The sequence below is a fragment of the Spermophilus citellus genome, assembly GCF_964194105.1.
Source record: "Spermophilus citellus genome assembly, chromosome: 12".
NCBI classification, from domain to species: domain Eukaryota; kingdom Metazoa; phylum Chordata; class Mammalia; order Rodentia; family Sciuridae; genus Spermophilus; species Spermophilus citellus.
The window spans coordinates 72,766,968-73,904,835 of NC_138198.1; the positions used below are offsets into that span (position 1 = coordinate 72,766,968).

The following is a 1,137,868-nucleotide window of genomic DNA, read 5'->3' on the forward strand; positions in this document are numbered from 1 at the left end:
GCAACCCAATAAGATAACACAAAACAAAACCAAAACAGAATGAAACAAAAACGGAACAAAAATTTGTTGTATCAGTTTTTCTATTTTCTTGATATGTGTATCTGTGGTCTATCTCTATCTCTTCCTCAGGGCCGAACAAGTTTCCTAGCATCCTATTTATTTCTAGGGGCAGGCAGCTTGAAACAGAAACGTAACAAATCAAAACAAGAACACATTGTTTTTTGAAATGATCACCCATTCTCTCACCCTGCCCTCAGGGGCGAGCAGTTTCTCTTACCCCCAAGATTCAGGCGCTCCCCGTATGGGCCACCAAATGCTGCAGTCTGGCTGGCACAAATAACCGGGAGGTCACGAGCCACTTGTAGATTCAAGCAGGAACGAACTTTATTTCCGAACCTACGCGAACGCCACCCACACGAACTCTTCAGGAACTCTGCGAGAACTCAACCATCACCATCCTAATGGCTCTCTGGCACCACCTCTCAACCACTCCCCCTGGCAAAACACCAGGTGCCATCCCGACTTGGCTATGGCTCTCAACAGGCTTTGATGCATTGTTTTGGGCAAGAACAAAATTGTCAGGACAGATAATAATAATTATAAAAATAGTTAATCAAAGAAAGTGAACTTAATAGAATATGCCTCATCTTATCATTTTTAATAATGGAAAAGTATTGTTATATGTCTTATTTAATTGGTAAACATGTTTCTATTTATCGAATATAGAAATGAACTCTAGTGTAAGCAAAGAGGAATGACTTGGTGTGTGAACTTAAAAGAATCTCTGTGTAAAAAGTAACTTCATCATGAACAAGAAAGCATCCTGAATATGATTAAGATGTGCTGATTTCACAAAGTACCAGTTAAGCCATATTCACATAAGTTCTTAGTTAGTAAATTAGACAAATGTCCACAGAAGAAGAAAGAGCTAACCTTTGACTGATTTCTTTTCTGAAAAAAATGAAACCTCTGATTAACTCTATTAACCATAACAGCTTTCAATTATAGAATAGGCCAGAATAACAAATCATCATTCTTGGACAATAAATACAGGCCACATACAAAATTTCAAGAGTACTTAATTCATGGGAAAGACACCAAGTCTCAAAAGTGAACATCACTGAGGAAGATTAAAAACATAAAACTCCTAGGGTGTAACAAATGCAGTTTCCTTGTAATAAATAGACTCCCCTTAGGACCAGTGGCTCAGGTTTGAATCAACTTGGTCTGTATAACTCTGTTCCCACCCCAAATCAATAAATTACCAACCTAAGATCTTAGATCTCTCAGTGAGGGTCAAGGCAATATACTCTTACTTTGGGATCTGGTAAAATTTCTGAAATTTCAGAAAGGTATAGAGTACCAACTGTGGAACATAGTAATGAAATCCTAGGACAATATGAAGAATTTAACATTCTGAATGTGTAAGAATAAGAGCAAGGATCACAAAAAGAAACAAATTAAAGTCTTGGTATCAATATCATTGTGACAACTTTTCATTTAAGGGCATCAGTCAATTTTGTAAATTTTTTTGTGGGATCATTTGCATTTGAAGGATCTTAGAACACTGAAGGGAATTAATTAGGTTAGAATTGAGATTTTAATTAAATGTCTAAAAGTGCTGGATTAAGTTTGTTATTGAGGTTTATATTGATTGGGCAATTTATTTTGTTAAATCTATAGCTTTTTTACTTACTATTTGTAAATAATTGTAAATATTTAGGATAACATTGACTATTTAATATTTAGAGGAATTCTAATTATCTAATAAATTCTTAAGATTAATAATTTGGACATTTCCTAAATTATAGTTAGTGGGGCGTATTCTTCTGCATGCAGATTCCCCGCAGGCACTAAAATCCATCAGCACTGAAAATGGAAAGACTGTGCTTTTCTAATACATAGTGAAATAAATTCAGAGATGTTATAAAAATAAATTATTTTCTTTGTCCCAGTTATAATCACCTTTTGCCTTGGGAATGTCCCCTTCTGGGCAGGAGTTTCTAGAACCTAGAATATGAGGCACTTTGACCTACATCTCTAAATTTCTAGGCAGGTAGTAGCTCTCTCTGGAAGCTTCTAATGAATATCAGAATTGGAGCCTAAGTCAGAGGTACAGAATTATTCTGTCAAACCTAGTGCGTTAAACTGACAAGCATTACTATCGCAGAGTTTTCTTAGGGGTGGGAATCAGGGAGGAGCTCAGGTGGGTGACTCTGGCTCAGCATCTACCATGACATCCTAGTCAAGGTGTGCGCTGGGGCTGTGGCCGTTTGAAGTTGGCCCAGAAGCGGGAACATATCCTTTTCAGTTTGATCTCATGACTGTTGACACAGAGACCTTGCGTGTTATGAACCTTGTGTTACTGAAACAAGTACCCAAGGTACAATTGCTATGTGTTTGTGTCTGGAATGTTTCCCAAAGTCCCATGTGTTAAAGGCTTGGTTTCCACACTGACACTATTGGGAGATGGTGGAACCTTAGTAGGTGGGGCCTAGTGAGAGGAAGTTAGGTCTTTGAGGGTGTATCCTTGAAGGCGATATTTGGATTCCAGCCTCTTCCTGTCTCTCTCTCTTTTTGCTTCATGGCTTCTATCTGGCCCTGCCCTGATGCACTGTGCTTGCTACATGCCTAAAGGCAATATGAGGCCAAGTGTCCATGCACTGAAACGTTGAGCTCAAATAAACCTTTCCTCTTTTTAAGTTGATCATCTCAAATATTTTGGTTATAGTAACAGAAAGCTAATTATCATCAACTTAAAAAGAGGAAAGGTTTATTTTAGCTTACAGTTTTGGAGATTTCAGTCCATGGTCAGTTGACTTTGTTGCTTTCAGGTCTATAGCAAGGCAGTCTTGGTGGAACAAAACCACTTACCTCAGTCAGGAAAATGAAAGAAAGAGGGGAAGAGGAAGGAGTTAGTGTCTCAATATCCCCTTTAAGGACACATTTCCAGTGATTTCCCTCTAGGTCCCACATCTAAAGGTTGTACCATATTCCAATAGTACTGTAGTTTGGAGAACAAACCCCTACCTCAAGAGCCTCTGAGGGACCCTTATGTGAATTATAATGAAAGGGTAAAGTTTCTAAGCTGCAAGGCCTGAGTTAAAATGTAAAGGACCAGGCATTGTAAAGCTTCTTCTAAACTGCAAAGCCTGGGTTAAAAAGTAAAGGACTAGGTATTGTAAAGTTTCTGAACTACACACAGAACCTGAAATTCCTAAGGCAGTTAAGACAATGCCCTACTGGCCATTTAGTTGTTTAATAACTTAGGACCCTGTGTAGCCCGGCACGTAGGCATCCAGGGCCCAAAACCAATCAGTTTGAATTTGTACCCCGCTTAGAAGTGACCAATCACCCCTGCCCAGCCTGTTCCTGCCAATGAATGTACTAATCATGTCTAAGAGTTGTTGTTTGATTTTCCCGCGCCTCATGATGATTTGTCCTGATGTATGCAAAGCCTCCGCCCTCCCCAAAAAAGTGTACTTAAGCATTGCTCAACCCCTGCTCTGGGCTCTTGGCTGCTCTCCCTTCTTGAGTGGGCCGGGAGCCCCAGCGCGCTGGAATGGATCCCTAATAAATAAATCCCCTTCTGCATTTGCATAAGTCAGTCTCTTGGTGGTCTCTTTCTCCGACTCTTCGCCAGACCCTTACAATAGCACCTCAGTTTCACACCAGCTGAGGGTTAGAGACCGTGGATTCTCATTACTTGGGCCTCTCCAAGGGGTGTTCATCAGCTGCTGGCTTCTTCTCCAAAGTGAGCCATCCATGGTGGGTAGGCTGCTGTGGGGCCTCTTCATGACCTTGTCTCTGGAGATGCACAAAGTCATTCCTCCTCATTCTTTTTGTTAGAAGAGTTTCTCAGTCCTTCCCAGCCTTGAGAAGAGGGCAGTTAGGCCCTACCTCCTTCAGGGAGGCATCTCAGAGAATCTGTGGACCTATTTTACAAGCACCACTGCTCCCCTGAGCTTGAGTGCTGGTGACCAAGCCAGGGCTGTCATTCCAAAGGTGGAAGACAATCAGCTGCAGCTATCACTCCCTCCCTTCAGATTTCCTTTTAAAGAGCGCATCACCCAGGGCTGAGACACTACATCACCACAGCCATTCGAGCACCATTAGCTGGCATAAAAGCAGACTGAAAACAACACTCTGTCTGCTAATTGCCTGCATTTTAACTTCTGCTCCTTTCAAACAGGTACACTTCTTTTAGCTTTTTAATTTTTTTTTCTGTCAGAACTAAAACCAACATCTGATTCTTCCCCACCATCCCCCAGCCTGAGCCTTATAGCAGTTCCTCAAGTAAGAACAAACTTTTTTTCCCCCCTGGATGTTTTCAGAGGTTGCCATCACCTAGAACAGATTCTCCAAGTGTATATGACTTGCCCATATGTAAAAAAGAGCCTGACAACTAGGTTATTAACTCTTGCCTTGAATCCCTTATTCTACCAGTGCTAAGCACGATATGGCAGGTACTGTGTGGGCAACTGGCACTGTGGGCCCTCCTGTCTTGTGGTGACACAGACATTGCACATGGAGATATGGGGGCACTGAATGTTAGAGGGCAGGGTTCTAAGGCCAAGCTAGTCTAGGGAAGGCATTCTTGAATGAGGAGGATACTCTTTTGAGTTGAGGGTTTCTGAGCTTCCAGGATCTTTTTGGGTAGAGAGATCAGAAGTTCTCTGTAAGACCCTCCTATGGAAGTGGTTGTTATAGGTGTCCTTAAGGGGAAGAGGGAGAGATTGGGAGGAACAGCCCAAAAGAGAAGCAATGTCTCAGGACTTGGGGGAGAGAGGGAACTATGGATCCCTGGAGACAATGGGGGAACCTAGGCACAACTCTGTAGTTGCAACCCTAGGAGGGGAGCAAGCTCCCAGACTGATTTGCTATGTGGCACATCCAGAGCCCAAGACCCCACTCTTCTGGATGCCCAGTCTTCCAGTTAAGTCTATTTTCTATTGCTATACCTGGATATCACAGACTGGGTAATTTATTAAGAATAGAAGTTTATTTAGCTCATGATTCTAAGAAAGTCTGAGAGCATGGTGCTGGCATGTGTGAGGGCCTCCTGCTGTGTTGTAACATGGCAGAGGATGTTGTAAGGTGAAACAGCAGGTATGCTACCTCTGGTCTCTTCCTGTTCTTGTAAAGACAATAAAGCCAGCATGGGGGCCAAATCCTCATGAACTCATCTAGTTCTAATTACCTCCCAAAGACCCTTCCTCCATGTACCAGTAATATTTGTATTTGGAGGGGACACATTTAAACTCTAGCACTTCCCAAGCATCTGCGGTTCCGTCAGCTTAAGGAAGCATTGGAGCCTGCAGGTCTGAGGACGCTGTACACAGGACAGGAATTTCCTGGTTGTCACACACAGAAGCACATGATGGATACCCACTGGACTGTGAGGACTCCTGTGTACAAGACACATGGATTCGGTGCAATTTGCAGGTTAGGGAAGTGTAAAAAAGCCTAAGGAAAGATGAAGATCTGATTTCTCTCTGTGCTGTCACAAGAGGGGCTAGAGTCTGACATAAGTTGAAAACAAGGAAATGAGGCTTTTGCATCTGAGCCGTCCTACTGCACAGAGGAGAGGTCAAAGGCTGAGAGCTGAAGAGTGGGCATCAGGAGGAAGGGGACACACGTGAAGTTGCTCTCAAGGATGAAGGGGGAGCAAGTGGTGGGTTCACGAGGAAGAGATGGAGACATGGGCGGGCTTGAAGGAGCCCTGGTGGCTGGAGGGGTGGGAAAGAGAACCTGTCACACAAGGTTAATGGAAGAGGAAGGGCTTTATCTCAATGGCAATGAGAAGGCAGGGAGGAGTGGAGTGGGATAGGAGTGATGGTGTCACATCTGGCTTTCTGTGTGATAATGAGAGAGAGGATGGGTTGGGAGGGGTAGGAGCCAAGGCTAGGGAGAACACTTCTCATGCCATGTACAAGTAGAGAAGTGACCTTTGTCAGGGTGTCTCAGTGGAAATACATAAATGAGGGTGGATCTGAGAGGTATGCAGAAAGCATCTATCGATGCCCCCAGGGTCCTGATCAAACAACTGGGAAAACAGGGTGTCCAAGTTCTGAGGCAGTGAGAAGGACCTCACAGGGGGCGAGAGAGAAAGCTCATCTACCCTCCCTTCCCCATGGGGGCCTGAGCACTGGGATTTTGGAGGTAGTCCCTGTCTTTAGGACCTGTGTTACAAAGGGGGAAAGAGAATATTATTTCTCTGAATGTGGTAACAAAGGGGAGAGGATGGGCGACCAGCAGACACATGCACAGGCAGGAGTGTGGACACTTGACTTTTCCCCTGAAGAAGGAAACAGTTATTGTCGTGGTGTAAGTCATCTAAGTTTGAAGAACTCTCAGGTTATTTGCGGTGGGGAGGGGAAAAGGAAAGATGATGTCATGAATTTGTAGCAGCAATAATGCACCCATTTGTGTGATCTTTCCCCAGTAGCTCTCAGCAGCTTGGGTATGTTAAAGAAAGCAGATGGGTGAGGTGTTTTATTTGTCTCTCTGTGTTTAAGTGGGTTTCTTGTAGGCAGCATATAGTTGGGTTTTGCTTTTATTCCCTCCAATCTGACAATCTTTGACTGTTAATTGGGGTTTTTAGGCCATTTACATCTTAATGTGATTATTGATATAATTGAGTTTAAATCTACTATTGTCCCATCTGTTCCTTGTTCCATTTTCTTCCTTTTGGAAATTGAATCTCTTTTTATGTTTCCATTTTACCTCCTCTGTCAGCTTAGTAACCATAACTCTTGAGTTATTTTAGTGATTGCTCTAGGGTTTATACTGTAGTCTTTAAATTATCACAGTCACCCTATAGTGATATTTTTTACCACCTCTTGCATAATAGAAGAATCTGATGGCAGAATAATCCCATTTCTTTCCTCTCTGCTATTTTCAGACTATTTCCCTACATATACTAAAAACCACATGTTATTGATTTTTATTTAGACAGTGAGTTATCTTTTAAAGATATTTAAGACAAAGTTCTTTATATGTATCCATGTAATAAATCTTTCCAGTGCCCTTAATTCTTTTGTGCATAAGCAGATTTTCATCTGAGATCATTTTCTTCATTCTTTAAATTTCTGTGTGTTGGAAAATATCTTGATTTTTACTATCCTTTTAGAAAGCATTTTTGCTGGGTATAGAATTCCAGGTTGATAGTTCTTATTTCAGTCAGTACTTTAAATTATTATTCTATCCTGCTTAAATTATTATTCTATCCTGCGGCTTATAATGTATCCCCAAAGAAGTTCACTGTAATTCTCATCTTTTTCTGAACACAATGTGTCTTTTCTCTGGTGGCTTATTCTATTTTCTTTCTTTGTCATTGTTTTTAAGCAATTTGATTTTGATGTATCTTGCCGTCTTCTTGTTTCTTGTGTTTGAGGTTTATTGAATTACTTGGTTTAGTTTATAATTTCCATCCAGTTTGGAAAATTTTAGCTCTTGTTTCTTTATATAGTTTTTGTCTTCTTTATTCTCCACTTCAGGGAGATTCCAACAGTTTATTCATACTTTGTTCTTTTTTCTCCATCCTTCTATTTGATTTTTAAAAATATTTTTAGTTGTAGATGGACACAATGCTTTTGTTTTGTTTATTTATTTATTTTTATGTGGCGCTGAGGATCGAACCCAGTGCCTCAAGTGTGCTAGGCAAGCACTTTACCACTGAACTACTACAACCCCAGCCCCATCTCCATTTTATTTTGAATATTTTCTAGTGGTGTCTTCAAGTTCACTAATTTTTTTCTTCCATAAAGTTTAATCTTATGTTAGATGGAGTATATTTTGTTATCTCACGATCTGCAGTTTTCATCTCTTCAGGTTTTATCGGGATCCCTTTCATATCTTCCATGCTAAATCTTTCCTCTAACACTTTCCTCATCTGTAATACAGTTATAACAAAACTGCTTTAATGTGCTTGTCTACCAATCTAATACGTGCATTATTTCTGGGTCAATTTTAATTGATTTTTTTCTCCTCATTATAAATCATAGTTTCCTGCTTCTTTGTGTGCTTGGTAATTTTGGATTGGGTGCTAGATATTAAGAATTTTACTTTCTTAAGTAATGGGTATTATTTATTTCTATAAATATTCTCAAATTTTGTTCTGTGCTGAAGTTACTTGGAAACAGTTGGATCCCCAGTTATGGCTTTGTTAGACTGGACCACAGCTGTGCTTAGCCTAGAGATAATTTTGCCCCACTTAGGGAGACAAAAACCTTCTGAGTTCTCTAATCAATGGAAACAAATGGCTTGTGTGAATTCTATTGTTCCCTCTGATTTATGGGGGTGGTTCTTTCTTTGGCCTAAAGTAACCTTATTTGCTTATCTTAATTAGTACCTAGCCGCAGTAAGCCATCCCTGACATAGATACATGAGGACCCTCTCTCAGCATGGTAGCCAAGGAGAGAGAGGTCTGGCATTGGGAACTTTCTATGGCTCTCCCACTGCAATAGATTACTCAGTGCACATGACCTTTCCCTCCTCTCTGCTAGGAAGTTTCCTCATAGTAGCTCCAGAGATAATCCATTAGGAACTGAATAGCCCACTTTTAACCTTTTTTTTTTGAGAACATTCTATAGAATCTCTTTCATGTTTCCTGATATAAATAAAGCAGGCGCAGGTTCCATTTTGTCTGGAAGCTTGATCCCTGTGATAAGCTTGCCCATCATGCCACCATTTTTGAAGATACTTTCTGTGTTCTGTGTTGTTGTTGTTGTTGTTGTTTTCTGCCATTTTATTTCCCTTAGCTTTTATTTCTCAGCCAGCCCTTATCACAGAGGAATCCCCATTCCCACCGCTGGCATGGGACAGTGGGCGGGACACAGTTGAAGACTTGAGGGAGACCCTCTCCACATCTTTAGAACAACGATCTCTATGCAGCTTTCTCTTCTGATTCTCTGCCCTGAAAACACTAACCACCTGGGCCTTTTTAGGACTTTTAGCTTCGTTTTCTCAAATAAGAAAGACCTCTGAGCTCTATCTGTATTCCTTCTTCCTGAATCCAATGTCTGGAAATTCTCTCCAAGCCTTTTGCTGAGGGCTATTCAAGGCATCACCTAATGCGTTTCCCATTGTCTTGGAGATCAATGTCCTCCTTTGCCTGATGGCTAGTGTTTTTATAAACTTTTTTTTTAATGTTTTTTCCCCAGGGTTTTTTTTTTTTTTTTAGTTGCTTCATTTAGTAAAGTAAATCTGGTCTTTGTTCCAGATGAATTTCTCTAAAACCAACCATTTGAGTGGTGGATATAACAGAACTAGTAACATGTCAAAGGCATTGAAAGTGCTAGAACAACTAAGAACAGAGTAGGAACGAAGAGCATGAGAAGAAGATTAACATTAAACAGGGATGAGAGGTGGGAGGGAAAGGGAGAGAGAAGGGAAATTGCATGGAAATGGAAGGAGACCCTCAATGTTATACGAAATTACATATAAGAGGAAGTGAGGGGAAAGGGAAAAAAATGAATTACAGTAGATGGGGTAGAGAGAGAAGATGGGAGGGGAGGGGGGATAGTAGAGGATAGGAAAGGCAACAGAACACAACAGACACTAGTATGGCAATATGTAAAAACGTGGATGTGTAACCGATGTGATTCTGCAATCTGTATACGGGGTAAAAATGGGAGTTCATAACCCACTTGAATCAAATGTATGAAATATGATATGTCAAGAACTATGTAATGTTTTGAACAACCAATAATAAAAATTTTTTTAAAAAAGAAAGTGTTGGCAGAACTGTGGTTGAAGCAATACATCATGGGGCTTGGGTTGTTCTGGGAAAAAGGTAAGGAGGCCAATATTCAGAGGATATATTAGAGGTTTTCATATGATCAAGGAACAAGGATGCAGGAATAAAGCAAGAGAAAGCTAGCATTGGAGGGAAATGGGTCAGCATTTGGTGTGTTTAAGAATACAGAGGTGAAGTGGCTCAAGGTGACAAGCTATGGGATGTGGGCATCAGTTAGCTTAAGTATAGCAGGAAGAGAAGTGAAGAAGTTTCTGAGGTGTGAAAGAATGAGTTAATCCTGCTTAAGAGTTTTGGAGGAAGCCATTTCGTTAGGGTTCAGGACAAGAGAGCCTCATGTTAATCGAAGCTTTGAGGTAGTTTATAATTGGATAAAGTTTCCTTGGGTCATACTGAAAGTGGGAGTATTGTTAGAAGTCAAAGATGGTAGGACAAAAATGCATATCAGTATGGAAAGGGCACTATAAGAAGAAGCCTTACAGGCCAAGCCCTTTGGGATAGGATTCTCTCAGGCCCTGCTAGCCAGCCTGCAGAAGTTGTAGTGCCAGCTGATGTGGGAGGTCTGAAGCTGGCCAGTGGGTGGTAGGCAACCTGCCAGATCTCTCCAATCACCCTCTTTTCTTGGTATTTGTACCCTTGTGTAGTACTTTCCCACACTGAATACAGCTGACTTTTATAGCCATTGGGATAATGTGGCAGTGACAAAGTTTGACTTCCACACTAGGATATCAAAGAAATGGAGGCTTCTGGCTTGCTCTTTAGGGGATCACTGGATGAGGACACTTATGCAGCTTATAAAAGGCCCACATGGAGAGAAACTAAGATCTTCTGCAAACAGCAAGTGCCAACTTGCTGGATGTGTGAATGAACTACCTTAGAAATGCATCTCTCAGCCTCAGTCAAGCTCTCAGACGATGCCTGCCGTGTGATGCGTACACCATGTCAGGATTTTCAAGAAAGCTCTTGTCCTTGGCAGAACCAGGAGCTGAATAAACTTTGTTCTATCTTCTGGCTTACAATATGTCTCAAAAGAAGCCTGTTGTAATTCTGATTTCTGCACATAATGTTTCAGCTCATCCACTTTTCTCTTTATCATTGGTTTTAAGCAATTTGATTATTACTTACCTTAGAGTCTTCATGTTTCTTGTTCTTTCTCTTCTTATTGGTGGTAGGGATTGAACTCAAGGTTTCATGCATGCTAGGCAAGTGGTCTACAACTGAACTATATCCCCAGCCCATTTTTTTAAGTATTGACTTTTCTTTAATAATAATGTATGAATATTGCTTCATTAATTATAACAAATGTATCATAATGACTTGAGATATTAATAATAGGAAAAACTGGGTCTGGGTATATGGCAACATTCGACCCTATTTGCAAATGTTCTGTAAATCTAAGTCTATTATACAATTAAAATTTAAAAACCCAGATCTGTACAGTGGTAACATAAATATTACAAAATATCTAAGAACCTACGTTATCCATTTTATTTTATTTTTTATTAAATTATTTATTTATTCTAATTTGTTATACATGATGGCAGAATGCAACTCATTTCATATTACACACATAGAGTGCAATTTTCAAGTCACTGATTGTACTCAAAGTATTTTCACACTATTTGTGTCTTCATACATGTACTTAGGGAAATGATGCCTCATTCCACCATCATTCCTACTCCTTGCCCCCTTCCTTCCCCTCCCTCCCCTTTGCCCTATCTAAAGTTAATCCATTCCTCTCATGCTCCGCCCCCATCACCATTATGAGTCATCATCCTCATATCAAAGAAAACATTTGGCCTTTGTTTTTTCTGGGGGGGATTGGCTTGCTTCACTTAGCATTATATTCTCCAACTCTATCCATTTACCTGCAAATATCATGATTTTATTCTCTTTTAATGCTGAGTAATATTCCATTGTGTATATATGCCAATGTTTCCATATTCATTCATCTACTGAAGGGCATCTAGGTTGGTTCCACAGTTTAGCTATTGTGAATTATGCTGCTATAAACATTGATGTAGCTGTGTCCCTGTAGTATGCTGTTTTTAAGTCCTTTGGGTATAAACCGAGGAGTGGGATAGCTCCTCAGACTATTTTTATATACATTCTCAGTTTGTAGCATTCAGTTTAGCAACAGAAAATAGCCTAAGACAGAAAATTTGATAGCTCTGAACTAACATTTTGATGGCCACTTGAGGGTGACCTTTGTGCCAGAATCAATTAGCTAAAACCAGTCATAAGTTTTAGACCTGAAGAAGATAACAAGGTTTATTGTTTTAAGCACCTAAATTTTAGGGAGACTTACTATTTAGCAGTAGATAACTACACACATTTTGCCTTAACAAAACCTAAAAACATAGGCCTGGGATGGATCTGGTGAGAAGACTCTGGAGGCCTCTGAGGAGAGTGCTGATAGGACCTGAAGCATGTTGTTACTGACCCACTGGTCACCTTGGAGTACAGATCAATGGCTCTCTGGGTATAAAAACAATACAGCTGGGCTGGTGTGGTGGCTCAGTGGTAGAGTACTTGCCTAGGATGTGTAAAGCACTGGGTTCAATCCTCAGCAGCACATAAAAATAAATAGAATAAAGTTTCTTTAAAAAATACAGCTGCTGCTTAACTTCTGTCCTCAATATCTTGCATCCAATGATTCCTGGGGCTAACCTTAACTAGAAATATATCACCGTGGGATTCTGGGAAATGCAGTTTAGCCTAGTCATGCTGCCATGCAAAGACACCATGGAATAACTGTTACCAACTTGCCCATGAGGAGGACTCCATTGGTTAATTTGAATTCTCAAACTTGATTAGATTAAGAGATGCAAGGATTAAGGGGGTTTTTGGTGTGTCAATGAGGGTGTGTTTGGGAATTACTGGCATGTAGGTTGCCAACTGAAATTGAGACCCTTCCTAAGCCTGGGCAACACCAACCATGGGATGATGGCTTGGATGAAATAAAAATTGGAAGAACAAGGAAGCAGCAGCAGGAGATGCAAGCTCTATTCTTCTTGACCTGGTTCTGGATTGCTGCAGCGAAGGTCCGAGGGTATCACACTCTTGCTTCTTCAGTTTTCCAAAGTTGACTCTGCCAGTGATTCTCCAGAAGCCTTTGGTTTTGGACTAGGGCAGCACTGTTGATCCCTCTTGTTCTGGGGCTTCAGCCTCTTGGACTGTGCAGCTACTGGTTCTTCCAGCTCTCCAGCCTGCAGAAGGCCATTGTGGACTATCCTGATTCTGGTTGTGTAAGCCAACCTAATAAATCCCCTTTTTATAATTATAATTCCTTTTTATAATTATATATATATCTGTTCCTCTAGAGAACCCTGACTAATACAAGGACTATGTCAGAGGGTCAGGGCAGGGTTATTGACTTCCACAGAAGCCATAGGTATGAAGTGTCTAGGAGGGTCAGGATACCATACAGATGGAAACCCAGAGGATTGAGAAATAGAGGAGGATAAGCAGGCACGAGGCTGGCTTCCATTGTTTGCAAGGGGCAAAGACTTTATGTACATGAAATAACAGAACTCAACCTTTCTGAAAAGGCTTATGGGAAATCAGACAAAGCCACAGAATACCTCTTCCCTTCTATTTCTTCTAAAATATAAAAAAAGTGGAAGGAGGATAAAAATCCAGAGATTTAAGTGTAGAGGAAATTATTGTCTTCAATGTGAGACTAGTGTTTGCTAGTTTCCCACAGTCTCCAATCTGTTGAAGCACACGTGGACTTTGGATATCAGGGATGATGCCACTGCTGTCACTGTACCTCCTTTGGGCTCTGGAGGCATTCGGTGCCCACTAGTTTTGATTTTAGACAAATGTCTTAATCTTTTCTGAGTTTCTCCATCTGTTGGGTGAGATTCACAATTATACCTGGATTATATTATGGAAAGAAACTGCTACCACATCATAAAGTGCCTGGCAGAGAACTGGTGTTCAATAAAGGTTGGTATCCATTAGCTAGCTATTGGACACCATTGAACATCCTGAAATTCAGTTCAAATGTAAATCTTCCATTCACAGCACACTTGCCTTCTGCTTTAGGGGTCAAAGTCCTCAGGTAGCATTGAGTAGGTTCCTTGGCCATGATATTTCCTTCTGAAACATCTGATCGTATAACCCTTTAAAATTATTCTGCATATTTTAAGATTTGAATAAGGTGTGAAAAGGATATATCATCCTCCATTGAGTGAGGTGAAGTGAAAAAAGTGGTCAGCCCAGCCCAAAAGTCCCTGCCCTGGCACTTTGTTCAGCCTGCCCAGCTAGGTCAGAATCCATGCTCCCTAGTGAGCCCACAGCATGTTTCCTGAGCACTGGGTAGGTTACCATCATGGACTTAGAGCTTTAATTGACAAAAGTTCCTTCTCTAAAACCCCAGTCCTACCTGCACTAGTCAAATAGGACTGCAATAATTTGGATGTCCCCTAAAAAAATCATATTGACATTTATAATCACCATTATGATGGTGCCAGGAGGCAGAACCTTTAAAAAATACCTCTATTGGACTAAGGCCATGATTGAGGGAGTAGATGAGTTGTTGTATGGCCTTTTACGAAAGTGTCCTCAGCTTTCTCTTGCTCCTGCCCTGTCTCTTGTATGCTCACCTGCTCTTCAACCATTTTATAATGCAGCATGATGCCTCACCACATGCTACCCCTCAGTCTTGTCAATTTGAGAAATAAGTTACTTTATGCATCATCCGGTCTGTGGTATTTTGTTATAGAAGCACAAAGTGACTAAGACAAGGTCCCAGGTGCAATTACTCCCCTAGTGGTCCTGTGTGACGGGTGTGGCCTCCACTGCCCGTGCACTGGGACACCAGGAATACACCACGCCTGGTTAAGGGTCATCATTTATTGAGTTGAGAATTCACATAAGGTAACATCATACAGTAAGTCATTTCCAGGGCTTAATAAAAATGATTGTCACCCACTGTGCTTCACAAAAATTTCTTTTAATGAATAAATAATTTGATGAAATCAAAAATATTTACAATATAAACAAATGGAAAAGCTTTGGATCTGTGAATCTGACCATGTTGCATTTTTGAAGTGAGTCCTCCCCAAGCTTTTCCCTTGGAAACGATACAAATCTGATAGAAACAACAACTCATAGAACATCTCTTTGTTCATTACACATTGATCTGTTAGTCCTGGAAAGCTACATAAGCTTGTATTATGTGACATGTTAAAATACAAATATTAACTAAAATAATATATTATCATAATGCCAGGGAGCATTCTCCACAGAACAAAAACATACAATGACAGAGGATCACGGGCCACAAAAAATATACCCCAAAGGTACAAATTCCTTCATAAGAATATAATTGTGCTCTTCAATCGACCAGATGTCTACGCCGCTCTAACAAGCCGGTGATGAGGTGTACAGTATCTGAAGACTGTAGGCTGTGTGTTTCTGTCAGGCAGCAGCATTACTGGGAATTGGGCAGTGCAAGCAGTTTCATAAACACTTTCTTGGGCTCTTAAAAAGAGCCAATTATGCAAAGCAAAATAAGCATATTGAGAAGTCTTCATCTCATCTACACAAACACCATGAACATCTTGGCTTTGTGGTAGGAACAGGTTTGTCGGCAGAGCTGTTTCCACCATCAGCCAGAATTCAAGTATTCCAGGGCCACCTCGTAGCAGAACTTGTACTGATCCTGGAAAACAGAAGGGGGACAATGTCAGCTCTGTAACGCCTAAGCACTGCTTCTATCAAGGAAATTGGAAGAAATCAAACTGATAAGGATTTGAATTAGAATCAGAGGGTCATGGTTCTGAACCACAAATACATTAACTGTTTGTAGCTGCTCCCCTGCAAAGGCTTATTAAATGTATATATATATATATATATATATATATATATATATATATATATATATATAAAATACTTATATTATTCTGATATCTATCCTCATCAGAATTCTGGAAAGTCCAGGACTACGGAAAGATGCATGCAGTCAGCTGTTCCTGTCCATGGGTTCCACATGCTTGGATTCAACCAACCTCAGATTAAATATATTTGAAAAATAATTGTATACTGAGCCTTTAAGCTTTTTCTTGTCATTATTCCCTAAACAAGATAATAGAACAACTATTTATATAGCATTTACATTGTATGGGGTAGTGAAAGGAATCCGGAGATGGTTGAAAGAACATGGGAGGGTGTTCTTTGGTTATATGCAGATGCTACAGGATTTTACATATGACTTGAACATCTGAGCATTTTGATATCCAGAGGAGGTCTTACAACAAATGTCCCCTGAATACAAAGGGATGATTGCATATTTGCACTCACACATGTCTACCTACACATCACAATCCTGAGCTTTGTAAAGGAAAATCAAGAGGTAGAAGAAGAATCCATGAGGCTTGAAGAAAGGCTTCAACTGCTGGCTCATTTTTTCAATTTTATTTTATTGGTTTTTTTGATTTATACATGCAGTTGAATCAATTTTGATATAATTATACAAGTTTGGAATATATCTTATTCTAATTAGGATTCTAGTTCCTCTCCTTCCCCTTCCCTTTCCCTACCTCTTGTTCCCTTGATCTTTCTGCCATTTACCCATAGTTATTTGTATTTATTTTTCAATTAGGTTCTTGTGGATGGGCATATATGAATACACCACAGTGAATCTCCCCACTGCATACCACTGGCTCTTGCAAACCTCAAAATGAAGCTTCTGTCATGGCCCAGTTTAGAGATCAGTCAGAAGGATTTCCTCAATTTCATGAGAATTTACTAACCACCTCTGCAATACCATCCATGCCCCTTGACCTGGCCTCTGCTCTTGGGAAGCCCACAATGCAGTGAGGATGAGGCAGGTAACCCAGACCACAGGTGCACTGAGGGCACAGTGTGGCCTTCTTGGGGAGGATAGTGGGATGGGGTGGGCGGGATATTCCCTGGAGGAGAAGGAAATGCCTTGGTTTACTTCAAATAGTCCTGTCGTCTCCCTCTTGTCCTGGTATGATCACTACTAGCATCTTCTTACAGTGTCAAGTGTCCCGTTTGGATGATAAATTACATGCCATTCTAATTGGAATAAAGCAGGCAACCCAGGTATAGGAAAAGGAGGAATTCATATATACAAGGGGAAGGTCTGAAATTCTCTGGAAGCACAGTATCGTTTTGTTTTAAAAATTAACACATTGAATTTAACCCCTATCTTTCACAAAACTCAACTCAAAGTGGATCAAGGACCTAGGCATTAGACCTAGTAGTAGGAAAATGTAGGCCCAACTCTCTCATCTTGTTGGCTTAAGAACAGACTTACTCAAACAAGACTCCTAAAGCACAAGAAGTAAAATCAAGAATAAATAAGTAGGATAGTATCAAACTAAAAAGCTTCTTCACAGCAAAGGAAACAACCAAGAATGTGAAGAGAGAGCCTACAGAATACAACCTGCACCTAAGATAGAGCATTAATCTCCAGGATATATAAAGAACTCAAAAAACTTTACACCCCCCAAAACAAATAAATCAATAGTTAAATGGGCTGAACTGAACAGGCAGTTCACAGAAGAAGAAATATATGAAAAAAGTGTTCAACATTTCTAACAATTAGAGAAATGTAAATTAAAGCTACACTGAGATTCCATCTCATTCTAGTCAGAATGGCAATTATCAAGAACACAAGTAACAACATATATTGGCAAGGATGTGGGGGAAAAGGTACACTCATACACTGCTGGTGGGACTGCAAATTGGTGCAACCACTCTGGAAAGCAGTATGTAGATTCCTCAGACAACTTGGAATGGAACCACCAATTTGACCTAGTTATCCCACTCCTTGGTGTATACGCAAAGGACTTAAAATCAGCATACTACAGTGATGCAGCCATATCAATGTTTATAGCAGCTGAATTCATAATAGCTAAGCTCTGGAACCAACCTAAGTACCCTTCAAAAGATGAATGGATAAAGAAAATGTGGTACATTTATACAATGGAATATTACTCTGCATAAAGAAGAATGAAATTATAGCATTTGTGGGTAAATGGTTAAAACTGAAGACTATCATGCAAAGTGAAATAAGCCAATCCCCCCCAAATCAAAGGCTGAATGTTAGATGCTAACACACAATAAGGGGTGGCAGGGGGGAGAACAGAAGTTTATAGGATCAGACAAAAGGGAATGAAGGGAGGGGGATGGGAATAGGAAAGACAGTAGGTTGCAGCAGAGGTAACTTTCCTATGTTCATATGCAAATATACAAGCCATGTAATTCCATGTCATGTATAACCCCAAGAATGGGGTTCTAATTAGAATAAGTCATACTCCATGTATGTATAATATGTCAAAATACACTCTACTGTCATTTCACATATATCTTGAATGAATAAGTAAAATAATTAATACATCTTGTACATATTCATGTGGTTCAGTATGTTCTTTCCATTACAGGTATATAGTGTGCAATGCACAAATCCAATCTCAATCTCCCCTATCCTTCTCCTACACTTCCCAAACTCTAGTAATCTCTAGTGTACTTTCATGTTGACATTTTTTAGCTTCCATATATGAAAACAGGTGGTACATATCTGTCAGTGCCTGGCTTGGTACCTGCAACATAAGGTCCTATAGTTTTTTCCAGTATTCTGTAGAAGGTGGGTTTATTGTTTTATCTACTGACAGTAATCCATTCTTTATGCTGAATAGTATGCTATAGTGTATACATTATACATTTTTTTGTCCATTCATCTGTTGATGGGGACCTAGATTAAATCTGTGTCTTGGCTATTGTGGATAGTACCACAATAAACAGGAGTTCAGGTATAAGTTTCATTGCCAATTTAATTTCCTTTGGATATATACTGAGACGTGGGATAGCTGGACCATATGGTAGTTTTGTTTTTAGTTTTCTGTGGAATGCCCATATTGTCCATAATGGCTATATTAATTTATATTCCCATCAACGGTGTACCAGAGTTCTTTTTCTATACATTCTTGCCAGCTTTTAGAAATTTTATTATTTTTGATAATGGCTATTCCAACTGGGGTGAGACTGTCTCTCATTGTAGTTTTGATTTGTATTTCCATGATGTCCATTGATATATATTTTCATATACTTATTGGTCTTCAGATCATCTGTCCATTTTAATGGGGTAACTTTTTTGATTAAGTTTTTAAAGTTTTCTTGTTATTTTAGATATTAGCCCTGTTTTAGTCAGCTATTTTCCTGTCATCACCAAAAGACCTGACAAGAACAATCAGAGGAGGAAAAGTTTATTTGGGGCTCATGATTTCAGTGGTCTCAGTACATAGACAGCTGACTCCATTGCTCTGAGCCCAAGGCAAGGCAGAACATGATGGTGGAAGGGTGTGGTGGAGGAAAACAGCTCAGGACATGGCCACCAGGAAGCAGAGAATGAGAGCTCTTCTCAAAAAGAACAAAACACATATTCCAAAAGCACACCCCCAAATACCCTTCTCCTCCAGTCTACAGCAAACTAATGTACTTATTAGGTTAAGGCTCTTCCCCTCTAAACCCTCTTACATTGTCTCACACATGAGCTTTTGGGGGACACCTCACATATAAACCACAACAAGTCCTCTGTCAGATCAATAGTTGGCAAATATTATTTCTAATTCTGCAAATTATTTCTTTTGCTGTGCTTTTTAGTTTGACAAAATCACATTTGTCAACTTTTGCTTTTATTTCCCGTGCTTTCTGATCCAGGAAATCATTGCCATTTCCAATGTTCTGAAGGTTTCTCCTATGTTGTCTTCTAGTAGTTGCAGAGTTTCAGGTCTAACAGGCTGTCCTTTCTAAAGTGTATGTTATTGGTGCCTTTGTTGAGAAACCAGTTGGCTGGAGACGGTAGGTAGGTTTATTTCTGGCATGTTTATTCTGTTTCACTGGTCTCTGTTTCTATGTCAATACCATGCTGTTTTGTGGCTCTGTACTATGTCTTGAAATCAGGTGTTTTTGGTGTCTCCAACCTTGTTATTTTTGTTCAAAACCACTGTGGATATTCAGGGTCTTCTGTGCTTCATTTGTCTATCACAATTGTTTTGTCAGGTTCTATGAAAAATATAATGATCTTTTGAGGGAATTGCACTGAATCTGTAGGTTACTTTGGATAACATGGGAATTTCAACAATATTAATTCTTCCTACCCATGAATATTGGAGACCCTTTTACCTATTTCATGTCTTTAATTTTTTTTCACCAGTGTTTTGTAATTTTCACTGTAGAGGTCTTTCACTTCCTTGGTTAAGTTTATTCATAGGTATTTATTTATTTTTTTATTTTTTGTAGATGTTGTGAATGGGAATACTTTCATGATTTCATTTTCAACAAATTGGTTATTGGTGAGTACAAAAGCGACTGCTTTTGTATGTTGATTTTGCATTCTGCTACTTTGCTGACTTTTAAAAAATCACCTTTAACAGTCTTTTGTTGAGCTTTTGGTCTTTCTGTAAATAGAATCTTATCATCTGTAAGCAAGGATAGTTTGACTTCCTCCCATTCCATTTCCATGCTTTCTTTGCCTATTATTCTGGATACAACTTCTAATATTATATTAAATACGAACAGTGAGAATTGATAGCCTTGTCTTGTTCCTGATCTTAGAGGAAATGTTTTCAGCTTTTCCCCTTTCAATATGATGTTGGGTATGGGTTTACCATATACAGCCTTTATTGTTGAGTTATATTTCTTCTACACCTAATTTGTTGGAAAGTTTTCTTATCATGAGTGGATGCTGAATTTTATCAAATGCTTTTTCTGCATCTTTTGAGAATAATTACATATTTGAAATCCTTCTTTCTGTTGATGGGATGTATTACATTTATTTATTTGCATGTGTTGAATCATCTTGTATTTCTGGAAGGAAACTGACTTGGTCATGATAAATGTTCTTTTTATGTGCTATTGAATTTGATTTGCTAGTATTTTGTTGAGAATATTCTCATCTGTGTTCATCCAGGATACTGGTCTATAGTTTTCTTGTTCTGTCCTTGTCTGGTTTTGGAAACAGGACAGTGTTGGCCTCATAGAATGAGTTAGGAAGGGTTCCTTCACCTTTCAATGCTTAGGAATAGTTTGAGTGAATTGGTAGTAGTTCTTCAAAAGTGGTAAAATTCAGAAGTGAAGCAATCTTGTCCTGGGATTTCGATGTTGGTAGACTTTGTATTACTGATTTCAATCCCACTAATCATTATTTGTTTATTCAGTTTTTTTAATATCCTCATGGTTCAGTTTTTGAAGATAATCTGTATCCAGAAATCTGTCCATTTTTCATCATAATTCCTAATGATCCTTTGTATTTTTGTAATTTCTGCTGAAATGTCTCCATTTTTATTTCTAATTTTATTCAGTTCTGCCTATTTTTCTCACTGAGTCTAGGTCTGTTTTCAAAGAACAACTCTGACCTTTTGTATTATTTCTTCAGTCTTTTTGTTTATTTCTGATCTGACCTTTTTAATTTATTTTCTTCTACTAAATTTTTGGATTGGTTGATTCTGAATATCCTTGATATTTATTATTATGCTGTTTATTTGAAACTTTTTCCTTTTTTATGGGTAGGCACTTATTGCTAGAAATATCCTTCTTAGTGCTGCTTTTGCTGTAGCCCATAGCTTGGCATGTTGTGTTTCCATTTTCATTGTCTTTGAAATATTTAAAAATTTCCCTTTGAATCTCTTCAGAGATTCTCTGAAAAGTATGTTGTATCAATTCATTTGAATAATTTATAAAATTTATTATGTTGTTTATTTCTAGTTTTATTCCATTGCTATAAAATAGATATGATTTCAATTTTTTTTAATTCATTAAGACTTGTTTTGTGGTCTAACAGTTCTATTCTGGAGACAGTTCCAAGCATTGGTGAAAAGAATATGTATTTTGCTTAGGCATGGTGTCTATAATCTTAGCAGCTTGGGAGGCTGAGGCAGGAGGATCACATGTTCAACGCCAGCCTCAGCAAGTCAGTTGAGGCCTTTAGCAACTTATTGAGAACTTGTCTCAAAATAAATGAATGAATGAATAAATGAGTAAATAAAGAGGGCTGGAGATATAGTTCAGTTGTAAACTGCCCCTGGGGTAAGTACCTAGTAATCACCCCCACCAAATTAAAAAAAAAAAAAAGAAACATACACATACACACACACACACACTTGTGTGTTTTGTAAATGTTGGATAGAATGTCCTGTAAACATCCATTTTATCTGTGAGTATAGTTCAACTCTGATGATCCTTTGTTGTTTTTTTCTCCCCTGGATGATGTGTCCATTGGTAACAGGGTAGAGTTGAAATCTCCCTCACTTTTATTATACTAGAGCCTATCTCTCCCTTTTTGTCTAATAGCATTTGTTTTGCTCTGACATTAAGTTTATGTAAATTTATGATTTAATTCTTCTTGAATTGATCCCTTGACAATTTATATAGTGACCTTCTCTGTCTCCTCTTACAGTTTTTGTTATAAGGTGTATTTTGTGAGAAATAAGTATAGGCACTCTGGTTTGCTTTAGGTTTCCATTTGTTTGAAATAGCATCCTCCTTTTAATTTCAGTCTATGCGTGTCTTTACTGGTGAAGTGAGTTTCTAGAAGGAAGATTGGTTTTTTTAATCCATTCAGCTAGTCTGTATTTTTTAACTGGAGAGTATATTCTGATTATATTCAAGGCTGTAATTGATAAGTGAGAAATTATTCCTGTCACTTTTATTTTGTTCTATTGTTTTGAAATTTCTCCTTCTTCTCTTGTTCATCTTTATTGTGTGTTGGTTTACTGGATCAGTGGTGTTTGTTTCTTTTCTAGTTGTCTCTTGTGTAGCTGCTCTTGTAATAGATGTAAGCTTTCACCTATTTTCATGATGGTAGATATCTATCTTTCACTTTGGGGTGTAGGAGTCTCTTAAGCATCTTTTGTAAGCCTATTCTGGTTGTTATAAATTTCTCTTTTGCTTCTCTTGGAAAGCCTTACTTCTTCTTCATTTCTGAAGTATAGCTTTGCTGATTATGGTATTCTTGGTTAGCAGCTTTTGCTTCAGGACTCGGAATACATCATTTTATTTCCCACTAGCCTGTACCATTTTTACTGACAAATGTGTTAGTCTATGGGGATACCTTTAAACGAGACTGGGTAATTTTCTCTTGCAGGTTTTATAATGTGCTCTGGTGAAGAACTTTTTGGGTCATGTCTCTTTGGGGGTTTTATAGGGTTCCTATACATGGATGTCTATTTTTTTGCCATGATTAAGGAAGTTTTCTACTATCATTTCATTGAAGAGGTATTCTATTCATTAACTTTATTCTCCTTGCCTTCAGGTATTCCTGTTTGTTTAATGGTGTCCCATTGTTCTGAAATGCTCTCTTGAACCTTCCACTTGATCTAGTACATTGTTGAGACTTTTGCTTTTTTGAGTTATTGAGCTTTTTATTTGCAAGATTTGTTTGATTATTTTTGAAAATCTCTCACTGAATTTCTCATTCATGTTCTCCATTGTTTTCCTAATTTCATTTGACTATTTATGTGTATTCTCTTGGATCTTACTCAGGTTTTTCTGATCATTCTTTTAAATTCTTTATCAGGCATTTTATCCATTTTTGATTTCTTTGGGACCTGTTGCTAGAAAGTTATTATCTTTTAGAAACATTATTACCACCCCCACCCCATTTCTAATGCTGCTACATTGAGATTTGCCAGTGGATCAGGGATCTATACCATTTTTGAGATGGTTATCTTAGTCAGTGCTCTTGAAGATGGATTTTCATTTGTTATGCAATGCTGGTCATCACCGTGTAGTCTTTCTATAGCTTCTCTGGCTGTGATGAATGATTTTGGGCATAGTGCATACTGTGGCAGAGCCAGAGAGATTCACTGTCTTCTGTAGGCCACACAAGAGTGTGGTGCTGACCCCAATGGGTGTGGGGTGCTCACTGTGTGGCTATTTCTAAATGGCAATGGTGGTACTTAACAAGCCATGGGGATTTGCTTGGGCACTGTGAGTTTCATTTCTGCTTTTAGCAAGGGTCCCTGGCACTGGCAGCATTCATAGTGGTTGAGGGACCTGAAGTACTTGTTCTTTAACCAGTCAGTAGAGAGTTCAGAGACTGCACAGGGAGAGGCAATAGTGGAAGCAGTAGCACCCCTCTGGTGCTCACACCCAGTCCTCACCGCAGTGTGTGTTGTGTGGGTTGGTGGGAACATTGGCCATGTATGCTCAGAAGCAAGACTGTGGCAGAAGGCAGGTTCTCCTTAGCCCTCTTTGGTCTTATACATGCTGATGTATAGAGATGGCTAGAGCTAGGGATTTTCTTTCACCCGTCTCCTCCAGCTGTAGTGAATGTCCTGGGGTGGAGCAACACCTGGAGCCACAGAGTTACTCAAGGCCCCCTCAGCATGCCAGAGGGATGAGAAGCAGCAGAAACTCAGCAATCTCTCCCTGCTTTGTGAGTAATGGGAGTCTGAGTGCAGCACAGGGGAGAGGGTGGTGGGAACCACATGGGTACCTGTTTCCAGGATGCACTGGTGGAAATTCACATGTGGCTGGCCAACCCTTTGGTCAACCCTTTGGTCTCAGAGGACAAGCACCCTAATCTCCTGGTTCTTCAGGGCGTTGCCCTCCATTCTCCTCTGTGTTGTAATGCCTGTCCCTTACAGTGCAGGACACTCAGCAGGCTTAGGTTGTGTCACTCTGCTGGGCAGCTACCCTCTAAGCCTGTACGGCATAATGTCTGTGGAATCCTAGAGATGGAAATATGAAGGGGCTTCTGACCCCTGTAATGGTACAAACTCAGATAATAGCTCAGTTCTCACCATGTTTTCTAGCAATAGCACCATGGGTGTTTACTGGAAGATGATGTGAGATTCCTTGCTAGAGCAGGGCTACTGTACAGGTTTTAGGTTACTTAATGGGCTACTAGCCTGTAAGGACTATGGAATTTTCCAGTAGTTAGGATTGCCAGCATCAATGCTAATAGTTTTATGGAGTTCTCTGTTTTACTCTTCCCCCTACAAATGGGTAGCCCCCACACCAGGTGCTGAGTCAGGGTGGTAGATGCTAGGGATATTTTTTTTTTGTCTTTCTATGCTATTGTTCCAGGTTTCTGAGTCTTCCATGGTTCCACTTTCTTTCTTGCTCTTTTCTGGACTTATTCTATAGTTATTCATCTCAATTTGCAGCGATGTACTTGTTACTTTGGTACTTCTTGGAGGAGGTAGAAGTGAGTGAAGACCATCTCTATTCTGCCATCTTGGATCACTGAATTCATTTATCTTGAGCACAGCTTTCCTGGATTATATAGCGTGCCTGAGTAACTCCTAAAAGAGTTCCTGGCCTAGGTGTGGTCAGTATGGCAGAGGAGAGCCTTCTGAACTGTGTGTGTGTGTGTGTGTGTGTGTGTGTGTGCGCGCGCGCGCGCGCGCACTGTACTGAGGGAACCAAGCCTGGTGTGGCATGTGAACCAAGCAAAGGGACATGAGGCTTTCAGATGCCTCGATGGATCTGCCAGTCCTGGGTCAAGTGCTTAACAACTGCAAGGTTCTTTTCTTCCTTCTGTAAGGGACAAGCTTTTACAACCTGTGAGATTCAGCACTACTGTTTCTTACCCACCATAATAGCCACAACCAAGGAACTATACTTTTGATTTTGGGTTCTGCCTAATTAACTAAAATTTCCACAATTTACATGCCTCCTAAATTTGTCACTGAAATTTCTTTTTTGTCACCCTCATTTTGTTCTCTAAATACTCAAATAGTCCAATCTATTAATTTTAAGACAAGGGCCACAGTTTATCTCTGTGTAATATACCAGTCTCTGGCACAGAACTTGACATGTAGTTGAGAGGGAAATGCTGGCTGCATATCGAAATGATAGCAAACCATGGATGTAGCAAGAATGGGTTCAACTCAGACATTTAAGGGTTGAAAGTGGGCATTCTAAGATACCATCTCAGTTTTCTGGGAGCTTACAAACTAGAGGTGAAGACAAAACAGATCATTTCAATATATTGAAGGTGCCACAAGATCAAAAGTCATTAACAGTAACACTCACTAGAAAGCGAAGACAAAACAACAGTGACATGACAAGTGTTAGTGAGGTGAAATGATGCAGCTACTTTAGCAAAAAGACTGGCAGTTCCTGGAAGGTTAAACACAGAGTTACCACTTGGTTCAGCCATTCCACTACAAACAACACACCAAGAGAACTGAAGACTCGGGTGTGCACAAAAACTTGTAAACAGATAATAGTATGTTATTCATAATAACTGAAAAGGCTACATGACACAAGTGCTCATCAATAGACAGTAGATAAAAGGTAGTTTAACCACACAATCGATGTTTATTTGCGATAATAATACCTGCTACAACATACTCCTCACACATCAGACAGAGCACTAATCTCTAGAGTATATAAAGAACTCAAAAAGCTAAGCACTGAAAAAACAAATAAATCAACAAAAGGGCCAAGGACCTGAACAGAAAATGATATACAATCAATCAACAAATATATGAAAAAATGCTCATCATCTCTAACAATCAGAGAAATGCAAATCAAAACTACTCTAATATATCATCTCACTCCAGTAAAAATGGTAGCTATTATGAAGACAAACAAAAATAAGTGTTGGTGAGGATGAGGGGGAAAAAGGCACACTTATACATTGCTGGTGGGACTGCAAATTGGTGCAGCCAATATGGAAAGCAGTATGGAGATTCCTTGGAAATCTGGGAATGGATCCACCATTTGACTCAGCTATCCCTCTCCTCAGACTTAAAAACAACATACTACAAGGACACAGCCACATCAATGTTTATAGCAGCACAATTCACAATAGCTAAACTGTGGAGCCAAACTAGATGCCCTTCAGTGGGTGAATGGATTAAAAAAATGTGGCATATATACACAATGGAATATTACTCAGCATTAAAAGGGAATAAAATCATGGCATTTGCAGGTAAATGGATGGTGCTAGAGAAGATATTGCTAAGTGAAGTTAGCCATTCCCCCAAAAAACAAATGCCTAAAGTTTTCTCTGATATAAGGAAGCTGACTCATAGCGGGGTAGGGTGGGGGCTTGAGAGGATTAGATGAATTCTAGACAGGGCAGAGGGTGGCGGGCAGGGGGAGGAAAGGGAGGGAGCAGGGGATTAGCATGGATTGTGGAATGTGATGGATATCATTATCCAAAGTACATGTATGAAGATTCGGGAAAAAAAAAAAAAGAATTCAGAAGAAAAAAAAAAAGAAATCATGGTGAGTGAAAAAAATCAGACACAAAGGATGATATATTGTATGATTCCATTTACATAAAATGTCTAAAATAGGAAAATGTATAAGGACTGAAAGTAGCTTGATGGTTGCCAGGGACTGAAGGGGGGGTGACTGCTAACGTGTGGAGTTTCTTTTGGTGGTGATGAAAATATTATAAATTGCATATTTGTGAATATACTGAAAACCACTGAACTTTAACAGTGGAAGTTTTATAGTATGTGAGTTAAATCTCAATAAAGAATAATAAAGAATCACAAGCAGAACAATACTATTTTTTCCATGCTGTGGATCCTACCTCTTCTGTGCAGGTGAATGAGAAACACAGATCCAGTGGTTCTCGATTGCATTTGCTTTTTGAGGAGTCACGGGTCTGAGTGCTGCGCACTGACTGGGATCTTAGTGTCCTGTTGACTAGCCCTGAGACACTGCCCATATAGCTCCCTTCTGTTTAAAATAAAATGGGGCAATCTAAGGTCACCTTCTAGTTTTGTCAACCTAGAATTCTATGAATTTAGAACTTGGTTTGCTTTTACATCAAGTCTAATGACATGAGCTAGATTAAAGTACTTTCTCTTATCTTGTAAATAACAAGTATCTAATGACCATCCTATCATCTCTTTTAACAATCTTTCTCTCTCCATAGAAAAGGGCATGTCCACAGACAGAAATTTTCTTTTTGAAAAAACTCAAACTGGAAAAACTATTACTTGTCCTAGGAAAAGTGATATTTCTGATTCACATTCCAGTATTTATTATTTCAGGATTGGATACTTTCATTTTCAGAATATTTATAAGAATTAAATTGAATTTCAAAATACTAAAAGGCCATGTTGTCAGATAATCAGGCTGTAAAACTGACCACGAATTGGTTCAATCATTTCTCCTGTTTTTGTGACTCACAGGGACAAAGTTTTTTTCCTAGAAATCTAAGAAATTTCATCCCTTGCTGTATAAGTGACGTTCACACTTTGTGCAGTTAATTTCAGTGACTACTATGAACCATCTTTTTAGCATACTCAGATACAGTTGGGGTGCACTGGATGCTGGCTTTGGGCAGCGCAGGGTAGAAGCTCAGAAGGGATTTTCGGCTTCACTGCTGCCTGGAAGTCTCAGAAGTTGCCCTGTCTCAGTCATGACTATAATTTTCAAAATGAATTCCTGCTCTCCCATTCTATCCCCCCTAAGCAAGCTGCCCATCCCCATAGATTTTGTGATGACTGGTTTCTGAATCAGAAAAATAAGGGGAAGTAGAAGAAAGACCATAAATTGCTATGTCCCCTCCTCCAAGCACCTGGGTAAATGCCTGAAATCTTCCTACATTGGAAACTGATTACACTTGATCACCAGGTACAGGCTTGTCTTCTGCAGTTTCCTCTGTCAGCTCACTTGCTTTTGAATGGTATAATTAAGCCACATGAGCTATTCCTGTGCTTCAGGGGAAAAAGAACATCTATGCTTTCTTTGGTCCTGAGTTCTCCCAATTTGGGCCACATTAGTTGGCTACAGGCACAGAGAAGTGCTCAGCCCAGTGCCCCCTCACAGCACTATATAGGACCCTCACCAGGGTGCCTCACTATTCGTCTCCATAACCCCCGACACTTGACCTCACTCTGGCCCCTGCTTCTGGTCCCTGTGGAGAGGGAGAACATGAAATCTGAACTGGAGCCAAAAGCTGAGGTTGTTCTTTAGAAGTTCCGTCGGGCTCAGTGGGGGAGTCCCAAGGCCAAAGCTCCAGCAGGTGGCTCAGGCCTCCTGTGAAGGGCCAGAGTTCTGCCTTTGTAAGCTCAGGCTGTATCTTGGGAGCTCTGGAGCCACAGTCAGTCCGGGCACTTCAAACACCCGACATCTGCCTAAGAAGATTCAAAGAGAATAGCCCACGCAGCTCACCTGGGGCAAAGCTTTCCTTCCCATTGTACCTACTGTTTGAAACTAAGACAAGTTTCATAATGTCTGCGGGATCATGTTCTGACAGGTCCTTCAGGCTGCAAAAGTCTTCCTGACTGATGCCCTGTCAGAACGGTGAAGCAGTCCCCATGTGTTAATAACCACGGGTGGGAACATTGGGTTCAGTGTTCCCAGCAGGTCACAGGTGACCAGTCACTCCGTGCCAGGGAGGCCAATAAATTCTCATCGCCACTCTACAGATGGCTGCACAACTGTGACAATGAAGATGGAACAGGTCCTGACTGTTTCATCTGCATCTTTAAAAAAATTTCTTTGCCAAAACCTCCTGTGAAATCTATGCCCAATTCCCTGTTCATCTAAATTATAGTCACAGCAACAGCGGGCAGCTCAAGCCAGACTGGGGTCTGGCTGCGCAGAAGAAATATCTAGGCATCCAGTAAATACTTACTGGACGTCTCCTGGGAGCCAGGTGCTCTGCTGGTGCTGGTAGTGGGATGGGAGCACACTGAGTCCTTCAGCCTCACCTTATAGGGCTTCTGCTGGACTGGTCTAGCGTGGCCTGGGCAGCAGTAGTTTTGAAAGCTCCCTGGAGGATCCTCCATGTGCAACCTGGGCTGAGGCAGTTCTAGATTACTAAATTCCTAACCTTGGCTGCACATTTGAACCTAATTACTCTGATCGTTCCACAATGTACACATGTATTAAAATATCACTGCTTATCTCATGAATATGTACTTTAATTTTCAATTAGAAATAAAGCTAAAAAAGCAAAATGAAACAAAATGTTCCACTGCTAAAGCCAGGCCCCAGAATTTTTTAAAGTTCCCAGGTCACATCAATGTGTAGCCAGGTTTGAGACAGACACTGTTCTCTCCACCTTACAAAGGACATGGTGGTGGGACAGGGTTTTCTCAGTCCACCTTGTCTGAGATTAAGCTTACACACACTTGGATTGGGTTCTGCTCTGCTCCACAGGTCCTGTACCTTAATCTGTTCCTTCTGTCTCCCAGCCTGAGAGGACATGCTGGTTTATGACCCTTATTGATTTCTCTTGGCAACTCAGTGCTCTTGCCAGGCAACCAACAATAAGCCAACCCACCAAGGATTCATGACCATCACTTTCATATGGGTCCCTTCCCTTAAGACTTCCATACATTTTGTGATGTATATGGCTATAATCTACTTGGGATTTTCATCTAATGGTTTTGTGTATGTTACTGATTTTTCTACTCTTCTTTTCTATCCATGATGAATACTATGAGCCACATGTAAGTTTACCTTCTAAGCAGAGAAGACAGTTCTACAAGGGTAATCCTTGTTGGAAGAGTCTAAAATCAGTGGGCCTGGAGCTGGGAACCAGGGTTCAGATATGAATTTGACTTGCACTAGTTGTAGAATTCTATACCAGTTTACTTATGAGCAGAGGATGGGGGCTCAAGAGCAAATACTTCCTAATTCCCTATGTGAAGATGTCTGAGGTCAACAAGAGAACAAGGGACCATGTTTTATAAACAGAAAAGCCCTGTAAATATCTAGGATCGGTATTCTTTGTTTTCTAAGTGTTACTTTTTAAAACTTGGCTTTATTGAGATATAATTCATATACCTTAAGATGACCCTTCCAAAAGCTACTTATTTTAAATAAAATTCATGGGAGGCTATTGTTTTGGACTATGTTCCTGCACTAGACCCAACAGATCAGACCAAACCAGAGTGGAGTTAAGTACTATATAATTAAACTGAATTTTGAAAAAAGCCAGTTTAAAAATTCAGAAAAAAAGTTTGAAAATCCAGAAGATTCACAGCAACCAATCAGACAGGACCTGGTTTATTAGCACTGATGTGATAAAGAAGTCCTCTCTGCTTCAACCATGTGAGGAAAGTAACTTTGAACTGATCAATGGCTCTTTTCCCTTTTCTGTGTCTCCTGCCCTTTTCTACCTATAAAGCCAACCTCTTAGCTGAACTCATCAGAACATCCATTCTGTTTTTATTTTTTAAATATTTTTTAGTTGACAATGGACCTTTATATTATTAATTTATATGCAGTGCTGAGAAATGAACCCAGTACCTCACACATGCTAGGCAAGTGCTCTACTACTGAGCCACAACCCCAGCTCCCTATAAGAGCCAATTATATCGATACATTTATTGTAATTTTGTATTTTGACACAAATCAATGGTTTTCAGTATATTTATAGAGATGCACAAAATCTAAATTTAGAGCATTTCCAGAACCCCAAAGAAACACCAGGCCTATCAGCAATCGTTTCATTCTTCTGTCCTCCAGTCCCTGGCTAGTACTATCTTACTTGGTCTCTATGGATTTTCCTATTCTGAACGTTTAATATCCATGGAGTCATACACTGCTCTTATCCCTATTTTATAGATGAGAAAAACTGAATTTCAAGAAGGTCTTGTGTTTTGGATCTGGACCATGTCTTCTACTTCTTTTGCATCCACTGCCAATCAGCAAGATAATGAACACAGAACAGAAGCTGAGAAACACAGGTGGAATAGAATAGAGCTGAGATAAGACACTGGTTGATTATGCCCAGTGACAGCAGGTATGATTTTACTCTCTTAGCAGACAGACCAGACTGTCTTTGATGGGAAATGGTCTTTATTTGAGAAAATGCCAGTATAAATGGGCTTTGAGGGAAGCAAAGATACCCAAGGTATGTTTATTTAGCAGACATGTGTTCTGCTCGGGAGAAGGAAGTCCCAGGAAGACAAAGGGTAAGTGTGGTAACGGGGGATGTCTGGACAAGAAATTGAGGAGCAGAAGGGAGCTGCATGGAAAAGGCGGAGGGTAGATATGGTTGAAGGTTGAGAAAATCACCCTGCAATGTGATGATGATGAAGACCTATTTCAAGTGTGCCCTAGTTTGCAGACTGCACCCTATATTAACAAGTGTTCTGAGTGGTGGTGACCCTTTTATCTGATGGATGCAGAAGAAGGCATGACTCTCAGGTATGGGTTTCAACAGAGTAGTTTTAGGAGTCAATGATGACCATGAGACTGAATCCTCAGGCCATTGGTGAAAACACTAAAGAGGATCTTCTTAGACTTCTATCCTGGGGGTTTAGTCCAATCTTCTTCAGACTTTAACAATCAAGAGGCCCCAGCTGACCCCCAGTTCAAAATCAGGTGATTATATATGCTGTGTATTTGCCTGAAGAAGCAGCTTTGTTGAACCTGCAAAGGGCATTTTGGAGAGCAGTGAACGCAGGCCACTTGTTCATTTCTGGACCAGGAACTAAGGTGGCAGAGGGGAGTCTTCCAAAGTCTTCCACCTACCCTAGGGGACACATGCTTCTTTAGGCAAGATCTGTTCCCCAGAAGCTGTGTGTCTCTTGAGAAAGAGCCCTAGAAACCTCAAAAACCAAGGGAGGAAGACAAAGTGAGACGGGAACTGTCAGGGAAGCAGCCGTTTTCCTGCAGCTGTGAGAGCCTCAAAGCAGTGCAGGCAGGGATTCCATCTGAACTGAACTAGGCCATGCTCTCCTTGCCTACCCTCTAGGGACTCAGTACTTTGATGGGGACTGGTTGAAAGATGGACAGTGTAGAAACTGGGCTGAAAAAGGGGTCAGAAACGAATGCAGCTACCCTGTCTGGATTAAAAAAAAAAAAAATTAAAAAACAGAGTTCTAAATTATTTTGCCTCCTGGCAGTCTACTGACTTTTCTCTAGAGCTCCCCAAAACTAAAAATTAGAAGGAATCAACCTTTAGGGCCTTCTGGATCTCCCTCAGGAGTGCCGGCCTTCAAAATTAATGAATGAATTTTCAAAGTCAAGAGCAATTTAGAAACTTCAGAGCTGCAAAGGGAGATGGGGAGACCTGCAGACCTCTTCCCACTCTTCCCACCCAGCAGGGAGGCTGCAGCCCCCCTTTGTCATGTTTTGAATGCAGAGGGATATAGTGGGGTTCAGCCTCTCTATGTGCTGAATGAGGAAGCCCAGCAGGGCCCAGGCTGGGTCCCTGACTCAATCCTGCCCTGCCTCCCTGGCTGGCCAGCTCAGAAGTGTGCCCTAAGGCTCTCTGGAACACACCAGTCATTTTCTGAAGATGCTGCTCACAAGACACAGTATACTGCTCCTTCCAGTTGCTGTCCAACAGTTGGCATTAAGGTCTCAGATGGCCTCTTATGCCCAGTGAAATCATACCAGATTTTATCACCCTGACCTAAATTAGTTAATTCCTCAGTCAACATACTCACACATGGATATCAAACTAAACAGAATCCTACTCTCAAATAGACACAAGCAAACAAATGACAAGAGCTCCTACTCAATTCTGGAAGCTTCAAACACACTAAAAAGAGCACTGTGTCATTTTCCTCTGATCACCAGATAGTATCTGTTATCCTGCTAACAGTCACTGTGACAGGTCTAGAAGACAGTTTTCTCAGGAAATTGGACAACTTTCCTACATTTCTCAGCCAGTGACATTGTCCTAAAACTGGTACTGACCTTGTAAGGTTTGGAATTCCAGGGATCCCATTTTTTCCATTAAAATTACCCATAACTTTATAGAGTTGAATAGGAGGATGAACTCCCAATGTTTTACAGCTCAATTTGGGTAATGATGATTAACAATGGTTAACTAAACATTTCAAAATAGCCCATAAAAGTGGATCTAGAGTGTCCCCAATACAAGGAAATTATGCATGTCTGAGGTGACAGATATGCCAATTACCCTGATCTGATCACTGGATGTTTTATACATGTATTGAAATGTCACACTGTATTCCATGTACATACAATTACTATATGTCAATGAAAAATAAAAACATAGTGTTTGGAAAATAAGTTACTCTTTTATCTTGAAAAAGAAATAGAATTACCCATACTACAGAAACTCTTCTAAGTTATAGAAAAATGACCTGTGACCACAAGCTCTCTTCTGGTCCAACCACATAAAATTCCCATTCATTCCATGAAGAATTGCCACAGTCCAATAGTCTGTGCCACTGCTTTGGACAAAGCCCAATGATTTCTGACCATAAAAATTCCTGAGTGATGAAAGCTGCAGCCAGAGCCATTAGAGGGAAGGCCTAGAAGGGTCTCTTCTAATCATCTGCTTAATTGAGGCTGCAGTGAGAGACAGATAACATTTTTATCAAGGTCAGTTTTCCCAAGCACCAATCAAAATCTAGAAGCTGAACATCTATCCTTGAGATGGTGAGGTTAAGGACATAATGAGGTCAGTCAGAGCATTTTAATCCCATTCTCTGCTACCCTTCTTATTTACTCCAGTTTAGGACACCACTGATCACAGGACTCTTCTCTCAACTGTCATCATCCCATAAGAGCGGGAAATCCATGGTGATCGACACCTTCACCATTCATGTGGGATCTCAGGGAGGGAGAGTTCTTAGCGGGCTCTAGTGAAATCCACTCATAGAACACAAGAGTAGGCCTTTTGGCCACCCTCACAAAATCTATTACTATGTGAAGGGTGCTGAGAGCTGTGCCCAGCAGATGTTAAGCATCACATAAATGCTCACTGTAGGCATCTTCTTCTTCCTCCACTTATGCATAACCATCTCCCACAGGCTGATAGGGCATCACATCCAGCAGACACACTATCAATAACCACCTCTGTCCTCTTTGCAATTTCCACAACACTTTCAAATACATCTGCACATTGGATCACCTCAATATGCTACTACTATCCCTAGTTTATAAATTTAAATTAAAAATTTTTAATTTTAAAGTTTAAAGAAGTGAATTGTGCAAGGACAACTAAATTTGAAAAGATAATGTATCTGAGGTCACTGAACTTGAATTAGTAGCAGAGCTGAAACTAGGATCTGGGTTTTCATAGGCGCTTCTGACAGGGCAGAGAAGAGCGGGCAGCAGTTTGAGGAACAAATCTTTTTGCCACAGAAGCTGCATTTGATAACTGCTGATGGTTTTGAGAATATGCAAATGGCCAAACATGTTCTTCTACCAAATTCCCTGGCTTGGAAATAGAATAACTATCAAGCACAGGGCACATATCACAGGGCACATATCTGAGGACAGCTGATGCCCCTGAAGAGTGCTGTGTACTGAGTAGAGGCCTAGGAGAAAACTTATGTTTTAGGAATTGTCTTGGTCACTGGGATCCATGCTGGGCACTGCTGTAGGGACTTTTCAAGTTGCAGATGGGGACTAATTAATCATCTTCAACTTGAATCTTGAATTTCTCTTTAGTCATTTTATTTGTTTGTTTATTAATATATATTTTGGTAGCATGGATTGAACCCAGTGGTGCTTAGCCACTGAGCCATATCCCCAGCCCTTTTTATTTTTTAATTTTAATAAAGTCTTACTAAGTTGTGTAGGGCCTCATTAAATGGCTGAGGCTGGCTTTGAACCTGTGATCTTCCTGCCTCAGCCTCTGGAGCTGCTGGGATTATGGGTGTGCATCACTGTGTCTGGGGTCTTTTTTTTTTTTAACCTCAAGCCTTCCAAGACAATGTTGTGGAACCAGGAACACTGGCCTTCTGAATTTGTCAGCATTGACCATCTCTTCCTCCCCCTCCCTTGCCCCAGGCCACTTTCTTAACTCTGGATTAGAATCACCCTTGAAATCCTTTCTCCACTCATAGAGCAGCACAATAACCTAATGGAAAAGCTTCCTCTTTTAAGCTGTTCTCTTATTCTTGACTCACCATGGTTGGCATTTTAACAGCTCCATATAAAAGAAATTTCATGAAATACTCTAAGAAAATAATTGCACCTCATCCTTTGTTTCTCAACTCCTTTAATCCTTTTCTCAGATATGGCCACCATAATTAAATGCAATATTCTGGATGTCAAACTAAAATTCACAGCTTTGATAAATATTAGGCGATTAAGCTATTTATAAAATATATAATTTGAAAATCTGGCATTTCATGTGCTATGATTATTTCTTCTCCATGAAGATTAAGTGCTTAGCCGCGTGGAAGGCATTGCCAGGAAGGGAAATTAATAAGGATGTTCACTTGTGAGTTTCAACTATTTCCACATTTCAAACAAGTTGAGACAGTTTCCTTGAAAAAAAGAGAGAAGAAAAAGGGAGAAAAAGAGAGAAAATTCCTATAAGCAAAGTGATATGTTATGCTTTTGAAAATGAGTCTTTTCCTCTCTGAATCAGTGTCATTGAAAATTTGGGAGCTGGGGCGGTGGGTCTTGGAGTCCTATGCTAAGGTGGGATGCCCCACTGGGCAGGGTGGAGGGCATGTCCTACCAGAAGGTCCACCATGTTGGGTTTGTTGTTCCTCAGCGTCTTGACAGCATGGAAGACGTCCACGGTCCTCTGGTGCCTGAGCATCTCACAGACAATGCTGATGGCACAGAATGTGCCACTGCGGCCTCCCCCATTCCTGTCATAGAAGAAATCAGATGATTGGACATTTACCCATCTGTTGCATCTTACACACAATCTGTAGAGACATGTCTTCTACACTCTACCGTGCCAGTCATGATGAAGGCTCTGGAGGTCTCAGAGCACTCTACCTTAGCTAAGACAAGTTCTCTACCAAAGGGGACAAGCTAGCCAAGTGTTTGACCCATAGTTCATGGAGGCAGAGCACATAATTGAACTCGGCCTCCATTATGTTATCTGCTTTGGCACCTTATTGATTTTTATAGAAAGGGCCCACCGGACAATTTTTCAATGATTACACATCTCATCTGATGTCTGCCAAGAAAATTGATAATAAGTGTGGAAAAGGTTCAGAGACACATCTGGCTTTTAAAAATGCCCATCATTTATCTATAAAACATGAAGGCTCTTTTTAAATAAAACTTTTTATTTTGAACTAATTTTAGATGTGCAGAATCACTGCAAAAATAGCATAAAGAATTCCCTTGTATATCCAATTTCCCTGGCATGAACATCTTATATAACCACAGTATGTCATCAAAACCAGGACAGTAACACTGCTACAATACTTTTTTTTTTTTCCTGCTACAATACTATTAAAAGTATGGGCCTCAAATTTCACTGGTTTCTCCATTGATGTCCTTTTTCTAGTCCAGGATCCCATATTACATTTAGTTGTCATGTCCACTTAGCCTCCCTTCATTGTGTTCCTGTCTTTCCCTGCATTTCTTGACCTGGCTTTTGTTAGATCAGTTATTTTTCAGAATATAAAATGTGAAATAGAGAATGTAGATGGGGGAAGTACTCATGGGTCTCAGCCACACTTTGAGAAGTCATCACAAAGTACAAAACATAGACTGTGATTGGAAATGAGGCCATGCGTTTTTGCCAAGAAAACTGCAGAAGGAATTGCATTCTTGAAAAGGACAAGAATTGAGGAATAAGGACTAATACGTTGAGCCATCTTATTCCTGGTGATGTTGACCTTGCTCATGAGTTGAGATAATGTCTACCAGGTTTCTCACTGTCAAAATCTTTCTGTTTCTAGTTAAGACATATAATGGGGGACATACTTTGGACTGTGCAAATATCTTGTTTCTCCACAAAGGTTTGCACACTGATTTTTGCATCCATTGGTGGCTCACGTCTGCACTAATTAATGATGATTGTGGTAGTTGCCTAACATAGGAAGGAGGTTTCCCCTTTCCCTCATTTAAACATGTATTTGCTTATTTTTATTTTGTTGTTCATATCAGTGGAGGCATAGCCTGAATACCAATTTTATTCCATGAGCTAAAACCCAATTACATCACTATTTATCTTGTTGCTCAAATTGTTCATTTTTGGCCATTAGGAGTTCCACATAGTTTTTGTAATAGGTCCTATACTTTTGTGAAGATTTTCTCATCTTCTGGAACCATAGATGTTCCCAACTTATCCTGTATTTTCTCTGCAACAGATCTGGAATATATCTATTTTCATGGAGCTAAGGGACCTTTTATATCTCTGTATTTTAAACTCAATATCCCTATCATACCTAAAATAAAGAAACATTACTGTTGATGTTTTACAGTGCTGGGAAGTGCTGGCCTTATGAGTGGTAGGCAAGTGTTCTACCCTTAAATCACACCCACCTCTCACCCTTCTGTTTTAATATAATCAAAATTTTAGTCAGTGTTCAGATTTCCCAGATGGTTTCTTATAGTTGATTAAAAAAAATCACATCTAAGAAAAGGCCACACATTGCATTTGGTTGGCATGCCTTGCAAATTTATTTTAATCTCTTTGCTCTATCTTATACCTATAATAAAATTCACAAATGGTAAAAAGATATGTTACTTTTTACTAATGCATACATTATGTAACCACATCAGGTCTAGACAGAGACCATGAGCAGCCCCCAGTCAGCCTCCCTCAAAGTGCCTCCTCATCAATACCCTCAGGACCACCCAAAACAATATCTGTTCTCACTTCTACTGTTACATTTTTTTTGCCTAAATGGATATATGGAATCATACAGCATATACTCCTTTGAGTCTAGCTTATTTCACTCAATATTATCATAGACTCTTCCTGTTGTTGACTGTCAGTAGTTTCTTCTTTAATATTGACAAGAAAAATTCCACTGCGTGAGTACTCTACTGTGTAACTTACCTGTCCCATAGCTCCTTCCAGATTTTAGGTATTATGAATCCACCTGCTATAAACATATCCTGTGTCATACAACTTATTTCTATAGTCACATATCTAGGAATGGAAGGGCTCAAAGTATATGAGTACCTAGCTTTGATAGATGCTGCCAAACAGTTCCAAAATGGTTGTATGATAGTTACTTCCTAGCAGTAGAGCCTGAGAGTTCTAGTGACTCCACAGCTTCACAACCACTTGGGGGATCATCATTTGTCTTTAAAATTCCAGTCATTTAGGTGGATATGCAGTGGGCATGTGATCCAGGTTTTAATGTGTATTTCCTAAAAGCTAATGATGCTGAATACTTTCTCTGTGCTCACTGGCCGTCTGGATAGCTTAATTTTTTCAAATGAAGCACTTGTCGATTTTTTCCCCCGTTTAAAGAACTGGGGCCATCTATCTTATTCTAAGGACTTGCAGTAATTCTTAGACATTCTGGCTCTGAGCCATTGGGGAGATACACACACACACACACACACACACACAGACACACAGACACACAGACACAGACACTCACATGTATATATGAAACAAAATTCTCCTCCTACTGCTTTCTTACTCACTTATTAATATCTTTTGATGAACGGAAGTGCTTCATTTTAATGGGACCCAATATATCTCTATTTTTCTTTATGACTAGTGTTATGTGTCCTTTCTTGACCAGTCTTTGATTATCCCATGATCATGAGGAGTTTCTGCCATGTCTTCTTCTAGTAGCTTTGTTGTTTTACTTTGACATTTTGATCTACAATCCTTCTGGACAGGACTCTTTGCTATAGTGTGAGTCTTCCCTGATGGCCTACAGGTGTGTGCTGTAGGAGATCTTGCTGTGAGTCAGGTGACACAGATGTGCAGTTCCTGGACCTTCTCATGTGTTTGCTATTCTTTCACTAATATTACACTGCTTTTTCCCCACCATCTTTTTACCTGATGCTATTGACAGTTGTTGATGACCACTGTCTATATCCAGAGTTTCTAAATGGTAATACCTTAATTCTATTTTTTTGTTTCTGATTTCAGTAGTTAGAAGACACATATCAAGAAAAAAAATCCCTATTTCAGTACTTCAAGTGTCTGTGGCCCAAGGAACCATTGCATTCACAGTGCCTGGAGAGCTGTCTCATATAGGAGTCTCTCTTTATGGCCAATAGGTGGCGCTACAATATGCTGAAGATGGCGCCATTATTACAGGGAGGCACAGTGTGGTGCTTCCAAAGTCTTCTTTCCTGACCAATACTAGAAGATACCAATTTAACTTTGTTTCTTGTATAGTTAAAAAAAAAAAGGCACAGATTTATAAATCTTAAAATAAATCTCCTTTCCAGAGTGAAGTGTCCTGCCCAATCTGATGCCAGAAGGGCAAGAGGCAGTCCCAGGGGAACCTTGGAGAGTTAGCAGGTATGTGGGTGTGGGGAGTGGGTGGTTCTCAATAAAAAATCAAGGAACCCTCACCAAAAGGGGAAGGGATGTCAGGTAAGTAGGGAGACAGGAACAACATGGCGTGGTGATGTAATTATTTAGTCTGGAGAACACAATGATTTAAGAGGTCTTCACAGTTCCTCCTTCATACCTTTCCTGGAGGATGAGGTATTAGCATATTTTATTTGGCAAGAGGCAGGGCAAAGTTCAGAGCTCCAAGAAAGGACCTTGGCATAGCCTGACACATGGCACTGAGTGTAGAGAAACCCACACCCTTAGCCAAGTCTGCCACTTTAATTCAGGTTAGTCTGTACTGAGTAAAACTTGAGTTTACTTTCAATTTTGGAGTGATTGCATTGTGTACTTCTAATGACATTCCTCTGGAAAGCAACATATGCTTATACTTTGAATTTCCACAAATTTCTCTAAACATCTTCCCTAACTGCCATGACTTTTTAATTGCCTGTTCCATCAAGCCAATTCCAGCTGGATGATTAGCTACCTATCATTGCCAATGAGAAAATGCAGGTAAAAGTACTTTGAAAAGCATGGCATTCTCTATTCATAGCTCTCAACCTTGGCTGCACATGGAAATCACTAGGAGTTTTTTTTTTTAAACACTGATGTCTGTGGTTCATATGCAGAGACTGTGACTTCACTGGTGTGGGTGTGGCTTGAGGATAGGGTTCCCCACTGCCTAAGCTCCCCAAGTGTTACTCAGTGTACAGGTAAAGTTGGGATCCTTCTGTGCAGAGGTTCTCACATTTTGGCACCTGCTAAATTGGGGGAGGTCACCTTTTGAGGACATTGGCTCTCTGTTAGCCAGTTTTCCATCACCATAACAAATACCCAAGAAAATCAACTTATTAAGAGAAAGTATTTATTTGGGCTCAAAAGTTTTGAGGTTCCAGTCCATGATTAATCCTATTACTTTTGGGTCTGTGATGAGGTAGCACATTATGATAGGCATATGTGGCAGAGCAAAGCTGCTCAACTCATGGCCAAGGAATAAAGAGACTGGAGACCATGGTCACCTCTGAGTCACACCCAAAATGACCTAAAGACCTCCAACTAGGCCCATCTCTTAAAAGTTTAACCACCTCCTGATAGCATCAGGCTGGGGACCATGCCTTTGCTACATGGACCTTTGTAGGACATTTAAGATCCAAATTATAGCACCAAATTCTAATATACATAAATCTCTGGCAAAAATCTCTCCTAAAAACCAGGAAGAGAAAGAGTTCCTTTGAAACCTCTGATATGATTTCCAATAGAATTATCAAGTACTATAATACGATGGCAAACTGATTTTGGCTGGGTGGGCCCTGATTTATAGCATTTGCTAATTCTATGGTGTAAATACTTCCAATGCAGATAAGTTATCAGCATTTTAATAACCGGCTCAGAAAATTCTTAGACAATGGACTCTCAAGAGATAGGACCTCACTAAATCCATCCACATGGTTTTTGGATTTTTGGGTGGCTGGGGAAGCCCTAGTCATAGGATCAATGCTTTTTATAATTGTGACACACTCTCTGTATAGCTTGAATGTGTTCCCCAAAGTTCTTGTATTGGAAATTTAATTCCCAAAGACATATATTAATGATAGTTGGGGTGAGGTATTTGGGGGGGGTGGATTAGGATTATACAAGTCATAAGAGTGGGGCCCTCATGGTAGCATTGGTAGCTTTATAAGAAGAAGAAGACAGGCTCAAGCTAGAACACTTGCTCTGTCTCACCATGTAATGTCCTCCACCAGTTTATGACATAACGAGGAGGCCCTCACTAGATGCCAATACAAAACAATGAGATAAATAAATCTCAGTTATTTATAAATTACTTCGTCACTTATTAATGTAACAGAAAACAGACTATGATCTTATCTAAAATTATTGTTTTCCTTTTCCTGAAAAGCCAACTGAGCATTAAGTGAGCATACTGATCATCCCCCTTTACCCAGAGATTCTTATTTCTTTTCCATTTAGAGTGAGACAAAAGACAGTATGTAGGAGGAGACAGCTGAGTGGGGGCCCTGGACACTAAGAGGAAGAGCTCCGTCAATACTTACAAGCAGTGCACAACTGTGCGACCTTCCCCACCATTGTACTCCTCCTGCCACTTGTCCACCTGGCGGATGAGCTTCAAGAAGGAACGCTTGGACACTGGTGTGTCCCTGTACATTGGCCAGCCCAGGAACTGGAATTGCTGTACCATTCGATATCCATCTTGGGGCTACAGACCATCAGGCAACAATCAGGGAGTAGAGAAAGAACAGGCATTATTTACTTCCTTGGACGCCAGTGGGCTGATTCCACCTACTTGATCTTCACATCAAAGCAGAGCATTATGAAATGAGAGTCTGGCCAACAAATAACAAGGCAGCTCCTACAGGCCTAAGAGTTATGATTTTTAATTTCAAGCAGTTATTAAAAAAACAAAAACAGGTGTTTTCCATGATAGGCCACAGACAAATAAGAGTGAAGCAGAACACTTAACCATTTTGCCAAAGCCAAGTAAAAAATAACCGTATGAGGACTGAGGGCATCATGCATTATGTGGGAAAATGGTTTTACTTTGATTACACAGAACTCAAGGTGAAGAGCAAATTATAACCTGGAGACGTTTGTGAGTGCAATGTGATGTAGATTACACCATGTTTCCCATGACTATAACAGAGTTTTGCTTATTGGTGTGAATCTTAATCTTTACTCTTAATTAAGTGGAATTACAGGATTCACAAAAGTGTTGGAGTTTATGTTAGAAAAGCCACAACAGCTTAATCTGTTATGGCTAAATCACTTGGACTGAACCCTCTATGGCCTGTTGAGTACTCACTTCTCAGTACACTTTCTTCACTGGTTCTTCTTTCTCCTTATCCCTCTCTCCTCCTCTGCCTCCCTGCTTCAGCCTCCCTTTCTCCCAGACTTCTTGCTGATGGAAGCCTCCAGGCTCAGTCCTGGGGTTTCTCTCTCACTTCATGATCCCATTCATTCTCATGGTGTAAAACATTAACAGTAAGTCCTAAGTCTACATCTCCAGTTCATACCTCTCCTGAGAGTCCTGAAAGTCCTACTTAATATTCCCACATAGGGCTCAAAGAGTCATCTCAAACCTCTTATGTCTAGAACTGAACTTCTCTGCACATATGCCCCTTGCTCAAATAACCTGTTACACATACAGCCTTTCCTTCTCAGTGAATGGCCAACTCCATTGTTCTGGTTCACAGAACAAAAATCTTGCAAGTCACCCTGGAGTCCCTGGAATCCTACTGGTCTACCTTCAGAATATAATTAAGTCTTTCTATTGCTCCAACTGCTACCACTTCTGTCCTACTACTGTCATTTACACTTGGGTCCTTCTCACAGCCTCCTGATGGGTCTCTCTCAACACAGGAAGTCAGAGCACTCCTTTAAAAATGTAAGTTATATCTTAAGGTTTCTAGCAAAAACCCTCTACTGGCTCCTTATTTTCTTACAAGCAAAAGCTCAAAGCTAGTAAGGCCTGTGAAGCTCTCAGGACACCTTTCCTCCCACCTCTGCCAGTCTCCTTCCAGGTGCATGACTTCACCAGCTCCTCCTGCCTTTGTGAGTGTCACGGCCACACCAGCTTCCCGCTGGACCTGCAGTCACCAGGCACAGCTCTTCCTCAGGACCTCTGCACTTGCTGTGACTTCTGCCTAAAATATTATGTCCCTAGGGAGCCCAGTGGCTATTCCTCAGGGCTCTGCTCACATGACACAGTTATTTAAAACAGAGACTTGCTCTCTACATCACTTCTTGGTCTTATAAAATCTATCACTTTCTAATAAACTAAATCCATTATTCTATCTATTCTGTTTTCTGCCTTCTGATAAAGAGCCTTTGCTTGACCAAACTTAAGTCAGGCGCTGAACCTTCTCCTAAGCCCACCTGTGAACTTCCTTATAAAAAGCAGTTTTAACAACCCTTGCTAAATCAATTTTACAAGAGCACCCTCTCCCCGTGTCTGGCCATTCTCATCATTTGATCAGGTTCCTCAGCCTCTACCATCCCCAGGTGATGCCTAACCACTGTGGCCTTTCTTCAGAAAGAATCCCCCTTACCCTGATACTTCTTCTCCTTGGGAAATTTCAACCCACTGGCCCCCCACTTCTCTTTGGCCATCAATTCTCATTTGCCCTCAGAGGTGCATTCAGAGGTGAGCCCATCTCTCTCCCCTGCTGCATGACCCCACTGTTGTGGACCCTGTCCCTTCCTTTCCAAAAGTGTCACTGAATAACTTTTTCTTTGACATTGTTCCTGGTAGAATATAAGCTCCATAAGGTCAGGGCTCTCTGACACACTCCAAAATCCTAGAACAGTGCCTGATGTAGAGTGGTGTGTTAGAAATCAGTGGACAAGAATATGACGGACCACAGTACAAAGCAATACTGTCCCTGGCTCTTACTCTGGCTGCATTATAAATACGGAATATCCTGCTGATGATGTCCTCTTCTAGGTCGGCAGACACAAATTCCACCTGGATGGGGCCATGCCTGTGTACTCCATTTTCTGGCCAGTACTGAGGACACAACTGAATTTAAAACATAGAAACACAAAGGTTAATTATAATACATTTACTACTAACAGTTTGGATAAAGTCAGTATCAGACATTCACTAAATCTCAAGACTTCCTTGATTCCCTTCCTTTTCTTTTCTTTCCATCTTTTCCTTTCAGCAAGTTGACTCAAGGACTTCTTTGTCTGCTGATTCCTCACCTGTCCTTCTCCTGTGACTATTTTCTTCATTGTCTCAGGAAGCACCTGGAGCCGTGACTAATTCTGCTTTCCAGGGAAGGCATGAGTATCTCTTCCATACATCCCTTCCTAGGTCTCCTGGCTGCTGAAATGTATACGTAGTTAGGCCCTAGGGGAAATGCCACTAGCTGCCACTGTGAAACTGAAGACATTTAAACTGGCATGTGTACCTGTTAACACAGGTTTTTATCCTCTCCTGCTGGACTTTTGGAAATCAGGCTATTTTGTGACAAACAGTAAGGGCTGGGTGCATTTTCATATTCTGGTACAAGCTCTCCCAAAGCAAAATCTAGGTAACCTGGGTTGTGAGAGTAACTGCTCTGCTTTTTTTACCTGGAGGCCACTTTGATTAAAAACACAGTTTTCAAGAAGCTCAAAACCCAGGTATTGATGCTAAAAGATAACTAGAATATTTGCACAAATGGAATCACAACTCAGCGGACAGGAGTGTTTAGGACATGGGAGTTTAGGAAAGGGGTCCTTGCATTTGCCACCACCCTACCATCCTCCAAAACTTGAAGATGGTCAGGTGGGAAGAACCCATAAGATCTTTTCAAATACATTTCTTCAATCCATGAAGCCTTAATAGGTATTCAAACTTCTTTCTGGACTTGGTGTTCCAGTGACTTGTGGAATTGTGTTTAACTTTTATCTTTCTGATTTATCTGAAGGACAGATGGCTCATGGTGAAGCAAGAGGGGCACTACTTCATTATTTTTAAACCTGTTGCTATGGGACGAAGAGCAGGTGAAAACCCTATTATCTCATTTTAAGCAAAATGATATACCACAAAAGGAGAATCCACTGGTTAAACTTCCTTTTATTTTTCCTTTTGATAACTTTTATTTTCCAAAGGATCTAAAAATTTCACTGTCAAATGTTGCAAAGGTTGATTTATATCCAAGATTGCATGACAAGTTCTCAGTTAACAGTGGGCCAAGAGAAACAGCATCTGTCTCCATTTGGGCTGGGGATGTGGCTCAAGTGGTAGCGCGCTCGCCTGGCATGCGTGTGGCCCGGGTTCCATCCTCAGCACCACATACCAACAAAGATGTTGTGTCCGCCAAGAACTAAAAAATAAATATTAAAAATTCTCTCTCTCTCTCTCTCTCTCTCTCTCCCCCTCTCTCACTCTCTCTTTAAAAAAATAAAATAAAATAAAAATAAAAGGTCTGGGACCAGTGATTTATTTAAAAAAAAAAAAAGAGAGAAGTTAAAGGTTAGACCTTTTTTTTCTTTTGATTAAAAATGAAAGTAGGATAACTAAGCATAGTTTTTATGGTAGCTAAGTCTATTATATTTTAGAAATTACATTTATTTTTAAACAATTGCTTCCCTGAAATTTTTCCTTCTTCACTCAACAGCACTTCCTGTGACAAGTTATTAAATTGCCTTGTCAAACAATAGCATGCTAATGTTTATTTTCTTTTTGATACCCAAGGATACCCACTGTTAAAATTAATAGGCATGATGATGGGAAGTCAAGATGGTAATAAAAGCCATAACATACACATTCAACTGTTGTACCCATTTTTCTACTGACTGAGCTAGCTTTACTTTCTGCTTGTCCTCTCAGTTCAAGAATCTGACAAAGCTTGTCACTTACAATGAAGAAATATGAATGGCCTGGACTACATGGGGCTCTTGGCACACTGCATCCTACACTCTTCCCAAGGAAACCATGTAGAAAATGGCTTAAATGGTGCATAACACGTCCATGAACTGGACCTATAAATACTTAAAATAGTTGAGTGCTAGTCTTGTACGGTTGCAAAGGCTTTGAGTTCAATGCTCAGTTTAGTGTTCGCTAAAAGACTGAATCCCCTGAGCCTCTTTTCTCTCACTCTGAAAATCAGCTCTGTCTGCTGAATAGAATTGGAGTCTTTTTGTTTCTCCTATCACCAGTCAGCCAAGGCTTGGTTGGAGTCCAGACATTTTGGGTTCAGAATGTAGCTTTAGAATTCAAATGCTGTTGTTCATTAAGAACAAGCTAGAATCACTGATATGTTCACAGTGTATACTGCCACTTTTCAGGATTCACTTTAGCAGCATAATTCTGAACAGGGAACAAGTCCTATAACCCTGACTGTGACTGTTCGTGAATTAGTGTGGCTCTGCAAGTTGGAAAGTCAGGATCCTTGTTTCTGTTTCAAATTGTGTGTGTCTTTATAAATGGTTCCAGTCTGCCTCTCTGAAAGCTTCTACAGGAAGTGATCTAAAATATTTAAGCTTCTTAAGCCAAAATGACTAGATGAGAACAAGGATTATCATTATTATTTCATTAACTAGCTTTCAGGCAAGGGCCTTAACAATATAATGTAGTGCTTCAAACATAATTAAAAATCTTAAAGAACTGAATGTCCTTTCCAGATATGGCAGATTGATGGGCAACAAAACAGATTTTAGAAAGGAGATATCTTGTCCAGTTTTGAGAATGAAATACTTCAGATTTTTTCTTAAAAAAAAAAGGAAAAAAAAAAGTCTCTATTAGCAAGAAATTAATTCCGTTCCAGGATAAGTTTATTCTTAAAACATGCTAAGTTCGAACTTTCCATAATGACCTTGGTCATGGTAGTGAAATCTGTGATTGGAATAAATTCAGCTCCCAAAGGGCCTTGGTGCTAACAGTCTCCTGACAGCTCCCTCTAAGAAACTTCTTCTACCTCCATTACTAATCTTGAGTTATCCGTGTCCAAGTCTTTTTTTTTTTTTTCCTGTTTAGGAAGAGCTATGCGAAAACTCTACTTATCATTCAGAGCTTCTCTTATCTCCAGGTGCCAGTTTTATTTCTTTTTAATATCTTTACCAAAGAGTTGAGAAACTAATTGCCATCCTTTAAACTTGCTTGCTTGTTCCCACTGTCTACACGCCCATGATGATTTCCACCTGCAGGCTCCAGGCGAGCTATGCCAACTGGATGCCCCAGGGATGGAAGCCAGGGCTGGTGTCCTTTCTCCTCTGTCCTCTGGTTTACTTGCTCTACTTTTGGATCTGTGATGTTTGAATTCCTGTTCATCTATATCCTTATATATCCCTAGTGGGTATTTTTATCCTTTGGAGCAGGTTAATTTTTAACCCTGTCTTGCCATGTTACTTTCCCTGTCTATGACTTTGGCCTGTGCTTGGTTTCTACCAACCTTCTGCTCTAGATCAGCATCCCTAATTCTCAATCATCAACTGGCATTTGAGCCCTGGCCTGAGAGCCTGTGATGTGCAAACAAAGCACTCACAAACTTGCCCTAGGAACACGAGCTCTGCCTTCAAGAATTCCCGAGTCTCACCTGGGCAGGATCCACATCATTTAACATAACCACTGATGTGCAGTGATAATCCAGGACCAGTCTCCAAAAGTCTTTGACTGTGTTTGGCAAAGGATGCTGGGTGACTATAAAAGCTGAAGGCTGTTTATAGCTCTGCAAACACAAACAAGAAAGATCCAAATATACCCAGGAAAATGTGAAAGGAGGAATCTATTTAGTGCACATGGAAATGTGTGCCACAAAACACTGAACGTATTTAGTGACTGTTAAATCCTACCACTGTTGTCAACACCAAAATAAACTAAATGTAAATTTATCTGTGGAACAACAATGATAAAGTAATCTCACTTTGATATAAGGAAAACTTAACTATCTCTTACCAGTTTTTCTCTATTTCTGATAGACAACATTGACTCCATATGTAATCATTATAATGGAGAAAATTCAGTTTAAAATTATGAATAATTAAAATCATTCTGTTTTTCTTAAAGCTTATTTGTTTGTCACTTATAAGTTTTGGTGTTACTTATTCCTGCCATAAAGAGCACACATACTTTTTTCAGCTCTGGAGAGCTTTGAACAAGTGTAAGTGCCCTTTTACAACATCACACCAATACAATTAAAATTTCCACATTAGCACTGAAAATATCCATTTACTCTTCCCATCAATTGAACTGCAAGAAGTAAATTGACAAACAGTAAGTAATGAGTTGTGTTTTCTTCCCATGTTAATTACTGCCTAAATTAGGAGGAAAGGGAAATGAGATAATGCTGCTTCCACATTACTCCATTTCCTTGCCATGGGGACTTAACAGCTGTTTCTTGCTCTTTGGCCAGAGAGTAACGGCAACATGCTTGTTTTATCACTACTTCTGGACCCATGGCCACTGAGAGTGCAAGAATATCCAGCTACACAAAAACACATGGAATCTGAAATCTATGTTTTGTTGAAAAGAGTTTGCATCTTGAAAAAGGGTGGGAGGGACAGAGGAGCACAAGGAAAGACCTCTGAAGTGCTTGCCCTGCCCTTCCCAGTGGCTATCCCTGTTGGGAACACCTCCTATGACCTTCCCAGAAAGGGAATTGCTTACGTCCATCAGGGCGGCATTGATGTAGTTGCTGCTCTCCCCGTCGATGGTGATAAGGAAGGGCAGGCAACGGTCTGGGGGCAGGATGTCCATACACCGGTTCTTCTCGTGGTTCCGAGGCAAGAGTGCGATGCTGCAGTCTTCTACACGCAATGTTGGTGTCACCATGTTTAGAGTCTGTGGGACAAAAGAAAGGCGCATGACCTCCAGGTTCAGTCATATTGCCACCAATGGCAGGATTTTATGCATTTTTATGGCTTGATAGTATGAATTCATGCAGGAAAAACATCACACTGTACCCTACAAATATGTATGATTAGCAATGTGTCAACAAAACATAATACAACTTAAAAACCAACTTATGAATTGTATGTCTATGATTTTCCATTTAATATTCTCAAAACATAATTGAAACCACAGAAAGCAAAACCTCAAATAAGGGGGGATTACTGGAATAGGTTAAATAAAATATTAATTTTTTTAAAAGGGCACATGAGGAAGATAACAGTTCCACAGTAGGTGTTTCTCATGGTCATTAAGTTTCCTTAGGCTGACAGCAAGACAACTTCTTCAATAACCCTAAATAGCCCATTAGATTCAGTTCTTTCCTGTGCTCTGCTTTGGTCCATAGACTGCTTTTCAGACATAGGGACCAGCGGCAGAGGCATAAGGGCCACTGTTGATCCCTGGGATTAAGTGCCATGAAATCTAACTAGAGCTGTCTATCTGGGGATCCGGGGAGCATCTAGCCTAGAGTCAGGTACACTTAGATGAAACATGCATGTGGGGAACTCAGTGAAAAATAATGGCCAGAAAGAATTATTAATGTGCATTTCTATGTTTTTCCCGTACCCATGGTTGGTTGCACTGTGAACAGGGGTTTAGGTGCTGGGAACTGCTTGGTGTCTGCTTAGAAAGGTAATGGTTTTGTAAGACTAACTTTGGTCCCCTCCCCTGGGAACATTTGGTGATGCCTGTACATATGTTTGGCATGTTTGGCATGGTGCTCATGTCAGAGACATCTAGAGGGTAGAACCCAGGGGTGCTCCTAAATACTCTACAGGACAACACCACAGCAAAAAACCACCCAGTCTCAAATGTTAGTAGTGCTAAGACAGAGGAAGCCTGTGTTGGTTCAAGGGATCAGGAGCTGACTTTGAGATACTTCTGAAAAAGCAAGGTCAGAGTCAATCACCTCTCCCTTTAGCACAACTTACCCGGAATTCCTCTTTAATTTGGCTTGAATTTGTCTGTGGGTCCAGTTTGTTCATATCATAATATAGAGACCTAACTTGGGAAGCAGGGACAGAGGTGTCTCCACACAGACAGGCTTCTAGGATGGCATCGTGAATAAATACATATTGCTCCTGAAGAAGCAGACAAAACTAGTTAGTAATGGAGAAATCAAGGTAAACAAGAGCTACAGGAGGGAAGACACTAACAGTTTTAGGTCTACATCATCAAGGTAATGGGTAAAACACATTCTCAACAGAAACAAGCTCTAAGTCTGTCTGACAGGACACTGGATTTCCTGAACATTATGTGGCATTCTACCTAATTGACCATGGGAAGGAGAGAAAAACTGGAGCTTCATGCAGGATATTACATAAATCAATAAGACACTGGTGCAGACTACAGAAGGCACTGTGTTGGTATATAATGGTGACTAAGATACCTTTGTAATTCTGATGTCCTAAATTTGGAATGAGAATTTTTTTTTTTTTTTTTTTTTTGGTACTGGGGATTGAACTCAGGGGCACTCAATCACTGAACTATATCCCCAGCCCTATTTTATTTAGAGACAGAGTCTCATTGAGTTGCTTAGTGCCTTACTTTTGATGGGGCTAGCTTTGAACCTGCTATCCTCCTGCCTCAGCCTCCAGAGCCACTGGGATTACAGGCTGCATAACCATACCTGGCAAGTAGAATTTTATCTATCTGTGTTGAAAAGAGATTTTTCTAACCAAATAAATGAGAAAGGTCCAGGGAAAACTGACATTGCTCTGAAGACAGTTCTGAACACTGGAAACTACTTCTTTGAAAACATTTAATAATGTGATAACTATGAAAACTCTTACAAGTCCATAGCTCTTGATATGTGTACAATAAACCTACAGTTTAAAAATGAGTCCTCTAGGGTGTAGCCCAGTGCTTGTCTAGCAAGTGTGAGGCTCTGGGTTTGATCCCTAGGCCTGCAAACAAAACAAAACACAACAAAAACTGCAAAAAAACAAATAAGCATTAAAATGCGTCCCATAGTTGACTTTCTCTACAATTAACCAGTTCATCTTTACCATATTTATTATTGATCTTTAATTATATGAAATGTTAAAAAGCCTCTTATTACCATTAATTTCTATAAATACATAAGATTTGAATTCTGAAAAATAGCTTACTCCTATTAATTAAAAAAGGAATGAAGAGTGAGGACATGGGTATGGTAACATGTGCTGGACTGTAAAGAATATAAAAAATAAGTTTTAATCATTATTATCTTTACTTTTTTTAAGGAGAGAGAAAGAGAGAGAGAGAGAGAGAGAGAGAGAGAGAGAACTTTTTAATATTTATTTTTTAGTTTTTGGCAGACACAATATCTTTGTGTGTGGTGCTAAGGATGGAACCCGGGCCACACGCATGCCAGGCGAGCGCGCTACCGCTTGAGCCACATCCTCAGCCCCCATTTTTATCTTTAAAACAAAGTATCCATAGTCTAAAGAAAAAAGAGTATAATATAAAAAAATCTGTGATATATTCTGTTATTTTTATGTTAACTAAAAAATGGGATTAGGTTTCCCAGTGGTTACTATAAACTATAATGCATAATTTAAACAAAAGGGATTCTTATTTATTCTTCATTCTGCTCCATGAATCACTTTCTAGGTGACGGGTTATAAGGCCTACTTAAAATAATCAAATCTTAATAAAAATAGGAATGTCCTAGGAACAAGTTGTAATTCTTCTCAAAAATGTAAATTCCTGATATACTTTGCATTTCAATTTAGAGAGTTCCTAGTTGGTACAGAGTGCATCTACAAAATAGGCAAATTCCTATGATGCAAGGCTACTAGAAAGAATTTTCAGGGACAAGAGGCCACTCTTCTTCCTAGTATCCCTGGAGAAGAATAAAATGTACAGAGATTACCCTAAAGCCACTTGGTAGATGCCTAGCTATTCTCATGAGTGGTCTTACTCTAGTTCCCAGCTAGTTTAAAAGATAGAATAAAAAGAAATGGTATTGAAACCTTGAGTGCTTGATGTAGAAACTCTACTGGGTCCCTTGACACAGAAAAATGTGTAAATTTTAGCTCATGGCTATAGATTCTGCTGCCAGGAAAAGTCCTGGTAGCAGGAAAGTCCTGGTAGCAGAATCTGACTTGAAAGCTCCTTTTTTTGTTTGTTTAAAAGAAGAACAACAAAACAGAGGAAAGAAGGCGGGGGGGGGGGGGGAAGGGCAGAGGGTGGGGGGAAGGAGGAAACAGGGATTGCCAGGTATATTGCTTTATCCCTAGAGCATTTAGAAGAAAGAGTTGGCAGGCTTTCTTTTGTCCTTCGCTGTGGGAGGTGAGGATGCAGGGGAGACACCAGGGACCAGGCTGCAGGATGGAGGGCAGGTTGCAGTACCTCTGTTTGCACCATGTTCACCCTCCGTGACCGCAGCTCCCTGACACAATTATAGATGTCTACCACCCCTTCCCTTTCGGCCATGTCCAACATGATGTCTATGACGATGAAGCAGCCTGTCCTTCCTGCGCCAGCACTGCACAAAAAGAGGGGTTCATCAATGGAGGCAAAAGGACCATTGAGCTGCTTCTACATTAAAACATTTTTTGTTAAGGTGAAATTCACATAAAAAATTAGCCACTAAAGCACTTAGCACATTCAAATTGTTGTCCAACTGTTGCCTCTATCCCACTCCAAAACATACCACCCCGCTTCTCCCACCCACAACCCATGGTATACTTCTTTAAGAGGCACTGGGAGCTCTGCTTACCTGCAGTGCACCACCAATGGGCCTGCATTGGGTGGGCTCTTGGATTTGACCTGTCTGACAAATCCCAGCAGGCCGGTGGCATGGTAGGGGACCCCATGATCCGGCCAGCCAGTGAAGTGAAACTGTCTGATCTCTCGGATTTCATGAACGCCTCTCTGCATTTCCCAGTCAGCCACAACACAGAAGAGAACAAAGGAAAATAAATGATAAACTTCAAGAGCAACCAGGGGAGCACAACCCACCCCTAGGTATCAAGCCTAGGGGCAGATAACAATGAGTTGCTGTGGAAGAAGGTCATTCTTACATTCAACACAGGTTAATCACACTTAGGAAGATGTGGGTGGGAAAGGGAGGTAGTGTTTGGGGGTCATGCTAATTTATACACAAGCAACTCTAAATGAATGGATCTCTGGTTCTTTGAAATTCCTTAATAAAATATAGACTATGTAAAAAGCTGCTCAATACTAGTTACTGAAATGCAAGACCTTTGTTCTGGATCATCTGTATCCTGGTACCTCTTTGTACCAGGTGCTCAAACAGTGCACATACACTGTACATGCTCAGAAAATGTTTTTGCTGGCACAATGAATCTACTTTCCAACCAGAGGAGCTGGGGAACTCATTTTTATTTGCAACTCTGTTTTTCTCTTTTTAATTCAGGTCAACATTTAACCCAGTCCTCAAATCACTGACAATTTTGTAATTACAGTGCTCCAAGTATTATTCAAGGCATTAGACTGTAGAGATATGAAGACACTGTCTCCTGTTTTCAAGTTATGGTCCCAGTCTGAAGGAAGCAGGCATGTCAGCAAATGAGCCCATGGGAATCAAGAGGTGCTTTTGTATCAGTAAATTGAAGGGGGCACTGCCTGCTACTGAACTAAAGGGAACTGAAGGAAAGATACTTTACTCTTGTTTTGCTTTTAAATTTGCTCTTGAGAGTAGTTAAGCTGATTATTAGTTTTGTTTTCTAACTATGACTTGACATTTTAAGACTATGTTTTAAGGCAAAAGTGTATTTTGAAAATAAAAATTACTCTTCACACCAAGGTTACATATAAATCTGGGATCAAACTTAACTTTCTCTGTCTTCTCACTGGATAACCACTAAGTACCATCTCTGCATTTTAGTTTTATTGTACCTTAAAGGTAAACACATGCTGACCTTACCACACTCACCATCAAGCATAAATAATAAGTTCAAAATTTTATGTGCTTGGGAAGACATGGAGAGGCAAACAAATACAGATTTTAAGATAAGACTTATTTATCACCAATGTGTTAATATGGCTAATAATCCACCAATGCTGAAGCTTTACTTTTCTGTGAAGATATTTTTTAGTAGAATTTAAGCAGTTAGGAGTTAAACAGTCAAGGATTCACAGTGCAAATCAACATTGTCATCTATTAAATAGGTGCAGTAATACCAGAGTGATAATACTAAGTGGTTAGGAGCTCAAATTTCTTATCCCGGAAAAAGTCATAACATTTGGCTATCCTCAAAGAATCCATCAGAGACATGCAGTTGAGCCTCTGTCACCTTCCAAAGCCCTAGAGAGCTTTGCTGGCTTTATGAATGACTTGGGCAGAGTTGCTCCCAAATGCAGAATGAGCATCCCATAAACTGAGAAAGCTTACCAGTGATAAAATCTTATTTATTCCAAAGGGAATAAGCAGAAGATTTCGGCCTATACATTACCAAGGTCTGAGCCCCACCCATCATGAAAAGGGCTCATGATCTAAGTCTCATTGTCTGAGCAAGGTAAATGTCAGTTTCTGAAATGCAGAAAAACTGCTCCCAGAATAGATCTCTACCCTCTAATATGTTCATTACTGCCAACATTAGCAAAGGAAATTGCTTCTGATCCAACTTTCATTCTTGTTCATGGACATAAATTTTTCCTTTTGCTGTTTTGTAATACAATTGAGGAAGAAAATCATAGATGCAACCAGTGATCACAGCCTAAATACTTCCCAGCTGGATGCTAATTACATTTTTCCTTTAGTCTTCATTATAAAAGCATTAATGCTATATAAAAAGTCATTTAATTTTTCCATGTAATATAAATGGGAAGGGAGAACCCTTGACATACAACAATGCCTAGACCAAAGTGGATGCTTAACAAACATTTGAAGAATGACTCAAATCACCGAGTGCATGTTCTGTCTTTGAGATGGGGGATCATATTCACACTGCGGTCTGATTCCCTTAATATGAGAAAGAAAAAGCAGCCATCAGATGCAAAACAGAAATTCTTCAGTTTCAAACTGAAGAATAAGCTAATAAGCAGATATAACAATCTGCTTGTTTTGCAGAGTGGAGTCCAAATCTATTTTTCACCTTTAGGTCCCTTGTTGTAACGCACTCTCAAAATAGAATGAGAATTGCAGGAAGCTAGATGTACATCCCTAACCATTTGTTTTCTCTCTTTTAATGACAAAGTTTCCAACCTACAAGAAATGTTCTACAGAAGTCCAGTGATTTGTTTTCCTCAAAGATTCCAATTGCCCAGTTAGAAAATCACTAACATGTCATTTTGATTTCCCCAAATGCATTCACAAGCCCTGCTTCCATGCACCACCTCTTTTCTAGCTGTCTGATGACTAAAATAACTGGGTTTTCAGAAACATTTCTATGTGGCTGTGAATGCAGCAGAGTACAATAAGAGGTTAAAAAAAAAGAGCAAAGAAACAAACAAACCCTTCCTTTAGCAACAGAGATGCATTTTCAGCTTATTAGAGAGCTGTCTATTGTTCAAAGAATTCCATGTTTAAGCAATGGCTTAAGAAAAAAATATTGAGGGTCTTTTATCGCTATTTTAATGCAGTTATTCATGAGTGCTCTTGCCAAGAGCCATACAAAAATCCTCCACTTCTTTTTTCCCCCCAATCCTGCCTAAGAAGGAAAAATTCGACATCAAAGTGTGAGGTTCAGAACTTGAAGAACTGAGTCAACCAGAACTTCACATTCTTTGAAGTCTCCAAGCTCTTGCCTGCTTATTAAAAAAGACAGGCTAAGGAAAAAATGCTAAATAGTATAAGAAACATATTAAAATAAACTAGTCTTCTCAGCCTTGTGATTCTCTGACAAATTTGGATTTGCAAACCAGGAATGATAGTTCAAATTATCAGTGTAAATTATCCAATAAGCAGGTGCTACTATTTCCTTGAATTTTCTAGAACTGGTCTTGCTGATCTAAAAAATGTATTTAGATGCAATGAAAATACAGAGTAGAAAGGAAGGTCAAGAGCCAAATGCCCAGCAGTCTGCTTATAACCCTGTCCTTCAAGGGGACCTGCTACTATTAAATGAGTGTAAGCAGAATAAATTCATGACAAAGTTGCTGCATCTGGTGCAGCTGTGCGTGGCTTGGTGATGAAGAAGGAGCTCTTGATCGAAGTCTGTGGGCCTCTGGAAGGCAGAGTGTTTCTCAGTCACATCACCTCCACCTTCCCCACAGCCTACCTGTGACACTTCTCTGGATGGACTGCAGTTTGCTTCACCTCCGGCCCCTCCCTATGTCAGCAAAAAGAGAGGGAATAAGGAAATTCCCTGTTACGCCCTACAGTGCTTCCCAGAGAAGAAGCCCCATCCATGCACATGGGATGAGGCAGGGTAGAACCAAAGCACAGCATTCACCAACACCAGGAACTACGAAAGGCTAGACTCAGTATGACAGTGAGCATGAATGAATGCGCTGGTTCATGCAAGAGTGTCCTGGGTCCAAAGGACATTGGTCACTTAGTTTTCCAGGTAGGTTGATTCTCCCTGGAAAATCATTAGTCCCTGTGGAACCATGGGCCTAAAAGAGCCATATGGAATCCTGAGGGATTCCAGGAGGAGTTAGGACCTGTGTGTTAACACTGATACTAACTCACTACTGGGAAACCCAAATGGACACTCACATGGAGGAAATTTATCAAACCTGAAGGACATTCATCAAAATCTCACAAACTGCTCTGTCAACAAAGAGAGATGAGCAGAAGAATATTAACCAGGTTAAAAAGAAAATAGACCAAAAATGTTATCTTTTGGTTTAGTTGCAAAATATAGATTGTTATGAAATGGTAATGATTTACTTTAAAGGTGGAAGTGAGCTATTATAGAATCAGAGGGCAAGATGAATCCTTGAGAAAAAAAACCAGACAGAGCCTACCTGCATTCAGGTATGAACTTGTATAAATGATGGTAGATAAGGTAATGAGGCTAGTGTAGCACCACCAGAGCTTTTAGACTTACCTTTTCAACAGCAAATGTTCTGATCACATATTCTGCCAGTAGTTCTGTTTCTATTAGGGTAACTTTAATGTCTTTATATATCTCTGTGTCATCTGGCCAGTATTTGCAGCATTTGACCTTCAGAAAACACAAGAAAATTATGGGTTTATTTGTTTGTTATTTTCAGTTCCACCAGTGATGGCTCATGCTATGATTTATACAATAAAATTTGCACACAAAAATAAAACTTAATCATATACTCAAGAGCAAAGTCTGTTTTTTCTTTTTTCCTCTTTCCAGAAAAAAAAAATTTGAATCATAGGAGGAATAAGATTTAGGAAAATGGTCTAAATTTAACAAACTGTATATACTACAAATATCCTGGTTATAGAAACCATTCATTTCTGGGATGGGCTTGAAAAAATAAACCTTAATGGGAAGTTGGCAATATTTTAGCTTCTCTGCATCTGAAATTTCTTTAGGTTTCAGAAAGTGATTAACATTTTTTTAAGGAAGAGTAAGCAGAAAATCAGAATTAACACTCAAGACTAGAGTTTTCTTTTTTCTGAAGAAGAAAGGAGCACTATGGTTTTCCCTAGTTAGAACTACAGATTGATTTTAACATAAGCAAACACCCCCCCCACACACGCACACACACAGTCTTTCCATGTTATCTGAAACCTCTAACCGGGGGATTTTTCAGGTGGAAGAAATTTGTTAGATTTGGCCCCTCCTAGAATTTGTTCTTGAGTTTCATCAGCAAGAGTTTAGGATGAGCTAAGCAGGGATAAGTAGCCTCTGTTAGGTTCTGTCCTTGACCTTTTGGGCCTCTCTGAATTCCTGGAAGTTCCATCCACTTCCATCCATGGATGAATTTTTTTTTTTTTTTCTGTAACTCCAGCTCTATTCCTCCAAGTGCTCAACTGGGCTTTTCACTTACTTTGTGGGCCTCTTCCCTTGGAGGTCCTGCCAGCAACTCAAAGGCAAGATGTCTAAAACAGAACTCTTTGTCCCACAGTCATGGCTCTCTTACTGACTTCTATGTTAATGCTATTATAATTTCTTCCATTACCCAAACTTGGCCAATTCCTTCTCCAAAACCCAAGTCTAGGTGAGTTGCCAAGTCTAGGAATATCTTTGAAATACCTCCCAGATATGGTTTTCAACTTTTTATTTCCTCTGCCATTCTCAGTTCAGGCGCTGGAGTCTTCCTGCATGAATATGCTATACAAACTAGCACCAGAAAACCCTTGGCAAGAAGAATCCACTCTCTGAATTAGGCTGCTCAAGGATCTCCTATTGCCAACTTCTGTGAAGCTAATTAATTCTTAACATAATTCTTCAGTATGGCAAATATGGAACTTTTAGAATTTGGCCACAATTTGTATTCTCAGCCTTATCTTCTACTACTCTCCTATTTATGTTTTATATTCAAAGACAAGTGGTTTGCCCTAAATTCCAAACATGCTCCACAATCCAAACTCTGACTCAAGCCCATTCCTCTCTTTTAAAATGTTCACCTCCCACCCAGTTCTTTCCAGTTGAAGTTTTTTTTTCATTCTTGAAAGTCATCTAAAATGTTACCCGCTCTAAAGTCTTTTCTCCATAGAAGTGGACTCTCTTTGATTCCTTCATGAAATGAGCTTTTTTGAAGTTAGGATGACACTGTCTTGAAAGATTTGACACTTACTTATTACCAGTCAACAGACAAAAAGTGTTGCTTGCTTATTTCTGCAAACCCTGCAACACCTGGTCAATGTGTCCTGTATATACTGAATATACAGTAGACACATAGAGCTGAATTTCATGGAGAAAGTCAGTGGATCAGTGTGGGAAATTCCTGGGAAAGTAGACACAAAGGACAAAGAGCTTTCCCAGAAAGCTGAACACCTGTGGTGCACTAATAATGTTCCCAATATGACATGGTGACAGTCATTGTTCTAGCTGCTTCCTTAGGAGACTTTCTGGCAGTTCTAGGTTATTACTACCTCTAGTTGGCCAGGTACAAATAAGATAGGCTAGAAGTTAGAGATAAGTGGAGCACAAGACAAAGATGGGAGTTTTCAATTTGGAAGTGTTTTTTTTTTCCTTCTTGTTATTGGGAACATTATCTATGACTTTCTAAATTACTTATCTATAGCATCTCAGAATTCACATATTACACAGTATCTAAAATGTCCCAGAGCAAGAAGGATCCATTTATTTTCCTGTTAAGAATGTATGATCGGATATGTGTGGAGATGTCTAAGTTGACAGCAGTCATGATTTCATTTATAGAATTTCTAGCACTATACTTTTAGAATGAGAATGAACAGATATGCTTATATGGTACACACTATATTCTCTGCTGTGTTAGAATTACTTTTACACTTTTGTGACTTCAATTATGCAAGTGGACAGAACTAAAAATACAGTTCATGTGTGCACTTTTAAAAATAAATAACTCAATGGTACACATATTTTTTAATATATTTCTCTGGAAATTGAACAAAATCACACCCACACCTGCCACCTACATTGTAACACAGCTAACTTACCTAATAAAAATGCCACCATCTAGGTTTATCTTCTAATCAGTGAGTTTACTAACTATAGGATGCAACAGACCTAAGATATTTTGTGTGGTTATCTGTTCTTCTATGTTAGACTGCCCTCAAATTTTCAATAAATATGAGCATGGGGGCAGAGGGTGGCTTCAATTCCTTGCAATCAGGTAAACTAAAAGCCACCTATGAGTCCTAAGGACCAGAGTTTCCCTTTGGGATATGTTCTTCCCCAGCGACAGCTCCAAATTCCTTTGGGCAAATTTGGGATCCATCTGAAATCTGACCCTGCCGCCTGCGTCTGCAGGAGCCCAGGATCTGACCAGATGCAGCTGGCGCCCCTGTGCCTCCCCAAAGGCAAGGAGCGCTGAACCACAAGTTGTTGTGGGTGGCAGAGGGCTTCCTACTGGAGCGCCACTGGGATGGGCAGGTGCAGCCTCCAAAGTGAAGTGGCAGAACCGTGAACACGCAGTCTGCCCTGAACCTCTTGGCACTGCCCAGATGCTTCGATGAGGAGGTAATTAAGGGAAAGGAAGCGTGGGGGGCTTCCTTCCAGAACAAGTACAGGGCGGTCCCCTTCTGCGCAGAGGCACCTGGTGGGGCGGGCTCAGAACAGGTGGATGAGCCATTTCGGATCTGGTCCTCCCCATTTCATCTCCCAGAATATCCTGAAATGGTTTGCCACATCTGTTTTCAGCCTACTAAAAACCCTTCTAAATTGGGTTCCTTTTGGTATCTTTTTAACTGCTTGGACTTGTGTCAAGTTATTTTTCTAGAAAAAAAAATTAAAAGGAAGAGAAAATATGCTTTTCTCTCTGGGTGAAAATGTCTGGAGAATCTAGGGCTTGCAGTTGCCTCCCCTCCTGTCCTGAGTCTGCATACAGAGACACTGAAACCATTGCTTTTGAGGGCTTATTGGAGCCTAGGAACCGCAGAACCGGATGCTCCTCTCTCTGATTCTGTGCCAGGCCCAGCTGCCTCCTGCAGACTGTCGCTACCTGCACAGCTTCTAAGCAGGGGCTCTGCCTCCCACGCATCCTAATCATATAAGGCAACAGCCTTCAGCCCGGAGAGCGAGGGCCTGATCAGGATCCTCTAATTACCTTGGTGCCCTAGTGCTGGTTCCATCAGGCCATCAATCAAGCAAACAGTACTGAGCCCTGCTGCCTGCTCATTACCACACTGAGGGCTGCAGGAGATGATGTGGTCCCTGCTCCAACGGGGTGATCGTTTTGGCTTTAAAATTCATAAACATGAAACAGTACAGAAAGCAGTATAGCCCCAGGATTTCAAACTTACTGAAAAAAAATTTTTTTTTCCAGGAAAGTAATTTTTAACCAGCAACCCATAGATAATCCCTATGTATGTTAAAGTGGGAGAGCTGTAGTGAGCAGAGCTGAAGCTCCCCAGGCTGGCAGCACATCCTCTCGACCTTCATCGTATTTTGACATCACTACAGCTGTGGTTCTAAACTTCAGTAGGCCTCAGAATCTCTTGGAGGGATTCTCAACAATCCAGTAGACCTGAATTTGTGGGGCCTAAAAATTTACATTTTGAACAAGCTCCCAAGCTATGCTCTGGTCTGTGGCCCATATTGAGCAGTGAAGATTTAGACAACATCATTGGACTGCAGAATCTGGCTGCGCCTGGGTGCAATGTTGATGGGGCCTGGGGGTCACTGGAGTTTACACAACCTCAGGTGCTCCATATGTCAGGCAGGCAAGATTATGGTTCCTATTCAGGAGTGTTCTTCAAATGAAGCAATTCACTAATTTGCCTATACATTAGAATAATTGGGGGGGGGAGTGTATGGGAGTGTCTAAAATTCCAAAGCCCAGGCCACACACCAGGCCAATTAAATCTCAATATCTGGGGTGGGACAGAGGCATCTTCATATCCTAAAGCTCCCCAGATGAGTTTGGGGACTGGATTAAGTGATCCAGTGCAATGAAAACATTTGACCAAATGCCTGGTTCACCATAAGTGCTCAGAAAAATGTTAATTCTTAAATGATAGTTTTGTGATCTGGACCCTAGCCGACTACAGGAGTTCAGGGAGCACAGAGCCCACTGAGGGCCTGGGTAAGTGAAGAGAAGGGAAGTGCTGAGCACTGGCAATTGTGTGGGGTTTATGATGAGGGAGGGGAGCAAAGGAAAATCCCATGCTTCTGTTATTCCTCTTTTCTGCAAACCTTACTCCACAGAAATCAGACTCAGGAGAGACATTGGCATGTACATTCTCCTATTAATGTGGTTTGATCAACTCCTCAAAGAAATTAGGAAGTAGTGTCTGTGTTTGAGGAGATTCAAACCAAACAACTGGAATCATAGAGACAGTTTCCAGACCCTCATTTTCAAGGTCATTGCAACTCCCATGCACAGAGCCTCTCCTGCTTTGAGTTAGATGCACTAAATGGCTGCATTCTCACACATGTGGCCTTACTCAGGGTAATAAACTGTACAGTGACAGAGCAGAGGTGGAAGCCAGGTCTGACCCCAGCTGCAGGACTATGTGGGAGGCTGGAACTCAAGGCCTAAAATGCTTTCTTTGGTCTTGTTAGGAGATTTTGGCTTCAAGAACAGATACCAAGTAAGAAGTGTGGAATGGATCGGGTGGGTTGGGAGGAACAGGGTACATACTTTGAAATTTTTAAGTTTTGTCCCTGATTGCAAGCTGCTAACTTCTAGTTATGGTCCTACAGAGCCTGAGGCAGAACTGAAGGTCTGTTCATGTGCACTGTGCATGGGCACAAGGATTTATTTTGCCAAGAAACCCATGATTAAAAAGGCTCAATAATAGTTAGCTCTTAAGTTGGGGGCACCATAGTGTGATCTGACTAAAAACAAATTTAAAAGGATAGAAGGGAGAGAAAAGAAAGCCTGTTATAAGTTTTGATTTGTCAAGAGTATTCAACAGACTTTTTTTTTTTTTGTCTTTGAAAGAGGCATCCAAAGAGAGAGTGACTACACTTCTATTAATAGTGTGTTCAGCCTACAGAGTGCAGCTTTGACGGAGATATTGGATGGAGCAAAATCACTGCTATGAAGCACATTACCAAATAGCCCCAGCCAAGAGCAACTGCCAGCTCTGTTTCCAAAGTACAGGTTCATTATCTTTCTTTTTTTTGAAATAAAAGTTTTATAGGAATAAAAGAATTTGCTATCTAAATATCCCCAAATACAGATCGCTTCAGTCTTGTGTGATGGGAGTAAGATGGATAGTGGGTTTGCTTTTGTTTGTGTCACTTGCTATTTTAGCCAGATTTCTGTCACTGTAACGACTAAATTATAAAGAGGAAAGGTTTATTATTTCAGCTTGTTTTCAGAGGTTTTAGTCCTCTTTAGGTTGCTTGTCCCTGTGGAGGTGAGGCACAGCATACCACGGCAAGAGTGTATGCATGATAGAGGAGGGGTCCTGTGGGTCAGGAAGCAAAGTTGGAGGAAGATGTTGGGGTCCTGGTATGTCCTTCTAGGGCCAGCCCCCCACTATCCCAACTTCCTTCCACTAGGCCCTACCTCACCTCCCCAAAGCACCATGGACTGGTGACCACAACTTTAATAATGGGTCTTTGAAGGGCATTTAGTATTCCAGCACTTATATTTAAGCAAGTGATATACACCCTCTGAGCTTCTATTTCCTCAAGTGTCATGGGGGATAAGATCATTGCTTTGCTAGGGAGGGGGTGATGATTAAATGAGATTATGTCTATACAAAGTTGTTGTGTAAGGGCCTGGCTTTATTGTAGTGTTCACAGTTTCTTCCTTCCAGGCCTACTTCATTTGGCTGGGGTTGGGGGTCCTTTGGGCACTTTGAAGACTTTTAAGAATTATCTTACAAACCACATAAGAAATATGTCTTGTTCCTTTTTTCTTGTAGCTCATTTGGATGGAAACTTATCCAGAAAGGAGAACACTGAAACGGCAGGTAGACTTTTAGAGACATACTCATTCAGTCTGTTTGATCTCCACCTATTCAAGAGATTTGGCTTTGGCATTTATCCATTCCCCAAATATAAGGCCTCTTGGCAAAAGATGATTTGCCATCATCAGGTGCAGCAAAAAGAATGTCATGGACTCTAAAGATTATTCTTGAAATAAGTGTTTTAGAAATCTTCTAAGCAATGATATCATTATTACAATACAAATATGGGTCCCAAGATACATCTGAAGGGACACTACTTCTTGGAGTATATAGTGCTTCTTTTCTCTCATTGTCAGTCTTCACATGTCTCAGGGCCATAGTTTAAATCTATGACCTTGTGCAAGTCCCAGGATTATTCTGGCTCTCTTTTCTTATATGCCAAAGATTGTGGATCACATATTGGGTGTAATGATTCTGGCTCCTAAAATTATTGGACTACATGCCCCCTCATACAAACTCTGTGGCAAATTATTATCCTTTTTTTACATATATTTAACTCAAAACTGGGAGAGACTGAAGAGAGAAGATGGAGATTTCAGCACTGTGGCTGAAGTTTGGCAAAGCTTGTATCTCAGGTCTCTAGATTATCCTGCCAGTCATTTAGACAACCCAAAAGCCCTGGACAAGCAGAACCCCATCTAGGGACTGCTGGGGATGCGGAAAAATGAGATACAGTTCTCACATTCCTGAAGAGAGATGTGTAAACATAAAACCTAATTCAAGGCAAAAGGAGAGGAAATGGGGAAAAAATGTCCTGCATTCAAAAAGGACATTTACTGCTAAGAATAGGCTATACCCTGCAGTGTGCAAAGCGGGGGTGGGGGGGCAGACTGACTTTCATGTGCTCCTGTGAGCAGAACAGAGAAGGGCTATTGCAGCTCTGAGACCATTCCATATTGTGACCAATGATGGTGCCAAGAAACTACAGCTGTGAGCTGCCTGAGCAGGTAGGAGTGTGGCTGGTGCTATAAACACTCTCAGGTTGCAATGAATTTATCCCAGGTGATGTGTCCATCTGCCACACACAGTCCCCCCTCCTTAGGCACTTAACAGACACATAGGCAGGTGACTGCCTACATGCATCCCCAAGACTATGGGAGATAAAAGTCAAGGTGGCAGAGTAAAGAGATAGAGGACCAAAGTTCAGTCTGGCCAAACTGCAAGAAATCAGACCCAGATGGAAATCAGGATTTTCCAGGATTGGCCAGCTGTGGCAGCACAGTGAAAGCATCCGTAGAAGACAAGTGACAGGGCTTGACAATGGTGACTCTGAGGCAGATCTCAGGCATAGGTGGCTCCAAGGGCTCAGAGAGAAATGTTAAAAGAGCTGATCTGCACACAGCTCACAGTTACCTGGAGAGTCCACAGAGCATGTTCCGAGAAACACTTGTTATTCTAACCTGCAAATTTGCTTTGATCCTATAATATCCCATCACTGTGGCAATATGAGAGATAGCTGGCACAAATGTGTCAGATGAATTATAGCACATCAAGAATCATCTCCAAAGTCTGATTTGGAATTCATCAATATTTGAAAAAATATGAATTTTGCCTTTTTTGTTTTTTAAAGGGACCTATGGATTAGGCTGCATTACCAATAACATCGTACAAAAGGGTAGATTAAATGTAGGTATATTTCTGTCAAATAGAAATTTCTGTCACATTATAATGAATCTATTAAATGTATAGTTATATACATTAAAGTTAGTTTATCCCAGAAAGAAGAAATCAAGGGAAAGGGAGTACCAAATGGAAATTTCCCTTCTATGAAATAAGTTGTATTAAACCAGCTCAACATATTCCCTTGTAATTATTTTTCCACTCCTTTTCAAGTACTCACTGAGTGTTTTTGATGTGTCCAGCCTTTTGGAATTCATGAAGGAACTCACCTGGCTCCTGTTCACAGAAGCCTGTGGTCAGGCAGGGGGGGCCAAAGGTGTCTTGCTCCTTCCCAGGTAAAACTGGTCCATAATCAGATTGTAAATGTCGTGAAAGTGCTTCTCTTCTGTTTTCTGACTAAAGCAGTCGACAGGTCACATAACAGAGCCATATGTTGCTTACGAGGATACATTCTGAGAAATGCTTAGAAGATTTCATCATTGTGTGAACATCCTGGAGTGCACGAGCACACAATGGGATGGCAGAGGCTGCTGCATGCCTAGGCTCTATCATGGAGCCTATGCTCCTAGGCTACAAGTCTGTGACTGCTTTAGACAATTGTACCAAAATGATAACTACTTGTGTCTTTAAACACATCTGAATATGGAAAAAGAATAGCAAAAATACTTGGTGATAGGAATTTTCCAGATCCATTATAATATTATGGGAGGAATGCAGTTTCCTAGGTCTGAAACATTGTTGTTGAGGTACACAACTGCACCAGCATGTTAACTGGCATACATGCCAGGGAGAAGACCCAGCAGGAGAGATGAACAAAGACCCCATGGGTTTTGGGTTTCTAACACTGACAACAATAGACATGGGAGGTGTGAGGAAAAGATATGAGACCAATCCTGTCTTCCCAACTGGAAATTTAATTCACTGTAACCACTCATACAGAATTCAGAAAGACAAATAGAAGTTTGCACTTGGAGTAGACAGCAGTTTGCTGTTCCCAATACGGTAAAGGGCATTTCTGAAGCTAAGGTAAGGCTGTGTGAGGACAGGAGTGTGTGTGTGTGTGTGTGTGTGTGTGTGTGTGTGTGTGTGTAGGTGTGTCTTATGCACACATTTGGAAAGAATCATTTATCAGCTCCTGGGAATGTGAAAGTTGCAAAAGAGATCTGTTCTGGTTTCCCCATAAGCAAATATGAGGGAGGGGAAGAGCTAGCTTCAAACAAAAATGTAAATATGTAACTATATTTATGTATACATTTATTTTCAAGAGTATCATCAGAGCAAAGTTGACAGAAGTTGGCCAAAACATTACAGTATGAAGTTTTATATAGGAAACCTCATTGCTTCAAGTTATAAAATGTAGTAGTATTAGTTTTAAAATACTTACTAAACTTTCGATAACAATGAAGAATAAAACCATGTGGTTTTCTCCTTGCTTTACTCTGGGATTGTCTATTTCCCTTTAGTCTCACATTTTTCAAAATCACCAGACAATTTGTTTTGCAATTGTATTTGTTCCTACATTTCCTATAAAGGTTTATCTATCAAAAGTAAGCACATCTGATAAGCAAACTAGATCAATGGACATGAAGTGACCATTCTCTAAGGATTAAATCTTTTAGGAAAAGTAACTATTTCTGGGAGCAGGGAGATCATCTAGGAGATCTCCCTAGATGCAAAGCTCTCACTTGCAGATCCACAGGAAATAACAAGATGTACATAATATCTTTATTAAATGATTGCAAGAGTTCTCCAAAGGAGCCACATACTCCCCCAGGACTCCTTTCCTACCATATGCAGGAAAAATACACAGTACTGCTGATTCTTGGGTAAAGGAATGGAAATGTGCTTGGGAGGTAAGGTTAATTTATTGTGCCAGTTGATAAATCAGTGGCTTGATATGAGCAATATGGAGAACTTCTGGAAAGAATGTATTCTCTCAAAATCAGTTTACTTTTGTCAGATTAGATTGTTTTTAAAAGAAGATCTATAAATTCTTAAAGAAGAGACAGAACATCTTTTACGGTCTGCATAAATTAAAATTTAGGTCAATCACTGACAGAACTTGTCTCAATGGTACCTAATCTTACTGTAACATTCTCTTCCAGGTTTTCTACAAAATTCACTTTTAGCAGAAGCAGAAATGGATGGCCCTTCCCAAGGCAGTGACATTGCCTACATCTTTGTACTGAATCATTTCCTTTTAAAAATCCAGACTCCCTATTTGTCTTCTATTGCTGGTTCTCAGACGAACACAGTGAGCACTGTGGGGTTCTGGAAGCCATGTGGATTAATGCACATTTGGAGGCAGATGTATCTGTTAGTCAAATGGATCTCTTAACCAGAATGAAAAAAAGAAAAAAGAACTATTCTTCATATAACATGAAACTTTAGAGTTCCTTTAGTGAGTTTGCCTTCAAGGATGTGAAATTAAAGTTCAGAGGTAAGAAATGGCTGGTTCACATTCATCTGGACATTCTCAGAATCCTGATTCAAAGAGTCACAGCCTGTCCCTCCCCAGTTCCATGAGGACTTTGGTTGTCACCTGTCACAGGTTTCCAGTCCACCAGATCCTACTGTCAGCAACATCAGTCTTGTTTAGATCTTTCCCTTCTTCATCCTCTCCCCAAGAGAAGAGAAGGCTAGCTCCTTGCCCCGAGTCCCTGACTCTCCCTACAACAGGTCTTTCCCCAGTTCCTCCAGGGTCTCAGTCATGGCCTTGCTCCTTTTTTCACCTGGAAAAACTGATGTTCTCAGGAGTGTGTGCCATCCCACATTTGTCATTTATGTTTTCGTTCCATTTACTGAAGTGCGTCTGCAACTGCCTCTCTGTGGACTCAGAGGAGGAGATGCCATCCCCTGTAAGGATGGACTGGTCTGTGCTCTGGCTCGCTCCCTCCTGCCTCCTTGCAGACAGTCTGCATCAACTGTATACTTTCCAAGATTTCCAATCTTTCCCTCGCTCCTAATTCTTTCCTTTAACATGTTTTCAGAGGTCTTCCACCTCATGGATATCCTGATATTTGGCTACCTGCTGTCCCAGGCACTATGTTTGCTGGGAACATGAACTGGAAAACCCCTCCAGCCTCAACTCCAGGTCTAGATGACACACCTCTTTTATGAACCACCACAGCACTCTGCAAAACCTTTATCACAGCATTCAATCACTTTGTCTGGCTCCCCATTCCTGTGCACTAGCACACGCTTCATTTTTGCTTGCAGCCACAGCGTTTTTTGAGTATTCACCCTGACTGGGAAATATATATGCTTGTTCACCAATGGAATCTCCTCCTATCTTGTCTGTGATTTTCTTCTGCCACTTCTCCCCTTGTTATTTTAATTTATGATTGCAGTTACTATGTCTTTTCAGCCCCCCAGTTATGTTTATATCTATCTGCTATGGTATGAATATGGTTTACATGGACAAACTCCCCCCTGAAATGACACAAGAATTCAATCTCCAATGTTTTATATTAATGGTATTAAGAAGGTGGAAACTGAATCCCATTATAGAGTTTAGTGGTTTGGAAAGTGATTAGAGTAGATTAGATGATTAGGATAGAGGCTCCAGATTGAATTCCAAGTGGCTTTATAAAGAGAAGGAAAAAGGTGGACACAGAGATACTCAGGTGTTCCCATGATGTGATGCCTCTAACAGGGACCCTTACAAAAGCCTGCATAATGCTGTTTCAACTTCCAACCTCCAAAACTGTGAGCTAAATTAACTTCTTTTCTTTAAAAAGTAGCCTTCCTCAAGTATTTCCTTATCGTAATGAAAAAAATGACCAACATACTACTAGATCACTAAACACACACACACACACACACACACCCTGAGCACTATAATCACTGTCTTGACCCAGCTTCCCCTTCTAGGTGTTGCTCTGTTTATCTTTGATTTACCTCTCTAACATGAAGCTATGATTATGTCTTTACTACATATTTCACCACTCTTCCACTGCCATTGGGTTCCTGTTCTGACACACAAAGGGAATCCAATAAGTGCCAGAAACCTAGTAGAGAGGCACTGTGGACTTATGAAAAGAGCCTGGACTCTGAAGCCAGACAGATCTAAGTTCTAGCTCTATGCCCTGGGCCAGATGATTTTAGATTAATAAGCCTCAGTATCTCTACTTTATAAACAGAAATCTTTAATATGGACTTAGGGGAGTTGAGCTAAGAGAAATAAAGCTTGTGAAAGCATTTGTGGGAGGCCTGGATGAACATTTTTTTATCCTGTACCATCTTCTCCCTCCCTCTATGTGCCTGGTATCTGTAACCCACTCACTCCTCTGCTTAGAATCGAGACCCCATTCTTTCCCTCTGCCATGATTGGCCCCAGATGACATTCTTACTGCTCTCCTTGTCTTGAGTCCTTTGTTGTCTCAATGGTACCTAATCTTACTGTAACATTCTCAAGGTGGCTCTGGCTCTCACTGGCTCTATAATCTTTCTTGGTCTGTTTCTTGGATTGTGCCTCATTTTTTTCATCTTGATACCCAGCCCCATTTTGTGCAAAGCCTAGCACAGAGCAGAAAATAAAAAGGGAATCTCCAGGTTTACAGTTTATTTCTGTCTTCAGCTCACATCTCTCTCCTGAGCTTTCTGGAAAGCTCACATTTGTTCCTTACTCAGCACATGGCCACAATGAATCATGGTGCCTTTTCCTTAAACGTGCTGTTCTTTTCTATGGGATGGGAAGAATCAAGAAAGGTTTCTTCCTTAGAAAGAGCAATATTTTAAATTAGTATTATAAGAAGGATTACATTTAAATAGGCAGAGGAAAGAAGGTCAGGTCTTTGCACAGACCAAGACAAAAGCCACTAGTCACATGTGGCTATGGAAATCTAAATTAAAAAATACTATATGAACCTAAGAATTCAATTTTGCCATCACAATAACCACATTTCAAATGCCCAGTATCCCCCTATGGCTGGGGGCTCTATATAGGACGGTGCCAATGCAGAACACTCCCATTATTGTGGTAGGTTCTCTTGGTTAGCTCTGCTGTACACAAGCAGACTGCACTGAAGGCAAGAGAAACACAGTGTGGGGCATGTTTTTTAGAAAATGTCAAATACTTGGTGTGCCAGTCAGTTTTCTGTTTCTATAACAAAACACTGGACATAATCACCTTAAAACATGAATATTTTCTTCTGGACCATAGTTTTGGAGGTGTTAGTCCATGGTCGGTTGGCCCTGTTGCTTTGTAGCCTGTGACGAGGTAGCACATCATGATGGGAATATGTGACAGAGGAAGCCCATTCTCTTCATGTTAGGAAAGCAGAAGAGAGATTTGGGGTCCTAATATTTCATCCAAGGGCACATCCCCAATGGCTGGAAGACAACCCAGTAGGCCCCACATCTTAAAATTTCTATTACCTCCCATCACTGCTACTCTGGGGTTTAAGCCTTTAATACATGTGCCTTTGGTGGGCATTCTACATCTAAACCACAGCACTTGGTTTGCATGACATCTTTATTATTTGTAAGAGAATGTTAGGGAATAAGCTCTCGGTGTGTGAGACTAACACCATAATGTGAAGGGCAAAGACTAACTAGATACTGAGATTTGGACTGTATTCTTAATTCAACAAGAATAACTGAGGGATTCTGAGCATATACATGGCAAGTCAAAAGCCAATGTTTATAAAAAATAATGTAGTGATGAGATATAGAATGGACATACTAACCAAAAAGTATGTTGCTGCTGATTTAAAAGTCTGAGTAAAATTGAGCTACCAAGGAGGAGCCATGAAAGCAGGAGGTAGAGATGCACATTCAAATGGTATTTACAAGGCTTGGAAGTATATTGTGTTGAGTATAAAATAAATTCATTTTCCATCATGGATGATAATAAGAGGTAGTAGGGAGTAGGAGTCTGGGAAGGAATGACAAGTTCCATTTCTGAGGTGCTTTATTTGTGCCATTCATGAAACACACAACTAGAGATGGCCACTGAGCAGGGAAAAATTCAAGTGTGAAGCACAGGAGGGAGGAAAGGCTGCAACCAGCTTCATTCTTATGGTAGTTGAAATGGGTACAGTAGATAGACACAAAGTAGAGGGCTGCATGAACATAAATGAATCAAGTCTTACTATAATTACTCAAGTTACAAAGTATGAATCTTAAATATTCAGCTCATTTAAAAACATCTATAAAAGGGACTAGTGGGAGTGTAAGGAAAATTTCAACAATGTCTACAGATTCAATTAGGCCCTTCCCTCTCATAGATAAGTGTGATGTCTTGGAACAAGTAAAGATATTTTGTAGTTAAAAAGTATTAATGCAATTTTGTACTGGTAGGCATGACCTAAGTAATTATCATTGTTAAGTAATATTTCCACATTTTATAAGAGGGCAACCTTGCTCTCTCTTGCATCTCTCATTGGTTCTAGATTTGGAGGCTATTGCAGAAATCAGATGTTCTTTGTTGCATGTAATAGGGGCACCTGGAATCTTAGTATACCTTCCCTGTGTGTGATTTAGAAAGATGACTTTCATGTCTAGTGTTATGTCTAGCTTGTTTCTTTTGTTATTCTTTTAGTGAGAAATATTGTTAAAGCAATTTTAGGTTAGCTTCCTTGGGCAGATAATATTCTTTGAAGCATCCACTCCCTCCTCAACTGTGACAGAGGTTAACATTTCTGGTCCCTAATTCTCTTAACTATAAAACATTTTATCATCTTTTATCAGAACTATTCATGGTGACTCAACAATAATTTTCCTAAATGACTGTGAGACCTCATTTAGATTTTTAATAAACAGTCACATTCTAATGAGGTCTTCATAAAACTGACTAAATATGTTTAGAAATCATTAGCTTAAATTTACCGGTGCAAAAATCTCCTTTGGGAGTCCTGCAGATTTGGTTATGAGACGTCTGGCAGATGGATTAGTTCATTGTGATGGCAGAGTTTTTGGATCTCCACACTAGCAGAATAACTGGGAATGCCTGGGAACCAGGCTACTGGAGAAAAAGCTTAATGCCCCTCAGGTGGGTTCATTAAAAAGGGAAACAATCACAGCACATTCCAGTGCCATTTACATGCCAGGTGTACAGCTGTTGGCAGGTGCCAGGAAAACTGACAAGGGTCCTTTCCCAGAACACAGAGGCTGAAAGGGGATACACAGTGGTGACAAGGATGTTTTAGATAATGATAAGTCCTGGCAGATGTACCGGGGACCCCGCTGAAGGGGAGTGCAGCATCTTTGTCTCTTGTACCAGGTTCTGTGACAGGGAAGGCCTCCCAGTGGCTTGAACACTAGCAATTAAAGCCACCTAATGCAGAGTGCTTCCGGGCAAGAGTTGGGGGAAGCAGGTCCCCAGCTCTGATTTAATGAATCAGCAGCAAGTCTGTGTAAACAAACACACATCTGCCTGGCTCATGCTTAATTCATGAAGGACACACCATGTGCAGAACACATGTTAAGTAGGTAGCAGTTGCCCTTAAAAACCATGTCATTTTGATTTCTTGGATGACTTGTTGTTGTTTTTATGCATGGAAAATAGAGGCAATGTTCCTAAACAAACGTGCAGGATCAACAATGGGAAACAGCATGAAATAAGGTGAGCCTCTTTTTCTGAAAGTAGTATGACTCTTGTCAAAACCCCCAAATCATGCCAAACATTTCCATTAATGTCATTACTAATTGAAGACAAATCCATCCAAGGAGCTGAAGGCATTGAGGTGACGCCTCTTCAGAGCATACCTACATCCTCACCAACCTGTTAAGAATCTGGAAGATTTTTTCTTTTTCTTTTTTCATAAGTGTACCAGACCTAAAATTATTGAGTAATTTAAGCATATGGACATAGATTCATCAATAAACCAGAAACCTAGTTACCACCTGCCCTCTTTCAGCTATACGCTGTTGGATAGAGTTTCCATGGTGATTTGCCAGAAGGAGTGGCTACCATAAAAATAAACCATGACCATATTGGTAGGGTCGGTCCATGTACCTGAGTGAAGGAATGGTGCCTCCACTGTATGACCTTTTTAGTTTTGATTTTTCCAAAGCCAGTTTGCTTGAAATGAAACCTGGCTTCTCGTAAAATGTGTTCTGTCCAAAGACAGTGTGCTTCAGTATTGTTATTATTACTTTTTACTGTAGTCTTTTTATAGCACAAAAATCTTATTTCAACTATTCAAACACAATACTGTCTTTATCTTTCATTAAAGTAAAAGGAATTTATCCTATAAAAATAACTTAACCTCTTAAGCTACTGAGTCTGGATACAGCATACAATGGAATTTCAATTAAAAAAAAAGTGTGCCTTTATTTTAAAAAATTTAGTAGTAGTTGTAATTTCAATAATTATCTACTTTTCAAAATAATTTACCTTATAATTTTCTTGAAAGTGGGCTCTGATGCAAATATTTATAATTTGAGGTGGTAAATTACTTTTGGGGAATTCAGTTACTGTGAAGTACAAGAAACACTGAGAGAGTCATCTCCAGGTACCTCCTTCTCCCCATCAGATATGAACGTCAACAAATATTTATGAAATGAATGAAGGATTCAGAATTGAGTGCACATTTTGGCAGAAGAAACATAGTATGTGAAGATGAGGAAAATATTTTGCTTGGCTGTATTAATTAACCTATCCCATGGTAACTGGTTTGTTACATTTATGTTGAAAGTATTATCATGGATTCACTTTGTGGGCATTCACTGAGAGCCAGGATGACTGTGAGTAAGGAGAGATCTTTGAGTAAGGCTATCTCTTCCCTCAAAGGAGCTTGCATTTTGGTGGCATTTACATGTTTTGCCTCCAACAGTAATTTGTTACTGTCATAGCAAAAAAACTTAGATTTTGTGCTGGGGTGAGGAGTAATTATATACATCACTGCAAGTATTAGGTTTGTTGATGGAAATGTAAAGTTTAAGCTAATGTCTACATTTACTAAGTCCTGATAATATGTAGACGTTCTTCAACTGCTTGACACGTAGAAGCTGATTTAATCTTTACAAGAACCTCATGGAGAAGGTTTTATGGACTGAAGATGTGTGCACCCTCCAAATTCAAATGTTGAAGCCTTAACCCCCAGTGGGGCTATATCTGGAAAAAAGGCCTACATAGTAGTAATTTAAATTAAATGAGGTCATAAATGTGGTACTCTGATCTAATAGAACCAATGTCATTATAAGAAAAGATGCCAGAGAGCTCCTGTTTCCCTCAGGCCACATGTAAAGTCACAAAAGAAGGCAGCTACTAAGAGCCAGGGAGGTAGCCTTCCCCAGACACCCATTCCTGTCAAAATATATCTGGACTTCCAGGCTCCATAACTGCAAGAAAATAAACTCTTGGGGTTAAGCCTTCCAGCCTGTGGGTATTTTGTTATCGCAACCTGAGCTGGCAGATTCTCAGGTACCATCATACCCCACTTCCTAGAAGTGGTAGGAGAGACCTCTTCTAGGCTGGTCACACAGCGAGCACCTGCTGCACCAGGCTGTGAGCCAGCTCCCAACCAGGCTCCTAGTAGAAACAAAATCAAAAGAAAAGAAACAGTTTTATACTTTTGGAACTTTAAATATTGCTTTGTATGTTTTTATGATTTACATAATGGTATCTCCCCTCTTGTCATAGTACTTAATATAGCCTTTATTGTACAGAAAATATTACCTGTTAATAGAGTCAAATTTCCAATCCTTTTCTTAATGTATTGTTCTTTTGATTTCTATGAAATGAAATTGAAAGAAAGAAAGAAGAAACCAAAAGCCTTAAACTATATCTTCTGCATTTTCCCCTAAAAGTTTTAAAGCTTTATTTCCTATATTTTGGTCTTTATTTGTTATACATTCAGTGGCATTTTATGAAGGAGGGACTTATTTTTGGTCCACATGGGTAACCAAAAGTCTCAGCTCACTTGATTGAAAAGCTTAGCTTTCCCTACTAATTATATATCTTTCTACTTAGGCCTGCAGTTGACATTTAGGTTCTCTGTTTTGACATATTGGTCTATTTAGCTCTTCCTATCAATTTATGACACCTATAATTTTCCATTATCCTGTAGTCCTTGTCTGGTATTGATTTCAAGTCTGTCCTAGTCTCATAAAATAAAGCAGTGGAGCAATCTTTCATCTTCAATTCCCTTAGAATAATTTTTATAACATTTATAACATGTACCTATATTTTATACATTTATAAAATTTATGAAATTTCACATATTCAAATCGTTTATAAAATTTGAATGATCTATTTATTGAATATGTAGGACCTATAAATACATTTGGGTATGGCACATTTCTCTAAGTTAGTTTTAAATTGCCCTTCAATTTTTAAGTAATTAGTGTTTAGTTACAACTTGGAAAATCATATTTTTTAAACTAATATTATTTTTTTTAGTTGAAGTTGGACACATTACCCTTATTTTATTTATTTATTTTTATGTGGTGCTGAGGATTGAACCCAGGTCCTTGCATGTGTGAGGAGAGCGCTCCACCATTTAACCACAACCCCAGCCCTGGAAAATCATATTTTTTTAGAAAACTACTTAATTTATTAAGTTTGTTATTGATATTATTCTGATACAAAGCACTAGTCTACTTCTTGAATTCGCTATATGTGGGCGTCTTCCTTTTATTTCTGATCTATTAGCAGAGGTTTGTATATTTCATTAGCTTTTTCACAAACCAGGTTTGTGTTTTGTTGATACTTATTATTGCTTCTTTGCTTTTTATTTCATAAGTTTATACTCTTATATTCATTATCTTCTTTTTTTCTTTTTTGTTTTACTCTGTTCTTCTATCTTCTTGAATTAAATGTTTGACATTTCTTCTTTTCTAATAGTAGCATTTAAGGATGTTTAGATACTGTTTTAAATTGCATCCTACAAGATTAATACACACGTCTCAGTATCTGTGGGATAATCTGTTTCAAGACCCTCCTGTAGATATAAAAATCAAGTCCCTTATATAAAAAAGTCACAGTATTTGCATATAACTAAGGCCCAACCTCCCTTCCATATACTTCAGTTCATCTCTAGATGACTTATAATAACTCATACAATGTAAATGCTATATGAATAGCCGTTATACTATTTAGGGAATAAAGACAAGAAAAAATATGTACATGTTGAATATAGATTCGATTTTTTCTAAATATTTTCTTTTAAAAAATTTTTGTTTAGTTGTAGATGGACACAATGTCTTTATTTATTTATTTTTATGTGGTGCTAAGGATCGAAACCAGGGCCTCACACATGCGAGGTAGGCACTCTACCACTGAGCTATGACCCCAGCCTCCCAAATATTTTCAATCCACAGTGGGTTGAATCCATGACTGTGTAACTGTACATGAGGGCAGACTGTACATGATACTTTATGGTGCACAACCCTAAGTATTTTCTGATTTGTATTAGTTGTTTTACTTTGATTCAAGAATTAGGTTGGTTCAAAGTAAAGCAATTTTCGTCAGGATCCTAAATGAAAACTCAGGATTCACTTCCCTGTCATTTCCTGAGATGGCTGGTGTTCTCTTCCTTCCCCATCCTACCTTCCTATTGGCCTAGTCTGCCCTTTATCTGAGTTTCCACCTTTTGTGGGTTTTAGTGTTAAATTAGCATAAAACAGGTCCACAATGATATTTTCTACCCTTGGTGGGCTTTAAAACTCAAGATCCAAAATCAGGCACACTGTAGCTACCCACCTCTCACCAGGGTGAACACAGCCCCACTACCAGCCTCCCAAGGGAAGCTGCAATGTCCATTCTCCCTCTGATCACTAGTCCTCACTGTACTTCTGGGACCTGGTAGTTTTCTTTATTCTCTTGAATGTTAAGCCACACATTTTCCATATAACTACACACACACACACACACACACACACACACACACACACACACACATACACGATTAGACAAATGTATGAAAATACATGTTTATATTTTTATCTAGAACTTCTAGATGTTTCTAGTAGATTTCAGGCTATTTAGTCAGTCACTGTTGCTAGAAATTTAAGGATTTCCTACTTACTGATTCTCTAGTTATAAGAGAATTGCAATGCTTCTCTTCTTCCTGGTTTCTGCCTCCTGATGCCTTCTGAGAATCTTAAAAGACAATACCTCTCTGTTTTTTAACCCAATATTTCAACTTATAGGTAAGGTGCTTTGCCTAGCATGTGAGAGGCCCTGGGTTCCATCCCCAGCATTGAAAAAAATTCAATTCTAGGCTAATTTGTAGGCTGCATTTGTAAAGTGTAAATCGTGTTATACCATCTTCTCTAAGAAGTGACTTGGTTCTTCTCTTGAGCCTAACTATAGAATTATAACTATTATAAATCAGGCAATGACATCCTATATATTTTCTCATTTTAAAATTTCACTTTGCAATAATCCTGTGGCATACCACTGCTGAAATTACAGCCACTTAAGAGTTTCCTGGCTAAACAAAAATAGCACTCAAAAAGTGTTTCTACAGAGAAACTAATAAAAGACCTTTGAGGTGAATTGCAATTTCCATTTTACAGGTTAGGAAACTGAGTCTCAGAAAAGGCAAATCTATGAAGAGAAGATGCTGGAGTTCTAATCTAAAGAGTAAATCTGGACTCTATGCTGTTTTTAGAGTCAATTTTCCTGAGTTAGGGAATGCAGTCATGCCTAATGCAACACCCATAGAGTTCTGACACCCAACAACCAGCATTCATGCTTAGAGGTATTTTTGTGTGCTCAATATAGCCAGATAACAACTGCTTTTAAATCTTGAGTGCTTTTCCTGTCTGTTGCTATCGCAACAAATGAAAGCAATTCAGGCTATGTTTACTGATAATTTATAAGCAAGTGCAGCAAGCAATAGGAGGAGGTGGAGCACTTAATATTTTTCAGAGTATACATAATACTTCAAGAGCTTGGCTCATGCCTTACTTTCTATTACCAACTAAGCAAAGAACAAAAGGGCCATGTGTAGTGGACATTAGCTTACCCTTCCCACTTCAACAAGGTTGGTCACCATGATTATGCTCGCTGTGTTTTCATGCCACACCATCCTCCAGAAGTCATAAATGGTCTCCTGCATTGGCCCTGAAGCAAAATGGAAGAGAGATTTTATTTTTCTTAGTTAGGTTTTCAACTGTAGAATTTCTGGACTTGCAAATAAATCTATTAATACCCAAACAGATCTCTCATTTTCATAGGTGGACAGAACTCTCTAGTGTTGCTGCAAAAAGGTGATCGTTCTCAAACTGCACCCATAGAAATATCAACTTCTTCATTCATGGTTGAAATTGCTCATGTCATCAAATGTTATCTGCATTTGAGCTCTTTTTACCCCTCCTAAACTACTACTGTGAAAGTAAGTTATTTCTCCATCATTCCACTATTTATCTCCATAATACTCCAGAGTGAAATTTTAAAAAATTGATAACATTACTCTTTCTGTGAACAATTGGCAGATATCCCAGGGAAGTGGTATAGAGAAAGAAATGAGCTTCTATAGGAAAATGGCCTTTTCTTGTTTCTAATATTTTTCTTATTTGGTGTCATCTGTCAAATTAATCCATTGTTTTCTGCCTGACTTTCTAAAGTGAGAGAGAAGTTAAGAGTTTTAAGCAGTTGTACTTCTCACTGAACACAAAGATTCCTGGCAGAAAAATGGTCAGGCTTCAAATTTCTTAGTTCTAGGTGGAGCATTTGAAAACTATTCCCTATGGCTTGAGGAAAAATAGAGGTGGTGTTGAGGGGGGAGTTTGTGTATATTTCAAAATTTATGGACTACTGATATCATCTGGTGCAGAATGTTGGAGTTAAAAACTTCTTAATCCATATTTTTAAAAAATTCCCAAATTCTATTTGATGCCCATGCATACTTGAGGGTATGTAACAGTATAAATCTTGAAATGACAAGCAGAAATGTGAGGAAATGCAACTTCAAAGGCTTGGAGAGTCATATGATATATGAAGAATTTTACAAATAATCAGACACATTCAGAGCCAGGACCCCTTTGTACTGCAGGATCTGGACATTACAGTTTACTGGATCTGGAGCTCGAATATTTGAATTTGAGATTGCTTCTGCCTTTTACCTGGCCATGTGATTTGGGGCAAGTCACTGAGTCACTGTGAGCCTCAGTGTCTTCTCAAGGCTATGTGAAGCAACTATAGAATTAACACACACATGAGAATTTTATAAATGGCAAAGCAACAAAAGGACAACAAGGTGCATTTAAGGTATTTATTAATGATCATTCCTGTGCTGAGGTCTGGACACTGAGCAATAATGGCACACCCCAAAGTCCTTTCAATCACCCTTGCATTCTTTGGAATAATTACCAATTGGTTCTTGTTCAATTCTTCTTCCCTCTCCCCGCTGCCCAGGCCTCCTTCCCCATCTTCCAGAACATGCACTCTGAGTATTCCTTTCTGCTACTTCTGAGTACACTCCTATCCTCCCTCAATGGCTTGCTGAGTTTCCTGATGTCTCTGTATCTAATCCCTTTGGGGATGGGACCATGTACGCCACCTCCTGTGAAGCCACATCATCCATCTCAGCCCATTCCCTTGGTATGTGCGTGACATTCTCCTGAAGTCTAGGCTGAAGATTTCAGTGACTTTAATCTAAGGTTACAGAGGGGACAAGTAAACATCGGATTCCATCAATCACCACAGTTTTAGCTTGCACAGAGCTACGTTCACTGTATACTTAATAGGTTGTTACTTATTCACGAGGATAAAAAGGCATTTGAGTCCATCTTTGTGCAGACATACACAATCTTCCCAATGTGACCCCTGAAGCAAGGGGGTGGCCTTCATTAGGTACACAGGCCTGTGCCACCTTTATCTGAAACAGCTCTGATGGCAGTGGCTGTAGTGGATGAGTCAGATGGTCTTTTATCCTGGAGTATGTACCTGCAGGAAAAAGAAGCCACCTTTCTTCTCTTTTTCCAACAGGAGATATCGTTTTGTACCAAAGACATTCTATGCTAGGGGCCCTGTTCTGTGATTCCAAAGTGCTGCTTTGCTTATCCTTTCTTTTTAAGCAACACCCTGTGATTACTGAGTTCAAGTTCCCCCTGGAGGGAAATAGGGCACCCTTGGCTTCTTCTACTCCCTTGGTGTCCTTCTGGAACACCTGACACAAAGAAGCTCCACAAATATATGAATGAATGAATGAGTCTGTATGCATGTGTACAAATCATCTTTATTTAAATATTATATTCATCATATGCTAAGTATTGAATAACATTAAGATTATCTGCAGATGCTTGAAAAATGCAGCCCTTTTATTCCCTTTCAGTTCATGGAAAGGAGGGCATCTTTTGCAATAGTTTCTTCAGAATGAACGTGACTATCACTCTCTCCTCAGAGCATTATCGGGGCACAATGAGCAATGACATTGAACAACTGCAGGCAATCACTAAGCAGATCTCTCTTCTAAGTCTCCCTGCCCAAGGCTTTGCTTGGAAACTTAGCTCAATTGATTGCTTGGGTAGCCAGAGTTCAATCCTACCTGCCCAGTCACTGTTCTCTATTGGAAGCACTGGTTCTTACCTGTGACCACAGAAGTAAATTAGTGAAGCTTTAAAAAGATGCTGCTGTTCTATGAGCCTCTGATTTAATTGTTCTGGGTGTGTTTTCAAATCTCTCCTGCTCTACAGCATCAAGGGCATCTGCTCTGCCTTCTAACTACAGTGTCACCTAGTCTGCTATGGAGTTGTCATTGGGAAACACAAAGGATTTGTTTGTTTTGAATCTGTTGACTAGTCCAAACCTGTCTACCTATTTTGTGAATCAAAACGAATCCCATTTCTCTCTGATTGAGAAGGAAATACACTGTTAAATGTCATCTGGAACATGGCCAGGCCACCTCACCACTGGGCTGAGGATCAGTTAAGGCTGCTTGGGGTTTATGTGAGTAACTTTGCATTATGTTTGAAATAAAGGGTGCTTATAAGCATTAGTGGCTCAGATGGCTGATAACATGTACTTTAGTCTTCATGATTTTCTTACCCATTGACCTGGACCAGAAAAGAAAATGAGGATAGAAAAATGAATTAGGTTAGGTTTTTTCCAAGGCTAAATTTAGGTTTAGGGATCCAGAAGAAATAAAAGAATTTGGTGTGAAATTTAAAAACAAAACTGAACACGAAGACTATTCTTAGTTGATCCCTGAAAGGAAAAAAAAATACAAGTAGAGGGTACCACCTCTCCTTGTGGTTCAGTTCTGCCTCCTCTTCCTTGTCTCTGCCCTCCTTTATTTCTGTGACACCAAATCCATCAGCATTTGATGTGTGACCTTCTCTCTTGTCACATGGCAGTTCAACAATAAAATTCCTCACAGGTGGGCATTAGAGATTCTTGGCTGATGATTCATGATATTTTCTTGAATTTTCATTCAAATCTTGTTTGTTTTGAAATTTAATTTTTTTGGGGGGAGGGAATGGAGGAATGAAGGCATCCAAGTTTAAGGTTTATGATACAAAACTCACCAATCTCATTTTTCTGTTTAACATATGTAAAATGATTTCCTGAGATCTGAATAAATTATTACTCACAGACTTGTCTCTTGACAAAATCAAAAAGTATACTGGAGGCTAGGAAGAGGCTTAACTGACTACTTCCAGAGCTATTCCATATGACTTTAACAGTTCCTAGTGGGGTCTGAGGGGTGGCAAGCATCCTGCACCAACATTCTGGGTCTGCAGGTATGTACCCAGGTACCGGGCCATCATGGACTAAAATGCAGGGAGGAACACCATGGGAAGTCAGCATTCATCTGCCCATGACTTTCATCTCTCAAGGTTGCCTAGGGATTGCCCCTAGAGTAAACAACCAACTAAATTCCCAAAACAAGGAATCCAAAACAGTAGGTGAAGGACTCTGCAAAACTTTCTCTCCCAAGGTATGAAAATGTGCAATTGATAGCCTTGCATTTAATTTCCATGGTTTGCAGCTGGGTGGGAACCATTCTAATTGCTGTGGAGGCACATTTACAGAGGTTTCCACAATAAGCAAGGTTATTCTTGGCAGTTGTCTACCCAAGGGACTCAAGAATTTGAAAGATCAAGTCTAGAAATTTCAATATTATCAGGCCAATAATACATTCCATATCCTCCATAGTAGTTGGCACAGGCAGTTCTCTGCTGAGGAGGAAATGTGTATAGGGGACATTCACCTCCACCAAGCACCAGAAGAACAAAAGAAAAGGGCAGAAAGAATCAGAATACAAGAACAAGATTGAAACACAATAAAAGCAGAAGTAAAAGACATTCAAGGATGGGTTCTATTGTACAAGAGGAGTTCTCTAGTTCATGGGAAGAGAAAGAGATTAAAAATTAGAATTTCAAACCTTGATAGATGACTTGTACCCCTTCTTTTCACATTCAAATTTCTATACAGTATTTTTTTGTTGTTGTCGTTGTTAACAAAAGCTGCTGAGAAGTCAAGGTTCTTTAAAAGCTTACAGTGGCATATTTAAAAAAAAACATTTTTTAAAGCAAAGCACAAATACCAATTGCTTTTCCATCATAAACACAATAAAATCTAACATCTTTTGAGTTAAGTTCTACTTCCCAGGTCCTGTTTGAAGTACTTTGTATTATCTCATTAGCCTTAAAAATCACCATCCTGTGTCCAATTGTCTCTATTTTATGAAAAGAGGCTAAGACATAGAAAAGTCAAGTAAGTTGCCCAAGGTCACACAGGTAGTGAGCTGTGAGGCTGTTTTAAATCCAGTGGTTTGCCTCCATTTTATATCAGGGCCTTCTTCTGAATGTCAAAAACAATTTAGAAGGGCTCAACAAGACAGGAGTGTACCCTGCAGTCACCACAATCCCCACAAGAGTAAGCCAGAAGATAAACCATGTCAACCACACAGAAACAACCTCTTTAAAAGTGGTTTTACATCAGGTCACTTCCCTCCTTTAACATCCCCAATGGCCTCCTGCTGCTACAGAATAAAATCCAACTTCATGAGCACAGCCAGCTCCCAAGCCTCTCCACCTACCCCAACCTCTCTGCTGAGGTAGGGAAAGTATTTCCAGAACATGGCCCTTCTGGCCTTTCTCCCCTCCAATCCTGTTCCACACTCTAGCTCCAGTGGCTTCACAGCCCACCTGAAATACCAAACGTAGCTACACACTCCTGGAATACACGTTTCCCTCCCATCCATTCCCTGCCCCTCAGTCAGAGCTCATGTCTGAAAAATGCAACGATGACATGGCATTTTTCCTGCTTAATATATTCCAAGAAGGACAGCATACAACCTGATTGTTTTTGATTGAGATTTTTGAGTGGGGCCACTATTCTAAGGCCTGAGTTAAGACCCTCTGTTTTCATGACATTTAGTATCACTTGTAGAGTTATTGGTTTTTACTGCATGTTTCTTCCTTGTTCTTGGAACCTGGCACCCTTTGCTTCCCTCATTCATTCTGCCTTCATGACCTCAAGTGGAGTGAATTGTAATCTCTACATTCACCATCTCACACTCAGTCTGTCATTAGATGCTAAGCATCCTGTGCCAGGAATACAGAGTGATATGTAAGAGAGACAAAGGTGAATAGGATAAATACATTTCCCACTTTCCAGAAGCTTGTCATTTTCTGTTTTTCTGGTACCAGTGATTGAACCCAGCGTGCTTAACCATTCACCCACACATCCAGCCCTTTTTAATTTTTTTTTTTTTTTAGAGAGAGAGAGAGACAGAGAGAGGGAGAGAGAGAGATAGAGAGAATTTTTTTAATATTTATTTTTTAGTTATGGGCGGACACAACATCTTTGTTTGTATGTGGTGCTGAGGATCGAACGCGCGCCGCACGCATGCCAGGCGAGCGCACTACCGCTTGAGCCACATCCCCAGCCCCCTTTTTAATTTTTATTTTATTTTCAGGCAGGGTCTTATTAAGTTCCTTAGTGTCATGCTAAGTTACTGAGGCTGGTCTTGAAGTTGTGATCCTCCTGCTTCAGCCTCCAAGTTATTGGGATCATAGGTGTGTGCCACTGTGCCCACCTAAGCTTGTCATTTTCTAAGCTAGAGCTAAGGTTACCTTCTCATATCAAGAATAGTAAGGCTAGGGGGCTGGGGTTGTGGCTCAGCAGTAGAGCACTCACCTAGCATGTGGGAGACCCTGGGTTCGATCCTTAGCACCACATAAAAAAACAAATAAATAAACAAGTGAAAAAAGTAATTAAAAAAAAAAACCTTAAAAAAAAGAATAGTAAGGCTACTGTCCTAAGACACTGAAACTACCAATTTAGATATGCATAGCCCTGAACAATGTGAAGATTTCCCAAAGGGGATATAACTAGTTTCAAAGTACTAATTCCCCAGTGCTTAACTTCTATGTGGATTCTGCCAAAACTCTTCTTCCCGAATGGGAGCCTCCATGCACAATTCTCTCTTGCATTTGATAAAATCTTTGCTTATTTCAAATGTGACTGGGGCACTGCTCAGGTATAAAAATCTATATGTTATAAGACAAGGGGAAGGCTAGAATATATATTTCTATGTGTATGTATGTGTGTATGTGTGTATATATATATATATATATATATATATATATATATATATATAGTGTGTTTGTGTATATATGTGTGTGTGTGTATATATATATATATTTTTTTTTCGGTACCAAGGATTGAACCCAGGGCTGCTTAATCACTGAGTCACATCCCTAGCCCTTTTTTCTATTTTATTTAGAGACAGGGTCTCGCTGCATTACTTATTTCTTCACTGAGTTGCTTAGTGCCTTGATGAGTTGCTGAGGCTGGCTTTTAACTTGTGGTCCTCCTGCTCAGCCTCCCGAGCTGCTGGGATTATAGGTGTGTGCCATGGTACCCAGCAGGGCTAGAAATGTTAACCCCAGGAAGACTTGGTATTTGGGATCACACTGGGATTCATGAATAATGAATTCGAAAAGTAAAGAACAGTAAACCAAAAGATTGTGCGTCATACTGATAAAAGAGAGAGAAACTTTAAAAACATTTAAAGACATATTAAACCAAGGATGACTGTCCAGACATGAAATGGCTGATGGAGGAGACCAGAAGTCCAGGAAGGACTAAGTTTGTCTTCAAAGACAGCAGCAGTGTGGCTCAAGGTGGTGTTTCCAGATGAACAGCACATGAGCTCAGGGACAGGAAGGTCAGCATAAGACAGGAAGGAATAGTCCTGGGGTCCAGCGAGGCCCCAAGCTGCCCTTGCTCAGTTGGCATGGTGGGATCTACAGCTCCTTACAGCAGAGACAGAGTCCCAGTGCCCTTTGAGGCCCAGGCCATGCTGGCCTGGAAACTAGCAAGGCTTCCATCTGAATATGAATAGGGAAGACCAGAGCTGCTCTTGCAGGACATTTCTGAAATCCAGGAGGACACCTATTGTCCCTAGTGCTTTATGCAAATAAATAAGCCAAGGGTCTTAGGACAGAATGAGGACCAGATGGTGAAGCAGCTGAACAGCTCTAGAACAGGGGTTCCCTTTGTGCATGTCAGTCCTGAAATGCTCTGATAGGACTACAGGGAAGCTGGGAGCAGAGGGAGTGGCAGGCTCACAGTCAGTGGCAGAAGGACAGAGGGAAAAGGAGTGGCCCCAGGATGGCCCAGCTGTAGAAAAGCCAGATACTGAGCTTCACTATCATGGTTCTTCATTCTCCAGTTCACTCCATCAGAACTGGAGACACTGGAGGTGCAACATGAATGTGGAAAAAGACAAGCCTCAGATTTATGCATTAATTTGAAAGCTCTTGCTACATATATAAAAGCGGCCCTAAATTTTTGATCCATTATTACTAATGTTGCTGCTGGTGATAATCTATAATAAGCATTATAAAGTCAGTTATTCAACAGTCAGAGAATTGGACATCCCTTCAGTGGTTACCAAGTAAGTTTTTATTACAAAACTTCATGTGATTTTTCAATATGATACTGCCATAACACTTACGTCCATAATTTCACATTTAGTATCTTTTCATTTTTGCAGAAGTGAAATGTAAAAGGTAAGATCTGCCACTGCGTTTTACAGACTGAAGCTCTAATGGTGACACTGAAAACAGTTGGCTTCTGCATTAATAATCCTTAACATCACTTATTTGATAGATGCATTTGCTCTCCCCTGAGGCTACTTATGTTAGAATTGTAGAATTTTTATGAATAATTTTTGGTTTCAGCTGCAGAGAAAGAAAAATGCAATTGAGATGGCCAGGTACATGGGATGTGATCTGTTCATTTTTCTCAACTGGTAAGAATATTTCAAGAAAATTACCATTTAAAAGAACAATCAGAATCAACTAATGAATGACAAATAAATACACTAAGAATTGTTCTGTAATGGTGAAAACTTGGGAATATTTTATTTAGCCTAAATTCAAAAATAGAACTGGCAGCCGGTTAAAACAGCATTTTCTAAGGATAGCTCTCAGGGGAAGCACTACGGCAGAATTACAGGGTTAGGAAAGTTCCCTAGTCCACTGGAATTTTAATTGGTGACAGTAAAAGAAGAGAAATTTGGCACTGAAGCTACAATAAAAGACACCTTTTTAGAAGGAGTGTCAAAAGTGATGCCCTAAATGATGACATTAAGTAGTGTTTTCTGTTAATAAATTTCAGGGGCTCCCATAGGATGACAAATCCCTTTTTAGGCTGGAATGAGTTTTCCTGCTACACAAATCAGTGTCCTTTACCTGGCTCACTCTGATTGGCAGGTACTTTCTGTTTGCTGTGTATCTTCAAGATTGACTCCACTCCTTCATAGTTTTTATACTTTTTTTCATACTAAAATTAGGCATAGACTTCCCCAGGAGCCTCTTTTCCTCTAGACCACATGGTGATGTTCACATTTCATCTACACTCTCCCACAAAATCCTCCTTTTAGACTGAAATAAAGGGGATGTCAACATTTACTGTGCAAATGTTCTTGGCTTTTTCTACATAATTAGTTTTGTAGGTTGTTTGTTTCTAGGTGTATTATTAAAACAATGAAACCCTTTTGGACACCAAAAGGTTATGTCAAATTTAATTAGGAGAAAATTGGTATAATCCAAACATTAGCGGACAGGCTGCACATAAACACTAAACTAGCCTGGGATTCCCTGTCTGTAATTTCATTTAGAATCCTTCAATCATTCTCTTTTTTAGTTAATAATCTGACTTTCGCTTTATTCACTTATTCAACTAAGAATAATTATGTTGAAAGATAAAAAGAATAAGCAATTACATGGTGTATATTATTTTTTCTTAAGGAAAAATTTAATCAATAGCCTTGATTTTAATTCAAATATTTAACTTTCTATTCTTCAAATTATTATTATCTAGTATCTTAGTTTCAATACAGGCTTATTCCACCTGGATTTATCATTATTTTAATTTCTTTTTTCTTTATACTTTTAAAAACAAACCTTTGAAGATTTTTATTTTGGTTTTACTGAACTGTATTTACTAGAATAAAGTTCATGCATTTCCACATTATCATTAACTATGTCTCAAGTTGCAGCAAAAACAGATAAAGAAGAACTTTTTAAGTAAACTGAAAACAAAATGACTCAAGCATTATGAATTCTTTCTTACTTTCCTCTACGAAGAACTCCAAGATCTTTAAAAAAGAAAATAAATGAAAATAAAAATTTACAAGGTCATCTTTAAAGCCTAAAAAATGATTTCTGATACATACACAAAAATACTTCTAATAATTTAGACAGATACATGTGTTAATAAAATCCCAGATGAAGATTTTTAAAAAATAAAAGTAATTTGAAAAATAACTTTGATTGCTCTCATACCACACATGACACATGATGATTTAAACCACAATCATGGTCTTATTAAAAAAATCTTATCAATAAAAATGATAGAGAGCAAACTCCTAAGAGTTCTTTAAAGTGATACAAATATCAAGGAAACTTAGAAAAAACATTTTCTGTTCGTAAAATAGAAGTAGAATATGAATGGTCTGATTTTGTCACTAGGACACTTGTTTTAGAAACATTAATAAATGGTTACTGAAAAGTTTAAATGTCCATTTTGCTTTTTTCTGTGTAAGTAGCAAGATGCTGAGTTTGGGTCAGGGTGCAAGCACTTGAAGCCATGGGTATATCTACATTTCACTCTTGCAGGAATCAATCAATCAATCAATCAAATCAGTGTATGTTTTTAAGAACACAATTATATGATACCACTGTATCACTTTAGGAAAGGAATAGTAATTCCTTAGAAATCATCAAATACCAATTACTACAGACTCTATAGCCCTTCTATAAACTGCAGCTACATCTCCCATGTGAAGTGGACCTTAGAAGTGGCTTGGAGGAATACCTGCAGCTCAGCACTACATCCATTTCCTGCCTCTTGACACAAATCAAGACTGGCTACTTCCAGACATCTGGTCAACCTCTAGCCAAGCAGAAGACAGAGCCTGGTTATTCACCCACTCAACACACACAGGCTGCAGGAGCAGGCCCAGGGGACACACGTTTCCTTCTGCTTCACTTTAATTTCTCCATCTGTTCATCTTCCATTGTTTTATTCTCTTTCCCCAAAAAAACCACATCTCAGCCTTATGGTGTCCTCCAGTGCTCTCTCAGACTCCTCTCTAAAATATTCCTGTGTAATTCCTATCCCAGAAATTGCTTTTAATAAAGCTAGATAAAACCAGAATAAACTGTGCTGGTGTCTGAAACTATGCTCTCTTCCCTTACATGTAGTCCACCTATCGTTTAGGATATCCAAGCATGAAGCAATGTCCTTTGCTGCTATTAGAACTGGTCAATTTCTTCCAGTCATCAAAAACTACAGGAAAATGTGCTTCTCCCAACTTATGATAGAGTTTATTGTCTTTCCAACCCATATGTACCTTTTGTTTAGAAGTTTACAATGATGTAATCTATAGTTTGGAGGGGAACACAGTATGCTGGTAAAAACCTAAGTTTTCCCTTTGATATGTTAGCAGGTATAATGTATTGACTTTTATGAAACCATATGAGTATACACTTGGGCTACAGTCTGAACACTCTCTCTGCTATCAAGCTGTGTATTTTGGAATCTTTAGGATTCAGTGAACAATAAGAATGTAGGTAATACTGATTGACGACCTGCTTGCAGAATAGGTATCTGAGTCCGGGCAACCCAACTATACAGTTGATGCCTTAAATAACCATTCTTCTCTATTATCTTTTGGGGTAGTATCATTCCAGTTACTTATATAGAACATGTTTATACATAGAAGGAATTTTAGGGCCAAAATTCAAAGATCCAATTGTGACCATGCTACTTTCATAAGCAGAGAATGCTTGTGAGTAAAAACAATAATGGGGTTAACTCCTAATATGAGTCACATTTGGAATTGAAATATTCTAAAGCATTTCTGGAAACTGCATCTACCTAGATGAGTTACTATGTGTATTTTGTTCTTTTTGGATTATACTTAGTCCTATTCTAGAACCCCTACCCCAAGCAGTTATAGAAATATTTTTGCGTGCATTGGGACCACTGTGACTGGAAATGCAAAGGCTTCTATTATTCTTGACATAGAAAGCAGGTTGTGAAGGTACACAAATCAGATTTGAATAATGGGGGTAAAGATTAGGCCTCCAGTGATAAACACGCACACAGGAAAGAATAAAAGAGGTGGGGGTAGTACATGTTGACAATTGTTTTTACAATAGAGACTCACTACTTCTGCAGGGACCTTTGGTCCCTGATCCCTGAGACAGGCTGTATGGCAATGTGCAGGGGGAGCTGGAAGTGGGCACAGACACTAGGAAGACAGGAATGTGACAGATGTCCACAGTACAAGAGCCTCCTTTTGGCTGAGGCACAGAGCATTCATCAGTGTTGGTCTCCAAAGAGAACTCTCAGAAGCTGAGCCTGGGTACTTGTGCATGGTGTAAAGAGGGGAATACAGAGAAGGCAATCAAGGAGAAAAAAAAAAAGGAATGGCAGTTTTCAGAATGGAGGGGTTTGGTGACCCAAAGGACCTGGATGCCTTCTGTCAAAAAGAAGTAAAATGGAGGGGAAAAACCTATATTCACATGCTTCCAGGGGGCTACTGCCAGAGAAATAAAGGCTTTCTTTAGTCTCTATCTTCTTTAATTAAGCATTTTTTTCAGTATACAAGTGGGATACTCTTTTTATTTAAGAAAAGAAAGAATAAATCTAATAAATGAATAAAATAGAAATAAATTGGCTCCCTAGACATAGCTCAGTGCAAGCAATCTCAAATGTTCAATGGCAGTGCAGGGCAGAGGATCAGGAAACTTCCAGCAGCAAACTTCTGAGTGAGAAGAGAAAAAAAAAACAGAAGTAACCTGCAAGGGACAGAAACTTCCTAAACTGTTTCCTGCCTTGACAAGCTTTCCAAAACTATGTCCATGGTGAAAGGGAATAGAGTCAGAAAAAGTGGCTCAAGGTCTGCATTGCATCTCACTTTTTTATTTGCCAAATGGGGAAGAAAACAGTCTAAAGAAGTCCCTGAATCTGCTGCTACAACAAAATCACAAACTAGTGATAATGTGCTGACATTTTATAATGCACTATATAATTCTAAGGCCCTGGTACATACCTGACCTTGTGCTGAGCCTGCATGTGGCAGGAGCACAGAAATGGTTGTTCAGTTTTTGATGAAACAGTCTGTAAAGGAATGGAACCCTTACTTTGTAAGGGTCAAGGCACTGAAGGCAAGGTGATGCCAGCACTGTGAATACTCTATAATTTGAAGGGCTAAAGGGCTGAACTTAGTAATACATGTGAAAGAAAATATATATATATATACACACACGTACATACACTATATATATATATACACACACACACACACACACACACACACACACAAGTATATATGCATTCTCTCTCTCTCTCTCTCTCTCTCTCTCTCTGTCTATATAGACAGAGAGAGAGAGAGAGAAAGAGAGAGAGAGAAAGAACATGTTTATAGATAGAAGGAATTTTAGGGCCAAAATTCAAAGATCCAATTGTGACCATGCATATATATACTTTTGCATACAGGACTCATTTCCACTTATAAAAATAAAGAACACTTAAATCAATTTCTGCTTTCAATTCCAACTATTTCAACTACCAAACAGGGAAGCTGTACTGTGAGACTTTTAAAGTTTCTACCAGCTCTAAAAGAATCTATAATTTTCTACTTTAAATGAGGCATACACCTAAAATTATCTTAAAGATTTAAAAAGCATTTGTTCCAGTTTTTTTAATAAAATACATGTAAGTAAAAGCATATGGTATTTGTCTGTGTCTGGCTTACTTCACTTAACATAACATCCTCTAGGCACATAACATTCTCTAAGTTCACCCATGTTGTTGCAAATGACAAGATTTCCTGTTAATTTTTTTTTAAGGCTGAATAGTATCCATTGGGTACATATAGCACATTTAAAAAACCCTTTCATGCATTAATGAACGCTTGGCTATTTTCAAAATAACAAAAAGATAGGATTTTAAATGTTCTCACCTCAAAGGTTTGATAAGCATTTGAGGTGACAGATAAGCATTTGATGTAATCTTTTCATAATGAGTACATATATTGAAATACTCTGTAGCTCATAAACATCAAAATAAAATAAAATTTAATAAAATAAAAGTTTTTTAAAAAAAGCATTTGTTTGAGACAACCTAGAACTGGGCACCTTCTTAACAATAGGGCATCATTTGTCTTCAAATTACTCTTCTTCAATTTAGGTTTTATTTTTCAAAGGATCCATTTCTGTTCATGACATCCATAACAAGCTAGTGATTTAACAAGATTGACTTTTACCTTCATCTTTTCATTTACAACCTATCTTTAAATGTTCTCACTGCCAAAGAGCAAGTTTATTAAAGGCACAGGGCTCAGACATCTATGAAACGGGTCATTTGGTTAATCAGCCAGTATCTTTGGAAATTAATCTGAAGAAGACAAATATAAGGAAGTGTCTAGATAAGCTGTTGATTGCAATTGTTCATCTCTCTGGGAAAACCACAGATATGTATAAGATGCATGCGGAGTCCACACATTGTGGCTCTGAGTGGCTGGAATCCTTAGCCTCATTGGCAGAGGGTCACTTTTGCTTGTGTATAAATTACATTCTTTCAAAGCTTCCCTACTTAATATTGGAAACTAGACAATACTACATTTCACTATGTACTACTACTTTTAAATCAATCTCCAAAAGGATATAACAAATGAACCCAAAACATAATCTATAACCCACTGACAATGTAGGAACACCTTAGCCAATGTCAGCTCTTATAGAATTTGTGCTTCAAGTGCAAACCCCCATGATGTTTGAAAGAATAAAAACAAAAGTTGTTTACTAAAGGCTAAGCTCTTGATTTAAAAAATAAAGTTATTTTGATTGTACTTAGAAATAATTTCAAGTGTTCATCTCCATTTGAAAGACAGAATGTCACATTACAAAATCTTCTTTACAGAGCCATAGACTTTCATGGAAGTCCTGAGAACATTCTGTTTCAAGAATGACTTGCCCAGGAAAGCAAAGTGAACCAGTATGAACTGCTCCAAAAACCTGGAGGGGGATTTTGAGTTGGGAAAATATGAACCATATTTGTGTTTCTGAAAATCTTTATTAAAATTACACCCCATGAAGAAATGCATGAGAAACAGATAAAAAGCAAACAGAAAGAAAGCACTAGAGCACCTTCCACTGTTGTGCAGGGGTTGAGGATCTGTAAATATGTCTACATAAACCTTTACTCTGCCTTTTTTATTATTTTCATAGTAAAGCTTGATTCTCTCTGTAAATGTCTAGAGGAACCTTTTTTTGGTTTATCTTTTTCAAATTATGGACAAAGTAGAATCATGGGCAAAACTGACTCTATAAGGTGTTTGTTGGGGTGTACAAATAAGATTAGTGCAAAGATAAGCAAAGTTAGTCTCACAGGATGGACTATTTCCAAAGAAAGTGCCTGGAGTAACTCACACATGTGAAGAGAAAGTATTTCTAAAAACAGAAGGTGACCAGCTCTTAACTGAAGAAACAAATAGCCAGAGATGTCAGAGATAATGACACCAAGGTATTGCCTGGAAGCATATGCTTGGTCAGACCAACATGAGACATCCTTCCTGCCTGGCTGAAATATTCCATTGTCTGATTGGTGTATGCTAACTCCTTTATGCACTCATGCACCCATTCTCATAGTCTTACTGAGTATCTGTGTCAAGCTGGCTGACTACCAGGTGGTTGTTACCACCCAATGAATGAATGAATGAAACCCCTTTTCTGATGTCCTGGTCCTGAAGCACCAGTGGCATCTTCCTCTTTAGCTGCAGACACAGAATGGCCCCACCAGGTTGTGAACAGTTCTGTCTGATGGACAGTTACATTTCTCTCTGTAAACGATGACCTGGTATCAGGTTTTCTATCTTCATTCCTCTGGTGTCTGCCATCTGACTTAGCATCCTGAAATATGACACTGAGCATCAGAGTCTCTGAGCATAAAAGACAGGTGGTGAGAAGGCCAATGGCACATGACACAGGACCTGTATGGATGGTCAATTCTCCACAGGCCATAGTATCTAGAAACTGTTCTAAGTCTTCTAAAAATGTTCAGCCCAGGGTTATTCACTTGGGAGAAATCAATTACCATGTCACTAGCTAGTTAGGAATTTTACACAAGACTACTACACTTGGAAATGTGAACATACCTAATTAATAAGCCTATTCTTTGTGGTTTTAGTGCATTTTTAAGGTCAGTGAAGGAGAATGTTATTTTATTGAAATTTGTGTAGCAACTACTAGGTATTTGACACTGCTCTAAGTGCTTTAGAAATATTAATTCACTTCATCTGTATGACAACTCTGCAAGATCAACTATTATCATCTTCATTTATGATGAGCATCATGATATTAAGTAATTGTCAATGTCATACAGGTTATAAAGGAGGAGTCAGGGTCTGAATCTTGGCACCATAGCTTCAGAAGCCTTGTTCCTAATCATGAAGTTATACTGTCTCACATTAACAAGAGCTTACATCTTCATGGCATTTATTCTGCATCAGGTACCTCTATGTATTTATATATGTGAATGCATTTAATCTCCACAGTGGCCTCTAGGACGCAGTACAGTGAGGTAAGTATTAATGTTGATGCTAGCGTTCAGTAGTCTGCATATGAACATGGGTCTTATACTTCCTATGTCTGTGACTAAGCAAATTCAAATCTCTCTGCTTTAGTTTACTCATCTATAAGTTGGGGACAACAATATTTCCTATCCTCAATATTCAGGGTGAAGATGAAATGAGTTACTTTATAAATAAATGTGTAGAATGTTGTCTGGCACACAGGAAGCACTATCCTGGTCATTGTTATGGACAAAGTAGAATCATGGGCAAAACTGATTCTAGGACTCTATATTAAATAAATTTAAGAAGTTTAGTAACTTCTCTGAGGCAGCAAAAGAATCTGGGCCCAGGCCTTCTGACTGTGGTACTTCTAGTACATTTTGCTTTTAAGAAATAAAAGTAGGCCATGGGTTCTGTTTTCTGTCACCAAAAGGGAATAATTTCTAAATGCTAAAATTGCATTTTTAATATAAATGCTAAACTTTTGGGGAACAAATGTAAAAGAATAACATATATGCCCCCCCAAAAAATCCTGAGACAAATATGTACACAATGTACACACAGACCTTTACTGACAATGGTTCAAAATACTGAAGATTACAAACAACTCTATTCCATGGTCTTTCAATAAGGAATCAGGTTATTAAACATTTTAGTTACAACTTTTAAAATTTAATAAAAATGTGAAGCTCTCAGAAATGTATTTCTAAGAAGAGCTGTACAGTTGTAAGAAATCTATGACTTTTTTTTTTTTTTAGCACCTGAGAAGTATTTTTTTTTAAGTTAATTAAGTTTGGGTTTCCTGTCCTACTCCAAAATGGCTTTAAGTTTTTGATTTAAGTGAAGTTTGTAAACTGAATTTCATGGAGATAATTCATGAATAGGTTATGGGGGTGATGTCCATGAATCATCTCAAATTAAAATGCTGTGAATAAGTGTATATATGAAATTTTCTTTGTGAGGAGAAAATCTTACATCACACCAGCTACTCAAAGAAGTTCTGGGTCTCCTAAGGTGAGGAACCATGAGAGCACTCAAGGCTGGGCAGTACTATAGAAAGCATGAGGCAGTCTTATAGAAAGCATTGGGTATAGGGATCTCCCTGTTCTCACACCTGTTTCCAGGGTTGCCCAAATGTCCTGCACAGAGCAAACTCCTGAAGGAGACAAGAGACTTCACATAGCAAGAGCCAGGTTAAGATTGGAATCCCAACTGACTGACTAATCCTGTCAAATTAGCACAATTTAGAAAAAAAAAGAAATGATGAAGTGGGTATCATACCTGTACTCAGGAAGAGTCAAAGGTAGGGATATTAATAGTCTGTAGTTTCCGTTAGGACTTCTAAAATTATTTTAATTAAAAGAGGCATTTTACACTGGGTGTGGTGGTGCACACTTGTAATCCCAGCAGCTGGAAAGGCTGAGGCAAGAGGATCACAAGTTCAAAGCCAGCCTCAGTAACTTAGTGAGGCCCTAAGCAGCTTAGCAAGACTCAGTCTTAATATAAAAATATTTTAAAAGTGTCGGGCCGACAAACCTAAAACTGTCTGATGTTGGACAAGGGTGCCAAAGTTATATCCGGGAGAAAAGACAACCTTTGAAACAATGGTGCTGGGAAAAGTGGAGAGCTACTTGTAGAAAAGTGAAACTGGAACCCTATCTTTCACCCTGAACAAAACTCAAATCAAAATGGATCAAAAACTTAGGTATTAGACCAGAAATCTCATAACTAGTAGAAAAAAACATAGGGTCAGTACTCTATCATATAGGTGCTGGCACAGATTTCCTTAATAAGACCCCAAAGCACAAGAAATAAAACAAACAATCAATAAGTGAGATGCTGTCAAACTAAAAAGCATCTTCAGAGCTAAGGAAATGATTAAGAGAGCAAAGAGAAAGCCTATAGAATGGGAGAAAATCTTGGGCAGCAATTCATCCAGTAAGGGACTAATATCCATAATGTACAAAGAGCTCAAAAACTTAACACCAAAAATCCAAATAAACCAATCAATAATTGAGCAAAAGAACTAAAGAGAAACTTCTCAATAGAAGAAACACAAAAGGCCAATATATATAAGAAGAAAATGCTCAACAACTCTAGCAATTAGGGACATGTAAATTAAAACTACACTAAGATTTCATCTCACTCCAGTCAGAATGACAATGATCAAGAATACAAACAACAATAAATGCTGGCGAGATTGTGGGGAGAAAGGAACACTTATACATTGTTGGTGGGATGAGAGACTAGTACAACCACTTTGGAAAGCGGTTTGGAGATTTCTCAAAAAACAAGGATGGAACCACCACATGACCCAGCTATCCACTCCTGGGTTAAGAAATTGTAGTATTTAATTCTCTCCCTTGTTTTTTTTCCCCTTTCCCCTCACAAACTCTTATACGTAATTTTGTGTAACAATGAGGGTCTCCTTCCATTTCCATACATTTTCCCTTCTCTCTCCCTTTCTCCCACCCCACTCATCTCTGTTTAATGTTAAACTTTTCCTCGTGCTCTTCTTCCCTATTCTGATCTTAGTTGCTCTCAGGGAGGGGGGATAGTAAGGGATAGGAAAGGTAGCAGAATACAACAGTCATTAATATGGTATTATGTAAAAATGTGGATGTGTAACCGATGTGATTCTGCAACTTGTATTTGGGGTAAAAAAGGGGAGTTCATAACCCACTTGAATCAAATGTATGGAAGATGATATGTCATGAGCTTTGTAATGTTTTGAACAACCAATAAAAAAATAAATAAAAAAAGTATGTAGATCCACAGACAATCCAAAAAAAAAAGAAATTGTAGTATATGTGTGTATACATGCGCACACACACACACACACATTATGTGTATATATATACAAAATGGAATTCTACTCAGCCATTAAAAGAATGAAATTATGGCATTTGCCAGTAAATAGATGGAAATAGAGAATATCCAGCTAAGTGAAACTAGTCAAACTCAGAAACACAAAGTTTGAATGTTTTTTTTTTCTCATAGGCAGAAGCTAGAGTAAAAGAAAGGAAAGGTGGAGTGGAGGATAAGATTACATAAGGGTCCAATCAAATAAAATTAATAGACCAGTGAAAGGAAATCTAGTAGTGTAAAGAAGGAGAAGGGGGGAGATGGGAAATAGGAGGGATCATGAACTGATATTGATTTCTATGCCTGTATGTGTTTGTTGGGATGAATATAATTACTATGTATAACCATAAAGCTCTAATAAAAGGGGGTACACTGCAGGGAAGTGGCTTAGTGGCTAAAACACATTTTATGATAGGGCTATATGAAAGAAAATTTTCTATTTTAATGTTGTAGTGAAAGTTTTTATAACTTGGAGGGGGATGATCCTAGATCCATTTTATTAGAAACTAAGCATGTGATTTTGAGGGGTCAGCTTGCAGTAGACAGGACTGGGAGTGTTAGGCATGATCCTCTTTTAAAGGGGATTTTTAGTGCATAAATGATTCTGGAAAAGCCTTGCTGATGGGTAAGAAGTACAGGGTGTGGTTTAATTAGAAGAATAACGTTTTTTGTGTATGTGTGGTGTTGGTGCTGGGGTGGAACCCAGGGTCTCATGCAAAAAGCACTCTAATACTGAGCTGCGACCCCAGCCCCAGAGGAATAAATTCTAATGTCCCATATCACAGTAGGATAACTATGGTTGACAACAATTGAGTATTTCAAAATAGCTAGTGGAAGGATTTTAAATGTTCCCAACATAAAGAAATGATACATGTCTGAGGTGACACATGTGCCATTTTACCCTGAACTGATCATTACACACTGTTTGCATGTATTAAAGGGTCATACTGTACCTCCCACAAATGTTTACAATTATTTTGTGTCAACTAAAAATGATAACATTAAAATTAAAAAGTAAAATAAATAAAAAATACTGATGCCAGGGAAAACATGTAAGTAGAAGAAGGACTCCACATGTATAATCCACACAGTCACATGTGCCAGAGACCTGCAACATCTTTTTTCACAACTGCCTTTTCTGAGTTATCTAAAGCAAAACTCTATTGAAGTTAGTTTAATATATGAAATGAGACACTAAAAAGAACACTTCTCCAGGCCCACTTGGCTGCCCACCATGAGGCCAGCAGGTGCTCTCTGCAATCAGTGTGGGGAAGTGCTTCTTAATGTTCTTCATCCAGCTTGCATCCCACACTGTCTCTGTGGGTTGTATTTTGATTGTGAACTATGATCAGTTCTGGGCTAGAATACCCACCTGCATGCTCTTCTGGCCCTTGCTGTGAGCCCTGGTTTTGAAATTCTAGCTCTGTCCTGGTTCTAAGCATATGGTAATAGACACCACTTCCTCTCCTTTGATAAATTTGTTTTGCTAATCCTAAATCTTGAATGTTACAATTGCATTAATGTCCAGTCAATCATACATGATGAAGTTCATATTAGACCATCAATATATTAGCTGCCACATGAAAATAATTAAACAGAAGAGAGATAGGAAGAAAATACTGAAAAAGCACCATATCTTGCTTAAATAGGATCCCTTTAATTTGCAGGAACATTACCTTTATCATCAAAGGTCCAAATGAGGTACTGGTAGAAAAGTCAATGAATTTGAGGGAGCTGGGCAGAAGAGACTCAATACATAAATTTATAATGTGGCCTATGTATGAAAGGGAAATCTGTGTATTACTATCTCTTGGGAATAAAACTGGTTGTGAGTAAATTGGACCATTCATGTAGTTTCACAGGTTCTGGCTTGAATAGATTTTAAAGAACTATCTCAGAACAAAAAAGAGGGATAAAAGAGCGAGGACAGTGTTTAAAATGTCATCTTCCTTATGTGGATGCTAACACTCAAGGGGCAGGGAGAATAGAAGTTCAGTGGATTAGACAAAGGGAAATGGAGGGAAGGGAAGGGGACAGGAATGACAGTGGGATGATTCTACCTTAACTTTCCTTGTGTACGTATGTGATCTCAACAACACAGTGATCTCAACATCACGTACAACCACAAGGTTGCGATCCTAATTGGAATCAGACGTACTCCATGTATATCTGTCAAAATACACTCTATTATCATGTATAACTAAAAAGAACACATAAAGGGATTCTAGGAAACATGGAGTTCAGGGACTGGTAAACTTGCAATAGCTTCAGTGTGTTGTCGTCACCTTAAGAGTTGTTGTGGCTAGGGATGTGGCTCAAGTGGTAGCACGCTCGCCTGGCATGTGTGCGGCCCAGGGAGAAGATGGCGGCAGGAAGTGAGTAAGCCGCTCCGTGCTCCGCGCCGCAGCACCCGCAGCGTATGTTGCCGCGTCTTAAAAGATGAAGTAAAGATCATTAAAGGAGATCTGTCGACAAAGACTCAGCACCGTGTCAAGAAAGGGGCCTAGGTGGAGTGAATCCGCCACGACTCCAGCCAAGGTGGAGTGAGTCCATCACGACTTCAGCGTGAGCAGTAAGGCTGCAGCCCCCGAGCTGCCCGGCTCCCTCGGCCCCTTCTCCTTCTCCTCTCCGCCTTTCCACTTTGCTTCTCCCCCTCCGTCTCTCCTCCCACGCTCAGTCCCTAAATCTAGATCTCAATTTCTTTCCCCCACCCCGCCCGCTCTCCCACATGTCCAGTACCCGGCCCTCACGGCCCCGAGGCGCTGCCTCCCCTCCCCCAACCCGCACCCCCTCCCTGGGGGTCCCGAAGGCCACAGCTGGGCTGCCACCGCGCTGCCGCTGCCACCGCCGCTGCTTCCTGCGGAGCACCATAGAGCAGACTCTTCACCGCGCGAGTGAGCTGCCGAGTTAAATGGAACAGCTGATAAGATGAGTGACAATTTAAAATCTAAGTGATCCAACATGGTGGCGGACGCGGAGAGATCAAGTCTCTAATGCCTTCAGCTGCGCAAGCATAGGGAGAAGTAAACTGTCAAAATACTGTTCGCTCAGGACCACTAGGCACTGTTGAGCTGAAGGGGATCCTGGGCGAACAGTCTGCCCCTCTCAGAACACACCGAGCCTGGATTGGGCTGCATTCTAGTTATGGTTCGCCTGCTTCTAGTGACTCAGCACTAATGATCCCGCTGAAATAACTAGTCAGCCCACCTGAACTCACAGAGGTAAAAGCCAACTGAGCACGATAGTCAGACCCAGGGTATCCCTCTGCTGACAACAGAGGTCCCTTGCACCAGCTACCAGGGGAGTTGCTACCGGGAGGGCAAACAAATTCGCTGGGGGTCCTCAACCCAAGCCCTACAAACTTAGGGTCTGAGGGAGGCAAACAGAAAGGGTGTGCCCAGGCATCCATGGAAACAGGGCTCCCAGGAGCAGCAGACCCGGCGTGTAGCCAGTATTGTGGCGAGCTTCACAGGTGAGCGGGGCCTGGCTTGAGGAACCACAAGAGAAGGCCCTAGGCACTCAGGATTGGAGACCCGCACAGTCTGGGAAGAAGAGCTGAGGAACAGTGATTGGTTCCCTCCCATCAAGAAGAGAAGCCTGGCCCAGTTCCCACCTACTGGAAGAGAAGTCAATTGAGCTCTATGACTGCATTTATTATTATTATTATTTTTTTAATGATATTATTGGTATTTTTTTTTAATTTTATTTTCACTTTTTGTTGTTGATGTTGTTGTTGCTCTTCAACTTTCTTATTAATGGTTTCAATTTTTTTAATTCTTTTTATTCTATTATTATTACTATTATTTTTTAAACTTTAATTTCCATTTGTTTATTATCATTATAATTTTTTTTTGGTTTTAAATTTTTATTTTTTTGTTTTTTCTTTCTTTCTTTTCACTTTTCTTCTTTTGTCTTTTCATTTCTTTTCAATTTTCTTATTCCCCCTTTCTTGAATTCTACCTGCCTACACTCACTCTCTTTAGTGACTTCTTCCCTTCCCTTCTAATACCTCTCCTCCCAAGCATCAAATAAATTTATAAGAGTAAACAGTACCTCAGTAGTCAAACAGAACAAGAAGTATAATGAGCATAAAAAAGCAAGGAAGAAAAGGAGTACAAACAATGAAGGACAGCCTAAATATTCAGGAGGACCTGGAGTCATCAGAAAAATGGCCAAAGAACTCAAGGAACACCTTAGACAGATGGAAAGGAACCTTAAAGATCACATTGAAAATGAATTACATAAACAGATAAAAGAAGAAGTTAAGCATCTTTATCAGGAGATAGAGATAATAAAAAAAATCAAACAATAATTCTAGAAATGAAGGAAACGATAAACCAAATTAAAAACTCAATCGAGAGTATCACTAACAGAGTGGAGCAAGTAGAAGCCAGAACGTCAGATAATGAAGACAAAATATATCATCTTGAAAAGAGTCTAGCCAACTCAGATAGGCTGGTAAAAAATCACGAGAAAAACATCCAAGAGATTTGGGATAACTTAAAAAAACCAAACTTACGAGTCATCGGGATAGAGGAAGGCACAGAGATTCATGCCAAGGGAATGAGTAACTTGCTGACTGAAATAATTACAGAAAACTTTCCAGAAATAAAAAAGAAAACAAATATACAAATTGTAGATGCATACAGGACACCGAGCACACAAAATCACAGTAGACCAACGCCAAGACACATTGTTATGAAGATATCCAATATACAGAACAAAGAGAAAATATTAAAAGCTACAAGAGAAAAGAGGCAGATTACATTTAGGGGTAAACCAATAAGGTTAACAACGGATTTTTCATCACAGACGCTGAAAGCGAGAAGATCCTGGAACAACGTATTTCAAACACTGAAAGACAATGGATGCCAACCAAGAATTCTGTATCCAGCAAAATTAAGCTTCAGATATGACAACGAAATAAAAATCTTTCATGATAAACAAAAGCTAAAAGAATTTGTAGCCAGAAAACCAGCATTGCAAAGCGTCTTGAGCAAAACTCTACATGAGGAAGAAATGAAAAACAATAACCAAAACCATCAGCGGGAAGTGCCTCGGTAAAGACAGAGGATGGGGGGAAAGCTAATCATGGAGAAACAAACTAAATTAGAAAAAAAAAAGAGATAAATAATCAAACATGGCATGAAGTACAAACCATATATCAATAGTAACTCTAAACGTTAATGGCTTAAACTCTCCAATAAAGCGACATAGGCTGGTAACATGGATTTAAAAAACAAATCCAACAATATGTTGCCTCCAGGAGACACATCTGATTGGAAAAGATATACACAGGCTCAAGGTAAAAGGTTGGGAAAAAATATACCACGCACACCGTCCTCATAAGCAAGCAGGGGTGGCCATTCTCATATCGAATAAAATCGACTTCAAGACTAAGTTAATCAAAAGGGATAAGGAAGGACATTATATACTGTTAAAAGGAACCATTCACCAACAAGACATAACAATTATCAATATTTATGCACCAAATAATGGCGCTGCGACGTTCATAAAACAAACTCTCCTGAAGTTCAAGAATCAAATAGACCACAACACAATAATTATGGGTGACTTCAACACACCTCTCTCACCATTGGACAGATCCTCCAAACAAAAGTTGAATAAAGAAACTATTGACCTCAATATCACAATCAATAACCTAGACTTAACTGACATATATAGAATATATCAACCATCATCAAGTGGATATACTTTTTTCTCAGCAGCACATGGATCCTTCTCAAAAATAGATCATATATTATGCCATAGGGCAACCCTCAGTAAATATAAAGGGGTAGAGATAATACCATGCACTTTATCAGATCATAATGGAATGAAACTGGAAATCAATGATAAAAGAAGGAAGGAAAAATCCTACATCACATGGACAATGAACAATACGTTACTGAATGATCAATGGGTTACAGAAGACATAAAGGAGGAAATCAAAAAATTTTTAGAGATAAATGAAAATACAGACACAACATATCGGAATCTATGGGACACAATGAAAGCAGTTTTAAGAGGGAAATTCATTGCCTGGAGGTCATTCCTCAAAAAAGGAAAAACCAACAAATAAATGAGTTCACACTTCATCTCAAAGCCCTAGAAAAGGAAGAGCAAAACAACAGCAAATGTAGCAGAAGGCAAGAATTAATTAAAATCAGAGCAGAAATCAATGAAATTGAAACAAAAGAAACTATTGAAAAAATTAACAAAACAAAAAGTTGGTTCTTTGAAAAAATAAATAAGATCGACAGACCCCTAGCCATACTAACGAAGAGAAGAAGAGAGAGAACTCAAATTACTAACATACGGGATGAAAAAGGCAATATTACAACAGACGCTTCAGAAATACAGAAGACAATTAGAAATTATTTTGAAAACCTATATTCCAATAAAATAGAAGATAGTGAAGACATCGATAAATTACTTAAGTCATATGATTTGCCCAGACTGAGTCAGGAGGATACTCACAACTTAAACAGACCAATATCAATAGATGAAATAGAAGAAGCAATCAAAAGACTTCCAACCAAGAAAAGCCCAGGACCGGATGGGTATACAGCGGAGTTTTACAAAACCTTTAAAGAAGAATTAATACCAATACTTTTCAAGTTATTTCAGGAAATAGAAAAAGAGGGAGCTCTGCCAAATTCATTCTATGAGGCCAACATCACCCTGATTCCGAAACCAGACAAAGACACCTCAAAGAAAGAAAACTACAGACCAATATCTCTGATGAACCTAGATGCAAAAATCCTCAATAAAATTCTGGCGAATCGGATACAAAGGCACATCAAAAAAATTGTGCACCATGATCAAGTAGGATTCATCCCTGGGATGCAAGGATGGTTCAATATACGGAAATCAATAAATGTTATTCACCACATCAACAGACTTAAAGATAAGAACCATATGATCATCTCGATAGATACAGAAAAAGCATTTGACAAAGTACAGCATCCCTTTATGTTCAAAACATTAGAGAAACTAGGTATAACAGGAATTTACCTCGACATTGTAAAAGCTATCTATGCTAAGCCTCAGGCTAGCATCATTCTAAATGGAGAAAAATTGAAGGCATTCCCTCTAAAATCTGGAACAAGACAGGGATGCCCCCTATCACCACTTCTATTCAATATAGTTCTTGAAACACTGGCCAGAGCAATTAGACAGACGAAATAAATTAAAGGCATAAAAATAGGAAAAGAAGAACTTAAATTATCACTATTTGCGGATGACATGATTCTATACCCAGAAGACCCAAAAGGGTCTACAAAGAAATTACTAGAACTAATAAATGAATTCAGCAAAGTGGCAGGATATAAAATCAACACACATAAATCAAAGGCATTTCTGTATATCAGCAACAAAACTTCTGAAACGGAAATGAGGAAAAACACTCCATTCACAATATCCTCAAAAAAAAATAATACTTGGGAATCAACCTAACAAAAGAGGTGAAAGACCTATACAATGAAAACTACAGAACCCTAAAGAGAGAAATAGAAGAGGATCTTAGAAGATGGAAAAATATACCTTGTTCATGGATAGGCAGAACTAACATCATCAAAATGGCGATATTACCAAAAGTTCTCTATAGGTTTAATGCAATGCCAATGAAAATCCCAATGGCATTTCTTGTAGAAATAGATAAAGCAATCATGAAATTCATATGGAAAAATAAAAGACCCAGAATAGCAAAAACAATTCTAAGCAGGAAGTGTGAATCAGGCGGTAGAGCGATACCAGATTTCAAACTATATTACAGAGAAATAGTAATAAAAACAGCATGGTACTGGTACCAGAACAGGCGGGTGGACCAATGGTACAGAATAGAGGGCACAGAGACTAATCCACAAAGCTACAACTATCTTATATTTGATAAAGGAGCTAAAAACATGCAATGGAGAAAGGATAGCATCTTCAACAAATGGTGTTGGGAAAACTGGAAATCCATATGCAACAAAATAAAACTGAAACCCTCCTCTCGCCATGCACAAAAGTCAACTCAAAGTGGATCAAGGAGCTAGATATCAAATCAGAGACTCTCAGTCTGATAGAAGAAAAAGTTGGCTCCGATCTACATATTGTGGGGTTGGGCTCAAAATTCCTTAATAGGACACCCATAGCACAAGAGTTAATAACAAGAATCAACAAATGGGACTTACTTAAATTAAAAAGTTTTTTCTCAGCAAGAGAAACAATAAGAGAGGTAAATAGGGAGCCTACATCCTGGGAACAAATTTTTACTCCTCACACTTCAGATAGAGCCCTAATATCCAGAGTATACAAAGAACTCAAAAAATTAGACAATAAGAAAACAAATAACCCAATCAACAAATGGGCCAAGGACATGAACAAACACTTCACAGAGGAGGACATACAATCAATCAACAAGTACATGAAAAAATGCTCACCATCTCTAGCAGTCAAGGAAATGCAAATCAAAACCACCCTAAGATACCACCTCACCCCAGTAAGATTGGCAGCCATGATGAAGTCAAACAACAATGAGTGCTGGCAAGGATGTGGGGAAAAGGGTACTCTTGTACACTGCTGGTGGGACTGCAAACGGGTGCAGCCAATTTGGAAAGCAGTATGGAGATTCCTGGGAAAGCTGGGAATGGAACCACCATTTGACCCAGCTATTGCCCTTCTCGGACTATTTCCTGAAGACCTTAAAAGAGCACACTACATGGATACTGCCACATCGATGTTCATAGCAGCACAATTCACAATTGCTAGACTGTGGAATCAACCCAGATGCCCTTCAATAGATGAATGGATTAAAAAAATGTGGCATTTATACACCATGGAGTATTACGTAGCACTAAAAAATGACAAAATCACGGAATTTGCAGGGAAATGGATGACACTAGAGCAGATTATGCTTAGTGAAGCTAGCCAATCCCTAAAAAACAAATACCAAATGTCTTCTTTGATATAACGAGAGCAACTAAGAACAGAACAGGGAGGAAGAGCAGGAAGAAAAGATTAACATTAAACAGAGACATGAGGTGGGAGGGAAAGGGAGAAAGAAAGGGAAATCACATGGAAATGGAGGGAGACCCTCATTGTTATACAAAATTACATAAAAGAGGTTGAGAGGGGAATGGGATAATGAACAAGGAGGGAAATGAATTACAGTAGATGGGGTAGAGAGAGAAGATGGGAGGGAAGGGGAGGGGGGATAGTAGAGGACAGGAAAGGTAGCAGAATACAACAGTCACTAATATGGCAGTATGTAAAAATGTGATGTGTAACCGATGTGATTCTGCAATCTGTATTTGGGGTAAAAATGGGAGTTCATAACCCACTTGATTCTAATGTATGAAATATGATATATCAAGAGCTTTGTAATGTTGTGAACAACCAATAAAAAAAATAAAAAGAACACATAAAATAAGAATGGCATTTCCTATTTATCCTTATCATCTATTTAGTTGACTTTAGAATGAGATGATTGTATTTTTTTTTAAATGAAGGTGATCCATGAACAAATTTTACCTCTTCACACCAATCACTGTAGGTTATTGGCTATCGTTTTGACTGGCCATCTGAGGCCATTAAATGTATTATGCTTGTGGCATATGTTAGAAAAGAGAATCTAGCTTTCTAATCTGAGCATGGTGGTCTGAATATTTGCAGCATATAGCCTTGAATGAATGTTAGAATAAAAATATTCATTTTTTACTTCTCCATGAACCAATAAGAATGATGTTTGAGAATTCTGATCTGTAGCCCAGTCTGCACTAAAGGGAAGCCACCATGGTCTGGTAAACAGGGCATTAGGCATGACCTTCTCCATTAAGGGCAGATAAGTAGCCCTACAAATGGATTGCATTTGCTGTTCCATAGTTGCCTAAAATGTATTTGCTCATTAACACCTGACAGGTTGATACCACTGAAGAGGGCTACTGAGCAATTAAATCTCAATCAAATTAATTCTGCAGAAAGTGACTTCTCTAATGGTACTTTTATTCAAAGAATAGTCTCCCTTAGGGAGAGAATCAACTAAGGGAAGCCAAGTGGGGGCGCCATACATAGATTTGGAGGTTTCAATCTCTAGCTGACTGTTGAGTCACATTAATCTACAAGTCCTTGGTTTTGAAAAGTCAAATGAGGTTTAACTTTTATTTTCATAGTACTTATAAAGACATGAATTTCTAACCAAGATAAGTAGCTCAGGAGTTTTTTGTGTACTTTACAATTGAATTTTCATATGTATTTATAAAAACACTAATTCAAAATTATCATCAAATTTATTACATCAAATGTTATGATGCCTACCTTAGAACACTTTGAAAGCCATGAGAATGAATTTCAAAGAACTAACAATGGGTTCCTCTAAAGGCACTCATTAATTTAGTTCAGGTCCAGAAAGCATCTAGGACTGAACTCAGAGGTCCTTGTTTAATCCCAGATTCAAGCACTTGAGCCTGAGCCAGGTGTGCACTTTCTAAGATCCTGGCAACTCCTTACGTGGGGCCTGCCATGTGCCGGGACACACTGGGCAGCCTACAGGACAGCTTGCACTTGGTCAGCAAAGCCCCTTTGGCAGGAGCCATTACTGACTTCATTGCACAAAGGAAGAAAGACACTTGGAGACTAAGCAGAGGACCTTCTGGTGCTACCCAGTTTTTCCATGCTAAGGTTTGCTGGCCAACACTACAGGGAAACAGAAAAATACAGCTATTCATATGGATAAAAACATTTAAAATTCAGTTCCTCATTCACAGTAGCTACTTTTAGAACAGTCATTTCCTCATTATTCCTGGGGAATTGGTGCTGGGGACCCCCTGTGGAAGCCAAAGTCTCAGGAAACTCATGTATTTTATATAAAATGATGTAGTATTTTCATATAACCTACATACATCTGCCTGCATACTTTCAATAACCTCTAGATTACTTATAGTTCCTAACACAATATAAATGCTATGTAAATAGTTGTGATACCATGTGGTTTAGGGAACAATGAAAAGAAAAAAATTATGTACAGTACAGACAACATTTTTTCCTGAATATTTCTGATCCACTTTGGTTGGAATTGTGCACACAGAACCCACAGGTACAGAGGGACAACTGTACTTGGTAGCCACATGTGACTAGCAGTTATCATACTGGACAGTGTAGCTATAAAACAATCCCACCACAGCAGAAAATTCTAATAAGCTCTACTGCTGCCCTAATGCTTGAAATTCTGCTCTCTGGTTCTTCTCTTACTCTGTGACTCATCTACCAAAATTGGCCTCCATCCATTAACTATTCCCTCTCTTTAGGGTCCACTAGATCCTTCTGATCTCCCTGCCTCCAAACCTCCACTTTCCCACCAGGATTTTCTTCATATCCTTGATTCCTTTCCTCCTGTCTTTCTGTTGTGTACCAACTCCTGCTAATTTCTACTCTTTGGCAGGCAACATCCTTTTGCTCTCCCTGCTCCAGATTCTGGATTCTATTACTGGGAAGGATGCAGAAATTATAATAATGCTAGTCAACCTTAACTAGGTCTTCTCTGCTTCTCAGCAATTCTTTAGTTTATCTTATATCAACTTAGTAACTCATCCAATATGATGCCTTCTTCTCTAAAACCTCAACACTCTTGGGACCCTCACTCTTCAATATGATCTGACCTAGTAGAGAAGATGGTGTTGCCATGAGCTTCTTTGACCTTTCCTCTAATTTTATTTTGGTTTCCTTTAGCCAAAGGGACTCACCAATTGCTTTTCACCTGGGAATATGAATTTGCTGCTTCCAGATCTTTGTGTGTGATATCTCCTCATTTGCAATTCTTCCCTCTCCAAACTGCACTTCTGCTGCTATTGGATCATCTCTCCTGAAAGCAATTCTTTCTGTTCCAAACTTCCCTGCATCTTATCTGTGCCTTTTACAGATAAGATGGAATTGCACATACCCCAGTATACACAGGGCACCCATATCTTCCCTCATAAACACAAACATTTGGAAAAGGGGCTGCTAGGAAGATTGAGCTTGGCTCTCCAGCAGTAACATGTACTATTCTTTGCACAGAGAGCAGTCAGTACATATTTGTTAAATGGATATCTATAAATCTGTTTTTGTAAATGTCATACTAATTCCTAAGGCAGACAGATTGAATTCAATAATGAATTGATGAACACATTTCTTTTAATGATCTCAACATGAAGTTATAACTAAATGGTTACATTGCCAGAACTTCTGATGAGAAAATAAGACTGTACGTTTCGATGACTAGAACTATAATAAATTGCATGTGCCATATCTCCTTGAGGGAGGGTAGAGTAGGTATGCCATGTTAGAGAATGGTAAATGAGCAACCAAAGAAAGATGTCAAGCTGAAATAAACTTACCTTGGGTAGCAATATAATGATTGGGTCGATGATAGCCCTAAAAATAAATGAGAAAGAATATTTGATAAAATCGATAAGTAGCACAGAAGTCATATGCTAAATCTGTGGAAATGATTTGCACATACAAACACCAACAGCTGCTTCACTTGAAAGTTAAATTGGCCAGGCCTAGGACCACTGAGTTTCTCTTAATAAGTGAAGGTGCATCAAATATAACTGTTTTGATGGTTGCACAGGAGGTGTGAGTAACTTAATTGTATATTGGCTATGAGATGATAGATGAGCAATAAACACTAACAACTTATGGAATCCTGAAAATCAAAATGACCATCACTCTTATTAAGATGCAAACAGAATGAGAGTGTGCAATAGAATTTCATTTATGTTTGGGATGTTATTGGCAATGTGCCAAGGGCTTACACGTATTCTGTTTTGGTGGAGTAGATAGTTCCATCAATAGTAATACTCAAAACCATTCTTAAAACACTATTAAACACCATGACATGATACTGTACCCAAGGGTCAGGAATTTCAAGAAACAAAAATTCTGCAAGAACCCTTCCTTTTATCAGGACCATATAAGAAACAAGTAAGATGAAAATTGGGACAAAAAAAGCAGGTGGCAAAGAAATTGTAGGATAAGTATCTGGGAAAGACAAAGCCAAGTCAGAGAAATTATATCCAGTAACATATCTTCATGGACCTAATGCTTTCCATGTCAGTCCTCTGAAATGACCCAAAATATTGTGCCTAAGTTAGCTGGAACACACAAAAAAGAAACTTGGAAAGAATATACAAATGTGTATGTAAGAATATACAAATCTCAGATATCTTAAAGATGTATCTGTAAAATTAGTTTTGTTCTTAAAAACAAGTAAAAAATGAAAAACAAAAGCAAACAAGTTCTTTTTATACATCTGACTGGTTGTAGATTTCAAATTATAGAATCATGACCTATATAAAATAGACACTCATTTTCCAGGAGCTGACAAAGTTCAGGCAAGTACTCTGTCTGACTTATTCATTCTCTATGTCCATTGCCTAGCAAGGTGTCCAGAAGATAGGAAAGACACATCTAATAAACTATAGTTATGCACCATATAGGAACGAATTATGTTGCTAAACTTCACAGTCATTTCCCAGTCCTCATCTACTTGACCCATCAGTTGCATGAATACTAAGGATCCCCTTAAAATACTTCTTCCAGTTGCTTCCAGGACAGGACTCTGCTGGTTCTCCTCCCTCTCTCCCTCCCTAGCCACTTGCCTTCTCTTTTGCTGGTAGGTTCTTCCTTTCCCCTTGATGTTGGAATGCCTAATTCTTGGGTTTTCCTTTGTCTACCCTCACTCTCCTGATTATCTGATCCAGTCCCATGGCCTTCAATACCATCCACATCCTGAGGAATCCCTATAGTCTTTTTAAAAACATACCTTTGTTTTATTTATTTATTTTATGTAGTGCTAAGGATCGGACACAGTGCCTCATGCAATGTGAGACAAGAGTTCAACCACTAAGCTACAACCCCATTCCCAAATCCTATATTCTTATTTCTAACCCCAACCTTTCCCTTGAAATCTGGATGTGGGTCAATTTCCTGATTAACATTCCACTGGATGTCTAACATATATTACTTTTTTACATGTGTAAAATTGAAATCATTTCTTCTCACCCAAACCTGCTCCACACACAGACTTCTGAGAAACCAGCAATCCCATCTCTTAAAGGAATTCCTGACCCCTTTCTACCTCCCACACCCTTGGCCAATCTGCCAGCAAATCCCATGGGCTCAGCCCTCAATATAGATCCAGGATCCCATTTCTCCCTGTCCACTCCCTTTGGATTACTTCTACAGTCATCTAGCAGGTCTCCTTGCTCCGGCTCCTACCCACCTACAGTTTGTTCTCCTCTCTGCAGTCAGACCTCTGCTCAGATCCATCAAATCACTCCCATCTTGCACACTGAAAGCCAGAGGTCTTGCCGTCATTTCTATTACTTGGCTCCAAGGCCTCTCGCTTCATTTCCTCCTTATTCCCCAGTCGCCCCACACACCACTCCACCAACACCTGCTGCTCGTTTTTCTTCAGATGAGTTAGGTAAGCTCTATAACAAGCCCTTTGCTCAGGTTGATTTTCCCAGATATCTACATGGATCCATCCCTTATCTTCTTTGCTCCAATGTCACCTTCACACTGACTGCAGTTCACCTCCAAGCCTAACACTCCTACGTCTCCTAATGGCTTTAGTTTCCCCATAGTACACATTAACTTCTAATATACCACAGAATTAACTGGTTTTACTTATTGTCATTACTTCAGCCTCATTAGATCAGAAGGTTATTATTATTATTACTTATTGTTATTGTTGATATTGTTGTTGTTGTTGTTGTTGTTATTATTATTATTATTATTATTATTATTATTATTATTATTTTGGTACTAGGGATTGAACCTGTGGTGCTTTACCACGAATCCACATTCTAAGCCCTTTTTATTTTATTTTTATGTGTAGATACAGGGTCTCACTAAGTTGCTTAGGTCCTTGCTAAGTTGCTCAAGCTGGCTTTGAACTTGCAATCAGCCTCCTGAGCTACTGGGATTTCAGCCTGAGCATTGCCATGTACAACAGTTTATTTTTGTTGTTGTTGTTTTGCTTTTTTGGTACTGAGGATTGAATCCAGTAGCATTCTACCACTTAGCTATATCCCCAGTACTTTTTATTCTTTATCTTGAGACAGGGCTTTGTTAGGTTGATGAGGCTGGCCTTGAACTTGTGATCCTCCAGACTCAGCCTCTTGAATCACTGGGATTATAGATATGTGTCACCTCATTCAGCTGGTTTTGTTTTTAATCTGAATTTTTCACAGGAATATCTCCAACACTGGTGCTCAGTAAGATTTGACTGATCAAGTGAATAAAGTGGTCGTTGAGTAATTATTCTCCTCTGTGTCAAAATTAACACTTGTCCATCAGGTATTTTAAAGTCGTGCTCATATTATTTCCTTGATCTATAAGGCCTTCTCTCCTCTGTATGTCTACCCATCCACTGTTTCAAATTCAGTTCAAGTGACCTCTTCTAGATGCCTACTCGGATCCTACAGACTCCTTTAGTCACTGATTCATCAAGCATTTAAGTGTTTAATATATTTCAGGCATATTCCAGGTGACATATTTCAGGCATATTCCAGGTGACTAGGAAACTGTGCTCTATGCTCAAGGACCCAGCAGAGACCATTGGAGCTGGGACTAGAAGGTGAACAGTGTTCACTGGAAGCCCCTAGGGGAAGGTATTTTATAGCTGACCTCAGGGTGAGGGGAATTAGAGAAGACATTTCATATTTCAGCTTCTACCTTGTGAGGCTGTAAGGATTGACATGATTTGGTCATCTCTTTTTACTACCATGAATAGTGAAATAAGTGCAATGTACCTTAGGAAGAAATCCTGATTTAAAAAAGTCAAACTGGGAGTGGGTATTATTTTGGCCACTATCAAAATGGTATAAGGTTGTTTGATGAATGAGATATGAATTATTCTTTCAATAATAATCCTGAAGCTCCACCCACAAATCTATAAAACTGTCAAGCTATAACTAAATAGCAAAAGTTTTCTAATTAGCACTAAAAATATCATTCATAAATTATTTTTAGGTAACTACTAGAGATTATGGTGCTAGTTACTTTTTGTAGCATCCAAGTCCTATTCAACCCCAGAAAAACAAGAATCCATATAAAGGTTAAACATCCCTTACCTGGAACGTTGAGACTTCAGATTTTGGCATATTTGCATATATATAAAGAGATATCTGGGGAGGGGACCCAAATGTAAACATGAAATGCATTTTTTCCCTATATATGTTATACATATAGCCTGAAGGTATTTACTCAATATTTTAAACACCTTTTTGTTTTCAAGAAGTGAAGTCTGTGCATCAAAATTGAAGGGGCCAGAAGAGACTTTTTCCCCCCTTGGAGATACTGAATAAACTGTGTTCTGTGTGCCTGTTTTCGGCTATTACCTCACACAAGGTCAGATGTGAAACTTTCCACTCTGGACTTGTATCAGTGCTCAAAGACAACAAATTTTGGAGTGTTTTGGATTTGGGGATTAAAGATGTGTAGCCTGCATATGATGGATAAAACTTTCCCCTGGAAATGTTGCTAGCCTAAAAAATAAGGTGATGGCCAGGCATGGAGTATATCTTGGGAACTACAAAGAAGCTGAAATATGTTTAATGTGGACTTGGGCCTTGGAGAGAATCCCAACCTTCACTTGATTTTTTTCAGGCTACTTTTGATTTCATTCATTTCAACTGAAAACAGGCTGTCTCCTAAAGAATTTATCCTAATGTAAAACATTAAGTTAACACGATGCAGAATGAACAAAGAAGCTATCTTCAATAATTAAACAGCCTACATATTTAATGACACGTCTTGCTTTCCTTGGAAGTCCTGGTGAACAGCTGCAGACTACTTTGAAGGCAACTTAAAAGTGCACTGATGACAAGAGATTGCAAATCACTGCATTAGGAATTAGAGAGATTTGTTCCATTAATATGCAAACAGATTTTTAAAAAAGAGTGGAATAATTACAAGTTGAAAAAATAAATAAATAAGAGGGGAAAAAATCTTAGTCCACATAAGCATGGGACAGTCATCAGAGAAATACAGAACATCAGAGAAATTCACCAAGGTACAGCCTGACTCGAGAAAAGGAGTGACTGTGTAGTTACTGTGAAGTTCTATGGGGCATGGGGCAACATTAATACATTTGTTTTTAGTTTCTTTCTGAGGTGTGTCTGCCCATCTCATAGCAGACATGCAATCTGGTATGTGTTAGGATGGCTGAATTCACTGAGAGTTTAAAAATACATACATCAATATAATTTCCATTGATATAGTCTGAGTTGGTGTCTCCTTCTATTGTCTGTAGCCTCACCCGGGAATGATCATCTGCCAAGGAAAAAGAAAAAGAAAACATCCATTAATCAAAGCAAATGGTTAGGCTTCTCCAAGACTTGGAATATACTCCTATGACATAGAGATCATCCATGTATATATATGCTGCCTTCAGGATTGCCACAGTTTGTGTTTGATTTCTTTTTTGCAGTACTGGGGATCAAACCCAGTGCCTCATACATATTAGGCAAGTGCTCTACCACTGAGCCACTTCCTGGTCACCACAAGTTCAGCAGTTTTATCTACTGCACACCTTCTTCCATTATATGCTCAATTGTGGACTAGAACCTCTTAAACTGGGCCAATATAAACCTTTCCTCTTTTTAAGTGTATTTATTTCATGCATTTTGTTACAGGAATAAAAAACTGACAGAAAGATAAAGAAAAACCGCACACATTCTAAATTTCCTACTTTGCTATTGGCCATCTTAGAGAAAGGGATAGCACAATCTGCCTGAAACTGACCTGTTTTAAGGATTAAATAAAAACATAATTTGCCAAATATGATATCTGACAAACAGAAAAAGTACTGTATAAATGCTGTAATTGTACAAATACTATCCAGTCAGTTATTTCATTGAAAATATTTTGAAAAGGAAAGTATTAAACGCTCTATAAAGGCATGTATTTTCCTTTTTTGCACTAGATTAGGACCTAGAACATAGCAGGTTTTTCCCCTTAAATATTTTTTTTGAATAAGTAAACTTTTCTTTTTTTGAAAAAAAATACAAACTTTTAAAATGTATTTTCCTTGGAATGGGGATATAATCTAGTGTTAAAGAGGTGGCCTGGCATGTGCAGGCCCTGGGTTCAATCCCTAGCACTGACAAAAACAAAACCAAAAACAAACACAACCAACAAAAATTTTCTTGCTAAATTAATGCTCTTTTTAGTAGAGGAACCCTTCCTTGTATTTAAGTATAAATGAGACCCCAGTATTTAGATCAGAGCTACTAGCTCTCTTGAAAAGGAAACTCCTATGGTTTCTGAGAAGAGAGGTGGCCTGATAAGGGCATTTCCAATGTTGCTAGAGCAGTGAGGGATCCTGCTACCAAACTGTTACTGCTTTTTTTCTGATGCTACGTTAACCCAACAGTTCATTTGAGTGAATGGGTGAGAAGGGAAGTTCAGAGTCTGAGGTAAGAGCCAGGAGAGCTGCAGATGCTGGCCTATTTTGCCCCCAACCCTGGGCCAAGTGCTGACCAGGACCTCTTCTCGGTATAACACGCTAATGGGTCAAAGTTGCAATTTTTTTTGGTTCCTGAAGTTTGATTTTTCTGTTGGATGTTTTGTTTGTTGTCAACAATGTAGGAAGAGGGAAATCTGTGTTGATTTTCTAAGTTACCTTCCTTGATTGAGCTTTTCATTTCATGTCACAACAGAGCCTCATATTGAGTTGGGTTTTATCAATTTATCTGGAATATGGTTAGAAACTGGACCAGACAATCTACAGGAGGGACCTAGAGGAAGTCATGTCTTTCTGTTCTTTTTAAAGTAGAATGTGGTACATGTGATCTCTGAGATCAGCTGGGTGGGTTGGAATCCCTGCTAAGGGGCAAGATTCTCTCACATGTGATTTTGGGCAAGTTACTTCATTGCTCTGTGCTTCAACTTCCATCTGTGGAAATGGGAAAAAAAATAGTTTCTACTTCATGGAATTATGGTTAAAATAATACACATGAAGAGAGTAGGGGAAAAAAGCCTGGTATACAGTAAGTGATTGATAAATGTCAGGTGTTACTGTCTGCTATGCAATAGACTCCCACACCTTCCTTATGCTGACAGTTGATATCCAAAGGAGATGACAAGCAGCCCCAGGAATGGGTCATGCAGTTAGCATGTTTCCTCATGGAGACCTACTGTAGGAACTCGTTTCCTAGGACGTATTTTACTTAAAACCTGTAGCTCCCTTTATGTTTTTGCCCATGTCAGTGGTGAGGGAGTTGAGTTACTGGTGCACTGGACACGTGGGTTATTCTGGCCTTTGTACATGTTGGAAGAGCTAGACCTACAACTATTTGAGAGTGGGGCTCTAAGCAATCCCCTGGTGAAGCCACTGGAGCTTTCTGAATCAAAGATGCTGCAATAGAACTGAATCGGGCTGGGGCTGTGCTCGGTGGCAGAGCACTTGCCTCACATGTGTTAGGCACTGGGTTCCATCCTCAGCACCACATGAAAATAAACAAATAAAATAAAAGCATGCTGTCCATCTACAACTACAAAAAAAAATAGAACTGAATCATGGACATATTGGACATTTAGTCAACTCCTTCAGATTTGTTATATCTTCCTGTATGACTGAACTTTCCTTCCACAGCACCTTTATTTTATTTATTTATAATGTTGCTGAGGATCGAACCCAGTGCCTCTCATATGCCAGGCAACTACTCTACCACTGAGCCAAAACCCCAGCCCAACTTTTTTGTTTGTTTTATAGGCAGGCAATATATTAGAACCTTCCAGTCTTTAGAAGGCCTGTGTTAAGGATATACTGCATTCTCCTGTCAGAACTTCTTTTAGAACCTCAGGACAAATGCTGCACATTCTCTGTGATGTACCACCTTTGGGCTGCTCAAGTTGTTCTAGAACCTTCAATTTAGAAACTTCAGACTTTGAAAAGTTTGAGTTATCATCTTGTATACACAAAGCCTTTGAATGAAGTAGTTCTTCTATTATATCCTACAATTCAATTAACCCCTCCATCCTCAGGTTTCACATGGCTGCCAGTTCTCTAAATTAGATTGCTCTTAACAACTCTCATGATGGAGTGACCTAAATCACAGATGTGTAGGGCTGGGGATGTGGCTCAAGTGGTAGTGTGCTCCCCTGGCATGCGTGCGCCCCGGGTTCGATCCTCAGCACCACATAGAAACAAAGATGTTGTGTCCACTGAAAAACTGAAAAATAAATATTAAAAAAAATTCTCTCTCTCTTTAAAAAAATTACAGATGTATAGCATATTTTTTAAGTAAATTGAGATTGTTTATGTCTTTGTATGTATTACAGTATTTTTTTCTTCTCTTAAAAAATAATTCTACTACATTATAACGTCTTGTAGCCAAAGACCAGGTCATATAAATCTTGATTATTTGAAGGACATTTTTCTCCAAAGCCACACTGTCAAATCTTAGGGATTCCATTCATAGCACTTTGGAGGGCTACATGCAGTGACCTGCCTAACACACAGCAAGTAAGGTTATTTAAAGGTATTTAACTCTTTGCTATGTTGATGAATGGCCATTGGTCTGAGATCATCCAAGATGTCTGGTCTTGCCCATGTATCTTTTTAAATTTTAGTTTTAATATAAAGTGGGTTGATATTTGCTAATGGAAATAACAAATATAACTATGTACAAAAACAGGGATGAGATAAAGTTGAACCAAAAAATATTTTAAAAATGCCATACACCAAAGAGTACATGCTAATGCCCTCTGGTAGAACTTTCTGTGTTGATGGAAATGGTCTGTGTACTCTCCAGGTCAATAGTCAATAGCCAAATGCAGTTACTGAGTACATGAAATGTGCCTAGAATGATGAAGGAACTGGATTTTAAACTTTATTTTAATGAATTTAAATTTAACTAACTACATTTAGCTAGCAGCTACCATATTGGAGTCAAACAGAAAATAAAATGTTTCCTTTACAATTATTACATTTATTAAAATTGTAGAACTGTTAATATTTAGGATATATTGGGGTAAATATAATTTTTAAATTAATATATTTACATACATTTCATTTTTTTATTTTTGTTTTTTAGTGTGGCTATTAAAAAATTTAAAATCAGATATGTGACTTGCTGCTGAGAGCCATAGCCAAGTAGGAATGACACATGGCATTTTTGGTTGAAAGGTGACCCCCAGCAAGCCATTGAGATGATAATGATTATGTTAAGATCTGCATTCAATTGGATATTAGACCCCTGCTGTCCACCTTGGGCCTGCTACTTTGGAGCTCTCCCACTCCCAGAGAGTTCCCATTGGTTGGGGAAGTGCGGTAGGAGGGATTTCCGGAGGAGGGATTTCCTGTTTGGTGGCATTTCACGGGAGTTTTGGAAATAAAGTTTGTTCCTGCTTGAGTTGCTCATGATTCTGTGCCCAGCAAGACTGTGGCAGCTTGCATTTGTTGTACACATTCTATTTCTCTTGCAATACGCTGCTAGAGCATATGAGAAATAGGAAAGATGAGAATAAAAATCGTGCAAGAGTCTTTTTTCCTTTTGGTACCAAGGATTAAACCCGGGGCAGTGGAGTGGGACCTTTAACCACTGAGTCACATTCCCAGCCCTTTCCATTTATTTTTTTATTTTGAGACAGTCTTTGTTAAGTTGCTTAGGGCCTCACTGAGTTACTGAGGCTGGCCTTGAATTTATGATCCTCCTGCCTCAACCTCCCGAGGTTCTGGGATTACAGGTGTGTGCCACCTGGTATGAGTCTTGATAGTCACTGTTTCAGTGGAAGAAAGGGCAAGCTGTGATCAGGACAAGAAACAAAGGGGGCTTTCTGGGGTGCTGACAGTGGTCTAGTTGTGGACTTGAAATCTGTTAAAGAGTACACCTTGAAGACATTATGCTCCATCAAAAGGATAAATACTACAGAGATTGGCTTGTGTGGTATGTAGAATGTTCAGATTCATTGAGGAAGAAAAAGAATGGTAGTTATTAAGGACTGGGTTGAGGGAGGAATGGCGTGTTGTTTAATGGGTACAGTTTCAGTTTTGCAAGATGAAGAGAATTCTGGAGATGGATGGTGGTAATGGCTACTCAACAATTTGAGTGTATTTAATGCCACTGAACTATACTTTAAAAAAGTAGTTAAAACAATAAATTTTATGTTATGTTTACCACAAATGAAAGAAAATAAGAGAGCAAATCTTCCTTCCCTCTCTTATACACGACTCCCCATGTTCCCCTCCAGCCCCAGACACCCTAGAAGTAGCATTTTCCAGGATGGGAAGAGCATTCATGGTCTTGGGGTCTTGCAGCCCAGGGCATTCCTAGCCAGGCAGGTCCTTGAGATGGGCTCATTCCCTTTCCCTGATGAAGTAAGGACAGCGGTGACAGTGACTCTGTGGCTTCTAGTGAAGGACAGCAGTCTATATTATTAATGTGAACTCAGTAGATATGTTTAAGAATTAGGAAATTGAAGTTCTTAAAGTATTCTTTCTTTTAGTGGAAAGATGAGTGTATATAGTAAGAAGTGAATCTGTCTTGTCCAAGGAGACACAGTTGTCCTTGGTATCTGAGAGACTGTTCTAGGACCCTGTGTGGAAATGAAAATCTATCAATGCTCTAACTGAAAGTGGTCTAGTATCTGCATATAATCTATGCATATCCCCCCATATACTCTAAATCATCCCTAAATTACTTATAATACCTAGTACAATGTAAGTGCTATGTAAATAGTTGCTATATTGTATTGTTTAGGAAATAATGACAAGGAAAAATTTAGTAGAAATGCAACGTTTTTTTCAAATATGTTCAATCTGAGGTTGGTTGAATCCATGGATGTGGAAACTATGACTATGGAGGCCAACTGTGTAGGCTAGTGGTGAAGAGTGGGCTAACCTCCAGCTCTAGAGGAGAACACCGGACATGTATTTTGCCCATGAAAATTAGATTGGTCACTACATATTGCATTTCTTGGCTATCATGTATCAGCACTACTAAGTTAATCTGCCTGCCTTCCTTCAGGTGGAAGAGAGTGAAATCCTATTGTATTCCTAAACAGGATACAATAGGAAAGTATCACCCTCACAAATAATGAGTCCATGAAAGAAGTAAAAAACAATAGAAGCCAAAAGATTGTTCCTTCCAGCCACGGAGCCTAGGCTAAACTGACACTTGAACAACTAAAAATGACCTGGATTCTCAGGTTTCCTCTTTGAAGTCAAGTGCTAAGTTGGTTATCAAAACAATATGTACAAATGGTCCAAGGACCTTAACAGACACTTCTCAGAAGAGGATATACAATCAATCAACAAATATATGAAAAAAATGTTCATTATCTCTAGCAATCAGAGAAATGCAAATCAAAACTACTCTAAGATATCATCTCACTCCAGTCAGAATGACAGCTATTATGTAGACAAATAACAATAAGTGTTGGAGAGGATGTGGGGGAAAAGGTACACTCATACATTGCTGGTAGGACTGCAAATTGGTGCAGCCAATATGGAAAGCAGTATGAAGATTCCTTGGAAATCTGGAAATGGTACCACCATTTGACCCAGCTATCCCTCTCTTCAGTCTATACCCAAAACACTTAAAAACAGCATAAGACTTGAATTGGGTGTCAACATACTTTATATATAAACAGATATGAAAAAATGTGGTATAAATGTGTAATAAGAATTGTAATGCAAAAAATTATAATGCAAAAAACCCCCAAAGTACATGTATAAAGGCATGAATTGGTATGAACATACTCTATATTCAACGATATGAAAAATTGAACTCTATATGTATAACAAGACCTGTAATGCATTCCTCTGTCGTGTCTTTAAAAAAATCAATAAAACTGAAAAAAAAAAACACCAGACTGTCAAAAAACCAAAATAAAACAAAACAATATATACATGAACTGAGGGTGTGGCTTAGTGGTAGACCTCTTGCCTAGTATTTCCACCCTAGCACTGGAAAACAAATCAACACAATGATGGAAGCTAGGAATGTTGGCACACACCTGTAATCTCAGCAACTCAGAAGGTTAAGACAGGAGAATTACAAGTTTGAGGCTAGCCTCAGCAACTTAGTGAGACCCTGTTTCAAAATGAAATCTAAAAAGAGTTATGGATATAGCTCAGTGGTAAAGTGTTTGCTTAGCATGTACAAGATTCTGGGTTCAAACCCCAGTATCACTGAACAAAACAACAAAAACAATAAATACAGATTGTTGGGGTCCAATAAATTGGTGTGTGAATCCCCATCACCATATTTTCTTGGAATCTCATTTACCTTGAATTAGATTCCAATTAAGAAGATAAGTCATTCTTTTAGGAAAACTCAATTATTCTCATGGAGAACTACTGAGGCTAAGTCATACCCAATTTCTATGAGGAAATACATAAAGGACATTTCCAACATGTGGCATATATGAGAGTGACTCAGGCAAAGTGCCCAAAGAAATGCCAAGTGTCCATCAACAGAGCCTCTGCCCTCCAGTCTGCTGTAGAGGCCACTAGATGGGCCTCTCTTAGGATCAGTGACTAAACATTCAGGTTGAAAGGAGGAAGAAGTTTGGAGAACTCAATAGCTCAGGTACAAATTTGGGAATCTAATGGGATTGTGGTGGACAACAGGTAAATTATTAACCATGAAAACCATGGGGTCAAAACTCTTAGGACTTACGACTTTTGGAGGACACAGGCCAGGAAGTTTGAGAAGATCTGAGCTTTAGAGTTACTAGCTCCCATCTGAAGTTTCTCTCCCAGAATTTTTTCTTGGTTATTCCAAAGCTATTTAACACTCATATTTGGTATTAAATGATAGTAACAGGGCCTTGGGAGTCTACATACCCTGATGCTAGCTCTACAATTCCCACGATTGGTGAACTTACACACCTTTGAAGCTTGATGGGCTTCTTCCGTAAAAAGACGGGTAAAAGTGGACTACTTTCTTAGAAGTCTTGGGAAGATCAAAAGAGATCACACATATCAAGTGTATAGAACATAGTTCACCCCTTACGTGAACAAAAGCAACATCCTAGCTGAGTACGGTGGTGCATGCCTATATCCCAGTGACTAGGGAGGCTGAGACAGGAGGATAGTAAGTTCAAAGCCAGCCTCAGTAATGGTGAGGCACTAATTAACTAAGAAAGACCCTGTATCTAAAATAAAAAATACAAAATAGGGCTGGGGATGTTGCTCAGTGGTGCCCCTGAGTTCAATCCCCAGTACAAAAAAAAAAAAAAAAGCAACATACTAGTACAAGTTTCACAACATGATCATCAGAGCCAAAAGTGCTTGCTTGGGAAAAGCAGAGAAGGGCAGAACTGAAAACTCCAGCAGCCCCTTAAAGGGATGTGAGCTGCTTTTACAGGGAGACAGAAAAAAGGCTGAATCCTGCTTAACAACTCGTAGATTTCAATTCCCTGGCATCTATGCAATAACTTTCCTTTTCGATCCCTATTTCTTTGCAGTGTAGTACAGAGCTTATGATCTCTGCTCTGGAGCTAGCATTCCTGTTTGAATCACAGTCCTGTGACTTTCTGGTTATGTGATCTTGAACATGTTACTTAATTAGCACTTCAGTTTGCCCCACTGTAAATGGGAATAATACTCAAGCTAACATTTTATTGTTTGTGTATGATACATTAGTAAATGTCTGGCACATGATAAGAAATAAATTAAAAAGTTAGTAACCAGTAGTCTCATTATGACAATGACTTAATTCAAGGCTTGATAAATTTTCACCTGGGCTACTTCATTTTTGCTTCTAGACTCTTCCCTCTCTGGTGATCTGTGCTGAGAGATGCTTTTATGAAATACAGTTTTTTTTTTTCTTTTAGAATCTTGTTTAAACCTTTCAATGATATCAATTGGGAACTGATCCATGGTGGTCATATAAACAAAAGATTGTAATATAATCATTAAAAGGGATTACTTTTGCTTTAATTTAATAATGAAGAAAGGTCACCGTGACATATTATAGAGTGAAGAAGAGCTGGCCACAAAGCAACATATCTAATTAGAGTCCATCTACATGAATTAATCAGATGCATGAGTATATAGCTGCCTTTCCTAGGAAAGGTAGCAGAATACAACAGTCACTAGTATGGCATTATGTAAAAATGTGGATGTGTAACCGATGTGATTCTGCAGTCTGTATACGGGGTAAAAATGGGAGTTCATAACCCACTTGAATCAAATGTATGAAATATGATATGTCAAGAGCTTTGTAATGTTTTGAACAACCAATAAATAAATAAATAAATAAATAAATAAATAAATAAATAAATATGAGTATATAGCTGGCTCTCCTTGTCTGTGCGTTCCACATCTACAGAATCAAGCAACTGTGAATTGAAAGTATTTGAGATATAATTGTACTGAACATGTACAGAGTTTTTCCTGACATTATTCCCTAAAGAATAAGTATGAGAACTATTTATATAGCATTTACATTGTACTAGATGTTATAAGTAATCTAGATTTAAAGTATACAGGGTGATATGTGTAGTTTATATGCCAACCCTATACCATGTTATATAAGGGGTTTAAGCATCTGTATATTTTGGTACCTGATGGGGTGGTGACCTAGCACCAGTACCCCAGATACTGAGTGATGATTCTATGTGCATAACTACACACAGTGGGATAACTGGAAGGAATGATAGGGTTTTTGCTGGGGGTAAATTTTGGAGTGGTTTTCTTTTTTACATTTATGATTTTATGTACTACTTCAACTGTCTATGTAGTTTAGTCTGTCTTTGAGGGTCTGGGCAATTTTCCCCAACATTTTTTTTTACAGTACATGTTTTCTTTAATGTGTATGAAATTCTTTTATAATTGAAGAGAAAAAAGAGCCTATTTGCCATGAATGACTGGGATATGATAAAAATCCAAGTAATATTTATAACATAATCACAACTCAGGGTTACCCCATCATGAAATATAACAATCTCTGCCTTTTTGAGAAACTCAATCTGCACAAAGGACTACGTGCTATTCCTCTCATATCTTTTAAAAAGATTTTACTAGATGAAAAAGGGGGAAAAACCTGATATTTTGCAGGTAGGAAACTGGCACATAAAAAACTGATCATAACATGTGCTGAGGTTTTTGAACACATAGGTATGCATGTATATGTGAATGCATGTATACAGGCACAATACACTGGAGGCAGGTCATGGAGGAGTAAAGCAGGTGTCTATGAGCTAGGAAGGAGAGGGCAAGGGGACAAAGGGAGGATACATGACAAGTACCAGACAGGAAAAGTAAGTTTTAACATTCTATAGAAAAGTAGGATGACTATACTTCACAACAATCTATTATAGCTTTTTAAATATTTATTTATTTTTTTAGTTGTAGTTGGACACAATACCTCTATTTTGTTTATTTATTTTTGTGTGGTGCTGAGGATTGAATCCACGGCCCTACACATGTGAGGTGAGCACTCTACAACTGAGCCATAACCCCAGCCCCCTATTATATCTTTTATAAAGAACTAGAAGAGAGGAGCTTGAACTTTTCCAACACAAAGACATGATCAATGTTTAAGGAGAGGGAAATGCTAATAACTTTCATCTGACCATTATACATTGTAAGTGTTGAGTTATCACATTATACCCCTCCAACAAATATGTACAATTATTATCAGTGACAAAGAAAAATACTTCAGAAAACTGCTGGGCAATTAAGAAAAAATAATTCTCTGTCCTAAGTCTCTAAAATGTGGTACTTACACGCTTTCATCAAGTAATTATTTAAAAATACCTCTAAGAAGCTTCAAATATTTTCACACTTTCATAATAAACATAATGATATTGGTAATGGTCTTACAATTTTAACTTGCAAGTAATTAGATATACCCATCGGGGCAGAAATGAAGTACATCACTGATAATCTTTTACCTCTAGCCAATTTTCTCTCTCTGCCAAATATTGATGACATACTTAAGGTAAATTGGAATCACAATGATCTAAGTAACATTTGGCCTCTGAGGGAAGACTTAACATTAATTTAATTACCACTGATTCTGCCAAGAATGGCTTTGCTTCTTTTATAGTTATTATCACCAAGGATGCTGCTGTACCTGTTTCAAGGTACAAGATGCAGAAGAGCCAGATGACCATCACCAGTAGGAAGTGCTTGGTATCCTACCCCTTGGTGTTGAACTTGCTGGTTTCCCCCTGGGGCCTTACAATCCAGCCACACAGGCTCTGAGCAAGGAGCAAAGATAGAACTCCTGTATTTAATGGTAGGTGGCACTAAAGAGGAATCACTTTCTGCTGGTTTCTTGTGTGTCTTGTGTTGTTTCTGGCTCCTTGTTTACCTAGTCCCTCTGTTAAGAGACTTGCACTCTTCACTCTCCAGAATCCTGACAGAGATCCCAGACTTTACTCTATGCATTCCTAAATGAATTGTGTCAATCTATTTCTCCCTTGCTCTTGACCACCCGAATTTAATGCCAAAGCTCTCTCCACCAACTCTGTCTCCTCTAACTAAATTCTTGTTCTCTCCCTTCCCACTGCTCTGGCTTTTACAGCTAAGTCAGATCATGACAATTATGGATTCCAGAGGAGGGGGTAGAGAAAGGAGAAAGAGAAAGGAGAAAGGAAGAGGGAGGGGAAGGAGAAGAGGAAGGAAAAGGGGGAGGAGGCACTGTAGGAGTCACTTAGCAGAGACAACTTTGCTACAAAACAAAATCCAATACAAAAAAGTGAAGTCTTTAATGCAAGCCACCAAGATTGGTCTACTGATTAAAAGAAGCTGGAGGGACAGATTAGGTGGAAAGTTTTCAGAGCCCTCTTTGTTTTCTCATTATTGGAAAACTACACAGGGATGCCTGGAGTGCCCCAGTGAAGATGACATCCAAACTCAGAAGGGGCCCTCTCTCCCCTTCCTAGCTAATGCCACACTTGGTGCTGTTCTTGCCACTACCTCAGTCTTGACATTCCTAGGTATACCAACAGGACGTCATGAACACCCCCCATTTCTGCACGACACAATGTTCCTGTGTCTAGGCTGAGCAGTTTCATCTCCATATTATCTATTGTTACAGCCCCTTTGGGTTGGTCCTGGGCTCTCCATGTCTTCTATACTTCTTCACAGACAATCTCATCATGCCAAAGGCTTCTCCAGCCACCTGTCTGCCCCATGAGTCACTAACACATCCAGGACAAGATCCCTCTCTTGTAAGTCCCACAGCAATTTATACAACCATCTATTGGCAGCCCATTCAAATGTTTCAAAATGTTCGCCACTTAAACCCAGAAGCTTTCCATGCTACGGCTAACTTGAAGCTCACCTCTGAGCTCCCCTTCAAAACTGCTTCCTTCCAGTGTTGCCCATCTGAGTAAATGGCCCATCCCTCCATCTGCTATCTATCCAAATGTCCATCCATCATCTTTCTGCAAATTAGAAGTCTGAGTCATCTCTGCCTCCTCTGTCTTACTCCATAGCCTATCCATTTTTCAGTTTGGTCAATTACTTCTCTTGAATCTATAACATAACTTTTCTCTAGCCACAGCACTATTGTTTCTCACCTGGGCTGCCCAGGATCTCCTAACTAGTGTTCTTTTCTGATCCATTTTCTATTCCTCTGACCAAAAATTTTCGATGCAAATTTAATTAACAACCCACTACCCCTACCCCCGAAAAAATCTTAATGAGGTCTCCCTTGTAATTATAAAGATTAAAATCCTTAATGTGCCCTAAAAGGCTCTGTAGTCTGATTCACCTGATCCCTTCCTTCCCTTGCCTAACTTCCACCTCCAATCGCTCCCAGCTCTGAACACCCTGGTTTCTGTCCAGTTCTTCAGATTTAAGGGGTTCCCACATGTGACAGGTTCTTATCCTTTTTTTTTTCTTTTGGTACCAGGGATTGGATCCTAAGGTACAACATCCCCAGCACTTCTTATTTTTTATTTTGTGGTAGGGTCTGGCTACATGGCTTAGGGTCTCACTAAGTTGCTGAAACTGGAGTTGAATTTGTGATCCTCCTGCTTCAACCTCCCAAACTACAGGGATTAAAAATGGCATGCATGACTGCATTCAGCTTATTTTATCCTCTTAATTCAGTTGTCTTCCATGTCACATCTTAAGGGTCATCTTCCCATACCTCCTGAATAAATCAACCCCCTCATTTTGAGTTCTCATGATACCATGCACTTCTTTTTATGCCCTTAACTTCAATTTGATTTATTTGTGCAATCACATGGGATCATTTAATTCATCCTACTAGTTCTCCTAACCCTATCAAGTTCATGAGGCTAAGGACTCTGTCGGCTGTTGTTAGTGTGCTCACCCCAGTGTCCCCCCACCCTACAACTTTCCTGTTCATTCCCTTTGCTCTGCTAACACTAGCCTCCTTGCCATCCTGACCACCCTTCTTATGCCTCAAAGCTTGTGTCTGGAATCGCCACTTGCTCTCCTGCTTCTAGTCCTGGCTGGCATTGTGTCCCCTCCCTCAGGGAACTGGGGAACTGCAACTGACACCTCAGACCATCTCCATCCCCTGCTTTATTTTTGCTTTTAGCATGAGTCACTTTGTGATACACATATTTTACCATGCACTAAGTGATTACTTTTCTGTCCCCTCTGCAAGAACGTTAAGCACTGTACCCACAAAGTAGTCTGCTATTTTGTTCCCTGCTCTGTCTCTGACACGTAGGATTGTGTCTGGTCTGAAATAGGCACTCAATAAATATTAGTGGAAAGAATGACTTCATTTTGGCACAGCGCCTGACACATGGCGGATCAATATGTATCTGTTGAATGAATGACAGTAAAGAGGAGGCTGGAATCTGCCTGGGATGCCCCTGCAGATTCTGGCTCATTCTTTTCAGCAGTCAGCCCTCCAGAACTCAGAGCCAGCTGCAAGAAGGCTGCCTCGTTAGCTGGAGATTTGGTGTATGCCTTCAACTTGGAGTTAATTATAGCTAGGAACTGTGGAGAGTAATAGGGGCTGTGTCTGTGTGTGTGGTGGTAACAGCAGACAGAGTGTTAGTTTCTATTGGGAAAGGGCTAGCTCAGCAAATCTACAGTGTAAATAACGGAAAAGTTTAACTTACTTAGGAGCAAAAGCCAATAAACAGATTTTAAGTGCCATTTTATATTCGAACACTGCTGGAATACAGTGAATGAGATCATTACAAGCACTTTTTAATGTTCTTTGAAAAGCACTAACAAGCATCTTGAAGATAGGTTGACGGAATCCCCAATTCCTCACAGGAGTTAGTGGTGCTGTCCCCAGGGCCTTGACTCTGTGAGGCAGACTTCCCAGTGAGTGACACTGACCTTTGTGCAATTACATACTTGTTTATGGAAAGGGAGATGATAATACTAATCTCTAAGCCTATAAAGAAACAGCCATTAAGCATCTATGGGCATATACATAAGCATGGTTAGGGAAGTATCCTTGTTTGCTTTCATTCCTTAAATCCTTGTACAACTTTAACAATAGCCAAGATTTACTGTCACTGCTGTAAAGACAGACAGACAGCCTAAGTGAAGCAGTTGCCAAATGGTGATGATAAAAGAGTGGCACAAAGCACTGAAGGAAATTTGGGCTGAAATGGGCATCCTCCCTACTGACACACCGCTCAGACCTCAGGGTCTGACCCAGACGCAGGCCGGTGCTGGTGCCTGAGCAGTTGTGCTACTGAAGCCTAAGGTAGTGGCTTTCCTTCATCCCCTACCTGGTATCAAATTCACTCTAATTTGCTGGAGTGGATTAACAGATCTGTCTGGGATTTGGATCCTCTATTTAAGAAGCATTAATAACTTTGCAGGTGGCTTAAGTGATTGATATCTTAGGATATACCACGATGGAGCCTTAGAGAGAATTATATAAATAACCAGTGTATGTGTGTATATATACATATATATGTATACACACATATACTATATATTCACATAAAATCATATATTTATGTAAGCCAATTATCAATAACATAAAATTCTAGAGGGATTTTAGAAAATGATAGCCAATTAGATGAAAACAGAACACAGGAGCACAAGGAAAGGCTTTAAGGTACTATGGAAGGGGAGAAGGAAGAGGACTGGACAGAAAGGCTGGAGCAGAGAAGTCTCTTCATATCATTGTCCCTGGACAGGTACAAAAACAATGCAATCCAATACAGAAACACTAAGGGGTGGGTGGGGAGTGGGATGGAGGGCAGGGGGATGCTAGAAAATGCAGCCCAGAAATCAAGGTGAAAGGCCACATCCAGTGCAAACCACTCAGAAACACAAGCCAAAGCCAAGTCTGGGAAGAGCTGGGACACCATCCACAGTGGGGCTAAAGCTACAGAGCAAGATGGCACTGGTAATTATGTACTAACTATTCATTTGGAACCCGAAACTTCGAAATGCTGATTTTCATTTTATTTTATTTATTTTATTTTGGGGAGTACCAAGTATTGAACTCAGGGGCACTTGATCACTGAGACATATCCCCAGCCCTATTTTGTATTTTACTTAGAGACAGGGTTTCACTGAGTTGCTTAGTGCCTTGCTTTTGCTGAGGCTGGCTTTGAACTCTTGATCCTCCTGCCTCAGCCTCCCAAGCCACTGAGATGACAGGTGTGAGCCACTGAGGCCAGCCTATTTTCATTTTAAATGACTGAGTCTACTTAGCAGAAGAAAGAATAGTGAAGAAAATGTGGTTTTTCTTTCAAGTGACAATAGTCAATATTGTTTTTATGTGACATTTCAGTTCATTTCTATAACAGGTGATGGTTCTCAGGAATTTATGATATTGATAAGGCTAATGACTTACCCAAGACCACCAGCTAACATGCAGTGGAATAAGGACTCCAAACTGTACTTTTTAACTCCACATACTATGCTCTTTTCTTTTGCCCAATAGGTCCTCCCTGACCTTCCATTCTTCCCTCATTCACCCTTGTCTTACCAGTCCCCAACAGTGTTACAACAACATAGCTTTCTGTTATTTTAGGACCAGAGATTGATTGTTTTATGATGCCTTGGCCTTGCCTGGGATACAGACTATAAAGTCATAGGGGTGGCAGGTAGATTTAAATATGCTTTACCTCTGCCTATAATGGCCTGCAGGCTGAAGTCCAATGCCTGGCTTTGCAATGAAGGTTTATTGGTCACAGGTCCACTGGGTTTCTGTCTTGTCTGGCTGCTTTTGAAGCAGCTAAACATCTGTACTGAGACTAGCTGCTTTGTTGCTATGGTCCAAAATTAATGTTGAAACTTAATCCCCAACAAAACAGTGTTAGGGGGTGGGATCTGTAGAAAGTGATTAGGCCATGAAGGTTCTACCTTCATAGAATGGATTAGTGTCTTCTAAAATGGCTGAGGGACTTAGCTAGGCCCTTTTATGCTTCTATCCTTCTATCATGGGATGACACAGGGTTTGTTCCCTCTGCTGGAGGACATTGCAACAAGATGACAACTATGAAGCAGAAAGTAGCCCTCACCAGAAACCTATCCTGCTAGCACCTTGATCTTTTTTTAAATTTTTTTTATTAGCTACACATGGCATTGCAATGATCTTGGCAATTCATACATTTGTATCATTGGGGTATAATTTCTCATTTTTCTAATTGTACAGATTACAGAATCACACTGGTCATAGAGTCACCTATATACATACATCAATCATATTGTCTATTCTATTCTGCTGCCCTTTCTATCCCCCCTACTCCTCCCCTTCTCTCCCATCATTTCTCTCTATCCAATCTAATGTGATACACTTTTTTTTCTTTTTCTCATCACAACATCATACATGTATTCTGTATAACAATGAGGTTCTCCTTCCATCTTCCATGCTACTCCCCTTCTCCCTCTTTTTCCCTCCCACCTCTCTTCCCTATTTAGTGGTAGTCTTCTTCTCATGCTCTTCCTCCCTATCCCATTTTGAGTCACCCCCTTTATATCAGAGAAGACATTCAGCATTTGTTTTTTAGGGATTGACTAACTTCACTTAGCATAATCTGCTATAATGCCATCCATTTCCCTGCAAATGCCACAATCTTGTTATATTTCAATGCTGAGTAATATTCCATTGTGTATAAATGCCACATTTTTAATCTATTCATCTATTAAAGGACATCTAGGTTGGTTCTACATTCTAGCTATTGTGAATTGTGCTGCTATAAACATTGATGTGGCTGTGTCCCTGTAGTATGCTCTTTTTAGGTTTTTTGAGTATAGTCCAAGAAGGGGAATAGCTGGGTCAAATGATGGTTCCATTCCCAGCTTTCCAAGGAATCTCCATACTGCTTTCCAAATTGGCTGCACCAATTTGCAGTCCCACCAGCAATGTATGAGTGTACCTTTTTCCCCACATCCTCATCAGCACTTATTGTTGTTTGACTTCATAATGGCTGCCATTCTTATTGGAGGGAGATGGTATCTTAGAGTAGTTTAAATTGCATTTCTCTGATTGTTAGAGATGGTGAGCATTTTTTCATGTGTTTGTTGATTGATTGTATATCCTCTTCTGAGAAGTTTCTGTTCAAGTCCTTGTCCCATTTGTTGATTGGGTTATTTGCTTTTTTTGTTGTTTAACTTTTTGAGTTCTTTGTATACTCTAGAGATTAGAGCTCTATCTGATGTTTGAGGGGTAAAAATTTGTTCCCAGGATGTAGGCTCCCTATTCACCTCACATATTATTTCTCTTGCTGAGAAAAAACTTTTTAGTTTGAATTCGTCCCATTTGTTGATTCTTGGTTTTAACTCTTGTGCTATAGGTGTCTTATTAAGGAATTTGAGGCTTGCCCCCACGTGATGAAGATTAGGGCCAACTTTATCTTCTATTAGATGAAAAGTCTCTGGTCTGATTCCTAGCTCCTTGATCCATTTTGAGTTGAATTTTGTGCATGGTGAGAGAAACGGATTCAATTTCATTTTGCATATGGATTTCCAGTTCTCCCAGCACCATTTGTTGAAGATACTATCCTTTCTCCATTGCATGTTTTTAGCACCTTTGTCTAATATAAGGTAGTTGTAATTTTGTGGATTTGTCTCTGTGTTCTCTATTCTGTACCATTGGTCTACCAGCCTGTTTTGGTGCCAGTACCATGCTGTTTTTGTTACTGTTGCTCTATAGTATAGTTTAAAATCAGGAAGCACGATACCACCAGTTTCACTCTTCCTGCTTAGAATTACTTTAGCTATTCTGGGTCTCTTATTTTTCCAGATGAATTTCATGATTGCTTTTTCTATTACTGCAAGGAATGTCATTGGGATTTTGATGGGAATTGCATTGAATCTGTAAAGTAGCACCTTGATCTTGAGCTTGGAATTTACAGTTTTTAAAACCATGAGAAGTATATTTCTATCACTTACAAGTTACCCAGTGTGTGATATTTTGTTATATCGGAGGATTGGACTAAGTTATCTGTAAAGGCTAAAATATTTACTACTGGATCATTTATAAGAAAGCATTTGCCAAACCCTGCACCAGATTATAATTGCCAGGAGGGCAGTACTGATTTATTTTTCATCATCTTTTTATAGTGATGTCTAGCAAATAGTAAATGATCAATAAGTGCTTGTTGAAAGAAGAAATGGGTTCACACACTCTTTGTCCATCTGTGAGGAGAACTAAGCAGAGGAGTGAGTAGGATATTTCTGTGACAAACAGGTGCACATCAGATATACAGAGGGTCAAGTCAAGATAAGGTGGGCAGAACCTCCAGGTGGTGGGGAGAGAGGATGCTGATTAAGAACAACACAGGAGGACTGTACTTGGAATGGAGTCTGAAGCTTGGAAACTTTTTATTAAAGGAGACAGTTGGTATACCATTGTCAGGCTGGCCTGGAGGGGCCATGCCTCTTCCCAAGTCTATAAAAATAAACATTCCTAATAAATTAACTAGACCTTCATTGTTTTATATCACAAAAGAACAACTACCTACGTACTAGATCACAGACAAGTGACTTCCCTTCTCCATACATCAACTTGAAAGTAAGGACTTCACTGAGTTACATGAAACTATTTTATATTTGTGCAGCATTTGTGGTTTTTAAATATCTTCATGAAAAAGTCAGTATATGTTGTGTAATAATAAGCTGGGAAGTAGGTGGGGCCACGTGTGACTTTCTTTTGCCTTCCTGCCACCCTAGGATCAGGACGCTGCCCAGTGCCCTCCAGCTGGGCATCCTGCTTTCCCAGGCAGGACACAGGCAGGGCAGCCCTGCTGGCTACTGTTCTTCCTTACATCTGGCCCATTCCTAAAAAGTCCTCTGACAGCCTGCCCTCTCTGTGCCCATTCAGAGCTAGGTGACAATGAGTAAAAATAAGTTAATAATGAATAAATTGTGCCCACTGTCCTCCTTAGATGTCAGACATGAAGGCATCATACAGAACTTGTGCAGAAGGCAGAGGTAGTACTCCAGAGTTTCTTGACAGAGGGCCTCAGGGGTCAGTCTAAGAAACAGAGGACTTATCTTGAAGCCACTTTTAAGTATAGTTTTTAGCTCTTTTGTGTATTTATTAGGGGTGGGGTGGCATGGAGAGCTGAAGGATGGGAAAGGAGGGCCAGAGTCTCCTTCAGCTGCCTTGTCACTGGGACTGGCCTGTGAAGAATGTGATGCTAAAGGCTAAACTACGCCAATGGGAACAACCCTCAAAGTGCACATCAGGTAGGAAAGACAGCAGCTCCCAGGTTGGAGTCCTGCCTCCACATCTTATTAACTGTGTAGTCCTTTCACCTTCCTTTGCCCTCAATTTTCTCACCTATAAAACAGACAAAATAATATTACCTATTTAATAGTGTTGCATCTGGGAGTAAACGCAAAGTGCACAGAGTGGTGACTAGCAAAAGTAAATACTCAGTTAACACTAAATTTTTATGGTTGAAAATCCCTTATCCAAAAATGCATAGGACAAGAAGTGCTTTAATTATTTTTTGATTTTAGGATATTGCATATACATAATGATATATCTTGGGGATGGGACCCAAGTCTAAACATGAAATATTTATGTTTCATATGCACCTTATATGCACAGATTAAAGGAAATTTTTCATTATCTTTTTTACAGTGGTGTCTAGCAAATAGTAAATGATCGATAAGTTCTTGTTGAAAGAAGAAATATATTCACACACTCTGTGTCCATCTGTGAGGAGAATTAAGTAGAGGAGTGAGTATGATATATATAAAACTTTTTCAGTAATTTTGTGTATGAAACAAAGTTTTATGATGTATGTCATGTATGTCAGTGTTCAAAAATCTTGAATTTTGGAACAATGTGGATCTCAGATTTTCAGATTAGGGATGCAAAAACCTCTAAATTTTTTTCCTATGAATTATTCAGAAATATTTCTCAAAAGAGTTTCCCAAATGCAGGTATAAAATTATATATCAGGAAGAAGTGGACTCAAAGTTATACTGCACAAAGCTCAGTTGACTCTCTCAGTATACCTAATGTGACACCCCTTGATATGGCCTTCTGTATGCTTTATTCTCAGATAAGGCCCAGATGGGCAATATTATAACAACTATAGGACAGTGACTCATCAACATCCCCTTCCACATTGCATGTGAAGGGAAGTGTCCATGGTAGCTCTGTGAATCTCCTCAGAGTTTAGTGCAGAGATGAAGGGTTTCTTGGAACAGAAGCCATTGGGAGAAATCTGAATTTTTCTACTAGTGAAAGACCTTCTCAGGCTCCCAGAGAACATGAAAGAACTTAGAAGAGTCTAGATGGGCTAAGAAGTAATGTTTTCCTTCTCTGAATCATTATGGCACTGTATACATAGCTGTCAACTGCAGGACTACAGCCACGGGGATCTGTCCTCTGCCTGGTCTGTTTTGTCCCATGGGCAGGGGCAACATCTCATCTTGATAATCTTTATATCCCCAGTCTCTGACAAAGTGTCCCACAGGTGCCAAATGAATTCACTGAGTGGCAATCAAACTGTGGACTGTGAGGCAGCATCTTCCATCTACAAAGGACCTTGACAACATCACTGAAGCACCAAATAAATAAGGCATGCTTTAACAAAACCTGCAAAACAAAGCTGGTGGTTTGGCTCTATTCATGGCCAAAGGGAAAACAAAAAATGCTCGGTTGGGAAGTTTCATATTATACTGAAGCCCCAACCCTTTGGATCTGCACTGACCAAGAGTCTGTGTACTGTTTAAACTCAAAAAATAATAAAAAAATAAAACCTTAAAAGTCAGTTTCTCATTCATCCCAGTCACATGCCAAGTGCTCAGCAATCTCCTGGGTTTGAATAGAAATTTCTTTGGGGCAGCACTGCCATAGACACTCTGGTGTCAACTCAAGAAATGTTAACTCAGGCAAACAGAATTCAACCACACTTTTACAATCAATAAAGCTAACGTACTACTCCCCTGGAATTTCCAAACCTTCCAAATTTGTTCTCTTACACGTGATAAGGCACAATGAGCTAGATGTTCTCTCAGCCTTGCAGTTTAGTTTATGTGTCTATATAAATACTGCTAATTCTGTTAAGTTACTACAGTGAGCCTGTCACTACCATGATGCAGTTATGTGTGACTCACAGCAGTTTAATGCAGGGGATGGATAGCTTGAGCCCGGAGAGAAGGAGGCTCATCAATCTACCATGTGTCTCAGCATCATTATGGAACATTAATGAGGTTGGGCTCAATTTAAAACCTGTCTGAGGCATTACGGATTGGCAACATTCAGTTTCACCAGCACTGGGAATTTCTGAGATATAATCCTAGATCTTTTGCTAATGAATATTGTGATATGGGGACTATCATTTAACTTCTGAGTTTCGCTTTCCTGCCCTTAGAATGGGGCTATTTCTGACCTACCTAACCCAGAGTCCAGAGGATTCATGAGTTAATATTCGCAGGGAATGCCAAGCTCCTTGCATGAAGGCAGGCTGTGCATCATGATTTCTATTCATTCTCATGAAACAGCTGGGAAACATTAGGACTGGGGTGTTACTCCTAAAAATGCATCTTCCTTTTACACATTTTAACATTACCTATGTTCCTAGAACCTTAAATCTAAAAGTAAAACTGGGCCTACAGGGAGAGCACACTGATGTAGTGGCAGTATTCAGATCATTTTTCCTTCCCTTAGTATGAACATAACACCAGCCCCTTGCAGCAGGATGAAAGCAGTAATTGCACTGTAAATTCTCACTGCATGAGCCTGGTGGTCAATCTTATCAGATGTGGAAAGAAAGTTCTACAACAGCACAATTACACTGTCAGCACTCACATGCAATGATATTCCCATATCTGTTCTTCATTCTGTTCTCATCTTTCTTAGCAGAATCCCATGGTGCAGACTGCCCTTCAAAGAAACTCTGGAAGAAAGAGGAAGTGACACTAAGCATTACAATTTGGTGCAGTAAACAGAGGGATCTTAAGCAGGGAGGGGTCCTTAGAAATGTGGATCAAGGGCCAAGCAGGAAAGAATGCCCATGGGGATGAGGTAAAGTATTGATTATTAAGCTGTATTATATTTGAAACATTTCATTTGGCTTTTCCTAAACCTTTTTCCCCTATAGTTAATATCTCACAAACACAGGGATAAAAGTTGAAGAATGAATCCACAATTTATTTGTGTAATACAGTAAAAATGGTCACATGGTCATACCTATCTTACCCGAATAATACAGAAAACAATAATTTTTTTCACAATTTCTTCATCATATTACAACTTACCAATATTCTTATAGGAGATAGGAAGATACCTTTTTTTCCCCTCAATAATTGCTGACTGAAGGAAGTTTATTTTTGGTTAAAATGGTGAAAGTAGGTAAGCTAAGACTTTATGACTTTAAGGCTAAAATCCAGTATTATACTCTGTTGGAGTTTTCTCTTCATTTTTAATGGGGCTTGGATGTCCATTTATTTAAGGATTTGGCATTATTATGCCCTGGGTCTTTAATCTTCATGTTATTAGATTTTCTTTCAATTCCAGTTATAATGAAATGTCTTCTGCCATCAGTGGACAAAGGAAAAAAATGGGACTTTTATTTCCACTTTAGTTCATGTACATGAGGTTATGGGAAGAACGGTAGGAAGAAAGATTTAGTAGAACTGATTTCTTGTCATTGCCAAAGCTACCCTTACACTTTTTTGATCCCATTTAGGAAAGTAGAAGATTTGGGGAAGGAAGGAAAAATAAAGGTAGAGATGAGACAGTGCCTTATTCTGAAATGTTTGAGGGCCATCATGGACCCCAAGATGGCTTTCAACAAATTCTTCAAGATGGAAACACTTCCTTACTCCCTAATCTCCATTCTATCATCATGGCCCCTTCCAACCCTTGCCAACAGATGGTGATAGTCTGTGGTTCAAGTGAACATTAATTATTCCTTTTTCTGGGTTCTGTTTTCTCTTACTAGACAATTTGCTCTCCAGTCCTGCCACAATAGGACACAATTACTCACAGACTCCAGGGATTCTCTGCTCCCACTACCTGCATATCACATGTCACTCGGACCATGTAATTAGGGGGCAGTGCTTGGCATAATCTGCAGTTTCCATGTCTATTTCTGCCACCAAGCTGTGGATTCCCTGAGAGCAGGGACTGCATGCTTATCATTTTTATTTACTGAGAGCCCATGTCTCATAGTAGGAATTCAGTAATGAGTTATGGAAGGAATGAGAAACTACATTATTTGGTTACAGTATGTCTTGGCTTTAATTTTAAAGATTTATATCTATAGCTTAAATGTGTGAGGAGATTCTAAGACTTGGAAAACCTATCTGTCTTGGTCCACTCTTCATTATTGTAATAAAATACCTGAGGCATGCTACTTATGAAGAAAAGAGGTTTATTTAGCTCACAGTTTCAGAGGCTGAAAGTACAAGATCAGGTGACCCTACATGTTGGCTTCTAGTGAGGGTCTAATGGTGTGTACTATCATGGCAGGTGCAGGTGCGAAGGGGAGTGATCACATCTCCAGATAGGAAGTCAGAGAGGTTTTCACAGTTCTTCCTGAGGGCATACCTCTAATCAAACTAGGACCTCTCACCAGGCCCAACACATGAACCCTGGGGGGACAAATCACATTCAACCCATAGCACTGTCTGGGTTTGTTCCATAGTTTGTAGATTTCTTTTGGCCACGGATTGTAAAATCCTACTTTTATTGTCCTGCTGGATTCTGATGCTTCTATTGTCATATATCTCAGCTCTCCTAAGAGACTGGCTGGAAAAGAGCCTAATCCTAGGAGTGTCTTACTGTCAAGCTTGAAGATCTGGTCATTGGTATGTCTATGCTATGGAACAGCAGGAGCAGACGCTGATTTATAACATTAAAGAGCAAAAAGACAACAAGGGCAGAGTTTTAAATGCATGGCTTTAAATTCCCTCAGTTATGCACACAACTGATGAACCATTAACATAACAGTTTTTGCATTACTGTAGTATATGCTAATAGCTCTATTAATAGAGCCACACCATACATTACTAGTTGAAGGATAAAATTCTGAAGAATGTAGGAGAAATACACACACACACACACACACAAATGGCGTTACTAATAAAGTAAACAAATAATAATACTAGCAGTAAAAGAAAAATCACTACTTAATCCCATCTAGAACAAGACCATTATACAATCAGAACATAAACAGGTAGCAAGCTAAAAAACTTTAACTTCTATTTTGCTCTATAATGTGCATTTAAAAATAGCTCCAGGGATTTTAAAGTCAGATACTCTTGCTTTGAATAGTGTCTTTGTTACCCAATGAATGACAATTATTCTTATAGTTGAGTAATAACTATTATTTGGCTTCCAACAATGTAATTCTACTTTGAGTTTGTCATGATTTAATTAACAATTTCACTTCCCCCTGCCTTTTCTCCCCATCTATAAAGTTCTCTAATATTTTTTTTTTGTAGGAAGACAGAGAAGATAACTGACTTTGAGGGAGACTCTGAAGTCTTCCAGTAAATCCACAGCTTCAACCCAAAGGGAAATGCTCCCAGGTCCCTGAGGCACAGCCCACACCTGTGCCCCACAAATCCCCTCCTGCTCCTGACAGAGGTTCTCTCAAGAGGTCTGGCACTCACATTGAAGCTGTGTTTCTTTAGCATTTGTGGTAATCATAGGATTACCAAAAATCCTTATTTTTAAAAAAATGTTATTATAATTTCACTGTTTTCAATTAATTGATGACCAGAAAATAGACACAAATCAACAAATGGAAAAAGATCCAGTCTCATTCCAATTGAGCACTATAGTTTTCAGAAGGATGGGGCCCAGTGCCAGGTGTGGTCAGGAGGCTGAAGCAGGAGGATGGTGAGTTCAAAGCCAGCCGCAGTGGTGCTAAGCAACTCAGTGAGACCATCTCTAAATGAAATACAAAATAGGGCTGGAGATGTGGCTTAGTGGTCAAGTGCCCCTGAGTTCAATCCCTGGTACCATGCCCCCCACCAAAAAAAATGATTGGGGCCCAAGCAGTCAAATATATATATATATATATATATATATATATATATATATATATATATATACATACATACATACACACACACACACACACACACACACATATATATATATAAGCATCTATGCATCAACAAATGTCTGTAGATGAGTGAGTCCATCAGCTCAACTGGCCATCCCTGGGCTAAAGCGAGGCACAGGGGAGATGGCCTCCCAGCTCTCCATCTGAGGGACATGAGATCGAGACAGACCTCAGTGTATTCTTACTCTTAACCCACTGCTCCTGCCCTGACAATGACATTGAAAGGGAAAACAGTATTAAGTCTACTTATATACATGTAGCCAACAATTGCTCTGCAAACTTAGATCATACTACCTGGTCTCTAAATGAAGGCTTACAGTAAGAGAATATAAAAGACACCAAGTAAACTTTGTCTAAATGTTGATTTTTTTTAGTAAAATTGCAATTTTTTTTCTTAAATGATGTGTGTTCATTGCAGGGAAGCAGTGGCAAGAGAAGGAGGGAGTTCTTGCTGTGAGCTTCCCAACTTCCTACCTAGAAATTGTGTGAATCACTTGAATAGCCAAAAAAGAAATTTAACAAAACAAAAAAAGAGGTGCTCTGAGAAAAATTCCAGATGACTATTGCCTCCATAGAAGCAAGCCACTGTCTACTGGCTCCCTGTGGATATGGTGACTCTTGTTTGCATTTTCAGCAATAGTTCTGCTTCTAGTTACATCAGCATAATTAGACCAGCTGTTCTTATGCTTGGCCTGGAAAAGAAATAATACACCTAGGAGGAGCCCAAAGAGTAGAAATCAGGGGCTTTCTAGATTGGCTTGTCCTCTTCTGTTTCCTTTTTTTAATGTAGATTTAATTTTTTTCTTAGACTCAGTTTGAAATGTTGCAGCTTTTCATGAGTATATACTTTCAAAATACCAGAGAAAACAATTTGCCTTTAGACTGTCTCTTATGCCTAAATAAGGATAAATGTCAACTGTTTAAGTTTCTAGTGAGAAAATAAAACTTTATCTATAATAAGGTACTCAGAGAATCAATTATATGCTACAGGGGTCTTTTACAAGCTAGGTCCCTCATTGTCTTTCTAGTTTAGAAATTCTCAGAGCAAAAATAGTCACTGGGGAAAGAACGCAGCTCATCAGTGCCATAGAATACACAACAAGTCCACAACCAGGCCTGGCACAGATGTGAGGTCCCCAATGTAGGAAGTACACATCCTTCTTTCATTTTTCTTCCCCTGGAATACTAAGGCTTCTATGAAGCTGCTGTCATTCCACCTCTTTTGTGTGTTTTTTTTATTTTATTTTTTTTCAAACCATGAGATGGACAGAGAGTCACTGATAAACTCATCAGCAAAATATGCCTGTGGAAGATCATTTGGGGTCATCTGCAATTCTGCTTTTTCAATAATTCCATTCTTTTTCACACAGTTTTTGTTTTTGTAAACATCTTTTAATAAATTAAGCAAAATCAAAACACATAAATTTTTTTCTGGGCATTTTTCTTTGTTCTAAAGAACAAAAGCTTCTTTAGCTATCTTTGTAAGAGGTCAAATCTCACACAAGTTCCTTAAAATTACATAAATCGAATTACTAAATTCTTGGATTAGCATTCTACTTTGAACCAATATTATTGGGAAAATAGTAATCACCACATAATCTATGTTGTATCTAGAGAGGCATGGTTTCTATCAATTTGTTAACAATACAGTGAAATAGCTGAGCATGGTGGTGCGTGCCTGTTACCCCAGCAGCTCGGGAGGCTGAGGTAGGAGGATCCCAAGTTCAAAGCCAACCTCAGCAAAAGTGAGGCAATCAGCAACAAAATGAGGCCCTTCCTCTAAATTAAAATTCAAAGTAGGGCTGGGATGTGGTTCAATGGCCAGACCTTGAGTTCAATCCCTGGTACCAAAAATAAAAATATAAAAAAATTTTTAAAAAGTACAGCAAACCAGATTTTGAATCATCCTGTTTCTGAGATAAAAAGAACTTTGTTTCTTGAAGAAGTCAGAGTTTTCTGAACATTTGCCAATGACCAGCTCTGGTGGCTCATGGGAAATTTTGCTTATTTGCTCCTTAAATTTTTCTATTATGTTCCACTTTAAGTACAGCCTACAATTCCTCCTCTTTCTTTCATCTCATGGTTTTTGCTTGTCAAAATCATGAGCAGGTTCACTAAAATCAAATTTAAGCAAAGCACAGATGATTTGAAGAAGAGGCCCAATGAGAAAGAACAGAAGCGACAGCGGGAGAACGAAAGCAAAAATCATCATTTGGTGACCAAAGACTTGCTATCCAAGGAACAACAATTTAAGGACAAGCCTGGGAGACAGATGACGATTGCCCATGTTCCCAACACTATTTTTATAGGAGGAATTTTGAATATGATGTGCACATTTAGGCGATATTTAGTGTTTAGGGCATATTTTTAATATGCAGGTACAATTTAATGCACCAACTATGAATTTTTTTATTATGAAAAAACCACTTTATGTATTTTGGGGATTTAAGTTAATGGTCTCACTGCACCTTCTGTTAGAATTTTCATAAATATACTTATGCTTTTATTCTACTTAAAATGTAATTAAAGTGTTTCCTCTGACTACCTTAGCTCATATATACTGAGAAAAGGCAGCAAACCTGGGAGCCACTTTGAAAGAGTAATAAGTCTCTGAAACAATAAAAATGAAACCAGGCAAGCTCCGGTGAATACCAATGACTCTCTGCTTTAAGATGCGGCACTCTCCATGGGCACAGTGCAGAAGGAAATTGAACATCCTGCACACTGTCATTTTTTTTTCCAAATAAGAAACATGTTTTTGTGATTCAATAACCTCCTCCCCCACCCCTCAAACCACCATCATTTTCCACAGGATATAATTCTATACCTCAGTTGCCCACCTCTGGAGAGTATTACTCTGAAATGATTCAGTCTGTTAAATATGCCACAGCTCCCAGATATTGAGAGAGAGAGAGAGAGAGAGAGAGAGAGAGAGAGAGAATATGAATCCTTTTTTCCAGAAAATCTTCTGAAAGAAAGGGATGCAGGTCAAGGCTGGACATAATGTGCAGTACATTTTCAGACAGCACAGGGTCAAGTGTTTCAGAAGCTTCTGAAATTGAATTTTCCTCCCTTCCTCTTATGAATAAAATTGTGCACGTAAAATGACTAAAGTCATCACCCTGAAAGAAGGGAGATGAACTCACTGGGGCATGCAGAGTCTCTGAACTTTCTTTGTTTTCCGCCCATACTTCTCGTTCTTCTAAGTGTTCATTTTATGAGGTCCATATAAACTATTTATTGCTACAGCACTAAAGCAACTGAAGACTCCTAACTTTGCTTGATGGACCACAATGTGGTACTGCTGATGGGGAGGGGGCTCCTGAAGTTCAGGCCCAGTGGCTGCAGTGGTCACAGGTCACTGTCATTCTCTGATTTCCAAGACAAAGGCACTCAAAGGGAATAAGTGATGCTGTAAAGGCAAAGAAGGTTGGGACTGGGTGAAAACTAGTATCTAGACTTTGTTATTTCTAAGCAAACTGAAATCTAAATGTGGATGAGCATTGATTCTTTTAAAGAAGTTGCTAATATCTCCACACTTCAAATGGCCATTTTTTTAATTGAAACTTAATCCAATTTGAAACTTTTCAGAAGCTTTTTTCTTTTGCCAAATTCAAGCGGGTGTTGATCTCAGCAACACTTTCCCCCTGTCTACCCTCCTTTACCAAATGTTTCTCTTTGGAGTAGAGGGTTGCAGCTTTAAACACAAGTCTGTGGTGTTTTAGTACCCAGAACAGGCCTCTTGATGTTTAGCTAAGCTTTAGAACATGTTTCTTATTCTTTGGAATATTACACTGAATGAAGGATTTTATAAGTGACTTTTCACAGCAAAGTCAGGTACTTCCTGTTGATTAATATTTACTTGTGTGGTTTTTGAAGCTCTATTTGATGAGCACTCTTCCCACCACCACCCCCAGTGCTGGGGATGGAACCCAGGGCCTTGTGCATGCTAGGCAAGTGCTCTACCACTTAAGCTACACTCCAGCCCCATTTTGAGCATTTTTAATTCTGTTGCATAAATAAGGAAATTTAGGCTCTTCTGGAATCTGGCAGCTAATAAGTAGAAGAGCTGGGTCCCAGAGCTAGATAGATCTCCCCACTTTGAGCTCAGTGCTCCTGCCATTAGGCCACAAAGCTGGCTGAGAGCTTGGGGCCTAGTGTCTGCTGCATTGCACCGTACACTAGCAATCTGAAGTCACCATGGTCACAGTTCACACAGCACCAAGCACTTCTGGTTACCACTTTTTAAGAAATAAGCCAGTTCAGTAACAGAGTCCTGCCACCATATGCTCAGTGATTCTTCTGGGGATAACAGGGAGTATGTATACTCTGGAGGGACCCTTAATCTACTTAGTTTTCTTTCTCTTTGCATTTGCCCAATTTCAAGAGCACCTCTTTTCCTACCTTCAGAATCCTTGCAGAAGTCAACTTCTAGAAATAATGTGATATATCCTTCAAGGGTACTGAAGCAGAAAAAAACTGAGAACCACAGATGAAATATTGGGGGTAGGGTGGGGCGGGCATGAATGCACACCAGCCCTTCAGTTGAGCGATGGAGGAAAAAGTGGTGAAAATAGTAACTGTGAAACAATCTTGGCTGCAGAACATTCTATGGAAAAGGCCAATATTCAGTGGAATTACAGAGTCTGATGCTTTAAAAAGGGGATGCTTTCTATATAATTGGGGTGAGGGTAAGCTTCAATGGAGCATTAATTTTAAGAAGTACAGGATGGCTGGTAGGAACTACTTAGCTCTTTACTGACCTGCCTTTCTCTTACATTTGCATCCTCAAGGACAACTGAATAACAAAGACCAACATCCTCAGCAGTGCCTGGGGCTCCCTGTTAGTTGGGATGCCTTCTTAGGTCTGGTGGCCTCTGGCTTCCTATACACGTGATGAAGTTCTCAGATTAGTTTTGGGGAGTCCCTGGTTACCTAGCATTTGACCCAAAAGGGGGGTTTCAAGGGCTCATCTTGAAGAGGATTTTCATCAACTTGAAATTCAAATTTTCAGACTTATTCTTTCCTCAAGGGGTCTTTGCTGCTTATTATTGAATGAGAACAGGTAGTGAGGGCTGGACAGCAAGGGCTTTATAGCCTTTTTTAGTTTTCAGTTAAAACTTAGTCAAAGTTTACTTTTATGATTTCTGCTTGAGTTGGGTCTTGCCTATTTCTTCATTATCCTGTACATCAATGAGATGAATCAATCTTTGAAAGATTCTGGAACTTGAATCTGTCCCTGTTCTCACTGCATTATCCTGGAAATCATAAAGCCAAAGTAATCAGATGGGGCATCAAAACAGTAACATTAATGAGTGATCTGTCACAAGTACTTAAAAAAAAAAAAAAAGAGAGACTACTCCGTTTTAAAGCTAGTTGAAAGTACCTGATTCAATTGCTTTGTAATTTCCACAAGTCATGGGGGGGTGAGGTCCTCTCTTCAGGAATGCCACCCACATTTCAGTGATAGCAATTTTCATTTCCTCTCTGATGCAGATACTGCCAGAGTTTGGAATGCCAGCACTGCTAGAGAACTGTAATTTCCTCCACCTCTGCATCTGACTTGAAACTGATTTGTTAGTGAGCTGGCATTAGAGGTACCCAGGTTTTCAGAGACAAGGAAGAGCACGTCCCTGGGGAAAACCAACCTGAAAACAGCTAGAGGCAAATGGAGGTTTCTGCAGAAAATCCAGCCTCTCCTTTCCTCCTGAGAGCAGCCAGAAAAGTTGAGTTCTTACTTCTCTCTTGCCTGCATCATTGCAGTAGCTTTCTAACAGTTCCCTCTACCACTCTTCAGTTATATGCTTGTCTCAGTGAGCTCCTTAATGCACACCAGGTCCCCTGTCACTTTTCTACTTGAAAACCTAGTGAGTCTCCTTACAGATCACTGTGTGACTGCCATTAGAAGGACTGTAAGACCCAGCCTATGCGATGCACTAGGATGCGTAAGTGCATAATAAAGGCTGCTACTGATGGATCTGATTCTAATGCTGAAGCCTGAGACTATGATGATAAGACACATTTGCCTACTGTATTCTTTTAGAACTAGGGGTAGTTGTTTTTTTGGTGTCAGAGATTGAATCCAAAGACTTGCATATGCTAAGCATGTACTCCATCACTAAGCTAAGCCCCCACCCCTGTGGTATGTCTTATTCTTGCCCCTCTAATTACAAAAAAAAAAAAAAAAAGCAAGCATCTTCCTTTGGTGGTGCTCCTTGGAGAGCTGTGAGTTTTAAAGGATCAGAGCACATAAGCTTTATCAAATGTGATTGAAAGGCTAAGGATACATTTTTGGAGATGACAGTCTTGGATACGAATAGTGTGTCAGAAAAAGGAATTTTAATATGCAATTTGTGAATCTATTTTTGACATGTATTAATTTATAAAATCTCTCAGTACAATTCCCAGAGTCTTCCTACAATAACCAAGTGGTAATGAGTAAAGGTTAAATTTTATAATAGAGAATTATTTTAAAATTTAGAAAACAAAGTCAGAAATATCTTTTCAAACAGTTTAGTAAAAAATAATTATATCTCAATTTACTCTGTCAGAAAGTCCAATGTCTTCTCTTATTTTTCATTTTCATCTTATTTTATTTTTTCCTGGTGCTAGGGATTTAAAAAAGGGCACAGGTGTGTTAGACAATTGCTAATTGTTAGACAATTACTGCTAAGCTACATACCTGTCCAATGTTTATTAATAAAAGCAAACAGTTTTATTGAAAAATTTCCAAATGGTATTTGGGGGGTCACAGAGGTTCTTCTTTCTTGACTAATTTTTATCCCAAATGTCCTTTCATATTAAAGATAGAGGCTACCACCACTTCAGTTATGCAGACTGCTTAACAGGAAAGTCTTAGCATTCAGCCTTGTTATTCAGCCACAGTCAATATGTATAAAGAGAAGATTCTAAACTAAGCCCAAACCAGGCTGTAGCAGGGACACAGCAGAGTTCTGGCACAGCAGAAGTATCCATGACATGATCACCCATCCACAGAGACAGAGAAAGGGATAGCTTGCCTCATGAACGCAGAATAAACTTCCCACTCAAGACAGATATATCACCTTCCTGTAGACTTTGGGTGGAATGCCTCAGTCAATTGAACACACTCTCTAGAAACTACAATTTATCTTATTAATGTGCAATGGGATTGGGAGCTGCAGGTAGCCGTAGGGACCAAGGAAACAGGAATCTCTGGAGGCAAGACATTATGATAGGAGGTGTCCAGTGCAATTCACAAGGTCTTTCTGAATTTAGCCCCTGCCACTTTGCTCTGATTTATTTTATGATTTAAATACAACTATTGTACATTGAATTTAAACTACATTTACTACATTTATTTTCAAAAGAAAATTTATGTCATTACAATAAATGGAAAGGTAGCAACAACTACATGAGACAATGACAACAGAAAAAAGTAGATTTAATAAAAACAAAATAGCAGTATCAAATTCCAGCCTGGCTGTACTGTTTGGTTATATAAGATGAAAGAGATGGAAAAGGTGACAGTCCCAAACATAGCTCATTGATGAATCAAAGGGTTGTAAGATAATTGGGGAGGGGATTTTTTTCACTCTACAGGTGAGTGCTGCCCATGCCTTGTGAGAGGATCTTCTACCTTTCATCACCTGCTGTGTAAATCATCAGTTGTTTCACCTCACTTTTGGGGAAAACTGAATCCCCCATCCACCTCTGCACATGACACAGTGGGCGGAAGGGACCTATGGCCAGGAGACTTGAATTTAAGTCTCAGCTCTGATCAATTTATAACTGTGGCCACAGGGAAGTTACTGCATTTGCATTTCAATTTTTATGATAGCATCTGTAATAATTAGGTGATCCAACAGGAATGCTTTCTGTATTAAACCCAATGAATAAATGTCAGTGAAAAGAACATGTAGTTAGTACATATTGACACAGAATTGTCATGTTATTACAGTAGTATAACATGTTCAGCTTGTAGAATGTCCATGGAGATGCACAGTTAGTCCCAAATATTCACATCCTTCCTAGACTATAAGCTATAAAAGGGGAGGAGCTTGACCTCTCTGCACATAGCACCCTTAGCGCCTGGAATCAACCTGATCATATGGGGAACAACTGTCACTATAAGTGAATAAATAATTGGGACTTATATAGGTGAGATATATATATATATATATATATATATATATATATATATATATATATATTTATATATTTATATAATATATATATATACATATCAGAAGATTCCTACATCAGTGCTTTTAACTTAATATTTTTGAACCTACTTCTAAAGAAAAAATTTAAAAATTATATACTCTCATCTAATTTTAAATAAATTACTATCATGTTTGACAGAATAATAATGAAAGGTACTTTTGACAGGGATGTCATTGTACTCAGAATTTTAAAAATTCCTCCTATATTATATAGTACAGTTTTTTTTCTTTCCACTTCATAATCACAATTTGCTAAAAGGATAACAATTAGTTTAAGTGAACCAAGGTCAGATGCTAAAAGGAAATAGCCAAAGTTGTATTTAGAATCTGCTTATGTTTTTTAAAAAATGAAGAGTTGGCCCTAATTCAAGTTTCTAGATATTAGATTAAAATATTGGGGGCAGAGGGTTCAATTTTTTATTTAGAACTATAAGGTTTGGAATTAAACTAAAACCAAGATGCTTCATGCTATTATAAGTACCATCTTAGAACATTTTAGAGAAGGCAACAGAGTCAAATGTCAAGGGTCAGTTTTGAAATGCAAACAACAAAGACCTAGTGCCCTTGGAGAACCTCTACTACTAGCTCCATCCTAAAACAGAAGAAACTTTCACACTATATGTAAATCTTTGCTTCAGAAAAGAAAAATTCTGAAAGGGAATTTGGGTTTTTGCCAAGAAGGATTATAAGTAAAATACTTTAGCTCTAAAGATTTTGATCACTTAAGAATTATTTCAGTATAATCATAATAAACTATTAATTCAGTGGTGTTAATAAAAACAACAGGTAACATTAATAATACCACAAGAGCAGCCCACTTACTGTGTTCCAAATACAGTGATAATTGCTTTACCTAAAATATCTCAGAGAAGTCAGCTTCACTGACAAGAATCCTTTACTCTCTTTCCCATTAGAGCTATATCTTATGCTGGAAAAGAGACCCCAGCATATTTTAAAATTAATTTTAATGAATAACTATTACTATCTGTGAGTTAAGCCACCATGTTGGTAACTAACAACTTTAAAAAATTTAAATTATAAGATATAATAACTTTTCATTTTAAGTTAATACAGATTCATAGGAAGCTATAAAGACAATTTAGAGAGGTCTCTTGTCCTCCTCATCAAAGTACAATATCAAAATCAGGAAACTGAAACTGGCACAGCCTCTGTGTATAACCTCTATGCTGTTTTATGCCATGTGTAAGTTTGTGTAACTACCACCCCAAATAAATACAGAATTAGTCCATTACCACAAAGAAACCCCTTGTGGAATCTCCTCAAAGTCACCTAACCACTCTTAATTCTCAGCACACACAAGTCTACTCTTCATCTCTACAATTTCTATAACATTTCTAGAATGTTCTCTATATGGAATCATGAAGTATTAGCACAGTGACCTTTACATTTATCCAAGTTATTGCATGTATCAATAGTTAATTCCTTTTCATGGATGAGTAATGTTATGGATATACTAGTTTGTTTACCCATTCCCATACTGAAGAACAATTGTACTGTTTCCAGGTTTGGGCTATCACAAAGAAAGATATTATGGATATTCATTTATAAGACTTTGTGGGGATATAAGTTTTCATTTCTCTGGGATAAATGCCCAAGAGTGCTATTGCAGGGTTACATGGTAAATCTACATTTAATTTTTTAGAACTGCCAAACTGTTTTGTTTTCCAGAGTGATTGTACCATTTCACTTTTCCACCATTAGTTTGTGACTGATGCAGTTTTTCCACATCCTCATCAGCATTTGGTATTCGCCCTGTTTTTTATTTTATTTATTCTGATATGTATTCTATGATATCTCACTAATTGGTATTTCACAAAGATGTATCATATTGATGATCTTTTCATGTATTTATTTAATTTACTTTCTACCCATACATCCTTTTTGTTGAAGCATCTTCATATCTTTGCTTATTTCTAATTGGATTGATATTTTTCATAAAATTCTGTGAGTTATTTTTATTTTCAGGATACAAGTTCTTTGTTAGACATGTGGGTTGCCATTTTCCCCCCAACATACAGCTTATTTTTTTCATTTTTTAATGATATCTTTCACAGAGCAAAAATTTTAAATTTTTTTATTCCAATTTCTTCATTTTTTTAATGGTGTGGTTTGGTGAGATGTCTATGATTCCCCATGCCTCAGATTCCAAAAGAATAATTTTTACTTGATTAAAAACACTAAAAAATTCTGTAATGCCTGATAATGAGGTTACTAAATTTAATAGTAATTAACATTGAATATTCAACATTCAATGAGTAATGGCATTGTCTGTATCAATACTTAGTATGCTAGGAAACTTCCTTAATCATAATTGTGAACATCACTCAGACAAACTCTCCTAGATGAATGACTCCTCCTCTAACTGAATGTGACACCCATTTTCCAGGTTTCTGAATGCTTCCTGCATCTCTGGAGAAAGAATGGAGCTGCTGAAAAGGCTGAAGCCAAAGACATTACTGATTCTCAATTTATTGCTCAGCCAAGTTCCTGAGACAGCCCAGGGGAGTGTCAGCCTTGCTGCTCAGACTCCCTCATCATAGACTCTTAACACTTAAATGCCACACATGCCTGGTGCTGTAATACTGCATGGTACAGTCATGTCACTGTAGAAAAATCGCTGCTCAGGGGCCAGGGCAGCCATCAGCATGGTAATCTCTACAACAAGCATCCTAGTGTAGGTAGAGGAGAAGAGAGCAGGAACTAAACAGTTCCAGAGGGAGACTTGAGAATGAAAGAAAGCTTTTTGCTTCTTCCAGGATGTGCCAGGTTGCAAGGCTGTACTGACAAATGAAAAAGAAAAGCTGCAAAAGAGCAAAAGAGGTGAGAAGAAGAGAGAAGGAAAGTATCAGTGTCACTCAATGTCCAAGTAAAGGGCATGAGAAGGGCTGCCTTCTTTGCTGGTCATGTTCCAACTTCTGTGGCATATGCCTCCAGCAGGGGACCCTTCTCTTCATTTCCCTTGCTTGCCTCTTGCATGCATTTTCTTCTCTAGTCTGCATGAGCTATTTCCTCGCCCCCCCCCCAAGTTCTACTGTAGCCATTTGCATGTGCCACTTAAGTTTTCTCAATATCTCTGACATGCAAGATTTTATTTTTATCATCATAGATTATGTGATGCCTGACAAGACGACCCATATCCTCACTTTAAAATTCCACAGCACAGAGTTGGGCACAAAGCAGGTGCTGCAGGATATTTGCTGCAGAGTTACTTTCATATCTCACAAAGCCATTGGGCATGGCCCCTGCATAATGAGAAAGATAAAGGTGTTTCTATGTTGATAGAAATATTCTACTTTTGCATTATCCAATATGATGGCCACTTGCGGCTATTAAACACTTGAAATGAGGCTAGGGTGATTGAGGAATGTAATTTTGAATGTAACTTGGATTTAAATAGCCACATGTACTAGTAGGCTACCATTTTGGACAGCTCAAGTTATGATTTACAGGGAACCATCCAGTAGAGCTGAGGGAGTATCTAATTTAAACTTTTCAGTGAAGATTCCTTGGTTAGATTGCAAACTGCAAGGTATCCCAGGCTTTCCGAATGAGAAATATGATTTTCTTAGTGTTAGGGGATGAAATGTGTCTCCCCAAAATTCATATGTTGAGGTCCTAACCCACAGGTACCTCAGAATGAGACTGAATTGGAAGACAAAGTCTTTCAGAGGTAATTAAGTTAAACTGAAGACATATGGGTGTGGGCCCTAGTCCAACATGACTAGTGTTCTCATAATAACAGGGGATTAGGACACAAAGATGCTAGGGATGGCATACATGAAGGAAAACCACCTGCAAGTCAAGGTGGCAAGGGAGGAAACCAATCCTGCCACACCTTGATCTTGGACTTCCAGCCTCCATATGGTAAGAAGATAAGTTCCTGTTGTTTAAGTCACACAGGATCTGGTATTTTGTTTTGGCAACCCAAGCAAATGAAAACAATGATCTCTATTAGAGATGACTCTTTCCTCGTGGTGAATCCATACACATTAAATTGAGGCAACTCTAATGTGGAACCCGGAATGCCAATGTACTAATTTAAAAAGGGGGAACTGTCCACTGTGGCCTAGGAAACGGCACTACTTAGGAAGTCAGATCATTAAGCTGAGGTTGTTTAGCAAACACTTACTTAGAGCAAGTGAGGCAGAACTGTTTTAGGGGATGTCAGCAAAGTACAGGAAATAGACCGGCTGGGGTAGGCATGGTTCTCCCACTGCAGGTGAGTCAGTGTGGGGTACACAGAATTTCTGTCTTTTAGAACATTGTTTCCATTATGGACATTCATATCCTTTATTTTTCAGGAGGTGTCATTGTTACTGATTTCTTAGTGAAGCCCCAGTTCATGCAGCAGGGAGACACTGTCTTCCATGCTACAGTCCTATGATGTGTTGATTAAAAGTGACACTCCCAGAGACAGGCTCAGCCCTCCACCATGGCTTTGGATGCACAGGATCTAGTGCATGGGGGCAAAATGGCTACTGACCTCTTTCTCAGGCAGGATTTATTTTGTAATGACCCAGGGTGGGTGTCTTGGGGTACTCGAATTAAATTAAGAATACTAATGAGCCAACAGCAATCTGCAGAGTCCTGGCAGTTAATTAAGGGTCAGAAAAGGGTGCTTCCTTCTCCAACCTGGCCTGCTACAGCCGGCCTTGGAGCTGTGAATTCTTACACAGACGCTGACTTCCCTTTCCATTTGCCATTCCTAGCTGTAGAAGTGGACCTTAAGAGAAGTCATCACTGCATCTCTATCCTTTCCCAATGTTATCACATTCAGATCACTCTTGACAGATGAGAACATTTTCTAGGATATATGATCTTGGAAAAGGGGGATTTTGCAACCCTGGTGAAGAGTCTGCCAACTCTAACACACTTTCAAAGAGGCAGTTAAAAAAAACACTTTGAGAAAAAAGTAAAAACCATGGTTATGTCCATAGATACATCTCTGGGAAGAAAAACAGGTCAAGAAGAAAAGTAAATATTTCAACAGAAGAGTTGGGGATGATGGGAATATTCAGATTAATACCTTGGCATCAGTGGTGACCCCCTTCTAGGTCTTGCACCTACACATGCAAGGGTTAGATTCCAATTCACAAGGATGCTATGTGTCATGGCCATTTCTTATTTTCATCAGCTGCATGCCTGCTAAGAGCCACAGCCAAGTAATATGTTGCATGGCATTTTTGGTTGAAAGGTGATGCCAGCTAGCCATTGAGATGATATGATTATGTTAAGATTTACATTCATACGGATTTTGGACTCCTGCTGTTCACCTCGGCCTGCTGCGGGACTCCTGGAGAGTTCCCATTGGTTGGGGAAGTGCAGTAGGACGGAATTCCGGGGGAGGAACTTGCTCCGGGGTTCCAGGAGGAGGCCGGGAGAATGCTGCGTGGGTGGATTGGCAATCTTCCCAGGCGCGGACGGAGCATTGGCGGCAATTTAAAAAAATAAAGTTTGTTCCTGCTTGAGTAGCTCGTGATTTTGTGCCCAGCCAGACTGCAGCAATTGGTGGCCCATGCGGGGAACGCCTGAAGCTTGGAGGTGAGTAAAATTGCTCGCCCCTGAGGAAAGGCGACAGAATGGGTGACCATTTCAAAAAACAATGTGTTCTTGTTTTGATTTATTTTGTTTTTGTTTCAAGCTGCCTATCCCTAGAATTTTCTCAGGCAAACTGGGAAAAATGGTTGGCTCAAGGTTTGAAGTTGTTCGGCCCTGAGAAAGAGAAAATTGATACAACTATTCTTTGTTCCGTTTTTGTTTCATTCTGTTTCAGCTTTGTTTTATGCTATCTTATTGGGTTGTGTTACCTTTATAGTAGATTAGAAACTAGTAAAAAACAAACCAAAAGACTGTTAAGTAAATTGTTAGAGGTCCAGACTATGGTAGAAAACATGTTAGGTCAAGCAAAAGAGAAGGTCTCTCGAGCTAGTCAGACAGAGGAAAATTTGAAGAAAGAAAGCTTAGAGGAAAAACAACCATCAGGCAGGGAATTAAAACAGGAGGCTTCTACTAACTCCGTTCTATCACCAGAGGGCGTAATTCAACCAATAGCGCCATCTACAGCTGAGCGGCCCTCAACTCCCGTAGTTGATGGACGGAATCCTGAGGCAGGACCTCAAAGATTAGCATGCCCTGTACTTGAGCAGGCAAGAGGGCAACGAATTCACCGTGCATTAGATTTTAAAACAGTAAAGCAATTAAAGGAGGCTGTAACAACCTACAGGCCGCAAGCACCCTTTACCATAAGTATGGTCGAATCTATTACCAACTTGGACATGACACCAGCAGATTGGGCTAACATGTGTCGATCTGTGCTAAATGGAGGACAATATTTGTTATGGAAGGTTGCCAATGAGGAATTTTGCATGGAGATAGCTAGGCGAAATGCAGCAACCAGTTACCCTCAAAGAAATCTAGAAATGTTATTAGGAAAAGGACCTTATGAGGGTCAACGACAACAAATTGAATATGATCCTGGTGTATACGCACAAATTGCTGTAGATGCAGTTAGGGCATGGAAAACTTTACAGGGACATGGAGATTTACAAGGTCAATTATCTAAGGTAATACAAGGAACTAATGAACCTTACACTGAATTTGTAGATAGGCTTATTCAAACAGCTTCTAGAATATTTGGAGATACAGAACAGGCAATGCCATTTATAAAACAACTGGCTTATGACCAAGCAAATCATTGCTGCAGAGAGGTCATTAGACCATGGAGACATGAAGATTTAAACACATATATTAAATTATGTAGAGACATTAATGAACAAGGGCAAGTCTTAGCAGCAGTACAACAGGCTTTAGATGCCAGGCCAAAAACATGCTATAATTGTGATCAAACAGGACATTTTAAAAGGAGTTGCCCCATAGGAGGAGGGTTTAACAAAGCTAGGTATCAAAGGAATAGAATACCGGGTATTTGCCCATAATGCCGTAGAGGGAGACATTGGGCTAATGAATGCCGTTCTCAAACCACCATAGAGGGTATTCCATTATCAAAAAACGGACAAGGACCAAGTGTTTACCCATGATATCGTGGAGAAAGGCATCAGGCTCCATTGCCAAAAAACGGACTGGAGGGCCCAATGCTCCGGGGCCCAAAACCATATGTTGAATTGGACAAACCTAACAGGCACGGTCCCTAGCCACATTTCTTGTTGCTTAATTAAACAGAAGGGGGGAGATGCTAAGAGCCACAGCCAAGTAATATGTTGCATGGCATTTTTGGTTGAAAGGTGACGCCAGCTAGCCATTGAGATGATATGATTATGTTAAGATTTACATTCATATAGATTTTGGACTCCTGCTGTTCACCTCGGCCTACTGCGGGACTCCTGGAGAGTTCCCATTAGTTGGGGAAGTGCAGTAGGAGGGAATTCCAGGGGAGGAACTTGCTCCGGGGTTCCGGGAGGAGGCCGGAAGAACGCCGCGTGGGTGAATCGGCAATCTTCCCAGGCGCGGAAGGAGCATTGGTGGCAATTTAAAAAAATAAAGTTTGTTCCTGCTTGAGTGGCTCGTGATTTTGTGCCCAGCCAGACTGTGGCATATGCCATTTTACACGTCCCCAAGAACTTCAAACGAACTGCTAAGCAATTACATTTCAACCAAAATGTATAATGTGATTGGGTCTTTCATTTATTTATTTTTTCATTTTGCCTCTGCCCTCACTGATGACAGCAGCAATCTTTCAATCAGAAGTGAAGGGTGAGGTTTAATGAATTTATGTATAATTTAGTTTTCTGCAATATGCTTCTTCACTTCCTATTTTGCATGAGCTTAGGAAAGTATGGCAGTTTATCAGGTCTACAAGGACACCTAGGGTTTATACCCATTTCAGCTCTCCCTTTCACCCTACAACTTCTTTCATTAGAACTGTGTACTCAAGTTAAACTAGCTGTTGTAAAATATTATAAAAGTTCGTCCTGGGAGGCAGCAGATGCTTTTGTAGGTTGCACTGTTCCCCAAATAAAAACTTAGGAAACCTTGGTTGTTATATACATGTTGTCTGTATAAAGAAGGCAAGCAGCAGTTTTTCATTAGATCCACTTGAGATTAATTTAGGTTTCTTAGATTAGTGGGGTAGGTACTAAGAAACAGCTTTTGGGGTTGGCCAAAATAGAGCTGAAGAAACTGTGCCACCCATTCAGAATGCTAAAATGAAGCAATATTATTTACCAAAACCCTCAAAACCCTATTTTGTAGATGTGCTCATATCTATACCCATATCCCTCCATCCTACTTCTCCCTCAAAATCTCATGGAGGCATGAGTGTATTGGCTTTTCTGTTAAATCATTGTTACTCAAGTCTTTCAAAGTACTGAACTGTGCTAGAAACAAAAAAAAATATTTTTTACTGAAAAAAAATATTTGCTACTGAAGTGAGCATCAAAGAATATTTTTAAAGGGTGGTTCTTTTTTAAAAATATTTTTTGGTTGTAGATAGATACAATATCTTTATTTTTTTATTTTTATGTAGTGCTAAGGATCAAACTCAGTGCCTCATACTTGTGAGGCAAGCTCTCTACCACTGAGCTACAACTCCAGCCCCTAATGGGTGGTTCTTTTAGTAGCATACCTACAACAATTGGTGTAATACTTTTCATGTTGCCAAGAGGACTCTAAAGACACAAAGAAATACACATGCACAGAAAATAACAAGTTTTTAAAAACCTTGACCACTTTAAACTGTTCCTTTATCCTAGAAGATTCAAATTTGATTCTTAAAGTTTGTATACTCAGGAGATTGAGTTTTTAACTTCATGAAATATCTTCATTTCTACATATTAAATATTGACAAGAAATTGCAGCACTTCATCTCCACTGTTCCTTGACCTGAGCACATATATGTTGCTTAATGTAAATAAAGTATTACAATGATTCAAATGCAATAGGCTTTTGTTTGATGCCAACACCACAGGGAAAATGTACTTTGATATTATGTGGCCTACCTCCACAGTGCTTCTTCTTTGCCAAATGGAACAAATCTATGCTGAAGTCTGACATTCAATGTTTTCAAATAAAGTGAATGTCATACAAACAAAACAAACTAAACTAGATTGATGAACACGATAAAAATTCTCATATTAATGTCCTACAGTGAATTTTCTTAATTTCCAACATTTTTCCCATTTCTTTGTATTTGGGGGGAAAAGTAAGAATTAAAAGGATTATATCTTGACAAATATCTAAACATTATGTTTCCTATTTCTGTTACTCACAATTAGGAGAAAAATGTCATGCTTCCTCCTGATATCTGAAATACATGGAGTCTTGGCTCTTGCCATTTTCTCATTTCCTCTAACCATAGATTTTTTATATGCCTAAAGTTCAAGGAAGATGAGGAAGAAGATTGTACTTCTAGGCTGTACCTAAAGTATGGCATTAGACTTGAAGTTAGCTGAAGTGAATTTAAGTCCCATCATCCATCAAGGGCTTGAAGACTTAGAAACTAAATACATGAATCAGCTTTACCCACTGCCTGAACCATGCCTGATGATCAACAAATGCTAGTTGCTAGGATGATAAAAAATGTTGGTTACCATCACTACCACTATGAAAAAATCTACTAGATTGTATCAAATTTTTTCAAAATCAAGAGATGATAACTGGTTGTTAAACTTTTGCATCACTACTTTATATTAACATATCAAAAAAGGTTCAACAAGGAGCTCCCCATCCAAAATGGTCAACTCCCAATGCCTACTGATGTTGAGTACAGGGATAGATACTGTGGAGTCCACACCAAAGAATTCCACGCCAAAGAATCCAAATCTACTTGGAGAAGATGTAGCCCATTCATAATACTCAAGAGAAAGGTAGCAAATGTCACAGAGAAGTACATAAATAGAGGCTAGATTCCACCACAGGAACTCTGATTTGCTGCAGAGATTTGGAGAAAGAAGATATCATGGAGGGCCTGATGGATTGGGTGGTCAAGGGTTCAAGGAGTAGGAAGGACTTGTGCTGGTCTTAGTAGAATTGAGTAGAAGTACTAGGAAAGATAAAAGGGAAAATAAATGGGCTCCATGCAGAGGCAGGTGATTCCAGCAATAAAGACAGAAGCATGGAAATGAGAGAAAGTAAGGAGATGTCTGACCAGAGTGAGAGATTGTTCATCACAGAACAGGGGGATCCAAGGAGAAATAGGACAGAGCTCACCAATCAGAAGCCATAAACATCCAGTGCTTTAGGCATTGTGGGCTCTGAAACATAGGAGAGAATACTATTTCAATGAGACTCCAAAATGTTGGTGGTATAAAAATTGAATGAATCAGATGTTGGTGCAATTCCTCTGGAGGTGATTTTAGAATGAAAGGACCAGCTCTGGACCACAGTGAAAAGATCTATGTTTATCTTTATGTATACACACAGCTATACGCATATATATAAAATGTCATTCTCACAATGGCCCCATGGAGTGCACATGAATTCCCTTTCCTAAACAAGGAATTTGAGGTTTGGAGATGTATACAAGCTGGGGAAGGGAAACCAAAGGCAACCAGCAGAATGAGTTCTCCTGGAAATGTCTTGAGATGTTGGGACTTTTTGATCTCATTCATGCCTCACTTGTACAACAGAACAATTCTTTTACTTATCTGCCAAGTTCTGCACAAAGAAGAGGCTCATGGAACCACTGAAGTTTTAACATTTCCATTATTATCCTCCTTATAACTCAAGTAGACATATCTGAAAGAAGGATGCTTTAATTTTTATTATCTATTGAATCAACATTTTAAAATCTAGTACTCATTTTTTATGCACTTTTTTTATTGAACCTCCCATCACCAAATGCAGAAGAAACACATTTTGTACCATGACTTTGGGATGAAGGAGGATCACATATGTCCCATAAATTAAGTGGCACCCTCCTAGTGATACTGTAGCCTGTAATGCTGGAATGGCATCTGATGTCAATCAAAATCCCATTGAGTTCCTCCTTGATTAATTATGTATGTAAGCTCTTGACAATGACAATGGAGGAACATTTCCTAAGGACAGAAAACTCTGACTGTCATCTACCCTCATTCAAAGATTTTGAGCTTTGCTTAACAGGGTTCTGGTACTTATAGTGGTAGTGCCTGGGCTATGTCTCTGAAGCTCTGAATATCTAATAGTACTTTTGAGAGTCCTTGTGGGAAAAGAATTTAGAGGTCTAATTATTTAACAAATGCTTAGGGGGATGTCAGTCTGAAAAATGGTCTTCTAAGAGCAATGCCAGCACAGCTCAGGCACTGATTAAATTGTTCTGACATAATTGCCAATTCACAAGAATCATGACAGCTACTACTCAAACAATTTGGGAGGGAAAACTATTGGAAAGAGTCACATGGGAAAAGCATTGGAAAAGCAATTATGAAGAATCATTTATTTATTTTATGGGAACACTGATGTCAAATATTGGCATTTTTTTTAAAAAGCATTAAAGTTATCAGACCAATGCAGTAATCATAGCAAGAACCCAAACACATAAATATAAAAATTTGTATCTGGTGCAAAATGAGTCCAATTCCATGTTCATCAGCCTACCCAGAACTCTTTAAAATGGTTAGGAGGTCAATAATAATAATGATGTCTGTGCCAACTTATAAACAAAACCCTACCATGGAAATTGAACATCAAGATTCTAAACAAAGCAAGAGCCACTGAGAACTACATGAAATATTTACTCTTCACCAACAAAGTATGGAACAGCATGACAAAGCTAAGGAATTCAGTTCTATGTACAGGCACAAGCACCAAACCCACTTCATTGTTCCTGAGCACAGTAACAATGGTTTTGAGCACATAGAGACTGCTCTGGTGGCAGTCAGCTGCCACCCTCTGCAGAAGAGCTGCAGGATGGAGACAAAAACATTATTAGCCTGCCACGGACAACCAGCACTACCATTCATAGGAAAAATGAGCAAATTCCATGGTACTTTTTGGCAAAGAACTATTCCATTAGCTTCAGATTATCTGTCCAGATTCATTGTCTCTTACTTTCTTTTTTTTTTCAATCAACATTTTAGTTTGAATCCATTCCATTTATTTATTCTTGATTTTAATTCTTGTGCCACAGGAGTCTTATTAAGGAAGTTGGGGCCTAATCTGACATGATGGAGATTGGGGCCTACTTTTTCTTCTATATTGGATGCAGGGTCTCTGGTTGTATTCCTAAGTCCTTGATCCATTTTGAGTTGAGTTTTTGCATGGTGAGAGATATGGATTTCCAGTTTTCCCAGCACCATTTGTTGAAGTAGCCATCTTTTCTCCAATGCATATTTTTGGCACCTTTGTCTAATCGAATACAAAAACATATCAAAAAGCCTGGGCATCTCGATCAAGTGGGATTCATCCCAGGATGCAAGGTTGGTTCAATATACGGAAATCAATAAATGTAATTCACCACATCAATAGACTTAAAGATAAGAATCATATGATCGTTTCAATAGACACAGAAAAAGCATTTGACAAAATACAGCACTCCTTTATGTTCAAAACACTAGAAATATTAGGGATAACAGGAACATATCTCAACATCATAAAGGCTATCTATGCTAAGCCTCAGGCCAAAATCATTTTAAATGGACAAATAATTGATGACATTCCCTCTAAAAACTGGAACAAGACAGGGATGCCCTCTTTCACCACTTCTATTTAACATGGTTCTTAAAACACTGGCCAGAGCAATTATATAGACAAAAGAAACTAAACACACAAAGGAAAAAAAGAACTCAATTTGGCACTATTTGCTGATGATATGATTCTATACCTAGAAGACCCTAAAAGTTCCACCAGAAAACTTCTAGAACTAGTAAATGAATTCAGCAAAGTAGCAGGATATAAAATCAACACCCATAAATCAAAGGCATTTCTGTATATCAGTGACAAATCCTCAGAAAGGGAAATGAGGAAAGCCTCTGTATTTTCAATAGAGTCAAAAAACAAAACAACAACAACAACAACAAACAAATAAAACACTTGGGAATCAACTTAATGAAAGGTGAAACATCTATATAATGAAAATTACAGAACCCTAAAGAAAGAAGTCAAAGAAGACCTTAGAAGAAGGAAAGATCTACCTTGCTCTTGGATAGGCAGAATTAATATTATCAAAATGACCATACTTCCAAAAGCACTATACAGATTTAATGCAAATCAAAATCAAAATGACATTCCTCATAGAATCTATTTCATGTAAAGCAGTCATGAAATTCATCTGGAAAAATAAGAGTCCCAGAATAGATAAAGCAATCCTTAGCAGGAAGAATAAAGTAGGTGGCATCACTATACCAGACCTTGAACTATACCACAGAGCAATAGCAACAAAAACAGCATGGTATTGGCACCAAAACAGATGGGTAGAACCAATGATACAGAATAGAGGACACAGAAACTAACACACAAAATTATACTTGTCTCTTACTTTCTGCTCATCAGACTTACAGGGCAATTTGTATTGCTTCTAAATACTGGCTGACTGGAATTGCAAATATAACTTTATGTTTTACTTTATAAATTTTAAAATTTTGTTTTAATTAGTTAACATGACAGAAGAATGAATTTATGCATGTTGATATATCACATAAAGATGGAGTATAATTTCTCATTTTTTAATTGTACACGTTGTAGAATCACATCATTCATGCAGTCATATATGAACATAAGATAATAATGTCTGTTTCATTCAACTATACTTTTACTTTTATCCCCATGTTCTGTCCTTTCCCTTCACTCCTCTCCACCTAAAACTCTGTTCTTCTCTAATACCCTTCCCCCTTATTGTGAATTAAAAGCAGCATATCACAGAAAACATTTGGCCTTTGTTTTTGGGGGGGATTGGCTTGTTTCACTTAGCATAATATTATACAAATCCACCCATTTGCCAGCAAATGCCATAATTTCATTCTTCTTTCAAGCTGAGTAATATTCTATCAAATATATATAAAATCACATTTTATTTATCCATTCTTCTATTGAAGGGCACCCTAATAGTTTAGCTATTGTGAATTAAGCTTCTATAAACATTAATGTGGCTGCATCACTGTAGAATGTTGATTTAAATTCCTTTGGGTATAAACCTAGGAGTGGGATATCTGGGTCAAATGGAGGTTCTATTCCAAGTTTTCTGAGAAATCTCCATACTGCTTTTCATAGTGGTTCCACAATTTGCAGTCCCACCAGCAATGTATGAGTGTTCCTTTCCCCCCACACCCTAGCCAACATTTATTATTGCTTGTGTTCTTGATAACTGCCATTCTGGCTGGAGTGAGATGATGTCTTAGAGTAAAAGACACATACATGCCAAGGATCCCTACTGTACCTAATGAATTCCCCCAACCTCTGATGACTAGGAACATGTTTCCATGGGGATTATCTTGTTTATAAGTTACAGGTTTGAGACAAAGTTATGAAGTTTCAAATGTTCTGCAGTGAAAGAAAGAGAAGAAAGAGCAGCTGCAGAGGGAGATGTATGGGCCTGGCTGAAGGCCAGGCTGTAAGTAGTGCCAAAAGAGAGAGGAAAAGAGGAGGTAACTGAGCAAAGGGAGTGAAATATAGAACCCTGTCTTTCAGAACCATTGCAATTCATAGAGGAAAACCTAGCTGGCCAGAGGCTCACAAAAATGATCACATTCTAGAGAGATCCACTCGATTTTATATATCCATCAGCCAGGCAGCAAAACTGGAAGACAAACACAGAGAAAGGGGCCTGCCATCAGATGAGAGAAATACAACAACCACTACTGCTAGAAAGCCTCTCTGATAATGGGAGCAACAGGTGATGGTGCCTGTGTGTAACTACTGTTATTAGTAACCAAAGGCACAGAGCAACAGAGGGCTGTGTTCCAAGAGAAACAAGGGCATCACTGGTATTAGCCTGCACTCTTGGAGCTGTGTGGCAACCAGGTAGAAGACATAGTTTTGGGATGTAAAAAAGACACACTATTTCTTGTGGGTTCCTAATTCTTCTGTGACAGAAAATGAGAGGAGTGGTCTGGGGATGGAGACCAACATTTTTTGACCTTTCAAATCCTAGAATTAAATTAAATTAATTCTAGATTTTTAAACTTAAATATAGATGGTAACATTTCTATAGTGACTAGTAAAAGAAAATAGAGTATATAATCTCTTTGGAGATTTGTCGCTACTGATTTGTCAGTAGAGTGAAAAACAGAATGAGAAAAAACAAAACTCAACCAGTAGTAGGCTAGGTGGAAGGAGAGGCAAATAAAAAATGGAGCAAACACAACATATAATAGGGTGATGGAAATGCATTCAAATATATCAGTAATCACCACAAACTGAGCTGTAAGACTCCTCTGAAATACCAGTCCAGCTACAGCAGCCCCCTGACCCCTTTCTGTGGTTTTCCTTTCTGCAGTCTCTTTTACCAGAAGTCATCTGGAGTCTGGAAATATTAAATGGAAAATTACAGAAAGAGATCACACTCACCTAAATTTTATTACAGGAAATTGTTACAATTGTTCTACTTTATTATTTTATTATTACTAATCCTCTACTGTATCTAATTTATAAAATTCTATACATAAGTGTGTATGTGTAGAAAAAGCAGTTATGCATAGGGTTAGGTACTCTCTGTTGTTTCAGGCATTCCCTAGGGTTCTTAGAACTGTTACATCGATAAGGAGGGACTACTCTATATGCGCTTTATAAGAGAATCAAATTATAGGGAAATAATAATTAGAAGGAAACTGGAAAAGTTATATTGAAATTAGACAAAATTAAAAAAAGAAAAACATTACTAAAGATGGCATATTCCATGATGAATTATTCAATTCAATCAGAAAAAAATAAAAACTCTAAACTTGTATTTACCTGATGTTAGATTCAAAATGTATTTCTTTTTTACATAGCTCTTTCCATAACTGGTAGATTAAACAGATAAAAAGTCAGTAATTACACAGAAAATTTACATAAAATATTTAAGAAAACTGACCACGTAGGTAGTTTTAAATAGTGTCCACATATTTCAATGAATTTTCTATTATTATAATTAAATCTAATTGGAAATGATAGACAAAAAGATAATAAGAAACCTTCTAAATCACCCATGAGTATAAGAAGAGATCACAATAAAAATTTTAGTCTACTTAATAGTAATAGAAATACTATTTATCAAAACTTAATGAGTGTAGTAGGACAACTGCTGCTTAGAAGAAAAAATTGACACTCATAAATATATTATTAAAAATTACTGAAAATTAGTGTTTAGTACTACATTTAAATGTAGGAACAGAACAAACTTAATGAAAGTAAAAGGAAATTGATAAAGAGCAGAAATAAAGAAATTTTAAAAAATATAATATTAAAGGCCAACAAAGGCAATGACTAATAAAACTGATAAACTGCCAACAGGAATAGTTAAGGAAAAAGAAGGCACAAGTATTAATGATGAAAAAGGGAAAATGGAACATGAGAACAGAAAATTAAGACCAGAAAATTATTAACAAATCCATGCTTCTAAATAAAAAAGAAAAAATGTTCACATTCCCATGAAAATATTAACTACAAACAAGAAAAACTAGAAACAATAATAGTTCTACAAGTACTAAGGAAATTAATAATTCAGTATTTTAGGAAGAGGAAAATGCCTCATTTAGTGAGTTTTATAAGTGACCTCTAAACATTTAAGAGAAAGATAAATTGACTCTTGTATAAATTCTTTTAATAGAAAAGAATCTAGAATGCTATTCTTTTCATTTTAAGAAGCAAATATTTTTATTCTAAAACTAGAAAATGAACATACAAGATTAATAATTGTTATGGTTTAAATATTCGGTGTCATGGAAAGGCTCATGTGTGAGATAATGCAAGAAAGTGTAGAGGTGAAATGATTGGGTTATGAGAACCTTAACCCAATCAGTGAATTAATCCCCCAATGGGGATTAACTGGGTGATAACTATAGGCAGATGGGGTGTGGCTGGAGGAGGTGAGTCACTGGGGACCCACCTTTGGGGTATATATTTGTTAAGCTGAGCTTATTCTCTCTGTGCTTTCTGATCATCATGTGAGCTGCTTCTCTCCACCATACTCTTCTACCATGAGCATTGAGGAATGGAGCTGCCTGTATATAGACTGAGACCTCTGAAACTGTAAACCCTCCAAAAAACTTTTTCTCCTTTAGAAGTTTTTTTGTGTGGTCTTTTGGTTGCAGCAGTGGAAATGTTGACTAAAACAATATGAACAGACTAGACTCATAAATAAACTTGAATGCAAAAATCACTGGTGAATTGCAATTCAGTAATGTTTTACATAGATCATGAACCAGTTATATGTATCCTGGCAAGGAAGGATTGGTGTTCTGATGGATCTATCTATCTATCTATCTATCTGTCTCTATATCTATCTTAATAACTAACTTACCTTGCTAACATATTAAAGAAGAAAAAATCAAATAATTATTTTGAATCTCAATTAATGTGGAGAAAGAATTCTATGAAACACAATACCCATCCATGATGAAAAATAAGAATAAACCAGGAATAGAAGGTAAATACTTTACTCTAATCATAACTGATAGTTAATCAACTAAAGGCTTTTTTCTTTAAAATCAGGACCTACACAAGGGTGCTTGTCAACGTAAGTATTTGGGGAGGGCTTTGGAGTTGGGGATGTAACCCAAGATCTTAAATGTATTAAGCATGCACTTTACCCCTGATATATACCATCAGGATTTTATTTCATGCATATTATTGTATATACATGCATGAAATCATCACCACAGTCTAGTTGGCTAACACATATGTCACTGTAGTTATAATTTTGGGAGGTGCATAATTTAAGATCTCCTCTTGTCTCAGCAAATTTCAAGCTTAAAATACAATATTAACTAGTCATCATTCTGAACTATCCTGTACTGTAGATCTCTAGAACATATTTATCTTTTAGCTGTAAGTTTATAGTCTTCAGCCAACAATTCCTCATTTCCACCTATATGCAGCCCTAGACAATGACCATTCTACTTTCTGTTTCAATGAGCTGGACTTTTCTTGCATTCGACATATAGATGAGATAATATAGTATTAGTCTTTCTCTGCAAGAATTATTTCACTTAAATTCTGTCCTCAAGTTTCATCCATGTTGTTTCAAATGGCAGGATAACCTTTTCATGGTTGAATAATATTCTGTTGTATATATAAAGCACAAATCTTTTTAGCCTTTCATCTGTTGACTGACAAACAGGTTGTTCTCATGTCTTGGCTAGGAATAATGCTTGTGAACAATGCTTCAATGAGCATGAGAGGGTCCATACTGCTTTAAGCTACTGATCTCACTTCCTTTAGATAAATATTTAGAAGAGGGATTACTAGATCATATCATAGTTATATTTTTGTTGTTTTAAGGAACTTCATACTGTTTTTATACTGGCTGTGCCAATTTACATTATCATCAGTGGCACACAAGAGTTCCTTTTTCTCCACATTCTTGCCAACATTTGTTATATTTTATCTTTTTTATAATAGCCATCAAAAAGGAGGTTAAAAAAAAACAAAAAAAGGTGTGAGATGATAGTTCATTATGGTTTTGATTAGCATTTTCTTGGTGACTAGTGATCTTGAACACCTTTTAATTTACTTGTTGGCCATTTGTAATTAGAAAATATATCTGTTCTGGCCCTTTGCTCATTTTCAATTGAATAATAATAATAATTATTATTATTATTATAATTATTATTACTATTACTTGTGATTGAGTTGTAGAAATTCCTTCAATATTTTGGATATTAACCTACTGTAATATATAGTTTGAAAATATTTTCTAATTCCATAGTTGCCTTTTTCTTCTTGATGTTTTTTTTTCTTTTGCTGTACAGAAGCCTTGTAGTTTGATACAGCCTGTTCTTATTTTTGTTGCTCATGCTTTTGGTGGCATAACACTTTTTTAACGAACTTCTCCTTTATGTTTTCTTCTAGGAATTTTACCACTTGGGGTCTTACATTCAAATCAATTCAAGTTAGTTTTTGTGTGTGGTATAAAACAGAGACTTGATTTCATTATTTACATAAGAATTTCCAGTTTTTCCAAAAGACCATTGGAATTTTGATAGGAATTACACTAAATCTACAGATTTCTTTGGGCAGTATGGTCCTTTTAACAATATTAAGTCCTCTATCCATGAACATGGAGTATCTTTCTATAAATGCTCATGAAATTACAATGGTGTTCACAACCTGATAAAATCGTCATGAGTTGAAAATATCCAAAATACCCCCGAAATCACTTAATATACCTAATCTTCTAAACATTTTAATAATAGTACACTGCAGAGTATTGTTTGTTTCCCCTTGTGATCACTTGGCTGAGCAGGGGATGCAGTTTGCAGCCAATACCCAGCAGCAAAGAAGCACTATAGAAAGACTGTAGAAAGACAATAAGACTATTGTATCTTGTATTGCTAGCTAAGGAAATATCCAAATTAAAATTCAAACTATAGTGTCTTCGAATATATATTTCTTGTGCACCACTGTAGTAAAAACAAACAGATTTTTTTAAAAAAGTTAAGTCATTCTAATTTGAGGACCACATGTGTTTATTTTTATCATCTTCAATTTGTTTTCTCAATGTCTTCAAGTTTATAATGTACAGATATTTTACCTGCTTGGTTAAATTTATTTCTAGCGTTTTATTCTTTGTGATGCTATTGGAAATCAGACTTTTTTCTTTATTTCTTTTTCAGATAGTATGTTGTTAGTATACAGAAACACAACTGATTTTTGTATGCTGATTTTGTACCTTGTAACTGTACTGAATAATTTTGCTAGTTTTGACAGTTTTGAGGTGAAATCTTTAGGGTTTGCTACATATAAGGTCATGGCCTCTGCAAACATAAGACAATTTTACTTCTTCCTTTAAAATTCAGATGCCTTTTATTTCTTGTCTTGCCTAATTGCTCTGACTGAAACTTGTATTACTATGGTAAATAGAAGTGGTAAGAGTGGGCACCTTTGTCCTGTTACTGATTTAACAGGAGAAGCATTTAGTTTTTCACCACTGAGTATGGTGTTAGCTTTGAGCTTTTCATATATGGTCTTCACTATGTTAAATAATCCAATTTGTTAAGAATATTTTACCATGAAAGCATGTTGGACTTTGTTAATTTTTTTCCTGAACCTATTCTGTCACATGTACTAATTCACAATGTTGAAAAACTGTTGTAATATAGTGTAAATCCCACTTTATTCTTTAAATATGCTGTTGAACTTGGTTAGTTAGTAATTTGTTGAGAATTTTTGTATTTGTTTATCAAGGACATTGGTCTGCAAATTTGTTTTCTTATATTCTTATCTCACTTTGGGACAGGGTAGTGCTGGTCTTATAAAATGAGTTTCAAAGTGTTCTGCTTCTTCATTATTTTGGAAGAATTTAAGAAAAATTGCAATTAAGTCTTCTAAATTTGGGGGAGATGGGCTGAGGATATGGTTCAATGGTAAAGCATTTGCCTGCTATACATGAAGCCCTGAGTTCAATCCCCAGTGCCACAAAAAACAAACAAACAACAACAACAATAACAACAACAACAAAAAAAAAACAGAAAAAAAAATCAAAAGCAACATAAAAGGGGAGACTTCAGTGAAGTCTGCCATCTCTCCTGGGTTTTATTTGGAATTTTGTGTGTGTGTGTGTGTGTGTGTGTGTGTGTGTGTGTGTGTGTATGTGAGAGAAAAGGAGAGAGAAGACACTAGGGACTAAACCCAGGGATGCTCTACACTGAGCTATGTATCCTCAGACATTTTTATTATTTTTAAATTTTGAGACAAGGTCTTGCTAAATTGCTGAGGCTGGCCTTGAACTTGGGATTCTCCTACCTCAGATTCTCCAGTAGCTGGGATTATAGGTGTGTAACATCACTCAAGGGTGGGAAGTTTGTTGATTTAACCTTCTTACTTATTATTGGTCTGTTCATATTTTCTGCTTATTCCCAATTATTCCCAATTCAGTCTAGGTACGTTTTACGCTTCCAGGAATTTACTCATTTTCTCTAGGCTATCCAGTATGTTGGCATACAAAAACTAAGTATTGCCAAGTATTGTAAGGAAGTAGGTCCACACAAGTCACCAAGAGACAACTAACACCCAGGAGAAAAGGAAGCAAAGGATAAGAAAAAAATACAGAAGAAAAATTTTCACATGACTGATAAACATACATATGAAGATGTGTTGTTTCAAATGGAACACTAAGAAAAAAAAAATATATATATATATATATACCCATCAAACTGGAAAAAATTAAACAAAAAAGGTTAGGGCTTGTTTTAGTGAAACTGAATTGAGGTAAGTGTTCTTACAGAGTGCTGATGGAAATATGAATTGCTATACTTTTTCATGAAAGCAAGTTGTCAATATATGTAAAAACCTAAAGCATTTTATAAACCTTGAACAAGTGATTTCCTCTCTTGAAATATACCATTTGAAATAATGGTAGTTAAATCCAAAGAATTATTTATAGTAGAGGTCATGGTAAAGATATAGGAAACAGTTGGGTGAGGTGGCATGTGCCTGTAATTCTAGGGACTCAGGAGGCTGAGTAAGGAGGACAGCAAGTTTGAGGTTAGTGTCAACAATTTAGTGAGACTCTCAGAAACAGAGTGAGAACCTGTCTCAAAATAAAAAAAAAAAAATGCCTGGGGATACAGTTTAGTGGTAGAGCATTCCTGGGTTTAATCCCCACTACCAAAAAAAAAAAAAAGATACAGAAAACATTTAAAATACAATTAAGTAGGGAAATGTTTATATTAAGATTATAATGCATTAAAAATATTAGACAGAAACTTTATGAAAATTTATAGTGGGTTTATGGGTGATTTTTATTGTCCCTTTTTGTCTATATGCTTTCTTTAAAATTTCCAATTATCTTTCAAAAATTATGTTTTGCTTGTAACAGAAAATAACAATAAAACTGAGCTCAGAAAGCTTTAAAAACAAATTAAGTTACTCTGTATCCTTACAACTGTTTTTCATCATTAAAGTAAAGGGAAAAAATAAAAGCAAGTTTTCTCTTTAGGCAGATAAATCATGTTAATTGGATTTAAAGTATATTCTCTTCATATTTCAAGAAGTAAGCTTAAAATACATTTAGTAATCATCCAAGTAAAATATTTTGGCCATAAAATTGGCAAGGAACTCAAATGCATAATTACCTAAAACACATAAATACAATACATATAAAAACATATGCCGCACATTTATAATTAACACTGAATACATTATAGTTATTCAGTATCTTGTATAAGTTCCCTGAAGCAAACAGATAAAAGGTTTTCCATGTCTCCCTGCAGGGCAATGGTAGAAGGTAAGGGGAGTGAAGAAGTCCTTAAAAGCTATAGGATAATGAAGAATATGATGAATTCTAAACATTATTGCATTTCAAGAACTTTATTTCAGAACATGTTGTAAAAAAAACTGGATAAGTCAGCACGTTCTCTTTCTTTTCTGTGAAATGACAGGTCAAAAATATACAGATTCTTTGTATACTCTGGATATTAGGGCTCTATCTGAAGTGTGAGGAGTAAAAATTTGTTCCCAGGATGTAGGCTCCCTGTTTACCTCTCTTATTGTTTCTCTTGCTGAGAAAAAACTTTTAAGTTTAATTAAGTCCCATTTGTTGATTCTTGTTGTTAACTCTTGTGCTATGGGTGTCCTATTGAGGAATTTGGAGCCCGACCCCACTTCAGTCCAATGTATGAAGTATGTTATGTCAAGAGCTTTGTAATGTTGTGAACAACCAATAAAAAAAAAAAAAAGGTAAAAAAAAAAAGAAAAATATACAGATTCTAATTCAGTTTTATTTTGGTCTGAATAACATGTGGCGATAATATAGATTTATACAGTATAATATGTGAAACAAATTAAGTAATTTGAAACATTTAATCCATGTTCCTCATTTCCTTAATACTCATCATATCCTTAAAAATGTGGACAATAGGGATTAGAGACATAACAGAACTATGATCATCACCATGTTAGATATCATAAGGGCTCAACCAAAAATATCCTAATACCATTAGCATTTTACCTCAAGTCACACAATTCACAGTGTTTTGGGGTAGGGATCACAAGTGAAAATGGGAAGAGGGTGAAATGGGGTAATGGAAGAGGAGAAAAAAAAGACAGAAAGAGCACATCAGGATGGGAACCATCTCTTTAACTCTGAAAAAAAAAATGATCCTAGACAACCAAAGAAGCACCCATGGATCCTAAGAGATAGTAGTCCACATAGCACTGATGCCACAACCACATCCTCACAGGGGTGTTCAGCAGCAGGCCAGCATTGCTCATTGCAAAACCTTCCATCCATGAGAACACATCAACCACCCTGGAAGGCTGGCATCAGATCATCAAGGCAACAGTACTACAGAGAATATCCCAGATGTTCAGTGAGCACTTGGTCTTCAGTGATAGCAGTTGCTTCATGGAAGCTAAGTGATAGTCTCAAAGTTCCAGAGTTAGAGAGTTAGCAGTGAGAATCTGGAACCCACACCTTCTGATTCCTAATCCACTGTTCTTGCTATTATACAGCATTGTTGAAAAAAGAATTGACTTTTGAACTGGTTATTTTCTGTATCATGTTATCAAAGCTTAAGGGTTATCTTGGTTGTGTGCACTGAGGTCAGAGATCCATTTAACAGGATTGTCACTGTTACATTATTCCACCAAAAGACTCAACAACTTTCAGAGAAGATCTTTTAGACAACATTGGACTTTTATACACAACTCCAATTTACAAGTTTACCTTCTCCTTTGTTTCCTTTATAGAGTTGGCTGGCAATAATGCAATAATCCAGGGAGGCAGTATATAGAATAAGACTCTGGAGTTGTAGCTTGTATTTAGCTCATAACTGGTCTCATTTCAGATGAACCAGACTGGCTCAAATCATCAGAATGATTTCCTGCATTACTCAGACAATGAAAAACTGGAACAGGGAGGAGCAATGCTGGAGTGACCTTGCATCACAGAGCTGAGACACTGAGCGATATTAATGGGCAGCATCTGTTGCCACTGAGATATTGAAATGCACCAGGGCTGGCACTGTCAATGGAGCTCCTGAGCTGTATGGGTCCTCTGCCAAAGGACAGAATGCTGTTCAAAGCAAACAAAGCAGCACAGAGGAAAAATAACACTCCTGCCATGAAGCCACAAGTCAAATCAATAAAACATGGGTGATTGCCATTGGTCTATACCTCCATGGCAGTGAATAAGGAAGTTGTTACAGTGTAGATATGAAATGTCTCCCAATGCAAGAGGTAAATTATTGCATTATGAGAGTTGTAATTTAATCAATCCATCCTAGTCTGCCTGGATTGTTTGGGTGGTAACTATAAGCAGGTGGTGTGTGGCTGGAGGAGGTTGGTCACTGGGGATGTGACATGGAAGGGTATGGCTTCCCCTGATTCCTTCCCCTTTCCCTCTCTGTTTCCTGGTCACCATGAATGCAACAGTACTCCTCTATCACACCCTTCTTCCATGATGTCCTGCTTTAGCTTAGGCCCAGAGCAATGGGATCAGTCGACCATGGACTAAATCTTTGAAAGAGTGAGCCATAATAAACTTTTCCTCTTCTGAGTTGTTTTCCTGTCATCTATTCTGGTGCCAGTGATGAAAAGCTTAAACAGAATTTACATGGCGCTGTGGAAAGAACGCAGGCCTCAGAGCCCAAGATGACAGGATGACTCCGACAACTCCATAGAGGGATGGCCTGGGGCAAGTTACTGAAATTCGCAGTCATTTCCTAACCTGGAAAACAGGTATGATACAGATGCACTAGCTTTGTGGACAATGCTGATACAGTAGGTGTTGTACAAAGGCAGATCCCATCAACCTCATTGTCATGGTGAGAGGAGCCAAACAAGGCTCATGAAAGGTCCACCCTCAAAATCCCATATGCCCTTGTATTACTTCTATAGTAACACAAACTGTATTTATGAATTATAAAATTAGGTATGATGATAGGTTCCCTCTTAGAATAATAAGGTTATGGAATGCACTGAACTTGCACATAAATAATGCTATATTGTTTCTATTAGGGATTTGAAAGAGATAGGAAAATCTAGGCTGTTTTTCCTTCCTCTCCCATACTCAACATGTCACTGAATACTTTTCATGTGTGACCAGATTTAGGTAAGACAGAAGAGCTAAAGATAGGTATAAAGGAAACACAAGGGCAGGACAAAGAGAATGTAGCTGTAAATCAAAAAGCCCCTTGATCACTTTTACTCCCCAGACCTATTTCTCCTTCAGAGATGTCACTCCCAAATCCTGAGAAATCTACAAATCTTAGAGATACTGTGAATTTACTCATCTCTGAAAATTGCCATGTTTTGATTAAAGCCTAAGTGCACTGCTATCCTACACAATGTATTCTCAGGTTAGATAAAACGAAGGGAAATGTATTTTAAGAATGCTATAATAAGGGTACGTTCCAAACATCCATTAGAGGACCAATGACATCCTGAAGATGCTGGAGAAGACCAGATCACCATAAATGTCTTGTGATCCATGACCAAAAACCAGTTCATCAAACTGAGCTCATTCCCACATACTGTCCCTTGTGCACCCCTCACCAAGTTTCCTTTGAAAGAAGAGCCTGAGACCCCCAAAGCATGTCTCACTCTCAAATGCTGAACTCTTTCCTCTGAAAGTGTGCATACTACTCTATTCCTTTTTTACTGAATAGGTCTCTGTTGGTACTTTACTTTCTGATCATCCTGAAATCCTTTTCTGCAGTGAATATCAAGAGCATACCCAGGCTGAGCTGAGGTCCCCTTCGCCCCTTTGGAGAGACTTCCTCAGACCTTCTCTGGTGACAAGATGTATGGGATTATTTTTAATGAATTTATTTATTTATTTATTTATTTTTTATGCTTTTTTTTTATTGGTTGTTCACAACATTACAAAGCTCTTGATTTTTTAAGAACAACAGTTCTCTAGAGGACACCAACTAAGTGTCCTATAATTTAATTCAGTTCTTACACTATCTATCTGAAGTTAATGACACAGACTGTGTCATTCCCATAAGACTGCCTCTACCTTCTGACATCAACTGCAAATAGTAGGTTACCATCTATACTTTGAATTAGCTATCAAGTATGATTCTCATGACCCCCTCTTTATATTTGATTAATCTGCTAGGATGGCTCAAAAAGGATGTTAGAAAGAAATGAATGTACAGGGAGATGCACAGGGCAATGTGGTGCAGGGAGTAAAGGGTTCTGAGGCACTCTCTGGGCTCAACAACCCCACAGCACCTTCAGGCATTCACTAATCCAGAAGCTCATCAAGTTTTATTGCTCAGGAATTTTATATAGCTTAACCTCTACATGCCTCCCACTCCCTTTGGTGGAGGTTGGTGGGTATGGGGGTAAGTTCCAACCAGTCCTTCATCTTTCTGGAGACTGGCCTCATCCAGAGGCTAAGGACCCATCCCTAAGTCACCTCATTAACATAAATTAAGGTTTTATGAAAAGATGCTCATTATAAATAACAGGTACCCTGTTCACTCAGGAAATCACAGGGGTTTCTGGAGCTCTAATGTATTTCATATTACACACTACAGAGGTAAGTAAGAAATTTAAAGCAAATGTGGATTAAAAGTATTTATCCTAATATTTTAAAAACATATGGCTGGCAAATCAATCATGTCCATTCTTATCTTTTATAAGTGATATAGGTTATGTTTCAAGTTGGTCAGCACAGTTTTATAGATTTTCTGACTGGATGCTGTGAATTCCTTGATACTCTGTGATGATTTGTACCATTTGGAGCTTGTTTAAAACTTTTTTCTTTTTTTGGCTCTGAAGATCAAGCTCAGGGCTTGGTGTATGCTAGGCATACATTCTACCACTGAGCTAAACCACCAGCTCCTTGTATTTTTATATTTTTTGTTACCAGGAATTGAACCCAGAGTTGCTTAACCACTGAGTCATGTTCCTACCCACCCCAGCCCACCTTTTGAGACAGGGTCTCTCTAAGTTGCTTATGGCCTCACTAAGTTGCTGAGACTGGCTTTGAACTTATGATACTCCTGCCTTAGGTTCCTGAGTTGCTAGGAACAGAGTTGGGTACCTTTGCACCAAGCTGAATTTTTTAATAAAATAAAAGGAAATTTGTGTGTGACAGAAGCAACACTGGAAGAACTTTTCAAATAATGTTGGGAAGCTATTAAGCCAGGAAGATGTCTATAGTCCTCTAGCTGCTGCCTGCAATGGGAACTTTGGTCACCTCTATCCTTTGACTGCAGGTGTCTGGAACAACCAGAATAAGGCTATTATTCTGCTCCCAGAGGCTCAAGATGCATATCAAGAGGTTATGAGACTCTTGTTTTATGAACATTTCCATTCTGTTTATACTTCCTTTTATTGTTTTGTATTGGAATACAGCCCCTATCCCTTCTCAACATTCAATAGCTCACAGAAACTCCCACTTTCACTGCCTTGGCTGGAACAGTGACTCAGAGCTATCTAAATCTGTCTCTTGAAATGCAATTCTTAAGACCTCCAAAATGTCCCTTTTACTTGTGCATTAAGTATGGATTGATTGACAATTCTATCCGTCTAGAGGTATTTGTTTTTTCAGAAACCAATTCAGCAAATACAAAACACCTTATATATTTATCAGTGTTTGTCACATATTTACTAAATCTCTTAACAAATTTCCTGCTGTATCATCAATCACCATATTGTCTACTACAGTACTGAAACATAGAGAAGGGAATAGTTGTTTCCAATGGGGACAACTTTGGGGGTAGATCACATCTGAGTTGGGTCTGAAGAAATCTGGCAAGTGAAAAAAGAGGCAGAAGTGGCTCTGTGCAGATGCCACCACTCTAGGCAGCACAGCCTAGAGTGAGGAGGTGCTTGGAGTATGGGAGATGGAAAGTCTCTGAGTACAGCTTGATCCCAGAGCACATAATGGAAAGTAGTTTCCTTTAAAAGCAAGCCTGAAACACAAGCTGCAGTTGTATCATGAAGGGTCAAGTACACTGTGCAGAGTTTCTCATTTTGTGAAAGAATCTTCAGGAGGTTTTTGAGCATTTGTCAAATGTGATAACATCCATGTCTGGTTGTAGGATGGGGGACAGATCTGAGAGGGAGGAATAGTGCAGGGACTCCTACAATGGTTCAGGTAAGTGATAGGGACCAGCCAGTGGCATGGGAGATGAAGGGAAGGGAGTGAAACATGGTGGGGAGAGAAAGTAGTTAGCACTTGTGACCTGCTGATATGAAGGTGAGGAACAGGGAGGGGCAGTTGTGAACTGTGAAAAACATAACTCGGCCTTGTTCGTGGGTGGAAACACCACTAAATTAATCAAAGGCATGATAGGTGGTGGGGACACATAAGGTCCTGAAATGCTGGGACATAGGCAGTCTCTTTGGGGCCAGGTTCTCTGCAAAAGCACTTGTGGTTAATGGCATCTGACACTAAAAGCATGATAACAAGTGGGAAAATTGCTTAACTTCTCACAGGTTAGAAAAATAAAATTCTAATAACTAGCTTCAAAACAGAAACCAGACAGTTACCTAAAAGTGCTTCAAACAAATCAGAAGAAGCCAATTGCCACAGACTGTCATCAGAGGGAGGACAGAGAGCTACTGGAAATAACAATCTGTAACCTAATTCTCTAAAGTCTGAGCTTGTGCATGATGTCATCGGAGACAAGGACAAAAGGAGACAGGATGAAAAATCAGGGAGTATGGTAGAGACGACGAAAGGCAGCAATACAAAGTGGAGCAGGTGACTAAAACAGACACTTTTAGATTGGTACTTTAGAAAAAATAAACCAAGGATTCATGGTCAAGCCATTTCTCTCCATTGCATTATTTAAAAACATGCAGTAACTTCTATCTACTAAGAAAGTATCCATAAACACACACACCTGAACTTGCCCAAAGAGCCTGAAGCAATCTCAAAATTTCAGAGAAAATTTTATCATTTTCTCATGGACTTGGCTCACCATCACCATAATAATTAAAGGAAAAAAGATGGGAAAACATCACTTGGCTAGCTCAGCCATCAGAGGCGCAGCTGCTGTGATTCTTAATGCATTTCCAGTGCCTGCCAAAGCCTCCCCTGCCCCTCACTCCCATCCTTAGCTTTCAATGGCTTTGTTTTGCATGCTTTGTATCCTATGGGATAGAAAATAACCTGCACTGATAAGTGATGGACTCAGCTGGTGCCTTGGAATATGAAATGGAAACTGAAAGGCACATTTGAGAAGTGTGTGGGCTGGAGGTGAGGGGCCTGGTGCCTCCCATTGGTGATGATGTGAAAACCACCTGGTGAGCCACGTGGGCTTTGGTTCTATCTGAGTCTCACCAAGTGCTTTTTATTCCACCTGCCATTGTATCTGTTTTCAAAAACCTCACAAAGAGTCTGCAGTGCACTCTTCCTAAAACTTATCTAGAAGTATGCACAATTCTTTCTGTCTATTGGCCAACCCTCTGCCAGAGAGAGACAGGCGCTTGGTACTGGCTGTCCAAGGATCCATGATGGCCTTCTTCCCTAGCTAAGGACCTGTCCCATCCAAGGGTATCGGAAGGTAGGAGCCAGAACTCTGCAGAGAGCAGACCAGTGTTTATTTATTTGGTAGGATATGCTGCCTCTTTGAGGTGGGAGGCAAACAAAAACAGATGTTGGATGGCAGATGTGACATTTTTAATGATAATCCTTTCTGGGGTTACCAGAACTTCGTCCAATGTAGGCAAAGGCATCACATAAAACAGTGTGCTTCATTTAACAAATTCAGCTATTTTATTTAGAAAATGGCAAAGACAAGAGTGGGGTAGAAATATATAACCCACATATTTATAAAAGACCTACAAGGAGATAATATATTTAAAGAGAATTCAGGTTCCTTAGAAAAACTCATATGCTGTACTGAAGCCTGAAGATTCTGACATAATATCTTCAATTCCCCAGTTGAAACTGAGTGAAAAAAACAGCGCTTAATTATAAAATTAATTACTAGTGTTTGTGCCCTGGAGAGACCCACAAGAAAAGTAGATGAACTATGAATATTGCTTTTGTAAACACATTTAGATAGATAGGTACAAACACACATGTTTTAGAAGAGCTGGATGTAAAGTTATTTTGGTTTCCAATATGTTTCAACTCTAATAATGGGCAAATAAGTTTTCATGCCCCACAATGATACTGATTATTAGCTAATGAAACAGACATGCCTGTGTTTTTTTAGGACATTCTATCTTGAAGGAGTTTTCAGTTGCTATCTCCCTTTATCTTAACTTGACAGAGCAACTCAAGTTCTTTGTGAATAGCATGGCTCTTTGCCTAATTAAAGTTGATGTCTTTCTGCTTTGATCCCCAAAAGGACTTAGGATCAGTTAAAAAAGGAGTAAACAAGGCCCTCTGGGGACCACAGAGGGGAAGCAATTCATTCTCCAACCACACAGCTACCATTGCCTTGTCCCTGACACCACGAGGAACAATTTGTAGCTCTCATGCTTCTGAAGTAAGAGGACAGAAAGGGACCCAGTACATGCATGTCCAGCATGGGGGCTATAGGTTCAGGACAGAGCTGCAAGGTTGTGGCAAATCACCCTTTTCAACTCCAGGCCATAACAGGCCAAGAAGTCTGCAGGGCAGGTTGGCTAAGACCTGTACCCTGGAGTGCAGCTATGTCCTTTTTTCAATTACTGGAGACCTGCCCCCAGGGGGTTAGCATGGCTGCCCTTTTCTTGTCAGGAGAAAGAACTGGCTCCTCTCTTGCAACAACATAAACAAATCTGCCCTTTCCACTGGGTCTTTCTCCTGAGATTTCTGAACCACTCTCTGCTGACAACATGCCATTTTCTGTTCGATTCAGCATGTTTACTTCTTTATTGTGATTCATGTCTGAGTTTCTTTTGAATCAAATTACTGCATCTCCCTGGTGAGATATGCTATATGACTATCTTGTTAGAACAAAATCAAATAAAAAATTTTCATTGAGGGCAGCTCCATCTCATCCCCACCACATGTTTCCCTCTTGTTTGGATAAACTTCTGTCGGCTACTTGATCAGTAATGAAGCTTTCCAGTGTTTAGGCCAATTTTCAGTCACTGCTGTCTTGGAAAAGATAAAGAAAATTGGTTGGAACAAGGTCAACAGAGAGAAAGTCACTATTTCTAAGTATTATACCAACTGGCTAGCTGGATTTTCCCAATATACATGGATTGAAGAAATGTGGAAAGACCAAATGGGTCATTATATTAGTCATAACAGAGACTCAAGCCATTCTTAATCTTTCATCAGCAGAGATACTTCAGTGCTAAAGTCAACCATTGCTTCAAGTCTGTAGGCCAAGCATTCCTGAACATTTCTGAACAGAGATAAAGCAATATAATTCCCATTATTCCTTTTCAATAAATATATCTTCCTTCTCCCTTTTACATTTTTGGATATTGGTCAAGACTTTTCAAGCAATTCCTATGTGCCCTGTATAAATGATATTTGTGAATTGAGCTGCTTATATTAAATGGATCTCCACCCACAAGCACGAGTTAGATTCATGCTATCTGAGTCTCTCCTTTCCTTTCACTGCTTCCAGTATGACATTTAAACTTCATGTGGGTGACATATAGGCCCCTCAGGATGGGATCCTAGACTGTTGTAGTCTCCCACCTCCTCCTGTGACTCAGGCATACAGAACTGTAGTCTTTCCCAGAGAGCACCCTGTTCTGTTTTGCATCTATGTGGAATACTGCCCTCTTGCACCTTCTCCAGAAGGACTTCCATTTATCCTTCAAGGAAAAGTCATCTTTTCTCCAGGCTGGAGCAGGTATCCCCCGCCAGCCTTTAAGGTCCCCTGGAACATGTGTGGGTGTGGGAGTGGGTGGGTTTTGACCAGATGCACTGCAGTACCTGGCTGCTTCCCCTATGCTGTAAGCTTCCTGAGGGCAGAGAGGTACAGCTCTTCCCTGATTCTCTGGTACTGAGTGAAATGCACAATTTGTTACATTAAATCCTACTTTGCCACAGACACCAATACAATCATTTTTTTAAAGAAGGAGATTTTGCTGTCTATAGTTACATTATTCTTTAGGACTTCCCTAACTTAGAAAACACTATTTTAGCAATAAAGGGGAAGAGTTTTTATTTTAAAATACTTACGTTCTCAAGTTTTAAATTCTTGACCCATAGAATCAAACCTACTTTTTTTATTTTTAAGTTACTTTTAATGGGAACTTTTAGTGATATATGATACAAGGTAAGGAAATGAATCCTACAGATAGAGCAAATGAAGAGTGAGCAGCTCAAGCTATCCTCAGGCTATTATATGCTAGAGGTGACAAAGATGAACTGGAACTTAATATAATATAATTTCCCTATAAAGAACAGGCTGTGAATTTCTTCTCTTAGATCTCATTATAAGTCTAGCATTTTTTCTGCACTAGCTAAAATTTCAAATGAATGCTTACTATATACTGGATACAGTTCTAGTACTTTTGACACATTATGTGATTTAATCTTCACAGCCAACTTATGAGGTTGATAATATAATAATTCCATTTTACAGACTGAAGAAACTGAGGCCTAGAGAGGCTAGATAACTTGACCAAGGTCACACATCTAAGGACAGTTCAATTTGACACAGTAGTGTTGTACCAGAATTTGTGAACAAAGCCCTTCATATGTCATCTGTGAGATGACCCATTGAAAGGCAGAATCCCACTTGGCCAAATTGGCACCCACTGCTCCTGACTTTGGGCTGCATTCATGGAAAGAATGCATACTTGGGGCTGGGGAGGTGGCTCAAGTGGTAACGTGCTTGCCTGGCATGCGGGGGGCACTGGGTTCAATCCTCAGCACCACATAAAAATAAAATAAAGATGTTGTGTCTACCAAAACCTAAAAAAATAAATATTTAACACCCCCCCCTTAAAAAAAAAGAATGCATACTTTATAGCATGACTAAAAGAGGCCTGTTTTGTTAGAGGTCTAAAATCTAACTGAACTTAAAAAAATACTTTTTTTTTTTTTCAGATTCACACTAGTATAAAAAGTACCTGGGGGTAGAGAAAATACAGTAAGAGTAATTACAGAATGGGACCTTTTATGCAATGTCAATTCCCCAAAGCTTAGCTTTGCCTCCATAAAGATCTGGACACAAATCTTATGTAGTTCAGTAACACATGCAGATGAAGCTGGTGAGGGCCAAGACTTCAGGCTTTGGTTGTGACAGATGTTACTTAGGAGTTGTTCCTGTCTCCCTGCAGCCACTGCCTGGGTTTCCCTAACCACTGACTTTGCTCCTTGCTCCCATATATTCTGCAGTCCTCCCACCAAGAGCATCCCATAGGAGGGCAGTTTTGGGGACAGGAGACAGAGCTTATTCTTAACAGAATTTTCCATTTTGTATTCTCCTCAAAGCAGACCTCTTATTTGGTTCCTGATTCCTTCTCTGGTATATGTTAATTCTAACCCTTCTGTTTTCTTTCCTTCTTTTTATTTATTTTTTAAGAGAGAGAGAGAGAGAGAGAGAGAGAGAGAGAGAGAGAGAGAGAGAGAGAGAGAGAATTTTTTAATATTTATTTTTTAGTTTTCAGTGGCTACAACATCTTTATTTTACTTTTATGTGGTGCTGAGGATTGAACCCAGCGCCCAGCGCATGCCAGGCGAGCATGCTACCACTTGAGCCACATCCCCAGCCCCTTCTTTTTATTTTTTAAAATGACAATGAATTTGTAGTTAAGACTGTTTACCATTAACTTTCCTCTCCAGTCACTGAATTGGGAGGATGAGAGTTATTATTTTTTAAATGTAATTACTAATATGACATTTAATTTTGGGGTATAACAACCTTTAATGAATTTACAGTCATAATATCCTCATGAGCGTATGATTCTTCAGTTTGCACCTATGAACCAAATGTCTTCAGGAGCTCTGAATGGGAAATAGTTTTTTTGCATACACTGAAATATGCATTGTCTGAAGTTTGTTATAGAAGCTGCAAAATAGCTATTTTTAAATAGCCCATGAAAAATTGGACTCAGGCTCTTTTATGAATTGTTATTTGATCCTGTAACTAATCCCTTTCACATTAACATCTTTAATAAACATTTGAGCAATATCTGCATTCAGAATATTGGATAAAACTAAGACATCATCTCTATTCATTAGGCTTATATTTTCTCAATAACCTAATTTTGTCTTTCATAAGATATTAATGCTTATGGAAGTCTTACTCTTAATCCTATTAATTCCTAAGCTAGCCTTTAAAAGTGCATGAGGCGATATGCAAAAGCAGTCAATTTCACTGAATTATACATTGAACTGCTAAAGGTAAATCTAAGAATTCAGGATTGCTAAAATGCAGAAATTTACCAGAAAAATATATTCTGGACTGAAACCAAACCCTAGAGCATGATTGGATTAAGTGTTTTTTTTTTTTTTTTTTTTGCTTTTTGGTCTCCTGAGGTCACTGGCAACATGCCAGGATGCACAAAATAGTTGACAAAAATGTGTCTATTTGTTTGCTTTGGACCATAGACCTACTCTTAGAAGAGAAGTGGCTCACTAGCACTGGGGCCATGTGTAATGGATCTTTGATAAGCAAGCTTGGAAAGAGCTCAATCCAAGGCAAGGTAGAATCTGGGGCATGCCATGAAGAATCATGAGTGTACCCATAAAAGGAGACAGAAGCAGAATTTGAAGCTTACAGTCTGATTTACTGAGTCACAAGCTCCTAGCACAGGGCATAGCACATGATGTTTTTACTTGTCAGCTATTGATTCCATTGTCGTCATCAAACTCCCAGCCTGTGTGCATATATAGTATCAAAGAAGTTGAAATAGTTTCTTCCCTATCCTTGTGCATTTGATTCAAGTATGTATCATATTTCTGAACTAAGTCTATCTTCTATGTTGCTGTGGAGTTATATATATTATTTCCTTCATATACTTTTTCAAGTCAGTAACTGTATTTTTGTACAGGAATTTTTAATTCAAAGTAGACTTTAAATAGGCTTACAATAAAAATATACAAAGCAATTTAAAATGAATATGAACTTTACAAAACCTAAAATTGGCCATCATCATTGTATTTATACTAGATGTATCATTACCCAAAGTTTGGGTAAAATTAAATGGATGGCACTAGAGCAGATTATGGTTAGTGAAGCTAGCCAATCCCTAAAAAACAAATACCAAATGTCTTCTTTGATATAATGAGAGCAACTAAGAACAGAGCAGGGAGGAAGAGCAGGAAGAAAAGATTAACATTAAACAGAGACATGAGGTGGGAGGGAAAGGGAGAAAAAAGGGAAATTGCATGGAAATGGAGGGAGACCTCATTGTTATACAAAATTACATATAAGAGGTTGTGAGGGGAACGGGATAATAAACATGGAGGGAAATGAATTACAGTAGATGGGGTAGAGAGAGAAGATGGGAGGGGAGGGGAGGGGGGATAGTAGAGGATAGGAAAGGTAGCAGAATACAACAGTCACTAATATGGCAGTATGTAAAAATGTGGATGTTTAACCGATATGATTCTGCAATCTGTATTTGGGGTAAAAATGGGAGTTCATAACCCACTTGATTCTAATGTATGAAATATGATATGTCAAGAGCTTTGTAATGTTGTGAACAACCAATAAAAAAAAGTATTTTATGATAAAAGCCCTTAGTGGAGAGAAAGGAATCAAGAAAAAAAAATACTCTAATCACAGGTAAGATCTTTCCTAACTGTGAGCTAGTTAGGGAGATTGGGGACCAGAAACACATTCTAAGATATAAAATGGCACAAATTTATATGATCCTATCTTTTTACAAGTAAGCATACTATTTCATCTTCATCAATGACTATAAATGAATTTTAATATAAAGGAAGGAAACCAATTTTCCTGCCCTGCTTTCCCCACACACCCACTCAAGCTATGGCATGCTTCTTTGATTCAGAATTGAAGTTTATTAATTCTGTTCAGTTCTTGAATGTCTTTCCAACTGAATTTGCAAGTGGCAAAGGCTATGAAAGGTGTGAGCCCTGCATCTTATACATAGTAAGAGAAATCACTGTTCCTAGAAACGCCCTGACAGCTGTCCACACCAGAGTTCTGGACGGCAGCATGCTCTTTGGGCTGGCAGGACAATAACAGTTGTCATGGCGTGACAATAGCCAGTTCCTTTACCACTGGCTAATCTCCACAACTGACATCATTGGTTGGTAGATAATTGCTTTAAGTGGACAGTTTCTTCCTGAGATAACTTCAATAAAATTAGTATTTAACATCATACTTAATTACAGGAAAATCCAAGGAAGGTGAACAAGAAAAGGGAGGGGAAGAGAGCCTGGTAAGCCTGTTTTCACTGCTTGTTTATGGGGAAGAAGGTAAAGGGTGAAGTGTTTTTCCTTTTCTATTGAATGAACTTGAACTTGCTAACCAGTCTCATAGCCAGTTGGAAAAGGATCCCAGATAAACTACCTGCTCCCTCTGCATCATCTTTCACAGGGGCGCTGTGCCTTGCTGGATGCTCTGGAAGAACAGGACCTAGGTCATGCTCACCTCGTATTCCTCCTTGAAGCCATAGCCCTCGGCACACTTCATCTGGGTGATGTGTTGAAGGAGGTCTGCCACCCGGATGGCAGGGTGAAGCTGCCCCGTCTGGTAGGGCACATCGGCTGTCTCACGCTTCTTGTAAGTGTGTGACTGCACCAGGCTGCTGGTATCGCTGGCCATCGTGTGGGTTTCATCTAGGAAAAGCAGGTCAGGGAGAAATGAGGGCAAACAAGCAGGCTAAGTCAGGATCACTGAGAATGCTACGAAGCTGGCTGCTGACATCCCCTCAACCTATGGCTGCAATAATCCCTAGGATGGCTCAGCCATAAAAGAAAAGTTAAATGTTAAGAAATTTAAATGGTATTGGCAATACTAATAGGAATGAGGCAGAAGTCTTTGCTTTTACAAAGCAGTCCAAATGATATATTGCATCTACACGGCTCATAATAAGAGACTTTTTGGCCTTATGGTGCTAAAGTGTACGGAAGTTTGGATCTGAAACTTCAGCAAGACCTGGTGTAAAACCAGTCTTGTAGTTTTTTCAAACATTAGTCACCTAGTTTGAATGATGAAGTAAATAAACTCTGTACAAATGTTCTATGAGCAAAATAAAAGTGCACAAAATGGTTTGGCTTGGAAAGCTAGCAATGGGAATGGGGAGCTTAATGCATAAAATCAAGGAAGAGTGAAAAAAAGAAAAAGGGAACCTGATTTGGGTATAACATTTAGATGAGTCACTTTGCATGCTCCAGTATCAGAAAGCTTGACAAAATACTGTGGTCCAACACATCACACATGGAATGTTCTACAATAGCACACATGCAGGCCAGCGCAGGGTAGCACAGCTGGCTTGATCAGATCTACAGTAAGACACACACTCCCACTCCCTCCGCAACTTTTCCATGGGACAAATGGGGGAACTTACCATTGATTGGCACTTTTAAGAAGATACATATCAGGAGAAAAGAGGAGGAGAAAAAGGAAACAGGGCATAAGCGATAGTACTGTGTGAATAATTACAGGTAGTTTTTATTTTGTGCTTTAATTTTCCAGTTAGGTTTTCTATTCAGAGGTGGTTAGAGGGCAAAGCCTCAGTTCTCCCACCATGTTAGGATGGAGATGTTTAACTTAAGCACTCAATAACAGAAAGGAGGTTAAAATTAGTATCATAATTGCTTTCCATCCCCCATAAACCAAGTAATGACTTGTTAAGGTTTATTTGGATTTAACACATTTTCTCACTTAAATTTTTTGAGCAAGTCAACCAAATTGTACCACAAAATTAATGTCAAAATTTGGTTAAATAAGCCTAAAGAGGCTCTGTTTTAATGGACAACTACTAGTAAATTAGATTAATGAACTGTAGAAATGGTGGCTATTAAAAAATGTCTGAAGCAGGAAAGTACTGCTTGATTAAGAATTTCATATTCCACAGGTTAACTCATTATGATGCTGAATCCCTTTAACTGTTATATGATTGAAGATGGTTCTTATCAATGTATTATGCTATGGTCATGTACAAAAATAACATTACATCAAACTTACATCAGGTATAAAGCAATAAAATATATATAAGAGAAGTTATGTTCAATGTTTGAAAATTACCAGATTATTTATCAATAGGGAATTCAGCTAAGTCATTTTTAATTTATTTTCATTTTTTGAATGGAGAAGTTGGGCTCCAATGGAAATGTAGCCCTTGGGTACTTGGGGAGCTCAACCTGTGCTGAAACCTCACTTCTATCTGCATTGCAAAGCACCTGGGTATGCATGGCATGGAAGTGGCACACAAGTGTGTAGCTATGTTGCTTTTGCTGAAATGGCACCTGGATCACTACAAGGTGGCTAAAGACACAAAGACAAAATAAAAAAGGGTGGTACATTGATTTTATGATTTTTTTTTTCATTTGGATTTGCTTTCAAATTTAGCAATGCATTTGTTCCCACTTTAACAGTCACAAATACACCTGGAAATTTCCACATGGGATTTGCTTGTTGGCAACTGCCAAACTGTATCAACTGGGATACAGGATGCCTGCTGAAGTACTGAATCCATTGAGCTTTTATTTTCTCCAGCAGGAAGTTCTGTATGTTATACTAAAATAAATGGAACATTAATTAGTTTCCCCTCTGTGCCACTCTTGTTCTCTTAGTTTTGTACCTTATGGGATGAACATAATTAATTCATCCTTAACTGTAGGTTCAACTTCTAAACTTCACCTAAATGACTCAGGCCTTTCAAGTGGATGTTCCAGCAACCTAGCAATGCTCTGACCCAAGGCTCAGGTATTCTTGAAGTTCAGAATCCCCAGAGCTACAAGCACTATCACCACTGTATATAATCATCCTGTGCTAGATGATGACACCTTGGCCTCATTACTAGTGTAGAACAAGTTTTAAAGCATTTAAACACCACCGCAAACCCTTCTTGGAAAAGAACACTATCATTGTGAATGTACAGATTGAAGATGAAAGAGAAGTTTTCCTGTGATGAATTTGATGGGAAACCAGGTCATCTCTCCAATTAGAAATTATTTACTCCACTAAAATGAATGACTAGTCAGTTTCCTCTTTAAATAATTTATTATTACTGATAAAAGTATCAATTGTCACTAATTTCCTTTGTTAAAAATTGCCACAATAATCTTTTAAATAAAAAATAATGCCTTATAGGAAGAAACTGAAATAAAACTTCTCATTAACAGTTCTGAAGGCTAAGAACTGAAAAGTAATTCTACCTGTATTCTTGAATAAATTATTTTGAAGATTCAGGAAATCAGATGAAAAATATCAATCTGAAATGAATATTACATTTTTGAGATGGGGAAGGTTCTATCATCTATTTACATATATATATATATATATATATATATATATATATATATATATATATGCAAACAAATGAGGTAGAGGCATAATTTAACTCTACATTAGGGTTCCAAGTGATAACCTCACCAATTCTTTTAAACAATATATAATTTCACAACTGCATCAGGTAAACAAGACTAATGAATATGGTTCCCAAATATTGTTATTTGTGACTCTGGTACCTCCATGAGCTGTACTGTGGACATTTATTTGTTGATGTAGCTGACTTATTTTTCAGGATGTGCATCTTTTTGTGTGACTTGAATTGTCTGTTCACATGATTCTTGGGAAAGAAGCCTAACCAACTTTAAAAGATGTCATTAGTGTTCATAACAACAAAGCAATGACTTTAGAAAAATGATATTTGTTTAATAAGCTTATCTTAATCCTGCTGTGAAATCTGAACACTTTCTTCCCTCTGACAATGCCTGTCTCAGCCCTCCCCACTCAAAGCTCCCCCAGGATCAGAACATCTACTGGAGGAACTTGGGAATGAATGCCACTGCACACAAAGAAATCACAAATCTTTGCCTATCCATTGATTTTGCAAATGTCATTTGCATGTAGATTACATTGTTCTGGATGCCAAAGATTAGTTGGTGCCTCTCACTTGTGAAAAGAATAAAAATGAAGCCTTTTTCTCCTTACACTTGGTATTAAAATGTATATGTGGGGGAGGAGGGGTTGTGGGCATTATCAACTCTCAAATGATACAAAACTAAAAAATTCTGTTTTATTCTTACATATGCCTCAGTTCACTTTTTCCCCAGGCAACAAACTTTCTTAAGCCCAAAGAACACCATAAGGAAAATAAAATTACCCTCTATCCAGAAATCATAACAACTTAGAGTAAAGAGAAGCACAGGGGGGAAAATTATGTTGCAAAGATATAAAGAGAATTAGGAAGAGAAAGTTGGACAACTGAGAATGGAACTCTTGCTACAATGAATTGTTATATACCTGGAAGCCGTTTTTGTTGTGCTCCTTTCCGGTAAGGTTAGTAGTAGAAAGAGAACACAGCCGGGACACACTCGGGTTATTTATGCGTCTCAAAGGCAACAGCAGCCCATGCGTGTTTGGTTATCACAGCCAGGGAATGCCATTTCTCCTCACCCTTCTTACACTGCACAAACAGGACTTTTTTTCTGTAACCCCCTGCTGGGAATATTTCATACTTTAAATGCATTCTGCCCCACTGGGCTAACATTTGAGTTCATTTTTAGTGACATCTGATACATAATAAACCACTTGATTATAAAGTGCCATCCTGTCATTTCCAAGTTCAGAACATTAGCTCCTTTGAAATTCTGCTGTGTGACAGACACTTTGGGATGCTGGGGGTGCCCTGGGCAGATGGGTAGGGGGCCCAGACTCTACTGTGATCATTGTTCTGCATACCACTGGGCATAATTAGAAAAATTCTATTTTTTGCAATTGACATTTTTAGTGCTGAGTGATAACTGAAAATAATGAGGAGCTATTTTCACTTTTATGATTACTATTGCATTGGACAGGATTGAGCTCTTGGAAGTACACAGCTGAGTGATGACACATTGTTTTTTTCCCTAGGATCACAACTAAAGTTAAATTCTGAACACAGAAAGGGAACTGGGACTGTTCATTTAAACCTTTTGAAATCATCCCCAACACACATGCAGCAAACCCTCCTCATCAATGCAGACTGATTAGACCAAGTCTTTTTATCATCTAACCCACCCCCACCTCATCCTATATCCTTCTTCTAATCACTGCACCAAACAGAATTAAAACTTCAGTCTCCTCCAGAGTGGCCACTAACTTTCTCAATTACTCCTGCAATATACTGTGGTAAAGGGAAATATTCTCACCTAAAATTGCAGTTGGCACAAATGGGTCTGTCATACATCGTAAGCAGGTCAATGCAGAGAAAGTAAAAAGAGAAAGAACAGTAAATGATTGATGAAAGGTCCCCCATCTTCCCCCATGAAAGCCACAGAAAGCCTTGGGTACAGCACATCCAACAGAGTGAGCTCCTACAGCACCACATGGCGCATGGCACTGTGGGAGGCTGATGGGTTCTGGCTGCCAAGGGGCCATGAAGAGATGAGAGGATGGAAGGATCTGTTACCTGGGTAATAGGAAGTAGGCACCGATGTGCTCAGTGTGTTTGTTTTCATTGTAAAGGATGATGGTGATGACACAGCTGTTGATAAAGGAAAAACCAAAAACAAAAATAAAAAGGTTGGTCAGAAGTTGTAGAGTCCTGAGACTTCACCTGAAATCACCTTGTTCTGAAATCACCTTTGTCTGAAATCACCTTGGTCTGATATCACCTTGGTCACTCCAAGCAAGTGATAGGAAGAAACCTCTCAGATTCACTGAGGGCCACATGGCAAATGCCATCATCCCCAGGTGTCTCTGGGTAGTTACTTGTCCTCTTAGAGAACAAACAGTGCATCGTCACTTAAAGACTTTCTTACCCAACAGCCCAGTAGATAAATGCAACACACCTCTATCTAACTTCTACCTTTTCTTGCAGTAAGTCTGCCATTATATGATGCTGACATTCAAGGTTTCTGAAGAATACTGGGGATGCCAGTGTTTTGCAGGTTGCAAATTCCTGTCCTTCCTCACATTTTGGAAATGGAGAGAACTTTCCATACTGATATGATTTGACTTATGAAAAATAAAGCTGATATTTAAGGTGAAAGCTGCATGTCTCTTATTAAATCCTTATAAAAATGTTTATATTCCTTCAAAATATTCTTCTAAAACATTCAATGCTATCACACTTTCTCCTTATGTTTTTAAAGAGAAGGTCAATCCAATCTGATTTATCCAATTCCAGTAAAAATGTCCAATTCCTAATTTTTAAGGTAGTATTCAATTGTCTTCAATATCTTCACTGATTCATGATAACAGCACATAAATTTCATAAATGTCTAACAACTTAAATATGATAAGGTGGTTAAACATAAGTAACATGTATATATACTCCTCTGATGTACTCACATGATTTATTTGATGCCAAGTGCTGGATCAGAACACTGATACCCAATTACACCATTATATTTAAAGGAAGTGTCCCTGTGGACACTGTATAACTATTCTGATGACGTGTTAACATATTTCAGCTCTCAGGAGCAGTTCCAGTGTGACAGTGCCTTTACCCGTGTTTATATTTTTAAAGGGCTAAATTAGTAAGTGATGGAACAAAGACCAGAATCCAGGCTGTCTGTCATTTATATGATATTTTTCCAAAGTACAGAATAATAATATATATAATGTATGTTTTACCTAGAAAAGATAATAACTGATGAAAACAAGAACCAAAATAACTGAGTACTTATATCAGGGTTAGTGAGAGTAATACCTCTTTAATATGGCAAAAATGTGCAAAGCATATATGAAAAAACTGTTTATTTTTGCCTTTTTGTTAAAACAAGAGAACATAAAATACATTTGTCTTTTATTATACAAGTTAAACCCATTTCCAAGTATGTTCTCCTTTTGTAGCATATGATATGCTGTATTATATAAGCACAACTCATACTTGCTTTGGGGGACAGATTATTCCATACTTTTTGTAAATGTGTTCATGCTTACTTTGAAATTCTCCAATCACATTTTTCTCACCTTCTCATTTCTAAAAGCAACTCAACTTAGCTTCTAGACTTTCTCCCAGCCTCAAAAGATATTGCACTTTGCAGATTTGTAATGGGGATGAGGTTGGCAGCCAGTGGTCTAATAAATGCTCTTCCTTAAAGTTCCTGCCCCGGTACTTTAGATCTAATTTTAAGGACATTAATAGAATATTATGAAAAAGTTTACCATCAGCGATGAGACCCACTGACTGCTAAAAGAGTGAGAGACAAACAGAAAGACTCCTGTGGCATTTCTTGGCTGGCTTTGAGGCATCAAACAATGCCAAATAGATCAACAGAGGCAGAGGGATGCCAGCTTCTACAGCCTTCTTTCCCTGATTTTTGGATTTCCACAGATCCACTGTCTTTTACAAAAGTACTTCCTGTCCAGAGATGAATATCTCTGTGGTTCCAACCTCAAATGCCTTGAAGCTACTAACATAGGTTCCTACTCTTGGGGCAGGTCATTTCAAGCAAATTTATTCATGAGGACTTTCACTATGAAATTAAAAGTTTGTAACCTTAGTGGGTTGGAAGTGAGATCATATATCGCATCTGCATGGTTCCTTTCTTCTTTCTCACTCTTTGTTTTGTGCATGTGTGTGTGGTGCTAGGGATGGAACCACAGACTCACATGTGCTACACAAATGTTCTAACAATGAACAACATTCCTAGCTCCTGTGTTCCACACCTCCTGATGCTCAAGAAATAGCTGCTGCTACAAAAATGTCAACCTGGTATGCTGCTCAAAGATTTTCTCTAACCCAAGCCCCCAACAAGTGCAACATAGGCCATATATATTATAGCCATTAAATGTATTATATATGTGCTTTTAAGAGAAAAATGTAACATCTGCTATAAAGAAGCAGAGAGAATCCAATGATAAAATGGGAAGCAGTTTGTGGTATAGTGAAAAACCACAGCTTCTATATCTATCAGCAAAATGACACTGAAGGGCAAAGAAAGGCCACCAAAGATGCAAACCGAGCAGCACCTGCTCAATGTAAGACCAGTTGTGTGTGGAGAGCACATAAATGTAGCAGGAAAATGTGGGATGACTGCAGTCACTATGTACAGAAAAATAAGAGACTAAATTCTATGAAGTCTCAAGGAGCAATGTGATGCTGGGAGCAGGCACAGGCATTGACCATGCTGTGATTGAGAGAGGAGTGGATGGAGAGCCACAGCACCTGAACAGGCTGCCGTGTGCACTCAGGACACCAGGACACCAGCTTGCACTGTCCATACTCTCCCAGACACTCTCTCTGCTCCTCTGCTCCACCAGCCTTTATGTGCATTACTTAGGTAACAGCAATGCTGCACTCTCCATCTCCATGCTGATCAATGACCTGATTATAAAGCCGGGATCAGTAGCAGTCTGCAGGGATGGATTTCACACAAAAGGATAAAGAAACCCTTGAACTTAATCTTGATGAACTTGTGCTGTGGCCTATAAAACCAGCCATGGCCTTGTGATTTACCTGTGGTATCTGAGATCACATGGGACAAAACAACTGTTCCTTTTTTATATCATATAATCAATCTAATTGTTAGTTTCCTGAAATAATGCCGTGTACCTGGATCACAGGTGGAAGCAAGGGAAGTTATTAGCCCAGCTCAGTTTACCCACCTGGTGTGAGGTTTAAGACTTGTGAAGTTGAAATGCGGTTTAATTTATTAATTACCACTCATAGCCCTATAATGAAGGCAGAACCTGTCAGCTAAACAAATAAACAATTAACTTGTTACTGCCATTTAGCAAACTGTTTTACAACAGGCTTCCCTTGTGCAATTCCACACCTGGCTTGCTTACAAATGGGACCTAAACAAAGAAAAGCATGATGAGAAACAGGTGCCTCCTCCTCAACCGGAGGAAGCCTTCCTGTCACTGCTCTGGAAGAATTTACAGACAGTGGTTTCCTGTGGTCTCTGACCTGGTCCCATCACCCTTAGAAAATTTTTGTTAGGCAAACCATGAGATGTCGTGTTTCCAGGCCAGGTAAAGTGAGTGGAGAAAGCAATATGGCATAACAATTCTTTTAGGTTAAAAGAAAAGTCTTTTTTTTTTTTTGGTTTGTTTTTTAATCCCTCAATGCTACCTAGACTCTCAGAAAGCCATTGGGTGCACTTACATCTCCCATTTAGATTGTGTGTGTCCATGAAGGAGAAGGCTTCATCACAGCTTGTGCCCTGCTCTGCATAACTCTTGTCCATTGAGTTCACCATCACAGTCATCTCCTGCCGGGTGCTGCTCATAGTCTCCTTCCGCTTCTTGGCTAGTTTCCTTAAGGACAAAGAATTCAATTATGTAGACATGCATGTGAATGGAAACTGGAGATCTGGTGGCACATTGAACAATGTTCAGGAATAACCTCTACTGAAACAATTTTACACATTCATGATTCATTGATTTCTGTGCCTTGTGTCAGGAACTCTGCCAGGCTGCACATATACAAATGAAAAACATGCACTGCCTGTCCTCAAAAAATGAAAAAGAAAAAATCCAACCTAAAACATTGTGTTTTTCCTACTATAAACTAAATTAAAATGACCAATAATACTTGTACTATGGGGTCATCATTGTTTATTGATATTCTCTTAGAGATATTAACTTATTACTGAATTATTATTGATATTGCCATATACAGTTTTGAAGAGAAGATTCTAATAAATATTTGCAGACAGATTTGAAATACAGGTGCCCTTGGCTTATGTTGGGGTTATATCCCAGTAAACTAAAGAGGTTATATGTTCAAAATGCACTGACTACACTCAACTAATGAACATCACAGCAGGAACATTTAGCATGGTTAATCATGTTGCTCCCTCTGTCAGTGGAAGACCACGCAAAAAAGCCCAGGACAGTATTCCCTGCATCCTGCTCCCTGACCACCTGAATCTCATAATCTAAAATTACAGCTACCTATACAAAAGCCACAAAAATCTAAGGAAAACTTAACATAAATAAACAGATAAACCCATTTTTTACAGGTCTCACTACTACCAGAGGTTTTTTTTTTTTTTTTTTTTTTTTTTTTTTTTTTATGTACCCAAGACAGATAAGAATAGCATTCAAGTTGCTAGAGGAGGAAGGATAAAGTGAGGTTTAAGAAGACCACAACTCCAACATAACAAAGTCCCCATATCTGAAAATCTTCAAATTCTGATGAAGATCCTAGCAGCATTTACAAAGAAAAAAAGCAATAGAAGCTATTTCCAGTAAATCATCTTGACACTGGTTGACCTAGGACATAACAGAATTAAAAACAGGCTGTGTAATCAAAATTGTACCCATATAAGGTGATTGTGAATGGAATGGAAGGAATCACAACATTAGACCATATGGATAATCTTTATCATCATTTCCAAATGATACATAATCCAAATGCTTTCTTGCCTGTAGTTATAATCATCTTTTAATTTCATACTTTGAAGGCAAAAGGCTTTCATTAATAAGTTGCCCTTTTAATTGCAAATAGGATGGGAAAAGAGATCATTTTTAAACAGATAAATGGAAGTCACCTATAATGTCTCTGACAGTAAACTGAAACATCGTATGTTCAAGGGTGATGTTATAAAGATTTTGAAAGGTCAGGTAGGGTGACTGGAACCCTTCTCTTGACACCTGCAGATCACCTTCCCCATGGAAGATAATCTTCTCCTCTTTCAGCCATGCTGGTGTGGAGTTAAGTCTGCGCTTGCCTGTTCTTGGAATTTTATTATTTGGGAATATTATTTGTTCTTATATGCAGCTCAAAGTTCTCATGCATAATTACAGATAGTTAAGGAAGGTTAAATTTAGAACTGAAGCTGGGTTATGACTGTGGATCAACTGAAGGTTCCTCCCACTCCCCCCTCCTCATTGAACCTTGTATTATTCTTTTAAGTTGAAACCCCTGAAACCTACTAGAAAAACTTTTGAGAACTTATCTTTGTAATCATATCTGAACATTCAGTAAATTTATTCCTGCTTTTAATTTCAAAAACTGGTTTATCTGAAATATTTTAATCTGTAATCTCCAAACTTGTACTCCATGAATCAGAAAGGGTATTAGTAATTAAAAAGAGAAGAAGAAAACAAACGGAAAAAAATCGTTTGTATCAACATCTATAAATAGATTATAAAACCACTTGAGAAAGGACTTGCAGCTTACAGTCTGGCACAAAGAGAGCTTGGAAGTCATCACCCCATTCTAACAAGTAAAATCTGGACAAATTAAAAATCAACAACTCTTCTTACATCTGTCAGAGACTTGAGGTCACAGAGCAACAACTGCCTCCCAAATTGGAAAATCCAAAGTAAATACAATGACAACTTATAGAAGTAAAAGTCCATGAAGAAAAGCAAGAACCACTACAGGGTCAGGATGACCTAAATCATCATCGACAAAGTGCTGGAGGTGCTCTGTGGCCCAGGCTTAGAGTGAGAAATGCCAGGGACCGGAGGGGAGGGTGGGGAAAGGGTGACTAAACTTAAGGGGTCTCCACACTTTTGAGAGTTAAACCTCCATGAGCTTTCACCATGTTCTCACAGTGATGATCAGAAGCAAATCCCCTCATGCTTTTAGCAGGATGAAATGGAAAGTGGCCATTTTGAAATATGCCAGAGCATTGGTATATGGTTTGGATATGAGCTGTCCTCCCAAAGATCCTAGTAATTAAACAGATGAAATGATTTAGTTTATGAGAACTGTAACCTAACCAGTCCATCCTAATTTGAATGGACTAATTGCATGGCAACTATAGGCAGGTGGTACATGGATGGAGGAGGTGAGTTTTTTGGGGTGTTCCCTGGAAAGGCTCATCTTCCCTACAGCACCTCACTCTGCTTCCAGGCCACCATGAGGTGAGCAATGCTCCTCCACTACACACTTCCACCATGATGTTCTGCCTCACCTTGAGACAAAAGCAATGGAGTCAGCTGATCATTAACTAAATCTCTGAAATCATAAGCGCAAAATGAATTTTTGCTCCATTAAGTTGTTCTTGTCAGGTATTTTGGTCACAGTGACAAAAAGCTGACTAAGCTTTTACACAAGGCTTTCCCTTAAGGAAAATATTTTACCAGAGCTAACCTGCTGAAATTTTATTAGTACCTAACTAATTAGGAGGAAGGGAAATACCAAATTCCACATCACATCATGTTAACCATTGTGTCCCATCTAAGGGTGAAGGTGGGGAGACCTGAGAAAAACTGTGAGTTTATCGTCCAACAGCATGCTCACTAAAAAAGTCTGAGAAAAAATCAGCACTTTAGAACACCTCCCCTGTCCCCTTGTTATATTTAAAGGTCTACTTACTGAGGTCCTTTTTATCCGATATATCATGTTTATTTATCAAGGAAGAACTACAACATATACTAAAAGACAAAATTAGAGTTTGAAGACTCAGAGCAAACATCACAACCAGACTATAATATGGTAGAGATTTTGAGAATTTAAAATAACCATAATATGTTAATGTTAACAACCTTAATATGTTAAGTGCTCTAATAGTTTAAGTAGACAGCATGCAAGAACAGATTGGGCAACATAAACAAAGAGATGGAAATTTTAAGAAAGAACAGAGAAGAAATGCTAGCGATAAAAAGCACTGTAGCTGGGCACAGTGGTGCATGCCCGTAATCCCAGTGACTCAGGCTGAGGCAGGAGGATCCTGAGTTCAAACCCAGCCTCAGTAAAATAGATGTGCTAAGCAACTCAGTGAGACCCTGTCTCTTAAAAAAAAAAAAAAAAAAATCACAAAATAGGTTAGGAATGTGGCTCAGTGGTCAAGTGCTCGGGAGGAGTTTAATCTCCAGTACTCCCCCCAAATAAACAAACAAACAAAATAACACTGTAATGGCAATGCAAAATGCCTTTAATATGCTTATTAGTTGATTTGGTACTGCTGATAATGAATTTCTGAGCTTGAGGACATGACAAGAGGAACTTCCAAAAACTGAAAAGCAAAGGAAAATGACTGAAAAAACCAACCAACCAACAACGAAAAAAAAATACAAAACTGTGGGACAACTACAAAGGTGTAACGTATATGTATACTGGAGTGCCAGAAGGAGAAGAAATAATGGAATAGAAGAAACATGTGAAGAATTGATGACTATTTCATAAAATTCATGTCAGATGCTCAGAGAACACCAAATAAGATAAAAGCCAAAAAATATCTACACCTTGGCGTATCACATCAAACTGCAGAAAGTCAAAGATGAAAAAAAAATTCCTGACAGAACCAGATGGACAAAACCCCTTCTTATAGGGAAAAAGTTAAGAGTTACATTGAACTTTTCAGAAATCACACCAGCAAGAAGAGAGTGAGTGAAATATTCAGTGTGTTTTTTTTAAAGCCATCAACCCAGAATGTAATAATGTAATATTCTTTTTTTTTTTTTTTTTTTTTTTTTGGTACGAGGGTTTGAACCCAAGGGTGCTTAACCACTGAGCAACATTACTAGCTTTTTATTTTATTTTATTTTTTGAGACAGGGCCTCACTAAATTGCTCATAGCCTCACTAAGTCGCTGAGGCGGACTTAGAACCTGCAATCCTCCTGCCTCAGCTTCCTGAGCTGCTGGGATTACAGGTATGTGCCACCACACCTGGCCAGAATATTGTATCCTATGAAATTGTCCTTCAAAAGTGAAGAAATGGATTCTTTCAGACAAATAAAAATTGAGGAAATTTGTTGGTAGTTGACTGCCAATCACCTATCATGCCTGGAACAGGAGAAATTATGACAAAATACACACCTATGAGCAAAATGAGAGCCAGTGGGTGAAACTTCATGAACTCAAGGACCACAACAGACACATCACAGGAATTGACTGAGCTCATAAGTACAACTGCATAGTCACAGGGCAGACCACACTGTCTGCCTATAGCCAGAATGATGTTGTTTGGAAGCCAATTGTGGTGATCCTCAAGATTACTTGCAGAGCCACTTTTGTGAAATGGTCTTCTCCAGAGAACAAATTTGCTAGGGCTAGCAGAGCAGTGACTCATTTTTGTTTGTTACTTTGAATCTGAAAATGACTAGTGGGTAAACAAGCATATTTAAAAGCAGATATAATACATGATCCTCAAGTGGGATTGGCATCTCACTAAGGTTTTGTTGGCAGCAGGATTCTGCAACTTCAAAAGCAGTGCTTTATGCTTACAATAAAGAAGTGAATGAAAAGTGGCCTTTTGGTCAGCTATGTCAGATTCTGGTGGCAGAGGCACCAGTAACTGAGCCTACTAGGTCATCTGCTCTGCCAGTAAGAGTTGCCTGGCCTGGGTCAGTCATGAAAGCACTGGTTCCATTTCTGATGCCTCAAAAAGTACAGGTCTCAGTTCTGAAATCTAAGCTCAGCCACTCCTGAATGTATTATTTATTTCGAAGAATAGTGTTGTAGTTGTTGGTCATGACAGCTGCCAAACACCCTTTAACTACAATTGACTGTGGCATCCAGCACAATATGTCTGCCGTGGAATTCTTCTGCAACACAGATCAAGGACCTTAATACAACCTTGGAGATGCTGTCCTAGAATAGCACCTCTTACGTGTCTACTTCTAAGTAGAACAAGCAAGACTATGGAAAATTTGCATTATTGGCATCAATGCAGCCATGTCTTTATATCCCAAATGACAAACTGGTATTTGCTGCTTTTTGTCTCTGCTGTTTGCTCCTCTGCCATTTCATGATGTTGAGGCCAGTTCCAAGGAAACACTGGAAACAACATCATGCAAATATTGTGTTTTGTTTTAATATGAATTTGTAACAGTGTTGGTTTTATAGTAGCATTTCTTTTTTGTAGTTCACTCTAGTCTTGACCAAAGTATCTCTTTGAATAGTTTATTATGAAAAATTGCCACACTAAATTAAAGGAAATGCTAGAGGATGTATTTTCATTGTTCACTATAAAATTAAATAAAAATCCTGAATATAAAAAATATAGAAGTTCTCAGGAAGAAGGAAAATGATATAAAACAGAAACCTGGAGTACATAAGGAAAGGAAGAGTTTTAGAAAAGGAATAAGTAAAGATATATATCTAGTTGATGTAGCAGATAAAAGTTTACTCAAAATAATTATAGCAACAAAGTATTTGATGACTTTGGATTTTTAATAAGTAAAATAAAATCAGCAATGATGTAAGGAACAGAAGAGAGGAAAAAAGAATACTTTGCTATTAAAATAACATGCACTAACTGTGAAATAGTATACTGTTATTTGAAGTTAGGTTTGCATTAATTGTAAATGACAACTGCAAACTCCAGGGCAACCAATGAAAAGTTAAAAGAGAAAAAAAAGCTAAGAATGTAGAGAAAATGGAATAGGATTTAATGTTCAATTAAGCTACATAAGACAAAAAAAGATTGGGAGACTAAAATAGGAACAAAGAACAGGGCAACAAAGAGAACATGGTCAACAAACAATAACCTGTCCCCCAAAACATGTTAGGTTATTAACAGATCAATAAATATCAACACTCTGCACATATCAAGTAGAGAACAGAGACTGCCAGAGTAGATCAGAAAACAAGCTCCAACTATATATTATCTATAAGAAACTTACCATAATTATAAAGACACGTATAGATTAAAAAAACAAAAGGGTGGGGGCTGGGATTTTGGCTCAGTGGTAAGAACACATGCCTAGCATGTGTGAGGCAATGGGTTTGATCCTCAGTACCACATAAAAATGAATAAATAAAATAAAAGTCCATTAACAACTAAAACAAATGCAAAAAAGATGGGGAATGTATCATTATGTAAATAATAATCAAGAGAAAATTAGAAAAAGCTATATTAAAATTAGCAAAAAACTTCAGAGCAAGGAAAAATATCAGGGATAAAGAGAGACATTTAATATGACAAAAGGGTCAAGTCTCCAAGAATACTTAAAAATCCTTAGTAAGTATGAACCTCTAACAATGTATCAATATATATATATATATATATATATATATATATATATATATATATAAGAAGAAAGTGATAGAAGTACAAGGAGATATAGATGAATCCACTATTATAGTTGGAAACTTTAACATCCCTCTGTCAGTAAAGGACAAATCCAGCAGGCAGAAAATCAGTAAGGACACAGCTGAACTCAACAGCACCATCAATCAATTGGATATAACTGACACCTTTAGATTATTTCATCCAACAACAGCAGAACACACATTATTCTCAAGCTCACAGGGAACATTCAGAAGAACAGAACACATTTTGTTCCATAAAACACACCTTAAAAAATTTAAAAGAATAGAAATCATGTAATGTATGCTCTCAGATAAAAATGGAATTAAACTAAAATTCAAAAAAGATCAGCAAAAATCTCAAAACATCTGAAGAAAAACAACAGATAGATCAAAGAACAAATCTCAAAGAAGATTTAAATTTTTGAAACCAAATGAAAATAAAAATACAGCACCAAATTTTGTGGGGTGCATCAAAAGTAGTACTTAGAGTGAAATTTATAACATTGAATACATGTATTCATAAAGAAAAACATAAATTAAATAATCTAAGCTTTCAAATAAGAAAAGAAGAAAAAGAGAAGAAAAGCTGAAGGAAGCACAAGAAAAGAAAAAAATAAAAATTAGTGTAAAAATCAATGAAATGGAAAAGAGGAAATAAATAGGAAAAAAACACCAAAATGTGGTTCTTTGAAATGATCAATAAAATTAATAAGCTTCTAGGCAAGTGAAAAATAGAGAATATACAAATTATGAAAATTGGAAATGAAAGAGGGTACATCATTACAGATCACACAGACATTAAAAGAATGATAAGAAATATTATGAACATTTCCATGCCTACTTGAGAACTTAGATGAAATGGGCTAAGAACTTGAGGGTCATAATATGAAAATACTCAAAACAAAAAGAAATATACAATCTTGACTAGATCTGTATCTATTCAAGACACTGGATCAATAATTAATAATATTCCACCATGCATGGTGGTTGGAGGTACATGCCTGTAATACTGGCAGGTTGGGAGGCTGAGACAGGAGCATTGCAAGTTCAAGGCCAGCTTCACCAAATTAGTGAGGACCTAAGAAAACTCATGAAACCCTTCCTCAAAATAAAAAAAAAGGGCTGGAGTGTAGTTCTGTGGTAAATTACACCTGCATTAAATGCCTAGTACCCTCTCCTATTAATGATCTTCCAAATTAGATAGCTATAGGTTCAGATGGGTTCACTGCTGAATACTACCAAATACTTAAGGAAGAAATTGTTCCAATTCTCCATAATCTCTCCCAGAAAATGGAAGTAGAAGGTATATTCTAACTTATTCTATGAGGTCAGCATTATCCTAATACCAAAATTATACATTATAAGAAAAGAAAATTGGAACCAATACCTGTCATACGCATACAAGAAAAAAATCTTCAACAAAATATTAGTATATTGAATCCAAGGATTCTTTTTTTTAATTATACATTATGACCAAGTGGAATTTATTTCAGCTATTCAAGGTTGGTTCAACATTTGAAACTCAATGAATGTAACCCATTACATCAAATAGCTATGAAGGAAAAACTACATGGTCATATTAATAAACACAGTAAAAGAACTTGTCAAAATCCAACATCCAGTTATTATAAAACCATTGTTTTATAATAACAATGGTTATTAGTCAGGAACCTAGACTAGAGAGAAACTTCTTCAATTCACAAAGAACATCTACTAAAATCCTGTAGTTGACACAATCGTGTTGAGAAACTAAAAGCTTTCTCAAAAAGATCAGAAGCAAGCAAGGACATCCCCTCTCTCTAATTCTATTCAATATTTATTGAAAGTTTTAGCTGATTCAATAGGATAAGAAAATGAAATAAAACATAATAGGAGGGAAGGAATAAAATTCTTTGTGTTTACCAGTAACAGGATTATTTATGTAGATAATGTAGTCAACCAAAATGCTCATCAAACTAATAAGCAAGGTTTTAGGATATGAGGTTAATAGACAAAAGTCAACCTATTTTCTGTATCCCAGTAATGAATAATTGGAATTTAAAAGTCAACACAAAAATCTCATTCACATTAGCACTCACAAAAGTGAAATTATTATTATAAATCTAACAAGTATGTACAATATTTAGAAGAAAACTACAAACCTCCAATGAAAGAAATCAAAGAATTAATAAATGGAAGAAGTGTTGTTAGGATATAGTTCTTCCCAAACTGATCTATTGATTCAATAGAATCTCAATTAAAATCTTAGCAATTTATTTTGTTGACAACAACAAATGGATTCTACAGTAACTATAGAGAGGCCCAGAATAGCTAACACAATATTGAAGAACAACAAAGTCAGAGGATTAACAAACACTATCCAACTTCCAAACTTACTATAAAGCTATGGTAATAAAGACACTGTGGTATGAGCAAAATAATACATAAATTTTTTGGCAGAACAGAGAGAGCTCAGAGAATGAGAGACCTACATAAATATAGCCAACTAATCTCTGAGAAAGGAGCAAAGGTAATACAAACAGAGCAAAAACAATCTTTTCAAAAAATGGTGGTGTAACAACCAGTCAAAAATACATTTTTGGATAGAGACCTTACACTCTCTTACCAAAATTATCTCAAAATGGATCACAGAGCAGGTGGGTGGTTTGAGAGGCAGAGGCAGGAGGATTGAAAGTTCAAAGCCAGCCTCAGCAAAAAGTGAGGCACTGAGCAATTCAGTGAGACTCTGTCTCTAAATAAAATACAAAATAGAGCTGGGGATGTGGCTCAGTGGTTGAGTGCCCCTGAGTTTAATCCCCAATAACAAAAAATAAAAAATAAAAACAAATGGATCACAGACCAAAAGGTAAAATATAAAACTACACAATTCAGAGCAGAGAACATTGGAGAAAATTAAGATGGCAATGGCTTTTTAGATAAAACATCAAAGGCATGATCTATGAAAGAAAGAACTGATGAGGTGGACTTCATTAAAATTAAAAACTTCTTCTCTGTGAAAGACACTATCAAGGCAAGATAAACAACATGCTGGGAGAAACTATTTGCAAAATACATATATGATAAATAACTGGTATTCACAATATACAAAGAACTCTTAAAGCACAATAATAAGAATATAAATAACAGAATTTAAGAATTTGGTCAAAGTCCTTAACAGATACATCACCAAAGGAGGCATATGGATGGCAAATAAGCTCCACATTATGTGCCACAAGAGAAATGCACATTAAAACAACGAGATACCACTACACATCTATCAGAATGGCCTAAAATCTGAACATTGACAACATTAAATCCTGGTGAGGATGTGAAGCAACAGGAACTCTCATTGCTGGTGGAAATGCAAAATAACACTCACTTTGGAAGAAAATTTGGCAGCTTGTAAAAAAACCAATGTATTTACTCCATAAGATCCAGCAATGTTCTAGTAAATACCAATCTTCTTGGTATCTACCTAAATGAACTAAAAACTTTAATCCACTCAAAAATCTACACACAGATGTTTATAGTAGCTTCATTCCTGCTTGCTAAAATCTAAACACAACAAGATATTCTTCAGTAGGAGAATGGATTAAAAAAATGTGGACATCCAAACAATGGAATGTTATTTGACATTAAAAAAAATAATTAAATCTGGCTGTAGTTGGCATATGCCTGTAATCCCAGTGACTCAGGAGGTTGAGACAGGAGGATCCCAAGTTTAAGGCCAACTACATCAACTTAGTGAGGTCCAAAGGAACTTACTTATCAAGGCTATGTCTCAAATATACAATAAAGTAAAATGGACTGAAAATGTAGATCAGTAGTAAGGCACCCCTGGGTTCAAACTTCAGTACCTTAAAAATGAATTCTAAAGCCATGACTTGACATAGAAAAAACTTAAATGCATATTAATAAGTGAAAGAAGGCAATCTGGAGGCATGGAGGAAGGAAACAACTCCTCCTCCTATTTTCCTCTCTCCAGCAGAAGGGGGTGGCCATGTAGGAGGAGCAGGGTGAGAAGGCACATCTGCCACCAGTACCAGTGGATTCCAGGGGAGAGATATCAAGGGTCATCCTCAGTGTGGATGCTGCTTGCACACCTGGTTCACTGCCACTCAAGGTTGTAGGACACAGTTCACCCCAGAGCATGACTATCCCTGTCCCTGTAGGCTCTGCTGCTAGGAGCTGTGCCTGAGCAATGGCTTTATAGCACTGACGTGAAGTTCAAGTGTTGCCTATAGAAAAGGCATTTTCATTTAAAAACAACCTTTCACTTAAATATTATAAAGATAGCAAAACTTACAGATATGAAAATTACATACAGACAAAAGAATGAAAGACAAATGACTTTCTTGTCCTGACTTTTGTAATCAAGTGTGTGCTTAGACTTAATTAAGCTATGGGATAGGAGCTGGAACCAAAAAGTATTTAATTTCTCTCACAGTAGGAATGAAATAGTTATTGGTTGAGTCAAACAATGCATACACTATATTCAGTTGCCAAGATTCAGCTGAATAAACCTAAATGATTAAGCGGCTGTCACCATAAAGATAGATCTATGTGAATTACCATATGCTTTTAAAAGTTAAAATTTTAAGGAAAAAACACTTGGACCTCTAATTATTTCAATTTGAATGTGCACTACAACAACAGGTGATAAAAAGACAATTTGAAAATAATTAGCAAAAATTCACAGGATTTGGATAAGCCAGGCATTTTAAATTCATTAACTTTTTAATTCTTATTAACAGCCCAGTGAGGAAATTACTATTATTATCTCTATCTTAGAAGGAAACTAATGCAATCACATTAAGTTGTCCTAGGTCCTCAGGCCTAAGAAGTAGACCTTAGTAGTTAAATAGTTGCTTAAGTCTGGACACTGTAAATAAAGCCTGGTTTACCTTGCTGGCTGGGAGTGCATAGTTGTTGACTAAGGCAGAAGTGTTCTTTCGCTACTGCTGTTTTATGTTGGGTGACCGGAGGTAATGATGCCATGGAGTGCCTCCTTGGCTGACAGGGTATCTCTAAAGGAACATGCCCCAGGGTCTCGATGCAAAGTAACATGTGGATCTCTCTGTCCAGTGGTTGATAGTATCTCTGTTGGTGCATTCACGTGTATATGGCCACGTGTATTTTATGCTGAAGAAACTCAAAATCATATTGTATGAACTCAATAAAAAATCATCTTTCTTACACTTATAATTTGAAAATGAAATATTTGTAAAAGGCTGGAGTTCTTTTAAAACAAGTTGAAATTACATGGGTTGCAACCTATGATCACTCCCAAATCATGAAACAAATATGAGCCTCTGAAATGGCCATCATTATCATGAGCTACAATAAAAGGAGACCAATATTGCTATTTATTACAGTAAAATTCATGGAATCCTAAGTTAAATTGACATGTGAGAATAAAAAAAGTTTAATAACCTTAATATATTAAACAACTTTACTTTTTGAATTAAAATATTAAGAAGAAAGCCTATTATATTCTGGAAGGATCAGGACTCCCTAAAATTTTCTAATAGTAGTAGACTTTTTGATCAATTAAAAAGAAAAATTTCTTACCCTTAAATTTCAATGGGATCTCTGATTACTAAGCATCTCTCATCTTAGGTTGGGAGACACTATTTTGTTCTCAGTCAACAGGTATCTTACTAAGCCTGTAGGCACACATTAATAGCCAGCAGTGTAAAGACAGTGCTATTTAATTCTTTTGCTTAGTGTTCATCCCCTTTCCTAAAACAGTACCCGGCACCTGGTGAGTACTCACCAAATATTTGTTTGTTCTTATTATTGATTGCATAATTGGTCATAATATTTTTATTTTATAAAGAATATGTGATGAATGGCATTGTGTGTGAGGAGAAGGCACGGCAGCAGTCAGATGGAGAGACAATGACTGATGCATAGTCAATGGCTCTGAGGGCTCCTGGTTTAGGACTTGGTGATGAGCATACCTGGCATAGACCCACACTCTACCAGTTTTCAAGCTGTGGAAAGAATGTAACTTAGGTAGTTGAAAACACAGAATCATGTCATGGGTATGGATATTTGAACTTTTCTAAGTGATTGCTACGGTTTGAATGTGTTTTCCAAAAGTTCATGTGTTAGAAGATGAGTCTCTGAATTCATGTTAATGGTACTTGGAGTGGGCCCTTGGCAGTTAAAAGGAGTAGACAAGGTCATGAGGGTGGGGTCCATGATGCCATTAGAGGTTTTATTAGAAAACAAAGAGATATCTAAGTAAGCTGGCTTGCTCTGCCTTATCTTGTGATGCCATCAGAATGTTATCATACACTTAGAAGTCCCTTGACACATGTTATTACCTTGATATTGGACTGATGTGAGAAATAAATGTATTATCTTTATAAAATGCCTGGATTATTATGGTATTTTGTTATAGCAGCAGGAAATGTACCAGGAAAATGATGAAATAATGAAGATGAATTACTTACACACACACACACACACACACACACACACACACACACACACCTTTTATAACTTGAATATAACATTATTTATGTAAGAACTTTGGGTCAATCCCAAATTACATTTCATCATCATTTCCACCCCCTATCATGTTTCTGGGCATTTACCTCTTTCTCTCAGTTATCTTTCATACCCAGGAAAATTTCCTTGATGTCCAGTATAGCCTCACCTCCACCTGAGTCTATATCTGGCTCTGTACCAGGAGGCTGAGCTCCCATTCTATAACAGTTTGACTGGGTTTGAATCTAGGCTCTTCTGAACACATGCTGCAGTAGGACATATAAACACATACACAGTCTGCCCTCCAAGATCCACCTGCATATAGATCCCGCCTGACAAAAACACCTTCCATTTGGGAGTCCCTCATGGCTCCTGTGAGTATCAAAATGTAATTTCCCAAACCAACTGAAGCTTTTTAAATACTAAAAAAAAGCCAGTCATAAAAATAATAGATGCAGTATCTGTCATCCTTAGTAATATTTTGTTTAGTTTTATTTCTCACATCAGGGCAATATGAATCCAGAGGGACTGGAATCAGTAATGGCACAAGAAATATGAAACTGGTATAATCCACAGTAGAGCAGAACTGAGAATACAGTGACATTAGTGATAGGAGGTCCCTGCTCACAGTCAGCTTATGCTGCTAAATTCCATGTGTGCACATTATCTTGAAATTTAATGGTTTCAAAAATGTCACTCTGCAGCAAGACTAAATTGGTACATGGTTGATTCTGTATCAATCTATAAATACTAGTGAGAATAAGAGGGATTTTTAATGCATGTCACATTAGAATGGTACTCCCATTTCCCTCTTGATGATGTCTGTTAAGCTTACTAGAAAACCTAGGAATGCCTCTGCCTCATAAAATTGGCCAATAGGGATTCAGTAAAACTGCATATTCTGGAACCTAACTGAAGCACTGACATTATTATGAAATCCAGGCAAACCCTTGGATGTACAAGATTAAGTAAACAAGAATCTCATAAACATATAGGTTGAAACTGTTTTTAAGACTATATTCTGAATTAAAAACAAAACTCCTGGTTAATTTAGCAGAAGCAAATAGAATCTACTTCTTAAGGGGCCCTAATAACTGGCAGATATGCAAAATTTAGCCTTTTAGGAAGAAATGTCCTTTTGTGTTGGAGTCAGACCTCATTTGCTGGGCAGAATGACTCCTTGAAAACATTCACCTCCTAACCTTGGAACCTATGACTGTATGTTACATGGCAACATGAAACTAAGGGTGCAGTTAGAATGGAGGTTGTAATGAACTAAGCTTAAGATAGGGAGTCCATCCTAAATTATATGGCTGATATGTCAGCATAACATTTTAAGAGGAAGAACAGCAGTAGGTCAGTGCAATGGGTGTGAAGCTCTCAGCCCACCCTTGCTGGCTCTGAAGATGTGGAAGGGGCCTCATGCTAAGGAATACAGGTGGTTCCTGGAAGTGGGAAAAGGCAAGGAATGGATTCTCTTCTGTAGCTTCCCAGAAAGGAATAGAGCCCTGCTGACACCTTGATTTTATTACAGTGATAACTGTGTCAGAATTCTGACCTCCACAACTATAACTGTGTTATTTTCAGCATTATATTGTAGTAACTTGTTAAAGCAGCAATGGTATAACAGGGATATTCAAAATTTTAATACTATATCATTTATGGGAATTCCATGATCAATTGGCATTTCTAAAATGCATATTTACATATCAACAGCTCTTCCCAACACAGACATACATTTTCTTGCTGACTTATCCTAAGTGAATGCTATTTTATAGTTTCCTATTTTATATTCATTTGTCTTTTGGATTGTGTTGTCATTGATATCAACATATTCTTTATATTTAGGCTATTGGTACTTTGGAATAGAGTATTAGAAATATTTCCTTCTAATATTTCCTTGTTTTAAACTTTGTTGATAGTGTCTTTTCATATACAAAAGTTTTTAATTTTGAAGTATACAAATTTATCAATTCTTTGTGTTTTAAGGCTTCCCTTCCCCAGAGGGCATGAAGATACTTTCTTAGATTTCACTACATATAATAGCCTTTCTCTTCCTCGTGAACAGATAAAGAGGATAAGTTAGAAGTTGGCATCAGATGTTTAAGCAGACACTGCTGGGGTTAAAGATTGTAGAAGTGGCTGGTGTAGGTCTAAAAGCAATAGCCAACTGGGCTCAATGATCACCCCTTACAGTCAGACTGTGGTTTCTAAACATCATTTTTCCCTTTAAGAAACGAAGGATTCTTGAAAAAATAGCCAATTTCAAATATGGGCAGACAATGCACAAGATGAATTAAAAAAACATCCGGTAGCCTCAGAGCCTCTCAAAAATTCCATTATTCAAGGGCTGGTGCCATACATAGCTTAATGGTAGGGCACTTGCCTCGCACATGTGACATACTAAGTTCAATCCTCAGCACCACGTAAAATAAATATTTTTAAAATTCAGTCATTCAAAACACAGACAATAGTTTGAAGTGGCTCCGGTTGGCTGAAGAAGCAATACTCTAAACATCCAAACACTAATTACTGTTAAGTATGAAAACATGTCCCATACACTTGAATCCCTAAGTTCATCATGACACTATTGGAAATCTTATAAAGTCCTATGGTACTGATTTATTATTAAACTGGTTTAATGTGGGGAAAGAATTTCAGAAATTTATCCTATACGAACTGCCTTTGAGGGGGACTAGTTGAGTAGAGAATAGTACTTCATAAATGCAGAATGGATGATAGAATTAAGATGTCATCAGTTTGAAACCTTTAATAAAATAATGGATTTAGGTAATCATTGGCAGCAGCTTAAAAACCTATTAAGTGAAAGGCTGATGTGGAACTTCATAATAGATGGACGAGGTTGGCAAAACCACAATCCACTAATCGATCTCGGCATTATGTGCTTCCTGATGCAAAGTAATAGGAAGTTCCAAAAACCACCTTTGAAAGTTTCCATCCAAACACAAAACTGGAATCTGATTACGCCTATAGTTCTAGACCCAGTTCACTGGAAATACAGATGACAAAAGGATATGTTAAATGACATTATGAGAATATATCAACCAAGATTAGAATGTGAAATTCTACAGCTTGAATGGTTTCTTCAACAAACAGGCCATGGATGGGCCATACTCTTCCACATTACAAACACGAAATCATACATAAAAGGTTAGGTGACTTGCCCTGAGTCACAAATACATCAGGCATGAATCCAGAGACAAAATGCAGTTTGCCACTATTTTCATTAATTTTTTTCTAGCACCCCAGACGTGACAAGCTCGCAGTCAGAAACAACTTTTAAATGGGCAATCTGAATTTTCTGAGTTTCAGTGAAAATTCATAAAGAAATGAGTTGAGAGACACCATAGGAAGCTACTGGCGAAAGGTTTGAAATACATAGCTCAAAAGGCAGCTGTAAGGCTGATTTTTAAATATATTAATATAAATTTCTTTTTAATTGTTTCATCATGAATGAGAGTTCTCCTTTTCCCTTTTTCTTGTGGTCACGTGGTTTAAATGAGAGAGAAACACTGAGCTCACCCAGGTGATGGGTACGTGATTCTTAGGAGCAAAGGATACAGACACAAAAAACATTTCCTGTGATGTATGGCAGACTTTCAAATTATCTTTCTCTAACTCATTAGCATTTTATAAAAATTAGGTTTCATCATTTAAAAGCCATCTGCTTAACTGGGAGCTGTCTGGAAACAGTGCTGGCACCTTTCAGGGGATGTGTGTCCCCAGCAGGTACTCTACTTTCTTTTGATTTCTGATGCAAAGACAAAGCCACCCTGTCCCCAACCCAAGGAATTCAAACATAATGACCTCTTCTGTGTCATGTGATGGCGCTCTTCACTCACATCAGAGTTAAGAGAGAACAAATGCTAGGTAGAAAGAATCTGAAAGCTTTCCTTACATTTACTATATATACCAAGAGGAGATTTATGATTTTGCCAAAATGCGTGCCCTCCCCATGGTTAATGGCACGACAGCAGACAGAGTGGTATTCAATATAAATCATAATCCCTGAAGGGTATGAAGTGTTGTTTTAGCAGTTTGAACAGGTAAGACTCCTGTGGGGACAGTACAGCAAAAATAAGCCCAAGTCATTTTTAGTCCGATTCATTTTTTTTTTCTATCATGGAACTTTGGAATGCGCTGATGGCTGGGCAAAGGGATGTTGTGCTGTGGAAGGGTCTGTCTGCCCAGCATGATGAAGAGAATGCTCAGCATTTCATTCAGCTTATGATGTCTAGAACAACAATGAGAGTTCTTTGAACAATACCTGAAATATGTGAGACTGATTTATACTAAGAGGATGGAAAACCTTTGCTAAAATATCCAATTCTAAGCTACTGACTGGAGGTCTCCTTATATTTCATTTTGACAAGATAAAAGAACTAACTCTTAAAAAGACTGTCATATGCTTTTATATTACATTCCTAATTAGCCAACTACCCTTTTAGAAAAACAAATAAGGTATAAACTGTCTAGAGTGAAACTCTGCGGTCATTTTGTGTCAGGCCTTGGCAATGAAGCTGAGATGTTTGTATATATATATATTCTTGAATAGGAAGTCAACTGAGAAGGATAATAATATCACTAATATTTCATTTTCTCTTACATCCTCTGACCTCTCTTAGCACCTCCTTGTCCCCTCTCAGCTGAAAACTTATTTCACTGAGCAAATAGGAGAGACCCTACCTCATAACTTGGCTAGTTCTGGCTTTCTGTATAAAAGGCACTGAAACTTTTTAAGACTTGGTTTCCTCATATGAGCATTGTGAACAACATATAATCTACTTTGTGATTATGAGGATTAGTGGGAAACAGGCAAAGCACAGATATTTGATAGGGGCTCAAATGGAAGAAAGATGGTATAGATGCCTTTTCTAACAGCTTAATATCATTTGAAAAAACACTGCTTTTTGTTATCCAGGAACCTGGATATCCACAAAACTGTCCTTTAATGTTTTCCAGTATGTATTCATCCAGATATTATCATTTTCCCTAAAAAAAAAAACCCCAGGAACCCAGCATTACACCAAGTGCTTGGGATACAGGGTGAGGATGCTAGTCCTTACCCCTGAGAAGCTCAAACCTTAGGACAGAGAGGGTGAGTGAAAATGACCACAGCAACAACCATAGCAACAAGAAAGCATGCTATGCTACTGGTTGTGTAAAGTGCCAGGAAATAGACAAAAATGAGTGAATAAACTCTGGACTATAATTGGGATAAACTTTTCCTCCATTCCTTGCCTACTCTTCCATGGCAAAGTCCTCCAATTGTAGTTGCAAAATAAACACTTGGTAATGTCTGCAATTAGCTCTGTGGAGGAAAAGCAGAACAAGATTTCAAGTTTAAGATATGCCAAATGCCTTGTTTTGAAAGGTCAATCACTGGACTCTTATTTACCTGCTTATTCTCACTTTGCTCATTTGGATCTTACCTCCTGAGGGCTTCATCAAGTGGGCTGATGAAGAAATGAAATGCCCTCAATCTGATGGTTCTCACTGATAATTATAAAAGAGATGCAGTATTTAATAACATCTATCAGCACAGAAATGCTTACATTTAGTCCAGTGAAACGTTAGACAATGAAGAAATTAATGATCTTGGAGTAGGTAATTCAAGGGATGATCGAAGGAAAAACCCTAATTAAAGAGTGAATCAGCAATTACAGACACATGTCAAAACAGACATCTAACAGTTAGATCAAGACTTGGCTCTTTCTCTCAACGAAGACTTATTCAGAAGTAACTATATCTTTTTGAACGAAAAAGATCATAATGCTCATTTAGGAACCCCATATACTATATATGTTATTTTTTCTTGATTCTCTCTTGACAACTGGTTCTAAATGAACAGGTCCACAAGGGGAATGTTCCAACCTGCCAATAGGAGGATCAAGCTTAAATTTCTTAGTCTTTCAAAACAGCAAAACATAAATGATTCCCTTTGTGAGGGGTGTGTGTGTGTGTGTGTGTGTGTGTGTGTGTTGAAAAGCAAGAGTATCTAATAACTGCTCTGAGATACACAAAAGAATTCTGATGAGTGCCTGGCATTATGTCATGTCTGCATGTTGGTGTACAAGTTAAGGATATTAAATTCAGAAAAGACAGTAAAGTCTCTGAAATAATCATTCACACTTTCTGCATTTTTCTGCACTTAATTTTCATTCCCCCTCTAATCTTTATGTCTTTTGATCCCCTTTAATTCTCACTATGTTTCTTTTTTTCCCCTTTTTTTATTGGTTGTTCACAACATTACAAAGCTCTTGACATATCATATTTCATACATTAGATTGAAGTGTGTTATGAACCCCCAATTTTACCCCAAATGCAGATTGCAGAATCACGTCGGTTACACATCCACAATTTTACATAATGCCCTATTAGTAATTGTTGTATTCTGCTACCTTTCCTATCCCCTACTATCCCCCCTCCCCTCCCCTCACATCTTCTCTCTCTACCCCATCTACTGTAATTCATTTCTCTCCTTGTTTATTTTCCCATTCCCCTCACAACCTCTTATATGTAATTTTGTATAGCAATGAGGGTCTCCCTCCATTTCCATGCAATTTCCCTTTTCTCTCCCTTTCCCTCCCATCTCATGTCTCTGTTTAATGTTACTCTTTTCTTCCTACTCTTCCTCCCTGCTCTGTTCATAGTTGCTCTCATTATATCAAAGAAGACATTTGGTATTTGTTTTTTAGGGATTGGCTAGCTTCACTAAGCATAATTTGCTCTAGTGCCATCCATTTCCCTGCAAATTCTATGATTTTGTCATTTTTTATTGCTGCATAGTACTCCATTGTGTATAGATGCCACATTTTTTTTTATCCATTCATCTATTGAAGGGCATCTGGGTTGGTTCCACAGTCTAGCTATTGTGAATTGTGCTGTTATGAACATCGATGTGGCAGTATCCCTGTAGCATGCTCTTTTAAGGTCTTCAGGGAATAGTCGGAGAAGGGCAATAGCAGGGTCAAATGGTGGTTCCATTCCCAGCTTTCCCAGGAATCTCCAAACTGCTTTCCAAATTGGCCGCACCAGTTTGCAGTCCCACCAGCAATGTACAAGTGTACCCTTTTCTCCACAACCTCTCCAGCACTTGTTGTTGTTTGACTTCATAGTGGCTGCCAATCTTACTGGAGTGAGATGGTATCTTAGGGTGGTTTTGATTTGCATTTCTCTGACTGCTAGAGATGGTGAGCATTTTTTCATGTACTTGTTGATTGATTGTATGTCCTCCTCTGAAAAGTGTCTGTTCAGGTCCTTGGCCCATTTGTTGATTGGGTTATTTGTTATCTTATTGTCTAATTTTTTGAGTTCTTTGTATACTCTGGATATTAGGGCTCTATCTGAAGTGTGAGGAGTAAAAATTTGTTCCCAGGATGTAGGCTCCCTATTTACCTCTCTTATTGTTTCTCTTGCTGAGAAAAACTTTTAAGTTTAATTAAGTCCCATTTGTTGATTCTTGTTATTAACTCTTGTGCTATGGGTGTCCTATTAAGGAATTTGGAGCCCGACCCCACAATCTGTAGATCGGAGCCAACTTTTTCTTCTATCAGACGCAGAGTCTCTGATTTGATATCAAGCTCCTTGATCCATTTTGAGTTAACTTTTGTGCATGGCGAGAGAAAGGGATTCAGTTTCATTTTGTTGCATATGGATTTCCAGTTTTCCCAACACCATTTGTTGAAGATGCTATCCTTCCTCCATTGCATGCTTTTAGCCCCTTTATCAAATATAAGATAGTTGTAACTTTGTGGATTAGAGACTATTCTATACCATTGGTCCACCCGCCTGTTTTGGTAACAGTACCATGCTTTTTTTTGTCACTATTGCTCTGTAATATAGTTTGAAATCTGGTATCGCTATACCGCCTGATTCACACTTCCTGCTTAGAATTGCTTTTGCTATTCTGGGTCTTTTATTTTTCCATATGAATTTCATGATTGCTTTATCTATTTCTACAAGAAATGCCATTGGGATTTTCATTGGCATTGCATTAAACCTATAGAGAACTTTTGGTAATATCGCCATTTTGATGATGTTAGTTCTGCCTATCCATGATTTCATACTGAATGTTGCTGTTCTTCCTGGTAATAATCAACTGGTCATACCATGTTACACTTCCTCAGTGACTTCACAAGGTGAGCATTAGCAGATTAGAATTTTCATAAATACTGAGAATAAGAACAATCTTTCATGGAAGCAAGAGTGAATTCTACTTGCTGTGAGGTTGTGTGTCATGTTGTGTGAAACAACAACTCTCTAAGGGTCCTTCCATACTGTCAAAGGGAGAAAATCCTGGCTATGGTCATTTAGGAAGAATTTTTAGTCTTGAGTCCGAAGAACCCAGAGTCACTACTCTTTCCAAGTACAGGTTCTGAAAAAGCCACAGCAACTGATATTGAACTTATTCCTTGGAGACAGGCAGGTACTGTTCGTGCAAGAAGCACTAGGAGCAATCTCAGGGGTATGTTACTCCTCATTCTTCTCCTTTAAACCTGAACAGCTCCTCAACCATCACCAAAGCTTCACACATAGACCAGCAAAGTAGAAGAGAAAAATGAGAACCAGAGTATTTTTCATCCACTAAGCACCACACCACCCCTTTCCTAAGACTCCCTATTTCCCCCACAAAAGTGCAAGAGTTAATCTGTTGCTTATTCAAAACGACCTGCAGAAGTTAATAGACGGTTATAAACTAATTGAGCAAGTCTGCGGCCTTGTCTCCTCATCCATCTTGCTTATTCAATTTAACTCTCTTAGTCTTCCATAAGGCACAGTATCCCTGCTGCTCAAAACAGTCACTTGCTGTAAGAAAGGCCCTGGAACAACAGGAAGCTAATAGTTTAACCGTTCCTCTAAATTTGTTTGACAAAACTGACATTTAGAGCATTATGTCATGTTGTCAGTAATCTGCAATTTACCCCTGGGCTTGCAGTGGATGCTCATTTTATTTACCTCTCGTAGTTAAAAGCGTAATTAATATTCTGCTCTGTAACAAAGATTAGAGATTTGACAAACATTGTAATTTAAATTCTCCATTATAGCAAACATTAAAATCAAACATCTTCCACACGCCCCATTGCATAGAGGACACGTGTAGCTGTAATTTAACTTTTTAGTTTTTAATACCACAAACTAATTTCTGCTGTCAGTTTAATGAGGTGGAAAACACAAATCTTGCTGCTCTCTGTGTGGGCATGGGCTGAGAGCGCCGAAGCGAAGACAGAGAAGAGTACACCGATTTCTTTCAAAACAGATTTTGAGATGTAGCAAACAAACCATGTATGCATAATCCATTAAGTGCCATGTGATACTACAGATCCCTGAAACCTTTTAAAAGGTTACAAAAAAGTAGGTACAAAAATAAAACATATCAGGAGAGAAACAAATCACTCTGGTATTTCCTGACATAAAGGTGTAGATATATAAGTGATGTATGGAAATATATGAATACTGATCATAAAGTGAAGCCACACTAGCATGTATTACGACAGTAAAGAGCAAGGCTAGATAGTCTCAGGCAGACCTTTCCAGGGCACCACAGGTGGGACAAGGTGGTCAGCTTGCAGAAGGAGTTATCAAATAAACTACCAGGACTCTAGTTCATGTTAATTTTTTCCCCGGGTTCATAAATTTTATGTGACTGAGTAAAATTATTGTTATGTAGAATACCTTTAGGCAACTCAAATGGCTCATTAAACAAGGAAGCTGGCTGGGAATTATCAGTAATGTAACAAATTTGTATACTATGAATTTGATGTCTTTGGAAAGAATGTAGGAGGAATATTTGTGTTTGAATCCCCTCTCCCAGTGGGGAAGAAGAAATGCCTGGATCTTAAGAGGCTCTGGTTCCTCCTCTTTCTCCTAATAAGGAAAAATGCACTGACTTGCTGACTTCTGCCCAAGACTTCATTAGTCACTGCCAACTTCAATCTGCTTCAGTTATTTTTCATTCAGATCCCAGGAGGAAGTGTACTCTGCAGCAATTTCAGCTAAACCAAAGATAAACTGATTCTATTTAGAAAACAACAAGCTGGCATGTCCCAGCTTACATTTATGTCTCACAATGTAGAAGAAGGTATGTGTAAATATTATTAACCTTGCCATGGTTAAATGAAAGAGATATGTATTTTTAAGGCAGAAAGTTTAAACATGGACAAAGAGTCAAACATTATGCCATGTTGTTTCCAAAAGCAACACAGTTCTGGGGGGAAATATATCTGTTTCCTTTCATCCATTGTGTGAGCAAGAACCCCCCTGAGAGATTCTCCAGAGGGGACAGTCTTCTATTCCCCAACATCTTATCTCTGCTCCACTGGAGGAGTCACTCTAGATGAGCATTAAAAGTGTATCAGTTAACAGCATTTACTATGAAAATCTCTGCCAAAAAATCACCCATTTTTATGAAATGTTTAATATCCCATAAAATGCTAAGACACACACCCTGGAAATAACAGGTCACATATGCCTTGGAGGTGGACTGTAAACCAGTTAGAAAAACAATAAAATCAAAACGTATCTATTATTTTAAAAACCAAGAATTTCCAAATTATTCTGTGTGCATGTATAAATATATAACAATGAATCCCACTAGTATGTATGATTAAAATGAACCAATAAAGAAATTTAAAAGAAAAACAACAAATTTTGGAAAAGAAGAACCATATAAGAGATTTGGGCTTTTAGTGAAAAACAACAACAAAAACAGTTGAAGAACCCCAGAAACACATTGAACAATTGTCTCTCATGCTAGATATATGGGAAAATGACTCTCAATGGGCCAGGCTATAGGGAAAATGCATTCATAAGCATCTACTTGAAATTTTGGGAATGGAAGATCTTGAAAAGTTTCTACCACATAAACAATGGTAAATGAAAAATATGACACATTATTTGTTACTACAATTTAAAATGTTTTAAAATATTATTTTAAATATTTTAAAAACTATTTAAAATACTGTTTTAAGATATGCTATTGATGGGCTGTTTATATGGAGTTTCACCCTTTCTAAGTTATGGAATGGAGATGAAACTATAAGAGGAACATGGATCTGATTGTCCTAAAATTTCACATTTATCATGGCCCCATAATGATTAAGGCTTGTCTTTTCAGGGTACCTTGGGGGTACCAACCCTCAGAAGGAGCGTAATACTTACTAGATTTTGGGGTGCTGGGATGTTACCTAAAACTACCATCTATGGCCACAGTATCACTTTATTTATGCTTTTTTTTCTTCCTGCTGCCTGGACATTTAGCCAAAACAGACATAATGGCAGTGATTGTTAATTGAAGGTAAATAAACCTTTTGGAGCATTCAGATTCTTATAGGGAAATACAATTGCAATCAGTTCCTAAAGTAATTTTGTACCCCAGACAGTACACAGCCAGGCTTAATACCTGGAGTTACAGAGCAGAGCTTTCTGTATTGCCTGATGTGGGAGGAGACTTCTGGTTCCAGTACTCTTTCTTTCACCACATGGTACACTGAAGTCAGCCCTAAGGTTCTGATCTATGTTCCAAACAACCCTGAATTCCCTACTGTGTTCCATCTCCACCACCACTAAGACCCTGTTGCCCCCTCCCACCTGGTCCAATTGCAACAGCCTCACCACAGAAAGCTACCTACCTACCTCTTGGGGAAATAAAATATAAAGATTGCAGCAATTTGGTCAAGAAAGCAAAACTTATCTGTGAGCTTCAGAAATTACATTTGATGGGCTGCAGTTTACCTCAAGGACATAGTTACTCAGTCTTTACTTTCCAGATAAAGGATAGTGTTTGGGAAGAATGAACTTAGAAGATCCCATTATGATAATTTCCAACCGTGGGACTTCTGCTGACTTCCTGATTGCACCAAGAGACTAACTGCTTCCAAGTAAGTCCCTTGGAAGAGCCCCCAGCAACTAACCAGGTATAGTTACCACATGAACATGCCACAATCTAAAAACTGCTCAAAACAACTTGTGTAACCAACAGGGCCACCAAAAATTCAATTTACTTCATTCCACCCCTCGCTCCTGCTTTCCCCCTATAAACTCAAGTTCTCCTTCCCTCCTGACTGGACACTCATGTGGTTTCTAATGGAACCTGTCTCTCAATACACAAATCCATCTTATCCCAAAATGATAACGTCTTTACTTGTATTTTAACTTTACTTATAATTTTTTGGGATACACAGGGCACATATCCTGTCCACAAAAGTCAAGAGAATCTTTGAGGACTGTAAACCATTTTGGGTTGCTCTCCTGCTGCCAGAGCTTTACTTCTTAGAGTGAAACATAAATTCTTCACTTATGAAGCCCTGTGATCTAACCGTTTGGGACCTATCCCTACTGCTTCTTTGCACACCTCCCATGTTCAAGATACACTGGCTTTTGTTTTTTCCTTAATCACAAGTTTATTCCATTCTTTGTATTTTTTTACTGTTCTCTGCAGCTTCATGAGCTGGTTCTTCTCATCACTCAGATCTTGTTTAAACCCCAGTGTCTCCATGAAGCCTCCCCTGTTACCTGGCCAAAAGCAACCATCAACCATCCCTCTTTAATTTTCTGCATAGCACACACTACTATTTTACCTTCCTTTTATATATTTATTTCTTTTAGGTTGTTTGCCCTCCCTAGGATGGAAGTCTACCCATCCTGTTCACTCACTATGATAACCCTAGCCCCTAGGACAGGTATGCATCAGTTGAATAAGTCAAGAATCAGATGTCACACTGACAACCTTCTTTCTCACTGTGATTTCTCTAATCTTTTCATCATATCAATGACAACTGTCATATAACAAATTCGTTTAAATAACTTCTGCAAACATGCCACTGTTGGAGAAGGCATCCCAAGAAAGCATCAGTTCTCTTTGTTGCTCCTAAATAAGCTTCTGCCTCAGGGAAGTGTGTTCAGTTCCCTTTTCCAATAAAAATCTTCTCTGGTTCATAAAACTTTGGATATGTGGGATTTCTTTAGGGTCATAATTAGTTAACATGGTATTGATTGTGTCCAGTGTCCCTTACTGATGTGGTTGTAGGCTTTCATAGCATTGTATTACAGACATCATAGATCCAGAGCACTTGCTCATATATTGATAATATTCTGAAGCTTGCTGAGCTGCATGACTCTGAGGTCTTATCATATTAAGCCACGACATGGTTGCTTAAAGCACTTAAGAAAAATCTGTGTATAAAAATTAACTTGCAGAATACACTCAGTATAGGTAACTTCTCTTATCTTTGTGATACAATATCCATAACAAACAAAAAAACTCTAAACCCTATGTTGAAATATTTATAATACACAGCCAAGAGGACAGGATGCCAAGTCTTATGAAGCTCATCATACCATTCTTCATAGTGGTATATATTTGCCACAGACACAAATGAAACATGTTAGAGCACGAGTTTCATATTTTCAAGTTGGCCTGCTGAAATACTTGTGGACAAAATTGCATGAAGTTCAGAGATGAGGGACTGACCTAAAAGTGACCAGGGAGATGTTCTAACAGAAGAAGGAAGTTTGAATAGAAGCAGGCAGAGGGGGAAGAAAAGCAATGTGCTTTTGTTCTATATTTTAAAATGTACACATCAGTTAGCAAATTTTAATATGTGTTTTATAAAGATTTTTACATATATAAACATATAATTTGTTATATAATTTATGTGTGCATAATTATACACATGTATTGAAGAGTGACTAAGAAATATTAAATGGGTAAATAAAAATGGTAATTACTATAAATAATCCTAGATGGTGAAGGGGGTAGTTTCCAGGTCTGCTCACCAATGCACCAGTACTTGACCACACCGTCACTGTCATCTTCAGATTTACTTTCGCATGTGGCATTCTCTCCTCCTATTTGCCCTTTCCTCATATTCTTATCTCCCCAATTTCCATTCATTTTTTAAGACTTTCTCTCTGAAACTGTTCTGAATCCACCACCCCCCCCCCTGCCCCCAGGATAGGTGCTGCTTCAGCTCTGACTGCTTTGTTCATAAGGCTCTTTTCTGCACTATTCATAAATTGCTTGAGATGATGATTTCTTTCCCCTTCTCTTCTTAATCTTTGCCCATTCATTCAGAAATGGTCTTTATATCTGCCTGGTATTCACCTTTATTCTTGTTCAGCTCATATCCCAGGTTTCCTATGAGATGTGAATTTGGTAGCTTAGAATGTTGACAGAGCCACACTCCCTCTGAAGTCTGTAGAGGAAAGATCATTCCTTGTCTCTTCCAGCTGTTGGTGGCCCAGATATTCCTTGTTGTAGTATCACTCTGGTCTCTGTATCTACCTCACACTGCCACTCCTCTGTATGTCTTCACACCATCTTCTCTATGTGTCTGAGCCCAATTTTTCCCTTTCTATAGATTATCAATCCTACTGGATTAGAACCCACCCCAATAACCTCATTTTAACTTGATTTCTTCCATAAAGACCCTATTCTCAAATAAGGTCATATGCTAAGATAGTAGGGGTTAGGATTTTAACATCTTTTTTGAAGGGCACAATGACAGATGCCAAACAGAGATTTCAAATTTATGACCCTCAAATTCCTCATTCTTAACTTCTTTTTTCTCCTTTCCAGATCTCATTCTTCTATAGGCTTCTCAGAAAATGGCCAATCTGTACTTGTAGTTCTTAAGGCTGAAAAACTTGATATCTTTGATTCTTCGCTTTCTCTCACACTCTGATCTATAAGCAAATCTTGTTGGTTCCAGCCTTTAACATATAGCTGATCTCTGACCAGGTGTCACTCATGCTACCACTCTGGACCAACCGTCATTACTATCTCTTGCCTGTATTGCTGCAACTGTCTCCTTATTGGCTATCTTATAATCTACTCTTAACACAGCAGCGATATTTAGCCTCTGAAAAGGAATTTGAGACAAGTGCAGGAAGTTCTTCTGCTCTAAAACAGACATGAGATGATGTCATTGTTTTTCTTAGAATCTTCCAGTGGGTGTCCACTTCACCCAGGAGAAAAGTTGGAGTCCTTACAATAGCTACTTTGCCCTATCTGTTCTCACCAGCTTTCACATTAGCTGCCGTGCACTTCCCAGGACTCTGTCCCTTGCTCATTGTGCTCAGTCACAGTGGCTGCAGGCTCTCTGCTTGCTGCTCCCTTTGTCTGCAGTCTTTTCCCCTTATCTAACTTTTTTTATTTCTAACTTATTTTTAACTTTTTTTTACTATTTGTTTTTTTATAGATATACGTGGCAGTACAGTATATTTTGACATATTATACATATATGAAGTATAACTTACTCCATCCTTGTGATTGTATATGATCTGGAGTTTCATTGGTGCTGTATTCATATATAAACATAGGAAGGTTATGTCTGATTTATTCCACTGTTTTTCCTATTCTATCCACCCTTTCCTTCATTCCCCTTTGTCTAATCCACTGGACTTCTATTCTCTGCCTTCTGCCCCTTGTTGTATGTTAGCATCCACATATCAGAGAGAACATTTGACCTTTGCTTTTTTGGGATTGGATTATTTCACTTAACATGATGGTCTCCAGATCCTTCCATTTACCAGCAAATGTCATGAAGTCATTCTTTTTAATATCTGAGTAATATTCCAGTATGTATATGTACCACATTTTCTTTATCCATTCATCTGTTGAAGGGCACCTAGGTTGGTTCCACAGCTTAGCTACTGTGAATTGAGCTGATATAAACATTGATGTGTCTGCATCACTATAATATGCTGATTTTAACTCCTTTGGATATATACTTAGGAGTGGTATAACTGGGTCAAATGGTAGTTCCATTGCTAATTTTTTGAAGGAATCTCATGGTTGAACCGATTTGCAGTCCCACCAGCAAGGTATGAGTGTACGTTTTCCCACACATCCTTACCAACATTTATTGTTGCTTCTATTTTGATACTTGCCATTCTGACTGGAGTGAGATGAAAATCTCAGTGTAGTTTTATTTTACATTTTTCTAATTGCTAAGAGATATTGAACATTTTCTTATGTATTTGTTGACCATTCATATTTCTTCTTCTGTGAAGTGTCTGTTCAGTCTGTTCAGTTTCTTCGCACATTTATTGATGGGTTTTTTTTGGTGTTAAGTTTTTTGAGTTCTTTATATAGCTGGAAATTTATGCTCTATTTGAGATATAGGGAACAAAGATTTTCTCCCATTCTATAGGCTCTCTCTTCCCCCTTAAATCATGTCCTCAATGGTAAGGCCTTCTCTGGCCACTCTATCTACAAGTCCAGTTTCTTTCCCCCCTCCCTATCTTCCCAGCTTATTTTCCTCTACAGTACTTGATTTCATTATGGCCTATCTCCTCCCATTACAAAACAAGCTCTACAAGAGAAGAAATTTTGTTCTCCAGAATACTTGGCCTGGGTTATAAGAGCTACTCATTTGGTATTTGTTAAAGGAATGCAGAAATACATATTTAGCATTTATATATGTACTACAAAGTAACAAGGTTTATTGTAGGATTTAAATAACTCATCTGCAGTGAAATGCACTGTATGCTGGATGAAGTGTCTTCGTCAGTACACACCCCTGGGAATGAGCAGACCTCAGCTTAGCACTTTGCTGTTGACTGTTCCTATCATTTTTTGTTCTCCTATGTTCTATACACTTTTTGCTTACTTTCTTGAACTTGGCAGATCCTATTTCTTGTACTGTAGACAATTAGAGGATGATTTTTAAAAATATATAATATTTAATTTCTGAAAACTTGTTGATAAAATGCATTTTTCTCAAACAGCCAAATTATTTTCATAGCTTTATGACATACCAACATACGTATGTGCACATGTGCCGCAGTCCGGCTGGGCAAATAACTGGGAGGTGACAAGCAACTTGAAGGTTGAAACGGGGAATTACTTTATTGCAAGTGAACTCAGCGGGAACTGAGTGAGAACTCAAAGTATCGGGCACCCAAGGTAGCAGGAGCCGCTTCTCTGCCAGACAGCAGAGGTATATATACTTAACTAATTACACACAGCTTGACTCAATTAACATAATCTAGATACAGCAGTCAGCCAATAAGGAATCCTCATCATCTTAATGGCTCCCTGGCATTGCTTCACAAACCACTCCTCCTGGCAAAGTGCCAGGCGCCATCTTGACTTGATTTGCATCCCCAACACACATGCATACACACACATACATAACCTTTCAATTTAACAACTTCATTTCATTAGCCATTTTATATTGATATATAAAATCCTCTCTTTGAGACTTTACTTATTTGTCCTGTCTCAATGAGTTATTAGAATAAACTATATTTCAATATAATTCTTCTCAGAATAACTCATTTTCATTGTATAAAAATCTTCTAAAATTAGAAATCAAAGAAAATATAAGCCATTCATGATTTCACCCCTCAGAATAATACTTGCTAACACTTTAGAACACTTGTAGCCAGTATTTTTATGTATATTTATTTTAAACAAAATTTGAACTTGAGTATACCAATTATTTCATAGTTTCTCCCTGTCATTAAGATTTGTCTGAAAACTTAGGTTTTAATTACTAATACTTAATCAAATGACTAAACAAAAATCAAAGTACCATCATTTATTCATGTCACACTTTTAGTAATTATTTAGCATTTAAATTTTTCACTGTCATATAATTCTGTGGCAATCATGCTTATCTATAAATCTTTACTGCAACTAAAAATTCCTTTAGAAAAATTCTAAGTAGTATTGATAAATTGCTATGTATATATTAAAAAGTAATCATGCACACTATAAATAGTTTTCCCCCCACACTATACACCATCTTCTACTCACCAGAAAATATATAAAGATGCCCTTTTCACTGACCCTGCCTGGGTTTTAAAAGTACTATCAATTTGGTTTGAAAAATAAACGCTATTTTACTTTTAAAATTTGCATCTCGTTGCTCATTAGTGAAGTTGAACAGCATTAAACACATATGCTGATCATTTGCATTTCCTATCCTATAAATTGACTGCTCATGTCCTTTGCCCATTTTTCTACTGAAATCTTTGTGTACCACTCATGGATTTCAACTGGTGAATTAAACGATGTTAGCCATTTGTTACTTATTAAAGTGATCAGCCTGGATTTGTCCTTTTGTGCCCCTGCCTGCTTTCTCCATTCATTTCAGTCTGTTTGCTTTCTGCTTCCACTACAAGAACTTATTCTTGCTCATCCTTCAAGTCTCAGTTCCCTCACATTCATCTCTCTTTTGATCCATCATACCCTCACTTTTCTCTAAACTCCAAAGCAATTATCATCACCTCGTCCTGTCTTTTCAGTGAGTTACATTTCAACATATATGAGATCCACGGACTAAGAAACTATTTCTGGTACTTCACAAACCTAGCACAAAGCCCACAAGCAATCACTGGGCACTCCAAATACACTATAAAGCCGGAAAATTAACATTGACTTCAAAAAGCTTTGAGTATTTCCTTCTCTGAAATACATTTTCTCTAAGAATGAAAATGCTAATAAATATAGATAACTCTTAGATAATAGCAATTCATTATGCATCTAGATGAGATTATTTCATATTGAAGAGTATATGCTGACATTATGTCCTGAGATGAACAAGTAAGTAATTATATATGAAAGCTAGCAGTGTGTAAATGGAAATATTTTTGGCAGACATGATATGCACTGAACATGTGTTATTGGTAGTGGATGTGTCAAATTATTTTTCTAACTCAAGCATAACATATCATTCCAAATATAACTATATATGGATCACAGCAATTCAACATATTGCTGTGCTCTAAAATGCCAAAATATTGAAAGTTACAAATTGCATGATCAATGAAACATACAATAAAGAAACCAAAAAAGCAAACCCAAAGAGCTTAGAGTAGCTTATTGTTACTAACAGAAATGAGATGCATGTTTGATACACATTTACAAAAACAAAATCATATAAACATAACCTCAAGGTCATACATGCATACAGAGAATATAGGGATGTTTGCTTAGAGACCCACAAGGTGGCCTAATGGATTTTGGGGGATGGGGTTTCAAATGGTTAAATTTGCTATATGTTCCATCTACAGTCAGAAACAATTTATAGCATTGAGGAATGACTGTTTCTTTGCATATTAATTGGAATAGTTCTTAAAGCATCCAACCTATTAAATGGCTTAATATTTCAGTTTTGAAATTTAGGTCACATTCTTAACTTTTATCATGATTATATTTTGTCCTTAAGGCTAAAATGGCTAATTGTCCAGCCAAATACAGAAACTAAAATCATTTAGCCACACAATATTTTTGTTAAAGTGGAAGAGAGACTCTATAAAGAACACCTAGGTATATAGCAACAACTTAAACAGTAAAATGTCATTTTATGTTTGCAAATGCACATGAAAAAAATAGAACATGGCACATGCTGATAACCTAAACTCTTTCCACACTCTGACCAGAAGAATCACAAATACCTATATACTTCAAAAAGCACACAAAGATTTAAATCCTCCAAAAAATTTCATTTTATGCTGGCATGTATTAGTATATTAATATTTTGTTGTTGTTACCACGTAAGGATTACTTATGAAGAGGAGCTCTCAGTGCAGTCATTTTTTGTATTAAGTCTCAATGCAGAGTTTTTGACAACTCTTAAGTGAAGCAAAACACAGGAAAAACGACCCTGCTAGCACACAACCTCCATTCTCACAGCAAATGGTGCCCCTGGTGGGGTCAGCTCCAAGGTTGTGAGCCATTCCCTTCATTTTCAAATCAGTGTCCTTCCTTAAAACTCTGAATAACATCAGGGTAAAGTCCTAATTTTTCTTCTTTTCCCTTTTTTGTTTTTTTGTATCTTCTAAGACAGCATTGTGCTTTCAAGATCCGTTTTCCCTCTATTTATGTTTCAATTAAATAAAACTAAAACATTTTACTAAAGTACTAGAGAGATTTCAAAAGAAAATGGGGGTCCATTTTACTTAAGGTGTCAAGACTCAATTCACCTCCCATACAATTCAACAGACATATAAAGAAGAGGATGAAATAATCCCAAGGTATGGTAACTGGTGATTAAAAAAAAAAGTGTCATATCAGGGAGGTTGGGGTGGCTGGGTTGCTATGGATGAAACTGCAACAAGTAAAAACTACATGAAAATAGCTGCAGTTTGCCCCTTCTCTATCTCATTCCACTCATTGCCAAAGTGGACAATACTTTTTAGATCTGTCAACATCAAGTGATTTACAGCTCTTGGGTTTATTTTTCCAAGAAATAGTAGAGAAAACCCTCTTATTAGCATGAAGTTTTGTTTATTTCATCATGTACGGAACAAGTGCTTGTGGAGGATGCTGGGGAACAACACTGGGGTAGATATTGCACCCACACCTTGATAGGGAAGGACCCACCCCATTTCCCACTCCCTTTTAGTTTTCCTGATGGAGTATAACAAAAGCTTTTCTGTAGGAAAGGAAGGCATAGGAAACTATCAGTAAGGAAACTAATTCAGAAACCTGTCTTTTATTTACTTAGGAGAAATACAGAATGGCAAGAATGAATATATGCATGTACTGTCATGAAATGATGACAGGGACACGTTCTGAGAAATACAGTGTATGGCAATTCTATTTGTATGAACATTGTAGTGTATACTTAAGTCACACCTAGGTAGTAGTGGTCAATCACTCCATGTCACCTCTTGATGTAATCAAGACAGGCAGTAAGGAGGAGACATATAAGACTATTGCCAGTATAACAGGGCACACTGTTTTACAGTCAATTTTTTGTTTTGTTTTTGTTTTGCAGTATTAGGGATTAAACCCAGGGGTGTGTTACCATTGAGTTACATCTGCAGCCCTTCTTATTTTTTATTTTGAGACAGGATCTCACTAAGTTCCCCAGGCTGGCTTTAAACTTGTGATGCTCCTGTCTCAGCCTCCTGAATAGCTAGGATTACAAATGTGTGCCATGGGAATATGCTGGCTATAGTCAGCTTTTTAAAAAGTAAACTAACAAAACATAGTATAGTAAATGCATAATGTAGTGACAGTCATTTATCATCATCTTCAAGTATTACATACTATATCTAACTGAATGTCCTACACTCTTATCAGCGATGTGGCACAGTAATTTTTTTTATAGCAGCATCGCTCTGAACATGAGTAACACATTGTATTGTGATGTCATGATTGCTACAATATCACCATGCAATAGGAGTTTTTTAGTTCTATTAAATCTTTTGAAATCACTGTCACATATGTGGTCCAATGTTGAGCTAAACTTGTTTATGTGGTATGTTACTATACGTGTTTAATACACAAAAATACAGAAACACTTATTTTGCCAAGCCATTTCAGAGACAAAGATGTGAATATTTTCCCCTAATACTTAAGCATACATCATATAAGAATAATGAATTCTCCTATATAATCATAGTATTATTACTATCAAGTAATATAACTCTGATTCAAACATATCATTCCAAAAATTATCCAATGTGACCCTATATTACTGATTACATATACTTTATAATATACATACAAATAATCATATATAATATACATTCATATATATAGGCACAAACATAAGTTCTCTCTTCTTCCTTCCTTTTTACCTTCCTTCTTGTTATTGCTCAAGAATCAATCAATAAATCATTTAGTTGATATGTTCTTTTAGTCTCCATAATCTGGAAATGAAGTCCCCTTCATTTCCTTTTCATGGCATTGGCTTTTTTTTTTTTAACAATACAGCCAGTTGTTATTTGACTGTGATGTATATCTAGAAATTCACTCCACAGTAGTTAGAACCATGCTCTTCTGACTTCCAGTTGTTTTAAAGAGCCAAGAGCTCTGGCAATGTTACTGTACAACAGTAGTTACATCTGTTGCCACTGAAGTCTAAGAATGGTGCTCTCCTAGGAGCTGTACCACAAAACTGACCCAGATGGGACCTCCTTCTGCATTTCCTAAGGATAATCTGAACCAACAGCAACTAAACAAATACACATTCAGCTTCATTCACTGTAAACTAGCACATATATTCTATACTTGCAAACTAACATGAAAATTTATTGTTAGGGGTGATGAATGGGGATGTAACCATAGTCATGAGCTATTTGAGCTGAGATCTGCTGGTGCTTCCCTTCCCAAAAAACCTGTAGGCACCTGGGCACTGTAGGAGATCAACCAGTCTGGGAGGCTGTAGGCTTCCAGGTGGGAAGGAAGACCTGCTGGACTGTGTTAGTTTTAAGTGTATTCTATGAAGATAAGGCAATTGTCTGGGAGGAGGGAGACTAGTGCAACTGAGACAGAGCTAAGGAGGAAAACACTTAATAAGATGATAGTCTTGATAGTGAAATAAAAAGCAAAGAAATAAAATAAAGCAAAGAAATAAGATGGAAGAAAATGTTCATGAAATATCTGCAACATGCTAGATGTTTTTAGTGAAAACCTTGCCAGTTTCTTTCCATTTTCAAAACTTACTTATGGTAAAACAGGTTTGTATCATATTTTAACATGTGGGCATGAGGCGTTGATATGGAATTATTGAAAAAATGGGATCTGACTTCTGGCTTATCTACATGTCTCACTCTATGCCTTCAAAATAACAGTGGCAAGATATCTTCTAATAGTAATCTAGTATGAGGGACTCAATGCTCTGCAAGTCTTAATACCTCAATAGCAGCCCATGATGTTCCCTGCTGAGAAATTAACCACTTGGATAAAACTTAAATATGTGATTGAATATTCAGATTACTTTTCCCAAAGTGGTGCTGGTTTAAGGTGTGTAGGGAGGAGAGATATCTGAAAAGCAAGATGTGGTAAAATGTGCAAAGAAGAAAAAAAATGGTTTACAGTTTCATTCAAGTGGTTACCACCTTTTAATAGCAAAACACGTTGAAAGAGGTACCATACGTTTGAGGGTGTTCCCCATCTATATAAAAAAAATAGTATGGGTGCAGTAGGCTGAATAACGTCCCTCTCAACTCACATGTTGAAATGTTATGACAAATGTGCTGTATTTTGAGATGGGGCCTCTAGAAGGTAAGTAAAGTTCAATGATGTCATAGGGTAGATCCTAATCCCAGAGAACTGGTGCCCTTAAAAGAAGGAGAAAGCTCTCTCTCTACCATGTGAGGGCACAGTGAGAAGGTGGCCATCTACAGCCAGAAAGAGGCCCTCACAGGAAGTAAACTGGCCAGTACCAGGATATTATACTTCAAAGCTTCAGGATCTTGAGGAATTCATGTCTCCATTTAAGTTGCCCAGTCTGTGGTACTTTGCTCTGGCAGTTTGAGCAGGCTAATCAAGGGCGGAGTAAAGTAAGAGCATTACAAACTCATTTTGGTGTGATATTCATACATGAATTTTAAAAGGACAAGCAATGACAGGGGCCATTCATAGATTTTAAGAAATGGTCACCTTAAAAAGAGTGAGTAAATCAGTATGTAAATAAAATAAATGATTATGTTTTTGTTTAAATCTGGATTTTTCTGATCTCTATGCCATAGTATTATTACTGAAAAAAATTAACAGAAGAAAAAAAAATCTTATTTTACCACTTAATAAAAAATCTTATTTTACCACTGTACCCTATTGAACTATTAAAATGATAAATTATGTATTATGGTTATATAAATGAATGTATTTTACCTTTAAGGAATTATCCCCTGAAGTACTCTAGAGTAAAGTGGCATTGTGTTTGTGATTTTCTCACACATAAACAAACAAATGAAATATTTTAAAAACTGGAGAATCTAAGTAAAATGTGCATGGGTTTTTTTTGTACTATTTTATAATCTTTTGTGGGTTTGTAATTATTTGAAAATAAAAAGTTAAAGTAAAAATGATAGATTACAATTTATAGGTTATACATGCTAATGTTTTTGAACACCTGAAGTAGTGAAAGTGGGTGCTTGTTGATCTTTGTTTGGGGCATGGGCTGCCCTCCAAGCTAGGCTACACTTAGGTCCCAGTGAAGGGGCTCCAACTTCCACCCTGTCAAGAAAAGCCTGCTAAATATGCCTGCAGACCAGTCACTCATTGAATAGAGGAAGAGCTGTCAAATCTCTTTTGGGTCATCACCAGCAATATTTATCACACGGGACACATAGATTATTCAACATATAGTAGGATTTTTGGCTTGTTTGGACTCAGGTTTTTGACTCAGGCAATTAGGATATAGTGCACTTGTCCTTTTAATATTATTTAATGACACAGGGGCAAAAGTCTGAATGAATCCCAGGTAAGAGAACCACAGGTCATAAAGGGAACAAAATGCAATTTTTTTTTATTATCTCTGCATTTGGCAAATGCATAAATGAATCCATCAATCACTACTCCCTCACCACAGAGAATGTGTAGGATTTATTTTGGCTCATTGTTACCCTGTAGGACAGCTGGAAATGAAATACTTTCACTTCAATAAATCTTGTCTATGTGATGTATTACTTACGTAAATAATGAATGAATATTCCAGAGCTGTTTTGCCAGAGTTGTAAGGCAAAACAGAAATCCATGCTGTGTGTTTTTCTGGATGATATCTAGAACATTACCTATATTTTGTTACAAAGCACACTGATCTTAGTCATATACTCTTGCTTGGAAATTTACTGATATCATCCGAATATTCCTGGCAGACATGCACAGACCTCTGCCCTTTGCATTTTTCTTCAGGCGAGTCTACCTCTTCTTCTTCACATATATGTGTGATACCTGAATTAGGATATAAGTTATAAGTGGTGTCAAACTGTCTGGCTTTAAGTTTTGGAAACTCTGATCCTTACTTCTGTGATCTTAGGCAAACTACTTAAACTCTCTGCTGAAATATAAAGATGATGCAGTTTCAGTATCCCTTGGCATCACAAATGGTTTGGATCTTTGATTTTTAAGTATTTGCATATACCCAAAGAAATAATCTTGGGGGACAGGACTCAAGTCTGAATGAAAACCATTTATGTTTTATGTACACCATATACAGACAGCTGGAAGATAATTTTAATATAACATATTTAAACAGTTTGAACATGATATAAAGTTTCATGCTATAAAATTTTCCACTTGTGGTATGAGGATGGCAGACAAAATGTTTTGGATTTTGGAGCACATCAGATTCTAGATTTTTGGATATGGAATACTCAACCTGTAAGAAGTGTCTCCCTTACTCAGTTGTGGTGAGGATCAAATAAGTTAAGGTATATACTGGCACAAGTAGTTCACCTAGAGAACAATGTCAGCACTCCAGGAATTTTAGTGTTGTTATTATTATTATATAAAACAAAGGAGAAGTGTAAGCAGGTGGGAAAGGAAGGAGATGAGCTCCCTTGAACTGGACAAGGCAGGATCTGACCTCTCTTCAGCTGAAGGAATTGGGGGACTGTCTCCTACTCCTCCAAGCACCTAGGGAGAGAATGTGCTCTGGATCTTCCTTTGTCACCATCACTACACAAATTTGGATGACTAATAATTGGTAATGTGGATTAATTAAACGTGGCACCTTCATGCTTATTTATTTACTTCCTTTTTCTACTTCCTCTTCACTCAGAACCAGCACTAAGCAGACAGCCAAGCACAAGGAGTTGCTCAGTCAATACTTTGAGGAGTGATTACCTTACCTGAGTTATTTTTTATAAATATGGAGTCATGCCTTTCATTAAAAAAGACATAACTTCAGTTGAAAAGTTATAATTCATTTCTAACCATCAATGGCAAAATTTTAGTGTAGTGAAATGAAGGCACAAATCTTTCTAGTTCAGAATCTAAACTAGGGAATGGATCTTCCAGCAGATATCCAGTCAATAATAATTTCAGAAGCAGAGTGCACCCTTAGAAAAACATGGGTAAAGAATAGGGAGGGCAGTTTCCATCCATCGGGCTCGGAATGTTTTTTTCTCCCAGGCTCTTCAGTGGTCTCATGGAGGCTGGAATTGTTGGAATGAGTTTCCTGTGACTGGTGAAGTCCCATGTGGAGTTCTAATGAGAACATGTTTGGCAACCAAATGCCTCAGCTCTATTTTCCTATCATACAGTTAAAGGACATTACCTTGTTCACTAACCAGAATAGAAAAGCTAAACTTCATCTTTCACTATGTCTGAACATTTGCCTGTTAGGATTGCTTACACACCGCTCTGTAAGGCGTTTTGTGTGAGGCCTGAGAAGGAAAATGCTGATGTTACTGAGAACTATATTAGTGAAGCCACAGGACAGCATGTGGCCTGATTAATCTTATGAACTCAGCATTAACATATTGCTGGAACATAATGCAGTTTATAAATTTATGAATGTATAATACTGACTCCCAATAAACAGAAAAGCTTCTTCCTAAACAACTTCTTGATTCTATTTCTCCTAACTTTATCCTATGAACAGAAACTCAATTTCCAAAGTGTGACTCATAAAGTCCTATAATATAATAGATTCACATTACTTTTTAGTTTTTCCATCGTTTCTTATTTATGTATTTATTTATTTATTTATTTATTGGGAGTACTGGGGTTTGAACTCAGGGGCACTCAACCACTGAGCCACATCCCCGGCCCTATTTTGTATTTTTACTGAATTTTATTAAATTGCTTAGCACCTTACTTTTGCTGAGGCTGGCTTTGATCCTCCTGTCACAGCCTCCTGAGCTGCTGGGAATATAGGTGTGCACCACTGCACCTGGTCAATATTTCACTTTGAATAGGTCCTTCCAACAACTTAAGTGTTGAGGAACACATTAAAATTTACATGTAATATAAATTTATAGCTAACAGTCAACTGAGTGACCAATTGTTTCACAGATGTTTAGTTTACTGACATCTGTATGATGCACTATTTTCCTCAAAATACATACTGAGTAAATATTTTTATTACCTAAAATAAAACATGATAAGAATCTTAATTATTTACCTTATTACAAAGAACATTGGCCTAAAGGTCATAAAGGAGACCATGACCTGTAGTTATTTAATGCCTTGCTGTTCAAATAGTCATCAAATATTTCTGAACACTAAGTATGCACACAAACTATCTATTCTCTCAAAACAAACCAGAATCAAATATTAATCTTACCTCAAAGTACTTGGCATTTATTTATCTTTCTACATAATATGCTCCCAGTTGACTACTTAAAGGCAATCAAAACTGAGTTGGTAATGGCTCTCTGGGGTGCCTGTTCCTATAACCCCAGGGCAGGTATTTGCCCAAAGTATAAGAACAACTTGCTGTGCCTACTTTAATCCCACCACATACTTCTTGTGATTTGGAGTCTCTGAGTGCCCTAGACTGCCCTGGAGTGACACGATGATTCAGAATGCAGCTTCTAACCCAAGTTCATGACAAGAGAGGTGAGAACCATTTCCTGGTAGTATGAGAACATATAAACATCATATATGATTTAGGACCATCAGTGCTGTGGTCCCTCCAATTGGTAAACATGTCTCCAAATTACTTTTTGATATCACCTAGTGGTCTTAAACACAGCTGCCATCCAATGTGAAAACTAATTTGAAAGAGAACCAAAGTGAGACTTTTCCTGCCAACCCCTCTATTAAACACTAATCCTTAAAAAAGCTGAACATTCTAGGCAAATGCTGTATGAAGACACCACAGTTTTCTGAGTTTGGCAGAACCCAGTGCATGGATGCATCTTGTACCTGTTCTTGTACTGACATAGTACTTTTCTTCGAGAAAGTAAAGCAATGCCCATTCCACTCCCTATCATGCACAGCTAATTTCAGTAACAGCAGTAAGTAACAGGAAAATAAGATTTCACTGGAAAAAGACAGAAGGCATCTTACAGCTCTGGTTAAAAGTGCAGTAAAAACCTTTGATTGTCTGAAGGTATCCCAAAGAGGGTTTACAGTCACACTGCAGGCTGGACTAATACTATAGGGTCTAATCCCAGAGTTAAGACATGCTGACAATCAAAGAAGCCCATACAACTCCAAGGCTCCTGTCTATATCCAACCTGAAGTATAGCTCACACTCTGGTGGATGGCTAATTCAACAGAGCAGGTGCTCAGCAGTGCTGGTTCTTGAAAACCTTTCTAAAAGATTGCCATCAATTGGCCATAGCACTCAGATGGTGAACATGAAGCAAATACATGTTGAACATTCTGAACCAGAGAATCCCAAATCCAAAATGCACTCCGAAATTCAAAAATTTTTGAGTGCTGATATGATGCCTCAAGGGTGGAAAATTCCACACCTGACCTCATGTGACAGGCCATAGCAATATCGAGGTATGAAAAATATTGTACAAAATTGCCTTCAGACTATGTGTATAAGGTACATATGAATGGATTTCACATTTACTCTAGGGCCCTATCCCCAACATATCTCATTTTGTATATGTAAATAATTCAAAGTCTGAAAAAAATCTGAAATCAGAAACAGTCCTAGTTCCATGGATTTTGGATAGGGGATGCTCAGCCTACAGTTGCAAGAATGTCATCCATGCTTAGGTGAGGATTCAATTGTGTCCTTTTCATTTTTTCCCCCTCACATGATGTCAGGATTGATTTTATATTTCTTTTTTACTGTTATTTTGCCCATTCCAAGTAGCTGACCACTGCGTACTGACTGAGTCTGTCCACATTCCAACAGCTGCTAAGCTTTTAAAAAGGCAGCCATCACTGTAATAACCTGATACCAATTTCATGTGATGGAACCACAAAGCAAATATATATTTGAGCCAGAGGTCAGAACTGGCTCATGGAGTCCATGTGAAAAGCCTCTGAAATTGGCTCTCCCAGAACACAAAGAGGAATGAAATTCTACAAGTTGAGAATTTTGACTCAATTCCACCCTAGCTACTCCCCCACACCCCTGGCCAAAGTGTAGATAACAATACTGCAGCTCTTGAAAGGTTTTTGTGCAGAAATATACTTGTCAAGAGGCAATCTGCTCAAATGTGGAGTCCTGCCCTTGGTATGGTGGGGCTCTCAGGTGTGCCGAGAGGCATTTTCTCAAGAGATTCTTCTTTGACTCCTGAGATGGAAGATTTGTATGCTCAATCCTTACACTAATAAAAAGGGCTCTTGCAGCTCAGATCTGACAAAACAGAAAAAAACGGGCCCAGTCTCAGGCTGATGAACACTCTATCACTCTAAGTGTATGGAATTCCCAAATAGGAGTATACCAAACAACGCAGTATTTCAAAAGCAAGAAAAATAAAAAAGCAGCACAAAAATGTCATTGAGAAGTGGATTTCTACATTTCCTTTGAACAGACTGGGTGTGTTGGATGAATACAGCTGTGGCTGCACTGTTTCCTGTTCATGTAACTTCTAGATTGCCTATGCCATAAATCACTGTGGTCCTGCAATCACAACAAATAAATAAAGCCTTATGAATGAATATCCACAGCTATCAGTGTTGGGGCAGAAAGCTACTATTTTTAAAGGAGTCAATCTGTTGTCAGGCTGGAGTTCAGCATGTTCTTTGAGTTTCTCATACTGGGCCCTGAGCAGTTATCAGTGGATAACTTTCAATATGTAGAACCATCTAGACATAGACAGAATAATGCTATTTTAAGATTCTTGTGTTCCACACATTTCTCATAATTGCTCTGCTAATCTTAAACTTTGCTAGGCTAAAACAAGTGGCATGCTCAGAAGATGATCACATTTACTATGCTACCATCAAGCATACAGCTAGCTTTATTTTTATGGTACTGGGGACCAAACCCTGGGCCTTGCATGAGTCAGGCAAGCATTCGACCACTAAGCTCCAACCCCAGCTTTTTAAAAATTTCCTTGTGAGCAGCTGGGATTACAGGACTGTGCCACCCTACCAGTAGCTTTACAACTAGGTTTTGAAAGAGAGAAACTTGCAGAGCAAATGATGGGATGAGGATAGAAGCACTAGGAAGAGAACACAGACCAGAGGTTTTAGTATCAAATCAAAGATTCCAAACAAAATGTGAACCATGGTGTTCAAACATGTATAATAAATGGGGGGGGGCAGGGGGAGATATATATATAGAGAGAGAGAGAGACAGAGAGATGCTTGGAAATGAAAGTTGGTTTCAAATGGGTTTTCAGGGCCACCTTCATACGGGGAGGATTTTCATGGGAGTGTGACTTAACAGAGCATCACTAACAACATATTCAATGTCAACAAAACCCATTATATTGGATTAACATGACCTGGTGCTTCTCTCAATAGGGCATCCATGCGAACTCAAAATTGAAAAACTGAGTATCAGAGACAAGAAGATTGCATTTGAGGCCAGCCTTGGCAACTTAGTGAGACCCTTTCTCTAAATTAAAAAAAAAAAAAAATAGAAGACAGGGAGCTCCCTGCCTCTACTGGTGTTCTCTACATGGCCAGCTGGTGGTCTCTCCCCCAGGAACTTCTGGATTTCTCAACACCATTCTACATCTGAATCAAAGCAGGAGGCTGCCAGCTGCTCACTAGCTGTTGTTCTCTAGCTGTTGTTCTAGGTCTCTCTGCACCCCACATGGTAGCCCCCAACAGTGAGAGCACCCTGAGTCTGCACCAGCTGACTACTTGGGGAGAGCATCTGGCCAGGGGCTGCAGGAAGGATTTTTGCTTATTCCAGCTGACCATACTCCCTGGGTGGAAGAAAATCCTTAGCTGCCATTTAATCATATGTTTTAAAGGCCTTTGGGGTGGGGTGTAGATATTTTGTTGACTTGACTCATATCTTAGAAAGTACAACTGCAAAGAAGAATAAAACAATACAAATGCAACTCATAAGCAGCTGAAGATGATACAGCTGTGCCACTGAATTCCTTGAAAGCTTTCTTCCCTACAACTTTTTAATCTTAAAGACTCAGCTTTATGGTGAAAGCAAAAGGCACATCCATCTGAATTTCCTTCACCTAAAATCAGTCATTGTTAATGTCTTCTTTTTCTGGCTTTTCTTCAGTATCTATCTCCTATACAGTTTATTTTTCCCTGAATTATTTGAAAGTTAGGTTTAGATATTTTTTCTATCTCTAAATACAGCATGTATCTTCTACATAACCAAAATACAGCTTGAGCAGTCCCAAACAAATACCTCAAGTATGAAATGCTTCAAACTCTGAAACTTTCTGACAGCTTACCTGATACTCAATAAGTTTTAGATTTTTGGAGCACTCATGACTATGGATGTGAAGTTTAGAAATATTCAACCAGTAAAGTCTATGCAAATATCTCCCCACCCCCACCAAAACCAAAATCCTCTTCTTATTCCAATGGTTTCAAACAAAGATATTCAGCCTGTGATGTTATCACAAATAAGAAAAATAATGATTCTATAATACCATTTAATATAAAATCTGTATTTAATATAACTAGTTGATCACATAATTCTTTTTTAATCTGCTTTTTATTTTCTGTATCCAGGTTCAAACATTCAAATTTGATTATTTTTCTGGTGGCTTTGGGTTATAAAATTAGGCACTCTCTACCATTGAGCTACAACTCCAGCCCTTTTTATTTTTTATTTTGAGACAAGGTCTCACTAAGGTTGGCCTTAAACTTTAGTTCCTCCTGCCCCAGCATTCCAATCAGCTGGGATTACAGGCATGGGCCACCAAGTCCAGCTCTAAACCTCCTCCAATCTAGAATAATGCACCTTCCTTATATTTCTTTAATGACCATGATTTTGTTTTAAGAGTCTAGACCAGCTGTGTTATAAAATATCTTATAGTCCAAAAATTTCTGATTGTTTCCAGATTAAGCATTTAGGTATCAAATACCACTCACATGATTCCATACCCTTCCAACTGCACCACATTAGGAGGGAAAAGATGTTGGACTGTACCCCTACTGGCTTTGCCAAATTTGATAAGTTATTGATCACCAGATCTTTTCAGTGCAAAGCTTAAGTTTTCCTTAGTAAGAAGATAATTAAGTAATTTGTCAGTGACACATTAAGGTCAGACTCACCTACTTTTTTGGCAAACAGTAATAATTCTTGTCATTATCTTTTATTTTGGACTTTGTGAAATGATTTTCTAATCCTACCATTTCTACATTTATTTCCTGATATTATTCTGTAAAGGAAACCATTACTTTGCCTTCTATGTATTTTTAAAAATATTTTAGATTTGTAAAAATTTACCTATTCCACATAACCCATTTAGAACATATTGTGAATATATTCTGAATTATGTTCAGAAGCTAGTCAAAATTACTTATTCTGTTTGGTGGTATCTTTTAAATGTAGCTTTATTTTGAATCAACACAAAATAACTAAACATATTTTATGGGGTAGGAATAAATGAATTTTTAAAAATTCAGTATGGTATAATCAATTACTGTCATTATACTTTGGATAATCAAATTATCCCAAATCTGGCCTGTGTGGGAGACCTTCTCAGCTGGCTCTTCTATCCTAGTCAAGTACAGCCTTGCTTTTTGGCCTATGATGCTATAGGTTCATGTGGTTTGATTTTTTATTTCTTCTGTTTCCATCTCTGCTCTAGTTGTGGAATTAATTAGTCATTTCTCCCAGAAGCCCTGATTTCTGATATTAAGGAGTGGTATTTAGAAAGTTTGACACACGTGTAATGTGTGCTCATTGTAACTGAAGTTTCATGGTTTCCCATGAAACTATTCATTTCAATGAATAGAGCTTAGGAAATTTTACACATATATATTTAAATCATGACTTTACATGGTTATGACTTTGTACTGCTATTTTTATTTTTATTTATTTTTTTTAATTGTTGGTCGTTCAAAACATTACAAAGTTCTTAATATATCATATTTCACAATTTGTACTGCTATTTTTAAATGAAATTTAAAATTACAATTTCTGTAGCATATTTATATCTCTGTGCCTATAGTGAAAATTTTGATTCCTAATTACATTAATAATTGGCTTATATGCATAAAATAATTTTAGATAAAGACTACTGTAATATATGTAAAATAACTTTAGATAAAGATTTACCAGCTCTAACAATAAACATACTAAATTTTAAGATTTCACTGTAATTCTTTTGTTTTCAGTCTATATCCCACTAAGAATGTATAGAGAGCTGTGTTCAAAAGTAGCTGAGATAATTTTTTTCTCTAGGTGGTAATTTTTAAATATATTTTTGAATTGACATGTAACTATATATATATATATATATATATATATATATATATATGTATATATAATTTGATAAAATCTGACATTTCAGTATATGTGAAAAGTGTATAACAATCAGATCAGGGTAACTGGCATATCCATCACTTCAAACATTTTCTGGGTGGTAACATTATTAATTTGTTACATAGTTTGATTTCTTCTGTTTCCATCTAAATCCATTCTTGGAGTAGGTTGCTATTATTATTTATTATTATATGTTGTTATTATATATTATTATTAATGTAATTATGAATTGATTTGTATTTTTAATTTATTTTTTTGATATGTAAAACATTTACACAGTTCAAAAGTCAACACTACTCTAAATTAAACAGTATGGTAAGAAAAGTCTCTTGTTTATCTCTTGTTTTTGTTCCTTCTACTACATTCCCCTCCATCACCCATTTTCATAGGTAACCATTTTTGGTGTTTGGGATTTATTTTTCTTGGGTTCTCTTTGTAAAGGTAATTTGTGTGTGTGTGTGCATGCACGCATGCACGCACAAATTATTTACTTATCTTCAATTTCTTTTGCAAAAGGCCTTACATAATATATAGCCATTTCTACCTTATATCTCAATAGCCTTTTCAAAATGGTGGTTTCTAAGTCCCAATGTTCCATTCACATTAATTAGCTGGCATCCTTTCTATATTTTCTCACATATATTCTGTGAATTACAACTATCTTTGCTCAATAGAGCAATGATCTTGCATATTACTTTTAACATCTATGTATTTGAAATCTAATTTATCTATTAAATTAACTCTTTCATATGAAAATTCTATAAATAAGCAGGACAGCATGGGCTTATTATTTTCAAACAGGGTGGAACAAAAATAATATATTTGAATAAAATCTGTTACTGACTCTTACACACGCTGTATTATTTCTGTCTTTCTGAAAGTCAAATAAGACTAAGACACCCACTAGAAAAATCATGTTGGCAGCTGTAACAGCTATCCATTGAGAAAAATGGAATAAAGAGAAGGAAATCCCATTCATTTGCAACAATATGAATGAATCTGGAGGACATTAAATGAAAAAAGCTAGACTCAGAAAGACAAATATCATACAGTCTCACTTGTATGCAGAATCCTAAAAAGTCCAACTCACAGAAGCAGAAAGTACCAAGGCTACTGAGGCTCTATGGGGAGAAGCATGGTGAGGTGTTGGTCAAAAGGTCAAAATTTTTAGTTAGGCTGAAGAAATTCAAGAGATCTTTGGTACAATATGGTGACTAAAGCTAACAATATATTGTACATCTGAAATTTACTGAGAGTAAGTGTTAAGTTCTGACCACAAATAAATATTTGAGGCAATGGATATATGAATTAGCTTGACTTAGCCATTCCACAATGTGGGCATATTTCATAAAATCATATTGTATACAATAAATATATTAATTTTTGTCATTTAAAAAATTTAAAAGTATTTTATCTACAAATAAAATGAAAGAAAACACAATCTTACTTTTTTAAGAGTTGGTATTGAATATGTATTTAAATTTTATACTTTTAACTTAATTTTACTTTTTTTTTGACCAAAGAAAGCAAATTTTAATTTGAACTTGTAAAAGCACATATACAAATTTTTCTCAAGAACAGAAATGGTTCTTGCCAGGCTAGGAGTAGTAAATGTTTGCATTAGTCATATGATTAACTCACATTGAAAGTATTGCTAAATTTATAGCTCAAAAAGACAAGCAGAAAATAAAGAACTTTAAATGATGTTATTCTTCATGTGTGAAAAGAGTACTAGAAACAGAACTGAGAGGAATATAAGAGATCATTTTGGATTATTCTTTATAAATGATATGTGAAAAATAAGTTATGTGACAGAACCTGGACCAGAACCTAAGGGTTTGACTCTTAGTGTGATCTTAACTTGCCTCATGGATCACATACATCTGCCCATATCTTGCCAGGTAAACATGGTGACTATGTGACAGTACAAGTTTGTGGTTCCTCCCCTAAGTATTTGTTTTGTTCTTCTTCTTATTATTTTTTTGAGATTGAACCCAGAATCTCATACATGCTAGCATGATTTTATTTTTTAAGTAAATAACTGAAAATAAAAAATTGCAAGGGAAGATTGATAATCTCTAAGAATTTAAGATAGAACAAATGTATATACAAAAAAATTACTAACAATCTTGTTGCAACTTAAAGAATGATTTGTTATAGTCTGGTTGACAAGTGAGTAACCTAGTGGTCCCTCAAGTCAGGCATCCCTGGAACTAACTTTCCCTGGATGCACTAGACCAGTTGATGTGGAGGGCCTATAGGCAGCAACAACCCTCAACCTCTTCATGCAGGTCTTGTCTGTCCCACTCCAAGAAATAAGTAACCTCATAGGCACAGATAAAAAGTTCTTAAAAACTTCCATGATCATTTATATCACTTTGATCCAAGGAAAAAAAGAGAAAGTAGGTTTAATTAGCAACAGGAACATTTTTTGCTTTTGTAAGAAACAACGGGTGATGGTGCTTGTGTCCATAGACAAGCACAGCAAACAGAGGAGGAGTCTCAGCAGGTCCCTTCCTTGACCACTCAGAAATTATGGCAGCCCCCTTTGCTGAGTTCTCCAATATGGAATGTTTTCTCCATTTGCCTTTCAACCTTGAGATCTTTGAATAAGTAACACACAGAAATAATTTATACTCAGCAAGCTTCAGAAAGGCATTTCCTGAAAAAGTGGCTGAATATGGCCACTAAATGTAGCCTTATTAAATCAGTGGATTTTAACTCGAAGTGGTGCAACTTTTATGTATGTTATAAACTTATAGAATAGTCATGTTTGCATGTCATCCCTGGAGATTCTGGATAGGACTGGAGTAAAGTCTGAATGTAAAAGCAAAACCAAAACCAAAATAGCTTTCCGGGAACTTCTGATGCACCTCCTCATTGTAAGAAAATTATATTTCATCCATTAAACTTGTTATAGTGGAAATAAGATAATTTCACATTAATTACCATCAGCTTATTGGTATTTACTGTGAAATCATCTGCTGCTTACCGAATTTAAATTAAAGAGAACATTATTTAGTTATTGTCTTGCCATGGTTGAACATAAACTGTATGGAATCCATTGTGGCATGAGGCTAGTATTTAAGATGGACATCTTTACTATTATGGTAATGTGGTGCTCGTTTTACACAGGAAGCCTGTGGCACCTGCTTCATTATAGAAGCATTATTCATTTAAATCTTTCCTACAGAGTTGGCTTCAAAATTATGGGTTGGTTCAGTGTTATGGAATGCAGAAGAATGTAGACTGCTGCTACAATATAGAAAGAACAATTCCAGCTGTGCACATCCTTTGTATAAAGTGTGGGAAGACCCTCCTCTCTGACTACAGGGCATTCAAATTTTATGCAGAACCGTGGTTAGCCTTAGGCTGAATTATAGGCCTTTAGATTTTTTAAAATTTTGTTTTACCTTTACAAAATGAGACACTCCACTAAACATTTCCTACCTACCTCTTCCTAAATATCTGAGAAATAATTAATGTAAGCAAGTTTAATTTATTTTTCCAATTTAGGAACATAAAATTTCTGACAGAGTTTCTTCTGTTTTCCTATTTTTAGTTCAGGAAAAGAAATGGTTGTGTGTTTTTAAGAATGGTCGGAAAGCCAGGCACCGTGGAGCAAGCCTATGATTACAGCAGCGTGTGAGGCTGAGGCAGGAGGATTACAAGTTCAAAGCCAGCCTCAGAAAAAGCAAGGTGCTAAGCAACTCAGTGAGACCCTGTCTCTGAATAAAATACAAAATAGGGCTGGGAATGTGACTTAGTGGTTGAGTGCCCCTAAGTTCAATCCCTGGTATCCCCCACCCCTGAAAAAAGAAGAATGATTGGAAAGAAAAAGGGGGAAAAAGGATTTAAATGCAAGCATTTAAAATTGCTAATCACAAACACATCTCCAAAAAGTAATATGCTATAAATCATGATGTATCACCTAGTGTACACAGTAGCATTGCTCTTCTAGGATAAGGCAGCTCAAAGTAGGTGCGCATCGTGGCAGCTGATCTGAAGTCTATGCACTCTACAGGTAGGCAAAGACTCTACTCTGGTACTGGAGGAGATTCCTCAGTGCTGTGCATATAGACCCTGTCACTGTCAATTTTCTTGCACAGCTGCCTTGCTTCAACTGTCTAGTACCCAAGTCCTGTAAATTTCACCTCTTAATTATGTACACTTTTCTCCATCTCCATTTGCTGCCTCTGGGATCACCTCTTCTATCTCAATTGTCTCTCCACAGGTCACACTGTCCCCACTCCAATATGCTTTCTGCACTGTCACTGGAAAACACTCTGAAGACACATACCTGACCTTTTAATGCCCTTACTTAAAACCAATACAGTATTTCCCTCTTATTCACAATGCATACATTCCAAGATTCCCAGAGGATTCTCCAAATCATAGATACTACAGAACCCCATAAATACTGTTTTTCCTATAATATTATCTATGATAAAATTTAATTTATACATTAGAATACTAATAGATAACTACTATTAAAATAGAACAATTATAACATATTGTAATAATAGTTATGTGAATGTGGTATCTCTTGAAATATCTCATTGTACTATGCACTTAACATTCTTCTTGTGATGATGTGAGATGACACAATGCCAGTGTAATGAAATGCAGTTAGGTGAATAACATGGCATTTTGACCTAATATTAGGCTTCTAAGCAAGGGCCACTTGAACACAAGTATTGGAAGACTGTGATAGTTAATTTGATAATCAAGACAGCTGGTAAGTGACATAGTTGTGTCATATATTGTGTGGATACACTGTGGGATGAGGAAGATGGTACAGGGCATTACAGGTCAAATCTTTTTTATTCTTCATCTAGAATATCTTGGGATACAGGAAGAAAATAGAGATAGAAAACAGAGGTTTGACTTATCCTTCAGAGACATGCAGAAACCAAACTGACACAGAATAGACTCCTGCTCATGGAGTCCAATGGCTTCTAGCCCTTGGTTCTCCTCTTTAGATATGAATTGGGGATGGCCTGGAGTTCAGGTGTGGACCTGGAACAAATCACTTCTGAGATGAGGGTGCAAAAAAGACATAATACACTTTGTTTACTTATTTATTCTCAGTCTTCCCAAACTGAGAGCTCCATGAGGATGATAATCTTGTCCATTTTATTCTTTCCGTTGCTGAGCACAGTGCCTGGACTGTGGCAGTCAGTACACATATTCCTACCAAACGGCTGAATGAGAGCCTCTGTAGAGGTGCTGCAGGAGGAATGATGGCAACAGAGGGGCAAACAAAGAAGGAAAAAGCAACCAGGAAACCTTGATTAAAAGTAAAATTACAAAACTGAGGCACTAAGCAACTCAGTGAGACCCTATCTCTAAATAAAATATGAAATAGGGCTGGGGATGTGGCTCAGTGGTCAAGTGCCCCCAAGTTCAATCCCCAGTAACCCATACCCCTACCAAATAAAAGTGAAGTTAAAAAGAAAATAAACAACACATATTTTAGGTCAAGTAATCCAAGATGCTTACTTATCTTCTTTTATGCCACCATAACTGGGCAATTTCTTCCCTTCTTTTTTACCTCTCATAATTGACTATGAGCAACAACAATTCTGATAAGAAAATCACAATGCCACATTCTTTAGAAATAATATTAAAAATTAACTTTAGAGCCATATCATAATTTAGTCATACTTAAAGGACTTGTTGAATTTAAAAAATTACTATCAAGAGGCTTCTCATTCCAAAAGACTTTCAATGATTTAAACAATTTAGGTCAAATCATGACCTAATTGGACTCCATGAGCAGGAGTCTACTCTGTGTTAGTTTTGTCTCTGCATATCTCTGAAAAAAAATGAGCTTTTTGAAAGAAGGACAAACTTATTTCATTCTAGGGATTGTGTGATAGCAAAGCTCAACTTCCTGATAAAGTTGATAAATAATTAGATTTTCTGATAAAAATTAAGAGATTATTTATCAATATTGCCTTGTGAATATGAACCATGGGTGTGGCAAGATGTTCAAAGAGTATTGTTCATAGAGTTACACATAGAGTATCCATTGAAAAAGAATTGTCCTTTACAAAGGACATGTAGACAGACTGACACATGAATACACTCACTTGGCAATGCCTGAAATGATGGTCACCAGAATAGGCATGGAACTAGGAGGCAGGGGACGACATTAGGCCATTTTGCTTTTTTTATCTTTCTGCTGATTGAAGATGTTGTAATACACATGTATGAGCTTTCCAAAGACAAGAAAGCTATCAAAGCTATCATTTAGTCAAAATGACTTCTCAGCTATTTGCATGTACTTTTGAGTATAAGAGTTCTCAAACAAGAATTGTACTGCTTTATAAAACTAGAAGTATAGCTCCATGGTAGATTATATATTAAGGCCTTGGATTTGAGCCCTATGAGGGAAAATTCTCTATTTGGATCAATTTAAAGTGAGGGACAAACATCTCTAAATCTTGACTTGGAAACAAGTTTGGCAATGAGGAAGTTCAAGAGGAAAAGGTCCTATAACTGGTACAACATCCAAAACAGGCTACTTCATGCTGATGAACGTCTCTCAGATTCCCACATGCTGAAGGTCTGACCCCAAGTCCAAGGTGCTATGAAGGTGGTGAAATCCTTAAGAGATGGGCCCTTGAGGAAGAAAGTTAGGTCATTGGGAGCTTGTCACTGAAGAGGATATTGGGACCCACCCCTCACCTTTGTCTTTTCATCCTGGCCTCCATGAGGTGAGCAGCTTGCTCTACCAAGTACTTGCACCATGATGCACTGCTTTCCCACTGCCCAAAGAAACGGAGCCAACTAATCATGGAGTGAAACCTTTAAAGCTGTGAGCAAACAAACAAACAAACAAACAAACAAACAAAAACCCTCTTTTGCTTAAAAGTTGATTGTCATCTGTATTCTGTCACAGTGACAGAGGATGAGTAATACACTTGAATTTGAAGATATTTTAAATGTACTAAAGTTTAACTGAAGAATACCTTGACTATTTAAAAATTGAGATACATGAAATTCTTTAATATACTCAGCAACTCTAAGTATATTCACATCCCTGTTCAATTTTGCTCCACAGTGAACAATGTAATGGGGTTTTGAGGGGGGCTTCCTTTCACAACATAATAATGGCACAGGAAAAAAAATAGCTAAATTAGAATAAGAGATGAAAATATCAAAGGCAGCTCCAGAGGTAAGCCAGAGGCTTAGTGAAATTAAAATCCCCAAACAAATACTACTCATCCTCATTTGAAAATTGTACCAAGGCATTTAACAAACAGGCTTCCTCTAAGTTCCAGTTTTTCCTTTTTAAGAGCATTAAAAAGCTGAATATTTTTAAGATGTCTAAGCAGAGAACTATTTTTGTATTGGTGCCAGTATTCATAAACAAAGTGGATTCTGAACTAGTAACCCAGCAAAAACCAGATGCAGGAACATCCTTCTTCAAGAGATGTTCAATGTGTATGATTCAGGAGTGTCATGAGATACTGTGAATGGAGATATTTCATGGCACAGTATTTATAAGATGCAGAGAATCTAAAATGCAAGAAGCAGAGAATGCTAATGACACAGAGGCACAGCTACCTGAGGCATGCACCTTTTGGGCCCTCAGTCATTGGTCATCTCCATGGTGTCCAGCTCACTCTTATCCCCATGGTCTCGGGGTGGTCAGATGCTGTACTTTTCAAGGCCCAAATGTCTTCCAGTCAGGCTCAGTCCTGCTCCTGTGCTCCTGTTCTCACTGCCTTCTGTAGTTCAAGCAAGGAGCCTCTCTGAACATCTTAGGAGTATACTTAACAAATAGCTAAGTCTCACTCAATCACAGGAGCTGAGCTTCAGCCAATCATAGGCAACCCAAAAGGTTAAACTGTGTTCAAATAATGCAAGCTGAGCTGTAACCAATCAAGTTATTTCTCTATCTCACTTCTAAATTCCATCTATAAATGCTGCCTGTCCACATTGTGGGGTAGAGCTCTCTGAAATTCTGCTGGTTCTGAGGGTTGCCTGATTCACAAATTGTAAACCTTTGCTCAGTGAATCTTTGCTCAATTTAATTTGTCTAAAATTCTTTTGGTAGTAGGATCTCAAAAATAAGTTGGATGAACGAATAAACCAAAAAGCACAGACAACTCTGTAAAGAGATATTTCACGGCACTTTTTTATTCTTTTGGTTGAATGATAGGCTGAGAAAGTATACCACGAGAGTCTAAGAAATGCTTCCTGAGCTTGATTTCCAGAGTATGTTATTTGAACGAATAACAATAAAACCCATCCTTCAGAAAGGCAAGAGAAAACAGGGTTGATTTTAAAAAAAGTATAAAAATAACTAAAGAAAAATTAAGATATCATTGAAGGGCAGGAAAAAAAGAAAGGGTCATATAGTTTGGATCTTGAATGTTCCCTGAAGGCACACATGTTAAAGGTTTGGATTCCAGTTTAGTGCTATCAGTAGGTGGTAGCATCTTTATGATGTGGACCACAGGGAAGAAAATTAGGTCATCTGAGTTGTACCCTTATAGGGGATATTGGGACCTTGACATCTCTCTGTCTTTGCTTCCTGGTTGCCATAAGGTGACCAGACTTTCTCTGGCATATACTCACACCATGAGGCCAAGCAGCCATGAACTGAAATCCCTGAAACTGTAAGCCAAAAAACCTTTTCTCTAAGTCCATTTTCTTCGGTATTTTGTCACAGTGATGAAAAGGTGACTAATACAAATAAAAAAATGTAAAAATGGAAAAGAAGCAGATGTGTTTGTTAATCTGATCCATATATAAGTATGACTGAAACTGTCAATAAGGCTTTCAAGCCACAGTGAAGGATATTATTAGCCAAATCTACATGGATTTAAAGGACTCAGAGAGAACTGTAGCCTATTGCAGTAATTGTTCATTACTAAGGCTGACTTCCATTTCAGAAGGTGACTGACCTTGATCTTTTTTCCCTGTCTGACTTTTGGTGCTTTGTTAATCAGAGCAAAATCCTTCATGTAACCACTGGGTATGCTGTAGCAAATATTCACATGACCTTTCTTTCATCAGTCATTTGGACATTCAAAACATGTCACAAATTATCATCCTGTTGGTTCCCTATTTTAACACAGAGCTCTTTGGGGTAAAGCTAATGATCAATAGCAATGTTCTACATAATGGGAGTACTGAATCCTAGATACATATATTTTTTTCAAACAGTGAACATCTGAATAAAGAAAAATCATGTAGTCTGTGTTTACTGCATGAATAATTATGGGAATTAAAGAAGTGGAAAGAACTTCAGAAGTACCAGATCCAACTCCCTGCCTCCAGGCACATCACTCTGAAATCACTGAAGATAGATGCTTATTCAACCTATTTTTAGAGACTGCAACAGACAGAGAATACACAGGCTTCCTTGTTAGCTTGTTTCCAAAAAGAAATTCTAGATTATGTCTAGATTATGTCTCTCTCTCTTCATTATACTTCCACATAATAAGCAATTATTAGTTGCTCAAAATACTGAATGGATTTCCCCTCAGGAAACTCTTAACAATATAAACTCATGAATTTTAAAATTTCCCAATTTGACCCTGGATGGACTAAATCTTTAATTTTTAATACTTAGTGAATATTGCTTCTTTTAATTAACATGCAAAGTTCTTAATGTATAAAATGCACCCCCTGCCTTATAGTCATAGGAATGCTTGCTTGTCCTCTAGTTTTCAGCAACTAAGGAATGAGAAACAAGTAAGAAAACAGAGGAGAAAGGTATGGAGCACTCACAAATAAGTCTGTTTACCATTTTCAGTAAGAAGACCCAATTCTCTGCCAGAGAGACAGTCTCCCTGCTAAAACCTTTACTGTTTCAAAGTAGAAATCTTTGCAATTCTAATTCTAAACTATGTGCAATCAACAAAATTACCTTTGGGATCCTCACTTGATCAGGATGCAAAGTTAGGCTACTTTCCTGAAGACACTTTCCATCATAGGAACTAAATATTACCAGTTCGAATTCACAGTGCTAAGCACTTAGCCTAAGACATTCATAGGTAAAAACCTTAAAACATGGAAATTATATATTGTCTATTTAAACTCCTTGTTGTAAATGCTGGAAGCTGAGAAGTGGGTATTTGTAGATTTCCAACGTGATTATACTATAGCAATGGTGTGTTAAACATCTGTACCTTCTGGAAACAAAACAAAAATAAAAAGAGTTATTACACACTAAAGTTTTTATAGGAATTTGACAATCCCCTCCCCACTTTTCCTCTAAATCTTCAAATATACAGCTTTTATCTTGAATTTCTTCCAGTTGTAGAGGAATATTGATTAACTCTAATTGGAGAAGCCTTTTTTGAAGCACAAATATCACTTCTTTAGACTCTTGTGGGTCAGTGAAAAGTTGAATAATAATATTACAAATTAATTTTCTTGACTATGGTATAACAACCATAATTAGCAGCAAATCCTTTTGCTCTATTTGCATGTGCTGAATTTTCCTTAATTACCCTGCAGTCTAATTATGGAGCTCAATCTAGAGAACTCACAAAAGGCAGTGAGGCAGAAAGCAGAAGACAGTGCCTTCCACTGCCTGGATTTACTGCTCTGGAGTCCTATAGCAAACCAGTTGGAACAGAGTCTATTTGTGAGGGCATTAGCATGTAAACAGTGTCAGAGAGAAGACACATGGAGCCAACCGGCCATGCTAATGGAAAGTGATATTGAGTTTACTAATTCAGATAAGGGTGCACAGATTGCCTTTTCTCCAAAGCACAGGGACTGTCAGAGAAACAAATGCGTGGCCCATGTTGCAATTAATTTGATTCTTGTTCTTTTAAGGCTGTACTTGTAGATTTAATTAAAGCTTTCACACACTGGGCGAATTCAGGAAGGATGTGATTTTAATGGCTTCTTTTGAATGAAAGCAGCAGTAGAAGGTATGATTCAAACAGTATCAGGCAATCATAAGACAGATATTTTTAATAAGAAAGTATGTTCATTCTTACTCAGGTAGCAAGTCATTTTTTATTTTAATAAGAGACAGCAAATTGCACTTTCTCTGGAGGTATTTCTTCTCTCTGCTTATTGCATTATGATTTCTGAGACAAATACTCCTCTACACTCTGTTATATTGTGCTTATACTACTTAGTTTATAATTTCTTCATCAAATTAATATCAGATCAATTCTTCTTTTTTTTTTTTGTGGCACTGTGGTTTAAACCCAGGGGTGCGCTACCACTGAGCTTCATTCCCAGCTCTTTTTATTTTTTGAAATAAGGTCTTCCTAAATTGCTGAGGCTGACCTCAAACTTGTAATCCTCCTGCCTCTCTCCTGAGTCCTTGAAATTACAGGTGTATACCACCATGCCAGGCTCTTATCTCTTCTTATGTTGTAAATCCCCAATCCATCTATTTTTGGATTGGTCTTTAGGTTTACTTCCAAAACGATACTTAAATCTCTTTATTTGCTTTATAAAATGGACTAATATCTTTTGTTTGAAAATAGTACTTTTCTGACCTGGCCTGAATGTATCACTCAGCACAGGCACTATAGGAAATGAACAAAGCTAGGAGCTCTGTTTATTTTAATTGAAATGAAGTGTCATGAAAATTTTAACTATAATAATGATATTTACTTGAATAGCACATATATCATTATCATCTATGTTGCATTTTTCATATTGAGAATTTCAGCACAACTGCCACTTCCTCCTTGTGTTCCTGATTCTTGCAGCTAAAAGCAAGTTTTCCTTCTGAGTTGGCAGAGACTTTACCTGTACATCTTACAGTCTTTTATCATTTTCACCCTCAGATTATCTTTATGGACATGCTTGTGTCCTGCTACACTATAATACTTTTTAGATTTGGTCTGATATTTATCATCCCTGAAGCACAGAGCTTAGTGCTTTGAAGAATTAAGTATTTCAGATATTCACTGAATGAACAATGTTTCTCTCTACCATTCCTAATCTTCGACCTGAACAAAGACCTTTATTAAAAAGGATAAAAACATAAATATCTCACAAATGAAGAAAAAAAGTTGTGTGTGTGAATACATAAATAAGTGCACACATAGGCATGCCAAGCTTGGTGTTATGCATCATTATAGTCTGCTACAATTAATCACAGTGCTGGATTAGTTAGTTCATCTGCCATCCATTTAAGACTACACCAAAAGGTGTGTGCTATGTGATAGTCCCAGAGCACTAATGGAAATAAATCAGCATGACAGAATTATGTTCCCTTGAAATCTTTCTTCTGCTTTAGATGTGTTCTCCCAAGATGAAGTAGAAATATTTTTGTTCTTGTGTTGAAGTCAACATTCTATGATTCAGAAGCTTCCCCACAGCTAGGATCCTGAAGTAAATGGGAATGTCTGAGGCTGGCCCAAAACTCTGGACAGTGGTTCTTAAATATCTGTAAGGACCACAATCACACAGGGAACTTGTGGTATGGTGTCAATCCTCTGTGCCTGGAGGTAAGCACTCCAGGTGATTTTAAAGAGAGTCCCAGAACACTATGAGAAACATACTGCTGTGTCTTGGAACAGCTCTGTCCTGCATAAAGTTGAATTTCCTAGTGCACTGGATACCTAACTATTAATGGGCTATGAATAGCAGCAAGACCACAAAATAAAGCTGGAATAATCCACATTTTCAATGTGTTGCAGAGAGTGTGTTAGTCCACAAGGCTAATAGGTCAAAAGCCAGGTTAATTTATACCACTTGTCATCTTTCATCCATCATTTAAATCTTAGTGACAATAGGGCAAGTTTCTGAAAATATATTGGTCAATCCTTTGTTTATAAATTAATGATTTTCCTTTAAGGTGATGAAATGATGTACATGATATAGGGGCAATATTAAGTCCTTATTACTGCAAAGGGAGTAGGTGAGGGCCACATTAGATGCCTTCCATATCAGATGCCTTGGAGAATACAATTAATAGATTTCAAATTGTATGTGTAGCCATCATGTACAATATAATGTAAGAAAAAATAAATTTTATTAATTTAAGAATACCTATTTGACAGGCTGGGGTGCATGTCATAGAAGTAAACAAATCAAATAATTGAACAAGAATTCTCACAGAAGGAATCCAAGCATTAGTTTATCTAACTTAGTCATTTGTTGTAAAGATCAGAGCTGGTGATGACTAAATCATAAATTAGTAATGCTAAGGTACTTAAAGTGGTCTTTGAACTGGTCAGTCATGACTGCCTAGAGACTTGCCAAAGACTGACTCAGTGGTCCTGCTAAGACAACCCAAGGTCCCTGGACTTAGCCCAAGGCCTATTCTCCCAATCTAGGATAAGCTTAATATTTCTTTCAAAATCATCTTAACATTCTTCTTCCACCAGTATTCTCTTGCAGTTAACTTTTTTTCTATATAATGGGTGCAAATAAAAATGTACAGAGCATTCACTGGGATTTTCACTGGGAATTTAATAAGAGGAGCTATCTCTTTTGCTTTGGTTTTCAACCCTTTTTTTCCCCCTATGAAGAGCTGTGAAGAATGGGCCCAGAACCAGATGGGATTGTATAAGCAAGGCTTTCAGCTGTTGTATTGAATAAAAGGTTGTCAACTTCTACCCAAAAGTACTTTGAGAAAACTAACAACTTTCAGTTTTACATAGTTAAGAGTTAATCCCAGGGACACCAGAGATTCAGTTATCTAGACAGAGAATTTTTTCACAGATATGAATCCTTATATACCAAACTTTATACTCACAAGTTTTGCTTTATGTGCAGAAATAAAGCACATAAAGCAAAGAACCCTGACATGTCCTTCTCAATGCTTCTGGCATGTGATCCTCTATGGAGTGCTCTTGGGTACTGGTCAGGACTGAAGAAACAAGAGGCTTTTTTAAGAAAGGCAACTAGAGGTATATTTAAAAAGTAAACATTTAAACAAACATGGTGATGCTAAAAATAAAGTTGGAATAATTACTTACAAAGAAGAGGAGGTACCTCTCTAAAAGTCTCTTTCCTAATAGAAAAAAATTAAAATATAAACTCCTAAGTTAATTTTTCTTTTTAGAACTAGCCCTTAAGTATTAGAGAAATAGACTTATTGTCAGGGCTCACAAAATGATTTATAAGAATTTCACTCCAAAGAGAATTTGAAAATCTCATAGATCAATCCTGATGCCATTTTTCCTAGTGATATTGTCGGACCTGGGAATACAGCAAAAGCAAATTATGGAATTAGTAATATTGGAATTAGTAATATTCAGAGGATTAACACTGGGCTCAAAGAAACCTCAGCCTCACTTATGTAGTAGCTCCAGATTTAGACAATTTTTCTAGGTAATAAAAAGTGCTCCAGGCTAAACCTAGTCTCCCATTTTAACTGAGTATGGGACTTAGGATCAAATACATTTACAGCAAACCTGCCATATTTTCTCTCAGTTCTGATTCTATTTCACTAGGCCCCAACTTTTCCCCCATTCACAGAGGTCTGAGCTGTTTAGAAAGCAACATTTCCTCATTTCTCATGGTTCCACATCCATGGCAGACCAGCGGCATCTGGTTCAATATTTCATTAAATCCTCCTGAAAACTAACAGTTCAATCTATTAGAAAACTACAGTCCCTGAGCAACATAAATTACCTAGCTGGCTGTGACTGTAGCATGTTACACAGCCCATTTGCTGTCAAGACATTTATAGCTGTAGAGTTTCAACACATTCTGGATGCAAGAAGTGTAACCTTTATAAGCCTCTTTCAGACAGTAAACATTGAAAAAAATTTTTTTTTCAAGTTCCTTAGCAAGAAAAGTTTGTTTAGGTCTAGAATGAATGACTTCTGTGGTTTGCTTCAATTATTCATGAATTTAATCTAGACTCTTTTGGGGTGAATATTTTTGTGTTTAGCTGCTCCTTTTGCCTGAGGACCTTCCTCTCTGTTCTTGACCCTCAGAAAATAATGGAAGAACATATGTAAGACAGGCCCATTGAAGACCTTGCTCAACAGGAAATTTAGAGCTAATTCATTTTTGCTGTAGGGCACCTGTGAGTTAAATGGCAGAATAAATATGGATGAACAGTTTCATTCTGGACCAGTTTTGACCACTGGTGGTCAGTCACCCCACCATCAAATATAGTTGTTCTCAAAGCTAGACACCTTTGACAGCAATCAGGAGGGGAGGGTCTTCTATTTGGTTACAATTATATTGTCAGGCACAATTAAAGCACCTAGATAACTCACAGAGACCGACTCTTTAAGAATCTCCCCATAATTTGCTCCTTTAATGGGTAATTTTCTCCTCCTCCAATATGTAAATCTAACCTTATATTTGTAATTATAAACAGAAAGATAGGCAAATATTTGTATATTATTTGCTAAGGGCCCCAAAGAGATTAACTATATGTATATTACCTATAGGTAACTAGAAGGCTGCTTTTATTTTCTTCTTCCTTGAGTGAGTACGATGTTAAATGTTTGTTGAAGATAAAATAATAAAATGAAGCTTTAATAACAACAAATGCTCAGCTCATTTACAAATTTACTGCTTGGTAGTTTGAGGAAGCTGACTGTAACTGACTGTAATCGTGTTACTGGCATGCATGACAATCCATCACACAGGCCTTTTCTGGGCCTAGCACATTCTCCAGGCATCTGGGGCCTGTCATTGTTGAAGACTTTTTGCTTAGAGGAGATCACCTAGCTGCACTACAAAAATACAACATTCTTGAATTAATTGTGTGGCCTATGAATTGCCACTGACATGGCATGAAATTAGCAGAGCTGACATCACTCAGTTTAGCAGCCATCAGAAAAGTCACATGAAAGCAATCTATGCAGAAACTGTAAATTAGGATTCACAGCTGTGAGGCCCTCTCCCCCAAGAAGCATTTTAACTTATCTGGGATTTTCTTTTTTATCTTTAAAATGAGAGGTTAAGAAGAGATGATCTCTAAGATTCTTCCCAGCTCTTGAAATTCTGTGCACTATTTAGTTTGAACAATCTTGTGCATCAAATGCATTCAACGAGATAGGAATGGAAAGTGAATACTTGCATACTAAATCATGTTTCTAAATTACACTTTTGTTTCAGGAATAAGTGCTTAGAAGAAAAAAAATGAACCACATAAAAAACAAAAGTCACAAGTTAGGAAACTAGTATGCATTCAGCCTATATGAAAAAATATATATATATACATATGTTTGGATGGGGAAAAAAAGTCACATTAGAGTCAATCCATGTGATTCCTGAACACTAATAAAAGTACACATATATACCGTGCTAAGCTCCTGCCTTGTGTAAAAATTCTTTCCAATTCTAGGAATTATCTGGAATCTCATGATAGATACAAATACAGAACTTAGGTTTCTTCTTCCTTGTTGAAAATGTTGTTATAAATCACTATTATTGAAAAAGTTGCAGGGTGGTCTGCTTTAGGAAGTGTTCAGAGAAGGCACTTAGCAATGAAGAAGTAGTTTTAATTAGTCCTATTATTTTTATTTTCCTCCAACCCCAAAAGAAACAAAAATGTTTGTCATATTAATTTGCTGTGTGATTTTTTGGCTGATTAAATATGTTCTTGAACATGTATTTTGGGCAGCCTTTGATAACATGTGTCTGTAATATGCTGAAATAAAACTTCCTAAATTCACTTTTTGGGGGGGTGGGGAAGAAAATGATTATGTGATGGCAGGAGAAAATAGGACTCCTGTTTCTTCCTCCTAGGAGTGGGATTTCTCACTTACTATGTGGATGACATTTACCCTTTTCCATCTTCATTTTCCTTCCATATATTCACAATATTTCTTTATCTAAGGAAACTATTTCTTAGAAGATTGATAGGATATTTATAGAGAAATTTAATTCCAAAGTCAACAGGAAGGCAATATATTTTATTTAACTTCTTCCACTGAGTCTAGGCAGAACTTTCATGCATGATATTATAGCAAATCTGGATTATGGGTGAGCAAATGTTCCTCTTTAAAAATGATCTATCATGATGGTCAATCTGTGCTACATGTGAGGGCTTGGATGCAAAATGGTAAGAACCAGTGAGGAGAACTTGGTTGCAGGAATATCCATAACTACATAGAACTTCACTATTAAATCCTGCTCCATAAAATTCAGTAATGGCGAGAGAGTCCATAAATGAGCTTTGTTCTACAAAATTTAACACTCTTCCACCACATAAATAATTTGTAATTATCTTTTACCTGGTTCTTTTCTCTCTTCAGTAACACAAATAATTAAGTGTTGATTCTACTTATAAAGGGACTTTAGAAAATAGTCACTTTAAGAAAAAATTAATATGGAACAGATTATTTTTTTTCACTAATGAAGAAGAAACCATATGCAAATTACCAAATTTAGTAAATTTATTAGGGGAAAAGAGAAGAAGTTAAGAGCAAAGAGTATTTAGGCACTAAATGTAGTCTATACATTTATTTTTAGTAGTTTAACTTAATATTTATGATGATATTTCAAAGTACATTTTGTAAGAACTATAAAAGATGTTATAAATACCTTATGATAGTTTTCCTATTACTTAGTTTTTGTTACAATGTGGCCAGGGGTTGCAAGGTTTAATTTGAAAACCAAATGGTTTACCACAAAAGTGTGATCAATTGTGATCAAATATAAAAGTATGTCCTTGTCAAAGTTATTTAAAATATTTAATAACTCTCAGGATACACCCATCCATCTAATACTACTACTGTAATATACTGTTCAAATACATGGCAAAAACATATTAATGCCAGTAAAATGTTTAACTGAGTGTGAGAAATGTATTCTGGGTTGTCCAGACTTGAGAAGCAGAGAACATTTTCTTCTTGGCAGAAGATAATACTAATGGAAAATACTTATAACTGGGAATAAACAAGCAAGAGCAGGTAGCTGGCATGGAAATCAGTGCAGAGACCTAGCAGCAGCCAAAATGGAGAAGTGCAATTCACTGCAAAGGCTTATAACATGCCATTTCCAACATCACTGTAAGATAATAGTATCATTGTTATCAGATGCCAGACTATGTCATCAGGGGCAAAAACCTAAGAGCTGCTGTACCATTTTCAGCTCATCTGGCTTTTCACAAAACACAGCCACAAACTACTGTCTGTGTCTCTGCAGGAAGGGCTCACAAGGCCACCTTAGGAACCTGTATCTAGCTTGCTAAAGTTCAGCCTTCACCCTGCATGATATCTTTTCACTCCAATCAGGAGAATTCTCGCCTCTGGACCACAGATGCTGCCATCCACACAGGTGGGCAACTCCTCCTCATTAGTCTGTGGAGGCGCAGTGGTGATGGAAGCAGAGCTGGAGTTGACTCCACACTGAGACTGGTAATATTTCCCTTTTCCTCTCAGAATCCATCAAGTGAGCTTGTAGGGAATAAGAGAAGACAGCGGGAGCTTCCAGTCCAAGTCTGTTCTAAATCACCGAGGTGAGCCTGGCTGGTAAGGGCAATGCTGGGAAGCATCAATCCAGGTCCCCTTCAACAATGCAGTGCACCCATAGCAAGAACAGGCTTTGTTTGAGGAGTCTCTGGCCTAATCCCATATGGTACTGGAAAGCAGGAGGAGGGATTTCCAGGTACCCAGGAGTTGTTACATTGGCTAAGAGAGGCTTCTGGACCAATTTGGAATTTATGGTGTGAACATCATGGGACATGAAAACTATTTATGTGTTTTAAAAATAAAAGACTAGGACTGCAAACTCAAAGTGTGTCCTTCTTTCCATTAATTTGTGGCATATTTCCAGCCTACTTATAGGCCTGATGTGTCCTAGGCTTTTAAAGGAGGCAGAGATACCCAGGCACCCTCTCTGTGTTCTGACTTTAAGTGAGCAGGGCCCTTGAACAGGGCCACCATCAAGACTGTGCACCAGGATCCAGGGTACAATTTTATTCTTTCTCTAAATGCCTAAGGTGACAAACATGGAGTATTGGTCATAATACAGGTCATGGGCTTTTTTTGTGTTATTTAATTATTTTTTCCAGTTCAGATATTGCATTGATATTCGGATATTGTTAGATAGATATTGCATCTACCTTTTTCTATGGCTATTCCATTTCAACTAAAGGACCACAATGGCTCAGAATGGAGGCTCTGGAGACAGGGGGCCCAAATTTAATTTTTGGTTCTGTCACTGACTGACCATGTGACTTTAAACTATTCCCTTCTCTTTCTTGGCTTTCTTAGAATTAAAACAGAGTAACTGGTCATATGTCACAGAGTTGTTTCAGGCCCAAGTTAAAAAGTACTCTGTAAAGAATTTAACAGTTCTGCCCAGGATGAGGCAGACACTTAACACTTAATACATACTGGCTGCTGCCATTGTTATCATAATCACCTAATAAGTAATAAATAATATAAATGACAAGACTATTTAAAAGAGTCTATTTGTGTTCATTCATAGATGTGTTATTAGTAACTAAGATATCCAAGGTAAATCTTGCTTTAATCCTTTTGGTGATGATCTGCTTAATACACTTGTTTGAAAAAAAGGGATGGGCTGTGTAAAACGATTTGTTCTGGTGTCATACATACTATATACCATCACATAGTGTCCCACAATAGGGGAAGCAGAAGAAATCTTATCACAGGACTTTGTTTTCTTCACAGAAGACTTAAATCTAGGGAAAGGGGATTTCATGAAGTAGAGAGGGGAAGCAAGATTTGGAATTGTGAGCTAGGCATATATTTGTGTTAGAGTGCTGGCCTAACATACACAGCTTATGCAAGGCCCTGGGTTCAGTCCCAAGCAGCACACAAACACAAATACACACACATAAGAAAGAAAACCCACACAAATAGGTCTTATTACTTGCCTCATTAATGAGATGAAGCAAATAGGTCAGAGTCAGTCAAGCCTCTTTGTGGAAATGGGATGAGGCACCTCTCAACAGGCAGAACAACATGAGCACCAGCTGGTTCACTCTTTAATACAACAGATTAAATGTTTATCAAGTGTCCAGTCTGGGTTAGGAATGGAAGAGACAAAGATGATTAAGCCATAGGTCCTGTCCTCACAGAGTTTCTATCAACTGAGAGTCACCAAGTCTATTCTGTAGAGAAAGGAGATCAGAAACAGGACAACTAGAGAATAACCTGAGATAACAAGCACTTCAACTTAGAGGAACTGCAGCATGTATTGAATTCATTTTCTTTCTTTCACTCACACTCATAAGACTGAAACTGCACAAGGCTGGAGCCTGCCTGTGAGGAGCTCTGGGGATTTGACTTCAAGCATTGTGAGCCTTTAGAATGCTGGACACATTGAAATTCTGTTTGTTGATGAACATGTGTGTACAAATAGCTCTGTTTGTTGATGATGTGTGCCATTGTCACTGTTACTAGTAAAGAAGACAAAAAGTTGACAGCTGTAGAAGTCATCAGTTTAACACTACCTATATTTCATTCTGTGGAGTTGAAAAACAATGCAGCAGAACATACTGTTTTCTTCACTTGAGATTACAATAATCAGGGCATCATCACCATGATCTGAGCACATGTTCTGGCCGGTTCCAGGTCGATGGCCATCCTGCCTAGCTCCGGGGTATGATGGTAACAATACAGGAGGTGTTTTTCCAAGGCAGTTTGGTTTTTCACTGTCACAACTGTCAGTAGCAATGCTACAAGACTCCGGGTGGCATGACTCAAATGCAGCTTCATGCATTCCCATGGCCTCAGGTAAACAGGTACCAACTGCATAAATATTCTCTTCCTGTCAGCTGAACAACATAACTCTCCTAGCCATACCAGGCTTATCAGTCCTTTGAGAAAATACTTGAAGACAAGCTCTGTGTTCAGCAACCATAGAGTGGTTCAGTGCTCTGGGGCCCACTGCTAATACATCAGAAAGGGCAGTGCCAAGAGTTCAAAACCTGTCCAGATATCTTTTATTATTTTTTTATTATTTTTTACTGTGAGAAAATAAATGTAATTCTGGGGACCACGGTGCATGCCTATAATCTCAGTGGCTCAGGAGGCTGAGGCAAGAAGATCACAAGTTCAAAGCCAGCCTCAGAAAGTTAGTAAGGCCCTGAGAAACTTAGTGAGAAACTGTCTCAAACTTTCAGAAAGGGCTGCAGATGTGGCTCAGTGGCTAAGCACCCCTGGGATCAATCTCTGACAAATAAATACATAAATGAATAAACAAAATACACACACACACACAATTAAAATCTATCATCTCAACCATTTTAAGTATAAAATGCAGTGGCACTATGTGTATACAAATAATCATAGAATATCACCAACTTCTATCTCCAGAAATTTTCATCATTCTAAACTGCACCCATTGAACACTAACTCCTCATTGCTTCCAGCCCAAGCCTGGCAAACACTATGAATCTGAACACTCCAGATGCCTTATATAAGTGGAATCATACCATATTTGACTTTTTGTGACTGCTTTATTTCAGTTATAATGTTCTCAAGGTTAATCTATACCATAGCAAGTGTCAGAATATCCTTCCTTTTAAGGCTGGAACTATTCCATTGGGTGCACACCAGTTCATCTGTTAAAGGACACCTTTCTACGTTTTGGCTGTTGTGATTAATGTGGCTATGAACATGTGTGTACAAATAGCTCTTTAAGACCTTGTTTTCAGTTCTTTTAGACATATATCTAGGAAGACATTTTTGTAATTAAAAACAGTAGGACTGCATTGGTAAGCTCTAGTGTAGTATCGTTTTCATCATGTGCACACCTAAAACCGGGATTTCATGCTGCCAAAGAAATAAGTTCAACAGACTATATTTGCCAAATCACAAAATTAACTAAGTAAGAGACTTCTTGGCTAATGTCCTCAACCACTGGAGTCCTCAATTCATGACGGAAAACAACATTTTAGAATCCAAAAATCTATTTTAATTTGTTTTTCTATATTCTGCTTAGTTTCTTTCTTAATTTATGGATATTTCATTAGGGCTAATTCATTTACCTTAGCTTAATTTGATTTGTTATTTGTTCAGAGCTTCAGTTAAATTGTTGTAAGTTCTTCACATATTATCCCTAAAATTAGCAGTACAACATCTGAAAGAGAAATGATTGCTGAGTGACCTCGATTATACTAAAAAAATGCCAAAGCCAATGCAGTGGTCAGTAATTAAAGATGTTTTTGAGAATCTGAAATTTTGTAAATCATAGAACACGTGGCATTTTAAAAATCATGATCAATGTCTTTTATGTCTTGTGTTAGGAAAAGGACCTGAAAATCAATGAACAGTGTTACACTGTACATAATCAGATCTATAATTTTGACCTTTGGAACTGTGAACTTTTTAATGGTGCTCATTAATCAACTACACTTTTCCCAAAGTGAGTTTCTTCCTCCACATAATTTATTATACTTTTACTTAGATATGTTTAACTTCATTTAAATTTGGGTGCTGCTGTTGTTCTTCATGTCAATTGTCAACTATAAAATAAAAACATGCACAGTATAAGTACTATTTATTTAGGTTACATTCCTTTGGTAAAATACTGTCTACACTTGGAAGAATTTCCTTGAGGGTATAGTACCATGCCTGTGAAGGGTACAGGACACTAATTGCAGTTTGGAAGAACCTGTAAAGCTCAGGTCTAGTGAATGTTCTTCCTCAAGTAGACATCAACAAACTTGACTTAATCTAGCCCAGGCCTTAATCCAGGCCTATATCCTGACACTTCAGGATAGGAAAAAATAATTTTGAATTTTAGGCAGAAGTTGTGGGACAAGGGTTAGACGTTGTTTGAAAATTCAAATAAAGAAGGTCAGTGAAGTCTAAATGCCTGCAAGCAATTAGGACATCCTGAAGCTAAACCTGTCTACCTTAGGCTCCCAAGAAGGCGTGTGTTGGCCTGGGCTTAGGAGTGGGCTGTGGCAGCACATAGGAGGCCTGGAAGATACTGCATCTGTCTGAGGGAAGGTGGCAGGGCTGTGGTATTTTGTGTGTTAGATGTGCTGTGATGGCCCTGGTTTGCTTCAGCCAAAAGCAGCAAAGGACCAAGTAGGGTCACAAGGCTATGGACTGGACAGACACTGGACTACTCAGAAATTTCAAAGTCCTAGATATTATTTAAATTATCTTCTTTAAAGTCAGGTCATAAAGATGGGGCTGGACAGTTTTCCCTTGGTACTTATGGGGGTTGGTTCCAGTAGTCTCTGTGCATGTTCAAGTCCTTTATGTAAAATGGCATAGTACTTGCATATAACATACATCTTCATATATATTTTAAATAATCTCAGATGGCTTAGAACACCTAACACAATGCAGAGGCTGTGTTACTGGTTGCTATATTGTATTGTTTAGGGAAAATGATAAGGTCTGGACATATTTAGGACAGATGCAATCTTTTCCCTAATGTTTTTGGTCTTCAATTGGTTGAATTCATAGATTTGGAACCTGTGGAAATGTAGAGGTGACTACAAAAGGAAACAGAGTATTGCGTTAGTCTCAGCTTGATAAATCTTATTCCTTTTTAAAGGTAGCAAGTAAAGAGTACACGAAGAAATTCATACCCACGTGTTAGAAAGAGCCCTGCCCTTGCATGAGTCCTAGATTTCCTGCCTTCTCACATGGGCTGGAGGCACACATGGCCCTAAGCACTGGAGTCTCTGAGTAATCCCTCAGGAAGGAAAGACTGGATGGGTGGCTTGCCTCCTGGAACCATCCACGGAAACCAGTACCACAAGGGACAGCCAATCACCTTGTCTTTCACTTGGGGGTTGTTTTTAAAGACTAGAAAGATTATTCACATGAAAAGATTTAAGATTTAACCTTCGGAGAGAAAGTGACCTAATAAGATTCTTTGAGGCTCAAGTGTCCAAAAAATTCCAGCTTGGATCTAAGAGATATTCAGGAGCCAATAGCAATTTGAAGTGCAGAATGTGGGATTGAACTCTGACAGTAAATGGGAGGCATGATCATTCATGACCACTTGGCCACAAAACCTACAAGATAACTGAAGCTTAAATCTCCCTGTGGTTCCAAGTTGGAACCACTTATTCACAAAGTAGGTTGCAGACTGGTTGAGCTACCTGAGGGCTTTACAGAACACTAGCAACTCTGTGATAAGGAGGAAATATGACCGAGAAAAGGGCCTACCACATTCTCCTGGTTTAAGACACCACCTATGGCCAGAAAACTAGGCAAAAAGATATTTTTAAAATGTGATCACTTATGTCTTGACTCAGCTTATCTTAAAAGAGAATTAGGATCACAAACTGGTGACTGAATATATTTGGCCATCACAGTATTAAACATTGATAAGTTTCCAACAAATAAAATTAGAAGACTTAATCAAAGAAATCAAGATTTCTTCCCTCTTTCTAACGGGGACAGGAAGATATGTGACATTGCTGTATGTGACTAAAGCTGGGTAAGGAATGATTTCTCAAAATGCTGTGTGCCAGGACCGCACCTGTACTCACCTAGGTCATCCATAGGGACCCCATGTGGGCAATTATAACTGTGATGCTTAACCACACCTTTTGAGACCTTTAGGACCAGAACTCTTGAGCCAACCCTCACTTAACAAATCATAAAAGAAACATGCTGACAGCTGTGACTATAATACTGAGCAACCAACAGATGCCACAACGATGAAATAATTCTCAGTGAGGACACCAGCAGGCATTTCTAAGCTTCCTCTAAGGAACAATACCACTCCTGGATGATGGCTACTAGTCAAGATTTTCAGTGAATGCTATGTCACAACTTCATTTTGAGGATCTTAATGTATCTCTGAGAGTTTCTTTTCTTCCTTTTCAGTAAAGGTTAAAGCCATACCTAGGAATGATGAATTGATAATTGACCAATTTTTTTTAAGGAGTGGCCAATTTCCTCAACTACTGACCATGCTGACTCCAAACCCCAACTCAGGCTTTTAAGACAAATCAAGTAAAAGGATAAAGGACATTTTTGATAGCTCCCAATAACTATGCACTCACAAGAACCATTTCAGCAAATGGCTTTCCCCTGAATTTATTCCTATTAATATTTTCTTTCTGACACAGGGACAATGAGCGAACGTACATCACAAATTCATATCAACCATGCCAGAAGGAACAGTGCCATGCAATGACACAGCGGGAGGGCTATTAGCTGCAGAGCAGCTTTTCTGGAAATGAGAAGGCCACCCCACCATGAACCTGAGACACCAGACATAGCTACCAAAGACGAAGGTCTAGAGACTTCTACTGTAACACCCTGAATGCAAGACCTGAGAAACTGGATGTTTTGACTGATTAGGACCCATGCCCATAGTATAAGGAAAATTCACGTGGAGGCTGTTCATTCACTTTTAAAATTAAAAAAAAAAATAGCTGTAGATGGACACAATACATTTTATCTATCTATCTATCTATTTACTTATTCATTTTTATATGGTGCTGAGGGTCAAACCCAGTGCCTCACACAAGTTAGGCAAGCGCTCCACTAATGAGCTACAACCACAGTCCCTGATTTTTCATTTTTGAATATCACTTTTTAATCTAAATTCATGTTGCTTGTGAAAAATGCAATGGAGTATATTATTTATAGTTTCAGAAATAGTATATTATTTATCATACAAAGTTTCAAAATAGCAATTTTGGGTTGTTATACTTAGGGAAGGGAGGAATGAAGATGGAATGGTTAATGGGTACAGGGGTGCAATAGAATAGAAAGAACAACTTCTAATATTCTATAGGAAGCTATGATTGACTATAATTAATTTAACATAAAGAGGGTTTGTATGTTTAAAAGAAATCATAGTTATGTCTTTGGTGACGGTGACATATGTTAGTTACCATTATCTGATTCCCTACATATTGTATCCATGTTGAAATGACAGCCTGCATCCCATAAATATATGTAATTACTGTCAATTCAAAAATATTAAAAAATGAATAAAATAAATGGTAATTTAAATATAATTAGAGTATGAGACCTTTTTTCTTTTAATTAAACTGTATCAGATTTATATAACTATTCTTTCAGCTATTTTAAAATATTAAATTAAAATTTCAAAGAATTACTATTTGCATTTTTTAAAAATTATATATTCTAAGTAGAGAATCTGTTCACTGTAATATTTATACTACAGAAATATAAAATATATTATAAAACTTATATACCAGATTTTTTTAAAGGTAAAAGCAATTCAAAGTCTGGTGTTACATTTAAGGCTTTATTTATTTATTTAGGAGGGCCTCCTGCTTGCTAGGCAAGTGCTCTACCACTGAGATACACACCCCTATGACTTGTGTAGACAAGTGTTTCTCTTTGTTATTGATGAGGTATGTTACATTTCTAGAATGGGCAAAGCACTGCACTAGATGTCAGAATGGAGTGTTGAAGATGACTAAGAAGGATCATCCCATATGTCATGCTATAATCTAATAGGAAAAATGGCACCTAAATTGCCCAGAGTGTGAATGTCAGGAGGCTAGACTGTTGCCACTGAAATTAGAGGAGCGCCAAATTTCAGGTGTCCAAACTGGAATTGGGGCTCTTAGGCAGAGGCTGCATCCATCATCACAGGAGCTCAATTAATGCTGGAAATTTGTGTCCATGCTGGTGAGTACTTAGGAGAGATAAAATGGGCCATTCTTAGATGAATAACATCAAAATTTTTGCCAATTTTCTTCCTTGTTTTATTTTTACAAAGAAGTACAAGTATATTAGAACTCAATAAATGATTCCATTTTTACTTGGTGCAGTAAAACCCATAAAAATAGCTTTGCTTTATTTCCATATGGCAGTGCCAAAAAGGAAACAGGATATATGAAAATAACAAAGCCAAAAACTTCTTTTAGTGGATCTAGTGAAGCATCATTCACTTTAAAAAGTCTGTGAAGACACTGGGCAAAAACATGCCTATCTTATTTAAGTAAATATGTTATTTAACATAGTTTTACAACTTGCAACACTAACATTGTCCAAAAACCCCCAAATCAGAAAACCCTTCTCCTTCTAACACAACAGTTCTTATTTATTCTTTATAAATTTTAGTTTTATTCAATTTTCTATAAATGAGTCTAAATGAGTGATCCCATTTATAACTCCTTTCCCTGTTAAAAAGAAATTTAGATTTATGCTAGAAGAGGGATCATGTATCTAGCACAAAGAACTCAGATTAGAAATCAGCTTATTTATTTCTTAAGGTATATAGTTTTTTACTTTTACTGTACATATTTTCATGGCTGTTTTCATTATTAATACAAAACAAAATCAGAAAAAAAATTGAAGAAGTGATATTATGAAGTTTGAACCCCTGGACTCACCAAAATACTGATTTGAACAATCGTTCCAAACTGGATACATCCAGTTTTCATGTTCATGATATTTCCCACTCTACAAACCTTAGAGTAAACTCCTGTCAGCATGAATATAGACAGATACCCTCTCTAGAGAATGCAAGACCATAGGCTGGGATAGGTCAGTCAATGTTGATACCATCTGGGAACAGCCATGTGACAAATGGTCAGTTTTAGTAGTTAATATACAACCCTCTCTTTATATCCTTAGATGAAATCTACGGCTGGAGCTTCAGAGGTAAGGTTTACAAAAAGATACAGTTTTCAAAAGCTATGCTAAAGGGTAATTATCAAATAAGTTGTGCTCGGAAGTATCCAAGCATTAAAATTAAGAATCGGTTGGACAACTGTTCCCTAAGATGGCTCTGAGAATTTTCCCTGATGAGTGTAGTACAAGCCCAGGGACAGATCCTGGTCACAAGGCTGCATAAGAGCCCATAATCCAGGTGGTTCAGGAGCCTGCCTGACCTTCTAGAATAGTGATAGCTGCAGGAGCAGAACTGAAGACAGGTTCAGGGTCCGTGCAGGTGCATGAAGAGGTTTTTAGCACCCTGAGCAGGGCAAAGCTACCTTGTGTCCTTACCCCAGGAAGTGAATCAGTTGTTACTTTGCCAGGTTTAGTTTGGCAGTTTTTGAACCTCCACATATTTGTGGTTAATTCCAAGGCCATATCTACTCAAAAGCTTCTGGGTTTCTGAGGGCTTTTCCAACCACTTGTGGTTTTCTTCTCTGCAGAGAACATTGATCTTTCCCCCATAATCTAACCTGTTCCTTGACTCATCGACGGCCTCTACATAAAGAATCCTAGTGAGTTAGCAAAAAGAAGGGTTTTGCTTGATGCTTTCAGCCACAGCACTTTCACCAAGGCCTGGCCTTTAGGAAAGAGGCGAGTGAGCTGTCTCTTTCCAGGTGGCTGTGTCACTAGCTATCTCCATAATTAAAGATCCATCCAGTGTGTGACCTTGGATGCAAAGGAGAGATGCTCCCCACAGGCAAAGTAGGGGAGGTTTCCCTCTAAAGCATAGACAGTTCCTGTCCCTGCTCTTATCCTATGTTTGAAAACAAAGACTTGGAGGCATACACACAAGGGACATTGACTCGAGAGAGGCACTGAGAGCTCCTCTAGAGCAGATTATGTTCATTGTTAATATAGTTGATATTTGCAGGAGCCAGCATTTGAAAGGATTGACTTGTTTTTTTCTCCTAACACTTTCTGAGATAGGTTCTTGGTACAGCTGGGGGAAACTGAGGAACACAAAACTAGGTGGTTCACACAGGCAGGGAGCCTCAGACACAAGCCCAGGCAGCAGTCTCCAGGGCCCTGGCTCCCACCTCTACAACTCCCAGACTTCCCGAGCCTCTGAGGAGGAAGGGGTGTGGCTAACATGCCTTTGCCTCAGGACTTACTATAAAACTTAACAAATTTCTTTCATTCACTGAGCCACAGGAAAGCATCTTCACCATTGTGCCATCAGAAGAAACTAATGAATTGACAAAAATTACACATATTCAAAAGGATTTCAAAAACATCTCTGTAAAAGAGGAAGTAGAAAATGGATTTTATAAATAAAAGATATCTGAAAATATTCTCCATTGATGATTCAAAAAGACTACGGCATGCTGGCAGCATTTCAAATATCTGTAGTCTTAAAATAATGGTAAACTGTGACAAGCTGATGATGGTACCATGCTTTTAGCCAACGAGTACAGAAGGATCCTTCATTTTACAGAGCAAGGGGCACCTGTGAATTTTACTCCCAGGAGTCACTGCAGCAGGGTGATAAGGACTCAGACACATTTGTGTTTAATCCAGCCTCTGCCACCTACTACATATGTGCCCTGGGACCAGTTCCTGAACTTCTGAATCCTTAAGCTATTATATTTATCAAGCACAAACTATGTACATACATAAGCTACTTTAATCCTCACTGCCTCTCCATGAAATACACTTCAATCACATCATCATATTTCATAGACACAAATTAGTGCATAGAGGTGAAACCTTATTTAAATTCATACTTCTTCAAATTTGAAAGCTGGAAGGCGAGATTCTAAAGGCATGCTCCTTAGCATTCTCTGACAGTTTCCTCCATCAGGTGGAAGGTTGGTACTTACATTCCTTACCCTCCTTTTAAAATAAAATCATTTTTATAAAGAATTCCAAATAAGCCATAGTTAAATAAACTATTAGGTTGAGTTCAGAAATGGGGATTAGTACAGGAGCTAGAGTAATCACATAAAGTCTAGGTTAGGAGAGGCCTTTATACAGGTCTATTTGTTCAACTTACCCTTAACTACCAACCTATTCAGTTTTCATGTAGAAACATGAAGGACAGAAGTTAATTGAGAGGTGGAAATGACATGCCAATTATACATCTGTGTGCACATATGTACTGTTTCAAGTATGCCAGAGCATGTGCAAGGGTAGAGAGGTCTCAGGATCTGATTCTTATATATGACTCCATCCTAAATTCTTATTTTAAAAAAGCTATTCAGGAAGAAATATCTTCATGATTTCCTTCTTGTAGTTTCAAGAACTGTGATTTTGAAATAGGAGTTTGAATTAAGCATTCAGAACTTAAGATGTTTTCTGCATACGAGTCACACTTAGCAATAGTGGGGGAAATCCTATATCCTATGTAAACAGGCAGAGGAGGGGAACTAGAGCTAATGTCAACTTGCCTCCAGCAACACACCTCAGGCATCTCTTTGAAAATAGACCTTTCATCAAATTTTCTCTCTTATCTTTTTTGTTTCATGATAACTTCAGAAATATTTCTCATTTTTATTGCAATTTTCATCTTGGTAATACTAGTATTGTTTAAATATAATAGAATGGGCACTGAATATTTAACAATTTATGCTTCATTTGTAAAATGTATATCAATCAGTTAAAATGAGTTATGGAAAGAAGACAGGAACATAATGTTTCAAGATTAAAACAGTTATATTTACCTGTAACAGTGTTTATGTAATAGAACAGCTACCATTTGCTATTTTGCCCAGTAACTTATTTCTCTTTAATTTTTTCCCAATAGTCACAACTTCTGCAATTTCAATGTATCTCAGTGGCTGAGACATGAATATTATTGTAATTAATACAAATGTTCTCAAACTTATGAAAGATCTACACCAATTTTAGAAACAATAGTAAATATAATTAATCATGGTAAATTTGATGGTGCTTATATACTAAATTCTGTCTAACATGTAATTGAGATAAATTGTTCCTTTGAAAAATGTTGAAAATGCAGGTATTTTCATTTACATAAATAAATTTAATTATCCATGGTGAAATATGGAAAGAAATATCTACTATTCATGTTAATATACTTTAATTTTGAGAGTATATTACCATGTGGCTCTGCATGAAACTCTAATTTTATAGATCTTTATCTCCCATCCTACCTTAACAGTTGCTATATCAAAAATGTTGCATCCTCAAAAGAACACATACTTTTAGATAGGACAAAATAAAAAGAGATTGCTTTGCCTATAGAACAAAGTAAAATAAATGTTCAGGTTTTTAAAGAAAAGAGATTTTCATATTATATTATTCCAGACAAGGGCCAAATGACTTAGGACTCACAAACAAAAAAACTCATTGATTTATGAGAGGTTTATAGGACATTAAGACAGAATGTCATGTCAGTTTTTAGTCATTATTACGTATATGCAAAAGAATTTCACGAGTTAGTATGAGTTGAACAGATTTTACTTTTCCACCTTCTCCAACTATTTTTAAAGAAGGCCACTCCCTCTCTTGGGCATAGGTGGTCTTTATGACCAATGCATATATTTGAGTTGGCTGACTCAGAATGCTGTGGGTAAAGAAAAAGCAGGCTAACTAGCCCACACAGGAATGAGCTCGAAGTTTGGTAGAATTAGGTTCTACCAGCAAAAATGACTAATTATGTCTAGAAATCCACACCTGAGGCTGTGCTTGCCTTTTTCCTCTTCATTCCCTTTTTTCACTTCCCCACTGCTTCTCCTTTTTAATTGAGGGCCTCCTATGGGACAGGGAGAGATGTGGCTGAAAGATCAACTACTCACCAGCGAATATTTCTGGGCCTGAAGTGACTGAACAAAGAGAACATTTGGCAGACCTACTGGGTAGGCTTAAATAATGAAACATGCTTGTTACACATCAATAACACTCCAGCAACTTATCTATGATTAATAGCATGTTTTAACTATTCTGTTTAAAAGCACTACTTTTAGAATTTAGACTTGAATTTGGGTGAGAAGCCCTGAACTATTAGAAGTTTTTAAGAATTTGTGTTAAATATGACAGTTTGTATCACATTATTGCTCTGGCCTAAGTTTCATAGGTCTTACCTATTCTAAGAATAAGGCATTGGCTAATTTGCCTTACGGAAAATTTCAAAAGAAGCAAAGACAAACATGGTGCATGCTGTGAAGACAGCCCTTTAAAGAATATTGTGCAGTAAATAATCATGTAAAATTTGACAGGACTTAGGGGTATTTAGCCTAAAGTTGTATCAAGGCCATATGTTACCGTAGGCAATCTCTTCAAATGCATAATTTATAACATCACCTCTGTGACTACCTGAGAGACCTAGGTAGAGAGATGAATTAATCCATCAGAAATAGACCCTTAGAGGATTAGTTAACATTTAGCTAAAGTCACAAGGGCAACTGGATTACTAGTTTCAAATGATTCCTCACAGAGGGCTTGCTATATGACATAAAGATCCAATACATTCCCAGAATTTACAATAAATCACTCAGAAATCTTCAGTTTGAATATCCAAGCACAGGAGAGTTTATTGTTACTTAGGTTTCTTTTTTAATTGAGTTATACTATTACCACTAGTACTGAGAGAGAGAGAGAGAGAGAGAGAGAGAGAGAGAGAGAGAGAGAGATATCATTGGTGCCAAAAATCAGGTATTCAGATAAACATCAAGATGAATAACATCTAGGGGAAAACAATTATGAGAGGTGAGAGGTAAGGAAGAGGATAGAGAGGAAAAAAAGTTAAAATGTAAGAAATATGGAGGAAAAAAGAGAAAGGAGCGTAAGAAAAGTTAAGAGAGGTATAGAGAACTAGAATGAAGGAAAAAGCATTCAAAGTTATAGGAGAAATTAAATGAAGGGTGAAGAAAAGGAAAAAAAGGATAAACAGCATATGACAAGGGATAAAGAACATGATATCATGAGGACCCCAAACCTGTGGTGTACAAGGCTATGAATGGGCCACACTTCATTCTGGAGCTGAACTGGAAGAAAACACACAATGGAGGAAGAAGAAAAGCAGCATATGTGCAATATTTGGATATAGATTCACCCCTTCTATATTGCTACCAACCCAGGTTTTATCTTCGTTTTTGATGATGTTTCTTCTCACTCTACAATAACTTTCAGAGGACTCGCTCAATCCCACGGCTTCAGCTCCAGAAATGTTGAAGGCTTTTAGGCTATGGAAATTAAGATTCCTCCACAAGAACATACCCACCTACATGGGACATCTCCCCTAATGGAACCTTAAGCCTAGCATGTGCATAGCTGAATTCTACATCTTTATTCCTCACATATGTTCTAATTCCTCCTCCACTCCACATTTTGGTAAATGGTGCTATCTCCACTAACTTGTCCTAACCAGGAGCCAGGTTCTCTCTGCATTGTTTGTTCTTCCTCCAAATGGCTACTAAAATTTTCCCCTCAAATATTTCTCAGTTTTCCCCCTCTCTTCACTCTACTGGTCTTCCTGACTAGAGGACTTCCCTTCCTCAGTCAGCGCAACTTCCTATGATAAAATTTGGATCATGTTCCTACCTGCTAAAGGCCATCAGCAGACTTCAGGACCCAGTCCAGCCACCTTTCATGACAAGGCACAACTTTCAAGACCTTACTTGGAAACCTCTCCTCCTTTGCTGCCTAATATCTATGACCTCACTCCTCCCACTCCATTAAAATAATTGTTTTTAAACCACAGAGAAAAGTAACAAGACCCATGCATTTCTTCCATTTTGGAGTTTTGTACCATCTCTATTTTTTTTAAGAGAGAGAGAGAGAGAATTTTTTAATATTTATTTTTTAGTGTTCAGTGGACACAACATCTTTATTTTATTTTTATGTGGTGCTGAGGATCTAACCTAGTGACCCGCTCATGCCAGGCGAGTGTGTTACTGCTTGAGCCACATCCCCAGCCCACCATCTGTATTTTTAAGTTGGCCATTTATATAGATTGAAGATTTCACTGCTAAGTATGGTTTTACTTGTATTAACAGAGCAAAATTTTTCAAGTATGAAAGGTAAGAATTGCTTACTATAGCCAGATATATTTTATTTATCTCTTCCCCCAGATGACCCTTTAGCTAGACAGGGCCATATTATAACATTTAACTCACAGTATAACTTGTCCTTATATGTGTTGATGCTCTGCTATTTTTCTGTGGGGCTGTTCTTTGAGATTCACTTTCTCAAGGGGTAGTGCTGATTAAGCAAACACCCTAGCATGGTACCTGCACATAACATGGGCTCATCTTCCTTATATAAAAAAAAAAAAAAAGGAAAAGTGCTTTCTCATATCATACAAAATTCTTGTACTATTCTTGTACTATTCTGGCATAATATGTTTTGTATATTCATACATTGTATATTCATACAAAACACAGCCATTTACTCCAAATTTCTGTCCCATAACCTTGAATGCTACATGATGAAAAATGTTAGCAATCACAGAGTCACAGATGTGTCTTGGTCATCAGCGCCAACACAGTAACTAAATATTTTTACACATGAAGCAACCTGGCAAACAATAGGAGATAACTAAATTTTTGGCAACAGCTGGGGACTCACCTTTTCTTCATTACCAACACAACTCCAAGAAATATAATAACGAACAGCAAGATGCCAGCAATGACTCCAGCAATTTTAACCGTGTGGTCTGTTTGTTTCTCAGGTTCTGGGACTGGTTTTGGAGTGGCAGCTCCTGAAGATGAAAGGAAATGAAACAGGAGAGAGAGAGTGGGTAAGAGAATAAAGATGTTACACTTAAATTTTTTTCTGCGTTTAACAGAGTAATAAGACTTATCAGAGCCAGCAGACAGAGGAGCTTTGATTTTTTTTAAACAGCTTTCATATGCACTGAAAGGACTATAATTGTTCACGTTGTTCTTCAATATTTTACTAAACCACAGCACACCCACATCTGACCCCTTTATAAGAGACTCCTTCTCAAATACAGTTTTAAAATATTTTTATTATCTCTCTTGGCTCCTGCTCTTTCTACCATTTTAAAACTTGCTAACAACACAATAGCTATCCCTAAGCCTTTATCCAAATTTGATTTGCTGGAACATTTTCCTCAATTATTTTTCATAAATGAAGCAATAATTCCATAACATATTAGCCCAAACACCTGGAAAAGTAAGATAAGCTCATTTACCATGCATTTTACCAGCAATTGTTTTTTAACACAATAGAGTTTTTTCCCCTTGCCTTTGAAAATCAAAATCTAGGTCACATCTGGTAGGCAAAAGACTCCTTCTAAGCAATTTATTCACAAAGTGGGAAGCAGCTGGTGATCACACCACTGGCACCCACATTTAATATCTGTTTAAATGAGATAACCAGGGACTTAAAGAGGCGGCCACGTCTCAGCTCTCCTGGCTTCCCATTTCCAACACACCGTTTGTCCTGTTTACGATATAATGTGATGGAATGTCAAATCCATGTTTGATGAAACATCCATTTCCTCTGCTAAATGAGTTCACGATGAAAAATATTAGGAATGCAATGTTCAATTCACTAAACAGAAATTATTTTCTTCAGAGCTTCTCCATGGCATACCAGGATGGGATGGTGCTTGGTGTTTGAGCTACCATGCAACCCATACTTGGTAGACAAAGGTTATTTCATGCCCAAACTTCTCACCTTAGACTTTTCTTTGTGCTTTTGTTGGTAAAAATGTAATTAAAATTAAATTAGCTTTTCCTCTCCTTCTGTTGGTGTTTCTACTTAGTAATCCTCAATTCCTGACAACTGAACTCTCACCACATCTGTGCCTTTCTGCACGGAAAACTAGACAAATTCTAATGTAAGTCATGGCTGAGAAATAGGGGGTGTAGGAACATGCAAATCTCATTTCTTCTTCATATCAAGATTTTTTCCAAGAAACCTTGTATCCTGAACATGGCTGTGACCTGACCTAACAAAGTTGGTCAAGATCAGGTGAGAGATTTGAAGTAAAAGATCCAAGGCCATGTTTATCTGAGATTCTACCACAGAGGCACACTTAAAAGAAGGAATAGTCATAATGAGAGCACACCTTAAGCAAAAACCCTTCTGGATAAAGCTTTATAGGCCACTTTTATTTATGACGAGGTCAAAAGATGTTCTGCTATTTTGTTTGAATGAATGTCCCTTATACTGGTTGTCTAGTTAGATGTTGAAAGTATTAATGTTAATTATTTTAATGGACATTATACACCTGAAATATCCAACAAACCACTGGAATATACAACCAGATGGTCATCTTGGAAGAAACTCTTATGTTAAATAAATTGTTAAGAAAAACCTAAAAGTGAAATGGGTATGTTATAAAAATAAAAATTAAAAAAAAAATCATGCAAAAAGAAACAGTACTTCAAATTCAGAAACTGAAAAATTCCAATGTTTTGCAAATTTGATTTTATATCTCATATATATATATATATATATATATATATATATATATATAAATAATGTGGATTTTACTCTTCCAAATGCTCACATATTGTAAGCCATTCCATTTATCTCATTAAGTTAGCATTTACCAGTTCTCCAAATATATTTTCTAAATACATAAATGATTTAAGATTTTTTTATTTCATTTTTGGTAACTAAATCAAGATAGTAAATGCAAGAGTTTGGGAAAAATGTTTAGAAAAACTTTAGTTAAAAAAATTTAAACATAAAATGTAGTAAGATACAACCTGTATATCATAAATACTCAGTAACAGATGAGTAAGTCTCGTTAATAGTCACATTTGCTTCTGTTGAGTAAATAACTGGCTATCTTTATTCAGCATTTTACCTGGGCTCATTAAGAACTGTTCATGACTCTTCTGCTTTGGGACAAAGACAGGTAGTTACCCTTAGGTTTTTGTTCCCTGTTGGAACACAGGCAAGTATATCATTATGCAGCCATTGTAAGCTCCATATTATCATTCTTTAGGACTTACTTTTAACTGATTTCCTTTTGCAGGTCAAGAAAATGAAATGTTCTCTTTCTGTGTGACACAGTTGCAACATGATTATGATAGCAGTCATTTGCAAAATGGCACAGTGACTCAAAAAAATGGGAACAGTGGCCCATGATCAACCTTCTGATGGGTTCAGGTGTTTATTTGGGTTTAGATTTCTCTGATAAGCAGTGACACAACCACAAAGTGGAGATGAAATAAGACACATGCTTCAGACAATCTGATGAGCATGTCCTTGGCTCTGGGCACTCTGTGGGTGCAGGCGGTGTCTGCCTTTCTCATGTGTGCTCTGTCCCTCTTGCCCTTCCTAAAATGGACATGTCTAGAACCACATCTCTTAGGATGCTCTTTTCCCTGCTTTCATTTCTTTGGAAACATGTGCCCATGGTTAGGAGCTATCAATCACCTTTGGACAATCTGTGACAGATTATGATTGCAACTGATAGTTGTTTTTTTAAAAAAAAACATTATTTTTGTCTTTCCTCACCGGCATCTATGAATTTAACAGCACAATTTACAAACTGCTTGGCAAAGAGTTGTTTTTGCAATATTTTCCCCTCTGCCTTGTTATTTTCTTGTCAGTTTTCCAATGGAGTATAAACTTTTATACTTTTTTCTGTATAAATTCTAATTTTTTTGTAGAAAGGCATTTTTTTTATCTTGTGTGCATTTTGTTTAGAGAATACGGTATATTTTGTTTCATTTGAGAGTGGGCATCAGCTAATAAGCTTGACCATATTAACAAAGATAATGAATATGCAAAAATATTATAGAGACTAGAGATGAGGCTACTGAAATATAGCACACACTCCTTGCAGATGCCCAATCTTGACTCATAGTGCCAGCTCTGGGAACTTTGTTTTAATGACCAAGCAAATAAAAAAGGGTGATATTCCAGTCCAACTCCATTATTTAAAGTTTCAATTATGACATCTAGTATGAATAAGAAAAGTTCAGAAGAAAGGGAATGATTATCCAATGTGGTATTTGGTTGGTTTTCAACTTGGCTGGAGACAAGTCAGTTTTGGCCCAATGCTCAATGTTAAATTAAATAACAGCAGCAAGCTGGGCCTAGAACAAGATGTACTCAGCCACTGGCTTGAAGTCTAGATCTGATGTTGACTACTGAACTGGCTGCACAAATTCTCCCAAAAGTCTGAAGGGGACAAACCCAGAAGGCCACAAAGGCCATAACTGATGCCTGGAACTACTGACTGTACTCTGAGTGGCCTTACCTGGAAAGAGCAGACACATTCTCAGAGGCCAGGTTAGAAAAGGTTGAGGGGACAGCCTGGCATCAGCACACCAATGGGAGCCCTTGCAAAACACTGATTAATGCCAGGCTGACCCTGAATGTGGAAGAAAACATCAGCAATGATGTTCATTTATTCAACAAGTGTTTCCTGAGGACCTAATAATGTGTCATGCACTATATCGGGTATATATGGCAATAAGCAAATGCACAAGGCAAAGCCCTCTGTCCTCCTGGAACTTATGTTCTTATGGAGAAAGACACAGATGTAAACAAATAGTGTAGACTGTATGTGAACAGATGCTCTGCACTCTCCTTGAGTGCGGAGAGGCATTCAGCAGAATGGGATGGGTTGGTTAGTAAGGTGGGAATCAGAAGTAATCACTGAGAAAATGGCACTGGGCTGAGACCTGAAAGAGAAAAGGGGTGACATGAGGTGAAGCCTCCAAGGCAATGGTAAGGAATAGTTCTGAAGTGCAAGATGAGGTTGAAACACTAAGAGGGAGTGGGGTGGAGAGATCTGGGAAAGTGGGGACATGATGTTGCAGAATTCTGCTTTTTCTCTGTTTCAGATGGGAACTACAGGAGGATTCTCAGTACAGGAGAGAGGTGATTTGGCTTATATTTAAGAGGCTCATCCTGGCAGCAGGTGGCATAGCAGACTGTAGGGGGTCCATGATAGTAATATGGACATTAATTTTAAGGCTATCACAGTAACTCAAGCACAAATCTAGGATGGCTAGAACATAATGGTAGAAGTAGAGTTGGGGATATGAGGTCCAACTTGACATATATTTTGATGGCCTGGCTACTGGTCAGTGAATTAGATGTACAGTGCTTCAGAGTAACATCCACTTGCACTTGGTAGAAGTTGCATGAGAGATAAAGGTGCCATTTACTGAAGACAGTAGTGAGTGTTAGAGGAACAAGTTTGGAGATTGGGTGGGGAAACCATGAATTTAGTTTTTAGTCCACTCAGGTTTGAGGTACTGACATCCAAAGGAGATATTAAACAGGCAGTTGGATATACAGGAGAGAGATCTCAGTTTAGAACAAATTTTGGACTTTCATAATAATAGAAGATGGTATATAAAGCCATGAGCTTGCATGAGGACACTTGGGAAGTGAACACAGAAAAGAGAAGGTGACTCATAAGGAGGGACTAGCCAGCTGAGGGAGGAGGGAAATTGGATAGGAGGAGGAGGAGCTGAACATAGACAAAGAGGGGCCCTCCTGGTATAGCAGTCAGGAGGCACACAGGGAAACAATTGAGTTTTTGTTTTTTTTAAATGAAGATGGGGGGAGTTACAGCATCTTTGAGTGTCAATGCTAATGGTTCATCAGAGAGGGAAAGGTTGACCATACAGGAGAAAAAAGGAGATGTGCATAGGGGCAAAGTCCTAGAAGGGGCAGGAAGGTGGGCTCTAGGATGCACACAAGCAGAGGAAATGGCCTGGGTTGGGGCAGATGCCTTAGGGAGATGAACAGCAGCAAGAACAACTCACAGGCACAAAGGCTTGCAGGCAGGTTGACACAGTGGTCTGGGGACAGAACATTCTGTTGGTCCCTTGTGATGGCCTCATTGTCCTAGTGTAAAAAGCAGAAAAAGGATGAGGTGAAGAGGTGGAGGAAATTCAAGGGGGGAGGAGACATGTTGGAAGAGTGGACTGGAACAGCCAGAGGTGAATGTGCAAGCCTGGAGGTTGGGATGTGTGGAATTGCAGGTGGCTGACCTGGAGTACAGACGACATAGAAGAAGGTTTTGAGAGAAGGACAGAGACAGGAGTAGAGGTTGACAGGTGGTAAGGGAATAGACAAATGGGAGAAAATGAGAGCTGAGCTACTAGCTCTTGAGAAAAAGGCATAGTGAAGTCTGTCTTAATGTCCTCAAAGTTGACAGTGACAGGGAGATATGAGGTTTGGGGACAGGGGCTTTGGCTCATTCAGGAAATTCTTTGACCTGTATTCATGCCTCATAACCAGGGTGAAGGGGAAGACAAGGAGGGAAAAAAAAGGCAGAGTGTGAAACCTACTTGGAGTTGTATTCCAGTGGTGGGAGGGATTGACCAGTGGCCATATCAATGGTAAAGACACATCCTGGAACATCTAGATGTTACCCATTACCACTTACATACAATGATCACAGCACTGGACTTATGCAGAACAATCCTCTTCATAAGACACAGCCTTCAAAGGAACATCCTTATTAAGTTCCTTGCAGGCTCAAAGTATCATAACTAGGCTATGCGGGGCAATTAGGCAGGAAGAAGACTGTGCCTTCATCATGCAGGGAGCTGGTACCAAACATAATATAAGAAGCCATGTGAGTGCCAGAGGCGAGCTACAGAACCAGACTGAGGAAGCATGAGAGAGAATTTGGAAAGGCTTTTTGTCAGAGGTTGCAATAAGGAACAGACTTGAAGGATTTCTGATGAATTGTGGAAAGGATGTCCCATAAGACCAGACAGAGAAGTCTTTAAGTCACATACTAGCTTTGCCTTCTGGAGCTTGGGTACAGGTCTGGGAGTAGTGGAGGAGAGGAGTTGGAACTTGGGCTTAATGGCATTATGAGCTTTGCTCACTGGATAGAACATCCTATATTATATTTAATAAATGAGGAACCACAAATAATAATGGGGTTAGGCCTTGTGGAAGGGTAAGAAGGAAACTCGGGAAGTAATGGAAAGTGAACTGCCCTGTCAGGCCAGGAGGCTCTAACTTTGTTTTTGTTTTGTTTTGTTTTTTTAATATATTGTTTTAGTTGTAGATGGACACAATACCTTTATTTTATTTATTTATGGGGTGCTGAGGATAAACCCAGTGCCTCACATGTGCTAGACAAGTGCCTTACCACTGAGCCTCAGCCCCAGCCCCGGAGCCTCCAACTTTTAAGGTGAGAGGGTTCCTGGGACTAAAAGGACACAAGGAACTCCCTGGGCAAATAACCAGATACACATAGGTGGTGACACTCACAGATGGTGCCTGGGTCTCACAGTGTGACTGGGGGAAAGGTAGTGCAGTTTGTGGGACCAGGTGCCTGGCCTCCTCCTGGGAAGAAGTGTGTTTGGCTTCAGTGTTTGAATCAAACCCAAGGACTGGCAAACCAGGTATCACGATGCCACTCCTGGTGCTTGATGGGGAGAGAAAGAAAGAGGAGTTGGGGCAGGAATAAAGGGAACTACTGAAAAAGAAAAGCTTGATACTGAGAAAGATGTGAGGATGCAGGAAGAGATGAAAGCAGAGAATAAAAAGGGAAGCTGTGGACATACAGAAAAAAACTGTGTCTACAAATGTGTTTCAAACAGCACTGGCCCCCAAAGATACTCTTTAAATTTCAAATGAGCAAACCTCAGCCACTTTGTAGCAGCATTTTTATGAATTTATGGGGCTGGTGATCTATTTTAATTCATTTTCATATTTTTTTACCCTTTTACCTTTGCAGAGGTCTTTCTGTTCTTTATATTAAAAATAGCTGCCTTTTGATTTTAGAGATTATGATGAAATAGTTCATTCACATCTTGTTACTCAGAGAAATGAAATTCCTTAGTGTTATTTAGGTTTCTTTCAGCTGTACATTAACATTACACATAATCATAAACCATCTCCAAGATTTTTCATTTAAATTACACATCATTCTTTTTCTTCCTTGGAATGCTAAGTCAATCACTACTCCTGAAATAATCTACATTCACACTTTATATGTTATCTGTAACCTGATTATTTTTTTGAATTTATAACTCTTCCTTTGTCCCTCATTTTCACTGTAGGGCATAGAGAACCATGTATGGCTTATAAGTAATTATCAGAAATATTGCTTCTCATATAACACTGAAAGACCGAATTGTTTGAGATACACATACATATCCTCTCTAAAAATTAATCTACTTTTTTATTTGTGTTCTAATTTAATGGCAGTCATTGTTCTCCTTTATCGATGTGGCTGACACCCTGTGAATAAAATGATCTATCAAAGGCTTATCACCTGCTATCTGGACATTAAAAGTTCCAAGAGAATTATTAGTGCTATTACTATTCTGATGAAATATTTTTCTATTTGAATTTCTCAAATCATGGTCAAGCAATAAAATGAGGAAATAACTTGTCAATGCTAAGTTATCAACTGTGTGCACCTTTCATATAAAGTGAATAATTAGTAAAGGGGATCTGAGTGGCACTTCTGAAATTGATGATTTTTGAGAATGACTTAGTTAAGAGTGGAAGTTTCCAACAATTTGTCTGAAACTAAGCTTTGAAGCATTAAAATCACCATCTACTGTCCCTTGAATTTTCTTCCAGGCTTTGTGCTTTAGGTCACAGTCTAGTTCATGTTTAGCTTCTAAAAAGTAATTGTGTGGGAGAAAGGATAAGATAACTTCCTGAAAAAAGTACTAACTGCTTGAAAATCTCCTTAGAGCATTTTCGATGCCCTCAAATTTGCCATCCATTCTCCTATTAAAAAGTGATAAATTTCACTTGCTTGCTAGAAGCGTCAATATTTCTAAGGCTCCAACAATGTGCAAAGAGTCTGGCAAGCTGCATGTGGATATGGGACAGGATGTTCATGTGGCCTAAGAACTACACACATATGATCCTTGAAATGTAATGATGACTGGGGGAGGGGGCTTAAGGGGCAGTAGAGATCCTCACATCCTCAGGTTCTCATTTAGTAGATTTACAATTTTTCCTCAATGAAGTGCTTTAATAAATAAAGCTTATATTAATTGTGACATTCTGTTTAATCGATTCTGGGATATAGAGCCTCTGATTAAAGAGAGTTTAAGAATAATTTGCAGAGGTTTTGAAACATGCACATGGCTAGGTTCCCTAAAGATTCCAGATCAAAGATCTGGATTAGGATTGAGGAATTAATTTTAGGTGATTCCCTATACACATGAAGAGAAACCCCAACATAGAGGCATTGCTCCTATATCTGTGATAAAGTTTTTCAGACTATGGCAAAAATAGAAGGAGGAAAATTTACTGAGCTATTATTTTTAAAAGATCTCTTGATATAATAAGATCTTGCTTTGCCAGTTAAGTAATGTCTACCATTTCAAGACTCTTCTTCACATTTAAGAGGCAAACCTGGTGGAATCAAAGACTAGCTTATGACCATACTCAGTATGCAATGATTGGATGATACTCTCAATGATAAGAGCATTTAAATTGTGCTGATAAATTTTCCAATTGCTTACTTAGGAAGGAAGAAGGCTAGGCTTTTTGAAGACCTATTATGTGCTAGGAATCTTATGGAACTTTTGTTTAATACACCATGAGGCATATTAATACTGCTTTACAAATGAGGCAACTAAAGTCAGAAGCTGTCAGGGTCCAAAGCTCATCCTAAATTGTTGGGAAGCAAAGTAATGGGGATACATTCTGCATCCCACTGGTCTGACAATGAAACCAAAGCCCACTCTAGTTTCATTATAATGCAGTGTCGAGCCTCACACAAGAATGAAAAATAAAAATGGCAGAATAATGCAATAAGAAAAGAAAAATCCTGAAACAAAAATAGGATGAATATTTGAGAATTTTGCTGTCAAAAGACAGAAAACAACAATCTGGTAATAGAGTCAATCTAATTTGATTCCACTATGTACGTATTGAATGGAAGGTATGGAATTCTTCCAGAGGTCAAGGTGCTGTAGTGTAGAGAGACAGAAAATAGAGATAGAGTAGAGATCCTGGAAAGGAATCAAAGAAAAGAAATAGGAGTGATTGTCAGGGTAGAAAGGAAGGACTGTGAAGAAGGAGAAAGGAATTAGGGTCATTTTTCCACCCAAGGAGACAATGAACAGGTGTAGTGACATTGTCTCCCATTGGAGTTTTCCAAGAGTAAGGACATTTCTTACAACCTTTGACTCCTAGAGAGCCATATGATGTTTTTAATGTACTGATCACTTGACAAGTCCTTGCTGAACAAATGTCATAAACTACATAGAAGACATTTATAAAGAGAATAATGGAACCCCCATGTGGTCTGTGTATAGCTATAAAAAATACTTTTTTATTTTTTATGGTGCTGGGGATGGAAACCAGGGCCTTATGTATCCTTGGCAAGCACTCTACCATTGAGCCACACTCCTAGTCCAGAAAAATACTTTGAACACAAAGGTGTAAAAGCAGGAGTTCCAGTTCTTACAGAGAAAGACTGAGACAGGCTTCTCCTTCTTTCTGCCTAGAATTTAGCAGGTACCCAATAAAAGTCAAAGCAAGTAAATGATTTTGATTGTATATAAATGATATTTTGACCCTCAGCACATAAGACTGAAACAAATTATAAAGGATATATATTCTAACCTTGAGTTGAAGAATAATCACTTGGCACTAGGTCATTTTCCAATATCATGCTCAATCTCTAACAAGCCTAAGAATGCTATATTTTCTTTCTTCACTGTTTCCTCTTTTCTACTCCCCTCATCCTGGTTTATCTCTTTTCTGCACTTTTGCTCTTGACTCCCAAGCAGATGTCCTTTCTAATCTCTTTCATAGACTGCAAGTTCTATTTGTTTTCCTAAATAACTCTAACCAGTCACTCTTTCATTTAAAAATGAAAACCAAAAACAAGAGTAATACTTATTTCAAAAGGCAATCAATCTGTGCATGGTGGCACACACCTGTGATCCCAGTAGCTTGGGAGGCTGAGACAGAAGAATCAGGAGTTCAAAGCCAGCCTCAGCAATGGCAAAGTGCTAAGCAACTCAGTGAGACCCTGTCTCTAAATAAAATACAAAATAGGGCTGGGGGTGTGGCTCAGTGGTTGTATGCCCCTGAGTTCAATTCCTGGTACCAACACAATAAACAAGCAATCAAGAACTCCCCTGAGCTGGCTCCAATCTCTTAAGTTTATGCCTCTTCTCTATTTCTTCGTTCGTTCACCTTACGTACCAATAAAAAGAAAATTTTCCCTAACATCTTCTCTTCTCAGGATATTTATTCCTGCCATTACATCTTCAGGAAAATTCCCCTATTCATTTTTTCTTGGTTCAAATCCTACCCATTCTTCAAAGACCACATTGCTCCAGTGGCTGTGTAGGAAGCAGCCATTCTCCTGTGGAACTTCTGTTGCACATTGCTTCACTTCTCCTGCATAGAATGTACTATTTTTAAGCTTTGGTTCAGTTATTTTGGTAAATTCTTTATATCATATATGAAACCATAAAATCTTTAGGACAAAACTGGCAACACTCATCTCTTTGCTCTTCATATTGCCTGATCCCTTATCTTACATTCGAGGACATGTTTGCTGAATCAAAACTTTCTCATAGTAAACCTCACTTAATCTTCCTGTCTCCCTCACTTGCATTCTTTTCACGGCATACCTATTATTTTTTCTACTTGAAGTCTTCAGATATTGGGCAATAGGCATGAAAGAAAACAGGAAGGAAGAATATGTAGAAGTGGATAGTAAAGGCAATAACCAGTCCTATTCCCTTGTCTTCCTGCAGAGATCCCCAGTAGTGATTAAGAAGAGAGGCATAAGCTGGGGTTGTGGACTCAGCAGTAGACAGCTCACCTAGCACATGCGGGGCCCTGGGTTTGATCCTCAGCACCACATAAGGGTGGATAAATAAAATAAAGGTATTGGGTTCATCTACAACTACAAGAGAAGGGGGAGCATATACAGGTAGCATGGGATCATGTTCAACAGGCATCAGTACATGCCAAGAGAGACGGACAATGTCCAACTAAGGACTCCTGAGGATGCCCAGGGTGGCCAGAGAAGAAGGGATCTTCTTAGTACACTGAGGAAAGATGAATGTCCTTACCAGGAAATTTACTGACTATCAATGATAAAATGAGATTAACAGACAGAAAGAGCATGTAAATAAATGCCAGTGGCAAAATGTTATATTTCCAGCTGCCAAGCAGTGAAATATATATCCATCAAGGTGCTAAGACAGACAAAAAGTGAGTATCTATCAAGAATAAAGTACTATGAGCTCAAAACTTAAGTGTATACAGACCACTTTTCATGCTCATATATGGAATTTGTTTTTGATGTCTTTAAACTAGCTAAAATTTCTTCCAAAGAGTAATTAGAATAATGTGGGGTCTTTTGGAAAGAAAAAAATCCTGGAAATACCTAATAAGATAATGCTAATTAGATTCACACTAGTAAGAACAATTTTATTTCATTAAGTGGTTTTCTCATTCCTATGATCTGCCAAGGGAGCATTTTCTAACTCCTTTATTATTCATGAAAGAAGTAAGGCAGAAATATGAATAATTCCCTTTAGCAGGCCCTTACATTGGCTAATGGACACATGTAAATCACTCTGATGAATTCTTTCCCTGTGTGCATGTGTTGCATTTGTCCCTGGACATACACCGATAACTAAAGAGATTATTCAGACATATAAGGGCAATCCACCATATTGATAATTCAACAAAATAACTTCATTTTTCATCATGTTTACTGTGAAGCTATGTATAAATAGTCACGCAAAAAGAAGACATTTACATCACTGTGAGGAAAATACCTACACCAAGTCACAGATAAAAGTTGGTATATCAATGTGTGTTTTCACCAAGAGCTCCAACTTGAATAAAATATAATTAATAAAGAAACCATAATTAATAATTGTATCATCAGCAATCCCAAGAAGGAAACTGTACATAGTAAGTGAACATCAATTACATTGGCTGAGTGATGTTTTGCTTGGATATTTATTAACTATACTCAATGGGAAAGCTCATCAGAGATACTGATAGATGTGCTGCGCAGATGTCATTTATTAACTCCAAGGCAGGTGCCAGGCTTATTTTCAATTATCGTTTCTCAGAGATAGTTACTTACTGTTCTAAAAATCAAAACAACATATTGAAGACAAGGGGTAGTGGCACTCTACTTCTAAGTAACATTTGCCATTCCCTCACAAACTGCTTTATATTTTTCCAATTTCATATTTGGTAACTGAAAAATTACTAAATGAGATCACCTATGATCCATCTTAATGCTATTTTATAAAAGTGCACCCTCTCATGCTCTCTTGAGAACTGATGCTACTGAAAGACAAAGAAACCCAGGACACCAGGGACAATGGGACCCCAATGGCAAGGAAAGCAAAGGAGGCCTGAGGCTTTATTCAGTATGCTGGCTGTGGAGAGGCACAGAATGGGTTGTACACTGCTCTGGGCCATTACTGCTTCAAATAAAGTAGCTGTATTTGAAAATGAAGTACCTGTTCTCATCATGATCATCAACATCATCATTGCCAGCAGAAAAATAATAGCCTGGGTCATGCTGATGCTGTTTATAACCCAAAGACCAGCAAATGAAAAGTATCATCCGTGGGGGACTCATTACAGGTCTTGACATATGATAGAATAATAATGTTCCTCTCATGCTTGAGCGCTCCTGGAAACCACAGCATTCACATGGTGTTCAGGTAAATAACACCCTATATACCATTGAGAAATCCATTCATTTCCTGGGAAGTTCAATTTTGAACTTCTGTGACTGGCAGTGGCCTGGATTAATTACCTAATTCTCTTGAAAGCTTCAAAGGCCATAAAGCAATACTATATTAGAATAACAACAAAGCCACAATAGCAGCACCTGCCATTTCCTAGGCCTTTACTCTGAGCCAGCTGTGTGATCAACTTTATGCCCATTATGGTGTTCAGTATATAAGTTAAGAAATAATGAGGTTAAAAAACAGTATTCTCCCTGTATCACAGATTTGGAAGGTACGATTTCAAGAGAGTAAGAGATTTGCTCAGAAGCCTGGACTTGTATACACTACTTTCTGTATAAAGTACAAGCTTTGTAAATTATGTGCACTGGGATCTAGACTGCCCATGTGAACTACTGAATTAACATCAGGGACAGAAGGGTTAGGTCCAGATACCTATCTGATGTGTCTGAAACCTGCCAGAGGAAATGTGCAATGTGGGATTGAAAATGATCTGGATTCTACCACTGAGGACCTTCATTGTTCCTTACTGATCTGGCTGAAGGGAGGCAAGGACTTTCCACTTTAACCTTTGCTTATGCCAGGAGGGGGAGGGAAAACAATAAAAGCCTGTGGGAAGCTCAGCTGTATGCTAAGTGACCCATCCCAAGCTTGAAATTCCTTTGAAATTTGTGGTTTTATCTTTTTAAATAAAGGATGTCAAAGTTACATCTTTATTCCATAATGTATCAATTTTTAATAAAACTAATGTTTTACATTATTTATCATCACAGAAAGCAATGCTCCCAGAAACTGCACCATGCTTGATCCTGCAATGCCATGAAGCCCTGGCTTTCCAGCTCACAGAGCATTTGAGATGGGCCAGGGGCTGAACAAATGGTACAGTTCAAATGGAGAGAGACCTCTTTCCTCCCCTTTCCTGTAGGACAACCTTGCAGACAATGAAAGGTGATTTGATAAAGAATACATGGTAACTATGCTAGAAAATCCATGGCTTGAGAAGGAATCAAACATGACATCCTCTTCCACTAAAAACAACCTTGACAATTATAAAAGTAAAGAAGTAGAGTGTGTGCTGCAGACTGAGTGGTGAGATGCTTTTCACACAATAGAATGGTGTGAGTCAAATCTTAAAAGATTTTGGGTCTTTACCCCCTGGAGATACCAATGAACATTTTCACACTAAGTGTTGAAAGGGCAAATGAAGTCTTCTAAAAGGACTAAACTTATCCCCTTTTCATTCACCAGGTCTGGCTTCTCCTCTGATTTGTTACAAGGTTGGTAAGACATTTTAAATAAGATTTTTTTCTTCAAAAACAAGTATTATTTTTTCTAGATCCATCCTTGATATTTTCTTAATTTGTTGCCTCCTCTTAGGACGATGAAGGAAATTCTGACTTGCTTTCAATTTGGAATAAATATATTGAATTATGCCCCCAAAATATTTCCAAAGAACCATCACAAACACTAGTCACTTTACAATAATTTAAAGATATTTATTTACAAAACAGACTAATCTGAAGTCAACTAAAAAGTTAAATCATACAGCAGTACAACATGTCCCTCTGCCTATAAATTCTGAGAGAAATTCACTGAGATTCTTATGTATAAAAATGCCAGAATTAATGCTAAAGTCTTATATTTTAAAACACAGTAAATGTTTTTCTAAGGTATCTATAGGGATGAAAATCAAAGTTAAGACAATTGATAACTATTGATAGCAATTAATGAGTGGCAGACATGTTAGCCACTGAAGGAAAGGGACAGAACAAAAGAAACTAATATTGTCACTCAGTTGTTGTTGTTATTGTTTGGTTCTGGGGATTGAACCCACAACTTCATGCATGTGAGGCAAGCACTCTACCACTGAGCCACATCCTCAGCCCATCATTCAGCTCTTATCAATATTTTTTAAATATCCCTGGCCTTTCCCATTTTGTACTACTATCAAGGATGCATTCATTTAATTTTACTATGTTGGAAATAATATATTTCTTTTTAGAGAAGGCAAAGAATAATTTAACTATCAGTACAAAATCCAAATTTCATTTCACAACCACTGAGTCACATCCTCAGCCCTATTTTTGTATTTTATTTAGAGATGGTGTCACTTAGTTGTTTAGTGCCTCGCTTTTGTTGAGGCTGGCTTTGAACTCATGATCCTCCTGCCTCATCCTCCAGAGCTGCTGGGATTACAGGTGTGCACCACTGTGACCAGCTATCAATACAAAATCTTGCATGGAAAATCTTCAACTAATTTTTAAACTGCAGATACTTTCTTTAATATACCTTTTTTCATCTTTGACCAAACTTGGCTTACACTGAGCTCAAAATTTCACTTTCAGTATCTTTTGGATGTGTACAACTCACCAGATTAATATCAAAATGAAAAGGTAGGTTTCCCAAAATACAAAATTTCAATGTATTCTTTCAAGCCCGAAAACTCTATGCATTAAGCAAATAAATGTTAAATGTATTGTTTACTTTTTCTTTATCAAACTGCTGATAGAAAGGAAAAACACAAATGATATTGAAAAATTGAATTGTCTGTCTCTATTGGAAGTCTTTTACATAGAAATTCTTAAGTTTATGTAATAAAAATGGAAAGCAATGTTCTCTTTCAGTGCAATTTACAGCTTTTAAAATATATTATCTCTAAAATCAAATACTTGACATTTGATTCAGTATTTCATTCCCAAAAATGAAAAGAAAAAAGGAACAGAGCCTCCATGGCATTGCCGGATCCTCTCACCGTTTTCTTGTAACTATACTGTTTTATAGATGAAACTGTCATAGCAAAATGACAAATATAACACATAAAAGAACAAAAAAGGGCAATAAATCAACAGTGACACTACAGCCCATTAAAATGCAGTCAGCTGGTATTGCAGAAAGAATAAAATTTCCCCCTCACTTTACATTCTTTGTGGCTGGAAAGAAAATCTCAGACTCCTCAAGCAAACCTTGTATGAGCTGCTAAAATGCCAACCAAATTCTTTCCATACTCTCCTTTCTGCCCTGGTTTCCACAGCAAAAACATACACCGCAAATATCCCTTATGCCATTTAATCTGAAATGCCCAGGAGGGTTTACAAGGATATTAATCATCCATATTTATATGATATTGCTTTGGATGAAAAATAAGATACCTAGATAGTTAAAAAATGGTACTTTTAATTCACTCACTATTCCAATCTGCTGATTATCAATGTAATGAAGAGTTTGGCAATTTTTATTTATAAAGGAAGCCTAAAGGAGGTATTGTCTTCCCTCAATTCTTACCCACAGTTTCTTTGATGCATCTGGTATAAAAAATGACTCCAGTATAGTATAGATATTATTATGGTTTTGAGCACAACTGAATAGATATTAGCTTACTTTGTTACCTACTAATCATTATTACAAGATATTAGTGAATTTGGTGAAGTTACATGAAAGGTCACAAATATAAGTTCCTTGAGAGTAAAGAACACATGTTTTTTGTAGAGCTAGTTATACTGCAAGTTCTCTAAGAGGATGAGAAGTTCATCAATGGAAAGAATTAAGGAATTAATCAAATTCCCTAATAATGCAGAAAACAGTACTCACAGTACAGTTACATACAGTTATATATTTCAGGGACTGAAAGGTTCAACCTTGATATCTATCAGGCCTAAATGGCATGCACTTCATAAATCTGTCTAAAGGAACCTGAACAGAGGTGGTCTACCTAACCCTTGGTCCAGTGCACTTTCTGAAACAGCACACATTTTGACTACAATCATAGTTGAAAGCTCTTCTGTGGCAGGGATGTTATTTATTTATTTATTTAAGTAGCTTGGAAATGAGTTCAAGCCTTCAAGGGAATTTTATAATTTACAAATGACTTCACTCTGTCAGAAAATAATAGTGACTCTAAGTGTCCTTCAGGTGCTAAACACTGAATGACAGTAGAATATGGCCCTTCTAATATCAGATACAAATGTGTCTATATATTTGTATAAATATTAATATAAATGCAATCAAAAATCTCCTGTGACACAACTCTTCCTGGGTCTAAAGGCCAAACTCCTGAGAGGTCAGAACATAACTGTCTGCAGCTAAAGGAGGTGAAATATTATTTTGATGCCAGTATATTCAAACATACAGCTGAGTTTTATTATCCTTAATCAGTTTTGATTCATACAGAAGTGAGTATCAATTGAAGTGGATCATCTCAGGCCGTGGGCCGAAGAAACCATTCCCTGTAGAAGGGACTCAAAGTTCTATTAATATACCTGACCCTGTTCCTTAACTTCTTACTTTCCAGGCTCACTACAGATTATCACTCATTCATGGCCAGCACTCACTGTAATAATTTCTTCACATTTAGCTCTTCTAGTCACATACAATCACTCTGTTCTTTTATTTTAGGTTGTTGAATAGCATTCCGTTTCTTAGAATGTTACTTTCCATTTTTTGGCCTTGCTCATCTCTACTTGACAGTTTCTAGTGTAAATGGGATGTACGGGGTAAACTGATCCTGTCTGTGCCTCATGAAAACATTTCAACTGCTAGCTAATGTCCCTAGACTCCAGACCAAAGTCCTTAATGTAGCACACAAGGGCACAGTCGCCCTTGGCTACACATACAGCCCTGATGCTCAACCCATACATCCTTGCTTCCTGCTCTCACCCACAATGACTTTTTGCAATTCTTCATGTTTAGCCATGCTTCTCCACATCACAGTCCTTTTGCATCTGCTGTTCCTTGTCACTGACTGAGCTAAAGTTCAGGGAACAATCCCCCCATCTTTAAGCCACACCCCATCTGCCAGCTATTCAACATGGCTAAGATCCGATTTCAGTTGTATATTTATCTTATAAATACATAACCATGGGTCCACAGAAAGAAAAACGCCATTTATCTGTATAACAGCCCTGTCACGTTTACGGCTCATAACTAGTACCAAGGATCCCTGGCTGGCCTGATAGGTGAAAATAGAAAATTATATAGGATTTGGGGAGTGGCCGTGAAATAAATAATTCTGGTGCAAGTGAGCTGGCTATTCTTTCAATCAATCAATCAATCAATCAATCAATAAACAAACCTTTTTATAACTCCAGTCAAAAGAAATGGCTGATTAAAAATTGTGTTTTCATAAGTGAATTAAAAAACCATTAGTTTGCGTTATTTGCAATAGAAAGGTCTACTGAATTAGAAAATATATATAGCACAAAGAAGGGGTGTTTTGGATTTGAGTAACAAAATTGGTCCGAAGTAGAGAAAATAAACCGATTTAAAAATATTTTCCCCTTAATAAAAATCTGTTGAAAAGGCACTCATCAAAGTGATGAAAGGTATAAGCAAACTTGAGAATGCATTAAATAAGAAAGGTCATCAGAGTTACTCATTGTTATTCAGAAAATCATTTGGAATACCCTCTGGGTGTCTGCAAGCTACACTGAGAACAAGACAGATGGATTTTGTTTCCTGAAGACTCACTCTTAGAGTGAGACAAAGGCATCAGGAGAGCACGGGACAGTGACTAAGGGCCAGCAGGACATTCCACTTTGGGACAGTTGTCCAGAAAGTCTTCTTTAAGGGAATGACAAGACACTGGCTCTCAGATGTTGAGGAGATGATAAAACTTGATCCTTCTCAATCCAAAATGCTCCAAAACTGAAAACTCTTTGAATACCATGACATCACAGGTGGGAAATTCCACACCATAAAACAGTTTTATGCACAAAATCATTAAAAATGTTATGTAAAATTACTTTAAAGGTATGTGTATAAGGTATATGTAAAACATAATATTGTGTTTAGACTTGGGTCCCACACCAAGTAATCTCATGGTATACATGCAAATAATCTAAAAATCTAAAAAAAATCTGAAACCTAAAACCCGAAGATATCAATCATTTCAGATAAGGGATACTCACCCTGCAAGATGAGGTCTGACGGAAAATCAAGGGCACACAGACAACACCTAATACTGACTGTTGTTCTGGAGAAACAGAAAGAACACTGGCACTGAGTGGGAAAGAGAAGAAGATATGGGGGTACATGGGGCCCATAGCCAAGCCATGAGGCCTTTTATGCTGTGATATGGAAGTGCAGACGAGGTGGCTATCTCAGGCTCTCAGATAAGTTGGGATGGGACCAGATTTCCATTAGAAAGAGTCCACCTGCTCTGTGGCAAGTGAATTAAAGGGGACACATGAGTGTGACTAGAGATGGTTAAAGTTTTGGGGCAGTGGTCTAGGGGTGGCTGGGAAATGGTGAAAGGTCTTGAATCTGTAATATAACTTGGAAAGAGACCTGGAAAAACTGGTTCTATAGAATACTCCAAATTTAAATGAAGAGTCTTATAATGAGAGGTGATTAAAGGAGAAAATTACCATTTTTTTCCACAGTAAGAATCTAAGGGAATTTCAGTGGCATGATTTTTTAAATGACTGCCTGTTTCTGAGATCAGAACACAGTAAACAAAGAATCCTACCCTCAAGGAGCTTACATTCTAATGGGGGCAGGGGAGACAGTAGCAAAGAGGACCAACAAGTATAAAAGGCACTACAAAAAAGGGGAAAGCAGCAGAGAGAAATGCAGACGAGTTGGGGATGCAGTTCTGTAGCAGGGGTGGCATTAAGAAGGACCAGCAGGAATAAAGCAGACTTCTCTGAGAAGTGGGATTGTTATGATCCTTTGTTGAAAAGGTAAGGAGATGGTGAAAGGTTAGCCAAGGGGTTATCTGGGGAGGAGGATTCCCAAGCAAGGGAAAAGCTAGAGCCAAAACTCAAAGATAAAAGTATGTCTGATTTTATTTTTTAATGTGTCCCCTAAAAGCCCATGTAGTAAAGGCTTGATCACCAGCTTGAGGTATTACTGGGAGGTGGTGGAAACTTTAGGAGGTAGGGCCTGGCAGAAGATAGGTCACTGGGGGTATGTCCTTGAAGGGGATATTTCCTAATATCCTATTTCCTGGTTACCAAGAGGTGAACATATCTCCTCTGCCATTCAATCTTTCTTTTATGTATTGTGTTGACAAGGTCCAAAGGAACAGGGCCAAGTGTCCATGGACTAAATCATCGGAAACCATGAGCCAAATAAACCTTTCCTCTTTATAAGTGTGTTATCTCAAGTATTTTGTTATACTAACTGAGAGCTGACTAACATATGTTCAAGTAACCAGGAGAGAAAAACATGAGTGGTGTGTAATGAAGTAAGATGAAGACAAAAAGAGTTAAAAAAGCATTAGGGGCCAGTTTAGGTAAGACCTTGTTGACATAACATTGTAAGGATGAGAGTATAGATATTGGAAGATAAGTGGTATAACTTTTGACAAAGAGTAAGTAGAGAATTCTAGTTTTATCATATAACAAAATGTCTTTAAGAAGCCTCTGTACTCAAAGATGATCATAAAAGTATAGAAAAATATGAAGAAGATCATAACAGAATCTAATCTGGGAATTCCAGGTATATATGGAAAATTCATATATGACAATGAGGCAGATTGATTCTATGAGAGAATAACTTTATGTAATAAAGAGTGCTAGTCTAACTGGATATTTGTCTGGAGAGAAGTTAGATCTGTTTCCCAGCAATACATCATATTGTATTAATAGTAATTTTTAGGTGAATTCAAGAGCTAAATTAGAGGATACTATGAAAATGTTATAAGAAAATTCATGGTGGCATATATCCTGAGACTTGAGAGGATCTTGAGCAAAAGATAAACCTTGGAGAAGCACTGAAAAATGAAAAACATTTGATTATTTAAAAATGGGATCTTCTTTATGTTAAATGACACAATAAACAAAGTCAAAAGAATAGTGATCAACAAGGAAGAAGATATATGAACCAATACAAAGAAATGTAAATGGCCAATGGTTATTTATTCTAGCTTTTGTAATTGTTATTTAACAGAAAGAAATAAAGTGGGGAAAATCTGACTGTCCATTAGCCATAGTCTTGGTGAATAGACTGTAATATATCCTGACAGAGGAATAATATCAAATATTAAAAGAGTACACTGGATTGGTACATGGTGGCTTAAAGGTAAATGTGTGACATGTTAAGTTCAAAATTCAAGTGACAGTGTACTGTTTATATATGATAGTCAAAAAAATGGTGTATTTTGTATGTTTTCACACACGGAAAGGTGTGGAATTTCCAAAGTTGTTAACTAATATCGGGACTGGGGATAAGTTTATTGTAGAAAGTTATAAGCTTTTCCAGTACACTTGAGTTGTAGATACTTTGTTCAACTGAAATTTCCCAAGAGCCTCACATAGTATCTACCATGCACTAGGCACTCGGAAATAGGTGCTCATTGAAGGAATCGAAAGAGTCTGCATTCTTCCCATAATTAAGAGAATATTTTAAGGTAGAAAGACACCTGAAAACAACTTTATGAGTAGAAACCACCATAATTCCCACTTCACAGCTGAATAAACTGGTAAGTTATGGGGATGGTAGTAACTTGCCCAAGGTCAGTATGCTGGTGAAAGAGCTGTGATTTGAATTCAGGTAGCTTAGTTCTAGAGCCTACGCTCTGACCACCTCAGAACCTATGGGAGCTACTGCTCAGAACAGAGCCCTGTGGCAAGGCAACTTCTGAGGTATTTCCTCAGAACCCCAAAGAATACAGTTTGAAAACTACTGGACTAGGCACTTTATAGGGTTGCCAACTCTGATGGGCTTTAATCTAGTAACTGATGATGGCATTTGTGGAATGAAGGATTTGAGATTCTTGCTTTCCCCAACATATCAAATCCCCTCACTACACAAACCAAATTTAAAGTCATCACCAAATTTAAAGGTCCTTCTTGGGCCTCCATGCCTAATTTTAGCTCTTGCCTAGGGCTGTAACCCATGAACATATTGAACCTGGTACTCTGCTTCATCCTTTGTAAAGATGGCAGGACAAACTTACAGTGTATTATGTACAGGCTTCAGGACACAGTGAAAATGTTATATTTGATAAGGACATTGCACTGGTGAAAGTCCCAGAAATTTCATCAGGCTATTGCTGTTGGACTTCAATCATGATTTTTGTTCCTTAGGAAAAGTTTTCCTTCTCTGTGACCCAATCGCTTCCACCAAAAGAGGCTTTAGAAAGGATACTGTGCCAAGTCTAACCCAGGACACCAGAGAGAGGGTATCTCTGAAGAAAATAAGGAAGGGAAATCCTGACCAAGTCACCTTAGGGCACTGACAGATACACCCGAGAGAGGAGCCTGTGTGTGGGGGAGGGCAGAAGAACACTCCCTCCTACAGAGGCAGGGACATTTGGAGATTAGAAGGAAACATTCATGGGAGAGGATCCACAGCACCCATCTGTCATTTCTCCAGCCACACTTGGAAGGATGGAAAAGTGGCAGAGAAAGCAGGTAAAGGGATTTCCTCAGGGCTGGGCATAAACATAAGGTGTTGCAGAAGGCAAGGTGGCCAGGAGCCCAGGAGACTGGGGTAATGGTAGAAACCCTAGGGAGGCCTGGAGGGTTCAGGAGAAGCTGAGGGTTTCCAGACAGGCAACAAACACATGCTGTGGTGGGAAGAACCCAGGGCTCCAATCGGAAAGCCTGGGATCCAACTAATTCCCCAGTCTTGACTTAATATGGGACTTCTGGGTCCCATACTGGTGAATGTCATGCTATTGAGCTTTGAGCTTCCTTTGCCCAGTGGTAAGATGTAAGGATATTTCTCCCCTTGGGGCTATGGTGAAGTGTTAGAGAATAATGCTTGGGGAAGGCTCCAGTTATACTGTTGCATTCCTTCCTCTCTGGGGACCTAGTTCAGTGGCTGCCCTGACATGAATTTATACACACACACACACACACACACACACACACACACTTATATATTTTTAAGGAAATCCCAATCTTTTTTAAAAGCCACAGTAGGGATACAAGTAAATTCCTTAGGATTTATTTCATGATATATTTGCCTCTATCCTGACAAAGTTCTTTTCCTGCTGGCCCCTCTTTTCTACAAGGCCTCAGCTATGGCCTCTGAAGAGTTCAACAACCTTAACAGGGTTTCCAACTGCTCTAGCCCTACTGCTAGAATAATCCTAGCCTGCTGTAAAATGCTTGCCTGAGAAATCTCAAAGCTGCCAGCACCTCAGGACGAGGCCCCTATCTCAAGCCTCAGAGTGAGTGCAGCAGCCTGACTTCCTTAAGCACCAGTCAACAAACACGGAAGGGTTTCTCCTGGCTGGACCAACCTTCTGGCTTTTTGTAATGTTTCACTTCCTTACTGAGCCTCCACTCACCCCTCTCCCTACTCTTGCATTGTCCCTTTAAAGGGCCTGGTTACCTCCTTACAAATCAAAATGGAACTTGGCTCCTTCACCTACTGTCAGCAGTTGATGAATAAAATCTATTTTCACTCCTCTGTCTGTCTATGTTTCATCTTTGACAATACCGATATGTGGGAATAATAGTTGTCTAGTTCTGAGTTTTTTTATCTAGCAAGAAGCTCTACCTGTTCTGATATATCACTCTCACATGTGAACCCTAGAATCACTTTATAAATATTTTTGTAAATATTTATAAACATTCTAGGCTATAGATCTTATTGTATTATATATATCAAACAAATGGATCATAAAAAATTGTTTAAGGAAATCATCCTCCACAGCATCTCAGAATTGGCTGGGTTAATTAATAGAAACACTTTAATATAAATGGCCAAAACATATTTATAACATTAATTAGACAAATCTTAAGAAAATGTTCTAGTCTATTCAACTTTCCATTTTATTCCCCAGGCAGTTCTAGATCATGCAACAGTGAATCACAATATAAAGAGAACAAAGCAGAGACTAGATGCATTTCCTGCTGCTAGAATGTAGTACATTCTCTCCAGAGTAGCAGTTTTGAGTGCCTCTACACACACACACACACACACACACACACACACACACACACAAAATGCCCCACAATGGGAAAAAGAGACGTCACTCCAGTCAGACATTCTGTTCCTTTTCACTATCCCCTAAGTCTATTGCTTTGGCAACAAATATTTTTAAAAACCATGGATTAAAACCATTAGGGAAACAAAATCAATTTAGTAGGTAGGAAGAATTTGTTAATAAAATGAAATAGCGTGATACAACAGAAGAGGAAACATCAGAGTGTATCTCAGACAGGGGTAGTGCTGGAAGAAGGGTCAGTAAAGCTTTGTTTCAGCTAAACCTGCACGTGTATCTCTGTGTTTATATTGCATCATGATGTATTTCTCACTTTTGACCAAGAACAACATTTTAAGAACAATCTCCAGTGCAACAGCAGAACCTCCTATGAAACACAATTACATTTTATACCTGGTGCTCCTTCTTTGGAGCCCTCTTGGCATCTGGGCCATTCACTCAAAAAATTCAATCACATAGTACTTTTATTGTGGTGGGCAAGTTCTGGATGCTGGCACCAGATCACCAAGGTGCTTGTTTTCTTTGGCAAGCAAGGGATGTGCCATGCACAGCAAGGCAAGCCTAACCAGCATGCAGTGCCTGCTAGTACAAGAAGAGCCATGATATCAAGGACTTGCAATCTCATGGAAGCTTCCTAATGGAAGGGCAATGTTGAAAAGGATTTGAGGGGCAAGATGTCAGCACAGTTAAAATGAACATCATAACAAAAAAACTAAAGGCATCCCTCCAATATCTTTTATTGGCTTCCAGAAAGGGAAGGACTGTTCTAGTAAACAAAACTACAACTCTTCAAGGTGTCACCAATGTGAAAGTTCACAACTGACTTACTAACCATTTCCTAAGTTGTTCAACATGATGGGAAAGGTTTTAAAACATCAAGTTTACCCCCAACAGTTATAAAATTGCTGTCTCTTCTTAGTTTTGTTAAGTGAAAAGTAGGATGTGATTTTTTTCATTCAAAATAGTATGTGTATACAGAAGTTTACTGATGCTAAGAAACCTGATACAAAGATGTCTGGGCAACCACACTGTTAGAGTTGTTGATCCATACTTTGCACACAGAAGATGCTCAAAGACTGTCAAAAATGATTGAATGAATTGAGTCTCAGGTTTGCATTCTAGACTAAGGAATAAATCTATTATAAAAGACAGTATTACTGCTACTGAAGTTGATGGCTGGTACATAGGGAAAATGCAAAAGAGATATTGCTTCTCTCCTGGTAAGATGAACCATCATGAAAACCAGCACCCATACAGAAGCAAGAACAGGAGTCGTTTTTCCACTGGTTTTTGAGGCTTATTCTGGCCTTTAATCATTTTAATCTCTAATAAAACAAAGTGGATGATGCAGAACACATGAAACCTTTAGAGAGAAGGCAGCTGTACACTGTGGCGACAAGGAGTGCCCTTCACAAATTGGTTCCAAATAACAACCTGTGTTGGGTCTGAAAGTCCTGAAAGCGTGTTTGTTTTCTGAGGTGTCTTCATTATACAATATTCAAAGCTTTACTTGCTTCATACCTAGGAAACACCATGCTTCGTTTGATGACAGGATTTTAGGAATAGCCTGTTTCTCGTATGTACTCCTTTTTATGATGTGGGCCAATCATTTTTAAAGATATTCTGGCAAGACTGATGAAAGCTCAGATATAATGGGGAAGGAAAGAGTAAGAGTTGCTAAAGGATCTTAAAAAAACCCTGCGATGGACAAAAAGCCTATATACAGTGCCATGAACCAGTCTTTAAATGTCAGGGTTGTAGAGAGAAGGATTTCCATTAAGGACAGAAACCAAGCTTTAGGTACTATTCATGGTGGGAGGAACATATCAGAAGTTCAGGATAATGAAGAGTCTCTAACAAGGAGAACTTCATTCATTACAAGAAATATGCATAACACAAACTGGAAAATAAGAGAAACACATATCAGAAAACTGAGAGCTCGTAGGCCCTGAAATAGAGAATCAAAAATATGTATAGAATTTAGGTGGAGAAGGAAGTAGAACTATTCTACAGTTCTTTACCTTATCAAATCAGTGGGTACTTTTCCTCAGTCTCAGATGCTTTATTTTACAAAATATTGAGCTCACAGAATGATCTAAATGTTTATGATTTCTTATCCTAAGTTAAGTTTCACCATTTGCTTAAATGTTAGGGGATTTTTGCCTAGTTTCTTATACACACACACAAAAATGCTGGAGTGAAAAATTATATGTAAAGCAGTTATGTATTTTCTACTTGGTTTTAATCATGCCTAACTACGTGCAATAGCCTACACTATCACAATTCTTCTGAAACTGGAATTTCGAGTCCTTCCCATGTGATTAGATTAGAAATCTTGGTGATGACTTGCTTTAATTACAGGAAAAAAATTTGGAGTTCACTCTCTACTCACCTGGGATTTAGGATAATTTACTGGACTCCTCTCCTACATAAATTTACACAGATGTCCATACAACTTCAGAGGTAGTAGAGGGAACAAGCTAATCTCTTGGAATATAGAAGCAACAAGTTCAGCTCCATAACTTTAAGCCATTCGACTTTACTAAACTTTCCTAACTAATCAGTGTATTTGATGTGAATAGATATTATTGCTCTATATAAGTTATTTACTTTGAAAAAAGAATCTATAAGCTCTGCAACAATTGTACATATATAAAAAGCAGTTTGTACAGCATCACTCTAAATAGTTTCAGGGTGGCTTTATTTGATAATACTGGCAGACAGCATGGTGCACTGCTAATAATTATGCAAGCTAGATACTGTAGTATGAAAAATAAACCTCTCTCACTCTCAACTCTCAATGCCTTTTTAGATTAATTTGGAAAACTGGAAATACATCCTTATGAATTTTGAAATCCTGTCAATTAATATAATTGCTATTGCAAGTCCAGCAAATTTCATTCTATATCACATTAGGCTAGAAAGGTACATACCAACAGACCAAACACACAATGAAAACATGCAGTGGAATTGTACTTAATGCATGGATATAAATGTGCACACAGAAGAGGCCAAGCATATCACTTAATTTAATACGAGCACAGGTCTGTACCAAAGGTCTGAAACATTGTAAACAGGCCTTAAGCAAAGGAGGAAATGTAGAGGGGAAACAAAGCTGAGAAAAATGAGCAGGAAATGGGCAAGATGACTCATCTATACTTGAACATCTGACCTGTTAGTTGGCCGTCGCCTGCAGCAGGGGCGATGCGAATGTAAGGTGTTGTAAGCTGAGTCACGATTATCGCAGCTAAGGCAAAGGAGGATTTCCAGGTCAGCATGCATGAGGGAAAAAAAAGCCAGACTGAAGCTAGGCTAGCAAGAAGAATCCCCATCAGTATATCAAATCGTCTCAACTTTGTTCCAACAACAATAAAAAGAAAAGGAAAAAAAAAAGGCAAGGAAAAACCCATAGCAAGGTGTTGAATTTTATGAACTCTTTTCTCTTAAACAAGTGCTAGTCAGGCAGTAAGATTTCTAACTCTGACACAGTTGCAAGTTTTGGCTGGGATCTTGGATAGATCAACTGAAGAAAAAATAAAATAAAACAAAAAGTTAGTACTATGTTAAGCTGAAGACTAAACTGTTTCCAATTGCAATCCAGTGTGATGTAGAGAGATTAGTTGCTAATTCTGATGATCCAAACATCAGGTTTTTAATTTATGAGGTTATTTAAAATGCATTGCTTAAGTATCTTCTCTTCTTGCTAAAATCACCTATGTGAAGAATATTATCCTCTTTCACTAAAAACGTTTTTATGTAGAACAATTCCTCTGATAACTACATTGCATGCAGATTTCCATTTAAGAACCGCTGTTTTTTCACATTAAGAGAATAAAAATTGTGTCTCAAAGTATTAGTTAAAAACAGAATGGAAACTACTAATTGCCTTTGCTATACCTGTCATGGTTAACATGTGACTGAAGAAATGATTAAGATTCTCCAAGTGAATTGGGCTGCCTTCTTGATTTGCCTGCACACCTCTACAGTTGTGTGTAAGTGGTTAACATTTATGACACACAGATATTGAAAAAAAAAAGGAAATTAAAACATCAGTTCTAACATGATACAGCTGGAAAATGATGCAAAGAAAAAATATTGGAAAATTAAGGACAGGCTTACATGAAAGATTACTAATTTACATGGAACAGCCTGGGCACTATTAGAAATGTGGCAGCGAGTAAGGAAAATAGATCATCTACCATCTGCAGACAATTAAACCCAAAACTGCTACTGCATAATATTTTGAAATATCCCTCCGCACCATTCAAACAATGTTGCTTCTTATAACTACAAAACTGTAGCAATTGAGTTTAAAATGGTGAGACAGTCTTTCACACATTATTAATGAATCCATTCTAGTTTTGCTAAGTGAGATGAACAAACTGTGTGGTCAGAGAATAGAGAGTTCCAATGCATTACACCAAGACAATTTTTTAGAGATGACATATTCTGCAATTTTGCATATGGATATACTTTGCACATGGAAAATGATATTTCTAAGACTTGTTACAAAGTTAGGAGCAATTCCAAGGTCTACATACATTATATTTTTTCTTGGTCATAGATTATTGTTGTTCAACTCATACTTTACATTGTTGTGTATTACAGGAAGATCTAACCTACTCTACTTTTGATAAAAATGATATTTTATTGAAAAACAGGGCTCTTTTCTAACATTCAAAAAGGGTAAGTGGTCTGAACTAAAAGTTATTTGAAAATCACTATGGGTGATCAGCCAGGCATTCACAAACTATAAAGAACTCAAACCACAATCCAAGGCTAAGCATTGCAATGTGTGTCAGGAAGGATATTTATGTAATCTCTATGTTCCTCTTTATAAAGTGTTTATTTGTGAATATTCTTTTTAGTTCAACCAAAATGCTTGATTGCATTACAAATTACTTTAAAATGAGTCAGTAGACTCACCTCTTACTTTTACAAATAAAGTTTTATTGGGCCAGGTGCAGTGATAATTGCCTAAAAATTCCAGTGACTTGGAAGGCTGAGGCAATAGGATCTCAAGTTTCCTGAGAACAAACAGCAAGACACTATCTCAAAATAAAAATAAAAATAGCTATGGATATAGCCCTATGGTAGAGTGCCCGTGAGCTTGATCACCAGTCTGGAGGACAAAAGAACTGATGAAACATGTCCACAGTCAATTATTTAGGTGTTGCCTATGACTGCCTTGTCTAGCAAGGCAGAGCTCAGTAGTTGTGACATATAGTTCACAAAGGCTAAAATAAATAAATAAATATAAATTTATTGTTATTATTATTCTTGCTGTACTGGTTATTGAACCCAAGGTGTCATACATTCCGTAGTCCAAAATATTTATTATCTGGTCTTTGACACAGAAGTTTGCTAATTTCTGCCTTGAAATATCAATAAGAATTTATATAAAAGTGAGTAGCACTAAATTTGGCAAAATAAAGCCAGAAATGTTAATCCTATACTTAGAAGACAACATCTGATGGTGATAAAACTAGGGTCTCTTTAGGTATGGAGCTGTGCATGGAAGAGTAAATAATGTGTTGAATAGATCATACATATCTAAAGTGCCATTTCAGTTGCATGTAGGAGAATCTTTTGGAATTAACTGAGTTGGCATTTACCAAACTCTGTTTTGCATGATCTGGTATTCTTCAAAAACAATTTTGGGTGAAATAAATGTGGGTGGCATAGAACTGTTTAGATTTCTTCTTTTCAGGAACCTCTAAGGGGGGGGGGGTGTCTTAATATATTCCTGATGTACATTGTGCAGACTTTTTTAAGAAAAGAAAAATATATTCTCCATGAAATTCTGAATACTGCATGTTCCTGTATCTAAATTTACAGCCTAAATAATAGGAGATTAGCATATATGAGTTGCCTTACTATATAATTTGTTTTCTCAGATATTGAATACAAGTAATTAAAAGGAATCTTAATTAAGTTTTACATCTAAACATTCTTTTTGGTTCTTTTATCAGTATAGTTTCATTTGGTAGCACTATGGCCTAGAAATAATGTTTTTAGAACAAAAGTGTGAAAAGAAAAACAGTCTGGAGAAACTTCTCCAAGACACTAGTGATTAAAAAAAAGAAGTATTCAGATTTCTGAATATGGTTAGAAATTTTATCAGAACAATAGAAATCCTTCAAAGTTTTCTCAAGGTCTTCCAGCAAAGTATATTCCCATTCAGTACAAATTGAGTTCAATAAAATACTGATCTTACAATGAAGCATTTTTTTTCATAAAAAATTAGTCTTAAACCAAATTATTACATGGAAAAAGTAGTTTGTTTTCATGGTAAGGTTTTTGTAATCTGACATCTCTAGTAATTTTTGAAAAGAATTTAGCATGTGTTTGCACATAGATTTTCTTCTGACATTTTTCTATACTGCTGTTAGTCAAATCATAGCAAGAAAAGAACAAATTAAAGATAGAAACCCCTGCCCTTGAATATAAAACAAACAAACAAATAAACAAACAACCCCCTAAATTTAATGAACTCAAAATTTTCAAAGGTTGATATATTTATCTATCTGTACTTTGAATTCTACAGATTAGTCTATGACTAACAAATAGTAGCCATTTGAATAATTTAAAAAATAAGTGGATAAGAGGAAAGCATCAATGGTTACACTGTCAAGGAGAGACATAGGTGGCATCATATTATGGAAAATAATCTTATAAAAGATTAATGTAATGTATATAGTTTAAATTGTCATCATAATTAGAATGAATGTACCTCACAATACAAAAGATCTAATTTACTAATAAGACAGATTTTAATTTTTAAGCATACCCTGTCAGTTTAGAGTTGATCATCCATAAAACCTTCCAAAATTCTGAAGTGTTTCTACCCAAACAGTTATTATAAGGTAGCCAAACTGTATATAAAAGTTAAGGAAAATAATACACTAATTACTAAGAAAGAGTTGGACCAAATGGTCATTAAAAGACTCCAGCTGTAAAAATGTGAGTTTAATTTTTAAAAATTTTGGAAAATCTAAGTACAGTTAAAAACTTTTACATTTGCTCCAGGGTACTGATTAAATTGGAAGGATCACACCCAAATGTCACTCATACCCTACTATATAGTGCCTTCATCTTTTAACTCAGAAGAGAATGTTCTGTAATGAGTTTGTCTATAGTCAACAAACTGAAGTCAGATATCTATGGGCATCTCATCTAGATATACAAATTAAAGGAGGATACATAAAAAATATAGGCAATCTTCCAGACGTGAAAATATGTAATAACACACCTTAGGTTTTCCATGAGACTATATTTGAAATGATGAGTGTCAAAATATATCTTTGGAATATGATTAAAATAATCACAACTTTAAATTTATAAATAGCATGAGATATATTTTTGACACACCCTTACCTGAAATTATAAACTATTTCTTTTGTAAACAAATCCACCTCTATACTTTCTCTATAAAGGTTTTTTTCAATAGTTGTTTCAGGAAAACACTGAAATATTTCTGCACTTAAGATGCTACTTAGGAAAGTGGTTCAATATCTGAAAACTCAATTAAGCTATCACACTGTCAGCAATATGTGGCAAAACACACTGGATGTGTGAATTTTTAAATTTCAAACATTTTTATTGCACACTACTAATAAAGTTATTAAATCTTTTCAGTGTTTAGATGGAATGGCCTCCTGTGCTGCAAAAAGAATTTTTAGTATAAAGAAGGGAAAAATATCTCATTATAAAGGTGGTGAAACATTACGCTGTGCTGTAAAGGGAGAACTGCAGAATATATCCATGTAGAACTTTATAAAATAGCACAAAACAGTGTTTTTTTGCCTGGAGGGAGATTATCCCCCAAGGTTTCCTACTATACTATGATTTTATGAAATAGGAATGACAATGTTAGGCAGTGAATATTAAAGTCTGTTTCCCTATTTTCCCCAAAGAGGTTATTTGGATAGAGTCTGTTGCTGTGTAAATGTTTGCAAATGACTCAGAAAATATGAGTTGGGAATACTTAGTCAATCAGGTCATCTGACTGCCTAATCATCCTTTGGTGAATTGAAAAACAATTTACAATATTGATGAAATCTAGCTGATGGAAGAAAATGATCCAAATCACCATCTAATTCAATCTATTGTGGAAACAGCAAACTTGTCAGGTTTCCATATTTACTAGTGTGTCATTTATATAATTATTTAACTATGTGAATCAGCCTGATGAGAAATAGTTCATTGTTTTCACAGCAGATTGGGCAGTGACTCAATTCTGATAAAGGGGAGGTCAGAAGCTTAAACTACACAAAAGTATAATTGGCCAGAGTTTCTGCTGTGTGAAAAACCATGAGACAAAGTGAAAGAAACACTGGGGTAGGAGCCATAATGCTTGGGATCGAGCTGTGACCCACAGATTATTAGCTGAGTGACCCTAGTAAGTCCACTCATCTCCAAATACACACATTGTCTTCATATTAAAAATAAGAGTCGAACTACTTGTCTCCTTTTTTATACTGGTGGTAAAGAAATAAATGAGAACACATGTATGAAAGTGATTTTAAAATTTTCCACTATAATGTTAAACACAAAGCATTATAAATTAGGCACCTTGGGACTAGATTTACTTTTTCAGACCGTAAGGGTAAGTGGAATGTAATAATGCAATATTTCACAAGTCCTGTTCTCAAGCACAGGCAATGGGCTACAGATCTAAGATCCTGGATGGATACCTGGTTCAAGGGCTTTGTAATACTATTATAACTGAAAGCAGCTTATAAAACATATTAACTATAATTTCATTTTCTACTAACTTACTCCTATAAATAAAGGTATTCATTAGGTTCAATATAATATACAGAAGGTTTTAAAAGCAAAAAAAAATATTCTCAAAAGTAGACCTAAAAGCCCCATAAGAACAAGTTATAAATGAGTTCAGTAGCTTGCACATAACATGCAAAGGATAAACCTTTGTTAATACTAAATGCAAAAGTCATGTATCTTCATGGAGCAAAAATGCAATGATGATTTTGATGTACATGCCTATCCATGGCATATTCAAACTCTTTCCTGACATTTAAACAATAAAATGATAATTTTATCCAATAACACTTATCCAGCATGAACTGATATAATATAATGCCACAGACTCAGTGATACCTTCTTCTCAATATTTCTTAGTTAAATCACACAGGACCTCATGAATACCCTGATGGTCTGAAAGAGTATATTGAACTATAATGGTTAATTTATATTGATTCATTTTAATAAGGCATTTTATATTTCCCAAAGCATTTTCTTATGCACTTCTATATGTAATGTTTATCATATGAAATGATAAGAGATTACTGCTCATATCCAAGAACTCACATCTGCACCTTCTTTAGGAAGTGTTGTATGGGCAGTGCATGGTGACTCACCCTATCTATAGCTCATCCTTGACCACATTTCTCAGAATTTTAACCAGGCCTGGGAAATAGAAGTTCTGTAATAAGACCACCTGGCTACTGGGACTCAAGCATCATCAGTGAAAAAAGCTCATATAGACTTGATTTTCTAGGGCTATTATAGTTAGATCTCTGCTGAAAATAGCAGGTGTGCCCTGATGGCACACACCTGTCATCCCAGCTATTTGGGAAGTGAGGAATAAAGATCACTTGGACTCAGGAGTTTGGGGCCAGACTAGGCAACACAGCAAGATCTCCTCTCATCAAAGAAGGGCATAAATATTTTACTCTCTTGTATATGAAGACTCTCAAAATATAGTTTTACTAGGTAGGGTGAACAATGATCTAAACAGGTATGATGTGTATAGACATCATATAAAATTAATATTTTAGAACAATTTTTACAAAGATAAGCATTGAAAACTGCTTGGAACATGGCAGTATGAATTGTAGTTTTAAAAAGTATGTACATAAAATAGTGTTAACTGCCATCAATACTTCAACACCTATATATATATATATGCATGCATGCATATAGATATGATACATACACCCATAGACATGCACATACTTATATAAATGAAGTTACATTGCAAAAAGCTTTGAAAGATAGTCCAAAGTAAATTTTAAGAGACATAAGCCAGAAGATATTCCCACAATTTCAACCTACCTTTTGTGGCCACTCGGACACAGTCAATTTTAGTTTCCTGTATTAAATAAAGAGGGGTGAAATTATTATTTATATTTTATTTAAAACAACAGAATTATCTATAATTTGAGTTGAATAACACTGATAAAGAAAGATTTCCTTGTTCCACTTAGTTCACTCTCTGAACAATGTTCATGTACATTTTTTGGCTCCAGTGTAGATGGTCTTGGGGAATGCTGTACCCCATGAGGAAGGAGGAGTTAAACATAAATGATATCTACCTGGTGGATGCTGAATGTTTCCCCAAACCCATCCTTGTGCCCTGTGCAAAGAGCAATGGAAGGATTCTACATCCCAGATTTTTTTGTTCACTGGCAAAAATTCAGTGTCCAGTGATACCCAGACCTGTGCCATGAGAGATGGAATTGATGGAAGAATCTGGAAAATGTTTCCTTTTGTGTAATGAGACTTAAAAATTTTATCAGAGCTCAGTTTGGTCTGAACGGGACAATTCAGATGTGGGACTCAATGATAGTTTTTATTTTGTTCCATCTCGTCTTCCTAAATCTGTTTTCTCTTAGAGAAAAAAAAAGAAAACATTTAATTTAGCCATAGCTAATAGGAAGCATAAAGTCTTGTGGAATTAAAGAAATGGGACAGATTTTCAGAATATGCTGAAAAGACAGATGTTGTAGAACTCGCAAAACTTTAAATGAGCTGGATGTATGTGTTGTAGCTATACTGTTTTCCTGTAAAATAGTAAGCTAAGCAAAATGTCTAGCCAACTTTTGGTAATAAGAAAATCTGAAAGTAAAAACTATCATTGTTGACTTTCCAAACCAAAAAAAGATGAATATATGAATATATTCATTTCTTGCCATACATTTCTCTAGATGAAAATAACTTTAAAGGAGAAAAATTGTTAACAAGTAAAAGCACACAAATGCATGACTTCACTTATTTACTACCATCTTACTTAAGCTATGTTCACATTAATAACCCAAAATAGCACTGGTAAACAATCATCTATAAAACTTACCCCATTGGCTCTACTAGCAGCTTGGAAATAAATTCGGTAGCTTTTATGGGGGAGGAGGGGAGTGTTCCAGTATCCATTGTATGTCTTGTTGTCACCAATAGTAAAAGGCTGAGCAGCTTGGAGGCTATCTGCCGGAAATTCTGCAGCAAAGTAATACTGTGAGTTCAGGATGGAAGCATTCTGGAAGTGAATTGGCACTGGGTAGCACTTCAAGACCTCTGTTGTCTTTTTAGTTCTTCGAGGACGTTCTTCCTCAACAACTATTTGATAGACACTAAAGGAAAAAAAGGAAGAATCATAAGTGATCCCCTCTGCCTTCAACTGCAGGGAACCACACAGAAGATCTAAAATAAGGAACACAGTGAATACAGTCAAGTGCTTGGTACAGGAGGGCCACTCACTTGATGCTTGCTCATCAAAAGAGAGAAGGAGAGTGTTTATACTCTCCCTCAAAATTCTCTCACCCAAAATAACCCTAAATGATTTACCGAGAGAAACAAAACTTACCACAATTTAAAACATTTAGAAACTGCTGTTTGTAAGCAGAACACTAACATAATCCTTTTCTCAAAAAGACCTGAAGATAATTTGTAATCTTCTTGATAATGAAATCATATTAACAGTAGGTTTGTAAGAAAGGCAATGCATCATTCTCTTCAGTGGCATCAGTATGACCACAGGTGAAGTTTTAACAAGTCACAAAAGAAACGTGCAGTGATTTATCTTAATTAATGTTTATGGCTCCCATCTTTTCTTACATTCCTTTGCCTTTGACCATATTCAGTCAGTGGAAAGCAATGATATGAGAAAGACAGAGATGAGGGACTGAAATTTCAAAAGCCAATCTTTGTACTTCCGTGTGACTTGAAAGAGTCTCACACATATCCTGCCTGTTGAGAGAAAGGGTTTCCCTCCAGAGGGATGGGCTGGCTGAGAAATCAAAGCTAAGAAAACAGTACTACAAAATAACCAACCACAGGACACAGAAATACAGTTTCAGACTGGGAGCAGTGAAGCGAGATACTAGATCTTCCCACTCAAAGGCTTCATTGCCAATCTGGTCCATGCACAATTCATGGGAGGATTCCCACAGAAGAGAAAACCATGAAAGAAGCTACTTGAATCACATATAAAGAAGGGATGGGAAATTGCCATTCAGCAATAACTGCAAAGATGATGTGCCCCCTGAAGAGTAGAACCCTGGTTCCTACACTGGTTCCCTACAACAATGGTGCCATTCAAAAGTTTCTGAGCACAGCTGACCATTAATGATAAGAGAGAAGCTTAGGAGTGGGAGCCCATCCCCACCTCCCTGGGGAAGGCCTCTTCATGGCTCTCATGTGAACTCACAATCTGCATTCAGGCAAACATTTACTCTTTTGAGTACAACCACTTAGTGCAAAATGAATCAAAAAGTGAGTTTTGCCATTCAATTTATAATTCTAACTACAATTCAACATCACAGTGGTTTCTCAGTACACGGGTAGTCCAACAGGTTTACAGTGTGAGAATAAAGTGATTTTTGACATTTCAACCAGTGAAGGAAAGAAAGAAGGAAAAAAGGGATTTGCTACTGGGTTTAGTTATGTAAGAGACTCCACCAAATCTGGTAGATTCTTCCCTGCATAAGAGACTCAACATGAAAGAAAGTATTTAGAGAGCTTCTTCCCAGATAGAGGACAAAGGATTCATAAAGAGATAAGGCAGACTTTGATTTCTCTCATCCTTCTTGACTTCTTACATCTACAAATACTTGGATGTGGTAATTTAAAGATTTATTTACAAAGACCTTGACATTTCTCCTTCAAGAGGTGGGCTACACTATATTTAATGACTCACATGTAGCCAACAGAATGTGGCAGAAGGGTCACTATACGTATAATGCATCTTCACCTTAGTTCCTTTGGGAGCCTGCCCTTGAAGAAGCCAATCAAGTAAATGGTCCCACAGCATGAATCTGCCAAGCTGGAGGGGGGGACACTGCTTGGCAGTCCCAAGGACTCCAAGCTCACAGGAAGCATATCTGGCAGCCATGTGTGTGAGTGGCCTCAGAAGGTCACCAGCCAAGCCAGCAGATGACTGAAGTGCCGAGAGACCCTGAGCAGAAGCTGTCCAGCCAACTTTCTGCTGGCCCATACCATCATGGCAAGATAAAAAGTTTGTTTTGAGCTGCTAAATTTAGAGTAGTTTGATACAGCAGCAAAAACAGTAAGTAGTCCTCCCTTATCTGTGGTTTTGCTTTCTGTGGTTTCAGTTACCCTCAACCCCAGAATATTAAATTTTTTTTTGCCTTCTGTGGTTTCACTCAACCATAATCCAAAAATACTAATATTTGTCTTGATTCTTTCAAGAGAGACAGACCTTTAAAAAATAAACAAAACACTTTTAGTAAAAGGAAAAAAAGCAGAATGGTATTTTGTGATGTATTAAATCATATGAAATTAAAATTTCAATGTCCATAAGTAAAGTTTTATTAGCATACAAAAAAGAGATAATGAATCAAAATACATTTTTCTGTCATATATACCTAAAAATCACAAAAAAACCAAAATAGAGACTTCTTTCATTTAATTACCATGGTTTACTGTTATAATAGTTCTATATGCTTATTAGTTATTGCTCTTAATCTCTTAGTGTGCCCAATTTATAAATTTACCTTTATATAAATATATGTGTATAAAAACAACAGTGCATATAGGGTTTGGTACTAACTGTGACTTCAGGCATCCATATGGGGTCTTGGATTGTATCTGCTGCAGAATGGGGAGGGGCTATAGTACAAATCTGCATTTTAGGTCTCAAAATAATAGCAGGATTAAGGGTTGAAGTCAAAGTAACAAACAGAATGTCACCTGCTTAGTAGTACAATCACAGATGACAGTTATGGAAGGAATTTACTCAAAATGCCATTAAAACAGCACCGAGAAGCATGAACATTTTCTTGAAATGGCTTTTGTATGAATGAGTCAGTGCATGGGTCCAGGCACTAACTCTAATTCTGCAAACACCTGGGGTTTTTAATTGATTTTTGAGGGTTCTTATTTTTTCCTACAAAATGAGAATACTGGTTGGCTCTCTATTGTGCATTTTATAAATCCAAAATTTGTATTCACTGTATAAGAATTGCTCTCACAAACTGAACAACCCATAAGAATAATTACTTGCTTTGCAAAGAAATTTCCAATTTGATAAAATAATTTTTAACAATAGCTTCCTTCAAAGAGTCAGTTTCTCCATTCATTTGCTACATGATTTTCAAAATTTCTATTTAAAAACAACTTTTCAGATACCCCTATGCAAGACAATGCAGAAAAATAAAGATAACATGAAGACAAAAAAAAATCAGAAATTATTCTGTCTAGCACCAGGCCATGTACATGTAACTTTTATTTTTTCCAATTTACTGAGGTGAAGACCAAGGTCCTGAGGTGAAATGCTATTCTACTGAAATGGAAGGGGAGCCCAGTTCACATCATGTTCTAAATAACTGGGCCAGGTGATGCTTTCCTTCTTCACAAGTACTATTTAAGGCACTGATGTGAGCCATCTGCCTTCAGTGGAATACCCTGCAGATGCAACCGATATATAAGCTGATCTCTGCTTTCCATAATCACTTCATTTTGAGTTTTGTGTAAAGAGTCTTTCACTTTTATGATTTCAAGGGAGCTATAGATGGTAATTTTACCTTTGACCTCATTCCCTTCTGTGGTATAAATCACTTTCAGGGAAGGATATATTTCTAGAGTGCCAGTGACTGCACCTTCTGGAATCTCTTCACTTTTCCCACCATTCAATGGCACCCTCTGATTCTAAAAATCAACACAGCTACTTTTGGACTTTTCAAGCCCCAGAATTTGGACACAAACCTCTGCATCTTTCTTCTTCCCCTTTGGCTGGGCTCAAGTGGGCTTTTGAAATGCTGTTCTCCCCAGAAAGATGGACACTTGGACAATCTCAGCAGGAAACCACTCTCATAAAATGCAGAGACCCTCCTTGACCCCTCTTCCAGTGGCTTCCAATCATTTCCTCGCTTTGAGATGTTCTTACTCCGCTCCAAACTCACAAAAACGTGTTTTTTTGGTGAAGACTGATAGACATTGGTATCATTTTATCATTATTTTCAAAAGTCTTGTAAGCTTCTAGGGGACGAGGGCTACAATTTATTCATTTTTTTTCTTTTTTTTTTTGGATTTTTTAAATTGATTTTATTTTTTTAAGTACACTACAGAAGAATGTATTACAATTCTTATTACACATATAGACCACAATTTTTCATATCTTTGTATAAAGTATGTTCACACCAATTCATGTCTTTATACATAACTTGGTTTTTTGCATTATAATTCTTACTACACATATATACCACAATTTTTCATATCTCTGTTTTTATATAAAGTAGGTTGACACCCAATTTGTGCCTTCATACATGTACTTTTTTTTATATTTATTTATTTATTTATTAGTTCTTGGCGGACACAACATCTTTGTTGGTATGTGGTGCTGAGGATCGAACCCAGGCCGCACGCATGCCAGGCGAGCACGCTACCGCTTGTGCCACATCCCCAGCCCCATACATGTACTTTGGATAATGATTTATTTATTTTTGTTTCTCGTGATTCTTGGAATGAAGTGAGCCATGAAGTGCATATATTTGAAATCATAATATAATCCAAAAGTCATGTCTATTTTGTTTTGGGGGTACATTACACATTATATGTGCTGGTAAGGAGGAAGCCAACTGCTTTTTACAAGTGTGTTTGCATTACTAAAATTTAACATTAAATCTATTCTTTAGTTATTTCCTGAATACAAGAGCTAAAAGAACAAAGTTTTGAGATAAGAGGGTGCCAGTCAGAATTTAACTGTCCTGAATGACCCACAACAAATGGAAATCAAAGGCTGCATCTCTCCCTCCTCTACCCCTTCTCTCAACTCCATCTCTCACTTCTCATTCCTCTCTTCTCCAATCTTGCTACTATGTGTGATGTGTGTGTTCACTTATTAATTTAATAAATATTTTTGAGTGCCTAATCTATGCCAGGTAATGCCTGAATGTAATTCAAACTATACAATTTATTGTTCCCTAATGAGACATTTCTTAATGAAACAAAATTTTCTTCTGTAACTTATGTACCATTTAAGAGAATATGGATGAAGATGTTTTTTTTTTTCCTCAGAAGCAATTTAATGAGGATTAGGTGACAATCAGAGAATGAAATGATCATTTAATGGGCCTCCCTTTTTGCCAGCTGGTATTAGTTATATTATACACTCTACTCCAGACATATAACTTTTTAAATGGTTACCATCTACTCATCTCCAGATATATTAAAGAAAGAACTAGGTTGACTGGAGCAATTTCAAACCCCAAATGTCTTTTCATCCTTGCTCCACAAGACAAATTAGATTTGCAAGTATCCAGACCTCAAATCTATTTGCTCTTTAATAATTTAAGCACTGAAAGGTCAAGCAGCTCTTTTCTATTCCCCTTTATCAAAGTCCAAGTGCTAATGAAAAATAGCTAAATCCTCTCCGCTGCCCAACTGCCATACATTGCTGTCTCCCTGATGGAAATTAGCATGTTATTAGCACCTAGGTCAATGGTACCTTGACTGAACTGTATGACTAGTGTGTTTTTCATCTGTACAAATAATTACACCATTTCACTAATCAATTTCATAAAATCTTCCCATCATAATCATAATCTCAAAACTAGCTTTGAAAATCTTACTGTCTGGTTTTTCTAAAAATATTTAAAAAAGCAAATTCTCAAAGATAGAAAGCTGATCAGAAGTTTGTAGCTTAGTGAGCTGAATTAAAATTCTATTATCCCTTTAATATATTACTAAGGCTCCTTTTGTTTATTAAAATTGCACCATTTCTAATGCTGGTCTACCACTATTCTGGAATTTAAAGTAACATAATATCTTCCCACTGCTTTTGCAATATTAAAGTACAACCCATAGTAAAGATGAATCTGCCAAAAATGTAACATTACTTCTATCAGAACTTGCCAATGGAATGAAATTTAATTTAAAGTTTAATTTATGCTAGGCTTTTCTACAACAAAACTCTAAGGCCTTTACAAGGAGAATAAGAAATCTGCATTTATATAGAATAGCACATGAAGTATAACCTAGAAAAGAACATCTGAACATCTTTCATGTACTTTTTTAAACTTGAAAGTTCAAATGTGATAAAATGTTTTCAGTTTTTTCCTGACTTCGAGGTCTTTGAGAGGAAGCCTCTTTGAGAGGAAGTAGAACTGAAATTATTAAGATATTTTTCTAATTCCTTGCAAGATAAAAACATTAGTTAAGTTCATATTTCTTATCCATTTATTCTATTTCTTATTAGCATAAAATATTAGAGGATTACCAAACTGATTAACAGAAGAAGGGACAAGGAGAAAAGGAGAAATGTAATGATTCTTCCATTGCTGCTTTTGCTATTCATTTACAATATTCACTTATCATCATTTCAGGGATTTTCAAAAAATATTTATTTTTTAGTTGTAGTTGGACACAATACATTTATTTAATTTATTTTTATGTAGTGCTGAGGATTGAACCCAGGGCCTGGCATGTGCTAGGTGAGTACTCTACTGCTGAGCCACAGCCCCAACACATTTCAGGGACTTTTAATATTGCTCATTTCGTGGGGACTAAAAATGACTTATGTCTTATTTTGCAATTTTTTGAATCAATCCATATATCCTATGATGTATTAAAAAGAAGAGAAATGAGTACTGATAATCTTTCTGAAGACTAATTTGTAGGAGACATGAGAAAATCAAAATATTAATTACATGCAAACTAAACATATAATTAAAGTGTCTCACCATGTAACCACACAGAATTTCTGCTTGCTGTTTATTGTTCAGATGTAGCCCTTTCCTAAATCTGTCAACACTTACTGAAATGGTACTCAAATACACCAAACAACCTGGCAATATTTAACTAAGTTTTAAGAAGTATGTCACTAGTTTAAAATCAGATAAGAATTCAACATGCTGTCATCATGGCTAGGATCCCTTAGAGTCTGCATGAAGCACTGGTGCTGAGAGCAGCTGACCTAACAATGCCCTGGTCATTAAATTATGAATGAAAACTGGTAACTAGTGTTACACAGACTTTGGTAACACATTGCCAGCATGAACAGACCTGTGGGGTTGAAGAGTTTATATGAACAACTTTAATTTCTCTTTGTCCTGCTGTGATCCTAAGGCTGGCCATAAACTGCTGTGGAAGGGTTTCAGACCACCACAAGCATATTTTATGTTCTCTCAGCCATAACTCATAACAAGGAGCTTTTCTGGCATCAGTAACTCGAGACTGTTCTGGATGTGTGTACGTGTGCACGTGTGCACATGCAAGCATGCAGTTTAATATCCTGCTGCTCTGCTAGTTAGTGATAAAATCTGCTATAATAAAATATTAATTACAGCTGAAAGGTTGGGTGAGAAATATGAACTCAATTACAGTCCCATATTGTGAACAAAGGGCAGGAAAAAAAATCCTATAGTTATAGAGGTTTGAGGTAGTGGTGGGGGAACCAGCACATTAGACTCAGGCTGAGAAGCTCTGCAAAAGGCCACTACCTGTCATTAATCTTCACAACACGCACTACATTTTGAGTAAATTAGTCCTAGATAGAACATCTTTAAGAAGGATTTCTCCTGCTTTGAACAATGAAGACATTATCCTCTGCACTTCCTATTTCACCTGTTTATCATAATTTAACCATATAATTTCATAACAAACATATGTTAATGAAAATTATAGTTTAAGGTCAGTTACTAATATAAAAGTATTTTCCCATTATTAGCCCTAATGATTGGAATGAAAATAGAAATAGAATAAAATCAATAAAATCAAAACCATACCAAATAAAGATTAAGGACATCCTTAATATAAGAATCCTTTCAGAAAGTTCTAGATTGTGGAATATTTTGGATTATTGGATTGGAGATGCTCAACTAACAAAGTCTATATAAATATTCTTAAATGTAACAAAATTCAAAATCTGAAATATTAGGGTGCTAAGTATTTTGGATATGGGATATTCAACTTGTATCTTTTTTTAGTTCTTTTTAGTTATACATGACAATAGATTTCATTTTGATATAATTGTACAAGCACAGAATATGTTTGTCTAGTTAGGAGTTTATTCTACAATGATGATAAAATTCACTATGGTGTACTTAAATACGTACATAGGAAAATTATTTGGGATTCATTCCACTCTTTCTTTTTCCTAACCTCTCTCCCTTTCCTTCATTTTCCTTTGTCTGGTTATTCTTTATTCCAGTCAGAATGGTAATTATCAAGAATATAAGTAACAATAAATGTTGGCAAGGATGTGGGGAATAGGGTACACTCGTACATTGCTGGTAGGATTGCAAGTTGGTGCAACTACTCTGGAAAGCCCTTAAAAAAACTAGGAATAGAACCACCCTCAATAACCATTTGACCCAGTTATCCCACTCCTTGGTATGTATCAACTTGTATCTTTGCTCCTGTATGCTTGCTTTCTATCCATTGCAGAAAAAGCTTTACTGTTGCAGGTCAGGTGAGCTAGAAAACAGATGTGACCATCAAAAGAATAGGTGCACCCAACAGGAACGCCACTGAGGGAGCACTGAAGTGAGATCCACCATCCACAGATGCCAGTTGCCAGAGGTGCCAATAAATCATCAGCTGCCATGGAGAGTCTGGGTCTGTCAAGCTCTTATGCTGTATGACTCCCAGTATAAGATGGGACAAATTGTGACATCAATAAATTAGAATAAAATGATCTTCTTGTTTTCTCCATCCTGTCTTTCCAAGGTACCCACCACATATCAGGCCTTGTGCCAGGCACAGGGGAAAAATAAAAAGAGGTATCAGGTACAGCCTGCCTCTGTTCTTGAGAAGCCCATTGGAAGAATGTTAGAAATACCTCACACCAATGGAGAACTATTGTGACAAGGAGCCAGGAAGGGTTTGTACAAAGCACAAAGTTACAGGACCCACAGGGAGTAACAATCTACATAAAAATTTCTTCAGCATCTACTACACTGGGAGCATCTGGCTGGGACCTAGTACCCAATCACTGTCACATGCTGATGACACCTGGAAGCTGATTCTGTACTGCCCACATCACCAGTGTTCTCCTCAAATTGAAAACATAACAGAACACAGCAGAGCACCATGAAGCACAGGTGCATTCCTAGCAATGCAGGAGGCTGCAGCAGGAGGATTGCTTGAGCCCAAGAGTTCAAGACCAGCTGGGGCAACCATAGCAAGACTCTGTCTCCAGAAACAAAAACCTCAAACACCATAGCAATGAACAAAATAGTTAGTGACTTCAGATTCCTAGCATATGTCCCCTCACTTAAATTACTTTCAAGAGCCTTTTGTCAGTAACACAGCTGATGGAAGGTAATGGCTGAGTCCAGCTGGTGGTATTCCCCAAGAGTTCCCCACTCTGACTTACCCTGAGTAACTCTAAGAATTTAAGAGTTTTCTTCCCTCCATATCCATACTGTCCAGCTCCTCAAAGAACAGTTTTGCATTCCAAAGCCACCCAGGAGCCTGAGGTGAAATACAGGCATCGAGGTATTTGGGGTGGGTAGGGAAATAAACTTGACGGTTTTGGATGGTCTTTATGTCAGATCCCTTCTCTAAATAGTTGAAGGACAATTTGTAACTACTCTTTCTACCTCTGTAATCCCTCCTCACATTACAAGATCTGTAATTCCTCAATTTTGATATTTAATTGCATATCCATTTTCATCACTAAGGACACATCAAAATATTATATTAATATTTCACTGATTTGGGACTGGAGGGGCCATGCAAGAATTTGGCCCCAAGATTAATATGGGGCTTCCACGTGGCCTGTCTTCCCACCTCCCTGACAGGAACCCTGGGCTGCTGACCCCAATATGGGGCCTGGGCTCACCAGTGCACCTGTTCAGGAAGCCCTGGTTATAGAACTGGAGCTCTGATCTAATGCACAGAACCCTTCAGAGGAGACTGTGAAAAAAAAAAAAGAGAGAGAAATAGGGGAAGTAAAGTTATGCAGCATATTTTCATGCACAAAAGCAAGTTTGAAATGAAGTTTGAGGAAAGTTAAATTAAGTTGCCTTGTATAAATGCTCTAATATCTCTACTCTATTATTATTATTATCTTTCCCCTGCCATTTTTACAGCTCCTTTCTAAGGGTGCTTGAGGAACAAACTTCATTTCCAAAATGAATTTTCAGAGATGACTGACACTGTCATCCAAGAAGCAACATTAATAAAAATGATCTTTGTTTCTTGGCAGTAAAAAATCCAGAGTCTTACTCTTTTAAACATAAAACTTACCTAAAAGAGGTGGAGGAAGATGAAGATGTCAGGGGGGTTTGGCACTTTCTGTTCACATACTGGGGCAAGTCAGCCACAGTAATAATGAAACAAGGTAATGCCAGATATAAAAACTAAAGTTTTACCACTGAGTGTCATTTTAATCTTTCTGACTAAGTATACCCTAATGCAAAAAGAAAATTTTTAGGTTAGAAATTAGAGTTACTTTCCTGAAACAATTTTAGCAAAGGTTGAAGCCTTTCTATAAGGATTCAGAAGTGGGACAGAAGAGCATTTAGCCCAAATTGTTTAAGATGCTCATATGGTGCAAATTTCTTCAATAACTAAAAAGCACTAATTAAAAAGCTACTTTAAAGCGTCTCAAAAGAACTGGTACTTTCTTTCTTGATCTTCTGAAGACAATTAAAAATGGTTAAAGGAAAAAAGAACATCAATACCAACAATGAATGACTGAAAAGTTTGATTAAAATAATCCAATCCCCCCCAAAAAAAATCAATTTTGTCTCAAAATTAGTGCCTAAATACTTAGGAAGTTGTGTTGGCACTGAGGAGGAGGAAGAGGAGGAGGAGGAAGAGGAAGGGTGAGAGGGGGAGGGGAGGGGGAGAAGGGGGAGGAGAGAGGAAGAGGAGGGGAAGGAGGGGGAGGAGGGGGACAACCACCACCACCACCAAAAAAAAAAAAAAAACAGCTTAAATATAACAATGAAGAAAACTCTGATGCTGCTAAGAATTAAACCACAAGGATAAACCCTAAGGATTCCAATGATCATAATCTAGAAGCAAAGGTCCAATGTGGTTTCTAAATATTAGAAAAGATAGGAAAGATATTAACTCACAGTAAAGTCCTTCTTTTCTAAAGAAGTTGTGACCAAAGTTGGTTCCAAAGAGTCAGCAGGGAAGAGGTCTCCTGACCAAGAAAGGGTAGTGTAGACAACAGAACCAGAGAAGAGAAGGATCCATTTTGGAGGAGGAGGCAGGGTCCTGGGAGTTAGGAGGCTTGTGGATCTGAGTAAAGGACTCAGTGTTTCTCAGAAAGCTCCTGGCTTTGGGGTAAGAGTGGGCCAATCTCTTAACTTCCCCAACCTCAGTTCCTTTAATTGCCTAAGTTCTTCTGCTGGCATGTAAAGAGGAAGGCTTCTCTGGATGACTAAAAATCACTACATAAAGGAGCAAGCAGAGGCCTGGCATGCTCTAGCTCCCCATCCTAAGTAACAATTATGATTCATTTTGTATTATCATAATTATTACTTATCTATCACAAACTGCTAAGAAGAACATAATTGAGATTCAGGAAAAATTAAACTAGAACCCAAAAGGTGTCCCAAGACACGGGCAAGATAAAGGGGTTACCATTTTATCTACACATTACACTTATCATTACTAGACAGGATAGCATTCACACTAAGACTGAACAAACAGGCTGGGGATGTGGCTCAAGCGGTAGCACGCTTGTCTGGCATGCGTGCGGCCCGGGTTCGATCCTCAGCACCACATACAAAAAAAGATGTTGTGTCTGCCGAAAACTAAAAAATAAATATTAAAAAATTCTCTCTCTCTCTTTTTTTTTTTTTTTTAAAAGACTGAACAGACTCCAGCTGTATTAGAGGCTGTCCTGGCTGGGTACATGTCAATGATTCTCCTGCTGCCCTTTCCTGTACATATTATTATTCCTTGCCTCTAATTAATGAGGATAATGAATCTTGAAAAGTTGCACAAACAGCCCCAAGTTCACAGGCAATAAGAGACAAGATTTGAAGCCAGGATTGTCCAACTCCATGCTATGGTTGCATTTTTTTTTAAAGGTTCTTAAGATCTTTGCATCTTCCTTTGCTGAAAAGAGCTGTAGTTTGTAACTTCTCCAACTAATAATGCTCCTCTTATGGCCAGGGTGTTTGGATGGAACAACAGGTCTTCTACAAATCTGATGATTTCACAGAATGAATGAATAATATTAATGGCAACAGGCAATGTTTAGAAATTCTAAGCATATTAATAAAAGGAAGAAATAGACACTGATTAGTAATCTAGTCAACATGTTTTGAAGGCAAATCATGATATTACAGTTCAACTCTCTTACAACATCATATTGCAAAGAATTTCCACCTACATTAATCCTCCTGACCATGCTGTGATTGGAGAAGGATATATATTTGATGCAAAATTTTACAAATACACAATCAGACTCAAGAGAGTTTTCAGGGTGACCCAGGGCACACAATTAGTCAAAGACATGGTGAGGAACAAGCCCAAAGTGTTCTTTGAAGGTGTGACGCCACGTTTCTAAGACATTAAGTTGAATGAACTGCTTCTTCTGGAGACTGGACTTCACTTACTCTAAATGAATCTGGGGCCATTTGGAGAGAACTCAAGGGACAATACTCTTGAGCACAGTCTGCTGCCTCCCACCCAAAGCCCCTGACTTGGAATAAGATGGGAAGTATCCATTTGAAAACAACCCACTATACATCTGAAAGCCACAGAGGCCCATTTACTGAGTCTCTGCCTCAGTGATCTGTCCCATATGCAAATCAAGTCCTATTTTTCCCCATTAAATAGCCTTCTAGAGTTTTATTGTTTTTATTAAAAAAAAAAAAAGTACTATTGAGGTCTTGGCAGAGAACCAGGATTGGAAATACAGAAATAAAATCACAGAGGGAAGCCCTTGTCCTGAAGGGGCTGGCTCAGCAGGGCCAACATCCCTGACCAATGTGTTAAGGGTGAGTTGGACTGGGAGAAAGGAGAACATGGACAGGCTAGGAGGCCAGGGAAGGTGCAAGAAAGCAGTCATCTGGGCCAAAACAAGAGTGTAGTAGAAGTAAATGAGTGAGAGAGAGACAGACAGAGGAGGGAGAGTGTAACGTGTGTGTGTTGGGGGCAGGAGGCAGCAGAGGAGAGAGAAAAGGGAGGATTCCAGTTCAAAATAATCAAAATGGTTTAGAGAAACCTAGCATTTTTTTTTTTTTCAATACTGACGATTCATCCCAGGGGTGCTCTACCACTGAGCTATACCAGCTCTTTTTATTTTTTCATTTTGAGACAAGCTCTCCCTCAGTTTCCAAGGCTGACCTCAAATTTGGGATCCTCCTGCCTCATCTTTCCAATATGATGTGATTTCAGGCATGTGTCACAACTGGTTCCAGAATATTCTTATTACTGAATGTACATAGTAGTCCCCCTCATGTGCAGTTTCACTTTCTGTGATTTCATTTACCAACAATATGAAAATATTAAATGGAAAATTCCAGAAATAAACAATTTGTAAGTTTCAAATTACATGTTGTTCTGAGTAGTAAGATGAAATGTTGCACATTACTCAGGATGTGAACCATCCTTTGTCAGTGTGTCCATATTATATATGCTACCCAACCCTTAGTCACTCAGAAACTGTCTTAGTTATCAGATTGACTGTTGTAGTATCTCAGAGCTTGTGACCAAGAAACACTAATAAGGGCTCCCATGTACAACAGTAGTAATGCTGGCAATTTTATTAAGGTATATTGTTGTAATTGGTCCACTTTATTACCTGTTATTAATCTCTTACTGTACTTCATTTATAAATTAAATTATACCACAGACATGTATGTATAGGGAAAAACAATTACATAGCATTCAATGTTATACGTGGTCTCAGGCATCCATGGCAGGCTTGGAACATAGCCCTATAGGCTAAGGTAGGACAAAACTATTTATATAGTTTCAAGCTGGAGGTTGGCTTGTAGGGGGCTGCCCCCCAAAGTGCTTAAAGTTGGAGACCTTGCATGTTAAAGGAAGTCTAGATTTATGTTAAGGGCAACAAGGCTGGGATGGGTTGTAAATCAGGAAAATAAAAGCTCCTATAGCCAATGTGGGGCATGGCTAGGAGATCTAAGAAAAATATTAGTATGGACCAATGCAATGACTGGGGGTGGAGATGGAATGAAAAGGATGTGGGGAGCTGTTCTTGCCGATCCTAAGAGATGAAAAGCTAGAAAAGTATTCAAAGGAGGCATCACTGTGACCTTCCCAATGGAGTCTGAAGTATGGCCATGTCTTATTTGAAGCAATCTTTCTGAATTTCTTTTCTTATTACAATAAATAAATAATTGGTTGATTCTAGGGTAATGTCAGGGTATTCTTTTATGCTTCTGAAATCTATGGTATGGTCATGACATTTAACTTTTATCTAGGCATAAGAATATAAGTTCAAAATTCTGTTCCTGACAGTCGAACTAGTTAAACACAGGTCTTGGGTGTCTTCTTGTCCTGTAAAACTTTTCAGGTGAAAAAGGTTGAGGTTCAATTCAATAAATATCCATTGCACACTTAATTAGGCTGGAGGTACTGAATAATATTCAGAAACAAAATTATAAAACTCATAGTATAATCCTTCTGCATTTCCTATTATATTTACATACATTTTCTGAACTGTTTAGCCTAGGAAAATAGTCACCCTGAACATTAAGTCCATAAATCTAATTAATGCTCCTCAGTGCTGGCCAAACCTCCTGTGAGAATTTTCAATCTTATTAACTAGGATGACCAGTACTTATGTATCTTTAGATTTTTCTGCAAGTTGCTCTTCTACCTAATGAATCTAAGGCACCTTTCAATTCATTAATGAACCCTATGGGCCCCTTGTCTGTCACTTCTGACTTCCCCATCAGTCTCAGTTTCTTGTATCACATTCTTAGGAAGATACTCTTGGATCCCTTGCAAAGAGTCCCTCCTTCTGGCACAGGTTGTGAAGTAGCCTGGACATTTCTAGACAACATTTATCATAGTCCTAGCAAAATGATTTTAACATAATAGTGATCTACAGACAATTGGTGAATGAATGATAAATAAATAAGTGAATAAAAGCCAACCCTAAATTTTCCTGTAACACTTTCCAATGTTGTTAAGGGCAAGGATTTAACGTAGACACTGGTAATCAGAAAGAGGTCTTACCATGTCTTACTGAGGAGAAAATTTGCTATTACTGGACGGTAGGTATAAATAGAAAAATGTAAGAACTGGACATATATCTAAGGATAACACAAAAGGATCATGAAAATATAAGGAAAAATAAACACCTCTTCCTAGTCTCTGTATTATCTAACAGGTGGAAGAACTGAATATTAATTTAATGAAGTAGCTGAAAATCCAATGCAGTAAGCATTGCAAGCATAACATATAACATAGTTGGGGATGAAACTGTGAAGGCATATTTTGGTATACTTTAGTGTGCTCATAAGAAATGATTACTGGGTCTAGGGCTGTAGCTCAATGGCAAAGCGCTTGCCTTGCATATGTGAGGCACTGGGTTCAATCCTCAGCACCACACAAAAACAAAAATTCTCCACAACTACAAAAAAATATATTTAAAAAAGAAATGATCACATTGTACATATTTATAAGAGGTGGTTGACCAAATGCTCTGTTAATGATAAAAAGCAGAGTTCATTACATAGCTATGCCCCCTCCCCTAAAATAAAATCAGGATCCAGAAAGGCCTTGAGAAGTGAAAAGCAGGGTGTGCCCATGGGTCACTCCAGCTCTGCAAGTCTAGGACTCTAAGCCTATCACACTAGCTGTCACTATCTCTTCCCTACGATCTTATCAGCCTCTACAAACTTGGAATCTTCACTCATATATACATGTATATATGAGTAAAGATTCTGACTCTTTAAAAAAGTGAAAGTGAAGCAACTATAGTCAAATCTTTTAGTCTTTGTCAAAATTATCAAGATAATTTTCTCCCAAAAGCTCTCAGTCTTATTGGAACACTCCTAGAAATACCTCCCTTCAACTTCTTGAAAGCAACAGTTGTGATTAAGATCCAGCAGTTCCCAAGAGCCAATAGTATTAGGTTATAAGATTCATAACTGAGACAATACACTGTCCAGGTGCTCAGGGTTTATAATTGAAGCTATTTCTAATTTCTTTCATTGTTAACATTTAGAAAAGGTCCAGATACATGGGGGGGGGGGGGAGAACCAGCCTGTAACCTCCTGAACTGCCAATGGAAAATGTGACCAACTTTTATTTCTCCTTCCCTCCACCCTGAGGAATGGCTTCTGGGCAGTTGGGTCAGACTGAGGGGAATGGAGAACCTGACTCTACCCTCCCTTTGGGAAGGCGGCCATGGGTAATTTATAACTTCGACTATAAATGTCACTTATTCATGTAATCTGTAGGTCCAACCTTAGACATACATCTTTTTAGTGATGAACACGGGTTCCATTGGGGATAGCAGGAACTTTAAGCAGTATGATTAAAACTTGCGTCTTCCCTGGCTCTAGGCAAGAATTAGCCAAAGTCATCAGCTAAGCAGACTGCTGGCCTTCCTTCCCAAGCTCAGAGAAGCATTTCATACTCTGGCTTTCAGTAAACAAAGACTTATCTTCATTCATCAGGCATTGCAGACACCCCCAATCATATAATAATCTCAGAAGTGGCCAGCACAGGCTCTGGGTGAAGGGGTGAGAGTGACATAGTGCCACGAAGGCAGAGAGAAGCACAAGAGAAAGATCCAGATGGTTCTTCTGAAGAAGGACTAATAAAGTCACACATTTGTAGGGCTTATAAAAACAGATTTAACATCATATAATTAGATATTTCTAATAAATTATCAGATTCCCTGCTAAGCTCATTTTTCAATTTCTAGTGTTTTAGTATTTTCTTTAATGAGACTTTAAACAGTGTTATTGTCACTAATTGCTTTGATTAGTCACTATAGACTCTTTTCTTCTTCTACAAAGGATTAAGTATTTTTGATTTCTCTAAATCCTATTTCTAATGAAAATTGAAACATGGCAAGTACAAGACCCCCTCCCTTCATGCCCTGAAGGTTAGAGATGTCTTAACTGAGCCCAAGGAAGAGAACCTTTTCCTTAGGCCTATCCTCCTGCCACTCTCCCATTTGCTTTCCCAGTGCCCCAGGCCCTCTCAAGCTCTTCTGAGCAACTGCAGTCCTTCTTCACTTGTTTATTACCAAATCCCCCCTTGAGGCCAATCCTCAGTGTGAAGTGCAAGGCTTTCCAGACTAGCTCAATCTCTCTTCCCTCTCCTTCCATCCTCTCCTCTCTGATTATACAACATCTCTCGTTCCCAGGTCAGGCTCACCTGTGCAGTCCTCAGCTGCCCTCTTGGAACATCTGTCTCTCTCCTTTTTAATTCCCTGTCACATAACTAACCTCCCTGACCACAAATCACACACACTCCATATCACATGCATTCCCTGAACAACATCCATCTGTGAGATTCAGCTTTTTGGCTGAGTTACCTACTCTCCAAGCCTAAGCTGACCTTCCTCTGTATTGACCACCCCTGCTCTCTCACTGGTCCTGGCCCTCATCCCTATTAGAGGAGACCAGATCACATCTTGATCTGTCTCCCACCTAAACTGCTAGCCCCTAGAGAAGAGAGCCAACAATTGCTGACTGTGGGTCCCCAGTGAGTAAAAAATACACATGATACTGACACAACTTTAAGAGATTAAGTAAACCATTATATTCTGGGTTTGGAAAGAGGAAAAAGCCACAATTCAGAGATAGTAAATTTGGGATGGTCACATAACTACCTAGTGACAAACCTTGAATTTAAAACTAAATTCCCTGTTATCATGAGGTTTATCTGAAAAGTTAGGTTCAAGAACATATGTAATGTATAAAGCTGAGTAATTATTTTAATATTAGAAATTTCCTTCCTAGAATATGCTGAAGGAGGAGACAGATTCTGCCTGTTGACAAGGCTGGGGTGACACCTCACATTATCATGTGTTTTAGACTGTGAAGATCTTTATTATTATTGATAGATTTAGTAGCTTCTAATTAATTTAGAGAAAAAATATTGCTTAGACCTGGAAATCATATGCCAATTCACAGTAGGCTGATTGAAAGTGAAGCCACTCTCAAATTTGTATCACAGAATCTTTATTTATTTTTTAATTAGAGCCTTATAGTCATACATAGTAGTTGGGTTGAGTCTTTAGATATTAAAGTATACTTTGAGGTCTGACTAAAGATTTCCCTTTTTCAAAATAATATTGTCATTACAAAAGGAAAATATTATAGAGGCATGAACTTCAATGTGAGTAAATAACCAAAAAAACATATTTTTAAATCACTATTTAATTGGCTCCTTTAAATCAGTTCAAACTCTTGAACCAAAACCATTTTTATTAGAAGAGACAAAATCTACAATTTCAGTAGTAAATTCGAACTCAGTTATAAAGATTGAATGGTCATAAAATGTGACTGGGTCACAAATATTTTTCTCTTAAGAAAGTAGAAGAGGAACCATATTTATCCCTCATATTTTTTATTGGTTCAATTTAGCTGTATATAATGGAAGGATTTGTTATTACATATTCTTACATGCACAGAATATCACAATAAATTTGGCAATACCATTCCCCATTATATTCCCTTTCCCTTTCCTCCCTGGCTCCTTTCCTCTACTCTCCTATCTCCCATCAATTTTCATGAAACACCCCCCTCCCCACCTTTCTTTTCCTTTGCCCTCTCTGGCTTCTACAGCTGAGAGAAAACACTTGACCTTCTAATTCTGGCATATTTGCTTAACATAAGTTCCATTAATTTTCCTGCAAATAACATAATTTCATTTCTCTTTATGGCCAAATAGAGCTCCATGGTTTATCTATACCATATTTTCTTTACTCATTCATCTTCTGATGGACACCTAAGCTGAGGAACCAGATTCATGAAGGGTGAGTAAAGCACTAGACTTCCTTGAGTCAGTCAAGTGAAATGAACCACTGGCTCTTCTTAGGTATATCACACTTGTGAATTTTACTGTGCTGCCCACTGGTCTTTTAGAGTGGATATAAACAGAAGATCAGTTTTCTTTGTTTTATGGCTAAGTTTATTTCAGCTGGGCTCATAAAAAGTATAATTAGGGGAATTTGGGCTTTATCTCTGCAATAGAGTGACTACTCAGAATGCATGAGGCCCTGGGCTCCAACCACAGCACCACCTAATGAATGAATGAATGAATGTATAAATGAATGAATGAATCAATCAATAGTTAGAGAACTATAACTCGGTAATGATTCAGAGATCACTAGTGGCACACCTAATACAGAGCTGGGAAAAGTTCACTCCTTGTTTGTAAAATCAATTTCTGGAAAAAAAATCACAAATGCAGAAATAAACTGTAGCCACATGTAATCTGATTTCAAAATACATAAAGAAATCAGAATTTACAGGAAATCTACTTATTGTTTTGCTGTTAGAAGCAATTGTCAAATCCATAATTCATTTTAATGTAAAATTAGATTTTTCATGATCTCAGATCTGAATAATTGAGACATACACAGGAAAAGCTAAAGAACCAGGGTTGCTCTTATGAAAAGAAACAGCACAAACAATAGTGACACAGTGGGAGGAGGGTCATAGCACAAGCAAACATTTATATGGCATTTAGTATGTATAAAGTGTGAAGTGTTTTAAAATATATTTGCTCATTTAATCATCAAAACAGCCCATGTTATTGGTATGCTCAAAGACTCTTTGCATGAAGAAAAGAACAGAATGTTCAAGAAGGTGGTTTTAATTAAATCAAAGTTTCTTTTCTTGGAAGTACAATCAGTGAGACAAGAAAATGGCTACAACTGCTTTAAAATATTTTTATTTAAATATTTCATTCATACTTCATACTTTTAACTCTAAGTTAAAAGTCATAATCAACTATATGCCAACAACTATAATTTCTAATATAGGAAGTTTTTAAAAACACAATGTTTGATTATATCCTGTCTTTCATTAATAATAACAATGGTGCTCCTGTTTTTGTCTCCAATCTGAGGTGACTCAGATACACAGACACTCTTGTGCTGAATTCCCTTAAGAGAAATGGCTGTCTGATAAGCAGCTGGGAACACGCAGAAGGCTGATGCCTACAGGAGAAACTCTCATTTCTTATGTAGCCCCAGGATCAAATAAAAAAATTCTAGAAAGTATAACACATTTTCTGAAAATAAATACAATTGCTTTACTGTCTACTTTTCCTCAAAGAATGAAAACCTGTTCTTCATATTGTTCTAAGAACTTGGCATGGATTTTTTGAAAAACAACATGCTGGTAAAAAAAAAAAAAATACCATGCTTAATCCACTTTTAATTTCTGTTTAAATGGTTATAAAAGAATATCTGGTAAGAAGCTGGAGTAAATGAGGAAATATTAAAGTTAACAATGGAGTTTTAATATCTGTACACGTTTTTTGTAAAGCAGCATAAGAAAAAGATCTGATAGAAGAGTAAATAAAATCAGTACAGCTCTTTTTCTGGCTGGAACCATGAAAGAGAAGAAAAAGAAGGTTCCTGCTGCGCAAGAAACTCTTAAGAAAAAGTGAAGGAATTATGCAGAGTTGAAGGTAAAGTGCCTGAGGAAGAAGTTTGCCCAAAAGATGCATAAAAAGGCAAGGAGGAAGCTTATCTATGAAAGAATCAAGCATTACCACTAGGAATATAGGCAGATGTACCGAATAGGGATTCAAATGATTAGGATGGCAAAAAAAGGCTGGCAATTTCTATGTACTACAGAATCCAAGTTGGCATTTGTCATTGGGATCAGAGGTATCAATGGTGTGAGCCCAAAGGTTTGTAAGGTATTACAACTTCTTTGCCTTGGCCAGATCTTAATGGCACCTTCATTAAACTCAAGGAGGCCTCAATTAACATGCTGAGGAATTTGGAACCATATATGGAATGGGGGTACCAAAACCTGAAATCAGTGAATGAACTAATCTACAAGCGTGGATATGGCAAAATCAATAAGAAACAAATTGCCTTGACAGATAACACTTTGATTATTCCATGTGTTGATAAATATGGCATCATCTGCATAGATGATCTGATTCATGAGATCTACACTGTTGGAAAACACTTCAAAGAAGCAAATAACTTCCTGTGGCCCTTCAAATTATCTTCTCCAAGAGTTGGAATGAAGAAAAAGATCACACATTTTTGTAGAAGGTTGAGCTGGTGGCAACAGGGAAGTCCAGATCAACAGGCTTATTAGAAGGATGAACTAAGGAATCTAGCATGGAATTTTTGTAATCTGGTCAGTTAATAAAACAGTACCTGCTCTCAATATGAAAAAAAAAAAAGAAAATAGTACACATTTTTACTGCCAACTATGGTAATGCAATCAAAGAAATACAATTTCATAAAATTTGGACATATTATATAAAATAAATTCCTGATTTTTATATAAAACTAAAGTCATTTTGTATTGAACATTTTTAATTAGAAGGATTTTATCTGGAGAAAACATTTATGCTCTCCCCAATGAAATATTTGCTATTTCACCTGAAATCTTACCTAGGACACATCCTTATAAAAAGAAGAAAGCCAAAATATTTTTCTCATTCCTAATACCCTCAGCTTTTCCCTATTCATAATATAATGAAGTTCTTATTAGCTTTAATAATTCTCAGCAACAGAAATGATTCACAAATTGCTCTTTGAATATATTAAGGAAGCATTCAATTATAATAACAATAATACTAGGGAAGTTACCAGTGACAATAATTTAAGCACAGTATTAAAATAGTTGAAGCTGTCAATTTGAAAGACAAAGGGGTCATACCCACTAAAATAACACCAACATATTACAAATCAGTTTTAAAGCTGTGGCTGTTGGTGTGGTTCCTGCTCACCTCCCCATCCCCAAGGACAGATCACTGTAGAAGACATTCCTCCCCCACATAGTTTCTCCTGAAAAAAATGAAACAGAGCAAGTACATACTTAAAATTTTAATCCTTTAAAATTTCACTGAAATGAATGCCAGAAGATTTAATTAGCATATTCAAGCATGGAATCTTAACTAAGAAGACATGTAGCTCCAAAATATTTATGAACATATTAAAGCAACAATGCCTAAAGAATGAAAACACGAGTCATTTGAAAACTCTATCATATGAGGTACAAAAACATGAATGAGTCTCAGGCTGGAGAGTATCAGAAGGTAGAAAACATCATTAATGGATGCTCCTCACAGTGGATTATGCATTGTGTGCATGTGCTTGTATATGTGTTTTCATGAGAGCAAAACAGCAGTTTTTTGTTGGGAGAAGAAAAGCACAACAATTTATGTAAAATGTATCCTTTATTAAGAATTTCTTTCTTATTGCCAAATTATAAGAGTTTTCTCTGTTGGACTGTGTCTACACATAATGAACAGTGGAGTGCAGAAGAGAGAAATAAGGTGATTCTAAATGAGTAAAAGAAAATTAAGCTTTTCCCTGTCTCATTAAAGAAAAAAAATTAAATCCACAAACAGATTTAAAATTCTCTCCTCGGTGCTTAGTTTACTGGCTGGAATGATAGAATTTGTGTTCTTCCTGGCCATCTCAGGATTTAAATAATTTTATGTGACAGAGGTGATGTGTTGATCAATAAAAAGACAACAATCATTTACACTGAGAGTTGAGTGCAATTTTAAGAATCTGCCATAACCAAGCTGAGCATTTGCAGTGGAATCGATAAACAACCACCTTACCTAGTGAAATGGGTAAATGAAGTACGACTGAATTTTCAACACCAATGAATATGGATCAAAGAAAAATCAAATCAATTGAAAGAATGGGTTTTGGAAATCGCACAATGACGCTATTCTTGAACACATAATACCGTGCACTTTCCAGGAAAGCAAACAGATGTTCGCTTCCATTTCCCCTCTTTCTTCTAGTATTTATTTATCTTATCATTTGGAAAATGCTTTCTTGTATTGCAGTTTGATTACATGTGCATTTTGCACATTTCCAGATGTGTTCAAATGTTTTCATCCACATTATGGCTTTATATTTTAGGTCCATATGATTCTCTAATCAGAGTTCTTATGTCTCTAAACATTAAATGAAATTGAGGATTTTAATATACCCCATTCAAGTAGAGGGGACTGTGGATTTTTTTTTCCAAACTAGTCTTTCTAGATATCCTGATCTGACATCTTTTCAATAGATAATCAGGCCTATTATGTTGCACTATATAATGAATTCCTTGATGAGAACACTCACTTATCTGTGAACAAAACAAAACAAAATAAAAAAAACACCTTAACAGGTTAGGTTGAGATAATTTCATCTCTCAAATTTGAGCCAAGTTAATTTACCTACCAAAGATAGGCATCCTTCCATAAAGGCAATCCCTGTAGTTTGTTTTCCTATAAAACTTACTGAATAGTGTCCCACAAGAATTGATCTTGATCCCAGTATTACAAATCTGGATGATAAAGACAAATAACACATTTATTATCTCAAGATGCTAATGCTGTGGAAGAAGGTAATATGAATGCATAAAGCAAAGTGACCCTGAGAAATTCCAAGAGTCAGTAAGAAGATGATGCTTAATTGAGGCAGAGCACCGATGAGCTTGGAAACGAAGGTGTTGGACTAACTATACAAAATAGTGTGACACTATAAACCCAAATTGTGGCAGAATTTAGAGAGGTGGGCCTGGTGAAATGATTAGGTGTCTGCAATGAAAGTCATGCAATCTGAACTCTGACAAGCACTTGAATCTTTTTTTTTTTTTTAAATAGGCATAAAAACAGAAAGCCTGAGGACATCTACAGCTAACTAGTAAGGTCCCAAAGTCTCCAAAAGCAACTAGAAATGTATAAAAGTAAACAACAAAATAATGTCTTAGCAATGTTTATAATACAAAAATTGAATACCAGTTTGGAAGGCACCCGATGCTTTCAAAAGATAGAGGAGGGGTGGGAAGAGGGTAACACAGACTGCCGGAAGAGAAATTACTTCAAAACTTAGAGTTGGAAAGATCTATGCAAAGACGTGGATAGAAATCTGAGTGAAAGAGTTTGAAGGTAAGTGCAGCAAGAATAGAAAATGTTTAGGAGGGTTCTGTATAAGAATAAAATATAGCAGGGAATAAGTACCTGTTCTTGAGAGATGGTTAGGATTTCTGTGTCTTTCAGTTTGGAGGCGTTGAATCTGAGAGACCTCTAACCTTTCATTTGCTTGTGATTCCAACTCCTGTACTAATGACCTGTTATTTCTAATGCTGGGCAACCATTAGGTTGGTCAGAGAAAAAAATGAAATCCCCAAGGCTATGTTCAGAATATAAATGTTCATTTAATGAAAATTCAGCATGTTAAGTGAACAAAGGGTAAGAATTTTTTTCAAATAAAACTTTGCATGATTCTATCCTAACATGACTTCACTATCAACGAATACTACTGTTTTTATTTTGACTTTATGTATAAACTTGAGATTATTTTATCAAATACAAAGATGTCCAACTGTTTGCACTATGACACTGCAGTAAAAATTTCATCTAATACACCCAGGTTTTAAAAAGCTCATGAAATCTGGGTTCACAAAAGAATCCAGAAAGAAACCATACACAGCCTGACTTGTGAATGTAAAAGTTTCCTTGGAGTATGCTCTTGAGAATAATAGATAACTTTGAATGGAGTCTATTCTGATAAGACAACTGTAAAATATCTAAACCCCTCTGAAGCAAGTAGAAATTTCATTTATATAGATTAATGAGCTTATGACAGGTCCACACTTGAGAGTTATCGTAGCATTTCTTTGCTCCTTCCTAGGAAGAATAAATTTATTTTATTCATTCACTGTAAAAGTTATACTTTGTAATTTCTTGGCTATATAAATCATAATGCAATGAAAAATCGGGCCTAGATGTTGGTAATAAACTTAAATCTGTTCAAATAAGGACTTTAGAATGTTCTTTCCAATTATCTGTTTCCTTTAAAAAAATTAAATTGAGAAAGAAGCCAACTGACTGAAAATTAAATGATATAAAACCCAAATGAAAAAATAAACATTTTACTTAAAAATAGAGTTCTGGACAAAGATGTCACTTGCCCTTGGGTAAACATATTTCAGTAAGCAATTACCTTCTGGAAGTAAAGCTACCTCCAAAAAAGACTGGGACTTTGTTCCTTATCTTCAAAAGAACAACACACTTGTTTCAGAATAAATCCCTTCAAACAATACTTGACCACCTTACAGTGAAGAGTTTCATTTTCCTCACTTGTTTCTTTTAATTAGAGCAAATAAAAATATAGGTTTACATGCTGACTAAGGACAGCAAAGTTCTACAGAACACATTGGGGAAATGAATCAACAGGATTTTAGTTTTCTTCTCTCTAGAGCCAGCCTACCCTCCTTCTGCTCCGTACCTGACAGGTGCGCCTCTGCTCTGTGCAGGTTTCAGCATGACTGTCACTGTATTGTCAGTTTGGTTCAAAGGTGCCTCAAGTTCATAGGCTGGCATAGATGGTGCTGGGGAAAAGGGCATAAGAGGGAAGACTCATTATTTCTGGTTGGTTGCCTCAGTGAACTTCTTACTTTCTTTTACAACAACAACAACAGCAAAAAAAAAAAAAAAAGAAGCAAAGGGCATCTCATTTAAATTGCAGCTATCAACTGACTATTAACAAACTCATATTGACTGACCCCTCTGATCCTGAGTGGAAGTTGGGAGAGGATCTGAGGGGGTTGTGAGTGTTGGTGACGGTGACGTTTTGCTTCTTCATTTGGATTCTGACTAAATGGGTATAGTATGCTTTTGAATACTCATCAAACTGTATACTTAGAATTTACATGCTGTTTTGTAAAAAATGTTGTCTTCCATAAACCATTTACTTAAAAGGCATAGTTAAGTTTTGAAATAAGCACTAGGATCATAAAACTGAACTTCACAGGTCTTTCATTTAAGTAAAAGTTTCCCATGTACCAAGGACCCATGGGGAGGGGACTTAACCCATTATGTCCCACTGTCTTATATGTGACACATCAATAAAAACTTAAATCAAGCAAGATGTCCTATAATATAGGTGTCTTATATATATGAAGATGGGACATAATGGGTTAAAGTAGATAAGGGGAAGACATGGAAACTGAAGAAAGAAAGGCTTGGGTTTGACTTTTTGTTATGTTTTGTTTTAACTAAAGCTTATGCACATTAATCACCTCTGAAGCTTCAGTTTATTATGTATCTTTGAAAGTAGGGGAAATGACCCTGTGTTCAAAGAGACAACAAGAGAGCACACCAGGCAAACATAATTCTACAAATGCTAGCTCTCTTCCCAATGTGAATCCTATTTCCAAGGCCATTTTCTGGCATTCTTTTTATTCTAGGTTGCTAAGTCTCACTACAATAAGATAGCAACAACACTTTTTGGTAATTATGCCCCCATCCTGGACAAGACAAATCATTGCATGGAGCTGTGACATGGAGGGACACAGCTCTCTACCACCCACAGATAGATATGTCTGATAAGGTAGTGGGAGACTGTTTCTTACAAATGCAGTTTTAAAATTCATCTTAAATATAAAAAAGCTTTTACATAACAGACACAAGTTATTTCTCAGTTTCATCTATCACATTTTCTTAACATTCAAATTTGACACCAATTCCATTAAAAATTAACTCCAATCCACATCACAGAATTACATTTTGTATATAAGTGGTTTTCTGAGGTCCATGAAAATAGAAAATAGGGCCCATAAACCAGCATTTTAATTTAATAAAAAACAAATAGTATTCTTGATGAGCCCACATGTCAAGGTTTTTCTTTTCCTTGTGTGTGTGTGTGTGTGTGTGTGTGTGTGTTTTGCTTTTGGACTTATGAACTTTTTGAACTTGGTATATCAACAGTGGTCAAACTCATAATTTTTAGTTAATAAATATAGGGAAAGTAATTTTTTCTAAAAGGATATCCTCTTTAAGATAATAATCTTTGAAAAATGGTTTACACTAGGAGAAATATTTAAAATTACTTGGAGTTTTTCATATGGGCACATAAATGCCAATAAATTGATGGACTAGATAATATTATCTTAATTCATATGTAAGGGTAAATTCACTTAATCTAGGTCAGAAAGGAAGTCTATGCAAACATCATAACTAAAACCCAAATTTCCTGATTCCAACCAAGTCCAATGGTCTACTTGATCATTTGCATAACTCTGTGTTATTTTTGAACCACTAAGGTGGACGTCTTTTCCAACACTGTATTGATCCTATAATCTAATGTTTTATATTAGAAATCAAATGTGCATTAAATTTCAACTCAAGTTTGCTTATATAATAAAAAAAGTTTCCCTTAAGTTATAACTGCTTGGCATTAGAGCAGATTATGCTAAGCGAAGCTAGCCAATACTTAAAAAACAAATGCCAAATGACTTCTTTGATATAAGGGGAATAACCAAGGACAGGGTAGGGACGAAGAGCTTGAGAAGAAGATTAACATTAAACAGGGATGATAGGTGGGAGGGAAAGGGAGAGAGAAGGGAAATTGCATGGAATTGGAAGGTGAGCCTCAGGGTCATACACAATTACATATAAGAGGAAAGGAGGGGTAAGAGAAAAATAATACAAGTTAAGAAATGATTTACAGTAGAGGGGGTAGAGAGAGAAAAGGGGAGGGGAGAGGAGGGGAGGGGAAGGGGGATAGTAGAGAATAGGATAGACAGCAGAATACATCAGTCACTAGAATGGCAATATGTAAATCAATGGAAGTGTAACTGATGTGATACACCAATCGGTATACGGGGTAAAAATGGGAGTTCATAACCCACTTGAATCAAATTGTGAAATATGATATATTAAGAACTTTGTAATGTTTTGAACGACCAGCAATAAATTAAAAAAAAAATCAAAACAAAATTCCAAACATTGGCCTCAGAACCCAACATAACACTTTACAGTACTCTAATTGTGGTATTCACTTCCTTCTATTCCAAATACAAACTTTCACTGAGTTAGAAATAAATGTAGAAATTAGACTAAATATTGTTGATCTAACCCTGGCTGATTTAAAAAGTGATTTTCCTCCCCCATCTCTATCTCATCTACCCCGTCAAAAGACAGTCAAATTCAAAACTCAAATACTTCCCCATACATACCCAAAGGAGTTAACAAAATGAAAGAAAATGTCCATGGAATTTAGTTTTATTGTGGTTATGTATCCCATACCAGATGGCAATTTCATTTCCTCTAGACTGAAATAAAATGACATTTTCTGCACAGTTGAACATGCTCAGAAATATTTCTCAAATTATGACTTTGGTTGGATGGGGTAGCTGAGTCTCCAAAAAACCTGGAGGCCCTAAGAGCCTCATGCCATCTTAGTTGTTGCCTCTTTAGGATGTAAACCTATTAAAGGTGAAGGTCCTGAGGGAGGCTGATCCCTTTGGAAGCAGATTCCATATGACACTGCTTTCCCACTCAACTCTCAGGACAGAGATTTCACCAGCAAGGCTTCTCTGGTTGGTGACTTGCGATTGGCAAGGGGATGGATGAGATAGAAACTTGTGCCTCATATTCAGGTCTTCCCAGGCACACTACTAAAATAGCAGCCACTTCTTACCTCATGAGGACTTTAAGCTCCCCAATGATAAATATTGATAGCATTTCATTTAATTCCATGTGCCTGGGTTTCACACAAATAAAATGTATTAGTCTGTGTGAGCTCTGCATACTTGACAATGGGAATAGAGAAATATAATAATGTTACTTCTGACAACAGGCATAACTCATGAATGCAAAATACCTGATATTTTGGTGGTAAACTGGTTTGTTGCTGGAGGCCCAAAACCCTTAGCTGTGCTTGCTCGAATGGTGAAGGAGTACGTGGTCCCCGGGTATAGTCCGAAAAACAGAAAATGGGTTTCATTTCCCAGTTTTGAAACTCTTCCACTTTGATTGGATAAATCTATTTCTGGGTCAAAGGAACTGACTGCTTTGTAAGTGATCTGCAAAAGAAGAAGAATGTGATAAAATATCTGGAGCAGATGGACCTAGATTGCGACTTTATCCAATAAGCCCTTCTGATGTATGCACTGTCAGACCCTTTATGATAAGCTCTCCTCTTCACTAGACTCTTCAAATCCTGAATGCAGTGAAGGGATGCAGGAACTCAGCCAAAACTGTTATGAGTTATTACCTTTATAGACAGAGGAACTCAGAGCCAGTAGATTAGAAGGTAAAGGATGGATTCATGTTTAAGCTGATACCTTGAAGTTATTTGCTTTCAAAATGTCATTTTTGTAGAGCTTCATAACATCTGGTTTAGAACCAAATAACAAAAGAGACAACTAGCTCAAACAGACAAGGCTCTGACAAGCATAAGGCCTCATATCTAATCTAGTGGCCATGATTTGATTTAGCACTGAATAGGATTATTGTCTACTGGGAACAAGGACACATTTAAGTGTTTTCATCAATGTAGGAACAGAGATCTGCTCCAAAAATAAATCCTAAATGCATGCCAGGAGTTGCTGATGCTGCAAATGGAGTGCTCATTATGGGCCATACTCATTTATTTGTTTTTTCAAAGAAATATTATCCAAAATAACTTTCTGCCACCATAGAAATGTTCTACTATGCCCTGTTCAATGTGGTGGCCATGCCACACTGGCTACTGAGCACTTGAAATGTGGCTATTGAGTCTGAGGAAATGAAAAATCCATTTTATTTAATTTAATGAACTCAAATTTCAGTTTAAATTGCCACAACTGAATGCTAGCTGCCATACTGGAGAGTGCAATCCTAGATATTTTCATGTTTGCTACATAACAGATATCATGCTGGATGAGTCTGGAATGTTTGAAAATAAATATAACATAGGTACCTTTAAATTTTGCCCTTTCAAGTTATTTTTTAAAAAGAATTTCAGCATGAGTAGTTCACCAACTATTCAATAACAAGTACTTTAGTGGTGATTACTAACTTCTACTGGTTGTAATGACATAATTTTCAAATGTGGCATATTCAAAAGTTTTAAATTGCAAAACTGAGCACTTTTCTCGTGTGCTTAGGTAAACTTACTTATAATTTATGTGCATGAACACTAACACTGTTATTATACGAAGTGATAATTGACATTCTTTCTTCTTATATTTATACCATGTCATTATAATTAAGAAGACCTCTCAGAAAGAATATTTAGATTGAATCAAGTGAGCTTTGGCAAGGAAATGTTTACTGTATATATTAATCACTGCAAAGTATAAATCTCTCAGAGTCAGGCAGAAGATATGTTGTTAATCCTCTAAAAAATATCCCTCAGGAGTTTAAGGAAGTCAGGAAGAAACTAGACCCTATCTACCACATAGCTGCTAATGAAGGAACCTCAGTACCATATCCTGTGTGTGTGTGTGTGTGTGTGTGTGTGTGTGTGTGCGCACGTGCTTGCTTGTTTGCTTGAGTAGTACTTTGTTCTCGAATTCCCAGAGAAGGGGGCAGCTCAGGGAGGCAGATCTCAACAATGATAGAATAATTGCTGCCCAAAGTCAATTTATGCATTCATTCACACATTCAGAATGTGTTTGTCGTGTGGCCTACATGCCAAGCACTGTGTTCTGAGTCATGGTGAACTGTATGGTGACTCATACACTATACCTTCCCTGGAGGGAGTAAACATCTGGTAAAGGGAAGGTTAAGGTAATCCATTAGCTAGTATGCAGGAAGAGTGAAATAAGGACTAGCACTATCCTTCAGGGCTATATGTAAGTCTTCTCCTTCATTTAATCACCTTGACTAGAAACTTGAATGGGACACTATGCACACAGAACAAAGTCCAAACTCCTTTGCTTGGTGTTTCAAACTTGCTTTCATGTGCTTCTCCAAACTCATTTCTGAATCCATGATACTGCCACATTATGTTACCCTCTGATTTTTAAGGAGATGAGCCTCCAACACACTTAGGGGGCTTTTCTGATACTGCTTTTGCTCATATACTTTTACCTGCCCGAGAGAGGAAACAGTCACCTCCGTGAGATTTACCTATTCAGTTTCACTGATTCCACTCACACACTGATTGCGTAGAGGGACTCTGCAAGCATGGTGGCCTGTGGGTAGGCCAGACCTACTTTAAGAAGCTAAGTATCTGGATAATGTGTGGGGGAGCTGGGGAGACCTACAATAAGTAAATTAATAATTCTATAATACAAAGAATAGGAGCAGCAAACAAGGGTGGTAAGATAAAAGGCTTTGTTGGAAGAAAAGGGTCCCTACACAGTCATTCAGACTGGCTGGTGAAACTGGTGTCAGTGACACCGAGATCTGAACTTTATGCAGGATCAGTTAGTTTGCGAATTTGGAGAATAATAGCATGGATGAAGTCCATACAGCAGGATTGTGCTTGCCCCAGGTAATGATCAGACAGAAAGCCTGTGTGGTCTTTGGGGGCTAAAGGAGTACACAGGGGCTATCCCATGCCTAGTTTTGTTCCCCAAGATTAAAAGTTTGGATACATACAATGGGCAACCTTTGAAATATATACATATATATTTGTAACAGGGATTGAACCACTTAGCCACTGAGCCATGTCCCCAGATCTTTTTTTATTTTGAGACAGGGTCTCACTAAGTTGTTGAGGCTGGCCTCAAACTTGTAATCCTCCTACACCAGCCTACCTAGCTTCTGGGATTACAGGCATTGTGCCACCGTGCCTAGCATCTTTTGAATGCATTTAAATTGGCAATAAAATAATCTGCCTTTCTTTTATCACCTTGGATATATATCATTCATATACACATATATGTGTATGTACACACACACACATATATTTAATATAACCTTGGATGAAAGTTTTATTTGATTGAAGGTGACAATAAAAGTAGAGGGAGACCACTAGGAACTATGATTGGGAGTAGCTTTTAAGAATACAGGAGAGAGGATATTGTGGCTTCTACTATGGTGGGGTGGAGAAAGCAAGAAATTAGTAGTGTTGGCATATTTCAGAGACAAAATAGAATTCAATGAAGGACTGGATATGCAGAAAAGAGGGAAGAATCAAGAGTAGGTAACTATGTTTCAGGCCTAAGCAGAAAGGTAAATCCATTTTTTGAAATGAGATGGAATGAACAAGAAGGAATTTACAGATGGATGTGGACATGTCAAGTTTGAAATGCCTTTGACAGTCAAGTGGACATATGTGCATGACATGAAGATACAATTTGAGAGAGGGCTAGGTGGAATGGAAATAGAGACCTAGAGGTGCTCAGGATTGCAATAATGTTAGGATGGTTTAGAAATGGGTGCAATCACAGGGAGTTCAGAGAAAAAAAAAGGAGACCCAGAACCATGCCCATGCAGGCAAAGAGACAGAGAAGCCAGAAGAAAGTGAAATGACAGAGAGGAGAGAGGAGAGAGAAGGAAGACAGAAGAGAGGGGGGCAGGCGAGCATGAGCATGAGTGCATTCTTCTTTTTTTTTTATATGCAAATAAAATTTTATAAAAATATAATAATTGCAATGCAACAAAATACTTAAAATCATTTAAAAGCTACAAAAAAGAGGGCTGGGGATGTGGCTCAAGTGGTAGCGCGCTCGCCTGGCATGCGTACGGCCTGGGTTCGATCCTCAGCACCACATACCAACAAAGATGTTGTGTCCGCCGAGAACTAAAAAATAAATATTAAAAAAAAATTCTCTCTCTCTCTCTCTCTTTCTCTCTCTCTCTCTCTTTCTCTCTCCTCTCTCACTCTCTATTTAAAAAAAATTAAAAGAAAAAGAGACAAAGTGTTTCAAGAAGGAAATACTTTTAAAGCTGTTTCTGGGAATCAGGCAAGACTGGGACAACAAAGTGTGCATCCACATCTCTTACCAGAGTCCCAATATTCCTTATCTGTAAAGCCATCCTAAGTGTAGCCTACCAATCATCCATCAAACACCCACCCACTACTGAGGTTGTGTTCCTAAACTTCATTTGGCAATGAGTCATGGAGTGCTGTAAAAATATTTTGTTTTAGTCTTAAATCAGGAGCTAACTGTCAAGGGATCAGAACGTTTCATGTAAATTTATCTCCTTTCTGAGGAGTGACATGTTTTATCCCCGTTTCTGATTCCACTGTGATCAGTAAATATTTGGCACTCGGTATATATTTTCCTAAAAAGACTCCTGGGATGTGCAGGTGTGTGTGTGCACATTTGCTCCTATAAACACACTAGTACAAGCAGGTCCTCACTGTACCAGCACAGACGATAAGCAAATGCTTTACTAAGGGGATCACTGCTGCTTGGGGAACGGGGGTTTGTACCCACTCGTTGGCACAGAGTAGCAGGATGTGCTACACTAGTGGATCTTCATTTTTAGTCATGGCCCTTACATGTAGATCCTCTTTCCCTGTCCTTGCAATATGTAGAATAATTCATGCCCTCCTGAAATTACAAATCTTCTTCCTCACCCCTAACAAACAAGTGTGTTGTACATATCTGTACACATAAAATTTCAGAAAGCCCGTGGATCCCCCTCTCCAAAACCCCTTCAGAGTATGGGAGTCCAAATTCCAAGAATGAAAAACAGATCTTTAGGAAAAGAACAACCAATTCTACTTCCTGCCATAGAGATAAGTCAGTGAACAGCTAAGGCCTGGGCAGCAATTTTCAAGGCACCAAGATATACCTCCACTGTCAAATCCACATGCGTCACATTCTGCTGGAATTTGTTTCTTCACTTGTTCATTCAATAACTGTTTATTAAGTGCCTATTAAGTACCAGGCACTGGAAACAGCAGCAGGAGTCTCGCAGAAGGAAGGTGTAGGAAAGTTTTTACACCTGCACCAAGCTGCTGTCTAAGGATGGAGAAAATTTTAATGAAGCCTCTTTAAAGAATCCTGATGGTCCCATGTTGCATAAAATGTTATGGGACATACCAAGATGAAAGTCCTGATACATACACAACATGGTGGAGGGAGGGGGGATTTAAATTTAGGTGAGGTGGAATGATCTATTGTTTATTTTTGGATGATTTCTCATTTGCAGGTAAATGCCTGATATTTTACCAAATTATTTTCTCCTTCTCTCCTTAAAGTCTCAAATTTTAACCAAAGAGTTTCATAGAGAACGGAATGTAAGGATGTTTTAGGGAATTAAAATCATCCAGAGCGTGAGATGATAGTAATTGCAGCCAGTATAAAATATAGACTTTTCATTAAGGCCTGAGCAATTTTCTCTGTGGACACAAAGAAATGAATAATTAAATCTGATTTCAGTGAAGGAAAGTCCTTATAACAATTCGAAGGAAAGTATAGTATTTGAAGGACATACTGAAAGATCAGCAGATGTACCATTGGAGGAGAGTGGAGGGGTGGGATAGGAGGACAGAACATATCAAAAGAAGAGTGGTGTGAGAATTCAGAAGGTTCTAGGAGAAAGGAAATTTTTATACACATGACTCACTAAATTTCAGGAGAAAAACAATTGAAGATGAAGTAATAAATATAAAGTGGAATCAGATCATGGGAGGTATTGAATATTGAAAGAAATTCTTTTAAAATGGCCCCTAAATTATCATTACTTTTACATTATTACCTATTCCAGTCCATGATGATTAAATTAGCCCTGTTCCCTTACCTCCAGGATCAATCAGTCCCAATCAACTGACAATTTCAGACTAATCCAACCTCCTTTACCATGTGCCTGAGCAAAACTGCACTTTAGATGCTATTCATTTGTGAAAAAAGCACCTAACTTTAAAACTTATTTAATTCTTTCTCTAGTAAGTTGCTTATAGGAAAGTTACTTCTAGTAGAGAAAGGACAATATCTTTTCTATTTTTGTCTCTTCCTGTATCTTACACATTTGAAATATTAAAAACACACACCCACAACATGTTGACCAGTAGTGCAGAATTTACTAATTAGGCAATCAAGAGATATACATAATAAGGTCATGAGGCATAATGCAAATACCTGGACATATATCCTTGTGCATTTGGAAGTATTAATGACTTATAAACTTCTAAAAATAGGCTTGATACATAATGTTTAAATTTTCATAGGTACTCTCAACTTGCCTACAAAAGAGGTTGCAAAATATATGCATGTACACATTTATCATGTCACTAAGACTTGATATTATACAAAATTAAATTTTCTGTATACTTGTTTTACTTGTTTTACTTCACTGTTTAATCATTAGTAAGGTTGTATAGGCATATTACCATATACATGCATGCCTGCTAGATTTTTTTTTTAGTTGCCCTCTCTTGTTCTTTGTTATTTTCTAATTTTTCTTTTACTAATAAATCGGTATTGACTTTCTACATTTTGCAGCTGCTGGACTGTTGACACAAAGTGTTGAATATAATTTCTCTAAGTCTTCTTTTTGTATTTAGGCTTTTCTTCCTTATACATTCATCATTTAGTAGTTTAAAATCTTACGTAACCAATCTGTTGATTTTTTTAAAAAATGGCTTCTAGGGCTCTATGTCAAGCTTTGAAAGACATGTTACAAAAATGTCCTCCATATTTTTCTTATCATGTTCTTATAAGTTAAACTTTTGTGTTTAGTTCATGAATCTATGTAGTATTTATTTTTGCATAATGTTAGATAGGGTTCATATATGGCATATTATTTTTGTAATTAAATGCTAGGTTTACTAATATTTATTAATTTACATTCACCTCTATTTATAAATAAACTTTCACTATAGTTTCTTCCTTTTAAAATTTTTGGAAGACTTGTACCTAGCTGTTAAGAGTAGTTACTTCTTAAAAGTAAAACTGAGAAGCAAGAATATTTTGTTTCAAATAATTCTTATTTAAAACATTCTTTCAGATAACAGTATTACATTTATAACTTGACAAAATGAGAGACTTTGATTTTATTGGGGAAGGATGTAAACACTAGATCCAGTTTTTAGGAAGATAAATTTGATAAAACTCTATAGCTGAAGTAGGAAGTCAAGTATGAGAAGAGCTAGAGCCAGGATGATGACTAGGACAGAAACACACGGCTAGTTTGGTGAAAAACAAGAATAGAAGTTAAAATATAAAAGGGAGGTCAAAGAATAAAACTGGAAAAACATTGTACATGGCCATAACTTTTGGAGAAAACAATGCTGTTAGCATTTTTCTATCATCAGTCCTTTGGTAGGTCCTTCATAAGATGCACAAAAAGAATCCAGGTATAATCTAAATATAACATATTCATTAATATCTATAACAACCAATCTGTTTTAACTTCTCACTTTAAATCATCCAAGTGCATTGCCTGCTTTAAAGAGACACTTGTGCTAATTATAACAAAAGTTTTTCCAGTCATAATGATTTATTTTTCCTTCCCCTCTTTACTTATATTCAAATGGGATTCCATGATAGAATCCACTGCTACTACTCCCTACATCTTTTAAGGCAACTGTTTGGATTTCTTGACATGATGTCTGTCCCTGAAGACTAAGATCCTCCAGAGATGGGACCAGTTTGGATCCATACCAATCTCCAGCTCCAGCAGGATGCTATGTATTTTGCAGCTTCTAGCATAGGCTGAGGGAATTACAGTATATAGGTGCCTCTCTATTACAGAAGGAGCCCACCTAAGGCCCACCACAAAGAGTCTGGAAGTTTCCTTCTTTCCTACTTCTAGAAATGGGGTGGAGGGGAGACAGAAAGATTTGGTGTCCAGAAAACTTATATTTAATCTCTTAAGCCTGATTTATACATTTGACATTTCCCTCTTTGGTTCCCTTAAAAATGAGCCAAGCTGCTCTACTTAAAAATATGTGATGTAAAAAACCTTGATTTAAGACACATTCATGCATCCCCATTATACCAGCATTTAGATCAATGTTCAACTGGGAGATCCTGGCTGCTGAGTCAGAGAGATTAATGGGCTTTTCCTTTGAATTATTATTATTCTTGCTGTTCTCATGGTAAAGTTACTTATCACACAAAGACAAATGTCCAGTGGGATTTGAAAGAAAGAATCTTGCTATTACTTTCTGACAGTATAGATAGCAACAGGTGGCTTTTAGAACAGGTGAACTTACTGCTTGGATCTTAAAATGCATTTCAAATAAGGTGCCTTTGCCAGTTTAAAAAAAAATACAAACCTGCACTTCTTAGGTGAGAATCCTCAGAACTGAGGCCTAAAAATGGTCATAGGGTCACAGATATGGACTAGAGAAATCTTTTCTCTAAGAAAAAAATTCAAAGTTGTTTGATGTGATTATAAAACTTAGCTCCATAAAAGCTGAGCCATGAATTTTTCATAACACTCTTTTAAAATAAAGCAGCCAATGAACAAACATCAACAGCATAAAATCACTTCTTTTCTTTTATCTTTCTTCATTTTGTTTTCAATTATTTATTTATTTTGCATTTAAATACCAATTTTCAAGAAACATAAGGAAACATAAATTTGAGGCTAGTAGGGTCAGAGAAGAGGTTTACTGGTGATGACTGTCTGACAGCTCATCTGCACAGGCTTTTGTCAGAAGTTCTGAAAGGTATTCAGGCAGAGGTTCCATATGAGAATCTGCCATGATTTTTAGAAACCTTACAACATATAATTTTGTTGAATTTGCATTCAGATAAATGCTAGCTTTAAAAAACTGTACCTGCTTGTTTCTATGACAATAGGCACAGTGAAATGATGCTCGCAAGATGTGATGAGGAATGTCACCCCATTATTGCTGTGATTTTTTCCCTTGAATTCATTAAATTCTTCTCTGCTATCTATCACTCAACCATTTGATATGCCTCAGTAGACAAAATCGTGTCAGTGAAATCTAACAAATGTTTTACTAATATTAAGAAACCAAATGACATTATTCTATGGTTACTCCTGATACAATTCTTTATTGACTTTGCTAATTGGACAAATTTGCTAATTGGACAGATCAGTGTTCTTCTATAATTGAGTAGAAAAATATTTCACAGCTAAGCAAGAATAGAATTTAATGTTTGCCTTATAATCAGTGTATGTTTCAAAATACTTTGGTTTATAATACAAATGACTTTCTAATAATAAGTTGTCTTTCTATAGTAACATACAATCCCAAAATATCCAACTTATTTTCAATATGCATTTTTAAACTGCCATAATTAAAAAAATTATTAAACTTTTTTGGCTTTTATATAATAATTATAATAACTATAGAAAGCATTGAATTTCTCCAAAGGCATTGTACAATTACATGTATATTTTAAACAGTAGGTTATAAGAAATAATACTGAAAAATTATATTACCAACAAATATATATATACCTCATATAAAGTGATAACACCATAAGTTTGAGTTGGTTCTCTCCATTGAAGAAATATCTTCTCTTCAAAGGTACTTCCTTGGATGGATTCAGTAGGAACGGCACCAGGGACTAAAGGAGAGTGGGGAGAAATTAATATGTGGCAATAAATTAGCCCCCACCCTCACCCAGAGTAGGGTTTAACCCTTTATTGAGACATTAATTTTTAATGGTCTATATATACAGTCATATTTATTCTCAACATCTAAAATCTAAAGCCATTTTATCTACACTGCCTTTACAAAAAAATTTATCATTTTTTCATTAAAGTTTGACTTACTGTGGTTGTGGCTCAGTGGTAGAACACTCACCTAGCACGTGCAAGTTGCTGAGTTCGATCCTCAGCACCACATAAAAATAAATTAAAAACTAAAGGTATTGTGTTCAACTAGGACTAAAATATATAAATATAAAATATATAAATCTCAGTATCTTTTAAGTAAACATTTTGTTTTTCATTCTTCCAATACAAATGAAGATATGGAACAATGAAAGTCAGTATATACTGCTTGTGGGAGTCAGTATATAACTTGGTATAGTCAGTTTGGAAAATAAGTAATGTTTAGTAAAATTAAAGATGCAAAGACCAGACCATAATGACCCAAAAATCCAACTTCTGGGTACATTCCCTGGTAAAATTCTTGTACATATTTACCAGGAGATATTTGCAAAAGACACTAACATAGCAGTGCCTTTTAATAAGTATAATAATAAAAATAATAATAATAACAAAAATAAACTGAAAACAAACCAAATGGCTTAATAAACTATGTTTAGTTATATGATAAAAGGCTAAAAAGATTGAAAGTAAATGACTTATCTACATCATCACAGATATCTCTTAATATTGAGTGAGAAAAACCACATTAAAAGGGATATATATGAACTACTGAAATATATAAATACACACAAAATGGAAGCTGATTAAATAACAATAGAGGTTTTAAAAATTATTTAATTTCTACTATGTGAGAAAATTCGATCCTATTTTTTAAAAATCTAAAATATGAAACATTTTTGCAAGAAAATATAATTGACATAAGGAAGATGAAATATTTCTTGGCAATTCTCTATAAAATAAGATTTAGTATTATTATTTTTAAGTATTATTTCTCATCATCCTTTTACATTCAGCCTCTGAATATACTTTCTTTCATATGTAATTAGTGTACTGGTATGTTCATCCTGCTAACAGGCTGTCTATACCATTTACAAATATACATATATTTGGGGGTGCATGATTAAATTGTTGGATGATGGAGAAAGTTATTCAAAAGTGGCTAGAGGGAAGTAAAAATTTACAACAAATATACATTAATCAAAACAGTATGGTTTTGGAATAAAGGCAGATATACAAATTAAAGGAATATAACTGAGAATTTCAGAAACAAGCCATTATGTTTACAGTCAACTGCTTTTAATAAGAGCACCACAAAATTCGATGAGAAGAAAATGATCTTTTTAACAAATGTGCTGGCACCAATGGATCACTACATACAAAAAATGAGGTTGGATTCTTCTCTCATACTATTCATAAAAAATAAATAAAACTAATTAACAAGCTAAATACAGGAACTAAAAACAAACAAACAAACAAACAAATACTCTTAGAAAAAAAACCATCGGTGTAAATCTACATGATCTTTGCATTAGGCAAGGATTAGATAGGACACCCAGAGCAGAAGCAATGACATAAAATATCAATAAAATATATATCATTAAAATGGAAATTTTTTCATGCTTCAAAGTGCAATACTCAAGTGAAAAGACAACAGAGAGCGTGAGTTTTTGCAAATCATATATCTGATAACAGACTTGTATCTACAGTATTATAAAGACCTTTAAAACCTAATAGTAAGAAAATAACCTAATTAGAAATGGAACTCCCCATTTCTCAATAAAAAGTTCTCCAAAGGTATACAGATAGCCAATCATCCTATGAAAAGTTATGCAACATCTTTAGCCAGTAGGAAATGGAATATTAAAACCACAGTGAAACATCACCTCGCACCTACTAGGATTGCTGTGATCACAAGAAAGATGATAACAAGTGTTGGTAAGATTGTGATGATTTGAGAATCTTATAAGGGCAAATAAGGTCAGAAGTATGAGAGTAATATGGGTGGAAGGGCTAGAGAAAGCTTCATGCCAGACTTGAAATGAGAGAACTTTAAAGGGTAGAGAAGAGATAGACTTGAGAAATATTAGATAGAAAAGATATTGGCCAAGAAGAGCTGGGGAGGGCAGAAGCCCAGGAAGTGAGGAGCGTGACAGACAGGACCTCCTCTGAATGAGCTGCAATGAAGGAAAATTATTACCTTGGGAAGATGGACCAAGAATACAGAGGAGCTCAGGACTTAAGGCTTTGGAATGAAAGATGAAGAACCATGGAAGGTTAGTGCTCTATCTGATGTGTGAGGGGTAAAGATTTGCTCCTAAGATATAGGCTCTCTATTCACTTCACAGATTGTTTCTTTTGCTGAGAAGAAACTTTTTAGTTTTAATCCATCCCATTTATTAATTCTTGATTTTAATTCTTGTGCCAAAGAAGTCTTATTAAGGAAGTTTGGGGCCTAATCCCACGTGATGGAGATTAGGACCTATTTTTTCTTCTATTAGACGCAGGGTCTCTGGTTTTATTCCTAGGTCCTTGATCCATTGAGTTTTGTGCATGGTGACAGATAGGGGTTTAATTTCATTTCGTTGCATATGGATTTCCAGTTTTCCTAGCACCATTTGTTGAAAAAGCTATCTTTTATCCAGTCATGTTTTGAGCACCTTTGTCTAATATAAGATAATTGTAATTTTGTGGGTTAGTCTCTGTGTCCTCTATTCTGTACCATTGGTCTACCAGTCTGAAGATTAGTGATGGGAGGAAGCTGAAACCACAATAAGGGTGAGAGATGAGAATGGAAATTTTAACATAAGATTATGAGGGTCTGAATATAGGTGGTGGAAGCTAAGAGAAGAGAACAATGTGACACTGTGGAAGAGACAAAAAAAAGTTTGGACCATAGTAACTCAGAAATTCAGAGAAGAAGGGCCAGTAATGGCTGCTGACAATGTTGACGCCATCTTCCTTCCTTCCTGAGAAACAATGGAGAGCTAGGAGAAACAGGAGACAGGGCTCCTGTCTCAGCCTTAATGGAGCAACCTGATAGAGCTAAGACCCCAAATAACCAATAAACTTACTCTAAGAGTAATCAACACAAGCAGGATATGAGGGGCAACAAAGGACAAGAGAGAAGGATGTGAAGTGAGCATCTTATTTGTGCCAGCTGTTTCTGTATTTTTCAGTGGTGGGAAAATAATAAACACTAAATGTACTTTGCTAGTTGTTCAAAGGAAACAAAGTTTCATTATAAACAGTTCATTCATTACTTAATGATCAAAATTATACAATTGGTTGTCTGAAGAAATAAAGTTAAACATCTATTCTTTCCCACAGAATAAATTTGGTCATTTAATGAGCTTCCCAAGTTCTTTATTTTCATGCTTGACAAATGAATGTCTGGTCAAATAAGTGACACACTATCTTTATGTTTTATATACTATATGATCATGTTATTCTACACCAACATTCCCCACATAATCAATGTAAAATCCCATTTATATTTTGCTATAGGGTTTAAAGCATAATTTTACTATTTTAAAACAGTGCAGCGGTTTATTACAACTGTGCATTTGCTTTGATTTTAGGATGTGTTCTGGTGACATATATGGATTATTTGTTAAGTCATTGGTTATTAAAGCAATATCCAATTACAACATTGTTCCTGTGGGAAAAATGATTAATTTCACAAACATCAACAATTCTCAGTACTGTGTTGAAAATCCAGAGAAGCCTCTATTTTGTGCTAAGTTTTTAATGGAACTATAAAAAATGTTTCAGAATGCTGTTTACATATATTTAAAATAAGCACTTCATATAGCAATTGTAATACCTGAAACAATTTTTGGCCCAATATGATAATAAAATTTGATTGGGGAACTAATTAGAACAATACAGAATTACCATATAGAGAATAGTACTATATGACTAATAAATAATTAAGACAAATATCTATATCTTTATTCCTTCTATTTCCTCAGTGCTTAAGCATAGATACACATTTGTATTATTCAAGAAAGTTATTTTCATGATTAAGATTCTCAAGATTCTCAACATAAAAGAAAAATAAGTTGTTTTGAAATAACATATTTCATACAAATATCATTTAAAAGTACTCACGGTCTTCATCTGTTTGTACTATGAGTTCTTGACTCTCCTTCCTCCCCTCGGGGTTCATGAGAATGAGCTTCACACTCACATTGGTGTATGGTGACAGGTTAGTAATTGTATGCTGGGGGTGTGAATTATCAGTATCCCAGCTTACTTCTTCTCGTACTTGTTCTTGTCCTCCCACTTGGTAACAGTAGTGGACTGTGAGATTGTAACTATGGCAACGAGTTACATTATACCCAAATGGCTCCCATCGGATGGTGATTTGTCGAGATTTGACCTCTACTACTTCCAGTTTCCTTGGGCCACGCATGGGATCTATTTTTTTAAAAAAAGGAAGAAAACATAAGGGAAAAGTATTATAAAAGATCTAGTGGATCCCATATACGCCAGATATATGTACTTGTCCAAAACACCTGGTCTCCTCTAGTTCCTGTATAATAAAATCCCTAAATCTTCCCTGGGGATAAGACTACCCAGAATAAAGACTACAATTTCCATTCTCCTCTGCAGTGGAATGTGGCCATGTGCCTAATTTCTGATGATGGCATGTAAAATTAAACATAAACAAATATTTCTGGGAGGTATTCTTAAAAGGAAGGGACTCACCATTTTTGTTCTGTTTTCCTTCACCCTACCTAGATTAAGGATACGATGTTTGGATCTCATGCAGCCATCATGGACCATGGAGTACTTTAACATAAAGAATCTTAGCAGTGATAAAGCAGGATTCAGGGACCTGTAATTACTTGGCTGTTTTATCAGCCTTGAATTAACTAATTCCAAATTTTTCATTAGGAAAAATTAGATGTTATCTTATTTAAGCCTCTTTTCCTCTGGGTTTCTAACAGAAAACAAAAAATCTTAATACTAACTGATAAATACAATGTCTTATGTAAACTTACATAATTGACACAGATACAATTATACAATAGATCACTAATCTCTGGGATATATAAAGAACTCAAAAAACTTAACACCAAAAACAAATAAACAAACAACAACAACAACAAAACACAAATAATACAATAAGTAAATGGGCTAAGGAACTGAATGGACACCTCACAGAGAAGAAATACAATCCTTTAATAAACATTTGAAAAAATGTTCATCATCTCTGGCAATTAGAGAAATGCAAATCAAAATCACTCTAAGATTCCATCTTACTCCAGTCAGAAAGGTAATTATCAAGAATACAAGCAATAATAAGTGTTGCTAAGGATGTGGGAGAAAAGGTACACTCATTCATTGCTGGCGGGAATGGAAGTTGGGGCAATCACTATGGAAAGAAGTATGGAGAATCCTCAGAAAACCTGGATAAAACCACCATTCAGCCCAGCTATTCCCCTTCTTGGTTTATACCCAAAGGACTTAAAATCAGCATACTACAGTGATTCAGTCACATGAAAGTTTATAGCAGTTCAATTCACAATAGCTAACCAATGGAACCAACTAGATGCCCTTCAACAGATGAATGGATGAGGAAAATGTGGTACATATATGCAATGGAATATTACTCAACCTTAAAGAAGAATGAAATTATGTCATTTGCAGGTAAATGGATGGAATTAGAAAATATCATGCTAAGCGAACTAAGCCAATCCCCCCCAAAACAAAGGCTGAATAAACACATACTGATCCATAGTGGGGGTGGGTGGGTAGTGAAGAACAAAGGAACTCTGGACTGGGCAGAGGGGAGTGAGGGGAGAGGTGGGGCTGTGGGGATGGGAAAGACGGTAGATTGAGACAGACATTATTACCCTATCTATGTGTATGATTATGCTACTGGTGTGACTGCATTACTTGTGTGACTCTGCAGCATGTACAGCCAGAGGAATGAGAAGCTGCACTCCATTTGTGTGTAAAGTGTCAAAATACATTCTACTGTCATGTATATCTAATTAGAACAAATTAAAAAATTAAAAAATAATAATAAGCATAAAAAAGTTAACTTGTATAATTACGAATATAAGAGTAAAAGCTTTAGAATTCTGCATGAAGTAAAATAATGATGAGAGAGCAGATTTTTGGGATTTCTGGGCAGAATTCCAGGGCTTTCTGCATTTGATTTGCACAGAAGTCCATATAATCAAGCTAAGGTAGTTCCTGACTACTCATGACAATGTCTCCATATTCTTCATTAAACAAAGATCTAAGTACAGTTTCAACCTTAGAAATCTAAATAAAAAGCAAGAAATATGCACATTTTGAACAGTTCAAATTACAATATACATAGAGAAATCTTAAGCATGTTTATGAAATGATGATAAAATACAGTAAGACTAAATACAGGACATTTATTGAGCACTTTGTCCAATGCACTGCTCCAGAAAGTTCACCATTTGGGGGTTTGGGGAATGCCTAATTTAGAATGTTCTGCTTTGGCATTATACATTTGATAATTTTAGTTTTTTTTCTGAATTATGGTCACTATTTATGAATGTAAAGAAATTAATAATTAGCAAGGGAACTATACATATAAATTTGAAAAATCATAATTACCATTTTCTGTGAATCTACTATATGTGAGTTGCTTTACATATACATATTTTCATTCCCTCAAAACATTCCAGTAGATTGAATACTTTTATGCCCAATATACTGATGCAAAACTTGTGGCCAAGGTAGGCTCAATAACTTGAGCAGGGTTAAGGAACTGTGGTACTCAGATTTAGATGTAAAATTGAAACATTGTGCTGCTTCCTCTCTACTGTTGAATCTCTACTACAGAAAACCCCATCTCTCTCTCTCTCTCTCTCACACACACACACACACACAAGAAATTAGGATATCAAAGATACCTAAACATAACCAAAGAATATAAAATGTGATCAAGATTCAGTGCATTTAATTTTGACACAAAAGTGCTAGGAAGAATTCTCCTTCCCCTCATTTCACAGAAGAGGAGGTCACAGCCATAGTACCCAGCTCAGCTATACCAGGTAACTCTGCTTGTACTGCAGAGCACTAGAAATGTGTCTGAATATTACTGAGGTTCACCTCTAATCTCCATTTGTGCCTATCCCTTGGGTGTCTGTTCTGTTTAGGACCTTGAGAGAACTCAAAAACATCCTTTTACCTAGCACCTCCAATCCATGAAAATGTTGAAAATGAAATAATATTTTGATTTAATATATGAGAATTGGGATTTATCTGCCAGATATCTGCTCAAAACATGAAATGAGGTTAATACTGATCATTCATGCTGCTCTTGCCTAATAACTTTAGGGACCAAGGACAAGAGAGATGAAAATTGCTCCAAGAAATCTTGAGTGACAGTCTTATGAAATGCTCGATATTACCAAATTAATTTTTTATATTTAAATTACCAGTGTTAAGGAAAATATCATAAATAAGTTATTTAGAAATAACACTGAAGATTTCTTCCAGATTAGTGAGTTCTTATGGTTTAAAAGAAATGTCTAATTTTATTTAATGCTTCATTAGCTGAATGTTTACAAAAACTTTTAATAAGCTCCAGATCCCTTATACATAAACAGATTAACATGTGTCTCTTTGCCCTTTCCCTTATTAATCACTGGTCTCCACAAGAACTGTTCTAAAGCATTTCCCCAAGGTTTTCATCAATTTTACTTACTTAATAAAATGACTAAAAGCTTCAGATATTAGCTTAAACAAGCAGTGAAGTTCTAACTTAATTTCAGTAGAAAACAACTTCCCACTTCATAAATTAGTCTTCATAAGTTCAGCATTCCTTGGCCCAGAAAATACACACTTAAATTAAACCCCTAGATTAAAAAGAAATGGTCTATCTACTTAGTCAAGTTTACTTGAAACTCTTTGTTAGTATCTTTGGGTTTTTTTTTTTTTTTTGGTAGTCAAGATTAAACCCAGGGGTGCTTTACCATTGAGCTACATCCCCAGCCCTTTTTAATATTTTATTTAGAGACAGTGCCTTGCAGATTTGCTGAGACTGGCTTTGATCTCTTGATCCTCCTGCCTCAGTCTCCCAAGAAGGACATGGGTGTGTATCACTGCACCCAGCTTTTCTTAGTATCTTTTAAAATTCCACCACAATAAAAATAAATCTTGAGCTTTCCTATACTTGTCAAGTAGCATAGCCTAGCACACACAAAAAAATCATCTCCTTGACCAAGTCTTCCATGTCACTATTGTCATCGGTGGTAATTAACAGACTAGGAACAGTGGACGTCTGAGGTCTAAATCCTAGTTTGAGTTACACTTACTCACAGGCATATGCAAGTTCCAGATTAACCCAAACAAAATAATCCTGTAGATGCATTTGCACAGTACAGATTGTTTCCAATCTAAGATGGATTAACTCATGATTTTTCAACTTTACAACAGTGTGAAAAAGAAACTGTACTTCGAATTTTGAATTTAAACTTTCCCCAGGCTTCCAACATTTAGTGCCATTTTCTCCTACGATCCAGGGAGCTTGGTAATGTTTTGAACAACCAATAAAAATAATAATAAAAAAAAGATCCAGGGCAGCAGCAGCAAGCCACAGCTCCCCATCACCCCTGTGATCAAGAGGGAAAAGAAAATGGCACTCTGTGGTGCTCTGCATGGCTAAATGGCAATGCTTTGCAGCTTAGGGTGATTAATGCAATTTTTACTTAGATATTTTCAACTTACGATGAGTTTCAGAGGATATAACTCTATCATAAGTAGAGAAGTATACAGGGCAGAGTCAGTATCAACAGAAACAAGAATGAATCACACCAGCAGGCTGTAGGGGCGAGGACCACTTTGATTCCTAAACACTTACCTCACTTGTCAAAAGCTTGAGAAAATACAAATCAACACATGGTACAGGTGATATGTCCACCTCGGGTGAGTACTGCCAATTTCCCTTGCCAGAACACAAAGGCAAAATCAAGTGAGTGGAGGAAATGGCTAATTGAAAAGAGATACACAGATTGGAGGTATAGCTCACGGGTAAAATATATGCATGAGCCCTGGAATACAATCCCCAGCACCCAAATAAATCCATAAATCCATAAATAAAACAGGTACATCCAAGAACACAAATGGAACCTATGTGCTATTATCATGTACCTGTGTAGCACTCCTTTAATGACAAGGTTGACTGGCTGTGTCAAGTGACAGTCCTATCAACTCACCCTAAGCATCCATTATTTTTCTTTGTTTCTGCCATTCTGCAAAAATTTAGTTCCATACAGCAAAAGATTTATAACAATTGCATGTGAAGTTAGCATTTTACAGAAGCTTTATTTTCAATGTTTCTGTGGAACCATTTCTATTAAAGTGCTTCTCACTGCGAATGAGCCATTCCATAGGGACATTTTCAATAGTGAGCTATATTGATGATCACTGAATACTTTCAAGGGCATCACTGCAGAAATATTTTACATGATAGGAAATATATGGCATCTTCATAACAGAAATGTGTGATTTCAGTAGGTTAATTGCAACTTACATTACATTTCTACAAGCAGAGCACAAATATTGCCAAAAACAAAACAAAACAATGCTTGGCATTCCATTACTACCATTTTATTTGCACAACATAAATCTTTTACAGTTAGATAATAGGGCAATAAATTACATTAATAGGCCCACAAATTTTAGGATATTTGCTCCTTTTCCTCATAATCCTAAAGATGCTACTGAGAACAGGAATCAATTCCAATGTCATTTCTCTACACTCTCACATCCTGGGGTCACACTGACATATTTCCTCTTCCCTGGGCTGGGTATCATGACAGGCCCCGTTGGCATAAATCGTGAGGCCAGCTGATACAATCTGGGCCCTCTGACTCATGATAGGAGACTAGAATGGCCTCCCTATGGTACAAGATGGCTGTCATGCCAGAAGCTTAGTTGGGAGTCCCTCCCCATTCCCTCGCTGGAGCCTGCAGCATTTCTCATTTTGTTCTCTTTTTGCCAGTTTGAGCCAGGTTTCAAGCAGAGAAGTCTGACAGTTGCAGTCCTGACCTCAGGGACTAGCAAGCCCAGTTCTAGCCTCCAGCACTTTGGTATCCTATTTAATCAGTGATCCTGGCTCCTTCTACATTCAGTTCCATTTTTTTTCTCTGAATCAGGGCAGAAAGGGACTGATAGGATCAATTTCCATTGTAGGTTCAATTCACAGCTCATTTCTCTGTAACTCTGCACTTTACCTTCTATTACTCCTACAGTGCTTTTTCAGAAACTCAATTTCAGGACCTGTGAGAGATATTTGGGTGTAATTTTAGGATCCTGTCATTGATAATCAAAAGCATAGATTACAACCAATGCTTCTGCTAACAGGTTTCTCTTTTCTACCTCTTCATGAACCATACAGAAGTCTATTACAATAAGGGCTTTAACACCTGAATAGCATGGCTCAGGGTAGACATATTCACATAATGCCTTTCATGTTTTCCAAGGGATGATGTGAACTTAGCCTACTTAGTAAAGATAAGCAACCTACTAACCCATGTCTATGGGAAATGGACCATCTACATATCAATATATCCACATATCAATATCAGCACCTTCAGTTCTTACATTTCTGCCTCACCAGTCACACAAAAGAGAGAAAAATAATTAGGCCACTGTTTTATTTACTTTACTATTCACTTATATCAGATTAATATTATATTGGCTTAAATAATAATTCAGTTTTCCTAAGCAGTTACAATTCCAGGTACATTGTTTGACATTGTTTGTAAGTGGTATGGCTATAGGTTTTGAATGACTCACTGCTTTCCAAAGTTTAAAGGGCATTTTTGTCAGTCAAGTGGAAATTTTTGAAATATGTTACCTTTAATTACACTATCCTAAGGCATCTATATGCCTGTGACATGACTGAATGAATTAAAACCTCTCATAAGAATTATATAATTTGAAAACTCCTCCATCAGAATATTTTTCACATATATTACTATTTTTAATAGTTTGGCATCAGTAGAATTAAAAGTCCTTGAAAATAATCTGTTTTTCTCAAATATATCAGAAAATCCTACACAAAGGAAGAATAATTTCATTTCCTAAACAAAAGTTAAATTAAAAAACAATAGTAATACAAGATATTGAAAAAACAGTCTTCCTGAATGAATTAATGAAGGTGTGGCAATGTCAAGTCCACATTCCAATCTATTTCTTGGCTTGGAATAGACATATTCACAAATGTCTCTCAAGTTCTCCAAGGGATGATTTGAACTTAGCCTTCTTTGTAAAGATAAGCAACCTACTAACCCACATCTATGGGAAATGCACTATTTATGTATCAATATCATCGATCATTTAAATTTGAATCACATTAAACAGCTGAAGTTTCTCTTCACATTTCATGAAAAGCATACAGGAGTATCTTACCTGCTAGGAGCCACAAGCAAATAATATGATGCATGGCACTTTCGGTTGTAAGGTGACACCAGCTAGCCATTGAGATGATATGATTATGTTAAGATTTACATTCATATGGAAATTGGACTCCTGCTGTTCACCTTGGCCTGCTATGGGACTCATGTTACGGGACTCCTGGAGAGTTCCCATTGGTTGGGGAAGGATAGTAGGAGGGAATTCCGGGGGAGGTCCGGGTCCCCGGTTCCAGTAGACCCTACCGCGTGGGTGGACCGGCTGGCTTGTCGGGCGCGTACGCGGATTGGCGGCATTTTCAAAAATAAAGTTTTGTTCCTGCTTGAGTGGCTCGTGATTCTGTGCCCAGCCAGACGGCGGCAACTGGTGGCCCGGACGGGGGACGCCTGAAGCTTAGAGGTGAGTAAAACTGCTCGCCCTTGAGGGAAGGCAACAGAATGGGTGACCATTTCAAAAAACAATGTGTTCTTGTTTTGATTTATTTTGTTTCTATTTCAAGCTCCCTAGCCCTAGAATTTTCTCAGGCGAACTGGGAAAAATGGTTGGCTCAAGGTTTGAAGTTATTCGGCCCTGAGAAAGAGAAAATTGGTACAACCGTTCTCTGTTCCATTTTGTTTCATTCTGCTTTGGCTTTGTTTTATCCTATCTTATTGGGTTGCGTTACCTTTATAGTAGATTAGAATCTAGTAAAAAACAAACCGAAAGACTGTTAAGTAAATTGTTAGAGGTCCAGACTATGATAGAAAAAACGTTAGGTCAAGCAAAAGAGAAGGTCTCTCAAGCTAGTCAGACAGAGGAAAATTTAAAGAAAGAAAGCTTAGAGGAAAAACAGCCATCAGGTGGAGAATTACAACAGGAGGCTGCTACTAACTCCGTTCTATCACCAGATGGCGTAATTCAACCAACAGCTCCATCTACAACTGAGCGGCCCTCAACTCCCGTAGTTGATGGACGGAATTCTGAGGCGGGACCCCAAAGATTAGCATGCCCTGTACTTGAGCAGGCAGGAGGGCAACGAATTCACCGTGCTTTAGATTTCAAAACGGTAAAGCAATTAAAGGAGGCTGTAACAACCTATGGGCCGCAAGCTCCCTTCATGGTAAGCATGGTCGAATCTGTTACCAACTTGGACATGACACCAGCAGATTGGGCTAACGTGTCGATCTGTGCTAAATGGAGGACAATATTTGTTATGGAACGTTGCCAATGAGGAATTTTGCATGGAGACAGCTAGGCGAAATGCAGAAGCCGGTTACCCTCAAAGAAATCTAGATATGTTATTAGGAAAGGGACCTTATGAGGGTCAAAGACAGCAAATTGAAAATGACCCTGGCGTATACGCACAAATTGCTGTAGATGCAGTTAGGGCATGGAAAACCTTATAGGGGCATGGAGATTTACAAGGTCAATTATCTAAGGTAATACAAGGAACTAATGAACCTTACGCTGAATTTGTAGATAGGCTTATTCAGACAGCCTCTAGAATATTTGGAAATACAGAACAGGCAATGCCATTTATATAACAACTGGCTTATGACCAAGCAAATCGTTGCTGCAGAGAGGTCATTAGACCATGGAGACATGAAGATTTAAACACATATATTAAATTATGTAGAGACATTAATGAACAAGGGCAAGTCTTAGCAGCAGTAAAACAGGCTTTAGATGCCAGGCCAAAAACATGCTATAATTTTAATCAAACAGGACATTTTAAAAGGAGTTGCCCCATAGGAGGAGGGTTTAACAAAGCTAGGTATCAAAGAAATAGAATACTGGGTATTTGCCCATGATGCCATAGAGGGAAACATTGAGCTAATGAATGCCGTTCTCAAACCACCATAGAGGGTATTCCGTTATTAAAAAATGGACAAGGACCAAGTGTTTACCCACGATATCGTGGAGAAAGGTATCAGGCTCCATTGCCAAAAAACGGACTAGAGGGCCCAATGCCCCGGGGCCTAAAACCACAAATATACGGGCAATGGAGGAACCCAGCAGCACCATCAAGGTAGTGCCCAGGACGCATTATCCATTAAATCCCTCATCAGACAAACTAGAGGGAGCGCAGGGTTGGAAATCTGCGCCTCTGCCAGAGCAGTACTAACTCCAGAGATAGGAGTTCAAATCATTCCCACAGGAGTAAAAGGACCTCTTCCCCAGGGAACAGTAGGCTTATTATTGGGACGCAGTTCTTCTACACTAAAAGGACTTATGATAAGTCCTGGGGTAATTGATCCCGATTATGAGGGTGAAATAAAAATTATAGCTAGTTCTCCAAGATGTATATCAGTAATTTCATCAGGAGATAGAATAGCACAGTTATTAATAATACCCAGCCTGCATGATAAATTTTCCAGTTGTAATGTAGAAAGAGGTTCCAAGGGATTAGGCTCCACAGGTGTAGATGGGGCTATGCTGTCTTTAAATTTAGATTCTCGCCCAATGCTAAAATTAAATATTCAAGGACATGACTTCAATGGGCTGCTGGACACATGTTATGGGACTCCTGGAGAGTTCCCATTGGTTGGGGAAGGATAGTAGGAGGGAATTCCGGGGGAGGTCCGGGCCCCTGGTTCCGGTAGACCCTACCACGTGGGTGGACCAGCTGGCTTGTCGGGCGTGTACGCGGATTGGCAGCATTTTCAAAAATAAAATTTTGTTCCTGCTTGAGTGGCTCGTGATTCTGTGCCCAGCCAGACGGCGGCACTTACCTAAAAAAAATAAGTAGGACATACACTTAAGGAACACAAGTCCTCTCAGGCAACACGCTGAACATAGGTCCCCTGGATGGCAAGAAGGGGCTTTCTGTAGCTTCTCCAGCAGTATTAAGAGTAGTGTAGACAAACGCTTTGTTTAATTCCTGGCTTGGTTTGTAGATTTATAAAATAAATTAAAAGAATACACCTTAACCTAGGTTACTCACTCAAGGTGTCTAATTTCAGGGTAACTTAAAAATCTTTCAGAGTAAATTTTTTAGAGAATTATTAAAGTTTTTTACCTTTTTAAGTGAAAAGTCTGATAGATGAAGACTGGAAATGGGGTAAAAATTTACTATTGATGCCTTTGAAAAACAAAGAAATCTGGATATCAATGAAGTATTTGGTGACAATGACATTTGTCATATTCTACCTGAATTGATTAATGGTACAAAATAACATTAGAAGTCACACAAGGAATGAAAGATGTTTTACTTTTAAACATAAAGTATTCTTTTCTGACTGGGGTTTAAGGTTTTGGAAATCTTAAATTATATCTTTATAACACTGCAAAGTATAAAAGAAAATAATCACTCATACCCACTAACATCAAATGTTGACATTTTCTGTTTTGCCTTCGTCATTTCATTAAAGAAATAAAATATTGACAATATAAATTCCTTCTACCTTCCTGATTTCTGTCCTAAGGTTAATTTTATGTTTTATTATCAGACATATTTTATATACATAGTATATATATATTACTATATACATAGTATATGAAATATTACTATATACATAGTATATGTATGTCTATATTTATATATGCATCTATATGTATGTACATATCTATATTTTTATATAGTAATATATAAATAACATTTATGTATTATATATAAATTATTTATATATTTACTATTTATATATTACTATATATATATAAATATTTGTACAAATGCTACCATTCTTTGGAACTTGAGGTGTCATTTAACATAGCCAAGTTAAAGCATATGGGTTTAGTTATCTTTTTAACGAGTATATAGAATTCCATCAATTAAGAAACTACAGTTTACTTATTCATGTTCCTATTGAGGGACAGGTGGCTGAGTCTATTCTTTTACTAGTACAAATCCTTGTATATGTGTCCTCTTGGCCACAGCCTCCCTTTGGGTCAACATAACAAGCAGGACCATTGGCTTGTTGGCTTTGCAAATCCTAAAGTGTACTTAAATCAATCAAATTGCTCAATTGTTTTCCAAATAGAGAGAGAAACAAAACAAACAAAACCAACCAACCAACCACCCCCCAAAAATCACCAATGTTCAAATGTCCCATTTTCTTAAAAAATATTATTTTTCAAGATGATGAGTTAATATCAGTTGCTGAGGACAGTTCTTGGCCAATTGGGGCTGGTTTCAGTTAAATGTAAATAAACGAAATCTAATATGAGATTGTTTTATGAATTGTAACATTTCTTTGAAATAACACTTGGAAAGAAATTTATAATTCACAGACTTCTTTCTTTATTGATAGACTTTTCTGCTTAAAAGAAGCTAAAAAATCTCCCCTACAAACCATTTATCATATGATACCATTATGTTGCATTTGTGTGAAAGGAAATAAAATATTCAAACTCATTAGAGATTAAGTTCAATAAGCTGATAGGTGTCCCTAAAATGATTAAGATTTCTAATTAAAATAAAATACCACATCATTTACTCTAAAAGACTCTCTCATCCATAAAACAATTTTCCCTTATGATTTTTTTTTTCTAGGGGTTAGTATAGGAAATTGAAGCCAGGGGTGCTTTAACACTGAGATATAGCCCCAGTCCTTTTTTTAAAAAAAAATTTTGAGTCAGGGTCTCACTAATTTTCTAAGGGTTTCACTAAATTGCTGAGACTGGCTTTAAACTTGTAATCCCCCTGCCTCAGGTTCCAGACTCGCTGGGATTACATGTGGGTGCGAATGCAGGGCATAATTCTCTTACTGCATAGGCTGTGGCTGCCTCCAGTGATATCTTAACACTGGAACCCTCATATAAGAGAAGTGAAAATTCAAACGGAAGTTGCATCAGCTCTGAATCTCAAAATTGAACCCCGGGCCAGTGACAGCATAAGGGAAACTAAACATGATGGTCCTGGGCTAATTTCACATAATTATAGTGGCTAAAGCATCCACAGTTAATGCTGTTCTCCTGGATCCCAGCTGACACAAACACGAATATTCTACACATGAAACAATCTTGAATGAGGCTCCACGTTTTCATAGTCCAAATAACTATGGGCTTCCTAGTAAAGATCATCCAAAATACCAAAAGACAAAAATGCCATGAGAGAGAGTATAAATACAAAAGAACAGATGTATAACACCTAAATTATCAGATACAGAATATAAAATTAGTAACACTTTAAAGTTTAAAAATGTAATCACAAAAATGAACATGCAATAGGTCACTATGACCAGAAATTAAAAAAAAACAAACAAACTAATAAAACTTCAAGAAAGATATAAACTATTGAAACAAAATGAAAACTCAATGGATCTCATCAATTCTGTAGGCTGAGGCAGGAGGACCACAAGTCTTGAGATTAGCCTCAGCAACTTAGAGATCCTCAGGAACTTAATGAGACCCTGTTTCAAAATAAAAAATAAAAAGGACTGGGGATGGATTAAACAGTAAGACTAACAGAGATTAAGAAATTAAGTAAACTAAAGATAAAGTGGTGAAAATACACACGAGGTAGCATGGAACATTAGAAATAAAAATAGAGTAATAATAGAAAACAAAGACAAAGACAGAGTTAGAGGGTTTACCTGTGTATAACTGGACATCTAAAAGTAGAACTCAGAGAACAGACAGGAGTCATATATTGTCCAGGGTTGACCTCAATCAAAATACACAAAAAGTATAAAATTTAAAAAAGAAGAAAAATAAAATTAAATCCATATTTAGATACTCTTAGTCAAACTACAGATATAAAAATCAATGAGAAGATCTTAGTAGTGTCTAGATTTTCAGAAAAGGTACAATCATTTACAAAAAGTATCTGCAATTAGATGGACAAAGAGTTCTCAGCTGACACAGGGGAAGGCTGAGCACAAGGGGATGATATATTCAAAGAGCTGAGAGGAAACATACCATCTCAGAATTATGTTCCTATCAAAACTGTCTTTCAAGGATCATAATGAAATAAAGATGCTTTCAAAGACTCATAACTTTGCAAGCTTACTAAAGGATAAAAGTGATATTCCAAGGAAGGTTTGAGATACTAGGAGATATGGTAAGCAAAGAAACTTTTAAACTTATGTGCATACAATAATGTCTAATTTGAAGGATTTTAAACAATGCAGAACTAAACTACTGATAACATGAACATGTAAGCAGTGGGGTAGCACTCAGCTCCAATGTTATAAGATCCTTACATAATGAGGAGGGAGGTTTACTACCTCAGGCACAGACTTTAAGTACACACAGCAAATTTTCTAGAAAATCACTGTAAGGATAGCAGTAGAGTGATATCTTTAGCAATAGGAAAAACAACAACGACAAAAAACTAACAAAAGTTAAAAAGTAGAAGTTCACTAGATTAGACAAAGGGGAATGAAGGGAAGGGAGGGGGACAGGAATAGGAAAGACAGTGGAACAATTCCGACATAACTTTTCTATGTATTTTAATGGATTCACCATAGTGAATCTGTACATCATGTACAACCAAAACTGGGATCCTAATTAGAATAAGATATACTCTAGGTTTGTATAAATATGTCAAAACATACTTTACTGTCATGTATAACTAAAACAAATAAATAAAAAATGATTATAAAAGGTAATCCATCTAAAGAGAAAAAAGTATTATCAGTCAATTGTGTATAGGGGGACAAAAAGGGCAAGAAGGGGGAGGGACATAGAATACAAGGGAAAACACTGAAAAGTGATTAAAATGTATTAGTAAAGAATATACATGTAAATGAAATCTTGCTAATTAATAAAAGACAGAGGTGTAAAATCAATATCCTACTGTATTCCATATTCTATTTAAATCTAAGCCACATGTACACAGAAAGTTGAAAGTAAACAAATGCAAAATGATGGCTGCAAATATTATCCAAAAGAAACAGTAGTTGCATTAAGGGACACAGAAAATCACTACATAATGATAAAAGCATCACTTCATCAACAAGATATAACAACTCTAGATTTTTATGCACTCTAATATGGCTTTAAAATATATGAAGCAATTGGTAGTCTTAACATAGAAACAAGGGTGGGGTGAGCAATGTACTTCATTCATGAGGATGGGCATGAAAGTCTAAGGAAAATATTCAAATCCATCCTCATACTTGTAAAACACTATGTGACCAAGTTGGATTAATTATAATGATTTAGTATTTTAAAAAATCTATTAATATAATTCATCACATTACCCAATTAAATAAGAAAAACAAGACTGGCGTTGTGGCTCAGTGGTAGAGCACTTGCCTCATATGTGTGAGGCACCAGGTTCAATACTCAGTACCACATAAAAATAAATAATTAAAATAGAGGTATTGTGCCCATCTGCAACTAAAAATATTTCTTATAAAAAGAAGAAAAACATATGAACATTTCAATTAATTTAGAAAGAGAACTTGGTGAAATATCCATTTATAATAACATTTTTAGCAGATTAAAACAAAACAAGGGCTGGGTTATGGCTGAGCCGTAGAGCACTCTCCTTGCACATGTGAGGCCCTGGGTCCAATCATCAGCACCACATAAAAATGAATAAATAAAATAAAGAAATTGTGTCCAACTAAAAAATAAATATTAAAAAAAAATAAAATTTCACGACTCTAATTAGCAAACTTCATTTTTAAGATATTAAGGTATAATACAAGATGCACACTATCCCTACTTATATACGATATTTTCTGAGCAGTTCTATTCAGGAGAAAAGAGTAAAAGGAAGAAACAAAACTTTATACAATGTGAATGTTTTAGCATGTGCATGCACACACACACAAATAGGACAGGTAAATTATAAAAAGTAGCAAATGTTTAGTACGGTGGCTGAATATGAGATAAATATTGAAATTCTCTGTATTTCTATACAGTGAACACCAAAAAAAGCACTAAGTTAATTTTTTTCATTTACTACAGGACCAAAATATAAAAATACTCAGGTATAAATCATAAAAGAGCACAGTAGTGGATAAATGTCTGAAACTTTATTGAAAAGCATTAGTGAAGCTCAAAATAATTAAATAACAATCCTCTGTTTTTGAATGGGAAGAATCAATATTGTAAAACTTTTAGTTTTTTCCCATGTTAATCTAGGAGTGAATGCAATTTCTATACAAATCTGGAGATTTGAGGAACTTGAAAGTTTATTAAAATATAAGTAGGGCTGTGGATACTGTATAGTGATTAAGCACAAATTTAATTTGTACAAGACCCTGGGTCTCATCCAGCACCACAAAAACAGAGGAAGGATGAAAAGGAAGAAAGGGAAGAAAGAAAAGTAAAGTTTCCCTACAGTCCTGAAAGAAAACGAAGTAGGAAAATTTGTCCTATGAGACAGCAAGTTACTAAAAACTATGATAATTAAACAGGAATGGCTAAAAGAATAAACAGAGTTAAATCAGAAAACTTAATATATGATTAAAAGTGGCATTTCTGATTTCAGGTGGTGATACAGGAAGAAAATGGAACTAGATTCCTACCCTATACCATAAACAAAAATCAATTCCAAGTAAATGAAGTCTGTTAAAACTCAAGTTAATTTTGTTTTTTTTTTTTTACAAAAAAGTGGGATATTATTTATCCAATTGTAGGATAAGGAAATATTTAAGATAAAAAAAAGCCAGGTGCAGTGGTGCATGTCTGTAATCCCATTGAGGCTTGAGGCCTAGGCAGGAGGATCACAAGTTTGAGGCCAGCTTCAGCAACTTAGCGTGGTTCTAAGTACCTTAGTCTCAAATGAAAATTTAAAATATTTGGGGATGTAGCTCAGAGGTAAAGCATCCCTCATTTCAATTCCAATATCGGAACAAACTGTTAATGTAAAGCTAAAAAAAAGGGGTGTGTGTGTGTGTGTGTGTGTGTGTGTGTGTGTGTATAAAATCAAAAAGTTACATTTTTCAAAACATACAGTAAATAATGTGAAAATCTAAACTAAACCTTACTCATCTAAGGAAAAGGAAACAACTAAAAAGGGCAAAAGACACAATAGGCATCAAATAAAAGTAAGCCATATAGAAGATGGAAGCAATAACTTAACAAGGAAAAGGTATGAATATTATATACAGAGTGTCTACCTATCACAAGAAAAAGATAACAACTCTAAAGAAAGTTTGCCAACATGATCTGTGGGTAGGATGAAGACCCAGCAAAGAGTCAAACACACAGCTTATGGAACCAGTAACCAACTATGGGTGGCAATGTGATGTTGTCTTGGCCACAAACAATAGAACTCCATAGAACCAGCAGCTATATTCTTCTATGTCCTAGAACAGTACTTTTAAACTTCTCTGATGAGAACAACAACATGCATACTTTTTACATATAAAGTTTTCTGGGTCTCATCCCCAGAGATTCACTTTCACTGAAGCTATAATGAAGCCTCAGACTTTGAATCTTAAAGAAGCAATCCAGACTATTCTTATCATCAGAGAAGTTGAAGAAATAGCCTATATCCTGCTGCTCAAAGTAAGTTTCTCCACTAACGAAAGAAATTGAAGACCTTAGAAGATGGAAAGATCTCCCATGTTCTTGGATAGGCAAAATTAATATTGTCAAAATGGTCATACTATCAAAAGTATTATACTTTTAGATTTAATGCAATTCCTATTAAAATTCCAATGATATTCTTAATAAAAATAAAAAAGCAGTCATTAAATTCATTTGGAAAAAAAAGAGGCCCTGAATAACCAAAGCAATTTGTAGTGAGAAAAGTGAAGCAGGAAGCATCAACAATACCAGACCTTAAATTATTCTACAGGGCTATAGTAACAAAATTGGAATGGTACTGACACAAAAACAGGCATGAATACCAATGTCACAGAATAGAAGACACAGAGAAATCCACATCAATACAGTTATCTCATACTAGATAAAGGCACCATAAAACATACGTTGGAGAAAAGATAACGTCTTCAACAAATGATTGTTGGAAAACTGGAAATCCATATGGAGTAGAATAAACTTTAGCCTCTATCTCTCACCCTACACAAAGCTCAACTCAAAAGGGATCAAGGAATTAGGCAGTAGACCAGAGATCCTGTGCATACTAGAAGAAAATGTAGGCCCAACTCTATATCATGTTGGCTTAGAAATCGAGTTCCTCAACAAGATTCCAAAAGAGCAAAATTAAAATAAGAATCCATAAATGAAATGGTATCAAACTGAAAAGCTTCTTTACAGCAAAGGAAACAATAAAAAATGTGAATAAACAGCTCAGAATGGGCGAAAAATCTCACCTCGGATAGCACATTAATCTCCAGGATATATAAAAAACCCAAATGCTTAACACCAAAAACCCAAATAACCCAATCGATTAATGAGGAACTGAACAGGCACTTGACAGAAGAAGAAATACGAATGGGTAACAAATATATGAAAAAGTGTTCAACATCACTAGCAATTAGAGAAATGCAAATTAAAACTACACTGAGATTTCATCTCACTCTGGTCAATTATCAAGAATACAAGTAACAATAAACATTGGCAAGGATGTGAAGAAAAAGGTTCACTCATATATTGTTGGTAGGAATGCAAATTGGGGCAACCACTGTGGAAAGCAGTATGAAGATTCCTCAGAAAATTCGGAATGGAACAACCATTTGACCCAGCTATCTCATTCCTTGGTTTATACCTAAAGGACTTAAAATGAGCATACTATAGTGATGCGGCCACATCAAAGTTTATAGCAACTCAATTCACAATAGTTAACTATGGAACCAACCAAGGTACCCTTCAACAAATGAATGGATGAAGAAAATGTAGTATTTACACACTGTGGAAAATTACTCAGCCATAAGAAGAAGAAATTATAACATTTACAGGTAAATGGATGGAACTGGAGACTATCATGCTAAGTGAAATAAGCCAATCCCCAAAAAACAAAGGCCAAATGTTCTCTCTGATATGTGGATGCTGACACACAATGGGGTGCTGGAAGAATAGAAGTTCATTGAATTAGACAAAAGGGAATGAAAGAAAGGGAATGGGGTTGAGAATAGCAAAGAAAGTAGAATGAATCAGACATAACATTCCTGTGTTCATATATGAATATACAGCCAGTGAAACTTCATGTCATGTACAACTGCAAGAATGGGATTCTAATTATAAGAAGTTATACTCCATGCATGTACAATATGTCAAAACACACTCTACTGTCATGTGTATCTAAAAAAAGTTTTTTTTTTGTTTTTTTGTTTTTTGTTTTTTTTTGTTAAGTAGGGTTCTCATACCAGCACTGCACTAGTACCCGGAAGTGTATCAGAAGTGCAGAAACTCAAGCCTCCCAGCTTCTTGAAGCTGAACCTTCCTTTATACAGCAAAGCTGAGAAGCTCTGACTTAGAGGAATATTTCCATAGTGCAGACTGGATCCCCAGATCATTTACTGACAGTATCATTTGTTTTAAAGAAGGAGTGGAAAAAGAAACATCAAAATATTTTAGGTCAAAAGGTGAGGATTGCACAGAATAATAACTAGGTCACAATGCAAAATATACTTCATGTTGCCTTAAAAGAATTTGACAATTCCAGATAAATTCTTACTAGTGGATGCCAGGAGATAAGCAAAGAAATATCTTCAGCAGTACTGTTGTCAAAATAACAAGAAAGTTAAGCATTTAAATAATCTGCTGAGTAGAAAACAAACACCCATGCAGAGGAAAATTATACTATAGTGAAGTTGAATGAACAGCAGTTAAAGCAATAAAGGATCTAAAAACACCCAGTACTGAGTAGAAAATGTAAATCATCGAAGACTACTAATGGGCAATTTTACAAGACTAAAAAACATGCAAACAGGAATTGTTTGATTCATATATATGTGATAAAACTATTTGAATAACAAAGAAAGAAGGGAAAAGAAAAGTGTATATAAGAACTCAGGATATTGGTTACCTCTGCAGTTCCACACAAAGGATCTTGGGCTATCCTGTTTTTAAGCTAGGGAGTCAATTATTGATATGCTTTGAAACATACAGTCTTTTATATGTCAATTATTACATAATTATTTCAAAAGAAGATTATTTCAGGAAATGCATGACTACTCCAGAAACATTGTGGGCTCTTGGACAAATATCCATGTTTGGCTCCGTGTGGTGGTCCATGCCTGTAATCTTAGCGGCTTGGGAGGCCGAGGCAGGAGGATCACAAGTTCAAACAAAGCCAGCCTCAGCAAAAGCCAGGCACTAAGCAACTCTGTGAAACCCTGTCCTATAAAATACAAAATAGGCCTAGAGATGTGGCTCAATATTCAAGTTCAATCTCCAGTCCTCCCCCATCCCCCAAAATTTTCATGTTTGTTTCTTATAAGAGAGGTATAATGGCATTTACCAGGCCAACTTTAGGAAGCAAGATCATACGCCATTGAAATGTTCTAGGAAGCACCCATAGGATACCTTAACGCTGTCATCCCTAGCCCTCAGGCCTAGGTTTAATCTGGATGTAACACTTAGGGGATATCAAAGGACCATTTCATGCTTTCATTCCAGTATACGTATGACTGAATTCAACATGGAACTCAGGAATTCACATTAGGAGGGAGAGAATATCAGGCAAGTATTTGTTCAAGGTCATAGCTGACCTTGATGGTACCTTTTGCCAGTGTGAAGAAGAGTTTTCTCCTGTTCAAAAAAATGAAAAGAAAAATAAAAGGAAGTAAGAAAGGAAGAGAATCTGTTTTTCAAGTCCCTGTTGGGAGTCATCTGTGAGAAAATTTCCACAAAAAAAGATACAAATCTACAAGTCCTTTGAATGGGCACTCCAAATTTATTATGATTATGGCATATAAAATCTACACAACTCTGCACAGGGGCTCTGTTTGAATCAGTGTGTAACATGAATGTTCGGGTGCTATCCAAAATGTGCAAATTATGTGAGGAAAAAATATGCATTTTGACAAATATGGTAAGGATTTGTAGTGTATGCGATATAGACTCACATATATTGTATATGCTTTATATGTATATTCTTTTTGTATAGGCAACCAAATAACATATGCTGTATAACCTTTATTCATTAATATACATGTTATATAGTATATGTTACATATACTAAAAGCCCTGAGAGAGTACATTTGTAAATAACAATTTCAAAGCTATGACAAATTAGGACTGCAGAAGTGAATATGGTGAGGTATGCATGTTGACAGAAACGTATTATTTTCCCATAAAATTAATACCCATACTTATTTACCAGACTTTATTATTCACATGTGCCATGAAGTACTTAAAATACATTTTCCAAAGATTCTAATTCTAGCTATTCCTTCCTAATCTTATCTGTTCTTCATGCCACCATCAGAATGCCTTCCTGATGTGACAGTTCATCTGTATCAATTGAAGAACTTTTAATTTGGGCTGTCTTATCTTCTAAACCAAATAAAAATGTTTCCATTAGAAAGTCACAACTATCAAACTGATCACATAACCCTATCACTTTCCATACTGGCCAGGCAAATCTATCTGTTGCCCTTCAAATATAGTTCTTCCTGGAAAATGAATTTCTCTGCTTGGATGGATACATACACATGGATTGATAGGTACCTTCTCATCTGCCACCAAGTAGCCTTCAATTCTTTTCTATCATGGTTCAAAATCAAACTCCTGTTTATTCTTAATTGCAATAAAAATCAGGTATTTGAAGACCCAAGATGATCAAAATCCCCAATTTCATTTGTTGACCATGTCTTTATCATTTTTGTAGCAATCAAGTTACATATCTCACTCTGTATCTATATGAATCTTACTCCTGGAAAATGTCTATAACTGTCAATAAATGTTAAAAGAGCATTAACACAGAATAATAAGCAATAAGATTTTGCTCAATACTTTGGTTCTCATAAGTTCATTCAGGAAACATTTCTTTTTTTCCAGTATTTATCTATGCTGTTTATTTTATAAATTTTTATTTGATGTATAATGATTTGAACATATTTATGGGGTACAGTGTGATAACTGCATACATGGATACAATGTTTAATGATTAAACCTGAGTAATTAGTGTTTCTATCTCCTTAAAAAATTGTCATTTCTTTGTGTTAGGAGTCTTTGAATTTCTCTTTTCTAGTTCTTTATAAAATATATAATAAATTATAATCATTCAATTTTGACCAAGAACACAAAAGTTACTCCTTTTAACTGCCTCCTTCTACCTGCTAGCCAATCTCCCTTTCCGCTTTTCCCCTTCCCAACCTCTTATGACAATTTTTCTGCTCTAACATTTTTAGCTTCCACATAAGGGAAAGAACATTCAGTTTCTCAAAAAACTGAAAACAGAAGTAATAACTGATCCAGCAAACAAACTACTGGAAACATAAGCAAAATAAGTAAAACCAGTATCTCAAAGACACATTGGTAGTTCACTGCAAAACAATTCACAATAGCCAAGATGTGGAATTGCCTGAGGTATCCAACATGGATGGGTGGACCAAAAAATGTAGCATATATACACATTGGAATAGTATTTAGCCACTAGAAAGAATAAAATCCCATCATTTGGCAGCAAATGAATGAAGTAGAGTATGTGCCTATTTTCTGTGAACAGCCTTTTCCAGTTTCTGTGTTGCGACACTCATCTCTGTTTTCCTTTACTGCTTTGAAGAAGTCACCCAGGCACCATACACATGGTTTCCACTAACCACCAGAATAGCTCTGACTTTGCCTGCACTCCTTGGTGACATTTCCAAAGTGTAAAGTTCATCACTACAGAATGAACACTGCTGCTTTACTCAAAATTAGAATCTTGAATTGTTTCAATGCACTGGAAGGAACAAACCGCAATTCATCCTATAGATGAACTTTACAAGAAAACTGTTGTAGGAAATAAAAATGAGTCTGCAGTAAAAGACTTCCTTGGTATTTATTTCAGACTATATAAAACAGGAGGAGGCAAAATGATTTTCACAGAATTTTTCAGAACTGTCAAAAATTGGTTTGGAATGGATTTTGACCTTTTCTAACCCTCATAAAGCTATGATACCCACAAAAAAGCCTTAGAAGTTTAGAACTGATATTTTACCCAAGGCAAAAGAGGACACAAACTATTCACTCTTTCTTTCTTATAGAAGTAATGTTATTAGTGATAGAAAAAAGCCAATCAAAGACAATTTTACTTTTATCCACAGGTAACTGTGCTCTAGCTAATATTAAGCAGATAAATGTTATTTAAAATATTTTTGTACATTAACAGCTTCCTATGTTGGCATTTGCAACTTTTTTATGATCATACAATTTCCTCTTTGAAGTTGTTTAAGGATCTGGGCAAATGGTTTCATAAAAGGCCACGCTCAACTCTGCTGGATTTATGGTTATGTTATAGTTATTCCTCTCTGTTTTATCAACAAAGTTCTTATTTAAAACCTAGGTTTGGGAGCTGGATTGGGAGCTCAGTGGTAAATTGGTGCACTTAGCATATTCATTTGAGGCCCAGGGTTCTATACCCAGCATAAAAACAAACAAGAGTCCCAAGTCCTAGATTTTCCATCTTGTTCCGCTTGGGAAGCTAGGAGGAGAGGGTGAAAGAAAGAAAAGAAAAGTAGTTCTAGCAAGAGAGAATATATCCAGTGTTCCACTTAGGACTGTCACCAGGAGAATGGGAAGAGGTATGGCCAGGGAATAAATGAACCAGGTTTTTAGATTTGAAAAGATGAGAAGAAAACCAAGGTTCTGACTTGAAATTACTTCCTTGTTCAGAAAAGTGTGCCTCAATGCTGAATGGAATCCACAGTTTATTACCACATTAGTGCTATTTGAGAGTTTCTCCTTAAAAGCAGGTTTTGTTCAGGATCAACTCTATTTTCCCACCAAAGTCAGAAGAGTTTGCAGTGTTACTTTTCTAACCCTTGCAAATATTAAGCCTAAGGTAATATGAGAAAGTTCAATTTCCTGATTTAAAAAAATGGAAAGGCAATGTGGATTTTTTTTTCATTGTTTTCTTGGAAGTCAGGAAATCCATTATTTATTGAAGATGTACTGATCTGCAATCATTTATTCCAGCACTCTTGGACTCCTGTCATCTGTTCCAAGTCCCTTTGAGAATAGTCTATTACATTTATTTACAAATGGTTGCCGAACGTCTCCTTCAAATGAACTTTTATCTCTTGATTTTATAGCCCAATGGGAAAAAAATTCCTGCAGTTATCTATCTCCAGAGTCCAAAAACATGAGGAAGGTGTGGATGGTGCTGTCCTCACCCCCAGAATCCCTTACCATGTCACCCACACAGTCACTTATTCCATACTCCCTTGATTCTGACATTCAATTCCTCTGGAAAGAGGATGGGGGACTGTTAGGGTTCAGGGTAACATGGCACTTTGTGAAGCTCCCCAGGTGATTCAGAAACCACCTGGAAAGGAGTCCATCCCTCAACAGCAAACATGTATACACACAACAATACTCATTTAATACCCACAGAAGCTGCTCTGTGTGACTGATTCAGTACAGCACACTTTGATTTTTGGGTGGTTTGGGACTACCCTTTTTCTTTTAAAAACCTTGCTATATTTTCTAGGTATCACTTTTTGAGTAAAGTAATAATGAAGCTATTACAAAACAGACATTATACATCTGATTGCTCACTGTATTTTTGAAAGTGAATTGCAGTTTACCAATGTGCAATTTTTTTTCATTTGCCAGAGAAACTTCTTTTTATTACTGAGAAGTATGTTTCCTTGCATATTGGTTAAAAGTGGTTTAAGACTAGGCAATGTATTGAGTCACCTTAATTCACTTGCCATCTAGTTTTCAGTTTAGATAATAATAGCCACGATTCATGGCATGAGAAAGTTAACTAAATTTTTCCTGTGAATTCACAAATAATAATTCTAATGGACCAGTAATATAATAAACATTTTTTAAAAACTTTTTTTAGCATTTTTAGCATCTTAGTAAATAATCATACAAAACTGAACATAATCTCTCTCTGGGCTAGTGCTCATTTGAGTTTCCAATCTTCCCCCTTATTAATACTTGTGACTACAGCACATGGCAGGTTGGATGTAGTATGGAACAAACCTAAACAAGCATGGAAAGGTAGTGGTGTGAGCTTTGACTTGGATGTGGAGAAATATGGATTCTGTAGAGTCATAGATCTCTGCTATGTACACCTGTGACTGGACAAAATCAATCTGACCACACTGTGAACACTGGGAGACACCAGATCCAGAAACAATATCTTCTGTGATGGAGAAGAAGCAGAGAGAGAATAAAAAAGAGACTCCATTTACCAGTTGTTTCTCATTGGCAACCCATTCCCACTAGCCCTTAGCAACCACTAATATAGTCCTGTTCTCTATAGATGTTTTCACAATATTTTAGACATTTCGTAAAACTGGGATTACACAACATGTGCTCTGTTACAACTTTTTCCTTGGCACATTATTCCCAAAGTTTATACAGGCTGTAGGCAGTATCAGATTGAATCCTTTTTATTGCCAGATAACATGCCATTGGATAGAAATGTCACATGATTTTTTTTAATACACATGATATTTTTAATATATTAATCAGTTGATGTTAACTGTGTTTTCACACCTTTTGGCCATATAAATAGCACTGCCATAAACATTCAGGTACAAATTTTGTGTGGCTGTGTGCTTTTCTTATGTATTAGGGATGTATCAGTGAAACTTTTGGATTATGTGTTTACTGTATGTTTAACTATTTGAAGAAGTGTACAACTGCTTTCCAAAGTTACCATGATATTTTACATTCTCATCAGCAATGTACAAGTGATCAAATTTTTCCATGTTTGCCATTATTTGTATTTTGTGTGTTTTTTCTTTTTTCTTTTTTTTTTTTTACACTATCCTACTGGATAAAGTGGCACTGTATATCCTACTATATAAAGTGGCACCTTATTTTGACTTTGGTTTTCAGTTTTCTAAAGGCTAATGATGTTAAACATCTTTTCTCACACTTGCTGGGCATTTGTATAACTGGGTACTAGGCCACTCACTCCTGTGAGTCAAGTCAGTGCAGGGCCTGAGGACAGTACAATTTTAAGTTTGCATATGGGAGTAAGTGGCTACAGCCATGAGAAGTCTGACAAGCTTAGTATGCAGACATGGTGAACAGTTTAGGCAGTGAGGTGGACTAGATGGAGAAAGCTTGCAGGAAAGAGGGAAGGCTGGAGACTTCAAGGAAGGACTATATTAGCAGTGGGTAAACAGATGGGACTATACAGTTTTCTAAAGGCTAATGATGTTAAACATCTTTTCTCACACTTGCTATACATTTGTATAAGTCTATATACATGTATAGACATTTGTATAGAAAAATATCTATTCAAACCCTTGGTCCATTATTTATCCATATTATTTTTTTTATTATTGAGTTGTAAGAGATTCTTTATATGCTGTATATACCAGCCCTTTCCAGAGATGTTTTAAAAAGAGTGTCTTCCATTTTTTGGATTGTCTCTTAATTTTTTATGGTATCTTTCGAACCACAAAGATTTTAAATTAAGTATGTTGAAAGTATTTTTACTTTTGTCACTTGTGCTTTGATGTCCAATCTAGATCCAAGCTCATAAGGATTTATCCCTATAGTTTCTTCTGTGAGTTTTATAATTTTAGTTTCCACATTTGGTCTCTGACCCATTCTGAGTTAATTTTTTGTAAATGGTGTGATGTCAGGGCTCAAATTCATTCATTAGCATGTGAAGATCCACTTGTCCTCATGAGTGTTCATTTCAAAAGAATACTCTTTCCCCATAGAATGGTTTTGACATCCTTCACTTACTGGCCAGAATATAATATGGATGTATTTCTAAACTTCTGGCTCTATGTTTTAACAACAACAAAAAATAAATAAATAACATAACTAAAATTTTAAAAAATAATACTTATTTCTAACATCAACTCAATAAATATCAAGCATATATTATAAAGATATTACCATGAACCAATAATAGAGAGAGGAAGATAAATGGTAATGAAGAAAAATGATGCTGTAGCATGTCTGTTCAGAGGATAATTTACATTGAAGGCAGTGCTGCCAAGACAGGGAATGAGATTGGGAGGCAGGGTTTAGCTGAGGTGGCTCTCAGTGTTGCTCAATTACATGCTGTTACTATATGAGGTTGTCATAAGGAAAGTATAGGCATGAAACGGAATCCAGGGAAGATCTTAGGTATATTAAGGAAGAGTGTCAGGTACTGAAATAGATGAGCACATGGTTGCTTGGTACAAGTATAAATTGAGATTAGAGCTGATCATTATTACTGGGATAAAACAAGTTAAAAGAAATCCAGATGTCAGTTAACTAGGTACTAGGCCACAAGTTAAAAGAAATCCAGATGTCAGTTAACTGGGTACGAGGCCACTCACTCCTGTGAGTCAAGTCAGTGTAGGGCCTGAGGACAGTACATTTTTAAGTTTGCATATGGGAGTAAGTGGCTATAGCCATGAGAAGTCTGATGAGCTTAGTATGCAGACATGGTGAACAGTTTAGGCAGTGAGGTGGACTAGACGGAGAAAGCTTGCAGGAAAGAAGGAAGGCTGGAGACTTCAAGGAAGGACTATATTAGCAGTGGGTAAACAGACTGGACTAGGAGAATGGCAACATGATAAACATCTTGGGAACAAACCAAAGGATGTGGTCAAGTAGTTGAGCAGGGGTAAGGGTGGAAGTTAGGGTGAGGGAAAGAAAAAAGATCAACAAAAACCCAACTTACATTGAAGACAGTGTTGTCAAGACAGGGAACAAGGTTGGGAGGTGGGGTTTAGCTGAGATGGCTCTCAGTGGTGCTCAGTCAGATATCCTTGTCAGGACACCAACATGTCACTCAGGATAGTTCTGTACTCAGTTGGAGCAGAAGATTAGAAGGTTATGTAATTGTTCAAGCCACCAACCAACAGGATGATTCCCAGGAAAAACATTTAAAACATTTAAAAGGAGAAGAAAATATGTGAAAAAATACCTTAGCCATAGTTCATTTATTTTTTTTCCCTCTCAAGATTCTTCAAGGCATCTCTCCTGTCACATGAAACTGACAGTAATAAGATATTAAAGAGTTATAATTTTAAACCATTCATTCTTTGATACATGCCACTTTTAATATATTATTTTACAATAGGGAGTGTTTGAATTTTTATAAAAAGGTCTATAAGTTTTTAGTCAAATGCAGGATTTTCACCTCTGAACTTAAGCCAACTGGTATTCAGATTTTTATATTTAGTATGTACTTAATAGTTACACACTTTAGAGAATGCCTCATTTAAATTCTAATGTATTTTAATAAGGAATGAAAGAAAATATCACCCAGTATTTTTTTCTTAAATTACCCCTAGTGCTTGATTACTCCTCCACAATCAAAATCATGTCTTAAATATGAATGATACAAAACAAGACTACAGACTGAATGTCTCACAGAGAGATTTTAGCTGCTTGTTTAAAATGACATACCTAGCTATTCAGTAATCACTTTATAATAACCCCTTTCATTTCCAAATCTACTTAGCCATCAGGCAGCAATGAGGAAAAGCTGGCAGCAGTTTTTACAACTGCACATTAGTTTTACATTTCATGACAAGCTAATTCTAGAGAGTTCTAAAGAGAGACAAGCACAGGTCCTTGTGATTTTCTTTCCTTTGCATGAAGGAAACATGTGTCTAGCTGATAAATGAAAGATAAAAGAATACAGGCATATACTTTTCACTTCACCCTATGTCAGTGACAGTTTGCCCTAGCTGCACCCCAAGTGACATGGTACATAGTAAAGTTAATAAAAAGTAACTAGTCTAGACAATTCCTCCTTAGACCTACTCAAGGCCTTAGAATCCCAAACACATGTGGAGATGTTCCCAGAATGATGGCCACCTTTCCATCAAAACTTCTGGGTTGAAACGCAGCCTGAACACAATGTCAAACACTGCATCCACATTTCATAAGGCAAACAATGTAACCATACTATACAAGAAATGACAAATATGTTTGGATATTTTTTCCCTTCTGTCTCCAAAGTGTATTTCAGTGCAGACTAACTCAAGGTCATGCCTTTAATGATGCATCTAATTGAATTCAAAACCCCACCAAGTGTCAAGTGTGAGTCCATTTGGCACTGAAGAACTGAAAGAGCAAAATGGCTTTCAAGGAATTATTGAATCCAATCCATGATCCACACCTGAGCAATGCTTTATGCTCTTAATTTAAGCTTTTAAGATTGCCATGAAAATCACCTGGTAAAATGATAAACCATAGCATAAATCTTTGCAGATTTTAGCAGTTACATCCTTGCCAGAAAAGCAGAGGCACAGATGTTGTTTATAATGTCATACAAAAATAAATGGGATATGCTATATGATACATCAGTTTGAAGAAGATGAAGCAGGACCATTCTTGCTATCATTGCTGTCTATCTCGCTGACAAATAACATTAAACCCAAATCATCATCAGCAAACTTAGATAAATTGTGAGACAAGACTTTACTGGACCAAAATGACTAAGACTGCATGCTCATATCAATCTATGCTAAAGAAATGTTATCATCGGATGCTATATGACTAAATAGCAGAGTTAATTTTATTCTAAATGGTTAGATTCTGATAAGTATAATCAGCCTGAATGAAAGAATACTGAATAAAATCAATTTTGGCAAGTTAACTCCAAAATGCAAGAATTGATAAGTGAACAATATTCTCCAGATCAACTGGTGGTATAAACTTTAAACTGCTCATTACATTCAAGTACAGAATGAACAGAAATAGCTCTTTCACCAGGCAATTATGTTTTAACTGTTTTAAACATCTGGAAACAAGACAGAAAAGGACACAGATGTAAAAACTGAAAAAACCTGAGATTAAAAGATAACAAGTGGAAATTCACATTTGAATTCTGATGGAATCATCTTGTTTTAAATCCCAACATGAGTATATGTATCACTGTTCTCAAACAATCTGATTCTGTTCTTTAAATCCTACCACTTGAACTACATATTTAACTATATCTCTTTCACTTCAAATGAACTTTTGTTGGTCTTGCCACATAATTTTAATAATACTAGACATACTACTAGTCCAATGAAACCTTATACTTCATTGTACCTGAACTTCCTCTTGCTCCAAGAGGAAGGATGCAGGATTAGCTGGCACATATGAAAATAATTCTGAATGGGAAGAATACTTAGATCCAAAGACAGTGAGATTCATGCTTTCCTGCCACATATCAAAACATGCAGTACCGGACTGGGGATGGGGCTTAGTGGTAGAGTGCTTGAGTAGAATGTGTGAGGCCCTGGGTTTCACCCCCAACATTGCAAAACTAAACTAACAAATAAATAAATAAAAGTAGCAAAACATGTTGTGCCAATCAGACAAAGCAAGACAGCTGGATGGCATCCCCTAGCCCTCCATATGCTGAGACACATCCCACAAAGGGCTTCCAGAGCCAAGGTTCAAATGCGGAAGCTTGGGATAGATCACTCAAGAGACTGAAATAATTGACAGCAGTTAGTAGCAAAGACACCACACCATCACTGATTAGGGCTCTCATAGCAAGAGGAAGGTGAACTAAGTGGGGAGAAGTGACAGAGGCCAGAGCTAAAGGAGGACCCCACACTGTATGTAACCCATCCTCTGTTTATGGGGAAATAATCCAATGCTTTCATAAAAAATATTATTACTTCAGTAAAGCCAAGAATGGAAGCAATTTTTAATGACTGAACCTAACATGTTCTATCAGTTTGCATAATGTCCAGTTTTCAATATCTCTAAAAGATTTTAAGTGTGTTTTTGTGGCGGCTCGGTTATTTGTGCCCAGCCAGACTGCAGCATTTGGTGGCCCGTACAGGGAACGCCTGAAGCTTGGAGAAAAACAGCTGTGACTCAGCACTAATCCATCCGGCTGAAACATCTGGTCAGCCCTTCTGATCCTACAGAGGTAAATGCCAACCGAGCCTTCATAGGTAGTGACCACAGGTTTGAAACGGGGCTTGGGAGAGACAGTAAGGACCCACCCGTAGCATTGGTCACCTGGCAAAGGGAAACGAACTGTCGCCATTTGCAAGAGATACCACCATGGCAGAGAACTGACGTCACCAGACTGCGGCAGAGGAGATAACTTCATTGAAACCTTCGGCTACAAGTGTGTAATCCCCTAGCCTTACCTCTCCACACATCGGGGAAACCTTAAGGGCCCCTCCCAGCTCTTCCGTGAGCGCGATAGCCAGACCGAGGGAATCAGAAGTGGCGCGGGACCCGAGGCGCAAAACTCCCGGCTACCACTCCCACCAGTGCTGACAACTGAGGTCTCTTGCACTAGCTACCGGGGGCGTGGCTACCGGAGGGCAAGTAAAATTTGCTGAGGATTCTCAGCCCCGAGCTCTACAAACTTAGGGTCTGAGGGAATGGCAAACATGGAGAGTTCATGAAAACAGGGCTCCCGGGAACAGCAGACCTGGCGTGTAGCCAGTATTGTGGTGAGCGTCACAGGTGAGAGGAGCCTGGCTAAAGGAAAAGTGGGGAAGTGACTAGACACAAGAGGAGACCCTAGGCACTCAGGATTGGAGACTGGCCCAGTCTGGGAGGAGGAGCTGCTGCACAGTGATTGGTTCCCGCATATTGACAGGAGAAGCTTGGCCTAGTGGGCACAGCTCCACCTACTGGAAGAGAAGTTAATCAAACTCTAAGACTGCATTTATTAGTTTTTTTTTTTTTTTTTTTTTTGATTTGGGTTTTTTTTTCATTTTCATTTTTCTTTCTTGTTGTTTTTTTAATTTTTTAAATTTTTTTAAAATTTTTCTCTTCTAATTTTAATTTTTATTTTATTATTATTATTATTTAAAAAAATCTTTTTTCTTTTTTTATTTCCTATTTTTTCTTCTTCTTTTGTCTTTTCATTTCTTTTCAATTTTCTTATTCCCCCTTCCTTGAATTCTACCTGCTTACTCTCATTCTCTTTAGTGATTTCTTCCCTTCCCTTCTAATACCTTTCCTCCCAAGCATCAAATAAATTTATAGGTGTAAACAGTAACTCAGCAGTCAAACAGAACAAGAAGTAAAATGAGCAACATGAAAAAGCAAGGAAGAAAAGGAGTACAAATAATGCAGGACAGCCTAAATATTCAGGAGGACCTAGAGTCATCAGAAAAATGGTCATATAAAGAACTCAAGGAATACCTTAGACAGATGGAATGGAACCTTAAAGAGGATACGAGACAGCAAATTCAAACAGTGAAAGAACACATTGAAAACGAATTACATAAACAGATAAAAGAAGAAGTTAAGCATCTTTATCAGGAGATAGAGATTATAAAAAAAATCAAACAATAATTCTAGAAATGAAGGAAACTATAAACCAAACTAAAAACTCAAATGAGAGTATCACTAACAGAGTGGAGCAAGTAGAAGCCAGAACGTCAGATAATGAAGACAAAATATATCATCTTGAAAAGAGTCTAGCCAACTCAGAAAGGCAGGTAAAAAATCACGAGAAAAACATCCAAGAACTAACATCATCAAAATGGCGATATTACCAAAAGTTCTCTATAGGTTTAATGCAATGCCAATCAAAATCCCAACAGCATTTCTTGTAGAAATAGACAAAGCAATCATGAAATTCATATGGAAAAATAAAAGACCCAGAATAGGAAAAGCAATTCTAAACAGGAAGTGTGAATCAGGCGGTAGAGCGATACCAGATTTCAAACTATATTACAGAGCAATAGTGAAAAAAACAGCATGGTACTGGTACCAAAACAGGTGGGTGGATCAATGGTATAGAATAGAGGACACAGAGACTAATCCACAAAGTTACAACTATCTTATATTTGATAAAGGGGCTAAAAGCATGCAATGGAGGAGGATAACATCTTCAACAAATGGTGTTGGGAAAACTGGAAATCCATATGCAACAAAATGAAACTGAATCCCTTTCTCTGGCCATGCACAAAAGTTTACTCAAAATGGATCAAGGAGCTTGATATCAAATCAGAGACTCTCAGTCTGATAGAAGAAAAAGTTGGCTCCGATCTACATATTGTGGGGTCGGGCTCCAAATTCCTTAATAGGACACCCATAGCACAAGAGTTAATAACAAGAATCAACAAATGGGACTTACTTAAACTGAAAAGTTTTTTCTCAGCAAGAGAAACAATAAGAGAGGTAAATAGGGAGCCTACATCATGGGAACAAATCTTTACTCCTCACACTTCAGATAGAGCCCTAATATCCAGAGTATACAAAGAACTCAAAAAATTAGACAATAAGGTAACAAATAACCCAATCAACAAATGGGCCAAGGACCTGAACAGACACTTCTCAGAGGAGGACATACAATCAATCAACAAGTACATGAAAAAATGTTCACCATCTCTAGCAGTCAGAGAAATGCAAATCAAAACCACCCTAAGATACCATCTCACTCCAGTAAGATTGGCAGCCATTATGAAGTCAAACAACAACAAGTGCTGGCGAGGATGTGGGGAAAAGGGTACACTTGTACATTGTTGGTGGGACTGCAAATTGGTGCGGCCAATTTGGAAAGCAGTATGGAGATTCCTGGGAAAGCTGGGAATGGAACCACCATTTGACCCAGCTATTGCCCTTCTGGGACTATTCCCTGAAGACCTTAAAAGAGCATATTACAGGGATACTGCCACATCGATGTTCATAGCAGCACAATTCACAATAGCTAGACTGTGGAACCAACCCAGATGCCCTTCAATAGATGAATGGATTAAAAATGTGGCATTTATACACCATGGAATATTATGCAACACTAAAAAATGACAAAATCATGGAACTTGCAGGGAAATGGATGGCACTAGAGCAGATTATGCTTAGTGAAGCTAGCCAATCCCTAAAAAACAAATACCAAATGTCTTCTTTGATATAATGAGAGCAACTATGAACAGAGCAGGGAGGAAGAGCAGGAAGAAAAGATAAACATTAAACAGAGACATGAGGTGGGAGGGAAAGGGAGAGAAAAGGTAAACTGCATGGAAATGAAGGGAGACCCTCATTGCTATACAAAATTACATATAAGAGGTTGTGAGGGGAATGGGAAAATAAACAAGGAGAGAAATGAATTACAGTAGATGGGGTAGAGAGAGAAGATGGGAGGGGAGGGGAGGGGGGATAGTAGGGGATAGGAAAGGTAGCAGAATACAACAGTTACTAATAGGGCATTATGTAAAATTGTGGATGTGTAACCGATGTGATTCTGCAATCTGCATTTGGGATAAAAATTGGGAGTTCATAACCCACTTCAATCTAATGTATGAAACATGATATGTCAAGAGCTTTGTAATGTTGTGAACAACCAATAAAAAAATTAAAAAAAAATAAATAAATGGGAGATATGAAAAAAAAGATTTTAAGTGTGTGTGTGTGTGTGTGTGTGTGTGTGTGTGTGTCTGTGTGTTGTGGGGCCTTTCACATGCTAGGTATGCTTTCTACCACTAAGCCATGACCCCAGCTCAAATTTTGTTTTGAGACAAGGTCTCATTATTTTGCTCCGACTGGTTTTGAACTCATGGAATAAAATGATTCAGTTGCCTTAGTCTCCAGATTAGCTGGGACTATAGGCCCATGCACCACTCCTAGCTTCAGATGTTTATTTTAAATAGGAGTTTTTATTATTATTTTTGACCAGGTTCTAGGGATCCATACTATACAAAGGCCTTTTTAGTAATCTCAAAGACTCAAGAATTTCAGTAGTCTGGGGCTGGGGTTGTCGCTTAGAGGTAGAGTGCTTGCCTAGCACATGTGAGGCATTGGGTTCAGTCCTCAGCACCAAATAAAAATAAATAACAAAATAAAGGTATTGTGTCCATCTACAACTAAAAAAAAATTTATAATTAAAAAAAAGAACTTCAGTAGTCTCATCTAAATTACTTGTCCTCTAAAAATCTTCTTTCTTTGGATACAATAAACATGGATCTATAATTTAATGAGACTTGAGGAATAAGCTTTAGAGATCTAGTGTATAACATGGTGACCAGATAACTGCCATGCATTATATAATTGAAAATCACTATGAGAATAGATTCTAAATATTCTCACCAAAACACAAAAGGTATGTGAAGTAATATATTATTATTACTGAGCTTGATTTAGCCAACCTACAGTGTGTATACATTTCAAGACATCATATTATAGACCATAAATATATACAATTTTTGTCAGTTTAAAAAAATATTAGGTGTGATGGTGCCTACCTGTAACCCCAGTTACTTGGGAGGCTGATATAGGAGGATCTCAAGACAGAGACCAGTTTCACAACTGAGACTCTGTCTCAAAATTTAAAAAAAAGGTTTGGGGATGTAATTCAGTGGTAAAGTGCCCATAGTTTCAATACCCAGTACTAAAATTAAATTAAATTAAATATAAATAAAACTGAAAAACCATATATCAAATACTCATTAAAAATAATAGTAAGGTCAACTGTAACAAGTGATAAACTGAAACAAGGTAAATTGTAACAAATATTCATTTTTGAATATTTATGTATCAAAGCAATATTCTAAGCAGGTTACACACACACACACACACACACACACACACACACACACAACGTTTTTTGAAGCAAAACTATTTACAAATATAAAAGGAATTATTGTAAAATCTAAAATTAAGATAAAACTCCTTTAATTAATTAATTAACTAGTTTCATTTTGGTTGTGCTTGGGATTAAATCTGGGCCTCAGAATGTTCTACCACTTTACCAGTGAGGCAAACCTCCTTTAAATGAGAAAACAGAACCGAACAAGTACCATATTATTAAGGAGAGAAATAAAATAATTTGCAAAAGTTCCCAGAACTTCTTATGAAGCTTCATTTCCACATGTGTGGTTTATATGCATACAAAATAATATACAAGATTTAATGGGTATTTGCAACACTGACAACTGCATTTTATTAACTTCAAAGGCTATTTTCTAGACAATAAATCTAGTGGATTCTAATAATGTAGGAGCTAAAAATCTACGACTCACAGAATTATGAATCTGGTAATTACTTTTGAGTTGCACAAAATCATAAAATGTATCAGGTTTTCTCTAATACAATTCTGGCAAAAATATAAGCTTAAAAATAATTCCAGTTATTTACTAATACGAAAACTAGTTCAAGATGTCACAAAGACATGTTCTTCCATGGATATCTTCCTGGAACTTAACTCTACCATGCTGACAAGGATGTGGGCCAGGGCATTTATACACTGTTGGTAGGATTGTAAATCAATACAACCATTATCAGGTTTTTGGGAACTCAAAGGACCAGAAATGGAACCATCATATGACCCAATTATACCATGCCTCTGTATTTATCCTAAAGAATTAAAGTCAGCATACCATAGGAATACATGTATGCCCATGTTTATAGCAGCACAATTTACAATAGCCAAATTATGGAATAAGCCTATGTGTCCATCAGTAGGTGAATGGATAAAGAAAACATGATTTCATCTCACACACACACACACAAACACACACACACACACACAGACTCACACACTCATATATACAATGGAATTTTATGAACCACAAGAATGAAATTATGTTGTTTGCAGGAAAATGAATGGAACTTGAAAAGCATTATACTAAGCAAAATAAATCAAACTCAGAAAGTCAACAGTTCCATGTTTTCTCTCATATGTGAAAGCTAGAAAGAAAACGGGGCAACGGGATCCGAGTCTCATAAAAAAGAAAAGGGAGCAAATAGAGTAGAGAAAGGAGACTGAGGAGGGGGGAGGGGAAAGGGTAGGTACTGGGGAATGAAATTGACTAAATTTGTGTGCATTGTGTGCATATATAAATTTACAACAATAAATTCTACTATTATGTATAATTATAATGTGAAAATTAAAAAAATAATTTCACCAATAAAAGTGTGAAAAAAATTTCAAAAGTAGAACCATGTTCAAGGTCAAGTGAGGACATATAAAAAGGAGGGAGGATACAAGTATTAACAGGTCAATGACAGCAACATGGAGCTCCAGTCATTTGCTGGTGTGCAGGTTTCTCTACTGTTCCATCACTATCACAGACCTCATCCTCAGACTCGAAGAGCACTGACTTACAATTCACTCTTTAAAGACAGCCTTTTTTTTTAAGAGAGTGGGAGAGAGAGGGAGGGAGGGAGGGAGGGAGGGAGAGAGAGAGAGAGAGAGAGAGAGAGAGAGAGAGAGAGAATTTTTTAATATTTATTTTTTAGTTTTCGGCAGACACAACATCTTTGTTTGTATGTGGTGCTGAGGATCGAACCCGGGCCGCATGCATGCCAGGCGATCGCGCTACCGCTTGAGCCACATCCACAGCCCTAAAGACAGACTTTAAAGACAGCCCAGAGACGGCCTACAGAATGGGACAAAATCTTTACCACACACATATCAGATAGAGCACTAATCTCTAGGATATATAAAAAACTCAAAAAAATAATCCAATCAATAAATGGGGTAAGAAGCTGAATATACACTTCACAGAAGATATAAAATTGAGCAACAAATATATAAAAAATGTTCAGCATCTTCAGCAATTAGAGAAAGGCAAATCAAAACTAAGATTTCATCTCATTCCAGTCAGAATGTCAATTATCAAGAATACAAGCAACAATAGGTGTTGTCAAGGATGTGGGGGGAAAGGTATGCTCATACATTATTGGTGGGACTGCAAATTGGTGCAACCACTCTGGAAACCAGTATGGAGATTACTTAGAAAACTTGGAATGGAGCCACCATTTGACCCAGCTATCTCACTCCTTGGTTTATACCCAAAAGACTTAAAATCAGCATACTACAGTGACACAGCCACATTGATGATTATAGCAGCTCAATTCACAATAGCTAACTATGGAACCAAACTAGATGCCCTGTTTTAAACAGATGAATGGATAAAGGAAATGTGGTGTATATATATATATACACAATGGAATACTACTCAGCCTTAAAGAAAAAATGATATTATAGCATTTGCAGGTAAATGAATGGAGTTGGAGAATATCATGCTAAAAGAAATAAGCCAATCCGCCAAAATCAAAGGCCAAATGTTTTCTCTGATATGTGGATGCTGATCTATAATGGGGGGAGGAGAGGTGTTTACAGAAAAATGGAGGAACTTTGGATTGGACAGAGGGGAGAGAGCAGAGTTGCGGGGTGTGGGACTGGGAAGGATGGTGGAATGAGAAGGACATTATTACCCTATGCATATGCACAAACAGTGTGACTGCATTGTGTACAGCCAGCCATAAAAATGAGACAGAGACATTGTACTGCTCCATCTGTGTATAATGAGGTGAGATGTATTCTGCTGGCATGTATAACTAATTATGAAAAATAAAAAGAACACAGCCCCCAAACTTGAGAAAGCCAACTGCTATGGTTTGAATTTGAAATGTCCCTCAAAGGCTCATGTATTACATTCTTGGGTGCCAGTCTGGGGCACTCCTGAGAGGCGACAGCACCTTTAGAATGTGGGTCTAGTGGGAGTAGTTAGGCCACTGGAGGACATGATCTTGAAGGGGACCTAGGGATCCTGGCCCCTTCTTATCCCTTTATTTCCAAGCTGCCATGAGGTGAGCAGCTTTGCTCTTATGTGCTCCCACCATGTCACAGACCCAGAGGAATAGACCAAGTGACCACAGACTAAAACCTGTGACACTGTGGGCCAAAATGAACTCTTCTTTCTTTTAAGTTGTTATCTCATGTTCATCCCAGCATCAGGAAGCTATCATATCAACCCATTTAAATGTTTTACAAATTTGAATTGGCTGAGTTTAAAAAAGAAAGAGGATAATCAGAGAATTAGAACCTTAATGATTTGTGAAACTATGACAGCAGGTAGAGAATACAGACCATTTTATTCCCTTATACACTTAACTCATTTCTACAAATGAGAAATTTAGTACCTCAAAGGAAATGGGTATTTTTTTTCAATAATTGCAGTTAACTAAATATAGGCTTCTTACACTTAAGATGTTGCATCAGCGATAGAAAAATGACAGTTTGCTGCCTCAGAAATTAAATAGTAAAATCATGTCTATAAAGTAAAGGGGAACTTTTCAAACATCTAAAGAAGCCATTATCTGAGGCATAATATTTTTCCTGATAAGTACACTTCTAACAGTCTGAGAAATTAGTGAAGATGTAAGAAATTTACTTCCTCTTAAGTAGATGAGATAGGGATGTGATAATTCCCACTAATGAAGGTATTAAGTGTGAGAGAGGTACAAAGATATTACAAGAAAGAACCCACAAACTTTGAAAAACCCTTTATCTATTCTGAGAAGACAGGCCCCAGAATGAGACTGCCTCCTTAACCTAGATGTTTTATTCAACTTCATATATTACTTATATGCAATTTTCATATTTTGTTCAGATCATTCATTTCTGGCTGAAAGACTCATTCTCTTTAAGGCGCAATGTCTTTCATGAAGCAAGAAACCCATAAACCTGGTTTATAAACAGAAAATTGCTCAGCGCAAAAACCCTAGGATTGATAAGTATCCAGTAAAGGCAACTTCTCTGCAGTCTGAAGTTAAATCACTGCAGACATGTGTATGATTATGTTTACATTACCAGTTGTATAGGTGGCCATCTTTGAATCAGCACAGCACATATCCAGTTTAGATATATTCTTATCAAATGTGCAGTCAAGTAAGGCATATATATATATATATATATATATATATATATATATTCTCCAATATTATTGGAACTCAGCTAACAGTGGAATAAATAAGAAGTCAGAAGATGCCTAAAATCTTCAGTGTGAACTAGTCTTAATAATCTTATTTTTAAAAAATACTTTGATTTTATATTCAGATATTATATTCATGATTATGGTGAAAATATAGTAAAAATCAATATACCATTTAATATATATTCACATAATAGTTTATATTGGATGAGAAAATTATGAATATATAATTCACATTTTATCCTAACCATACAAGGAACTTGCATTCATTAGTCCCTTGATACTGGGATTTTTTTTAATTTGTTCTTTTTAGATATACATGGCAGTGCAGTGTATTTTGACATATTATACATATGTGGAGTATGACTTATTCTACTTAGGATACCATTCTTCCATCTTAATGTTCTTAAACAGAACTTAAATTGCACTCAAAATAATCAGGTTTTCTGTGGAATGTTTTCCATGTTCCAGTTTTTGTATCTTAGTCCATTCTTGTTAATATAGTAGAGAAACTAAATAGAAAAGTAATTCTTCAACTTGGGGCCTGAGTCCACTGTTTAGTATTTAGAAGGGAATTAAGGACAATTTATTACAACTTTCTAACCAATGCATAAATCTCCCTAAAACATCTCTAGCAGGTTACTTTGCTTTCTTTCTCAGTCTGCACTGCTTTGGGGCAGCCAGTTTGTTTGGTGGGAAATCTAAGGATAGAACATTCTTTCTATTGTGTCAGAATAGCTTCAATGAATAAATCCACTTTTCCTTTGAAGTCAAACTAAATAATGTTTATCCTGTCTTCCATAGGCATCTTGACATGTTAGGAGGTACTCTCAACCCCTCAACTCTTCCTTCCTCACAGCTAAACTCAACTGGGTAGATTCAAACTTCAGCATGATATAGCTAGCCAACTTGAAACTATTATTTTTTTACTGTATTTCAATAATAATTGGTTATTTATTCCATTTGACACCTCATTCCTTCCAAGCCCTAGATGCTTTCTCAAAGATACCCAAAAAGAATACACTAAGGTATAATAGATATTTCACCAAGGTTCTAAAATCCTTTTAAGTAGAATATTTATTTTCTTTATCTTGAACCTTGATTTCTTTCTATTATTAACAGGTCAGATGAAGTATAACTATGATACAAAAATGCACATATTTAATGCATAAACTTTGATGAGTTTGGATTATGCACACACCCATTCACTACCATCATGGTAATAAACACATTCTTCATAGTCAAAAGCTTCCTTGTGATCCTCTGTTTTTTATTTCTTTGGCTTATGTGTGGCAAGGACACTTAACATGAGTACAGTACCCAGCACATATTATGCTATTCTTATTTTTAGATAGCTATAACTTTTTTTTAGTTTTAAGGGACACATAATTGTACAAAATGAGAATTCAACATATTTATACATTGGATGATCAACCAGGGTAATCAGCATTTCCATTTCCTTAAACTTTATCACTTCTTCACACCAGGAGGCTTGGAACACCTATATTCAAATTTTTATATATACAACAAATTATTGTAAATCATATTCATCATGCTGGGCTGCATAACATTAGAACAGATTCCTTCTATTTGACTGTATTTTTGCACTTGTTACCCCAAATCTTGGTAATCCCCTCCCTGCTGCCTTCTTTCCCAGCCTCTAGTGACCACTATTCTACACTATGCCTCTATGAGATAGATCAACTTTCTTACCTTCCACATATGAGTGAGAACATGTACTATATATATATTCCTGTGCCTGGCTTACTTTTCATGTAATGTCTCCCAGTTCTATCCCTATTGCCACAAATGACAGGATTTCATTTTTCTTGGCTTCAGATAATTCTTGACTGTGTATACATAACACATTTTTTAAATTCAATCACCCACTATGAACACCTCAGTAAATGCTGTATCTTGTCTATTGTGAATATGAATGCAGGTATCTGATACATTGATTTCATTTCCTCTGGATATATACCCAGTAGTGGATATTTGGATTATAACTATAAAGTTATATCTTTTTCTAGTTTTTAAAGGAACTTCCAGATTTTATCCATAATATTGTTAGAAAAACATCATAAATGTAATTGTTTAAAATTTTGAAATGCAAATATAAAAACAAAAAAGAAAGAAGTCTAAATCATCTATATTCTTATTGCTCTCAGATAACTGAGCTCAATGTTTTGGAGTATAGAATCTATTCATATTCTGTGTGGGTATGTATATTATTATACAAAATTGGAATCATTCAAAGTCACCTATAATGGCCATTTATTGTATTTATAACAGAGAACCTTCTGACACCAATAATTTTAAAAAATGTTCTTTTAAAAAGATACACAATACTCTACTAATTATATATATATATATATATATATATATATATATATATATCACAATCTATTAAACCAATTCCCTTTCTGTGGGCTCTGAGGGTATTACAAATTTTAATATAGAATTCATTATAACAAATATTCTTACAACTCATCTTGCCAGCATGCATTATTCTCTCCTTCCCATCTTTTCATTGTTATTTCTAGGAATAGAAATGATGGCTCAAAAGACAGTCCATATTTCTTAAATTTTCACTAGCGGGGCTGAAGTTGTAGCTCAGTGGTAGAGCACTTGCCTAGCATTTATGAGGCACTGGGTTCAATCCTCAACACCACATAAAAATAAATAAAGAAAATAAAGGTATATTGTCTACTTACAACTAAAAACTGTCCTTTAGAAAACTGGTCTACTTTACACTTAGAAAAACAATGTCTGAGAACTTATTTTCTCTAATATTAGATACAATACTGGATTGAATATTTTGTCCCCCCACACAAGATATGTCCATGTTCTAGAACTTGGAAATGTGACCTAATTTAGGATCTTTGCAGATGTAAATCTTTAGATGAAGAAAACATCCTGGATCATGTATGTGGGTCATAAATCTAGTGATAAGGATTCTTATAGAGGAGATTTGCCAGACAGAAAAGGAAAGGACCATGGGAGGATCTCAGCAGAAAAGAAATAATGGAGTCATAAGCTAAGCAATGCCTGCAAGCAGCAGAAGCAAATAGAATCTCCCCTAGTCTCCGCAAGGAGTATGGCTCTGGCAACATCATGACTTTGAACCACTTTATCTGTCCACTTAACGTCCTTTATAAAATTATGATTGGGCCTGCAGAACTGTCATTCTATGTCTGTGAGTTTGGGGTAATTTATCATAGAAGTCATGCAAAAACATCATGATGCTGTGATAAATATCTAAAAATGCAGACCTAGCTGTGGAATTGGGTAGCAGATATTGGCTGAATAATATTGGGGGCACATGGTATTAAAACAAACAAACGAAAAATAACCAAACTTAGACTGCTCTGAAAAGACTGTTGGTAGGAATGAGGATATTAAAGGTGTTACTAGTGAGGCCATAGAAGTAAATAAGGAAGATGTTATTGCAAACTGGAGGAAAGGCAATCTATTATATAAGGGTAGAAAACACAATGGAATTTGGATCTACAAGTTATGTACAAAGCAGAATTTTTAAGTGATAAGCAAGGAAATTTAACTGAGATTTCCAAGACAAATGTTGAAGATGAAGTCTGGTTTCTCCTTGGCTGCTTGTAATGAAATGCAAGAGGAATTGAGACAAATTGAGTGGGTGGGGGGAATCCTGTTAAGTCAAAGGAACTGGTACTTATTATTTGCAAAATTCTCAGCCTGTCCAGATTACAAAGGATGCTAAAATTGGTATTCACTGTTTTCACTGTTGGGAAAGGTGTTCTGGAGAGAGGGTCAGGGAAGAAATGGATGCCCAACCTTTTCTGATGAGATTATGTGACTCATGGGTCCAATCAACTATCTCAGCAGAAGATAGAAAGACAGATGGGTTAACAACAAAAATCCCAAGAAGGACCCTGGATCCTGTGACACACACAGGAGATCCAAAAGTTTTGGGGTTTTTGTTTAGTTTTGTTTTGTTTTTTATTTGAAAATGTTGCATCAACAGAAACACTGCTAGCTTGGACAGAATGGGGACAGAGACAAAATGAGTTGAAGGAAGGTCCTCATACTTCTGGAACTTTACAGATAGAAAACAGGCTAGTAGAGCAACTCCACTGAGAACATGTGATATCCTTGAAAGAAAAGGAAAACAATCCCTAAGGCAATACCTTGGGCCCTGAGGCAGAGGCTGGCAGAACTGAGGGCCAGACTTGGCCATTGTTCTCAGGTTATTTTGTTTGTTTGTTTGTTTGTTTGTTTTATTGATTATTTAAAGCATTACATAGCTCATGATATATCATCTTTCATACATTTGACTCAAATTGGGTTTTGAACTCCCATTTTCACCCCAAATACAGATTGCGGAATCACATCTGTTACATATTCACATTTTTACATAATGGCATATTAGTGACTGTTGTATTCTGCTACCTTTCCTATCCCCTACTACCCCCCTCCCCTCCCCTATCCCCTACTACCTCCCTCTCTACCTCCCCTGCTGTTGTTCAATTCTCTCCCTTTTTTCCCCTCCCCCTTGCCCCTCATAACCTCTTATAATTTTATGTATCATTGAAGGTCTCCTACCATTTCCATATGCTTTCCCTTCTCTCTCCCTTTCTCTCCCCCCATTCGTCTTTGTTTACTGTAGTCTTTTCCTCATGCTCTTCGTTCCTGTTCTGTTCTTAGTTGCTCTCTTTATATCAAAGCAGACATTTGGCATTTGTTTTTTAGGGCTTGGCTAGCTTCGCTTAGCATAATCTGCTCTAATGCCATCTATTTCCCTGCAAATTCTATGATTTTGTCATTTCTTAGTGCTGCATAATACTCCATTGTGTATAGATGCCACATTTTTTTTTATCCATTCATCTATTGAGGGGCATCTAGGTTGGTTCCACAGTCTAGCTATTGTGAATTGTGCCGCTATAATCATTGATGCAGCCGTATCCCTATAGTGCGCTCTTTTAAGGTCCTCAGGGATTAGTCCGAGAAGTGCGATAGCTGGGTCAAATGGCAGATCCATTCCCAGCTTTCCCAGGAATCTCCATAATGCTTTCCAAATTGGCCTCACCATTTTGCAGCCCCACCAGCAGTGTACAAGTGTACCCTTTTCCCCACATCCCCGCCAACACTTATTGTTGTTTGACTTCATAATGGCTGCCAATCTTACTGGAGTGAGATGGTATCTTAGGGTGATTTTGATTTGCATTTCTCTGATTGCTATACCAATACTTTTCAAGCTATTTCAAGAAATAGAAAAAGAAGGAGCTCTTCCAAATTCATTCTATGAGGCCAACATCACTTTGATCCCAAAACCAGACAAAGATACTTCAAAGAAAGAAAACTACAGACCAATATCTCTAATGAACTTGGATGCAAAAATTCTCAATAAAATTCTGGCGAATCGAATACAAAAACATATCAGAAAACTTGTGCAACATAATCAAGTAGGATTCATTCCTGGGATGCAAGGCTGGTTCAATATACGGAAATCAATAAATGCTATTCACCACATCAATAGACTTAAAGACAAGAACCATATGATCATCTCGATAGATGCAGAAAAAGCATTTGACAAAGTACAGCATCTCTTTATGTTCAAAACACTAGAAAAACTAGGGATAACAGGAACTTACCTCAACATTGTAAAAGCTATATATGCTAAACCTCAGGCTAGCATCATCCTAAACGGAGAAAAACTGAAGGCATTCCCTCTAAAATCTGGAACAAGACAGGGATGCCCTCTATCACCACTTCTATTCAATTTAGTTCTCGAAGTACTAGCCAGAGCAATTTGACAGACAAAAGAAATTAAAGGCATAAAAATAGGAAAAGAAGAAATTAAATTATCACTATTTGCGGATGACATGATAATATACTTAACAGACCCAAAAGGGTCTACAAAGAAGCTGCTAGAGTTAATAAATGAATTCAGCAAAGTGGCAGGTTATAAAATCAACACGCATAAATCAAAGGCATTCCTGTATATCAGCAACAAAACCTCTGAAATGGAAATAAGGAAAACCACTCCATTCACAATATCCTCAAAGAAAATAAGATACTTGGGAATCAACCTAACAAAAGAGGTGAAAGATTTATACAATGAAAACTACAGAACCCTAAAGAGAGAGATAGAAGAAGATCTCAGAAGATGGAAAAATGTACCCTGTTCATGGATAGGCAGAACTAACATCATCAAAATGGCGATATTACCAAAAGTTCTCTACAGGTTTAATGCAATGCCAATCAAAATCCCAAAGGCATTTCTTGTAGAAATAGACAAAGCAATCATGAATTTCATATGGAAAAACAAAAGACCCAGAATAGCAAAAGCAATTCTAAGCAGGAAGTGTGAATCTGGAGGTATAGCGATACCAGAGGTCAAACTGTACTACAAAGCAATAGTAACAAAAACAGCATGGTACTGGTACCAAAACAGGCAGGTGGACCAATGGTACAGAACAGAGGACACAGAGACTAATCCACAAAGTTACAACTATCTTATATTTGATAAAGGGGCTAAAAGCATGCAATGGAGGAAGGATAGCATCTTCAACAAATGGTGCTGGGAAAATTGGAAATCCATATGCAACAAAATGAAATTGAATCCCTTTCTCTCGCCATCCACAAAAATTAACTCAAAATGGATCAAGGAGCTAGATATCAAATCAGAGACACTACGTCTGATAGAAGAAAAAGTTGGCTACGATCTACATATTGTGGGGTCGGGCTCCAAATTCCTTAATAGGACACCCATAGCCCAAGAGTTAATAACAAGAATAAACAACTGGGACTTACTTAAACTAAATAGTTTTTTCTCAGCAAGAGAAACAATAAAAGAGGTAAATAGAGAGCCTACATCCTGGGAACAAATTTTTACCCCCCCACACACACCTCAGATAGAGCCCTAATATCCAGAATGTACAAAGAACTCAAAAAATTAAACAATAAGATAACAAATAACCCAATCAACAAATGGGCCAAGGACCTGAACAGACACTTCTCAGAGGAGGACATACAATCAATCAACAAGTACATGAAAAAATGTTCTCAGGTCTTGAAAGCTATTAGAATCTACCCTGCTGGATTTCAAACTTGCCTGGAACTTGGGGCCCCAGTATTCCTTTTTGAAATGAGAATGACTATCCTATGCCTGTCTCATGACTGTATTCTAGAGGGAGATAACATTTTTTAGTTTCATAGGAGTATGGATAGAGAGGGATTTTGCCCCAGCACACACCATCCCAGAGTCTCAGTAATAATTTAGATGATTACAACGATGAAGCTTTGAACTTTTGAGTCAGTAACATTCAGTTGAGATTTTGAATTTAGATCTAATGCTGTTACAGATTGAGGCTTTTGGAATAGGGTGCATAGGATGGGTATAAGGATAGACTATGTGGGTTGAGACGTAGCCATCTATAAATATAATCTAATTTGGAAAAAAAGTTTACAATGTAATACATTTAAAGAGTTAGAGATGAAAAGATCATCTTAGATTATATGGTTAGGCCCTAAAACCAAAAGCTGTGTCTTCTTAGGATTCACACAGGGGAATCTTAACAAAAGAAGATAAGGATCATAAAGATGGAGGCAGAGATTCAAGTCATGCAGCCCCAAGCCAAGCAAGGCAGACAACCACCAGAGCTGGAAGATACAAGGAGTTCCCCTGAAGCTTCCAAAGATTTCCATCTTGCTTTCAGATTTTTGGCCTTCAGATTGTAAATGAACATATGTCTACTGTTTCAAAATTAATCTGTGGTAATTTGTTATGATAATTACTATCAAGTTACCATCCCCCAATATAGGTACTATCATTTTTTATACATAAACTTTCTAATTTCATTAATGCTAAAAAAATGTATCATTTGAATCCACTTTTTTTTTCTATTTAAAGCTGTTGCTGACTTTTAAAATGCTTAATATTTTGAGTGCTATGTTAATATAAATTTTTTCATAAATTCCATCTTGCAATTATTTGTTTTAATATTATAATATTAATTTTTTCTTATTGATTTTTAAGAGTGCATAATAATACATTCATCATTTTTTAGTGCAAGGCTGGGGAAGGAACACAGAGCCTTGTCCATGGTAGGCAAGAATTCTACCACTGAAAAATACCCCAGCCTCCATTCTCTCTCTCTTTTTTTATTCTTTATTTCCATTTTTAATCAGACTCTAATTTGTCTTCTGTTTTTATGTTTTTTTTTCATTTATAGACATAAAAATACTGAAATCTAACAATCTTTTCTTTAATGGTTTGGAGTCTTGAGATCATGCTGAGAAAAATTTCATATTGATCCATGTCCAGTACTACAAATATATTTACCTATTTAATTTATTTTTTTCATTCTTTCAAGTCTTTATCTTTCTTGGTTATACCTTAGTCTTTCTTAAATTTCTCATCATAAGAAGTTAAACAAACATGTAATAGTATTTTTTCCAGATGACAATTCTACTGTCTCTAAAACATTTATTATATGACACATTTTTATTCGCCTGTATTTGCAATGGTGCCTTTATAAATTTTACATACTTGTATTTTCTATTTTATTGCACTGAATTATAAAGTTTTTGTTATAGTTATTATAACATGTTTAAATACATGGTAGGGCAAGTCACCTTCTTCCAAATGTTTCTGTTTCAATTTTTGTTAGTTTTTCAATCTTATAATCATCTAAATAAACTTTAAAATATCTAGTTCTTATTGAGATAACTGAAATTATTTTACATTCATAGATACATTTTTGAAATATGAAGATCTCCATGTATTGTAATATTCCTTGTTAGGTTTTGTCTGAGGCACTGTATATACTTTGATTATTATTGTACATGGATTCTTCTTAATTATAGTTTATATAAATATTCTAGGAAGGCAAGGCACAGCAATACAAACAACTGAGATCAAATACCTACACTACACTAACGATGTAGTGGGAGCTGTTGGAAAGCTTTACAGATATAATTTATTAATAGCCATTAATACCAAAAAGGAAACTGAGGAACAAATGCCAAGGAAGCTGCCCAAGTTCACAAAACTGACAGGTGGTAGAGCCAGAATCAGAATCCAGGCAGGGATGGCTCCGGAATTCTTGACTTTTATACACTTAACTCAGTAGTCAGTAGCTACATTTTTCCCTGGAAAGTCATATTAGCTTTGACAATTTTCCAGTGGATTCTTTCACATTTTCCAGGAAGAGAATAGATGATCAAAAATGACTGATGATTTTGTCCACCATCTACTATACTTTATTTTTCTCCTAATTTATTGAGTTGGTAAATAGTTTCCTAATACTGAATAATGTTGAATCTACACTTTAGGACTTTGCTCATTTTTGTATCTGGTTAAGTGTTTTACATGCTTGTACATGTCATTATTCATCTTTCTCATGTTTCTTTCATCCTCTTGCCTAACTCAGGCCTTGGTCATGTTCTCTCCTCTATTGAATAGTCTTGCTTGAGACTGGCCTAGGAAACACTGCAGATTTCCTTGGACTCAGGAATTTCCAAGTTCAGCCACAGCATTAGGATGCCCCTCTCCAAAACTCCACACAGTGGCCACACGTTTGTGGAATCCTTTTGAGCAAGAAGACAAAGCTAACCTTCATCTTCTGCCTATATTTTATCTTCCTATCAGACTGGAAAGTGCTTTAACTGAATTTCTTGAAGATCTTCACTTAGCACAGAATTGGAAGACACATTTTTGCCCTGTGTTTTTTGCAGAATTGGCTTGCTGTCTCAACAGTTTGTTTCTGGCATTTTCATTAATTCTGTGCATATTGCATCTGACAGAATTACTGCTGTTTGTTGACAGGACCCTCTGGCCTCCAAACATCAAATGCATGATGTCCCTATCAAACTTGACACCTGTTTTTCATTCCCAAGCATTGATTTTTCCACCCACTAGCCAACATAATTCATAGAAAAACCTGTTAGCACTATCTGCAAAGTATTGATTGCAAGAACACTGAAATCCCTACCTGAAAATTTACAGCCTTAATTTCCAGTAGGTTACACCAGTTATCTTCAAGTAGGCAAAGATTTACACGTGTGATCAACATGTGCTAACTACAATGTTTGCTACTGAGCAGCCTACATGACCTAAAACTTATAACAAAACTAAAAATATTGGAATAAACATTACATAATTACTAAAGTTTCCCAATATTCAGATAAATGACCAGTTCTTTTCCAAGTAGACAGTCCAAATTCACACAAAGCATATACACTTTCAAAAAAAGAAAAGAGATCCAAAATAGAAAAAAGTGCAAGTTTTCAATGTTGCAATTTAGAAAGAAAAAGATGAGGTAGTATAGACATAATTTATTCTACTAGTAAGAGTAGAAAGTGGTAGCCAATAATGGCAAGGACCCTGTCTAAAAGAAAAAGGTAAAGAAGAGAAAGAGAGAGAGTAGAACGTGTCTTTTGCAAAACATTCAGATATAGAAGTTACCATTTTATTTGTGAAACATATAGGATCTCACTGAGTTTTCATTATCTCATTTGATCATCAACAATAACATATTAAGAGCCTACTAATGTGTTAGTCACTATATTAAGAATTTAATTTAAAGTTGCACAGTGGCACACACCTGTAATCCCAGCAGTTTGGGAAGCTGAGGCAGGAGGATCATGAGTTCAAAGCCAGCCTCAGCAAAAACGAGGTACTGAGCAATTCAGTGAGACTGTGTGCGTCTCTAAATAAAAAATACAAAATAGGGTTTGGGATGTGGTTCAGTGACTGAGTCCCCCTGAGTTCAATTCCCAGTAGCCCCACCCCTGCAAAAAAAAAGAATTTCATTTGAATCATCTCATGTTGACTTCATATTTGGAAAGTCTATACAGTATTTTCCATACCTTTTGAGATAGAACACCTTAGATATCCTTAGATATGTTATCCTCATATTTGTAAGGTCTATACAGTATTTTCCATAACTTTTGAGAGAGAACACCTTAGAGAATGTTTTCAATAATGGAACTGAAAAGAGTTAATATTTCAAATGTTATTACATTGAGTGGACAAATTTCAAAATAATCCCAAGGTCAGCTTGCTATCCTGTTACTACAGGAATATGTACCAGAGAAATACTACTTATACAGGTATTTGTACCTAATTCTTTCTCTCACTCTACAGGAACACGGCAAGGGAACAGCTACTAGACACTTACTTGAAGTTACCTCTGAGACACCAGGATGTCAAGGTCTAGGTCCCAAATCACCTTCCAATCTATCCTACCTAGAGCACTTGTTACCTAAACATAAGGTCCATACTGTATTCAGTGCTGCTGTAAATACAAAAGAACTTTAAAGTATAAGTCTTATGCTCAAAAACTCTTTTTTTGAATGGATAAAAGTCCACTATACAGACAATATGTAAGTGAAGTGGTATACAATGTCAATACTGCACTGTGCAAAGCATATAGTATCTCTTCTTGGACAGTTCTTAAGAGAGGAGATGCAGCACTGGCTGGGATGGGCCTGTAAAGTTTATGAACACAGTGGCATCTGGGCTCTTATGTGATGGAAGGGATTGGTCTGCTTTAGTCTGCTTTAGAATTGCTGTTACCAAAATACTGAGCAAGAACAACTTTAGGAGGGAAAATTTACAAGGGGATTAATGGTTTCAGAGATCTCAGTCCATGGATGGCTGACATAATTTCTCTGACCCATCTCATGTGTGTGAGGCAGTGTATCATGATGGAAGGGCCCAGAAGAACTAAGCTTCTCAGTTCATGCTGAGGCCAGGAAGTAAAGGCCAAGATCCCAGAAAGAGCCAGATAGAAGATGCATCCTTCCAGGTCATACCCCTAGTGACCCATTTCTTCCAGCCATGCCTCATTTGCCTACAGTTACCACCTCAGTCCATTCAAACTATGAATATTCTGCATTGCTCATTATGGCAAGGACAGCATCACCTAAAAAATCCTGGTGTGAAATTAATGCCTCTGAGCCAGAATGCTGAGGTCATATAGACAGGCCAGCTCTGCCATACCTGAGTTTGACTGGGCAATAGGAAAGTTTCCATAGTAGAAAATGTAGGAAGAAAACATCCCATTCAACAAATATTTACTGGCTTCATTGTGTGCCAGGTATTATATTGAGGCGGAAGATATGGAAAGTAGTAAGTAAATAAAATATATTTCCTCCTCTAATGAAGCTCATATTATTGGGAAAGACTAACATATACAGTAGACCTCCCTTATCCATGGAGACTTTATCATCGGATAGTATTGAACCCTATATATACTATGTTTTTCTCTGAATGACTTGGAGCATTGCCAAATAGTACCTGGGTTAATCTGTCCTTCCATACTTTATGTCCTGGTGCCTTCTTTGCATCACTATTCTTGTTCTTTAGGGATCATTATTAAGTTTAAAAAAGGGTTAAATGAACATAAGCAGTGTGATACTACCATCTGATAACCAAGGCAGTTACTAAGTGATGATTATGCAGGTAGCATACATACTGGACAAAAGGATGGTTCATGTCCTGAGATGGCTGGAATTATAAAACATGAGATTTCTTCAATCTTTTCAGAACTACTCACAATTAAAATTTATGAATTTTTTTTTATTTCTTGAATTCTCCATGTAATATTCTGAGAGTGTAGTTGACTTAGTAACAAATCATGGGCAGTGAAGCCATAGATCAAAGGAGATGCTATAAACTACTGAGACAAAATAGAATTGCATAAAAGATCCAAAAGAGCACAAGTAAAAATAATACATTCTTTTAGGGTGTGGGGTAGAGTGGTAGGGGATCCAGTGCCAGTAGGCTTCCAAAGGAGGTGCCTAGTGAACTAGGATTGAAAGGGCAGGTTATGGCAGGAGGCAGGCAAGGGTGTAGGGCAGTCATGTCAGGGAGACGCAATTGGAAGTGAGATGGGGAGACTGTCTGAATGAAGCCAGATGGGAAGCTATTACAGACACCATTTAGGAAAATATGTAAATCTCTATTTCACAAAGAAGCTCAATAAAGGACCTACCTTTTTTTCCTTGGAGGATTTACCTGGATGGTAATGCTCTACACCTAAACACCAAAGAAAATGAATTAAAATGTATTCACTTTGCCAGCATTTGGTTTGTTATTGCCAAATTACTAAAAGGCACATTGGTGAAGGGGACACTTCAGAGACTCAATCACAATCTTTGCACACTTTGTCATCCATATCACATCTTCTTAGCACTGCCAATGCTCGTCAACCAGTTGATTTCTAGAAATGTAGATAGCATTTCTGATCTGGACTCATAATCCTCTCTTCTTCCCACACATGGAATTCCTTCTTACATACTGTGTGATTTATTTCCTAAAGTTCCCTTGAATGAATCGATTTTTCACCATGTCCGTTTCCCACATTGCAATCCAAGCTACCATCTTTTATGTAGACTACTGCAATGGCCCCCTAACTCCAATGACTGATATTACAGGGCACCAATATACATTAGCTTCATTAATGAGCAACTCATTGATTAAGGTAATCTCTAAGAAGGGCTCTAGGAGTCAGCACATGTGGTATAAAGGGGTCAAGTGGGAACAATAGTTCTTATTGATCCTGCCCATGAATGTAAAAGATGCTAAAGGTACTCTAAATATAAAAACATACATATATCTATTATTGAATAGATTTTCATAGAGTAATACTAAGGACCAAGCATGGTACTAGGATCCATTCATTTTCTAAGAAGAAAAATCAGTTATCAGATTAGAAAGAATCATCAGGATTGATAATCAGCCTTCAAGGTGTCTAGAGAAAGAGTGGTCATGTGTGAAAAGATACACAACCAAGAGACAGTAGCAGGATAAAACTGAGATGGAATGAAGGAGGGATGGGGAAGGGGGGAGAGTAGGAGGAGAGGGGCAGGGCCAGAGAGAGAGGAAGTCATGGGTAGATGGAAAAGGAACCAAAAATAAATTCTATTTTTCTATTTGTAATTTAAAAAATATATAAGACTCATCTAAATTTTACATCTAAATGATATAAACAATCATTTTTCTAGAATTGTAGTAACTCTATTGCCTTTCACTTGGTTACACTTTGTCTTCTCTTCCTTACTAAATCAGAAACTATGTTAATTTCCACAGGCTAAGTTCCTTCTGGTTTTATGTTGTTTTGCTTTTTTTATTTTTAACTTTTGCTATGTGGGAAGTCTTATTTAATGTGTGATGGATAAACAGATAGTTTTATACATGTATAGATTTGGCAATGAACTATGTTTGAGGAAATGGGCAATATATGGTTAAACACAAAACTTAACATGAATTATGAAGGTTATTAACTCACCAGTGTACATATTTACATACAAAACAGATTCCAGAGGAAAAGTAAAATCTTAATAACTTTCATATGCCAAAGCTGTAAGGACTTCAGTTTTCTTAATGGAAAAATTTCTCATTCTAGAATTAGAAAGAACTAATTATTAGGGCATCCCTCTCAAACTTGAATGCAATGAGGAACACAAAATAATTGTTTTTTTTCTAATTTATTTATATTAAAATGATAAAAAAGATTGAATTATCTGTCAATCAAATTCTGGAACACTAATCCTTAAATGTACAGATCAAGACAATTTACTTAAACATGATTTTATGCTTTTTTAAAGCTAAATTTTTATTGAAGAAATGAGTATTACCAAATGCAGGCAAATGTTCTTTATTTTATTTATATATATAGTTTGTAAGGGATAAACTGGTACCAATAAATATCTATTTGTGTACTAATAAATATCAATAATTTGAGAATCTGTATACTACCAGTTCCAGAAATTAGTGTCCTGTAGTATAATATAGTGAGTATCACATGAGTCAAACTGACATAGTGTGATCTATTTTAAGCATACCAGTATTTTGAAATATAACACTGAAGTACTGTGAAGCAACAGACCACATATTAAGAAACCAGCATAACGTGAGAAAATAACTGTACCTTCTTTAGCCTCCTCATACTCTCATGGATTTGAGTCCCATTCTTTTATACTTCAAATACAGTCAGCCCCCTTCTTATCCAAGGATTCTGCATCCTCAGATTCCACCAACCTCAGACTAAAAATATCTGGGAAAAAATGTGCTACACTGAACATGTACAGATCCTGTGTTGTCATTATTCCCTTAAAATACTATATAATAACCATTTGCATAGCATTTGCATTGAACTGGGTATTATAAGTAATCTAGACATAATTTAATGTGTGTAGTTTATGTAGGAGACTTGAACATCCCTAGATTTGGGCACCTGGAACCAATTGTTGATGGTTACCAAGGGAAAATTGTATTGATATTTTGCTATATTATACTAAAAAGTATCACTTCAATTCCTCCATACCATTCAACCTAGAACTTCTGGTCCACATTAAAGGAACCATGACCTTGTGAGGGAGATGTAGAAGGGCTTAGGCAGCCAGGGAAAGAGGGCCAGTGAGGAGGTTGGAGTCAGGGCCATGGAGAGGGTCTTTTAATGAGGTCAACATCTTGGTTGATGAAAGTGCTCAGCGACACAAGCAGGGGACCCAACCAAGCAGACACTTTCTACTCATGCTCCTTCCTGCGGAATCTAATAGAAAAACTAAAACAGACACATAGACAGAGGGGCACCAATCAATAATAGTGAAGAGTGAGTGGACAGGGGAGAAGGTGAGGAAAGGAGGAAATTCCAGAGACCATAATGAGAACAAGCCAAAAATTCTCACCAGATTCCCAGTTCTGGAGCCCCTTATCTTCAGAGAAGTCTGTCTCTGTCAGTTTTGAAAAAAAAAAATGCTGCTTGCTTGCTATCTCTGCCCTGTTCTTCAATTCTTTGCTGAACAGAGACAATGAACCCAGTACCCCTAGATGGTAACATCTATATACATATAACCAAATGCAAAAAAAAAAAAATTTGGTCTTTGCTATTATTTGCATCCCCTTATCTAAGTTTTTCCTATGTGACCAAGGCATTCTCAGACATCCAGGGAGACAAAACATTCTTATAAACTTGGAACCTGAAGGTGAGCTAAGACATCCTGCATCAGCAATACCAAAGAAACTGTCTTCAAGCCTGCAATGGAGTACAAGGCTGTCTGGCCTCTGCTCAGCCATTTGTCTAAGGATTTTTGAATGTGTAGGAATATATTTTCTTTTTCTTCCAGCTATTAGCACTTGCTTAATTGTGCTGATAAATATAATGAGTGCTCAAGTGCTCTAGGGCATCATAGGTGTTACTGAAAAACACCTCTCTGCCTTGAAACCCTCCCATGTAGTCATTTACAAATGCAACAGACCTTAAGGAAGTTCTCATGGAGTGGACCAGAAGGACTTCTGAACAGACCCATGTTGGCCAAGACTAAATATTAAGAAGAAATCCCCTAGCCATCCTTCATCATCAAGCTCGGCACTGCTTCCTCACTCCTTCCACCTTCGAATCCCTGTTTTCACCTAGAAAAGGGAAGCTCTCTTTGTTTTCTTGTCACCTGTAAACCTGTGTGTGGTCTTGGGTTCTTTTCAATACAAAGCAGTTTACCAAGGTGTTTTCCCAGAAGTAGAGCTCCTTTCCTAATCTGATGCCAACTATTGAAATAATTCATTTCCTATATTTTTTACTATTGTAACATATTATATCGTATGAAACACAGACATAGAGCAAACAATCAGATCAAAAAGGTTTATTAAATGAATCAATGACTACTTTTCTTGAGTATATTTCCCTCTTTCAAGAAGTTTTACAAACAAAACAGTGATAAATACAAAGCAGAAACTTCAGGTGGTACTAGCTCAGGCAGATTTTCAAGAGTAATTTGAGGGGAGGAAATTTTTCCTCTTCATCCAGTCACAACCTTTATGTCTCTAAGAAAGGCAGGAAAAGCAACAGCTGGATTCCAATGTTTTCAGAATGGAGATAATTGGCTTTGCTTGTCTTCAAATTTTAGGTCACTTAAGTCAGTTCTTTTCAAACATTTAGACAAAAGCACCACCAGCAACAGACCAGAGAGAACAGAGGCATAGGGATGCTATATTAAGCAACTTTCTGTAAAGATAATGTTTCTCTGAAAAGCCCAAATTTTATCTTAAAACTATGCTGACTTTGGGTCGTGTTGCATAAGAAAAGTTTGTCCAGTATTTATCACTGGTTAAAACTTCTATACTAGGAAGGTGCCACTTCTACTCTGTAGGTTTGCATATGAATTTAATATCCAGATTTGCTTGTTTCAAAAATGCAGTATTATGTAAGAGTGATTTAGTAATGGGCAATTTAAAACTTGGAATTGCAAAATGTTACCATATGTCCTGGTTTGCAATGGGTTCAAATGTGTTGTCTTGGAGTCACTGTTAATAGCCCTAAGTACATTGATTTGGATGGCAAATTATATTGCCACAAGCCACCTAACTGCCAAGATATTGTCAATTCACAGTCCTCATTGCCAGAAATGTCCACAGTCATGAAGTGTAACAACAGCCCAAGTTATGAACAACCCATCAGACTCCAGGAGAAACTAATGTATGAAGATAAACAGGATGATAAACGATGTCAGAAATTTGACATCTAAATAACCAGTTACTTGAAATAAATGGAAAAGTCAACCAACGGTGCTCCAACAAACAAGAAAGTTTATTAGTACTGGAAAGAGGCAGAAATATAAACAAAGTAAAACAAATACATGGAGCTCATTTCATACCAGATAAGAAAAATTACTGTCCTCATAATGTATAAACCAAAGAAGGATTTCCAAGGGCAAGTATAGGCCATGTCTGGCTCCCCTAAGAGGCCCCAGGGCTAAGATAAAGGCATGCGTTCAGCGTGTGATCAATAAGAACACCATAAGTCATTTTGGTTACTGACTTAGCATTCCTTCTATCGAATGAAGCACAGATTAGAAAAATGCTTTCATTAAAGACAGATACACTCAAAGCAAGAAAATGGTTCACTTGAGGGGATGTGTATGTGTGTATCTATGTATACTGATAATTTTCCTCATTAATTATTCATATTTTGTATTATTTGAAGCCATCTTTAAAATGTTCAATTCCAATCAGCTTCAATAATTGAAAATATTTTCCCTCTAATTAAAAATAATGAGCTTTTCAAAAATTGCCTAACACTGAACTTTTTCATTTCATTTTTTAAGGTTCTCCTCATATTACCTAGTCCAATTTAGTGTTATTAAAATGCAAGACTGGACCCTCCCCAGACTCATTTTCTTGATAAATGCCCCTTGGGCACATGATCAGACCCTTTTCCCTTCTCGACCATGATGTGATGTATCCAGATGGTGGCACCATGCTGGTTGAACTTTCCAGCCACCAAAATGATGATCTAGGTAAATCTCTTTCCTTTATACATTACCCTATACTAGATATTTTGATTAAGCAACACAAAATAGACGGAGAAAATTAATCTTTTGAACTGGTTATGTCAATCACAGAAATAAGAATTTAATTTATTATGTCTCTGTTCCTAGATATCCAAGTTCAGAGCTGTAGACAGCCTCCCATGAGAACCACAGAATAGGAGATATGACGAGAGAGAGAAAGAGAGAGAGAGAGAAAGAAACAGACAGAAGAGAGAGGAGGCAGAGATGCAAGACAGAGAAGACTGGATTAAGTTCCAGACAGGAATCTGTGTGAAATAAGAATTATATCTGGAGAGTAAAGAGGAAACATTAAGAGAAACAAAAAATAAATAAATAAATAAAAGTGCTTCCTAATATTCCTTGCTTTCTCTGCACAGAATGTCCTAAATGCTCATTACTTATCACCAACCTGTGTGAGTCCTGCCTATAAGCTGGACCTGTATCGTATTTTCTACATGCCTGTCATACTTAACTTCATATCACTTGGTCTCTGTTTCTTGGAACCAAAGATCATTAACTAATATAACAACAGCTCTTGTAGGACTGCTTCAAGCAGCCACTTCAGCTCAACACAGGCTGATGTCAGAAATGCTTAAGTGTCACCACACAAAGTAATTTCTAATACAACTTTCAAAAATGGCATGTGGCATGACAATCACTAGGTATTGTTACTCTGAGGATTCCCAGACCCTAAGGATTTTTCTCAAAGCCCTCCTAAGAGGTGTTTTCAGACAGGATCCCCAGTGTCTGTCACCAGTTTTTCTGGTTGTAACCAAGTCTCACTACTGCAGTGAAAACAAAAGGCTCTAAGAATGCCACTAGACCTATGCCTGGGAAGCTTCTAGAATCACAAATGCCAGAACTTTAAAAATCATATTTCTCCACTCAACTGTCCCAAATGGTGCTTTGCAGAACATATATAAACAATATGCACTGTACACATAGGTTTACTGTGTTGAATGATTGCCATCAAATACCACCCAGGAACAAAACAATCAAACAGAGGTGGAAGAAAAACACTGAAATAATGGTATGCAGGCCAATATAAATATACCATAATTGGGCTGTAAATGTACCAAATAAGTACTAAGAGAGCAAGGGGTGATTCTGCTGATTAAGCAAAGATAAGCAAAGATTACAGAAACACAGACAATACACCAGGTTCAAAAACATTTTAAAAATTCTCATGAGCCATAAAATTTTTGAAAATTGTTTTCACCTTGTTTAAAACCTCATAGGAAAAACAATAACAAAACATGGAGCACTTCAGAAGTCTTAGATCTATCTCCCCACATAACTTTTGAATGTTCAGGGATGTGGGAAAACTACTATAATTCACGTGTATTATATCTCAGATCCAAGGTTTACAATACAGCTGAAAAAGACTCTGCCCTGAATTTCCTTTGTTTCATAAACTTGTATAAACCAATAAACACTAAAAATTCTACCAATGTGAGTCAAATGAAAGGAACGGTTTTGGACCAAGTAATGGGGATGACTTTTAACCTCAGCCATATGCTTTAAAAAAAGAAAAGCATGGGTGGAGATTAATAAGCATAGAAACTTCAGTGTTTTTTTTTTAACCACAGCTACTTTAATAAGAATAGCTAATGAAGGTTAGTGCCAACAGTTAATTATAAATGATTCATGTATGTTAAAACTTGTCCTCAAAAGTGTCAATTCTTGTTACCCTGGTTAACTGGGAAAAAAGTAACAGTGTTCATCCAAATCCTTTTAAGTAATAATCAAGTTTATCAGCAGGATATTTTCCTCAGTTGCTTTGGGTTGGCAGGAACTTGCCTCAAGGGAATCATGGACACATGGCAACATTTATATATAATGAACTTCCAAGTCCTTGCAAGAGAAGTAAAGCATTACCTCTAATCATCCTTCTTTAATTCTGTGATAGCAAAGGAGAATAAAAGGTGGGTTTTTTTTTTTCAGTCATTGCAGACTTCAAAAATGCTACACGTGTCCGGCACAGTGATGCACTCTTATAATCCCAGTGGTTTGGAATGCTGAGGCAGGAGGATCATGAGTTCAAAGCCAGCCTTGGCCAAAGCGCAGTGCTAAGCAACTCAGTGAAACCCTGAATAAAACGCGAAATAGGGTTGGGGATGTGGCTTAGTGGTCAAGTGCCCCTGAGTTCAAATCCCGGTAAATCGCCCCGCCCCCTGAAAAAAAATTCTGCACGTGGACTAGAATGTCGGTGGAAATATTGGAAATAATGACCAAATTAGAAATATGACCAACTAGTCCTATGTTCTGTCACACAATTTTAGTGCTTTATACATATCTTTATGTCCTTGTATATTTTACATATTTATATATAAATATTTATACATAAAAATGTTTTTACATATTTTATTAACTCTTTTTTCTTTTTTTGGAATTCTATTTTTTTACTCTAATTTGTTATATGACAGAAGATTGCATTACAATTCATATTACACATATAGAGAACAATTTTTCATATCTCTGATTGTATACAAAGTATATTCACACCATTCATGTCTTCATACATGTACTTAATGATGTCCATCTTATTCCACCATCTTTTCTCCCCCCATGGCCCCTCTTCTCCTCCTACCCCTTTGCCCTATCTAGAGTTTGTCTAATCTTCCCATGTTCCCCCTCCAAACCTCACTATGAATCAGCCTCCTTATATCAGAGAAAACATTCAGCATTTGTTTTTGGGGGATTGGCTACCTTCACTTAGCATTATATTCTCCAACTCCATTCATTTATCTGCAAATGTCATGATTTTATTCTCCATTGCTTAGTAATATTCCATTGTGTATATATACCATAGTTTCTTTATCCATTCATCTATTGAATGGCATCTAGGTTGGTTCCACAGTTTAGCTATTGTGAATTGTGCTGCTATGAACATTGAGGTGGCTGTGTCCCTGTAGTATGCTGTTTTTAAGACCTTTGGGTACAGACCAAACAGTGGGATGGCTGGGTCAGATGGTGGGTCCATTCCCAGCTTCCCAAGGAATCTCCATACTGCTTTCCATATTGGCTGTACCAATTTTCAGTCCCACCAGCAATGTATGAGTGTGTCTTTTGTCCCCACATCCTTGCCAGCACTTATTCTTGTTTGTATTCTTAATACCTGCCATTCTGACTAGAGTGAGATGAAATTTTAGAGTAGTTTTGATTTGCATTTTCTAATGTCTAGAGATGTTGAACACTTTTTCATATATTTGTTGATTGTATATCATCTTCTCAGAAGTGTCTGGTTTTTTTTTTCATATATTTGCATGTGCCAAAACCAAAAGAGAAACTGAGGTATGAATAAATTTACATACCTTCACTTAATTCTTACAAGTTATCAGTACGATAAAGAACCAGACTTAGTCAAACTGAGTAACTTGTCCAGAGCCATTTAAATAATGAGTAACAGTCACTCCCAGGGCAATGCACTGTGCTATCCTTTTTCTCTTCTGCTGATCTACCATTAAGGGGAGGTATTTAAGACTAAAGAGTTTCAATGGGGTCCTTTTATGAAGCATAAAGAAAACTAATGCTATATTCTCTAGAAGCCTTTTCTCTTGCTTATCTTATTTACCACTTTTCTAAGAAGTCCAAAGACTGTCATATATTACCTTATTAATTTTACCATTTATCTGTATACACCAGTTTGGGATGTTACTACCACTGTTATTATGGATGGAAAAACTAACATGAGCATTGGTGAACACAAATGTCAGCCAGTGAGTGGCAGCAGGGGCTAGAAGTCTTGCCACCTAATACATAATCCAGAGCCCCAGCCACTAAATCTTGCTTTTTGTGATATGGTAAAGCACATAAGACCATGCTGCTATTAATCTTTAATGAAACCAAATGTCAGCTATACTATTCAGAGTCATCACTCAGATTCTAGGATAATATTCAGTATATATTCAATCTTAAGACCACACATTCATATGTAAAGGTTGAAACAAAATCCAATTTCCTTCCTATAATTACATAAATTATTTTTAACATGTCACAACAATTTTACATGAGAAAGGAAAATTGATTTCCCCATCAATTTAGACTAGAATATTTTCCCTGGCTTTCGGGAGTTGATCCTGTGTTATTGTAGATTGATGATTTTTCCTTTTTCATAAAGAATTCTTTAAAATAATGATGTCATTCTGATAAATGTCTGGTTTTCTATCCATCAGTGGCAGATGCCTCCTTCTGCCAGAGGATGAGTTTAATGCTCTGTGACAACAAGGGAGTATAACAATCGACCATAACGCAACTTGACTCTGCTCAAACTGGGTTCTCCAGGCTGTTTCTTCCTTTTACGACACACAGCAAATATAAAAGCTGCCATTTAAAAAGGTTCCTACATATTTTCCCCAAACCCATAACATCATTAATAATCAGACTAGTAGCTGGGCCCAGTGGTACATGCCTGTAATCCCAGTGACTCTGAAGGCATAAAGACCATGTGTTCAAGGCCAGCCTGGGCAACTTAACAAGACCTGTCTCAAAATGATAAACAAACAAACAAAGAAGCATTGGGGATGTAGCTCAGTGGTAGATTAAATTTCTGGATTCAATTCAAAGAACTGACAAAATAAACAATAAAATCAGATTCTTATTTACTAAGATCACATGCAAAAAAATATCTGTTAGGTAGTCCATTGGCAAAAATTAAAATGAGGCTAGAAAAACAACACAATGTAAAGGTCAAGCTACAACCCTTAAATATATGACACATGTACCTGGATGGCTTAAAATTATACTTCTTAAAAAATAATAATTAAAAAACACTGCTTTTACCTCCTCTGTGTCTCACTAAACACCATTTCTTCAACCTAGAATATTCTCTTACTTTTCTCCGTTGTGAAAGGCCCAATCCAGTTACCCTTCTAGGCCTGGCAGAAATATGCATCTTCAGTTTAGCTTTTACTGACATCCAATGTGCCCCGGCCCCAGTGCCCATTGGATCATACAATATTTGTGGTTAAAATTAAGCAAGTACTTTCTGTTTGCTACCTAATCTTATCTATTCCCATTCTTTCAAAGGCTTGGAGCTCCTTCAAAGGTGGGACCAAGCTTGCTTAATCTCTATACTCTTCTAGCACATTTTCATACTCCTGTTTCAGATAGGTTTGCCATTAACATTGGGCAAATATAGTATAGAGACCCCTTGAATTATAAAGTTCTTGAATCCATGCAATGTACCAATGCCTTGTGTAGGGAATGCCTCAGGTATAAAAAGGACTGATAGTACCTTCTTCTGGGAACCTATAAACCCCAAAGCATTATAAAAAATGTTTTAGAAATTGTTTTTTTTATATACAAGTATAAGGTATTACTATGGTTTTTGGACAAATGCTCAAGTGTGAAAGGCTTGGTCTCTAGCTCATATCACAATTGGAGAGTGGTGAAGTCTTTAAGGGGTGTGGCCTAGTGGGTGGTCTTAGATTAGTGGGTGTGGGCTCAAAGGGACTTATGCAATGCCTGTCACATCTTTTCTCTCTCTCTCTCTCTGCTTTCCTACCAGCATGATATGAGCAGCTTTGTTCTACCACATGTTCCCTGCCATGATGCACTAACTCACCACTGGCCCAAGCAACGGGGCTAACATGATCATGGACCAAACCTTCTGAAACCATGAGCCAAAACAAAACTTTTCTCTCTGTTTGTTGATTATCTGAAGTATTTTGTTAAGAGTATATGAAAGTTAGCCAATAAAGGTATACTTTATATACTTTACATACTTTATATACTTTTATATACTTACATACTTTATATACTTTTAACAAAATACTTTATGTATGTGTATTTTTGAAAGATAAAATGTAAAATACTTAAAATAACAAGTTTTTGGTTTATATATTATATTTTGATATACTTCAATAAAAAACATGGTTAAAAGAATACTTTCAGAAACCTGCAAGAGGTAGCACTGGTATTTCATTAATAGATGATCATGGAGAAAATCTGTGCTATTCATTTATAAACTTAGCATTTAAACATTTTACCATAACTAGAATGGTACCACATAAACATGGGGAACAGAGGAGAAACCTAAAGGCATCCATGAGTGAACATAGGCCAGCAACACAGTGTAAGAAAATAAAGAGAATCAGAATTGTTACCCAGAGCCCTCAATTATGCTCTTTGTTTAAAAACGTGTGATCATCTTCAGATTTTTCATATGCACAGAGATGTTCTATTAAAAATGAGAGCTGCATATCTAGTGATTGAGCAGCATAAAGTGCCACATACATTATATTCTGCTTGTTCTAAGTAGCCCTGTGGGCAGCTCTCTCTTTATCCCCTAGCTTCCCTGTCCACATGTTTCTGTTTGTTCCTGTAAGTATCTGAATACAGACATCAGTTCCTTTGGGATGTACCAGAAAGAATGGGTCTATATAAGGAATTAATGATAAATGGGTCTATATAAGGAATTTGATAATAAAAATAATATTTTTATTATGATTCTTATAGGTTAAGGAAATCAGGATGGTCCAAAAAATGCTAAAATATATGTATGATATCATCTTTTTTTCCCCCCATCAGCCAGCAATAGTTCTAGCTCACTGTTCTTTCTTGGTCTATGTAGCCACCTCTTCCAACAGTTATATCTTTTTTTAGTAACACAGTACCATAGAACCATCTCAAATTTATTCCAAAACATCATTCTAGTATTTACACAAAATAAAGGATCCTAGTTAAATGTCAGAAAACATTTTAGGTACTATCTCTTATACAAAGACTATTTTTTCCATTATCACAAGGCACCTAGAAAATTTTAATTTTATTTACTTTTTGGGGGGGTGGAATTTTCAATTATAATTCTAATTATAAAGACTCTAAAAATGATAAATGAGCACTTCTACCCTTACCCTGCAAATGATTAGTAATAACCCTCTTTCAAAGTTAAGGAACATCCATATAAAAAGTTTCATTCTTGTTACAGATCCCTTGGAAAAGTTTTCCTCTAAATTAAGTTCAAAATTAACATACTAAGTCAAGTAAATTCTAAGCAATCTGTTAGAGTGGCCAGCCTGCCAGGCCCATACTATTGTTCAAAGACTCAGGGACATTTCCCTTTATTGGGCTTGAAGCTATGCTCCATATTTTGAAGGAAGTAAAAACAGTTTCAATGTATAAGGCTTTGCAATAAAATAAAATAAACATCTTTAAATGAGAAAGTGATTTCTTTTAATATGAAAATGTCAATGATTGAAGAAGTTTTTGTCCTTTTCAAATTAAGGTGAAAGAGAAAACAACTACAGAATTACTATGAGCAGTGATTTTTTTCATTTTGCCTTCTGGCTGTTTGCTGGAGAGGACCTTTGTGTTAGGTCAGAGGTTAGGTTCAGCTTTATGGCCCAGTAGAAGTGTGATGTCCTGCTGCTCTGGCTAAGTTTGGCTGACTCACTAAGCCAGGAGTACAGATGTGCATGTGTTGAAAGGAGGTGATTTCAGGAAGCAGTGAGCCTATCAGAATGAGTTCTGATACACACAGACAACACTCTCAGACATGGAAAGTGAGGTGTAGAGGTCACCAAAGCTCTTTTCTCCAGCTCCAGGTAGGCAGTGCAGCATGGAAAAAGATTCTCTGACAACCTCCTGTGGATGCAGAGTGATGCATTATCTGCTGCAACTTGATGAATGAACTGTTATGAAGGATGAACCCCATTTGTTTTTCACCATAAATACTTAATGCTGAGTATAGACTTGTTTCAGTGTATATGGTATATATGTGCTTGTGTGTGATGCACATATACACATGTATTTATGTATGTGTGTGTGTGTATCCATATGTGTGTGTGTGTGTGTTCTTTAGACTTCTAGACAGTACTATTTCTCTTGTGTCTATTAGATCTGTTTTATGCCTTATTCCTTAGTTTAATATACATGTTTGCATTTCATTTAGCAGTAAACAACTGAAACATAATGTATCCATAAAAGGCAATTATTCTAACAGTTCTAATTATCTTGTAATACTTTCACATTTCTCCTTTAGTGTGTGGGTACACAAATGTTTGCCTTCTTCAAAAGAGAAAAAAAATGTAGACAAAAAAAAAACACACTTTTTTTTAAAGCAATTCACTAAGCCAGGAAAATGTTATTTCCTCAAACTCAAACAACAACAACAACAAAATTGAGAAAATATGATAAAAAAATTTTCCAGGCAAAAGGCTGCCACAAAACAAAACAAATCACTGGTTTAAAAGTGTTCTCTAACTTTACACACACACACACACACACACACACACACACACTTCAGTGTCAACTTTTACGTTTTTTTTTTTTTTGTTGTTGTTGTTGTTTCATTGCTTAAATCCTTGCTGTTGGGCAACATTTTCTTCCAAAAAAAATGGCTTAATATTAATTTCCTGTATATTAAAAGTCAAGGAAAATGTTACTAATTTCTTCCAAACCCATTTACATAGGGCTGGGTTGTGGCTCAGTGGGATAATACTTGCCTAGCATGTGGCAAGGCCCTGGGTTCGATCACTGGCACCAAAAAAGAGAACAACAACAACAACAAAACTTAACTAAATAATATAAATTAAAATAAGACCTTATTTTTTCCCCACATTCCCATGTTAAAGACAAGGGAAAACTGAAACTCCTACTAAAAACCTGTTTGTTTGTTTGTTTGTTTTTAAACTTGCATTTGTTGTTTATGACAAAATCTTGAACTTCAGGGTGATATATTTAGGATACAGTTTTCACTAATGGATGGTAAAAGAAATCTGTACCTAAAACATATATTCATACATTTCTTTTGTAAGGTCTAAATTTTAAATACTAAAAAACATAATCTGTGTAAGTAGAATGGTGCAACTACTACAGTTGGGTATTTCTGAAACTATAGAGAAACTTTCAGAAGGCTCAAGTAGATTTTTCTCCCTAAAATGAAGAGTGACCATTTCAACTAGTTCCTATCGTCCTTAAACTAATGGCATCCTCCTTCACAGTGGCCCAAAGCAGTGTGGAGGGAGTCAGTATTTTCTCAACTAAAAGAGACTGAAATCTAGGATTTGGGTTGCTACAAACTAAAAAAAAAAAAAAAAAAAAAAAAAAAAAATGTCACTTAATACTATTTTCATAATGCCTTTTAAAGATTTTTATGCTTTTAAAAACCGAACCAGTCTTTACACACATGAATATATTGAGAATAGTGTTTATAACAAGATAGGGTATTTTCCCACTGAAACTCTCAAGTGGGTTCCTCCAAGGAAGGGTCATGAATAGCCTTTGGCAAATACTTTTCCACCCCACTCCAGGAGCAACTGGAGGCATCCACTACCCACCCCTGAATTTTCCAGCTCTTTTGTGTTTCCCACTAGTCTGTACTCTGGGAAAAACAAAAAACACACTTCATTTGAGAGATGCAACATCCAATGAATCATTATTCCCTTGGTTAAGAGAGAACATTTCAAAACGACAGTGGTGCTCATGCAAAGAACAAAAATGACACAATTAGAAGGCTGTAGAATGCCAGCGGGAGGTCCTGGGAGAAGCAAAGTTACCATTCTAGAGAAAAACTCCACAGCTCCTCCATCTATCAAAGACATGCCTGTCCTTTAGAGTCTCCAAAAACAAACAAACAAACAAACAAACAAACAAAAAGGCATTTCTAAAATAACTCTTTGAAATCACAGCAGATGTACTATTTCCCAGAGTTGTATGAAATCAATACAGGAAACTATGTATCTAAAAACAAACTACCAGAGGCCTAACTACTATTTCAAAAGAGGTAAAAATTCACTGAAGTGGGGCTGGGGTTGTAGCTTAGTGGTGGCACACTTGCCTCACATATGTGGGGCGCTGTGTTCGATCCTTAGCACTAAATAAAAATAAATAAACAAAATAAAGATATTGTGTTCATGTACATCTTAAAAAAATTTTTTTAAAAAGAATTCATTGAAGTGCTCAGAAAGCACAAGGCAATATCATCACAGGGCAGGGTCCTCTCATCATGTGAGCTGTGCCCATACAGAGGGGGATCCAGAAATATAGAAAAGGCAGGCAGCAACACCAGATACTGATGTTCTTCTCTAAGAGATAGAGGGATGGAAAAAGAGAAAAGGTACATGGCACATTTCACTTTATACCATTCTTTATACCTACATAAGTTGGTTACTATGGGTATAAGTACTGATTAATGCCTATTTCTAAACAGTGAACATCACATGGTTGTGAGCTGGGTTCCAGACATGCCACTTCAAACTTTGTCCTTACCATTGTATTTGAGTTAATTAGCCACCACAAATCCTGCACTTCACCTGAGGTTACTTTCTTGAGCAATTACTTACTAATAGCTATAATGGGTGTAATTCTAAAGCTTACCTTTCTACTGGAAAATTAATATGAAAAGACAAGAGCAGGGAATCATGAAAACAAATTTTCTATTTGTGCAAAAGCTTTTTCCAGGTTACAATAGTTTGCTTTGGGCAAACAGTGTCTCAAAGAAAGCATTTTTAGAGACATCTTTAAATGACTCTAAAAAGCGGTGAAAAGAAACTTATAGAAGTGGAGTGAAAATATGAAAATGTTTCCAACTAGTACAAAACGCTAGGGATGAATGGCTTTGAAGAACTGTCAGATATGCCCCAGTCAGTCCCTCCTTCACAGAGAGATTCCCTGCCTAGCCTTCCTGCTCCTGGCAGGCAGGCCCTGCTCCAGAGATTCGGGATGTCAATATTTTAGCTGTAGTTTTCCACTGCAGACACAAGTCTCCAATCTGCCCACCAACCTGAGCCACATAAGAGTTACTCTTTTCTAATTTTCTTTGAACAAATCAAACACTTTCCCACTCTGGTCCAAATATTCATTCCCTGTCCCTTTCTAGAAACGCTATTGTGTTGGAAGTAGACACTCCTTTTATTTCCAGCTGGATTTTCCTATATCAAAATACCATCCTCCTTGGAAATATCCTGAGCTATAGGAAAGTATCTTGGCTTGTGCTCTTCAAGGCCTCTTCCAAGCCTTTTTGGCTTTTTTGCTTTTTGACCACTTTCCTTGCATTCAAGATGCTGTCTGCCAGGCTATCTCCAGGACATCCAAACATCTTCCCACTGTGTCTCACTCCTCATTCACATCTTTCATATATACTCTACAGACTTTTGTCTGTCTAGGAGCCACATTAAAAATGAATCTGGCTTCAAAGAATCCCAAGCCCTTCACTTTTAAAGATGCCTTTAACCTCAAAGTTTGCAGCCTCCAGCATCTTAAGTATACCTCTGACCCTGGCTAATTTCCACCTCCTATATTCAACATTCTTTCCTGCTCCCTCCATCTTCACGGAGTCTAAGCTCTTTAACCCTCCTCATCTGCCCACTGTGTTAGCTCATGGCCACCCAGCTTAGGCAGAATCATAATGTCAGAATTATTGTATGCATTTCTCAACTCTACTCTTTCTTGTGCTGCATTTTTCATGATGGAGAGGATTTGACTAAGCTGTGAAACAAATGACCAAAAAATAAAAAATAAAATAACTATAAAAAAACAGAATGTTGGGAGAAAATAGGTCTGTAAGTCACCCAGGCCAGCAGAGATTAAAAAGTTCATAAAGAAAAACAGTAAGAGGTAACACTGAAAAGGTGAAGAACTCACACAAGAATGATGAATATTTTTATATTTGCCCAAAAGTAAGCACTGACAGCTTTGGAGCAGAAAAATAACCCGATCAAAGAGATTTTTTAGGAAAATTAATTTGGTAATCAAGAAAAAGAGAGATAATAGGAGTCACCTTTTAAATCATGAATGATCCTAAGAAGGCATTTAGTCTAGAATATTCTCTGCATAATACACTATTACAGGTACCACATCTACTATAAAACACTTTCAAAAATAGATATTCCATGACTTCCTACCTTCTGGATTTCAGGATGGAAGTTTCTCATATAAAGAAATGCCCATTCAACTCTTACCTACAAAAAAATTTAAGTCCCAAATAATTAACTAGTGTTTTATTATTAGTCAGAATATGAAGTGAGTATACAGCAAAGTTTTATATGTATGTGTGTGTGTGTGTGTGTGTGTGTGTGTGTATAAACTTAGGGAAAATATCAGCATTTAACACTACTGTCTCCAGTACTAGTTTTCTTCACTATTATAGGAAAGTAGATTGTCTGTATTTCAAAATGGAAAGTATTTGAGGTATCTTTTAGTTCAACTGGCACATTTACATGGAAGAAAAATAAGATATAAAGCAAAAGGTGATTTATTTATCTTCTTAGCTACTTGGTGAATAAGCCAAGACTCTAACTTAAGTAAGTAATTGGCTCCTTGAGGCTATAGGATTTTGAAAAAATTTAAAAAGTTACAGAAGCCAGGGAAACATAACTGGTTCATTCATTGTCTTGTGAGGCCTCATCTCTCAAGCATATGCTCCCAAGTGAAGCTGAAAGGTACTAAACACTTTGTGTGCCAGGTATCATGCTCTATGATGTACATATTTCCTCACCAATTCTCAACCAGTACACAAGACCAATTTATGCATGAAGAAAACTGTACTAGACACACCTTGGTATGAAATGTCTTTGCTGTTTCCTCTCTATTTATCTAAACATTGCTTGCTTCAAAAAGTTCGTGTTTGCTAGGAGCCACAAGCATATATACGATGTATGGCACCTTTGGTTGTAAAGTGACGCCAGCTAGCCACTGAGATGATTATGTTAAAATTTACATTCATATGCAAACTGGACTCCCGCTGTTCACCTTGGCCTGCTACCGGACTCAAGTTACGGGACTTTACGGGACTGCTGGAGAGTTCCCATTGGTTGGGGAAGGATAGTAGGAGGGAATTCCGGAGGAGGTCGGAGGAGACGGGGGGTTCCGGGACGCGCGGTTCCGGTCAGACACCCTCGTGGGAGGACCGGTTTTTGACTCGCTGGCGCGGAGAGTGTTAGCGGCTTTTTCAAAATAAAGTTTTGTTCCTGCTTCAGTGGCTCGTGATTCTGTGCCCAGCCAAGACTGCGGCATTTGGTGGCCCGTACGGGGAACGCCTGAAGCTTAGAGGTGAGTAAATTGCTCGCCCCTGAGGGAAGGCGACAGGATGGATGACCTTCTCAGAAAACAATGTGTTCTTGTTTTGATTTATTTTGTTTTTATTTCGAGCTCCCTAGCCCTAGAATTTTCTCAGGCGAACTGGAAAAAATGGTTGGCTCAAGGTTTGAAGTTATTCAGCCCTGAGAAAGAGAAAATTGATACAACCATTGTCTGCTCCGTCTTTGTTTCATTCTGCTTCGGCTTTGTTTTATCCTACCTTATTGGGTTAGGTTATAGTAGATTAGAATCCAATAAAAAACAAACCGAAAAACTGTTAAGTAAATTGTTAGAGGTCCAGACTATGGTAGAAAAAACGCTAGGTCAAGCAAAAGAGAAGGTCTCTCAAGCTAGTCAGACAGAGGAGAATTTAAAGAAAGCAAGCTTAGAGGACAAGCAGCCATCAGGTGGAGAATTACAACAGGAGGTTGCTACCAACTCCGTTCTATCACCAGAGGGCGTAACTCAGCCAACAGCTCCATCTACCGCTGAGCGGCCCTCAACTACCGTAGTTGATGGACGGAATTCTGAGGCAGGACCCCAAAGATTAGCATGCCCTGTACTTGAGCAGGCAGGAGGGCAACGAATTCACCGTGCTTTAGATTTCAAAACAATAAAGCAATTAAAGGAGGCTGTAACGACCTATGGGCCGCAAGCTCCCTTCACAATAAGCATGGTTGAATCTGTTACCAACTTGGACATGACACCAGCAGATTGGGCTAACATGTGTCGATCTGTGCTAAACGGAGGACAATATTTGTTATGGAAGGTTGCCAATGAGGAATTTTGCATGGAGACAGCTAGGCGAAATGCAGAAGCTGGGTACCCTCAAAGAAATATGGACATGCTATTGGGAAAGGGACCATATGAAGGTCAAAGACAGCAAATTGAATATGACCCTGGCGTATACGCACAAATTGCTGTAGATGCAGTTAGGGCATGGAAAACTTTACAGGGGCATGGAGACTTACAAGGTCAATTATCTAAGGTAATACAAGGAACTAATGAACCTTATGCTGAATTTGTAGATAGACTTATTCAGTCAGCCTCTAGGATATTTGGAAATACAGAACAGGTAATGCCATTTATAAAACAACTGGCTTATGACCAAGCAAATCGTTGCTGCAGAGAGGTCATTAGACCATGGAGACATGAGGATTTAAACACATATATTAAATTATGTAGAGACATTAATGAACAGGGGCAAGTCTTAGCAGCAGTACAACAGGCTTTAGATGCCAGGCCAAGAACATGCTATAATTGTAATCAAACAGGACATTTTAAAAGGAGTTGCCCCATAAGAGGAGGGTTTAACAAAGCTGGATATCAAAGGAATAGAATACCAGGTATTTGCCCACGATGCCGTAGAGGGAGACATTGGGCTAATGAATGCCGTTCTCAAACCACCATAGAGGGTATTCCGTTATCAAAAAACGGACAAGGACCAAGTGTTTACCCACGATATCGTGGAGAAAGGTATCAAGCTCCATTGCCAAAAAACGGACTAGAGGGCCCAATGCCCCGGGGCCCCAAACCACAAATATATGGGGCAATGGAGGAACCCAACAGCCCCATCAAGGTAGTGCCCAGGACGCATTATCCATTAAATCCCTCATCAGACAAACTAGAGGGAGCGCAGGGCTGGACATCTGCGCCTCTGCCAGAGCAGTACTAACCCCAGAGATGGGAATTCAAATCATTCCCACAGGAGTAAAAGGACCTCTTCCCAAAGGAACAGTAGGCTTATTATTGGGACGCAGTTCTTCTACACTAAAAGGACTTATGATAAGTCCTGGGGTAATTGATCCCGATTATGAAGGTGAAATAAAAATTATAGCTAGTTCTCCAAGAGGTATATCAGTAATTTCACCAGGAGATAGAATAGCACAGTTATTAATAATACCCAGCCTGCATGATAAATTTTCCAGTTGTAATGTAGAAAGAGGTTCCAAGGGATTAGGCTCCACAGGTGTAGATTGGGCTATGCTGTCTTTAAATTTAGATTCTCGCCCAATGCTAAAATTAAAAATTCAAGGACATGACTTTAATGGGCTGCTGGACACAGGTGCTGACCTCAGCATAATATCTCGTCAAGAATGGCCAAAACATTGGCCATTACAACAAGCCACTCAAACGCTTCGAGGCCTAGGAGTGGCAACAAATCCCCATAGAAGTGCTATGGTATTAGATTGGAGGGATCCTGAAGGATGTGAAGGAACTATACAGCCCTATGTATTGGATCATCTTCCTGTAAATTTATGGGGACGAGATGTCCTAGATCAATTAGGATTGACATTAACAAATAACATCAATCCTAACGCGCCCACTACTAGGGCTAAACAAGGCTTTAGGAAAGAAAAAAGATTAAGAGAACAAGAACAAGGTATGACAGCACCTATTCAAATAGATCAAGAAATAAATAGACATGAATTGGGTTTTCAGAAAGGGCCACTGAGACAATCAAAATTACTTGGAAATCAGAAAGACCAGTGTGGGTTCCTCAGTGGCCCTTGACTAAAGAAAAGATACAAGTAGCCCATGACTTGGTCAGACAACAGTTAGCGGAAGGACATATACAACCTTCCGTATCCCCCTATAATACTCCCATTTTTGTCATTAAAAAGAAATCTGGTAAATGGAGATTATTACAAGATTTAAGAGCCATTAATAATGAGATGGTTATTATGGGACCTGCTCAATCAGGGATTCCTCAATTGTCTGCTTTACCAAAAACCTGGCATGTTTTAGTTATAGATATTAAAGATTGTTTCTTTTCAATTCCAATTCATCCCGAGGATAGTCCACATTTTGCATTTACTATCCCTGCACTGAATCATGAAGGTCCTGATCAGAGATATGAATGGAAAGTACTCCCTCAAGGGATGGCTAACAGCCCAACTATGTGTCAAATACATTGTGAAATATCATCTGGTGCACCGAATTGTGGTACTGCTGGCATATTTTTGCTGATGGTGTCACCAGTGATGCAATTTCCTTGCCAGCTCACCCCATGTTTATTGTGGTAATACTGGCATATCTTTGCTGATGGTGTCACCAGTGACGCAATTTTTCCAAAGGAGCCGTCAATTGGCTTGGTGTCGTGGCATTTCTGTATCCTCCTCCCTTCTACTAGTGATGGTCTAAATTTGGGGGCCAACAGAGGTGAGGCAAAGAACCTCACCCCCCCACTGGCACCAAGGCTAAATTTGGGGGCCAACAGAGGTGAGGCAAGAACCTCACCCCCCCACTGGTGCATAGGCCTATCCACAAGCATGGCTGAATGCTGGACCGGTAGTCAGCGACGGGTTGCTCTGATTACAGTGGATTCAACCTAAGACAGGAAGCTGACGCCTAAAGGTCAGTTCTCCCATGACGGGTAAGAACCATATGTTAAATTGGACAACCTACCAGGCACGGTCCCTAGCCACATTGCTTGTTGCTTAATTAAACAGAAGGGGGCAGATGCTAGGAGCCACAAGCATATATACGATGTATGGCACCTTTGGTTGTAAAGTGACGCCAGCTAGCCACTGAGATGATTATGTTAAAATTTACATTCATATGCAAACTGGACTCCCGCTGTTCACCTTGGCCTGCTACCGGACTCAAGTTACGGGACTTTACGGGACTGCTGGAGAGTTCCCATTGGTTGGGGAAGGATAGTAGGAGGGAATTCCGGAGGAGGTCGGAGGAGACGGGGGGTTCCGGGACGCGCGGTTCCGGTCAGACACCCTCGTGGGAGGACCGGTTTTTGACTCGCTGGCGCGGAGAGTGTTAGCGGCTTTTTCAAAATAAAGTTTTGTTCCTGCTTCAGTGGCTCGTGATTCTGTGCCCAGCCAAGACTGCGGCACGTGTTAAGTTTCCATCCATCTGAGAAGCTTTCTCTGGTAGCCACTAGTAACCAAAGCGTCCCCACCAAGTAACTTTAGCATAACTTGCTTGCCTGACCTGATCATCCATCCCTAAACTTCAAGCCTCCTTCTTTCATCACTAAGCATTTCATATTTGTTCTTGGTTTCTCCTCCCAGACTCTAAATTCCAGTGGGCAGGATTTAGGTCTTGTATATTTTCATATCTCCATTGTCTATTGAGCAATATCGCATCAAAATGCTGCCTGCTGAAAGGCATAAGGTCAGTGTGGCTCTCTAGGTGCAGAAGCAATGCCATGAAATCAAGCACTAAGGAGACATGGCTTCCAGCAGCAATGCCCTCTTCCAGAAAGCATGAAAAACTCTGGAGTAAAGGAAAAACAACATTCCCTGCCAAAGCTACAGGAAGTCAAAGAGAACAATTCATTATGTTTTCTCTGTCAACCAACCACATTATTAAACTCTAAAATACAAAGAAATAACATTGCTAGTTATTTAAGTTTGGAACCAATATATTCAAGCACTAGAATGGGGAACACATTTTTCTCTCATTCTTCAATTATCTATTTCCAAAAACAATAAGAACTTTTATTTTTGAATATAAAACAAAAAAGTCTTTTTCTTTTGAAATGTTTAAGCCAGAAGATCAAACCTTTCACCAACCTTCTTCGTCAGCCTTTAATTTTCCCCTCGTTAGTCCTGTCAGCTGCTGCTGTTGGTTTCTGGGCTTTATTCTGTATTATGCAGAACTGAACTGCTGGTTTCCTACCCAAGGCATCGCATCTTCTGCATTTTAGGGGAAAGGGAGGAAGAGGACCTCACATAGGCTTATAACAAGACAGTGACATTTGTACAGGATCAGGTGGACTCTGTGTCTCTACCATGCCACCTCAGGTCTTAAATGGACTCTAATGTAGAGGTAAAGATGGACTGTTCCCTTAAAAATGGAAGATGACAACACAAGCAGAAGTCCCCTCACAGCCCAGGCACAACAAGGCAGTTACCAAGGAGAACTCAAATGAATAAAAAGGATTGATTCCTCTCCTAACATCTTAGACCATGAGACAGGACTCCACCAGCAGAAACAATCACAATGTGTGAAATAATTTAAAATACAGTTCTCTCTCCTGTTACAATTTCAGTTTTTAGAATTAGACCCTCAGTGGTCAGTAGCAGATTTAGTATTGAATCTCGAGCAGTAGAACCCACAATACTGCTATATGTGGTTTGTTATCTTCATTCTTTAAAACAATGGATCTCACTCATGATCTCTCAGACATTTATTTGATCAGTTCTTGTTTATTATTTTGCTTTGGTGCTGGGGATTAAACCTAAGGTCTCACCACTCTACCACTGAGCAATAGACACAGCCCCAGTTCCCATCTACTGGCTTGTACCTTTATGCAAGTCACTTGAATTTGAAGTGTTTAAATTTTAATTGAAAAAGAGATAAACTCACAAAATAACTCACAATACTTGGTAAACTGCAAATGGCTTTAGTAAATAAGAGAAGAGCAATGGAAAGTAAACTCTTAAACATTGTGAGAATAATCAAATCATTATTTGTTATCTAACTAAGGTAAATTTCCTAACATAAGATTTGAGAGAGTGTCAAATAGTTATATAACTCAGATAATATCCACATTAAAATCCACACTAAAGTGCAAGTACTTATACAAAGGCACCTTTGCTTGTCTGCCCTTTGAGGAGCTGTAGGAATGCTCTGGATGACATGAGGGAAGATCAAGAAACACATGAAACTGTGACCCAGGAGGCCTGCTGCTTCTAAAATCTCCAATCTGAGTGAGGTTGCCATGGTTTTAGCAATAGAAGATCCTCTGAGTTCTAGCACTGATCTGCCAGAAACAGGGACAGAACATGCCAGTTTTCAGAACTGGGAAGAGCCAAGAGCAGAGACAGGCAAGCTGAAAGTGAGCCTGCCTCCACTAGGAGCTCTTTGGCTCTCTACTTACAGTATGTTTTAGATGCACACACTTTCTAAAAAACTTGGTGAGGCCAGGAAGGAAGCTTCATGATGTAATATGCAAATACTTACTGCTAAATATTCATTGTGCCAACAAAAAAAATGGTGACAAAGGTGCATCCCATAGACAGAACAGTGACCATGGCCCTGATTTTTTCTTGCACAATGTGAGTGCTTGTTTTTCTTAAAGTGAAGTCTTATAAAGAAATTTAAATCATTGAAGAAGTATTTAGAAATGTTTTCAAAAATTTAGAAATGCTTATTCAGGACAAAGGACATGAGCTAGTCATTCCCAGTGCAGGAGCTAGTGGCCATGCAGAAACAGATTTTCCCTAATTAGTAATCAAAACACATCAGCCTGTCTTGGTAAGCAGCAGGTCTAACAGGAGCTGGCTTGGAAGAGCCCAAGTTCATCTGTTCCAACAAACCCTCCTGGGAGCTCCAGCAGCCACAGGCAGCCATCAAAAGAGGAAGAAATCAAGAATCCTTCTTTTACCTCACATTCCTTTAAGTCACCCTAAAACCAAATAAATTAGGTTCTCACTAATCAAAGAGCCAGAGTGATCCAGGGGACTTTGTGAAGGATGTTCCCCATCTCCGATAGGGCTCCTGAAATTACCTTTATTAAGGAAGAAAGACCACTTATTCCATCATTAGAAATTAAAAGGCTTAAAATACAAAATACAGATTGAGATACTGCTTAAGTATAAATGAGTTTCAGCTGTATAACAATAATAGCATAACTATGGAGAAGTATAATCAGAGGAGGGGAGGAAAGTGAGTAGCTCTGGAGAGCACTAGGCACCTGATGGGGGAGAGGTCACCCCTGAAGTGACAAAAAGGCACTGTTACCCAATAAAAATACTGCTGGTGGGGACATAATATATTCTGAAGAAAAGACCCCAAAGAGGCACATGTGAAAGGCTTGTTCCTTAGCCCATGGTGCTATGGGGATGTGGTAGGACCTTTAAGAAGTCGGCCTAGTTGGGTGTCTTCAGATCATGCGGGGGTGTGCCTTTGAAGAGAATATTGAAACCCTTCTATTCTGGCTTCCCATTCTCTGTGAAGTGAACAGCTTCCTCTTTCCCCAATCCTGGACTAACCAGCAGAACTATGAACCAAAACTAAACCTTTTCTATTTTTAAGTTGATTACCTCAGTTTTTTTCCCCTACAGTTATGCCAAGTGAACTAGTCCTGGACAGGAGTCTGAATCTGTGCCCTGCTATTTGCTTGCTGTAAAATTCAAGAAGAGTATGCATTGTGCCAAACCACAATTTACCCATCTGTAAAACGGGTACTATGTCAACCTCAACCATTGCTCTGAGAATTAAATGGGGCTATTTATGTAAACACATTTTGAAAAGGAAAAAGGCATGCATCCAAATGAAGCAATATTTTTGCATCAGAAGGGTAGGGCCAGAAAATAAAAACTTTGCATAGAGGTAACTTTGTGTGAAATGGACCTGCTCGTTTTTAATGGGATAAAAGATGTGAAGACATTTTGGTTCTGAAGGTATAAAGTCAGGTGGCTCTACTTGAGAGGGCTGATGAATGATTCTGTATGATTGTAACAGATGACCTGATTACTAAAGGGCACCCATTAGCTAAGACTAATCTGTAGTGTTACTGCCCTACCTTTCAGTGTATTTCCATGCAACCATTCTCCAGGCAGGACCGGGCCAAAGGGCCATTCTTTAAACTGGCTCTAAAACCAATTTAACACTTAGCTATACAAGCTTCAAACATGCTTCTGGAAAACACAATATACTCTATGCTCATCATTTACATAACCAGACAGCTGGAGTCTACAGAAATGCAAATTCTGTCATTGCTTTAATACAATGAAAAAAATATTCGTCACTGAAATGCAAGGGTGAAGGGCAACTATTTGAGGGAAAAGAGTTTGTAACAAATTCAAACCATAAGCAAATAAAGACAAAATCAAATTTTCTGCAAAAGGAAGCCATTTGTGTGGGGGCCAATTTTCTTTATATCACTCTGTGTTAGTTTTGACTTTTTGCCTGAGCCATGTGGTTCTCTGGGTTCTCCTTGGGATTCCATCCAACTTTGCACAATCTATGGCAAGGTGCTATGGAAGCCCTCTCCTTCTCCTGGAATTATGGGCTTTTCTTCATTCTTTCTTTCTTCCCTATGCCAGGAGCCAGTCATCTTCCGTACTGAATTACTGGGGGCTGCAAGGAATACTGACTCAGACCCACCCTATCTTTGCAATCTCAGTTCCAAACCCATTAGAACTTTTGCCGCAGTCTGGCTGGGCACAGAATCACGAGCCACTCAAGCAGGAACAAAACTTTATTTTTGAAAATGCCGCCAATACCCCGAACCCAACCGGCAAGCAAGCCGGTCCACCCACGCGGTTGCGTCTACCAGAACCGGGGCCCAGGACCTCCCCCAGAATTCCCTCCTACTATCCTTCCCCAACCAATGGGAACTCTCCAGGAGTCCCGTAACTTGAGTCCCGTAGCAGGCCAAGGTGAACAGCAGGAGTCCAATTTCCATATGAATGTAAATCTTAACATCATATCATCACCTTACAACCAAAAGTGCCATTCATCATATTATTTGGTTGTGGCTCCTAGCAACTTTTGCTTACTCTCTTTTTCTTTCTTTCTCTTCCCTTTCTTCCATTCCTCCCACACTTCCTTCCTTCCTTCCATCCTTCCTTCCTCCCTTTTCATTCATTTTCTTTCTTTCCTAGTAGATAGGCAAGCAAATAGCCAATCAATATATGCTCTCTTGTGCCAAACATTACCAGTATGAATTTCCTGAGCAATTTTTCTACCCAATTTCCTATAAGACACGGCATGCATACATGCATACACACATACACAACTGACATAAAAGCATAAGCAATCCATGAACTGCAAAATTACAGTGATTCTATGGACCTCTTTCATTATTTTAAAATAAGGGACTTAGCCAAATGAAACCTCTTGATCCTCACTCTAAATAAGTGGCTGCTTTCAATTTAAAACCCAAATCACTGTTAGCCCTGAAAACAATCCTCAATTCACTCTCAAATCACAGGAAGTGATTTGGATTCTGGAAATTTCAGTGCACAGCTGAGATTTCTCTTTGGTCATATTCTTTCAGGCTACATCAGGCTCGGGAAGGTTAATAGGGCAATTTACAAAAAAAGAATTTCTATTTCTTTTGAGAGGCATGTGTTCTCTGCACAGTCAACACTTGGCCATCAGAAGAGTTAATGTAAGTGTTCTCCAAGGCTGGAAGAATGCACTCAGCTTCCATTTTCCAGAACCATCACTATATTCCCAGAGCATCTGGCAGGAAATGAGTGACTGAACTTGGTGTTCCTGTAGGAAGAAAAGGAATCTGAATATTTTTCTTCCTTCTTCCTTAAGTTTCTTTAAATAGACAGAGGCAAAAGACCAAGAAGTAGCACAAATAGAGCACCCTTGTATGCAGCAGGCTCTCAAACTTGTATTGAACAAAGCTGTTGAACTAACGGCCGAAATTATACAGATGCAAAAACATACACAATCTCTTAAAAGCTTTAATGAACATATATAATAGCCTTAACCTCTAGAATTTAGTTCAGGGATTTGAGGCAGCACTGTGACTTTTTTGCATAAGTTAAAATTCTTGCTTTGCCTAGTAGTCCAGAAGGCATGTGAAAAGGGAATGATCTGTAATTCATTCATATGTGAATGTGACAGGGCCTGAGACCAACTTTTGTCAGTACAGAAACTAGATGTTCTGGCCCAGCAACATCTCTCTCTCTCTCTCTCTCTCTCTCTCTCTCTCTCTCTCTGTGTGTGTGTGTGTGTGTGTGTGTGTGTGTGTGTGTCTCTCTCTCTCACCTAGAGAACACTGGTCCTGTCGTCTACACTAGAAATGGGATGCCCACATTTGCAAACTTTCTCTTTTGTGGCAAGATAAGAAACACTCTGAGTGACACAGTACAAAAGCAAATGCCAGACTGTTTTGTATATTTCATTTTCATTTTGGTCCTCATAGGAAAATTCCAAAGGATCCTTTGACATTTCAGATTTTAATAGAAAATTTTGGAATTATAAAATCTACTCCCCAAACCTATTAATCCCTTAAATGGCTTTCAAATTAGTGGGTAAAAATATGTGGTCATCTCTTATTCTAATCTTAGGCTGAGGATTGTGATCATGAAAAAAATGGTCCATGAAATCACCATAACCTCTCTTCTATTGGGGGATGTCCCTTACTGGTACTCAAACTTTAGAACACATGCAAAGAACCAGAAGACTTGTTAAAACAAGATTGCCCAGAGTTTCTGACTCAATATATCTGAGCTGGTGCCTGGGATTTGCATTTCTTGCAACATCTCAGAGAATGCTGAAGATGGCTGGTCCAGGGGCCACCTTAAGAGAATTACAGACAAAGAACATGCAGAGATGGTTCCCACAAGGAGAAACAAGTAGACTGAGCTTCTCCCAGGCTCACTGATCTCTCTTACCAGTATTTGTCACCTACACTCTAGGCATCTAATGACTTGATACTTGTCTTTGCAGCCACTGGTTCTTCCTTTTATCTTGTTCTGGGTCTTGCTCAATTCAGTCCTATAGTGGTACTGGCTTGGTACTAAAAAATTAACATATATGTTCAGGGTTTCTCAGACCTTTAAAGAATTAAAGAATGTATCACCCTTATAGCAGGACAGTCAATTCTTCCTGAATGCTTGTTTTCAGTGTTATAAAGGTATTTAGAAACCAAACTCAAGTAAGAAAAGAGGACGGAAACTACACATGTACACATTGCACTCAGCATTCAGACACATAAATATCTGCTAGCAATCCTTTCCAGGAAGTATGTTTCTTCTGCTTTGGGCAGGGCTTTATAAATCTAAATCCAGTGTGAACATAAGTGGATGGATTACCTGAAATTTCCTATGATCTCATCTCACATGGTACTTTAATAGCCAAATAATCAAAAGCAATTTTCAACATTTAACAGTAACTCTTTTAAAATTCTGGAACTTAATGACATTAACCAGGCAGAACCATTTAAGAACACCAAAGAAAAATGTCAATTATAACACACACAGCAGGGACTGTCAATGAAGTTTGTGCTAGAAACCATAAATCTATGTCTTAACATTAGTAGAGTATTATTTGTTCAGTAAGTCCAGTCTGTGAGCCTTCTGCCTGGAGGTTATGAAAATGCTTGCAGTTGCTAACTGAAGTTAATCACTGCTACTGGGGTACAGCAAAAAAAAGGTGATCAACAAGGACACTGCCTGGATTGGCATTGAGAATACTAGTGCAGAACAAGGGGCACTGGATCTTTGAGCCATGCACATTTGACTATGGGTTCATAGAATTTCATGATTTTTCCTAATTATAGAATATATATCTACAGATAGCCTTAGAAGTCATAAAAAGCAGTGTATATGCAGGCTGGTGGAGGGGCAAAACAAAAGTCATACCTTTCATTCAATCCTCCAGAACCAGAAAAACTTTAGCCTGAGCAGTAGGTCCAACTTTCAGGAAATCTTCTGGGCCAGTTACACATACATCAGCCCAACACATGTCAAATTTCACTTCTCATACCTGGCTATTGTTTCATGCCATGTCATACTAAACAGTTAGCAGTCACTCTCCAGTAGTTGAGGCAGCAAAGCCCTGTGCCTATAGACACAACCCTGGCTCAATCCTGCTTTGCCCCAGAGGTCCCTAGCAGAGAGCACACTGGAATGAAAAGGATCAGCCTACTCAGCAGAGACTTGGAGTGATAGGCTCCCTCACCAAATAAATCATGGTCACAGGCAGAGAGAAACCTGCAGCCTCAGGCTCATTATTTTAGTCCAGCTCCTTTCTATATTCTCTTCTGAAGCTTTATCAGTTGCTCACTCTACTGCCTCCTGAGTCAAGTTCAGTTTCCTTGAAAATGCCATTTTTCAGTCATATTTTGGAATGGTGATCTCTTTCCTAGATGCTCACATTTCACAAATGTAAGACCCCCCCCACCTTGATGCTCCCCAAAGTCATTTGCTGTGCTCCAAATTGAGCAGTTCATTCAAGTGCCTGTCACCACTGCAGAAGCAGGTCAATAATTCTTTGGAGAAGAAATGTGAGCAACTGTGAAAGCCAACTACTTTGGTGACCTCCAGCACAAGAGCAAAGAGATGATCCCCAACTTTTTTCCTCTTCTCCTTGTGGCTTTATGGCATGTGGTGTGCAACATTAAATAGACACTGAGAGGCACACCTATTTCTATCAAACTTGATCTACAAAGGTAGGTCTCAAGGTCATATTTTAGATTGTGTCCATGAATAGGAATATTTATTCCTAAGAGTCCTATTTCCAACTTTATTATACAGGATGGCTATTTCTTTGTTTAACTAAGGCTCCAGACCACATCAGCAATGATTGTTGCATTAAAAATATGAATTGAGATAGGGCTCTCCTAAGAACTGACAAAATATATACGCAAGAAATATGGTTTTCATGTACAAGCTAGTGAAAATTTGCATGGGAGTCTGTATTCCCCATGTCTGTGGGACCTAGTACCCATCTGTTATAGTTTGTATCTGAAATGTCCCCCAAAGGTCCTTGTGTTGAAGGCTTGGTCTCCAGATGGTGGCTGCTACTGGAAGGTGAGGGAACCTTTAGGAGATGAGGCCTACACAGAAGAAGTAAGTCATGGGTGAGTGCCTTTGAAGTGTTTATTTTATCCCTGACCTCTTTTTATTTTTCTTTCTCTACTTTCAGGCAGCCACGAGGTAAGCAGCTTTGTACCACCAACACCCTCCCTGCCATGATGCTCTGCCTTCACTCAAGCCCAGAAATAATGCAGCCAAGTGACCATGGGACTGAAACCTTTGAAATAATGAGCCAAAATAAGTATTTTCACCAGTAAGTTGTTTTTATCAGGTATTTTGTCACAGTGATGAAAAGCTGACTAATATACCATCCTATCAGTAATTACTGAAGATAAAGAAAAGACAGGTGTTAAAAGGTACCTGCAAATGCAAAGTTGGACTTTTGTGATTTAACTACAGAAGGGAGGTACTCTGCAGTGTAAAGAAGCACTGAGTTAAACAATATTGCTCTGACACATCATCTCATCAACACCTGTTGATAAATCTCCTCTAGTAAAGCAACTATTGCTGTAAGAAGTTTTTCCCTTGCTTCCATGCTTGATTAACTGAGCAATTTAGGGTAGTTATTCAAGAAACAAATTATACTTTTGTAGTCACAATATTTTGTTAAGCAAGATCATATTTAGTGCAGCTATTCTGGGTATTGCAGGCACAGGGTCAGAGCAACTCCTCTCCTTCCTGTCTACCAAGCGACTGAGTAAAATGTGCATCAGATTTAAGCAAAAGATCTCACTTCCCTTAAAGGAGCTAAATATCTTTCCTCCTTTTGTCTGATCTTCTTTTCTTTACATTTTTCCTTTTACTGGAGGGCAACCAAAGTTGTTGTTGGTGGTGGGGGTCTTTTGCCCACCCACAACATCTCATTAGAAAAATACTTTTAAAAAGGGCTTGTTAACCCACAAGTCTGAAGCATCACCCATATATCTCATTATTGGTCCTTCCCTACATAGTTCCAGGAAGTTATGGGCTTCCAGTGCATACCTCCTAAGTCTTAAGCCTTTAAAATATTCACTGCATCTTTTTCTGGGAATCAGAAACCACATGAACCATCAAAAAAGCCCTAATGGTAATAAGCTCTCCCAGGCCAGTGGTCTAACATTTTTTTTTAGTTTAAAACTAAACAGAAGCAAAAATATTCAAATAAATTGCTAGATTGTGTTGCTACTAAAAAATATAAATCTGTTTGGTGCAGTTTGTTCTTTTCAGGAAAAGGTTTTGTTGGAAGGATGCTAATGAAATTAGACCCTGGGACTCTGTTGAATACTAAGGCCTTGCAAACAAATATGTCTGTTTTACTTTAATAACTGCTTCAGAAGATTGCCTTAGATTTGCCTCTGTTATTTTCCACCTTCTCTTTCTCCCTCCCTTCCTAGTCTGAGCCACTTTCCAGTCACAAGAATAGTAATTCTGTTCACATAACTGTTACAGCCATCACAATCCTCAAGTGGTTAAAAGCATTGTGTCCTGTGACTAAAACAACCTCTACTGCCCTTATTTTGCATTATTCTTCACTTACAGAATAGTTACCAACCAACATGGTGTTTAATAGGGAGTAGGTAACATGGATTTCTAAAACTGGATTTTTTTCTTTTTTAATTTCTGCAATGCCTTCATAAAAATTCTCTCTGAGGTCAGGCAATAAGCAAAAAAAAAAAAAAAAGGAAAAGAAAGAAAGAAATAAAAATAGGAAACTTATTCATGGTTTCTTCATTCTCAAGAACATAACTGATGATATTAACTGTAAGGATATAAATTCACTGATTCCACTGAATTACACTCTATTATAGTGGGTCAATAAGCTTTGAGCAAACCAGAGCTCTAATCAGAATCATTTTCATAAGGCCTACATTAGCTGTAATAGTCATTCATGTAAGAAACCATTAGAACTCACTGTCACCTGCAAAGCCTGGCACATTGAAAGACATTTTCTGCAATCTACCCATCTCCTGCTTTCAGAGACCCACAATCATTTATACATAGGAAACAAGGTTGATATGAACAGAGAATATATTCTACAGATAAGAATAATTTATAAAAATGCAGCTTGGAGGAAGAAGAGCCTCCTCTATTTAGGTGACCAGGAGCGACTGTGTACCTGTGAGCTCCAGGTTTATCCCTCAAGGATAGAAGGGTAAATTCATCATCTTCATGAATAAGTACCAACCAGGACTGCCATCCTTCTGGGAAAAATACCTTGACTCCTAAAACTAATCCAGGTGAACTATTAACCTTAAAATACTTTTGCTACATAAGATTTTTATTTCATATTTTTACTGTTTATCCATGGGTTCCACATTTTAAATTCAACCAACATGTATAGAAAATATGTTTTTAAAAAGAGTTGCATATCTACTAAATGTGAACAGACTTTTTCTGGTTGCTATTTCCTGAACAATACTGTGAAACAACTATTTGCATAGTATTTCTATTGCACTAGGCATTAGAAGTAATCTAGAGATAATTTAAAGTATTCTGGAGCATCATGATATGAGTGAGGTACTACCATCCTTGACACTAGGTATTTGGCACTGGAAAAAAAAGGAATTGAATATCTGAAGTAGAGGTATGTTGAGGTCTTTCAAAGCCTAAAATTGTTAAGAGTTTTCTAATTAAAATGAAAAGTCCATTGAAATATTGTACAAATTTTATTTCCAATCATAATCCACTAAAGCAAAAGCTTCCGGGGTCCTTTTTCATTCTCACTCTGAAAGTGAAAAATGTCCCAGCCGGAGATGACTGCTGGGGGTTATGTCCAGGCCTGACTGCACTATTTCTTGCTCTGACCTCACAAAAAGCCATTATAAGGGAATTTCAAATACTGGGGCTGAGTTTTAGTCCATAAGTACAGGAAGCTCTTCATGGTGACCTGTTGGACTCCCAGTGCGTTTGTTGTTGGCGTTTGGCGGTTGGTGGCTGTGGTCTTTGGATACTGGTTCCTTTTTGATTTTGATCAATTGTTTTGGCTTGTCTTTATTTATTTATTCATTTACTTTTTTATGTATTTCTTTTTAGCTAGCATCTTTAGTTGGGGTTCCTGATTAGGATGTGTAGCAAGAGGAGTCAGACTAGTATAGTGTTGCAGGGGTCCAGCTCCTCTGATGAGACGGCCTTCACGGACCATTATGAGGTTCTGAGGGCCATTGGACATGGTGGGTTTTCCCAGGTAAAACTAGCCTGCCATCTCCTCACTGGGATGGAGGTGGCAGTGAAAGTCCTTTCAAAGAAAAAAGAGAACTTCTCGGGACACTCTGAAGCAAATGTCATGATGGACCTGGAATATCCCAATGTGATCCAGCTATTTCAGGTTATTGAAACTGGTCAACATATTTACATTGTGATGGAGCATACAGATGGGGGACAGCTACATGACTACATAAAGTCAGGTGGCATGCAGGAAGAAGAGGCCCGAAGACTATTCAGGCAGATTGTGTGTGTGGTGGGCCATTGCCACAAGAAAGACATTGCACACCGAGACCTGAAGGTTGAGAACATCATGCTGGATGCCAGAGGCAACATCAAACTCCTTGACTTTGGCATAAGCATGAAATTCAGACCTGGGCAGAAACTCAGTGGGTTCCAAGGCACTCTCCCTTATGTTGCCCCCGAAATCATCCAGCGGCAAGAATATGAGGGCCTCCTGGTGGATGCCTGGAGCCTAGGTGTCATTCTGTTTTATATGTTGTCAGGGAGACGCCCATTTAGGAAGATCTTCCCCTGGGACCTGGCAAGGCAGATTGTGGAGGCAAGGTACCACATTCCTGATCATGTTCCCACCCAAGCAAGAAGACTCATCCGTAAAATGCTGAACAAGAACCCTGCACATCGGCCCTCAGTAAAGGAGATCCTTCAGCACCCATGGCTGAAGGAAGGTGAAGAGTATTCTGCCCATCAATTTAGTGAGCCACAACCCAAACACCCAGACCCAGCACTAATGACAATCCTGTTTGACATGGGTTATAACCCATACAGGATCTGGGTGTCCCTAGCCAATAGAAAGTTTGATGATTCCATGGCCACATACCTGATTCTCCAGCACCAGGTAAGCCAGGGCTTCAAGACCCAGGTGAAGCCTGGGTGTCAGAGAGTTTGGCCTCACCTACAACCCACAGATCATTCCAATTTCCCTGACCTTCCCAAGAAGTGTTCTAGTGAGCCTGTACTCCACACCTTCCCCTTGTTCTGTGAGTATCAGCTGCCTGAGGAAGCCAAGCAGCCAGGAAACAAGGGCATCAGAAGATTCAGCCTGATTCTCACTGATCTCCACTACCTATGTGCCTCCCAGCATGAATCTGGGTCCCACATGCCCAACTCCAGTACAATCTTCATTAGGGATGTCTCAGCAGCAGATGGCAGCAATTTCTCCCAAGATACCTCCAGAGGGCAACCCCAGGACAACAACAAAGCATGGAAGAGGGTGACCAGGAGGATTGCTGCCTGCTTTCAACAACTGTGTTGTTGCATGCCCTGTGTCAGCAGAACAGTGGCTCCCATCCAAGGAGGGTCAAAACGTGGGAGATTCAAAAACAGAGTAGTACCAATGTAAATGCAGAGCTGCGACAGACAAAATGAATAGACAGCCAGCCATTGGATCCTATGCTCTGTGGATTCTGACATAATGGGGTAGGCATCAGGCACAGGGACTCTTAACAGCTACAGGATCCAGGTAGGGATATGGCTCAGGCTTCTCTGCACCAATCCATCTAGGGGCACCTCTGGATCCACCTGGACTCTTCTGCTCCCACCTGTGAGAGACATCAGAGACTATTTTTCCTGGGACACATCACCCTGCCCTGTTCTGTCTGTTTTCCCATGCTTCTGGGATGGCAGGGATGTTTCTTAAAAAAAATGGTTTCTTGCTTTTGTATAATAAAATTGATGTTCAAAGATTTTTTAAAAGTTGACTGTCTCAGGAATTTTCTTATAGTAATAGACAGCTGACTAACATACTAGATGTTTAATATCTGGCAAATAGTTAAATTTCTATGTATTTCACTTTCATCACTGGTTATTAGGGATACCCACCTCATAGGGTATTTTGAAGATAAATGAATTCATACACATGAAATGCTTAAGCAGCACTAATCCTAACCCATGTTGAGTACCATGTAAGCATTTACTCTCTGATTTATTATTACTCTAAGTAATTCAGCAAGCAGGCTGAAAGGACTAGAGAATCAGAGTTTATTTCCATGCTCTGCCACCAACTACCTCTGAGTGCTAGTTTTGACATCTCTATGTTTCTGTCTTTACATCTGTAAAATAAGTATGTAGGCCAAATGGAAAAGCTTCAGGATTAAAAATACTGCAACAATTTACCTGTCCCTCCAATTCTTCCCTTTCAAAATGAAAATGTATGGGATTGTTGCAATTAAGAAATTATACTATGGGGGGATCCAACATGGCCGCCGGCGAGGAAGCAGCGATTCCAATGTCTCCACATTAACGGGATCAGAAAGACCCATTGGAACAGCGGCAGTCTACCTACTGAGGAACTTCTAGCAAAATTCATTAAGAGGGGACCTGCTGGGAAATGGTAGGTTTATTAGAAGTGTCAGTTTGTCCCAGACAAGTGGATTTTGGCCGGCCACGCGGGCACGGAGATCCAGTCCCGCAGCCACCAGCCGCTTCTGAAAGCGGCCGGTGGCCCAGAGCGGCGCGGCTCGCCTGAACCCGCAGACGGCACCCGCCATCCCGCCGTCCCGGGAGGCCCCGCTCTCGCTCATCGAATGGCCACCCTAGCGAACTGGGAACTAAAACCAGAGATTGTGTCAGACCAGAGACAAGCCAGTTCCACCCCTCCCTTCGGACACTCCGGCAAGGAGCCAGGGGCCCGCCATAGCAGAGAGGGGAAGTCACCAAAGTTCGGCCAAAGAGATTCCTTCCCAGCGGAATCTACTTTAGCAGGTGTGTGATTCCCACCCACACCAGATACAAACAACCCGGAAACTTCAAAATCTCTCCGTGGGCGTGACCATAAGGGCCAAAGGACTCTTGACCCCCAACTGCCCCTACTTCCAGTGACGAGGGCGTGACTGTAGGGGCAGAGGGAAGCAGAGAAGACTCCCCACCCCCAACCCCCCCAACCGCGAACTGAGAGGGTGTGACGGTAGGGGCGGAGGGAAACAGAGGACACTCCAGACCCCCAACTCCTCCTACCGCCAGCAGTGTGGTTGTGACTGTAGGGGCTGAGGGGGTAGAGGGGATCCTCGACCCCCAACCCCTATTACCACCAGCAGTGACACCAATGGTCTTAGCAGGCAGATTCCGAAGGTGTGCCCACCAAAGGGTTCCGGAAAAATTAAACAACTGACTCCAGGACCACAGCTCCACAGCACTGGGGCTTAGATGAATGACAGCGAGAGTGCTCAGTAGTTAGGGAAATAGAGCACTCGGTGGGGCTGAAAGTGTAACCAAATCCTTGGGGAACTGCCTCCAGTGAGCAGGACCTGGCTGGCTGGCAGGAGGAAGGGGAGGAGGGGCCGTAGAAGTGAAACGGCTCTGGACCAACAGGATTGAGAGACTCCCAGGAACTGCCTTACAGGGATTGCTGTTGACACATTGAGGGCAAAACTCAGCCCGGAGGGCACAGCTTTGCCTACGGGAAGAGAAGAAAATGGATCTCTAAGACCTAATTTTATTTCCTATTTCATTTTAATTTTTTCTCTCCCTTTTCCCTTTCTCTCTCCCCTTCCAAGTTTTACTGCTCTTTCCATTCTCCTCTATGCTATCTATCTCCCTCTCCTCCTTTCTTTTCAAGAGCACCTACCTTCCCCTTCCCCCCAACTTTCATCCCAAGCATTACGTCCTCCATTTTGCGTAACTGTCTAAATACAAATAGGTGTGCGCCCTCCCCCCGCGCCTGCAAGGTAGCCGGACCTGCAACCCACCAGCAGGTCAGGCCCAGCAACCTGGGAGTGGCAGAGCCGCCCCACGCGCCTACAAGGTAGGCGCACCTGCTACCAACCAGCAGAACAGGCCCAGTGGACTGCCGATGTGGTAGGCACAGTGCCCCAATTGGAGGAGGGGCAGAGCCCCTGCCCGCGCCTGCGCGGGAGACTTTGCAACTATACAAGAGTAATACAAATATATAGGGGGAAAATTCAATAACACAACAGTCTCAGTAAGCAGAAAGAAACGCGAGCAGTATGAAGAGACAAGGAAAGAAAGGACCACAAGCAATGCAGGTCAACTCAACGTTAGAAGAGGTAATATCTGCAGCAGATGGAATGTCAGATAAAGAATTCAGGAGATACATGCTTCAGATGATCTAGAGTCTCAAGGAAGACATTAGACAGCAAAATCAGACAATGAAAGCTCTCTTCAACAATGAAATACATAAACAAATCCAGGAAGCAAAAGATCAACTATACAGGGAGATAGAGGTTATAAAAAACAAAGAGAAATCCTAGAAAGGCAGGAAGCAATAAACCAACTTAAAAACTCAATTGAGAATACTACCAGCAGAGTAGAACACTTAGAAGACAGAACATCAGACAATGAAGACAAAGTATTTCAACTTGAAAAGAACATAGACAGCTCAGCAAGACTGTTAAGAAACCATGAGAAGAACATCCAAGAAATATGGGATAACATTAAAAGACCAAACTTAAGAGTCATTGGGATACAGGAAGGCACAGAGCTCCAAACCAAAGGAATGAGCAATCTATTCAATGAAATAATTCGAGAAAACTTCCCAGACTTGAAGAACGAGACAGAATCCCAAATCCTAGAAGCCTACAGGACACCGAATGTGCATAATCATAAGAGATCCACACCTAGACACATTATAATGAAGATGCCCAACATACAGAATAAGGAGAGAATTTTAAAAGCTACAAGAGAAAGGAAGCAGATTACATTTAGGGGTAAACCAATCAGGATAACAGCTGATCTCTCAACACAGACTTTGAAAGCTAGAAGATCCTGGAATAACATATTTCAAACACTGAAAGAAAATGGGTTCCAACCAAGAATTGTGTATCCAGCAAAATTAAGCTTCAAGATGGAAGATGAAATTAAAACCTTCCACGGTAAACAAAAGTTAAAAGAATTTGCAGCTAGAAAACCATCTCTCCAAAAAATCCTCAGCAAAACATTACAGGAAGAGGAAATGGAAAATAACAATGAAAACCAACAGTGGGAGGTAGGACAGTAAAGGAGGGAAAATAATCAAAGAGGAAAGTAAACCATATTCAGTAACATAAATAAACAAATATGGCTGGAAGGATAACCCATATCTCAATAATAACCCTAAATGTTAATGGCTTAAACTCACCAATTAAGAGACAAAGGCTAGTAGAATGCATCACAAAACATGACCCAACAATATGCTGCCTACAGGAGACGCATTTGATAGGAAAAGACATACATAGACTGAAGGTGAAAGGTTGAGAAACAATCATATCACTCATATGGACTTCGGAAACAAGCAGGAGTGTCCATACTCATATCAAATAAAATAGACTTCAAGCCAAAGTTAATCTAAAGGGATAAAGAGGGACACTACATACTGCTCAACGGAACCATACACCAACAAGACATAACAATCATAAATATATATGCCCCAAACAATGGTGCAGCTGTGTTCATCAAACAAACTCTTCTCAAGTTCAAGAGTCTAATAGACCACCATACAATAATCATGGGAGACTTCAACACACCTCTCTCACCACTGGACAGATCTTCCAAAGAAAAGTTGAATAAGGAAACTATAGAACTCAATAACACAATTAACAACCTAGACTTAATTGACATATATAGAATATACCACCCAACATCAAGCAGGTACACTTTTTTCTCAGCAGCACATGGATCCTTCTCAAAAATAGATCATATATTATGTCACAGGGCAACTCTTAGACAATATAAAGGAGTAGAGATAATACCATGCATCTTATCTGACCATAATGGAATGAAACTGAAAATCAACAATAAAAGAAGGAAGGAAAAATCATGCATCACTTGGAGAATGAACAATAGGTTACTGAATGATCAATGGGTTATAGAGGACATCAAGGAGGAAATTAAAAAATTCTTAGAGATAAATGAAAACACAGACACAACATATCGGAATCTATGGGACACATTGAAAGCAGTTCTAAGAGGAAAATTCATTGCATGGAGTTCATTCCTTAAAAAAAGAAAAAACCAACAAATAAATGATCTCATACTTCATCTCAAAATCCTAGAAAAAGAAGAGCAAAATAACAGCAAAAGAAGTAGAAGGCAAGAAATAATTAAAATCAGAGCTGAAATTAATGAAATCGAAACAAAAGAAACAATTGAAAAAATTGATAAAACTAAAAGTTGGTTCTTTGAAAAAATAAATAAGATCGACAGACCCTTAGCCATGCTACCGAAGAGAAGAAGAGAGAGAACTCAAATTACTAGCATACAGGATGAAAAAGGCAATATCACAACAGACACTTCCGAAATACAGAAGATAATCAGAAATTATTTTTAATCCTTATACTCCAATAAAATAGAAGATAGTGAAGGCATCGATAAATTTCTTAAGTCATATGATCTGCCCAGATTGAGACAGGAGGATATAGACAACCTAAACAGACCAATATCAATTGAGGAAATAGAAGAAACCATCAAAAGATTACCAACTAAGAAAAGCCCAGGACCAGATGGGTATACAGCAGAGTTTTACAAAACCTTTAAAGAGGAACTAATACCAATACTTTTCAAGCTATTTCAGGAAATAGAAAAAGAGGGAGAATTTCCAAATTCATTCTATGAGGCCAACATCACCCTGATTCCTAAACCAGACAAAGACACTTCAAAGAAAGAAAACAACAGACCTATATCTCTAATGAACCTAGACGCAAAAATCCTCAATAAAATTCTGGCGAATCGGATACAAAATCATATCAAAAAAAATGTACACCATGATCAAGTAGGATTCATCCCTGGGATGCAAGGCTGGTTCAATATACGGAAATCAATAAATGTTATTCACCACATCAATAGACTTAAAAATAAGAACCATATGATCATCTTGATAGATGTGGAAAAAGCATTCGACAAAGTACAGCATCCCTTTTTGTTCAAAACTCTCGAAAAAATAGGGATAACAGGAACATACCTCAACATTGTAAAAGCAATCTACGCTAAGCCCCAGGCTAGCATCATTCTAAATAGAGAAAAATTGAAGGCATTCCCTCTAAAATCTGGAACAAGACAGGGATGCCCTCTCTCACCACTTCTGTTCAAAATAGTTCTCAAAACACTGGCCAGAGCAATTAGACAGACGAAAGAAATTAAAGGCATAAAAATAGGAAAAGAAGAACTTAAATTATCACTATTTGCAGATGACATGATTCTACACCTAGCAAACCCAAAAGGGTCTACAAAGAAACTATTAGAGCTAATAAATGAATTCAGCAAAGTGGCAGGATATAAAATCAACACGCATAAATCAAAGGCATTCCTGTATATCAGCGACAAACCCTCTGAAATGGAAATGAGGACAACCACTCCATTCAGAATATCCACAAAAATAATAAAATACTTGGGAATCAAACTAACAAAAGAGGTAAAAGACTTATACAATGAAAACTACAGAACCCTAAAGAGAGAAATTGAAGAAGATCTTAGAAGATGGAAAAATATACCCTGTTCATGGATAGGCAGAACTAACATCATCAAAATGGCGATATTACCAAAAATTCTCTATAGGTTTAATGCAATGCCAATCAAAATCCCAATGGCATTTCTTGTAGAAATAGAGAAAGCAATCATGAAATTCATATGGAAAAATAAAAGACCCAGAATAGCAAAAACAATGCTAAGCAGGAAGTGTGAATCATGTGGTATAGCGATACCAGACTTCAAACTATACTACAGAGCAATAGTAACAAAAACAGCATGGTATTGGTACCAAAACAGGCGGGTGGACCAATGGTACAGAATAGAGGACACAGAAACCAACCCCCAAAACTACAACTTTCTTATATTTGATAAAGGGGCTAAAAGCATGCAATGGAGGAAGGATAGCATCTTCAACAAATGGTGCTGGGAAAACTGGAAATCCATATGCAACAAAATGAAACTGAATCCCCTCCTCTCGCCATGCACAAAAGTTAACTCAAAATGGATCAAGGAGCTTGATATCAAACCAGAGACAAGGCATCTGATAGAAGAAAAAGTTGGCTACGACCTACATACTGTGGGGTCGGGCTCCACATTCCTCAATAGGACACCCATAGCACAAGAATTAATATCTAGAATCAACAAATGGGACTTGCTCAAACTAAAAAGTTTTTTTTTCTCAGCAAAAGAAACAATAAGAGAGGTAAATAGGGAGCCTACATCATGGGAACAAATCTTTACTCCTCACACTTCAGATAGAGCCCTAATATCCAGAGTATATAAAGAACTCAAAAAATTAGACAATAAGATAACAAATAACCCAATCAACAAATGGGCCAAGGACCTAAGCAGACACTTCTTAGAGGAGGACATACAATCAATCAACAAGTACATGAAAAAATGCTCACCATCGCTAGCAGTCAGAGAAATGCAAATCAAAACCACCCTAAGATATCATCTCACTCCAGTAAGATTGGCAGCCATTATGAAGTCAAATAACAACAAGTGCTGGCGAGGATGTGGGGAAAAGGGTACACTTGTACATTGTTGGTGGGACTGCAAATTGGTGCAACCAATTTGGAAAGCAGTATGGAGATTTCTTGGAAAGCTGGGAATGGAACCACCATTTGATCCAGCTATTCCCCTTCTGGGTCTATTCCCTAAAGACCTAAAAACAGCATGCTACAGGGACACTGCTACATGGATATTCATAGCAGTACAATTCACAATAGCAAGACTGGTGAAGCAACCTAGATGCCCTTCAATAGACGAATGGATAAAAAAAATGTGGCATTTATACACAATGGAGTATTACTCTGCATTAAAAAATGACAAAATTATAGAATTTGGAGGGAAATGGATGGCATTAAAGCAGATTATGCTAAGTGAAGCTAGCCAATCCCTAAAAAACAAATGCCAAATGTCTTCTTTGATATAAGGAGAGTAACTAAGAACAGACTAGGGAAGAAGAGCATGAGAAGATGACTAACATTAAACAGGGATGAGAGGTGGGAGGGACAGGGAGAGAGAAGGGAAATTGCTTGGAAATGGAAGGAGACCCTTAGGGTTATACAAAATTACATACAAGAGGAAGTGAGGGGAAAGGGAAAAATAATACAAGGGGGATAAATGAATTACAGTAGAGGGGGTAGAGAGAGAAGAGGGGAGGGGAGGGGAAGGGGGATAGTAGAGGATAGGAAAGGCAGCAGAATACAACAGACATGAGTGTCAATATGTAAATCAGTGGAAGTGTAACTGATGTGACTCTGCAATCTGTATACGGGGTAAAAATGGGAGTTCATAACCCACTTGAATCAAAGTGTGAAATATGATATATCAAGAACTATGTAATGTTTTGAACAACCAATAAAAAAAAGAAATTATACTATGAATATGTAAGCACCATAAATGCAAAACAAATGTAATGCTGGTTTACGGTATACTTGTCGGGTGTATTCAATACTGCATTCATGATGAAAACATTCCAATATTAATTACCAATGAATAAGTCCCAAAACATTGCAAATATAAAATTAAGTGGGCATCAAAGAAAATAAGACAACTACAGAATTTTTTAATAAGATGGTTTGCCTAATGACGCAGGGTTTCTTCTTTTACCTCTCTTCTCACTGTTCACCTTTGCTTTCTCTTAAACTTCCTGTTCTCCCTCAAGGAATCATATGTTTCCAGAACTAGAAGCATCTTTCTTGATTTTCTTATAATTGAATACTCTCCCATCCTTTCTGAAAATTAGATTTTTCATTTGTTTCCTTCTATTATAGTAAATTATTGACTTATTATGGGGTAGGTTTAGCTGAGCCATGGGGATATTTAATATATTGGTTAAAAAAAATCTGTAAATGATGGAGCTCTGTGAAAAATATATGCAGGAAACATGAAATTAATCTGTGGCAGTTGATTGTGTGGGCTTTCCCTACCTGCTTTTATCATTTGAGTGAAAATATAGGTTAAAATTTCAAAATACTGAAATATTTACATAAAAAAATATAGTGGCCCTATAAATATATGATCATAGCATTTTAAAAGTCAAAAGGACCTTAAAGCTTATCTAGGCAAAATCTGATGATTTAAATAATAATTAGATTATGTGATAAGAATATGCTTTGCCTCTGTACTATTCTTTCCCAAATCCTATAACTCTAGTCTTATCCTAAGAGGAACATCAGACGAGGCCAGATTGGGGCAAAATTCTTTCAGGATGCCTGGTTGGCTTTCCTTCAAACTGCTAAAGGTATGAAGAACAAGACTGAGAAGCTGTTGTAGGACAAAGACAACTGGGGAGATGAGATAAAGTATCAAATGTAGTTCCCTGGGTTGAATCCTGGAGCAGAAAGACGACATCTATGGAAAGACTTGTGAAATCCAAAGAAAGGTAGAGCCAAGCACTAACTGGAGGATCTTGGTCCCTCTAGAAACCTCTGAACTCATGACTGTGGGACCTCCTGCCTGGATGGGAGCAGGGTGCCTTCCTTCCCTTTCGAAACTTTCTCACCTCCCTTCTCTCCTAAAACACCTACTTATGACTCTCAGATCATCTGATGATACAGTCTGTCACCCCTTCCCCACCACTGCCACTCTCCTTGAGCTCTCTCTCTTTTTTTAAACTGATGACAGAACTTTTATTTGTAAAATAAAAAGTGCTATCAAACAATAAAATTAATCTGTTACTGTATCCCATATGACAAATGAGAGAATGAACAATTCCAACAAAAGCATTCCAACAATCTTCTCTCTGAGCTTGAAAGCAGCACTATTCAACCTGTTTTCCAGAAATATTCCGTCATCAAACCTATCATTCACCCAATTTTCCACTGTCTTCATGTCAGGTGGGTTTTTTTTCAACAATATTGATAATTAGTTTAAACATAAATGAACTAGATACTATAATTAAAATATATAATGTTCAACGTGTAAAAAGCAAACAATAATTATATGGTCTCTACATATGCTATACTTTAAATATGATTACACCAATAGGATAAAAGCAAAAGATGGGGAAAGTAAGCATGAGAAATCTGAAATAGAGGAAATTGCGACTTTGCAAAAATTTTTAGGTGTATATTCTACTCCCCATTCTCACCATTAATCAGACTAAAGGCCGATAGTTGTATCCATGATGGGGATGGAATGCTATGATCTCTTGAAATTTCCTCCACCACATTAATTAATCCATCACTTTTAAATTCAGCTTCACACAGAGTCTTGGAATGTGGGCAAAATATCATCAAGTTCTCAAAACCAAATCTGTTTCAGTTAGCTTTTTTTCCCTCACTGTAACTAACCACTACTCTGGCCAACAAGAATGAAATCTGAAAATGAAATTTGTCCAGGGCTAATGATTTCAGTGGTCTCAGTTCACAGATGGCCAAATCCATTCCTCTGGGCTCCAGGTGAGGCAACTGATCATGTGCCAAGAGCTCAGCCTAGGAAAGCTTCTTACCTTAGGGCAGGAAGAAAGCAGAGACAGGGGGAGGGACTGCAGGGAAGAACTGACTTTCCTAGCCTTGACCCCTGTCACCCAACTCCTCTCGTATTCCACCTGTCTCCAGTTCCCACTCTGTCAATGCACTGAAACTAGGAAGGTTGGCTTATTTTAGGGCTCTCATAATCTAATCATTTTACCTTTGAATTTTCCTATAATAAGACAGGAGCTTGTGTGGGTGTGAGGAAAGCCAATCTACTTGGGACACTGAGGATAGAAACTAGCCTGAGCACATTAGCAAGATCTTGTCTGAAAATACAAAGGCTGGAGATGTACTTCTGTGATAGAGCATAAGCCTAATATTTGCAAGGCCCTGCATTCAATCAACAGAACATTTAAGTAAAAACAAAAGGTGCTTAAGGGAATTAGTTTCAACCTTCTGCCTCTTCCATCCTGTCAGGATACACCAACACAATGCTTTGACCTTGAACTTGCCAGTGTACAGAAATGTGATAAATCAATTTCTGTCAATAAATTACCCAGTTAAAGGTATTCTGTCACAGCAGCTTGAGAACACCTCCATTTCTTGTCCCCATGGGAAGGACACTTTTACTGGTTAGAACCAGCATTCTTGGATTACATGTTTTGTCCTTTATTGTTTTGAATGTATCAACCCACTTGATACATTGCATTCCAGAGTTTCTAATGAGAAATCTGATGAAGATGGGGATCTAGGATAAGCCTCTCCTCCCTCTCAACAGCAAAGGTATGAATACTATGCTCTACAGGGAACAGAGTATTTTTATGCATAGGCACATCATTTTATGGAAGGGACAAGATCATCAGAGAATTTTTGAGTCCAAGGGGATGTTCTCATATCAATCCCCTGAGGTTACTGAAGGATGATGTCCTCATACCAATTCCTTAAGGATACTAAAGGATGACTAAGTAGTTATCCTCAAAAATACCATCAGTAAAACCATTTACTACATGGGAAATTGTTCAACACTATCCAAGGTCTTCATACTGCACAACTGAAAAGGTCCTGGTACATTTTTAATAATCATTAGTGTTAGAACAGGGAAGACGGGAGAAAGCACCAACTTGATAAAGTTCTGAATATCTTCAGGAAAAGAGAGAGAGGGGCCCAGGGGAGGATATGTAGGGGCAAGACAGTGAATAATGTAGGCAAGCAGTTCTCATTTGCTGGGCAAAAGCTATAACTTTACAAAAATTTGTAGAAATGAATGTATTCAAAAGTAAAAATGCAGATCAAGAAGAATCAAGTAGAGATAATAGAAAAATTGAAGTAAACAAAAGGAAAAAAGGTTAGTCAGTGGGGTGCAGTACCAACATACTGCACATGGTGAGTGGCCAGGAAACCTGAAACCTCTTGCTTAGAAGTAAGGAGATATGAAAGTGCTGCTCACTGTCCCTCAAAGTCCCACATGTGGAGTCACAGCTAAGCTTTAATTCCCATAAGCACTGAAGATTGATATGTACTGTAAAATCTGTATTGTGTTACGATGAACTGAGGAGAGAGGAAGGCTTAGGGATAGTAATAGTAATATATAATAAGCAAGATGAGTACAGATTTTTATTCTGAACCTACTAGCCCTGGCAAACTGCCCATGGTTGGTATAACAACGCCAGTTACTAGATGGCATTTCTTTTTTTCCTGTTAATTTTGCTTTTAATTAGTATAAATCAGCCACACCCACAAACATGGTTTTCTTGGATTTATGTTAATGGCAAATATAATAGTAAACCACACAAAAAAATGTAAAAACAGAGAGAACTTTCAGATTAGTTAAATCAAACAAATATTAACTGAATATATATAAATATAATGGGCAAAGTATGGATAAACACCTAATAAAGGTGACATTTTCTCTGAGCAATAATAACTCTCTAGATGAGTTCCTCATGCTTATATTGAACTTAATCTCCAATGTGCAATGTACTAGGAGTTGAATCCAATTTGGATCAAAAGCCCTTAAAACTTGAATAGATACTTGTGCATGAACATTCATAGCAGCAGTCTTTACAAAAGAAGAAATGTGTAAATAACCCAAGTTTCCATCAATCGATGAATAGATAAAATCAGTCTATATACTTAATGGAAATATTTCAGCCACAAAAAGGAATGGATTTTGATATATGCTACAATATGAATTGATCAAAATACCATGCTTAGTGAATTACACCAGAAGTAAAATATACAGAAGTTTAGATGTGATACTTACTGATGGCAAATTCATAGAAAATAAAATAAAGGTTGCCAGGATCTGGGTGGAGGAGAGAGAAGTGAGGTTTTGTACCTTTTGTTTTAAAATGTACAGAGGTTAATTGCAGAATGATGAACATGTTTGGGGAATAGATAGTTACATGGCTTGTGAATGTATTTAATGTCCCTGATTTGTATACTTAGAAATGGCTGAAACAATAAATATCATCATGTATATTTTACCACAATAAAAATTATAAAAGCCTTTTTTATTTTTTTAAATCAAAATTAGAAAGAATCTATTAATTCTCTTCAAATCATAAACTAATGAAATGTTTACCAATGATTTCAGATGACTGAAAGTGTGTTTAAATCATTTTTATTTTCAAATGCATACTTGTTTTTAAAGACACAAATAATGAATGAAATGTTTTGGCTTACTTAAAATTCACTAAGAATAGTGAACAAAAATGATGTTGACTCTGGGAAATATTTTTTTTAATCTTGATGGTCTGTTTTGAAAATTAGATAATGTGTTATTCATGTAAGTGTTAAATCAACTGTATCTTCATGAGTTTTCTGAAACTGAAATAAAATCAAAATATTGTCCAGGTCAATTTCCATATCTGCTCAGTTTTGTCATGAAGTCCTGTGATCCCCATTTCCCTTCCCCTGTTCCCCTGAAAATCATCAATATAGACACACCTGCTGTTGGTCTACTCCCCAACTCACCACCAACCTAGTAGAGTGACAAGGGGCTTGCCATGAGACACTTGTGACCAATCTTCCCCAATCACTGATTCTTACATCTACAATATATCATTTTAAAGTGAGTTTATTCATTAATAATTTACAAATAATTAAAGACAGCAAACATTTGTCCAGTTGTTCTTTACCAGTGGCTTTGACAATTTCCAATGACTCGCTTAATCACAACCCAATCAACTTCCCTCTGGTTTTAAGAATAATCCTTTAAAAACCATATGTCAAAATAATGAAGAATATTGGCCTACATTTTTAGACGTAAGAACCCAACTTTGGGTGGTCTGAATAACAATTTTTCGATGTTGCAATGGTATAAAACATAGTATGTAATTGCTGTTTTTCACTTTTGGTATTGTATTCAATAAGCTGCATAAGCTACTCAACTCTTCATTACAAATCAGGCTTTGTATTAGATGATTTTGATGAACTATAGGCTAATTGAAGTGTTTGCAGCAACTTTTAGGTAAGCTAGACTAAGTCATGTTAATATATAGGACAGGTGTATTAAGTCCCTTTTTGGCTTAGGGTATTTTCAACCTATGATGGATGAAATAACCTTGAGAAACCTGCATATGTTTCTCAAGAAGCACACTGTGGGTAGTAAAAAATAAAGGTAAATTTTAGAGCCAAGTTAGAGCTTGGAAGAGCTGTGTTAAACTGTCTCTGAGAGGGGGTTATCAATGGCATTATCAGGCCACTTCTTCTATATAAACAAAGCGCCATGGACTGGGGGCTTCAATGACGGACCTATTATTTCACAGTTCTGGAGGCAATCAAAGTGGTCTTCCCTCTGTACAGTATCTGTATCCTCATCTCTCTCCTTAAAAGAACACCAGTCACTCTAGATTACACTTTAGCTTAATTATCCATTTAAAGACTCTCTCTTAAACACAGTCACAATCTTGGTACCAGGGCCTGGCACTTTAATGTAAATTTTGGGGGAATACAACTCAACCTACAATAACAACTCAACACACGATAAATTATTGTGTATGAAGACATTTGCCAAGTTTTAAAATGGTTGGTACATTTGGATCATCTCTTTTTGCAATCTCACCCCACAGCTGTTTCCTGATACTGAATAACTGCAGGCCCAGCCCTGGATGTTGATCTCTAATAAGTCCTGATACCTTCATTCACTAGCCTTGGCGAAGACGTATACCCACTATTCCAGACGTCAGGCAGGAGTTTCCAAGCCCCACCACAACAATGCCGGCTCTTTCTGGCAGGTGATGGGAAGTACTGTCCAAGTAACAGCTGGCAATCACAGATTTGAATAAGTTCCACTGTGCTGCTCCAAGAGTGGACCAGAACCACAGAATAGAAAATATTCCTAGGTGACCAGGTACATAAAAGTAAGGAATCTGCTTTTCTCTTTCCTAAGAAAATGAAACACATTTTCAAAACCCTACAGAGGGCTTTGATTCCTGTATGTGTTCGGCTTAGCTAAGCTGCTTTAAACCCTGTTTCACAGTACTGAGGACTTGGAACTATGGGAGATCTGTTGTTCACATTCATTTTGAATTCTGATAAGCTCACCAGAATTTTTTAAAAAATGTTTTTAGTCCATCTATTTGAGCACTGAGCCTTAGACAGCTCTCCTTTTATCTTCAAACTTCAAAGTGTAATTTTGAAATAAAGGTTTACTTTCCTGTGGAATTCTGAAAGTTTGATACTATCAGTGACAATGGGTTGAAGTTTCTAGAAATGCATCTCAGATTCTGAAAGAACTTTCATTTGCATTGCACATCCTCCCCCTTAGCAGGTGGCTGGGAATATTAAAAGGGAGAAAGATATTGTATATACACAACTGTACAATAATCCTGGGCTCTCTTATCTCTGGGACACTACTTGAGGTTTACTCTTTGAATATTAATCATGATGGTAAATTTTCTAAATATTTTATTCATTTGTGTCAATTTGAAATGTTGATTTCCCTAACAATGGATTAGCTATGCTGTAACAGAAGGAACCCTATATGGAGTCAGACACATTTGGAAATATATTGAAGTTTTATGTGACCTCTGAATGTCACTTAACCTCTCTGATCTTATCCTGATTTGGACAGTGATGATACTGCTATCTTCATTGTAATCATTACAGAGACTAAGTAAGAAAATGGATGTGACCGTGTCTTATAAACAATTGTGTTCTAAAGAAAGTATGGGTGGTGGCATTTCTTTTATTCGTCAATGACTCTGTTGCTAATAAGCAGTCAACACTATTCTTGCTTTGTTTAAAAGCACCAGGATGGCATCATAGCATGAGGCTACTTCATATCCTGCTTTTATTTGGAGGATATTTCATAAGGAATATCAAAATACACTGCTTTCCAGAATACACCATATTCAAACAATTTACATTTTTATTGATCAAGTCAACAATATGTTCAAGGCAAATTGATAGTCTAGCAAGCTTGATAATGTCAATTTACTATTATGATGAAAATCTCAAATGTCTCTTGCTCTTTAGCATTAAATATTGAGTGGAAGTGGAGCTTTTATTGGCAGCTTTATTACTTTATTTTACTACCACACGTTTTTATGTGACAGTAAAGCAGCTAAACACACATTAAATAAGTGCTGAGATAACTTGATAATGACCTTTCACAGATTATTTTCTCAAGGAAGGTTAGTGGCAAGGAAGATGGGCAAATATATTGCAAGTAGAAAGTAGCTTCACCTAGACAGAACAAGGAGCAGTGATTTAAATGCTCAAAATGTTTCCCAGGCTCCTAATGTGTGCTAGGTTTGGAACACAAGAGATAAGAAGAAATAAAATCTTTAGCCTTATAGAGACTAATGATGGAGCTAGAGACAGAAAATACATTTACAGTATAAGAGACAAGTCCCTGTTTTCAGTTCAATAGCAGGGCAGAAAAAGGGGCATAGAATTTTGTCTGGTGAATAAGATAAGGCATCCCATTTCCTTTCTACCAAGGATGTGGAAGTGTTGACAAATAGAAAAGAGGATGGAAAGGCATCCTCTGAGACAGGAACAGCATGTGACAAAGCACAAAGATATAAAAGAATATATTGGGATAATGTGCTAGGAAAGATTCCTAGCAGGTTCCAACCAACTGAAATAGAAGGTATGGGGAGGCCACAGTGAGGGGCTCTGAGTCATTGAAGTGCTAGCTTCAAAGGCCTTAAAGAAGCCTCATAACTTTTAACAACCCTCAGAGAACTATATACACTTAAAATTCATATGTTCTAAGACCTGTCATGTGACAGCTATTCTTCAGAAGCAATATGAGCCCAGAAACTCCCAGCTCCCAATCACAATCTAAACTTGGTAGGCTATGTATAGAAAGATTGGTAGTTGTTTTTTGTTGTTGTAGTTGGTGGTGGTGGTGATAATGAGTATTGAACCCAGGGTCACTTAACCACTGAGCCACATTCCTAGCCCTATTTATATTTCATTTAGGGACAGGGCCTTGCTGAGTTGCTTAAGGTCTAAGTAGCTGAGGCTGGCTTTGAACTCCCAATCCTCCTGCCTCAGCCTCCCAAGGAACTGGGATTACAGGCATGTGCCACTACGCCCATCTCACGAAGATTGTTTGAGTCTGCATTTTTGTTGCTGGGACTAAAGGAACTGACAAGAACAATTTTAAAGGAGAAAAAGCTTATGTGGGGCTTATGGTTTCAGAGGTATCAGTCCAAATATGGCCAAGGGCCTTGCTTTGGGCATAAGGTGAGGAAGAACATCATGGCAAAAAGGTGTGGAGGATGAAAGCAGCTCAGACATGAAAACCAGGAAGCAGAGAATGGGTTCTTATCATCAGGAACAAAATATAAACTTTAAAGGCATGCCCGCAGCAACCTAACTCCTCCAGCCACACCCTACCTTCCCAGAGTCACCACCTACTTAATCTATTCAAGTGGATCGATGCGCTGATTAGGTTAAGGCTTTCATGACCAGATCACCTCACCTCTACACTTTTTTGCATTGTCTAATACATGAGCTTTTGGGGGACTCCGAATATCTAATCCATGACAACGGTGCTTCCACTGATAAAACTGGTTCTATCCAGGAGAAAAATGACCCTTCACTATACTTGTAAGATGCTAATCCACTTTCTGAACAACAACTATTCATTCCTCTGAATATTTGTTGAGCATTCACACTGGTTTAGATACTGTGTGTCATCAATGACAAGACAGACATGGTCATGAAGACTTGAGGTTTCCATAACAGTAGATAGATCAGACAATTCAAAAATAACTATAAGATAGAGGCCTTGGCAAAGTGGTAAAGCATTTGTCCAGAATGTGCAAGGACCTGGGTTTGATCTCTGTCATCATCAAATAATCATCATAATAATTTTAAAATAATAACACCTACAAGAGAATGCATGGATTCTTTGTTCGGAGATTGCTTAGGGAAAAGTGCCCTGAGCAAGGGGTATTTAAGCAGACAGTGAAGTGAGGGACAGAGAACAGGGGTGGGACAGTACTTAATGGTGGGCAAAGGGATGACACCTTCATCTTCTATGACACCTTCATCTTATAAAGTAGGGAAGAGCAATCCAATTTCAAGAACAGGAATGAAATGCAACAAAGTTGAAGCTGAGAGAAGTCAGGAGACAATGAGAGGAGTTTCTGGGGAGAAGGCCAGAGCCAGACAAAATAGGGACCAGAGGTCAATCATTCAGCTATTCCTTAAAGGCATTCCATGGCTTAGGTGCTGCAAACTAGACAGAATCCCTGTGCACCCACAGCTTATACTCTAGTATAAAGAGATTGGCATACAAACTCATCATCTAGATATCCCACTGGAGGAGAGTTATGGAAAAAATGGAAGCTGGAAAGGGACCTGGGGAGTGGGGCCTGCTGCGCAGGAGGGAGTTGGTAAGTCACTGGCTGTCCACTTTTGCATAAGAATACAATGGCTGAGTTTCATTTTAAAACAATCTATGACTATCAAATAGGGAAACTCTGTTGGAAAGCATAAGGAGCTTGAATGGTGAGCTACAAGGGTGTCACAGAGAGGAATGACCAGGACTGAGGCTGGGCCAGCGGCACTGCAGAATCTCCCTAAACCCAGAGACATTCAGGAAGGAGAACAGATAGGACTTAGTGATAAATTTGGTATAGAAAGAGAAGTAGCGAAGAGTCAAGGGTCAGTTGGAGGTTTCTGGCAAACTGCATGGGTAGTTTACAGAATTATTTAAGGAAGTAAGGGATACAGGCAGGGGAAAAATATACATATATATGTGTATATATATGTGTGTGTGTATATATATGTGTATCTATATGTGTATGTATATTTATTGATTGATTGATTGATTGGATGGGGTGTTCCTAGGGAAGAACATAATGTTACAGGGAGGAAGAAGATGTTGAGTTACATCTCAGGGATGCAGAGTTAGAGATGCCCAGGGAATCCACATGCAGGTGTCTGACAGACAGCACACCTGGAGGCAGGAGACACAGCCAGGCCAAGCTCAGAACCAGGAAGAGGGGGCAGCCCTGGGAGGAATCAAACACACTGACTGGTTAGATGAACCCCTTGCTTCACAGTCCCTATCCCTTCTCAGTGGGGAAAAGCAGCTGCCAGGTAAAAGCCTTCCTTGTATCCCTTTCACACTTCTAGTGCAGCCTTCCTTGTGTCCTCTCCACACTTCTAGTGCAGCAGGTGACAAGGGAATACTCAACACAACACCAAGATGTGGAAGCCTGAGATTTTCAATTCTCATTTCTGACTTTGTATTTCATTTCTATCATTACTTATTCAAAATGATGTCATTTTCTGAGAATAAACTGCTGGGAAAAGATAAGTAATGCAAACACATTTGATGGGCTTCTACACTATCTTTGGGAAAAGAAGGTTTAACTTAAACAAATATTTTACATTTGGGCTAATATGTCATATGTTAACTATTCTTCTCAAAGGAAACACCTGAGATTCAGAATGTGTCTAAAAGAATAGTTTAGATCTACCTTTCTAAATCCATTATTAAAATGTTTCTTGGGAAGAAACATCATTCTAAGTGGAAAAAAATTGGAAGCATTTCCTCTAAAAATTGGAACAAGACAGGGCTGTCCTCTTTCACCATATCTATTCAACATAGTCCTTGAAACTCTAGCCAGAGCAGTTAGATGAAAGAAATTAAAGGGATACAAATAGGAAAAGAAGAACTCAAACTATCATAATTTGCCAATGATATGATTCTATATTTAGAGCATCCAAAAAACTCCACAGGAAAACTTATAGAGTTAATAAATGAATTCAGCAAAGTGGCAGGATATAAAATCAATATCCATATATCAAATGTATTTCTATATATCAGTGATCAATCCTCTGAAAAAGAAATTAGGAAACTACCCCATTCATAATAGCCACAAAAAATAAAATATTTGGGAATCAATTAAACAAAAGAGGTGAAAGACCTCCAATAAAAAACTACAGAACACTGAAGAAAGAAATAGAAGCAGATCTTAGAAGATGGAAAGATCTCTCATGCTCTTGGATAGGCAGAATTAATATTGTTAAAATGGCCATAGTACCCAAAGTGCTATACAGATTCAATGTGATTCTAATTAAAATCCCAACATCATTTCTTATAGAAATAGAAAAGCAATCATGAAATTCATTTGGAAAAGTAAGAGACCCAGAAGAGCCAAAGCAACCCTTATCAAAAAGAGTGAAGCAAAAGGCATCACAATACCAGACCTTAAAGTATACTACAAAGCTATAGTAACAAAAACAGCATGGTATTGGCACCAAAATAGACATGTAGACCAATGGTACAGAATAGAAGACACAGAGACAAACCACATAAATACCGTTATCTCCTACTAGACAAAGGAGCCAAAAACCCACACTGGAAAAAAGATAATCTTTTCAGCAAATGGTGCTGGGAAAACTGGAGATCCATATGCAGCAAAATGAAATTAAGCCCCTATCTCTTACCATGCATAAGACTCAACTCAAAGTAGATCAAGGACATAGGAATTAGACTAGAGGCACCATGCCTTATAGAGGAAAAAGTAGGCCCAAATCTTCATCACATAAGATTAGGTCCCCCAATTTCCTTAACAAGACTCCTAAAGCACAAGAAATACAATCAAAAATCAATAAATGGAATGGATTCCAACTAAAAAAGCTTCTTCTCAGGAAAAGAAACAATCAATGAGGTGAACAGAGAGCCTACATCCTGGGAGCAAATTTTTGCCACACTCACCTCAGATAGAGCACTAATCTCCAGAATATATAAAGAACTCAAAAAACTTAACACCAAAAAAACAAACAACTCAATCAATCAATGGGCTAAGGAGCCGAACAGACACTTCTCCAAAGAAGATACACATTCAATCAACACATATATGAAAAAATGTTCAACATCTCTAGCAATTAGAGAAATGCAAATCAACACTACTCTAAGATTTCATCTCACACCAGTCAGAATGGCAGTTATCAACAACACAAACAACAATAAGTGTTGCTGAGGATGTGGGGGAAAAGGTACACTCATGCATTGCTGGTGGAATTGCAAATTGGTGCAATCAGTATGAAAAGCTGTATGGAGATTGCTTAGAAAATTTGGAATGGAGCCAACATTTGATCCAGCTATCCTTCTCCTTGGTCTATCCCAAAGGAATTAAAAACAGCATACTACAAGTGTCAAAGCCACCTCAATGTTTATAGCAGCACAATTCACCATATCTAAACTGAGAAACCAACCTAGATATCCTTCAATAATGAATGGAAAAAGAAACTGTGGTATATGTACACAATGGAATATTACTCAGCATTAAAAGAGAACAAAATTATGGCATTTGTAGGTAAATGGATGGAGTTGGAGAATATCATGCTAAGCAAAGTAAGCCAATCCCCAAACACCAAAGGCTGAATGTTCTCTCTGATAAGTGGATGCTAATTCATAATGGGGGGAGAGGGATGTGGGGAGAATGGAGGAACTCTGATTGGGCCAAGGGAAGGAAAGGAAGGGGATGGGGTATGGGGATAGGAACGATGGTGGAATGACATGAACATCATTACCCTAGGTACATGTATGCTGCACATATGGTGCGACTCTACATCGTGTACAACCAGAGAAATTAAAAGTGGTGCTCCCTTTGTGTACAATGGATCAACAAGCTTTCTGCTGTCATGTACAACTTATTAGAACTACCAAAAAGTAAATTAAATTAAAAAAAATAAAATTGGTCCCACTGATTGTTGACAATCAGTGGGGGAGGGTCCAGGAAGAAGGGCAGCTGGAGCCCCACTCTAAAAAAAGCCAAATCTGTTTTTCAGCTGGGCCCCTGCCTAAAAGGAAACAGAAGTCCCTTCTGATAGGTGGCATTCAACAACTAGGCCATCCCTTGGAAGAATCGTATCTTAAGGAGACACAAATATTTTCTATGTGAGATATAGGGCCAGAAGGAAACAATAAACAAAAAGATAAAATAAGAAAAAAAAATTTCCAAAGGTATCCCACTGATGAACTTATCAGAAAGAATCATAAGTTGCCAAATATTAAATTTCTGCATCACAAATCCCCAATAATTTTATGTATATATTAACCTATATTGCTGATCTCTTTAAGAGTCACTCTTAGAAATTCCAGGATTTTCTCCTGGAATGGAACTTTTGTGTGTTGCCAAGGTGGACAAAACACAGGAAATCACAATAGCGGGTCGGTGATTTCCTTTGTTGGACAGAGCCAGTTCATCTACAGAAATCAACTCTGCTATCACTTTTGCTTTCAGACACTTTGGCAACTGTTACAGCTTCAATATGGCAGCAATGAAATGAAAGATAAGGTCAGTTTATAGATAAGGTCATCTGGGCAACATTCAATTTTCTTTGCCACAGGCCTATAGCTCAGTAGAAACACAGGTGGAGGGCCAACAGCCATGTTCTGCCAGCTTCCAGGTGAAGCATTATTTTTTAATGTCTCTATAGGTAATTCTGAAAGTGGAAAGATGTTTCTATGTTTTCAGGAAAAAAAATCAAGAGACTATAATGGGATTTATATGAAAGGATATTTTGCCACATGCTCAGAGAACCTACATAATGTTGGTATCCTAATTCCATTATAATGATATAATTTTTAAATTATTGAAGCTGAGATTAATCCCTTTTAGAGTTATGCATAATACTAATGGACTGCAGAATAAGAGGATTTCACAGTACAACAACAACAAATTATTTTTAAAGAGAAAAAGACAGATACTAACATGTCAGCACAGGAAAAAGTATCGTCATGGCACATCTCATGAGTTAGCAGGTTAGTCCCACTAATGGGAGAGGTTAAATGCATACAAAATATTCAATGTGACCACCTTACTAAGTTCACATATTCTTCCACCAGGAGGCATATTTAAGACCTAGTGGTCAAATAGACTTCCAATTTATAATTTAAATTGTTAACCACCCTCACCGAATTTCAGCAACAAACAAGCATATCAAAAAATAATGGAGAAGGTCCACTGACATTCAATTCCAGTTCTCAGAAGAGTTACAGCTAAATGACTCTGGCAGACAAATATCATACAGTGTTGTGGATCCCTGTCTGGTTATATCTGTATGATGCATACAACTAAACACCCTATTTAGTTTTTGTCAATTTCATCTGGTTCTGGATTGAAATGAGAGGTACTTATGGTTTGATCAGATCCTTGAATCAACTCTAAGCCAGGGTTGTAAGCTTTTGTTCTTGGTGAGACAAGAAGCAAGGTGCAGAGTCAGAAGTGCTGGTTCTGACAAATCCTCTGCAGAAATGGACTTATTGCTCTCTTGTACAAACAGAATCACTGTGCACTTGAGTAAATCACTTCAGTCATCCAGATCCTGATTTCCCAGTCAACAAAATGTAGGAGTTAGGGAAGTTATAAAGAAGTTCATTTTTTTTTCTTTCAAGAATATTGTTAAAAACTGTGAAGGGTCTAAGAATTTAATCAACTTTCAAGCTAATATGGAAATCTGACATAGTTTCATGGGTGCTGGCAGAAGAAATGATACTCCTGGGTCAGAGACAGAGGTTTCCTTACTGACAAGGCAGCAAGGAGCATGAGCTTAATGTTGTTCTTATCAGTGACTTCCTCCTAAAAGCCCATGGGGGACAGATGGAGAAGTCTAAGTAAACAATACATACAAAACCAATTTGAGTCAGTGCTGAAGAACCTTGAGTTTTGAAAACCCAGATCATTTGTTTTGGATAGAGAGCAAACCTGCCTGCCCTTTGCTATAGAGACAGATATTATCTTTCTTATCATGGACAGCAAAATAAAAAAAAAAGGTTGTCTGTCCTCTGCCTCAGGGAGAGACTATGTTTATTTCCCAAGTTGGTTCTTCACAGAAACATCCTTGAAGAGATGGTCTAGAACATAGGCCATCAGTGTCTCTGCTTACGAGATGCACAAGGCAGGAGATCTAAGTAGAGACCCAACATCCTCTCAATGATTAAGATATTATAAATCCTTCTCATTGTAACTACACTCAAGGTTAGAGCCACACTTATTATGAAGAATGGGTTTCTAATTGCTCCTCATAGACAAATGGTATAGTATCCCTGCTAATATGAAGCTTTTTTATTTAATGAAAAGCAAGATTCCTTGCAGATCCCAATTCTGATTCAATGACAGTACTTAATAAGCTCAAACACATTTAGTCAAGATCAGAAATGGGCATTTGACTACAAATACTGCATAATTCACATCACCTTGTATACTGAACCATGTCAGTTGCTTTCCCAACATTCATCTACCTTTCCCCTTCCAAACAGCTCCCCAGTTTTTTTTCAGTGCTGGGGACCAACACAGAGCCCTGTGCTTGCTAGGCAAATACCCTATCATTGAGCCACATTCCTAGCCCCCAAATACCCAACTATTTAGTCCTTCATACCTTTGGCTCAGAGATGATACCAAGCCTAGATCCAAGGGGGAATCTTTTTCTAATACCCTTTATTTTTAGAGCAGTTGTTTTATAGAAAAACTGAGCTAAAGACAGACTTCCCATATCTCCTGCCCCACAGCCTCCTCCATTATAATTATCCTAAAACACATTTCTACAGACAAAAAATCTACATCAATTTGTTAATATGACCCAAATTCCACAATTTAGGGCTCACTATTGGTGTTGTACTTCTATGACTTGTGACAATGTATAAGAATATGAATTCCCTATTATAGTAACCTCCAAATATTTCACTGCTCTGAAACTTCTCTGTGCCTCCCCATTCATCTTTCCCTGTTGCCTAGTACCTGATAATCATTGAAATTTTGACTCTCTCCCTTTTCCAGAATGTCAAATATCTGGAATCACACAATAGAAAGTGCTTTCAGGTTGGAATTTTTTCCTTAGTATTGTACATTTAAGTTTCCTCCATCCCTTTTCATGACTTGCTCACTCACTTCTTTTCAATGCTGAATAATGCTAGTTTCTGAATACACCCTTGTTAACCCCATTCACTACTAAAGGCCAAATATGATGCTTCCAAGTGTTGGTAATTATTAAAAAAAAAAAAAACTAGGATGAAACTCTATGTGGACCTAAGTTTTCATAAGTTTATCCTTTGGGTAAATGCCAACTAGCATGACTGTCAAGTTATTTGGTAAGAGCCAAAATACCCTCTAAAGTGGCTGTACCAACATCCTCACTTGCACTTGGTAGAGGTGTTCTGGTTTTTGCTTCTTATTCTAATAATTGTGGTATACTTTCATTACTACAAATCAGTAGTTCTCAACAAGCAACATCATCATTAGTGAGAAATTTGTTAAAAATGTTAATTTCTGAGTACCTAAGCCCACTGAATCATAAAGTCTGGGGAAACATCCTTCAATCTATATTTTAATGTGATCTTGATGTATATTAACATTACTAAAGTATATTAATGCTTGACAATAAGTACACTAGGTCAAAAAGTTTATGTAATTTTCTTGTTATTATTATTAGTCTTGCATTGGCTTAAAATGCTAAAAAGGAAAATCATACTCCACATTGGGGGAAACATTTTTATCTCCTTTCTACTGGATGTAAATAAAACACAATTCCCTAGTTGCTTATGAAGGTCACATTGTCACCATGAAGAGGTGACAAGAAGAGCCCTATGAGGAAAGCAGTGGAACAGAGATCTTGAGAGAACCCATGTCCCCTAGTCATATTCCTGAAACACAAAATGAACAATCCATGAAGTGAGGCATAGTCTAAGTGGGTTTCCTGTCAATACAAGTTAATACAATTCCTTCCTCATTAGTCTATTTGAGCTGAGTACACATTACCTGCAACCCAAACATACTGATTAAAAATAATTATTTGTAAAGTTCCAGGCTGCCCTAATGTTTATTAGGCCTTACTCCCCACAACTCATCTGGGAATCCCTGTGAGCTTTGCCTCATGTAAACATGTGTACACACTGCAAATCAACGGAGAACTGGATGATTTCAAAAGCTATGTCCATGAGGGTGGGGAACTCATGTGTTTTATCTACCACTGCATCCTCAAAGCCTAGGAAACCACCTTTCAAATAAGATTCTCAACAAAAATTGTTGACTAGAGCAATAAAAAAATGAAGCAAACCAAATAAGGCATGGAGGGCATCTGCACTCATACACGTCTTCTCTACTTCCACAGGAGCTGTCACTTCAGCTGGTTACCTGGTGCATCCCTACATACTGCATCATACAACATCCAGAGGTGAGAAGGGACCATTATCCTTGAACATCATTAAGACAAAATAAAAGCTTTCCTAGAAAGCCAAGCCTCATAGTCCTCCTTTGGATCTTTTTGACCAGAATTTCATTCATTTAATATCCAAGTATAAAATAAGACTAAGAACTGAAAAGACATTAGGAAAAAAATGGTTTACTTAACAAACTGCATATTTGGAAATTTATGTAGACGAATTTCATGTTTAGATGATTTTAAATGTCCAAGATACTTTTTCATACACACACACACACACACACACACACACACTCACACTCACACACACTCTTAAGGTTAGGATTGACAGATTTAAGTATATAAAGTACAAAGATTATTCTGTAATGACAAAGTAAAACATAAGTAGAATCAAAAGCAAATGGTAGAATAAGAAACTAGTTAGAAAACAAGACAGATGAATGGTTCATAACCTTCCTATATAAATCACCCTACCAAGTGGAAAGAAACAAAAAAATTAGAACAGCACCACCAGTATAGAAATGGGCAAACTGATGGAGAATAACATGCATGAAAATAGTGAAGTTCAAATTAAAACAACGACATACCATCTTCACACCAATAATCTGATAAAAAATATTTTAAAAGATTAAGAGTCTATGGCCAAAAATCATGTTTGAAAACTAACACACTTACATCATGCTGGCAGAGTAAAACTTGATAGAACCTTCCAGAATATAATCTTGTAGCATCTACTAAACTCCTAAATGCATGTATCCTTGATCCAGCAATTCTATCATAAAACCATAATATACCAAAATAAAAATATTTGAAAGTAAAAAGCTATATTTATGGGTATTTATTGAAATATTCCTTTTAATAGTGAACATCAATCATCTGACTATCCATCAAAAAAGGACTGAGTAGGGGCTGGGGTTGTGGCTCAGTGGTAGAGTAGCTTGCCTAGCACATCTGAGGCCCTGGGTTCGATCCTTAGCACCACATAAGATAAATATATAAAATAAAGTATTGTGCCCAACTACAACTAAAAAATAAATATTTTTTAAAAAGGAGTGAATAAACAAAGGTATTCACATTTCATGAATTACTAGTAAAACTGAGCTAAATCTACATACATATATTGCATTAAACTCTTACAAACAGAGACACATTCAGAGAATACTGAAAGACATGAAAGCAAGATGCAGATGACATATACAGTATGGTCCTATTTTGTTAGAATCAGATCAGTAGGGAAGGGACCAGAGACATATATTGATATTTATATGTCTAAATGGGCATAGGGAGAGCTGTCATAATTTCTGGAATGTTCCCCAAATGCCTGTATATTAAAGGTTTGGTCCTCAGCTTGGCACTATTGGGAGGTGATGGAAGCTTTAAGAGGTAGGGACTAGCACAAGGTCTTCTAGTCATTGGGAATGTGCCTTAATTGGGAATAGTGATATCCCTTATTCATCTGTTTGTTTGTGTTGACCCTGGATGTGAGGGGAATGGTTCTACTCTAGGATGTGCCCCTTCCATGATGAGCTGCCTTACCATATGCAAAAAATGATGGGGCCACTTGATCATGGGCTAAAACCTTCAAAACAATGACTCAAATTAAACCTTTTCTCCTAATAAGTTGTTTGTCTCAGGCTTTTGTTTCAGTGATGAAAAGCTGAACAATACAAGTACTGACAATAATTACCCCTGAGAAGGAGCCAAAAGGAAAATAAAGTACTTGATTAGTTTCTTCATCCTATATTTGTTTAATTTTTGCATTTTATATGGCATCTATGACTTCAGTAATTAGACTACTAAGAAGAAATAAACATTAACAAATAGAATGTTATTGATGATGGATTCATGAACTTAGAAGAATACAGTCTAGCTAAAGAGTTGTGAATAGAAATACAAGATATATAACAGAAATATATTTTAACACATCTGTTCTAATAATAATTCATGCTAGAAGTGATTTTCAATGTCTACTATAAATATGTGTCTACAGCTACTGGTCTAGATCTATAAGAAAGAAATGTTGCTATTTGGTCAATAGAAATATATCACTTGAATAGTTATATTACTTGTATTACTCATTCTACAATGGTAATAACATGGATGGAAGACCAGCAATTTTGGTATCAAAGAGTTCTATTATCTTTCTTATTTTAATAACTGGTATAACCATATTTTCTAATAAAATTTCTTGTATTTGTAGCTTTAATTTCATTTATATGCATTATTCATTTTAAAGCTTTCTCTTCACTTCTAATTTATTCTAATAGGTAACGTAATTACCAATTCTTTATATTCTTAAAATTAATTTATAAAAAAAAGTTGCACAAACAAAAGAAACATTGTTAGCCCTCATAAACTACAATTTTGACATGTCATCAAGCTTTTATAATCTCTTGTTATTGCTGTACCCATTTTAGCTTTCATTTATTTTTCTTTTCATTAATTTAATTTTTAAAATCCCAAGCAGCATTGTCCTTCGGTTTTTAAAAGATGAAGCAGGTGAGTTCTAATGGAAAGCCGAATGCCACACAAAAAATGTTCAAATGGTTTTTGCACCCAAATGAAGCTCAGAGTTGATGTGATAAGAAGAGAGTGAAGTTGGGTGTGCTACAGGGAGAACGAACAGAGCATGCGACATACGCGGTCACAGGCAAAACTCATTTCTCCATGCGTAACACTGGTTTTGGCAGTACTCCTCCATTCTAGAGATCAAGCACAGCACATAACATGCCTGGGAAGTGAAGAATGAGTGAACAGAAGACTACAGGGTTCAGAAGACTAAGATATTCTGAGAGGAGTTCTTTCTGCTCTTGGGTCAGGGGCACAAGACGCAGATAGATGTGGCTGAGAATCAGCCCTCCTTCTGAGATTTTATTGTGTGCTTCAGTGTCTTAGATATGTGGCATCAGGACTGAGTCTCCATCCTCACTTAGCAAGGATTCTCTACTTTCTGAGACCTGCGCATAAATGAGCAAAAGGGAAAACAGGCCTACAGGACTCCTCAGCCATAATGCTTTAAACTAAATTGCCCTTACCCAGGTTTGTTTGTTCTATGTGAACTTAGAAGTATTTAAGATTGGGCCAGTGCCCTCCAAAGGATTTAAAGTGCACCAATACTCATGACATCACTAATAACTGCAGCATATACACTACCATGACAACATCCCACCTGTGAATAAAGCCTTCACAGTTATTCTATTTTCTCTGTCATCCTGCAAAGTGACACTGGGTCATTATGCTGTTTTCAAGCCTGACAATACTGGAAAGAACAAAAGCAAAAAGTTCTCTCAGGATCCAGTGAATGTGTGATCATTTTTTGGAACTAGCTTGAGTTCATATAGGTTCTTTGTTTTGTTTTGTTTCTCTTCAAGTGAACTGCAACTTGAAGTGGGTGTGTCAAGTGAAATCAACCCATTGGACTTAAAAGTCCTAATAGAAGATTTTACCAGAGCAGTACATATCCCCAATTGTAAGAAAAATTAATTTTATTAACCTATTGGAATTTGACAACAAGTTTTCATGGGATTTAGAAGCTACCAGTTGATCAAGATACTCTGTAAACCAGTTTTCACACATTAGCAGATCTGATTTTCCAGCATTTTAGGAGGGAAGATGCTGGTATTGGCAGGAAGCTGACTAAAAGTATTGGGAAATGTAAGTTCAGGATGGCTCAGTAATATGTTGAGAATTTTTAGCTGTCAGTGTCAGATGCATCACTTGCCAGAGTCAGTCAAGACTATAAAGATAAAGAAACTAAAAGTTGGTTCTTCGAAAAAATAAATAAGATCGACAGACCTTTAGCCATGCTAACGAAGAGAAGAAGAGAGAGAACTCAAATTACTAACATACAGGATGAAAAAGGCAATATCACAACAGATGCTACAGAAATACAGAAGACAATTAGAAATTATTTTGAAAACCTATATTCCAATAAAATAGAAGATAGTGAAGACATCGATAAATTTCTTAAGGCATATGATTTGCCCAGACTGAGTCAGGAGGATACACACAATTTGAACAGACCAATATCAATGGATGAAATTGAAGAAGCCATCAAAAGACTACCAACCAAGAAAAGCCCAGGACTGGATGGGTATACAGCGGAGTTTTACAAAACCTTTAAAGAAGAATTAATACCAATACTTTTCAAGTTATTTCAGGAAATAGAAAAAGAGGGAGCTCTTCCAAATTCATTCTATGAGGCCAACATCACCCTGATTCCGAAACCAGACAAAGATACCTCAAAGAAAGAAAACTACAGACCAATATCTATAATGAACCTAGATGCAAAAATCCTCAATAAAATTCTGGCGAATCGAATACAAAAACACATCAAAAAAATTGTGCACCATGATCAAGTAGGTTTCATCCCTGGGATGCAAGGATGGTTCAATATACGGAAATCAATAAATGTTATTCACCACATCAATAGACTTAAAGATAAGAACCATATGATCATCTCGAGAGACGCAGAGAAAGCATTCGACAAAGTACAGCATCCCTTTATGTTCAAAACATTAGAAAAACTAGGGATAACAGGAACTTACCTTGACATTGTAAAAGCTATCTATACTAAGCCTCAGGCTAGCATCATTCTGAATGGACAAAAGTTAAAGGCATTCCCTCTAAAATCTGGAACAAGACAGGGATGCCCTCTATCACCACTTCTATCCAATATAGTTCTCGAAACACTGGCCAGAGCAATTAGACAGACAAAAGAAATTAAAGGCATAAAAATAGGAAAAGAAGAACTTAAATTATCACTATTTGCAGATGACATGATTCTATACCTAGAAGACCCAAAAGGGTCTACAAAGAAACTACTAGAACTAATAAATGAATTCAGCAAAGTGGCAGGATATAAAACCAACACACATAAAACAAAGGCATTTCTGTATATCAGCGACAAAACTTCTGAAACGGAAATGAGGAAAAACACTCCATTCACAATATCCTCAAAAAAAAATAAAATACTTGGGAATCAACCTAACAAAAGAGGTGAAAGATTTATACAATGAAAACTACAGAACCCTAAAGAGAGAAATTGAAGAAGATCTTAGAAGATGGAAAAATATACCCTGTTCATGGATAGGCAGAACTAACATCATCAAAATGGCGATATTACCAAAAGTTCTCTATAGGTTTAATGCAATGCCAATCAAAATCCCAATGGCATTTCTTGTAGAAATAGATAAAGCAATCATGAAATTCATATGGAAAAATAAAAGACCCAGAATAGCAAAAGCAATTCTAAACAGGAAGTGTGAATCAGGCAGTATAGCGATACCAGGTTTCAAACTATATTACAGAGCAATAGTGACAAAAACAGCATGGTACTGGTACCAAAACAGGCGGGTGGACCAATGGTATAGAATAGAGGACACAGAGACTAATCCACAAAGTTACCACTATCTTATATTTGATAAAGGGGCTAAAAGCATGCAATGGAGGAAGGATAGCATCTTCAACAAATGGTGTTGGGAACACTGGAAATCCATATGCAACAAAATGAAACTGAATCCCTTTCTCTCGCCATGCACAAAAGTTAACTCAAAATGGATCAAGGAGCTTGATATCAAATCAGAGACTCTGCGTTTGATAGAAGAAAAAGTTGGCTCCGATCTACATATTGTGGGGTCGGGCTCCAAATTCCTTAATAGGACACCCATAGCACAAGAGTTAATAACAAGAATCAACAAATGGGACTTACTTAAAAGTTTTTTCTCAGCAAGAGAAACAATAAGAGAGCTAAATAGGGAGCCTACATCCTGGGAACAAATTTTTACTCCTCACACTTCAGATAGAGCCCTAATATCCAGAGTATACAAAGAACTCAAAATATTAGACAATAAGATAACAAATAACCCAATCAACAAATGGGCCAAGGACCTGAACAGACACTTCTCAGAGGAGGATATACAATCAATCAACAAGTACATGAAAAAATGCTCACCATCTCTAGCAGTCAGAGAAATGCAAATCAAAACCACCCTAAGATACCATCTCACTCCAGTAAGATTGGCAGCCACTATGAAGTCAAACAACAACAAGTGCTGGCGAGGATGTGGAGAAAAGGGTACACTTGTACATTGCTGGTGGGACTGCAAATTGGTGCGGCCAATTTGGAAAGCAGTTTGGAGATTCCTGGGAAAGCTGGGAATGGAACCACCATATAACCCAGCTATTGCCCTTCTCGGACTCTTCCCTGAAGACCTTAAAAGAGCATGCTACAGGGATACTGCCACATCGATGTTCATAGCAGCACAATTCACAATAGCTAGACTGTGGAACCAACCCAGATACCCTTCAATAGATGAATGGATAAAAAAAAATGTGGCATCTATACACAATGGAGTACTATGCAGCAATAAAAAATGACAAAATCATAGAATTTGCAGGGAAATGGATGGCACTAGAGCAGATTATGCTTAGTGAAGCTAGCCAATCCCTAAAAAAACAAATACCAAATGTCTTCTTTGATATAATGAGAGCAACTATGAACAGAGCAGGGAGGAAGAGTAGGAAGAAAAGATTAACATTAAACAGAGACATGAGATGGGAGGGAAAGGGAGAGAAAAGGGAAATTGCATGGAAATGAAGGGAGACCCTCATTGCTATACAAAATTACATATAAGAGGTTGTGAGGGGAATGGGAAAATAAACAAGGAGAGAAATGAATTACAGTAGATGGGGTAGAGAGAGAAGATGTGAGGGGAGGGGAGGGGGGATAGTAGGGGATAGGAAAGGTAGCAGAATACAACAATTACTAATAGGGCATTATGTAAAATTGTGGATGTGTAACCGACGTGATTCTGCAATCTGCATTTGGGGTAAAATTGGGGGTTCATAACACACTTCAATCTAATGTATGAAATATGATATGTCAAGAGCTTTGTAATGTTGTGAACAACCAATAAAAAAAATGTTAAAAAAAAAGTTAATGGAACACTCACTCTTTCCGAATGTTCATAAAGGCAGTGAGAAAATTATCAGCCTTGATGATAAGTTAAAATTCTCCAAGTCCTATAGGACAACAAAAACATGCAGTACAGATTGATTATGCATGCGACCCTTGTGTATTATAAATGCTAACACAGAGACCATAAAATACAATCCAACTGCATCATAAATGGAATAAAGAACTAAGGCATTTGTTCTAATAAAAAAAATTAGTCATTCAATTATCAATGCTTTTTTCCCTACTAAATCTGTAAGACAGTTTTGGAAAGATTTAGGTGGCCCAGGGTCTCTAAAGGAGATTAAGTGTCTTCCTTTTTCTAGAAGATACTGTTATAGGAAGTAGAGGGATCCTCAAACACTCCAGTGGCCTTAGCGCCACATGCTGTAAACTGGTGCTCAGTAAGGGTCCAGTACTAGTAACAATGGTGATTTCCCACAGGTTGATGGAATCAGAACACTGAAACAAGGAATCTGGTCAAGCCCCTGACAGATGCATAAAATATGGCCTGGAAGGGTTTTGTGAGTTTTCTCTGTCTCAGATGGCCCATCAGAAAGAGAGAGAGAGAGCTGGGATTGGCCCCAGGCCACCAACTGGCAATCCCCAGCTTTGGCTCTTAGTTTTCTCTACCTCTTCAGTTTATTCAAAGCTACACAGGAAGCTCTCTACAAAGAGTTCAAACACAAGCTTAGAGGAAGCTAAGAGGAACAGTTAGTATGCTCATTTTTCACAGCCAAGGGGCCTGCTTGATGCCTTCCAGAGAACTATCATAGTGCTTTAAGAATCTCTGCACGATAACTCCAAGAACAACCAATTCCATCTGTCCACACTTTTTCAAGGGCCTTCCAAACCTCTTTCTAAAGAACTGCTCATGTAGTTCCATTCTATTCCTGCACTGCCATTGCCCTGGTGTTCAGATGCAGAGAGGGTGCTAAATCAACGCTAAAAAGCAGCAGGACTGGAGATTTAGGAATCAGTTATAATACCTCTGAGGCATGAAGACCCATAAGGAAGGGCAAGATGTATTTTTAACAAAAATGGTACTGCATGTATAATACATTCCTGTCTTATCCACCATGCAATGTAATCCAAAGCAAAGTGTTTACAATGGCAGTAAAGATAGGGAAGATATTTTTAATGCCCTTTTAATGTTGATAATTTTAAAAGGTTCTTAATGGTTTAATGTGTTAGAAGTGCATTAAAATATGCTGCCCTTTGGCAGAGCTATTTGAGAATTAGAATACTTTTAATTTTTTCCCCTTGTAAATAAACTTAAATTAAAAGTAAATTATGTTCTCTTCAAGTAGTTCATTGGTCTTTGTTCATTCAGAATAACAGTCATTATTAGATCAGCCCCTGAGTTCTCAGGGATCAGTAATGTAGGTCCAAATTCGTGATGTTGGTGACAATATGGTGTAGAAAAAAAACAGATTTGGCTATCATTTTAGAAAAAGTAATCCCTTGCAGGGCTTCAGTGAAGATCAGGCTCATTCCAACCAGAATACTCATTTTCCCCCCATAAGAAGGAACTAAGAAACAGAAGCAGAGATCAGTCTTTAGTCGAATTCTAATATCATGCGGGTAGGGCTTCACCTAACATCCCTTTGCCATGAATCCCATTACTACTCACTTCCCATATGAGAATTTCATTCAGATATATTTAAAATGAGTTGGTCTGGTGTTATAGTTAGGAAAACACAGTGAACTGATATTTCAAATCAATTTAACCCAAATCTCATGACATTTAGACTGGTCCTGGTATGATAGAGTGTGCCACTACATAAATCACACTGCAATGATCTCAAAGTAGATCTTAAAGAAATCATAGGACTTTGAACTTGTGATTAGTAAAAACTTCCCAAAGTCAGAATGCTGGGTCCTACCCTGAAGGGCCTCTGATCCCTTGCTCATGTATGCTTACTGATCAAAGGACATGTCAAGGTCACAAGATAGGCATCCAAGTACATGTGTTCAAGTTGTCTTCAAAAAGAGCAGAGATACATGAAAATGTACACTGTGGGTTATGCAGACTTTCAGAGAACAAAGAACACTGAAAGCTGAAATGACCGTAAATAGTGAAAAATAGGTCTAATATTTTGTGTCACTAATAACACTGCAGAGAAGATATAGCTACCACTTCATGTAATGAAAAGAGGAATTTTAATGTAATACATATTCAAAGATATCATGGAAATTACACAGAAGGCTATAACTAGGTATATATGGATATAAAAATGTATCCACCCTCTATCTAGAGTTCGTCTAATCCTCCCATTCTCCATGCCCCCAACCCCATTATGAATCAGCATCCTTATATCAGAAAAAACATTTGGCATTTGGTTTGGGGGGATTGGCTAACTTCACTTAGAATTTTATTCTCTTTTAATGCTGAATAGTATTCCATTGTGTATATATATAACACATTTTCTTTATCCAGTCATCAACTGATGAGCATCTAGGATGGTTCCACAATTTAGCTATTGTAAATTGTAAAGGGGAGGCATGGGTTTAGGAAAGATGGTGGAATAAGATGGACATCATTACCCTAAGTGCATGTATGAAGACACAAATGGTGTGACTCTACTTTGTGTACAACCAGAGATATGAAAAATTGTACTCTGTATGTGTAATATGAATTGTAATGCATTCTTCTGCCATATATAACAAATTAGAGTAAAAAAAAGTACCCACCCTATTAGTATAAAAGCCTGATAATTTATAACAATACTCTCGCCTTTTCTACATGACCCTTCTTGATGCACAGTAGGCTGGACATGGATGCCACTTCTGCACCATGCCCTTTGACTCAGCACTTTTGGGCTACTTATCACTGTTTTGACACCTTACAAGCACCATGGTACAAAATTAATAGTAAAAATTTCCCCAAGTCATAACGCTGTATCATTTAAATATATGAATAATTAGTTTAATTAAAATCTTAAGGCAGTACTTAACATCCCAAAAAGAACTTGCAGAAAATTATGTGAAATAGGTACACATAGTACCATGATCACAGGAACCAAAAAGTGAAGTCACATACACTACGTGGAGGATGAACCTAGAACACCAAACTCTGATCCCACTTGCATGAGGTATCTAAAGGAGTCAAATTCAGAGGGAAAAGAAGTAGACTGGTGGCTGCCAGGGACTGTGAGTAGGGAGGCGAGGGTTCATTTTAATGGGTATAGAGTTTCAGTTTAGGAAGATGAAAAAGTTTGGGAACTTGATTCAATGAATTCAACATAACTGAACTGCACACTTAGAACTGGACATGATGGTAAGTTTATGTTATGTGCATTTTACCACAAGAGAAAAAAAAATACTCTATTCCTTTATTTTTCTTCATTGCATTTATCATCACTACCTTTCACTTTACCTTGTTTATTCATGTGTGCATGTGTAGTTACATGTGTATAGGTATCTACCTACTTATATATTGCCTATTACCTCCTTTCTTCTAATACCTCCAAACATATAAGCTCTGAAAGGCAGAAATCTCTTTTTTCCCTGATACTGGGAATCAAACCCAGGGCCTTGTGCATGCTAGGCAAGTGTTCTACCACTGAGCAACATCCCCAGCCCTGAAGGCAGAAATCTTGTCCTGTCAATCTAGCCTGAGGGCTTGGAACTGTGCCTAGAACTCAAATAAATATCTTATGAATATTTTCTAGAAAAAGGTATAATCATTTTTTTCTGCTAAGATGTTTAGTTATACTAATTCTAAGGAACACTTTTGAGTTGTTTTTTTCCCACTCTTACCAATCTTAACTCTTTTATCATTAGTTATCAACAATCTTCTATAACTTCTGGGACTAATTATTAGCAGGTCGCTTAACCACACTTAACTAATCACTAGGATTCATAAAAAGTAATATCCCCAAATAAAACACATAAAAATGCATTGTGAAAATGAATCTAACTATATTATCCATTTTTCTATTTTAAGGAGCAACTACTTAATGGCTTAGGATATAGAGGCTGTGTATAATTATAAGAATATAAGATATAATAGAAATCACAAACTAAATTGCATTTTGCTTAACTGGATGTTGAACTCTCTGAAGTTACCCAACTATAGCTGAGCTCCACAGCTGGGAAATAACTGAATGTATATATAAATCATGAAGCTAGCTCCTGACTATAATTATTTTCTAACATAACCCACACAAGCAGAGCATTTTAGTATTTTTAAAATTCCTTTACAGTTAAGATCTAACCTGATCTTCAAAAACACCTCTGATACAGAGGTGCTTCTACCCCTATTTTAGAGATACAGATGCGGAATCAGAGAAGCTAAATGATGGGATCAAGCTCTGGCAGGAAGAGGCTGGGTATGTATTTGGAAATCATTTTCAGAAGCATAAACAGCAAGCACTCTGGAAGTGTGCCACAATACAATTCTTGCAGAAAGCTAACCAGGTAATGAGATTGCATCTATAAGCCACACAGAAAAATCAATAACAGCGACCCAGGGCAGGTAATAAATGGTGATCTTGCTATTTTTCATACAAGAAGCTAAACAGTTTCACAGGTGTCACAAAAGACATGATAGTACAGGTCTTACTGATGCAGCACAGAAATGAAAGCAAACAGCTTGGTTAAAACAAACAGGTTTAGGAGATGAAAGATGATGTCTATCAAGAACACAATGCTCCATTATTCTATGAGCTCAAAAATACAAAGACAGTGGTTCTCAAATTTATACATTGCCAAGATAAGTAATATTTCTAAAAGACTAGGGGTAATGAAATAAGAATTGTTAATGTCAAATTCCTTTGAATGAAAATATTAAAAGATAACTAAAATTTTAATTGGAAGTTCATGTTACTTGACCACTCACTATATTTAAGGCTCTGGTCTAGGCTCCTGATAAGCCCTGGCTAGTTAAGGCTTCACAGTCAAACTATGGATATATGACATGCTTTAGTTCCCACTAAAGGTGTTTCATCAATGAAGTGGTATTCCACATGAAAATCAGGCAGCAAATCTCAAAAGAGTCCCAGTCAGACCTCCAAATGTAAGCTATGCAGCCATAAAAAAATTAACCATTTCTCCCCCTCTGCTCAGATTTCTGGAAAGATCATCAGAGACCTCCACAGCCTACAAAGAAGTACTTGATAAGCATGATTAGGGTGTATCTGGACAAGGAGAAAACTGAAGGGAAACTGAAAGACTTTGAGAAAGAGGACAATGAATGAATCACAGAAGATTCATTCTGAAGAGGTCATCCAGGTTAACCAGTTCAATCCTTTTGACTGTAGACATCACTTTCTTCAGACTAAACAAATAAGCCCCCCAAAACTCACTATTTTATGACTCATCCCTATCCCCACCTCCTACATCCCTTTTCTTAGTTCTATCCACCATCTCTCATTGGTTGAATAATATTCCACAACATCTTACTGACTTCAGTTGTGTTCCCCTAGCACAAGTTCTTTTGTTATGTGTGTCTACAAGTCCAGGGACCAGAAATAAATACTATAATTATGGGAGCCCATCCAACTGGGTCACCTCCTTCAAAATGGGAATTTTGCAACCTAATGCAACCTAAGACTCTAGTGGTTTTTTGGGGGTGGGGGGAATAGCATTGTATAGTGATTAATTTAATATGAATTATATTAAAGATTCATATGCATTTAAGCCAAATCTTCAATGTCTTCTTCAGATATGCTGATCATAAATTATATTAGTTTGATTCTGCACCAATTTGGCTGTTCAAACCATGCAGGATAAATTTGCACTATTCCTTCTGCTTCTCATCTATTAGATTCATCCACTGTTAGAGCCTGGTCAACAGAGTTTCTATCTACTACTGTGAAAGCCTTGTAGTAGTCTCTCAGGGTTATGAGATCCCTGACTTGCTCTGTATAAACCCTATAAATGCTCACGAACCATCTGAGCAACAGTTTGGGATGAATATCAAAGTTTCCAGTTTATAGCATCTGTCTTCTTTCCTCTTAGTCCTGCTTTCTACAAGTCCACAAGGATCACCAATAGCAATCACCAATCTGCAAATTTTCTCAAAAGTCTCAGGTCAAGAAAGGTTCCACTGTCTTTCTTCTAGCAGTAAGAAGTCTCATTTGACTTCAGTTTCTGCACCCACCTAACTTGCCTCCCTGACTTATTTCTAACTGTGACACTTTCACCTAGAATACTTTCCTCTGTTTTTTAAGGTTCGCTTGCTCAATTGCAGTTTTTTCAAAAATATCCTATGTCAGTGCTTGACACTTAGGGACATGCAGCACGAATAGTGTCAAGTGCAGGTTGTGAACATTAGAAGGGTGCTTTGTCACTAGGTTTTCTCACTTAGGTGAGGTTGAATCCTTTAAGGCACAATGTTGGCAGGCAGATACCAATTCAAAATTGGCTTCCATTTCTTCAAAGGGAGACTGCCAATTTATTACAAAAGGAACTCTGTCTCTTTGAGAGCTATACATTTACGCATCATGCAGCTGCATCAAAGGACTTATAATCAGGGGAAATATATATATGACAATGTGTCTGTAGTTAAATGTTCACAATCTAGAGAGAAGACAAAAACATGGAAGAAAGGGCAGAACTAGACGCATTAAGTAGTGGGGCTGCCAGTGACTAAAAAGAGATGAATTATTCTTTCTCCAATCTAGACAATGAAATTACAACTTCTTTTAGAGAGAAAGAGAAATCATATACTGCCGTGTTCCAAATGGGATTCCTTAAATCAATAATAAAGGTATTTCTTCTGGAGCATACTGAGGTGCACAGGAGTCTACAAGGACTTCAATTTCTTCAGTTATAATGGGGGACTCATGTATCTGCCATGAAGATCTCATGAGGCAAATGCCAAATAAATAAGAATTTGAAAGCAATTTGTATATTGTAAAATCATAAGGCAATGTTATGTAAGATATTGTTTGTATTATAACAGATTAAAACACAAGAAAATATTTCACAAATTTGAAGAAATTTCCTCAACTAAGTGAGAGAGAAATAAGATGACAAGGTTATGGGGGGGCGGGAGGAGGCCCAGGAAAGAATTAGAAAACTCCTTTCCCAGTAGTTTCTAGAGCCACAAAGATGGCACCACAGCTGACCAACTATAAATTCACCCAAAAGGAAGAAGTGAAGAAGTGATTGAAAATGCAATTTGTTCTTGATTTATGGAAGAAAGTACAGAAAGTTTTGATGAAAATAAAAATCAGTACATCTTAAGCCAGAAAAATATTTTGATATTTTCTTCAATATTTTTCTAAACAAATTCATGCACTGCTATAAGAAAATCATTCTGCACATATATTTTCAATTGCTATTTCATTTATTGATGTGCTAGTCCCCAATTCATAGAGTTCATTGCATGATAAAAATTATGTTTCTATGTATGAATGAATAAGTCATAAAGCAACCAACTATTCTGTATAATTAATACATACCAAAAATTTTAAAAACATAATCTTTTTTAATAAATTACACAAGAACTAAAAATAAAAGAATATACAAATTAATAAAGCGAGTCATGCACAAAAAAAAAAAAGAAAAAAAACCTCCTTCCCCTTTAGAACCACTAAACATAGCTATGGAAAGCAACAATCCAGAAGAGTAGTTATTTTGTGTGTCTGTGCTATGCTTTTTTTTAATTGGTTCTTTTTACTTACACATTATAGCAGAATCTATTTTGATATAATTATACAATTATGGAATATATCTTATTCTAGTTAGGATCCCATTATTGCAGATACACATGATGGTGGGATTCACTGTGTTATTTTCATATACATACATGGGAGAATTACGTTGGATTCATTCCACTGTCTCTTCTTTTCCTATCTCCTCTTCTTTCCTTCCATTCCCCATTGTCTAATCTACTGAACTTCTATTCTGCCCCTCATTCCCCATTTATTGTAGGTTAGCTTCCACGTATCAGAGAAAACATTCAACCTTTGGGTTATCGGGACTGGCTTATTTCACACGGCCTAATAATCTCCAGTGCCATCCATTTGCTGGCAAAGTCATAAAGTCAGTCTTCTTTATGTGTGAGTAATAATCCATTGTGTATATACTACATTTTCTTTATCCACTCATCTGCTGAAGGGCACCTAGGTTGGTTCCATAGTTTAGCTATTGTGAATTGAGCTGCTATAAACATTGAAGTGGCTGTGTCACCATAGTATACTGATTTTAAATCCTTTGGATAGGTACTGGGGAGTGGCATAACTGGGTCCAATGGTGGTCCCATTCCTAGTTTTTTTGAGGAATCTCCATAGTGCCTTCTATAGTGGTTGTATCAATTTGCAGCCCCACCAGAAATGTGTAAGTGTACCTTTCCCCCACCCCTATCTTCACCAACATTTATTGTTGCTTACATTCTTGATAACTGCCATTCTCACTGGAGATGGAATCTCAGAGCATTTAATATCCCAGTGTGGATGATACTATGAGAACACAGAATCAAGGAACAGAGGCAAGTGGTATAAACAGCCCAATACAGAAGCTGCTAGAAAAGGTCATGACTCCTGGAAGGACAAAGTACCTGTTCCCTCTTCTAACACAAATCTTTCTCACAAAAAAGAATTTTCCCCATAAGTATTAAATTTATAGAAATGTCATAATCCAAATTACATAGAAAATAATGTAACAACTAGGACTGTTAAAGATTCCAGGATCTCCAAATACAACAAAATCCTCCAATGCCTGAATTGTTAATATAAAATGTAGTATCTGCATATAACCTACTCAAAGCCTCCCATATCCATAACATTATCTCTCAATTACTTATGATATAATGTAAATGTCACAAAATAATAATTTATGCTATATTATTTAGGGAATACTGATAAGAGAAAAAGTTTATAAATGTTCAGTATATACACAATTTATTTTTTCTGAATACTTTCAAACCAATGGTAGTTGAATTCATGGATGTAGAACCTATGGATGCACAGGGCCAACTGTACTATTAAATTTAAAAACAAAACTTAGTTAACTTTTTAATTAATGCTATGTGAAGAATTAACTAACTCCATAAAACTTCACGAAATTTCCTCCTCTCAGACACATCAATACAAGGACTCTTCATGTCCACCATACAAGTGCACTGTAGGAACCCAACATGTTATTTATCTTCCTACCAAAGAGTCACCATACAGAAATAGCCCTTGTAATCTCTATCTAACGGGAGTGTCCTTTAGGTTCCAATTTCTATAACACATTACATTCCCTCTTCATTAATCCTACTTTTGTTTAAGTTGCAGGATAGGTTTATATAATTAGGACTCTGCAGTCAAAGAACCCAAAAACTGCATGAACCCCACAAACCATTCCTGCTCATGTTACATATGGGTTGCCAGTCACTGGCCAGATGCCCTCTATCAGATATCCATTAATAAAATATAGTTTTCCGTGGGCTGTAGCTCAGCAGTAAAGCACATGCCTAGCATATGTGAGGCTCTGGATTTGATCCACGGCACCACATAAAAATAAATAGAATAAAAGTACTGCTGTGTTTTCCTAAATCATTGTCTGAGAAGAAAGACAAGCAATCTTACCCTAAATTGTGAAAAAAAAATTCTTAAAATAAACCCACAGCTTTTCTTATCTACAATGGAATCTATATTATTACTAAGACCCCACAGGTTAAAAGCACATTAGCCATGAACACAAAACAAACGAACCACAAAAAGAGGGTCTGACCCATTAGCAGACATCATTGAAGTAGACAGTTTCTGTGTCCTTAGGGACCATTCTAGTATGAATTGGATGGTACCCAGAGCAAGGTGTACACTGAAAATAGGAAGAAGAGATGGAGGAAAGCTGAAAGATATCAACCCACAAGTTCACAAGATGTTAACCTGCTGTACTCTAGACTGAAGAAACATTTTATTCACATACAAAGTTGCTGATATATCTAGGGAAGCAGAAGAGCCACCCAATGAACCCTAACATTAGCAGACAGAAAGACCAAGATGACTAATTGCAGATTTCCTTAATACTCACCAGCACACTTTGTTCTTGTCCGAAGAGCTGGCCCAGGAGATCCAGTGCCGCCCTCCCCAGGCCTGGTGAGGAGGACACTAATCTCATATTCTGTATCTGGATCAAGGTGCCCAATTTTATAACTTGTGGAATCGACTGGCTGCCGATCATTCCAGCTCCCACTGGCTGTGCAATACTCCACCTCACGGGCCACAATGGGCCCATCCCCATTGATAGAGTTGGCATTGAGCTGTATCCACAGGTAGGTTGCTCCCACCGAGGCCAGCTGGGGTGGGGCAATAGGAACAGGAGGTTCTGGAAGGTAAACCAGAGAGCAATCTTTCAGATGCTTCTGTCTTTTGTATTTAAAGACAACAACATGCCGCAATGATTAAAATACACAAGACATCAACATTTCAGGAATGAACTGATGAGAAGAGTTTTGTTCAGGTTAATGAGAAAAAGTACATTAACAAATGTTTCCATAAGGCTCCCAGTTGCAAAAAAAAAAAAAAAAAAATCTATAAAACCTAACTTGAACTGGGTGTGGTGGCTCATACTTGTAGAAGCTACTTGGCAGGCTGAGGTGGAAGAATCACTTGAGCCAAGGAGTTCAAGACCAGCCTGGGCAACATAGGGATACCCTGTCTAAAAATGAAACAAAACAAACCTAACTTGTTCAAGTAATTATGCCCCTAATCGTTCTAAACACACAATTCATTTTGCTCAAACAGCTACACATACATCAGAGTGAAGGTAAAAACTCTCTGAACTTCCTTATTGAGAATCATTTTAAATCACTGAAAGTACTAGAGTTCTCTACATCATTGAGTCTTCCTACATTAATATACCCAAGATAGCATCATTTTAAAAACAAAATGAAAGTATAGTTTATTTCATCATAAACATATCTCTAGGATGACTCATTCCCCCCCCCCAAAAAAAATCACAGTGGATTCATTTAGCTATCAGAGAATTGAGCATTCTGGATAATAAAGTCCACTGCTGCTACTATCAGGGAATTTCTAGTAATGAGTCTTATTGAAGCAATGAATAGAAAGGAAATCTCTGAATCAAAGAACAAGCTATACCTAGCTTGATAAAAGTTTATGAAGTCAATAGCAGATGCTCTATACAACCTGAGAAAGTCTATTCTGTTGTTTATAACCAGAGAATGCTGTGTTTTCCTACATCATTGTCTGAGAAGAAAGATGAGCAGTCTTACCCTAAATAATTTCCCCAGCTTATTAGGCAGATGCTAGGTGAATGGCCCTCAGGACTCAAATGAAGATATTCTGTAAGTGAATGTCACTGTGAGTAGTGACATATGTGATGAGCAAGATCATTATACAAAATAATACATTTTTACTTCTATGAGTTGTCATCTCAGAAAAACATGAGATCTAGTGATTGTTCTCAAGATCATTCCCACAGGTGATCTGTGCTTTTTTGGTGTGTGTTTTAACTTAAGTCCTCATTTTGGTCATATAATGTGTGTGAAATAAAACATGTTCCAGGCTGTTACTGGCACATGCTGTTGCTTGCTGCAATTTCTCCTGCCCTCTCACACAGCAGACATCACTAATTGATCATAGTTTTGTTTCCTGATGAACAAGATCTCAGGGCAACAAGTACCTCTGAGGCTTGCACTAAGAACTGTGTTCCTTTTATTGGGGTGGGAAGTCCTTGTTCTTGTGTACATTATGAAATATTTTTATGGTTTATTTGTGTGGCTGTCACCAAATCAAATAAATATAAAGTAGCTCACTAGAATGACTAAAAAGGAGAAAGACATCAAATTTTCAGTGAATTTTCTTTATAATTATGATGTCAGTGTACTAAAACATTGTTCCTATAGCTTATACACTGAAAGTTTGAGCTTCAAACAGTTCTAACTTAATTTTAAAAAATTAACATTAATTTATATCATTAGGCCATTCCTTGAACCAAAACATAAAATGGGTCTTTTACAATACATCCTAAGGCATTCAAATAGCCAAGCAGAAAGAGCTAATTATATTCAAGGACTGTTGTACTGCCAGTCAAAAATACAACCCAGGGATAAGGTCACAAAGAGATGTAGGTAGTACCACTCATTTAGGATATTGTTACTAGTATCCTAAAATTGACACGGCTTTAATGTGTTATTGTCCAGAGAAAAGTAACTCACATGCTAAGTCAAATGAAACACTCTACTATAACCTGGAAACAACTAGGACAGACATTCAAAAGGACTTTTGGTTTCTGGAAGAATCAACATAAGAATTAGTCAACAACCATTTAAATTATGAACAAAGTTTCATAGAAAAGGAAAAAGATGAAGGAAGAGAATGAGGGAGGAAGAATAGGTTTTAGTCTATAGGCATTAATAAGAAACAATTTAAAATATCTCCTCCTCCCTTCTCCTTCTCCCTCCTCCTCCTCCCTTCCTCCTCCTCCTTCTTAGGCTTCTTCTTCTTCTCCCCCAAGGTAAGGTCTCACTATGTATCCCAGGCTGGGAACAAACTCGTGATCCTACAGCTTCAGCCTCCTAAGTACCAAAGACTGCAGGCATGCACCACTTCCCCTGGCTAAATGTTTAATTCAAGAGAAAGGGCACTAAACAATTAATTCTAAATCAAACCAGTAATGAGAGAATGTACTCACATAAGCACACACATACATATACCTAATTGATATAAATGAATGTCTGATGCATATGTCAATATCATATTTAATTATGTGAGCTCTATAAATCATATATAAATATACAGATCATATAATTAAACTTTATATTGATATATGCATATATCCATGCATTATGGAATTATATGAAATATTTTATGTATTTGATTACCAAAAGCAGTGGTAGACATGAATAAATACTAGAGTTATAGGAAAAGAGTCTGGGCTTTATTTGGGTGGCTGTCACCAAACTCAGACTGTGATCTTAAGAAAATGATAAACTCTTGAGACTGTAGTTCTTCCCATGTGTAGAACGTTAGCATTCCAAATTCTATATAACATACAAAAAGTGTTATAAGTGCCCTAACAATGCTATTGTGTATTTTAAATAACTGTCTCACAAGGAAAATAACTTCATTAAACTAGTAGAAAATGGCATATAATTTCATTTTTATTATGAAGTATATACAGAATTTGGCAATAATATTATAAATGGGAGAAAAGACAAATTCAGATTTGAGTGCCACCTGAATGCCAACCTATCATCACTGGCATAGGAAGCATGCAGAGATGGGAGTTGGTGCCAGTACATTTTTATCAATGAGCTGTGATGCTACCATAGGAAAGCATGGAGCACAAATGTGTACATTCCTTATGTCTAGGTTTGTTCTAGCAGTCTAAAAATTTCTGATTTATTTTTACCTCCCAACAAATTAACTTTTCCACAGAGGCAATTTTTAAAGAGGCTACCATATTTGCCATTGGTACATCAACCACACAGCATGGACCACAGTGAAATGTGAGAGCAACTATTAATCAAAAAGTAAAACTAATAACAAAGAATTGAACCAAGATCAAAGTTAAATAACAACAGTGATGATGGGAAGACTTAGGCCATTCTACAGCATTTGTCAGTAAAATTTACCCACTTTCTATATTGTGACCCCTCACCAGAGAATCTTCAGAAGGTTAGGGTGTGTACAGCAATGATGAATTTTATAAATTTATAAATTTTATAAATATTTTATTAAAAAATTATAAATTTTATAAATATTAAACCTAAATCCAAAAGTTTTCCCAGGAAGGCTAGTTAAAGTTTCACTACAAATCAAAACACTTAGAATCTGGTGTGGCAACATATATGATTCAGGAAGATTTATGGGGTCGTGGAGGGGTACTGGGGATTGAACTCAGGGGCACTCAACCATTGAGCCACATCCCTAGTCCTATATTTTGTATTTTATTAGAGACAGGGTCTCACTGGGAGAGTTGCTTAGCACCTTGCCATTGCTGAGGCTGGCTATAAATTCACAATCTTCCTACCTCAGCCTTCTGAGCCACTGGGATTATAGGCGTGCACCACCATGCTAGGCTTCAGGTAGATGTTTTGGCATGTGCTCCCTTCTACTGAACATCCTTCATTGCTGGTAATTCTCAAGGGACAGGCTCTGATAAGGCCAGTGCTGTCTTCTAAGCCATGCATGATGACTACACACAACACTGATCTCCCAACGAAACTCATATACAAACTATCTGCAGGCTTTATAATAGAAATTATACTCCAAGAGATTCTGTTTCTGGGTGTGGCAGGAGGAGACCCAAGAGGAGAGGTGGGCAGGCATTATACCTTTTTGAATGTGGAAAGGGAGTTCTGGTATGCATTCCCAGATGACAACAACTGGTCTACTGGTTCAGACAGTAAGAATACCCCTGAACTTCTCCTCCTCATCACAGCCCTACATGTGCCAGCTTTGTTCTAAGTGCTGCAATATACTTTTAGAAGTTCATCCTCCTATCCTATAAGATAGGTGACATTATAATAGCTATCTATATACAAGGAAACAGATACTCAGAGAGGGCAAACCCTTGACCTGTACACACATAGCTAGTTCTGTCTTAAAAGGGGAATTTGCTGATCTAAGAAATGGCTTCTCCTTAGAAGATCAATTTTATATTTCATATTTAAGAAATGCAAAGCAAAAGTTTAAAATAAAGGCCCAGGGCTGGAAGCATACCTCAGTGAGCACAGGCTTAGTATGCATGAAGTCCTAGGTTACATCCCCATCATTGAACAAATAAAATTAAATAAGATGTCATCTTGTTCTCCTAGAAAAACCAGCACTGGCCTGCCACAGTTTCCTAAAAAATGCCACACGGCACATCTACAAGTCCATTTATTGTCTGGGGATCAAAATTGCCTTTACAGCTTAATACTATAAACTCCTCAGACCACAAAACAGCACTAAATAAGCTAAAGAAAACTTATTTCCCCTCTCTTTTGTCTCCCCTCATTCCCAACCCTCTTGAATATAATGACTCAATTTTCGTGGCACACAAAATATAGTAATAGACTCTAACTGGAACGTTATGAATGTTAACACAGTATTATCAATATGGCTCATGTGATATGATGGAGCATTTTTATACTGACATTGTTTCATTTTATTAACCACTCTGTTATTATAAACACCCTGGCTGGTGAATATTTGCATTTTATGTGATTTTATATCAGTAAAAAATTTTAATTCCTTAAAAAAATTATAGGTTGTAATCTGTATGTACAGAGTTGGCAAAAGACTTTGCCAAGAGCACATTCAATGCTTTGTATGTAACAAAACGAACATAAATAATATGCATTTTTCAAAAATATTGCTCATGTACAAAATTAGTACTTAAAATGCAATCTGTCAATATAACCTGTCACCAAACTACTGTTCAAAAATAAGACAAGTTTGAGTTTAAGCAAATAATGAAAAAAAGTCCATCTAACATATCTATTTCAAAAGACTTAGATGCAGGATATAAAAACACATTAAATACCTTTAACTACCAGTTCTGCATAGTTTGATATCCCAACACCTCCTTCAGTGCGAATCATGCAGCGGTACTTTCCAGCATCTCGTTTGGTGGTATTCACAACATTAAAGGAAGCTATGAATCTTCTGGAACTAGTCACCTTTGTTTCCTTCAGCGGAGCATCTCGTACATCAATGCCCTATAATAGCAGAAGTAGGGAGGGGACAAAAAGAAGCAATGTCAGCTGTCACATCAAAACAGTAAGACCTGATAGACTATGATCCATGTCATTTTCATGCAGATCTTGGTTCAGTGGTTTATAATCCATGGGCAGTTTTCAAGGGGAATAGCTGCCCAGAAAACTGAAATTCTGGATTGATCAACACTTTGAAGATTGAGGGATACAAAATAAAATGTGCATATGTGTCATGATTTTACCGCAAGCTATAAATTATGTTAAATTGGCCCAACAGGGAGAGGGAGAAAAGTACATAGAAAAATTCTTAACTTTGCTCCTTAGGAATATTTCAACTCTTTTTTAAAATTGATTTTATTTAAATATATGTCAGCAGAATGCATTACAATTCTTATTACACATATAGAGCACAATTTTTCATATCTCTAGCAATTAGAGAAATGCAAATCAAAACTACTCTAAAATATCATCTCACTTCAGCCAAAATGGCAGCTATTATGAAGAAACAATAAGTGTTGGCAAGGATGTGAGGGAAAAGGCATACTCATACATTGCTTGTGGGACTGCAAATTGTTATAGCCAATATGGAAACCAGAATTTCAACTCTTTCTGACATTTTATATGATATTTTTAGACTTGGTTAGGAAACAAAAATTAACTTGCTAACTACCATATCACTGATCTCATTTTATGTATCAACAAAAATAATGTTTCAAGAATGATATTAAAGTGAATATTAGGTATATTCCCAATGAACATGCGTAGGGGACTAATCCAGACTTTATGATGTTCTTTCTAGACATTGAAAAAACCAAAGAGAAGTATATGCCTAATAAATATTACTTTCATACTTAAATATAACAATATCCCATATCTCAGGACCATATAAAGCAGGTTGCATTGCTGGTGCAATTTAGTCTTTTATTATCCCTATACATTTAACCTTTCAGTAGGCTCACTTGTAAATTCACTCTATGCTTGCCAAATAGTTTAAAGTCCCAAAACAAGGGTAGAGATTTCAGTTCTATAATTTTTATTTTTTGTAATCATGGGGGGAGCTATCTTTTGCATGTTATTTGTAAGTATTAGTAGAAAAGGATAGTCTAAGATTTTAAGACTAATGCACAATGTCAAAAACTATGTCCATTTTTCACCCAGCAAGCATTCTTTGTGTGCCAAACTGTACAATCATTGTGGCAAGACACTAGGCCCACAATGGTAAACAAAAAACAAGGGGTTGTTATGTTTATGGGGCTTCAATTTATTGGGGAGTGTAAGTTTGAAATGAATACTTAAGAACTAATGATGGCCAGGGTGATAAAGGAAAAGAACAAATAGCTGCCAGAAATCACAATGTGGACCAACTGTAGATATTGTGGACACAGGAGGCCAGTACAAGGAAATGACATATGAACTGAGATCTGAAGGGTAAGCAGAAGTTAATCAAGCAAAGAAGGAGAATGGAAAGAAATAGTATTCTAGTCATAATAAATAGCATAGGAAGCCCAAGATGGTTAGAAAAAGCTGCTTAAAATTAAGGCAGCAATGGGGCTAGGATTATGACTAAGTAGTAGACTGCTCACCTAGCACATAGGAGGCCCTGGGTTCGATCCTCAGCACCACATAAAAATAAATAAATAAAATAAAGATATTGTGTTCAATTACAACCAAAAAATAAATACTTAAAAAAATTAAGGCAGCAAGTGGAACCAAGGGAGGTAGATAAGGCCCTATTCATTTAAGGACTTGCAGACTATATTAAAATGTGTTCTTTTGGTTTTTTTTTTAATTTACAGCCATAAAAGTGCAAGTCTACAAAAAATGAGCATAAAAATGCTCATTTGTATTATTCAGTGATTTATATTATGTAAAGTCCTTTAAAAGCTTTTAACAGTGATATTTTCATTGGCAATATGTCTTAATGGACATGAGTTTGTGAGTTAGCCTGACCAGGGTGCCAAATCAAACTTGATCACTCAAAGTGATTTACTCTCACAGGACCCCATCTTCCTTATCTGAAAGCAACTCATTTTGAAGTGTGTTGTGGGAAATAAAACCTATATGCAAGAACAGTGGCATGATGATGGATACCACAAATCCCCACCTGAATTTTGGAACAAATGAGCAACAAATTTAAAGAGAAAGGCAGGCTGGCTATTAAAATTCCACCTTTCTTACTGATAAAACTGCAGCTGCAACATCTGGTATAGGTCTGAATAATGTGCTTGCTAATACTAAAGGACAGAATTAAACAGACTCACCCACCCAGTCACAGGTAGCATTAGAAAACCACAAGGCCTTCCATATGTTGGGTGCTGCTGTATAACTCACAGGACGAAGAAATGGGGTTCCCATAGGCACTTAGATCCCCAAAGAAGGGACTGAGCTAAGCATACCCTGTGCTTCTTCTCAGGCAGCTCCTGCTTGGGAAGTGAGAAGGTAGTCAGGATGCTGCACTAGTAGAGCTCCTGCACATACAAGGAAACATCAATAGTGGAGAAAAAGGGTTCTACCAACATTATCTTTAGTATCAGCTATAAAAACAACCTTGTTTGAGGATTAAAATGTCATAAATTAGAATATAAAATTGGATATATAACTTATGTATACGTGTGTTTTATTAAATGAACTAAATTTGATCTGACAAAGAGCACTACGAAGTTAAAAACTTAATATTACTAAAACAGAGAAATGGTTCCTCTCTGTACTTCATACATTCAGTCTCTGCTATCCCTCCAAATAAATAATCAAATCTATCACCAGAGTAACATGAGACTGACTACTCTACTTTTTTTCAAACAGAATAAAATATTTACCTCTGGTTTTTAGGGAAAATAATTAAGCCCTAAGGAAAGGCAGATTTTTAACAACTAAATACTTTCTGAAAAGAATAAAAAGGAAAGGGACTATATAATCATTTATTTGCTTACTTTTGGCATGAACCCTACTGGCTTATACTTTTACAGTAATCCTATATATTTTTTACTAAAAGAAGTACATCTCAAAAGGATGTTTATTCAAATTTTTGTTTCCTTATTAGCAGTGCTGGGGATTGATTCCAGGTCCTATGCATGCTAGGTAAATGCTCTATCTATAACTGAGTGAAACCTCTAGTCTTTTTCAAAGAATTTTAGTGTATGTACTTAATGATCTAAGGACTACTCAAGGCAGTACTGAGAGAACACAAGGTAAGAAAACCTCTCTTTTAAACTTATATATATGTTGTAGGAGCATCACTCAGGATTACTATGTCTTCAAGTCACAGCCTTACCCTGTAAAATAAACAGCCTCAGACTGGCAACTCTACACAACTCTAACACATGGCATGGTCTCTCATGAGAAGCCTTTTAAAAACAAGTCTCATGTGCTTAACCACACAGATAATTAGATTCAGCTTCTTTAGGAAAAATAATAAATAGGGAGGGAACCCATGTACTAACTAGCATAATTTTAGCTAGGGATCCACACAGGAATACCAAATAGCATGTCTTGCTCAAATCTGCAGGTCATTTTATCTTACATAATTCATGCATGCACGGATCCAATCATTCATTCAACCGAAGCCCAGTGAACATCTTTATGAGGCACACACTCCATCATCTAAGGGAGCAGGAAGTCAATGGAATAATCCTTTGCCTAAATGAATTTACAATATTGTTAGTGAAATGAACTTGTGAGGTAATATTAATGATGCAGAGCAAAGAACACCTCCCATGGCACACTTAGGGCCTAACTCAGCAATCTTTGAGAGCAGTGTAGGCTTCCAGGAAGCGGAGCCAGAGCCCAGCCTTGAGGATGCAAAGCAGAGTCCTAGGCAGGGAAGGAGAAGAAATGGAGCCAGCAGAGTGGGGGGCTCTGCAACAGGAGGAGCCTAGGGAATACAAGGAACTGGAGGGGAAACATAAAGGCTACAGTGAAGCAAAATAGAGACCACACCCTCACAGCAAAGGAAACAAATCAATAATGTGAAGAGAGAGCCTAAAAATTGGGAAAAAATCTTTGCTATCTGCACCTCAGACACAGCAATTATCTCCAGGATATATAAAGAACTCAAAAAACCTAACAATAACAATAATTTAAAAAATCCAATCAATAAACAGGCAAAGGAACTGAACAGACAGTTCATAGGAGAAATGCAATCAGTCAACAGGTAGATGAAAAAATGTTCAACATCACTAGCAATTAGAAAAATGTAAGTTAAAACTACATTAAGATTTCATCTCACTCCAATCAGAATGCCAATTATCAAGAATACAAGTAACAATAAATGTTGGCAAGGATGCAGGGGGAAAGGTATACTCATATGCTGCTGGTGGGACTGCCAATTGGTGCGACAACTCTGGTATGCAATATGGCGATTCCTCAAAAAAATAGGAATAAAACCACCTTTTGACCCAATTATGCCACTCCTCTGTGTATATCCAAAGGACATAAAATCAGCATACTATGTGATACGGCCACATCAATGTTTATAGCTGCTCAATTCACAATAGCTAAGCTATGGAACCAACCTAGGTACCCTTCAACAGATGAATAGATAAAGAAAATGTAATGTGTATATATATATATATATATATATATATATATATATATATATATATATATATATATATAATGGAATATACTCAGCCATAAAGAAGAATGAAATTTTCTGGCAAATGGATGGAACTGGAGGCTACCATGCTAAGTGAAAAAAAACCCTATCTTCCAAACCAAAGGCCTCTCTGATATGTGAATGCTGACTCACAATACTTGGGAGTGGAGGCAGTTTATCTGATTGGACAGGGTGGAGTGTGGGAAGTGATGGGGAAAGGGAATGGGAAAGACTGTAGAATGAATCAGACTTTCCTATATTCAGCCAATGTAACTTCATCCATATCATAGACAACTACAAAAATGGGAAGTCATATTCCATGTATGTATGATATGTCAAAATACATTCTTTTCTCATATAACTAAAAAGAACAAAGCAAAAAATAAAAGTGTTTGCAATTAAGCCAGGTATGGTGGCCTATCTACAGTCCTAGCTACTCGGGTAGCTCAGATAGGAGGGTGGCTTCAGCCCAGAAGTTTGAGGCCAACTTGGGCAACAGAGGAAGATCCTGTCTCCAAAAGATTATTGGTAGGTAAAAAGTGCTGGTGAGCTGAAAAGTTTGGAATGAGAGTCACAAGTAAACTTGCTTTATCCAAGCAGGAACACAAGAGAGAAGAAAGACTTTATTCAGCCAGGTGAGGTGGAAAAAACCTAGAATCTAAATAGCAGAACATAATAATCTATGAGATATAAGTACACTGATATACACCTGCACATATTATATTACTAAGGACCAAAAAAAAAAAAAAGAGGAATGACCTTTAGATTCAAATGTTTACTATAGAAACTTTTTTTTACTAACCAGAGTAAAGTTATATTTTTAAAACCATATAATCTCAGTACTCATTAGATGTAAATATCATCATTTTAGTATACCACAGACTACTTTTTCTATTAGAGATTATATGAATGTTAATAAAGGTTAAAATGATGGTTCAAAATATAAATAATACTTTCTATCTTTGTTTATTATATCTGTGGAATTTTTCATATTATTAAATATTATTAGGACCCTGATGAATAAAAATTGTTCATAGATAGATAGATAGATAGATAATATGAAACCTATCTTTAAATGAGATCAACTATGTTTTGACAAATATTTCTATTTATTTTTGTGATATCACAGTGTTCCAGAACAAAATAATCTTCTTACTAGATAGCATTTTAAAATTAAAATAAATATCATACTTATTATTTTCAAAAATGATGAATCCACTATCACATTCTAAGATGCAGACTATGCTGACCTCTTTCTATGGGACAAGGATATTCCCTGAAATCCACATGTTAAATAGCCATAAGAGGATATTTCTCAGAATATACAAACCAAACTAAGTAAGATTAAAGTGTGCTGGAGACAATTTAAGAGAAGAGCTTATACCTTGACTAAAATGTATATTTAAAATTAGGGATGCATGGCAATATTTGAATATCTAGAATATTCATCACCCAGAAGGAGGCATATCATTGAAATGTGGGGTGTACTTCCACACAAGCTGAAAGCTCACTTTGGAAACATGAGCTAGAACACCTGTCTGAGGATGGGCAAGCATTGAGGTGCCACACAAGGTAAATGAAATGAGCAGAGAACAAACCAACAAGGATGGAAAGGACAGGAGAGACTGATCCAAAATGAGTCTTGCACAGCAGGAAAGATGAAGGAAATAACCAGTGAAAGAAAAGGAAAAGAGCTGGGTGGGCAAAGCAATAGGTGAGAGAGCAGAGAAAGCAGAAAAATACCCAAACCCCAAATCTAAAGGTGTTCATTCACATGGGAAAATGAACTGCTCCTTGGATGACATCATTTCTTTTTTTGCTCTGAAATCTTGACAGGTATACATTAATAAAAGCAACCTTGCTTCCTCATGCTGAAAAGTTGGTCCAATCCACAATAACTTTTAGGTTATTAGCTCCCTATGGGATATCATGCTTCAGGAGTCATCCACACCTGGGTTCAAAGGAGTTGAAATGAGGAATTGTCCTCAAAGTTCAGGAGAGGATATGGAAGGAGGGGGAGACACCCACTGTGTCTATCACTTTGTTAGTTCTGAAGTGATGCAGAGAAAATGTTCCCCCAAAGCATGTCCCCTTGGCATGTTGGGTATTTTAGGCTGAAAGCAACTGAGAAAAGTGCAGAAGCAGGGAAGTCTCTCTGACCTTCTCCCACTGCCCATACCTCCTGAAGCAAGCTACAGAAACTGAAATTACCCTGGTCCACTTCCCCTGAACAAGCCTCAACACCTAGGAAGGTCTCTCTCAGGCCTCCCTCCCTCCTCCTCTGACAGGAATCATGCCCCATACCAGAAAGAAGCAATGGCCACACAGAGGGGTCAAGAAGAATCTGAAAACTGGCTATGTCCCCCAGTTTGTAACTGTTAAACCATCCACCTTTTGTCCTCCAATCATATTTCTGGAGGAAAGTCCATAAAATCATGATCTTCTCTGGGTCCTTGAGTATTCATTTTCTGAAGGTTTCTGTGTCACATAAAACATATATACTTTTTAGTTCTTTGTTTGAATCTTATTAATCTGTATTTGAACCTTATGATAGGTTAAGGAAAAGATCGTACTTTTTTTCCCCTATGGTGCCAAACCCTATTTCTTGGGCCCTTAGGAAATAAGGAAGATACATCATTTAAAGTCACTGATAGAGTCTAGCCCAGTGGCACACACCTGTAATCCCAGTAGCTTGAGTGGCTGAAGCAGGAGGATCATGAGTTCAAAGCCAGCCTTAGTAAAAGTGAGGTGCTAAGCAACTCAGTGAGACCCTGTCTCTAAATAAAGTACAGAAAAGAACTAGGGCAATAGATCAGTGGTTAAGGGCCACGAGTTCAATCTCTGGTACAAAAAAAAAAAAAAAAGTAAAAATAAATAAATAAATAAAAACAAAGTCAATGGTAAAACATCAGCCATCAGCCAGAACTGCCTAGACTAGCTCCCATGACACAGTGAGTGCAAAGTGAGATGATGACAGTGAATGTAAGGTGGACTTGACACCTTCAACAACCAGAGTCCATGGCTAACATGAACATCAGTGCTGAAGTCAGCACCAATGCTATTTCCCCATCCCTGACATTGCCCAACATCATCCCCTCTGATAAAGTTGTGGATGTGCTGGTCAAGTGAGCACATGTATGAAAAAGGAAAAAGAAAAAAATGATAGAGAAAAATATCTGTGAAGTCAAACAGTGAATTTAAACTATCAAGATAAACATAAACCAAAACAAATGTAGACCTCATACTTGCTTGTAAACACTGACTTAATAAATAGCTACCTAGGGGCTGGGATTGTGGCTCAGTGGTAGAGTGCTCGCCTAGCATGCATGAGGCACTGGGTTCAACCCTCAGAACCACATTTATATAAAATAAAGATATCGTGTCCACCTAAAACGAAAAAATAAATATTAGAATAAATAAATAAATAAATAGCTACCTAGGGACCTGACTTAGAGATGTTTTTATCATTGAAATGTAGGTAATGATTGTGGAGTAGAAATTTTTAAAAATCTAATTCAATTTAAAGTTGTATTAATAGAAATGAAGGGTCTGGGGAGGAAGACATTCCATCCAAGACATCCTGATTTCTGCATAGAAAGTAAGAAGTGGCTTCCTTCAGAGAAATGTGAGCAGGACACAGAAGAACTCATCTGGTCCACAGCTAGGATCCAGAAAAGGAGATAAGAGTATGAAAACAGCATCCTTCAGAAGAGAGGAGGCAGCTCCTCGCCTCCCTAGTGCTGAAGGAACAGGTATGTAAATTAGATCCTGGACTCAAATGCCATGGCCATGGGACAGGCCATTAGCATTTATCTGAAACCACTGGGCACAAGAGGGTTCAAAAATCACATTTTAAAAATATTTAGAAAGGTATATACTGCTTATTGAGTGACACTCCCAAGAAAATCTGGGAAGCACCTCACAAACAGGCCCTTTGATATTTCTGCATCAAAACTTAAGAATACTGACTCTAAGGAGGAAAAAATAGAGACCCTATTAAATAGCTTGTTCACTTCCTATTAGGTCAGGTTGTGTCACCAAATGAATTTTTAAAATGGGCAGGCTTCACTAGTAAGTGAAAACGTTCATTTTTTTGATTTTTGGAATGAAGGCAAAGGTATACAGAATGACCTCCAAGAATGTACACAGTCCCTCAGACCTCTCTGCTTTGGTCCCCATCACTGCAGTGTCAGCTGAAAGTCCAGCCACACTGAACTTATTCAATGATCCTTCCCACCCAGGCAGGCTCCACACCTTCCTCCTCCTGGAATGTTCTCCCCACCCAGCCCCATGGCTAACATGTCCATTTACTCCCAGTCACTGCTCAACCTCATCCTAGATTGAAAACTGACACATGATTCTGCATGGCACTGCTCGGGTTTTCCTTTTGGAATGGTAGTGACAGCTCTTTGATGTAGTGCCTAAATTACTTACTTACTATTGTTATCCTCTCCTTCCCCTTTCAGGATATAAGTTCCAGGAAAGCAAGGATTTTGCCAGGGTTTTACTGTTATCTCTAGCACAGAAACCACACCTGGCATATCATGTTAGTTAACTTTCCATCACTGTGACCAAAATACCCAACAAGAACAACTTAGAGAAGAAAAATTAATTTTGGCTCACAGTTTTAGAACTTTAGTCCATGGTTTGCCAACTTCAGTGCTCTGGGCAGGAGGAGAGACAGAGTATCATGGTGGAAGGGCTTGGTGAAGGACTGCAGCTAACTCATGGCAGCCAAGAAACAGAGGGAAGGGACCACAGGGCAGATGAACCCTTCCAGGACTTGCCTCATCTAGCCATACCCCACCTGCCTACAGTTACCATCCACTTAGTCCATTCATACTAGGATGGATTGAATGGTGAGACTCTTAAAATCCAATTACATCACCTCTGAAGATTCATGAATTAACACAGGAGCTTTGGGTAGGGGGGACACCTCATATACAAACCATAACACACATCTTAGGGAGGCTTAGTGGTTATATTAAAAGACATTTAAGGCATAAATGGGTGATTACATGAGTTCATTTTAAGAAGACCTGGTTCCCAGAATTCCTTCCTTCAACTAGAATTAAACTGGGAATTGCAAGGAATGAAGCCAGTCCTATTCCCTTGATGCTGGGGAGGTGCAGAGACACATGGGCCCTTCTCCCTTTTAGCCTCTTTTCACGTCACCAATAACCAGAGAGGGCAATATGTTCTGAACCTCAGGAATTACTGTGCATCTAGGAGCCTTTGGGGAATCTTTTTTTATTATTCTAGTTTATTGAGTGACACTCCCAGGAAAATCTGGAAATGTACACTGAGTAGAGATGGCAAGACTGTCAATATTTTTTCCAAATTCCAATGTTAGGAAGAGGTAGCCCCACCAAGCACTGGCTCTCCATCTTCTTATAAGTGTGATAGGAAAATGAGCAGGGACCAAGAGTGGACAATGAGCCACAACCAAGAGTGGTCATCCAGATTTTTCTTTATAATATAAAGAATTCACCATGGAACACTTCAATTTTGGGGAATAAAAACCTTAAATTTCATAAGAAGCATGGCAACTGCATGTCCAGGGTTGTTAATGAAATTGCTGTCCCATCTTTTGTGAATTTAATGAAAGAAACATAATGAAGATGCCTGAGAGGAAATGATCTTACTGGTTATTAAAGGTCATTATTAAGGCAAGAGTAACTTTAAAAGTGCATGTATTTCAATGTGAGCAAGCTGGAAAAAAGTACTGATAGTTATTTAAATTAGACTTACAACCTTCTTTATGCATCGGACTAACTTGAGGACTTCTAAATGAGCAGCAATTTACTAGCAAAAAAAGATACATATTAAGTCTTTCAGGAATAGTTTCGCAATAATCAGAGCAATGATTGAGAGAAATTGAGTTCTGGGAAGTTAGCAGCACTTGCAGCAAATTAATCAATCTCAGGCTTTTTGGAGTTGCTCTGAGTGCACAAGCTCAGAGGAGAGATGAGCCAGGCCCCTTCCTCCTTTGCACAGGTGGGGATTAAACTGCATTTGCCCTTCTTCAACAGTAAAAATAGTCTGTACTAACCCACTTTCAAATATGCCCATTTGTAACACGCTGATTGAAATTCTTACTGCTGAGATCACTAATAGCATCAGCAGAGTCTGGAGTAATTTTGTTTGGAACATCATATGTAATTTAAATCCAATATTAATTAAGTCCACAATTTTTCTATGGTCCATATATTTATTTTGATAATTAAGGGATTAATTACTACATTGACCTTTGATGTTTACACCACAGCTAAGATAACCAAGTATATATGGAGGTGAGACACAAGAAACTGAAGTTCTAGTTTCTGTCACCATATACCATTGATTTCTATGGCAAGTATACTTTAATTGGTTAATATCTATACAGATACCAATATAATAAACAGATACCCTAAGTATTACCACACTAGGGGAATATTGTATACAATCACATTTTATTTTTATGGAAATTTAAAATCTCACAGTTAGACATAGTTCATTTCATTATATATTAGAGATGACTAAATAATATTATTTAATAAACTTATGTTCAAATTTTATTTAGAAGATCATCCAAGGAACAAAATATATGTATAATAAATGCAATAATTAGAAAGATTACAAATAATTAGATAACCTAAATAAGCCCTTTATCTTCACCTGCTTAAGTGACTTAAAATTATCAATTTTGGAAGACACACAGCTGAGCAACATGTTAGTCTCCCACTAGCTTTGCTGTAGCTGACACCTCTGATTGAACTGCCTAGTGTTCTCCAGCAAAAGCTGCTTTCTGATCCCATCACCTGTTCTGTATCTGAAACTATAAAGTTAGATATTCCTTAAAAAAAAAGACAACTTTTTAATCAGTAACTTTTCTTCAGAGTGACAGAACCCAGAATATTTGGTGACATTCAGATAGTAGCAGAAAAGCCCAAAATTTATGACCACTGAAGAATGCTGCCCACTTATCCTGAAGTAAAAACATAACTCTCTCAAATCCCTATATAAGCTTGTGCCTGTGACCCCTAAGCAAAAAAATTTTTTTTTTTTGGTTAATGGACAAGAGTCCCCATCTTCCATCTGTTGGCTTGATGCCAGTAGAGCCTGCTCCTTCCCTATCACTCTGCCTCTTCAGTTACTGGTTTTACTGAGCAGTTACAGAACCAGAACTTTCCTGGATTCAAAAATAACAGTGACACTAGCTCTTCAGTTTTAAGATCAAATTCCCAATAGTTAAGTAGATTAACTTCACAAATCAAAATATGGAACTCAACACTAATGTTTTTATTAGGTTAATGGTTTGTTTTGCAAGGCTAGGACTTTGCAAAGCCCATTTCTTCACAGTTTTACTTAATGTGGGGAGGACAGCAGTGCTGTCCATCACACATGATCTAAAGGTCTAGGGTCATCATTAACATGACAGCTAAGAGCCCTGCATTTCCTTAATCAATCAATATGCTTTAAAATACACAACTGTTTCTGAAAACACAGCTGGTAAAGATAAAATTATAATGTAACTAAGATTAAAATCCCTGTAGTTCTGAATTTGAATCCAACTTAGTGCAGAGCATATATCTTTAAATGTTTCTGTTTATATATGCCATTTTGTCCTATGGGTGGATCCTAGAACAACCAACGGAAGTAATCAGTACTCTGTGCTCAGAATGTAATTTCTAATTACTATTTCTCACTGAAAAAGAACCAGAATTGCTTGAGGAAATGGTGAATTCCAGTTTACAGGCGGACAATGATTGAAAATACATGCCTAGAGCCTATTGCATCAGCAGTCAGTAGAGATGGTAAGGGATAGAGTTACACGCCCTGAGTAAGCCCCATGGTAAAAGGGGTGGGGAGGACTTGAGGAACAATAAAGATAATAGGTATTATGAGTTGAAACACATCACATGTGTTTAAATCTCCAAGTTGGTGAAGACAATGACAACCATGATAAATGGGAGTTCATAATCCGCTTGAATCAAATGTATGAAATATGATATGTCAAGAGCTTTGTAATGTTTTGAACAACTAATAATAAAAAAAATTTAAAAATAAAATAAAACAAATAACAGTGCACTCTGAAAAAAACAAAAAACAAAATTGCAACCTCCTGAAAACTTACATACAAGTTATACTCCATGTATGTATAATATGTCAAAATACATTCTACTGTCATATATATCTAAAAAAAACAAATAAATAAAACTTAAATACCATCACACTAAAAAAATATATTAACAACCACCTTGGTCACTTTTTGAGCTGATAATAGCAAACCACCTCATTATTTTGAACACTCATTTAAAAGAAGTCAAAGGTAAGCATCAACACCAACTTATCATCATCAATACATACATATATATATATATATATATATATATATATATATATATATATATATATCAGGGTAACCAAATAGTTGATATAGAAAAACTTCTTTTTAGAAGCACTCCAACTAGTACACACAGGACCAATAGAACTGGACCATTCTGCAAGCCCTAATTAATTAATGAAGATAAGCAGTGATCATCAAGAACTGATACCAAAAATGAGAAAGAATTTCCTAGGAAGCAGAAAACCTTACTTAATGACATAACAGGAAGGCAAAACTCAATACATGAGGATCTATAGTACGAACAGTTTCAACAACAATAACATTGACCATGAAACAGAGGACAGGATGGATGGAGAATTATAAAGATGAAATGGACTTAAGAGCCTCATGATCAAAATTAAGTTTAAAGATAAACAAAATTAAGTTATAAGACAGGCAAGAAAATTTGAGCACTCATTAATTTTCTAGGGCTTACAGAGAGATATATTTTTTGAGGGCTCTTACCATTTTCTCTTTTAAACAGCTTTATTGAGGTATAATCAATATACAAAAAGGTTCACATATTTAATATGCACAATTTGATGAGTTTGGGCATAGATGAACACCATGAAATCATCCTCACTATTGATGTAATTCTTTTTTCAATTGATACACTATTTATATATATCTACAGGATAGAGTATAAAATTTGATTCACATTATAATATATAATATAATTTTTTAATCAATAAAAAATAGATATACACATAAATGTAGCATGTACATATCACTAACTTTCATGAATTGGATTATGACTGTGTTAAAATTTCCTAATTTTTATGGGATCACACTTTTGTATTAATAAAATTGATATTAAATCTTAAGATCATGACAGCCAGGTGTGGTGGCACATTCCTCTAATCCCATTGACTTGGGAGGCTGAGGCAGGAGGATTGTGAGTTCAAAGTCAGTCTAAGCAACATAGCAAGATCCAAGATCCAAAATAAAAAATAAAAAAAAATGGCTGGCAACGTGATGCAGTGGTAAAGTGCCCCTAAATTAAATCCCCAGTATCCACCCACTCCAAAAGTTAAAGGTTGTTCCAAATTCAGAAGTTATATAATTGTATAAGGTTAAAATGTAAGCCACTTAAACTTGGTAAGTAGGAAATGGTTCTCCTCCAGGCCTCCTCTGCCAATGATTTTTCATTTAACATGTACACATCTGTCAAAGTTCCCACTCATCCATTGTCCAGAAGACATCTCTACTGCCTCTGAGCCTTCTGCCATGTGTCCAGGAATATGAACCATTTCATATTCCATCCATTCTAAGTGACATGTGGTAGCTAAAAAAGAGAAGTAAGGAATGGAGGAGACTCCACATGATCAAAAATGAATCAACGTCCAGAAGTCACAAAATACCCAAATGGGGCAGATGTAGGTGAAGAGGAGGGCAGGGTGGCCTATAGGCCATGTGAACTAGAACTGAGTGAGCCCAAGTCATCAGCAGAGTACAAATGTCTAGAGTAGATAGTTTTGGGTATCTTCTTCTATTACTGAAAAGCTGAAATAGATGTTATATATATATGAATTCTCAAGAGAAATTAATGAATTTAGAAAAGTAAAATTTGAAATATTGAAGAAATAATAATTTTAACACAACCATACATGGTTTAAAGGTCAATAACTCATAAAGAAAAAGCAAATAAGATGTTGCCCATGAGCAAACAAAGCTATTTTTTAAAGTACTAAAGCATACAAAAAGAATAGAAAGAAGAAAATCTAAAATTCCTATTACCCTCTCTTTGTGTGTGTGTGTGTGTGTCTCTGTGTGTGTGTAAAAATACACATACGTACTATAAGATATTCCAAAATGTAGGCTCCAGTGATCAGAAGATTAATAACAACAAGAAATGTGATCACATTTGGGGAATTTATTTGAGTTTAAAACATTCATTTAACTGGTATATCACTTGGTGAGAGCCCATATTTAACTATATAGATTGCCATATCTGAAAACATATAGTTGGGATCTATAGAACTTCATTGCCTATAAGTTTTGTACTACATGAAAACAGTCCTACAAATGCTGTATTTTTACCGTAAATTATCTGAAAAGTGTTTTTAAATACTTTTCAGGTATAATGCTAGATGCACACACACTAAGTTTATTTTCTTGTTCTATATTCTATACAAACCACTCCCACATTGACACTAACCTGTGTGGCCCACAAATGAGATGGATATAATATAAGCAGATGGGACACATCTGTTAGTCATGAACATTTCTCCATTGGTGCCATCACCAAATTTATTTGTCTTATGATTTTGTGAAGACTCTGGATATTATACTTCAAACAATCAAATCCTTGATCATTTTTCATTAGGAGGGTTTTAGTTAGTTTTTGTGCTTCTGTGACCAAAACACCTAAAAAGAACAACTTAGAGGAGGAAAACTTTATTTTGGCTCATAGAACCAGAATCTCAGTTCACGGTCTGTGTACTCCATTGCTCTGGGCCCAAGGTGAGATGGCACATCATGCGGGAAGGGTGAAGCAAAGGTAAGTTGCTTCCCTGCTGGCAACAAGGAAGTGGGGTCAGGGGGCACAGGGAAGATGCACCCTTCCAAGGCATATCCTATAGTTAGAACCCAGTCAGTCCATTCAAACTAGGATACATGGATTAAAGTATACTTTTCATAAATCTAATCATTTCATCTCTGAATATTCTTACATTAACAGGAGTTTGATAGGGACAACTAATATCCAAACCAAAAACAGGTTGGATCAATCAGTACATGTAATACATATGAACATTTCTTCTATGGTCAGGTTGGCTCCTTGATGTCAATCATGCAAGCTGGTCATAGCTAACTTCTTCTAGGAAAGTGTTAAATGCACATTGCCCATTCATCTACCTTCAAGACAGGAAAAGACAGTGAAATATAGTGGAATTAACCAGAGATAAGCAAAAATAGAGACAAGGAGTTGGATGTACAGTATCATTTACCTCTGTGACCCTGGACAATTGTGAATCTCAAACTCCTCATCTATAAAATAGATAAAACACCATGGGGAGAATCCATGACACTAGGGCTGGGGATGTGGCTCAAGCGGTAGCGCGCTCCCCTGGCATGCGTGCGGCCCGGGTTCGATCCTCAGCACCACATACCAACAAAGATGTTGTGTCCGCCAAGAACTAAAAAATAAATATTAAAAATTCTCTCTCTCTCTCTCTCTCCCCTCTCCTCTCTCACTCTCTCTTTAAAAAAAAAAAAAAGAATCCATGACACTTGATGCAAAATGTCTACACTGGGGCTTAAAGGATGGTGATGTATGCAATGAAAATTATTGCAAATTACTAAAATCAAAAATATTGATGTCCCTCAAATAAAGGAAGTATTATGAATTTTTAAATCTTGCCTTACTTATGGAGACTCAGATCACAAAAAAATATAAAAATATCTCTTCTCATTCAATTTTCTTCCTGGATTTCATAATTATTTTAAGGTCCCAAGTGAGTCTACATACAGACAAGCATTTTTAAAGCTGTTACAGCATAAGAGTATTATAGGCTGAATATCCCTCACAAAAATGTTTCCAACAAGAAGTGTCTCAAATTTCAGATTAGTTTGGATTTTGGAATATTTGCATATACATAATGAGTTATTGGAAATGGAAATTAAATCTAAAAATGAAATACATTTATATTTCATACACACCTCATTCATATAGCCTAAGGTAATTTTATATAATATTTTAAATGATTTTGTGTACAGTACAGTGGTAGAGCACTTGCCTACCATGTATGAGGTCCTGGGTTCAATCAATAGCACTACATACAAAATACACACACACACACACACACACACAGAGAAAGAGAGAGAGAGAGAGAAAGAGAGAGAGAGAGAGAGAGATTGGGCTGAAGTGTGTTTCAGTGTAGATTCCTTGGCTAACATGCTCAATGCCCTTGGGTCTGAGCCCCAGCACCACTAATTAACTAAATAAATACTTGTGTGTATCAAACTCAGTTTCATTGTATGAAACTTTCCACTCCAGGTGTAGGGTCAGCACTCAAAAAGTTTGAGGTTCAGGAGCATTTTGGATGTTAGATTAGATTAGATCTTCTACCTCTAGATTAGAGACACCAGGAACATGATTGTAGATTTCTTTTTTCCACCACCCCTAAGGAATGGTCTGAGTCAAAGGGCTAGAAGTAGCACGCCAAAGGCAGGAGTGGCACTGGGAAACCTTCCTCTACTTTAAATCTTCATCCCTACCAGAAATAATTTAGTACAAATACAGATTAACAGAAACCACCTTGTAAGTGAAGGGCACTGGTCTTCTTTCACAAGCTATTAATAAAGTAAACATCTCCCCACAAAATACCAGGAGACATAAATTATTTAACAGTAAAATTATCGTAACATCACAAAGATTCACAGACCAAATAGTATTCTGAATCCAGGACAAACTAAGTTTCATTTAAAAATCCAAAGTCATATAAATTCAATCCCTATCATCCCCCGTCTTGATCAGGCTACGTGCGTGGAAAGCTACAGGGACTCCACAGTCACTGATGACAAGAAGGACATGACTGGGCAGTAGAAAAAGAAAGATGCTAGCAGGTCAAGAGGGAAATAATTCATCACAGCTATAGTCCAAACCTAACAGAACAAAGAGACACAGACCTAGTAGTTGGGATCCTCAACAAGAAATTGTCTTTGAGACTCCCAAATACAGGCAGTCCTCCATTTCTGCATGTTGTGCACCCAAAGATTCAACCATTCACAGATCAAAAACATTTGGGAAACAAAAATGCCTGAACTGAACATATACACACTGTTTTTCTCTTGTCATTATTGCCAAAGCAATACAGTATAACACTTATTTGAATGTAATGTGTGTATTGTATTAGGTATTATATGTCATCTAGAGATAGATGTATCTAGTTTTATGTAAACACTACACCACTGTATACATGGGACTTGAGCACCTGAGGGTTGGCCTAACCATGGGTCCTGAAACCAGTCCCCAGTGATACCAAGGAAATGTAGAGGCATACAGGCACCAGTTGTACTTTACATCTTTTTCTTTCCAATTTGAAACACATGTGACATTTTCCTTCCGACTAGTGAATTTTCAATCCTGGGTTTGAATGCTGAACAACAATTCAGACCAATTAAGTCAGCATTTAGAAATGAAGAACCACTGCCACTGTAACAGCAAATAATTAAAAACTCGCAGGCATAAATAAATGCTCAAGGTTAAACAGGAGCTTCCCAAGCCCAGGACATTCATTAAAACAAAAAGAGCAAACTGTTGTCTCTCAACTTGTCAGTAAAATTTTGGCAAAAGCTAAGATGACTCCATGAAGACCAAGAATTATACTTCACGCTGTGATCTCTCAGAAAACATTAACATCGATATCTATCTATCTATCTATCTATCTATCTATCTATCTATCTGTATTTCTTTAAACTTACTGTTTTTTCAAGAAACATTAAGAGTTCTAGCAATAAATCAGAGATTAAATGAAGAGCTTCACTTTTCTTTTTTTTTTTTTTGGATGTTCACAACATTACAAAGCTCTTGACAAATCATATTTCATACATTAGAATCAAGTGGGTTATGAACTCCCATTTTTACCCCAAATACAGATTGCAGAATCACATCGGTTACACATCACATTTTTACATACTGCCATATTAGTGACTGTTGTATTCTGCTACCTTTCCTATCCTCTACTATCCCCCCTCCCCTCCCCTCCCATCTTCTCTCTCTACCCCATCTACTGTAATTCATTTCCCTCCATGTTTGTTATCCCATTCCCCTCATAACCTCTTATATGTAATGTTGTATAACAATGAGGGTCTCCCTCCATTTCCATGTGATTTCCCTTTTTTTCTCCCTTTCCCTCCCGCCTCATGTCTCTGTTTAATGTTAATCTTTTCTTCCTGCTCTTCCTCCCTGTTCTGTTCTTAGTTGCTCTCATTATATCAAAGAAGACATTTGGTATTTGTTTTTTAGGGATTGGCTAGCTTCACTAAGAATAATCTGCTCTAGTGCCATCCATTTCCCTGCAAATTCCGTGATTTTGTCATTTTTTAGTGCTGCGTAATACTCCATGGTGTATAAATGCCACATTTTTTTTTATCCATTCATCTATTGAAGGGCATCTGGGTTGATTCCACAGTCTAGCAATTGTGAATTGTGCTGCTATGAACATCGATGTGGCAGTATCCCTGTAGTGTGCTCTTTTAAGGTTTTCAGGAAATAGTCCGAGAAGGGCAATAGCTGGGTCAAATGGTGGTTCCATTCCCAGCTTTCCCAGGAATCTCCATATTGTTTTCCAAATTGGCTGCACCTGTTTGCAGTTCCACCAGCAGTGTACAAGAGTACCCTTTTCCCCACATCCTCGCCAGCACTCATTGTTGTTTGACTTCATCATGGCTGCCAATCTTACTGGGGTGAGGTGGTATCTTAGGGTGGTTTTGATTTGCATTTCCTTGACTGCTAGAGATGGTGAGCATTTTTTCATGTACTTGTTGATTGATTGTATGTCCTCCTCTGTGAAGTGTTTGTTCATGTCCTTGGTCCATTTGTTGATTGGGTTGTTTGTTATCTTATTGTCTAATTTTTTGAGTTCTTTGTATACTCTGGATATTAGGGCTCTATCTGAAGTGTGAGGAGTAAAAATTTGTTCCCAGGATGTAGGCTCCCTATTTACCTCTCTTATTGTTTCTCTTGCTGAGAAAAAACTTTTCAGTTTAAGAAAGTCCCATTTGTTGATTCTTGTTATTAACTCTTGTGCTATGGGTGTCCTATTAAGGAATTTTGAGCCCGTCCCCACAATCTGTAGATCGGAGCCAACTTTTTCTTCTATCAGGTGCAGAGTCTCTGATTTGATATCTAGCTCCTTTATCCACTTTGAGTTGACTTTTGTGCATGGGGAGAGGAGGGGATTCAGTTTCATTTTGTTGCGTATGGATTTCCAGTTTTCCCAACACCATTTGTTGAAGATGCTATCCTTTCTCCATTGCATGTTTTTAGCTCCTTTATCAAATATAAGATAGTTGTAGCTTTGTGGATTAGTCTCTGTGTCTTCTATTCTGTACCATTGGTCCACCCGCCTGTTCTGGTACCAGTACCATGCTGTTTTTATTACTATTGTAGAGCTTCACTTTTCAAAGGTGGTTAAGGCTTTGTGTAAAACATCAATAAAAGATGTCTATCTCATCACTGGTCACTACAGATTGTCAATCTGGAGAGCACTTAGTACAAAATGGCACTAACAGAGAAAATTATTCTCAATCCCAACATCAAGAATTTAAAATATCTGAGAAGTGAGATAAGAAGAAAAGTTGAATCACACACTGCAGAAAGCTTTTAAAGCAGTGATTATAAAACTTTTAGAAAGAGGGAAAAAACTAAAGAGGAATTTGAAACATACAATTTCAGCTGTCTTCATACAGTCCTCTTTCCTGGCTAGGCAAGTCCCTAACAGGGACAGGATGTGAATAAACAGTGACATCAGGGAGAAGGGGGAGGCACTCTGGGCAGAGGCCCTCTCCCCCAATGTATTCAACCTTGCAACCCTTTGCAGGCTAACGTTGGGAGGGCCCATTCTCCCATTTCCTCAAGGAAAGGAGAAACAAAAACAACCATTTATGTAAATTACAATGATTAAAAGGGATAAGGTATTTTAAAATAATAATGTCACACAAATGTATTACATCACAATCATTATGTCTCAGCAGAAAGGAGAAGTAGGATAGGAGGTAGAGAGGTGATCCTTACAGAAAAACGTCAGCACAAGATCTGGAAACTGACATGGCAAGAAATGGAGGTAAAGAAGTGTTTAAATCTGAAGATTATGAAGCTAGCTCTGTGGCTCTGAGGCAGAGCTCTTGCCTAGCATGTTTGAGGCACTGGGTTCAATGCTTAGCACCCTGTAAAAATAAATAAAATAAAGGAATTCTTTACATCTACAAAATAAATTTTTTAAAAATGTGAAAGTTCACCTTAGTAGCCAACTCAAAATTTAAATAAAAATAAATAAATGGATTGGAGGTGTGGCTCAGTGTAAGCGATTGTGCTGACCATGAACAAGGCTCCAGCACCATGAAAACAGACAAATAAAAGTAAAAGTCCCACAAAAAACAAACCAAGGAAAGAAAAAGGGGGGAGGGGTTCAGTCAAGATGAGAAATGAGCACACCACAGATTAATGCTTAAAAGGGAAAAACGAATTTAAAAAAACATGTAATTGGAAGGCACTGGGTAGAGGAAACCCCTCATAAAACCTAGAACTTAAGAAGGGGGTAACATTCTGATAGAAGGGAACCAGTCATTTTAATGTATTCATTCTGCCAGAATTCCTAAGACCTGGCATAGACACGTAAAAACTACTTGCAAGGCAAAATATGAGAGATGGAACTTGAGAAATTGTAAACAAAGTCACACAAATTATGTTAATATATATATATGTGTGTGTGTGTGTGTGTGCATACACACATACACAGATATGAGTTACATGTATTTTACATGTTTGAAAGCAAAATATATGTCATTAATTTGTATGTTTGGGGAAATTGCTAGAAAATTCAAATTACAAAAGCCTAAAAACTCTTTTTGTATGCACGTGCTTGTGAGTATGGGTGCTGGTGTACGCACATGCTTGTGTATAAGTTTGTGTGAAATTCTCTAGATTTTGCTCAGGAGGATGAATCAGAGAAAGTGCTGTATTTTGAACATCTTCACAGTGTTCTGAAATAATTTGACAATATGATCTTCCAAATGAGACAACTAAGCAAAAGCAAAGGGGGGAAACAGAAATTCATAAAGGATGTGTGAAAAGAAAAATACCTAGTTTATGCAGAACACCTAGAAACCTGGCCACTTATTGATAAAGACGAAAGTCCTGAAACAAGTGTCCAGACAGAGGCTTTTTCACTGATTCCTCCCTCCAGGGCAAATACTTTCTCCCTGATAGAACTTCACCAGACAGCTAAAATTGTGGTTACTATACCTGCAACCAGAGCTTGTCACCAGCCACGGTCCTGCCAATGGCACTGCACTGGAAGGTGGCAAACTGGCCAGCGTTCACTTCTACATTCTGAATCCGCAGAAAATGGGGAGTTCTGGCTACATGAAAAGAAAGAAATAGATACATTAAAAGTGGAGTTCTGCAACTACTATGATCTTTTTCAATCTATCTGTAATTTGGGGCCTTTCCATTTTCTTCACCTTGGGAGAAAATAACGCTTTTGCTTACAAGAGGTTTAAAGATTTCACTGTAATTGTGCAAGATAACATGGAACCTTCTGGGTGTATGCTTTGTAAAAGACTAAAAAAGCCACGCAATCTGGGATAGAACCAAAAAAAGAAGATATTTTATTGTTCCTGCTGTGCAAATTATCATAGCTCAGTAGTCATCTTGTAATAACAGATCTGTATTAATAAAGATTATACTGAAGCCTAATTGATGTTTTGAACAAAAACATATTAGATATTTATACTAGCAACATGAAAAGAACAGTAAGAAGTTAAATGATGTTGTCAAGGAAACTTTTAAACCCAAATACAGAGCTGTGCATAATATATATTTTAATACAACTAATTGGAATGCAACATTATTCATGTAATATTTTCCAGCTACCACAAATAATATCCCTATAGACACACTTTGTGAATGATTCTGTGACTGCCATAGTGTAGCAATTTCTGCTGATTCATATTTCTAATTCAAGAAGTAACAATGATTTCAAATGCTAAACAACATTGTTTCATGATGTACATTGTGCCTATGGAACAGCTGTTTAAATACAGGGCAATTTTATTTGACCTGGGAAGCACAGGCCAATTTCTGCATCACCTGAAAACAAGCTAGAATGACAGATGTTGTGCAATTCCTTTTAGGAAAATATTTTCTTATCACAACAATTATTAGAGTAAAAGAGTAGCAAGTCAGGTAGAGGGAAAGAAAAGGAGTACAAGAAGATGTCATGATTTTCTGGGGGAAGGAGGGATACAACTCAATAAAAACTAGCATAAAGGCAACCCTTGTTGGGTTCCCTTTCACCTTGAAGAAGCTCTATATCTTTTCTTCTCACTTGAATAAATCCTACTCTTTTATGCTCAAAAGCAAAACAACAAGAACAACAAAACACACACACACACACAAAACTAGTATAAATACCTTAGTCTTCATTGGTAATGGTCTTCAGGCCATATCCTAATACTTTCAAGGAATTGTGCCCTATTATTGGTATCCAATGATTATAAACTCACACTTAGGTGAGCCTGAGAAGAATATAATTAGGAATGGAAGTGGGTTACAACCAAAGAACAAGTAAAAATTCATTTTAATGTCAATGAAGCACAATAAAATCCCATTACTAATTTGGAGGCCACTAATAATTTAATGTATTCCTGATGTTTAGCATTCAAAATGTTCTGCATAGCTTCTGACAAAACTATGGTCTCTCTCTCTTTTTTTTTAGAGAGAGAAGAGAGAAAGAGAATTTTTTAATATTTATTTTTCAGTTTTCAGCAGACACAACATTTTTATTTTATTTTATATGGGGCTGAGGATCTAACCCAGCACCCCATGCATTCCAGGCATTACCGCTTGAGCCACATCCCCAGCCCCGGTCTCTTTTTTTCTTATTGTTAATATATAATGCTAAACTCTATAAACTATTTCACTGATTCAATTCTCATCATTTCTAAGAAACTAGAAAACACACTGATTTTAGAAAATGGAGGAAAATAACATTTGTTGAGTACATACATGACACACATCTTTCCACTGAATACTCACAAATGTTCTGAGGGTGGGAGGTATTTTCTCCATTTCATGGGTGGGAGGACTGATGGGAACGTGGATAAAGAGTGATAGAAGGAGAATGCAAAAGGTTGGCCAGTTCAAAGCCCAGGTATAGGCCACTAAGCCAGGCCTCTCTAGGTCTTCTCATCACCTCTGCCTTCCCTATTGATCTTCTCCTCACTGGGGGTACCTCCTCTATTGTAATTTTAGCTTCTTCCAAGATGATTCCTCAGTGCTATTTCTTCCATGAGGCTTCTATGAATTCTCTCATTTTGATGTTCATCATTCTCCTATCACAATAGCAAGGGCACTCCTTATAACAGCACCTGATGTTAATGCCTCACACAGAACTGATACTTCTTGGCAACATTAAGTTTAATCTATTTTAAAGTTATTAATTTAAAATTAATAAAAATGTGAACACATAACCTTAAAGACTATTCACTTGAGATTTTAACTTCTGCAGCAGAATCATACTATTCTACCTTCCTACCTCACCTCTGAAACAACCTTTTACTGTATAAAAAATTTTACTGGACAAAGAACAATCATTTTAGACATCCCTGAAGTTCATAAACATCTGGAAAAATTTCTGCAATTTGACTAAATTAAAAGGACTGCATTGGAAGTCAAAAGGCTGGTTTTTTTCTTATCAAGAAAATCTAAGCAAAAGTGAATACTGCTCCTCTTCTAATTAAATATAAATATATACAGGTTGAACACCCTGATTTGAAAATCTAAACATTTCTGAGAGCAGACATGACAACACAGGTAGAAAATTGTACACCTCATGTGATCATATTTCACAACATATGCATGCTAAAAAATGTATTGTACAAAAATTACTTTCAGGCTATATGTATAAGATTTATTATAAGACATAAATGAATCCCATGTTCAGGCTTGCATCTGATCCCCAAGAGATCTCATTATAAATATGAAAATATTCCAAAATCTAAAAAATCCATAAGTCCAAGTATTTTGGATAAGGGATACTCAATGAATACAACTACTTCAGTACATGAGTCATTAATTTGAAATTTGCTCAAATTTTCATAAAATTAATCTAAGCATACCATCCTAGCCATGTGGACATCAACCTACATGATGATCCTTAGAAAAAAAGAAAAATGATGGCAGTGAAACTCCTCTATTTGTCAGTGTATGTGTACACCAACAGATTTTTTAACACTTTTATGTAAATTGTGCATGTCTGGTCCCAGCAGATAAGGTACCCTGCAATCACACAAAGAATAGTACATACTCCTGAAGGACTGCTAGATTCACTCCCTGTCAAGTAGGGGACTGACAGATCTACTTCCTGAGGAACTGTCAGGTGCACTTCCTGTGAGCTGAGAGAATGCTAGATCCACTTCCTGAGGAACTGTCGAATGCCCTTCTTATAGGATGAGGGACTGCTAGGTCTACTTTCTGTTGACTGAAGGATTGCTAGATCCACTTCCTGAGGAATTGTTAGATGCACTTCCTGTAGGTGGATAGATTGCTAGGTCCACTTCCTGTTGATTGAGGAACTTCCAGATCCACTTCCTAAGGAACTATCAGATGTACTTCCTGTAGGCTGAGGACCTGCTAGGTCCACTTCCTGTTGATTGAGGGACTGCTAGATCCACTTCCTAAGGAACTGTCAGATGCACTTCCTGTCAGCTGAGGGACTATTAGATCTACTCTCTGTCTACAGTTCCAGGAATCAGAAGTCCCCATAACAAGTCCCCCAAATCACTCATCTTCTCAGGCAGAAGGCTTCTGCCCCCAAATTGCTAAGAAAACAGCTGTCCTCAGATCACCAAAAACTGCAAACTGGCCTCATATGCCTTGTATCCTTCCTCTTCCAAACTCACCTCCCAATAAGAATAGATGCTTCTAGCCATACAGATCTTTAAAAAAAAAAAAAAAAAAACTTCCAAAAACACTTTGAACATTTTCCTTTCAAAGTCAATTTTCTGTGGCCTTTTCCCTTTTCATCCTTCTTACTAAGTCTCCCCTAATGTTGAAGACCTTGGATTAGGACTTGGCCATTTCACTTTTCAGAGAACAAAACCTCCTAGTAGCTGTCTTATGCCACCATAAAGTCAACAACCCACAACTTTCTTCCTAAAATTAAAAGAAGCAACAAAAACAAAAATCTTATTTCTGAGGTGCTTAGACATAGAGAATCTATAAAAGCCTACACTGGACTATCCTCCAGCCAGCCATGAGGTGGGTCATTGACCCTAAGGAAGGAGATGCTTCCATCAACAATCTACCTCCAGATAGGGTCCTGCAGCCCCTTCAAAGTCAACCTTGACATCCTGCTACATTACTGGAAGGGAAGTATGCACATCAAGGGAAGCAGTAGCTACTGTCCCTCTTATCAGGCAGCTCTCCCTTGGGGCCCAAATTCTATGCTATAGTGATATCAAGATGAAAGCTGACAAGCTCAGTGTGACAGAGGATGATAAATACAATGGGGAATGATTGTCACATGAAAAACTGGGTGTTCTTGTTTGGGTTTTTTGTTTGTTTTTCAAAGAAGACCTTTCAGTGTCATGAAGGGTAAACAGGCACATGGGAAGAATACAAGCAGTGGAGAATGATAACTGGCTATAAGCTTGTGAGAAGGACAACTTGAAATAACATGCAGGTATGTATTTCTAAAGATGAACACAGTTTTAAACACCATTGTATGAGCTGGCCAGTGAGAAAGCCATTGACTAGAGAAAGAAGTCATAGTTGCAGGGCAGAAATGTGGATGGCCTGAATACCCCATTTTTAGCTGGCATCCTACTAAACATGGCCATTGTCACAGGGTTCATCCAAGTAAAGATAAAGAATCTCAACTTAGAAAGTCCCACATTGTCTTTTTCCCAATTGCCTTTGTGTATTCTGCCTCTGGCAATAGGAGTGCCTGCTATCTTCCCTCTGGGCTATCTACAGGTATGGGGCTGTATCTTGAGCACCTCTGGGGTCACCTTTTGCAGCGATGGGTAAGCTACAGAAAGACCTATGGTTTAAGACCTTTGAATGGGTACACTCTGTGTAGCTGGGTTAGAATCCCAGGCTTCTTAATGTTTCAAGGACTTCTTGGACTGGGAGTTCCTAGTCTAGGCTTTGATTTCCAGGACTCTATACTATGCTTGCTTGATCATGTTATTCCCAGGGGAACTCTCAGTTGACTAAGCAACCCCCCCTTCCTTTAAATTCCTGCTTACTGTATGCCTCTTCATTATAACCAGCTCCAGCATACTTAGAACTTTAGAAATTCAGAACTTTGGTGCTTAGACAAGATAACTAAAACCTTCCAAGCTGGATCCCCTAGGCTTCTCTCTCCTCTTCCAGCCCTTCAACACTCTACTGGTCATCACAGTCTCCCTTGTTCCACTTCAGGGGTTCTTAAGGAACTCAGGAACCCAAACAGCAACCAACTGAAGCTGGAAAAAACTCTAATGGAAAATAAAATGTAGTCTACAGCCTCGATGAAATTACATGTCAGGATAAGAGAAAATCACAAAAGTATCCTCCACAAAAATTGGTAAAAGCTTTGGCCCTCATATTGAGCAAGTAACAATTTATTTCATCTGCCAGAAGCACAATTTAGATAAAAATATAAGTGAGGCAAGATAAGAAGCAACTGTGTTAATGCCCGACTTATGGCTAAAATTTTAGAATAAAAGCTGCAGAACTCTATTTGCATCCGTGTGCATGTAAGGCACATAAATATCAATGAATATTATGTGTATGTAATATTTTCCTACTTCTGGGTATTGTGACTATTTTTTTTAAAAAGCATTATCAAATAAGAAAAGTTTAATCTCCTACCCTGGGTTATATTTTCATGGGTTAATGTCATTAATGTAAATATTTCAGGAGTTATGTAAATGCCTAGAAATCACCCAATATTCTTGCTATACGTATGTTCTCATTCTGCCCTGGCTGATAGCAGACAACAATGGTATAAAGTTATTATTCATACTTCTAGTTATTATATAAAAGGTTTTAAGTCAACAAAACTTGTTTATAATACTATTATTTTAAAAATACTACTAATAATGCACTATTTGTATAATACTGTCATTAGATTTTCAACCATGTCCCTTTAAGTCTTTTATCATTCATAGATATTAATTGTCTTACAGTGATGTGATCCTGTTTTAGCAAATACGTGCAAGATACCAAGACAGAGAACTTCATCTTAAAATTAAAAAAAAAAAATTGCAGTTTTTCTGAGATCCATGAAGAGGACTCTGCCAGGTGCTCTGGAGTACCAGCTTTGTTGGCACTGATGATTTCATGATAGTCACTGAACTGAATAAGGATTTCCAGAACTCTAGTTAAGAAGCTGGTGTGTTCATGAAACTGTTTACCCAAAATCAAACAGAACCAGAATTAACTGAATGGGACTGAATAAACTAATGGATGATGATGACAGTTTTTATGCTCTTTTTGTTTTAAACATTGCTATTTTAATGTTCTATTTCTGGAAGTCAAGGAACACTTTTCTCTTTTTATCTTAAAAATTAATAGTTATAAATTACTCCTAGTTGATACGATTATTAATTTGTAAGCAGAAATGAAATATCTTTTCTTCCCTGCCTAAAACCTTCAAAATTTCAGAAACTAATATTGAATATTCTTAGATTTTGGGTCCATATAATTATTTACCTAGGTTCAATGAGAATCAGTCCTCTTTATAGTAAGACACATTGAAAACATTGCTTACATAATCAGTACTTTGGAATGTCTTATCTGAAAATAGTGTGCATAGAATCAGATGTGATGAGTTTTAGGAAACAAAGGTTGATTTTATTTGACCAATGTTAACAAAGCCCTCTTGGGAAAATGAACCTCATCCTAGATGAGTAAGGAAGGCCACGTCCTGGCAAGTCCAGGAAACAGGATACAGGCATTTCAAGAGAAGTTTGGTGCTAAGTCTTTCACATGGCTTCCTAGATTAGGCAAGCTTTTAAACATCCAGTCTGATCCAAACAACTTAAGTCAGCATATTATAGTGATACATGCTTACCCATGTTTATAGCAGCAAAATTCCCAATAGCCAAGTTGTACAAAGGGCCTAGGTGTCAGTCAACATATGAATGGATAAAGAAATGTGATACACATACACGATGAAGTTTTATCTAGCCATAAAAAATGAAATTATGTCATTTGCAGGAAAATGGATGGAACTCAAATACATTATGTTAAATGAAATAAACCAGGCTCAGAAGATAAGGGTTGTATGTTTTATCTGATATTTGTACTTCCTAAAATCAAATATGAAATAAAATATTGAGTTGGGAAGGGGAATCTTATGAAAATTAGAACAGAGATGAGTAGAATAGAGGAAAGGGACCAGAGGGAGGGAGGAATGAAGGGAAGGGAAAGGTATTGGGGAATAAAATTGGCCAAATTATGTGTGTGTACAAATATGTCATAATGAATACCACTATTACATGTAATTATAATGAACCAATTCAAAAAAACTAAAACGCATACCATCTGAGATTTCTTGTAAAAAGTCCCAACGAAGCAAATTTTAGAAGGTCCATGTGGAGAATTATCTTGCTGCATTTATATGTTTTATTCAGTCAAATTTAATTGGACTTGACTTATTTTGTATGATCAGAAATGAAGTGACTGTGGTGAGAAATTTCAATGGAAAACAACTCACCACTGTGGGTTCTCAGATTCCAGTACTATTCATTGTCTTTGAGATATTTCTCACCTATTTCTAGACTGTTTCTTGCTATCTTGGGCATTTTGTCAGTAACATTTCCAATTTTCCTCACACCTTACTGATTTGGGATCACTGACAATTAAAACTTTCATTTTTTCCAAAACCCTGTGAGCAGAAGCTGGACAACTCAACAGAACTTGAAAGGGTCCATCATTAGAACAGGATGTACAACTAGAAAGTCCACTGGAACACCTGTCTCCTCCACGCTGTGCTCCAGGAGAGAATCATGACTAGGACACTGCACTTGCCACCATCACCAAAGATCCTTCAGACCAGCAACTGGCAGTTTTCCCAACTAGCTGCCCTCTGCACTCAGGAACTGCCCAGTCTACTCCAACCATTAACCTTTACTTTTTGTTTCCTCCTTTTAGTATGAATTCTTCTCTCTTTTTTATAGATCTATTTCCTTGCTATTTTTAATTCTAATGGCTCTCCACAGCAATAACCCAGCTGCTGTTGCTACTTTTATTTGGTGAAACTTCCAGAAAAATTTCAGATAGAGAAAATGTAGGAACCCACTCAGACCCCCCAGAGTTGGTATAAAAGTTATTTTAAAGTTAAAACATTTGAGCTAAAGAAGATAAAGAAAGAAATCTTGTCTTGATGTCCCTTGTTTGACTAAAGCAAAGCTAGCCCAAAACTACAGTGGCCACTAAGCCCCTCATAAGGTATTTCCTGCTAATTAAGCTGCCATAGAGATAGACTGCCCATTCCCATTAATATCAAATAATCCAAAAGAGCCTTCTACCCTTTCCCAGTGTGTGGAAGATTCTGTTGGATTACTTGATTATAACTCTCTTTTTTGATAAATTTAGTATATAAATATTTACCTCTAGTTATTTAGCAAGTTTGTCATTATTAGGGGCTTCTTGCCCATGCATGGGGGAAGCAACTTTGCTTTTTCTTCCATTAATGAATCTCTTTGTTAGTTGGTTTGCAGGCCCCCAAGCACTGAACCTCATAGTTAGAAGAGGAAAAGTTTTCCTTGACACAGTATCTAAGTAGGTATGTTTATGCCTCATTCCATATGAGGATTATATGTGGAATCTTATCTCTCCTTTAGTATCCCTATGGATCATTAAAGGCTGAGCTAATCCTGCACATTCAGAATGGCACACTGCCTCACAAGGCTGCCCTCACCTATGTGTAAGACCCCTAGTTCTGTTCTCCTCTCACAGCAGGCCTCTATATCAAGTTGGGTCTCTAACACCAAGTGTTTCACTATGGACCCATCTTTCATGATAATCTATGGCTTGAACATATGTTAGGAGCTTGGTCTCTGGGGGGCAGTGTTGAGAGAGGGTATGGAATACTTAGAGGTGGGGCTTAAGGGTAGATCACTAGGGGAGCTACCCTCTGAAGTGATGAAGGTAGCTCTTGGGGGACCCCTGACTCTCAAAAAAGTGAGTTGACAAAAGAGCAAGCTTAATCCCTGAATTACTCTCTGGTTTCCCAATCTTCCATGTGCTCCCTGTATGATGCCATTAGGCCCTTGCCACAGGACAGAGTAATGAGGCCTCCTGATTTGGGGACCTTCATCTCTCAACAGTGAACTCAATAAAATTCTTTCTTTTATAAAATTGGCCTTCCTTGAGGGTTTCATTAGAACAACAATAAAAAGACTAAAACACTGGTCAACAGGGTGCTACACTTGGGGATGTTAGTCTGCAGTTGGTTAAGACCAGGGCAGTTCCAAGCCTGTGGTGAAGGATTATTTAACGATTTGAATATAATTTCTGTCATACCAAAGGGGTTTTAAAATTTATCAAGTCTCCCCTAAACATCCCCTGCAAAATCCTATGTGCTCTAGGCCTTGACTTCTTACCTTGAACCCACCTGTGTGTCCCTTCTACCTGTGCCCTAGCTTAACTGTGCTTCTCCCTCTCCCTTCCTGTTCCTCATCTTCCTCCTTTCCTTCTTCCTCTCCCTCTTCAAGTATTTCTCTTATTCCTGTTCCTTCTCTTCTTCCTCCTTGTAATTTTTTTTCACCATTATAACCAAAAACCTTACAAGAACAATTACAGGAGGAAGAGTTTATTTTGGGGCTCAAGGATTCAAAGGTCTCAGCCCATAAACAGTTAATTGCATTGTTTTGGGCCTGAGGTGAGGCAGAACATCATAGTGGAGGGGCATGGCAGAGAAAAGCAGCCCAGGACATGGTACCAGAAAGTAGAGAGAGACTAAGCTTGGGTCATCAGGGACAGAATATATGTATCCCAGAGGCACACCTCCAATGACCTTCCTCCTCCAGCCACACCCTACCTTCCAACAGCTACCACCCAGTTAATCCCTGTCACTGGATTAATGCACTGATTAGGTTAAAACTCTGAACTTTCTTGCCTTGTCTCACACATGAGCTTTTGTGGGTGAGTCACCTCACATCTAAACACTCCTTTTTCTTCTCTATCTCATCTCTCTAATCTCTTCCCCTTGCTAAGAATATCAAAATCCCTCTTGTTCATTATATGCAGGATAACTGAGTTCTTTTCACTTTTCTCAACCAGAAAAGTCCAGGATACAGGTAAAAAGGAAAGAGCTCTGCACGCCTGCCTCCTTCTCTACAATGCAGAAATGCAAAGGTTTTCCTGCTGTTAGGAACTTTTCCTTCCCTACTACAATCATCAGAATGAGATCTGCAGCCCTTCAAAGGTTTCCATGCTATCAGAGTGACACAAAAGGAAACCCAAAACTGATTTATTCTAGAGCATCATAAACAAGCTTACCATTGATTAAAATAAATTTCAAATGAATTTCAAATCTCAAAAACTTTAAGTTCATTCTGCATTAAGCATTTGAGGAGTTATTTTGAAAAATCAAGGGTGGGCTACCCATAATGTTTTCCTTTTGAAAATATTATGTTTCTAAACTGTCTGAAAAATCATTTATTTTCCCCCCAATATGAGATAGCCTCCTATACAATTCATGGACACTGACTTAGTGTTACATATTCCTCCTTCCCTTAAGATGAATATGTTTAAAAGGAGTTCAAAATATTTGAAATCATTTTTATTTTTTCCCTAAGAATTGTGATTTTTTTTTAAAAAAAGGGTTTTTACATTTAGTATTTTAGTAAGAAGACTTAAAATGGAGAAATAATTGTTAATCATATGTTCATTATTTCTAAGATGTAACTTCTGAAATGTGTATGCATTGCTGCACTCAATTTTGTTTTTTTCTTAAACGGAAAGCATTCTGCAAGCTGTGGAGGACACACATGGCATTGTGTCCTCAAGCTTGGCTGGGGAGTAAAATTTAGATTCATACAGGCTAAAGGTGAGGGAGGGGATTCACAGAGATTATCTATTTGCATTAGGTGAAGAGGCAGATGGGAAGCCAAATCTTGAGAACAGCAGAAAATGGGGAGGGAATGGTGGGTAGATGGTGTGGATAAAGGTCAAAGAAACCCCTACTGAGCCCAAACAGAAGGCCAGCAGCACCTGGTAGAAGCTGCCCTCTTACTGCCTTGGTATAGGTAGTTATGTTATCCATGGCTGCTCCGGGAGACCTGGAAACTGGAAGGATTTCTGGTATTACACAGCACTCCCAGAACAACTCTTTGCCATTGTAGAAACTCTATATCCTCTAACCCCTTAACTACCATTATCCTTCTGCCTTTTTCAGAAAAAAAAAAAAATGCACTTTTTTTAAAATTTCACAAAATACTGTCAGCATTTTTCCTTATCAAGTGTTCACTTAAAACTACTGGAAAATTTCCTGACCATGTATCATTGGTTCTGAACCAAGGGTAATATAGTTCCACGGGGGATTTTTTGTTTTGTTTTGTTTTCCTATTTTTTTTTTCCAGGGCTGGTGATCGAACTCAGGGCCTCATGAATGTTAAGCAAGTGCTCTAGTACTGAACCAACCCCCATCCCCACACTTGCCATAGGACATATGACAATGTCTGGAGACATTTCTGTCTTGTCACAGCTGCTATGGTGATGGTGCTTCTGGCATCTAATGGGTAAGGGCTAGGGATGCTAAATATCCTAAAATGTGTAAGATAGCACCTGTAAAAAAGAAGTACCCAGCCAAAAATGTCAACAGTAGTCACAGTTGAGAAACTCTGACATACATACATGGGAACACAGGTATGGACACAATCTGTTGCTCTGAACACATGGCTTTCTTTCATTATATCTAATGCCAAGGCAAAAGTGCTCATAATGAAATACTTATGTGCAGTTTTTATTTTTCATTCCATCAAATTTTTAGAAACTGAATTACTGAGACCAAAACCATTCACATTTTTAACAGACTTCTGACACAATTGTCAAACTGTTTTCCATAAAGCTTATCCCAATTTACATGTCCAAAACAAGGCATGAGAGTACTCTTTTTAGTACACTTTCAATGAACTAAAGAGAATCCATGAAGCTCATGAATCACTATACTACCAATACTGTCTCCAGAGGGTTGTCTCTTAGAACATACCTTAAATTTCGAATTTGGGGGCCAAAAGTAAGGTTTGTGATATTTGGTTCTTTTTTGTTACCCCCATACTTAATTAACACATGATGCATGGGATGAAAGCCATCACTTTCCCATTAGAATTATTGTAGCCTACTCAAAGACTTTTAGTGCACATACTTGCATGGGAATGTCAAGGATCTAAAACATTTTATGCCTCCACTCAAACTAACTGTATTGTGTGAGAGAACCTCCAGTGGCATCCACTGACTGGCTTTAGCCTGGGAAATACTGTTGTGGAGTTAAGAAGCAGATTGCCAGAAAAAACAATCATCTGGCTAAGATAATAAAGCCACGCCTTTAATGGAAACCAGATGAAGACATACAAACCTAGTAAGCATATCATCTTTATAAGCAAATTATCCATTTTAAATGAAAGACAATTGACAGAAATGGAAGACAGTGACTAACCCGCCAGGGTAAATAAGAAAAGACACTGTGGAATTCTATTCAATTGTAAAACATTAAGATCAAACTTTTTGCTAATGATATGTATAAGTTTCTTTCAGTAAACATCAGGTTTATATAATTTTCCAAAGTTTTAAGATGCATGAATTCTCCCTAATGCTATAAACCCTAGAACCATTTTCATTTGGCAAGCAGCTTAGGCAGTTCAATCACAGTATTTTATGATTTGGATTTCAGGACATTTGTGTTCAAACATCACAACTTCAGCCCTTTGCTAGATCTGAATACATGCAAAAGTTCCTAAATGTAAGTATTACTGAAATTTTTTAAATTTATAAAATAGGAAATTTTTTAAAAATTTAGTTGTAGATGAACACAATACCTTTATTTTATTTATTTATTTTATGTAATGCTGAGAATTGAACCCAGTGCCTTGCAGGTGCAAGGCAAGTGCTCCACCACTGAGCTACACCTCCAGCCCAAAATAGGGGATTTTTTTCAATACCTGTTTCATAGGGCTGGAATAAAGTTTAAATTGGAAAACGTGGGCAAGGCATCCTATTTGCCTCTTACTTAGCACTTGAAATTGTTCTTTACTGTTTTGTTTTCATACCTCTCACTGGAAACTGGAAAAAAGGCCAAGAAAAAGATTTCTACAGCCAGAAAAGTTTACAGTCTATGTTGTGCTATACACCCTAAACCATGCCAAACTAATTTAATTGTAACACCAGGTATTGCAAGCACCTTTAGAATGGGAAATTATCTATCTCAAATTCAAAATGAGACATTCTCTCTCCCTCTCTCCCCACCCCCTGCCCTCACTCTCTCCAAATTTATAGGCCCATTCATCTCCCTGGATACCCTTTCAAAATGCTATGCCAGCTTTCTTCTAAGATCTGAAGGAGTTCTACAGACTAAATATCTTCCATGAATAACAAACAGGTTTTGGTATAACTCCTCTCTCTTATCCCTGCCATATTCTGTTGCCTATCACAAAGAAAGGAAGTTTTCAGGTATTGATTGATCTCAAATCAGCCTCTGATCCCCAGGGCAAGGATTATCATTGACTAAGATGCAAATCTGCTTGTAAATGCTTCCTTATTATTGATTCTTCAAAGCCTGCATCAGAATACTAGCACCAAAATCAGAGAAGAATAATTTGCAGGATCAAAGTATAAACTGAAAGGGGAAAAAAGAGGAATATGTCTTAACTTCCCTTTATTTTAATTTACATTTTAATGTAATGGCATGGTTTGAAATGAACTGGAAGTACGCCCAACTGCCAGTTAGTGCGTCTCCTTATTTGTGTAGAGTGTGTGTGTGTGTGTGTGTGTGTGTGTGTATCATCAATCATCATCATCATTATCATCATTACAAGCAGGGAAGGCCTGGGTAATACAGCCAAGAAGAAGAGCAAGAGAGTACTCACTATGACACTGAGAAACAATATATTTTTCAGTTTTAAAATGAAACCAACTAAATTCCTCCACCTAAGAAATCAATCAATACAGCTCATTAGGTTTACTATTTACAACTAATTGATTCTAGTGTGTCTATCAACATATAGCATTTAATATAAAAACAATAAAGTTTGGGCAAAGTAATAGACAACATGTGTAAGAAAAGCATATAAAACACTATGGGTCAATCCGAAGCAGCAGCAGCAGCAGCATAATAGCATGAGCATCCCTTATCCAAAATGCATAAAAACAAAAGTATTTTAATTCAATTTTTTTCAGACTTTGGAATATTTGCAGATGCATAATGAGATATCCTAGGGACGGGACCCAAGTCTAAACATGAAATTCATGTTTCACATATACCTTATATACACAGCCTGAAGGTGATTTTATACAATATTTTGGTGAACTTGCCTTTTGTCACTTGATGTCAGGTATAGAATTTTCCATTTGTGGCATCAGGTTGACACTAAAAGATTTTTTCACTTTAGAGGATTTTATATTTTGGATATTCATATTGGGGATGGTCAATGTGTAATAATCATAGTAAATAATAGCTTATATCTATTAAGTTCTTAGAATGTGCTAAGCACCGTTCTAAATATTTAAATATCTCAACCAACTGAGTCCTTGATTGGTCTTAACATGCTTCAAACAACAATTTATTTTTTTCTTTAAAAGTTAAGAATAGGTCAACATTCTTATCTGAGAAAAATAAGACATGCACTAAATATAAATAACTTTTAGAAATCAACTGTATCTTGAAGAAGAATGATTTTCCTTTGGAAAAAATGTAAGGTAATTTCCCCCATCTTCAAAATGAAATGTCAAAAAGTGCAGTGGCACATGCCTATAATTCCAGCTACTTGGAAGACTGAGACGGATGATCAAAAGCTTGAGGCTAAATTGGGCAAGACCCTGTCTCAAAATTTAAAAATGTACTGTGGCATATTCATATATGCACCTAAGAGAGTTAGGTGCTTTTGTAATTTTATCAAAATGAATTCTAATGTTATATATAACTAAAATAATTCCTTAAAAAAATTTAATACAGGTGAAGGGATAAATTTTTTAAAAGTGATAAAGTATGCACCTGGCATGTATGAGACCTCGGTTCAATCTCCAGTACACACAACTCACAAAAATAAAAATGAAATGAAATGTCAATTTTGAGTCCTGTGCCCTTCTCAACTAAAGCAAAGGGATCTGTCTTTATTCAACAGAATATAATTTTGAAAACAATTCTAGTTTGTGCTTTGTCACTGTCATTCTTATTTTATTTCCCCTGCTTAACTAGCCTTCATTTAAAAAAAAAAAATCTCAATTTGGAAATAGGCAAGCAATGTATGGTTATGAAAATAAATTGGGGGAAAATTAATTTTTTAAAAATATATGAATAATTTTGAACCTAAAACACCATCTTCAGTCAATACCATATTGAATGGTTAAATGGATAGAATAAGCTAAAACTATTTCCTCTAAGATCAGGAATAAGACAATTATTCAATATATTGCTAGAAATTTTAGTCAGAGCAATTAGGCAAAATAAAGAAACAAAAGGCATACAAATAAGGAAAGGAGGAAGTCAAATTATTCCTGTTTTCAGAAAGACTCCACGAAAAGACTATTAGGACTGATAAATGAGTTCAGTAAAGTAGCAGGACACAAAATTGACATACAAAAATCAGTAGGTTTTCTCTACCCCAATAATAAACTTACTAAGAAAGAAATGAAATCAATCTTGCTCACAACAGCCATCAAAAATAAAACACGTACAAACAAGCTTACTAAGTGAAAGACCATTATAATGAAAATTGTAAAACACTGAAGTAAAATGAATTGAAAAAACACTAAAAGGTAGAAATACTTCCCATATTCATGAATTGAAAGAATTAATATTGTTAAAATGATTCTTCAGAAAACTAGACAAAACAGCCCCCAAAAATCACATGGAAGCACAAAAGGCCTCATATACACAAAACAATATTGAGAAGAGGAAAAAAAACCAAACCTAAAGGCAATATGATACCTATTTTTGAGAGCCACAGTTTAAAAAAGAAAAAAACAGCATGGTATCAGTATAAAAATAAACACAAAGACCAATGGAAAAGAATAAAAGATCCGCAAATAAATCTACATATCTAGGGACAAGTGAGTTTAGACAAAAATGCCAAAAGCAAACATTGGAGAAAAGACAGTTTTTTTAACATATGGTGCTGGAAAAACTGGATATCCACATGCAGAAAACTGAAACTTGATCCCTATCTTTCACCCTGTGTAACAATCAAAATGCATCAAAGACCTTAATATAAGATCTGAAATGCTAAAACTACTGGAGGAAAACATACAGGAAACACTTCAAGATAATGGAGCTGGCAATAATTTCTGGACAGGACTCCATAGTACAGAAAACAAAAGCAAAACCTGACAAATGGATTATATAAAATTAAAATACTTTGCACAACAAAGGAAATAGTCAGCAGAGTGAAGAAACAACCTACAAAATGGGAGAAATTATTTGCCAGTTATTCATCTGACAGAGGGTTAATATTCAGAACACATAAAGAACTACAAAAGTTTAAAAACAAAAAATTAATTTATTAATTAAGCAAATTATCTGAATACATACTTCTGAGAAGAAGAAATACAAATGGCCAATAAATATATGACAGAAATCTCAATATCATTAGCCATCAGAAAATGTAAATTAAAATTACAATGAGATACTATCTCACCCCAATAATGGCTATTATCAAAATTATAAAAAAATAACAAATATTGGTGAGGATATGTAGAAAATGGAACCCTTACATACAGATGGTAGGAATGTAAATTAGTACAGCCACTATGAAAAATGCGTGGCAGTCCCTTGAAAAACTAAACATAGAACTACCATATGGTCAAGCTGTTCCATTTCTGGGTATATATATATATATGAATGAAATGAAATCAGCATACAAAAGCAATACTTGCATGTCCATGTTTATTGAGGCACTGCTCAAAATCACTAAGATATGAAATCAGCTTAGGTGCCTGTCAACAAATAAATGTATAAAGAAAATATGGTATATAAATACGCAATGGAGTATTGTTCATCCATTAAAAAATGAAATCCTGTCATTTTCAGCAAAAATGGATAGAAATGGAGAATATCATGTTAAGGGAAATTATCTAGATACAAGAAAGAGAGGTATTGCAAGTACTCTCTCACAAATCTGAAAATTTGGGAACAATAACAACAACAAAATGACCTTAAAGTTGAAGTGATTACTAGACACTGGAAAGTGTGCACGGAGGATTGGTGAGTACAGATGATGGGTGGATGGACAGGGCCAATGTAAGCATGTATGGAAATAGCACAGAAAAGTCCAATAATTTGTGAAATTAACATATGTTAAAAATTAATAGAAAAAAGAAAATGCTGAAGAACCCACACAAAAATTTTAGAATAAGCAAGTTCAACAGATCTCAGGATATAAGATATAATATACCAAAAAATTACATTTCTATAAACTAGCAATGAACCATTGAAAATAAAATAATTTCATTTACAATAGCATCAGAATAAAATACCTAGAAATAAGTTTTATAGCAGAATTACAATAGTTGTACTACTCTGAAAACTACACAATTGTTAGAAATTATAAGATTTCAATAAAAGCTAAGTCATCCCATGTTCATGGATCATTAAAACCTAATACCATTAACATGAAGATATTTTCTCACCCAGAGCAATCTACACATTTAACACAATTCCTACTTGACAACACAACTGATTTGGGGAGGGCTAAATTGACAAGCTGATCCTCAAATTCATTCAAAAACATAAGTGACTCAGAAAAGCCAATACAATATTGGAGGAAAAAAGATGAAGAAAGTTAGAGGATTCACAGGTTCTAATTTCCAGATTGAAATCTTTCTATTTACAGTCAACTGATTTTCAACAAGGGTACCAAGGCAATTCAATAGAGAACAGAACAGAACAAAACAAAACAAACAATTCTCAAATAACTGGATATCCACAGACAAAAAGAACAAAGTTGCATACCTACCTTATACTCTACCCAAATTAACTTAAAATAGCTCCTAGACCTATATCTAAGAATGGACCCTATAAAACTCTTAGGAGAAAACACAGAATAAACCTTTGTGACCTTGGATTAGGGAAATTCTTCTTAGACACAACATCAAATGATCTAAGTAGCACACGTGACAAGAGAAGTAACAAAAAATTAGACTTCATCAACATTAAAAACTTGTGCTACAAATTTCTCCATCTAGAAAATGAAAAGACAATGTACAGATGGGGAGGAGACAGTTTTAAATCATGTATCTGATAAGAGATTTTCATCTAGACATATGAAATTATTATAACTAAATAATAAAAAATAAGTAATTTAATTACAAATGGGGAAAGGGCTGGGCATGCTAGCACATTCCTGTAATCCCAGCCACTTAGGAGGGTGAGGCAGGATGATGTCAAGTTCAAAGTCAGCCTCAGCAACTTAGCCAGGCCCTAAGCAACTCAGAAGACCCTGAGTTGCTTAGGGCCTGGCTAAAAAAATAAAGGGCTGGGGATGTTGCTCAGTGTTTAAGAGGCCCTAGGTTCAATCCCCAATACCAAAAAAATAAAAAATAAAAATAAACAAATAAAAATGTATATGTGTATTGTGTGTATGTGTGTGTATATACACATACACACACACACACACATATACACACACACACACACACACACACACACTTACACACATAAAATTTACCATTTCAATACTTTTAAGTAAAAAATTCAGTGGCACTAAGTAAAAAGAAAGAAAGAAAAAGACTGGGGAAAGGATCTGAATAAAAATTTCACCCTAAAAGAGATACAAATAGCCAATAACTGTATGGAAAAATGTTCAACATTATCATTAGCCATTATGTAATCCAAACCACAAACAGATACACCTTCAAATCCCTAATATGGCCATGATAAAAATAGACAAGTGTTGTTAAGAATATGCAGAAATTGGACCCTTTATACTCTGCTCTGTGGAATGGTCCAGCCAATTTGAAAAACAATTTCATCATTCTTTAAAATGCTAATCAGTGTTACCTTGTGACCCAGCAATTCCACTCCTAAGTATATACTTTGGAGAAATGAAGACAAATGTTCATGAATAAACTTGTGCACAAATGTTCATACCAGCATTTTTGACAATTACCAAAAGGTGGAAACAACATGAATACTCCTCAGCTTATGAATGATTCAATAAAATGTATTATAACCATACAATGAAATATTATTTGGCTTAAAAAGGGCATAAAATATTGATACATGCTGCAATGTAAATGATCCTTGAACTATTATGCCAAGAGAAAGAAGCAGGACACAAAGGAGCACATGTTATCTGATTTAATTTAAATGCAATGTAAATAGACAGGATGTAGATTAAGGGTTGCTAAGGGCTGGAGCAGGGGAATAAGGATTGACTAATTTAGGGAGAGGGATGAAAGTGTTTTAAAATTGATTAGGGAACTCTGAATATACAAACAACATTACTGAATTCAATAATTTAAATGCGTAAATTGGATGGTATACAAATTATGCCTCACTAAAACTGCTAAATTTCTCTCTATATATATGTGTATATATATACATATACATATGTGAGTGTGTATGTGTGTTTGTATATATATGTATATGTACTCGTATATGTACATGTATATAGTTATGGTTTAGATCTGGAGTTCCCCAAAAGCTTACACATGAGACAATGCAAGAAGGTTCAGAGAAGAAATGATTGGGTTGTGAGAGTCTTAACCAAATCAGTGAATTAATCCCCTGACAAAGACTAACAAGAGGTAACTGAAGTGATAGGGTGTGGCTAGAGAAGGTGGGAATTGGGAGCGTGACTCTGGGGTATATATTTGTATCTGGCAAATAGAGGTATCTCCCTCTCTCTCTCTCTCTCTCTCTCTCTCTCTCTCTCTCTCTCTCTCTCTCTCTCTCTCTCTCATAATAATGTGAGCTGCTTCCCTCTGCCAAATTCTCCCACCTTGATGTTCAGCCCTCATCTGAGCCAAGAGGACAGAGTCGACCTTCTATAGACTGAGACCTCTGAAACCAGGAGCCCCTAAATAAACTTTTCCTCCTCTACAGTTGTTCTGGTGAGATCTTTCAGCCACAGCAGTGACATAGCTGACTAAAATGTGTGTGTGTGTGTGTGTGTGTATGTGTGTGTGTGTGTGTGTATGAATCACAAGATAATAACAGAAATGCCAATAGATGAAGATCTCATAAATACCTTTAAAACAGAAGACAACATCATGAAACAGACAAAATGCTTTTTCAGTTTTTCCTACCAGTTTCACTGAACCAAACTCAAAATATATTTTTAGTGTTCATACCAAATGCAAGAATTATCTTTGTTTATTAGAAGTGGTTTTAAGCCAGAGAGCTGCTGATTCTGCACAGCCATCTCCACATTTCAAGCTGATCCTGCATCTTATTGTCACTACATTAAAATTGATTTTATGAGCAACTACATACTTGTATGAGAACATCTACTATTTAAAAAATGTTGTAATGCCTACTCATAAACCTATATGAGTTGAAACAGGAGGCTTTACAGTGAAATAAATAAGATTCAGCAATTCTGCATCCATTTGGAAAGCATAGTTTGGGACATGAAATACTTATGCTCCGCTGGTATATGAATATAATGAGCATCAAAATTTCAAAATAATTGATTATTTAGAAATCTTTATAGGAAATCTCATAAAATATCATGTGTAAAGCTTTCCATTTTAAGATCAAACTAATTCTTTAATCCTTAAATTCTTTTTTTTGCATGTCTTCCCCATAAACTTGGAGAGTCAAGAAAAAATAACTACAGAAGGGCTATCATCAAAACCATTTAAAGCTTACAGTTCAAAATGCTGTTATACTTCAGCACTGAGACTGTTTTGCAATTCTGTGCCTCCTAACAGCAGTCCACAAAGCCAATTAAGCATTAGCACAGGGATTCTCCAAAGGAATGAGGCATAAACACCTTTTCTATAGCCATGGGAGGCTGGTTTCTAAGGAATGTATAAAACAGCAACAGATAATGTTTCAAGAAAGTACTGATAGAAGGATAAGCAGTCTGTTTTTGCTAAACAGAATGAATGAAATCTAGTGGATGGAAGGAACTATACTTCTGAAGCTCGGACATTAGCCAGTAGCCAGAGGCCAGATGTATAAGATGGAATTCAGGTTACAAATTTGGGAAGTCCTAGGCAACCTTGGCCACACTCTGTGCACCTGCATCCAGTGCAGTAGCAGCAGCATCTATTTTGCTGACAGATTTACTCTTTAAGAAACAGGGTGACCACATATATCATCTGTGCAATTAGCACTTAGTAGGGGCACAGTAGTACTGGCTCTTATTTTTCTACCTCCTTGTAAGCAGTGAATCAGAGGCCATGAACATTTGTGTGTATCAGAAGATCCCGGGGCACTTTTCCAAGCTTGAGGGTATTACTCTGAGGATTTGGCTGAGTTCCAACTCAGGTAATTATATTCTGCTTCCTAAATTTCCCCTGCTGTTTCAATTAGGTGCAGCCTTGTTCGTTTTTCTGCCTTTTCAGGAAAAAAGGTGGGGGGGATTTTTCTCTAACTCCCAGTCTTGCTGACACAGATGAAAAGGTAAATGTGACACATTACAAAAGTAATAGCTGCCTTAGCAATAAATGGTGTGACTACTGTATGTTAACTTGCATGCTGTAGCAAGCTTCAGAGCACCAAATAAAGATTTCAAAGAGAGAGCAAACCCCTTTGGATGGAATCAGACAACTGCATCATGATACCCTCATTAGATAATAGCCACACAGACCTTGTCTATAACTACAACAAAGAGTGATATAATGACCTATTCAAGTCCATGAACTAAAAAAATAATAATATTTTTTAAAAGCTGAGACATTCTTATAAGCATCTATATTTTTAATTTTCTGGATATAACCATTCTCTGGTGATTTGGATAGGAGCCATCAGCAGAGATCCATAAAATGTATGAACTAGCCAGCTTCTCTTAATGCCAGGGATTCCAAAAATAAAGCAGGTGGCCATCACTCAGATGGCTAAAAATTTAAAGTCTGACAATATCAATTTTGGGCAAGGATATAGGGGAAATAAAACTTCCATGCACTGCTGGTGGGGATATAAACTGGTCCAGACACTTTTCATACCAATTTGGCAGCATCTAATAAAACTAAAATGTGTCTTTTCTATATCCCAGAAACTGGGCTTCTAAGAATATATCTACCACACGGAAGCTCTCCAAATTGCATCAGGACACCCAGCCACAGATGTTCCCTGCAATAATGTGTTTAAGCGAGAAAACCATGGTTAGAGGAGACACTAAATGTTCAAAAAAGAATAAAATGCAGTATATTCCTGTGACAGAGCACTGTGGATTGACCTAAAAAATGCAAATGCTAAGTAAAAGGGGAAAAAAATCAAAGAGTACAGTCATATCTCCAAGTTCTACATTTGTGGATTCAACCAAATGTGGGTAGAAAATATTTAAAAAAATAATTGTGTCTGTACCAAACACATACCAACATCTTATTTTGTAACCATCCCCTAAACAACTTATAAAAAACAACTTTGAACAACACCATCCCTTATACATCTATCTATAAAGCATTTATATTATGCTAGGAATTAAAAGTAACCTAAAGACGATTTAAAGTATATGGCAAGATGAATATAGATTATACTTAAACACTACACCATTTCTTTAGAGCATCAACAGATTTTGGTATCTGCAGGGGAAACTTAGAAACAATGGTCAGTGGATATAATTGCACAGAAAAATTTGTAAGGTTGGATATCATTCATTAGATGTACAGAAGACAAGGCTTACAAGTTTGCTGTGTATGAATACTTTGTGATTATGGGAAACACCACACACCATACACCACACCACACACACACACACACACACACACACACACACACACACACACACAGTGTTTGATTGCCCAGCAGGATATATTTTTTAGTAAAAGGCAAGGCCTACCTCTTATAAGAAAGTAGAAAACCCTGTTCCCCTTGATTGTGCTGTTTGCAAGAGGAAACAGGCATGTGATCTAGCATAATCAACCTGACAGTCACACTCTGGGCCTTACACTTAAGGCCAAGGATGCCAAGGTCCATAGCAATGGACGACTTTCGGCTACAGGAGACAAGGGTCACCTTCCATGTGTCAGGGAACAGGCATGGCAGCAGCTCCTTTGCCATGGTAGTGCTTGTGGTCTTCCTAAAGAGTCTCAAGTTTGAGGTCTACTCACTCTGTGAGCCAGTGATGCTACAGGGATTCCACTTGCCACCAAATTCCCATTTGAATAAAAGCTTTTTTTTTTTTGCTTAAAGCAAACAAGAAACTATATAGACAGAGAGGTGCAATGAGCAGTGAGCATCTCACCACCATGGTGGCCCTGGGGAAGTGGGAGAAATGAGGCTATCTGCACTGTTTTATATAAATAGTTCAGTTGTTCATATCAGGTTTTTAAAAAAATGTATATGTGTTTATCATCCATTATACTTTATTATTTTTCTTTTTCTTTCAAGGAACTAGGGATTGAACCCAGGAGCCCTCTACCACTGAGTTACATCAAATGCATTTTTCTCCCACCAGACAAGTGCTTGCTAAGTTGCTGAGGCTACCTCAAACTTGCGATCCTCCTATGTCAGACTCCTGACTTGCTGGGATTATAGGCATGCACCACTGTACTGGGCCTCACATATTATGCTTTTTAAAAGTACTAATTTGTAAAAGGTGAGAAACAAGCCACTTCTTGGGTCCCCAAGTGACTTAGGTAGGTTTCTTATATAGTGTGTTGGGTGCTATAATTTTTAAAATTATAGGACAAAACTAAGAAAAAAATGGCTGAAACATACTTAAGACTTAAATGTACCAATTCTTATCACTTAATCCTGTGCCAATATTGAAAGGGAAATCCAAGGATCATGGCAACAAATAAGCAGATCCTCTACCAGAATGTTCAAGTGTATGAAAGAATTCCTTTCTACTCCATATCTGATTTTCATTTTAAAAGATACTTAGATACTATAAGCCATGACATTTATTCATGAAATACATGCTTTTGGACTTCTGGGGTAGAAAATGAACCTGGAGACATGCCAATGAACTCTCTTGACAGTCATCTTCTACTTGGGTTTTAGTTCCTTCACTAAATCTAGAACACAAATATGCCCCTGTGATGTACCCCAAGATTTAATAGTAGAGGCAACTTACTACATGGATGTCCTAACACCTTCACTTCATCAATAGCAAGGTAGCCTTGATGTCCAGAGGTTATCACTTCAAAAATCACCTGTAAATTAAGAAAGATCTAAGTTATTCACTCATTTTGTCATAATTTTTACAAAATATCTTCTATATATAAGACACAGTTTAAGTCTTTCATTCATTTTCGTTGCCAGTAGATATAATAGAATGAGTACTTAACATCTTCTCAGTTGATGTTCCAGGTTCTAGACTACAAAGATAAATAAGACCTCAACCCCATTTTCAGGAAGGGTAAAGAGTAACATGTGGGGCAGCAAACACCTTGCAACAAAGACTTACCTGGCTTGGGGAAAGGGTTCCTTGATTAAGAAAGGGTTCCTTGATTAAGAAAAGAAATTTGGAAAAGAGAAACTTGGAGTCATTTTTAAGGGGCTGAACATACAGTGGGGAGCAAATCATCAAGTCCTTGAGAACTTAACTTCTAGAGAAGGCATATAGAAAGCAAATGATCAAATAAAAATAATACTGGCCAGGTACAGTCACACAAACAAATCCCAGCAACTTGGGAGGCAGAGGCAGGAAGATCAAGGCAGTTTGAGTCCAGCCTGGGCAATTTAACAAAACTCTGTCTCAAAAAAAAGAAAAATTATAAAAAGGCACTGTAAATGTAGCTAAGTTGTAAGATATCCCTCAATTTAATCCCTTATAGCAAAAAAATAAGTAAATATATACTACATTTTAGCTGGGTGTTGTGGAACATTTCTATAATCCCAGCAATGAGGGAGGCTGAAATAGGAGGATCATCAGTTCAAGGCCAATAAGACTCTGTCTCAAACTAAGAAATAAAAATAAGTTGGGATGTATCTCAGTGGTAGAGCAATGCAGGGATCAATTCCTAGCATTAATACACATCATACTATACTTTAAAGCATAAACACATTCAGACTTTTTTCCCCTCTAGTGGCAAAGTAGAGGCAAGGTTAAAATTTAGATTGTTTTAGGTTATATCTTTGGAGGTGAATGTCTGACCAAACTGAACCATATGGGTTCTTAGGCTTTATACAATTGGGGGGAAAAAAGGTAAAAAGTACAATAGGTATTATAAAAGAAAAATACTGAGTATACTGAAAGTACCTCCCATCAGACAGTGACACTTAATGCTGATAGCCTGAGGATGAGAATGAAATACAGTGTACAGAGGATCATACCCATTCCAGGATAGGTACAAAAGTTCTACATGGACATGACCATGGCCAGGAGGAGAAGACTCTGCTTGTAGGGTAGGAATATTCAATTAACAATACAGAAAAGAAGCAATGCTACCCAAAATTCTCATGGCAAAGATGTGAATTAAGAGAAATATGGTACAAATTTTCCACAATAGTGAAATCAAGAGGGCTTCAACAACTAACTGTCTGAACATGGGAAAAGACAGACAAGAAGAATAGGACCATGTGCCCTGAGGTTCTAAGAATGAATGACTTCTGAGATAATGAAACCACTTCAGGGAAATTGAGGCCAAAGGAAAAGGAAGAAACAATAAAAGGGCTATTAATTTTCTTAAGCTGATTGTCCACAAATTTAAGTTATCAGGCTATTTTTTAAAAGATCCACTTGAATATTATTTTAAATATTGCTCATATATAGAAGGAAACTACAATATCAGGAGAACCATGATTTTGACTCTTAAAGACCATAAGTCTTAATGCACAACCCAATAATTTAACTCTTACTCAAAGGAAAAAAACACTCCCACAATAAATTGCAAAACATGCAGGGGAAAGAAGAGGTACCCCAAAAGAACAAAGATGAAGTTAAACTTAGTCCTGTTCATATTTTTAATATATATTTCACTGATGATAAAAGATAGGAAGAGATGCATATCATTACAATGGGACTATGCTAATTTATTTCTCCTATCGTATATTCAAAGATAACTGAAGGGACAAAAAGATGAGAACAAGGATAGGAGGAAGAATTCTAGTGGCCCTCAGAGTACAACTGCCAGAGTAGGCTCTGCAGGGTCCTGAGACCTGCTCTAGTATAATGGCAGCCCCAGGAACAGCCAGGGCTGCAGATGCCACAGCCAGAAGCTATCCAAGTACACTGACACATTGGCCATACAAACAGATTCTGAAAGCCAAACTCAGAAATGATCATTAGACCTTAGGTCATTCCATCAATCCTCTCCTTCTCCCTTCCTTCTCCCCTCCCTGCCACTCACTCACGCATTCATTCACTAACTCAACCACTCAACTCAGTGCTCTCCTGAGCATCCTCTCTCTTCCAGGAACTGTGATAAGCACTTGGAATATATGAGGAACAGAATAGATAAAGGGCCATTTTCTTATTAAAGTCGTCCTTCTTCCTATAAATTGCATTTTACTTTGTCATCTAAGAGGGCTGACGTATCTAGAGAAAGCAGAATTATCCTTATACTTCAAAGGGATGCATTAGCTCTTAGACTATAGTATACATACAAAACATGTTCATGTGAATTCATTTTGTAACCTGATCTATGTGTGTAAATTTAATTCATAATATTTTGTTTAAACCAATTCAAAACCATGGAATGAAGAGGAAGGAAGAAAGGAGATTAGAGACTTAGAAAAGTCCCCTTAATGTCTGTGAACTGTTTTTTCATCTATCCTGTCAAAGAATGATGGCCCTCAGAAGTTTTATGCTAAAAAATAGTAAGTCTTTTAGTTTAAATATTTATAGATTATTTACTACATACTCTGCAGGATCCAAAAAATTAGACACTTTCATGAAATGTGAGCTTTAATTAGAGAAAATAAGGAATCCAATGAAAGAACAGAAGAAGATAATAATGACCAAATGACAGATTCAAACCAGGAGGTCATAGCAGTGTGATCCTTCCAACCTCAGGACTGTACCTCCTCCTCACCAAACACTTCCGGAACCTGTGACACAGCCAGCACTACCTTCAATGTCACCCTTAGCCTGCCAGTGTGAGCCCACAGGTGTCCCAGTGGCTGTTTCTCTTTATCTCTACTAGACAAGGGGTAAGGGAGTATTTATCGACAAAACAATGGACTCCGAATTCCCAGCATGACTGTCATGAGGCCACAATGAAACAATGAAGTATATGGATATTTCTGCAACTTCACTTGCTCCAGCAACTTTTCCAAAAAGACACACAGAAAGACAGCATCATATTATAAACTGGCCCACCCCTTCCAGTTCACTGGAAACTTTTGAAAGTAAACTTCTTAATATGGCACATTCAGTGCTGATTTACTTAAAGCTAAATGCAGAGACAAAAAGGTAAAATACACTGTTCATTTTATGTGTATATATCTACACAGACACACACACACATAAAGAAAGTCACAGTTTATATATAAGAATATATCATTTATATATATATATATATATATATATATATATATATGAATATATCCTGATATTATACATTTAGATGTTTATACATAAGATAATTATATTATAAGCTAAAGCAATAAATTCAATATTTCTTAAAAAACAAAAGTATGTTTTTAAAAAGAGCATTTGGCAGCTCTTAGTAAGGGCTTTATGTTAAGGGATTTATTAGTACAAATTTTATTAGTCACTTCATCAAGGTTACAGTACACTATATAACTTTAATACATACCACAATTATAAAGTAAGTTTGATTTGTACTGAAAAAATGCTATTTTAAAATACATATGATTAAATAAAGATTCTACATTTAGAGGCTGCACAGCAGTCTTACACTGACTGACTGTAAATGCCTGACACTTGAGAGATTAGCTCTGCTGCTTCTTATAGTCAAGGGAGTCAAAATATGCAGCTCAAAGATGAGACCCATCTAAAAGAGGTTTCTTAGAAACAGATTTGAGAATCCCATAAAATGTGTGATTGCCATGAACTCTCCCTATCTGGCAAGTTTTCCATTCTTAGAAGATGGAAAAATAAACCCTGTTCATTGATAGGCAGAACTAACATCATCAAAATGGCGATATTACCAAAAGCTCTCTATAGGTTTAATGCAATGCCAATCAAAATCCCAATGGCATTGCTTCTAGAAATAGATAAAGCAATCATGAAATTCATATGGAAAAATAAAAGACCCAGAATAGCAAAAGCAATTCTAAGCAGGAAGTGTGAATCAGGCAGTATAGCGATACCAGATTTCAAACTATATTACAGAGCAATAGTAACAAAAACAGCATGGTTCTGGTACCAAAACAGACGGGTGGACCAATGGTACAGAATAGAGGACACAGAGACTAATCCACAAAGCTACAACTATCTTATATTTGATAAAGGAGCTAAAAGTATGCAATGGAGGAAGGATAGCATCTTCAACAAATAGTGTTGGGAAAACTGGAAATCCATATGCAACAAAATGAAACTGAATCCCCTCCTCTCGCCATGCACAAAAGTCAACTCAAAGTGGATAAAGGAGCTAGATATCAAATCAGAGACTCTGCACCTGATAGAAGAAAAAGTTGGCTCCGATCTACAGATTGTGGGGTCGGGCTCCAAATTCCTTAATAGGACACCCATAGCCCAAGAGTTAATAACAAGAATCAACAAATGGGACTTACTTAAACTGAAAAGTTTTTTCTCAGCAAGAGAAACAATAAGAGAGGTAAATAGGGAGCCTACATCATGGGAACAAATTTTTACTCCTCACACTTCAGATAGAGCCCTAATATCCAGAGTATACAGAGAACTCAAAAAATTAGACAATAAGAAAACAAATAACCCAATCAACAAATGGGCCAAGGACCTGAACAGACACTTCTCAGAGGAGGACATACAATCAATCAATAAGTATATGAAAAAATGCTCACCATCTCTAGCAGTCAGAGAAATGCAAATCAAAACCACCCTAAGATACCATCTCACTCCAGTAAGATTGGCAGCCATTATGAAGTCAAACAACAACAAGTGCTGGCGAGGATGTGGGGAAAAGGGTACTCTTGTACATTGCTGGTGGGACTGCAAACTGGTGCGGCCAATTTGGAAAGCAGTATGGAGATTCCTGGGAAAGCTGGGAATGGAACCACCATTTGACCCAGCTATTGCCCTTCTCAGACTATTCCCTGAAGACCTTAAAAGAGCATACTACAGGGATACTGCCACATCAATGTTCATAGCAGCACAATTCACAATAGCTAGACTGTGGAACCAACCCAGATGCCCTTCAATAGATGAATGGATAAAAAAAAAATGTGGCATTTATACACCATGGAGTATTACACAGCACTAAAAATGATAAAATCATGGAATTTGCAGGGAAATGGATGGCACTAGAGCAGATTATGGTTAGTGAAGCTAGCCAATCCCTAAAAAACAAATACCAAATGTCTTCTTTGATATAATGAGAGCAACTAAGAACAGAGCAGGGAGGAAGAGCAGGAAGAAAAGATTAACATTAAACAGAGACATGAGGTGGGAGGGCAAGGGAGAGAAAAGGGAAATTGCATGGAAATGGAGGGAGACCCTCATTGTTATGCAAAATTACATATAAGAGGTTGTGAGGGGAATGGGAAAATAAATAAGGAGAGAAATGAATTACAGTAGATGGGGTAGAGAGAGAAGATGGGAGGGAAGGGGAGGGGGGATAGTAGGGGATAGGAAAGGTAGCAGAATACAACAGTTACTAATAGGGCATTATGTAAAAATGTGGATGTGTAACCGATGTGATTCTGCAATCTGCATTTGGGGTAAAAATGGGAGTTCATAACCCACTTGAATCTAATGTATGAAATATGATATGTCAAGAGCTTTGTAATGTTTTGAACAACCAATAAAAAAATAAAAAATAAAACAAACAAACAAACAAAAGTTTTCCATTCTGTGCTCCTCTCTAACCAGTGCCCCCACCAGGAAAGCTTCAAAAAAAAAAGGGAGTATATTTGTCTCTTTCTGTCAAAAGGGACTCTCCTACTAAAAGTGCAAGTACTGCTCTAGAGAGGTATAATAAGTGTATGAGGAGCCCAGGCAAAGTCACAGGACAATCTGAAAGTGTGGGCAACCAGGTCCAAAAAAGATTGAGGTCAGATAAAACAATAACATGAGGACGCCAATGGTACCACTGCAAAAGGAAATCAGGAAGGTGCAAGAAATTGATCTGGGGATGTTCTGTTTGTTTTAATCCAGAAAATCTTCCATAGAAGTAACCCTTTAGTTCCTTCAGGAAGCCACACCAAGTCTTTTTTTTTTTTTTTTTAAAGAGAGAGTGAGAGAGAATAGTGAGAGAGAGAGAGAGAATTTTTAATATTTTATTTTATTTTTTTTTAGTTCTCGGCGGACACAACATCTTTGTTGGTATGTGGTGCTGAGGATCGAACCCGGGCCGCACGCATGCCAGGCGAGCGCGCTACCCCTTGAGCCACATCCCCAGCCCTGACACACCAAGTCTTTAAAAAAAAAAGAAAAAAGTGATTCAGTCATTCAAAATACATTGATTTTCTTGTGTATGTACTTCTATATCCTAGGTATCTGTTGTATATATTATCTAGTTTTCCTCAGTGAACCAATATGAGGTGGGGCATAAGAACTCCCTTTCAGGGATGAGAACTCTGATTCAGAAAGGTTAAATAATTTTTCTGAGGTCACACAAGTAGTTACAGAGTCAGAATATAATCTTGGGTCTATTTTATTTTCATTCCTGAACTCTTTTTTACGTTACTGAACTGCCTTAAGTAGTAAGTGTGAAACTATAATAGAAAACAAACTCACACATTCCCACACATGCATAAATACAAACACACACACACACACACACACACAAAAAAAAAACAACTGTGTATACCTACATGTATGTTCTTTCATGCATAGATACATATGCTGTAAAAGTTTTTACTTTCAGATATAAGTAAGTAAGGGATACAGTAGTCATGTGTTTGACCTGGAAACAGATTCAAGAAAAAAATTATAGACATAGTTTTAACCACATAAATTTTAGAATAAGGTCTGTCAAACTACTGCCCTAGGGCCAAATCTGTCCTACTGCCTGTTTTCTATTGCTCCCAAGCTAAAGATAGTTTACATAGTTTTCAATGGTAGAAGCAAATAAAAAATAATAATATTTCTTGATACATGAGAACAATATGAAATTCAAATCTCCATGACCATGAATAAGGTTTTATTGGAAGATGGCCATGCTCATTCATTAGGCTTTGGCTCTGGCTGTTTTCAGACAACAAGAGCAAGTGCTGACCAGTTGCCACAGAGACTGTCTGGCCTGTAAAGTTTGAAATATTTGCTATGCAGCCTCCTGTTTGTGGAGAGACTTCCTCCTTGGCTCTCCCACACACGATCATTACTCTGGTTTACAAGGAAGCACATATCCAAAGTAATACTTTTGTCACAGCCAAATACAATATGGCTGGCACTACATGTAGAAGCCTCCTATTCCAAAAATGGCAGGAAGAACACCCTATCCCTGGTTTTACTGCCTTTCAGTTCTTTAATCTGTGTGGTATTTTAAATGCCCAATTAGTCTTATAATATCATTACCAATTTTTTAAAATAAGAGATAATTACCACATACCAAAACAAAACCATAAACTAATTTCTTTAGACCCCAAAATACTATAAAAATAAAATAAAATAAAACCCAACTCATTTGGAAATAGAATTTATCCAAAGGGGAAAATAATGAAGTGCTGAGAATTTTAAACACTTTAATATTAAAACCTAATCCTCAGGTATAATTTTATACTATATTTCCCCAAATTGGTTACATTTGGACTAAATGTTTTGCTTGTTTGATTTGACCAAAATAAACACTTAAAATTTTTGTTTTAAGTAAGACATTTGTCCTCTGGCCCAACCAAGATTTGGTTGATTATTTGAAATGCTATAAATCAGTATAACAGAATCACAGAGCCATGCTGATCTGGAATAATTTTGTCACAATTCAGTATTTAATTTTAGATTATTCCTTTTTTAAAATTTGCTTAAAATAAATACAGTTGATCCTCATTTTTAATGTATTTCATATTTGTGATCTGCCTACAATTTATTTGTAACCCCCAAATCAATATTTTTAAAACTTTAAATGTCATTTATAGACATGCACAGAGCAACAAAAAAATCTGAGTTGCTCAGGCTCCTGGCAAGGCCAAGCAAGGCAGTACTCCATCTCCTTGTTTTAGCTTCATATTGTAAAAAACCATCTGTGTTATGGTCTACCTAACTCTGTTTTTCATATTTTTATGCTTTTTATTGGTAATGTTGCATTTTTAAAGTAGCGTCCAGTGTTCTTAAGGGCAAGAGGCTGTGAGGTGTGTTATGGAGACAATTTACCTGTAATTCAAGTATGAGTTACAGTGCTGTTGTCTATGGGTTCAGTGTTAATGAATTAACAACATAAATTAGAGAAGATATCTTTACACAGAGATAAACATAAACATGACTATGTATTGATCGACTGACAAAAACTTTTTGTCTAGAGCCTCACAGGAACCTGATTCATATTTTCCATAGAAGCAATAGTTCAGTAGAGCCAGCCCTTCATATTTCTGTTCGGTATTCACAGATTCAACCAGGTACGGATCAAATGTATTTGGAGAAAAAAAAAAAAAAAACAGAAAACAAAAACCAAACTGGGTCTATACTGAACAGGTACAGACTTTTTATCTTGCCAATACTATATAATTCCCTAAATGATACCATATAACTATTTATATGGCACTGACATTATATTAGGGGTTACAAATAACCTAGAGATAATTTAAATTTTATAAGAGGATATGCATCAGTTATGTGCAAATACTATGCCATTTTACATAAGGGTCTTGAGCATCCACAGATTTCATATGCAGAGGGATCCTAGAACCAATCCCCTGTGGATACCAATACATAACTCTATGTACTAATTCTGTGCGCTCATTGTTTTGACTATCGTACATAACTACAGTAAATACTGAGAATCTATGTTATTAGTGTGGTTTGGTTCACTCCAGATCTCCATTTCTCCTTTTTTTTTTTTTTTTTTTTTTGTTTTGTTTTCCTGATGGCTCTCTGATATTATCTGTAGCCACTCCATGTGGAATAGACAATCAACATTCATTCAATCCTTCAACTAATAATGTCTCAGGAGAGGAGATTCTGCATCCTATAGCCTTTAGAGACTTTGGGGAAAGTCATTTACTGTCAGATAGGAAACAACTGGTTAAACCACTGACTAGTGCTCTCCTTTGCTCATGAAATGTTGGCCTGAGAGAGGGCTGACATCAGCCTTCCCTCAGATGCCTGCCAAAGGTGGAGGGGGGAGCAGTTTAACACTGCAGACCCCCGATCCTCCCTGCTTCAGTGAAGAGCAAAATTAGCTTTCCATGCTGCACTTTCCCTTGTATGTGTGAGCAAAGAAAAGGGATTTGCTTTCCAATACCAATGCTCACCAAAGAAAATGTGCAAGTGGAAGTCATTTGTCAATTCTCTAGAACACAGGGGATTAAGGGTATGTGTCTATCCTCACGCAGATTACCTGCTAGATCCTTTCCAGTTTTAAGTAAAAAGCAAATGTGGGGCCTACACATTTTTAAAAATGTTATGTTGTTTGTGTTAAAGAAATTAAAAGAAAAATAAAAAGAAATATGGACTATAAAAAAGTTTCTGTGGGGCCTGAGGATGTGGCTCAAGCGGTAGCATGCTCGCCTGGCATGCGTGAGGCCCGGGTTCAATCCTCAGCACCACATATAAACCACATATAAACAAAGATGTTGTGTCCGCCGAAAACTAAAAAATAAATATTAAAAATTCTCTCTCTCTCTCTCTCTCTCTCTCTCTCTCTCGCTCTAAGTTTCTGTAATATTAAAAAGCCAAAGCAAAAACCACAAGATTCCTCACATTAAGAAATCAGGAACAGGGGCTGGGATTGTGACTCAGTAGTGAAGTTCTTGCCTTGCACATGTGAGGCAATGGGTTCAATCCTCAGCCCCACATAAGATAAATAAATAAAATAAAAGTACTATGTTCATCTACAACTAAAAAAAGGTATTTTTAAAAAGCTTTAAAGAAAAAAGAAATCAGGAACAAACATTCAAGCTTCTATTTATATTGATGTATCAACTGAAAATATAAAACCCAGTTTTAAAAAGGTAAAGACCCTCAAAGGACAACAAAATTTGCAATGGAGCTAATTACTGATGCTTTATCATGCCTATTTTTTTTCCTTTTTGTGTATGTGTGTACATGTGTGGGCAGGCACCATGATGGGTATAAAATCCAGGTTTTCACATAAGGTAGGCAAAATCACTACCACTGAGCCACACCTCCAGCCTCCATGCATTCTCTTAAATGATTTTCTGGTTTTGCTACAATTAAGCATAATTTTCCTCACTTGTGTCCCCTTTCCCTTTAGAAAATGATATTATCATAGCTCATCTACTCATTCAATAAAACAGAATTCAGAAGAAAATTAAAGTAGTGGAAAAAGTAGAGAAAGTTTAAAGCGACAGTTCTGATAAGCAGGAAGTAGCTGTTCACACAGGTATGAGACTAAATAGAAGGCATACTCATCCTTGATCATCAAATAGTAAGTACAAGCTGAAAATGAAATTTAGAGATGTGGGAAGGTTTTTAAAATGAATAAACAAAACATGGTCTTTGAGGATGAAAAGACTATCACACTTTCCCAGGTGCAGTTCTGAGTCAATAATAAAGTGACAACCTCTGTGCCCCCAGTGGTTTTTAAAATATAATGCTCATCTTTTCTAAGCACAAAATGCAAAGTTCAGGTGCAATTGCTTAGAATCACTTTCACTTTCTTGCTTGAGAGAGCGAGAGTTACTTATCAAATTCCCCTCTTTGTCCTGTAGTAAGCAATGCAATTGTCCTGAACTTAGAATAAAGGCCCTAACAAGGGAATTTATGGAGTCAAGGCATGTGTTGTTTTTCAACTGGGACATATCAGTATTTCTCAAGTGGACATTAGGGGACACTAGCCTCTGCAAAAGCCCAAATCAATGTACAGACTCCAGCTGGGCACCCACCATGTGTCCCTCCTGGATATTCAGACATGCACCTAAGCTCCGAAACTGACTGCAAAACAAGACTGTTCAACTTTGTCTAAATTGACAAATGACTAGTGCCTCTTTCCATTTGGCCAATGAATACTTTCCAATTCCTTAGATTTGAAAAACACAACTAGAAAACACTCATTTATTCAGCTCTAAAACATGATCTCTAAGCAGCAAATGGATGTGGGCCTGCTGCCACTTATCGTGGCCTTACCTGGTTCCTAGTGAAATAAGGGACTGAAGGCAAATACAGCAAAGAAACCAGGCAGCTGTGTGGGGAATAAAAGCTGGAGCTAAATGTGAAGGGATGGGTAAGATCCTGTCATTCCTATTCCCTCAACTCCTCATTTACCAGCAAAACTGTCAGCTGGTAAAGGGTAAATCTTGGTTTAGCCTCCCTGCAACAGGCAGACTCCTTTGTGTCCTGGCTGCACAAAGAATTTAGAGCAGGGCCCAGCTGGAATCCATGCCAAATCTTCTCCCATGACTCTTCAGTAAATCTAAGGAGTTTGTTTTAACAAGGAGGCTCTATGGAACCAAGACTCGCCCATTTGATGACTTTATCCTCATGTTCCTCATTGCCAGCCCTCTACCTACACTGAAAGGCCTGACTAACGGGTTCCTGGAGCCCTGTATGCATTTTATTCTTTACAAAGCCACTATTTATATTAAAAGACTCCTGCCTTTTGAGCCTCTAACTAAGCTGGGAATCAGGAGCAGAGAGAGAGACTGCACAGGTGAAATTCAGGAGGCTTCTGTGGGTGCATACATGATTAGAGAGAACCCAGAGCAATCGATGGGTGACTCTTTTTGCTTCAGGGGCACCTGAAACATATGAACACAAGAGAGAGGAGAAAGGGAAGCAGAATCAAAATCGAGAACTATGCTTTTTTATCAGTACAATAAAACAAGAGGGTGAATGTGAAACGAAAATATTCTTTAAATGACAGGAAATCAATGTGGATATCCAAGGATGGATATCCCACTGCCACTGATCCCCAGAAGGGCTGATCTAAGGAGTAACTATTAGGACAAACATTAATTAAGGAATTAAATATGTTTTAAGCACCACATACTTGACGATTTATGTTTTAAGAAACAGTAATTAGCTGTATTCATGCAGGTTATCACTGTGCTCTGTACCTGCCGAATACTATTCTACCAGAAAGAGTTAAGAGGTACATAAAATGACTGCAGTGCAAGAAGGCTTTGGTCACAGCCAAGAAATGTTTCAAAGCTCTGTAAGTCTTTAACAAAGATCACATTGAAGGAAAGACTATGAAAACAAGAAATGCCCATGAAGACCTATAGTCTTCAACAAAAGAACTTGGAACAGCTGTGTCTGATTTGATCAAAAACTTTCCCCAACCTAACAACTATAATGCTCAGATTCTAACCAAGATGAAAAAGGACTCCACATTTCATGGTCAATCCTTGAGTGAGATGTGGACATTCCTGACAGAAGCCCAGGAGGTAGATGGAAATGACAAACACAGCTGTCCCCAAATGTGCCCCTACAGCACTGGCTCTTCAGGATATGGCCCAACAGGTCCAGGAAGGTAGAATTCCATGAACCCTCATGAAACCTAACTGCAATTTTGTAGGACAGCAGTTCTAGAATATTGAAGCAGGGATGGGGGGTGGGGGGTGGTACCAGGGATTGAATCCAAGTTTAAATACTGAACCACATCCCCAGCCCTTTTAAAATATTTTATTTAGAGATATGGTCTCCCTGAATTGCTAAATGACTCCCTAAATTGCTGAGGCTGGCTTTGAACTCGGGATCATCCTGCCTCTCCCACAAATCTTGCCTGTGGCTCAACAAACTGCCATCATTTATTGAAAGGCCAGCATATCACAAACACATTTTTCCTTTCATCTTCACACTTTACATGGTCATTATACTTAATCCATAATTAGGAAAGGGAGACTCATAAAGTTCAAATCAGTTGCTCAGCCTTGTAAGTCAGCAAGACTTATCCAAATCTGTTTCCGTCCATCCAAAGTGTATCTTCTTTTACTATGCTGTGATGCTGCCCTTAACAGTATTATACTGTGGGATGCCTTTAAAACAGTTTGTATATCCGTTTTAACTCATAACAAATCTACTTACTATGGGTTGTGAATAGCTGGTATACAGTGATAGAACACATGTTTAGCATGTCTCAACTGGGTTCAACCTCCAGTCACACAGAGAAACAGACAATTACAAAAAACAAACTCTCACTCCTAGTGTGAAAACTAGTACTGTAGAAACAAGTACTACATAAATATATTTTAATATACTAACATTTAAGTGCATGTGAACCTTATATTAAATTTTTGCACTCTCTATAACGTACACTGATGTAATAATGTGGAGGTTGTCAAAGGGAAGCTGACTCCCTGTGCCCAGAGTGGGTTACTCAAGAGGACCGTCTTCAGATACCAAAGTCCTATTATCTTCAGCTTTCAGGACCAGAAAAGCCAATCAGTATCCTAAGAATGCTTTATTTGGATCCTGGTTTTTATGCCCCAAAGAAAATGTTACGCACATGTATGCATACATGCATAATACTCAAAATTATTTTTATATTTTGAAATTAGAAATATAATAGTCTAATCAAATTCACTTCTTCAAGCTAGTACAAAACTCCTTATAGAGAAATCTATGTGAAAAATTATGCCATAGCCCATAGGTTCTTGTATAACTCACATTTTAAAAAACATCAGGTGACAAAAGCTATCTCTTTTGTCAGGGTATGCTGACCCCACGGGATGAGAACTGAGTCAGCTGCCCAGGGAAGCTCTTCACCCACCCATACACCTCACCCACAAACCTGACAGTTCATTGTTCTGACTTTTCATCTCAGCCTCTCTAGTTAATCTGACACCTCTGGTTAGGGCTGGATACAGGTTTTAGATGGTGGTTTCCTTTAACTTCATCTCTTTTAATACAGCTTGTCCATCTCATCCCAACTGGAAAACATCGTTCAGGTCTTATATGTCAGTTTGAAGGTCTACAGCTCAGTGCTAAGTTTCCTGCTGACATCTCTCTTGTATTATCTACAATGTGTCATTTGCCTAGTTGCTGATGATGTTACTAGGGTAATGACTTGGGTTTGTTTACTTGTGCCCAACAGACAAAGGAAAATATGTGGGAATTATTGCTCTCACCATGCCTTTAAAACTTCAAAGGTGGGCACATGATGGAACACTTAGGATTAAAGGAACAAGGAGTTTTCCAAAGATCCTCATTCTTTAACAATATTGGCTCAGTAGGGGTGCAAAAAGGGGAAACACATTCTAGCTCTCAATTGTAGCCAATGTCATAGTAAACCAGTGCATTGAAAGGTTTCTGGAGAACTCATTTAAGAAAGGTTTGGGGTTGAGCATTGCTCAGACCAGAGCAAGCAAACTGAGGCAAAGACGGGCAAGGACATACTTTCTGATCTTATCTACCAATGTGTCCCACTGGACTCAATTCAGCAGCTGCCTGAGGTGAGGAACAACCTGTAACCTGTTTCAGAAGGCAGAGAGAACATCCCAGAGTGGTATGAGAAGTTTCCTCCAGATGAACCTTATAATCACACTCAGCCTCTGAGCCTGACCCAACATGGGAAACCTGCTAAAGACTCACACGGCCAACCCCTCTTGCCCCTGCTTGCTTTTTTTTTTTTTTTTTTTTTTTTTTTTTTTTATTTTTTTTTTTAATTATTTTATTGTTGGTTGTTCAAAACATTACATAGTTCTTATTATACCATATTTCACAGATTGATTCAAGTGGGTTATGAACTCCCATTTTTTTTTTTTTTTTTTTTTTTTTTTTAGAGAGAGGAAAGGGAGAGAGAGAGAGAGAGAGAGAGAGAGAATTTATTTATTTATTTTAGTTCTCGGCGGACACAACATCTTTGTTGGTATGTGGTGCTGAGGATCGAACCCAGGCCGCACGCATGCCAGGCAAGCGCGCTACGGCTTGAGCCACATCCCCAGCCCATGAACTCCCATTTTTACCCCGTATAACAAATAACCCAATCAACAAATGGGCCAAGGACCTGAACAGACACTTCTCAGAGGAGGACATACAATCAATCAACAAGTACATGAAAAAATGCTCAACATCGCTAGCAGTCAGAGAAATGCAAATCAAAACCACCCTAAGATACCATCTCACTCCAGTAAGATTGGCAGCCATTAAGAAATCCAACAACAACAAGTGCTGGCGAGGATGCGGGGAAATGGGTACACTTGTTCATTGTTGGTGGGACTGCAAAATGGTGCAGCCAATTTGGAAAGCAGTATGGAGATTTCTTGGAAAGTTGGGAATGGAACCTGCTTGCTTTTTAACCATATGAAGGAGGAAGCTTTGTCCCAGAGACTATCTTTGTTAATTGTATTACCAATTGGTTACTAGTACATTTCTTATCAGAGGAAGGTATTCATTAAATAGAATATTTTCATTCTTATGGAAGAAATATGTTTTTCTCTTTTTTGTTGCATGAATAAAACAGTACATGCACACTGGAGAAATTTATATGACAGATGACACAAAGGAAAAGAATCAAACCACAGTTTTTCCTCTAATTAGGGAGAAATCGTGTTTGTATGTATTGATTTCAGAATATATATTTTTAAAAATATTTTTTTAGTTATAGATGAACACAATATCTTTATTTAATTTATTTATTTATTTTTTAGAGAGAGAGAGAGAATTTTTTAATATTTATTTTTTAGTTTTCGGTGGACATAACATCTTTATTTTATTTTTATGTGGTGCTGAGGATCGAACCCAATGCCTCATGCATGCAAGGCAAGTACTTACCAAAAAGCTACAACCCCAGCCCTCAGGACATATTTTGATCTTTATCACATATTTTTTTTAATTTAAGAGTAACAGTTTAATATGTTGCTTTGTATCTGTTTTATCCATTTAAACACAGGCCTAAATACATTATTAAATGCTTTTCCCTAAAATTATTCTTAGTGTTTGAAAAATGAATTTTTGTATTGAGAGAGCACATATTAACAAATATTATTGAAAATGATACTGTTTCTGTTTTTCATTATTATAAATAAACTGCTATGAATATCCTTGTAGTTAATTATTTGCAATCACTCTTTATTATTTTTTCAGGATAAATTCCTAATGTAGATTCCTAAATTAAGACATATCTAATTTTTTAACACTCTAAAACTTATTGCCAACGTGCACTTAAAAAAGATTTTAACAATTTGCTTGTGTAATAACAGAGTTTTCACTATCTCTTCACTTCTACTGAAGAAACATTTAATTGTAATTTAATAAATACCAAAAATTGCTATAAGTAAAGGGAAACAAAGATAAACTAAGCAAGAAATTTACAGCCCACTTATTCCTATTATCAACCCCCAGGTAAGGATCTGGAATTGATAGATCGTTACTGATCAACACCAAATCTGTAGGATGTATTACTGGGTGCATTTCATGCCCATTCTGAAGACAAGGAGCCCTTGAAAAATCTAGTTTCCTGTCTCTGAGTCTAGCCAAGCACCTTAATTGAACATGAGAAATGATCTGAGACGTATGTTCCAGCTGACTCCTGAGTGAGCCAAAGGAATTAAGAAAGAGAACAGCAAAATACCACAATCCTCTTCAGGCTGCCTCTTAGCTGGAAATCAATTGTGTATTCTTGATACCAAGCTATTTGTAAAAGATGTCATGGATAAAAAGTAAAAGCAACTCAAATGCCCACTGTCACTTATTTTTTGCCTTTTAGTTACACAGCAGGATGCTCTTGTGTGACAGCATCCCTGACAGAGGGATGTGACCTTAGATCACTGCTCTTAACTGCCCTGGACTTCCTGCCTGCCTTACTTTAAAGGGCAATTCACTCAAAGTGGGCAACATGGTTCTCAAAAGAGTCTCCAAGGGCTGTGGTTGTGGCTCAGTGGTACAGTGCTCGCCTAGCACATGTGAGGCACTGGGTTCAATCCTCAGCACCATTTGAAATAATAAATAAAGATATTGTGTCATCTACAACTAAAAAAAAAATCTCCAAAATAACAGAACTTGGCAGCAGCCCTCTGTGACAAGGACTTGGTCTCCACATGGCATTTTGTTCCCACTGCTTCCAGGGGTGGAAGAAGGAACCCACACTTCACAGGCTGACCCCAACAAGGGCTCACTTCTTCATGACTCATCCACTCCTGAGACCCATTCACAGGAGAGCCATCTTCCTTAAGAATCAAGCACTGTCTCCAGGGGTCAACATGGCAAACTCAAGATAGAAAGTAAACTATCCCTGCACATAGCACTGCTTGCCCTACTGAGGGATATTGCTTTGGTTGTGCATAAACAAATGTGAATTGGATTTTTATTCATTTCAAAAAGTCATAAGACATTTGTCATCAAATAGCATGGGTAATAATTACAGTGATATTTTAAAAGGAACCCATTATTTATTTTACATTCTAATTATATTAATATAAAAACAATTCATATTCTTAGAAATTAGAGGATGCTTCAAAACACGAAATGGAAAGAAAACACATACCTGATAAAAGTTAGGCCAGAATGTACTAATGGCCAGTTCTGCCCTGTTCCATGTACGTGTTGGGTCTCCAGATATATTCCAGATAGGATTTCCCAAAGGTCCGTTATTGACTTTCACATAGACATTGAGTAACCCAGGAGCAGAATTACTCTTGCTGGATACAAAATAGTGAAAGTCAATGCAGTGGGTATCATTTTCCTTAAGCTGAGGTAAGAGCAGGTGAGCTCTCTGCCCCTCAGGTCTCCCAGATGCATTCACCAGCATGAAAGAGCCTGCAGAAACAAGATCAAGGGAGACTTACAATCTGAAACACTACTTTATGATCACCTCTGAGAATCTATCACCATTTACATGGGTGGATACTGCAATTCCATGTATCTTACTTAAGCTTAAAGCCCCAGTTTCTTTCATACCTTTTTTTATACACTATGTGCTCTTTACTACTACCAATGTGTTCTCAAAGTCAGTGAATGGAAAATACTCAGGATGTTACTGCAGATAGTCTTGTAAATAACAGATATGCATGCAGCATAATGTCGGTAGACTTGCTTTGATCAACCTGGTAGTCACTGACCACATTTATACCAACTAAAATTAAATTCCATACTATTAAAATTCAGGGTCTCAGTCACTCCAACCATTTTATATATTCTATGGCCACCTGTGAATACTTCCTACCAGGTTGGGCAGCACCACAGATATAAAAAATCCTCATCTTCTTAGAATTTTCTATGAATAGCACTATTCTATAACTGTACCACCATTTGGTAATTTTAATATCCTGAGATGACTTAGAAAGAGACAACAGGTCAGGTGCAGTGGCACACACCTCTAATCACAGCTACTCCAGAGACTGAGGATAGAAGATCACAAATTAGAGACCCTATCTCACAATTAAGAGGGTTGGGAATTTAGCTTAGTGGTAAAGCATCCCTGAGCTCAATCCCAGTAAAACCAAAAAGAAAAAGAAAAATTAGTATAGTCTGTGGAATCCTACTTTATTGCACTATGATACTCCCTAAGCTCCATGTAATATGATCCTTCTGCAGTTCAACACCACCACCCCTCTGTCACTACTGTAACAGGTGACTTTTTGACAATGGGGGCATTTGCCCAACAAGGTGTAGAACTGACCACACTGATGCATAATGGCCACCCCCAGAAGACGACCATTCCCAGAAGTCTCCATAAGCTCATGTACTTTGACACTCACAGCACTAACCTGCCAATGAGTTCTTAACAGTTTCCAGATGAATCTATGCTTTCTATATAACCTGGCACTTGAGCGTTCCCTATATCTTGCTTCATCAGGAGTGGTGCTTTTAAAACACGAGCTTTATAAACCATATAAAATGTATAAAAGCAAATTATTCTTTAAAAAAAGAAAATAGGTCATAAGTCCTATTTCCTTTTAGCAGTAAGGCAAAATAATAATAGTCTAAGGAGGACCTCTACACTTGGAGCATAAAAATTAAAGAAAAAACAAAAACACCACCCAGGTGTTGATGGACTCCAAATATCTACTGGACAAGCAGGCTGCTGTCCCAACTGAATATTATTTTTACAACTACCTCATTGTGAGTCACAGTGGTCAAGGTGGTGTGTGTAAGTATGTTTGTGTGTATATTTGTGTTAGTGCATACTTCCACATAGCTATACACAATATAACAACCAGACTAGAAAAAGTGTGTAGAATTTTTGGCTTATTCACCTGCAGTGATTTCCCTAATAGCAACACAAGATTACCTTTCCCAGAAAAATTATTATAAGGACCAAAAAAAATAGGTGATATTCTTTAGTTATTAATAGGCCTTAAACAAATGTACTATAATGCCATTGTTAAGGCTGTATGGCTGTTATCATTGCACTGGGATGAGCTAGTTTTAATGCCATTTACATACATAGGTATGAGGTCACAGAGAGATTAGGAAGCATTTTTCCAGATGATTTTAAGGTGAGTTATCGGCAAAACCATGACTTGAGTCTCTGAGCTTCCAGCCCATTCCTCACTCTACCACACTTCAGTAACCTCACGTGCCATTTAAACATACATTTTAAAAAAGAACCTCTTCACAACAGTGAAGGATAATTATAGTAGCTTTTTAAAAATGGGACAATGATTCCAAAATGAATGTCAGGCCCATTAGAACACAGCTCAAAGGGAAGGGTTATGTATGGAATGTGTATTTCAGTAATAAGGAAGAACTTTAAAAGATATTTAAGAAATGATTAAGAGCCTGTAGTCCTTGCTACACAGGAGGCTGAGGCAGGAGGATTACTGGGGTCTAGGTGTTCAAGGTCAGCCTGAGCAACACAGTGACATCCAGGAAAAGGACAGATGGACAAATGGAAGAAAAGAGAAAGAGAGTCACTGAAATGGTTTGGCTGTTACAATTTACAATTTAAAAGAATTTAAAAGAAGGAGAAGAAAATCTTTGAAAAATACAGGGCTGGCTATCCCCATCACAAATCCAAAGCAGGTCTTTGGTGTTTAACATGAGTTAAAGATTATATTTTACTGCTCTAGGTAAAATGTGAGCTGATTTATTACACAATCTGTCATCTGGGGCTCTGTGATTTGTGAGGTAGTTACCATGTGCATTCCTACTGTTGGGGTTGTGGCACAACAGGACCTTGAGGCCACCTCTGAATCATCAAAACCTACAGTACTGCCACTCCATCAAGAGTATGCTTCCATCAATTAAACTTTGGCAACTCTGGGAGACAATCATGGCAAGCTGCATAGGATGGCAAAAATATGCACTGCCCATATTCAGGGAAAGAGGCTTAGATGAAATTCAGGATGGGAAAACTCTGTTCTCATGCTGCCACACGCTCTTCATGAAATTACCTGGGTGTCCAAAAGTACTGTTTTCCTAGTTTCACAGCCTGTCTTAAAATGCTTAAGCCACTGTGCTCCATTCTACCACAACATTCCCTTCTAGTCAGCTTTTTGAGTTATCCAAAGTAGACAGAGAACTTTATGTTTGAAGTCAAAGTGAAATTCAGGTAAAATCCAAGTTATAATTATAGCAGTCCTTTCTCATCTGCCATTTTTGTTTTCCATGTTTCAGTCAACTATGATCCACAAAATTAAAGAAAAGATTTCAAAAATATAAATAATTCAAAAGTTTTAAACTGTGCACCATTCCAAGAAGCTTGATGGAATTTCATGCTGTCTGGCTCCTTTCCACCCAGGACATGCAGCATCCACTTGTGCAATGTATACATACTGTACATGCTACTTGCCCATTAGTCATTTAGAGTCATCTAGGTTACCAAAGGGACTACTGAACTATCAAAGTGTTTCTAGGGTTTGGTGCTATCCAAGATGTCACCACTATCCACTGTGGGTCCTTAGAACATGCCCCTGACCTAAAAGGGTAACTACTTAAGTGACCTTAATTCATACAGACATTTCTCCTTTTTTGTCACTGTTTGAGTCAGAATGCAATCTGTTTTACAACAAGGTATGCTTCTGTACTGCAGATTAGCAAACAGGAATGGCTTCCCTAGAACACACAAGTCTCTTGAGTTCATGTGCAATTTTTTGAAAATGTAAAGTCTCTGGGGCATATTTTATCTCCAATAAAGGGAAATCTTTATCAATCCATGATGGCATTTAAACACTGCTAAGATATCCTGAAGATGTGCCTTCCCTTCCCGTAGACCAAGAGTGACAAGAAAAGTTCCTCAGTGAAGCTGCCCAGGAAACAGGAAGAACAGATAAGGAAACTAAAGCCCTCACTCACTCCCTTCTTCAGTTTGGAAAAAGAGAAAAATGATTAAGGATGAAGAAAAACTTTGGATCATATCTTTAAGTTTGGCAGAATATAGTCTCCATTAGAAGGAAAAGAATTTAAGACCCTCAACAGAAGGAAGGATCTGCAGACCAGAGTTTAGGGCCAAGAACAAGGTCCCTGGGATTCTGCTCAGATGAGCCAGCACTGTAATTAGAGATATCCCTATTTTATTTTATTTTTTTTATTTCTCTATCTACAAAAAGCTGCTTAGGTTTTGAGTTATCAACCCCAATTCAGGTTTCCTCCTGTTCTGTAATGTGTGATTCTGTGAAATTAGCGGGAGGTTTTCTAAGTACACATGTGTGGCATTGGTAGAAACACAAATTCTCTGTGCGCTGTTCCTCTTCCACTTGTTCTGACCCTCAGGATGCAACACTGTTCTCTATGGTCCTAGCAAAGGTATCATTCTCCCAAATAGTCTGCAAACTGGCCAGTACTGTGATCTCAACACACAGAATTTTTTAGGGAAAAGTCTCCTTTCAGAGCACTTTTCCTTGGGGTTTGCTCCCTGAATGATATTCTTTTTGCTTTGCAGACTCCACTATTAAGGATAAATGTAGATACAGTCCTTAGGATAAAGTTTCCCACAAGACAGAAGTTCAACAAATGCTGATGATCATCATTATGTTGATGTTGGTTCCTCAAACCTTCTAAACACAGGCTTCTCTCCATCATCTGCAATTCTTTGTCATCTATTTCTCTGTTTCTCCCTGTCCACCTCCAACTCACCTGTTCCTATCCTAGTTCATGGAAGTGGTAGTTTTTAAATTTCCTTTCTTTATAACAGGAATACTAGCATTACAATATTACAAAACCTTTAGTTTCATCTTGCCCTTGAATTTGGGGGAAAAGGATGATCTTATTGTAGTTTGCAGCTATCAGGACTTAATTCATAGCTTTAAAATACAGAAAGTGACATTTCCACACCCATGAGTGTATCCTGATAGTGCTCGCTGCTATCATCCACTGAGTTTACAAAAGCAAGTGTGAACATTTATGTTTAGCAAAGTCTAGCAGCCCAGACCCTGCAGGAAAGTCACAGTTGTGTAGAAAGGAATTGCAGGAGGGAGGGAGAGGGACTGTTTAATAGTGTGAATTTATTACTGATCTGCTATGAAAGTAAAGTCAACTCACCAACAAATGTTTAAAGAACTAAAGAATTCAAAACACTGATATTCAATTTTAAACCATTAAGTGTGGTTTTTAAACAATATCCCTATATGGCTGAATGTTTAATTTTCATCTTCTATTTCAATGTTTTGACTGCAAGGAGATGCATTTTCAAAGAGTAATTGGGTCTCCCTCTGTAGTTATTTCCTTACCTTAATTTTCTCCCCCTACCAAAAGCACTCCAACAGGGCAAAAAAATAAAAGCAATCATAATTCAAATTAGCATTGAAATTCTGTTTGTGTTCAGATAACAAAACACCCTTAAGTCACTAGTACATAAGTAGAGGATATAACATTGCAGGCAAATGAAATGAGCTCCAGTTGATGAAGCCAGCTTCAAAAGGGGCAGTCTTTAGATGCAGACTTCGAAGATTTTTAAGAATAATTATTTTGGTTCCCCCCAAAGAGGAAAACTCTCTTCTGAGAACATGCAATGCTCGCATTCTCCAATCTTTGGGTGAATTAAATTTAGCTTAATCATATCCATTGGCAAATGCTTTTGATTAGACTATCTTCCATCATTGTTTGTGACAGCAGTAATAACTACATACGATTAGTTATTCCTTTCTACCCCATCATTAAAATTTGCAATGGTGTGGTAGAAGCTCTAGATTTGGAAGCTGAGGAAACTGCATGATTTCTCAGCCTATGTTTGAGAACTATGCAAACAAAAGAGGAGCATTTTCTGTTCTACAGTGCGAGTTATTTAATACTTGAGCTGATGGAGAAGCACCATGTTGTAAACTTTAAAGCCATTACAAAATCTACTTTTAAAAGCTTCTTAGTTCTAGCAAAAGCACACTGATCATTGGTCTTTCCTTCCCTTTGGCCATTTTGCCTTCATTTTATCCTTTATGATAATGCCTTTGAATATGTGGATTTAGGATCCAAAAGCTCCATAAAATGTTTACAAGTTCCATCAATGTTAACATACACCTCGACTCTAGTAGATGGGGCCATCTGGGCTTCTTATGACCTACTCAGAAACAACCAGTTATAACAATTTAGTTCACTAGAGCTGTGCTTCTCAAACCATATATGATGGGGCAGTTTTTTAGACAAATATCCAGTGCATCTCAGAACAGATTTAAGCAAAATGCCATAAACCATGAATTGCTTTTTTAAAAAAATGAAATGAAAACACACAAGACGTAAGCCCCAAATTTGTTTTGATTCAGTGAAATGAACAGAAAATTACTCTCAAATTCCTATGAACATTTTCTAAGGATTTTCTGTTCATTTCAGTACTGGTCACAGAGCAAGAACAAACAACCCATGGGTCAGCTTTGACCTGCACACAACAGCATAGCATTGGCTTCTATCAGAGCAAAACAGTAAGCAGAGAGAACCCTGGTACTCACATACATTGTCCCTCTTAGCTCCCTTATATTGGCTTGAGTATGCTTCACATATACTAAAATTCTGGATGCTCAAGTCCCTTATACAGAATGGCATAGTATTTGCATATAACCTAAGCCCACACTCCTGTATACTTTATAGCATGTCTAGATTACTTAAAATACCTAATGCAATGCAAATGTAAATAGCCATTATCCTGTAGGGTTCAGGCATAGTGACAAGAAAAAAAATGTCTGTATATGCTTAGTACAGGTGTTATGTTTTTCAAATATTTTCAAATACCTTGATTCTCTGGATATGGAGTGGTCTACAGAGGGCCAACTATATACATTTTTCTTCAATGGTAGATGAGTGAAATTTAAAGCAAAAATGGGGGAGGGGATCTGCAGTTTCTTAACACAAAGGTAATTAAAAGAAAACCCCTTTGAATATGAAAGAAAGTTATACAAGAAAAGTAGGAGGCTGTCAGGAAATCAAGTGAACAAAGACAAGACAGATATGATCATGGTGACTGAAAAGGTCTCATTAGACTCTGTGAACAGAAAAGAACTGGCTTCAAGGCCAGGAGGAGATGCAGAGCTTGCAGCAGGCCACAGCCTAAGGAACTGCCACATATATCAGCAGAGCTGGAAGCCATGCACAGTGGTGTGCACCTGTAGTCCAAGCTACCGGGAGGCTTATGCAGGAAGAAGGTTGGAGCCCAGGAGTTCTAGGATAGCCTGGGCACACAGTGAGGACACCTCAAAAAAAATATTTAAGAGAAGAAATGTGCTACCTAGTGCCTAGAGCAAGTGTCCTATATATTTGGCCTCAATAAATCTTCACTACAATTGAAGACGGAAAGGAACAGAGTAAATTTAGCAAAGGAGTCCAGAGAAGTATTTAATAACAGAGCCAGGGGAATTCAAAGCTTTTCTCTTCAAGTTCCAAAGGCAATGCTTTAAACCCAATATTTTCTCAAATATTTTGACTGCAACTCATAGTACAAAATGTATTGTACATAGTGACCCAGTGTGTAAGTGGAATATCATGTTTCTATATGTATTTATGCCCACACACACGCAAACACAAAACTTACAGCAAAACGAGTGTCACTGTTTCTGACCATGTGTGTTTGTGCACTACACTCACATTTTCTATTCTCCTCTATTTCATTTTTCAAGATAAATAAATAAATTGATGCTGGCTATAACCCATAATTGACTTCACACTCCATGAATGTTTTAGAACTGACTGCAATTCCTCCCCAACAACCAAACCAAAGAGAAATACACTGTGCTCTGCTTCCTCAGAAAGAAAGCTTTTTATTATTTGTCCTTTAAAATTTGATCCCATCCCCCAAGAGTCAAACTACCAAGTTGTATTCCTCCTCCCACTCCGTCTGCCAGAGCTGGCAAGGCTCCAAAGAACATGTCTCCTCGGATGAGAGACTTCATGAAACTAGGAAACTAACTCAGGGAATAAAGCTCAAAGGGAGCAAAGCCTCTGTGGGGAGTGCCACCATCGCTTTACAAACACTTATTAACACCCATGCCAGCAGCTGAAGCCGTCTCCACAGCCATAGTGATGTCCTGCAGACCAGATGTCATGCATCCTTCTTAAGCTATTGCTGCTTCTGTGCCCTTTTCAAAAATCCACCCTCCTGCAAACATGAAATACTTATTCACAGACACTAGGAAATAAAATGTGAAGAAAAACAATTCTTTCTTCTCCCAAATGATATGTCTCCTTTTCAACTTGCCCTCTCTTCTTGCCACATTCCTGATATGGTGGTGAAACTACAGTAAGACAGCAAACAGAAGCCCATGGAAAATTCTAACCCACTGCATGACATTCTCACACCTAAAGAGTCCAGTTTGTACACTCACTGGGAAAAGATCTGACAGGCACATCCTGGCAGGGAGATGCTTATAAGTCATGCCGGTTAATATACAGTATTCTACTCTCCTTGAGGGAATTCCACAGCAATCTATGTGCTTAGTATGTTTGGATCTGAAATCACTCCAGAAGGCCCATGATTTAATGGCTTGGTCCCCAGCTTGAGGATATTTGGAAGTGTGAAAACTTGAGGTAGAACCTAGAAAGAGGTACTTAGGTCTTTGGGGCAATGGTCACAAAGGAGATGTGAGAATGAGTCTCTTACTCTCTTTCTCTTTGGGCCATGGGGCAAGAAGTTCAGCGTAGTCACATGCTCCCCACCATGATGTACCTAAGGCAATTGGGCCAACAGATTATGGACAGAAACATCCAAAACTGTGAGTCAGCTGAACGTGGTAGCACACCCCTGTAATCCTAGCAACTCAGGAGGCTGAGGTAGAAGGATTGCAAGATGAAGGCCAACTTCAGCAACATAGCAAGACCCTGTCTACCAAGAAAAAAAAAAAGAACTGCGGAAAGTAGCTCAGTGACAAAGAGCCCTTGGATTCAATCCCCAGTATACCAAATAAATAAATAAATCTGTCATCTTTAGAAGTTGATTGTCTCAGGTATTTATCATAGTAATGAAAGCTGACTAGCACAGTATTCTCAAATAAATAGCATGGCTTACACACCTTAAATGTACATGCAACACTTGCTAAAAGACATTTATATTAAATACCCAAAACATATTCAATTGTCAGATTCACAGCACAACTGAATGCCTATTTATTATTATTCATAAAAGTACTGAGCTGACAGAAATATCTTTCCCCTTACCCAATCACTTTTAACTTTGACAGGATTCATCTAAGCACCCAGTTTGTACTAGGCATTTTGAGAATTATAAACAAAACTTGAGCCTATTCCTCCAGCAAGGACTTCACAGCTTAGTTATAAACCTTTAAATGTTTTCTATTCAACACCAAGAAAATTTTAAAAATCACAGAATTAACAAATCATATGCACCAAGGTTGCTGAAATTTACATATAAACATGATAAAGTAGTTATAAAATTTGTGGATTCCGGGTTATCAACTGATCTTTGAAAGGAGTTTTGAGACAGAGTTATCTGAAGAGACAAAGAAGCTTCTAAGGAGACTCATGGGAAAGGGAAGAACCCCTGGGAATTCCACTTAGAGAAGTACTATGCTCTCCTTTTATAAGAGAAGCAAAGCTTTAATGAGAACTAAATTGTATTATAATGTGTCATTCAAACAAATGGCTTCAGTAACTTAGCTGGAAAATACTAGGTGTGTGCTTTATAATTTATAAGTAAAAAAAAAAAAAAACAAATAGAGTAAAGCAAACACAACCTTTTAACTATCTGATGACGCTAATGACTATATCTTAGGAAATGAGCCACAAGTACAACAATCCAAGAGTGACAGGTAGGCTATTTAAAATGTTCTTAAGAGACTGCTTAATTTCCCATACTTCACGCTTTTTATTGATTGACATCTTTACAAATGAGTTCGTTTTTGTTCTAAATCTCAGAATGACACAAGCCATCACAATATAAGCTTCCACTTATTTCTTCCCCAAATTACTGTTGATTCAGAGATCATTTTTCCCCACATGTATATCTAGCGATAATCTATCAGCTAAACTATGACTTGCTTTAAGAAGAAATTATGCCAAAAGCTTCTATAGAAAATGCATACCAGGGCTGGGGATGTGGCTCAAGCGGTAGCGCGCTCGCCTGGCATGCGTGCGGCCCGGGTTCGATCCTCAGCACCACATACAAACAAAGATGTTGTGTCCACCGAGAACTAAAAAATAAATATTAAAAATTCTCTCTCTCTCTCTCTCTCTCTCTCTCTCTCTCTCCTCTCTCACTCTCTCTTTAAAAAAAAAAAAAAAAAAGAAAAGAAAATGCATACCAAACTTAAATATTTTAAAAGTGCATCATCTTTGACATTCTCAGCCTAATAAATGCCTGCTAGTGGTATTCAAAAGGAGCTAAATCTTCCTTTGTCACATAAAACAGTTCTCCAAAGGACTCTAAGGGTTCTATTAACATCCCTGATTGAAAGCTCCCCATATTCCTGAACAGGAAACCAAAGGACATTTCATTAGCTCAGCTAAGGTCAGAATGCAGGGACTTCAACTACTTGATCAGATGATGGAAAAAAGAAATTGTCTAAACTTAATAAGGTTAGTCAGCGAGGAAATCAAACTGATCTCCACAGGAAACTGAAGGTACAAAATCAAACGGATGTTACCCAAACCATCTGGAACTTAAGGAATTTGTTAGATTAATTAATTGAAAGGTATATATGTATGAAAATTTCTCAATAAAACTCATTATTTTATATAACTAATTTGTGCTAATAATTATAATAAAAAGACATCAATAAATAATTAGCAAATTATATGAAAGAGCAATCTGCATTAGCAGAAATACAATTAGTGCTGAGATGCCTGGTAAAATATTTCTTTTCACCATTAAACCAAGATATTTAAATTAAACAAATGCCTGATATAATTTTCATCTGAATACATTTTTAAACATGTAAAAATTTCAATATCAATGCTTGTGAGGTTCTGATATAGCTCCTTCTTGGAAGAAGGGAGGTCAAATAAAATGTAATTTAATGCAGCATTCTAAAAGTACAGTCCACAAAGCCAAAACTCAACTACAAAACTTAATAGCTCTGTGATGTTATGAAAATCACTCTCAACCTGAGTCAACTCCTCTATAAAATCAGAAAAGAGCAGTGCACACTTGGAAAGACATGGAGTAAGGCAAGCAAAACATCCATCACCATGGTGCACAAGACTGGGAAGGGTCCCTGAGTTTGGTGATAAAAACTGGACTCTGTAGCTAAATCATCTGTATTTGGACCTTGACTCAAGTCACTCACCATGTTCCCTAGAAGTTAACTAGCTTCTCTATGTCTCCCTTTCCTATATATGACATGGGGAAAAGATTGTACCCATTTCAAAGAGGGTGTTTAGTAAATCAAATGAGATAATTTCTGTAAAATGTTTCTTAAAAACAGTGCCTGGAACAAAGCAGAGATATACAAAACTTTGGCCTTGGTCCTGGATTTTATTCAAATGTATGTGAATTTTGCCTAGGAAGATGGCATAGCTGAATGTCTATTGAAAGGTAATAGCTGGCATCCTTGAACTTACAGGTAACAATGATCATGTGATTATATTAGTTACTGTCATCCATATTTATTCAGTCTAGCAAAGTCAGAAATACAAACCAGGTATGCTAGTTGGAGTTACCTTTAATAGCTAAATATTATTTTTCAAGTATAATCACTCTAGATATAAACTTGGAGTGAAAAAAATCTAATGTGATTTAAATGATGAAATATTACCAACTCTGTTGGCTTTTAAATGTATTTTTATTACAATAGTCAAATGTTATAATAATTAATGGTGATTGTGGTATTTTTAGTTTTATTTAAAGAACTATTTATTAATAACTTTCAAACGGTGCAATAGGTTAATAGTGAATACATTAACTATTAATAAAAAGAGCAATAATAGCTAAAAATTATATGAATTTTTGATACCTGAAAAGCATTCTTCTAAGCATTTAATATATATGAGCTTTTTTAATCCTTACAGACTTGAACTCTTAAGAAATAGAGAGTTAAGTCACTTGATCAAGATCGTTCATGTAACAAGGGGTACAGCTGGAATATGAACCTTGGGAGGCTGTCTACACTAAAGTCTGTTCTCTGAAGCATGATACTGTCTGCTCTCAGATTAAGATCAAGAGCAACCCACTAGTTAAACAACTTTGGGAAGAACACCAGATCCTCTCGAGTAAATTCATAAACAAAGCATATTTATGATAAATGAACCTAAGGTAACTAAGAAAGGAAAACACATGAGCATGCTCCCTACCATGAGAGTTTGAAGGATAGGAAATCTTTTGGGGTAGAGATGAGTCTCCCCAGACAGGACCCTACTGACCTGACAGCTAGCTGCCAGTACATGAGTGAACCCAGTCAAGATTAGTCATGTGGCCCCCAGCCCCAACAGCTGATGGCTAGAATTGTCAAGTATGGGGGTTGTTATAAAATGCCAAGCTGGGGATAGATCTAGATTGTAAGTTTATGAGGTTCACAGAACCACATGCTCTTCCCACGTGTATTCTGAAACTTTTAACAAAGTTTTAAATGATAATAAAAAAGTTTTTATAAAAAGCTAACATCTGAATTGTGGATCACATAATATCACTGAAAGTACATTATAGGAAATTAAAAAGTCTTCTGTACATCATTCAATTGGATGTGTAATTCAAAAACAATCAAATATTTGGGAATTTCATTTGATATAAGTTGATGTTTTTAAAATCACTTCATAGTGATTTTCTATCTATACATACTATATGAATTACACACACACACATGCTCACTCACATGCATGCACACACTCTATTTACTTACAAAAAAAACACAGGAAAAATTTTAAAAAGGAAGAGGGAGAGAGAAAGAATGAATCGTGCAAATAAATTTACTGAAAAAAAAGTAATTATGGTAAACCTTGCGGAATTTTTGGCAAGAATGGTGCACATTCATTAGTACCTACAGTATCCTGGGATATACCATAACATATTGGATCATTTATGCATTGTTAGATATTTTACTTATTTGTGAGGAAATTCTCAAGGAAGCTTTTGGTGTCCTCTTTCTCCTAATGTTTTCAACCTGTAGACGGTATAGGTTAATTAAAATGGTTTAATTAACTGTTTCTTGATTTTTATCCATCTTGATGTATGACACAAACACATTTAGGTATAAATAGTCAAATGTTATAATAATTAATGGTGATGGTGACATTTCTTTCCCTTTACCTAAGCTGGGTCGGAAGGAAAGTTTACCTTCAACTTTCCTGAGTTTCACTAGATTTTAGGTTTTTCCCCCCTCAGAACTCAGGATAATTTCTTACATTTCTAATCAAAGCTAAGGTTTTAAAATTCATTTTTCTCAGAGTCCTAAAGAATTGGGTTTTGCACCCTGTCTCTAGAATATTTTATTTTATTTTAGGTAAATTTCACATAGCATACATTTTAACCACTTTAAATATTCACTTTTATTACTTTTCCTTCAAAGTGTGCTCACTTGATGATGAACTGATCCACTTACAAAGGAAATAACTATGCTTGGAAAATTCTATATACTAGCTCTATTACTACAGCAAAGAACTAGATAGCCAAATATTAGACATCTTTGAAAATTGTTTTCTATTCACAAATAGGTCCAATTCATTCTTTTCCTGTGTTTAACTGTTTCCTTCATTAAAAAAATATCAAAATGTCACTTGCTATTGTAAAATATCAAACAATAAAATATTTCAAAGAAAAACAGCCACTTCTTGTCACTCAAAGGCCTACAATCTTATTCCACCCAAGGCAGTAGTCTCTTCCTTGAAAACCCTTCCCTATATATATAAACCTACAGTCACATAGAGGAAGTCTATGTTATAATAATTAATGGTGATGGTGACATTTCTTTCCCTTTACATAGTTGGAAGGAAAGTTTACCTCCTTTTTTTTAAAGCCTTTTCTTATTTTTTTATATCTTTGTTTTATTTATTTATTTTTTATGTGGTGCTGAGGATCGAACCCAGTACTTCATATATGTGAGGCAAGCACTCAACCACTGAGCTTACAACCCCAGCCCAAGCCTTTTCCTATTTTTTAAAAAGAATAATAAGTTGGTACATTCCTCTGCAGCTTGTTTTGTCCCTTTAACAATAATATGTCATGGAAAACTCCTCAAGCCAACATGAACACACAAATTTAACTGGACATTTTTAATACCTCTACTACAAAGTATACTTCAATAAATATCCATATGAACATACTGATGTTTTTATTTCTATACAATAGAGTCCTATAATTCAGGTTTCTGGTTAATAGGCACACTCACGCACACACACATTTTTAAATTTTTTTTTTAATTTTTGATGGTACTATGGATTAAACCCAGGGACGCTCAACTACTGAGCCACATCACCAGTCATTTTTTTATGTTTAATTTTGAGATAGGGTCTCCTAAGTTGTTTAGAGCCTCACTGCTTCACTAAATTGCTGAAGCTGGCTTTGAACTGTGTTCCTCCCATCTCAACCTCCCAAGCAACTGGGATTATAGGAATGCTTCACAATGCCCATCAATTATATGTAATCTTAATTTTATGATGTTTTTTATTTGATTGTTTATTATTTTATAAACAATTGCTCCAGACATAAAAATAGCAATTTCTAGCTTATTAATGACACAATCAGTGGTTTATTACACAATGTTCCCAATACTTCAGAGAACAGAAGGGGCCCAAGGGGCAGGGTCTGAGCCCAAAAGCAGCTGTCTGCTGGCTTTCTCTATTCTGAGAAAGCATCTTGACTCTCATTGTCAATATAGTTGATGCTGTTGTTGGATAGCATTGATTCAGGCTTCACTATGAACCATTCACTCTAAGAAGCACTTTACATCTATTCTTTCATTCATTCCTTTCAATAACCCATTCAGAGGAGCATTATTATCATTTTATATTCAAAAGGATTGAAAAAAATATTCCCCAAGGTCAAACAGAAAACCAGGATTTCAATGTAGTTGGTGTGCTTCTAGGGCTGATGTTTTAACCCAACATATATAATCAAGATTTCATAGTGCATTTCAGAGTCAGATAAACAAATATTTGTGGCATATGTTTTCTGGAGAAAATTGAAAATGGAAAAACAAAACAATGCACTAGAAACGATTAGGGTCATCTTCAGTTTTTGAATTAGAACACCCAGAAGTAAAACTAGTGGATTTTCAGATCACATGGGCTATTCTTTTATTTTAAAAAAATTAAAACCTACTATGTTTACAATGACAGTATGAAGCCAAAATTTGTTCTATTCTCTCTCAAGTAAACAAAAAAGACTAATGACAGAATGCAAGATGAAAAGATGAGAATAAAATCTATTTCTTTAAAAACTACCAAGGTTCACTAAAAAACATAAATTTAATATAAGACATTTAATACAGTAAACAATTAAATTGTTCCTGGGTCTCTTCAGAAGCCCAGAGGATACTGTTCATTCTTGTTGTTTCCTAAAGCAATAAAATGACACCATAACAATCATATGGCTTTAGTTAAAAATGTACTTAAGGTCAAATTATTCAAAACAGATGTCCAATTCCCTTGGCTTACACAACCCTGGTGAAGACAAACATTATCTACTAAGTGCTAAAAAAGTGTAAGGATCCGAATTTATTTGTGATGAGTCACAGAAGCATTAGATGCCAAGCACACTCCACCTTCTACTTTACAAGAGTCCTCCACTCACAGGTTTGTCAAGAGTCAGGAGGAGGCTGGACATGGTGGTGCACGTCTGTAATCCCAGAGACTTGGGAGGCTGAGGCAGGCAGATTGCAAATTCAAAGCTAGCCTCAGCAACTTAGTGAGACCCTAAACAACTTAGTGAGAACCTGTCTCAAAATTTAAAAAGGGGGGGGGGGGGGGCTGGGGATATGGCTCAGTGGTTAAGCGCCCTTAGGTTCAATCTCTGGTGGGGTGGGGGGTCATCCCCAAGGTTAATCATTATACAAACTATACTCTCTTCGTAGCTGATAATGAAATGGGAAGAAACATTCCTGAATTAAAAATATTGATGATCCTGGATACTTAGCTTAATTTTTCTTTCATTTAACCAATATGTTTGTGAATAATTCATACAAGGAATTGCTTTTAATCCAAGTGGAGAATCAGATCATATACACATAAACTGCAAAGCAATATGAGTAAACATGCTCAATAGGATCATGCTTTCCTGTTAACGTATAGGAAAAATAAATGACTGGAATAGTAGAATTAAATTTACATCAATAACACTGGTGACGTGGGGAAGGAGAAAAGATATATTTTGAGTTATAATCAATGGATTTTAGATCTGAGGATGGAGAGCTAATTGCATCCCAAATGATTCTTGGCCCAAATGATAAAGAAGAATGGGGATTTCATATTATGGCAAGAAATAAATTTTCTGACAGAAAGCAAACTTATAAATTACACTTCTCTGTCTTCAGGCTTCCATGTTATCTGGGATACAGCATGCACTCAATTAGTTGTTGAATTAACTTCCATAATTCATTATGAACAAGAAATGGCAATTGATGGGTTTTAAAATCGCATTATGTATCTTGCTAGTAGAAACTTTAATTATTTTCCTTTATCATTCTTTAACTACACTAGAAAGAAGAACAAACTTCACACGTTTCACAAGTTCCTCTACAATACATTGCAAGCCTTTCAAGGTATTACCAGATGACAACTGCAACCTCATCTTCATTCACTCCTTAAATATACACCCAGGGCTTTAGCAATCACTGTGTGCTGGGCACTGTGGAATGCACCCTGCTTTCAAAGCTGAGGATGCCTCCAGCCCTATTCTTAAGCCAAGTGGAGCAGGGAGATGATGGTAGGCAATGGAAGGAGCAGGGACAGCACCATGCCCACAGAACAGGGGCACCAAAGGTAGTCCAGGAGGTGAGGTGCCATGATGGATCCTCAGGGGAAGGCATCCCTGAGTCTCATGCATGGTCAGAGGCAGAAGGAGAATGGACTGAGGACTCAGCCTTTGTTCTTTTCTACAAACATTTGTGAGGCCCTGACAGGTAAACAGACATTGATACTGACATGAGGAAGAAATATCCATGGCTCTTCAGATGCTACCAGTGTAACAGAGTAAGGAATCACATAATCCAATAATTACCATACAAAGTTTTAAGTGTTCTGGTACAGACAGATGCAGAGCCCTAGGTTGGGAGAGAGAAAAGGGTGGCTAATGCAATTTTAGGATTATTGTCAGGGTAAATTAAAAACTAATCTGGACCACACTGAAAAGGTTTAAAGTACACACAAATATAAACAATGATCATCATTATCTGGGAGGCTGGAAGGATGATTGAGATTCATTTTATTGGCTGTGCAAACTGCAGGAGGGTTGACCCAGCACACAAGAGCCTAAATCAAGATGTGAGTGAGCCACAGGTGGGTAGCATTGCCACAGTTGTTTCAGGAAGCACAGTATGGTTTTCCAGGAAAGCAACTGGGCTTTTCCAAAAGTAATAGCAGTTCACATTAAAACACTTTGTTCTTTATAGCTCAATGCTGTGGTTTTTTAAAAAAAAAAACTTTCATGAGTGCCATTGCTGCTTAAGTGGTATTTCAGGGAGTGGAACTCCTGCATTCACACAAACAGGTCAAATACTTCAAGCTCCCCATTACTGTGAGGGGCTTGAAAGCTACTTTACTCCTGTGGGAGTTGCTCTGCCAGAGACCAGGTGTTTGTAAGAGCATTTTAGAAAGCATCTTTAGAGCTTTTCATTAGGCAGAATTGCTTCCACAGAAGTCTATACAAGGCTCAGGGGACAAAAGTGAGCCAAAGGCCAGGAATATGTATAAGCTGCTCAGAAAAAATAAAACCCTTAAATGGTTTTATAATATTCTGAATAAAAAAAGGATTCTGTTGGTTTCATATTTAAAATGGTCTATCAGCTGTTATATTGATTGGTAAGTAATGAAGAGAGGGAAGGATAGGGTATTATTGACTGAGAATTAATTATCTATCAGCTACAAAGTCCTGGAGAGTAAGCTTCAGATAAAACAGATATCATCAAATCCAAGCATTTATTCAGGGGACTCTGGGCCTGAACTCAACCACAGGCACAAAAGTCATGTTGTCTGGCTTTTGCATCTTCAGAAATTCACAAGACAGGAAGAAACTGCTAATGCAGTGAGAAAACTGAGGGAAGACACCAGGAAATACGCTAAACAGCCACAGGTAGTCCATGTACATGCAGCCCCATGGAAGCCATGAATGAAGCCAGATTTAAAGATAGGTAGTTGGTGTAGTTAGGTAATTGAGTAAAATCAAGAATGAAGGCCATAATGAGAATGGAGTCCAGGAAAGGGGGAATTGAAAATGTCCCCAAGGCCCAGAGCCCATCCCAAGGAAATGTTAATGAACCTGCTCCAGCAAACAAGGAGATGCTAATCCAAAAGCCTTCCCTGCCCAGATTACTCCTTCAGTCCACCTATCCCTCACCCTTTGGGACTTCCCACCTACATTCCATCACTGCAAGATAACAGAACCAAGGACAGGAATGCGGGAAAGCTGAAAGAAGACCTTAGTAATAAAAGAGGGAAGATCTTGCCCTTCTACGGATTCCACCTCTTGGGTCCCCTTCTTCCTCCAGGGAGAAGTCTTTTCTGCTGTCCTTAATAAAGCTTCTACTTTCTACTCTAAACTTGCCTGGGTGTGCTTCTCTGGTGTTATACTTCAGCATCTGGGAAGCAAGGATTCATCACTGGTAAACAGTGGTAACATGAACATGAGCAAGTGGCAGGTCTGCAGAGCCTTTGTGATCTCAGTGAAACCATTAATGTACTGCAGACAGCTTAATTTATACTCAGTGAGACCAGGAGGTGCCTGAAAGGGTTCAGAATACCTGTCACCTATAGGCAGGAAAATAAGTCCAAGTGCCAAAGAGTGACCAACTGTTTACCACCTTGAAAATTCTGCTCCCTAGAAATACTTCATCTGCCCCAAACTAAGACAGTCACATGATAATACAACTTCAGTTTCAGTTTCATTACCTGATAAAGTCCCCAAAATTAAATTGCACAAGGCCCAATCTGTAGCCCAAGGGATGACATCAGGGACCTTAGCTCTCAGATGTTCCTGTCTTTATTAAGATACTTATTCTCTCACACACACCTATATCAAAAAAATCTTTATCTGACTATCTCTCCTAATCAAGAAAGTTGAGAAAGATTATAAAAGATAGACAGCTTTACCATTAAGATTGTCTGTAGATCTTGATGCCTAGCTATGTCATCACTCTACCCAGACTGGATCCTCAGGAGGAGAATCAACTTAAATGTCAACATTTGAGTGAGCTTTTCTGAAGCCTTCAAAGTCTGACAGTTTTCAGATTTGTTTTGGGTATATTTGGTAGTTTTTAGGCTCATTTCAATTTACCCAAAATAAGCTGTATAAAATTCTGATTAGGTACAAGTATAAATATTTTAAAATATTACACTGTCACTTGCAAAACCCTGCTGCAATAAGCCAGATGCATTCAAATATTAAATACGTGAAAATCCGCAGTGAGTAATTGTTGGCCTCACTTAGTTTTCATATTACTATAAATACTGAGTATGTTTCATTTTAATCATTATTCAGTTTACTTTACAAGCAGAAACTTAGAAGCACAAAGCATAATTTTTAGAGGATTTAGAGAACTGCAAAGCTCCAGTTTAGGAATAAAGAAAACAAACTTTCAGGGCATACAAGAGACACTGAGAAATCATACATTCAGTCATGCAGAACACATTTATTAATGGTCTAGACACTGAGCTAGGAGCCCAGGGGCCAGAATTCAAAGATGAAGAGGACACAGAGGAGGGCTTCAGGGAGCTCACAGGCTCATCCAACAGGGCAATAGCCTTGTTTAACATACAAGTAAGAACACAGCTGGACAGTAGGATGCACAGCAGGAACACAAAAGAGGGGGCAGTGAAGGAAAGGTGCAGGAGGGATAGCAGCAGAAATGACTTATTTCTTAGAGGGAAAGTATTTAAAAGATGCATTGTCACTCATGCCACAGAATAACTGGGATAAGGGTCCAAATGGGAAGCCACCAAAATAACTGGCTTTGAAATAGGAAGGGCAGAAAGAAGAAGGTAGAAGAAAGCCTGGAAAAGAAAGACTGGAAGGTGAGGCAGCATACTGAGTGGGCCTCCACCAAGCTCCAGAACTTCACATCCCTGTGGTTGCTACAAACCACACATCCTGTGTGTGACATTGTATATCTGTTGTATACATCTAAGATAATTTCCTTGCATATTGATTAAGTCTTTCTTACAGTGTTTTTGCCAAATACAAATATTTCAGAGGGACAAGATTACAAGAAAAAATGGTGAGGAAAGGCCGAAAAGATGATACCCCAGGCTGGAAAGGCTAATAAGTCAGCTCTAGGACTGTAGCAGTTGGGTTCCCAAGTATCACACGCCAGCAGGTACTTTTCTTGGGATGTGAGAGTGAATACGACAGGTCCCCACTCTGCCCTCACTGAGCATATAAATCTCTCTATGTACATGAATCAATTTTTTTCTCCTCCCAACTAAAAAAAATGAAAACAAAGAAATCTTATAGGAACACAATTCAATGAGGATCAGAAAATTCCCCATGAATTCACTCAAATGGGAATCCCAAATCTACTAGCCCTCCAGCTACAATTTTCCCTGAGTTCCATGGTAAGGGATGCCACAGAAAAGACTTCCTGGCTTACACGTGAATGGAAATTAGAATGCAAGAATAAGGGGCACAGGGTTGTGAGACAAAGTGGGAGGGTAAATAGAAGTGGGTTAGTTACTGACCTGGTCACAAGTTTTATAAGTATGGCCAACGGAAGCACAGTAGTCCCCTGTTATTCTCAGGAGAAATACATACTAATACCTAGAATAAACGCCTGAAATCTCAAACAATATCTGTTTTAGTTTATTTTCTGTTGTCATAACCTAAAACCAGAGGATTTATACTTTATAAAGAAAAATGATCTATCAGCTTGCAGTTCTGGAGATACGAGTGCATGGTGCCAGCTATAGTTTGGGCTTTCTGGCTATACCACAACATGGCAGATGGCAAATTATGGGAGCATGTCTAAGAAGAGCAGATCATATGGCAAGACAGCAAACAAAAGGGATTCAGGAACCAGCTTGCTCTTTTTACTCACTATATCATAGGAGCTAATGAGGGTACTGTGACAACTACATTAACTCCTTCTGAGGGCAGCACCCTAAATGACCTTACCACCTTCTGCTAGACCACACTTCTTAAAGGTTCTAAACCTCAATATCGCCACTCTAGGGACCAAGCTTCTAGCATATGAAGCTTTGGGAGACAAACCATAGCAGTACCAAATCCAAAATGTACTATATTTTCCCCTATGCATGCATACCTATGATAAAATTTAATTTATAAATTATATACAGAAAAATATTAACAATAATAAAATGGAAAAATTATAATAATATACCACAATACAAGCTATTTAAAACTTGCAATTTACTTACTTCTGAAATGAACTACTTATTTATGATATTTTCTTTTCAGACCTGAGTTAACTGGGAGTAACAGAAACCAGAGAAAGTAAAGTCACAAATAAGGAGGTGCTGAAATAGTTATAAAACTCCTGAAACATTGTTCGCAGAAACATTCTACATTGGGGGAAGAGATTATTATTCACAAGCTCTCTCGTCTCTAATGGTCATTTCCCTTGTAAAGCACCAGTATCTTATTTCTCATCCGTACCCTGATCCCTCTGGAGGCCAACCTAGAAACATGAGTCCCCCATAGGAGTGGCATTATGCTGGGTAGGCCAGGGGATTCAAAGACACCAGGGGGCACACTTGGGCCAAGGGGGTAAAGAAGTACTGAATCTCAGAAGCTCAAACAAACCCTAGGGAGCCAGATGAGAATGCTGCTTTGCTGGTTTTAGACCACAATCAACATCAGAATTGGGGACATAATAGTGCACCTGGCCAGTCCAGCAGAGGTACCATGAAAGGGTAGAAGCCTGACTTCTGTATCTAAAGAACATGATTGGCATCAGGGAATCTCGCTGGATGAACATCAGCACGATATTAATATACATATTATATATCCCATGATAGCAGAGAAAATAAATGAAACTGCTCACATTTCCTCTATATACTTTGGATTTCACATTTCCTACACTTTGGGGCAAGACTTCAGACTTCACTACCTGCCTCATGGATTCTCTTCTACAACTGAAAGAAACAGGATTTTTAAAAATAGGCATATTATTGGAGTAAAAAGTAAACTGAATTTGTTTTATAGAGAAGACTGGTTGGACAATGGACCACTAGAATGTCAATCTTAGGAGGTCATGTTATGGATATCTTCAACGTTACATGGTACGTGGCAGTTAGTAAGTGCTCAGTAGATAATTTCTCATATTTTTGTCTTGTATTTAGAAAGCCCAGAGCTAGTTCATGGGACCATGGAATTCCCCATTGTAATAGCTCTACCTCTTATTTTATCTATCTATCTATTTATCTATCTATCTAGTTAGTGCCGGGGATTGAATTCAAGGATGCTTAATCACTGAGCCACATCCCCAGCTCTTTTTATTTTTTGTTTTGAGACAGGGTCTCACTAAGCTGCTTATAGCCTCACTAAGTTTCTGAGGCTGGCTTCCAACCTACCATCTTCCTGCCTCAGACTCTCAGGCTGCTGGGATTTCAGGTGTGAGCCACCACGCCCAACTTACCTCTTACTCTTATTTCAAGATTACTTTCCAAACATTACTAAATTCTGTATTTGACAAATATTAAGATTTTAATTAAAATTATATTAATTAATACTGGTAACTCCCATCACAATAGTAAAAACAGAGTTTGCTCCAAAAACTTGTTTTAATAGACAAAAAGCTAACTTTGCAATTTTCCCAGAACCACATTTCAAATCAGCTCTGGCGGAGTAATCCCTTCCTCTCCCAAATGTGACTGCACTCTGTAAATCACCTTTATTTACCTTATCTGATACAAAAAATACAGTCTGCACAAGATTTAAATCCTTAGTAAACTCTGAGATGCACCCAAGCGTACTGGGCTTTGATTTAACTGCTGGATGCTGTACCTATGGCCAAGCCAAAGAAGACTTAGAACTCAAAAAATTGAAAAGATTCAAATGGAAGATTTGTCCCCTCTGCCTTTATGATTGACAGTTAAATGGTGGGAGAAAGCAATGAAAATACATGAGCCCTTTCTTTTCTCCGTTCTTCATTTGGAAGGGTACCACCTCCTGCTTCTTTACCTTCGTCAGCAGTTCTAAGGAACCACTATATTTTGGGTAAGTGTCCCCAAAGAATCATGTGTTGAAGAGTTGGTTTCCAACTGGTGGTGCTATTGGAGGTGGTAGAATCTTTAATAGGTGGGGCCTAGTGAGAGGAATTTAGTCTTTGTGGTCATGTCCTTGAATGGGATTGTTGGGACCACAGCTCCTTCCTGTCTCTATCCTGTACTTTTCAGTCACCACAAGATGAGCAGGTACTTCTACCATGTTCTCCTGACTTGACATACTGTTGCCACAGGCCCAAAAGCAATGGGATAACCAAGAACAGACTAGAACCTCTGAAACCATGAGTCAACATAAACCTTGATTATCTCTGGCACTTTGTTATAGTAATATGAAAGTGACAAATACTTTCATATTTGTTTGGAAGGAATATTATGATGTAATCCTATGATGTAATTCCTGCCCACATCTCTAATTTCTATATTCAAGAGTCTTGTTTTCTTGTGCTGAATTGATACACAAAAAAATGATTGTAGAAACATACAAATTAGCCAAGCAATGGGTCTATTATAGGAAAGGTAATGGCTATAAGAACCTGTGACAGAGTCTAGAGTTGCAGGAAGAATTAATGGCCCTGAAAGTGTGACCTTCTTACCTCCCTTAGGTGCCCAAAGGAAGAACAAATTGAAAGGAAGACTGCATTACCTTGCCAAAGGCCCATTTTCACAGTCATAGAAACCCCAAACTGAAAGGTAAACATAGGAATGCTGTCATTACTTTTTTTTCTTAACAAATTCATCATGTATTTGTTGTAATATTTTTTTCCTGTAATTTTTAGGGTCTCCATCAAGATTTCTTTCATGCAGAATTCCCAAAGCTGGCATGGCATCCCAACTGTAGAGTAAGGCTACCTGTTATCCTGGGATTAGGTCACTGATAGATTCCAGGTTGCTTATTTTACAATTATTTAAAAATTTTTAATTTTGTTACTGTATTTTGCAGTTTAAAAATCTAGTTTCCTAGTTGCTTATGAGATATAGCCCATCATCTTCAGCATGACACATAGGACCCTTCAAATCAAGCTCAGCCCACCTATTAAGTATAACCATCTGTCAACCTGCCAGCCGTGTGCCTGTCTCACACTCCCCAGGCACAGACACTGTCCACTGATTTCCCACAGCAGAAAGAAGCCAGCAAATAATTCTGTAAGAGTCAGGAAAAACTTCCCAGAAGAGATAGCATCTGAACTGCAAAGATGATAGGAAAATTATATGGAGAAGGAGTGGGAAGTTATTGCAAATCTATAGGTTTTCTGAAAACTAGTTCAAGGAGCATCGACAAGAGAAGTCTGCCAGGATAAAATGCTCCTATATGTGAATTATTTGTAAGTTGAATGTTTCTGAGATGAGAATTGCCTCTGCAAAAACAGAGAATACAGATATTACTGCTTCTCCCCGGAACAGGTACCAACTGCCTTAATGACTATAGTAACCTTCAAAGCAGGCACACACTAAGGACCATTTCAACAGGTCAAGTGCTTATGGACATGGTGCAAAATATTTTAAATTTCCTTTTAGAAGTACTACTGTAATTGCAATGCATGTCTATAAGTAGATATGTCTAAAACAGCATTATGTCTTCTTTATAAATCCCTGCCATCCAGTTAACTCATTTTCACAGACAGCATATCAACAAACATGGTTATGAGCAGGGCAGAGAGCAGAAAACTTCTATTCCTGTGGAAAACAGACTGGAATCCAGAATTCTGGAATATTACACTACAGCTATGGCTTAATACTCTAAAGGTGGAGTGAGGAAACTTTGTTCATTTAAGGCCTTTTCACATTGAGCAATTTGTTAATCATACCAAACCAACAAGTATTCACATGCTAGAAAAATGAAAACAAAGTAACTTTACCCTAGCTTACCTAGGCTGGTAGCATCCAAACCCAGGGACTTGTAATTCCCAGATCTGCTTTTTCCACTGTGGCTCACTCAATACTGGCGTGCTACTTTCAGCCACATTGTTGATAATATTATGCATCTGAATTATGCCATTAATTCTCCTTATTGTCTTCATTAAGATTCACAGAGAGTACTAAGGTACTTCAGGCAGTTCAGGTGCTAGCCGGACAAAGTAATGTCCTCCCTGACTCATGGCTACATTTTTCCACTACAAAATAAGAAACTGGAATTTAGCTTCCTATAAGTCTTTTGGGAAATTAGTGACCAAGAAGCTGATCCATTCTCCTTGTGCTGACAAAAAGCTCATTTAGTTCTAACAAATTACAAGGTGAATTCAGTTCTACTGTTTCCATTTTACAAATGGAAAAAAAATAAGATTTTAGAGAGAAGGAAGTAAATCCCAAAGATAATTCAACCACAAGGGAGTAGAGATGGGATCTGAAGGCAGATAAGTTTCTGACTCAGTTGACTAGTATTGTCCCAAAGTTTTCTTCCTTCCCAGGGAGGTCCCATTTTGAAGGAACAAAAGAAAAGATAAACTTCATGAGAGTGGAATACCCACCCCTGACAAAACAGAGTATGGATGAGACAGCATTTCCAAAGCCATAGGCCTTCTAAGTTGCTTGCCCCTGCTGGCATCTCTCCATGCCTTGTTAATCACAGACATAATGCCAGAGACATTGTTCAAGTATAATTGAACTTTAAGTAAAGACCATGATGCACAAAAGGGTACATATACCAAGGGCTAGTGACCAGCTGTTCTTCTCTACTCAAGAGAAGTATATGCTTATATTGTACCACGAGTCATTCAAAATGCATATACAGTTGGCCCTTCATATCTATGAGTTCTACATCATGGGATTTCAACCAACCATGGATCAAAAATATTCAATAAAAAAAAACTGCAAATGTACTAACTTGTTTTTCATCATTCTGTAAATCATAGAGTATACCAACTACTTACATAGTATTCATATTATATTAGGGTTTATAAGTCATCTGAAGGTGCTTAAAAGTATATAGGAAAAATGTGTGTAGGTCACATGCCAATTCTACATTCTTTAACTTGATGGCCTGAGCATCCACAGACATTTGTACCTACAGGGGAAGGGTTTGGGAATTACCAGCAGATAACAAAGAACAACAGTATTCAAGAATATCCTTTTATTATAGTAAATAAAGTTGAAAACTCTCCTCTGGAAATGTTTAAATACAAAATACTCATTTGCCTAGGGCAGTTGGTTGGCATTCTTATGCCTGAAAGTAGGAGATAATGTCATCTAACCACCAAGGAGAGAGAGAGAGACATACAATGGTTACTTCTTTGAAATTATTTCCTTGGAAGCAAATCTACCAAAGATTAAAAGTCAGATCTCCTAGATGAAGCAATAAGAAATGAAATTCTGAGTATGTAATAACCCGTTTATACAGGAAACTTCCATGCCATTAAAAAAATTCCCTTCTTAAAAATGACATGTCATAGTAAAAAACCCTAACACTTCAGAAGTTTAGAAAGTAAAGATTAAAAGTCTCCCACCCTCTCAACCTTTAATTTCATGCCTCAGAGGTGACCAACTGCTAACAATCTGGTATGTGCGCTTCCAGATATTAGATTCATCTTTAAATGGTATTTTAAGGTTAGGGAGCAAGTCAAAGAATTTTTCTGTTCTGGTACCTGCATTTTCAAGGAGTTGCCAGTATCTTATACTACAAACTCTCATTCCATAATGGAGTTTCAAGAAAATGTAATTAGGCTTTATTACATTTTTGCACTAATTTTTTTTTATAGAACCTGTCAAGATTTTACATAGGAAAGTCATTTGATTCTTACAAAAGTTAAGAACCTTTGCCAAAATGTAAAGGCATAGCATACTAGATTCTCATTATTTCTAGCCAAGAGAAGAAAAAGCAGCATGAGACCAAAATTGGAATTTAATAGAATTTTCTTCCTAATATGTCCTTATTTTTCCCATACCTCAGCAATAAAAATGGGCAGTCACACAGTAAAATAAGAATGACAATTACTAGAAACTGGTACATGACAATTTCTTTAAAAGCAACTACATCCATCATTTCCTTTAGCTAAAGGAATTATTTTCTTTCATTCTCTTATGGTACATACAAACTAATATTGCTGTTCAAATTTTCTGTTTTCTGAAACTCTGGGGGGAAATCCTGAAATGCATCCTAACAAATGACCAATTCAGCAACTCTCAATTCAGCAGTCTAGGTCCAACAGAGAAGGAAAGATAATTTTATGCCTCATTTTCTCTCTAACACCTGCTCTCATTAGCTAGGCTTCTTTGAATGAAAAGACAACCATACTGAAAACGTAATTCCACTGACTAACAATTTACAAAATCAGTTTTCATTGAAGTTCAAAGCTATAAACCTGATTAGAAAAAAACTGCTCCTTGATTGAAGCTGTTTATCTTGGTGGACAACAGCAGTTCCAAGGAGAATCAGCACAGTGTAGGAGATTATTTTAACCTCTTTTAAGGCTACTTTTTTCCCCCAAGTTCTATTTATCCCTTCAAAGGCAAATGGTCATTTCCATCAGTTCTAACCAATGGATGTGCCCTTATTAGTCAAGGAGGAACTGGTATACAGGAAACAACAGGAAGAGAAGACTTGGAAACCCACTGGAACTTTCTTGTCACTCAATTGGTGGGGGTGGTAGTATGCATTGGGGACAGAATTCAGAGTCTCATGCAAGTGAAGCAAGGCCTCTACCACAGAGCTTCATCCCCAACCCAACACCCACATTTTTTTAAGTTCCTAGTGAAATCCCAAACATGAAGGCAGGCGGAATTCTCACTTTCTTGGTATACTCTCACTTTTCCAGGCTACCTCTGAAGCTAATAGATTCTAGCAAGGCTCGCAGTTAGGACAAATAAGCAAATGCCCTTACTACCAACTCTTTCCCTTACCCAAAGCTCCTACCTGGATGATAATGCCTTCCACCTGCAAAAGATAGGCCATGTTTCTTCTCCCTATAGTTCTATTTCCTCAACTACACAACTGAGATATCAAAAGACACCAATCTCCTTTAAAAGGGACTGTGGGGAAGGAAGGAAGGAAGGAAGGAAGGAAGGAAGGAAGGAAGGAAGGAAGGAAGGAAGGGAGGGAGGGAGGGAGGGAGGGAGGGAGGGAGGGAGGGAGGGAAGAAGGAAGGAAGGAAGGAAGGAAGGAAAAAAGGAAGGAAGGAACAGATGGATGGATTATGGTAAAGGTAATGGCATGGTCTGAATTTGAAAGCTGCACATTATTATTATCATGATTTTTCCAGTGCCCTGAAGATTATCTATTCTGCCTTCAGCAAATTCTGTTCTATACAGGCAAGTTGATAGACTATTAGGTAATGTTCTGTCTTTCACATATTTTTAGGTTATGCTATTAAGATTTATATGGATTATAGTTTCCTGTTATGCTGAACTTCTTAGCATTGTAAAGTGGAATATTCTTTAGTAATCTGCATATCTAAGCCCACTGACTTGCAACTTCCTAATGTTATTGGTGCCGAGGGGCTGACATTACTCTTCTTACTGTTCCTGTCAAAGTGGGATGATGAGCTAGACCTGGCATCATCTGCTTGGCACTTGGTCTGGAGGATATTTGCTTAGATTAAGATGTTTTTCTTCCTCTGGCTTTCTTTTAGACTTTCTCTTGTCTTTGGTTTCTAGCACTTAGACAAAAGTTCAGCTAAATTTCTTTGCAATTATCATGCTTGGGTTTATAACCTTGCTATTTTTAATTAAATAGCACTATAAATAAAAAGATCTAGAGAAAATGTGAGGCTCAAGTTAATGTTAATTTCCTCCAGGAAGGATTTATTTTGCTTCTAGTAGAGAGACAGATTAGGAACAAATTCTTTTATTCCAGTCCTTGAGGAGGCAGAATCTGGGTATTACTCTCTGTGGGAACTGATGGTTTTCAAGTCCATTCACTTATACAGTGTAACCTTTGGGGGTCCCAGGACAAGGTTCCTCCTCTTTGGAAGAACATACCATAATGTTCTACTTTGCCCCAAGCCCTGAGGAATGGAGCCATCCTCCAGTGTGTTGAGACCTCTCAAACTGTGAAACTGTGAGCCCCAAATTAAACTTTTCCTCCTCTGTAATGTTCTTGTCAGGTCTCTGGGTCACAGCAGTGAAAAAGCTGACTAAAGCACTGCCTAGGTAATCAAAAAGACATAAATAAAATCCATGAAACTGGTTTATGAAAGTACATACTACTTTATATACCAAAAACTACATTAGCAAATAAGTATTAGCAAATTATGACTAATCTTATTAAAATAAATATTAGCTGGTACAGCTTTGCCTACACGTAATCCCAGTTACTCAGGAGGCTGAAGCAAGAGGATCACAAGTCCAGCAACTTAGGAAACCCTGTCTCAAAATAAAAAGGGCTAGAGATGTAGTGCAGTGGTAGAACACTTGCTCAGCAGGTGTAAGGCCTTGGGGCTCAACTCCCAGTACCATGAAAAATAAATAAGAAAATATCATACCATGCCAAAGACAGCCTCCACCATTTTTAGTGGACATTTCAAGTTTGTCAGTTTGAGCAGCTTTGCCTCTCGTTACCACACTTTGTTCTCAATTTTCATGGAGAAACCACATCTGATCACTAATTTTCAAATCGTGACTGGAATGTTCTTTGCAATTATTTCCCCACATTTCTAACTAGCACCTCATTATTTTAAGACATTTCCCAAAAGTCTACATATCATTGTTACAAAGCATTACATTAACACACAACCTAATTCCACTCATTTCATGTAAACTGGAAGCCCCAAGACACCTATCATTCATGCCCCATATACTTAAAAGGATGCATCAATGTCTTTTCCACTTTCCACTCAAGAACTGGGGCTAGAGTTCCATGTATTTCCTAGAGATCTGTCTGAATCTTAACATTTCAATTTTACTTCTCTATGTCTAAATCTCTTCAAAGAGACCAATCAGGCTTCCTTTCTGGTTGCCAGGGCAGGGAGCGAGTGTGGGAGGAAGGAGAGTGGCCTGGGGAGAATGTCATTAAAACACACACCAGATGTCTCCAGGAGAAGAGCATTTTCTTGATGCCCTGGAATGTTCTGATTCCTCAATGGAATCTGTGAGACCTTTCCCCTGCCTTCATTGACATATGGATTTAAACCAAAGTGAAATGAGCAAATTGCAGCTGGCCACTGGAGGAAAATCGGTTGTGGAGGTAAGAAGGAAAGTCAGATTATTCCGGGTGCAATATATTCTACCAAAAAATATTAATGAGGCAGATGCTGTTGCGGATCAAGCCCAATCAGCCACATACTCCCTCGTGACAGGGGAGAGGAAAAGAACAGAGAACTCTCAAATACCTGTACTGGAATCAAGGCTACATGATTGATAGTTTATTTATAAGGAAATTTTACACATTCTCAGAGAAAGCCATTTAACTTCCCAAAGTTAATCTGTTATTTTATATAAAAATTACCAAAGTGTTAAAAGAAAATGAAAAGATTTCATTTTCTAAAAAGTGGGCTTATCTCACTGTGTAAAGTAGGAGCGTATTTCAAAGCAAATTTTATATTTAAGCAATTACTTGTAACTCAGAATTTAATGTAGGCATTATATGACAGTAAGTCACATTTTTTTTTCCAGGTGGAATATGGATGCCTGCCTATTTGTGCATGAAAAGGTTTGTTAACAGCGGGATGGCCAGCATGGTTAAACCAAATCAAGTATTTTTCATATTGTTTCATCTGACCAGAGGAAGGTGAAATCTTGTGGAGCTGCCTGGACAATCTCAACTCAAATATGTTGATTAAGAATGAAAATAAAGACCCTGACCTTCTCGTTCTCATTTACTCTAGTACATCACGTGCAATGCCTCTGACAGGCTGAGCATGGTGCCCAGCAACAGCGATGCACAGTCTGGTAGGGAGGGCAGTGAAGGGGAAGATCAACCCAGGTGAAGGGAAGCAAATACAAGGTGACTGGGAGCAACCCTATGTTGACGTGTGTAATGTATGTGGGTGTAAATTCTGGCTCATCAAGCGGATGGAACTATGATACGAAGCTTTCATCTGTTTCTGCTTTGTCCATTTCTCCACTGAAATAGCTAGCTATGCATAAGTGCTCATTCTCCCTCTTCCATGACAGGATACCTGCTATTTACCTACTCCTTTGAGGGGACTCTCCAATAGTACAGACTTTGGCTAGTCAATCATGGTGAGCATGTGCATTAAGCTGGCAAATGAGAATTTTCCATGCTCTGGAAACAGTGAGTAATATTTGAGTTTTGGTATGTGACCCTTTCCACAAGACATATAATATGAATGCTGAAAGGAAGAATGATGGTCCCTCCTCCTTTCAATCTTTAGTTGTAGAGAAATAAACCTGAAAACATCATTCACTCATACCATAGAGAGAAATTCTGCCTGAGAATGAAACCATAGCATCTAAGGAAAAGCAAGCTGAGCTCTGGAATTGGATGCAGAGACTATTTAGCATTGTTTCAGGCCCTGAGTCCAGCTGCACCTAAAACCAAAGTATCCCTTCATTCCCAAGAAGTCCCAAAGATAAGGATAGAATAGAATACAAATAAGAAGAAAAGCAAGTACATGTAAAAGGAACCAAAATCAGCAACAGATCCAGAAACCTTGATATTAGAATTAGGAGTACAGCAGGCAGCAGCTACTCATATTACCTGAATGGAATTCCAAAGACAAGGAGAAAAACAAGAATTTAAGAAAGGGAAGGCAGGCAGGAGTCAGGTAACAAGGCATTTGATGAAAATCTTCCAGTGCTGGGCACTTTGTTAGGCAAATGAGACAAGATTAATAAGACATGGCCCAGCTTTCAGTGCACTGTGGGACACAGCAATATGACAACAACAGTGTTGTAAGGACAATTAATTATGCAGACACAGGTTTCTGCTCTAGAAGTACAGAAAGGAACTGCCCACACACAGGCTGACAGACAAGGACACATCATGAGCACACATAGGAATTCAGCTGTTGCCATGATACCTTGATATCCCAGAGAAAAACAGAGTGTATCAGTGGCTGGAATCATAGGAAAACAGACAAAAGTGTTTAAAATTATGAATGGAAAGGAAGTCATTGTTTCAGAAGTCATTCACTGTCCAAAATTTTATGCTTTTCCTGAACTTAGAAAGAAAAAGAAATGAATCAGCCACAAAGACCATGTGCTGTTTCTAATAACAGGTGTAGACACCACACAAGAAAAACTTGTCCTGCCTGGCCCAATTGTTGTTTCAGGTGTGTGTCATGGGCCCTGGAAGGTGCTACAGGGAATACCACTTGTCATCAGCCATGAGCTTCCAGCACTGCCTTGAAAGAACAGAGTTGCCATCTTGCCCTAGGTAATCCACTTCCAGTGAGTGGTCCATGCTAAGTATAAAGACAGCCACCTCACTGTGACTCAGGGCAACTCTGAAGGCACATCAAAGCTTGTGGTGTTTCAAACAGAGTATTCCAAGGACTTTGATGAGACTTTAGGAGCAGATGGAGGGAAAAGAGGGCTGCTTCCTTCTCTTCCCTTTTGTGTACAGGGATCCCAAGAGCAACCTCCAAAGACATCACATCTAATTTGTACCTTAGAGGTGGCTTCCTGGGGAAATCTGTGTCTATAGATGTAAAGGACCACAACAGGGATTCTAGAAAGGGAAAAAAGGAACTCTTGCTGCTAAATTTCCTATACTGAAAAAAAAGGGAAAAAATAAAAAGGCATTACAAACTTGGAATAAAAGGTAATTTTATCTGTAAAAATATAAAGAAGTCAATAGCATGGAAAAACATTGCTAATCAGACTGCTTAATTTACCACATACAGGCTCTCTAAGACTCTTATATATAGAAAAAATTTCCTGCAAATAAAAGTGGAGACCCTAAGAAAACTCTGTAGGACCTGTGTAGTCATGAGAAGGTAAAAAGCCTTTTGCATGAGACTGGTGACATCACTTCATGAAGAAGTTTCAATACCACATAACTTAGGAAGAGCATACAAGTCTGGACATTTTCCAAGTCTTCATAAAGTTTTTGAAGGTGTCATGCATTAAACAGGGACTTACCAAATACAAGATCACACAATACAATTTTGAACCCACTGGACATATTATTCTAATTGTTGTTTTAGAACAAAGTAATCTCAGGACCACAAACTTTTCTAGTTTCATGCTCTTCTATTACCAACAGTCATGAATTCAATCCAGAAGGGGCTGGGAATGCAGAGTATTTACTAGTATGTGCAAGGCTCTGGGTTTGAAACCCTGCACCACAGGAAATAATAAATAAGCTGAATTCCACCCACAAAATAACTCTCACTGATGAAGCTGAGGGTAACCATCAAATCCTTTCATAAAATCCCAGAAAAATTTTAAGTTAGTGCCTCAGGGAACAGTTCAGTCAGACAGAAGCTAAAGGCCTAAAGACCAAGTCTCACAGAGCCTGTCTATTAAGCAGCAATGACTCTAAAATTGCAAGGGGTCACCTTTCAGAGAAAGCCCCTGGGCTTATATTAAAAGAGATTGATGGGTGTGGCTTTCATCTAATAAAGTGCATTTTAATAACAGGAGACCCACAACATTTTTAAGAGGATTATTCTGACAGACACCAGTGCCTCAGTCTGGCTGGGCACAGAATCACAAGCCACTCAAGCAGGAACAAGACTTTATTTTTGAAAAAGCCGCCAATACTCCATATGCGCCTGCAAGCCAAAACTAGTCACCCACACGTGTCTACAGGCCCCCCCCACCTCCCCCGGAATTCCCTCCTACTATCCTTCCCCAACCAATGGGAACTCTCCAGGAGTCCCATAACATGAGTCCCTTAGCAGGCCAAGGTGAACAGCAGGAGTCCAATTTCCATATGAATGTAAATCTTAACATAATCATATCATCTCAATGGCTAGCTGGGTCACCTTACAACCGAAAGTGCCATGCATCATATTATTTGCTTGTGGCTCCTAGCACACCAGGATGCTTTAGACTAAGATGAATAGACACAGCTCTAATGCAAAGAGGCTGTTAGATGTCCTGAGCTCTACAGGCAGAAATCAGGCTGAGCAGTGGCTGTTTCTTTCAGAAGAGGAAAAATGGCTCAGATGGAACCAAGAGTTATGGAGAATTCTTCTTAGGCAAGCAGGACTGTCTTACCAAGGAACTGTACCACATGCTAGGGTACATTGTAGAATCCCTAGGAACCAGTGAGCCCTTCTGCTTCTGCCCTTTCTGGATGGGGACCCAACCTGGCAGTTTCCTGCTGCCAGTCCCACTGCAGTATGTCAGAGGGTGGTAGGGCAGTGGCCCTTCGCTGGCTCATAGGTCTTCAGACTAAAAAGGGCTATATATGAGGAGACCTACAAAACCACACAAAGCCATCTGGGTTAGTCAGATTTTCTTCTCTGTGACAAACATCTAACAAGAACAACTTAGAGGAAGAAAAATTTATTTTGGCTCATGGTTTCAGAGGTCCATGGTCAACTGGCCCCATTGCTTTGGGCATGAGATGAGGAAGAACATACTGGTGGAAGGTGTGGGAAAGAAAGCTGTCAACTCATGTTAGCCAGAAAGTGGAGTGAGGTGGGATGTGGCAGTGTTGGAACAAGACAGCATCCTCAGTGACCTCGATCCTCTATCCCTTCCCTACCTGCCTTCAGCTTCCACCTCCTCCCAGCAGTTCACTCAGCTGTCAATCCATTAATCCACTGATTCATTCACCATCCAATGAATTACTAAAAGCTCCACCTCTGGACACTGCTGCACTGTGGAACAAGACTTCAACACATGACTTTGGGGAAATATTCCAGATCTAAATCATAACAGCATCTCTTCTGTATGTCAATTTGACTTTGAGCTAAGACCCTAGACTTGGACCTGATGTCCTCATAAGATGTTGAAAAACCAGCCTCTACCTCAGAGCAATGCCTGTCCAAGGGAGGGACATGACCTTTATTCTTGGAAAGACCCACAGAGCACTCCTAGGCACATTCCCACCCTGCTAAGTTGTTTATCTACAAATAACAGGAGAGATCTGCTGTGCCAGGTGCCCTGACTCAGTCAAGCTAGGTGGGGCCACATAGCAATCCCCCAGCAGCCACCAATCAGCATGAAACAGGGAAATACCTGGGAAGCCAGATAACCCTCCCAGTAGTTTATGGTGTTGGGAAACCATGTAGTTCAGCACTACTCCCCTCTTGGCTTAAACCAATCAGTTCAAATGAATCTCCCTCTTGTAGTAACCAATCACCCCTACCCAACTTGTTCCCACCAGTGAATGTGCTAATCATGCTTTAGAGTTGTTATTTGATTTTCCCGCGGTGTGTGATGATTTGCTAAGAGATGCTATGATGTATGTGGGGGTCCCTGCCTTCTCCAAAGGGAATGTATAAAAATGCTGCAAACCCTGGGCTCAGGGCCTCTCAGCGTCACCAGTTGCTGTGTGTGTGCTCGGAGGACCGAACTAGCTCGAAATAAACACCTCTTTGCTGCTTACATTCATCTTGGTCTCTGGTGGTCTTTTGGGGGTCCCAAATTTGAGCATAATAATGAGACCTACAGATCTTGGAAGAGAGGGATGAGTGTATTTTACACATAGGAGGAACAGAAAATGAATTCTAGTGGTCAGAAGACACTGGGCAGATTAAATTTTCTAGTGCTAGCCATGCCAATGCACAACCTATCCCACAAGTACTTCCTTAAAGGTGATGTTAACACCTCTGTCCTGGTCCTATATTCCCACCACTGATGAGGGGTTCAGGGACTGCAACTATCAGTGATGCTTTTTCATTTTTGTTTTTAAGAGGGAATATAGCTTACTAGTAAAGAGCTTGAGCTATACAGTCTAAAAAATCTAGGCTCAAATCTCATGTTAGTTAAACCTGGATGACTCAACTGAATTAATTAAACTCTCTGTGCCTTCATTTCATCTGTAAAATGGGGTCTATATGAATTAGGGTCACACACACACACACTATGCACAATGTGTGAGAAAGAGATTGGTTGGGTGGGTGAAATTTTAAGGCACTATCTCATGCAATTCCAGATAGCAAGTTCAAATTCCTCAGGCCAGTAGGCAGAATCTGAGGCAGGGTCTTCCTATTGAGTTTATAGAATTTCTTCAAGAAATCTCAGTATTTTCTTTTAAGGCCTTTGATTTCTTGGGTGTGACTCACCTATATTGTGATAGATAATTTGCTTTATTTAAAATCCACTTATTCATATTTTTTATCCATTCATCTACTGAAGAGCATTTAGGTTGGTTCCACAGTTTAGCTATTGTGAATTGTGTTGCTATAAACATTGATGTGGCTGTGTCCCTGTAGTGTGCTGATTTTAAGTACTTTGGGTATATACTGAGGAGAGGGATAACTGCGTCAAATTCCTAGTTTTTCAAGGAATCTCCACACTGCCTTCCATATTGGCTGCACAAATTTGCAGTCCCACCAGCAATGTATGAGTGTACCTTTTTCCCCACATCCTCGCCAACACTTACTGTTGTTTGTATTTATAATACCTGCCATTCTGACTGGAGTGAGATGATATCTTAGAGTAGTTTTGATTTGCATTTCTCTAATTGTTAGCGGTAATGAACATTTTTTCTTTTTTCTTTTTTTTTTTAAGAGAGAGTGAGAGACAGTGAGAGAGAGGGAGAGAGAGAGAGAATTTTTTAATATTTATTTTTTAGTATTTGTCGGACACAACATCTTTGTTTGTATGTGGTGCTGAGGATCGAACCCGGGCCACACGCATGCTACCGCTTGAGCCACATCCCCAGCCCCATTTTTTCATATATTTGTTGATTGATTGTATATCATCTTCTGAGAAGATGTGGTATATATAAAATATAAAAAATTGTGGCATATATACACAATGAAATATTACTTGGCAATAAAAGAGAATAAAATCATGGCATTTGCAGGTAAATGGATGGAGTCAGAGAAGAAGTGAAGTTAACCAATCCCAAAAAAGCAAATGCTGAATGGTTTCTCTGATATAAGGATGTTGATTCATAGTGGGGTAGGGAGGGGGAGCATGGGAGGAATAGATGAACTCCAGATAGGGCAGAAGGGTAAGATGGTAAGGGAGGGGGCATGGGGCTAGAAATGATGGTGAAATGTGATGGACATCATTATCCAAAGTACATGTATAAAGACACGAATTGGTGTGAATATACTTTGTATACAACCAGAGATGTGAAAAATTTGTGCTCTATATGTGTAATATGAATTGTAATGCATTCTGCTATCATATATAAATAAAAAATTAATTAAAAATCCACTTCCTCAAATACTAATCTTTACTCAGAGTCCACACATTTAAATATTAATCACATCTAAAAATACCTTTAAAGCAACATCTAGACTGGACTTTGACCAAGTAACTGAGAACCACTGCTACCCAACTGTACTCACAACATTAACCATCATAAGGACAAAAAGTAGTACCTATACCTCATTGGGAGGATGTGTGGATTAAGTTAGATAATGCTCAGAGGGTCTTCACAAAATGCCAGGTAAGGAGGAAATGCTCAAAGCATGTTCATTACTACCATCAAGCCATCATTTTGTCCTGAGTACTACCTATTGACTTCTACCTACTGTTCTTGCATAATAATTCATAATACTTTCATGTCATTCAGGTACTTTTTTTTTTTTTAAAGAATTTCTGATTTCCATGCAACTGTGAAGAATTAAAGTATGCTCACATTTTTTTTTTAAAGAGAGAGAGAGAGAGAGAGAGAGAGAGAGAGAGAGAGAGAGAGAATTTTAATATTTATTATTTAGTTTTCAGCAGATACAACATCTTTGTTTGTATGTGGTGCTGAGGATCGAACCCGGGCCGCACGCATGCCAGGCGAGCGCGCTACCGCTTGAGCCACATCTCCAGCCCTCAGGTACTTCTTACAAATTAATCTTGCAAATCAGAAGGTCATTCAGCCTTATGTTTCTTCCTACCTTTAGGTGAAAGTGGCTGTAAAAGAAAAAAGGAAGCAGGCAAGTGGGATGTTCCTGAGGAAGCTGGTCTTTAGCCTACTTCCTCTCCAGTTCTGGGTGGCCTCACTGCAGTCACACACCATGACAGTAATAGAGTCCCTGGGCTATGAATCCAAACAAGCCAAATGATCAACATCTCTCTTGAGCATCGGAGTATAACATTCATTTCAGAAACAAAATTGCCCTAAAACCAAAGCTAAATTCAAAACGTTAGCACTGCTGGTGTTGGAGTGCACTCCTGAAGTCCCAGCTAATAGGAGGCCGAATCAGGAGGATCACAAGTTAAAGGTCAGATAACAGAACAAGACCCTTCTCCTACCTCAAATAAAAATTGGCACTTAATGTGTTCAAATGTTTATTGTAGTGATCCCTTTCTCAGGATCTAGAAAGTTTAACTGTTATTCATATTCTCTCTCTCTCTCTCTCTCTCTCTCTCTCTCAGAAATTTCAGAAACAGCTTAACTGTTCAAAGTATAAACTGTAGGAATTTTGTTATTGTTCTACTCCTTTTGTAGGCCCCATATCAAGCAAAGGGATTTATCTTGTAAACTTTCACAACACATGAGTCAATTTGGCTTCATCTAGAATGCTCAATTTAGCAAGGACAGCTTCAAAAGCACATGTGATTTTGTTTTTAGCTAACTGGCTATTTTCATGATTATACTCATATCAGGGTATTTTAAATAACTATGGTACCATATGCAAATACTCTAAATAATCAAGTGCTAACCATCTTCACACTAAGCAATGATTTGAACCTAAAATGCCCAAATCTGTCTCACCTGAAGTTAGAAATGCAACTACTATATGTAAAGAAGCATATGTCTGAGAGGAATTCCAGTATGGTCCTTTCTGAATAGCTCAATTTTGGGTTATCTGATAATCACTCACCATTCACCATGAGCTCAGTGTTGCCACCATGTCCTTCTATAATATCTGCTTTACAGCTCAACTAACTTAAAACAATGCCATGGGGCTATAAAATAATGAGCCTGATTTTCCACACAGCTTCTCCAATGACTTTCATTGTGGTACTTTCTTTTAATTTCAGACCAATTAAGAACATACACATATACACAAGTGAACCTGTCTTCTTAGCAAAGTCCCACAAAAATTTACATTAGTTTTAATCCAACAAACACATCATCGACCAAAGAATCCTAGATTTTCAAGGGCATGTCAAAGCCAAATAGCAGCAGCTTCTGGAGTTACAACAAAACAAACAAACTCTGCAGCCAACTGTTGTACCATATGTTTCTAATGGCTTTTATTCTACATAAAGCAAATTCATCATTTAAACAAAACACAACATCACAGAGCCAGTGACTGAAGGCACATTTCTGACCGTTTGTCAATTTCTTGCAAGAGCAAGCTCTGAAGTCTAAACATAAAGCAGAATCTTGCCTGAAAATGATAGACCCATTCCCATCGGCTTTTCTAGAAAGGAAAGTAAAAAATCTGGATAATGTATACTGTGAGCTTTTGGAGGTAGACCTGTAGAGTGATTCTCATAACACCCAGGTATTTTTTCCACAGCACCAAGATATGATACCCTCAGAGTAAGAATTTGCCCAATCACTGCATGTTTGTGTCCGCTAATAAGTAATTTATCTCTTAACTAATCATATATATGTGTGTGTGTTTAAATAATATATATTCTATATGTAATATATATCATTACATATATATTATAACATATATTTAAACACACATTTATGATTATTATAATTAAACATATAATAGTTATATATATGATTTGTTAATTACATATAATAGTTATATATTTAATGTATTAACTATAAATATATTTAAATGTACTTTTTGTGGTGCTCAGGATTGAACTCAGGGTCTTGCACTGAGCTTACATCCCTAGCCCTATGTGTACATTTTTTCTTTGTAGATTATCTAGAATAAAATTTAAAACTCAGGAAGTCTTCCTCTGCCAGTCAGTGATCATTCCTGGAATGTTAATTGGGATATTCTGACAATAAATATATTCCTGCCTTGGTGCAGACTGACATGATGAGGAAGTTAGAGTTGCTCCTCAAGGGCTGTATTTCAAAGTAAAATATAAATAACCTTTGGCAATATTTAAGACCATTGCTCCACTTCTCAGTACAGATAATCAATAGTTGCCAACTGTGATCTACCCCTTGTTGAAAATAAAAAAGAGCATGTATTCTCCTCAAAAATCAACACAGTAAGATTGTGATTGCCCAGAACTTTGAAGTGCCCACCTGATAGCAAAACTGTGCCTATACACTGTCCTGGAACATTAAAGAATACATTCAATCCAATCAATCTCTCACAAATCTTATCAGGCACCCCAAATTTTAAGTAGTAAAATAAATGATTCAGGATAAACTCCATACTTACCTCATACACAAACAAAATATAGTTTCTATTATATTCCAGTAATGAAAAAGTTCATATCAAACCAGAAGAAACACACACACACACACACACACACACACACACATACACATACACACACACACACACACATACACATACACACACACACACACATACACATACACATACACACACACACTCACACACACATACACATACACACACACACACACACATACTCCCTCTCTGTCTGTCTCTCTCTCTCTTTTATATATATATATATATATATGGAACTAAGAGCTGTAAATATGCTTCTAGAGGTATGGTGAAGGAGGGACTTAAACTTGCCCAACTCAAATCTCTATCCCTCTGCCCTCCACTAGCTGCCTTCTGTTTAGACAGGATGATTGACAGCTGCAATTCACTTATATCCTACTTCTTCAAGGCCCTTGGGAAATACTCCAGTATTTTCTAGCAACTGTGATATAAGGCCCATGTTCACTCTGATTGAATAAATTAAATTTTAAATAAGTAATTGTGACCACAAGGAAATGAGCTAATTATATGAATTTGCAACATCTAAGTCAGATTCCCACCTCTCAACCAACTATTATGGCTGAGGGAGACTGAGGTTCTGAATGGCCAGACCTGAATGACACAGAGCCACTCCTACACCTAGGAGTGGGACTCCACCTGAAGCACAAGGTCTGCAGAGGAGTAGGAACCAAATGAAATGTTGGTTTGGGGACTAAAAGGAAGGAAAGAATATGGGGAAGCAATACACAGCATTACTATATTGTTATATTAAATTTAACAAAACAATACATTGCACTAAACTATGTTAATATGATTTTCCTTTTCTTTCTTCTTTTTTTTTAAGTTCTGGGGATTAAACCCAAGACCTTGTACACACTAGGCCATATGTGCTACCACTGAGCTAACTCCTGGCCCAGTGACTCACAAGAGGTATCCCCTCATACATTGCTGGTGGGACTGCAAATTGGTGTAGCCAATATTGAAAGCAGTGTGGAGATTCCTTGAAAATCTGGGAATGGAACCACCATTTAACCCAGTTATCCCTCTCTTCGGACTATACCCAAAGGACTTAAAAACAGCATACTACAGGGACACAGCCACATCAATGTTTATAGCAGCACAATTTACAATAGCTACACTGTGGAGCCAACCTAGATGCCCTTCAATGGATGAATGGATTAAAAAATGTGGCATATATACACAATGGAATTTTACTTGGCAATAAAAGAGAATAAAATCATGGCATTTGCAGGTAAATGGATGGCACTGGAGAAGATAATGCTAAGTGAAGTTAGCCAATCCCAAAAATCAAATGCCAAATGTTTTCTCTGTTATAAGGAAGCTGACTCATAGTGGGGTAGGGAGGGGGAGCATGGAAGGAATAGATGAACTCTAGATAGGGAAGAGGGGTGGGAGGGAAAAGGAGGAGGCAGGGGATTAGCAAGGATGGTGGAATGTGATGGACATCATTATCAAAGGACATGTATAAAGACACAAATTGGGTGTCAAACTACTTTATATAGAGAGATATGAAAAACTGTGGTCTATATGTGTAATAAGAATTGTAATGCATTCTGCTGTTGTGTATTTTAAAAAAATCAATTAAAATTAAAAAAGAAAGGAGGTATCCCACTTAGCTCCAAGTTAACCAGAACATTAACTTCTCCATAAAATACAAGACAATATTTATCAAATGATTTAATTACCATGTGAACATAAAAAAATGAGGAAATGACTTGCAAAAGTAAATCAATGAAGAAGGAAGTAGGTGAGAAAAGAAAAAAGGAAAGGAGGAATAGAAGTAGTAGAAGAAAGGGGAGGGGAGACAGAAAGGAAGTTCTCAAGGGAGGAGGACTCTGATTAGGAAATTCTTTTTCAAAATGTCTATCATTCTGCTAAAACCAGAAATGTTTTACAGGTTATCACATGAAAATCTTTACTATTACCAAATGAATAATTTTCTCTTCCTGATTCACAATTTCTCTCATCAAATGATGTTGGAAATGATCTTGTAGATCCTTTAGCATACTCTGAGATTTACATGTATGTCATGTAGACTTAAGTTATCTTTGAGATTTTTTAAAAAGAAAAGATTCTTCTCAGATTTTAAAATATCAATAATACAACACAAATCTGTATTTTGTTTACTTCTACATATTTCAATTCTTATTCTACATATCTATATGTGTAAGATTTTTAAAGAAGGCCACTTTAATTTGCTGTTAAATTTTGGTCACCCATCTCTGGAGCACAGATACTTTGATTAGCTGGGATAGACTCTATTGGTATTTTCCTGGATATAAAATGTGCCTCTGGTTTTTTTTGTTTGTTTGTTTGTTTGTTTTTTCTTAAAGAGAGAGTGAGAGAGAGAGAGAGAGAGAGAGAGAGAATTTTTTTTTTTAATATTTATTTTTTAGTTCTCGGCGGACACAACATCTTTGTTTGTATGTGGTGCTGAGGATCGAACCCGGGCCGCACGCATGCCAGGCGAGCGTGCTACCGCTTGAGCCACATCCCCAGCCCAAAATGTGCCTCTGTTTTTATCCTGAGTGTGAAGATGGTGTCATCTTGAATTCTGAGACATCAAATAAGCAATTATTATGTGCACAGATACAGGTTTCCTGAAAATATTTTGCACAAAAATGTCTCTAACATTTATGCACATTATTTTGCTTGTTCCTCTCAATATAGAAGTGCTTTGAACCATACAAATGCTGACACAAAGATATCACTATTATCATCATTTAGATTCAGGTTTCCATTATTTACAATAAAAATGACACAGATAATCCAAACAGCAGATAATCCGAAAATCGTTTCATTTTTATTTCAAAATATGATTTGCTATTTACAGTAAATGCATATCTTTGATCTTGTAAGAATCAACAGCATTGAATATAAACTAATGGAACTCACTGTAGGCCAGACAAAAAAATTGAGAATAAAAGTGGTTTTTTATTACTTACATAATGCCATCACTTACTTGTATAACCAATTTTACTTTTAAAAATACCCTTCATACTTATTCCCTTGTTTATCTTTTCAAGAATGCTGAACACAAGCAGCACAGGTATTCCAACAGTTATAGAACCGGGGGTCTGGTTTGCCAGTCCAATTTTCATGGATATCTTCCAGTAATATTGTTCCCCTTGGAACCTGGAATAATCCTGTTCACAGTGGTTCTCTCCTAATTGTATGGATTCAGCTTGATGAGACCACAGCCATCCAAAGTCCTAATTGCCATGATTGCCATCTGGGTTAGTCAGATTTTCTTCTCTGTGACAAACATCTAACAAGAACAACTTAGAGGAAGAAAAATTTATTTTGGCTCATGGTTTCAGAGGTCCATGGTCAACTGGCCCCATTGCTTTGGGCATGAGATGAGGAAGAACATACTGGTGGAAGGTGTGGGAAAGAAAGCTGTCAACTCATGTTAGCCAGAAAGTGGAGTGAGGTGGGATGTGGCAGTGTTGGAACAAGACAGCATCCTCAGTGACCTCGATCCTCTATCCCTTCCCTACCTGCCTTCAGCTTCCACCTCCTCCCAGCAGTTCACTCAGCTGTCAATCCATTAATCCACTGATTCATTCACCATCCAATGAATTACTAAAAGCTCCACCTCTGGACACTGCTGCACTGTGGAACAAGACTTCAACACATGACTTTGGGGAAATATTCCAGATCTAAATCATAACAGCATCTCTTCTGTATGTCAATTTGACTTTGAGCTAAGACCCTAGACTTGGACCTGATGTCCTCATAAGATGTTGAAAAACCAGCCTCTACCTCAGAGCAATGCCTGTCCAAGGGAGGGACATGACCTTTATTCTTGGAAAGACCCACAGAGCACTCCTAGGCACATTCCCACCCTGCTAAGTTGTTTATCTACAAATAACAGGAGAGATCTGCTGTGCCAGGTGCCCTGACTCAGTCAAGCTAGGTGGGGCCACATAGCAATCCCCCAGCAGCCACCAATCAGCATGAAACAGGGAAATACCTGGGATGCCAGATGACCCTCCCAGTAGTTTATGGTGTTGGGAAACCATGTAGTTCAGCACTACTCCCCTCTTGGCTTAAACCAATCAGTTCAAATGAATAACCCTTTTGTACTGACCAATCACCCCTACCCAACTTGTTCCTGCCAGTGAATGTGCTAATCATGTTTTAGAGTTGTTATTTGATTTTCCTGCGGTGTGTGATGATTTGCTAAAAGAGGCTATGATGTATGTGAAGTCCCTGCCCTCTCCAAAAAATGTATAAAAATGCTGCAAACCCTGGGCTCAGGGCCTCTCAGCGTCACCAGTTGCTGTGTGTGTGCGTGAGGAGGACCAAGCTAGCTCGCAATAAACACCTCTTTGCTGCTTACATCGATCTTGGGTCTCTGGTGGTCTTTGGGGGTCCCAAATTCGAGCATAACACTTGGCCAGACACCACATGTGCAATTAGGCATAGGCATCGGACACAGCCCTGATGGAAGGGCCATCCAGTCTTGTCATGTCCAGGTTTCACTTTCCCCCTCTGACAGACTTGTTGGTTCCTAAGCCTGGTTACTCACCAGAACCACATGGGAATCTTTCACATTCCAGATCCCTGCACTGTTTAATTTTAGTAAATATGAGGTGAGCCCAAATAAAAACATCAGACATGTGTGTACATATTTATACAAGCAAACACAATTTTAAAAAATTCACCAAATGATTTTGATGATTGGTTATTGTCACACTGATCCAACTATAAACTGCATGTCGCCCTGATTCTATCTGTCTCTTCTCTAAAACCCCTAAGCACTTGATAAAAGGCCTTGTGCATGCAAATAGAATGACTCCTGACTTTTTTATAGGCACTGAAGGAAACCATGCTTCCTGACTGCTGACAATCAGGGGACAGGTGTCTGTTACAGATAGGTTAACACAGATGTGGAAACTTGTGTTTATGTGGGAATGAGAACTACACCAATGGAACTATGCCAACTTGCCTTGCCAATGAGGCAGACAAGAGTTCCCCAGAGTTCAGTGTACAGTCAAGACTCCTTCATGGGAGTCTGCTGTATAAACTAGGGAAATTCTTAGTGTTCAGCGATCATGCTCAACCAAGAGCACTGATGTACTCACAGAGGGAAATACAAACACTTATTGAACACTCAACATTTTTCCAGGGAACAAATAAGCCATAGTCCCTCACCTCAAATAATTTCCTCTCAAGAGAAAGGAAAGAGGTTTGTAGAGCAGAGTGCAGCATAGGAAGCACGGGGCAGAGGGGTGGGATGCTGCTCATTTTCTATGGCCTCTACCCTTTAGTGGTCACAGCTCTCCTCAAAGAAACCATATAAGGCTTTGAAAGAAAAAGGAGTAAATAGCAGATGGGAGAAACAACAGGCTGTTGAAGGTAAGTGTTGGTTTTGTTTGTTTGTTTGAAAGATTATAAGATAATCATTTGGGGAATGGGGAGTGTTTGCCTAGCATATGGGATGCCCCGGGTTCCAGCCCCAACAATGCAAAAAAAAAAAAAAAAAAAAAAAGCCAAATAATCATTTGCTTTTCTTCATACCCAAATTAACAGGGAATATATGTCTATTCTATTTTGTTCCAAAGTGCAACTTCAGTGCCTTCAATGCATGAATTTGATTCATAGTAAGTTTTTCATTAAAGAAATTAAAGCATATCTATCTATGTAAAAACAAAGAGCAAAAGAAAATATGCCAGAAGTAAGGAATTATTTTCTTTCTATGACGATTGGAGTTTCTTTGATTTTGTTTTATAATGTTCTCTATTTTCCAGGATGAATAAGTATTGCTTGAATTATTGCTAAAGACAAGATCATGAACTTTTCTGTGAAAATTTCATTTCATATAACCATCCAATAGCCAACATCATTACTTTCTTACTTTCTGCTTTTCAAGGAAATAATCGAGCCATGCAACAAATGGAAAGAAACCGTTTTACTAGATACAGCTCACATTTTCAAAGCAACAATGCCTGGCATAACTGGATGGCACAACTAATGAGTAAGCCACCCTTTACTATGATCAGAAGCATTTGTGGGTGGTATTACACCCACCTACGTATTCATATGAGCAAGCCCTAGTAAGCACATCAGTGGGGAACATTCCAAAGCAAGGCTTAACATTTTGCTACTGTGGATTCCATTAAATATAAATTCTTCATAAAATCTATATTTTATGAAATACAAATCTCACACGTGGAGATAAAAATGTGCTAGGCCAAGACTTTTTTCAGACCTTGCAAAGTGTGTAGTTTGGTGAGATAATGTGGGGCAGGTTCACACTGCTGGTGGAGCCTCACACAGGACCCATTACAGGCTGTAAATGCTGCTGTTGTACAGAGCTCTCTGGTGATGCCAGTTTGAGGAGAACGTGATCCAGTGAGAAAGAGCAATAGGTGGTCTGCAAGTTGCCATTACACCATATACATATAGAATGGTAATAATAGCCAGGCATGGTGGTACCTACCTAGAATCCTGGTGAGGCAGAAGGATCACAAGTTTGAAGCCAGCCTCAGCAACTTGGCAGTACCCTGCCTTGAAATAAAATACAAAAGAACTGGGGAGTGTACCTCAGTGGCAAAATGCCCTTGGGTTAAATGCCCAGCATGGTTATACATTAATTAATTAAATTAAAATGGCAATAATTATCCTAATGGAATAAATGTTATACAAACTAAATGGGCTAATATATGCAGTGATTTTAGAACAATGCCTGACATTTACTACTGATAATACACTCTGGATATTATTCCAGAAATAGCTCCTAGCATGTGGTGGTATCCAGTAAATCTGTTGTGATGAATAAATACTGGGGTCAGCTCAGAGAGACCAATGTCAGGCCTGAGGGGTTGGGGTAGATTTACAGGTAGGAATGAGGAGCTTTGGAACCACTGCCAGTTTCTAGCACTGTAGAGACCAGTGACCACCTGTCAATCTCTAAACCTTATATATTAGAGTCATGTTGGCCCAATTATCCACATTCCAGATCTGCGTTTTCTTTCCTCTCTGATACCTTTTTTGTACCTGTCTTCTATCATTCACTAACACCTGGATGTACCCTTGGCTTTTAAAGAACCTGAATGATTTCCTTAGAGCAAATGTTTCCCAATGTTCTCCTTCGTGGAGATTTTTTGCATGGTGCCCCAGGTGCAATTAAATACCTAGCCACTCTCTTTATTAAATAACTAAGTCTGAACAACATAACAGCTGCCCTTTGCATGTGCCCACCTGAGGGTGCTGTGTTTCTCTCAAAAATGTTAGCCTCTCACAGCACCTATGTAATTTATTCCAGGTCTCCAGGGAACCTTGGCACACAGTTGAGGAACCAGAGCCTTGGCATTCCCTCTCTTCTCTTCAGGACAACTGCCACTAAATTTGGAATGCACTTTAGTTCAGCCTCCTGGCTCCCCACCACTTCTTCTTAGCCAACTTCCTCCCTAAACAGCTGGACAGAAACTCAGGTCCCAATAGTACTAACAGCCACTGCACATAACATGTGCCATGCCTCACACCAACCAGAACAAGAAAAAAATCCAAAACTCCAAATCCTAAAAATAAGCGTACACTTTTTGAGTGTTTAAAGGTCCATGGAGACAAAGAAGAGTCTAGAAACATTTCACAGTGACTCCATTCATCCCAGAGCTCCAGGCAGCAGCCTGAGAAGTCCCTCCCCAGAGAGACTCCCTTAGCTAGAGTCACCCATCTGACAGCCTTGACAGCACAGTCACAAGTGTGCTTAGGCCAAGCACACTGGGACAGTGCAGGCTTTCTCCTCACCATATCCCAGGAGAGAAAACCATATCTCAAGCACAGTTTAGATGGTGTCTTGTTTTACTAAAAATATAAGGCAAAAGCTTTCAACCTTAATAGGGCAGGAAAACAGAAAATACTACTGTATTAAAAATGCACCTTGCCAACAGGAAAAGTCTACTAGTTACAATAAGGGAAAGTAAAATTAAAAGAGACGAAAAGAAGAAACTCTTAGTCATTGAGACAAAATGAGCAATAAATGAGAGGCTTTAAAAAAAATACTAAAGCATTTCCTCTCACAAAGAAAGAGAAAGTTATTGAGCAAAAGTCAAAACAAAACCACTATCAGGGTCTGGGGCTGTGGTTCAGTGGTAGAGCGCTTGCCTAGCACATGTGAGGCACTGGGTTTGATCCTTAGTACCACATAAAAATAAACAAACACAATAAAGGTATTATGTCCATCTATAATTAAAGAAAAAATTAATTAAAAAAAATAAATACTACCAACCACACAAATACAGACAGCCACCTCCAACTGATCTTGGGCTGGCTGGGGACACTGACTTAGACACCAAGACCATGGACATTCACATGTCACCACCTGCTGTGACTGAGAAGCAACTGCTCAGACTAAGGTTACCCTGAGGAATGGGGGCAAACCTTACCTCTTCCAGAAACTTTTTCCTAAAAATGATGTCACAAACATGTGCTGCACAGGACAGCAGGTTCGGGGTAATGCTCAGAGAAGGACAATGATGCCTTTAAGATAGGGATTTAGGATAAAGAGAGAGATATACTAAGTCTTAAAGGAAACACCCACTGGCCAGTGCAATGCAGACAACATAACCACGTCTTGACCAACATGGTCCTGTAAAATGAGGAATATACCCAAGAAAGAACTGGGACAAAATTGTGTAGGTCCACCCTACGTCCACCTCTCCTCCAGCCCTAGCAGGGGCCCTCTACAAATATTAACACCCCACAGCAAGAGGTTGCTGTCTCTTGCTCTGAAAATAGCTCACATTCTCCCTTGAATGCATATGACTGGCTCTACACCAAAGGCAGCTCTCTCTTGAGATGGCCCCCATTCTCCCTTGAATGTGTATCTACTTTTCCTAAATAAACCTCCGTCTATTCTTTTAACTGTCATGTGTTGAAATTCTTTCACGTATGCCAAGAAACCTTCTGGTCCTGAGCAGAATTCTCCCTTCTCTCTGGGAACTGCTGATACCTTTCTTTAGAGATCTCTTTCCTCTGACACCATGACACTGGTGGAAGCAAAACAGCAAGCACCACGAGGCCCAGCTAGCGATAGGATTTATTTGAGAGGTGACAGTGGACAGGATGCTGGAGTGGAGATGAAGGCCACACATTGTCCAGGGGGAAGGACAAGGGACACTTGATGTTAGACTCCCTTGCACAGGACCTCAGAGATGCTACCTGGCTAACATGCCTGTCTAGGAAGCCTGGGCCACAGCACAGAGTGGCTGCAGGAAAGGAAGCATGAGAGGCAGTGTGAGGACAGGAGAGGGGTCCAAGAAATGTTAATCAGTGTGTGACATCAGGGCAGTCCAGGAGACTCAGAATCTCTATAGGCAGAGGCTGAAAACTAAGAGAAGACTGAATTGAATTTGGCCATTAATTTATTTATATCCTTCTTAAACCCAACGGGAATCAGAGGAAATTGGATTTGAGTTCAAGGTTCAAGGCAACCATGAAAATCTTCAATGTAATTTTGGCAACAAAAACAAGAATAGCCCATGAAGACTTTGTTCATTTAAAAGAATGACAATAAAAAACGAGTAACAGCTTCTGCCCCCACCCTACTGCCACTGCCACATCAAACAAACAACTTGAGCTACTTAAGCCACACCTGGAAATACTCTGGGCCTACCTTTGTTTTATATGCAACAAAATGTAGCTAATCTTAAAATGGGCAAAATTATAAACATCATCTTATCTAATATACAAAGTACCAAATACAACAGAAACTGTAAAGTCAAACAAAAGTTAATGAATCATATCTCTAATGTTGCCAAGGGTGCTTTCAGTAAATGCAAAAGAAACAAACGAAAAAGGAAAACATAATTGTGATTAGAATCTCATCTTGAACACATATGTTTACAAAATGGGACTATTCTATGCCATCTCTATCAATTTATCCCATAAAGAAGAAGAGGGCTATTCTACACAGGCTCTTTTAACACATTAACCTATTAGGTATCAAGAAGGTTACATTGCTGAGTACCATGGCCAGTCCTGGTTTTGGGAGGTGGAGGCAAGAGGACCTATAAACCCAAGAGTTCAAGACCAGCCTGGGCAATATAGCAAGATACTATATCAAACATTTTCAAAAAGAAAGAAATAGGATTTTTTTTAATGGCTGTTTTTTTGGTTTTGTTTTTGTATTTCACCAAGACACTTTTCTAAATTCTAGAGGGAAAAAGACTAAAAAGCAAATGTCCCTACTCAGCACTGCCCACCTTATACTAGAATGTTCATCTAAATGACACCTTCTAGTTCAACTCAAGGAATCCAGACTGTGGGAAGTGCACTCATGCTAGACTGTCATGGAATTGCCAGCATCCTGGGGTGGCAGTGAGTCCCCATGGATGGATCTTCTCCCCTGCGCTGATACCAGCAGAGAATGGAGAAGAGAGATTTAGACTAGGGCTACAAAACATTCCTTTTCCTTCTAGAGTCAGTCCCTTGTTCTGTAATGTCAGGAGAAAGGAGGTGCAAGCACAGACCCCATTACTGGTCTTGACCTCTGCATTATTTTCACACTACCTGTTCCTCTGCTGTCACTGAACCTCTGGCAAAGCCAGGTTGTAAACAGCAGTCTTATCTCTGTGCTGCAGAGTCAAAGGGAAGGGCCCAGCTGGCACAAGAGACAGGACAGCCAAAGACAGAGTACTTACCCTCTGCCCTAGGCCCCAGTGCTCCTGGATGCAGAAGTCACCCTCTGGAGGGGGCTGTACCCACAGAAGAGTAGCCTGGCGACATAAGAAGCCAGAATTCCTGTGAGGGAGCCAGAAAAAAGGCTCCCCAGGAACAGAGGCTCAGGTCTGGGAGTCTGCAGTCTTTGTTGCCTGCAAGGGGCCAGTTTAGGCACAAAACATATTGAAGCTCTGTCAGCATAATTCCCTCCACATGTGAAATCAGTGTTGGTTGTCCACAGATCTAAATGTTCTTTCCTCAGGATTTCTCTCTCTCTCTCTCTCTCTCTCTCTCTCTCTCTCTCTCTCTCTCTCTCTCACACACACACACACACACACACACACACGCACACCAAAGGCAAAGCAGGTTGGTGTGAAGTGGATAGACTGGGGGTTATCCTCTGAAGCAGAGAGGCCACATTAATTTGTTTGTAGACCCCCATTGACCAGAATGAGCTAGGGCAGCTTGAACCCCATTATTTAACTTGCCCTCCATACACAGCAGGCACTCAGCAGCTAGTTCCCCAGAGGTTCAGCAGGTAGAAGGCAGAGGACTTCTGAAGACTCATTTCTGCCATGGTGGCTCCAAGGAAAGCTTTAACAGAGGAGAAAGCTTCCTGTTGCTTACTGCTCAGCACAGTGTCTGGATAAGCGTGGACAGCTCATGAGAAGGGCTTGGGAGGGCAGGCAGGCACACCAAGGAGATTTTAAGCCACCTCATATATGTCTGTTCTTGGAAAAGCCTGCATGGTTTCACCTACTTCAGATAAAGCAGTTAAGTATAAATTAAAAATGGAGTTCACAAAGAAGGGTTGCTGCCATCTAAAGCCCTGCAAACTAATTCCCACAACTTCACCCTACTGGCTACCTGCAGAACTTTTGATATTCCTTCCTCAAATCACTTCTCAGCCTTGTCTCTTCCAGAAAGCTTCTCCAAGCCTAACCTTCTGAAGAATTAGACTTCTCCCTCCTGAGTCTTCTTAGGTTCCTTATGTAATCTACTCCATCATGCATTTCCCCGAATCTTCATTAATTGGAATGTGAATCCCCAGCATGAAGGAGCTGAGCTCACTCACTACCCTCATTCTCCCCCACATGGAATCATAAATATGCACCCACTCTTTCCTGTATTCACTTCCTCAGTAATGACAACAATTGATTACAATGGTGCTTCACATGCAGTAAGCATTTCATAGGTACCAGGCTCAGAATGAGTGCTTTATACACATTACACTTTGATCACAACTGTGATGTTATCATTATTTCCACTTTGGAAATGCAAAGAGCAAACCCTAAGAGGTATGTAGCTTCCCCAAGCTATCACAGCTACAAAGTTCAGGGACGGATCCAATCCTGTTCAAATGCCTAGGCTGAAATCCACTGTGTACCAGATTCAGGGGTTTGCCAAAAGACAAATGTGATATGGAGCCCAATAGGAGGATGTGAAATATGTAAGGGAGCAATTAACTGATATGGGTGCTTGGGGTTGGTCTGTACCAGATATTAGGAGGCACAAAGAAGGAGAGGTTAGTCTTACCTTGGAGAGAACCTTTTAAATGGTTCTTGAAAGACTGATCAAAGTAAAGGAAGTGAATATGTCTAAATAAAATTTGCACCTCTCATGGAGAAGCAATAATACTTAGATCAAGCCAAGGAAAGTCTTAATGGTTTCATTCAATCTTAAACTACTTTTCACTTTAAATCTTTTTCTGGGGAAAAAAATTCAAAATGAATTTAAAAGATACAGCACTACTGAATAGAATCATATTCCCTAGAAATTAAGTGACATTCTTTCCCTAACATTTTCAGCTAAAGGTTTTCTGCAAAGAAGGTATTAGCCAAGATAAAAGGAAACTAATTTCATTCTGAGGTAGGGAGGTGACTGACCTGGAAAATCCCTAGGCAGATCTGACCCAAGAGTGTGAGGTTATGGGCAATACCATGGTCTAGGTGCACTATCAGCCTGCCAGAGGCTTTCCTTTCTGGCATAAAACATATTTCATCCTTAACAATGTAGTTAAAGAGGTCAGTTGACTCAGTCCCCACTGGATTCCAGATGCCTTACTCAGAGTGCAGACCAGCAGTGAGACCAATGCTGTGCACAGGAGTAGGACAGGCTGCTCTGTATCCACACCCAAATGCCAAGACTTAAGAATGACATGGTGCAAAAACAAGTTCAATTTTACAACTTGACCCCAATTATCCTACCAGAGATAGTGCAATCTATCATGCTGTTTTAGAAAAAAACAGAACAGCCAAAGTGCATCCCTGTACAGGAACCCATTATTTCATGGGATTGATAGGAGAAAGAGCATAGACATCATTTCATAAATTGAATCATTTAAGATCCTGCAAAGCTGGGGATCTCTTTATAATAATAAAAGCTGAATAGTTTTGTGTAAGTGTATAATAGCCAAAAATTATTAGAAAAGGGGCTTGAGGTATAGCTCAGAGGTAGAACACATGCTTAACATACACAAGTCTCCCAGCTCCATCCTATTATGGTTTGTATGTGAGGTGTCCCCCAAAAACTCACGTGTGAGACAATGCAAGGTTCAGAGGAGGAATGATTGGGTTGTATTAACCCAATCAGTGAATTAATCCCTAATGGGATTAATTGAAGTAGTGGCTGGAGGTGGGGGAACTGGGGCATGACTATGGGGTATATATTTATATCTGAGAGTGGAGTCTCTCTGCTTCTTGATCACCATGATGTGAGCTGTTTCTCTCTGCCATACACTCTGCCATGATGTTCAGCCTCATCTCAAACCACGAGAAATGGACCCAGGCTTCTATGTATTAAGACCTCTGAAACCATGAGCCCTCAAATAAACTTTTCCTCCTCTATAGTTGTTCTGGTCAGATCCTTCAGTCAATACAGGGAAAAAGCTCATTGAAAACATCCCCAGCAGCAAAACAACATGGCTGGGTATGTGTATGTGTTAGGCATGCATGTACACAGACACGAACATGTGTACAACTACAAAGCAGTGACAAAAAGAGCAGGAACAACACAAAAATAACCCTCAAATGGTATCTAATATTTTGTATTTCTTTTTTATCTGTATATTTTATTTTTTAATTATTCTAATGAGTTCTATATGACAGCAGAACACATTCTAATTATTGTACACAATTGCAGCACAACTTTCCATTTATCTGTACATGATATAGCATCACACCATATGTGCAGTTGTACATGTACCAAGGGTAATGAAGTCCATCTCACTCCACCATCTTTCCTGCCCCCATCCCCTCTCCCTACTGCCCAATCAAAGTTACTCCATTTTTCCCATCCCACCCCCATCATGGATCAGCATCCACTTATCAGAGAGAACATGTGGCCTTTGGTATTTGGGGATTGGCTTACCTTGCTTAGCATGATATTCTCCAACTCTATCCATTTACCTGCAAATGCCATAATTTTATTCTCTTTTAATGCTGAGTAATATTCTATCGTGTATATATGTCACAGTTTCTTTATCTGTTTATCTATTGAAGGGCATCTAGGTTCGTTCTACAGTTTAGCTATGGTAAATTGAGCTGATATAAACATTGATGTGGCTGCCTTACTATAGTATGCTAATTTTAAGTCCTTTGGGTATAGACCAAGGATTGGGGTAGTTAGGTTAAATGGTGGTTCCATTCCAAATTTTCTAAGGAATCTCCATACTGCTTTCCAGAGTGGTTGCACCAATTTGCTGTCCCACCAGCAATGTATGAGTGTGCTTTCCCCTCACATCCTCACCAACACTTACTGTTGTTTATATTCTTGATAACTGCCATTCTGACTGGTGTGAGATGAAATCTTAGTGTAGTTTTGATTTTAATTTCTCTAATTACTAGAGATGTTGAACATTTTTTCATATATTTGTAGATCAATTGTGTATCTTCTTCTGAGAAATGTCTGTTCATCTCCTTAGCCCATTTATTGTTTGGGCTATTTGGTTTGGGGGGGGGGGGTAAGTTTTTTGAGTTCTTTATATATCCTGATGTGTGTGTGGCAAAAATTTGCTCCCAAAATGTAGGCTCTCTCCCTATCCAAATGATAGTTTCTTTTCCTGAGAAGAAGCTTTTTAGTTTGAATCCATCTTATATATTAATTCTTGATTTTATTTCTTGTGCTTTAGGAGTCTTATTAAGGAAGTCGGGGCCTAATCCAACATAATGAAGATTTGGGCCTACTTTGTCCTCTGTTAGGCGCAAGGTCTCTGGTCTAATTCATAAGTCCTTGATCCACTTTGAGTTGAGTTTTGTGCATGGTGACAGGAGTTTAGTTTCATTTTGCTGCATAAGGATTTCCAGTTTTCCAGCACAATTTGTTGAAGAGGCTATCTTTTCTCCAGTGTATGTTTTTGGTGCCTTCGTCTAGTATGAGATAACTTAATTTATGTTGGTTTGTCTCTGTGTCTTCTATTCTGTACCATTAGTCTACATGTCTATTTTAAAATGTATCTCACACAATACATAAATATTTTAGGAATTACTGCTGTGTGTTTCCTTAAAGTCACATTTACTCTGGATTGCCAACATGATCAACTAGACCTGGTCTTATTCTAGCAAAAAATTATCACCCATAGGCAAATAAGATAACAAAGGGAAAAAAAGAGTCTCTCTTCTCAATGAGATGCATTTCAAATGAACATTCAGTCATTATGCTTAATTATTATTTGTCAATCTGTCATATGTTTATGTTGTTTAGTGCAGGTAAGGTAAATTAGTACAGTATTCCTCAAAAAAATAAAAATATAACTACCACTACTGTATGATCCAGCTGTCCCACTCTTGGGTATACCCAAAATAATCAAAGTCAGGTAAAAAAGTTACAGAATCAGCAGATGTCCATCAATGTATAAATGGATTAAAAATTATAATACGCAGTGGAGTAAGATTCAGTTATAAAGAACAAAAAATAATCTTCTTTGCAGGAAATGGAGAGAACTGGAGATCACCATGTTTAGTGAATTAAGTCAGTCTCAGAAAGAGAAGCACCACATTTCTCCTGTGAAATCTAGTAAAACAATTTTTTTAAGTTAAAAAAATGGCACAAAAGAAGAAGGGGGCCTATTAAGGAAGCAGAAGGGGACATAGGGGAGAGGAGGGGGATGAGAGAGTAATAGAGAGGGTAGATATGATCAAAGCACGTTACATGCATATATGGCAATGTCCCAATGTCCCATTAATTTATACAATATGTTCGAATGAATTAAATACATACATAATGTTTTGGGGTCCAATTTTTTGCTAACAATAATTGTGATTACAACTAAATCTGGAAGAAAAAAAATTTTTTAAGAGAGAGTGAGAGAGAGAGAGAATTTTTAATATTTATTTTTTAGTTCTCAGCGGACACAACATCTTTGTTGGTATGTGGTGCTGAGGATCGAACCCGGGCCGCACGCATGCCAGGCGAGCGCGCTACCGCTTGAGCCACATCCCCAGCCCCAAGGAAGAAATTTTTTAAAAAACAGAACTCCATGGTCATGAGAAATTTTAAAATTATTATTCTTATGTGTTCATTTTAAATGTAGATAAGACTGTAGAGTGGTCCACAGAAAGTGTTAAAAAAGCAAACACTATGATAGTAGATATAAATCTAGTGGGGAATCAGAATAAAAATATGACTCCAAGAAGAAAAAAGAATAATGCAAAATTTCTAAATGTAAAAGAACTTGTTTATGAGTTAAAATGAAACTGTCTTTAAACTGCTATGGTATTTGTATTACAGAAGATATATGTAGATACATTTTATTTTAACATGTCAATATTTATAATTTACTGGAAATGACATCCTTTACTCATATTGAAACTTACAATTTTTAAAATACTGCATGTCATCTTACAAGTCAGTTTCTTCTAGGAGCTTGGGTATAGCTCAGTGGTAGAGTGCTTGCCTAGCTGGCAACAGGTCCTGGGTTTAATTCTCAGCACAACAAATAAATAAATTAAGTAGAATAAATTCTTCTAGGCTATGTACAAGGAAAAAGTTTGGAAACTAGTTATAAGGTCTCTATGCCAACTGTCTACTGTCTTTCCATGCCAAAACTGAGGCTCCAGTTTCTAAGAACTGCCACATCAGAGAAATATTCCTTAACTAGCAGAACATAAACTTTCCAGTTGTCCTTTCCAAGGGCAACACTAGTCCAGCTGGATACTCTGGTAAAAAAGCTCCATCTTCAAAACCTGAGAAATACTACAAAGGTTAACTCTAAATGTAACAAACTGGAGCCAGATGAAACAAATACAATTCAGACCAAATACGCAAAACTACAATTTATAAGATACTGAATTTCAGGCACTGAAGGACAATGATCCTTGAAAAATAGGAAACCAATGTGGTAAACCCTATAATCACCCAGGTTAATCCCATGGAAGAATCTCCAGGCTGTATCCCAGACAGGAGCATTCAGGAAGAGCCCAGGAAATCCCCTGCATTGTTTATGTTGTTTAGTGCAGATAATGTAAATTAGTACAGTATTCCTCAAAAAACTAAAAATATAACTACCACTACTGTATGATCCAGCTGTCCTACTCTTGGGTATACCTGAAATAATCAAAGTCGGTTAAAAAAGAGACACCTACATATATATGTTTACCATGGCACAAGTCACAACAGCAAAGTTACAGAATCAGTCTGTAAACATAATAGGAGTTACAAGGAAGTAAAGAAAGAGAAGTTATTTGGAAAAATAATGGCCAAAATTTTCTCCGTACAGAGAGTATGGAGAGGACACAGGGGCTGGAGTTCACCATATCAGAGTACCACAGAAAAGATAGTTGGACATATGTATTTTCAGACACCTGCAAAGCATCCCCTAGAACATTCAGGGGAGTGCTAATCACTGCCAGTACAGAAGGAAACTACCAAAGCCTACAGAAAGACTCACTCACAGTATCTAGTACTAGTAGCATCCACATTGAGCCAGGAACAATATACATTCACACCAGCCAGACTGCAGAACCACAGAGTTGATGGAGCATGTGGATTTGGATGGTCTCACCCATAGCAATTGGAAATAATGAATTCTAGGCTCCAAACTGCTCCAGGTGTGAGTGCTACCTAAAAAACCTTTAAAGGAAGATGAAAATGGATTCAGGGAGTTCCAAACAAGACACTAGAAAAATGTTCAGGAATGTTTATAAAAAAAGAAATATATTGATCCTAAATAGTACAAAGTCTGGCATTCACAACATTTGGCATTCAACAGAGAGTTACCAAGGGTTTTAGTCACCTTTTTCACTGCTGTGACTAAAAGACCTGACAAGAACAATTTTAAGGAGAAAAAGGTTATTTGAGAGCTCAAGGTTTCAGAGGGAAGAGTGTGGGAGTGAGAAGCGGCTCACATGATCAGGAAGCAGAAAGAAAGAAAGAGAGACTATACTTGGCAGATACAAAGATCTACAGGATATAATCTTAGTCTGACCTTCTATTTGCTATACAGACCACATGCTGTAAAGCTATGTTAACTTGAGAAGATTGAAAAATTACAAATTGTTTTTGTCCACTAGATATGCAAATGATTTCTGCCAAGTAGAAAAGATAGCCTCAAAGTTAACATTTTATGGCCTACAGGAACATAAACCATTTTGTATCTAATTCCAAGATTCTTCCTTCCAGTGACTACTTCCAATTCTTCTTTAAGCAAGATTTACCATCTTACTTTTCCTTCGTTCATTAATTAAATAAAACCTTGACACAAACCAAAAAGAAAGAAAGAAAGAAAGAAATTATCCAAAACAAAACACCGGGAAAATAAATTTTTAAAAAAATAAATAGAGTATAAATTGTCTATGGAACAACTTCAAGAGGTATCATAAACATAATAGGAGTTATCAAGGAAGTAAAGAAAGAGGGCCAGACAATAAAATTATTTGGAAAACTAATGGCCAAAATTTTCTAAATTTTCTACATTTTATGAAAACTATAAACCAACAGATTCAAGAAGCTCATGAACATTAATCATCAGAAACTTGAAGAAAACTATATCAAGGCACTGATGTACCTTATAATCACAATCTTTCAAACCACTGATAAACAGAAAAAAAAACCATAAAAGTAGCTCAGGGGTGTCATGTTACATACAGAGAACATAAACAAGGATAAAAAGCTAATTTCTCATCAAATACAAGATAAAAGAAAGAAAACAATACCTTCAAAATACTGAAAGAAAAATTGTCAAATTTCAAATATTTAATACTGCAGGTTAAAAACAAATGAGAAAATAGATTTAATACTAACCAAAAGGAAGCTGAAGCAACTATAAGACAAAGATTTCAAATTATAAAATATTTCCAAGGATACAGGAGGCCATTTCATAATGGTCAACTCAGAAAGTGAATATAATGCTCCTTAAAGTTTATGCACCTGATAATTGAATTTCAAAATGTACAAAGCAAAAATGGATAGAACTACAAGGAAAAATAAACAAATCTACAATTATTATCAAGAATTTCAGCCCTCCTTCTTCAGTAACTGATAAAACAAGCAGACAGAAAAGCAGTAGTGATGAGCAAGACTTGGAATTCACCCTTAACCAACTGGACCTGACTGACATTTATAGGACACCACACCCAATTACAGCAGAATACACATTCAAGAGCACACAGGACATTTGCCAAGATGGAACAAACACTTTCGCAACCACAAGTAAATCTGCATAAATTTTAAAAATTTCAAGTCACACCAAAGTATGTTTTCTAACTACCACAGATGTTCAATTAGAAATCAGTAACAAAGATACCTGGAAAAAATCTCCAAATATCAGAAAACTAGCATACTTCAATGTCACCCAGGAGACAAAGAAGAAATTCTAAAATATTTTGAGCTAATTGAAAATTAAAACGCATGTATCAAAATTTGTGGGACACCATTAAGGCACTCCTTGGGAGCTGAGAGGAACTATACATACAAGCAGGTGTGTGAACTTTGGCAAGTCCCAGAGTAAAGGAACCATCAAACTTACTTTTTAATCCTTTGGCTTTGAGAATGCTATTAAATCTAGCAGAACATAACTTGTGACCCCAAACCACTTATCACTCACTTGGCACTCAATGATATACTTGTCAGTATTGCTGAATTTTTCATTCAGACATGCCTGATTTCACCTATTAAATTGGAATCTCTTCAGAAGAAGGGGACATAGCATGCACTAATGTCCTTCAAACAGTGTATCATTTTGCTTATCACACAGGGATGGCCATTGTCTTACATTTAGAAGTTTGTTAGTTTTGTACTACAATTTCATTTTGCCTGTTTGTTTTGACTTCCCCTGCAAATATTAAATCTATTCCCCTATTTCAAACTATACAGACAGTCCCTGACCTGTGACAGTTGAAGATTTCTGAACTTTAAAATGGTGTGAAAGTGATATTCACTCCACAGAAATCCTGCTTGGAGTTGTGATCTTTTTCCAGGCTAGTGATATTTAGTACTATTCGCTCTTGCAGTAGGCAGCAGCAGCTGCAAGTCACAGCTCCCAGTCATACGCTCAGTACCAGGGGGAAACCACTGACACTCTAAACTAGGAGGCTAGCAGGTTAGATGTATTAACAGAATTTTCACCTTTCAAAGGATTCATCAGGATGGAGTCCCACCATAAGAAGCACCCTAATCTCTTCCAAATCTTCTGCTCTCACCCTGACCTTTTCCTTTAAATTGAGGCCTGTATCTCTAACTGTATGCTAGCCACCATGGAGGAAAACTGTAAGATAGAAACATGCCCCAAAATAATGTATCATTTTCCCCCACAATCAATTTTTATGAATTCACAGAGTGAAAGTAAAAATTAATGTATATTTTGCTAAGGACTGAGAGAAACATGGCAGATAAGACATTAGAGGAAAATAAATTTGAGGGGCATTTAGGAAGAAGAAAACACAGGACTGCTAACTGATAGGATGAGGGGAAAGCAGAAAAAGCTGCTGTCACTCCTTGGTTCCTGGCTTAAAGCAACTGGATGGACGGATGGATGGAGGGATGGATGGGCAGACAGATGGGTGGATAGATAAAAGGAGGTGCCCAATTGATTTCATTTTCTATTTAGCATTATTATTGTCCCTTTCCAGTGAACTATACAATGCAGGATTTCCAGATACTCTTTTCCATCCCATCCATCCTTTTCTCCACTCAACTGCCAGCACTTAAATTGCTCTTGCCCTCCTGCTGAAATAACATCCATGCTTCCAAGCCATATCAGAATCCTCAAGAGAGCTTTCCTTATTCCACTCTAGTCCAAGTAATCAATGCTTTTTTGAACTCCCATGAAATCCTAATCTAAACATGGCACTTATTTTATTGCCTTTATGTTCAATGAGGTAAACCTGCCTGGCACAACGTGCACACAGCAGACCAGAGCAGGTTTGCTATAGGAGGCCCCTGAGCTCCTGGGAAAACAGGGATTACCAGATAAGTCACTGAAAACCCATTCAGCATCCAGTTCCCACAATCTCCTGAGAAAAGTGCTAAAAACACATACAGCCTCATGTTGGGTAATAAACCTCAACTATAGAGATATGCACACAAATTCCTAATCATTGGAAGAAAATGAACATAAAGAGAAGCAGCAAATACAATAAATGGTGTAAATAACACATTAGCAATAGGTATTAAAGCAAAGAAGATATTTAAAATTGTTTCTGAATAGAAAAAGACTACCATGTTAGTGTTTTCTTTTTTTAATGAGAAAGTTGATTCTAGTTATTTTAAAAGGTTTCTAAATGAGAAACTATCGTAGGTCTACATAGGGGAAAGAGGAAAGTCAAAGAAGAAATTACTAATTTGGAAGGCAGAGTCAAAGAATTATCCTGTAAGTCAAGTGCCTCCCATAAAAAGAGAGAAAAGAAAATATATGAAAGAAAAGAAAAGACCCACACATTTTAACATGTCTAATATAAAAGAAGAAAGTAACAGAGAAGACCAAATAAATAACAAAAGAAAAATGTACAGAGCTGAAGGCCCACACCCTCAATCCAGAGGACTGAGGAAGTTCCAATTGGACCAAGGCAAAGATGGCCCACACCTGATAAAAAGCCCCATGGAGACTCCAGAAGAAACCTTGGACTCTTCTCTCTTAAACACCTGAGAACCTCTCACATGGCCCCACAAGCACTGCATTTCAAAAGTATTCAATTCCCAAACTGCAGCATGGAAGGAGAGCTCTAAAATGAATGGCAGGCTCTCTCTCACTTTGAGAAACAGTCTGCTTGGCTACTGAAAGCAAGCTTTTGATCTTTGCCAATCCCAGCAGAATAAGCTTCTGTTGCAAAATTCCTCTGGAGAGTTTACAGCATGCTGAAGTGCATCTACTGTATCTTCATGTTCATATTCATTGTCTTTCTCTGACCCTCCTCCCACTTATTACCTCCTACTACTTTCATTTCTATGTTAGGAAAAAAAATGGGAAGCTGACCTTGACATATGTTTATCTTTGGGAAAAAAGTAAAGGGAACCCTCATCCACGTGGGCATGATGTGCAGACATTCATCAACCACAGGGAGTTATCTGCCAGCATAATATCTCACAGAGAGAGGTGGCTGAGACACTGTTAGCTGCCTTCTACATGAATGGCACATGTAAGCTACACTAGATTTTAGAAATACCATTTTTTTTCTGTTTCAGTCCAACCTTGGACTGACAAGCTCTACCACATGGCTCTGAGCTCCTGCTGTTTTGGTCTGTCTTTTCACATCCCATTCGCACATGGGGTAGTGGTACTTAGTGTTCACTCTTTAAAGAGCTCAACTACTTAGATCCAATTTCTCCTTCATGAGCAAGTGCATTTCCAACAAATACTGCTGTTAAAAAATAATAACAACATTATGTCTTGGTTTTCAACCTTCAGTGGTAAATTTGGCAACTAGATATTTTAAATTCCAGATTGATGACACAGCTCTCCCAGGCTGCTCTGTGGGGCTTTATTTTCATACAGTGTTGTGACAATCAGTCATACTTTGTACCCTAAGGGAAAAGAAAGAGGCCACCTTTTTATAAATAGCTGCAGGAGATTCCTGGGGAGGATCATGTCTGTCCTGGGCTAAATCCAGGGAGCTTAGATCTAAGAGGCTCACTTCTCACTGCAAAATATCATTTACCTCAGGTCCCACAAATGTTCACCAAGCTGCTTCTAGGTACCTTGACTAGAAGGAGAAAAGCAGCTTACAGAACATGCCCCTTCCTATGGGAAGGGGAGAGATAAAAGGAAAAGAAGAAACCACACACAAAGGATTTAACAGAACCTATAGCCTTATTGAAACAATTTTTTAAATGTCAAAGGCAACCTGAAAAGTTGAAATTAGGCGTGGGGGAGAGCAAGACTTAAAGAAAGAAAATGGTGGCCAAGAAGAACTAAGGATTGGAGGTGTACTAGTCTCTCAATAATATCTATTCATCCAACACAATTACCAGAGAAATACATTAAAATAAAATGGATTCATTTTTTTTTCTTGATTAAGAATCAGTGGGAAAGGGCCTTGATGAACATAACCATCATAGAAAAGTTTCCAGAATCAGGGTTCAAACTCACTCCGGATACTAGAACTCTAGGATACTAGAACTTAATTTTTCAAAAAGTAATCCAAAATCTGAATCTATCCAGGTTCTCTCATGAACAAACAGTGCTATATATGTGCAAATATTACCCCTATACCCTGGTATATTAACTCTTATATTCAAGTGTTCAGAATATAGATTATAATTGTACTTTTGACATTAAGTTTTCAGATATCTGCATACCTCATAGAGCAGTGCCCTAGAGAACTTGGCCTCTTGTATCCCTCTTAGGACAACCACAGAGCAGACAAGGGATTACCCCTTCCTTGGTTCTCAGCCCACAAATTTCAGCTTGGACCTGGCTAGAGCCATAGTGCAGGCCATCTTGACTTCAAGCCTTTCAAGTATCCTGCCCAAAGCCAATGCAGATGATCATCGAATATCTGCAACTGCAGCAGATCACTCTATCTATGGGGGACAGGATGCCCTGGGGAATCTCTACACTGGCTATGAGGGTGGTTCTGATGGAAACCAGCTCAAGGCTTGCTGTCACAGGCTGTGGCTGTGGAGACATTATGAGTCACACTTTTGCCTTTCCTCTGCTATGTGCAGAAACCATTCCATGAAACCTTGTCAATTTTTGCATATTTTATTTCCTACTGGACTGTTTCAGAAGGCATACTGGTTGCATATATTGTAATATGATTCTGGCAATTGGTCAGAAAATAGCTGGGGGGAAAATCACTGTACAAAAAGGAGAACAAGCATGCAATTTTTAAGAGAAAAATGTAAACTACAGATGTGCTGATTTTATTAATTTAAAATGAAGCTAAATTAATAGCTTCATTTAAAATATACAAAGCATGAGAAACATTAAACATGGAGTTTCAGTAAAAAATCTATATATTTCAAAAGGGGGGGGGAGTGGGCACTAAGGAAATTAACCACCTAGTTAAGGCCTTGCTCAACTAATAGGATGTGTTTTATAAAGGTACATGAAACAATTTTCTTCAATAGGCCCACAGGTTAAATGTTCCCCATCAGATTCCAAGGCACCTTCCAAATTTCTTGTCAAATCTTTGTCTGCTCTTCCCTCCCTCACTTTCTCTCTCTGCCTCTCTCTCTCACACCCACATATTAACTACTAGGTAGAGGTCTCTCCAGAGACTAAGGCATGTGGCTCCTGTTATTTTCCTTGCAATCCTAATGCTTCATGAATCAAATGCAAATGCATACAATCCACAACTTATAACAGGCTTTGCTCAAGAAATTCATTTGTAAGCAGACTATCTAGAAATCATAATAGATGTTCTTATGGAAACTATGTACTTCAAGTAATTTGCATCCCCAGGCTATTCATAATGAATCAACATAACATACTGTATCTAGCACAGTTAGCACAGTAACAAGTGTGCTACAGAACCTAACTACCAGATTACAGTGCTAGTAGGGGAAAATGCAGTTTTATCTTGCATTTTAAGGACCACTCTCTAAGAGTACCTCAACCCTGAATTGCCAAAGGGCAGTTCCTAAGGCCCAGAGGAACAGGGGATGAAGCCAAGAAGAGAAGGGAGGGGGCAAGAAAGGGATGGATAAAATGAGTTAGTACAGAAAGAGTGATTTCAAAGGTAACCAAGCACATAGGAAGCCCTCAGCAAGTTCCTTTCGCATAGGTATCCCCTTTTTTCTTCCCTCCTGTGAACATGTGCTGGGATATGCTCTTCTCCCCACTGCCTCCCCTTGGTCTGGCTCTCCTGGATTGGTGTCTCCAGGGCAAAGGGCAGGACACAGTCTAAAGCTCCCTGCAGCTCCTCTAACCTCCTTGCAGCCACTGCTTCTCCCTGAACCACTCCTTCTGTCCTCAGTCTCCCACACAGGCCTCAGTTCTTTCCTTCCCAGCATTCCCTGTGGCACTGCCCACCAAACAACCCCATCCTACTGTGATTAAATGCTTCAGGAAACCTGAACCTTGTTTAGTGTGCAGTGAAGATTAATTTCACTAGAACCCTAGGCACTATTATTTACAGATGGAAAAGGGGGCACAGAGAAGCAAAGAAACTTGTGAAATCCTTGAAGTAGATACTTGAACTCAGATCATTGAGAGTACGCACTCTTACCTACCTCCTCCTACAGGCATCCCAGAAACACTTGGTGATCCAAGAGGCTGAAGTCAGAAAAAAACAAGGATAGAAGCTTTGGTGGAAGATATATCAGATCCACAGACTGAGATTAGTTCCGTGACCTCTTTAAGTCTCAGGGGCTTTAACTGTCAAATATGGATAATGATGCTACTCAAGTTTGAAATTAACTGTTTCCCTAAGGCCCATGTGTTAAAGGTTTAGTCCCCAGGATGGTATAGTTGAGAGGCAGAGGAATCCCTAAGAAGTGGGGCCTAGTGGGAGGCCTTTAGGTCATTGGGAGTGTGCCCTCCAAGGGAACCGTGGGACTCCAACTCCTTCTTTTTCCTCTTTCACTTCCTGGCCACAAAGTGAGAGCTTTTACTCCATCATCCACAACAATGTGCTGCCTCACCATAGGCCCAAAGCAATGGGTCCCCCTGGTCATGAACTGAAACCTCCAAAACTGTGAATCAAAAGAAACCTTTCCTATTTATAAGATGATTATTTCAGATATTTTGTTATAATGGCAGAAAACTAATACAATTGCTAAGATTAAATATACCTGAAAACTTTTTGAAGTCTAACAGAGCAGATACTCCATAATTGTCATCTGTTATTATGGTCATTATGACTACCATGAAAATCGAGGAGTCTTTGTACTGCTCACATTTTTTCTAATAGGGAATCTACTATAAATCGGAAGTGAATATCTTTAAACTCACTGTACATTAACTTTGAATATTAGAAAACAGTAAAGATATATTTTGAAGAAAACTTAGGATATAGTTATAATACTAAAAAATTGTAAAATGTTCTCTATTCAGAAAAATTGCTAATTTCTCACATCAGAGTTCAACTTCTTATCAAACTCATCAAAAACTCCAAGATTAGCTGAAATCTTGTAGTACTGCTTATGTAATTTCAACAATTTAACCTCAATCCTTTGTCAAATAGTAAAATTAAACATGACAAGGGAAAAGTCTAAAAAAATATGTCACCAAAATCAGGCCAATTTTCTATTATTTGAATCCAGTGAAGAATTAAAAACTAGGACAACTCTTCACTTTACGTCTCATAAAAGCAGAGTTTATTCAAGAGAGGAAGGATAGGCCTTCTGTATGTGGTTAGCTTCAACCATTTAAATAAAGTAGGCACAGGGTCTATTTCAGGAATCACTCTCCAGAATTTTACAATGAAGAAGATCTCTTTTTTCCCACTATTGCTAATGAAAAAGATCTATTTTCCCCACTATTACTCTCCAGTCCATATTATCTTTTCTTGGTAAGGATGGGGGCCTCCTGGGCTGGCAAGTTCGCCCTTGACTTCTCCCCTGCCTTCAGCCATCTACTTCTGAGCCACTTCACCCATCTTTGATTATCCAAGGGAGTGTGAGAAGATATGAAAGTCAATTAAATTCTACTCTGTCAGTTTTGTTTCTAGTTCAGATTTAGGAAAATTGAAAACAAGATATTGGCAGATATGACATTTGGGGACTGCCTTTAATACATTCACTCAAGCTTCATCTACTGCTCATAACCAGTGAAGTTCAGTATGTTATGAATATGCATGAGTCGCTGAGACATAGGAACATGCATCTTCCCTGGCACAGCAGGAAAAATTTACTACATAATCCTTAACATAGGAAAGAATATTAAGAATCTAAGAAAAAAAAACATTAAAGAAAAACATTAAAGTCAGCACCTCCAGAGTGATTATATGAAACAAAATCTATAACCATTTAGCAAATGGTAAAAGTACATGGACTGTCAAATATTAAAACAATAAAGTCAAAATTTACATACATTCAAATACTATTTATATCTATTTCCTTAAACACATAAAGTCTACCGACACAACAATTTACTATCAGAATCTTAGACTGACACTGTTTATCCTTTATTTCTCAACATTTACTTGGGGACTTCTTGGGTGTTCAAACCACAAACATAACTTAGATCACAACCAAAATCACTTTATAGGCATGAATCCCTTCCCCCATTACTTAATATTTAAGTAACTTTAGTTAGACATCCACAAATCCTTGATGCTTGGATAGATAAAATGGGGGAGGAGAGGATTGGATAAATAGATGGGTACATGGGTGAACAGCAAATAAGCTTTATAAAAACATACAAGGTATCAGTTTTCATTGTTCTTAATTTAAGGCAATTAATGTGTTGAATAATGTTTTAATATTCCTACAGGCTGAGTATTGAGTGTCCCTAATTCAAAATGCCTGAGAACAGAAATGTGTTTTTTTTTAAATTCTGAATATTTGTAAATACATAATGGAATTTCTAGGGGAAAGGACCCAAGTCTAAACATGAAATGCATTTGTGTTTCATATATACCTTATATGCATAGACAAAAGGAATTTTATATAATACTCTCAGTGTACCTGCATTGGAACTATGATCCATAACATGAAGACAGGAGTAGAACTTTACACTTGTGGTATTATGTCAATGCTCAAAAAGTTTTGGGTTTAGGAGCATTGGGGGTTTCAGATTTTTGGATTAGGAATTCTCAACCTGTATTTTAATAAACTTTATTCATATTAATATAAAAATTACTTTTTTTTTTTGGCCAGGCATGGTGGCAAACGCCTGCAATCCCAGTGATTCAGGAGGCTGAAGAAGGAGGATCACAAGTTCAAGGACAATCTCAGCAACTTAGCCAGGTCCTATGCAACTCAAGAAGACCCTGTCTCAAAATAAAAAATAAAAAGGGAGGTTGGAGATAGTGGTTATCCCCCACCACCGGGTTCAATCCCCGGTACCAAAACAATTTGCTTTTTCTGTTTTCTATATTTGCTACCAATGTTCCATCAGGGGTATAAAAGAAAATAATCATTAGGAAAAGACATTTCAGTAAATTTAGCTTTAAAAAAACATATCAGCACTTTAAGAAAAGTAATGGCATCACCAACAATTTCAACATTGAGTACAGGAATCTGCAGAAATAGAAATACTGTGAAACAGACCCAGTATTAACAAACAAGAGAAATCTGGGAACTAGAAAATTGCTTCTCTCATGGTGGACACACCTGCCCAAGGCAAGACTCTGAAAGGAACACTCTGCAGGTGCCTCTGAAGAATTAGATCCACCTGTAGCTACATTAAAGTGAAGCAGGAAGGAGGTGGAGGGCCCTAAAAACTTGGCAGAGAATATCTTGATGCCAGGGAAAAAGAAAAAATAAAACAAAATCCTGACTCTAGAAGGCAACCTTGTTTAGGGCACAGGTTTGCTCCCTTCCATCACCAGGACAATCTTAGGGTCTGTAGCATTTCACCTATATGATTCACAACCTCCCTCTCCAGGAACAGGATTCTCACTTCACTGCCATGTGCACAGGAAACAAAATAAGGTCACTGCCTACATTTAAAGGAAAAGGGGCAGAAAGCAACCAAGCATGTAAACCTGTGCCTATCACAAGCCCCCTTGCCCTTGTAAAGGGGACAGGGATGGAGCAGTTAGTCTCCAGCCACAGCCTAGCTCTGCAGAAATCAGTTCTAAACATGGCCTCACCTCCATCTGCCAGTACCACAGTTCTCCCTTTCCTATGTTTGGCTCACTCTTAAATCTATCTGTTGAACATATTTAAAAATTTTAATTGCTAAATATTCCCCTTGCAGCTCCTATCCCTTTAGTTTCTCTGATGTGTAATTGGTTGAGTTTCATGCTGTGTTGTGTCTGCTGACCATATCTCATGCCACTACATCTTCAAACATGCTTGAATATTTGTGTGTGAGCTTATTCTAATTCAGAATCTTTTATCTTCCTGGAGTTCTCAGTGACTGTCATGGATTATGGAGATATCCCTGATGAGGTTTGATGAGGTTCACATTTACAGAGCAAATTTTGCACAAGTTTCTGAGATTAAGGATTCCACAAAAATGTGGCTCATCAAAGATGAGGGCTCCAATTTCCAGTGTGGGTTGAGGTAAGGGTTTTTCCAATGGGACTGTCCTGTCCAAGCCATAGCTCATTTCCAAGTATGTACCAGGGCCTGGGGCTTGTAGCCTCTGCTAAGAGTTCTAGATATTACCACCCAGACTTCTCAAGTAATTCCCCTGGCAGTTCAAGATTGTGGTCTCCTTCTTTGTTTCTGACTCCCAAACATTTCCCTTTCTTAGGTATGAGCTTGAGTGGGCATTTGAAAAATATTTTCAATATTAAAAATTTGATCTATTTTTCTAGCCTTTCCTTGATTGAGATGTGGAGGGCAGGTGACCATTTGAACAGGTTCTGCCATCGTGAACAAAAACAACCTTCACACCCAACCTCAAAACTCCTTTTTCATATTCATACCAAATGTCCAAATCATCTTTTGTGATGATTGGTATTCAGTTCTGCGTACACTTTATATAGGAGAAACTAAAAAAACATGCCTTCTACCCTCCAAGAACTTAGTACAGTCTAAGAAAGACACTACAGGGCTGGGGATGTGGCTCAAGCGGTAGCGCGCTCGCCTGGCATGCGTGTGGCCCGGGTTCGATCCTCAGCACCACATACAAACAAAGATGTTGTGTCCGCCAAAAACTAAGAAATAAATATTAAAATTCTCTCCCTCTCTCGCTCTCTCTTTAAAAAAAAATACTCTGTGTCACTATTTCTGTTCTTATTTAAAAAAAAAAAAGAAAAAGAAAGATACTACAGTTGAACTTGGAAGAACTAACAAGGGTTAAGAAGTCCAGAAAAGAAAAAAAAAATGTTTCTCAACTTGCTATCAAAAGAAGGAGTGGAATATAAATCTAAATTCTCAAAACTCTCTGGGCTTTAAAAGTATTTTTGAAAGTCTTTCAATCATACAAAGATCGAAGTGAAAGAGCTCATACTCAGAAGCACAGCAGGTTATTGAAGAGGTTCAGAAATCTTATAAGGAACTGAATGGTTGGTAGCAATCATCTTGGAAAGAAATGGTAGAAACTGGGGGAAGAAATGGTGAGCTGTAATGGTGGTATGAACACAAGTGAGGAGAGCAGAGAAACCGAAAACAGTGAGGCTGGTTTATAGATGTTCAGTTTGCAAAACTGCGTAAGCAGCAGATCGATCTTAAAAAAGAAGAAGAAAAAAAAATAAGCTAGAAACATGAAAGCAGAGAAGGGTGTCAGATCTGGAGCTGAGTTTCTCCAAATCATCTGCAGGGAAATGTTGGTGAAGGTCGAAGAGGGACAAGTAGCACTGCAGAGCAGAAGAGAATCATGACAGAGTGAGTTCAGGTGTTTGTACCTCTTTGAACATAAATAAAGCCAATCAGAAAACAACCACAGTGGAAAAGATTTCCCATTTTCTCAGTCTGAAATTGTGCCTTGAAAAAAAGAAGAGATGCCCCATGGACAAATGTTAAGGCACAAATGATGGAAATGCTACAAGCAGAGTGTCATTACACGCTCAATATATAAATAACAGAAAGATCCTCACAAACATCTGAATTTGAATGAAGATGATGTGACTGAAAAGGATTTTATGGGAGTGAGATTAAATCTGCTGACAGACTGAAAGAGACAGTTGCTCAAGGGAAGAAAGTGATCGAAAAGGCAGGCATGATTTTGTTTCATTACTATATGAAGTTTAATTAAATATTTCTATTTTCAAAGTCACGCAAATTATCATTACCAAAAGTCTTTGTGCTGATTCTAAATGAAAAACTGGGAGAATATAGACATTCGCATCTTTTAAGATTTCAAGCCCAGGCCCATCTGTAGAGAACAATTGGAGAACAGCAATAATATGATAAATTTCAGATCATATCTTTTCATACTAGCAATAACATATGACAAAGAGATTTAGACAATGCCCCCATCTGCATGGTTTTAATTGAAATTTGGTAACAAAGCTCAGAGCCCGGCTCTCAAGACATCAGAGAATGTTTCACTTTCAGAATCAAGTTTCAGAATTGCCTGACTAGCAGAGGAGTCAACTGTTCCTGAGAGATGCCCAACTCATAGATCACATCTCTTTGGACACACTTAACATAGGAATGGTTCAGGACTAAATATAGGAATCTGGGAGGTCCCCTGAGGCTTAATCCTGGAGCTTATACTTCTGCAAGTGCCCCTGGCACTGGGGTGTCAGATCCCTTGGATGACAGCTGAAACCTGGACATCCTGTCCAGGGAAGAATAACAATGATGACACCAATACATAGATCAGTAATGGCTTTATTTGACCCTCTGGGCCCAGCTGTTCCCAAGACATTTCCCTTACATAAACCAATAAATCCTAGTGTGGGTCTGGGTCCACCTGAAACAGGTATTCATCAGATGAAAGAGTCCTAATCTAAATGTTGATCAATATTTTGAACAGCCTGTCATAATCAAATTCTTGTCAGAATTACATTTTTGGTGTTCTGCCTACATATATGCGTATTCACTTTTTTCCTTACTGTCTCTTCTTTCTGATTAAGCTCTGATAATTCTCAGTTAATTAGCTTCAATTTATACTCAGTGAAGTAGGCATGTATTATCAGTTAAGAGCCTCCAAGTGCAGGTAGAGGAAGTTTTCAATAACTCAAATCTAATTATTTCACTCCTTAATGGTTCCTCATTTTCTTTAGAATAAAATTCAATCACATTTTCATGGTTTCCTTCCTCAGCCCCTTTTCCTGTCATTGCTTCCTGTGGGCTAAGCTTTCAGTCATGTTGAATTTCTATCAGCTCCTCACATCTGCCATGTTCTTTTCTCTCCTGGGGTATACAGAATAATACCCTCCACCTCCAATCATGGCCATGAATTTATACTTTATCTCCAGAATCATGAGTACATTTGAATTACATGAAAAGGTTTATTATGGTTGCACAAAGGAATGAAGTAGCTCATCAGCTGACCTGAAGATGGGCAGATGACCCACGTGGCCCCAATCTCGTCACCGGAGTCCTTGCAAGTAGAAGAGGAAAGCAGGAAGTCAGAATGAGATCTGAAGATGGGAGAAGGAACCAGAAGTAAAAAAAAAAAAAAAAAAAAAAAAAAAAAAAAAAAGCAGGCAACTGCTAGGAGTTGGAAAAAACAAGAAAACTGATCCTTCTCAAGAACCTCCAGAAAGAACACAGCCCTTCTGACATCTTGGTTTCAGCCTCGTGAAAATCATCTAGGGTCTCTTGACCTCCAGAACTGTAACAAAATATTTTTTTTCTTTTTTAAAGTCAAGAAATGCGGTAATTTGTTATAGCAACAATAATAATATATTTGTCCACGTTCTTCATTTCTCCGTTTTCCCACCATAAATCCTCACTATCTCTGAGGTCTCAGATTAGACATCACTTTCTCTCAGAACCATTGTATGACCACCCAATGGAAGATTCCCTTCTGTGCTCAGCATTGGTTTCCAATATCTCTAATTGTCATTATGTGACCAGAATGGTCTCTATATGTACACAGGTTAATTTCCTTAAGGGTTTGTTTACTATTGAATATGTACTACCCAGGAGAATGCCTAATCCACAAGATAATTCCAATAATTATTTGTTGAGTAAATGATGTAATCAATGAACGAATCAATGAATCAATAAAGAGATGTCACTTTCTATATAACTCAAGCAGACTGACTGAAAGCAAACTCCAATTCACTAGAAGGTTGGTTTCAAAAGTGGCATCAATGATATGTCTTTTCAAGTATAAATGCAGACTAAATACTGTATATTTTTAGTAATAAGAGTAGACTATTATATAGAAGTGTTGGAAAATAAAGCAGAAATAATGCTATCTATCACCAGGTTACTCATTCATCCTTATTTCAGTGGCAATTCTAAGTAATAAATACCACTTCCAAACTTTTGTATTTAAAATAACATCACCTAAAAAATACAACATCATCTTCATTTGTCCCTATAACCTTAACTTTGAAAGCTCTGAAATTCTTCCTGGTTAAATAAAACAATTGCCTTACCCGGAGGCCTCTTGGAAAGACATGGCACACTTAGTCCTGTCCCAAAAGATGTCAATATTAAGCAGCAGGATCCAAAACAAGTAAGATTGGAAATGGGTGGCCAGATGGATTGTCCAAGGTGAAGATTCTCAGGAAAAGCAACAGCAAAGGAAACCTAAGAGCTGCCTTAAGTGGAAAAAGTAAAAGAAAGCCTTAGAGAAAACTGTGGGGGAGAAAGAACATGTTTCTATTTAAAAGCTGCCAGACCAAGGAGAAGGGCAGAAATAGGATATTTCTAAATGTGGTTTCTCTACTGCACTCTCCAACATGAAAATATATATGGCACTCATATAAACATCCCCACCATCACAGAAACTTCCAGTGGGCAGCACTATAATAGGTTTATTATATGCTTTTGTGATCCTCTGTCTATTGAATGGAACTTCCAGACCCAGATGTGTAAAATACTCTTAAATAAACATCCCACAGTACTTACTCAATGGAGTGGATAGCTTCAACTCACAGTTATAGTTGTTGCATGGCATGCTTCCCAATTAAAGATGAAGACATTCACAAGGCAGTCTCAGTAAATAAACAGAACTAGCTGACTTAGTGAATGACAAATGTTTCATTAAACTTTCCTTTTAATATTGCATGTAAGACAAGGATAATGTACACATAGGAAATACAAAAGAACCTATAGAAAAACTTTAAGAGCTCATAAGTAAATTTAACAAGGTAGAATAAGGAATATATTTTTATGTACCAGCAATAGTTAGAAGTGACATTTTTTAAGATAGCATTTAAAATAGTATTTAAAATAGTAAATATCAAGAATAAGTCTAATCAAAGCTGTTTAAAAGACTCTTATAAGTTACATAGGGTGCATTTGTGTCATGTGTGTGTGTTCACTAAAAATATACACATTCTTGCTTTACTGAGCAAGAACGAATAGGATCTATCTGAATGGAGATGTGTTCACTGATTAAAAAACATGATGTATTTAAGACATTAAATTTCCCAGAAATTATCTAGAGATTAAAGTCAAAACAGAATCAAAATCTTGGTTGTCAAAGTGAGTTTAAGATTATGTCTGGAAATACCAATAATATCTGTGATAATACAAACATAATGTATCCCTCACAAAATTAATGCATTAGAACTTAACCACAAAATTTATGGAATTAAGAAATCAAGTTCTTTGGAGATGATTAGGCCATAAGAACTCTGCTCATAGGCACAAGATTTAAGCTCTGAGGAAAGAGACCTCAGATAACTGCAGCCTCTCTTACCATCCTGCCATGTGCCAGGTGAGGATGCAGCAGTAAAGCTAAGACACCATCTTGGAAGCAGATATCGAGCCCTCACCAGATACCAAATTCATTGGCACAATGATCTTGGGCTTCCCAACCTCCAGAATTGTAAGGAATATTTTTTTTATTATTTATAAATTACTTTGTTTTCAGTATTTTATTACATCAGCATGATTTTCCTAAGACAACATCTAAACTGCACTTAAAAGAAATGAATAAGAACAAGGTGGACTTGCTCTAGAAGCTATCAAAACATTGAATATGACGATAAATATGACCATAGTAAAGACTGAATAATTATCCATGAGGAGATGAACAATGTGACCATGGAAACCGAACAGTAAGTCTGGATACATTAACTGCATATATGCATAAGTTTATATTTCTGTTTATTTATGGTCAAGGTGACACTGTAGAACAAAAAAGAAAGAATAGTGTTTTAACAATGGTATTGAGGAAAGTGGATTTGCACAACCCTAATTAGAAGAGAATAGAGGAAGAGAAAGGAGAAAGGAAACAAAACAGGAGAAAGAAGGGATGCAGGGGGGAAAGAATCTGACCTTATTTCACATCATGCACAAAAATAAAATCTAAAAATAGGACTAGGGTTGTGGCTCAGTGGCAGAGTGCTTGCCTAGCATGTGTGAGGCACTGGGTTCGATTCTCAGCATCGCATATAAATGAATAAAACAAAGGTTCCATAGACAACTAAAAAAAATTTTTTAATTAAAAAAGTCTAAATAGATGAAACAACAAAATACACAGGAAAATATATAAACATTATGTAAGATAATATAGAATAATATCTTCTCAACCTTGGCATGTAGAAATATTTCTTAAATAATATGCTAAAATTATTAATCATAAAATAAAATATTATTATTTTATGATGACACATGCCTGCAATCCCAGAAGCTTGGGAGGCTGAGTCAGGAGGATTGAAAGTTCAAAGCCAGCTTCAGCAAAAGCAAGGCACTAAGCAACTCAGTGAGACCCTGTCTCTAAATAAAATACAAAATAGGGCTGGGAATGTGACTCAGTAGTCAAGTGCCCCTGAGTTCTATCCCCAGTACCCCCCCCAAAAAAAAAGAAAGAAAGAAAAACATAATGCACCTACAGAGGCATACTAGGATATTCCTATAATCCTGGTTACTCAGGAGGCTAAGGCAGGAGGATAGCAAGTTCCAGGTCAGCCTGGACAACTTAATGAGACCCTCTCTCAAAAAAAAAAAAAAAATATTAAAAAAATATTTTATTTTTTAGTTGTAGTTGGACACAACACCTTTATTTTATTTTATTTATTTTTTATGTGGTGCTGAGGATCAAACCCAGGGCCTTGCACGTGCTAGGCAAGCCCTCTACCGCTGAGCCAAAACCCCATAAAATTTTGAGGGCTTGAGGTTGATGCTCACAGTAGAGCACTTGCCTAACATTCAAGAGGCCCCGGAATCCTCAGAAATGAAAAACAACAAAAAATAAGATTTCTATTCATTAAAAGATACCATGAAGGAAATTAAAAACAAATCACAGAATGGGAGAGGATACTTAACACAAAACTAACAAAGGACTCAGAAAGAATATGTAAAGAATTAGTTCAGCAATGAGAAAAGGGTTTCATCAAAGAGGAGCCCCTAATGGCCATAAGTGTTAAACTGTGCTCAACTTAATTGTTTATAAGAAAAACACAATTTTTAACCATACTGAAATTGTACTGCATATATATATAAGTTTGGTAAGTTAATGATAACCAGCATTAGGAATATGTGGGACAAGAGTAACTCTCATACATTGTCACTAGGAATATAAATTAGTGCAATCATCACAGAAAAAGTTTGTCAGGACAAAAATAAAGCAAAAGTTACACATCCTCTATACTCAGTTACAATCTCTGTATGACTGTGTTCATTAGGATGAATATAAAAGAATATTCATAGCGGTATTGTTTCACAGCAGTCTAAAAACCCAAATGTCCAGCAAGAGTAAAATATATTAACAAAAAGAAGTGTGTGTGTGTGTGTGTGTGTGTAAATACATATACACACAATGCATATACACATAAATATACACAAGGAACATGAATAAGCAATGTCAATGAAATAATTATAGTCACATACAATATTCTAGAATCCTAAACAATATTGAGAAAAAGGACTAAGTTACAAGCTAATATAAGTATAAAGTTCAAAAGGAGGTACCAACCTGAAATTAAGATAGAGAAAGGAGATGAATATCTAAGCAAAGAATTTAGTGAAAATATTATGAACTGCAATGCAGAAGACACAGACCAGATTAGCCTCTGTATATTCTGAGAATAAAGGAAAAGGTTAGGGTTTAGGGGGAAAAGAGAAGGTTACAAGTTATTTTGAAAGAAAGCTGATTAACACAGACAGTGGATGGCAAGAGCTGGAAAGTTCTGATTGGCGAGTTGCAGGTAAGACTCATAATCTTGGCTTCATGGTTAAGTTCTAGCAGTTCTGGACTGGGTTTGAGAGGCATTTGGAATGAGCATATGTTCCCTGTGGCCTCTTGAGTCCAGCTGAGCATGACATAAACAACCCCATTTGGTATACTCAACTTAAAATAGAATGACTGTCTACATAGGTAATAAAACTATTCTTAGAAATGCAATAAAGTTATTAATATAAAAGTAAAGAGATGGTTACCTCTGGGGAGAGAAAGAAAGTTGTGTTTGGGGGGCTTCTTAGATACGAGCCATGTTCTGTTTCTTGACCTGGCTGAAAAGTTAAGCAGAAACCAACCTCACAACTATTCAGTATACATTGGTATTTATTCACTTTGTGTAAGTACGTTATATTTCACAATCTAAAAAAAATGCTTCACAAGCATCATAACTCGAATGGACCACAAAAATATGGAAGATCCTCCACCAAGTCACCTTGAACATTCTGAACTGTTTCCTTGGCTTTTCCTAGAAATTCTGTCATTAAAATATACATAAAACAACAAGAGTGACCATCATGTATGATTTGTGGGTAGTGCCTGGTCAAGAAGTGACTGAAGTACTTAAAAGGCAAACCAGAGGAGTAGAATGTGAAGCCACAGAAATCAGGAAATATGTCTGACCTTATTGTTATTCCCAAATATTATATTCACATTTGAATTCAGTATATTATCAACTTAAATTACTCAAAGACAGCTATGGCCAATATTTGTTTTATAGAAAGATGTTCCACAGGATCTGAGATAAACTCTAAGCTTAAAGGCAAACAATATATACAGGAAGTTCTAGACTAAAAGAGATGTCTTCATTTTTAAAAAGAAATATCTAAAGAGATGCTATATTCTCCATCATGACAAGAAAATGACCATTTAATAGGCTCATATGATAATGTTTCTTTTGAATTCAATCGTTTTTCCAGACTTATGACTATAGTTTAAATCACATATTTAGATACTATTTTTACAGTTAAAAAAAAAACAGGAAACATGAGCACTGAAATCACTCTGCCACATAATTGCAGAATTAGACTGCTTTACAAAATCTAGTCCCAACTCTTTATTTTCCTGGTTGGTTGAGCTGCGTACCTTTTCTGGGAATTACATTATTTGAGCTAATCTATACATAAATTTCAAAAACATTTTTTAAAATTCAAGTAGTAATTTTGCTACAGCTGCATTCCATGAGGATAGACTGAGGTGGCTCAGCACTAACACACTTGCAATATTTTCATTTTCAAGGTTGTTTGGACAATTAATTTTTGCCTAAGATTATTAAAAGAATATTTACATACTTGACTTGGAATTTCAAAATACCATGAAATCTTATTTATTGTCTTAATTAGCACTAAAATAATTATTATAACTATTATTTCTCATTTAAGCAAATGTTCTCACAGTTCCAAAAGTAGGGACTGTTAGAAACTTTAAAAAGGAAAAGATCATAAAGAAAACTCAAATTATTAAACTTCAACTGTCATTGAAAATACATTGGTTATATAGTGCTAAATGTGTGAATGATTATGTTTGTTTGTTGGTTGGTTTTTAACAGAACTATACACAATGGTTCCTAGTTGTAAATTGGATTTTTTGTTTTGTTTTCTTGAGGGTCTAGAAATCAAACCCAGGGCCTCACATGCTAGGCAAGCATTTGAACACTGAGCTCCATCTTTAGTCCTACAAACTGATTTAGATGTTATCTCACCCAAAATAACTAGAGTATGCTAACAGAGAAACATGTCAAAAAGTGTTTAAGAATCCCCAGATTGCTGAAAATTTATTTGTGTTTGTATATTACCTTTATTTTTTTTAACTTTTTGAACCATCACAATTATAGAAAAGAGAGAAAACAGGTTCAACTGAAGACTGTATTAAAATTTATTTCAAAAGTAAGAGTCTGAATTTCTAAGAAACTTTTAGAATAAGCAAATCCACAGAGACATAAAACAGTAAAGTGTTTGCCGGGGGTGAGTAAGGGAGGAGTCCGGGAAGTGAATGCTTATTGGGTCTGAGGTTTCCCTTTGGGGTGGTAAAAATATTCTGGAACTAAATAAATGGTGGTAAGGGCTGCACAACACTGTGATTCTATTTGACCACAATTAAAAACAAAAACAAAAAAGAAAAACCTTAATACTAGAATTTAAGCACAAGCAAAAAGGAAATTCAAAACAAATTTTCACAAAGCAATAATTAAAAGAAAATATTGCCAATGCTCTTTAGTGCACTCACTTTCCTCTAATTTTATAAATCAAAACCAAAATGAGGGCTGCAGATATAATTCAGTTGGTAGAGGGCTTCCCTCATATGCTCAAAGCCCTAGGTTCAATCCCCAGCACCACACACACACACACACACACACACACACACACACACACACATACTTGAGATAATCAATTTTGTATTCTATTGTTGTCCTGACATTTTATAAGTGCTTTCAATGAATTTATCAAAGGCTGGAAAATATAAGATAGAAACACAAATTCAGTATTAAACATCTTGAGTTTGAAGTACCTGTCTAGTGTAGGTTACTAAAAATACAAGTGTCATTGAAAAAAGAAACACAGACTAAATATTTACAACTAGAAGCCAGATGCATTACTGAGACAAAATAACACTAAAATTTATTTATAAAATATTACTATATTTAATAAATCATAGCTAATATAAAACATCAAGATTATTGTGAGCAAACAGTAGAAAAATTAATATTGCTATTATTGTTATTTATGGGCTTTTATTTTGCAATACTAGCGATTGAACACTAATCCTCAACATGCTAAACAAGTGCTCTGCCACTATGCCACTGAGCTATATCCCCAGCCTTTTTTTTTAATTTAATTCTTACTAAAATACCATGTTTGGCCTCAAACTTGGGATTCTCCTGCCTCAATCTCCTGAAAACTGGGATTATAGGAGTGTGCCACTTCACCCAGCAAAAGTGAACTTTTAAAATGTGTATTGACTGAATTTGGAGAAACATTTTATCATACTGAAATGATTGATAAATATGTTTCTGTATTCTAATACATTTATTATAATAAGTCTAGAAGAAATCTGAGATGATTTTAAATTTTTTTACAAAGAAATTGTAATTGTTATAAAACACAAATACAAAATGTAACACATTAACCATTTTCATTGGTACAGGTCGTCAGCATTAAGTATATTTTTAATGTTGTGCTACCAATCTCTGTGATTTTTTTTAACTACAACTTTATTGGTCTTGTATTTCCCCTTTTGTGCTGAGGTAGCACTCAATCATCTCTATGATTCGGGCAGGGGACTTCTAACCATAGGGTAACTTTAAACAGCAGACATTAGGACCTGCATTCATGAATCTATCTTGCATGGGAGAGTCCTCCCTTGCTTCAATAAAAGTAGCACAGGGGCATCAGAAGTCAAAGCAAAGTTAAAATTAAATCCCTATAGCAAAATGGGTATCTCTCAGATGGGGGGACTTGCCATCACTGTACCAGCAGCAACAGGTACAGCTGTCGACCCTAAATTTGAAGTTAGGTGCTCCTAAGACAGAAGTCAAAGAAATCACTGTCCATAATATTGCAATAGCCATCCAGGCATTTTCCAGGGAAAGGCAAGCTTCTCTGGGCTCAAAATCCCAGGGACTTCACTGCTTCTGACATCACAGGACATTCTTTTTCGTGGTGTTCTCCTAGATATGAAGGCCAGAGGAAGTAATGATTATGCTTAACTAAGTACTTTCAGAGGCACTTGATTATAGCTTAAAAACTCATCTTAGCTGGTAAGCACAGTGGGCAACCCACATAATTAACTCTTTTCAATGCTGTCATCTCCAATTACAGAAGACCAATGCAATGCGAAACTGTGGGCCCAGAGATCAGGCCACTCTGAAATGGAGGAGCACCTGGGTCTTAGGGAGAGATGGGTTTGGATGTGGGAATATTAAATGTAACAGAAATAAAGGTATTTCCACAGAAATCACCACAGAAGGCAGTGGGAGCAAAGAGGACAAAGAGGCAACATCTGGTGGGTCCAGGAGAAGAGGAGGTGGCTCCACAGGCAAGTGTATCTTGGGCAGCAAAAGCACTAAAAGCAGGTAAAGCCAGGCAGTTCAGGAGACTGGGGTCAGAGAAGGACAAGGCCACACACATTTCTTAATGCTCAGCTTAGGGGAATGCGAAACCTACTACTCAGTGCAATCCCCAGTGGGCAGTCCACAAAGGTGATACAGCAATAGCAGAGGAAAGAGGACTGGCTGTGGCTGCTGCATTTCATATGCACTTTACAGATTTGAATTATAGGAATAATGACGACACCCACAGTCATCTGTTAGGACGCTAATCGCTTTTGGCTCCTAGAAGTTATACATGTGCTACACACATGCACCCTTACTCCTGGAGCCAGCACTCTCAGCACACTGCAACATGTGACAAGTGTCCCTTGAGATGGTCACCAGATGACTGATTAACTTAGGCTCTAATTGTGTGGGTCTGAACTTGAATACTTTGGTTTGACTGGAGGCTAATGATACTATCCAGAACTGCTGGGTTCTACTAAAATCAAAGTAACTACCCACTGAGACTTGGAAGAGGCAATGGCCTCTGGCCTACTCCCTACTCCTGGGAAAAGTTCTGGGTATCCAGACACTCTATTAAAGTGATACCCTATCTCCACTGGGTTCTACTGGAAGACTGAAGAGAGCCCTGACTACCTTTGTCCTGGATTAGTTCACTCAAGCAAAAGCAGGGTAACAGGTATATCCATGCCCTCCTGCCTGCCCCTTCTGAACCACATGGTCTGAGGCCACACAGCAATGCAAGCTTTTGGTTTTTTGGTTCTGCTTAATCTTATAGGTTACACATGTGTATGTATATTCTCAAAACTCAAAAATTAAGGATGTATAATCTGATGTGCAGCCCCACCCATGACTAAAGTGAGAACAAGGGGTACCCAGTATACACAAGAACTAACGCAGCTCATCTCTTCAAGTTCACTAGGTCACCAAGTTCCAAGTTCACACTGTTTGAATTTTGACAGCCATAATTTAATCAATGCACTTACATCATTTGCCTGTTGCTAATCACACTTGTTAACTCTATCATATTTGTGGCATTTTGACCCAAATTCACAAAAATGGAATCCATTTTTCCAAAGTGATTTATTAAAATAAAATGTAAATAGCAAAAATAGTAACAAACTACAGAATTCAAAATAGTACACTGAACATACTATTAATAGAACAAAAGGTACAATGCAAATATTCAATATAAGTTAGCATGTGCTGGTAAAAGAGTTACCACAAAGAGTGATGACTTCATAAATTTTTCCAAAATAGAGAATGTACAAGTAAGAAAACAGATGAATACCTGAAAATCAAATTTGACTTGGACCACAATGAATCTGCCTTGACTCCTTAGGAAGCTATCATCGAACTTTTATAAAACAATGGCAAATTACAAAAAGTTTACAAAAGTTTCAAAGTGGTATCTCAGTAATCCAATGGGGACTTTCCACAGCAAACATATTAATTTCTTCAATATACCTAATGAATATTGTCAGAAAAGAAAGAAAAAAATCCAACCCTAAATTAGAGAGACACCATTCAAAACTGTTATCCTCAAAGGGGAGAAAAAAGTAAAATTCACACTCTGAGAAGCTCTTAAACCCACTGCAAAGTTGATGAACCATGGTGTGCTCAGGGAGAAAGCAGAAGAGTCTACTGGAAAAATTTCAACATCAAATGGCACTGCTGACCACCTATCTAACACCAAAATACAATAGCAATAGAAAGTCAAAGGAACTGAACAGAGAACAATTACTATCCACAATCCCTGCCAGCAGAAACCCACTGTGTACAGAGTCAGGGAATCCACTCTTAGTATATCTGTAGGTCACAAGAGAGAACTGCTATACAACTTAGGTCTTTTGACAGAGCAATATTTTAAAAATGTGTTTGAGTCTCACTTTGTAAGCCAGGATGTAGACTGGGAAAAGTCCTCCAAGGTCAATCCTACTGGAACCTTGACCAGAATTCCACCATGGAGATCATAGCTGCACCTGGCTGCCACTCTACCCCCTCATTTCTTACCAGGAAACAGTTGGCATGGGGCAACACAGGGTCAGAGAGTCCTTTGCCAATGCTATTTTGAGGTCTCTCCCACATTAAAAATATGAAGAGTTGACAAGATATGATTTTAAATTGTGTTATTTTAAGTGCTTGAACATATTAACACTTTAAATAGTAAACAATGATAAAGCAATATAATTGTGTTATTCACTAGTTAATAAAATACATTAAAATATTAATTCATGGGGCTGGGGATATGGCTCAAGTGGTAGCGCACTCGCCTGGCATGCGTGCGGCCCAGGTTCGATCCTCAGCACCACATACCAACAAAGATGTTGTGTCCGCTGAGAACTAAAAAATAAATATTAAAAATTCTCTCTCTCTCTCTCACTCTCTCCTCTCTCACTCTCTCTTTAAAAAAAATAAAATAAAATATTAATTCATGATCTTCTGTAAGCAGTTATGATCCAGCAGTGTGACACAGATTTGGCCATAGGAGAAGCACATTTTATTGTCAATCTTTTTTCACATGCCTCTATGCTATGAAGTTTATCCTCTCTTGAAGATAACATTGAAAGCTAAATATGAGAATCGGGCCCTATGGTCCACCCTCACCCCATACGTTAATCAGTTCTGGTCACTATAACCAAAATACCCGACAAGAACAACTAAAGGGAGGAAAAGTTTATTTTTGCTCACAGTTTCAGAGGTTCAGTCCATTGTGAGCCAACTCCATTGCTCTGGTCCAAAGGTAAAGCAGAACATCATAGGAGAAGGGCATGATGGAGGAGCACTGCTCCATTCATGGCAGCTAGGAAGCAGAGACAGGAATGGGACCACAGGGCAGATAATGCCTTCCAGGGTACACCCTCAGTGACCCACTTCCTCCAGCCATGCTCCACTGCCTACAGTTACCACCCAGTCTGTCCATTCAAAGTAAAATGGATTGATTAAGTTATGGCTGTCACAATTCAATCATTTCACCTCTGAACATTCTTGCGTTAATACAGAACTTTTGAATGATATCTCATCTCCAAACCATAACACCCCATAACACTCCCTGGATAGAATTTAACATCCTAATCTTCAGAGCCTGATTTAATGGCGATGCAACCAAATTTTGGCCAAGTTTTCATAGGACCACATTTCTAGTAGGAAAAAAATGTAGGAAGAAAAGAAAATGGCTTTGCTATAATGGAATGCCCTGGCCAGTAACAGATGGCACAGGAGGAGACATTCTATGGCTTCAAGCAACCAACTCAACGGCATGTTTCAGCAATACACTCTCCTATTGCGGATGGCTTGCCACTCTATAACAGGGAGATAAAAATAAATCCACATAGATGTTAAGATAATTAAATGGGAGAAAGAGAGTATATTGTATGTTATATAGTGATTTAAAAAAATAGCACAGGGGCTGGGGGTATATCTCAGTGTTAAAGCACTTGCTTAGCATGAGGGAGGCCCTGTGTTCTATGCTCAGCACCATACACACATAATCAATCAGTCAATCAATCAATAAAACAAACACCCACAGACTTAACAGAAATTTATTTTCTCACAGTTCCAAACACTGGAGGTCCAAGATCAAGGTGTCCTCATATGGCCTCTTCTCTGTGTGCACATATCCCTACTGTCTCTTCCTCCTCTTATAAGGACATTGCCTACATTGAATAGGGCCCACCCTAAAGGATTCATTTTAACTTAATCATATCTTTCATGATCCCATCTCTAAATATAGAGATTGCAACTTTAGCATATGAATTTTAGAGGTGGGGGAAACACAGTTACAAATGAGTCTGTTATCCACTTGAAAAACAAATAAGTAAATGAACTTAGGCTGCTACTCCACCATATGCAACAATTAATTCAATCTGTGTTCTGGACCTAAGTATGCTTCATTTAGAAGGAAAGTGAATGTAAAACTTTTAGGAGAAAATGTTCCTGGTCATGACCTATAACCTCCAAAGCATAATCCATAAAAGAAGAAAATGATTAACTGGACTCCACACCAGACATTATGCTCAGCTCTGTACCATGTTCTTAACATCGATAACAATTTTATGATATGAGTCATGTTTCCTCCATTTTACTAATAAGAAACTGAGGCTCAGAGAAGTTAAGTAACTTGAACAAGGTTTTAGTTAAGAGGTGCTGAAATCAGGGAGCTCTTAACAGCTATGCAAGTGACCACCTTCTTACTGGGCATGCTGTGGAACCTAATTAGAAATCACATCTTAATACTTGAATAAAAGCTAAAAAAATTATTTTCTAAAGCTAAATGCAACCAAATTGTGATCTGAGAATCTATTAATTTTCTGCAAGTTGAAATATTCAAATGTCTAATTTTCAGTTGTAGGTTATTTCTTGATTGGATCCTTGTTATAGTCTGTAGGAAGAAATATCAAGGTCCTTATGCATATAACTTGATAATAAACATTTTTAATTATTTCATTGGCAGGAAACTGTTTTAGTTTTGCAACTGAAAAAACAACTTTTCAAAATTATATAAAATTGTGATTGACTTTAAAAAAAATGTGCCAGTGATAGTAACTGGATACAAATACTTTGAGAAATACAGGCCTATGTAAAGAGATGTCAGGCCTGTATAAAGAGAGTCATGGGAATTTAAGGACATATATTTTCAGAGAGATGGTAGACAGAGGAGCAGCAAGACTGCCCAGCACTGAATAGTGAAAAACAGAAGGAAAGGGGATAGAAAAGCCACAGGATTCAAATCTCTGATGGTTTCCTCTCTGGAAAGAAAAGCCAAAGTATTCTTTATACACCCTCATAATAAATCACTTCTCTAAAGCACAAGATTAAAACTGAATTAGATGTAGAACACAAGACCACTATGAAGAATGATCTACAAAAATTACAATGATGTCATCTATAAATATCTATTGGTATCAATTGCTTTAAATTATGGGTTGGTGTTTTGGTTTATTAGGAGGATCCTTCAGATGTATTAAAAATCTGTTTACTTTCAGTATTGATTTTTTTATAAATATATTATCCAGAGAGGTTATATACAATGATTTCTCTGGAAAAGCTGACATTTATTCGATGATGTTTGCTTTACTGAATTAAGTAGCAATATATGCTCATATATCTTGCTGTACCTGAGAAATTATCTTATCAGAGTTAAAATAATATCTATTTTATAGAAATCTTAGGGTTTGGTTTAATAAAATAGAGCTCAGGAAAGGATCTAGTTGTCTAAGATCCAGTAGTTACACTGAAAAGTATTCCTAGATTTTTTTAAAAATATTTTTTAGTTGTTGATAGACCTTTATTTATTTGTTTGTTTCTTTTTTTATTTATATGTTGTGCTGAGAATCGAACCCAGTGTCTCACACATGCAAGGCAAGCGCTCTATCACTGAACATGCTTAGTCATTTTGGGTTGTTTTAAAGGTGATGCTACTGTTTTTTTTAAAGGTAATCATCATATCTCATTTTTAGTAATTTTCTCCTATACTAATTCCCAGGACCAGCACCATGACCAGGCTCTAAGGCCAACAGTGACAGAACCCTCCAGCTGGTCAACAAATGTTCTTTGATTCCTCCTCCTGGACACCTATACTGAACTATACTCCTTAAACTATGCCCTTCTATGCCCAAGTCAGGCCCACAGAAACCTCCCACACGAGCATCTGTGGATTCTCTCCTCTGCCACGTAGATGTCCCCTTCAGAGAAATCTTGGAGAATATGTTGAAGAATACAGAGTGGGTTCAACTTGGCTGGCTCCCAACCCAGAGACCTCCCATTTGGAGCCATTCTGGATGTCTATATGAATAGAAAATAAATGCCAACAATGGTAAGGCACTGACAATTTAACAGTAATTTATCACAGCATGTAGCATTACTCTGACACAAACATTATTGTATTCTATAAATTCTTATAAAAACAGTTTTGTTTTCTTTAGAAAGTCCTTTCATCTTAAAATAAGGATCTAGACTACAGGACCTACTGAAATCAGATGTATTCTATTCTAAGAACTCATTCAATAACTAGATAGACATTTATGAAATAATCATTTCATTTGCTCTTAGGAAAACTTATGAGGAAAATGAACATGGTTGGCATGAATGTAATTCATGACTCGGCTTGGAACACGACACATATGTAAATTGAGTCTTCAAATTACAGAGAAAGTCTTATAGCAACCAAAAATAAAAATTAAAATGACAAACTACAAGCTCCCTTGATTTTGGTCACAATTCATTTTTTACTTCTTTGTTTCATTAGTAAGTTATCATTTTGTGTGTGTGTATGTGTGTGTGTGTGTGTGTGTATGTACACACTAACTTATTTTGGTGGCCAAAATTCATGTCTGATGAGTTCGCAGCTATTCCCATAAATGACTTCAGTACTTTACTCTTATTTTCTTTTTAATTTACTGGAGGAAAGTTGATTACAGCAGAAAGCACTGGGTTTGAGAATATAAAAACCAGTAATTTTTCCCAGGTAATGGGTAATAATAGTAAGAATGGCAATAAATACAACAAATGGCATGTCTCTAAGGGGCCTTACAACAATTATCATCTTTGAAAGGTTTTACTGGGTTTGTCAAAGAGAAAGTCTTAAAGATTCCTTTAATGTACTTGAACTAAATATAAGGTAATCAGGGATAAAAGAAAACAAAACTCACCTGAATCTGGAGATGGCTTGAAACTAAAGCTATTTTACAATTCCTTCCTCATTGTGTTAGTGGGTATGCAAAGAGGCAAATGAGGATAGCCTCTTTCCACCCTTATACTAAGCTCACAAATCTGTGATCAAAGTTTACTTTGCTAACTGAAAAAAGATCTGACCTCTGGGATTTACTCTGAACCAAAACATTGGCAGGACATGGCCTGTGAATGGCTCACATGGGATTTCAATGTATTCCCTTGGAGTTCAGAGAATTCTCTGCTCTGTGCTTTGCTGTGAATATGTCATTAAAGAAAATATTGTCTTATCTACCGGGGGAGGTCACTAATGATGAAGACCTTATGCAATTCCAGAATAAGTAACTCCTAACTGGCCAAAGGAGGGGAGGGAAAGAAGTGCACAAGGGCATTTTCATTAGTTCATCAGCAACACCTGACCCTGCATCTTAACTGGAAGTCAAGCACAACATGCAGAACAGGGAACAGTGGCCCCAATAAAACAGCAAAGAACTGCAGGTCTCCATCTGCTGGGGGACTTAAGGAATTACCCAAATAAGAAGGTATGGCTTTGCATGAGACTTATCAAAAATCATATTAAAGAGAAATTAAGAAAATACTACCTCACTTCAGGGATAAGAAAATGGGACTGCTCATACCAGTCACAATCATGATTTTTACTACTTAAACACTGAAATGGAACAACATGTTATTTCTCTTTTCAGTGTCAGGATCAACAATGTTAAAATCAAATAAAGGCATTTAGTGAAGATATTCTGTCTTAGTGAAGGCAATGCCTCACTTGACAAAGGAGAAGGATGTACCCTCAGTGTTGTGGCCACCTCTGCAGATGCCAGCTACATCAACTGGGCAGATGTCAACTTCTGGCTCTCTTAATTACATCCCTCAAATCTTCTGAGGCAAGTCCTCGTTAAAGTGTTCTCAGTCTGCTAGGGACTCTCCAAATAACATATTCATTCTGAAGTGAGTCCCAGACTTCAAAAGCCACCATAGTGGGCAGCCAACTAGCAGATGATTAATCCTTAGCAAGTCTATGCTACTTCATAAATTTAACTTTCTTTTCTTCCAGTCAGTGCATTATTCCATTTTAATACTTGATTCTTCAAAGTCCTGGGAACACTGTATGTAATTCCTCCAAGAATTTCCTAGTCTTGTAGGAAACAAAAAAACAGTGATTGTCCATAGCAGATACTTCTTTAAGTATGTAATTTTGAAAGGAGAATCAAAAACCTAGAAAGGCCATCTGCTTCTTTCTTCTTCCTCAAGCTTAAAGATTAACTATCTATAATTGCTGGACAAATTTTTATAGATCACCAGATTCCCTGGGAACCTTACCATAGCTATATTAAGATAATATAGACAGTGTTTATCTATCATGCATTTTAAATATTAGCAAATCCTGATAGAAATCATATCTTCATCTTTGGAAATAAATGTGTAACCTGACATAATCTGCCTATTGATGGGAGACACATGACTTGTAAAAATCCCACCTGTGGGATTTGTTATCAATTCATAAGCAATTTCCATCAGGCATGATTTCTAAGTCTCTCTGAAATGCATTTAGTCATCTTTATATCATTTTGTCACTATACACTTCCTCATAAAAGGAACTAAAATAATTTTATCATGACAATATATATGACAGTTCCACAGTTAAGATTTTCAGAAGGAGCACCACTGAATGAATTTAGATCGATTCATTCATATATAAGTTTAAATAATTCACTTTGTCCAACCAGCTACTGCTCAGAAATCCTATACTCAATTCAAATATGTGAATATTAATCTGAGTTTCAAATTTTTCTAGAACAAATGATTTCATAAACTCAGCCTTCATAGGATTAAGAATACTCATATGCAGTTATGTGGCTCTATACAAAGTAATTTGTGTGTATATTTCATCTGATACTCTAGTGAATAGGCATTTGCTGGCATGAAGGACTACCTCTCAATAAAAGGAATGAACTATTTATGTTGTCTTTAATCAAAAAGAAAAAGTGAATTATAATATCCAGGAATATCCTTTTTGCAGTGTTTCCAAAATCTTTTTTTTTTCCTTCTTTATTTTTCTTCCTGACTCCTCTGAGCCTTTAACTGTAAAATATCAAAGTAGGCACCTCACTTAAGGTGGCGCCTGCCAGTGGTTCTCCAACTGTCAGGGGCCAAGGAACTCTGAAATCCCTAAGGGCCTTTTATGGAGGTCATAAAATCAAAACTATTTTTTATAATAATAAGACATTATCTTATTTTACTATTCCCATTTCATTTTCCACTGCTCACAAGTATACTGCACCGCTCCGATCTCAATGGAATGGGTGCTAATGTATTCTTGTGTTTTTAACACTTTGGTTGTGATTTCTGGATTAACAGAAGACAGCAATAGATAATACCCATATGGTTCTTTGGATGTTTTAACATCTTAAGGGCACAAAAGAGGTCTGAAGGCCAAAAACCATTCCACAAACCACACCACACTCTAGTGGCACAACACAATATATTTCATTTCTCACCCACCTACTGCCGTCTATTGAATGCGTGTGAGTGTGGAGGGCAGAGGAAAATCATTTCCACATCTTCCTCACTTTAGTACTGTCTTAGTCTATTGTATCACAGAATACCACAGACTATATAACTTATAAAAAAAGTTTAGCTCCTATAGTGCTAAAGGCTGGGAAGTCCAAAGATGTGGCTCATGCATCTGGAAAGGCCTTCTACCTCCTTCATAACACAGCATCAAAAGAAGAGACAAAGGAGCATGTCAGTTTGAGTCTCTCTTCCTTCTCTTACAAAAGCACTAATCCTATGTCAGGGCACTACCCGCATAATCTCATCAAACCCTGATTTCATCCCAAAGGCTCCACCTCCAAATAGCATCTACATATGCATCTAGGGATTAAAAATGAACAGGGACATTCTAATGAGAGCAGGTATCCAGGCTAAAAACTTCTCAGTGCTTCCACAATTGCCAATGCAGGACAAAAGCAGAGAGAGCATTGTGAATCTCACCCTAGTTCTAGAAGCTTCTAACTGAAAGTAACACATGTCACTTCCACTCACATTTCACCAGCCAAAGCAGGTGTTTCCATGTGTAAATCAAAGACAACACAGATACACAATCTTCCCACATTTAGAAAGTGAAGGCTGAAAGCAGCTATCCAACACCACTAACTCCCATGAGGGCTACTTACTCCCATGAGGGATACTAACTCCCATGAGGGCTACATTTTGAGGTTACTAATCTCTTCCCAGCATTTACTAGAAGTTATTCACCTGTAAGACTCTTGACAGGCTTCATAGCACACATTTCAGGAAACACATAGAGTGATACTATTTAATTATGCAAATTGCATGTGTGATAATTTTAAAAAATATATATTTTTTATTTAAATTTTCCCCCTTAACTACTGAGAAATATCCACAGTGAACAAAATAAATTATAGTGTATGCTTGCCAAAACTAGTATATAACATTGTATAAAATGGGCACTCTTAAGAGCCTCTGTTTGGCCAGTGCATAAAACCAATTATTTATAATAATTTCTGCCATCAACAAATGCGCCACACCACTTGATAAGAGCAGGACCCTGATCAATTCAAGTAAATTAACATTCCTGTCTGAATGGACTCATCCGGTCCAAGTACAAATTCATGTGTCAATGGTGGAAAGGCCCAATGACCTACCGACTGAAAAATACAAACTGTATCATTTTGTTTTCCAAATAACAAGCATTGATTGCAGTGCTAGAAAGGTCACTTGTCATCAGCTCAGTCGTTGACCTACTGGCAAATTGCAGCCTGTCACTCCATAGTAAGCCAGGCCCATCATAGGAACTAAGGGATGTTTGATTTATAGAGGACAATTAGAGAGGCAATGCCATTTTCACAAGGTGTGCATTCAACAGGATGAAATTCTTTACAAGGATTTCAAAATTTCCCAAGATGACCATTCAAAGCCCCATTTCAAAATATTTACTTAAAAAGTGGTGGTCTGAACCCCATCTATGTCTTCCAAATCTTATAGTAAGGATTTCAATATCTTAAACATTTTCTATAAATAACAAACTGGAAAAATTACGCTTTCAAGTTTCCTAGAATGAATTAGGTGAGATGTAATTAAGAAACAACCCTATACTAGAGAATTTAAAACATACAAATAAGGATTAACCATTTGAAAAAGAAATTTCCATTGATATTCTTTCTAAAAGTGCTACTGTATTAATATGCTACCCCACATTCCTCACTCAGACACTTACAACTACATAATCAGTTGTTTCAATTTGTCCACCCACCAGATAGAGGCATTATGATTGTCCAGCAGACAATTAATTAAATAGCCATATTTATTTCTCTTTCAACCACTTAAGCTTTGAAATATCGTGTTAAGATATAATTTGTCACAATCTCTTAAATAAAGTATTGCTTAACTAGGCATTAAAGTCCACTTATTTAAGATAATGATCTGTACAATCATTTACTACAGTTTGCCAAGAAATTTCATATGAGTTTTTCTGTGTTCAGTACCACATTATAGACAGGATATAAATGCATGCAGAAAGGTATCTAAAAATAAAATTTAATAATTCTTTATGCACCTTCTTACAAAGTTTTAGCTAACCACCAAAATATCTACCAATAGGATAAAGATCTTTATATTGAGATATCCACTGAGGCATAAAACCACAGCATGAAGTATTTGTCCTATTTTAGAAAGTCCTAAAATTATATATCCCTGCATTTAGTCCCTCCAAATCAGAATTATATAAGTCGCTGGCTCCTCTAACACTCTCCAGTAATGACCAAGAATCATCAAGATATACTCAGAAAGGGAAGTCATGATGCAACCTGGGTTTTGGAAATATAAATATTTTCAATTCGAGTTGACAGAAATAGCATTTGACTAAAATGCATTACTGGCGAAAAATCACACAGGCATGGCACAAAATTGGTATGCCTCAATAGAGTGCCTGTTTCCCCACATTCCACTGCAAGTTTTCTTTGGCTGCAAAAGTACAAAAAAGATGAGGAAGTATAATAATTAGTTATCTACTTCTTACCTAGACTTAATTATTAACATCTTAACATTTGCATGTCTTCTTTCTCTCTAGACACTCACAATTGCTTCTCCATAGTCATCCAAACACTTATTCCTTCATACTTTGGTATGAAATCTTCTAAAGATAAGGGTATACTCTAACATATTCATGTGGTTTTATAGTACATATTTTTTTTATTGTTGGTCGTTCAAAACATTACATAGTTCTTAATATATCATATTTCACAGTTTGATTCAAGTGGGTTATGAACTCCCATTTTTACCCCGTATACACATTGCTGTATCACATCAGTTACACTTCCATTGATTTACATATTGCCATTCTAGTGTCTGATGTATTCTGCTGTCTATCCTATTCTCTACTATCCCCCTTCCCCTCTCCTCCCCTCCCCTCCCCTTTTCTCTCTCTACCCCCTCTACTGTAAATCATTTCTTCCACTTGTATTATTCTTCTCTTACCCCTCCTTTCCTCTTATATGTAGTTTTGTATAACCCTGAGGATCACTTTCCATTTCCATGCAATTGCCCTTCTCACTCCCTTTCCCTCCTACCTCTCATCCCTGTTTAGTGTTAATCTTCTTCTCAAGCTCTTCGTCCCTACCCTGTCCTTGGTTACTCCCTTTATATCAAAGAAGTCATTTGGCATTTGTTTTTTAAGGATTGGCTAGCTTCACTTAGCACAATCTGCTCTAATGCCATCCATTTCCCTCCAAATTCTATGATTTTGTCATTTTTTAATGCAGAGTAATACTCCATTGTGTATAAATGCCACATTTTTTTTATCCATTCATCAATTGAAGGGCATCTAGGTTGGTTCCACAATCTTGCTATCGTGAATTGTGCTGCTATGAACATCGATGTAGCAGTGTCCCTGTAGCATGCTCTTATTAGGTCTTTAGGGAATAGACCGAGAAGGGGAATAGCTGGGTCAAATGGTGGTTCCATTCCCAGCTTTCCAAGAAATCTACATACTGCTTTCCAAATTGGCTGCACCAATTTGCAGTCCCACCAACAACGAACAAGTGTACCCTTTTCCCCGCATCCTCTCCAGCACTTGTTGTTGTTGGACTTCATAATGGCTGCCAATCTTACTGGAGTGAGATGGTATCTTAGGGTGGTTTTGATTTGCATTTCTCTGACTGCTAGCGATGGTGAGCATTTTTTCATGTACTTATTGATTGATTGTATGTCCTCCTCTGAGAAGTGTCTGTTCAGGTCCTTGGCCCATTTGTTGATTGGGTTATTTGTTATCTTATTGTCTAATTTTTTGAGTTCTTTGTATACTCTGGATATTAGGGCTCTATCTGAAGTGTGTGGAGTAAAGATTTGTTCCCAGGATGTAGGCTCCCTGTTTATCTCTCTTATTGTTTCTTTTGCTGAGAAAAAACTTTTTAGTTTGAGTAAGTCCCATTTGTTGATTCTGGTTGTTAACTCTTGCGCTATGGGTGTCCTATTGAGGAATTTGGAGCCCGACACCACAGTATGTAGATCATAGCCAACTTTTTCTTCTATCAGACGCCGTGTCTCTGATTTAATATCAAGCTCCTTGATCCATTTTGAGTTAACTTTTGTGCATGGCGAGAGAAAGGGATTCAGTTTCATTTTGATGCAAATGGATTTCCAGTTTTCCCAGCACCATTTGTTGAAGATGCTATCATTCCTCCATTGCATGCTTTTAGCCCCTTTATCAAATATAAGATAGTTGTAGTTTTGTGGAGTGGTTACTGTGTCCTCTATTCTGTACCATTGGTCCACCCGCCTGTTTTGGTACCAGTACCATTCTGTTTTTGTTACTATTACTCTGTAGTATAGTTTGAAGTCTGGTATCGCTATACCGCCTGATTCACACTTCCTGCTTAGCATTGTTTTTGCTATTCTGGGTCTTTTATTATTCCATATGAATTTCATGACTGTTTTATCTATTTCTACAAGAAATGCTGTTGGGATTTTGATTGGCATTGCATTGAACTTATAGAGAACTTTTGGTAATATCGCCATTTTGATGATGTTAGTTCTGCCTATCCATGAACAGGGTATATTTTTCCATCTTCTAAGGTCTTCTTCTATATCTCTCTTTAGGGTTCTGTAGTTTTCATTGTATAAGTCTTTCACCTCTTTTGTTAGGTTGATTCTCAAGTATTTTATTTTTGGGGGGGATATTGTGAATGGAGTAGTTGTCCTCATTTCCGTTTCAGAGGATTTGTCGCTGATATACAGGAATGCCTTTGATTTATGCGTGTTGATTTTATATCCTGCCACTTAGCTGAATTCATTTATTAGCTCTAATAGTTTCTTTGTAGACCCTTTTGGGTCTGCTAGGTATAGAATCATGTCATCTGCAAATAGTGATAATTTAAGTTCTTCTTTTCCTATTTTTATGCCTTTAATTTCTTTCGTCTGTCTAATTGCTCTGGCCAGTGTTTCGAGGACTATGTTGAACAGAAGTGGTATTCTTTTTCCCTTTCCCCTCACTTCCTCTTGTATGTAATTTTGTATAACCCTAAGGGTCTCCTTCCATTTCCAAGCAATTTCCCTTCTCTCTCCCTGTCCCTCCCACCTCTCATCCCTGTTTAATGTTAGTCATCTTCTCATGCTCTTCTTCCCTACTCTGTTCTTAGTTATTCTCCTTATATCAAAGAAGACATACATGAGTATGTCAATAAGTAAATCAGTGGAAGTGTAACTGATGTGACTCTGCAATCTGTATACGGGGTAAAAATGGGAGTTCATAACCCACTTGAATCAAAGTGTGAAATATGATATATCAAGAACTATGTAATGTTTTGAACAACCAATAAAAAAATAATAATATAAAAAAAAAAGAAGTGGTGAGAGAGGGCATCCCTGTCTTGTACCAGATCTTAGAGGGAATGCCTTCAATTTTCTCCATTCAGAATGATGCTGGTCTGTGGCTTATCATAGATTGCTTTTACAATGTTGAGGTATGATCCTGTTATCCCTAATTTTTCTAGAGTTTTGAACATAAAGGGATGCTGTACTTTGTTGAATGCTTTTTCTCCATCTATCAAGATGATCATATGGTTCTTATTTTTAAGTCTATTGATGTGGTGAATAACATTTATTGATTTCCATATATTGAACCAGCCTTGCATCCCAGGGATGAATCCTACTTGATCATGGTGTATAATTTTTTTGATATGTTTTTCAATCCGATTCACCAGAATTTTATTGAGGATTTTTGCATCTAGGTTCATTAGAGATATTGGTCTGTAGTTTTCTTTCTTTGAAGTGTCTCTGTCTGGTTTAGGCATCAGGGTGATGTTGGCCTCGTAGAATGTATTTGGAAGTTCTCCCTCTTTTTCTATTTCCTGAAATAGCTTGAAAAGTATAGGTGTTAGTTCCTCTTTAAAGGTTTTGTAAAACTCTGCTGTATACCCATCTGGTCCTGGGCTTTTCTTAGTTGGTAGTCTTTTGATGGTTTCTTCTATTTCCTCTATTGTTATTGGTCTGTTTAGGTTGTCTATATCCTCCTGACTCAATCTGGGCAGATCATATGACTTAAGAAATTTATCTATGCCTTCATTATCTTCTATTTTATTGGAGTATAAGGATTCAAAATAATTTCTGATTATCTTCTGTATTTCTGAAGTGTCTGTTGTGATATTGCCTGTTTCATCCCGTATGCTAATAATTTGGGTTCTCTCTCTTCTTCTCTTCGTTAGCATGGCTAAGGGTCTGTCGATTTTATTTATTTTTTCAAAGAACCAACTTTTAGTTTTGGCAATTTTTTCAATTGTTTCTTTTGTTTCGATTTCATTAATTTCAGCTCTGATTTTAATTATTTCTTGCCTTCTACTTCTTTTGCTGTTATTTTGCTCTTCTTTTTCTAGGATTTTGAGATGAAGTATGAGATCATTTATTTGTTGTTTTTTTCTTTTTTTAAGGAATGAGCTCCAAGCAATGATTTTTCCTCTTAGAACTGCTTTCAATGTGTCCCACAGATTCCGATATGTTGTGTCTGTGTTTTCATTTAACTCTAAGAAGTTTTTAATTTCCTCCTTGATGTCTTCTAAAACCCATTGATCATTCAGTAACCTATTGTTCATTCTCCAAGTGATGCATGATTTTTCCTTCCTTCTTTTATCGTTGATTTTCAGTTTCATTCCATTATGATCATATAGGATGCATGGTATTATCTCTACTCCTTTATATTGTCTAAGAGTTGCCCTGTGACATAATATATCATCTATTTTTGAGAAGGATCCATGTGCTGCTGAGAAAAAAGTGTAACTACTTGATGTTGGGTGGTATATTCTATATATGTCAATTAAGTCTAGGTTTTTAATTGTGTTATTGAGTTCTATAGTTTCCTTATTCAACATTTGTTTGGAAGATCTGTCCAGTGGTTAGAGAGGTGTGTTGAAATCTCCCATGATTATTGTATGGTGGTCTATTAGACTCTTGAACTTGAGAAGAGTTTGCTTGATGAACATAGCTGCACCATTGTTTGGGGCATATATATTTATGATTGTTATGTCTTGTTGGTGTATGGTTCCCTTGAGCAGTATGTAGTATCCCTCTTTATCCCTTTCGATTAATTTTGGCTTGAAATCTATTTTATTAGATATGAGTATGGACACTCTTGCTTGTTTCCGCAGTCCATATGAGTGGTATGATTTTTCCCAACCTTTCACCTTCAGTCTATGTATATCTTTTCCTATCAAATGCGTCTCCTGTAGGCAACATATTGTTGGGTCTTGTTTTGTGATCCATTCAACTAGCCTGTGTCTCTTAATTGGTGAGTTTAAGCCATTAACATTTAGGGTTATTATTGAGATATGGTTTGTTCTTCCAGCCATATTTGTTTATTAATGTTACTAAACCTGATTTGTTTTCCTCTTTGATTACTTTCCCCCCTTTACTGTCCTACCTCCCACTGTTGGTTTTCAATGTTATTTTCCATTTCCTCTTCCGGTAATGTTTTGCCAAGGATTTTTTGGAGAGATGGTTTTCTAGCTGCGAATTCTTTTAACTTTTGTTTATCATGGAAGGTTTTAATTTCATCTTCCATCCTGAAGCTTAATTTCGCCGGATACACGATTCTTGGTTGGAACCCATTTTCTTTCAGTGTTTGAAATATATTATTCCAGGATCTTCTAGCTTTCAGAGTCTGTGTTAAGAGATCAGCTGTTATCCTGATTGGTTTACCCCTAAATGTAATCTGCTTCCTTTCTCTTGTAGCTTTTAAAATTCTCTCCTTATTCTGTATGTTGGGCATCTTCATTATAATGTGTCTAGGTGTGAATCTCTTATGATTTTGCACATTCGGCGTCCTGTAGGCTTCTAGGATTGGGGATTCTGTTTCATTCTTCAAGTCTGGGAAGTTTTCTCGTATTATTTCATTGAATAGATTGTTTATTCCTTTGGTTTGGAGCTCTGTGCCTTCCTGTATCCCAATGACTCTTAAGTTTGCTCTTTTAATGTTATCCCATATTTCTTGGATGTTCTGCTCATGGTTTCTTAGCAGACTTGCTGAGCTGTCTATGTTCTTTTCAAGTTGAAATACTTTGTCTTCATTGTCTGATGTTCTATTTTCTAAGTGATCTACTCTGCTGATAGTATTCTCAATTGAGTTTTTAAGTTGGTTTATTGCTTCCTGCATTTCTAGGATTTCTATTTGTTTGTTTTTTATTACCTCTATCTCCCTATGAAATTGATCTTTTACTTCCTGGATTTGTTTATGTAGTTCCTTGTCAAAGTGATCTTTCATTGTCTGATTTTGCTGTCTCATGTCTTCCTTGAGACTCCAGATCATCTGAAGCATGTATATCCTGAACTCTTTATCTGACATTCCATCTTTTGCAGCTATTACCTCTTCTAAAGTTGAGTTGACCTGCATTGCTTATGGTCCTTTCTTTCCTTGTCTTTTCATACTGCTCGCGTTTCTTTCTGCTTGGTGAAACTGTTGTGTTTTTGAAATTTTCCCCCTATTTATTTATATTGCTCTTGTATAGTTGGGAAATCTCCCTTGCAGGGCGGGTAGTGGCTGTGCTCCTCCTCTAATTAGGGTGATCTGTCTACCACGCTGGTCGGTCGCAGGTCTGCCCACCCTGCAGGCGCGGGTGGCAGCTCTGCTCTGCCCCCACTCCAATTGTGGTGACGTAACTACCACGCCCTCGGGTCGTTGGTCCTGATCTGGATGTGGGCGGCGGCTCTGCTCGGCCCCTACTCCAATTGGTGTGATGTGTCTACCACGCTGGCAGGCCTCTAGGCCTGTTCCGCCGGTTGGTCGCAGGTCTGCCTACCTTGCGGGCTCGGGCGGCAGTTCTGCTCAGCCCCCACTCCCAGTGGGGGTACCTGAATGCCTCTCCAACGGGTCGCTGGGCCTTTTCCGGACACGGGCGGCGGCTCTGTTCCACCCCAACTCCAACCCGTGTGACGTGACTGCCTCGGTGCTACTTGTCCACCACGCTGGCAGGCTACCGGGCCTGTCCTGCCAGTGGGTCGCAGGTCTGCGTACCTTGCAGGCTCAGACGGCGGCTCTGCACAGCCCCCACTCCAAATGGGGTGACTTGGCTACCGCGCCGTCGTCGGGTCACTGGTCCTGTTCTAGGCGTGGGCGGCTACTCTCTTTGGCCCCAGCTGCAGTTGGGGTGTCATGATACCTCGCCGGCGGGTCACTTGGCCTGCTCTGGGCGCAGGCGGCAGCTCCACTCTGCCCCCCTGGCCCCCACAGCACCCAGCAGGACCCGGACCGGGAAGCAGTCACTGCAGGTTCCCCAGCCCTGGGCCAAAGCAGCTTCGGGAGCCAGAACCCGGCCTCTCTGATCCCGGCCACGCTCCGCTAGGAGCAGGCTCCACGGAGCGACCCCCTCGGGTTCCCCAGCCTCAGGCCAAAGCAGCCCCGGGAGCCAGAGCCCGGTGCACGCCCCGCTGGGAGCAGGCTCAAAGACGCAGTCCCTGCGGGCTCCCCAGCCCTGGGCCAAAACTGTTCCGGGAATCAGAGCCCAGCCGCCCCGAGCTCAGCGCCCGCTCCACTTGGAGCTGGCCTCAGCACGCAGTCTCTGCAGGTTCCCCAGCCCTGGGCCAAAGCAGCCCGGGGAACCAGAATCCGGCCGCTCAAAGCCCGGTGCACGCCTTGCCAGGAGCGAGCCCCAAGGAGTATTCTCCACAGGTTCTCCAGCCCCGAGCCTGAGTGATCTGTCTGCGGGACGCAGGCAAGTACCAGCCTGAAATCACCTGTTCCGTAGCTGAATGAGCTGAGATCAGTAGAAAACAGGGATGGTTACATCAGCTCTCCAAGATGGCGGCTGCTGTCCTCCTCCGTGGTCCAACCAGTGTCGAGAGTCGAACTGGACCGCTTCTCTCCTCTGTCTCAAAGCCGGAGCTCAGCACTAAGCATGGCCATTGCACCACTGGCAGGAGCCCCCAGAATCCGCATCGCTGCACCCCCGCTCCGGCACCTCGCCGCTTCCCAGCGCGCACCGCAGACTCCAGCTGCAGGGCGGTCCGCCGATCAGGCACTGCGACCCTCCGTGCGGAGAAATCGCCCACGACCAAGCCCCCGCAGCCGAATCTCGCACGATGGAAATCCGTCCACTAGATTTGGAGCACCTCAGTTTCACTGGAAATTCCCAACAAGATAGCCTTCAGCTGTTTCACCTCGTCTTTCTCCCGCACAGTGGCGCGGCGCACTGGGGTGATGCACTCCCTTCGCCGCCATCTTCCCCCTCTCATAGTACATATTTTTTAATCAGATTTCCTTCCTACAGCTTTTCCTAATATAATCTTTATCAGAAATTCTGAATTTTCCTCTTCACATAATTGAATATGTTCTTTTCTCCTACAGAAATGGCAATCCCTTCTCCTTGCTTCACATCTTTCACAAGCTCAGCACAGTCTTAAGTCTCTCCTCTGGCCTCTCTTCTCTTCTCTTCTCCATCGAGGTGGCTAACAGCTCCCTGAGTCACCTGCAACTTTCTGAATAGCCCAGGGCATCCCCACCCTTCCTGGTCTTTAGACAGGATGGTCCTCTGTCTACTCTTCTAACCTGCTCCAGCCTCACTCCTCATGCCCTTGTGCCCTCTTCTGAAGCTGCCTCCTCCTGGAAGCTCTCTCTGCTTGCCCTTGCCCCACTGGCCTCTGTCTGAGTAGCAGGCTCAGAATAGCTGGATGCAGTTGCCACAAGGGCATTTCCTTGCCACACCCCTTCTCCAAGACCTGGAAAATGGGGTACTGGTTTATCCCTAAATACCCAGTGCATAGAATTATGACTTGTACATGACAGGTACTCAGGAAAGAATTTCATTTTGTCCTGGTTTTAAGGTTAACATAACAATTCAAGCCTAACAGTTCTTATTTTCACATATTTAGCTATTCAATTTTTTGGATAGAAAGTCCCAAAGGTACTTCCGGGGAATCTTTCAATGGCTTGGTCTGACAGAATGAGAATGGAACGAATCTGAGCCCTCAGGCTACCCAGAATTTTCCAGGCCTTCTCCATCCTGGCTGTCTGCAGGAGGGCTGCTAGAAAGCCATCCGCTGGAATTCATTCACCTGCCAGTGGACTGTGCCAACTGCATGGCAATGGTCCACCCCAAACCCATCTTTCCCCAAAGATGCCTCCTCCCCATAAAGAGACCTTCTGTGGACTGTCTTAAATCCAAGAGGCAAGTGTTTCTTAGCCCTTGGGCTTTCTAGTCTTTGAATTAATTTTTTTTTTAATTAGCCCCATCCCCACTCCATGCCAACCCCCATGGCTCACTGCAGTTCTATTAGGAATCTGTGCTCAGAAAACTGAGGGACTGTCCCTCATAACCCACTGTCCCTTTTCTTGACTCATTGACAAAGGGGGCTCTTCCATTCCAGTAACCAAGCCAAACACCAGCACTTGTACCTCAAAGGCCAGTAAGCGGAACACACAGGACCTGAGTTCCAATCACATCCGTAGTGTGCTGGTCTTGGTCCACGGATAGTAACTGTCCCACTGCAGATCACTGTGATCCTCACCCTTCCCACCCTCCTCTACTCAGATGCTAACTATAAGACTTACAGCATCAGTCATGAATGGCCCATCTGTTTATTCTAATACTTGGCCTCATATAACTCTTATGAAGTCATTTCATACAATTTTACAGGGAATCAAGCAAGAAATGAAACTATTAAAATGCATATTTATAAACATAGGCTAATCTGTATACATTTTAGCAAATATTTAATATACAGCTCACCACTATTCTTACTTTTTGTGAGTTTCCCATCTGCCACCACAAGAATTTAAAAGAAATTTAAAGGAAAACATTCATTGAATACTAGACATAAACTAACAAAATAAATGATCATGTATAATGCAATGGCTTACATTGGCTTCCATGAAACAGTTAAATATTAAAAATCAGAACAGCCAGGTGTGGTGGTACATGCCTATAATCCCAGCAGCTCAGGAGGCTGAAGCAGGAGGATTACAAGTTCAAAGCAAACCTCATCAACATAGTGAGGTCCTGAGCAACATAGGGAGACCCTGTCTCTAAATAAAATATAAAAAGGGCTGGGGATGTGGCTCAGTGGTTAAGTGCCCCTAAGTTCAATCCCCAGTACAAAAAAAAAATCAAACAATTTTGTAAACCATTATAGTCTTTATCTCTGAAAATTTTGGCATATAAAAATACAATCACTGAAAATATTATGTTTAGTGAAATAAGCCAGACTCGGAAAGACACTACTGTATGATTCTACTTACATGAATTCATAGTGACAGAAAGCAGAACAGTGGTGGCTAGGGGTTGAGGGAAGAGGACTATTGTTTAATGGGCATAGATTTTCAGTTTGCAAAGATGTACACGTTTAGGAGATGCATGGTGGTGCAAGATATGCAACAATGTGAATGTACTTAACGTCAGTAAACTATACACCTAACAATGATTAAAATGGTAAAATGTGTGCTTTGTACATTTTGCATCAACTTTTTTTTTTAATGAGGTAATGTGAAATGTGATCCATCACCTCGGACCCATCTCTGAGACCTGGCCCAGTAGGAGCCCTTGCACACCCCACTCCCTGCACAACAGCAAGGAACACGCTTGTTTACACCCTTGAAGAAATGAGGACACAGTGTGCCTGGTGGTGTTGAACTAAAAGCTCCCCAGAGAAGACTGATCTGAAATGATTTTTTTTCTTTCTCATCATCTAAAGTTATTTTTCTAAATTCTGTAACTTAGAAACTGCTGACAGAATACAGCTCCAGTCCAATTTCTTTCACTATGTCTCATCACTTACCATTTAAAAGCTAACTGAAAATTCACTCTAAGGCTCACCAAGGTGATCTGAGTAAGATTTGGGAGGAAGAGTGACGAGATTACATGTGGATGTCAGGCAGGGGCTAGGTACACAGCCCTTGAATGAAGAGTCAAAAACAAACAGTTCCTATATCCCAGGTTCAGGGACTGAAAACATACAGTCAACTAAAATAATGCTAGATCCAGTGCTCCCCACTCAATCATTTTAAGTGTTAATTTTTATTGTAAAGACAGACTGGTCATTAAAGGAAATGATAGAGCAATTATCGCAAATCCACCATCTTGATAAAAACAATAAATATTTTAAGAGAATTCTTTCAACTTTCGTAATCTATTCAAAAATTTTATGAAAACCTATAAATTCTGTTTCTTATTTGCTGTATTGAGAAGATAAAATAATCCTTTGGCACAAAGTGCCTACTTCACAGAAAGTCAAAATTAAGCTGAATTCACACCAAATTGCCCTCTGAAAATGACTTAAAAAGAAGAAAAGGACTGTATTCCTTAAATATTATGCTGGGCCAGGGATGAGGATGAGTTCCTGATGTGAATAGTGTGGTCTTGTCTGGTCAACAGCCCTGGGGCAAATTCTGATTATCTTCCCAAGTCTTCTAGGATCCTGCCTGATTTGATCCCTACCATTACCAGCAAAGCTTACCCTTTGCTCCTGCCCTATACTCGCCTGCATCACTCAGCCTCCAAAGCCACCTGGCCCTGACTTGTTGCAGGTCTCTGCCCACAAACTGCCTCCTCAGAAAAGCTGAACCTGTCTGCTGGTTCCATGGCTCCCTAAGCTCTGATCCAGATGCAGCTTATCCTCCTGGCTCCTAGCACAGCTCACTATTACTGTACATTCTCTCTGCTTATTGGTCAACTGCCTGCCTCCTTCCTAGGATAGAACTGGTGAGAAGACAGAGACTCATCTGCTGTAACCCCAGAACCTACAGTCCACGGTCATCTCCATAAACATACATCGTTATCCCATGCTGCCTGTGGGAACAATGACACCAGAATCCATGGATGCTCAAGTCCATTATATAAAATGGAATAGTATTTACTATGCACATTATCTCATATACTTTAAATCATCTCTAGATGACTTACAATAACTAATGCAATGTGAATGCTCTGTAAAGAGTTGTTGTATTGTTTAGGAAATTATAACAAGAAAACAGTCTGTACAAGTTCAGTAAAGATTTTATTTTAAATAATCTCACTCTGCAGTGGGTTGAATCCATGGATGTTGAACCCAGAGATGGAAGGAAGACTGTATTACTAATATTTTACACATAAGGAGAGTTAAAACTGAGACTATTAAGAACTTTCCCACGGCCAACTGCTACAAAGAGATAGAGCCAGCAGCTGGCCAAGGTGGGGCATGCAGATAGCCCCCTCAGTGGAGAGTCTTGATGCTCATTTTGAGAAGATCCAAGCAAACGCCACAGGATGAAAGACTATGCCCTTCACTAGTTGTATGTACTTACATGGGAAGGTCACTCAAGGACACTCAGAAGAGCAAAAACTGGAGGCTATTTTTCTCGCCAATAAGCCTGGGTCAAATTTTACTTCTTTGAACTTCAGTTTTGTATGGTATAAAATGAGGATAATGACACCCAGTTTCTCAAGACCATCAAGGACCAAATGATATAAAGCAAAGAAGCCAAATTTGTCAACTGCTAAGTGTCATCTGTGTGTACAAGATTACCTTGTTTCCTAAGACTGATTGATCTGAAAAGCCTGTGCTGCCACATGCTGTGACTTCAGACTTTTTCCTGTCTTTGCTCTTCTTACTGTTTTAAGGAACAGAGCATATAGGAAAGCTAAATCTGATATTTTATGTGCTACATCTGATGAACTAAATTTTTGATTACCTTTTAAATATTCACTACCTCATTAATAAATGAAGATAAACATGGTTTACAGCATATGATCATGTTTGCCCATCCAAGAACACTTTAATCAGACTGAGAAGGTCACGTGCTCTGGGAAAGGCATATTTATTTGCTTCATTCAGTGAGGAATCCCAAGCATCAATAACAATGCCTAGCACATAGCAGGTGTTTAATAAATATTTGTAGAGTGTTGACTGATTGAAGAAAAAATGAGATAATTAGACAACTGTCTGAATATTTGGTGCCAAAAAATATTTCTCACTGGATAGGCAGTGAAATTTAAGGGGAAGAAATCTTTTCAAGCTCATAGTTGTCTTTTCTTCATTACTCACTAAACCCTCTATAAGCTCTGAAGCATGAATATATAGGGAAGTCCTTCCTAGCATGAGGAAAATATGTGCCTGATAAATGCACCGAAAGAGAAAACTTCAATTGCTTTGACTGTCAATCTATCATTTTTCCCCAAATGTGAAGCTAATGCTAAACAAATATATGTAGTCGTTTTTCTATTTTCTGGGTCATTACACTAAGAGTACATACTACTGCTCTATCCCAGCCTTTCTGTTTGCCTTTCATATAGGCACCTACATACATGATTTGATCCTTAATCATAGCATCCCCATGAAAATGAGCAATCTCATCATGCCTAACATATAAAGCTAAGTATTGGAAAGCAAAATGAACTAGCTATAATTTCATGCCATAGCACTTAGAAGAGTATTAAAAGAATTGTCTTTTCCAAGAATTAGGATCCAAATTCACTTTTTAGAGGTTCAATATTGTAATGGGTCAATATAAAGCATAAATAAGTATTAATTCTATAAAATATCAAATAGCTATGGTTATGAGCTACCTTTACATTAACACTATTGGTAAATTTATTGTTTAAATTTTTTTCTGTTTTTTAAAAGAGGGTCACATTTTCTATACAGAAGATATAGATATTTCCAAATATCAGTTTTACAAAACTTGAGTAGTAAGGTACAAATATTCCATGGTAACAATACACATCAACCACTATCAAATCAAGTAGGTGATTTAACATCATAAAATACTTCTTAGTCATTACTTAATCTATGTGATTATTATACAATGTGCTACAGTGTAAAGAGGGATAGAATTCAACAGTACTTACAAAATGTATCAGGATATTATTTGGATTCTTAATCAAGGTTCTTGTGCTCACAGTAGTAATTCTTATGATAAATTTTAAAAATTTTTGAGTTGGGTTTGTAGCCCAGTGGTAGAGAGCTTGCCTAGCATGTGTGAGTCAGTGGGTTGGATCTTCAGCACCACATAAAATTAAATAAATAAAATAAAGGTATTGTGTTCATCTACAACTAAAGATTTTTTTTTTTAAATGTTCCCCATTGCTAATGCAGAGGATCAATCAATATGAAATTAACTTCACTCTTATCAATAAAAGAGAAACTAGGTTTGGCATAGTTTGCACATCGAGAAAGCCTTTATGATTCAGAGCTAGCTACAAAAGTATAATCTACCATGACATAAATGTTTACCTTAAATATAAAAATTTAAATGAAATGTGGTATTCACTTCCCCTAAATATGTATTGCCAGAGCTAACATCACTGACTTAGAAAACTATTGAGTCAGTTTTTAGAAAGCTCTATACTGTATTTAAGTTGTTTAAAATGTGATTAATAATAACTTCACACATTAAAATACAGAGAAACAAATCCTGTAGCATTTGACTTAAAACACTGGAGCACTGATGTCAGAAAGGACACAGAAAAAGTAAAAAGCTAAAAATTAAGAAGAAAAATTTTAGTCTCCATCACTTTTAAATTCACCTTGATGGATTAACTGTTAATCAGAATCACAGTAGTAGAACAAAAATTTTGGTGTTAAACAATAAAAAAATATAATTTTCAATACATGGGATTTTAAGAGGAAAAACAGAAAATCCTTAATTTTGTTTATTTTCTTTGATTTTAATAGCCCAATGTTTGGAAAAACCTACAATTTGAACATGAAAGAAAATGTGAGGTAATGCCTGTATGTGAACAATTATAATAACGATTACAGTATGAATACAGAAAATAATGACAATATATAGCAAGACTCTAAAAAAAACATTCTAGGCTGAAGCTAATCTAACCAATTTAAGAGAGTGGTCACAGAATTTCTCAGAAAGGGCCACACTAAATATAATAGGTTTTGTGGACCAGTCTCTATCTTAATAAGTCATCTTTGCTCTTACAGCTTAAAATCAGCCACAAATGTATTTAAACAAATTAGCATAAGCAAAACTTTGTTTATGGACACTGAAATTTAAATTTCATGTGTCACAAAATATTACTATTCTTTTTACATTTTTTTCAACCATTTATAAACGTAAGTGCCATTCTCAGCTTGTAAGTCATACAAAAATTTGGCAGCCGGCTGAATCTGCACAGCAGGACATAGTTTGCCAACTCTTGGTCTAAAGCATTATAGAACCAGCCCACACATGAGAGACCAAATACACACTTGCACACACACAGGAAAAAGTCCAACTATATTTTAAATGAACATTTAAATAAAATTAAAGAACTCTATCATTATATTCAATTTTGACACAGCTTTACCCTGAGAAATCTTTTTAAAATTAGCCTTCTGGTTTTGCATGAAAGGACCAGTTTTGGAATCTGCTTTTGAAAGGAATAAATTACATTGCACACATTAATGGAAAAAGGAGAAGAGGAAGAGAAGGAAAAAAAAGAAGAAGAAAACTCTTGAAACTAAATAGTATTTAAAACTTATGGTTATATATACATGATGGAAACTCAGTATTAAAATCATACATTAAGATGGTATAGGATGAATATTTATCCAAAATGTTTTGAACCAGAAGTGTTTGGGATTTGGGATTTTCTTGTATTTTGAAATATTTGTAGACATGATGGAGTATATCTTGGGGCTGGGACCCAAGTCTAAACATGGAATTCATTTATGCTTCCTGTATACCTGTTAACACATAGCTCAATGTATGTAACTGTACTTTGACTACAATCCATCAGATGAGGGCAAGTGGACAATTTTTCCAATTGTGGAGTGATGTGGGTACTCAAAAAGTTTCAGATTTTGAATTGTTTTATATTTCAAGTTTTTAGATTAGGAATGCTCAACCTGTGTATGTAAATTCATAAGATCACATGTTCTTATTTCTAAGAACATTGTTTAGAGAATTTAACTTCTTACATATCCGGTTATAATACCCTGGGCTTACACTAAGAAAACTGCTCTAAGAACCCTTCCAACCTGTCTCACAGCTAGTTATGTATAATCTTAGGTTGTGTAGTTATTGTAGTTTTCTAACTTTTTCCCAAGTAGGTAAAAGTTCATTGAGAGAAAGAGTCCTTTCTCACAATCCTCCATCTCTAAAAGTAATTATCACCATATTTAGCATATGTTAGGGGTCAAAAAAATTACAGTAATTAAAGTTTATTTAATGAAATAGTAGAAAGAGAAATGCCAGTGTTTGCAAGCATGTATTATGGCACAAATGTAGTCTGAGAGAACCTCTATTGATTATCCAAAATCTCGTCTGCACCCATCGTTGAAAGCATAGCACAGGGGTATAGATAATGCTAGTGTTAGTCTTCATTTACACTCTGACATCCAAACATCCACATATCCAAACAATGAGCTGCACCTTGTGTGTGTTGGGGGACCGGGGGTGGGGGCTCAGGGAAGGGCTGGGGTCTGGAACAAACTTTCTGTAACCACCAGGAATCAGATGAATTGATGAAAGTGTTAGAAGATGGAAAACAAAGACCTCATGCTGCAAAGGCTTAATTTAACCATAAGTTAGTCTCCTAATCAACAGAAATAAAATAAAACAGAACATTTAAATGCCCCCACTTTATTGTTCCTAGGCACAAAATCCATCCAACATTAAATATCTGTAAAGTTGCTTGACTGTTGTTCCTTCTACTCTCTCCCTGATTGTTCTATAACACACCTGGCTTTTGGTATTTATTACCATTTGTAATGGCCACTGCTGGTAACTCATTCTGTTGAAATTTAAAGAGTGGACTATTTGGGGCTGGAGTTGTGGTTCAGTGGCAAAGCGCTTGCCTAGCATGTGTGAGGCACTGGGTTCGATTCTTAACACTGCATGTAAATAAATAAAATAAAGGTCTATCAACAACTAAAAAATATATATATTAAAAAATTGAGTGGACTATTTAGTGAGAGATGGCAGTATGTTGTGTCAAAAGGTAGAAAAAGGGGACCAAGAAAAGATTTCTTAAGGTGTTTTTATCAGTGGAGGTCTGTCATCTTGTGACAAAAATAGAATCAGCAGCAGCTACAAAAGTTTCTTCAATGTTTAGGCTTCTTTTAAAGTAAATTTTCAAATAAAACTTCAATAAAAAGGGGTGCAATAACAAAATCAACTACCTACAGTGAAAAATTACAAATCCAGGGGCTGGGAGGGTAGCTCAATGGTAGAGCCCTTGCCTAGCCAGGTTGGGTTCCAATCTCAGCACTGCAAAGAAGAAACCATTACAAATTTTGATCAAGTGAGAAGACAACAAAGCAACTGTGAGTGTGTTTTGTGGAGAAATCAACTAGGACTAAATCTGGCATCCTTCCACCTCCCCAAGCCTCAGCTGTCCTAGGCTCTCTGAACATAGGCTGGGCACTCAACAAGAGGGAAAGTCAATACCCAAGCCTCCAGGGCAGCAAACCTGCCCTGGAAAACTCGGTGATAATAGAAGAAGCACAGTTGTGTCCCCCTCTGACATTTGACTAGAATGGAAGCAGGGACCGGAATTGTGAAAAACAACTTAAGTGTATCACAGATGCCACCGAAGCCATATCCGAAAGTACACACACATACAAGAAAACAGGAGACAGAGGGGAGAATGTGACCTGCAGGAAACTAGCCAAGAGCTGGAGAGGTTCTGAAGCCTATCAAAGGCACAGTGCTAAAGAACTCAGTTCTCCTTTCTTTGAAATTATAAGGAGTTAAAGGAAAGGCAGGCAGGAATGTGGTGGATACCATAATTGTTAAAGCTTAGTAAGAACAGCATTAGGTTCTACCTCATATTTCAAATCTACATTTACAAAATTAACTTACTAAATATATTGTTTGCTGCATGTAGGAGCATTAATGAAAAGCTTAAATTCATTAAAGGTACAAAAATTATGTTATATCTGAAATCCAAATCAGAATAATATGTTTTACTAGTTTGAATCCTGAATGTGATATGCTCATCATCCCATCTGAAGAAAGAATCTGCAAATCTGAACTTTTAAAGGGATGTTCAAGGTCACAGGCTGAAAAGGGGATCCAGTAAAATGGTCAGGCTGCAATACGACCAGAGTTCATCAGTCACCATCTCCTACTCTTCTTTCCAAAATACAAGCTGAATTCTTGCTGGTGTTCAGTGAAATAAATGTCTTTCCTTCAGCAGAAAATTCACTAAGTACTTCCACACTGTGAATATTATGTACATATCCATTCATTGCCATTATATTTTCTGAATGTTTTCAAGACCACTTGCAATCTTCTGAGACTTCCCAAGTATAAACTGAGCCCCTGAGGCTGAGAAATGTTAAGTCACCTCCGAAGTCTCCTATCTGTGACAGCAGAGACTTTGTTATTTGGATTCTCCAAGTAAAATTCTATTCATGAGTCACATTTTCCAGAAAACACATCCATTTCCCATATCTGCTGCTTGGAAAATGATCAACTGTGTGAGCCCATTAATCTAGCTAAGGTGTACCCGAAGATAAAGGAAACATACCGTAAGTAGACCGTAAGGAGAGAGATATAAAGTTAAAACTCTTGTAATCAGTCCTCTTAATTATGCCACCCTCACTAGCGAATCAGCCATTGACTGCCACATTCAAAGAAAACACCCTCCATCATTCAACACTATCCAGTGAGCATTGATTAAGACCCTTGGGCTCCCTTTACTTTAAAAAGGAAACTTAACACTAAAAGCACACCTGATGGCATCCATGGATCAGAAGTTGGTTTGGTCAAGGTGTTCACTTGCTCCCAATTGAAGTCATCATCTTCAGCTTGACTATATCCACATGTGCTGTATGGCTCATCAAAAAGGCAACCACCTAACATGTGAAAGAATGAAAAGTAACGTTAAGTGACAACCAGACCTCTTAAAATGAGCTGTGATGATTACACCTACTTGATGCCAGAATCTAATTTAGCCTTTTTTGCTCAGGATCAGTAGATTTCAACATTACTGTATGCTTGCTAAGTATTGCTGAGTATTAACCATTCCTTGCCCTTACCACTATATTATGTTTCTCTCTAAAAGGAATCTAACATCTATAGAAGAAAATTAAAAGGAAGAAATTTTATAATTCACATTTTCCAGATGTACAGGAATTTAGAAAATTAACTGTGCCTTCAAAACATTAAGAGAACTTCCCTGAGCATTCAATGGGTTTTCAACAACAACAAAATTTATCATTTGTCCCAAAAAAATAGAGAAATGTTTTCAACCACAACACTGGCACAATGGTAGAAGACAAGATGCAGTACAAACTATGGACAAAATACAAAATATTTTTCAAAAGATTATTTTATTTTATTTTCATCGCCAAGTTATTTTATTTTTTTTCTAGGAGATACATTTTATTTTTTTTAATTGGTTGTTCACAACATTACAAAGCTCTTGACATATCATATTTCATACATTAGAATCAAGTGGGTTATGAACTCCCATTTTTACCCCAAATACAGATTGCAGAATCATATCAGTTACACATCCACATTTTTACATACTGCCATATTAGTGACTGTTGTATTCTGCTAAAATCTAACATAGAAACAGCTTTCACTTTAATATTTCAAAGATCTGGGGAGGGGTCTCAAAATTAAAACAGAATATAAATTTACTTTATAGTCCACATAAGGCAAAAATAATTTCAAGAATAAACATGTGGTAAACATCTGCTTAATTTTGCTACTAGGAACAAAGCTATTTAAATAAGGAAACAAAAAGTAATAGAGAATGCAGTATATGCAGAGCAGTTCATCTGTTTCAGCATCAACAGCATTCAGCACATTGATGATTGTAGATTTCACTTCATAAACTCTTAAACGTCCATTACTCTGAATTATTATAGATAGCATCAGCACTTTATCCAAATGTTTAACATGGGGAGTGTGAGTCATTATATCAACCATATTAATGACTATGAAAATTCTACTATACACTATATAATTGATAATAAATATTATTATTCCATTGCTTAACAATTATAACATATTAATTTAAAATATTGATTATAAGTACTTGCCAATGAGAATTAAGATCTGGGTCAAGCAAGTCACAGTGGCATACAACTGTAATCCCAGACTCTAGTGAGGCTGAGGCAGGAGGATTGCGAGTTCAAAACCAGCCTCAGCAAAAGTGAGGTGCTAAGCAACTCAGTGAGACCCTGTCTCTAAATAAAATATAAAATAGGGCTGGGATGTGGCTCAGTGGTCAAGTGCCCCTGAGTTCAATCCCTGGTACCAAAGAAAAAAAAAGATCTGGCTCAAGAAAACATAAATTTAAGAATACTAATCCACTATGTTTGTAATGTATCCATGGTGGCAAGAAGATAAATAGAATAGAAAACAGATGTTGGGGATCACCTGATCTAACTTCCATGCTAATGCTCAAGTCAATTCCATGGAGACAGTCTCTGAAAAGTGTGACACTCAAAACTTTGTAACATATACTTATCACCCAAAAATGCCCCTTAAAAAGGCCCAAATTTTCTTATTGAGAAGGAAACCCATTTATCTTAGTCCCATCCATGAAGAAATGTAAAAATATCAGAAAATGCAATCATCTGAAAATAGTTGTGATGTTCTAAGCCTTTATTTCTCTAAGCAAAACATGCTTTTTTTCCCTCTTGAATTCCTCCTACTAGATGGGTTTCAGACTTTTAGTAGCATGGCAGCTGTTCTTTGAACACTAGTCCAAAACACCAGAATTCAACTGGCTGCTTCCCTTGACCTCTGCTCTTTCTACAGCCCACATAAGGCACTTGTCCTTTCTGAGCTGCTGGGAGCCTTCATAACCACTCATCCTTTCCATATCACTGCCAGAATTGTTTCTCTTAATTTTTCTGAATTAAAACACAGGACTGACATTCTCCCTAAACCCCACCTCATTTTCAGTGCATCATCGTGGCCTGTGGAGAGCCTTCAGAATACTGACCCTGTTGCTCAGGTACTAGTCATCCTGCCTAAATTTACATTGTAGGTTGAACATCTCTAACCCGAAAATCCAAAGTCTCCAAAAATCTGAAAATTTCTTGAGTATCAATTTGATGCCAAAAGTGAAAAATTTCACACCTGACTTCATGTGATGGGTCACATTCAAAATTCAGGTACACTAAAAATATTGCATAAAATTAGCTTCAGGCTATGTATATAAGGTGTATGTGAAACATAAATGAACTTTGTGTTCAGACTTGGGTCCCATCCCCATAGCACCTCACTATGTATATGTAATTTTAAAAAATCCCAAATCTAAAACATTTCTGATCCCAAGCACTTCTGACAAGGGATACTCAGTCTGTGTCTGCAAATGTGATAGGCATGCTCTCAATGTCTGCCTCCCAAGTGCTGTTAAATGTTACATGGGGCAGAGTCCAGGAACTTTGAACTGTTTTAAATGGTCTCTCCCAGCTTTCTAGCCTTTTCTTAAGTCATTAGTTCCAGGCATGAGGGTGAAATCGACTCAATGACTTCACTAATACTTCTAACACTTCTAGTCTCAAGTAAACCTTCATCTGGAAACATAAAACTCATTATAAAGGGTAGAGCACTGAACTCAAAAGTTTTACCTTGACGACCATCAATCATTTGTATTTCCCTCTTACTGGATTTTAATAAGTTCAGATGCAAAGAGAATTCATTGAGTGCCTAATGCTAACAACTTTCCAATTTAGGATAAAAAATGATAAAAGATTGCACAAAATAGTAATGGTATTTCCCCCCACCTTAGTTGCAAACCCTAATTTTGATTCAGAGAATAGCTTCAAGTACTAAAGGGATAATCCCATCAGCAGTGCCATGAAAAATAGTCCAAAAGAATGAAATAATCATAAATTTTGATATAAAGGGACCTCATGGAAATAGCACTCCTGTGGAAGTCCTTTCATGAAATCTTAAACAGAGAGAAATAACTATAAACATCCACCAAACAGCAAAGGCTGGTTAAATATCTAGTTTACAAGATGGCTCCTGGCACTGAAGATGGACCCAGATAGCAAGGCAATAACATGTGTGGCTGAGAGCAAACCCAGTAGACCAATACAAGGCCTGTGAGGGGATATAACTTTACCATTACAAAGCTGTTTTATCACTTGAAAGGAAATATAAAAATATAATATAGTTCTTTTTGGACCCATGTCTGGTTATTTAACCCCTTGAAAATAGAATCAACCATAGAATTTCCAATGGTCCTAGAATATACCCCCATGCACAACAATCTTTATTGGTGAGACCGTGAAGATAGCAAAGGTGATTTTTTTCAGCTAAATAAGATTAAAGGAAGTGACAACTTAATTAAAACAACCAATTAAAAAGAGAGCAATTAAGTTTTGGTTTTCAGGGCAGCAGGCAAAGCAGCAAAATATATACTCTCTAGAGTCAAACCCCCAGATATATTTTCATGAAAACTGTAGATTTTAAGAAATGGTATCTGAAAGGCCATGGACAGGGTAGGAATTATGCTCAAAAGCAATACTGATTTTCTAACTATATCTTTCTTGCCTTGGTATTCCCTAGAGCTGCTACTTACTAAGCACCCAGTGAACACTTTTTAAAAGAAGAGGCAATGAATTCCCCCAAATTCTATGTAGGATCTAGCTGCAATAATTTTTGCCTGGAAAATTTTAAAAGAAGTATAATGTAACTTCCATCAAAATGATAAAAACAATCTTTATACAGCCTCACAAAATACCTTGCCTAATTCTTCTGGGGGTATCCCAACATAAAACAGCTGGAAAAGGTGACTAATCACTGAACATGTTCATTTTTATTATGGTTGAAACTATAAGCCAGTTAAATGTTAATGAAGTCTCCACAAATTATGGCTTTAACATTTTTTTTTATCCTGGCAATAATTAGATGGCAAGGCTAGTTGCCTATAAAGGTCACTCCTAATTTATGAAAATAAAATATTGTCATTTGCATATTGAACAAAATTTAACTTTCTTCTTTCTTTGGAGTAGCAGAAATGACAACAACAATAGTATGAAATCTTTAAGTTATAAGGTGTGAAGAACTGGCCTGCTTTTACCCAAAAGGGAACCCTATGAAATCTTTTATGTCATCATTCTATGTCCTACTGAATCTCCAGGCTTGGAAAAAAGACAAAGGAAGACAAGCTGACAAGGATTAGGGCCAACCATTGAAAGATACTGTTAAAATTTGTTTTTGATTGTGATCCATTCATGCCATCTTGACCCAGCTCTCCTACATGCACTCTTCATTAACCAAATGTATCTCTACCGAGATGTGTGAATATTTTTTACTATGTTCCACCTGGTTTTGCAATAGGCAGCTCTAGATCTACTAAAGTGATTTCAGGATTCCTTCAAAGTAGCTACTTGTAGTCTGTAAGATTTTGGAGTGAGAGCTGCTACTTAAGACTGTTTATTTAGCTTGAAGTTATTAATCAACACTCAATATACTCAATACTCAGAGAAAAACCCCTGATCTACAAAGTTCTTTGCTACTGACAGCTACTATTGCCTCATATGGACCTGGTATCATCTACATGCTATCTAAGAGACAATATGGTTATTATTTATTCTTCACAGCCAGAGGAAGACATTTATCTCAAGATGTCTAATTCAAAGAACTCACTGCAAAACCAAAACCATGCAAGTATGTATATGTATCATCTCATTTAATTTTCCTAAAGAACTATCTGTGTACCAGTTATCAGCATATATTATACCTCTCAAGTCTATACACACCTTTCATCACTTGCTCTGTAAAAATGTGTCAGGCCCAATGCGCCAGAAGATAAGATTCTCAGTAGAGGATATGGGAGAGACCCTGCATGAAGGAGGGGTTGGCCTCACTCAACTCCCTGGCAGGATCCTCAGCACACCATGCAGGGGACATCTTGGAGCCTGACTCCTCCAGCGATAGCAACTTGCCCCTGCACCTCTTCTGGGGATTGTAGCAGCAGGCTCCAGTGGAATACCTCCCATTCACAGCTTTTTCTGCCCCCTGCTTCCTCTCCAAAAAGGCATATTCCCTCCAAAGTTTGCAGGTACAGCCTTATAGTGACTACTCTTCCATCCACTGGCCACAGCCCTGCCCTGGGTCTCCTGCTTGGCTCTACATCTGCCAAGATGTATGAACAGAGGCTGTTCCAATACATCTACTATTCCTTTATTCTGTAGAGCACTCATTCATCTGTACTACCCCAAGCTCTCCTATTCCAGTACCCCATTACAGTTGTTTCTTTTCCCCTTCCTCCCTCCCTCTCTTCATCCCTTCGTTCTTTGTTTCCTTTTTTCTTTCTTCATCCCCAGTTCTTGTCACTTTTTGAGACAAGATCTTGCTGAGTTGGGGCTGGGGATGTGGCTCAAGCGGTAGCTCACTCACCTCGCATGCGTGTGGCCCGGGTTCGATCCTCAGCACCACATACAAACAAAGATGTTGTGTCTGCCGAAAACTAAAAAATAAATATTAAAAAAATTCTCTCTCTCTCTCTTTATCTCTCTTTAAAAAAAAAAAAAAATAGATCTTGCTGAGTTGATGTGGCTGGCCTACTTCAGCCTTTTAAGACACTGGGATTACAGGTATATACCACCAGGTCTAGCAAGTTCATTATTCTTTATATTAAATTTTCCCTATCCAAGTTACTGTACTGTTTCTGTCTCCTGACTGAATCCTGAACAATGCATTCCTATTTTTACAAATGACAGTTTTAGGTGGTCAGATAGCTCCCCAAAACATCCCAGAGTTTCAGTGCAGGGCTAGTAATTCAACCAAGGTCTGCATCTAAAGTCCACGCTCTTTCAAGTCTATGAATTTTCACTTATATCTATCAAGTAAGTAAACAACACACTGACTAATAAATGAACTGTACTGTAAATAAGCTCCTGAAAGTGCTGCTTCTAAGAAGCAGTGGAGGACAATCAAATGTTAATTTCATAAACCTTTAAGATAAACACACATTTTGAATTGTTCTGCCTTTTACAGGTTAAATTGACTTATACACTCTAGGCAATCGTTCCTATTGTTGTAATTATAGTCCATTTAAAGTTATTTTGTAAAAAGAGTATAAGACTCCTTGAGGAGTTTTCTGGAACATTTTCTCATTTGTTCTAAATACAGAATGACCCCATTTAAGGCAGCTTTTATCAAATGCACAAAATATTAAGTGGCTCTCTCCATAGAGAACACAGATCAAAAAATAGTACTAAAGTATCCCCCCAGAAGAATTAATGTTCTATGTTCTATTTTCCTAAAATACATGCAATCTCAGGTGGTCCTATCCACTTGCTTCAGATTTTAAAACTGTGTTAGATAAGTGGCTACACAATTCAAAGGATAAACAGAAAATGAACTATAATAGACATAATTGTTTTAAGAGTTAAAGAAAAAAAACCTATACCAACATGCCAGAGTCCTTGCTTTCTTCTTATAAATCACACTGACATCTACATTTAATTGCCTGCCAAACAATAAAAGTATATAATGCCTCTTAAACTTTGAATGTGCTGGAGATGTTTAGTGAATCAGACATTAAGCATTATATAAATGCTCTCCTATATAATTTAATCTAGCAAGCAGCTTTTACACATTGTACAGGCATTTAAATGGCTAATGCTGTGGCTCTATTGTAAAAAGCTTCATTTGCTCATGGATATATCTTACATAATACAAAGAAAGTGAGTTGTCTTGCTATGGCTTATTACACTTACCTCATACTTCATTTTATCACAATCAATGGATTCCTAATTTTTAAAAATGTTGGATTGCAACAAATAGCCACATATTTTTCTTATTGAACATAAAATCTGGTTAAACTAAATGGGTAATGGTATTTTTTCTATTTCTAAATGTTGTACAGATAGATGTACAATTTATTAGGAACTTCAGTGTCTCCATTTTTCCATATGCAAATAAATACCTCATAGAACTGCTACTGGATTTAATGAGAACACTTATATGAATTTCCTGTGTAAATTTGAAACTACCTGAGAATACTAAGGTATTCTTACTCCTTGCACCACAATATAGAAAACTATCGAGTAGGAAACAGTTGTCTACCTCCCTATTAATCGATTTGGAAAGGAAAAGAAAATGATGGACAATTTGCCAGAATGTCCTAGTAGACACTCAGACCTACATCAGTATTTACCATCTGCTCTCTGCAGTGGTTTGTGTCCTGAGCCCTACATTGCAGCAGTGATTCTCATGGACGATTCTGGGCCTGCTGCATCCCTGAAGTTCATTAGAAGATTCTCAAGTCCCTCCCCCAAATTCCTGAATCAGAAACTCTGGGATTGGGAAAGTACCCTCTGCTTTAACATGCCTCCCAGGGATTCTGAGGTACCCTGATAGCCACAGTTCTAGACTAATCTATTTAACCAGAATATTCTGGGAGCAACCCCAGAAGATTTTTTTAAAAGACCCTTTTAAAAAAGGCCCCAGAATAATCTAATAGTTGACCTAGTTTAGAAAGATCAAACATGTTTAAGCATATATACACAATGGAATTTTACTCAGCAATAAAAGAGGATAAAATCATGGCATCTGCAGGTAAATGGATGTCGCTGGAGAAGAAAATGCTAAGTGAAGTTAGCCAATCCCCAAAAAACAAATGCCAAATGTTTTCTCTGTTATAAGGAGGATGACTCATAGTGGGGTAGGGAGGGGGAGCATGGGAGGAATAGATGAATTCTAGATAGAGAAGAGGGGTGGGAAGGAAGGGGAGGGGGCAGGGAATTAGCAAGGATGGTGGAATGTGATGGACATCATTATCCAAAGCACATGTATTGAAAACACAAATTGGGTGTCAACATACTTTATATACAAACAGAGATATGAAAATTGTGGTCTATATGTGTAATAAGAATTGTAATGCATTCCACTGTCATGTATTTAAAAAAATAAAATCAATTAAAAAAAGAAAGCATATTATTTGTTTTTTTAAACAGCCATAACATTCTATATTTACTTACAAATTGTATGCATGTAGTACTCTGAATATGCTGATTATGATAAGTATGCATATAATTGACTTTTTAAAGCATTTCTAGAAAATATAAATATAAGTTGAGATTCAGACTTTTCTTTCATTTTCTTTCATTTGTCAATGGATTATACTGTATTGCTCAAAAGGGACATGGAAGAAAAGTATTTTGGAGGTTGGTGCTTGGAATAACTTAATAATTTAGTCATAAATCTCTCTCAGATAAATTAGGAAAACAAAATAGCACAGCTGGATCAAAGTGTTGCTCTAATTTTCTGCTAAGAAAGCCCTGAACTGTCATTTTTCTAAGTGGAACTACTCAATAAGAAGAGATATCCTACATGGAAAATGATCCTGGTTACTGGTCAGAAGTACCCAGGAAATTAATGAAAAGCAGAATTTCATTTAATTCACTCCTGCCAGTTTAATATGATTTATAAATCTATCTCTTGATGATTTTATTAGCATAAAATCATTATTTGGAACAGCTGATAAAATAAAGTCCTGAATTCACCAATGAGCAGTGCAGTCAAATCAATTGTTTATGTTCAGTTTAAAACAGCCATCCAATTGTTTAGTTCCCTGGTCGCTGATTAACCTAAGCTCACCTAAATGAATATCCTCAATGAACATTTTTTTTAACCCATTTACAATCACTAAGTAGAATTGACGTATTAGGAAATAGTAAACATAATTTGATATATCCTCTTCGCAAAACATTCATTCCAATTTGCTATCATTAGGAGAATTACTCAACTAACATCAGGTAACTTGTACAGCTGACTGTACTGAAGGGGATCAGGGATCTGGGGTATATTAAGTCCTGGATCTGCCAGTTATATGTCTCTTGCTCCCTGAACAAGAAGGAGATGAGCAGTCCTCATAGTGGAGATGCACTTTATCTAGATGATTTCAGTGAAGAAAAGGGAGGAGTGTGAGATAGAGAAAAGTCAATGTACTTGGTCCAGGAGCCTAATAGTCATATGTCCCAGAAAAGCTGGAACTGAACAGGTGCTCCCTCGATCTCACCCAGTTGGTCTCCATTCCTTCATGCCTTTCTTAGCATGGCATCCTGTTGGGGTCAGTGTAATTCTCATGTCTAAATATCTGAATGTTTTACTAAACATCAGTCCAAACTCTAAACCACCTAATTCTGTGCTCAAACAAGAAAACAGATATTCCAATGCCAAGGGGACCCTAGAGTGGCCCTGTTGAAATTACTGAGAAACAGTATGTTAATCTTCAATGCAGAATTTCCCTAATAGGTTTTTAGGGACAATTCTGACCATCGGCAAACCTCTGAAGATTTATGATCTACAGAATATAATTCCTTCATAACATCTATCACCTATTGCCTGGGAAACTGGGAAGGTTAAATTTGGTGGTGCTGGCGTAAGTGGGGTCATTTATACAAGATGATGACTGTAAAAGAAAGTCACAGCTATGTTTGGTTCATATCATACAAAACAGGAAGAAAGAGTAATAGAAATGTCTTTATCCACACTGCATTGGTTGGGTCACCTAACTCTCTGCCCAACATCTTATGCCCTTCATTGTTTCTCTTCTCAGTTTCCCATCCTCCCCGACCAATTTGAGTTTCAGCTCAGGTCCCCACTTGATTTGAATCATTCCCTCATGTCTGCCCCCTCCAGCAATTCCACACATTCCCTGCAAGCTGAATTTTATAAATGCATAGTTTTAAATACTCTTCCTCTACTTAAATCTATTCATCAGCTCCTTACTGCCCATGGGATAACACTCAAGTTTTATCATGTGACATATGTTGTTTTTCTGATTTGACCCAATTTACCTTTTCATCTTCTTTTCTTACTTCTGCTTCCCTTTAATTTTACACTCTAGTAATTCTCAGCTATCCCTACATTCACCTCCAATGACCGTGCTGCCATATGCCACCATCTGCTCATGCAGTCCCTGCACCTACTCAAGGCTTTCCCCACCCTGAGACCAGAGTCTACCTTAAAAACTCTATTACAATAATTAAATCCCAGCTCAGAGGCCATCTCACATAGAAACCTGATCTTTTCACAGATAAAATCAATCCTCCTTCCTGTGGACCACCATGGCAAAATATATCAGTCTTCTTGATGTTCTTAGAGTTCTACTGTGGGGCCACAGAACTGGACGTGTTTGTTTCTCTACTGCACTGTGAGCTCCACAGACCAGCACAAGGTTTTTTGTTCATCTCCATATCCCTGTCCCAATCCTAGAAAAATACTTGCAAATCATTAAATACCTACTGGACTTAATAGAATTGTGTGAAGTTTTTTGTAATACAGGTAAGAACAAAAACTGCTTACTGGTCTCTTTGTTAGAAAGAAACACTGAAGAAAAAGCATCTAATTTAACAAATTATTCGATTTAACAAATCTCAGGCTACACCAATAGAAGAAGAAATCTTGACTCTAGAGTTTATCTCTTCGATCTGACTTATGGCAACCCCGTCCCTTTCTCAGCCCTAGGGCTCCTAAGGACTTGGTGACAGGCATTAGGTAAGGTACTAGGGAGGAAAGGGAAGAGAACTAGAGGGAAGAGACAGAGGATAAAAAAGAAGTCCTTGTCCTCAAGGAAGATAATTCAGGGAACACAGATAGTTAAAAGGGGAAGGAATTCAAACTACTACAGGAGCCAAGAGAAAGAAAAATAATTTCCTGAAGGTCTCCTTTTCCTAAATGGTCCAGATAAAATGTAAACCAGAGAGTCGGCCACTAGATGTAACAATCTACTAGATACCCATGGCCTGCTATTCTAAGAATCTGCATAATGAGGCTGGTATTTGGCAGACCTCAGCATAAGTCAACAAAAAGCACAGAGATTTTGTGTGTATCCTACTGGAGCTCTGGTTTAATGTCTCAGTCAGTTGTGTTTGATTTTAGGTTTTAAACATAAAAAGAATGTTAATGATTACATATTATGCATCTTTCAAGTTTATGAAACATAAAAGTAGTTAATGCTTACTCAATATCAAATTTAGCCACTCACCATAAAGAAAGGATGCTTTGAAGAAAAGTAATTTGTTCCATAATTATTAAGATTAGAAAGCTGAATTCCATGCAAAATTCTCCAAGCCTAGAGCAATATCCACAAGGCACAAAAGTTAACATGAATCAGCTTTCCGAGCAGTCATTTCACATGATCAATTAGATGCTAAAATATAGGGAATTAAGGACATTAACTCTTCTAGAGGTCAATATGGTTGGAGTATATTTCTTGTTCTAATTGAGTGTTTATTTGATATTCTCTTTACCTTTTAGCAGGTATTTTACCGCTGTCTAAAAGTAGCAAGCCATCTGAGAAAATGGCCCTGGACCAGGAAGGAGAAGTCTGGGTCCCAGACCTGTCCCTGCCTGCATATGGCTTTGGGCAAGACAACCAGGCACCAGAGAGGAAATGTGATGAAAAGGATATAACTCTGTCACCAAAAAGGATCAAGGTGAGTCGAAACCTTGCTGATTTAAAAGCTTTCCTCATCTTTTCATCTACAGAATAAACTACCTTCAGGAATAAGAATTAAATGATTTTGCACACATGCATGTGTTTATGTATACATATATCTTATACTGTGCCTACCTACCTACCAATCCACTTACCTACCTAGCTAGTAAATAGGCTAATGTTCATTTTTGTTCCTATTTTAGTCCACAGTGTTCTGTCTATGAAATAGCATGGATGTATTATATCATTGTTTTCCTAAACTGTGATGGTCAGAACACTCTGACCCCTTTTAGATTATCTATCCACTTCGAACCCTTCAAAAACCCTACTTCCACAGATACATTCAATTTTCATTTACTTTTTTTTTCTTTGAGACAGGGTCTCCCTATGTTGCCGAGGCTGGCCTGAAATTTCTGGGCTTAGGAATTCTCCTGTCTCAGACTTCTAAGCAGCTGGGACTATGACACCCATCACTGAACCTGGCCCATTTACCTTACATATTGGAAGATTCCACTGGTTATAAAGAAACTGGGCTACAAAAGTTAGTATTTGACAACTTTGGGTATAGATTATCTTAAAATTCTATCCTAAGATCACAAATTCATTTCTTTCTCTCTTAATCATTCTTTATTAGTAATAAAATGTGTTGTTGTGTATCAGGTATATTTCTGGGAGGGATGATTATAATATTTTTAAAAGTGAATAAAGTTAAATAATATAAGCAAAAAAGATGGCTGAGCTCAATGTTCAACCAAGAAGACAAGGATTAGGAGGAGGCAGAAGGCATCCTATTGATATAAACACCAGCAAGGGCCAGTCAAGCTACTGATCTATAAAAAAGCCAAGATCAAAATAAGGTCACAAAACAAGGCATCCACATCCAGTATCCTCAATCCTATGTGGTCTAAAACCCAGCTGAGCTGACTGATCCAATCCTAGTATCTAAAATGATTAAATTATATATGTTGAAAGGATTGCCTAATATAGGTGGGCATGGCAGTACAAGATGTAATCCCTTCTGAGGCAGGAGGATTGCAAGTTCACATATTGAGGCCCTACGCGACATATTGTGACCCCTTCTTAAAATTAAAAATTACAGAATCTGGATGCAGCTCAGTGGTAAAGTGCCTCCTAGTTCAATCCCCAGTACACACACACACACACACACACACACACACACAAAAAAAAAACCCACCTAATATGATTTCAGTAGGATTCTTCCTAGCTCACTACTAATATCTAAAGTTATTTGAGGGGTCTGAGGGTATGAAATGCTGTATATAAATGAATTCATACTATCAGTCCTCTAATCACATCCACTCCAAAAAGTATTTCTTTAGAGCTATAGTACACAGGTCGACAAAACAACCCATAAGTTTAAATAACTAGATAATAGGTATTTTGTATTTTCAAAAATTACTTAAGAACATTTGACATATGAAAGATGGATGGGGAATAATTTCCAATAAAAAAAAGAGGGAGGAGCAGGGGTAGAGGAGCAGGGAAGATGAGGGACAGGAAGAAGAAAAAAATCAGTTACTTCATATTAAGCTTGCTGGGATGAGATCCACTTGGGATGAGTACTATATGCTTCCAGAAACAATTCATTGGGACATGTTTAACATATAGCCTGGCATGTGAGGAGTTGAATTTCTCATGAAACTTCCTTATTTTTTTATATGGCTGACCTATAAGAAGCTACAGTTGCTGAGATAAGTGACTCATAGGGCCTCTACACCATTAGTTTTAATAGTCTGACTATAATTTTTGTTGCTGTTGCTGCACTGCTAGGGATTGAACCAAGAGCCTTATGCATGCTAAGTAAGCACTTCACCCTGAGCTACTTCTTAGCCAGCTGCAGTGTAATTTTATAGTTGATTATACATGGCCTGGATCTTTCTTTCTTATGGAATGCTCCTTAAGCTTGCGTTTGGCCTTGGCCACATTGGATTCTCACCTTTAACAGTATCTAACCTAGGGCAGGCCCCTTGTGTATAGAGAATAAATCTTTGTAGATCCATATAAGATTGATCAGTCTTAAAGAACAGTGACTTTTCATGGGGCCATAAATTTGTCTAGAGGAAGCTTCATAGACCAGCTCAAGCTCTGAAATGTTCAAACCAATAATGAAATGTGGTCTTTCAAAGCCACAATTCCCAGCTGGTGTGACCAGCAGAGAGCTCCATCACAGCTACTGCTGGGAGACACATGTGCCACCACAGAGTCCCTCTGCTAGAGGCGCTGTGTCCCATTTATAGGAGTGAATCTTCCACTATCAACAGCACACTCATTTTACCCTGGGTTCAGGAGAAATGAGGGAACATATACCACTTTTCAGCGGTACCCTTAACTGATGTAAAATTCATGGGTTAGGAGTAAAAACTAAGTTGCATCCATCACAGCTTCTTCCTGCATGCTCTATAGATTTCACAGAGATGTTTATCACAGAATTGCAGAGATGACCTTAACCACAGGAGAGAAAAATGTGGCTCCATTACTAATAATTCTCAATAAATACCTTCATTCTACTTTGCTTCTAGATATTGCTAACTTCAGAATTTAAAAAAAAAAAAAAACTAGAGGGAAACCAGAAAATTTAATTAGGTCAGAAAGAGAAATGTGGACTTGAGTTGTTTCTTGGGGGAAAAATTATTATAAATAAACTGTTAAATTAGTAAATCCACTAAACACTATAAACTCTAAACACTGAAATATTAACCCAAACATAATCCTGACTTACAAATTGGGTGGTAAGCCCTTGCCTCCCTCATGTGTTTACAGGAGAGTCCCTGAAAATACCTTTCCTATTCTCTCCACATGTTTCCTTAAAGATTACTGACCTCCAATATTCCTGCCATGGCCTCGTTTTCATTCTGTGTTGCATGCTTTTCTCTGAGCTCAGGAATTCTGAAACTTTGGAGAGCTGATAGACCTCCTGGAGAAACTAAAAAGAGCTGGCCATGATCTGTCTCCCCAGTACAGATGTGTATCTATGCAAACCTTACAATTCCTCAGGTTACAAAGTTCTCAAGGACATTGTGGCATTTATTCAAATGGAAGTTCACTGGCCACCTGCATCAGAATTGCTGGGACCATTTATTATTACACAAATACTAAACCCAGTCTAGATTTATGGAACCAAAGTTACTGGGAGTGGGGCTGAGGTTCTGAATGATGCTGCAGCTGGCTGAAGGGAGGATGATCCTCTGTTTTCCTTTTTCCTATCCTTTCCAGCCATCATCTGGTTCCTAGATCAGTGCCCCAGTACTCTCTCCACTCTCTGAGCAGCCCAAACTCTGCCATCTCCACATGACTGGTGGGCATCTCTACTGGTATACTGTACAACCCCCCAACTCTCCACACACCTACACCCTGCACATGCAACCCCACTCCATGCACATCAGGATCTTGGACTCTTCTTGGACTCTCCTGTTCATTTACCTGGAGACACTTCCATAAAACTGAGACAACTGCCATAGAAGGTATTAGCTCCATCTCTCCGCCCAGGTCATTAGCTCTTCACTGAATCCCATAATTCTCATATAGAGGAGACTGTCCTTCTCACCATTCTGTACAGCATTTGGCTTCCCAACAAGGCTCACAACAGAAGTAGCACCTGCTACCAGGTGCACAAGGTGTCAAACGTTACCTGTCTGTACTGAGACTGAAGGATATCCCACTCACATATCTATACAGGAACACAGCCATGTCATCCTGAATGCCAAAGCTCAAAGAGACCTTAGATACAGCCCAAAGTATTATGCAAATATGGAAAATAAGGCCTGGGGATTTACTTGACTTATCAAAGCAAGGGAGTCAACAACCAGTCTCTCCTGATGCATATCAGGGCATTGTTAGTGTGGGAAGAGATACCAAAACACAGCATCCTGACCCTCGACTTTACTTAGGAATACAAGACACATAAATGACCAAATAGAATTCAACGCTGGACAAGAACATGCTGAGGCTATTTCAGATGAGGAGAGATGAGGGAGAATTTATAGTGGAGAAGGCACTTATGTCGATCCTGGGAAGCTAGGTTGACTTTTGAGGAACAGATAAAATATTCCAGAAAGCACAGATTTTTGAGGAGGCCACTATGTATGCATGAAATAAAAGTTTATCTCATGATAAATAATATGAAAGAGTGGCTGTGGATGAGCTGTGGGTAGCAGGGAGTGTGGCTGCACCAGGCTTGGGTCCACCCTGGTACTCTTATGGACATGACTCAACATGGCCATCACAACAGCCTGATGACAAAGGAGAGCAGAAACATTATTCTCTCTTACAGACAAAAGCAGGACTTGGAATGAAGTGACTGGCCTGCCGTCACAGAGGTAGACAAGACATAAGTCAAACACAACACTTGGTATACTAAGTCCACAGAGGCATGTTTTCCTCCTGGTATAATTTGTATAAAACCTCACCAGGATGACTATTCCACAAATGCTCCTTATGTATATACTACATAGGTAATTGAATCTTTATTAAAATAGACACATTAGATGGCATCTTTGAATGTTATAGCCAAAGACCACTAATATCTCAACACCACTGAAGAGCCTTTATAAACTTATTAAGGGAAAATGTGGTAACCGAAAGAAAATAAAAAAAGAGAGGCATGAAAAAGTGAGATAAATATACTCAAATAGATACCACAGAAAACTCACTCCTATCAATAATTCTGCCAAACGAATCAATCCTGAACAATCGGAGCATGCTAAGCAAGAGCACTTGGAGAGGCAATGGATTACACCAGGCAAGTTTACAGATGCCTCAGACTTGACTGCTTATTTGCTTTTTCAATTTGAATCAGAAGCGTAACTAGAGAAACCTAGCTTAACATTGAATGCAATCACCATGATCCATCAAAGAAGCTCACAGAGATGTGGAATAGCTCAAGGGTAGAGTGCTTGCCTAGCAAGAGAAGGCTCAGGGTTTCATTCCAAGCAGGACAACGGAAAAAAAAAAAAAAGAAAGTAAAAGAAGAAAAGCAAAAAGCAAGCACAGATACATGGCAAGGGTGCTCAGAGATCAAAATCTCTCTTCAAAATTGAAAAGAAATGCTAATGTGCCCCAGCTCAGAACTACTGTGCTGGAAAGGAAATTAATATCAAAGCTGGAACAGCAGCTTCTGTCCCACACAGTATGATGGAGACAATGGTGTTTGGCCCAACGGTACAAGGAAACACAGGAATCTGATAGAACAGAGGAAATGAAGACAAATCTTACAAAGAATTCAAAGTGGAACAAAGTTGTGCAGATTATCCTTGGGCAAGGGAAAGACTAGAGGGAGAAGCTGTTCTATATTGAACACAGTATGACCACAGGAGCCCCTGGGCTTGTCATTCCATCTTCTTCAAACCCCTACCCTAGCCTCCTGCACAGCAAGGACACTGCACAAATTGAGGAACCTGCACAAATTAAAAGTCTGAAGAAGAGCACAAATATGATTCATTGTAACCTACACTCTGTGAAGACAAAGACTTGGTCACACTTTGGGCCAATGCTATTTATGAATATAAATGGAGATAAGGCAGATTGTGTTTCAGTTTAAAAGCCAAGTGACACAGACAGCAAAATTTAACTTCTTGTACCTGCCCTCAAATCCTGTTTTCACTTTGAACCCATATTCAATGAGCTACGCAGCCTGCACCTACTCCTCCACATGGGCCCTTGTCCACTGCTGGAGCAGGAAGGCCTTCCCTGTCCACATCCCAAGAGGCTGGGCCACCATTTCGTTATTCCTCTTCGTGTATATTCAAAACCATGCTGATTCAAATCAACTCCTCAAGGACCTTCAAAATGAGAAGGCTCAAACATTTATAACTTCATATAGCAAAAACATTAAAAATCCTTTCTTCTGCTTTTTTGAGATACACAATAAATACCTGCTATTGTCACATTGTTATGCTCACCAGAAATTGTTGTTTCTATCTAACTATAATTGGTACCCGTTAATCAATCTCTCTCCTCTCTGCCTTCCCCAGTCTCTGCTAAGGACCCCTTCTTAACTTCTATGGGATCATCTCTTAGCTTCTATGTATGATCGAACTCTGGTGGTGGAATTTGTCTGTGATCGGCTTATTTCACTTCACACAATGATCTCCAGTTCCATCCATGTTGCTACAAATGATAGAACTTCCCACACTCTCATGGCTGAATAGCGTTTGATGTTGTATATGTACCACGACTGAATCATAAGTTGATGGACATATGTTGTTTTCATTTATTGGTTATTGTGAACAGTGCTGAAATGAATATGGGACTCCAGATGTCTCTTTTACATACTGATTTCATTTCCATTGGATATATATCCACTGGTGGGATTGCTGGATCATAGGGTAGTTCTATTTTTAGTTTTTAAAGACCCTGCATGCTATTTTCCATATGGCTATACTAATTTCCAGTCCCATCAAGAGTGTACAAAGGTTCCCTTTTCTCTACTTCCTTCCAGCACCTTTTTTCCTTTTGATAATGGTCATTCTTTCTAAAGTTAGATCCTGTCAATATGGAATTGATTTGTATTTCCCTGATGATCAATGATATTGAGCATTTTTCTTCTCTTATACCTGTTGGTCATTTCTATGTCTTCTTTTGAGAAATGACTATTTAGATCTACAACCTAGTTTTTGTTGCTTTGTGTATATATGCACACGCACACTGAGGAACAAACACAGGGTGTTGAGCATACAAGGATAGCATTCTGCCACTGAGCCACGTGCCCAGCTATATCCCATTTCCCATTTTTAATAGGACTACTAGGGGATTTTCTTGCCATTGAGTTTTTGGAGTTCCTTATAAATTCTGGATTGATTTTTTTTTTTTTTGTACCAAGAATTGAATCTAGGGGCGTGTAACCAGTGAGCTTCAATTCCCAGCCCTTTTATTTTTTACTTTGAGACAAGGTCTCACTAAGTTACTGAGGCTGATTTGAACTTGGGATCCTCCTGTCTCAGCCTCCTGAGTCACTGGGATTATAGGTATGCACTATCACACCTGGCTGTGTTCTAGATATATAGTTTGCAAATATTTTCTCTCATTCTGTAGATTGTCTCTCTACTGTAATGATTTTCTTTACTGTGCAAAAGCTTTTTAGTTTGATGTAATCCCAAGAAAGAATTCTAAATATTTTCACTAGAAAGAAGTGCTAAATGTTTGAGAACTTAGATATGTTTTATCTGATTACACAATCTACACATGTATCAAAATATCACAGGATACCCCATTTACATGTATAATTTTTGCATTTTATTTACCACTAAAATAAACTTAATGTAATTTTTCCATTCAAAAACAAAAAGCCACGTTTATTTTCTTATTAAGTCCTCTAACTTTCAACCCTAATCTCTCATACTCCCCTCTAACAGTGCCTACACTGAATCTTTCTGGCTAGTCTTTTTTGTAAGGAAATTTCTGGTTTGTCTGTGTTTTCAGTAATAATCCTACCTCTTCCTGTGTCCACCCACAAGTACGAGTTGTTTGACCTGTCTGGTTTTTACTCCCCTTCCCACTCCCCTTCTCACCTCAGCCCCCGGATCTGGGGATCAAACCCTGGACCTCATGCATGCTAGACAAGTACTGTACCACTGAGCTGATTATTATCTTGTCAGATTATCATCTTCAGACTGTTGGTTCCAAATATCACAAACTATGTCCTGGTACATTTAAATAGAAAAGCACTTCATCAAACAGGAAATTAGCAAGTGGCAGACCACAGAAGCATGCAGGGGTCCGACGAGGGAACACAGATAGGAGTAGGCCACAGGAGTAATTTGTTCAGTATCACTGGACTCCCGCTGTCACTTGTGCAGCCTGGTTACCCCATATTACCTGCATTTTTTCTCATTGGCTGCAAGAAGTCACAGGTCCACATCTAGCTGCCATTTCTTTGTCTTCTAAGTCTCCCTTTGGCCTCCACAAAGGAAAGTGCACTCTGCCCCTACATGTCCTGGGATCCCCAAAAACATTCCTGCCCATTCTTTTTGCTTATTGCTGAGGAGAACAGACTGAAAGAACAAAGCTGCAAAGAGGCCATCATAGGTAGTGTTACTGCCAACTGAATCAAAGACTCTACCTGCTTTGCAAGTGGCACAACCACCTGGCAATTATTCTAGGCAACATGGAAAGAAAGCTGACATCTTAAAAAATCTTCAGAGATTGCAGACAGGATGAAAGGTAACATCTGGGGAGCCAGGAGGTTGGCCTGTGGTGACCTTGCTCATATCTGTTTCACACACTCACACACTGTTCAACTATGTGCTTGGACTCTAGGTCCACATTTGTTTTACATTCAAGTACCTAGAAGGCGACAACTTGTATTCTATGAAACATGGCCTATAATAAGCACAGGAAATAATGGGTAGTGAACAGGTTCTCTTTAAACTACCTGGTACATGATTCAGCACAGAGACATGCATTTTAAGATTCTTAATAATCATTCATTGAGGACAAAAAACTATGAGGTATATTACAACAAGGGTAAAGAAAAAACAGAAAACCAAACAACTGTATAACAGAGGCTAAGACCTAAAATGTCAACGAATCTATATTTTACCAGAAGTTCTAAAGCATTTTCACATACCTAAAATATAAGCTTATCATTTTGAAAAACAAAAAGAGTAAAGGAAAGCTGCATCAGGAAAGCTGCACAGGGCAGACCCATAGCATATGTGTCAGTGATGCCAAAATAAAATAGAAGGAGATGGGCCAAAATAGGAGGGGGGAAAGGTAAGTGAAGCCAAAAATCCAACAGTGCAATGGGTCCCAAAATGAAATAGTATATATGCAGCCAACAAGAAAATAGAATTATAAATGAAGCCAGCAGAGAATGGTATTATTCTACCACAAACTTTAGCAACTACAGCCAAAGCAAAATAATATGCACTGAGATTTTTTTAAAGGGGCATTTTAAAGAGAAGCAAATTTAACCATTTAAAATTTGTTGAGGGGAGTACTGCAGTTAGTCTGCAGATATACATGAATTCATCCAGTGGATTTAAACCTTCTGTATGTTATGGAGAGAGAATGAAAACTGATCACCTCCTTATGTAGCAGGTACCAAACCTCTCTCAAACTCATGCTCAGCAATCCTTTCATACAGGAAGTACTGCACTCATTTAATTGATGAGCACACTAAAACTTGAGGAGGTAACAGAAGTTTCTCAGGGTTATTTAAGTTAATTACAGAAACTAGTAATAATTCAGGTGTGTCTGTTTTCAAAGTTTATTTCATACTTATGGTGCGTCTTATAATGTATAAAAGAAACACCTGGTTTTATACCTTCAAAATAATATGGACTCACATGAAAGAAGAACACTTATCCATTTCAACCTTTTTTTCCACAAGTATTAGATAGAGGTGATTGGTTAACTAACTCTTAATGGGTGTTTTACAAAATTACTAAATTTTCCAATACATTTTCAATCAAATATTATGACTAAACAAATATCTATAAGCCCTTCCAAACTACCTCTGGTATTCTACTAAGCGAAAAATCTATAAGACTGTTCCACAATATCTTATTCATCACCATATTTCTGGAATCTGCCCCTCCAAAGCACTAAACTCCTATATTAAGTTTTCCTTCAAAAGGGGTTATAAAAGTAAGAATTAATAAAAAATTAACAAAATGGATTTTAAACTAAGAGTATCCATCAAAGTTACCAAAAGCATGGAAAACATATTCTTCACCAAGTGACTATAACTAAGAAGGCAAAGGACCTCTAAGCTGAGTAGGTAGTTTTTTGAGTATTATTTCCATGATTCACAAGTTCATATCAAACATTCATAAAACCTAAAGCCAGGCACTACTGTGTTTCCTACTTCCAGGAATTACAGAAATAGTCTTCTTACAAAAAGAAAAAGAATATACTCAAGGCCTATCATAGGTACTTTTCTAGAATGTCATAAAGAACAAACATAAGAGATGTTTGGAATCACAACTCAAAATTTATAACATTCTAAGATTAATTGATTTATTGACTCAAAAAGGTAATCTGGATAATCTTTATGAAGTACTCAATAAGAACTGAAACCAAAAAATATTAAAGTGATTATATATGTGTGTGAAAGTTGGAGGAAGAACAGGAGAGAGGAGAAAATAATTCTAAGTGCTACTAAATTTGGAAAATACCAGACAGAAAAGTCATTTTGTCAACAAATATATTAAATAATGTATGTATGCAAGGCCTTGTGCTGACCACAGAGGATACAGCTGCTCCCAAGGAGGTAAGCACGCATATAGCTTTGTGTCTGAGAGTTGTACAATCTCTTGGGGTTGGGGGTGGAGTGATAGAGCAGAGAGATTGTGCTCTGGCCAAAGGATAATGAAAGATAACAAATTCAAGAAGGGACAGAAAACTGTCACTTGCTTTGGCTCACCCTCTCTGGAGAGAGCCGTACTGGCCCTTCACTTCCTTAGACTATGTCATAGTTGTTACTCTGGAGCCTCACACTTTCCTCTCTAATCCATCTTCCTGGAATAACCTTGAAACCTCTTATCATAGAGCAAGCTCCTGAGACTCTCATGTCTCAGCTCATGCATCACTTCCTAAGCAAAGGCTTCTGTGACCATCCCAACCCACCCCAACCAAATAAGGTCCCTCCCTGTTCCCATAGCAGTTGCACCCCACCATGACAGCACTCAATACATTTGTCATTATATATTCAGTGTCAAAGAAGTACCAAAAATTAAGAAAGAGATAACTACTACATGCAGAGGAAGCTGTCAGGAAATTGTTCACAGAGGAACAACCAAAGTCTACAATGCAATGCATGGAGGTTTTCCCAAAGGTTGGGCATACCAGATGCCTACTAGGTATCTGGCACTGTGTGGGTCACATGGCGAAGATGGGTCTCACTTAATCCTCATAGTAACCCTATAGGAACAAACTGTATTCTTTCCCAAATGAAAAAATAAAACAAAACTGGGTTTTGGAGAGAATACACTTTCTCCCTAAAGTCACATGACATGTATATGAAGTAATTGGATTTCCAGATACAAGTTCAATTACAAAATTACATGTAAACAATGTGATTCCAACTCCCTTGATTTTCAGATGAGGAAATCCAGAACCCAGGACATGAAATTGCTTTCCTGGAGTGGCATGCTCATGGTCACTAAAGACAAACTGTGGCACTGGCAACAATACTGAGAAATCAGAACTGAAGATCCATTGGAATGAAAACCCAACCAAGCTAAACACACAGGTGATGGGATAAAGAAAATCCCAATGATATGCTAACAACTTAGACAATTGACAATGGTGAGAGACATCAGGAGATAACATATATGAAAATGAAAGGCAACACATCTGGCAGATGATTGGAAATGTCAGATTTATCTTGAAGGTGCAGAGAAAGGTTTGATCCAAGATGTACAGGCCCACATTTGTGGAGTCAGTAGATCATGTTGAAAAGGTAAGCTGGGAACAAAGAGGTACTAGCCTTTGGTGTTAATTAAGCAAAGATTTCTTAGTCCTCTAAGTCAGGGCTCCCCAGCCTTCCCCACGCTATAGCACATGTACACAGAACACAAATCTGAACATTTCTCTGGGTCCGTGGGTATGAAGTCAAGTTTCTGTCCTTCTGGAGGCAAGGTACCTATTTGGGGCATAACAGCCAGCAAGCTATGCTTTGCCATAGCACTAAGAAGTTATAATCTTCATTCCTGCCACAGGAGGACTTGCTTCATTGTATCTTTTCTGGCCTTGAATACTGGACTATGAATGTTTGAAGGCACAGTTAAGTTTTGTTTCAAAAATGAAAAGGCAGGAATTCTAGGTGGGCATGAGCTCATTCAAAAATACAGAAATTAGATGAAATAAACTGCAGCCATGAGGTGGCCAATATTTTGTCCAGATTTGTGCTGAACTTGACCAGCAGGGGGTGGAGGGAGGATAAATTGGGGAGACAGCAAAGAGGAGAAAACAAAGTCAGGAGTTAGAAGATCTAAAATACAAAACAGAAAGTCTTTTCATGCTGTAATGGCCAATAGAGAGACTGGTGATATAAGGAATATTATCCTATTTTAAGTGTCTATCACAATAAAGAAGCCAGGGACAGCCATTGAGCACACAGGTGGTTTCAAATTTAGGAGAAAAGGTTAATTCCACAAAGCAGTTTGGAGGAAGATTTGGCAATTTAAAAGATGTTACAAAATAGCTTGTTTTACTAAGAAGCTTAGAAATCATTTGAATATTTCCTTAAAAAAAAAAACAATACAACAAACACTTAAAAGTGAACAAAAGATCTGTATTTAAATTTAGCTTATCAGAATTAAACTTATCCCTACAGTATTTCCTTCTAGTGTTATCAGAGCAATAACAAAGAAAAATATGCTTTAGTCATAAAATTTTCCTATAATTCTAATTTCTCCAGCAAAACCTAGAAAAACATCATGTATTTGGGGATTTATACAGAAATCCTTATCAAGTAGGATACCAGGTCTTAAGGCCTAAAGTGAAAAAGGTCTTTGGGTAAAAAGTCAAAACGCAACAGTTACCAACATTAACTGCCATTATAGTGGTAGACGGCAGATTTCTTAAGCCATCTGCAAAACACAGGCTTTTATTGGACTTGCTGTAAATGAATTTTTTAAATGCTTGACAAAGCAGAGACAGGTCTGGCCTTGGGAGGCAACAATTTCACTTAAAAGCAGAATTGTTTAACTATAGGGATTTCAGCAAAGGTTGTTTTGTTTTTAATATCCCCACCATGGGGATTGAGAATGCCTATCTATGCTTTATAATCCAAAAAGCACTAGATTCAGACTCACTCACATAAGTGAGTCTGTCAGCAAGCCCCATCTTTCTGCAAACAACCCGTGAGCACAATCAGTCCACCACCTCAACACACAGGCTAGGAGAAAATGGGGTCAGATGGTAACTGTGCTGAAACAGAGCTGCAAGTCCTACTCCAGTCAAGACACACACTTCCTTCGTGGGCTCAAGAAATTAAAACACATGTGCATGCGCACACACACACACCCATAATCTCACTGGAAATAAAAATATTACTGGCTCATATCTTTTGATATTCCAAAGTATACAAGGAGACCAAGAAGGTTTTGGATGGTAGGGAGAAAGGCAATTAATGAGCTATTACTATTTAAAGACCAAATCCCTGTCAAAACAGCTTGACAAAAAAAATAGTGGTTTTTAACACACACAGCTTGCAGTAGCGCTGCCAACAAAAACAGTGGGTGGTAATTCAGCTAAAATGGTGCTGTAATGGGGGTAAGGGCAAGAACGACTGTCCCTCCCAACTCCCTCTCCAGCAGCTACAGCTAGCCCACATCCCATCCTGTGGCTGCACAGCCCACCAGTTCTTCATAAGGCCATTGCACGGGGAGCAGGAGTGCTTTTCTGGGCTAGGAATTCCAAAGGCCACTGTCAAAGCAGCAAGGAGACCTAAAACCATGTCACTTATAAGTGAAAATGCTTCTCAAATGAGACTGTCTCATCCTAAGTAAATTTAGGCCTTTTAAGTTGTAATCAGAAGAGAGCAACAGAGGAATTCTAAAATTATCCTAGAGTTAAACACCAGCAAATTGATCTTAACTTTTCCCAGAAGTTGGTGGTTAGACTATCAGGGAGGCTCCTCAAGGGCCCCTCTTCAGTGATGGCAAAGGGAGGGTGTGGGTTCCTATGTCGATAACTCTACCTCCTGTTTTTCAAGTCATCCATTTAAAGTGGGGCAATGAGGATTTTGGCCAATGTCAAATATTAATCCAACATCTTCACTAAAGATGCTGGGATTTACACCTGGCTTTGATCTCTCTTTGATCTGAATTATTTTGGATTAGATTAGTTAAAGAGGGCAAAAAAACCTCAAATGTATCTGGGTTAAACAAGATACTTTATCAGAATCTTCTTCTCCTAGCCGCAGTATGTTTGCCTAAGTGGGCTGAGAATAATATGACTCTACTTCCCAATGTCCCTAGAGATCCCTAAACCCCTCGAGTCCATGATTACATGATCCTTACAGCACAGGTCTCATCCTCACTGTCAAGCTGGGGCTCCAGTCAGCACACTCCCACTCCATGCAAAAGGACAGAGGCAGAGAGGGAAGAAAGAAGGGTGCATTCCATCCTCGAAAGGCCCGTGGTAGGTGTTCTGAACAGCATGTCCCTGTGTACCCCAGTTATAGATATGCTGTTCACTACAGGGTTACTAGCCACATTCAATATTTACATTTAAACTGAAAGTAATTAAATATAACTAAAATTAGACATTTCTTCCTTAAAGACACTAGCCACATTCCAAGGGCTCAGCAACCTCATATGCTGATTTGTTACTGTGCTAGACAATTCCAACTGTCCAGAAGCTCAACTGGACAGTTCTGATGTGGAGCTTAAGTACTACATTGCCACACCCACTGCAAGAGGGACTTGGAAATGCAGTCCTGATGGTGGAAGACCATGACCCAAACAACATCAGATAACCCCTTCCTATATAGAAGAAGGGAAGAAAACAGTGAGAACTGCAGTCTCTCCTGGAAGCTTCAAAGTGTTATATTCAAAGAGACCATCTTCAGATAGACTTTTAAACTTTCAAGCAATCCTTACATAAAAATAGCACACACGGAAATGCCAATTGTGTCCCCACAAAATTCATGTGTCCTATTTAGAAAGAGGGTCATTGCAGCTATAATTAGTTAAGAGGAAGTCCCCCTGGAGTTGGGTGGACCCTTAATCCAATGTGGCTTATGTTCTCAATCAAAGGGGAAGCTGACACAGAGGCCCCACACAAGGAGAACATCACATGAACATGAAGGCAGAGAGCAATGAGCCAAGGGACAGGAAAGATGGCCAGGAAACCAACAGAAGCCAGGACAGAGGATCCTCCCTTACAGGCTTCAGAGTTAATTAACCCTGTCAACACTTTGATCTTGGACTTCTAGCCTCCAAAATAGGCAATCAATTTCTGTTTTGTAAGCCATCCAGTCTGTAGCATTTTGTCACAGTAGTCTTAACACACTCATATGCCACAGAAGATGGCTGACTTGTAAAATCTATTTTTCTCTAAAAGAACTTCTGGCTCCCTCTCTTCCTCCTCCCTCTGGGGGCTTACACCATACCTGCTCCAAAGCCTACACAAATGGCACACTTGCCATTCACTCTAGAATGCAGCTGATGAATTCTACATCAATATCCTGGACACCCTTATACTTTCAATTAATGTTTAGGAGGAGTGTTTTGACTCCCTACATGTTTCCCATTGTTCCAGCAAAATAATTAATTGATAGATTTAAAGAACAAAAGCAAAACTTTCAAAGGATTCTGAGTTTGTTCTAGGATCAAAAAATGTCAGAGAAAGCTACCAGCCTGAGATTCTAGTGGAAGACAAAACATCATGGGAATAAAGAAGAGTTAATTGTTCGTAGCAACATGGTTGGCCTAAAATAACTTGAGCCCAGGTCAATACAACTTCATTGCTTAATTTCTTTTAACCCCTAGAGATAAAAACTTTCTCTGATTTGATCCTTTATACAATCTAAGGAAGAAAGAAAATGGCATGCTGGGGTTCAGCGCTATGCTGACTTCAGAATCCCATTACCTTGATGGTCTTTCAACTAGAGTTTGGGATCTACATTTAGCCTTTGTTTTATTTCCTAGGGGGGGAAATATATTTGAACTTCAAAAAATGACTTTTGGAGAGTATACCCAGGCTCAGCTGAAAATGGACTAATAGGGACAGAGGTGTGGCTCAATGATAGAGCGTGAGCTTAGCATGTGCAAGGCCCCAAGTTCAATTCCCAGCAATAAAATGGGGTGGGAATGGGTGAGAATGGAAAGATAATAATGTCTTTGAACAAAATTATCTTCATGATAGCTCTAGCTACTCAGTTAACTCTTATTTGCTGGAAAAGGAGTGTCTAGTACAGTTCTAATTTTTAGAGAAATAGGGCCACAAAGACAGAAAAACCTAGTTTTTTATTCATTTCTTCATTCAATGAATATTTATTTATTACCTAACATGTGCCAAGTACTGTTTGTTCTGGACACTTAGAACGTATTTTAATAGGTGAGACAAAATAAATAATAAACATAACAAATAAGCCAATTATATGGTTCTTAAATTCTGCTGGGGGCTGGAGGAATACAGGGCCCTATAATAGCTCTTAGGAATGTGGGGAAGTTGCACTATTTTATTTTTATGTAAGATCAAAAACTTGGCAGATAATTACTCTACTTCACTCCCATACTGTTCTTGAAGACATGCTTCTCTGCAGAATAAATGAAAGGTTTTTTTTTTTTTAACCTGCAAAGTCAGTTTCCTAAATTTCATCATATTTTAATGCCCTAGGACAAAACCTTTAGCACTCAATGTTTATTCTGAGTACCTATTTTGCCTTTAAGACTTAGAGGCAAACAAATACACTAATTCCTTTATAATAGAATCCAGTATTCTACAATAGATTTTCGGCTTTTTGATCTTCAAATCTGTAAGAATGTATGGTCTGATTTTTTTTCCCCAAACCTGAGTTTATTTATTTTGCACAAGACCTTTTAAAGAAGCTCTATTGAGTAATTCTTGAAAATGTACAGTCTCCTTTAGGCTTTAAAAAGGATTTCCCCTAGTCAATCTAAATAACATAAATCCAAGTGTGATGCTTTCCCACTAATTGCAGAAGAATCTAAGTCAGAAGCCTGATTTCATGGTAATCATTCCCATTTGTTTGATGAATTTTGCAGTTTTCAGAATACTCATGAAGCCTCTTAGATAAGAGCACACTAAGCCCAGAATAAGAGCTGCTAAATAATGCATTCGTACTTTTATGTAAATACAAGTATTATTAATTTTGATAGTTTGTATGGATGCTCTTAGTCTATAGTTTAAAAGAGGATCATAGGTTTCTCTATAAACCAGTCCACAAACCAAAGCAGGCAAGAAATATACTACATATACATTTCTCCTTTTTGGTTTTGTGTCCAAAATATTCAAGAGACAATACAATGACATTGAAAACCACATACCTTGTCAATTTATTAAATAAAGTAAGAGTTCCAGCTATCTAATGTGTTAAAATACCAGGTTTTAGCCAGTCTCCCTTTTTATTTTAAGAATGCAGTATTATTCAAATTTTGTTATGTAACTGTCTCTATTTCCACCATTTGGGTATTTCACAATAATCAACTGGTAAACAGATAACTCTTTGAAATTAGCTAGAAGAGGTTTTTAGACCGTTGTGATTTTACTTTAAAATGCAGTGGAGTATGTGAACTTCCGTTTATATAACATAGTACAGTGCACCAAATATTTTCACACAGATTATCCCATTACATCCTTATAACAGTGCATTAAATTTGGTAAGACAGGCACTGCAATTGTTGTAGCTGAGAAAAATTAGGCAAAGAAAAGTTTAATGATAATTGGTGAGCACAAAGATAGCAAGTGGCATAGGTAGCAACTGGATGCTTGGATGCTTTTCCTTTTCCCCTAGGCTGTTCAGAACAGCTTGAAGCTTAATTAAGCACTGGACTCTACTCAATTCAGACCAACAGTCCAATCTTTAATGGTTACGTGACAAATATACAAGTTCCTAATATCTTTGGCCCTCTCTTTTTCTCATCAGGCCTAAACTGGCCTTAAACTCCTGGCTAAGTGATCCTCCTGCCTTAGCCTCCCAAGATGTTGAGACTATAAGTGTGCACCTGGCTCTGAGAATTAAATAAGATAAAGCATATATAGTGCCCAAGGGCAAATATCTTCTATGTAAATCAATCCAAAGTAATTTCCAACTCTAAAGTTATATGTTTACTTTTAGGAGATCATTAACAATTTTTTTAAACATTTATTTTTCAGGTGTAGATGGACACAATACAATGCCTTTATTTTTATGTGGTGCTGAGGATCAAACCCGGTCCCGCCCGTGCTAGGCAAGCGCTCTACCACTGAGCCATAATCCCTGCCAAAACAATTTTTTTTTAAATTTACACTTTCCACAATCTATCTTCAGCAATTTCTCATACGTTTAGCTGGTTAAAACTCAAGTGTACTTCAATGTCTTTGGTCAGAGCCAGAACTGTGATCTGCTACACAGAATCTCAGTCTTCTTCACACTAGAGGAGTTCTTTCAAAAGACAGACCTGCATTTCTCAAATATACATCTTGTTATCTGTGTAATTTCCTGGTATTATACCTTAATTATAAAAGATAACTAGATAGCTGGGTGAATGTCTGGAGGGATGAGTGATAGATAGGAAAAATCTAATGCCTCAACCATTTTGCTCAAGAGGCCTGTGACTATATAGCAAAATGAACTGAGAATCCATTATTTGTATCCATTTATCCAAACTTCTGCATGAGATTACTTTTTAAAATTATTAGAAATCATCAACTATTTTTCACTCATTGTAACTTAAAAATCATCCTGCTTTAAATGTATAAAATGCATTGAAGATGGGAAGAAGAAAATTATATACAGAATTCCATTACACTGTGCTGTCTAATATCACCTTTTCCTGGGTATATTCAAATACAATTGAAGATAATCCATCTATTGCTTCACACATGCCCACATCCTGTCTTCCCTTAAACTCCAGGAAATTTCAGTAGGGAGCAATGTGTTAATGACTTAAGCAATTAGGTTCTAGGTATCACCTTAAAAAAAAATAGAACTTAGAGGAATTGAAGGTGACACACTCGAATAACAATAGCTCTTGACAAATGGGTGCATAGCCATTCCCATAAACAGGAACTTCCCTGCAGGAAAACTTCCTCCCCTGGGATGTATAATTTGGCAGTTGCCTTCCTGAACTGATGAAAGCAATTACAGGATACACAAGCTGACTTCCCAGGCATCTGTTGAGGGGAAGCCAGGGAGAGGTTTCATCTATACCAAAGGAATTTGCCTTTTCCTTCATAATAGAACCCTGAAAGAGACAGCTTACCTCATCAGAGGCACAGACACCTACTGAGATGAAACTCCTCAAGATTCCATGCCCCAACCTTAAAGGTTAGCAATTTATTAAGAGCTATAACAGTTCTGTCAAAATGACCACCTTTGGTGATTCATGGAAGCCTTAAGGAATACAAGGTACACTTCCTGGGTTTTCACTAATGGAAAAATTGGTGCCCAATAAATACAAAGTTTTATTAAACATCACAAAAGAGCAAGATCTTATCTCAAAGTAAAAGTTTAGGGCTGGGGATATAGCTCAGTGGTAGAGTGCTTGCCTTCATGTACAAGGCAATCCCAAGCACGCACACACACACACACACACACAAAAAAAAGTCAAAATAAAAATTTAAAAATGGTTGGGGATATAGCTCTGTGGTAGAGTGCTTGCCTAGCATAAGCAAAGCTCTGGGTTGCATCCCCAATATCATGTGAAAAAAAGAAATCAAAGGAAACTGGGCTTGGGAAAATAAATTCTTTCTTGCCAATGTTTAAATGATCCTTTCACAACTCAAGTGCAGCCACAGCAGGGAAGCAAGCATTTCAGGCATACCCACCTGGTGCCCAATACACACAGACAACATTTATTAAACACCTACTTGATGCCCACTGTTACACTAAGAATTTTTTAGAAAGTATCACATTTTTTTTTTAACAGAACAATGAGTTAAGTACAGTATGACTATTCCACTTACCTATTGGGGTGGGGGGAACCCTCAGGGTAAGAGAGGCTCATAATTTGCTCTAGTCACAAACCCAGACCACTGAACTCCATGAGTCTACACACACAATCACCACTGCACACGGCTTGGCTTTCTCTGCCATAAAGCCCAATGAACATGAGGGTGGCCACAGACAAGATGCTTCCAGTTTGGGGCTGAGGGATAGGGGGAGAAGTAGGAAGGACAATCAAAGCCCTCAAGACCTGAAAGCAGCCCAGTCCAATATAACCTTCTCTGATGATGGCAGTGCCCCATGTTGTCCAATAGGGTCCTCACTAGCCACTGAAGCTAATGCAACTGAAGGAACCAATGTTTTATTTATTTATATTAGTTTAAAGAACAAAATGTGGCTAACGCCAGCTGTAAGGGATACAGCAGCCTTAAGAGATGAAGTGGAAACTAAGATACACAGGGCAGGAAATGCAGTGGTAAATACTCTAATATATACAAAAAGAGCCTCATTCTTCAAAAATGAAAGAAGATTCCAGGTGTGGTGGCACATGCCTGTAATCCCAGGGACATGGAGGCTGAGGCCAGAGGATAGAACGTTTGAGGCCAGCTTTAGAAACTCAGTGAGGCCCTAAGTAACTTAGTGAGACCATGTCTCAAAATAAAAAATAAAAAGGGCTGAGGATGCATCCCATTGGTTAAGTGCCCCTGGGCCTCTGGGTTCAATCCCTAAACCCCACATCACAAAAAAAAAAAAAAAAAAAAAAAAAAAAAATCAAAGAAAAGGAAATTACCTACACTTGTAGAAAATCAAAGTTGATTTAATCACCACCAACATAGGAGAGGGAATAAGAAAATCTCTAATCTGAGAGAGCAGTACAGTGGAAGTAAAGGCAAGAGAGAGATATGTAAGTACATAGTAGTGAGTCCATAAGACAGAAACAGGGGTAGGGGTGGGGGCAGAACCCTAAGAAATACATAAGGAAAGTTATAGTGTTTACAGTGTCCATCTCCACCAAATCCCATAGTTGAAGAGTGAGAAAGCAAAAGGGAAATAAGCTGTAATCAAAACAAAGTGCTCATCAATCAAAAAGAATAAATGACAGAACTACACTTCCATGAAGAAAGATCATCATTATAAGTTAAGGGCAAATACACTGGTAAAGCACCTAGGAGAAGTATGCACTGAAGATGGCAGAGTGCAACCCAAAATATCTAATAAATGTTGCATCTGCCAATCAAAGAGAAAACTACAGTAACCTGAACGGGCCACACATGAGCAACACAGCAGTATACCAAAGGGCAGCCAAAAAGGAGAAGGGGCCTATTGGACACTGTGTGTTTGTGTGTTTCATGCCCATCCCCTGAGAAAGCTACATGCCCATCAAGGTCTGGACCTGTAATGGTGCAAAAAGAACAGAGGACAGAACCGGTACAGAGAAACTGCCATGATGGGCTGGCCCAGGCCTGGACCTTGGTCTCACAAAGCTCCCAGCAAGGTCATGGGCACCAAGCAGTGGCTACTTAAAAACCAGCCTGTGATGTTTTCACATTTTATAACCAGACACATTCATGTGGGTTCAATATAAGCCCAGAGTCTTATCTAATCTGCAGGGTAGAAACATGCTTCCCACCAACCAATGATTCTGACATTATTTGAATGAGCTGGCAATGTCTAAAGATAAGAGCATTTCAGTTTTAAAAATTCCCAACATAGGACTTTTCTAAAAATGCCTAAGATCTGGAAAAACCTGATTCATATTCCCACTGAGAGATGAGCAGTAGTAGCCCCTCTTATACCCACTCAGTGGCTAATGTCAGTGTCCCTTGCATCTGAAGTCACCTGGGTTTGTGACTTTATATATCTGTGCTATAAAATGGCACTGCAGCTAAGCCAGGAGCTACTGAAGCAAAAATAAATACCCACAGGAAGACAGGAAATTTTTGTCCTAATGAACTGAAAGAATCACTCTTCAGAGAATTTACTTTTCCTCCAATATGCCAATGAGACTACCACAGACTATTTTTAACTGAACTTAGCAATGTTACAATGCCCCCTGGAACACTAATGCCAGCAGGGCTTGTTCAAGATGTAGTAAAATTCCATACAATTTTCTCCCCTTTTCTAATTAGTGCATACAATAGATGCAGGTCTGCTTTACTTCTTAAGAAACTGTGACAGTGATAAATTTTAAATATCACTTCTACTAGAATTCAAATTTGCCTGCCTTCTCCCCAAAATGTTTCCCTGTCCCCAATTACATAATAATCCTGATTTGGTACTCAAGACACTAATAGGGACTTAATTATAAAATTAAACTCTTAAGTTTAGTATGAACAAAATCACAATTTTATAAGCAGAACCCTGATTTACTGGATATGCCAAAACCAAATTTAAAGCAGAAGGGCCGGGATTATGGCTCAGTGGCAGAGCGCTTGCCTAGCATGTGTGAGGCACTGGGTTCAATCCTCTGCACCACATAAAAATAAATAAACTAAAGGTTAAAAAAATTAAAGCAGAAATATTACAGAGCACAGGTGATCGCACTGCATATACACTGTAGCCTCATTGGCTCTGGACACAAATAAAAACCAATTTCATTCTTCTCCTCTAGACCCTTTCCCAAATTCTACTGCCTCTGTCACATATGATTTGGGATGCCCAGGCTGTGTTCTATTTTGTTAGTTTTATATGAATTAACTACATTTGTCCTTTGGGCCCACTGAGATCACAGGATCTCAGAAAGGGCTTAGTGTAATGCAAAACCAGACTAGAACATATTCAGCCTTGGAGAGTTTCAAGCTCTTGGTAGATTTGATATGCTTAGTTTGAATAGCTTTCTTCATTTTCTTTGGAGGGGAAGGGGTGTCATTCCTACATAACATACAGCAAGCTACTGAAGTAGCCCTGGAAAAATTTGCCAGAAACAAGCTGCCCAGCAAACCCACATATTCTGATTCCACAGTTCAAATAAGGGGTCCAAGAACTCAAACTGCGAACATGTTCCCAGGAGTTTCTGAAGACTGAGGGGTATCAAGAAGCAACGCTCCCCTATGAGTGTGAGTCACTGAACTTTCTCTGTCAGGAATGCAACCAGGTTAAAAGCCAAGGTGGAGGACAAAGGAGCACTCAGAAGGCAGCATGTGGCTCCACAGAGGAGAGGTCTACTCTTTGACTCCAGTAACCAAGGATCTGGTTGGGGAGAAGGAAGCCTGAAGATATATACTGTATAACATATCAAAGCCTCCAGGAGACCATCTCCTCTCTATTTATAGCCCTATGCCTTGTGTGCAGAGGTCTATTTAGAGATGGGCTGTGACCAATGCAGGAGTACGTGACCCCAGAAATCCTTTAGAGTCTGTGCCATTCACTTCAAGTAATGGCCATCAAAGGCAACAGAGAAATAAATATAGGTATTAAAAAGAAATGCCATGTTAGAAGGTCCTAGGGCATTTACAAAGTACTTTTTAGTCTTTTGGCCCATGATAAGAAAAAGAATTGGTAAAGAGGATTCACTGATGATAAAAATGGATTTTTCAGAGAATGTGAGGTGAAGATTGGTCAGCCATCAAGTCTTTAATGGACTATACAACACAAATGACAAAGTCTTCATGGGGCACTATAACACATGCCAAAAAAAATGTAAACTAAATATAGTGATATTCTCCCAATTTAAGCTAGATGCCTGGTTACCTAGAATACAGACTGAATTTTTCAGTCTTCCTCCAAATAAGAAGTGTTCCCATAACTAAGTTCTGGCCAATGGCAATGAAGTATTATGTGACTGCTTCCCGACACCACATCACACACCAGTTCATACTGCCCCATCCTCTTCTCCCCACTTCTGTCCTTCATCACATACTTCTCCAAGCCAGCTAAAAGAAAGACATGATAGCTAGGTCTTGAGCAGGCACCTTGGGCCCTCAGATGCCACTCTGGGATATATTGGGGTTTGGATTCAAAAAGACTGTGGTCCTACTGAGAGGTGGTAGAACACATAGGAGGTGGGGCCTATTGGGAGGAAGTTAGGTCGGGGGGGTGCACCCCCTTCCTCTTTCTTGGCTTTCTAACCACCATGAAATGAACAGGACTCTTTCACATATTCCTAGCATGATATACTGTGCCACTATGGGCCCAAACCAACAGGACCAAGAGACTATGAACTGAACCTTCGAAACTGTAAGCCTTCTTAAAAGTCATTTGTCTCAAGTATTCTGTCACAGTGACAAAAAGCTGACTAACATAGGATAGGAGGAGAGCAAGAGAGAAGGAACATTCAGACTACTTACTTCTACACTCTCTTTACTTGAAAGAAAACCACATTCAACATGCCTACACCATTCTCATTTTGTATTCTCCATCATCTTGAACTGCATCTAATCCTGATTAACACATAGTTTTATACCAATAATTTTCATCAAGACATTATAGTATGTCTTCTCACTAGATTTTCTAGTTCCAGAAAAAAAAAAAATCCATAACTATGTGATTTTTGCCTCTGCAGATGTATAAATTAACCAGAATGACAACATACAGCAACTCTCTCAGCACAGTTCATAAATCAATTTTTTCGGCAGCTATCTGACATTACATGAGCTGGAGAGAAGCATGAATGGAGTGTAGTCTCCTTTTCCTTGTTTTCCTCACATAAGTCTTCTCATCACTCAAAATCAATGGATCAAGTCTTTCTCTTCTCCCTCAAATCCTCCAAGATAATGGAGGCTCACAGAAGACACCATATAAAATTTGTATGTGAAGATAAATAGTGAGATCAAATAAAAGCTATTCCTGAGTTAGGAAACCTGCATTTTTTTATTCTTGTTTTCTGCAGAACATTTAGATTGCCTTCTTGTGACATTTATACACCCATCTTAGAGCCCAGTTTTCTCAGCCGTAAATGAACAGCACTGGATGAGATCTTTAGATACTCATCCAACTCAAGGATTCTATGGTCCTACAATAATACCTCTTAAAGTATCTGAAGGGCTCTAGATGGATACTTGCAATAACAATCAAGCTTGTTTCAATTCAGAACATACATACATACATAGGAATAAGCTACTATTTTTGTACCATGATATCTCACAATATATTTCCATTACACTTCTACTAAATTTGAAATTTATTTTTATCATTAAGAAAAAAACTTGGGGGCTGGGGATGTGACTCAAGCGGTAGCGTGCTCACTAGGCATGCGTGTGGCCTGGGTTCGATCCTCAGTACCACATACAAACAAAGATGTTGTGCCAGCCAAAAACTAAAAAATAAATATTAAAATTCTCTCTCTGGAACTGGAGCGAGATGGCCGCTGACGAGGAAGCAGCGATTCTAATGTCTCCACAGTAACTGGATCAGAAAGACCCTTTGGAACAGCGGCAGTCTACCTACTGAGGAACTTCTAGCAAAATTCCGTGAAGGGGGTCCTGCCGGGAATTGGTAGGTTTATTAAAAGTGTCAGTTTGTGGCCGCCGGGACACGGGGCCCGGGGACTGCGGTACTTGCCGGAGAGGGGCTGTCGCCTCCCCGGCCCTGGGCACCGCCGGAGCCGCGAGCCGGAGAGACACGGCTGCGGTGCGGCCAGAAGCCGGGAACGCCGGGGGCGGAGAGAGCGACCGGGGCAGCGCTGGCAGTGGAGGCCAGCGGAGAGAGGCACGGGAGCCCGAGGCTGAGACACACCGGAGGGAGCGGAGGGAGAGCCCCGCCATCATCCCGAGATAGCGAGAAGAGGAAGATGGCGGCGGGAAGTGAGTAAGCCTCTCTGTGCTCCGTGCCCCGCGCCGCAGCGTCTGAAAAGCTGAGACAGACAGCTGTGACTCTGCATTAATCCATCCAGCTGAGGCGGCTGGTCAGCCCTTCCCATCCTACGGAGGTGGATGCCTGCCGGGCCTTCGTGGGTAGTGGCCGCAGGTTCCAGGCGGGGCTTGGGAGAAACAGTGGGGACCCGCCCGTTGCGTTGGTCGCCCGGCAGGGGGAGGCGAACTGTCGCCGTTTGCGGGGGACACCACTGTGACGGAGGGCTGGCGTCGCAGGACTGCGGCGAAGGAGATAACTTCATTGAAGCCTGCTGCTACAGGTGTGTAACCCCCTGGCTTTCCCTCTCCACACATCGGGGAAACCTTAAGGGCCCCTCCCAGCTCTCCCGTGAGTGCTACAGTCAGCCCGAGGGAGTCAGAGGTGGGGCGGGACCTGCAGCGTGGAACTGCCGCTCCCGCCAGGGCTGACTGCTGAGGTCTCTTGCACCAGCTACGGGGGAGTGGCTACCGGAGGGCAAGTAAAATTCACTGAGGATTCTCAGCCCCAAGCTCTACAAACTTAGGGTCTGAGGGAATGGCAATCTGGAGGAGTGAGCCCAGTCGTTCATGAAAACAGGGCTCCCGGAAGCAGCAGACCTGGCCTGTAGCCAGTATTGTGGTGAGAGGGGCCTGGCTAGAGGAAAAGTGGAAGTGATTGGACACAAGAGGAGGCCCTAGGCACTCAGGATTGGAGACTCGCCCAGTCTGGGAGGAGCTGCTGCACAGTGATTGGTTCCCACCTACTGACAGGAGAGACTTGACCTGGTGGGCACAGCGCCACCTAGTGGAAGAGAAGTTAATCAAACTCTAAGACGGCATTTATTAGTTTTTTTTTTTTTTTTGATTTGGGTTTTTCTTTCATCCTCATTTTTCTATCTTGTTTTTTTCTTCTTCTTTCTCTTGTAATTTTAATTTTAATTTTTTTAATTATTATTATTTTTTTAAATTTTTTTTTCTTTTTTTAGTTCCTATTTCTTTCTTTTGTCTTTTCATTTTTCTTATCCCCCCTTCCTTGAATTCTATCTGCCTACTCTCATTCTCTTTAGTGACTTCTTCCCTTCCCTTCTAATACCTTTCCTCCCAAGCATCAAATAAATTTATAGGAGTAAACAGTAACTCAGCAGTCAAACAGAACAAGAAGCAACATGAGCAGCTTCAAAAAACAAGGAAGAAAAGGAGTACAAACAATGCAGGACAGCCTAAATATTCAGGAGGACCTAGAGTCATCAGAAAAATGGTCATATAAAGACCTCAAGGAACACCTTAGACAGATGGAATGGAACCTTAAAGAGGATACAAGACAGCAAATTCAAGCAGCGAAAGAACACATTGAGAATGAATTACATAAACAGATAAAAGAAGAAGTTAAGCATCTTTATCAGGAGATAGAGATTATAAAAAATAATCAAACAATAATTCTAGAAATGAAGGAAACAATAAACCAAATTAAAAACTCAATTGAGAGTATCACTAACAGAGTGGAGCAAGTAGAAGCCAGAACGTCAGATAATGAAGACAAAATATACCATCTTGAAAAGAGTCTAGCCAACTCAGAAAGGCTGGTAAAAAATCACGAGAAAAACATCCAAGAGTTATGGGATGACATGAAGAAACCAAACTTACGAGTCATCGGGATAGAAGAAGGTACAGAGATTCAAACCAAGGGAATGAGAAACCTGCTGAATGAAATAATTACAGAAAACTTTCCAGAAATAAAAAAGGAAACAGATATACAAATTGAAGATGCATACAGGACACCGAGCACACAAAATCACAGTAGACCAACGCCAAGACACATTGTTATGAAGATATCCAATATAGAGAACAAAGAGAAAATATTAAAAGCTACAAGAGAAAGGAGACAGATTACATTTAGGGGTAAACCAATACGGTTAACAATAGATTTTTCATCACAGACACTGAAAGCAAGAAGGTCATGGAACAATGTATTTCAAATACTGAAAGACAATGGATGGCAACCAAGAATTCTGTATCCAGCAAAATTAAGCTTCAGGTATGACAACAAAATAAAGATCTTTCATGATGAACAAAAGTTAAAAGAATTTGCAGCCAGAAAACCAGCATTGCAAAGCATTTTGAGCAAAACACTACACGAGGAAGAAATGAAAAACAATAACCAAAACCATCAGTGGGAAGTGCCTCGGTAAAGACAGAGTGCGACGGGAAAGATAATCACGGAGAAACAAACTAAATTTTTTTTTAAAAAAAGGATAAACAATCAAACATGGATGGAAGTTCAAACCATATATCAATAGTAACTCTGAATGTTAATGGCTTAAACTCTCCAATAAAGCGACATAGGCTGGTATCATGGATTAAAAAAACAAATCCAACAATATGCTGCCTCCAGGAGACACATCTGATTGGAAAAGACATACACAGGCTGAAGATGAAAGGATGGGAAAAAATATACCACGCACACAGTTCTCGTAAGCAAGCAGGGGTGGCCATCCTCATATCGAATAAAATCGACTTCAAGACTAAGTTAATCAAAAGGGATAAAGAAGGTCATTATATACTGTTAAAAGGAACCATTCACCAACAAGACATAACAATTATCAATATTTATGCACCAAACAATGGTGCTGCGACATTCATAAAACAATTTCTCCTCAAGTTCAAGAATCAAATAGACCACAACACAATAATTATGGGTGACTTCAACACACCTCTCTCACCATTGGACAGATCCTCCAAACAAAAATTGAATAAAGAAACTATAGAACTCAATATCACAATCAATAACCTAGACTTAACTGACATATATAGAATATATCAACCATCATCAAATGGATATACTTTTTTCTCAGCAGCACATGGATCCTTCTCAAAAATAGACCATATATTATGCCATAGGGCAACCCTCAGTAAATATAAAGGGGTGGAGATAATACCATGCATTTTATCTGATCATAATGGAATGAAACTGGAAATCAATGATAAAAGAAGGAAGGAAAAATCCTACATCACATGGAAAATGAACAATATGTTACTGAATGATCAATGGGTTACAGAAGACATAAAGGAGGAAATCAAAAAATTCTTAGAGATAAATGAAAATACAGACACCACATATCGGAATCTATGGGACACAATGAAAGCAGTTTTAAGAGGAAAATTCATCGCCTGGTGGTCATTCCTCAAAAAAAGAAAAAACCAACAAATAAATGAGCTCACACTTCATCTCAAAGCCCTAGAAAAGGAAGAGCAAAACAATAGCAAATGTAGCAGAAGGCTAGAAATAATTAAAATCAGAGCGGAAATCAATGAAATTGAAACAAAAGAAACTATTGAAAAAATTAACAAAACTAAAAGTTGGTTCTTCGAAAAAATAAATAAGATCGACAGACCTTTAGCCATGCTAATGAAGAGAAGAAGAGAGAGAACTCAAATTACTAACATACGGGATGAAAAAGGCAATATCACAACAGATGCTACAGAAATACAGAAGACAATTAGAAATTATTTTGAAAACCTATATTCCAACAAAATAGAAGATAGTGAAGACATCGATAAATTTCTTAAGTCATATGATTTACCCAGACTGAGTCAGGAGGATACACACAATTTGAACAGACCAATATCAATGGATGAAATTGAAGAAGCCATCAAAAGACTACCAACCAAGAAAAGCCCAGGACCGGATGGGTATTCAGCGGAGTTTTACAAAACCTTTAAAGAAGAATTAATACCAATACTTTTCAAGTTATTTCAGGAAATAGAAAAAGAGGGAGCTCTTCCAAATTCATTCTATGAGGCCAACATCACGCTGATTCCGAAACCAGACAAAGACACCTCAAAGAAAGAAAACTACAGACCAATATCTCTAATGAACCTAGATGCAAAAATCCTCAATAAAATTCTGGCGAATCGAATACAAAAACACATCAAAAAAATTGTGCACCATGATCAAGTAGGATTCATCCCTGGGATGCAAGGATGGTTCAACATACGGAAATCAATAAATGTTATTCACCACATCAATAGACTTAAAGAGAAGAACCATATGATCATCTCAATGGATGCAGAAAAAGCATTTGACAAAGTACAGCATCCCTTTATGTTCAAAATATTAGAAAAACTAGGGATACCAGGAACTTACCTTGACATTGTAAAAGCTATCTATGCTAAGCCTCAGGCTAGCATCATTCTGAATGGACAAAAGTTGAAGGCATTCCCTCTAAAATCTGGAACAAGACAGGGATGCCCTCTATCTCCACTTCTATTCAATATAGTTCTCGAAACACTGGCCAGAGCAATTAGACAGACGAAAGAAATTAAAGGCATAAAAATTGGAAAAGAAGAACTTAAATTATCACTATTTGCAGATGACATGATTCTATACCTGGAAGACCCAAAAGGGTCTACAAAGAAACTACTAGAACTAATAAATGAATTCAGCAAAGTGGCAGGATATAAAATCAACACGCATAAATCAAAGGCATTTCTGTATATCAGCAACAAAACTTCTGAAACGGAAATGAGGAAAAACACTCCATTCACAATATCCTCAAAAAAAAATAAAATACTTGGGAATTAACCTAACAAAAGAGGTGAAAGATTTATATAATGAAAACTACAGAACCCTAAAGAGAGAAGTTGATGAAGATCTTAGAAGATGGAAAAACATACCCTGTTCATGGATAGGCAGAACTAACATCATCAAAATGGCGATATTACCAAAAGTTCTCTATAGGTTTAATGCAATGCCAATCAAAATCCCAATGGCATTTCTTGTAGAAATAGATAAAGCAATCATGAAATTCATACGGAAAAATAAAAGACCCAGAATAGCAAAAGCAATTCTAAACAGGAAGTGTGAATCAGGCAGTATAGCGATACCAGATTTCAAACTATATTACAGAGCAATAGTGACAAAAACAGCATGGTACTGGTACCAAAACAGGCGGGTGGACCAATGGTATAGAATAGAGGACACAGAGACTAATCCACAAAGTTACAACTATCTTATATTTGATAAAGGGGCTAAAAGCATGCAATGGAGGAAGGATAGCATCTTCAACAAATGGTGTTGGGAAAACTGGAAATCCATATGCAACAAAATGAAACTGAATCCCTTTCTCTCGCCATGCACAAAAGTTAACTCAAAATGGATCAAGGAGCTTGATATCAAACCAGAGACTCTGCGTCTGATAGAAGAAAAAGTTGGCTCCGATCTACATATTGTGGGGTCGGGCTCCAAATTCCTTAATAGGACACCCATAGCACAAGAGTTAACAACAAGAATCAACAAATGGGACTTAATTAAACTTAAAAGTTTTTTCTCAGCAAGAGAAACAATAAGAGAGGTAAATAGGGAGCCCACATCCTGGGAACAAATTTTTACTCCTCACACTTCAGATAGAGCCCTAATATCCAGAGTATACAAAGAACTCAAAAAATTAGACACTAAGATAACAAATAACCCAATCAACAAATGGGCCAAGGACCTGAACAGACACTTCTCAGAGGAGGATATACAATCAATCAACAAGTACATGAAAAAATGCTCATCATCTCTAGCAGTCAGAGAAATGCAAATCAAAACCACCCTAAGATACCACCTCACTCCAGTAAGATTGGCAGCCACTATGAAGTCAAACAACAAGTGCTGGCGAGGATGTGGAGAAAAGGGTACACTTGTACATTGCTGGTGGGACTGCAAATTGGTACGGCCAATTTGGAAAGCAGTTTGGAGATTCCTGGGAAAGCTGGGAATGGAACCACCATTTGACCCTGCTATTGCCCTTCTTGGACTATTCCCTGAAGACCTTAAAAGAGCATGCTACAGGGATACTGCCACATCAATGTTCATAGCAGCACAATTCACAATTGCTAGACTGTGGAACCAACCCAGATGCCCCTCAATAGATGAATGGATAAAAAAAATGTGGCATCTATACACAATGGAGTACTATGCAGCAATAAAAAATGACAAAATCATAGAATTTGCAGGGAAATGGACAGCACTAGAGCAGATTATGCTTAGTGAAGCTAGCCAATCCCTAAAAAAACAAATACCAAATGTCTTCTTTGATATAATGAGAGCAAATATGAACAGAGCAGGGAGGAAGAGTGGGAAGAAAAGAGTAACATTAATCAGTGACATGAGATGGGAGGGAAAGGGAGAGATGAGGAAAATTGCATGGAAATGAAGGGAGACCCTCATTGCTATACAAAATTACATATAAGAGGTTGTGAGGGGAATGGGAAAATAAACAAAGAGAGAAATGAATTACAGTAGATGGGATAGAGAGAGAAGAAGGGAGGGGAGGGGAGGGGGGATAGTAGGGATAGGAAAGGTAGCAGAATACAACAATTACTAATAGGGCATTATGTAAAATTGTGGATGTGTAACTGACGTGATTCTGCAATCTGCATTTGGGGTAAAATTGGGGGTTCATAACCCACTTCAATCTAATGTATGAAGTATGATATGTCAAGAGCTTTGTAATGTTGTGAACAACCAATAAAAAAAAATTCTCTCTCTCTCTCCTCTCTCTCTCTCTCTATCTTTAAAAAAAAAAAAGAAAAAACTTGGGGGCTGGGGCTCAAGTGGTAACATGCTCGCCTGGCATGCGCGGGGTGCTGGGTTCGATCCTCAGCTCCAAATAAAAATAAAATAAAGATGTTGTGTCCACCAAGAACTAAAAAATAAATATTAAAAAATTCTTTCTCTCTCAAAAAAAAAAAAGAAAGAAAGAAAAAAACATGGGGGGAGGGGGAATCAAGGGCCATGATGGCTTTGAAAAGAATCTATTAGATACCGAATGTTTTGGAACAAGTGTCAAAATCTGAACCCATAAAGAAAACAATAACTTGATGGAGAAGTGCTATTCCCTTTTAGAGTGAGTAAATTTTGCAAGATAAAAGTTGTTAAACAATTTAATTCACACTAGAGTATGGTTAAATAGATATGATGGATGGCAAGTTGTCTTGATCTTTTCTACTGGAAAAATTATGATTGATGAGTGATGCTCACTGCTGAATCTCCAGGCAGAGTCTGTGTTTGAACTCCTTGTCTGTATCAAGAGCTTCCAATCAACAGTTGTTCCACATCCATCTCCATCAGACCAAACTGACACTCTGCAATTATGATGAAGGAGAAGGCCAGAAACCTTACAAAATAAGTCTCTTGGTACCCAGTGTGATGTGAAGTACAATCAACATGTCAGGGAGGCAAGACTGTCTCAACAAATGTGCAGTATTTTGGACACTAAAGGAAGCTTTCTATGTGACCCTCTCTCCAGCAGAGAAAAAATATTTCTGGCTCCATAATTACTTGCCTTCAGGGAAGGGATTTACTATGAGGCACTGATACAGAAATTTCACACTTCAGGTTCCACATTTCCTGAGTAATACAATAGCCACAGATAGATGACTTTTAATTAGTCATTCCAAATTGAGTGAAGAGTGATACACACCAGCTAAACTGCATAGTCCATGAGAAAGGATGTAGCATTTAGTTAACAATCCTGGTTGTTTGCCAAGTGCTACCTGCACTGAGCACATTGAGGTTTCCAATATTTTGAGTTTGCAATAATGTAGAGACTTCTCTGCTGCCTCATTATAATGCTGCTTTATAACTTGGTGGGGAGGAAAGATAGGAACCCTAAAAGCACAGAAAGAGATCCTTGTAACAGAAATGACAAGCTATTAAATACTGAGCAAAACTTATGTACCAAATTCATGAGCAAATAAATTGTTCAACATTGAAAAAATAAAAATGACATCTCATTTTCAGAATCATATATCCTCTGGTGACATCTTTTCAACACCCAGAATGCAGAGTCTTTCAAGTTACCATGTGTTTTACCATAATGGTGAGAGTCCACTTTTATTTCTCAGGGTCCATTCTGGGCCTTACTATCTTTTATTACTTAAGCTCCAAATATTTGCAATAATTGGACCTTCTACATATACACAACCTAAGAATGATGATATAGGCTTCAGGCATAACAAAGATTTAGGGTGAAAGCAGAATTTTTTCTATAATATTTGACACTTGAAAGGAATTTTGTGTAAGCATTGAAGTAGAATATATTTTTCATTCATGGAATATACTTGAGACTACTTCAACAATACAGAAATGTTCAAAAGATTGATCTTAATTTAGTATTTTATCACTATGGTAAAAATGAGACCAGGACTCAAGTTTAAGTGAGCTTTAGATGATCCTATAAGATTTTATTTTAATTCTTCAAGTTTGAGGAATTTTAAAAATCAAAGTAGTTAATGTGGATAATAACTGAAGTAATGAATTCAAATGTGTGTTTTAGAATGATTAAAAAAAAAACACCTATAGTGCCTCTAGAACTGGCAATGTGGTAAGTAAAACTGAGAGTCCCAAGTCCATTTTTAATTGTCCTACTTAATTTGTTGATGTTAATTTCCTTCTAACATCAAGTCTACCTTGTCAATTTAAGTGCTTTGTATTGCCTGTTTTGCTTTCAGCCTTACTATAAAATAAATGCAATTTTTAAGTACAATAGTTCTCCCTATAGGAAGGGAAAGAGATAATATGCAACTCAAGAACTAGACTGGAGCATGACTATATAATCTATCCTGAGATCATCATCAACCAAAGAGGGATCTGTGAGTGCTGTATTAGGGACACATAGTCATCATCTATGTAAAGTTCTCAGTTTAAAAAAATAGAAGCCATTAAGTGAGGAATATTTCTTTTTCTATTACTCTAATGTACAAGGAAGACAAGGGTATTTCATTCAGGAACATCTCATATAGAAATTTGGAGAGAAAATAACTTTCAAACATATTAATAGCTAGGGTTGGGAATGTAGCTCAGTTGTAGAGCACTTACCTAGCATGTGTGAGGCACTAGGTTCGATCCCTGGGCACCACATAAAAATAAACAAATTAAATAAAGGAATTGTGTCCATCTACAATTAATTTTTTTAAAATCAAGCACATACTCACTTTCCCATATTCAAATTGGGGAGAAATGACAATTTGGCTGTTTATTTGGCCTTCTGTGTCTGCAAAACAGGTTTCCAACATAAATTCAAATTTGACATGCCATTGGCTTGCTACAAAAAATCAGTTACTTGGCTGTCTCTCAAATACAGCTATGAAATTTAACAACAAAAAAGATGAGAATATACAACTATGTGAAAATTTATCCAAGTATACATTTAAAATCATTAATGAGAGCTGGAGATGTGCTTGTTTAGCATGCCTGACATCCTGGGTTCAATTTGCAGCATCGAAAAAAAAAGAAAATATTATTAATGATTAATACTAAAGATGGGATACTTTTCTTACAAGCCAAAATAATTTAGTTAAGAATAAAAGCAATCTTTCAGGGTTATAAGTATCCAATTGATTAAAAAATAAATTGAAAATATAATCTCACTGCACATATACATAAAACACTGGCCTTTTCTCTGAAGTATCATGGCATATAATAGGATTAGAGGTCAAAAAGAAAACACAGCTATTCTTAAATTACTTAGTTATGGTTTTTTGCAGTCATCAGGTCTTTCTCCGATACCTCTGATGGTTCCCCCAGCTTCTACTTACATCCTGTCAATGATAGGGAAGTCACTACTCTTCAAATCATCCAATTCATTGTTTCACAGCTCTGGGAGTGCTACCAGCGTCTTAGGTCAGAGGCCTGACTGTTGGGTGGGGAAAGGTCTCAGCCATTCACTCCAAACACCAAACAGAAAAGGTAATGGTGAAAGCAGGAAAATAATTTTAATCAATACAATCTTATTGGGAAGGCAAAGTGAGATCCAGTGCCTCAGCCCTATCCCCTGGGTACCAAAAAAGTCTTAGGTATAAATAGAGGAAGAATTGGGGCAGGGGTAAGAGGTCTGTTTAATTAAGCAGTCTTGGCCAGAGTGTGGTATGGTTGACCATTATTTTAGTTCTGACTCTATAAGGAGTTCCCTCTAAAGAATTCCTATCACTTGAGGGGGCAATTTTCACTTGCTGCTCAGGATGTTCGTCTACCAGACCTGTGATCCTGGAAGAGGGCAATGACTGTAGAATTTTAGGCACCACTCTAGGGATCTGGAATAGAATGCTGCAAATTTTGCCTCAGTTTTGAAGAGGGAAGAGACAGGTTAGCTAAATAAGCCAATCAGAAAAGACCACGTGTTATATAAGACTCCAACTATAGGGAAAGCACAAAATAAGCAAATCTGCAGAGACAGAGTAAGTTAGTACTTGCCAAGAGGGAAGAGATAGGTTAGCTAACTTTAGGGCTAGTAAATCTTGCATTACTAGTTTTTAGATGAACACTCCTAAATGATTAGAATTCATATGTGCAGAGCAGAGCAAGAACCTAACATAAATTTAATACAGGGGAAAAAACTAAAAAAAAAAAAAAAAAAAAAAAAAAAAAGGCAGGGATGCCAAGCTTTATTCAGCATTTAGACATTTGCAGGCCTAAGAGTCACTGCTTTTAGCTAACGCTGTCTAAGTTACTGTTAAAATAGGATACTCTTCCTTAAAGAAAAAACCACCAACAAAATCCAAACATCAATTAAAAGTAAAAAAAATAAAATTGTCCTACCATTGAATTATGTATAAGAAATTGACTAAAAAGTGCAGGTCTTTTTGTACAGAAGCACTGTCAAAGCCAATATCCTCTATTCTTCACTTGTACACTTATTCTTCTTAAACTAAATGCACAGCTTTGTGTGACTTTGACCAACTATTCCAACATAGAACATAATAACTCCTATACTTGCAATAAACAAATAATTATAAATTGCTTCTAAAGTCATGAAATCTTAGGCTGAATGAATAAAAAATTATGATGCGTTCAATGGAGATCTTCACCCCAGTGTACCCACAATAGGATGCCACATAAGAATTCAATTTGGAGCGCTACTCTTTAAAAAAAAAAAAAAAGTAGCAAATCAGTTGACTTCCAAAAAATGGCAATTCCCAGAGATGGCAACTGTGTGCAGTGGTGCATGCCTATAATTCCAGTGATTTGGGAGACAGAAGCATGAGAATTGCAAGTTCAAAGTCAGCCTCAGTAACTTAGAGAGACCCTGTCTTAAAATTTAAAAATAATAACAAAAAAAAAAGGGCTGGGGATGTGGCTCAATAGTAGCCCCAGTACCAAAAAAAAAAAAAAAAAGTAACGGAAAAACATGAGACTCAATGAGGGCCTCAGTATATTTAGGTTGTTTATTAGGTTCATCATGGAAACAAAAATACATAATTCCTTTTCTCGTAAATTTCTACTAAACACCTTCAAGGTTCCAGCACTGTGCAGGTCACAGATTAATAATCTTTACATTTTAAGTGCTTTAAGAGCTAAAAAATTGTAAATTAAATGATATGATCAACAATCTGTAGAATAAGAGAAAATATTTGTAAATCCTATCTAAAACTCAATATGAACAACAACAAAAAAAGGATTTGAAAAGACATTTCTTAAAGGAAGATATACAAAAGACAAACAAGCCCATGAAAAGATGCTCATACTCAGCAGCATTAATCAGAAGGGAAATGTAACTCAGATCTGTAAGTTCCACTTCCCACCCATGATGATGGCTAGAATCAAAATGACAGATGATAACAAGCATTGACAGGCATGTGGAGACACGGGAAACCTTATACATCATTGACTTCTTTCTGGCATTTCTTCAGAAAAATAAAAAGATTTACCATGCAGCTCAGGAATTCTGCTCCTATGCGCATGACCAAAAGAAATTAAAACATCTATCCATACAAAATCTTGCATACAAACCAAAAAGGGGACACAATATAGATGTCCATCAACTGATAAATGGATAAATAAAATGTGGCATAATCACATAATGGAATATAATATAAAAAGGAATGCAGTACAGACTTACATGTGCTAAGACATGGACAAACATTAAAAATATTAAGCTAACTGAAATAAGCCAATCAGAAAAGACCACGGGTTATGTAAGATTCCATCTATAGGGAAAGCACAAAATAAGCAAATCTACAGAGATGGAATAAGTTAGTACTTGCCAAGGACTTAGGATAGGAAGTAGAAATGGGCAGCATGACAGCCCATCATTTTGATGTGTCCAATAATGAAAATGAGCTGCCTCACTAATGAAGACCCTGGATCACCATGTGTTCAGGCCGAAGCTGAAGAAACTTCTGAATCAGCTACCAGAGATGGAAAAAATGCCTACAGTTGAGATCAATTATTTCAATCTGTTGAGTTCTAGAATTAAATACAACCCTAAAATACTACTACTTTGGGTTGGGAATATACCTCAGTGGTAGAATGTTTGCCCAGCACCACAAAAATACATACATAACTAGTCTACATAACTAATAAATGTATGCAGAAAAAGAACACGAACATTTTAGTTCAACACTTAAGTTTTCAATGTAGAGAATAATAGGACTGTAATATTAATTTAAAAAATGTTAAAAGAACCTGAATCCCATTGCCCTTTAACGCTTATTTTGAATATATGTATAGACCAGAAACAACCTTTGCCAATCTCACTGACTTATACTGAACGTGTTTAATCTTCCTGCTAAATTTATTCAAGTGTACATCCTCTGGCCACGGGGAATTGCATACATCCTATGTACCCCATAATGGGGTTAAAATGGAAATAACAGGTTATGGCTAGATTCTGAAATATATTTTTAGGCAAGGTCAAGTAACTGAAATTGTGGAAAACCAACACTGTAGGATGATGTCAGAACACCAGTACTCCACAGGTGTGCTCAGGGTATGGGTGAGGCAGTTCCTTTTTATGATCATCACTTCCTGTTAAAAGCCAGATTCCCTGTAGGCATGGTCTACTGGATTTAAATATCAGGTTTCACTGGGTCCATCTTGCTGTAATTTTTTTTTACATTTTAAAATTAGAAGTGGGATAAATGGGGGGCTGGGAATGTGGCTCAAGTGGTAGCGCGCTCGCCTGGCATGTGCGGGGCGCTGGGTTCGATCCTCAGCACCACATAAAAATAAAAAATAAAGATGTTGTGTCCACCAAAAACTAAAAAATAAATATTAAAAAATTCTCCCTCTCTCTCTCTCTCTCTCTCTCTCTCTCTCTCTCTCCTCTCTCCTCTCTCCTCTCTCCTCTCTCCTCTCTCCTCTCTCCTCTCTCTCTTTCTCTTTTTTTTAAAAGTGGGATAAATGGGTTAAGGTCATTCTTTTCAGCAAGAGAAACCATCATGATTGCCCTTCTATCAGCAATTCTTAAGATGATAGTTGACCTAAACAGAAAACAATTTGTAAGAAGAAAAAGCTTTATAAATATCACAACAAGGGCTGGTGTTGTGGCTCAATTAGTAGAGTACTTGCCTAGCACATGTGAGGCACCTCAGCACCACATAAAAAATAAATAAAATAAAGTTATTATTTAAAAAATCATATTAGTGTATAAAAAAGTTTAAGATGAAAATCAGAAGGCATTACTATTCTCCATTTCCCAGGTAAGTACTGGGCAACAGGTATGTACAAGACACTCGCCTAATCCTGAAGGCTCATGCTTTTTGTCTTCCAGTTTATACCACACATTAAAGAAAAAAAATAGAAAAGAATTTACTAGAATACACAGAAGAGACATTCGAGGAGGTTTCATGACATGGTAAATTCTTAGGAATTCAGAAGCAGGTTCACATTTGGAGGGTATTGGGAGCAGAGTCTTGAGTCACAATTTCAAACACCAGAAGATATTGGTTAGGAAGCTTCTGAAGCATAAATTGTAACAGAACAAGTTGTGCAAGTTGTTCATTTGGCAAGTGCAGAGAGCACCAGGAAGAGAGGAAGCAAGCAAAAAATTTTAAAAGGCAGCTAAGAAAGGCGCTCCATGGAGCCTGTCCCCTAACGGACAGGGGCAAGTGTTCCTGAAGGCCAGCACTGGGCATAGTGCCATAGACCAGCTCAAGATCATCCACCCGCCAGAGGAATGGCAGCAGCGCCCAAGAGTCACTGGTTGAGGACTGCTAATTCTCAGACATTTCTCTCCTGCTGCGAGGGTGGGCCAGCAAACTTTCAAGGTTTGGGTTAAATACCACACACACAGAAAGATCTGGAGCACCATGAAGGATGACAGGGCAGTGACTGGATGTGGAGGAGTCAGGGGAGACAATTCTGTTCCACACTGAAATCTCTCTCCACAATGACCTGCTCAGCCTGCACTCACATTTACTTTTCCTTTCCTACAATAAAAAACCCTGACCCATTTGGAGTTTATGATGGTATATGGTGTGAGGTAAGAATCCTATCTTATATTTACCATAATTATCCAGTTGTCCTAACACAATTTATTCAAAGTCTATCTTTTTTAATAAAATGAAATGAGCTATTGAACCACTAAAGGACACAGAAGAATCTCAAACCTATTTCTCCAAGTGAAGCAAGCCAATCTGAAAAGTCCACATACTGTTATTCCAACAATATGACATATAGGAAAAGCCAAGAACAGAGGTTTCCAGGTGTTGAGGGAAACAAGGGATGAATGGGAAAAGCACAGGGATTTTTATAGTAGTGAAATTATAAAAATATTGTAATGATGTACACATGTCATTATGCATTTTTCAAAACCTATCACATATGCAAATATCAAGAGTGAGTCCTATGTAAACTATGAACTTCAGATGGTTAAGCATCCCTGAGTTCAATCCCTGGTATTAAAAAAAAAAAGTAATCTTACTAATATCAGCTCATCAACTTTAACAAATGTAATGTTACACACAAATGCAAGAAACTTAAAAATAGGGGAAACTAATGGGGAGGAGTATATGGGAAGTCTCTGTACTTTTGAATGTTTCTTCTATAAGGCTTAATGAAAAAAAATAAAATAAAATAAAACCAAAACAGTGCAACAATTGCCTTAACACGTGTACAACAATGGAATAGACAGGCCAGGGAAAAACTCTCACAAATATGATTGAATGATTTCTGAAAAGGGTGCCGAGTGCATTGAATGACAAAAGAACAGTCTTGCAACAAACAAATGATGCTAGATAAACTGAATATTTGCATATTCAATTCAAAAGAATGAAGCTAGATCCTCACCTTATAATATATACAAAAATTAACTCCAAATGGATTAAAGACCTAAGGGAAAGAGCTAACATTAATAACACTCTTAAAAGAAAAAATTAAGGGAAAACTTGATGACATTGGATATGGCAATGATTACCTGAATCATTGTGGAAAAAAATGGAACTCTTATTGCCAAAAGTAGAGGCAACAACAACAAAAACTAAGTAAAATGGATTTTATCAAAATTCAAAACTTCTGCACATCAAAGGCCATATCAACAAGGTAAAAGGGCAACCCACAGAATGAGAGAAAATTTGCTGATTATCTCTCTGATAAAGTGTTAACCCAGAAAATATCAAAATAAGTTCTAAAATTCAACCAAAAAATCCCAAACAATCCAATTATGAAATGGCCAAAAGACCCCAATACACATTGCTCCAAAGAAGATACACTAACAGCCAGTAAAAACATGAAAAGATGTTGAGCATTACTAAGCACTGGGGAAACAAACATCAAAACCAAAGTAGTAAGATACCATTTTAGGATAGCTACTATCAAAAAAAGGAAAATAAGTATTGATGATGATTTTATGATTTGGAAAAGTTTAAACTTTGTTTCTAATTTGTTTGGGGGAAAGGGGTAGCAGGGATTGAACACAGAGGAACTTTACCACTGAGACACATCCCAAGCCCTTTTTATGTATTTTGAGACGGAATTTTGCTGAGTTTCTTAGGACTTGGGATCCTCATGCCTCAGCATCCTGAGCCACTGGGATTTATAGGCATATACCACCCAATGTCTGGCTCTAGTTCTAATTTTATTGGCAGATGTGCAAAATGGAACAGGCTTTGTGGTAAGTGGTATAGGCAGTTCTTCAAAAAAAATCAAGAGGGCTGAGGCTGTAGCTCAGTGGCAGAGCACTTGCCTAGCATGTGTGAGGTACTGTGTACAATCCTTAGCACTGCATAAACATAAGTAAATAAAATAAGGGCATGATGTTCATCTACAACTACAAAAAAAAATTTTTAGATCAAAAGAGAATTGTCACATGACAGAGCAACTACACTACTTATATCTAAAAGAGTAGAAAGCAGGGCCTTAAACAAATATTTATGTATTTATGTTCATTGCAGCATTATTTATAATAGCCAAAGAGTAAAGCAACTCATTGTCCTCCAGTAAATTAATAGGCAAACAAAACAGGATTCTCACATTCAGTGGAATATTATTCAGCCTTAAAAAGGAAATTCTGACATAAACTATATGTACAAACCTAAAGATATTAGGCTAAGTGAAATAAGCCAGTCACAAAAAGACAAAGACTGTATGATTCCACTTATATTCTAATATTCAGAGCAGTCAAATACATAGGGACAAAAATGTAGAATGGTGGTAGCCAGGGGCTGGGGGAAGGAGGAGAGTGGCGAGTTATTGTATATGGATACACGGTTAGTTTAGCATGATGAAAATAATTTTGCAAATGGCTGCACTACACTGTACACCTAAAAAATAGTTAAGATGGTAAATTTCACATTATGTGTATTTTATCTCTGTGAAACTAACTTTTAGTCTCTATCTTTTCTCATTGATTTTAGAAGCAACTTTTATTACATTGAATTTACTGTGTTATTGGGTCTATTTCTGGATTTTTCCCTAGGATCATTGGTGTGCTAGCACTGTCCTACTTCACAATTTCAGAAGCTCTAGAGTATGGATAGTAGAAAACACAAATTCTCCATTACTCTCCTCTCTCCAGGTTTTTCTAGATATTTCTGCAAGTTTACTTTCTGTATGAATATTAGAATAGAAGTGTCATGCTCAAAAACTTGTCATTTTTATTGGTACTATATTAAATTATTAATTTGAAGAGAAGTGACAACTTTATGATGACAAATCATCCTATCCAAGATCCAATTATGACTACCCATTTGTTCAAGTCTACTTTGGGGCACTCCAGGAGAGGTCTAGAATCTTCCTTATTTAAATATTGTGAATGTATTTACTTAATGTTATTTGTCAGTATTTTATTTTGTTGTTATTGTTGCTGCTATAAATAAGACTTCCCATTTTATCATCTGATCAGGTAATGTTTACATATATGAAGTCTTTGAGTTTTATATGTTAACTTTATTCTTGTGTGTTACTGAATTCTGTTTTTGTTCATATTAGTTTTGTCATTGATTCTTTGGATTTTTCAGATATCATCTGTATAGAAAGAGTTTTACTTCCTTGTGTGTAATTCTCAAGCCTCTAATTATTTTTCCTTTTCTGATTTCATTGGCTACTATCCCCAATATAAGGTTAAAAGCAACAAAATCAATGTGATCCTTTTCTTATTTGGGGGCTTATTGGAAATGCTTCTCAGTTTACCATTAGGATGCTGATTTTATTTCTGCAATCTATATATTATTTTTAATGTTAAAGTACTTTTCACCAATTACTATTTTAATGAGAGTACTATTTTTTGTTTTAAAGTCAAGAATAAGTGTTGAACTTTGTCAAAGGCCTTTTCACTACCTAAAATAGAATTATAATAATCATTATCCCATAATCTCCATGAAGACAGCTATCTTGGTAAGATTTTTTTCAATAGAATGCTAATATATGAAGTTTAATATTAGTTTTAATAGATGGTTAAATGAGCAATGTTAAGCTCCAAATGCTTCAGTATAATATATGAATTATGTTATATAAAATATAATGTTATTTTCTACTGTTTATAATATATATGAGGCACATGACAACTGTCAAAGTATTCACACTGGCTCATGTGATGGTAGACTCAAGGAATGAAAAAACCAATTGTGGAGGTTACAGACTCCACCTGTACAATTTAATCTTTAAAGCACTTGATAAAAATTCCATCTCTGTACTATGAATCTTGTTTCTTCTCTCTCCCTGGAGGTCAAGAGCAGCAACCAAGAGCTAATCTAAACCTATTTTAAATAATCTACACCAGTTTCAACATTCATTATGCTCTCATTGTAAAAGACAGTCAGGTGAAAAGCACAGGGCATGGAACAGCAGGGTGAAGGCTTTAATTCAGTGGGAGGAAGGGACACTGTAAGCCAATAACATAAAAGCCTTTTTAACAAAGGATGTTATTCTCCTAAAGTAGTAATCTATGGCAAATTACACAGAAAGAGTGTGATTATAGTTCTCAGTGGTTTAGAAAAGGATAATTTAATATGAAGTTAAAAGCTGATTCATTTTTGCAAGGAGTTTACTAGCTGTCAATTATACTCTTTATGAATCATCCACAGAGTTGATGTATAGTTAAACACAGACTAGAAAACATTATTTGGTTACAATTAAGGCTTTTGCTATGTATTGTAAGAGCTGGATACACTACCAAAAATACATATTCTCCAACCTCTGTTTAGTTTATATTTCCATAAGTCAAGATACTCACTTTGTTTAAAATCTTAGTGCAAGCTTTCTAAAAGCCAATTTAAGAGCTGAATGAAGCAGTTGATTATAAATAATCAAGAACACTTTGAAACAGCAGATTCTGCAATATTCTCATGCTAAAGCAATTCTTGTATGCTGGAAAGAGTCAATAGGCATGGTACCAACTTTTAGGACCATAGTGTTTGAACACAGAAATGAATATTGAGGTAGCAAGGACTTTGAAAATCACCTGGTAAATTCAACCCTCTAACATAATAGAGGGGAAAAAAATGAACACAGGAAGGCAAATCTTTTTCAAGGTCACACAGTTACTGGTAGAGAGAGACAGAACTTGTTTGGGGTTTCTCAACCAAGTATTAATGCCATGTCACCTGCTCTCTTCCCCAAACCAGTGAACACAGAGTATATGGGACACATCTTCTAAATAATTATAGTGTATTTTTAGGTAGTTGTCACTGTCTGTTAATTTACCTGCAATAAATGCCCCTTAACTCAAGTTAAAAAGAGTCTGTGGGGTGAGTAATAAAGCACTTTTCTCTCCATAACTTTTGACACGTATAATATGAAGTTAAAACGGTAGAGCTTCAAGTAATTAATAATGCTTTATACTTTTCTTTAAAGAGATTCCTAAGTTTTCTCATATATGAGGTAAGTCTTTAAAACCAATTCCATAATTATCTCCATTAGAAAGGCACCAAGAGTCGCTAAATATCAATGTTCTGAAAGTTATCACCTTAAAGGTTAATTTTTATATTTCACTTCCACTCCCCACCCTCACCAATACCCCATCTTAAAACATTTTGAAATGGCTAACCTCAAAAGAAAAAAATCTAGAAAGGTTAAAAGGGCAGGATAGATAATAAAGTTTAAAATATTATATATTTATATATATAAATATATAATATATAAAATATTATATATTTATATATACGAATATATAATATATAAAATATTATATATTTATATATACGAATATATAATATATAAAATATTATATATTTATATATACGAATATATAATATATAAAATATTATATATTTATATATATGAATATATAATATATAAAATATTATATATATATATATATTTTTTACTTTGTAAAGCATAACTCGTTTCTAATTATCTCAAAAGTCTAAATATGGACAGGGTTTTAGTCAGCTTTTTTGTTGCTGTGACTAAAAGACCTGAAGAGAACAATTTTAAGGAGGAAAAGTTTACTTGGAGGCTCATGGTTTCCGAGGTCTCAGCGCATACACAATGGGTTCCGGCCTCCAAGCTCAGGCTTGAGGTGAGGGAGAAGATCACCGCAGCAGAGTGTGGGCGAAGGAAGCTGCTCACGCCTTCATCAGGCAGCAAAGAGAGAGACGCTATTGGTCAGACACAAATATAGATCCCCAAAGCCACGCCCCCAATGCCCACCTCCTTCAACCACGCCCCACCTGCCTCTAGTCAGTTAATGCCCTCAGGGGATTAATGCACTGATTGGGTTCAAGGCTCTCATAACTCAGTCATTTCTTCTTTGAAACTACTTGTGTTGTCTCCAATATGAGCTTTTGGGGGACACCTCACATCCAAATTATAATTATATAGGTAGTAAAAAAAGTACCCCCCCTTTAAATCTGGGTAAGAAAAAGAGGGGAACTGTTGAAAGAGAAAGAGGAGGACAGAAGGGGACAGGGAAGGCAGGAAAGGGGAGGGAAGGGAGAAAATCACCCACCACACACAGAGCTTCAAAATAACTATTGCTCTCTTTCTTGACATCTCTGGCATCCTGGTGCCTCCAACAGATGATCCCTGTAAGTCATTCTCACATGATCCAGACCCAAAGAAATAGTTCTTGGTTGTGCAAAGAAAACAATGAAGAAAAACTCTTACGGAAGTAGAGAATTCAAAGAGAACTACTAAAGAAGATAATATCATTAAATAAATTCATTACACATAAAACCAATACAGTGCTCTTCAGTCCTTTGAGTGTTTAAAGAAACTTTAAGAAACAATGAAAATTATTTAGTGAAATTGAAAATATAAACACAATTTCATCTTAATCCTTAAAAATCAAAAAAAGCCTCCGAATCAGACACAACTCATCGGATTCTGCCAATCTAATGCTAAGAAGCCACTGCGTATTAATCACTACATTGAAACACAATGGTTTCTTTATTTTTAATTGTAGATGGACACAACACCTTTGTTTGTTTATTTTTATGTGGTGCCGAGGATCCGCCCAGAGCCTCACACATGTGAGGCAAGTGCTCTACCACTGAGCCACAACCCCAGCCCTGCAATGGTTTCTTTATGTTTACCCAACATGAGGTTTCTGTCCTTTGTTTCTATATTTTATTAGTGCATTAGAATTATACATAATGGTAAGATTCGTTATTACCTATTCATACCTGAACACAATGTGACAAGATCATCTTCTAATCTACTCATCTCCCTTCAATTTTTATGAGATTCCTCCCCCATAACTTGTTTTTCCTTTTGCTTCTCTAGTTTCCACATATGAGAGAAGACATACAATTCTTGACTAATTCAGCTTTTTTTTAATAGAATATTCTTAAGTTTTATCCATTTTTCTGCAACTTACATAATTTCATTCTTCTTGACAGCTGAATAAAACTGCATAGTGTATATATACCACTGTTACTTTATTCATTCATTTGTTAATGGATACCTAGGCTAGTTCCATAGTTTTGGGCTATTATGAATTGTGCTGCTATAAACATGGGTATGAATGTATCACTATAGTATGATGACTTTAATTCTTTGGGATAAATATTGAGGAGTGGGATAGCCAGGTCATATGGTGGTTCCCTGTCTAGTCTTTTGAGGAACTTCCATATTGACTTCTGTAGTGTCTATGCTAATTTACAAACCTACCAACAGTGTAAAAGTGTTCCTTTTTATCCACATCCTCTCCATTTATTAATTGGGTTGTTTGTGAAGTTTTTGTGTTTTTTTTTTTTTGGTTTGGTGTTAAGTTTTTTGAGTTTTCTATAGATTCTGGGTAGAATATTAATCCTCTATCAGAAGAATAGCTAGCAAAATTTTTCTCTCATCCTGTAGATTCTCTCTTTATAGTCTTTGATTATTTCATTTGCTGTGCCGCAGCTTTTCGATTTGATGCCATCCCTTTTTTTAACACTTGGTATTATATCCTGAGCTTTAGAGGTCCTATTGAGAAAGTCACTGCCTATGTCTGTATGCTGGAATGTTGATCCTATGATATATTTTTTTTGTTTTTTGTTGTGTTTTGTTATTGAGGTTGTTGTTGTTGTTGTTATTTTGGTACTGGGAATTGAATCCAGTGCACTTAACCACTGAGCCACATCCCAAGCCTTTTTTTAATATTTATTTTTTGTAGTTGTATTTGGACACTATACGTTTTATTTATTTATTTATTTATTTATTTATTTATTTATTTATTTATTTTTATGTGGTGCTGAGGATCAAACCCAGGGCCTTGCACGTGCGAGGTAAGCACTCTACTGCTGAGCCATAACCCCAGCCTCCCCCCCAAGCCTTTTTTTATGTTTCATTTAGAGATAAGTTCTCATTAAGTTTCTCAGGGCTTTCCTGAGGCTAGCTTTGAACTTGCGGTCCTCCTACCTCAGCCTCCCGAGCCATTGATTACAGGCATGCACCACCATGCCCAGCCAACCCTATGTTTTCTTTTGTATACTGTATTCTTTATGCACAACCAAGAAACATTTTAGGGGTCTGGATCATGTGAGAATGACAAATAAGGTGGCATCTGTTATAGGCCCAATAGTGCTAGAGATGTCAAGAAAGAGTCTAATACTTACTTTTTTGGCTGGGGAGGGTGTTATTTTTTTTTCTCCCTTCCCTTTGGAAGGGATCAGCAATTCGAGCCAAGATTTTCTCTGAAAAACTATTACAGGTTAGAAAAAGAAAAAAAATAAAGGAAACTTTACTTCTAGGAACATTTAAGAATAAGGGTGGACTTGCACTATAGTCAATATCAGGAAAGGTAGAATGTGACCATATTTTCCATCTCAAGCCTGAAGTTGACTCTAAACATGAACAAAGGAGGGAATTCAAAAAAGCCAAAGATTCTTATTTTATTTTCAATCTTCGCAGTCATGATTTTGTCCCAGCCACCTCATACAACAAGCTATTTGTAGTGACTACAAATACACCCAATAGTTCTTTTGTTAGGCATCCCAAAGCTCTTGCTAAATATTACTAAAATCAAGTCAGTCAAACAGAAGAATGGGCAAAAGACGTTAAACAGAAGGAATTAAAACTAAACATGCTTACCTGATGTTCAAATTTGTCAATCAAAGCAATGCAAATTGCTTTGGATTTGATGCCATCCCATTTTTTAACACTTGGCATTATTTCCTGAGCTTTAGAACACCCTTCTGCCAACCTATACCAAGAACCAAAGTCAGTGGACAATCAAATTCAGTGCTTGGTTTCTCTGGATATATCTCTACAATCTAGAACTATTCATTTTATATGGACATGGAGATTCTACAATTGAGACTCCTCAAGTCCTCCTGTATGGATTGTGATGCATAGTCAAGCCTTTTCAAATGTCAAGTAACCAGGAAGCAATAAACTATATACAGGGTGAAATAAGCAAATGGGAAGGGGAAAGAATTATAGCAGGAAACAAAAAAGGAAGGCAGAAAATACACCTACTGTCGGGTAAGGCAAAATGCCCATAGCCACTTCAAATGCCCCATTACTTCCACACAGGATGGGTCCTGGACTGGGTGTCTCTAACTGTGCAGTTACTAAACGTGTCCTTCCATTTTCAGGATAAACACCTGGGACCAGGTAGCAACCTTCTCTTGCTAAAGAGTTACATATAATTCAGAAACAGAAAAATGAGTAGTGTGTGTGTGTGTGTGTGTGTGTGTGTATGTTTATATATTGTACAGGAACCACTAAGGCTTTGATGATTGGCACATTCTAAAACAGCAAAATGGCAATTCAGAAATCAGAATGTCTGGAGATCAAATTAGTCAACTATTCAAGGAATGGGTACAAAGCTCTCAAGCAACACCGGTGTAACTGATTTTTAAAACAACATGTGTTTGAAAACCAAGACTTGTAACATAGCAGGCTCTCTCCCTGGAGGGCTCACCCCATCCTGCTTTTCAATCTGTCTGCAGAAGTCTATTCTGCTACAACACATTTTTAAAAGTGAGGGACCTGCTTAAGTTTGCCTTCTGGCAAATGCATATTAATCAGTGTTCATCCCTGACAAACCTTACTCCTACTTAAAGGGCAAGTTTGTTAATGTTGCAGGGGGAGGTAATGACATACTGTTGTGGACAACTGGTTTGTCCAACAAGAACTGTCCTGGAACGTACCTCAACCATGCAACACATGAACTATTTGTGGACATTTCTTGTTACCATCAGTCACTCTGACTACAACAGAACTACAAGATGGCAATGTTCTTATTCACTTTTCAACTTTCAGCACATGAGAGTGATTGACATAAAGGAGCATTTTCTGAGGACTATTTTCCCCTCTATTTTATCAAAGACCCTCTTAGTACAATTTTTAAAGAACTACAAATCCTGCCACAATTCCTGTGTAGACAGGCATGACGACCTCTGTTCATGCCTAGTGAGGATGATTTTCACGATGCCAGGTTGGGATGTCCTACTTAGGTTACCATGTAAATATACTTAAGTACAATGTATGAGAACCACACTATTCAAGAGAGTTGAAAAGGACCACCTTACTGGCTTAAGACTCTCTGTTTAACTGCTGAGCTTTCTCCAAAGAACAAAGAGTGAACAGCAATTCAATACTACTCAAAGGAATTGGCCAATCACACCACAGTGACCTCTTACTGTCCTATTGAACAGGATTCCTACTAAACTCAAGTCATTTTCATCATGATTTAATAGAGCAGGCTCTCAATTAATATCTGTTAATCTTGTTTGTTTATTACTAATAATAACTCTTTCAGGAGTCAGAGAACATTATTTAAAAAAAAGAATTCAGCACTTTTATGAGAAATATATTTTAATTCTGGTATGATCAAGTAATACAGGCACCTAGGTATCAGGTACCTGGGTATCTAGAAACTTCCCAGATGGTATGATTTTTGAAATCTCTACCAAACTACTTCATCCAGCTAAACTAAAAACAGCTCTGAGATTATAACGTTTGAGTAGTGATCCTCTCCTGCATTTTATTCATTTCCCTTCATACTAACACACCCCGACATTCAGTGGTGATAAAACGGCACATATGGATAATGCTGTTTGGTATACACTAACAATCTTGGCAGGTTTCCCTTTAATAAAACCCTCCAGATGTTAGTCTCAGTAATTATGCCTGACATCATTCAGCTTTTAGGAATGAAATACGGCTGTCACAATTCCTTGTTTGTGTTTCTATGGATCATCTGCAAACATACAGGCCACACAGTAAAGGCACCCCCAAGTTCAAGTGCTGTACAAAAATGTGCATAAACAGGTATGAGCAATAGGATGATAGACAAGAATGGAAAACTATAGAAACACACTATGCAATTAGAAGATTTCCAACCATCCTGGTAAAGGGCATTTGTTCCTTTATAACTAATGATTTCAAAAATGCCAGAAAAAATGGCAAATCTGATTCAAACAACCTCTGATGCAGATACCACACAGCTGGGTAATCATATAGGAAAACACACATACTCTGGGAACATGATTTTAGGAAATTAAAATTTGGATTTCATGTCCCAAACTTTCAAATATGTTGTAATAATCACAACACCATGAGACAGTTTTCATTGTCCAAAGGCATAATTTACAAAGAAAGTTTCTTTAGGATCCTATTAAAAAATAAGTCACAATAGATCTATTACTTGGTATCAAGACAATAAGTTATAATGATCTGATTTAAAGAACAGAACCCTGAAATGGCAGACCCAGTAGTACAAAGGGGTCCTGCTCTTCACTTTAAAATGAATACACATGGTGGAGAACCATCACTCCAGTCCTTTGCACTATTTTCAATGACAGGTCAAAATGCAAACATCAACCATTACAAGGAGTAGACTGACGTCACATGGGAGCTGACATAAGAACCCTGAAAATATAAATAATGCTCTCAGTGTCACATGCAGCACTGAGAAAGGAACTTTAATAAGATCTAATTTTACATTAAGAAAATTAAGCAACATTTTTTTTTTAACCTGTGTGACTTTAAATCATCAAAAGGGCCATGTCGAATTCCTGTCAAAACCTGTTTGCTTCAGGTTCTGAAGTAACAAAAAGAAGCAATGACCAAAAAGGAGCAGAGTGTTATTAAAACAAGTCTGACACAAAACTTTCTTTTTTTGTGTGTCAAGAAAAATGCAAAGGACCTATGGTTCCTTGTTGGTTTGTATGTGTTTTTGACAAGTGATTTTACTGACATGAGGAGCTGACTTTCTATTAATAGGGGATTTTAGAGAACAGAGGCTGGGGGAGTAAGGCCCACCAGAGTCAAACCCCCACTCTGCTGCTGCTCTTTATCAGTTATTCCACATCAGCCAACTTATTCACACTCACCAGGCCTCTCTTTCCTCATCTGCAAAATGGGAATATTGACAACCCCTCCCTCTCAGGACTACTGTCAGAATTGGAAAAAACTTAGTACAGAGCAGGTCACAGTAAGCCTTCCACAAACATTTGTTTCTGCTTACCTTTTTTTTTTTTTTTTTAATGGTGGTTCAGTTTTTTTTTTTTTAACCTCAGGTTTGTATATACTATTTTAAACACTAATTCTGAACTTTACAATAAACTTCTCACACTTGTCTGAAAGATTTAGAAACACTGCATGAATACATTTACCCATTCTTATGGCTTAGCCCTTTCCTATAGATTTTAAAACCATATGGAAAGGTGCTTCCTCTGCTTGCCCCTGTTAACGGTCCACACCTGACCAAATTCAAAGGCAGCACATTCACAAGTATTTCTCTTTATGAGCAAGAATCGTCATTAGACACTCTCAGTAATTTCCAACAAGGTTTCTCGGAATGGAAAATGACTGTAGAGTCATGAGACATGTGGCACTTATTAAGATTGTAACACACACTCCCTCTTCTGTTCTGTGGCTGGTGCGTCCTCACCTTGAAAGGAAGTGGACAACACACAGGAAAAGCAATAGGAATAGAGGTGATATCACAAGCCGAAAGGAAGATCACAACCCTAGAATGCAAACTCCCACCCACCAAGACTTCTGGGCCACACTGGATCACTTAATTGGCAAAGCAGAGTCACTGCCTGTGACCATTCCCACTGCCTACTGAGGAGCAGCTAGGCACTGCCAAATCTCTCTCTACACACAGCACTTCTCATTTGTCAAACACTAGTCTCATCTCCTCCTTTCCCTATGCCTGCTCCCATCCTCTACTGCCCCAGCCTTCATCCTGTGTCTGCATCTCTGACAGCCACCTGGTCTTCCAGGGTCTTGTGCAAAAGCCACGGCATCCACAAGGCATTCCTACATTTTCCTTAGGTATAATTAGCTTTTCTTCAAAAAGCATCTATATTGCACTTTGTACCAGAGGTGTTTTTTTTTTTTTGTTGTTGTTGTTGTTGTTGTATTTAGTTGTAGATGGACATAATACCTTTATGTTATTTGTTTATGCGGTGCTGAGGATCGAATCCAGGGTTCCACGCATGCGAGGCAAGCGCTCTACCTCTGAGCCACAACTCTAGCACCTACCAAGAGTTCTTTACTGATGATATAGATTGTCTGTATTATACCTTGCTCAGTCCTGAACAGCTAATCTAGTACTCATTTTATATATTCATTTTATATATTATCCATGCAGTTATTTTACATGGTAGATAGTGACTACATCTTTTTGGCAGAAGGCATGAATTACAATAAGTGTGTTCGATTCTTAGGCACATATTACTGGCTACCATTATACCATGTTGGTATAATATATTATACCATGTATAATATATGTCTGTTCAAGGGCCTTTTCATAATTTTGGAACTCGAGGTCATTTTACAAAGTACAAAGAAGCTTGGTCTTTGGGATTCAACTGCCTGGCTTCTGATCCTGTTTAGCCACATATTAACTGTGAGAGTGTGGCCAAGTTACAACACATATGCAAACCAAGTGGTAACAGTTCTAACCTCCATGAAGTTGGCAAGAAGTGGAAAAAGATCACACATGTGGAGTGCTGAACAAGTAGTACATGTCCAATGATAGCTGTTAAACTTTTCATAAAAACACATTTGTTTTTCCTTCCCATAAGAATAAAATGAGAAGTAAAGCAAGCTGGTCTTCAACGCACTTCAGCCTACCAGCCACACCATCTGATTTCCAGAGAGTGAGCATTCATCATGTTTACACTAGTTCTAGGCAAGACGTGTTTAAGATATTGGTGTAGACTCGGGGCGCCCGCTCCCAAAAATACTATTTAGTCCCAAGAAATCTTATTTTCCAGATTCCTTTGAAATTTTCAAGAGTTTCTTCTCTGATTCTCACTTTCTATTTGGAAAATTTTAAAATCTCTATACTATATTATAGTGCCACTTTTGGAGACTTGCCATATTTCTCTCTGGTCGTCACATAACCCATATCTGTGGTGAACACAAGGTATTGCATTATCTTTGGTATCATTAGAAAAACAAAGATAGGCCAGGTGCAGTGGCATAGGCCTGTGATTCCAGATAATCCAGAGGCTGAGGCAGGAGGATCACAAGCTCAAGGACAGCCTGGAAATTTAACATAACCTTGCCTCAAAAGGGTGAGGCTGGGAGGGCAGTGGCTCAATGATAGAGTGCCACTGGATTCAATCCCCAGCAGTACCACACACACACAAAAAAAAAGGAAAAACAGAGGTAATTGGTTTAATCCAATGAAAATGGAGGAAGACAGAACTTGATGACCGTAGTGGTTCTCATCCAGGAAACTCAAGAATAAATACAGTTGGCCTCATAATCACTGAAAAGTTTCTAGTTCCTCAACTGTTTCATATAAGCAGTGAAAATGAAAATGTTGGTCACCAGAGCAAAACATTTTACGCTCCCACTAAAATGTTCTGCTATCTATACTCCAAAGTTTTAAAGTTATTTAGTATCTTCAGGTTTAATCAAAGATACCATCATGGATTTTAATATATAATTAGGACTATTTGAGATAGAGTCCCAGAAAAAAAAAAAGGCACACAAATATTTAATGTGGTCTTTAACATGCCTGAGTCAATTTTTCAAAATTCATTTATCTCACAAATATCTATACTTTCTATTTTATGCCATGCTCTATAACAATAACGTTGGATTAAAACAAAATTAAGACACAGACTCTCCTCAAGGGCCTTGTCGTCAGAAAGGGGATCATTCTAACAGATTTAAATCTCAAAATATAAACATAACACAATTCAAGCTTTTATTTAAAGCACTGCTCACAAATTCCCAAGCTGGCCCCATATGTTCAACACAAACAGTTTAGAACTTTGCTTCCAATATTTTCAAACACAAAAGCACTCTGATGTTCATAGTTTGCCTTATAACAAAGTTGGCTACAGTGATCAGAGGTCTTAAAAATACAAAAAAAAAAAAATGGAGTCAAAATATTTGCTGAACGATTATTTTTTAAAAATCACTTTTCCAGGTGTGGCGGCATGGGCCTGTGGTCCCAAGACCTCTGGAGACTGAGGCAGGAAGACTGCTTGAGCTCAGGAGTTTGAGACCAGCCTGAACCATATAGAAAGACCACATCTCAAAATTTAAAAAAAATTATTTAATCAAGATGTGGCATATAAGAAATAATTGCTCTCAAAGTAAAAAGTAAAAAAAAAAAAGTAAATATTTTTCTGGGTCATAGGACTGAGCTTTGAGATCTATTGTAATGGCATTGTTCACATTCCATTAACATTCCAGTAAACAAAGAACTCAACATATAAATCATAACTTTGTTTCTTTTTAGATCAGAAAAGAATTATAGACTTGCAAAAGGCCTGTCCCAAGGCCCAGTTCTGACTCTTTAATTCTGATCACTCTGCAACTGAAGAAATGTTAGACTTTTCCTGAAGCATTTTATCAAGTCAGTAAGAGTTAATGGAGTTTAGGTTACAGCCCTTTCCAAAAATACTGTTCTTTAGCTTGCACATGCCAGAAGTATTCCCTGTTTTTCAGAACTGAAATTCTGAACAGACTTCTCTCTTGAAAACACTTATTACATATTTTGCTTTCTAAACCTATTAAATATTATGCTTTTACTCACTTAAAAATACTTAATAAAACATATGTGCCAAGAACAGGATCACTTTCTAGAACAAACCTACCACACTTAGAAGGAACTCTCAGCTCAATAAGCAATATCAATGAATAAAAGCAAGAATTATAATGAGAGAGTTGGATAGATACATATAAACAATACAGTATAAATGGCAAATAGCATACAAGGTAGAACAAGGGAAGAATACATAATACTTAAATATATGCTTTAGGAGCCAATCTTGGAACAAAACATTTGTTAAAAAAATGATTTTTTTAAAAGCAAATGCCATTCCACACAATGAACTAAGAAATTACCCTCTGGAAATGCAGCTTCTGCTCCATGCTGGGGACCGTCTGGGACTGGAAGGCCTTTGTGACTTGGTGTCTATTTACAGGTGCTCTTCCAGACAGGCAGAGTAACAGATGCCTGGCATCCTGTGGTTTCTGATAACAGAGTTCATCTACCCCACAACTCAGGGTTGCTGCTGAATGAGATTAATTTCTACAACTATTAATGAAAGGTCTTGGGGTAGGGATGTAACTCAGTGGGAGAGCACCTGCTTAGTACACAGGAGGCCTTGGGTTCTATCCCAGGACCATAAAAAATAAATAAAATAAAAGGTTTTATTTGGGCCTAACTTGGCTAAAGGCTCCTTCCCTTTGATTTCTGAAGATAGCTGATCAGAAACCAAATGTTCATACAATATTTTCCTACAGTACATATAATAAAGAGACCTAAATGTGAAAGATGATGCAAATAGAGCTATTAGACAATTATTCAATTGCTCTCTTGCAATGCAATTAATGATAAAGGATAAGGATTCATAACCTTCAGGGAAAATCCTTCTTAGGAAAACACAATATTCAGTAAAAATACAAGAGCATAACAACCCTTGCTGAACAACAACAAAAAAAAAACAACAACAACATTATTTTCTAAAGATTAGAATTATTAGATTAGTACTCATTGCAAATGTAATGAACATAAAGCCAGGGACATCCACTAGCAAGGAAAACTAACCAAATATCATTTGTTTATCTTCTGACATTGGTCTGCACAATTTTTAGCAGATCATCATAAATTTCAAGTTTACATTTGCATGGCTGACTCAATTCCCTTGTGGAAAAACAGTTCACACTGGAGTGCTAGCTCCTTTCAAAGCTCAGACCAAGTCAGTGCAAAACAAGAGGCCATAGGCTGTGAGTGCACCCCTACCACAGATGGGGTTCCAATTCTAAAACCATTTTTAGGGTATTCCCTCTGTGTGAGGAGACCAGTATCTTTCCTGCATGGGGAGAAAATCCAAAAGCTGCCTGAAAGGCACATAAGAACAGGACAAATCATAATTCATGTTCAGATGGAGTTTGAGCCATAGGTACAAAACAAATATTTAATGAATGACTCCCCAAATCATCTTAAAGTAGCAGTCCAGGATACAACAGCATGCCAATTTGCATTTAGTCTCTGAAACCTCCCTCAGAGTCACCCAGCTGAGGTTTGTTCCTGCACTGAAAAAGCAAGAAGCCCTATGGGTCACCAGGACCACTGTCTGTCTCTGAGGGAGATCCGGCTCAGCAACTCTATTTCCATAAATTTGCCCAGGTCTGTGAAGTCAAATTCCAAAAATATTTTAAACATATCCTTTCCCACCTTCCCATAACCAACTGTGTTGGGTATTCTGACAAAAGTCAACAGCAAAAGTAAGAGGAACCAGAGGGGAAACCCACTGGTGTCACCTCACAGCAAATCTCCTGGATCAGAACGTATCTGGGCTCTTTTTCCCCTGACTTCCCAAGCATGAGGTCTTCTCCACCTTCCTCCACAACATCTTCCTTTGTCATACACTGACCAGGGACAGCCCCTAAATGAGAGTTTTCCCCTACCTTACCCTATCTTCAACCTTGGCAGAAACAGAGGTACAGCCAGACCTCCATATCAACAGCTTCAACCAACAATGGAACGAAAATAATTTTCTAAAAATTCCATTTGTATTAACATACGCACACTTCTTTCCTTAGCCTTATTCCCTAAACAGTGTGACAAATATTTGTGTAGCATTTACAGGATGTATTATGAGTAACCTAGAGATGACTGAAAGTGCACTGAAGGATGTACAAAGGTTATGTGCACACACTCCACCATTTCCTGTAAAGGACTTGGGTACGTGTGGGTTTCGGTATCCCAGCGGTTCTTGAAACTAACCCCTGCAGATACAAGGGATGATAGTGGCAGCTGCCAACCTCCAACTACCGGCAGAAAATACTCAGAGAAAGCAGCCTTGTGAGATTGGATGTTCTTTCAGGGAAGAATACTTACTACCTCTGTGTTCCACCACAGAACAGATCTCCTTTCTTCTATCAACAATCCCTGGAGGATTCCTCTTGGTAGAATGAATGCAGCTCCCTGTGCAGAACCAAAGCCCTGATAGGAGAAACCCCGGTCTGCAGGGTCAGAGCAAGACCAGTCCTGCCCTACATCTGCCCAGGGAAAAGTCTTCAAGAGTGCCTCTGAGCTAGGAAGTAGCTCAGACCAGTGCATGTGTGAAAGCTGACAAAACATAACACCATAAACCCAGTTTGCCTTCACGAAGGTACTTTTGGGAAATGTTTTTAATTCTTTGAACTCTTAAAAAATTCTTGCTCCTGCTACACACAAACATCCAGGGTACACGTAGTAAAAAGTAATTTTATCCTTCTCCATTACCATAAAATGTGAAGCCCAACATTGCTGTCCATTAAGGAAATCATCATTCTCCATGAACATAAACATCTTCTGTTGCCAACACATACTTTATAGTGTTGAGATGTGCAGTTTAAGTGGAAAGTTAAATTATTCCAGGGAATAAAATTATCATTAGGAAGGTTTCCTAAAGCAATTACAGTAGCAGCAGATTTTTAAATTATCATCTAACAGGCTGCTGATATCAGATAAATTAGAGTAAATCAAAATAAGATTAAATGTGTAAATAATGTATTGCTTCCATACCACTGTAGGTATAAGTAATTACATGAAAGAGTTTTTATTTAAAATGGGGGAATATTCACCAAAATTGTCATTTTTTTAGTTTCCCTGGTGTTTTGATGCAATTTTATTTCCTTGCAAGAGTACAATTAAATCTTAGAAGTTTAGCTCTCTCACCAACAAAAACCATTTTCCCTATTTATCCATTTAGAAATCACACATTTTAAGTGTAAAAATTCTGTGCTAATGATTTTCTCTTGTCAGAATTACATTATAAATATTTTAAACATTTCTTTTGCAATCTAATAGTAAAACTGGTCAGTGCAGCTCCCAAGGCACACATTAAACTTTTACTTTAAAACGTTTATTACAAGATTCGTTGGGGTTATAAACTAGAAAAAAAATCATTTTGAATAAGTCAGAAGCAATAGCTTTATTTTATACCAGTTCTTTCTACAAAAGCTTATATTCATTTCCTAAAACAGTCAAAATCTTTTTGAAACTATTATTTCCTTCAGGAGCTTTCTCTTTGATGTCATTAACTTTGGCCTCTTTTTTTTTTTATCTTCAATCTTAAATTAATTCCCTGGGAAGCTTGTAGCAGGTTGGCTGGTTGGAGGGATTAAATATAAGGGTTTATAAAGAAAAGCAGCTTTTGATACAATACCATTACAACCCGATCACTTAACCATAAACTGTCAGATACAGAGGGTTGTTTTTTTTTTATGTTAGACACAAATGTTGTTCATTTTAAAAGCTATTATCATTCAATAAATAGAATGGGGATTATTTTTGTAGTTCATACTCACTTTACAAATAAATAATCAGTCAATATGACTCCAGGACCATAAACAATGCTTTTGGTGCTCCTGTGTCTTTGCTTGCTCTGGGGGCAAGATGGGGGTACATGGGTTTTCACTGTTGAATGCTAAATGGGGCCTCTTCACACAGCTGGTCAGAGAATTTCATTGATATTAGGCAAATAAGAATATGCACTGAACATTTTAATTTAACTAGCTGGGGAGGGGGGCTGCAGACTTAGGTTTCTACGATTTGAGACAAGCAGTATAACAATAAAAGACTATTCTTTTGTTTAAGGAAGATATACTTTTAATTACCATTCAATACACATTTTGAGACAGAATTTGATGGAACAAGGGATTCTATATTGAATATCAGGGGTTTTTTGTTGTTGTTGTTGTTGTTCTAGGGTTTTACTCCCCATCATCTACTCCTAACTTGCTTGATAATGGCATCCCAAGTCCCTTTAAGAGATTCACCCTCCATCAGGGTGTGCACTTGGTGTCCCTGCCCTGTGGATTTTTTTCCCCAGATGAGCTTTGGGTCTTGGTTAGTGTAATGCATGGACAGAGAAAATGGGTCCTATCCTATCCCATCCCTGCAGCATGCCCTAAATGACAGGGCAGTAGTTAGGCAGTAGATCTAGTGCCCTGGAATGACCCTGGAATTCTCTTGATCTTTATTCTGTACCCACTTTTCTGGCCTGTCACTGCATTCTGCAAGCCTCCGGATGTCCTTACAATAAATTCCTTTTCTGCTTTAACTGAACTGAAGTCCAATTTCATTGCCTGCAACCAGAGAACCCTAACTGATACAGGTGCCCTTTTGTGAGATTATCTCTATGATAAAGTAATGAACACTGACTCCATTCTAACTATCAGGTGCTCTTTCTAGAGATGAATTATTGCCTGACCTTGCCTACTAGCTCTGAGGAGTCCTTTGGAGGCAAACTCGGAAAAAAAAATCAATAGCCTTAGAAACTATTTCTAATGGTTTTGCTGTTGCTATGGCGCCCCAGGACCTGGTAACTGATCAACATAGTAATGCTACATTTGTCCACTTATATAAGGGAACTTCTAACTCGTGACCTATAATCTCAATTATATTTGTAGAAAACCCAAGTGACCCAGTTTCACAGACTCATTACCACAATAAGGAGCAGTGAACTGGCCCACAGTATGTCTTTGTCTCACCTGTATGACACATGAGGAGTCTGTATATAAACAGATCTACAAACCTTGAGCAATACTTGCTCCTTTTCTAATGTGCTTATTATTCTCATTCTCAGGAATCTAATGCCTTATGGGGCATCAAGATACAATGATCATACGTTAGCTGAAATTCATCCATAAATTCCCTAAAATCAAATGAAATTAGCTATCCCTATTAACAAAGGATGTTGGTTGGGCGAGGAAATAACAATGAAAGCTTGGGATGGTTCCAACAGAGTTCAGAGCCAGAGGCACCTGGAGGCAACCTTAGATGTGTATGAAATTCTAAAAATGCTCCCACCAACCCCTGGACTCCACACCCTAGAAAACTTGTGAAAGTCTTGGTGTATCACTTTGTGAATATTATAAAATTCTGCCTATCATCATACGCACAATTACGATTGTGAAGATGTGACTCGGCCATGTTGTCAGACAGCATAGTTGGCCTTCAAAGTGGGAGATTCTGACTGGAACCCTTGTACACTGCTGGTGAGACTATAAATTGGTACTGCCTTTATGGAAAACAGTAGGGATATTCCTCAAAAAAATAAAAATAGAACCACCATATGATCCAGCATTTCTGAACAAAAAAAAAAAAAGGATCTTTTTAAAGAAATGCAACCCTACTTTGATTCCCATACACAGGAAGTGAGAGAGTACTGAGCAGAGATAGGCATCATCAAACCGACACTAAAAACAAAATCATAAGGAGAGAAGGTGATGGCATGTGCAGAAGCCCAGGCATTAATCAGGCAATACTTGCCCATAAACCAACAATTATGAATTTACTCATTAAGAAAACTACTTTAGGCAAAGTCCTGTCAGTGGGGGCTATACAGGCAGCCAGGCCCTTGGCTCTCTAGCAGTGCTTAGCCTTACACGCGACTTTAAACGTCACACAATCTTAATTCCTTCAACAACAAAAAGGATGAGTGAGTACCTTCTCACAGGCTTCTGAGGATTAAATAAGACATAACAGTGGATAAGAAGGCTCATTAAATGTACCTATTTATTATTATTAAATATTATTATTAAGGCATTCCCAGAATTCATATTTAAAAATATATTATGTCAGAGTTGGAAGCACCCTCCGGACAAATCACTGTACTTGTTTCCATGGACATCCACCTTCATGAAGCCCAAGGTTTCTAGAACACAGGATCAAACCCTTCCTCTTATCTCTGTGCTCTGTCCACCCACAGGTCCCCTTGGCACTACCCGGCATTCCAAACTTTATTCCAAGACCCACACAGGTCTGCAACTGGGAGAGAACATGGGAAATTATGGCTGCACAGAAGCTGGGTGGGATCACGATTGATCATACATTAGCTGAAATTCCTCCATAAATGCTGAGCCAGCAGCCCAGGAAAGGGTGGGAGAAAGAAGAGTGGCAGCCACCGCTTTAAAGTGAACATTTATTTATTTATTTATTTTTTAACATCTCAAAAAAAAAGGTTGAATTTATTATTTCACAAAAACATTATGTAAATCAAAATAAAGAGAATAATCAAGTTGTTTCATGGACTGGAAGGTGACTTATTAATTCCCTTTCATTTCCAAACCTCATCAAGCAGTCACTACATTTATGAGGCAAGTCAGCCGAATGCTTGAAATCTAGATGAATTTTAAGATCTTCGATCTGTCCTGTTGAATATTCGCAATATTGACATAAATAAATCCCTTCAGAGAGGTGTGAATTTAAATGCTTGCAATATTCTAGCATACTTGAAAAGCCTTTCCCACAGTCATCACAAACATGAGGAAATATTTTAGTATGTTCAATAGCAACATGCCTGTTAACATTTGTATGAAGTCTACTCCGAAAACCACATACTTGACACACAAAGAAGTTCTTACATTTGTCAAAGGTAATTTTGCTTAAGAGGCTGTATTGTCCGTGTTCTCCATTGTTATACTTATCGCTTAGTTCTATTAATTTACACGCATGCTCATTTACAACATGGCTATGCAAGTCTTCTGGATCATTTGTTTCATATTCACAGAACTGACACAAGTACTGTTCATCACAGCTGTGCTCCTGGAAATGCAGGTAGAGTTCACTGCTTGAGGAGAACTGCACGTCACACTGCTCACACCAATACAGGTGATCGCTAAAGTGGGTGTCTCAATGTGCTGGCTGAGGTTCTCAAAAATTACTGTCCTATAATCGCAGTATTTACAAATGTAGGGATCTTCTTCATGTAGTTTGGCATGTTCAATCAGAAGCATATTGGTAGAGAAGCTTTCCTTACATACTCGACACACATTTGAATCGGTACGTTTATGCTTCAGGATCGTATGCTGTTTTAAATCAGAAAAATATTTACTATTGAATTCACAAAGTTCACATTTATAGAGGCCACTGCTATTAGCTCTCAGTAAAGGCCATTTCTGCTGAGCAGTCACATTCAAAGCTTGGCTCTTGTCAAGAATTTTACAAAGTTTAACTGGTGGTTCTTCATCAGTTTGGTCTTGGAGGCTCTCGGAGGAATTGTTTTCTGTCTCTATGTCATAATCCTCAGAAATGGCATGCATTTCTACAGCAATGGGGACATCTTCAGCGGTGTGAACTTCTATAGGACTCTCCTCTTGAGTTTGCTGGTTGATTGATTCGGGTGAGTCACACTCTTCATCACAAATTTCCACATCAGCAGATTTTTCTGCAGAAAAGGCAGTGTGATCTATAATTCTAAGCACAGGACTGGGAACCAGATAGTTCTGATTTCTGTTTCTGGCCTTGATTCCATCTGCAAATTTTGGCAAGTCATTTGATGTCTCGGTATCAGAATCATCATCTTTGTTGTCAAAATATTTTAAGTCTGGCTGTCTCATAGAGCAGACACTGTAACAATGATCAGAAAAAATCCCATTGAATCCATCTGCAATTCTGCTTATTCCAGAGGAATCTGAATAACGAGAAGGGTGTAAAGTCTTCCTTTTTCTTTTTTTAGGATACTCATGCATATCTTTTCAATTTGGTATAATTCTTAATATTTCAGTGAGAAAAAATGAATTACAAAGTTTCCACAGGTGGTAAAAAAAATACCTCAATTTTACTGATGAAGAAACATATTCAGTGAAAGTCAAGTCAACTAAGAAATGGCAAAACCAGAGATGCAAATACATGTCTTCTGATTCCTGGACATTGAATAACTCTAACTATATGTGGGTACATCTTCATGGCTAAGCACTGCCACCACCAAGTTACATCTTGTTTCCAGTTCTTTCTCGGCCAACAATTGTAAGGAGGGGAAGACCATCACCATTTCCCCAGGGCCCCAGCCGGCCCAGGCACAGCTGAGGTGGCTGCAGCCGAGCCCGGGCGGAGAGGGCCGCGGGCGATGGGCAACGCCGCTCAGGCCCTCCTAAAGTGAACATTTAGAGGAGACTGTGGCCAGGGCAGGGTTTGAGGATCAACTAATCATCTATGTCATTATTTTCAGAGTACTGACACAAAAAACTGAAGAAGAAAAAAAAGAATCTGTGCCACACTCCCCCCAGTTCACTCTCTCTAAGCAAAATAATCGATTTCTCAGGTAAAGCAGTAAAGAAGTATTTTCCACACACACCAGTCCCCAGTCCACGTGCAGTTGTACAGCAGAAGAATGAAACAGTTCTAGAGCATAGAAACAGGGTTGGTAGAAATGTCATCCCTCACAGACATGAGGCCCAGTGACACCTTTCCCTTCACTACTACCCCAAAACAATATATTTTTATTTTGTGTTGCAATGTTTCCAACACCGATCAAGGAAGTTTTCACAACACACTAAGGACTCTGGAGACAGAAACCTGACACCATGAATATGGCATGCTGCTGTAAGCAAATTGGGGTTCAAACCCTTACCTTTGGTTTAAGGGACAGAGATGCCATTTTCACACCACACAGAATCACACAGAAGCCAGCCATCCATCGCATAATCAGTCCCCTCCATCACATGTCACTTTTCTTGGAATCAAAATATTTAGCATTTTGGTTTCCATTAATTGTACTTCAACAAGTGACTAAATAAAGCCTATTTTCAAGGTTCAAAATTACACACATTAATGGATCCAAACACACAAAATCTCCCAGAGCAGATTATAAGCACCCATAAAATTTTGAATTCAAAAATCTTAAAATCTGATCTCTGAGAAAATGAAGTGATTCCCAACTATAAATGTTAATCTGAAAGTTCCTTATTAACCATACTTAAAAATCAAACCCGGAAATGGGTGAAATATCTAATATGTGAAGTAAGTGATAAAACATGGCATAGGAAGATGGATTCTTAAATGAATTCTTAAAAATTGAAGCAGTACATCTTCCTAGTAGTAAAAATTTTGTCTAGTGAATGCCAGCAATAATAACTCCTACAGGTCTTGTAGGTGTAGAATGTTAAAAAAAATTGAATATATAAATACTCAAAAAAGTGGGAGATAATTTCATTTTTTATCTGACAGATTGGAAAAAAATAAAGATTTGAGCAGCCACTCCCAGTTAAGATATGAGGATCAGCAGGCCTGAAGGTTCTGCAGAGAGAATGAATGGTCCCTTTGGGAGAGCATTCTGTTGATAACTATTGAAATAAAAAGCACACATGTCCTTTGACTCAGAGATCCCACTCCTGGCCTTGGCATTTAAGGATAAAGGCGTTGCATGTGTTCTTTTGTACATCTATCCTTTGGACAAAAGTATAAATGCTTTTGTTTAAAAAAAAATGTATGTATAATAGTAAAAACTGGAAAGAGCTTGAAAGTCCATCAACAGGTTTATGAATGAATATGTCAGATATATTCATTTATAAAATATTATGCAGCAATTAGAAAAAATAAAGGAGATCAGTATTTATTGACTGGCAAAGATGTAAAATACTAAGTTTAAAAGGCTGGGTTTGTGGCTCAAGTGGTAGAGTGCTCACCTAGCATGGGTGAGGCACTGTGTTCAATCCTCAGCACCACATAAAAATAAAATAAAGTCATTGTGTCCACCTAAAACTATAAAAAAAGTAAAATAAAATCAAAAATAAATAAATAAATAAATAAGGCTTTGGTAAGTATTAGGCATGACCTAATACCATTTCTGTATAGTAGGGAAAAAAGGGATATACTTTATATAAGCATACATATTTATATTTAATTACCTTCACTAGTAGAGAAATATGGAGAAAGACACAAAGTGCTAACAATAGAAACCTAAAAAGAGGTGAGCTTAAAAAGGGGAAAAATACTTAAATCTTTGCCGGATGCCAGGAGAATTGAAAGTTTGAGGCCAGCCTCAATAACTAAGCAAGGCTCTAAGCAACATTGTGAGACCCTGTCTCAAAAATAAAAAGTGCTGGGTATGTGACTCAGTGGTTAAGAGACCCTGGTTCATTCCCTGGTGCCAAAATAAACACTTAAGTCTCCTAAAAGCCAACTTAAATTAGGTTTGTAATAAAAATAAGAAGAGACAAAAAGTACAGGAAAAAGAGGAGACCGGCATAATCCATTTATTACCTGGTGGCATATAGAGACGCAATTTGTAACTTATTACCATCATCTGCAGGCTGTAAAAACAGCACAGGAGATGTTCTAAAAGACCTGAGTGATGTCACCTGCTCCCCAGACTCAGGATATGCTCCCAAGTCATACACTATTAATGTTTCATTGAACAGCACAAGCTTCCTAATTTAAGCAGGTCTACAACCCCCGCCAAATTGTCCCAGTACCCAAGAGCTGAAGAAGGCTAGTGGGCACATATGGGATGGGGTAGGGTAAATGAGTGAAAGGGGAAATAGGCTTGCACAGGGCAGGCAGACAGACAAGAGTCCCCTAATGCTACTCCTGCTCTCCAGACACTGTTGAGTTCCACTTCTCCAGGGACCACCTATGTTGTTGCTTTAATAGCATCTGCTTGTCCAGAGCTGCATATGCTCAGGTCCTCCCTAAGGGAATGCCTCCCAATCCCTCCTCTGTCCTCACCAGTGTGGAGAGCTTGAGTTCCCCAAGTTGCTCCTCTGGGGGATCCCTGCTTACAGATCCCCATCTCTGGATACAATCAAATCCCTTATGCAGGTAATCCTGCATTTTATCATCCAAACTGGTGAACTTTCCAGAATAGAAGAGGCTGTTGTTAAAGATTAGGGTGGGGAAACAGGTATGTAGTAGGCTTATTCCAAAGGAAAGCAATGAACCATGACCAGATAATAACTGCCCTCTTGCTCACAAGGATCCTTATTGATGAGGAATGACTTCCTTTATCCAAGAGAATCACCACCTATTTTCTAAAGCACAGTGTCTCAAGTCCTTTCAAACACAGTTACCTTAAATACAAATCCTTCCTCCCTCGTCCCCTGAATGCTCACTGAGCACCTCCTCCTCCACCACCGGCTTTCACTAAATAGTTGAAATGCCATACACTAGGGCCCCAGAAGATCAGAGAGCTGGTCCCTGGGGATGTAACACTGTGCTTGGAGCAGGCAGAGGATAAAGGTACACACAGATATACAACAGGTTGCTGTATACCACAGAATCTTAAGAAGAGGACAGGTGGAGGGCATCAGGAATGCGGGACAAAGGAAACAGGGCTGTCCTCTGATGAAGCAGCTTTGATGCCAAGATGTGAGGAGAAGGGGCAGAGTGTTTCAGGCAAGAGAAATGAATGGCAGGAACTGGGGCTCCAAAGAAGGCAGGATCCTCAAGGAGTGACCCTCTGAGGAGGACTTTGGGTTTACTCAGAGCGAAGAGTCAAGTCATGCATACATGAACTCAGCCACAGCAGGAGCAGAGACCGCAGCTGCAGCCTTCATGAAAATGGAGGAAGAGGGACAGGAAGATACTGACCCACAGGAGAAAACTCATCAGCCTCCTCATGACAGTGGCTCTCCTGCTTCTCTTGCTCAAGGGAAAAAGGGTAAATAAACTTCAGTTCCTGTGGCCTGCCACCACTCTGGGGAGATAACTGAAACTGAGTGTTTTGTGTATATCTGCTGAAACATACACTGTTCAACTAGCAATCACTCATCTATTTTGACTGCAAACATCTATTATCACTGCTATAAAAGTAGCCACCCCCTTATAGGATGCATTTATTAATCTCCAAACAATCCCAAAAGCTCACATTCAGAAAAGGCTCTGGTAGGGTTTTTATAAACCATAAGAAACATATGTCTCACTGGCTGCCCCAGAGCAATTAGAGAAATGATATATAGGCTTCACATGTTATCAGATTTGAAAGAAAAATTTTTTGTTCTAAGATGAAAATAAGAGAAAGGAATTTGGAACGAGCAGGATATTAAATTCAATCTGTGTAGAAAGTAAGAGAAAATGTCACTCTTTAAATCATGAACTAAATTCCCAAATAATTTCTTTAGCTGGCTTGAGACATGGTTTATCAGTAACTTCATTGGCAAAAGTATGCAAAGTGAAGAAAAATAATATTAGTTTAGAGACTTCTAAGTGCCTCTCAAAGCACTAAAAATGTGCTTCCTTTAAAAAAATATTTTCATATTCTCAGGACTTAAAGTCATCTTTTGTGTTCTAATTTTTAAATAACCTGGCACATTTGAATCTGTAAAACAACTTGTTAATAAGATTTGTGCAGTTAAGTCTTTATAGATTTGGGTATTCTAACACTTGACAACTTCATATGCTCGCATGTGTGCGCCCGCACACACACACACGAATAGACAACCATCGGTCCTTGAACAGGTAGCTGAATCATGAAATTCTGGTGAGGGTTGGGGCTGGGAGTATGGAGGAAATGGCAGTTTGGTCATAAAACTCAGTACCATTTATTTCAGTTTCCTGTTACCTCTTCAAAGCTGTCTCTGCAAGTTAGCTATAGTATATGCCAGGCCAAGGGTGAGGGTAAGAGAGAAAGTTACAGCTCATCCAAACACTGGAAAAGGAAACTGTTACACCCCACAGCTGAAAGGACCACCAGCCACCAAACATTTCCTTCCTTATGCCAGGGCTCCAAGGTAACCAGGACATCAGTCCCTTTGTAAGGCATTAAGAAGGTGGAAACTTCATCCAACTACGGTATTTGGAAGTGGAACTTTTAGGAGTAATTAAGGTTAAATGAGGCCATCAGGGTGGGACCTTAATGCAAACAGACTGTGTCTTAATAAGAGAGACCTGAGCTAGGATGCTCAGCCCCACCATGTGATGCACTGTGCTGCCTCATGACTCTCCAGACAATCTCTATCAGCAACAAGGATGGCACCAGAGTGGCCTCCAAACTTGGAACTTTTTTTTTTTTTTTTGGATAACTTACCCAGTTTGTGGTACTCAGGTATAGCAACAAAAAATGGACTAAGTCAAGAAATAAATGACTTTTCCCAACAATTGTAACAAATTTCTATTTTATAATAGCCAAAAAAAAAAGTATTTGCTTCCCTGGGCTTCTAACCAACTCAGAATGCACATCTAGAAAACAAGAGCAAACTCTGAATTATGGCTTCATCTGTTGGTGCTTAGTACAGTACCACGGATATAGCAATTCAAAAAAAAATGAGTGAAAGAATAAAGCAAAATTTTCCCCATCAAATGCCAAGTTGACTACAATAAGGAATATCTACGAAGCTTCCTGTGTGGGGAAGGATAGCATGAAGGGTAAACAGAGTCGGTAGATACCAAAGTGCAAAGAGACCAGTACACTGTTCTGAAAATGTGTCTTCTCCCCTCACCACAGCAATGAAAAGAGGTTGGTGACATGAATAAACTTCCTGAGACGTTTCAGGCTATCCACTTTGGATCTGATTTTTATGCATATTTTGTTTTCATCAAAATGCATGAGCTCTCAATGAGCTCTTCATGAATTCTGGCCCTGTGCTCTCTTCTAGTACACTTATGGCTGAGGGCTCTCACACACCCGATGCCACTCGATTTTCCCTTAAAATGTCACCATGTCCTCAGCACCCATTTCAGGTTCCAGCAAGTTATGTGAGATAATTTAAAACACAAACTACCTGCGAATGAAAACAGGGTCTCAAAGACAACAAAAGAACAAAGACCCTAACAAAAACACAAATCTCTGGTACAAGGACCCTGCCAACAACATCCAAAAGAAGAATAAGATTCTCTCTGCAATATTTACAAAGCGGAATTATTTTATTAAAACTGATTTAGTTTGTTTTCCTCCATGTTGATTCAAATTGTATTTCAACATCCAGCCTGGGTAAGCACATAGTCTGGACACTTAATTACTACCACATCTTCACACCACACTCTTCAATCACACCCTAGGTCCAGAAGACAAGCAGCACTTCAGGGAGAGGTTGGGCCTGCTGTACTCTCTATGGGTGTTTGGAGCCAATAAGACTACAACACTTCTTTGCCATTTAACTAAGCAAAACCATTGTGTTTGGCTTTGTGGCTGTTGATCTAAAGAGCCTACCAACTAGGGCTGGACAGAATTTAATCGAATGCAATTTTGAACTTATGTATTTTACTTCCACTGCTGTCTGATTCTCTGTGTTATGTGCAAAATCAAAGAATCAGACAAGTAACTAACTTTTCAACTCTGCTAGAAAAGGCGCTACTTATTCCATCTATATTCCACATTTACATATAACGAAGAAGAGCCACTCCCCCACCGCAAACTTAAAACACAGCCCTCTCAACTCTGCGCTCCTTTAACTGTGTCTTATTATTCTCCCTTAGACTGCCCTGAATATGTTCCTTTGCTCCAGGGGCCTTCCCCACTTCCTCCCAACTGCTTCCTGGGTCCTGGCCCTTCCAGAGAAAACAAGCAGAGAGTCCTTCAACCCACAGCTAAAAACCCTGCATTTCTATCTAAAAGTGCTTTCACCACTACCTCTCGCTACAACAGAGGAGAAAGACCTACTCTTATTTTGGAATGGTCCTTGCTGTGATCAGGATATGGTCTGTCTCCAAAGGTTCTTGTGCTGGATGCTTGGTCCCCAATATAATGTATTGAGAGGTGCTGGGACCTTTAATGGGAGATGATTAAGTGAGGCCAATATCCTTGAAAAGGGTTATTGTCCATCTTGCTTGACAACTGGATGGGTCACTGTGGGAGCTGAGAGTAATATATCATGTCAGCCTCCTTTGTGAGGTCTTTCTTATACTTTTGCCTCCTCTTTAAACACACTTGCTTTCACTCCCACTTCTCTGCCATTTAAGAAGGCAGAGGTAGGTCCTCACCAGAAACCAAGAAGATTTGGCATCATGCTGTTGAAAAAAAAAATGCACTGCCAAATACTTTTGAACCAAAGCAAACTTCTCTATAAAGTTTCCAGACTCAGGCATTTTACTATAGGAGCTCAAAATGAATTAAGACAGTCCCTCCATCAATGCTGAGGATCAAATTCCCTCCCATCTTCCTGAAGCTTCATTTCATCTTCTATGAGAATTGTTTTTAAATTCAGCTATCTTTTAGAATCACCTTGGAACCCTTAAAAATCTCAACACCAATCATGTCCAACACCAATTAAATGGGAATCTCTGTGAGTTGGTCCCACCATCAGTTTTGTTTTGTTCATACAAGAGAGTGAACCCAGGGTGCTTAAGCACTGAGCTACATCCCCAGCCCTTTTTAATTTTTATTTTGAGACAGGGTCTCACTAAGTTGCTTAGGCCCTCACTAAGGCTGGCCTCAATCTTGTAATTCTCCTGCCTCAATCTCCCAAGTCACTGGGATTACCAGTGTTGCCACCATGCATGGCATCAGTATTGTTTCTAAAATTCCAAATGGCTGCAATTTACAGCCAAGGTTGAGAACCACTCCCTCTATCTTCACATTCTCCAAAGATATTTAAATATTTGCAGGTTTCTCCCATCTTAAGAAACAGCCTCCCTATTCTCAAAAAGAGCCCCCCTCCAAAAAAAAAAAAAAAAAAGAAAGAGGAAAAAAATTCTGATGAGGATGTGGATAAAGGAGAACTTTCATACACTGCTTGAAGGAATGTAAATTAGTAAAACCATTAAAAGAAACAGTATGGAGATTCCTCAAAATAACTAAAAGTAAATCTATCTTGTAACCAGCTGTCCCACTTCCAGGAATATATACAAAGGAAGAGAAATCAGTATGCTGAAGAAACAACTGCTCACCCATGTTTACTGAAGCATTATTCACAATAGCCAAGATATGGAAACAAACGAAGTGCTCTCGATGGCTGTGTGGACAAAGAACATGTGATAGAGATGTACAATGAAATAGTATTCAACTGTAAAAAATAACACAATGCTATCATTTGTGACAACTTGGGTGATCCTAGAGGACATTATGGTAAGTGAAATAAGCCAGACACGGTATGACAAATATCACATGTTCTCACTCATGTAGGCTCTAAAAAAAAGTTGATCTGATGGAAGTAGAGAGTAGAAGGAAATCAGAAGATGGATAACGGATACTAAAAACATAGCTGGTTGGGAGGAAAACTCCTAGTGTTCTGTGACACAAGAGGGTTATTACAGGTCATAATAATTTACTCTATATATCAAAACAGCCAGAAGCAAGGAGATTTTGAATGCTGTCAATGCACATGCACACACACACACACACACACACACACACACACACACACACACATTAAAAAACTGTTTGAGGTGATGGATGTGATAATTACCCTGATTTTATCACTGCACTTAGCATGCATGTATCGAAATATCACACTCTGAGAAATGTGTAAAATTATAATGTGTCAATGAAAACAAACACACCACACACACATACACACACACACACACACACACACACACATACACAGCCTCCCTCAATTTCACGTCTTCCTCTGAATACATTCATTCTCTCTCATTTCTTTCAGATGAAACTTCTCAAAAGACCTGTCTAGTGGCTGAGAACAGGAGGACTGCAGCTTAGCAAGGCCGGGTCTCAAAATAAATAAAAAGGGTTCATTGGTAAAAAGCCTCTGGGTCAATCCTCATTCCAAAACAAAGCAAAACCAAAAAAACCTACCGATTCTCTTCCCTGCACCTCTCTGTCCACCAGTTTTAAACCAATTCCTCCTCTCACCTGTTCTGCAGCAAGTGCTTTGGGCAGGCTGTGAGGGTCCTCTGCTCACCCCAGCACACTCCCTGGTCCTCTTGTTCCTTGGCTTCTCAGCAGCACATTTCTTTCCATTCCTTGTTTCCAAGTAGTTTTTTTTTTTTTTTCCTCTAGATAGTGCGGCCTTCTGACCTACACATATACATGCTTTTCATCAGGAAGGTTTACTTCTGTTCTCTCTCTTCATTCTCTTCCTTTAGAAAAACAAGTCAAGACGTGGTGTGATGGGTGACCCTTTGTTTCTCCTACATAGCAATTTCAGAGAGATCCTTCTTCTCACATCTTCACTTTGTTTTGTGGAACTTTCTCAAGTCTGTTTGTTCCTGCATTTTCATTTATATTTACCAAAGTTGAGGGCTTCTAATGTGATTTCCATCTTTCTACTGTTTTTTTTTTTTTTCCCTTTTTTCGGGGATGAATCAATTCCTTTGCCATCCCTTTGATTTTCTCTCTTTTTTTTTTTTTCCATCATATGTGCCTTTTCTTTAAACCCTCTTTTTACAATATCCAGTTATCATTATTCCATAAAGGCCTTGAAGGACTAAGAGTCTGAATTTTTCTTGTGGGAGAGAGAGTTGGCTTGGGATCTGTGTTCTTCATTTCCCTCTGTGTTCCTTCCTTCCTTGTATTTGTGTTCCCTGGGCCCAGGCCTGGCACAGGCAGAAGCCTTCCCACTGCAACAGGACACAGCTGGTCACGCGCCCATGATCGGCACAGGAAGAGGAATTAGCAACACCGACCCCATCACTGTCTGTACCTCCTTCAAGTCCGGTACCCTGGGAGGATTTCACGCTCAGGTCTTTGGGATGAACCCCCTTTTAACCCAAGCAGCCCCTTATGTTGTAGACTCTGTCTTGACCACCACCAACTTGATCTTCCCACTCCACCTTAAAGAACTGCCAATATTTAGGAGCCTATGCTAGACATGCAGGTAGCACATGGGTCACCATGGTGGGAAGGCGGGCATACTGACTCCAGGGATCTTAGTTCACTGCGACTCTGATGTGCATGGGCTCCCTGGAGTTGTTTAGTTCACAGCCTGCCCTACTGCACATGGTGGCTCGACTCTTCCATCTGTTCCCCGTCCGCCAGCTTTCTCCAGGACATGGCCAAGCTGCACAGCAAGTGCTAGCTGTGCCACTTTATTATCTTAGTGAAGCTGTTTAATTTTTAGAGGCCTAACTATTTGAGAAAACTACATCCTGCCCAGAATTTGAGGTCTGTGCAAGTTCACAGCACCCTTTCTCACTTGGTCCACATTTCACAGTATTTGGCAGATATTCTTTATAGCTTATGGTCTGAGGTTGCAGCTATTTAATGGAAGACAGCAATTTCTTCTTTGTTTTTTACTTTTTTTTTCTTCCTTTTGTGGGCTTCCAGGAAGAACAGTGGAATAAAAAAATGGCTTTACACCACCATCTTTAACTAGGTCTTTGTTTAATTTTTAAATAGTTTGAAGCAAAGCCAAGAAACATTTTTTTTTCCTTTGAGAAAAGCCAACCAAATATGAACTATTCCCAAAATCTTATTAATTAAAACATGGAAAAAATGCTTAATGGGCAATTTACTACTCAAAATATTTCTAAAGACAGATATCACTTCTAAAAGACAAAATTATTATTTTTTGCAAAATTTCACTAAGATGCAAATCATAAGTAGTTACTTTGCTTTTTACTAATTAAAAGTGCCTCACCCATTTCAGAGGCTATGGATTCCAACATTTGTTGAACTTGTGAACTTCATTAAATAAAAGAAAAGAAGAAGAAAATGTTGAAAGATATGCTTGGAAAATTATGACTTTTTAAAAATGCCAGGGATTCTCACTTAATTTAATCCAGAATAAATTCAAGAATAAATTCAATAAATTTCCACTTTGTGGAAAAAGCTTGTTTCCCAAGAAATTACATTTAAAAGTTAACACTAGGGCCAGGTATGGTGCCCCACACTTGGAATCCTAGTTACTGGGGAGGCTGAGGCAGAGGGATCCCCAAGTTCAAGACCAGCTCTGGGCAACTTAGCATGACCCTGTCTCAAGATAAAAAATAAAAAGGCTGGGGAGGTAACTCAGTGGTAAACACCCCTAGGGTTCAATTCCCAGTACCAAAAGAAAAAAGCTAACTCTAGGGCCAAGAGTATAGCTCGGTGGGAGAGCACCATCTGGCATGTGTGAGGCCCTGGGTTCCATCCCTAGCACCACAAAAGAAAAGGTTAATATTATTTATTATAGATTACCACCTTCTTCACTCAACCTTGCCAAGTAGGAACACTTTTATAAACCCTATCATTTGCTCAGTTTAGACACTGGTAACCTAGCCAAAAAAATGAGAGCTTGCCATAAAAAATTCAAATCTTGTCTCCATTTGTGATTTAATTTGCTTCGTTTTAAATAAATGAACAAATTAAAACTAATCATTACAGGCTTTAAAATGTCTGTTTCTCTCTTCTCTAAGGGCATCCTCTCCCCACTGAATTATCACAACCTCAGATGCAAAACCACGATCAACTGCAACGGCTAATTATATATTTAATTGACTTATAAATAAATGACTAATTTCCTCTAAATATAATTACTTTCTTTTGGGAAAATAATTTATAAATAATCATTGTGATATATCCCACATTATTATATTTCAACTCATGAAACATTCCCCTAATGTAAACATTTTCATCAGAAAAAGAGTTGCCTAGGTATAAAATAAATCAAATTTTCAGTTAAGCTTTTTTTTTTTTTTTTTTTTGTCCTAGTTGAGAGGGGAAAAATTAGTAGCTGCTAAATTTTGATTCCTGAGAAGCTGAGTTATACAGTCAGGAGGAAGAAGGAAGGAGAGAGGCAGAGACTGTGTCTCTGAGGACCACAGAGCGTCCTGGTTAAAGAGCACCTGCGATAAATGCAACCTGACAAGTATCCAGAGACTGGAGCGATATTCTATCAAGTATTTTTAAATTCAGTTCCACACAAGTCAACTCAGTTTTTCCTGGAGATCCTACCAGACATTTAGCTGGTGTGTATATAATTACTTGTCTCTCAGAATTGGGAGTGGGAAACAGCAAAAGGAACAGCGTGCATTGTTTCAAGATAGAAATAAACTAGAAGGTTGGATATCCAAGGCAGCTGAAACTTCCTTCCAATGCTCAATTTTTTTAAGCTTTATTTTGATATATTTAAGGAACAATATTTTTTAAATTTGAAGGTTGTCACCATTATTTTGCTCAGATGTTTAAAAACAAAAATGCAATGCTTTTTACTCTTCAAGGACTACCTCCCTCATCTTATTTGTCATCTCAAAGACCAATGTGGGATTGTCACCATGCACTGCAATCAACAATCATCTTCCAGAGTGAATCAAGTTACATTTACCAACCTAAGAAATCTTAGATGCTTATCTTCATGATTCATTTAGGGTATATAGTAGTTAAAACTCCTTACAAGTTCAACATAAAATTGCTCCACATACATTTTAGTACCCCGTGCCCTTTTTTTTGTTTGGTGGTGCTGAAGATGGAAACCATAGGTATTCTGAGCTATATCCCCAGCCCTCTTTATTTTTTGAGACAGGGTCTCATTGTGTTGCCTAGGTTAGCCTCAAACTTTCCATCCTCCTGCCTCAGCCTCTTAAGTTGCTGGAATTACAGGCATGCAACTCCATACCCAGTTTTAGCCCCATTTTGAAATGAGAAACTGCTGCAGTAAACAGAAAAAAAAAGTATATGAAGTCTTAAGCCAGACCTTTATAAAGCCTCATGTAGCCAGGCACAGAGATGGTGAGGCAAAAGGATCACAAATTCAAGGCCAGCCATAGCAACTTAGCAATACCTTATCTCAAAATAGAAATAAAAACAAAAACAAACTGGGGATACAGCACAGTGGTAGAGCATCCCTGGGTTCAATCACTAGTGCAACCCCCCAAAAAAGTATCACATAGCAAAATAAAAAGATATGCCAGACAGCTAATGTATTTTTATATAGATCTCCATTTCCAACTTCTTAGCTTCTACTGGAACTATCTTTACTACTTGATTCATCAATTAGTAAGAGGAAAACAGAAAGCTCAACTAATCATTATGTTCATATAAAGAATAATACACATTTTCTATATTCCATAGACTTTCTTTATAACACCAGACATGCTACAATACAATGTGGAAACTGAAAATAACTTTGAACCTAAGCAAACTTTTTAACAAGGATAGAGAAAAGGACAGAACCTATATGTAGTGAGTTTTTTTTTATCTTATCACAAACTATTTATAGCTGTCTTGTCCAATACATTATTACCAGCCACAGGTAGCTATTGAGTGCTTGGAAAAATGGCCAGTCCAAATTGAGTTATAAATACAAAATGCACCCCAAATTTTGAAAACTTTGAAATAAAAGTAAAATATCTCATTAATAAATTTTATTCCTCATGATAGGCTGAAATAATATTTGGGGTTGATTAATTCAGATAAAATATATTATTAAAATATATTAAAACTTCTTAAAAGTGCAGTGACTAGAAAATGTTAACTTGTAACTGTGGCTTACCACATTGTCTTTATTGGTTTTTTCCTTTTTTTTTTTTTTTTTTGTGGTGCAGAGAATTGAACCCAGGGTCTCACAAATGTGCTCTGTCACTGAGCTATACTGTTAGTCCAGGACAGTGTAGTTTTAGAGACTAAAGCTAAAATAATCTATGAAGCAGTTCAACTATCCATTAGATTAAAAATTAAGGTAAAAAAACAGCTAGGTGCCCTAGTGCACACCAGTAATCCTAGCAACTCAGGAGGCTAAGGCAGGAGGATTGCCAGCCTCAGCAACTTAGTAAGGTCCTAAGCATCTTCGTGAGACCCAGTCTCTAAATAAAAAATAAAAAGAACTGGGGATGTGGCTCAGTGGTTAAGTATCTCTGGGTTCAATCCTCAGTACCAAAAAAAAAAAAAAAAAAAAAATTAAGGTAAAAAAACAGTACACATTAATTCTCTCCCTAACTCTCTCATGTGTGCCTTGTAGGAGTAGGGGAACAGCAAAACTCCCATCAAGAAGGTTACTGAAACAAAAAGACTTAGCTCATTGCCTTCAGGCTTGTCCCTGACATTTACTTCTTCCAAAAATTTCCTCTGCTCCACTGCTTCCTGTTGTGAACAGTTTCTAAACAAACCCTGACCCCAATCTCCCAGGAGATAGGCACACACTTTATAAATCAGCCGTTGCTATGGCAGTCACGGCCACTCTAAAAAAGTGGGTACCCAAACAGGTATGCAAGTGACCAGATACATGTAGGAGTTCATGAAACCCTCTCAAGTGAAACACGATTAGGGCACCAACACAAAAATCTGGCCACTCAGTTAATACCAAAAGAGTTCTCCCCATATATCATGATCACAAAACAGAGACATATCTTCTACAGATGGGTAAACCACAAAGGGGTGTGGAATGGAGTATGTGCTGGGAATGACAGGATTCCCCTGCTGGATTCTAGCTCTAAGCCTACTAAAGCTCTCTGCTGCTGCTGTTTCCTGCCCTTCCCTCCCCAAGTTTCTGTGGTACCTGGAAACCCATGTTGGTGGCTGAGAATTTGCAACAAGGAGCTTGGCTGAGCTGGGGACTAGAAGATTTAGCATGCTCAGGGAACAGTTGCAGGATAAGTATCTGCTGAATCTTTCAACAAATAGAATTCCTACTATGTTCCAGGCATTATTTGAAGGCTACTTCACTGAACAAAAAAAAAAAAAAAAAAAAAAGTTTGAGCAAAGTCATAGTCACACACACAGGAAAAGTATAAACCACTTCTAGAAGGTAGGAAGTGGTAAGCAAACATAAAAATAGCTCAGGTAAGGAAGTTTCTGGGTTCTCAGTGCAGGAGCAACAGTTCCCTAGAGTGGCCGGGGTAAGCCTCACTGAGAGGATAAGACCTTCCAAGATACCTAGGAGGGGGAGGAAGTGAACCAAGCCTGCCTCAAGGGGAGGTAGCATAAGGCAGCAGAGGCCACAGCTGGCACAGTCCCCATGCAGGGCAGAGGCCTCTGTAGCAGGAGGCAGCTGGGTAAGGAGCAGAGTGACAGGCGTGACAAGACTTGGAGGCCATCCTAAGGACTGCAGTTTTTACTCTGAGAACCCACTAGAAGCTTTTGAGTAGAGGAATACTTTGTTCTGCCTCCTGAAAGAACTTCCCTGTGTATTGTTCTGCAGAAGGACTCTAAGGTCAAGGATAGAAGCACAGACTATTCAACAAAAATGTGTTAAATACTATTGCAACTGCAAGTTAAATAATAACAATCAAGACAAAGAATGATAAGAGTATGGATTTCTGATCAGGATTGAGAGAAGAAAGGCTGTGGGTAATAAAGTCGAGGAATGGGAAAATCCCACAATTTCCAGGACCTGAAATGGTGTCACTGTGACTCATCCAGGAAGAGCAGGTGTGGAAGACCTGCAGTGTCCACGGATGTGATCATGGCGCAATTCTGCAATGCACCTGTCTTTTGAAGGGGGAGTTTGTTAACAAGAGTTTGATTTTTCCCTGTTCCAAGAAGTAAACTATTTCCCTAAAAGCAAACACATTACAACAACAGCAACAAAAAGAAAAAAAAAAAAGGTGGTGAACACAATTAACCTCGCACTTCCAACCTATTTCAACATTTAGTTAGGAAGCAGAGCAGGTATGTGCACTGCCTTTAGATTACTAGCAGGGAAATGTGAGTATATAAAGAAAAAAAATCAGTATAAATAAACATTAATATAGAACTAATTTTCTTAGTTCTCATTTCACTGAATAATTATACCTTTGGGCTAACATGAATAATTTATTAAGTAGAATGCAGTTTATATGTAGCCTTGCAACTTTCTGCCCTCATTATGCAATCATTTGAAATCATTTCCAGGGCAAACCATGGCTGGAAAGTGACTTCCATGCAAATGTCCTTTTCCTGTGAGCCTATGGATAGTTTACTGAGTGTCTCTTTAGGTTAACAAGAGCTGTTCAAAATGCTATTTAAAAATCTTCTCTCTGAAATATGCTCAATAATTCATTAAAGTCCTAAAGTACCAAACTCCCCCTTTTTTTTCCCTTGGTTTATTACACTGACTGGTGCTTTACTCAATTAAGCTTTTAAGGAATGTAAAACTATATATTTGCTTCCTGGTTTCTTCACAGTTATTAAAAGTTACCTACCCTTTAATAAGAACCACTGTTAACAAAATAATCCTCATAAAATAATTCAGTGTGGGTTCTCTGGGATCTATTGGCCCTAAGAGAGATCCACTTCCTATTAAAACTGCCTCCATTTTTAGCTGTTATAAGAAGAAGCCAACATGTAATGAAGTGTCAATACATTAATCCCGAGAGTTGACCTGTTTTGATAAGTCTCATGGAGCACAGAACACTGATTATATAGACCTGAATGTTCCTCCTCATTTTTCTTGCTTCTTCACGTTCTCTGCTACATTGTAGATCATCATAAAATGGTAATCTAATTACTACAACTATTAATTATGCTCATGATTAATTTGAAATACCTGACACAAAATGTAAACGGGTTCAGTGAAAGACAAAACACAGTCTTAATGAAATTCTAACACCTGAAAATGTTTGGCATCATTATCAGTCAAGTAACTGCACTTAATTTCCTCTCAGTTGGGCATATTAATAGAGCTGGTTCCTAGTGTTATTTACTAAACGTGTGTTTCAACACAAAACAATTAATATGGACCTGAACTATGACCTTGAACTGCAGACTCATATCCAGCACTGGCCTTCCAGGTAGGCCCTAAAAAACCACCAATCCCTGTTTTTGACTTCCTCTTAGCACCTTCCCATCTGCCTACCCAATGCCCAGTCCCCTCAAGAAGTCAGCTCTTATTCCTGGAACCTCCAAACACTAGGTGGTTTGTGTTTATGTTTATGGTGAAAATAATGGGGGAAACGTTCTTATTTTTAATATTTAATTTTAATAAAAATTCTCATTTTTAATCTTTAAAAATAAGAATGCTTTGCCAAAAACGCCAGGGCTTTCATCTGAAAACTGTATTCCTGACCCAGGGGATGAAGAAGTGGGAAGACCAGGGCAGAATGAGCTGTGGGGCTTCCAGAACTGACAGTCTAGAACGACTAAGGGTACAGCCCTGAGTGTTGGAGCGCAATATTGTGAGGACTGTTCAGGCATTTGAGCTCTTCCCTTAATTAAACTAAAGTAAGACTTCTAACAGGGGCATGAGGTCATGTTCATGTCACAAAAGCCCCCTGAAACCTCTGCCCGCTTCAGGTTCAGTCACAGTGGAAGGTGGGAGTAACAGAGAGGAGCACTGTCATTCAAAGGATTTCTGTTTCCCTTCCTTTGCTCTTCCATCTCCTGCTTGTAAGCAAGAATTTAGGACTTTGTTCTGGGAAGAGAAGACAAAGGAAGAGAAAAAGAAGAGAAAAGAAGAGGGAGGGAGAGAGGAAGGAAAAGAAGAAAGGGAAAGTGGGAGGGGAAGAAAAGGAGGGAGGCAGGAAACATATAGGAGAGTAAAAGGGATAATGTTCGGTTGGACATGGTGGCACACACTTATAATCCCAGCAGCTAGGGAGGCTGAGGCAGGAGGATTCCAAGTTCAAAATAAAAACCAGCCTCAGCAACTTAGTAAGTCCCTAAGCAACTTAGCAAGACTCTGTCTCAAAATAAAAATAAATAAATAAAAAGGAGCTGGGGATATGGTTCCATGGTTAAGCAACCCTGGGTTTAATCCCTAGTACTTAAAAAAGGGGGGGGGGAGGGTGGCTAACTTTCTTGGAAAGAGAAGAGAGTCCCAAGTAAAATTTCCCAAGTAAAAGGGGATGTTGAATTTAGGAATAAAATGCCTCTTAACCAAAATTTTCAATAACTTTGCCATCTAACAAGTTTTTTTTTAATGAAAAAGTCCTTTATTAAATGAAATGTATGTTAATGATATACATTTAAAATATTTTATAATAGTATGTCTTTCCCCTAAGAGCAAACACATCCTGTCATTTTTCCATCAATCAATTTATCTCATTGTGTGAGCCTAATGGAGTATTTGTCACTTATGATTCAAAGAATAATAACAAAAGCTAAAGAAATCTATTCTCTAAAACCCTGACTCAAGTATAGGTAGGGTGTGCATACCAATCCAAAGAATAACTCTGAATATCCTAATTTTAAATGTTTTTTTTTTTTTAATTTGTGATACTTTCAAAACAGAATCAGATCACTGGGAAGATAGAGGGAGAAACAATTTGGTTCTCCTCTTATTTGAAACACTAGTTAAGGGGGAAACTGAGTTTACAAGTTTAACAAGTGTACATGTTAATAAAGAAAATACCTATAAAATATCTACATAAAGGCAAATTTGAATATCTTAAAAATCCAGACCATCTAAAACAAAACCATAAACTATACATATCACAAAGGAAAGAACGTGGCTGAGATATCTGAAATACAATACATAGACATACATGCACACATGTACATATTATACTTTAAAGGAAAAATTTCTTGGTTGATCATTTCTATCCAAATATGAAAGTTGAGGAAACGTGATAACAACACCTGTTTTATCACCAGTCTAAATGTAAGGGAACTATGTCATCTTTAATAGCAAATTCATTCATTCCATAGCCTGTGGGGACTCATTCCTCCTGAAAATACACCCATTTTTCTTCTTGATCTCAAAGTGAGTACTCTCAAAGTTTTGTCTCTATCTCAGGCCTCTTCCATAAACATCAGTCTGTAGGTCCAACTGCACTTTTAACATCTCCACTCGGGGATCTCTGCGACATCTCAAAATCTCCAGGCCACTCTGATTTTCCCCATCACATCTCTCACAGATTTCCACATCTAAATTAAGGATAATGCCACCAATCAAAAAATACTGTAGTCACCCTTGATCTATCCTCTCAATATTCAAATTCAATCTGTCACCAAATCTTACTGGTTTCACCTTTTATATATCCAGAGACAAAAATCACTCCTTATCACCTCCATTGTTACTACTTGGTCCAAGCAACTAGGGGCCCCTGACACTGACTATTCCAACTATCCTAAATGGGTCACCTGGTTTCCACCTTGTCCCTGTAGAGACTGTTCTATAAAGAGCAGGCAGAATGATCCTCCTATAAAGTGAGTCAATAACTCAAAAACCTTTAAAGGTTTCCGATGTACCACTAAAAGCCTCCGAGTCTTTCCAGACAGGACATGATTGGCCCTCTGTCCCTTTCCAAACCCCTCTCTTACTTTCATCCTTTGATTCTGCCTGTCAGTTCTTATAATCCACTCCACATAGGAGCTCCCCTCTGCCTGGAACATTCTTTCCCCGGATATCTAACAGCTCTATCTCTAATGTTCTTCAAATGTTAAGGAGGCATTACCTGACCTGACTACTCAATGTTGCAAGCCAGCCCACCCACGATGCCCCTTTTCTGCCCCCTTTCTGCTTTCTGTAACACTTATCTCCATCTCACATACTATCTACTATATCTTACAGTAGCAGATTGTATTTTCTTAAAAAACATATGGCTGCAACAATAAATCTGGACATCTATATCTTCTCCTCCTGAACCTGGGCGGGCCTTGTGATTTCTTAACAAACACAGTATATGGGAAGTGACTCTGTGATTTCTATAACTAGACCATAAATACAATGCAGCTTCTGCCTGGCTCTCCTGGGACATTCTGCAAGGAATGCTTACAAGTTTGTTTGTTTTTTTTAAGTGAAAATGTCCTTTATTAAATGAAATGTATGTTAATGAAGGCAAAGAGAGCCCATATGGAAAAAAAAATCTCCAGCATAGGGCATGGATGGGGGACCCGCAGGTCCCAGTGCCCTCTGCTCACAAGGGCTTGTGCCTGAGGTCATGGTCTTGAAATTCTTAACACTATCTTTGAATCTTGTGTTCTGTACATGAAGCCCAATGGGACCATGAATCATGGGGTTGGCAACTCGGAACCTTCTGCTTCTGCAGGATCCTGCCTCTCTGGGACAGGTTTTCAGCTGCCTGGTTTCCAGCTCCATGGCCTTCTCTGCCCCTGTCCCTCAAAAGTGACTGCAGCCTCCTTTGCCCTTGGCAGAGGCCTAGATACAAACACAGGAAGAAGGAGGGGCTAGGAACATGTGCAGTGGTGGTTCTGGGTACAGCATGGTGGAGGCCACCCCACCCTCATCTAATAGTACCCCAGCAGTTGTGATAAGTCATAGGACTGGAACCCCAATTCAGGTACTGAGCAGATCCTGCACAAAAGTTGCAATCCCTCAAGGGTCACCCATCCAGTGTACATCAGGATGATGGGCCCAACGGAAGAAGAGGAATCCAGTTTTGTTGTTTCAACCCTAGCTAGGAAATGTGCCCTCTGTCCTGGTACCGGTGAGAGAGATCTCTCAGCTGGTAGGCTGCAATCCCTAACATAACTGGTGCCTGGACAGAGTGGAAATGAGGAAGTCCAGAGACCAGTTGCTTCAACCCAAGTCTGAAGCTGAAATCCTTAACAACCGTAGAAATCACTGAACAGTCTGCTACCTCCTGCACTAAACTTGTTTCTCTTTTTTAAAGAATAGTTATTTTTAAAAAGCTTTAAGTTTTAAATAGATTCTCAGGCTTTCTAGGGATCATGGTGACAAAAAAAAAGGCAAATTCTATGTAGTTACTCATTTGAATTACTCTGTAGCCTAGAAGAACATTTAAGAATAAAAAAAAATAAGAAAAAAAAATCAGGAGATATTGTAAGAAGACACAAAGTTCCAGTTACATGGGATTAAAAAAAAAAATCTGGTGACCTAATCATCATGGTGGATGCAGTCAATAATACTGTGATGCATCTTGCAATTTGCTTAGAGAATAGATCTTAAATATCCTTACCACACTGGGAGGAGGAAAAAAAGTAACTTACTGCACCAAAAAAACAAACAACAACAAAAAACAAACTAACCATGTGAGGTGATGAGTGATGTTTCAAATATGTATCAAAACATGGTGTACCTTAAGTAAACAGCATTTTTATTTGTCAATTACAACTCAATAAATCTGGGAGGGAGGAGAATGAACAGGTGACAAAACAGCAATCTTCCCATAGGAAATATGACTAAAAAAATCCTCATTTTTCCCTGGGAAAGAGGCTTCCTGATAAACAAGGTGAGCCCAGGCTGGCCTGAGCAGATCACAAGCGAAACACCTTTTCCATTTCACCGCCTCTTTTTTTTGAGTGGCAATGCTTCATGAAATTTTCAGTCCATCTCGAATGAGGCCCTGCCCAAGGCCAGTGCACAATTAAAATCGCGTGCCCCCTTCATTGGCTCAGTTCATGTAAACCCCACTGTGTAATCTGACTAGAAGATAGCATATGAAATGAGTAATGGAGCTTATGTGTGTACTCTGTCATTCTGCATTACTGCTGTGTACAGAAAATAAGATGCAAACAGTTCATGATGAGCGAGGTGAAGGAGGGAAATGAAAATGTCAACTGCAGGAGGAAACTGTTAAATGGCACCAACTGCCTGGGCGAGGTGTTTGTCTACCCATGTGCTGCTTGTCTCCCTCAATCTATCATCAGAAAGGACAAGCCACCGCAGGAGGAATGAGTGTCCTAAGCCAGGAGGATGGAGAGGCCCTGGCTCCGACTGCCCCCAGCAACAGCATGCTCGCCCTGAACTGTCAGTTTACGGGCTTCACTGTAATCTGGGTGCTGTCAGTGGCAGATCCAGAAATAGGCACACGCAGGGCCTCCTGGCCTTCAAACCCGGCTGACAGTTTGGCAAACACTAAAGTCAGAGGGTAAGGATGGTGATGTGAAGCATATTTTTTTTTAAGAGAATAGTTACTGGATAGGGATACAAGTATCTGCTCTTTTTTTTTTTTTTTTTTTTTTTTTTTTTGCATAATGAAGAGTCCAAATTTTAGCAAAAAGGGTCAAAGAACCAATAGAAGATCTCAAAGGAAATACACAGGGAGAATGGAGTTACTTCTGCTTGTTACACCCCCATGAGCATCTTCCAATAGGGAAAAGGGTGAAAAGAGGGGAGGGCAATAAAAACAAGAGAACAATTCTGTTAGAAAAAGTGACTGCTGGCCCTAAACTGGCCACAACCCTCAGGGGATGAGAAGTTCTGTGGTTTGGGAGAAGAGAAAACTTTGCACAAATGAATCCCTTCCATGAATAAGGGAAACAATGAAACACTTTTCCTAGTTCTCAGGGAAAAGGGAATACTGAAGCACAGTCTATTTCCCCTCAAAAGAAAGCTGCAGGTAACCAAATGGGCCTCTGGAATGAAGGTGCTCACCCCCAGAGAGGCTCCTCCCATCTATTGCATGACTTAGCACTTGGCCTATGCCTTCATTGTCTGTACAATGTTGCACTGAATTGTTTAACGTGTGTGCTGAGTGCTGATGGGGACAGGTGGTTAAGAGGAAGTGAGAATGCTGAAAATTATTCTTATACTGATGGTTTTGTTAACCTTAAATACTTGATTTTTAGACAGACTATTCCTAGGATATCAGTTATTTCCACTCCCCCAATTGTGCTGACTTTGATTCTTCAGCCACATGTGGGTCTCTCTCCCTATCCCTTTCATCCTTTTTAATTAATCTTTAGTTTTTTTAGAGCAGATTTGGGCTTTTAGAAACATTGTGCCAAAAATATAGGAAGATCCATGCATGCTCCACCATTTCTCACATCTCCCTTCCCCTACTATTAATATCTTGTGTTGGCATGGTATATTTGTCACAATTGACAAACAAATACTGATACATTGTTATTAACTAAGCTGACCTTTTATTTTGCTATATGAGAAAAATAATCTGAATTTCCCCAGTGATATTCAGTTTTTTAGTGGATTTCTTACATCCACAGGAGGCTAATGATGCATTTCATCAGTGGTTTGATTGGCTGGAGATTTCATTCACTGATGTGGTTATGAGAGCCTTAACCCCATCAGGGAATAAATCTCCTGGAAGAAGAAATAAAGACACCTGCCCTCTAGAATGAGAGTTCTGTAGCATATGGCTGGAAGAGGTGGGTCTCTGGGGGCATGGCTTTGAGATATATCTTTTGCCCCTGGAAAGAGAAGTCAGTCTCTCTCTCTCTCTCTCTCTCTCTCTCTCTCTCTCTCTCTCTCTCTCTGCTTCTTGGTGGCCACGTCCTGACCTGCTTCCTTCCACCACACCCTTGTGCAGTGATGGTGTTCTGCCTTATTTTGGGCCCTGAGAAATGGAGCTGGTTATCTATGGTCTGAGACCTCTGAAACCATGAGTCCCAAAGCAAACTTTTCCTCCTAAAATTGTTCTTCTCAGGTCTTTAGATCATAGCAGCAAAAAAAAAAAAAAAGCTAAAACACGGATAAATCCACTGTGATCCTAGAAGACAAATGGCAGCCACATCCATCAAAGCCCAGGAGGACACCCTGCCCATGGGCTGGACTGGCCAGCTGGGAACACAGGTGTATGCTACTCTGGCAATAGCTGCCTCAAGGCCATCCTAACAAGGACTCCAGATGCCACCTAAGCCATGCTACCTCTCTCCAAGAATAAGATTTGAACATGGCTTGGCAGGGTAGCTCACAAGAATTCCATCTGCATAAAAAGGGAGGATCTTCTGAGGAGCCAGAACAAAATAGAAACAGCACCTCCCTTGTCCAGAAGGAGAGAGAATCCCACAATGGAGCCACTTAGATGAACCTCTGGTGCAATCTCCCCCTTATTAAGGAATTCGAAAGAGAAAAAGCTTCTAAGGTGAAAATCAGGACCCTGTCATCAATAACTCTGGCCACCAACATTGCTGACATATATCCTCTCTGATAAAAAGTGGCACCAAAAGGAAGAAAGTCGCCTTCTCTTGCAGGGTGTGCTGCAGGTAGGAAGGCCAGGAAACAGGGACACCTGGGGCTGGGCTTTGGGCACGAGCCCACCCACCTGCCTGCAGCTTCCTCACATCCGGGAGTCACTGACTCTTTCTATTTCCTTAGAAAGAGACTTCTCATGGTGAGGCCTCTGCACATTGGGCCTCTGCACATTCCTTCCATGTCTCCTCCATCCTTTCTCCTGAGTAGCCCTCTTCCCTCTTCTGGTCTCGAAAGGGTGTCAGATCCCCCAAGGACCCCCCCCCCGACGACATGCTTCACAGAGCCTGGAAGAAGAAAAAAGGTCCCTGCCCTCTAGAATGAGAGTTCTGTGGAGACAGCCATAGTGCCACTCTGCTCAATAGGACAGGCAGGACACAGGCAGGAAACAAGACTGCATTAATGCTCATGTTAACATAGCCGCTTTAATCCCCACCTTCAAGGGTACAAAAGGAACTCGACTTCTTCCAGTGCATTCCATTCCCTACTTCCAGGTTCACCAAAAATAGCTCAGTTATAACGGCTGACCCACAGTTTGCCAGAAAGACTGTCACGACTAATGTTGTGAGTGGCCAGTTCCTTTAAGTCTTTCCTATTTTCTCATTATAAATTAATAAAGCCAGGTGTGGGGGGTACAAGCCTATGATCCTGAGGCAGGAGGATCCCTTGAGCCACAAGACGGAGACCAGCCTGGGCTCAGTGAAACCTCATCTCAAAAAAATAAAATAAAATAAAAATATGTAAAATAAAAATAAATTCATAAAATGCCAATCTCTCTGCTTTAGGAGTAGCCCAGTGCCTGTGGGCTGACAAACCTAGATACTTACCTCTTCGAAAGACCAACAAACAGACTTTGGATCCTAAGACTCAGGCAAATTCATAAGGAAAAGCTGCTCTCTGTAGATGCTCTGAGGATCTGGGCAGCAAAATGGTTTGTTCCTCCACGCGGCCACTCACTAGATGGGCAATTTCTTTTCATTTCCGCAGGTATTAAAAATTCAGAAGAGAACAGCATCCTGAGCGGTCTTCATCTGTGTTGTATATTGAATTATTATCGGCCTGACAGGCAAAGTGAGCAGCATCCACAGTGGCAGAGGAGACTGCTCACACATTCATTGCAGAGTCTGTATTAGCATTTGTGCCTCGGATGCGTTGCAAGGCCGAAGCTGCGTCTCAACATTTTGCCACTAAAATGGTCTTACGAATTTTATTTCTGTGCACCTTCTCAAATCGTTTTTTTTATTGTTGTTGTTTTAAGTATTAGAAGTGTTAACAAGGAAACTTCCTTAAATCAATTAAATTCAGTAGAGTTTGTTTGTTGGCCCAAGTAAACAAAACAAAGACTATTCACACATCCTTTAGCTCCCAGAACCAAAGCAGGTTTTGAGAATTTTGCCAACCAAGTGATCAGACAGCTTTTACAGGAACAGATCTGAGGCACAGAAAACAACTTGACCACAGCCCAGTTCGCCCATTAGTCAGCTGGTTACAACTGAACTGGCTAGTGGTTCACGGCCTAATCACTTAACTCACTGAATCTGGTGCCTTCTGTGACCAGCCAAAGCTCTGTCGGGAATTAAACTCTATGTTGGTTTCAACCCAACGCAGGTGCTCAGTTCAAATCCATGGCCTCTTACAGAATCTTACTTAACAGAAGTGATCCAGACAAAAGAAAACCAGAACTTACCATTCTGACAAAACTCGTGGGTCAAGTATCAGTTTCATTTCTAACAACTAAGAATTTCACCGCAATTGTTGAAATGGTTACATAAGTAGAATCAAAAAATGACTAAATCAAAGGCGTGAAAATGTGCCTGATACTGAAGTATAATAATAAAGTCAAATAAGGTTGGTCGTGTAAAATTAGTTTTATATAATCCCATCAAGAACTGGCTTTTATTTTAATTAATTATTTAATGTTTAAACATTTCCTGGGTCGCACTTAAAAACATTTGTGCAAAACGACTCCACATAAAGTTTTTGTAGACTTTTTGAGAAAAATTCTTTTTCTATTTATTTATTTATATTGGGGATTAAACTCAGGGGCACACAACCACTCAGCCACATCCCCAGCTCTATTTTGTATTTTATTTAGAGACCGGGTCTCTCTGAGTTTCTTACTGCCTCGCTGTTGCTGAGGCTGGCTTTGAACTCACAATCCTCATGCCTCAGCCTCCCAAGCCACTGGGATTACAGACATGAGCCACTACACCCAGCCTCTTTTTCTGTTTAACTGTTTTAATATCACAGAAGATAAAAAAAAAAAAAACAGCCTGAAATCACTGACAAAAGTTTTATACAGATATATTAAACAAGAACTATGAAGCATGCATTTTATTATTCAATAATAATCATTATAGTAAAAGGAATCCTATTCAACCTTAAGGAAAGAATAGTGGTTTAGTTAGCTGGACAGACGTTTCAAAATGAGAATTGAAAAATAATAAACAATTTAATTTGAACTTAAATGACAGACATTCACTTTTTCTCTAATCTTCTAATGCATGGCCATGTCCTTTCTCCAGGTGTGCTAATTACAGTGGCCACTCATCTGTCATGTTCAGTCCTCAACCAGGGCTTTCTCTGAGTTTCAACTTAGGTTTTCTCTAGTTCTTTTTTCAATTTTTTCTCAGCCGGCTTGCTTAGGCTAGTGCAATAGCATTTTTTTTCTTTAAGAGCAGCTCACCTTTATGTTCTTTTCACTTCCTGTCCACCATGAGTGGGCAGCTTTGCTCCACCAGAAGCTCCCTGCCATAATCATCTGCCTTGCAACAGACCCCAAACCAACAAAGGCAGGTGACCATGGGCTGAAACCTCTGAAAACATTAGTGAAAACAAGTCTTTTCTCCTTTTAATCTGATTATTTCATGAATTTTTGTCACAGGCATGCAAAGCGAACACAATTTTTATATACATCACAGTGTGTGAGCAAAGCAAGCAGGAAGAAAGGCTGGGATCTCAAAATCCCCTTCAAGGGCACAACTCCAGTGGCCTCACTTCCTTCCAATGGTCCCACCCACCAAAGGTTCTACACCTCCCAATAGTGCCATAGGCCAAATCGTTGGCATATGGACCTTTGGGGGGCATTTAAGTTCCAAACTATAACACATACACGTGTCCTTCACTTAAAATAAAGTAATATCATATATAAAATAACCCACATTTTTAAATCGAAGAAGAGGGTGCTTATTAAGAAAACTCCTTCCTCATTTTTGCAAAAGAATTAATCTCAAAGCATCTTCTTAGGTAAAAACCCTCAAAATATTATAAAAATATTCCATTCGTGGCATTTCAATTCATATGCAACTTTTAAGAGAAAAATATTCTCATTAAAAGTGGTACTAATATACAAAGAAATTTGTTTGAAATCAGAAAACATTCCTATGTCACAATAGCTAAACTACGGAACCAACCTAGATGTCCTACAACAGATGAATGAATTTAAAAAATGTGGTACAGGGCTGGGGATGTGGCTCAAGCGGTAGCACTCTCGCCTGGCATGCATGAGGCCCGGGTTTGATCCTCAGCACTACATACAAACAAAGATGTTGTGTCTGCCGAAAACTAAAAAATAAATATTAAAATTCTCATTCTCTTTCTCTCTCTCTTAAAAAAATGTGGTACATATACATAATGGAATATTAATCAGCCTTAAAGAAGAATAAAATTATGGCATTTGCAGGTAAATGGATGGAACTAGAAAATATCATGCTAAATGAGATAAGCCAAGCTCAAAAACCCAAAGGCTGAATGTTTTCTCTGAAAAGCGGATGCTGATCCATAGTGGGGTTGGGAGTAGTGGGTGGGGGGGTGGTGTTAAGGAATTTTAGATGGTGCATAGGGGAGGGGTGGGGCTGTAGAGATTGGAAGATGGTAGAATGAGACATTATTTCCCTATATACGTGTATAACTACACTACTGGTGTGACTCAGTATCATGTATAGGCAGAGGAATTAGAAGTTATGCTCCATTTGTATACAATGTGTCAAAATGCATTCTACTGTCATGTATAACTAATTAGAACAAATAAGAAAGAAAAAGAAAACATCCTACCCAGCTTAGGTAAAAATATGTGCTGGCTGATTATTTTAAGTTTTCTCCACCTTAGCCCTTGGTTTTATTACATTTAGATTGTTTTAATAATATAATGTTTTGAAATTAATACATAGATCATTCATAAATTATAATGATTTACAGGTACAAATGTAATGGACAAAAGAAAAAGAATTATATGAATAAAAATTAACAACTTTTCTTTAGACTGCTTTTATTTAAAAAAAAAAATGTTTAGCCAGACTGTTGTCCCAGCTATTGTGTACACTAGGGTAGGGCAGGAGGATCACAAGTTCTAGGCTGACCTCAGGAACTTAGCAAGACCTGGTCTCAAAATAAAAAAAAAAAATAAGAGACTATCTTTTCTCCAATATATGTTTTCAGTTCCTTTGTCTAGAATGAGATAACTGTATTTATGTGGGTTTGTCTTTGTGTCTTCTATTCTGTATCATTGGTCTACATTCTATTTTGGTGCCAATACTGTGCTGTTTTTCTTACCATAGCTTTTTAATATAGATTAAGGTCTGGTACTGTGATGCCTCCTGCTTCACTCTTCTTGCTAAGGATTGCTTTGGCTATTCAGGGTGTCTTACTTTTCCAAATGAATTTCATGATTACTTTTTCTATTTTTATAAGGAATGACGTTGGGATTTTAATTGGAATCGCACTGAATCTTTACAGCATTTTGGGTGGTATGGTGATTTTGACAATATTAATTTTGCCTATCCAAGAGCATGGGAGATCGTTCCATCTTCTAACATCTTCTTCAATTTCTTTATTTAGTGTTCTGTAGTTTTCACTGTAAAAGTCTTTCATCTCTTGCAGAAAAATGAAACTAAACCGCCTCTCTCACCATGCACAAAACTCAACTCAAAGTGGATCAAGGACCTAGGAATTAGACCAGAGACCCTGTGCCTAATAGAGGAAAAAGTAGGCCCAAATCTTCATGAAGTTGGATTAGGCCCCGATTTCCTTAACAAGACTCTTAAAACACAAAAAATAAAATCAAAAATTAATAAATAAGATGGATTCAAACTAAAAAGATTTTTCTCAGGAAAAGAAACAATGAAGTGATGAGAGAGCTTAAAATTTGGGAGCAAATTTTTGCCACACTCATTTCAGATAGAGCACTAATCTAGAGAATATATAAAAAAACTGAAAAAACTTAGCACCAAAGAAACAAACAACCCAATCCATAAATGGGCTAAGGAGGTGAACGACACGTCTCAGAAGAAGATAGATAATCCATCAACAATATATGAAAAAATTTTCATCATCTCTAATTAGAGAAATGCAAATCAAAACTACACTAAGATTTCATCTCACACCAGTCAGAATGGCAGTTATCAAGAATACAAACAACAATAAGTGTTGGCGAGAATGTGGGGGAAAGGCACACTCATGCATTGCTGATGGGACTGCAAACAGGTACAACCACTCTGGAAAGCAGTATGGAGATTCCTTAGAAGACTTGGAATGGAACCACCATTTGACTCAGTTACCCACTCCTTGGTCTATACTCAAAGGACTTAAAATCAGCAAACTATAGTAATGCAGCCACATCAATGTTTAAGCAGCTCAATTCACAATAGCAAAACTGTGGAATCAATTTAGATGCCTTCAACAGATGAATGGATAAAGAAACTGTGGTATATAAACACGATAGAATATTATTCAGCGTTAAAAAATAAAATTATGGCATTTGCAGGTAAATGGATGGAGCTGGAGAATATAATGCTGAGTGAAGTAAGCCAATCCCCAAAAATCTAAAGACCAAATGTTCTCTCTGGTAAGTGGATGCTGATCCATAATGGGGGTGGGGGAGGAGAGTAGAGAAACTTTATTGGGTAGGGGGGTGGAGGGGAGGAAAGGGGGTAAGGGGGCAGGAAAGATGGTGGAATATGATAGACATTATTACCCTAGGTACATGTATGATATATGGTGTGATGCTACATCATGTACAGTTAGAGAAATGAAAAATTGTGCTGCAATTGTGTGCAATGAATCAAAATGCATTCTGCTGTCATATATACCTAATTAAAATAAATAAATAATTTTTTAAAAAACTAAAAAAGGGCTGGGGATGCAGCTCAGTGTCAAAGCTCCCCTGAATTCAATCCCCTTTATGCCCCCCCCCCCAAAAAAAATCCAGGTTATTTTAAATTACTTTTTTGCTTTACTATTTAAAGAAACAGTCATTTTGGATTTCACAGTCTGTTGAAATACCGGAAAAACATGGATCCACACTAAAAATAAGGAAATGTAACTGTTTATGCCTTATTAAGAAACAGGGGTTTTCCAATGATAGGGTTTTTTTTGTATATATAAAGTTTTATTTTGTAAATAGTGTTCTGGGGAAAAACAAAGCAAAAGTCATTGAAAAGGAGCAGCCCATCAGTTCCCATGAGGAGACACATTTGCAATTATGAACACCTTATCTCATGGCTTTTTCAAAGAATCTTAGGTCTTTGCTCTTGACACAGAGCATCATAATATCGATTTTAAGCTAATAAGATGAAATTTAAATTTTATAAAATACTATGTAAATATATTTCTAAATGTTAGGAAGGAATAGTTCTATAAAACCAAGGTTCACTCCAAATACTTTCACCCTAAACATGGAAAATATATAAACATTCCAATTTAAAAAGACAAAAAAAAAAAAAAAGGTCACAAAATCTCAAGTTTGAAAGGGGGGAAAATCAACAAAATAAGGAATGAGAGGACTGAAGTCTGGGGCCCCGTTTACCTTTCAAATGTGCTCAGTTCACCAGCCCACGTGTAATTAAACCAGAGGGCGGAAAACACTGGCGATATTCATGATAAACATTAAGACAAGCTCCCCTAACAGCCACAGCAACACTATACAGCTCGCCATCAATACAGTCAGCACTGAACGTTTCTGCCACCCAGTATATGGAACTTGCTCTGAAAAAGGAACTAAAGACTAGAAAAAGACAGGAGGAAAAAAAAAAAAAATAGGCTAGAGGCAGTGTCGTATTTCCCACATTGTGGAATAATTCTTTCCATTCCCAGGATGATTTAAGTTGACAAATTGGTTCCTCTGGTTGCTTAGCTTCCTGACCTCAAAAAGTCCATTTTCTAACTTCTGTCTTATCCAGCTGTTGACAGACTAATGCCACCAACCAATGTAATAAAACCTCCATGGGGTTTAGGATTAGGGTAGGAAATTGTAACGACAGTAGAAGAATTAGATGTGAAGTCTGCCCAACTTTTAAGAGCAAATCTTGTCTCCAAAAGAGAACAAACAGTTCTCTGGAAGGAGGTTAATGTATATTCCATCCCTCCCAGGGCTCCGTGCTGTGGAGCACTTCCTGGGAAAAATTGGGAACTTGTCTTGCCTAAAAAAATCACTCCTCCAAAAGTTACAATTTAAGGGCCTGCTCCACTTTGGTACAACGTTTCTCAGAAACAGATACTCAATTTTTCTTCACAGAACTATGTGTTAATAACCTAATATAGCCACTTGGTTTTCCATCCTGAAATATTTGGGGTAGCATCTGCCATGGATGCAGGCAGCACATACCGTTCAAAGCTCAGACCCAAAGTGGACACTGTTCCTCACCCTCCTAGTACCCTAGAGTGTGGAGTCACACCCAGATCTGCCTTAGCCCATTTACTTGACCTGCTCAAGCTTTGGTTTCCTCTGTACAGTGGAATTTGCCACAGCATGACCCTGACCTCACAGATGAAAGGGAAAAGTAGAACATATATAAAGCACCACGCTGGACCAAGAGTAAAAATGCAATCCATTTCTCACCTATTTTTTTTACTGCCCTATTCTTAGATCATAATAAATTAATGCCAATAAGTGAAATTCTTCTGTTTTAAAAGCTCCTTTGATTAATCACTATTTTCTCAGTATCTTATCAAATCCTGTAATAAAGATGGTGATTAGAGTAATCCATCAGAGACAGGAGTAAAACTTCAGGTAAATTGCCCATTTCTTAGGATCCATGCCATTGCTCTTGTTCTGTGGGGTGCAATTAAAGTACACACATTTGTGTTACTAATATCTGGAAGACGTATGTTTCTTACTGAGTGGGAGAACTTAATCATCCTAATATGGTGCAAGAGCAATCATATCTTGATACATTATACAGTTTTGGATTTACTAAATCTTTTCCTGTCTCTCTTTCATTCTTTCCTGATAATATGGGTATCTTTGATCACATTTACAACAACTTAGAATAGTAAGAATAGTTAGGAAAACTAAAAGCAAAATTAAATATATATATACATACTTATGAACATATTTAATATGAAAAGACAAATCTAGAGGGTGAAATGAAATTTATCTATAAATTATACTTTGAGCTTCAAAATTCATACCTGGTATTTAGAATGTATCCCTATGAAGAGGGGGGACTGTACTTTTTTCTTTTTCTTTTTTTTTTTTTTTAAGTTTACTTAAACTAGTTTCAATTGGGGATTCTGTTGCATGCAACTGAAAGCATTCTAACACACAATGGCTGTGAAAACTGAAAGGTTCCTTGACTTCAGTTTCCTCAATACCACAAAACTGGCTTACAAGAAGATTGGCTCCTTAGCCCCTTTCATATAATTATTCATTTCAAACTATGTAACTGTCAGATAATTTGAAATGGCATAGATAACTGTAATTGAATAATTCCTTTACAATTAGACTGTAGAAATTTCTTTCTGCAATGAGTGCTTGTTTTCTAACTAACAACCTATACTGGTATTGGACAGAAACCCAAATGCTAACCATCAGCATAATAAAGCATAGTATTTGTATTGACTTTCTAAGACATAGGGAACCTATTTTAAGTATTATTTCCCCCTCTTTTGTCAACATCTGTCACTTCCAATCATTTTTCCATTCTCCCATTTTTCTTTAATTACAGAACCTCTCTACCCCCACTACTACTAACAAATTTCCTGTGAACAACTCCTTATGCACTTCCTTTGAATGACACAAGAATTTACAATTCACTGCAAGTAAAATAAGGTCTGATGGCAAGGCCATCTATTACCTTACTAATCTACTTGTTATGATGTGACAGCATTCTTTTTTTTTTTAGTGTATTTTTTTTTTAGTTGTAGGTGGACACAATATCTTTATTTTATTTTTATGTGGTGCTGAGGATCAAACCCAGTGCCTCATGAGTGCTAGGAAAGCTCTGTACCACTGAGCCCCAGCCCCAGCCCTGTGGCAGTGATTTTTAGGTAAATTTTCAGACACAGATACATTCTACCTAGAAATGAAAACTAATGTAAAAACACGTTCTATTTGCTCATTGGAAATGAGCCAATGGAAACTGCAAGAAATTGCATGTGTTACAATATAAGGATAGTATCTGCTTGCTCAACATATAGGATGTAAAAACAAGTAGAATTGTAGAATTCAATCATATCAGAGAAAATGCCAAAAAAAAAAAAGGAAACAAGATACCTAGGTAAATTCATCACCCAGAGGCTGGGGCTATAGCTCAGTGGCAGATCACTTGCCTAGCATGTGTGAGGCACTGGTTCAATGATCCTCAGAACCTCATACAAAACAAATTAATAAACAAAGATATTGCATGACTATCTACAACTAAAAAAATATTTAAAAACATATTCATCACCCAGAAATGAAGGAAACTTACAAGGTAAAACACTACAGTTTTAAGGCAACAAATATGGTTAAGTTTATTTAAGATAATCATTTTTTCCATCATGAAGAAAAGAGTTTATATTTATTATTTACCATAGAATTTAATATCCCATTACTTTTAGGAGTATTAAAATATGTCTTGCACCAAGTGATTAAATCAAAAGAAAATCATTCTCTAAAGACCCATAAAAACAGCACCTGCATTTTCAACTACACACATTACTGGTGAATCAAGCAAAAATTAATAATTGGAAGACTTGAGCATATCTGTTAATAAATCTAAAATTAACATAAGAATCAAATTAATAATACTCAATTAAAAATGCATTAAAATTACAATCCTAATTTAAATGAGGTAATGTAGCGCTTCATGAGTTTGCCTCAGAAGATGCTCTGCATAACATTCTTAACCTAAAAAATGAACTTAAAATCATGGCAAGACTAGAGTAGACACAAAATGTGATGTTTTCAAGCACATGTCATTATGTCAATATGTTTAGAAGATTCCAAAAGAGGTTTATACAATACAAGATACAATATAGGGCTGGAGAAAATTATAAATAGCTACTATCAAATGCTATTGACTTTTTCTATGTTTGAAACCTTCATCTTGTTCATACACTGACTTTCTCCAGAACTTGAGCCCCAGGCCAAAATATTATGCAGCATAAATTTAAAAATGAAATAAACTACATTTATCACATGAAGTCAAAATTATGAATCTAAAATTTTTGTCTTCCAAAAGATTACACATTTCACTCTGAACCTTTTTTGACAAATTCACTTTACTGGGTCTCCCAGAAGTATGAGTAACTAACTACATGCTTCGGGTAGGATACAAAGATCATATCCTCTGTAAGGAAAAACTATTTAATATTTAATTCTTGTCTTGGGTTGATTACATGGGTTTTCACTCACCCTCAAATCATGTAAGAGCTAAAATGCCCTACAGAAACGTTAGCATTGATAAAAGCATAAAGAACTTTAAAAATCTGTTTTCCTGGCAAAAGCCAAGAACAGTCCCTCATGCTTAAAGTTATATCAAAACCCCATCAGATGGTATGGTTAGTCACATCACAAAGGTAGGTTCTTGAACACTGACCTGATTAATCTGTGGAATTATCTATTAAATGAATATAAAGCACCACAAAAATTTCAAATGTAGTAAACACATTCTGTTCTAATGGAGCCCTATGAAACAAAAGACTTAATATTTGCACTCAAGTCCAAAACTCTAATGAGATTTTCAATAAGTCCATCTTGTTCATCACAAGATGAATTCCCATCTGAGATTTCTCAATATGCATGCACTGGATGATTATTAAGAACCTATATTATATACTCCAAAAATGTTAACAGAGTAGGGGAAAGAAAAAATGTAAAATATACTATGAAGAATGCAAGCACAATTTAAAGACAGTAGATAGTGCTTGGCACATAGTAGGTGTATAGTAAAAATCTGTTTAACAAATAAATATGGTGGCTCCAATGCCAGTAGGTAAGAGGCAGGCCTGCACACCTTACCACTTTCTACATGGACACTGCCCAATATAACTTCAAAGGAAATCACAAGGTGCAATTATGATTTCCTTTTTTTATCTTGACTATGAAGAATTTCAATGCTTAAAAGAAATAAAATAGTACAAGGACAAAAACCTGAGCAAAACAGAATTTTGTGCTGAATTACATTCTGTACCAAAAGATACATAACTACATAATTTTTACTTAGACAAATACACATGGGCAAATGAATTAAACCTTTAATGAACATAAATTCATTTCTATGACCATACAGTTACCAATTCCTATGCCTGTTGCTTTCTTTCTTTACTTCTCTTTTCTTTCTTCTTCTTTTTTTTTTTCTCTTTTGAACCTAGGCCTTGTGCACGTTAGGCAAGCAGTCTACCACTCAGCTACATCCCCAGACACTGTTGCTTTCTTTCCTCTAATGTCCTTACTTTAAATTCCCAACCCAGTCCAGTCCTCCCTACCCACACACCCCCAGTGCTGGGGATCAAACCGATGGCCTCAAGGATGCTAGGCAAGCCCTCTACCTCTAAGCTGTATACACAGCCCCTAACCCATTTCTTTAAACCCAGTATCTCTTTCTTTCAAGGGCTTGCTCAAAATGCAACTTTTATTCTCTAAAGCCTTCTGGATTTCTCCAAACTGTACAGAATATTTCTCTCCTCTTATGTCCCTCAGTGTGTGTAACACCCCTTCTATCCCATACAGACAGAAATGTAAGCAGGTCTCATCTCCTTACAACACCACAAGCATCTGCCAGAGAGGCCCACCTTGTTTACATTTTAGGTCCACTTACAGCCCAGAGGAAGGCCTTGCAACCCTGATACAGTATTTTTTAATCATTATGGGAATAAACAAAATTAGTATGATCATGACAAGGAGGACTGGTTTTCCTTAGAAGTCAATAGTACAATACTGATGTAATGATCGGTTCCATTCATTGATCTGAAAATGACTTAACCTTCCCGCAAAACACTGAGCCTTGGGAGGACCAGAGGAGCTTGGAACCGAGCCATCTGTGCAAAGTGAGCTTCTCTCCTCTACCTGGAATGGTGTCTCTCCCTGGTTCTCATCCATCCATCCGTGAATTCACTAATGCCCACTAGATTTCAAGCACGGGGGTGAGTTCCAGGTAGACAAAAATGAACATGTAACAAGCCAGGTGCTGGCTCTCGGAGATTAACAGCTTTCATCTTCCAGTGTGAGGCATCCAAGCAAATAAATGATTTCGGAAAGGCCACCTTTCTCTCCTAGGCCTACATGGTAAGGAAACAGAAGCAGTTATCTGCCCTGCACAGTGTCTCACATTCTTTCCATCACTCTGCCTACCTTTCTCGAACAAATAGAAACCAAATGAGTCATGAACCATAAATAACCCGAGTAACTAATCTTAACCAAATGGGGAACTCTATCAAATTTAGTAGAAGCGGGGCATTCTATGGGTTTTACGGGGCCTTGGAGGTCTTTGAACAGTGTAATATATCCCCTGTTAATTTAGTAAAACTGCTTCAGCAAGGAAGCCTTCGACAGGCAAATGTGACTTCTGGCTAGTCCCCAGGGACTCCTCCTGTCTCCAGTGGCTTTTCTGGGATTATTTCAGGCATTCACTTGGCTACACTCAGAAGTTCCTGCCATGTTTGGGCTCAGTATTATGGAACTTCAGATAATCAAAGCTACTTAAATTTTAAAAGAATGTTCATGAGTTCATTATTTATTCAGCGGATAAATAATTTATTAATCCCTCACAATGTACAAAATTCTCTACAGCCTTAAAGTATACTTAGCTAGGAAAGACATGTAAAAAATAACTATAAAACAAGGCAAGAAGTGACTCTGAAAAGAGGACACTTCTTCCCAAATAATAAAAGCTACCATTTATTGAAAGTTCACTATATATTAAGCATACAGTACTGTGCTAAGCACTTTATACAAAATATCAACACAACAGATCATGAAGTATTGCTCATCTGGTAAGAGAACAGACAGGAAGGAAATGACACTGGGCCTGCATTAGAAAACTGCCTTAGCCATTGTAAGCGGGGGTATTTTAAATATGGGAATATAAAATAAATGTTGACTTCAAAATTAAAAAGTCCATTCTTATTCTATATTTTTCTGTAATGTTTCAAAAACAGTTTAAAGTATGCATTCCAAATTCATGGCATAAATTTTGAGGGCACCACAGAAATTAGTTTTTTTTTTCCTTGTAACTAGTGATTTCTTTTTAAGTAAAAGTAGTCACCTGGGGACTGAGGGTATGGCTCAGTGGGAGAGCACCTGCCTAGCATGAGCACAGCCCTGGATTTCATCACTGGCACTGCAAGAATAATAATGATAATTATTTTTCCTGAAAACACCTACCCTGCAAGCTTTCTGTTGGACTAATTTAGTTTAGTTTTTCCATTTAAAAGAACCCCCCAAAAATGAAATAAAATGTGTGCCCGACTGCTACATTAATAATTCATTGTTTATTATCTTAGGGACATTTAATATGAAAATAACACATCCTAATTTGTTATCATATGCATGTTCTTTCTTGTTCGTATAAATAATTTATACAAGAGAAAATAATAAAATCTTTCCACACTAATTGAGATTGCTTGAAATATGAACTTTGAGCTGTTCCTATCAGTAAATAAGTTGGGTAAACACAGTTTTACAAGGTGATAACTAAGGATAGATCAAACTGAAATGAATCCATCCTCAAGGATTTTAGAGGGATAACACAGAAGAAACTTGCTCACAAATAGTAAGGACAAATTTGACAAATGCTATAAAAACAGTAGTGAATATCAGAGGAGAAAGGGATACATTTTGGGGGGAAGGCATGTAAGATATTTTTCTCTGATCAGCAATCCAGTTGGGCATTATATATAAGATATAGACCCTCATCAAATACAGGTGAGGACAGAACTTCATAGCTATGGGAAAAACAAAGGTGAGGCCAAGGTCCACCTAAGGTCAGATACATAGTCTGGTGTGTCTAGGATTCTGAGAGTACAAAGTATTAAGATTGAAAGAGAAGGAACAGGACACTATGAAGAAGGCAAGATGTCATGATAGGGAGTTTAAACTTCTTCAGTTTGCATTTCTCAAACTGAAAGAGGAAAAGAAAGAGGGGGCGATAAAGGGAACAGATATGGCACTGAACACAATGGAAAACAAATATCCTGCTCTTTATGGAACATTCCCATGGACACACAGATGGCAAAAAAAAAATCTTGATTTATAATAATACAAGGTACGTTTTTAATAAAGGGTGACATCTAACCTGAAGAAACTCAGAGAAGCAGTAAAGTAAAATGAGGAATTAAGGGAAGAGCTGCAGGAGGTGAGCTCAGAGGAGTGTCTGGTAGATCTGTAGATTCTGTTATTTTGTTAGTGAGATGGAGGTTCTGTGAGCTGATTCATGTTCTGAAAGTATCACAGTAGACTATCATGGGCCAGTGCTGAAAGGAAGAAGGCCAGCTAGGAACACAATAATCCTAGATGGGAATCGTGCCAATGAAGACCTGAATGAAAGCAGGAAGGTGCTTGAAAATATTCTGAAGCTGGAGTCAAAAGGATTTGCTAACAGGCTGAATGTGGGTCTGAGGGAAATGGAGGAAGCAAGATGACTCCAAACCTTTCAGCCTGTGAACAAGACCAAAGGCACAGTCATTTCCTGAGAGGGAGAGGATGCAAAGGAACACTGGAAACAAAGGTGGAGAATCAAGGATTCCAAAGGAGAGGTTCCTGCCAGGGTGATGTGTGGGAGAGGTCAGATTTAAATCCAGATCTGTCAAACTCTAACACCCACACAATTTCCCAACAGGTGAAAAAATGGACCTGAGGAGGAGTGAGGGGAAGGTGGGAGAGTTGACAGCTAAGAACACAGAAGGCAAACTAAGGGGAGGGGAAGCATCTGGAGGGACTCAGGGAAACCGGGAAGAAAAAAAAAATGTGGAATATTTGCTGAGTGATTCTGATACAGAATTAACCAAAGATGAATTTGAAGAACAACAAGAAAATGGATCCTGCTGCTAAGATTAAGTAACATGACCAACGAATGCATGAAGGAGAGCCCATTTTATCAAGCAATGGATGCACAATCTGAACCCCTCTGAATTTAGCAGCAACGTTTCCTCCCCACTTGGAATATATTAGATTTGCAAAAACATCTCAGAAATATAACTAAAAAGCCCACTGATGCACCTCCAAAGAGTGGAAGAGCTCATGATCCAAGTAATGGCCAGTAACGTACCCACATTATGTGACAATAGGAACTGAGTGAAGAAAAGAAACACTGCTGCTTACAGAGAATTAATCGCTCTGCCGTATTTCTGTTTCAACACCGTATTGCTGTCTCAACACCACTGCTATAATGACATACTGTACTGTGATGCCTCGGTGGCTAATCCTGAGGATTCTCTATTATCTCCTGTGTTAGGATGTGCAGCATCAGAAATCTGATGGATTAATGAAAGACTGTTACTGCTAATTGCTGACATAAGACTATTTAGGGCACTGAGGCAATTGCTGAATTTTTTTTTAGATGTTTTCACAGCTTCTCAGAGCAGTGCACTAATCAGTCATGCTAATTCCTACAGTAAACAGCACAGAGCTTTGGTGAGAGACCATTATAACTCTACATCATTTCATCTCTGCAAAGCAATTCCTTCCCCAAACCAACCCTAAATCCAGATAATTTGCTTAGATCATTTACCAGCTACAGCATCATACAGTCTATCCAGACACCAGGCAGAGCTGATGACTGGAATTTAACACTTCCCTAAGAGAACAGATGTGGCCAGCCCAGGGAGCCTTTCTCAGGCTCCTCAACTCAGACAGTGTCTCAGCAAAGTGAACCAGAAGCTCTGCTTACTGAAACAACATCAGGTGGTGGGGCACAGAGGTTTCTCAAAGTTGCTTACATCACAGAAGATCTATGGACACCAAAATCCTAACAGTAAAGTGTGTGAGCAGAAGCGTAGCCTGTAGAATTGAACACAAGCTCCAGTTCCAGTTGACCCTTATCATCTCGGTAACTTGGAGGCCAATTACACAATGTCTCTGAGCTTCATGTTCCCCATCCATAAAATGAGCACATCATGTCATTTCTTTGCACATAGAATGTATAGTAGGGCACTGCTGGAAATACAGCACAGCCGCTGACTCAGAAAACACCGGGGTTTGGCTCGTGTCACAGATGTGTCACTACAGTGCACACTCAGCAATAGCCTAATGGCAACTGGCCACTGGCCTCACCCAACCCATCCTCTAAACCTATCCCACACTCAACCAACCCATCCTTGAACTTCATGTCCCCTAGATTATTCAGATTTGATTACTATCTGCCCAGCACAGAACACCATAACACAGTTCTGTCTGTAAACTGACAAGCTAGCATTTGGGTTTTTTTTTTTTCATCTGCACCCTGAGATTTTGTTAAACTTAAGTGCATCACTCACCACAGGATATACTGCCAAGCAAATTTCACAACATCCATAGTTAGCACTACAATGGTGCCCTGATGGATCTATAGTGCTAAAATAACTAAGAAATATCCCAGATTCAGGAGAAGATGGGTACCACCCATCTATCTGGAAAATCCCTCTGTATCTCTAAACCATTATCCAGCCCAGGAACCCGGACCTATAATCCTCAGGAAACATCTCCCAATTAATCCTCTGGTGTATTATAAAATTAAAAAGCCAGTCTCATATTTGTTTACTCTCTGTCATTCTGCATACAGATGCATCATTAAAGCAAAGATAGTGGGAAGAAATATATCTTTCCACAGTTACTAATACAGAAAACCAAAGCTATTGATTCTTTAAGAAAGCAAGGGTAAAGACAAAGAAAGAAATTAACACAGGTTTTGAGAAGACCGGGTAATATTCTCTCAGTGGGATTCAGTTTCAATTTAAAACTGAAAGGACACTTTGAGCTTAAAGATATTGGGTGATTTGGCTGAAATTCCGGAGGATTGGATTCAAGATTACTTTGTAATCTCATGACTTTAAAACCTTCTTAATTAAGGACTTACATGTGTTTTAAATAAAGCAGGACATAGATTTGTAGAACAGAAAAAGCAAATCAGCCATGAGGGAACATGTTTCCGGACAGTAGTCCCCACGGCACCTGAATTTAATGTGATGCTCAATTAAAAAGGAAAATCAGATCCTGGGCACAGGCGGCTGCACTCTGGTGACACACATAAAGGGAGCTGACCTAAGGGGGCCCCAAGTATCAAATCACTGCTGGGTCTTAGATGCTGCAACATCCGTCTGGAGCCTTCCCCCTTCTTAGGCAACAAGGCAAAATGTGATGTTAATGGTAGGTGTGTTTGTCTTATCTCCAGGAGAGAAAAACAAAGCTTTAGTATGGGAAAAGATACTTCACAATGGTTGCCTTGTGTAACAGACTGTAGATGTAAATCCATCATCCACTCAAAGATTTCTTCAGAGTCCATCACAGATAACATTTTAAAATAACAAAGATGAAACTTTAAAAGCACTCCTCCAATTTTTTTTTTAGTTTCCACACTTAAAATTATCAAATAAGTCAGAAAATAGACCAAATGTCTATTCCATCCTTATAAAGTATTTTAAGGGCTGGAGGTGCACCTCAGTAGCAGAATGCTTGCCTAAAAGGCACAAGGCCCTGGCAGGGTTCCATTGTCAGCACCACAATAATTAATAAAAATACTAAAAATTTATTTTATGATTATCTTAGAACTTCCTTCCACACTCCCTCTAAGTCTCTGTCCTCCTTTTCTGCCCCCTTCATAACTAGATTTTCAGGGTCACTTGCATTGATCCTCACCCCTTAACACTCCAGACCTTCACCACTACACCTCAACAGCTCTCAGAGAAGTCACAGCAACCTCCCAGCTGATGGGTGGAGGGCCATTCCTCTAGAGTCCCTGCTTTCTTCCTCTCTGGGCCCATGCACCATCTGGAAACCCACCCTCTTCTCTGGGTTTGACACCTATTTGCCTCCTCCATCACCAGGCATTTAACATCAAGCACGATTGGGCCCAGCTCTAGATCCTTTTTAACACTCTTCTTGCTCCCTGGACAATTCCATTCACCCCTTGGCCTCAACTCCTGACTGCAATTCTAATCTCCAGTTCCACATCGCCACCCATTCAATATCCCAGGGTGGCTGAGTAGTGACAGGCACCTCCAAGCCCACACACTCAGAATGTTCCCACAAACCTGCTCTTCCTCTAGTGTCCTCTCAATGGGGAATGTGTTCACCTCCACGCCCCCCTTTCCCCTTGCCCATTTATCCAGTTCATCAAGTCCAGCCAAGGTTAGCTTCCACAGTGGTTCACCTACCATACTTCAACCATCTGCTGTCATCCACCCCTGCCTCTCCACACACATTTATAAATGTCCCCTCTTCATATGCTAGTGATTTTTTTAAGCATCGAAAGAACTTTAATCATCGTAGACTGGGAAGACCAGAGGACCTTAGCTCTATCTTCCAGGGACTGACCGGCCATGACTTTGAGACTTTATAGAAAGGGGAATGAGAGAAAGGACTAGGGGGTTTGCAGAGCTGGAGGCTTTTCACAGCTGCCAAAGCAGGTGATCTTGATAAGGTGTGGTCTATCCATCATCATCTCAGGATTGGTCAGAAAGGCCTTGTTCCAGATAAGAAAGTTGCTATTGCCTGAGAATTAGCTTTGACTCATCAGATGATACTTATTGGATCAGCCCTTGTTCCTGGAATCCAAGGGGAGCAAAGAATATGGATGCCAAATGGCAGCAGAGATGCCAAGTTTCTGATCTTACTTTTTAGGCATCCATGGGATATTTGCAGGAAAAAGTGAATTTTCCCCTGTCTTTGCCCATTCTTCAAACTTGAGGGAAAGAGGGTTTCAGTCAGTCTGGTTTTGCAAATTTCTTGTCACCCTATTCAACTCCAGGCTAAAATGGTTCCAAATGAATTATGATTTTTAACATAGTTCAGCAGAATCTCTTATTTCTGGTCCACACTGGTATCTCCATTTTTTTTTTCTCCTAATACAACTCTCTCTTCACTCTTTTAAGTACAGCCACAAAGTAGTCTTTTAGTTTCTAAAAAATTCTGTACCCTCTCATCAAAATATAGTTTTTGCACATCTACGACCTTTGCTTCCTGAGCCCCCAACTGCCCTGACAAATGAGTCCTCTACTAAGGTGATTAAAATTTCAAATGTTCAGGCTCCATCCTAAACTTAATGAATCACAGCATCTCAGGGCAACCAGAATCTAACCTTCAAGAAGTGTCTGGATCATTCTGATGAAAGGTCAGCGAACCTGATATAAACAACTTTCTCCACCACAACCATAAGCCCCAGACCACCAGTCACAGCTCAGCATTCAATGAGGCAATCCATTCCTCTCCTGAACAGGTTAGACAGCTCTTCCTTATATTGACCTGAAACCTCTCTCCCAAACCTTCTGCCCATTGATCTCAGTTCAATAATTGTTTATAACTGCTCTCATTGGGTGTTACTGGTAACCCCACCCTTCTGATGGCTAACTAGAGGCTGCTTCCAGTCATCTACTACAACTTTTAAGCATACTTTCTGATGCCAAATTTGAGGGGTTCCACAAAAATTCATCATTGAAGGTAACTCAATGGTTCAAAAGGACTCCAAAGAGATCATTTACACTGTTGTCATGAAACCACCAGCAGGGCAGATGGAGATGGGCTAAAACCCTAGTTAGTCACTTCTGAGGTTTGAGACTGCAAACCTCACAAAGCCTCAGCTTCCTCGTTTGGTAAGGTGGGACAGTGATGGTGCCCCGCTCCTCCACCTCTGTGGGTGGATGCAAGGATTTAAATAGCTCCTGCATGAGAAGCACAGTCTGGTTGGTGCCTGTTCCACAGAAGCACTTTTAAAGACAATGTGAGCTCCTTTCTTGTCTCTTTTGTTTCCTGTCAGAACATCAACGGACACAGTGGGCACTCAATCATCTGTTGAATGATCACATTCTTAGGTGTCACAGACAAAACAAGCATTTAAGAAACTTTAAAATTTTGAATGCTGTTTTTTTTTTTTTTTTTAAAGAGAGATGGGAACTTGAGTTTGGTTTTCCTTTTATTTCAAATTAAAGCATATTCTCTAAGTGACTCTTAAAATGCCAACTAATGGATCTGACAGATTACACAGCGATTTAAACATCTCATTCTTTTAAATAAAATAGCATGAGACATGTATGATTTAGAATCAAGTCTTTGTACCATAACTGCAATTTTCAGAAAGTTATATCATCTTTCTAAGCTCTCATTTCAAAGACAATAACTGCTGTGCAACAATAGTACACTGGGGGATAATAGAAATATGTTAAATTAGTTGCATTAATTTTAAGTAGAATCATTAAACCACTTATTTTTTGTTTCTGAATTATGTTAATGCTTAGTTATTAAAGTGAAAAATATAGTGAATGTTTCAGACACCTCTAAAAATCCAGTCTGGTACACAGAAATTAGTGGCTCATTTAGTATGAATTCTGACATATACAGTTTATATTCCTAATTGACCTGGTATATTTGTTATGTAGCTATCTGAAAATCCTTCATGTTATTTTAGAAAAAGCTTGGTGGCTCTTGTGTTTTCACACGGAGGTGCAAGTAGAGGTGCCTCCACCAGTATTTCCATCTAAACGGGGCTCCTTTGCATGTGTGCATGTGGCTCTGGGGATGGATCCCAGTGCCCCATGTAAGCTTCTGGACTTAACCAGACCCTCAAGAAAGGGAACTGTAACCCTGAAAGAGACTAAGCCCACATCTGAGGCTCAGAAGGATTATAGTGTTTGATGGCCAAAAACTGAACAGGGAAAATTTCCTGCCCAGTGATAACAGCAGCTGGTCATGCAAGTCAGTTGGGACAGGAAGGTAACAGCAATAGCCACTTCCAGAAGCAATCCTAATCCCACCTGTTTTAGTCAGCTTTTTCATTGCTGGGACTTAAAAAAAAACAACCGGAAAGACTGTACAGGAGGAAAAATTTTTTTGAGGGCTCACAGTTTCAGAGGTCTTAGTCCACAGAAGGCCAGCTCTATTCCTCAGGGCTCAAGGTGAGGCAGAACATCATGGCAGAGTGAGTGGCAGAGGAAAGCAGCTCACATGGTGATCGGGAAGCAGAGAGAGGGGTCAACACTTGCCAGATACAAATATATATACCAAAGCCACAGCCCCAATTTCTACCTCCCTCCAGCCACACCCGACCACTTGAGTTACCACTCAGTTAATCCCTATCAGGGGACTAATACACTGATTGCATTAAAACTCTAATGACCCAATCATTTCTCTGAACCTTCTTGCATTGTCTCACATGAGACGTTTTGGATGACATCTCACATCCAAATCTTAACACCACCCATATTTTGCTGTGAGCCATCCCAGAACCTCAAGAGGAGAAAAGAAACCAGGATCAGGAAGTCCCTTTGCATGGAGGGAGCACAGTAGGCCAACAGCACAGGGTGACGGGGTGTAGAGTCTGGTGTCCAATGAGGGACAACTGAGTACACACTGAACTCCCCAGTGAGACGACAGAACTGAATACAACACAAAAGCATGTCAGACGCCCCACAGCTAGAACTCAACTCCAGCATGGAAGCCAGAGGACTGGCCTGGCTACTGAGCACAGAGCCACATGCCCGACCACCTCTCTGCTAGCCTGGCCTCTGCTCACAACACTACTGGTTGTGAGGAATGCCATACCCTTTGTGAGACACATACTTGACAAAGACAAGTCTCACAAAGGGTATGGCATTTCCTAAATCATATTACTGACTGGACAGTATAATAAATAACCTAAAAACAAACCCAGAATAAAGTCTTACTTTGGAGCATTAAGCGCTGAGCATTGGTGGATGCAGCCTTTCCCAATAAACATCAAAGGAAAAGATGCTAAAATCATAAAAGCCCTGAACTGGAGACTTTCACAGATGTTAACTCATTCAATCCTCACAGTAGGAAGTATTATCTCTATTTTACAGAAAAAAAAATCAAGCTGGGAGGTGTGAGTGACCTGTTTCAGCGGCATGCTGGGTGCCAGGGTTTCAAACCCAGGCTTCTGGCCGTGACTGTCATGCACTGACCACAATCAGTGGTCTCAGTACAATCTTTCTGGTGCCTGATAAACATGGAGTAAGTGCATCTTGATTCTCAAACCCCTACAACCTCCCAATGTCTTCCTTCAAGAAGTCCTGGAGGGATTATAATGAAAGGCTTTATTTTCTATTCTTTTACCTACAATATAATTTCACCATAGAGCAAAGATTAGTCCATATTCCTTCTTCATTCTTAGGCCAAAAACAGAAAATTTAATCAAATAGTGTGGGAAACTCCTTTTACAAACATCTATTCATATTAAATTTAACAATCGGGAGATAACAAATAAGTGAAACCAAATCAGGAAATCTGGAAACCTCTGACTTATTGATAAGCTATTAAGCCATTTTGTTTTAATCACTTCATATCAGGAAACAAGGGAAACATATTCGAGACGACTTTTCAGTACCTATTTAAAAACACCTTTGAACTTGGAGTTTTCTTAGACTTCTAAAAGCTTTTCTTTTTTTCACAAAAGCTTTTATCTTATTACTCTCCCTAAATATATACTCTCAAATGACAGCTATAGGTGCATTTCAAGCTCTTGTAGAGTTCTGGTACATTTTGTTCGAGGTAAAAATGATTCCTTCAAGGTCTTTGAAAATGGTTGCTAATGGAGGGAGCTGGAGAAGGAATCATACCTGGTTCTTCAGACAGCAGCAGCTCAGGGTACACAGTGCTGGAGCCACGCCCTGCTCTGTTGCAGGGCTCTGCAGGAGCTTGCTCCTGGGGTTCTCACAACAACCCCGTGTGGTAGGTACTACTGTTGTCTCCTTCTTACAGAAGAGGAAACTGAGGCACAGAGTAACTTGCCCAGGCTATACACATAGGAAAAGGGAGCTCTAGGAGTCAAATTCAGCCAGTCCCCAGTTCAGTAGATATCCAATGATTTCATAATACATTACTTGGGAGAAGTCCTTTCAAAGATGTCATCAGGGGCTGGGATTGTAGCTAAGTTGCAGAGCATTTTCCTAGCATGTGTGAGGCACTGGGTTCAATCCTTAGCACCACATAAAAACAAACAAATAAAATGAAGGCACTCTGTCCATCTACAACTACATTTTTTTTTAAAGATGTAATCAGATTTCCTTGTAAATTGAAAATAAGGAGTCTCCATCCTTTAGGAAGCTAGAAGTATAGTGGAAAGAACACAGAAGACCAATTGCTCTCAGGTATAAATAATCAGATGAGTCTCGGGCAAATCAATTTGCTGCTGGAGGCTTTATTTTTAAAAATCAAAAATGCCAGAAGTTGGGTAAAAAGAATCTGTAGTATCCTTTGCCAGTCCAGGCCTGCCTCACCTGGTTTCAGATCCACCAGGATTGGCAAGTTCTTGATCTAACAGCTTTTCCCACAAGATTTGCAACAGCCCCTCCTCTCATCATGTGGTTTCCACATGTGCTGGAGCCAGGGAGATGGGTAGAGAGCTGGGGTGCAGTCTACAGATTGTATGTTCACATCCCACCTCCAAGGCCCCCCAGAGACAGGTACCTCTATGGTCTGTTGGACTTGCTGTAGAGGGTCATGCTGACCTCACATGGTTATTTTGGGTCTAAGTGAAGTTTCTCCTTAATGTCACATGGGAGGGGGTTGTGAATAGGAGTTATTTTTACTACTCTAAATACTATGGTGAGAATGTGTCCCCCAAAGTTCATGTATAAGAAACTTAATCTCAAATGTAACAGTGTCGATAGGTGTGACCTTTAAAATGTTCTGCCCTCATGAATGGATTAGGGTCATTATTGCTAGGATAGAATTATTATCAAGAGAAGATTTGTAATAAAAGTGAGTTTGGCCCACCCTTGCTCTCATAACATTTGATGTCCTCTGCCATGTTATAACACAGCAAGATGGGTCTTACCAAATGTAACCCCTTGATCTCAGCCTTGGCAGCCTCTAAAACCATCAGCCAAATAAACTTCTACAGTTTATAAATTACCCAGTATATGGTACTCTCTTACAGTAGCACAAAACAGACCAAGACGCTAAATCTTAATCACGTCTCACCTAAACTCTTAAACCTCATAAACACTTGGCAGTAGAAATGCTCAATGTAATGTTTATTAATAGTGAAAGACCACTAGCAAAAAAGACCAAATGCAAAAAAGTCAGAATGTATAAACTGTGGAATAGAATGAAAGTCATATACAGCTTTAAAAAAAAAAATCACATTTTCCAAGATTATTTCCCAGCCTGGAAAAATAAGCATGATCTTGAACAGTGAAAAAATTTAGGCTATAAAAAGTGCATACACACCATATTTTCAATTATACCCCAATGTGAAAATCATGTATACACACACACACACATACACACATTCTCTCTCTCTCTCTCTCTCACACACACACACACACACACACACAAGTATGCATGGAAATCTGGAAAACACAACAAATTTTTAATAGTCTTTGAATAACTGGATTATGTTCTATTTTCCTTTTGACACTATTTTGTATTTTCAACTTTTTACTACAAAAAAATTATGGGACTCTTATACTCAGAATAAGGGTCGAAAACAAAGTGCTTTGACAAAAAACCAATATACATTTTTCAAATAAAAGTAAGATTTACACTAACAACAAAATCACTTTTAGTAATTAAATTATAAACTATCACCTGAACAATAGATTACCTTACACCAAGAAGAAAAATAAAAATATGAGAATTTCTGAAAATTCAAATGGCATTAAAATATGTGAGTTTAACAGACTGAGGATTTGTAAATTTAAAAAAAAAAGTATCATAAAAACTTTACACAAGTTTGACTGCCCAGAATCACAGAAAAATCAGAAATGGAAAGTTTTAGAAAATGATTTTTCCTCTTATGCCTGGAAGAAAAAAAAAAAAAGTCCTGGAGGGATCATGGGTTTAGATGAGAACTTGGCTGGACCTCGCTTGCTCAACAGCCCAGTATTTTTGTTCTCTCTGTCTCCTCAACACAGACACACAGGCACACAGTGCCAGGCCTAACGACAACTTCACCCTTGACTCTCAGATTTAAAAAGTAAATTTAAAAAAATCTAGCTTCCCCAAGGCCTCATGTTCCTGCCTCCTAATGCTGATAAGGACCTCACAGTGAGGCCACTTCTCTTGTGTGTCCTTCACTGACTGCCCCTGCTCCCATTCCAGTAGGACCCACTAGTCAGTGCTGGGGCTTGCCTCTTCCTAACCATCCTATGCCCCTGGGGCCAAGCCACATCACCACCCACAGCCAAAGTGGCATTCAAGTCTGCTGCAATTGCATGTGTGCTCATCAGGTTCCAGGTGACAGCCAGAACCCCTCAGTGACTGGCAAATCTCAGGTAGTTTATTAGAGTGTCTTCCCTCTCTTCTCTTCCTATAGAAAACAACCCCAGTAAACAGTTGTTTTGAAAGAACAAAAGAGATCAACTAGGGAGCCTGGCCCAAACCACAGGGAACTCAGTATTGACCCCTGGCAGCCCAGGACAGACCCATGGGAGCCCAGTATCAATTGCATATGAGAAGCCCAACGCCTACCATGAGCCACAGGCCACAGTGGTAAGGGAGGCAAGGGAGGAGGGAGATGGGGCAAGAAGCTTGCAACATAGTGCAATAATATACATATACAACATGTATTCTTAAACAACAACAACCACAACAAAAATGACCATGTTACAGAAAATGCAGGCTACGTATTGTTTATAAAAATTCAATTTAGAGTACTCTTCTCACACACTTATTAGAAAGACCAAAATCCATAAATGGACAACAGCAAATGCTGGTGAGGATGGAGAACATCGGAACTCTCACTCACTGCTGGTGGAGATGCAAAAATTGCACAGCCAATTTGGAAGTTCATGACAAACCCAGGTATCCTGTTACCAGATGATTCAGCAATCACAGTCCTTGGTGTTTATCTCAGGGAGCTAAAAACTTTTATGTTCACAAAAATCTGCATACACAGCAACTTTACAGCAACTTTATTCATAATTTCCAGAATTTGAAAGCAGGCAAGGTGTCCTTTAGCAAGGGACCAGATCAACAAACTGTGACATACCCAGGCAATGGAATATCATTCAAGGCTAAAAAGAAAGGAGCTGTCGAGCCACAAGAAGATATGGAAGAAATTAAATGTATCTAAGTCAAAGAAGCCCATCTGAAAAGGATCACAACTATCTGACATTCTGGAAAGGCAAACCTGTGGAGACAGTAAAAAGAAGTGGTTGCCAAAAGGCTGGGGGGAAGGAACATTGGATGGGGGAAGTCTGAAGATTTTTAGGGCCATGAAGCTATTCTGCAAGACACTGTATTGGTGGATCCATGTTATAGTTATTTGTCCAAACCTACAGAACATAACATACACCACTGAGTGGAAACCCTAAGATCAACTGTGGGGTCTGGGAGATGATAATGTAACAATGTAGTGTCATTTCTTGTAATTGCAGGGAATGCTGATGAGTGAAGCAGAGCTTATGAGGGAGTAGGGAGCATGTGGAAATCCTGCACCTTCCTCTTACTTTTGCTGTGAACCTGAAATTTCCCTTAAAAGATAATTGTTACAAAACACAAAGCAATAATCTTCTTGTCTTCATTTAAGAGTTTCAAACAATGGTCTTCTAAAGCATGGATTCTCTAGGACCTTGGTTCAAATCCCAGTTCACTGATTAGCTGTGTCACCTTGAGAAAATTTCTTAACTTCTCTGTGTCTCTACTACCTCATCCTAGGAGACACCTCCTTGCAGTGTTATGAAGATACATTGCATTAATAAACTTAAAAGTTTATAGTACAGTATAGCTAGCATACAGTAAGCACTTTATATGTTGCTTTAGCTGCTAGATTTACTTATTATTGCTGTCTTATTATACTCATTATCCATTTAAACCTGCCTTTTATGGAAGTATTTCTGCATTTTTTAACAAAGTCTATTTAATAATACTCAAAAACCACGTGATAATGCAGTACAAAGATGTCCTTTGTGAAAGAAGAGGAGCTCTGGGGCTGGGTGAGCCATGTGATGGCCATATGGATAATCTGAACACATTACCTAACCTCTCTGAGCTTCAAGTTCCCACGGACAAGATACTTGTTTGGCTACCAACCTCCTAGAGTCCTACAGGGGGTGAAGAACGTGTGAGAAGCAGACTTACAAAGCTCTGAGATGTAGCAAATGGAAACAGGCCTGGCAGTGACCTACCCTGCACTCTGGCTCTGGGAATGTCAATGACTCTCCCTTGCTTGGCAGACAGGGACCAGGAAGGCTCTGGGACACAGAGTTTTCCTCCTCTGTGGCAGGGAAGAGGGAGGGTGCCAGGGGTCCAGTCATTCAGGGTCATGTATCTGAAGGAGGTAAGTTGCTTTCCACTTTGGGTTAATGTGAACTTGAGAATCCTACCAAGAAACCATCCAAGGGATCAAAACAGATTCTCTAGGGTTTTGGTCCTTCATTGGTAGAAGGAAGAAAGTAAAAAATGTTGGAGTGAACTATGAGAGAGAAAAAAAGAAACAAAAGAGAAAAGCCAATCCTCTAGTCGACTGTTCTTCTTCAGCAGCCTACAGTGAGTCTTCCTAACTTGCCGCTCCTCACATTTCGACAAGAATTTCTCCACTCAGCCTAAGGTGAAGAAATGCCAATGGGCCTCCTGAGCATATTTCTTTTCCATACAAGGAATATAGCATTTTATGGGTTATATCAGTCAGGGCAGACTGAGATGCACTGCAGTAACAAGCACCACATATTTAAAAAAAAAAAAAAAAAAAAACACTTCTTGTTCATGTCCCATGTCTACTGCCTCTGTCAGCTGGGATTCTGGGATATTCTTTTCCAAATCACCAAGATGTGATAAAGCAAACACTGGCTCCTAATGCCTCTTTTTAATTGACCAAAGCAATGCACACAGCCGTACTCCTGTATTCAAATGAACATAGAGGTACAATCTTCTTCATGGCCCAGAAGGAGAGCCAGAATATTTGCGAATATCCATGCACTCAACAGGTAGATCTCCAAGACCTGCTTACCTACCTGTTTCTTAGAGAAAGTTTTCAAGAAACATCTTTACTAAATGAAGTTGGAAACAGATGACAAGAGAGGATGATAGAAGTTTCAGCTGGTTACCTTTAGAAAATTGTGACTGTATCCCTCCTAAGTTTTCAAGAGTTTTCTTAAAGCTTGAACATTAAATATAGTACAGGGCTTAAATGGTTACCTAAGAACCAAAGTAATCATCACCATCCTGAATCGTAAACACACACACACACACACACACACACACACACACACACACACACCACGTATATCTACGTAAGTGGCAATTGTCAATATATTGTGAGTAAAATATCCTTTGTTTTATGAATCACCCTTTTGCAGGACGGACTCCTGAGAGGATCATGTCTTTACAGCCAGTCCCAAGTGTGGGTTCTTTCTGTCTTAGAAAATGTCCTCCTCTGTAAATGTTCCCTGGGGCCAACCTCACGGAGGCTTCCAGAGCTCCTCCCAGAATGAAGCCCTCTGTGAAGCAAGCTTTCAGATACTCTCAACACTCCTGGCATCCAGACATTCGTACAACCCTGAATTATTTATTCACCAATCCTTTCACGATTTTCCCAACGCCGATGGAGACCGGGATGGTTGCAGCGATTTTATGTTACATCTTCTCAAGTGGCTAAAGAGGCTATAAAGCACCCCATTGCTTAAGCCTGCCATCTCGGTTCCATTAGCAGTAAAGACCTCTCTATTCAAACTGCGAAGTAAATCCTCCGAGAGCCCGGGGACTGCTTCATGCTTGAAAGCAACTGTTAAGAATTTGACAACAACCAAACTGTTCCTATTTAATCCTTCTCCCAAGGTAAAAAGAATTATAGGTAAACATATGCCTTCATTATTTGCTTTGCTGCATTTCAATACCCAATCCCACACAAAATTGCCAGCCGAGGATTTATGCAATCACTTCTGTATTTCAGAGCTACTGCCTCTACAGAATGGAAAAAGCTAAACTAGGGTGATGGAGCTGGTTAGCCAGTGCGGCATACATCTTAAATGTCACCGGGGTGAAGGGTGAAGGGTGAAGAAAAACCATCCCAAAACAAAGGTTGCAGAAAACTACAAAAAGAAGAAGGAGGAAAGTTGTTGCAGAACGGAAACTATTATTATTTTGTTTTGAAATATGGTAGCAATGAGGCATACAGCTTGGGTGCTTATTTGGGGTTTTTTGAGTTTTTTTGTTTTGACTTATATACCTGTCACACCCCCAATTTACTACTCCTGCTGAAGGTAATTTTATTAATACATTAAACAGACATTCTAAAATTGATAAATCCAAGGTGAGGAAAATAAATACTTTTTAAAGATACATTATTTAAGAAGAATAAATAATCAGTACAGAACAAAGGAAGTGGAAATAATGAGAAGAGGGAAGGGGAAGACAGAGGCCTGATTACCTATTGAACTGCAATGTGATATCTTTATTCCTGTGAGTGAGTTAACCCATATCATTTCCCTTAGGGAAGGAAAGAAATGACATTTTCTTTATTGGAGTGTTTTATTCAACTGTCTATGAAAAGTACAGTATTAAAGGATCACTTAAGGGGCTTATTTTGTTTGGTTTGGTTGTTTTGCTTTTGTTTTGTTTTATTTTGTTTTTCAGGGAAGGAAGGGTTTGGTTTGGTTTCAGGATTTTGGGCTACATATTTAAGAGGCTGAATGTGAAAGCAAAACATCCTTCCCAAGAGTGGAAGACTATTTCCAATATACGCTGTCATCACTGGCTCAGACTCAAGGCAACATCTTAGAGAAGGGATTCCAGCAGAGTTACTTCTCTTGAGCCCCAGCTCTGAGGCTCCTAATTCCAAGAGCCACTGGAGCATTCCTCCTCCTCCTCCTCTTCCTCCTCCTCCTCCTCTTCCTCCCCCTCCTCCTCTTCCTCCTCCTCCTCCTCCTCCTCCTCTGAGCCAATTCACACAGAACTGAAAGTCCAGGGCAGCCTTCCAGACCAAGGGAAGGTAAACCAAATGGAAACCAGAAACGCTCACAGATTATTCAACAAGGAGGCATTCTGCCACCTCCCACTTCCCAGACGCTCTGCCACACTCCGGTGACTAACAACTACTCACTTCTAAGGAAAGGCTGACACTGGGTCTGGGGAAACAAATACAGATATACAGATGTATCTCATACCCTTGGTTTCAAGATGGGTGCAGACCCTCTGTAAAGTTAAGCTTTGGAGGCTGGAGATGTTGGCTCAGTGGTGCAAAGCTCTGAGTTCAACTCCCAACACCACAAAAATAAATAAATAAATAGAATCTATAATTAAAATTAACCGTTTTGAATATGGCTCCTTTTTTTCCAGTTAGGTAAAGAATTTGTAAATTTACTTTAAAAACAACATTTTCCCCAAAAACAGAGAGAGAGAGGAGAGAGAGAGAGAGAGAGAGAGAGAGAGAGAGAGAGAGAGAGAGAAAAGACATTGTCTGACATATTTTGATTCAATTCAATTAATCTTTATTGACTATTCAGTATTTGCTCCAGGAAAATAAAATGGAAAAAGGGAGGTTATGCCTTCAAATAGCTCACAGATTAACAGAGGAGAAAGTCATTTAAACAAATACATTCTGCAACATATACTGGTCAAATATTCTGGACACCACAAAATGTTCAAGCAGAGCAATATTATCTCCAGTTGGAATGAAGCAGGGATGCTTAAGAGGGGACATTTAAGCCCCTGGGACTTCCAGGTCAAGGAAGATTTTGATCACTGAAATAGAAATATCTGTCCCATCACTTCAGCTTCCCAAGACTCTTGGACAAAGATCTTGTGCTCTGAATAGTGAAGTTGGCACTTCCAAGGACACTGAGGTTGGGTACCTTCCAACCTGCAAGCCCACAATGCAAGACAACCCTAAATGTTTTGTACTGAAGGGGTCATTAAGCTGTGAAGTCTACTTCTAAGGTATTTACTCAACTATACTATTTTTAATGCCCTCCTGGTTTTTGTGAATACAAACCTCCGTCTCTGACCTTGTTTTGATCAAAGAGGTGCTGACAGTGAGAACAATGTCAAATAGCCCAGCCACTCACATGTGGAAACACTAAGAAACTCTATCTTGGGCACGGGCCAGGAAGGCAGGCCAGACAAATGAAACACAGGAGGATCAACTTGGCCCTGTGAGTCAGAACAGGCGGATCTCTCCAGGCCTCCCACCAGTGAAGTCTCCTCTAGAAGCCAGTATCAGCTCTGTTCTTGTGGGAGGGCAGGCAGGAGTTCTGAGCACAGAGAACACACTCTGAGGGCCATGCTTCCCTCAGAAGCACAAATCAGCTGCTGTCTCTCTTGAGGCATTTCTCCAGGAATCCAGCCTTGGAGAGAACACAAAGAGGAACAGGGCCCATGGAATAAGGGATAGCCAGGCTGATACCCAGTGGATGGACCTAGCCTCTGCAGAATCATAAAGAGGTTTTCTGCTGCTCTAAAGTAAGGAGGTTTATTGGGATTACAAATTTGGTGGCAAAATGCAAAGAGCATTTTTCTAGTATTCTAGCCAGGGCCCTCGGGCTGCATCACAACATGGCAGAGAAACAGAAAGGGAAGCAGAAGGGGCCCAGTACATGGATGACAATCCATTATGACAATCCATTCCATGAGATCAGCATTAATCTGTTCCAAGGATGGCAGCCCTGTGACCTAATCACCTTGCACTGGGCCCCACCACTTAAAGGTTCTACCACCCCACCACCAGCACACTGGGTACCACACTCTCAGCACATACACCCCTGGGGAACCCCATAAAACCACGTCCAAACCATAGCAGCAGCTAAACTCGGCTACAGAGTAAAACTAAAATGAAATGAGTAAGTCACCTCAAGGCCTCTGGCTGTAACTCTGAGTCAGCTCTGTCTGGGGAGATCTGTAGCACAGCATTACTGCACATGTGCAGACACAGGGTGTTTCCTGGCATCCCTTACATGAAGGGAGAGGAGCATTCTTCAAGAGCACCCCAAAAGAGACAGGCATGGCCCCATTCCCTCCCTGTTGTTTCTGTGCCACAGATGACAGATGAAGGCCTCTTGTATGACACAGGTGGCTCCTAGGGCCAAAAGAAGAGCCTCTACTTTTCCCAAGGTCAAGGTCACTGAGGAGGTAAGATTCAACTACTAACACAACTTTAGGCCCTGGTCCAAAGTTTGCCACTTTTGATTTCACACAACATTTCTTCATTAGTTTCCAGGTTCTATTCAAATACAACTTAGATTTTGGAAAGAACTCTAGGGTCACTCCCTTCCCACATCCCAAACCACCACACCCACCAGTCTTCCCAGCAGACTCCACCAAGCCAGAGGCAGGCCCTGCTACTCTTCTCATTGCAAGGACACCAGCCACCAAGGGCTACCTTGGAAACTGGGTGCCAGGATAAATTCATTGAAGATATTCTGCAAAGACAAAAATCTCTGAGGCTTGGATGCATACTCAGTACCCAGAAGGCCTCCAATAAAGAAACCTGTTCATGGCTTCCATCTAAACTCACATTACAGAAACATCTTTAAAAACAACAACTAACATTTTCCTCTTGCAAAACCTACCTCTATAAGCCCCAGAGTGAACCAGGAAAAACAAGTCCATCCCACCAGACTGTGCTAAAACAAAATATCTTGATATACAAGACACAAACTGACCCTTCTCTACTTCCCATAAGGAGTCAACTGTTCCTATAAAAGCCACACCAAACGTGGAGACATCCCCTCTAGAATGACTTTCTTTAAAACTCTGGTGGACCATCCTATCCCTCTTCTTTTGATGGAGGTGATAGTGGTTTTTAATTTGTGCTGTACTATATGTAACTGAACTCTGTCTTGCCTCTTCATGACAATGACTTTGGTGGGCTAAGTCTTTCTTTGATTTCTTTTATTTCTAGTGAAATAAAGGATGAGGCTTCATGAATAAAGGCCAAATCTAGGAAGATCGCATGATCACAAAGTGCATGCATCCCCCCTCTATTCATAGGGGAGACATTCCAAGACCCCAGTAGATATCAGATGGTACAAAATCCTGTACATACTAAGTTCTTCCTAAACATCCTAACCTAAGATAAATCTTACTTTATAAATTAGGCATAGTAAGAAAATTGTTAATTATAATGATGATGATGAAACTATTTTAATGATATATATAGTAAAATTTACATGAATGTGGCCACCTGTAGCTTGAGTTCAGCCCTCCCTGTCACCTGATCACACCTTCTCTCACTGTCTCCCCAACCCCCACCTCACACAGCCAGGGGGGACACCTATTAACATGTATCTTAGGTTTGCAAAATGGCAGCAGACCTCTGCTGAAAGAAGCTAAGTCTGATTCGGCTACTTGGTTGGATGATGAGGATGAGCTTTGTCAATTAGGTCCTGCAGCTACAAGGTGATGAAAAAAAATGCATTTAAAACAAATAGCAATGGACAGGTAACATTTTGGACACACGGTGAAAATTAAGTCAAGATTATTTTATGAGAGCAGAAATTTCTGAAAAATCATTGCCCCAGGATATATAATCTTCCAGGTATCTACCATGCAAAATGATAATCTCCACCTGGGCCAGCCCCCGGTCCTGACCACAAAGCCATCACCCCCGCACCACCTGTAAAGGGTAATTCCAGATAATCCTCAGGGACAGGGATCCATCTCTCCTCTCTTCACACCCTGCTGCTAAATGTGTGATCACTACACTAAGAATAATCTGAGGGGTAGAGGACAGACTCCAAAAATTAAAAAGAAAAAGAAAATAGACATACACTAATGATAACAATGCTCTCATTAGTAATAGGATCACAGGTGACTGTTTTCACTCCCAGATTCTACCTTGTATTACATTAAAAGTATAATTTAAAATAATTATATTTATTAGCATTTCACATTAGGTAGGAGAAATTAAGAAAATTCATCCACATGATTTGGCTGGGCCTGATAACACTCAGATTATTAACTGGATCAATTGCCTAAAAGTGATCCAATTTTCTCTAAAGAAAAAGACATCCCTTCAGTAACAAGCCATTTTGTTCTTTTTATGATCATTTATCATTCACTCCCTACTTCTAAGCTTACAGGAAACTCTAATCACCTCAAACACAAACATTCCTGGGTTCTTTAATATTCCTTCAGTTCTTGGGCTTCTAAATGACTTTTGATCACACAGAATCAAACTCCCAGCATCTTCTGCCTTTGAGCTGGTAATCCAGAAGTCCCCTAACTACTGCCTCCCATGGACCACAGGCACGTCACCCTGTGAATGCTTTATTCGCTTTATTCCTATGGCAATACCAGTTTGGCCTGTGTTTGTGCTGTTTTATGCTAAACTAGTGGTTTACAAAAATTTCCACAATGTCCCTTAAATCATTTGCACAACTAGTAGGCTTGATTTGAATTCTATGTAACATGTGTTTTCTGGTTCTGCTTCCTACCCTCAACTATTCAAGAGAGGGTAGAGGAAATAGTATTTTCCTATCTACGATGTATACACCATCTGCAGACCCCACTGCCTAAATGAGCCAAATCAGCAATCACCCACTGAATCATGAACGTCTTCTCCAATAACTATCTCGCAGCCCATTCAAATAAAAGCAATAAATGTTACCAGGGGAAATACAAATCTCCACTCAACCAGGACTTTTCCATCTAAGCAACATTACAATTTATCTACCTGTTCAAATTTTTTAAATTATGAAATAGACCTGTTGGAGCTGACAATAGTCATCTGCTAATCCCAGGAGATTAATCCAACAGGGTCACTTCTTCACAGCGCTGGAATCAACCAAGCATTTATTTACTGATCATTAGTTGCATGGATAACACAGTCTCAACTCTAAGGGTGTTTTCAATTTCTTTATAGAAACAAGGGAGATAGGTCTGCAGCAGTGTAAGCATTATTTATCAGGTGTCTACTGTAGGAAAAGTGACTAAGACAAAATAGAACCAGGGGTTAAATTGTGTACAGTAGTTCATACCTTGCTAGAATTTAATATTTCATTCTAGTTTCTGCCCTATTTACCTGGTCCAAACAGTAAGTTGGAATTTAGATAAATGGAGAAAAAGAAATTTGAAATATGGGGATTAACATGAACCAAGTTCCCAGGTAGTTAGAGTGAATCTGAGGAGCAGTTGAGAGTCAGGTCTGACCAAGATAGTTAAAAAAGACTGAGAGAACAGTGGAAAGTGCAATGAATGCCTAAGAAGAAATCAGCCTAAGGAAATCCCAGGAACAAGACACAAATTATCTGATGCAGCTCAAAGGGAGTCAGTGAAGAGTTTCCAAGAACAGCAAGGATCATTTGTCCTTAAAAGTACTCCTGAAGATATGACCAGCACTTTAGCAAGAGGTTTCCTATACATTTGGACTTTCACTCAGAACAGAGAGCAAAAGTCAACTGAAGCATGATAACATGTCATCCAGGCACATGTACCTGCACACACATATTCACATTAGTTCACTTGATTTTCTTCTCTTCTTCAAAAATGATACCAAAGTAAAGAAACACGTTATTCCAAACCATGAGAGAAATTCATATAATCTATGTTCTCATTTAACTATCTCTAATGCTATAGTTCTCAAACTTGGAATGAAGTTCAAGAACCTTGTGAAGAAAAATAATAATTATCAAAGATCCAAAGAAGCCAGGTGTGATTGGAGCATGACTGTAATCCCCGCAGCTCAGGAGGCTGAGGCTGCAGCATCGTGAGTTCAAGGCCAGCCTCAGCAACTCAACAAGGCCAGAGCATCTTAGAGACTCTGTTTCAAAATAAAAAATAAAAAAGGGTTGGGGAAGTGGCTCAGGGATTGAGCACCCCTGGGTTCAGTCCCTGGTGTCAAAACAAAGAATCAAAAAAATCTAAAGAAAGTTTCATTAAAGGATTCTTGGGCACCTGGGTTTGAAAAAGACTGGCTAAAAGAAAACAATAAATAAAAAGACCTTATAACTAATTTAAACACACACTGTCTCTCTCTAACCACCCCCGACACACACACTCTAAGAATCCAGATGGAAACTATGTATTCAACCAGAGATATGAAAAGTTGTGTTCTATACATGTAATAAGAACTGTAATGCATTCCGCTGTTATATATAAATTAAAAAAGAGAAAAAAAAGATTACAGAAAACTGATGTTTACTGAAAAAAAATCATAAAATCCAATGTGTGAGAAAATCATCTAGAAACACTATGCAAAACCCAGCAATTTCTATTAAACAAGATGCCATTGACAGTTTGCCTAATTCCAAGGTTAGTGTAAGAAATGTTTTAAGTGCTAGACTTTTTATGAGACCTTTTCTAAAATAATCATTTGCCTTGTGGGGTTTTCAAACTGCCCAATAGAATCTGTCTTCTATTTTTCCTACTGTACACCTAGTCAGTCTCCCTGTTCATTTTTTTTGTTTTTCCATTTATTAAAATGTTTTAAATTTATTAACTGATACATAAAAATTGTACATATTAAAGGGGTACCATGTTGTCTTTAGATACATGTATACACGGCATAATATTTAAATCAGGTTAAGCCCTGTTGATGTTTGTAATATAATTATTAGTTTCATAAAAATGCCTCCCAATCGTCAGTACTAACAAGCGTAATTCATTTGCTTACAACTTTGCCAGGAAAACAAAATTACCATGACCCTCACCACCATCAACATGGGAAGTCAGGCATCCTCCAGCTATAGTCACAGATAAAATTCTCACCACGTGGTGAGACCCTAAAATACCCCCAAATCCTCTGCAACTACTATTTCACCTCTGTGGAAATGTTCTCCTTAACTTAAGGCTAATGACCACACTTCAGCAGTAATCAGAAATCCAAGAGCTGCCAGGGTGCCCGGGATCCACAATTCTAGTTGATCACAAATGATGTTTTTCCCTCAACTGAAGATGATCCCCAGGTTGTAGGGCACAACAGGAGGCTAGGGGACAATACGTAGAATAACTGGCAGTGGCATGTGTGCACATTTTCTAAACTGAGGCTCCATATAAAATTGTTTGATGATAGGGTACCCCTTTAAAAACAATGAGAAGGGGCAGGTTTTGGATGTACTGCTATTCCATGATTCAATTCTACCTAAGAGAATTCTGAGTCTATGAAATAGGAAGTGACAATCCAAGGCACCAGGCAGCCAGTGGCAGCAGCTGGAGCAGAATACCTAGGGCTGATCCCCAGGCCAGCACATCCAAGGAGTTACCAACGTGACCATCACCACTGGCAGCAGGTGTTTGGTGCACGGAGAACTCTATGACGGCATCAAGAACCTCCCATCAAGTACAGCAACACAAAAAAGGAACCTGAGGGCAAAATTCGCTATGATGCCAGGACACCAAGATCTCAGAAGAGGGCTGGGCAGAAAAATCTCAGAAACGTTAATTAAGAACAAGAGAATTATTTTTAGCTTTAAACGACAATTAGCTGGAAAGTGTACACTAGGAAGGAATGCGCAAGTGTGTGTAATTATTTAATAATAGCATGAGCGTGCCCTGGGGAAGTAAACAGGAGTCATGAGGGCATCCCAGATTCTAGCCATGACATCTGCTCCATCACCTCTGATCAGCTGACCTTGGGGCACACAGGGACTAGTCTGCACTTGAAGGATTTTCCAGATGTTTCTGAGGTTGCCCTCCTCCTTCTTACATCTGTTCCAACTGGGAGAAACTGCCTTTTCATCAGATCTTCCCCCACTGCATGTCCACCCCTGCTCCCCAGAGCTCTTTTAAAGTTCTTCAAGCTGTTTCAGAGCAGTAGGACTCCTGTTCTTCAGCTCTCCCAGGGCACCTGCAGGCAGGTGCAGGTGAGTGGGCCAGTCCATCGTCAATGAGCATGTACCAACATGGGACCCAAGAATAGGAAGAGCCACTACCCGGAAAAAATGAGCACTTTATCCCAAAGCTCAAGGGCTAAATGATATCCATGCACCAATGTCATTCAACTTCTCAGGGTTCAAAGAGAACCAGGTCCTTCCCAGTCTCATTTCAGAGACCTCAGAAGTTCACTAACATTAATTCCAGAGATCAGTGGAAAGCTCCAAGACAGTTAAAATCAGGTAACCTACAGAGGAGTTTCTTACTGTAAGTTTCTTACAGAGAAACAAAACTGCCCTTTCGGTGGAACTCTGCCGAATGTTTCATAAAAATGTAATGTTAAAAAAGCAGTAGGGGGGCTGGGGATGTGGCTCAAGCGGTAGCGCGCTCAACTGGCATGCGTGCGGCCCGGGTTCGATCCTCAGCACCACATACAAAGATGTTGTGTCCGCCGAGAACTAAAAAAAAAAATAAATATTAAAAATTCTCTCTCTCTCTCTCTCTCTCTCTCTCTCTCTCTCTCTCCTCGCTCGCTCTCTCTTTAAAAAAAAAAAAAAAAAAAAAAAAAGCAGTAGGGACCTTCTAGTCCTGGACAAGCTAGGTTTCAATCAGTGTAAAGTCAGGAGTGTGCAGAAGCATGTCTGCCTGACATGAAACTTGAACCTGGAAAAATTGTTCTTTGTGTCTTCAGATAATCCGTGCCTCCCCTTCCCAAGATGCAGTTTCTAAAAAAAACATGACTGTCAGTCAAGGGGATGCCTCTCCCTGCAGCTCTTGCCTGTCCAGTATCTTCTCTAACTAGGGAGTGGAAGCTGTCAAGGTCTCACTCATTACTGCAACAGGTGAGAGAAAGACCCTGTCCAGCACAAGGGCTCCATGTCCCTAAATGGCCATCCCCTGGGCAGCTGTGAGGCGAGAACTGTAATAAGTAGCTACTTAGCGGCCTCAACCTCCACCCCTCACCACTGAGATTTAAATAGTAGATGCATGGCAGAAACGAAATCGAGTCCAGTGCCAGGGGCTGTGGTAGATGTTGAGGATGATCAGAGCTCTGAGGAAGGCAGAGCAAGGCATGAGCAGCTTACCTAAGGCATCCAGGATTCTTATTTTAGGAAACTGACATCTTAGCACTCAGCAGGCAACTGTAACTTGAAACTGAATAGCCTAGAGCTATCCTAGAGAGGGTTGGGACAACCCACCCTGTCCTCTACCAGATCAGGCTGGCACAGGCAGGGGAAAAGGCCTTACTCCTTTGGGGGTAAGTGATGATTAGAATTGTACTCAATGCTTAATTTATTTAATAAATATCATTAACAGTGAGGCACAGAGAGGTTAAGTAATTTCACTGGGGGTGACACAGAAGGGGAATAGTCAAAGATTAGAACCCAGATCCAGGTGCAATGGAACCTGCCTACAATCCCAAGTAGTACTTGGGAGGCTGGGGCAGGAGGACTGCCTGAGCCAGGAGTTGAGAATTGTCTGGGCAACAAAACAAGACCCAGTCTAAGAAAGAAAGAAAGAAAAAAAGACTGGAACCCAGAAAGCTGGCTCTTAGGTGTAAGCTCTGGTCTGAACCAAGGTGAGGCTCCCTCCTCAAGATGTGTGCAGAAGACAGTTCAGCACACAGAGCAGCCAGTTGCTCTTTACACCACTTATGAACAGTCTTTTTCACATGCAATGAGTGAAGGAGGATAAGAGCAGTCTGCAGTGAGAATTTCTGTAGTACAGATGCTTACAATCTTTCCATTCCTTAGAGCTCCACATCTCAGTTTCTGCACCATCAAAACACTGCTAACACCAGCATCTCCCTTTAAGAGCTGGTGTGAACGTTTAATGAAGTAACACTGGCAGCAATGTGCCCACAGCCTGGCACACACTGAGTACTGAGTAAGCGTCAGTTCCTCCTCCCAGGGCAACAGCCCCCAGAAGCAACCATAGCCTCTTCCTTCCAGACCCCTAAACCACCAGTGTCCAGGAAACAAATGGTGGTGACTGCCTTATTCTCCAGCTTGAAACCATTAGCCAGAGTCGTCTTCCCCACAATCTTCAAACTGGATCCCCAGGACTTTTTGTTTATTGTTTTTTGTTTTGTTTTGCTTTTTTTTTTTTTTTTTTAGGTACTGGAAATGAACCCAGGGATTCAAGAATGCTAAGCACGCTGCACACTCAGCCCTGATCCTCGAGTTTTAGAGATGGTCTCAGTCATCAATCCATAAAGACAGGGGCAAAGAGCATAGAAGCCAACCCCCACTTCAGTTGTGGGAAGAGGCTCAGGACCACTCCACCCTCCTTCTTTAGTGGGTCATAAGAACAGATAAAGGGAATGGCTTCTTGAGGGGTCTCCAGATCCTCCTGCCTCCCCTTTCCAAGGCCTAGCTCATAGCCAGAAATGCTTCCCTGGTTCCAAACCACAGCCTCTTCCTGTCTGATCTGCTCTACACAGACTTGTCCCAGCATGAGAACCAGACACACATACACACCACCTACCCCCATGTCATCTCACAGTCTGTGTCCAAGTAGGGGAGGAAGATTTGCCTTGGAGAGCCAGACAGCAACACAGGGGACCCTTCCCCAAATCAGCACCACGGCCTCAGCTCTGCAGTCAGAGGGCCCATGACTCACACCCTGGACAGAACTGAAGCTATCTTGAATGGGTAACATCACACATGAACTGTGTATGGTTCACGTCAACTCATTCATTCAACTGAAATTGCATAGTAACTGAGGAACTAATCCTTAAAATGACTGAGAAGATTCAGCTTGATCCACTGCAAGGGCTGGAAAAGACCTACTGATTTTCACCTGGCCTCTCTCATGCATCTACTGGAAAAAAGAATGTTAGTTCATTATGAATATCTTTTTCTTTCTGAAAACTCTTTGGTAGGAAGCATGCTATCAAAAGGGAGGGGACGGGTGTGACATTGTTGCTGGTTTCTAAAATAAAAAATGACAGGGTGATAAATACAGTTAATTTCTAAGACTTTATCATCAAAATTTCACAAAGTATAGCTTTCTATTACAAAAACATATTAAGAGTCTAGTGAATAAAACCGACTTAAGTTGATCACATTAAAAATTTTTGGCAGGGGCGGGGGGGGGGGGGCTGGAATAATAGCTCAGTGGTAGAGCGCTTGCCTTGTACATGTGAGGCACTGTGTCCGATTCCCAGCACCACATATAAATAAGCAAATAAAATAAAGGACCATCAACAACTAAAAAAAAAAATTTTTTTTAAATTTATCCGGGACTGGGGTTGGGACTCAGTGGTAGAGCGCTTGCCTCACATATACAAGGCACTGGGTTTGCTCCTCAGCGCCACGTAAAAAAAAAATAAATGAATAAGTAAAGATATTGTGTCCATCTGCAGCTTAAAATTTTTTAAAAAGAAAATTTATCTTTTCCACTGGAACTTTTCCTCAACATTCCAAATGGTACCAAAGTGTCACTCCCAAAAGAGAAAAAGCCCAAATTCTATTTTGGAAGATCATGACACTTTAATGTAAATTGAAAATCAATGTGTCCTACAAGAGAAAAATGTGAGCATGAGAACTGTTGTACCATGTCATCCAAATAGATTAGAAGAAATGGTCTGGTCCCACCAGCTGAAGTACCTGTTGGCTTCCTGCCACACCCTCTCTGAATTCCCACAGAAGTGAGGGTGGCACCAGGTGAACAGGGCACTCCTGTATGTCCTTCAGGAATCAAATCCTCTATGGCCTCTGTGTATAGTTTCTGCCAATTGTGCATCTCACAGGATGGTAATGTCGAAATAAAAGGTAAAGTCCGTCTGCTTCCTCCTCCCGAGTGCACACATTCCTTCTGTGCTCATAACACTGGCATCACCACTGACACTTCACATTCTCCAAACAAGTGTCACATGCAAATTCCTCCATGCAGCCCCTACAAGGCACCCTTCAGATTCACTGGAATTTAAATAAGTATTTCAAGGAGCTATTACAAATGCTGAAACTCCCGGATTTTCCATATCAGAGAATCTTTTTTTTTCCCCTACATTTCAGCACCAATATTCCACACAAATCAAGTTTTTTGTTGTTGGTGGGTTTTTTTTGTTTTTTTTTTTTTTTTTTTGTAACAGAGCAGCAGCCATGTCCAAACCCCATCAGGAATATCCAGGTCTTACCTCCTGCATCTGGCATGTGGCCAAGCCGCCACTGTGTCTCACTCCTAACCCTCCGGATCCTAAATCTGTCTCCTGAGGTCCCAAATTTAGCCTGAAGCCTTGCTTTGGCATGAAAAGAATTGGAACTACTCATTCGAAACCTGGATCATTTTTCCATCTCCAAAGAGAGAGGCGATTTTAGTAAATCTCAAATAAAAGAATAAATGGGGGCTGGGGTAGTAGCCCAGTAGGAGAGCACTTGCCTTTCATGCATGAGGCCCTGGGTTCAATCCTCAGCACACATAAAAATAAATAAATAAAAATAAAGATACTATTAAAAAAAAGAATAAATGGGTCAGGCATAATTCCTTGTAATGAGACTGATCAATACATCAACTGCAAATCATTCCTTGTAAGAAGAATGATAATTACGTGGGTATCAAAAATCTATAAGGTGGCTGAATACCCCTTCATGAAGAATGAGGTTAGGAGGATGGAAACCCCCAGAACTACAAGCTAAAGGCAGCGAGTCAGATCTAAAAGCGGCACTGAAATACATGCTGGCCGGAGCACGTGTTTGCTGCAGAAGCTGGGGTGCCACATGGCAGCAGGGATCAATGCTCCATTGTGAGTCCTGCGCTAAGCAGACTCCACAGGCCACTGTGTATGCCACAGCACGAGCCCTGAAAGGATAAAAACCACTAATTCTGAGGCAGAAAGCAGGTTTGCCCATTTGAAAGCCGAAGCTACCAACCAGCAGTTATAGAAATGAAGTTGGAGGAACACAGAGTATCAGTGGGCCTCAGGGGGAAAAAAAAAAAAAAAACAGATCCTCCTAACAGCAAAGCAGAAAGGGAAGGAAAAAATGGGAGGCCCTCCTGTGGAGAGCAAGTGGCTCACCCAGATTCTGCAGGCACCAGCCCAGGTCAAGAGAGGAGCAGAAGCCAGACAAGCAGAGGCCTGGCAGAGGTTAACGGGCTGGAGCCCTAAGCAAACATGCACTTAACATCCAAATCAAACACACTTCAGAAAGACTTAAATAAAATGAATCTCTTCAAATGGAGTTGCAAGTAGGCATTCTCGGGGTTTTGCCATGAATCTCAACGAAACAAATTCTGCAATTAGGGGAAACTCCATTTGTTACTTTATTAAAAAGTTAAATGACAACATGAAGGAATATTATAAAAATGATTCCAAAGAAATAGTTCTTAGATATTTCACAATACCTTCTCTTTTTCTCACAATACTTTTAATGCGAAGTATTGAAATATAAACTCAGTGAAACACTAGCAAGTTTTTGTTTTTGTTTTTTTTTTTAATTTCAACAAGTTCATTTTTAAAGTTCCATGGTCACAGTGCTAGGGAAAATAGGACTATGGGATAATGGTGTAGTTAACACTTGTATACTGTACTGTGTGAAAACGGTGTTTGTAAAAGCATTGCCACAATTGAATTTCCCAGATAACCCAAACATCAATGTTAAACTCAATCAAAGCCAACCGAATCTTCATTCAAACCTTCTCACTAGCCTTTCTATTTTTCCCTATTAATTCCCTCTCCACAGTCCTTTCACTGTGCTAGACGAAGTCAAATTCATACAAGTAGAATAACTCTGCATGGTTTTCCATCAATCTGGTGGTAGAAATTAGGTCACCAAAATCCCCTGCCCACTCCTGACTTAAGGCCACCACTCTGCAGTCTTATCGCCTTGAAGAATACAGGCAACCAAGAGTTCATTGCTGTTTCCAACTAACTCAGCAGACCTTCGCAGGTGATTAAAGAGCTCCGAGCCTCAGTCACCTCATCAGTAAAATGAGACAATGGTGGCACCTTTCTTCTGAGGCCAGGTAAGCTGCTGGATGTCAACTGTACTTGGCATAGCAAAGGCTCAAAATTATTTCTTTGGTTGTTAGATTCTGTCTGTATTCTGGAAGCAGTCAGATTACCAAAGTTGATCCACACAAGTTTAGCTATAAAATTGGTCTGATGTAACTGAGAGACAAGTCAATGACTGTTCCCCAGGTGGAGCAGACTGAATAACGGTCACCCAAAGATATCAAGTCCTCATCCCCGGAACATGTTACTGTGTTTGGGAAAAGGGTCTGTTCAGACATGATTGAGGATGGTGAGATGAGGAGGCAATCTTGGATTATCCAGGGAGGCCTAAATCGAAAGAGAGGATCTTTAAGAGACACACAGGTCAGAAGAACACAGAGGAGAAACAAGGGGATGGAGCAGAGACTCTAATGATGCAGACACAAGCCAAGCAACACCAAGGAATCCCTGCATTTCCCTATGAAACTAGGAGATAGGTATGGATCAGGCCATGCCAGAACTGTGAGAGAATAAACTTTTTTTTTTTTTTTAAGTCAGGAAGTTTGTGAAAATTTGTTACCACAACCCCAGGAAACCAATACACCAGGAAAGAGTCGTGGCAATTCATGGAGCAAAAATTAAAAGGGAGATGAGACATTTCCACAGCTAGGACTTGTACTTCTTGCAGAAACTCCTACAGGGGAGGAAAACTTGAATTTAACTTGGACTTAAGATCTGTGAAATTGTTTATAAAGTGTGGAGTCTGGGAAAACGGTCAATTGGACATTAGAACCAGTTTCCTGTCTCATAAAAGGTGGGCATTTGTTCCCTTTCAGGATGTGTTCCATTTGTTTTGGAAAAGCCATGCACACCACTGGGCCAGCAGCTTACACAACCCTAATACCAAGTCCCTAACCAACAGAGGTCATGTGGGGGTGGCCTTTTAGGATTGCTGTCTTTGGAGAACACTGGTCTTCTCCAAATTCAGATTAGGTTCTGTGATCTCCAGAGGTAAGCTCCGTTTGAATGTAGCAGTGCTCCCTGCAGGGAGGTGACAATGGAATCAGAAAATAGATTTATAAGTAAAATCATTACCCAGTACACTCAATCAATAATTGTGGGGCAATCTGCAGAGTGAGTGAGTGGTGTATTTGGTCCTGGAAATGGAAGGGGAGGCAAGATTGCCACCCTCCAGCAGATCTAGGGCACCACTGGAAGAAGAAGAAGGAGAAGGAGAAGAAGAAGAAGGGATCCTCATGTTAACAATGCTGACCTTGACAGAGCCAATCTGTTGCAGGCCAATGGCCCAAGAGTCACCACTGGGAGCACTGTATATTTTGGGGGAGGGCGGAGGGGTACCAGGAATTGAACCTAGGGGCACTTGATCACTGAGCCACACCCCCAGTCCTATTTTGCATTTTATTTAGAGACAGGATCTCACTGAGTTGCTTAGTGCCTCACTTTCGCTGAGTCTAGCTTTGAACTCGAGATTCTCCTGCCTCAGCCTCCTGAGCCACTAGGATTACAGCCATATACCACTATGCCTGGCTGAGAGCCCTGTATGTTGATCATCTCTTTTGGCCCTTGCCACAGACTGAGAGGTAATCATTGCTGTCCCCACTTTACACAGGAGACATTTTAGGCCCAGATGGATTAAGTAATTCATCTTCAGTCAAATAGCTACATAAAGCTTAGGTTTTAAAGCCAGGTGATTGGACCCCAGAGTCCTGCTCTTAGCCACTGGGATGATGTGAAAAGAGGTAAGAGATTTGGGCTGAACACTATGACAGTAGATAGAGTAACAAATTATATTACAAAGTAGGATGCATTAGAGGAGAACAGCATAGTGATAAGTCACTGGACACCAAAAGACAAGAAGATCCCAGGAAGCAGGTGGGCGAGGTCTCTCCACAGTACCTGAACAAAGGTGACGGGTGCAGGTCAAGTGTGTTCTAAGAGCAGCAAATGCAAAGCAAAGGAGCCGAGAGCAGCTTTTGACCATGAAAAGCCCCGTGCTTTCTCTCAAGAGGGCTCTACCTCACTTGGATGGCTTTTATAAATCACAGATGTTCCTGGCCCCATGCCAGCCTCCTGAATCAAAACTGTTGTGGGTGTTACTGTCCTTTAGCAAGCACCCCCCTACACCACCCCCACCCACCACAGGGTACTATGAACCATAAAGGTGGAGAACGTCTGCTGCCATAAAGAAGAGCATTCACAGACTGAAATGATGGGGGCTGCTGCAGGAGATGAGTTACAGGTTGCAGCAATGGTCCAGGCAGAAGATGGGAGTATCCCAATTGGATGGTAGAGTTTTCATGGAGTACTTTTTATTAAACTTGCAATTGTATAGGCAAATTGAAGGCTTACTTGACACTATTTAGATTTGCATTAAACGTTTAAAAATATGTTAAATGTTAGAATGTGGACTGCATTAGTATAGTCCATGTTCTAACAACAGCAATTCAGCTACTAATTACAAATTCAACCCATTGATGATTAGTGAGTCATTTTTTATTTAAAGCTTGCAGCCAGGCCTGGTGGTGGTACACACCTGTAATCTCAGCTATTGGGGAGGCTGAGACAGGAGGATTGCAAGTTAAAAAACAACCCTGGTCAACTTAGCAAGACCCTGTCTCAAAATTAAAAACTGAAAGAGCGGGGAATGCAGTAGAGTGGTAAAGCATCCCTGGAGTTAATTCCCAGTACCCTAAAAAGAAAAAAAGGAAAATAAAATCTTGATAATTGCTTCGTAATCATTTTACTATATATCAAAACATAAAGCACAATGAATACATAACTATTCTAATCAAGGTATTGGCTTTTTTTTTCCTCTGGCATCCCAGAGTTCTTTTTTTATAAACAGCTTGAAACAATACTTGCAGACCTATAGTTACCTCTTCTCAGCAAGCACTGGGTTAAACCCTTCTGATGTGCCCGATACCAAGAAATTCTAAATACTTGCTTAAATTGCTCACATCCTGGAAAGCCACAGTGTATTTGGAGATGGCAAAAATTATGAGACTACAATCTTTGTCTGGTCTAAAACTTGACATTAGTGCTTTACCAATTGTGGAGCTCTAACAATTCAAAGGTATCCTTTAGAAATGAGACTTTACTGCTAAGTCAGTGGATGTAAATCATCTTAAATTGGCTACTGTACCAAGGGACACATACATACTTGCTTAGTCCTCCATGATGTTAAAAGAAAAATATATATGTATGTGAACTAAATTCTCAGGCCAAAGAACCAGTCTAAGAAAAAAAAAAAAAAGAAAAACAGCACTGTTTAGCAGAAAAAAAAAAAATATGACATGAGTTACAAGTTGAATAAACACAAAACACTTCTCCCAAGAAAACTGCTGACATCAACAATACTATTAATATAACAAAGCTCCCCTCTTGTTGGAAACACTATTACAAAAGGACATCAGATTAGCACTATTTTAAAAATAATGTTACTTACTTCTGGAAAATTCGCCCAGAGTACCTATCTTCTGCCCCCTCCCACACCACAAAGAAATGAGCACTGAATTGAGCATGTATGATAATGATCAAAAAAAAACACCTCTAGACATGAGCAATAGAAAGAATTCAATGATACCAATGTTTCTCCTAACCTCAGAATGCTTTGTATTCATCCCTACAGAAGTGTATATAACTTCAAATACAACCATAAGCACTTTTAGCTCAGATTTCAGTTACATAAACACAGGATCATAATTTGGAGCCACACTGCTTACTAAAAGATATTTGGCTGTTACCAATAAACATTGTAAGTTTGGGGAAACCAAAGATTTCCTTGGTAATTCTTAGCTCTGAAAGAAAAAATACCAAAGCAATACATATTTGGATTAAGATAAAAAGAATTTCCTTTTGTTGTAGCTTAAGTAAGAATTTTTAAAAAAAAACAGATCTTTTTTTTTATCCGAGAATCTGATCTAAAATATGCCTAAAATATAATTTAAAAGGACTCTCAGCCTTTTATGAAAAAGAAAAATATCCCATTTTTAGAAATGTAATGCATTTTTTAAATGCACAGTTTCAGGTCTGGAATAGTTCCACTCTTCATTAGTGCTATTTTAAATGCACTGTTTCAGGTCTGGAATAATTCCACTGTTTATTAATGCTAAGATGACTTATTTACAAATGTTCTGGTACATGATATTAAAATGCCCCTACCTGGACAATGTTAGGGAATAATCTTCTTACCTATCAGTTACATGATTATTCTCTTTAAAAATTCCCATTATCTTTTTTTTTTTAGGACCCAGAGGAGTACCAGGGATTGAACCCAGGGCACTTAACCTCTGGATCACATCCCCAACACTTTTTTTGTTGTTGTTTACTTTGGAGAGAGGGTCTCACTAAGTTGTTTAGGGCCTCAATAAGTTGATGAGGCTGGTCTAGAATTTGTGATCCTCCTGCCTCTGCCTCCCAATTCACTGGGATTACAGGGTTACACCACCATGCCCAGCCCATTCTCTTTTAAATAGTGTGGCTTCTTACATCTTTGCAGAAAGTTTAATACTTACAAACATCTAAATCAGCACTTTACATAAGAACTGGAATACAGGTGTTATAGTTCGGATGTGAGATATTCCCCAAAAGCTCATGTGTGAGACAATCAAGAAGGTACACAGGAAAAATGATTGGGTCATGAGAGTCTTAACCCAATAAGTGAATTAATCCCCCCATGGAGATTAAGTGAATGGTAATTAAAGTGGTAGGGTGTATGTTGGAATCAGCTTTTTCACCACTGTGACTAAAACACCCACCAGAACAACTGTAAAGAAGGAAAAGTTTACTTGAGGGCTCATGGTTTCAGAGGTCTCAGTCCATTGAAGGCCAGCCCCATTCCTTGGGGCTCCAGTTGAGGCTAAACATCACGGCGGAGTGTGTGGCAGAGGGAAGCAGTTCCTATGTTGATCAGAAGCAGAGTCTATCACCAGATACAAATATACACCCCACAGCCACGTCCCCAATGAACCACTTCCTCCAGCCACACTCCACCTGCCCCCAGCCATCACTCAGTTAATCCCATCAGGGGCCAAGTTTCTGATTAAGTTAAGGCTATAACCCAATCATTTCTCCTTCTTGCATTGTCTCACACGTGAGCTTTTGAGGGACACCTCCCATCCAAACCATAACACTGTAGCTGGAGGAGGAGGGCATTGAGGGCATGACTTTGGGGTATATATTTATATCTGGCAAGTGGAGATACCCCTCTCTCCCCCTCCCTCCCTCCCTCCCTCTCTGTCTCTCCCTCTCTCTCTCCTCCGGATCATCATGGGAGTTGCTTACCTCTTCAATACTCTTCTGCCATGACGTTCAGCCTCACTTCCAGCCCTGAGGAATGGAGCCTTCTATGGACTGAGACCTCTGAAACCCTAAGCCTCCAAATAAACTATTCCTCCTCTACAATTGTTCTGGTGAGATCTTTTAGTCACAGCAGCAAAAAAAAAAAAAAAAAAAAAAAAAAAGTAAAAAAAAAAAAAAGCTTGAAGTCAATGCTGGTCTACTGGAGGTACCATACCCAACCCTGTGGTTCTCCTCCCCTTCCTATCTAACCAGCTCAATGTAGCTGAAGGGACAGATTTGGGAAGGGGGACAGACTTTAGTACAAAAAATGACTTTGGAAAAAAAAAAAAAAAAGGATTGCTGGCTCAGGTTGCCACAGTAGCTAAGTTACCTGTATTTAATTCCACCCCACCCACATTTTCCCTTTAAAATACAGAAATGTCCATGCAAATGAGAGCAGGAAAGAATTTCTTCTACTTATGTAACATTAATAGGATGGATAAAGAAATGATGAGCACCCAGGTCTGAGACAGGGAAAATGAGCAGGGAGAGAGCTGCAGGCGCCTTCCAGCCCACGCTAGACCTCTCCCTCAGCAGCTCTCAAGGCCTCTGCTGATCACAGAACCAGTTCCTCACCCCCTTCCACACACACCACCCATAGATAACCTTCCCTCTGTCGTGAAAGCAACATGAGTTAAAAGATAAATATTTCCAAGGAAGTATGGGAAAATACTTTGAAAGAAGGAAAGGAGTTAGTAACATTATTACAGTTTTAACAAAACCATAAATTGGATGATAACTCCAGTAGAAAAAAAAAATGTGAATGACAGGTCAATAAACAAACACAAATTACCAAAAACCTTACCAAGATTTTTTCACTGTGATTCTAAAGAAAAACTATTTTATGGACAAATTGGGCACAAACTGAAATATTTCTGGTCTGTTTTGAGATCTGGATATAAATGAATACAACTTTTCTAGAGGGCAGTTTGTGGAAAAATACACTGCAGGTTGAACATTCCTTATCCAAAATGCTTAGGACCAGAGTGTTTCAGGTTTTTTAATTTTTTGGACTCTGGAATGTTTATGTAGACTTGACAAGTTGAGCATTCCTAATCTGAACATCTAAATCTTTCTGAGCCACCTACATAACCCTCGGAGTTTCAAGTTCTGGAGCATTTTGGATTTGGATTTGGAGATTTTCAATTAGAGATGTTCAACTGTTCAGACATTTATGGTGATTTCTCCTCTGTAAATAATAAGAAATGTGCAGGAATGTAATGTGTGGGTAAAGTCATTAATCACATCACAATGTAGCATTTACCATAATAGCCATAGCTTGGAAACAATATCCAGCCTAAGAGAAAGCAGCATGAAAGAAGCATTCACTTCTATGCAAAAAGTCTTTCTGTGGCCACAGAATTCATGTTCTCAAATGGCTTCCTACATATTAAGAACATACAAAAGTATAACTTGCAATTATTGAAGGTTAAGATCACAATTTAAGATTAAGAAAAGAAAAATTGATAACTGCATGATTCTTGTGTGTGTGCACACTGGAGATCAAACTCAGGGTCCTGAGCATTATTGAGCACATCCTGAGCACATCCCCAGCCCTATTTCTATAGGCACAAGCTCTGCCACCAGCTACATCTCCAGCCCTCTAACTTTTTAAAAAACACAACACAAATTAAAAGCAAACCCAGGAAATATATTGAACTACTAGTAATAGCATTAAGTGGCAAGATTATAAACTTCTTTCTTCTTTATATTTTTACCTATTCCCAATTTACCAAAAAGTAAACATTATTTTTTATCAAAAAAGAGCTAAAGGGAAATTGCATAATGTAAAGAAAGTACCAAATGAACTATAAAGCAACGTTTCTACTAAAACATTTCCAGGAGATATAAATTAAAAATATTTGTACAAAATCCTTTTAAAATAGTTATGAATATGATGAAATTTTTGCTACTGACTTTTCAGGGTAAAGGCAAGCTACTTCAATGCTCTAATTTGCAAAGCTCATTCCCTTATTGAAGCAATGAGTACCTTGTATGTACACACACCATTCTTGACAAACTAGACACAAAGTGATCAGTTTTAATTTTTAAAAATTAATGACAAGCTAGATATCTGAATGGTGTAAAATCTCTACTGGGTTGGAGAGGAGACGCAACATTATAGAAAGAGTCTGTGGATGGAAAGAGAAAACAAAACAAAAACAAGTGTTTACCCCCAAATAAGAGAGACATTAGGCTACCTTCTAAAAATGGCGAATGAGTTTTATTGAGCAAACTTTATCAGTCATTTCCTTCTTTTCTTTTTTATAAACATGCCCACCTTGTATATAGAATTTATTTTTACTTTCAGTTTGGCTACATATTTAATGGAAAAGTTTTCAACAACCAGAAATGTAAAAAGGAAATATAATTAGGAAAAAAGTTACTAAAAAATGATTTATTACATTTCAATATGCTTGATTCATTTTTTTGAATCTCCATTTCAATATATTTCATTTTTTTAAAAAATAAAGTCACATTTGATTTTAAGACTTGAACATTTATTCTCCTAGTTTTTATCAGACAGACATATGGGCGATCTTTTCCTTGAAGATTTTCTTTTTTTGGTGGAGGGGCAGTCTAGGAATAGAACTCAGGGGTATTCAACCACTGAGCTACATCCCCAGCCCTATTTTTGTATTTTGTTTAGAGACAGGGTCTCACTGAGTTGTTTAGTGCCTTGCTTTTGCTGAGGCTGGCTTTGAAGTCATGATCCTCCTGCCTCAGCCTCTTGAATCAAATGAAATTATAGGCACACAACACCCTGCTGTCTTCCTCTGCTATTTTCTTTGACATATTCTGCTGTGGAACCAAGAAATATTAGCCCCAAAGTCACTTCCTCTGGGAAGCCTTCTATCATTAGCTTGAGTTTTCCAATTTTACCTGTTCTCAGGGCATGATGTTGCCCTCTTAGTAGCACCACTCTAGGTGTGTCATTACATATATATTTGTGTGTTTCTTCCCTGAAACGCAAAACTTTGAGGACAAGGGCCTGACTTGTTTGGCTCACTCCTGTACCCCCAATGTGTAGTACTTACAAACTAAAAATACCAGGTAAGTAAAAGCCATGATGTTCTCAGAGTGAGAAGACCAACCTACAGCTTATTAAAGCATAAGATTCCAAATTCTCTCATGAGTTAGATTAGCTCCATTCAAAGAAATACAATGCTCTTATTGCTGCAGCCCAGCTGGGCAAATGACATTCAAAAGTGCATATTCTGTTCCAGACGGGGAGGAACTGTAGTGCCACAGGAAGAATACTGGGCCTGGTCCCTGAAGGCTGGTCAGTGTTCACATCCCTGGTTCTGCTACTGACCAGCCACTCCAGGCCCCAGTACATGTCTCTGTCTATAAAATATGCAAGCCATTACCAACTTCAAGGGATTATTTTCTGAAGACCAAATGTTTTGAGACAAGACCAGGGGAAAAAAACACACAAAGCCACCTACAATGTTAAATTTTCTTATTATCTTGACAAATTCAGATATTCACAGGTAAATAGGGCAAAGACCCCCAAAATGAGACCCCAAGTATTCATTAGATAATCAGTATGAAGATTTTATCTATCATTCACAGAAAACATTAAAATACAGAGATTGAGTAATAATGTTACTATTGATGTCTCTTGCCACCACGCTCTTCTTTTAATGTAGCCACCTGAGACTTCACTGCAGCAAAACATGCATTCAACATGCGGGGGCTGTCTTGCAATGCCAAGCCTCCTAGGACAGCATTATCACAAGATGTTTCCAAACAACTCACCTCATTATTGCTCCTTCCCCAAATAGGTGAAAGTTATGCCAGAATAAAATCACTGTCTGATGGACATTCCCCTACACTTAAAAGGCCAATAAAAGAAAAAAAAAAAGCCATTCCAATCATGGGTCAATCTGTTTCATTACACAGAGGTTCATTTTGCAACCAATTCCTCCTCAGAGGCACATAGAAAGGTGGCTTAAATTTTGTGAATTCCTGAGGTTTCCTACAAGTGTGGTAGGTCCCTGGGCAATACCTGCTCTGAAACACTCCAGATAAAAACAATGCCTGTCATCATCAACAGCGGGGAGCTCTGGGATCAAAACCAAGCCCTGTCTGAGCCTAGAACAGCCAGGCTTCTGCCTACATCCAGCCCAGCAGATACCAATGAGGAGATATTCAGAGAAACAATTAAGCATCATGGTGCTTCTGAGCGCCCTTATCTGCAAAGCCCCTACAACTCCACAATGCCCAATTACTTACCACCACTATCCCAACTGTCAAGATTCAGAGCAGAGAAGTGGTCCTGGATGGTGATCATTTCATAAAGATGGATATGCCCATTTTGGTGCCTAAATCAAATCAGCTATCGATCATTTCTGCCTCTCACAGAATTGCTTTGACTGAACTGTTTCAAGTTATTCCTTCAATCTGAAGGTCAAGTTCAAAAAAATAAATAAATAAATAAAAGCTGCACACATTTTGCTACCACAAAACTGCTAACCAGAAGAACATCATTCATTCCATAAAACATTGGGTGGAAACCACAGAGCAGCAACCAGAAAATTTTCCCATGCAAAGATTTCCTGCATTTCCTTCTTTGCAGGATTGCCAGGGAGCTAAAAACAAACATCTATTGGTACATACACCTTTCTATTTTGCCTGATTTTAGTAATGTTCTTATAGTCTCATCACCCACTTCAAATAAGCTAAATGGAACTTAAAACACTATTTCTTGTATAAATTTGCTTTTTTTTTTTCCTTTGGCCAATCAATTGCATCTACAGCTTCCCTAACATCTGTAGGAACTAGACTGGGGAAGAAGATGGGGGAGAGTAGAGAGAAACAGTTACTTAATTCTATCCTCAGAGACTCTAATCCACTTACGAAATTTTCTGGATTCAAATCTCTAAGAAATTCTGAATTCAAATCCCAGCTACACACTTTACTCCCTGCAAAGCCACAGAGGTTTTCTGCATCTCAGTCTCCACCTTGGTAAACTGGGTGTGTGGCCTTTCCCACCAAGCTGTTGAGATCCAAGATAGGCAGAGTGGAGAGAGGCCAGTTAAAAATCTGTAAAGCATTATATCTGAATAAGCTCTTTATGTCATTAATCCAGAGGTTCAAGGTTAAAGGCTTGCAAAGTAAAATTCCTGCAATGCCGTTTTCTCAAGCAGGGAAACAGCGGGTAGAAAGTGGACGTAAGTGATTGCTAATGCATTAATGACTGACATGTGGCAGCCACCATGAGACACACAGATGCAATGTGACATTAATGGAGAGATTTGCCTGTGGTCATGGACATGGGGAGGGGGACGCTCCACCGCCTCTTGCCTTTAACTCGGGTTTGAAATCAAACGTCAGCCAAGATTAATTAGAAGCCTGGAGTTTCATTCTACTCTGTTGATAGGAAAAATACATTTCCATAATGTGAGGAAGCGTTTATGTGGGCCGCAAATCTAACTGACTCGGAGGGAAGGGCTGCCGTACTGTGAATGCTGCCTGTGTGGCGCTTGTCAGGGCAATTACTTTCTGCTCAAGTGGCTGCTTCTTAACATTTTATTATCTTAACAACAAAAAACCCTGCAAGCAATAATTATTTATTATGCTAATTCTTCAGCTTTCTTCCTGAAATTTTTGTAAGACCATTAAAAACTAGCTGTGCCCTTGAAACAAACCATGAGCTTATTAATACTCAACCAATTAAGAGAAAAAAGCAAAGTCAGAGAGTGCTCCACACCAGCAATTATTAACCAAGCAGCCGGCCTGCACGCTTGACTGGCCACAGATTTTATTTGAGGAAACATCCTATAGGTTGAACTGACTGGGAAACAATGTGAAATGTCTTTACAGCATCCCAGGGACCTCAAAAAGCTCAAAGGAACAGAAGGAAACTGCTGTCCAGGTCCAGACAATTCTCAAGTCCAGGTTATGGTGGAAGCCATTGGAATACCTTTCTCACCTCTCACCAACAGAACAAGGCCGTCAGAGGCTTTCTCCAACCCATTATAGAAGACCCCCAAGAAAGGGCACTTTATCTTCTCATTTGGACTCCCACTGCTACTTTTTTTGGGTAGTGGTCCCCAAAGGCTGACTTGTTGAAGGCCTGCTCCCCAGCCCATGGCACTACAGGGAGGTGGGGAAAACATTAAGAGGTGGAGCAGAGCAGGAGGTCTTAGGTCACTGAGGGTGTACCCTTGAAGGGGACTGTGGGAATCCAGGCCCTTCCCATCTCTCTTCTACATCCAGGCCCTTAGGTGAAGATTTTTTGTCATGCACTCCACCATGGTGTGCTGCCTCTCCACGGGACCAATTGACCATGGACTGACACCTTTGCAACTGTGGGCCAAAATAAATAACTTTTCCTCTTTTCATCTCAAGTATTGTGTTATAGTAACAGGAAGCTGACTAATATACACACAGAGAGCTGACTAATGTCAGCTATGTTAACATACACAGTTAAACCTTAGCAACGTTGCTCTTTCTTGAACACTTTGTCAATATCCACCCTTTTTTTATAACATAGATTCTAATCTTTATCTCCCCAATTCAAGAACTCTGTGGATTGTGAAAGTCACATCAATCTAGTAATAACCCAAAACCAAAGGAACAGTGACCTACGGAGTCTCTTCCTCCACTGTCTCTGAGGCAGCATCATGAAGCTCTGCACCATAGACTTGCAGGCAGGCCATAGTTTGACAGATCAAGATCAGGAAAAGTCCAGATAAAAGTGGCATCCAGCTTCTGGGCCAACATGGCAATAATGGGCAGATGCTTCTGGAGAAGAAACGATAGGCTCCATGTGGTAGAACAGAGGAAACACCCTTAGCTGTGAGGGCATTCCTATGCAACTGCTGACCCTATTGGTAGATATATGATGAGCTGGAGCTCCCAGAGAACTGGGAAGGCAATATCATCTACTCCTCTCTTTCCTTTTTGTTCCATTTTCCCTGTTTTAACCCTCTGTATTAGTCCATTTTGTATAGCTATAACAAAATATCTGAGGCTGGATACTTTGTAAAGAAAAGAGATGTATCTGGTCACCGTTTGGAAGTGTCTAAGTCCAAAATCAGGGGGCCTTGTATTCCTCACACCATGGCAGAGAATTTAGAAGAGAAACAGCAGTAAGCAGAATAGTCATATGGAGAGACAAGAAGACAGAAAGACTGCAAAGCCAGGTTGCTCTTTTTGTAACCCACTCTCACAGGAGCTACAAAGTCCCTTTAGAACTACATTAACCCTTTCCAAGGAAGATGCTCCGGATGACATGATCACCTTCTACTGGCCCCACCTCTCAATATGGCTACACTAGGAACCAAGCTTCCAGGATACGAACCTTCAGGGGACACCCAAACCATATCCAAAGCCCGTGTCACCTGTAGCCACATGAATTATGTAAGTCTTCAACTATTAATTATAGTCTTTGTCTTTCTATTTTCCAGGTGACTCTGAAAACCCCTGGGACCATCCAATTTAAGACAGCAATGATAAGGAAAATGTTCTCAGTAAGGTCTAGTGGGAAGGTAAAACGTCGACTCCTTCTGGGTACAAATAGGTTTTCATCCTTAACAGTACGTCAGTGTTTCTTCAAAAACGCACACATACATAATACAACGAATAAGTTCACATCAAGAAGCAGGGTGCTAAGCATTCAGCTTGGGGTTCCACTGCTGTTGTGACGCTGCTAAGAATAAAATTTAAAAACAGGGGTGGGGGTGGCAGGCAGAGGGACGTACACAGGAGCACCGGGACTTAGAGGCACAGCACCCACAGGGTGGTGTTCATGTCTCCTCTCCCATTCTCCCTGCCTCCTCTGCTCAAAGGCACAGTGAAGATTTTCAGATGCTGAATTCATCTTCCTTACTTGTGGAAGAAAGCAGCTGTCAGCCACGGTTTTTAAAAATCAGTATATTTCGGGCCATTATCTGTAGTTTTCAAAATAGACATGGTCCAATTAAATTTTCTGAAATTGTTTCTCTCTTTCTTTATGCACAGAATACCTCCAGCCTGATGCCTAAATATAATCACAAGCAGCCAGAATTTTTTTAAAAAAATTTTAAAAACTAGCACTCTTGCAATTTTGTTAATTCTTGCTTATTTCTTTTCCCCCAAATAAAAGTAAATCCTAACAGATCTAAATAAAAAGCACAGGCTGGCTTGCATGTTCTCGAACAGCACTCAGACATACAGCAAGGAAGCCGTTGTGTGTGCTTTAGGATACTTCTGAGCTTCTGGTCTTGGGGTTTTCAATCCGTGCTATCTAATTTTGGGGGTTAGGGAGCAGGGGTCTTATTTAGTGCCTAGCTCACTTGTTAGCCTTGAGATCCTCCCTCCCTCTGTCCCCTGGCACGCTGCTTCTCAGAGCTCTGGGATCTAATTCTGCACCAAGGCTTAATAAGGTTGTAGAGATTTAATACAATTAGGAGTGTTGCTCACAAATTAACCAATCCATTAACACTCCAGCAAAGATACAATTCCAGAGGAAGAGCCAGCCAGAGGAGGATGAGAAGAAAACCCGCAAAGGGAACAATCTGCTTAGAATCACACGCTGGGACGCACTTTCACGCCCACCTTTGTATGTTTCATACCTTTCAGAGCAAAGGTAAATTGTGACATCAGGAAATCTCCCTCTGCTACTGTTCGGCTTCAGAAAGTAGGAACCGAGTGTCACTCTGCCAGTTCATTTTGCAAAATCGTCACAGCTCTTTATTGAGTTTAAATACTCATAGATTCAATGCTTATTAAACTGTTTTAAATTACTTTCATCATAAGGTGGATATATGAACACATTGAAGAACTCTAGTAAATACAGAAAAGTCAAAAGAAAGCAAAAACACCAACAAATACACTGTCTAGAAGTAAGCACTGTTAGTATTTTGATTTGTTTTGTATGCACTGCTACAGATCCATCAATAAACATTTTAGATAATTCAGTAAGATTGGCATTACTCTATGCTCATGGCTTCCATCACAAGTTCTACCCTGCGCCACTGTACTGAGATTGCCTACACATTTGCTTTGTCACCATCCTTAGTGGCCATCTGGCAGTCTTACATGGACATGCCCTGATTTCATGCCTTCCTGCTGCTGGGTGTTTAGGTTGCTTCCAATATTTTTACTTCTCCAAACAATGCCCTCAGGAAGATGCACCCATGTTATTCTTCAAACACTGTTTACTCTTATTTTCTTTCGATAAATTTATCATATTTAGATAAAATTCCACTAAGCTTCTTAGGGCCTTGCTATGTTGCTGAGTCTGGCTTTGAACTCACAGTCCTCCTGCCTTAGCTCCCTGAGCCACTGGGATTACAGGCCTGTGCCACCATGCCTGGCTCCACTATGTTCTTTATGCATCCTAATGGAGCATCTTTCCATACTCCAGGTGTGTGTGTGCTCTCAGGATTTCTATTTTATATGATCCATTGCTCAGGAAACAGCCACTGATCACTGGATTGCCCTCCATGAGCTACCAGTTTATAAAATACATCAAAGTATCCTTACATACAAAAATTACTAAAATATTCGCTAGACGCTACCTTCATATTTCCTGAAAGACAACTGAACTTGACTAACTGGACTTGACACTAGCAGGAAGGGTCAGCACCCTTCCCAGTGTTTCCCCATCTCCCTCAGTGCCACACAGAAGCTCTGCCACTGCTCTTCAGAACTCTCAGCAACCTGAGCTCTGGCTTTCCTCAGGGCCTGCACAAACCACTTAACTAGTATTCAAGATCCAAGAAATGAGACACCACCACCACCAGTTCCCAGAGAGAAACAGCAGAAAGACCACACAAAACAAAGAGCTGAATCTCAAATAATAAGTGGCACAAGGACACGGGGGACATTGTAAGTATCTGTAGAGCTCTGTGTATGTCTTGTTCTCTCAGAATGCTGCTTCCTGGAACAGAATGAGAATTCAACGTGAACCTATCTATTATCCAGAAGATTTCATACATAATGAGAAACTCTGTGTGTTGCAGGATTCTTTCCTGTCCAATGAAGAGTTTACCCCATTGTTGAGAGTTCATGTAATTATAGTCAGTCCTTGGTATCCATGGGTTCTGCACCCATGGATACAATCAACCTCAGGTTGAAAATATTCAGGAAAGAAAATATGCTCAGTTTCTTTTTTACTGTCACTATTCTCTTATAAATACCACATTTATACCATACTACATTTTATTAGGCATTATAAGTCATCTAGAGATGATTTAAAATATATGGGAGGATGTGCATAGGGGTTATATGCAAATACTAGGTAGGCTCTTTCACACAAGATACTTCAGCATGTGCCAATTTTGGTTATCCTCTGGGGTCCTGCAACCAATATCTTACAGATACTGAGAATTGACTGTGCTAACTTATAAGCAAAGTCTAACATCTAAATTGTTTTTTAAGTTGTAATTACCTGTCTTGATTTCGGAAGGGGTAATTGAAGCAGAGAGGCATAAAATATTTGCTAAAGTCATAGACCAAGACCAGAACTGAAGAAGAGTTCCCCTTGACTTCTGTTTCTCAGAGGTCACACTTTCCAACACTGTGGTCTCCATCGAGAATGACCAAGGCTACAGTCCCCACAGCCACAGGGCCTGCTCTTCGTGTCCAGGGTAAGTGTTAAAGTCCCCATGGGGCCACAGTGTGTGGGTGTAGGAAAATTTAGGAGTACACAGCAATGATAGGTCAAGGGACACCAGTGTTTCTCCATTCCCACGTGCTGTTTCTCAAAACGTCTCACCTCTTCCATGTTTCCATCCAAGAAGCTTAGGTCTTCGCTAAATTGCTGAAGTTGGCTTGAAACTCATGATCTTCCTGCCTCAGCCTCCAGAGCCACTGTATTACAGGTGTGCACCATCACACCCAGCTAGTATGCTTTCTAATTTAATCTTCACTCTACAGTAACTCATAAGTTTAGGTGTTCATTTTATTGCATTAAGATAAATTAATGAGAATCAGAATAATTTGTAATGGTTTTATAACTTATGACAAATATAAAATTCTTTTAAATATACATTATTTTTAAATTGGCTCAACCACTTTAAGTAATCTGTCATTTCGTTTTAGCATTTTAAAAATTTTTCCTCAAATTCAAATTTAAACTTATTTGAAATTTAAAACAACTTTTTCTGATAGAAAGTGATGCTGGTTTGACTGACAGCTTTGATGAAGACTGCTTTGCTAATCAGATGGTATCGTAGATATTTCTCACTCACTGATTAGCCTGAATTTTTCTTTATATATAGGATACATTATAACAATATAAATAATAGCATTATAAATATACATGTTTTATACATATATTTAAAGTACATATTGACTAACATACAAAGAAATTAACATTATTTTTGTTTTCACAACCATTTCTAGACATTCTTGTGTTAAACAAGGTGCTTTTAAGTTAAAAAAAATAACAGGTGTAATTAACAGTAATTGATGAATCTTGGCAAAGCTCTTGGCGAGCTTCCCAGCAAATAAGATGGTGCATGACTGGACAAGGAATTCTTTAGAGACGAGTTAGTTTCCAGCTTTTTGTTTTCAGTAATTTTGAGAATGAACCTAATCAAATGTCAACTTATAAATAATTTTTGATGCCAAATCAAGTGTGAATTTTGGCATGCAATTTGAAAACTACCCTAAGAAGTAACATTGCCACAGCAAAAAATCCTTACAATCCTATCTATTTATATAAACAAAGTTGCTCAGCACATATTTATAAAAATGAACAATGGAAACAGAATTGGCACTTCATTCAGTATAATTCTAGCAATAAATAACACCAATTCACGGACATATGAACTAATTTCTCCAAAGCCCAATTGATTTCTGAAGTACTTTTCCAATACAGTTTAACAATGATTCAATTGTACACTAAGAATTGGAGTGATCATTCAACTGGATAAAATTTAGCACATAAAGCTTTATGCACCAAAGAAGTTAAAATTTCCATTTTATATATACTTTTGCTGAAGAGAAGTTTGGTAAATAATAAGTAGAAGATTTCAAACCTGAACATGTTACAATATGATACAGTTCTATGAAGAAATAAAAGGAAAATACCTGTTCAAGGAGAAAAATTGAGGTAAAATAAAAAATAAAAGCTTGTTCATGAATTTTTAAATGGACAATGGATGGTATCAAGTCCTTGGGTACCCAGCTTCTCTGTCTGATAGACATCTTTAAAAGATCTTTGTAAAAGTTTTATTTTAAGATGCAATGTTTACCATAGAGTTTATGTTCTCTCCTCTGTACTATAAAAAACAGGATAAAAATTTCAGATGTGAACTTATCAAAGGGCAAGGAAGTACCTAGTTTTTAAAAATTCTTTTACAGAATACAGAAGCATGAAAGTCAGATGTCTACACAGTACCACTGCCCAAAGACCTCAGATCTTAGCCTTGGCCATCAGCTCCCTGCAAGATGCCATACAGCAAGGTTCCAAACAGCAGTAGCTATTCCACTTTGCTACTGACAATCACAGTTATTTTTGTTGATGTTGTCAGGATGCACTACAGTCTCCAGAATGAGCAAACCTATCCATTGACTCTGTTTGAAAAATCATCCTCCAAATTGAAGAGACCAACTTTATAAGTAGCCCGAGAGCTGGTGTCCTGCAGTTCTTAGTCTGCTATTCAGGTGACAATATTCTTTGCAGCTGAGCCATCCATCCACCCTTACTGGACTCTTGCCTAACCAGTCAAAACAGAAGCATGCAAAAAGGTCTAGAATCTCAAAACAGGATCAGGTTAAGCTCCCTGGGTATACATCATAATACTAACTCTGTCTGATACAAACAAAGCACTACGTTCAGGGTGAGTATCCTGTACCCAAAATGCTTGAAACCTGAAATGCGTTCATTTTGAGTTTTTTTTAGAATTTGGAATATCTGCATACATGGAATGAGAGATCTTGGGGATGGGAATAAAGTGTAAACACAAAATTCACTTCTATTTCATGTGCATCTTGAACATGCTGCCTAAAGGTAATTTTTTACACTATTTTCCACATGCCTACATCTTGACTGCAACCCACCACATGAGGTCAGGTGTAAAATCTTGCACTGTGGCATCATGTCAGGACTCAAAAAGTTTTGGATCTGGAAACATTTCAGATTTCAGGTTTTGGCATTTGAGATGCTCAACCAGCTGCATCATTTAGTGGCTTCAGGATCATGTTAATGAAGTTCAAAACTCAGCTTTGTCTTCTACCATGTACCTGATGTTGGTCACTTTGCACTGAAAGTGCAATGAAATGTTGAAATAAATGTTCAGAAGATCGGTTGCTCTTATGTCACATTGCACTGCTATGTTTAAGGACTGCTGTGCTGACTAAAAACAAAGCAGAGCCTGAGCAGGTCTCTCATTACTAGCTCACTCCATCTGGACCTGCACTCACTGTGCCATCCACATCCTGCAGAGGAGAAAGGTGATGATAAGCAGCCTGTCTTCTGATAATTCCACCACAAGAGGAGCAGCAGTGGTTCAGTGGGATGAATGCACCTGTTTAAAGCTCAACTATTACAGAACACAGAGAAGGAGGAAGGAAAAGAAAGGAGAAAATGAAAGCCCAGGAGCTTGATATCAGGCATAGAAATAAAAGAACAGTCAAGTTTTTAACTCAGGAACTCCTCACAAAACCATGCACAGTTTTCCAACTTCTGGCCAAATTCCAATCCTGTGCACTGTCATCTTTTAATATAGCAGAAAATACGTCTGCCTGGGGACAGAAGGAAAGGGAGCCAAGGCACCAACAATGCCATCTTCTAGTTTAAAAACTAAGTGAAAACTATTTAAATTTTCTCTTCCCTCCAGTTTCCTAGGCCCACCCATTCTACATCTATGTAAGCAAATAATCACTACTCTCAAAAACTCACCCACTTCAAAAGCATCTCATTTTAAGAACAAAACATTTAAGAGGAACATCTAAAGATTTGGTCTGCCTCTTAAGAACAAAACATTTAAGAGGAACATCTAAAGATTTGGTCTGCCTCTTCTCTCTGAATAGTACCCAAAGAATGCTGCATGCCTCGTGGGCAACACCTAGTGCCCAAGCACATGCTAAAAACCTCTGGGCTCAGTAGCTAACCCCTGGAGGGCCCTCCCTACAGTTTTCTAGAGGCTTCCTTCCTCCAGACTGGACTTCAAGCTCCCTATTCAAGCCAGCCCTGGAAAGGGAGATGCCACTCCCTCCCTCTTTAATTTCCATACTATTTTTATTTAAGAATAGAAGGGTCAGCTGACCTGTTTTTTTAATGTCATTAGGCATTTTTTCCTTTAAATATTTTTAGTTGTAGATGGGCACAATACCTTTATTTTATTTATTTAGTTTTATGTAGTGCTAAGGATTGAATCCAGCATATCTCATGTGCTAGGCAAATGCTCTGCCACTGAGCTACAACCCCAAACCTAACATGTATTTTTCTGTGAGCTCCTTACAGGGTCATCCTGGGACAGCCTTACATCCTCAATACCCAGCAAAGGCCCAGAGTATGGATCTCAACAAAGGATTCATCAACCAGTCTTTGCCTGCAAAAGGCACAGGCACGTCTTAGGGTGGGAGGATGCGTTCCTATCTCATTTCGCTCTTAGCATTAGACAAGTATTATTTCTGGAAGAGAATATAACTTGCAAACAAATCTTTTTTTTTTTCTTTCGTTCTTCTTCTTTATTTTATTTTATTTTTTTAGTTGTCCATGGACCTTCATTTCATTTATTTATATGTGGTGCTGAGAATCAAACCCAGCACCTTGCGCATGCCAGGCAAGCACTCTGCCACTGAGCCACACCCCCAGCCCACAAATATTTAATATTCTTCCCATCACTGAAGATTTCTTCCCACTGTGTTCAGTTTTGGATTATTAAACTGAGGTATGGAAGAACAACCTCAAGGGTAGGAGGCATGGCTTAGGATAGAACCAATAAAAGAAAAAAAGTCAACTCATTAGCAATTTCCCATTTATAAAGAAATGGAGAACAAGCACCTGGTGGCTCCTGGTTTATGTATCTGAACTAACACAGGCTTAGGAAGAGGGTGGGAAGGGCAGAATGAGGGGCACATGTGCTGGCTCAAAGCTGAAACCCTAAGCAGCCAGGCCCAGGACAGTGTGCAGTGGCCTATGTGGGTCACACCTTGCCGGTGCTCAAAAGCTGAGAAAGCAACTTTTCAAATTATTTCATATGATCCGCATAAACTTTTCATGTGCTTAAAATCATAATATCCATCTACTTTGCTCTTCTAAGACAAAAATCACAATTAAGCTGGGGCATAGCTCAGCAGGAGAGCATGTATGAGGCCCTGGTTTCCATCCCTAGCCCTGCAGAAAAAGAGAAAAAGAAAAAAAGAACACAATTAAGACTCTTGACACAAATCTAAGTAATTATATATAAATCTGCATTTGTTGAAGATGATCAAATACTTTTAAAGAGTCTAAATCCATAAATGTTAAAAAACTCACCCTGAAAAAAAATGCCAATATGCTCTTCATAGTCATTTATTCTACTTTTTTGGGTTTTGTGATGTTGGTCGTTAAACCCGGGCCTTCATAGGTGGCGGGCAAGCACCTCACCACTGAGCCACAGGCTCATCCCTGCACTTTTGTTAACGCACAATTTATTTTGATATAATTCTCCCCAGTGATACTGCCAAAAAAATGATCTAAATAAAGTAAATAACTGTGGACTATTATATGTACCAAATAGTTCTTTTTCCTGGTGAATACATTTAGATAGTAAACAATGGATTATTTTAAATACTTCAAATATGGATTTACATGCTTCTTTACTTTTGTTAAACCTCAAAAGACCATGTGTCCTAGAGAAGGTAATGTTAACTCCCAGGGCCTACTCACTCCCACTTGAAAGGTCTTAAAATAAATTATCACTGACCTTAGAAGCACTGTTCCTCCATAATCACTAATGCAAGATTTTACACCCTTTACCTTAATCAGATATTCAGATGCAAAACACAAGAAATCACAAAAATCTAATATTATCTAGAGGATTTGAAACCAAAGAAGGTAACATTCTGCCCTCCTCTGCTCAGGAAAAACATGAATAAATCTCAATTCAATTAATTTTATTCAAGTTCCTAAGAAACTAAGTACTATTCCTTCTAATTAACTATTTCAGAGACATGTAAAATAGTATTAAGTACATTGCACTACTGGGCTATGACAATTTTACAATTGTTTTTAACATCAACATGAGAAATTGCACTAAATATAAAGCCAGGGTTCCAAATTATAACGTCTGCTTTTGGGTTCAACAGGTGGAGACAGGAACTCAACCCATAAAGAGAAGTATGCTTTGGGATCCAAAATCAGCTGTGCCCACTGTCTGAAAAACATCCTGAAATGTGTTAGAGGTTCAGTTCCTTAAACCCTTATAATGCCAATAAAACCCTGCAATGCTATTGTCTCCTTATAGGATAGTTTGGGGAGAGCAAGTAAGTGATATATAAAGAACCTAGCACCTAGGTGGCATGCAACTGTCATATTTTCTTTTCCCTTGCTCCAGGTATATTAGGAAAAATAGCAAGTTTATGAATCAGAATTACAAATAGAAGAAACATTGTGACCAGGGAAAACCATACCCTCTGGGGCTTGCAGACAGAAAGGGAATGGCTCAAGTTTATTCTGTGGTCACAGGGCTCTGGTAGTGGTAACAGCAGCTAAGCTCCAGCAGGCACTGTGTTTTTCACAGGATGGCCAGGAAAGCATTGCTCCTATTTCACAGATAAACAACTGTGCCTACACTCTAGTGGGGCCCTGTGACTCACAACTGGAAATGTGCACATCTACAATGAGAACTAGATTTAATAGGGCTATTATCACACCTTCACCAAGCCCCAGAGACACAAGGTTTGTAAGAGTCTCTGGAGCAAACTCATGAACCACATGGCATTGGATGACCCTATTTACAAACAAGCAACCGAGTTCACTGGGGGTCAACAACTTCCCTCTTCAGATGACAGTAAGTGGCAAGGTTGAAACCTCAATGCAAGTCTTTGGAGCCCAAATTCTTGTTTTTCATGCTGCCAGCAATTTCCTAACTGTATTCTATAAGGCAGAAGCATCTCAGATAATATGCACTAGATCCAACAGATCCTTGTATAAGGCCCAAGACTCCACCTGTCCTTGTACCTACACCCTTTACCATGTGGCTTTCCAATCTCCCACACCAAGGAGTGAGATCTGTCTGCACCCTTGATTCTAGGCTAGCCTTGGGACTGGCTCTGGCCAGAATGAGGGGTAGTCACAAGGTACCCTTCTCAAGCATGAGCCAGGAAACCCTGGTGCAGTTCTCCTGTTCTCTTTGGAAATTCTGCCAGGTGGAGAATCATACGGCACATGGAAGGATACCCGGGTGGCTCAGCCAAGGCCATCCCAGCCAAGCAACCTCAAAACTTCATGACAGCCCAGCCAACATCAGCTGAGTGGACGCTACACAACGTACACCAAGCCCAACTTACATCAGCAGAACCACCATGGAACATGAAAAGCAGTAAATTGCTCTAAGTCTATAGATTTGGGGATGGTCTGTTAGCTAATATAACATGTTCACAGTTATATTGATTATAAAGTTACAAAGACTTGGACAGTCTTTTCTTTCTTCACATAAAATGCTGCTTATCCAAATGATCTTTATGTTTTTCTACCTACATAAAATTTGGCATAACCCAAAGATTTTGACACTTTAAGCAATAAATTGGGGAACTACTCAAGAAGGGTCTAAGAATCTCTGTACCCACTCCAGTCTTCTAATCTTTAGCAAGCAATGAATGTGTTCCATGGTGTTATTAAGAAGTAAAAGAAAAGCACACACCCCAAAGTCCTATTGGGAACACCGACTCAAATGGCAAGATTTGGAACTCATTTATTTTCTGCCACCTCCACCCTGTTCCAAAAAGATTTAGTGCATTTATAATGATGCATAAAATACAGCAGATATGTTAGAATGAGGTGAGAGAAATGAAGAGGAGGCTAAGAATCAAGCAGGGAAAAAAACCCAGAAACCAGGATCTATAGAGCGATGACTGCCTGGAATGATTCGTTGCCCTTTTGCCTACACCCACCCTCTTGCAGGGGGAGCAGCCAGTTTTTCTTGGAGCTCATTCACAGGAGCAATGTGTTCCACTGGGGAATGGAATCTCTCTTCCCACTGGGCTTGGATTTGGATGAGTTAGCCTGGAACTCCTCAGAAATATCACAGACACAGGAGAGATGAGTAGAGAAGAAGACTTAGAATCTGATGATGCAATCTGATGACAGTGTTGAACACTTGGGACCAGCCCTGCTAGCCCATGACCTTCTCTCTTACAATAGCCAACACATTCTCTGTCAGATGTAGGCCTGCTTTGTCTGAGTTTGCTGCTCAATTTAAAAGTCCGTTGTACATTGGGCTGGGGCTGTAGTTCAGTGGAACAGCACTTGCCTAGCATAGGTTCAATCTTTAGCATCACATATAAATAAATAAATAAAGCTATAAAAAAGTGCCACTGTACTTTGATGCATAACTAATTAAAACAAATAAAAACATTTTTTAAAAAAAGTTCTGGGGCTGAGGTTGTGGCTCAGTGGTACAGCACTCAACTAGCATGTACAAGGTGCTGAGTTCAATCCTCAGCACCATATAAAAATAAATAAATAAAATAAAAGTGTTTAAAAAATAGTTCTAACTATGACATACATTTCAAACTGTCTTTCTACAAGCCCACAGAAAGAGGAAGACTTGGTGGGTTGTAACATTCACTGTGTTCCTGAAAAGAAACTATCCAAGAAAATCACCTCTTTTCCTAGAACTAAGGTCCAGAAAGAAACCTTCTCAGAAGGTCATCATACAGATTTTAAATTATGCAATACAATATCACTCAGCAAAACAAATAACAACACTACATTTTTAATGCTTTTCCTTAACGCACACTTAATACAGGCAGAAGGTATCACAGCAACGCATAAGTTAAGCAAAGGAAAGTCTGTGTGTATACGGGAGACTTTCTGGAGAGGGAGAAATGACAACAGTACATGTACCCTCTGCACAGATGACCTGGATTGGTCAGGAGTGCAGGCAACCTGACCTCCCAAAGCCTCTAAAGATCCTCTAGCCAAGTTTTTATTAACTACAGAGCAGTAATAAATTTGAGAATATCGTATCTTCACAGGATGGGACCTAGCACATAATTAGTGTTCAATATCTGATAAAAAAAATTATTACCATCAATTATAAGCCCTTGAAACACGGCTTACTTATGTTGTCAAAATTTACGCAGAGAACCACAGAGCTACTACTGCAAAACCTTTGGTGGCTCTGTGAATGGTGACTACCTTGTTAAGCACAGGCAGAGTAAACTTCTCTTGCAGGCATCTTTGCAGGACCAACCTACGGTCAATGTGCCAAGCATCAAAAGTCCTACAAACAGCCTTTCAGCACCCACTTCCTCTTAGCAAGCCACATTGTGTTCTGTCAGGTACACTCTCAGATAGTTCCCCATGTTCTACACAGTTCTCCCATCCTCACCCAGCAAAAAAGGCCCGTGGATCCAGGGACCATTCTCTTAAACAGTGATTTTGACAAATTAATTTGAACTAAGATGCAAATACCTGACAATCTTCATGCTCTTTAAGTGACTGGAGAGACCCTTATAGATCTTTGAATCAAATGTCTTCATTTTACAAGTGAGAAATCTGAATCCAAAGAAGTCAATGTATCAAAGTGACATCCTGTTAGAGATGTCATATAAAAGAATACTTAATGAGCCACCTTTCCCAGAGACTACATTTTGACAAGCACCATTCTTCCTTGACCAAAATGATAAGGAAATGGAAATTTCAAGTGCTTACAGACTGGTACATTCATTTTGAGGTCTATGAGACTTCTAGGAACTCAAAACATCTATGCTTACATGGCCCCTAAGGCAAATGATTCCACAGTGTCCATATGTTTCACTGAACATGAAATAAAGGAATAAGTTCTAGAAAATAATCTTCCCCAAAATACTTTGCAGATTATCTTGTCTCATTATCTTCCCTGAATGAGTCATCTCAAAATGCAGCTCAGACCTGCAAATTTAGAGATCTAAAACCATCAGTGTTCTGATTACCCTGAACTGTCCTTATCCTTTCATTATATCCCCACCCCCAAATTCCAGACTGATATCACATTTACTAAAGGTCACCGAGTTGGAAGATAAAACATAAAACACTTTCTTTCATAATTAATTTTCTCTTTCTGACATCAGAAAGTCTCTGCTTCAAACTTTCAGGTCAATCAAACAGTATGCAAAAATTCATGGGTGACCCTCATGCTTTCTTAACACCAGACAGAGAAGACTAGTTAATCCTGCACAAAGGCAGGGTCCCTATGATTCACTGCTATTCTCCCACCTTAGTAGCTCTTCCATTTGAATGAGCAGCAACATCACCTGGAGTGCTTCTCTAGCAGTTTCTGTGGTCACTCCAGAGTTCCCCACTTGGTAGGTCTCTGAGGGCCAGGACTCTGCATTCTTAACAAACACTTCAAAAGGATCCAATGCCAGTGTCCAACACTGCCTTCCACACTACTGAGCAGTACTGGCTTCCCATGGTGCCAATCTGATTATTTTGCTAATTTGGAGGGAGTTGCTTACAAGTGTTTTCTTATAACTGATATACATACATAACTACACATGCATGCATATATGTCAATTATACAACCTCCCAGAACCACAACCCTTAAAGTCTTGGACCTAGAGAAGGGGATCCAGGAGTTTGAACCACATGAAATATTGCCAATATTCAACCCTTTTTTAATTTATAGAAAATGAGTTCATGCAGCTAAACCTGCAACCTGCATGGAATGGCTGTTACAATACACACAGCCACTCATTTCAAGAAGCCCCCCCTCATGCCATGCACTTCAGTATTTACATTATACCTGCAAGGTGTTTTTCCAGAAAAGACAACCAAAGCTCAGTGATGAAATAATGCACCAAGGCCACACAGTTACTCAGAAGTAGAAACAATTCTAAACCAAGAAGGTGATCAGACCAGGATATTCTGCCTTTCTGTCTGTGCCCCAGGGCCCCCCAATACTGCCTGGACCTCCACAGATTCCTGTCTCTTTCTCCCTGGAGAGGCCACACCCACAACCCCCTAAGGGTCAACAACAAAGGATCCCTAACAGTCAGTCTCTCAGGGCTCTCTGCCCTCTGAGCATTGCTTGAAAGAAAGGGAGAGGCTCTTTAAAAACCCACATAAGATTTAAATGGCAACTAACAGTGAGAGTAGAGAAAAAACTTCCATAACATAATGTCTGTGCTCAGAACAGGATACCCTCAAAATCTGGCGCTTTGGTCTGGTAAGTACCATAACTAAAGGAAAATAGAAGACCTAGATTTCAGAAGTGGGGTCTCTCTGCACTTCTGTTTCCTGCCTTTCTCCCTCAAAGCAAGTCAGAGAAACCAGAATTCCTCTTCCCCAAGGTGGGCCACAGAAACTGGAGCCTCTCTCCCCAAATCTCCTTAAATCCCCAAATCTCTCCCCAAAGGTCACTCTCTTCCTTCTCCACCATCATTTGGAGGGGTCCTACCACATAACTGCAGGAAGGAATGCCACACAGGCCAAAAAGAATCTGAACAGACAGGTCCTGCTGCATTTCCCATCACCATCCATTACTATTAGATCAGACCATCTATCCACCTGCAATTCTACAAGACATCCATTCCTCAGCAAAAAACAGGCAGTTTTCTCTGGGTCTTCATTGCCAAAGGCTCTCTTGTCCCCTCAAACTTTAAGTCAATAAATGTGTGATGCTCTTCTCCTCTTAACATGTCTTTTGTTATGGAAGTATCTTCCATGACTTCTGTGCCACACCTTTCCTCCCCTGGAGTCTACACATGACATAATGCCAACTGATACCTGTGCCCTGACTCACTGCGGAAATTTCACACCATACTCAGCAGTCAAGCTTCAAAAGTCAAGGAAGTAGAAAACACAGTTTATGAGATTGTTGTCAAAGTTGTCTTTTTTTATTAAGTTTTATCACCTGGGAGGTACCCACTGAATGAAAAGCAAGGAGAGCATGCCTGCTACAATAAAGATGAGCCCGATGTTATCAAGCTGCCATCTGAGCTCCGTGTAGGTGTAATTAATTTCATTCTATATCTGAAATAAAAGGCAGCAGAGACAGTATATATTATTCTCTGTGATGGAACCCGCTTGTGGTGATATCACAGTTCCTTTAATATCCCGATGACTAAATCAAATCCTCCTAGAATAGAATCATGATAAATCTACTGCACACTAAAACTCATTTTTTAGTCATCAGTATTATATCAAAATTCTATTTTATAGCAACAACTGACTTATAATTCTTATATGAGATGAAATTACAGGCTTACATATTTAAATAACAGTTTTCCCTTTAAATTTAGTGACTGAGTCGCTGTTCACCCGCAAACTGCAAAATGCACAGGACAATAAGCCCACACCTGGTTCTTATTGTTAAGGTTTTTGAAAATGCTTTTTAAAAGTCACAATGGATAGAAAGGAGAAAACAAAAAAAAAAATCAGTAAGCTTAAGTAATTTGGTATTTTTCTTCTCCAAGGGAACTTTACTCACTAATACTCATTCATTCAACAAATATTATTGAGTACTACATGCTAGTCAGCAATTTGACTTTGTACATCATCAGTACTTTTCTTAAAGGAATACTTAATTCTATATCTAGGCAGAATATGAGGTTTCAATTTCAAGTATTTGGTTATTACATGAGGTAAAGTTCTTCACGTTATTCAAAACCAAGAAGAAAGTTCAAATATGAAGCTCCAATAAAACAAATTTTCCAGAGAGTGTGGTTTTCAGATCACAAAAGATTTCCTTTTCCCTCAGTCTCAGGCCCTGTGAGCCCATTGTGATCCCACAGCAGGAAGCAGGGAGATGCAGGAGGCCTCTGACTTCCAGGGGAACCCAAACTAAAACATATTCTTTTCATTGTATGCAATAAATCTGCTTTCTGCATATTGAATAGGAGCAAAAAGATTAAAATGAATATTCACTCATCTGAAAACAAACTGATGCTCTATAAGCTTTTATGCTTTGCAGCCCATAAAAAGTAAATGCTCTGCTTCAGCTTAGGCAGTTGCACGTTGAGATAAATCATTGTTAAACAGTAGCCTGTTCCTTCTCGGGAGATTCTAAAACCTTAGCAGTTGTGACAAGTCTCTAGATTCTCCACTCTCTTCAATTGCTCCTATGTGTCCTCAATCTTCAGTCTTTTAGCCTGTGATGCCATTTCCCTCCCCAGAGCCCCAGTCCTGGTAAACCACAGCCTGCTTCCATGGGGTTCTCCACCTCACCTTGTTTCCAAGCCAGGGCCCAACATTGGTGCTCCACAAAAAAGTTCAATACCTCATTAGTCTGCTGAGTTTAAAGAAGGAAAAAAAATGACTGAATCAGATTTCCATGCAAATTCTAATGATTTCTTGAATTATATACTTAAATCCTCAGTGTCAGAGAAGTAATCTCTTACAGATGTCAACACAGTATATATAAGCTGCTTCCTAAATATTCACCTACACAGAGCCATTCACTCCACTGCTTTTGCTGGTCTACCACAAGAACCCAGAGGTGAACATGAACTCCTACTTGGTCAGCAAATAAAGAATAGCTATTCTAATTCTACCCCTGTCTTGTAGACTAGCAGGAACATATCATACAGCCAAAAAAGAAAAGAAAAAAATGAGTAAGATTATTGCAGAGGAGTCTAAAGTTGTATTTGGGTGAGTGCTGAATTACAACAAACTATACCATAGTTACTACTAACAGAACTACGGCTTTCACTAAAGAATTTAATTATACAATTAGGAGTTAGAGATACACATACAAACAGTTGAGGTCCACTGGCATCCCGTTCTTTAGCTGTAAATGAATCAAGTTCAGAATGCCTTTTATGGAAAAGGCCAGACCTTTCCTGGCTCAGGCAGGTGGGTTTAGGGATGCAGCTACACCTAGTGATCAGCTTTGGATGACAGCAGAAGGAACAGGCAGCAGGAGGCTAGCCAGCCTGTGTCAAGCACTCTGAAACAATTTCTCTCTCAAAGTCTCAGTCTTGCTGAATGCATTTCAGGTAAATCCATTAAATGAACAACACAATCAATTTTATTTACTCAGAGTGTTAAGTGACACAGATGCCGTAACACTCTTTTGTAGCTAACAGAAAAACAGGGCTCTAATTCAGGCTGTACATTGTTAGTACTTCGGACGTGAAATGAAAATCCTTTATTTTTTTATCTGGAAGAGTATATTTCTAAAGTTTCATATTTCCATGTTAAAACTCCAACTCTTATACAAATTAATTTTTCCATTCTTTCCTAAAAACTGTCCCTGTTTCTTTACGTTTGAGTAGATCTAGAAATTCTTAATAGATGAGCAACTTTTCAAAGTGTGTCAACTACGTCTTCCTTATCTTTGCCTATTTCTACACCATTAATGGGATTTATAAACAGTAATTGAGAAAGAAATATGAACTTGACCTAAAGGCATTATTTCATTTTATTTTACTTTTAAAAAATATTTTATTAGTTCTTAGTGGACCTTTATTTATTTTTATGTGGTTCTGATACTAGAACCCAGTGCCTCACACATGCTAGGCAAGCACTCTACCACTAAGCCACAACCCCAGCCATAAAGGCATTATTTTAATAAGCACATTGGGTTACACCATTATTACAACAACTCAAAAAATATCTTCTAGCTGGGCACAGTGGAGCACATCTGGAATACCAGAGGCTCTAGGAGCTAAGACAGAAGGATCACAAGTTCAAAGACAGCCTCAGCAACTTAGCAACACCCTGTCTTAAAATTTAAAAAAATAAGAAAAACTAGGGATGTGGCTCAGTGATTAAGCACCCGTGGGTTTAATCCCTGATACCAAAAAGAAAAAAAAAAATTCTATACCAAGTATCAATGTGGAGAAATTTCCAATAAATATTACATCAAATTTTAATTAGAATTTTATACTCACTACAGGAAACTTTTTGTATTATAGTTTTCACAACTGGTTGAATCAATATCTTCCTCAGGGAAGACTATTGTTCGAAGTACTATACTAGTGGTCTCATCCAAGTCACAGCACAATCACATGGCCATTTCCAGAATTCTGTCAGTGCTTGTCAAGAGGGCAATCGGTGAATGAATGAACACACATTCTCTTTTTACCCTTGTCCTCCTTTGGCTCCAATGAAGGGAGTCTGATAATTAAGGGTTCATACAACAGTGTAAACTATCCCTGAATTCTTAAATTATCCCTGACTTCTCAAACTTCGAGGCACCTCAGAATCACCTGGAGGGCTTGTTTTAACAGAGTGCAAAGACTTGTACCTACAGTTTTGGACTCAAGACCAGAGAATCTGCAGGTTTCACAGCCTCCTGACCGATATTGCTGTTGCTGGCCCCAAACAGACTTTTAGAGCAACAGCTCTTCAAAGCATGGACACAAACCAAGGGGATGCTACTGGTCCCTGCTCTAAGGTGACAGGACATCAGAATCACTGTCCCTGGCCCTGGGCAGCAACATCTGTAAGGAGGACTCCAGGTGATCCTTGTGCTCACTGTTTCGAGGTGCACAGGGGCAAACCCAGTTTCTCATCAACACTGGCCCAGTACCCCAGGCCTTCCTAAGAGCCACCAAAAACTGCCAAGGTACATGATCTACTTATAAAATTGTCACCAAGGAGGGCTTAAGAGCTGAGTCCCTTGCCTGCTAGTATCTGCAAAGCTTGTCTCACTAAAGTATACGGTTCTTTGCTACTCACACTGTTTTCTTTTTTTCTCTTCTTTCACACACACCCATTCCCTTAATTATGCCCTGGCCTTGCCAGCTGCCCCCTCTCACCCCCTCCAATGGGGAAGGGGGATGAATTATGGACTAGGAAGTTGGGTGACTAAATCTTTCCTCCTCCCCACCCAACACAGCCCTGTTTATTTTTCTCTGCTAGGTTTTTCATAGCTACAGCGTAAACTAAGGCTTTCTGATGACTAAACTATAAACCGCCACAATATTTTAGGAACCTGAGAAACTGCATCCCCTTCTAAAGGAAGGCTTATAGTACTTTGGATCTTTTGAAAATAATTCATTAGTGAGTTAGACATTCATAATTAAACTATCCCTGATTTATAAAATAAGCCTGTGGATGTGTTCTATGCTATATTCATTAAAGTATAAGCACACTGAGATGTGAAACTGTAAGTAAGTTTGTAGAAAAATTGGTTTTAAAAGACTGGAATCTTAGAATAAAGTAGCGTGAATGATAGACATCACCCTTAAAGACAAAAACTTTACATTTAGAGAAATGTTGGAAACATTAAAATGTCATTAAAATGCTTGACCTCCTAACTGGGAACTATGCTCCAGAACACTTAGATAATCCATGTTCATTCTAGGAAACAATAAAATCTCCAACAAAAACTGAAAGGAAACCATACTTACTCCAAAACATAGTTCCTTCATCAAATTAGATACTTAGTCTAACAGTTCCAAGAATGCATTAAGCTCTATGAAAAATTTAAAGTCACTGACTTATATAGAATTGTTCCAGAAATGCCCAAATTCCCAAACGAACATTTCCCAGATATATGCTTCATTTGTTCAAGGTTTACATAATCTGAGGACATGATTCAAAGTACTTGTTTTTTGAGGAAAGTTCATTTAGAATTATTCAAGTTGTATACACATTTATCTATATATCATTACATGCAGGAACCTCCTATGTGAAAAACTGTAAAATAATCCCATACTAAAACATATAATTTTCGAGATCAGAACAATTTATTGTGCTCAAGCAATTCTTTACAAACACATAACACTAAGAATGTCACAGTAATTTCCTGGCATATTTCTTTCAGACTTGCTGATTTAAACTTGAAGTATTTGCTTCCTATCAATTATCTAGTGCACGCACCACAAAAATGTAAAATGTCATGACTGTAGTTATCTGAAAAAGAAAAATTAAATCAGAATGCTAAACAAATCTATCTCCACTCTTTTAATGGACTCTTTACAAAATCTGTGTTATGCAATAATTTTAGGCTTATAAAAGAATTGCAAAAACAGTACAAAGAGTTCAAATACACCCTTTTCATAGCTTCCCCCTGTGTTAACATCTTACATTAGCACAGCAGAGTTACCAGAACTAAGACATCAACACAGATACAAAGCTATTAACTGAGCTACAGACTTTATTCAAGGTCTGGGATGTAGCTTAGTAGTAGAGCACTTGCCTAGCATGCAAGAGGTCCTGGGTTCCATCCCCAGCACTAAAGGGAAAAATAAATAATATTTTATATATATAATATTTCTCCAGTAGAGACCCAAATTCACAAGGTTATGCTAAGGTTTAAGGTTTAATCTATTCCAAATATGGTAGGTGGCACAAAGGGCCAAGTCTGTATTTCTATTTCTATGAACTAAATGCTTAACAGAACTTGTTTAAAACAACAGTCACATAACAAGGTAGAACTAAACACTTCATCATATAACATATATTACAACTTGACTTTTAAGAAATGGGTCAAAATGAAATAATTCGCCAACTCTCTGTATTCTTACCACGGAGAGAGAAGTTTAAGCAAAAATAAAATGACTTAACTCTCTTGCTTAGGTCTTATGTACCTTGTATAAGTTATGTTTAATTAATATTCAAAGCATGGAAACGAAGTGAACTTGGGATACTCTACATAACAAGTTAAATACTGTAAAGATTTTTAAGATAAATGTTTATAGTTGATAAAGTCCTCCTGGGTCAAAATCTTAATTCTTTTCTCTTTCAATGAGTTTAGCACTCTGTTTCTGATGTCTGGTATCCAAAAGCTGTCTAGTCCACCTCTTGAAATGATTCACTAGCAATCTTCATTTCAACCTACCCCAGAGGAGGCCAGGACAGCACTGCTGAAGGGGCACAGCAAGGTGTCTTACGCATAAATTTCAGTTAAACAAGAAACTCCCAAGTACATAAACTTCATGGTTTAGTCTATTAGGTGATCTCCAGAGAAGCCCAACAGGGAAAATGTAAGCCAAATGTAACTTTTAACAATCACTCCTCTCCTTCCTTTTATACCAGTCAATTTACACACATACTGAAAGTTTGCAAATGATCCAGATTCACATTAGTAATGTATTAAATAGTGAGTGCCTGTGAGTGCTAAGGCCCTGTGTTAAGTGTGATATGGGGAACCAAGAAAGAAAAAAAAATCGATTTTGCCCTCAAGGAGCTTTCAATCTGGCTCCTCTGCTTCCAAAATCTATTCCTACATCAGATGAAAAGTAGCCAACTATTGCCCTTTCCACGAGAATCCTAAAAAAGAAATGTGTCAATGTTACCCAGAGCATCAGAATTAACTTTCCCAAACATACAAAATAATAAAACTTGACTTTTGCAAAGCATGAAGTGCCTTGAACCTGTAGGAACTGAAATGCAAAGTGAAGGGGGAAAAGTGTAATTCATTATCTGCAATATCTCTGATCTTTGCACACATGAAATCTGCCAAATTCAAGTTTTAAATCTCAACTTTGCTAAGCAATCACTTGGATATACCCCTTCATTTCCCTTTTATGCACTAACATACCAGGATAACACTGATTTTCAAAATAAAAAAAGAAATAATACTCCTTTTAATGGTATAATTCAAACAAATAAAAATATACATTTCCTTCAAAAGAAAAATCAGGCTAAATTTTGTAAAAGTCTATTTGGGCTTGACTGATCATTTAAATTAGCCTTAACAAGGACATAGGAGAGTGCCACAAAGTCTAAATGAGCCTTATTCCTTTCCAGAGCTGGGGTTGTGGCTCAGCGACAGAGCGCTCACCAAGCACATGGAAGGCCCCCGGTTCCATCCTCAGCAGGACATAAAAATAAATAAATAAATATAGGTATTGTGTACAACTACAACTAAAACATAAATATTTTTAAAAATTCTTTCCACCTCCTTGCATACAATTTAAAAATTCATTCCAATGATATATAACACAGCTTCAATTTAAACAAATACAGGCAGAGAGTTACAGATGTTAATACAATGAAAACACCACTAAGGCCCTCAAAATTGGCTTCTAATGCTAATGAGTTACTAGACTTCCAAACTGGCAAGTGCTATCCATTATTCACTAGTAAAAATGCAGGCCAAAATCGACATCCAATCAGACAGCCATGTATTGTTACATTAAAATCTTTGCAGCACGTGCAATTATCAGCTAAGGAAAAATTAAACACGGGGAAGGGTATTTCTCTTCAAGTTAATTGTTTGGGTTTCTTTCAAAGCTCAGGGCAATCAGCTATCTACAAGCTCCACTCCATCTCTGTCCCCTAGTCAGGGTCAGGGGTCCTGCAGCTCAGCAACATGCAAGACACAACAGAGGACTAACAGCAAAGGGTCTTGGACTCCAGGAAAGTAAAAATTGATGTTTTCACGCGCCAGAGTGCCAAATGCCTTCAATGTTTAAAATGTGCCTTTCGCTTTTAATGAAAGTCTCCATCAAAAGAAAAAAAAGTGTCCAACTTACTCATTCCTCCCGAATAAACATAGAAACCTATTCTGCAAACCAAGTGTAAGGCCAAATAGCGGGGAGGACACGGATATTATTAAAAGAAAAAGAAGAAAGTCCGCCCCCACCGCTGTGCACGGACTTTAATGAAGCTCATTTAAGAAGCATGGGAAAGAGTAAAGATGTTGCCAGCATTTGTCCATCCACGAGGGTCCTCCAGGTACAAAAAGGGGATCCTGGAGGTAAACCCTGGAACACCGTGCTAGGTTTTGCCTCGCCCCTGACCCCCATCTCGGGTTGAAGATCCTGTCTCCACTAAGGGGCTCTTCTGTGCTCCTAAAGCCCCAGCGCGCCCGCAAGAACATGCTTGCTCTTGTGCACACTGCCAGTCCCCTCCTTCCACCTGGGACACCAGCGGCAGCCCGGATGGGTTAACAAGTTGCCACTGGACGCGGCGCTCCACAAGGGGGCCGAGGATGAGGAGGGGGTGTCCTGTGCAGCGCAGGGCCTCGGAAGCCCGGGCATGGGTGGCTGACACTTCCTCTACCTTCGCGGACACCTTTCTGGAACCGACAAGGAATGCTCATCTGGGCTCTCCCAAGACTCCGCGCGACCTCGGGGATCTACTGAGGTCGCCGGCCACCGCGGCAGGGGTAGGCAGGAAGGTCAGGGAACCGGGAAATCGCCCCCGGATCTGCAGTTAGATGAGGGTGATCAACGCGGGCGCAGCTGGACACTGGTGGCCCCCGCCCGGCTGCTTCTCCAGGTCGGAGGGGACAGCGCAGCGCCTACGCCCGGCGGCGGCTGCTGAGAACTTCAGGCAAAGTTTTCTGTTGTTCCTTTAGGAGCTGCCCAGGGACTCGAAGTGGCTGGCATCCAAACCGAGGCACTAGCCCAGGGCGCCAAGAGAGGGTCCAGTCTGGGGGACCAGGGTCCAGGACTGGTCCTAGAAGCGGGCCAGTTCCTCCGGCCCGGGTGCTCGGCGCCAGCCCTCCCTTCAGGCCCCTCGCCTTGTGCCCCGCTGACCCGCAGACACGGTGCCTGACCTGCCGCGCCCCCTGGCCGGCCCCGACGCCCTCCTCCAACTCTCCTACCCGGGAGATTTCAGCGTCTGGGACACCTCGCTCTGACCCCCTCCGCCCCAAGAGCGGCTGTGCCTACCTGAAAACGTCTCCCCTGTAGCAGTTAGCAAAAGTCCAGCCAAAGTCGCCAGGCAAGTCCCAAGTCTCCTCATGGTGCTGGGTGCACGCCCGGCCGCTCCGCGGCGGTGGCGGCCGAGGGTGGGCACGCGAAGGCGGAGGGGGGACGGGAGCTGGGGCTTCCACACAGCGAGGAGAGACGCGTAAATAGCAAAGCCTTGAACCAAACCTCCAAAGTGCCAATAGTTGCAGAAGTCCGAACTCCAGCAGCTACCGGGGCGCGGGGACGGTGTCCTGGGTCGTCTTGCCCTGCTCCTGGCCCTGCTCGGCGTCTGGCACTGCTGTGAGAGGGAGCGGAGGGCGCGCCCGCGGAGCCAAAATCCTCCCTGGGTTCCGGCAGCTGCGCCCGCCGCCGCTCGCCTTCCGCTACTCGGGACCCGAGCCACCGGCGCCGGCCGTGGCCGTGGCCGCGCGCGTCCTGCCCGCCGCCTCTCTGCTGGCAGCCCCAAGCCAGCCCCCGGCGGCGGCGCGCCGATGGCCGCCGAGCCCGCGCCGGCTGCGCGCGGGGCTCTTGCTCCCCGACTGACTGGCGATGCCCCGCAGGCCGGCTGAAGGGAGAGCCCACGTCACGGCCGCCCGGCACCGCCGCGGCCCGCTAGAGGGCGTGAGCGCCCGCACCCCGCCGGCCGGTGCCCAGGCGCTCGGTGGCCAAGGCGCCTCCGGGAGCTCGGCAGGGGGTGGCCCCTTGGCCGCCGCCGCGGGTGCGGGCGTCACCCGCGCGGGGAGGAGCGGCCGCAGGGTTGCTACCCTCTGCCCCTCCTCGCCCGACAGCGTCTTCTATTTCGGTGGTTGGCTTCGGGAGGGTGGCTGTGGAAGGGGCTGCGCCTCGCCAGAAGTTTGTCCCGGGTCACGAGCTGCGAGTAGTTTGAGAGCCGCGGGGCGGGACCAGCGGCCTGCAGCTCCGCGGGCGCGGCCGAGGCGGTTCTGTCCCTAGCGCCGGACGGCAGTGTCCGGGAGCAGGACCAGCTTCACCCGGAGTCGCAGGGCCCGCGCTCCCCGGTGTCTGCGGGAAAGGCGAGCGAGATAATCGTGGAGGTTACGGAGGGCTGCGGGCTGCTCCGTGCCGCCGGCGGAGAGAAGTTGGCGGAGGCCAGGGGACGGAGCTGGAGCCGCCGCGCTCCAGCCTGCGTCCGGGCGGCCCAATAGGGCACAAACGCGGCTCCCCGAGCCCCCCGCACCGGCGAAGCAGGGTGCGCTTCTATGCTGCATGGTGTTTAGGAGTCCCGTGTTGGAGCCGCGGGCTGTCATGGAAGGCGGCGATCCCTGGGTTTGAACATAAACCGTGATTTTTGTATCTGGTGCAAAGTGCTGGCCAACAGAGGAGAAAGAAAGCTGGGGAGTGAATGAAAAAATGTCTTGAAATATTTTAACTTGCCATTTTGAGTCTGAGATGACTCTGAGAATTTTTTTAAACTTCCACTTCTTCAATAAAGGGTAAATTTTAAGCATTTTGTTTGTTATTTATTTATTTTTAATGATCCACATCTCCTTCAGAAAAAGCACATTGAACCAACTCAACAGAGCTGTAGGCTCCTGGCCTACCCACTGCAGCCAAAGAGGCTTGGGAAAAGGTTAAATTGGAAATCAAAGTAACTGTTTGAATATCAGAATGTTCAAACTTGGCAAGAAATCGAGTCATTGTGGACTCCAGGGTGCCTGGAGCTCTCCTGGCCTGCTTCCTTCAAGAGGCGTCCTCTAATCAACCCTCTTCTGCTTTATGGTACTTTGAAGACCAAATAAATATATTGACCCTCTTTCATGCTGACCAGCTCTACAGAGGGCCCCAGAAGCAGCAGACAAGGATACATTGCAGGTGTCATCCTCCCAGGGTAAATTTTAAAATCCCATGACGTTTGCCTTTGCTATGGCATCCAGCACTTTCTTCCTGAATTCCACTTACTAGGTCTTTATCAGACCTGCTGTTTAAAAGCTGTCTCCATATTAATAATTTTCATCTTAATATACCTTACATCATCATGCTATTTTAGCCAAATATGTTCAGCCTTATTTTCAATTGAAAGAAATGAAATTTTGAAGTCTGACAAGAAGGGAAGTTTCATATTTCAAAAAAGAATCAACAAGCCAGGATGATCCAGTCTGCAACCTGGGCTTTCCATTTTGGTGAAATTGTGGCCTATACCAGAACACAAAATTTGCTTTTTAAAGATGGTAGTGGATTTTCCAATGGAGTGGTATACTAGTGAGGATCCAGATAGGAAATAAAAGTCAGTCTAGTCACGTTGCTTCCATGTAACTTCTTTAAGCTGGGCGAAGAGGTTAATGTTAGGGTAGGATTTCATTTGCAAAGTATGTTAATTCTTTCAGTAAATAACTATTAAGGCAATACTGTTTGCCAGGCACTGTGTTAAGTGCTAGAGGTTGTCTTAGCTTGAGCTCCCACAGAAGCCGACCTTAAGGTTAGGATTTAAGTACAGGTGATTTTTTAAATTGGTGGAGTGATTTTTATTAACCGGGAAATAAAACAAATCAACATGGGGGTTGTAAATGAGCAGGTTACTGCTGAGGGCTACTGGGCTTGATCCCCTGGGAATTTTCAGGGTTTGGGAATTCCATTGCTGCTACCAAAGACTTCCCTAGTAACCTCAGGAAAATCCTGTCCCTTCCTACTGTTTCTTAAAGCTCAACTGAGTGTCTGAATGTCAATTGTCCTTGTTCTCTGCTCTTCATGACAAGGGTAGGCTGACTGCCCTTAGGATCCTGCCATTCACACATTCACATTTCAAAGGGTAAGGGGAGTTTACCCAGCCACAACTTCCCTTACAATCCCAGACTACTACTATTTTTTTTTTTTTAACTCGCTCTTACAAACTGGTCAAAGCAGCCTTTGAGACCAATCAGAGACCTCTATTGAAAACTAATGGATCCTAAGGAAGGATTACTGTAGGATGCTTACAATGGGGTATTTGCTTTGGCTTGTATTTTCAGCAAGGAGATTTCTCATTTCAGTCTAACTTCATGTCACACCAGGGCATATAAGGACAGTAGTGACATTTAGACTGTGGATGGCCAAAGTTAGGGATGCTGTCAAGGAAGCCCCTAATATTGGGGTGGCTTGGGGAAGAGTTATGGAAGGAAGACCATATGTCTAAATTTTATCAAGATAGTAAACTACTATATGTCTTCTTATATTTTGGCAAGAATCAAAATATAAGATATTTTTAAAACAGTTTTCTTTTTTTTTGGGGGGGGGTATTCTTGAGGGGGAAGAGTTGCTAGGAATTGAACCCAGGGCCTTGACCATGCTCAGAACTGACTAGCATGAAGCTGTACCCCCAGATCTTACTATAGTTTTTATGTCACAGAAAGTCAACAAAACATCAAAGACAACAAAATACATTATTATGCATATCTAGATTTACTGTTAAGAAACAGTCTGGATATATAGACCAGTGATGCGTACATAATTCATATATTATGGCATATATATTCCAGAAAATTGGTATATTCCAATTTTATTTTAGTGAAATCACCAATTAGGTTGTTATAATTAAGATTTTCACATAATTCATTCTATTAACAACAAGGATCTAAAGCTATGCATCTATACATGGCAGCGCCTACCCACTTTCAGTTTTGTCACCTAGTGGCACCAGCTACATTTCCAGTGCTCAGGAAAAGTATATGGGCCAATGGCTGTCTAGCAGAAAACATTTTCATTACCATAACTGTGATCTAAGAAATTAGTGTATTCAAATTATACAAAATCTGAACATGTATTTTCAAAAAAGTCAATTTTTTAAAATTAGAAAATTATAATTACCTCATATATCTGAAATTTATCTTTCTTCAAATGATTTGGAGTGATCTATTAAAATTCACAATCAAAATACAAATTATGACTAAATTTCAACATTTAAATAAATAAATATATATATAATATATATATAATAAAATATATATAAATATATATATAATAAAATATATATATATATATATATATATATATATATATATATATATATATATATATATATATAGTTGTGTTTTTTTGTACTTGGATTGAACCCAGGGACACTTAACCACTTAGCCACATCTGCAGCCCTTTTTAATTTTTTTTTTTTTAATTTTTAGGCAGGGTCTCACTAAGTTGCTTAAGGCCTTGCTAAGTGGCTGAGACTGGTCTTGAATTTGCGGTCCTCCTGCATTTGGAGTTGCTGGGATTACAGGCATGCACCACCATGCCCACCTTAAATAAAAAAAATTAAACCTTAAACTGTTCCATATTTGAAAATTTAATTATACCTTATTCAAATTTAAATAAAATGTAAACCTGTCAGCAATGCTCCCACTGAGTCCACCCAGCTGCCAATGTAAGGAATCAGTATCCTGTTTCCTCTGTTATTACTACATAGCTACCATTTTAACAGTGGAGTTCATTATTTAACTTTATCAAATACTCCTCAATGACCACATTCAACTAAACACAAATATATACTAATGTGTGACTTTCTCCAGACCCACAAATTAGATAATTAAAAGAAACAAGGAAATGGGTGTTTGATATTACTGTGAAATAACACCCATTACCTAAAACTAAAATCTTCTTGCTATCCAAAAGGAAGGACTTGACTTCAAATTAGTGTCCTTCACTATTGCGTCATGCGTGCACAAAGGAGTGGCCATCTTCCCTGCCACCAGCATCATGTCCTATAAGCCAGATGTTGGGTGCATCTGCCTTTTGTTTCAAGGACATGGGGCAAAGTTGGGGTGAAGTATTTTCTGGGGCCTGAACAGAGCCAATATTTGGGTCACATTTTATGATCTCTCAGTATGAAGCACCAGACCCCTAGTGACTGAGGCAACCACATGTTCCTAAATAAATATTTTTACAGGTTTGTGATACTTGGATTCTCCAAGGCCCAGGCCACGGCAGGAGCCCCTTTTGCCCAGTTTTTGCAGAGCTGTAGTCTGTGCCTATGTAGTGATAAAGCCTTTGGCAACAGTAGCTGTTTCTGATTTTGATCTCAAACCATTAAAATAAGTAAATTAAAAAATGAAAACTGATCTGACCAAAACCCATCCCTCATATCCTAAATGTTATGTTGAATTTGGAGGTTAACCACATGCAGAGAAGTTCCTTAAGCCATGGAAAATATCACCTCACCTGCCAGAGAGCGCACAGGGAAAGGATTATTTCAATACCTCCAAGACCACTTAATGGGCACTGTGGGGATCCAGTGGAAACGGAAAAGATCGTCATTGTTTTCATTACTCCTGTGTTCTCATCTAGGCCTTGCTGAGATTACGACTTCCCATTTTTAGATGTGTGTTGGGATCATGAAAATGTTTTCTAAGATAATAAATGGAAAATGGAAATAAGCACCCCGTATAGGTTTCCACAATGAGGCATTCTTTTCTATTGATCAAGAAAAATATGTTTGGGGGGAGGGAGGAAGGGAGGACGGATGGACTTGAATTCAAAATCCAATTCAATATGAATCTCAACTGTGTGGGTAAAATGAGTTCATTTCCACTTCCTGGCTTGTAGAAGTGGTATTAGATGGGAAAGCTCTGTGTAAACTCAGGCACTGAGCAAACGTGATTATTTATTATGTTGATCTCTGATTAAGCGAAGCTTGAACTGAGCAGTGCCCCTCACTCCCACCTGCTCTGCTTCTAATTTTCTTTATTTTAGAGACCTGTGTGAGCTGTGGGACAGCAGAGGGATCCTTCACTGGGTGACATGCATATCCCCAGACTCAAACACACACCTTACACATTTGGGGGTATTTATATATTTTTGTGGTGCTGGGTGGACCCAGGGTCTCATGAATGCTCAGCTTTAGCACTCAGCTCCACCCCCAACACCTAACATCAGATAGAAGAGGAGCAAACAGAACTTTCCATGCAGAACTTCATTTCTCAGCTTCACTCTCCTTTGAATGTTGTCTTGGTCCTCTTCCTGGCACCACTACACCACAGACTGGTCAAGTTGAAAAGGAATTTATTTTGGCTCATGCTTCTGGAGTGCAAGTTCACAAGGCTGCATCTGGTGATGGTCTTGCTGGCAGAGCCCTGAGGTAGAATAGGGCATCATATGGCAAGAGACAAAGTGTATGTGTACATGTGTGTCTCCTCTGGTGTCCCCTTGTAAACCACCACCCTCATGACCTTGCCTAAACTCAATCCCTTTCCAAAGGCCCCACCTATAAGCACCATGTCCAATTAAGTTCCTCCCCTCTTAACATCGCACACTGGGGATTAAATGTCAGCCCAGTGTCAGAGACAAATCATATTCAAACCACAGCAAATGTGTGTGTACGTGGAACCAGGGAGGGTGGGATGAAGATGAAAGCACAGGACTGGTTTGTCACAGGGGCCAGAAGAAAGCAGGTCACCTAACCTTCCACCAGTGAAGCCCTGGCTTTACCTGAACAGAAGAAAGAATGGGGGCAGGTGCCCTTTTCTGTGACTGTGCATATCCTGCCTAAGGTCAGAACCTGTCACTGACAAAGGCAAAGCTCATCCAAGCACAGTTCAAAGCCACAGTTGTATAAAGGCTTAAATCACCAGGTTGCAGTCTTAGATGTTCCAGGAATTCCTTCTCGTGACCTGATTAACAGGAAGAGGTAATAGATTTTAGCTAGTTTTTTGCTTTGCCCACATTACACTCAGAATATAAATTAATTTCCTACAAAGCTGGTACTAGGGTAACACAGCATTTGTATAGTTTTTGTTTTGTTTTGTTTTGTTTCCTTTTTTGCAGTAGTGGGGATTGGACTCAGGACGTTACATTCAAGCACTCTATCACTGAGATACATCCCAGTCTATTTTTATTTTTATTTTGAGACAGGGTCTTACCCAGACTGACCTCAAACTTAAGGCTACTCCTCCCTCAGTAGTTGAAATCACAGGTGTGATAGCCACTGTGCCTGGCTATCCTTTTTAAAAATGTTAATCCCCCCATTGTTAGACTGTGTAACTGTGGGCAATTCTCTGAACCTTTCTGTGCTTCAGTTTCCTTATTTGTCAAATGAAGATAATAATTTTCTCCATTTCACAGAATTGTGAGGATTGAATGGGGGTAATAATGTAAATGCTTAGAACAGTTCCTGGCTCATCATTAGTGAGATATATATATATATATATATATATATATATATATATATATATATATATTTGATCATAGATCATTCTATGGCAGAATATATGATGTAGGTCAGCTTTGGTTTGGTACATGTGCTGGAAGCTTGGTCCCCAATACAATGGTATGGAAAGAGGTGGGGCCTTGTGGGAGGTACTTGGATTATGTCTACTCACATGAAAGAATTGATGCTGGTCTCCCAGGAGTGGATTAGTTTCCACCAGAGTGTATTGCTATGAAAGAGTAAACCAGGCCCACCCCAGTCTCTTGCTTTCCTCTTGTTACCATGTGACCTCTCACTCTCATACACCTTCCATGTGATATTCTCTACAAGGCCCTCACCAGAAGCTAATGACAGTACCATGCTCTTGGACCTCTGAAATTGCAAACTAAATGAACCCATTATCTTTTTAAAGTACCTGATCTCAGATATTTTATTGTAACAGACCAGACTAAGCAAGCTCTTCTATTTAATTTTACTAGATGATGCTGAAAATTCACAATTGGCAAATGGGTCATATTTTAATAAAAATCTTTTTTTTTCTGATTGGAACTTTCATCTCTTTGTATTTTTAGGTATAATAGTTGGGTAGGTTGATATTCTTTAAAAATTCCCTACATAGTCATAGAGTCAGCAGCAGGAGGATCCTACAGGGCAGTCTCCATATGCCAGAGAATGTGATGGTTGCCGCTCTGTCCAAACCTGTGTTCCTAGGAACAGTACTTTACAGAGGAACCTGCTGGCGAGTTGCTGGCCCCACCTGACTCCCTCTGAAGGCTGTTCTGTGTGCTCTTGAGAGAATGACTGGGATCTCCCAGTGACTTCCTGCTCTTTGTGCAGGCAAAACATTGGGCTGCCCTGATGCCCAGGGGCCTTATGTCCTTATGTGAAAACAGGTCACACTGTACCCTTTCCTTCCTTTTGCTCCTGCATCCTGGACTAGGGGAAACAACTGCCTGCACAAAAGCACACTTCTGACCAGAATAGCCTGTCTGCCTGTCCCCGTGGAGCAGGAGAGGCCAGGCCAGGCTGTTTCCTGCCCAGAAGCAGGTCCCATCTACATGACCAACCAGCAGCAGCGGCAACAACATGAACACTGTACCCACCTGCACACAGTCATAGCGACAGTAGTTTTCAGGCTGGTTAATCATATATGGAATGAAAAAGTGAAAAATCTGGAAAAAAGAAAATCTGGTTTATGAAGATTTGATTAGAGCCCTCAGCCAATCACTGTATGGTCACTCTACATCTTTTGTTAAAACCACCCAGAAGTCCTAGAAGAAAACGTTTTCTGCAAACTTTTTGGAGCTGGGAAGTTTTTCAAGAGCTGCTGGTGCACTCCAAGAGTGAGAAATGACACTTCGCTGTTTGAATCACAGGAAGTTCAAAGGCACAGGCACCAGCTCACCACACAGCAGCGACTTTCCAGGTGGGGGTTCATTAAAGGAGAGAGTGTCTGTCTTTGTGTCCCTCATTTTGCCCAGAGGCTTTGAACTAACGTTTCATATTAGTTCTTGTGCTTTTGCATGAGACAACTGTTTTTCTCAGAACACAGTTTGGAGGTTAGTCAGATTTTCCAGAATTCAGGATGGAAATTGTGGTTCTCTATCATGCTCTCATGGATGCTTATTTCCTTTTTATTTCACTTTCTTTAGAACAAATCCTTTGAAGTCGATAGGTATGTTCCTTAAAGCTCAGCTTGACTAATACTATTAAGAAACGTTATGCTAACAATGTCATTCTTATTTCAGATTAAATTATTGCAACAATGTGTCCTAAGTCCTGTGATCTGTAATAAGGCTGGATTTCCAGTAGAATATGAAAAAACAAGTTTCAATACTAACATCAAAGACAAGATCATCTTCACTTTCTCTTCATCTTTGATATTTTAAAGTTTCCCAATGTTGTAGTTGGAATCGACCATTTCTAGACAGACATTATTTTCAATATGAGACAGGCACAGGGGAAAACATTCAAACTTATCCCAGTATGTTTTTTAAGCTATCATTTACTGAATTGTTGTTATGAACAGAACATTTTTCTAGGGCATTGAAACTCTAAAGGACATGTGTGGTTATTACGCCCATTTTAGAGTTGAGAAAACATGTTTAACCCAAGAGCGACATAGATAATGCAGTGTTATTAGGCCACAGTCACTAAGCGAGCAATAACTGGTAGAGCTGTGATTTGTAGACAAATATTCTTTCTCCTGAGCGCCCTTTCTTAACCCCCTCTGCTGTATTTTCCATCTTCACCTTGGTCTTGTGTTTAGATCATGACTTGTGTCATATGTAGGATTAAGGGCATAGGATCTGCTAGTACCTACGTGTGTTTAAAGTTCAGCTTCTCCACTTACCAGTGAGTGACTTGGGTGAACTAATCAAGCTCTTCACGCCTCAACTTCCTTTCAAATACTAGGATAACAACAGCAGGACCATATGGTACTCACTTCTTCGAGTTCTTACATGAATTAACTGTGAATTCATGTAGACTGCTTAGAAAGTATTTAAACCATTTGCTCTCATTATTTAAGTAAATAAATGGGTTTTAGTTTCTCCTGTTTAAAAAAAAAACAAAACGTGCAGGTGGTACAGCCCCATCAGGATGCCACTGAGAAACGAGGTTCCTTCTTCTTCCACTCTGCTATTTTCTGAATGTCGACTTCACTCTCAGGGTTTGCAGAATGTGCCTCCTTCTGCATCCCAGACAGAAAGAGGGAAGGCCAGTGTTACAGCTTGGAACTGGAGTATCCCCTACAGTTTCACGTGTTCAAGGCTTGATTGCCAGCCTGTGGAGCTACTGGGAAGTGGTGGGTACATCAGGAGGTGGGGCCCAGTGGAAGGAAGTACATTATTGGGAATGTGCCTTTGAAGGGGATATTGGGACCCTGGCCCCCTTCTGTTTCTCTTTTTCTTTTTTGTTTCCTGGTCATCCTGAGGTGAGCAGCTCTCCTCCACCACACACTTCCACCGTGGTTTCTGCCTCACTACCGACCTAAAGGCAATTAGGTGAAGTGACTATGGTCTGATACCTCTGGAACTGTGAGCCAAAATTAATCTTTCTTCCTTGAAATTGATTTATTTCAGGGATTTTGTCACAGCAACTGAAAGTTGACTAAACACAGCAAGGGACATGATGACTTCTTGAGTATTTTGGCTTTTATTTTAAGAAAAGTCTTCCTAAATGATTTCTTCTACAACTTATCAGCCAAAATGATACCATATGACCAGGGCCTCACTTCAGGGGATGTTGGGAATTTCATTTCTTTATTTTCCAGGCTCTTTGGTGGAGGAAAGCTGGGGAGAATGTGGTTATAACTGGGTGTTGAGTGAACTTACTTCTAGCATTGCCCAATGGACCCAAATCCCATCTATGGTTTTCTCTAATGACCAACATCACCTGTGCTGCTTTTGACACTCATATAAGGTTCTGTCTTCCTGGAAACTTCATCATTTTACATGATCATGTGCTAGCTTTTTGTTGCTATAACCTCACTACAACATGGCTAACACCTGACATTTTGCTTCCCTCAGTGGATGATTTCTCCCATGCAGAGATTCTCCTTTTCCTCCTTTGAATTCCCTTCTCAGTGTCTCTTACTGCGACACTCCATGGTACTTGTTAATTGATTAAAAAAGGGGATGAAGATAAAAATGACACAATTAGGAAGAAGGAAAGGATTATAAGACCCAAGGTAACCTGCATTTTTCTTCAGAATAGACTTTATGGCTCAGCTGATAAGAGAGACTTCAGGACATGATGGGGGCACTTCCAGTCACTCTTATGTTCCAGTGCTATTCTTCAGCATGGAAGAATATTTATCAAGGCCTAGTTTCAAAATTAGGGCTGGAGATGTGGCTCAGAGTTTGAGCACACCTGGGTTCAATTTCCAGTACAGAAAGAAAGAAAGAAAGAAAGATCATTTCACCTTAAGAAATAGGGTTTTGTGTTTAGATCATGACTTGTGTCATATGTATCTTTACCAGGGAATCTAATTTGATGTCTTAGAATCTTGATTAGATATCTAGGATTCATTCTGTTTTTCTACCAATAGATTAATCTGTATTTCTAAATACCTGTTTGCTTAGTAGAAACTTGGTTTTTCTATCCTACCTATTACTGTTATTTTTGTCAAAATACACAAATATTTATTCAGTAATCAGAATCACACCTAGTACCCTGCTAATCTGCTTATTTTCTGCATGTTTCTATAGTTCTGTTAGGCCACGTGGCTCACAGAAGCATGGTACTCCCAATTTTAACCCTCTCTGGCAGTGTGACTTTGGAACACACAGGAACCTCTCTGAACCTCAGTTTCTACTCAAATTAAAGGGACTACCAAATCCTGTACTAGCTGACTTGTACAAGCATCAGGAGGAGAGGAGATATATGGAAAACACTTTATATGCAGGTGATTAGAAATGCTTGGGACCAGCAATGTTTGAGATTTCAGTTTTTTTTAATATTAGGGAATATTTATATAGACTTCGCAGTTAAGCATCCTTATTGTGAAAATCCAAAATATGAAATCTGAACCTTTTTCAACTTCACATCAGTGCACAAAAAGTTTCAGATTTTAGAGCATGTGGGAGTTCAGATTTTTGGATTACGGATGCTCAATCTGTACAGCAAAGTGATACATAGATGAAAATGACTCTATCTTACAAATAGTATCATGAGTCTATATTTCATTTCCTTCTTTCAGGAAAAGATATTGAAAACATAATGGTCAGATAACTTATCAGGGCTTCAAGCTAAAGATGGAAGATTGAATCTACACTTATACCTTTTGTCTTCCTCAAAGCTGAAACAAGGACAATAAAGAAATGGGGACAGGGACAGGGGATGGAGTTAAGCCACACACACACACACACACAAAAAAAAAAAAAAAGAATGGGAAAGAAGCCAACAGCAATAAGATATCGTGATTTTTTTTCAATTTTTTAATTGGCACATTATAATTATACATAATAGTGGGCTTCATTGTTACATAGTCCTACATGCACATAACGTAATTTGGTCAATTTCATTCTCCAGTATTTTTTGCTCTTCTCTTCTTTTCCCACTGGTCCCCTTCCTCTACTCTACTAATTTTCCTTCCATTTTCATGAGATTTCCACTCTTTTTCCCTTTTTTCTACCTTCCACATGTGAAGAAAACATATAACCCTTGACTTTCTGAGTTTGGTTTATAATATGCTCTCAAGTTCCATACATTTTCTTGCAAATGACATAATTTCATTCTTCTTTTTGGCCACATCAGCCTCCCAGGTTGCTAGGATTGCAGGGAGGCACCACCATGCCAGGCTTTTGTTTGAGTTAACTTTTGTGCAGGGTTAGAGATAGGGATCTAGTTTCATTCTTCTATATATGGATATCCAGTTTTCCAGTACTGTTAGCAGGAAAAGTTTGAAACAAGAAAACCGGGGGTGGGGGTTGGGATGGGGGGTGGTGGAACATGGCAAATTGCTCAACAGAACATGGAGGAATGAATCCTTAACTGGTGTTTGAGAGATTCAGAAGCACCTAGATCTGCACCACAAAAGTCCCTGAGGCCTCAGGAATTGGGGGTCAAAGTAGGCTGCAGACAGGAAGATTGGTTAAAAGTGTGTATAAACTGCAGTGAACTGTCTGGGCACAGTGGTGCATGCTTGTAATCCGAGTAGCTCTGGAGGCTGAAGTAAGAGGATCAAGTTCAAAGCCAGCCATAGCAACTTAGCAAGGACCTGAGGAACTTAGCAAGACCCTACCTCAAAATAAAAGTAAAAAGGGCTGGGGTTGTGGCTCAGTGCTTAAGTGCCCCTGGGTTCAATCTCCAGTACCCAAAACAAACAAACAAACAAACAAAAATGCAATGAACTGAGCCCTCTCCAAACCATCTTCTCTCTACTTTGCTAAGGTGAACCATGACCTCCCACCCCTTCTGGCTGGAGATTAGAATTCCTGGCAAAGTTATAAAAGATAGTGTCTCCACTCTTGGTGACCCAGAAACCATTAGGGTTGGGCATATCTTCTTGATAATGAGCTGAAATGGCAGTGTAAATAATGTGTGAACAATGAATGTTCAAACAATTACCCCTTTTCTCCCCTCAGCTCCCAGTACACTGGCAACCAGGTTTTTTTACACTCTAGACAGGAGATGGTAAGATTCTTCTCAAAGGACTCTCTCCAGTCCAAGAGAAAAGGATTCAATTCTGACGTTGCTCCTGCCCCAATAAAACCATCCAGGAGCTGACTACAGTTGACAAGCCCACTTACAGCCTCAAAACTTCCCATCCATTTTACAACGCCCTACTTTCCCTCTTTTATTTGTTTAGAATTCTATTAAGGCATAATTTACAACTACAAAATAATGCCCTCTGTTTAACAGGAATAAAAAACCAGCAACCATCAAAAACTGAGGAAAATCTCTAACAGGAATCAGGTAGTAAGCAGAAAACAAAAGCATTAGCTATGGAACAGAGACTTTAAACTTCAAAAAAAAAAATCCACAAGTACCATCCTCTGAGTAATGATATTGAGCATCTTTAAATAAGGACAGGATGATATAGAAAAGAAATAGTCTTAGGAAAAAAAACATGAGTTCTTAAAATTTTTGAATACAGTAGCAGAAGTTGATGATTTAATAGAAAAGATAGAAAATAAAACTGATAGATTTTACTCCAAGAAGAATAAAAAATAGATAAAAAATAGAAATGAAAAGATGAGATATTTAGAAGATTAGGCTAGGATTATTTATCAGCCAGAAAATGTCATTCCAACAGAAAAGAAAAGAAAGAACAGTGAGAAAGGAATAATCAAGAACATAAACCAAGAAAATGTCCCTGAAATGAAAGACAGGGGTCTCCAGACTGAAAGGATCCTTTCAGTGCCCCCCAGAACACATGAGAATAGCCCCAGACCATAGCTCATGATGTTTTGACATTTCAAAACAGTGGGACAAAGAGAAGATACTGCAGATTTCTGGAAAGAAAAAAACATGTTTCATAAAATGGATCATGAAGCACAGTAATTTCAAACGTCTCAATAGCATCATGAGTCTGGAAAACAATAAAGTAAAGCTTTCAAAATTCTGAAAGAAAATGCTTTTCTATCTGGAATTTTATTCTCAGCCATGTTACAATAAAGTGTGAGGGTAACATAAAAACATGTTCCAATATGCACAATTTTAGGAAAATAAACCCCTTCTAAGGAAACTGCTGACAGACATTCTCCACCCAAATGGGGAAGTAAACCAAAAATTAAAAAGGCATAGAATTTGGAATGTAAAGGATTCAACACAATAGAGACAAAGAGAAATACTAGAACTGTAGTAGGGAGAGATTCCAGGATGCCAGGTGCACAGAAGACCAGGAGAAAGCAGAATCCACGAGAGATGTTTCCACGAAGACAAAGTTGATTGAATAATTAATATGCTCAAACATACAAAAGGAGAGTTAGATATTTAGAAGTAGAATTTAGAAGAAGTTGATAAAGAAATGATTAGAAAATTAATCCAACAGAACACAAGTCTATTATTAACTCTGAAAATACGTAAAGGAAAGGGATTATGATCAGAGTTTACATCATGTATCAGCTGTGAAGAGCATTTGATTGTCATAATAACATCAACAGTAGTTATCTGCCCCAAAGTGTGATAGAACTATATTAAGAGGCCAGGAACAGAAGTGTGGGGGTTTTTGCTGTGTGGAGTGGGGTGCAGGTGCCAGAGGGTGGTAAGAAAAAGAGCTGAGTCCTGATTTTCCAAAGTGGAAGTCAATGGCAAATCTTAGATTACTAGTGTAAATATGATAGGAAGCAAATGTCTATATCAAAAGAAATGGCCAACAGAGTTGATTAGAAATGGGAAATTGTGTGTGTGTATGTGCATGTGTGTTCAGGTTGTGGATAGTGCATTCACTATGATAGATTTTGTACATATGTAACTTGAGTGCATGTGTAAACTAGGTTTCTTAAAAGGTCAACTAAATTGCCAAACTATATTTTGGGCACAAGGGACAAAATTAAATTTTCTCACCTCGATTTTGTTTTCCTTGTTAATTAGATTATACAACTGGCACCATATCTAAGTACTTGAGATACTAAATAAAGAGACAAGAACAAATGTAAAACAGAGAAGTACGGGCCAGGCACAGTGGCACACGCCTGTAATCCCAGAAGCTCAGGAGGCTGAGACAGGAGGATCACTAGTTCAAAGCCAGCCTCAGCAAAAGTGAGGTGCTAAGCAACTCAGTGAGACCCTGTCTCTAAATAAAATACAAAATAGGGCTGGGGATGTGGCTCAGTGGTTGAGTGCCCTTGAGTTCAATCCCCAGTACAGAGAGAGAGAGAGAGAGAGAGAGAGAGAGAGGGAGAGAGAGAGAGAGAAAGTATGATCCATGATCTGTGATGGCAACCATTCAAAGAAGCCAAACCATCATCACCCAGGAAGCCAACCTTCTGTAAGTCCAGCTTGTTGGAAAAGAGACAACTCTTTTTCGAAACCAGTCCAGGAAATCAAACAATAATCCCTGCAACATTTGGCCCCCAAAAGCCAGAACTTGAATAATAAATGATAGCTTCCTTAAGTTTTGTCTGGGTTTTCAACTTAGGACCAATCAGAGAAAGCCAGATATACCCCTTCACCAATCACAAAGGATGCCCTGCTTCTAGTTAGTCTGCCTACAGCTTCTCCATGGCAACAGCCACCAATCAGAACAGACCTGAAGCCCCCCTGTTTTCCACTACAAAGCACTGCCACTCCCCTGCCTGCCTTTGATTCTCTGCCAAACAGTAGTGATGGTAGTTGACCTCCTTGCTATAACAAGCTCTGAATAAGTATTCTTTACTTGTTCTCCTTTGGTTGATCTTAATTTATTTCCACACACTATTTGGAGGCAGAGCAAATTTTCAAATATTGAAGGCCACTTTATTTGTTAAGAAATAATGCTTGCTAAACCAACAATCCAAGTTCAAGAAGACTTAATAATTTCTTAACGGCTGGGGATGTAGCTTGGTGGTAAAGTGCTTTGCCTAGCATGCACTAAGCCCTGGGTTCCATTTCCAGCACTGAAAAAAAAAATCATTTTATTTGTTCACATATTGTACTCTATTTCCATGCGCAAAGTGCTGCATTGGGTGTTACAGAAGATATAAAAATAAGTAAGATAATCTGATTTAGTACTTTTTGAATTTTTGAAATTCAGATAGTCAAAATTATCCAAGTTTTGATAACTCGAAACTGTTCATAGTTTTAAGAAAATGAACATGGTATTAAAAAGTGGGCTGCCATAAAGTGAGAGCAAGTTATCCTTTTATATGTTTTTATTTGACATTGTCTCTCAAATTGCTCAATTTAAATTTTCTTATTTAGCTATCATGGTATATGTCTAAATTTTTTCCTCCTCCCCCATGAAATTTTATGTTTACTACTACAAATATAAATGTTAAAAGTATTCATTTTTGCACATTTTCCTCTTTGTGCTTTAGAATTGGATTGCAGATGTCCTATGAAGGGGCACATATATGAGTATGAAAATTATTCTATTGAAAATAACAGTAGTTTTTGTAATGATGTAAATCTGAGAAAGCAAAAGAAATTGCAGTTGGAAAAACAGATGTATTCAATAAAAAGCTACCGTGTGCATGCAGTGAACTAGTCGTTAGCAAGATTCAAATAATGCAATCAGTAGGAATTTGACTGGTCTGTGGAATTGTCAAAGGCATGTGGGATGTTTGAATAATAGCTGCAAATTTGTTGTGGACATGAGGCTATTAAGTCTGTCTCCTGCTGCATTCAGTATGGCCGTAAAAACTATTATTAAATAACTGGTTTTATAGCAACTGTTAAAATTACTTGGCCAAAGTATAAATTAAAGTTTATGATGGATGCAAATGTATGCCTTAAAATGTACAATGCTAATTTAGGTTCCTTTCCCATTTTAAAATAACCAGTTGGACAAAAGAACAGTGATTACCAAAATAAGAGCAAATTAACAAGGCTTCCAGGAAGCCTACCCCAAAGTGTGGAGCATTAAATGTGACTTCACTATGTAAACACAGAACCCCACAATTATCAGGGTTCTCTTCCCCAGCTGACTGCACAAAACTCCCATTAGCACTAATGGAGGTGGCACACGTGAAGTCCAAGAACTGATTAAAGGGCATAAATAATGGGTCAGAGTCTCCGGAGTCACATGCAGATGTGTGGAGAGTCAGCTGACACCCACCGCACCTGGAGAGGGAGAATTGTATCTCATTAGCCAATTAACTTTGATTCCCCTTTTCCAGCATTTGTTTCCACCTGCATCTTTTCTTCCCTCTTAGTCCCTGCAGTGAAGCCTGTCAATTTATAAATGCAGTTATCTCAAACTCAGTGATGAGCAAAGCTTTTCTTGGTGGCAGGATAGGACCGAATCCCTCTTATCTCCCTAGACTGTTCCTTATATCAGAGTGGTTGTCAAACTTGGGAAGCATTTTATAATGTCATATTCCCAGGCCCCACCCTATGCGTACTGAGCCCCTGAAGCTGGGAGAGCAGCCTGTGTTGCCTAGAATTCCTTGTGTAATTGGAAGCTGGTGCTGGGCAGTAGCTGGGAAGGAGTAGCAGTCACTGAAATATCTAACTCAGGGTTTGACTACATACTTGAGGATGGATCAATTTAAAGAGTATATTTTTTTAAAAGCCTGTGTGTGTTTGTGCCTAAATATATATTTGTCACTTAAAGACAGACCATAATCTAAGACCCCCATCCTTAGCAATTTTGTTGTCAGTGGACATTGTAATTATTTATGCAAACTAAGATGGCTCTGATGTCACGAGGTGATATAATCAGATGGGATCACTGTCATTTATGTGGTCCATTGGTGAGCAAAAGGTCATTAGGCACAGCATGACTGTACACACACACACACACACACACAAACACACAAAAATACACTTTGAAAAGTGAAACATTTAAGCTATTCTGGAAGTCATATAATCAAGGCTTTAAAAAATAATCTGTCTCATCATCATAATCACCTCGGAAGGTCTGAAAAGGGGTAGATTAATTAAATTCTTCTCCTTAACTATGGAGTCTAAACCTCTGAGATCAGGCCTGGGACTCAGCATGGTTTAAAATTTTGAAAATACATCTTTGATCTTATGTGGGAATTGTCATTTTTCATCCTAAATGAATTTGTTCTTCCAGGACATCCTCAGAGGACATGATTTCTGGCCACTCATCAGCTGGCCCTTGTCCTCTGAGCAGACTGTTTTCCTGGTTATTGCTGAAAGCACAGAGGTGTGTCTGGAGCTGAAGGGGGCCTCCCCTTCCCCTGGTTCTGGTCTCTGCTGGTCAGTCAGAGAACCAAGATCCAGGGAACTCTTTTGACAACTCCTTTTCACATTTTTGCTCATATTGATTAACTCCCCCCCAAAAAAGCACTAATAAATCATAGTTTTCCCAACTTAGTTGTGAAATTGAATGTTGACCTAGCACAGAAGCTATTTAAGGCTGGTCTTGTTAGATTCAGTTCAAGATCTAAGCTGTCAAGTTATTTTGGATTTTATCAATCAATGTATTAATCTGTCTCCCCCAGCTCACGTCATACACATTTGATAAACAAGCTACTTCTGACCTTATTGAAGTTATTAATAAACATATTACATGAAAGAGAGCCCTGGGCAGATCTCCTCAAAACCTCTTTTTGGATGTATATTGGTTATCACCCCCTTCAATATAGTTTTTCTCTGGTCACACATGTGTTCAACTGCTCAACCCAGGTCTGTCCAGATCATTAATAGAAACCCCAGAAATACTTTAAAAGCTGATTTCTTGAAATTAAATCTCAAAGCCTACATTGTTACACATCATGCCAAATCTCTGTAACTGCAACATGTATTTTACATATTTAAAATATTTTATATCAAAACTTTAGTTGTAAATAGATGGATTCCTCAACTTTTTTTTTCAAATTTTCTCAAGAAACATCTTTACCAAGGTGAAATTTCTCATGATTCTTTTATCAAAACTTCCACCAACATACACCATCGCCTTCATGACAATATTTTTGCTGATCCAGAGGCAGAAGTGTCTGACAGTAATTCACTGAGATACCACATTTCAATTGCTTTGGCACATTTCAATTAGTAGACCTTTGAGGTGAGAAAGAAAAAGAAATAGAGTGGGAGTCAGGTGACACTGAAAGAAAAACAACATGAAAGGCCAGGTGAAGAAACATCTCTGAATAATAGAAAAAGGAAACAATCTGAACAAGAATTCCCAGGAACAACTTGACTTTACCTTCCACTCAAAGTAAATGATCACAGAATGAACACAGGAGTATTCCAGAGCATTGGATTTAAGTAAAAAGTTTCCAAAGTCCCTAACATGTGTGGACCCAGTATGAGAGGCTTTTCTAGAAATTATTTTCTAGTGAAGGAAGAGTAATTTATACTAGTCTTTCTGTTGAAAAAAATGGCTTAAGTAAAAAGGGAATTTATTAACAAATAATTTATAGTCCAGAGAGTGACCTAACTTTGGGCCTGGCTGAATCCTAAAATGAATGTCATTGTAACCCTGTTTCTGTCATTTTGATACTCTTTCTCCTTCCCAGGATCCCATTCTCAGCCAGGTATTCTATTCATGGCAACATTTCTGCAGATATTCAGAGCTCAAGTCCAGAAAAAAATGAAACAACGTTTCCTTTTATTAATTCTGCCTAGGTGTGGAAAATTGAAAAATGGTCACCACAAGATACCATCCTAATCTCTGGAATGGGCAAATGCTACCTTTCTAAGGAAAAAGGGTCTTTGCAGATGTAATTACTTTAAGAATCTTGATGTGGGAGATTACCCAGGATATTGCAGGTTGCCCCAAATACAATCACAAGTGTCCTTATAAAAGAGAGGCAGAGAAAGACTTCACCAGAGGAGGCAGTGTGACCACTGAGGTAGAGACAAAAGTGACAATGCCAAGGAAAGCCATGGGCCACCAGATTCTGGAAGAGGCAAGGAATTCATTCTCCCCTAGAACCTCTGGAGGGAGTGTGGACCTGCTGACACCTTGATTTTGGCTCAGTGAGACTTCTGTCCTCCAGAACTGCAAGAGAATAAGTTTCATTTGTCATTTCATGCCTTCGGGTTTGTGGTAATTTCTTACAAGTCACAGGAAATGAATACAGCAAGTAATGTGGATCACTGATTTGACAAAACCTGAGTCACATGGTTAACTCTGAACCAATCATTATACACTAACAAGCTGGGCTTGGGTTATAATAGGAGGAGAAGGAAGCATAATTGGAAATAGTAACTGGTGGGATGAAGGGGCAAAACACCTACATACATTCATTTTCTCTTCAGAAGAACAAAGAAGATAGGTGTAAAGTTAATAGTTTTATGCAAGTATATTAGAATATTAGTGCACTTGAGCTTTTTGTGTAACTGTGATCATGTTGTTAAGCAGCATATTATCAGAATACACTGGGATACACAGAGACCATTTGGTAAGAGCAGATTTGCTTTTAGTGCAGAAAATTGTCTACAGTGGTCCCATCCACAATTTATCAGAAATTTCATTTTCTATGATTTTAGTTACCCACAGACAACCATGGTCCAAAAATATTAAATGGATGCTACTGGAAATAAACAAGACATAGGTTTTCAAATGCATGTCATTTTGAGTAGTATGATGAAATTGTGCCACCTGGCTCTAACCTGCCTGGGGTTAGATTCTCTTCAGGATAAACAGAGACCATTTGGTAAGAGCAGATTTGCTTTTAGTGAATCATCTCTTTGTCCAAGGTATCCGCACTGTATATGCTACCCTCCCATTAGTCACCTAGTAGCCATATTGATTATCAGATAGCCTGTCATGGTATTGCAGTTCTTGAGTTCAAGTGACCATTGTTTACTTAAAAATGGACCCGATGTGGAAGAGTAGTGATGCTGGCAATTTGGATATGCCAGAAAGAAGGTATAAAGTGCAGGCTGTAAGTAAAAGGACAAAAGTTTTCTACTTAATAATAAAAGAGGGCTGAGGTTGTGGCTCAGTGGAAGAGCACTTGCCTAGCACACATGAAGCATTGGGTTCAATTCTCAGTACCACATAAAAAATAAATAAATAAAACACAGGTATTGTGTTCATCTAAAACTAAGAATATTAAAAATAATAACAATAAAAGAAAAAAAATCACATGCTGAGATTGTTAAGCTCTTTGATAAAAATCCATCTCTTACTCCTGAAATTGTGAAGAAGGAAAAAGAAGTTTGTGCTAGGTTTGCTATCACAAATGCATCCCTCACAGATGGGTGGCAGCGAATAGCAATGTATTGCAATCACAGATATTAACCCAAATATAAATGTACACTGGTTTTAGGAGAGGATAATAGTTGGTATATACTTCCTAATAGTTCTAAGTATGTCTAAAAAAGTTGCATTAACAATGTTTGCTGCAGTAAGAACTAGGCCAGAGTGATTTTGTAGTATTTTTTGATACCTGTTCTTGGATTCTGACCGGATAGCCTATGAAGATTATTTTCAAGGATGCCTCTGCCTTTTATGGGCTCTCTGACCTTGAGTAAGTTACTTAAACCTTTCAAATGTCAGTTGCTTCATATGCAAAATGAGGACAAATAGTTTCACACCATGTGAGGATTATCTACAAAAAGGTGCGAAAGCATCTACCAGTAGTGCACATCAGCACAAAGATGCTGATTATGTTCTATTATGGACCCATAATCCAATAAGCACAGTTTACCTCATTATTCCTTCATTTGTATTCTTTTACACACTGCAACTCTTCCAATGATGTGTTTTTGCTTCAAAAGATCTACATGTATTTTCCAATTTGCTGAGGAGCCTGATGGCAAGTGCACATGGGATGCTTTAGCATTTTCTCCCCCTTCTTGAATCTCTGTCTGATTTAAAATAAGATCAGTGTCTGTAATGCAGGGCTAGGCCTGCTCGTTTATTCCAAAACTGGTTTTGATGCTAATGATATTTCTTTAATAGGATCAAAAAATGTAGCCCACTCCCCAACCTGAAATGACTCATTTTTCTTTGTGGAAAAGCATGTCATTTTGAGTAGTATGATGAAATTGTGCTCTAATCTGCCTGGGATTTTATTTTAAAGGCTCAAATTAATTGGATGTATTAGTTTTCCCTTAGTATTTTCATTATTTACTCTCAAACATTATAATAGATAAGTCAATCATAATTTTCCTTTATAAACATTTTGCTGAAGGGAAGAGGAAAGCAAGCATCATTTGTTCTATAGGGAAAATAGCCCCTCATGATGGGCAGAGCCTGGAGTTCCTGTGAGCCAGTCTCTGTCACTGAGTGATCTTTGGATCTCTTGGGAAAGCCACAACAACTCTAGGTCCCCCTGAGATGTTTGAGAAATCCATGACCATGTTAGACAGGTTTGTGGAGTTTATATTACTCCATCTTTGTCCAGAAAATTCTAGAACTCAGTTGCAGGGCCTTCATGAACATTTGGTTCCCAGCCTTTATTATTTAAGGAATATCTGCTTCTATTCAGGGCAGTCATCATTCCAAACATTATAAACCCTATCTAAAATAAATTTTAATTAGACTTCAGGGTCTTAGAGAGATGAAATACAGAGAAATGATGTTTACAGTTGTAATTTACATATTTACTAAAATTTAAATAAAAGAAGTTTATTATTTAATGAAGAATTTTACCCATCTTTTATCTGAAATTCACACTACATCGAATATCACAAGTTCTCACTGATGCTATGTGAACACTCTGTGTGCCAAAATCTCAAATTTCAAAAGTGATGGATTATGAACAATCTTTCATTTCTCCTTTTTTCTTAAGCAAATCTCCTAGAAACTCAATGTTTAACAAATATCCTATACATAATATGAAATATTTTGATTTTAATGTTTTAGAAAGAAATACCTGTTAAGATGCAACAATTGTGAATATGTATCATAGTATTATTTCTAAGTTAAACCAGAAAATATGTCTAATAACAGAAACTTGTTTTATTAAAGTTTCAGATCCATATAGTAAAATGCAACTTCCCCTTATTTAATAGGCATTTGCATTTTGTGGGGGAGTTATGGAAACAATATTTTAAAAATTGATGCCAATTTTCCCAATTACCTATTTTTTTCATTATTTGGCCAACAATATTTTATATTAAATCAATTCCTAGTCTTCACCAAGAATTGTTGCATTCTAGGGGCTGGGGATGTGGCTCAAGCGGTAGCGCGCTCGCCTGGCATGCGTGCGACCCAGGTTCGATCCTCAGCCCCACATACAAACAAAGATGTTGTGTCCGCCGAGAACTAAAACAATAAATATTAAAATTAAAATAGACCCATGAATATGTGAGTTTGAGTTGTCAAAACAAAAATATATATATAAAAAAAAGAATTGTTGCATTCTAGTGCTGAGATAGGAGGGATGTAATGAGAAGTAACAATGATATTCATTAAAAGAACATTTACATGTTCATTTGGCTCTTCTCAGAGTCTGACATTGCTAATGACCACCTTGAGACCTAGATACAAGTGTCCCTTAAATGATGTGGAATTCTATTGTGAAGGTCAGAACATTCAAAATATAGCCGGAGTGTTTGGAATTCACAACCTTATGTGAACATGAGAGGGTAGACTATTAAGAAGAATTTTATCTCTTGAGTCTGGATAACAAAATTATGGTTCTAAATAATGTATTTTTTAAAAAAGAAAAACTTCCTTAGGGTAGAAAATGATTGTGTTAAGTGTTGGAAATTATGGCAAAATATGTGACCTCAGGATTAAGCACAGCACCTTCTTCCATGGTCAAGTCCAGGTCTCCTGATTGGATGATGCACTTGTGTGATTGATCCATGGAAGGATTTCCTTGGGTTGTTGTCCTCTTATCGGGAGAGGATTTCCAGGATCCTGGAAAGAAATCTGTGCCCTGGGAATCCAGGACTGTGACTGGAGGGACCAGATCTGCCAATTGAAGAGCACAGCTAAGGACCTACCCATGGTAATTAAAGCCAGAAGAATAGACCCAAGTGACAAATGTTTATACCCTATCTCCTGAAGTCTTCAAACACTATGCACACTGAGCCAACAGAACCAAAAAGTTACCAAGCATAATGGGGGCTCATACGTGGCAGAATGTTTATTTCCTACTTCACCCTGATGTAAAATTAAAGTTATATTAAATGTGTGGATGGAAGTCACAGTTAAGTGATTATAAACTTTGCTTTAGTAATAAGTATTTTAAAAATGTTTTCCACATATTATGCCATTTTACATCGAGAAATCCAAGATAGGCATAAATATTTATGCCATTATTTTCATAGAATAATATGCATAAAGAAAGATCAAAATCAGATACATCACATAGTGTATTCTTGTCTTTCTCTAGTTGTCCCCACCTGAAAAATCTAATCAGTGATCTGTGTCACCAAAGCCAGGCCTCATCATTCACCCAGAGTGAGTCAGGGCCACATATCAGAAACAGAGTGTAGTTAATCTTTCTTGTTTTATCAGCACAGTCTCTAAGCCAGCAAGCCCCTTAGGAAGGGATCTAAGTAATTCATTCTCTGTGATCTTTTTAATCAAAACTAAAAGGCTCAGGCTTGAAGAGAATGGCATCAGAATTTTAACCCATCCTAGCTGTTCTTTACATTGTTCTTGCAGCCTTTACCCCCTAACTCAGAATCTATTCCTTACCACTCCATCAGAGCTACAAGCCAGGAGACCCCGTATGTGACAGAAGTTCATTGCAATATGAAGAAAAATTCCCAAGTGTGGCCATAGTTCCAAAAGAAGCTTCTATTCAGTTTAAATATTAAAAGAGATTAAACTGAGCTTCCACAGCTACTATGTCTATAAAAGATACACTTCTGTGCTAAGTTATCTTTTTGTGGTTTTAAGTCATTTTTTTTTTTGTTACTGAAATAGGCTCAGGATTATAGGACTGGCCTTTCAGAGGGTCTTTTTCTCTTACTGAGAACAGATTTGAGAACTCTTACGGGTACCTCCAGCTACTGGCTAATGTCTCCTTAAGGACAGGGACCTACATCTTCGAGGCCTGTTTCAGGTGTGGGTAGCACTGAAAAGTCTGCCACTTCATATATCAGCTTCTTCCTACCCGTAATTTTTCTCAAGTTTGATATTCACAATTCTTTACTTTCTTCTCTTTTCTCCCTTTTTTCATGTAACTCTGAATAAGCTTTTACATAGTAAACATAACTAGATTTAGACCTCATTTCCCGGAGTGTTTCTGATTGTCTCCTACTAAGTGATTATATTTTCTTTTCTTTCCTTTTTATTTATTTACTCATTTGTTTGTTTTCATGTGGTGCTGAGGATTGAACCAAGTGCCTCACCTGTGCTACACAAGCGCTGTACCACTGCGCCCCAGCCCTAGCCCCCACATTCTCTTTTATTAATCATGTGACTGCTTCCAAAGGACACTTTATTTTTAATAAAACTTCAAAACCCTCAGATAAACCAAAAGACAGAATCAGAAGGGTTTCTTATTATCATAATGGAATGTTTTGACTTTTTGGAGATGATAACATCCATTTGATCCTTTCTCTTTTTTTCATATTTTTAGATGCAGATGGACACAATACCATTATTTACTTATTTATTTTTACGTGGTGCTGAGGATTGAACCCAGTACTCACACATGCTAGGGAAGTGCTTCACCACTGAGTTACGACTCCAGCCCTGATCCTTCCTTTGTAGTTCTTGCAGTAAGTGTAAATAATTGAGTTTTGAATATAGATAAACATTCTAGCACAAGACACTGGGATAATGCTTTTACAAATAACCATTAATTCAGAAAGAAATATGATGTAAAGGAAGCATGATGAACATAATTGGCAAAAAGAAGGAGAAATTAAAATTAGTGGAAGTAAGACAGAATTAATAAGAAAACCAAAAGTTGGCAATTGAGGTAGGTCTTAAAATGGATGGGGGATATTTAAATTACTACATATCTTTGTGTCAATCTAATGTTAACATTAAACACGTACACAACAACGTATGTACATATGCACCAGAATACAAATGGCAAGTTTTTAAATATAAAAACTAAACTGTTGTGTTTCTTTCTTCCTTTTTTTCCCTCACTATAAAAGTGAAATGGAAAAATTCCTCCTCATCTCATGACAGATTAAATCCTTGCCTCTTGAGGAAAGGGTAACTGGTTTCAGGGACTGTAATGATTCATGCTCTGGATATAATGAGCCACCAAATATGTGGCAAAAGCTGACCAGGAAGGGCTGGGGAAAGCCTGTGTTCTGGGGAAGGGGCTGAGCATCCTCTAATTAGGGGAGGAAACAGGCCCAAGGGTCCCAGGGCAAAGAGGACCCACTTCCCATTTCCTGCAGATTCCTTGGGAGAAGCAATAGGATCCCAGAGAAGCCACATGGTACATTTAGGGAGAGATGCCACAGACTTCTGCTTCTCAGAAGTGACTTGGAAATTGCAGAAAGTGTACTGACCATGTCTGTTTTATTCGACATTGTTGATATTTTGATTTCTTTCTGACTCCCAGGACCAGCCAATTCTTGGAGATAGAGAGCAACAACATGCCTGTCAGTATATATGCCAACCAACCAATCCAGAGTTCAAAGTCATTAGTAAGCTGAATGCAAAAGAATAAAAACCCAGGCAAACAGGAATAAAGTGTTTGTCTACACTGATAGCACACAGAACAACTTTCAGATAAAAACAGTTTGTTTTATAATGATAAGAGTATGATCGTATCAGGAACAATAACAATTATAAATATATATATAGCTAAAACAGAGACCAAAATACCTTAAGCAAAACTGGCATAAGTGGGGAGTGAAGCAGATGATACAATTATAACAGTTGGAAGCTTTAATATTGCACTTAAATAATAGAATAATTAGACTGAATAATCGCAAGGAAATACAAGACTTGAGCAATATTATAAATCAACTAGGCTTACAAGACATTGATAGGACCTGGGGTTTATATTTTTCTTATATACACACAAAACATTCTCCAGGATAGATGATATACTAGGCCATAAAATAAGTTTCAATACATTTAAAAGGACTGAAATCATACATAATATGTTCATCCATTACAATGAAATTATATTTAAAATCAACAGTAGAAGGAAATCTGGGAAATTTATAAATATGTGAAAATTGAAGTATATATTCCTAAATAATCAATGTGTCAAGGAAGAAATCTCATGAGAGATTAGAACGTCATTTATTTGAAGGAAAATTAAATCACAACATCCAAAACTTACAATTTGCAGCTAAGATAGTACTTAAATAAAAGTATTCTATGAACAAGTACATTTTAAGCAAAAGAAGGATCTTAAATCAATAACCTAAGTGTTTACCCTAAGAAACTAGAAAAAGAAAAAAGAAACCCAAAGCAATTTGGGGAAGAAAATAACAAATATTAGAGCAGAAATGAATGAAATAGAGAATTGAAAAAAATCAAGAAAACAACAAAATGAAAAATTGGTTTTGTGAAAATTGACAAAACTTTGTCTAAAGAGAAGTTTCAAATCACCAGAATTAGGACTAAAATGGAGTTTATTGCTACTTTACTTGGAGAAATAAAAATGATCACAAGGGGGCTGGGGATGTGGCTCAGGCGGTAGCGCGCTCGCCTGGCATGCGTGCGGCCCGGGTTCGATCCTCAGCACCACATACCAACAAAGATGTTGTGTCCGCCAAGAACTAAAAAAAAAATAAAATAAATATTAAAAATTCTCTCTCTCTCTCTCTTAAAAAAACAACAACAACAAAAAAAAAAAACAAGCATCATATGTTCCAGTAAGTTTTGGGGCTGGGGATGTGGCTCAAGCGGTAGCACGCTCGCCTGGCATGCGTGCGGCCCGGGTTCGATCCTCAGCACCACATACCAACAAAGATGTTGTGTCCGCCGAGAACTAAAAAATAAATATTAAAAATTCTCTCTCTCTCTCTCTCTCTCTCTCTCTCTCTCTCTCTCTCTCTCTCCCCTCTCTCACTCTCTCTTAAAAAAAAAAAATGATCACAAGGGATAATATGAAGCACTATATGCCAAAGGGACCATGAAGTGAGTGACAATGGATGGGAACCAGTGTGGACGGCTAATTTATGATAATAGTAACTATCCTGTTAATTATCCTCTGTACACACACACACACACACACACACACACACATCTTACTGATTAAGGAATAAACACATGCTGGACAGGGCAGATGCTTGAAGTCTCTATTAAGGTAAGAAGCAGAAAATACAGATTTATAATATTTCACTCACATAGGAAAATTATACCTACTCCATTATTTTAACAAATGGGAATAATAGGAAATCTCAAAGAACAAAGTTATGATCATTTGTAATGTAACATCTAGAGAGATAGTCACTATTATCCATGTCTCTCTCTCTATTCGTATGTTATGTGCAGAAATCTCAAATATGCAAGAAATGTATTTTATTTTTCAACACTCAACTTAATTTTTATTTCTCTTGGTAGCAAAAACAAATCTGTCTAAGTATGATTTTCCCCTACTCTGGCCTGGCATCTAAAAGTTCCAGGGAGCTTAAATGGATTTTCTCTCCTATCTGCCAGGTTCTCAGTTTCTGAACCATGAGGAATGCTGACCACACAATCTCCGTGGGTCTAGCTTGCTCTCTCAGGAGCCTTGGACAGGTTACCTGTGTTGCTCTGAAGTTGTCAGAACATCTTACCACAACTACTATACTCAGGGTCACGGCAAACACTGCTCCCCCATGGTGGCTGGGTCGCTGGGATTGTGGCTGCATTTTTCATGCAAATGTTTTGTTGTTGTTATTTTCTATTCCTGTATGGAGACAATCTGAGACCTTTCTAGCTCCTCCAGGCTTGGTTCTGTTTTGGGGCCAGGGGTTCCCCTTTGAGGTCAAACCTCACAAACTCTATTTTGTGAGCTGAAGGAAACATAATTTATTTTACTATTCTTTTATATATTTAAATGGCATTAATCTTTTACTATTTTACGTCATACTATCTTGAATATCTTTGTAATGAAAACTTCATGCTGATCTATATTTCTTTAAGAGAAATTCATAGAAGGGAAATTTATGTGTCAAACAATATGCATATTTTAAGGCTTTTCTATATGTTGCTAAATCATAATATAACAATTTACCTCTCACCAGAAGTGCATGAGAATTCTCATTTCCTTGCACCTAGAAGATTTAGGAATAAATTAGTTGCAGACGTGATATCCTTGTTGTGTGTTTCCATACACTACTGATGATGCCATAATAAGAATATGCTTTGATCATTTGTAAATAACTGATGGAGAACCAATAATATAGTTAAAGGTTGTAATGTTTTTTTTTTAAGTTTAAAAATGGAATTATTATGAAAAATATGACTAAGTTCACCTCTTTTCAGGTGATCATTCGACAAGGTCAGTGATCAGCTTTTTTCCATACTATGCATTGAGTACAGATTTTTTTTTAAAGAATTTCTGTAACAACAATAACTATTACTAACTGGTAGGCAGAAGGGCTCCCCAATGAAATCCATGCACTGGTAATTGGATCCTATGAATATGTTACATCAAATGGCAAAAGAGACTTTATAGATATAATTAAATTTAGGCACCTTAATTATAGATTAGGTTAAGATATTATCTAACCTAAGAATTATCTGGGTAGCAGGAAGTCAGAAGGAGTCCCAATGCACAAAGAATTAATGCTCTCTCTTTTTTTTTTTTTTTTTTGGCCCCTCTACGTAGAAAGCCTCATGCAAGGACTGGCACCTAGGAGCTCAGGGTAGGCCCATCTGGCAGCCAGAAAGGAAATGAGGACCTCAGTCATATTCTACTAACAGCTTGAATGGACTTCCAAGTGGATTCTTTCCAGAGCTCCAGATAAGAGCTGACATCTTGATGTCCACCTGTTGCTAGAACAACATAAAGGAGACAAGGCATTTGTATTGTTTAAACTGCTAAATTTGTGGTATCAGTTACTGTAGTGTTAGGAAATTAATTTATTGGCTGAATAAATAAATAAATAAACAATCCCTCAAATTTAAGCAAACCGATAAATAAATAAATAAAATACCATTTCAGAGGGAAAGTGTTGTCCTTTGAATATTTTGTTTTACTTTGTTTCAGTTTTGTCCCATCAGTGACTTCCAAGATGAGACAATTACATGATGTAACCATCCTCTCTGCCCTTTGGTGATAATATTTATTATCAGTTTTAGTGGGCAGTAACTGTTTTATGCTTACGATTATCACTTGAAGAACATGAGCATTTCCCATCCAGCACACAAACTATCACTGTTCTTACCCAGCAAATTCAAAAATAAAAACCTGCATGCATTTATTTTTTTTCTTTCATTTATTACACTGCTGCTCTGAGTATAGTTTTCTGCTAGGCTCTGAAGCTATTACAAAAGAAATGCAAATAGTTACTGAATTAAAAGCTGATGTATGTTCTAGAAGTTTACTTCCAAGTTAGGGTTTATCATTCAGAGCATATTTCCATATAGAAGCAATATTAAAACCTTGACTGTACCTAATCCAGCCCAACAAGCCTCGTGTAACTCAAAATTTACTTGGACTAATCCTGAAAGAATTTAACTGTATTTAAATGTTATTTATTTTGTCTCTGTGAAAAAAGACTCAGTTTTCTAACTTGTAAGGTTAGAAACTCAATGTCCTACCAAGAAGCAGTGATATTAAGAATGTCACTTAATTTAATAACGGTATTTAAAGTATTTTAGGGCTGCTAGGTGCAGGGGCGCATGCCTGAAATCCCAGCCACTTGGGAGACTGAGGCAGGAAGATTGCATGTTCAAAGCCATCTTCAGCAATTTAGCAAGGCCCTAAGTAATTCAACAAGACCCTGTCACTAAATAAAATATTAAAAAAGAGAAAAGGGATAGGTGCTAGGCATGTGGCTCAGTGGTTAAGGGCCTCTGGGTTCAATCCCCAGTACCAAAATAAAAAACCAAAATCAAAACCAAAAAACAAAAACAAAAAAAACCCTTAGGGCTGGGATGATAGCTCAGTGGTACAGCGCCTGCCTATTGTGTGTGAGGCCTGTGTTCAATAGTATATGATTGAACCCTCTCTTGGTTTTGTTTCAGTTCTCTGTAGCAGGTATACCAGTTGTCTCCATGTTGGATCATCTTGTTCTCTCTTCCATGTTTATTACCTTCTCTCTTGTTGCTTTTATTATATCCTGATTCTGTAGTTGTCATTGTTGACTCTGTACATCTGTTACCTTGGATATTTAATATCTAATTGAGAAATAAATGGCACTTAGCTTCACAAAGAAGTCAGTGCCCATCTCCAGAACCCAACTTTGCATGTATCATTTAATAAAGGTGTTGTTACTATGTCAAGAGTTGTCTGTGATTTTTAAGATGTGCCACCTTCATTCACATCAGATTTTTCTCTATGGAGACTTAAGTCATATGTGAACCATTTCAATAGGTAGGCTGATAGATGACTTAGGTAAAGTGGTTCATACATAGAGATGATATGGTATAGATACAGGTGTCAATCACAAAAAAGTTAGAGGTACAGAAAATAAAAATTTAAAATATTTAGGACTTAAGAAATTGGGGACTTAGCTTGTGCCTTCTTCAACCACTCAGCAATCCCAAATTCTTTGCTCATAATTTTATCTCATTCTTGTAGACTCCTTCTCTCCTCCCTTCTCCCTTCTTTGTGTGCCTAAATCTTGTCCACCTTTAGAGCCCAGCACATGTGTGTACTTTTCAGGAAGCTCCCTTGGAATCCCATTTATTTTTTTTCTGATGGGGGTGGAAGGTAACGGTACTAGGAATTGAATCCAGAGGCACTATACCATTGAGCCACATCCCCAGACTTTTAAATTTCTTACTCTGAGACAGGGTCTCACAAAGTTGCTGAGGCTGGCCTTGGAGTTTGTGATCTTCAGCCTTCTGTGTCTCTGGGATTGTAGGCCTGCGCCTCTGTGCCTGTCAGAAATGGACAAGTATGTTTGGAAAGAGCAAGGATGGACTTAAGAAACAATTGTTGAATGACAGGTGATTCCGATTTATGTAAAAGAAAGAAGCAGAAGAACATTTTAGATATGGTAAAGATGACTAGAGAAGATGAACAAAGGCATACAGAATGGAAGTTTCTGGAAACAGATGACTCATATTGAAGATGGCAGAAGGTAAAATGTTTAAAACTAGTTGGGGAGCAGATGGTGCAGGACCTTCCACGATGCCTAAGGGGTGAGGAGTTTGGATTTCATTCTGAGAGCAACAGGAAGCCATCGAATGCTTTGTTAAAGAGGGCGTTTAGTAAGATTAATTTGGCAGCAATATGTAAGATGGACACAGGGAGCTTATTAAAAAGATATTTTGATCAGATGAGGGCAGCAGGTACAAATTTTAAAGGCCCTACTCAAGTGTACCACCACCACACAACCAGAATCCATAAGTGTCCTAGAATTGATTTAAATTTCTGCTACTAAGTTTCCATTTTGTTTCCTGCAGAAAATGTGCTCCAGTCACTTCTAGGTAAAATAAGTCCAATTTTGTGCTTTCTCGGGGTCTTGAATTTCCATCAGTTTGGATGGGGTGGAGGAGAAGGAAGGTGGAGGGGAGCCACATTGGCTTTACCTTTCTCTGCACATGGTGGAGACTGTTCCCAGGAATACTCCTCACATTTGTCATTTACATACATGTGGGATAGTGGTCACCAGGAGCCAAGGCTGTCCACATGAAATCCTTGTATGAGAGGTTCCCTCATGCTGAATGTCCTGGAAGGCCCTTCTCTTAGACAATGCTGGTCCCCAACTGGAGGATCATGGAAGCCTTCAGATACTCCCCACACCTCTCACCTCTCCAGCCCACAGGACCCTAGGTGAATTGTTTCTAGCTACTACTTGAATGTGAGCCAAACCACCAGTTTCACCTGCAGCTTCTTCTGAATGCTGCCGGTTGGTGTGTGCGTGTGTGTGAGATTATATGTGTGTCTCCAGGCTTTGCTGTCAGATATCTTCCAGCCTCGTTCCAGCAGAAGATTTTTCTTTATTTTAAACAAAAGGGATATATTATATCTTCCTGCTGGGCTCATCCTGAGGGGGCAGAAGGCAGGGCACCAGATCTTTACATTCAATATTTAAATTCTGTTTCTTTTTCTCTGACAACCATTTTCTTAATTCCCCTTATTTCCAGCTTGGGAATTATTTTATTCTAGTCTAGTTGGGGAGTCATGCTCATAGATCTGAATCTTTCAGTATAATCCCAAGATTAGGAGCATTTTAATTAATTTCTTGCTTTTGTAGGGTTTTGTTGTTTCCTGGTTCTATAAAGTTCCTCTATGAATGTTTCCTGTCTTACTCTCTGGAAAGAAGGAGGCTTAGGAAATGATTTAAGTGAGCATAGGAGTGGACATGGGTAATCATATGAATTAGTACCTTGAAATATTTTGTCACCACACACATTTGGTGTCCTCAGGGCATAGGTTTAGGAAGAAGAGAGATAAGAAGGAAACATCTGTTGGACTTGATTAAAGTATATTTTGGTCCATTGTGTGCTACTATAACAGAAAATCTGAGATTAGGTGACTCATAATGAAAATAAATTTATTTCTCACAGTTCTGGAGGCTGGGAAGTCCATGTTGGAAGGACCAGTATCTGTTGGAGGCCTTGTTGATGAGTATCTCATGGCCTAAGGTGGAAGGGCAAGAGAGAACACTTGCATCAGAGAGGGAAAGCTGAACTCCTTTATAACTGAACACACCCGCAATAATGGCATTAATCCATTGGTGAGGGCAGAGCCCTAATGACCTAATTACTTCTTGAAGAGCCAACTGTTCAACACTGTTGCATTGGGATTAAGTTCCACCACATGAATAGTAAGTTTCCAAACCACTGCAGAGAATTAGTATACAATGTAGATAAAGCATTCAAAGAATGTTTTTTTTTTTTAAGATTTTGTGCCTGAGTAATGGGAAATGAATTACATTGAGGGGATTAAAAAAAGAATAAGAAAGAGATACAAACTAGTTGCATATGTCCTATGGCTTGAAAAACTTTAACTTAGATGAGAGCAGCACATTGAATATGACAAGTAGCAGAATGTGCATTACTTTATCAGTGACATGTGAGCAAGCTCTAGAGGCTCAATCACTTGATCCAACTCAGTAATGATGGTCTGGAAATGAGTATCCTCTTCATTAATTTATCCTGAGGATTTTACCCAACAGGTTGACTGTAGTGGTCATTGAGTATGACTACAGGGCCATTCAGATGGGGACTGATGCTTGGACATCAGTTTGATCAGAAGATTGATAAGGGAACATAGAGTAAGAACAGATGGATTCAGCTGAAATTATGGCCTGTCCAACTACACAAAAAGATAATTTGTTCTTGGTCCTGGGACTATTTTTAAGTTATCCGGTGGCAGTCTTTAGAATCAGAGTGTCTCTTTACCTAGAAGAGTAAGAACATGCTGACAAATTCTCCTCTACTATTCATTTTCTATATTCTTTATGTGTCATCTAAAACCTCTGTCATTTCCTTATGACAGTTTGCAATTTCTTAAATTACTGCTAATCTTCCACTAGTTACATCTCAAATTGATAACTTCCCTTTTAGAGAAGCATACTAGACCCCTTAGTGAGACTTAGAAAGCACCCTGAAATTGCAAGCAATATGCTAGTGAATCATCTCTTGTGTGGCTTATTTCCCAGGATGATTTCTGCAGATGGCTAATCTTCCCCATTTTATGTTGATTTCTGTTAGCTCTAACCTCTAAGTATGGTATAGCTGACTGTCCTAATTTTAGGTTATACTTTTTTGTTGTTGTTATTCTTTAGCTTTCCTTTCTAAAATTCCATATTTTGGCATTTTCCAGAATTTAAAAAGAGAGGTGATGAGCTAGTGCTTACTTCACTTTGGGATATAGCAAGAATCTGATACAGAGTGCATATTGAGCTAATTCGAATAAAAATTGTTAACTGCAGAGGTTTAGGGAGTCAATAAATAATACCTTTTTCTTTTTTCCTTCCCCAGTGAAGAAGTAAAACCCAGTAACAGGACAGATTGAGATAAAAGAGTAGTTTTATTATTCTGTCCTGAGAAAATAGTACCTGGAACATAACAGGTACTTGATAAATCTTTGTTGGATGAATGAATGAGTAAAATTAGATGGAATAGCATAATGCAAAGTCAAATTGATTTTCCAATGCTTTACTCAGAATTAAAGCAATCCATCCACTTCTGGGAAGATCCTGACCACCCAAACGTCTTCCATGGAGGGGGGAAGTCTTCCTCTATGGCTGCCTGCTATAGGAAGCTGGTGTGGAGAAAGCTAGTGAGTTTGGCTCCAGGGCAGGTCACCTTTCCCCTCCAGGGAAGGAGTAAGAAAGTTGAGTGAGGCCAGGAACTTGATTCTGAGGGGAAGTCCCCTCGGGGAACCAGAGACCACGTCAGAAATCTCCTTTATAATGTCCCCAGCTTTGGTACTTTGAAGTCATTGAAACTAATGGTTCATCTTATGATCAAACAGAAGCTGACCAACCCTGGGGAACATAGGTATGGGAATCATTTTTCTGCATTTCAAAAACCTTATAGTCAAGCACACAGAGCCATTTTTAACAGTAGGCTCAGCATTAAATATATTTATTTTGTTGTGCAACTATCACCACCATGAATTTCCAGAGCTCTTTTCATAGTGCAAATCTGAAACTTTATACCCATTAAAAAATAACTCGCATTGTTCCTTCCCCATAACCTTGTGTCAGCCACTATTCTTCTGTCTCTGTGAATTTAACTACGACCAAAGGAGATATCCTTAAAATCAGCATTATCACACACACACACACACACACACACACACACACACACTAAATGTTGGATGAAAGGTCAAAGCTTAGATGTATGCCCAGAGAAGCTTCGTAACCTAAATACTACTTCAGAATTAAAATCACCCCAGTACTTGACAATCACAGATTCTTCCCATCCACTCTGCCTCTCTTATGGAGGCAGATTGTCCAGGAAGCCTGGGCAGAGTGGGACTATCTCTGGACCCACAGACCCTGAGGTAATGCCCAGAAGGATCTGATTGGAGCAGGCTCAACCTTCTCTCAAATTCTCCAGGAAAATGGGACAACCTTCCCTATGGGAACAACAGAATGGCATTGGAGGTAGGAGAGGCCGGGGCTTTGGAGGAAATCCCTCGTAGGGAATACAAGGTCAGGACAGGTGGAAAGAGGGTCTAGAAAGTTCATCTCACCTTCACACTAATCACGGTCGAACCCAAAAAGAGGGAAGCCAGAGCTTTGACAAGCCGAGAAGATGATGGCAGTTAGCTGGACGTCATGTCACTGTGTCATCAAGTTGTGTTTATCCACCTCAGATTATGAAGAAAAGAAACCGGCTGCCTTGGAAGCTTATTACTGATAACTTGCAAATATATATTTGTTTCTAAGTTGGTTCTTTTTTTTTTTTTTAACAGAGAAAGAGTGAGTAACAATTCTACTACCACAGACTAAAGAGATTATTATCCTCAAGAGATCACTCTGTCAACCCAAAGTGAATCATTGGGCTGTGTCAGCTGCTGTCTAGATAAGCTATGTTAAAACATTTCCAGAAATCTGAGACAGAGCCGGGAGGGAGATGGAGCAAGCCAAGGAGCTTTCTTCTGCTGCTATTAGAATTCATAGGCATTCCTTTTCTCGCAAGACTGGTTCTTGTCTAGTCTCAGAGTCATGGATACCTGAAATGTTTCCTGGCCCTTCTTTCCTCTCAAAGTCATTCAACATTTCGGATGAAGCTAAAAGCAACAAAGGACATACTAGGAAAAGGTATTCGGTGTGGGGTCGACGAAGCAGACCCCCATGAGAAGGCATTTACCCTGTCTGTTCTAGAAAAACAAAAACAAAAAAATCTCTGCTTGGTTACCAACACACCAAGAGTAGCAGAAACCCTGGGCATTTGTGTTTTGGTAAACTTTAACTGGCTGTGAATATTTTTTTCAGATTCTTAAAGTTTTTTTAAATTTGCATAAATTGGAATTCATGGAAAATCTAAGGTTAGAAATCTGACAAAACAGCAGTTTAGAGGACTAGCTTTCCTGGGAAAATGCCAAGTGACTCTTGACTTCCCTGACAATACTCTCACAGGTGTATGGTCAGCTCTCCCCAGGTTTTGCTCCCCCCCTCCCAGAAGATTGCCCTTACAAGAATCTTAAAAAGAGTATGTATGTTGCTGAGGCAATGAGGTAAGAAAGTATTTTTTGCGTACAAGGAAAAACTGCTCCCATGAAATCTACTCTTGTAGGTTACCCATGGTTTCACAAAAATATTTTTCTGACAGGTAGTCATTAAAGATACCAACACATAATGACATTTTGTTTTTACACAGAAATACGTGCTCTGTATCTTGAACACTAGCCTGGGAAACAGGAGTTCTCACGGAGGACTGACGTTAGGAAGAACCAAATAGAAGTTGCGGCCTCTCTGCTCTCAGATCTGGGTTCCGTTATCCTCCTTTTTGAGGACTCTCTGTGAGTATGGGGAGGGAGGAGAGAGCAGGCTCTGAGGGAAGACCCCTTTGGGAATCGGTTCCTCCACTCAGGAAAAACAGTGTCCTATTTCCTGTACTCCTTCCTTTTTCTCCTAGCCTCAGGGCTAGTTTACTGCCCTTTGAATCTTTCTTAAGAAAACTTCCAGAAATCTTCCAGGGAGTTGACCAGGTGGACCCTGCGGGCAGATGTGTGCTGCCTCCATAGGCCTGAATATCAGAACTCTCCAAAGGCAAATCTTCTTGTTAAGCATTTTATTCTTCTATAAAAGTACTGACACAATTTATACGATTGCCCTTCTGAAAGAGGTTATTTCACCATGAGTGGACTTTTTAAGCTGATCTGCAATTCAGCTAAGTAAATAAATGGTGAAGAAATGCTGGCTAAAACACATTACTCTGGACAGGAATCAAATTAGTGCTTCGAAAATTGTGGCTTTTAGGAAGGTAGTCTTAGCAATGGTGTGGTCTTACTAATCTGAGACCAAGAAACTTTTAAAAATGAAGTAGCCGGCTACAGCAGCACATGCCTATAATCCCAGAGCCTCAGGAGAACTGAGGCAGGAGGATTGCAAGTTCAAAGCCAGCTTCAGCAACTAAGCAAGGCCTTAAGCAATTTAGCAAAACTGTCTCAAAATAAAACATAAAAAGGACTGGGGATGTTGCTCAGTGGTTAAGGACCCCAGGGTTCAATCCCTGGTACAGGGAAAAAAAAAAAAACCCAAAACAAAAGTAATAGAGAAGATTGTTTCACTTGCAGGTATGTTTTTGTCCAAGCTTAAAGGCTGTTCTTCTTTTGCATGTAGCTAAGTTTCCTAATGTTTTATACACAAAGTGCCTGTGAGCTTGGGTCTCAGCTACATTCTGCTAACCTTTGTGCAGCAGGTGACCTTTACCTGGAGTGGAGGTGAATAAGCACAGGACTTTCATTGAACAGAATCATTTGATATTTTGCCAGTTTACACAGTTTCTGTGAATATTAGTTTCCTTATTTCTGAAGGGCAGAAAGTAATGTTTACAACACAGCCAGTTAAGTAATTCAAGAATTAATGGCATAATATATGGAAAACCCATCAGCTCAATATATATTAGAATCTAATAAATATAAATTTATTATATTGTTGGGAATTCATTTTCCTCTTCTAGTGCCAGCTCTGCCACAGCCTCACAGTGTGATCCTGGGATAGCTTCTTAAACACAGTAAACCTCAGTTTCCTCATCTGCAAAAGGAGGGTATGCAAATGAGATACTGACTTGTAAAGTTTTTAGTGCTGTGTTAAGCTAGCTCATGGTAGATTTCTTTTTTAATATGGCTCTGCAGAGATGTAATTCATATTCTACATAATTCCTTTGTTCAAAGTATACAAATTGATGGTTTTTAGAATATTCACAGATGTGTATAATCATCAACATGGTCAATTTTAGAACATTGTGATTACCTCAAAAAGACAAACTGTATTCTTCAGCTATCTGCCCTCTATGCCTCTGTATCCAACTCCCAGTCCTAGGCAACCCTGATCTATTTCTCCATCTCTATAGATTTCCATATTCTGAACATTTCATATGAATGGAATCATATAACGTGTTAATTTTTGTGTGTCTGTGTGTCCTTTCATTACTCACAGTGCCATAGCATGTCAGTACTTCCGTCAGGTTTTTGGTCAGTAATATTCCAGTGTGTGTGGATTTGCCACAACGTGTGTATTCATTCTAGGCTTCCATCCAAATGTTGATGGACACTTGGGTTGTTTCCATTTTGGGGTTATGATGAATAATGCTGAGATAAACATTTTATAAAAGTTTGTATTTGGAATGATTTTACTAGATTGTACAGAATAATGTTGAACAGTTTTTTAAAAAAAATTTCATTCCGCTGTCACTTATTTTTTTAAAATATCAATAAAAATAATAATGTTGAGCAGTTTAAAGCTTCCAGACTGATTTTCCAAGTGGCTGTACTGTTTTACACTCTCACCAGCAGTGCACAAGGGTCTCACTTTCTTCACACCTGTGTCACTGTTGGTTATCTGACATTTTGTTTCTAGTCATCTTAGAGGGTACAAAGTAGGTATCTCATAATCTTGATTTGCTTTTTCCTGGTGAACAGTGATGCTAAACATCTTTCCATGTGCTTTTTGGCCATGATTTTTTTTTCCTTGAAGAAATATCTATTCAGATTCTTTGCCCATTTTAAAATTGGGTTATTCGTCTTTTTATTATTGAATTGTCAAAGTTCCTTATATATTCTGGATGCAGATATATACTTTGCAAATGTTTGACTCCATTGGTTGGTTGTAATTTCACTTTCTTGATAATGTCCTTTGAAGCAAAAATGTTTTATTTTTGATGATGTCCCATTTATCTTTCTTTTCATTGTTGCTCATGCCTTTGGTGTCATATCTGAGAATGCTTCGCCAAATCTAAAGTCGTAAACATTTGTCCCTACTTTTTCTTCCAACAGTTTTACCATCTTAGAATTAATTTTTGTAGATGGCATAAAGTGACAACCCAAATTCATTCTTTTCCATGTGAATATTCGGTTTTCCCAGCACTGTTCAAAAGACTATTCTTTCTCTATTGGATGGTCTTGACACCCTTGAAAATCAGTTGATACCCCATTTGATTCAAATGTATGATATGTCAAGATCATTGTACTGTCATGTGTAACTAATTAAAACAAATAAAAAAAGAAAGAAAATTGGCCATGTAGAAACTAAGCAGTTAAAATATTAATTGAAAACAATAAAGAAACATCTTAAATGGATAAAAAAGAAAATCAGTTGATAATAGATGAGTGTGTTTATTTCTGAGTTCTTGTTTCTATTCCAGTGATCTGTGTGTTTATCTTTGTGTCAGAACACTCTCGCTTGATTAACGTTGCTCTTTAGTAAGATTTGAAATCAGGTCGCGTGAGTCCTCCTACTTTGTTCTTCTTTTTCAAGGTTGTTTTTGCTATTTTGAGCCCCTTACAGTTCTATGTGAATTTTAGAATCAGCTTGTCAATTTCTATAAAGATGTCAGAATTCTGATTGGGGTTATACTGCATCTGTATGTCAGTTTGGGGAGTATCCCCATCTTAAAAATTTTAAGTCTTCTGATCCCAAAAGAAGGATTTTCTGAATTATTTCAATCTTTGTTAATTTTTTTTAGATAGGTTTTATAGTTTTCATAGTATAAATTTTGCAAGTGTTTTTACAACTTATTCCTAAATATTTTATTCTTTATAATATTATAGTAAGTGAAATTGTTTTCCTAATTTCATTTCCATATTGTTCAAGTGTACAGAAATACAGTAGACATTTATACAATAATTGATACTATATCCAACAATTATGAAAAATTTGTTTGTGTTTTTTTAATATCTTTTGTAGTGGATTACTTAGGATTTTCTATATCAAGATGATTTCATCTATTAGTAAAGATGATTTTACATCTGCCTTTCTAATATGGATGCCTTTTATTTCTTTTTCTTACCTAATTTCCCTGGTTAGATCCTCAAGTACAATGTTGAATAGAAGTTGGGAGAACAAATGTCCTGGGTTTATTCCAGATCTTGGAGAAAAGTATCCAGGCTTTCAACATTAAGTATGGTGTTCATGGTGAGCTTTTTATGTATGATCTTTATAATGTTGAGAATGTTTCCTTTTTTTTCTAGTTGAGTATTTTTATCATGAAAGGGAATTAGATTTTGTCAGATGCTTTTTCTGTACATAATGAAATGATCACATAATTTTAAAAAATTCCATTGATATGATATGATAACTGACTTTTCAAATGTTGAACCAACAACCTTGCATTCTTGGGATAAATCCCACTTGGTCATGCTTTATAATTATTTTCGTGCCCTGTATTCAATTTACCATATTTTTGTTGAGGATATTTGTTGAGGATATTTCTCATATTCATAAGAAATATTAGCATACAGTTTTCCTGTCTCATGATATCTTTGTTGGGTTTTGGTATGGTAACACTGGTCTTGTAAAATGAATTGAGAAGTATTCCCTCATTTTATAATTTTTTGGAAGAGTTTGAGTTTGTGAAGTTACTATAAATTTAAAGTTTATTATTCAATATAGAGGGTTATCTGGGCCTGGACTTTTCTTTGTGAATAGATTCTGATTACTAATTCAATCCTTTCACTTGTTATAGGTTTATTCAGTGTCTATTTCTTATTGTGTCAATTTGAGCACTGAATGGTGTGTCTTTCTAGAAATATATCCATTTCATCTAGTTTACCTACTTGTTTGTAGTATGACTTTATGACCCTTTCTATTTCTGTAAGGTCTGTAGTAATGTCTTTTATTTCTGATTCTAATAAATTGAACCCTCTTCCTTTTTGAAAAAAATTGTTTTAATTAGTTATACATGAAAGTAGAGTGCATTTATGCACTTTGATATATCATATAATGATGGGATATAATTTCTCATTTTTCTGAGTGTACATGTTACAGAATCATATTGGTCATGTAGGCACATATATATATACAGTAATAATGTCTGTTTCATTCTACTATCTTTCCTATCCCCCCACATCCCTTCAACTCCTCTTCCATCACTTCCCTCTACCTAATCTAAGGTAATGCTATTCTTCCCTAGTGCCCCCTTGCCGCCTTTTTGTGAGTTAGCATCTGCATACTAGAGAAAACATTTGGCCTTTGGTTTTGTGGGATTGGCTTATTTTGCTTAGCATGATATTCTCTAACTCTAACCATTTACTGGCAAATACCATAAGTTTATTCTTCTTTAAAGCTGAGTAATATTCCATTGAGTATATATACCACATTTTCTTTATCCATTCATCTATTGAGGGACACCTAGGTTGGTTCCATAGTCTAGCTATTGTGAATTGAACTTCTATAAACATTGATGTGGCTGCGTCACTATAGTACACTGATTTTAAGTTCTTTGGGTATAAACCAAGGAGTTGGATAACTGGGTCAAATGATGGTTCCATTCCCAATTTTCTAAGGAATCTCCATACTGCTTGCCATAGTGGTTGCACCAATTTGCAGTCCAACCAAAAATGTATGAATGTACCTTTTCACCACATCCTTGCCAAAATTTATTGTTACCTGAATTTTTGATGATTGCCATTCTGACAGGAGTGAGATAGAGTAGTTTTGACTTGCATTTCTCTAATTGCTAGAGATGTTGAACACTTTTTCATATATTTGTTGATCAATTGTATTTATTCTTCTGTGAAGTGTCTGTTCAGTTCCTTAGCCCATTAATTTTTTGAGTTATTTATATATCCTAGAGATTAATGCTTTATTGGAGGTGCATGTGGTAAAAATTTTCTCGCAATCTGTAGGTTCTCTCCTTATGTTATTGTTTCTTTTGCTGAGAAGAAGCTTTTTCATTTGAATCTATCCCAGTTATTGATTCTTGATTTCACTTCTTGTGCTTTAGGAGTGTTGTTAAGGAAGTCAGATCCTAGGCCAATGTGGTGAAGATTTGGGTCTATTTTTTTCTTCTTCTAGTGCCTAAGTTTTTTTACCCTGTACCAGAGACTGAACCCCGGGGTGCTTAACCACTGAGGCACATACCTAGCCCTTTTTATATTTTATTTTGAGACAGTTTTGCTAAGTTGCTTAAGGTCTTGCTTAGTTGCTGAGGCTGGCTTTGAACTTGCAATCCTCCTGTCTCAGTCTACTGAGGCTCTGGGATTTTATTTTATTTTTTTTGAGGCTATTGTGAATGGAGTAGTTTTCCTAATTTCCCTTTCGCTGATGTATAGGAATGGGTTTGATTTATGGGTGTTGATTTTATATCCTGCTATTCTGCTGAATTCATTTATTAGTTCTAGAAGTTTTCTGGTGAAATTTTTGGGTCTTCTACGTATAGAATCATATGGTCAGCAAATAGTGATAGTTTGAGTTCTTCTTTACCTATTTATATTGTATCCCTTCAATTTCTTTCTTTTGTCTAATTGCTCTGGCTAGAGTTTCAGGAATGATGTTGGGTAGATGTGGTGAAAGAGGACATCCTTGTCTTGTTCCAGTTTTTAGCCCCTCTTCCTTTTTATCTTGGTTCATCTACCTGAAGATATGTCAATTTTATCAAAGAACACTTTGATTTTCTGTATTTTCTTAATTTCTGACCTAATCTTTATTATTTTTCCTTCTGCTTTCTTTAGATTTTGTTTTCTATTCTTTTTCTAGTGTCATTAAATTGGAAGGTTAGGCTCTTCATTTGAGACTTTTTTTCTTTCTTTCTTCTTTTTTTAATATTTATTTTTTAGTTGTAGGTGGACACAGTATCTTTATTTTACTTTTATGTGGTGCTGAGGATCAAACCCAGTGCCTCACATGTACTAGGCGAGCACTCCACCACTGAGTCACAACTCCAGCCCCCTTTTCTTTCTACATCAATAAATGTACAGTTATAGTTGCATCTAAACTATAAATTTCCTGTTAAACTCAGCTTTAGCTTCATCACATTAGAAATACCAACATGTTATGTGTTCATTTTTGTTAGTTTCAAAGTGTTTTCTTACTATCCTTATGATTTTTTTCTTTGACTCATTAATTAGTCAAGAATGTGTTGTTCAATTTTCACATTTTGAGTTTTTCATTTTTCTTACTATTAATTTCTAATTTCATTTAATTATGGTTAGAGAACAGACTTTTTATTTTATTTTTTAAATAGACTTTTAAGTTTACTGAGTGTTGTTTTATAAACTAGCATGCACTTCAACCATGGAACAATGTCTAATTGGCCCTTGGGAAAAATGTATGCTCTATCGCTATTGGGTAATATGTTCTATAGATGTCTGTAGGTCTAGTTAGTTTATACCACTGTTCAAGTCTTCTGTTTCCTTGTTGATATCCTTCGTAGTTGTTCTATTCATTATTGAAAGTGGGATACTAAAGTCTCCAACAATTATTTTTGAGTTGTCAATTATTTTCTTCAATTATGACATTGTTGCTTCATGTGTTTTGTGTCTCTGTTTTGAATACATAAATGTATATAATTGTTATATCATCCTTATACATACATACACACATAAAAAATAAAATGTCCTTTTTACTTCTAGCAACATTTTTGTTTTAAAGTTGATTTTAACTAATATCTGTAGAGCTTGTGATTGCTGTTTGCATGATACATCTTTTTAATAATTCATTTTAATCTATTTATTCCTTTGATTTTAAGAATTTCCCCCATAAACAGCATAGTTTGAGTTTGCCATTTTTTGAGTCTGACAATCTCTTCTTTTTGATTAGATCATTTAATCTCTTTACAATTGATGTTATTATTGATAGAGTTGGATTTGTATCTGCCATTTTTCTTTGTTTTAGACATGTCTCATGCCTTTTTGGCTCTTTGTGTTAGTTTGCTTCCTGTTACTATAATGAAATACTAGAGGCTGAATACTATATAAATAAAAGAGGATATTTAAGCACAGATTTCTAGAGGCTTGGGGCTGGGTGCTAACATCTATTTGGCTCTGATAAGGCCTCCTGGCTGATGACATTACAGTGGTGTGTGTATGTGATAGAGAGGGGAAGATATCCCGTGGTGAGACAGGAAGCCCCAGTGTGACTGAGATCCCATGAGTCCCCCCATCAATCTCTTCTAAAAGCATGCCCCCAATGACCCAATTCATTTTGCAGTAGGACCCATCTGTTAAAGGTTCCATCACCTCTTAACATTGTCACAAGTTTCCAACACATCAACCCTTGAGCTACACACCACATCCAAACAAATGGGCTCCTCTCTATTCCTCCATTACTGTTTCCTTCTGTAATAAATAAATATTTTCAACTGTAGTACTTTAATTTATTTAATGATTTTGTCAATATGTTTTTGGACCTTTTAAAAAAATTGATTTTTCTAAGGTTAAACAAATACTCTCAACTTATAAAATAGCACTGAGATGATAGTGGTTTGGGGCTCTATTTCTTTCTTTTCTTTCCCTTTTGTTTTCAACAATGCCCTAGGGCATAGTGGTTTAGCCTCTATCTGGAATCTCCTCTCAATTGCATCATTACAATCTCTATGCTCTGAAGCAGGCCTTCAGGCATAACATCTCCACAGTCAGCTGCAAATAAGTCAGTTCCTTTAGGAGATTAAGAGCTATCTGTTTTATTGTATGCTTCTTCTTCCAGGAAAAATCTCCAAACCAGTGTTGTGGAGCTGAGAGTGGAGATAATGGCAACCTCTGTTCACTCTGCTCTAGGAGCTCACTGCTTGGTAGACTTCGGGGTGAAGGTAAAGCAGCCTGAGGACTTCTTGGCCTCCTTCTTCTATCTCAAAACCACTGCCATATGAAGTAAGGCAAGTTGTATTAACACTCCAATGTTCTAGCATGCTGTCTGAGGTGGAGCTTTGTCCCAGGAGTCGGGGAGGGCAGATAGCCTCAGCAACAGGTGGCTGGGGGCAGCAGGATGAGAAATGCTGAGATCCTTCTTCTCCAAGAACTGTAATGAGAGAGAAGGAGGGAGGGAGGGAGGGAGGGAGCGAGAGAAAGGGGGGATATCATTGTTTTGGGGTGCAACAGAGTGGAGGAAGGGGAATAGTTTCAACTCAAATACCTCTCATGTTTCTTACTGCATTTTCATAGATTTCTCTTGACTAGATATTTCTTTATTTGCTCTTTATCCTTCGGCCCATTTTCAGAGGCTTTTAAAATGGTTATCTTTTAGTAGTAAGTATTTAATAAATATTCATTAAACTTCCCTGTGTTTCTATTCCCCCACAAAAGGCTGATAGGATCTCTAGTCTCTTGTAGCCAATGATTTTTATTTTAGAGTTTTATAATCATTCATTGCCCTAGAAAGACATCTTTGATCAGACCCTATTTTCTTCCAATGTACTCAGGGTCTGACAGTCTCTTGAGTCTGACAATCTTCTTGCTGGACAGTAGGCACAGTCACAGAACACTTTAAGAAACAGCGAGGAAGGAGAGTTTAACAACCTCCCTGTCCCATGATCCAGAACCTACGCAGTCTTCTAAGTCTTTCTATTGGACCCAGCTCCTCAGGATATTTCTAAATAAATAATTGCTCAGCGCTGCTCCTGCGTCCTCTCAAGAGCAACGCTGGTCAGTTATTTATTTATAGCAGCCAATTCTCAAGAATCCTGGTGAACCAATGAATTTTCCTAAGCACCTTTTGCTTACTCTACTACTGTTGGATCTGTTTACAATAGTGCAGTTAGCACACCTCCTTCCTGCCACCCAGGGTTCTGCTGACCTTACAGCAACATTGCAGAGTTATACTTAGGTGTATTGAAACTGCTGAATCAAGTCTCCCGCACTGTGGCTTAATAATTCTAAGTCCTGGTCATGCTCTTGTATTCATATCTGCTTTCCACATAACTGCAAAAACCTCTTATTATGTGCACGGCCAGAGTTCTGAATGACAGTATGGCACATGTAAAATGATCTCAGTGCCATTCTTCTGCATTGAGGGCTTCTTTGACTTCCTACCACGCACTTCAGTCTTCAAGAACCCAAACTGGGGCTATGTGAATATTATCTTCCTCAATTTTAGTTCGGGCAATTCACCAGATTTTTTTTTTCAACTTCAATATAGTATAAAGATTACCTGAGTTTATGAACTGGTGAATCTTGTTCCCCAAAGGTTTACAATTCAAGGATCCATTATGAGCACAGATAGGGAAAAACATAGAAAATAGGAGATTTAGATACACCTGATAGAGATACAGTCCTGCAGAACAAATGTGAGTCAGAGAAGGAAAAATGAGAGAGAGGAAAAGTTCTAAAGAGAATAGAGAGAAAATGCTACATCAGCTGAAGAGGTAAAATTAAATAAATAAAACCTCTAAAATTTTAGAATAATTTTTAAAAATATTGCAAAGCAATACCGCCTGCCAGATCAAAATGAAATTCCCTCTAATATAGACCTCATGATTGCTGATCTCTGTTTATGACATTTATCTTTATGAATTCATTGAGTTCATAAGGGAGAAAGGCTAAAATAGTATTGGCATTATCTAGCTTCTCTTTTATGAAGAGAAATGTCAATGTCATAATAAAAACGAAGTGTCTTTTACAGATAGACACCTCTTTTTATATTACAGTGTGAGACTGTAAATTAAAAAAAAATCTAGTTTAAAAAATGTCCTGATTAATAAAAGGACAAGGAAGAATATTTTCATTGAAAGATAATATAGTTATGAATATTCGAGATTAATCCTATATTTGGCTTTGGAAAATAAAATTTGGACTGTCATATGCATTTGGGTATATTTACTATTTATATTGAGTGCAATACTGAGGCTCTGTAGTGAAGATCCACTCAGGAGGTGTTAATAAACATCTCACTGGGGCTGGGGTTGTGGCTCAGTGGTGGAGTGCTTACCTAGCATGTGTGAGGCACTAAATTCGATTCTCAGCAATGCATTAAATAAATAACATAAAAGTTTATTAACAACTAAAAAATATTTTTTAAAAAACTAGCACTGCTTTAAAAAAAAACTCCCTATTTTACCTCTGGTTTTCTGATCAGCTTTCGTCTGCAATTCATTTCAAATCTGAAAAAGTTTCCATCACCTTTTGGTCCTCAGCGAAGCACATTTGCCTTTCTAAACTTGCTTGTCTGTCAAGCTCGCAGCTTCCCTGGGGTTAGAAGAGATAAATAAATGTGTGTGTGTGTGTGTGTGTGTGTTTGTGTGTGTGTGTGTGTGTGTCTTAAAAAGACTTCTGGTAGTTGGGAGTAAGAGCTCAGACTATCTTTCCTTCCAGATTCTGCAGGCTGCATTTGTAATCAAGCAGGGGAGGGTGACAAGTCCATAAGAGTTCACAGAATGGAAGACCACTGGGAAAGAGCTACCAGCTCTTTTTAGGGATGTTCCCCATATTGGTTTGTAAGATTTATTAAACTGCTCTTACACCCTGATATTCATATTTTTAGTTATATTGTCCATTTATTCGTATTGTCTAGTTTTGCCTTATACAGCAATAGATACCCCTCATGACAACGAAAGAAACAGATGGATTTAGACACAAGTGACCCCACATAGAATGGCAGCCCTCTTCACCATAGGGGCCAAGTTTCTAGAGGCAATCTCGCTGAAGAACTGCACTGACTGCAGTTAGCTGAATCTCTCACGGCTTGTTAATGACTGGAATCAAAAAATATTTTCCATTTGTTTGAGACACACTAGGAATTAATACATAAACCCAAAGTCATTCTTTCAAGGATACATCGTGCTACTCTCTGAAAAGCTAAGTATTATTATGACAAGGAAAACACTAAGACCATTCTTAGGTTTGATTTTCCTCCCTATGGGCATCTCACCATATTTTTTTCCAGGCTATTTCTCCAAAGCATATGCTTTTCATTTGCATCAGAAATTCTCTCATTAAGATGACCACGACCAGCATTCACTCCAGCTGGTATTGTACCCACTGGCCGACTGCTTGAGTAAGGTTTCACTCAGGCGGAAAGATGATTTCCTTTTTTAAATTTTTCCCCCTCTGCTTTTGTGACTTCAGGAGGGAAACAGTGATATATAGCGCGTGTGTTCCCAGTGGTTCAGAATTGAAGCACATAACACAGACAGAAGCTGTGGATGAGAACAGAGACAAAGGATCTATGAAGCATCAAAGGATCAAAATAGAAAATGTTAGTGGGAAATAGATGGAGAATAAAGAAGAAAGGGGAGAAGTGGGCAGAGGAAGAGTCTGGAAGGGAGAGAGGAGCAATTTGCCTACAGGAGAGGGTGGTGCAATCATGGAGTAAGAGGGTGGTACTGGCAGGAGGAATGCTGTAGACCCAGAGCAATCCAGCCCCGGCTCAAGGAAACAGGCTGCTATTTTATTTTAATAGTCCATCGAGCAAACAGTTCATTGAATTAGACTTGCAAAATGAACACCATAGATCATTTTCTAATAAGGAAGAAAATGAATATGTTAAACTTAAGATTGGATCTGTGAGTCAAAGGAGGAAATACTGAAGATGGTAGAGGGCTAGATTGCTCAGAGAGAGGGCACGTGGATCTGTGTCTCCTGGCGTTGTCATTTTCAGGACATGTCCACACGAAGTCAAGATGGTGAACATTTTATCTCATGCAGTTGTGGGGAAGTGACTTACCATCTTCAGTCGCAGAGAACAGATGGCATGTATCACACACAGCAGGCACTGTGAGGACATGTAGGAGGAGGTACCTTCATAGCTCAGTCTGAGGAATTTGAGGGACACTGTATTTCAAATGCTAACTGCTATGGTTTGGATAAGAGTCTCAAGGCCCATAGGTTGAAGGCTTGGTCCCCAACTCATGGCTCTACTGGGAGGTGGTGGAACCTTTCAGAGATTGAGCCTAATTGGGAGTCTTCCAGTTGAGTGATGCAAAACTTAAAGGGGATATTTGAACTCTTTTCTTTCTCCTCTTGACTGTCATGAGGTAAGCAGGTTGGCTCCACCACACACTCTCTGCCATGATGTTCTGTCTTGTCAGAGGCACAAAGCAACAGGGCCAACTGACCATGGACTGAAACCTGCTGAACTGTAAGCCAAAATAAACCTTTTCTCTTTTTAAGCTGATAAGCTAAGGTGATTTGCTACAGTAACAAAGCTCTCCAACATACCAATGAACTTGAAGTCATTCCATTCTGAAGGCTTTACTACTCTCATTCTTGACATATTTTCCTTTGCTGTTATTGAGAATTGATCCACAGGCTAGAATAAAGTAATCTGAAGCAGGGAAGAGGAAGAAAGAGGGCAAATGAGAGGAATCCACTTAGAAAAATGTCAAGAATTTTCTTAACTCTTAAGAAGGGTTCCAAGTATTATTATTTTTTCTTCTTTCCTTAACCTGAATACTGCTGAGGGCCATTACCAAGTAGGAATGACGCATCGAAATTTCCTTGCCAGCGTACCCCATGTTAATTTCGCTGTTGACATTGCATGTGTGTTTGAGAACGGCATTCATTAGCCCAATGTCTCCCTCTACGGCATCGTGGGCAAATACCCGGTATTCTATTCCTTTGATTTCTAATTTTGTTAAAACCTCCTCTTACAGGGCAACTCCTTTTAAAATGTCCTGTTTGTTCGCAATTATAGCATGTTTCTGGCCTGGCATCTAAAGCCTGTTGTACTGCAGCTGCCAAGACTTGCCCTTGTTCATTAATATCCCTACATAATTTAATATATGTATTTAAGTCTTCATGTCTCCATGGTCTAATAACCTCTCTGCAGCAACGATTCGCTCGGTCATAAGCAAGTTGTTTTATTAATGGCATTGCTTGATCTGTATCCCCCAAAATTTTGGCGGCTGTTTGAATAAGCCTATCTACAAAGTCAGCGTAAGGTTCATTAGGTCTCTGTATTACCTTAGATAGCTGACCTTGTGAATCTCCATGTCCTTGTAAAGTCTTCCATGCCCTAACTGCGTCTGCAGCAATTTGTGCATATATAGCAGGATCGTATTCAATTTGTTGCCGTTGACCCTCATAAGGTCCTTTTCCTAAAAGCATATCTAGATTTCTTTGAGGGTAACCGGCTGCTGCATTTCGCCTAGCTGTCTCCGTGCAAAATTCCTCATACATCTTCACCATTATCCTTTTCTTAGTGAATGTTTTATAGGAAAATTTGGAAAGATATTGTTCAAATTCCTCAATCAAGCATATTTTGTCACTTCCTCTCCTCTCTTGAAGACATATCCACAGGTGATGTTTGGTGATGCCTGGAGAGATTTCTGGTGATTGCACTGCGTAGGGCTGCTCCTGGAACCTAGTATGTAGAAGCCAGGGCTGCAACTAAACATTCAGCAATGCATGGAACAACCCCCTTCAAGGAAGAACTGTCCAGATTTAAATGTTAAATGTGCCAAAGTTGACAAACCTTGGTATACCTCACAGTCATATAAATGAAAGACTAATGGTTCCAGACAAATTCACTTGTTCATCCACTCATTTGTCAGCAAACATTGTGAGTATCTCCTAAGTTCAAAGTATGAGGTACTGAGATGCAAAGATGAGACCCACGTATTTTTTTTTGGTTTGTTTTTATGGTACTAAGATATTGAACTCAGGAGAGCTTTGCCATGGTACTACATATATCCCCAACCCTTTTTAAAATTTTGAGTCTCACAAAGTTGCTGAGGCTGTTCTCGAACTTGCGATCCTTCTGCTTCAGACTTCTGAGTTGCTGGGATTACAGGCATGAGCTATCACACCTGGGGAGACACATATAATCTTTGCCTTTAAGAATATGCCACTATCAGCCAGGCACAGTGATGCACACCTGTAATTCCAGCAGCACAGGAACCTGAGGCAGGAGGATCATCAGTTCAAAGCCAGCCTCAGCAATGGAGAGGTGCTTAGCAACTCAGTGAGACTCTGTATATAAATAAAATATAAAATAGGGCTGGGGATGTGGCTCAGTGGTTGAGGGCTCTAAGTTCAACCCCTGGTACAAAAAAAAAAAAAAGAATATGCCACTTTCCACAAGAACACCACCATATATAATTAAAAAAAGATCCAGAGCAAAGCAAGATTATTCTCAGAGGTGCCATCAGAGAGAGCTTCAAGAAATGGCAATGTTGAAATGGACTGGTTTTAAATGGGCCAAGGAGAGGACTGAGGTCAGGCACTGGAAGGAGGAGGAAGAGGAGGAGCCACTTATACAGAACAAGAGGCCACCCATCCCCCAACCACCATATCCGGAGGGGATCAGAGCAAACTGAAGTGGGAGGAGCAAAAAAAAAAAAAAATTAGAAGTGCAAATGTGGCCAAGATCAGAGGATGTAGGAAAAGCAGGCTAAGGAGGTTGCTTTTCTTTAAAAAAATTTTTTTTAAATATTATTTTTTAGTTGTAGATGGACATAATACCTTTATTTTATTTATTTATTTTTATCTGCTTAAGGATCGAATCTAGTCTTCATGTGTGTGAGGAGAATGCTCTACCACTGAGCCACAACCCCAGCCCAGGAGATTGCTTTGTTGCTGCTCATTTATTAGTTTTTACTATACCTAACAGAAAAGGGAATCTCTTCAAGGTTTTGGGAGTGGGAAGTGCCATGGTCAGAGATGCCAGGTGAATCCCTTCCCTGACAGATGTATGCGATGGTGGCTCACAGTGCTCCTTGCATGGGACTCCTGGTGTCAGGAAAGAAGCACACACTGCCCACAGCCTTGGTTCTGATGGTTCTCATTAACCTGTTCTTAGCTGCCCCTGCTTATCCCAGATGCTGATCTTGCTGCTAATCTCCTATTTCCTTCTTTTCCTCATAGTTAGGATTTTATCTTTATTACTACTTTTGAGCTATGACTTTGAGTCCTCTTAATGACAGTTAATTTTGGTTTTTACACATTAGCATCAGAATTACCTAGGGATGGCAGGTGTGGGGAGACAGGAGGGAGGGACTACCAAGGGGTGATGGATGTGTTCATTATTTTGACTGTGGTGATGGTTTTATGGTGTGCGTATGTGTCAAAACTGACAAATTGCATGTTTTATTGTTGTCTGGATTTGGTGCTGGGGTTTGCATACAGGGTTTTGCATGTATGCTAAGCACATGCTCTACCACTGAACTATACCCCAGCCCCACAATCTGTATATTTGAGACAGGTACTATTTACTATATGTCACTTAAACTTCAACAAAGCTATCAAAAAAGTGCCCACCTGGAGGGTTTGTTGTAACACAGAGTTTCTGATGACACAGATAGAAGCGAGGCTGGAGGTATTGCATTTCTAACCCACTTTAAGAAATGCTGCTCTATGCCAACCTTGGATAAATCAATTCCCTTTCCCTTCTGCACGGTTTCCAGATTTTTCTGTGCAGTTCCCTCTGGAAGGGATATTCAGCAAACATTCATTTTACTTCATCAGATGCTATTTATCTTTGGTCGATGCAATCTGGCCTTTCCCTTCTACCACTGGAACAAAATTTCTCCTTTAATAATCATAGATAATGATAACCAGCATTTATGTAGTATTTATCAGCTATGTTCTGGTAAACTAAATTTGGACCCGGGGATGCCTTTGTACTTTGAGTTCCTACATAAGGAACCACAACCTAAGTTGGTACATAGACTACCTGAAAGCCTAATTTAGGAGAAAATTTTTGTAATCACCAATCAGCTGTAGTCAATCATAGGCAAGCACCTCAGTTCCATTTTCCATGCATCAATGCTTCCTGCCCAATTTGCAGAGTAGAGCTCTCTGAATCTCTTGTTTTAAGTGTAACAGAGCCTCTGTGGAGGGAAGAGCCTAAATTGTTTTCTCCCCCAACTTCCTGGTTATTATTTTCTCCATTTCAATGGAATCAGAGAAACTGCTTCCAAAGCCCAGCTAAGGCCAGCAAGGGTAAAAAACATGAATTGTGACATATTCTGTGGCTAGCACAGATATGTCTATTGCTTGCCTTTTACCCCACTGTATCCCCCTCCTCTTATATAAGCTGTTAACACCCCTGAGACCCCACCAGAAGATGCAGATTTGAGGCAGTAAAAGTCTCTTCTATCCTATTCAAGGCCAGCTTTGAATAAGCCTGTTTTATTTCACCAACCTGTCTCCTGAGCTTTAGTGGAGCATCAAGCAGTAGAACTTCCCTTCTTAGTAATATGAAAACTACCTGATTTGTAAATGGTTCTTTGATCAACTCAATTTTGTTAAATTTTAATTTATCTAAAATTTTTTTAGCAGTTCTGAATACTTTACATGCATTTTAAATCCTGAGTCCTGGGACAAGTTAATGAATTCAATGTTATTTTGATCTCTACTTAAATACAAGAAAACTCAGGTACAAAGAAGATAAGCAAGAGGTAAAGTCAGAATTTGAATCCAGGCTGTTTGTCTCCAGTGTTTATTCTTAACTGCTGCTTGTCTTTTTTTTGCAGAATCAATGGTCTTTCTTGACCACAGAAAAAGGTCAAAAAAAAAAAAAAAAAAAAAAAAAGAGCCACTGCTGACATTCAGAAGCCTGGCCTGCCACTCACTGATAGGATGTGTTATTTTCCTATTGGACATAAATAATCTCACAAGATACCAACCTCTGACTAGGCTACCTACCCTGAGACTGTGATGAAGTGAGTCAAAGCAAGACCACTTTATCTTCTTGACTAAGAACAGACAAAAACAAGGTCACTGTGCCACTCACACAACACCAAACACCCCCTTTTCCCAGCCTGAATGAATGACTGCTCCTTTATCAATTGCAGTTTTATCCTCTTCGTCCTCTCCGTGTGCAAGATTTGTCAAGATACTCAAATCAGAATCATGGACACTTCTATGTCACATACACTTCCCATTTCTTGAAAGTCTTTTTTTTCTTTTTGGTTCCTAGACACCTTCTTCATTATTTCCCTCTCATTCCAGAGATTTCTACCTCTTGGTCTTCAAGTCTTTGTGTCATCCCCGCCCCTACCCCCTGGCGTGTGGGTTGGACCTACTGACTTGCTTCTAATGAATAGAACCCACCCAAACCAATAGAATGTCCTTGCTGGGAGTAGGTTACAAAAAGACTCTGTCTTCCTTGCTTGCCCTTTCTTGATTTCTCATTTATACACTCTGATGGAGCTAGTAGACATATTGTGAACTGCTGTGTCCAGTTTTTGGGAACAGAGGTAAGTCTCCAAATAGCAGACAGTGAGGGAACAGAGGCTTTTCAAGAACAGAATCCTGCTAACAACCATGTGAGTTATATTGGAACTAGTTCGAACCTCACCTTGCTGTCCTGGGTAACACCTGGCAGCCTTGGGAGAGACTTTGAAGAGATATCTAAGCCACACTGGATTCCTAATCCACAGAAACTGTAGGATAATACTTTTTTGCTATTTTCAGTTTATAGATCTTGGGATCATTTGTTATGCAGCAATAGATAACTGTTAAAGACTTCCATAATAGAAAGATTAATTATTCTATGTGATTTTGACCACACAATTCCCTTTTCATGTATGTGAGGTTTTCCTAAGAGCTCCATGTGTGAATTAATAGTGTTTCCTCTGGGCTTCCAAAACCCAAAGAAATCAGAAAAAATGGAGGCAGGAAAGGTAGAGAAAGCACACAGACATGAGGAAGTAAATATAATAACATAGCAAAATAAAGTATTTAGCTGGAAGAGATAGAAGACAGAAGAGATGAAGGCTGATTATAGAATTCATTGGCTCCAAAGAGGATGGACTGTGGACTACAGGAAAACGCAGACTTGCCCATAAGAGAGATGGAAGAGATACTTTGTAAAAGAATCAGTCTGATCCTTAGCTTGGCTGTTACATTTATAGCTGGGGGAGGATGATGGTAGGGCCTTAGGTGGAAGAATGTTGTTGCTATTTTTGGCCAGTCAACATAAGCAGCCTGAGGCATAGGCAGATGCCTAGGGCCCTGCTCCCTTGGGCGCCCATCATGCTATAGCCTCTGGGTACATTTACAAATATTATTTTTAGATGTCATTTTTGGCTCTCAGAACTTTTGGCTATCAGTGTTACTTCACTCTCCACCCTTAAATTAGGCTTCCTCCCTGTGGAATGTCAGGGATGCTATGATGAAACCAGATCCACTCTGTTCCGCGTTGCTATTAAATCTTCTTTTCAGAATGTTGTTTTTATTTTTCCTGGGAGGGGTGACCACTTGGACTAAGAGAGTTTATAAAGGAAAAAAGCCTTTGCTAAAGGCATCTGAGCTGAGAAATACTTAACGGTATGTAAATTCAGCAGGCAGCTCCCAGAGAAGTGAGGGGGCTGTTCTCTTTTAAAAAAGGAAATGTATTAAAATGCAGTCATTAACTGGTGGAGTATTCCAGAATTGGCGGTTACCTACTGGGAATTTGGGTTAAGTTTCTCTGGGGGTATAACAGAATTGAACATCCTCTTGGGACGCAAGACAAGAGGAGGATGTGCCGCAGTGAAGCTTAGATCCTCCGTGCAGAGTGCATAGACAGGAAGAGAAAAACCTTCGCTGCCAGATTCTGAAGGAAGGTGGGCCTGGGGAGGAAACAGGTAGAGATTGTTAACAGCGGAGAGAGCAGTTCCAGCAGGCAGCCAGGGGCCAAGTGTTACTCATTTACCCTCCAAGCTAGTGCATTTTAAAGGCACACTTGAATCGATGTTTAGGGCTGTGGGTAGATGAATAGAAAGACACACTGGGAGAGAATAAGATACCTGTATCTCTTGCCACCCCCAAACCACAGATATGTTAGGGCCCCAAAGAGGCTTCAGCAATAATCACAGGATTTCTTTCTTTTGTCTAAAGTCATAAAGAGGCTTCTTACTATGAAAAGCATGTTAGTATTTTATCTGGTTTATGAAGTTCTAGAACGAATACATGCAAACACTTAGTTGTCATCTTATCCACCCACTCCACTTGCTCGTTTGCTGCCAGCTTCTCTCTCTCCCTCTTCTTCTCACTTCTCTCCCTCTAGAGACCCACCTAGGGGTCTAGGTAGGAACTACCCACCTAGGAACTAGGTAGTGCCCATGCTTAGGGAGTGGCTGCCTGGCTCAATGCTGGCAGGACCAGCCCCAGACCTGTTCATGGCTGCGTGTTCCTGGGCACCAGCCTGGGACAAATTGGCCTCCTCGTGGTCTCCACTCTCAGGTACCTGCAGCTGCCTCAACAACTCTGCCCATGTGGCACTCTCTCACCTGGAGGGTCCTAGGGTCCTGTGCATCATGCCTTCCACCTTCCAATGCTATGGTTTGAATGTGGCCCCTCCTAAATTCAGGGTTTTCCAATGTGATAGTATTAAAGAGATGGGGCCCTGATGAGGGCTTCTCCACATGGCTTTGTGAAACATAGCACCAGGCTGGCTTAGTCTTCTGCTCTTCTGCCATGTGAGGACACAGCAAGAAGACTCTCATCAGATATCAGCACCTTGATCTTGGGCTTCACAGCCTCCAGAACCATGAGAAATAAATTTCTGTTCTTCTAAAAATTACCCAGTCTCAGGTATTTTGTTACAGCAGTATAAGCTAAGATTCCCAGCCTACCTGCCTCGCCCTGGTAAGTCCAAGACCCAGTTTCATCATCACTAGATTGTGCTGATACCCTTTAATCTAATGTCATTCTCCCACCTCCTCCATTCTCCAAAGTCATTCTTAAATGTCCCTTTGAAATTCATAGTCCATCAGCAAAATCCCCGTGTATCTTCAACCTCATGCTGAACATTCTGTTCCTCTCCTTGCTCTTTCTAGATCATAAAACCTTTAGGTTTTGTTTTGTGGGACATCTGGTCTCAGTGACAACTATATAATGTTGCCTTCCTAGTGCAAAAGCAGCCATAGAAAATACATAAACAGGGGCTGGGGTTATGGCTCAGTGGTAGAGCACTCGCCTAGCATGTTCAAGGCCCTGGGTTGGATCCTCAGCACCACATAAAAAATGAAAAATAAATAAATAATAAAGTTATTAAAAAGGGGAAAGTAAAACGTCTGTTAAAAATATTAAAAAAAAAAAGAAAATAGGTAAACAGATGAGCGTGGCTGTTATCCAATAAAATCTTATTCACAAAATCTGGGGAAAGGCCAGACTTGGCTCAGGGGTGGTAATTTCCTGATCCTTGCTCCAATGGAAACCAGGTTACTCCCTTGAGGATTATGCTTCCTGTGGAGTTCAGGTGAAAATTGTTTTTCCTAGATAAGAGCTGTCAATTACCAATCTATTATTTCTCCTTATTCTTTGATGAACTATTTCACTCTTACCCCTGCTATCATTCCTAAGAATGTCTCTAAAGACTTCAGAATTTGATAAATACTCCATCCAACAACCTGATCCCTCTTTTAGAGCTAATAATCTCATTCTTCACCTCAGCCGTGCACTCACAAAGCCGTACCCTAGACCTTGATATCACCAGTCACATGCCCAACACCATAAATGCAAACATCTCTGCTCCAACTATCACCTTCGGTCCTCCAGCACACCTAGTAAGCCCAACCCATGAGTTCCCTGAATTTAATGAGACTTATAATTCAAAGACCAGACTTCTCTTCCATGCACAAATTCCTTCATGCTGTCGTTCCCCCCCTGGACTTGACAGTTGGCACTGGGACTATTCCCCAGAAAGCATGCTAAGTCCTCTTGCTCCTCTAATTCATCACTGTATTTTAATCCTGGCTAAGCCCAAATATCCTCTATATCTCTACCTGATGCATAGCCTTTCAGTATAGAGAAAAGAATCACACAGCCACACTGATTGGATTTGCTATGCACAAAGTACATCTGCTTTGGTTTGAATGTGGCCCCCTAAAAGCATGTGTTGGAGACTTTAGCCCCAATGAATTAGAGTTGGGAGGTAGGGCCTAATGGGAGGTGTGTAGATCTTGTGGCTTCCACCCTCGGGAATGGACTAATGCTCATTATTAAAGAACTTGAAGCTGTGAACTACATTTCTCCCTCTCCCTCTCACCTTCTCTTGCCCTTTCACCTTCTGCCATGGGATGAAGGCCCTAACAAGATTCTAGCCCTTCAACTGTGGACTTCCCCGTCTCCATAAGTGTGAGAAATAAATTCCTGTTCTTTCCAAATTAGTCACTCTGTTCCATTCTGCTATAGCAGCACAAAATGTACTATGACAAATAAAACAGACAAAAAGCCTTATTCCAATGAGAAAAAAACACCCATTGAGCAGTAATTGAAACATAATAAATTAAACATATAATCTTATATATAATAAATTAAAGGATGAGAAATGTTAAAGAAAGCATAAAATAAATCAGAGAAGGAAGTAATGAAGTAAGAGAGGGATGTAAAATTTTATATACTATGGCTGGGAAGGCCTGCTGAGATTATAGGTTTTGAATAAAACTAAGAAATTAGTGAGGACAAAAATCCTGTATACATCTGAAGGAAGAAAATCCAAAATTTGGGGAATACATCTGTGCAAAGGCCTTTGTGGACACCTGCCTGGCTTCCCTGAAACACAGCACAGAGGCCTGAGGGGCTCAAGCAGAGTGGATGAAGGGGAAAGTGGAGGTGATATGATCAGAGAGGCAACAGGACTGTAGTAGTTATTCATTGCTGCACACATTACCATAAACAGGAAGGTTCAAAACAACACTGCTAAGGTTTGGATACATTTCCTCCACATGCCCATGTGTCAAAAGCCTGATCACCTCTCCTATAAGCCTGTGGTGCTACTAGGGTATGGTGGAACCTAGTGGAAGGACGTTGACCATTGGAGGTTTGCCCTCCAGTGGGGTATTGGGTCTTGGGTCTGTTCCTTCCTCTCTTTTGCTTCCTACCCTCCTCGAGGTGAGTAGTTTCCTCCAGCATACACTCCTACCATGATGTACAGCATGGCCACAGGCCCAAAAGAAATGGTGCCAAGCAAACATGGATTAAAACCTCTAAACTGTGAGCAGCCTCTTATTCCAGATGTGGGTTTACATTGCACACCTGCAACATATCCACAGGCATTACTGAACGTTGACAGAGTGCTTCATTTATAGGCACAGAATCGTGAATAACATCATATGATACAGAAGAACCCATTTTTTGGTAACGGTCATAGGACAGTGAGCACATGGCCATGGGACACAGTGTGTTCTACATGTCTCAATTCCTGGAAGCAGAGAGAATGCTACAGTGACTTACTGGAAGGTTCCCAAAAGACATGAGTGTAGGGAGGCATTTCTGCAGGATGGGGGTCTAAGTATTGAACTACTGGTACAGAGTGCTGTGTTCCCTTCTGGCTGGATGTCATGACTTCAGGAATAAGGTGGTCAAAATAGGACTGGCCATTTTACCATGGCTCCAACTGACTCATTCATTCTGTAACTCTAAGCTCCGAGTTGTTGAAAGTTTCAGATCCCATAGATGATTTCTTTGACTTGGGTACTCTAAGACTTTCATGGAAGCTAACAAAAGCCTGCAATCTGGTCAACTTGGTCTCTTCAATATGGGAGGCTTGCAGGCAGGAAGTCCCTATATTGTCAGGGGAAGAGCTATGCCATGAAGAGCTACAGTGCAACAGGGGGAATGTGTCTGAAACTGCAAGAGACTGACCAGCACCCGTCGCGCACCCCACCGCTGCCTCTGGTTTCAGCTGCAGGGTGGTGGACAATTCCTGTGTGTGCTGGGTGTCTGGTCTCAAGTGCCTCTGGCACTTTCTTTCTTAGAACTTTCCCTGAATTTGCAGTAGCTCACTGAGTTGAGGACACATAGCTATAAGTTTATAGGATTTAATGCTTTCAGGAGCAGCCCTGGAACAATAGGTGATGTGACCTGGTAGAGAATGTCCTGGCTCTCATCTTTTGGTTTGGGATCATATGAAGGAGTCACATCCAACCCCCTCAGGGGGTTTCCAATGCAAACTAAGTCACAGGTACCTACAGCAGCAACCAATCCAGGAACATACACTAAATTGGCTTATTTTTGTGGGGGAGGGGAGTGGGTTAGTCAGGGATTGAACTCAGGGGCACTCTCCAATGAGCCACATCCCCGGCCGTATTCTGTATTTTATTTAGAGACAGAGTCTCACTGAGTTGCTTAGTGCCTCACTTTTGCTGAGACTGGCTTTGAACTCGTGATCCTCCTGTCTCAGCTTTCTGAGCCCCTGGGATTATAGGTGTGTGCCACCGCACCCAGTTTGGTAGATTGGCTTTTACTCTTTCCTCCCTCACACATTCCTGTTCTGGCCTCTGCTTCTGGGGGTCACCTCTCCTATAAACTACTGCACCCAAATCCAGCCTAAGACACCTTCTCATCTTCCCCAGGCCAGCAGTGTGACAGCACTCACTGGGCTGCCCAGCTGAGTGAAGCAGACTGGTAAGGAGCCTGTGTGAGTCTGTACTAAATGGGGAGAGCTTGTGACCTGGGGCAGCAAAACAGGTCAGAGGAGTCCCTTCAGGGCAAGCTGAGCTTCCATTGATAGCAGAGTACAGGCCTCCCATCCTCAGTAAGTTCTGGTCACCTCATTTCTAGGCTCTCTTTTCATGGACAGTCATTTCGAATTTCAGCTTCTTGTTTTAGGTGTGCAGTTCAGTAAAAATCTATATTGATTTCGAAGAGTTTAAGACTTCCTCCTGACTAGAATTGAAATGGTACCTCCAACTTCCTCATCCTACCCCAGATAGGCTGTTATTCATAATATCCATCTTTAAATCATTTTGGACTTGAATTTGATGTAAATAAGGCTCTGCATATTCATACTTTGGTTTATTGCTTTTAGAACGAAGTTACTGTTTAATTTACATGATTTCTACTCAGAATGGGCATCTCCTAAGACAAGAGAATGAGTTTGTGTCAGTCTTTTTTGATATGCAGTTCACTGCTCACTCTCTATAATTTTTATGCCAGTGGTGAAATTGTGTCTTTACTTCAGGGTGAGGGCTTGTCCTCCTGTTCATTCAGGTAGGACTATGAATAAATATATCACATGGAGAAGACATTTTGTTTCCAAATTATGTACATCCTTTCTTATCTAGATCAACTCAGATCAATCATTTTGGCAAATATCCTAAAGTATTAACAGATCTAATTTCCCAGAGGCCAGAATGTGGCAGAAAGAGGAAAGAGAAGGAGGGCATTCAGTTCATCGACTCCAGGCTTAAGTGGGAATATTGAGAAATTCATATACACAGATGACCTACAAGGTACCGATCTTGCCATGCTTCATCCCAGCTCAGACGTCACAGAAGATCCCAACTCTTGTTAGCTCTCTAAGGCATTACACAGCTCAAGGAAAACAGGTCTCCTTCTCATGATCTTCCTTTCAAAAAAGAAATTTTTTTCCTAACAAATTGTGTTTCATAGTAAGAATGAAACTGTGGTTTATAGAGCAGTGTATCTCCTGATCAAAATGCAATCAATAAAGAATCAGAAGCTCTTCCCCAAGGCATTCCAATCACCTCTCCAAATGAAACAATCCCTGACACGACCATTGCACAACTTTATGACCAGGGTCTTCTTCCATTCACGTTCAGCTCTTCATCTCCTGTCTTTGAGATGCAGCGGGATTGTTGAATGGAGAGACGTGACACCAGAATCAGGTTTCATATTCAGACAGTCCTTATGTCCCCTTAAGAGCACAGATTTATGGAGAGAATTCAGCTTTTCCCCCCCCTTATGTTGTGTCATACCCTGATTGGGGTAATAAAAAGAAAACGATTGCTGCCTTTTCCTTTATGGTAATGAAACATATTTTTATATATCTGGTATATAAATAATCTGTGTCTACATTTGGTGTGTATGTGTGTGTGTGGGCGGGAAATGAGGAGCTCTGTACCCTTGCTGAGACTGGCTTCTATCTGCCTTGGATGGAAGTTCTCACACCAAAAAGTGCCAAGAGAAGGGAGGGCTCAGGCATGGCCGCACTCCTCCTCCCCTCTCTGTCCTGGCAAGTCCAGTCACAGAACTTGCCTTAGTGCTGGTTCACCCTTTCGAGCCTGGTGCAGGTTTCATCAACCTTCAAAACCACATCCAGGTATCTTTATTCATCAGTCTCCCCGTCTCTGAATAATTGCTGTCCCTGGCATCCATACCGGCACTTTATCATTTTCTATTTTGTGTTGTTATTTAACAGTTCGTGCATTTATGTCTCATTTCCTTGTTTAAACTCATAAGCTCTTAAGAAATTGCATCTTCTGAGCCCAGGGCTGGAATATAACAGAAACTCAATAGTAGACGCTTGAATGGGTAGAAGAATAAGGAAGGAAGGAATGGAAGATGCTGGGAAATGAGGTGGGACAGTGTGGGGTGATTTGGCCCATTCAGGAACATTTCTCTTAAGTCGAGATACCCTGAGAATGACTTGGAGGATTTTGTATTTTAAGAGGCCCTTGGCAATTAGAGAGATATTACCCCGCTGATTACTTATTGTTTTGGGATGGTATTAAATGGACCTGTATTCAGTGTGCTCTAGAAATCAAATCTCAATAATTGTTAAAGGAAACAGACTGATTCAATTATTTTCCAGTTTGGAAAATGCAAATAATGTGCACAATGAGTTCTTACCTTTTCAAAGAATGAAGTAAAATTCAAAAGAGCCATTTTCTCCCCAAGCCATCTTAACTCCCTTAAAGATCCTCCATGTATCATCCTGCATTTTGTTACCTACACTTTTGCTGAGATTGATGCCTATGATCAAAGTCTCTATTGTGGGGAGCCACTCTGTTCTCAGAAGTTCAGTCTTTTCAAGGTCAATTCTTAATCTCAAATTTCTGGAGCTCTCCTTGTTTTGCCTTAAACTGCATCCACCTTCTAATTATATGTCAGATTATTTATAATCCCTTTTATCAAATAGGTATAATCATATGAGACATTTATAATAATTTTTTAAAAAACCTCTATATTTTTTATTTTAAAAGACAATATAAGGGAAGGTACTGGGGAATGGGATTGATTAAATTATGTTAAGTGTATAAACAGATATGACATAACAATCCCACTATTATGAATAATTATAATGCACCAATAAAAAAGGTGACATGAGTTTTTGATTAAACCCTGATCCCTCTTGTCTCCAGACTGGTTCCATTTTCTTCAGCACTACTAATTCAAACTTTAGGAGTTTAAAGTGTCTTAGAAACATTTTTAGAAGATTTACATATTTTGAAGTTTGTTTACTTGATGAGGAACATGACACATTGATCATACTATTATGATTAAAACTTAAATTAAAAAACAACACTTTGCTCTATCACCCCTCTTTCAATTAGATCTTAGCCTTGATCGTCCCCATTCATTCAGTCCCAGGAAGCCACAGACAGGCCCATGGCCAGTCTATTTTTGCATAGCAGATAAAGAAAGAACAATTTTTACATCTTTATATGTTTTTTTTAAACTAAACAAGCACTATTTTGTGATACATGAAAATCATGTAAAATTCATATTTTAGTGTTCTTAAATAGAGCTTTATTGGAACATAGCCTCATTCATCTGTTTACACATCGTCTATGGCTGCTTTCACACTGCTGTCACAGAGTTGAGTCATTGTGACAAAGACCATATGGCCTGAAAAGCCTGAAATATTTACTGTCTGGCCTTCCCTAGAAGTTTGACAACTCCTGCTCTATTTTGCTCATTTCCCCTCACACAGATAACCCCTTCCACCTGCCCTTGTTTGCCAGCACCTAGCATTTAGTTACCTTTAAGCCTGAGCTCAGCTCCCAACATTCTGTGAAGTTACTGTTGATAGAATGAGACCTCATGGAGTTTTCTTTCTTTAAAGCCAATAAAGCCAGTCAAACAGATGGGCTGCAATGTGGGACTTGTGGAGCCAAACCTTAAGCTGGCCCCAGGGATCCTGATGTTCTCACCTTGTCTGGTGCCTTCTCACCTTGTACTAGGATTGGTGTCTGTGACCAGAAGAATTTGGTGAAAGGGATTATGCATCACTTCTGAGATGTGTTGTAAAGACTCTGCTTCGATCTATTGTTTTGGTGCTTGGCTTGAGAAAGCTATGTTTTAAGCAATCCTGTGGAGAAGCCCATGTGCGGAAGAAGACCGCTGTCCACACCATATAAGTGAACTTGGAAGAGGAGCCTCAGCTCTAGTCAGTAATCTAGAGACTGGCCGCAGCTTGTCTATAACTTCAGGAGAAACTTTTGGGCCACACCATTCTGCTACAATGCTCCCAGATCCCTGACCATTGGAAAGTGTATTAAAAAAAAAAAAAAAGATGTTTACTGTTTCAGGCAGCTAATTTTGTAGTAAATTTTTATGTACCAACAGACACACAGTACACAACTCAAAAAGTCCTGATTTGTCCACCATTAGTCTCCCCGTATCTCTGGGGATACATTCCAAGACCTTTAGCAGAGAGTACTGAACCCTGTCTGTACTATGATTTTTATTATATATACAACTTGTGACAATGAGAGGTAAACAATAACTAATAATAATATAGAACAATTATAACAATATATTGTAATAAAAATTATTTGAGGCTTATGAATTGTTTATTTCTGGAATTTTCCATTTAATATATTCAGGCTGAGGTTGACTGAGGGTAACTGAAACCATGGGTAAGTGTGTGTGTTAGATGGGACTATCATTCCAACACCAAGTTTGCTTCCGGTGTTCTTTTGAAGTGTGGTTTTCTTTCCCTCTTAAGGGCCTGGCCCTACCTGCAGGTCATGATATTTAAGATTTTTTTTCTCAGCTTTGAATTTTTGCTTCTCTCCTTAGTTAAGATCCAGCCTCTCCTTTGGCCCTTACCCTCCCTAACTGGGGATGTACAGTTTAATTCAGATTCCTTGGTCCTCTCTGGCCCCAGAATAGGAATCAATTTTAGGTTGTTGCTTCCTTTTTAGTTATAGGTGGACACAATATTTTTTATTTTAGGGCTGAGGATCTAACCCAGTGCCTCACGCATGCCAGGCGAGCGCTCTCCCTCTGAGCCACAATCCCAACCCCTAGGTTGTTACTTTCAAGTGTCAAATTGCCAATGATATCAAGGTCTCTCAATTAATATTTTAGATAGGAAAATGAGGCACAAAATTCCCCAGGGGAAAATACTTCTATGTTTTTTTTTAATATTCTTTCTAATATCATTGTCTTATTTTCAGCTTCTCACTTGAGGAAAATAAAGAATAAACGAATTTAGAAGCAGGGAAAAAATTTAGAAAAGGCCTAATCTGAGTGCCTGATTTATGCAAGATGAAAATGAGGCCCCCGAGGTTACATAATGTTCCCAAGGTCACTCAGCCAGTTAGTGGGTCCCTTAATGCCACGAAAGATCATTTAAATGGAGCAAGGGTACACAGGGCAATTGAAGCTAAATCAGGCTTTGTGGGGGAAGCTGGAGTTCTGCTGAGGATGCCATCAAGATTTTTGGTATGAGTGAGTCCTGGCTCAGTTACAGAGGCTGGAATCGGTACGATGGATCAGCAATACGACTCACCTGTTGTTTTGCATGCTTTTATGTAACTTTTAAGGAGAACACAAAGCTCAGATCAAATAGCAGCTATTAGGTCAGAGTATCCAGGCTTCATCTGAAGATGCAAGATTTTTTTTTTTTTTCTACTGAGAGCCAGCTCTATATTTGATTCTATGGAGCTGCATTTCTTCTGGCAGTACACAAACAGGAAATAAGGCTGTATCAAATAATGGGGAAAATTTTTTCAAAATAGGCTAACCGAAAGGCTAGGTAAGACTGAAGTGTAGATAGTAACAGGGCTGGGTGTGAAATAGTAGGGAGAGACCTGAGAGGACACCTCAATGTTTTATTCTATGTATGTCTCTATTTTTAAATCTTTTATCTTAAGAAGGCATTGAACATTTTTTGTGTGATTTTTTTCAAGGTTTAACAATCTCCTCCTCCTTTTCCCTCCTCTTTCTTCTTCTTTTCCTATTTTTTTTTTTTTTTTTTTTGCAGTACTGGGAATTGAACTTATGTATACTCAGTAAGTGCTCTACCACTGTTAGAATTTAGAAGCCTTGATTTCACATTTTTTTTTTGCTAGAAATGTAGCCCAACTAGTTGTAATCATTACAGAAATGGAGTCAGCAAGTGGAATTTATGAAGGCGTGTGGCATGTATGTAACTCAAGTAATTGTCCCTCCCAAACAAACAAGGACAAGGGATTATTGTTATCAGACAGGGAAAAGTTCAAAAGGCCCCAAACTCAAGGCATGTGCCTTGAGGAAAGTGAAAGACACAGGCAATAATAGATTCACACACAACCAGTCCCAAGAGAAGACGTGGGGTTAAGTTATGGCTTCGGAGATTTGAATTAACTGTAATGAAGAGCTTCTTTATGGTAGAGCTATTAAGAGCAGGAAGGAAATTTAGTAACAGATTATTCAGGCAAACTGGGACTCTTCTCCCTTGGATATTTTACAAATGGAATTAAAAAGCACTTGTTTCTGACTAATTAGTTATAGTTCACCTTGGGGGTTGAATTAGTCAACATCTTCTCTATGTGGTTTTAGAGAAGAAAAGCGATAGCAACTCTGATAGTCATGCTCAACCCGTAATCATTTTAAAATACAATAAATTTGGAGCAATAAATCTGTGTGCTCTGGCTACCTGCATCCTGAAAATGAATTCAAATTTAATCGGAATATTTCTTTTAAATGTTTCTACTTTATTACTCACCTATGGTTCAAGTTACAGGTTTAAAAACTTAACTGTATTTTCCAATTTTTCTACAATGGACACACATTTTTGTGATTAAAAAATAAAGATGCAATAGCTACAAGTGAAATCTGACTGTTTTGGACTAGTACAGAACAAAAAGTATTTTATTTTAAATGATTTAAAAATTTTGACGTACACATTATGCATAATGCAAGTTAGAATTTAAAAATGATTGTTTTTAGATGAACAAATAATAAGAGTTATCTGACTCCAAAAACATGTGAGGCAAACTTGTTATTATAAATATTTCAAGCATTTTATTTTGCATAAGCTATTCATTTGTACTAGGCAGGGAAAGAAGGCTGACTAAGTCAGTCCCTATCTGTACTTAAATCACACTTTTCCAGTAGTGGAATCTATACTGCAGGGGTTTTACTTACTGTCTTCATTGTTCCTGTGAAGTGACAATCTTAGCTTCTGATTGCCACATTAAAAAGAAGTGAAGACAAAGAAAGAACGAGAGCTAACTCTGTGCACAATTTACGCAAAGAGAGCAGCAGCCCAAGATGCCAGCAATTACATATTGAGACTAGTGTTCACACACGATCAATTATTTGGCATAGGTGATATTCTTTAAAATTCATCCCTCGAGGAGTATATTTATCACTCCCTAATGCTTACATATCCCAGTTGAGGATGGGGGTGGGGGGGGGAGGGAGGCAGGAAGCCAGGAAAAGAAAATTTAAGCTAATATGAATATATTGAAATCTTGCTTCATAAGAAATGTTAGGAATTATTTAAAATAATCCTGTATTCATTTGAGATACTCTTCAATCTCTCTCTCTTTTTTTTATTATAATTTTTAGGTGTGGTATTAATGTCCCTGTTTAATTTGCTTTAGCTTAAATGATGAGTTCGGTAGCCATATTAGTAATTTAAGGATTAAACAATCATATAAAAGGTAGGATTACAAATATTTAAAAATTCCACTTATCTTTTATACTTTCACATACTTTCTGGTTTTTAAAACATAGTAATCAGCATTTACTACTTTTATAAGAAGAAAGTAAAGTCTGTGTTAAGGGCTAAAACGAGTGACTGATTCAGAACTTTCAGTATGTTTTCAGGTTAGGGAAATTCAGAAGAGATCTGGAGGAGAATTTTTTCCAGTCATCATCCTCAAGTCACAAGGTAACCAAACAGGCTTGGAAGGCTTTCAATAAGAATGTTCTCATCCTTTTTTAAGGTATATTTTGGAAAGCCCCCCCCCCCACTTTTCAGACTCCATGAACCAGTGAAAGGAAAGAACTAGTCAGATATTGTTCCCACCTCCACTGCCTTCTTTTTCCTCCTTCCCAACCTCTTTCTCTTGTTTTTTTTTTAATATAAGGAAAAGAGTAAAAATTTTTAATAATTCCCTTAAAATATTTTAAACAGAAAATTGTGAGTATCCTTCTGTGTTAATTAGCTTTCCATTACTATCGTAAAATACCTGAGATTTTGGCTCACATATCTAGAGGTTTTAGTTTGTGGTTGCTTGGCCCCCATTGCTTTTTGGCCTGTGATAAAGCAGTACATAATGGCGGGAAGATATGGTGAAGGAAATTGTTAACCTTACAATGGGTGGGAAGTAAAAGTCAGGAAGGAAGAGACTGGGACCCCAATGGCCAAACTTTCTTCTATTAGGATCCACCTCCTAAAGATTTCACCACCTCCTAATATCACCGTAGGCTGGTGACCAGGCCCTTAACACATGGGTATTTGGGGATCACTTAACCAAAACATAGCATTCTGCTCCTGGCCCCCAAATTTTCATGCCTAGCTCATAAAGCAAAATACAGTTAGTCTTTCTCCAAGAGTTTCCAAAGTCTTACTTATTCCAGCATTACTCAAAATTCCAGAGTTTTCTCTGAGATTCAAGGCAAACTCAGTTGGGACCCCCTGTAAAAAACAACAACAACTACAACAAAAAACAAGGTATATACTTACAAACACAATGGCACAGGGTGAATATTCTCTTCCGAAAGGGAGGGACAGAAATAAAATAAAAAGTAACTGGCCCAAAGCAAGATGAAAATCCAAGCAAGGGAAAACCCTAAATCTTACAGTTCCATTTTCGGTATCCAAGGCATATGGTGGTGTGACATGAGCTCCAAATGGCATGGTCTTCTTGTTGGATTAACTTTGCATGGTGTCTGCAGCTTCTCTGGGTTGATGTTCCATCTTCCTGTCTATCTCTAGCTTCCTGGGGTCTTCACTGTAGTTTTGGCTTCACATTCACAGCTTCATCCATTGCCCTGTCAGGGGTTTCTTTCAGGGACTCTGATCCTGTCACATTCTACCTGGTCTACCATGCTTGTCATTGAAATTTCCATAGAAACCTCTATTATTCTTGCATTCTGAATGCCTGCAAAACCAGTGTTCTGTGGACTACACCAAAGTCTGCTGTTGGCGTGCCCTGTACTTGGGCCTGCTTGATCCAGAGTTTATAGCAGTCTCTGAATACCTTGATGGCTGAACACAGAGAAATAAATTCAGGGAAAATAATTCCCTGGTGACTCTGTGTGTGCAGGTTACCCTGGGACACTCTTCTCAAAGGAAAATCTTTGGAAGGAATTTATAATTTTATACCTTTGAGTTTGCAATGGGTGGGGTCATGCAGATTCCTGAGATACCCTCAAGCCAACTTTCCTATTTTCCTGGTGGAAACTTCTTGGCTTCTTGTTAATGGCCCTAATCTTCTTAACCTCTCTCCCATCTTCCTTGGTGACACATTTAACACTCTCCTTTTCTGGACAAACTCAAATTTTTAAAATCTTTCCATTCTTTTTTTTTTTTGCCCCTGATTCTGACTATACAAATCTAGCTAAAAACCACCAGTAATACTCAAGCCACTGCCTGAGTGCTGTGTGGCCTTGAAATTTTGTCTGCCAGATAACCTAGTCCATCATCACCTTTAAACTTGGACTCCCATGATCTCAGGGAATGAGTAAAATTCATTTGGATTATTTGTCAAGATGTGACAAGGATGACTTCTAGTCCAAGTCATGGTAGCATCTTCATTCCCATCTGAAACCAAATGAGCATAACCTTTATTATCTGTATTTTCATCCACATTCTGGTCTTCTGAGTCCTCACCAGAATCATCCATTAAGCTCTACAGATAGTATTCTATATTTTCTCTAGCTCACTTTTTAAAACTTCTCCAAATCCCTCCTATAAACAAACTCCAAAGCCTTCTCCTCATTGTCACAATAATGACCCCACATCCAGTACCAGTTCTCGGTCAGTCAGTTTTCCATTTCTGTGACAAAATACCTGAGATAATCAACTTAAAAGAAGGAAAGGTTTATTTAAGCTCAGAGTTTTGGAGGTTTCAGTCCATGATCCATTGACCCCCTTTACATTTGGGCCTGTGATGAGGCTATATGTACATCATGGTGGGAACATGTGGTAGAGGAAAGTACTCACTTTATGGCAGCCAGGAAACAAAGAGAAGAGGAAAAAGTTGGGAACTCAATATCCCCTTCAATGGCATGCCTTAATGACTTAACTTCCTCTGCCAGGCTCCACCTCTTAGAGGTTCTGTGCCCTCCCAATAGCACCACATGGTAGTGAACAAGTCTTTAATACATGGACCTTTGAGGAATACTTTTCCAAACCATAGCACCATTTATCCATTTATCCATTTATTTATATCTCTTGCTCCCAGGGAGGGGGACTAGATGGTGGCTGGAGAGGGACAATTTCCATTGTATACCCTTTTGTCTTTTCTACCATGGTCCTTTAATACCTATTCAAAAAAATTTAATCACCTAAACAAAATTATAATGAGGAAGAAAAAAAATTTAGAACAATGATATAAAAAAAAAACCAGCTAAGATAAAAGTACAAGTCAATAATGACACTGCAGCAAGACGAAATTATCTTTAGGTAAAGAGATTGAGATAATTTTTCTTTTTTTTTTCCTCTTTGCTTAGTTGATATTTATAATGTTTTCCATAAGTGAACCTATTTTTCTAATATTATCAAATTTAAAAAAAAAGTGGAAGATAATCTTATAGTAGTAAACACAAGACCACCACTGTGAGCCTTCCCTCACACAGGTGGACCTGGGGAGTCCTGGGATGGAGTAGTGTGAGGACTTTACAAACAGAGAAGGAGAGACACTAAGTACCTGCCTGGGGGCACAGAGTGAGTGGGGGGACGTAGGTCTGAAGCCTGTGCTCCTATCTATATGCTATCCTGCTCCTCAGCAGCAACGGGCCTTAGCAATTGATATTCTAAAGATACTTAAGAAGAAGAAGCTGGGTGCAGCAGCACACCCCAATAACCCCAGCCACTTGGGAGGCTAAAGCAGGAGGATAACAAGTTCAAGGCCAGACTGGGCAACTGACAGAGATCCTGACTCCAAATAAAATACATAAAATACCGAGGGTGGGGGAGGTAACTCAGTGGTAGAGCACTGGCCTAGCAAGGGTGAGGTCCTGGATTTAATCCCAGCAGGAACAACAACAACAATAACAAAATGAAAGGAAGGAAGAGAAAAGATCGTAAGACTACGTAAGTAATTGTAGGTTGTTTATAAAGTGAGACAGACAAGTCTTTTTTTTTTAAAATATATTTTTTAGTTGTAGATGGACACAATGTCTTTATCTTTATTTATTTATTTTTATGTGGTGCTGAGGATCGAGCTCAGGGCCTCACGCCTGCAGGGCCAGTGCTCTACCACTGAGCTACAGTCCCAGCCCCAGACAAGTCCTTTTGGAAACAGGAGGAAAAACTTCACATGTCCACACCTGTCTTTTCCATAGGATTCTACCACTCATTCCTTCAACTTTCTCAGAAAACTTGTTGTTATTCCTGACTCCTCTCTTCTTCTCAGACTTTGTTATGGTTTAGATATGAGGTGTCCCCCAAAATCTCATGGGTGAGAAGATACAAGAATTTTCAGAAGTGAAATGATTAGAGTATGACAGGTATACCCTAATCAGTGGATTAATCCACTGACATGAGTTAACTAGGTGATAATTATAGTCAGAGAGGGTGTGGATGGAGGAAGTAGGTCATTGGGGGTGTACTTTTGGGGTTTATGTTTTGTTCCTAGAAGTGGTGCTCTTTCTTTCTGCTTCCTGGCTATCATGTCCCTGGCTGCTTTCTTTGGCCATGCCCTTTGGCCCTGATTTTCTGCCTCCCTATGGGCCCAGAGCTATGGAGTTGGCCGGACTGAACCTCTGAAAACCATGTGTGCCAAAATAAACTTTTCATCTATGTTGCTTTTGTCAGGTCTTTCAGTCTTGGTGATGAAAAAGTTAACTAAAACATGTCCCAAATAAAATCCATTAATAAATCTTGCTGGCTTGTCTCCAGAGTGTACTCCCAATATGACCATTCCCACTACCTCCTCTATTATCCTCCTAGCTAGAACTGGGTCATTTCTTGCCCAGTCTCCTCAAAAAAAAAAAAATTCTCTGCTTTCTAAACTACCATCATTTGTCCTCTACAATCTAATGCCTCACAGGAGACCTAGAATGACTATTTTAAAACAGCAGTTAGAGCATAAAACTTTTCTTGGAAAACTTGCACAGACTCCTCATCTCACTTGGATTTAAGCCTGACAAGCACAAACTCTTTCACTTGATTTTCAGTGGATTTCATACCACGGTTTTAAATATTTTCCTTACGGATCCGTATGATTTGGCCCCTTTCCGCCGCTCTGATTCCAGCGCCCTTGCTCATTCTCTTCCAGTGACAGTAGTTTCCTTGCTGGGAGAGAGGGTGTTTCACACATCCGACTTCCTGTGTTTGTAGTTTCCACTCTCTTTCCTCAATGCTCTCCTGCAGATGGTAGGAGGAATACCGCAACTTCAGTGTGGCCTTGTGTCCACTCTAAAACGGCAGTGCCTGTCCCCCTCACCCGCCACCCTCTTTCTCCCCCTTATCCAGTTCTCTTTCCTTCACCTGATGTAATCTATCGTATCTCATTTACTTCTTATCTGTCTCACCATACTGGCATTTAAAGTACCATGAGAGCAGGGACTCCCGGAGAGCATTCCAGGAGACAAGAATAGTGTCTGCTGTGCTGAGAGTACATAATGTGTATTTGCTGAGTGCATGAATAAATGCATGGATGAATGAGTTACTTGATAATCACCCTTCTCTTTTCTGCATCTATTCAATCACTACAGGTTGGGCATTCCTTATTTGAAGAGCTTGGGCTTGGGACCGGAAATATTTTAGATTTGAGACTTTTTCAGATTTTGAAATTCTTGCATATATATATATATATATAGAATGGGAAAGGACTCAAGTCTAGACACCAACTTTATTTCTGTTTCATATATACAAAGCCCGAAGATCATTTTGTACATATTTTTAGTGCATCTGCATTTTCAGTGACCTGTCGTATGAGGTCAGGTGTAGAATTTTCGACTTGTGGCCTCATGTTGGAGTCTGAAAGGTTTTGGAGTTTGGGGTTGTGGATTGGAGATGCACATAGTGTGTCCTTCACACTGCTTTCCATGTCTCCCCTTCTTTCCTTGCATTCTCATGACCATGACCCCAATGAACTTTCCACCTACAGACACATCTCCAACCTCTTGTTTCTACCCGGTCCACCTTTCAAATCCACCCTGAACACAGATGTCCATTAATATTCTGAAAGTCACTTTCACCTACAGTTGAAATAGGAAAATGTTCTGGATCACTCTGTACAGGATAGCTCTGAAAAGCCCAAGTTACTCCCAGTTGCCTTTAATGTAAGTACAAACTCCTTCCCTTGATTTTCAGTGGATCTTACATTATGTATTAAAATATTTTCAAATTTTATTTCCAATTATTTTCCTAAACGAAGGTTTCCTCCCTCTGTCTCTGGACTATTTGAGGCCCACTTTAAAGTACAGTCCTATATTCTTGCCCCAGCCTCTCCAAATTTGGCTTTTTATGAAGTTTAGCCCAGCTCAGGGATAACTGCTTGAACTTGGACCCCTTCTCTTTGTATGATTTGTTTTTCACCTAATCACATGGTACAGGCTCAGGAAATTTTTTCTACTGTGTTTATTTATTTATTTATTTTTTTGTATTTCTTTTTTTTAAATTTTTTTTATTGGTTACTTCACTTTTACAATGCCAGTTATCTTTTCATTTGTTTTAGTTTTGGTCCTCCCAGGGTGCAATAAATTGAGTTATTGGTAATTAAGTCATTTAATACCACTATTAATCAGGGTGCACTAGGTTATGCACAGTAGTCAAGTAACCCCCAGATCTCAAGTGGTTTAATAGAGCAGAGATTACTTTCTCATGTGACTACTTACCTAAATGCAGATGGGCAGATGGGGGTGTGGGGAGAGGGAGCTTGCCCTTTCATAGTTTCTCAGAGATTCAGGCCTACACATGCTTCATCATCTCACTTAGGAGATCCATGGTCATTGCAGTAGAGGGGTGTTAAGAGGGTAGAGAATCATTTCCAGGTGTTAAACAATTTATTTCTTTTCTTTTCTTTTTTTTAATTTGTTCTAGTTAGTTACATATGACAGTACAATGACCTTGACATATCATACATTTGAATCAGATGGGATATAATTTCTCATTTTTCTGAGTATACAGGTTGCAGAATCACACTGGTCATGCAGTCACATATATACACACAGTAATAATAATGTCTGTTTCATTCGACTATCCTTCCTATCTCCCCAACCCCTCCCCTCCCCTCCCATCACTTCTCTTTACCTAATCTAGGGTAACATTATTCTTTTTTTTTCTCACATCTTCATACATGTATTTTGTATAACAATGAGGGTCTCCTTCCACCATCCATGTAATTCCCTTTCTCCCTCCCTTTCCATCCCTTATGTAGAGGTAATCTTCTTCCCATGCTTTTCCTCTCTTCCCCATTTTGAGTCACCCTCCCCTTATATCAGAGAAGACATTCGGCATTTGTTTTTTGGGGATTGGCTAACTTCACTTAGCATAATCTGCTCTAATGCCATCCATTTCCCTGCAAATGCCATGATTTTATTTGTTTTTAGTGCTGAATAATATTCCACTGTGTATATATGACACTTTTTTTTTATCCATTCTTCCATTGAAGGGCATCTAGGTTGGCTCCACCGTCTAGCTATTGTGAATTGTGCTGCTATAAACATTGATGTGGCTATGTCCCTGTAGTATGAGGTTTTTAGGTCTTTTGGATATAGTCTGAGAAGAGGAATAGCTGGGTCAAATGGTGGTTCCATTCCCAGCTCTCCAAGGAATCTCCATACTGCTTTCCAAATTGGCTGCACCAATTTGCAGTCCCACCAGCAATGTATGAGTGTACCTTTTTCCCCTGCATACTCACCAGCACTTTTAAACAATTTAGATTAGATATGATCCTCATCACTCCCACCTTTAGCATTTTGACCTGAGAAACACATGATTCCACCTAACTGTAATGGGGCTATGAAGTGGAAGAGCACAGAGCCAACTGCAAAATATTTATATCACCAATAATGCAACAGGTATTTTCACAAATTGGTCCATACAACTTAGGATGGATTGGAAAGTGGATCAGCTTTAGGGTAGCATCTGACTGTTAAATGTAGCTGAGAGGCAACATATAATGTATTTGCATGCTAGCAATAAGCATCTCCCTCCTGTGATTTAATTTAAGGTGAACCCTCAATTCAATGGCCAAACTCTAGCAGGTTTATTGCTATGTCTTGAAGTTAGGAATCAACTAGTGTTGGTTCTTGTGTACACAAATCCACTATTTTAAAAACTTATTTGCAAAATCTTAGAAGATTTTAAAATATCCCCAAATGACTTTGGATACCATCTCCTTATTTAATGTAGGGCTGATGCCTGGTTGGAAAGAAATGTCACTTTCTTAGCCTCTCTTGTTGGCAATTGAATGGGAAATTATAACACTTGGTATGTCACTCAATTTCTGCAGAAGGATTTTTAGGTCAGAAGTGCATTCCTCAGTCCCCCTGCTGAAGCAACAAGATCTATAATCAGTTAATGTAATGTTTTCATGAATCATGACTAGGGTATTTCACTCAAATGTAACTGAAATAGTACAGCCTATTCTGGCTCGAAAAGATAAAGCTGTGTGCAAACTTATTATGCAGCAAAGAATAGCTTCCTGTTCATTATGTTCCAACTATGCTTGGTAGGCTTGCACTGGGATAAGTCCAACTTGGGGGTAATGGCTGGGTTCCTTTTTGAGATGTAGATTTCTGGGTCATAAGGCAGGCTTTTAGCAGGCACTGCTGAAGTCCTGTTGCTATTCTTTACTATGTGCCAAACAATATTCCTATTGCCTTTTAAAGCTGGGATTTTCAAATTGCAACTTTTGAAATACTTTATTCCATCCTGTGAAGTAAGATTTTAAAAAGAATCTTTATAATTTTCATGTCTTGGAGAGACCTGTATTATCCCCCTCACCCCCACCCAACTCTTCCTCTTCCTCTTCTCTCCTCAGCCTTTTTACCCCTTTCCGACTGAGTACAGAGGGCAGGCTTAAGTACTCATATAAAGTTTGCCTCTTGTTTGTTAGTTCAAGTGTTTGTTTTTACTATTTAATTTTAATTTTTTTGATACCAAGGATCGAACCCCAGGTACTGAAATACTGAGCCACATCCCCTATTCTTTTTATGTTTTATTTTGAGACTGGGTCTCTCTAAATTTATTAGGGACTTGTTAAATTGCTGAGGATAACCTTGAAATTGTGATCCTCCTGCCTCAGCCTCCTGAATTTCAGGGATTACAGGCATGTGCCACAGTACTGGGTTTGAGTTTGTTTTTAAGTTAGTCACTTTTATTGTATATCCGCTGCCTATCTTCACTGCTACAGGAAAACACTTAAAACATTTAAATTTGATATGCACCTTTTTATTTGCATGCCTTCTTGCAAAAATGCATGTTGTTTTTTTTGTAAATAGGTATAGTTTTTGTAAATAGCATTTTGATTCTCATTCTAGTTCCTATGCTGTTTTCTAGGTCCATATAGGTATTGAAGTATGGTCTTTGATTAGTTCTAATTGTTGCATGAAGTCCTTTCCCAATGATGGAAACTATGGTGCCTCTTGCCACTACAAACAATGCTTCCATGAACATACTCACCTATGTCCCCTGCTGGGAATGCCTAAGAATTTCCCTGGCATTAGGACCATAGTAATATGGCTAAGCCATTTCCTATTACTCTCTGTTTAGAATTACTGTAGTATGAACAACTGTCCCTCCCCAACCATATGTAAACTGTGGAAAAAGCATATGAGCAAGATTTGGTCTTCTGGACTGGGGAGATAGATTAGTGGTATAATGCTGGATCCCAGCTTGACCAAAAAAAAAAAAAATAGATTTGATTTTCCTTCCTGGCTCCAGGTGATCTGACCAGAGGTCAACGTCAGATTCATGAGGACTAGTGAATTCATTCTCAGGGTTTTAAATCTCAGTTTAGGAGGGATTGATACAGAAGAAAGAATTTTCATACAAGTTAGAGCAATGAGACAAAGCCTAGCTATCTAGAGAGAAGACTCAGAAAATGAAGAGGAAGCTGAAACTGATAGATGGGAAGCTGCCCAGGGCTCAGTGGATTTTTAGCTTAGGGGGTGCAGGCATGCTTTCCCCCTCTTAGAAACCCCCTGTGCCTCAGCAGTTGGTGCCAGAGCCATGTGGTGAGCAATGATCCAATTTCAGCAAAACATCATCATCTCTCACATTAAATTAATGATGTTAATTTGAATGTTATTGCTTTTGTAGTTCTGTTTGTAATTAATTTGCAAATTTGTTTTGGTTTTATAACTGTAAATGAGCCTCGATCATAAGGAGTTTATACCTAATTTTATGTTTATATTTGAGAAGCAATGTGATAAAAAATATTTTAAATCAACCCTGGCGGGGGTGTCTGTGGATTTTCCAACTGAGACTGGAGATAATATTGCTCAAATCTGACCCCATGGAGTTGACTTTTGAGCCCAACTTTGGGTACACACATTTTATCTCTGTTTTGCATCTTTCGTTTCTAGCCCTTGACAATCTTTTTTTTTTATCTTGACTCTGCCATCCAATAGATTGCGACCCTCCCAGCTTCATGCCCTTTGCAGATTTGAAAAGCCTGTCACCACTCAATGTTTTTAGTAGCAAGTAACAAAAGTAATTCTGGCTGACATAAGCAGAGAAGTAAGATTGTGAAGATTTTGGGTGGCTCAGAAGTTCACTGGGAAGGCCACAGAACCTTTGGCTGAGGCAGGAAAAGATGTCCTGAGTAGCAGGGAAAATGACATCACCAACCATTCTAGAGAATCCAACTGTGTAGGATGTCACTGCTTCCGGATGGCACTGCCTGCCCAGTGCATGGCCCTGGACCATGGACACAGACCCTCTAGTGATGCCCTGGAATCCTGGAGCTACTGTCTTTGCCCATCTCTGCCACCTGAATAGATCTGCCGCAGACACTTAAATTCTAGTCTTCCTGTTCAGAGTGTGTACGGGGGTGGTGCATGACTCTAAGTGACTGCCTGCAGGTCAGGTACCTATACCCTAGCTGCAAGGAAGCCTGGGAATGTAAGTATCTGGTGCTTTCAGAATCTATATTTTGAGATCAGTTCTGCTTTGCATCAAAGCTTATTATGTAACCAATTCTCCAAACTCATGAATGGGATTTAGACTCCCGGCCAAGGAGGAATTTATATTCTCTATACTATTATGTCTTTATCCAAGTCATTGTTTAAAATGTAGACTGGGTCCAGGATGGGGACAGCTAGAGTTGGCCGAGGGCTTCCTCCTGCCACTCTGCCCATGTGGATGACCAGCAGGACAATTCCATAGGTTGGAACCAAGCAGCACCCCCAAACCGTCCCTGCTGTCTGCCTTCTCCACAAATCTTATTTCCTCCCAACATCCACATTCATGAGGGGAGAAGGAGGGAGGAGATAGTAGGAGTATCATGTTAATTCTTGTTTCGTTTGTGTTCTTTCATCTGGCTAGATGCATTTCCAGAATTGTGTAAATCAATGGATTTTTTCATTACTGCAATAAAATTCGCCTTTGTACCTGACTCCCTAAGGAGTCCGTACATAAACAGAGCTTCCACAATTCACACTTCACCACATCACCACACTGGGGTGCAGTCTTTGTTAAGACTCTGTTTGATCCTTTTTTTTTTTTTTTGCTTTTGATCTGCTTATTTGCTTAGTAAAAAGAGCCATCGCAGTCAGCTGAGGGCCCTTCTACAGCAAACCCTTTTAGGAGGCCCTCTTGGGCCTCACACCAGTTGTGATGTTAATTTTATATGTCGACTTGACTGGGCTAAGGGAGGCCCAGATAGCTGGTAAAATATTATTTCTGGGTGTGTCTTTGAGGCTGTTTCCCGAAGAGATTAGCATTTGAATCAGTAGGCTGAAATAATGAAGGCTGCCCTCACCAAGGTGGGAGGGCACCATCAAATCCACAAGGGCCCAAATAGAATAAAAAAGCAGAGGAAATGCAAATTCACTCTCTGCATGAGCCGGGGTACCCCTCTTCTACAGCCCTTAGAAAGGAGAAGGGTTGAACTGAGACTTACAGTCCCTCCCCCCAGTTCTCAGGCCTTTGGACTTGGGTGAGGGCAAAGGTGGGAGGGGGAATCTGGTGAGGCAATGGGAAATTCTATCAGCAATCCCAGCTGGCCAGTAGCTGGTCAAATGGAGCCAAGTTATTTTCCCCTTGGACCAGAGCAAAGGAAAGAGGGAGATATGAAGGAATACAATTTTCCTTCAGCTCCAAGAAGGAATTCTAGAGTGATGAATGTAAAGAGAATCAACAAATATTCATCAGGTAACTAAATCTAAATAAGCTATTTTTTTTTTTTTAAAAAACAAACAATGCTAAATCAGTGAAATTTACAAACAACCACTTCCTTCTTAGACCCAAATCCAGGCAGTCCCTTACTTTCATACGGAATGAATCATAAATGCTAAAGGCTCAATATTGTGGGGAAGTATCCCAAGAGAGCTAAAAAAATACCATTAAAATGCTTGATGGCTCCTTTGGGGTTACTTACCCAGCGGTCCTGCAAGGCTGGCAAGAGGTTTCCTATTTTTGGAAGCAGCTTCTAACACCCAGGGATAGGAAAGGCCCATGCAGCTTCGCCTTCTCAAGGAGGCAGCCCCATTTTTTACCCATGTTCCCAGGATAGAGGGGCAGGCTGGGAAGCCCACATGGTCACCAACCTTCAGGCGGAGATGTACTCATTCCCAAAGACTGAAGTATTGGGAAAGGTCTCTTGCTCCCTCTACCCCAACCACTTCTCAACCTGAAAAGGAACCTGGGGTCAACACATCCTATACTGAGCCAGGAGGATCACAAGTTCAAGGCCCATCTGGGCAACTTAGTGAGAGAGACCCTGTCTCAAAAAATAAGTTATGGGATATAACTCAGTGGTAGAGTGCCCCTCTACCCCTGGGCTCAATACCCAGTACAGGTAAGGGGAAAAAGAGAGAAAGGGTTTATTTTGACTCATAATTTTGAAGTTTTCAGTCCCTGCCATTTGGAACTTTTGCCTTGGGCCTGTGATGGCACATCATGGTTGAAGCCCAAGCCCATTCTCCTCCTAGCTGTGTGCGGAATAGAGATAAAGGAAGAGATGGGGGTCCTAACATTCACTTCAGGGGCACATCCCCAATAACTGGGAGATCTCTCACTCACCCCCCCTCCCTTTAAGGTTCTACCACTTCCCAGTAACATCATGGTCTAGGGACCACACGGGTCTTTGGGGTGCCATTTATCCAAACCAACTGGCTGAGCACCAATTTAGCAGATGGTCAGCCTGTTGTTAGTACTTATATTTTGAATGATAAAATGTTGGCCCCAATGTGATTTCCTAATTATTTTACAAGGAAACTATTTGGATTAGGACTTAAATAGTGGAAAGAGGCTTCACTGAGAAAATGCCTGGCCTTTCAAGCCACACTCAAAGGCAGCTTAGTATTTGTTTGTGGCACTCATATCACATGCTAAGGTACTTTGATAAGAAAGCCTTTTATCCACCCTTGTTTAATGGAATTTGAAGCAGAAAGATAGGAGAGCTGAGGGTCACTTATCTGGTGTCAGAACACTAGGATAATTAGAATGATTGTTATTAAGTATGCTATGGGCAAATTAATTGTGCATAAATGAAAATGCATTCATTCTTTCATCAGGGAGAAAAAAGGGGAAAAGTTTGACATTAGATAATAAGAAGCCAAGCCAGAATTTTTTTCCCCCACTTATTTAGGTAGCCATCTATCTGAGTCTGTGTATGCACCTATTTGTTCTAATGACATAGTTTACTCCCATTTATCCCAAGCAGTGGAGAAGGAAGGGCTCTTTCAGGGTAGGGTTGGTCATATCTGGGCCTATCTATCTAGATGTTTTTCTTAACTCCATGACTAACTTGTGGCCAAGACGTGTATCTTCTTTTTTTTTTTTTTTAAATTTTTAATATTTATTTTTTAGTTCTTGGCGGACACAACATCTTTGTTGGTATGTGGTGCTGAGGATCGAACCCGGGCCGCACGCATGCCAGGCAAGCGCGCTACCGCTTGAGCCACATCCCCAGCCCAAGATGTGTATCTTCTTTAGAACATTTCAGAGTACTATTAAGCACTCTGTCTTGGACTACAGTCCTAACTATCACTGAGTGACTGCAGACCCTTCTATTATTATTAGAGTATTTTACTCACTGTAAGAAAATACCAAAGGCAGAATAATTCAAAAAGAAAAGAGGTTTATTTAGCTCATAGCTTTGGAGGTTCAAGAGCATAGAACTGGCATTGACTCAGCTCTGGTGAGGGCCCTCTTGGCTGTGACACATCATGGTAGATGGTAATAGTGTGGTTATTCATGTATGAGAAAGGATCATACCTTGAAACAGGGAGCCAGAAAGAAACTGGGTGGGAGATTTTCATAACAATCCTCTACCAAAAACTAACCTGGGTTCCACAAGAAATACTTTATTGCCTTTTGAGGGTATGCCCCAAGCTGAACTATAACCCTCCCACCAGGTACCACCTCTTAAAGGTTTCACACCAACCTCCTAATAGCACCACTTTGGGGTCAAGTTCATAATGCATAAACCTTTGGAGGGAGGGACAAACGTCCAAACCATAGTGACCCTGGAAAATTTAGCTTCCAAGTTTCGTCTTTTATATAATAAAAATAAAAACAATACCCACCTCATACTTTATTAAATTTCTGATAAGAGGACCCATCTAGAATATTGGTCAGAATACCTAGCACATACTAAATTCTCAATAGATGTTGCTTGTTATTATTTAAATAATCCTCCCTACCTTCGCTTGGCAGAATGATTGAGAAGGTATAGATATGTGAATGATCATGTCTTTGTGTTAAAAATATAAGGGAAGAGTCTCAGATGTTTAATAAAAAGAGTGCTCAGTGTGCTGTTCTATGAGTCTCAGTGCAGGTATGACTAGCGTATTCTTCGAGAACTCAGTGTGAACCAGATGGTAGAGCAAGTGTTTGTGACAGATCTCCATAGTTGCTTCTGTGTAGGAGACTCCTTTTGGGTTCTGTGACTTCAATTAAGAATAAATCTAGTACTTTTCAGATAGCTTTTATGTGCTACATGTGAGTCCACTCTAGTCTGCAGCTTCAAATTTGGATTCCAAAATATTTTTGTTTCTTTATTTGGTCTGAGAACATGGTGATATAATTCTGAGTGGAAAGTTGCCATACCTCAGAAATTTTTAAATTTCCTAAAAAATACCCTCTGACAAAGCAAAAAAAAAAAAATTAGCATTTAACAATGCTAAAAGAAATTTTTAAAAGGATGAAATTGTTTTTAAGGGGTAAGATGATTTTACTTTTACTAATCTATTTCATGGAATGGTATAAATATCATGCTTACTGTGGAAATGTTGAGAACTCAATGCTGAGAACTTATTTTTCTTTTGTAGTACTGGGGATTGAAACCAGGGGAGCTCTACCTCTCAGCTACATCTCCAGTTCTTCTTATTCTTTTAATTTTGAGGCAGGGTTTTGCTAAGCTGCCTGGGCTGGCCTTGAATTTGGGATCCTTCTGCCTCAGTCTCTATAGGTACTGGGATTACAGGCATGTGCCACTGTGCTCAGCTAAAATTTTCTATTTTTTGAACACCAAAAACAACTGAAATTCTGTACCCCAAAACAAAGTGATAGGTTTTCACTTTCCTGTCTTTTGAATATTTCCTGTCTTTTGAATATATATATACATTTTTTTTTTTTAGTCTTATGTGATGCTCCAGAATATGTGGATACCAACTTCCAAGTCTAGGGTCAAGCCTTGAAAACACACCTTCGTAAGGGTATTTCCCCAACAAATGGGTGTCCTTATAATGCATTTTAGTTTATAAAGTTTTATGATATGTTTGAAGGTTGAGGTTTCTGCAAATGTATTTCATTCAATTAATAAAATACTTTGTTCAAATTCTAATTTCTGCCCAGAAATATTTTGGTGGCTTCCAAAAAAGCTTTTATTAGATATACAATAAAAAAATGAATACCATATAATTCAGTTTAACTGCTTCTAATGTTAGTTCTCTGAGCCTCCTTACAGGAAAAACAGAGGAAAATGAGATCAGTTACAGTATTCACATTGTTTTTAAACCTAAATACCCACTAGCTGCTTATAAAATCACATTAGGTCCTGGGCCCAAGATTTGAGATAAATTTCTCTCACTGGGTCTCATTAAGAGAAAATGATGTGATATGGTTTTAGATTCTTAAAATGAATGCAACACTGAATTTTACATGATTGTCCTTATATAGGGAGAATAAATGATGCAAAGCCATACTTCAATAAAGGCAAATTTACAAAAGGCCAAAGCAAAGACAAGTAATGTAGGGCCCATGGGCCATGATAGTCCTGCCTTCCTTTCATCATGGGTCAACGTCTAATTCCAGGAAGCCCTCACAGGTAAGAAATGAGGCCCTGGAGAGGAGACATGAATGATGCCAGTCTAGAGCAGGTGAATGAGAAAACCAGAACAAGACAGGACTTCCTTCCATTCAGACTCACCCAGTGGAGCTCCTAGCCCAATCGTCATCAGGTACAAGATGCATGGTTCCTTCCTAAGGCTGTGTTATCTATAAGCACATTCTTCAGTGACGAGATCTATACTCTGTGCTGTTCAAAATGGTAGCCACTAGCTACATGTGACTGTTGGGCATGTGAAATAATGAGACAAAGGAACCACACTTTGAATTTGACTTATATACAATGAACTTGAATTTAAAAGGTCATGTGTGGCTGTTGGCTGCTTTATCAGATGATGTAGCTTGGAGACACCATAGGGTGGGACTCAAGATTCAACTTATCCTACTCTGATTCTGGGTTCTCTGCGTTGTTGGAATGTTTCTACTGATCAGATTGAGAAGAGAGAGGAAGATCCGAATATTGCATTCATCTGGGCATGAATTGGGAGTGGCCTCAGTCAGGGATGACCAGGCATGTGGGTGACATGCCCTCCTGAGGGTCACTGAGAGCAGTCAGAGGTCTCTGAACTCCTTTTATTTGCAGCACTTGGGAACAGGTGATGGAGTCATCTGGCCGGGGTTAACATGGGTGGCTCTGGTGACAACTTCAGGCTCAGTAATGTATCTATATCCTTTTTCTGGTATTAGGTGTTGAGAGTCCCCAACTGAAGAACCACAGTGTTCCTGTGTGAAAATGTCAGGAGCTCATTTTGTTATGCTGTACATAACACAATTCATGAATTTGTAATCAGAAAATAAATTTTAAAAAATAATATAAAAGTAAGAGGCCATAAGAAACAAACCTCACTTCACAATATAGGAACAGTTAAAGAAAGTCAATATAAGCCAGATTCAATAGTGTCTTTCTTAAGAAAAAAAAAATGTGTGTAAAAGGTAACATTGTGACAAGTTGTTCCACTCTGTTCTAGTAATTTTTGAAAATTTAATCCTCAAAGGAATTTTCTTTCCTGGCACAGAAATAAGAGAATGCTTTGAAATAGTAATAGAAACTGCACTCATTATCTGAAAATATGCAGTTTTAAAATGAAGAGGAATAATACATATAACATTTTATTATTTTTTTCAAAAATAGTTTTCTCATTCAGAAAAAAAAATTGCTTGCTCAGATATGGGCCAGTGTAGTATAGCTCAAGTAAAATACTCTCATACATTGGCTTACACTAGGGCTTCCTTAAATGTGATTTTTCATAATGATCGTAAATACTAAGGTAAATGAAAAACCATTATTCTCTTTTTTACACTAATATAGTGCATTAGCTATACAAAGTGATGTCAGATTCAAGTCTAATTACTTCTATTTCATTTCTGTTATTTTTCTACTTGTTTTATTGTCTGAGCTTCTAAGCTATTTCTTAAAAAAGGCAATATTTCTTATTAAGTAGCAACAGAAGCAATGTAAATAAATAATTCCTTACAAATTAAATGAAGCCAGTCATAAGAATAGTGCAGAAGGAAACAGGAAAGTACTGTAGTAGTTTTCTCCAGAAGCCTCTGCGTGGGGCTGGAGTTGACTTGGAAGCCTTGTCCACATTTATAAGACAACTACAGGGCTCTGCCCTTCTCTGGGCAGAGACATCATGAATGGACAGCCCCAGGCTTTGATGTCATACCTCTGGCCACAAATGTAGCCATCAAGGTGTGTCATTTCTTGAGCCCACCATCTGCTAAAAATAGCACAGGAGGACCCACATTGCAATGGGCTACCTATTGCCCAGGTGGACTCATGGCTCAAGACCCCTGCCACCAGCCATAGATTATGCTGGCTGGCTAGAGTTTTGTAGACTGTTCCAAGAGCCTCCATAAACAGGCCTAGGGATAAGGACTATTAGGATCTGCCCAGTTTTAGGTTTCACCAGCCCAGCACTAAGTCCCAGGGCAAAGTCTTGTGGTTACTGCTTTGTCCTACCCCCAGTGATGGGGTTGTGAACCATGATCTGCTGCCCAAGGTTGGGTAGTGATGATGAATTTTGTCCCTTGGCTACCCAAGCTGAAGCTAATCTGGGTTGCACCTGAATCTCACAGCCACAAGGACCTGCACAGTCTCAGGAGGGCAAATGTGTTCCAGGCCCACTCTTAGGCTGGCACTGATGCTGCAAAAACTCAATTCTGTCTCATTGGGGCTCAGGTCTCTGCTTGATGCTGGGGCCAGTCCAGAGGCTCTGTCTCTGAACTCTAGGCTGTGCACTGGGCTATCAGTTCCTAGGGGTCTCACCATGGCAGGGCTGGCATGGGCTCTGCAACAAGGCTGTAGATTAGTTTTTGTGTTTTGCTCCCGTATTCTGCCAACCAAGATTGGAGAAAGGGGTGGTTGCAGAGAATCGCCTGGCCTAAGGCAGTCCAGCAGCTCAGATGGTAGGTATTAGTCTGGGGAGAGTCACGGGGTTTTGGCCAGCACTGAGTCTTGCACAGCAGGTTGGTACTGGGGTTCAAGGGTGAAGCCTGGACCTAACCCTCCCTCCCCTAAGTGGAGGGTGTCTCTTAACACACTGGGCTGCTTGGAGTAGCAGAGGAATGACAAGGGAAACTCTTTCTTTCCTGCCTTCTTCAATGTGTCTTTTTATTTTGTTATACTAAAAGCTGGCACTAGTGTCTCTTGCCTGATTTTCTTAGCTCTGTGAATGTCCTCTGGTGTGAGAATAGCCATTCAACCTGATGTGTCTGTGGGGAGATGTTTGCCAGAGGATCTTAGGCACCATCTTGTTCCACCTTATAAGAATAGAGGGAAACAAATGATAGCCCCCTTATAATAGTGAGTTTCTGCAGTAAGTCTAAAGATGGGCTACTAAATATCACTTGACTACTAAGCATACTTAATTACCTGTGAATATCTGGCCCATATGTGTGTACCATATTAATATGATATCTTCATCCTTTAAAAGCAAAAGGCAGGGAGCCGGGCACAGTGTCACACAACTTTAATCACAGCAACTCAGGAGGCTGAAGCAGGAGGATCGAAAGTTCGAGGTCAGCCTCAGCAATTTAGCGAGGCCCTAAGCAACTTACCAAGACCCTGCCTCAAAAAAAAAAAAAATGGATGGGGTTAGAGCTCAGTGGTCAACCACCTTTAAATTCAATCCTCAATACCCCAAAATAAATAAAATAAATAAATAAAAATAAAAGTCAGGGGAATGATATTGCCCAAGTAACATGGCAATATTGTGTGTATGTATGAACATGAAACAACAAATCCCTCCATTATGTTCAACTAAAATCCACCAATAAAAAATATGAAAAAAAGTAAAAAGCAAAATGCTTATATTTTAGCCCTCAGAAGTGAGAAGATTATAGGTAAGTGAAGGTTAAAAATGATCATTCTGTCCTGGTTCCAGTGGAAGCTAATGTGGACATTGATAGGAACATTTTTGCCTCCTTTCTGACAAATAGAGGCAAGGATCAAAAAGAAGTGGAGATGGATGACAGGAGAGTAACAGGAACAAATGCAAAGAAATGGCAATGTTGTCTGGCATCCTGTCACCAGCACTGAGCTCCCTCGGGCTTCAGGAGACTCTTATTATTATCTTTTTGATGGGCATGGCTGTGTGACAATAAAACCTCATTTATTAAAGTGGCTCTGCTGGCTGAATTTGGCCTTATCATTTGCCAACAACTGAGTTAGACCAAGTCTACCACAGCTCTTTAGGAAGCTCAGGATAATTATTGGTAGTAATAGTAAATGAACGATTCTTCTAGTGGACCACGTGGTATAGTGAAGAATCTACTTATAAGACAACTTGCTGTTCAGAACAGTCCAGTGAGTCAGATATATTTTATAGTTATAAATGGAGCCTCCAAGTGTTTAAATAACTTGTTCAATAAGTGGAGGAAATTCAAATGCAGTTCTTTCTGATTCCAAGTTTTCCTTCTCATAATGTCACTTTCACATGAGAAACAGGTTCTGATGGTAGGAGACTCCTAACAATGTCCAAACAGTAGGAATCTACCACACATATTGCCATTCTCACCCTTCTGGGTAATGGGATTTTCAGAGAGTGTTAAGGGTCCTTCCTCTCATTTCTTATTTCTTCTCCAGTTTTAAAGTACATCCACTATATTTACGATATAATCTGGAAGATCGTATTTATTAAATTATTTATTTATATATTTTTTCCTGGTGAATGTTCTAATCCTTTTTGTGTTAATTCTGAGTGGCTATTCTGCTCTCTGACAGTTTCTTGAGGAGTTGGAACACTGGAGAAATAGAGATTTGGAAAATCGTTTTATGCACTGGGAGGTCTCAGCTCTGTGAGGAGGCTGGCTGGGATGGTTTTACCCATTGTTTGGTAAGTATCAGGTTGATTTTTATAAGTACAGCCTTAGTGCTAGACAGATCTGGGTTTGAACACTGGTTCTTCCACTGTGTACTCTGGGAAGTTAACTTTGTTGTGCCTTGGGTTTCTTACATATAAAATGGGGCTGGGGGCTGGGGGCTGGGGGCTGGGGATATAGCTCAGTTGGTAGAGTGCTTGCCTCCTCACATACACAAGACCCTGGGTTCAATCCCCAACACCACAAAAAAAATGGGGCTGGTTATCTATATCATAAATGAGGGTGTGAGGTTTTTGATAGATAGGAGAGGAAAGCCCTGGTTCACAGTGATCAATCACTCCATAAATGACAGCCCTGTGATCTAGGGCTGAAGCTATGTTAGGATTGCTCAGGGGGAACAGATTCAGTAGACAGAAAGCAATATGGTCTCTTTTTACTCCACGCAATTCTCAACAGGCTTTTTCAGAATGTAATAGGTAGTCCCAGTTTCCTTGAGTACTTGCATGGTCGAGGATATCTGTTTATCTTCCTACGTGAAGGATAATTTGGCTTCTTGTATAATGCTGTGCCATATTTTCTCTCCTTCAGAATGCCACAGGGTTGACGGCACTATATTGTGGTCCTGGGGGAGGGGACAAAGAAAAGCCCATGCGAGCCAGGTTTCTCCTCCTCTGCACCCCTTTTTCTCTAAGTATTGTTTTCCTCTGCCTGGAGCCTCAGAGGATTCTTTCTTTGAAATTGAGGTTCTGTAAATTTACCAAAAGGTGCCTTGGTGTTGACCATTCTGTATCATTTTTCTTCTAGACACAGATTTATTAAATGAACTAAATCATCCAGCAAATATATATCAAATACTTACCTGTATACTGGGCCTAATGTCACTGAGCAAAAGTGACAAGACTTTTTTCTTTTTTTTAAATTTTTTTTTAGATGTTGATGGACCTTTATTTTATTGATTTATTTATATGCGGTGCTGAGAATCGAACCCAGTGCCTCACACATGCTAGGCAAGTGCTCTACCACTGAGCAACAACCCCAGCCCAAGACTTTTTTCTTTATGGAGATTACAATTATCCCTCAACATCCAAAGAGTACTGGGTTCAAGATCCTCCCGGGATACCAAAATCTGTGATGATCAAGTTCCTTATACAAAAGGAAGTTATATTTTATATAACTTATATACATTCTCCTCTATTCATAAAATCAACTCTAGAATAGCATTATGACTAATACAGTGTAAATAAATTTTATTATATTGTTCAGGGAATAACGACAGTAAAAGAGTTGTCATGTTCCATATACATGCAATTTTTTTTTCTTTTTGATAGTGGGGATTGAGCCCAGGGATGCTTAACCACTGAGCAACATTCCCAGCCCTTTTTATTTATTTTTTTTTATTTTGAGACATTTCTTACCAAGTTTCTTATGCCCTCACTAAATGCTGAGGCTGATTTTGAACTTTTGATCCTTCTGCTTCAGCCTCCCAAACTGCTGGGATTACAGGTATGTGCCACCATGCCCCGCAATATGCATTTTAAAAAAATGTTTTAATCCACAGTTGGTTGAATCATGGACATGAAATCTGTGGAAATGGAGTGCCAATGTATGTTCTCATGGAGGGAAATAGTCAGAAAACACAATATAAAGAGTAAATTACATAATACTTTGGGAAAAGATAGGTATCTTTCAGGATAGAGGGGGGTTGCAATTTTCAGTAAGGTAGTTTGGGTAGGGCTCTCTCAGAAGGTGACATTTGAACCCAAAATAGAAAGAGATAAAGGTGGAATCATGTGGACATCCTGGAGGATGGAGGTCCAAACTGAGGGGCACTCAGAGCTGAGGAGAAGTGGAGAGGAAACATGTGAGTGTGGCAGAAGGAGAAGGTGTGAGGAGTAAGAGATAAAGTCACAGTGCTGGAAGATAGACCAGTAGGACCCTAAAACCACTGTGGGGACTCTTTAAGTGACCAGGAACCATTGCAATATTGTGAGTGGAGGAGGGTCCCAATCTGATTTGTGCTGTAAAAAGAACATTCTGACAGCTGTGTTATCACTCACTGGAGTGAGTGACTTAGGAGGCTGGGGCAGGAGGATCACAAGTTCGGGGACAGCCTCAGCAAATTAGCAAGATTTTCCACAAATTAGAGAGGCTCTGTCTTAAAATTGAAGAAACAAAAAGATTTTTAAAAGGGACTGAAGATGTAGCTGAGTGGTAAAGTGTCCCTGGGTTCAATCTTCAGTAAAAGAGAGAGAGACAGACAGAGAAAGAGAGAAGATTCAGTTATTTTTTTATTTTCCTTCAGAGACTTATTGTTTATGAATGCAATTCTGATTGATTTTGTTTAGTTTATTCAGATATTTTCTTTAGCAACAAGAATCAGCCATGCCTTGGGTCACCTGGTTAGTATCTCTGTCACTTTCCCTCACCTTGTAGGCTGCTGTTTTCTTGTCATTTTGGTTGGTAAGATTTCCCACAATGTGTTCTCTAGTTATTCCTTCAACAGATAGTGATTCAGTGCTTTTTGAGAGTTCTTCACTGCTCCACAGTTGAAGAAGGAGCAGGGGAGTGAGGGTCTGTGCTTCATAGACATCATACTTAGTGGAGATGGAGAGTTCATGTAGACAAACATGTACAAAGATGACTTCGTATAGCAACAGTATTGTGAAGACTATAAAATGGGGGTAATGTTCTAGAAACTGATGGGGGAGGCACTTTAGATGTTTCGGTCAGTGGAAGCCTGTCTGAAGCCGAGACTACCAGCCATGTGCCTGATCGTGCAGAGATCAATCAAGACAGCAGGAGCACCCAGTCCCTGAGAGATGGGAATGATCTCAGTGGGTTGGAGGAGTGAAGAGAAGGTGGGCGTCTAATGAGCAAGGCAAGGAAGGAAAGAAAGGAAATTGGATTTTATTTTTAGGACAAAGGTCATTGGGGAATTTTGAATAGGACATGGATGTTGTCTGATTTACGTTGCTGAAAGGCCAGAGTGGGCAAGGTTTCTTAAATAAGACATAAAAAGCAAAGCACAGGGAGATTTATAAATCTCACCACACAGAATAAAAATTCTATTCCTCAAAACCAGAATTTAAGGAGTGAAAGGACAAACCACCATAAAACCAAGCAATGATTAGTACCCAGAATATATAAATTTTCCCCCTAAAAATCAATAGGAAGGAAAAAATGTAATCGGAAAATGGGATGAAGATATAATAGGAAAACTAGAAGTCAATAAGCATGAAAAAGATGTTCAATGTGACTGATTTTAAAAAGATTTAAAAAGACATAAGATCCAACTGGTAAAGTTAATAGACAATATAAAGTGTTGGAAAGGACAGGGAGGGTTAGGGGCTTCACATTCCTGATGGATGACAGATTGATAAACAATATCTTGAAGAATGGTTTGGCAATATCAGGAAAATTGGAAGATGCCCATTCTGTTCAAAACAGATTTATCACAACATAATATATATCTACATAAATTCTTCCCTGTGCATACAAGGAAATACCTCAAATATGCTCACAGTAGATAACATTGTTTGGAACAACCACAACAAAAGAAACAAATTAAGTATCAACAGGAAATGGGTAAATTATTTAGTGTTCTTGAAATACCGCATATCAGTTAAAATGATTGGAGTCATAGGTATCAAAGAGATTCTAATTTCACAAACATACTGTGTAATGAAATAAAGGTATAGAAAGCTACACTTAATATGATACCCATAAGAAAAATTTAAAATATACTAAAATTATATGGTATTTGGGAAATCAAGAATAAATATAAAATATATATATATATATATATATATATATATATATATATATATATATATATTTGGGGTTGTGGCTAAGTTATACAGTGCTTACCTGGCATGTGTGAAGCACTGGGTTTGATCCTTAGCACCACATAAAACTAAAATTAAATAAAATAATTTAAAAATAGAGAGAGATACCTGGGAATGACAAACACAGAATTCTTATGTTTACCTTTGATGGGGAGAAAGGGGACATAATTAGAGAGGACTATTTAGGAATTCCACTAATGTTTGTAATATTTTATTTCTTAAGCTGACCTATGGATATTTAGGTATAGATTTTGTGGTTGTGGCTGTTCTTTTTTTTTTACATTATAAATTATTATAGGGGCTGGGGTTGTGGCTCAGCGGTAGAGCACTCGCCTTGCATGTGCAAGGCTCTGGGTTTGATCCCCAGCACCACATATAAATCAATATTTAAAAAGTTAAAAAATAAAGTATTATAAAATATTTAAGATATAGAAACCGGTTTAAAGAAAAAGATCTCTTAAGCTTCTTGTAATAAATGGCAAAGGAGGAATGAAATCAGAGATACCCAGTGGAAGGTTGACTACAGCTTCAATCCAGGCAAGAAATGGGAAGACAGGGAAATGTTCAGGCAGTGCTAACAGGACTTGGTGATGAATTAGATACAAAGGGAGTTGAAGACAGGAATCAAGTATGACTCCCAGACTATGCATTTGAAAAATGGAGTGGATCTAGGACTGCTTACAAGACGAAGACTAGGAGATAAATGTTTAGGGGTTGGAGGAGATCATGAAGTTCAGTTCAGAACACTCCACATTTGAGATGCTTACTAGACATCCAGGTCAACATGCCAAGTTGACAGATGTGAGTCAAGGGCTCAATGAAAGAAATTAGTGCTGGACATTTGAATTTGAACATCATTAACATGTAGTAGATGGTATGAAAATACCTGAAGAGGGATATAGTGAGAGTAGCAGAAACTCTAGAGTGATCAGTCGGCATTCTGCTCTCAGTCAAGAAGAAACTGACACAGAAACATGAAAGCAAGTCAAGTGACTTCAGAAACTACATGATGCAACAAGTTTGAGAAGAGGAGAGATGGTTAATCCTGCTGAAGTCAAGTAAAAAACGAGTCAAAGAAGTGTCAGAATGGAAGCTGTTGGATAGCGTTATGGTTTAGATATGAGGTGTCCCCCAAAAGCTCATGTATGAAACAATGCAAGAATGTTCAAAGATGAAATGATTAGATGGTGAGAGCTTTAACCTAATTGGTGGACTAATCCACTGACATGGATTAACTGGGTGGAAATTACAGGTAGGTGGGTTTAGCTGGAGGAAGTAGGTCACTGGGGTGTATCTTTGGCATTTGTATTTCCTTCCTGGTGCATAATGGAGTGCTGTCTGCTTCCTGGTTGCTTTGTCCTTAGCTGCTCTCCTCCCCCAGGCCTTTCTGCCATGACGTCCTGCCTCATTTTGGACCCAGAGCTAGGGAGGTGGCCGACCATGGACTGAACCTCTGAAACCATTAGCCCAAATAATCTTTTTCTGTTTATGTTGTTCTTAGGTATTTGGGTAACAGTGACAGAAAAAGCTGACTAAAACAGATAGTTTGGCAAGGCATGTTTCAGTGTTGTGGCTGAAGCACAATACAGATGGATTGAGCTCAGGAATAAATAGTGCCACAGTCTGGCTGGGCACAAAATCACGAGCCACTCAAGCAGGAACAAACTTTATTTTTGAAACTGCCGCCAATGCCCCATTCGCTCCTGGGGAAAAAAACTGCCGACCGACAGGTGGCGTTCTCCCTGACCCCAACAGGAAGTCCCTCCTCCGGAATTCCCTCCTACCGCACTTCCCCAACCAATGGGAACTCTCCAGGAGTCCCTTAGCAGGCTAGGTGGACAGCAGGGGTCTAATATCCATAAGAAGGCAGATCTTAACATAATCATATCATCTCAATGGCTTGCTGGCATCACCTTTCAACCAAAAATGCCATGCATCATACTACTTGGCTATGGCTCTTAGCAAATAGGAGGATAAAATGATGATAGATTAACATACCTATAAAAATAAATCAAACAAATATAATTGAGGTCCCTTTAAAAATACCACCTCCCTTCTCCTTTCCCTCTCACCCAGAGTGCATGATTATTTTGAAGGTGATGACTTTTTTTCTCTCCACATTTTTATAGTATATATATATATATATATATATATATACACACACACACACACACACACACACACACTCACACACACACATACACACACACACACACACACATACACACACGCATATTTACAGAATTAAAATGCTTTCTGTTTTAAAGGTTTTACAGATGCTATCATCTTTGACACATCAACGAGCAATGTGACTTTTTTACCCCATGTTAAACTGTGGGGTAGTAGATTAGTCATTTATTTTTGACTTCTTAATAGTATTCCATTGTATCAATATAAGCAAATGTATTTTTTTTTTCGTGTGTGTGTAGGGAGTTACTGGGGATTGAACTCAGAGGTACTTACCTACTGGGCTACCTCCCCAGCCTATATATATATATATATATATATATATATATATATATATATATATATATATATAATTTAGAGACAGGGTGTCACTGAGTTGCTTATCACCTCGATATTATTGAGGCTCCCTTTGAACTCACAATCCTCCTGCCTCAGCCTCCGGAGCCACTGGGATTACAGGCATGTGCCGCCACACCCGGTACAAATGTTTCTTTATGCCCCTCTTCTTGAGTAGTTAGATGGATTTCAAATTTTGTTGTTCATGACTTTTTGGACTCATGTTCCAAGTTTCTCTTGTCTAAAAGTTGAATTTCTATATTATAGTTGTCTTAATCTGCTTAGAATTCTGTTAAAAAGTACCATAGATGTGGTAGTTTAAACAACTAAAATTTATTTTCTCACAGTTCTAGAGACTGCAAGTCAGAAATCAGGTGCCAGCAAAGTTGGTTTCTGGTGAGGACTCTCATTCTGGCATACAGACTGCTGCCTTCTGACTGTTCTCACAGGATAGAGAAAGAAAATATCTCTTTCTTTCCCTCTTTTTATAAAGCTACTGTCCTATGTCCATGACACTCCAGATCCACTTTCCCTGCCCATTTACCTACATAGATCTCCTATCAGCTACCCTAGACAGCACTCATTAGGGCCTGGCCCTATGACTTCATTTAACCTTAATTACCTCCTAAGGATCCTATCTCCAAATGTAGTCAGGTTGGAGTTTAGTACTTTAAATGTGAATTTGTGGTGTGTGTGTGTGTGTGTGTGTGTGTGTGCGTGCGTGCGTGTGTGTGTGTGTGTGTGTGTGTGTGTGTGAGAGAGAGAGAGAGAGAGAGAGAGAGAGAGAGAGAGAGAGAATTCAGTACATAAAATCAGGTTATGGGAATTTCCAGCTTCACTAGATGCCATTGAATTTCTCTCTAGAGTGGTTGTGCCAATAGATACTCTCTCAAACAGATTATTTATCATGTAAAATAGGAAATCAAGCAAAGTAACAAAACCTTTTAGGTTTTACATCTTTTTTTTTAGTACAAATTAATATATGACATTGGAGAACACCTAGGATATGAACGGGAACGGGAACCAGATTCCAGATTCTAGAAGCCATTCAATCACGGACTCCAAGGAACCTCATTTTTGACAGGCCCTTAGGTGGCATCTCTTCTAACCACCAGATAATAACAGAATCAGGCAGGAATCCTCTCAAATGCTGGGCATTGTTGAACAGGCACTATTCCTGAAAGTCTTTGAATAATGGAATTAATTAGTTTTGGACTCCTGTGTCATCTTAGGAAGGTTCTGCTCATGAGTTTAGAGTTCTGCATGGGCAGAAACCAAGCACATGGCCATTTCTAAGTTCTTTGGACAAGTACTGCTTCTTACCGATGATATCAGAACTTGGTCAAAAATTCATGAAGTTCAGAGTTAATTTAGTTGAGGTGTTACTCCTTTTCTGGACTGGTATCTTGGTTTCTGTGCCTGGTTTCTTTCTAAGGTTCTGAATAAACACTGCTTTGTACCCTTCTTTCCAGTCTTGGAGCCCTTAGTTTTATATGTGTTACTTCAGTCCTCTTCTTGAGGTTCTGGGGTGCCCACAATACTCCATATCCACTTTCCCTGCCCATCTACCTACATAGATCTCCTATCAGCTACCCTAGATAGCACTCATGTACCTGCCTCAACCTCCTCCTCTGTCTTCAGTGTAACCTGGCTATTCTTCTCCTGGTATTGAAGTTTTATCTATTCAACAAATGTTTGTTGAGGTCCTATTGAAAGTTGTGAAGATAAAAGTCAGCAAGGAACACTCCCAGACGTGATAGATTTTAAACTGAGATTTGAAGGATAGAAGAGTATAAGAGGCATGAGAGGTCATTCCAAGAGAAGGAAATACCATTAGCAATAGGATCACCCTTCTGGAGTGGACAATGCAAAGTGAGTTATTTAAAGCCAAGTGAGAAAGCCAAGGACAGGTACTGAAAGGGTAGACTTAGTTTTAGGTGCTACCAAAAAAAAAAAAAAAAGTAGGCAGGCTAGTGTGCATCCAAGAAGTACTGGCAAAATTGTTGGCAATCAAGGCAGGTGGAGCTCCCGTTGAGAGGAGTGTGGATTTAGGATGACATGGGGGGTATGGCAAAAAGTCTCAAGAGATCCGAGAACAGCAGCAGTGGGGGTACAGGATGGGTAGTGCTCAGGAAGACCTGCCAGGAAAATAAGTGTCATTGGGCAGATCTGTGACGAGGGTGCAGTCCCCACCATCAAGCTGGGACTCAAGAAAGAGCCAGAGACCCAGACCCTGGAAAGGGAGGGGAGAACAAAACAAAGCTCCAGAAATTGGAGGTGTTGAGAAACCTTAGTAGGATTATGATACCTAAGGGTAAGAGTGGGTGGCACGAAGAGCCCTGGGGCCTGAGAAAGGTGGACCTCAGTATTAGAACCACAGCATCCTGGCAGGAGCATAATCAAGGTGTAGCTCCTAAGATGGGTTTATGTATATTTTGGGGGAGTTTTATCTTGTCCTGGAAGATGAGGATGGCCTCACCAGCCGGTAGGAATCAGCAGGTGGCAGCTGGGGCTTAGAAGGGATGCCATGGCTGAAGCAAGCCCAGTGGAACAATAGAGATCAGTTCTGCTCTGGGGTCCCACAGGCCTGCATCCAAACCCTCCATCCTGCCCATGAGAAGGTAGGTCTTTTGGGAGTTGGGATAAACAGTAAAAAGAGATGGATGTAAGAAGAGTAATTACAGTAATCCCTCCTTATCCACCAGGGGATATAGTCTAATAGACCTCATCAGGGGATGCCTGAAACTGCCAACAGTACCAAACCCAAATCTACTCTGTTTTTTTCCCCTATTCATACATATTTATGACAAAGCTTGTAAATCAGATACAGTAGAGATTAACAAGAACTACTAATAAAACATAATAGCCATAACAAACCATAAATTGTCCTAAAAGTTATGAGAATGTGGTCTCTCTCTCTCGAAAATATCTCATTGTACTTTCATCTTTTCACTTGAAAGGAAGCACTTTATGGTTTTGCTTTAGTAAATATGAATTTCCATTATCATTATTCCTGTGCTTCAGGGCCATTATATAACAAAGGCAAGGATGAGCACAAGCACTGAGATGCCAGGTCGGTGGATCTGTTAACAGAGACAGCTACTAAGTGACTAACGAACAGGTAGACTATACAGTGTGGATACAGGGACAGAGCAATGATTCATGTCCTGGGAAGGATAGAACTGGACAGTACAAGAGTGTGTCAAACCACTCCAAATGATGCAGTTTAAAACTTATGAGATGTCTCTTTCTAAAAATTTCCAGTTAATGTTTTTGAATTAAAGTTGATTTCAGGTAACTGAAACTATGGAAAGCAAAACCGCAGGTAGAGGGAGGCTATGTATGTTGCTAAATATGATTAAAGGGGACTAAGTAGAAAATCTTGGAAATCAAATTATTTTTAAAATCAGTGTGCAATTTTACATATGCTGCCACGATCTTCTGGTTGTTTTTAAATATTGTCTTTGATCAATGTGAATCTATGGATAAATCATATGTTGTGCTTTCTTTTTATAAATATAAGAGAGGGAAATTCTGCAGGATTTGTTGACAATTGCACAAATGCAGTGAAATACTGATAACTTCTCTGGGTCAGAGTCTATATAGCCATGCATAGATAATTCAGCGTTTTAATTGACCTTAGAGTAAGCTAAATTGAGAGCTTACTAAAAAAAAAAAAAAAGCTTACTAAAGAAATACTGTCTAAAGAAAAAACAGTTGCGGGCTTCTTAGGGATTCTGACAGCTTCTTTTACCAGCACCCCCACGAAGGCTGGAATAGATGTCATACCAAAGAAGAGGGTGTTTTCTGGGGACTGTGATATAATAGGCTTTCTGCATACACAAGTCCATTTTCTCCTTTCTAAAATTTGGGCATTTCATTGCTTTTAAATAATAATAATAATTTTAGTCCAAAGTAATTATAGTCTAGACAGCAACGTCCCCCTCTGTGTGATGAAGAGTATGGAGCCTTTGACTCATGTATTCACACTTCCCCTGTTAATAGAGGAAACTTGGGGTGCAGTTCCCAGGCACTCATGTCCCCAGTGGGCAGGGCAAGCAGCACAGTCTCTCAGTGTGGCAGGTGCTTTGGAGTCTGGATACTGTGCACAGTGATGGGGGTGGAGGGCTGATCTTAGCCCAGGCACTTCTCTGCATCTACAAAATTGCCATGTTTTATTAAATCTAAGATGTCACTGATTATAGAAGTGCCATTATTTTATGTACTATTTATTTTTTAAAGTTGCTGCCAAGTCCAATTATAAAACATCATCCGTACTGAAACACACCTTGATTTCAGAGAAGCTAAAATGTAGGAAGAGAGAGAGGTGGAAATAAATGTATCTTCAAATAGATGTAAAATAGTACTTATGCTATTCTGTGAAGCCTCCTGGGAGAAAATGGACTGGAACCTTAGCTGAGCCCTGAACTTTTAAAGAGAAAGATAAAAATTGCAGGAAAAGCCATATTTGCATGAAAGCCCACAGGAGCCTGGAGAAAGAGCTCAAAGAGGCATGTGAGAGTCTAGGGATGAATCCTAAGGAGGCCCCAGGGTCCAGGCAGCACCTGATGCTTCCCAGAGCCCTGCCATACATAGAGTGGGTGGAGATATGTGGAAAGACCCAGGGGATAAGGAACCAGTGAGAGAGGGCCATGGATCTGTCTTCACCACATGCAAGGGCTGGTGGGGCTGCAATTTGCCACACACCTGGACAGGTCCCAGCTCCACAGTTGACAGACAGCAGCAGGTTCATCAGGGAGCCTGGGGATGGGAATAGGAAGGAAAGAGGTGCCACCTTCACACTGGACATAGACGTGTGGCTTTCTGGGTAGAGGGGCCAGTTTGCATGTTTGAGAACCTCAGAAGTATTTAGAGTGCTTCTCTACCCCAGGAGAAACTGGGATTCTTGTGAGCAGACAGGTGCAGACTTTGCAATTTGAACTGAGCACCAATATGGCTTTACTTATGTTCAAGTGGGCTGTGAATGACAACAATCTAGTCCCATTCTGATTCAAGAAAGTGACCTAGAGATGAGCTTTATGGTATTTGAAGAAATCCCAGGCATAGACAATGATGGTAACAACAGTGTTAGATCAGGGGCAGTGGACAACCTAGCATTTAGGATCGCTGAGGGGAATGATGTAAAAACTCCCTTATGTTTCTGTCCCCACCCCTTCTTTTTAGGTAAGGCAGAGTTTATGCACACAGCACACTGTGGCAGTATCATTAAGCTCAGAGGTGGTCTAGCCTCCTTGAGTGACTTGCCACAGCTCAAGAATCCTGATTAGCTCCATTCCATGAAATTAAATCCATCTGCACTCATGTTTGTGTGGGGAAAGCAGAAATCTAAAGACCAGAGAGGAAGCCTATTGCCCAGGGGCAGCGCTGACTATTGGTTAGTACCATGGCTGGCAGCTGGGGGTCCGGTGGGAGGGTGTTGGGGAGAGAGGGTTTGGACCAATGTTCAAAATATATGAAGTCCTGGGTAAGAAGCAGAGTTCCTGAATGAGATGATGCAGGAAAGTGGGGAAGGCAATCTGAAAAAGCAGTGACTGAGACTTTTTTTCAGAACTGATAAAACGGAACAGAAATTAGGAATATAATCAAAAGGAAAAAAAAATAAAATGAGGAGGAGGGCAAAAGAGGCCCAATACAAACAATACAGAAGAGGCCAGAGGAGAGGGGCAGCAATTTAGAAATTTGAGACAAACAGAATGTATGAAATAAAACGGTAGCAAGGCATCCAAAAGAGGAAAGGTACCAGAAGGCCAGAGCGTTCCCTAGATGTGCCATTTGGTATTGAGGGGACCTGGTTATGCTGGAACTACGTTTCCTAGAAGGCTCCTTTTATCTTAGACATGGCTTTGAATTTTTAGTTACCCTATTTTTTTTTTCTGTAGACCTACACTAATTTTAAATATTAATCAAATTAGCAGTGGAGCAGGATGAGAGCTCAGTTTCCTAATTTCCAGGCAGCACTGCAGCCAGCCTGAGATTTCTGCTACCAACCAAAGACCTGGGCAAACAGACATTCTGCTGCTATGGGGAGACAGGGATAGTCACAGGTGGAGTTAAAGGACATGGATAAAACACACACTTCCTTTGAACCTTATGCTTAAAAGGGCAAAGCTGCACATTCGAGTGCTTCTTTATCCCACTCAAATCATGGGCAGTCTTCTGCCTGTCTATCTACCTGTTTCTGGCCCCAGATGCCCTCTTCCAGACGGATCTCCTACAATTAAAAGTGTAGCTTTCCTTCCAAATTTATTCCTCTTCCTCAAGGGGTGAGACATGAACTGGCAAAGATGATTAAACTCCCTAAAATTAGAGTAATAAACACAACCTAATTTTCTTAAGGAGATAATATTTCCCCAATATGAAATGATAACCCAAGATATTTTGGTTGAGAATCTGCTCTATGCGAATACCCTACACAAGATGCCAATGATGCAAAAATAAATCAGACCTATTTATAGTCTAGTCTCTGCTGTTGAGGCCCTGGAGCAAACATATGATTTCAGGATTATGTGCTTATTATAATAGTAGAGCCACAGGTATTCCTGATGGAGGGGAGGGAGTTGGTCAAAGAAGATATATGGAAGTAATAATGCCTGAGAAATGTTCTGAAGGATGAGTAGGAGTTAGGCCAAGATGAAACACATTTCACAAGGCATAAAACACTGACGAGTGAAATATCTTGAGTGCTTTGGGGAACTGCATGCAGGCTGGTATTACTGCATCTAGAAAGGCAAAGGAGTTGGCCAAAAACTGGTTTTGCTGTCCTTGAACTTTACCCTCTGGAGGATGTGAAAGGTTGGGGTTAAAAAAGTTCAACTCCAGCAGGATGCAGTGGCACACATCTGTAATCCCAGCAGCTTTGGAGGCTGAGGTAGAAGAATCACAAGTTGAAGGCCAGCCTCAGCAACTTAACAAGACCCTAAGCAACTTAGAGAGACCCTATCTCAAAATAAAAATTAAAAAGAGACGGGGATATGGCTCAGTGGTTAAGTGCCCCTGGATTTAATCCCGGATACAAAAAGAAAAAGTTTGACGCTTGAGGAAGATGGCGGCGGGAAGTGAGTAAGCCGCTCTGTGCCCCGCGCCGCCGCATCTGAAAAGATGAGGTAAAGATCATTAAAGGAGATCTGTCGACAAAAACCCAGCACCGTGTCAAGAAAGGGGCCTAGGTGGAGTGAATCCGCCACTAATCCAGCCAAGGTGAAGGGAGTCCATCACGACTTCAGCGCAAGCAGTAAGGCTGCAGCCCCAGCTGCACGGCTCTATCGGCCCCATCTCCTTCCCCTCTCCGCCTCTCCACCTCGCTTTTTTCTCCCCAGCTCTCTCTCCTCCCAAGCTCAGTCTCTAAATTTAGATCTCAATTTCTTTCCCCCACCCCGCCCGCTCTCCTGCTTGTCCGGCACCCAGACCGCGTGGCCCTGAGGCGCTGCCTCCCCTCCCCCAACCCGCACCCCCTCCCCGGGGGTCCCGAAGGCCGCTGCTGCCGCCACCGCAGCCGCCGCCGCCTCCGCGGAGCACCATAGAGCAGACTCTTCACCGCGCGAATGAGCTGCCGAATTATATGAAACAGCTGATAAGATGAGTGACAATTTAAAATCCAAGTGATCCGAGAACACGCACTGAGCTCTGACCCGCTGAATTCAAACTCCCGGTCACCTGCTTCCTGCAGACAAACAGCTATGACTCGGCATTAATTCATCCGGCTGAAACAACTGGTCAGCCCTTCTCATCATACAAAGGTAAATGCCTACTGAGCCTTCATAAGTAGTGGCCACAGGTTTGAAACGGGGCTTGGGAGAGAAGGACCCACCCGTTGAATTGGTCGCCCGGCAAAGGGAAACGATGTTATCAAACTGCTGCGGAGGAGATAACTTCGTGGAAACAGGTGTGTGATCCCATAGCCTTGCCTCTCCACACATCGGGAAAACCTTAAGGGCCCCTCCCAGCTCTCCCGTAAGGGCCCCTCCCAGCTCTCCCGTGAGTGCTACAGCCAGCCCGAGGGAATCAGAGGTGGTGCGGGACCCGCGGAGCAGAACTACCGCTCCCACCAGGGCTGACTGCTGAGGTCTCTTGCACCAGCTACGGGGAAGTGGATACCGGAGGGCAAGTAAAATCCGCTGAGGATTCTCAGCCCCAAACTCTACAAACTTAGGGTCTGAGGGAATGGCAAACTGGAAGAGTGTGCCCAGTCGTTCATGAAAACAGGGCTCCCGGGAGCAGCAGACTTGGCATGTAGCCAGTATTGTGGTGAGAGGGGCCTGGCTAGAGAAAAAGTGGGAAGTGACTAGACACAAGAGGAGGCCCTAGGCACTCAGGATTGGAGACTCGCCCAGTCTGGGAGGAGCTCCTGCACAGTGATTGGTTCCCGCGTATTGATAGGAGAAACTTGACCTGGTGGGCACAGTGCCATCTACTGGAAGAGAAGTTAATCAAACTCTAAGCCGGCATTTATTAGGTTTTTTCTTTTTTTAATTTTTTTTAATTTTTTTTTATTTTTTATTTTTTTTAATTTTTTTTTCTCTTTTTCTTTTCTTTTTCTTTTCTCTTTTTTTTTTGATTTGGGTTTTTCTTTCATTTTTATTTTTTTCTCTCTTGTTGTTTTATTAATTTTTAAATTTTTTTTTACAAAATATTTTTTTTTAATTTTTTTTCTACTAATTTTAATTTAAATTTTTTTAATTATTATTATTATTTTATTTTTTTAATTTTTTTTCTTTTTTAGTTCCTATTCTTTTTCTTCTTTAGTCTTTTCATTTTTCTTATCCCCCCTTTTTTCCTTGAATTCTACCTGCCTACTCTCATTCTCTTTAGAGACTTCTTCCCTTCCCTTCAAATACCTTTCCTCCCAAGCATCAAATTAATCTATAGGAGTAAACAGTAACTCAGCAGTCAAACAGAACAAGAAGCAACATGAGCAGCTTCAAAAAACAAGGAAGAAAAGGAGTACAAACAATGCAGGACAGCCTAAATATTCAGGAGGACCTAGAGTCATCAGAAAAATGGTCTTATAAAGAACTCAAGGAACACCTAAGACAGATGGAATGGAACCTTAAAGAGGATACAAGACAGCAAATTCAAGCAGTGAAAGAACACATTGACAATGCATTTCATAAACAGATAAAAGAAGAAGTTAAGCATCTTTATCAGGAGATAGAGATTATAAAAAATAATCAAACAATAATTCTAGAAATGAAGGAAACGATAAACCAAATTAAAAACTCAATTGAGAGTATCACTAACAGAGTGGAGCAAGTAGAAACCAGAACGTCAGATAATGAAGACAAAATATACCATCTTGAAAAGAGTCTAGCCAACTCAGAAAGGCTGGTAAAAAATCACGAGAAAAACATCCAAGAGTTATGGGATAACATGAAGAAACCAAACTTACAAGTCATCGGGATAGAAGAAGGTACAGAGATTCAAACCAAGGGAATGAGAAGCCTGCTGAATGAAATAATTACAGAAAACTTTCCAGAAATAAAAAAGGAAACAGATATACAAATTGAAGATGCATACAGGACACCGAGCACACAAAATCACAGTAGACCAACGCCAAGACACATTGTTATGAAGATATTCAATATAGAGAACAAAGAGAAAATATTAAAAGCTACAAGAGAAAGGAGACAGATTACATTTAGGGGTAAACCAATACGGTTAACCACGGATTTTTCATCACAGACACTGAAAGCAAGAAGGTCATGGAACAATGTATTTCAAACACTGAAAGACAATGGATGCCAACCAAGAATTCTGTATCCAGCAAAATTAAGCTTTAGGTATGACAACGAAATAAAAATCTTTCATGATAAACAAAAGTTAAAAGAATTTGCAGCCAGAAAACCAGCATTGCAAAGCATGTTGAGCAAAACACTACAAGAAGAAGAAATGAAAAACAATAGCCAAAACCATCAGTGGGAAGTGCCTCAGTAAAGACAGAGGGCGAGGGGAAAGACAATCATGGAGAAACAAACAAAAATTTTTTTTTAAAAAAAGGATAAACAATCAAACATAGATGGAAGTTCAAACCACATATCAATAGTAACTCTGAATGTTAATGGCTTAAACTCTCCAATAAAGCGACATAGGCTGGTATCATGGATTAAAAAAACAAATCCAACAATATGCTGCCTCCAGGAGACACATCTGATTGGAAAAGACATACACAGGCTGAAGGTGAAAGGATGGGAAAAAATATACCACGCACACGGTCTTCGCAAGCAACCAGGGGTGGTCATCCTCATATCGAATAAAATTGACTTCAAGGCTAAGTTAATCAAAAGGGATAAAGAAGGTCATTATATACTGTTAAAAGGAACCATTCACCAACAAGACATAACAATTATCAATATTTACGCACCAAATAATGGTGCTGCGACATTCATAAAACAAATTCTCCTCAAATTCAAGAATCAAATAGACCACGACACAATAATTATGGGACACTTCAACACACCTCTCTCACCATTGGACAGATCCTCCAAACAAAAGTTAAATAAAGAAACTATAGAACTCAATACCACAATCAATAACCTAGACTTAACTGACTTATATAGAATATATCAACCATTATCAAATGGATATACTTTTTTCTCAGCAGCACATGGATCCTTCTCAAAAATAGACCATATATTATGCCATAGGGCAACCCTCAGTAAATATAAAGGGGTGGAGATAATACCATGCATTTTATCTGATCATAATGGAATGAAACTGGAAATCAATGATAAAAGAAGGAAGGAAAAATCCTACATCACATGGAAAATGAACAATATGCTACTGAATGATCAATGGGTTACAGAAGACATAAAGGAGGAAATCAAAAAATTCTTAGAGATAAATGAAAATACAGACACAACATATCGGAATCTATGGGATACAATGAAAGCAGTTTTAAGAGGAAAGTTCATCGCCTGGTGGTCATTCCTCAAAAAAAGAAGAAACCAACAAATAAATGAGCTCACACTCCAACTCAAAGCCCTAGAAAAGGAAGAGCAAAACAACAGCAAATGTAGCAGAAGGCAAGAAATAATTAAAATCAGAGCGGAAATTAATGAAATTGAAACAAAAGAAACCATTGAAAAAATTAACAAAACTAAAAGTTGGTTCTTCGAAAAAATAAATAAGATCAACAGACCTTTAGCCATGCTAACGAAGAGAAGAAGAGAGAGAACTCAAATTACTAACATACGGGATGATAAAGGCAATATCACAACAGATGCTACAGAAATACAGAAGACAATTAGAAATTATTTTGAAAACCTATATTCCAACAAAATAGAAGATAGTGAAGACATCGATAAATTTCTTAAGTCATATGATTTGCCCAGACTGAGTCAGGAGGATACACACAATCTGAACAGACCAATATCAATGGATGAAATTGAAGAAGCCATCAAAAGACTACCAACCAAGAAAAGCCCAGGACCGGATGGGTACACAGCAGAGTTTTACAAAACCTTTAAAGAAGAATTAATACCAATACTTTTCAAGTTATTTCAGGAAATAGAAAAAGAGGGAGCTCTTCCAAATTCATTCTATGAGGCCAACATCACCCTGATCCCGAAACCAGACAAAGACACCTCAAAGAAAGAAAACTACAGACCAATATCTCTAATGAACCTAGATGCAAAAATCCTCAATAAAATTCTGGCGAATTGAATACAAAAACACATCAAAAAAATAGTGCACCATGATCAAGTAGGATTCATCCCTGGGATGCAAGGATGGTTCAACATACAGAAATCAATAAATGTTATTCACCACATCAATAGACTTAAAGATAAGAACCATATGATCATCTCGATAGATGCAGAGAAAGAATTTGACAAAGTACAGCATGCCTTTATGTTCAAAACATTAGAAAAACTAGGGATAACAGGAACTTACCTTGACATTGTAAAAGCTATCTATGCTAAGCCTCAGGCTAGCATCATTCTGAATGGACAAAAGTTGAAGGCATTCCCTCTAAAATCCGGAACAAGACAGGGATGCCCTCTATCTCCACTTCTATTCAATATAGTTCTCGAAACACTGGCCAGAGCAATTAGACAGACGAAAGAAATTAAAGGCATAAAAATTGGAAAAGAAGAACTTAAATTATCACTATTTGCAGATGACATGATTCTATACCTAGAAGACCCAAAGGGTCTACAAAGAAACTACTAGAACTAATAAATGAATTCAGCAAAGTGGCAGGATATAAAATCAACACGCATAAATCAAAGGCATTTCTGTATATCAGCGACAAAACTTCTGAAATGGAAATGAGGGAAAACACTCCATTCACAATATCCTCAAAAAAAAAAAAAACTTGGGAATCAACCTAACAAAGAGGTGAAAGATTTATACAATGAAAACTACAGAACCCTAAAGAGAGAAGTAGAAGAAGATCTTAGAAGATGGAAAAATATACCCTGTTCATGGATAGGCAGAACTAACATCATCAAAATGGCGATATTACCAAAAGTTCTCTATAGATTTAATGCAATGCCAATCAAAATCCCAAAGGCATTTCTTGTAGAAATAGATAAAGCAATCATGAAATTCATATGGAAAAATAAAAGACCCAGAATAGCAAAAGCAATTCTAAGCAGAAAGTGTGAATCAGGCGGTATAGCGATACCAGATTTCAAACTATATTACAGAGCAATAGTGACAAAAACAGCATGGTACTGGTACCAAAACAGGCGGGTGGACCAATGGTATAAAATAGAGGATACAGAGACTAATCCACAAAGTTACAACTATCTTATATTTGATAAAGGGGCTATAAGCATGCAATGGAGGAAGGATAGCATCTTCAACAAATGGTGTTTGGAAAACTGGAAATCCATATGCAACAAAATGAAACTGAATCCCTTTCTCTCGCCATGCACAAAAGGTAACTCAAAATGGATCAAGGAGCTTGATATCAAATCAGAAACTCTGCGTCTGATAGAAGATAAAGTTGGCTCCGATCTACATATTGTGGGGTCGGGCTCCAAATTCCTTAATAGGACACCCATAGCACAAGAGTTAACAACTAGAATCAACAAATGGGACTTAATTAAACTTAAAAGTTTTTTCTCAGCAAAAGAAACAATAAGAGAGGTAAATAGGGAGCCTACATCCTGGGAACAAATTTTTACGCCTCACACTTCAGATAGAGCCCTAATATGCAGAGTATACAAAGAACTCAAAAAATTAGACAATAAGATAACAAATAACCCAATCAACAAATGGGCCAAGGACCTGAACAGACACTTCTCAGAGGAGGATATACAATCAATCAACAAGTACATGAAAAAATGCTCTCCATCTCTGGCAGTCAGATAAATGCAAATCAAAACCACCCTAAGATACCATCTCACTCCAGTAAGATTGGCAGCCACTATGAAGTCAAACAACAACAAGTGCTGGTGAGGATGTGGAGAAAAGGGTACACTTGTACATTGCTGGTGGGACTGCAAATTGGTGCGGCCAATTTGGAAAGCAGTTTGGAGATTCCTGGGAAAGCTGGGAATGGAACCACCATTTGACCCTGCTATTGCCCTTCTTGGACTATTCCCTGAAGACCTTAAAAGAGCATGCTACAGGGACACTGCCACATCGATGTTCATAGCAGCACAATTCACAATAGCTAGACTGTGGAACCAACCCAGATGCCCTTCAATAGATGAATGGATAAAAAAAATGTGGCATCTATACACAATGGAGTATTATGCAGCAATAAAAAATGACAAAATCATAGAATTTTCAGGGAAATGGATGGCACTAGAGCAGATTATGCTTAGTGAAGCTAGCCAAACCCTAAAAAACAAATACCAAATGTCTTCTTTGATATAATGAGAGCAATTATGAACAGAGCAGGGAGGAAGAATAAGAAGAAAAGATTAACATTAAACAGAGACTTGAGATGGGAGGGAAAGGGAGAGAAAAGGGAAATTGCATGGAAATGAAGGGAGACCCTCATTGCTAAACAAAATTACATATAAGAGGTTGTGAGGGGAATGGGAAAATAAACAAAGAGAGAAATGAATTACAGTAGATGGGGTAGAGAGAGAAGTTGGGAGGGGAGGGGAGGGGGGATAGTAGGGGATAGGAAAGGTAGCAGAATACAACAATTACTATTAGGGCATTATGTAAAATTGTGGATGTGTAACCGATGTGATTCTGCAATCTGCATTTGGGGTAAAAATTGGGAGTTCATAACCCACATCAATCTAATGTATGAAATATGATATGTCAAGAGCTTTGTAATGTTGTGAACAACCAATAAAAAAAAAAAAAAAAAGAAAAAGTTTGACTTCAAACCAATACTCGTCTCCCCTGGCCATAAAGAAAATACTCAAATTCTACCTCTATGAAAATTTCCATTAAGTTTTTTCTAAGGAGATCAGCAGTGTAAGAATGCCCAAGGAGAGGAGGGGACATGGCCCCTCCTTAGGAATCAGGGCAGGTAGCCAGTCTTCAGATCTGAATTCTGCCATTTATGCCTGAGTAATTCTTGGTGAGTAACTTGATCTTTCTGAGTCTGTTTCCTCTCTGTGGTAACAATAGACAATATTCGGAGAGCTATGTGGATATAAGTATTATCACCCTCATTTTACAGATGAGAAACTGAGGCACAGAGAGAGTAAATTACTGCCTCAAGCATGGCCAGGCAGCTTCAAGACTGGGCTTTGGAAGATCTGCAGGGGGCTCTGATGAGATGCCGCTAAAGTATCTGGCACCCAGTAGGCCCTCAGTATATGGTGTGTATGACCTACTACCCAACACTTTCCTCAGCCTTGCCAGGGGCCTTTCCCTTCTTTTGACAGTAGCAGTGTTTGCTGTGAATCTGGTAGCAATGATAATCAGAAGAGGTTCCTCTTGATCATCTATAATGAGCTAAAGGTGGCACTGATTTATTGCAGGCAGTTTAGATTCCATTTAAACTGCAGAAAATTAAGCATTGTGAAGCTGTTCACAATCACATTCTCTCTCGTATGGATAAAAAGTTATTAATTTCCTAATCCTCTCAGGCCCTTCGAGCAATGGATGTAGCTACTTTTGCCCATATGGAAAGCAACTTTGAGAGACAAGCATTTCTTTCATCTGATAGAAAATGATGCTCTATTTTGTCTTTAAAAATGATTGTCCTGGTAAGTTGCTCTTGAGAGCTCGTTGTGAAGTGAAGCCAGGTAGCAGTCAGACAGGCAGCCCAGCTAACTGTGGGGAATTAATTTGTCAAAACACAATCCAATACTTAGACATACTCCCTTTCTTCCCCTCTTTTGTCTATACCATTCCAAATTTAGACTGAATCAGGAAACATGAAAGGGAGATGAGAGGTAATATGAAGCAGTCCATAAACAAAATCAGCTGTCTTAGCCAGTACTGAATGTTTTGAAACCCTGTAACCCTTGCTGTCAACTGTACATCAATCACATCCTAGCCCCCACCTCCAGAGCCTGATGGAGTCTCAGTGCTCAGCCAAGCAAAGATCACAGTGAGTGGTTGTTTCTAAGCTCTGTGTGTGAGCCCAAGTCACTATCTGGGTACACTAACATGTCCTGGCCAGAGAGTGAACTGTGCTAAGGGTATTAGCACAGACTAGGAATCACTGTCATTCCTGAACTGGCAATGATACATTTCACTAAATTGCCTGGAGAAAACCAGATTTAATTAGCCATACAACTTTCATCTGATCAAACATGTCTCACCAATTTTATCTAACTACATGTTAACCATTTGTTGAATTTGAAAAATTTGAAGCAAGTCCTAAAAAAAAAAAAAAAACCCACCACTATCCAACATATTTATTGTTAGTGTCATATATAGGAAAAGAGAAAAATTTGGAATGTGTTAGTGATGTATATCATCAAAACTGCATAAAGTGTTTTGTTTTCTATTCAAAGCCTTTATCCCCAAAGCACGTCTTTGCTCTGCTTCCTGGCTAATTGTTACAAACTTCCTCAGCCATGCAATCCATAGCCAGAGAACAAGCAAAACATCGAGTAGTAAGGATTCCAGATCACAAAGGATTTATGGGCCAGCCTGGCGAGGTGGTAAAGATGATGTTGCCCCATGCCCCACACAAGGCTTGAGAGGCTGAAGATGCTAACAGAAGTTGAAGAGCCCCCCACCTCTTAAAAGGCACCTGCAAATGCAGCTGTTCACAGTCTTTGGTTCCCTTTTCCGCCAGACTGACAAAAAAGTTAGCTTCAGAAAAAGAAGGGCTTTCTCCTGCAACCCACTTTCCAACTTTTCTTTCTCCAAACAGGACAGCTAACAAAATATGACAGCGAAACTTTTTTCTTTCAAAGAGCTTCCTAGCCCCTTTCTGTCCCCACACAGTCTCCTGAGGATCATTTAACATCTTTACAACATATTTGGATGCAATGAGTTCTCTTTCAGTGAGAGTTCTCTGTGCATATAGATTCTTTCACAGGGGACAAAGTCTTGTGCAGATTTGGGAGAACAGCCATTAGGACCACATGAGTGATTGATGACCTGTGTGCCACCCAGTTCCTGTGGGAGCATTTTTCACTGTGAAACAAGCAGCTGACATCTGTTGATGTTTGCAGAGCCAATATCTGATCATAAAGAAGGAGGCTGTCACATGAAACAGGTGATGTCAGGGATGTACACATCTTATAAGTGGGGGATAGGGGGTGGAGGTGAGGAGGGGTGAGTGGATCCTGCTAAAAGTCCTCTTCGCTCTGTTTCAGAAACTCTGAATAATGGAATGCCTGAGATTTTTGTAACAATTGTGTGGCAGAGTGCAGTTTGCATTATCTTTAACCCCTTCTGAAAACAAGTGCAAACTGACTCTGCAAAGATCTAATTTGTACTCCTGCAAACTGTTGTAAAACTTTTTATTTATGGCTCTCATTTCTGAAACACAGTCTGAATGTCTTTTGTAGGAGCTTTAGTATTTGGGGTTTGGGGTGAAGTAAAATGAAACAGCCTCATGCTAGCCCAAGTCCAGCATTTAACATTTTAGAGAAGTCCTTAGAGACAACACAGCTGAAATAGAGAGGAATCTACATTCATGTGGCCATCAAAGGGACCAAGAGCCACCTGCGGTGGCTGTGGCAGGCCTTAAAAGGGACACCCCCAATGCAAGGGAATATTGGCAGGGACAGGGAGAAAGACGTGTTTTCTGGGGGCTACTGTTGCAGAATTTGTTATCAGTGTACAAAGGGATAAGAGAAAGCTGATCTCTGACAAGGGCATTGCTACATCAAACCTAGCTTCAAGAGTCTGCTTAAAGTGGGTCTGTATCGCTCCTTGAATGCCCTAATTTATATGCAATGGGAGGGAAGGGAGCCATGGAGATGGCTTCCACCCACCTCTGGCCTGTGAAGCTGGAACAGAACAAGCAATAGATTTATATGGCCTTGGAAAGGAAAACTATGCCTAAGTAGTGTACGTCAATGAGACGTCAGAATGGTCTGGCACACACCAAAGACAATGGGGACCTGGGTAAAGAGCTCTCTCAAGGTGCCACATCTGTAGGGGCTGGTGAGGCCTGTTCTCCTGTTGCCCACCCATGGAAGGGCAGGTTTTGGAACTCATCAGCTCTGAGCAGAGTAATGAGGGGCTACCCTTCTTGGAGCCATGGCCTGATGTGTCTCCTGGCACAGGGCAGTCACACTTAGGAAGGGCACAGGTTTTACAGGCTGATGACCCAGAGATCTTTCTGCTCCTGAGCAACAGGCTCGGGTCCCAGGGGGTTAGATGATGTCCATGGATAGATGGATAGAACCCAGGACCGCCATGAGGGGGAAGGGGTCTCCATCTCCATAGTAGGGCAATTTACAACTCTACAGCATGACAGAGAAGCCCATTTTTATTGATGTGTGCCAGTAAAGATTTGGTAATTCTTGGAAAGTAACTAAATATGAAAGAAATGATGGATTTAAATATCAATGATCTTGAAAGGTAAAGTTAGCTGACCTTTTAGAAAACAATTGGGATGAGAATATGCCTACCTATTTAGAGAATTTGCTCAGGGCGATTTCAAAGGTTTTTTGTTGTGTTTTTTGTTTCGTGTAATGACAGTTCTATTAGAAGGGATGCAAACTATGAATAGAAATAATAATATTTAGAAATCCAATCACAAGGAGAACTGTCAAAAGCTCATAGTTCTATTTATTTGGGGTCCAATTTTAGATTTTTTTCCTACAAAAGAGAAGTTACAAGGATTGTGGTAAAAACTCTTTTTCCCCCCTTCTTTTTCAAAACATGTATTCCATAATTAGACCTAATTTTTGATTCTATACTAATGAAGTGATATGGGTGCAGGGATATTTGAAATCCACATCTGGTTCATAAATATTTTCTTGCCAAGAATGTCAACTACTTCCACAGTAGAACACTCTACACAGAGCACCGCACAGAAGAAAAACTAAATTGCTTTGGAGTATTTTTGCTTTTTTGTGCCTAACATTGGGTGGACTGACACAGAGGCAAATCCAACAATCATAGCTGTGCCAGTTTGAGCTGGAAATAGTCTTACTTAGGGACTTAATTGGGTGTTAGGAGACATCAGAAATAAAAAATGAGGAAAGAGAGGGAAAAACAGAATTAACACACAGGGAAGCAGGAAAATCTAGACAAGGGCTAAGGTTTGAATAGTCCTACTCATTTTGAAATTTGATCCCCATTTCGAGGTCTGAAGAGGTGGGGCTGTAACAGGACTTAGGCTATAATGGACTCTTAGGCCTGCAGATGCCCAATAGTAACTAAAAGAAAGGTAAAGCTTAGCATCTTTGCTTTCATCTTGTATCTGTCTCTTATTATCTTAAACTTTGGGTAGGTCCCAGCTCAGCTCCGCACGTAGGCATATTCATCATTTAAGGAGTGTTTATCTAAAAAGGTTTATTAGCCTTAAAATTATCTAACCTGTCTTGCCCCCCTTCAAGGCTGAGACAAGATTTGCAGGGACATGCGACTGTCAGCTTTTATAGCATGAGACCTCCTGAGTGGTACCCAGAAGTTGCAGGTTATTGCCGCCTTCCAGGATAAACATCAGATGAACATCCTGAGCAACAAGTATTAATTGCCCTGCTCAAGCAATAAGGACTTTCTGGAACTACCTTGCAAAACCAGAACTGAAAAAAATGAGAGTAGAGTTTGACCAACACTCTTAATTATGCATACCACTTGCTCCCACCCCATTCTTCCTCTATTTAAACCTAAAGCTCCCATCAGCACCCTGAAGACAGAGATGAGTTACAGAATCTCACTTTGCCTTCCCAATACAGCCACATTGATTAGTTTACTTTCTTGCTTTTCATCATGACCTTTTCTGCTTGATTTATGCAGCGAGTGGCTGGACCTGTTTAGCCAGGACTCTGGAGTCAGGTCTCTGGCCTAGGACTCCAGTTACAGGACCAGGTGAGACCTTTAAGAGGTGATTATGTCATGAAGGGTTTGTCTCCCATTGTTGGGTTAATGGATTAATAGATTGATAGGCTAATGGGTTATCTTTAAAGTGGGTCTGTTATGAGAACGGGTTTTGTTTTGTCTATTGTACGTACCTATCTTCCCAGGTGATGCCCTGCTCTGTCTTGGGACTCTACAGAGACCTTACCATCAAGAGGGCCTTCACAATACCTTTATCTTATTTTTATGTGGTGCTGAGGATTGAACCCAGTGACTCATGCATGCATACTAGGCAAGCACTCTACCACTGAGCTATAACCCCAGCCTCAAGAGGGCCCTCACTAGATAGACCCCTTAACCTTGAGCCTTTCAGCCTCCTGAACTGTGAGCTTAATAAACCTTTACCCTGTATAAATTACCCAGTCTGTGGTATTTAATTATAGTAACAGAAAATGGACCTCGGGTAGTAGAACCTAGGACCAGGTCAAGAAGAGAGACCTCATTTTAAGATGTGCTTTTTGATGCTTACTTTAATTCTAGAAATTTATTTTCAAGAAATAACTAGATATGCACAAATATTCATGGAAAGGGCTGGAGATGTGGCTCAAGCGGTGGCGCACTCGCCTGGCATGCGTGCGGCCCGGGTTCGATCCTCAGCACCACATACAAAGATGTTGTGTCCGCCAAATACTAAAAAAAAATAAATAAATATTAAAACTCAAAAAAAATATTCATGGAAAAATGTCTATGTTGGCCATAATTTGTCATTAAAAAAATCTTTCTAAAAGTCAGTATTAGATTTGCTAATTATGTAATGATAGAGTTATAGGATTACTTCTTAGCAGTCATCTGGCATAATGTTTCTTGCCATGAGAAATTAATATATTGTTTATTAAAAATAAGTTAAGGATTAAGATATTAAGATGTAATCCCTTTTCAAGTATACATACAGAGATTAAAGTCTGGGGTTATCTCAGAGTCATGCTATTACCAATCATTCTGTGTATATTTTTCTGCCTTTTTCAAATTCTGTATGGTGAACTTAAATGATGAATTAATTTCATTATTTTCCAGCATACAGCACACAGAAGATAGGAAAGCCTGAGTACCCAAAAGACTTCCATGGAAGGCATATGGACAATTAGATAGCCCTCCCCTAAAGATCAGAGAAGTTCTACATGGAGGACTTATAAATAGCGAGAATTCAATAACCCCCAGGCATTTTGGTCTTGGGAGAAAGCATGATAGAAGTTGCTGTTTATGTCCCACTTGCTATTGGTAAGAGTTCCTAATGCCCAGGGAGGCTCATGTGCTCTAAGGTGGAGCCTGAAGTCTCCAGGTGGACCAGAGGCTCGCTCAGCAACAGGTGTTTTCTGAGACCTGTTACAGGGAAGAGGTGATGGTATCGTCCATCAGTGTAGAGAATTCATAATTACCAACAGCAGTATTACAAAGCAAGAAGCCAGAAAGAGAAAATAAAGAAGGAGAAATAACCTTCCAGGAAAGTGCAAGAACAATCCACTCAGGAGATCAATGAGGTCATCAATCCCCTAGTAACAAAGCATGATAGAATTTACATTAAACATACTTTAAAAAGAATCAGTACAAAAGTTAGGATTAGAATACAATAAATTTCAAAGGAGAAAAATGTAACAATATACTGCAGTTAATACAGCTATAGGGAAAGGAAATCAGTATTGATCAATTCAGCTCAAGATCTCTATTTTTATTAGGAAAATATTATATATTTCACAGATTTAAAGATGAGGGTAATGGTGACTGTCACTTTTCAATTTCTCAAGGGTGCTCCGAGGAACAACTACAAAAGAAACCTAGGGAAGTTGGGTGTATTGCAAATGAATGCTCTGAAAATACTTGTTGTGTGTAATTGAAGTCATGTCATATTTTTTCTAATTACAAAGAATTATTAAAATGCAGGTACCCCCCAATTTTAAGTCAGAATGTAGTCACGAGGCAGCTGCTTTCTGACAAATAACCTGTGACAATTTCATAATATAAGGTTCAGAAACCTCATTAGGCTGCATGCCTGGTGCCGCTGAAGCACTGAAGGGTTTCCCGGGGTTTGTGAAAATGTAATTAGGCAAACCACAGGCATCTGCAAATGTGGTGGTTTTGCTCCAGATGGGTGGAATCTCAGGGTACCCCAGAGCTTTCACAGGGATGGTTTCTCTCAGTGTCAGCGACTCAAATACACACCTAAGATGGTCTTTTTGCTCTTGCAGGAGAAAATGTTGCCAAATGGGTAGATTAAACCAAGAATGGCTGCTAAATTTGGTTCTCTCTCTGTGGGCCACCAGTTGCTGATGAGAGCTGGGACATTTTGGGGGCTACAAAATGGCCCGGGTCACTGACCACTACATGACCTTAGATATGGATATGTGGGTCTTGCAAGATATGTCTATGGGATTGGCTGTAGGCACGAGGCACAAGAGGCCATCTGAACCCTCTGGAGCTGGTCCCCACTGCTCCACCCCATGTGACCCAAGCTTCCACCTGAAAGTTGTGTGTCAGCCATTCTGATGGCATCCTTGGTGAGGTCATCCCTGGATGTCAGATCTATAAGCTGGTGACTCAGATGGAAATGGAAAGGGGCAGAGGACACACTGACACATTGTTTGGATGGTATTTCTAGAGGGAAATTTCATGGAGCGAGGGCCCCAATCTAGGGAACCACTGGAATGTGCTATGGTGGAAAATACACAGGGTCTGGAATTCCACAAGTTAGAACTTGGCCCCCTGACACATACCTAGCACCTTTGTGATCTTTGGCAGGTATTTAGCATCTCTGAACCTCAGTGTTCACTTCTATAATATTAGGGTAATATTATTTTCCTGAGGGGGTTTTGGTGAAGATTAAATGACATATTGTAAGATTGTTTTAAAAAATATTAATTGAGGTGAGTCCCTAAATTCTCACTCCCCACACACTTTTAGCTCGTTGAGGCTTTACATGATCTGCTGCTATTGAGACCTCTTAATTCCCCATGAAAACTGAATCAGAGCAAAACAAGACATTCAATTTTTGGCCTTCAATAAAAAAACAAAACAAACAATGCTGGTTGAGGGAGTAATACTGGGAAACTCAGGTTTTCTCAAGGAAACTTGAGAAGCATACCTTCTCAGGTTCTGGGAGAACCGCTTCCCCGCCACCCTTCTGGATGGCCTGGAGATCTCCGGGCCTGGGGATGGGGGGGGGAGCAGGTTAGTGGGGAGCAGGAAGGTTAGACGTGGCAGGGAGCTGGGGGATTTCTGAAGGAGAGCTTACCATAAATGATCATAGTGTTCCATTGCCCTTGACTAAAAATAACCAATGCAAGGTCTGGGTAATTTTAAGAGGAAATAAACATGTTGGATGTCAGGAAGACTGCAAACCCAGACTTGGCAAACAGAGAGCAGGTGACAGAAGCTGGGTAGTGAGAGTCACAGCCAAGGCCGCATGACAGAAGTCACCTGGTCAGAATATCACTGCCGAGCATGGGATACCTGACCCCTGGCATCACCTCTGTGGGTACAGGACAGCCATACAATGCCACAGGAGGAAATCACTTGTGACACTGGTGTCGGAGAAAGTCCTGAGGGTGGTGAACACGGGTGGCTGACTCTCGATGACTCCCAGGCATCAGCGTGAGGGTGCTGAATGTGGCCTGTAGGGTCTCTGAGCCTGACTGCAGGCCTGCATTCTACCCATTCTCCAGGGGCCAATATTATCACAGAAGAAGAAAGGTCAGCCTCCAAGGAAGACCCAGACCAAAAAAAAAACCCTGACCAGGGTCCACAACCATTCCCGGGGATCTTGCCCTCCGTCCTGGATTGGTCCCCTTGGGTGTTTTGAAGAAGAGACAGAACAGCATCAAGATTAGAGGGCAGAGGGACTGTGCACTTGGTTTTGGAAAGGCAACCAGGGCCTCAGACATACTTGCCTGTGCCAGTGGCATAGGGACATTAATAACATGCAAATGGCATCAGGGAGAGCCTGGGTCAGAAGGTAGTTACCATCAGCAGTCTTCAATGACAGCTGGAAGTTTCTGGGCTCTATTGGGACACAAAGGATTAACAGAGGGCCTGGGGGCCAAGGCACCCACTGGCCACGTGGAGGAGGCGCTACAGAGCCCAGAGGCCTTGCCATGAGGCATGGGCAGGTGGGAAGCTACTTAAGGTTTGTCATTATGGTGGGAAGAACATGCCCAGCCTGTTGCTCCCTCCAGGTCTTCTGAAGAAACTCCTCAGATGAAACAGGAGGAGGGAGACACAGATCTTCACCTGACATGACGGAAAAGGTCTAAAAATGATGTTTTTTCTGCTATTAGGTGGAACGGGGGATTGAAAGGAACGTTAGATTAAGTTACAGAGAAGACGATAATATTTTTCCAAAAACTTGAAACTGTGTCTTGAAGATTTGTATCTGGTACATTAGTGGTCCTCGGTCAGGGGAGATTTTTGCCCCCAGGGGACATTTGGCAATGTCTAGAGACATTTTTGATTTGCAAAAAAAATCTTGTGGTGGGAAGTGCTCCTGGCTTCTCTTGGCCTGGGAGACTGATAAACATTGAGCAACACACAGGAAAATCTCCACAACAAAGAACTCTCCAGTCCCAAAAGTCAATAGAGCTGAGGTTGAGAAACTCATGCTGCATGTCAGAGCTCCACTGGAGTTTTACAGAAATCACCCTGCAGCACATATGTGTCAAAAGTCAATCTGGAATCAGAATCTGATGACCTAGGGGCCAAGTCTGAACCCTCTGAGAGAAGCAATGTGTGCAGAGGTGACATGGATTTTCCTAGAAGTCAAGGTCAACTTCAGCGCTATGTGTGATTCATGAAAAGGCTGTTTGGAAGGAGGAGGTCAAACTTCATTCAGAGCTAGAATAAAGGACAGCTCCTAGGCCTGACCCTAAACCTGCCCTGTACACTCTGCTGCCAAGGAGGGGCAGGGTTAGGGGCATCTAGGAACCAAAGGGAGTTCACTGGTCCACTAGGAACTCTGGCTGGGGGCTGGAGGTGGGCAAATATTCTCCCTTTTGAAGCCCAAAGCCCAGGTAACAACTGAGAGAATATCACTTGCTTCTTTAGTCAATGTCAAGTTATCACTTTCTCAACTGGAGGATTTTGCTTTCCAAGCCTGTCTCTCAAGGGACCATCTGGCAATATCTGGAGACATCTTTGATTGTCACTTCTAAGAAGATATTGTGGCATCAGGGTGGGGAAAGCCAGAGGTGCTGCTCAACATCTTCCTATGTATAGGACAGCCCTCCTGGTCTCCAACAAAGAATGATTTAGTCCAGAAATTTAATAGTGCCAAGATGAGAGATGGTGCTTCAGGTTGGTGACTTGCTAGTTTGGTTATCTGTTAGAATTGAGTGGGGAAGCTGTTTCGGAATGAATTAGCCCCGTCCTCTGAAATTCTGATGAATTGTTCAAAGGTGGGACCCATAAGTTTTTAAACCTCTCTAATTGATTCTTCCATGGTCGTATATTTTCCTATATAGTGAAGGCTGAGAACCTCTGGTCTAGACCTTGCCAGGCCTGTCTCAGAGTTAGCTGAGTGGAGAGGCGGCTTCTGAGGGTAAATTACCTGGAGTGGAGAAAGGAGATTCAGTCAACACATAGTCAACCACGATGGAGGGAGGTGAGATCTGACCAGAATGGAGATCCCCTGCGAGACTGGGACAGAGGTGAAAGAGAAACCGGGTGCTTTGTTCCTCTGCAGGGTGACAAAGATTCTGACATTAGAATGACCTACAGGCCAATCTGTGATGATTTCTTGGCACTATTCCTGGATGTGTTTGCACAAATACACACTCCTTATGAGACAATAGTTCTGTCTTGGTCTGGATTCTGTTGCAGATTGCACAACACCGTAGACTGGGTGTAAAGAAAAGAAAGTTTACTTTGGTTCATGGTTCTGGTCCAGGGTTGAGGGCTACATCTGGTGATGGCCTAAGTGCTACAGGGCATCGTATGATAAGAGACAGGGAACACTTAAGAGTCCACTCAAACTGGCTTTTATGCAGATCCACTCTTAATACGACCTATTAACCCATTAATAGCATGATGGATGAACCCATTCATGAGGGCCTAGCCCTAAGCTCCTCTCAAAGGTCATGCCTGACCCCTGATTTTTTTTTTGTAGTTGTAGATGGACAGCATGCCTTTATTTTATGTGTTTATTTTTATGTGGTGCTGAGGATCAAACTCAGTGCTTCACACATACAAGGCAAGCACTCTGCCACTGAACTACAGCCCCAGCCCGGCACCTGGTCTTAATGTATCATAATGGGGAATAAAATTTCAACATGAGTTTATAGAAGGGACAAACCATATTCAAATGGTAGAAAATCCATACCCTTTTTATTCAGGCCCCTGGAGAGAAGGACTCCCGTGTCCTAGAAGGGACTGTTAACTGGAGAACAACAAAGTCCAATTCTTGACTTTTAACTAAAAACAGATAATTGTTGTAGGATGAAGACAGAGCTTCTAGAAGGATGCTATAGTACCATTTATTTTTACTACCAGATAAAGCTCCTCTGTGTCCGGAAGGGAACCAGGGAATTCATGGCCAAGCATCAGTGGACTGCTGAGCTCAGACTGCAGTGATAGAAACTAGTGAGAGATCCCTGGGTAGAAGGCCCTTGGGCTGCCCATGTGGACAGGTCTGGAGTAGCTGCCAAGCCCCTAGGCCCCTCTGCACCTCCTGGGTGGGTGGGTGGGGGAGCTATAGAGTTCAAATTGTGGCAGCTCCAGTCTTATTCAGAGGACTTGGGACAGTGCCCTGCATCTTCTGTGCCCTAAGAGAGGTGGATCATTATATACCCTGGTGATTAGTGCTCTATCTGATGGGTGAGGGGTAAAGATTTGTTCCAAGGATATAGGCTCTCTGTTCACCTCACAGATTGTTCCTTTTGCTGAGAAGAAGCTTTTTAGTTTGATCCATCCCATTTGTTAATTCGTGTGCCACAGGAGTCTTATTAAGGAAGTTGGGGCCTAATCGCACAAGATGGAGATTAGGGCTTACTTTTTCTTCTATTAGACGCAGGGTCTCTGGTTTAATTCCTAGATCCTTGATTCATTTTGAGTTAACTTTTGTGCATGGTGAGAGATAGGAGTTCAATTTCATTTTGTTACATATGGATTTCCAGTTTTCCCATCACCATTTATTGAAGAGGCTATCTTTTCTCCAATGTATGTTCTTGGCACCTTTGTCGAATATAAGATAATTGTAGTTTTGAGGGTGTGTCTCTGTGTCCTCTATTCTGTACCATTGGTCTACCAGTCTGTTTTGGTGCAAATACCATGCTATTTTTGTTACCATTGCTCTGTTGTATAGTTTAAGGTCTGGTACAGTGATACCACCTGCTTCACTCTTCTTGCTAAGGATTACGTGGGTCAAGGAGCTGAAGAGAAATTTCTCAGAAGATGATGTACAATCAATCAACAAATACATGAAAAAATGTTCTTTATCACTAGCAATTAGAGAAATGCAAATTAAAACCATCCTAAGATTTCATCTCACTTCAGTCAGAATGACAGCTGTTATGCAAACAACAATAAGTGTTGGCAAGGATGTGGGAGAAAAGGTACATTCATACACTACTGGTAGGACTGCAAATTGGTGTAACCAATGTGGAAAGCAGTATGGAGATTTCTTGGAAAATTGGGAATGGAACCACCATTTGACCCAGCTGTCCTTCTCCTCGGTCTATACCCAAAGGACTTAAAAACAGCATACTACAGGGACACAGCCACATCAATGTTGATAGCAGCACAATTCACAATAGCTAAACTGTGGAACCAACCTACATGCCCTTCAATAGATGAATAGATAAAAAAATGTGGCATATATACACAATGGAATATTACTCAGCAATAAAAGAGAATAAAATCATGGCATTTGCAGGTAAATGGATGGAGTTAGAGAAGATAATGCCAAATGAAGTTAGACAATCCCAAAAAATTAAATGCTGAATGTTTTCTTTGATATAAGGAGGCTGAGTCATAGTGGGATAGGGAGAGGAAGCATGGGAGGAATAGACAAACTCTAGATAGGGCAGAGGGGTTGGAGGGGAAGACAAGGGGTAATTAATGATGGTGTAATGTGATGATTATTAATATCCAAAGTATATGTATGAATACATGAATTGGTGTGAATATACTATGTATACAAGCAGAAAAAAAAAGCTAAACAAAAAATAAGCTAAAAAAAAAAAAGAAAATAAAGGTGGATCATTTGAAGGTTTGTCCTGTCTCAGAGGGACAGATTAGTGAGTCTGCATAAAGGCTGTGGTGCTGGGCAGGGGAGTGAGTCCAGTGGGACTTTCCAAAGGGGGTTCCTGGATGATGGACGCCTATGGGCATATGCCTAAAGGAAAGGCAGGTTGGGAGGAAATTTTAGGCCCAAAATTCTGGAGAAAAACTATAATTCCCTACCTTGACATTTTGTTGACTTTTAACTAAAAACAGTGTTGTAGGGTAAGGAAAGTGGCTCAGGGCATGATAATTAAGAGGGGGAAGGGAGAAAAAGAGAGAGAGAGAGAGAGAGAGAGAGAGAGAGAGAGAGAGAGAGAGAGAATGAGCAGCTCTCTCTACCAGGACACAAGGCATGCCCACAGGGACCCACCTTCTCCAGCTACACCCTACCTTCCACAGTTAACACCAAGTTCATCCTACCAGGGGATTAATGCAGTGATTAGGTTAGACTTCTTACAACCCAATCCTTTTACCTCTAAACTTTCTTGTATTGTAAGCTTTGGGGGGACACCAAATATCTAAACCATAGCATATCTTATAATTTTGAATAAATGACATGAAAATGTAAACAATTTACAAATTTGAAGTACATGGTATTTGGTGGACCCTCAATAAATTGTAGTTACCATTACTATTAAATCAAATTACTGTGGCCTCAGCCCTATCACTTTGATGGCCAGAAGCTGACCTCTCAATCGGAGGGATGTGAAGAGTCCATGGGAACATGGCACAAGTCCTGCCACTGCATGGCACCTCATGTGTACCCTGCATTTTCGGCAGGTGGGTGTACCATCTCCCATAGGAGCCCTGCTTCAACCCAGCACTGGCCTAGGGGGAAAAGGGGAAGGAGGGAAGGATGACTTGGATTCAGATTCTATTAGCTCTGAGACAGGGGCCATGCTTTTTCATTCCCCACAGCACGGCACCCATGAGAGGATATGTCACAAAGTCATGTATGTGAAAATGGAACTTCATAATTGCACTTGAGTTCTTGAGTTCCCATCTCTGCCCATAGCAGAAAACTTGTTATTGCCAATTGAACATAAACTATGTTACTAAGTATTTCTCCTTTCCCTTTGGGGTAAATGGTTCCAGATGTTTTCCTTTCCCTTCTCATGACCTCTCCTCATGAGTAATCCAAGGATCAACTAGGCATTAGCGGAAAGAGCAGCTATTTCTTCATCATCTGGCTCAGTTCGATATTGCATCCTTTGCCAACATAGCATCTAGTTGTATCTTCTTTCTCATGAAATGTAGTGTGCTTCATCTACCAGTGAAAGTTCCTCAGTCCTACTCTACTTTGGTCCAGGTCTACCAAGGTCATTCTGAGTCTTCTTAATACTGTCCAGACCACAATGCCTCTTCAAGGCCCCTGCCAATTAGTCCTTCACTGTCTTTCTTGGGGGCCTAGAAAGCTTTTCTAGGTTATTGTAAGTAAGGCAACTCACACCTCTTCCCAAATCTCAATAGCTTAAGATAATGAAGGTTTGTAGAGCATCCCTCTTACCAGCAGGGGTTATGTTCCAGGACCATCTGTGGATAACTGAGACCATGGATTATATTTGCGTACTATGTGCATTATGTTTTTTCTTATATGCCCGTACCTATGATAACATTTTATTTATAATTTAGGTTTGGTAAGAGATTAGCCATAATAATTAGTAGTAAAATAGAACGACTATAACAATATTCTTTAACTACAGTTATATGAATGTGGTTTCTTTCAAAATATTTTATTGTAGATCTTAACATCCTCAGCACATGATTTTTTTTCTTTTGTTTCCTTATTAAATGAAGAATGTTTATCTTTTCACTTAAATGAAGCACACTATGGCTTCTCTTTGGCAGATACCAACTGCCAACATTGCTACTCTTGCATTTTGGGACAAAAACAGCATAATACCATGACAATTGTTCTGATAACCATGATGGCCACTATGTGTCTGATGGATGGGTAACGTAAACAGTGTGGATTATGCTGAACAAAGGGATGCATCATGTCTGGGACAGGAAAGACCAGGATGGTAAGAGATTTCATCATGCATGATACACAGAAAGGCGCACAATTTAAAACTTAGAAATTGTCTATTTCTGGAATTTTCCATTTAATATTTTCAGATGGTGGTTGACTGTGGCTGACTGAAACTGTGGGTAATCAAAAGCAGAACCTTGGGTAAGAGGGACTTCAATTGTTCTCACTCACTCATGGGCAATTGCTTCATGTCCTCTTATCACTGGGATCCAGACAGAAGGAGCAGCTTCTATGGGAGGAAATACCTAGAGAAAGTAACACACTCTACCTACTCTGTTACCCTTCTTGGAGTTAAGATAGACTCAGAGCTGAAGGTAGGTCGATGCTCTACTCCTTTCTGCTAAAAATGCCCCACCACCATTCTACCAGCTGCGCTCTGTTAGCAGGCTGGCTAGGTGGATGGCCTTTGTCCTGGAATGAGCTGCTCTCTTGTACATTGCCTCTGTGATCCCCCAGCTATGGGCATCATCTAAACCCTCTTCTCTTGGAGCTTTCCCAGGGGTGTCAGAGAGGAGGGTCCTTCCTTGGACACTCAGTGGCACTTGTTGCCCTTAGAGCTTTTTCTGCCATCTGCTGTGTGATCTTTTCTTCTTCTGGGTAGGTACTCTGTTGAGAAGTAATCATTTATCCTTAAAACCTAAGGGTTAACCATCCCTCCATTATGCCATGAGTTGTCCCAGCCTTTGGAGGTTAGAAATTATTCTTCCCAAATAGACATCTTTCAGCATCTCAGCCACCAGTTTAAAAAACGCTGTTCATGAATAACATTCAATCCATGTTCTTGTGCATCTGCCTTTCCCCCAAAGCAGTGGCACCACCGATTTAGTGGATGGAGGATAAGTACGACAAAAGATGATGGGGGAGAAAGACAGTTCTTATTTTCTCGGAATTTTTATCCTGCCATCTTTGGATCAGGCTTCACTGGAGTTTCAAAAATAGCAAAAGAGAATTACAACAGAGAGAATAACTTGCACCCAACCTCAACATATCCCTGGCCATCAACTTTCCCAACTCACTACCCCAGATTGGTTCCCTTCATGCAAAGTGTACCAAACATTCACACAAGTCATTCTTAAATCAAATGCACTCCTGGATCCAGAGAGATGAGAGTCCCCCTACCCCCTTAGGATCAAGGCTGACCTCCTCAATCCTCCCTCTCTGCCTCCTTTCAGGCCTCTTTTCCAGATGAGCAATGGTGAATAGCCATCATTTCCTTTCAATGGAAACCTTTCACCCTCCAGGCCACTGACAATACCCTGCCGTATTTCCTCTGATCCCAGGGCTCTGACAATACACTCATGCAATCTGATGGAGAGGCGGGTGTCATATTCTGGGTCAAGTCTTAAATATCAACATATAAGACATCAGCAGCCTCGTCTCCTTTGGCTGCACAAAGCCCAGGCTGGTTCAATTTCAGTCTTTCTCCATCATCATTTCAATATACCTCGGGATCTAGTCTTACCTAAGGTCATTCTGTTGTTAATTTCTGTAAGTTTCATGGCCAGCTCTAAGCCAAGTCCAGCATACTCTCTCTCCAATCATTTATCACCCCTTGTCTGCTATACTTCCTCCACACCCGAAAGTTCTCATCTTTTTCAAAATTACCTTCTCAGTGTGGTGCTGCATGACTGATTTCAGTATAATGTATGTGCTGACCTCGCAAGTGCCTTAGTCCCATTAACCCTGCATGTCTGTAAAACCCGCAGAACATTCTTTATAAAACCCTTGAAGAGAACATTTTCTTTTCTCTGTCCTAAAACAGTGCAACTAAGACATAATTAGTAAAAAATTAGCTGAGCAGGTGACCTTTGGGGCCGAACATAATTTTTATGTCCTCGCGGGCTGCAAACAGCAATTGAATAAGAATGATGCCAATTATCATTCTGAAGAGGCCACAGCCTTAGGATGAGAAACCAGAAGATGATATCTGATGTCCTATGTCCCTCTTCACCCCTTGCCATGCTAACAATAGATATGACTGCATCCTGCTCCAGCCCAAGTGTTCTGTGAGGAATAACCAATCACCCTTGTGATGGGTAACTATCTTCGGCCTGCTTAGTAACCAAGAGTGACGTGAAACAAGCCAAGACCCACTCCTACCAGTTCACCTTATTTTACACCCATTCTACAAAGTCACATGAGCTTTTTGTTTTTAAGCACAAGCAAGATGTAATACATCTATAATTGTTTTCAAATTAATGCCAGAGTATTTTTTATTCTATTCAAATAGCATCACTGTTGTACTGAAAATTCAAAGAAGGTTTTGGAAAGAGACAGGAGAACAATAGTCAACTATTGTTTGCCTGATTTATTTCTTTTGAGAGTGACTTTTTTTTGAAATGCAGACTGGTTTTGAAGGGGTCTGCTCTATGGGATTACACAGAGGAAATGAGGGTCGAGTTTGATAGCCCATCTCTGGCCCATTTCAGTTTTTAATATTCTATAAGCCTATTCATTTCTCAAGACTCTATTCATAAAGAAGGTTTTTGGAGTGCTGGTGGTGTACATGTAATTTTATAGACTGGTGGATACTTTTCAATTTAATAACATCTTACATTTGAACTGGCTTTGGTAGTCTTTAGAGTGCTATCACTCCTCAGGGTCTCACCTGTTCTTATAACATTCCTGTGAAACAGACAGAGGTATCCTTCACATAGCTGAGTGACATGAAGATCAGCCATAGACAAATTCAAGTGCTTATGTAGCTGGTGAAGGGCCAGATGCCCAACTAGAGCTCAGCTCCTCAAATGATAGTCCCATCACCTTGTCATTCTGGAAAGTGAATTGTGTTGGCAGTCAGGAAACCTGACTTTAAATCGGGATTTGCTATTATTACATTTGTGGTCCCTTACTTCACCGGAATGCCGTAGAGCTATAGTAGGAATGTGAATGTCAAGATGTCACATACACATGGTCTCCTGCTCTGCTTGTAGACCTGGATGGTCTGGTCATGAGAGGGGCTCCTTCTACTTGGGAGATGATTTCATGCAGTTCCATTTGTGGAGTGCCTAGCTCAGTGGTTCTCAGCCACAGAGGGGCAATGGCTCAATGTCTGGAGACACATCTTGTTCTCACAAATGGGAGAGGGGTGTTGTTACTGGCATTTATAGAGAAGAGGCCAGGAATGCTGCTCAATGTCCTATGACATACAATGCAGCAACACAACAAAGAATCTTCCAGCCCCCAATTTCCAGTTGTGCCACATTAGAGTTTAACCCGAGATCCATGGACTCATTAATGGACTGTGAGGATCCAGAAATCCACTTTAAAAAAATGAGATGGCCTACTTGGGGCAAGTATGTCTTTTTTGGTAGCAAGAGTTCATGATCGCTGATAGATTCTCATGAAGGTTTATTGTTTCAGTGCCTGTGATCCTTGTTCTAGCCATATCTTATGTCCAGTGAGGCTACTGCTTACACAAAGTAAGTAAAATAATACATCTTATTCTTTGGTGGAGCAGGAATGATATATAATAATATAAAATGTCAAAGTGTATTGACCTCGACTAAGTAATAAGCATGACAAATAAAAATGTGCTGGAAGAATCTAGCAGATAGTGGGTCATTATGGTGGGAAACAGGAAGAATTATCCTGGAAGTGGTTCTGGAAGAAGAAAAATTATATCCATTTTTAACTCCTATGTACTTTGTCCAGGGAAATTCAGAATGAGAATGGACTTTCAGTCTCCAAAACTGTCAACAAAATAAACCTTTTTTTCTTTATGGGTATCCAGCCTCAAATATGTCCTTACAATAACAGAAATAGACTAATGCAGCTACTCACCAGGTGAGGGAGATAAGCTATTTTAGTGCAACAGCCGACTTCTGTGTGCTTGTGAATACCCTGAGAAGTTTACTTATATTGTCTCCTTTGAGATGATGTTACTCCTATGGGATAACATATTTACCCCAGATCTAAGTCTAACTCATTCCACAGAAGTTGGCATGTGAATAATTCAATCTTGTGTGAGGGCAATGATTTATATACATTTTGAATGATGACTGTCTATGCTAATGTGCATAAGTTGTGAATTCTGTTCTCAATAAAGGGCCTCTGTGCCCCAAACACACCTAAGATCTTTTCAAGAGGCAAAGGTTCATATTCTCTTTGATACCCAAACAATTACATCTTGATCAGAATGTCAAGTGTTCCTTTGTTCCTCTATCCTATAAATTTTATTTCATAGGATCTTGAATCAACAACAGCTCTATTCTAGCTTAACTTTCTAAATTACCCTCCTAGATTTTTTGGTAGTTAGAGGAAAAAAAAGATAGAAGAGACTACTAATTCAGGCCAACTTTCAGATGGAATACTTTATTTTAATGGCCAGGGACAGTAAATCGGAATACATTTTTCCTTCTCTAATCTCTATGCATTGAACATGTCTAAAATATAGTTATTGCTAGTGTTATTTCCCAATTCACATGGTTTCCTGTGGTGCATGAATTCTGTGGGTGAAAATCCGTTCCTCTCTGTCTGAATCTGATCATTACTCAAAAAAGTCCTGGACGTAGATTATAATCTCCCCTTCAATGTTATTCTGGATTATTTTGCACCAAGTCCATTTGCAGCCCATAAATGAAGTTTACTGCAAATGAGATAGTTATAAAACCTTAAAGAAGAAAATTTTGCCATGAAGGTAATCCTTTAAAAATATAAGAAAGTTAACCAACCCTCATATAGAAAAATGGATAAGAGAGAAACACAAATGGGTTATAGGGTTTATCACCTGGGGCCCACATGGTCCAATCCCAGCATAACTGAAAGTAATCACATTGTTTTATGATCACTCTGCTTCCCATATGGTCTCAGACCAGCTCCTAATTCAAGTGTCCATTGGTACAAAAACTGTTGTCTGTCATCATTGGCTCAGGAGGGAGCAGTCATAGAAGCTGAGCCATTCTCCTTTCTCAAAGTACTTCAGGGTCTGAGTTCGGCTCATTAGTTGTAGCAAAGAATTGCCAGTAAACCATGGGACCCCAGCCACACAGACGGCTCGTAAGCACAAACTGAAGAAATCTGTTTCTCCAGAGGTTTCAATACAACATCTATCTTTAAAGCCCAACTCATTCAAAGACACTGAAAGAAAAGCAACACATCCCCCATTAGTGCACTCAGTAATTCAGGTGAAAGAAGGGCTCCCCACAGGGTGGGTAATATGGCCAAATCATGAAGTCTATTGCTATTGTGTGGGTCTTACAGGCTAACTTCTGCAGACTGAGCATCTCAAACTTGGCTGGCAGATTCCGTGGCAGACAGCTGAAAGGAACAGAGAGAGAAGGCTGTGAGTCTTGATGGTAATATTTTCAGAGTGTCAGAACATTACAGTAAATATTCTAGAAGCAGAGAAATCAGTGGGGAATCAGTCTGGCTGTGAACTCCTCAGAACAGCATAAGGTTGGTTATATTTTAGTGTGTAAGAGGTGTAAAGTGTTGACTCCCTAGGATGATGAGAGTCACACACATTTGGTGCAGAATCCAGATGACTGGCATTTGAATTTGGAGTCTTTCACCTCTGGATGTGTTAGCCAGGACAAATTGTATGACTAGTTTCCTCATTTGTAAACTGGAGTCTGTACAGGATTTGTCAAATTTGAGTTGCTGAGATTTATTTTATATGACATAGATAGTCTATGACAGTGATTGAGACAAATATTTGTTGAGTCCCAACTATGGGGCAGGTGCTGTTCCTGGCATGTTTTTGTCTCTTTGGTCCATTGCTGTTCCTGGGGGTTCAGCAATGGACCAAAGAGACAAAAACCATGTGCATACACACATACCCCACCACCACCACACACACACACATGCACAAAAAAGTCACAAAAGCTCACAGCATTCACCATTTGGTGCCCACGGTTTATAGCAAGCACTCAGTAAATCTGAACAATTATTATTAGTGCTGTGAAAAATTGTATTGGTTTTGTTCATTGTGAAGGGAGCAGGTATTCTGGGAATCTTGAATCCTATTTACCCAGGTACATTGCTCAGAGAATGTGTCCTCAGGGAATTCTTCTGATGTTCTAAGGAATCCTTTCTCTTATTCCTTGATATTTTTAATGTTTCTTAAAATATGGCATTACTACTAGCTAAGAAACTGGAGAACTAAGTTGATCAGTTGTGCCATCTACAAATTTTTGGCTTTAGTGTGTGACACTTGAACCCATCTGTCTTGATAGTTACCATCCCTCTTCACCTTTAGTGTGCTTTGCCCCTACTTAGTGTTTGGAAGCTATAAATAAAGACATTGTTGGTGCTTGGGCTTGTCTGACCCTGGCAGGTCCTGGCTGACAATGGCTCACCCAGCGTCTATCTCCAACAATTCATAGAGGGAAGAGATGTTAGAGGATCTGATGCCTGAGATAGTGTCCTCCCTTCTCCCGCAGGTAATGGGCCAACCAAAGTTGCTGATTCCACTTCCAGTATACTGCTGCTAATCTTTTTCACATTTAAGATTGCATGCACAGCTATGCTAATTAGCAGAGGCTTATAAGCTCAGGATTTAAAAGAAATTGAACTGAACTAAAATGACAAAATGAATGAAAGGACAAAGAAGAGCGTGACTAAAAATGTAGAATACACCCCACAGTCCTGCCTATCTCTGGGGAATCAAATGTTTCAAACAAGTGTGTATGGTTAAAATGTTGTTGCATGATAGTTTTAAAGCTACCTGCAAGGGATAGCAACACTATATAATTATAAAATATAATAATACATTTATATATATATGTATACATATATACATATATATATATGTATATATATATATATATATATATATATATATATATATATATATATATATATGATCTAATACAGGTATACATACATGTATGAGTTACCGAAATGATCTTTAGCTTCACTGCATGAGTGCAATCTATACTAACATAGACCTTTAAAAATAAAATTTGGGATGGGCTTGTGGCCCAGTGGTTGTGCACTTGCCTAGCACATGTGAAGCACTGGGTTCAATCCTCAGTACCACATTAAAATAATAAATAAAATAAAGTCATTGTGTCCATCTACAACAAAATAAATAAATAAAAGATAGATAGATAGATAAATAAATAAAATCTGGATTGTTACCTTTTAAGGATGATAGATCTGTGATAATTTTTAAAGGAGATAATGAGAGCTAGGCTCAGTGGCATATGCCTATAATCTCAGCTCCTCTGTGTAAGCTGAGACAGGAAGATCATGAGCTTGAGATCACAACTCTGTGAGACTCTGCTTCAAAAATTTTAAAAAATCAAACAAATTAGAAAATTAATATATCAAACCTGTAGATTTATAAAACTGAAATATTTGGAAATCTAATCATTACCAGTGTGGTTCATGTTCATAAATTATTTTCACGTTCCAAATTTCCAAATTTTTATGTTAAAAAAATTCAGATTTGTTTACAGTTTTAGCTTTGGTTCATTGAATGAATGAACCAAAAGCTTACATTATTCAGTTTCATTTACACTGGGGCTGTGAAAAACGCATGTGACTTCTTTGGGTTCCATTAAATTTCTGTCCACACATTTTATTCTTATGAACAGATTTAAGGTTTTTCCCCTTGGCTATTTTACCAGGCTAATAATAAGTTGTAAAATGGACTCATTTGAGTTTTTCTTGAGGTATCAGAAGGTTATTAATCATAAAGAGGAAAAAAGTGATAAAATCCACAGATTGGATCAGAAGCCCCCAAGTAGCCGAGAGTTGGATGTTTATAGGATTCTGTCTCCAAACTCAGAAACTGTGGAGGAATTAAGGGGAAAAAACATAGAATTATCTCTGCAAAGGCAGAAAAGTGCTTTTGAGGTTTGAGGTCCCTCTCCTTTGCATACTGCTTCTTATTGAAATAAAAAAAGCAGATGCTATCTATAACCTCAGTTCTAACCTTAGTTGTAAACCACATTGAGACAGTATGACAATTGCCAATTGGTAATCTGTTTGAAACAGAGTATTCTAAAAGGCCTCAAATCCTTTTCTGTTTTAATTCTAGTTGCTAAAATAACTTTGAGGAATATTAAAATATTTGCACTCATCAGTTTCAAAAAAACCTTTTTAAATAAAAGTGACCAGCAACTGAGTTAAAATATTATAATTTAAAAAGAATAAGTATAATACTTCCTTTAGCAAAGCTAGAAATAGACATTAATGTTGTTTACTTTTAATGCATTTGCCTCTTAATTCTCAAAATTAGATCACAGTGACAGAATCATTAAAAGAAAGGTTATAAAGAGCCAGGAAAGACAATCGAACCCAGACAGCCCAGGTTAACATATCATTTCTGCAAGAGCTTTTATAACTCACAAAGTATTTCTTTTACAAAAATTTCCAGTTTTTTGTTCAAATTTCAATTGTTTAACTGGACTTGGAACAATGACATAGACTGGAAAGTCTTGTATTTTAATATAATACTGAAAGTTTTTATGCCCTTGAGGCTATCCTTACTCTTCACCAGAAGTGGAAATAAACATATTTTTGGCCTACAACAAACTGGGAAATAGGTGAAGGGTAGCCCGTGGTTGCAGATGGAGGGAAGGATGGGCAGGAGGAGTGATGGGGATGGTATTTTTTACTGTGGGTGATTTCTCAGGTGTATATCCCTGTCAGAACTCATGGAACTGTGTGCTTTAAGTAGATCCCATTTTTATACATAAATATTTTTTAGTATAGATGAGTTAAAAAAAGAAATGTATTGGTGGGCTCAGGGTATAGTTCAGTGGTACAGAATGCTCTTGGCATGTATGAGGCCCTGGGGTTCAATTTCCAGGCCATACACACAATCAACAAAAATTTAAAAACTGTGTTGGGAATATATTATGGTGGGAATCCAATGACAAAAGTTTCTAAATCATTATTTATCTTTTGTCTCATAAATCAAATTTAGGCTTTATTATTATTATATGCAATTTTGAGAAAATTGCCATAAGGTGATTTTCAAAAGCAAAACCACCTACCTATAGGAGGAGAAATAAAAGATTTCGGAGTAGCGATACATCTAAAAACATAAGACTTTAAGGAAAGTGAACTGAATTCAGAATTCTTCTCCTTCCCACCCAGGAAAGGACTGGAAACTGATCTTCATGAACGTGAGAAGGAAGAAGCCCTATCTTTTTTTTACTTCCTTGCTGACTGGAGTATCTATCCCAGTCCACAGGCAAAAAAAAAAAAAAAAAAAAAAAAAAAAAAAAAAAAAAAAAAAAAAAAAAAAAGAAAGAAAGAAAGAAAGAAAGAAAGAAAGAAAGAAAGAAAGAAAGAAATACCTTTTCAGAGCTTACTACTTTCCTTATTTTCCATTTGACCTGATTATCTAAAAATACACAGTTATGTGATCATCTTCCTTTCTCCATTACAGCAGAGAATTAATCTACAGCGCTGGTCAGCTATCTTCCGCCCACCAATTAACTTCTACCGTCAAGCATGCCATTGCAAATTGCCTCTCCCAGAGTCTCCTGGGAGGATGTCTCAGTGCAGTGCCCTATTTTCATGTAACCCAAGGCTGGTAAACCTGATACTGGCTCTTGGACCTTGGGTGAGCCTGGATATGTAAGGCTCAGAGTCAGAGAAGCGAGAGCCACAAATACCACTCATGAGATGCCACAGAGAGAGCTCTCTCTTGATGGTTGGCATTTCTCTGCTCCTGTGAATAAAAAAATGAAAGAATTATGGGTGCAATATATTAAATACATTAACACATTAACGAGCAAATAGTAAGACCTATGAGGCCCTTTGCCAATACTGTAGGGTCTTTAATTGACAGAGCAGAATACCCTCTGGGGAGCAGACCCTCAGTGGCCAGGGAGTGCATCTTGCTCAAGTGGCCTCCATGTTCCCTGATTCCCTCAGCTCTACTGAGCCTCCTTTCCTTCTATCCTTGCTCTTTCCATTTCCTCTCTTTTAGAAATTCTCTTGTTTATAAGTGTGGCCCAGGAGAATCCAGGATGCTAAGTAATTTAATGACCAGAAATTAGGAAAAGACTCTAGATTTTTCTCTCTCTGAAGTCCTTCCCCTAGGGTTATCATTGATTCTTTGTGTAATTTATCCCTGTTTGATCTGGTATATTTCCATAAAAATAAGGCAATGTTTTATGCAATTTTTTTCCTTCACAGATACATATTTCATCTGTGTGCATAAAGAACGGAAATAAGCAGAGATGTGCCTGAGGGTGGAATGGGAACCAGAAAGTGGGCAAATGTACAAATCATGGCAGATGTCATACCCCCGCAATCTTTCTTGGTGCTGGGGTTTAAGAGAGGCAGAATGACATTGAGGAAATAACACAGATTCTGATGTCAGTCTGTGTGGAAGTGAATCTAATATGCCACTACCTACCTGCTTGGTGACACTGGCACACACATTTAGCATGGCTAAGATTGTTCTCACATCCACAGGGGAAAATGGCACTCACCTTGCAAAGTTGTTAAAACAATTTAGTGCATATAAATCTCATAAATGATAAATAATGAAGCAAAACTATCCCCAACAGGGCAATTACTGGGTTGGTCTTTTCAGAACATGACTCTTTTTGTTTTTGCAGTATTGTGCATCAAACTCAGGGCCACGTGCATGCTAGGGAAATGTTCTACCGCTGAGCCACACCACCAACCCCCAGGACATGAATTCTGGATACACTTCCCACTATTAAATTCTGTGACTCTGCCAACAGCGAAGATTTGGGGTCTTTGCAAATGGTCGAGTGCTTGCCCAGCATGTGTGAGGCCCTGGGTTCAATTCTCAGCACCACATAAAAATAAATAAAATAAAGGTATTGTGTCCATCTACAATTAAAAAATATTTTTTAAATGTGGCTATGGCAAAAAGCACCACCATATTAGCAGTATGACCCTAGAAAAGAAATTTTCAGTTTATCTGGTTTTTAATATGTTCCTAATCCTCTAACAGAATTTTGATCTTAAGAAACTGCCAGTGTTGAACTACACAAGAACAGCTGTTTACAATTCAGTGACATCTTAGTTGACAACACATTAGAATCAGAGACTGATATTCAAAAGTATAAACAGTTGTCAGGAAGTTGTAATGAGAAGACATCAGAGATGGAAACTGGAGGAGAAGGAAAGAGGTACGAAATGTTCATCCTTGAAAAAGAAAGGTGACAGTGTGTGAGGCATTAGTAATAAAAAGTTAGGATAAGCAGGTTGAGGGAAGAGAAGAAGTGGTTGACCCAGGACTAGGGTGACATCTGAGGAGCTGGGCTCAATGTAAAACTGAATAATGGGAGTTTTGTTGTTATAATTATTCAATAGAAAAAAAATTAGCAATTGGCTGAAAGTTTGGAATTTAAAATTTTTTTGCCTTGCAATCAAACAGCCAAACAATACTTGGTGATTGCAAATGAGTCCCAATGGACACAAAATGAATGAATGAGGGGAGATATATGGTAGAAAGACTCAGTAAACAGCCACCCTGGCTAAGGAGCATGGTTTTGTTCTGTGAGCTGCTGGAGCTCAGGGTCATAGTTTTGTATTAACGGTGTCCAACATAGTCACATTATCTGCTAAGAGGCCAGCTCTACAGCAGTTAACATTTATTGAGTGGTTACTATATGCTCTGCCACTGGACCAAGTGCTTTCTATTTAAAAACTCCTTTGATCCTCGTGATAACTCAAAGGTACAGGTTCAAGTTTCATTCCCGATTTAGAAAGGAATCTGCTGAGTGACAGGGTGGCCAAAGAATGTACCCAAAGTCACCTGACTAGAAGGATTCTGAGATCTGAGCTCATGGCCAAACAAGAGAAGATCCTGGCAGTCTTGATTCTCAAACTCTGGAATTTGGGGGAGAAATCATATAAAAGGAGATAAGTAAAAACGCACAATAAAACATAGACTACCTTTCCAATATGGGTCACAGGCTAAGTGCTCAATGGTGTGTGCTAGCTGGAAATAACTTAAGACCTCTTGGAGACGGGAAGGTATTATCATTTTAAAATGACAATGAAAACAGTTTTGTACATTTTTATGGATCTCAGGTAGCTCATTTAAATCAAAGAAATAATTAACACTGTTAACACATGAACATCTTTCAATGTGGATAAACCTCAGACACATACAGCTGAGCAAAGAAAAAACTAAGCTACAGAATGCTGTGTACCATTTTTACCATGTGTTCACGTCTGTGAAAGGCAAAGTGGTATCACATCTTACATATGGAGAGATACACATTCAGTAAACTGGTGAAATCAAGGTTTATGTTGAAATTCATATGATGTTAATCTGTTTTAACAGACACACCCTGGGGTCTGGGGTTGTGGCTCAGTGGTAGAGTGCTCACCTAGCGCAGGTGAGGCACTGGGTTCCATCTTCAGCACCACATAGAAAAATAAGTAAATAAAAATAAAGGCACTGTGTCCACCTACAAACAAACAGATATGCCCTGGAATTTTAATAGATTTCAGGCAGTAAGTGCTTATTTGTTCTCATTTCCATCATAGTTGAATGTGGCTGTCTCTGGTTCTGTGTGGTCATGGCTGCCGGCTTCTGTCTGTGGTCCTTGGTCCCTCTCTCTCTGTAGGTCACACCCAGGTAGAAGAACCAAGAAAAAAGTCTCTTGATGTTGTTACTACCAGGGCACAGAAGTGCCATCATTATGTCCAGGCAGGTTCCCATGGCCAGATTGCCATAGGGTGGCCACATATGACATAGCCCCCAGAGGAGAAAGTCACAGATACTGGAAGTGGCCGCCTGAGAAGACGGACCCAGGACTGCTGGGCAGGTGTCGTGTGCTGAAGCAAATATACAAAACATAATGCTTTTTACAGCTGGTTTATGGGTACCTGGGCATTATGTAATTCTGTATTTTTCTTTGCCTTTAGATGTTCTACTTTTCTAGAAAGATCAAAAGAGTGGAAATATGAAGCTTTTCCTAGCACTGCATGTTAACCTGTCTGTGGTCCTTAGATAAAACTGGGCTGGCAAACTATGGCCTAGAAGCTAAGACTGGTTTTTTACACTTTTAAAGAATAGTAAAAATGAAAAGGAGAAAACAATTTAACTGACACTTCATATTGCCCTCAAAACCTAAAATATTTACTGTCCATCCCTCTATAGAACATTTATCAACCACTGTGCTAGGACAAAAGAAAATATGATTTACTGTATTTAAAAACACAAGTTAAAAGACACATGTGCTTTCATATGAATTTTTTTTTTAAAAAAAGATAACATTTAGTGCTATCGTACAAGTAAGTAGAACAGGAAATTGAGACAGAGAGGTTAAGTAGTATTCACAAGGTTACACAGTTATTCAAACTCTATCAGTATGATTCTAGAGCTAAAGTTTATCACTACTGTTCTATTTCTATTTTTTTCTTTCTTATTTACTGTTTAATTTTTTTTTTTTTTGTATCAGGGATTTAATCCAAGGGTGTTTAATCACTGAGCCACATCCCCAGACCTTTTTATTATTTTTTTATTTTTGAGACAGAGTGTCACGGAATTGCTTAAGGGCCTTACTAAGTTGCTGAAGCTGGCCTTGAACTTGTGATCCTCCTGCCTCAGCCTACTGAGCCACTGGGATTACAGACATGTCACCATGCCCACCCTCTTTCTCATATACTTTTTGATATCTCAAATTTAAGTTTTCTGAAGAAATGTTTTCTGAATCATAATGAACTGATAAAAATCACAGTTTACATCCAAATTTTAGTTGATATTTATTTACATCTACATATATACATGTAGGCATAGTCGCATATACAATTAGAGCTTTCAGCCCATCAGATTTGTAGAAGACAGTCATATGCTCTAGAAGTTTCATTGCAGGATAGGAAAGGGAACATTATGAAATATTGGCTATTAAGAAGTGCTGCTATGAAAGACAAAGAAAAACTGTGGGTATGAGTGGGCTGCCACTCTGCACTAACGAGAAATGACATCCATCCAAAGGCAAGGTCCTGGGCCAGAGAAAGAATATTGGTAGAAAAAAAAAATGGTTAAAAAAATCTGCATAAGGTCTGGGGATGTGGCTCAAGCGGTAGCGCGCTCGCCTGGCATGCATGCGCCCCAGGTTCGATCCTCAGCACCACATACAAACAAAGATGTTATGTCTGCCGAAAACTAAAAAATAAATATTAAAAAGTCTCTCTCTCCTTCTCTCTCTCTCTCTCTCTCTCTCTTTTTAAAAAATCTGCCTAAGAGCTTTACTTGAGTTAATAATATTATATCATGGTTACTTTCAATTTCCTAATCTTGATAATTATATCAAGTATGATATATGATATATGATAACACAAGGGGATCTTAAAGGGAAAACTTTGTACTATTTCTGTAACTTTTAACCTCAAAATTATTCAAAATAAAGGGGTTTTTAAAAAGGGAATACAATTGCTTCTGAAAGACTAACAATAAACAGGATATAGTGAATATTTATTGAACACACACACACACACACACACACACACACACATACAGGATAGGGGTGTCCCCTCTGATGGCACTCTAGGGGACAGGCATTGCTGCAGCCTTGTGTAGAGAATCTCCTGGAATGTTCCACTGGAAGTGCACCTGTCAGCAGAGGCAATTCCTGGAGAAGGGCCATTTGAGAAGCTTCTTAAGGATGGGATTCAGTCTCATGAAGAGGACTTGGGGGCACCACAGCGTGACAGTGTTTATCTGTGCAGCTCTAAGATGACTAAAGATGAAGACCAGAAAGTGTTCCCTGGGGTAATCAAATCCAAGGGCAGGCCAGGAATGCAGAGCAAGGGCAGCCCCCGCAGAGGTGGGGGATGGAAGTTTGGTGGAGTTGGATTGAAGAACACAGGTGGGGACAGCAAGATGAGATACTCGTTAGTAAGCTGCAATTGAAAAGAGAAGCTGAAAGACGGGACATTCACTAGAGGGACACATGAAGACAAATCTCTTCCATCTGAAGTCACCACAGGCTCTTCTGGGAGGTTATTTGCCTGCAGGTGGTCATGTTTCTGTCCCAGCTCTGGCCACAGTTGATTGGATCAGAATGAGTTGGGTGTAATCTATCAGAGCCTGGCATGAGTCCTGGGTTGGCACAGGTGATGACTGGCCAGGCCAAGCTGATCCATCCTTTTAGGGAGCAGGAATGTGAAGCTGACTACTTTGTGGAAGGAGGGATAGGGCTTCTGGCACTGAACTGGTACCAGAGGTACCCTCGGGCCATATGAGCTATGTAGGTCCCCTGAGCGCCCCTGTTGCTCACCAGCACTGCAAACTTCCCATTCTCCACAGGGCTAGTAGGTGCCAGGACCATTTCCTTCCTCTATGAAGTATTCAGTCCTCATCAGTGATGTAAGCAGAGAGTATCCTCCCAGAGAGCACAATTCAAGATGGCGATGGTGTTGCCGGGTGCAAAGAAGAGGTTTGCATTGTGTTGTGTCAAATCTAAGATGTCATCAGGTGTAAGGCATAACTTGGTTTCATGTACCAAGAAAAGGAATACAAACAAACAAACAAACAAACAAGAAAACACCTGCAGTTGATTGGTAAAGGCCCTTCGTTCTAAGAAACACCCTGACTTCCTTGCAAGAAACATGCTAAATGTGAAAAATGTATGTCTCAGGATTGGTGAAGTACAGTTGGTCTTAAGGATCTTCAGGGTCCATATCTGGCATTCAACCAGCAGTGAATTGAAAATGTTTTAAGAAATTGCATCTATCCTGAACATGTCTTTTCTCCCTTGTCATCATTCCTAAACAATACAGCAGAGCATCTGTTTGTATACCACGTGCATTATATTAGGCATTATAAGTCATTTAGAGTGTACGAGGATGCATGTAGGTTGTAGGCAAAGATGAGACCATTTAAAATAAGGAACTATTTAAATATCTGTTTAAAAAATAGATTTTGGTGTCTGTGAACTCTCCTGTACAAATATCAAGGTACAACTCTTCTATATATTCAGAAAGTGAGAGGTGAGGATGTTTAGATCAAGTGGAAGAAACTGTTGAGCAGACAGAAGGAGAAGGTTCCTCTGGGAGGAGGAGTCGGATAAATAATGGGACAAAGACCACAAGAAGCAGGAGGCTCAAGGTCGCTGAGGAAAGTCTTCGCTGCATAGAGGAAATGCAGTGATCTGGGTAGAAGTGGATGGAAATAAATATATAGGCCAGAGAAGGGATATTTAGAAAGTCTAGGCCTTGGGTCTTGCTTTTCTCAGTCATTAGGAAGCAATTTTACATTTCATTTGGAAATTATTTCAGGACATTTTAAAAAATGAGTTCTCAGACTTGTGTTTCTCGGTTAACTGTAGCTTACCAATGACTCTAAGAGATGGCTGAGAGCATAAGGATGCAGAATTTAGTGTTTAATAAGGGATAAACAAGCTCCAACCCAGAGTGCTGCTTCTATGATTATGCTGTACTTCAGCAGAATTGCAAACAATAAATTTCAGATGGTATTACCAAATGATGTGATCTCAGATTATGAGGTTTAATGAAAGTATTGCAAGCTCAAAGCATAAGGCGAGGAGAGCTGGAGTTCATGTAGGGTGTTTATTGTGTCTGAAAGTTCAGGTGAATCTATGACTCAATTTACAGATGAGAAAATGAGGCAGCAAGCCATAGAGCTTGCCTAAGGTCATACAGAATCCATGAGGAGAGGACTTCTAGAACTTCTTGTCCTGGAGAAGAGTATTTCCTCTATGAGCCCTGACACTTGTTTGGAAGATCTTAATTCTCTCCATTATAGGTATAGGTAAAGGATAACTCATTTTTTGAATAAAGTTTCCAATATATTTGTGCTCAAAGAAACTAGGTACCAATAAAATGTACTTGAAGTTGATTGGCTTTCTTTCCGCAAGGATAGCCATTTTGCTAACATCCAATGCAGGTTGAGAGATTGGAATGTGTTGGTTCCATGTTGGTGCATTAGTTTGGTTTATTGTCAGTGATCATAAGACGTAGTTGTAAGGTGCTCTGCATAGTGCAGGTCTATGCCTCTTTCCAGTGCTACTAGACCAGCCTTCCCAGCCCAGTGCATGAAAACCTTCCAATCAGATAGTGATGGATCTACCCTTCAAGTCCCCCACCAGTCATACTCATGCTTAAATCAATCTCTTTACATATTATTTCCCTAAACTCCCATATCATGGACTGCTGTGTCTTTGTTCATGATGACCCCATAGCCTGAAAGTGTGTCTACCTGTCAGTCTCTCCAAATGTCTTTCCAGCCATGGGACTGCCCAGTCCTTAGCAAAGGCCTGCTGTTGGCAAGTGCCCAGGAAAGATTCCCATGATGCATCAGAAAGACCTGGTCTCTGCAATGCTAGCTTTGACAGTCTGGTGGGAGGGAAATATACCAAACACACCAACGCAGAAATACATACACCATCCCAGAGAATGCTGACTACTAGGAAGCCGGATCCCAGAAGGCTATGAGCTTGAACAGGAGGGAAGTTCACTTTGGTTGCTTGCTGATCTGCAAAGCCTCCTTGGAGGAAGTGATATTGGGAATGAAAACTAAAAATTGTGCAAGCTGCAACAATAGCAGCTTATCACTCCTGGCAACAGCACTTAGTTGCCTGCCTGGAGCCTTTTGTCACCTCATTTTCTTGATCTAGAACCTCCTCGACTCACCACACTGCCCACTTCCAGGGTATCCAGCTTTATCTAACCTGTTCCTGTTACCTCAAGAGAAAGCCTTCTGGGAGCCTTTCCTGGCTCTTTCCTTTATGGGCCCAATGCACCTTTTGCAAACCCTTATCTTAGAACCCATTATGAGGTTCTACTAGGGATAGTCTCCAGGGTAGATGACATTGAAGATAGTCCCTTCTTTGTCTTAAAGCCTTCACAGTTCATCTGATCCAACTTATGATATTGCTCGGCCTATTCAGGCCATGTCCCCAAGGACAGGGAGTAAACCATCCTTGCAAACCCAGATTCTACAACAGCATGGCATACATAGTAGGCACTTTGTAGGTGTTTTTGAAAACCCACAATTAATTTATTCAAATGGACTGAAGCATAATGGAAAATTATGATTCTAATTTTTTGAAAAACAAATCTATGGAGAAATTCAGGAGCACACAAAACTGTTTGGTTTTATTGCCTCCAAGATGCAAAACCTGAAACACATTTGGTTTTTATTTTCAAACTTAAATTTTGTTGAACATTACACAAATAACCAAGTGAGTCAATCAAACCCAGATTACATGTTTTAAGGGAAAACATCAGAGTGGAAAGCAGCATGCCTAGATGTTGCTTCTTTTGGATAATGTTGCTTCTTCATAAAGATGTTGCTTCATGGGGCTGGAGCTGGGGTTTAGCAGTAGCACACTTGCCTGGCATGTGGGAGGCCCTGGGTTCTATTCTCAGCATTGTGTATAAATAAATAAAATAAAGGTCTATCAACAATGACAAAAAAATGGTGTTGCTTCATGTTTAGGACTTCATTAAGGATTTCATGTCACTACTCTGGTATCATTGAAATTTCTCCATCCTTCTATGGGCCCCCATCACCTAAGGCCCCATACTGGACTGTTGTGGAAGTTGTCTCTTGTGTCTTAAGGCTCTCATGACTCAACCAAGCTCATTTCGGGGACATTCCGATTAATTGATCCTAGGACAGACCTCTTGACCATGTGCTGCAAAATGTTGCTTGCTTTCTTTCCAAGTTACCCTCCTAGGCATCCTTCATACTCTGCTTGTCCCTCTCAATGATGGACTAGCTGTGTCCTCATTTTATGCAAAGTGGTATTTGCTAGGGCAACACTCTGGAGATTTGGAGGGCCTCTGGCAATTATTGTGTGAAAGATCTATCCCTGAACCATGGTGTAAACTGAAATGCCCAGGGCATGGGGCCTCTACCCAGCTGAGAAGGCTCAGGATAGGGGTGGCCCTGTGCCATGTGTCCTGAAGGCCGCAGACAGACACATAACTGTTTCTCAATTCATTAAATATGATTTAGCTATGTTTATTTTTCTTAAATACGGGTAGCTTGAGAGTTTTAGTAAATGTTAAGTATGTGTAGTTATTGGCAAATATTTTACTCAGGGTCTCTCAACAGATCATTTGTGATTAATCAGTTGATCCTGAAGGTTAATCAAGTAAAGAAAAAATCAGACTCTCAAAATCCACTTACATACAGACAACACTGATATACACCCGCCCCACACACACACACACACACACACGTGCCCTAACCTCCACACACTCATGCACACACTGGCATGTTGTATATTAGGCCCCAGAGAGGATAATTTCCTCCCAAGCTTGCCACTTCAAACTTTTTTTCTGAAATCATAGTTCATTTCCACTTTCCCTATTTTCCATTACCAAATCTCCCATCTCTTCTCTTATCAGGCATCAAATATAAATAAATATGGGAACAGAATTTTATGTCAGAAATAGCTTATTACTTGCCCCTCACATGTTGCTATCTATATGTGTCAGATCCTAATATACGATATCTCCAGGCAAGGCACACAGTGTTCTTGTCTAGGCCGAAAGCAGGCTGTGTGGTTTGAAAGAATCAAATGCATCAATTAGACACCAGTTTGGATGACTAAAATAACAGGATCCATTCTGACTTACCTGTTTTTTGCTATCCCATGGACACTACCAGAAACTTACAACCCAGAGATTACTTTACTAATGCATTACACTCAGAGAGAAACGTAGCTGAATTGGTTTTAATCTTTCCATGGTGACAAAATTTCCATCTTCTCTGGAAGAAAGTCCGGAAAGCCGTAAAGAAGTAGCCTCATGGCAAAAAGCAAAACAAAACCCAGCATCTTTAACCCATCACATGAGGATCCAGTAAGACAGTGGATAGACAATTGCTTGTGTACTGTGAAATGATGTACAAAGATGAGGGACTGTTTCCATTATTATAGCTACTATATCATACTTATTATATTTGTGGCTAGCAGTTTGGCATGAGCTTATTATCAGCCAGAGCATCTTCTGGAAGACTCTATTTAGGACTGAATATGAAAACATCAACATTTTTCTTACCATCTTTCTTAGCTTTTCAAAGAGGCAACGCCAGGCTTCTGTGAGTTCCAGTTGATGATTACAAAGCTTTCCTTAAATCGCATCAGACAGGAAGGCTTATGGCAAACATTGCTCAGCAATTTGTTCAACAAACATTACTGCGTGGCTGTCTGAGTGCTAGGCCCAGAGGTGGGTGAATAAAACAGACAAAAATGTCTGCTATCATGATATTTGCATCTAGTGAGGGCAGACGATAACCAAGTAATTAAAACTAATTAAACTGAGCAGTCTATTTTAAATTGATAAGTACAAAAAAAAAATAAAGAAGAGGTCAAGGGGGACTGGGAATGTGGGGGATATGCTGTTGTATTAAATGGGATGACCAAGGTAGGCCAATCATTGGTGACACCTTAGTAAATTCCTGGGCCAGGGCAGAGTTAGTGCGAAGGGCTCTGGAGAGCAACGGCAGAGCCTGCGCAGGAAGCTGGAGCAAAATGAAATGTGTCAGAGAGACAAGGAAACATAAAGTCAAAGAGGCTGAGTTGGATCAGGTGGGATGTGTGACCAGATGATGAGGGCTAAAGAGCTTTTCATGAGGACTTGACATTTTCTCCAAGTGAATGGGTAGATTTAAGATTATGAAGGGAAGAAGGGGGTAAATCTGATTTGTCTTTTAAAAGGGGCATCCTGATAGTGTGCTAAAAAATAAATATGGGAGTGTGTATGCTATTTTGGAAACAGCAGCTAGTTAGAAGGGCATTGCAGTAATCCAGGTGAGAAGCAATGTCATGTAGACTTTTTGAGGTAGAATAGGAGGTGCACAGAAGTGGTAAGACTCTGGAAGTGAGTTGAAGTTTGAATTCATGTGCTTCCTATTGGGTTGAATGGCACCTGTGGGACAGGAAGGGGTCAGGGTCTACTGCAGGCTGTTTTCTTAGTTTTACTGTTTTCTACTGCAGTACAGTTTTCTTAGTTTTACTTTCTTGGAAGTATGGTTCAGTTATTGAAATGTTTAGGTTATTTTGTTAAATTGTCCTTTAGAAATTCATCAATTTACACTCCCACTGTTTTTATTCATATTTCCTTAATTAGTACTGAATTTGAACTTTCTTCATGTATTTATGGGATAACTGTTGTTCTTTATCATATAATCAGATTCTCTCCCAGTGATACAAATATTAACATAATACTGTATTAACGCCCCCCCCCCCATACATCCTGGTGTTTATTTAAGCCTCTGTTTATTCCTGATCCATGACTACATTGTTTTAATTATTACTGTTTAATAATATATTGTAATAGCAGGTAGACTATGTACCTAACGGTGGCCTCTTACTTTTAGGTACATTACTTTCACATGCTTATTTTTTCAGATAACATATGGAACTCTTTTGTTCATTAAGTTATTCCATTAGGAATTAGACAGGAATGATATGGAATTTAGATTAATTTAGGAAGAATTGATAACTTAGCTTCTGATACCTTCTTTTTAACATTTATTTCATAAGCAGCCTCCTTATCAACTTTCTTTTTAAAGTTTGTTTTTAAACTGATACATAAAACATAAAATTGTATGTGTTTATGGGTTACATAATATACATTGTCTGATATTTAAATCAAGGTATGAACAACTATTTCCTCAAACACGACTTCTTTATGGTGAAAATTTCAAAGCTCCTTTTTTTTTCTAGATTTTTGGAATTCACAAAACCTTATTGTTATTCAAGTCACCTTGCCAAGCTCACAGCAGAGCTTCTTAGTGCTCTCTAGCTGGAACTTAGTACCCATTGATCAACCTCTCCCCACCTTTGACCCTCCCTTCTCTCCTCAGCTTCTTACAACCACCATTTTACTCTCAACTTCTATCAGATCAGCGTTTTCAGATAATATGAGTGAGATCATGTGGTACTTGTATTTCTGTGCCTGGCTTTTTTCACTTATGATGATGATATCCAGTTTTACCAATACTGTCAAGAACCACAGGGTTTTGTTGGTTTTGTGAATGATTAGTATTCCATGGTGTATAAGTACCCCTCATTCGTTGGTTGGGGGACACTTGTTTTCATTTCTTGGCTGTTCTCAATAGCACTGCAATGAGCATGAAAGTGTAGATGTCTTTTTGACATAACGATTTCACTTCCTAGTAGTGAGATTGCTGGATCATATGGTATTCTATTTTTAATACTTTTGCGGGTGTACCAGGGATTAAACTCAGGGGCGCTTTACCAGTGAGCCACGTCCCCAGCCCTATTTTGTATTTTATTTAGAGACAGTGAGTTGCTTAGTACCTCACTTTTGTTGAGGCTGTCTTTGAACTTGCAATCCTCCTGTCTCAGCCTCCAGAGCCGCTGGGATTACAGGCATGTTCCAACTCACCTGGCTCTATTTTTAAATTTTTGAGGAACCTTGAGATTGTGTTCTGTAATGGCTGTACTAACTGATGTTCCTACTAACAGTGTGTAAGTTCGCTGTTTTCTCTACCTCTTTGACTGTACTGCTAATCTTTTGTCTTTTTGATAATAACCATTCTTACTGGAGTAAGATTTTGATTGTCATTCCCTGATGGTTAGTGATGCTGAGCATTTCATATACTGATTGTCCATTTGTAAGTCTTCTTTTAAGAGATGTCCATTTAGGTTTAGAGATCTGGTTTCATTCTTCTGCGTGTGGATACCCAATTTTCCCAGAACCACTTCCTGAAAAGAATGTCTTTCTCCAATGTGTGTTCTTACTATCTGTTTTGAAAATTGGTTGGCCGTACATGCACAGGTTTACTGCCAGGCTGTCTTCCATTGTCTGTGTGTCTGTTCTTATCCCAATACCATGCTGTTTGGGTTACTACAGCTTTGTGGTATATTTTGAAGTCAGGTAGTGTAATGCTTCCCACTTTGTTCTTTTTGCACTAGATGGTTTTGGTATTCAGGGTGGGTTTTTTTTTTTTTAGTTCCATGTAAGTTTTTTTTTTCCTATTTAAATAAAAATTCCAATATGTTAATATAAAAGCAAATTTAAAAGAGGTAAGAGGTGAGAATTTTTTTCAAAACAACAATATATCAGGTTTATTTTAAAGAATTATATTTAATTCATTTAAAACAATTATTAATTATTTATTTTAATTAGGTACATATGACAGCAGAATGAATTTTGATTCATTGTACACAATTGCAGCACAACTTTTAATTTCTCTGGTTGTGCAGGATGTAGCATTATACCATATGTGCAGTCCTACATGTACCTAGGGTAATGATGTCCATCTCATTCCAACATCTTTCCAGCCCCCATGCCCCCTTCCCTCTCCCCCACTTTTGCCCAATCAAATTCCCTCCATTTTTCACATGCCCCACCATTATGGATCAGCATCCACTTATCAGAGAGATCATTTGGCCTTTGGTTTTTTAGGATTGGCTTACTTCACTTAGCATGGTATTCTCCAACTCTATCCATTTACTTGAAGATGCCATAATTTTATTCTCTTTTATTGCTGAGTAATATTCCACTTGTGTGTGTGTAAATATATATATCACAGTTGCTTTGTCCATTCATCTATTGATGGGTCTCCACTTTAGCTATTGTGAATTGAGCTGCTATAAATATTGATGTGGCTGCATTACTATAGTACGCTGATTTTCAGTCCTTTGGTATAAACTGAGGAGTGAGATAGCTGGGTCAAATGGTGGTTCCATTCCAAGTTTTCTGAGGAATCTCCATACTGCTTTCCAGAGTGGTTGCACCAATTTGCAGTCCCACCAGCAACGTATGAGTGTGCCTTTTCCCCCACATCCTTGCCAATACTTATTGTTATTTATATTCTTGATAATTGACATTCTGACTAGAGTGAGATGAAATCTCAGTGTAGTTTTAATTTGCATTTCTCTAATTGCTAGAGATGTTGAATATTTTTTCATATATTTCTTCTTCTGTGAAGTGTCTGTTCAGTTCCTTTGCCTGCCCATTTATTGATTTTTTTGTTGTTGTTTTTGTCATATTTATTTATTTATTTGGTGTTAAGGTTAAGATTGTTTTTTTCTAGTTCTGTGAGGAATGTCATTTTTTAAAAAATATTTTATTTATTTTTTTTTAGTTTTGTGTGGACATGATATCTTTATTTTACTTTTATGCTGTGCTAAGGATCGAACCCAGTGCCTCATGCATGCTAGGCAAGCACTGAGCCACAACCCCAGCCCCAATGTCATTTTTTATTGTTCCTAATTATTTTTCATTTGTTGATTCTGAGTTTTAATGTATAAAATTGCATCATCAGAAAATGGCAGTGATTGCTTTCTTCCCACTTATATACCTCTTATATCATTCATTTGTGAAATTTCATTTTTCAATATGGACATATCAATGTTAAAAGATGTTTATGTTGGGCAGGGTTGTGGCTCAGAGGTAAAACATTTGCCTAGCATGCATGAGGTCCTGGGTTCGATCTTCAGCACCATATAAAAATAAAATAAAGGTATTGTGTGCCCACCTACAACCATATATATATATATTTGTGTTAAGTGAAATCCAAATGAATTCTAACTTTAATTCAAAGGCTTATGTAATTTTTTCCCATTATTTTTGCTGTTTCTAAACTATATGTGTGCATGTATGACAAGCATGCTCTAGCACAGATAAATAATTCAGAAGATGGCTTTTGACATCTATTAAATGATCACTTTTCTCTTTTGACTCAATAAGATGGTAAATTGCATTAACAATGTTTAATCTTTGCTTTCTGAGACTTTAGGAATGAATCTCACTTAGTTAGGAGTCTTAAAAGAAAATTAATATTTTTAATTAATTTATTTTTTTTTAATATTTTTAATTTAATGCTATGAATAATAGTCACTTACCAAATCAGGACTATACTTGGTACTTTTTAGTTTTATTCCAGTGGCTCCTATTTATTAAATTAATTTTTTAATTAACTAATCTGAGACAAAATGCCATGTAAACAGGTTCATAATATCATGTAAAATTTATATTTCAGAAGATTCTGACATCAGAAGCCACATACACATCAAATTCTGAATATTTCAAGTTTACAATACAAACTAAGAAACCAGATACACACTTTGGGATTTAGATACAATAGGAAATAATTGTAGAATTCCAGATACAACCATGAAAACAAAGGTATGCTGCATCGTAAATAAATATAAGAAGAGGTTTGCAACCAAGAGCCATTTGATGTGACCTCCTTTCTCAACTGTCTATGTTTAATTGACTAATTCATGTAGCAAGACAGTGAGTTCTTTGGCATTGTATTGCTTTATCTGCTAACCTCAAAAAACAGGGAAAAAAAACCAAAATGTCTTAGAAACATGTTTCTGTAAGGGGGAAAACCAAATTAAATTTTCTTCTCTCACTGTGTGATGAATTGCATTTACTTTGAGGCTCCACATTTTATTATAAAATAACAATAATTTTTTAAAAAAGAAAAAAAAACCCTCATTCATATGTGGAAGCCAAATAAATTGATCTCATAGAAATAGAGAGTAGAACAGAGGTCCCCAGGGGTGGGAAGGGGAACAGAGAAGGGCTGGTGAACAGGTACAAAAGGGCAGATGGGGTGAGTTCTGGTGTTCATAGCACAGTAGGACAACTGCAGCTAACAATAACTGATTGCATGTTTTAGAACACCTAGAAAAGAGTATGTTGAATGTTTCCAACATAAAAAAATGATAAATGCTTGAAGTGACAGATATGTTAATTACCCTGATTTAATTATTATTCATTGTTTGCAAATATTAAAATATCACATTGTACCCCATAAGTGCATACAATTATTATACATTAATTTAAAAATCAAACCCCACAAAATCCAAGCAAGGCTACCTGTACCTGTGCAGCCTGTGGTGTCCCAACTTGGCCGTCCTCATTGACCCAGTTCCTTCAGTCTCACTTTCAACTTCTTTTGTGCCTGATTTTTCTTTAAGTGTCTCAAAGCTGCACACGGAGGTATCTGTTCTGTTACTTGTAAGACAATCTAACCTTTAAGCCCATCTCCCTTTTCCTAGAAGCCCTGATTTTGTGAACTTTTGTACCCACCCCGTTTGGACTTCCTTTGGAGTCCCAAATCAGAAGAGGGACCCAGGGACAATAACTTAATGTAGAAACACAGAGACCAAGTGGGGAGGGACAAGGACAAAGGAGCCCTCCGATTCTATTTTAAAACCACATTTCAATATTTATAAGGCTAGAAAATGCATTCAGTTTTTCAACCCAGAATCCTAAAAACTGATCAAGACAAAGAGGAGAGGCTGCACTCAGGCCCTGAAGGTCCCCTAGCTTCATGCATATATGCAGGTCTGTTGCGGAGAGGAAATCTTCCCAGGGAGTGGGCCACCTATCATTATTAAAATGTACCTGCAGACTTTGCTTACCCGATACTATAAAATCACCCTACCCCCCCCCCCCCACGCACTTTCTATCTTCCCATTCTAAACGATCGCTATGAATTCCCTTGTCTGAGGATTTCTTCAGCTTTTTTTGTTTTGTACAGTAAATCATTCCATCTCTGCAGCCTGACATTTTCTAATAAGAACTTCCCTTAGGCTTCAAGATGCCTCTCCTGGTGGGAAGCCACAGCAGGTCTATTCATCTTTTGTCTTTCCAGAGTCTCAGGGACACCAGATGTCCCCGTAAAGGAGTGTGTGTCTTATACCTCGGTCTCAACCAGATGTGACACCATGCATGAAAAGATTTGGAAATGCCATGAGCACATCAGATCTCTGAGGCCTCTCCACAAATGAAAGAGACAAACCTCTCCCGGCCTAGGGCCTCAGGTGGGGCATGTTTTCACAGTGGGCATGTGGACATATGAGACTCTGTAACACAAAGAAGGCCCTTTCAATGGGGTCCGGGTGATGCTGGGATTTCTTGACACCATTTCAGAAATAGATGCTTCTTTATTCTTGATGCTGCCCCACTCTCTCTTTCTCACCTTCCCTCCCTCACTTCCTTTACCCTCCCCCAAGGCTACCTCCCTCTTCTCTTCACCAGGTATTTTCAGGAAGCCTGCATGTGCCAGGGACAGCGCTAGGTTTCTTGCATGTAATGATAAGCAAAGTTACTACTTCTCTGCCCTCATGGAGTTTCCAGTCTAGATAAGGGCTAGAAATTAACCAGATGATTACGCAAAGAAGAAAGCTAATTAGAGACATGATTGGTGCTGAGAAAAGAGACCCAAACTAGGGAAGTTGAGGGAGTTTTCCTGCAATGGTGCTATTAGAAAGAAGCCCTTAGAAGCAAGAAGAAATTAAATCAGCAAAGAAGGGACGAGGGGAAAACATTCTAGACAGAGGGCTTAGCAGTTATGACCACCCACAGCAGGGCAGAGCTTCAGCAGCTGAGAAGAGCCTGCAAAGGTTGGCAGAGACCTGGTGGTACAAGGCTCTGAAGCCATATAAAGGATTTTGTTCCAATGCTTAGAACAATAGGAAACCACTGAAGGGATTTAGTTGGGTGTGGGTAGGTAAGATCAAGATTGAATGAAAGGAAAACTCTGGCTGCGGTGCGGGGAATAGTTTAGGGAGTAAAAAAGGTAAAAAGACTAATTTGGGGTCCATTATAGTGTTCTAGGTGGTTTAGCTGAACTGGAAACAGGCAAAGATAGATTTGAGTGACACTTAGAACATAAAGTCAATACTATTCTGATAAGGGGGAACGAAAGAAAAGGGGATATTAAAGATCACTCCTGTGTTTCTTGGTCTGCAAAAATGGATGGGTCAGGGAAGGAGAGATGGCAGATTAGAGGAAGGGTACACTTTCCAGTCGCTCCATGTTTTAGTTAGCTTTTTTCACCGCTGTGACTTAAAGACCAAACCAAAACCACTGAAGAGACGGAAAAGTTTATCTGGGGGCTCATGGTTTCAGAGGTCTCAACCCACAGACATCAGGCTCCATTTGTCAGGGCTCAAGGCAGAAGAGTGTGGTGGATGGATGCAGCTCACATGATGGTCAGGAAGCAGAGAGAGAGGGAGGTCTCCACTTGCTACATACAAATATATACCCCAAAGCCACACCCCCAATGACCTACCTCCTCCAGCCTCACCCTACCTGCCTTCAGTTACCACCCCATTAATCCCATCAGGGGATTGATTTACCGATTGAGTTAAGGCTCTTGTAAACCAATCATTTCTCCTCCGAGCCTCCTGGGTTGTCTCACACGTGAGCTTTTGGGGGACACCTCATATTTAAAGCATAGCACTCTGTGACTTAGGATTCAAGCAGCAAGAGTACTGCTTAGGTGTATGTGTGTGTGTGTGTGTGTGTGTGTGTGTGTGTGTGTGTGTGGTGCTGGGGATGGAACCCAGGGCCCTGGAGTACTGCTTCTCAGCAAGGTGAGTGGAGAGTGAATTCACTGAAATTCAATATCAGACAGTAAGAGAGACACAGAAGTTCAGAGGCCGGCTCGGCGGTGCACACCTGTAATCCCAGCTGCTGGGGAGGCTGAACCTGAAGGATCACAGACTTGAGGCTGCCTTCAGCAACTTATCTCATTTTATTTTGAGAACTTCTGAAAAAAAAAGTGAAAAGGGCTGGGGGTGTAACTCAGTGGTAAAGTGAGTTCAATTCTCAGAAAGGAGGAGGAGGAGGAGGAGGAGGAGGAGGAGGAGGAGGAGGAGGAGGAGGAGAAGGAGGAGGAGGAGGAGGAGGAGAGAAAGGAAAAAGAAAGAAATGGAGAGAAGAAGAAATTTGGTACTTTAAACTGAGGACAGGTGGGAGCCAGACTGGTGGTGCCAGTGGTGCCATTTCACCAGGGAGGGGAGGGGGGGCAGGCGGAAAGAATGAAACACAGAGGACAAGTTCAGCCTGGGGGAACCTGTCAGACAGAAAAGCAGTTTGCACTTAGCTGAGCCAGAAGCTGTGCAGTGAGCTGGTGTTTGAAAAGTGCTGCAGGTGGCTCAGCAGGCAAGCAGAGCCCTGGTGAAGGGGCCCTACTGGCTCACTGCTGAAAGAGAGGGGAGATCAGGACAAGCATTGTCATGCTGTCTCAGCAGGTGCCTGTGGCCTAGAACTTGCCTGATGGGGTAAAACTGAAACAGTCAGAAAGGCTTGTGCCCAGGGGATTCAGGATGGGGATAGGGAGGAGAGTCTAGATTTGACAGCCCTTGGGGTCTGTGAGCTCCTGGGACCAGCCAGGGAGAATCTAGAAGCTGGACAGGCAGACACACTTGCACTTGGCGTTGGATGGGACATTCACGGACAGTGTACTGTGTGAGACTGTGCAGGGTGAATTACTTTGCCCTAGGAGTAGATTGTTCCCGGAGCCCTTGAGGTCCTGGTGCCCAGCAGAGACCAGATCTGCCTAGTTCTAGGATGTGCTGATCTAGTCTCTCTGAAGCAGATGCCGCCCAACAAAGTTCCAAAAGTCCCATCAGAGCTATGCCACAGCATGGAACTTCCCATGTTGAACAGTACATCAGCCCCGCACTGGGAGTGCAGTGGTCTAGTCTGTCCAGACCAAACTCTAATTGGCAGGACTCCCATTTATCCAACCTTATACTGGAAGGGAAGCTGACAGCTCTTATAATCTGCCTGGATTCCAGTCCGGACAGTCAGCAGCTAGGTGAACAACACACAGAGAGGCTTAACACCCCCAGGCCTGGCTGTCTCTAAGGGGCGCACAGCCCGAGAAGAAATGAAAACCAGAGCAGGCTAACTCTTGCTGTGCTGATTGGTTCCTGGGCATATATTTCCCCTTTATTTATTTGTTTGTTTGTTTGTTTTTAGTTATACATGGACTCATGATCTTTATTTTTACGTGGTACTGAGGATGGAACCCAGTGCCTCACATGTGCAAGGCCAGCGCTCTGCCACTGAGTCACAACCCCAGCCCTTTCCCCTTTATTTTTTATCATTTTTCACATGCTTTGTTATTTTGTTCATTTTTCTTTTGTAGGTTTAGGGTTTCTTGTTTGTTTGGTTTGATTTTTTGTTTATTTGCTTGCCTTATTTTGTTTTGTATCTCATTACTCTTTTTCTCCTTTATTCTCCCTCTAATAGCCAAATTCTATTTCTCTCTCTCTCTCTCTCTCTCTCTCTCTCTCTCTCTCTCTCTCTCTCTAGTTTGTTTCTTTTAGTTATTCTTTACTCCTCCTTCTTTATAGCTACCATTTAATATTTCCCTTTTGCTTTCCCCTCTTTTCACTTTTTGAATATTTTGAACTTTCTTTTGCTTTTCTACCTCATTTTCTTTTCTCTTAGTGGACTATAATTTTACCATCTTTTCGAGCTATTTAGTCATAAAATTCCTGTCCCCACTCTTCATATTGTGATTTTTAATACTATGGGTGGTTTAGTTGGCACCTTCTGTTTACTTTAATGCCAGGTCTACTTCATTTCTGTTTATTATTGTTTTACTGTAAATTTCTGATCCCACCATTCCTCTTTTCTATGGCAGTTTGTGTTGTAGATGTCATGGTAGGCACTGTCTCTTTTAATGCTGTATATGATTTGCTGCTGTTCCCTTTTTTTCTGATAACTGTATGATGTGATTGGGACACTATGAGTTCACAGGGTAGAGGCTCTTCTGCTGAGTTACATCCACAATGCAGCCAATAGATAGAACACCTTGCTCCACACACAAACTAACTCCACTCAAGTTTCAATATATTTAATACTTTGGAATAGGGGAGAGAAAAACCAAAAACTGACCATCAGGCCTCAAATAGGAATGGTGGAGGGTCAGGGAAGGCTTTCAGGTCCCACTCATGGACATCCAATTCTATAGAAAAAGCAGAGAGAGTATACAAGACAATGACTCAGAGGAACCCACAGAGTTGCAGTAGCTTCCAAGAAATGCAAATCAAAATTATTCTGATATTTCATCTTATTCCAGTCAGAATGGCCATCATCAAGCATACAAGCAATAATAAATGTTGGCTGGCGAAGGTGTGGGAAAAAGGTACACTCATACATTCCTGGTGGGACTGCAAACTGGTGCATCCATTATGGAAAGCAGTATGGAGATTCCTCAGAAAACTTGGAATTGAACCACCATTTGACCCACTATCCCACTCCTCAGTTTATACCCAAAGGACTTAAAATCAGCATACTAGAGTGACACAGTCATGTTAATGTTTATAGCAGCTCAATTCACAATAGCCAAATTATGGAACAAATCTAGATGCCCTTCAGCAGATGAATGGATAAAGAAAATGTGATATGTATATATATACATACACACACACACACAATGGAATATTACTCAGCCTTAAAAGAGAATGAAATTATGGCATTTGCAGGTAAATGGATGGAGCTGGAGAACATCATGCTAAGTGAAATAAGCCAATCTCCCCAAACCAAAGGCTGAATATTTTCTCTGATATGTGTATGCTAATTCACAATGAGGGGGTGGAGCTAGGGAAGAATAGATGTACTTGGGGGTTATACAAAAGGGAATGAAGGGAGGGGAGGGAATATGGGGGTAGGAAGGACAATAGGATGAATCAGACATTATGACCCTATATGCTTACACAACCACTGTGATTCTACTTCATGTACAATGAGGAGAGTGAGAAGTTGTACTCCATTTATGTATCATGTGTCAAAATGCTACTGTCATGTATAACTAATTAGAAAGAATTATAAAAAAGAAAAACAAGTAAATAATAAGTAAATAAATAAACAGATGCTGGAGAGAATGAAACTACCCTTTTATACTATTAATATCAATGTAAATAAGTACAGTTACTATGGAAATCAGTATGGAATTTTCTCACAAAACTAAAAATAGAACAACCACATGATCTAACTATTTCACTTTTTGGTATATTCCTACAGGAATTAAAGTCAGCAGACTCTATAGATACACATACTTGTTGTAGAACAATTTATAATAACCAAGTTATAGAACCAGTGAAGGTGCCCATCAATTGATGAATGGATAAAGAAAATGTAGTATACATATATACACAGATACTCCATTACTGAGTGGAATACCATGCAGTAATAAAGAAAAATAAAATTATGTTATTTCCAGGAAAGTGGATGGAAATGGGAGATCATAATGTTTCACAAAATAAAACACACTCAGAAAGCTAAATAAATAAATAAGAGAAATAGAAATAGGGTGAGAGAGAGAGGATCATCCACATATAGACAGCATATAGAACCTGAAATAGACAATATTAAAAAAAAAAAGCCTCTCCAAGACACCTCATCAAAATGCCTAACCTAGAGAATAAGGATAGAATATTAAAAGCCAAAATAGATCACATACAGAGAAAAAACATCAGGTCCCATTTTGAGGTAAATCACTAAGACTTACTTCTGACATCCCAATTCAGACTTGAGAATCCAGGAAAACATGGAATGAGATAATCCAAAGGCTGAAAGTAAATAATTGTTTACCAAGACTGCTATATCCACCAAAGTTATCATTCAGAATCAAAGAAGAAATAAAAACTTTCTACAATGAGGATAAACTAAAAGAATTCATGATCCCTAACCCAGAACTGCTTAAAATACTTAAAGAAATACTACACACAGAAGAACTCAAAAACAAGCTCAATGCTCCCAAATGAATGACACTTACTAGAAAGGCAATTGAACAAAGGAAATTAGGACTGAATTAAATACATGAAAGATAAAAAATAGTAGAAAATGATAAACTTTTCTCCATATTAACTCTAAATGTAAATGGTCTCCCATATCCAATTAAAAGATATAGACTGGCAGAATGGATTTTTAAAACAAGACCTAACTATATGTTGTTTTCAAGCAACTCATCTTATAGGCAAAGACATTCACAGTCTGAAATTTAAAAAATGAAAAAATATATTCTGTGCAGAGATTGAAAACAAGCAGGAGTGGCTGTTCTCGTATTATAACCAACAAAGCAGCAAGCAAAAATTAATCAGAAGAAGCAAGAACATCATTATATACTGGTAAAAGGAACAGTCCAACAAGAAGATAAAATAATAATAAAGATTTATTCCCCAAATATTGGTGCACCTAATTTATGAAAAAAAGCACTTCTTGATAGACCCACATACAATAATACCAGGTGATTTCAATATACCACCCTACCATTAGATAGGCCATTCAGACACAAAATTTAAAAAGACACTTCTGACCAAAATGACACTAATAATCAATTGGATCTAACAGACATCTATAGACTATTTCATCCAATAAGAGCTGAATTCACTTTCTTCCCAGCAGGACTTAAGACATTTTCCAAAATAGATCACACTTTAGGTCACAAAACAAGCACATGGATATTGAACAATACTCTTTAGAGCAAGCAATGGATCATAGAAGAAAGTAAAAGATTAATACAAAAATTCACAGAATCAAACAATAATAATACCAGAAATCCCTGGGACACTATACAGGTTGCTCTAAGAGGAAAGTTTATAGCTCTGAGTGCCTAATTAAAAAAAAAAAAATCCCAAATAAACAACCTACTACAATATCTCAATTTCCTAGAAAAGCAAGAAGCAAACAAATTTCAAAACCTTTAGAACACAGGAAATAACTAAGATCAGAGCTGAAATTTATGAAATAGAGAATAAATACAAAGGATCAATACAAGAAAAAGTTGTTTCTTTAAAAAGATTAATAAGATCCAACATGGCGGCGGGTTCGGAGAGATCAAGTCTCTGACCTCTTCAGCTGCGTGGGCATAGGGAGTTGTAAACTGTCTAAATGCTGTTTGCTCAGGATCACTAGGCAATGCTGAGCTGACGTGGATCTGGGGCAAACAGTTTGGGCCTCTCAGAACACACACCGAGCCTGGATCGGCTGCATTCAAGCTCCGGTTCGCCTGCTTCTCGTGACTCAGCACTAACCCGCTGAAATAACTGGTCGGCCCTTCTGAACTTACAGAGGTAAAAGCCAACCGAGCCTTCATAGGCAGTGGCCACAGGATTGAAAAGGGGCTTGGGAGAGACAGTCAGGACCCACCCGTTGCATTGGTCATCCAGCAAAGGGAACGAACGGTCACCATTTGCATGGGATACCATCATGGCAGAGAACTGACGTCACGGGCGGAGGAGATAACTTCATTGAAACCAGCGGCGACAGGTGTGTAATCCCCTAGCCATCCCTCTCCACACAGCGTGGAACTCCCTGCTACCGCTCCCAGCAGTGCTGACAACTGAGGTCTCTTGCACCAGCTATTGGGGGCGTGGCTACTGGAGAGCAAGCAAATTCGCTGGGGGTTCTCAGCCCCAAGCTCTACAAACTTAGGGTCTGAGGGAGGCAAACAGGGAGAGTGTGCCCAGGCGTTCATGAAAACAGGGCTCCCAGGAGCAGCAGACCTGGCGTGTAGCCAGTATTGTGGTGAGCGTCACAGGTGAGTGGGGCCTGGCTTGAGGAAACACAAGAGAAGGCCCTAGACACTCAGGATTGGAGACCCACCCAGTCTGGGAGGAAGAGCTGCTGCACAGTGATTGGTTCCCACCTATTGAGAGGAGAAGCTTGGCCCAGTGGGCACAGCTCCACCTACTAGAAGAGAAGTTAATTGAACTCTATGACTGCATTTATTATTATTATTTATTTTTTTTAATTTGGGTTTTTTCTTTCATTTTCATTTTTTTGTTGTTGTTCTTTAGCTTTTTTTAAATGTTTTAAATTTTTTTTAAATTTTTTAATTTTATTATTATTTTTTTTAACTTTTATTTTTCATTTTTTATTATCATTATTATTTTTTTTTAATTTTTTCTTTCTTTATTTTCTATTTTTTCTCTCTTTTGTCTTTTCATCTCTTTTCAATTTTCTTATTCCCCCTTCCTTGAATTCTACCTGCTTACTCTCATTCTCTTTAGTGACTTCTTCCCTTCCCTTCTAATATCTTTCCTCCCAAGCATCAAATAAATTTATAAGAGTAAACAGTAACTCAGCAGTCAAACAGAACAAGAAGTAACATGAGCAGCATAAAAAAGCAAGGAAGAAAAGGAGTACAAAAAATGAAGGACAGCCTAAATATTCAGGAGGACCTAGAGTCATCAGAAAAATGGTCATATAAAGAACTCAAGGAATAACTTAGACAGATGGAATGGAACCTTAAAGAGGATACGAGACAGCAAATCCAAACATTGAAAGAACACATTGAAAATGAATTACATAAACAGATAAAAGAAGAAGTTAAGCATCTTTATCAGGAGATAGAGATTATAAAAAAATCAAACAATAATTCTAAAAATGAAGGAAACTATAAACCAAATTAAAAACTCAATTGAGAGTATCACTAACAGAGTGGAGCAAGTAGAAGCCAGAACGTCAGATAATGAAGAGAAAATATATCATCTTGAAAAGAGTCTAGCCAACTCAGAAAGGCTGGTAAAAAATCACGAGAGAAACATCCAAGAGATATGGGATAACATAAAAAAAACAAACTTACCGAGTCATCGGGATAGAGGAAGGTACAGAGATTCAAACCAAGGGAATGAGTAACCTGCTGAATGAAATAATTACAGAAAACTTTCCAGAAATAAAAAAGGAAATGGATATACAAATTGTAGATGCATACAGGACACCGAGCACACAAAATCACAGTAGACCAACGCCAAGACACATTGTTATGAAGATATCCAATATACAGAACAAAGAGAAAATATTAAAAGCTACAAGAGAAAGGAGGCAGATTACATTCAGGGGTAAACCAATAAGGTTAACAACAGATTTTTCATCATAGACGCTGAAAGCAAGAAGATCCTGGAACAACGTATTTCAAACACTGAAAGATAATGGATGCCAACTAAGAATTCTGTATCCACCAAAATTAAGCTTCAGGTATGACAACGAAATAAAAATCTTTCATGATAAACAAAAGCTAAAAGAATTTGCAGCCAGAAAACCAGCATTGCAAATTGTCTTGAGCAAAACACTACACGAGGAAGAAATGAAAAACAACAACCAAAACCATCAGTGGGAAGTGCCTCGGTAATGACAGAGGGCAGGGGGGAAAGCTAATCATGGATAAACAAACTAAATTTAAAAAAAGATAAATAATCAAACATGGCTGGCAGTACAAACCATATATCAATAGTAACTCTAAACGTTAATGGCTTAAACTCTCCAATAAAGCGACATAGGCTGGTAACATGGATTAAAAAAACAAATCCAACAATATGTTGCCTCGGAGACACATCTGATTGGAAAAGATATACACAAGCTGAAGGTGAAAGGTTGGGAAAAAATATACCACGCACATGGTCCTCATAAGCAAGCAGGGGTGTCCATCCTCATATCGAATAAAATCGACTTCAAGACTAAGTTAATCAAAAGGGATAAGGAAGGACATTATATACTGTTAAAAGGAACCATTCACCAACAAGACATAACAATTATCAATATTTATGCACCAAATAATGGTGCTGCGACGTTCATAAAACAAATTCTCGTCAAGTTCAAGAATCAAATAGACCACAACACAATAATTATGGGTGACTTCAACACACCTCTCTCACCATTCGACAGATCCTCCAAACAAAAGTTGAATAAAGAAACTATAGAATTCAGTATCACAATCAATAACCTAGACTTAACTGACATATATAGAATATATCAACCATCATCAAGTGGATATACTTTTTTCTCAGCAGCACATGGATCCTTCTCAAAAATAGACCATATATTATGCCATAGGGCAACCCTCAGTAAATATAAAGGGGTGGAGATAATACCATGCATTTTATCTGATCATAATGGAATGAAACTGGAAATCAATGATAAAAGAAGGAAGGAAAAATCTTACATCACATGGAAAATGAACAATATGTTACTGAATGATCAATGGGTTACAGAAGACATAAAGGAGGAAATCAAAAAATTCTTAGAGATAAATGAAAATACAGACACAACATATAGGAATCTATGGGACACAATGAAAGCAGTTTTAAGAGGGGAATTCATCGCCTGGAGGTCATTCATCAAAAAAAGGAAAAACCAACAAATAAATGAGCTCACACTTCATCTCAAAGCCCTAGAAAAGGAAGAGCAAAACAACAGCAAATGTAGCAGAAGGCAAGAAATAATTAAAATCAGAGTGGAAATCAATGAAATTGAAACAAAAGAAACTATTAAAAAAATTAACAAAACTAAAAGTTGGTTCTTCAAAAAAATAAATAAGATCAACAGACCCTTAGCCATGCTAACGAACAGAAGAAGAGAGAGAACTCAAATTACTAACATATGGGATGAAAAAGGCAATATCACAACAGATGCTACAGAAATACAGAAGACAATTAGAAATTATTTTGAAAACCTATATTCCAATAAAATAGAAGATAGTGAAGACATCGATAAATTTCTTAAGTCATATGATTTGCCCAGACTGAGTCAGGAGGATACACACAATCTGAACAGACCAATATCAATGGATGAAATTGAAGAAGCCATCAAAAGACTACCAACCAAGAAAAGCCCAGGACCGGATGGGTACACAGCAGAGTTTTACAAAACCTTTAAAGAAGAATTAATACCAATACTTTTCAAATTATTTCAGGAAATAGAAAAAGAGGGAGCTCTTCCAAATTCATTCTATGAGGCCAACATCACCCTGATTCTGAAACCAGACAAAGACACCTCAAAGAAAGAAAACTACAGACCAATATCTCTGATGAACCTAGATGCAAAAATCCTCAAAAAAATTCTGGCAAATCGGATACAAAGGCACATCAAAAAAATTGTGCACCATGATCAAGTAGGATTCATCCCTGGGAAGCAAGGATGGTTCAATATATGGAAATCAATAAATGTTATTCACCACATCAATAGACTTAAAGATAAGAACCATATGATAATCTCGATAGACGCAGAGAAAGCATTCGACAAAGTACAGCATCCCTTTATGTTCAAAACATTAGAAAAACTAGGGATAACAGGAACTTTCCTTGACATTGTAAAAGCTATCTATGCTAAGCCTCAGGCTAGCATCATTCTGAATGGAGAAAAATTGAAGGCATTCTCTCTAAAATCTGGAACAAGACAGGGATGCCCTCTATCACCACTTCTATTCAATGTAGTTCTCAAAACACTGGCCAGAGCAATTAGACAGATGAAAGAAATTAAAGGCATAAAAATAGGAAAAGAAGAACTTAAATTATCACTATTTGTGGATGACATGATTCTATACCTAGAAGACCCAAAAGGGTCTACAAAGAAACTAATAGAACTAATAAATGAATTCAGCAAAGTGGCAGGATATGAAATCAACACACATAAATCAAAGACATTTCTGTATATCAGTAACAAAACTTCTGAAACGGAAATGAGGAAAAACACTCCATTCACAATATCCTCAAAAAAATAAAATAAAATCCTTGGGAATCAACCTAACAAAAGAGGTGAAAGAATTATACAATGAAAACTCCAGAACCCTAAAAAGAGAAGTAGAAGATCTTAGAAGATGGAAAAATATACCCTGTTCATGGATAGGCAGAACTAATATCATCAAAATGGCGATATTACCAAAAGCTCTCTATAGGTTTAATGCAATGCCAATCAAAATCCCAATGGCATTTCTTGTAGAAATAGATAAAGCAATCATGAAATTCATATGGAAAAATAAAAGACCCAAAATAGCAAAAGCAAGTCTAAGCAGGAAGTGTGAATCAGGCGGTATAGCGATACCAGATTTCAAACTATATTACACAGCAATAGTAACAAAAACAGCATGGTACTGGTACCAAAACAGGCGGGTGGACCAATGGTACAGAATAGAGGACACAGAGACTAATCCACAAAGCTACAACTATCTTATATTTGATAAAGGAGCTAAAAGCATGCAATGGAGGAAGGATAGCATCTTCAACAAATGGTGTTGGGAAAACTGGAAATCCATATGCAACAAAATGAAACTGAATCCCCTCCTCTCGCCATGCAAAAAAGTTAACTCAAAGTGGATCAAGGAGCTAGATATCAAATCAGAGACTCTGCGTCTGACAGAAGAAAAAGTTGGCTCCGATCTACATATTGTGGGGTCGGGCTCCAAATTCCTTAATAGGACACCCATAGCACAAGAGTTAATAACAAGAATCAACAAATGGGACTAAAAAGTTTTTTCTCAGCAAGAGAAACAATAAGAGAGGTAAATAGAATAGCCTACATCATGGGAACAAATTTTTACTCTTCACACTTCAGATAGAGCCCTAATATCCAGAGTATACAAAGAACTCAAAAAATTAGACAATAAGACAACAAATAACCCAATCAACAAATGGGCCAAGGACCTGAACAGACACTTCTCAGAGGAGGACATACAATCAATCAACAAGTACATGAAAAAATGCTCACCATCTCTAGCAGCCAGAGAAATGCAAATCAAAACCACCCTAAGATACCATCTCACTCCAGTAAGATTGGCAGCCATTATGAAGTCAAACAACGACAAGTGCTGGCGAGGATGTGGGGAAAAGGGTACTCTTGTACATTGCTGGTGGGACTGCAAACTGGTGCAGCCAATTTGGAAAGCAGTATGGAGATTCCTGGGAAAGCTCGGAATGGAACTACCATTTGACCCAGCTATTGCCCTTCTTGGACTATTCCCTGAAGACCTTAAAAGAGCGTACTACAGGGATACTACCACATCGATGTTCATAGCAGCACAATTCACAATTGCTAGACTGTGAAACCAACCGAGATGCCCTTCAATAGATGAATGGATAAAAAATGTGGCATTTATACACCATGGAGTATTACGCAGCACTAAAAAATGTCAAAATCATGGAATTTGCAGGGAAATGGATGGCACTAGAGCAGATTATGGTTAGTGAAGCTAGCCAATCCCTAAAAAACAAATACCAAATGTCTTCTTTGATATAATGAGAGCAACTAAGAACAGAGCAGGGAGGAAGAGCAGGATGAAAAGATTAACATTAAACAGAGACATGAGGTGGGAGGGAAAGGGAGAGAAAAGGGAAACTGCATGGAAATGGAGGGAGACCCTCATGGTTATACAAAATTACATATAAGAGATTGTGAGGGGAATGAGAAAATAAACAAGGAGAGAAATGAATTACAGTAGATGGGGTAGAGAGAGAAGATGGGAGGGGAGGGGAGGGAGGATAGTAGAGGATTGGAAAGGTATCAGAATACAACAGTTACTAATAGGGCATTATGTAAAAATGTGGATGTGTAACCAATGTGATTCTGCAATCTGTATTTGGGGTAAAAATGGGAGTTCATAACCCACTTGAATCTAATGTATAAAATATGATATGTCAAGAGCTTTGTAATGTTTTGAACAACCAATAAAAAAATATAAAAAATATTAATAATGTTGATAAATCTTTAACCAAATTAAGTAAAAGAAAGAGAAGACCTGAATCAACAAAATTACAGATCAATGCATACTTTTCTGAAATCCATAAGACCATCATTAAAGACTATTTCGAAAACTTACATCCCCCAAATTGAAAAATCTAGAAGATGCTGAAAATTACTGTACACCTCTGACCTACCCAAATTGTAGCAACAAGACATATAAATCATAAACAGATCAATATTAATGGGAGTGAAGTAGAATAAAAAGCTTTCCACCAAAGAAAAGCCCAGGAATTGTACTGAATTGTATCTATCAGATGTTTAAAAAAGAGTTAATGTTAATCCTCTTCAAATTATTCTATGAAATAAAAAAGGGGATGAACACTCCCAAGTTCATTGTATGAAACCAATATTACCTTAACACCAAAACAGATAAAGACACATCTAGGAGACAAAATGACAGACCAATATCCCTGATGAAACTAGATGCTGAAAACATTAATAAAATATTAGTAATCTACATTTAAAAATACGTTAAGAAGATTATACACCATGATTAAGTTGAATTTATCCTAGGGATGCAAGTTTGGTTTAACACAGGAAACTCAATAAATATAACTTATCACATAAATATAATTAAGAGCAAAATTTACATGATCATCTCAGTAGATGCAGAAAAGGGCTTTGACAAAATCCAGCAGCCGTTCATGATAAAGAACACTAAAAAACTTAGAAGGAACTTAACTCATGGATGGAGTCAGAGAAGATAATGCTAAGTGAAGTAAGCCAATTCCAAAAAACCAAATGCTGAATGTTTTCTCTGATATAAGGAGGCTGATTCATAATGGTGATGGGGGGGGCATGGGAGGAATAGGCAAACTTTAGATAGGGCAAAGGGGAGGGAGGGTAAGGGAGGGGGCATGGCCATAAGAAAGACAGTGAAATGAGATGGACATCATGACCCTAAGTACATGTATGAAGACACGAATGGCGTGACTCTACTTTGTGTACAACCAGAAACATGAAAAGTCATGCTGATATGTGTAATATGAATTGAATTGCATTCTGAGGTCATATATAACAAATTAGAATAAATTAAAAAAGAAGGAACTTACCTCAACATCAAAAAGACTATATACAACAGTGCCACAGCAAACATCCTACTGAACAGGGAAAAACTGAAAGCATTTCCTCTAGAATCCCGAGTAAGGAAAAAATGTTCTTTCTCATCACTCCTAGCAAAGCCATCAGGCATGAGAAGGAAATAAAGGGATACAAAGAGGAAATGAAGAAGTGAAACTATCTCAGTGTGTGATGACACAATCCTGTACTCAGAAGACCCAAAACCTCCACCACACTTCTGAATCTTAAAGATAAGAATCATATGATCATCTCAATCGATGTGGAACAAGCATTCAACAAAATACAGCACCCTTCATGTTCAAAACACTAGAAAAACTAGGGAGAACAGTAACATATCTCAACAATGTAAAAGCTACCTATGCTAAGCCCCAGCCAATATCATTCTAAATGGAGAAAAATTGAAAGCATTCCCTCTAAAAATGGGAAGAAGACAGGGATGCCCTCTTTCATCACTTCTGTTTAACATAGTTCTTGAAACACTGACCAGAGCAATTAGACAGATGAAAGAAGTTAAAGGGATATGGATAGGAACAGAAGAACTCAAATTAGCACTATTTGCCAGTGATATGATCCTATACCTAGAAGACCCAAAAAATTCTACCAGAAAACTTGTAGAACTAATAAATGATTCTTCAGCAAGATAGTAGGATATAAAATCAACACCTATAAGTCAAAGGCATTTCTGTATATCAATGACAAATCCTCTAAAAGGGAAACAAGGAAAACTACCCCATTTACAATAGCCTCCAAAAAATAAAATACTTGGGAATCACTTTAATGAAAGAGGTGAAAAACCTCTACAATAAAAACTACTGTATGCTAAAGAAAGAAATGAAAGAAGACCTTAGAATATGGAAAGATCTCCCTTGTTCTTGGAGAGGCAGAATTAATATTGTCAAAATGACCATCCTACCAAAAGAACTATACAGATTTAATACAATTCCAATCAAAATCCCAATGACATGCCTCATAGAAATAGAAAAAGCAGTTATGAAATCCATCTGGAAAAATAAGAAACCCATAATAGCTAAAGCAATCCTTAGCAGGAAGAGTAAAACAGGTGGTATCACTATACCAGACCTTAAACTATACTACAGAGCAATAGTAATAAAAACGTCATGGTATTGGCTCCAAAATAGACTTGTAGACCAATGGTACAGAATAAAGGACACAGAGACAAACTCACATAATTACATTATCTTATATTAAACAGAGATGCCGAAAACATATTGGAGAAAAGATAGCCTCTCCAACAAATGGTGCTGGGTATACTGGAAATCCATATGGAACTGATAAATTCGGGAAGGTATCAGGATACAAGATCAACATAGAAAAATCAATAGCTTTCCTATAGTCCAATTATAAATCTGCCAAGAAAGAAATTCTATTCACTATAGTCTCAAAAATGGGTGTGGGGGAGTCTCATGAAAATAGAAGGAAGACAAATGGAGTGGAGGAAGGGAATAGAGGGAATAGTGGGAAAGGAAGGAGCGTAGGGCATGGGAAATACTGGGGAATGAAATCTACCAAATCATATTCCGTCCACATACAAATATGCTACAATGAATCATATCTTTATATGTATACATCCATGTGTGTATTATATATATATATATATATATATGTATATATGTACATATGCATATATATGTATATATGGTATATAATTATAATATACTAATTAAGCTAATAATAATAATAGAAGGGAGATAAGTAGGGCATAAGGATTGGAGGATGATGGAGGGGAGAGATATGGGAAGTACTGAGGGATGAAATTGATCAAATGTCGTTATGTGCATGCGAGAATATGGCAAAAATGAATCCCACTATTATGTATAATTTTAATGCACTAATAAAACAAAAAAATGAAAAGATAAACAACTAAAAAAACAAGTGAATGCATGTTTATGTTATTTTCTGGGACCGGTGACTAAAAACACACACACACACACACACAAATTTTGCATTACCAGGATTGAACCAGGGATGCTCTCCCATAAAGTTATATTCTCAGCTGCCTTTTTATTTTGAGCAGGGTCTCAGAGTTTCCCAGGATGGCCACAAACTTGTGATCCTTGTGCTTAAGCCTCCTACTAGCTGGGATTACAGGCCACTGGGCCCAGCTCATTCCGTTTTGACACATTGATTTTCAGAGAGACATACAAAAGAAAATCAGATGCCTAGACCTGGGACAAAGGAAATTTCTGGCTGGGGATCTACGATTTTGAGAGATAGTTGTTACTGAAGCCAAAGGCAGGAAGACAGTTTAGGAGAGAACAAGGTACAGGGAGGAGGACCTCAGCCTTGTGGAACTCCCATGTTAACATCCGGGTGAGTGACAAAAGGCTGGGAAAAGGAGATGGAGAGGAATGTGGCATCGTGAGATGAGAGGATGGAGTGAATGGTCACAGGTCCTGCTGAGAATCGATTGAAAACAGGGACTATCTTCCCGTTCGCTGATTCTTTCCTCTGTCCTCTCCATTCTGCTATGGAGATCACCCAGTGAGTTTCATTTTAGCCACGATTTCAGAGCTCTGAAACAATTTTGCAGTCTGCTTTCCTTAGCGTAGCCCTCTTCTCCATCTTGGAGCTGTGGCTGAAGGTAGAGTGCCCAGTGTCTACAGAGGGAATGTGAAGAAACCTTAAAGCCACTCCACTGCTTCCTAAATCTGATTAGGAAGGGCTTTCTGTTCAGGGATAGTGTAGTATAAAGCCAAAGCTAACCTTCTTTATAAAAACGACAGCCCATAAACCTGCCAACCATCAAGTCCCAGTGGGGAGGAGACTTGATCTGATATCAGAAGATCCAGGTTCAAGTTCAGTTCTCACACCAGAGGTGAACCTGTGTAAGTTGTTTAACTTCATTGAGTATCCATCTTCCTATCTTTAAAATGGAAATGATAATATCTATTTACAGAGTTGTTATTACTATAACTGGGTCAACATTTCTGTGCCCCAAATTCTTTCTCTCTAAATTGGAGTTGATAACGCCTACCCTTCCTAACTCAAAGTCTTATTTTGAGGGTGAGACACATCAGACTGCAGAATTCTTAATGAAAGAGAAATAGAGTCACTGTCCTCTCTTCCCATGCCAATTCCTTAAGAGACAAGAGGGATCAGAGTCCTAACATGGTCATTGCCCAGGGCAGGCTTGGCACTTTTCCTGTGTGGAGCCAGAAGGGACATGCTTTCTGACATTGGGTGGACTCAGACAACTCAGCAATTGCATTCTCACATGAGAGCAGCCTTCGAGGGTACATAGAAGAATAAGTGTGGCTGGTGTCCAGTGTAGCATTGTTGATGCTCCATGAACTTGGAATTTCATGCAGTTTTCATGACACAATTTTTTTTTAAATTTAAAGTTTTAATATAGTATGAGTAATTTTTGAGCCATACAAAAATAAAATTGACAGATCTCTACCTGTATTAACAAACGAAAACAGGAGGAAATGAAAATAAAAATAGGCAAATGAGATTTCATCAAACTAAAAATCTCCTACATAGCAAAGAAAACAACAGGCAGAGTGAAGATACCACATACAGAATGGGAGAAATAATTTACAAACAATAAACTTGATCAGGAGTTAATTTCAAAAATGTGTAACTCAACACTCAATAACAAGAAAAACAATACAATCTTAAAAATGGGCCAAAAACCTGAAAAGATATTTCTTAAAAACAAACAAACCAAAAAACAATAACAACAACAACAAAAATATACAAATGGCCCAAAGGTATATATGAAAAAAAATATGCTCAATATTACTAATCAGGGAAATGCAAATTAAAACTCTGATGGGAGGTAATCTGGCACCTATTAGAATGACTATTACTTAAAAAAGAAAGAAAGAAAAATACAAAATATTGATCAGGATGTAGAGAAAAGAGAACCTGAAAGATGTTATGCTAAGTGAGATAAGTTAGGCACAGAAAGACAAATGCTTCATGGTCTTATTTAGGTGTGGAAGCTAAAAGGTTGAACTTAAAGAAGCTGAGAGTGAAATGGTGGCTACTATAGGGGAGAGAATGGGATGTTGAGTCGTTCAGGTAAAAGTAGGAATTGGGTATCCATGTGGCTCAAAGGATACAGGATCTCAGCTAGGAATAGGTTCAAGAGATGCGTTATACATCATGGTGACTGTGCTTAACAACAAAGTTTTCCTGAACATCATTAAGAGGGAATTTAAGTGATGTCACCATAAAAATGATAAATGCATGAAATAATGCATATATTCGTATGTTTGATTTAGCTATTCCACAATGTGTGTAGATGTGTATATATAGGTGTAGATTATTTAAACATCATATTATATAGAATAATCATAGACAGTTTTTGTTTGTGAATTTAAAAAATACAAAGAGAAGAAACAAAATATTAATAATATCAGAAAGAGGGATGATTATTATAGACTCTATAGACACTAAGAAAACAATAAAGGAAAACCACAAACACTGCACAATTTAAGCAACTGAGATAAAATTCATTCTAAAGCATAGCCCACCAATAGATTACTTGAAATAGACTATTGGTATACCCCTACAACTATTACAGAAGTTCAATTATAACAAGTTCAATTTATAGTTGAAAAACTCTTAAAAATATAACTTTACTGGAAAAAAAATTCCCTAGCAGTTAAAGAAGAATTACCACCAATTCTACACAACCTCTTTCAAAAGTGGAACAATTTTCAACCTCATCTTCTGAGGCCAATGTTACTCTGATACCAAAGCCTGACAAAATAGTGTAGAAAATTACTGATCAATACCTTACATGGACATAGATTTTTAAAAAATCCTTATCAAATGTCAGCCAGTGGAATTTAACAATATATCAAAATAATTATGTGCTGTGACTGAGTGGGATTTATTTCAGGGATATAAATCTATTTCAGTGTTTGAAAATCAGCCTGTTTGATCTAACTTATTAACAGGAATCATATAATCTTATCAATTAAGACAAAAAAGAGAAAATTTGACAAAGTTCAACCCCTTTTCATGATAAAAACTCTCAGTAAATTAGAGCTGAATGAGAAATCCAGCTTGATAAAAATCATTAATGAAAACCCTCCAGCTAACTTGTCACTTAATGAAGAAAGACCAGGATCCTCTCTCCCTAAAATGAGGAAAAAAGTAAGAACGTTGGCTATGGCCACTCTCCTTCTATTTAATACTGGAAGCCCTGAGTAGCATAATTTGGCAAGAAGAGGAACAAAAGACATACAGATTGAAACAGTAGAAATAAAACTTTCCCTATTTGCAGACGACAGTATAACCTACATAAAAATCCCCAAGAATCTATAAACACAAAACAAAGCAAAACCCTAGAATTAATACATTAATTTAGCCAAGTCATAGGAGACAGGATACTGTACAAAACATGATTCTCTTTCTAAATAGGAACAAATGAACATGTGGAAACTGAAATGAAAAAAAAAAATTTCTCATTTACAGTAGTGAAAGAAAGAAATATAATGTGTTGTGAACAATTTTCCATATTTTTCTTCAATATCCTTTAATGTCTTATTGGTGTTAAATAGATGAAAATAAGCCCATTGTTTTCAAACTACTTTTAAGTAGGCAAACATTTCTTTCTTAACCCCTGATGTATGGTCCTGCTCCTTTTAGACTCTTTCTAATCCAGTGATGACATCTCTGTCCCAAAGAGTTCCCTAAGACGGTCCCTGTCACATCTCTAGTAGAACTTCAGTCTCTGAGAATGCAATTGAAAATTATGTCCATTTAGAAACTGATGACAAAAATGTGGTATCAATATATTGGATGCTAATTTTTAAATTGTATTTAACTCCATCCCTACCTTTTACCAGATATGGGGATCACCCTGACTTCATCTGTCAATCTCATCAGGAAATGCCAAATACAAATGAGATGCAGTCACTGTGATGATAAGCAGAGTCCAGGAAATGGACTCATTGACCTTTATTTAGTTTCTTCCAGAACTTTTCATTTAAAATTCTTACTTTACTAAGCTGTGCCATTATAGACCCAAAACTATGTTGACAGTTGAGTTTTATTTAGCAATATACTTTCATCTGTAGGGATTGGTTACTTAGACTAACATTCAGAGCTGCTAAGACTTCTTTCTTTCTTTTTCTTTTCATTTTTTAAAAACATTTTTTTAGTTGTCAATGGACTTTTATTTTATTTATATGTGCTGCTGAGAATTGTACCCAGTGCCTCACACATGCTAGACAAGTGCTCTACCATTGAGCCACAACCCCAGCCCCTTTCTTTCCATTTTTTAAAAATGTTTTTAACCAGAATTGAAAATATGTCAAGAACTCCAGAATCATTTTGGCAGGCATTAAGCATGTCCTATATGGTTTTTATTAGATAATTTGGCAGAATTTCTTTAAAACTTAAAGCATTTAATGAAACAGTCAACTATTATGTATAGATGCAGCTACACAAAATGCCTCTTGCAAGTGCATGTACTAAAAATTATATTTAGATTGCAGTTTCCTAAGAAAACAATTAATGCACCATATTGAGTAACACATATTTTCCGCTAAAACTGAACGAAAAGGCAATGTTCTCTCAGTGAGACACGCCTTTGGCAATTCATTCCATTTGCAGAAGTCTCAGGTGCCAAATTTGCTGCTAATCAGGTTTTCTATCTCAGCTGACAGTCCTGGTGGAGTGCCATGATTTTATTTTCTTGTCCTATTTAATGTCACGATTCAGAACTTTGGAGAATGTGGGAGCATTGCTACATACTGTACAATGTAAAATAACAACCAGGTTTCAATTTCCCATGTTTTCTAGAGAAAACGATTATTAATAAAAGCTTAAAAAAAATCACTTCCAGAGAGTCTAACAATCAGGCAGATTTTATAGGGCATAATTATTCCAAGGATCATTCTTCCTATAGAGCCCCTTATCAGAGTCTTCTGACACCCCTTTCATACCAATTCATTGTGCAAAAGTCAGTTACCTTACCCCTGGACTGAAATGCAATTCCTAGGGCCTAAGCATCCCAAGATAGATACAAAGGCAGCTCGACCTCATTAATGTTTCTTGTGAATTTCCATTACTTGTGTTCAGTTTCAAGGACGATCACAAATGCCTTCTGAAAAGCAGCCCAATTAAGTGATTAACAAAACTGAAGCCTGAACTCAACATATTCCTTTGAGATCTTGATTGCTGAAAGCAAGTGAACTAAGGAGACAGTGGAGAGAATAATGTTTGTGTGGTTGGGCTTTGCAGGACTTCCGATACTTAGCCTCTTTACTCTTCCTGTGCAAACAACCCTCTTTTCTTTCTTTCTTTCTTTCTTTTCTTATTTTCTTTTTTTTTTCAGCTATCATTTTTTTTATTGGTTGTTCAAAACATTACATAGTTCTTGATATATCATATTTCACACTTTGATTCAAGTGGGTTATGAACTAGTTGGGATTAAACCTAGAGGCACTTAACCACCGAGTCACATCCCCAGCCCTTTTTATTTTTAATTTTGAGATAAGATCTTGTAATTTGCTATAAGGAGCATCTGCCATAGACATGCTAGGACACACTAGGTCTCACTAAGTTGCTGGCCATAAGGAACAGCAGCCATTGAATTGCTTAATCATGTCTGCTTGCAATTGGTAAAGAGCTGTGAGGGGCACTAGCCATAGACATGCTTAGCAATGACCAGTTACAATTGATAGGGAGCAAAAAGAACATGCCCAGCTGCAATTACATCATCTCACTGGACATAACTAATGGACATTGACTTTCACTGGTGTAACCAATCACCAATGTATACCACCAACTTGGAACTGTATTTAAATTGCTGGTCCGGCCACATTGAAGAGTTTTGTTCCAAGGATATTGGTGACACTGGCCACCTTACTGTCATTCTCTGGACTGACCCCACCATTCCCTGACATCCAGCCATTGGCTGGAGAGAACCACTGGACAAGGACAACATCTGCTCTTTATCTAACTAAGAGAAGTTGCCTGGCATTGGAGGTATTTGAGGGCTCATGATTGCCCTAGGATTGTGTGATTTGCTTATAGTGTTTAAATGTATATTGAATGCTAGTTGAGGGTGCTAGAGCACCCCCAACTATATTAATTTTATATTAATTGTTTATATTTGATGATTGATGTGATCGAATATACACTTGCATTTAAAGACAATTCACCTCTGAGTAATTATTAACAGCATTGCTCAAGACATTTGCTTAGGGCCTTGCTAAATTGCTGAGGCTGGCCTAGAACTTGAGATCCTCCTGCTTCAGCTTGGAGTTGCTGGAATTACAGGCATAATGAAAACAATCATGTGTTCTGTGAAGATGCTGGGAAGAGGCATTGCACCCTTTCTATGGGCTCAAAGTTTATTCATGTTGTGCTTGAAGTTTACTTCTTAGAGGCTTGGAGACTTCATTTTCTCACAAGGAGCTATTTTTCACTTGTGAGGTCAGCATTCACTATGACTTGGATCTTAAGTGGACCCCAAAGACCTTGTGTTTGAGGCGTGACAGTGCTATGGGGTGTTTCACAACTTATAAGAGGTGGAACCTGGTGAGAGGTCTTCAGGTCACTGGGGACATGCCCTTGAAGGGAGCTGGGTGATTCTAGCCCTTTCTCGTCCTCTCTCTCACTTCCTGGTCAGTAGTTTTGCCCTGCCATATGTTTCCACCATGATGGGTTGCTTCACCACAGCCTCGAAAGCAAGGGCGTCACTTGGTCATGAACTGGAACCTTCAAAACTGTGAGCCAAAATAAACCTGTTCTTTTTATAAGCTATCTTAGATATTTGAATAGTTATAAGCTTAGTGGTGCATAGTTTGATTCATTAGCAAGCCTCATGCCAAAAATTAAAGAGGGTCCACATATTCTTAGTGAAATCAAGAAATGGATGGAGATGATGTGCTGGGTAATTTGGATCATGCTAAAATGCCCCCAACTACTTGGGCTGGGATGTGCATAGTGGGGCCAGGCCATATAATATGAATTTGATTCACAGGGTTGTATCCTTCTTCTGAGCTCCCCGGGATCTACAATATATGGTTATCAAGTTACAACCAGCACATCCTGTATTCTGAGCAGTTCACACTGGCTACAACACAAAGCACATACTTATTAGTGACATAAATCAAGAGTTTCTGCACCTGAATAAAGATGAATCTGTAACCCACTCCCAGGACAAGGAGAATTGGGAAGCTGCCCCAGCTATACCTACCGTAAACACTAATCACTGCTTTCCCTGAACACTGGCCATACAGTGTGCACTCTGTTTCCATGGGAAGAAAGAGCAAACAGTGAAGTCTGCCTGTGGTTTAAATCAGTTAGGACCTCAGAGGACCCGAGATGTGGTAGCTTGCTTTTTCCTAACTATGATACATTTTCATGATGGAGACAGACGGCTGGGAAAGGAGTTGTGACTAGTATAAAAGATAACACAGGGGGCCTTGAGTCCAAATAAAAACCTTCTGTCTGCAGGATCTTTCCTGGCGAGAGGGTGAACTGTGATTTGCCTCTGTGAGAGGCAGGCATGACCCAGGTGAGAAACGTTGGCTTGGAAATGGTTACCTCCCGGGCAGCAGATGGGTTAATTAAAGGTAATGATTTCTAAGACCCAGAGTGAGTCGAACAGAAACTGGGCACAAATGTTCACCTAATGGTAGTGAATAAACATGGGGTAGCTGATAAGCATATAGGTTCTTGCAATTGGTTGGAAGAATTCACAAAATAAGGTAGGATAGCCACTGCTGATGGTATGACCCTCAGAGGGGTGAGGTGAGCCCCCCAGACAGCTGACAGCTCTGTAACAGCGCACCCAGGAAAAGCTGTCAGCCACATCCGCAGGGGCACTACCTGCAGAGGACACGTCCATTGTAGCAAAGAACAGTTCAGGCTAAGGCTAGCTGGACTGAATGTCACAAATGATCTTCACCATGGGAGCTCATTGTGACTTCTCATCAGGCTCAGAACCCCATCCTCCTAGGAAGACTACCCCACCCACATAGAGGATTAAGTTGCAAACACGGAAAAAAAATAGGTGTCTTCAGGGCACCGTTTGACAGCTGATGAGTAAATTGCCTTTATTTATAAGAGGAGAGCAAAGGACATGTCATTGTGACTGGCACATAACAATTGCAAGGTCAAAAGAATAAGCTGCCTGAATAAAGTAGTCCCAGTCCCAGGAACATAATTCCCAAGACTGTGATCTGTCAGGGATTTGAAAGGTAAAGAGCATTAAGTACAGAGGTGTGTGTGTGGGCACGTGTCTTCCTCCTAAACCACTTTCTTAGGAACTCCCTTGGAGGCCATTAAGCTCCTCCTGATGTAGTCAAATGCTGAACCCACAGTTTGTGTATGGGAGGTTTTTTTTCTCTTCTTTTACCTGCAGGGTACTCTGGGAAATAACTAACTTTCTGCTTATTGGAAGAAATGTTAAAATGTTTACTGTCACCCCCTTCAGTTCTGTCTCTTCCCACGTACCTTTGTTCCCAAGATGGTGTAAGCAGTTTAATCAGGAGGCCCAGGTTTATGTGGCTACCTTTATAGATGAACCTCTTTCATTAAATTTCCTTCTTCTCCAGTGCCATGACAAAAATGAAAAACGGATCTGGAGGAGTCTCTTTCACTTTGCAAAGATGGGATCGTTGTCTCTGATCCAATCAATTGAATCAAAACCAGACAAAGGAGCAGGCATCCAGCTAACCATCATGGCTCTGAGAAGCAGGGGGTAGGGGCGGCACAATCCACATGCCCCCATCCCCACACCAGCATGGGGACCAGTGTCTGCACTCCTGCCCTCCTCTTCCCTACACTACGGTGTCTTAGTCTATTCAGGTGGCTCTAGCCAAATATCAGACACTGGATGACTAACAAATAACAGAAAGTTGTTTATTTATAGTTTTAGAGGCTAGCAAGTCCAAGATCACAGTGCCAGAAGATTCCATGTCTGGGGAGGGCCTACCTTCCCATTCAAAGATGGTACCTTCTCACTGAGTCCTCAAATGGTGAAAGGGACTAGCTAGCTCCTTCATCAGGGTGCTAGTCCCATTCAGCGATGCAGGCACTCATGACCTAATCCCTTCCCTGAAGTCTCCAGTGAGGATTAAGTTTCAACCTGTGAATTTTGGGGTGACATAAACAAGTTCATCACAGCACGACGGCAGAACTGTCTGTGCACACATCTAAGACCGGATCCTCTTCTGGGACCACTATTGTCTGCTCTTGGGCACTTCTCCAGGTTCTTCCTTCTCTCCTTCCTTGGCTCATGCAAAGTTTTCATCTCAGCATAACAGAAAAGAGTCTCTACTGATGCCTCTCAGCTCTGCTTCACTTCTGTTGCATACTTCTCGCAAAAGGCCTCCAAAGAGGTCAAGGTCCTCTGTCTCAAACCTTCTCTCCCATTCTCTCTCAAATCTGATCAATGTGAGCTTTGGTTTCCATCCTGCCTGTCACCAGAACTGCTCTTGCAGATGTCACCAGTGCCTGTCTTGTTTACTTGACCTGTCAGGAGCATGTGGCACAATTTCCTCACTCCCTCCTCTTAGAAACACTTATTTGACTTCTGTGATCCTACATTCTCCTGGTCTCCCTCCAAACTCTATGCTGTTTATTGTTGTCGTTTGTTAAAAATCACTTTTATTTGCTGGATGCTTCTCATCTTGTTGACTTCTTGTTGGAGTGCCCAGGACACCAACCCATGAGGATTTCATCCAGAATCCTGATTTTCAATATGATTGTAATACCCATGGTGTCTTTTGTTTTCTGCATTCTATGGCTTTGACACATCTGGGGACTGCCTGACTCTGGAACCCTCCCAAGGGGTTAGTCAATTCCTAGAGATAGAAACAATTCTGTCCTTAGACCATCTTTTATATGCAAACCAACCATCGCAGAGCCCACACCACCAATGACCTCCTTTATTCCCTATCACCCCTTTAATCACCCTGGGACCAGGCATCAGGCTACTGGGGACATTCCCTACACCCAGAGCCTGTTGCAAGGGCTCTGACTAGGCAATTCTGAACCCATTCACCCCCACCTCACACGTTCTTTCTTGGGGAAAACCACAACAAAGTCTCCTACCCACAATTTCCCTCTTTTGGGCTTTTCCATTTCATCTTGGTACTTTCTATGCGGTATGCTGTGCCTTCCTGTTTCTAGGAAACTCTCAGTATGATGATCTTCTGCACACCACACACACACACACACACACACACACACACATCAAGCTTATGTTTCTATCACAGATTTCTATCTCCTGACTCATCTATCATCTGTCTTCTGAATATCTCCACTAGATGTCCAAATAGTATCTCCAACTTAACATACGCAAGTTCCCAATCTTCTACCACTTCCCCCAAACCTGCTCCACCCATTTCCCCCATATCTATTAATGATAACTCCATCCTTCCTGTTGCTCATGCCAAAAACCATGATGTCACTCTTTACTCTTCCCTTTCTCTTATAACTCATCCCAACACAGGAGCAGATTTTGTTGACTCTTCTTCCATGTGATATGCCTGATACTTGTCCTTTTAAAAAAACACAATGACAAAATAAAACCCTCGGTTATTTTACATCAGTCTTTAGCTGGAGCACTCTACCTGGAACACAGTACGTACCAGGAACATGGTGTATGCTCAGTAAATATTTAGTGGCTGACTTTTGCAGTAAATGTCCACCTATTTTATGATCTGATTCATTAAGTGATCAATTAATATATGTCCCGCTTTGTTACAAATGGGATAATATTATGCTTTATTTCACTCTTCTTAGGTCTGGAGAAAGGTTAAAATTTATTATTGCAAATGTAAGCTGAGCCCTTAAGATAAAGATGAGATTATTTCAAGTTCAATTTCATTCTCTGTAGAAGTTCAAATGCTTTCCAGAGGTATCCATGAATTCCCAGAATCTTGACTCTCATGTTCACCTTTGAATCTGGGTTTGGTGGAGTCAATGACTTGTCTACCATCTTGTATCTTTTGACTCTTTCTGATATACAGCATTTGACACCTGATTCATTTTACACTTTCCCAAATCATTTTGAGTCTAGAATAATTTACTAAGTAATTTTGTTTCACAGAAAAAAAAATTTATTTCAGAAACACAAATGAATTTAAAATGAATACTATTAAGTTATTGTTCTTCAGTTACTCAACACTGGGGGGTTTTAAATGGCCACTTGAGTCCACACAGTTCTCAATGTCACACACTTCTTTTTCCTTTCTGCTGGCCTCTACCATCTCATTCTTCCTGGGTGTCATCCCCACCCCTCTTTAAAATTCTTCTCACTCTTTTCAGGAGCAGAATAAATAGGCCTTCCACGTGACAGCAGCTTCCTCTGCAGACAGTAGAGGAATTATTATGAAAAATTTCAAATAAAAATATTTAAAGAACAGGACAATGAACACCCACGTATCACACCATCCAGATTCAATAATTGCTAATATTTTTTGTCATAGTTGGTTCATCTCGATTTTTTGCTTGAGCCACTTTAGAGTAATTTGTATATGTTATGACACTTTGTTCTGTTAGTATCATCTTCAGAAACAAATGAGGACTTTTTTTATGTAACCATAGTACAATCTCCACATCTAACATATTAACCATATTTCTTAATATCATCTAATGCCCGTTCATTTTCAAATGTGTCCATTTGTCCCCAAACAGTTGTGGTTTGAAATAGCATTTCCCCTCTCAGCTAAATCTGTATTGAAAGCAATCTCCTATTGCGCAAAACATCTTAATATGATTGGTGCTTTCCCTAATGCTTCTCTTTGTACAAAGTGGAGACAAATACCAGTGGCTGAAGGCTCTTTATTAAATTACCTGTTGGAGTAAACCAATACCATTAAAGTGGGGTCTCTATTTTACGCAGCTGTTTAATGGCATGAGATGCATGAACTCATTTGTTAAATTGGGATCTGTAAACAAAAACAAATTGGAGGAAGAGCAACACAGACAATGAGTAATGGAAACACAGCTTGCAGGCTGCACAAGCCAGAGCTTTAGTAGGAAATACATGCAGACCAAGGAGAGGCTTTCTGGGGTCCCTGTGGCTGTTACCTAGCAACAAGCCCATTACTCAGGGGCACATTGGAGTCCAGTTTAACAGAGCTCAGGAAGAGCATGTGGGTAACAGGACCATACTTCTTCTTTTATACTATGTTAATAACTTGAGTCTCCAACAGTCTTACAAGAACAAGCGTTTAAAGAAATCATCCTTATATAATGCTTTCCCCATGTTATGTCCCCAAAGGAAGAAAATGGCTGAAGCTTAATTTACTGTGCACATGTCCTTACTAATTTGTCCATATATCCATCTGATAAGAGCGAAATATACCATATGAAAAAGAAAATCGTCCAAACTCCAAGTTATCTTTGATTCATGGTGTAAGAGTCTAAGAACCATCCAACCAAATTCTTTCCTAATAGCAAATGAAGTCTGGGCCACAGATTTGCTTTTATTATTTTTCCTTTTTGCTTTAAAAACTGCTTTCAAGTAAATTATTGCACTTGAGGTTGTTTTTGTTTAAATTTGCTCTCTTTCTTCTATTAGAGTGTTAGCAGGAGCTGACTGGGTGTCTTCCATTATCTGTTTTTGCCCAAAATTTGTCAAGGAAAAATATTTGATTCTCTAGTATAGTATATTAACAAAGATTTTTGTCATTGTTCTTTATTAGCAATATCACCTGTCTTCATGCTCAAAGGGTTTTTGTAATTTTTCTTCTCATTATCTTTTAACGAAGTCGAGCTAGGATATGTGTTTGTCCTGAATTAGGACAGGAATCTAAATTTCCTGATCCCAGGTCTAGTTTTCATCGATTGAATTGTGCTTTTGAAATTTATTGAGGTTGTAGAAATGCATTTGCCTGGTATTATGTCCTGAACTCCCAGTGTTCTTCAGACAATAAAAGTGGACTTAAAATTTACTTGAAAGGCAATTTTTGCCCTAAAAGGTTATATATTTGAGGGGGGAGAGATAATTCCTCTTGATATTGAGAAGACTGAGAAATTCCATAAGAACAGCAAACTTTTATGTAAGACTTGCTCTTTGCTAGTGACTGTTCTAAGGGCATTAAATGCATTTAATTTACTAACTCCTCACATGGAGCTAGTAAAGGAGAGAGGAGGGATCTGAACTTAAGCAACATAGATCCCAAGCTCATGCACTCAACAGCCAGCCAGTCCTGTGCCTGTACATTGGTTGCTTATTCATTTCATTCATCCAACAGCGCTTTGTTGCAGTGTCCTGAGAATTCAGAGGTGAGCAAGGTAGACAGGGTCCTTGACTTTATAGGCTTATCTTGAAATCTGATGGGTAGGAGGGTCCAATGCTGCAAGGGTTGCTATAATCCTATGTCATCTTGGTTATTTCAAATTATTTTAAGCCTCCAGAGAATTGACTGCCAAAATTTCACAGACCAACAACTTTTTTGATGGAGATTTGACTCTTCATTGATTTATTTTCAAACAGTTATTGGGCACACTTACTATGTACCAAATGCTGGATCCAGGTATGTTCAGGATACAGAGATGTGCAAGAGCATCAATCCACATCATATGGATTAGTTCTATAAAAGGATGTTCAGAAGGTCTGGGGATATGGCTCAGAGACAGAGCACTTGATTAACATGTATGAGGCTCTGGGCCTGATCTCCAGCACTGCCATATATACATTCTACTGTCACATAAAACTAAAAAGAACAAATAAATTTTTTTAAAAAAAATTAAAAATACAAAGGGCTCTTGGAGAGAATAAAGAATACTCCATCTGGTAGGTTAAGGAGAGTTGCTGTCAGGAAACTCCTCCTCATTGTCTCATATATTCCATGTTAGAACACAATCAATGTATAGGACCTTTTGGTTTTCTTTGGCCGTAGGACCTATTGGAATTTTGCATAAAAACACTTTTGCTCGAAACTCACTTCAGGGAAGGCTTTCTTACCACCTTGGACACTCTGATACTAATTTATTTAAATCATTGGTTCCCTCCAACAACCTAGCTCACGGCTGCCCTTTACAACCATTACTCACATAAGTGACCCTCCATTTCATCGAATAGGTTATTGTAATGTAGAAATTAGAGGCCATGAAAATCACAAGAGCCTGGGGCAGGGATATCAGCATTCCACCATCATGTCTTCTTGTCCTCGCTTTGGAGGTCCAGATTTCTAGCCGACAGCACTTACATTTCTTTTCTTTCTTTTTTTTTTTTTTTTTAAAGAGAGAGTGATAGAGGGAGAGAGAGAGAGAGAGAGAATTTTTCAATATTTATTTTTTTTTAGTTATCGGCGGACACAACATCGTTGTTTTGTATGTGGTGCTGAGGATCGAACCCGGGCCGCACGCATGCCAGACAAGCGCGCTACCGCTTGAGCAACATCCCCAGCCCCACATTTCTTTTCCTAAAGGCACTGTCTGGTCTCTAGAATGAACTCTGTCTACCCATGACAGAAGCCAATGTCATGGAAATCAAGAATCCAGTTCCTCCTTGGCCAACATCCGATGGTGGGTTCCTCAGGAATCCGTCTTCTATGCTGGCTCCTGGATTTCTCCAGCAGAATGGAGGCCCAGGTACCCACAGTGGTAACTTGCTTGACTAAAGGATCTCTACCTTGGCTACTTCTTCTTTTTAGTACTACTTCCTATCCTACAGCTGTTTTCTGGGTCTCATCCCAAGTAAACTAATTGCATGTCAATCCTTGCCTGGGGATTGTTTCTGTGATGCCCAAACAAGAAAGGGTGACAGCTTGAGGACCCCTATTCTAGTGGCTCCACAGGGTCATGGTGCATCATGCCCTATTCAGTCACATGGGCAGAGCAGGCTTATCTGTTCCATGAAAGATCTTCATGCAGAAAGCACCAAGTCTTACTTCAAACAAAGACCAAGAATCTTAACCACTTGCCTTTTAGTTCCCAATTACTCCCACCATGAGTCAGTCTTCTTGTTTATTTATTAACTTAATTTTCATCCCCAACACGTTGTTTTGAGAGTTCAGTGTGAGCTGCTGCTGTGGTGTGGAAGTGTCCTCCAAAGTTCATGTGTTGGAAACTTAATCCTCAAAGTATGGGTGTTGAGAGATGGGACCTTCAAAGGGCAAATAGGTCTTGAGGGCTTTGCATTTGTGAATAGATGAATGAGTTATTATTGCAGGATGGATTAGTTATGGGAGTCAGTGCCTGGTAAAAGGACCAGTTCAGCCTCCTCCTTCCCCTTCCCTTCTCCACCGCTCCCCTTCCTTCTCCCTCCTTTTCCCTCCCCCAAATCTTCTATTCTCTCGCTCCAAGTGATGCTGTCTCTGCCATGTTATGATGCAGCAGGAAGCCCCTTACTAGATACCAGCATATCCATAGCAGACTTCCCAGCCTCCAAATCAGTGAAAAATAACTTTTTTTCTCTTATCAATCACCCAGTCAATGCTATTCTCTTATACCATCACAAAGTGGACTAAGGCAGCTAGACATGGAGAAGCTCATCAGGTTTGCTTTCACAGTTCCTGGTCTTCAGATTAGAACAACTTGGGAGACACAGACATTAATCGTGCCATTTTTGTGTGTGTGTGATTTTTATCACAAATGAAGTCTGTCTTGAAGCTCCCTTTCCTGAGACACCAATGATCTGGAGATGCATGTTCCCCGTATATATCTGCATATCTCTTACGATGGACACAATTCTGATGAGTGTAGGGAGCAACGTTAAAACATTCTAGGACCCATTGATAAGGTTTAAATTATTTTGTTGTTTTACCAAAATGGTGTCAGTCTAGAGAAGAACTTTGCTATATATTTTAGTAAATCAAGGAAGATGGCAGGTGTCTGGAGATCGATCTAATGACTGAAAGTGGTGGCGAGAGGATAAGAGGAAAATTGAAAAAAAATGGGGAAAAGGAGGGAAAGTAGGAGGGGGAACAAGCCCAAACCAATTTTTAAAAAGCACAGCGAAGCACATTCTCTGTTTCTTATACTGCTCTGCTTTTGACCTCTCTGTGTGGAAACCAAAGTGGGACAGGAAAGAGTATGGGCAATCAAATAGTCCCTGTTACGGTTTGGATGTGAGGTATCTCCCCCAAACTGAAACAATGCAAAAAGGTTCAGAGGTGAAATGATTGGGTTATTAGAACCTAGATGAATTAGTGAATTAGTCCCCTGACAGGGATTAATGAAGTGGTAACTGCAGGCAGGTAGGGTGTAGCTGGAAGAGATGGGTCATTGGAGGTCTGCCTTTGGGGTTATTTGTTGAGCTAAGCTCAGTCTCTCTCTCTCTCTGCTTTCTGATTATCCTGTGAGCTGCATCCGTCCACCACACTCTTCCACCATGATGTCCTGCCTCACTTTGAGTCCCATGGAATGGAGCTGCTATCTATGGACTGAGACCTCTGAAACTGTGAGCCCCCCAAATGAACTTTCTTCCTCTAAAATTGTTCTTGTCAGGTCTTTTAGTCATAGCAGAAAAAAAAACAGACTAAAACAGTCCCCATGCTGCAGCAGATGACAATGATTCCTTCCAGAGACTTCCATTTCCTTCCCACAGCCCTTCATGTGTGATACTAATCACTGCCCTAAAAGTTGCACTCCAATTTTCATTTCCTGTCACTTTACACACAAATTGGTAGTGCCAAACTTACGGACTGGTTTAGACTCTGGCTTTATTCAATGGCTGTTTGAAGCTTTCTTAGGAAAGAGTGGGTAGCCAGCTCCAGTGTCCACATTCTATTTCACAAATGCATTACTTTCCATATTTTACTACGACCTCTCTCTTCTTCCCATCAGGGCTGGAAAGTGACAAAATGAGTTTCATCCCCTACCACTCCTTAACCAAAGATGTTTTCCTGTTTTCAAATGTGCACGCATCTCGCCATCAAAGGAAGTCCATTTCATCAGGGAAAATACCATGTCCTTCTTCAATAGAATCATCCCCCCCACTCTGAAACCAAAGATCCACAGAAGCAAATGACCAACTGTGCTGGTGATGGTCCAGGATTAAAGATGACGATCCTAACTCATGTCCATCACCCCTCATCGTGTCTAAGCCATTGACATACAAGAACCACTTGATCTGCTGCGGATTCGACCCTCTTCGGGGCTGGGAAAGTGACAGCCAGGGACACAAATAGCTCAGAGCGCACTGCCTGTCTATGAGAGAGGAAAACACTCAACCCAGAGCCCGGGATAAACTTTGCTCTGCTGAAATCGCCCTGAGATATTAAATGTCCACAAACAGCAGATGGGAGCTCTGCTTCTCAGAGGTCTTATTCCAAAGGCCCCTCCACTCCCAGGGGCCAGGGATTAGCCAGGTCCCTGGGCAGGGCTGTGTGTGTGTGTGTGTGTGTGTGTGTGTGTGTGTGTGTGTGGTGGAGGGGCTCAGTTGATTTTGTTTCTGTTCCAGTCTGAGGCTTTGGCTCTGCCTTAGACTCAGGGGCAGGAAGCGGCTGGGCGGGAACAGAAATAGTTCTATTCAGAGCTTCAGTGCTGGCGCCTTGCTCTTTCACTTTATCTGTGCAATGGGGCGAGGATGCTGACCTCAGATGAATGTTGGAGAGATTTCGTGTTTGTGTGCTGGGCTCTAAATGGAGAACAAAAGATGGGATCCTCACCCACCGCTGGCAGTGTTCCGTTGTTCCCCACGGCAGAGTCTTCTCCAGGTTTTGTTGTTGTTGTTGTTCTGAAACTTACTGCTCTCTGAGGACACCCACAGAGCTTCCAACTTCTAGGGTCTTTCGGAGGGTGGCTGCCCATCTATCACAGGGTCACCCCAATGAGCTGCGCTGGTATTTTTGCTCATTGATTAAATGAAAACTCGAAAACACACGCAAAACACAATGATTTCCCATAAATCCTGGGGCACTTTTTTTTTTTGCTTTAGAGTGAAAGCAAAAGACCTCTTGCACCTGACACCCCATTACACATGCGCACACAGGTCATTTCACTTTTCTGTAAGCACCCACGGGCACCGAGGAGCAGAAGGCTGCTCCAAGCAGCTCAGAGTTTACGAGGTTGGAAGGCTGCTAGTTATGCAGGATCACAGAGCCCAGGGGCTGACAGGGGGAAGGGAGTGGTTTTTTTTTTAACTGTTATCTTGCATACATTGCCTCCATAAATATCTTTTTTTATTATTATTTCTGCTGTTTGTAGATATAGTTTATGGATGTAGCTAATGCTGCCTCTGGATGTTAAGGGAATTACTTATCCTTGTTAAGATTCTGACCAATTGAGGAAGTTTGCTTAAGCATTTTTATTTTTTCCTGCTGTAAACACATCTGGTAGATGGCAAGGGGTTTATTTTTCCCCTGGACGCCCTGGTGAGTGTTTGGTGGGAGTGAGTTTTAAGCACCATTCCCGCAACCATTTAGGGCGCTTTGATGTTGGCTGAGGGAGATAATCATCCCTGACCTGTGTTATAAAGGGAGGAAGAGGAGGCCCCCAACCCCAGGCAGCCAGTCTGTTTCTGTGTGTGCCTCCCCCAAGAACAATGAAGGAGCAGCGCAGAGCCGAGATGCCTGCCCACGCGCACAGGGTCTGCTGCTCCCTTACAAGTCCACTGAGGGCACCCACGGCCTGCTGGGCCACGGCCATGGGCTCAGCGCATCCCAGGGAGGTCTCGGCTCAGAGTGTGGCTTAGGGGTGAGCGATTGACTGGGCTCTTGGTCAGAGGGCTCTGGGGTGAGGTGTGGGCATCGAAGACTGGGTCAACCCTGAGGACTATCTGTCACTTTGAAGAGGTGATTTGAGGAGGTAAATGCACTCACCCAGTAATCAATGCCTCAGTTGGCTGCTCCCAGCATCCGTGTGTGTGTGTGTGTGTGTGTGTGTGTGTGTGTGTGTGTGAGAGAGAGAGAGAGAGAGAGAGAGAGAGAGAGAGAGAGAGATTTCTCAGCTACAGCTCTCTGCTGCACTTCAGAGACGTGTGTATAATGGCCTTCTCTCATTTCTGCTTGGATACCCCCAGGCTCTGCTGTGGTTGGGATATGGTTTGAGATACACTCCTAGTTTCGTGAGCTGAAGCCTTCATTCCCAGTGTGGCAATGTTGAGATGGTGAAAACTTTAAAGAGGGAGTGAGTATTGGGGAACAGTTATCTCATTGTGGACTTGTCCTTGAAAGGGATTGGTGTAGTTTTTGTGGGGCCTCTGACCTCTCTATCAAACAAGATGCTATAAAAAACAAGCTATAGCCTGAATTACTGTCTGAGTTCCTGTTTTGAGATATGATTTCTTGTTCTTGAATGTGCTCCCAACATAATTCCATGAAGTTCTCACCAGAGTGAAGCACATACAGGTGCCATGCCCTTGAATCTCTAGAACTGTGAGCTAAATGAACCTCTTTTCTCTGTAAAGTCAGCCTGCCTCAAGTATTTCATTGGAGCAATACAAAATGGACTAACATAATACCTTCGGAACATCTTCAAAACTCACCTAGGTTGTTTCCCTCCAAATCTGCTCTTCTTTCTTTCCTTTTAAGAAAACCATCTCTTTTATCCAAAGCTGAAATATTGATAATTGTCTTCTTTTCCTTTTCCCCACAATCCATCAAATCACCAAATCATTTTGATTCTGACTTATGGATATCCAATAAAATCCTTCTGCTATTCTATTCCAATTGCCATTTTCTTTTGTAGTCCGGTTCCTCTCACTGTGGTCTAGAAGCTCCAACACTTCCACAATATTCAATCCCTTGCCATCTCCAGACCTCCTTCTCTCTTGTTTAGACCTTTATTGATGTTTCCTTTTCTATCCAGAACTATCTTCCCGTCTTTGGGCCTAATTCTAGCTTATTGTTCAGTTCTTGGCTTAGATGCTACTTCCTTTAGGAAGCTCTTACTGCCTAAGTGTTGGGCAGGATGCCTCTGCAACAACATCTTCCCCTCGTGACTCATTCTTTACAACACACAGTAGCATCATCTAGTTGTGCCATGCTGTGATTGCCTATTGATACATAGGTCTCAATCTGAGATGATGAGCTCCTTGAGGGAAACTGCAGTTTGTTCATTGCTTCATTCCCAGCATAGAGCACAGTTTCCAGAAACTAGCTGGCATGTACACACTTGTCCTATGAAAACATGTATGAGTCTTTTTTTTTTCAGGACCAATGATTGGACCCAGGGGGCACTTACCCATTGAGCCACATCCCCTGTCCTTTTTATTTATCTTTATTTTCTTATTTGAGACAGAGTCTTGCTGAGTTGCTGAGGCTGGATTTGAACTTGCCATCCTCCTGGATGAGTCTCCCAAGCTGCTGGGATTACAGGCATGCACCACCATGCTCAGCACCTGAGTCTTTCTAAACTCAGGTCAGTGATTTTCAACATGTTATGGATTCCTTTCCTCCATTTTCCCTATTTAATCTTAAATTCTGTATTTTTACATCCAGGTCAGTGCATCACATGCACCCACAATTTTGTACAAAACTCCCTTACCCAACTAGAAAATGGGTTGCTGATGCAGCTGGAGCAGTAGTAGTCATGGCAACAGATATAGCCATCACGCATTGAGCACTTGCTGTATGCTGTGTGCTGTCTCAAACTTATGTGTATTAGTTAACTTACCTGTCACCAGCAAGGTAACCAAGACATGGAGGAGTGAAGTATATCTAATAATTTAAGAGTGAGAGAGTAGAGATGCAAGCCCAGGCCAGCTGACTTTAAAGTCCAGCCTTTTACATCTATACACAATGGAGTATTATGCAGCACTAAGAAATGACAAAATCATAGAATTTGCAGGGAAATGGATGGCATTAGAGCACATTATGCTAAGCGAAGCTAGCCAAGCCCTAAAAAACAAATGCCAAATGTCTGCTTTGATATAAAGAGAACAACTAAGAACAGAACAGGAAGGAAGAGCATGAGAAAAAGACTACAGTAAGCAAAGACGAATGGGGGGAGAGAAACGGAGAGAGAAGGGAAAGCACATGGAAATAGTAGGAGACCTTCAATGATACATAAAATTATAAGAGGTTATGAGGGGCAAGGGGGAGGGAAAAAAAGGGAGAGAATTGAACAACAGCAGGGGAGGTAGAGAGGGAAGATGGGAGGGGAGGGGATGAGAGGGGAGGGGGGATAGTAGGGGATAGGAAAGGTAGCAGAATACAACAGTCACTAATATGGCATTATGTAAAAATGTGAATATGTAACAGATGTGATTCTGCAATCTGTATTTGGGGTGAAAATGGGAGTTCAAAACACAATCTGAGTCAAATGTATGAAAGATGATATATCATGAGCTATGTAATGCTTTAAATAATCAATAACAAAGAAAGTCCAGCCTTTTATTCAATCAGTTATATTTTCTCAAATTGAAATTAGGCCCAAATATATTGCAAACATTTTCTCCTCTTGGCTGAATTTAAGAGATTTCTTCATTTTGGACAACTTCCACCTTCCTCTGAAGGCTCTGAACTTAGAGAGTCAAGGCCAACTCATGAAAGAAGACTTCTCAGGTCCTTTCAGGGTGGGCGATAGCGGCAGTGGGTGGGAATTTAGGAAAAGTCTTCGTTTGTAAGGGGCCCTGCACTCTTTCCAAGCATAACTCTCTCAGTGGGCTTGATTCTTGGTTCAGGAGTGCTGTGTGGCTCTTACCAGCATGGATTGTTGAGTGCAAAGATTAGAAGTGAGAACTTTATCTGTTTACTGCCAAGCATGTTGGCTGAGAAAATCGTTAGTTCAACATGTCAAGCAAATGTCAGGATCAAAGGCAATGTCCCAAGAAAATCTGCCCCAAACAACCCATTTTCTATTTGAGTAAGGTGGACCACAGATTTGTGTAGAGTACAAAACTGTGGGTGTGTGCAGATGCACTGACCTGGATGGAAAAATACAGAATTGAAGATGAAAGGAAAAATAGAGGAAAGAAATCCAGAACATGTTGAAAATCACTGAGTTTAGAAAGAGCTCAGGTTCTGGGCATGGTGGTGCATGCCTGTAATCCCAGCAGTTTGGGAGGCTGAGCCAGGAGGATGGCAAGTTCAAAGCCAGCCTCAGCAACTCAGCAAGACTCTGTCTCAAAATAAGGAAATAAAAATAAATAAAAAGGGCTGGGGACGGGCTGCTGTCATTACCACACCACAGCTGCATTCCTGAGAGTGGACAGAGGCTTCAGCCGGCCACTGGAAGATGGAGGTGATACCTGGGGATTGACTGGGGGTCCTGCTTCCTGTCCCTCTGCCCTTGAGCAGGAAACCGTGCTCAGAGGTGTCCCACCTCCGAGGACAATCTCTCCCTCTCTCCCTTCCCCAAGATGGAGCTCCCTAGTAGTAGTCAAACTAATCCCCACTTCCGCTTTTCTTTAGTTCTCACAGACAAAGGGGAAGTTGATAAGTTTCCTGAAGGAAGGGGCCATCCTCTGCCAGGACTCAAGGATCAGGCCCCTCTTCACCTAGGTGACAGCTCTGACGACATTGGAGGAAAGACAACCAGTCTCGATCAGAGCTTTAAAATTCTCACCAGTGGGCAAGTCTTAAATGGAAATGACTCAACTGAATTTCTGGTGATTTCAATGCCAAAGTGTTGGGCCAACATTTCTACCAGGGAAAAGATGGCTTCCAGATGAAGCATCTGGCCCGTGAGCTCACTTGAGCATATGTGTTTACCGTGTCCACATAAGTCAACGGTTTTATTGAGCACCCACCCTGTGCCCAGAACTGGACTGAATCAATTCCTTGTACTTGGCAGAAGCAATCCATGGGTTGGCCTTCAGCCTTGTGACAGCTGAGCAACAGGGAGGAGGAGACGGTCATGTTGAGAAGGGGGAGGTCCTGAGAATACTTCCAGTGTAGACTGTTCTGAAGCTCATTAGTAAAGCTGCTTCCTTATGTGACTTTTATTTCTAGTCTGACTTGGACCCTTTCCATAGATCAGCCAGGGGAGGGTTAAAAGGTCTGTGCGAATGGGCAGCTTGAAGATGGAGTGGGAGAAATCACAAAGAGGTGACCCTTGGATGTATGGCCAGTGAAATCTACTTATCTTTAAACCATTAACACACATCATACTTATTACATATCAGTCCCTGGTCAGTGTTACAATACACCCTCATTTTAGTCCATCACCACCCCAGGAAGTACTTTTACTCTTATCATCTTTCATTTGATGGATAAAAGATTAGAGGCACAGAGAAGTTACATAAGCTGCCTGAGTTTGCACAGATGTGGATTTTATTTGACCTACAACACGGACCAAATTCATTTGCTAACGTTCACCAGTTGGGAGACTTTGCACAAAAATCAGACCAAAAGAGTAGAAGATGGGGAGGAAAGAAGGGTGGGTGGTAGAGAGGAAAAGGGGAAATACTGGGGAATTAATTGGAATAAATTTTATTATGTGCACATGTGTCACAATGAATCCCACTCTTACAGATACTTTTAATGTACTAATAAAAAATACTTTAAAAATCTATATTTGTGATATTTCTTTTAAAAACCGGAAGGTCTGGTAACACTGGGCTCTATGGCAAGCTGAACTCAGCTATAAAATGTAAATACTTATTAGCGAGACGCAGAAGAAGCCACACAACCTGTTTTGTACCTTCTGTGAAGTCCCCCACTCTTGTCTCTGCAGGCCCTCTGCAAAACAATGTTTAGGAAAGATCCTCCTGAGATGAAGATGAGACCATGTTCTAAGAGAAGATTCAATTCCCTTCTGGTGGGATTAGGTAATGTCATCATCCAATAAGTGACGAGACCAAAGACCAAACAAATCTCCAGATCAAAGGTGCTCTTCTCACAGAATTGAGCCGCTGAGGTTTGCAGGATTCCCAAAGGTGGAGGTGCATGAATAAAACGTGCTCATTACCTTAATAAGAAATTATTCCTAAGAACCCTTATGATCCCGGTAACTATATAATTTACTGTCAAAACTAGGACGCAGTTAAGTGTGAACATTTCTGTTTATTGCATCTCATCTCCGCATCTACCCTTCATTGCCTGCTCTGAAATAATACAGAGGATCCCTTTGCCAGCTAGAATGTGGTGGTGCTTTGTCAGGACAGCATGCTGGAGGGACATTGGAGGAGGGAGGGCTTCTCTTCTGGATTCTTTGGGGCTCCTCAAGCTTTGGTAGTATGTGGTTTCTCTGGCCTTGAGTTATGGCTGACCATACCAAGTAACCAGCAACTTCCACCAGGACCCCCGCAAGCAGGTTGCAATTGAGTGCTTCCAGGGAGGTACCACTTTGTGAATGACCTCTCTGGAAGCCCCTCCTGGCTTTGCCACAAGATTCCGAGTCACAGCACCTCCTCGAGGTTAACTTCCTCCCTGACTCCCATTCCAGAGGCAGAGTTCTGTCAAGGTCCATCTGTTTAGCACCACGGTGATCAACTTCTCATCTGTTTAGCACCACGGTGATCAACTTCTCTGCCATCCCACTAACCACGGTCAAGTCCTCTCCAAGAAGTCCGGGGAACTCAAGCCTGGGGCAGGGGTGGTTGAGGCTCTTTCTTGAGGTCCCTACGTCAGACTTAGGAACAGGGCTGCTCCTTCTACCCTTGACTCTTCAGAATTCTCTTTACCTCTGACTAACCAATTCCCTATTATTCCAGTCTCATATAACTAATAATTTATATTGAAATTTCCCTGTCAAACTTATTGTGCATTCTCTGTCTCATGATTGGACCCTGACTGGCATGATCCCAGGAGATAAGATTTGCAAAACTGGGACCTGAGGATTGGTTTGGTGGTGCCCTTTTATTTTCGATGCCATTGGTTCGAGTCCAACACTGAGGTCATTAACAATGAAAAATGGGATGCTAGTAAGCCAAGCTCAAGGGGTTTCACAAATAGCCAAGTCCTGGCCTGTGGAGACTACCATGAAACATAACAGAAGCATGTCTCCTTCGCTTCTCCCGTATGGTAATGATGATCACTGTAAGGAGTCCGGTATAGCATGGAGTCTTTTGAGTATGCTTGGAATTGCATAGGAAGCTAAAGGCAGGCCCTTTAACTTGCAGTTCAAATCATGGTCTGAGAACTGAAGTGCTTCCAAGATAGCCTTAGAGAATCTCTTCTTTCTTGTGGTCACTGGACTCATATTACTGAAAATTAAACAAAATATAACCACACGGGTTACTCAGCTACAACAGTTGGACTCACAGTCTTGCCAAGCTACTAATGTAAAAGCCAAGCCATTGATTGGCAGGGAAATAGGCTCCCAAAACAGAATGGGAATAACCAGTTTGATGGATTATCAGAGGAAATTAACATCTGAGGCTCACTTACCAGTGAGTGGCTTACCACCCAGTGTCTCATTTTGTTTGCATGCTTACCCCGGGGCAGATGCTTTTGAAAGGGGGTGTCCATTCACTTCAAGACCCTCCTAAACCACCTCATGTTATCACTAGATCAAAAATGAGGTTCATATCTTCAAGACTTTAGGTACACATTATGACCCAGGAAGAAATAAATTACATAACAAAAAGACTACAAGGCTTTGTATGTACCTACAGAAACCTGGTGCTATAGCTTGGATATGGTTCAAGTGTATCTCTTAAATATTCGTGTGTTGGAAACTTGGTCTCCCATGTGGCAATGTTAAGAGATGGTGGAATCATTAAGGTGTGGGAGGTCATTAGATCACTGGCAGCACACCCTTGTAAAGGATTATCTTAAGACACCAGTCACTCTTTGGCTTCCTGTTCTGACATGCATGTGATTTCTCACACAGGTGCTCCTGACATTCTGATGCTATCTGCTGTAGATCTTCACCAAAGCTGAGCCAATGCTGTTGTCATGCTCTTCAGCCTCTAGATCTGTAAGTTAAATAGACCTCTTTGGAAAAAATAAAATACCCAGCTTCAGGTATTTTGTTATAGCATTAGAAAATGAATAAATACACCTGGGGGACATTTGCGGGACTGAACTCTAAAGTTGCTAGACTAGGAAGAGAAGAATAGTACAATATAGATTGGGACAGATTCATTTACCAGAGATTCTGCATCTCATGTGTCAGCTTGTGTCACTGGAGGTTGTTCTAAAAGTTTACTTGTTTGGCTGACTAAAATGGAGACCCAACATTGGCCTACATTTAATGAAGTTGAGATGTCTGAGTTTCCCTGGCACAAGGTGGAGGAGGTAATGCAGGACTTACAGAGATCAGAACTTGGAACTGGATTTTCCTTGTGTGATCTGCATGCTCCCCACTCCCACAACTACTACACAAAGCTCTTGATGATACTGCTTTTACTAATGCATTGAGAAATACCTTGCCTATAAGCAAAGAGAGATTAAAGTGTTTTAATTTATTAAGGTAATACCCTTAATAAATATCAGAGCCTGGACATGAACTCTAATTTTCAGTAACAGGTCAGGTATGACTGCAGAGGGTCTGCCCATCCAAAGTTTCCCCCACCCCCTGATTTCAGCGACACTGATGGAATCCTAGAGCTGCAGGGGTTCAGTGGTTGCACTTCCCTGAAAGACAAGGTAGATCCAACTACTGGGCTTGGTTGTCCCTGGACAGCAAGTATCAACTGGCAACACTATGGGAATTGTCACCCCCTTAGGATTATCAATAAACCATTTAGGGCAAATTCAGAGAGCAATATTTGAAGTGTTTATAAATGACGACTTCTGATTGGGGTCTTTCAAGTGGTAACTAACCATCCCTGGAGTATGGATTTCTAATTTGAAGAGTACTTCAAATGTTAACTGAGTGTGTCTAGGGAGTAGATTAAAATTAAGTTATACATGCATATGTATCACACTGAATTTGCTGAAGTATTTTCAATTATAGGCATTATAATCAACATCTTTTCTCTTGTGATAGTAATCAGCTACAGTGATTGACAGCTGCCTCTTTGGATGGGACATGCATACTCCATTTCACCACAGTCCCTACCACTCCCTAAAGTCTTTCTGGGGGCAGTATCAGTTGCCATTTGTCATTATGTTGGCTCTGTCATTTTTCTCACAGATCTGTAAAGAGGAAACTGAAATATTGACTGTACTGTATCTCTATCAAAAGAAAAGAAATGAAAAATCAACCTGTGAAAGTTGTATATTAAGAAACAGGAAGATTATACTTACTCTTTGTAAAGGGTACATATTTTTTTGCAATTAATACGCAAAGCAAAGCAAATTCATTTGTTCTTCTAAAGATGGCTGTGACATTGTCTCCCATTCCACATGCTCTTCTGTAATGTGACTGGCCACCTCTGGAGAACAGGTGAACAGAGAAAGAAACAGAGGTGAGGTATTTTGCTCAGAGGTCATCAGCTCACCTGCAGCACAACCAGGTCCCAGACCCCCTTTTTTCTCACTCCAGTTATAGCATTCACCGGAGAGTAGGCTGCACAGACAGGGAGCCTTAAAACCTCATTCCTAGCATGGTGCCTGGTGGGCAAAGTCAAGCTTGTGGGCAGAGGGGAGAGGTTGAATCTATGTTCAAATTCAAAAGAGCAGATGGGAGATAAAGGTAAAGGTAAGAAAATCAGATGCAAGAATGCAGAGTGAAAAATATGGAAACTTGAATCTGGGCTGAGTTTAGTGACTGGCTTGTTGATAAAATGTGCAAGTAACATTGGGGCTGGTCCCCTCTGAGTCCAGTCAACCCAGGGATAAGCTGTTATTGTTAACCCTCAAGTATTAGGTGTGGTTCCTCATGCACCAACTGACAGATAATCAATACAGAATCCAGTATTCAACAGTTCTGGGTTTTCCTCTTGTTTCTTTTCTGCCTGTGCCCTGTGGGTTGTGAGCCTGAGTTTTCCCATGCAGAGTTTTGTCATTGTAGGAGCCTGGTGCCACGCATGTTTCTCAGCTAACCTTCATCCATCCTGAACGTTCAGCATGCGTTCAGCTGGTTTTGCTTGAACACTATTTTCTTGGAGGAACCAAATCCATTTCTGGCCTTTCTTCACCTTTCTAAATGCCAGTGATAAACCTATGTGGTTTCTGAGCCTTCCAGGTGCACCGCACACCCAGAGAGGTGTGCAACTTATGTTTAGGATGGACAGTTTTATTTTTTTTCCATGTTAACAACTAGAGTTGTTTCATGTTTATCAAAGACTTTTACAAGAAGTTAAATGATGCTGTTTAACTTTAGAATTTCTAAAGGGTATAGTGGGCTCACTGTGGATGTACCATGGTGGGGTAGATCCTAGGTATCTGTGACTATCACCCAGGAACCTATCATTATGACAGGGCAGGGCTGGGACCCTTGGGAAACTGAAGCAGTATGAAGACCCTACTTCAAACCATGATTCTTGCCACCAAGTCAAAGTTTTCAGATATATCACTCAGAGTAAAAAACAATAAGTTTATTTGAAGGGATGGGAAAGGTGAAAGGGAGACAATCTCAAGGGAGAAGGTGGGTCCTCTCAGAGAGGAGAGGGACAGCAGGCTTCTCCTGCCCTCCAGTTTTATTGGAGGTCCCAGGGAAATTCCCAGGGAGTCCCATTCAGGTTCACCTCTTGACTTTTGACTGACAGCAGGATGTCATCAGACCTTCAACTCCCCATTGCTGTGACAGCTCTAGATAACTTAGCCCATGTTGACTGGTTCTAATTGGATTCTTAACCATAAAATATCAGCTATAAATTCTTACAGATTTCATGGTTGGGAGAAATTATCCTTATCTCTCCGAGTTCTGCAATCTAGTCTGTGAAAAGGGCCACAAAATTCTCCCCACTTCAGTGTAACTCAGGTTCTTCTTATTGACATTATTTCAGGCCTGCATTTCTCCTGCAGAGAACAGGTAGTTTGCTCAGGATGTGATATAGCCTGTCCACTTAGGCCAGGAAGGGCTGCAGGTAAATTGCTTCCTGGAAAAGAAAGCACATGGGGTTCAGCACAGTGGGCCCAATTTATAGAATTATTCCCCTAACTCCGTGTCCCTGCCCCTCATATCTGTCTGTCCCCTGTAGCTAGGAGCCACCATTCTTCCAGTTCTCTTCCCCCAGCTTAGCACGTCTCTCCCCTGGCCTGTCTTTGCTCCTGTCTTATACCCCATGATCTGGTTTTTGATCTTCTTGTCTTCATCTCCAGTCTGCCTTTTTGAATTTAAGCACTGACTTAGTTTGTCTTTCCCTCCACAAGATTCTCTCGACTACCAGGTACCACAGGGGAAATGGAGCCAGCCTCTGGAGCCTACTTTTCCATACTCCCACTTACTAGGAGTTGGAAGAATCGGGAATGGGACCTGCTTGTGCTACCTGCTTCCAGGGTGTGCTTTTTCACAGAGCTAGAGAGGGAGGGGGTTCCACAAGAAATGCATTTTATCTTTTTTCTTCTCTGTATCCCATTTGTTTTTTTTCTTGACCTTAACTTTTTCAGAAATCCCAGTGAATATCTGCAAAGATGAAGCCCAAGCTTGTTTGTAATTTCAGTGTTTCAAAAAAAGCAATTGCTTCATCCATCATCCATCATTCCACCCTAATCAGATCGAGATCACATAAACTTTTTCATAACTGGACAAAACAGTTGAGTTCAAATAATGCCTTTACCAAGACCCTAATCTATGGTTCCAAACAATTAAATAGCATTCCTATCAGAAAAGGCCATCTTTTTCCTGCCGGGGGCCAGCAGGCCCTAGGTTGGGGGAGTAGCACACAGACAGGAAGCCACTCCTCTTCCTCTTTCTCCACCTGGCCTCCTTGCCAGGACTCACTCCGGAAAAGACCCTGGTTGTCCCAGCTGCTCAGTGAGACCAATGGGCAGTGCAAAGCAGCTGGTGTCACTTGAGGTCTGGCCTCTGCACAGAATCCGGTCACCGAGAGGCACCCTCCCCACTGGGGCGTTTATCTCATTCTTTTTCCTGAGACCCAGCCCCGCCAACCCAGCTCACAAAAGCTATCAGAATTCTGCTTCTTCCCCTGCAGATATGCATGGGAACAACTTTGAAATATAAAGACTTTAAACAATGAACATTGTTTGACATAGAATTAGGGCTAAGTCCTGAGCAAACAGCTGGACCAAAATACATCTTTATCTGCGACTGTCTCTAATTTAAACAAGGCATAAGATGTTTGTTCAAAACCCAGCCAGTATCTGGCTGTGCCTTTCATTATGAATTCCACCCCGATCCTTCTGTCAGCAGCTGGGAGACAATGACGTCTTTTTCTGAAAGTCGGTGACTTTTTTCTTCATCTCAGGTTGTTCCCCTACCAGGAGCAGCACCACTCAGTTGTCTGAGGGCTGTGGTTGTGTTCTGCCCACGTTCCCCAGGCAGCAGTTCTCAGTTGCCCCCTGTGCAAAGGGGGGCACAGAGCGAGTGGGGCTGCTGCTTTCTGCCAAGCAGGAGACTGTGCATTTAGCTAGCTGGTTTCCTAGGCCTTTCTGATCTCTGGTTCCATTTTAATTGAATTCTCTGCAGAATATGCCAGGGAACAACTTACCTGGAGGAAGTCCTGGGTGTGATATTTACCTGTTATTAACAAAGCGAGCGGGGAGTCCCAGGAAAGCCATGCAAGGGAAGCAGGGAGGGAGGTAGTGCTGCCCCTAGACAGTGGCTGTCAGAGCAGCCCAGAGCAGGAGGGGGCCTGGTCCTGGGACTGTGAGTTAGACCCTCACAGAGGAAAGGATAATGGCCCTTTGATGGCATGGATTCATTTTGCTCCCCTTGGTTTTTTGTCTCACTCCACCGTCAAGAGCGCTTCCTTAATATTTCCTGGCCTCTTCCAGATTAAAGGAGAAGGTAGCTGACTTTTGTGTAAGCAGGTGTGCGGTTTGCCATTTACACACCTAGATACCTGCATCATGGAAGAGGGTTCTCAGTACGATTCTCTGGCCCTGAAGAGCCCACATCTAATGACTCTCTGAAAACCCCACAATAGAACAGAATAAGAAGCATTGCAGGAGGAGCCATCTAAATGAGGGACAATGATTGGTGGCCTTCTGATGTCTTTTTTTCACTTTGCTTGTAGTACTCTCATTTCTGAACCTTGTCATCTTCAGTGCCAGTTTATGAAGAGTTCTGGCAAGTGTCCCAACCGCAGGGGCCTCCTCATACTGGAATGCCAGAGGGCTGAACTTCCCCAGGTGTCGCACACATTTAGAAGCATTTCAAGGGAATGGAACATGGCTGGTGGTACAGAGTAACAAGGGCGTAAATAATAAGGGACCTAAGACGTGGGTGTTGTAAATATGTCAAGTGCCCCTTCATGCTCTTGGCCTATGGGCTTTTCTGCCTGCCTGACTGTCACAGGGACTGGACTAAACTTAAGGGACAGGCCCTGTATGGGGCATTTATGATGTTTTCTTGATAAGGAATGGTGCTTGGTTCTATACAAATGGTCGTAATTATTAAGTGCACTGATCACAAGTTAGTAGTTCAGCAGGAATATTCCTGTTCCGTTCAGCAAGCACCCTGAAAACCAATACATTGCTAATTATAAATGTGGGCTGCCAAAAGCCCAGCTTCCTTCTATTCTTCTTACATCCTGCAGATGGCCAGACTTAGGAACTAGTCATCAGATTCCCCTGCAATGGCAGCTGGTGGCCTGATAAGTCAGTGTTTGGGGTTTGGGCTGAGAAGCTGTGAGACTGAGTCTCTCATCACAGTGTGGTTCTCTCTCTAAATGATCATAGCATGTCCTTTTTGTCTTGGCCAAAAAGAAAAAAAAAAAGTGCATAGCTCTATGAGTTGTTGTGGAGCCCCACAATGGAGCACTCTAGGCAAATAATGTGGCCTTTAAGTTCCTTGGGCATCCCTAGTTTTGCTATAGTTTTGTCCCCAAGGACCTTCCCTCCTTTAAGTGTGACTTCCTAGAATTAGAATTAGAGAGGGCTGCTTAAAGGTTGGATGTTGATCATTTCATCCGCCTAGAGGCAAGATTATACATAAGCATGGGGACTTGATCTAGAATAGCTTTTTTAAAAATCAGAGCCTGCACCTACTAGAAGAAAAGGTAGGCCCAACACTTTTACATAGTGGCACAGGAACTGACTTCCTGAACACAAGAAATTTAAAAATCAATGGGATCATATCAAACTAAAAAGCTTCTTCACAGGGAAAGAAACAATCAAGAGCGTGAAGAGAGAGCCTACAGAATGGGAGAGAAATTTTTACCACCTCTACCTCAGATAGAGTATTAATTTCCAGGATATACAAAGAACTTAAAAAGCTTAACACACACACATACACACATACACACACACACACACACAAACACACACAATCCAATCAATAAATAGGCAAAGGAACTGAACAAACACTTCACTGAAGATATATGAATGATCAACGAATATATGAAAAACTGTCCAACATCTGTAACAATTAGAGACATGCAAACTAAAACTATACAAATTACTATTCAAAGTATACAAATATACAATATAATATACAAACTATATAAATTACATGACTCCAGTCAGAATGGCAATTACCAAGAATACAAGTAACAAAAAATGTAGGCGAGGATGTGGGGGAAAATGTACACAGATACATTGCTGGTGGTACTGCATGTTGGTGTAAGCAATCTAGAAAATAGTATGGAGGTTCCTCAAAAAACTAGGAATGGAATCATCATTTGACCTCATTATCCCACTCCTCAGGACATATCCAAAGGATTTTAAGTGAGCACACTATAGTGACACAGCCACATCAATGCTTAGAGCAACACAATTCACAACGGCTAAGCTATGGAACCAACCTAGATGCCCATCAACAGATGAATGGATAAAGAAATTGTGGTCTACACACACAATGGAATACTATTCAGTTAAAAAAGAATGACTTTATGTGACTTTATGACATTTGCTGGTAAGTGGATGGATCTGGAGACTTTCATGCTAAGTGAAATAAGCCAATCCCCCAAAACCAAAGGTCGGATGTTTTTGCTGATATGTGGAAGCTAAACCACAATAAAGGGGAAGAAAGGGAAGAAGAGAAGTTCAGTAGATTAGACAAAGGGGAATTACAGGAAGGCAGGAGGAATAGGAATAGGAAAGACCATAGAATAAGTCTAACATAATTTTTCTATGAACGCATATGAAAATACCTAAGTGAACCCTACCATTGAGCCTACCCACAAGAATGGGATCCTAATTAGAGTAACATATGTCATATGTTGCATAATTTTATCAAGATGGATTCTACTGTCATGTATAACTAAGAAGAATGAATAAAATAAAATTTAAAAAAATTAAAGCTTGGGATCAACTTTCCAGAAATATGGCAATTGCCTTCCCCTTAATGTACACTGAGTCAACTAGACCTCTCCCCTCCTCTCTGGGTACAGAGCATTGAAATTATGTCTTTCACAGTCCTGAGAGAACATAGAGGGTTAATGTTTTTCTTTTTTACTGTTGTTCCTATTTACTTACTTATGTTGGCACTAGGGGTTGAACTAAGGAGAACGTTAGCACTAGACTACAAACCAGTCCTTATTTTTTTTTTTTTAAGTTTGAGACAGGGTCTTGCTAAGTTGCTTAGGGCCTCACTAAGTTTCCCAGACTCACCTTGAACTTGCCACCCTCTTGCCTCAGGCTCCAGAGTAGCTGAGATTATAGGCATGTACCACTGATTATTTTTAATGTGATGGGAAATTTAGTAGGCTGTAGGTATTCAGCAGAGAATCAAAAGATAAGACATAATTGTTTTGGTCCCTGTTTCTGAGAGAAGTGGAAGGACTAAAGAGGTGGAGTGAAAAATGTGCTTTGGAAGTCCTTTTACTTCCCTGACTGTGGAACTTTGAGTAGGTTTCCTAATCACTCTGGCCTCCAACATTTTTTTTTTTCTGTAAAAGGAGGCACATATCAGGGACTTTCTAATCATTCTTATTAAGTCAAATCATTGAACAGTTATTGCTTGTCCTTTCATGCCAGGCAAAGGTTCAGCTATTAAATTCAAGAAATCAAAAGAGCATGCACTCTCTGCCCTCAAGGGGCTTGCATGCAGAATGGGATATGGTCAAGTGCTTGAGCAAAGAACCCTATCTCACAACAAGGTGGATGCAGAAGTCGGCTGTCCAGGTCCCCATCAGGAGAGAATCTGCAGAGAGCCACCTCAGCCAAGGTCTCCCCCTCCTGGGCAGCCAGGCCTTCCTGACTCAGCCAGGCCATTGTTGGAGGCCTGAGTTGCATTTTGTCCTCTCTTACCCATTTTTGCTTTTCCCATCTGTTATCCACATCTTACCTTCCAAAATCCATGTCAGCACCTCCTTCCAGGGAACCTGACTGCCATACAGGTGAGGGGAGGCATGCAGAGGTCATCGAGGAGTTTGAGTGGACAGAGTAGCTAGGCAAGGCTTGGAGCCCATTCTGGTTACTTCCGCCACTGCTGTTTTGCTGGTGAATGGCTGGACTCTGAATACCCCCGTCTTAGTTTGGTCTCCCAAGACAAGGACCAGAGCACATGAACTTCATTCCTTGAGTGATGCCAGGAAGCAAGAGCAAGATGTGGGAGAGTCAAGGCAGGAAACAAAGAAAACCCCATGGTTTGCCCAGGTGACCTGCTTAACCCTGTGGACAACTGGGGCTCAGTCCCCCTGGGGACCAGCCAAATGACATAAATGTGTCTCATGGTTTTCCTTCTCCTTCTTTTTGTTCACTGACCAATTCTAGTTGGATAAGTGTTACCAGCCCCCAACCACCATGGACCCCAAGCTGTCTTCTTCATGGGCTGAGCAAGCTCTGGGAGCTTTAGGGTAAAAACCTGAGGCTAAAAAGAGTGCAAGACGCAGTGGACACTTGAAGCATCCCCATAGGCAGTCCGATACCCACTGTCCCTCACAGTAGCAAGGAAAATGAGACAAAGTCAAGGTCAACACAGTCTAACTGTCCCATGCTTGAGTCATTGCCATTATCTACTCAATGGCTACCCCAATCTTCCAATCTTCCTGTGGGGTCACAAATGACAGAGGCTCAGCTGAGCTTTGGACAGGCTGTGATAACTAGGCAGAGGGAGCAGCAGCCATGCCTTGCCCTGGCCTTAGCATCTGGGGAAGTTCAGGCCCTTGTCCGTGGTTCCAGGCAGAATGTGCTGTGGCTTTGTGTTCATGTGCAGGGAGCCAATGACTTGGGTCCAAATCCTGCTTTGGACACTCATTTGTTATGAGACTCCCACCACTTACTTATCCTGTCTCCTCATTGATCAGAGGGGGTATGTAAAAGTGCTTCCCCTAGAGGGTGGTTGTGAAGCTCCTATGAAATCAGGCCTGGAAACTACTTTGCCCAGGAATGGAAGGGCGACTGAGGCCATACAGGGTAAACAGCCCTTAGCCAATGGAATGGAACCAGAAGTGTTTCAGTGCCATATTTTTTAAAATTTTGGAATATTTACATATACATAGTGAGATATCTTGGAGATGGGAATAGGGCCCAAATCGAAACATAAAATTCCTTTATGTTTCATATGCACCTTAGAGCCAAAACGTGATTTTATACAATATTTTCAGCACACCAGTGTATGGACTGTGACCCACCACATGAGGACAGGTGTAGATGTTTCCACTTGTGGCGTCAGGTCAGCGCTCAACAAGTTTAGGATTTTGTCATGTGTTGGATTTCAGGCTGGGGGAATAGGGAAGCTCACCCTGTACTTGTTAGCTGTCAGCATTATTTGATCTTACCATGAGCATCTTTCCTGCATTGGAGGTTTGAGCACGGTGCTTCCTTCAGCCACACTACTGAAGAACGTCACTCTATTGTCATTATTTCCCCACAATTGCAACACAGGAATGTTGCTGTTTTTTCCCCCACAATTGTGAGAGGAAGCAGAAGTGTTTCCTTCTCATCTAGTGTGTACAAGAGGCAGTGTTGACATAAAGAATAGCAGGCACCCCTTCCCCACCTCAAGCTTCTTGGGCAAGGTCCCTTGTTAACGCAGACCCCTCTGAGGTCACTTACATCTCTAATTGCTTCAGGATAACTATTTTAATGCTTGCACCAAAATCACCCTTTATGCTCCATGAAACAAAACTGTTTTAAAGGCATCTTTCAGCAGCTTTATTTGTGTTGACTAAATTACTTATTCTACAATAAACCTGATGAGAGGCATGCTTCATTATTCTTGAGTTCTACCCTAGCAGAAATATAATAATTACAGATGCAAGCACTTCTGAGGGACTTGAATCCTTTCACTTCTTCCTTTCCTCTCAGCACATGGCTTTACCCTGGATGCAGACATCCCTGTCTAGGGTCCATTTGTAGAAGGAGATTGCCCTCTTCAGTCTCATGGCTTTCATCAACACTCTGAAGGGTATAAAAGCAAAACAACAAGAAGCAAATAGTAATGCAAGACAGTTAAAACCAAGGACTCTGAACTCAGGTTCAAGGACTTACCATGACTTTTGGGAAGGAATTGTACTGGGGTTAGTAATGTCCATCCCATTGTGTAAAGTGCCTGGCTCGTCTGAAGCTGGAAGACAAGTTTAGTTTCAACTGGAATGGTGTCGTGCAACTCACAAAGCTTTCTAATTTAGACACATGTGTCTGATGGATCATATATAGCATGTTTGGGGTTTGAATTTCAAAACCCGACTTAAAGTTTTCAAACTTCCCTTCATAACAGATATCTTCCCCAACCTATCGGTACGTAGGGATAAATCTAGAATATGATCAAAGGTCACAGTATTTTCAAATATTGTCTAATATTTATTACTTTTATTGTTAATTACTATGCCCAGGCACAACAAAGAAAATTGTGTTTGTTGGATGGGAGCTGGGAACAGTCTGGAGGGAGGAGCCCAGAGCTCCTCTGCTGTCTCTGGCTCAGGAATGATGATGGAAAGATCCTTCCCCAGGGGAAGGGGCAGGCTGGATAAAAAGAGGTCTGCTCTAAAACACTGCAAAAGAGGCAAAAAAAAAGAGTTTGGAAGCAAGTTGTGAGGATGCTCCATCTTCAAGTGGCTTGCTCCAAGCCTACATCCACTTGGTGGACTTTGGTTTTCATCAATTAAGGAAAAGTCAGTAGCTTGGAATCTGGGTTCTGGGTATTAGGACCTCAGCCTATGATGGTGGGTGTTGGCTCCCACTTAGCCATGGAGCCTCCTGACCCTTTCCCACGACCTGGGACCACTGTCTCCCTGTGTTTCTTCCTTTTTTAGGGTAGATGAGGTTGTGCTACGTGGGCTAGGTGATTTTCAAGGACAGCCATTCCCTAAGTTTATCCTTAAATGATATTTCAGGGGTTGGGTTTTGTAATTGTACACTCCAATATCAGTCCTTTTTTTTTTTAACTTTGCAGATGAAAAAGAGAAGAAACCAAGGAAAATCGTGTATATGTATGACCAGCCCCAAAGGGGAGCATATCATTTTGCCCAAACTGTTGGCTGGAATTCAATTACATTCCAACCTGACTGAAAGGGAGATTTGGAAAGGAAGTTTTCCTGAGTGCAGGAAAAGTGGGTACCTGTACTGGTGAGCACAGGCCAGTCTCTGACACCCTTAGTATTAAAGAAAGCTGTTTTCCTTTGGGAATAGTTAGCCAATGCTTTTCTCTGCAGTAATCTCAGGAAGCTTGCAAAGGCGAATTAAGGCTCACAGGAGTTAAGAAAATGTTCAAGATCACAGAGATAAAAGTAGAAGCATATTGTTTTTCCAATGCCCAATTGTACGCGTTGGTATAGGCTCCGTGACAGTACAAGACCAACCTCCAAATCTCAGGGGCTTAAAATGCAAGGGTCTATTTCTCATTCCAAATTCCACCATGATCTGGCCTCCCCTTTTCAGGTCACTTGACCTCCTGGCTCCAACCTCTTACCATAAGAATCCATGATGATGTCAACTGGGGAAGAAAGCGTAGGAAATCTGCACACACTGATCCATAAATGCTTCCACCCTGAAGTGACCCACATCACTCATGCTCACACTTGGGCACAGCTCAGTCAAGGGGCAGATAGTGGGATCTTCCCCGATGCTCAGGAAGGGGAAGAGACACTGTGGGTAACATTAATGTTTCCTGCCTCTGAAGAGACTGAGACTTACGGAGGCTGATCAGGCCAAATTTCAGCTGGCTGCTGACACATGGCCCCTCTGGATTTTAAGACATGGCAAGTATCAGTTTCTGTAGGATTATGTTTTGTTGGGTTTAGAGATTGAACCCAGGAGTGCTTTACCACTGAGCTATGTCCCTATCACTTTTTTCTATTTTTTTACTTTGAGACAGAGTCTTGCTAAGTTGCTGAAGTTCTAAGTTGCTGAGGTTGGTTTTTATTTATTTATATTTATTTACTTACTTGAGGGTACTGGTCATTGAACCCAGGGGCACTCAACCACTGAGCCACACCCTCAGCCTGTTGTTTTGTATTTTATTTAGAGACAGGGTCTCACTGAGTTGCTTAGGGTCTTGCTAATTTGCTGAGGTTGACTTTGAACTTATGATCCTTCTCCTGAGGCTGGTTTGGAATTTATGATCCACCTGCCTCAGCCTCCTGAGTTGCTGGAGTGGGTACCTAAACTGGTGATCACAGGTATGTGCTACTGTGCCTGGAACCAGTTTCTGTAGGATTATGAATTGAAAGGAGAGTGGCTAGAGCTGACAAGGCCTGCCTTTCCCAACCTGTAAGCAGTTATCCTGTGTGTGTGGTGGAAAAGAGTGAGCACAACGGGCACAGAGGGGCAAAGCTAAGACAGACAGACACACAGATACACGCATCTGAGAGAGGCTATGATGTCAGGGCTGGGAGCTTAGATCCAGCCATATCTGATCTAACTCACCCTGGGCCACGGGAGTAACAGGACCCAGTAAAAACCTGGCCCTTCCTGTTGGATCTTTGACCTGATTGGAATTGAGTTTCCCCCCACTGACAAGTGAAAACATTCTGATTCATGGACTCTGGATCTATAGAATTCTGGAGAAACGATCATTTTCCAGGTCAGCTCTGACAGGAAGCATATTATAGGATATGCCTGTCCTGTGAAACTTAATCCTATAGTGCATGAATCTTAACTTAGTTTTTGTTCTTTTTTTAAAAAAATAGTCAATTTAGAAAAATAAAACCTGGGAGGTCTTTTGTGAAGAGAGGTGTTAAGATGCAATTGTACACTCCTTTCCGGCCCCTGAGATGCTTGGGTGGGGAGGTAATCAGGCTTTGGCAGTGTGCGTACAGGACTCCTGCAAAGAACAATCAGGGGAAGAAACGAAGCAGAGCTAACAAGCATTTAGTGTCTACCCTTCTCCAGGTGTCTGCTTTTCGCACAGGTGATATTTTTAATCCTATAAGATCCTGAAAGGAAAATTTTAAACAAAAAGGATTTAGGCTGGAAGAGGGTAGATAGCTGGCCTCTCTTTTGAAGTTAGCATGAAACTAGCTGGGGTGGGGCTGGATGGGATTGCAATGTTCATGTGACAGTGTGGCCAAGCTAAAGACAACCTCTTCTGACCCCCATTCTCTTTTGCAAGTGCCTAAATTTCTATAATAAGACTGAAACATTAAAAACTTCTATTTGTGTTTTTTTTTTTAAAAAAAGCTCTTTATATTTTGAGCAAGAAACAAGTCCCTAAATCAGGAAAGCTTGTTTTCCTGGTGACAAGTTTCATCATTTCATAAGTTTGTGGCTGGTGGCAGAAAGTCGCAAGGTCAAGGAACCGGGCACCACTGTTGATAGAGTGGGAGGGAGAATCAGCCTGGAACTTGGCAGCCCTGCTGGGAGGCTAATACTGAACCTCACACAAGTGAAGGAGGAGTGATGAGTCGGAGCTTCCAGACTGAGCTGTTTATGTATCATTTTTACCTCTACGTATGAGTGTATAGAAGGAGGAGGAGACATAGCAGATTAGCAGAGAGGTAATATAACAACCACACAGCAACATGAACTGAACATTTTACAAGGTTTACATTTAAGAAGATATTTCTTCTCTTGAAAGACCGAATAACTGTAAGAATGGCAATACATGGGGAAAATGAGTACTTCCTGTCTTCATTCAGGCAAATAAATGTGGGAAATGAATTCCACTGAGAGAAAACTGAGTGGGAAGTCAAGCAATGGACTACTACACAGCACTGAATAAAGTGAACTGTAGCTACATGCAGCCACATGCATCAATCTCAAAAAACAGAATGTTGAGCAAAAGGTAAACATGGTATTGAATCATTTACATCAAATTTTTAAAACCATGTAAAACAGTCAGTCCTATATATTTGTGATAAGTGGACGCATAAGTAGAAATTGATCAATATCAGCTCAAGGATCAAGTTACCTCTGGATGGGGAGGGAACAGGGTATTTGGAATGGAGAGGAACACAGGGAGTTTCCACTGCTTTTGTGATGATCATTGGTTAAGCCGAGTGGGGCAAATTGATATTTGCTAAATTATTCTCCACATTTTTGATATCTAATATATTTCCTATCATATGAGAGATAGGTAGACAGGAAAGAGAATTTAGCATACAGCCTGGCCAAGAAAGTAAAGGGAAAGAAGATCATGGAGTTGCAGAGGCAGCCTAAGATTCCCATAGAAAGTCTGTCTGAAGTGTGGGGCCCTGCGGTATTACACATGGAGCTAACTGTAAAATAGTTTAAAGGTGACATTTAGAAATTGTTTTTGCTGATGAATCAAATCTTCCTGTGTCTTAACCTCTCCCTTTGTGTAGATATAATGCTAGTCACACAGCAAGAAGAATCTCTTGGGGGTGATTCATTATAGAAAGCCAATATGTTTTCTAGTCTTTTTTAACTTGGCTAAATTATAAATATCTCAAATGTCAAAAAAAGAGAAGAAGAATGTCACATGTAGTTCTTTTGGGGAACATAGCTAATACAACAGCAGAAGCCAGTGTTCAGGGTGAACTGAGATATGGCATTCATTTGTACTCAATCCCCATTCTTACAAATTTATGAGATAAGAAACTTGTGTTATGAAATGTGAAAAACTCCTCTATTCATTTCCTTGGATTTTTTATTGATTAAAATATTGTAATAGCCTTTACTATATAAGAAGCTTCTATAAGTCCAAAGAAAGGTGAAAACCCAGAAAGCAAAGTGGACAATTTACAAAAAGAAACACAGATGACCAAAGATGTATTAAAATATTCACTTCTACCAATGATCAGATATGCAAGGTAAAGAGATCGAGTACTCATTCCCATTTCCCACCTGTTGAACTGCAAAAAGAAAGATTTTAAAGCACTTTTTCTTACTGTGAGGTTGTGCTTGTTATAAAACATTGTTTTCTTTCTTTCTTTTTTTTTAGTTTTATTGATTCTATTTTTTAAATACATGACAGCAAAATGCATTACATTTCTTATTACACGTATAGAGTACAATTTTTCATATCTTTGTATATAGAGTATGTTCACACCAATTCTTGCCTTTATACATGTACTTTGTTTTTTTTTTTTTGCATTACAATTCTTATTACACATATATACCATAATTTTTCATATCTGTTTATATATAAAGTATGTTGACATCCAATTCGAGTCTTCATACATGTGCTTTGGATGGACATCATTATCTAAAGTACATTTTCTCTAAGACAAGAACCAATTCTGTACTGAGAGCAAAGCAGGTTTACCTTTTGAATTTTCTTTGCAGTATGACCTGAAGATTGCCAGACAATCTACAAAATATCTCCAAATTAGCTTGATGTGGGAAACTAAATTTCTTCCTTCGCTTAGTCTATAGATAAGATGTTCAAGGAATTTTATTAAAATCCGGCACATCATTTGGATGTGCAAGCTCTTAGCCATTATCAGCAATTATTACATCCATTGCTAGAAAATCAGTTGATGAGATAAGCTACTGACCACCACTGTTTCTCTTGTAATTTTTTTCCTAGCTGTGAGTAGAAAATACGACTGCAATACCAGAAACCCATAATACATATACAACAAGCCATGACAAATCTGTTTGTGTATTAGATACTTGTAAATGCAACTTTGTAGGGATTTATTCACTTTAGATATCTCTCCATAATAAATACTCCTTTATTTTCTTTGTAATGACATGAAACTTGTAACAAAGTTAATTTGGTAGAGTCAATGAGATATGTGGATATTATTAGAGTAGGCAGTCTTTAGGCATAAATGGTGAGAAGCCCTAAAAAAAGACAAATAAAAATTTTAACTTTCTCCTTCCATATTTTGTTAGCTTCAAATATCTATAATCAACATTGAGCCAACAGTTTCTCCTAAAGTAATTAATTATAAAATATGTGCTCTTCCTATGCATAATATCACTCAATCTTGCTAAGAAATAAAGGTCCGTGACTAGACGTCACAGTTCTGCCAGTTCCCTGGATTTTTTGGAAGTGGCTACTTCACATTGCAAGGGTCTTGGGCGTGAAGCTCTCCACACAGAGATGATCATAACTTTCAGGGTTATGGATGTAGACATAGGGACCCCAGGGAGGAAGATGTCAATCAGGTTTGGTGGCTTGGAGGAAAAGGAAGAACAGAGGGAGAAGAGAGACTGAACTCTCCAAAATGATGAACCAACAAGTTTAAAACATGGGAAGGAATGTACAGAGCAAGTGGGAGGAGTAAGATGGGAGACAGAAGCAGCCTCCTGTGTCTTCTGACAGTTCTGGAAGGATCCCAGGAGCCTGCAACAGTTTGCAAGGGAGGCTGGGCTTAGCTGTCACTTAGTATCAGGACAAGCCAAAGCCTGGTCCTGCCAACAACCACACTGCTCCTTATCTTCTGCTATAGGCTGGATCTACTGCAGTTTTAGGGAAAGGCTTCCCTCCACAAGTACAGAGGATTAAATAGGAAAAGCTACACTTTGTGATAATGACCAGAGTCAAACTATACCTCAAGCATTATAATGTGTCTTTTTGGAGGAGAGGGAAAAGGGTATAGAGCAGAAGGGGGGGTGGTCAAAAGACAAAGAAAGTTCCTACCGAGTTATCCACACCCCACTTTCAACACAAGGCTATCATAAAATGGATTTAAGCTTTTAATTTTTAAATTAAAAATTTAACTTTTTAAAGAGTCATTAATAAACAGGACTCAAGAAACAACTTCCTCATTTATATGAACCACAAACAAAATGGGGACATAGGACAGAGAGCAGGGACCAAGGGTCAGATAGAGGCAGGCACAGTCAGAAATTGTGCCCCAGAGAAAGAGATGGAAAGTTCCTCAAGTAAAACTAGGTGAGGATGCTCTGGGCAACATTCAAGAGAACAGAGAGTGAACATAGTTACCTCTATTGGAAAGTTAGCTTCTTGCTAGGGTAGCAGAAAAGAACGGCAATAGCTTTGCAGTAAGAAATTAGGCCTGTGTACTGGCACTGGGCCTGGGTGTGCATATAAGAATTCACACTGTCAGCATAGAGCCTGATTAGGGACTGTGCAGTACCAGGAGGTGGTGACCTCAGAAGAGCTGACAGGAAAGTTTGGACATGGGGGAGGTTTGGAAGACATAGAGTTTATATTTGAAATTTCAAAACATAGGAGGAAAATGAAATTCATCAATGGTAGCCAAGCCAAGTGTGGTGGTGCGCGGCGGTAATCCCAGTGGCTTGGGAGGCTGAGGTAGGAGGATGGAAAGTTAAAAGCTGGCCTCAGCAATTTAGCGGTACCCTGCCTCCAAATAAAAAAAAAAAAATTTAAAAAGGTTGGGGATGTGGCTCAGTGGTTGAACTGGGTTCAATCTCCAGTACCAAAAAAAAAAAAAACCAACCAAACAAACAACAACAAAAAAACAAGGTAGCCCCAGACTCAACAAATGAAGAATTCATTCCTAAGAAATGAAAATAATAAATTAATCTGAAAAGGACTTAAAGGAAGTATGGTAATATCTTCAAGGGAGGAAACAGAAGAAAACATTATTTTAAAAAGTACAAAATTGGCACAGGTTAATCACTATTAGGCAAATATGAAAAAGCCCCCATTAGGAGCCTGGAAATAAAAAAAAATGGTTATTGAAACAAAAACATAACTCAACAGATGCTGTCAAATCTATATGACACTGTGCAAGAGAAGATTATAGCACAATGAATAAAGTACTGGGGAGTACTGGGTTAAGCAATGAAAGAAAAATTAAAAACATTAAAATACATGGAAGAGAGTCTCCATCATGCATCTGTCCGTATTTTCCAAAGTAGAGAAAAGAGGAAATGGTGACACTATTTAAAGAGACAATGGCTGAGAAATTTCAGAACAAAGAAATACACAAGTCCTGAGACTGAAACGACACACCAAGTTCTGTACAAGGTAACAGAGATTCAAGTAGTAACTGTGGGTCATCAAGGAAAAATGATACCGGGATGGGAGGAGACCTTCCTGATTGCCCATCAAGGAATGATTATTAAATGAAAAGCATATATCTCATCACCAGAATAGGAGCCACAAGACAATGGCGCATCATCATCCACATGGTGACAGAAAATACCGTCAACCTGGAATTCCATATACAGCCAAACTACCATGCAAGGGTAAGGGACAAACGAATCTCTAGACCAGAAAGGGCCAAGGATGTACATTATCAAAACAACAAATCCAGAAGGAAGCAGCTCCATGCACTCAGCAATGGTCAAAATAAATAATGCAACAAAGGCCAGGCTCTGACACCACCTCGGCCAGGATTCCAGGACAAAGCACCTTGTGTGATGTGGCTTGCCGATTAAATCAGATGATAGAGGCATGGAAATTGAAGATAAAAATCAACCTCCAATGAAGGAAATTTTATGACTCGGTAAGGAAGGAAGGTGGCCAAGGAGAGATGGGAAGGAAGGGGGAAAAAAGGGCAGGGAGGGAGGAAAGAAGGAAGGAAGGGAGGGAGGGAGGGAGATCTTCTGTCTGTCCCTAGACGTCTCAGGAAGGAGAGAAGTCAGATGGCGCCAAACAGACATCCCTGGAGGTGAGAGCCAGAGGGAGTTGAGGCTTCCTGGGTTTGCCTGGGTGTTTACAGGGAGGCCAGTGGACAGTGGAAAGTGGGGACGGAAACCTTTCTGACCACAGGGGTGGGCGTTCATCCCTCTTGATGGGGACACTCCAGGGAGAGAACCACCGCGGGGCATAGCTCCATGGGAGGGACCGTGTTATGGTTTCCATCTGGTCCCTAGTGCACCAGTGTTCCCAGGTGGGGCTTTTAGAGGTGACTGGGTCACAAGGGCTCTGACCCCATCAGTGAACTCATCCGTGGACGCACAACTGGAGGGGGTAGAAGCTGTGGAAGGTTGGGCCTAGTTGGAGGAAGTTGGTCCCTTGTGGCATGAGCTTGGGGACTGTATCTTGTCATGAACCTCCTTGTCCTCCTGCTCTCTGCTTCCTGGCTGCCGTGACATAAAAGCTACCTCTGCCACACCCTTCTGCCGTGATAGCCTGCCTGGTCTCAGGCTCCGAAACTCTGGGGCCAGCCAACCATGGACTGAAACCGTGAACCAAGTACATCTTTGCTCTTCTAAGTTGTTCTTGTCAGGGATTTTGGTCACAGCAATAAAAAGCTGACCAGAACATGCTGCCTGGAGCCTGGGGCAGAGCCAGCACCTCCAGGGGTCCCAGTTGGGGATAAGTGAGATGTCCCAGAGCAGGATGAGGGAAAAAGTTAGAAGGTTCTTGTTCTGTATCAAGCCAGCCTGCATCAGAGAGCACCCCTCAGGCTTAGTGTGTTAATCTATTTGTGCTGTTGTATATAAAACTCAAGACTGGTTAAATTTTTTTTTGAGTTAGTGTTTTGTTGTTTTTGTGGGTGGGGGGGAGGATACCGGGGATTGAACTCAGGAGCACTTGGCCATGAGCCACATCCCCAGTCCTATTTTGTATTTTATTTAGAGACAGGATCTCACTGAGTTGCTTAGTGCCTCGCTTTTGCTGAGGCTGGCTTTGAACTCGAGATTCTCCTGCCTCAGCCTCCTGAGCCACTAGGATTACAGCTATATACCACTGTGCCTGGCTAACATTTTTTTTTTTTTTAGTTGTAGATGAACACAATACCTTTATTTTATTTATCTTTTTAAGTGGTGCTGAAGATTGAACCCAGGACCTCATACATGCTAGACAAATGCTCTACCACTGACCCAAAACCTCAGCCCTAAGACTGGTTAACTTTTGAAGGACAGAAACTCTAGAGGATAGAAAGTTCAAGATCAATGTTCCAACAGAGGGCAGAAGTTAGAAGGCTCTTGTTGTGTATCTAGCCAGCCTCCTCTTCCTCAGCAGGGAAGAGCCCCCAGGACCTAGTCACCTCCTGAAGTCTCACCTCTTGGTACTATTACCTTCGGGTTCAAGTTCCAACTAAGGATTTGGGAGGGATATGCATATTCAAACCACAGTTTGCACAATGCAGTGAGAATTTCAAGTGTAGCTCTCTGCCCACCCCTTCTCTGTTAGAACTTGAGAAGTCAACTGGGGCAGCCGTTCTGCTGTAAAGTGTGGGACTTTGCAGAGATACATAGTAAAACGCATTTTAACAACTTTGCTCAAATTTATGAATGAAATCCCTTTTTGGTATTTTCTGAAATTTTATTAAGCTGATAAAATTGCTTTTAATTGCTTCTTTTGATAGCTTAATGGTGTTTTTTTGAACATGACACCATACTGAGGACTTGAAATATTCAGTTTCTTTTGAATTACATGTCGTAAACGGTTACAATTTTCCCTCTGAAGGAGGAGAAATAAGCCAGCCATTTTCCCTGCTTCTCAGTTTTGCTTGCTTATCCATAAAGGTTGAAAGCTACTATTGCAGGAGCACTGGGCTTGGAGAGCCAGGTGCTGGAGGCATTTCCTCTGTGGAGACCAACTTCCTCAGGGGGCAAGAGGGTTAACCTTCTGGAGCTATGACAAAATACTTGAGAAAAACGACTAAAAAGAGGAAAGATTTATTTTGGCTCATGGTTTCAAAGGTTTCAGTGGATAGTTACTTCTATCCCTGAGGGCTTATAATGAGGCAGCACTTCATCCTGAAGAGGGTATGTCAGAGCAAACTACTCACCTCATGGTGACCAAAAAGCAGAGATAGATAGATAGATAGATAGATAGATTTATAGATAGATAGATAGATAGATAGATAGATAGATAGATAGAGAATGAAAGGGCTGGGGTCCTAATATCCCCTCCAAGGACTCATCCCTGTGACCTCTAACTAGGCCCAACTTCCTAAAGATTCCAGCACCTCCCAAAAGCACCATCAGCTGGGGATCAAACCTTCAACACATGAGCCAAATTAGGACAGCAACAGAACAGCATGCAGATGAAGGGCAGAGCCCTGGCCTCCCAAGAGCCTTCCTATCCGCCTTTCCTATAGGGCTGAAATTCAACCCCAGCCTAGGAAGAGCTTTTTCCACTGTTACATTTCCAATGCCTAGAATAGTGCCTGAACATTTGTTGAGTAGAATCATAGGGATAAGAAGATATCCCTTGACACGATCAGCTTTTCTATAAGCCCTTTTGTGCATGCATTCTAAAACGTGCATTACTTCATAACAGGCAAAAAAAATTTTTTTTTTTTTTGTGGTTGGCCAGCCTGAACATTGCATAGGATCCAGACGAGCCAGAAAAGAAAAAAAAATGATTTAGAGACATAGACAGGTTCCTGAGTGCATTTTAAGTGGAGGGACCAAAGGAATCATTGCAGTCTGCTGCCTGAGAGATTTAGTCTAAGAAATATTGCTGAGCTATGAAATTAATTACTATCAGGAAAGAAAGCCCCCAGTGATTTAAAATTAGAGTGCATATATCTGTGTAGTATATTACAGTATATTAAGGAAGTTAAAGTAAATTAAAAGCCCTAAAACAATCCACGTATTATATCAAGGTCCTTGGGGCATATTAATTAGGTCTTCTCTATTCATTTTATCTCTTTTTGTAAATATAGGCAATCTCAGAATTAAGCCCCTTGTCCTAACCAGTGGCCTTTGGGTGGAAATGGCCATTGACCATCTGTCCCTCCACCAGGCCACAAAAGTGGCTGTCACCAAGGGTCCTGGCTGCCTCTCACCCTACAGTGCTCCAGAGCTATTGCTTGCAAAGACCCCAATGCTAATTTCCAATTTCAACTTACCCTCTATGCCCTAAGGCTTCCAGAAATTGGGTCTTTGGAAAACACTGAGTTGTATTCCAACTGTGTTATGATGAATTAGGCCTCTGAGGCTAGCCTTAGAATCTGACCACCACTGAGAATATTCGGATCAATTCTGAGTCAATACAGCAAAATTATTAAGAATGTGGGTTTTGGAATGTTCAGACCACTGACCATTATTAGAGTCCGTGTCCAGGCTCTGATATTTATTAAGGATGTGACCTTGGACCCTTTCATTGCTCTTTGCCTCAAGTTTCTCATCCGCAAAATGAGAATGATAATTATAATCAACTTCATAGCTACAGTTGTGAGTTGAATTATGCCCCCACTCCCAAATTCACATTTTAAAGTCTCAGTACCTCAATATGTGATTGTATCTGGATGAAGCCTTTGAACAGGTAATTAGGGTGGGTCCCAACCAGTATGATTGATGGGATATAACAAGAGCACATTGGGACACAGACACACACATGAAGAAGGGGCTCTGTGAGGACACAGGGACAGGCATCCATAAGAAGAAGAGAAGAGGCCTCAGAAAAAACTAACCCCTTGATCTTGGATTTCTAGCCTTTGGAATTGTGACAAAATACATTTCTGGTGTTTCAAAGTATCCATTCTCTGGTACTTTGTTACAGCACTGCCAGCAAATGAACATGGGTAATTTGGAAGATTCCATAGAGGATGCATGTCGAGTACTTAGTGTCTGGAGTAGTAAACATAAAATAAATGCTAGCTGTCATTATTATGTAGGAAAATGTGCTGCTCCCTTTAAGTAACTCTTCTTAGAATTAAGATTTAGTTAACAGCCTGTTCACAATCCAATTAGGTATCAGGATTACCTTAAACATATCTTTATCTTGTCCATTCATTTGTTCTTCATTCATACAACAAACAAGTATTCACTTCCAGTTTTGAGCCAGGAACTGGGTTTCACGCTGGGAGTACAAGATGGGTAGCATACAAATCATAATGCTTCCTCGAGCTTAGTCTCTGGACATGGTCCCATGTGGCACGTGGTATCCCTGGAGCCACGGGATGGTGGCTAAAGGCCTGGAGGGTTGAATACAGCAATAAAGCAGAGCAATTGAGCATCTGCAAGGCAGGCAGGAGGGGGCTGTCTGAACAAACTGGAACCCAGCCCAGCTGTGATGTGGATTTGGGTTTTCTAAGGAAGTTGCATCGTAGCCTGCTGCTGATCTGGATGTGGCTCCAGAGAAAGATGGTCCTATCTGAGTAAAATGCCCATGCTGGGTGTGAGGTTCAGAGGTGGCAAACAAAGGCCATCTCTCCTGGTGAAATTACAGCCAGGGCACATGGTCTGGCAGGTATGTAACCTAACAAACAGGAAGAAGGTACCCATGCCATCCATGCACCTGACCACCCTCTAGCAGAGGAGGCCTGGAATCATCCCTTAGGTGCCTTTGAGAGGCTGCTTATATAGCTAGGTCAGATTTCTTTGAAATGACAATATCAGTAATGAGTTTCACAAATATCTCTATTTTTAAAAAATCTGTGTGGTGCCGGCGATAGAACTAAGTCTATCTATTTTTAAGCTACTTATTCATGTATAATTGCCATGAAATAACTATACGTATCTCAATTATAAAATCTGATGTGTTGGCATATGTGTAATGTGCACCAGTAAAATGTGCACTACAATCAAGACTGTAAACACATCCATCATCCTCTCATGTCATCTTTGGTCCCTTAGTGATCCCGTCTTCCTGCCCCCACCCCTTGCCTGAACCTGCAGGCAGCTACTGCTGTGCTTTCTGTTACTGTAACTTAGTTGGTATTTCCCGTAATTTTATATAAATTGAATCATACGGAATGTACTCTTTTTGCCTGGCTTTTTTCGTTTAGCCTATTTTGAGATTCACCCATGTTTTTGCATATATCAGTGAGTAGTGCCTTTCTTTTTATTGCTGAGCTGTATTTCATGGGATGAATATGTTGCAATTTGTCAGGTCACTTGCTCATGAACATGTCCGTTGTTTCTTGGTTTGGGCTTTTGCAAATTGATCTGCTATGAAGTGATCTGCTATGTGTTTTGATCGCTCCCTGGATATATGCTTTCTTTTTTCTTGAGTAAATACCAGGGAGCAGAATGGTAGATAATACACAGTTAAAAAACTGAAAACTGTTTTTCCAAAGTGGTTTCTATCATTTACATTCATACCAGCAGCAAGAAAGACTTCTAGTTCTTCTGCACACTCATCAATATGATCAGTCTTTTCTAATTTTAGTGATTTTAAGAAGTGTGTATCTGTATGTCGTGTGGTTTTAGCTTGCATTTTTCTAATGACCAATTATGATATGTTTTTGAAGATCCTTTGCTGATTTTTTTATGGACTGTTGGTTTACTTGTTTTGTTTATGGTGGGGGTTAAAATATATTCTGGCTATTAGTCCTTTATCAGATACTTGCTCTGCAAATATTTTCTTTTTCTGTGGCTTCTTTTTAATTTCTACACTCTGTCATTTGAAGAATAGACTTTTTAATTTGAATGAAGTCTTATTGACCAAGTTGTTTCATGGCTCATGTCTTTAGTGTCCTATCTAGAAAACTTTTGCCTCACCCAAGTTTATAGGTTTTTCTATTGTCTTTTAGAAGCTGGATAGCTTTATGTTTTACATTTAGGCAAATTATCTATTTTATCTATTTTAAATAAATGCCAATTAGGTCAAGTTGGTTCATGGTTATATTCAGAACTTCTATGTCTTTACTGATTTTCCAGTTGTTCTACCTATTATTGAAAGAGGGGCTCCAAAATCTTGGACTGTAATTGTGGACTTGTCTATTTTCCTCTGCACTCTGATCATTGCTTCATGGTTTGTTTGTTTTGTTTTAAAGAGTACTAGGGATTTAAACCAGGGTGCTTTACCACTGAGCCGCATCCCCCAGCCTTTTAAAACATTTTTTTACCTTGAGACAGGATCTTGCTAAGTTACTTAGGGCCTCACAAAGTTGCTGAGGCTGGCCTCAAACTTGTAATCCTTCTGGCTCAGCCTCCCAAATTACTCACTGTTGTGGTTTAGGTGTGAGGTGTCTCCCAAAAGCTCACGTGTGAGACAATGCAAGAACATTCAGAGGAGAAATGATTGGGTTATGAAAGCCCTAATCAAGTCAGTGAATTAATTCCTGATATGGACTGAGTGAATAGTAACTGCAGGTGGGTAAGGTGTGGCTGGAGGAGGTGGATCATTGAGGACGTGCCTTTGGTGTATATATTTTGTATCTGGTGAGTGAGTCTCTCTCTGCTTCCTGATCATCCGTGAGCTGCTTCCCTCCACCACACTCTTTTATCATGATGTCCTGCCTCACCTTGAGCCCCTAGGAATGGAGCCAGCTGTTTATGGAATGAGACCTCTGAAACCATGAGCCCCTCAAATAACCTTTTCTTCCTCTAAAATTGTTCTCATCAGGTGTTTTAGTCACAGCTGGGAAAAAGCAGAGTCAAACACCTTAGTCTACGCTTAGCACAGCTCTCAGAATGTTTCCTTATTATTTAAGTGCCAGTCTCCTCCACGAATTTACAACGTATGAAAAGCAGAAATGGTCTCTTCTCCATATTGAGTCATGGTAGGGGCTCAGCATGGTGTCTCCAGGTGAACCAAATGGAATGGGCTGGAATAGGAAGCTTGCTGACTCATCTCACATGGCCTGGATGTCGAGATGCACCTGCTGGTGGCAAAACAAAAACAAGGGTGTTTCAGGTAGACTGACTAGAACCAAAGGTTAGGGACAAAGACCACAGAAGTCTCTCCCAAGGCTTTGGCAGATGTCAGAAGTCAGGCACGAAACAGTAGGACTAAGAATATGTGAAAGCAACAAGTGGGAACAGGGTGGAAGAGGAATCCTGGGGCCACGTGAAGAAAATAAAGGAGAGGACTCATTGACAATTGGACTCAAAAGAGAGGAAGGGACAAGATACTTCTGGGGTTTCAAGCCAAGATGTCCTGAAAATTGCGATGTCATCAACAAATGAAGACACTGCTCACATTAGACACGGTGTCCCCTTCCCAAGTTGTTCTTACTTTATTTTCCATCTCTGTGACCTAAGTTAGAAATCTCAGAATCATTCCTGAATTTTCCCCTACTCATGAAGAGTCGTGAATAAAGTTAATTACTCTTTCAGTTTGAATTCTCCAGGAAGCCAACTCAGATGGTTTTAGTAGAGTGTGCTCCTGGGGTCATCCTTGTGAAAGGGAGGTGCAGGAATCCAGCTGGACCTGACCACAGTCATCTTGAGGTGTAGTCACCAGGAATACACCTGAGGGAACCTGGTTCATTTTCTCTACTTATTTTCCCAGACTACTATAAATAGCCAAAACCATTAGAGTGGTGTGTGGAGGTTCATGACCAGACCCTGGCACCATCTGGACCAAGAATGTACTTGACATCCTTGATATTAGCCTGAGATAAACTAGGTACATTCTGACTTGGATGAAGTCACTCTGTCTTTACCATTATAGAAGTCCCTTCCTTCTGACTCACATCATGGGGATCCACTGTCTTGCTGCCCATATCTGTTCCTAAGTCCCCAGTAAATGGCACTCTACAATCCAGGCAGATGCCAGAAGTCAGGCATGAAACAGTAGGACTGTCTGTCTCTTTCCTCAGTTTCATGGACACTCACAATTGGTTTTCAGACCCTGGGTCCAGGATTTTATGGATCAGGAGGGAACTAAGGCAGGATTAGATGAGGGAAAAAATTGATAGATTCCAATGATAGATTCCAGTCATTCCACAGGAAGCACTGGAGATACATGGCTCCTCAGATTAGTGTCAAATTGGACCAAGACAACTGAGGCTGTATGCCTTCACATTGCTCAGTCATTGGGCCACCTTGGGATTGGAGGGAACCTCCATAAAGAAGCCCTATGCAGTCCAGGCATCCCTGATGGAATTGACAGCTGATGACCACCTGCTCACAGCATTCCCAGTAACTCCCACAAGTCCTTCATTGACCAGCATTTGGGTGGCATGGCATAGTGCACACAAAACTAGAATCGTTAAGTCCCCATCCCAGCCTTCCCAGGCTTCGTTATTGGGGTTCTCCTTCCCTCCTCCCTGAATTGCTGCCACAGAGTGCCAGCTTCCCTCTCTGCTCACCACCTTCACCATTTTCCCAGATCATTTTCCACATTGAGGCTGTGGTAACTTTCTAAACACAGATGCAATTGAGGCATTATTCTGAAAGCCATGGAAGGACTTCTCATTACCTGCAAGATTCAAGATTTCCACTACCCCCTTCCTGCTCTCTGACCCTGATGATCTACTTGCTCAGGGCTCTAATTCTCGTATCTCTGGTTCTTTCTCTGACACATACCTTCCCCCTCTGACTTGATATCTTCCTTAGCTGATTATTTCTGTTCTGCTTTTCCAGACTCACCTCCCCTAGATGAATGGATAAAAAAAGAAATGTGGCATATATATACAATGAAGTATTACTCAGCAATAAAAGAGAATAAAATCATGGCATTTGCAGGTAAAGGGATGGAGTTAGAGAAGATAATGCTAAGTGAAGTTCACTAATCCCCAAAAATCAAATGCTGAATGTTTTCTTTGATATAAGGAGGCTGCTTCATAGTGGGATAGGGAGTGGGAGCATGGGAGGAATAGATGAACTCTAGATAGGACAGAGGGGTTGGAGCGGAAGGGAGTAGGCATGGAGTTATTAACGATGGTGGAATGTGATGATCGTTATTATCCGAGGTACAGGTATGAAGACATGAATTGGTGTGGATGTACTTTGTGTACAACCAGAGATACGAAAAATTGTGCTCTATATGTGTAATAAGAATTGTAATGCATTCCACTGTCATATATAAATTTAAAAAATAATAATAATAAAAACCCCATAACTCTTCTAGGTTAAGTTCAACATATTATTATAGCCTTTGTTATGGACTTTGTATTTCATAGCTTTATTTTATTTATTTATTTTTTATGTGGTGTTAAGGATTGAACCCAGAACTTCACATGTGCTAGGCAAGAGCTCTACCACTGAGCCACAGCGCCAGACCCTTGTTATGGACTTTTTGTAGCATTTTTAATATGAAATCCCAAATGTCTGTTACCAGATATATCTCAATAAGAGGTACAGAAAGACATAGACATTTTCTTATTTTAACCCAGCATAGAGGGGACTCTCAAATGTTTGCACAGTAAATGAATTAATCAAATAATAGTTTAAAAAATATACTCACTCATTTTTTTCCTGGTCAGCAACTACTGCTTTTCAGATATCTGGAGTAGAGTTTTCAGAAACAGGAATCAGTCTTCAAAATAAGGTTTACTTATCTGGATTAGCTCTGAACTTCCCAGTAAAAGTAAAGTGGGCTATGAAGTTTAGCCTACCAGCTACTGTGGCTTATTACTAAAGATCTTCTCCATGGTTGCTTATCAAGTATTTAGGGAAGGAAACCACTGATGGTTCTGACATCAGTCGTTAATTTACTCTTTGTCCTCTTTTTTGTACTCTGTGGAATAAATGCCAGAAGTAGGACAGGGATTTGTATGGCCTTCAAGGGAGTCCATAGCTGTGTGGATGTTGTCTTCTGCCATTGCTTTCTGGGCTCTAGATTCCTAGACTGGGTGAGAAATGATGTTAACATCTGAAGAATCTTCCTTGCCCTCGCTCAGCCCAGTATAGTCCTGACTCCACCCCTTACATGGTGTATCAGTTTGCTTTTTGTTGCTATAACAAAATAACTAATGTGGGTACTTTATACAGAAAAGCATATTTTTATTTCACAGTTTCGTAGCTTCAAGGGCATGGTGCTGTCATCTGCTTGGCTCTGGTGAGGGCCTCTGGCTACATCACGACTTTCCTAATGGCATTATGGTTGGAGCATGTGCAAGATGGAGCGATCTCCTAGTGAGACAGGAAGCAAAAGAGATTCAAGGACCAGACTAGCTCTTTTTATAACAACATGCTTGTATGGGAATCAACCAGGATCCCATAAGAACTACGTTAACCTCTTCTGAGGGCCGTGGTTTCAGTGACCTAATTATATCCCACGAGGCCCTACCTCTTAAAGGTTCTGCCACCTCAACACTGCCACACTGAGGACCAATCTTCCAGCACATGAACCTTTAGGGCACACACTCAAACCATATCCAAACCATAGCATTTAGCTTCCTCCTTGAAGTTAGAGACTCCTGCAGCAAGATAGAATCTTTTAAGCTAACACTGTTGACAGATATTTGTGCCCAGCTCACCTACAAATCACTACATTCTAGAAGGGGATTATACTCTTCATTAGTGGTCATCCTGTCCTCAAAGAGCCTTTCCTGAGAGACCTAGATGCAGGCACTTAGAGGTGGTTGTGTGAATGACGATGATTTTTGGTAAGTATGCGCACCTTATTCATTTAGGATTACTTCTGAAAGGATCCTTAAACAGAATCCCATATTGCTTCAGATACCATTGACTTTTTGGAAGTCACAAAAAACTCTATGGAAAACTTTAAATAATTTATTTTACAAGGCCATTCCCTGTCCTGGGAGGTTTTTATGTTGAATTCTATTAACAGCTTTTGTCTTCTGTTATAATGCATATATTAACAATTAAAAGCCATTTAAAATAATTGATTCCATTCACTAAAGCCAACAAATTAATTAACTGATGCATAATTAATCAGAGCAGCAAGGCATCCATTCTTCAGGGGCCAGCTAGGAGAGCTGTGATTTGTGCATTTATGAACAGAGTAGATAACAGGCTGCTGTGCTCTTTAGCCAGATACTGACACCATCAGGGTCATAACATAAGAACCCAGGACTGTTCGGACCACAGAAGGAGCTCTTGACTTTGCTGTTATTCTCTACACAAGCAAGTGTTGCACTATCGACTTGTCATCTTGGGATGCCATAGCAACAGTAAGACCATAGGCTCTGTGGCTTGAATGACATGCATCTATTTCTCACATTTCTGAAAGTCCAACCTCAAGGTGCCTGCAGATGCCCGTTCCTGTGACATCTCTCTTCCCAGAGAGCAGACTGACCTTGTCACTAGGACCTCACAGGGTAGAGAGCTTGGGTCTCTCTTTCTCTGTTCTCTCTTTCTCTTTATTTAAGGACATCAATCCCATCATATAGGTTCCCCTCTGGTGTTCTTATGTTATTCTAATTACCCCTTGAAAAAACCATCTCCAAATACCATCACCTTGGAGGTTAAGGCTTCAACGTATGAATTTGGTTAGGAGAAGGAGCCCAAATGTTCAGTCTATAACAATTATGCTCAGCTTTGGGTCATGAGTTAACTGTGAAAAGTCACACAGAACTATTGAATTTCAGAAGTGGAGGGTACTTAGAGACCATCCTGGTCCATCGTTCAGTAGACACCAACACATTCAAATTGTGATCCAAAGGGAATACCTGTCTGCAATTTGTTTCTGGCTCATGTGGAGATGAATCCAAAAACTGAGATAAAGCATTTACAAATGATAGCAGATTGACAGTACAGCTCTATATCTGTTGGACTCGGTATTTAAAAGTTAGAAGTTATGTTTTGATGTCCTTTCTCATAAATCATTTTGTTGTGCTTAAAATAAATGTCACTATGTAAAGGATTATAAAGTATAAAATCAAAGCAAAACCAAACCAAACTGGTCTTTTACTGCAGATATTTCCAGAAGTACCACCTTAGGTTATGCAGAGATATTTAAGCCCAAATATTACAAAAATAGTGTTTTGGTTTGAACATGTTCTAGGGGGGAATAACATAAGTTCTAACATCCCCTTGCAACTGAGTTAGAAGAGATTTGAGCTGCCTTGCATTTGTCTCTGGAGGTACAACTCTGCTCTGCAGAGTTAAAAGCTATCTAGAGAATGAGATGAGCAAAGATACATCAAAGCCATGTAAGCTGTAAATAACACAGCTGCACTGATACTCATTATGAACACATGTCTACTGAAAGGGTCATGAGTTAACTGTGAAAAGTCACATTTTCGTACAATCACCAGCCATAGCTATACATTAGAGTGCATTAGAGTACAGCACAGCGAATTAATGTCTTAGTTCAGATAACAAGTGGCAAGGACTGAGGACCTACATTTGGGGGCTTTTAGTGAAAATAAACCTAAGCAACATTATTGGGGAGAGTGAAATGTTCATGAAGAGGTGGTGTCCTGGTCCCATTTTCTGTTACTAATAACAACCTATAGAAGTAGTGAGATGAAAGAAAAGAGGTATATTTGGTTTGCAGTTCTGGTCCCAGGTGGAAAGGATACTCTGATGATGGCCTTCTTGCTGGTAGAGTCCTGAGATGACACAGAGAATGGCATGGTGAGAGACAGGGAGCATGCAAGACTTCTACCAAACTGACTTTTATAGTAGATCCAATCTCAAGATGAATCATTAATCACAGCAATGGATTAATGTGTTTATGAAGGCAGGGGTCTAGTCACCTCTTACAGGTCTTAGCTCTTAATACCTTACATGGGGATTAAATTTAAGTGAATTTTGCAAGGGATAAACCATATCCATACCATAGCAGGTAGTTAGCTATATTCAGTATTTTACTAATAAAAGTGAGAAGAGGGCTGGGGATGTAGCTCAGTGGAAGAGCATGTGCTTAGCATGCATGATGCCCTGGGTTCAAACCCCCAGCACCCTCCCTGCAAAAGTGAAGAGTCATCATTCTGACTTGAAGTGATCCTAAAAGTCAACTCTAATTTGTCCTTGCATTGTGGTAATGAGAACACCTTCCTGCAAGTTTGCCTAAAGCCTTATTTTGTGCTGTCATAGCTCTAACAGATTTTATAGTTCTTTGGATGGGATTCAAGGTGGGACTGTCCTAGTGATTTATAGGATATCCTATATGCACAATAGACCATATGGGATGACTCCCCACAAAGCTATACATCATTCCCTTCCTTGAATTCCTGCTAAGTACTAGAGTTTTGACTTGGGAATGAAGAGGACCTGTGGTTTGGCTTTTGTGCATGAGTAGTTTGAAATATGATCTCGAGATTTTAAAAAGTGAAACCGCTATTCTGAAAATAAAAGTTGCTTAATGCAAAACTGATCCCATGTTGCTTTATCATAGAAAAAAATGGCATAAATAGAAGAGAACATAAATCACTTGAGATTGTATGTGGGATGCATTTAGTCACATGAATGGAGATAAATCTAATTTACTGAATTAGGAATATTATATTTCCAAAACCCAAGCGAGTGGCTTGATTTAACATATCTGACACTTTTTAAGTTACACTAATAACAATGGAGAATATCAGTAGTGGAAAAAATGAGAGAGAGCTAGATTCAAATGTTAACACCACCACTTTCTAGCTATACAACCTCAGATGTTTATTTAAACTCTGAGTCTCAGTGTCCAAAGGTGTAAAATGAAAGGTTAATGAGTGACTCACTGTAACAGTTTGAATCTTGAATGTCCTCCAAAAGGCCCATGTGTCAAAGAACTTGTCCCAACTGGGAGGTGGTGGAACTTTTTGGAAATTGGGCCTCGTGGAAGGAAGTTAGGACACTGGGAGTGCTCTTGAAAGGCTATTTGGACCCCAGCCCCTTCCTTTTTCTCTCTTTGGCTTCCTGCCCACCAGCATACGCTCCCAACATGATTCCATGTCTTGTCACAGGCCCAAAAGCAATGAACCAAATGACCATAGACTGAAACCTCTGAAACTGAGCCAAAACAAAGCTCTGCTCTTTTTAAGTCAATTTCTCACAGGTATTCCTCACAGTGATGGAAAGCGATTAACACACTCACATTTACAGAACTCTTCTTATATTCTAGTCTCTATGCTAATATTTGTGTATTTTTTCCACTTGACCTTACAACAGATCTTTGAAGTTATGTAATATGATGACCTGGTTTCCAGATTGAAACATGCAACTATTGTAGCTCTAGAGAAAAAAAAAATATATATATATAAAGGACTTAGCCTTCTGCCTGATATATATAGTAGGTACTTAAAAAATGAGGTCATTAAATCTATTTATTATTATAGCTACTGTTGTGACAGAACTAACATGGGAAGTGAAAACCACAAACATTTGGCCTTGGCACTCAACTGTCCTTCTGCTAGAAGAATCTGCAACTGCTCTGCCTTAAGGGTGCATTAAGGAGGCCACAGTCTCCAGGCCCTGCCTCACCTGCGAGCATTCATCAGTAAGAAAAGTAGGTTTACTGTCAGGTAAGTTCTAGATAGAAAATAATTCTAGGCATAACCAGAAAGTTCCATGATGTCCCATATATCTCTTGCCTAAACTCATCTTAGGGTAGCTTATGCTATTCATTCTACTGGGACAGCAACAAAGCTAAAATATTGCAAATATGCAGGAGAAGGGTACAAAATAATGTAAATAAATGGCAGATATACAGCATAAAATGATATTAGAGCTTAATAGATACAACAGAAAGAGACAGGGATATAGAAAAACAATGGTTACCTGGCATGGGTCAGAAGATGCTATTGAAAGAAAAAGCGACTCAAAACAGGGCTACACATGGCTGGCACTGCCTATCTTCACCTGTGTACAGATAGGTTATGTTTTGAGCAAAGGGAAGAAGCCTCTAGAATAAGTTAGCCATGCTTTAATGAACCTTCATGGGAACCATACTTGCCACCTTGCCCAACCATATCCTCTTGGGGCGGCACCTGGGTGTATGTGTGATCATGTAAATTCCCCTCCACACCTCTCCCCTTCAACTTTTTTTGTTTGTTTGTTTTTTGTTTCGGTATTAAAGATCAAACTCAGGGGTGCTCAACCACTGAACCACATCCTCAGCCCTTTTTTGTATTTTATTTACAGACAGGGTCTCACTGAGTTGCTTAGGACCTTGCTAAGCTGCTGAGGTTGGCTTTGAACTCGTGATCCTCCTGCCTCAGCCTCCTGAGCTGCTGGGATTACAGGTGTGTGCCACTGCACCCGTCCTCTTCAATTTTACTGCATGTGTGTCAGTCAGCTTTTTATTGTTATGACAAAATACCTGATACAATCAACTTAGAGGAGGAAAAATTGACTTTGGCTCCATTTCAGAGGTTTCAGTCCATGGTTGACTGGCTCCGTTGTTTCTGGGTTCTGTGGGAGGCAATACATCCTGGTGGAAGGACAAAGCAGAACAGAGTTGCTCACTTTATAGCAGCTGGAAGGAGAGAGAGAAAAAGAGAGAGAGAAAGGGGTCAGGACAAGACATCGTTCCTCCTAGGACAGGACTCAAGCACCCACTCCCTTCGACTAGGCGCCCCTCCTACAGCTTCCCCCACCTGGCAATAGCCCATTCAGCTATGATTCTATCAACGGAGTAATCCACTGATGAAGTCAGAGCCCTCATGACCCAATCACATCCCATGCCCCACCTCTGGACACTGCTGCCCTGGGAACCAAGCCTTCAGTGCAGGAGACTTTGGGATGATTCCAGAGCCAAACCATAACATTGTGCTGTGGTTATCAAAAGAAGCTCTTTAAGTTCAAACCCCAGTTTACTACCCAGCTTCTGGACTTTGGGCAAATATTCACCTTCAAGAACAGGGAGCTCAGGAGGCAAAAAAAAAGGATTGGATGTCCACTGTGAGCCGGGCAGGTAGGTGGTGTGCAATGCATTATTCATCTTCCTTTGAAGCCTCTCCTAGCCTCCAGGCCATGGGGCAAATCAATAGAAAATTGTCTGAGATTTGATAGGAGGAAAGATAAAAATAAAAACCAGATTCACTTTCTCTCTTTTTCTCACCATCTCCCTACTTGCTCCCCGGCCCAGGAGGCTTTGTTGGGGACAGAGGGACCCTGTGAGGCTGAAAGAGAGGAGAGAACAGGCAGAGCCTTGTCCTCAACCCTGCAGGAGCGCAGCACCCTGAAGCCCTTCAAAGATGCCCTTCCTGCCTTTCCCTTTGCTTTCTCTTTAGATGAGGCCATCCTGGGCCTCAATCTGCCAATCTGCAAACTGAACGGTGGCTTACAACCATTTACTTAACGTAGATGATAATGAGCTCAACATTCTCTTTCCAGGTCTCTCTAAGCATCTCTTACACCATGATCCCCCAACACATCCCAAGAAGAAGATAAATGAGAACTTTGGGGGGCTCCCATAGGCTGCAATCGTCGGATGGCAATACCCATATTAGGTAACTCAGTAAATAAAATATACTTTAAAACGAAGTCAATAAAAAGTATCCAAATGACTATTGCATGGTCAACCCTTGTCTGCTGAGCATATACCATGTGCTAACTAATGTTCCCAGGAGGGATCAATTTCATATTCTTGTTCTGGAGAAATTCATAATATTTTATAAAGAGATAAATATGTGAACCCAAGTAACTCAAGTTCAAGGATAAAGGGGTAAAGTCCACAAAAGAGATACAAATTAAGTATTATATGATTTTAAAGGAGACAGAGTTAACTGAAGTCTGGAAGTCAGGATACACTTACACCTTAAATGCTTCTCATAAGAATAGCTTTGTGAAGAGGGAGTGGCTGGAGATGAGTTTTGAGAGGAGATAGGATGGAGATCCATGAGGATGGTATGGAGGGGTAGAAAAGGGAGAGGGAGGGAATTTACCAGAGGAGAAGCAAGGAGAAGAAGTCCAGGTAGGGTCCCTGGGCAGAGAGTGGTGCCATTAGGTTAGCTTGGTTCAGAGCAAGAAGGTCATAAATGTAGGGTGGAATCTTAGAAAGTCTTGAACTCTAGGCTGTGTATTTTAGGCATTAGAAAACATGGAAAGTTTTGCAGCAGAGACTGATATGTAGGAACTGAGTGGAATGAGAAGGGTGGAGAGGAGAATCTGGTTCAAATTCACATTAGAGAGCATGGTGGCTACAGTTGTAAAGGGGACCAAAAAAGGATTAAAGGCAGAAGAATCTCCCATCCTTCCAGGGAATTGCCCCTACTTGTTCCTGCTGCTCTTGTGCAATGATCAATTACTGGGTAAGCATACCAGCATAGATAACGAATTATAGCTGTCTCTCAGGATCCTTGGAGGATTGCTTCCAGGACCCCCTGTGAATAACAAAATCCAGGATGCTCAAGTCCTTTATTTAAAATGGCAGAATATTTGCATATAACCTACACAATCTTCTCGTATACTTTAAATCATCTCTAGATTACTCGTAATAACTAATTCAATGTAAATGCTATGTAAATCGTTGTACTGTATTGTTTAGGGAATAATGATGAGAGAAAAAAGTTGTCTGTGCGTGTTCCGTAGAGACACATTTTTTTCCCCCAAGTATTTTCTATGCATGGATGGTTAAATCTGCAGATGTGGAGCTCACAGATAAAAGAGGGCTGGTATCATTGATAAACATGTGATCCTGAGTTGACCAAGTGGAAGGGTGTGACACACACACAGAGAAACAAGCTTTGGGGACAAAAAAGTCTGGTTTGGGATATACTAAATTTGAGGTAGCGTTTGGAAAACAGATAGCAACAATAATAGCAGCTAATATATTTTGAGTGCTTACTGTGAACCAACCAGAATACTCACTCATTTAACTTTTTTTTTTCCTTTGGTGTTGCTGGGGATTGAAGTCAGGACCTTGCTGCATACAAGGCAGGCACTTTACCAACTGAGTTATATCCCCAGCCCTCATTTGCTCTTCACTATAACTTAATGAGGTAGGTTTGATTACTACTCTTATTTTACAGGTAGTAAAACTTGACAGAGAGCATCAGGTGATCAGTAAACTGTTGGAAATTCACACTTTGCTCTGGGGAGAGAACCCAAAATTGAGACAAAGGACCAGGTTCCTTACCCTCTAAGAAGAGGTGATTGATTCCAAGAGGCTAAGGTCTGTTGTCAAAGTAGATAAGCAAAGGATGCAGGTCAGGAACAAAGGTGGATGTAGCACGGGGAAGCGGTGGGGTCAGGGAGAGCCACAGCAGTGTTCACTTAGCAATGGGGACGCCCATGCCACAGCGTCATGAGAACTGGAAAATAAAAAAGTCAATGACTCTAATTAAACTCAAGCAGGAGCTGTTTGCTGTGCATTCCAGGTGGGGGTGGATTGCAATCATACTGTTTTTGTTATATTGGGTCCCTGGTAGTATTTCGAGCACTTCCTTTGTGTACTACAGGAAAGTAGGATACAATTAGTTGTGAGGTTCTTTTAGATTGAATAAGTTACCATATTGAGACTGCTAGCACTTCTAAACACAGACTGAGCTAGAATTTATTCTTTCTTGGTTTATTTATATTCTTCACCGTCATCCTGCCTGGGCAATTTGTTCTTTTTATGACCAACCTGTTTTTGTTTTACTTTGTTTCTTTAAATTATGCTGAAGGGAAATTGAAAATTTCTCAACTTTGTCGCTATTGAAATTTGGGGTTGGATAATTCTATGTTTTGGAGGTTTGTCCTCTGCATGGTAGGGCATTCAGCAGCCTCTGTGGTGTGTGTCTTCTAGGTGTCAGAAGCATTCTCCTCCTCCCAGTTGTGACAATCAAAAATAGCTCCAGACTTTGTCGTATGTCCCCTGGAAGCAAAATATCCCTTTCTTGAAGAACCACTGGGCTAAGATCACTCCCACTAAGGTGTTAGTGACTTACTATGCTAATTCTTCAATGACTACTTCCATTTGCAAGTGGAACTAAGGAAGGCAATGCAGATGTGCAGAAATGTCAATTTCTCTATTTTTCTGCAACTCAACTCAATGCTTTTCTAATTTAAATGTCTAGTTGGCAGAAATGCAATCCATATAATGGATCCACTTGGTCATCTTCAGGATTGGATGGGAGCAATTCTCGGTAGGGTTTTTCCCTCAGTCCTGGGCTGCCTGCATAGCACTGTGGTGTCTTTTAGGCAGGGAGCCTTAGTCTGGTCTTTTCTTTCTCATAACCCCCTCTCTCCCCCGCAAACAGCTGGATGGAAAGCAGCCAGTGATAGTATCTCTTGCTTTGTCTTCACCCTCTTGTTTTGCCTCTTCCCAAGGTTGGAGGAAGGAGGGGGAGAAAGAAACTTTTGAGTTTAAAAATTCAGAATTTGTTGTCTTTGTTCTCTGATGCTACAATGGCAACAACTTCGTCCAAAGATGGTGATGAATCACTGCTGTCGGCTTGGGCAGGAGGAAGGCCCAGGGGCCCAGTAGAGAAATGGACTGGAAAGAGAACACATGGCTTAATATCCTCCAGCCCTCCTCCCTTGGTGTCCCCCACCCTACAGGTACCACAGCTCCAAGGATGCATACAGAACAGCATTTTCCACGAACATTCTCCAAAAACCTCAGGACGCTGCACACGTTAGTCATTTGACTAATTCCAACAGTCTCCTGAGTGGGTATCTAGGGACCCCATGTATGGAACTTCAAAATATCCACTTCTCACCATCACTTATCCAAAAGAACATCAGATTGCACAGCATCACCTCCACGTCTCTGTAGACCTGTGGATTGCAGTGGGAAGTCTGGGAGGGTGTCAATATGGAGAAGAATGTTTAGGAAATATGTGTGTTTGACCTACACAGAATGATCATCCCTCAAAAGAGAAGGGTATAATAAAACACAGTGAAAATCAGCCCAGCCTTTCCACAGCTGTATTTAATAATGAACAGCATCAAGCATTCATCCTGGGCTGAGGCGTTTACCTCATGAGGTCTTATAATTACCAAGATGATGCTCTTTCTTTAAGCCTCCATTCCCTGTACACTGAACTTATCCGGTTTCACTGGGCAAATAGCCTCAGGGATAGCAGAACTTGCCCAAGCTCCACCTGCTTGCATCTCACCTCTTCTCTCTCTCCTTTACTCTCAAGGAACTTTCTAGGTTCCTAGCAAGACCAGCTTCTCCACCTTCTCTAGACCCCTACCTTCTCCTCCTTAACTTTGTGCAACTTATACTCCTGGTTCTAGTCTGTCTTGTAAAAATCTGCCTTTCTATTGTTTTTATTTCCAGAAGAGTAAATATGACTTTTTTTTCTTTCATAACAAAGGGAAAAAAATAAAACAACACAAAACAAAAACCCTGTGTGGTTTTTGCTTCCCCTCTGCTATCACCTGCTTTCTCTCCCTTCCATTACTTATTACAGCCAAACTCCTCCACAGAGTACTCTATCCTCCCCTCCCTGAGTCCTCTCCTCTGTCATGAGCTGGCTCCATTCAGCCTCTTCCCACCCCTCCACAGAAGCTGCTCCAGGTGGACATACCAGCAACCTCCAATTGCTAAACCCAACTATCAGAAGCCACCTATCAACATGGTGCCCCACACTGTCCCCAACCCAATTTCTCCACTTGGTATCGAAAACACCTCTGCTCTTCCCTGCAGTTCTGAACCACCTAGTTTTCTTGGAGAGCTCAGCCAGTTACAGGACAATAGCTGCCTATAAGCTGATGATGACCCAAATTTGTAAGTCCAGCCTGGATCACTACCTGGACTTTAGACTACCTTCTTGAAATCTCCACCTGGATGCCTGCAGATATCTAGAACTTTTAAATGTTCCATGATGAACTCCTGATCTTTCCCCACCCCTACGCCATCCACCCTGCAGTTTCTCACTGGATTGAACGTCAATTTTGTCTTTTGGTTGATCAGGCCAAAGTAATTCTCGATTCTTCCTTGCATAATCTTCATCTGGTCATCAGGAACTTCTGTCAGTTTCAAAATGTTTCCAAATTCTGAGCACTTCCCACTTTCCCCACTGCCAGCAGCTCAATGAGCCTGTGATCCTGTTATTGTAATTGGTTTTCAGACTTGTCACAGCACAAACGGTTTCAATCAAACATTTGTTGGACCAGGGGTCCTCATATGTTTAGTTTCAGAATAATTTACTCCCTTAAAAGTGATTGAGGACCCCCTCCCCAACTCTTGTCCTTGTAGGTTATATCTACTGATATTATTGCATTAAGAATTAAAACTGATGTTTAAAAATAATATATTTGTTTTAAAATAACATAATAAACTTATTATATATTAATGTAAATAAAATAATTTTATGAAAAATATCTTGTCCAAAACAAAAAATAAGTGAAAAGTAGCAGTACACATTTTTGATGAGCACATTTTGCAAATCTCTTCAACATCTGGCTTAATGAAATATGGATTCCCCTCTGTGCTTCTGATGTCAATCATTTCTAGAAGCCATGTAGCTTCAAGAAAACTCTACTACATAGTTTTGAGGGAATGGGAATGAAAAGGGAAAAGTGTGTCTTATTACTATGAAAATAGTTTCTGACCTCAGGGAGACCCCTACAAAGTTCTCAGGGCACCCTAAGACCCCCCAGATTGTACTTAGAAAATGCTGGGTCCAGGCAAAGGGTATAGCTCAGCGATAGAGCATTTGCTTAGTGTGCACAAAGCTCTGAGTTCAATCCTGGACACACACACACACACGCACACACACGTAAAATAAAGAAAATAAAATTTAAGAAAAGAAACAAATCAGAACCAGGAGTATAAGTTGCACAAAGTTTGATAAACTGTGTTATACCCCTGCTTAAAACCTTGCAGCCTTGAAGGCAAAGCTTTCCAGTCCTAGGACAAATAAGAGCCAAAGTCCTGACAGAGGTCTTTGAGGACCTGCATAATCTGTCCCATTTCCTGTCTAGCTTTAGTCTTAGTCTTCTTCCTCCCTCTGCCTGCTACATGAGTCTCCTTGCTGGTCCTTAAACATTCCAGGCGTGTTCCTGCCTCAGGACTCTTGCACTTTCTGTTTCCTAGAATGCTCTTCCTCCTGATAGCTTTGTGGCTCACTCCCTCATCTCATTTGAGGACTTGACCTATATGACCCCTTTTCAGTGACAATTACCTGATTGCCTCTCTAAAATTGCAACACTGTCTCCTATCCCATGGTTCCGTGACATTTTCTCTCTCCCCTTCCCACTTTATTTTTTTCCTTAGTATTTATCTCCATCTAACTTACAATTAATTTACTATTTATTTTTGTTTACTTCCCTATTGCCCACCACATCCCCACTAAAATTCAGGCACCAAAAGGGTACATAGCATGTATTAGGCACTCAATAAAAAGTGAAGTATGAATGAAAGAACAACCCTGTGATGTGGGCCCCAGGTGAGGAAGCAGAAATTGAGTGCAGGTAAGAATTTACCTGAGTCATGGAGCTAGTGAATATGAAAGCTGAGTCTTAAAGGCAGGTCTGCTGATCCTAAAGCCACACAGCCCAGCACTCATCACGTGATCATACTCAACTATACCATTGGGTTCAGGCCAAATTGGAGACCAACGCATTTTTATGTTCTGAGTATTTACTGCTCACCAACAGTGATGGAACCAACACCCTCATTCTACAAGTGGCCCAGTGATGTGACCTGATGGACCTAGAGTCTGACTCCAGAGCAGGAATAAGATCACACGTGAGACTCCCAATCCAGTACTCACCAAGGAAATGCAAGGACATGGGTAATGGCTGACTCTCTGTAGTCATCAGTACTTTGGCTAGACAATCTGCCTTTGGATAGATTCATAGCTAATTCCCCCACATTTGTGTAGATTCATGATGTCACAACTCATATTAACTCTCTGATGTGGTTTAGATACAGAGAAATGCAACAGGATATTTATTTTCATGGCATGGTGACCACTTAGGTTGAGCACTGAAATGCTATTGTGAACTGAGCTGCTTTCCTCAAGGTCAGGTGTGGGCTGCTGGCCTCAGGTGTCCAGAGTTTCTGCTTGACTTGCTTTTGTAAGGGCAAGGAATTGACAATGACCATGGTGTGCCTCTTCTGTGCCAGGTGCCATGCTGGATGGTTTATCCACAGACAGATCTTGTGGACTTCTCAGCACAGCCCTATGAGCTGCTTGTGATTCTTCCAACTCTCAGGCTCAGAAAGATGATGTAACTCAGTAAAATTCAGAAAGCTAATAGGTGAGAAAGCCCAGAGCAGAACATATGTCACCCTGGTTCCAAAGTCCGCCCTACCGATCACTTATAAGTTCTACTGCTTGATGTTCATAGGAAACGGGCTTCGGCTGCCCCTCACAGCTGCCCTTGGAGGGAGTTGGGGGTTTGGCAAGGACAGGAAGGAAGAAAGCCTTATCTAGTGGTCCTTTCTTAAACTTGTCTTCCTGCCTCTTAGAGAGAAATTAGAAAGTGTCAAGTTTGCTGTAGAATATTTTGGGGGAAAAAAGTGTGTTTGTATGTTTTACAGGAGAAATATATGAAGCAAGATTGATAAAATGAGATTTTTTTTTACAGATGTAGGGATTTATTATATTATTATCTTGATCTTATATTTCCATAATTAAAAGAAAAAATTCAGCTAAAAGAATGGTCATTCAATGGTTATGATTATTCCAACTACTATTTGCTTATTTTGTAGACAAAATACAGGAAATATTTAAATATATAACAATAGAGATAAGTTAAATAGAAGATATTGCATTCAATCTATGCATCTACATCTACAATGACATAGATTTAATTTGCTACATGAAAAAATATCCACAAAATGTGTTAACTACAAATAAAGAACAATTTCTAGGGGCTGCTGTGTAGCTCTGTGGTAAAACAGTAACCTAGCATATGTAAGGGGCCTAAATTCCAACCCCAACACTGAGAAAAAAAATCAGTAAAAAGTTTATAGAGGTTGAGTATCTCTTATCTTAAATGCTTAGGACTAGAAGTGCCACAGATTTTGGATTTCAGAATATTTGCCTATTCATAAGATTCCTTAACAATGATCAAGTCTCAACACAAAATCTCTTTATGTTCCATGAGTACCTTATACACCTAGCCTGAAAGTAATTTTATACAATATTCTTAATAATTTTATTCACTAGACTGTGGCCTGTCACACGAGGCCAGGTGTGGAATTTTCCACGATGTAGCATCATGTTGGCACTCAAATGTTTCAGTTTGGGGATTTTTGGATCAGGGATGCTCAACCAGTATTAACATTTCATTGTGATTTTGAGTGCATATTTATATTTTCATGCTTGTGTTTATATCTGCATTCAAAACAAATCTAGAAATACCAGCTCTTTCTTAAAAGATTGACTTTTGTATACTTAGGTAATATCGGGACTTTCAAAAATAAAGATGGAGCACTATTGCAATTAAAATGCATCATATTTTTTTAAAGCAGGTTATAAAGCAGGATGTATAATATCACATTTTTGGTTTTGGAAAAAGGAAAACATCCAGGGCAGAGTCCAGTCACAGGCTATGGACACACAGAACAGGAGCCCTGTTCTTCCTTGGGATTGGAAGTGGTTTTCAGTTCCCAGTGCAAAGCTGGGCTCCGCTAACATGGGACTAAATTGAAAATGTTCCCTGCTATTCTGCTTTGGGAATGCACATTCCCTGAACAGAGGGGAGGACTGAGTTCATTACTTCCTAGATTGGGAAGTTCTGATGAAAGAAGGTCTCCTTTGAAGAGAGAAAAACAGCAATGAGCAGAACAGCGGGGGGACTCCACTCCTGAGCATCGCCTGCATCTGTCTGGTTGACAGTTCCTGCAGTAATGAGGTGCAGCGCCTGCCGTCTAGGACCCAGGGAGTGGGCGCTGCCCATTCATTTTCACTCCAAGGAGAGGCCAGAGTGTAAAGTAAAACAGCTGCCTTAGAATGCCATGCGCACTCAGAGGGGTAGTAATCGTAGGCATAATTGTAGCAGCAGATTCATGTTGTCCAGCTTAAATGGAAAATCTGTAATTCAGACCATGAAGTAGGAAGCTGGGTTTGTTGCTTTAGATAACATAAATCTAAGGTCAGAAATCTTAGCCTGACAGCTAGAAAGCCTGGCTTGAGGAAGTAACCGCTGCTCCCAAGCGTATCCTTTTGCCATCAAGTAGAAAGATAAGCTAATATGTCAATGCAATCCTAATGGGACTCCGTGGATCCTATTACTCAAGTGTCTCCAATCAATTAGGGGTTTTAACTTAGTCATACCAACATAAATATCCTTTAATACCAATTAAGGCCACTGTTCATCATCGTGATGGCTCTATCACCGTATGTGGGAATTTTTTTTTTTTCTGCTGAAATTTAACAAGGAGAAAGACAAGACATCCTCAACGGAGTAGACAGTTTCTTGGCCCCCTGACCCACACTGGTTGTCAGAGAAAAAGGATCACTTGTACGCTATAGCTGTTCCATATTGGAGTTCTTATTGAGCTTGGGAAAGAAGGAAGCACACCCTGGGACAAATATTTTTCAACAATCTATATTGGGCAGAAAACTCTGCTAGGCCTTGGGTTTTATTTGTTACATAAATAAACAATACATAAATGGAAAGGCCATCATCTTCTGATAGGGTTTTCAAGGTTAAACTGCATTGATAAATGTCTGAATGCTAAAGAAATGCTGATCAGTGTAAAAAAAATTACAACCTCTGATTGAGAATTGAATGGGATTTATGACAAGGAGAAAAAATAATTCCAGAATCATATTCACATGGCTCCTATTGTCACAACCAGTGCCTTCTTTCCCATCTAAAAATCTGCAGCAGGGGCTTTTGGGTTCCAGTGGTCTACAATGGTATAATCCTGCTACATGAACCATAGTATTAAATGATTCCAAAATAAAATGTCTTTGAGCAACTTGAATTACAGCAAGTGAGTAAAACTTTTCTAAAGAATTTCCCCTGTGTCTATTTAAGCTGTGGTTCTTCACCTCCTTGAGGTATGGTATACACAATTTCAGGGCATCTCAGAATTCCCGATGCCCTTGCAAAGTTAACCCAAGGTAAAAGGAAGTTTAAGTAAGAACTGTCCATCTGTCAAGCCTGCCGTCCATCCATCCACCCACCCATTTGTTCATCTATGAAATTCATTTTTACTCATCTGATGAAGAGCACACTACTCTGAAAAATCACAAGTGACATCGTGTGTGTATTTAAATATGGATTAATACCCATTCAGAAATTATAGACAGTGGAGATGCATATATAAAGATTCAGATCAACACTTTTTAAACATTTGTATTATATACTCCATCAATAATGAATTTTAAGCATCCTCTATCTATGTAAATATATTCTACATATTTACATGTACACATTTTTACATTCTAATACGGTTGTAAATCACTAACTATACTTGAAACATAGAATTTTTTTTTTTGGTACCAGAGAATGAACCCAGGGATTTTTAACCATTGAGCCATATCCCAAACCCATTTTTATTTTTTTTAACTTGAGACAGGGTCTCACTGAGTTGCCTACATCGAAACATCAACTTTTAAAGGACAACTTGAAATACAAAGTTCTAGCACTTTCTCCCTTCCCTGTAACACCCATGTTGTGTATACTGGGTGAACACACTGCACCCTTCAGGACCAGGTTTTGATGTTACTCTCTTCTGCCAGTTTGAATAAGTGGCAAATCCCAGATTTCACACTTGAGAAGGTAGAAGAAATGAGCTCTATTTTCTCGGGGACTTGTTTGGGAAGAGGTGATGTTTTTGTCCTTTCATCTGAGCAGAGTATTTGATCTGGGTGATCAACCCCTTTGTCTTCATAAGTTTCATTTAATAGGCTCAGGACGCATTCCATCAATAGGACAAGGTCCCAGCATTCCTGGAATCAGAGAATCATCAGGGAGATAACACACAACAGGTTAAGTATTGCCCTGGGCTGAGGGCTGCATCTGTGTAGGAGCACAGGTGAAGGGGCTGTGGGCCTTCCACCCCATCCTGCATACAGAGTGCTGACAAGACCCCAGGCCATGCCAGATGGGCAGACAATGTGCCTCTAGGGACTGCTATGTCTTCAAAAATCTCTGTTAAACCACAAAGTAGACTTCGGCCACAGAACTTGTGTGGTGCATTCTTTGGCTGTGTTGAGAGCAACACAAACATGCACATGAAGAATGAGATGTCCATTGAGCAATATTCCTATAATTCTACCCATTCACTTACTTTTTGCCATTACCAAGGCTACAATCAACAGTCTACCTCTTTCCCAGAGCATAGTGGCAGCTCCATACTATGGCATTAATTTTTTAAAAAATGGCGGTGGTCAAGGAAGAGAAGCTTACCAGTGACTTGTGACAAAGCAAAGGAGTGCAGAAGAGCTTTGTTATCACCAAGAGATAAGAATAGTGCAGCTCCCTCTGCAAGTCGCCTGGCACCTGGTAGGATTTCTAGGAATGTTGAATGGAGGCCTGTAGACCTGAGGAGATCTCTTGGATGCAAATTAGCTTTTAAGGCAGATGTACAAAATTAACTTGGGATATAGAGACAGTTGGGGTACTGAATCTTTGAAGCAAAGGTGGAAAATGATGAAAATTGCTTTTGAGAAAAAGAACAATGGTAATAACATGACCTACCTCTGAGGAGTGTTTACCATTCCCCAAGCCCCATGCTAATGGCTTCCTCTTCATTTCCTCAGCAGATCTTGCCAGCAACCTTGTAATTGAGCACTTTCCTTCCATTGTTTTATGGATGGGGAAACCAAGGCACCGAGAAGATGAGTGAGTGTGTTAGTCAGCTTCCATTGCTGTAATAAAAACAGCTGAGGCAGTCAACTTAAAAAGAAGAAAGGCTTATTTTCCCTCACAGTTTTGAGGTTTCAGTCCAGAGATGGTGGGCTATGTCACTTTTTGGCCTCAGGGCAGAGCACGTGGCAGAGAAAGCTGTTCATTTCTCAGCAGCTGGAGAGCAAAAGGAAAAAGGAAAGGGCTGGGGTCATAATATCCCTTTCAAGGGCACATCCCCAATGACCAGATTTCTTCCTGCTAAGTTTTACCTATTAAAGGCTCCACCACATGACAACAGTGTCAGGAATAGGGACCCAGGCCTTTGCCACATGGGCCTTTGGGTACGTTTAAGTTCTAAACCACACAATAAAGGGAGTTGGAAAGAATAGATGTCCATTGGATTAGACAAACGAGAATGAAGGGAAGGGGGTGTGATGGGAAAGACAGTAGAATGAATCAGACATCACTTCCTAGGTTCATATACGAACACATGACTAGTGTAACTCCACATCATGTACACCTGCAAGAATGGGAGCTGTTAGGGTTTGGATGTGAGGTGTCCCCCAAAAGCCTATTCATGAAATAATGCAAGAAGGCTCAGAGAATAAATGATGGGGTTGTAAGAGTCTTAACCCAATTAGTGATTTAATCCCCTGATAGGGATTGACTGGTAACTGAAGTGGTGGGGTGTGGCTGGAGGAGGTGGGAATTGGAAAGTGGCTTTGGGTCCATATTTTTATCTGGTGAGTGGAATCGCTCTCTCTGTTTCCTGATCACCATGATGTGAGCTCCTTCCCTCTGCCACACACTCTGCCATGATGTTCAGTCTCATCTTGAGCCTGGAGAAAGGGAGCCAGCCTTCTATGGACTAAGACCTCTGAAACGGTGAACAGCCTTCAAACAAACCTTTTCTCTTCTACAATTGAGCTGGTCAGGTCCTTTAGTTACAGGCGTGAAGAAGCAGACTAAAACGAGAGCCCAATTAGAATAAGTTATACTCCATGTAGGTATAATATGTCAAAATGCACTGTACTATCATGGATATCTAAAAAGAATTTTTAAAAAAAGATCCAAACCATAACAGTAACTTGAACACTAATGAAGGGGAGAGCACGTCTCCATTATATCAATCCTTGTGTCTGGATGGATGAAGACTGGGAGCACCAGTTGAGGAGACCCAAGAAAGGAAGTCAAGGGGAGCAAGGGCTCTTTGGTCACTCTAATAGCAGGGAAATAGAGAGCCCTGGGAGGAGAGTGGAGAGAAACTACAGAAGAGATGATCTCCCTCTCTGCCTGACTGTTTGCTTAAGCCGGCTTTGTCTGGATTCTTCTGGATGCTCTGCACATCCCCAGTGAGTCAGGGTGGCATCAGTGCACAACAAATTCCCCTCCACTCAGTGTGCATGCAGAATAAACCTGCAAATTCAGGCCCCTTGCATTTCCCTGGAAAGAGGAAGCCATAGGACAGAAAGCCACGTTGCTCCTGAAAAAGGTTTTGAATACAAAATGATCTGACTGTATCTAAATATGTTTTATCCAATTTGACTTTAGAAACCTTCAGAGGTAGAAACATTTGCGGATGTTAAATGACAGCCGTCTACTTAGAGAGCAAGAAAATCATTTCTTCTCTCCAGAGGTTTTATTCTTCTCTGGTTTTCCTGGAGTGGATCAACATAGATTTATATAGCTGCTGATGGATTGATTTGGAACCACCTTTGCATAGCAGCTTAAATGTCAGTGGTAGCTTTTTCATGTTTTGAGAAAATGAAAACAACCTACATCTTTTTTGCTTCCTTTTCACAGACTTTTAGGTTGGAAACCCAGATGCTGTCTTATTTTATTTCTTCACTTTGTGTTTTCAGGTTGTCACACACACACACACACACACACACACACACACATCTGACTGTTGTGGGTTGCTGAGCCTATGTTAGGTCTCAGCAAGTATGTGCTCAGCACACTCCTTGTATTAGTCCATTTTGCATTACTATAATAAAATACCTGAGGATGGGTATTTATAAAGAAAAAAAAGGTTTGTTTAACTCATAGTTATGGATGCTCAAAATCCAAACAACATGGTAATGGTTATGGTGAGGGCCTTCTTGGTTGCATCACATCATGGCCAATGGTATCATTGAAGGAATGCACATGAGAGAAAAGATCACGTGGTAAGACAGAAAACTAGAAAGAGACTGGGTCCCATGAACACTATGTTAATCCCTTCTGAGCGCAGCTCAGCCAATGACTTAACAACATCCCATTGGGCCCAACCCATCAGATGCCATACTGGAGACTAAGCTTTTAACACATAACTCTTTGTGGCATATACTTAAACTGTATTCAAATGATTGCATGCCTAAGTGACCAAGATGGGTCAGACTTTCTCAAATCCATGTCTGCAAAACATAGAAGCCCCAGCAGCACACTGACCAGGGGGAAAGCTTTGCAGGAACTTAGAAAGAACTGAGCTTGTCTAGCCACCTCTGGTAATCCATGCCATCCCAAATCCTGGCAGATGCTTCTTTCCACAATTGTCCACATGGCTCTCTGTTCCTTTCATTCAACACCACTATTTTGCAATATTATGTCATTTTTCTGCAAAGCAGATGTGATTCAATGGGATGTGGGAATCCCTGGGCATTGTCCCACAGAAACAGATGGATCATTGTAATTAGCATGCTGTAAACAGGGGCTATCGACAGAAACTGGTTCAAGTTCCACCTCTGGCATGTGTCGATATGAGATCCTGCACAAGTCATAGCCTCTCTGAACCTCAGTCTCTTCATATGACAAATGAGGAAAATGATATCTCTTTGTGTTAAATGGGCAGGCCCACATATTCCAGGGGCAAAAGTACAGCTGGGACACATAGACCCAGGTTTGATCTATGTCCTTTCACATGGCCTCATTTTCTCTAAATGGGCCTTGGACAATGACAAGACTGAGGATACATAGACTTCCACATCCTAACAGCCATCGACCGGGAAGGCCAAGCCATGTGAGGCAGAGGGAGGCTCTGATTGGGCTGGCTGGTGCCTCAAGCCCCTCCCTGGACCGACCATTGACCCCAATCCACCAGGGAGGCCCTGGGAGGAAGAAAGTGCTGAATCAACAGAGAACAGAGCTCCGGTGAGAACCCGCCCGTGGCTGGGCAGGTGTGCAGAAAATACCAGGCATATTACCTGGCACAGAGGAATCACTGAAGGTTGATAAATGTCATTCAAGAGACAAGTTAGACCTAGGGACGCTGCTTGCTGAGCCAGCTGGTGGGAGTGGCCAGAGCCTGTGGCCTGAAATGATCTTTGGTCTCAGGCAGCCCATGAAGCTCTGGACCTTTTCAGGATTGGACTACTGTGGGAGCAGTGGACACACACGTACATGCATGTATAAGCACACATGTACACACACTCATGTGTATGCATTCACATATAAGTGTTCACACCCTACACCATTGAACACACTCACATGCACACTCATGTGAACATTCAACACATGCAACATGCACACTCTCTTACCGTTCACGTACACGGTCCCGCTTGCACACATGCTTGCCACACACATGCACACACATGACCTCTCCCTGTCCAGACTGCACTGGGGTAGAGGGGCAGGGAGGAAAAAGGGGACCACGGAGGCTCCATGCTGTCCCCAGGACCAGAGGGACATCTGGATGTTGCTGGAATCTAGCTCAGGAGACTGCCAACCCCATCATCAGGCAGCCCAGGGCCCTGGGGGAGGGGTCAAGGCTTGCAGTCTTGAAACCAGCTCTTCCCATCCTTCCCCTGGGTGACTTTGGCCATCCAACTAACCCCTAGGAACCTCCATTTTCTTCTCCATGAAATGGGAATAATTCTGCCTTATAGTATTAGTCCAAGGATTTAGAAAACACACATATGATAAAGTGTGGTATAAAGGTGTATTAAGAATTATAATGCAAATAATGATAATAATAATAATGATAGAGCTCATGTAAACAAAGATGTATTTAATTACAAAAATAAAAGCAATATTTTAATTAAAAAATTTTTAAAAAATAAATGTAATGAAGTTAAAAAAAAAAAAAAGGAAAACACACATAAAGCTCTCAGGACAGTGCCAGTAGACCTTCACCCCAATGCGGTGTTATCATCAGGTTTAAAGGGAAGTCTCTTGGCTAGTAAGACCATCTTGAGCATTTCTACAACGTGGAGGATACAAGGCCATAACACACAAGAGCTTCCCACTGAGTCGAGCACTGCACCTGAACATCCCTCCAGCCCCATGCCCTCTGCTCTCCTCCCAGGCATCTAACTCTACTGTAATTCTTTTGGTCTAACTGGTAGTCTCTCGAGAGTTTAGTAATATAAGTACAAATGCACATAATGACAGGATTTCCAGCTGGAAGAAAGCTAGAGCTCATTTTCTCAGTCTCCCAGTTTGCCAGTGAGAAACGCGCTGATGGGATTTCAAATCGAGGATGGAGCAGCACCCAGGGCAGCACCCAGCTCTCTCCAGCCCTCCCAATCTTCCCTGGCACACCTCTTGGCCACAGATGCTCTGTAAAGTTTCCTCGCTGTGCGGGAACTCCCCATCCCTGGCTGACCAGCAGAATCCCCTGGGTGCCTTGCTGAGGGTTCATGAGCACACCTGTGAGCATGGGGGTCGCTACACCTGGGTCTAGCCCTGGCATCTGGGTTTTGGACAAGTGTTCCAGGAGTTTCTGATGCTCAAAAGCTGTGTGACCCACATAATGATGGACAAGTGGGACTCTGAGGACTGTGTGGCCATGGGGCCATGGAATGGATGCCTGTGTTCTCATTGGTTCCCAGCAGAGGGGCTGACTGCTATTTCAGAGGGATTTTATGATTCAGCATCTTTCCCCCGTCCACCCTGAGGACATTTTGGTAGAAGCACTTTTCTACATGCGCTTCATGTCATATCCCAGCATTCTTCTGTTTAGAAGGATGTCAGGGCTGGTTGTCCACTAAGAATCACTCTGGCTCTCTGACTTTGGCCTTGAACTAGAGGCTGAGTGACTGGGCATTATGGCCTAAGGCTATTGGCAGGGTTTCGTAGTTTAGGAAATTGCATTATCAGCCTTAAACTCATTAGTTCTACTCTCTTGGGGGAAGCTGGGGGTCTCTCTTCTATTTGAGGCATGTATTGACCTAGTCTTTTCCATGCACCTAATAGGGAGGGATCATCTGGCCTCTGATCCTGATTCTGGGTCAGAATAGGCTGCTCCTGTTCTGTCCCATTCCAGAGACAGTGTTGAGTGTCCACATTATAAAAAAAAAAAAAAGGCCAATCAGATGGTATCACGTCACTGCTGAGGGCCTGGGATGGCTTCCCCTGTTCCTTACCAAGTCACACAAGTTCTTCTGTGATCTGCTTTCTAAACTCACCTGCCTTGACCTGCCCTGTGTTCATTTGTTCTGGCCGGAAGAACCTCTTTCTACTCCTTGAACTTGCCAGGTCTGCTTCTTCCTGGAGTAGCAGTCACCTGGATTCTCCAACAACCCATTCCCTGGCCACTGTCCCTGCACATTTACGGGAATTCTACCCCACCCCAGGGCCAGCCACTGGATGGGCAAGCCTCAGGCAGATTGGCCCAGTGAGCAGCACGGTGAAGTCAGCAGGGCAGCATCTGGGAATGCTTCCTTACTTCTGAGAGATGGAGAGCAGTAGGGGGAGCTGGGGGTGGAGCGTACAGGGTATCAGTCTTGGGTGGAAATCAGTGCTGAAAAGGGCCAGGTAGAGAGACCTCATCCAGGACCTCATCAGGTGGCTGAGCTGCAGAATCAACCACCCCTGATACTGGGCATATCTCCGGACTTCTGGTTACATTAGCTAACAAGTCTCCTTATTCTTTAGGGCCTTCATGTGTCTCTGAAAGAGAGAGTAGGGATATGTGCCTATGACCAAAAGCATCCTTGTGATTGGTCCTGGTCTCTTTTCCTTCCCACTGCTCTCTTATTATCAGGATTCCGAGCTCCCTTCTCAGCCAGGCCGTCTCCATCTGTCTTACTGAACAGAGCAGCATCCCCCCACCCCGACCCCGCACACCATTTTCTCTATGGCTTCTCTTTACATTCACTTTCACACGTATCACCATTTTAAATGACATCGTTTATCGTTTACGCTGTGTTTTTCTCCCCTACTAAATATAAAATCTATAAGGAAAGATATTCCCTACTGCTCTTCAGTATATACCATCCACAAACACTGACTGGCACTTAATAGGTGCTCAATAAACATCCATTCAACATTTTCCAATAAACACTTCTGTGAGCAGGGTATTCTGCTGCATGCTCCATGTATTTTTTTTTAAATATCCTGGAGGTTTGTGGAAAGCCAATGGGTTGTTTCATAAATGTATGTTGAAAAAAGAATCTTAAGCAGTGGGCTATGAAATGCTTCCAATGTATGTATTTATCATGTTCCTTGAATTTTACACACATACTTCCTTTAATTAGCACAGAAATGCCCAGCACTTCCCATCCTTGTGAAGACTCCAGTGTCATCTCCCGAGAGTTTGGACCCTTCCTAGGCGCCCCCCTGGGTCGGCTTGCCAGGAGCTAAGAAGACTTGGTTAAAGTTTGCTTTGGTTGTTTATGTTACAAAAAGAACCGAGGTTCCTTGCTCCTGCTATGTTACTGAATTGAGAAACACTTTTTCAAGCAAGCAAAGGCTTGGGTGCATTTTTAGGAACAATGTCATTGTTTAAAAAAAAAACTTTTAAATTTGTTCTAACTAGTTATACATGGCAGTAGAATGCACTTTGACACATCCTACATAATGGAATATAACTTCTGGTTGTACATGATGTAGAATCACACTGGTCACGTAATCATGTATGTACATAGGGAAAAACATGTCCAATTCATTCCACTGTCCTTCCTACTCCCATACCCCCTTCCCTCCCTTCACTCCCCTCTGCCTAATCCAAAGTACCTCTATTCTTCCTTAGCCTACCCTCCCCCTTATTGTGCATTAGCATATGCATATCAGAGAAAACATTCAGCCTTTGGTTATTTGGAAGTGGCTTATTTCACTTAGCATGCTATTCTCAGGCTCCATCCATTTACCTGCAAATGCCATAATTTCATTCTTCTTTAACACTGTGTAATATTCCATTGTGTGTATATACCACATTTTCTTTATCCATTCATCTGTTGCATGGTACCTTGGTTGGTTCCGTAGTTTAGCTCTTATGAGTTGAGCAGCTATAAACATTGATGTGGCTGCGTTACTATAATACGCTGCTTTTAAGTCCTTTGGGTATAAACAATGTCATTTTTCAGTTTGGTTCAGGATCAAGATTGCCTTAGCCTCCCTGAGAACATTGTCATCAAGTACTAGAATGACAGTGACCATTTAGAGGTAGCTTGTGACATACCAGGCACTGGGTTTAACTCTTCAGTGGCTCAGTCCAATTTCATCATTGCCTCCTTGTGCTGCTATAGCAAAGTATCAGAGACTGGCTTATAAACTACAGAAATACATGCCCCATGGTGCCAGCATGGTGCTCAGGGCTCCCCTCACCACCTAATCCCCCCCTCAAAACCCTCACCTAGAATACCATCATTTTGGAGGTTAATATTTCAGCATATGAATTTGTGAAGAGAGGGAGACACAGATATTCAGTTCATAACAATCCTCAAAAGAATTGTTATGGTTTAGACCTGAGGTGCTTCCCCACAAAGCACTTGTGTGACACAATGCAAGAGTTTTGAGAGATAAAGTGATTAGATCATATCCAGGCACAGTGGTGCATATCTGTAATCCTAGTGGCTTGGGAGGCAGAGGCAAGAGGATCGTGAGTTCAAAGCCAGCCTTAGCAACTTAGTGAGGCGCTAAGCAACTCAGTGAGACCTTGTCTCTAAATAAAATACAAAAATGGGGCTGGGATGTGACTCAGAGTGCCCCTAAGTTCAACCCCTGGTACCAAAAAAGAAAAAAAAATTAGATGAGAAGCATAATTAAATCAGTGGATTAATCCATGATAGAGATTAATTGGGCCGTAACTGTAGGCAGATTGGGTGTGGAGCAGAGCCCTCTGCTTTCTGGTTACAGGTCCTGACCTGCTTTCCTCTGCCACCCGCTTCCACCATGATGTTCTGCCTCGCCTTGAGCCCAGAGTGAGGGAGCTGGCCATCTATGGACCAAATCATAGCTAAAATAAACGTTTCCTCCTCTGCGTTGTTCTTACCAGGTCTTTTCATCACAGCGACTGAAACACTGACTAAAACAATAATTGAACAAGGTAGATAACAACATTCTAGATGGGAATGTCAGGCTCAGCCCCATGCTGATTGGCCTCTCCCAATCCTGAACTCTCTGAATCATTTCTCTGCTGTTCAGTGTTATATCGGAGCCCATGTGGCCTCACGTGTCCCCTGGGGGCAGCAGAACCTGGGGGAAGAGAGTCATCAGGACCTCTAATCTCATACCCAATGTAGCCCATCGCTGAATTCAGGAGCTGGCTGTGGCCATATTGCAGCCCTGGGGTGGGGGGTCTCTGGGAGCCATGCTGCAGACCCACTTGGAGGGTGACAGCAGTGTAGTTGAGCTAAGAAATAATGCAATTCTCCAGGCAGAACTGCAGTCTTCCAGCCCATATAAATGATTCCTTTAGTCATTTTGCCAAGGATTATGTGTTATGTGTGCTTGGGGAACCAACACAGCCTGAGATACCATCAATATTTCTGGAGAGAGGGAGTGTAATCAGTCAGGCATCCAAAAAAGATGCAGTCGATGATTTTAACAGCAAGTGGTTTTGACTATGAATAGATTCAACCATAGTTGGGATTTTTTTTTTCTTTTTCTTTCTTCCTACCCTCTCCAACCCCCAGAATCACCCTGAGCAATTTCTTAAAGAATTAAAATGAAATGTTACAGGGGGGTAACAAATCACCTGGTCTCAGAGCTTGGAGCTTTATCATTCTATAGCTAATGGATCTGCAGAGAGATTTCACAATGTTCTTGAGACTGTCACAGGGAGCCTGCAGCCAGAAAGGAATACACGTGGAGCCACTGTAAAGAGGTCATTGTCTGGGTTACAAGTTATTCTCTTCCTAATGCCCTGGGAACAACAAGGAGAGGAGAGGGAAGGGAACACATGGGCTGAGAAGCTCTCTAGCAGCACCATGCTGACTGCGGCTGTGCGTGCACTCAATTCACAGGATTCACTCGCAGCTCCCTCACCAAGATCGACTTCAGCTTCAATAGTGGCTGTCTTGGTGTGGGGCCATTCATCATCTCAGGCAGAGCCAAAGTGAGTATCTGCCCGGAAGTAACATTTTCTTTGGACAAGAGAGTCTATGATTTGTTACCAGGTGGCTGCATTTTGGATACTGGCTCAAATTCACTGTCCTCGGGGAGACATTACGGACTCGTAGAGAGCCTTGCCGTTTCCTGTCTTGGCCGAGGGAATTCTCTTGGAGGGGGAGTGAAGGGTTGCCAAGGCTAACAACAGAGCCAAAGGATGCCCCCAGGGATGAGGTGAACTTATTACCCACCCATGCATGCTTTCATCTTGATGGAGCTCGGTCAGGTGTCCCTGAGAAAGTAGCCCACGGTGGGCCTGGCTGGACGTGGGTCTGGCTTCCATGGCATGACCTGCATCTCCTCTGCACCCATTCTGGGTCCTGTCACACCTGTCAGAACTCACACCCAAAATCAGCACCCAGGTCCAAGTTCCTTCCTGTCCGTAGCACCCAAGCCTTTGCACGCTAAGCACATGGACCCCTGTGTGCTGCTGGCTCCCTTTCCCCCAGGTTCCTAGCTCTCTCAGGGCCGCTCCTCCTTCTCTCTCCCACCTAGCACCATAGTTGATCATATGATGGCTCTTTCCTCAAGACCTGCCTCCTCCTTGGAGCCTGTCTGGCAGAGCCCCCTAGAGCACCTTCCCAATCTGTATTCCCTACCATATCAGTGGAAAGTGCACTTGGCTATATGTAACAGAAACCTGGCTTAATCTCATGGAGGTTTTACTTCCCCATCCCATAAAAGAAGTCTTCAGGGCAGATGAATATCTATCAGTGTTCCCAATCACTTTTTCTCTTTGTTCAATCCTTGTTAGCCTGTGCTTTTGTCCTTATATGTGTTGCCTCATGGTCACAACATGGCTACTCCACCTCCAGCCCTGGATCTGCACTCCAGGTGGGAAAACACACAAACTAATAAAACAATACAGACTTCCCTAGGAGGACCATGCAGGAACTTCTGCTTGTACCTCATTGACCAGAACTCTGTCACAGGCCACCCCTGGACACACAGGAGGCTGATAAAGGCAGGTGTTTTCGCTGATCACACTGAGTCTCCAAACAGAATGGGAGCTGTATTAGGAAGCAAAGAGGGAGAGTGGGTCTGGGCTAGACATTCACTGTGTGTTCTCCTCCGTCCCAGGCTGCTGGAGAGAAACATGGCAGAAGCAGCGTCTCCTGCATGGCCACTCCTCGCTGCTGCCCTCAAACCCTCTGCCCACCCCCACCCCCACTGTCCCTTATTTGACAACATGGCAGCCATCAGGCATGGCCCCACAAGCCTGAACACACTGACACCTGCTTTTTTGAGGTCTCAGTGGATGGGTCTGCCCTGCCACCCCTCCATCTGTGTTTCCTGACCCCCTTCTTCAAGGACTCTGCCCCTCTATGACCCACTGGAACTCAGACCTGGGTCTTCTTCCTCTCCACTCTGTGTTTTCCCCACTGCCTATCAGCATGATACAGATTCTCCAACTTGTGGTGAAGATGTTGCAAGGATGGCCTGCCTCAAGAATTGTCAGACGCTTTAGAGTGGCAACTGACCCGTAGAAGCAGCTTGCTGAGGATTGGTGTTATGATGATGATTCGCTTTTAAAAAAATAAAACCACACAATGCAAACATCCCTGGACATATTTTGTAAGTGTTGTATGGTGCTAAGGATGGAACCCAGGGCCCTGGCACATGCTAGGCAAGCACTGTACTACTGAGCTACACCCCTGCTATCCTTTGGCTTTTTATACACCCATCAGCTTGTCACGTGACTATCCCCAAAGCACCCAGCTGTATCATGACCCAACAATCCAAGGTCCATTTCCTTCTCAGCTGTCTTGATGAACAGGATCAACATTCAGTTACTCAAACCAGAACCTACAGCATCCTTAGTTATCCTTCGCCGATTCAGTCCCAACCCAGGTGCTATGAAATCTGTCAGGTAAATCTCCTAAAGGTTTTGGAGTTGCTCCTCTGTGTCTACCCCTGAGCTCATGGTGGAGGTGGATCCGGCAGCTTCCTCTCAGATCTCCCAAGGGGCGCAGCTTCCCCACATAGCCCTCCTTGCACCCCTCCTGTGCCTATGTGGAAAGCCCTGCTCACATCATCCCTCACAGCAAGCCTGCAAGCTGGCCATAGTAGGGTTAATGGGCATTTCTCCCAGGAAGCTTACTTTGATGGAAGTTAAGTAAAGTTTTAAGTAAGATTTTTATTTTTAAAACTGCATTTATATAAATAGAAAAATAAAATTCAAGTAGAATTTGCTTCTACCATATGGTTCTAAAGGCAGAATCTGGTTCCAGAATGGGAAGCTCAGTCTCTGGGATGCAGCCTGGGAGAAGACCTATCCTACCCTTTCCGCAGCTCCCTCCTCTGAACTGAACCCAGGGTAATGAAAGCATTTCTTCCCATCTAGAGGCACAGGGAAGAGCTACAGAGTTCAGAACAGGAACCCAGGATGTTTGTAATCTTTGTTAAGCCAGAGTCGCCCTCAGAAGGATAAAGAGAAGGCCTTGTCTTCAAGCGGGAATGTTTTGCCAAGGAGCTTAAAGCTCTCTGATCCCAAATCACTTTCTGGACGTCTGTATGAGGTCAGCAAGAGGCCAGGGCTGTCATTGCCATCTGACAGAGAAGCAGCGGAGATCACAGACAGGATGGGGAGAGGCCCTTGTCCACTGTGGAGGATCAGAAGGCTGGAGGCCAGATGTGAAGGCGCACGGAGACGCTTTTACGGTTCACCTTTCTCAGGTAAAATGCAACTTGTCCTAAGTCTGTGAAGTCGAAGGCAGAGGGTGGGGTGGCTTTTATCAAGTTAAGGTTTCCAGGGCTAGCAGGGAGAAAAATCAGAGAAGGAACAAGGCTGTAATTCAGAAGACAGCTCCTTCCGGCTTTAAAAGCACTGCCTGATGACTCCCTGTCTCTCTGTTTGTCATCTTATTACTTCCATCAATTTACCTAATAGAACATCTTTATGTTAGCTCCAAGAAAAGGCACTCAGTTGCTGGAGGCTCTCAGCAGAAGTGGTGCCTGAGGAGAGGCAGCAAGGGGAATTAATTATTGGGGAACTAATAATTAATTAATTATTGGGGAACTAATAATTAATTATTAGGACCTACAATCCTAAATCCTAAAAGCCAGAGGTAAAAAATATGGAGATAAAACCACCTGTAGTTTGGTCAGTGTCTAAATCTCACCTTCCACAAAGCTTTTGCAAGGGACCCCTCTGCCTTCAACTCTGCTCAGCTGACCACTGAACCACAGTCCCTCATGCTCTGGCCTCTAGTGCCCACTGCCTGGAACTCTCTTCTTTGCCACCTTTACATATAGGACTTTTACTTGCATTGCAAGATTAAGTTTTCCATAACAGTGGCATAGAGTTTTTTAAGTCTGCTCCTCCATAAAAGTAGTGAGAATACTAGAAAGAATGGTCAAAATCAACTTTGTAAGAATTCTGGTCATTAACCAAAGTTTGAGACAGTCTGAGGAGGGTTGACTCAAGGAAATAGCAGAATCTCAGTAAAAAAAAAAAAAAAAAAAAAGAACAGAGAAATTTATAGCATCCTTATCTGTCTTACTCTCCCCTACCTCTTTTAAAAACCGGCATCCTTACAACTAAGATGGCTACAATATCAGCAGGTTTACAGCCACTGAAAAAGGCAACACCCAGCTGGAGTTCCCTTGAGCCCCCATCTCTACAGAAATGTCATTTATTTGACTTATCAAATTACTGAAATGCTCCATTTTCAGGACTTGTCTTTATGTCACCTGACTCAGAGCTCCATCTTTGTGAAGGGTGCATCTCTATATGATTTGTTGACAACAACTATCAGTTACTGCATAACATTACATCTTCTTTAGCAGTGTTGGCATTTAAGGATACCAAGATGCTGATGAGGAGCTTAAGAGAAAAATTGGGGGAATGAGGAATCCATGGTGGGGCTTTGAAAAGATCCAGCAAATTCCTGGGGATCTCAATGGCAAGGTGTAGGTGCAAAGTTGTATTCATGCCCACAAAGGGTTCTAAACCATAATCTCTGGCTGACCTTGGGGCTTTGCAAAGCAGGAAGTGACGGTTAATTTACAGTTGTAAATGCTGGATCCTTGAAGGTACACCACAACATGCACAGAAGCCCCTAGAAGAAGGTACTAGTTCCAGGCCTTTAAGGAAATCTCTGGTTGCTAGCTAAACACTAAGGTAACCATGCAGAGACTTTAGTGGCCATACACAACAAAGAATACAAACTTTGCAGAAATGTTCTAGAAAGTCACTAGGAAAATCAACAGCAACATTTGCAACAGAGAAAACCCCAAGGAGTGAGGAGAGTTGATGTACAAAGTTGCCACATTATATAGTTTTAAGTGTTCAGTTTTTAAACAACAACAAAGATTAAACAGACCAATAGAGGAATATACAAGTAGTCAATGCAAACTTCCCCAGACAACAGGCTTACTAGACAAAGGTTTTAAATCAGCTGTTATAAACGTGTTCAAAACTCATAGTAGCTATGTTCAAAGAGTTAAAGGAGTATATGAAAATGACATCTCACCAAATAGACAATATCAATAATAGAGGAAGACATTACTTGTTTAAAAGAACCAAATAGAAATTCTGGAGTTGAAAAGTAAAGTAACTGAAATGAAAAATTTATCATCACATTCAACAGCAGGTTTGAGCTGGCAGAAGGAGATTATCCAGTCTGAGAAGGAGGAAAAAAAAGAATGGAGAAATATTAACAGGGTCTCAGAGACCTGTGGGACACCATCAAATGCACCAATATATGTATAATGAAAATCTTAGAAGAGAAGAAAGGGGACAGAAAGGGAGAGAAAGGGGAACAGAAAGAATATTTGAAGAAAAAAGACTGAAAACTCCCCAAATTCCTTGAAAACTATCATTCTCCACATGCAAGAACCCCAATGAAATTCTAGTAGAATTAAGCCCCCCAAACATTTACACTTGGATGCATTATGGTCAAGCTGTGCAAAGTCTATACAGGATAACAGTGTTCATATCAGCATTATTTACAGTAGCCAAAAGGTGGAAACAACCCAAATGTTCAATGACGGACATAATCTGCTATATCCATATGATAAAATATTTAGCTTTAAAAAAGAAAGAAATTTTGACACATGCTACACACACCATGGAAGAATCCTGAAGATAATATGCTTAATGAAATAAGCTAGTTACAAAGGGATAAATTTATAGCGATCACTTATATGAAGTACCTAGAAAAGTCAAATTTATAAAGGCAGAAAGTAGAAGGGTGGTTGCCAGGGGATGGAGAGATGGAAGGATTGGGTTAATTTAAGAGAACCTGAATTTCATTTTTGGAAGGTGAAAAGGTTCAGGGGATGGATGATAGTAATGGTTGTACAACACTTTAGTATACTTCATACCACAGAATAGTATATTTTAAAATAATTAAACTCATTAATTTTGTTATATATATTTTACCACAAGCAAAAAATAAAGAAAGAAAGAATGGATCTTGAACACAGCAAGAGAGAAGTGATTTGTCACCTACTAAATACCCTCAGAAAATATTTAATGGCTAACTTCTAATCAGAAACCATGGAGACCAAAAAGCAAGGGGTGAGGTGTGCAAGTACCGCAAGAAAAACTGTCAACCAATAGTTCTGTATCTGTCAAAACTATACTTTTAAAATACATGAGAAATTAAACATGACCAGAAAAACAAAAGAGAAAATTTGTCGCTAGTAGATCTTTTCTACACAGAATGCTAAAAGGAATCATTCAGGTTGAAATAAAATGCCTCTAGAGATTAACTCAACTCTACTTAAAAATTTAAAAGTGCTGGTGAAGATAAACACATAAGTAAGTATAAGCACATTATAAAAGTATTTTTGTTTGAAAAACTTTCTTTCTCCTCTCTGATTTGAAAGGCAACTTCTTGAGGCAATAATTATAAAACTTGTGAATGGGCTTATGGAGTACAAAGATGGAATATGTATGTCAATGAGAATAAAAAGTAAAAGGGAAGGGAAAGGAGCTATGCTAACAGAAAAATTTGGATGGTATTGCAATTAATTTGGTATTTATCTGATCTATATGGTTTTAAATTATGATGTTAGTTTAAACCCCAGAATGACCAATAATGAAGTAATTCAAATAAGTTGGAACAGTAACAAGAGGGAGTCAAAATTATATACTAGAAAATATCAATTTTCTAGTTACCTTAATACTCAAACCAGACTGAGGCATTACAATAAAGGAAAACTATAGATAAACATATTGTATGAATAGAGATGCAGTGTGGTAGTTCAATATTTAAAAGAAGGCAGCAATAGAAGAACAAACAAAACAAAAGCCCCATAAAATAGGGCAAAAAAACCCCCACAAGTAGCAAAATGAGAAGCATAAATTCTATTTTATAACAATTACATTAAGTATAAATGAAACAAACACTCCAATCAAAAGGCAATGATTGGAAAAATGTAAATAAAAACCTGATCCAACTACATACTGCCTATCAGAGACATACTTTAAATCAAAATCATAAATAATGAAGGCAGGGAAAATGTTCAGCAAAACAGTATCAAAAAGAGAGCTGTAGTGGAGTTAGTATGAAACAAAATATATTATAAGAGAAAACTTTTTACTTAAGAAAAAGAAAGATGTTTTAAAATTATAAGAGTCAATCCATCAGGATGATATAATATTTATAAATATATATGCTCCTAAAAATTGTTGAGAATACCCAAAATACATAAGGAGAAACAGGTATAATTAGAGAGAAGTTGATGTTTCAGAAATAATAGTTCACGACTTAAATATTCTTTTCAATAATGGATAGAACTAAAGAGAAGATTAACAAGGGAATAAAAGTCTCAAACAACAATATAAACCAGGTACACTAAGAGACATCCATAGAGTACTCCACCCAACTATACCAAAATTCACTTTCTTTCAAGAGCACTTGGAACATTCCCTATGACAGACCATATGGTAGGCTATAAAACAAGCCTCAATAAATTTAGAAGTATTGAAATCATAATATATGTTCTTCAACTTTCATGAAATAAAATTAAAAGTAATTTAATACAATTAAACTTGGAAAAATTAATGAGTATGTGAGAATTAAGTAACAATCCTAATAATGATAGGTCAAACAGAAATCATAAGAGGAATCAGAACATACTTTGAGATGAATGAAAATAAAAAGAGAGCATGTTGAACAAAGTTATGGAATGCAGAGGAAGTAATGCTGAGAGAGAATGTATAAGTGTCAACGTCTACATTTAGATAGAGGGGAATTCTCAAATCATTAAACGAACCTTCCAGCCAAAGCAACTAGAAAAAGAGCAAACTAAACTCAAAGCAAGCAGAAAGGAGAGAATAATAAAGATTAGAGTGGAGACAAATCAAATAGTAGATTGAAAGCAATAGCATAGGTCAATGAAACCAAAAATTGTTTCTTTGAAAATGACAACAAAATTGAAAACCTATTAGCCAAACTAACAAAGAAAATGATAGAGAAGATTCAAACAGGAATTAAAGAAGTGACATAACTACTCATCTTACAGAAATAAAAATGGCTATAAAAGAGTACCCTAAGCAATGGTATGTTAACAAGTTATATAACCTAGCAGTTGGGACACAAACTGCTAAAACTGACTCCAGAGGAGACACAAGAACTGATATACCTGTGACAAATAAAAAGATTTACTTATTTATCAAACTTGAAGAAAATGCCAAGTCGGATGATTTCACCATTAAATTCTACTAAACATTTAAAAATGAAAACCAATTCTTTAAAAACCTTTCTAAAAAATAGAAGGGTGACATTTGTAATTGCTAATAGGAGGCAGAGTTACCCAGACTCAGACATTACAAGAAAGGAAAACTACAGATCAATATATTGTATGAATTGAGACGCAGTGTGATAGCTCAATAGATGTGTATAATGTATAAAGATCAAATCAGGATAATTGGTCTGTTCATTACCTTGAACATTATTTCTGTGTTGGAAACATTCAAGATCCTTTCTATTTGCTCTTTTGAAAAATATAATTAATTGTCACCCACTTTACTGTGCTGTCATTACCCTACTGTGATGTAGGATATTAGAAGTTTTTTCTCCTCTCCAACTTTATTCTTGTGCCCATTAACCATCCTCCTTCCCCCCGTATTTTTCCCAGTCTCTGATAACTACTATTCTACTCTCCTTTTCTACCAGAACAAATTTTTGGTTTCCATATATAAGTATATTCCATATTTAAGAACATGTGGCATTTGCCTTTCTCTGCCTGGCTTATTTCCTTGTACATGTCCTCCAGTTCCATCCAGGGTGCTTCAAACGACAAAATTTTATTCTTTTTTATGGCTGAATAATATCTTGTGCTATAGATAGATATAGATATATCTCACATTTTCTTACTGTTGCAATGAACATAGGAGTTCAGATGTCTTTTTGACATACTATTTCTTTTCTTTTAGCTATATACCCAGTAGGCTTGTGGGGTCATCTGATAGCTCTATTATTAGGTTTTTGAAGAACTTTTACACTATTTTTCATAATGGCTGTATTAATTAATACCCCCCAATACATGAGAATGTCCTCATCTCTGTAATCCTGCCAGCATTTGTTACTTTTTATATTATGATGGTAGCCGTTCTAGAGATGACATCTTGAATGTCAACTAAAGGTGACCTCTCCCTGTGGTTTTGATTAGCATTTCCCTGATGATTATTGATGTTGAGTATATTTTTCATACAATTTTGGTCATTTGCATACATTTTTTGAGAATGTCTATACATCATTTGCCAATTTTAAAAGTTGATTTTTTTTGCAATTGACTTTTATGACCTCCTTGTATATTCTGATATTAAGCCTTTGTAAGTATTTTCTCCCATTCTATCAGTCATCTCCTAATCCTACTGATTGTTTCTTTTGCAGAAAATTTTTAGATTGACGCAATTTTATTTGTTAATTTTTGCTTTTCTTTCTTATACTTTTGGGATCATATCCAAAAATAGTCTTTGCCCAGACTAATGTTCTTAAGCATTTTCTATATGTTTTCTTCCAGTAGTTTTAGTTTTGAGTTTTGCATTTAAGCCTTTGACCCATTTTTGAGTTGATTTTTGTAAATAGTGAGAGACATAGGTCCAGTTCCATTCTTCTGCATATGGAGATCCAGTTTTCCATGCATGATTTATTGAAGAGACTTTATTTTCTCCAGTGTATACTCTTGGTGCCTTTATTGAAAATCGGCTGGCTGTAAATATGTGAATTTGTTTATGGGATCTCTGTTCTGTCCTATTTGTCTACGTGTCTATTTTTATGGCACTGTATGTTGTTTTGGAGCTGTTTTGATATCAGATATTGTGATGCCTCTAGCTTTGCGTTTTTGTTTCAAAAATTTCACAAGCTGTTTCATTTTTAAGTACATAAACCCAGTTAGGAATAAAAAGGAACCTCCTCAGCCTGATAAAAATCCTATAAATAACATCATAATTATGAAAGATTGAATTTTCTCCTTGTCCTAAGATTAGGAATAGATATGACTGTACACTCTCACCCCTTGTATTCAATATTATACCTTGGTTTCTAACTAGGGGCAGTAGAGGAGAAAAAAAATAAGAAGAATCAAGATGGAAATGAATTAAAATTATCTGTATTAACTGGTGACACGGTCTTGTATATAGAAAACCCAAAATATTCCACAAAAATCTATTAAAACTGATGAAACACATTTAGCAAGATTGCATTATACAAGATCAAGACACAAAAGACAAGCATATTTCTAAATACTAGCAAAGAGCAATTAAAAATTGAAATTAAGAAATTCCATTTACCAAAGCATCAAAAAGAATAAATTTAACTAACAAAATATAAGATTTGTACACTGAAAACTCTAAGACATCATTTAAAGAAATTTAAAAATATCTAAATAAATAGAAAGGCATCCCATGTTCATGAGCTAGAAGACAATATTGATAAGATGGTAGTACTCTTCAAAACGACCTGCAAACCCAGTGTAGTCCCAACGAAACTCCAACTTCCTTTTTACAGAAAATGACAAGCTGATCCAAAAATTCAAATAGAAATGCACAGAACACAAAATAGCCAAAAAAAAAAAAACCTTGAAAGAGAAGAACAAAATGAGAGGATTCATACTTCCTAATTTCAAGCTTACTGTAAACTTACTCAAAATTCACAGTATTTGTACAAGGATAGACATATGTGTAACTAGTAATAATCAACATATCCATGGCCAATTTATTTTCAACAAATTTCAAAAGAATGAAATAGTACTGTTATCTCATACAATACACAAAGCTTAACTCAAAAGGTATAGACCTAAGTTTAAGAACTAACACCATAGAACCCTTAGACGGAAACATAAGCATAAATCTTTGTGAACTTAGATTAGGCAATGATTTATTAGCTTTGACACCAAATTCATAAGCCACAAAACACCTATAAATTGGACATCATCAAAATTTAAAACTGGCTTCAAGTGAAACAACCAAGAAACTGAAAAGACAACCCACAGAATGAGACAAAAATACTTTCAAATCCACCATGTAAGGGACTTGTGTGTGTGTGTGTGTGTGTGTGTGTGTGTGTGTGTATGTATGTGTGTATAAAACTTTTATGGCTCATACATAAAAAGACAAAAAAATCCCCAAATTTTCAAAAATGGGCAAAGGACTCAAATAGAAATTTCTCCATAAAAGATATAAAATAACCGATCAGCATGAAAAGATGCTCAACACCATTAATCATTAGGAAAATGTGAATCCAACCACAATAAGATACCATTTCACTCCATTAGGATGGCTAGCATTCAAAGGAGAGTGAGTGTTGAAAAGGATGTAGAAAAATTGGAACATTCACTCATTGCTGCTGGGAATGTAACATTATGCAACTTCTATGGAAAAGAGTCTGAAAGTTCCTCAAAATTTTAAACATAAAGTTGGTGTGGTGGGATGTGGTTCCAGCTGCTCTGGATGCTGAAGCAGGAGGATTGCTTGAACCCAGGAGTTAGAGATCAATCTGGGTAACATTAGGAGACCCTATCTCAAAAATAAAATAGTTGCCATAAGACTCAGTTTTTCCACTCCTAAACAATTTCAAAACCAGAAAAAAATTTAAAAGAAATAATCACAGAGAGCACATGTATTCAGAGCAGAATTATTCATAAGGGTCAAAAAGTGTAAACAATTCAAATGTCGGTCAACTGAATAATGAACAAATAAAAGATAGAGTTTGTTTGATCCACACAAAGGGTACAGAATTACTGATGCATGCTACAATGTGGGTGAATTGTGAAAACACTGTTAAGTGAAAGAAACAGATTCAGAAATCCACATAACTATGTGATTTAATTTATTGAAATATCCAAAATAGGCAAAGACACAGAAGCAGAAAGTAGAATAATGGTGATGGGGAGGGGGTGGTGCATGTCTAATGGAGAGAGATAGCCAATTGCTTGTATTTTGGGGGAGAATGATGAAATTATAGAATATAGAAATTATAGATGAAATTATATAGTAGTGGTGGTTATACAACTTTGTGAATATATTAAAACACTGAGCTATTCACTTAAATTACAGATTTATAGTATGTGAATTATAACTCAATAAAGATGTTATATATTCTATTTTTTAAAAAAGAAAACTCAGTGTATGCCTCAACTTCTTTTAGTTTTACCAGACTTAATTATAAACCTGTTCCCATCCTCCTGCATTTCACATGTTCCAAAGGATTATAATTGCCAACTTACTTCTTTAACTTTACTTCTGAGTTGCCAGCATCTAGTCCAGTGATTAGCACAACATAACAAAATAGTAGTTTTGGGAGACGTGCATGACCTTTACACTATTTAATGCACTATCTATTTTTAGAGTGAAATGATCAACTTGGTCATTGTGAGAACATGGGAAGACCTCACAGCCTCTCTCTCAGCAGAGATGGTCTTATCTGGAAAATCATTTGGGTAATTCTGCCCACTCTGGCCATCCAGCTCCTCTTCATTCTTGCTAAAGAAGGAGAGTCCTGCAAGCTGCAGGCTCAAGTTGAGTTCTGGAATGTGGACTAGCTGAGGGAGCAAGGGCAGGTGGAGAGTTGGAACGCCAGACAGGCAACAGGGTAAAGGACGAGCATCTCAGAAAAGCAGAAGGTTTGTGTGTGGAACAGGAAGCAGAGTTGGGCCAATTTCCTGAAGGCTGGATGCCATCTTAGGGAGCCTGAAATACCCATGGGGATGGGAAGAGACAGACTCAGGTTCCAAACTGCCTGAATTGAGGTAAAGGCCAGACATAGCACTCCTGGGTGAAAAGGGTGGTGAAATGATCTTCTACAAATGGCCCTCTGCCCCTGTAGGAAATATGGGTAGAGAGTGAAAGAATTAGGGTGGCTGTGTGGCTGCTGGAGCCCAGAAGGAGATTAGGGTGGAAAGCAATGTAGGCAAAAGAATGATCCATAAGCATCCTTTCCCTCCCCTGGGAGAAGAATCCTCAAAGGGATAATGGTAGATGATATAAGAATGCTTAGCATGTGTCTGATGTGAAGTGAAGGACCTACCAAGGTTCCCCCACTTAATTCCCATAACAACCCAAAGACAGGTGCTATATATCATTACCTTAGGGATGAGGAAATTGAAACTGAAAGGTTAAGTAGGTTAGTCTGGTTTACTCAACTAGCGGGCACAGAGGTGAGAGACAGATCAGGAGCTGCTCAGAGAGATAAGAATCTGCCAGGGAGTTTGCAACGAGGGGTCTTGGGGTCTCTCCCCCCCCGGCTTGAAAGGGGTGGGCACAGATGAAGAACGCGCAGAAACCTGAAGAGCCAGGGGTTCCTCTGGGTCCTCACTCATCAGTGCGTCTCAGTCTTGCAGTGGCCAGATGCAAACTCTGGACTTGGTAGAGGCAGGGGAGACAGGCTGGAGAGGGAGTTGGCAGCAAATCCATACCTTGTTTCTCAGTGATTAAGGACAGAAAAATAAAAGACCATAAAAAGTCTGTTTGAAAACTCATAGTACTTGCCCATCCGGAAAGACGGAGCTTTGAAATTTAAAACAAAAAGTCAGGTTAAGTGTGTTTCAGAGCCAAAAAGGAGAAAATTAATTGGCTTGGTATATATACCAAGGTACCTGCAATCTATGAGAGAGGGAAAGAAACCCACAAATAGAATTGACCCTACTTCTCCTGTGATTCTGCTGGCTGTACACTTTCTGCAAGATGTGCTTTGAGGGTCTCTTTTGCCAAAGAAAAAGAATGAAAGAGAGAGAGAGAGAGAGAGAGAGAGAGAGCCAGCAAGAGAGCAGGAGAGAGATGGACCTTGGCCACAGTACATTCAAAACTGTTTGGGAAGCTGAGAATCAGGGGTCCCTTCTACTCCCATCCCTGTGTATATCTCCCCAAAGTCCACGTATATAATGGGACTTTGTAGGGGAGATATGGGCAGGGGCTAGGGGAAATCAGTGGTGCTTAAGTGATTTATTTATAATCCTTCCAAAGCACATATCAGTGTTCTTGATATCAAACTAAAAGCATGTAATCTATTCTATATTAATATTTATATTAAAGGAGCCACAGTATGGGGATTCATGTGGATGGGATATGTAATGTCATGATTAAATGATACGGATTTCACAGAGGAGAATTTATTTTCAGATTCTAATTACAACAAAATGAGCCATGTGGATTCTTGTTAACACACATGGATTATCTTGTACATTATAATATTAATAAACTCCTTTTCCTGTCTCATTTAGAAAAGAGCTAGGGAACCAAAATGGGTGACCACGTGGAACAGCTTTTCCCCCAGGAGCTCTTGGTCCCTGGGGCCTGAGGAAAGGCCCATGGCTGATGCAAACACAGCCCAGAAATCTCACTGAAGGTCACCGGAGATGCACACAGGGTGCTGGGGATGGGACTCGGTCTTCGGAGAGGGATGACCTTAAGTTCCCTTAGTACCCAGTGATCCCAGGACTCTTGTTCTTGAAGAGGTCATTCTGTGTCCCTCCTCTCAGGACAACTCCCTTGGGGATCCACAGGCAGGAGAGAGAGACAGGACTTTGCTGGTTCTGTCCAAAATAAGGTTCCTTTCTTGATTCTAAAAATGGGCAATCATCCAAATTGCTGTTTACTTAGGTCATCTTCAGCCTGGTGACAGGAATTTTTAGCCTGCTATTTGTGCATTTTTATTCAGGCTCTTAGAACAGTTACCCTTGGGCCAAAAGACTCCAATGCCTCAGCTAATTGAGCATGTGGATTTTGCCAATTTGCCTGAGTCATGAGCACAATTTCAGTTCCTCTCAGGCTCTTGCCATGTAAGAGGGAGAAGCATCTTTGGTCTCGCTGGTAAATCAGAAACCAGTGAGGCCGTCCGTTTCCATTGCATGCATCCTTAGACTTTGAGCAACACAATGTGCTTCAACCAGCAAAAAAGAGAGAGGGAAATAGTACCGATTTTTGTTGATTTGGTTGTCCCTATCTGCCTGTACATATCCTCTTGTCTGATTCTCTTGGAAGCCCAGAGGGAAGCATTGCCACCTGCAATTTAAAGATGAAGAAACTGAGCCCATAGAGGTAAAGCAGGGGGCTTGTGGTCACACTAAGAGCTGGGTTAGAGAAGAGGCTTTCGCTTCCATGTGGGTCTTCTGCAGGGCGATAGGTCGTCTGTAGTCCTGGCCTTCTCCCATAGGGCCTCAGGAAGGTAGTACTCCAAGTCCCAAAGAGGGGGCCACTCGCATTCTCCTGCAAAAAGATGCTGCATCCCAGAGCACCCAAAGAAGACCAGGAACTGGAAAACTGACAGCTCAGTGGGATCTGACCCATCCCCAGGCCTCCCCCACCCCACCCCAGGATGTAAATAAATAACTGAGAAAACATTCTCTCCCCAAGTTTGTTTAACTTCCTGTTTCTCCAGACTGAGAGAGCACGGGCATTGTTCTCTGCTTGAGACAGTTTTCATATAAATAAGGGATTCACTGCGACTCCTTTCACGGAAGTTAAAATCCCATTTAAAAATAAATTGACTTCCTGAAATATTCGTATTGGCAGCAGTGGCTACCCAGAACCGGTGTCGCATTTTACATTTAGCAGGGTGGTGTTTGCCTTGACAGATTCCATACTTTTTCATACATAAATCTATAGAGGGATGTTTGAAGAACTCCAATCTGTCTTTCATATTCCCCCCACCCCATCCAACCCTGCATTCTGAAGCCCATAAAGAAGTAACTTTCTAGCAGGTGTCATTTAGTGGGAGAGTGTTATTTACAGCATTTGACTGCAACACCACCAGCTATAAATTCAAAAAGCAAATGCCAGGAGGAAGAGCCAGGAATGTGCTTCTGAAAGGAAGTATTCAAATGATTAAAGAAAGATATCATATGTGTGTATACGCATGTGTGTGCCTATATGTGTATGGGCATGCATGGGGGGTGTATAGTGTGTGTGTATTTGTGTGTGCATGTAGATGAGTGCACTGGAGTGTGTGTGTGTGTGTGTGTGTGTGTGTGTGTGTGTGTGTTTAAGACAAATTGCACAGAATTTTTTCAGAACTCCTTACCTGACCATGGTAGACTTGAAGTAAGGAGGTGCCAGTTAAGCCCAGAGCTCTAAATCCAGGCTGAAGGGGCTGTGAGAAGACAGGGAATGAACAGTGGTGGGAATGGGATGGGGAATTCTGATAGCAGGAGTTCTGACATTTCAGGAGATTGTCATTGGCCATCTCCCCAACTTGCTTTATAAGATTTATTTTATTTCAATCTGAAGCATTCTGATTTGTTTGCATTTCTAAAAATCACAGAATACTTTCTTTCTGTGATAGTTCACTTATATGGCAAATTGACTAGGTTAAGAGATGCCCAAGGGGGCTCTTAAGTTATTATTTCTGGGTGTGCCTTGTTAGGGTTTCAGGGAGAGATTAGCATTTGAATCTGCATAGTCCACCCCCACCCAGTGCACAGGGCATCATCCAATCTATAGAAGGCCCCAGAGAAGAAAATAAAAATTTAAAAAATGAGGAAGGGTGATTTACTGTGCCTCTTCTTGAGTTTGGGACATCATGTGTCCTTGGGCTCCTGGTTGTCAGGCCCTCAATCTCTGGGACATTTACCAGCACCTACCCCAACTCCCACCCTTGGCAGATCTCCTAAGCTCAAAGCCTTTGTTCTCAGGCTGAGCTACATGACTGGAGCTGGCTTCTCTGCTTCCCTTTACAGACAGCAGATTGGGTACTTCTCGGTTCCGTAATCACATGGGCCAATTCTCATAATAAATTCTATCTTATATACCTGTATATATTCTGTTGGTTTTGTTTCTTTGGAAAAGCCCTGCCTTACACATTTTCCCCAATGTTTATAGCATCTATAGTTTCCCCATAATTTAATTTTTTTCAATAAATGACATGCTTTAGAAAGAGAATCCGATGTGATTTAAGTCTTACTCTTTTGTGAGTCCATCTCTTCTCATTTTGGGGTGAATAATGAGGGTTACTTATGTGACTCTCCAGGGGCAGGTAGTGGTCTCTGTCCTCTTGGTCCCTCTGCTATATTGAATCAAATGCTCAACCAACAGAAAAGGCCACATTTTCAGGTGAGTTGAGCTTGGAGATAGAAATCAACTTTTATTAGAAAATGAGATCCCTCTGTTCCATTCTTATATATCAGGAATGTGTGCATCTGGCCTTTCTTACGGCGCAGTCTAATGTAAAATTTAATTTGGTGCAGAGGGAGGACAGCAACTATTTAGATCTTAGGCCTGGACAAATCCAGCTCAGCTTAATTGGAGTTCTGCGTTGGGATTTCGGCTCAAAACAGGCAACTCCAGCATGCCTCACCCTTCAATTAGCTAATCATTGTTTCTCAGATTGCTAGAAGGGGCTACTTATCAGGGGTGTGGTATTAATAGTCCTGGTTCACTGAGCAAATGCTCTCAGAATACCTTCTGGTGGCTTCCAATCTCACCAATCTAACAAGTCTACCAATAAGTCCCCTGATGAAATTGATAGTTGGGGCAAAAAAAGAGGATTCAATCAATTGGGATGCACGGCTATAAACTGAATTAGAAGAACACCATTCAGAATCACCAGCTTTTAAAAAGTCACTTGGTGAAAGCAGAGGAAGATAAACCAGTCTACTCAGTGTCCCTTGAGCCCCCCAGTTGAATTCCTGGTGTAGGTGTGGGGTTAATGCATGCCACAGCCATGGTGCAGATCTTCTTCATTCCTCAAGATCCTGCCCGAGTCGGAGCCCTGGCTCTGGTGCCATAGTGATCTTTCCAGAACGCTCTGGAGTAGAAGACGCTTGCTTGTTCTGTTGGTTGTGATTATTTTTTGTTTGATAATATTTTTCTTCTCAACTAAATCATAAACATCTTAAGGTTGTTACCATAGTTTAGATTTCTCTGTTCTTTCCACAGAGCCTAGCCCAGAGCCTTGGATATAGCACGTGCTCCTATGTTGTAAAGGTAAAATTTCTAAGCTGATTCTAAGCCGCAAAGCCTGAGTTCAAGTGTAAAAGACCGGGCATTGTAAAGTTTCCAAGCTGCAGGGCCTGAGTTAAAAAGTGAAGATCCAGGTATTGTTAAAATCCTCTGTTAGGACAATACCCGAACTGCCCAGTAAATATTTCCACTGACTCCCTGGTTGTCTAATGACCTGGGACTCTGTGTAGTTTGTCACGTAGTCCTTTAGGCCCTAAAACCAATCAGTTTGAATGTGTACCCTACTTAGAAGTGACCAATCACCCCTGCCCAGCTTGTTCCCGCCAATGAATGTACTAATCATGTCTCAGAGTTGTTGTTCAATTTTCCCGCGCCTCATGATGATTTGTTCTGATGTATGCAAAGCCCCCGCCCTCCCCAAAAAGTGTACTTAAGCTCTGCTTGACCTCTGCTCTGGGCTCTGGGCTGCTCTCCTTTCTTGAGTGGGCATGGAGCCCCAGCATGCTGGTTCAATAAAACTCCCTCCTGCTTATTGCATGAAGCTGGTCTCTTGTGGTCTCTTTCTACGATGCTTCGCCAGACCCTTACAATGTTATTAGTGGATTTCTGAATGAATAATCTAATACTAGGGACATGTATTTTCCCTGGGAAGGGAAAACCCACTCAGATTTTTGATGAAAAAAGAAAACTAACTTTTCAAATTTTCATTTACAGACTGGGGTTGTGGCTCAGTGCTAGAGTGCCTACCAAGCATGTGTGTTCAATCCTCAGCACCACATAAAAAATAAATAAAAATATTTTTTTTTCATTTGCAAGGCTACTCCTGAATTGCAACAAGAGTTTCTTTGGACACCTTCTTAAAACACTGTCACTCCTATTTATCAGAAACTGCACTTATATTAGAAAATAATCTAATTTTGGTCAGAATGCTCAGCAATTCTAAAATATGCATTTTTTTCCCTAACATTAAAATCAGGTTATATTTGTAATTGATAGCCCTTATCATTGGTAGCATATTTTCCTTTCTAAGAGTTATGTAAAGTAACAGTGTCTCTTATAGTCCAACGTGATTTAAAGCTGACAAAATACAGTGTGCTTATATTTCTCATTTATCATATTTCTATCCAGTAATTCGTCTGTAATTTCACTCGGTGGGCTTTACCTGATGAATGGATGTGGAAGCAGTCCATAACATACGTCAAAACACGACAGTCCTTACCCTGTGCCTTCCTTGGCTGCCGCCAACATGCAAGTTCTCAGATGTTCCCTTAGGGCTCTATCATGTTGGCAGTCTCAGAAGTGGGGAAAGAGGAAGTTGCTTAAATAGAAGGGATTTAGTATAGTATCCAGCCGAAGATACCCAGGCATGGGTGAATCCAGCAAATTTGTTGGTGGGTCACCGCTGCCTCCATTTTACCCCAACTTTTGTTATTTCTTTGTGCTGCCTGAAATTTCATCAACCTGTGATTGACTGAAGGGAGAGGGGTTGCAATATCTTCTCCTGTAAAACAAATACCTGAGTCACTGGCTTATCCATCTTACTGTACTATTGACCCTTCTGCCTTATGCCCAGGAGTTTCAGGGAAAACTTGTCCCTCCCCATCCACTGATTGGCTTAAGTCAGTGAGCACATCTCATCCCAGAGAAAGTGTTGTGAAATAGAAATTTGACCCAATTGGGGGGTTATGAGATGTGAGAGTCTGAGAAAGAATCTTTCTGCTTCCAAGAAAGCCAGTGCTTCCAAGGAACACTTTGAGCAGTGTGGTATAACACTGCAGTATCCCATTCTTTTTTAAAGTCACATTGATTTTTGTAGACTGACCTGGTAACCTAGCCAACATTTCTATATATTTTTTTTATTATTTTTAGTGCATTATAGTTATACATAATAGTAGGATTTGACACATTCATAAATGCATAAAACATAGTTTTCTCCATTTCAGTCTGCAGTATGACCTCCTTCCCTCTCCTCCTCCCTGCCTCTAATTCCCCTCTTTTACTCTATGGGTCTTCCTTCTATTTATTTATTTCATTTTAATTGATACATTATAGTTATATATAAAATTGGAATGCATTGTGGCATATTCATACATGCACCTAGTATAATTTGGTCAAATTAATTTTTATAGTATAATTTTTTTTTTATCTTTGCAAAAACCAATTGACTTCCAACAAGCTCTTGGAAGCCATCCTGTACATCAATTAGAGAGTGAAACTGGTCATTTTTGAGTCATAAGAGTCAGTGATATGTACCAAATAAGTGAAGAATCTTTTCTATCATATTTCAAAAATTTGAGAGTGACACTGTATCCTGAAGTGATATATTATACTTGAAGGGAATATGACATTCTGATATAAAAAATGCAAGAAACTGAAGTAATTTATGAAGTGCTAGCAGCCGACTTCATGTTAACTCTCACTGTGTGGGCACTAAATTATTTTGGATGTTCTGGTGAGAAGAAGCTTCAGTACATTGTACTATGAAAGTGCCAGGTTCAAGGGTCTAGTGGTAGAAAGTGGCCTCTGGCTCAGCTCTGGGGAAAGGGACCTTCCCAGCCCTGTCCTGGCACATATGGAGAGTAGTTTATTTCAGCCCAATCAGGTCCCAGATGGGGCCCCAGAATATTTGAAGGTTGATATCCATTTGGACTCAGGATGGCCTTCAAAGTTGCTTTTATCTGTAGATAATCTTCAGACCCACATAATGAAGAGATTAAAGATAATAATCACAGCCAATGATTTTAGAGGACTTTATGTTTTGCAAAGTGCTTTTGCATACATATCTTGTTTGTGCTCAGTCTAAGCAGCATCCCTATTTTAGAGAGCAGCAAATGGGTAAGGGACATTTAGATACAGCACTCAGGGTCTGGGCTCCAACAGGCTCCCTCCTAACTCCCAAACATAAAACTTGATTATCTTAACTAACCCAGATGCTTCCACTATGTCTTGCCTTAAGCTTTACTCAGCAAATTGAGACCACCATGTGTGAATTCCCTTGTTCTCCATCTTCTCCATGTTAATGTACGTTTCAATCATTTGTCTTCTCCATCTTCTCTTGGGTAGCTCATATATACCTGAAGCTCTATCTTAAGTTTACCTGTGTTGACTGCTCCTCTTTTCTTCTCCAGTTCTTTCTTTCCTGTCTCCTTCCTCCTTGCTGTTTCTCTGCAAACATGGTGGACTCTGCCTATGCAGTAAAACAAAGTTTTATCTGCTGTCCCTAGCCTTAGCCTTTTTCTTCATTCTATTTCTTCCTTTGCTTTCTAATAAAGGCAGTCTCTACATGCATCTCCACCAAGTGCCCTTCTCCCTCTAGATTTATTTCTTCTTAGCCCAAGGAAACTATCCTAATTCAAGCCTTGAATACCCTTGTTACAGGATGAATTGTGTCCACCCAGAATTCCTATGTTGCAGTCCTAGCCTCAGTACATTAGAATGTGATTATATTTGTAGATACAGCCTTGGAAGAGGTATTTAAGGTATTAGGAGGTCACATGAGTGGGCCCCAAGGCAATATGCCTGCTGTCATTTTAAGAAGGGACTGGGACATACACAGAGGGAGGAACTTCTGATAACTATCTGCAAGCCAAGGAGAGAGGCCTCAGAGGAAACCAAGCTGCCCACACCTTGGTCACGGACATCCAGCCTCCAACAGTGAGACAATAAATTTCTGTTATTGAAGCTACCCCATCGGTGGTACTTTGTTATGGCAGTGCTAGCAAATGAATACAACTCCAGGCTCAAATTAGCTCACTAGCCAGTTTCCACGCCACCAGTTTCTTCCCTTCCAATAACAATTTCCTTCTGCATGGCTTAGGTTAAGAATAAAGTCCCTAAATCACCACAGTGACTATGACATTCGTCAAAAATTCCAATGGCCCCTTCTTACCTGCATCATAAATTTGAAAAGCTTCCTACTGACATTTAAGGTTCCCGTAATTGTGTTACACTTGCCCTTTCCAGCTTCGTCTGCCTAAACTTCCTACCTGAACTTTCCATCTTCTTTGTCTTAAACTGCACAGTTGAAAAGTGAGAAGCACTTTCCTGTGCATATCCTGTCTCCTCTTGCCACCCCTCAGTATCTCTATTTGTAGAATCCCCATCTATACGTTAGGCGAAGGCCCCTTGGCACACTCAGAAATTCTTACCTTAATTTTTTTTTACCTTCTAAATTACAGAGAAAATACTATTACTCTACTCCAGGGGACCCATAGCCACCCCATTTAATTTTATACTCATGTATATCCTGTAAGTAGCTTAACTCCCCAATTAGAAGTTAATCAATTGGAGGGTAAGGATCAATATTTACTGGTTTTTTTATTCTTTATACTTCTTGCCAGAATGTTTTATACATAGCAAGGGAGCAGTAATTATTAATAGTAAATTAATCAAATACAAGTTAAAGTAAGTACCCGTTTTTCCTTCTTTTAAGTTATTAAATAAACATTATTTTTTTGAGTGAGGAGTATAAAAATGTGGGATACAGCTCAACATTCTATAGTGATTCTTCTTGATTTTTAAGTACCTATCATCATGTTTATCTCCAATGTCTTAGCTATGGATTGTTTTTTTTTTTGTTTTTTATCAAGTTACAAAGAAACTGTTGGTATAGAATCCTACTCTACTCGGCTCGGTTCTCACTTAATTACTTTTGTAATGTATTCATTGCATTATTTGAAGCAAGCAGTTCCCGGGTAACTTCCATGATTGAGTGAATTCATTTCATGAAGATTGGAAAAATGGAGAGCAAAACCACTTTTATTATATGTGTTATTAAGGCAAGCACACTATGGCTTTATCACTTTTTATTCAGAGAGAATTTCCTTTTGTTTACTGTAGAGTGGTATAATTCCACTATTCCCTTCCCCCACTACTCTCCAGAATCACTATAGCCCTGGCATGGCTAGCTGGCTAGACAAATATATCATTGCAATTGGAAAAATATCACAAGAGGGACAGGTCCAGGTTTGAAAATAGGGCAATTAGCTCTCAGCATGAGAAGGTGTGTTAGATGTTCCTGGATTCAAGTGACAGATAATATTGGCTTAAGCCAGGCACAGTACCAAGAGCTGACAGTGGCCGTGGAGAATTTGTTCCTGCTGGTCTTGGCCAGAGAGAATTGCTTCTGAGCTGATTCCACTGCTCACCCCAGCAGAATTTGCAAGGAGGTAGTTGTGTTGCTGTGTGTTTGTGTATGTTTGTGTTTATGTGGATGGAAGAAATATTCATTGTCTCTTGCTGTTTTCTGTGTTAGTACGAGAAATTCTACTGTACAAATAATACGTCGACCCTTGGGAAAAGTCCTTATTGTAAATACCTGATGCGCCTATCAAAAACAACCCCTTTCCTTTGGAGGACAGTTTCTGTACCCCCAAACTCTTTCAATCTGGCTTTCCCTCCACTCCTGGTGTTTCTGGTGGGGATGGCAACCCCAGTCACTGAATACCCAACTCACCTCCCTGAACAACAATGACATCAGCCCAATGCCCAATGACTGGTTGTACTAGGGGACATGTTACCATGTTGGCCAATGACAGATTTTGTATGCACTTAGGCAGGAACAAGAGGCTCCCTGTCCTTTGGGGTTGTCACTTTTGACATGAGCCTGGTGTAGCAGCTCCCCATGCCAAGAAGATATGATCTGTTTGGTTGAGAAGGAAAGAAGCCAGCTCAATCACTAAGGTGATCCAAGTAGAGCTGGGGTGAGGCTTAGAGAGAGAACATGATGGGCTTCACTGCACCCAACCTCCCCCAAGGTTGTTTCTCCCACTGTCTCCCCAATTACACAGGTGCACATATCCTCCTCTATTTATTTTTATCTTACACTCTGCACACCAAGGTGGTAATGGAGATGGGTTGTGGAAGGGTGGAAGACTGCCTGTGAGTAGTGGCTCTTTGTTCTCCCTGTGAAGCACTGTGCTTGGATGTGCCAAGAAGGCTGGCAGGGGGCCATAAAGGTCACACGGTGTCCTGTCTCAATCTCATGTGAGCGGGGCCATCTGGTAGGATAGCCACCATGGTTGTGGGTGGCTCTCCAGTGCACTCTGTACCCCCAAACTCTCTCAAACTAGCCAAGAAGATATGACAACACACTCCAAGTAACAGAGAACAATCTATGGCATGCCGATCATGTGAGTCCACCAACATTCATGTTGTGTCCATTGGTGCTGGCGGACTGTGAAGAGACGCAGACAAGTGGAATTTGCAGAATTGTAAGGTTTTCTTGGAGACAGTGGCCCTGCATGAAGGACTGGCTTGGAAGGATGGCTCAAGTTCATAGTCCAGTGTTACTCCAACTCTTTCATTGACAGGGTCAAATGATTATTCTCTTCAGACTTTTAGAATAGCTGGAAGTGTTTGATCCTTGCTTTTCTAGGTTTTTCTTTTTATCTTACTCTTTAATTATTACAAGAATTACCTGGGCCACATCCAAAGTGCAGGCCAGAGTCAGCACAAATTCTGGTTTTGGACAAGCAGGGCACCTTGGTATCACCTCTATAGAGGAAAGTATGTCTGTTTGCAATAAAGCCAGATGGGAGACTGCTTTCTCAACCTGCCTCTCAGTGCTCTGGTGACCAGCAAATAATATAATCTATGTGATAACTTTATAGAAAAGCAAATAGAATCAAATGAATATTGTCTTATCTATTAATGCATCTCATCCCCAACACCAAAATATATCACCAAAATGTAAGGACCACAGTCTTGCAAATTTTCTCTACATGGTTCAGCATGGGCCCTCCTCAGAAACATTAGGACCAGAGGGGCTTGGGGATTTAATTCAGACTGCTATTCTGCCCAGTGATCCTGACAGACGCTCTCACAAGTCTGTCTTTACATGGAAAGAACTTATTAATGAAATCATGAATGTGACATAACAATAAAGCATTTTTAGCCTTCTGAAATTTATAAAACTATAACCGATGTATAAACTCATGATATAATGTATTAAATATTTTTTTAAAAAAAGATAAATAGAAGGGGAGAGAGAACAGGAACAGAAAAGGCATGTTTGCAAGAAGTGCTCTGCCAAGTCTCAGAGCTAGAGACTTTTTTCCTGCACCATCAGGGGGGCCCTGGGAGGACAAAATTGATGGGGCTACCTCCACCCATCCCTCTGAGCACTAGCATCTTGAGAGAAATAGTGAGCAGCTTTTTAAGAGATGAGTCTTCATTCCATGGCAAACATGAGATTTCGTAATTCATAAAATGACTTGAGCCAGATTGACAACATGAATAGTGACTCTCAGTTAATGTCATCCATAACAAAGGAGGAAGGACTCTCCTTGTTTCTGATTTGCATTACCTGGCTTGTATCATGGTTTTTTTTTTTTTTTTTAAGTAGCCATTTTCTTCTCACAGTCCCCTCAGGTGTCCCTTATATATTAAGGTACTGTGAAGATGTTTTAATTCAGGACCAGGACAAGGAAGTTTCTGAATCTCTCAATATTTCTCCATACCTAAGTTTGGTGATCAAAACATATAGACTATATAATCTCTTAAGCTTCTTCAAATTTCTATAGCTAGTGGGAAATTTCCTAGCTAATTGTAAAGTATGTCTAGTTCCTTGGATAAAATAACTTTTTGATGGAATGTGCCTTCTTGCCTATAGGAGTTTCCCCTGGTATCCATGGGAACTGATTCCAAGATCCCCTGCAGATACCCAAACTGGAATGCTCAAGTCCCCTATGTAAAATGGCTCAGTGATGGAATATATCCTAAGCACGTCTCTAGATGACGTATAATACCTAATCCAATGTAAAAGCCATGTAAATACTTGTTAGTCTGTATTGTTTAGGGGATAATGACATGTCCAGATGCAGCCATACATAAATGTGAATGTTACTTATATATCTTAGTGCATACGTGAGATGCAATGATGTATGTTGGAGAGATCATTGAGGTTTGTGAAGTGGCAGGAGGGCATAGCAGGATGTGCCCATGCATCAAGTCATTGACAGAGATCTGGTGTCATCCTCTGGGTATGGCAAATTCAAGTTTTTGATTTTGGGAACTTGCCATGATTCTTTTATTCTGAAATTATTTTTCAATTGGCACTGGACTGAGTCTGTGGATTTAAAACCCGCAGACATGAATAGCTGGCTGTGCTGCCTCCCATGCCTCTGAAACAGTATAGGTTTGTTCAGGAAAGCAAAATCATCCTTGGTAGACCACAACAGGAAGGGATTGGACAGGGGGAATTAGGTGCTCGTAAGACCACTGGAAGCCTGGAACAGGGAAAATCTAGAGGCTGCCATAATATTTGGATTTGCTGTTAGTTAAAGAGCTGAGGTTGCCAAGAGTCTGGAATCTATAGACAGTTATTACAGAGTTCATTGATCCTCTGCAAACCAAAGGAAAGGAGGTGCCAAAGCTGAGGCTTCTAAACAACTCATCCCCTGCAAGAGCACAGAGGCTTCCAGAGGAACAATCAAACAGCTCTGTGACCCTTCCACCTTCCAAATGTCAAGGGAGGTCATCTCCCTGATAGAAATTTTAATGTATGCAGAACATGCCTAGCAAGAGAGAAGGGGAAATATAGTTTTCAAGCTTCTAGCCTATGAAACATAAGAAAAAACCCACAGCTGGAAATACATTGCCAACAGAAATCAATACTCAGCACCGCTCCATCCTAAATATTTCTAGTTTGGCATTTTTGCTCATTGTCCCATGCATTGCCTAGATAAAAAGGCCATGGCCAAGTTGTCTTCAAAGTCATTTTTCATGCACTTCCATTTTCTCTCTTTCAGACCTAAAGCTTCCCAATTGCTTTCCACCTCTATTTTTTCCTGAATTCAAACCAAAAATACTGCATAAGTAAACACCCTGACAAAGAATGGGAATGCCAATATGCATCAAGTTTATTAGATCTGCCAACAGGGTTGTTACCATCATAATGAAAGCTATTGAGGAGTGTTGTCACCACGTCTAGTTTAAAAGTGCATTCGTTCAGTTCCACGTGTACATTTACATTTAACAAAAGACCCACTATGACAGTTTGACATGCTCCCCCCCACTCTCATACACAACTTGATCTGTTGGGTGTGCAAGGTAAAATCCTGCTAAGAAAACATGAGGATGTCATGGTGGGAGGCCATGAGAAGCTAGGCTGAGGACATTTTATATGAATCTTCTTGCAAAAGAAAGGAAATAAGTTGTGCCATAGTGCAAACTCTGAAATTTTATGTGACAATAGAGCAATATGAGGAAATGAGTCAAAAGACTACATTCTGCCCTCTGGGCCAGGAGCCACATGATGGAGGACCAGGACTTCAATCCCAATGGCTCTCTTTCATCCTGCCAGTGTCTGGGTTAAAGCCCAGGGGAGGAGAGCAGTTCTGAGTGAGCCAGTGACTCAGACATTGTCTCTGGGCTCCAATCCCATTCCATATGGTGGCGGGAATGGGCCAGGCCACATCCCTGGGTGCCTCCACCTCCCCACTAGGTTGTGCCAGGGAGGCACCAGAGGGAGCCAGGGAAGAATGACTTGACTTTCCTGCCCTCACCCTGTTCCTGAGTGTACCCTGGCAGCACACTTCTTTATCCCAGCAGAACGATGCCTCTCCACAGCAGCAGCCAAATGCAGTGTTTCGGACACTCATAGAACCAACCTCCTCACATCCACCCAGAGACCAGCACCATACCCAGCCCCATGGGCGCTCTGAGGTTTTAGATCCCAGCCACAGGGGTGGCAGCAGCTCCTGCTTGTTACTGTCTCCCTGGAACCTGCTGTTCTTTGTCTTTTTAGTTCTCTAGTTAACAACTTTTTGCATGGTTTACAATTCTTTGTATTATATTAAATTCTCTTTGGATAGTGAATTCCTGGGCTAGACCCTGGCTAACACTGTAAATAAAATGAACTTGGGGAAATGTGGGAGTCTTCTAGGTAGGTAAGTATTCACTGGATGAATAAGTGAATGAATAAGTGAATGAATGAGCCAATGTTCCTGGTGCTCTTTGGCAGCCATTTATGTTCTTATGTACTCTGTAGAAGTGCAGAGAAGTGCTGCCATCGTGGGAAGTCATCAGTGTACCCCAGGAACTCAGCCTTGTCACCCAGACTTTCATCTAGCTCTCTGGAAAGGCCCTTTGTGGGTTCTCTTCTAGGTTGTACTTGCCTAAGAGGACAGCAGACACAGTCTCCATAGCCCAGGGTAAACATGCTCCTGTCGCAGCAGGAGAGGCTACTTGGAGCCACCAGGAGGAACATCCATCTCTGCAGGGGAATACAGCATCTCAGGGTCTCTGCCAGACCTAGGCTTCCAACTCCCCAACTCAGGCATATCTGATACCTCAGACCTGCTCCAGGAAACAAAGTAGCCAGGGAGAGAAGTCTGCTCACTATTATCCAACTGAAGTCACACAGTAGGAAGCAAATGAACCTGATTAAAGAAAATGGAGTACATTTCTGGCTTGGCAGGGAAAAAAACATATAAATACAATTTAAAATGCACGTGAAATTTTCCCTTGTTATCCTTTTACTTAGGAGCTGGAATTTTAAGAACCAGAGCGCCACCTGCTGTGCACAGCGAGACCTGGAAGTCTTGAGACTTCAGAGGAGAAACTCAAAGGGAGGAAGTTTTGGACAGAACATTCTGTTACTGTGGTTTGAAGGCACACAAGCCAAGATATATGCCCCCCAAGATATTTGTCCCTATCTAGAGCAGGTGAATCTCCCACATCGCTGGAGGAATTCTGAGGAAAACGTGTTCCTGAGCATCCAGCTCTGCTTGCAAAAGATCTGAAGTATTCTGGCAAAACTCTTGGCAGTAGAAACCAAAACTGAACAGTTAATGTGTGGAAATAAGTAATTATGGCTGCAGATTAAATACAACGAGAGGATTCCAGAAACTGTTTCCATGAAATCATTGAAGAAGCATGGGAGGTTGAAGCTAGAAGAGGGAGTTGGAATTTTAACAAGAAAGCCAGAGTGGGCCAGGTGGGGAGGTAGTGACTTACTACTCATGTCATCCATGACTCATGGGTGTCGTTTGAGGGCATTGGAGAGGATGGCACCTCTGGAAGAGCTTCAGAACTATGGAGTGCTGGTGATGATGGTGATGTTGTTGATAAATACCGTTTGTCAGCAGCTCCCCTGAAGCAATGGGGACACCTTCCCAATGGGTTTCCAAAAATTCTCCAACAAGAGACAAAGCTCTTTAAGGAAAAAGTGAAAAGTGTGGATTAAAATGCAAATGGAAATGCAAAGACCACAGAAAAGGAGAGAACCCTGACTCACAGGAGTTACTCCAAAGAGCAAAGTTTTGCCTATTGAAATATTCTCCTGAAATAAGTTTTGGAGGGTGGCAGGTATGTGAAGCCTGTGGCTGGCATGGCAGACCTAGGGATGAGAGCGACGTGGTGGGAAGATGGGGCCTTCCACTTCATTTTCCTGCCAACTCAGCCCCTCTACCTTCCATCCCAGGAAAGTATGAGGAGGGACACTTTGTAGCCACCACCCTACAATCTATAGAATCTTCTGGTTGGCATGATACTGCGGTCTCCCACATTTTAGGGCTTTTTTTTCTGCTTTTCAACTTTTTATTGCTTCCTTCCTATTTTGTAACTTTGTTGTGGATATGTGATTTATCTCCTGTCCTACAACCAATAAAATTCCCCATTATAGTCCACATGCATCCATGCCATCTCTCTCTATCTACCATAAAATTTATCTTGACTCTCTATTAACTGGCACAGGAGAAGAATCAAATGATATTCACAGCCAGACACCACAAGATTCTAAGTGCTTCTGAATCAATGATTGGATTACGTCCAGTGAAATGTTAGTGTCAAGGATATTTCCCTGCATTTCAATTTCCTAAAATTGAGCATCCACATTGCTAAATGTGACATTTGGTGACTCACTGTCATCCAGGGTCTCAGTTGACCCCAAATCCTCTTCCAAATATTCTTACACATCATTTGCACTAGAAGCAAATAAAGTCAAATTAGTTTCTGTGCTGCCATCCCATTTTTAGTTCAATGATAATTGAAGGCTTTCTGGGCAAGAGAAATGTACCTGAAGGTAAATTTCCAACATCATTAAAGAATATCAAAGCATGACAGTGATAATAGCTACTTGGAGAGTCTCCACAGTGCTTCAGACTTTGTGCCCAGCATCAGCATCATAGGAAGAAAGAGGAAATAAAAAGAGGTTGTGCCTTCTCTGAATGTTTTGTTAACCACTGTCTCCTTCTCAAATTAAAGAATTATTTTTAAAATTGATATTTTTTTTAACTTGAAAGAAAAACTCCCCCCACCCAGTAACCCCTCCTCCCCATACACTCTTTCCATTAGCCTGGTTTACTTTTTAAAAAATATTTTTTTAAAACATTTTTTTATTTTTAAGTTGTAGTTGCACACAATACCTTTATTTATATGTGGTGCTGAGGATCAAACCCAGGGTCTCACACATGCTAGGTGAGCGCTCCACCGCTGAGCCACAACCCCAGCCGCTGTTTACTTTTCTTCATAGCAGTGAACGCCATCAAAAATAACACATGATGTTTATAATGTAAAACAATGTAACACCCACAAATATACCACCATGGTACATTTCTTTCCTTGAGGATGTAAGGTCTTTGAGTGGAGAGACTGTCTCCTTCTCTTCTGAATCCTCAGCAATGAGGATTATGTGATAAATGTTCAGTAATCATTTGTTGATCCAGGAACAATGACTGAACACATCCACATCATATATGTTTGGGCTTTTATACACGAGGTTACTTTTTCCATTTTAAGGAAACCTAGATGTTTCAGATTTATGCAAAATGTTCTCGAAATTTAGAAGGTGCTTTAATTACTATGCATGATACATTTATAAAAAATGAGACCTTTAGTAATCCATATAGATCTTCCTAATTCATTCATTTCCTACCAAATTATGTGTCTCACATTATTAAACACATCCCTTAGGCAACCATCTTTTACTTTCTAGTCATGGCAGACTTTCACATTAAGATATATCAACTCCTGAAATCATTAATTTGAAACAGGTCAGGTCTTGGGCATTTCTGTTAAGTGATTATGTGGGACCAATTGTTGAGTGAATACTATGTGGCAGATAAGTGCCAGCACCTTGCATATGTTTAATTTTAATTACATGAAAACTAAGAATAAATGTCCTCATTTTGCAATTTATTACTTAGCTGGTCTGAGGCTCAAACCAATTTAGTAATAACCTTAAGTTTAACATTAAATAAATGTTGCAAATGGGTCAAACTCTTCTAACTCCCAAATCCAGGCTTTACCATGGCCTATCTGGGAACATATTTTATATTAAAAAAAAAGTGCACAAAAAAGCATTGTCTTTTCTCACATAAAAATAGAACACAATGCTGTTTGTCATTAATACCAGTTTATCAGTAAATGTGACACTTTCTTCCACTAATTAGATATGTAAATATTAACTTATGATTCAAAACCCTCAATGATTCAAGCAGGGCAGGATACAGCGATAAAATTTTAGGGGTACTGTGATATCAAGGTTATAACAAGATCACAGGTGCTGACTTTGGGGTGCAATAGTTTCATGGGTGCTATGAGATCAGTAGTGTCCACTTAGGGTTACCATGGGCTGAGAATTGCTATGAGCTCAGGGATTCTGTGAGCATTGGGGTGCTATGGGTTTTAAGGTACTATAATTTCAGAGTTCTTTAAGCTCAGGCATGCTATGAACATAGGGGTGCCATGAGCTCCAGGTGTTATAAGTCATGACAGGTCCACATAGTGACCTTTATCAGCCTTAATTAATGATTTCAGGAGTTGATATATCTTAATGTGAAAGTCTGCCATGACTAGAAAGTAAAAGATGGTTGCCTAAGGGATGTGTTTAATAATGTGAGACACATAATTTGGTGGAAAAATGAATGAATTAGGAAGATCTATATAAAACATCTTTGCCTTAGTTGCCTCTTCCTCTATAAAAAATATTAAAAATTATATGGTATGGTTTGTTGGTATGCAAACTATAATACAGGCTGGATTCATTATTGTATATTTGTTAATTTCATATTTGTTTTTACATCTAATCTTTAAAAAAACTATAAGTTAAATATTTTCATAGACCCTTAAAACTCTTGTGGGCCCTGAGTTTTGCCCTTTCTGCCTTAATGGCAAAAGTCAGTCCTGGCCAGGGCCTGGGCTGTGTGCCCTTCACAAATGCGGGATTTCTTCTTCCTGAGGTCCTATCATCTCAAAGTTATTCATCTAAATCATCCATCTATGAAAGTAAGATGCCACTGGAGGAATTGGTCTTGAGTTAGCACCTTCTATGCAATTTAAATGGACAAGCAATGACCCACATCTATGTTCTCTGATAAAGAAAGGAAATGCAGGGGGCAGTGATCCAGCTGGGGGAGCTGACCATCAGGTAAAAATCCCAAAGACCATCAGGCTCTTTGGGAAGATGCCACAGACCCTTCATCCTCTGACAGTCCTCCGTAGGACTTGCCTTGGCAATATCCTGGGTTTTCGGTTTACACATCTAGCTCTGCCCCCGCTCCTCCTTCTTCAGTTGTTCGACTGTTTGTTTACTTACAAAAAAAAAGCACCAAAGCCCTTATAGAAATCAACATATCTTAGCACATTTCTTTTCAATCTTTTTTCTAGTGTCTGTATACATATGTATGCACACACATGAATTAAAATTAGTGTCATATTGTATATGTCAAGTTCAATTTATTTCCCTTTGTTCTTAAAGTTTTACTACTTTTTTAAAGGTTCTTTGCTGAGTCTGTTTTAAGTTTTTTTTGTTGTTGATTCGCTTGATTTTGCCTGCTTTTGTAGTGTACAAAGATTTGAACATCATGTCCTATTGTAAATCTCATGAGAGCTTAATTTTAAGCTATAAATGTATTTCCTCATGGATTTTATCTAACTACAAGGATGAAACTATGATATGGTAACCACTGGGTTCTCCACACGTGAGGATATATTTAGCATTGACTTAATTTAATATCATCTTCTGCATCCCAGACTTTATTAATGAATTTTGGGGTTTTAGACCAATCTTATCATATTACATTACTATTTTTCTATCAAATATAATTCTATATTAAATTTGAAATTTTCAGGATAAATTTAATAGCTTTTGTTTTTCACCATTAGTTTTTTTGTTTTGGGTTTTTATTACCAAATTTTAGTTGTATATGTTTATTGGGCACAAAGTAATGCCATTTTCTAGTACAATGCAAACTGATTAAATATGTAAATACTCATTTATATAGCAGTCACCTCAAATATATAGTATTTTATCATCAGAGCATTTAAAATTTATTTTTAATGAAATTTCAACATATATATGCAAGTGATTTCACATAAAAGAAAAAAGGAAAAAATGGAACTTTTTTCTCCTAAGAAAACAAATAGTTCTATTGAGAGGTGAGCATCGGACATGAATGAATTCCATACAAATGTGTAAAAATATATTAAAAATACTTCACATCACTAATCATTAGGGAGATGCAAATTAAAACCACAAGGAGATATCACCTCACACCTGTTAGGATGGCTGTGATCAACAAGATAAAAGCAAGTGTTAGTGAGGCTGTAGAGAAAAAGAAATCCTTGCACATTATTGGAGGGAATCTAAATTAATACAACTATGATTTAAAAAAACAGTGTGGAGGTTTCTCAAAAAACAGAGACTAAAAATAGAGCTACTATATGATCCAGTTACTCCACTTCTGGATATTTACCCCAAATATCTGAATTCAGTTTTTCAGAGCGATATCTGTACTCTCAAGTTTATTGCAGCACTGTGGACAACGGCCAAGATGTAGAATCAACCTAAGTGTCCATCCAAGTCAAATAAAGAAAATATGGTCTATAAACACAATGGAATACTACTCAGCCTTAATAAAGATCTTCTGCCATTTGAACACTCTGAGTGGAATTGGAGAACGTTATGCTAAGTGAGATCAGTTAAACACTGGTAAATAAATATCATGTTTTCACTTATATGTGTAATCTAAAATAACTCACAGGAGCAGAGATTAGAAAGGTGGTTCCCAGAGGCTGAGGAGTAGGGGAGAATGGAATTATTGATAGTCCATGGTACAGAGCCTCAGTTAAGATAGGACCATTAGCCCTTTGATATCAAAATTACCCACTCATTAATAGCAATCAATTTCTTGGTTGGCTTGAGAATGTCTGAAACCACTTTTAACGTCAATGCCTATTTCTTGAACTTTGCGTATTTGAGACTATCTTTCTGATGTCCTGATAAGATAATTGGGTATATACTTTGGGGTTGCAATCATTTTCCTTCAAAATGGGAAATGTTCTTTCATCAGATTCTGGCATTTTCTGATTCTGAACTTCTGTAGAAAGCCTGGTTTCTGCCCAAACTAAAAAATATTTTGACTATTATTAATGTCATTAACCTCATGTCATTAATCTTGGTGACCTCTCTCTAATTGCATGCTCTGATCTTTCTCTTAGCCCAGGCTCTGGAAGATTCCACACCCATACTCTCCACATGTCTTTGACTTTTATCCCACTTGAGATAATAATTCCACTTGCTTGATTTTCCTCCTGGGGAACAGCCTTAGCTTTTCTCTCCCACCAGAGTACTCAGGGGAGTTGCCTGTATTACTGATGAAAAGACCTGTCCAAGTTCACACGGCTGGAGCTAAGCTTCAAATCCACGCGAGATCTTGAAACCCAGACCCTTTCACTCTGCACTGTACTTTCTTCCTTTTCCATCCATCTATCTATGTCTGTCTTTCCTTTTCACATGAGATTTCCTTTTCTCTCCATTCTAAGAATGCACCTTGGATTTTTCTTCCTCACATGGATCAGATTTTTCCAGTAGGTCATTTCTTCTTTTAACCACATCCATGTGGATGAATTCAGCAATATATTTTTCATTTCCTTGAATACTTCCTTATTTTAGTTATCTCCCCTTTCTCCAAATCCCATTCTGGTTTCCTATCAGTGCATTCTCCCTTTGATATTTGGCTTCTGTGTCAAGCAGGCAATGCCATCTTTTATCCTGCTAAGGAGGATAATTTTTTTCTAAAACATTTTAGTAGCTTTTGTAGAAAAAAAACTCACTTGCAGTGAATTGTGAGTATGAAATTCACATCAGCTGGGCTGGAAGAGTTTTCATAGACTCTCCCTTACTCCTTACTCTCATTCTTGTCCAAGAATGCAGAACTCGATCCAGCACAGCTCTGCATCCCTGAACTCTCCCAGTCTACGTGGCCTCTGGAAAAGTGAGGGACATGCAGGGTTCCTTTCTCAGTTACCAGTGTATATGACGTTTGAAGCTAGCATGTCCCTTGCCAAATTATGAAGGGAGCTTTTCTTATCATCACTGTCTGAATTTCTGACATTTTGTAAAATTTGAGGACCTGAAAAATGACAGCCCTCAGGATGCATTGCCACCAGGCTCTTCTGGACTTCTGTCTCCTCCAGTTGTGCTTTAGGTGAGGCACTACACCCTCCAAAGATACAATATTCTCTCATTGATACCCCAGAATTATCCAACTAGATCTAACATCAGGACTGTTTATAAGCAGAGGAAGAAAACATTTGTGTCAAAAGAGTAGCACTTAGAGAGTCAAGGCATGATAGTTCTGCTTGTGACAAAAGCAGGTTCTGAGCCAGGGCAGAGCATGGATGAAGAGTGCTCTAGTTTAGAGGTTGGATGCCCCCAGGTCCTTGCATTAAAGGCTTGGTCCTCAGGATGGCGCTATTGGGAAGTGGTGGAAGCTTTAGGAGACAGAGCCTTGTGGGAGGTCCTTACATCATTGGGGATGTGCCCTTGAAGGGGATCCTGGGACCTCAGTCTCTTCCTCTTGCTCTTTGCCCTCTGGCTTGTGGTATAAGTAGTATTGTTTCACCGAATGCTTCCACCCTGGTGCGCTGCCTTGCCAGAGGCCCCAGGGTACAGATACACCTGATATTGGACCAGAATCTCCAGAACTGTGAGCTTTATAAAACTTTTCTCTTCATAAGTATTTCTCCTTATAAATATCGTGGAGATTTCACTCTAGTGACAGAAATCTGACTATGACCAGGGATAAAATTGGCATGGCGGCATTCCCCAGGGGCTAGCTGGCACAAGTTAGCTACTACATTTTCCACTGAGTTGCGTTGGCCCTACAGTTTGTAAAATCTCTTCCCAAACTTGAAAAAGAGATTGACCATAAGTCCTAGATTTGGGAGTTGGGGATATATTCTTTTTTTTAAATAAATAAATAAATTGATGGTTATTTTCAGAGAATTTTTGGAGGACTGAATCCAGAGCTGCTGGTAGATGACTTTTTAAATGAGATATTCTCTTTACATTTCCTCCTCCTGATTTAAACATCACTGAGTCACCGGCTAACTCCAAGAGAACTTAACATGGAAAGTTTGCAGTGTCTATTCAATAGATGGATAAGAGGGAATGATAAGGATGTCATTGAAGTCCCTAGTGCCCTGAAAGAATGCTATATTTGGGATCTTGAATATCTCCCAAAGGTGCATGTGTTAAAAGCTCCATCACTATGGTAGTGCTCTTGGGAGAGTAAATCCTTGAAAAGTTGGGGCTGAGAGATCTTTAGATCCTTAGATCATCGGGGCAGCCTGGAAGAGAATAGTAGGACTCCAGCCTCTCCCACTCTCTCTTTCGTGATTCCTGACTATTAAATGAGAAGTTTTAACCTGCTACATGGTCCCTCTGTGATGAGCTACCAGAGACCCAGAGGCAAGGAAGACAGCTGATCACAGACTGGGACTTCTGAGACCGTAAAGCAAAATACACCTTTTGTTTACAAATTAATTATCTTAGCTCTTAGTAGTAATGCAAAGCTGACTTACACAGAGAAGATTTCATCTCGGCCTGTCCACAGTCAGGGCACCCGCATTGTAAAGCAGATCCAAAGAAACTTAGAGTTGTGCTCCTCTTGTTCTTGACTCAGAATGCAGAACCTCTGCTTCACAAGGAGGCTCCTGGCAAAGTGACCTCCCCAGAACCCAGCAGGGTTTCCCTCAAAAGGCTTTCCCTGGAGCAGTGAGCTAGCCTAGGCCATCCTAAGTCAGGGGGGAGCAATATCTACCCAAAGCAATTAAACCTGAGGTGCCCTTTTATCCCCAAGTACAGCTGCTCTTATTTAACATACTTGGTTACTAGGTGAGGAGGAAGATTGTATGAAACAGCACAGAGAACTCATGACATTGGTTATGAAGTAGAATGTGCCATTTCAATGATGATGACCACAAAATCCTCTCAGCTGCTGAGAGACAGTTGTGATGATGAACTGGGATTCAGAAATCACAGGATCCTACTGTCAGGTTCAGCAGCTCTGATCAAACATGCAGGATACTTAAGTCAGATGGTGTGGTCTGCCTGGCTGGGCTCTCTGGGCACTGCTGCTCAGCCACTGCCTCCTTTCATGACTCCAGAGTTTCCCTGTGGACCCCTACAATGCTGTACCTGTTGGAGTCTGTCCTCCCCAGCTCTTTATATCTGCTTTCTGGATATGAGATGTCCCCTAGAAATTGACTGTCAGAGGAAGCTCCTGCCGGCCCTTCTAAAAACTGACTCGAAGCCCAGAATAGTGAGCAGCCAAGGTCTCCTTCGCAACACTTGGTTTCCTGACATGTTGGGCCTCAGGCAGTTTCTGGGAAGAACATGGAACTTAGGAGCAAGAAATACTGGTTAAAAAATTTTAGCTCTGATGTTTACTTGTGGCTAACCAGTTATACAATCATCTTCAGCCTCTGCTTCCTTGTCAATAAATTGAGATGATCATGACAATGAAGTGAAGAGATACATGAAAAATGCTTCATAGCTTTGCACAGAGTAGACAGGGTAGCTTGGCTACTTTTCCCTCTCTGCGTGGCTTTTGACATAAAAACTAGGTTTACAAGTCCAATCAAATGGCCAAGTAAACAGAACTATGATCACTCATATTCTTTCTCCTGCCCCCCAAGTCTTCTGGAAACGAAAGAGTCATCAAACACGATCTCTGACAATAACTTCCTAATCCTTTACTTCCTTCAATATCTTTGGTAAAGGGACATTTGGGAGACAATGAGCTCTAACTGGGCCTTTGAAAGACCTCCAAGCCTAAAAAAAATGGGGGAGCAAGACCCCAGTGGTATTTGAGTGACTTTGGGCAAAATAAGATGGTGAGGTACCATGGGATCTGAGCCTGATGAAATTGCTTTCTGATAATCCTATTGGAGCAGACTGTCCCTGCCTCTCAGAATCATCTGGGCAGAACAGGAGAAGGTGACCGCCAGGAAAGAAGAGCTGGCTGGTCCTATTCCTACAGGGAAAAGCAGTGCTCTCAGGGCCTCCATACTATCAAAAGCATTAAACCAATTTAATGCAATTCCTGTTAAAATTCCAATGACATTCTTCATAGAAATAGAAAAAGAAGTCATGAAATTCATTTGGAAAAACATGAGGCCCAGAATAGCCAAAGCAATCTTTGACAAGAAAAGTGATAAAGGAGGCATCATAATACCAGACCTCAAATTATACTACAGAACTATAGTAACACAAACAGCATGGTATTGGCACCAAAACAGACATGAAGACCAATGGTACAGAATAGAAGACACAGAGGCAAACCCACATAAATATAATTATCTGATACTAGACAAAGACTTAGATTGGAGAAAAGATAGCCTCTTCAACAAATATGCTGGAAAAACTGGAAATCCTGTTGTAGCAGAATAAAATTGACCCCTATCTCTCACCCTGCAAAAAACTCAAAGTGAATAAAAAACCTAGGCATTAGACCAGAGACCCTGCAGTTACTGGAAGAAAATGTTGGCCCACCACTCCATCATGTCAGCTTAGGAACCAACTTCCTCAACAAGACTCCTACTAAAGCACAATAAGTAGAATCAAGAATGAATCAACAATTGGGATGGTAACAAACTAAAAAGCTTCTTCACAGCAAAGGAAACAATCAATAACATGAAGAGAGAGCCTATAGAACGGGAGAAAATCTTTGTTACCTGCACCTCAGGTAAAGCATTAATCTCCAGGATATACAAATAACTCAAAAAACTTAACACCAAAAAAACCCAAATATCCCAATCAACAGATGGGCAAAGGAACTGAACAGGTACTTTACAGAAGAAGAAATACAAGTGGTCTACAAATATATGAAGAAATTTTCAACATCTCTAGCAATTAGAGAAAAGCAAATTAAAAGCTACACTGAGATTATATCTTACTCCATTCAGAATGGCAGCTATCAAGAATACAAGTAGGGCTGGGGATGTGGCTCAAGCGGTAGTGTGCTCGCCTGGCATGCGTGCGGCCCGGGTTCGATCCTCAACACCACATATAAACAAAGATGTTGTGTCGGCCGAGAACTAAAAAATAAAAAATAGAGCCCCGTCCCCCACACGGAAACTCCACCAAGGCAATCAGCGGCCACCATCTTGGAGAGCTGAAGTATCCACCGCCACTCTCTGACAGACTGCAACAATAAAACAGGTCTGTGTCACTCAGCCCATCCCCCATAGATCGGGGAATCCACATAAAACCTCTCCTAGGCTTTCCGGGGGAGGGAGTATCAGAGTGAGCCCGCATAAAGACTAGGGGAAAACTAGAGACACCTGACCTTCAACTCCCCCTCCCATCAACAGCCAAAACGAAACCTGTCTAGCCAGCGCTGGGGGAGGGGCAAGCAGAAAAAATCAAAACGATAGAGTGCCGGGGATCCCAATAGCCAACTGTGCGACCCCGGGGGATCTGGGCTGACTGATTCACCCGGCCTTCCCCGCGGCTACAGAAGGCGGGGCGCTGCAGAGAAGTGATTAATTAGCAAGCAGGGAGAAAAGTGGTTGCAATTCTGTGGAATTCTGCCGGATGAGCCCGCACTGACCCCCGGGCTGAGTGCGGGATTTCAGAGGGGGAAGGAAGCGGTACAGTTCTATCACCCACAACGGAAACAAAACAATAGAGTGCCGGGGTCCCCAATAGACACCCTCCACACCCAACAAACGGCAGGTCCAGAGTACAGTTTGAACTGCCGAGAGCCATCACTCAGGGGAAATCTGGTCTAGCAGGAGAAACCAAGACTAGCAGGAGAAACTAGGGGACTAGAGGCCAGGCCCTCACGACTGGGCAGCTGGAAACCGCAGGCCCGCCGGCGACAGTTAGCCCACTGTCCGCGTAACTGGGCGGTAGGAGAACGCCCGCCCGCCGACTACCGACCGCTGGACTGGGTGCCTAGAGATCGCCTGCCCACCGGCGACAGCCGGCCCGCTGCCCGCGCGACTGGGCGGCTGGAGTCCACTCCCACACCGCGACCGATCACCTGCCCGCTGCCTGAAATACTGGGCGGCTGGAGACTGCCCGCCAACCTCAACGGGGAGCTGAAACAGAGACAGTCCAGTCACACAGCCCCATTAGGACACCCCAGCAAGGAGCCTGGGGCCCGTCATAGCAGAGTAGTGACGTCACTGGAGCTCGGCCGTCGGAATTCCTACCCAGCAGAATCCACGTTAGCAGACACAGTTTAACAACACAAAGAAGAAACAACAGAGTAATACAGAACCAAAACAAATCTATAGAAGAGAGCAGAAACACGGCAATCAAATAGAGCTAGAAAGTAACGTGGACAACATGAGAAAACAAGGGAAAAAAGGAGTACAAACAATGCAGGACAACTTAATTCTATAGGAGGACGTAGAAACATCAGAAGCAGGGATAGGGAAAGAACTCAAGGCATACCTAACTCGAATGGAAAGGAATATTAGGGAAGACATGAGACAGCAAGTCCAAGCAATAAAAGTATATTTTGAAAATGAATTAAACAAACAAATTCAAATGGCAAAGAATGAGCTCTACCAGGAGATAGAGATCTTAAAAAAAAATCAAACAATAATCCTAGAATTGCAGGAAAATGTAAACCAAATTAAAAACTCAAACGAGAATATTACAAACAGACTTGATCAAGTAGAAGTCAGAACATCAGATAATGAAGACAAGGTTTATCAACTTGAAAAGAATATAGTCAACACAGAAAAGATGCTTAAATCCCACGAGCAATCTATTCAAGAGATATGGGATGTCATAAAAAAACCAAATTTGAGGGTCATCAGGATAGAAGAAGGCACAGAGACTCAAACCAAAGGAATGGACAGCATATTAAATGAAATAATTCTAGAAAACTTCCCAGAGATGAAAGATGGAATGGATTGCCAAATCCTGGAAGCCTACAGGACCCCAAACATTCAAAACCATAATAGACCAACTCCAAGACATATAATTATGAAGATAGCCAACGTACAGAACAAGGAGAGAATATTAAAAGCTACGAGAGAAATGAGGCAGATTACATTCAGGGGTAAACCAATTAGGTTAACGACTGATTTCTCATCACAGACTTTGAAAGCGAGAAGATCCTGGAACAATGTATTTCAAACGCTGAAAAATAATGGATTCCAACCAAGAATACTGTATCCAGCAAAATTAAGCTTCAGATTTGACAATGAAATTAAAATCTTTCACGATAAACAAAAGCTAAAAGAATTCGCAGCAAGAAAACCAGCACTGCAAAGCATCTTGAGCAAAATACTACAAGAAGAGGAATTGAAAAATAGTGCCCAAAACTAACAGCAGGAGGTATCTCAGTAAAGGGGGAGGAAAATAACCAAAAAGTAAAACCAGCCAAACTAAAATAAATAAATAAAGAAGCATGACTGGAAGTACAAATCATATCTCAATTGTAACCTTAAATGTTAATGGCCTAAACTCACCAATCAAGAGACATAGGCTAGTAACCTGGATCAAAAAAATAAATCCAACAATATGCTGTCTTCAAGAGACTCATATGATAGGAAAAGACATACACAGGCTGAAGGTAAAAGGTTGGGAAAAATCATACCACTCACATGGCCCTCGGAAGCAAGCAGGAGTGGCCATACTCATATCGAATAAAATCAACTTTAAACCTAAGTTAATCAAGAAGGATAAAGAAGGACACTATATACTGTTAAAAGGAACCATCCACCAACAAGACATAACAATTATCAATTTGTATGCACCAAACAATGGAGCTGCAACATTCATAAAACAAACTCTCCTCAAGTTCAAGAGTCAAATAGACCACAACACAATAATTATGGGTGACTTCAACACACCGCTCTCGCCATTAGACAGATCCTCTAGACAAAAACTGAATAAAGAAACTATAGAACTCAACAGCACAATCAATAACCTAGACTTAACCGACATATATAGAATATATCAACCATCATCAAGTGGATACACGTTCTTCTCAGCAGCACATGGATCCTACTCAAAGATAGACCATATATTATGCCACAAGGCAACTCTTAGTAAGTATAAAGGTGTGGAGATAATACCATGCACCATATCTGATCACAATGGAATGAAATTGGAAATCAATGATAAAAGAAGGAAGGAAAAATCCTACATCACATGAAAAATGAACAATATGTTACTGAATGATCAATGGGTTACAGAAGACATAAAGGAGGAGATGAAAAAATTCTTAGAGACAAATGATAATACAGACAAACATACCGGAATCTATGGGACACAATGAAAGCAGTTTTAAGAGGGAAATTCATTTCTTGGAGTTCTTTACTCAAAAAAAGAAAAAACCAACAAATAAATGAACCCACACTACACCTCAAAAACCTAGAAAAGGAAGAGGAAAACAACAGCAAATGTAGTAGAAGACAAGAAATAATTAAAATTAGAGCAGAAATCAACAAAATTGAAACGAAAAAAAAATTGAAAAAATTGATAAAACTAAAAGTTGGTTCTTTGAAAAAATAAATAAGATAGACAGGCCCTTAGCCATGCTAACGAAGAGAAGAAGAGAGAGAACTCAAATTACCAACATACGGGATGAAAAAGGCAATATCACAACAGATACTACAGAAATACAGAAGATAACTGGAAAGTATTTCAAAACCCTATATTCCAATAAAATAGAAGATAGTGAAGGCATAGATAAATTTCTTAAGTCATATGATTTGCCCAGATTGAGTCAGGAACACACACACAATTTAAACAGACCAATAACAAAGGAAGAAATAGAAGAAGCCATCAAAAGACTACCAACCAAGAAAAGCCCTGGACCAGATGGGTATACAGTGGAGTTCTACAAAACCTTCAAAGAAGAATTAATACCAATACTTTTCAAGCTATTTCAAGAAATAGAAAAAGAAGGAGCTTTTCCAAATTCATTCTATGAGGCCAACATTACTCTGATCCCAAAACCAGACAAAGACACCTCAAAGAAAGAAAACTACAGACCAATATCTCTAATGAACTTGGATGCAAAAATTCTCAATAAAATTCTGGTGAATCGAATACAAAAACATATCAAAAAACTTGTGCACCATGATCAAGTAGGATTCATCCCTGGGATGCAAGGCTGGTTCAATATACGGAAATCAATAAATGCTATTCACCATATCAATATACTTAAAGACAAGAACCATATGATCATCTCGATAGATGCAGAAAAAGCATTTGACAAAGTACAGCATCCTTTATGTTCAAAACACTAGAAAAACTAGGGATAACAGGAACTTACCTCAACATTGTAAAAGCTATATATGCTAAACCTCAGGCTAGCATCATCCTAAACGGAGAAAAACTGAAGGCATTCCCTCTAAAATCTGGAACAAGACAGGGATGCCCTCTATCACCACTTCTGTTCAATTTAGTTCTCGAAGTACTGCCTCAGTCTGGCTGGGCACAGAATCACGAGCCACTCAAGCAGGAACAAAACTTTATTTTTGAAAAAGCCGCCAATACTCCGTACGCGCCGGCAAGCCAAAAAACCGGTCCACCCACGCGCGTGTCTACCGGAACCGGGGGACCCGGACCTCCCCCGGAATTCCCTCCTACTATCCTTCCCCAACCAATGGGAACTCTCCAGGAGTCCCGTAACATGAGTCCCGTAGCAGGCCAAGGTGAACAGCAGGAGTCCAATTTCCATATGAATGTAAATCTTAACATAATCATATCATCTCAATGGCTAGCTGGCGTCACCTTACAACCGAAAGTGCCATGCATCATATTATTTGCTTGTGGCTCCTAGCATCTGACCCTTTCTGTTTAATTAAGCAACAGGCAATGTGGCTAGGGACCGTGCCTGTTAGGTATGTCCAATTCAACATATGGTTCTTACCCGTCATCGGAAAACTGACCTCTAGGCGTCAGCCTCCTGTCTTAGGTTGATACCACTGCAACTGAATCATACGCGTCACTGACTACCGGTCCAGTATATAGCCATACCTGTGGATAGGCCTATGCACCAGTGGGGGGGTGAGGTTATTTGCCTCACCTCTGTTGGCCCCCAAATTTGACCTTGGTGCCGGTGGGGGGGTGAAGTTCTTTGCCTCACCTCAGTTGGCCCCCAAAGTACTAGCCAGAGCAATTAGACAGACAAAAGAAATTAAAGGCATAAAAATAGGAAAAGAAGAAATTAAATTATCGCTATTTGCGGATGACATGATAATATACTTAACAGACCCAAAAGGGTCTACAAAGAAGCTGCTAGAGTTAATAAATGAATTCAGCAAAGTGGCAGGTTATAAAATCAACACGCATAAATCAAAGGCATTCCTGTATATCAGCAACAAAACCTCTGAAATGGAAATAAGGAAAACCACTCCATTCACAATATCCTCAAAGAAAATAAGATACTTGGGAATCAACCTAACAAAAGAGGTGAAAGATTTATACAATGAAAACTACAGAACCCTAAAGAGAGAGAGAGAAGAAGATCTCAGAAGATGGAAAAATGTACCCTGTTCATGGATAGGCAGAACTAACATCATCAAAATGGCGATATTACCCAAAGTTCTCTACAGGTTTAATGCGATGCCAATCAAAATCCCAATGGCATTTCTTGTAGAAATAGATAAAGCAATTATGAAATTCATATGGAAAAACAAAAGACCCAGAATAGCAAAAGCAATTCTAAGCAGGAAGTGTGAATCAGGTGGTATAGCGATACCAGAGTTCAAACTGTACTACAAAGCAATAGTAACAAAAACAGCATGGTACTGGTACCAAAACAGGCAGGTGGACCAATGGTACAGAATAGAAGACACAGAGACTAATCCACAAAGTTACAACTATCTTATATTTGATAAAGGGGCTAAAAACATGCAATGGAGGAAGGATAGCATCTTCAACAAATGGTGCTGGGAAAATTGGAAATACATATGCAACAAAATGAAATTGAATCCCTTTCTCTCGCCATCCACAAAAGGTAACTCAAAATGGATCAAGGAGCTAGATATCAAATCAGAGACGCTGCGTCTGATAAAAGAAAAAGTTGGCTCCGATCTACATATAGTGGGGTCGGGCTCCAAATTCCTTAATAGGACGCCCATAGCCCAAGAGTTAATAACAAGAATAAACAAATGGGACTTACTTAAACTAAAAAGTTTTTTCTCAGCAAGGGAAACAATAAAAGAGGTAAATAGAGAGCCTACATCCTGGGAACAAATTTTTACCCCTCACACCTCAGATACAGCCCTAATATCCAGAATGTACAAAGAACTCAAAAAATTAAACAATAAGATAGCAAATAACCCAATCAACAAATGGGCCAAGGACCTGAACAGACACTTCTCAGAGGAGGACATACAATCAATCAACAAGTACATGAAAAAATGCTCACCATCTCTAGCAGTCAGAGAAATGCAAATCAAAACCACCCTAAGATACCATCTCACTCCAGTAAGATTGGCAGCCATTATGAAGTCAAACAACAATAAGTGTTGGCGGGGATGTGGGGAAAAGGGTACACTTGTACACTGCTGGTGGGACTGCAAATTGGTGAGGCCAATTTGGAAAGCAGTATGGAGATTCCTGGGAAAGCTGGGAATGGATCCACCATTTGACCCAGCTATCGCCCTTCTCGGACTATTCCCTGAGGACCTTAAAAGAGCACACTATAGGGATACGGCCACATCAATGATTATAGCGACACAATTCACAATAGCTAGACTGTGGAACCAACCTAGATGCCCTTCAATAGATGAATGGATAAAAAAATGTGGCATCTATACACAATGGAGTATTATGCAGCACTAAGAAATGACAAAATCATAGAATTTGCAGGGAAATGGATGGCATTAGAGCAGATTATGCTAAGTGAAGCTAGCCAAGCCCTAAAAAACAAATGCCAAATGTCTTCTTTGATATAAAGAGAGCAAATAAGAACAGAACAGGAAGGAAGAGCATGAGGAAAAGACTAATAGTAAACAAAGACGAATGGGGGGAGAGAAAGGGAGAGAGAAGGGAAAGCATATGGAAATGGTAGGAGACCTTCAATGATACACAAAATTATAAGATGGTATGAGGGGCAAGGGGGAGGGGGGAAAAGGGGGAGAGAATTGAACAACAGCAGAGGAGATAGAGAGGGAAGATGGGAGGGGAGGGGAGGGGAGGGGGGATAGTAGGGGATAGGAAAGGTAGCAGAATACAACAGTCACTAATATGCCATTATGTAATAATGTGAGTATGTAACAGTTGTGATTCTGCAATCTGTATTTGGGGTAAAAATGGGAGTTCAAAACCCAATTGAGTCTAATGTATGAAAAATGATATATCATGAGCTCTGTAATGTTTTGAACAATCAATAAAATAAATAAATAAATAAATAAAAAGTAAAAAATAAATATTAAAAAAATTCTCTCTCTCTCTTTAAAAAAAAAAGAATACAAGTAACAATAAATTTTGGTGAGGATGTGGGGGAAAAGGCACACTCATACATTGCTGGTGGGACTGCAAATTGGTGCAGCCACTCTGGAAAGCAGTACAGAGATTCCTCAAAAAACTTGGAATGGAACCACCATTTAACCCAGTTATCCCACTTCTTGGCATATATCCAAAGGATTTAAAATCAACATACTACAGGGACATATATCAATATTTATAACAGCTCAATTCACAACAGCTAAGCTATGGAACCAACCTAGGTGCCCTTCAACAGATGAATGGATAAAGAAAATGTGAGATATCTCACATCCCAAATGTGATACACACACACACACAATGGGCTAGTACTCAGCCTAAAAAAGAATGACCTTATGACTTTTGCTGGCAAATGGATGGATCTGGAGACTGTCATACTATGTGAAATAAGCCAAGCTCAAAAAACCAAAGGTTAGATGTTCTCTCTGATAGGAGGATGCTAACACATAAGTGGGAGTAGGGGGAATAGAAGTTCATTGAATTAGACAAAAGGTAATGAAGGGAAAGGATAGGGGGTGGGACTAGGAAAGACAGTGGGATTAATCAGATATAACTGTCCTGTGCTCATATATGAATACACCATCAGTGAAACTCCACATCATGTAGCACAACCTGAGTGACATTTACTCAGTTTCCCCAAACTATGGTGGTGAGTCAGACTGGAAATATTAAGGGCATGAGAAATTTAAGAGATAAAGACAAGACATGGAAATGAGTGAAAAGCAAGGGCACAGTGGGATGATCCAGCTCTGATGGAGACTGGCTCTAAAAAAAAAAAAAAAAAAATGGAGCCCACATGCTTTATTTAAATAGGTAGGAAAACCAATGGGATTCAGAATGAAGGACTTCCTGAGGAAAACAGGAAGAAGATGGCAAAGACAATGTGGTTGGGGCTCAGCAGTAAGCCCACCTCCTCTACTTTCAGGCTGCTGCATTTGAACCTAGGTACAACCACAAGAATGGGATCCTAATCAGAATAAGTGCTATTACATGTATGTATAATATGTTCAAAATGCACACTATTTTCATGTATATCTAAAAAGAACAAATAAATATATATAATATATACATGTTTATATAAGCAAATTGACAATAGATGAAAACCACTATATAACCTTGTTTATTAATATGAAATAAATATTTTCAAATGAAAAAAAATCAAGACCTCCAATCCCCTGGACCCAGAGAGATGAATATAAAAGTGTGCTGACCTTTTTCTTCAGCTGCATGCCACTAGTGACTCACTGTAGAGAAACACAGTCATCCTTTGGTATCCACAGGGATTAGTCCCAGGACTCCTTGCAAATAGCAAACCTGCAGATGTTTAAGCCTTTAGATGAAATAGTGTAGTATTTGAATACAACTAACACGCACTCTCACATGCACTTTAAAATCATCTCCGGGTTACTTATAATACCTAATGCAATGTAAGTATTTATTATAGTGTGTTGTTTGGGGATTCATGTCAAGAAGGAATACCCGTATGTGCTGGGTACGGACACCATTTTTTTCCCCTGAATATTTTCAATCCTAGGTCAGTTGAATCTACAAATCTGGAAACTGCAGATGCAAAGATCCAACTGTATCTCAAACTTCTCATTTTCCCATAAGACTTTTTTTTTTCTCAATAGTTTTGCATTTATTTTTGAGATGTGATGGAGAAGAAATCACTGGGTGAGATAAAAAGGCTAAAATGTTAAAAGGATGGAGAATACAGACCAAAGTCACTGGTGAACACAGGGTGGGAGCCGGGCCACAGCAGGAGGGCAAAGGTGAAGCAAAGAGGACACTGGGAGCTCAGTGGACAGGGAAGAAAGGTCACCCCTTATGGTCAGCTTCTCTGCCTTCGCTCTCTGAAGGGCATCATTGGTACAGGTAGTTGAACCAAATCTGGGCATCAGATTTAAAGATTCTCTACAAGTCTATGTACAACATATCAGAATTCTCCTACAATAAATATTTTCAAGACACTGATTTTTGTCTGGGGATCTTAAACACACAGACAGAAAACCAAGTGTCCAAGGGAGCAGCTACATGCACATGTGCACATATTCTAGCTGTCTCAATTCCAGTGTGTCATTGGGTTCCTGGAAGCCACTGGGTAAGCTGATGGTCTGCCCTCATCTCCCATTCCAGAAGAGCATTTTAAAACAGCTGCTTCAGACACATCTGCTAAATAAGGGAAGATCGTTCCTGGCAGCTCCTGTATAAATAAAAACATTTCAGTGGCACAGCCAGTAAAATCAGTAGCCTTTTACCTCTGGAGGCTGGGACAAATCCTGCTATCTTTGCCAATAACAGAGCTGGTTATTTTCCAGCCTTTGATAGATATTTGGCCACTGTCCCAAGCCTGTATAATTGGCATCCTCTACGTTTATCAACCAGAACTACCAAAGATGAAGCTCTGGAACTAGCAGACAGGGAGGTATAGACTATTTGGGGCTGGCTAATTAGATAATTTTCATAACCTAAGTGCATTGACTGATAACCTGGAAATTCATGCCAAGTTTGAAA

General features: G+C 38.7%; 1 protein-coding gene, 2 long non-coding RNA genes and 2 pseudogenes across 13 annotated transcripts; 1 reads left to right on the top strand and 4 right to left on the bottom strand.

The window, feature by feature from the left end:
• Nucleotides 1-14,602: 14,602 nt before the first annotated feature.
• Nucleotides 14,603-840,301, bottom strand: PTPRM (protein tyrosine phosphatase receptor type M). Of its 9 annotated transcripts, none has more exons than XM_081262887.1 (34): nucleotides 839,712-840,298; nucleotides 661,225-661,347; nucleotides 549,961-550,232; nucleotides 532,449-532,527; nucleotides 508,294-508,409; nucleotides 486,192-486,366; nucleotides 480,729-481,022; nucleotides 350,984-351,292; nucleotides 346,715-346,824; nucleotides 337,272-337,473; nucleotides 333,894-333,996; nucleotides 308,391-308,664; nucleotides 307,373-307,409; nucleotides 300,465-300,539; nucleotides 273,335-273,467; nucleotides 192,942-193,093; nucleotides 189,294-189,368; nucleotides 189,034-189,060; nucleotides 184,325-184,512; nucleotides 136,326-136,413; nucleotides 114,377-114,453; nucleotides 109,509-109,545; nucleotides 78,208-78,305; nucleotides 57,225-57,341; nucleotides 56,451-56,501; nucleotides 52,985-53,139; nucleotides 52,615-52,750; nucleotides 50,211-50,360; nucleotides 48,997-49,170; nucleotides 47,927-48,058; nucleotides 44,296-44,421; nucleotides 41,939-42,102; nucleotides 36,123-36,258; nucleotides 14,603-15,428 (listed from the first exon to the last, which is right to left on the bottom strand). In XM_081262887.1, exons 1-34 carry the CDS (start codon nucleotides 839,782-839,784, stop codon nucleotides 15,375-15,377), a joined length of 4,512 nt encoding a protein of 1,503 aa, XP_081119013.1. In that variant the 5' UTR covers nucleotides 839,785-840,298; the 3' UTR covers nucleotides 14,603-15,374. The 9 variants fall into 9 exon arrangements, with proteins under 9 accessions (XP_081119013.1, XP_081119020.1, XP_081119021.1 ...); XM_081262894.1 differs by lacking the exon at nucleotides 839,712-840,298 and adding an exon at nucleotides 771,941-771,960; XM_081262895.1 differs by lacking the exon at nucleotides 350,984-351,292 and having other exon boundaries at nucleotides 839,712-840,301.
• Nucleotides 329,114-329,835, top strand: LOC308631563 (large ribosomal subunit protein uL30-like; annotated as a pseudogene). Its single transcript has one exon. The product of its transcript is annotated as a large ribosomal subunit protein uL30-like (transcript).
• Nucleotides 734,334-736,160, bottom strand: LOC308631758 (zinc finger protein 639-like; annotated as a pseudogene). The gene has a single exon. The product of its transcript is annotated as a zinc finger protein 639-like (transcript).
• A 192,399-nt stretch (nucleotides 840,302-1,032,700) lies between the features above and the next one.
• On the bottom strand, nucleotides 1,032,701-1,036,623 carry LOC308631803. Its single transcript, XR_014018345.1, has 3 exons — nucleotides 1,036,345-1,036,623; nucleotides 1,034,826-1,034,953; nucleotides 1,032,701-1,032,835 (listed from the first exon to the last, which is right to left on the bottom strand). It is a non-coding gene; the product is annotated as an uncharacterized lncRNA (long non-coding RNA).
• Nucleotides 1,036,624-1,048,661: 12,038 nt separating this feature from the next.
• LOC308631452 lies at nucleotides 1,048,662-1,079,039 on the bottom strand. Its single transcript, XR_014018208.1, has 5 exons — nucleotides 1,078,829-1,079,039; nucleotides 1,070,365-1,070,539; nucleotides 1,067,605-1,067,760; nucleotides 1,061,857-1,067,144; nucleotides 1,048,662-1,059,328 (listed from the first exon to the last, which is right to left on the bottom strand). It is a non-coding gene; the product is annotated as an uncharacterized lncRNA (long non-coding RNA).
• Between the last annotated feature and the right edge of the window lie 58,829 nt (nucleotides 1,079,040-1,137,868).

Bases quoted from the DNA above. Each gene is read 5' to 3' on its own strand.
- PTPRM (XM_081262887.1), bottom strand. From the start codon at position 839,784: ATGAGGAGACTTGGGACTTGCCTGGCGACTTTGGCTGGACTTTTGCTA. The intron at 308,665-333,893 runs GTACGGAGCAGA...TTTTTCCTTTAG, and splicing joins AGCAGAGGCGCACCTGTCAG to TGTCTATCAAATAGTTGTTG. The intron at 53,140-56,450 runs GTAGGCTGTGGG...TGGGAAATGCAG, and splicing joins CATCCAGAGAAGTGTCACAG to AGAGGCGTTCATGAAATCCG.